Source organism: Budorcas taxicolor, chromosome 1 (assembly GCF_023091745.1).
Source record: "Budorcas taxicolor isolate Tak-1 chromosome 1, Takin1.1, whole genome shotgun sequence".
NCBI lineage: Eukaryota > Metazoa > Chordata > Mammalia > Artiodactyla > Bovidae > Budorcas > Budorcas taxicolor.
The window spans coordinates 124896090-126049522 of NC_068910.1; the positions used below are offsets into that span (position 1 = coordinate 124896090).

Here is a 1153433-nt window from a genome sequence, read left to right on the forward strand (position 1 = left end):
ATCTAAGCAGAAATCACTGGTTTAGGACTGCCAGAAAAACCTTTCAAAAGGACAAACTGCTGGCTTTTGCTTCCTTTTGCTTTTGTCATTTTGCTCATTTTCCTCCCTAGACCTTGGATGCATTTGCATAATCATAATTATCACCTTAAACCATGAAAATCGACGCCCTGAGCTATGGATGACAAAGCAGGAAGAGCGAATGAGCCTTGGTTCTGAAGAGTTCCTCTGAACGGCCGTGCGAGTCTTGCACTATCCACCTGCATACATTTGTTATGTGAGAAAAATGAACCACTTCTCTGTTTATGCCACTATTTTTTAGGTTTCTGTGACTTATACTAACAATAAATCATAACCAATCCAGATAGCATCCTTACCTTTTCTTAGGAATCCAGTTCAGTTCAGTTCAGTTCGGTCACTCAGTCGTGTCCAACACTTTGTAACCCCATGAACCGCAGCACGCCAGGCCTCCCTGTCCAACACCAACTCCTGGAGCCTACCCAAACTCAAGTCCATTGAGTCAGTGATGCCATCCAACCATCTCATCCTCTGTTGTCCCCTTCTCCTCCTGCCCTCAATCTTTCCCAGCATCAGGGTCTTTTCAGATGAGTCAGCTTTTCATATCAGGTGGCCAAAATATTGGCGTTTCAGCTTCAACATTAGTCCTTCCAATGAACACTCAGGACTGATCTCCTTTATGATGGACTGGTTGGATCTCCTTGCAGTCCAAGGGACTCTCAAGAGTCTTCTCCAACATCACAGTTCAAAAGCATCCATTCTTCGGCCCTCAGCTTTCTTTATAGTCCAATTCTCACATCTATACATAACTACTGGAAAAATCATAGCCTTGACTAGATGGACCTTTGTTGGCAAAGTAATGTCTCTACTTTTTAATATGCTGTCTAGGTTGGTCATAACTTTCCTTCCAAGGAGTAAGCGTCTTTTAATTTCATGGCTGCAAAAACCATCTGCAGTGATTTTGGAGCCCTCCCCCCCAAAAAAGGCTCTCACTGTTGCCACTGTTTCCCCATCTATTTCCCATGAAGTGATGAGACCTGATGCCATGATCTTAGTTTCTGAATGTTGAGCTTTAAGCCAACCTTTTCACTCTCCTCTTTCACTTTCATCAAGAGGCTCTTTAGTTCTTCTTCACTTTCTGGCATAAGGGTGGTGTCATCTGCATATCTGAGGTTATTGATACTTCTCCCGGCAATCTTAATTCCAGCTTGTGCTTCTTCCAGCCCAGCGTTTCTCATGATGTACTCTGCATAGAAGTTCAATAAGCAGGGTGACAATATACAGCCTTGACATACTCCTTTTCCTATTTGGAATCAGTCTGTTGTTCCATGTCCCGTTCTAACTGTTGCTTCCTGACCTGCATACAGATTTCTCAAGAGGCAGGTCAGGTGGTCTGGTATTCCCATCTCTTTCAGAATTTTCCACGGCTTATTGTGATCCACACGGTCAAAGGCTTTGGCATAGTCAATCAAGCAGAAATAGACGTTTTTCTTGAGCTCTCTTGCTTTCTTGATGATCCAGTGGATGTTGGCAATTTAATCTCTGGTTCCTCTACCTTTTCTAAAACCAGCTTGAACATCCAGAAGTTCACGGTTCATGTATTATTGAAGACTTGCTTGGAGAATTTTAACCATTACTTTACTAGTCTGTGAGATGAGTGCAATTGTGCAGTAGTTTGAGCATTCTCTGGCATCGCCTTTCTTTGGGATTGGAATGAAAACTGACCCTTTCCAGGCCTGTGGCCACTGCTGAGTTTTCCAAATTTGCTGACATATTGAGTGGAGCACTTTCACAGCATCCTCTTTTAGGCTTGGAAATAGCTCAACTGGAATTCCATCACCTCCACTAGCTTTGTTCATAGTGATGCTTCCTAAGGCCTACTTGACTTCACATTCCAGGATGTCTGGCTCTAGGTGAGTGATCACACCATCATAATTAACTGGGTCTTGATGATCTTTTTTGTACAGTTATTCTGCATATTCTTGCCACCACTTCTTAATATCTTCTGCTTCTGTTAGGTCCATACCATGTCTCTCCTTTATTGAGCCCATCTTTGCATGAAATGTGCCCTTGGTATCTCTAATTTTCTTGAAGAGATCTCTAGTCTTTCCCATTTTATTGTTTACCTCTATTTCTTTGCACTGATCACTAAGGAGGGCTTTGTTATCTTTCCTTGCTATTCTTTTGAACTCTGCATTCAAATGCTTATATCTTTCCTTTTCTCCTTTGCTTTCACTTCTCTTCTTTTCACAGCTATTTGTAAGGCCTCCTCAGACAGCCATTTTGCTTTTCTGCATTTCTTTTTCTTGAGGATGGTCTTGATCCCTGTCTCCTGTACAATGTCACGAACCTCCGTCCATAGTTCCTCAGGCACTCTATCAGATCTAGTCCCTTAAATCTATTTCTCACTTCCACTGTAGAATCATAAGGGATTTGATTTAGGTCATACCTTAATGGTCAGGTGGTTTTCCTTACTTTCTTCAATATAAGTCTGAATTTGGCAATAAGGAGTTCATGATCTGAGCCACAGTCAGCTCCCGGTCTTGTTTTTCCTGACTATATAGACCTTCTCCATTTTTGGCTGCAAAGAATATAATCAATCTGATTTTGGTGTTGACCATCTGGTGATGTCCATGTGTAGAGTCTTCTCTTGTGTTGTTGGAAGAGGGTGTTTGCTATGACCATTGCGTCCTCTTGGCAAAACTTTATTAGCCTTTGCCCTGCTTCATTCTCTACTCCAAGGCCAAATTTGCCTGTTACTCCAGGTGTTTTCTGACTTCCAACTTTAAAAAGCTGGCAATTGAAGGATGAAGAGTTGGGCTACATAAGAACTACTCTTTTTTTTTTTTTTGAGCTATAATTCAGTGATGATCAGGCTGTTTCTGCTCACTGTGTTCTACATGATAAAAATAAATGCATTTTTCTGATATTTAGGTTTGTTGGGAGTAAGAAATAGACATAAGACAGTTACTAGCAAAACTCTGTTAGATTACTTCAACTAATGTATATGAAGTGAAAGTGAAAGTTGCTCAGTCATGTCCAACTCTTTGGGACCCCATGGACTCTAGCCTGCCAGGCTCCTCGGTCCACAGAATTCCCCAGGCAAGATACTGGAATGTACTGCCATCCCCTCCTCTAGGGGATCTTCCCCACCCAGGAGTAGAACCAGGGTCTGCTGCATTGCAGGCAGATTCTTTACTGTCTGAGCCACCAGGGAAGCCCAATAAAACATTTCCTTAAATTTCACATTCCTTTTAATCCACTAAGAAAGAAAGTGAAAGTGAAGTCGCTCAGTCGTGTCCGACTCTTTGCGACCGCATAGACTATAGCCTACCAGGCTCCTCCGTCCATGGGATTTTCCAGGCAGGAGTACTGGAGTGGGTTGCCATTTCCTTCTCCAGAGGATCTTGCTGACCCGGGGATCAAACCCAGGTCTCCCACATCGTAGGCAGATGCTTTACCATCTAAGCCATGGTAGATGAAAGACTTTTCTAAGTTTGAGTATGGAAAGATGATCTATAGGGCTATTAAAATAAAAATGCTTTTCTGTTTTATTTATTTATTTTTTTTAATTTATGCGATGACCTTCAAACTTAACTTTTCCTCTGGGGTGGTTCTTCTGATACCAACAAATTCTGCAATTATTTGATACCAACTCAGTGGCCATTAATTCAATTCAATTTTGACTTTAACTACATGGAGTTAGTCCAGATTCTACAGTTTAAAAGCTCAGTCCCACACAACTGTTCTCACTTCAGACACCTGTTGCAAATTTTGGGCCAACAGGATTTCTGATGAAGGAGCTATAAGTTGAGGTTCCTACAATTCCATCCTTGAATTTGATAATTTGTTAAAATGGCTGACAGAACTCAGGAAAACTCTTCGTGTTTATCAGTTTATTATAAGAACAAAACTCACAACAGCCAAATGGAAGAGATGCATTGAGCAAGCTAGGGGAGAAGGGACACAGTTTCCATACCCTCTGGGCACTCCACCCTCCCAGATACTATGTGTGTTCAGCATCCCAGAAGCTCTCTAAGTCTCACTCTTTGAGAGTTTTTGTAACCCTCTTAGCCCAGAGTTGCTAGTAAAGTAGTGCTCAAAATTCTCCAAGCCAGGCTTCAACAGTATGTGAACTGTGAACTTTCAGATGTTCAAGCTGGCTTTAGAAAAGGCAGAGGAGCCAGAGATCAAATTGCCAACAACCGCTGGATCATCAAAAAAGCAAGAGAGTTCCAGAAAAACATCTATTTCTGCTTGATTTACTGTGCCAAAGCCTTTGACTTGGTGGATCACAATAAACTGTGAAAAATTCTGAAAGAGATGGGAATACCAGACCACCTGACCTGCCCCTTGAGAAACCTATATGCAGGTCAGGAAGCAACAGTTAGAAGGGGACATGGAACAACAGACTGGTTCCAAATAGGAAAAGGAGTATGTCAAGGCTGTATATTGTCACCCTGCTTATTGAACTTCTATGCAGAGTACATCATGAGAAACGCTGGGCTGGAAGAAGCGCAAGCTGGAATTAAGATTGCCGGGAGAAGTATCAATAACCTCAGATATGCAGATGACACCACCCTTATGCCAGAAAGTGAAGAAGAACTAGAGAGCCTCGTGATGAAAGTGAAAGAGGAGAGTGAAAAGGTTGGCTTAAAGCTCAACATTCAGAAACTAAGATCATGGCATGTCGTCCCATCACTTCATGGGAAATAGATGGGGAAACAGTGGAAACAGTGTCAGACTTTATTTTGGGGGGCTCCAAAATCACTGCAGATGGTGACTGCAGCCATGAACTTAAAAGATGCTTACTCCTTGGAAAAAAAGTTATGACCAACCTAGGCAGCATACCGAATGAAAAGCAGAGACATTACTTTGCCAACAAAGGCCCATCTAGTCAAGGCAATGGTTTTTCCAGTGGTCATGTATGGATGTGAGAGTTGGACTGTGAAGAAAGCTGAGCGCCGAAGAATTGATGGTTTTGAATTGTGGTGTTGGAGAAGATTGTTGAGAGTCCCTTGGACTGCAAGGAGATCCAACCAGTCCATTCTAAACGAGATCGGTCCTGGGTGTTCGTTGGAAGGACCGATGCTAAATCTGAAACTCCAACACTTTGGCCACCTCATGTGAAGAGTTGACTCATTGGAAAAGACTTTGATGCTGGGAGGGATTGGGGCAGGAGGAGAAGGGGACGACAGAGGATGAGATGGCTGGATTGCATCACTGACTTGATGGACATGAGTTTGAGTGAACCCTGGGAGTTGGTGATGGACAGGGAGGCCTGGTGTGCTGTGATTCATGGGGTTGCAAAGAGTCGGACACGACTGAGCGACTGAACTGACTGACTGAGTAGCCCAGAGTTGAGGGAGGGGAGGAGGAAGCTGAGTATCCCTATCCTCTAAGTACCTGTGTAGTCTTTCTGGGGATCAGCTTTCAACCTGAGGCTGCCTAAGGGCCCCACCGTAAACCACCTCGTTAACATCAACTTAGGTGCAATCTAATGGAGAAGGCAATGGCACCCCACTCCAGTACTCCTGCCTGGAAAATCCCATGGATGGAGGAGCCTGGAAGGCTGCAGTCCATGGGTTCCTGAGGTCAGACATGACTGAGAGACTTCACTTTCACTTTTCACTTTCATGCATTGGAGAAGGAAATGGTAACCCACTCCAGTGTTCTTGCCTGGAGAATCCCAGAGACGGCGGAGCCTGGTGGGCTGCAGTCTATGGGGTCACACAGAGTTGGACACAACTGAAGTGACTTAGCAGCAGCAGCAGCAGGTGCAATCCAAAAGGGCTTCTTTTGAATCATAAAAGAGACTCCTATCAATCAAGAAATTGCAAGGGTTTCAGGAGCTCCTGTCAGAAACCAGGAAAAGAATAAATGAATTTCCTATTATACCACATCCCCTATTCCTTCATCATCCTTTAACTAACCATAACAATGGCATACACACAAAATCCATAGAGTACTTTCCCAGGCAGCTAATGGGATGGGCATGAATGTCACAAAATCTTCAACATACAAATGTGAGAGGAAGCAACAGTAGCCAGATTTTAAAGTCAACAGATAATCCTTGAGTAGTAGTTGATAAAAGTTACAGACACCCCACCTGACATTGCCACCACAAATTATCCCATAAAGTCTAGGTTCTTTCCAGGCAGATGGAAAAAATTTTGTATGGAGGAAAGTGCAAAGGTCCTCAGTCTTGGTCAATATTCTCAGAGAGTTGGATTCTCTGAAAGATGGATTCATCTATTTATGAAGAATGAAAGCCTCCATAGCATTAACTTGTCAAATCATTCAGAATCTTTGACCTCTCTGAATAGACCAGATCAAGGCAGAAAAGAATACTGTTTCCATCTGACATCTCAGATCGACAACTCTTAAGTTTATGGAATGATTGTTCAAGTTCATATAGACTAGTGTTACCCAAAAAACTGATTTCACCTCTTGGTGGGTGTGGAGCCAAAACACACAACCAAGTCACGTATCAGGAGTAGAAAGGACTTGCTATTCAGTTCAGTTCAGTCACTATGTCATGTCCAACTCTGTGACCCCATGGACTGCAGCACAACAGGCTTCCCTGTCCATCATCAACTTCCGGAGCTTGCTCAAACTCATGTCTGTTGAGTCAGTGATGCCACCCAACCATCTTATCCCCAGTCATCCCCTTCTCCTCCTGCCTTCAATCTTCCCAGCATCAGGGCCTTTTCAAATGAGTCAATTCTTCTCATCACATGGCCAAAGTATTGGAGTTTCAGCTTCAACATCAGTCCTTCCAGTAAATATTCAGGACTTATTTCCTTTAGGATGGACTCCTTGCAGTCCAAAGGACTCTGAAGAGTATTCTCCAACACTGCAGTTCAAAAGCATCAGTTCTTCGGCACTCAGCTTTCTTTATGGTTCAGCTCTCACATCCATACATGACTACTGGAAAAACCATAGCTTTGACTAAATGGACCTTTGTCACCAAAGTAATATCTCTGCCTTTTAATATGCTATCTAGGTTGGTCATAGCTTTTCTTTCGAGGAGCAAGCGGCTTTCAATTTCATGGCTGAGCAGCAGCAGCAGCAGCAGCAGTCACCATCCACAGTGTGTTTGGAGCTCAAGAAAACAAAGTCTGTCACTGTTTCCACTGTTTCTCCATCTAATTGCCATGAAGTGATGGGACCAGATGCCATGATCTTAGTTTTCTGCATGTTGAGTCTTAAGCCAGCTATTTCACTCTCCTCTTTCACTTTCATCAAGAGGCTCTTCAGGTCCTCTTCACTTTCTGCCATAAGGGTGGGTATCTGCATATCTGAGGTTACTGATGTTTCTCCCAGCAATCTTGATTCCAGCTTGTGCTTCAGCTAGCCCAGCATTTTGCATGATGTACTCTGCATATAAATTAGATATGCAGGGTGATAATATACAGCCTTGACGTCTCCTTTCCCAATTTGGAGCCAGTCTGTTGTTTCATTGCCTGTTCTAACTGTTGCTTCTTGACCTGTATACAGATTTCTCAGGAGACAGGTAAGGGGTCTGTTATTCCCATCTCTTTAAGAATTTCCCAGTTTGTGGTGATCCACACAGTCAAAGGCTTTGGCATAGTCAATCAAGCAGAAGAGTGGATGTTTTTCTGGAACTCTCTTGCTTTTTTAATGATCCAGCGGATGTTGGCAATTTGATCTCTGGTTCTGCTGCTTTTTCTAAAACCAGCTTGAATATCTGGAAGTTCATAGTTCATGTACTATTGAAGCGTGGCTTGGAGAATTTTGAGCATTACTTCGCTTGCATGTGAGATGACTGCAATTATATGGTAGTCTGAACATTCTTTGGCATTGCCTTTCTTTGGGATTGGAATGAAAACTGATCTTCCAGTCCTGTGGCCACTGCTGAGTTTTCCAAATTTGCTAGCATATTGAGTGCAGCACTTTAACAACATCATCTTTTAGGACTTGAAATAGCTCAACTGGAATTCCATCACCTCTACTAACTTCATAATGACGATTCCTAAGGTCCACTTGACTTCGCATTCCAGGATATCTGGCTCTAGGTGAGTGATCACACCATCATGGTTATCTGGGTCATGAAGATCTTTTTTGTATAGTTCTTCTGTGTATTCTTGCCACCTCTTCTTAATATCTTCTGCTTCTGTTAGGTCCATATTGTTTCTGTCCTTTATTGAGCCCATCTTTGGATGAAATGTTCCCTTGGTATCTCTAATTTTTTTGAAGAGATCTCATTGAATGGTCTTTCCCATTCTATTGTTTTCCTCTATTTGTTTGCTTTGGATTTATTATTACTTGCAGCAAATAAGGAGAACACAGAGGATCTTTCCCAAAGTGATATCTTCCTGAACAACAAAACTGGGAAGTTTTAAGCTAAAGTGACACACATTTTCATCAGGGGCAAAAAAGGTCAATTTCATCATCCCTTAGTTTCCAGTTGATCTAGTGGTTGAGCATTTTAGGCTAATCTTTACCATTGAAACAGAACTGGAAGTCTTTACAATTGATATATTATCTTTGCTATTTTTACTTTTCTTGCCTGATAATAGTTTGTTCCTGTGTTACTTTGTTCCCATGAGATCATTAATCTTGAGACCTGCTCAAAGCCAAACATTGTGGCCAGGCTTAGGTCATAAAATGGCTTATACCAAAACTTGTTTTTCATGTTAAGAAAGTCATACCTGGTCCTCTTTCTCCAGGAACTCCCTGCCCTATTTGCTTATATAAGAATAGAAGGAAATCTATAAATAGAAAAAAGGTTTAAGTCAGCTATGCTAACTGAAGGACTTCCCATGTGGCCCAATGGTAAATAATCTGTCGGCCAATGTAGGAGATGCAAGAGACAGAGGTTTGATCCCTGGGTCAGGAAGATCCCCTGGAGTCAGAAATGGCAACCCACTCCATTGTACTTGTCTAGAAAATCCTATGGACAGAGGAACCTGGCATGCTATAATATATGAGATCACAAAGAGTTGGACATGGCTGCACTACTAAGCACGCACACAGATGCTAACTGACGTTCTATCTAGAAGAGGCAAATTTAGAAGTTTGAGACTTTGAGAATAAAAGGTTTCTCTGGGTTTCCCTGGTGGCTCAGATGGTAAAGGACCTGCCTACAGTACAGGAGACCTGGGTTCAATCCCTGGGTCAGGAAGATCCCCTGGAGTAAGAAGTGGCAACCCACTCCTGTATTCTTGCCTGGAGAATTCCATGGACAGAAGAGACTTGTGGGCTACAGTCCACAAGGTCACAAAGAGTCAGACACAACTGAGTCACTAACTCTATCTGGATCTTCAAGCTTGTTAAGTCTACTTGAGGAGAACTGTTCAGACCATGGCTAGTTTCTGTATGAACTGCTTTTATTACTCATATAACCAAAGCCCACCCATCCCCTGACTGCCTAGCCTGAAACCTTGTCTCTCTGACTTCAAGTCAACCCCAATAACAGCTGCCTACTCTGACCCCTCTCACACCCTTACCTAGCCACCATTAATCCTTATAATCTGTTCCCTGCTCTAATTGATAGGACCTGGCCTCAAATACCATCTGTTCCTGCAGCCGAGCCTGAGGCACATGCACACTGCACCTGCAATTCATTTATCAAGGTGAGTCTCACACCACTAGAGTTTAACAACGATGACGACCAAGAAAAAAAAATAACATGCACCCACACGCAGGCATACATACAACATACACATGCATACACACAAACAGCTCCATACACAAAGCCGAAGATCAGATTGTTGTAAAGCTAATTCCTGGAGAATAAGTAGTTCTGACCCTTTCCCTCTTTTCTCTAAAGCTTTAATATAAACTTTTCTCTTTAATCAAAAGTTTTTCCAGGAAATGAAGTTTTACAAAATTATTTTCTGTGCCTACATGTATCGAAGCAGTTAATCAATTCTAATAATTTCATTAATGCAAAGTAATACAAACAATTAATAGATTATTATCAAATAATAATAATATCAAATAAATCCTGTTTAATAAAGCACTATGTGGACCCAGCCTAGAAAAGCTAAGGGAGTACAATGCAATGATAAAACTTAGTAGAACCTGACCACTATAGAAAGAAAAGAAAATTAAAGCTGGATATACAGTAATGGAGATCAAACCAGTCAATCTTAAGGGAAATCAATCCTGAATACTCATTGGAAGGACTGATACTGAAGCTGAAACTTCAGTATTTTGGTCATCTAATTCAAACATCTGACTCACTGGAAAAGCCCCTGATGTTGGGGAAGATTGAAGGCAGAAGAAGAAGGCATCAAGGGGTGAGATGGTTGAATGGGATCACGGACACAATGGACATTAACTTGGGCAAACTTTGGGAGATGGTGAGGGACAGAGAGCCCTGGCATGCTGCAGTCCATGGGGTCACAAAGAGTCATCAAAACTGGGTGACTGAACAACAATAACAACACTAAAGTAGAATTCCAGTGAGAAAAAAGAAGTCAATTCATTTTCAAGATATGAACATCATATTTACAGATACTAGATATTGAGATAGATGGTCTAAATATTTGAATGTGGAGGTGGCTCAGATGGTAAAGGATCTGCCTGCAATGCAGGAAACCCAGGCTCAATCCCTGGGTTGGGAAGATTTCCTGAAGAAGAACATGGCAATCCACTTCAGTATTCTTGCCTGGAGAATCCCATAGACAGAGGAGCCTGGCAGTCTACAGTTTATCAAGTCGCATGGAGTCAGACACGGCTAAGCAACTAACACTACAGCCAATCTATATAGGCATGGGTAGAGATAAATATAAGCTAAATATCTCTAGACATAAATGTTGAAAATATATATGCAACTATTTTATTTTTGCTTGTATGTAAAATATAATTTATATCAGTGTTTTGTTTAATGCTTTCAAAGAGAAGTAAGGCCAATTGGAAGGCTCATATAAATGCAGCAGATAAAACTGAAACACAGAACAAAATAGGTTTTCTAATAAGGTATAATTAGGGATATAAAAATAATGATGGCTAAGAAAGGAAAGACCAATTGATTTAAAAATCTGTTACTAACAAGATAAATTGAAGACAATAAAGTGACATAAACTAATGGCAAAAAGCAAGCTGGAGATAAACACTTGGTGAGCTGAGTATTCCTAAGTAATTAGATTGAAAGAACTGCATCTGAACCACAAAAGCCATGAACACTAGGAGCCAGCATATGTTGGCAATCTTGTCTGCGTAGCTTTACTGAATTGACCAAAACACTGCCAATTTGTTTTGTTTTGTTTTGTGCCATCATAATGGATAGTTGCTGAGCAATTGATTGTGTCTTTGTGCAGTTGGTTGGATTTGGTCATTAAGATAGATGAAATGATTGGACCAAGTGTTTCATGGTCTGGTGGTCTTGGTCACCTTAACGACCCAGTTGTATTGACTGTACAGAAACCTGACCACCATGCATTCCCTCCATCTCCAATTGATATAATCCATATGCTGTCCTTAGAGCTGTTTTCAGCTGTCTGTATTTTTTAAAAGTCTCAGAGAACGAAGAAGCTGCTGAAGGAGACCTAAAATTAACACAAACCAACAACGTAACTATATTAAGACATACAAATCTGTAAACATATTGTAGATAATGAATTCATGAACACCACCTACTACTGAAATGTTTTTTAAAAAGCTTCAAGATAAACTTTTCCTATGGAATGTATTAAATTAAGGTTTGTAGATCCTGACATGCTTTCTTCCATCCCCCCAGGCAGGCTAAGTTGCTTCAGTCATGGCTGACTCCATGCAAGCCCAAGGACTGTAGCCTGCCAGGCTTCCTCTGTCCATGGGATTCTTCAGGCAAGAATACTGAAGTGGGTTACCATGCCCTTCTCCAGGAGATCTTCCCAACCCAGGGACCAAATCTGTGAATCTTATGTCTCCTGCATTGGCAGGTGGGTTTATAATTTTAGGTCAAACATTAAGTGTAAATTAGACTCTAACAACTGGCAGGTGTGGTGCCTGGATCTCCTGACTGCATTCATTAGTGCTGCAAACCTAAGGACTTGTTTCTGTCTTCCAGCTTGAGCCACTGCTGACTGAGCCTGCTGAGCCATTGAAATAAATTCCTCACCTCTAAACCTCTGAGGCCTAAACGTTCAACTGTGGCTCTTGGGTTTTCTTTATGCTTTTCAATTATTCTTTGCAGTCCCTCATCTCCAAGTGCTGGAATTCCAGGGTAAGCCCTGGATGTCCGTGTAATCTGTGTTATAGTACTACCCCTGATGTTGACGCTGGCCACTATATCTTTTTTCTGCTCAACCTTCTCCTCTTTGGTTTGCAACCAGTTATCTACTTCCTATGACCAGAGCCCCACTCTCAACAGCTGTACATCCATCTAGGGCCTGGACCCCACCTGGCACCTGTCAGCTCTCCACTCCAGGAACTGGAGCCTTGCCCAAGCAATAGCTTTCTGGTGGGGATTCTACAACATATGGGCACACCTCCCAGAATCATGACTGGCAGCTGCCTGGCTCCCAAGGGCTCCCCCACTGCTGTGCCCTGTCCTACCAGATTGGACTTGGTGCCCAAGATTGCTTAAATCATGCCTGAGCTTGCTCTACAATTTCCACCTGGGTTTTGTCCTTATCCTATGGGAGACCACCTCAACAGTCCATCTTCTTGGCACCTCTTCCACTGGCCCAATGCTCCTAATATTGAACACATTTCTCCTGCAAAGCCCACTCACTCATGTCTCACCCTAGCACCCTTGCAAAGGAAACATGAAACTGGGGGCCAGGAAACCAGTGTTTCTAACATTGTCATTTTGACAGTTGGTTCTTGGTTATCTGACCTCTATAATGAAGGGGGTTAGAGCACATGGTGCTAGAAGCTCCTTTTAAATCTGATCTTTCATTCTATGAAAAGACTTAACATTTGGCTTAGAGATATGAAGAAAATATAAACTGAGCATGTATACAGTTGGCGAGAAATGTTTCTATTAGGATGACTCAAAGGTCAATGTTATACATTCTCATTTGACTCTATTTAGTATTATACTTATGATCTGCTGCTGCTGCTGCTAAGTCACTTCAGTCGTGTCCAACTCTGTGTGGCCCCATAGACGGCAGCCTACCAGGCTCCCCCATCCCCGGGATTCTCCAGGCAAGAACACTGGAGTGGGTTGCCATTTCCTTCTCCAATGCATGAAAGTGAATAGTGAAAGGGAAGTCGCTCAGTTGTGTCCAACTCTTTGCGACCCCATGGACCGCAGCCTACCAGGCTCCTCTGTCCACGGGATTTTCCAGGCAAGAGTACTGGAGTAGGGTGCCATCGCCTTCTCCGATACTTATGATCTAGAAAAGGGAATAAGCAGAACACTAGTGAAAATTGTGAATAATATTAAAATTTAGTTGTTTATTAGCACTGATAAAGAGAAAATAATATAAATGGGCCTAAAGGATTTAAAAACATAAGTAAAAAGATTAGATTTTTGCCTTAAAAAGTGCTATCAAATATATCAAGAGGGAAACATTATTCAAAATAGATGTTGTGAATGTGTGAAAGGCAGTGTAAACATTGTTCAAACTATCCAGAGACACATTTTATACATTTTTTGAATTAAGAAAGCAGTGGAGTAACGTAAGATAAGAACCAATACAGATTGGGAAACATAGGGTAGTGATCAGACAGTTCCATATAATTTCACCCACTAATGTAGACAGGACTTAATTTCCAACCCATTTTTTATTACTTTTCTTCCACTGTAAAAGCTTAGAAGAAAAACAAGGTACTTACTTTTCTAATCTCCTTGATTTTTCAGACTGTTGTTTAGTTGCCAAGTCACGTCCAACTCTCTGCAGCCCCATGGACTACAGCCTGCCAAGGTCCTCTGTCCATGGGATTTCCCAGGCAAGAATATTGGAGTGGGTTGCCATTTCCTTCTCCAGAGGATTTCCCTGACCCAGGGATCAAACTCTAGTTCCCTACTTCACAGACAGATTCTTTATCACTGAGCCACCTGGGAAGCTCAATTTTTCAGGTATGATCACTCAACATAGTTCTGACCAATGAGTCATAGGGTAAAATTCACAGGAAAGATTCTGGGAAAGTTATTACTTTCTTATAAAAGGGACAGATATCAGTGTTGCCCCTTTCCTGCTTCCCCATACCTGCCTGGAAAGCATCTATAATATCTGGAGCTGCAGCAACCATTTTACCACCAGAGGTCACACACAGAGTTGTGTCCAGGGGGCAGGGTGGGGTGGGGAGATGCAGCTAAAAATGGTAGAGAAGAAGAAAGAGCTCACTTTCTTCTAGGATCCCTAGTGGTTTCAGCCATGTGATGAGTGAACACAAACAATTGCCTATCAGCACGTTTCTTGTTACAGAATATAGCTCAATTCTTATTTGTAGGTCATAATTAAATTTAGTTATTTGTGGTTAGTTATTTATGGCTCTAAAATCTCCTTAATACACCTGTTTTGTTCCTGGTTTTGTATTGACACACATACAGCCATTCCAAAAAAATTTACCCTACAATGATGACGTTTATGAAAGTGACCAAATGTGTCTACAGAACCATTTCTGGGACAGAAGAGTTGGATTTGGAAAAATCCTATTTCTGTTTTCAAAACTCACAATGAAAAAAATGTTTATCTCATAAAGTAACAAGTTTAATATTGGTGTATTTATCTAGAGTTGGATATTGAAAGTCTGGGTTGGGAATATAGATGTGGAAGTACTGATCTCCAAACGCCAGCATTGATTCCCCAAGAAAAAAAATTCATACTAGTGTCTACATTACTTCCTTTGGCTGAGGTATAAAATATTAAAGAAAGAAATTACTCATTTGTGAAAATTTACTGAGTTACCTAGGATATACTGGGACGTGTGCCAAAAATGGAGATACAAAGATAAATAAAATTCAGTTCCTTTCTTTAAGAAATTTTTTTTTAAATTTCTGTATAATGATGGAAATAGGGAGCCAAGTAAATATGGTCAATCAAGTGTGATGTGCTTGACAAGGGCCGGAATGAAATAGAAGAGTAGGAACGTATAAGAAATGGCAATGGAGAAAAGTTATGTTTCACAGAAGAGAATTTAGCTGCTACTTGGAAGAATAGAAATTACTTCACTAAACCACGGGAGAAAGTAGTCTATGAATTGTAGTCTCCATATGTGACAGCAAGGAGATAATTAAGGCATAGACGTCTTTGGAAAATGCAGTGAATTAAGTGTTTAGGGATATCACTGGGGAGGTAGATTGGTAGGCTGTGGGATACTGAGGCATTTGGACTGTTTTGTTTGTTTGTTTGTTTGTTTGTTTGTTTGTGTTTTTTGCAGTTAACTGGGCGTTACTGTGTGAGAGTAAGCAGAGGGGTTTCATGATGTGCAAAGGTCATTTTAGAAAGATGACCCTGGCAGTGGGTGAAGAACCCACCTTCCAGTGCAGGAGACATGAGCGATGCAGGTTCAGTCCCTGACTCGGGAAGATCTCCTGGATGAGGGCATAGCAACCCACTCCAGTATTCTTGCCCGGAGAATCTCACGGGAAGAGGAGCCTGGTGGGCCACAGTCCATTGGGTCGAAAAGAGTTGGACACCACTGAAGCAACTTAGCATGCATGCACGCACAGAGGATCAATTAAATAATTGACACTGCACACAGGGGAATTAAAAGTTGGAAATCTGTCACACACACAAAAAATCAGACAAGAAATGTAAACCTAAAGTATTGGTGTCTAGAAGATTTCATGACGTACTGAATGTGGGTGAAGAGGGAGAGAGAGGTTTCCAGCACATTTTTGGCCCAAGCAAGTGGGTGAGTGGCCAGTCCTATAAATCAGAATAGGGATTACAGGAGGAGGTGCATATTTTGGTGACAAGATGCGGGGAGGATGATAAGATGTTCATTTTTGGAGAGTGAATCATGCGTATGGAGATCTGCATCTGAAGCACAATTGCAACAAGTTCTCAGCTGAAAATACAGAACTGGGAGTCGTACAGAAAGACGTGGTGATAGTGGGAGCTGTGGGCCATGCTCAGGATCCCCAGGCAAGTGGTGACTGAGGCAGAGAAATCTGACAAGAAGAAAGATGGCGTTAGAGATGGAGAAGGGGAACTAGGCAAGTGAAATGTCACTGAACAAAGATGCAAAGAAATTAAAGAAAAAACAAAACAGAGTGGTTAGTCTTGAAGCTGCAGAGAAGCCTTAAAAGGTAAGAAATAAAATGGTGTGTGTGGGTGGGTGGGTGGGTGTATGTGTAAGAGAAAGAGAGAGAGAACTGGTGACCTAATTAAAAGCAATGGCTTGGTGAACACAAAAGGCAAATTGCCAAGAAGTGAGAATTAAATAGGAGGTGAAGAAGTGAAGATGGTAGGCAGAGACACAATGAGATGCAGAGCTGAGGTTAAGGAGAGTGTTTATCTATTAAGAGGTGGAAGAAGCTAGAGTATTTTAAAAGATGAAGCTGAAGATTCAGTTGAGAGGATGGCAATAACGATACAGAAGGAACAGGGGGACTAACTTCTCTGAGGAATTATGAGAAGATCTTTCAAATATGCAAGGGAAACCTTCATCTCCACTTTGCCAGGTTTGGGTGCATGAAAGTCTGAGGGTGGCAAAACAACAGATGAGTGGAATCCCTGCCTGAACGCCTCTACTTTCTAAGTGAAAGCAAAGGTATGGTATTGGTCATCCTGAGAATAAAGGGGAGAAAAGAAATAACAAAAATGAAAAAATATGAAATATGCAATTTTCCAAATGGGCAAAGAAGAGCATGAAGAAAGAGTCTCCAGCACTGCTTATATGCTATGTTGATATGCTAGTGGGATGGAGGAAGAAGAGGGATATTGAAAAGACAAAAGAGAGGAAGCAGAATTGATGAATCCTGGAGAAAGTGATCAGTTTTGCATAGGAGAAGTGTAATCTTTTTCTCTGACATAAGAATAAGGAAGATAAGGGTTTCTGGACTTTTAGTCTTGTGCCTCAGAAATAGTGTCTTGAGAGTCTTATAGACATGGTGGAGAAATTTGGACTGGATACAAAGGCAATTCAGTAAACAAATACCTTGTTGAATCAATGCTGATGAATGGTTTAGTGCTTGTGTGGAGAGAGCTTTGTATTTGCATGCCCAAGGATTTTGTCCTTGGCCCTGTCCTGTCAGGCTTTTTTTTTTTTTTTTTTTAATTCAATGCCCCAGCTAGAGATATATAAGGCTTGCTCATCAAATGTGTAGATGACACGAAGCCAGAAGGGATAAAGATGACAGAAATGTGGGATGACAGAATTAGGATCTAAAGAATTATTGACAGGGTGAGATGATGGGCCAACTCTAACAAGAAAAAGTAAACAAGAATATATACAATGTTGTACCCAGAGGAAAAAGCAAGGTAACAGCAGAATGAGACAACCTCAGGAAGGTGTGAAGGGTGTTCGGTTTTGCAGGGTCACACATAGACAAAGATTTCAAGATTTTAATTGGAATAAATAAGTAGTGTGCTAGATGTGGCTAGATAAGCTTTTGCAAGCTGTTATATTTTCAGGAATTTTGCAAGCCAGTAGTTAAACATAGCATTATTAAAAAGTCAACTATTTATAAACCGTAAGATTAAATAACTTATATTAAAAGCAAATAATAAAGGCTCAAAGCATATCACTTCCTAATTTAAATTTTTTTAACTGTTATCTATGCTCTTGAGATTATTTATGTCTATTGTATCTATCTGGTGGAAATTCTATAGCATGTTGCTTTGTTGTGCATCTCTCCCCAGCTTTGCATTCAGTGATGTCGCATTTGCAGTTTGAAAAAGGCCATGGTAGGAATATTTACACCAAAGAAATTGGCAAATAGTACAAATCATGTCTCTCCCACCCCAGCCTCTGGAGAGCCAGTCGTTAAACACATACCAGCACACCACTGAATAAGGTCACAATTCATTAATATAGTAGCGGGGCACACATATATGCACACATGCATGAACACACACATAGAGCTCTTATAGTTCCATGATATATTAATTGATACTTAACATCTAAAATTATGGAAGGGATTTATTCTTTTCTCATGCAAGCATATTTATTAGCTAGGATGCTATATTTTAAGGAATAAAAATCATTTGTAGTGTGTTAAGGTAGGAATGTTACCAGAATGAAAGGCCTCAAAATCTTATTAAGAAGAGCTCTAGAGGTGTTTAGTGTGCACAAGACTCAAGGAAGATGGATGAATTGTATTTAAACACTTGCTGGAATAATATGTGAAAGAGATATTATTTGTGGTGGCCCCAGGGAATGCAAACAGGATTACCAGGGGATGTTTGCTGCTGCTGCTGCTAAGTCGCTTCAGTTGTGTCCAACTCTGTGCGACCCCACCAGGCTCCTCTGTCCCTGGGATTCTCCAGGCAAGAACACTGGAGTGGGTTGCCATTTCCTTCTCCAATGCATGAAAGTGAAAAGTGAAAGGGGATGCTTCAGTTCAGTTCAGTTCATTTCAGTTCAGTCACTCAGTCATGTCTGACTCTTTGCGACCCCCATGAATTGCAGCACGCCAGGCCTCCCTGTCCATCACCATCTCCTGGAGTTCACTCAGACTCACATCCATCGAGTCCATGATGCCATCCAGCCATCTCTTCCTCTGTCATCCCCTTCTCCTCCTGCCCCCAATCCCTCCCAGCATCAGAGTCTTTTCCAATGAGTCAACTCTTCGCATAAGGTGGCCAAAGTACTGGAGTATCAGCTTTAGCATCATTCCTTCCAAAGAAATCCCAGGGCTGATCTCCTTCAAAATGGACAGGTTGGATCTCCTTGCAGTCCAAGGGACTCTCAAGAGTCTTCTCCAACACCACAGTTCAAAAGCATCAATTCTTCAGCGCTCAGCCTTCTTCACAGTCCAACTCTCACATCCATACATGACCACGGGAAAAACCATAGCCTTGACTAGACGGACCTTAGTCAGCAAAGTAATGTCTCTGCTTTTGAATATACTATCTAGTCATAGATAGTATCTGGTCATAACTTTTCTTCCCAGGAGTAAGTGTCTTTTAATTTCATGGCTGCAGTCACCATCTGCAGTGATTTCGGAGACAAAAAAAATAAAGTCTGACACTGTTTCTACTGTTTCCCCATCTGTTTCCCATGAAGTGATGGGACCAGATGCCACGATCTTAGTTTTCTGAATGTTGAGCTTTAAGGCAACTTTTTCACTCTCCTCTTTCACTTTCATCAAGAGGCTTTTTAGTTCCTCTTCACTTTCTGCCATAACGGTGGTGTCATCTGTATATCTGAGGTTATTGATATTTCTCCCGGCAATCTTGATTCCAGCTTGTGCTTCATACAGCCTGGCATTTCTCATGATGTACTCTGCATATAAGTTAAATAAGCAGGGTAACAATATACAGCCCTGATGCACTTCTTTTCCTATTTGGAACCAGTCTGTTGTTCCATGTCCAGTTCTAACTGTTGCTTCCTGACCTGCATACAGATCTCTCAAGAGGCAGGTTAGGTGGTCTGGTATTCCAATCAGAATTTTCCAGAGTTTATTGTGATCCACACAGTCAAAGGCTTTGGCATAGTCAATCAAGCAGAAATAGATGTTTTTCTGGAACACTCTTGCTTTTTCATGATCCAGTGGATGTTGGCAATTTGATCTCTGGTTCCTCTGCCTTTTCTAAAACCAGCTTGAACATTAGGAAGTTCATGGTTCACATATTGTTGAAGCCTTGCTTGGAGAATTTTGAGCATTACTTTACTAGCATGTGAGATGAGTGCAATTGTGCGGTAGTTTAAGCATTCTTTGGCATTGCCTTTCATTGGGATTGGAATGAAAACTGACCTTTTTCAGTCCTGTGGTAGAGGAAGACAAATACCAGTTTCTACAGGAGAGACCACCCCAACACTTGTCAAAAGTTAAAAATGAAAAGCTTTGGAAGTAACATGGTTTTCTTCAAGCACAGGTCAAATGGAGAGTTTGGGCCAGATGACATTATAGGTGTCATTCAACCTCATGGGATCTTTGAAGCTCAGGGACAGGCAATACAAATGACTGAAGACATGCAGGGCTCAACTTCTGTGAAGCTGATTATTTGAAGACTTACTAAGAGGGAGCACATATCCTCCTTGTCCATCAGATCATTAAACACATCTACTCTGATGGAGGCCCAGAAGATGACAATCTGCTAATGTGAAGGAAAGAGACCCCTAATACATCAAATATTAAGAATTAGAATGACAACACCTTAACGAGAGATTTCCTGAATTTAAAAAAAGGAAACTAAACTTTGGAGTCATTAGTTAGTGTCAGGAAGACAGACAAGATAACATTTTTGAGCTCCAATTTCTATAATTGTAATCTCTCAATGCTGTATAATCTAAAGACTGGATTAAAAAAACATAAATATAGTATCACCTTCTAGTCTTCAACATTTATATGTGGATTAGAGAGGCCACGGTCTATAGAATAGTGCACTTGCAGATAACCTGGGAGAATTATTACATGCTAATTTTGTCTGGGAAATTCAGTGAAGTGAAGTGAAGTTGCTCAGTCGTGTCTGACTCTTTGCGACCCCATAGACTGTAGCCTACTAGGCTCCTCTGTCCATGGGATTTTCCAGGCAATAGTACTGGAGTGGATTGCCATTTCCTTCTCCAGCAGATCTTCCCAACCCAGGGCTCGAACCCAGGTCTCCCGCATTGTAGACAGACGCTTTACTGTCTGAGCCACCAGGGGGTATTTCAATCAACAAAGAATCTTGAGAAGCCTAAATGATGAAATTTTTTGTTGAATTTTAGAAACATTTGCGATTTTAAAATGAAGGAAGAAATAAAGAACCTGGAAGTAGAAAATTAAATAATCAGCCAAGGAATTGGGGAGACTCTTACAGGTACTAGGATGGATTTAAAAGAAGATCAGATGAGGATTATTGGGAATATATACATTCCAGAACCTTAAGGACAGAGAATGTTCAAGAAAATTCCATGGACAGAATACATTAGACTCACAGGTATGTTTTGATGGCTTCACTGTGAATAAGTTCAGTGTAAACAAGAGTAGACTTGAATTTCAGACAAGAAAGGATCAAGTATGTGAAACAAAGAAACTCAGTTCTAGTTTTGATAAAATCATGGTGGAGTGAAGAAAGGGAAAGAGGGGGGACCCACAGTTTTGGATTATAGGATGGGCCACCCTCTTTGCATGAGAGTTGAAATCAATAATGTTTAAGTAAAACCTATAAATGTTTCAAGCCAAGATGAGTACATTAAGTAATATGAAGCTATATATCCAAAATTTCTTTTACTATCCAACTAAAAATTGTATAGACACTCAGAGGGCTCAGACAAACCTTGTGCACACCAGGACCCAGGGACCCCTCAGAGATTGAGACAGCACTGTGTTTGAGCATCTCCTCTGAAAGTATGGGTCAGCAGGGAACTGCCACAGGGACAGGGGCTCTGGGTGCAGCAGACTTGGGTATGACATAAGCCCTCTTGGAGAAGTCACCTTTAACCCCACCATAGAGCTGCCAGAACTTACACAGGACTGGGAAATAGACTCTTGGAGGGCACAAACAGAACCTTGTGCACCAGGACCCAGGAGAAAGGAGCAGGGACCTCACAAGAGACTGACCCAGACTTGCCCAGGAGTGTCCAGGAGTCTCCAGCAGAGGCGTGGGTCAGGGGTGGCCTGCTGTTGGGGGCATTGAGTGTAGCAGTACTGCATGGAATCTTTTGAAGGAGGTCACCATTGTCTCCATTACCTCCACCATAATTTGGCCCCTGGTAAATAAAAGGGAGGGAACACAGCTTCACCCATCAACAGAAAATTGGATTAAAGATTTGCTGAGCACGGCCCCACCCATCAGAAGAAGACCCAGTTTCTCCCTCAGTCAGTCTCTCCCATGAGGAAGCTTCCATAAGCCTCTTATCCTTCTGCATCAGAGGGAAGACAGACTGAAAACCACAATCACAGAAAATGACCAATCTGATCACATGGACCACAGCCCTGTCTAACTCAATGAAACTAAGAGCCATGCCTTGTAGGGCCACCCAAGATAGATGGATCATGGTGGAGGGTTCTGACAAAATGTGGTCCACTAGAGAAGGGAATGGCAAACCACTTCAGTATTCTTGCCTTGAGAACCCCATGAACAATATGAAAAGGCAATAAGAGAGGACACTGAAAGATAAACTCCCCAGGTTGGTAGGTGCCCAATATGCTGCTGGAGATCAGTGGAGAAATAACTCCAGAAAAAATAAAGAGACAAAGCCAAAGCAAAAACAGCACCCCATTGCGGATGTGACTGGTGATGGAAGTAAGTCCGATGCTATGAAGAGCAATATTGCATAGGAACCTGAAGGTTAGGTCTATGAATCAAGGAAAATTGGAAGGGGTCAAACAGGAGATGGCAAGAGTGAGCATCAACATTATAGGAATCAGTGAACTAAAATGGACTGGAATGAGTGAATTTAACTCAGATGACCATTATATCTACCACTGTGGGCAGGATTCCCTTAGAAGAAATGGAGTAGCCATCATGGTCAACAAAAGATTTCAAAATGCAGTCCTTGGATGCAGTCTCAAAAAGAACAGAATGATCTCTGTTCGTTTTCAAGGCAAACCATTCAATATCACAGTAATCCAAGCCTATGCCCCAACCAGTAATGCTGAAGAAGCTGAAGTTGAATGGCTCTATGAAGACCTACAAGACCTTCTAGAACTAACACCCCTAAAAGATGTCCTTTTCCATATAGGGGACTGGAATGGAAAAGTATGAAGTCAAGGAACACCTGGAGTAACAGGCAAATTTGGCCTTGGACTACAGAATGAAGCAGGGCAAAGGCTAATAGAGTTTTGCGAAGAGAACACACTGGTCATAAGAAACACCTTCTTCCAACAACACAAGAGAAGACTCTACACAAAGACATCACCAGATGGGGTCAATAGTGAAATCAGATTAATTATATTCTTTGCAGCCAAAGATGGAGAAGCTCTATACAATCAGCAAAAACAACACCAGGAGCTGACTATGGCTCAGATCATGAACTCTTTATTGCCAAATTCAGGCTTAAATTGAAGAAAGTAGGGAAAACCACTTGACCATTCAGGTAAGACCTAAATCAAATCCCTTATGATTCTACAGTGGAAGTGAGAAATAGATTTAAGGGACTAGATCTGATAGACAGAGTGCCTGAGGAACTATGGATGGAGGTTCGTGACATTGTACAGGATACAGGGATCAAGACCATCCCCATGGAAAAGAAATGAAAAGAAGCAAAATGGCTGTCTGGGGAGGCCTTACAAATAGCTGTGAAAAGAAGAGAAGCAAAAAGCAAAGGAGAAAAGGAAAGATATAAGCATCTGAATGCAGAGTTCCAAAGAATAATAAGGAGAGATAAGAAAGCCTTCCACAGGGGTCAATGCAAAGAAATAGAGGAAAACAATAGAATGGGAAAGACTAGAGATCTCTTCAAGAAAATTAGAGATACCAAGGAAACATTTCATGCAAAGATGGGCTCAATAAAGGACAGAAATTGTAGGGACCCAACAGAAGCAGAAGATGTTAAGAAGAGGTGGCAAGAATACACAGAAGAACTGTACAGATCTTCACGACCAAGATAACCACGATGGTGTGATCACTCACCTAGAGCCAGACATCCTGGAATGTGAAGTCAAGTGGGCCTTAGGAAGCATCACTATGAACAAAGCTAGTGGAGGTGATGGAATTCCAGTTGAGCTAGTTTCCATCCTAAAAGATGATGCTGTGAAAGTGCTACACTCAATTTGCCAGCAAATTTGGAAAACTCAGCAGTGGCCATAGGACTGGAAAAGGTCAGTTTTCGTTCCAATCCCAAAGAAAGGCAATGCCAAAGAATGTTCAGACTACCACACAATTGCATTCATCTCACACTCTAGTAAAGTAATACTCAAAATTATCCTAGCCAGACTTCAGCAATATGTGAACTGTGAACTTCCAGATGTTAAAGCTGGTTTTAGAAAAGGCAGAGGAACTAGAGATCAAATTGCCAACAACTGCTGGATCATCGAAAAAGCAAGAAAGTTTTAGAAAAATATCTATTTCTGCTTGATTGACTATACCAAAGCCTTTGACTGTGTGGATGACCAGAAACTGTGGAAAATTCTGATAGAGATGGGAATACCAGACCACCTGACCTACCTCTTGAGAAATCTGTATGCAGGTCAGGAAGCAACAGTTAGAACTGGACATGGAATAAGAGACTGGTTCCGAATAAGGAAAGAAATACGTCAAGGCTGCATATTGTCACCCTGTTTATTTATCTTATATGCAGAGTACATCATGAGAAGCACTGGGATGGATGAAGCACAAGGTGGAAACAAGATTGCCAGGAGAAATATTAATAACCTCAGATATGCAGATGACACCACCCTTATGGTAGAAAGCAAAGAACTAAATAGCCTCTTGATGAAGATGAAAGAGGAGACTGAAAAAGTTGGCTTAAAACTCAACATTCATAAAATGAAGATTATGGCATCTGGTCCCATCACTTCATGGCAAATAGATGGGGAAACAATGGAAACAGTGACAGACTTTATTTTTGGGGGGCTCCAAAATCACTGCAGATGGTGACTGCAGCCATGAAATTAAAAGATGCTTACTCCTTGGAAGAAAAGTTATGACCAACCTAGACAGCATATTAAAAAGCAGAGTCATTACTGTGTCAACCATGGTCCATCTAATCAAGGCTATGGTTTTTCCAGTAGTCATATATGGATGTGAGAGTTGGACTATAAGGAATGCTGAGTGCTGAAGAATCGATGCTTTTGATCCATGGTGTTGGAGAAGACTCTTGAAAGTCCCTTGGACTGCAAGGAGATCAAACCAGTCAATCCTAAAGGAAATCAGTCCTGAATATTCATTGGAAGGACTGATGTTGAAGCTGAAACTCCAATACTTTGGCCACCTGATGAGAAGAACTGACTCATTTGAAAGACCTTGATGCTGGGAAAGATTGAAAGTGGGAGAAGAGGAAGACAGAAGATGAGATGGTTGGAAGGCATCACCGACTCAATGGACATGAGTTTGAATAAGCTCCAGGAGTTGGTGATGGACAGGGAAGCCTGGTGTGCTGCAGCTCATGGAGTCTCAAAGAGTTAGACACAACTGGGCTACTGAACTAAACTGATGGTACATCCCAATTTTTGAAATATGTAACTTGTGATTTCTTATTCCAAATAAATATTCACTTTCAATTTTAACTTGTATTCATCCTCTTAAATAAGGATCCCCCAAATCATATAAGGTTTAAATCTTAAAATCTGTCTATGCCCCTGCAGGAAATACCAGAATGCTTTTTTTTTTAAATTAGGAAATGGCATTTGCAATGCAGATATGTGCATTCCAGTTAGGAGGTAAGCTGGTAAGTGAACTGCTACAATACTTGAATGGGATTGAAGAGAGATGTGTGTAAAGTTCTGTGATTCCTTCAATGATCAGTTTCATCAGTTAGACAAAATGCTCTAATTTCCGACTCTTATGATGCTTTGGTAGCAGAAGTTTGTGTAAGTTGATGGAACTTTTCACATCAGCTTATTAAAACAACTCAGTAAGCCAATGATTTCAATTTGCCCATGCAGACAATCTCGAACTTCCCTGGTCACTATGCAGCTACTGAGTCCTAGCTTACAGGCTACATGCTTTCCGTCTTCTCTTCCTCTGCTATCAGCACATGGTTCCCTCGCTGAGATACCCTTGTTCTGGGATATTGGCTACTCAGATTCTCAGATGGCCTCCAGAGCATGCTGGAAGGAGACAGTCTGAAAGGATTGGTGACAAGTCTGGAAAGATGGACGAAGATTGAGAGGGTCCTAAAAATGATCCAGGTCTTGGCTTCAAACTCTCATCTGCCTGCAGAAAGCAGGATGAATTCTGGCGATGAGGCTATACGGAAATGCTCTCAGCTTAATTAATATGATGACATTACATCACAGAGGCTTGCTTGCCTTTCCTTGGAACCAGATGGAGCATGTCTGCCTGGAAGACTTTGGCAGGCTCAGACAACTTCTGAGTCTTTGTCTTACAATCTGGTCTTGTGTTGCACTTGAACTTTTTTATTTATTTATTTTTGTACTTGGACTTTGCAGTGCTTCCATAAAATGAGAACTTTCAGAACTGACTCATCACTTCCCCTTTCAATACCACATCTTGTTCTGGACCTCCACACATCCGAGCTTTGTATTCTCATTCTCCAGGCTGCCCAGGTTCAATCTCCAAGCCTCTTGTGATTCTTCTATTTTTCTCTTCCCTCTTGATATACTTCTGTGAGGTAAATGAGACAGAATATGTAAAGCATAAAACATATGATATCTGAAACATACTAGGCACTCAACAAGTGACCGTTCGCTTTCTTTTCCACCTCCCCTTCCTGGTCTAGGCATTAGAATGCCCCTCTCACTGAGCCCCATTGTATCTGTCTCTTCATCCATACTAGACAACATCACTACAGAAATTCTCTACAGTGTTCCTTCTCACAAGCCTTATGTCTAATTCCCTCCAGTGGGTTGACATCCTCAGAAAGCTGTATCCAAGTCCCAGTCCCCAGTACCTATGAATGTGACCTTTCCTGGAAAAGGGGTCTTTGCGTATGTGATTAGGTGATTGAAGATGAAATCCTCCTGGATTTAGAGTGGATCGTGGAGTCAATGACAGATGTTCTTATAAGAGGAAAGGAAGACCATGTGAAGATGGAGGCAGGGACTGGATTCATGCACCTTCAAACCGAGGAATAGCAAGGACTGCCCACAGCCCCCAGAAACTAGAATAAAGGTATGAAATGGATTCTCCCTCAGAGCCTGCAGGAGGAACTATTGCAACTAATACTTCAAATTCAGAGTTTTAAAATGTGAGAGAATAAATATGCTATGGAAGCCCTAGGACGGCAATACACTCCTCTTGCCTGGCCCTCGGGTCCTTCTTGGTCTCAGTGTAGCCAGCTCTTCCAAGGTTTTCTCTCATTGCTCTCCTTTCTAGCTCCCCCTCTTCTGCATATTGGCAGTCCTGACAGTCCTGTGATCATGTGGTGAATATTTATGAATTTTGCCTTTTCTGACATAGTCCTTCTACCTTCTCTGAAACTGTCTTCTCTACTTGTTAACTCCTAATCATGAAATAAAAGACGTACCCTAGTCCACAGTGATTTCCGTCCTATTCTGAATTCTTATAGCACATATTTGACATTTAATGTTGTTTGGTTCAAACAGCACATTTTTTTTTCATTTCACATATGTATACCCTTAAGGGCAGGATGTTTTTGCAACATAGAAAATGTTAGATAAGTGAATGAAGTCAGAAAGTGCTGGTAGAGAATGCCACTGTTACTGGCTTGTCTTCTCAAAAGCCACACATGGAAGCCCTATACCTCAGTCCCTCAAAATGTGACTGTGTTTGGAATCAGGGCTATTAAAGAGGAAAGTAAGGTTCAGTTCAGTTCAGATCAGCCACTCAGTTGTGACCAACTCTTTGCAATACCATGAACTGCAGCACACCAGGCCTCCCTGTCAATCACCAACTCCCAGAGTTTACCCAAACTCATGTCCATTGAGTCGGTGATGCCATCCAACCATCTCACCCTCTGTTGTTCCCTTCTCCTCCTACCCTCAATCTTTCCCAACATCAGGGTCTTTTCAAATGAATCAGCTCTTCGCATTAGGTGGCCAAAGTATTGGAGTTTCAGCTTCAACATCAGTCCTTCCAATGAATATTCAGGACTGATTTTCTTTAGGATGGACTGGTTGGATCTCTTGGCAGTCCAAGGGACTCTCAAGAGTCTTCTCCAACATCACAGTTCAAAAGCATTAATTCTTCGGCAGTCAGCTTTCCTTATAGTCCAACTCTCACATCCATATATGACTACTGGGAAAATCATAGCCTTGGCTAGACGGACCTTTGTTGGCAAAGTAATGTCTCTGCTTTGTAATATGCTGTCTAGGTTGGTCATAACTTTCCTTCCAAGAAATAAGCTGCAGTCACTATCTGCAGTGATTTTGGAGCCCCAAAAAATAAAGTCTGACACTGTTTCCACTGTTATCCCATCTATTTGCCATGAAGTGATGGGACTGGATGCCATGATCTTCCTTTTCTGAATGTTGCGCTTTAAGCCAACTTTTTCACTCTCCTCTTTCACTTTTATCAATGGCTCTTCCGTTTCTCTTCGCTTTCTGCCATAAGGGTGGTGTCATCTGCATATCTGAGGTTATTGATATTTATCCTGGCAATCTTGATTCCAGCTTGTGCTTCTTCCAGCTCAGCGTTTCTCATGATGTACTCTGCATATAAGTCAAATAAGCAAGGTGACAGTATACAGCCTTGACATACTCCTTTTCCTATGTGGAACCAGTCTGTTGTTCCATGTCCAGTTCTAACTGTTGCTTCCTGACCTGCATACAGATTTCTCAAGAGGCAGGTCAGGTGGTCTGGTATTCCCATCTCTATCAGAATTTTCCACAGTTTATTGTGATCCACCAAGCCAAAGGCTTTGGCATAGTCAATCAAGCAGAAATAGATGTTTTTCTGGAACTCTCTTGCTTTTTAATGATCCAGCAGATGTTGGCAATTTGATCTCTGGTTCCTCTGCCTTTTCTAAAACCAGCTTGAACATCAGGAAGTTCACGGTTCACGTATTGCTGAAGCCTGACTTGGAGAATTTTGAGCATTACTTTACTAGCATGTGAGATGAGTGCAATTGTGCAGTAGTTTGAGCATTCTTTGGCATTGCCTTTCTTTGGGATTGGAACAAAAACTGACCTTTTCCAGTCCTGTGGCCATTGCTGAGTTTTCCAAATTTATTGGCATATTGAGTGCAGCACCTTCACAACATCATCTTTTAGGATTGGAACTAGCTCAACTGGAATTCCATCACCTCCACTAGCTTTGTTCATAGTGATGCTTCCTAAGGTCCACTTGACTTCACATTCCAGGATGTCTGGCTCTAGGTGAGTGATCACACCATCATGGTTATCTGATTCATGAAGATCTTTTTTGTATAGTTCTTCTGTGTATTCTTGCCACCTCTTCTTAATATCTCCTACTTCTGTTGGGTCCCTACAATTTCTGTCCTTTATTGAGCCCATCTTTGCATGAAATGTTCCCTTGGTATCTCTAATTTTCCTGAAGAGATCTCTAGTCTTTCCCATTCTATTGTTTTCCTCTATTTCTTTGCATGGATTGCTGAAGAAGGCTTTCTTATCTCTCCTTGCTATTCTTTGGAACTCTGCATTCAAATGGATATATCTTTCCTTTTCTCCTTTGCTTTTTGCTTCTCTTCTTTTCACAGCTATTTGTAAGCCCTCCTCAGACAGCCATTTTGCTTTTCTGCATTTCTTTTTCTTGAGGATGGTCTTGATCCCTTCCTCCTGTACAGTGTCACAAACTTCTGTCCATAGTTCCTCAGGCACTCTGTCTATCAGATCTAGTCCCTTAAATCTATTTCTCACTTCCACTGTAGAATCATAAGGGATTTGATTTAGGTCTTACCTGAATGGTCAAGTGGTTTTCCCTACTTTCTTCAATTTAAGCCAGAATTTGGCAATAAAGTGTTCATGATATGAGCCACAGTCAGCTCCTGGTGTTGTTTTTGCTGATTGTATAGAGCTTCTCCATCTTTGGCTGCAAAGAATATAATCAGCCTGATCTCAGTATTGACCCCATGTGGTGATGTTCATGTGTAGAGTCTTCTCTTATGTTGTTGGAAGAGGCTGTTTCCTATGACCAGTGCATTCTCTTGACAAAACTCTATTAGCCTTTGCCCTGCTTCATTCTGTAGTCCAAGGCTAAATTTGCCTGTTACTCCAGGTGTTCCTTGACTTCATGCTTTTCCATTCCAGTCCCCTATAAGGAAAAGGACATCTTTTGGGGGTGTTAGTTCTAGAAGGTCTTGTAAGTCTTCATAGAGCCGTTCAACTTCAGCTTCTTCAGCATCACTGGTCAAGGCATAGACTTGGATTACCATAATATTGAATGGTTTGCCCTGGAAATGAACAGAGATCATTCTGTCATTTTTGAGATTGCATCTAAGTACTGCATTTCAGACTCTTTTGTTGACTATGATGGCTACTCCATTTCTTCTAAGGGATTCTTGCCCACAGCAGTAAGTAGATACAATGGTCATCTGAGTTAAATTCACCCATTCCAGTCCATTTTAGTTTGCTGATTCCTAGAATGTCGATGTTCACTCTTGTCATCTCCTATTTGACCACTTCTAATTTGCCTTGATTCATGGACCTGACATTCCAGGTTCCTATGCAATATTGCTCTTTCTAGCATCAGACCTTGCTTCTATCACCAGTCACATCCACAAATGGGTATTGTTTTTGCTTTGACTCCATCCCTTCATTCTTTCTGGAGTTATTTCTCCACTGATCTCCAGCAGCATATTGGGCACCTACCGACCTGGGGAGTTCATCTTTCAGCATCCTCTCTGATTGCCTTTTCATACTGTTCATGGGGTTCTCAAGACAAGAATACTGAAGTGGTTTGCCATTCCCTTCTCCAGTGAACCACATTTTGTCAGACCTCTCCACCATGACCCGTCTGTCTTAGGTGGCCCCACACAGCATGGCTTAGTTTCATTGAGTTAGACAAGGCTGTGATCCATGTGGTCAGAATGGCTAGTTGTCTGTGATTGTGGTTTCAGTCTGTCTGCCCTGTGATGCACTCTCTCAGCGCCTACCGTCTTACTTGGGTTTCTCTTACCTTGTACGTGGGCTATCTCTTCACGGCTGCTGCAGCAAAGTGCAGCTGCTGCTCCCTACCTAGGACGTGGGGTAGTTCCTCACAGCCACTGCTCCTGACCTTGGACAGGAAAATAAGGTTAAACAAGTTTATATGAGTCAGCTCTAATCCAGTTGACTGATGTCCTTTAATAAGGGGAAATTTGGATACAGGGCGACATCAAGGGTGCAAGTATACAGAGGGACCTCTTCATGAAGCGGCAGTGAAAGGGCAGCCATCTGCAAGTCCAGGAGAGAGGCCTGGAATAGACCCTTCTCTCCTGGCCCTCAGGAGGAAGCAACCCTGCAAGCACCTTGGTCTTCTAGCCTCCAGAAATGTGAGCAAATAAAATTCTGTTGTTTAAGCCACCTAGTTTGTGGTATTTTGTTATAGTAATCATAGCATACTACTACAACAGGTAAAAGGCTGACTAAATGTTGAAAAAAAAAATCTTGCAAAGGGGAGAGAAAAGATGAAGATATTCTCTACCTGATTGGACAATGTTCTTTTCTCAAGTAGCAATCATAAAATGGTGAGCTATCTGACAGAGCCATTAGTAAAGCCTAGCAACAGCTGGGTTTATTATGAAAAGCAACATCAGTTTAGTATGAAATTCAAAGAGCTCTGAGAAAGGAACTGGGACCTGGCCTTCACCACTCTTCACCTTCTTCTAGAATGATGGTACTGCCTAACCTACAGTCAGGAAGTTACCTGACAGTCTCGTGAATTAGTCCCTAGTCTTAGATTATTTTCAGAGTTTACATTTAAGGGTTTTCTGGGATTATCTATAAATGTATACAGATTAGTGGATCCACTGTAGAGTTGGCTGGTGGGGATCAGGACAATAATAGTTATTTAACTTGTTTTTATATATACTTTTTTTTTTTTGCCAAGATCCTATCTGTGTGTGCTTTATTCCTTCCTCATCCTTCTGCCACCTCCATTCAGCTTTCCTAGTGGCTCAGATGGTAAGGAGTCCTCCTGCAATTCAGGAGACCCGAGTTCAATCCCTGGGTCATGAAGATCCCCTAGAGAAGGGAATGGCAACCCACTCCAGTATTCTTGCCTGGAGGATTCTATGGACAGAGGAGCCTGATGGGCTAGAGTCCACGGGGTCGCCAAGAGTCAGACATGACTGAGTGACTAACATTTGAATCTCCCTTGCTTAAAGGAAAAGTGATACATTAAAATTCATTCCATATTATTCAAATTAAATTTAGAATCTTGATCTCCCTTCTGGGATGTAATTTTTAGAAGCTCATTGACAGAATGTACTATGTCCAGAGGGAGGCACCCAAAATTGTGAGGACTCTAAATGCTGAAGCACCTGAGGATGGTTGAACGTATACTGAGGATATATATACACACACACACTGGGTGGATATATACTGAGGACTTGCTATTGGATGCAGGGATCAATGTGTTCTTCATGGCTCTTGAGGGTAAGAGCTGGGCTAAGAAGTGGACCTTTCAGGATGCTGATTTCATTTCAACACAAAAGCTTCCACTACGTGGTCTAAACTCCTAAGGATCAGAAGTCGTGAGCTGTAGAAGCCCACTGAGTGTTGCTGTATTTTAGTGGTTGACGGGGTCTGGAGTTGTGGCTTTGCCTTTTGTTACCTGTGTGTCCTCGTCTGGGTACTTAATTTATTAGTTTAAATAGTCCCATCAAAATGAAATGAATGATTGTATCTATCTCATTTTGAATATTAGGTGAAATAATGTATGTAAACTGCTGAGAAAACTGGGGGTAACAAAGGCGGTTTAACATACTAAGTCACATAGTTCATCCAGGCCTGTGCTTGATTTTGAACTCTAGACTCTGATTTAATCATGCCATGTTGTTTCCAAGTTTCCTCCCCACAAATAAAAGGGTAAAGAAGATATAAATGGGAGAGCTGAGGAGTCTATTGAAAGGGAAAGCAGTTGGCCCTTTTCCATAGCCAACTATGGTCCTTGTTAGGCCACAGTGTTGATGCAATGATCTTATCTATGAATCTGTTTAAATACCCAATTACGCTTTATTTTCTCTCTCTCTCTCTCTCTCTCTCTTGCTCTCAGTTCTCACCCCTCTGCTTCCTCCTTTATTACGCTCCAGCCCTCAGCGGGCTAAGCAGGCAGACACTAATCCCAACAGGAATGACTCTGACGAAGCTGTTTCTTACCCATTGTTTACCTCTTCTGTCACGTAAATATATAGATGGTTGTTTTTGAAAACTTGGCTTTGACTGGTCTCATTACAACATTAAAAAAAAAAATTAAACTCAGAACCGAATTCTTTTTTATCATTAAATAAGAAAACTAAGAAGCAAACTGAGAGGAGTAAAAGAATAAGTAAGGCTGGATCCGAAGCAGGTCATACTCAAGAAGTACTCTGGGAATAATTTATAACCATTACCCCACTGGGCGTCTCTCTGAGACAGTCCATTCTAAGGTGAGTGTACTTTGAATTTTGTCAAAATGTACTGAGCACCTATTAAGCCTAGTGATCTTGATAATAAGTATGATAATAAGTTGTCTGGTTGATGGACTCATGTCTGGGATGGACTAGAAAGAATATGAACTATTTAATTGGGTTTCCCTGGTAGCTCAGATGGTAAAGAAGCTGCCTACAGTACAGGAGACCTGGGTTGGATCCCTGGGTTGGGAAGATCCCGTGGAGAAGGGAGTGGCAACCCATCCAATATTCTTGCCTCAAAAATTCCACGGACGGGATCGCAGAGCTGGACACGACTGAGCGAATAATACTTTAATTACTTTAATTGGGAATGTTTATCATCACTAATGAACAACAAGAAAGAGTCCGAAAAGTTCTTCAAGATATTTACTTGAAAACATCACCAAAATTTCAGAAAAGTACAGTGTTTGAGGTAAAGCTACTATATACTGAGAATGACTTTATTGTGCTTTGCGTGAATTATATTATTTGGTCCTCACAACATGCTGACAAGGTTGACATTATTATCCCCATTTTACTGATTGGAAAACTAGGTGCAGGGACTTCCCTAGTGGCCCAATGGCTAAGACTCTGAGCTCCCAATGCAAGAGGCCAGGGTTCAATCCCTGGTCAGGGAACTAGATTCCCCAAGCTGCAGCTAAAGATCCCGCATGCCACAAGGAAGAGTGAAGATTCCACGTGCTGCAACTCTGAGCTGGCACAGCCAAACACACACGCGCGCACACACACACACACACACACACACACACACACATACATATATATATAAAGAAAACTAACTGCAGAGAGATTCAGTAACATTCCCAAGATCACACAGCACTATATATATCTAAAATCTATGTCATGTATGCTTTCTTTAAAGTCATATTTTCCTCCACCCAAATTATGAAAAACCATAAATGAAATTGAAGAAATAGCCTTCATGATAGATTTTCTCTTCTCATGACAGATGAATTTACTTTTATTCTTCTTGTCCAAACTGTAAACTATCATTCTGGGCTTGCCAAACAAAGAATGTCACTAACTAACTCTGTAAGGGTTACGTCATTAGCCCTGCTGTCACTGACCTTTAATATACCCTGAAAGTTCAGGGTGGAGATCAGGAATGAAGCACTCTGTGCTCTGAGAAAACTGGCAGAATTGGCCTTCTGATGGATATGTTTAGGAAAAATTTTTTAAGAACATGGATTTTTGTACCTTTCCATTCTTAGAAAAGCTCTAAAACCATTAACCAAGATAAAAGCACTAAAACCATTAATCAAGATATCTTTTCCTTGTGTCTAGCAGTAATCTTATACCAAGATGGACCAAGCATATGTCACCAAGATCTCCTGTGTGCCGACCTTCCCACTTACCTCAGCAGCTCCTCAGAACTCTCTGAGAGCCTGCCTCCCAGGCTATAGTCCTTAACAAATTCCCAGTTTTGTAAAATGGAAAAAGTAAAATGGAAACTCAGAGCTCTCACATTGTGTTTTTACTTCAGTCAATAGACACTATTCATATTACACAGATAGCTCAGTTTTTTCGGTAAAATTAGAAGAAACTCTAATTTTCAAACAGGTGTATGTACATTAAGAAAAAAAAACCACCATGTGATTTTTATATATGAATGCTAAACCCTAAACATTAGTTATTACTTCTGAACTTGAGTGCTTAGAATGTTTAAAATGCAGTACATTTATGTGGGGTTTTCAAGGCTTTTGGAGCATGTATGAGATATGTTTGTGCATGTCTAAATTTATGTAGAACATAAATTTAAAAACACATGTATTTAAGTTATATGAGTACTGAGCACAGTTTCTACAGGGTAGGATATTCACATGTTTCGTTTTGGGGGGAGAACTTAACCCTCACAATGATTAACTGTGCATAAAATCTAAATAGCATATATAACGTATTGTATAGGTCTGACTACTCTTTCAGAATACCAGTTCTTTGCTTTTACAGTATTGGGAAGAGAAAAGAATTAGTAAAGAAATATTAGCATTCCTCAAGCTCCTCTTCTCTAAAACATATTCCATAAAATCTCTTGAACAAGCTGGAATACCCTTCTATGCCCCCACCGCACCATCCTCTCAATGCAGTGGGAAAGTCGGTGGGTAATTGGGTCCAGATTGGAGACGTTTAAATATTCATGAGGCTGGCAGGGGACTGGGAGGGGGGTGACTGTCTAGAATGGGGGTGGGGGCTGGGGGAAGTGATTAGTCATTAAAAGCTAGTGAACAATTCTGAGAAAGAGATCCAGAGACAGGGAAGAAAAAGAGAGATAGGCAGAGGGTGGGTGGGGAGGTGAGAAAAGAGGAAGAGAGGCAAGAGGAGAGTGAGAGCCAGAGGGGGGCAGCGAGCATGTGCGGCGAGCAATAGCTGTGGACCTTACAGTTGCTGCTAACTGCCCTGGTGTGTGTGAGGGAGAGAGAGGGAGGGAGGGAGAGAGCGCGCGCTAGCGCGAGAGAGAGAGCGAGGGAGCAAGCGAGCAGAAAAGAGGTGGAGAGGGGGGGAGTAAGAAAGAGAGAGGAGGAGAGGAGAGAAGGCAGGAAGAAGGCAAGGGACGATACAACCATGCTGTGCTGTATGCGAAGAACCAAACAGGTAGACCTAAAGATTTTTACTTCTTCTTGTTGTGAAATGACCAGTGTGCAATATTTCCCTGTGAAGGTAGAAAAAATGTTTTAACCGCTTCTGCTCTGGCCATGGTGCTCCCGTTTCCTTAGCATATGGCAACTGATGCTTGCATCCCAGCTTTTATTCTGTTCTTTCATAGTCTGGTTTTGGAATGCTGCTACTAATTAGGAGGAGGTTAGAAAAAAAAATACGCCTGTTTGGCTAGAAAAAAGATTTTTTTTTTTTTTTAGGTGTCTGGTTTTGCCGGTGTGGATATGAAGAGAGGTGTGGGGGAGAAAATGTGGGCTCTACCTACAGGATGGGGAGGCAATCCTTTATATTATTCGCAAAAAAACCGGGAGGTTGAAAGAATCATATTCAGTAATGAGTACTGCTTGTGCTATCGTACAATTTTCTCACATGTGCTGCGGAAGAAGCCCTATTTCCCACATGCATGAGCTGCACATTGGCGCAGGTATTAATGGGAAAACATGTGAAGGTTGAATTAATTTATTTTTCAATGAATGAATGAAACTGTAATATGGGAGATTTTTAAAAGAGAATCTAGAGACTGCCGGGGCTGGGAAAGAAATTGGCCATATAGAAGGGGAAAATTCGGTCGATTGTGCACCAGCTGGTCCGAGGAGAGGGTGGACCACGCCCCTAGGAGCTTTGAGCACCGACGGGATGGGAAAGACGAGCGGAGAATTACCTGTTGGAAACCAGGTCTCTTCTCCCCTTCCTTTGCATCTTTCCTGGAATTGTAGTGACCAAAGACGGGCTAACATTCCGGATTATAAGCATGGTGACTCATTTTCATCAGGAAAAGGGACACATCGAAGATTAGCAAGAAGCAGAGTCCCCTCCCTCTCTCCCACACTGCTCCCGCTGCTCAGGTTTTCCTTCCATTTTCAAATTGCTCACTTGTTTCGTGAAAGACATTTTAGAAACTTGATTGGGGTAAGGGTGGGGAGGAATGACTAGGACGGTATTCCGCAGCAACCGACAGTGCCGCGGCATCCGCCAAAAGACGCTTTCCAACATTGATGGGAACACCTCTGAGGGATTTTGGCGAAGGTTAAGGAGGAAAATGGATGTGGGATTTGGGTGAGTGTGTGCTTGTACGTGTGTGTGCGTCTTCCTGGGAGGGGAGGATGTCTTGGGCAAAAAAGCCCTTTGCACATTGACTGCCTTGTGGGTGGGGTGCAAGATACAAGATTTGGGCATTATTTCTGTGCAGGTATTGGATGGGGGGGGGGGCAATTTGTAATATACCTGGCGAATCCGAAGAGAGTGGAGGGGTGGGGAAGAACCTGGCTGCCAGCTTTGCACTTTTAGCCAGCGCCCTGGAAGAGGGGCGCGGAGGGGGGGGGGGGGGGGGGGGGAGGGGCGAGGTAGTGAGGGTAAAGGAGAAGGAAGAGGAAGGGGGAGACTGAAGCAGAATCTCAGAGCAGTGGGTGGAGAGGGTGGAGAGACCGGGGACAAAACTAAATAAATAACTAACTAGGTAGATAGATATTAATAGATAGATGATAAAGTAGCAGGCACCTGTGGTTTTGCATGTGGTTTGTGTAAGGATGTTTGGGGAAGGCGAAGAGTCTTACATGTGGCACTTCGCTAAACTGCTCTAGGATTCCAGAGACTGATGCTTCCGTTCCCTCATTTTTCAAACCTGCACGTTTCCTCTCCTTATCTTCCTTCATTCTAATACATAAATGCAGTAGATACAGGTGGCTGGGCTAAGCACACTGTCAAGAAAATGTTCTGAAGTTGCCTTCCTAATGAGCTGCAGAAATAAAATTTAGGAAGGCAGAGCCTTAAGGAAACCAATGCTAGTCATTAAAAAAAAAAAAGCTTTAATTTGGGGAAAGAAAAAATATGCTGGTTTACAACTTTATGTCACCTTATGTATACACATACATGTGTATATACACATGCCCCCTCTGACAAAGGAAACCAAGCATGATATTTTAAAAGGGAATTGAGGCTAAAGAAATTCCCTTCCCCAAAGGGGACAGCTGCCTTCACCTGGGTGCTCTCACTGACAGCCCCAAGCATTCACTAGGATGTGTGCAAAGTGATGAAGCTGAAGTAGTGTGTTTTGGGAGTTGTAGAAATTCATATGTGAATGTGTACAGTATCTGCATACTTCACGTAGGACAGTCATACATGTACCCTGTATGGTTTCCATATGCTGGCATGTGTTTTAGCATAATTCATATTCAAGAGAGAAAATGGAAAGGTATAGAAATAGTCCTCTTTTGCCCATACGTTTTATACATGTGTACTTCTGTGTGAAATGGTCCTGGCCCCTACTGACCATTGCTATGTATCATTCACGTAAGTCAGTATTTAGGATGCCATTAAATCAGATGGAAGGAAATGGTGTATTCAGGGTGTGGGCTCACACTGCACTGACTGGCATTTCTATAGCTTGAGTACTTAGTCTCACACAGGTTTTGTGCTTGAGGGTGAAATGATCCTATATCATTTATGACAGACTCGGGTTGTATTTATCTTTCTTCTGCCATTTATTTACCATCCTAGTGCTTAACAGGGAATAAAACAAGGGCAAAATCCTGCAAAGGTCTAAACTCTGCCACACCCATGAAATCCAGCAGAAACATGGGAGGGGGCCGGGGGCTGCACTTCCTTCCTCTTCCACTTGAGCTGCATAAAGAAGCAGTCCTGGTTTTCCGAGTTGTAATACATTGCCTATGGCTGCGAAGAAAGCATAAATGATCTTTATTAGCCACTAATTACCACTATAGATTATTATAGCAGGAAGAAGAGAATGAGAGTGGGGTGGAGAGAAGTAGAGGATAAAGGAGTGGTTAAAAGAGAAATAAAACAGAAGGATCCCTGAGATTTTATTGGCTTATGATTTTCAAATGTCTTGGGGCTAACTTTAAATAGCTTAATTACCATGCGTTCTGCAGATGATGAAAAACTTGCAAGATGTGACCTGTGTCCACAAAGCAATAGAACTGCGAGGTGTTTCTTTTGTTGCAAAATGAAGACTTTAATTTGTAACTGAAGTATAAAGAACACCAAAGCAAGCAAGAAGCTCTCTAGCCCCCACCCCTCAACACCACCAACATCTGCATTTTTCTGCATATGACAGATAATTCTTAGTGTGATCTGCGGTTCAGAATTCCAACCTGGCTGTGTCTTTCCCTTGCAATGCTGGAAAGGTGTGGAAGGATGCTGCCTGGCTGCTTGGTGCAGACGATTCCTTCCAGTGATAAATTGAATTCCTCCTGAATTTCACTGAGCCACACCCAGTGTCACCAGGGACTAAGAGCATTAATTAAATAGAGGCATTCTATGTAATATAGTTGAAACTGTTCGGTTTTTTATTTTAAATGGTGATTTCTACCACACATTTCCAAATCTAAACAGAAGAAGAAATCATTTAAAGGGCATTTTTTTCTACCAAATTGTCTAGACTTGCAGAGAATCTTAGAGAATTAATGCTGAATCTAGAAATGCATTAATATCTGGTGAATCTATAATTCCTTCTAGCCCATGCCAGGGTGCAGATACAATGATCCCTGCTCTCTCATGCTGACAGTCTATAACCCTGGTACCCTCTTTCTCCACCCATGGTGAGGCAATTGGGTTAAGAAAATGTAGGGTTAATTTTCTCTCTTGCTGAGCTGGCATAACTACAGAAACCTTTCATGTTTTATGCTAAAGGGGAGCACTCCTTTTCACTGAGAAGGAGAGTGGCTCCAGGTCTCCTTTTCCTCCGTCTTAGTGAAATTGTCAGTGTTAAGCCTGGGGCTGATTAATCTACATATGTCGGTTTTACCTGGCACCAGAAGGAAAAGGGCGGGGGTGTCCTTGCATTAGTGGTAGGCAGATATATTCACCAAATATTCTCCTTGTTTATACTGATAAAGTAAGAAAAGTCTAGAACTTCCTCTAATATTAAAGGGACATTTCAAAGGGTGCACATACTTAGGTCATCTCAAGAGAAGATACAATATTTAAATAATTACTTCCCTATCAGCTGTCATAGACAACCCACTCCAGTGTTCTTGCCTGGAGAATCCCAGGGACGGAGGAGCCTGGTGGGCTGCCGTCTATGGGGTCGCACAGAGTCGGACAGGACTGAAGCGACTTAGCAGCAGCATTAGCTGTCATAGAGGCATTCAGGCAACCAAGTGTGTCTGTTGTCAAAGAAGTGATTGTGGGCAGGAATTCTCCATCTGAATTTCTGAAGTATGGTCTGGTTGCCCCTGTACCACTGTACTGATTTTCAGAACATTCTCTTTAGTGTTGGGAAGAGCACTGTGCTGAGAGTCCCCAGTTTATACAACTTACTGATTCTGTGGTCTTGAATGAATCATATAATCTTTGGCTTCAATTTCCTCCTGTAGGATGGAGACTAAAACTCAAAAAATGAAAACAAACCAAAAGTCCTTCCATGCTTACTTTGAAAGTTTCTGTGAGGATCAAGCAAAATTGATATGAAAACAAAGACTGATACGAATAAAAGAAACTTTTCTCTCTGAGGTTTGCAACATGAGGCTTGGCTTAGAAACTGCCCACCTTTCAGGACTGTCAAGCGCCTGGTACACTTCCGTTTCCTGTTGGAGAAGTCGTTCCCTCTGTTCATCCTTGATTCCTCCTCTTCATCACTCCCCATTCACTATCCCATCTTTAAATAGAGGGCTTCTGTTCCTGTAATTCCACTAAAACGTGTTCTGAAAGAGATATCCTATCCAGTGACTGTCTTTTAGTTTGCATCTCATTTGCTGTCTCTTTGGTATTTTATATTGTTGTCCATCCCTCTTCCTGAAACTATCTCCTCATTTGGCCCTATCATATCTTTCCTCTTTCTCCTCCCTCTCAGATAGGTTCTTTTCTGTTCTTTGCTGGCTTTGTTCATTCTCTCCCTCCCCAAATATCAATTATATGCTAATTATTTATCTTGATCTACACACTAAATTCTAGGTGGTCTCACTCACCTCCAGAGTTGAAAATACCTGTGTGATTTCCAAATCTGTAAACTACATCTCTCCCTTGAGCTCTGATCCATAGACATCTCTGTCGATATTTCAGAGATGCCCACGCTCATGATGAATAAAGCCAAACTCAGTGTTTCCCATTTTGTACCACTTAGTCTTCCTCCAAATTCCCACCCCTTCTTGCTATAACACCATCTATCCAGCTTCCAAACTCTAGAAAAATGGTATTGATTCTAAAACTATTCTTTCCTTTCAGCCCCCAAATCTAGTTATGAAATTCTTAGATCCTCATTAAAAAGATTTTGAATTCATCCTCTGCTTTTCCACCTGCACCACAAATAACCTAGTTCTGACTTTCATTACCTCCTATCTGGACAAAGACAGTAACTTCTTATCTGGACTCCCTACATCCTCCATCTTGCTCTCCTTCCATTCTTGCAAATAACACTGCTCTTATCTTTACCTAACACAAACCTGATCAGCTTATTTCCTTCCTGACAATCTTCTAATGGTTCTGTATTAATGGTAAGCTAAATACAAACTCTTCAGCGCTGATGGAATGATCTAATCTTGACTATCTTTCCAGTAGTGTCTTCAAATACCTCTTCCCTCAACTGATGATGCCACATCAATATTTCAGGCCTTGGTGTCTTTGCTCTATGCCTAGAAAATTTCCATTCCCTCTGCAAAAGTTAGCTTTTTTAAGCCATTCTTGACCTCCCTTGAATTGCTTTCTTCTACCTTCTTTGTGACCATGCTATAGTCTGTATAATCACCATTATACCCTTTGTTACACTATATAGCATTGGTTTTTCCCACATACTGGTGTCCACACTGTGAGTTGCTAAAGGGAAACGGTGAAACCTTAATCATTTGTCTATCTCCAGTGCCTACCACAATGCTTGGCACATAATGTAATGGATTTTAACTGTGGATAATCTGTTTGTTAAATGAATACAGAACTAGTTTTACAGTCTTTCCATGAGTTGTGGTGTATATAAAGGATGGAACCTCTACTAGATTTTTTAAAGATCTATTGGCACCAAATTTTGAAGTGGAACTAAACATTATTGATTCTTGTTAATAATCAACAGACATGAAAACCGTTGCTTTTTAATGAAAGCAGATACAGAACGCAAAATGAGCCCATGTAGACTATGTTTCTCCCAAATATCATAACTGGTACCATCAGCAAACTTCACTTTGATGTCTCCTCCCCACCACTCAGCACACTAGCTGTGGTTAGCAGAGTCCTAGGTTATGCACACACTTATCATTATCTTGGATCTTCTCGGGCCCTTCCTTTTGGGCCCCAGTTGCTTGCACATGTTGATTTGCTCCACAGCTATTCCACATAGACCGTGACTCAATCCCTCACTACCCTTCGTTATTTCATTGATCGCACAAACTTTAAAAAAAAAAAGTGTGTACTTTGGCCTGTGCTCAGAGGCCCACATCCAAGAATTAATTTTAGTTTCATTTGGGTTTGTTTTCTTCCCACTGAACTAGGCACAAAATAATATTCCACAAAGAGAAATCTTGCATGAAGTTAAAGGGAGATTGAATGGTAAGTAGTCCCTCAAATGTCTGTTGAATGAATGAGAATCAGATAAAGTTTATCTTTCTTAGCTTGGAATAGGGTAAAGGAATGTGGATTCTGAGGCAGGCCTATGGTGGCCAGGATGAGGCACATTGTGAATACAGCTTTACCTGAAAATACTCTTTGCCAGACCCTCAGTAGTGGATTTTTTCTGACTTAATCAGCATGGCCTTGAGAACAGTAAGACCAGATGATCTATCAGTGAAGTTGAATAGTGTTTCCCAGTCTCCACACCCTCTTGCTCATGGCTCTCGGTGTTTTTCTTTCAGCTTTCCTTTTTTTCTCTCCTCCCCTCATGTTCAAGTAGAGTTTTTCTAATTAAGTAATGCCAGCTCACATTTAGTGGACAAGGCCAAAATATGAGAGTTTTAAGAAAAAGTATGTCCCTTCCAACTTTTCAAATAGGTGTTTTAGACAACACAGGTACATTAAGCTATATCTGGTACATAGTAGCTTATTAATTAAAAAAATATTTATTGAGGGAATAAAAGTAGGGAGGGAGAGATCTTCATGATGGGCCATGAGGGGATATGTTAAGGTACAGAAGGCCATAGCCTATGTGCCTACTGAGAAATGGCTATGTGTATATGCACACTCAGTTCTACTGATCCTCCTCTAACGGTGTGTATGTATGTGTGCTTAGTCACCCAGTCATCTGATTCTTTGCAACCCTTTGGATGGTAGCCCATCACGTTACTCTGTCCATGGGATTTTTCAGGCAAGAATTCTGGAGTGGGTTGCCATTTTCCTCCTCCAGGGAGCTTCCTGATCCAGGGGTTGAACCTGCATTTCCTGTGTCTCCTGCACTGGTAGGCAGATTCTTTATCAGCTGAGACATCAGGGAAGCCCTGCCCTCAAGGTGTTGGTGGTCAAAGTTACAATTCTGTTTCCGTCCTGCTCAGAATAGAGTGACACCCTTGCAATGAGTTTAGATTGTACAATGGGAGCATGACCCTCTAGATTCCCTATTGTTAGTTATTCACAGATCTTATTTTCTTAGATGTTGTGTGTTTAATGTCCTGTTTCATGTCTTTGTAGTGGAATAAACCCTACCCTGGGTTCTAGACCCGGCTCTGCCAATTGCTTGTCCTGTGACCTTGGGTAAGTAACAGCATCTTTTGGAGCCTCAGTTTATCCATCTATATAAGTGGGCACATAAAAAGAATACTCCAAATCCAGACCTGCCTTTTCTACTAAGTTGGTGTGAGGCTCAAATAAAGTCATAAAAATAAAAGTGTTTTGTAAACAATGTGTTTTTCAAGTGCAAAGTATTATTAATTGAAGAATTCCACATATTGAAACCTAAAGTACTCATGGTTCTATGTAAAGGAGTACTCTTGCTCTCTATAGAATATGCATACATTCTCAGTTTTCACTCCTCCTCTCCTGTTCTCTAAAGAGTAAGCATATCATGCTAATGGGTGGGAGCAGTGCTTGCATGCTAAGTCACGTCAGTTGTGTCCAACTCTTTGGAACCCTATGGACTGTAGCCCGCCAGGCTCCTCTGTCCATGGGATTCTGCAGGCAAAAATACTGGAGTGGGTTACTATGGTCTTCTCCAGGGGAATCTTCCCAACCCAGGGATTGAACCCACGTGTCTATGTCTCCTGCATTGGAAGGTCGATTCTTTACCACTGGCGCCACCTGGAAAGCCCTTGGGTGGGTGGGAACATAGCATATTTCCATCATTTCCTTTGAAAACTTCGGTGAGAGAAGTTAAATAAGCAGATGTTCAAATTGTCATGCAACACCAAGGATCGGTTCAAAGACATTTTTCTTTTTATCTTTTTCTGATTTAGTCTGTTCTTCACATTTAGATTTCTCATCTCCATTTGCTAAACTGGCTGCTTCTCCCCATCCTCATCCCCACCCCCACATCACTTCCAAACTGTGTTCTCAGCACTAAGATTACCAGGCATGCTGTGCTCACATCAATCACTGGAGGGCCCAGTCAGGCAGAAGAGTGGAGAGGAAATGTGGGGCTGATTGGGAGACTCAAAACGAGGATGGAGCCTGGTTGGGGACAGCACTGTGGAAAGGTGATCACTTAAGCACAGTCTTCATAAAATCTCAGGGTGCCTCAGCATCAGGAATGAACCTCGATCAGAAGTGATGCACAGTCCTTGAACCTTTGCCAACTCATCTCTAACACCATAAATAATCCAAGTTCTCAGGACCTCTACAAAGAATCTTTCACTTCTCCTGTGTCCCCTGGTTAATTGGGATAAGTTACCTATTTAATAATACAAAATTTATCCAATTCTGATACAAGCAATAAACTTTTACAACCCAAAGGATCTGATTTCTTAATGTATGGCTAATATTTTAAAAATATTTTTAACAACTGGATCAAGTTTGTCCAAGAGATTTGTTTATCCTAGAAGCCAAAAGTTTAAGCCAAAAGTTTAGAAAAATTAATATCATGGATATTTTGAAAAATATTTTCATAAAGGGAGCTTATTTAGAGTTTAGAAAGATACAGTAATTAGAAATTTTGGGAAAAGCAGGGCTTCCCTTGTGGATCAGACAGTAAAGAATTGGCCTGCAATGCGGGAGACCTGGGTTTGATCCATGGGTCGGGAAGATGCCCTGGAGAAGGAAATGACAACCCACTCCAGTAATCTTGCTGGGAGAATCCCCATGGACAAAGAAGCCTGGCAAGCTACGGTACATGGAGTTGCAAAGAGCTGGACATGACTGAGTGGCTAAGCACAGAGGGAAGGAATTTTTTTTTTTTAATTTGGAGTATATTTATAGTTGGTTAATGATCACCTTTAATCTTTCACTCTACCTTCCTTTCTCTGTCCTCTCTCTGTCTCTGTATATGTGTCGGAGTGTGTATGCGTTTTTCTTTCTCTCCCTCCCTGTCTCTATCCACACACTCACACTTATGTACTTGTATTTATATGTCCTTTGATTGGGTATAAGTAACAGACCCCACCTTTAGTGGTCTAGAAAAGGAATCTATTGAAAGGAAACTAGATATCACAATTAAGAAAGTTGAAAAGCCAAGCTTGTGGGAACCAAAGTAGATCTGGAAACCTCAACGTAAGGAATTCATAGACTTTCTTTCTGGAGCCCTGCATTTAAAAGAATCGGTTACTAATAACCCAGCTTCTCTGCCTTTCAATTAAAAATTTTAGCTGAGAGATAGAAATATATCTCTTTACATATACATATACAAAGAGCAATAAAAAGGAGATAGAGAATATGAGAGAAAGAATGAGACTGAATAAACCTGATGGGTCCTTCTCAGTTATCAGTAGACCAAACTTTCATGCATTGGAGAAGGAAATGGCAACCCACTCCAGTGTTCTTGCCTGGAGAATCCCAGGGACGGCGGAGCCTGGTGGGCTGCCATCTATGGGGTTGCAGAGTCGGACACGACTGAAGCGATTTAGCAGCAGCAGCAGCAGCCTTCATCTCTGACTGGAGGAAGAGCTACATCATGTGGTTTAGACAAGTTCTGGAAACTCATACCTGTAGATCTAGGGAGAGACTAAATTCACGGAGAAAGAGTCTCCTGTATATGTACCTGTATGTCCATAATAGGAAAGCTCAGCCAATTAGGAGTGATTTACCTCAAAAGTGGTAGATCACTATTTTTCCTTTGGCTGTTTTAATTTTGCCTATATTATATTCTTATTATTGATAGGGTTGTCATCACTGATGACTATGAAAGGAAGCAATAACCACACAAATAACTGATCTCAAGAGCTCTCATACCTAACAGAGGAAGGTTAGGGCACATCTCCATACCTAGAGTTGACAAGCACTAGGCCTTCATTCTTTTCCAGGAGTTAAACTCTGGCAGGTACCCCCTGACTAAAAGGAATATCAGCTACCATATATTCTTGCTAATTTGGCGTGGCGGAACTTTGATCTGTGTTTTCCATTGGATTTATGGGATTCATTTCTGTGAAAGTATTGGGCAATAATGAGTATAAAATATTTCCCTTGAGTTTATATCAAAGAAATGCTACTCCTTGATATTAGTCACTTCATTTTGAATGTCCTTGAATTAATTCCAGCTGTAATCATCATATTTATCTATTTTTAGCAAATTGACACTTGCTAAAATATTGAGCTGTTGTCTCCATATGCACCAGTTTGCTCTAAATAGAGAATTTTGGTAATTAGCTTTCATCTATTTGTAATCTCAGTTCCAATAACTATTCAGAATGTTATTTTTAAATGAAAACTTGAAAGACCCTAATGTCTTCCCATTAATGACCATATGTAAGAGCTAGATGAGGCAGAGAAAAAAATAAACGAAATGATCTCCAAAGGTTAAGCAAACTCACGAATTGGCTGCTTTTCTAAATGGCTTCAGAACCTCTTAGTCAGCACAACCAGCCTAGGAACTAGCTTAAACTAGGAGCTGTTAACATGCAAATTCTCTTCCCTCTCCTACTTTGCTTTTTGTTCAGAAACCAGTTTACCAGTTTGGAGTATAAACTGAAAAGTAAAAGTTCTTCTTAATCACCAAACTAGATCCTCAACAGCTATTCCAAGAGAGGCATTCCACAATTCTACTCAAACTTCAGTACACAGGATCGTCTCTGATATGTACCTGCCCTCCCCTCCAAAAAAATTAAGGCAGGATCTCTTTAAAGAGAAATTATTAGTTTCTAACTAATTAACTTGCAATTAGATTTCTCGATACATATTATACTGATGACAACCCACTTTGGCCATCCAGATTCTTCAGAGTTCTAATGGGGGATGGGAAATAAATATTGAGTGTTTTTACCAGGGGCTTCCCTGGTAGCTCAGTGGTATAGAATCTGCTTGCAATACAGGAGATCTGAGTTCAGTCCCTGGGTCGGGTAGATCCCCAGGAGGAGGAAATGGCAATCCACTCCAATATTCTTGCCTGGGAAATCCCATGGACAGAGGACCCTGGCAGTCTATGTTCTGTGGTGTCGCAAAAGAGTGAGACAAGACATAGCGACGAAACAACAACGTTTAGGGTGAACATTGCATTTCAAAGCTGTTTTTCTTGATATCTTTATTTGTGAGATGTAAAGGAATAGTGAGACTTTATAACTGATCTGTTGTAAACATCCTGCATTTCAGCTTCAGCTAGGCATTTGGGTAATTCATCTTCCCCAGCTTTATTGGATTAATATTTCTAAAAACTTCTAAGATTTTCAAAAGGAAGGAGAGGATATTATCTCATTTAAAAAATACTGGCTATTTCTTTAGACAAATCCGATTGAGCAGGGGAGGGTTGAGGTATTCAGATGTTTTTTTCTTTAGAGTAAGCACCATTTGCAATCTTCCCTTAATGATTGCATCTCAAGGACTTATTTACTTCAATGAAAGAGAAAGTGATTCTGTTTTCTCTATCATCCTGGAAAGCTACTCTGGAGAAATCAGGTTGGTATTTAGGATTCATTTGAATAAATCATTCTTGCTAATTTAAACCCTGTGCTCCTCATGACTTTGATTGCCTTTGACTGAGAACACAGAGTGATACCTTTTGATCACTCAGTCAGATTTGTGCTTCGTACTGATGGACAGCTAACTGGAGAGCTGTACAGAAAACAGCAACAAGTTTGTCGCGTAGTTTCTTCCACCTTGAACTTCATACCTTACCCCTTTGGAGCAAAACCAGGGTAGAAGAGGAAATGAAGACGAGTCTTCTTGAAAAGGGAAGAGGAGTTACAAAATAGAATTACTGTTTGGAATTGGGCCATTGCCCTCTAGTGAAAACTGTCAAGGGAACATTAAAGGCCACAGATGGCTCAGACTTCACTTCTGGCCATCCTCTGGAAGATACAGGGAATCCAAGAATAAGAGTGTTTAGGAAAGAATCCAAGAAGTTTGGACACTAGTATGCTAAGTATATTTGAGCAACAAATTCAGTTTTTATCCTCACTTAAGTGAAAAGAAACTTAATTCTTAGCTTAAGAAAAAAGACTGTATCTTTCCTGTAGGCTTTATAGTTCTTCTATGTTCTCATTGTAGTGGCACTAGAAACTGATTGGACCATATATATATAAACTGAAGTTTATTTTTACCATACTTGGGTATATTGTAAAAATCCACTCATAAAGGACCAAAATTATGAGAAACACAGGAAAGTCAATAGAAAAATTAAATTTCCCATAATCTAAGATTTCCAGATACTAAAAACATTATTCTTTATCTTTTTGTTATTACCTCAGAAAGTGTCTTGTTAAGCTAATTATCTTTTCCCTAGACTAGACCCCTGACTCCCCTATACTTGCAATGTCTTTTTGGAGAGACATCAGACATATGAGTCAGTTATCAAACTCATAATATGGAAGTAACTGATTACTCTTCCTTCCCTCATAAAAGCCACACTATCAGTTACCAAATTCTTTTTGCAATGTTTTATACATCTGTTTTTTCCTTCTTCTGCCAGCCTTTCTCAACCAGCTTTCTAGAATAGAGCCAAGCCTTAACACCCCTTAATACCCTAGAGTCCCTAATTGTACATAATGAATTAATCTCCTTCCGATACATCTAGATCCATATTAGTTACACACCATCCTTGGCAGAGTGCAGAAAACACGCAAATCATTTTTTTATGTGTCTGTGGTTCAGATGAGAAACCCCAGGTAAGAAAAGCTGGATAATCACCAAAATTTCTTGCCTTTTTGGCATCACCTTTGCATACTCTCTGATGGTTAATCTTACTTTTTACTCCCCTTTTTCTCAAAATTTCAATGGTTGTTCTTTGTTTAGAGCATTCATTCTAATATATTTATTTATGATTGTTTTTCATGGCTTCTCAGAATCTGGTACCAATCTTCTCATCTTGCCTTACCTCCTATTGGCTCTGCCATGGACTTGGATTGGGAATTTAAACAAATTTAATGTCTCTGGGCTATCATTTTTCTCTACATAAAATAAGAATACTGAACAAAATTGTCTCTAAGGCTTTCCAACTCATGAAATAACAAGTTCTATAGCAAAGCTCCTCCTCCGCTTTGGCACTTTGTCTCAGCTGGCCAGACTGAGTATGAATGTAAATATTCATGTCCCTATACTTTTGTTCATTATAATTTCCTCAACTTAAAATATGCCCTTTGTGCCTAGGTCAATTTCACCCACCCTTTGAGGCCTAAGTAAAGAGTTATCTCATTTGTGAAGCCTTCTTTGATGGCCAGTGACTTCTTCCCCTCTTAGATCTTCAGTAGCATATACTATCTATCCTGTTTTTTCAGCATTCATTAAACAAAGTCCTACTTGGTTATCCATTAGTATGTACCTGATCTTCCCACACTTGTCTGCAAACTCTTTGAAAATAAGGTATGGAGTTCAGAACCTGGCTCAAGATACACATTTGAGTGTTTCTGGGGGAGTGTACAAGACAAAGTGATGGATCTGTAAGCTTTCAGAAAGATAAGTAGAGCTTTCTTGTATGACCTCTCTGGGACATTTAAAACCAGGAAACATACCTTATTATTTATTTTCTTGGCTTCCATACTACTTATTTCTGCTGTGTTTTCTCTTCTCTATCCTTAGTTTCACATTCTTTTGTTTTCTCCTTGGCTCCTCCTTCTCTATCAACCCTTGAAATGTTGTTGTTATGTAGGTTTTGTCCTTCTTGGGCTTCCCTGGTGGCTCAGCAGTAAAGACTCTGCCCGCAATGCAGGAAACCTGGGTTCGATCCCTGGGTCAGAAAGATCCCCTGGAGGAGGGCATGGAAGCCCACTCTAGTACTCTAGCCAAGAGAATCCCATGAGCAGAGGAGCCTGGGGGGCTGCAGTCCATAGAGTCGCACAGAATTGTACATGACTCAGGTGACTAAGCAGCGGCAGCGCAGTCCTTCTTGCATGTTCTCATTTGACAGAAGCTCCAAGAATAATCCATGCCTACAACTCCTACATGACCCAGATCAGTTCAGTTCAGTCGCTCAGTCCTGTCCAACTCTTTCAGTTCTGTTCAGTTCAGTTCAGTCGCTCAGTCATGTCCAACTCTTTGCGGCCCCATGAATCGCAGCACGCCAGGCCTCCCTGTCCATCACCAACTCCTGGAGTTCATTCAGACTCACGTCCATCGAGTCAGTGATGTCATCCAGCCGTCTCATCCTCTGTCATCCCCTTCTCCTCCTGCCCCCAATCCATCCCAGCATCAGAGTGTTTTCCAATAAGTCAACTCTTTGCAACCCCATCAATTGCAGCACCCCAGGCCTCCCTGTCCATCACCAACTCCCGGAGTTCATTCAGACTCACGTCCATCGAGTCAGTGATGTCATCCAGCCATCTCATCCTCTGTCATCCCTTTCTCCTCCTGCCCCCAATCCATCCCAGCATCAGAGTCTTTTCCAATGAGTCAACTCTTCACATGAGGTGGCCAAAGTACTGGAGTTTCAGCTTTAGCATCAGTCCTTCCAATGAACATCCAGGACTGATCTCCTTTAGAATGGACTGGTTGGATCTCCTTGCAGTCCAAGGGACTCTCGGGAGTCTTCTCCAACACCACAGTTCAAAAGCATCAATTCTTTGGCGCTCAGCCTTCTTCACAGTCCAACTCTCACATCCATACATGACCACTGGAAAAACCATAGCCTTGACTAGATGGACCTTTGTTGGCAAAGTAATGTCTCTGCTTTTCAATATGCTGTCTATGTTGGTCATAACTTTCCTTCCAAGGAGTAAGCATCTTTTAAGTTCATGACTGCAGTCACCATCTGCAGTGATTTTGGAGCCTGGAAAAATAAAGTCTGACACTGTTTCTCCTGTTTCCCCATCTATTTCCCATGAAGTGATGGGACCAGATGCCATGATCTTTGTTTTCTGAATGTTGAGCTTTAAGCCAACTTTTTCACTCTCCTCTTTCACTTTCATCAAGAGGCTTTTTAGTTCCTCTTCACTTTCTGCCATAAGGGTGGTGTCATCTGCATATCTGAGGCTATTGATATCTCTCCAGGCAATCTTGATTCCAGCTTGTGCTTCTTCCAGCCCAGTGTTTCTCATGATATACTCTGCATATAAGTTCAATAAGCAGGGTGACAATATACAGCCTTGACGTACTCCTTTTCCTATTTGGAACCAGTCTGTTGTTCCATGTCCCCTTCTAACTGTTGCTTCCTGACCTGCATATAGGTTTCTCAAGAGGCAGGTCAGGTGGTCTGGTATTCCCATCTCTTTCAGAATTTTCCACAGTTTATTGTGATCCACACGGTCAAAGGCTTTGGCATAGTCAATCAAGCAGAAATAGATGTTTTTCTGGAGCTCTCTTCCTTTTTCCATGACTGCTGCTGCTGCTAAGTCGCTTCAGTCATGTCCGACTCTGTGTGACCCCATAGACAGCAGCCCACCAGGCTCCGCTATCCCTGGGATTCTCCAGGCAAGAACACTGGAGTGGGTTGCCATTTCCTTCTCCAATGCATGAAAGTGAAAAGTGAAAGTGAAGTCACTTAGTTGTGTCCGACTCTTAGCTAATGGGGCTCAAATTCTCCAGGGTCCCCAGCCACATCTATTTCCTGGGCTTTAGAGCTTTGTATCTAACTGTCCACTAGAAATCTTATTCTGATGACCATCAGGAGCCCAGTCTCCACATGTCCTAAAAATAAGTCTTCATCTTTTGGTCCCAAATCTCTTCCGCATTCTCATTCAGTCATCAAAATGGAAATGAAATCCTGACTCATCCCCAAATCTCCCTTTTATGGTTAGATGCTACTACTTTTTCTAGTTTTCATAAGTGAAAAACAAACACAATAGCTGTTCATTCTTCCTTTGCCATTGCCCTCTACCTCAAAACATCTTATCTCTGACCCCTTTTTTTCATTTCTACTATCATCTCTAACCCAGTTGTCACTCATGAAAACTAACACAAAGGCCTCCCCTTCTAATCTGCTATCTTTCATCCTCAACCCCTTACAATCATTCTCTCCTCAGTAGAAACAGTGGTATTTTAAACAGTGTTTATCAGATTATGTGTTTCCATGATTTAAAAATCTTTAATGCTTCCTATTCCACATAGAACCCAAACCAAACTCATTACCAAGGCCTATGAAAGTCTAGACGATACAGGACCTCCTCCCCTGAATTCTTCTTATAAACATACCCTTCTTGCTTACCAAGTCTACTGGCCTCCTTTTAGTCTTTAAAATCCACCAAGCACATTCCCCCTTCAAAGCCTTTGCATGTATCACTCTCTCTACCCAGAAAGCTCTTTCTCTGACTCTTGAGAGACCTTTTGTGACAAATCCATCTGAATGGTGTCCAGGTCACTTTCTAATCCATTGCCCCACTTCTATTTTCTTTAAGGATTGTGCGCAACCTGTTTTTTAAAAAATGTACTGGCTAATTTTCTGGTCCCTGTCTATCTCTTCAAACTTCAAAATCTACTCCTCTTCATATCCCACTCCAGGTCTTCCCTGGGGGCCCAGTCAGTAGAGTCTGCCTGCAATGCTGGAGACCCAGGTTCAATCCCTGGGTCAGGAAAATTCCCTGGAGAAGGAAATAGCAACACACTCCAGTATTCTTCCCTGGAAAGTCCCATGGACAGAGGAGCCTGGTGGGCTACAGTCCATGGGGTCACACAGATACAGACACGACTGAGTGACTAACACTCATTTTCCACACTCCATGGCAATTGTTCAGTTTCATGGAACAACCCATGTTACTCCATTCTTTTTTTTTTTTTAATTTTTACTTTATTTGACTTTACAATACTGTAGTGGTTTTGCCATACATTGACATGAATCCACCACGGGTGTACATGCGTTCCCAAACGTGAACCCCCCTCCCACCTCCCTCCCCATAACATCTCTCTGGGTCATCCCCATGCACCAGCCCCAAGCATGCTGTATCCTGCGTCGGACATAGACTGGCGATTTGTTTCTTACATGATAGTATACGTGTTTCAGTGACATTCTCCCAAATCATCCCACCCTCTCCCTCTCCCTCAGAGTCCAAAAGTCTGCTCTACACATCCATGTCTCTTTATTCCTCTCTAAAAACTATTCTTTTTTGCTAGAATGTCTTGCTTTCATTTTTTTCTACATGCCATATTTCTCATGTATTTCCACAATGTGGCTAGAGTCACTACCTTCTTTGTGGAGACTCCTTGATCCTCCAGGTAGATATGTGTTTGCCATTGTTGTATCTAGTACCTGCCTATACCACACCATTCCACAGACTTTTATAAATATTCACTATGTGTCTGTCTCTTTTGCTTACTAGAAGCTCCACATTATAGGCTCCCATTAAATAGAAGTTGAGTCAATGAAGCCCACGCAAAGGACCAAATATCAGTGTCTAATGAGTCAAAATTTGGTTAGTTTAAGGCAAACATTGCCCACTTCTCACCAATTAATCATGGAACGTGCCCACTCTGGCACACTTTATAATTAGGCACCTGATAGAGATCTCACACAGAGCTAAGATCGCACAGAGTTGGATTTCACCCAAGTGGTGCCAGCTGGTTGCTTCAGCAAGTAACAGTCCTCATGTTGTGGAGAGATACTTCAACATGGAAAGATAGCCATGCTATCTTGATTCGAGCTAAGGATGAGTAGCTGTTTAAAATGATATAGTTTTTTAACCCATTAATATGCCTTCTTCCAAGCTTGGCCTTAAATATTCAACCTTTTCATAATATCTAAAACTGGAGACCTCTGAAACCCCTCCCAGAGGAATCCTGGTGAAATTTCACATCTTTCCTCTTTGTTAATGATATGACTCATAGTCTGCTTGCATTTACTCTTTTTCCTTTTACTCTCTTTAATTCCAAATTAGAAAAAAATGTGCACTGTGATGTTTAATTGTTGTTTTGTCTGGTGCCTGTCTATGTGCTATGGAAGCATCCATCTGTCCGATGTTGTATCTATCCACAAACTGATAAACAAAAGGAAAGATTTTCCTACAGGGGAATGAAAAAAATGGCCAGGTAATCACTGAGTTAGCAGCACCTAACATATGTGTCTTACACACAAAATTTATGATTCTGACTGGGGAATGGAGCTGAGGAAGAATGGGAATAATCTCCAATGTACTCTGTTTCCTTTTTAAGAAAATAGATGTTAATCAAGAAAGGAGAAGAATGATTCATGGTCATTAGGCAGCTAGGTCCCTTTGAACTAAATCTATATAACATGGAGATTAAAAATACTCTTTTTGTCTGGCTGGAAACTTAAAAGCTCTTTTAAATTTCTTTCTTCAGGAAATGATATTCTAAGTTTCAAGCTGCTAACTTGCAAAACAAACTTTAGAAACACATCTCATTTATAGGTTGGGGTAATGCTTATTCCAAAATCAAATTTGAGGAGGACCAAAAGAATATAATTTTCCTGTTTAGGGAGCGGATGAGCATAAGGAAGGCAAGCTGAAGCAGACTTCAGCTGAAAAAAAATGAGTCACTTTTCTCAGTTGTACATTTTTTATTTCGGTAATTATGTGGGAGGTGAAGAAGATACATGAGTAGTTTGGGTTGCTGAGAAAGTAGATGGGAGAAGCAAGTATTCAACGTTGGAGAAGTTGGATTGATGAGATATGATAGAACTCTGAAAGATGTACCTTACATGGATGGAACCCCTGGAGCCACTTCTAGAAGAAATTTCACTTTACATCCCGCTAATCTAGCCAAACATTCTTTTGCTACCACTTTCCAGACTTTTGGACTTCTTGTGGCTTAGCTGGTAAAGGATCTGCCTGCAGTGTGGGAGACCTGGGTTCAATCCCTGGGTTGGAAAGATCCCCTGGAGAAGGGAAAGGCTACCCACTCCAGTATTCTGCCCTGGAGAATTCCATGGACTGTATATATAGCCCATGGGGTCACAAAGAGTCGGACACAACTGAGAGACTTTCACTTCACTTCATTTCCAGGCTTTTCCATAGGCTGTTTTCTCAGTAGACCTTTTAAAGAGTGGAAAACTTTCACCGGAAGGTTCTACCTTTTCAATTGTTACATACCCAGAGACGCCACAGTGTCAGGCCAATGTAAATTTTAAGTTGCCAATAACCCTATCATTCTCCAGGAATAGTCAACAAATCTAGGTTGTTTTGATTAAACAAAATTTCAGCCAAATTCTCTGAAACTGAGAAGAAAATTTTCCTTGGATTTCAGTAGAGGTTCAACGGGTCAGGCCTAAGTTGGTTCAAAAAATTAGAGAATAGGCTAATTAACCTAGGGGATAACAAGATCTAGGAGGCATTATACATATAAGCTATGTGCTGTACTCAGTAGTTCAGTCGTGTCCGACTCTGCAACCCCATGGATTGCAGCCCACCAGGCTTTTCTGCCCATGGGATTCTCCAGGCAAGAATACTAGAGTGGGTAGCCTTTCCTTTCTCCAGGGGATCTTCCCAACCCAGGGATCGAACCCAGGTCTCCTGCATTGCAGGTAGATTCTTTACTGACTGAAACACCTGGGAAACCCAAGAATACTGAAGTGGGTAGCCTATCCCTTCTCTAGGGGATCTTCCTGACCCAGGAATCAAACTGGCACCTCCTGATTCTTTACCACCTAAGCTACCAGGGAAGCCCCATACACATAGATTACCTCCTAACATTAAGCAGTGCTGTCTTCTCCATCCGAAATGCATTCTTTCCCCCATCTGCCAAACTATATTCTGAATCCAAAAATTCTGTTGAAAAATCACCTTTTTTTATAAAATCATGCCAGACCTTTCCTCATTCTCCATCTGAATCCATGCTGTAATCACTGTAGTAACCTCCCTAGTAACTCTTCCTTCCCTGTATTGTCTACACTTAAGTGTATATGTTGCCCATATATATATGTATATGCACACACACACACCAGACACCCACACACAGAGAAAGAGAAAGAGAGAAAGCATTTATATGTTCTGTACTTGCTGTCCTTTCCTATTTCCCTGGACACTGCTTAAGTTTCATTCCTGGGTTCACCACTATTTTAGATTTAACAAAGCACTCTACACTGCTTGCTACTAACTACCCTTTTATTTACTCTCCCAAGGAAAAGTTGTCATCCTCTCACTGTATGCCTGATGGTAATAAATATCACTGATTAGTAGGGTTAAGGGATCTTTGTTGATGTTTAGTGGTTTAGTCATGTCTAACCTCTTCTGCGACTCCATGAACTATAGCCTGCCATGCTCCTCTGTCCTTAGGATTCTCCAGACAAGAATAATGGAGTGGGTTGCCATTTCCTTCTCCAGGGGATCTTCCCAACCCAGGGACTGAACCCAAGTCTCCTGCTTTGGCAGGTGGATTCTTTACCACTGACCCAGGGAAGCCCTGAAGAGATCTTACAGATTATCTAGTTTGTTTTTTAAATTTCTTTAGAGCCACAGAACTTTTTGTTCCAGATATTTCTCAGAAACCAATACATAAAATAGATAAAAGGTGCTGTTTGGCTAGAGCAGAGTTTGGTGGCCCAGACTTCTGTGTTGTCAGTCCCCTCCTGTCTGCCCTGATCCCCTCTGAGGAAGCCTGGGGAGCAGTTTGGGAAACACTGATCTACATCCAATCCTCATAGTGCAGAGGCTGGGAAATTAAGGTCATTGAGCTCAGAAAAGGCTGAGATGGAGTTTCTTCCTCTGTCAGTGCCACTTCTTTCAGAGGGCTAACAGAAGGTCATCCTTCAATTTCTGGATGTATGAGTCCCTAAACATTCTAAATTTGTGCAATCAGCATTTATGTTGTTTGTAACGTATAGGATTCTTTAACAAATGAAGACTAAAAGTTTTTCTTTTTCTAACTTTTGATTAATTTATCTTATTTTTCACTTAGTATTTTTCATCAGTATTCATTTTAGGAGACAATATTTTCCTCAAAGGTTATGGTGGTGGTGGTGGAGGTAGTCGCTAAGTTGTGTCCAACTCTTGTGACCCCGTGAACTGCAGCCCGCCAAGCTTATCTGTCCAAGGGGTTTCCCAGGCAAGAATACTGGAGTAGGTTGCCATTTCCTTCTCCAGGGGATCTTCCCAACCCAGGAACCAAACGCGTGTCTACTGCATTGCAGTCAGGTTCTTTACTGCTGGACCACAGGAAAGCCCTTCTAATGTCATATGGAAGACATATATTTATTCAAGAAACATTTTTTTAGCCATCTACTGAGTCAGAAATGGAGTAGCATCATGGTCAACAAAAGAGTCCGAAAAGCAGTACTTGGATGCAGTCTCAAAAATGACAGAATGATCTCTGTTCGTCTCCAAGGCAAACCATTCAATATCACAGTTATCCAAGTCTATGCCCCAACCAGCAATGCTGAAGAAGCTGAAGTTGAATGCTTTTATGAAGACCTACAAGACCTTTTAGAACCAACACCCAAAAAAGATGTCATTTTCATTATACGGGACTGGAATGCAAAGTAGGAAGTCCAGAAACACCTGGAGTAACAGGCAAATTTGGCCTTGGAGTAGAGAATGAAGCAGGGCAAAGACTAATAGAATTTTGCCAAGAAAATACACTGGTCATAGCAAACACCCTCTTCCAACAACACAAGAGAAGACTCTACACATGGACATCACCAGATGGTCAACACCAAAATCAGACTGATTATATTCTATGCAGCCAAAGATGGAAAAGCTCTATACAGTCAACAAAAACAAGACCAGGAGCTGACTGTGGCTCAGATCATGAACTCCTTATTACCAAATTCAGACTCAACTTGAAGAAAGTAGGGAAAACCGCTAGACCATTCAGGTATGACCTCAATCAAATCCCTTATGATTGTACACTGGAAGTGAGAAATAGATTTAAGGGCCTAGATCTGATAGAGTGGCTGATGAACTATGGAATGAGGTTTGTGACATTGTACAGGAGACAGGGATCAAGACCATCCCCATGGAAAAGAAATGCAAAAAAGCAAAATGGCTGTCTGGGGAGGCCTTACAAAGAGCTGTGAAAAGAAGAGAGGCGAAAAGCAAAGGAGAAAAGGAAAGATATAAGCATCTGAATGCAGAGATCCAAAGAATAGCGAGAAGAGATAAGAAAGCCTTCCTCAGTGATCAATGCAAAGAAATAGAGGAAAACAACAGAATGGGAAAGACTAGAGATCTCTTCAAGAAAATTAGAGATACCAAGGGAACATTTCATGCAAAGATGGGCTCGATGAAGGACAGAAATGGTATGGACCTAACAGAAGCAGAAGATATTAAGAAGAGGCGGCAAGAATGCACAGAAGAACTGTACAAAAAAGATCTTCATGACCCAGATAATCTTGAGCCAGACATCTTGGAAAGTGAAGTCAGGTGGGCCTTGGAAAGCATCACTATGAACAAAGCTAGTGGAGGTGATGGAATTCCAGTTGAGCTGTTTCAAATCCTGAAAGATGATGCTGTGAAAGTGCTGGACTCAATATGCCAGCACATTTGGAAAACTCAGCAGTGGCCACAGGACTGGAAAAGGTCAGTTTTCATTCCAATCCAAAAGAAAGGCAATGCCAAAGAATGCTCAAATTACCGCACAATTGCACTCATCTCACAGGCTAGTAAAGTAATGCTCAAAATTCTCCAAGCCAGGCTTCAGCAATACGTGAACTGTGAACTCCCTGATGTTCAAGCTGGTTTTATAGAAAAGGCAGAGGAACCAGAGATCAAATTGCCAACATCCTCTGGATCATGGAAAAAGCAAGAGAGTTCCAGGAAAACATCTATATATATATGTATTGGTTTGGAGTCTGGAACTCGGAATTATTATTATCTTACCTTACAGATGTGGCCAATAAAATAAGAATAGAAATTTTAGCTGGCTTCACACTTAGAAGGAGGAGAGGCTTATCACTTCCAGGCAACTGGAATGTGAGCATCTCAAGACCTAGACTCAGCCACTCTGAATCTTGAAGGAATGATACAAAGATGCAAAGGCAATGATAAATTATCCTCAGTGATAGTGGTATCTGGGGTCTGGTATCTATGGTGTCTGCAAACTGATATCCTAACCAGTCAGCAGTTTTGCCTTGACTGTGTTTCCTGGGTCCAGCTTGCTTTCCTTAGTTCCTGCGTATTTTTTGAGCCTTGTTCTCTGGCCTTCCCATCAATAATGTAGGCTTTGATGTTATCTAAATCCAGTCTAGCATGCAAGAATCTGACTGGCACAATTCTACTCTCAAGAAATCAGACCAAAGATACTAATATTTTTCCTCATATTATGGCAGCAGTCTCAGAGCGTTTGCACTCCTTCTTCCTTCGGCCTGAAATGCTTTGTTCATGCCTATTCTTGTGACTTGCTCCCTTACTTCCTCAGGACTCTGCTCATATCTCACCTGTGTAAATCTCAAGGAGGCTTTCTCACATCATCCTGTATAAAGAAGAACCCACCCGACACTCTCTTTCTCTCCCATTTTATTTTCTTTCATTTTTCTCTTTAACCCTTGCATCCACCCAAGATATTTATTCTGTATTATTTCCTGACACCATGGCATGTAAACTTCATGAGGGCTCCCTAACTCTTTTAGTTACTGCTATTTCCTGGCACCTAGCTCATTGAGATGATCAACAAGCATTTCTTGAATAAATAAATGAATTTAAACTCTGTTCAAATGTAATAATAACAATAAGCTAATAATGTGCTATGGGTTTTTCAGGCGGCACTAGTGGTAAAGAACTTGCTTGTCAAAGAAGGAGACATAAGAGACTCAGGTTCAATCCCTGGGCAGGAAGGTCCCCTGGAGGAGGGCATGGCAACCCACTCCAGTACTCGTGCCTGGAGAATCCCATGGACAGAGGAGCCTGGTGGGCTACGGTTTATAGGGTTGCAAACAGTCAGACACGACTGAAGCTACTTAGCACGCACACACACAGATGTGCTATAGCTAATACATTCACTCCACCTTCTACCATGTTCTTCTTGATTTCTGCCCCTTAATCCTGACCTTCAATAGCCCATATATTTCCATCTATCTGAGATAGATATATCACAATATATGTGATAGAGTGGATTTCCTGAGAGCAATGAAACCAGAATTTGGTCCTGTCTACCACTACAAAATGCTTATTTATCTCTCCTTTTACATTTTAATTGTTTAAATATTTGGGGAGGATTTTCCTGCTGTGGTAAATTTATACTCATTAAACTGTCAAACATGATGGTATTATTTATTTATTTGTTGCAGGCACTGTAGGGGGAAATGCTTGCTGTTGCCACTGGCACCATCTGGCTTTGACTGATTATTGTATTTCACCTGATAGTCTTTGGACAGGACTATCAGGGTGATGAATGGATGAGAGTGGGAGGAGTTCAAACACTGGTTGAGAAAGGATAACAAACCTGTAGCAATAAGTCAGACACCAGGAGGCATTCTAAACACTGAATAAGATCGAACATCCATCGCATGTCCTATTTGCATTTCAGGTTAGTCTTCAGTCAACATGGCAAAAATACTCCAAGATAAAGATTCTAGAAAAGATTTAAGTTGCTAGGCAAAAAGAAAAATCCTTTATAGTGGTTACTGAGTTTACCATGATTCCACATGGTTGTGACTGCAGCTAGAATTCTTCATACATCTTTTCTCAGCATCAGTAACTTATACTTTTACAGAGATTTAAATAAAAATAAACCTTTTCAAGACATTCCAACATTCTAAAAGATAATTTGATTTGTGGGAATTAAAGGATAGAATGGGTTTCCCCGGTGGCTCAGATGGTAAAGAATCTGCCTGCAGTGAGGGAGACCTGGGTTTGATCCCTGGATTGGGAAGATCCCCTAGAAGAGGAATGGAATGTACAATATTGAATGGCGGTATAATGGCCAGGCACTGGGTTCTGGGATGATAACTTGATCTTGGACCAAAACCCAACCTGCCTGGCATTCTCAAAGCCTGATCGTCATCAGAAGTTTTATTCCAGACAGAAATGAAGTGATAGCTTTGCCAATGTGGGGCATCCTCAGCATGCCTGTATCCATCTGACTGTCTTGTTGAGGCAGGGGGCCTAAAAAAGCTATTATTAAATCATTCATCTTTCCCTGGCAAGAGACATCTTTAAGGTACATGGATTATTTTGGTTTATCAGTAGATCACCTATCACTTTCATAGTATCTTCCAGTTAGAAGTAATTTTAGAAGTCATCTTGTCCATGAAATCATTCATGTATTAATCTTTGCTGTTGTCTAGTTGTGTCATGTCTGACTCTTTGCAACCCCATGAACTGCAGCACCCCAGGCTTCTCTGTCCTTCACTAACTCCCTGAGTTTGTTCAAGTTCATGTCTATTGAGTTGGTGATGTCATCCAACCATCTCATCTTCTGTCTTCCCCTTCTCCTCCTGCCTTAAATCTTTCCCAGCATCAAGGTCTTTTCCAATGAGTCAGTACTTTGCATCAGGTGGCCAAAGTATTGGAGTTTCAGCTTCAGCATCAGTCCTTCCAGTGAATTTCCTTTGTGGATTGACTGATGGGATCTCCTTGTTGTCCGAGGCACTCTCAAGAGTCCAGCACCACAATTCAAAAGTATCAATTCTTTGATGCTCAGCTTTCTTTATGGTCCAGCTCTCACATCTGTACATGACTACTGGCAAAATCATAGTTTTGACTATATGGACCTTTGTCAGCAAAAGGATGTCTCTGCTTTTTAACATGCTGTCATAGCTTTACTTCCAAGGAGTAAGCATCTTTTAATTTCATGGCTGCAGAAACACTGTCTGCAGTGATTTTGGAGCCCAAGAAAATAAAATCAGGCACTGTTTCCATTTTTTCCCCTTCTATTCGCCATGAAGTGATGGGACCGGATGCCGTGATCTTAGTTTTTTGAATGTTGAGTTTTAAACAAAATTTTTCAGTCCTCTTTTACTCTCATCAAGAGGCTCTTTAGTCCTTTTCAGTTTCTGCCATTAGAGTGGTATCATCTGCATATCTGAGGTTGCTGATATTTCTCCCAGCAATCTTGATTCCAACTTGCAATTTATCATTTATTCATTAGGAAATATTTATTGTCTACTATAAATTAAAGGATGCTGATTGAAAAAATGAATCACATATGGTTGCCCCCTCTATAGGATACATGAATTTCTCTCCATGACATCATTATCAGCTTGGAGTTCAGCCTTCGCTGGAGTATCTCCGACAAGTTGGGTGATGGTATTATTCATTTATAGCACTCCTCAAATGAGAGAAAGCAGGTTAACCTCACTTAAAAGGGTAGAAGGGCCTAACCAAAACTGCTTACCCTCATCATTCAAAAAGTCAGATGCAGAATCTTTGAAGTCAAAGTTACATACTTGAATCTCTGAACAGTTAATTTAGTGAACTGTTTCCCCCGTGTCTTCTTATCTTGACCTCTGTCAAACTTCACTATGCCTGGCCATTTTTCATGCTCACCCAGAGGTGGGAGCTAAATACCAAACTTGGATATTTGTAACCAATGAGTTTTAGACTCTTGTTGCCAGAAAAAGAATCCCCAAACCTTTTAATGTATTTCAGAACATTCTCTCTTCTTAATGAATGAAATTTCATCAGCTCAGTTTAGTTTTGTTTTCACAGAAAAATCAAGCTTTGGAATAAGTCTAGGGTGTTAAAATTCCTACAGTTGTCCAAAGCTTTGAAATATCTCAACAAAAAACACTTATTGAGATATTTTAGAATTTGGCCTTGGCAAGAATTTCAGTGTTAAGAGTTCCCCACAAAATGAAAAATAAAATGACATGCAAATATATACATACATACACAAAACCCAAACTGTGGATTAGGGTTTTAGAGATTTCTGAGATTTGTAGTTTGGGTCTAATGTAATGGTCAATTGTAATTTGTCATAACTTTGGTTTAATAATAATTTTAAAATATTTAACAGTGGACTTGTGCAGTTGCCAAGTCATGTCCAGCTCTTTGTGCTCCGATGTCCTCCACTGTCTCCCTGAGTTTGCGCAAATTCGTGTCCGCTGAGTCAGTGATGCGATCTAACCATCTCATCCTCTGCTACCCCTTCTTCTTTTGGACTAACTTTAAAAAAATTTTAATGTGCTACTGAAACTAAACATATTAGATTATGCCTTGTGATAACATTTTTCTTAAACCATGATTTCAGATTCTCCTAATATTCCCTCACTGTCAGGGTCCAGAAACTCAGGGCCAAGGGTAAGTCAGCCTTAGATAAACAGATTGTCTGGCCTAGGCCACCAATCTGTCCAGCATTTGTGACCTACAAAGATTTTTCCTGCAAGCATCTTTGCTTATGCCAACTGTTTATATGCACAGTGGAAACTTCCAAAGCTGTCACTCCCAGGTTAGCTTTGCTTACACAACTAACTGATACTGTGCTGGGGCATTCTTTTTTCTTGCTTCTTTTTTCTCTTTCTTTCAAAGCCAAGAAAGGCTCAATTAACTGATGAGTTTGGTCAAGAAAAGAAGCTGAAGGACAACACCTGAAAATCACAGCATTTAAACTTTGCACAGTGTCTTGATGATGGAGCAGGGGCTAAGAGGTGGCTACTATAGGTGGAGATACAGAAAGAGTCTAGCAAAAGAGCACAGTGGAGATTACACATACACTTTAAATCATTCTGAAGAAATTGAAGAAAACAGAAATAAGCTAAAGACAAAGGAGGCGAAGCTCCTCAGCTATTCTGAATTAAGCACAAACCCTCAGAAATAATTGCAGTGCCCTAATGAGTAGATTACTATTTCTTATGAAGAAGATATAATCAGAAAAGATCTCAACCATTGAGAATGACTTGCAATTTGGTGCTATATTGTATGTCAAAAACCCTTTTTCTCATCCTCTTTTATATGTTATGTATCTCTTTCCAGGAAATTAAACAACCATCTCATATTTCCTGAACTCTGACTGTGGACCTAACTCTGTTACTAATATGTACTATAGGATGCATTATAATGGGCAGGGCAATATAAACCCCACGATTAAGAAGGGGAAAGAAGGCTGATGTCTAAGAAATATGTACAAACTAAATAACACTCATGAAAATAACAAAACAAGGTAGTCTGTAATTAAGGATATGGGTGCTGTAAGAGATCAGTGAAGTGTCACTGGATGAGGCCGAGGGACAGGAAGCTTTAAGGATGGGAAAAGTAGGAGACTGTTTAAGATGAGAGAGAAGAGACAGTATTCCAGCTAAGTGGGATGACATAGTGCCTTGTGGAACCTTGAGGAGACCATTCTGAAGAACATGAAGAGTGTCTGATGGTAAGAGTTAGGAGGTGAAATATGAGTGTAGATTATCTTAGCCACACACACACACACACACACTAAAAAAAAAAAAAACCTGCTATGGTAAGAAATTGTGACATGATCGTCTTTTGACTAAGGGAGTGACATGATGAAAGAGGTATTTATGGTACCTAGGTATGCAAGATTGCATGGGGAGACTGGAGACAGGAAAGCTAGTTACAAGATTATTTAAAACAAAAATAAGAATGAGCAGATAAAGCCTTGAACTAAGGTGTTCATGACTGGAATTGAAATGTGAAACTAATTGTGGACCTTTTGAGAAAAAGGGACAATTTTAGATCCTGTGGGACATGAAGAAGTGTCTCTATCAATACATGTGGTCTGTGACCGTTCTAACATTTTCAGAGCAAGTCACATGTGGTACAGGCAGTATCACAAAGCCAGGAGTAGAAGCCGCCTTTGTTTTATACAATTACTATGGACTCTTCTGTAGATTTATCTGTGCTTCATTTTCATTTCCCTAGTTCTTGGATTGCTAGCTCTGTATATCACTTTATTTTCTGCTTCTGATCCCTTCAGGTAGACCCTATCAAATATTCTTACTTGGCCTCTGAGATTGGGGATCCCCTGGGCACTATACTCTCAGTCTTGCTCTCTTCTTTAGACTTGGACATCTTGTAAATGCAGATATTCCTCCAGAACAAGATCTTAGTCTTTCTCATCTTTTATCTCTAATTTTCATTAGAAATCTTGTCCACCTTTATAGCTTCAAGTATCACCTCTTCATAAATATCTCTCTCAGGTTTACATTTCCCCTCCTAAAATGCTTCTTATATCTCCAGTTGGATTCCACCTTCTAATTGTCTGAAGCTGAGTCCATTGCCTTTCTCCAAAATCCATCTTAAACTTTGAATTCTCCATTTTCTGTTAATACTTCCAGTCTCAGTGATGATTTTTCTCTTCTTAATTTCTAAAGCACATATTAGCTGTACCAGTCATTTAATTTTGGATTTATGCTACTTTATTTATGTAACTATTTAATTTTATTTCTTGTTACCATACATAATTATATATATTTGATGGCAGAACTGCTTTTTTACATCTCTGTATTTTCGATTCCTACCTCAGTTCAGTTCAGTCTCTCAGTCGTGGACTCTTTGCGACCCCATGAATCGCAGCACACCAGGCCTTCCTGTCCATCACCAACTCCCGGAGTTCACTCAGACTCACGTCCATTGAGTCAGTGATGCCATCCAGCCATCTCATCCTCTGTCATCCCCTTTTCCTCCTGTCCCCAATCCCTCCCAGCATCAGAGTCTTTTCCAATGAGTCAACTCTTCGCATGACGTGGCCAAAGTACTGGAGTTTCAGCTTTAGCATCATTCCTTCCAAAGAACACGCAGGGCTGATCTCCTTTAGAATGGACTGGTTGGATCTCCTTGCAGTCCAAGGGACTCTCAAGAGTCTTCTCCAACACCACAGTTCAAAAGCATCAATTCTTTGGTGCTCAGCCTTCTTCACAGTCCAACTCTCACATCCATATATGACTACTGGAAAAACCATAGCCTTCACTAGACGGACCTTAGTCGGCAAAGTAATGTCTCTGCTTTTGAATATACTATCTAGGTTGGTCATCACTTTTCTTCCAAGGAGTAAATGTCTTTTAATTTCATGGCTGCAGTCACCATCTGCAGTGATTTTGGAGCCCAAAAAAATAAAGTCTGACACTGTTTCTCCTGTTTCCCCATCTATTTCCCATGAAGTGATGGGACCTGATGCCATGATCTTTGTTTTCTGAATGTTGAGCTTTAAGCCAACTTTTTCACTCTCCTCTTTCATTTTAATCAAGAGGCTTTTTAGCTCCCCTTCACTTTCTGCCATAAGGGTGGTGTCATCTGCATATCTGAGGTTATTGATATTTCTCCCGGCAATCTTGATTCCAGCTTGTGCTTCTTCCAGTCCAGTGTTTCTCATGATGTACTCTGCACAGAAGCTAAATAAGCAGGGTGACAAGATACAGCCTTGACATACTCCTTTTCCTATTTGGAACCAGTCTGTTGTTCCATGTCCAGTTCTAACTGTTGCTTCCTGACCTGCATACAGGTTTCTCAAGAGGCAGGTTAGGTGCTCTGGTATTCCCATCTCTTTAAGAATTTTCCACAGTTGACTGTGATCCACACAGTCAAAGGCTTTGGCATAGTCAATCAAGCAGAAATAGATGTTTTTCTGGAACTCTCTTGCTTTTTCCATGATCCAGCAGATGTTGGCAATTTGATCTCTGGTTCCTCTGCTTTTTCTAAAACCAGGAAGTTCATGGTTCACATATTGCTGAAGCCTGGCTTGGAGAATTTTGAGCATTACTTTACTAGCATGTGAGATGAGTGCAATTGTGCAGTAGTTTGAGCATTCTTTGGCATTGCTTTTCTTTGGGATTGGAATGACAACTGACCTTTTCCAGTCCTGTGGCCACTGCTGAGTTTTCCAAATTTGCTGGCATATTGAATGCAGCACTTTCACAGCATCATCTTTCAAGACTGGAAATAGCTCAACTGGAATTCCATCACCTCCACTAGCTTTGTTCATCGTGATGCTTTCTAAGGCCCACTTGACTTCACATTCCAGGATGTCTGGCTCTAGGTGAGTGATCACAGCATTGTGATTATCTTGGTTGTGAAGATCTTTTTTGTACAGTTCTTCCGTGTATTTTTGCCACCTCTTCTTAATATCTTCTGCTTCTGTTAGGTCCATACCATTTCTGTCCTTTATCGAGCCCATCTTTGCATGAAATGTTCCCTTGGTAGCTCTACTATTCCTGAAGAGATCCCTAGTCTTTCCCATTCTGTTGTTTTCCTCTATTTCTTTGCATTGATCACTGAGGAAGGCTTTCTTATCTCTTCTTGCTATTCTTTGGAACTCTGCATTCAGATGCTTATATCTTTCCTTTCCTCCTTTGCTTTTCACTTCTCTTCTTTTCACAGCTATTTTTAAGGCCTTCCCAGACAGCCATTTTGCTTTTTTGCATTTCTTTTCCATGGGGATGGTCTTGATCCCTGTCTCCTGTACAATGTTGCGAACCTCATTCCATAGTTCATCAGGCACTCTATCTATCAGATCTAGTCCCTGAAATCTATTTCTCACTTCCACTGTATAATCATAAGGGATTTAATTGAGGTCATACCTGAATGGTCTAGTGGTTTTCCCTACTCTCTTCAATTTGAGTCTGAATTTGGCAATAAGGAGTTCATGATCTGTGAGAGTTGGACTGTGAAGAAAGCTGAGTGCCAAAGAATTGATGCTTTTGAACTGTGGTGTTGGAGAAGACTCTTGAGAGTCCCTTAGACTGCAAGGAGATCCAACCAATCCATTCTGAAGGAGATCAGCCCTGGGATTTCTTTGGAAGAAATGATGCTAAAGCTGGAACTCCAGTACTTTGGCCACCTCATGTGAAGAGTTGATTTATTGGAAAAGACTCTGATTCTGGGAGGGATAGGGGGCAGCAGGAGAAGGGGACGACAGAGGATGAGATGGCTGGATGGCATCACTGACTCGATGGACGTGAGTCTGAGTGAACTCCGGGAGTTGGTGATGGACAGGGAGGCCTGGCGTGCTACGATTCATGGGGTCGCAAAGAGTCGGACACGACTGAGCGACTGAACTGAACTGAACTGATCTGAGCCAGAGTCACCTCCCAGTCTTGTTTTTGCTGACTGTATAGAGCTTCTCCATCTTTGGCTGCAACGAATATGATCAATCTGTGTTGACCATCTAGTGATGTCCATGTAGAGTCTTCTCTTGTGTTGTTGGAAGATGGTGTTTGCTATGACCAGTGCATTCTCTTGGCAAAATTCTATTAACCTTTGCCCTGCTTCATTCCATATTCCAAGGCCAAATTTGCCTGTTACTCCAGGTTTTTCTTGACTTCCTACCTAGTATTGATTCCTACCTAATATTCTGTAAAGGATTTTTTATTCTTAACGTATCTCAACTAAGTTGCTAATATGTTGCATATTGCTTTCTCCTTTTGTCCATTTTTGAAAGCGTTCAGAGATTTTGATGAAATTAGTAGATATGAAGACTTAACTGTGGTTCAGACCAGCATTTTGAGACAAAATGGCAGCTAATAAATTTACTGATAAGAGATTTTTCTCTAACAGTGGGTTCTGTACAATTTTATAAATTTTTGCACTGAATAAGTCCTGCTATTCAGAACCTCTAATAGAGTGAGCTATCAGTCAAAACTTTTTGAGTTGAAGTATCTAGAGTTAGGTTAGGTTATGCAGATACCCTAATGAGAGGTAACGCTGAGCTAAATATCAAAAACTGGATGCCTACACCTTATTTGAGAAAATACTGACAGCAAGGACTACTCATTTCTCAATTTTTATTGACCAAATCACAAGACAGTTTTTTTTTCAGCATCAAAAGAGGTTAGAAAAAGATTTAAGGAATAGTTTCTGCTCTCACTTTGTGTTTTAAGCCATTAGTTTACCTAGGGTAACCTCTGCTTTTCAAACTTTTGTGTCTCCCAGAACTGGGTTTACAGATGCCTAGAATGAATGAGCTAGAAAGAACTTGACTATCTAGTTTATCTCTTGTTTAGAGATATACTACTTGCCTCCTCTATGCCTTGTCCCCGAAGCTCCGACTTTGTACTGACCCCAGAGTTTGGGTGGTGGTAGTGGTGGTGGTTTAGTCGCTAAGTCATGTCCAACTCCTGTGACCCCATGGACTGTAGCTCGCCAGACTCCTCTGTCCATGGGATTTTCCAGGCAAGAATACTGGAGTGGATTGCCATTACTTCTCCAGGGGATCTTCCTGACTCAGGAATCGAACCTGAGTCTCCTGCATTGCAGGCAGATTCTTCACTGACTGAGCTATGAGGGAAGCCGACAGAGTTTGGGTAATTCCATCCAAATGGAAATGTTGCTATTATAAAATACCATTTTTGCCTAGTTCATATTTAATAATTTTTTCCATCAAAAACTAGATTGACTTTTCACTTTTTAGACACTTTCCCATGAAAAAATAGACTGATCTCTCACTTTTTAGGTACTAAATATTTGAAATTTAAAAATTAGTCCTAAAGAAGAGTTTTCAAAATATGTAAACCACTAGTAGGAAGGAAACATCACTTTCCGTCTCTCTCCTGCCCATTCTTCCCTCTACCACAAATCCACTGTATATAAGATTTATGCATTGCTTCCACAATAAATCTACCATTCTTGAGTCTGGAAAATCAGTTCAGTTGACTCTCATTAACTTGAAGTTATTTGTTCTGATGTAGAATAGTCTGTATTTCATGTATTCGGTTTTAATTTATCAATTGGCCACTATGTGTACAAAACAGAGTTAGTGCTCACAGCAAAATACTGTACAGAGTCTCTTGAACATTGACTATTATACCCATTTTTGGTACGACCCTAAGCAAGATCCCTTGTCTGTGTGCTCAGTCACTTAGTCATGCCTGACTCTGTGCAACACCATGGATTGTAGCCCACGAGGCTCCTCTGTCCATGGGATTTTCCAGGCGAGAATACTAGAGTAGGTTGCCGTTTCCTCCTCCAGGGGATCTTACTGACCTAGGGATCGAACCCACATCTCCTGCACTGGCGGGCAGACTCTTGTCCACTTATTCCCCTACTGTGGATGAAATAGCAAATTACAAGAGTTTATCTGAAAAGTTCTTCTCTGGAGAAAGAGACTTAGGAAATATAAACTCTCCTTACTGAAGAGCCCAGCAACTCTTCCAAGGATGATCTGAGAAAAAGACAGGCAAATCCAATTGTACTTCAGCACACCTCTCCCACAGCCTTTTAAAAAAATCCCTACTTTATTTGAATACTAAGTTCCTGAGCCAAAAGAATGCTTCAGCCAAATCTTCCTTCCTGGGGGCAAAAGCAATCTCACAGTGTTATACTCTCAGAAAGGCAGATACTGCGGAATGTTAACTGGACAAAAGATGGCTTTCTTTTTCCTCCAGCAAAAATTGCTCCAATTACTTGAGAAAGAGACACAATGTGATGTTTATTCCTGTTTACAGATGTTTAACCAGTGCCCCTTCAGAGGGTCATGTGTCTACAAACAGCATCATGGTAATTATATCCATTGCTGTAAAGAACAGATGTGGAAATTGGTGGTTTCTTGGGGGAAATAATGCCAAGTCCACTTTCTAGAAACGTATCCAGTGCAGCACAGCTGTAACATTCTGTGTGGTGGTCTCTTTAGTGTCTGTAACTGCATGTGTTTACATTCAAAGAATATGGGAGTTCAGCAGGGCACCCAGCAGAAAAGCCCAGGGGCACCTCAAAAAAAGATGCAGATCTTTTGACATACTTGAAAATTCCTAGTGATACTGGATACATCTCCATCGACAAAGAAGGTAAATCTTTAATTCTAAAGTTTTCCAATCAGGAAATGTGTACTGAAAAGAGAGTAGAATGAAGAACTCTGCTGCTCCACACATCTCTGAGGTCTATGCATCCTAGCTGTAGCAAGACTTTTGTGAAGCTAGACTGCCTCAAAGTGATCATACTTTGAACTGTGAACACCACAGTATCCTTAAACTCATCACTGCAGGTTCATCACTGCAGGTTCTGGCAGGGATCAGGGGTCTCTGGTTGTCTCCTGAAAACTAGAATTCAATGGTTCCTTATTTTAAATGCCTATGTTACCTTAGACATAACAAGAAGAATCTATGTCATATATTGTGTGCAGAATGTTATACAGAGATCCAGTGTGTGCCTAAAGGATGAGATTTCTCCTGATTCAAGGCTATCCGTGCCTTCACACATACCAAAGAGATGTGCAGAAGACAATATGTATCCTATAAATTAGTAATCATGATGAAACATTGGAAGTTAATTTGCATTTACATTGCATACAATGATATGCAATGACATTATGCCTAATTTAGGAATTTTGCTGCTGCGGCAAAAAAGTGTAATCTTCTTCTTCCAGGCTATGCTTTTCTGCTTTTCATGATTCCACATAAACTACCCAACAGCACCAAACCAGGTCTTTATGATTGAAGTGTAACAGAGGAGCCATCTAGTCTGCTAATCTGGATCTTTCAGGCCCAGAATGCAAGGATAATAAAGAGACCTGCCAAGTGCCTTAGGCCAAAGCATGCCTTTTAACACTAATGATCCGATTCAGCTATCTACTTTGTCCCAGTTTCAGCCTTCTCATTCTCTGTGGCTCTAGGGACTCAAAGGGAAACGCAAGAGGTGAGGAGGCCTAGCCCCATCTCATTGGTTGCCTCACTCTCTCTCTAGGCCTAGGCCTATGGAAGGACATGGTTTAATGATCTCTCCTAGGTCTCGTGTTGGGTTGAGTATACCTACAGGTTAGAATTTAAGACAGGAATTCTTGATCCTAAGTATGGCGTGCTTGTTTGCTAAGTCACTTCCATAGCGTCCAACTCTTTGTGACCCCGTGGATTGTAGCCCACCAAGCTCCTCTGTCCATGGGATTCTCCAGGCAAGAATACTGGAGTGGGTTGCTGTGCCCTCCTCCAGGGGATCTTCCTGACCCAGGGATTGAACCTGTATCTCCTGCAGCTCCTATACTGCAGGAGGATTCTTTATCACTGAGCCACCCAGCAAGCCCTCTTATGTGTGGGATAGCCCCCTAATTGTCCCTAAAATCTGGAGGCAATATGGTAGGAGTAGAAAATTCTGACTGTTGCTTGATATAAGCATTTTCAGTAAAATCAAAGAAGCTATTTCCAAACGGAAATGTGGCTTCAGTTTATCATCCTCATTGTGATCTAAGCTCACTGGGATAGGGGTCCCCAGTCCCTGGGCCCAGAACCTGTACCGGTCCACAGGGAGTTAGGAACCTGGGCCACATAGCAGGAAGTAAGTGGTGGCAAGCGAGGAAGCTTCATCTGCTGCTCACCATTGCTCCTCGTGGCTCATATGACTGCCTAAACCACCCCCCAACACTGCTGCCCGCCATCTGTGAAAAAATTTGTCTTCCATGAAACTGGCCCTTGGTGTGAAAAAGGTTGGGGACCCCTGCCCCAGGGTACTTATTAAAATGCATTTCAGGCCTTCTGCAGAGCTACTCAGTCAGCCCTGGGGGAATCTGCTTTATGGTAGCACGCTAGTGGTAAGATACATACCCTAAGATTGGGAACCCTCCATCTGGGTGAATGAGCACTTCTTCTGCTCATCTGTAAGTTGGCTGAGAGAAAATCATTAGTCTACTCTAAACTTCAGTTTTGCAGTAATGAAAACCATATCTATCTTTCCCGTTTCCCAGAAAATGTTAATATCTTAGTAGGACAGGCTCTTAGGAAACAGCTTCTTAGAAGAGCAAGCAATTTTTAGTTACAAATGGCTTGTTTTTCAAAAATAAACTTGATAAAAATGCTTTTGCTACAGAAATAGTGTTAATGTTTCTGGGCCTGGCTATAAAACTCAGGTTGATCCAAAATGTAGCTGACTGCTATACATTTGCAATGAAAACACAGGAGAAAACAATAATGCTATTGGCTTTGGGAAAGTAATAGAACCAGTTCTGCATATCTAATTCTACACACTTACCCCTAAAACTTCCTTTTTCTGATCTAGAGGTATTATACTAGCCCCATTCAACAGTAGCCAGAATGGAAATTATAGTAAAACTCTTGTTTACTAGGTAACTTTGAATCATGATGGGATTCTAAAGAGGAATAATAAGAGGGGTGAATAAAAAGGAAATTTCTCATGTTGACTGAGCAACAGAAGAAATATTGCAGGGAGGTGAACTCAGGGTGGTGGGTAAACAGAGAAAAGGACATTAAAGAGGAAATGAGTGGTTTCGTGAAGACCTGATTGAAAGTGTAGAAGAGGTTATTTGCTTAGGTCTAAGGAGAACTTGTAGGATGAATGGCTGTTCCCCAACTCCCTGGCCCCGCCTATCAGTCTACACAGAAGAAAGGAATAGTGGGTAAGAGATTTTGTCAATTACCAATAGTTACCACCAGATGGCGAAATTGATCCCAGGCCTCTTGCTACTGGTCAGTTTATTGGAAAAAAGGGAGAAGAATCTATGTATTGCTTGGGAATTCGTTCATTTATTCTACAAATATTTAATGTGTCCACTATGTCTGATGAACTATGCCAGGAACTGACTGATATTGAAACAGGAGGGAAGGGAGCAGGGCACAACCTTTAAAAGAGTGACATACCATCAGCAGACGAATGGATAAGAAAGCTGTGGTACATATACACAATGGAGTATTACTCAGCCATTAAAAAGAATACATTTGAATCAGTTCTAATGAGGTGGATGAAACTGGAGCCAATTATACAGAGTGAAGTAAGCCAGAAAGAAAAACACCAATACAGTATACTAACACATATATATGGAATTTAGAAAGATGGTAATGATAACCCTGTATGTGAGATAGCAAAAGAGACACAGATGTATAGAACAGACTTTTGGACTCTGTGGGAGAGGGAGAGGGTGGGATGATTTGGGAGAATGGCATTGAAACATGTATACTATCATGTAAGAAATGAATCGCCAGTCTAGGTTTGATACAGGATATAGGATCCTTGGGACTGGTGCACTGGGATGACCCAGAGAGATGATATGGGGAGGGAGGTGGAAGGGGGGTTCAGGATTGGGAACTCATGTACACCCATGGCAGATTCATGTCAATGTATGGCAAAACCAACACAGTATTGTAAAGTAAAATAAAACAATTTTTAAAAGACAGAGAAAAAAACATAAAAGAGTGACATAGCCCAAGGACACAACATATCAGAACCAAATAGGTCCAAGATGGCAGACAAGTAGACTTCCACTAGACCTTGAGCTTCAGTATACACTCACTGTAACACATCAGCAAAATGACACACCCACAGGCACCTTGAAAGTTGCCAGGCTGACCATCAAAGACCAAAAAGGAGGCAGTGGCCCAATTCCTGGAAATCTCCACCCTTTCCCCAAAATAGTTAGAATAATCTTCCTACTCATTTGAAATTACCCAGCCCATAGAAGCTAACCACACCACATTTTGTCTCTGCACTTGCCCCTATGATAGCCTACATGCTTGTCTATGGAGTGAGTTTCCCTTTAAATAAATCCACTTATAATCTATCACTTTGTGAATTCTTTCTGCGATGAGACATCAAACCTCAACTTCATTAGGTCCTAAAACCAGGTGTGTGATCTCAGTTGAAAGACCGTGGGTTTTGGCCAGGTTCGAGTCCAAGCACATGGATTCAAATCCCACTCTGAGGTGCACAGCTTCAATATGTCCAACCTAACAAAGTCCCTGCCCTCAGTGAACTTATAGCTGGGTGGTGAGCTAAACTGGCACAAGAATTTCATTGTTGTTCAGTCACTCAGTCATGTCCAGCTCTTTGAGACCCGTTGGACTGCAGCACGCCAGACTTCCCTGTCCTTCACCATCTCCTGAAGCTTGCTCAAATTCATGTCCACTGAGTCAGTGATGCCATCCAACCATCTTGTCCTCTGTTGTTCCCTTTTCCTCCTGCCTTCAACCTTTCCCAGCATTAGGGTCTTTTCCAACGAGTCAGCTCTTTGCGTCAGGTGGCCAAAGTACTGGAGTTTTGACTTCAGCATCAGTTCTTCCAATGAATATTCAGGATTTATTTCCTTTAGGATTGACTGGTTTAATGTCCTTGCAGTCCAAGGGACTCTCAAGAGTCTTCTCCAACAACACAGTTCAAAAGCACCAATTCTTTGGTGGTCAGCATTCTTTATGGTCCAACTCTCACATCCATACATAACTACTGGAAAAATCATAACTGACTATATGGACCTTTGTTGGCAAAGTAACATCTCTGTTCTTTAATACGCTATCTAGGTTTGTCATAGCTTTTCTTCCAAAGAGCAAGCATCTTTTAATTTCATGGCACAAGAATGGCCCTAGAATATTAGTTAATATTCTTCTTGGGTAGTGAAATACAGGCTTTCTCCTCTGGTGATTTGCCCCAATGTCAGCTCAGACAAAACAAACGATAAACAAAGCTAGTACTTCTTTTCCTCCAGGAAGCTACCCATACCTGGAAGACTGCCCCCTAATTTCTCCTCCACCGCACTCATTGGTCTTCTATCAGCCAACCTTCAGTTTTCCCTCAAATAAAAATGTGCTAGCCTTTGGTCTCTTGCTTTCAAAATACAGGTCATTGTACAGTTCATTAAGTGAACTGTATTAATCCGATTAACCTAGAGAGGTGTTACAGAATTCCTCACCTTTGATATTATTTGCATTTTAGGTAAACTTACTGAGTTTTCAGTGTTTATTTGTTTGCTTGTTTTGCTTCTTTTCCACGGTGCTTCCAAAGCCTAGTAACATTTAACCTTTTGGGGGTATTGGATACCTCTGACATTTTTATAAAAGCTATAGGGAACCAACTGCAAAATAATCATATGAACAAAGTACAAGGCATGTTATTCACAATCAGGGACATCCTGAAGCCCATTCTTAGACCAAAAAAAAAAAAAAAATCATCTATCATCTCATTCAAAGAATTGACACAAACCATGCGAGCGTGTGGCACAACACTCTGAAAAGCAGAGGAAGGGGTTTAAGCAAACTTTCTTATTTTCCCTAAGCAGAGGAGCAGGGCCTGATTTGTGTCTCTCCCCGGTTTCTGTCCAGCACACACAGCTGACAGCTAGGTCTCTCTTCTACGAACCACTCAGCCTTTGTCTCCCAGCCCCTCCTCCCCCCCACCACGCCCCCTCCGCATTTCGACTCCGGTTTCCGTCCCATAGTCACTCTTCCCATCTCATTTTTTCCTCCCTTAGGCGTTTCCTCCGGCCTCTCTTTAGGGTGACCTCATCCCTTTGTTTCTCTTCATCAGCCCCTCCCGACATCCTCGTCCTTGGCAGCGGGAGTGGCTGGGCCGATGGTACCCTGGGGACCTCAGGGCGTGGCTCGGACCCCCTCCTCCAATACCCCAAACCTCGGGAGAGAATTCCAGCGCCCCCGGAAGAGTGGGGAGTTTTGTTTTATCTTAACGAGCATTCACAAACTCTCCTGGGGAAATGATTGCTTCTTTCAGCTGCTGGGACGACAAAAGCATCAGCCGGCGCCCCAGGCCGCTCGGTGGCTGTGCAGTGCGAGAGGGGGTGCGTGAGGCGCTATGCGCCGGCTCCTCCTCGTCAGTCCGCCGGCAGCAGCACAGCCGCCCAGTTTACCAGGGACCAAGCCCCCAGTCACGTCTAGGTTACACTGCAGGTGAGGAAGGCAGAAGAGAGAAAGCTGGGTCAATTGCAAGTCCCACTCCGGTCCCTCCCAGTTTTCCCTTGTTTGGGGGCTGCAAGGAGCACGTTTGCACGGCTCTGGCTGTTGGCACCTGTTTCTTTAGAGGGCTGGGAGCAGCGGACAGGGAGGTTTCTATGTATCAGCAGGAAAAGACCTTTGGAAACTGAACAGGAGTACCTTGTCCTTACGTTACAACATAGGCTAGAAAATCAACTAAGGTCAGGGCCAGAAACAATGAGCCTTCATTATTGAAAGAAAAAGTTAACCACATTTTCTCGCTTGAGCTTTCCATTTCCCAGGATGAAACACAAGCTCCAGAGACAACTGCAAATGAGTTACTTTCGGGTGGGGGTGGGGGTGGGGGTGGGGGTGGGGGTGGGGATGGGGGAAGGATGGTAAATGGAGCAGGTGGGAAGAACTGAGACACTTTCTCTAGATGTGGCCAAATTTATACTGTGAGATTTTCTCTTAGCCTGGAATCATGGCACCAGCATGCATGTTTCATTCATTAAATAACTTTAAAAAATGACTTTAAAAAATTAAGGTGATATAAACAGACTGGGAAATAGATGGGGAAACAGTGGAAACAGTATCAGACTTTATTTTGGGGGGCTCCAAAATCACTGCAGATGGTGACTGCAGCCATGAAATTAAAAGACACTTACTCCTTGGAAGAAAAGTGATGACCAACCTAGATAGTATATTCAAAAGCAGAGACATTACTTTACCGACTAAGGTCCGTCTAGTCAAGGCTATGGTTTTTCCAGTAGTCATGTATGGATGTGAGAGTTGGACTGTGAAGAAGGCTGAGCACTGAAGAATTGATGCTTTTGAACTGTGGTGTTGGAGAAGACTCTTGAGAGTCCCTTGGACTGCAAGGAGATCCAACCAGTCCATTCTGAAGGAGATCAGCCCTGGGATTTCTTTGGAAGGAATGATGCTAAAGCTGAAACTTTGCTAAATGATGCTAAAGCCAGTACTTTGGCCACGTCATGCGAAGAGTTGACTCATTGGAAGACTCTGATGCTGGGAGGGATTGGGGGCAGGAGGAGAAGGGGACCTCAGAGGATGAGATGGCTGGATGGCATCACTGACTCGATGGACATGAGTCTGAGTGAACTCCAGGAGATGGTGATGGACAGGAAGGCCTGGCGTGCTGCGATTCATGGGGTCGCAAAGAGTTGGACACAACTGAGCGACTGAACTGAACTGAACTGAACCAGACTTTATTCACTTCATGAGGCCAGTAGTCTCTGATCTCAAGGGTCTGGGCACCTGCAAAATAGGGCAGAAATCAGGATGCTTTTATATGGTAAAAAATAAGAAAGAAACAAGTATAGAGCCCATAGCTGACTCAGCATTTGGGAATTGGCTGGTTACACTGTGATTCTGGTCACATGGGTCATTTACAGGCACACAAAAATAAACTTAAATTTCAGTTTGCTGACCTAGCACCCTGGGCAGGAGTGGCTTCATCTTGACCTGGGAGGATGGATGAGCTGCAGGGGAAGGAAAATCAACTCCATTTACAAGTGATGAGGGTCTGAAGCTGAGGGGAGTTAGAGCTTTCTCTCCCTGTGTTCTGACCTCTTTTTCATGTTTAAATAGGTTGAAGCCAACTGCGGCACTGGATGAGTATTTTGCATATCTTGTTTATTTATTTTTAGCAGTCTCAGATTTCTTTTCCCCCAACTAGGACAGTAGATTTCATTCAGATTTTCCATACATCTTTTGGCTTTAAAAATTGTCAAGTAAGGTGTTCCTATACAAGGCTTTGCTTTCACACAAAGGCCTTTGGGGAAAGTGCAGCTTTTTCAGTATAATCGCTCACTCTTATCTGACTCTTTGCTACCTCATGGACTGCAGCAAGCCAGGCCTCCCTGTCTAGCACTGACTCCTGGAGTTCACTCAAACTCATGTCCATTGAGTCGGTGATGCCATCCAACCACCTCTTCCTCAGTCATCCCCTTCTCCTCCTGCCTTCAATCTTTCCCAGCATCAGAGTCTTTTCCAATGAGTCAGTTCTTCCCATCAGGTGGCCAAAGTATTGGAGTTTCAGCTTCAACATCAGTCCTTCCAGTGAATATTCAGGACTGATTTCCTTTAGGATGGATTGGTTGGATCTCTTTGCAGTCCAAGGGACTCTCAAGAGTCTTCTCCAACACCACAGTTCAAAAGCATCAATTCTTCAGCGCTCAAGCTTTTTGCTGACTGATAAAAGATGTGTTCTTGCATTCTGAGAGAGTTTGAATTAGGTGCTGAAAGGAAGATGGTATCTGTTTTCCAAATGAGGAAGGTCATTTGCTGGTTCACAGAGCATGCAAGTAAAGACATCTTGAAATGTGTTAGAATCAAGAGTCTTGGCACATGGGGTCCTGGCCAGTGGACAAATTCTGTGCTCACTTACTTTGGTGATTCTCTCTGGGGACTGGTACTTTTCAGAAATATCTTAGTCTCATGATATGTTCAATGTATTACATAACTCATTTTAAAAGTTAAGTAACAGTTGATGTTAACGTGTATGGGGGAGACCTTGTCCATTTCAGAGTAAGATTAGATCACAGGAAACTTCTCTGAGGCTTTCCTTCTTAGGAGAATAGAAAAATGGAACACATATACATTTGCACACAGTTGATGCCGAAAGCTCACTTCTGTATACACTGGTGCCAATCAAATCTTGGAGACAGAAAGATTGTGGGTAAGGTAGAAAACAATAGCTTTATCGCTTTGCCAGGCAAAGGGGGACACAGCAGGCCCATGCCCTTAAAACCATGTGTCCCCACTTGGGGAAGACAGTGACAACTTTTATAGTGATGGTTCAAAGATGGCTTTGTCAGCTTGTGGACATTCTTCTGTTGGGTTGGTGATGAGGCAAGTAGAAGTCAATATCATCAGCCTTCAGGTCGAGCTGGTTTGGGGTCTACATGCTAGTGGGCAACATATTATCTTTAATCATTAACTTCTTCCACCTGAAGGGGGCTTCAGTGTCTGCAAAATAGCTCAAAGGTCCTGTTGTGTTTATCCCTTGATTGGGGCTTCTCAGGTGGCTCAGTGGTAAAGAATCCCCCTGTCAAGCAGGAGACCTGGGTTCTATCCCTGGGTTAGGAAGATCCCCTGGAAAAGGAAATGGCAACCCACTCCACTATTCTTGCCTGGGAAATCCCATGGACAGAGGAGCCTGGTGGGCTACAGTCCATGGGGTTTCAAAGAATTGGACATGACTTAGCAACTGAACAACAACAATTCCCTGATGGGGCAATAGGACCTTGCCACAAGGCTGCCCTTGACTGTTTTCTCCTTGATCTTGCATCCCCTCCCTTCCCCAATTAACAACTACTTGAATCTGCCCAGTGGAACTCAGGGAAGATCATGGAAGCTGAAGGAAGGCTGTTTGCTATAATCTAAGAAATGGGGAACACAGAAAGGCCCTGTGCCCAGGTGCTCCACAAGGCCCTGAGTGGTATCACAACTAGGACTTTGATACTTTGGCTGTTTGAGTCTTGACTCTCCTAGTCAACCCCCTCAGGATACAGATACAGAAACTGAGGCCCAGAGAAACAGAAACTTCTGTGGGGTTACAGTAGAATGGGACATGTCAGATTTACAATCTACTCGTCTCCTGATTGCCAATTCATGGCTTTAGCTAATTTATCTGCTGCTTCTTATTTCTCTGAATTCCATAATAGAGACATCTCTGAAATTGTACTTTTCGTTTGGAGAAATATTCAAAAGGAACTGTGGATCTTCCAGGACAAGCGTGTTTAGTTTGAGCACCATAGGCCAGGACATTTCACACGGTGATGTGCAAAAATTCGTGGGAATGCAGATCCTGATGAATAGATGTGGGGGGCGGGGACGGCGGGAGCGGGGAGCCAGCTCTTGGAAGCGTGGACGCGGTCACTCCATGTACTGAGCGGCAGAACAGCAGCCAGCATCTTTCCTCCTTGCCTTTCCTTTCTCAGTGGCAGAACAGCCCTGGGGATTTCAGGAGCCCTTGTTTTTCCTGTTACCAGGTCGCTATGCTCCCTCAGCTGATCAGGATGCCTTTCACTGCTCTGTCCTCACCCAGACCTGAGACTGTTGGAGAGAGTCCCTAGAGACAGGGACTTGAGCTAGAGGGTGTGATCTTTTGTCTAGTGACTTAGCACCATTTAAGTTGCTTCCACAAAACCTCTTACACATAAGCAACGGGCTCAATTCTGATGGTTAAAAAAAGTCTTTTTTCTCTCGCACAAGTGGCCTCCCAGCTGCAGCTCATTTCTCTCCTTCTGGGAGTGCAGCTGGTGTGCTGCAAGCTCACAGGCCTGACCCTAACCCTGGGGCTCAGCAGGTCTCTTTGTGCATTTCCCCAGGGATTGCTTCTACCTTGCATTTCTCTAGCTGTCTACCCACATTCAGGTCTGAGTGCCTCTGTGCACCCTCTCAGCTGAGCAAACAGTTGAGCAATGACAGGGCAGGACTCTTCGAAGGTAGGCAAGCTTAGGACTTCCCTAGCGGTCCAGTGGTTAAGACCTCGTGCTTCCAATGCAAGCGGTACTGGGTTCGATCCCTGGTAGGGGGATTAAGATCCCACATGCCTTGCAGTGCGGCAAAAAAACACATAATAATAAAGCAGTTCAGCTTCAGTGGCACCCACGTCTCATGTCTCCCTTCTAGAAGCTTACCTGCCTCTGACGTCCTCTGCTGTGGCTCTTTGAGTTGCTCTGTCAGTTTTTTCAGTCTTCCTTATTATCAACTATTCTCAGGAAAGAAACAATTTAATCCAAACTATAACACACCTTCACCAGACTTTTATTAAGGCCTTACTATGTGAAACAGGGGTAGAGTGGTAGAGAGGGTGAGCTCTGGAGTCTAACTGCCTAAATAATCAAATCAGAGCACTACACTTATTAAATATGGAACCTCCCCAAGTATAGTTTTGTCATCTGTAAAAAATAATGTCACTTATCTCATACATTATAATTAGCATAATACCTACCTCATGCATTTGTTACGAGATTTTCCATGCAAAACCTTTAGCTCAGTGCCTTAGCAAAGTGATCAATAAATGTCAGCCTCTAGAATTAGGGTCCTGAACCCAATTCCAATGTGGCAGTGGAGGGGCTGTCCCACACCAACAGCCATTCCCCAGATGCCAGCTATGTATCCTACAATCAATTCAATTCCACCACCATCTACCCAGAGACAGCAGATTCCACTGGTAAATGCTCAGTCCTGGAAGACACCCTCCACTTCAGATACCAGTCTCAAGCCCTGGCTGTTCCCTGTGCTTCTGATTGATTGGCTACTTAACCAGAAGTTCCAACAACCCCCTTCTACTCAGGATCCAATTGCAAGTCCATGTTATTACCTGTACCTCTTACAGACTGGCTATAAATCAAGGTTCCCATGACCCCCTCCTTGGATTTGATTAATTTGCTAGAGCAGCTTCCCAGGTGGTTGCTCTGCTCTGCTTAATCATTCAGTCATGTGCGCCTTTTTGCAACCCCATGGGCTGTAGCCCACTAGGCTCCTATGTCCGTGGGAATTCTCCAGGCAAGAATACTGGAGTGGATTGCCATGCCCTCTGCCAGGGGATCTTCCCAACCCAGGGATCAAACCCAGGTCTCCCGCGTTATGGGCAGATTCTTTACCACCTGAGCCACCAGGAAAGCCCAAGAATACTGAAGTGGGTAGCCTATGCCTTCTCCAGGGGAATTTCCCTGTTCTAGGAGTGCAGCTGGCGTGCTGTGAGCTCACAGGCCTGCCCCTGCCTGGGTTGATTCTGACCCAGGAATTGAACCCAAGTGTCCTACATTGCAGGCAGATTCTTTACCAGCTGAGCTACCAGGGAAGCCCACGTGGGTGCAGTGGTAAAGAATCCTAGTCCACTGCCAATGCAGGAGACAGAGGAGACCCAGGTTTGATCCCTGAGTCAGGAAGAACCCCTAGAAAAGGGAAAGGCAACCCACTTCAGTATTCTTGCCTGGGAAATCCCATGGATAGAGGAGCCTTGTGGGCTACAGTCCATGGGGTTGCAACAAGTCAGACATAGCTGAGCACACACGCACACACATAGCTTCCAGGACTCAGGAAGCTCCTTTACTCACTAGTTCACCAGTTTATTAAAACAGATTATATAACTCAAGAACAGTCAGATGGAACAGGGGCCTAAGGCAAGGTGTGGGAAAGGACACTGAGCACACCATTCTCATAGATACGCAGGTTTGTGGTGAACCAAACCCTGTTTTGCGTTTTTTATGGAAGCTTCATGACACAGACATAATTGATGAAACCACTGGCCACTGATGACTGATTCAACCTCCAGACCTTCTAGCCTTTCAGCTGGTCAGAGGGTGGGACGAAAGCCCCAACCCTCTAATCATGTGGCTGGTTTTGCTGGCAACCAGTCTCCCCCAGACCCTCAAGCAGTCACTTCATTAATATAACAAAAGACACCTTTATTCCTCTCATCACAGGAAATTCCAAAGGTTTTCGGAGCTCTGTGTCCAAAGTGGGAATGAAGATCGATATTTATTTTTTACCATAAATCACAATATCTATTGAGTAGCCTCAATGAAGTAGCCTCTATCATTAAGAGAATATTTCTGTCCTCAGAGAGTTTACATAGTAATGGAGAGTTTGAGGAATATGTACATTGATTACCACAATGAAAAAATGACAGATGCATGGATATGCAGAGGCAGATATTGGTGAGGGCCAAATTGTGAGTGAAGTCACAGACCTCGGGGAGTGAGGAACGATTTTCAGTGGGAAGCCTATGGAGTTTAACCTAAAGGTAAATCCTGCCCCAGAGATTAGCAAACAAACCTTCAAGTTGGAGAATTTGCTTACCTAGTTTCAAAAACAAATGGAATTTTCTCTTTGATGGCTTCAAAGGGTGCAGTGTTTTCTTCTTGTAGAACCACAAAGCTGATTCTTTGTGCCATGATGAGCATTGTCACTAAACTCATCTCCCAAGAAGTGGTGTGGGATAAATAGTATGATTTTTTTTGAGAATATAATCAGAGCAAGTATGATGTCCATGGAATAGTTCTAGATACATTTCTCTATCTGCCTCAGTACAATTGTGAGTCAAGTAACAGGAATAGTTGGTTCAAGAAAAAGTCAATGTTTAATTCAGGAACTCTGGATTTAAATCCTCAGACTTTTGAATAAATCTTTCCCACCTGCTCAGCCCATTTCCTCTGATAAGTATAAGAGTGACTCCAGTTTATTCATCTGCTTTTCTCATGTAATTAAATAGACCTGATTCCTGACCTGAGGCCCTCCCCTCACACTTCCCCCAAGATTGCTTCCTCTGTTCCGGTGTTTTCTTTCTCTTGCTTTCAGGATTAATAGGAAACCTGGTCTCTGAGCTGTTCTCAGCATCGCAAGTGTGAACCTTCCCTGTCAAAATCTTCACAAGGAAAATGACTCACAGCATCACCAGGGTGATGAGGTCACGATACCATAGCCCCTGCTTTAAAAATGTATTTGTACTTTTCTGTTGTAAATCGATTTTACGAGAACTATGAAATTGGGGGTGACAGTTCTGAAGCCTGTTCTTTTCGACACTGGTAACTGGCTCAGCCTTGGCAGGCACTGTCCATGACCGAGTCATGCTCTGGGTTCTCCCACCATCCACTCTGCCTTTCACCTTGCCTGGGAGGCTGGAGACAGCGTGTGCCGTGAGTGCACCAGCCCTGTTTTCCTGGGGTCATTTTACCTCCCATGCAACTGTGCAAAGTTTCGAGTTCAAACTCTGTTACTTACTAGCTATGTGATTTTGAGCAAGTTATTTAATGTCCCTATGCCTAAGCCCCTTGACCTATAAAATAAAATTAAATTTAATAAATCTATTTTTATAACACATAATAAAGTGCCTAGAAGAGTAGTTGGCACATGGTACTATATAATTCTTCAATTTATTATTAGAATAAAATACCCTCAGAGGGTATTTTATAGTACCTTTAAAGAGGCTTTTTGAGAGAAGCATTTGTTATTTTTATGAAATATGCATAGCCCTAAAAAATTCCTCCATAATCTATCAGAGACAGAAAACTATAAAATATTTATCCAACAATGCATCTAATCCTTAGTCTCTAGAAAGTAGCAACTTTCACTTCACTTGTATTGTCTTCTTCCAGGCAATTATTTATTGAGTTTTTAAAAGCAGACGTTTTACAAATACTGTTTTCTTTCATCCTCAAGAAAGTCTGCACGGTAAATGTTAGTATCTATACGGTGGATGTAGAAGCTAAATTCTGAAGAAATTAAGTCATTTATTGCAGGTCATATATTTAAACCATGGCTGAACCAGGATTTGAACATGAATTGTTTGAGCCAAAAACCATGCCAGGGAATATGACCTAAAGAGAATTTGACGCCTAAAAACAGAGGGAGGGGCAAGAGAAGAAGAGTGACAAGATTAACAACATTAGCAAATTTAGATTCAGTTGTGATTTATCGATTTTTCTAGAGTCTTGTATGTTTGCCCTTATACTATCCAAAAGCTTGGGGACAGAATTTCAGTTAAGATGGAAATAAGTCTATTTGTCTTGAAACTGTATGCCATTGAACTGACATCCCCACCCCCCTCACCAAAAATATTCATTTGTTTTTTCCGCACATGAAAGAATACAACATATATTCTAGAATCAGAAAGAAAGCATGTTGTTCTTTTTTGTTTTTCTTGACTTCTCACGTGCTGTTCTAAATGGGCAATCACATACCTGGTGATTGATGTAGACCATTAAGTCATGTGCAAATTACTGTTGACAGATAGCAATGTGCCTGCAAAATCATCCCACTAGTCACCTCATAGAAATAAGCACACTATACAAAGCAGTATGCTTGCTGTGCAAGTGCAGTTTCAAGAAAAATCACCCACTTCCCCCTTTCAAACATGTTCCTGCTCCTAATCCCTCCTATACAGAGATTCTGGAGCCATCTGTTAGAAGACCTGGAATGTAGACCAATTCTGTTCATTACAAAGTACTTCAAGTAGTCTTAGTGCTGATATTAGCATTGCTACTATTCAGTGACTCTTCTTTTTTGGAGTGTTTTGTATTGAATTCTTAGATTGAATTCTGTTAGGTTCCTTAAAATTCAAGGAGATTGAAAACCTGGGCTTAAGATCTGCTCTAGTATTTGTTGGCCTTTCCACCAATCTGTGTTTCAGTTGCTTCGGTTTATGAAGGGGAAAGCATACTTGCTCAGCCTACTTCATTGTAATTCCTCAAGGAACAGTTTTATGAGGTGGAAAGTACTTCATAACCTGAAATATGTAAATTCAATTTACTGTCATCTTTTTTAAAGCAAATAGCATCTCAGGTTCGTTTCCATCTTTTGCCAGCTATGTTTCATACTGCCGTGCACCCTAATGACATGTTAGGTGTGTGCTAGGTACAATGATACTTGGAGGAGCTTCACTAACATCCAACAGGCACGCACTGGGTAGAGTTGGAAGCCCCACATCTTGATCTCCCTCTCCTTGGGACCACATGCTCCTAAGCTAACCTCCCACAAAGTTTTCTGGCAGCTGCATTCACAGCTTTCACCAAGGATGAGTAGACAGAGGAGCTCTCAGAACCTACAGGGCAATTGTTTTCCTGATGTGGAAGACCTATAGACAGATAGTGAGACAGAGATGTGAAATAGTAGCTATATCAGATTTTTTCTGTTGTTGTTGGATGGGGGTAGGGGTGTCAAGTAAAAGGTACATTTTGAGAATGAACACACTTCTTGTTTAAGTGAATTTCCATCACAAAGATGCTGGATTGTGTGGTGGTTTAGACACAGGTAAAGTTAAAGAGGATTGGTGTATGTTAGGAGAGAGGGATTGTGATTTACCCTTGACAGTATAAACAGATCTGCCCCCTTCCCAAGGACAGGAAAGAACTAGATTGAGTTTTATGGCACACTTTAGATGATTTTTTTTTCTCTCTCTGAGTATAGATAGTACTATAGAGATAAGGATCTGGACTCTGGGTTTGATCCCTGGGTTGGGAAGAAACCCTAGAGAAAGGAACAGCTCCCTACTCCAGTATTCTGGCCTGGAGAATTTCATGGACTGTACAGTCCATGAGGTCGCAAAGAGTCGGACTATGACTAAGTGACTTTCACTTTCACAGGTAAGGAAACTGAGGTTAACTTGCCCTAGATGAGGAGCTGGTAATTAAGTGTCAGAGACAAGATTTGAACCTATGTATATCTGACTGTAGAGCCTATGCTCTTACCACCAGGGAATATTGGCTTCCTACAGTCTATTTTAAAAAGCCTTAAGTAGGGCTTCCTTGGCAGCTCAGTGGTAAAGCATCCACCTGCCAATGCAGAAGACATAGATTTGATTCCTGGTCTGGGAAGATCCCATGTGTCATGGAGCAGCTAAGCCCGTGCACCGTAACTATTGAGCCTGGAGCAGGCAGGCTCCACAACCGGAGAAGCCACTGCAATGAGAAGCCCGTTCACCAAAGCTAGAGAGCAGTCCCTGCTGTCTGCAACTAGAGAAGAGCCCGTGCAGCAGCAAAGACCCAGCACAGCCAAAAATGAATAAATAAAACAATTTAAAAGACAGTTTTGTTTTTTTTTCATTACAGCACTGAACAAAGACAGGAACTGAGGGCAAGCCCAGTCTTTAGACACTGGATAACAGCTTTCTGTTTCCCAGTTTACCTTGGTTATAAAGCAGACACAGTGATGTATTGCTCACAGGATTTTGATGAGAACTGAATTTAAATACTAACTATATATGTGGTATGCTCACTATAAATTAAGAGGAGAGAGAGCTATGGCTGCTGGGGAGTAGTTCGACAAAACCCCAAGCATTAGTTTTCCAGAGAGAAGCAATGACACCCAGGCAGTTTTCTGGATGCTGCCCATTTACATGCTCGCTGATCACTAACACAGCACAGCATGGAGTCACTTAACAACAACCACAAATAAATATTTTGGGGGCATCAACCATGTGCCAGCCCTGTTTTACCTACCAAGGCTTTGAGGATTATACAAAACTGACAAAGCCCTGCTTCCCCTGTATAGTCCAGGGGACAATTTGGCTAATAATGAGATAAAAATGTATGTCAGGTTCATATAAGCACAAAGAAGGAAAAACCAGGGCCGTAGACCAACAGTGGCACTATTTGGGGAAGGACATACAGCAGAGTGAATGAGGAGTGTCTCTCTCACTCATCTGTTCACTGAAAAAAATTTATACAGTACTACTGACTTAGAGGAGAAGGCAATGGCAGCCTACTCCAGTACTCTCGCCTGGAAAATCCCATGGAAAGAGGAGCCTGGTAGGCTGCAGTCCATGGGGTCGCGAAGAGTTGGACACGACTGAGCAAATTCCCTTTCATTTTTCCCTTTCATGCATTGGAGAAGGAAATGGCAACCCACTCCAGTGTTCTTGCCTGGAGAATCCCATGAACAGGGGAGCCCGGTGGGCTGCCGTCTATGGGGTCGCACAGAGTCTGACACGACTGAAGTGACTTAGCAGAGAGCAGAGACTGACTTAGAATGTAGTAAATTACATTTCATAATGAAAGAAGTTTAATTAAGAAAAGAATAAACCAGTCATCGATAGTCAGTATAGTAGGAAGAATATGGCGATTTAATTAAATATTTATCACATTGTGTTTTAATTTCCTGAACCGGAGATATTTTGCAGAGTCTTACCTGATAGGAAAGCAGAGCTTTTGGTCAGGTTCACTGGGTTCTGGGGCTTCTCTTCCTCCTGGTTGGCTCTGGGAACCTTCTCCAGCAGCTTGGGGTGTGGTTTGCTCTTGGGAATGCCCAACTGGATGGAATTCACCGGCGATGGTGAAACCAGGGACTTTCTGCCTGTCAGGCTTGTCTGTCTTTTCCCAGATGTATTGGCTGCCCTCTGCTCTCCTCTTTCTTCACTTGTTGGCAGAGGAAGCCTCACAGTCCCACTCATCATCTGGTGTGAGTTCAGCTGCTCCAGCAGCCTGATAAGGAGTCCCTCGATTGTGTTCCCAGCTCAGTGGCCATTGTAGGCATAGAGACTTCTAGAACAGGCTTTGGTATCTCCTCACCTTGTCCACCTCTCCTTCCTTCCAACGTGCCACTTAAGAGGTAGTGATCACTTGTAGAGGTTGTTGTTGTTTAGTCGCTAAGTCATGTCTGACTCTTTTGTGACCCCATGAACTGTCATCTGCCAAGCTCCTTCTGTCCATGTGATTTCCCAGGAAAGAATACTGGAGTGCGTTGCTGTTGCCATTTCCTTCTTCAGGGGACTTTTCGGACCCAGGGATTGAACCCAAGTTTCTTGCATTGGCAGGCAAATTCTTTACCACCGAGCCACCTGGGAAGCCAAGGTCGGGAACTGCAATCAGCAGCTCTCATCAGCGTCTGCTTCTGCTGCTCAAGCGTGGGGCCCCTTCCTTTCAGAGTTGACTCTCAGCTGGCATTTGCTTGAGAACCACTGACTTTGACCCTTGATTCAGTTAGCTCACTTATACCTCTTTCACCATACCCAAGGAGTCCTCTTTTTCTGAAAGAGTTTAGTCAAATTATTCTGTCTAGCATGGGCCCTTAGAGATTTGTTACTCTGTTGCTAAGTCGTGTCCAACTCTTGGCAACCCCATGGACTGTAGAACACCAGGCTTCCCTGTCCTTCACTATCTCTTGGAGTTTGCTCAGACTCAAGTCCATTGAATTGGAGATGCCTTCCAACTATCTCATTCTCTGTTGTCCACTTCTCCTCCTGCCCTGAATCTTTCTCAGCATCAAGGCCTTTTCCAATGAGTTGGCTCTTCACATCAGGTGGCCAAAGTATTGGAGCTTCAGCATCAGTCCTTCCAATGAGTATTCAGAGTTGATTTCCTTTAGGATTGACAGGTTTGATCTCTTTGCTGTCCAAGGGACTTTCAAGAGTCTCCTCTAGGACTATAATTCAAAAACATTAATTTTATAGACCAGCAGAAGTATATACCTCTTCTTAACCCTGGCCTCTTCCCAGTGCCCATTTGAAGAAAGGGGCTTCCCTCCTTGAAGATCTAAGGGACCAGTCATCTCTAGCCTACAATCTTAGGCCATGGGGCTCATTTTACAGATTAAGTCTAAACAAGGAAGGGAGAGTCTCCAACAACTTTCCCTGAATATTTTCACCTGTTTAACTTATAAAGAGGTGAGATATATATTTGAAAAGTAATTTGATTGATATGATTCCAGATAACCCATGGGTAAGATGAATATGTTGGTTGTTTTTTTTTTTTTTTTCCCTAGATTTGTTTCCCTTCCTAAGTGCTTTTTTAATTATCAATGTCATTTCTATAGTTTTGTGACTTGTCTGATTCCTGCTCTTTCATTTCTATAATGGGATTCTTTGTTCAACTCACCCAAGAAGTCAGTTATTCAGTTAGGTGTTGGGCAAACATATACTTGTCTTAGCCAGATGCTCTTGAAGTCCATCACTGGGAAATGAAGCATGTTAAAAGTTGACCCAAAAATTAATCCCAGATTAATTTGCTTATCACAGTCTTTCTGAAATGGCAGTAACTGAGTTTCAAATTTTAAATTCAGCCAACAAATATTAATTGAGCATCTACTATATGCTAGACACCGTTCTAGAAACTGGAGATTCAGCTGTGAACAAAAAAAGCCTTTTGTACGCTGACTTTCGTCTGTTAGAAGGTGCCAATTATAGTATGCTCTTTGCTTCATCTCCATCTGTCTTTGTGGGACAAATAGAGTTATACATACACAAAATAAAAGATAACTCTTTTGAATGGAAACTGAGTTCTTCAGCAGCAGTGCTTTATACTGTGTTGAATGTGCCACTTCATATTCTTTAGGAAGTTGCTGGGCGGCACATGTTAAATAAATAATATAAGAAAGTGAGTGAAGACCCATATCTTCATCAGTGTCCATTATTTGAAAAGTTCACATCATTATTCCAGTTTCCTTTGTGGGATTATTGGGTTTTTTACATAGTCAGTCAATCAGTGAGCATTTCTTGCCCACTTATCACGACTCTGGAACTGCAGTGCTGTGCCACATGCTGCACCTGAAGAGGAAAAGAGAATCCCCTCACTACCACTGTGCCAGGATTTGCAAAGTAGCTCTTTTTTTTTTTTTAAGGGAGCAGATATACTCTTAGTGTATTTCTCTCTCTCTTTTATAAAATAATTTTATTCTGTTTATTTTTTAATTGTGTAATGTGCTGGGACTTCGTTACTGCTCTGGCTTTTCTCTAGTTATGGAAATGGAGGCTACTCTCTAGTTGCAGTGCACAAACTTCTCACTGCAGCAGCTTCTCTTATTTCCTAGCACAGGCTTTAGGCTATGCAGTCGTCATGGCATGTGGGCTCAGGATTTGCACCGCCTGGATTCTAGAGCTCAGGCTCAATAGTTGTGGTGCACAGGCTTAACTGATCTACGGCATGTGGCATCTTCCCAAATCAAACCCTCATCTCCTGCACTGGTAGGCAGATTCTTCACCACTGAGCTACCAGGGAAGCCTGCAAAGTCAATCTTGATGTCTCACATTCCCCCAGAGAATTGCCCAGTTGTCATATGTCTGGGCCCCCAACTGTCTAGGAACTAAAAGAATTCTTCATTGCACTGAAGATCAGAGTTCAAAAAAATGATGGCCATTGTTGGCTGGAGCACAACAGTTTCATTGCATCTATTTACATCCTGTTCCCCATCCCCTCACACCCTTAGTAAGACTCTCAAACCAGACTGAGTGTTAAGAGACCCCCATATCCGAGCTATGCCTATTCATCTTTTAAATGACACCTTCTTTCCTAGAACTGCCTGAAAACCTGAGGAATTTCCTCTGCAAAACTGAACAAGGTTGGACCATCCTCCTTTCGCTCCTCCATAAGGGGGGATTCTCTGGATTTCTGATCTTGACTAGATTCAGTGCAAGTACAGAAACTCCACTGAGGGTTTCTTTAATACTTGGACATGTCTCCTAAAGTATATGCTATCAACTATGCTCAAAGCCAACTAAATAGAAAAACAGAGTGAAACTTTCTTATGTGAATTTCCCCTCAAACATTATTAACAAAAATAGTGAGCCATAAGTAGATATTTATTAGATTTGTACAGATCCATCCATACTTGACTCTGGTTCTGATCTCTCTGGCCCTTCAATCTGGCTTCTTGGAAAAATCTTTTGCTCAATCAAATTGAAAATATTTTGGTTTACTAAAGATATTCTTAGAAATAAGAACTGATGCACATCAATGACTTTTTAAAAGTATTTAAAATTCAATCCTGTTTCAGAGAAAATGTAAAGTATTATCATTGTAGTATTAAGAGCTAGCAGGAGTAGATACAGGGCCACATTTTTCTGTATTTGGAAGGCTGAAGTATTCCTGTGATAACTGCAAAAAGCTAAATGAATTGAAGTGTCCCAGTTGAATGGCTGATGTTATATTAGTTCTGAAAATTAGGCGTTTATAGATTTTTGCCTAAAGCTCTTTTGTAACATAATAAATGCAAATGTTTGGCCATCTTAGATTGAATCCTAATTTGTCCATTCCTCTTCCCCCAGAGAAAAAGGAAATTATTAACCAGAGCTTAATATTGGGTATGAGATAGCTGTTTCTTTTATCTGGCTTTCTTATCTGTGATTCTTAAATGGTGATGAAAAGTATTGCCCTTTCACTGAATGGACCTTAAAATTTGACTAGATCCCAGAAAGTTAGTAGGCTTCCCTAGTGGCTCAGTGGTAAAGAATCCACTGGGTTTGATCCCTGGGTCAAGAAGATCCCCTGGAGAAGGAAATGGCGACCCTCTCCAGGTAAGAGCCTGGGAAACCCCTGGACAGAGGAGCCTGACAAGCTATAGTCCATGGGGTTGCAAAAGAGTCAGACACGACTTAGCAACTAAACCAACAATAACAAAAACAGCAAGTTAGTGAAACGGTTCCCTTCATCTCCTTCAAACCAATATTCATCCAAGATTTTAGCCTTAGTTGAGAAGTAAACATTTTCCATACCTTGGTTTCCTTTAAGATCTCACAAATTACAGTGCTCCCAAAGAAATTTTCAGTAAAAATTCTCAGCTGTAACAATGAAGATTTCTGAAAAAATTATGGTGACTCATCATGACCCTCTTCCTGCCTGTAAGGAACTGCATTGGCAGCTCCCCATTCATTAATTCATGGATAGCAACATCTCCATGTAAAAATGAGAGGATTTCATCAGAGCTCAGCACAAAGCTTATTTGTGGCCAAGCTGAGTTTAAGAAATAAATATTTTAATGAAACTATAAACTGACTTTTTAAAGCCATTAAATACCAGGCTCTCCTTTTTTCTGGACCTCCTCCATCTGTAACTGACATATTTAGACTATTGGCCTTACTATATGGGCTTCCCAGTGGTGGTGCTAGTGGTAAAGAACCCTCCTGCCAGTGCAGGAGAGGCAAGAGACATTTGATCCCTGGGTTGGGAAGATCTCCTGAAGGAGGGCATGGCAACTTGCTCCAGTATTCTTGCATGGAAAATTCAATGGACAGAGGAGCCTAGCGGGCTACAGTCCATGGAGCTGCAAAAAGTTGGACATGACCGAGCACACACCCTACCATCCTTACTTTATAGATGGGTGAAAGTTCAGATGTCTCCTTGAATTCTTGGGAAATTGCTGATTGCTAAATACTATAAGGTTATTTTTTACAAGTGTATTTACAAAAGAGTCCTGTGTGGATAGACACAGCTTCTGTCTGCTCACTAGTATGTCTGTGGTGCCCAGCATAGGCACTCAGTGTTGTTAAATGAATAGATGAACCAGGATGTTGACATGACACTTTACGGACGGTCTGCTACGAGAAAGACTAAGTTATTTGAGGTCACTGATGCAATAAAATTGGACTTGGAGTTGGGTAGGAAGGGAGAGGACCTGAGTTCAAATACAAACAAGACCACTGACTGATTTACTCGTGCTATCAACTGAAGAAAATTTTCAGGGCACAGCTTTCCCTATTAGAAGCTGAAAGGGTTGTGCTAAATGTGCTGAGTGATCTCTGGTTTCCTGGGCTCACATGTTCCTTGTTTGGGGCAAGCTCTTCTATTTCCAGCTGGGCAAAGTTCTATGTGGTCTGATGCTCTGTGGCTTCCCTCACAGCCAATCTTGGGAAACCTTTTCTCCTTGTCTCCTCTCTCAGCAACATACACTACCAATGCTATTACCTCTAGGACTGTGTAAGGAAATTTACCGGAAAATAACCTGGAGTTTGTCATATTTATGGAATTAATTACAAGCACCAAAAAATTACCTACACTTCGGCATTTTCTGGCTGAAGACCCAGTTTGTACTTAAAATATTTTTATTTCTGGATGCCTCTGTACAGTCATTTAAGCTGACCTCGTCTTAGTCTGGTTCTCCTTCCCCTCCTTCCTCCCCACTCCCATTCTCTTCTTCCTTCCCATGCCTTTCCTTTCCCTTCCGATTCCCTCATTGTCTCTGTCTCTTTCACTCTATCTGTATAGTTTGTATTAGTTGTCTCAGTTCAGTTCAGTTCAGTCACTCAGTCGTGTCCGACTCTTTGCGACCCCATGAATCGCAGCACGCCAGGCCTCCCTGTCCATCACCATCTCCCAGAGTTCACTCAGACTCACGTCCATCGAGTCAGTGATGCCATCCAGCCATCTCATCCTCTGTCATCCCCTTCTCCTCCTGCCCCCAATCCCTCCCAGCATCAGAGTCTTTTCCAATGAGTCAATTCTTCACATGAGGTGGCCAAAGTACTGGAATTTCAGCTTTAGCATCGTTTCTTCCAAAGAAATCCCAGGGCTGATCTTCAGAATGGATTGGTTGGATCTCCTTGCAGTCCAAGGGACTCTCAAGAGTCTTCTCCAACACCACAGTTCAAAAGCATCAACAGTCCAACTCTCACATCCATACATGACCACAGGAAAAACCATAGCCTTGACTAGATGGAACTTTGTTGGCAAAGTAATGTCTCTGCTTTTGAATATGCTATCTAGGTTGGTCATAACTTTTCTTCCAAGGAGTAAGCGTCTTTTAATTTCATGGCTGCAATCACCATCTGCAGTGATTTCTATTCCCACTTAATTCCTAAAATCCAATTCCCCTAAATCTCTAATGATATTTAGGGGCCCAGCAGTTCCTCCTGGAGAAGCTGCATGTCTGTGGGGGTAATTTGGGCACTTCTTTGGGTGTATTTACCTCCTGGGTTCCCAGCTCTTGTAGGGTTGTCTCACTTCTCTGCCAACCATGTTTGTTTGTTTTTTTTTTCACATTCTCTCCTTTCCTGCCCACCCCTCCTGTCTTGTGCCCCTTCCACTCCTGGATTGTGCAGGTGAGCCTGATCCCACAGTCTTCGCACCCACGTCTAGTCTGAAACTTTCTAAATAGTCATTTCAACACAGAGGCTGTGCACAGAATCCTAAGTCCTCATCATTTGGAAAGTTAAAGTGACAGATGATTTGATAAATTGAGACAGAGAGAGAAAAACAGATTGGGGATGAAGGTGAAAAGAACTTAGAGGGGCTCTTCCTTCATCCTTATAAAGTAACTTTCTTTATATCATCCAGACACTCAGCTTCCTTGAAAAGTATCTTCTTTTTATCATTCAGACTTAACTTCCTTCTCTTTATATTTTCCGAAGTTTTAAGAGTTTATCCCTTTTCTTTTGTGTTCTTAAAGAGTAAAGGGTGATGCAGTTTTCTTGAGTCACCAGAGGGTCTTTTATGCACTTGCCTACTCAAATATTTGGCTTGGTTACTTTCACAAGTACCAGTGCTTGTATTAAAGAACCATTTGGCATCAAGGCCCAAGTGCAGATGTCCTATCACATAAGATGGTGCCTCATTCAGAAAATTCAAGATAGAGGAAAATAAATTAACAACATCTTGGCTGCATGCTCCATTCACAACTGTTAATTTAACAGGGTTATGCTTCCATCTCTGAGCAGAGGGCTCCTGGCAGGGACAGCTGCTCCCGTGCCCCAGATTGTGCTGCGTGTGTCCCAGTAGGAGTCCTCAAGAGCAGCAGGAGAGCGGGAAGGGGGTAGTGCGTCAGAGCACTAAGCAGTGTGGCAGCATGGCACTGGGAGGAGGAAGCGGTGTGGGGGGGGGTGGGGGTGGCCCTTCACAGAGTTGTCGTGCACTCCTGCATTCTCTGTGTGAATACACATGCAGTTAATTGAAGAAAAAGGAACACTTGCCTTGAGTTTTACTGGAAATTTATCCATCCTGCTTTTACTCTCAGAGGCAGTTTATTTTCAAAACTACTTTTGTATTCCCATGAGCATGTTGATGGACCTAAGCAATACAGGCCCATATGCTTGTCTGAAGAATGTCAGGTCTACTTCATGATGAACAGGATCTGGGTCACTGGGACAGAGCTGGTATGACAGGTGGAAACCATGCCTTATGTTGGCCTGCTGTGATTTGCATCCTAAACTGGAGCAAAGGCCAAGGTCAGGCCAAGGTCGAGACTGGGGCCAAGCAGAGGACTGGGTACATGACAAGCATTCTCTAATTAATGGTCTTTTGCTGCGTTGTTCACTGCTGTATTTCCCTACTGCCTAAGAGAGTGTTCACAAAAGTTAACTAAACTTATCGTGGTGATTATTTTGCAATATATACAAATATTGAATCATTATGTTGTACCCCTGAAACTAATATAATGGTTATGTGGGAACTATAAGTAACCACATGGTAGGCAATGACGCTATAGTGAATTCTGAGTGCTCACTTGCCTAGGTGTTTCTTTTCACAGCTATACCTTTCATTCCTCTCCTCTGATTCAATTTCCATATGGAAAAAAGTTATTTGCAGCCTATGTTATGCTGTAACCTGATCAAGTGATAAAAAGTTCACATTCTAGACTCTTGCCTTCAGTACTAGGATGGCTCTATTTATGATAATATAAAACTAACGTTAAGCTTAAATTGCTTTGAGAGTAAGAAATTGTGATGTAGTGAATATATGCCACTGTTTCAAAAGTGGGAGCTGTGTTTTTTACTCTTTCTGTTTAAAAAGAACTCAAGATTAATGACCATTTTCTGAATTCAAACCTTGAAGGCCTGGTGTGTTCATTACTGATGCTGGACCACACACAGAGGGAAGTGGATGTTATTTTGTGACTAGCATTTTGAATTCTCAAATCCTGAACAAACCTCACAGAGCGCTGGAACTCATCTGCATTTTGCACAAGTCCTCATGGAATTTCCTGTTTAAACCCTTTGCCCCAAACCTACTGGTTTCCTGACCAAGCTTGAAATCTTGAGGAAACAAATAAACTTCCACAATACTTTTTTAAATCATAAAGTTTTTCACAGAGTCTCTCACAAAAACCTGAAAAACCAACATCTTTCAGAGCTCTTTGATGAAAACCTAGGGTGGGTGTGACTTGAATTTCCAAGGTACATCTACAAAAAGGCTGACGTAAGTTTGGCCAAGGAGAGACACTGAGTTGGGAAAAGAACAACAGACAAAATAATGCCAGTGATTCTGGAAGGCCAAAAAGACATTAATTTTTCTGTAAAATAATGTGTTCTCTCCTAAGTTCTTTCACCAGGGAAAGAAACAAGGCTTGGTTTGAATTTTCAGAGTACTGCTCTTTGCTTAACTCCAAGCATGGTGCCTAGCACAGAATAAGTCATTCAATAAATATGTGTTGAATGCTGTGATTTGAAGGAAAAGAACATTGCTCCATCTCTCCTTTTTTCCCCCCTTTTTCTCTATAAAGGTTGAAAAAAATGATGAGGACCAAAAGATTGAACAAGATGGCATCAAACCAGAAGATAAAGCTCATAAGGCCGCGACCAAAATTCAGGCTAGCTTCCGTGGACACATAACGAGGAAAAAGCTCAAAGGAGAGAAGAAGGGTGATGCCCCAGCCGCCGAGGCGGAGGCAAATGAGAAGGATGAAGCTGCCGTCGCCGAAGGCACGGAGAAGAAGGAGGGAGAAGGCTCCACTCCCGCGGAAGCCGGCCCCAAGCCCGAGGAGAAGACCGGCAAAGCCGGCGAAACTCCTTCCGAGGAGAAGAAGGGGGAGGGCGCCCCCGATGCTGCCACAGAGCAGGCAGCCCCCCAGGCTCCTGCCCCCTCAGAGGAGAAGGCCGGCTCTGCTGAGACAGAAAGTGCCACTAAAGCTTCCACTGACAACTCGCCGTCCTCCAAGGCCGAAGATGCGCCGGCCAAGGAGGAGCCTAAACAAGCCGACGTGCCTGCTGCTGTCACTGCTGCTGCCGCCACCACCCCTGCTGCAGAGGATGCTGCTGCCATGGCAACAGCCCAGCCTCCAACGGAGACTGCGGAGAGCAGCCAAGCCGAGGAGAAGATAGGTGAGCCACCTGCAGGGTCAGACGCCAAGAAGGGGGGCGGGGCGGGGGGCAGGACCGGGGGGTGGGGGGGAGAGGGCAGGCGGCCTATCCAGAAAGCCAGGCCACCTGTGCCATCAAGAGAGAGGGGAAAATTCTAGAAGGTGTTTTCAGGAAATCAAGAGAAGCTGCGCTGAATTCCCCAAGGTGACAGGAGCTAACTCTGCCCACTTACATTCCCAAGTATTTCCAAGCCTGAGCGAGAACTCAGGCAGGTCTGTGTGGCAGCCGGTACTAGACAGTTTGGCAATTGCCTTGTTAATTGAATTGGCATAAAAAGTAAAGCTAAGTAGTCCTGGTTGGGAGGGGGGAAAAAAACATTCTGTGTGTAGGATAGACTTCGTTTAATAAGTTATTACTGAGACTACACATATTTTATGGATGGGAATTAGCTAATGTGATTATCTGGCTCTAGGAAGTGCCTGGTATAAATACAACCAACTCCCTGTTGATTCAGATGATGTAGTTTGTGAATTGCCAGCAGCAAAAACATAATCTCAGACCACCTTTCCCTGTCCCACAATATGTTTCTGGGCATTCTCCCCACCATCAGTTGGTGAATAGTGTACATATGTGTATGTACGCTCAGAGAATCTTAATCATAACATTAATTGGGGTCAAACTAATTAGGAAAATAAGTCTGTTGATCTTGCCAAAAACAAAAGAAAACTCCCAAATATAGAACATGTTGTGAAGTCAAACATAAATTATCATTTTATTATTGAAGATATTACCTTCTACCATATGCATACATGGTTGAGGGTTGACTCTGCTTATTAAAAGGTACCAGGTTCTCTTTGGTTTGGAGCGCTAACTTGGAGTTTTTTCACTATAATTGCCCAAAGAGCCTGTGAAGTATTGGAATAGGGCTTTCCCAGTGCAAGATAAATTTAAGGGAACTTCACCCCTCAACATGACCTGGCCCTCACCCCAGCACATCCACAGCGGTGAAGGAGGTCAACAGTTTCCAAAGTCTTTCTCTGGCCTGGTATGACACATAAATATCTTTCAGCCCCGTATCTTAAAGATAAACTTCTGTGCCTGTTGAAAAAGTTGGGTTTACTCTTTTAAGATTTAGTGATTTAATGCATGTTGTGTCTCAGAACCCAGATTTGAACTGGACCATACTGTATCCTTGGGAAAGGACCTAGTCTACGAGGATGCTCTGGGAAATGTCTTGCCATCTGACCGTTAGATTGAGAAAGTAATTACTGGACATTTGCCATGAAATCCACTTCTCCACATTAGATACTACAGGATGGTGCAAGATTATTCTAGATATTTTCAGGTCTATGTCTTTCATCTTACTCCCTAAATTCTGTAAGAAGCCAGAGTGTATTAACCATTATTGTTATTAGCATTCTCTAACTTCAGATAAAGTGCACATCTCTTTCTACCAGTGACTCATTTTAAATCTTTATTCTAACTACATACCTGCCCCAGGGGCCACACCTTGAGGTCAAGAAGATGGGAATATTTCCCTGGAAAAGGTAAGACATGTGATAGTGATGGTTTTGGTTTTAATTTACTCAGCAAGACAAACCTTGTTAACTATTCCTCTTGAGGTGTAAGTTCTAGCCTTAGGCATGATGGCTGGAAGTCACATTGCTTATGATAGACTATCTATTAGGTAATTTTCGTACATCTTAGAAATTGATGATTTAAATATAGAAAATATTTGACACTGCTCAGATCATATTTTTAAACTGGGTTTTCTGAAGTTGTAAGTAAAGACAGAAGCATATAATGTGATGAGGTAAATGCTCATGATCTGGATTAATAGAAAGAATTGCTTGAATCAATGAAAAGTCTAAAAATAATATATTTTAAAGGAAGTTCAGTTTTATTATTTTTCAAGTTAGAATAATTCCAATAAATTAATAAAATATTTTAAGTAGTTACATGGTCAGTACATGTCACGTGATAAATGAAAACTGGACAGCATCAATTCATAACTGGACAATTCAATCCTTAATCCTTTGTTTACACATTCATATAGTCTTCCTACAGCCTTTCTTATGCCAGTCACTTATTTTGTTAAAAATGTATCTGGTCAGTGAAAGCAAGTAGAGATAATGCACTGTCCTAAATTTTACAATTTCTGCCTGAAATATGTCTCAGTCTGAGTTTCGTATGTACACTGAAAGGTAATTGATAAGTATAGGTGAAGTTCAATTTGAAGCTAGTCACAAACGGCACTTTAGTTTACATTGTTTCTGAGCTTAGGTAGGTATTGTCATCTTGGTTATATCTTCAAATGCTGCCCGTGGTTTCTTCCAGACTGATGTATCTATTAGCCTTGCCTGCTATAGGTGACAAGCACAGATTACCCTGATACAGCAAGTCTCATGGAGTTGTAGAAACTAGAAGTGACAAGGAGATCCATCACAGCACATCAAGCCCAGATTCCCATGGGCCCTGCACCACATTCTCCTCTGAATCTTATTAGATTTTATTCTAATCCAGGATAAAAGAACAATATTCCTAATTGATCTCTACTGTCTGGGAATAGATGGCTACCCTGGGGTGCTTTAGGATTCTGTGACTGCCTGAACGGGTGGAGAGAGCTATCTGAGAGGGTTGAGTGGGGTTGGGGGCAGAACAAGCCACAAGAGAGAGTCAAGATAAAAATTGCTGTCAGTGAAAGGGTCAAAATTTTGGATCAGTTTGATCACTGCTGTTGCTGCTGCTGCTAAGTTGCTTCAGTCGTGTCAGATTCCTTGCGACCCCGAAGACGGCAGCCCACGAGGCTTCCCCGTGGGATTCTCCAGGCAAGAACTCTGAAGTGGGTTGCCATTTCCTTCTCCAATGCAGGAAAGTGAAAAGTGAAATTGAAGTCGCTCAGTCGTGTCCGACTGTTAGCGACCCCATGGACTGCAGCCTACCAGGCTCCTCCGTCCATGGGATTTTCCAAGCAAGAGTACTGGAGTGGGGTGCCATTGCCTTCTCCGAGTTTGATCACTACTTTAATATAAACGGAAATTCTTTCTAAATTATAAATGTTTGGTTTATTTTACTACCTTTATATTAGTGAGTTTATAACAGATGGATCTCAATTGCAGTAGGACTTTTGGAGTTTTTTTAATCCTCCAACCATATCTTCCTATCTCTGCTTTGCCACTCTGCCTGCACATCCTCTGTGTATCTAAGGCAAAAAATTTTCTGTGCATTTCTGATGATGGTTCCTTTATAGCAGGAGGAGTGTTTATGTAATTTTTATGGCACTGTCCCCCTTCAAACATAAGGAGAAAACCTTCAAGCCTCCTTTAATGACAGTGTCTCTGGTGTTTCTTCGCTGGGTAGAATCACTGTGCTCAGTGATTCTCAGGGAAAGAATTGTCTGCTGTGTCTCGTCTTCTCCATGATAACCTGCTGACTTTCCCTGACAAAAGACGCCAACATTTCTTCTCTGACTATTCTAAGTGATGTCCTACTACTAAGGGAACACACCCAGGAAGCTAGAAATTGAGATGTTGACTGAGTAACCTCCACAGGGCACTTGACTGTGGGAAGTAGGATGTATTACTCTAGGTTAGGCTACATTTTCTGTATGTTGAATTTGGCTGCATTTTATTGTCATGGTCTCTTTACCTTTCTAATTGAGGTCATCAATAATGATCTAGGAAAGAGAGGAGTTCTATTTATCATCCCTCTGAATAGAAATTCAGTGTCTTCCTACCTCTCTTCTTCCTTTTTTCTGCCTCCTTCTTCCTTCCTTCCCTCCCTCTTTTCCTCTTTTTGTTCTTTCCTTTTTGCCTTTCATTTATATTAACTGTCTACCATGCCAAGCATTAGGGTCACAAAGATGAATTAGCTATGGTTGCTGATCTTAAGGAGTTCTCATTCAGTAATAGAATGGGATGAAATTCAAGCAGTAATGTTGAAAACAATCACAGTAATAATCTCAACTCATTTGAACTCTACAAAAATATGTGGAGTACCTTTTATGCCAGTGCACTGTGGGACAAAATATGGAGGAGATAGCACTTCATGCAGCTGGGCTACATGCTAAAAAGGTTTTTAGTAATATGTGTCTCTATAACCAAATTATTAGAAAAAGAACAGCTATGAATTTTATAGTTTCTGAAATGATAATTATGTGTAAAAAAAAAAAAATGAAATACCCAACCTGTTTCTAGAATTGGAGAAATTTTTTACATTCCCCAGAACAAAATGTTCTAAGGCCCAAGGTATCCATCCATAATAGTCTTAGCTCCCCAAAGGATAGACTCACTTCCACAGCACTGTGTTACATGTGAGATTTCCCAAGGATATTACACTTACTTGGCAGGGTGCCTCAGAAGCAGTTTTGATTTGATATGTGGTTTAAACCACTTCCTAAATTTACACACAACTCATAAAGAGTCAAAATTTGGGTTGTGAAAGTCCATAAATGCTGTCTATAAAACATGGACACCCTGTCAGCTACTCAGTGACACACTGCTTAAATACTGTTGATTATTAAGCTTTCATGGCACACTTTTATGTTGCTAGAGTAATCATTTTTATTGGCTTTTCTTGACAACAATCCAGTGGTATTTGATAATGTTTTTCTTTCTGCTTTTACATTCTGAAAATAGAAGCAGAGTAAATGGATATATTGCCCATAGACACAGTGACAAAATAAGGGTCAGATTGATGGACCTCTAATTCTAATCTTAGCCTTGCAGTTCTTTACCTCTCTTTTATGTATTATCTCAATTCCTGCTTTTTCTCATATCTTAGCAGCTGTGACAATTTCTGATTATCATCAAGAAGTCCCAACCAGGTCCTAGGACATTTCTGTGTCCTGCGCTCCCAGTAAGGTAATGCTGAGGAGAGAACGTTGGACTCAAATAAGAAGACCAGGGCTCTAGCCTCAATATCTTTACTAATCAGACGTGGGATACTAAGCAAGCCATTGCTTCTCGCTGGGCTTCAGTTGTTTCATCTTTTAGAGAAGGGCTAGGAGAGTTAGTTTCTTAAGGTTTTTTCAAGGTTTAAACAATTAAGTGTCAGACCCTGTGCTATGTGGGGATTATTCCATTTAATCATCAGAACCATTCTGTAGTATAAGTGTCGTCATTTCCCATTCCCCTTTTGCAGTTGTGAAAACTGAAGTTTAGACATACTGAGGCACCTGATCATCATCAACAGATTGCAAGGAGCTAAACCAAGAGCTGAACTCTGAGAGTCTGATTGCAGAGGTTATTTACTGAATCCTGACACCCAGGGAGAAGTGAAGATGAGAGCAATGTCTAAGAGCCTTAGCTTCGTGTCCTAATCTAAGACCACCCCATCATTTGTATAATTGGATGCTCAAACCTCTTGTCTGAGAATCATTACTGATCATATTTATAGATGGGTACCCAATAACTAACCACACTCCTTGGTCACAACTTCCTCACTGCTCCATCACCCCAGAGTTGTTAGGAATATTACACTGGTTTCGAATCGTGAGTTCTTAGTTTAAAAATTCCTCAAGTACTGTTTGATTAGGCCTCAGAGAGCTTTAAGATCAGTTAAAAATTGACTGTTCTTAACAGGAATACTGCTTACTCCATTAAATATACCAGGAGAGCTGAAATTTAGAAATTGAAGTTTTTGGAACTCAATCAGATTGAAAGTAGTTTCATCTATTCTGGACAATTCCTGCCCTGAATTTAGCTTATCGAAATTAGTATCTTTTAAAATTCTTGTTTATATCTTGTTCCTCCCTTTTGGCAAATGCATTTCCAAAGGACCCTGATACTTTATAACCAAAAAAGTGTAAAGAACTTAATAATTAGGACTGATTAGAGAACAATCACTATATCTTCAAACAAAGATTTAAGGTAAAAGATAAGAAGATATATAGTTTAGCATCAAGAAAATCATATTGTGATATCTTCTATTTATTGCCCATTCTTTCATAGTTCATATTTAATAACTTCTATCACCTTGTAAAAGAAGCCAATAAACAGAAAAGCATGTATGTAACTCATCCCAATCTTAAATTGGTGAAAACTATATTTGGAACTGAAAATCAAATATTTCTTAAAATGTAGACTATTTTTCAAATACTAATACATATTCATCAAATATTTTTTTTCTCTACATACACACATGCATGCACACATATAAACTCAATTCCAAAGGGATTACAAGGAAAAGGAGGAAGAACCAAAAACAAGAAGAGTTACCTAGTCAGTCCATTTGGCTAAACACAGAGAAAGAATAGAGTACCCATTTTAATGGACTAGGAAGCATTGAGTGGATCATTACTCTCATTTTATTCTCACAATCATAGCTTCATTAAATGAAGAATGAAAAGCTTTCTATAATCAGACATAAAAGCAAGGGAAGAAGGAAACTGACAATGCATCTTGAAGCTACAAGACTGGAGCCCTTGAAGGTCTCCCAAGACATATGGTTTACAGCATGCACAAAGAAGGAAAGGTTTGAAAGGATGTGGAAATGTTGCCAACCCTTACTTGTGTTTGAATTTTGTACCATAAGAAAATAACTTAATCAGGTGCTGAATTTCAGACCGATTCATATCATCAAGAACATTTGAATTATTGCCTTCTTCAAAAACATCTCCAGCCAGTTATTAATCTCATAGCAATAAAGCTTGGCTCTTTAAGTAACTAATTTATTTTGAGGCTTGTTTAAAAGAATTGCCCATAAATTTTTTTCACAAGGATGATGAATAGCATCAGGTTTTTTTTAATAGATCCAGTATCTTGTAGGAAGTATAGCATTTTTTTTTTCACAAGGATGATGAATAGCATCAGGTTTTTAATAGATCCAGTATCTTGTAGGAAGTATATAGTATTTTTTTTTTTTGCAAGGATGATGAATAGCATCAGGTTTTTAATAGATCCAGTATCTTGTAGGAAGTATATAGTACAAGTGCTCTGTATTTTTAGCACAAGAGACTAAACACAATCTAAAATTAAGAGAACTGGATTCTTGTTCAGATCCTATTGATTTCAGGCAGGTTGTCTGCCCTCTGAGCCTAGGTCTAACACCTGCAAAGTAAATGCTTTCAGCTAGGTCTTCTCCACCTTCTAACTTCAAAAAGCAAGTGTGCAGTGGTAGACTAAAGAGGCATCTGGAAGAGCAGCAAGTGGTTTCTAACTCAACCATTCTCACTTCCCTGTAGGGCCTTGTTTTCTAAACTATTAGATAGTGAGTTTAGGGGGGCAGGGCAGTTAATAGAGAAGTCTTGATAGATGGGCAAAGATTTCAAGAAGAGATAGCAGTAAGAAAATTTATGGTTACCCTGGAGGCCCAGGAGGCTGCAAGGAAGTCTCAGTGGAGTTTTCTAACCCACCTTACACTTAAGGTCGAAAATGAAGTTGGAGTTGACGGTGATGTTTTCAGATATGGCTAGACTCTTGCTTTTAACCTCCCTGAGATGGAAAACTACAGCTCAAGTGGCTCTAATTCATTTTCAATAGTTTCACTTTCATCTGAGATTTAATTTATTATTAATATTTTAATACCCATCTTATTTCGTTAAAGTAATTAAAACAGCTTCAAGAGTGTAGAAAGCTTTGTATTCTTATGGAGAACAATGGATACATTTGACAGACAATTGTGGTTGTTAAGCTTTTTAAAGATTTTTGTCAGTAGACTGTCATTAAAACTTAAGAATGATATGAATAAGGCTAATAAACTTTCCTCCAATCCTTCTATTCACACTTCAGTCACAATAATTGGATCTTTGACCATCAGTGAAATTGGCTAACAGGCCCAAGTGTTTGGAATTGGGCTATTGTTCATCCCAAGAAAAGATAGTGTAGATGATACACAAGTTGGATATGGTTGCTCAGCAGTTCTCGTGTGTTTTCAATTTTTGAATCACAAATTACAAGATTGTGGAAGATAAAATACTTTGATTCAGTCATCTCACACCATTCTACTTGGAATGGAAAATGCAATATCTTCAGGGATAAAGGAAGTAACCTAGGAGGGCTACATATCTTTCCTTATGAATCAGGTTCAATACTAATGTTCTTTTCTGTAGGCATATATGTCGTCAAGTACGTCCTGAGGCTAGTTCTTGGTTTTTATTTTTTCTAGTATAAGTTGGTAGAATCTTTTGGATTTCAGAACAGAAACCAGAAACCATTAACCTAAATGATCCGTTCTGTGTGTGTCTTGTAGAGTGAAGATGAACATTTTTATAGCCCTGCTAGAATATTCTCTTTGGGGTGTGAAAAAGTGAAGAATATAATTTAGATATACTTTAGCACTGTCTCCATGCCTGTAGCATATTCTTCTGCCGACTCATAAGCACATATGTACACATACAAAGACACACACACACATACACATAGATTCAGTATGCGGGAAAGGTCTCCCAAGAGTTCCGGCCATTGGAGAAAATCTAGAAGAACAATGAACTACATATTTTTTCACTCTTCAAGCCAGCGAGAAGTGGGGAATGATTCCAGGCACACCTCTCTATCTCTAGGAAGGGGTGTGTACAGAGTAAAGTTCTTTTCTAGGCTGGTTGTGTTACTGAGATGTGTTTGTGAGTCTATAATGAGATGGGGAGAGTTAGGCATTAGTACTAAGGCTCTCTATGATGAAATTATTGTGGGTGAAAGTTAAAGTCCTGCTTAAGCTCATTAGGCTTCCCTGGTGGCTCCAATAGTAAAGTGTCTGCCTACAATGTGGAAGACCCGGGTTTGATCCCTGGGTCAGGAAGATCCCCTGGAGAAGGAAATGGCAACCTGCTCCAGTACTCTTGCCTGGAAAATTCCATGGATGGAGGAGCCTGGTAGGCTACAGTCCATGGGGTAGCAAAGAGTCGGACATGACTGAGCGACTTCACTTTCTTTAAACTGATTAGGGAGAGGTAGTCCCAGAAGACTTCTTGGTGTAGAGTTTCCACTGCTGGATCTTAAAGGACAAGATGTATCTAATAAAAAGGGATACTTTTATTTTAAAAAACTTGAGAAACCACCTTTCATTCAAATTAACACAAAAATACAAATAATTGTGTTTAAGTCATAATTTAGCAGTCGCTTTTGAAGATTAACCCTTAATGGAAAAAGTAGCTCCATCATATGTATTGATTATTGTTGAATCTCTTGCACTTATGGAAAGTGTCAGTTGCTCATTCATGCCCGACTCTTTGCGACCACATGGACTGTAGCCCACCAGGCTCCTCTGTCTTTGGAGTTCTCCAGGCAAGAATACTGGAGTGGGTTGCCATTTCCTTCTCCAGGGGATCTTCCCTACCCAGGGATCAAACTCAGGTCTCTTGCATTGCAGACATATTCTTTACCATCTGAGCTACCAGGGAAGCCCATCTTGCACCTATAGCAATGGGAAATAGAAGGTAACCGATAAGTATTTGATGAATGAGTTAAGAATGAATGAACAGTGTTTATCACAGTAAAAGTCCTAAACTGACCTAAAAGACTGATTTCTAACCTCAACCCAATTATAACTTTAAGCACATGTATAAATTGCCTAAAACTGTTGGACAGAGTGCTTCCACATCATTACCATTTCTAAAATAGCTCGACCGTGCCTGTTACGATACATCACAACTTATTTGCAGATTCTAAGTGACAGAGGGAGGCAGACACTTGCTCAAACAGAAAGCTGTGATGCTGTCCACCTGTCTTTTATTTTGCAAGCTGAATACACAGGCTCCCTGGAAAGTTTTGTTGTTATTCAGGGGCATACGTCATCTTCAAGGTAGCCAGAATTCATACCACTTAGGGCTTTAGAGACCAATGTGAGCATTTTGCATTATGTTCAGGAACATATTGAAAACTAGAGGAGACCAAAGCTGCTCCCTCCTGAAAGCAGTTGATTAATTTCATTCCAGCCCCATGAATGACCTGTGTGTGACTCTTGCCAGTATGTGACAGGTACACCCAGGGAAGGAATGATTTGCCAGGTCCCTTGGCTTCTTTTCCTCATCTGACATGTTTAAGTCATCTTTGCAAGGTGTTAAGAGTCTACGAACCTGCTGTGCCCCAGCTATAGGCTGAATTGTTAATATGTTCCCAAACCAACAGTGTTGGGACAGAGACCAGAAAATCGGCTTTCCCATTCCTGTTACTGATTCTCCTTTTCCAGAGGAGTGTAAACATAATTTGCCTACAGCTCATGAGCTGTTCAGATTGCATACCACAGGGAGGTTGGACTGGGAGGCAGAATAGTTTTGCCCCTGCATGTAACTTGCAGCAACTCTTGTGTAATTGATAAAAAGACAGGAATGGCTTGTCTTTGTGAAACTGTCTCTTATTCATTTTAAAGGGCTAAGAAAGACTAGGGTTTAGCAGTGTGGTTACAGTATTCTCAGATCCTTTGAGAAAGAAAAGCAGGTGGATTCTTTACCACTGAGCCACCTGGAAAGCCCTGGAACAATATCAGTTCCCCCCAAAATGTATTGATATAGAAACACATAAATATCAACTAATAACTCTCACATACTTGTACACATATGTAAGTAAGGCCTTGAGAACTAAATTTAACATGTGCGGTGATTTCTGTTATGGACTGCACACTTATTATAAAGGTTAAGAAAAATGATAAAGTTTAGAATTATAATAATAACTGCTGAAGAGCTGGATGGATATATTGTCCTCAAAGTGTGATATGAATTGAAAGACCTTTTATCTTTTTAGAGATGAGTTCAGCATTTGGATTGAATTTTTACCTTGGTTAACTTTTCTAACTTCTAATGTAGAGGAATGGTTGCCCCTTTCCTTTCCTCAAGTTTTTAGTACAAATGATGATTTTAATTCTAGGCAGAGCATTGTGAAACAATTAATTCATAGACAGTAGGAGCAGAATAAGGAGTCATTTTTGAAGAGTGAAGCTTTTAAAATTTCTTAGCTGGGTATCATTTCTTCAGATATGTTTCATATATATATACATACATATATATGTATCAGTTCAGTTCAATTCAGTCACTCAGTCATGTTCGACTCTTTGCAACCCCATGGACTGCAGCACACCAGGCCTCCCTGTCCATCACCAACTCCCGGAGTCTACCCAAACCCATGTCCATCGAGTCAGTGATGCCATCCAACCATCTCATCCTCTGTTGTCCCCTTCTCCTCCTGTCCTCAATCTTTCCCAGCATCAGAGTCTTTTCAAATGAGTCAGCTCTTCACATCAGGTGGCCAAAGTATTGGAGTTTCAGCTTCAACATCAGTTCTTCCAATGAACACCCAGGACTGATCTCCTTTAGGATGGACTGGTTGGATCTCCTTGCAGTCCAAGGGATTCTCAAGAGTCTTCTCCAACATCACAGTTCAAAAGCATCAGTTCTTTGGCACTCAGCTTTCTTTAGAGTCCAACTCTCACATCCATACATGACCACTGGAAAAACCAGAGCCTTGACTAGACGGACTTTGGTGGCAAAGTAATGTCTCTGCTTTTTAATGCTGTCTAGGTTGGTCATACCTTTCCTTCCAAGGAGTAAGCGTCTTTTAATTTCATGGCTGCAGTCACCATCTGCAGTGATTTTGGAGCGCAGAAAAATAAAGTCTGACACTGTTTCCACTGTTTCCCCATCTATTTCCCATTAAGTAATGGGACCAGATGCCATGATCTTTGTTTTCTGAATGTTGAGCTTTAAGCCAACTTTTTCAATCTCCTCTTTTACTTTCATCAGCAGGCTCTTTGGTTCTTCTTCACTTTCTGCTGTAAGGGTGGTGTCATCTGCATATCTGAGGTTATTAATATCTCTCCCAGCAATCTTGACTCCAGCTTGTGCTTCCTCCAGCCCAGCGTTTCCCATGATGTACTTTGCATATAAGTTAAATAAGCAGGGTGACAATATACAGCCTTGACGTACTCCTTTTCCTATTTGGAACCAGTCTGTTGTCCCATGTTCATTTCTAACTGCTGGACATGGTTCCTGACCTGCATACACGTTTCTCCAGAGGCAGGTCCGGTGGTGTGGTATTCCCATCTCTTTCAAAATTTTCCACAATTTATTGTGATCCACACAGTCAAAGGATTTGGCATAGTCAATAAAGCAGAAATAGATGTTTTTTTCTGGAACTCTCTTGCTTTTTTGATGATCCAGCAGATGTTGGCAATTTGATTTCTGGTTCCTCTGCCTTTTCTAAAACCAGGTTGAACATCTAGAAGTATACTAACCACCGCACCCCTCACCCCATTAGGGCTAATCTGGTTGAGGATGGTAGGGGGAAACGGTGATGGCAGGAGAGATCCAGAGCCCCTCTTCTGCTTCTGTTCCTTCCCTCTAAATGGACCTTCTCTGGCCTCTGAAGTATAGTTTGAAAAATACAAATTTAAGGAATTGCTCTGGTATTAACTTTCTACACATGGACAGCAAAATGGTCAAGTGAGATCTGAACCTGTCAGTCTCACTGTCGTGGTCTTCGCAATGAGTATGAATAACTGCAGCTACACTGATTAGGTAGTAGATTATGTGTGTTATTTAGAAGATGAACAGGAACTACCCCAGTATTATAGTCCAGTTGTTTAGTCATAGATAGGATTGGTCTGTGTAACCTCCAGGCAGGATGTTAGGTACATTAAACTACATTCTACTTTGGTTCCAAATTTGTTTTAAAAATAAGAATCCCAAGTTTTATTTTCTAGAGCCTTGTTTTAAAACCACAAACCCGTGAATTTTGAGTTGTCTGCTTTGGAGCCCTGAAATTCCAGGGAGTAGGACCTCAGAGTGGTATCTGGGAATTAGGTTGTTTCGCAGTGGCCAGGTTGGTGGGCACTGGGTCCTCCACCTTCCCACAATTCTCTATTCCTCCCTTAGTTCTGGATCTTAGTAAAACTTCAGCATTTTAGTTAATAATAACTGAAAATTACTGTAGTAAACTTAAGGCTAATTTCAAAAGTCCTTGAGTTTTGGCATGATTAAAAATCAACTGCACATAATTCAGAACTCATTTTTCATTCAGGCATCCACTCTATACTCAGCTTCAATTGTTTGTTTTATAAACAGATGATCTTCCCAGATATAGGACTTGTTCAAATTCTAACTGTTTGCATTCAAATAGGAATTGTTCAAATTCTATAAAAATTTGTTTCTTATGCAAATTGTTAAAAAATGGAAGTTGGATGACTCACCCAAGGTCACTAACCAAGACTAAATAAAATTTCTACATCTGTAGCTTCTGAGTCTTTAACAAAAAGCAACACACTAATAATGCAATAATATTTTTTAGTTCTACTCCAATTTGCAACATAATTGTATAAACAAAGCATTTTCTCTGATGAGATACCACTGAAGGAATTCTATCCATGTAATTTTGAAATATTCACAAAAATAAGATTACTAGAAAGGCAAAGCCCAAAATCTGTCTCAAGAATTCTAAAAAACCTGTTACCTTTCTTTCTTCCATTGCTCAGTCCCAGTGAATAATAGCTGTCTGTGCCTCTGTCTAAAAAGATGCCAAAAAGGAAGTACCCGTGTGCAACAGGGTCACTTCTTATTTAACTCTAGAGATGAGCATCCTGAATGTCATTTGAATGCTTAAAGTCATCTAGTGAAATAGCCCAGCTGGCTAAAGAGGAATAGATCCAATCATGGCAAGATAGGCTTAGGGTTGAATGCGCTTTGACTTCTTATAATTTCTACCAGATGACTTGAAGATCACTCGTATAAAACTACAAACTTATATCTGTCCAAACAAATACCTTGCCTTATACCTTCCAGTGCTTACCTCTGGAATGGAATCTAAATTATAACCATGACCTGCAAGGCCCCATGTGATCTGACTTCTGCATCTGCCTCTGATCACATGTCCTAGTCTGCCCTTCTTCACTCTTCTCCAGCCATTCCACATTCCCTGGGGTCTCTTGAACACGCTCAGTTTGTTCCTATCTTAGGGCCACTGCATTTGCTTTCGCCCTCAATCTTCCCATCGCTTCCTCTTCACCTTGAAGTCTCCATTTGGATATCATTTGATCAAAGAAGACTTTCCTGACCATTTGACCAGAATAGCACCTCCTCTGCCAGCCCCATCAGTTCTACCCAATTTGTGTTCTTCTATCACTCTTGGTGCCTAGAATGAATGATTTATCTCTCTCTCACTACACTTTCCATTCCCTGAAGGCAGGGACGTGGCATTCTTCAGCAAAGCATCCCCAGTGCTCAGAATGGACCCCTGCATGTAGAGAGCCCTCGATGGATGTCACTGATCAACTATTTTTTAAATATTTATTGTTTATTTATTTGGCTGTGTCAAGTCAGTTGCAGCATTATGCATGTGAACTCTTGCACTGTTCACACTTCTCTTTACTTGTGGCACCTGGGTCGGTTGCCCTGCATCATGTGGGACCTTAATTCCCCAACCAGGAATCAAACCCATGTCCCCCACCTTGGAAGACAGATTCTTAACCACTGGAACACTAGGGAAATCTCTTGGTTGATTATTCATAGGAATTTTACCTATGGAAAGATTTATCCTTGTAAGCAGCTTTAGAGAGGGAAAAGCATCATTTTATTTTTCAAATTCGAAGACCCACCATAAACTAAGAATTTTTTAGACAAGGGTCCAACTTTCTTGCTTACAGAGAAACTCTCATAGACTTTCTAAATCAGCATCCTCTATTCCATGACCTGTCATCCAGGCACCAGCCAGTCTGCATCTGGAGGAGAGTGTTTAGCTCAGAAGGGAAATGGGTCTGAAGGTAAAAAGGAGTCGAGACCCCTAGGAAGAGAGCCAGGTGAGGTGTGGTGGGGACTGCACATTTGAAGAGAGCAAGGAGGAAGTAGCAGGGAGGATGAATGAGGCAGACAATGGGAGAGGAAAAAAGGAGAAGAAAACTACTGATAGAGGAGTCCCAGAAGTGGAAATATCAGAGGATTCAGGAAGAGTTAGAAAGGACGTAGAGAAAGAAGATAAGGTAGAGATGAAAAGAAGACAGCAGGAGGCATGGGAGAAGCGGGACGGGAGGGGCGGTGATGGGCCAGCAGAGGGGAGATGAGAGCTGCGGGTGCCCTCCAGCCTTGCTGCCAGTGCACCCTCTGCAGTGGATGGTCCCATTTACCTTACTCTCTGGTAAAAGAATATGGTTTTGAAGGTGCCTTCCCTCTCTAGCACTCTCTCTTCTCCACTTCACAAATCAGTCTGTTCATTTGCTCAGTCATGTCCGACTTTTTGAGACCCCATGAATCGAAGCACGCCAGCCCTCCCTGTCCATCACCAGCTCCTGGAGTCTACTCAAACTCATGTCCATTGAGTCGATGATGCCATCCAACCATCTCATCCTTTGTCGTCCCCGTCTCCTCCTGCCTTCAATCTTTCCCAGCATCAGGGTCTTATCCAATGAGTTGGTTTCACATCAGGTGTTTCGCATTGGAGTTTCAGCTTCAGCATCAGTCCTTCCAATGAATATTCAGGACTGATTTCCTTTAGGATTGACAGGCCCTAAAGGCCTGCTGCACAAATAGCAGGCCCTAAAAGGACCCCCTGGCAAATGGATTTTCTGTCTCCAAGCAGATCTAAGTGGCAGATGGGGCCCAGCTCCCCAAGGAGAGAGCCGTTCCCCTCCCCACCCCCAAGGCTCACTATTGTTCAGTCCTTCAACACAGTCAGTCCCCAGCCAGCAGAGCCTCAGCAAAGGGAGAGGGGCTGCCCCAGCCTGCTTCTAGGCAGGAAAAGGAAAGGGGAGGAAGGTGAGCTTTACTACCCCCACGAGTTTAAATGGAGATCTTTCATCCTAAGACATTTTGGATTCCAAGCATTTTTTCAAAAACAGTTTTTACTTAGAACGCCTCATACGGAAACAATTTTGGAATTGTATCACCCCGGGTTCTCACTCTATGGCTTTCATAATGTGTTTATGAAACATGTCCAGTTTCCTTATGTCCAGTTTATGTCCAGTCTCTTTATTTATAAGATGGAGATAACAACACCACCCTCAAACAGAGGATGTGAGGATTTAAAAATATAACCTTGTTAAAGAATCTGTTACAGAGTAAGTTTTCAAAGAACATTATTTTGCTTCATCTTTTTTTCTGATAATCTGAAATAAGTAGTTCTCATACTCCCCTCTCCTCATATGGAAATTCTCTGGGCAGATCTTCAACTTGGAGATGGCAAAAACAAGGATCTTCTATCATCTTTTCATTCATAAAATTGTTAGTGGAAGAGATTCTTTCATCAAGTAAATAAAGAACCACCACATTTTTTCCTGTATTTTGGTGACCCAAAGTAAAATATTTCAAGGAGTATCAGTTCAGTCGCTCAGTCGTGTCCGACTCTTTGCAACCCCATGAATCGCAGCATGCCAGGCCTCCCTATCCATCACCAGCTCCCGGAGTTCACTCAGACTCACGTCCATCAAGTCAATGATGCCATCCAGCCATCTCATCCTCTGTCGTCCCCTTCTCCTCCTGCCCCCAATCCCTCCCAGCATCAGTCTTTTCCAATGAGTCAACTCTTCACATGAGGTGGCCAAAGTACTGGAGTTTCAGCTTTAGCATCAATCCCAGGGCTGATCTCCTTCAGAATGGACTGGTTGGATCTCCTTGCAGTCCAAGGGACTCTCAAGAGTCTTCTCCAACACCACAGTTCAAAAGCATCAATTCTTCGGTGCTCAGCCTTCTTCATAGTCCAACTCTCACATCCATACATGACCACAGGAAAAACCGTAGCCTTGACTATAAAATACTACAAAACGAAAATGCGTTACCTGATGGATACTGTAACAGTAGACAGAATCGCAACAGCAATGGATGTTGCCACCTCTCTTCCTTAGAGGATTACCGTACAAGGGAAGGATCACAGGTGTTGGAATTGGACCTACTTACATTTGAATGAAGAAGTTTCCCTGGTGGGTAGTAAAGAATCTGCCTGCGATGCGGAAAACCCGAGTTTAATCCCTAGGTCAGGAAGATCTCCTTGAGAAGGGAATGGCTACCCACTCCAATATTCTTGCTTGGAGAATCTCATGGACAGAGGAGCCTGACAGGTTACATACAGTCCATGGAGTCACAATGAGTGGGACACCCCTGAGTGACTGACACTTTCACTTTTCAAATGTTTGAATTAAAGGCCTGATCTCTAACCAGCTTTATGTCACCAACTCAACATCAGTTTTGGTATCTATAAGATAATGCAATATCTTCATTGCTGAACTTGGTAGTTGCTAGTACTAAATCAATCACATGTAAGGATCTACTGTGGTGTTTTATTGAACACATAGTGACTAATAGAAAGTCATCATTGCTTCTGGTTAAGGGCCTACTATGGTATTTTACTGAACATATGGGCGTGCTAAGTTGCTTCAATCATGTCTGACTCTGTGTGACCCTTCAGTAGTGTCAGTCCCCAGCCAGCACAGCCTCAGCAAAGGGAGAGGGGCTGCCCCAGCCTGTCCTCTGTCCATGGGACTCTCCAGGCAAGAATACTGGAGTGGGTTGCCATGCCTTCCCAACCCAGGGCTTGAACCCACCACTCTTACATCTCCTCTGTTTGCAGATAGGTTCTATACCACTAGTGCCACCTGAGACGCTTTGGTGTCTATGAAATAATATATCTTGGTTGCTGGGCTTGGTAGTTGCTAGTACTACATAGATCACATGTAAAGGGCCTACTATGGTGTTTTACTGAATGCATAGTAAGTGTCTAATAGAAAGTCATCATTGTTTCTGGTTCTTTTCAAGTGAAGCTATTGAGAAACTTTATTTTTTTCCTTGGCTCTACTACTGACTTTATAAAGGAAATTAATGAGCAAATAGGATGTGTATTATGGCCAACAAGAGAGACACATAATGATTTGCAGTCTCTTCTGGGAGTCAGAGACTATTTCTATTTGGCCTACCTTGTAGCTCAGCAAGATTACCAAGTCCTTACATTATCAGTAATGATGGAGCTTCCACCAGGTAGTGATGTCAGGATTAATTTAGGCTCCATATAATTGGTCCCTGGGAAACTGCAATCTAGGGATTCAATAGAAGATGGTGGGGCCCCTAAAGGGAAATAATTAATACACTCTTTCTAGGTAGATACCAACTATAAACTGTCACATCTTGGATTTCAGTCTTACAAACTTAGACCTAAAGGGTAACTTAAAAATCTAGATATGGGAACTGGGTGAACTTCAGCAGATTCCTTCAGTCCCCTGAAATTATCTGCAACGTATTATACTGGATGTGAATATGCATGATATTCTGGTATCCTCCTCTTTCATCAGATATTCAGCTGGGACTATGACACAAAAAGATTAAGATCCACCATACTCGGGCACCGTCCAGGAGATGTTACACTGTTGTGTGTTTTAATGAAAGCTGAAACATGCTCCAGAATCCAGCTTGCATGGTCTGTCCATGGTCTCACATTAAGTTCAAATTAGAATAGAGGGGATAAACCCAGAAGTCCCAAAGACTTTATTTATTTATTAATATGCATAATTTCAACACCACACAAGGCACTATGTGATGCATAATTTCAACACCACACGAGGCACTATGTGATGCATAAAAGTGAATATCTGTTATCATGGAAGTTATAATCTGTCTGAGAAAGAAAAGTGATCTTAAAAGGGTAAAAATTCAGGGCCAGTCGAGAACATTGTAAGTGTGTGCCAGCTTGCGGGCTGCAGTCTGTAATTGCAAAGAAAGGAATTTCAAGGTTGGGATGATGGGTAGTGTCCGAAGGAAAGAAATAAACATCACTATGGCGTATCAGTGAAGATGCTGGCCCAACACCTCCTGTCAGTGTGCAGAAGGTAGGGTGTGCTGAACCTGCTTATTATTAGAAGCCTGAAAGTGGTTAGAGGATTTCACTCATAATATCACAGTTAATGGAAGGTGAATAGAGGGTGGTTGAAGTTTTTACTTTAATATATTATTTTTGCTCCAAGAATGACTCTGATGTTTCTATAAGGTTTACACACAAATACAGTCTATACTTACTAATAATTTTAGCTTATTTGTAAAAGTGGCTTCAATGAACAATCTTGAGACTGAGCTTTTAATCATTTTAGAAGGACTGAATAATAAAAGGTAATTTCAGGACAACTTAAAAATAGAGCCCAGTCACAATAGGCTGTTCCAACCATGAGGCATCGCTCTTTCACTTGCGTGCAGCCCTTTCTTCCTGGAGAGCGATTCCAGACTGACTTTCACCCAGGCTCCCAGGCTGGGAACGGAATTACGCTGGTGCCCTCTGCTGGGAGGAGACGGGAAGTTCAGCAGGAAACAATGGCGCCCTGGTCTTTGCACTGTAGGGCCTGAGTGGGTGATTCAGAGCCCACAGCAGCCTCTAGGCTGGATTCATTCAGTGCTGTTTACATGCCTCCCAGTCAGGTATGCTCTGGCATCATGCCCAAATTCATTTATAAGGATTAATTAGATTTTTATTGTAAGGAGATTGTCAGCTAATTAAAAAAAAAGTCCAAGGAAACTGTCCCCCTTTACCCTGACAATTTGAGAACTGGAGCCTCCTTTCACCGAACACAGTACCCTGACTTATGGTGGGAGGTGGCCATCTTGCTGCTCAACACTACCTCTTGAGAGGCCAGTGAGAGACTCTAAGGCCATTTTTTAATCGTGTTCAATTATTGTTTTCTTTTAGAGGCAGGGAAAGCACATTGATATTCATCGCTGATTTCTTGGCTCAGATCATCAGAATTAATGCCATGGTGTTAAATTAGATTTAGAGTATCTACTCTGGTGCTCCTTTGGTGCGCTGCTCAGCTGATTTTTGGCTAGAGGTGAAAAATACATTCACTTGTAATTAGGAACTGGATAGGGGAGTGCTGAGAAGGAACCCAAAAGTGAGAAGAGTTTTGAATTCTCCTGTGTGCAAATTGGAGGTGAACTTCTAAAATAAACTGATGGGTGTGGGGGAGGAGAGGATGGTTTGAAATGATTGTTTCCAACATTCCACTTTTATTTTTTTTTAGGATCAATAGCACGGACATGGAGGTCTGCCTGTGGTTTCCATAACAACATGGCTTATTGAAAGACGGCAGGCTCCACAAATCCCCAATTATCAGCCTTGCAGGGCTTATTAATGGAGCTGAGGATCCCAGTGAGGCAGGCAGCTCATTGCTGGCACGTGCCTGGTGGGCTGGCAGGAGGGTGGAGGAGATGGGAAAGGGAGGTGCATGGTGAGACAGCAGCCGTTTGTCCCCCTGTCACTTCGGGGGCTGCGGCCATACAGGAGGCTGTGTGAGCGTCCCTTGAAGCCTTGAGTGGTGGTGGCTGCTGTTGCAGAAATCAAAGTGGAGATTGTTCTTTCCAGTCCCGCCCCAGAAGCCATCCATCTGGAATAAATCCATATGAATATATCACATGCCCTGTATGTTTATTGAGCTCCTATAATTAATTGAGGCTTCCTCACAAAGACAGTGGTGACTCTATATTACTAATATTAACTCAAGCCTTAATTAACATGTGAAGCCAACCTAATGCATATTAGATAGCTTTGAATTATTCAGGCTTTGGTCTGGTGTTCGCTTATTAAGTCCTCACCATAGAGTAACTGCAATAGCAATAGTAATACTGATGATGATAACAATATAAATAACACTTACGTGTCAGGCTCTCTACTGAATGCTCTATGTGGAGTTTCTTGTTTAAGCCTCATAAGAACCCTACAATGAGCAGTATCATTGTCCCTTTTACGGAAGTCAGAGAACTTACAAGACATCTTAGGTCACATGGTTAGTGAGTGTGAATACATCAGGCTCTCATTTCTGTGGCACATAATTATTTTCACTCTCCCCTTTTATTTAACTTGGGTGTCCTCAAGAGAAAAAGGGGACAGCACGTTTATAGTAAGTTCTGTGTTCTCTAGTGTGATCGGGGAATGGAACATTCTGGCTAATCAAATATTTTGATTAATAATTGCCACCATGTCATTATTGGATTTTCAATTGGAAAAGGTTTGGGATATAATAAAACATGTACAACATTAAAAGTATAGTAATCATAGTCATAAAACACTTCAGGACCACTATTGCAAATGTCAATTTTCACTGCGATGCAGAAGTGTTTGCCGATAAAGATGTCTGTTTGACAGCATGCAAGATGAACTGCTCTTGTGACATGGAGATATCAATGTGTTAACACTGAATTTTATATATTTCAAGATACTTTATGTGAACTACCACTCAAGTTCTATGTGATCAGAAAAAAAATATTTTGGAGTCTTTCAGAATTAAAGAATATTAGTGTTTGGAATGGAGAAGGCAATGGCACCCCACTCCAGGACTCTTGCCTGGAAAATCCCATGGATGGAGGGGCCTGGTGGGCTGCAGCCCATGGGGTCGCTAAGAGTCGGACATGACTGAGCGACTTCACTTTCAATTTTCACTTTCATGCATTGGAGAAGGAAATGGCAACCCACTCCAGTGTTCTTGCCTGGAGAATCCCAGGGACGGGGGAGCCTAGTGGGCTGCTGTCTATGGGGTTGCACAGAGTCGGACACGACTGAAGTGACTTAGCAGCAGCAGCAGCAGCTCTTGGAAAACCTCAAACTCATCAAGTACTCTGGATCCCTAGACTGTTTTATTAAATCATAATCTTACACTATGTGGAAAATGAACTATGACACTCCATTGATGTGGTTCGATCCAAATCTGCCATAGAGCACCATGAGAATAGGTCAAGGTTGGCAGAGTTTTCATTATATTTGCTCAAACAATTTTGTTTGCTTTTAGTCTCCAGAACCAGTAATAGAACTTGCTCACAAAGACCATGTCTTATGAAGGATTAAAAGAAGAGATGATAAGAACTGTTCATGTTAATAACTTACTGAGCACATCAACTAAGCATTTCATATGTCTCACACTTTAAAACAACCCTGTGGGGTAGGTACTATGCCCCATTCTGTAGAAGAAGAAATCAAGGTACAGAGAGGTTATATAATGTGTTCAAAACATCGCATTTGGAAAGTGGTGGATTCTCAGTTCAAACTCAGACCGTCTAGCTCCTGAGTCTGTGTTCATCATCACACCTACCCTCCCACCCTTCACTGAAACAACTTTTGCCCAAGCCGCAAATGACTTCCTCATTGCTAAAATCCGGTGGTCACTTCCATGGCTCATAGTCTTTGACTTACCGATAGGATTTCATAGTTGATCACTTCTACTCTTTGAAATACTATACTTCCTATTCTAGCACGTCCCCTATTCCTGATTTTTTTTTCTCCTAACATATTCGCTCTTCCTTTTCAGTTCCCTTTGTCCTTGTTCCTTCATCTTGTTTCTAATCATTGGAACCTCTCACAGCTCAGTCTTGAACCTCCTCTTCTCTCATTACGTTTGCTTCTTTGGTGATCTCTCCCAGGTCATGGCTTCAAACGTCACAAACATACAACCTGACATATCCCAATTGTCCATCTGTAGCCCAAACCTTTCTCCCCACTCTGGACAACCAGTCACTCAACTGATGTATATAATAGATACCTTAAACCAAACATTTTGGAAAAAAAAAAATACTCCTGTCTTTTCTCCTGGAACCTGCTACTTCTCAAGTTTCCCCATCTCCAGAAATAGCAAGCCCATCTTTTCCTGAGGCTCAGGCCACATATCTTGGAATTACTCCTGACTCTTTTGTCTTTTCCTGTATTAAATCTATCAGCAGATCTTGTTGGCTCCACTTTCAAAATATATCTAGGATCTGAGCACAATTTTATTTTCTCTTTCTTCCATCTCATTTCAACAAAACCCAAGGTCTTAAAATGGTCTTGAAGCCCTGCATGATTCACATCCTGCAAAGGTCACCACTTGGAGTTGGTCTTCTCTCTTCTCTCTCTCCTACTCCCTTCTAGCAACTCTAATATCTGTGCTAAAACCCTAGTGACCACATGTTCTCACAACCACAGCATTGCACTACTGATCTCTCTGCCTCGAAACCTCTCCTCTTTAGATGCTCATTGAGTTACTCTCTATCTTCTTCAGCTTCTGTCCACATGTCACCTTCTCAAAGAGACTTTCTGTCTGATAATGTCATGCCGCCTTCATCTCTATTCTCCTTCCCAACGTTATGTTTTTCATAGCTTTTACCACCACTTGACGTGCTATAGATTTCACCTGCTTATATATAGAATAATATAAGCTCACAAATGGTGTTTTTTGTTCTTATTATTATTAATATTTTATACACTGCTGTATCCCCAGCAGCTAGAACAGGTACAGAATGTTCAATAGATGTGTGAGGAGGTAGGTACCTATTTAGTCAAACAGAGCAGTTGAATCAGTCCTGATGGTCAATGCATAGGTGGCAAAACTGACCCAAGGTCACTGTCATGTTCAGTTGGTTTACTCCTTATCACCACTGAAGGAACTTCTCCTCTGCCATCTGGACAGACATTCCCCCATCTTCTTGTGCCCTTTCAAGTTCCTTGGAGACTCCTCTAATTCCTACAGGTAATAACATCCCTCCTAGTGATGGAAAGACGTTGGCAGTGACTCTGATTGGGATGTCAGTGGCACCGGAAGGGCAGAGCTGTGTCCTAGTCTCACTGCGTTATAGTCACTCTCTACATGGAACGCAGTCATAGAGAAGAGAGTGCTTTCATCTCCCCATGCAAGGGTACATCTGTGAAAGAGAGCTATTTTATTAATAGCAATTCCAAACCGCTAGGAATTCTGCTCTGACCAAAAATAAATGACACAGACACATTTTTGCTTAGGGGAGATCTGCCTTTCTCTCAGGTTAAGTCATCGGATCAAACTCATGGAAGCTTTAAAGTCTAATAAAGAGTCTCTGGTGGATTAAAATATTCTACTTATCACAAACGATAGTTATAGCTAACTCAGTATTTACCTGTTAGTAGCCCTTTTTTTGTGGAGAAGGCAATGGCACCCCACTCCAGTACTCTTGCCTGGAAAATCCCATGGACGGAGGAGCCTGGTGGGCTTCAGTCCATGGGGTAGCTAATAGTCAGACACTACTGAGCCACTTCACTTTCACTTTTCACTTTCATGCACTGGAGAAGGAAATGGCAACTCACTCCAGTGTTCTTGCCTGGAGAATCCCAGGGATGGCGGAGCCTGGTGGGCTGCCGTCTATGGGGTCGCACAGAGTCAGACATGACTGAAGTGACTTAGCAGCAGCAGCAGCCCTTTTTGAGTGTGTTGAATTTGCCTCCATGTTGATTATAGGTCAAGATGACTGGAACATGTTTTCATACAGGAATATTTCTTCAGAGGAACCACTGCATAAAAATTTATAGATTCTCTCTCTCTCTTTCCCTCATCAGTCAGAGTCCAAGTGCTAATTCTCATATCTTCTATTAGGTTGCACAATTAGAAAACAGTTTTGTGAGCCAGATAACACCAATAAAATCAGAGGTCTTGTTAGACTCCAACGGTGATAGATAAGATTGCCCAAGTGAGGGCAAGACACTGCGAGACAGACAATAAGGGTAGGCTGTGTCAGCTCAGCTGTCACTCAGTCGTGTCCGACTTTTTGCAACCCTATGAACCACAGCACGCCAGGCCTCCCTGTCCATCACGAACTCCCGGAGTTTACCCAAACTCACGTCCATTGTGTGGATGATGCCATCTAACCATCCTCGCGTCCCCTTCTGCTCCCGCCCTCAATCTTTCCCAGCATCAGGGTCTTTTCCAGTGAGTCAGCTCTTCGCATCAGGTGGCCAAAATATTGGAGTTTCAGCTTCAACATCAGTCCTTCCAATGAACACCCAGGACTGATCACCTTTAGGATGGACTGGTTGGATCTCCTTGCAGTCCAAGGGACTCTCGGGAGTCTTCTCCAACACCACAGTTCAAAAGCATCAATTCTTCTGCGCTCAGCTTTCTTTATAGTCCAACTCTCACATCCATACATGACCACCGGAAAAGCCATAGCCTTGAGTGGATGGACCTTTGTTGACAAAGTAATGTCTCTGCTTTTTAATATGGTATCTAGATTGGTCATAACTTTCTTTCCAAGGAGTAAGCGTCTTTTAATTTCATGGCTGCAATCACCATCTGCAGTGATTTTGGAGTCCAAAAAAGTAAAGTCAGTCACTGTTTACACTGTTTTCCCATCTATTTGCCATGAAGTGATGAGACCAGATGCCATGATCTTAGTTTTCTGAATGTTGAGCTTTAAGCCAACTTTTCCACTCTCCTCTTTCACTTTCATCACAAGACTCTTTAGTTCCTCTTCACTTTCTGCCATAAGGGTGGTGTCATCTGCATATCTGAGGTTATTGATATTTCTCCCGACAATCTTGATTCCAGCTTGTGCTTCCTCCAGCCCAGCGTTTCTCATGATGTTCTCTGCGTATAAGTTAAATAAGCAGGGTGACAATATACAGCCTCGATGTACTCCTTTTCCTATTTGGAACCAGTCTGTTGTTCCATGTCCAGTTCTAACTGTTGCTTCCTGAGCTGCATACAGGTTTTTCAAGAGGGAGGTCAGGTGGTCTGGTATTCCCATCTCTTTCAGAATTTTGCACAGTTTATTGTGATCCACACAGTCAAAGGCTTTGGCATAGTCTGTGTAGCTGTAGACAAACTCTAGTGAGAAAGGGATCGTCTGCACCACCAAAGGGCCTGGAGGTCCCAGTGAGGGGAGTGGGGATGGGGACATGTTTGTATGTGGTGGTAGCTGGTGAAGGAAGTGGAATGGAGAGATGGGGTAGGGAGTGGGAATGGGCACAAAATTAGGTGATGAGAAGGGTGGGGGTGAGGGGTGCCAGTGTAACCTAAAAATCCCCATCCAACAGGAATGTGTGGTATAAAGGGACCAGGGTTACAGAAAGCAACTGAAAAACTCGAAAATCTGTGGATTGGAAACCTCTGATGTAGGCATCTCTCTATGAAGAAGAGAGCAAAATATGTTTATATGATGGACAATTTGACCCTAAACTGGCATCTCTTCATTTCTTATGCATTCCCTCAACAATCCCACCACCAACCTCCTTTATGTAACAGTAGCCCAGCCCTTTCCTAGGACAAAGGATAATGAGTGCAGCAGGAAGGGTGGACACTTCAGGTAGGAGCGGCAAGTAGCCTTCATCTCTGAGAGCTTGTGAAAGTGGCAGCCACTCTTGAAGACCGGAACTTCCCATGCCCAGTGCTTCTCAGGGAATTGTTGATCACATCTGTTTACTGTGGGAAGCCTTGGTTTACTGAGGCAGTACTTTGGCACTGGCAGGAGGTTGATGGGAATATAATCATTCCAGCTCAGCTCTTCATCTTTAGCAACCTGTGTCCTGACACCAGCCGGTATTGCAGATTTGTACCTTGTCACTGCATGTAGAGTGTGCCTGAGAAAGATGGGAACAAGGTCAATGCCCCCGTTTCACAGAGAGCTGTTTCCTCTTGTTCTCCCCCCGTTACTCTTAACACTCTCCGTGCCATTACTACCAACCTTCCTCTCTCCCCACCACCAAGCTCCCAACAGAATCTCCTGAGAGTCGTTACTCCTCAGCCCATCAGCCAAAGTTGTGGGTTTCCATGGTAACCAGGCAGCTGGTGTCTAGACACTCTGAGAGATGCCTTGCAATTGAGCTGTGGATCCAGCTTCTATCCCACAACCCCCTCCCCTCCCACCTCCTCTTTCCTCCCATTTCCTCTTATTTACAGCAGGCACTAATGCCAACACAGGATGGAATTTCCTTTTGACAGGCCATTAAAGGAAGGAGGGGAAGAGAGAGAGGAAGAAAAACCCAAACTTGTCTCATCATATCAGTGAAGTGAGAAAACAGCCGAAGTGACAGACGCAATGTGGTTCACTCTTTCTTCCTCAGGAAGGATTTTATTTAATTAAAATATGTTAAATTAGGAAGACGTGCCACTAGTCCATTGGGAGCCATCAGCATCGTAAGAGCCAACAAAAGCCTTTCAGGATAGAGTTTCAGCTGATGACACAGCGCTGAGGTAGAACCTTTTCACTGTTTCTTAACAATCAATGCAGTTTCTTTCTGTGCTCAAGGAACTCACACATCCATAAGGATTCCGAGCAGGAGAACTCTGGAGCGGGATACAGGCAGTTCCAAGGGAGGACCTTAACAGAGACACCTCAGATCTAGAAAAGTCAAGTTTAGCCTTGCCCCTATTTCTTCCAAGAAAGAGAAAAGCAGCACCTGACAGCCAGGAGCTGGCCTGGCTGCCACAGAAGAGCCCTAGTCTTCTGCTATTAACATACACAGTTTCATAGAACACAATGTCGGAGGACTTGTGTGATGGTCCCAGACAAAGCAAGACCCCGTAATCATGTCTGCACACAGACTAAGTATGGACGGTGTCTAAAGCATACAATGGCCAAATCTTTCCCTAGCCTGCTGTATGGATGATGATACTTGCCTCATTCTTCCTTCTAGATATGTATGGGGAGGCCCAACCATCAAATGACACTTGTGATAGCATCCAATAAAGAGCAAAGCTCTGCTTCCTTGAATCCATCTCCAAATCCCTTCCCACAAGCTCAGATCAGTCCTTCCTAACCCCTTCTTACTGCCATGCTTCCTGATTACCCTGCTATATATTCTCCCTAGCTGTGCTGTGTCAATAGACCAAGTTTTGTTCAACTGTGGGTGTGTTCCTGGTAATCTTTTGGTACACTTTACCACATAAAATTTCTTTCTGCATAAATGTGGTGGTTACCTGATTATGGGGTCAGGATTGAAGTTGTTAGAATGAGTTGTTTGATGCAGAGCTGGTGAAGAGAATGTAGAATTGAATCTTGGATTGTGTCTTGCTGCTGCTGCTGCTGCTGCTGCTGCTAAGTCACTTTAGTCGTGTCCGACTCTGTGTGACCCCATAGACGGCAGCCCACCAGGCTCCCCTGTCCCTGGGATTCTCCAGGCAAGAACACTGGAGTGGGGTGCCATTGCCTTCTCCATGTATCTTGTTAGGGGATAGGAAATAGCAAACGTAAATCAAGAATTTTGTCTTCGCTCAAGTTAAGAAAAAGGGGATATTTAAGAAGATGCCTGAAACAAAAATATACCAACAATGAAGGAGCTAGTTTTGTTCAGTTTTGTCCCTATTTGTTACAATAGGGACCCTCAACTCCCAACACAGTGTCTTGGTAAGATGGCTTTCCCTTAGCTTTTGTAGGAGGAGTAGGTAAGTTCTAGGTAGGTGACTTATAACTGGATTTATTTTGTAATCAGGGAAGTCTAGTCAGTTAGCAGAACAAGATTTATTTATTTCTATGTCTACCTTGTGTCAGAGGGACAAACAATTCTGATCTAAGCTAGTCATTCATGAAACAAAGAATAGAAAGTTCAGGAGTCTGGCTTTGTCAGTAGGTTCAGGCAAAGGAAGAATGACCTATCTTTGGCTTTGTAATGGGTAAACAAGGGCATCACCCATGAGTCTTCTGGAATCACGAGAGAGACAGTAGACAGCAAATCACTTGGGGAAGAAGATTTTATAGTGAGCCATTTTCTAGAGTGTAGAACAGTGAGGAGACTTCAGGAAAAAAAATTATGAGAATTTCTTAGCTTCCACTATTTTCTAGAACATAGAGCTCAAGTAAAGATCAACACTTTCAAAAGGAGTTGTCAGAAGAAGATCAAAAGTAGTAGTAAATGAGAAAAGCCCTTCTGCATTGGATATAATTGGAGGGGGTGAATTTGAGGAGAGCGTTGTTAGAAAAATTATAAAGTCAGCTCCAAAAGAACTAAGAGGTGAGACAAAGAAAAGGTGGCACAATTAAAATATATTTTTTTAATGAACTTTGTTGATTGAAGAGGGAAAAGAAACAGGTAGGTAAAATTCTTGAAGAAAGAGGCTGTTTTCATTTTTGGACCTTCTTCTACAAAAGAAAGCATATTGAGGATATATTTTGTTTGGTGTTATTGTAGAGGAAAGAACTGCATGAAAACTTAGGGGAAGCAGATGTTAGCTGATTCTCGGGAATAATGCACAGTTAGAGCTGGAGTGGTCTGTTGAGGAGGAGGCTGTCCATCCGCTAGGAGGGTTCTTCTATTAGGTGAGTTGTTGGTGGCGGGTCTCCAGCAAGCCTTTCTATTCTAAGGTTTCTGTGTGTTGCTTTCAAATAAATGGGATTATGAAGAAGGAAAGAGAGTAGGAGGTAGATTCTGGATATAAGGTGTGTCTTAGAAAATAGTTTTATTAGAGTAAAAGCTCTGAGTGGAGAAAGGAGAGAAAGCCTTCCTAGGATGACCTTCCCCAGAGCAATGCTGCGTGATGAGCAAGACGGGTATAAGTCCATGGTTCCATCTCACATAAGCTACAGACTGACCATGAGTCTCATTCTTGAAGAGATTTTTGTCCCAATGTCTCCAAATAGCCAGGCGTATTACTTTCTTTGCCACTAAATAGAAGAGCTTTGAGATCTTTACAGAAAAGAGAGAAATCAGCACAAATATGAATATCACTCTTTTGATACGGTTCTGGTTATGTTTCAGTGAGTGCTATTGATTCTTCAAGCAATTTTTCATTCAAACGCAATGCTATAATTTGACAGGCCCCAGGAAACCAGAACACAATGAGTGCAGAATGAGTTGTCCTGGTGAGAGGTGAGGATTGCATCTATTTACCCACATGCAAGCATACAATACAAACACCTTTTATAGGGCTTTCTTGTTACAATAATCTTTTTAAAAACTAATTTCAAAATTGAGTTAACTTTCTCAGTCAGCTTTTGAACAATCTGCTTTCATTGGGAAGCAGGGGGAGTGACAGATGGAGGAATGATATGCACTTTTCATCTTCTCCGGATCTAGTACTGATCTTGTACAGATTCCTGTATCTGTAGTAATTTCAGCTACTTCTGGACTTTCATTACCCAGTAACTCTTCAATCACTTTCACTGTCCAGTAACTCTTCAATCATTTCCTTGGTGGCTCAGAATCTGCCTGCAATTTGGAAGCCCGGGGTTCAATCCCTGGGTCGGGAAGATCCCCTAGAGAAGGGAATGGCAGCTTATTCCAGTATTCTTGCCTGGAGAATCCCATTGACAGGGGAGCCTAGTGGGCCACAGTCCATGGGGTCACAAAGAGTCGGACATGACTGAGCAACTAAAACTTTCTTTTCTTCAATCACTGAGTTTATGAAGCCTGCCATAATCAATGATAACTATTTAGCTTAAGCCACTAATTGCAGAGGTCCCCATTTTTGTCCCCTCTCTATTTAGAATATTCACGTCACCTCTCACCATCTGTGCATAATGTTTTGAAGTTTGATAAAAGAGTAGTCCTTAGCCCTGGTTGGGCAAGCCTCCAGAGTATCTAATATTATTTCTGGTAGCTTTTAAAGTAAAATTATATTGAGTTTACCCTTTATTTCATAAAGGAGAGAAGGAATGGACGGAGGGAGGAAGAGTGATGAGGGAAGGGAAAGGGAGGGTGGGGAGGGAAGGAGCAGGGAGGAAGAGACTTACACAGTGCATTTAGGCCTAATAAGGAGAGATTCGAGTTAAAATCAAACAGTGGAATACATCATCCCCAAAGAGACATTATGGTATTACAAGAGAACTGCTGAATTTTAATTAGCCGTGAGACTGGGCAAGTCACAGAAACACTCTACCTTCAGTTTTTCTGGGAGTGAGGGGCTGAGATCGGATAATCTCTAAGATCTTCAGCTTTCATTATTCTGTAATTTTACAATTTCACAATTAAGAGCTCCCTCCACGACAACATATACAGATTTTTCATTTTTGTCCTGAATTATGTGGTTTACCCACTTGCAGTGATAAAATTAGCGAGACAACTGCCAAGTCTTTAGTTTTCTTTGTGCTGTGTAGATACAGCCATAAGGGAAAATTAAACAACACAGATAAATCACTGTCTAGCTAATCTCAATCACTACCCAAACACATCATGGTGAGACATGGCAAAGCATGAGCTGAATACGACTCATAAATATAGTGCTTCTATTATAAAATTTAAATATTATCCAAGCAATAGATATTTATATGTAGGGAAAAAATTTTAGACAGCTGTAGTCACTATTGGAGTGACCCTTATAGAATGAGAATTATTTCTAGTTGGGGTTTATGCATTTTAGCTGTGGAGTCAGATAATCAAATCATGTAGTCAAATATCAGATCATGAGGTCTGGCACATCTAGGTCTGCTTTTGCTTTTAAAGACAGATGTTGAAAATATTTGTAATTTTTTAATAAATCATATTAACTCAAATATGTTAAAACATTACAAATCATTGGTTGAATTTTTAAATTAAAACCAGTATAATCTAGAAAATAGTTTATAACTTTCTCTAGGTCTGACAGACACAAATTACTACACTTCTGATCACAAGATAAGACTTAAGATAACCCAACGTTGAAAGCAATGAGTGTAATGGAAATACCTAAGGAAATACAGTAATTTGAAATAGCTGGTACAATACCTAAGCAGCCTGATTCAATCAGTGGAAAAAACTTCAAGAAAGAATAGCTAAGAGTAAAGTCAACGAAAAATGAGCAACAGACACAATTAACCTGTTTGACATTTCCTTATCTCCTAAATATGGACCTAAATAATTAACATCAACTACATGAGGTTTAAAGAGGAAGTATAGATAATCTTTTGGTGAGGAGGGGGAATGCTAACTTCAATCATGTTTGATCAAGAGTCCTAAAGAAGTATGGCATTTCTTTGCCTGGAATTCTTTGAAGAAAGTGGCCACTTTTCCATTTTCAGTCTCTTTATTCTTCACAATATGCTGGGATTCCCTGCTTGAGAAATCCAAGAACTGAGAGAGCATGGGCACAGGCAGAAGGAATAACCCTATCAGAACAGTCTTCCACGAGGCCCCAGGGATTTCTTCCCAAACATGCCTTGTCCACAGATGACTGAAAGCCTTCTGGGAAATGAAAAGTTATTTCTTATAATAAAGCTGAAAAATCTCAGTTTGATCATTTTCCTTGAGACTAAGAGACAAGATGTCCTGGCTTTATTTTTGAAGTCTTGGATTCAATAATTATTATTGAATCAGGGAATTTTTCTTAAAATTGGATGTACTATTTAAGCCTGGAGAATTGCCATCCCATCTGTAACTTGCCTACTGGACACAAGGTTTACTGTATATCTGAGGGCAGGAGGTTCCTTGGTTCTTGCTCATCCAATATAGTAAATGTATTTTTGCTACAACCTGGAGGGAATCAAATGGAGCTAAGGGCGGGGGTAAGGTGGTTAACTACAGACTGCCATGTAGGTATGAAATAGAGAAGATTGTCCTCTTCTTAAGTAAAAACAATCTCAGAGAAGTTCCTGCCTTTTGAGACATTACTATTTAGCATCTTGGTTCTTGCATCAGAGAATCATGCCTCTCAAGTTTGGCCAGCAGTCAGCTTTGCCCTGGTGATTAATCTTGGACTTTAGACCTTGACTTCAAAGCTGTTTTTTCAAAGAATTATTATTATTTTTACTCTACAAGCAAAAGCTTTATAAGGCACAGACTTCTCTCTCCCTTTCTTGGGATACTTGAAGAAAGTTTATCTTTGGCTGTGGGCTAAGAATAGATGAAAGTGGAAGTGAAAGTCTTGTCATGTCCAGCTCTTTGTGACCCCATGGACTATATAGTCCATGGAATTCTCCAGGCCAGAATACTGGAGTGGTAGCCTCTCCCTTCTCCAGAGGATCTCCCAAACCCAGGGATCCTGGGTCCCCCACATTACAGGTGGATTGCAGGAGACCTGGGTTTGATTCCTGGGTTGGGAAGATCCCCTGGAGAAGGGAAAGGCTACCCACTCCAGTATTCCAGCCTGGAGAATTCCATGGACTGTAAGGTCCTTGGGGTTGTAAAGACTGTGATACAATTCACCTGTCCTATGCAGATTTCCTGTTTGGACTTCCCCGATAGCTCAGTTGGTAAGAGTAGATAAGAATGAATTAGTGGAGAGAGAGAGAGAGAACTCTTATGTATAAAGCACTTAGGTGACCAAGGAAATGGCACCATATTAGGTTTTTTTTTTCCTCTCATTTAATGCTCATCACAAATCTATGAGATAGATACTATTACTTCTACTTTACTGACAAAGGAATAGCAAAGCAAGGGAAATATATCAATATATTGAATACCAATATGTGAAAGTACTTAGCACCTGGCTTGGCACATAGTAAACATTAAACCAGTATTAGTTCCCTTCCAATTACTTAATAATAATATTTACTGAGCAGTTTACTGAAACATGCCATTTGTTATTAAGTACTTCAAATAATTAACACATTTGAGTGTTTTAATAACCCCATGAAGTGGGTACCAATATTAACACCAGCTATAGATAAGGAGAGGGAGACAATAGAGGTTGAGTAAATTACTCCAAGTCATAGTAAGTATCAGAGATGAAATTTTAAAGGAACTTAAAATGTAAATATAGTAAAAATAAAAAGCAAAAAAAAGAGCAAAACATGACCACCCAAAGTCATGATCCCCAGGCTCCAGGCTGATAGCTGGTACCCAGCTCAAGAGGAAGACCATGTAAGTAACAAAGGGACACAAGTGAGTTTGCTACTGAAATTTTTTATTACTTGCCTTTGAGGAGATGATATTTAATATTCAAGAAAAGTGAAAATCAGAAGGAAAGGAAGCACATGCCCCAGCCCAGTGGTGATTGGTAGAGTAATTGTGGGCATGGCCCCAGGATGATAGCAGCTTCTATTTAATAAATGTTGACAAGGCTGGGGAGAGCTGGGCAGGTCCCAAGAGATAATGTTTTACTGGGAAATCCACTCAACCTAATTTCAGTAATGTAGGGCTGTGGAGGGGCCTGGACCAGTGCCAGTAAACAGGGCCATTAGAGTGCAGTGTAGGCGCTGGCAGCTGGGACCGCCGCCATCCCTCCTCAGCCCTGCAGCCGGTGCCTGGCTGAGCACACAAGCAGCCGCTGCTGCATATGCTCCCGTATTTTCTCACCAACAGAACTTGCAGGCATGCTATTCTCACCCTTTCCAGGAAATGAATGGAATGCACAAAGGCAAAAGCTGCTTCCGGAAACTATTTTCAGCAAGAATCAGAGAGCCGGTTAGACATACCTATTTCAAGGACCACTGTGAAAACATCCACGTGGGTCCCCTTACTCATTTAAGGCAACCACCACCATCCAGTTCCAGATGGATGTAGAAATGACTTTGATTTCTTTGCTGTCTTAATGAGGTCTTGATCTTTCTTAGGACTGGTAGTTGTGGGTCAAGAATATGAAAACTACTAGAGGTTAATGTATTTCAAAATTTATGATGTTAGAGATTTAGAGATATTCAACTTTGCAAGTCCAGGAGAAGTGGCCTTGGAGAAAATATGTCTTTTTAGGCTGCTCTTGTCTTGTCTAGATATTACTTTTTCCTTTACCAGCCCTTCTCCCACAAACAAAGCACATGACAATAATTACTAGCATATGAATTCCAAGAAGGCAGATATTTGCTTGGTATTTTAGTTGCTGTATCGCCACTGCAATGCATTGCATTTGAAACGCATGGCACAGTGTGTGGTGTGTAATAAAGGCCCAGGACCTTTTACTGAATAAATAAATGAATGAATGAACACATTTCTCTCTTCCCTTTTGAAGCACCTTTCAACTCTAGAACATGAAGAATACATGGCTTTACTGTCTATAATGTTAACTTTCTCTTTTTAAGGTAACACAGAAATCATAAAATTCATGAGATTGCTAGTGAACAGGGTGATTTCTGAGAGGTTCAGAGCTGGACATGGGACATTCACAGTTGACCGGAAGATACTGTCGTTACCCTTGAAGATCTTAAAGGTCCCTCTCGCTGCCAGCATCCTATAAATATGAATTTCATTGCCTATTAATGGTATTAATACTAAAGTCTTAAACAAGAGCAAGGATGTTTTGTGGTTTTCTCACTTTTCTTCTCAATACTAGGAGGGATGTCTAGCACATTGCAAGTGTTTAAAACCAGTTTATTGGATGACCAAATGAATAATTATATTTCAAATACTTTGAAGCATTTAAGAGAAAATGATATGTAGATATTGAGGCTCTTTTAATAGAGAACAGACAACAGTGACTTCCTGTCACAACAAACAGATGCATGTCCAGCTTAACCTTTTCTCCTGGACCCAAGCAAAGGATAACAAGAGAAAGTGAGGGAATTTGGAAAGATTTAACCTGATTTTACCTCCAAAAGTGGATTGAAAGTTTGGCTGCTTCTCAGAATTATCTGGATCTTTGTTCCTTTGATTTCCCCTTTTGAATTGTGTTCTCTTATTCCACAAATATACCTCTGTTCTCACCTATCCTGCTTACTTTCTCATCTTTTGAGTTTCTTAACCTCCTTCAAATCATATATAATAGCTCCCAAGTTTTTGAGTAAGAGAGGTTTGAAGTCTTCTCTTGCTCCTGCAGTCAATCTTTCATGTTCTCCTAGACAGTTCAAATCAATATTCTCTTTCTCTGCAGTTTGGAGACGGCATTAAATATGTTGTTTCTTGGAACTGGTAAGGATGGTAAGGCACTGTAGGCGTATCTTTAGTCTCCAAAGGTTTGGGCAGGGCTAGGGAACTAAATAAATCATCTGAAAGACTTCCAAATTGCTATAAAAAGATCTAACAAATGAATCTGGAAGCTTTCTTCTGGTAGAAAATTAAGTGATCCATTGGAGCATTGAATTCTGTGATCCATGAGGCACACTGCTGGTACATAGAGTATTATGAAGATCAGAATTGAGTAAGTTTTCACCCAAAACTTTTGGTTGGAAAATGTGATCAGTGTGCTGGTTCTTCAAGAGTTAATAATGGTCACCTTGGAGGGATATAGCCTTTAAAAATCTTTATGAGTAGTTGCAGATAGTCTTACTAGCATAACTACATTTTAACTTACAGTCAGTTGCAAACCCCACAAAATAGATCAGACTTTAAAACTTTGATCAAAATCAAGTCATAAGATAAAATGACCTATCATAGTTGCTGTTTACCAGACCTGGAATGTATTTATTCTTAAAACACACACACACACACAATTTATTTTCAAAAAGATAAGCATTTTCTCCTACTGAAGAGGTGTAAAAGAATATTATTAAGTAGGTGTTCTAAAGAAGAAATCCCAAAAACTATATTTAGCAGCAATGGTCTTGTTTGGATATAAATGTTTGGCTTTATCAGAATATAAATATGTAGCTGACTGATTTCAAAGAAACATTTTACGAGCTCTGCTAATAGTCTCCTAAAAGTTTCCCATTTCTCTAGTCTCAGCATCTCTCAATTCTTAGCAATATTTGTTTGAAAAATTGACTCCTTGGCTGGTATCTGGGAACTTGAATTTTGAGAGGGTTCTCACCACTTCCTAACTAAGAGTGTTCACCATGCCTAAACTCTTTGTGCCAACAATATGGTTTATGCTGGACATCTGTTTTCCTGTAGGAGTCTGGATTTGGTATATGCTAGGTAGAGGGTGCCTACATGACTAGCCTTCGACAAAAACCATGGGCTTGTAAGCTTAAGAGAGCTTCCCTAGGCTGTGACATTTCACATGTGTCATATTTCATTGCTGATGAGGAATTAAGCACATATTGCATGGCTCCATGGGGAGACGGCTCATGGAAGCTTGTGCCTGGGTTCCTCCAAACTTTGCCCCATACAACTTTTCCCTTTGCTTTTTAAAAAAAATTTATTGGGATGTAGTTGCTTTACAGTGTTTTAGTTTATGCTTATGTATACATATATTCCCTCTCTCTTGACTCTCCCCTACCGTCTAGGTCACCACGGAACACCGAGCTGAGCTCTCTGTGGTATACAACAGGTTCCCCTAGCTATTTCTTTTACACATGGTAATGTTATATGTCCATACAATCTCCCAGCTCATCCCACCCTCTTAACCCACCTTGCAGCGTCCACATGTACATTTTCTACGTCTGAGTATCTACTCTTGCCCTGCAAATAGGCTCACCTGTACCATTTTTCTGGCAATTTTGTTCCTTTTTTGGCTGAGTAATATTCCATTGTTTATATGTACCACTTCTTTATCTATTCATTTTCCAGAGGATATTTAGGTTGTTTCCATGACCTGGCTATTGTAAACAGTGCTGCAATGAATACTGGGGTACATGTGCTGCTTTTTTTCCTCTTCATATCCTTTCATTTAGTAAAAAGTAGCCATGAGTAAAACTATATGCTGAATCTGGTGAGTCCTTTAGCAAATCTCTGAACCTGAGGGGAGTCGTGGGGATCCCAACACATGGAGTTTAGTTTAATGACAGATGTGATGGCAGGGTGAATGGATTCTCTTTCCATTAGGTGGCATATTAGTAAGCTGTCTATAATACGAAATCTGTGAGTTCTGTCAGAAAACCACGCAGACAAGTTATTAGAAAATCAACTCTTCCCTAAGGAAAAAATGAGCCTTTATAAAAATACAAAACATTTCTTATTTAGCAAGACACACTTGCCTTATGGATAAATATAGTCAAATGGAATGTTTTTGATTGCAAAAAACTAAAAACTACTACAGTGGCTTAAAGAGGTTAGTTACTTGTCTCACATTAATAAGAAAAAGTCTAACGAAAAGTGTCCCAGAAGTACTATGGTCGATCATAAATAGGTTTTTTCCTGCTTTTCTGCTTCATCGTCGTTATGTGCAGAGTGTTTCCCAGGTGGTGCAGTGGTAAAGAATCCCTGCTGATTCAGGATATAGGGGCTCGATCCCTGAGTCAGGAAGATCCCCAGGAGAAGGAAATGGAAACCCACTCTAGTGTTCTTGCCTAGAAAACCCTATGGGCAGAGGAGTCTGGCAGGCTAGAGTCCACAGGGTCACAAAGAGTCAGACACGACTCAGCACACATACCCTTAGTGTGTAGTTTTTGTCTTCATGGTTGCAGGCTGACTGCTATACTACCGGGTATTGTTTGATGTCACAGTCATCAGGAACAGGAGAAAACAAAGGGCAAACACCTCTTCTAGAGTCCTCATGGGGAAACCTGTCTCTAAGTGACCATCACTGTGTGACATGAACATCCCTACCTCCAAGGGGATTGTACAAAGACAAGTATTGTACTTTCCAACCTTTATAATCTTAGAAATAAGGAGTGAGAAATTTGAAATGGATGTTGAATGATCCAAATGGTATCTGATAAGTCTGACACTGATGCAAAAAAATATAAAATCAAGGACTGCTCTGGTAGTCCAGTGGTTGAAACTCCATGCTTTCAATGCAGGAAGCACAGGTTCGATCCCTGACTGGGGAACTAAGATATCCCACATGCCATGCAGCAAAAAGGAAAACAGAAATATGAGATTGTTGTGGACCCTCTATGTGTGGACACCTTGTTTGTATAGCTGAGAGGTTACAGACCATGGTAATTTCTGTTTAGCGGACTCCTTGCCCACGATATCATGGTTTGATTCCTGAGCTGTTTGCTATGCATCACTGAGCAACTTCTTGGGGGTAACCTCTTCTGAACCTGGAAATTACATTACTGAGATAGCAATAGTCTCTTGATGTCTGAAAGCTTTTATGAAGCAGTATGAAAAGAAGAAATCCATCACACTGTCATCTAGGCATATGAGACAAAATACTAACACTCCTTCTCTCACCCTCCACCCCTCTGTTTTCTTCCTCAGAAGCTGTAGATGAAACCAAACCTAAGGAAAGTGCCCGGCAGGATGAGGGTAAAGGAGAAGAACGTGAGGCGGACCAAGAACATGCCTGAACTTTAAGAAATGGCTTTCCACGTCCCCACTCTCCCCTCTCCTGAACCCTGTCTCTCCTCACCCTCTTCTTAACTCCACTCTGAAGTTTCCCTTCCTGTCCTGCTCACGTCCGTGAGTCTGTCCTCTCCCACCCACTGGCCCTCTTTCTCTCTGTGTGGCAAACATTTAAAAAAAAAAAAAAAAGCAGGAACGATCCCAAGTCAAACAGTGTGGCTTAAACATTTTTGTTTCTTGGTGTTGTTATGGCAAGTTTTTGGTAATGATGATCCAGTCATTTGGGAAATTCTTGCACTGTATCCAAGTTTTTGATCTGGTGCGTGTGGCCCTGTGGGAGTCCACTTTCCTCTCTATTTCTCTCCGTTCCAAGTGTGTGTGCAATGTTCCGTTCATCTGAGGAGTCCAAAATATCGAGTGAATTCAAAACCACTTTTCTTTTCTTCCTTTTCAATGTGATGGAATGAACAAAAAGGAAAAAAAAAAAATTCAAAAAACCCAGTTTGTTTTGAAAATAAATAAATAAAGCAGATGTGCCAATTAGCGTAACTTGCGGCTCTACGGCTCCTTTTTCAATCTGAATATTAATAAACCATGAGAGTAATCAAATTCCAATGGCTCTGCGTTTCTGTACTGCCTTCTTGTGAGTTGGGTTGACACACTGAGGTTCTTACATTTTATCTTTTTTTTCTGACCTCCCAGTCTGATACCAACAACCCTGACAAAGAAAAGATGGATGAAGCCATAAGGCTTCAGTCAGAACAAATGGCGTAGGTCCTTAATGGGCCTCTTGGGCACCATATTATTTTGGTAGGACTGCTGTAACAAAGTACCACAGACTGGGTGGCTTAAACAAGGACCGACATTTATTTTCTAACAGTTCTGGAAGCTTGAAGTCCAAAATCAAGGTGTTGTTGGCACGAGTGAGTCCTTCTCAGGGCTGCGAGGAAAGAATCTGTCCCAGGTCTCTCTCCTCATTTTATAAATGACGGTCTCCTTCCTGCATAACTCTTAGAAACCCCCAGGCTTTTGCTTAGATAATTTATTTTTAATCCACGTATTGACCTGTCTATTTGATTATTTTTTCAGTTTATTAACTTCTGTTAGATTCATCCCTACGCAATGCAACTGACAGACTCCTGATTAGTCATAATCATTGTTCCTGCCGGTGGTGATAGTACAAAAAGAAGGTACATTTAGCACATCCACCTCTTTTCCAATATCCTTCCAGTTTCCGTTTTTTCATATCCTCTACTAGGAAGTTAACAGTTCCCTTCAGAAACAAAGCAATATCCCTAAATCTTGAAGCATCTGATGCTGTTCTTTTTCTCTCTAAACTCCCTAAGTCAATTCTGGTATGAGTTCTCAACATGTTGTACTTTGACCTGACCCTGACTCTTATAGACAAACAATGCCAGTGGACTCCCTTCAGCTTCCTACATTCATCTGCACATAGAATTTCCCAGAAAGGAAGAGAAAATTGTGTCAAAGCCTTAAAATTAATGAAGATCATGAAAAGAAGTGACCTTAGGAGATAGAACCTACAGCTCGGTAGTTCTCAGCTTTGTGTGGAGCTAGTGCCCAGTTAATGCTCTGAAGAAAGCCGATGTCATGTGAAGGATGAGTCCTTACTGGATCAAGGGCTCTTTCCTCATCACTGACAGTAAGTGGAAGAAGCACAAGGAAAAAGGTCTGTAAGAAAAAGCACAGCGACTTCCCTAATGGTCCAGGGGTTCAGCTCAACTTCCACTGCAGGGACATGGGTTCAGTCCTCAGCTGGGGAACTAAGATCAAAGATGCCAAGAGATTAAAAAAAAAAAAAAGCATAAAAAGATCAAAAGGGAAGCATCAATAACATATCAAAATAATTTAAGAGTTTTTAATTTATTCTGAGTTTGATTTCTACAGAGGACTTTGCAAGTATCTGGAATTAAATCTTGATCTGCTTATGGTCTCATCAGATGTGAGAAAAGATTTTTAAAAAGGTCTTCTGTGGGTTGGAGCCATAGTGGCAAGATATTACTTTAGGAATTCTTTTACCCCAAAGTTTTTTTGATAGGGTAAATGTTTTAATTTCTTTCCCAAATCTATTCTTCAAAGCATCATTCCTCTGACCTGGCACAATCCACCTTCTTCAAAGTATAATTCTAAACTTCATCCACCGAATCTATAGTTATACTGAAAACAAGAGCATATGACCTTTTAAGTCTCTATTAACATTCACTGTTCAGTGGCATTACTAGTTGTGTCAGAGTTGAACTTTTGTTTTTACTGATTTTTATTTGGTTTTTAAAGTCTTGTCCCCTTAATAGAAATTTTAGAATAGGGGAAGACACATCAGAGAGGCTTGTAATGATCCTGAAAGACATGCCAAGGATAACTGAAGCTGTAACACTGGTACACAACAATGTGACTCAAATATATACACAACACACACAAAATCAGCTGATACTGTTCAACACGCAAAGACAAATAGATTCTAAATTCTGTTCAGAATGTAATGATCCTAAAACATCTACATCTGGATTACTGCTTAAAAAATAAAAGCTAGGTTGAGGACAAGTTAAAAAGGCCTCAGCACTGACAAGTGAATCTTTCAGGTGGTAATAAGATCATATTCTGGGCACCAGGCCAGACTGATAGCAAAACCATGGCCATGTCTGCATGAAATAAATTCTTTTGACAGAGCTACATTATTTAAGTCTAAAATGTTCCAGCATGACGTAATACATCTGATCTCTTTGAAGATGAAAAGGTTTCTAAAATAGACCCTTTTATTCCCCTCACCCAGCTCACACTTTGTTCATCTTTCAGTCTTTCCCACCATCATCCACCCAGTGGTTTAGTTCAAAAATCTGAAAAGCAGCCTGATTCCTCTTTTTCTCACATAACATTTAAGTCATGAACAAGCCTTCTGATGTGGATTCCAGAAGAGAATGAGGATAAAACTTGCACCTGCAGTTCTGACCAAACCTATACATTTCATAGTTACCTTGAGGTGATCTAAGGGGTTTTTTGGTTTGTTTTGGTCGGTGGGGGGAGGAGGGGGTTGGTGGGCAGGAGGGGAGGTTGTTTTGTTTTCTTTTAATAGTAGTCTCTTCCCATATTCAGCTCATAAGAGAGATCAGGGGAGGATTACCAAACTCTATCTCAACTCCCTAGGGAAAGGCATACTGGAGCTCTCAAAAATACATTATTTCCAACATGAGCCAGCTCCAGGAAAACTGATTCTCCAATTGGCATGGAATCCTGAGCAATAGGAAAATCAGATTAATGAATGATTTCCATAGAGCATTGTTAAGATCACCACAAATTCCATTAACATTTTTTTTTGACCTTCCATACGTTGTCTGTTGTCATGGAAACACAGTTTCTGCTAAGCTGCCTATAAAAATAATTTAATGATAGGTGACCCTTCTAGCTAAATGCTAGTAATGAACATTAAAAATGTGGGCTTTTTTTTTATTTAAAAAAAAATTTACTTTTTTCCCCTAGGGGATTAAATCTCATCCTGCCTATCATGCAGGAAAAGCCTGCATCCACACTGACCACATTTTTCAGTCACATATTGACTTGTATGTAATTGCACTTTTGTCCTTTCTTCCTAGAAAGAAATTCCCTGGCATAGGGAAAGAGGGCAAGATTATAGCTATGAGAATGATGAGTCATTAAGAGTTCTTGGGGAATTTGATTAAATTGGCAAGGACATTTTGAATGTATATTTTCTAGCAGATTGGTTACCTGATTTTTTTTTAAACAGGTATGCGCCCTTGTTGGTAATTATAGCATATTTAGTGTCACAGACAGTATCTTACTAAATATATTTTTGATGAAGTGAGATACCTCCATACAAAGAAAATTATTGCCAGCTAACATGGCAATGAAAGCACATGGGACTGTCATAAGAACCTTAAAATAATTTTATTGCTTAATCTCTCAAATAATATGCTTTCAATGTAGAAAAGTAAAAATACAAATAAAAAAGAAGGCAAAAATAATCTACAGTTTACCACCAAGAATTGAGCATGTTAACATTTAGAGATATAGCTTCATATAGCCTCTCTGCCTTCTTATCTGCCTTCCTCCCTTCCCACACATTCTTCACTTATCTATTAACCTATATTCATATGTGTGCATAGACATATATTTAAGGCTAAAATAGGCTCATGCTATACATATTATTTTGTAAACTGTTTTCCGCACTGCAGATGCTTTCGTTCAGACTGCTAAATAATAGAGGACCTTAAAATCCACGGTTCCCATTGCTGTTTTCCTATGCATTAGTGAAGACTTAGCTAAAAATGTGCATTTCTGTATACGCTCATTAAAATATCAGTCTGTATTCTGTAGTTTGAACCAAATGGGAATGTTAATAAAAGCTCTATAATAAAACACAAAACTATACATATATATTATAGAAAGTTCCACTTTGCCCCAACAGTTGGCACACAATCAGCCCTCAAACCCACCTGCTAGTGGACAAGGGGCACAATGCCAGGCCAGCGAGCTGAGGGCTGATGAGGAAGGGCTGGCCCCAGGGTGCAGTAACGTAGGGTCATAAAACACACAAGCAACAAAAGCAAACAGAACTTTTTATTGAAATTTTAATATCTGTTTATCATAGACAGTTTAACATGAATTTTGATTTTTAAAATATTGCATTAAATGCATATATATGCTCAGTTGTGTCCAACTCTTTGCAACCCTGTGGACTGTATGTAGCCCACCAGGCTCCTCTGTCCATGGGATTCTTCACGCAAGAAGACTGGAGCGGGTTGCCATTTCTTCCTCCAGGGGATCTTCCCAACCCAGGGATCAAAAATGTGATTCCTGTGTCTCCTGCATTGCAGGAGGATTCTTTACCGCTGAGCCACTGAGGAAGCCCTTGCATTAAGTATTATTTATCTTTTTCACTGATTTTTGGATGCACCTCACCCTATCCCTGTCCCTGCTTCTCCCAAAGGGAATGCTAGAATTGTGTTTTCTAGATGAACACTTTCTAATGACAGTTGGGCAGCTGTGATTATATGAGGTCTTGATGACACCCAGGGACTGTAAGGCTTGAGAGTGGGCTGGCCCCTGAGGACCTGAGAATTAAATGTCTAATATTCCCAGAAGTTTCCTTGAGAGATATAGACACGATGGAATGGTTCCAAGCTGATCAGGGCTGGGATGAACTAAAGAATTCATAACCTACCTAAACATTCTGAAAATAAATCAAAAAGTAAACAAGAGTAACTCTGGGCTGCCAAACCAAACCACCAATATGTGATGCCTGTTGGGCTTTCACCGCTCTTTCCAGCTGTGTCTATCCCCGTGCCAGGGAGAGCACGATTCTAAAACAAGACTCAGTCACTTCAAAACTCATGTTCATGAAGGGTTCACTGATTGTACACAATGGGTACAAATTTATTTTTAAACTATAGATAAGAAGATGATAGATATTTCATTTCATGCATTGGAGTAAAAACAAGGTTACGTCTCCCAGAATTTTTATTTTAAAGCCTGGAGGGAAGAATTATGCTTTTTAAAATTTCCTCTTCCCACTATATTAGGGAAAGAAAGATGCAGAGTAGAAATAAAAGCAAGAGTTTTGTGCCTTTTTCTGTTTTTCTACCTTCATGGCCTTTCCTCCTCTTCCTTTATGTCAACTACAATTGGCACGTGCCAAGAGCATTTGCCAGCAACTGAACACCACCACCAAGGGCCTGTGCTGGTGCAGCTGCTGACCTTCGACACTCCCTGAAGGGAATTCAGTGGAGGGTGAAGCACTCTGTTCTCCCGGGATACTGATGGAATAGGTCTTTAGATAGCTAGACATTTTCAAGAACTGATTTCATGATCCCAATCCTTGCATCTCCTCATATCTAGAAAAGCACTAAATCCCTTCATGGTGACATCCGTTCCTCATGCCTAGCAGAAAACCTTTTGTAAAATAAGTGCTTGATTGCACTGAACTCCCCCTTCATCGAAGCCTTATATACCAACCTTCCCCCACTGCTGCTTTGGAACCATTCCTCGGAGCTATCTTGAGAAAGTGTCTCCCAGACTGCAGTCCTCATTTTGCCCCAAATAAAACTGAATTTCACAACTCTCACATTGTGCATCTCTTTAGCTAATGTTTATTAAGTAGAGTGAGGACAAAGCCTGGAAACCCAGAAGCGTTCATTAAGCAAGGAGGGGCTGAGGAGCAGCAGGTGAGGAAAGCAGCCCGTGGGTCCCAGTTTTTATAGCACCAAGAGTCGGGAAGCCTCCCAGCATCACTCCGCCCGGGAAGGAAGGCAACCTCGCCTCTGGACTGGGGTCACCGGCCCCGATGGTGACTCTGCAGTGCTGCCCTTTGCACACCTAGACCCAGGCATCCTGCCTTCCCCTCCCTGACACAGCCCAGCCTGTCTGCATAAACAACTTCTGCCGGACTGCAAACTGCTCAGTGATGGGATTTTTGTCCAGCTTAGTCCTGTCTTCTAGTTACACAAGTATCTGAAACTAGCAGGCAAACACTGCAAGCCATGCTTCAAGAATGCAAGAATGGATGAATGAATAAATGAATGAAAGGGCTTTGATTCTCACCTGTCACTCTCTACCTCCTTTCCCCTTCCTTCAGTCTTGGAAGCTTCTCATGGGAGCTCCAAGTTGCAACTCAGGCCCCTTGTCCAAGAAGAGGGAGGAGTATTTCCCTGAGAGCCTAGCACTCTCACATGCCAGATCCATCGATGAACTTGGGGTAGCTGTGGCCGCATAACTCTGAGAAGTCTTGATTCAGGTACTCAGTGGTGGCCGAGAAAATCCAGCCACAGGGACCTCCTCATTGTCCATGCTTACTCCATTCCTGATGTTGCCACTTCTGCCCTCTCTGTTCCCTCTGCTTGAAATGCTCTTCCTGAGATACTCACGTGGCTCTTTCAAGTCTTCCCTGAAATATTACCTTCTCATCAGAGCCTCCCATGAGCAGCTTGCTCAATGTTTTCTATCACTCTTTCTTGTGAAAACATTTTAAGCAGAGGTAAGTCTTCTCTGTTAAAATGCTATATCCTTTACTCAGTTGCTTTATTTACCTAGTTTCAGTCACTAGACTGTAAGCTTCCCAAAGTTAAGAACTTACTCTGTTTGGTTTCTGTCTCTAGCTCCCAAGACACTGCTGGTTGTTTAATAGAATCTCAGTAAATGGAAATGAATGCACATCTCTCAAAACTGTAATCCAGAGTAGCAATACTAGCGCCAAGCTGCTGCGTAGCACAGGGAGCTAGCATGGTGCTCTGTGGTGACCTAGAAGAGTGGGATGGAAGGGAGGGAGGATCAAGAGAGAGGGAATATGTATACATGTAGCTGATTCACCCCTTGTCCAAGGCAAGGAGCAACGGCTGTGCTTTGCTGGAGCAGCCGTGAAGAGATACCCCACGCCAAGGTAAGAGAAACCCAAGTAAGATGGTAAGTGTTGCAAGAGGGCATCAGAGGGCAGACACACTGAAACCATACTCACAGAAAACTAGTCAATCTTATCACACTAGGACCATAGCCTTGTCTAACTCAATGAAACCAAGCCATGCCTACGGGGCTACCCAAGACGGGCAGGTCATGGTGGAGAGGCCTGACAGAATGTGGTCCACTGGAGAAGGGAATGGCAAGCCACTTCAGTATTCTTGCCTTGAGAACCCCATGAACAGTATGAAAAGGCAAAATGATAGGATACCAAAAGAGGAACTCCCCAGGTCATTAGGTGCCCAATATGCTACTGGAGATCAGTGGAGAAATAACTCCAGAAAGAATGAAGGGATGCAGCCAAAGCAAAAACAATACCCAGTTGTGGATGTGACTGGTGACAGAAGCAAGGTCCGATGCTGTAAAGAGCAATATTGCATAGGAACCTGGAATGTCAGGTCCATGAATCAAGGCAAATTGGAAGTGGTCAAACAAGAGATGGCAAGGGTGAACATTGACATTCTAGGAATCAGTGAACTAAAATGGACTGGAATGGGTGAATTTAACTCAGATGATCATTACATCTACTACTGTGGGCAGGAATCCCTCAGAAGAAATGGAGTAGCCATCATGGTCAACAAAAGAGTCCAAAAAGCAGTACTTGGATGCAATCTCAAAAATGACAGAATGATCTCTGTTCGTTTCCAAGGCAAACCATTCAATATCACAGTTATCCAAGTCTATACCCCAACCAGTAACACTGGAAAAACTGAAGTTGAATGGTTCTATGAAGACCTACAAGATCTTTTAGAACTAACACCCAAAAAAGATGTTCTTTTCATTATAGGGGACTGGAATGCAAAAGTAGAAAGTCAAGAAACACCTGGAGTAACAGGCAAATTTGGCCTTGGAATACGGAATGAAGCAGGGCAAAGACTAATAGAGTTCTGCAAAGAAAATGCACTGGTCATAGCAAACACCCTCTTCCAACAACACAAGAGAAGACTCTACACATGGACATCACCAGATGGTCAACACCGAAATCAGATTGATTATATTCTTTGCAGCCAAAGATGGAGAAGCTCTATACAGTCAACCAAAACAAGACCAGGAGCTCACTGTGGCTCAGATCATGAACTCCTGATTGCCAAATTCAGACTCAAATTGAAGAGAGTAGGGAAAACCGCTAGACCATTCAGGTATGACCTCAAACAAATCCCTTATGATTGTACACTGGAAGTGAGATAGATTTAAGGGTCTAGATCTGATAGATAAGAGTGCCTGATGAACTATGGAATGAGGTTCATGGCATTGTACAGGAGACAGGGATCAAGACCATACCCATGGAAAAGAAATGCAAAAAAGCAAAATGGCTGTCTGGAGAGGCCTTACAAATAGCTGTGAAAGGAAGAGAAGCAAAAAGCAAAGGAGAAAAGGAAAGATATAAGCATCTGAATGCAGAGTTCCAAAGAATAGCAAGGAGAGATAAGAAAGCCTTCCTCAGCGATCAATGCAAAGAAATAGAGGAAAACAACAGAATGGGAAAGACTAGAGATCTCTTCAAGAAAATTAGAGATACCAAGGGAACATTTCATGCAAAGATGGGCTCGATAAAGGACAGAAATGGTCTGGACCTAACAGAAGCAGAAGATATTAAGAAGAGGTGGCAAGAATACACGGAAGAATTGTACAAAAAAGATCTTCACGAGCCAGATAATCATGATGATGTGATCACTCATCTAGAGCCAGACTTGCTGGAATGTGAAGTCAAGTGGGCCTTAGAAAGCATCACTATGAACAAAGCTAGTGGAGGTGATGGAATTCCAGTTGAGCTGTTTCAAATCCTGAAAGATGATGCTGTGAAAGTGCTGCACTCAGTATACCAGCAAATTTGGAAAACTAAGCAGTGGCCACAGGACTGGAAAAGGTCAGTTTTCATTCTGATCCCAAAGAAAGGCAATGCCAAAGAATGCTCAAACTACCACACAATTGCACTCATCTCACAGGCTAGTAAAGTAATGCTCAAAATTCTCCAAGCCAGGCTTCAGCAATACATGAACCATGAACTCTTTGATGTTCAAGCTGGTTTTAGAAAAGTCAGAGGAACCAGAGATCAAATTGCCAACATCCTCTGGATCATGGAAAAAGCAAGAGAGTTCCAGAAAAACATCTATTTCTGCTTGACTGACTATGCCAAAGCCTTTGACTGTGTGGATCACAATAAACTGTGGAAAATTCTGAAAGAGATGAAAATACCAGACCACCTAACCTGCCCCTTGAGAAATCTATATGCAGGTCAGGAAGCAACAGTTAGAACTGGACATGGAACAACAGACTAGTTCCAAATAGGAAAAGGAGTACGTCAATGCTGTATATTGTCACCCTGCTTATTTAACTTTTATGCAGAGTACATCATGAGAAACACTGGACTGGAAGAAACACCAGCTGGAATCAAGATTGCCAGGAGAAATATCAATAACCTCAGATATGCAGATGACACTACCCTTATGGCAGAAAGTGAAGAGGAGCTAAAAAGCCTCTTGAAAGTGAAAGAGGAGAGTGAAAAAGTTGGCTTAAAGCTCACCATTCAGAAAATGAAGATCATGGCATCTGGTCCCATCACTTCATGGGAAATAGATGGGGAAACAGTAGAAACAGTGTCAGACTTTATTTTGGGGGGCTCCAAAACCACTGCAGATGGTGACTGCAGCCATGAAATTAAAAAATGCTTACTCCTTGGAAGAAAAGTGATGACCAACCTAGATAGTATATTCAAAAGCAGAGACATTACTTTGCCGACTAAGGTCCGTCTAGTCAAGGCTATGGTTTTTCCAGTGGTCATGTATGGATGTTAGAGTTGGACTGTGAAGAAGGCTGAGCGCCGAAGAATTGATGCTTTTGAGCTGTGGTGTTGGAGAAGACTCTTGAGAGTCCCTTGGACTGCAAGGAGATCCAACCAGTCCGGTCTGAAGGAGATCAACCCTGGGATTTCTTTGGAAGGAATGATGCTAAAGCTGAAGCTCCAGTACTTTGGACACCTCATGAGAAGGGTTGACTCATTGGAAAAGACTCTGATGCTGGGAGGGATTGGGGGCAGGAGGAGAAGGGGACGACAGAGGATGAGATGGCTGGATGGCATCATGGACTCGATGGACGTGAGTCTGAGTGAACTCCGGGAGATGGTGATGGACAGGGAGGCCTGGCGTGCTGTGATTCATGGGGTCGCAAAGAGTCGGACATGACTGAGCGACTGAACTGAACTAATTCACGTTTTATGGGAAAACTAACACAATATTGTGAAGCAATTATATTCCAATTTTTAAAAGCATTTTAATTAGAAAAATGTACTTTAAGTGTTTTACCTAAATTTGACACATACTTTTTCACCTTCTCACTTAAAAAACAATAGAGTTATCCATGGACCACTGTCTCATAACTTTACTTAGCAGAGGACCTCTTTTGTTCTTGCTCACCAGCACCCTTTCCAGTCTCTGTCAGTAGACTGCCTCTTTCTTCTGTTGAATCTATGCTGTTTAGTTTTAATGGAGCTGACTCTGAACCTTGTCCTTTCCTTCTCAACACATAATAGATATAAGAACCAGGCCTGGCCAATCAGATCATACATCTCCTGGACACAGTGATTGGTTTAATCATAGGCATGTGACTTAAGCCAGTTCTCCCATGGAATTTTCTGCCAAAAACTCTTTTTCTAGGATTTCTAGACAAGTGAATGCATTTCACAAATGATGACTGTTTTCTCACCACTTGGAAAGAGCCTGCCCCCCAAATGGAAAGAGACAGAGTCCTGGTAACATTGTTTGGTTGCTAGTTCTAACAATGCCTGAAGCAAGTACTATTCTTGGACTTTTCAGTTATATGTGTTAATACCATTTTTTTTTTTTTTTTTTGGTTAAGCTAGTTTGAATGGTACTTCTGCCATCTACAATTTAAAAGCTTCCTGATATATCAGTCTCTCCATACTTGCCCGAGCCCCAGTAACTTCCCACCAGTTGTTCATGGTTTCTTGATCCCTGGACATTTTCACACTATCTGTGGCATAAGCATGGTGATTTGCTGTCCAGGGTATATAGTGCATCTTCATTCTTCCTCCCAACGTGTTCATTTGATGTTTTCAAGATTTAATGCATGTGTGCATGCTCAATCATGTCTAAATTTTTGCAACTCTATGGACTGTAGCCCGCCAGGCTCATCTGTCCATGGGATTTTCCTTGCATTGAAGGTGGATTATTTACCACTAACCCATGGGGAAAAGCCCCTGAAAATGCTAAGAGATGAGGTCATTGTGTCTACTGAGGAAGAAAGCATTATAATATATAGCTAAAGTTGAAAGTGAGTTTTAGGGATGCCAAAGACACTTTCCCCATCCCTAAGCTCTGAGCAAAAGACATAAAGTATATTGTGTGTTTAGAAGAATGGAATATTAGATGTGATCTAATTTTTAAACGGTAGAGGTATCACCTTCAAAAATCGAACCTTATTTTGCATCAGAAGAGCATATGGTATGAAAGTAATTATACATCTTAAAGAACACAAATCCTTTCCTGTTAGCAAACTATGTTGAACAAATATTTTTAAATATTTACTCTGGGTATGTTACTGTTATGCTACAATGAGTGGGTGTTTAATGATATAAAAATTAGTATAACATTTTTTGCCTAGAGTAGCAAATACTGTATACACACACACACACATATATATATATACTGTATATATGGGCTTCCCTGGTGACCGAGTGGTAAAGAATCTGCCTGCAATGCAGGAGACCTGAGTTCGAGCCCTGGGTCGGGAAGATCCCCTGGAAAAAGGAATGACAACCCACTCCAGTATTCTTGCCTGGAGAATTCCATGTACAGAGGAGCCTGATGGGTTCCAGTCCGTGGGGCCACAAAGAGTCAGACATGACTTAGCTACTAAACAACAATAGCACACTGTATATATACACATATATACACACATACCGTATATAGACACATAATTCATCACATATATGTATATATGAGTATATATGCATGTCTATATGTATATATACATGTTTAATATGAGCATGGTATGTGTGTGTGTGTATATATATATTTGTTGTTATTGTTCAGTGGCTAATTTGTGTCCAACTCTTTGTGACCCCATGGGCTGTAGCACACCAAGTTCCTCTGTCATCCACTCTCTCCTGGAGTTTGCTCAAATTCATATCATATATATATGTACATATATATACATATATATAATTTTAAAAGGTATAGAAAGTGAGATAAGGAATTTTTTAAATTGTAAATAAAAACACTGGAGCCTCACCTTAACAGCTGTAACAAAATCAATTGTCACTAGTAAACTATCTGGGATTTTTTTCCCAAAGGAATTAAGATGTAGTAAGAACTCATTTAACCGAGATATTACTTAAAATAGGGATGATTAGCCAGCCCCCCAGGCCTACGCTGGAAAGGGGCTTGTATTCTTGAACAGGCAAAGTCATGTTGTTTTTTTCTCTCCTGGTTGCTAGCCTTTTCTTCTACATCATGCTGTGTATTATTAAGTTCAAATCCTCGTCTGCTACTTTAAAACCATTACCAGGACCACTTCTCCAGTTTATACATACTCAATCTCTGTTTTCTGACCACTCCACTGGAGCCTAGAAGCTACTACAGTTTCAGGACATCAAATGATTCTACAGAAATTCATCAAGCCCTTGCACTTCCCTGACCACGGGAAATAGCACAAGAAATAAGACACAGTCCACCCAGTTAAATGACAGTGGCATGAAACAAGGGAAGGGAAGGGTGGCGAAGGCTGCTGTAGAGGAGTAAACAGTTTTGTGAAAGCCAGGTAGAGGCATACCTAAGCCATGCAGAGAATAATAAGGGCTCCCTGGAGGAGAAGACAGAGTCAGAAATACTTAATCTTAAGTGATAAAGAAGCCTGTTGGGTGAAGTAGAAGAAAGATACTTCAGTCAGAGAGACCACCCTTAGACTTAAAGACACAAAACCATTTGATAGAATTGGACATGGCATGAGGTCTGTACGTCTGGAGATTAGATTACAAGAGGATATGTGGTTTTGTGGATAGAAAAGGCTGGAAAAAAGTTCTGGAGATATTTGTAAATCACTTTAAAAATGAGCTAAGGAGTTTTGACTTTATTGCAAAAACAATTGGTATATAGGGACTCAACGACTAGAATCCATCTGGAATAGAATTCAAGGGGTTTGTGAACTTAGATGGGAAATAAAATACATCTTTATTTTTACTGACTGTTATGTGAAATATAGTATTTCCTTCTGTCTTTTCCGCCTTGGGCTGCTGAAACAAAATACATAGACTGAATGGCTTAAAATCTCACAGATTTGGAGACTGGGTAGTCCAAGATCAAAATGACAGCAGATTTGATTCTTTTTTCTTCCAGGGAAAAAGATATTTTATTGAGAATTAGGAAGGAAGAAACATTAAAGAGCTTGGACTACTTTTCAAAATTAACTTATTTTAAAAAATTTTAATGGAGGATAATTGCTTTACAATGATGTGTTGGTTTCTGCTGTACAACAGTGTGAATCAGCCATAAATATACATGTATTTCCCCCCTCTTGAGCCTCCCTCTCACACTCATCCCCCAGATTTGACTCTTGATGAACACCCTCTTCCTGGCTTACAGATTGCCACTTTCTTGCTTTATTCACACACAGCAGAGAAAGAACTCTAGAGTCTTTCTCATCTCATAATGGCACTAATTCCATCATGGGGGCTCCACCTCATCACCTTCAGAGAATCAATTCCTAGGCAGGTTGATAAGAAGTCCGGAGTCCCGAGGAGGAGAAAGGATTTTGGGCTTTCAAAGTGGAGATAGGGATCTCTAATTCTCAAGGAGGAGAAAAGGACACACATCTTTTTTTCTTCCACATTCCTTAGTCTTAGTCACAGAAAACGTTTCTTTCTTTAAGGCCAGAACTGATGATTACACGACAAATAAGTGTTTAAACTCTGTACTAAGGATTATACAACAACAATGAATCCTGGTCAAGGACAGTTTCTCTTTCCTGAAAACCTGCTGACTAATCTTGCTATTGTAAAAATGTAAGTTGTGGGAGCGAGTCTTGTAAAATTTTCACAAACTTGAAACATTCTTTTGATTTATTGTAAAACTGATTTTAGAAAGTATATAACTCCCTTGCTAACACTAGTGAGGGAAGCCCTCTCTGCCCCACTTCTGATGTCTATGTCAGAAGTTTTCTCTGTCCCTTTTCTTACTTTAATAAAATTCTGCTACACGAAAGCTCTTGAGTGATCAAGCCTGGTTCCTGGTCCCGAAGCTAAATCAGAGATCACGAAAACGACATTGTTCACGGTAAGCTATCAACCTCATCCAAATCCATCTGCCTCCTAAAGGCCTCACACTTGGATATCAAAATGTTGAGAGTCAGGGCTCCAGTCCATGCTTTTTGTGGGGAAGAGAAACATTGAGTCATAAAAATTTCAATTATGAATGTAGCTAACAAAATACAGTGGTACTATCAATACTGTTCATGGGGTTCTCAAGGCAAGAATACTGAAGTGGTTTGTCATTCCCTTCTTCAGTGGACCAAAATCTGTCAGACCTCTCCACCATGACCCACCCGTCTTGGGTTGCCCTGAGGGCATGGCTTAGTTTCAGGGAATGGCAAACCACTTCAGTATTCTTGCCTTGAAAACCCCATGAACAGTATGAAAAGGCAAAATGATAAGATACTGTAAGAGGTACTCCCCAGGTCAGTAGGTGCCCAATATGCTACTGGAGATCAGTGGAGAAATAACTCCAGAAAGAATGAAGGGATGCAGCCAAAGCAAAAACAATACCCAGTTGTGGATGGGACTGGTGATAGAAGCAAGGTCTGATGCTGTAAAGAGCAATATTGCATAGGAACCTGGAATGTCAGGTCCATGAATCAAGGCAAATTGGAAGTGGTCAAACAGGAGATGGCAAGAGTAAACGTCAACATTCTAGGAATCAGCGAACTAAAATGGACTGGAATGGGTGAATTTAACTCAGATGACCATTATATCTACGACTGTGGGCAGGAATCCCTCAGAAGAAATGGAGTAGCCATCATGGTCAACAGAAGAGTCCAAAATGCAGTACTTGGACGCAATCTCAAAAATGACAGAATGATCTCTTGTCTCCAAGGCAAACCATTCAATATCACAGTAATCCAAATCTATGCCCCAAGCAGTATCGCTGACGAAGCTGAAGTTGAACGGTTCTGTGAAGATCTACAAGACCTTTTAGAACTAACACCCGAAAAAGATGTCCTTTTCATTATAGGGGACTGGAATGCAAAAGTAGGAGGTTAAGAAATACCTGGAGTAACAGGCAAATTTGCCTTGGAATGCGGAATGAAGCAGGGCAAAGACTAATAGAGTTCTGCAAAGAAAATGCACTGATCATAGCAAACACCCTCTTCCAACAACACAAGAGAAGACTCTACACATGGACATCACCAGATGGTCAACACCAAAATCGGATTGATTATATTCTCTGTAGCAAAAGATGGAGAAGCTCTATACAGTCAACAAAAACAAGACCAGGAGCTGACTTTGGCTCAGATCGTGAACTCCTTATTGCCAAATTCAGACTTATATTGAAGAAAGTAGGGAAAACCACTAGACCATTCAGGTATGACCTCAATCAAATCCCTTATGATTGTACAGTGGAAGTGAGAAACAGATTTCAGGGCCTAGATCTGAATAGATAGAGTGCCTGAAGAACTATGGAATGAGGTTCATGGCATTGTACAGGAGACAGGGATCAAGACCATCCCCATGGAAAAGAAATGCAAAGAAGCAAAATGGCTGTCTGGAGAGGCCTTACAAATAGCTGTGAAAAGAAGAGAAGCAAAAAGCAAAGGAGAAAAGGAAAGATATAAGCATCTGAATGCAGAGTTCCAAAGAATAGCAAGAAGAGATAAGAAAGCCTTCCTCAGCGATCAATGCAAAGAAATAGAGGAAAACAACAGAATGGGAAAGACTAGAGATCTCTTCAAGAAAATTAGAGATACCAAGGGAACATTTCATGCAAAGATGGGCTCGATAAAGGACAGAAATGGTCTGGACCTAACAGAAGCAGAAGATATTAAGAAGAGGTGGCAAGAATACACGGAAGAACTGTACAAAAAAGATCTTCACGAGCCAGATAATCATGATGATGTGATCACTCATCTAGAGTCAGACATCCTGGAATGTGAAGTCAAGTGGGCCTTAGAAAGCATCACTATGAACAAAGCTAGTGGAGGTGATGGAATTCCAGTTGAGCTGTTTCAAATCCTGAAAGATGATGCTGTGAAAGTGCTTCACTCAATATGCCGGCAAATTTGGAAAACTAAGCAGTGGCCACAGGACTGGAAAAGGTCAGTTTTCATTCTGATCCCAAAGAAAGGCAATGCCAAAGAATGCTCAAACTACCGCACAATTGCACTCATCTCACACACTAGTAGAATAATGCTCAAAATTCTCCAAGTCAGGCTTCAGCAATATGTGAACTGTGAAATTCCAGATGCTCAAGCTGGTTTTAGAAAAGGCAGAGGAACCAGAGATCAAATTGCCAACATCTGCTGGATCATGGAAAAAGCAAGAGAGTTCCAGAAAAACATCTATTTCTGTTTTATTGACTATGCCAAAGACTTTGACTGTGTGGATCACAATAAACTGTGGAAAATTCTGAAAGAGATGAAAATACCAGACCACCTGACCTGCTTCTTGAGAAATCTGTATGCAGGTCAGGAAGCAACAGTTAGAACTGGACATGGAACAACAGACTGGTTCCAAATAAGAAAAGGAGTACGTCAACGCTGTATATTGTCACCCTGCTTATTTAACTTTTATGCAGAGTACATCATGAGAAAAGCTGGACTGGAAGAAACACAGGCTGGAATCAAGATTGTCGGGAGAAATATCAATAACCTCAGATATGCAGATGACACCACCCTTATGGCAGAAAATGAAGAGGAACTAAAAAGCGTCTTGATGAAAGTGAAAGAGGAGAGTGAAAAAGTTGGCTTAAAGCTCAACATTCAGAAAACGAAGATCATGGCATCTGGTCCCATCACTTCATGGGAAATAGATGGGGAAACAGTGGAAACAGTAACAGACTTTATTTTGGGGGGCTCCAAAATCACTGCAGATGGTGACTGCAGCCATGAAATTAAGACACTTACTCCTTGGAAGAAAAGTGATGACCAACCTAGATAGTATATTCAAAAGCAGAGACATTACTTTGCCGACCAAGGGCCGTCTAGTCAAGGCTATGGTTTTTCCAGTAGTCATGTATGGATGTGTGAGTTGGACTGTGAAGAAGGCTGAGAGCCAAAGAATTGATGCTTTTGAACTGTGGTGTTGGAGAAGACTCTTGAGAGTCCCTTGGACTGCAAGGAGATCCAACCAGTCCATTCTGAAGGAGATCAGCCCTGGTATTTCTTTGGAAGGACTGATGCTGAAGCTGAAACTCCAGTACTTTGGCCACTTCATGCAAACAGTTGACTCATTGGAAAAGACTCTGATGCTGGGAGGGATTGGGGGCAGGAGGAGAAGGGGACGACCGAGGATGAGATGGCTGGATGGCATCACTGACTCGATGGACGTGAGTCTGAGTGAACTCCGGGAGTTGGTGATGGACAGGGAGGCCTGGCGTGCTGCAATTCATGGTGTCGCAAAGAGTTGGACATGACTGAGCGACTGAACTGAACTGAACTGAGCAATACTAGTCACCCTATTCTCAAAAGAAATTGGGTATTTTTATTTCATATTTCAGTTGTTACAGACACCTTAAAATGTTTATGCTAATCACATCTTCAAAATTTTGGTAATGTGACCCACAGTTACATCTTGTTGTTAACAAAGAAGCACCTTGATAACTATCACAAATTTCTGAAAAAAATCAGTAACATATTTCAAAATAATTTGTGCTATAATTGTATGCACGTTGTTTGATTATTTTCAGACAGCATTCCGGAAAGAGAATAATAAGTGCTGATATTTGGTCAGCTGCCAAATGTTCTACAGAATAAAGAGGGTTAATAACTTTGTATTAGAGATATTTTAGAGCCTGATTTGTGGTTTTTAAAACTGCTAATACTGCAGAGTACAAAAACAGTGTGAAAATGAAGGCTCTCATGAGGAGGCTAAAGTTATTGTTTAGGCGAGAGAGACATGATGAGGAATGAACAGAAACACTGGCGATAAAGAGTGAGAAGAAGGAAGCTGTGGGAAGAAATGAGGAGGAGACGATGGGGCAGTGGAAACAGCACACGCAAAGCCCTACAGTGGGCAAGAGCTGGCTGTGTTCTAGGAGACAAAGCAGAGCAATCTGGCTAGAGGTGAAGATTAGAGGGGAGTGTGGGATGGTGTGAGACTGCCAGGGTAGAAGGGCCGGGTCATAAGATCATGGTGGCCTTGATAAGGAGATTGCACCTCACCCTAAGTAGAACAGGAAGCTGCTTAGGAGGTCAGAGCAGTCAAAGTGATTTTTATGTACCTTATAAAAAGTAAACTCTAACTGCTGTGATAAGTGAGGATTGCAGACAAAATTAAATGGAAGTGGGACACTAAGAGATGATGATGGCTGGGACAGGGCAAAATGGCGGCAGAGAAGGAGGGAAAGAGTAAATATGGTGTGACGGTTAATTTCATGTGTCAACTTGACTGGACTATGGTGCCCAGCTAATTGATCAAGCATCATCTTAAGTTTTGCATGAGGGTGTTTTAGGAGATGATTCAGTTCAGTTCAGTTCAGTTCCTCAGTCGTGTCCGACTTTTTGCAACCCCATGCACTGCAGCACACCAGGCCTCCCTGTACGTCACCGACTCCCAGAGTTTACTCAACTCATGTCCATTGAGTCAGTGATGCTATTCAACCATCTCATCCTCTGTCGTCCCCTTCTCCTTCTGCCTTCAATCTTTCCCAACATCAGGGTCTTTTCAAATAAGTCAGCTCTTCGCATCAGGTGGCCAGAGTATTGGAGTTTCAGCGTCAACATCAGTCCTTCCAATGAATATTAGTATGAGATTAGTATTTATTTATTTATTTTCACACAATGGAATATGGAATATAACTCAACCATTAAAAGGAACAGAATTGGTTCATTTGTTGAGATGTGGATGGACCTACAGAGTGTTATACAGAAAGAGAAAAAGCAAATATTGTATGTTAACTCATATATGTAGAATCTAAAATGATGGTATAGATGATCTTAGTGGCAAAGCAGAAATAGAAACACAGGCATAGAGAATAGATATAGGAATACCAAGCAGGAAGTGGGGGTGGGGGTGGGAGGAATTGGGAGATTGGGATTAACATACATATACTATTGATACTATGTATAAAATAGGTAACAATGGAGAACATACTGTCTAGCACGGAAACTGTACTTAATGCACTGTGATGACCTGAATGGGAAGGAAGTTCAAAAGGCAGTGGATTATATGTAAATAGGCGGCTGATTCATTTTGTTGTAGTGTTGAAAGTAACACATTATAAAGCAACTCTAAAATTAATTTTAAAAAAGAGATTAAAATTTAAATTGCAGGACTTTGAGTAAACCAGATCACCTTTAAGTATGTGGTTGGACCTCACCCAATCAGTTGAAGACCTGAATAAAATAAGCTAGACCCTTCCCCAAGTAAGAGAGCATTCTCCAGTAGATAGAATGAACTCAAACTGGAACCTTAGCCCTTCTGGTTCTCCAGTCTGCCAACCCATTCTGTAGATTTTGGACCTGTTAGCCTCCATAATTATGTGAGCCAATCCTTATAAAAATCTCTTTTTTCTCTGTGTACATATACTATTGGTAGAACACTAATACATATGGTATGGTTAATAAATGTATAAAGGAACATCATCACATTAGGTATATACATTTCTTAAAGAGGTATCTCATTTTAGAAATATTAACTAACATATGAAAAATCCACATTTTAGGAATCAGGAAAGTATGTCCATACTCTCCTTCAAATTGTCTACCTTCCAGGTTGTGACTATCCTAGCACTCCAGCACTGCCTGCCTCTCAGTTCAGAGCCATCTTCCAGGTTTACTTCAACTACTTTATATTCAGTTTAAAATGAAGTTGCTTAGAAAATTTGAGTAAATATAATGCCAGCTGCAAAATGGTATCTCTCTTCACAGCTTTGGCATCCTGTTAGCTAAACCTTCCTTACCATGGATAAGCCCTTACCTGAGAGCAATCTCAAGTCATATAAAGTAATAGCAAACTGAATCATGCATCACTGACAAAATTTCCAGATCATTTCTAATGGCTTGGTCTTTGAATTATAATTCATCACAAGTCAAAGAAAGAGTAGCTGGATTTTCTGCTGAGGGCAAAATTTATAATGCCAATGACTAGAAAAAAGAAAAGAATGTGTCCTGATTGGTATGACCAATTGAATAGGTAAGAGAGGGAGAAGAGCATAAATCCAGAGCCCTCAAAATCTGTGTGAATACTCTATGCTTATTCTTTTTTCATCTCTCTCATACTAAGTTGGCTCATTTAGCAAATGAAAATGGAACTTTTTTAAAAGACAGAAATCTTCCCTTATGTTTCTGTAAGGAGCTGAAAGAGGGAAAGATCTGCAAGGCAGTGCTGAGTCACCGCTATTATAAGCAGGGTCCCCTTCACCATTGTTCCAGCTTCGGCTTATGCCTTCAGAAACAAGCATTTCTCCCTGCACCAAACAGAGTTAAACTGGCAGTTGCTGAATTTGGGTGAGAAAAGTCGCTTTGCCCTACTCTTGCGATATTGACTACAGCTCGGCTAACAGTGGGGAGACAGGTCTATTTCAGTGACTCGAGCAGATTGGAAGTCCATGATGACACCAGGCAACATTCCGCTCCTCCAGGAAACCCTCCTCTTTGGGATTTGGTCAGGTAGTGGACTCCTGAGAAATAACACAGGGAAGAATTTATCACAAGTTGGGATGTAAAGGGTGAAAAAGAGAGAGAAATTGAAGATGACTGTTTGGTTGTGAGTCTGAGAATTTAGAAGGATGCTGGCGGTAAGGAAGACAGATGGAATTGTGTGATCTCAGGGACATCTGACATTAGATAAACAACTTGGCTGTTTGCCTCTTTAAGCCCCATTTATTACTACTTAGACTGAATTGATTTTTGCATGGCAAATATTGACTCATCTTTCAAAAGTCCCAGCTAAAATGTCACCTCTGTAGAAAAGCCTTTCAGCAATCCCTAGGCATTTAGTTGCCTCTCCAGAGCCCACAGAGTGCACAGCGTATGCACTGTTCATGCTGCTGTATTTCGCATGCTGTAAGTTGCTTCTTACACATTTTGTCTCTGTGACCAATGAGTCAGCATGACACGGTGAAAAGAGCACTGCTTTGGTATAGACAGACTTGGTTCCAGTCACAGCTCTGTCACCATAGCATAGAGAACTCAAAGGTAATTTGTTACATGTAACATGGGGACACTAGCAGTTCTGTGGGACTGTGGTAAAGATTAAACTAGAAACATACCCCAGAGCTTGGCACAAAGGTGGCACTTAATTCATGCTCTTCCTCCCTCTTTATCTTGTTACATCATGTGCCACAGTTAAGTGCAAGACTGATGGATCACCCAACATCAAAACCCAGAATGACCATGACAAGTGATTAGGATGAGCTGCACTCAAGATCTGGAGAAGGAAATGGCAGCCCACTCCAGTGTTCTTGCCTGGAGAATCCCAGGGACGGCAGAGCCTGGAGGGCTGCCATCTATGGGGTCGCACAGAGTCGGACACGACTGAAGAGACTTGGCAGCAGCAGCAGCAGCATTCCAGATCACCGTACACGCATAAAAGCAGTTAGGATATCTCCACAGAGTACATGTGGTGTCATCTGTCTTCATTTTATAACAGTCGCACTTGCCATTCCAGAATTATGAGACTGTCTTACAGAAAGGTGGAGTGGTACATGACCCTGGGGTAACAACACAATGCACTTCCAGGTCCTAGTGCTCCATGCACGTCCAGATCCTAGTGCTCCATGCACGTCCAGATCCTAGTGCTCCATGCACGTCCAGATCCTAGTGCTCCATGCACGTCCAGATCCTAGTGCTCCATGCACGTCCAGATCCTAGTGCTCCATGCACTTCCAGATCCTAGTGCTCAATGCACTTCCAGATCCTAGTGTCCCATGTCCTTCAAAGTAACTGCCCTTTGAACCATGCACAGTCACCAGACAGGGACTGTGAACACCTGATTCTCAACATGTAGGATGGGAGTCTTGTTTAATTTTTATTTGACTTAATTGCCAAGTGTCTAAAGCTTAATGAGCTGTGCTGTATAAACATTTTGTAGATTTAACACTGGTTAGCTGTCATTTTGATGCCAGCAAAGTTTTAGGGGATAAAATGGTACCTGACCAACATCAAATGACTTTTTGACTGCAAGAAATTCGGCACGTGGAAAAGTTCTGTATGTGAGGACGAAAAAGGAAAATAAAAGTGGATTTGAAAGATTTAAAACAAGGAAGGAAGTGGGTTCTTGAGATCCCTGGTTCCTAGTACAGTATAGATCCCCAATAAATGTTTTTTGAAAGAGTAAATTGGTCCACTGTGTCCCTACGCTCTATGAAGTCACCTTTTCTCATAGTCACTGTGCAGGTCTTTATCTGTCCATCTTTTTCACACTGGGAAATACTCAAAAACAGTAGACAATTAATACTTGGACCAACAGAATCTCCCTGCTACTCAGCAACCCTTCATGGCTCTCTGCCTTCTGGCCACTTGCTGGGATGGGCTTCTTGCTCTCCTTGTGGCTGTTTCTGAGTCATGTGACTAGTTCCAGTCACAGAGTTATAAGTAGTAGTAGTTTCCTAATATAAGCAAATACGTGCCCATGTGAGACCTCAAATTCTTTCTTTCATCATTGCAATTGGTAATACTCAACATGGTCAATGGCTTGTGTCCTTGAGAGAATACAGAGCAGAGCTCCCATCTCCCAGCTACAATCTAGGAGGGACAAGTTAAGTAGTTAAGAATATACCTTAGCTGATTTAAGCCACTAAGATATGGTCGATGTTCGTTATTGTAGCCTAATCTCACCTGTTCTGACAGATAGAGGCAGCAATGGATAGAAATGTCTAGCACTATATTCAATAAAAGGCAATTATCAGAAGGCATGTTAAATAAATCAAATTTACAGTATTTTTCTATTTTAGAAGAGTTACATAAGTATTCTGTCATTACCATTTCATAATCCCATGACATGGCCAAGAGAGGGATATGATTGCTGTCTTATAGGTGGGGCAACTAAAACTGGCAGTTGATGTCCCTGAGAAATTTAGCAAGTCATACAAAATTTTTCAGAGTAAGGAGAAGAATCCATGGGTTTTGCCTTTCAGATAGTTGACCTTTGACAAAAGCACACAGGAAATAGCAGAAATATATAATTCACATTGATAAAACTCCTACTCTTGAGAAGCTTACAATTTCACAGGGAGCAAAACAAATTGAAATAGTTGTTGTAAAGCAGCATTAAAAGCTTTGGCTTTGTTTAAGTTCTAAATTATAGGTATAAGGGAGTAAACTATAGAAGATCAATTTGAAACTATAGAAGATTAATTTGAAATATAAGAGTCAGGCAGAATTCTGCATAAAAAGATGAGATTTGAGATCAGATATATAGCATTTAATCTGAGAGAATTTGCTCTAATGAAACTACAAATTATATATTGTATTAGACAATTCGTTAATTCTTACTCATATTTCAAGACTCAGCTCAGATGCCAGCACTGGCTGAGAGGTCTCTCCTGACTGCCCCCATCTGCTTAGCGACTCCTCTTGCCAGGGCACTTAACTTCTTCTGCTAGCTCTCCATTGCGTTGTTGTTGCTCTTCATTTGCTCAGTTGTGTCCCACTCTTTGAGATGCCATGGACTGCAGCACGCCAGGCTCCTCTGTCCTTCACCATCTCCCAGAGTTTGCTCAAACTCACATTCATTGAGTTGGTGACGCCATCCAAACATCTCATCCTCTATGGTCCCCTTCTCCTCCCGCCTTCAATCTTTTCCAACATCAGGATCTTTTCTAATGAGCCAGCTCTTCTCATCAGGTGGCCAAAGTATTGGAGCTTCAGTTTCAGCATCAGTCCTTCCACTGCAATAAAATTACCCATTTAATTGTCTACCAGTGAGTTGCTGATTAGATCCTAAATTCAGTAATCTATTAGACCCTAGGATAGTAAGGGCAGGGACAAAGTGTTTGTTGCACACCCAGCATCTAATGCTGAGGTTGACAGTTCAGTTGTTACTTAGTTGCTAAGTACACCAAGCTCCTCTGTCCATAGGATTTCCCAGGCAGGAATATTAGAGTGGGTTGCCATTTCCTTCTCCAGCAGATCTTCCTGACCCAGGGATCAAACCCATGTCTCCTGCACTGGCAGATAGATTCTTTACCACTGAGCCACCAGATTTGGTAGTCACACAATAATATTTGCAAAATGGACTGATTGTGTCTCCCCAAAGTTTTTGTGTTGAAGCCTAATCCCCGATGTGATGGTATTAGGAGGTGGGAACTTTGAATGGTGCTTAGATCATGAGGGCGGAGCCCTCGTGAATGGGATTCATGTCTTTATGAAAAAGGGCCCCACAGAGTTCCCTCAGTCTTTGCGCAAAAGAAGGAGAAGTCAGCAGTCTGCCATCCAGATGAGGGTCTTCCCCAGAACCGAACCCAGCTGGCTTCTTGATCTTAAACTTTTAGCCTCCAGAACTGTGAGAGAGAATTTCCCACTGTTTATAAGAAGTTTATGATGTCCTCTTACAGCAGCCTAAACTGACTAGGACAGTTTGTGAGCAGAAATTGCAGTATTTTTCAATGGCCCAGAGACAATTCTGTTAACATTGAGAATACTTTGCAGATTAACTAATCCCAAAACATCGTGGTCATTGCTTATACCACCTCTGCCCTTGAGGAATGTACACAGAGCTTGTCAGTGGGAGAACAGAAGTACTCCAGTACTGCTGGAGTTCGAAAGAGACACCCATTTGGGCTCTGAGTTGATAATGACACACACATGTGGTCTGACAACTCAGAAGTGATTTTTATATTGGGTGGAAGTGGCTAAAGAGAGACAAGGGAAAGAGGCATATTTTCCCACTGGACCAGAAAGCAGAAGGGATCCCCTATTATACACCTACTGACTAAACTGGTCCTGACAGTGCAGGGGCCATTAATAAAGGTTTTCTAGCCTGTCATATGCTTGTGTGGGCTTAAAAGCCCTGTTCCCCTAGGGCCACTGGAAAAGGGGCTGGATCTGCTATAACATATGCATCTGTCAGGCAGACATTGGCTGCTTGCCACTGGAAATGCCAGGCCTGGCTTCTGACTTGACCGATGGGCAGAAGCTGTGCACAACTGTGGTTTGGAAAGAAGTTGGGAGAGGAAGATAGTTCCTACGAGCAAAGGGAAAAGTGTGAAACAGGACAACTTGATAATGATTTTTTTTTTTAAGACATTTAATAAGTGATTCATCTGTGCTCTGAGAGGCATGTGTTTGGCCATGTATAATGCTCATCACTTTATTTTATTTTATTTTATTTTTTTAATTTTAAAATCTTTAATTCTTACATGTGTTCCCAAACATGAACCCCCCTCCCACCGCCCTCCCCATAACATCTCTGTGGGTCATCCCCATGCACCAGCCCCAAGCATGCTGTATCCTGCGTCAGACATAGACTGGCGATTCAATTCTTACATGATAGTATACATGATATGGATGAAACTGGAGCCGATTATACAGAGTGAAGTAAGCCAGAAAGAAAAACACCAATACAGTATACTAACACATATATATGGAATTTAGAAAGATGGCAATGACGACCCTGTATGCAAGACAGGAAAAAAGACACAGCTGTGTATAACAGACTTTTGGACTCAGAGGGAGAGGGAGAGGGTGGGATGATTTGGGAGAATGGCATTTCATCACTTTATTTTAAAGTGAGTGCTGTATCTCTCTCCCTGATCCTCAATTTCTTCATCTTGATAAGGAATAAAATGCCTTTCGAGGTAATGCCATTCAATGTGAGAACTCAGGATTCTTGGATGAGAAAGGCTAATCTTTAACCACTTGCTCTTTGGCCTCCTGTGCCGTTTCATGGTGAGGGCACAAATCTGAAAGAACTGGCCAAGAGAAGCGAGAAGGAAGAAGGCTAGAGAGGGAGATGAGATTTTGTTGTTGTGAGAAGCATTTTATTTCATTTCTGCCTGTTTTGCTCTGAAATCGTCTTAGTACCTCCTAATATTTCATTATTCAGCTCTTTCTGCATTTACAGAAGAGTATACAAGATTTGATGGAGTCCCCTGACTTTTTCCTTTGAAATATTTATGGGTCTTTAGCAGCTTCTTTCGTGCTCACCTTCTCCTCCATCAGGGAAGAGACCTTGAAGGAGACAGCTGAGAGGAAGCAGTGCAGGAGATGTATGTGTGTGACGGGGGCTTTTCTCCCAGCGCCAGGAGCAGAAAGAAAGTCCTCACCCCACAAGGAGCTTGCCTGCCTCCACCAGATCTGAAAGAAAGGCAGTGAGGAACGGCACATTCTGGGAAGTGGATTTCGACTCTACCTATGTCTGCCCCTCTCGCCCACCCCTCCACTAGACACGAGTCAACAGGGATCAAATAATGAGAACCTGCCTCCATGAAAGTGCTTAGTGAAGAGTCAGCAAACACGATAAGACAGGAATGGGCCTCAAGCTGCTCAAAATGGCATCTTTGCATCACCACCTTGGGGCCCCTGCTCCACCCTCAGACCCTCTCACCCTGGTCCACTTTCTACTCGCATCCATCTATTGCCTCTCAGTCACAGGAGTAACATAGCATCACATAGTGACACAGCAGGGACCCTTGATGGTTTTAATCTTGGTTTACTGAAGTGAAAACAAACAAAAAAAAATATGTATATATTTATCATTGTTCAATCGGTAAATCCTGTCCAACTCTTTGCCGTCCCATGGATTGCAGCATGCCAGGCTTCCCTGCCCTTCAGTATCTCCCAGAGTTTGCTCAAATTCATGCCCATTGAATCTGTGATGTTATTTAACCATCTTATCCTCTGCGGCCCTCTTTTCCCTTTGCCTTCAGTCTTTCCCAGCATAAGGGTCTTTTCCAATGAATCAGCTCTTCTTTCACATCAGGTGGTCAAAATGTTTGTGCTTCAGCTTCAGCATCAGTCCATCCAGTGAATACTCAGGGTTAATTTCCTTTAGAAATGACTGGTTTCTTTGCAGCCCAAAGGACTCTCAACAGTCTTCTCCAACATCACAGTTCAAAAGCATCAATCCTTTCTTTGGCGCTCAACATTTTTTATAGTTCAGCTCTCACATCTGTACATGACTGCTCGAAAAACCATAGCTTTAACTGTATGGACCTTTGTCAGTAAAGTGATATCTTTACTTTTTAATACAGTGTCTCAGCTTGTCATGGCTTTCCTTCCAAAGAGCAAGTATCTTTTGATTGCATGGTTACAGTCACCATCTGTGTGATTTTGGAGCCCAAGAAAATAAAATCTGCCTCTGTTTCCACTTTTTCCTCTTCTATTTGCCATGAAGTGATGGGACTGGATGCTATGGTCTTCATTTTTTGAATGTTGAATTTTAAGCCAGCTTTTATACTCTCCTCTTTCACCCTTATCAAGAGGCTCTTCAGTTCCCCTTTATGCCATTAGAGTGGTATCATCTGCATATCTGAAGTTGCTGATGTTTCTCCCAGCAATCTTGATTTCATCTTGTGATTCATCTAGCCCAGCATTTCGCATGACATACTTTGCATATAAGTTAAATAAACAGGGTGACAGTATACAGTCCTGTTGTACTCCTTTTCCAATTTTAAAACAGTCAGTTGTTCCATGTAAGGTTCTAAGTGTTGCTTCTAGACCCATACACAAGTTTCTCAGGAGACAAGTGAGGTGGTCAGGTATTACCATCTCTTTAAGAATTTTCTACAGTTTGTTGTGATCCACACAGTCAAAGGTTTTAGCAGTCAATGAAGCAGAAGCAGCTGTTTTTCTGGAATTCCTTTGCTTTCTTTATGATCCAACGAATTTGACAATTTGATTTGTAGTTCCTCTGCCTTTTCTGGCTTGTACCATCTGGAGGTTCTCAGCTCATGTACTACTGAAGCCTAGCTTGAAGGATTTTGAGCATAACCTTACTAGCATGTGAAATGTAATACTACTGCCTGCCTGTCAGACATGAATCCTTTTCTAGAGCAAAGTCTCCCTCTTTTAATAGCTGTCCTTTTCAGAGTACTTATTATGTTTCAGGTACCATAACTATCTTCTCAAACAAATCCTCTTTGAGAGAGAAGGAATCTGAGGATGAGCGAAATCAAGTAACTTCAAGCTTCTTTTGGATGAGCCAATATTTGAAACTCACTCTAATTCCAAGGAGCAGTGGCTGCGCGGGCGCAGGAGGGCCTAGAGGAGCTATTCCACATTCAAGGTCAGGAGGGGCAGCAGTGAGGACATATGCCTCCTCCAACATAAGAAGCAGTGGTTGCGCCTTGCTGGAATGGCTGCTAAGAGATAACCCATGTCCAAGGTAGGAGAAACCCAAGTAAGATGGTAGGTGTTGCAAGAGGGCATCAGAGGGCAGACACACTGAAACCATAATCACAGAAAACTAGTCAATCTAATCACATTAGGACCACAGCCTTGTCTAACTCAATGATACTAAGCCATGCCCTGTGGGGCCACCCAAGGTGGACAGGTCATGGTGGAGAGGTCTGACAGAATGTGGTCCACTGGAGAAGGGAATGGCAAACCACTTCAGTATTCTTGCCTTGAGAACCCCATGTACAGTATGAAAAGGCAAAATGATAGGATACTGAAAGAGGAACTCCCCAGGTCAGCAGGTGCCCAACACGCTACTGGAGATCATTGGAGAAATAACTCCAGAAAGAATGAAGGGATGGAGCCAAAGCAAAAACAATACCCAGTTGTGGATGTGACTGCATAGGACCTGCAATGTCAGGTCCATGAATCAAGGCAAATTGGAAGTGGTCAGACAAGAGATGGCAAGAGTTAACATCGACATTCTAGGAATCAGCAAAATAAAATGGACTGGAATGGGTGAATTTAACTCAGATGACCATTATGTCTACTACTGTGGGCAGGAATCTCTCAGAAGAAATGGAGTAGCCATCATAGTCAACAAAAGAGTCTGAAATGCAGTACTTGGATGCAATCTCAAAAACGACAGAATAATCTCTGTTCATTTCCAAGGCAAACCATTCAATATCACACACAGTAATCCAAGTCTATGCCCCAACCAGTAATGCTGAATAAGCTGAAGTTGAATGGTTCTATGAGGACCTACAAGACCTTTTAGAATTAACACCCCCAAAAGATGTCCTTTTCATTATAGGGGAATGGAATGCAAAAGTAGGAAGTCAAGAAACACCTGGAGTAACAGGCAAATTTGGCCTTGGAATGCAGAATGAAGCAGGGCAAAGACTAATAGAAGAAAAGAAAATGCACTGGTCATAGCAAACACCCTCCTCCAACAACACAAGAGAAGACTCTACACATGGACATCACCAGATGGTCAACACCGAAATCAGATTGATTATATTCTCTGTAGCAAAAGATGGAGAAGCTCTATACAGTCAACCAAAACAAGACCAGGAGCTGACTGTGGCTCAGATCATGAACTCCTTATTACCAAATTCAGACTTATATTGAAGAAAGTAGGGAAAACCACTAGACCATTCAGGTATGACCTCAATCAAATCCCTTATGATTATACAGTGGAAGTGAGAAATGATTTCAGGGACTAGATCTGATAGATAGAGTGCCTGATGAACTATGGACTGAGGTTCACGACATTGTACAGGAGACAGGGATCAAGACCATCCCTGTGGAAAAGAAATGTAAAAAAGCAAAATGGCTATCTGGGGAGGCCTTACAAATAGCTGTGAAAAGAAGACAAGTGAAAAGCAAAGGAGAAAAGGAAAGATATAAGCATCTGAATGCAGAGTTCCAAAGAATAGCAAGGAGAGATAAGAAAGCCTTCCTCAGCGATCTATGCAAAGAAATAGAGGAAAACAACAGAATGGGAAAGACTAGAGATCTCTTCAATAAATTAGAGATACCAAGGGAATATTTCATGCAAAGGTGGGCTCAATAAAGAACAGAAATGAACAGACCTAACAGAAGCAGAAGATATTAAGAAGAGGTGGCAAGAATACACAGAAGAACTGTACAAAAAAGATCTTCACGAGCCAGATAATCATGATGATGTGATCACTCACCTAGAGCCAGACATCCTGGAATGTGAAGTCAAATGGGCCTTAGAAAGCATCACTATGAACAAAGCTAGTGGAGGTGATGGAATTCCAGTTGAGCTATTTCAAATCCTGAAAGATGATGCTGTGAAAGTGCTGCACTCAATATACCAGCAAATTTGGAAAACTCAGCAGTGACCACAGGACTGGAAAAGGTCAGTTTTCATTCTGATCCCAAAGAAAGGCAATGCCAAAGAATGCTCAAACTACCACACAACTGCGCTCATCTCACAGGCTAGTAAAATAATGCTCAAAATTCTCCAAGCCGGGCTTCAGCAATATGTGAACCATGAATTTCCAGATGTTCAAGCTGGTTTTAGAAAAGTCAGAGGAACCAGAGATCAAATTGCCAACATCTGCTGGATCATGGAAAAAGCAAGAGAGTTCTAGGAAAACATCTATTTCTGCTTTATTGACTATGCCAAAGCCTTTGACTGTGTGGATCACAATAAACTGTGGAAAATTCTGAAAGAGATGGGAATACCAGACCACCTGACCTGCCTCTTGAGAAACCTATAGGCAGGTCAGGAAGCGACAGTTAGAACTGGACATGGAACAACACACTGGTTTCAAATAGGAAAAGGAGTGTGTGTCAAGGCAGTATACTGTCACCCTGCTTATTGAACTTATATGCAGAGTACATCATGAGAAACGCTGGGCTGGAAGAAACACAAGCTGGAATCAAGATTGCTGGGAGAAATATCAATAACCTCAGATATGCAGATGACACCACCCTTATGGCAGAAAGTGAAGAGGAACTAAAAAGCCTCTTGATGAAAGTGAAAGAGGAGAGTGAAAAAGTTGGCTTAAAACTCAACATTCAGAAAACGAATTCATGGCATCTGGTCCCATCACTTCATGGCAAATAGATTGGGAAACAGTGGAAACAATGTCAGACTTTATTTATCTGGGCTCCAAAATCACTGCAGATGGTGACTGCAGCCATGAAATTAAAAGATGCTTACTCCTTGGAAGAAAAGTTATGACCAACCTAGACAGCATATTCAAAAGCAGAGACATTACTTTGCCGACTAAGGTCTGTCTAATCAAGGCTATGGTTTTTCCTGTGTTCATGTATGGATGTGAGAGTTGGACTGTGAAGAAAGCTGAGAGCCGAAGAATTGATGCTTTTGAAGTGTGGTGTTGGAGAAGACTCTTGAGAGTCCCTTGGACTGCAAGGAGATCCAACCAGTCCATTCTGAAGGAGATCAGCCCTGGGATTTCTTTGGAGGGAATGATGCTGAAGCTGAAACCCCAGTACTTTGGCCACCTCATGCGAAGAGTTGACTCATTGGAAAAGACTCTGATGCTGGGAGGGATTGAGGGCAGGAGGAGAAGGGTACGACAGAAGATGAGATGGCTGGATGGCATCACTGACTCGATGGACGTGAGTCTGAGTGAACTCCGGGAGATGGTGATGGACAGGGAGGCCTGGCGTGCTGTGATTCATGGGGTCCCAAAGGGTCGGACACAACTGAGTGACTGAACTGAACTGAACTAATTCCAAAACCCAAGCCTTCTTCATTTTTCTCCCTTTTTTTGCTAAAAGTGAGCTCAAACCCTTAGTGTTATATAAAACAAACAAATGTTTTTCAAGCAGAATATAGATACCCTAATTTTAAGCTTGGAGGATTCATGAATAACTCCAATTAAATAGGTTAAAAATAAAGATTATAAATGAAATAAAAACCATAATAATTGTTCATTGTAAGCTTATATAAATATCATATAATCAGATATAAATGGAAAAATCCCTATGGGAAGGAATTATTAAACTGTATTTATATGGGTAAAGGAAAAGCTTCATAAGACTTAGAGATGAAATAATATATATGCAAGATAAGAAAACAGTGTCTAGAAAAAATAAATAATTTTTATACTGTTTTTTATACCCTAAAATTGTCCTCCCTTTTCCTAGGAATTCTCTACTTAACATAATCTATAATCAGATTATATGATATTAATATAACATCTCTGTGTATTCACTGAATATGCATTTATTGAGCAATGATAACTAATATTTATTAAGTACTTATTATGGTTTCAGCACTGTTCTAAGTATTTTATATTTATTGCCTCATTTAATCCTCACATTGATATGAAGTCCACATTATTTTATTCCCATATACAGAAAAGCACAGAAAGGCACAGAGGTTATGAAACCTGCCCAAGGCCACTCAGCACATGGAAGAAACAGAAATCAAACACAGAAAGTCTGTTTCCATACTATAAAGGATACATCTCCTAACATTTCCCCACACATTCACAGATGTATCTTTTTGTAGGAAATGTATTTCCAGATCTCAACCTTTAATCCAGTATCCTTCACTACTTCTCAAGTGTCAGGCACTGAACTAGGCCATTAGATGACAATGGTACACACAACTCTCTCTTAAGGACCTCATAGTCTCAAAGGAAATAAAAACCTGGGATCAGACTTCTCACCCACGACCTCTGACCCAAGCCCCCCAAATATCCTGCATTCTGTTGAGATTTCAGTGAAGGCAGGTCCCAGAAACCCAGAAAAATATATATCTACTCCCTAAAAAGAAGCTAATGTTGAACTGCTACAGAATTGTGTAAGAGATGCAAAATCAGTATAAAAAAGCATTAGAGTATTTTACACTATTCCCCTATAACACACCTCCTGAGGTAGAAAAGTAAAAATTGACATGAAGTCTAAAACTGAGCTCTGATTTTATCTGAGAAACCATTTGGCCTGCTTGTCCCAATATGCTGAAAAGGCAGTTCTGCCTGGCCATGTAAAAATAAAGATTTCCCCCAACTCAGTTCTGTAGGGAGCGGGTAGGACTCCTGCCTTAACTACTGAGATAAGAGAAGCAGAAATGAGAAATGAAACAGCAGGTTAGATGAAATTGGTGCAGGGCCAGAGGCAAAGTCCCTGTCCCTCACTGCTATGGATTTTCTTCCCCTTTAAAAAAGTTAACGTTCTTTGCAGGGGCTTTAAAACATAAAATGATATTGCATAATCATCCCAGCTGGGATAGAGGTTTGATAGTATTCCTTGCCGCCTCAATTAAGTAGATCATCTGGCAATTTCTCTGCAAAGGTCAAATGAGTAGAACCCTCCAATTTCCCCATCTCTAAGGCCTGAGATGGAGCTGAACGTAAGCATCAGGCATCCTCTGCAAATGCCCCACTGTGTCAGAATCTGATAAAATACAACAGGATTAGGGTCCAAAAGAGGGACATGAGAGTGAAACAAAACTGAATGCAGAATGCCAGCCTCTTCCATAAAGTATCTCCGTCTCACAAAATCAGCACACTTATGCTTCAATACCGTCTCACTGACAAACTGGTGATGACCTCATTTTCTGCTCTCATTTAAGTTAAAATATTCATTGGCAAATCGTACCTGTAGCCTGTCCCTACATATCATTAGCAACCATTTTATATCTTCTGGATCTCTCTGGTCCTTTGTTTTCAGTGAAATATATCTAATACTACATACTTCCTTAGATTACTGTGACAATAACATGAAATAGTATATGTAAAAATGTTAACAACATAGTTGTCTGGATGTGGTTGGTCTATTGCAAAAACGGTTGCAGTTTTTGAGCCCCTTATGTGCCTGTGTCCTTTGTAATATGACTTTGGAGCTTCTTCCCTTAAGAGGTGGAGGCTATTTCCCAATCTGGGCATCTGGACTGGCCATGTACTTACTTTGGCTAATAGAATGTAACAGAAGAGATGGTGCATCTTATAGGCTTTTGTTCTCTTTATTGTCTCCTGGCTTTTGCTGTAAATAAGCCTCGGTAACCCTGTTGGAAGGATGTCACAGAAACATGAAGAACCAAAGCTGTCTTAAACCACGCAAGAGAGAGCCTACAGCCAGTCCCCAACCTTGAGGGAATCCATCCAACTTCAGCAGAGCCTTTACCCAGATTACTGGAGTTGCATCACTGAAGCCAACTGAGACCAGAGGAAGCACCCATAGGCTCCAGAACAATAGTAAATGCTTGCTGGACTTCCCTGATGGTCTAGTGGTTATTTCTTGCTTCCACTGCAGGAGGCTCAGGTTCAATTCTTGGTTGTAGAACTAAGATCCTGGATGCTGCTCAGCACAGCCAAAATAAATAAATTTTAAAAAATGGTTGCTGTTTTAAGCCATCAGGTTTGGGGATGATTTATTCTGAAGCAGGAGCTTAGCAATATCCTAAGCCTTAACTTGATCCTCAGGGTCAGAAGACATAGGAGTAAAGCCCAGGCTTATGCAATTTCATAATATCCCAGCTTCACACCTGGGATGTTAGTTTAAAAAATGTACTTTTCTAGGACCTATCTCAGTTTAAATCAGAAATTAGAAGTAAAGGGACATGAGATTTGCATGTTTAATAAGCGCCTCAGATGATTCTTAATCACCAATAAGAACAAATGCTCTAAGACAGCCCCTTTCCCTCTTGAAAGTACATGCCACACTTTGAATAAACTTTTCTCTGTTTATCTGGAGTCATAGAATTACAACTTCAAATTTAACATCTCTTTCAACTGAGTTATGGAGTAAAACCTTTAAAACTATGCAATAGCTTACAAACACACACCTTTACACACAAAATTTCATGAACCAGACTTTGGCAAGAGTGAGCGGCAAGGTTCAAAGGCCCTGTTGTAAAGCTTGGCTGCATATTGGAATCACCCCAGGGAGCCTTAAAAACTGAGCTGAGTCTCAGCCCCAGAAATTCTAATTTCATTGGTATATGGTATGGACTGGTCACTGGAATTTTTTAAACATCATCAGATAACTCCAATGTGTAGCCAAGTTTGAGAACCACAACTCTCAATTCTACCACGCAGCACCATTTCCAGGTAATAAGAAAAAAATTTTAATAAATCAAACAAAACAGGTGTGTGTCTCATGGCCATTAAGATTCCCTGTGATGGTCCAAATTACCTACTCTTCAGGAAGCCTTGTAGCTCAGCTGACATCATTTATCAGCAACCTGGAAGGAATGGTGGGACATGGTAATCTGGCCAGATACTTCTTAAATTGCTAGTACATTAAATTCTCCCATGAGATTGGATGATTTGGCCATTGATATTCTACACATTTTTTTTTTTAGAACTATGCACTTATTCTAGGAGTATTTTTCCCAGTACATTAAGTGTATTGTCAATTACTGTGACTGGAGCACATATTTGGTGAGGAATCTTAGTTTGAACAAAGAGCAATCCTTCCATAGCCTTGGATGGTTTTGATCTTGGTTGACAATGGCCAGCTCTACAAATATCATCATGAGTAGATGCCTTGTTAAATTAAAGTGTCAATACTATCATTAATGTAGGATGCTAATGTGATATGCAGACTCATACCACCCCCTTCCCTTATTACTTGAAATCCAGATTAATATAATTTCTTAAAATAAGCAAGGATGGGAGGAAAAAAAACATGGCACATGGGTTGATGCTTAACATTTTTGTTGATTTGTTGTCTGGTAACTAAGCGTTTTTAAAGCTATGATTTTAATTACTCAATCAAGCATAGCCTGAAACAGCTCTTCTTCTATTGGACTGGTTCTTTCCTGCTGAGTCTTGATTGTGAAATAGGAATTTAAAGAAATCAATGCTCATAATTGCCTTACCTGTGATGATTATGTCAATATAACCACCAACAAATATAAGTATTGAACACTTACTATATTTTAGAGATTGTACTAAGGTCTTTATAAGCATTGGCTTTTTTATTTAATTAAAGTTGCCTTGTAAGGTAAAGCTATTATTGTTATCATTACCTGAGTTAAGGGAACTTTATGGAGATTATTTAACTTCTTTGTTCTTTAGCTTCTTTGTATTTTATATAAGAAGAAGCTAAAGAATAAAAAAAGCTAAAAAATCTCTACAAAGGTCCCTCAATGAGTAAGTAAATAAATGCAGTGAAGTCAAGACTGGATCTTTGGCTGACAGACTCAACCACTAGACTATATTGTTACATGTGGCATGCAATACACTGTGGCGTGCAATGTATGGTAACAACACTTACCAGAATCATTATGTGCAGAGTGGGGTGTAAACTTAGAGAAATTTCCAAATCCTGTTTTGTTTCATGGTTGAAAAAATAAAATCTCAGAAAGATAAAGTGATTTGTTCCAGGTCATGGCACAAGTTTCTGGCAGCAATAAAATTAGAATCCATGATTCCTCAGAAAATGTTCTTATACCTCTACATTAAAAAAAAAAAAAAGAATTTTACAATTTGAATTATTATCCATAAAACACAGGTTCCAGGAATGTTTTCATATTCTAACCTATATGCGAAATGATTAGCTCAGTTCCTAGTACACAGTTGGTACTCAAAAATATTAATACTTCCTTTGGCATTTCCACTAAGCTGCTTTCTCTCTCTATTAATTAGTCAGAAGAATTTAAACAATACACTTGACCTATATGCTACACACTGTTAAAATTCACTCTTCTTATCTTCTCCTGATTACTCGCCACCTCTGAAAAGATCACTTTCAGTCTTCTTTCAGTCTTCTTTTACTTCACCTGATCTTTAATGACAATGTTTTCAGGTTTTGTCTCCATTCTCATCTCTTCCCTGGCTATTTGTCCTCCCTTTCCCAGGCTATATGTCCTCCCTGGCAATTTGTTCCTTGCCTATTGCTTCATCTACTTCCTGTGTGCCAATGATATTTTTAAAAAATGTACCTTAAGGTAAGACATCTTTCCTGAGCTACAGTCCTACAGTTTAAACTGCCTACTGTATACCTAGATGTCATCCTCTCTGAGGTTTAGGGATACATGATTCAATGTAGAACATTTGAGGGGATGGTGGTGATTGCAGACACTGAAGTTCCACCCTAGTTGTCTGAAAAGGATCACAGCCTTCCCTGCATTTAACAGCAAAGCAGACTTATTCAAGACTTCAGAGACACCCAGTGGCTTAGCCTGCCCCTCTTACAGGTAGAATCCAGAACTTATCACTTCAAAGGTTTATTTTAGAACCTCTATTTTAGGATATGAGAGTCTTTTCTTTGTTCATTTCTTCCCTAGGCAAATTATATATTTATCTGGATGCAGAAATGTGTATTTATACATACATATACATTTATATGCATAATAAACATTCAGATACACATACATATAGATAAATAAACATTATCCCCTTCTCATAGCATGGTTGAAAAGTAGTTGGGTGGGGTGGGAGTAGAGGCCACAACATCAACATATTTATTCATAGCATGAAAATATTCATCCAACCGCCTACGCACTTTCCAAGAATGAAATGTTTATCAAAATGTTCACAGAGTGTGCCATGCTGCTATGAAATCATCCTATCGTGCCCAGAATCATTGCAATTACCAGGTATTCACATACCTCCCACAGATCTTTCTACAGGAGTATGGCATTGAGTGAGGAGTCTCTGTCTGCCTGCCTTCCCAGACGCAGAGCCATCCGGAAGCCGCCTGTTTGGAGCAGCTGTCTAGAGATGGTGGAGAGCAGGCAGAAGGCTGTGCTTTCCTGGTGGAGATCAGAGTAAACAGCCACTGCTGCCACAATGCTTTAGTCCACGGGGATGGAAATGTTCACTTCCAGGTGGAGTTTATCGCATAGATTTACTTTTATATTTCATGAGGGTATTAATTCTGAGTCAGACTTTCATTTTTACTCTGTGAAGGTGCATATTCCTAAATTCAATTTCCTATAAGTGTAAAATATATTAACTTGATTTTACTCTGAATATGGAAAAACATATAAAGCAGAGGGACAATTTTCACTTCTACTTCCCATCTCAATTTATCAAGCCAACCTTCCCACCCTAAAATAGGATTGTCTTAATATTAGTATTATTTCAAATTCCCCTTGAACATGGATCATTGCCTATACAACTGAGGGCTTAATTAGTGCTATTATTTTATAAAATTCAGAAACATGCATGTATAAATTCTATAATTAAAGATCTCCATGAATTTGCATTTGTTATAAGTATATAATTAAAACTTATCTCTTCACCAGGTTTTCAATTTCTACATATAAAATTTTACATTAATTTTAAAAGCTTGAAATCAGTGTAGCATAGTACAAAGAGTAAGAGGCACACAATGCTTGGAATTTCACATTTCTTTTGCATTTAGTTACTGTGTGACCTTGGCCAAGTTACTTACCATCTTTTTTAGCTTTTGATTTCATATCTTTACACTGGGAATAACAATGCCTATGTCTCAGGATTAAACACCTTCTAGAGGTTAGTTCTGAAACTCCAATACTTTGGCCACCTCATGTGAAGAGTTGACTCATCGGAAAAGACCCTGATGTTCGGAGGGATTGGGGGCAAGAGGAGAAGGGGACGACAGAGGGAGAGATGGCTGGATGGCATCACTGACATGAGTTTGAGTGAACTCCGGGAGTTGGTGATGGACAGGGAGGCCTGGCATGCTGTGATTCATGGGGTTGCAAAGAGTCAGACATGACTGAGCAACTGAACTGAACTGAACTGAGAGGTTAGTTCTGAGTCCCTTACCTCCTCTAGGACATGGAAGGGAGGGTGACATGAATCTTCATCCTTTTTGGTGTAGCTAGACAATGAGGGAAAGAGATGGCTTTCATGCAGATGAAGCAGAAACTCTGTGAGTAAGAGTAATAGTCATTGGATTCAGCCTGGGTTCTTCAGGTCCTGGGCTTCCCCAGTAGCTCAGAGGTAAAGAATCTGCCTGCAATATAGGAGATACAGAAGACTCAGATTCAATCCCTGAGTCAGGAAGATTCCCCTGGAGGAGGAAACCCACTCCACTATTCTTGCCTGGAAAATCCCATGGACAGAGGAGCCTGGCAGGCTATAGTCCATGGGGTCACAAAGAGTTGGCCACAACTGAGCATGTACACATACATACATATTTCAGGTCCTGGCAGTGCTCAGAATCTCTCCTCTGCAGGTCTCCAAAGCTCTCTCATGCACTGACCCCTCTAGCACTGCAGCTGGACCCTCCTCTCTGATCCCAGTAGATTACTCATTTTCAAGGATGATTTTGGATGAAGGTGAAGTGGCAGCTTTTTACTTTTTCCAGGTAACCCCCACAGCAGGAGACAAAGATGATGCAGATAAAACCAATTTGTAAGAAACTCACCAAAATAATGGGGTTGTTTTGTTGCAAAGGAGTGTTGTTAATGTGGACACATTGAAAGCAAACCCTCTCTAGACTGTAGCCAGAAGAGAGGAAGAGCAGGCTCGTCCTCAGCTATTAATTTAGCTGTGAATTAATAATTGAAAAGCTGTGCTACAGAGAAGGAGGCATCCAATCCCAGCTTTGGGAGTCAACCTCTCTCAGGTTTTGTCCTTCTTAGACAGGGCTGGAAGATGATTTTCATGGTAGCAAGACTAAAGAAGTATAAGTATATGGCTATGGCCTAGCTAACCTTCCTCTTTGACCACAGGGCACAAAAATGACCAATTCTTCAATGATTTAGAAGGCCCAGAAAAGGAAAAATCTGCAAGGGAAATTCTTCTGAAATAATGTAAAAAGAAATATGTCTCTATGTACAAAACTGATTAACTGTGATTTAAAATGTCTCTGTAGCACAAGGCTTTTGTTTTGGATGAAGTGGGCTATAGAGGAGGTGACAGATGACTCACACACGTTGACAAACAGCTGATGACTCACTATCCTGAAGTAAACCAGAAAAGATCAAAAGATGAGGAAGGTAAAGCCACATTACTACACTGCAGGATGGAGGGGGCCAAGATCTCAGAGGATTCTTTTTCTCACGGTTGCCACTTGTATCCTCCCTGAGCCCCAAGACCAAGGAGCAGGCAGATTAGAAAAGCGCTTTCTCATCCCACTCTATACAGCATTAATGGCATAAAATCCCATTAGTGCACTCTGGGGGTTCATTTCAAAACAGACAATGGCCTCTGAATCAGTCTGCCATGCATAATCGTTTGGCAATAGGGAAATTACACAATCAAAAATTTAGAGAAGCTCCATGAAAGGCAGCTATATGAGGTCATACCTATTCCTTCTTTTGTGCGGATGAGAGGAATCACTTCAAGACCAGCCAAATAGTATTTACTTCCTAGCTGAATTTTATGATCAAGTCTGGAAAGAGATTCTATATTCCTTTAGAAGAGAAAGTAAGAGGAAGTAGTTTGACAATTATTTTACAAGCAGATAAAAATAATTCTACCTCCCACCACCTTAGATGCTCCTGTGACCAGCCCTTTTAAAGGCAACCCTCCCACACTCCCTTCTGTTACACTCCAGTACAGAAGAATCGTCTTTTGTCCCTGTCTTCCCTCTGCATTTGCTCCTCAGATGGCTAACGCTGTTTTCCAGTAGTTGGTCAGACTTTATTGCACAAATTTCCTTCAAATGCATGTCTGATAGTAAAATCTCATCATCATGTATCTCACCCTTTATTTTCAGATACATTTACTGTTCCATTTATACAGTTCCTTTCTGTTCTTAATGTGAATTCGTATAGTAGATTATCTCAATTCTTATAACTGGGCTGTGACAAATTCTATCAGGGTTCTCTCAAATCCTTCTTTCTCTTTCTATTCCCACTGCCATCACCCAGCTTAAAAATCTTATTATGCCCAGTGAAGGTTATTGCCATCTTTATTCTGGGTTTTGTATCTTCAGTTATTTTTTCCTTCAATTTCCCCTGCTGCTAGAGTAATCTTATAATAACAATTTCTGGTTTAACTCTCTTTTGCTTAAATAGCTTAAATGATTGGCTTAAATAAAAGAATTAAATTATTTGTCATATTAAAAAGCCCTTCAGCCTAGCATTTATAGCCCTCCATGTAAAAGGCCCAAATTACCGTTTCTTTAAAAAAAAAAAAATCTTTCTTTTATCCATCTTTTCCCACCTGCCTCTGGAAAATTCCTTCTGGAAAAGTTCTTTGAAGAGTTCACTAAGCCAGATTTTCCTGGGTAGCCATGTGGACCCACCCATCTGGCTACATATGATTGGACTAGGGGTAGACAACTTGACCCAACTGGACCAATCAGATTCTCTCTTCAAGGAATTTGGATTTAGGATGCAACAGCTCAGTGGGTTATGTAATATTACTGGGTTTAGATGGAAACGTGGATGCGGGAGTGCATGGCTGTCATTTTGCCACAGCTATTTGGAGCCTATGGAATGCTAAGAACTGTATGAGACCACTCTGCAGAAAGAAGCATGTAAATGGGGCCAAAACCCAGAAAACATCAAAATTAAGAGGCCCAGAGTTATTAAAAAGTAGATGCCTCAGTTCTTGAAGCTGTATCTGCTTTTAGTTCTACACAAATATGAGGTTTGGCTGGTCTTCCTGCCCTTGGGTTCCATGGAGTACTCTACTACTTAGAATAGAGCCTCATTAATTTAAGTTTGTTTGAGTGAATTTCTACTTCTTGTAACTAAACAGCCCCTGACTAATAAATATTCCCCAGGGACAATCAGATTAGCCTTCCTGCCAGGCCTGAAATACATCTTGCCATTTCTCACACCATCTGTCAGAAAGGCCCTCAATTTTCATTTTCTCACATTCTTTATCATTTATTTCAATGCCATTTCTTTTATCTTTCATGATGACCTTCGTCTCAAAGATAGAATAACTTGCAGCAGTTCTGCAATCTCAAAGTGTCAAGAGAATTTCAGAAAATGACTTGTGAACTGTTGGATCTTTGGGCAAATAGTTCAAGAGAGAGAAAAAGTAGGACAGTCCTCTGTTTTGTTTCAGAAGGAAAAAATCTATGTCTCACTTCTACTTAGGGACAAACCAGTTCAACGAATTAAAAGACGTTTGAGGCACTGAGTTAAATCTTCCATCTTTAGTGCCCATTTGGCCAGTACCTTGACCTTACCTCCTGCCTCTCTACCAAGAAACAATTTTTGGTCCTGACTTTGCCCTGACAACTTTGCAGTTAAAATGTGCACCAGTTTTGAAGAAGGTTGTTGTGATAATTTCTCCTTCATCAGAGGTCTCCATTGATGAAGTCTCATTTGATAGCAAATATTATTTGAATTCTAAGAGTCACTATATTTGGAACTTACTTTAAAAAAATCACTCATAAATTTGTTAATTCAAGTTTTAATTTTCTCAGTCTCTTCAAGGTAAGTCTTTAATTCTGTGGAAATCATATTAAAGATTTCTGATATGATTCCACCGCTTGTTCCATTGGGGCACTCTTTCCAGCATTCATAGACCCTGACACTTGCCAATCAGCTGATATGTCATCCCTAAACACTTCTCCTTGACTTCCTGGACTTGGGAACCTGCCTTTCTAGCCACACCTGCTAGCCTCTGTTCTTTATCAGAGCTCCCTTTTATGCTTCCTTCTAATCATCCTGTCCTTGAAATTTCCTATGCTCTGTTATAATCAAATTTTTTTCTTAAAAATAATTGTGTAATACATACATTACTCACACCTAAGCAGACCTTTCTTCTGTAGTATTCTGGTAGCCAGATTTCTATGACATGGCCTTGCTCCCTTCACTGTAGCTGGACATTCAATCCAAGCTCAACCATTCATGCCTTTTTCTTTTGGAGACTTGAACAGAAGTAGAAGCATCATGTTTCAATGCCTACAGGAACAATTTAGCGGAGAGCAGACATTTGATAAATTAGTACAGAGAAAAGGGAACTAGTTGGATCAATGTCTTTGAGTAGACAACAATCAATGGAATCTAGTCTGCAAATGGAGAAATTAGTTTTGGATAAGAGTACGGGAATCATCTATCATAACAGAAGGGAAGAGATATACATAGTTACAGACACTGGTAGATGACAGAGTAGTTGGCCATTTTCTACTGACTGTTTCAGCTTCAAGGAAAGTGGGAAATAAGTCATGAGGTGAGGCAAGGAGATGATGGAGGTAGGAAAAGAAAAAAAAATCTGAATAGCTGTGAATAGTTGTAGAGGAGGTTGGGAGAGGGAAGTGAATCACACAGATTGATTGCTTACTAGTGGTGAGAGCCCACTTGGGAGTCAAGATCATAAATTTGAAGTTAGTGTTGTTGTGTATTTTTCTCCAATTATGTTCAATGGCACAGGTGCAGTTTGAAGCAAAACCAGATTCCAGCATGAAATTTAACTAAGCATGTACAAGAAAGCAAAAAAAGAAAGAAAAAAAGAGTTAAGAAAGTGATTTCAATGACTGAAGAACTTAGATGGGTAAAGAAAAGAGCGCAGGTACCAATGGAGTAGGAAAAAATAACAGAACAGTAGGATCCAAAATTTGGAGATTCACCTAGAGTCAAAGTATTGTACAGATTGGGATACTAGAGGGAACTGAGCTAGAAATTGAGAAAATGATGGGCTGAGAATGGGAGGCAAGAAGATAAGATTCTATAGGATCTGCAGCTACTGGGGATGAAAAATAATGTGAGAGTAAGTTACTGAGGTTGGGAAAGAACAAGATACCCGCAGAGAAAGAACAAGATACCCGCAAAGAGTTTTAAAAAACTGAGAGGTGAGGGTACTGGAAGGATCATCTCAGTGCACATAAAAATCATGAAGAATAAAGGTAATCATATCATTAGATGAGCCAAAAGTGCAAAGTTAAGAAAGGAGGGGAGGGCGATTTCCCTAGTTAAGATTTCCAGTTAAGAATCCACCTTTCAATGCAGGGAACGAAGGTTCAGTCCCTGGTCAGGTAATTAAGACTCCACATGCCGTGGGGCAAATAAAGCCACACACTGCAACAGACATTCTGCGTACCAAAACTAAGGCCGGATGCAGCCAAATAAATAAATAAATATTTTTAAAAAGAAAGAAAGGAGGGAGGGAAATTGCTTAGGTCTTGGTAGATGTAAAGGGTCATAAAGGCTATAACCTAATGTCATGGGGTTCAAAGTTGAGGGAGTTTTAGGGAGAAGGAACAGAGAATGGTCTAAAAGTGGTGATGAGCAACAGCAGCTCAAAATGATTGGACAACCAGAGCTTACTGTGCTTACTAATTGCTGGAATATCTGCTCAGTTGCTCAATTGTGTCCAACTCTTTGTGACTCTCTGGACTGTTAGCCCCTCATGCTCTTCAGTCTGTGGGAGTTTCCAGGCAAGAATACTGAAGTGGGTTGCCATTTCCTCCTGCAGGGGATCTTCCTGGTCCAGAGATCAAATGTCCATCTCTGGCATCTCCTGCACTGGCAGGCAGATTCCTCACCGCTGAGTCACCTGGGAAGCCATGCAGTAATTGCTGGGCTCAGTATTAAAACATGAATATGTTTTAACTCATTTAATCCTTAACTATTCAATGAAGTAAATACTATTATTACCCTTGTTTTAAAGAACCTGATGCTGGGAAAGATTGAAGGCAAAAGGAGGAGAACGGGGCAACAGAAGATGAGATCGTTGGGTGGCATCACTGACTCAATGGACACGAGTCTGAACAAGCTCCAGGAGATGGTGAAGGACAGGGAAGCCTGGTGTGCTGCAGTCCCTGGGGTTCCAAAGAATCAGACACAACTTTGCAACTGAGCAACAACAATAAGGATGAGAAAATCAAGACCTAGAACTGTAACTTGCCCAAGGTCACACAGGTAGACTGGCTCCAGGGGATGTGCTCTTTTTTCTGAAAAATTTTTCTAAAACCTTTTCATTTATAAATAATTTTAGAATTACAGAGAGGAGGCAGAAATAGTACAGTGAGTTTCCATAGTCCCTTAACTCAGCTTACTCTAATGTTAACATCTTGCATAACCAGAACACTCAAGAACTAGGACATGAACGTCGATACAAAACTATTCACTAAACTACAGACTTTATTAGAATTTAAGCAATGTTTATGCCAATGTCCTCCTTATGGTCCAGGATGAATCCAGGATCACGTTATTGCCTTTAGTTTTGGTGTTTTTTAGTTTCCTCTAATCTGTGACAGATCCTCATTATTCCCTTTGCTTTCATAAACTTGATGCTTTTGAAGAGTCCTGGTCAGTCATTTCATAGAAAGTTTCTTAATTTTGGTCTGTCTAGTGTTTTCTCACAGTTAAATTCATGTTGTGGCTTTGGGCACGGATATCACAGAAGTGATGGTGTGTCCTTCTCAGTACATCATTTCAGGGGGTACAAAGGTATGCCTGTGATATGTTATGCCTGGTGATGTTACTCTTGAGCACTTGGCTAAAGTGGTGCTTGTTAGACTTCTCTACCGTAAAACTGTAGCTTTCTGACCTTCATACAGATTTCTCAAGAGGCAGGTCAGGTGGTCTGGCATCCCCATTTCTTTCAGAATTTTCCACAGTTTATTGTGATCCACACAGTCAAAGGCTTTGGCATAGTCAATCAAGCAGAAATAGATGTTTTTCTGGAACTCTCTTGCTTTTTCCATGATCCAGCAGAAGTTGGCAATTCGATCTCTGGTTCCTCTGCCTTTTCTAAAACCAGCTTCAACATCTGGAAGCTCACAGTGCATGTATTGTTGAAGCCTGACTTGGAGAATTTTGAGCATTACTTTACTAGCGTATGAGATGAGTGCAATTGCGCGGTAGTTTGAACATTTTTTGACATTGCCTTTCTTTGGGGTTGGAAAGAAAACTGACCTTTTCCAGTCCTGTGAACACTGCTGAGTTTTCCAAATTTGCTGGCATATTGAGTGCAGCACTTTCACAGCATCATCTTTCAGGATTTGCAATAGCTCAACTGGAATTCCATCAATTCCACTAGCTTTATTCATTGTGATGCTTCCTAAGGCCCACTTGACTTCACATTCCAGGATGTCTGGCTCTAGGTGAGTGATCATGCCATCATGATAATCTGGGTCATGAAAATCTTTTTTGTACAGTTCTTCTGTGTATTCTTGCCACCTCTTCTTAATATCTTCTGCTTCTGTTAGGTCCATACCATTTCTGTCCTTTATTGAGCCCATCTTTGCATGAAATATTCCCTTGGTGTCTCTAATTTTCTTGAAGAGATCTCTAGTCTTTCCCATTCTGTGGTTTTCCTCTATTTCTTTGCACTGATCGCTGAAGAAGGCTTTCTTATCTCTTCTTGCTATTCTTTGGAACTCTGCATTCAGATGCTTATATCTTTCCTTTTCTCCTTTGCTTTTCACTTCTCTTCTTTCACAGCTATTTGTAAGGCTTCCTCAGACAGACATTTTGCTTTTTAGCATTTCTTTTTCTTGGAGCTGGTCTTGATCCCTATCTCCTGTACAATGTCACGAACCTCCATCCATGGTTCATCAGGCACTCTATAAGATCTAGTACCTTAAACCTATTTCTCACTTTCACTGTATAATCATTAGGGATTTGATTTAGGTCATGCTTGAATGGTCTAGTGATTTTCCCTACTTTCTTCAATTTAAGTCTGAATTTGGCAATAAGAAGTTCATGACCTGCCTCTTGAGAAATCTGTATGCAGGTCAGGAAGCAGCAGTTATAATTGGACATAAAACACAGACTGGTTCCAAATAGGAAAAGGAGTGCGTCAAGTCTGTATATTGTCACCCTGCTTATCTAACTTATATGCAGAGTACATCATGAGAAACGCTGGACTGGAGGAAGCACAAGCTGGAATCAAGATTGCTGGGAGAAATATCAATAACCTCAGATATGCAGATGACACCACCTTTATGGCAGAAAGAGAAGAAGAACTAAAGAGCCTCTTGATGAAAGTGAAAGAGGAGAGTGAAAAAGTTGGCTTAAAGCTCAACATTCTGAAAACTAAGATCATGGCATCTGGTCCCATCACTGCATGGCAAATACATGGGGAAACAGTGGAAACAGTGGCTGACTTTATTTTTGGGGGCTCCAAAATCACTGCAGATGATGACTGCAGCCATGAAATTAAAAGACACTTACTCCTTGGAAGAAAAGCTATGATCAACCTAGACAGCATATTAAAAAGCAGAGACATTACTTTGTCAACAAAGGTCCATCTAGTCAAGGCTATGGGTTTTTCAGTAGTCATGTATGGATGTGAGAGTTGAACTATAAAGAAAGCTGAGCACCAAAGAATTGATGCTTTTGAACTGTGGTGTTGGAGAAGACTCTTGAGAGTCCCTCAGAGTACAAGGAGATCCAACCAGTGCATCCTAAAGAAAGTCAGTCCTGAATATTCATTGGAAGGACTGATGATTAAGCTGAAACTCCAATATTTTGGGCACCTGATGCAAAGAGCTGACTCACTTGAAAAGACCCTGATGCTGGGAAAGATCGAAGGCAGGAGGAGAAGGGGATGACAGAGGATGAGATGGTTGGATGTCATCACCAACTTAATGGACATGAGTCTGGGTGAACTCCAGGAGTTGGTGATGGACAGGAAGGCCTGGCGTGCTGCAGTGCATGGTGTCAGAAAGAGTCAGACACAACTGAGCAACTGAACTGAACTGAAGCATTAAACTACTGTGTTTTTATTTCTTTTGTAATTGATAGATACCTTGGGAAATATACTTAAAGGCTATGTAAATATGTTTTTTCCTCTCAACAAACAGTCTGCTCATAACTACCATTCTATATTTCTCCTAATCAAAGTAATTTCATTGGGGAATTATGAATGCATTAATAGAAAAGAGGGCATTTGATTTTAATCAGAAGCTAGATTTTCATAGCAGAAATAAGAGGGAAGAGTATTCCTGTCTGAAGGGGTAGAATCAGCAAATGTCTCAGAAGTCTGAACGTGCATGTTGCAGTCAGTGAGACTAGTGTGTAGGCTGTATGTGGTAGAGCTAGAAATGATACTTAGAAGATACCAGAGCACAGAACATCCATGCCTTGAATTCTCTGCTAAAGAATTTGGACCATTTTCCCAGTACTTCGTCTTCTTCAGTTTCCAACAAACTGCAATTTTGGTGGTTAGGAGGGTGAGGGGGAGAAGCCCTACTTTTTGGAGTCTGTATCTTTGTCTATAAAAGGACCTCAGACAATCTCTAAGGCACCTCTCACTCATGAAGTTTTATGATTCCATGAATTGGTACCATGTTGATTCTTTCTGTGGGCTTCCCTGGTGGCTCAGCCGTAAAGAATCCACCTGCAGTGTGAGAGACCTGGGTTTGATCCCTGGGTTGGGAAGATTCCCTGGAGGAGGACATGGCAACCCACTCCAGTCTTCTGGCCTGGAGAATCCCATGGCCAGAGGAGCCTGGCAGCTACAGTCCATGGGGTTGCAAAGAGTCAGACACTATTGAGTGACTTTCACTTTCACTTTCTGATTCTTCCCATGCCATTGTATACATAGCTTAGTGGCTTTCAAAAAAAATCTATCCCATGAGGCCACTTTCTCTTTTCCTCTCGTGAAATCTTACTCATAATCTGAGTTGTTTCAGTTGAAGAGGATGCAAGAACTTATTAGCCAGACTCTCCCTCCCTACCCCCCACCATTGCCTCCAATCAAAAAAAGGAAAAGAAAGGTAAGGGTTGATCAGGGAGAATGATGGATTCAAGTTTGGACATAGTTATATTGATGAGATAATAGGATTTTTAAAAATCAAATAGAAAATATAGGGGTAGCTGTGAGGATCCCCTTGCCTTCCTGTACAGTCTTCCATGGGTCGGCGGCAATACAATTAGAGACCAGAAACTGTTTCTTCTCCTGGAATCATGAATTTAAAACATTCTGAGATGGCAGTGGGGGCTTCCCTGGTGACTCAGAGGGAAAAGAGTCTGCCTACAATACAGGAGACTGGGATCGATTTCTGGGTCAGGAAGATTCCCTGGAGAGAGGAATGGCTTATCCCCTCCAGTACTCTTGCCTGGAGAATTCCATCAGGCTACAGTCCATGGGGTCACAAAGAGTCAGGTATGACTGGACGGACACACACACACACACACACACACACACATACACGCGATAGTGGTAGATGGAAAAGAGGAGAAAAACGACAAAGGATAACTGAAAAAGCAGGGCAGGATGTCAATAAATTGGCAGGAAATGTAAAAAGCACTGGTTCTGCCATGAATTTAGAGACCCACCAGAAAGACCACCTTGATTCTTCCCTTAGGCATTGGGGAAGAAAAAGAAAGGGGTACTCAGATCAGCAGTTAATATGGTTTCCTAAATCCACTCAATTCTATTAGCAAATGTGGCTTTGTAGCCAGGCTATATTGATAAAAATAATTTTACATTGCCTCCTTTTTATTACTGAATGCTGTTATGCTTTAGAAGAGAGCCCCAGACTGATCTTAAAATTCCAGATCAATGAGAGACAAACTGTGATGGATTGTCACTAGGTTCTTGATGTTCTCTGTGAGCTTTTTCTGTAATGAGTCTCTGTGTACTGGGTGGTGCCCTTGATGGCTCCCTGGTGTAGACATATACAGCAATTTTGAAACCTTGCCAATTTGCTGGACTTGTTACTTTAAATCACTTGTCTTTTTTAAAAACTAGCTAATAGTCTGTGTGAGTATAACCATTCTAATTTGTTCAAGTATATTATCACAAATAGCATCACAGTTTTTGCTTTCTGGGTTATCAGTATCAGGGATATTTTGTTTTACATCTGCATTACTCCAGGAAAGATTTAAGATGGCTTCAATGGTATATACCATATATCAAGATAACGTAAATTAGAAACAAATGAGAAAGAAAAAAGTTAAACATTGGGTCAGGACATAAATTAGAATCAGAAATGAAACTAATGCAAAACCAGATTTCCATTCTAAGTTTTCTAGCATCCATTTATATAAATTCTAAGATGATAACGGCTTAGGAAACAAGCTTCTTTCAGTGAAGGATAAACTTGTTTCTTAGACTCTAAAACCACTTCTCTTGAGGATTTTTATGAAAACATGCCACATTATCAGGAACAACATTCCTATGTTTGAGGCAATGCATATTGTAGGGCTGTTTCTTAAAAAAACAATCCCTCAAAAAAGAAAATGTTCATGGTATCATACTGGATACATTTTGAAAAAGCTATTCTAGAAGTCTTGGAAAGGGGTTGGTATTACAAAATCCATTAAGTAAGCAGTTCTGCTGGCTTAATTTAATCCAGAGGCAGAGTTTTACAATATCTGGAGAAATGGATGTACTGTAAACCATCAGGCTTTACCTGTTCTCTCAGCTAAGCTCATGAGGGCTATTGGGAAGCTATCAAGCTATCACGTCAGGGACACGGTTAGTTGTAGGGACCAGAGACCCACATCATTAGCACAAGAAAAGGATATAGGGATATAGAGAGGGCTCCCACAATTTAAAAATAAGAAGTAAAGGTCAGCTGGGTTTTATGGGAAATGTATCCAGAAACTGCAAAGAAACAAAGGCTGACTGACCTGTTTCTTTCTCTGAGCTTACCCTGTCATCTCCACCATGTTGTATCTGCTGTTTTTTTTCTCACTAGAGAGGCTTTGCCACCATAGTCCAAAGCAGCTGCTCTAGCCCTCAGAATTAATAATTCAGCATCCACGAATGATAAACGTTGTTCACTTGAATTGCCCAAACCCAAATTCCCAGGAAAGGAACCTGACTCAGCTCTCGTTTTTGACCACCATAGGCAGCTGTCAAGTGTTGGAGAAATGACCTTTGAGCAAGGGTTTCTTGGTCCAAAAAGTGTGTGTAGAGGTGTGGGACATTTGGTACAGATCTTAGGTGTGACACTTCCAGGATAAGAGTTGTGAGTGAGGATAGGGCCATCACTCAATGTGGCATGCCACCTGGCTAGCCACATTTCTTAAGAAAACAGCCTATTGCATGGTCGTGCAAGATGGGATATTTTCTAGACAAGGCAAGCTGGTCCAAATCAATTCAGAGAAATCTGTTGTGGGGAGGAAGATAGAATCATCTGCTGGATCCTTTCTGTATTGTTTCTCCTTAATCAAAATTGGCCCCATAAAGCAGTATCTACCGCACACTTTGCTTATGTCACTCAGGTGCTTCCATGCTCTGCAGCTTCAATTTAGTCCAAAAGCAATGGGAGGAACCACAGTCCTAACTGACACACATTTTTATCATAAGTCCATCCTTAGCCATTTATCCAAACTAGATGCCCTATTCATTGTCTAGTTATGTAAAGAGAAAGTGCCTAATAACCAAAGGGAATCTGTGTACTGTCTTCACCCATCTTACCCTTTTTGCTCTCCTTTTCCTCTGTATTACCTGGGTTTGACCCCTGGGTTGGGAAGATCCCCTGCAGAAGGGACAGGCTACCAATCCAGTATTCTGGCCTGCAGAATTCCATGGACTCTGTAGTCCATGGGGCCACAAAAAGTCAGACACGACTGAGCAACTTTCACTTCCCCTTTCCCTCTGTATTATCTGGGTGTGCAAAACAGAGGTGGGGGAGGGGACAAAGGGCACAGATTACTGCTCCTTTCTCATCCCTCTTCCTTGATCAAACTCAAATCCAAGACAAGTTACTTGTTTAACTGCACATTTTCTAGCATTTAGGATTAACCTTTCTGTCTATTAAAATATTTTAAGACAGATAGGTATATTCAGATAATCAGTGACCTCTGAAGAGTATATGTACAAGATGATTCAACAGAATGCAAAAAGAAAATACTAGATTTTCTATTTATTTTTATTTCACCCTTTAAAAAGATTTATTATTTCTGTGTGTTTTAAATCACATACAAAACATTAGTATGGAAATGCAGCTACATACTTTATTTAAAAAATACATATTTGAGGGTATATGCTCAAAATTATTTTTTCTGGATTGAGTACATGAACTAAAATTTGGAGCCCACTGGTGTCAAATTCTCACTGAATGGAGATTACAGTATGGTTTTTATATCTAGATAAAGATGAATAGTTCCTATTTTGGGGCCTGTGGCCAAATCTGACTCTACCATCCTCACAAGGACTTGTACTAATAGCACATTACATTATTCAGCGCATTAGGCTTTCAAACAGCTCACCATTTATTTAAATGTTTACTTGGTATGAAACACCGTTTATTTTGTATGAAACACAGATTGGGCTATGGTCATTTATTTATGTGTTTAATTTTGAATTAAAAACTTTGAAACAACTAGTCCATGATTAACACAGAGAAAGGACCAGCGTCTGAGTATCAGCTTTACTCAATTTACAGGGTTCCTTGGGATCCTTGTTAGAACAGTGAAGTTTTGAACAGGGAACCAGAAAGTTAGGCATCTGTTTTTGTGTGAGTGTGTGTGTGACCACTCCATTAGCTAATATGTGCCTTATGTCCTACAATCAAACATATAGTCCCTCTGCATGTATTACAATTCTTAATATATGCAGCTAGTCAATGATTTTTTAACCGGGTGGGGCTGAGATCAGAAGACTCAAGAGGACTCACTATTTCAGTGGTCAACAAGGGAACAGAGACAGAAGGCTATGGCTGTGGAAGAGTGGACGGGCCCTAATGCTTAGGTGAGCACTTTCCATTTTATTCTCACAAAAATCCTGTAAAATCAGTGTCATTGTCATTATCAAGTTGCTCCTTTCCTAAGAGCCTCAAGTTTCTCACTGAGATAATGTTACCTTGCAAGTAAGTGGTAGTGTTAGGATTTGAACCCCTGACTCTCTGCTGTGGCATCTTTCCCCTCAGTGATTCAGATCTGCTCCAGAAACCTCACGTTGACACCCAGGATCATACTAATAAATAGAGATATTACAAACTTAATACTTAGGAGACGTTTGGAAGCGGCACAGACTGTGAAGGATTAGAGCGAAGGACGGAATTAAAAGGACAAGTTTTAACATACTAAATATCACCCAGCATCACTGTTTGTGGCTGGCCTTTTCTGAATTTGCTACTTGTGCCAGATAGGTGAGAACAGGCAATTTTTCTTCATATCTTTTTTTTTTTTTTTTTCGTAATTTTTGCTATCCTGTTTATCTTGTCAGGCCGTAGTGAATCCTCCTTGTCTTCATTTCTATTGAAAGGTCTGGGCTGTGTAATTCTATCTGAATTGATGTGTCTTCTCCTCTGGAGTTCATACTCTAAAATCACCTACAGCACTTCCTCTTTGCTGATCTTTCTCCCACTGAATCTCTACAGCCGCCAAATCGGTGGTGCTAGTGGTAAAGAATCCAACTGCCAATGCAGGAGATATAAGAGACACGAGTTTGATCCCTGGGTTGGGAAGATCCCCTGGAGAAGGAAATGGCAACCTACTTCAGTATTCTTGCCTGGAAAATCCCATGGACAAAGGAGCCTAGTGGGCTATAGTCCATGAGGTCACTAAGAGTGGGAGACAGAGGAGTGACTAGGCACACACACCCACACACACAAGTTAGGAAAGCAGTCTGATGAGTACCCAGAAAGAATATTGCTGGGCCCATAAATCTGTGGTTTACTTTTGAATATTCAAAATACATTGCTTTCTCCCAAGTAGTAAATACAGTGACCTTTATGCTACAATCTTAAAGATGTCTACATATATCTGGTGGCTTTGTGCGATGTCTGTGTGGCTAAGATGGAACCGTACTGCCAAGAATTCTTTGTTTCCAGGTTAGGGTCGGCCACAAGAGACTCTGTATGAGATCTGGAAGGCAGGAGAAGCACAGCCAACCTTCTTCCTTGAAGGCAGGCGCAGGTCAGGTGTGGTCACAGCTCATGCAGGTTGCTGCTCATTCACTGGCTCATGAGTGTGGCTCTCATGCCTGCACAGCAGAGACCGTATGCCTTGCATGAACGATTTCTTAGTCCTTAATAAATAATAGAGGCCACCTTTACAGTAGTCTAGGGCTTTAAATAGTGTCCTATTGCCCATTTCAGTCAATAATTTTCCATTCAACAGCAATCACTGAATACTTCCAGATTATGAATTTGTATGAGGGATTCAAAAGAAAAATAAGAAATATAGCCTCAAGAAATTTATAATCTAATAGTTTTCTTTTTATGCTTAATATTAATTTTTTATTTTTCATCAATTGTAAGTTTCTAGAAAACTTGAGTTTAGTACAAAGCTATTTTTTTTCTTCTGAGCCAACAGAAAATATTAGCAATATAATGCTTCGTAATCCTTGAGTCCTTTATTGTGTGCATATATATATATATATGTCTTCTATGTAACTTCACTATAATCAAATCAAAAATTAACATTGATACTTTGCTCCTGTCCTATCTTCAGATCCCATTCAAGTTTCACCAACTATCCTAACAATGGTTTTTGTAACAAAAAGAGGACATGAGTTGCATTTAGTGGTTATGTCTCTTCAAGTTTTCCTCAGTCTGGAATAGTTCCTCAGTTTTTCCTGATTCATAATCTTGATAATTTTGAAGACTGCAGGCCAATTATTTTGTAGATCATCCCTCAGTTTGAGCTTGTCTATATTTCCTCATGATTATGCTCATCGCAGAAGTTATGCTCCTTCACTGCATCCTAGCAGGAGCCCATGATTACTGATGATGTCCTCATTAGATTCTCAACTTACACATTAATTTATTTATGTCAGTGTGATTCACCTATTTTATTCAATGATTTGTAATCTGTTGCTCTCATACTTGAATGTTCAAATTATCTCAGATTATTCCAGTGACAGTTCATTCAAGCTTCTATTTTTTCCTATGCTTCTCTTATTCTCAGAGCTTTTTTTTTTTTTGTCTATGCTAGGTATTGGTGGCTGCATGGGCTCTTCTCTAGTTGTAGAGATCAGGGGTCACTGGTGATGGGCTGCTCGTTGTGGTGGCTTCACGTGTTGCGGAGCGTGGGCACTAGGGTCTGCAGGCTTCTGTAGTTGCAGCTCCTGGGCTCTAGAGCACGGCTCAATAGTTGTGACACATAGGCTTAATTGCTCCAAGGCATGTGGGAGCTTCCTGGATTGGAGATCGAACCCATGTCTCTTGCACTGGAAGACAGGTTCTTTAACACTGAGTCACCAGAAAAGCCCTTGCATAGCATTTAAAAAAACAAAACTTTTTGACACAGTATAATGCTCCAGGTTTATTTTATACTTTCTCTGCTCCGACCCAGGATTCAGCCAAGAGCCTTGGTTCCTTTTATTGAAGATAGGTATTTAGAAAGCAGGTTCTAAGAACTGAGCTCATTACTTTGGGCTGTGACTGCTTTTATGGGGCAGTGCTAGGATTATGTCCGTGTGCACACAGGTACATGGTGTACACTTAAATCTACGGTTATCTCACCTATATGGTATCATCTATCATCTCTATTTATATCTGCCTCTATAAAAAAAAAATAAGTTCACACCAGTACCTCTGACTCCATCCTATCATGATAGATTTCATTCTATTTTCAGTACCACCCCCCACCCACCCACTTTCTTCTATGACAATGAGAAACATAGCTTCCATCATCCTCAATAACTTTATTTTTTTGGTCCATTTCCCTCAGTGTTACTATTTCCCACAGCCAAGGCCACACCATGACACTAAGCTTCAGGGCCTCTCACACCCATGCCAGGACACCTATGACAGCTGGGGTTCTAGCACCTTCCTGATGGGAAGGGAAAGTCAGGTCATAATCAGCACAATTTTGCATGTAAGCATTTTTGGTAAATTGCCTGAAAATATCTCAGAAGAAAACAACCTGATTGTGGACTGCCTCTATTATTTGTTGGAATATTCTTCTCATTCTGAGTAAACATTTACTTTTAGTAGCTAGTTTTTTAAGCAATATTTTTTTGTCCTGAGATAGGGTCCTCTAAATTGAATACTACTAGCCACCTCAAATTCTAAGTATTTACTTTCAGCAGCTTCTTTGGTAAAAATTTATTATTCTTTTTCTTAGCTAGCTTCTCTAAACTGAATGAAGTTTAGGCACCCCAAATTCTGGACTTGCCTGTCAATACTATGTATTTCTGGTGCATTTTCTTATTTAGAGCCGGGCTCATAGTTAACCTTTGAGGGAAACATTGGGACTGTCAAATAAAAACACTGAACCTCTGCCAACTTAGGTCATTTGCTCAAAATCACATAGCTTGGAATTTGAAGCCAGCTTTCTGACGTCAACCCACTGCTCTTTCTAATATATCATACTCCCTCATGGATTACAGCCTTGATGTAATGATGGCTTGGGGTTGAAGAGCTAGTCCTTCAGGGAGCACAGAGTTTTTCTCGCTTGTTGAAATGTGAGTAGGGAAAATGTCTTTGCTTTTTCTCCACGAGGCAGGAAGTGCCTGCAAAGTGTACAGATTAGTATAGACCCTAGGGAGGACTTGACAGACTATAGCCCATAAGCCAAATCCAGACTGCTAACTGCTTTTCTTCCCCTGCCTGTTTGTATACAGCCTGAGAGGTAAGCTAAGAATGGGTTTTACATCTTTTAGTTGTTGAAGAAACTTTAAGAATAATATTTTTTGGCAAGCAGAAATTCACATTCCAGTGCTAATAAATAAAGTTTTATTAGGACACAGATATGCTCATTCATTTATGTATTATTTCATGCAATAATAGAGTAGTTGCAACAGAGACTGTATGGCCACAAAGTCTATAAGATGTCTACTATCTGACCCATGCTGGGAAAATTTGCTGACTCCTGGACTAGAGTCACACATTCATCTGCATTTAAGACTTGGTGCCACCTTTTACTAGTTGTATGACTGTGTTCATTTTATCTAAGTTCCCATGTCTTATTTTCCTCAGACAGAAAGTGGGAATAACAATGTCCACTTCAAAGGGTTATTATAAGAATCAAATGTAGCATAAGAAGCCCTCTGTAAATGTTTTTTGTTGTTTGGTCCCTCAGCTGTGCCCAACTCTTTTGGGACCCTATGGACTATAGCCCACAAGGCTCCTCTGTCCATGGGGATTCTCCAGGCAAGAATACTGGAGTGGGTCGCTGTTTCCAGGGGATCTTCCCAACCCAGGGATCAAACCCACATCTCCTGCACTGGCAGGCAGATTCTTTACCACTGATCCACCAGGGAAGAGGCCTGTAAGTGTTAGTGTTACAAATATATGCAGAGATGAAAAAAAAATACATCTCTTTATTTGTCTAAGATAAATTAAATGATGGCCCAGCTCTCACAGATCAAGATTGACAGGTAAACTTACCTCTGTCATTTTTTAGAGGGGATCCTTTCCACCTCCATTGGGATCATACAAGAATCCCAGGGGCTCAAGAGTATCCCTAAAGAGGTCACTTGTAGGTAATCCCTGTTGTTTCTTTGATCCAGCCCACCTGGCCTGGCCCCAGGCAGGGAGCTCTGGTGGTGAATCCTCATCTATCACTAGTACAAGAGACCATGGAACCTTCCCCACAGCTCCCATACCTAGGGCCCCAGGAATGACAACACTCTTCCCTCCCAAGCTTTGGCCACCTCTGGGCGCTGTGCGGAAGCAGAGTTCTGATGCATTGTGACACCCTTTATGGGGCCATTTTTGCCAGGCTTCTGAATCCAACTCTGTCCTCAGATCACACATTCCCTTCTCTTTGTGGAGAAAGGAGCCTCTGCATGGAGCCTCCTTCTTGATAGCTCGGTTTTCCACTGCTGTAAGCCCCGAGTATACCAGGAATCTCCCGTTCAGATGCTTCACAAGGCCATGCAGGTGAAAAAGCTGAGTGGAAGACAGTAGGGGGAGGTAAATACTGTGGCAAACTTGCCTCTGCTCCTCGGTTCCCACCCATTATCACCACTCAGGGCCAGCATCTCCAGATGTTCTGTTTGTTCAAGGGAAGCTGTGAATCTGGGTAGTTACGTGAAAATTCCCAAAAACTCTCTGCAGGCTGAATCTTGCCTAAAGTTAACCAGATAACCCTAGCTTCTCTAAAAGTAAATAAATATAAGGCTGCTAACTCCTCTGGAAGTGGAAAGACCCCAGACCTAGCTGCCTTCTTGGCAAGGAAAAATACCTCTCCTGCTCTCAACCTGAAACCATGGAAATATTGATAAGCTAGAATTAAATTCTCAATTAATGTTATTTTGGCATATTGCTATTAGTTATTATTTTACTACCGTTTATGTAAAAACAGTTCATGCCTGGCACTTTTAGCTCTCAATAAATGTTTATTATTACTATTTCATTAATGGTATTACTCCCATTTTAGAATATTTTAGGAGTGGAATGCCAGTGGGGCACCAGGAATGTGTGTGTGTGTGTGTGTGTGTGTGTGTGTGTCTGGGGGCTGACCTATGAAAAACACATCCACAGAGCTCCAATTCCAGCCGGAGGAGCCAGCAGGTTGACAGGTGCCGTTACCGCCACCTGCCGTCCAGTTCGCAGAACTATCACGGTTCACAGCCGCGCCCGCAGGGCTGGGATGCTCGCTGGGCTGGCCCTTTGAGGCTGCAAATTCATCTTCCCCTGCAACACACACACACACACATACTGTAGGTTTCTCCGTCTCTGCCTGGCACACACGCACACACACACACACACCACACACACACTCTGTAGGTTGTCTCCATCTCCGCCTGGCCCCCAGATGGCCAAACACAACGCCGGCTTTTCGATTTCTCCTGATACACACAGACACACAAACACACAGACACACACAGACACACACACACAGACACACACACACACGGCAGGCAGGCTCCGTCCCTGCCTGGCTCCAATGTGGCCAAACATAGAACTCCTCTTTTTGGATTTCTCCTGACCTGGCGACACGGGTGACCGGTCCAGCTATCAGGAGAGGGGGAGTAGGAGAAGCGCCTGCGGGCGCCGGGACCCCAGGGACCCAGACTGAGAGGAGCGAACAGGAACGCCGGGGAGACGCACGGCTGCAGTGGGACCCAGCGGACTCGCCCAGCTCTGCCTCTTTTCCTTCCCTTATCAGAGGCAGGATGACTCACTCTTTTGTTTCTGGAAAAGAGGTATCTGTACTGGCCCGAGGCGGAATTCACCCCGCCCGCACTCATTAGGAATCGCTTGCTTATTCGCTGGGCCCAGCCTGCTCGCCCGAGACGCGGGCAGAATTCTTAACGCGGGTTGACAGCCGCAGTGATGGGTGACACCGAACCAGAGACCCTCCGAGCCCGCCTCCCAGGCAATCCCGGCCGTGCCTGGCGGTGGAATTCGCCGGTCGGCGCTCACCTCTGCCCCCTGGTGGCTGGTCTGAGCATCGCAGCAGGGCCCAGCCCACAACCCACCTGCAGCCCTCGGCAGCGTCACCTCTGGGTGTTTTTCAAAGAGAGCATTTCTACAGTTCTATTCAGCTGCTGGGGATAGGAGATGTGGTTCTCAGATTAATTACTAATGAATGAGAAGGTTGTGTGTGTGTGTGTGTGTGTGTGCAGGAGAGAAACTCTAAGAGCGTGTTTGTGACGGGATAATGGAGAGGAGAGAGAGGAGTAGGAAAAAGGAAGAAAATTAAGAAGCAAGAGAGGCAAAGGAACAGTGATGAGGGAATAGAATGACAGCAGAGGATGCGTAAAGAATGTAGGGAGCAACAGTTTGATGGGAAATGGGAGGGGACTTATGCATGAAAAAGGGGGGAGGGTTTGACATCTGCGAGAGGGAAAGTTTCATTTCGGAGAAGTGAACCTTGTGAACATTTCAATATACCTCTCTCCTATTTTACATTCCATTTTGTTTGGCAGCTGCTAGAAATGAGTTTCCATTTTTCGGTCTTGTTTTAATATTCTTATGTCTCCCACATCACTAGATCATTAGATGCAGAAACAATTATGCCGTACATTCCTGTCTGACGGAACCCGGAGTGCACGCAGGCTTATTAACGCCTGGCCTTGCCCAGCCGCTACCAGCCACATCTGCTTTTGTTGTCTGATCCAGATTTCATGCTCACTCTCTCTCCACTGACCTCTATGTGCTAGCTTGTCCTTTGGGAAATAGACCAGTAGCTGCTCAGAATCTAAATGTACATGACAATCAGGCTCACAAAGGCTTCTGCCACCTAGTCTTCCACCAACAAACCAAGCAAAGCCCACCAGCAACACAGAGCTTCAAAAATGAGTTCTTTTGAATCACATCTGTAGCTTCTGACCTAATCCTTTTTATCTTCTCTTAGAAGTACAACAGAAGGAGAGAGGTTTTGCAAGGTCCCTTCTAGCTACAGCTCATACAAGCTGTGAGAAGGTTGAAAGGGATTTTCCCTATCCCAGTCTCTGTTACTATTTTGTCAACATTACCCAGTCTGGTTCCAGATTTGAGGGAGGGGGGTCACATTTAGAAAGCCTGGATAGGATGATAAAAACTGTTTTGGCAGGAGATAAATCAATGCATATGGGCGTGGGCAGTGATGCCCAAACTCATTCACCACAACAAATGGTCTCATGAAAATGTTTTGGTCAATACAGCTAATTTTGCTATATGAGGAGCAGTTGCCTATCTGCATGAGTGAGTGGGGGTGGGATGGGCATCTCATGGTCACTTGGAGGGGGCTCTCAGCAGAGTGGTCATCTTGGTGTTTGACCCTTATTCTGGAACATTCTGGGGATATTCTAAGAAAGCAGTTTGGAGATAAAATATTTCTCATTGAGGTGAATGGATTGTGATGCAGATAAGAAATAGGAAGAGAAAAACGTGTTGAGCCTTCAAAATGCAAAGGCTTTTTATAATATGGTTTCTATTATCAAGTGTGGAGACACATTATTCTTGTCAGTGTGTGAGAGTCAAAAGATGCTCCCCAGGGTCAGGGCAAGACAACACTGTGGAGGAGAAGCATAGGTTTTTGCCAAAGGCTTTTCAGACACATTCAACTATCTAAAGTCCCATTGTTGAATAATTCTTTAATTATCTTCCTAATGTTTGAACATTTACATTTCACTTCCTCTTTTTTTGACAGCTCTTTCTGCTTGAATCTGCTTAGTGCATTTTTTTTTATTTTTTAAATTAAAAAATAAATTGATTTATTTTTTAATTTAAAAAATAAGGCTACTTACTTTATAATATTGTGGTGGTTTTTGCCGTACATTGATGTGAATCAGCCACAGGTATACATGTGTCCCCCTCCCCAAAACCCCTTCCCACCTTACACCAGCTTTGAGTGCCCTGTTTCATGCATTGAACTTGGACTGGTCATCTATTTCACATATGGTAATATACATGTTTCAGTGCTATTCTCTCAAATCATCTCACCTTCGCCTTCTCCCAGAGTCCAAAAGTCTGTTCTTTACATCTGTGTGTCTTTTGCTGGCTCGCATATAGGATCATCGTTACCAGCTTTCTAAATTCCATATATATGCATTAGTATACTGTATTGGTGTTTTTCTTTCTCACTTACTTCATTCTGTATAATATGCTCCAGTTTCATCCACCTCATTAGAACTGATTCAAACGCATTCTTTTTAATAGCTGAGAAATATTCCATTGTGTATATGTACCACAATTTTCTTATCCATTTGTCTGCCGATTGACATCTAGGTTGCTTCCATGTCCTGGCTATTATAAACAGTGCTGTGATGAACATTAGGGTACACGTGTCTCTTTCAAGTCTCGTTTCCCCAGTGTGTAAGCCCAGTAGTGGGATTGCTGGGTCGTATGGCAGTTCTATTTCCAGTTTTTAAAAGAATCTCTGCACTGTTCTCCATAGTGGCTCCATTAGTTTGCGTTCCCACCAACAGCGTAAGAGAGTTCCCTTTTCTCCACACCCTCTCCAGCATTTATTGTTTGTAGACTTTTTGATAGCAGCCATTCTGACCAGCGTGAGATGGTAACTCATTGTGATTTTGATTTGCATTTCTCTGATAATGAGTGATGTTGAGCATCTTTTCATGTGTTTGCTAGCCATCTGTATGTCTTCTTTGGAGAAATGCATGTTTAGTTCTTTGGCCCATTTTTTTATTGGGCATTTATTTTTCTGGTATTGAGCTGCATGAGCTGCTTATATATTTTTGAGATTAATTCTTTGTCAGTTGCTTTGTTTGCTGTTATTTTCTCCCATTCTGAAGGATATCTTTTTACCTTGCTTATAGTTTCCTTCATTGTGCAAAAGCTTTTAAGTTTAATTAGGCCCCATTTGTTTATTTTTGCTTTTATTTCCATTACTCTGGGAGGTGGGTCATAGAGGATCTTGCTGTGATTTATGTCAGAGAGTATTTTGCCCATGTTTTCCTCTAGGAGTTTTATAGTTTCTGGTCTTACATTTAGATCTTTAATTCATTTTGAGTTTATTTTTTTTGTGTATGGTGTTAGAAAGTGTTCTAGTTTCATTCTTTTACAGGTAGTTGACCAATTTCCCCAGCACCACTTGTTAAAGAGATCATTTTTTCTCCACTGTATATTTTTGCCTCCTTTGACAAAGATAAGGTGTCCATAGGTACATGGATTTATCTCTGGGCTTTCTGTTTTGTTCCATTGATTTATATTTCTATCTTTGTGCCAAACTGTCTTGATGACTGTAGCTTTGTAGTATAGTCTCAAGTCAGGCAGGTTGATTCCTCCAGTTCCATTCTTCTTTCTCAAGATTGCTTTGGCTATTTGAGGTTTTTTGTGTTTCCATACAACTTGTGAAATTATTTGTTCCAGCTCTGTGAAAAACACCATTGGTAGCTTGATAGGGATTGCATTGAATCTATAGATTGCTTTGGCTAGTATACTCATTTTCACTATATTGATTCTTCCAATCCATGAACATGGTATATTTCTCCATCTATTTGTGTCATCTTTGGTTTCTTTCATCATTGTTTTATAGTTTTCTATATATAGGTCTTTTGTTTCTTTAGGTAGATTTATTTCTAAGTATTTTATTCTTTTCATTGCAATGGTGAATGGGATTGTTTCCTTAATTTCTCTGTTTCCTCATTGTTAGTGTATAGGAATGCAAGGCATTTCTCTGAATTAATTTTATATCCTGAAACTTTACTATATTCATTGACTAACTCTCGTAATTTTCTGGTGGTGTCCTTAGGGTTTTCTGTGTAGAGGATCATGTCATCTGCAAACAGTGAGAGTTTTACTTCTTTTCCAATCTGGATTCCTTTTATTTCTTTTTCTTCTCTGATTGCTGTGGCTAAAACTTCTAAAACCATGTTGAATAGTAGTGGTGAGAGTGGGCACCCCTGTATTATTTCTGAGTTTAGGGGAAGTACATTTTCTTACCATCTTCCATCAGAGGTTCAGCCATGGAAGCCATAATTTAGCTGGGTTTCATTGAAGCTGTGACAGGCTGAATCTATTGACAATTTACTGAGTGGTTCGTGAGTGCTTCTCAGCTCCATGCTCAGTGCTGAGCCATGATGAGAGCTCTTCTCACAGAATTCAGATGAACCTGTGGATCTATGCTGTGGAGCTGGGGTGTTGGAGAAGACTCTTGAGAGTCCCTCGACTGCAAGGAGATCCAACCAGTCCATCCTAAAGCAGATCAGTCTTGGGTGTTCATTGGAAGGACTGATGTTGGACTCTCTTAACTATATTCTATTGAGAGTGGAAATGTGGGGTGTGTGTGTGTGTGTGTGTATGTATAGTCTCACAATATGTTTATTAACCACCCTTCCCCAGTGGCTCAGACAGTAAAGAATCTGCCTGCAATATGGGAGACCTGGGTTCGATCCCTGGGTTGGGAAGATCCTCTGGAGGAGGGCATGGCAACCCAGTGCAGTATTCTTGCCTGGAGAATCCCCATGGACAGAGCAGCCTGGCAGGCTACAGTCCATGGCATTGCAAAGAGTCATGATAGCGATGGAGCACACGGCAGCTCACACACACATGCATACTAATGTTTCTTGTTTTCTTAAAATTTTTATTGGAGTATAGTTGCTTTACAATATTCTATTACTTTGTGCTCTACAGAAAAATGAATCTTTTGTACTTATACAGATATCTTCTCTTTTTTGGATTTCCTTCCTATTTTGGTCACCACAGAGCACTGAGTAGCATTCTCTGTGCTACACAGTATGTTCTCAGTTATCTATTTTATAAACAGTATCAGTAGTATATATATGTCAACCCCAATCTCCTGATTCATCCTACCTCCCCATTCTCCCCTTGGTGTCCATACGTTTGTTCTCTACATCTGTGTCTCTGTTTCTTCTTTGCAAATAGGTTCATTTGTACAAATTTTCTAGATTTTTCATATATGGAAACTCCTGCCAATGCAGGAGACATAAGAGATGTGCATTCCATCCCTGGAAGATCCCCTGGAGGAGGGCATGGCAACCCACTACAGTATTCTTGCCTGGAGAATCTCATGGACAGAGAAGCTTGGCAGGCTACAGTTCATGGGGCTACAAAGAGTTGGACAGGATTAAAGTGACTTAGCACATATAGTAATTGTCACCCTAGGGTTGAAACATAAAAAACATTTAGCAAAAAATCTCACATGGACCAATAAGCCTGCTTTCTGTACTAGAGACTACTGAAACAAAATACCACAGACTGGGTGACTTAATCAACAGAAATTAATTTTCTTATAGTTCTGGAGGCTGGAAGTGCAAGATCAAAGTGCCAGCTGGGTTGGTTTCTCCTAAGGTCTTTCCTTGGCTCTCAAGTGGGCACATATTTGCTCTGTCCTCATATGGTCTTTTTCCTGTGTGTTTGCATCCCTGCTGTCTCTTGTTTTTGTAAGGAAACCATTCATATTGGATTCAGGCCCCACACTTATGACCCCAGCTAAATTTGATTGCCTCTTTAAAGGCCCTATCGCCAAACACAGTCATATTCCAAGGTCCTGGGGAGGGGGTAATATTTAGAGCTTCAGCTATGAATTTTGAGGGGACACTATTCAGCCCATAACTCCCTCCAAGCAGATTCCCATGGGCTAGTAAAGTGGGCCATTAAGTCTTCTCTTCCAGGTTGCACAGGGTGTTCAGTTCTGTTCAGTCACTTAGTTGTGTCCGACTCTTTGCGACCCCATGAACCGCAGCACACCGGCCTCCCTGTCCATCACCAACTCCCGGAGTTCACCCAAACCCAAGCCCATTAAGTCAGTGATGCCATCCAACCATCTTATCCTCTGTCATCCCCTTCTCCTCATGCCTTCAACCTTTCCCAGCATGAGGGCCTTTTCCAGTGAGTCAGTTCTTCACATCAGGTGGCCAAAGTACTGGAGTTTCAGCTTCAACATCAGTCCTTCCAATGAACACCCAAGACTGATCTGCTTTAGGATGGACTTGTTGGATCTTCTTGCAGTCAAGGGACTCTCAAGAGTCTCCTCCAACACCACAGTTCAAAAGCATCAATTCTTCAATGCTCAGCTTTCTTTACAAGGAGAGAGGTCTAATATTAGACCAAAAGGCATAGAGATCTGGACCTAGGGTACCACTATTCTGCCAGCTCTGTGATGTTGGCCAGGCAGTTAATTTTCTGAGGCTTGGTTTCCTTATCTGTGAAGTATGTACTAACTCTTATTATCACACCTTTAATTATTTTGCATTATTACTATTTGATGCCCTGAGATAATTATGTAAAGAAGTTCTGTGAAATGGTATGCGCTGCTTCAATGTATGGTATTTTATAGTGAATCTTCCAAATGGTAACTTTCCCTTGTGCTCGGAGATAATATTGTGGTTAAAGAGCAGTGCCTGTGGAGGTATACAATCTGAGTCTGGACTCCAGTCTATTCACTGCCTTTGGGCTATCATTTAGCTATGAAAGATTCAGTTTCTTTCTATATACCATGGAAGGAATAATGTAAATAGTCATATAGAATTCATATGATGATTCAAGAAAAAAATGTGTATAAAATGTGTGGGCTTGAAAATGGTTTATCACCAGTGTCAACAATGTATTTCCTCAAAATCTTTCCCTTTTCCACACTATGTTCACCTCCAAATGGAATTCAGTCTTACTCTTGATTTGGGATTCCTGAATAATCTTTGTGACACCCTTCTGTGCCAATGATAGCAATTTATTTTTCAGTAAGGTCTTTTTCCTTTTCCTCCTTTTCCCTAACCAGCTTTCATGGGATGAAGCTCTGTGCTTTTGTGAAGATGGAAAAAAAAACACTCATGAAATTTCCTTTCAGACACATCATCTCCAGTTCCTTAAAGCAATCCCATGTCACATCCCACATTTGCATCGTAAGCAGTTCTTCCGCTATGCAGTGCTGATTTACAGACACAATGGCATCTCACTTAACATCTTTCAAAACATCTCTCTCAACCTGAAGCTTGAGGAAGCAGCTGGAGTTAAGGATAAAAAAGCAAAACAAAACAAGTATTCCTCTTCACTCACAAGGTCCTCCCGGCACCTAGCAGAGCACCCAGCAAGTAGTGAGAGCCAACAAATACTTGGGTAATGAATGATTACACAACTGGTCTGTTGACAAGAGAGTAGCCAAAACACTAAACCTGTTTTTTCAGTGACAGATAATAAGTGGGGAAAATTCCAGAGGGGATAATGTTGGAGGACAGCATGAAACTTAAAGTTAAGGAAACATTGTGAGTGTGTATGAAAGAGAGAATGGGGCAGGAAGTATAGTTCAGAATCAAATAGGTTTTTTTTAATTGAATGAAAGATGTTTTTAAATTTACAGTGCTTTACAATGTTTCACACACATGGTTTCATATAATCCTATAATAACCCATTTCTTCTCCTACCCTTCCCTTCATCGCCTCTCCCCTTCCCTCTCCCTAAAAATCAAATAGTTTAAAAAGAAAAGGAGGAATCAGGACACAGCACATGAAAAAGAGTTCTGAAGAGCTGTGTTTTCTCTTCATAAACCATGTTCACAGTCCCATCTCTTAGGGACCCCAGTTTAACTTGAACCCAGCTCTAGGCATTCATAGTCTGGCCAGACAGCAGGACTCTGAAAGGGTCATTAAAATGGCATATCTGCATCATGAAAGAATTGACTTATAAACCATTGTCAAATATCTGTCTTTCCAGCCAGATTTGAACTCCAGTGAATCCAAGCTTGCCTTCAGGGGACAAGTGAATGACTGAGCATGGTGCCCGGTCCACTGCAGCCTCTTCATGAAGAACGAACACCACAGTGGTTGGTATCTTCCCATTTCTCCAGAGTGGTATTCATATTTCTCCAGAGTGTTTTTCCACCACTCTTACTGAACCACTTGTTAATTACTAAGCAGTAACCTTGCATCTGTAGCCACCACATTCTTCTGCACGCACCTCCCTTTCCAGGTTGAATTTTGCATCATGTCAACAAACGGCTGTTTTCTCTCTCCATCTCGACTGGCCACGGATGTCTTCATTAGCTTTCCTTCCTTCTCACCACTACATCACACGTGTTGATCTCCAGTTAGTTCTTTTGTTATTTATGTGATGATATTTTAGGGTGTATTCATTTCAAAATGGATAATGTACTTAGCAAATGTTATATATGCAGGAGGTTTTAAGTGGGACTAAATGCAGCAATTAATGCTAATGAGTCTGCTGTTAGCATGTAATATTCTTGGTTTTATAATCATGCATTACCGGATGTGGAGCCTCAGTTTGTTTAACAGATGCTGATCTTAATGGCTACATTCTCTTCCCATGGATAAGTTAGCTTTAGTTAAATGTACCATTAAAAATAACCATTTAAAATGCTAATGAAAACAGAGACTGTATCTATCAGGAATTTTGTTTTAACCTCTGGTTTTACTACTTCTTGTTTTCAAAAGGACTTTGGGAAGAAGAAGAGCTTTTTATCTACTTAAGGTGCCTTAAACAGAAAAAGAGAAGTTCAGTTCATTGCAGTTCACATGTAGTATCTGTAGGCAAAGTCAAGAAAAAGGGATTCACAGTGAAGGTCAATGTTTCTACAGCCTGGGGACTGCAGGCCTGCCTTGTTAATGCTGACTGTACTTGGAAACTGACTCTCCTGTGGTTGGCATCTCTTGTTTCTTTTCAGTGTTCATTTCAGATGTGAGTCAGAATTGAACAGTTCAAGTTAATGGTAATTCAACTGGTTAATATCCAAATACGGTCTTTGTGAAAGCACGATTATCCTATCACAGATTAGGATCAAAGAGGGAAAAATACCAGGATGTTGCTACTTAGGAATGAATACCTGATCCTTCCTGGACATCAAGAGGCCTAGTTTGGGCTTTCTCATGGGGAAATGGAGTTTGTCTAATGAAGGATTAATAGATGCCCAGGGAGAGCTCCATACCTTTCTTTATTGCATCTCTCAGTTCAGTTCAGTTCAGTTGCTCAGTCATGTCCGACTCTTTGCGACCCCATGAATTGCAGCACGCCAGGCCTGTCTATCACCAACTCCCGGAGTTCACTCAAACTCAAGTCCATCGAGTTGGTGAAGCCATCCAGCCATCTCATCCTCTGTCGTCCCTTTTTCCTCCTGCCTCCAACCCCTCTCAGCATCAGTCTTTTCCAATGAGTCAGCTCTTCACATGAGGTGGCCAAAGTACTGGAGTTTCAGCTTTAGCATCATTCCTTCCAAAGAACACCCAGGAGTGATCTCCTTTAGAATGGACTGGTTGGATCTCCTTGCAGTCCAAGGGACTCTCAAGAGTCTTCTCCAACACCACAGTTCAAAAGCATCAATTCTTCAGCACTCAGCTTTCTTCATAGTCCAACTGTCACATCCATACATGCCTACTGGAAAAACCACAGCCTTGACTAGACAAACCTTTGTTGGCAAAGTAATGTCTCTGCTTTTCAATATGGTACGGAGGTTGGTCATAACTTTCCTTCCAAGGAGTAGCGTCTTTTAATTTCATGGCTGCAATCACCATCTGCAGTGATTTTGGAGCCCCAAAAAATAAAGTCTGCCACTGTTTCCACTGTTTCCCCATCTATTTCCCATGAAGTGATGGGACTGGATGTCATGATCTTAGTTTTCTGAATGTTGAGCTTTAAGCCAACTTTTTCACTCTCCTCTTTCTCTAGTGATGCCCTAAAACAGATTCTCCAGGTCTCTGAATGTGGCTGCATGGTGACCAGGATAGGGTCAAGGGATGTCTATGTGTTGGGAGAGCCCATGTGTATTTAATGGTTACGACTCAGGCCTCCTAGACTTTCTAGTTTCTTGGCTGAGCCATATACCTCTCCAGGCTAAATCAGTTCAGAGCAGGGTAGCTTGTACATGCTGGGAAAGGCTACATGGGGAGGGATTAGTCAGATGCAGTAAGCATGTTTATAAGGAGCTTTTTCAAGTGTGAAATCTAACTCTCTTGTTTGTAGGAAGTGACTCCATCCAGTAGGAATTCTCATTCCTTCCCCTGGTGAGTCCTCTTGGTTCTGGGAGCTTTTGTTTTCTCTTTTTCTTTCAGAATTTACTCAAATAATAATGTATCTGGGGGAGAACCGATGCTACTTGGAGGCAATGTAATCTCAGGATTGTTGGTTCAGAGCTTGGGAGCTTATATATTAAGGTAAAAACTCAGTAGAGCAAGTTAGGCTAATTATCTGGTAGCCAGAAAATAATGAAAGGACAGAAAAGCCTCCTCATAGTCTGAGGATCTGGAGTCAAAGTGTTTACAGAATAGAGGTCTATGGATGGAACCTGTGCTTGCTGCCACATTTTTTTCATTGACAGTTGCCCAGGAGCTTTTGAAGGCTTTTAAGATGGAGCTGCTTGGAGCTAAAACTGCACCATTTCTCTTAACCAGACCAGCATCCTTTCTGATTTTGAGGTTTTTGATCATGTCCACCTCTGGATTTGCTCCCATTAGTAGGAACATCTTCTCCAGGCATGCAGAACCTGAGATACAGGTTCTTTGGGAAATAAGAACCTTTGCTACCTGATCAGTGGATGTCTAGTCTGATCTGGGAGATTCAATAGGGCAGGGTGAGCAGATAGAATGATACAAAGTAAAGATAACATGGCCAGTGAAAATTTCACACTATCTTATGGAGTGAAAACTTAATGTCTTGTTTTAAAATACGTGCCAAATCAGGTAGCGGAGATTGTTCAGCTAGATGGTGCATTGTTTCCATGCATGTTCTCACACACAGCTCCCCGGGTTCACTATACCTCCTCAATAGTTTGAGATTCTTTGGTCAGGAAATAGCTTTGACTGATGGACATCTACCCTAACTGTTCAGTTGCCAGTCTAGGGAGTAGAAGAGAACACCTTAGGTAGAAAGTGGAAAGAGGACCTTTTCCTCTGCACAACAAAGACCATTTCAACTTGAGTCTTGGGACTCTAGGCAGCCAAGTTACCATATTTGTGTAACAGTTTTTGTGTATGTATAAGGGAGGGATTTGGAAGGAATGATGCTAAAGCTGAAACTCCAGTACTTTGGCCATCTCATGAGAAGAGTTGACTCATTGGAAGAGACTCTGATGCTGGGAGGGATTGGGGGCAGGAGAAGAAGGGGATGACAGAGGATGAGATGGCTGGACGGCATCACTGACTAGATGGACGTGAGTCTGAGTGAACTCCGGGAGTTGGTGATGGACAGGGAGGCCTGGCGTGCTGTGATTCATGGAGTTGCAAAGAGTCGGACATGACTGAGCGAATGAACTGAACTGAACTGAACTGAACTGAAGGGAGGGATCTGCCTTTTGTTTCAGTTTTAAATTCAGGCATCTTCCATAGCTGTGGTGAAGTTATAGTGCTTGGTAAAAAAGAATTCCATATGGACTAAATTTGTTTGTTGCATTGAACATGCTTCAATTGTATTTTGACAAATGTTTGCTAACACTGGGGCATTTTACCATGCCAGGTCTGAAAGAATCACAAGAGTGGAAAAGACATGGTCCTTTCCTTAAGAGATCACAGACTCACCTTTTTCCCAATCTCACCTACTGCTTTGAATGTATTTTTAAATAGATGGGTATAAAGAGGGTAGAAAATGGGAGTGTATAAGAAGGAATTTCTTCTGGGTTACTAAGAAACTTCTGATTTGATAGCAAAGCCTAGAGCTGGTGTTAACTTTTTAACATTAAGCTTCTGTGACTTAAAGGAAATAGAATCTCAGATCAGCTGGGGGACAATGCTCATTGAGACACAAGTGGTTTTTCACAAGATCAGTAAAGGGAGGTGTATAATAAAGACTTTAGCTAACCTTTGTCCCTAGTTCCTGGGAGGTAACCTCTAAATCCTTGGAATTTTTCTAAGTCATTCATGTTTCTTTGTCATTTCCTGTTGGGCTCTTTTGGACCACACTTGATAGTTTTTGTTGATGAGAGGATTCATGGTGGGACCCTAGATGGTTTATGCTAACAAGATGACTCAAGGTGGGGTTGGCTGTGCCAGAAAGACTCACCCACTACGTGATTAGAGCACTGGGGCCAGAGAGGGGACCTGGAACACTGAGGTCAACTGTGTAGCCAGTGAATCAATCAATCATGCCTAAAAGCAATGAAAGTCCAGTAAAAACTCTGGGCACCCCAGCTTGGGAGATTCAGCTGGCAACACTGTACATTGTCACCCATCAACGTGCTGGGACAATGGACTCATGCTTGGGGCTCTCTCAGACTTCGCCCTACACATCTCTCCCTTTGGCTGATTCTTTTCTTTTTGTAAACATTTTTACTGTGACGAATGTTCAGACAATATATTCCTGCTGCTGCTGCTGCTGCTGCTGCTAAGTCGCTTCAGTCGTATCCGACTCTGTGCGACCCCATAGATGGCAGCCCACCAGGCTCCTCCGTCCCTGGGATTCTCCAGGGAAGAATACTGGAGTGGGTTGCTGTTTCCTTCTCCAATGCATGAAAGTAAAAAGTGAAAGTGAAGTCGGTCTGTCGTTTCCGACTATTTGCGACGTCATGGACTGCAGCCTACCAGGCTCCTCCGTCCATGGGATTCTTCAGGCAAGAGTACTGGAGTGGGGTGCCATTTCCATATATTCCTAGTAGTCATCAAATACTTTCTCTTGGCCACATAGCATTTAGGATCTTCGTTCCCCATCAGGGATTGAACCATACCCCTGCACTGGGAGCTCAGAGTCTTAACCACTGGACTGGCATAAGTGGCTGACTCTGATTTGTATCCTTCTGTATAATAAAACTGTGATCACAAGTATAACATTTTCCTGAGTTCTGTGTTATTCTAGAAATCATTAAGCCTGAGAGGCTAATGAGAACCCCTGAAATTGTAGTCAGCTGATCAGTCATCCTGGCCTGAGGATGCTGGATTTGTGTCTGACACTTGATGTGAGAGCGATCTTTCTTGAGAATTGTGTCTTAAGCTTGAGTTTGGCAAACTCATCAAAGAAGGGCATTATCAGGAGTTTTACATAAAATTCAGATTGAGGCGATGGACCCATAAACTGTCTTTGAACTGGAGGGGAACAGAGGTTTTGCTTCTGTGTGAGACCCTCTGCTGGTTGTTGAAAGCAATCGTTAGTGCTCAACTCCTTCATCCCAGCCACCCACCCCAATTTGGGATTAGTTCTTTTTTTTTTTTTTTTAACCAATTTGGCAGCTCAGGGTCAAACCTCAGACCCTCCAGATCACTTCTGATGCACAATTAATCAGCCTCATCTGTTTGGATTGCTCATTTCTCATTTTCTGCCGCCATCTCCTGTCTGTCCTGTGCAATGCTGCTGGGGTTCTATGGAGATTCTGAAGACATTTTGTGAAGGTAATAATAGCTCTCACCAAGAATAGAGAACAGCTTATTTCACAAGTTAAAAAAAAAAACAAGTGACTTTAGAAGATTTCCTCCTACTGCTATCGGGTTGGACCTTATTAAAACTAAACCTTAAAGGATGCCCTTTATTATGGAGATTTTAAAGGAGTATACCCCCTAATGATTTTTGGTATCATATCTGAAGGTCTCAGTCAAGTCTAAAACTCACAGAGTCGTAATGCTTTTTCTGTAGCTTCCCAATGGTAATTTCTGCTTATTTCTTATTATCCCTTTAAGGGAGGAAAAGAAAAACTTTCAGAAACTCTCTTTGCTGAGATGAAGACAATTATTGTAAATACTACATTCCCTTCTATGACAGAAAAGACACAGATAGAGGGCCTTCAAGTGATTCTTCAGTGTCTGGTCTACCCCTTCTTTACATATTTTTCATTATCATTGCCTTCATTTCCTATCTTATTCATGAAAAACTTCCAAGAAGCAGTGCAGTCAACCACAAGATCACTGACTCAGGTCAATGAAGACACATCTCCTTTTCACGTTTATTTCATATTGTTTTAAGATCACAGAAGAGCAGAGCATTCATACGTGTAAAGTAACAGAAGAGAGAAACTGAATTCAAATACATTTAAAAAGAAAAGGAAAAAAGCTTTTTTAATTTTAATTTTTTTAAAACACACACTTGCGCTTTTTATTTTCCTTCACAGAGCTAGTATCCAGGGAAAAAAAATCCCCCCAATAAACAAATATTAAAAAAAAAAACCTTGAACAACAAAAAACCCAAACAAAAAATGGCCATGAGTTTTTGTCATCAAGGAAAGTTTTGTTTATGTCTACAGGGATGAAAAAAGGAATATATTCATATATATATATTTATATGTATATAACACTGTTAATAAGGAGAATTCTAACCAAGAGCAGGATTTATACACCCTTCAGTAGAGCAGTGAGGAGGAAGGGGTGAACCAGGGCTGGGGAAGGAAGTTAGAGGTTTTCTCCCATGCTTCTCTCCTGTAATTTTCACTTCACCCTTCTCCCACTCCCAATAAATACTTAGGGAGCAGAACGTGGTCATAATTCACCAGGATGAAACTTTAACATTCTCTAGTGAAGAACAAAGACTAAGTAATGGAGTTTTTGTTTTTTGTAAAGTCTCCAAATAGCTTAGAATTACTGCCGTGTGCCAGAAAGCCAGTGGTCCCAAGGGTTTTCTTCATTTGCAAGAAACAGATTTTCACTCTGTGCCTGGCTTTACATAGAGAGGGCTTATGCAGAGAAGAACATAGCTGTAAGAGTTGGTCCAGGAGGATCACTCAATGATGCCTCTGAAATCACCCAAAGTGGGGAGTTGTCCATGGGCAGGTCACTTTCTCACTTAAAGCGAGTGTCAGACCTACTCTAAGCACATTGCAAATTGTCATCTATATAAAGTGATACTAATGCTGGGAAGTTATGAATAATACTTGCTTTTCAGTGCACAGGAGACTCATATTATTTCTGTCCTCTTAAGCAATGCATGAAAAGCTACCATAGGACAGATGCTAAATTGAGCATCCAGGATAGTATGGGGCGAATACTTTGATGGGTCAAGACAAGCACACCTGTGCTCAGGGCATCCAGAACAAGGTGCATGATGGTAATTCCTCATTAACCGCCTGAGAAACCATCCTATTCACCCTCTGCTTGGAGTATTTAACTTCCACATTTGATTTTGACCTTCACAACTCCTATTACATTCAGCTCTGTAACCTGCTAAAATGTGTTTATTTTTGTCTTGTTTTCAACTTGTTTCTTTAAAATCGTGTTGACTTGTATTTTGTGAAAATGAGGCATGTTTTCTCTCCATCCATTTACTTGACTACATAGCCTATAAGTCAAATTTAGAGAAACTTATGCCGTGAGATGTTTCTTCCAAAACAAATATATTATCTTGCTCATTTCTCCTAGAACAGACTTTTGAACCTACCTGGGATCACTTGCTTATGGCCACCTGCACAAGCAAAGAGGTTTCAAGGACAACCATTTACTATCACGAGGCACTTGGCCCAGGAGGAGAAGACTGATGTTTCCTTTCCCTTCACATGAACAACTTCCTTACTAGTTATGTGACCAATATCTAGTCTGGCTGTTTTCTCCCTATGAAAGATGATTAGAATATAGTCCAACAGTTAGATTTTATAACATTTCAATTAAAGAAACAACTCCACCTCTCTCAACACCATCGGTATAATTTGAATGTGTCCTTTCTCTATGTTACTAAGAAATTTTGATTAGGAGAGAATTATAAAACCAGTCCAGGGACCCTGTATTCTAGAAAGTTTTGGCTTTTGACATGGAGATGATGGAAGGATGGTTCCAAGAAGTGAAGATCAAACTAGATCAAAGAGATCAAACCAGAAATGACAAATAGCTGCTTAGAATGACAAGCTGGGCACAGTGCTACATGAAGATTCAATTCTTATTCAGAATCAGAGAGTTTGGAGATGGCAGAGGTTTTAGAGAAATTTGAATTTCTCACTTTCAGGATGAGAAAACCAAAACTCAGAAAGTTTAACTAATTTGCCTAAGGTCATATGACTTGCTTATAGGCCAGACCTGGGGCTAGAATTCATTTCTCCTGATTCCCAATCCACTTTTCACCTACTTCGCTTTATAAAGTTGTTGTTTGTCTTGGGTAGACGAGTATACTTTAAGCATAATATTAATTTGACCCAAATTTCTTTCGATAACAGTCTTTGCAAAAAATTCATGTGCTCCCTGAAGAGATCTCTTTGATGACTCCTTATGCACCGGCTATGCTGATCACAGAAGACATATATATGTCATTCTGTTAAACACATCAGACACTTCAAAAAGACTTCATGAGAACATGCTGAGAGAGATACTCCCAATGACAATGATTCTGTCCTCATTTGCAATAGTCAGTATAGAAATATAGGTAATAGATCCACCAGATTAAGCAAGAGTAATTCTTTCCTAGAGTGATTTAGCAAGATATTTCTCAAGGACATAACATTTTTCAATATCCCTTAATTTCTTAGGATTGAGATGACAAAGGAACTATCCCAATGTTTCTGTTGAATGGAAAATAAAGACTGAGTAATACTGTGCTCATCAAGATATAGCTGACTTACTTTCCTTGGAGCTATTGAAATGATACTTTAGGTTGTAAGTAAGAAGTAACAGCAACAACAACAAAAACACTTGACAGTTGATGTAACAGACACATGAGCCCTTCAAACTCTGTCCTCCCTGTCTCTTCATTTCCCTTGCTCTGGGGTCCAGGTGGGACAGCTGTGGTAAGTGTTGGATGGAAGTCCTGACATCCTAAGTCCTAAGTCAGCACTTAAGTCCTGAGGAACAAAGAGGTAAAGAGGTGACCTCTTGAGAACAGAGCAGGATGCGTGCCTATAACAGTTCTGTGGGTCTGCTTCCTTTTGCTGAGACAACCTTATGTTTGGGCCATTAGTCATCTTTCATCCCACTCTGACTTGTGACAGGCTTTGGTTTTTATTTATTTATTTTTTCCTTTCAGATTCATATGTTTAGCTGAACTTGGGCATTGCATGAAAAATGAAGTTTACATAGTTTATATTATGTACATAAACTACCGATTTACATTGATTTACACATGATTGGTGCCTAATTTATTAATCAGCACACAGAATGTAAATGCGCTGAAAGGAAATCAAGGTTTTAAAATAAGTTTTCCATAATATCCATAAACATTTACGCTGGAGTAAGTGTTAAACCAACACCTAACGTTAACACCAGCTTGCTTGTCAACGGCTTAGTTATGCACTGGTTTCTGGGTGAAGATAAATTCTTTCTTGCATTATCACTTGGCCACATTTAACAACATAGCTGCAAACGAGAACAGTTTACTTCTCTTCCACTGTATACACATAAATGTAAACTTCATTTTGCATTTAGTGAGACATTTACAGATATTATGCCAATTGCTATAGAAAATTTACTCCACTAGAGCAAATGCACTAGAGAAGAAATATTTTAAACATTTAAGAAAGAAGGAGACTTCCTAAATTGGATTTACATTTCTTAACTCAGGGTCTTTGCTGTTTCTGTGGTATATTTAATATTTGTCTTCAAAATATTGTTTTGTAGGTTGGATATAGCATTGCACTTATATATCTATAAAAATGATACTTATTAGAAATCAAGGCTAAATACAGGTTGAAAGGTTATGAAGTCGAAGAGCTAAAATAAGGTCATGGTTATTTCCATGGAACAAGATCCATAAGCAAATTCCTTTCAAACAAATCATTACAGTGTGGAAAAATGGGGCTCCACGTCTTTCTAAATGAAGTATAGCTCTTTTTTAAAACCAAATTCAATACTTTTCTTCCTTTTAAGTTTAAATCATTATTCTAGACTTGCTTTATAATACATACAATATTGCAAATATAGCATCTGTAAAGATAAGGTTTAAAAAAAATACATACACATATATATATATTTCCACAAATAATTTAAGACCTTCAAAAAACAAAATGGGAAATTCTGGGATGCAAGCCAATAGACACATTCAAACCACAACCAACCTGGGGATGGAACCTATGATTCTGGAACAGTTAAGAAGCTAATAACTCAGTAGGTAATAACTGAGAAACATTTTCATGCTGAGGAGTTTAGATTCTGTGCGCAAAGGAGGTAAGTCCATTTTTGGAGGAGAAACAGATTTTTGTTTCTGTCCTCCAATAACATGAAAATCACGAGTACTTTTACAAGGTCTCTCTGAATAGCCCAAATTGTCTGAAGATGTAGTAAAAAAAAAAAAAAAAAAAAGCCTAGGGCAAAGATGATGTCTGACTTGGAAGAGAAGGCAAAGGTCAGTGGGACAATTCTTCCCAACAGAAAAAGCAAGGACCTATCCCTAAGCCTTAGTTCTTTCAGGGAAGAGGGATGTTTTATGTCCAAACTAGTAAGACTGTTCCTCCAATAAGGCAAAACCTTCTGATGAACAACTGCACAGAGGAAAGAATTTTGCGGTTGTAAAACCTAAGATAGTTTTCATTCTTCAGGAAGAACCCTTCATCAAGGTCATTTCTGCCTTGGTTAACTGTAAGTCAGGTTTAAGGATTTTATTTTATGAAGAGTGGAGTTTCAGTTTGCATACAAAGGACATTGAATGTGTTAGCCATTCAGATTAATTGATGTATTTCACTCCTCTCAGTATATTGTTTCCAGCCAGTTGATTCTTTTCATTGCAAGGTTTCATGCTTTGATTACCAACAGACAAAAGTCTTGAAGAGAGTTATCGCGTTGTGATGAATTAAATTCCAAGAAGTCCCATGTTTAAACTTGTTATCTCGATGTCAGTGATCTGGCTTCTACCTTTTACCTGACCCTTTTCCAAACTATATTCTCTTCCATTTTTCACATTGCTCAAAAACATCCTCAAACCTATGAAATTTCTGGGGTCAATGATCGCTCTGAAATGGGAGACAGGACAAAATTCCCAGATCCTACCAGAGATATATGCAAACACCACAATATTCAAAACATGTTTAATTATGTTTAATATATGGACCATTTTAATAAAACTCAGGGAACAAATGGTGCTGACAAGGCAAAGACATTCCTTTCAATGAGAATCTCCTTCTATAAAGCCAAGACCTTGTCCTTAGGATAGGGTAGAGGGAATAAGAAATCTAGGTGTGTGATGAAAAATCTGTGACATGCCATGAGGATCTGTTCCTGAAATTGATACTAAACTGAGTTAACTCCTGTTACTTTTCTTTTCTTATGTACCTTTAAATTAGCATGCACTCCACTAAAGCTTCCACTTAAGGATGTGGTTGACTCTTCAATATATGGGAAATATTGATCATCAAGGATGATAAGCTTTTATTCCTGTACTAAGAAGACTAAATTGTTAGAGAAATCCCTGATTGTCAATAAATTGATGCTGCCTAGGAATAAGGCTAATCTTCTCTATGTTTAAGTAGCTACCATCTTGGATAAGAATTTTGGTCCTATGCCAGGATCTGCCACAAATACTTTTACCCACTCCCAAGTTCAATTTGTCCTTCTGTTTCATGTCTAAACTGCAAAATCATAAAAGAAGTCTGGTGATAGGCTTTTAAAACAATAGAATCCCCTAGAAGAGATTAAAAGTACCACTTATCAGGAGATCATTACCTTTAAAGATGAGACTCATTGCAAAGAGCCTTCAATTAATAAAGTCTATCAAGATAAATTTCAGATTTATTATTTTCCTTCCTTCCTCCTCACTCTCCTCCTATATGCCTTCCCTTTCTTCCTTTTTCTCTTCCTCACTCCCTTTCTTTCTAATTCTTCCTTCCTTTTCTGATTTGCAGTTATGAAGCTTCCTGTTTTACATCAGATAACAGCCATTTTCCAGGTTCTAAGACTTGGTGAGGTACCGTATTTGACTCTGCCGCAATACATTCCATTATGACCTCAATAACAATCCTATGTCTTCTCACTAATGAGCCATTTCCAATGCCTAGTAGTCTTAAGTAAAAGCAACGGTTGGTTTCCTGACAAGATATCTACACACGGGGAGCTCTGCAAGGCTTTTCCTAAGAAAATCCTTCTGGTGTGGTGCTGATGTCAAGTTTTGTGGTATGTATATAGCTTTTGCCTAAATGATTACAAGTTTCTCAGCTCTTCTGGTTGAGAACTAGCTCATATAACTCTCTTGTATATGTAAACTTAAACATCGCATCTCCCACCGTATGTTTTTCAGGAGATGAGAAGCCAAGGGTAAGTAGGAAAGATGGAATACAGTGCTGCCCCTAGTGGCCTGGTGCAGGATAAGGACGGAGTGCTGTCAGCAGTGCTGCGAGCACCATCCATGGGTGGGAGGGAGGTGACGCGGGAATCAAATTAAGCGTTAGCCTAGGACACCAGGACAGAGCTGCAGAGGGGCGCCAGGAGTAGACTTCCCCTTGGTTGTGGCCAATGCTTTGTATTGGGGCTGTCACAGTATTTCTACCACATGAGTAGGGACCTGGGTATCTGTACTTGCCTTGCTCACGGCTCACTGTATTTTATCTGAAATATGGAAAAATCTCTGCTCAGGGAAATCCATGGGAGCAAATGCAGTGTTAACTGAAGATTGGAGAGGGGGCAAAACAGGGCTGCTAAGGATCTCCGCGTGGCTCAGCATCCTTTCACTAGGACTTAACCCTTGGAGACCTTCCCACTTCTGGGGATTTGCTCCATACCTGTTACTCCTGCGGCAGAGCAGGACCAATTCTGCAAAAAGCTGGGAAGCACGTGAATCCTTCAGACTCACTCGTGAAAACAAGAGTGAAATCAGAAACTTCTGTCCTAGGTCACCTCATCCGCATCACTGATTCTTTCTACTGTTTGCTCACCCCATCAATAGTAGGCACTTTCATTGACAGTGATAATCTGAGTGACTCTGGACTGGGTTCTGATGACTGGACTGGGAGGAAGATGAGGATCTGCCCGTAGGTGGGGCACAGCTTGGTCTGAAATACACGCTGAGGTCCAGGGACAGCCATGGATGGGGGAGCGGCTCTGCTCCTTGCCTCCTTCCCCTCCCACGGCCCCCAGCACCTCGTCACAGCCGCATCTCAAGATTACAATGAGGGACAGTATCTACAGCACAATGAGTCTATGTACACGTGGACCATTCCCTCGGCATGCTTTAGAGAGAGGCGCACACGCCCACACACGTACACCCACGTTGAGAGAGAGAGAGAGAGAGAGAGAGAGAGAGAGACAGCACGCGCGCACAGTGGAGAGAATTAAAATGGCACTTTCTAGCATCTGCGGCATGACGAGTGCTGGGAGGTGCGGGTTAGGGGCTGGGAGTGAAGGGAAGCGGCCGGGGTGAGGATAAAGAGCAGATATCCGGCACGGATGCAGGGGAGATCGAACACGGAGATGGTCTTAAAAGTTGGAGGGAGGGGGGAGACAGGAAAACCAGATAAAGGGTCAGGGTAGGACTCCAGCATGGATTCCATTGATAGTCTGAATGGCTATGCATCAGCTCAAATTAAAAAACAGAATAAAATGATGTTGGAAGTATAAACACCAAGGCAAGATTGTATTTTTTTCTTTCCCCACAGATGAAAAAGGATGAAGGAAAGATAAAGTGTGTGTGTGTATGTGTGTGTGCGTGTGGTGGGGGGTTAATACCCATCTGGTACTTCTTCACTTGTCATTTTTTATAACATCAAATCTCCTTAATTGATGGAGTCTTTACACAGTCTACATTTGCTTAGATATACACATTTCTTGGTAGAACTCTTCCCACCTGGAATTATACTTCAATTTTTATTGATGGACTTTCAAATTGTTTTAAATGTTGTATTTTCTTCTTCACTTTCTTATTTCCCCCTTCATTTATAAACACACAAAGTTGTGAAAGAAACAGTCTCCCCCCATTTCACTCTCTCTCGCTCTGTATCCTGTATGACGCATTTTTGTGTGTTTTTTTTTTAATTATTTTTAAACTTTTATTCTATTAACATTTGCTGAGAAGGCAGAGCAGAGATGCTGCCAGCAGCCACAGTGGTACGGCCAGACTGATGGATCCATTTATTCCTCTCACCGACCCAGGTCCTGCAGTGCAAAAGAGAGAAAAGAAAGTAATTATTAATACATCCGGTCCACTCTATGTCACAACTGACAGCTCCTTATTTCAAAGGTAACACTGGGCCGTGTACCAGCATCTCAAAGTCTGGGCACTTATATACAGACTAAGAAGGACTCACCATCTTTTCTAAATCCTAGTTGAGCTATAAGTATCTTAGGGGTATCTTGTGTGATGCTGGATCAGTCTCCTTGCCGCCCAAATTTATCCTGCACAGCAGTGGGATGTCAGCGCTCACTAAGATTCCAAGCATTGCTGAGGGTCCTTCAGCAGCCGGACACCGGCTCCTCCACAGTATCACCACAGTATCTCCATTAATAAAATGTGGAACCAGGCTGTGATGCGCTCTTCTCAAGGGGGCGGGGGAGGGGTGGTGGTGGTGGTGGTAGCTATTTCTTTGTTAGTGGGGAGAGGAATTGTCTTAAAGTAACGTTTTAGGTTGGGTGGCACCTTAGCTGCAAGGCAGAAAATAAGTCAACTCATGGTGGGATTTTAAGCAGCAGCAGGGGGTCACCTGGTCCAAACCCTTCATTTGACACTTTAAAAACTAATGATGATGACAACAAAAACAAACAAACCTAGCCAGGCAGGTCCAAACTGGAGCAGAGCTGAGGCTTGCAGTTGCCCAGAATTCATCCTGGAGGCGTTATCTGTGGGTTTCCCACGGCCGACCTGAGTTTTCCCAGTGTAGAAGAGTTTGGGGGATGTGGGTGTGCAGTTGGAGAAGAGAGTGGGTGAGGGATTTGTGTATTTACACAGAAAGAATCGAGGCAGTGAGTGAAGGTTTAGAGCTTGCCTCCTCTGCTTTGCCTGTTGCATTTCCTCCTTTTGTATCGTTCTGTTCATTTAGATCCATTACAAGAGGAAAGCAGTTTTTTACAACAGAGACTTTTGGATTTAAGACTGTAAACTTAGACGTGACATTCAAAAGGAAAAAATGGTGTCACTGTAACTATGGGTCAGTTGAAAGTTTTTGAGGGCACTGAGTTGGTGATGGACAGGGAGGCCTGGCGTGCTGCGATTCATGGGGTCGCAAAGAGTCGGACACGACTGAGCGACTGAACTGAACTGAACTGAAGGAGATCAGTATGTGTAAATGAGTGTGTATGTGGGTGTGGGTGTTTGTACTTGTGCAAGTGCAATGGAAGCATCCTCTGGCATGTGAACATTTCCAGAATTGTCTACAAATATACCAGGTCAGATATAAAATAACTGGGAAAATGTTGAATATAAGAATATTCTCCCATCTATGTTTCACATATCAATAAAAATAATATTATAGGAACAACAGCAACCAAAGACAACCAAGAAACAACTACATAGCACTTACTACAAGTCCTGTTAAAAATGCTTCACAAATATAAGCACACAGCCATGTTACAAGGCAGGCCCTCCAGTGAACCCTGCTTTCCAGTGAGATAAGGGAGCCACAGAGAGGTGAAGTTCACCACATGAGTTCACAGAGTAAGCAGAGAGCTGGGCTTTCCCCCAGCGACTGACTCTGGAGTCTGTGCCTGTCACGGCTGCGCAGGGAGGTTATGTGGTGAAGGGGTGCCCTGAGTCTCCTGTCAAACATTCAGCAAATGAAATCTGGGCTTGTTTAAAATAGTAGCCCAGAACCAACAAAGCAACAGGAAGGTGTTCATTATCTTTGAAAAAAATGATTTTCAATAGATCTTTTGTTTTTAAACTGAAATGTCTTATTGAGAATATTAAAAATGCTTCCCTGGTGGCTCAGACGGTAAAGCGTCTGTCTACAACGTGGGAGACCCAGGTTCAATCCCTGGGTCGGGAAGATCCCCTGGAGAAGGAAATGGCAATCCACTCCAGTACTACTGCCTGGAAAATCCCATGGACAGAGGAGCCTGGTAGGCTACAGCCCATGGGGTCGCAAAGAGTCGGACACGACTGAGCAACTTTACCTTTACCTATTTAATATATAATATATATATAAATATATATAAATAAAGTTTGAATAGCACAGTTACAGTATGAAATGAGTGTTTGAGTGTTATTATGTGTTGAGCTATGGAAACACAGAATGAACGATTTAAATATCCAGTCAATTCTTTAAGTTTTCTGAATGACTGTAGGATTATATTAATGACACTTTAGCTTACCTTCAGGTTCATGCCTTACATGAGGAATTAAGGATCAAAAAGATTATGCATTCTGCATAAAGCGCCTGATAGTAATGGTGACCAGGCACCAGAATCGAGATGTTAAGTCAATGTTTTTCCTAATTCACACCGCCCTCCCCCCACATCATTCTTTTTGGCCTTTGGGGACCTTTAAGCTCCCTTAACAGCCCCTCCCCAGGGCCTCCAGCCTGATGGCAGTGCAATCCCGTATCATTTCATTTCTCTAGGCTTTAGATGTCATGAGTTCTGTGGCACATTTGTTTGGATTAGTGTGTTAGTGATGCTTCTCAAACAGAGAAAGACTACACACAAATTGAGGCCAGACAGGGTTAAGCGAGGATGATTTTTGTTTTGCCCCAGGGATCCTTTGAAAACAGGTTTTCAGACTCAATTCTGCCTATTTCCTTAAACTCATTTTTAGTGCTGAGACAGGCTGGATTATCTTTCAGACATCTTGGAGTTGAGTGGTACCTGGGGGAACCTAAAAAATCTAGACTTAAACCATTTTATTTGAAGGATAGTAAATATTTGAAAAAACAAAAATGCCATCACTGAAAAATATGATATATGCATATATGAACCTAGATACACATGTTCACATATAACATTCTTGCTAATGTATGTACACATATATATGCAGATACCAAGAGAAGTATATTTGTAATATGCATACTCATATACACATATGATATAAACATGTTAAAGTTATTTTAACACACAAAGTTGACAATTAGCTATTACTCTTACACACTATTCTATGCTATACATAGGGAATCTTAGTATGACTGTGAATAATCTTTCATTTTTATCTCTGATAGAATTGTTACTACATATTTGAAATATATTTTGTGGCTCTCTGAAAGATATTTTCATCTCTATCAATTATTATTTATTAAGTGCATTAAGTGCTCTCATATAGCTATTTGATGTGCTTATATGACTTGCTCTTTTCATAATTGGTTTTGAGAGTAAATAAATAGGCTTGAAAAAATACAAGGGTAAATGGGTGATAGTTGGGGAATCAACACAAGTGTGTATACAATTACAGATGCATGTATATATGACTGCATAGGAGACTACTTCAGTTAATGGCTATTTCAGGGAAGAATCATCAGCAAAATCATTAATTATGTTTTAGTTCATAGTTATGAAATTTCTGCTTATTTGTGGAAATGCAAATGATAAATCTTATTTCCCACACCAGATGGCCACACTCAGCAAGTGCTTTTATACATTGACAGATATAATGAAAGCAAGAGTCTGCAAACATAAATTAGCCTTAAGAATAGATGGGCAAATAGAACCACAATTCAAAAATTGCTACATGTTTTTCACATAACAGAAAAAATCATATTTTGGTATTTACCCACATCCTATGTATATATGTATATGTGTGTTTATCTAGTAAACATTTAATAAGAGGTAGCAACAGAGGATTAGACGGTTGTATGGCATCACCAACTCAATGGACATGAGCTTGAGCAAAGTTTGGGAGACAGTGAAGGACAGGGAAGCCTGGTTTGCTGCTGTCCAAAGAGTCAGACATGACTTAGAAACTGAACAACAATAACAACAAGATTGTCATTACTGTTATTAACTCTGGAAGTCTATGTTACAGGATGGCATGAAATACCTCTGGATCAAAGACACTGGTTTGTGAACTGGTTCAAGGGTTTTAATGTTTGACATGAAAAGTGCAAAATTTAGCTGCAGCGGGAGTGGGAATCTTGAGTCAACACACCAGGCCAAGGTTTTCAACTCCAAAGATAGATGAGACTCTGTATCAAGGTGAAGGCCGGACGGCGCTTTGCCAGGACAATGCTTATCCAAGGGAATTGGTGATTAAGGGCAAGATTGATAGAACATAGTTCAGGCATACAAGAAAAGAAGGGCCAGGTGAATTTAAGCTCAAACTCTTCTTAGAATTATTAAGGATTGACAAAATGACTAAAATAAAAACATAATATGCAAAACAGTTGTTAAACAGAGGAGAAAATAATCTACTAAATGTCTCTTAGATATTATCTAGATGCCCAGGCTGAGGCCCCCTCAGTGACCTGGAGCCACATTTAAAAGGGAAAAAGACTGACTTTGGTGCCACCTGCTGATCATTTTCTGCCAGTACAGCTTCCTCTGCGTGAAGGAATCCACTGGGGAGGAGAGCCTGTAATTCCCAGGCTGGAGCAAATTGCAAGAGGGGGTATACTGATGTTTTCTTTGAGCAGTGTGTCTTGGAAATAAATTTGGGTTCCATCTCCATAATGGTTTATACATTATCTCCCTTTTCTATAAAGATGGTCTTGGGTAAGTGAAGTATTCTCACAATGAAGTTGGAATTATCACACTTTTTCCATCAAAACAGCATCAAATATTTTGACTTGCAAAATCTTGAAACTTTAGGTCACTACTTTCCTTTGAGTGACACTAGGAATTCTCGTTGATCTTTGAAATTAAAAAAAAAAAATTGCATGCTCTATTTTCCCCTGCACTCCAAAGCTCTGTGGTATCATTGTGTTCTAACAACACCAGTTACTTAAGATTCAAATGTAATGGACAATTGTGGCATGCAGAGAGAAGAAGCTATGAAGAGGACAGCAGTTTATACTTCTTGTCCCAAATAATCCTGATGCTATATACATATTGCTGGTCACGTCTTCCCTGCTGCATTCTGTGAGGGCTTGCTAGCACTAGTCATAAATTAGGTGCTGGCCCTTTCCGGGGTGTAACCAACAGAGCTGGTCCACAGTCTCTGAGGCTCACTGCCTGGTTGGGTCTAAGGACCATAACAATAGGTTTTCACTGTTGACAGTGATCTTGATAGCCTCAGCCCCTTTGACACTCAGACAAGAAGATGTCTTCATAGGAGACACTTATCAATCCAAGTGGGTGGCCATGAAAATTTATGCAGGGTGGTGCCTGCCACACAGATTTTTCTATGACTCTGATATGGGAACAGACACTGTTAGGGATTTCTGTTGGTCTGGTAAAGATAACACATCAGAATTGGTAATTGTTTGACTCTTAGGGTCCATGTCATGAAGTGCTGACCTGACTATATTGTCTTTGCAGGGGAAAGTGTGTGAATCACATGCCACGTGGCTGACAGAGCTACATGGGACAGTTTGACAGCGCAAAAGGGCAGTTGCCAGATGTCCCTGCAGCCTGGGTATAGGCTGGCAGGGCGAGGGTATGGGAGAAGGTTCTGGCGGGAGGGAATAGGGAATGCTCAAGTGATTCATTTTTGGAGGCCCTACTCTATCTCCTTGAGCAATATATCTGCTTCAACAGTCAACAAGGGGTGATGAAGTGGACTCTCTGTCTCAGCTGAGAGCCCTGTCACTGGGAAGTGGACATTTCTAGAAGTGCAGCTCTGCAGCAATTAACCAAGGGAACTTAAGGACAATGGGAGAGGGAATAACTCGCTCAGTTCCAGAGATTCAAAAATGAAAAAGTCAAAAGCAATAGAGGGGTCATTGTTGGATCAGAGGCTTTTTGTAAATGAGAAAGTTCACAGTTTGGGAAAAATAGTGGCAAATGTGTTACGGAAATTATTATCACAAATTATCAATAGGGAATAATTGCATGTAGAAGGCTCCGATGTATTGCTGTGGACTCTTAATTTTAACATACAGAAGGGAATCAGAAATAAGAACCATACCTTTTTGCTTGAAGTGCACGGTGGTGCCAATTTCTAAAAAGGAAACATTTAGCAAAACAAAAACAGGTAAAAAATTCTGAATCAATTGCGAGTAAGCACAAAGGTAGTCTGGTAGTCTCCACTGAAAGGAGAATGAGAGGAAAGGTGAAAAGAACACACTCTTAGGAACATATACTGGCAGAGGCTGAAAGAAAGGTACATGGAAAGAGACTGCTTTGTTGGAACGAATGTGCAGTTGGAAGTGGCAAAAACAATTTGCAGCTTTGGATACTTGACGTAACATGTGATGAGTGCAGACAAGTAGGAGATCTCTGAGTATGGCAGATGAAAGGACTCTTGACTGCAATGTAGCCAATGAGAGGTTGTGTCTGCCTCTCCACCCCCATTCTACCATCTTGCATCTGCTTTGCTCTACTCACACCCATTACCTTTCTTCCTTTTCCTTTCTGCCTTTTTTCCTAATACACTAAATCCCTTCCAACATTACCTTTGCCCTCGCACCTGCTTGGAATGTCCCTCCCCAGACCTCTGCCTGGCCAGCTCAGTCACTTCATTCAGATTTCTGCTGAAATGTCAGGAAGGATTTCCCCCATCATCTTCTCAAAAAACGGTATCCTCTGCGACTTCCTGTTATTTTACCCTGGTTTGCTAATATTAATAATCCTGATCCCTACTTTTCACCATGTTACACATTTACTTACTTGCTTGTTCAGTTTCTCTCCTCCATGAAGCCAGCCACAGTGCATGTCTTGTCAACCATTGTACCCTGGTGCCTAGGTCAGAGCCCAGCATGTAGCAGGCATACAATAAATACCTGTTGAATGTATTAGTAACTCTCAGTGTTGGGAGAGCTTCTATAAGTAAAATGCTTGGATTCCCTTTTAAGTATCTTGATCAATTAAAACACAGTGCTCCTCGATATTTAGAAGTAAATATGGAAAATTTCCATAGGATACTTTGAATCTCAGGACCAACTGGATGACTGGTCAGATATAGGAGTCCAAACCATGGGAGCTGGACATAGCTTTTCTTCTCTGTGAGGATCAGGACGCAGCCCTGCATTCCTGAGTGGCATGTTTTCACTAAGGGCATAAAGTGACCTGAACTCTGAAGACAAAAAGAAGCTTCAGATTTGGAACCCAGTCACCTCACCATCCTGCTTGAAACTGGCTTATGCTTTCTCATGACTTCCAGAATAAAGACCAAAATACTTAGCATGCCATCCATGGCTCTGCCCTTTCACCTTTCCAGCCTCATCTCATGCGGAGATGTTTATTATCTCTGCATCCCAGCCCACAAGCCTTCCTGATGCTCCATGGTACCCCGTTTTCTTTGTCGTGGGGTCTATGGCCTGATGATATCTCTATTGGGAATCCCACACACCTGCCAAAATTTAGTTACAAGTTCCACAGAGAAGTCTTCCTTAGTCTCCTTGGTAAAATGAAGTCCCTCTTTTATAAGCTCTGTTCCCCTTCAAAACACTCATCTCAGTTTTAATTTCAAATGTATTTGTCTGGTGTTTTGATGAATGCTTATTCCACTAGTGGGCTATGAGTTCCATGGAAGCAGGAACTGTGTTTGTTACTGTTCCCTTGTTGGCACAGCAAATGAATGACGGCACTCTGAGTACACAATGGACCAAAACAGAACGGGCCAAATCACTGAAATACGACAAAAATGAAGACATGCCAGGCATCCTTCTAACAGAGGAGCTGAGACTCTGTTAAAACAACAGAGAATCTGAGTAGCTAAACTTGTTATCCTCTGATTTAGCACAAAGGGGTCTGAGCTTCAGAATCAGGTCTGCAAAATTTTGGAGGTTCAGTGCAATCTATGAATCCTCTCCCTCGCAGATTTTCCTTTTGCCTTTATGATTTAAGGAGATCACAAGGAGAAGTCTCAAACAGCCTGATGTTTTCTAGCATACTCATGATGGCTATAAGCAGGGCACCATTGTCCTAGCATCCAAAGTCTTAAAAATGTTTAGCTACTATTCAGCATTTGCTGGGCTGTTCATAGAGCAAACTGTGTCCACAAGTGAGGACAGATGTGGGGTGGGGCAGGTGGGGGGTGTGTGAATGTTCTTTTATACCATGATTGCTGGTGCACTTCTGAAGACACTCAAAGCCATCAGCATCTGCCCTTCTGTCCTTGAAGAGCTAGTCAATTATTTGCAGAAGGATGGAGGTCCATTCAGAAGACTGGAGCATGATTTCTGCTCCTCTTCTAGCAGAAGCCAGTTACTGAGGTCACTGTCACCTTAGAAGTGAAGTCAGATTCTGTTAAGACTTAAAATGCTGGTGTCCACCTGTTGACCGCAAATCACCTGGCCGGCAGTGTTTCATTTGTGTATTAGACATGCTGACACCTGTTTTCTTTCATAATACCTGTTCTCACAACTTTTCTTTAAAATCAGCATATTACTTTCAAATATTGCAAAGTCTCTATAGAGAACAGCTCATCAAAATATGAGGAAGCTGAGGCCCAGACAGGTTAAGCCGTTCCCCAAGGTCACACAGACAGCAAGAGGCAGAGCTGAGACTGAAATTCAGGGCTCCCACATCTCCAGGCAGAACTCTGTCCATTATTCACAATATCCCTCTGGAATTTTTATGATAGCAGGGCTGAGTAAGTGTAGCCTACATAACTCTAGGGTTATCACTGAGACATTTATATGATTCAGTATTGACTGGGGAAACTTTGGCTCTGCTCCGGTGCAAAGTACAACTTCTCCTCTTTCTTTGCTCAAATTCTTTGGTTTCTCATTCTTTAGAATTTATAAGGACCTCTCAAGGTTCCAGGTGGTGCAGTGGTAAAGAATCCACCTGTCAATGCAGGAGACGCAAGAGATGTAAGTTTGATCTCTTCTCCCCTGGAGAAGGAAATGACAACCCACTCCAGTACTCTTGGCTGGGAAATCACATGGACAGAGGAGCCTGGTGGGTTATGGCCCATGGGGTTGCAAGAGTCAGACCTGACTGAGCACAGCAGCAGCAGTAGCTCAGGGTCACAGAGTGATGCTCTTCACCCTAAGGGGTTTAGATTTCCTGATGGGATCATCTTCATGTAAAAAACCCCTGAGGTTTCCCACGGTCCATCCCAGGTCTCACAGAATAATTCCAAGCAGTTGTTTAAGAACCTGGGCATGCAGGGACACCAACAGTTCTGCTTAACTAGATATTATCACTTCATTTCTTTTTGCCTCAGTTTCATCAACTGTAAAGTAAGTTTAATGAAATGCTTCCTGTAAGTTTGTTCTGGGGCTTCCCTGGTGGCTCAATGATGAAGAATCTGCCTGTCAATGCAGGAGACCCAGGTTCAGTCCCTGGGTTGGCAAGATCCCCTGGAGAAGACAATGGCAACTCTCTCTAGTATTCCTGCCTGGGAAATCCCATGGACAGAGGAGCCTGTCAGGCTACAGTCCATGGGGTCGAAAACGAGACCAACAAGACTTAGTGACTAAACAACAACAGCTTTGTTCGACCACTTAGATAATTATCATCCTCTGCTTGGAATGGTGCCAGACACATGCTAATTGCCCAATAAATAAGAGTTGTTGTTGTCAGATTTATGGTAAAAATCACTTATAGAGGAGACTGCCAGGAAAAATTTTGTGGAAAAAGGGGAAAAACAGATCTTCAAAGTCAGCCATGGCAGTACTGTTTAAAAAAAATTTTTTTTTTTCTTTTTTAATCTATAGCACTACGGATGAACAAAACAAGATTCTAGCACACTGAAGGGCTAATGAAGCAGACTGATTAGGGAGCATTTTGGTCAGGAGAAAACTAGCAATAGGTTAACCAGTAAAGGGGACAGACTTGAGCAAAAGTCTGAATGTCCAAAATGGGAACAGACATTGCCTTACTAGTTGATTAAAAATATTTTAACAAAAGAATTTAAAAACATTGCTCAAACTTTACACTCTATGAAGAAAATATTTTTAAAAATCAGATAAAAGATATATTCTTGTTTAAGTTATCTTTAAAAAGCAAACTGCCAGTTAAAAGTCTAGGAAGTCTTCCCACTGGCAATGAATGACATAGATTGTGAAATAGTAACGATCTTAAGACTTGGAATTCCATTTGTATTTAGAAAAAAGAGAATGTAATTTTTATTTTGTATTATTATTCATCCACTTCTGTTGGAATAGACCGTTCTCTTTTGAGGAGCAAAATTCTATTCAGAATTTTGAGGAGGGCTCTTTGAAAAGTTGGTTGTATGCTGCCATCTCGTGGTAATACTAAACATGTTCCTTTGCGCCGTCTAAAGTAATTACCTTTGTCCACCAGGTGGCAGTAGTGAAAAAAATTATCTTTGTTATTTTCAAAAGGAGTCTTTCCTGTTACAGACCAAAAAAAAAAAAAAGTCTTGGTCCTTAACAACTGACAATAATACTTTCTTTTCCAACATGAAGGCGCTCTCAAGTTCTTGAGTAAAATTTCCTTGCCAGGGACACCAATTCTGTAGGGATTCCTGGATATACTCATTTGAATATACCTGACTCCTACCATTTTTATGCCTGTCTTGAAGATTTCTCTCCACACGCCAATTTTGCTTCAGCAAATAGACTTAACAAGTAAGCATGGCAGTGCCAGTCTAAACAATGAAATAAAAGGATAAATCTACAGCAGCAGTACAGTGGACAAAACTTTAGGGGGTTCAAGTACAAAGAAAGTTCTAAAATTCTGTGAATGCATTATTATCAATGCTTAGATCTCAGCTCCTGATGAGGGTGTAGGAGGCAGCAATGGGGGAAAGGATTTAATACTAGAAAAGGCAGTGAAGTGAAGTGAAGTCGCTCTGTCGTGTCCGACTCTTTGCGACCCCATGGACTGTAGCCTACCAGGCTCCTCAGTCCATGGAATTTTCCAGGCAAGAGTACTGGAGAGGGTTGCCATTTCCTTCTCCAGGGGATCTTCCCAACCCAGGGATCAAACCCGAGTCTCCCACATTGCAGGCAGACGCTTTACTGTCTGAGCCTGTCCCGGGGCGGTACTAGTCATAAAGAACTTGCCTACCAATTCAGGAGACAAGAGAGACACAGGTTCAGTTCCTGGGTGGGGAAGATCCCCTGGGGGAGGGCGTGGCAACCCATTCCAGTATTCTTGCCTGGAGAATCTCATGGACAGAGGATCCCGGCGGGCGACGGTCCATAGGGTCACACAGAGTCGGACACGACTGAAGCGACTTGGCACACAGCACACACAGCATCAAAGAGAGCTGAGTGGGCCTTGCTCATCGGCAGGACGTCTTCCTTGCTCACTACTGTAGCCTCTGCCTCACTATTTCTTCAGCACAGAGTCTGTATTCAATAGATTGGGTGAATACGTGTCTGAGTACATAAATGAATAATGAATGAGTAACTGAGTGAATTAATCCATCAATACCTTAAGAGCTGCGCTCTAAAATTCTAGGTAGGTGGAAATATTATTCCGTGAAACTACCATGCCTTAACACAAAGGCAAAATGACTGTTGGGAATTCATAGTCATTTAAAGAATAATAAGGGGCTAGGAGGTTCTTTGGAGAAGGCAATGGCACCCCACTCCAGTACAGCCTGGATAATCACATGGGCGGCAGAGCCTGGTAGGCTGCAGTCCATGGGGTCGCTAAGAGTTGGACACGGCTGAGCGACTTCACTTTCACTTTTCACTTTCATACATTGGAGAAGGAAATGGCAACCCACTCCAATACTCTTGCCTGGAGAATCCCAGGGACGGGGGAGCCTGGTGGGCTTCCATCTATGGGATCGCACAGAGTCGGACACGACTGAAGTGATTTAGCAGCAGGAACAGCAGGAGGTTCTTTCACTAGTCTCCAAATCCCTGGCAGGTAGAAAATATTCTGGAGGACCGAAAATTATTTATTTATGAATATCCTCATGAAATTTAAACCTTAGAAAACAAAAACCCAAGCTTTTTTTTTTTGGTTTGTTTCAAAGTCCAGAAGAATTCTTCTTACCTTTCATCTGTCACTATGTGGTATGACTAGGTCTCTTGCCATTAAAGTGAGTGCTGTAAGGCAAGAGATGCTTCATTGGAAGCTCTAGAGTTTACAGTTTGGAGGGATTGGGGGCAGGAGGAGAAGGGGATGACAGAGGATAAGATGGCTGGATGGCATCACTGACTCGATGGACATGAGTCTGAGTGAACTCCAGGAGTTGGTGATGGACAGGGAGGCCTGGTGTGCTGCGATTCATGGGGTCGCAAAGAGTCGGACACGACTGAGCGACTGAACTGAACTGAACTGAACTCCCTCACTGCTGCTGCTGCTAAGTCGCTTCAGTCATGTCCAACTCTGTGCGACCCCAGAGACGGCAGCCCACCAGGCTCCCCTGTCCCTGGGATTCTCCAGGCAAGAACACTGGAGTGGGTTGCAATTTCCTTCTCCAATGCATAAAAGTGAAAGTGAAGTCGCTCAGTCGTGTCTGACTGCCTCACTACCTGAGGAAATTTCTGTATCTATATTTATGAACAGTTACCGCATTTTGCCTTCTTTGAATTCTATCTGGGAGAGGAGGTCAGGGTACAACAAACCCATGAGGAGAAGAATTGATTTTTAGTACTCTGACAACTTACCTCGAATCCTCTGCTTATAAGCATTCATTCCAGTTCGTGGGTAGGATATATAGAGTTTGAGGGTTTATATTGTTTGCACAGTTGTTCTAATTCCAGGGTATTTACTTGAACATAAACGGCTCACTTTTCAACCTGCCACAGTCATTGGAACAAGGAAACGTTCTCTGTCGCATATGGCACAACTCTTTTTAAGCTTTCTGATGAGCCCTGGGTTTTGAAAATAACGTAGTAGCGGACTTAACTAACTGGGCTTCTTTTTTGTTTCTTGTATCTGAATGAATAAGAATGTATGTTCAGCAGAAAGGGAAGGTCTGAATTCAACAGGGGTTCTATCCTCCAACTGTCTGGGAAAAGTGAGAGAGGGATGGAGTTAAAATCATCAAGAAGTTTAATAAAATAAACATTTTATTAAAATGCCACTTCCTCCTTCGCTGTTGCTGAGGACCTGAAGCATAACATTTGTTTAAATGTCCTCCATGGGAATTTATGTGTTTTTGTGCTCTCTTTTCTTTTCTTTTTTTTTTTTTTTACCAATATTTAAAAAAATAAAACCTTTCCTATTATATTGGCTTAAAAAGAGGACATTTTTATTAATTCAATTTTCAAAGCCACACTCTGAAAGTTGTTAATTTCTTTTTCAACGATTTCTCCGCTGTATTTGGAGGCTTTAGGGATTAGCAGCTTCTACTTAACAAGAATTATTATTATTTTTCCTTTTGACATAGAAAAAAAAAATGCCTGTGATTTCTATTTGGATTGATAGAGTTTTAATTTTCTCTCTTGTACTATATCCATGTTGTATGAACTCTAATGCCTAATATTTATAGAGTAATGGTCTCTGAGAATCTCCATGATTATTCTGGGTCTGGTTCTAGAGGAAAAGCCAACATAGAGAAATAGGTCTAATCCTCAACCTTGAGGCTCTAGCTGTTTTCTTACCTAGTTCATAGGCCAGTCGCCATCCTGACTACTAGGGAAATATGCCAAACAGGCTGGGGAAACTAAAAAGTCTTAGCTCAGCATGTCATCAATATTCGAGAAGGCAAGTTGGCCTCCCCCTTAGCTAGATTTGGGTCAGAAAGGACTCTGCACTTTACTTTCAAATACTCCTAGGGGCTTCTGATCATTGACCAGGACCAGGAATGGACTTCAGATAGTTTGATGCTGTTTCAAAGTGAGTCAGAGACATGAATGATATATCAAGCTTTTTGCCACCCTGGATATTCTGGTGATAATTCAGTGTTGAATGAATGAGCATATGCAAATCAAAATGAATGTTGATATAATGTCTCATTATATAATAAAAGAATTGAGAAAAATGAATGTTGATATAATGTCTCATTATATAATAAAATAATTGAGAATCATTCCTTATTCTCATCAATTAGTGGACCAACCTTCCACTATGTTCTATTTGAAAGAGAATCGGAGAAAATATTTTTAAAATAAAATTTTCATCTCATTAAAAAGAAGACAACTCTGTTTTATACCCCAATTTAGAGAGAGAGAGTAGAAGGTTCAGTAAGGGGGACTCTTACTGGAAACCCTGGAGGTGACTCAATGGCAATGTCTTGTAGGGTGAGTCAGGTTTGACTCAGGACCTGGAAGACCGGAGGGTGTGCTGTTCCCTGTAAGGTGGGCAGTGGCCTGGGGGCACAGACTCCTGAACCTGACTGTTCTGTGACCTTGAGCAAGACAGGGCTAGGCCAGCCTCAGAGGGGCAGAACGCAGAGAACAGGTCAGGTGTTTTCACTCGAATAAGTTATAATACACCGACAGCTCAAAGATTCAGACAAAACATTTGTTTCTATCATATTAATGGTGTTATCTCTGAGGAGAGAGATTATATATAATCTTTATTTTCTTCTTTATAGTTTCATATATTTTCAAATTCTTCCATAATGAAAATACATAACATTTATTATCAGAATGGAAAGCTACTTATAAAAACAAATCTGGGGTAAAGAAAATAATCCCCTAAATCTGGGGAAAAGAAAATAATAATTTTCTGATTCTTTAGCTTTGAGTTGACATCATTACAAGGAGACTGAATTTTTCCCCCCACTTTTTAGTTGGCTGGTATTATGCAGTGAAACTAAAGAGAAGCTAAGATAGGTGAGGTCTAATTTCTATAAGGAACATTGTCTTTACAGCATGAAATGACAATGCAATAAAATATGTATTATATGGGTTTATGAGGTCCTTCTGACTGCACGCTTGAAGTAATTGCCTTGTGGAGTAAGTACAGGTACATGAATTGACTTTAACTGTTATAGGCTCTGCTCGATGGTGATACAGACTGTTCCAGAAAGTACAGGCTCACTAAGCACTCCCAGCATAAAGGGAGGGTTTCATTAAGTCTCTTACAGCAAGTCAGCCTGCTCAAACCCTTCAGGTTTCTTATTTAGCCTGAGAGGTTTAATTTTTAATAATCAGTGAATTAAAATATTAGAGAATGCCCAATGGGGTAAGTTTAATAAAGGAATTTCCCTGGGCCACTCCACCTAAAAAAACATAAGACAGAAAAACTCCAGAAGTAAATTTTTTTGAATCACTAAGTTATTAGGGCCAGACACGAACTCTTTGCCTTAAAGGAGAAACAAATGCTTATGCCCCCATGCCTATAACACAGCCATTGCACCTGTGGGTAAAATCGTGGCCTTTGGCCCTCACTGGAATGAAAGAACAGTCATCCGATTTCATGAAGAGCTACTTCCTAGCCCCGAATCTACTTATTGTTGGGGCAAAGTAGATTACAGTTGAAAAGACATAATTTTATGTACATTTGGAAGCCTTCTGCGCCTTCATGTATTTGACTTGCTAAAAAAGGATTTAAAAAGTACAGGTTTGCGTAGGTCTCTAGAGATTTGCCTCCTGTCTGGTTTTCTCCCTCTGTTTCCATGCTGTAAATTGTGAATTGCAGATCCGTTTCAGAATACATTTTAGATTTAAATTCTAAGGGATTCAAGACTGGCCTTAATCCGTGTAATATGTGTTTTCATTTCATATGTTCTGAAACCAAAAACATTCAAATACCACAAAACAAGGTAACTCGCTGTGGAATTTGAATGCGGAGATAAGTGAATTTGTGAGATTTCCTGGGATTTTAAGGCACTCACAAATAAGAAGATAAGGGATTAAAAAATAGCGGTACACTCAGAGTTACCCCAGAGCCTGCGTCTATAGCACTGACCGCCGCAGGGCAGAGAACTTGGTGAAGGCGGTTCTGCTTTGGAACCTTGGCAGTGACTGTACCACTGGGAGCGCCAGGACCCCTCACGCATTTATCTGTAATTCCTGCTGTGTCACTGACTTGAAACATAATATACCTCCAGGTTCTAGAGCAAGCAGCTCCTGGAAAACAGATGGCTCCAACTGACCTGACCATCCCTACAACTAACTTAAAAGCCTACTGTCAAACCTCCTTGTTGAGAAGCTGAAAGCTTTCTCTAGATGCTCTGATAGAGAATGGCTCTCAGCATCCTCCAGAAAACTCACCTCTGTAAAACCACCTACCACATAGTATACACTATCCACACATCTGTAGTCAAGTTGACAGCTGCTCTTTCTTATCTCAAATGTGTAACAGGTAGTAATGCCCATCTCTTCTAATTCCACTAGTTTATCACATTTCTTTTGTTTTTAAACAGGCTAGATGCAAATAAGGAAAAGTAAGAAACTATTAGAAAAAAATGTGGGTTTTTTCCCCCATATTTTAAAAATTATTTAGACACTATTGTTGAACTGTCTCTGGATTCTAATCCTCTGCAATCCTGGGATGTTCTGCTCCTTTCTCCCTTCTCTTCTTTCTGCCTTAATTTTAAATTTCACTTTCACTTGTCAGAGAACTGACCGGTCCAGGTTAGCTAAGATGTCCCTGTGCTGAGTTCTCCATAGACCACACAGGTCTCCTCAACTTAGCAAAGTTTCTCGTAACTGCTCATCGACAACTACTGCCCTGGAAGGTCTGTAAGGGCTATTATTGTGGAGGTCGTGTCTTTCTTCTTTTCACAGCCCTTCCCAAAAACCTAGCTCAGAGCTAGAGCTTGACACAGAAAGTACTAGGATGGTACTTTTTTTTTTTTTTTTGAAGGAATGAATAGTGTAACCAAAATACTGTGTATTGTCGAATAAACTTCGTCTGGGCCAGGAAATAGTTTTCACTGCCCGTCAAGAATGAAGTTTCTTTCTGGTGTTCCTAATGGTTGAAAATCAGATGAAAAGAAAACGTGAACAGAAAAAAAAGGAACTTTACAGAGCGAAGGCAAGTGGAGAGTACATTTAAATGCAGAATAGAAAGTGACGCATTCATTTAATGACAGATGGGAAGGCTGATCCTTAAAGACCAACCTCCAGTGGGTGAGAGGATGCCATCTATTTCAGCACTGTGACATGAAGTAAGCAACCTTCCACAATGAACTTACCTGTGTTCAGGAACTCCAGGGACGAGAACACATCTCCCAAATTACTCTCTAAGTTGTGATTCAACAAAGAGAAACGAAAGCTACTGCTTTTCTTGCTTCCCTTTTTTCCCTTAGTCATTTCTGCCCTCCAAACATTCACATGTACAATTGAGAAAGCACTTCAGAATGGCCAAGCAATTTTCCAACAAAGCACATGGATGGGGATGCTCAGTGTCCTGCGGGCTAAAGAGGATGGGATGGTGCACGGGATGGGTACTAAGTCAAGGCACAGTTATCTGTTTATTTTATTTTAAACCACAGGATGCTACTGTTGCCCCAAGCAAGATTCTCTTAAGTAGTTAGAAAAGTCATACTGGAACTACCAGGTTTGGAAGGTAAGTGGTTAAAACAGAATCTCCGTTGTGAGTATGGGGCAGATAAAGTGGAGTGGACTGATAGCTGTGATTTATAGCAAAGATACTCTGTTAGTGGTAACGTCCAGGTATTAAAACGTACATATGTGTTACAGAAATGTGGGAAGCGTTTTCTTTTACAACCAGCATTGTGATGAGTAAAATAGTGCAATAAACTATGGCAGTGCTCAGGTCCCCAGGGTCCAATTAGGAAGCATGATAAATGACTTGCAAGGTCTCTCCTCCTACTGATTTGCAGTGGATATAAGCTGAGGATTCTCGGTGGAGTTCTAGTGAGTGGTCTGCCTACTCCCATCATATATCTGGGTACAAATGAACACCTTAAATTGGAATTCCAAACTCATTATGCCATGCTGTGTCCTGACTTGGCAGGTGTGTTTCTTCACAGCAGTGTACAAGGGGAGATGTAAGGTGGGACCTCTTAAGCTGGGGGATTTTTCCCCTATGGCAGTGCTTGTTTAATTTAATGCCTACAAATGACTTGTGATGATTAAAGACCATTGTGGGGACAGAGTGACTGTAAAAGGGAGGTTGTTGTGAAGGTTCCATTTGTATCTAGCCTCTCCAGATAGATGGGATAATGGCTCTGTGGTGCTTCCCTGGGTGATATCCAGTGTTTAGAATTGAATGCTAACACCATCAAAACCTTTTCTTTGGTTTTGTTTGAAGGATGTCAAAGAGAGAGTGTATGCAAAATGCAAGGTGAGTATGGTAGAAAATGTAGAGAAAAAGAATATCAAGAAATACAGATAACAAAAATAAGAATTTCAGGTGAAAAAGAAAGAGAGGGAGCCAAGGGGCAGACTAAAATGAAAGATTATAGTTTTGCGGGGCTATGCTATGAAATTTGTCAGGAGCCAAGACTTTACTGATGATTGAATTCTTGGAAGAATATGTGTTCTTTCTTGACTTTTTTTTCCTTTGAAACTTTCTACTTTTTTTTTTTTCATTTTTATTGTAGCATAGTTGCTTTGCAATATTGTGTTAGTTTATATTATAAAGGGAACCAATTATACATATACATACATCTTTTTGACTCTTAAATAGTGCCACTTCCTTTAAGGACTCTTGATCTTTTTTCTGAACCTAGAGCAAAACTTCCAAAGAAAGGACCATCTTCTTGGCTACACTCAGCAACTCTCCTCAGAGTACATGGCCACTTAACATTCAGCTGAGGGGTTGAACCCAGGTCTCCTACATTGCAGGCAAATTCTTTACTGTCTGAGCTACCTTTTGGTACCTTTTGGTAGTGATGTACTGGAAGTTCCCAGTACATCGCTACCCCCCTGCTAAATGTCACACTTGATGCAAACACCAGGGTGAGCTCCCCTGAGGGTGCTCTCCAAAGACCAAAGGGACCTGTATAAGCATTTTCTGTCCATTCAAGATCCTGGTCTTGTCACCCTTTGGGGCAGCAAGCCAGTATTTTCTGCTGCAAATCTCTTTGAGCTCTTCTTAGGCAGTTTTATTCCTTTTAATTAAAAAGACAAGACTGTCAATTACTTAAACTTAATCCCCACATGTAATTGTTACTTTGAAAGATATTTTTTCTCATAAAGCTCATAGAAGAGAAATATTTCCATCAAATTAAAATTTAGTGGGAGCTTGCATTTTCAAAAATTATATATATTCATCTTTAAGTCCCTGCTGGCTATAGAAATCTAAATAGCACAGCAAAGTTTAAGTATGAGGATAACCATGAAAGGCTGCCTGATGCAGGCAGATCCAGACTGGGAAAACAGGAAAAGGCATTAGGAAAGAGTCCCAGGACTAAAAATTCTCCTACCTTTAAATTGATGCTATAGGATTTATAGCCATTTCACTTGAAGCTAAACGTAAATTCTAAGAGAGGTTAAGATTTCCAAGTTTCTTTTGAACACTTAAATAAGAGCATGAATAAATTTCAGAATTACTCTGGCTAGAAAACTTTAAGGAGGGGAGAATAAGAACTGCTTAGGAAACAGGGCAAAAGGAAGAATGAAATGGCAGAAGAGCAAAACAAGAAGTGGATTCAGCAGCGAGAAGTGCATGTTACAATGGGTCCAAATTGGTGGTGTGGCCCGCCTGTTACAGTTGAGTGTAAGTCACTGGATTGGTGGGTGAAGTATTGATTCTAGGTGAAGTATTGGCCCAACTACCCCCCTTGAGATAAACCAGGAGGAAGTTAGACTTTTGTTCCCATGAAAGGAGTCAGGGGATGGTTGTCAGATATTCATGCCAACTCTCAGTTATCTTCATGTGAATTAATCAGGGCTCGTGATTCTACTGTAAATTCGTGTTGACATGGCTACCTAAGTTCTGTCAATAAAGTCAAGGCCCTTCTTTCCATCGGCTAGTGGCAAAGGAGCAAAGCACTTAAACACTGAAGCCTTTCCTAGGACATGCTTTACACCTTTGACAAGAAAAAAAGGGCAGGTTTTTTAGATTGATCATTATGGACTAGTCTGACAGGTGCTGATGCCCAACTGGGCACCCACCACAAGTGTGTGCCTCACAGTAGAGAACTGTGTAACTGCAGCTCCTCTGAAGTGGAGCATTATGACAGTGTTGAAAAATAATGAAAAGTATACTTTGTTTGGCCTTAGGATACTTCTGTATTTAAATTGTTAACAGTGTGGGTATTTCAGACACCCCTAGAATCCAAAATACAGCCATCTATAGGGGTTTCCCTGGTGGCTCAGATGGTAAAGAATCCACCTGCAATGAAGTAGACCTGGGGTCAATCCCTGAGTCAGGAAGACCCCCTGGAGAAGAGAATGGCTGCCCACTCCAGTATTCTTGCCTGGAGTGTCCCATGAACAGAGGAGCCTGGAGGGCTACAGTCCATGGAGTCGCAAAGAGTTGGACACAATTGAGAGACTATGCACAGGCACATAATGGAGCCAAACCAAATTTTTATCAAATTAATATCTAGGCAATGTAATACTCGATACAAGCGCATCTTTAAAAATTATAAGATAAATGTGTATCTGAATAGGATGATTTTGAATTCAATAAGCATTCTTTTGAGGAACTTTTACATATTATTTAAAACACCACTTTGAGTTTGTAGGCATGAAAAACATAATTTCTTTCCCATTTCACAGTTGGAAAAACTGAATTAAAAAGAACAATGCTAGTAATTATCCATGATTAATAGAGGTGTGTATGTAAATCAGCCTGAATAAGTGTGTGAAATTAGATGTCCTGATGCCAGATAGCTCTGCTCATGTTTTTTAAAGACTAAGCTTTTAAATCTCTGTGTGTTGAGGTCTGGAATGAACTTTGCAAAGGTGTATGGATATTAAGGCAACTGTATTGTTTATTATAAGCATTATAATACATAAAATAAATTAGATGAGTTTAAAATTCATTAGACAGATATATCTAATACATATCTAATGAACATGAATGCATACATGATGTCTATTTACAATGTGCTAGAGTTTATATATGTGCCTGGGTGCAACAAGGAGTAGATTAAAATTTGGGTGGAATTTGATGGTTAAAAGTATGGGAGAAGGTGCATGTTAGTTTCTTAGGGGTGTGGGGATTAATTGGATTAGTACATGCAAAAGCTCTTAGAATTCTATTGTTACATGAGACATCCACTATCAATGTTAATGATTATTACTATTATTACTGTTATTACTAGACAAGGTGACACTGCTGTTATAATAAGGTGCTGAAAAGAAGCATTCTTTCTTCAATACCTGGGAAAATATCCTACAGAAAATAAATGAAGCTGTAGGGGTGGTCCAGGCTCCCTCATAGCCTGGGATCTTTGGAGGATTTTCCCCCAGTTTTCCTTCCATGCCAGTGGTCTGACTTGAGAACCCATTCCTGGGAGTGCCGGATGAGGGTAGGCCCGTCTCTTCCTCTTTCTGGAAATAGAATCTGGCTGTTCTGATGCCAGGCCTGCCCTTCACCAACAAGGGCAGGAAGGAAGCCAGCCAGGCGGACTGCAGATTTCTACAAGCCTGGTTTGTTTGTGGGCTGGATTTTAATTTTTTTAAACTTTAATTTGGGAGGGGGGGTTGTTTTGTTTTCAGAGTGAGCTTTAGACAGCTGTATTAATCATGCAAACCCAGCCATGTGCAATGTGTTTTATCAATGGAAAAACAGGAACGGAATGGCAAGCAGCTGTGAACAAACCCAATGCAGTGCCTGAACTTGGAAGATAATCTCAACATTTCCCAAACCCACTCGCCACATGGGGTTAGTGAATGGAAAGGCTGTTCACTTGGGATAAATAATCAGATGGGAGGCAAACAGAGGAGACAGATTCTAGGGTTATTAATTTTTTTTTTTTAAGTGGCAGCGATTGCGACCAGAGAGCCTTGAGCTCACGGGAATTCTTAACTTGAGGGTGATAAACACACAACAATGGCGGTTTGTCCTTGGCCTTTTCTCTTCTTTCCCTTTATTTTTAACTTACTGAGGCTGGTTTCCTCACCTCACTCTGCACCTGTGGTCCTTCTAAATGTGAGAGCCTGTCTGATGCATGTCCGTCATAAGGGGCTGTGCACAAGCGAGTTGATGGGGAGGAGATGGGAGCCCGGTTACCACGTCTCAGTGTTCAGAGCCCTCAGGAAATGATTTGAGACTAACAAAGTGAGAAAAGCTCCCTCAGATATTTAGAGTTGGCTCTTTCCTCATTTTACAATTCGGTGGATTTTCTGCAGTGATATAGTCAAGGATAGTTATGCAAATATATGCAATTCAGGACTCATTTCAGAATAAATAAACCTAAATTAAAATTAATGGGAAAAACACCTATCAGAAACAGATCAAAAATGGAACACTATTTGTTTTATTTATTTATATGTGTCCCCTAAATTAAGGAGCAGTGAAGCACCCTGATTTTGGGGGTTTTTTGTTGTTTGTTTCTGGTATAAGAGGAAAGGAAATTTGAAAATTTCTGATTGGTTGCAGACAATACAAATTATTCTTTGGTGTAATTCCAGTATTATTATTATCACTGCAGAAAATCAAGTAATATGATGAAGGGAACCCAAGGGAAATACATTTGATTTATTGAGCCTTGTTTTTGTTTAATCACAGCTTGAAGGGGTTTAGGATTGCATTCCTGCTGTGACTCTCCTGTTTATCCCCAGTCAGCCTGATGAGCCATATAGAGTGGGGGTAAGGAGGGGAGACCCTCCAATGAGAGATATTAACAATGAAACAGCTGAAATTAAACATATGTTTCTGTTACTGGAAAGTAGGAAGGAAAGTTCTCTTTTTTTATGATGGGAGGACAGAAAGAAGCTTTGGGACTTTCTCCTGCTTTCAAAACACCTTAAGGAAATTAATTGGCTCAAAATCCTTCAAGCCCTTTGCATCAACCATCTGCGTCAAGACATCTTCACACTTTAGGGTGGGAAGGTAGGATTCCACATAGATGATGACAACATAGGATATTTAATGAAATGAAGGTGTCTTGTCGTAGAGCTATGACCACAGTGAAGCAGTCATCTTTTCTTAGAGACTTCAGTACTCAAGGGGCACTATAAAAAAGATTAAGGATCCTGTGTGTTAGTATTTTTTTCCATAGGAAACTGCATTTCACATGGGCTGCCATCTTGATTGAAAAGAGGAGGGGGAAACAGATATTCTAGAAAGTAAAAGTCCTTGTAAGAAATAGGAAACTTAAGAGGGTACTTTCTATAAGCACCTCTCACACCAGCTACCCCAAGTCTCCATGAACAGCTTTTCAATTTCTACCAGCAGAAGCCCTAAGTATTAGTAGTAAGAAAAACTATATTCTCTAAAACTATCGGATCTAAAGAAGCTATATCTACGCTCTATCTACAACATAAAATCAAACTAGGGTCATTCTCCAATCAGCAATTCCATTTGTGGGAATATATCAAGTTCAACAGAATCCCACAAGCTCTATCCTGGTCCAGACTGGTTTTCAATATCAAACACGGTTCCTTTGTGAACAGTGTCTGGCTTCATTTTGTTCAATGTTGTATGTATCATAAAGAGTAATCAGATAAAATATTTGGCTTTGGGGCTGCAGAACTGCTCTCATAAAGGATACCTTGAGTCCTAGTGACACTGTACAGGCTCGTCTTGGATGGAGCATGACCTCTCTGAGAATGTTGTCCATTGGGACAAACATGGATGTGGATGTTTGCCACATCAAGATACCAGCAAGATGGCAACACGATAAAGTGGTGTCAATCTCTGCAGCAACGGTAGAAGATAAATGCCTTAAAATAATTGTGGCATGTCAGGAATTCAAAATGGGATACTTCCCATGAACACTAAGCCTCATGTCATGTCTAAAACAACAGACACATTTTAACAGTCTTATTTTTAGTGGCTGGGGAAGAAAACGGATTTCATCAATGTTTTAGGGAAGAATCTTATTCAACAGCATTCTTCTAAAAATATTTTGGACCTTACTTGAAAGTTAAGAATAATTCTTTTATTAAGTTGTCTAGTTGATCCCTGAAACCTTGTGATTCTCATTTCTAATATAATTAAAATAAGTTTGTCTATATGTGAATATATGCATATGTAACACATTGCATTATTGACACTCTGCATATCTACTCTCATTTCTGGCCTAATTTTTAGTTTAGACAAGTGTTAATGAAACATGATCCATCTTCAAACTTAGAAAACAGCAGCTTCCAACCTTTAATTCTGAGCACATTTCCTTTAGAGTGTATATGATAATCTTGTTTAATTGGATTTATTTTCTCCACACGAGGCCCCGCATGGCCTACTTTCCATTTTTTTTCCTCAGGTCTTTGAGTGTTATTTGCAAATCACTTTTCTGGAATTTAATTTCAATGGTAGGTTGGTTTCATTTCAGATTTTTGTATTGTTTTAATTTTATTTGCCAATTTGCCTTTAAATAGCCTTAAGCTAGAAGGCTGGGGCTATAACTTGCATCTAAATGTGACATAGGAAGCAAATTTAATTTGAGTGTGTAGAAAGTTCTGTGAAAAAGAATACCAAATGACTACCTTGTTTTCTCATTTGTGCTTTCTAAAATAGTTGTGTTTAAAAGGAAAAGTCCCCAAATTAGCCACAATTTTAAGAAAAAGAAATGTCCTCATAATATGGTTGAGTTCAACCTTTGGTGATAGATAAATTCATTTTTACAAGCGATACAAATGATTTCAGATTTGGATTGTATAAGGTGGTCAGTTAGAAGATTCATGTATTTATGAGCTACAGCATTTAACTAGCTATGTTCCAAATATGTAAGTTCATAGTTACCTGTAATATGTATTAATTGAACAAAAAATCACTTTCTTAGCTTAGTACTATCTCCACAGTTACTGACCAACTTGAAGTATAGACCAGTTTTCTGCCTTACAATTCATGTGAGGACAATTGACTGACTTTTCTTTGAAGGTTTAAATTAAAAAAAAAAAAAAAAAAGGTTCCTATTTGTATGTGTGTGTGTGGATTTTGTGAATATATTTATCCCTTTTTGTGTTTTGAACACTACAGATGATGGAGAATGACCCAGCAATAGAGCTATGATGATAAAAACAATACTGACCTTGAAGGGGGTGGGGGATTGTGGGTGAAACACGCTCTAAAGGGGAAAAAATAGTAAGCATCATGGAGAATTTATATGGATAGATAAATAGATATAGATATGTCTTACTCCTGTTTAGCTACTTGGACAATTATAAAACAGAAGAGTTTTCATACCCAGGGGATCATGTCTCATATAGAGCATTTGTCTGTCCTTCCTGCCAGTGCTAAATGATCAGAGAGCTGTTAGTAAAATTTTAAATCCAAAGCCTTTAAAAAAAATTAGCTAGAGTAGAGGATCACACCCTATTGCGGTAACCTTACAAACAGAATCCTACCCTCCTCTGGAGAACCCACCAAGATCACAGACTTTTTGGAGTGTTTAAACTAGTAGTGATCAGATTCAGAACATGTGTCTTGGTCCTGGTGCTGGGCTCTTTAACTTCTGATGGATGAACCTGTGGTAACTAAGGGCTCCTTTCCTCCCTCTAAGCTCTCCTGTTCATATCAGCTTTAGCCAAGCATCTGGAAAATTTATTTTGGTAAACACTAATTCAGATTTTCCTTCAAATTTTCCCTTCCACATTACTGATACCAGGACAAGAGTTATGCCAGGATATAAGCTTCTTGCCATGATACAATTTGATTTTTAGTCTTTTCCTTAATCCCACCCAGTTATGATAACACAATCTCATCTGAAGTTTGAAGTCAAATGTGCTTGATGACACCTACTGGTGAGTAGTAAGACATGCTTTTCTTTTAAACACAAGGGTCTCAGCTTACAAGTTTCTGAGTTCCATCCCAAAGCTACTAACCATAAACTGAACATGCTGAAAGAGCTCAGGCTTTAAGGTATCCTCTATCTGACTCATTAAAATCCAGGTTTAATACAACTCTTCTCTGAGGCTCTTTCAGAGAGAGAGAATGTTGCATTAAGGATAAGATGCTTTACTTGGTACCCCCAAACCCTATAATGTAAGTATAATCATAATGCTTTTCTACATTCCTCCTAGCAGCTTGGTTAGATAAAGACCAGGGATAAATGAAAATTAACAACAGTCTAAACCATAAAGAGGAAAGCATATTTACATATTCACATCTGATCTGCTTGCCATCATATATCAGAAATTCTGACTAGATTTTTGGTTGAAATTTGGGCACTCGGTACATATGGACATTAAGAAAAACAAGTCTCCTTGCAGAGTGAGCTTTCCTCTAACTTGGATGAAAGTTGTGGTTTAATGCCAAAGTTCTATAAGTGCATTAAGATGGAACAGGTCAATAACAGCACAGTGAACAATTGTGTCTTAGCTCCACAAGTATGGAGGAGAAAAATGCTTTAAATCTCCACCAGTTACTTGGCATTAAAGTTTCCAGCTTTGAAAATAAATAGCTAAACTGCTTTCAGCATTTATAGAGCAGTTGGAGACTACTGTTCCATGTTATATTCTATACATCCTATCTTATTTTTATTATTACAATTACTATTCAGCCTGTTTAAATGATTCAGCTTAATATTTTCTCATCACACTGTTCACAGCTGGATAAATGCACTCTGCTCTCATTTCAACAAGATCATTTATATTGCTAAACCATCTCATCCACCCTCCTCTTCACCTCTTCAAGTTTCCCAGCTTGTTATTATTGTCTTAGCTCCACCCTGTTATCATCATCTTAGCCCCATCATGGCCCATTAGTTATTCTCATTCTCTTAATTCCCTACTGACTTATCTTTCCTTAGATCCTTCCCCATCCCAGCTTTTTAAGCCTTATTCTTCCAACATCATTTCACTTTCATTTCATCCAAGAGTAGCTGGTTGAGAGGCTTTGCCAAGTCTTAACTAGCATCATCAAGTGGTGTATACTTAAACACTGGGCCCCAGAGATAGTAAAATGGCTTTGAAAGAAGCAGGGAGACTCTCATTTAAAGCGTCCCCTCCAGGGCTGGGTTGCTTAGGTGGTACTTGAAATTTCATCAAGCATAGGTTAACGATTTTTTTAATTAAAAAGAGAATTGTAAAACTTCCATACATTGATGTGGTACTGCCTCAGTGTAGATTTCTTTGTATTTTTATTCTTTTATATTCAGTCGTCTCAAAATATCTTACTAATCCATGTATTTCTCTAAAATAAAAGGTAACTGATCAGTAGAATTGTCTTTCTTTAATCTGTTGAATACTCCCTTCCTAAGGGTCAAAAGCTGAGTATAAGGCTGGACTCTCTGCTCAAAATCTCAAGGTACCAAAGACAAGCCAACAGTCTCACTAGTGTAGCAAACCCAGGCTGGTGAGAGTTAATGGAAACAGGAGTGGGAGGTGTTGGAAGCATTGCCCCTGGGTAAGGAGAAAAAAAACCAAACAAACCAGTGTCTAGTCAGTGAAAAGACATCATTAGTGAAAAAGGGAGGAAGAAGTTAGATGCCATTTTACCTCTGAACTACAAAAGATACATCTCCTCATACCTTCCCTACATCAGTTCAGTTCAGTTCAGTTCAGTCCCTCAGTCTTGTCTGACTCTTTGCCACCCCATGGACTGCAGCACGCTAGGCTTCTTTGTCCATCACCAGCTCCTGGAGCTTGCTCAAACTCCTGTCCATCGAGTCAGTGATGCCATCCAACCATCTCATCCTCTGTCGTCCCCTTCTCCTCCTGCCTTCACTCTTGTGCAGCATCAAGGTCTTTTCTAATGAGTCAGTTCTTTGCATCAGGTGGCCAAAGTATTGGAGTTTCAGCTTCAGCATCAGTCCTTCCAATGAATATTCAGGACTGCTTTCCTTTAGGATTGACTGGTTTGATTTCCTTGCAGTCCAAATGACTCTCAAGAGTCTTCTCCAACACCGCAGTTCAAAAGCATCAATTCTTCAGCACTCAGGTTTCTTTACAGTCCAACTCTCACATCCATACATGACTACTGGAAAAAAACCATAGCTTTGACTAGACAGACCTTTGTTGGCAAAGTAATGCCTCTTCTTTTTAATATGCTGTCTAGGTCGGTCACAGCTTTTCTTCCAAGGAGCAAGCATCTTTTAATTTCATGGCTGCAGTCACCATCTGCAGTGATTTTGGAGCCCCAAAACATAAAGTCTGCCACTGTTTCCATTGTTTCTCCTTCTATTTGCCATGAAGTGATGGTACCAGATGCCATGATCTTAGTTTTCTGAATGTTGAATTTTAAGCCAACTTTCAGCAAGAGGGTCTTCAGTTCCTCTTTGCTCTCTGCCATTAGGGTGGTGTAATCTGTGTATCTGAGGTTATTGATATTTCTCCCAGCAGTCTTGATTCCAGCTTGTGCTTCATCCAGCCCAGCATTTCTCATGATGTGCTCTGCATATAAATTAAATAAACAGGGTGACAGTATACAGCCTTGACATACTCCTTTTCCTATTTGGAACCAGTCTGTTGTTCCATGTCCAGTTCTAACTGTTGCTTCTTGACCTGGATACAGATTTCTCAGGAGGCAGGTCAGGTGGTCTGGTATTACCATCTCTTTCAGAATTTTCCATAGTTTGTTGTGATCCACACAGATAAAGGCTTTGGCATAGTCAATAAAGCAGAAGTAAATGCTTTTCTGGAATTCTCTTGCTTTCTAGATGATCCAATGGATGTTGGCAATTTAACCTCTGGTTCCTCTGCCTTTTCTAAATCCAACTTGAACATCTGAAAGTTCTTGGTTCATGTACTGTTGAAGCCTGGCTTGGAGAATTTTGAGCATTACTTTGCTGGTGTGTTAGATGAGTGCAATTGTGTGGTAGCTGGAACATTCTTTGGCATGGCCTTTCTTTGGGATTGGAATAAAAACTGACCTTTTCCAGTCTTGTTTGGGAAACTGCTGAGTTTTCCAAATTTGCTGGCATATTGAGTGCAGCACTTTTACAACATCATCTTTTAGGATTTAAAAGAGCGCAACTAGAATTCCATCACCTCCACTAGCTTTGTTCATAATGATGCTTCTTAAGGCTTACTTGACTTTGCATTCCAGGATGCCTGGTGAGTGATTCTAGGTGAGTGATACACACCATCGTGGTTATCTGGATCATGAAGATCTTTTTTGTTTAGTTCTTCTGTGTATTCTTGCCACCTCTTCTTCATATCTTTTGCTTCTGTTAGGTCCCTACCATTCTGTCCTTTATTGTGCCCATCTTTGCATGAAATATTTCCTTGGTATCTCTAATATTCTTAAAGAGATCCTGAGTCTTTCCCATTCTATTGTTTTTCTCTATTTCTTTGCACTGATGACTGAGGAAGGTTTTCTTATCTCTCTGTGCTATTCTTTGGAACTCTGCATTCAGATGCTTTTACCTTTCCTTTTCTCCTTTGCCTTTAGCTTCTATTCTTTTCTCAGCTATTTGTAAGGCCTCCTCAAATAACCATTTTGTCTTCCTTTCTCTTGGAAATGGTCTCGATCACTGTACAATGTCACAAACTTCTATCCATAGTTCTTCAGGCACTCTATCAGATTTAATCCCTTGAGTCTATTCGTCACTTACATTGTATAATTGTGAGGGATTTGATTTAGGTCATACCTGAATGGTCTAGAGGTGTTCCCTATTTTCTTCAATTTCAGTCTGAATTGGCAATAAGGAGTTCATGATCTGAGCCACAGTCAGCTCCTGTACTTGTTTTTTGCTGACTGTATAGAACTTCTCCATCTTTGGGTGCAAAGAATATAATCAGTCTGATTTTGGTGTCGACCATCTGGTGATGTTCATGTGTAGAGTCATCTCTTGTATTGTTGGAAGACGTTGTTTGCTATGACCAGTGCATTCTCTTCACAAAACTCTTTTAGTCTTTGCCCTGCTTCATTTTGTACTCCAAGGCCAAATTTGCCTGATACTCCAGGTATCTCTTGACTTCCTACTTTTGCATTCCAGTCCCATATAATGAAAAGGACATCTTTTTTTCTGTTAGTTCTAGAAGGCCTTGTAGGTTTTCATAGAACCGTTCAACTTCAGCTTCTTCAGCTTTACTCATTGGGGCATAGATTTGGATTACTTTGATACTGAATGGTTTGCCTTGAAAATGAACAGAGATCATTCTTTCATTTTTGAGACTGCACCCAAGTGCTGCATTTCAGACTCTTTTGTTGACTATGAGGGCTATTCCATTTCTTCTAAAGGATTCATGCCCACTGTAATAGATATAATGGTCATCTGATTTAAATTCGCCCATTCCAGTCTATTTTAGTTCACTGACTCTTGTTATCTTCTGTTTGATCACTTCCAATTTACCCTGATTCATGGACCTAACATTCCAGGTTCCTGTGCAATAGTGTTCTTTACAGCATTGGACTTTACTTCCATCACCAGTCACATCCCCAACTGGGCATTGCCTTCACTTTGGCTTTGTCTTTTTATTTTTTCTGGAGTTGTTTCTCCACTCTTCTCCAGTAGCATATTGGGCACCCACTGATCTGGGGAGTTCATCTGTCAGTGTCCTATCTTTTTGCCTTTTCATTCTGTTCATGGGGTTTCAAGGCAAGAATACTGAAATGGTTTGCCATTCCCTTCTCCAGTGGACCATATTTTGTCAGAGCTCTCCACCATGACCTGTCCGTCTTGGGTGGCCCTACACAGCATGGCTCATAGTTTCATTGAGTCAGACAAGGCTGTGGTCCATGTGATCAGCTTGATTAGTTTTCTGTGGTTGTGGTTTTCATTCTGTCTGCCTTCTGTGGGATAAGGATAAGAGGCTTATGGTAGCTTCCTGATGGGAGAGAGTGACTGTGGGGGAAACTGGGTCTTGTTGTGATGTGTAGGGCTATACTCAGTAAATCTTTAATTCAATTTTTTTGTTGATGAGCAGGGCTGTGTTCCCTCCCTGTTGTTGACCTAAGACCAAACTATGGTGGAGGTAATGAAGATAATGGAGACCTCCTTCAAAAGGTCCCATGCGTGCACTGCCCCACTCAGTGCCCCCGACCCTACAGCAGGCCATCACTGACCCACACCTCCACTGGAGACTCCTGGACACTCCCGGGCAAGTCTGGGTCAGTCTCTTGTGGGGTCACTGCTCCTTTCTCCTGGGTCCTGGAGTGCACAGGTTTTGTTTGTGCCCTCCAAGAGTCTGTCTCCCGATTCCTGTGAAAATTCTGGTGGCTCTATGGTGAGGTTAATGGCAATCTCCTCCAAGAGGGCTTATGCCACGCCCAGGTCTGCTGCACCCAGAGCCCCTGCCCCTGTGGCAGGCCACTGCTGACCGGTACCTCCTCAGGAGACATTCAAACACTCAAAGGCAGGTCTGGTTCAGTCTCTGCGAGGTCTCCTGGTATGCACAAGGTTTTGTTTGAGCCCTCTGAGCATCTACGTATACACATCTAGATAATGCATTAGTCTGGAGCCTGGACTCTGGAAGGAGGTTCAGTTCAGTTCGGCTCAGTCGCTCAGTCGTGTCCAACTCTTTGCGACCCCATGAATTGGAGCATGCCAGGCCTCCCTGTCCATCACCAGCTCCTGGAGTTCACTCAAACTCATGTCTATCGAGTTAGTGATGCCATCCAGCCATCTCATCCTCTGTCGTCCCCTTCCCCTCGTGCCCCCAATCCCTCCCAGTATCAGGGTCTTTTCTAATGAATCAACTCTTCGCATGAGGTGGGCAAAGTATTGGAGTTTCAGCTTCAGCATCAGTCCTTCCAATGAACACCCAGGACTGAGCTCCTTTAGGATGGACTGGTTGGATCTCCTCGCAGTCCAAGGTACTCTCAAGAGTCTTTTCCAACACCACAGTTCAAAAGCAAGGAGGTTACCTGGGTTTAAATCCCATAAGTCATATTTAGTTGCACTAATTATTTGACCTCTTTGTAGAATGGAGGAATGTGAGTGCCTGGTAAAGTAAATCATCTTTCCTGATGATTAAGCAAGATCACACATGTTAGGTGTTTGGCATGTGCACAGTATGTCCTATGTACTCACTTGATAAAAAGTCATTATATTATGGATAGAATCACCTTATTCTTCCTCCCTATTTATTTCTTTAAAAATAACTCCATGTAAGCACTGAAACAAGATAGTTTCCCTTTGTGGGTATCTTGCAGTTACAAGTTTGGATACATGGGATCTGTTATTTTACATATGTTGACAATAGAATATCTCTTGGCACCACTAGACCCAGTCTTCACCCATATGATGCATATTCCTACATCTGACAAAAGCTAAGGAGATGAATCCTTGTCCATCCATGTTGTACTGCTGGATTAATGTGTTCAGAAAAGTGATACAATGTAACACTTTGCCCAGGATGAAGACAAAGCTATCAAAGACATTACTTGGCTAAATAGACTAAGGTATTAAGGATCCTTAGCGACCCCATGGAACTGCAGGCTACCAGGCTCCCCCATCCATCGGATTTTCCAGGCAAGAGTACTGGTGTGGGGTGCCATTGCCTTCTCCAAATAAACAAGAAGACTAGAGTGAATGGAGGACAAGACAAATGAGAAAGGAATGATTCCATTGGCTTAGAAAAAATTACTATGAATACAATGTATTCTTGCCCTCTGGTTCAATTATTTGACCCTTTTGGAGGTCAGTATTTGAATAGAGTGTGAAGAAGTGTATGTCTGTGTGTGGTGGATATATCAGTGACCGCAAAGTGACACTGTGTACACAGTCAGCACACGTCACTGTGGTAGACATGGAAAATATGCTGATGTACCTGTGAAGGTGGATAATTGTGAACTCTTCAGGGGTTCTGGCTCGAGATTTACCTGCCTCTGCCTCTGGCTGGCCGCAGCTCACCAGCTGCCTCGAATGCTCTGGACTGGCTGGCTCAGCAGAGCACCCTGCTGTCCACATAATGCTGTCTGTCATGTGGGGCTGGCTGCGGCCACTCTCCCAAGGATCTCTCTCCTCCTGACCTTGTTCTGTGGGAAAGCACTGCTACCAGCAGCGTCTTCCTTCTTCCCAATAAACCTGTCTACTTTGAATCTAAGTAATAGGCAATATGTTCACACACGTACTTTCTTTTTTCCTTATCTTCTTTTTCTTGTGTGCCCTCTTCCTCCACCCCCACCTTTCTGTTGCCTGTGCAGAACTGGCTACAATAGAGTCATGTTCCTAAAATATCCAGCTATGAAGGCTTTAACAACATATCTCCCAAATCCAAACTGGGGTGGCAGGCTGGGCATGGTGGACTTGCTATTCCTCCTACAAGAAGCAGAGCTTTCCCCTTAAAATAGTCATGCTTGGGCCTTGGGTCGAAAAGACAGGACTGTAAATTCACTAATGTTTGGCAATTTTAATAGCTTCTTTTCACCTCAAAGCTCAGTGACCTTTTGCATCTGTTCTTCTGTAAGGATTACACCTCCTAACCTTCCCACCAAATGGGAAATCAATTCCAGGCCGAATGCTGAGACAGGTGCCTGTGTGCAGAGCAGGTGCCTGTGTGGGCGGCCCTGCAGAGGGTCCCCCGGAAATGGCACATTAATCACAGCCCTGTACACTTTTCAGATGTATAATGAGGGTGACTTCTGCAAAACCATCAAGGACAATATGACCATGATACACTTGCCCAATTTCTTGATTCTTAGTTAACAAGCAGAAATTCTGTAAGATTCTTGATATTTCTTTATCTTACTGGGTGGAGTCCTTTACGTGGACTTTTGTGAACAGAACCACAGTATTTTAGAGCTTGAGATGACCTTTCATTACCACCAGCGGTATCTCTATTATCTTTGACCTAGCCTATGCTCTTTTTCTCCTCTTCAAATGATTCTTTTCCCCTTCTTCCTCTTTTTCTTTCTTTCATCCCTCATCCCATGGAGCCTACACCATCTTTCTATCCTTCTTGCCCTTCCTCTTTCTCAGTCTATAGGTATCATTGTATTTATTATTTGAAGTATGTCATTAGCACAGTGCTTCTGAGTGGGAAAAGAAGATACTTTTATGCCAATTTATAGTTGCTCACTTTCTCTAACTAATCCAATTATACCATTTTCTTTTTTCCAATCCCCCTAAAAACCTCTTGTTAACTGTATGTTGTTCTACTTAATCAGCTCCCCTTAGATTTGTCAGAATCTCAAGTTTCAGAGTTGAGGCTGCTTTCCCCTCTATTTACGGAATCCCTAATGTCAGGAATGAAACAGGTAAGTACATTTCTAAATAAATGTCTTCTCAATTGTTTTGAGATAGCAGTGTCTCCAGCTTAAGTCAAAAACACTGATGTTAGGTCTTTGGAAACAAGTAGACAGGGATATGAATTTTAAACTTCATATTGACACAACATTTGTAGCACAGCTGTATCCCATCAAACGTACAGACTGAAGTCAATGGGAGTTATGGATAAGAAAATGAAGGTCAAATTCAGAAGAGTTTGTGGTGGTGTTTTGTTTGTTTGTTTTTTAGTAAGTGGAGTTGGATCTTGAGCAGTTTTAAAATGACTTTAACACTATGTTTCAAGGGAACTCTTAAATTGCTTCTTCTCTTAAAAATCTTTTCCTTGAAGGCTTATCTAAACTGAATAAAGCAAGATGAAGACATTTCTCCTGGCCCTAGTGTTTCTAAATTTTCCAATTTAGCCCATGAAGGAAACAATAACAACAACAAAGCTTCTAGTAGCTTGTTATTTCATAATATTAATAATAATAAATTTGTTGGACTTTCTCTGGCCAAATGAGCTCTCTGGTCCAGCATGTGCTAACTCTTTGGTTTGTTTTACTTAATCTGATAAACATTTTCCTATCCTAATTGTCCTCATTTTCACTGATCTCATGGATCATAGTTCTGTTTTTCAGGAGGCATCTGATTCTACGCTCATAGCTGCCAGGCCAACAAGTCAGGGGGCAGGTATCTAACTATAACATGCTCTTCAAGGGAAAGGCTAGAAGGTGGGCTTTCGTATGAAATTACTGTTTCCAGTAGCTTAAAACAACTTGTCCTTCCTTAGTCTGCCTTGAGGATCTTCTTTGGTCTTCAGAAGAAACTTTGCTTCTCTCTCTCATCATCCTATTTTTCTTCCAAAAAATCTATCAGACAAATAATGTTTCTTGCTGCCACACTGAAACCTTTCTGCAACCATTTCTCCTCCTTTAGATTTTATATTATGTTTTAATCATTCATTCCACTCTACCTCTTGTGTTGTTAAAAATACACTTTCTTTTTCCAGCCTCTCCCTTCTCCCAGCACCTTATCCATCCTCCCTGAATACTGCTTCTTTAATCACTCCCATGCCTGCCATTTTTAAAGAGCCATCCACTTTCCAGGATCTTACATCATCTAGGCTCCTTAAAGAGACCATCACCACAGAGATTTTTGTTCAATGAATATTCTTACAGTTTAACCAATCAGGAAAGAAAAACTAAAAAAATCAGACAAAGAAACAAGGCAGTTATCACAAGTGAACAGGGACTAGGGAGGGCAGGTATTCCATTTGTAAATTTTGTCTTATGATAGGGATTGAGAACTTGTGGTTTTGTATCAGAGGTGATACTCTGATTTTTGCATATGTTTATATTTAATAGTAAGGGAATGATTTTCAAATTTTCCACGGGAGAAACATTGACTTGGTTCTCCTAAGTGGGCTCCCTCTTCGGCATACTTACTGAAAAGGACGAGGCTGGCGTTGGTCATCCCCAGATTGTTGGCAGCCACGCATGTATAGTTGCCATAGTGCTCCTCAGTGACATTGGTCACTGTCAGGGAAGACTGGCCCTCCGTGCTCTTAATCTCAAGGCCATTGGCACTATTTATCCTAAGGGTTCAAAGACAGAAGAGTAAAGAGAAACAACTATGAAGATTTGGTGCAGTCATTTATTTTTCATCTTTTAAACTGAAGAAAAGGGAGTGAAAGGAAGTAGTTAGAGCTTGTTGCTCCTGCTCAATTCCTCATGTTAATGGCACAGTCACAAAGTATCAGAATCAAAGTCTACCAATGGAGACAGCTCCGGAACGGATGAGTTTCACTGGGCTTTGGTTTCTGTTCCAGGCAAGAAAGACATGCAGGTGGAAACTGCCCACTCTGTGCATGTAACCTGCATGCTTTGGGGCTGGAGTCTAAGAGCTACAGTCCCAAAGCACCAGGTAAAAAGCCTTGGAAAAGGAATAGTCTGATTGGAAAGGCCTAGTAATTACAGCTAGGGTGGGTGTTTCATCAAGGCTTCTGGTTTCCCTTGCTGAGCAGGTGAGACCCAGTGGGGCACAGCAGATTGGGAACAAACCTGGTGTCATCTCGGTACCACTCAAAGTCAGGCGCAGGCACTGCCGAGGCTTCGCATTTGAGGGAAGCTTTTCGGCCGGTGGTGGCTTCGTTGCTCTTGGATTCCGTGATAGTGGGAGGATCTATAGGAAGGACAGACAGACAGTTTAGTTTACATGAGCTTTGGATGGCGCGCCAGAATTTCCACACCAGGAGGAATTAGAAAGAATAGCGTGACTGCAGAGGAGCAGGACCAAAACCGCCTTAAAGCTCCATTTATGTGAATGATGTGATTGGCTGAATGGGACTGATCACTAGAAAACTAAATGAAAATAAGAGATCAGTGAAACTGTAGACTTGGTTTATTTAAATGTGACACTGAAAAGGGTTTTATGGAAATGAAGTCTAGGATTTCTTTTTCTCTTCCAATAAATCATCCGTTATTCCAATCACAGGTTATCACATTTACATAGTTTTTTCTTTTCTTTTTGTACATTAAGTGGTTGATACTAAAGGACTTGGGATTTGAAATGTGTAATCTGAGCTTTTTTCTTTTTCACCTTCATCAGCATCATCATTATTATTGTTACCTTCAGAGATGGTAGTAAGAAATCTGATGAAAATCATACAGCCCTAAAGTCCTTTTAGCTCAGGCTTAGCCTGATACCACTGCAAGAATTCAGGAAAACAAACTGATGTTAAATAATTGCTATACTGTTTTCCCTCCTCTGTGTTCTGTTATTTCCGTTCTCCAGGTCAGTTTTGCTTTTATGAGTGAGAGTGCAGTCTGAAGTCTATCATGGTACATGAATATCTATCTTCCTGGGGTTCCATCTTCTCTCTTTGGCTGTTGAACACTTGATTTTTTCTGCTTAGTACTGGGCCCACAAAACTGTGACAGCCTTGAAATGAGCTCAGAAATACATTCTAATTTTCCATGATTCTCTCAAGCAATCCCATGGAAAGTGGAACAAGGGTTTACAGGATCACAGGACTCAGCCACAAGGGTAAACTTAAGCTCTAGGCTTGAGGATGCTGTGTTTGTGCAATTTATGGACTTTTCAAGGAGAAAAAGACTTCTGTCCAAAGGTCATTTGCCAGAAAATGGCAACTTGGCTGTGTGTACATGGATAAAATAGACCCAAACCACCTGTTTATATTTTACAGATGAAAAACCTTATTTGGGTAAATTAGTGAAGTGAACTTTAGTATTAAAAAATCATTGAATTCACCTCTGCTCTTTAGCAGCTGGTTCAGCTCACTTTTTTTCAGGGTTTTATCTTCATAATCAAAAACTATTTCCCAAGTTTTCTGCCTCTAGAAGATCTGGATTCTTTTAGTTTAAAAAGATGAACAAAAGCATCAGGTTAGTCTGCAATTTTCTCCCCCATTTCATTTTCACATGAGCTTGGGTGTCTTTGAATTACTGTCAGAGAGAGGAGGCGTTAGAGTACACCTGGAGAGCATGGCCAGCCCATGCGTAAACACGTGCCAGAGAGGGAGGGGTTGTTGTTCTGTTTTAGATTGATCTCCTCATTCCTGTAGAGACACAGAAAGGCAACATGGAGAGTGGAAAGAAGCCTGGACTAGAACCTAGGCTTGCTGGAATTTAGTCTCTGTTTGGTTGTGTGGACTTCCCATCACACACTATCTTTCTGAGCCTTGGTTTTATTATAAAATGAAGGAACAACACATTAGAGATCTAAAGAGTATTTCTTCAACTTGGAAAAGAAAAAGGCCAATTCTAACCCAAACAGCCTATTCATCACAAATGGGTAGTATGAGGACCCAAGTGTATTTTCATACCTTTAATCCTTAAATTGCTAATTTCAAAATTGTAACTCATTTATCTAATATATGGGTTGGGGGGTCAGGATTAGCAACCAGAAATAGAAACTGGAGGTCTAATTTTGACTCTTAACCAGAGCTGTGGCCTGGTCAAATGTCTGTACCCCTTCGAGCTTTTTCTTTCTCATATTTTCAAATAAGAAATTAGTTTAAAATGATTACCAAGTTTCCTTTTAAAATTCTTTCATTCTGTAATTGGTTATGTCAATTGTTAGAGCACATGAGTTCGGAGGTTAATGTAATGATTAGAGGTAGTGGTATGAGGGAGGTATTTGTACAGAGACGGGGCATTGAGTAAAAATTAAGAGCTTGGAATTAAAGTTTGACAGACCTGAGCTCAAATTTATTCTCTGTCCTTTAGCATTAAGAGAGCTCATTACTTTGTCTAGAGTCCCACTGTTGCAATATTGTCATCTAAACATGGTGGAACCAGGTGCAGGGGGGATCATTTGGAGATTGCTGAAGGAACCCAGAGATAGCCTGCACTAGGTTTGTGATAAAGGGGATGGAAAGGAATGAACAGGACAGATTTGAGATGGAAGATATGGGCTGCAGAATGGACAAGATTAGATGTGAACAGTGAGGGAGGAGTATCAAAGATAACACCCAAGTTTCCAACCTGAGTATCCACGTGATGCCATCCACTGAATAATGTTAGTTCCCCATCTTCACCACTTTGCTGTATTAGGTTAGGCTCTTACATTGCTAATAACCCTACAATCTGTAGAATGTTGAGCAGAGGGCTGATCTTGTTTGTGAGTCTGTGGGTTTGTTTAACTTCTCAATTTGTAAAATGAGTTTTCACCAGTGTTTGTGAGTTTCTGGAGCTACCTGGTTAACAGTGTGATGACCAGCCCTAACCTGGGCCAGACTCCATGTTTTCCATCGCCTCCACCCTGGAGCTCATAGTTGGAGCACCTCAACATATTAATAGTCCATGGTGGAGGTCTTCCAGCCCTCATACAAGTCATACAAGTCCTAGCTGTACAGTTTTACGGAAACCTTCTTCCTCACTCTGGATGTTTCCTTCCGTGTGGTGGGTGGGAGCTTACTTAGCAAACCTCCTTGTTCTGGAACCCAGGGGGTGATTTTTCTACCAGAAAAATTAGGGAAGAACAAACTTGGTCTGTTTGCTTCATCTCTCTTCTTTCTTTCTTCTGGGACCAGACTTCTGGTGGGGATCAGAGGTTCTCTGCTTCTCCAGACTGATGTCTTACATAGGCTCTCTCTTGCCTGCTCTCCTGTGGGCAGGCCTGTCCTGGTCCAGAGCTGCCATATCTGGGGAGGTGGATGGGGCACGCCAAGTTATTACCTCTAACCACGTTGATTTCTCACAATAGGGGCAATTGGGCCTCCTGTATGTCTCTTTTACTAATTTCTCAGAACCTGAATAGCTAAGTAGTAAGCTATTTATTGGGTTTCCCAGGTGGGCTAGTGGTAAAGAACCTGCTTGCCAATGCTGGAGACATGAGGCACAGGTTCAATCCCTGGGTCGGGAAAATCCCCTGAAGAAGGGAATGACAACCCACTCCAGTATTCTCGCCTGGAGAATCCCAGGGACAGAGGACCCTGCCAAGCTACAGTCCATAGGATCACATAGAATAAGACACAACTGAAGTGACTTAGAGCATGCACACGCACACACACACACACACACACACACACACACACACACACACACACAAGCTATGTATTAGCTCCTTAGAGATGCCAGCATGGTGAGGGTGGTGTTGAACTAGGGTTGAATACTTTTAAATGCATTGATCTTGGGACAGGATTAACTGGTCAGTTATAAAGGCCAAACACTTGTTCTTCTCCTTGAACATCTAGGAAGTTTCTCATACCAAGGTGTAGTCACAGAGAATGATAAATGTATGAATAGTTCATTACTTCTAGTATTTCTCAAATGACACAATGGTCTATTCCATTCCATAGCTTATTGGAATGAACATTTCAAAATTCATTTCTAATGAACTTTGTATAGGTGAGGCTAAGAAAGTTATTACAAATCATATCGTGGCATGTCTAGTATGGTTAAAATAATAGATGTCCTCGCTCAAAATACAGTTATAATTAAAATGTGGCTTAATAAAAATGCTGCACAGAGGCCCATTGTTATTCTTTACATGACTTTGCAATAGCTTACAATTGTCAGAGGACTCTTCTGGTTATTACTTTAAAATTTTGGGTTCTGAAAATATTAATAAGGGCTTTTTCTCATATCACCATCAACAAGACTCTTTCAACTAGAATGAACATGATAACAATGATAGTGGCCTAGCAAACAGAATATCACTCATTTAATCTTCCCAGTGTTTGGAATAATAGTATAAAGGAGCAAAATTCTTAAGAAAAGATTCAATTTATAGACATTTACCATGTGTCAGCACTCCCCTAGGCTTTATTTATTCTTTTCATCTAAATAGTAGCCCTAGAAGTAAGGATTATTAACCCTATATTATGAATGAGAAGGCAGGTCTGCAGGTTAGTTAATTGTGCAAATTCACACAACCAGCATTTGATAGAGTATATATTTGAACTCATGTTCTGAAGCCCATGCTCTGAACTTCTCTGTATTTCCATTTGAATGAGTTCCTCTGGAGAGAAATTAACTCCTAATACGCAAGAACACCATTTCGGAGAGCATGCTGGTAGCTTAAAAGGTAGATGTTACATATTTCAGCTATCATAAGGCACCCAAAATGGCACAGCATGCACTGGGACAGTGGCTATAAACCCACATTAGAAATCAGGATTCGTGGGCTCAATCGCTGCTTCTGCACTTAGGTTGTCGCCTCTTGAGGGGGACAGGTTAACTTCTTAGAGTCTCTCACCTTTGAATGGAGATAATAAGACCTTCCTACCTGTCTCACAGGTTTGATGAAAAGACCAAATGAAGTCTCATATATCAGAGCATATTTATCACCTAAAGAGATTACATTTATTATTATTATTTTTACTATTTCTCACATGATATCTTGGAAGGAAAGAGGGCTTTGGAGTTAGACCTGGGCAGAGTCCTGTCTCTACCACTCACAGGCTATTTGGTCTTATGGCAGACAATGCTGACATTTTCTGAGCTCTGTTTTTGTCCTCTGCATGGGATGATTTGATTATCCCCCCGGGTTAATGTGTGATGGTGGGCCAACTGGGTGGGGAGCAGAGAACATCGGCAATAAGAGCGTCATTGTTTTCAGAGAATTTAAAAATAATAAAACTAAAAGTTGTCTTTTTTTTTTTTAAAGATCACCATGTACCAGCAATACTAAACCAAATATACCAAAAACTGTCAGTGATAAAGTAGGTCATTACTCCTTTTGTGGAGCAGGCCAGGTCCCATACACTCTTCCTTGGTTGGCCACTGTTGGTGAGGTGATTACAGTGAATCATACAAAATCTCCAATAGAGTCTTGGTACTCTGGAGGTTTGCAGGAAATGGTGGTTATTGCTCACATTGCAAAGTTACAGTAGAAAATTGCAGTACTCTCGATTCTCACTGAATAGTTCATCTGACAATCCCATAATAGATTCACGGACATTAGGATGTATCTTCCCTGGTGGCTCAGATGGTAAATCATCTGCCTACAATGCGGGAGACACGGGTTTGATCCCTGGGTTGGGAAGATGCCCTGGAGAAGGAAATGGCAACCCACTCCAGTATTCTTGCCTGGAAAATCCCATGGACCTGAGGATCCTGGTAGGCTACAGTCCATGGGGTCGCAAAGAGTCAGACACGACTGAGCGACTTCACTTTCACTTTCACTTTACTGACATCATCCCCAACACAGAGTAAACTGCAGGTTGTCATGGAGAATAGAGAGGTGTAGCCATGAAGTTTTAGAGAAGGTAGCCAGTCTGGTTTCATATTGAGCAGTTATTTTCCTCAACTTTTATCATTGGATGATGAATCAAAGTATCGAAGAGTTCAGTTAAAATACAGATACATTATCTGGAGACAACGGATGTGCCTGGTCACAGTTGTGGAAAATATGGTAGGTAACCTCGCTTCCTTTAATACATGGCTATTGAATGTACGGGTGAGCTTTAGAAACGCCAAGGTCCTGTGTCCCACAGCACCTGGTTGGGTTGGTTAGCTCTGACACCAGAGTGCAGGTAGAGCTGAGTTCAAAGGGAGAAAAGAAGAAAATAAAAGTAACAGAGTGACAGTGTGATCATAGTTGGAGGGGTAGCCGTGGAAAAGCTGCAGGCAGGAATATGAGCTGCTCGATGGGTTCCGCAGCAGCAGGCCTGACAGCTGGGGGCAGATCTTGAGAAAAAGTTCTCCAAAAATAGGTAAACCATCCAGTATAAGAAGACTCCAAATAAAATTCAGCCCTCTGGCAGCCCACTCCATTGTTCTTGCCTGGAGAATCCCAGGGACGGGGGAGCCTGGTGGGCTGCGGTCTATGGGGTCGCACAAAGTCAGACAAACTGAAGCGACTTAGCAGCACAGCAGCACTTGCTGAACACTTACTATGCAGTAGACATTATCCTTGGGATACTGGGTACTAGGATAAGACAAACCCATGAGTAGCTACTTTTAACTCTCCGTGAGAACTGAAATTGAGGAATTACATCTAGAACCGGTAAATGGAGGACAGCTGTCCTTAGGGTTGGTATCTGGATGAAACTGGTAGCTAAATTCTAAGATATGAGAAAATAGAAGTCGTGCCTACTGAATGAAATTTTACTAAGTTTATTTAGTTGAAGAGATTTCAGGTCAATAATTTAGCTTCTGTAAATTCTGGGACCTCCTACCACTTAGAAAATAGATTTTGCATGTCTAATGCAAATGGCTGTGCACAGTGCTGTATCAGCTGTGGAGAAGGATTATCCAGTGAAATCGCTCAGTTGTGTCCGACTCTGTGCGACCTTGTGGACTGTAGCCTACCAGGCTTCTCTGTCCATGGGATCTCCAGGCAAGGATACTGGAGTGGGTTACCATTTCCTTCTCCAGGGGATCTTCCCGACCCAGGGACTGAACCTGGGTCTCCCGCATTGGAGGCAGATGCTTTAACCTCTGAGCTAGCAGGGAAGCCCTGGATTATCCAAGAGGAATAAAAAGGAGAGACTGTAAGATCCAGCTTGTGAACTAAACAGAGGAAATGTTTTGTCTCTCTTGTTTACTGCTCTAGCTTTCAGTGCCCTGCAACAAATATCTGTTGGCAACTGAGTAAATGAATCAATGAGATGCAAGTAAGAAAAAATTACCAGCACTGGGATTTTTTTTTTAAGTGGTACTCTGAATCAGTTTCATTATGATGATCTATTCAGCCATTAATTCTCTTAGTCATTCTGCTCCCCTGACCTAATTGCAAACCGTGTGCCTTGAAACGGAAGCGGAATCAGCTTAAAGAAAAGGCCATCTTCACAGTACAACAACCACTCGTGCTCAGCCGTGGCCAGCTCTTTGCGACCCCGTGGACTGTGCCCACCAGGCTCCTCTGTCCTTGGGATTCTCTAGGCAAGAATGCTGAAGTGGGTTGCCATTTCCTCCTCCAGGAGATCTTCCTGACCCAAGGATCGAACCTGCATCTCCTGCATTGGTAGGCAGATTCTTTAGCCACCTGGGTAGGCAGGCTTATATGAGGTGATGAAGGTGATGCTGGAAATTTGTCAGTTTCGATGAATTTTGCTAACCAGACCTCAAACTGTAATTTCATCTTGGAGACTTCATCTTTTTAATACAAATGCATTTAAGTACGGTGAATTGTTTGAACGGGACAACAGGTGCAGTGCCTAGTTGTTTTAATATAATATAAACACAGCTTAATGAAGTGCTGGTAATAAGGTGTTCCCAAAGGACACTGACTTAGAATATGCTTCTTGATTTGTGACCAATAGCAATGTTCAAAGTCTGGAGAAATGTTAAGAGAGAGCAGAATTTACCTGTGAGCGTGTGGGTCACCTATTCATTCAGTAAATATTTACTGAGCAATTTTTATAAAGCATGTGTTAGGTGCTGCTGTTTAGGACAGACTGGCTGACTAAGCTCATTTTAGTTTTCTGTGTAATTTCTTATGACATGTCTTTTTAGCATCTTGGGGCTCTGTACATATTCTTCTGTGCTTCATTCATCACTTGGAAAAGCTCACATTTTTATAAAAGGCTTTTCTTGAAAATTATCAGTATTTTCTTCTGTTCTAAGTTACACTTCAGGGACAGTCAAGAAGGAGCAGTGTCAGACTAATTGTGCTAATAATAATAGGACCCAGGCGGCTGGCTTTGATCTAGGGAACCATCTGCAACGCCGACCGCTTTGATGTTTCACACAATGGAAGCATAAATATTTTCCATGTACTCCATGATTGGACTTCCAGAAATCTAATTAAGATGAAGGTCAATTAAGAGAAAATAAAATCTTAACTCCGAAAGTCAGAGAAGAGGTGGAAGAGGACGGCATGGCTGTATGTACATAAAAGAAGCTGGCTAACCTAATTATAAACTTATATCAACACCAGAGAAATTGCCTTTCATGTGAAAAAAAGGTCCTAAAGCATTTTATAACATTGAGATCATTAATGTGTCTTTGAAACACACCCAGGACTGGAAAAGAATAGTAATACTGGCATTTCAAATCTCTATTACTTAAAAAATAATCACAGACAGTGACAGGATAAAAACACTTCAGACCTTATCAAATGCAGCCCCTTGCTTCTTGGAAATGAGTGCCATAGATGATACAGTGGCGTTGTATCTGTAGATCCATCGAAGTCTGGTGTGAAGGGGATTTCGCTTTCTGTTTCAGAAGGCTGCCAGGCTGGAGAAAGGCCATGGGAAAGAGCGCAGCCCAGAATAGACCAGGTCACCTAAGGCAAGTTTCCTTGGTTCTCTATGCCTCTGTTTCCAAATTTTAAAAATCAGACTAAGGATGATTATCCTATGAGTTTGCTGTGAGGATTAAAGCTCAAATATAAATCCCTTAGTACATACTATGAGTTGAAAACACCTGTTCCTCTTTCTCCTAAGGAAAGGCATGGGCTTTAGAATCACAGAATGGAGTCTGAATCCCTTTTCTCACCCTTGCTTTCTGTGTCACTTTGGAAAGGCAATTATACCTCCTTGGGCTTTAGTGTTTCAAACCCTGAAACAGAGTCATTGGTATCTACCTGGCTAGGCACTTCATACAGAACCAGCAGCACCTAGGTCAATGGCATGGAAGGCTTAAGATGGTGCAAAGTACCTTATCACCGTCCAAAGCATATTTTCAAATATGGGTTAAGATGTCTATGCATGTGTGACTGTGTGCTTTTGGGCATGTGTGTATATATGTCATCTGTGCATCTGTGTCTGTGTGGAGTATGTACTTGTGTGTGTGTGTGCATGTTAAACACACAGGAGAGAAGAACTGACAGGACACACTTTTGTCCCTGTCACTAGCCACAATTATGTGATGTGGAACTTGAATGACATGGAAAGTCACTCCTCGCTGAACAGGGTAAACGAATTCTCTTTATTCCTTTGCTGGGTGACACACATCATGTGGATCTGCCCCTGCCTCCCCCTCTTCTCTTTTGAACTACATCTAAGGATCCTTTCATCTGAGAAGTTCAAAGTATGCCCACTTACCTATGCATCTTACTGAAATCTTCCTTTCTAATCTGCCCATACTTGGGGACAAATACATAACCAATATTAACCTATCAGGTATCCCCTGTCTCCATCAGGGACACATGGTATCTGACCACGGTGGCTTAAGTTTGTTTCCAAGGCCAATGAGCTCAATGGCCGAGGATAAAATATGATCTTGAATTATTCTCTTCTGACAAACAATCCATTAAGATGGAAATTCCAGCTAAAGCAGATATGAACTGTTGTTTTTGCCAAAGTGGTGTGACCTTGGTCTTCACAAAGACCAGAAGAGTGATTGCCTGAACTGCTCGCGCTGTCTGATCATGTTTCCTTACTTCTATAGTCCGAGTAAAAGACAGAGTGTATTGTTAAATGCATTATGGGTTATATTTAGAATTGGTACAGTAGATTTATCAAATTCAAAGGCCAAGTCCTGCCCTCGGATATGTCCAATGTACAAATGTGCACCCCTGACCAGAGGAGCATCTGCTTGGAATGCAATGTTCTCTTGCTAACAGGATCTGTAGAACTCGCGGGGGGTGGAGGCGGGCCCTGGGCACATGGCCTCTGCCGGCTCCTGCCATACTCACAGTTCACAGTGACCTTGACTTGTTTGACATCCGCCGAGGAGACCTCATTGGCTGCTTTGCACTCATATTTGCCTGACTGCTCCCTGGTGATGCCGAGGATCTCCAGATATTCTTCTTCTCCTTCAAATTCTCTTCCTGAAAAACAGAGGTTTGCATGATTTTTTTAAGTTTAAAATATGCAGCAGATCACTTTTTTTTTTAGAAGCAATAAATCCACATGGCTTTTCAATAATTTGATAGTGTTCTTTGTCTGAGGTCAGGCTCTATGGATGCAGACCTCAAGACAAAAAGTCATGTGAAAATGATCAAGGAGGCAGTGTTCTCAGGAAAAACTGGTAGGGGAGTGGGGAAATGGGATCTGGGAGAGAAAGGAGCCAAGCCAGGGAGCAATGCCAATGCCAAATCTTGTTTCATAGCGGGCAACCTGGCTCAGTCCCCCAGGGAGCTCTGGGCACAGCATGGAGCCCAGTTCCAACCTGTCCCCATCAAGAGTCAAGAAACTGGAATGTTTATACATCACACTCATGAGTCACTGGTTAAAGGCTTAGAGCAAAGTGGGAATTGTGGGGAGGGGCATGCCAGTTGTAAAGGGCTCAGAGGGGCAGCCCCAAAGGGCTGAATCATCCATTAGACCACATTGCAAATCACACTTTCCACTAAAGTTGTTATTAGGACAAGCTGCTTCCTTTCGAGAAGCTGTCAGTCTTCTCTCCCAGCTTATGTGGAATTCTGTTCACAAAGGTCATGTCCGAAACCCTGTGTTGTAGTTATGGCTTCCTTCTTCAGTACCAAACTACATCATCCATGAGACTTTCAGGGCATGGACCAGATCCATGAGAATGTGCTGCTGACGGCTCATTTTGTCACATGGTGGGGTGGGGTTGGCTAGGGAGCTAAATATCACTGGCCTAATTCACTGGAAGCAGGGGTCTGGAGGCCCATTTTGGAAAGCTGCACAAAGCTGGATGTGTCCATTTTTATAAAGAAATCTCAAGATAGTCAGGTTTGTTAATTAAATTACTTTCTTTCTGCAGGTGCAGGGGTGAGACATAGAGGGGGAGGAAGAGAAAAAGGCGAGAGAGAAGGTTAAGAGGAATGGGGATTGAGTAGGGAAGAGTTTGGCCAGAAAGTCCTACAGACTGCAGCTAAATTCAACTTCCGTCCCCCTCAAGTTACCAACGCCACTGCTGTTGCATTAGAACAGAGTAGCTGGGAGGGTCCTAGGGGACACAGTCCTGCCATTGTGAGGAGAACCTGCTCCTGGTCCTTCTACACTAAACGGTACTGAATAATAGCTCTGTTCAGATACTACAGGCTGCTTTCCTTTTCTGGAAATTCTCTGAAGGCCAAATCAACATAACAGCCAGCCAGCAGAGAGACAAATTCACTGTCTAAATATGTCAGCTAACTCTGTTAACTAGGTTCCAAATAGAAGCTAGTGCCTCTTTGATAACATCCTTTAACACAGCTGTCAGCTCTTAGGTTTCACGTCTTCTGTTAATTGTCACTATCACTAGTTTTGAGGAAACTTTGCAATCCCAGGAACAAAAAGGCAATAGTTATAATAATTTGGTTTGGAGTCCTGCACATTATCAAGTACATGCTTCTACTGAGAATTTTATAGAATTAGTCTGTAAGTGCCTAGCTGCATATGGGCTTCCCTGGTGGCTCAGTGGCAAAGTATCTGCCTGCCAATTCAGAAGACATGAGTTCCATCCTTGGGTGGGAAGATCCCCTGGAGAAGGATATGGCAACCCACGCCAATATTCTTGCCTGAGAAATCCCATGGACAGGGGAGCTTGGTGGGCTACAGTCCATGGGGTCAAAAACAGTCATACACAACTTGGTAGCTAAATGACAACATGTAGCTGCATATTACAGTATGCATAGGAACAAGTTCCATTCCAAGAGCATGTTCCTAAGGCCAATTTGTCCATAAGTTCAATAAAGTTAGCCTAGGTACCCAACTAACATAATCAGCTATATAGTAATGTAATGTAATGTGTTTATAATACTTTTCACACAAATAATACATAAAAACAGAAATAAAGAAAACATTTTTAATCTTACAGTACAGTATCTTGAAAAGTACAGTACTATAGGACAACAGCTGGCATACATCTGTGTACAGGCAAGAAGAGTTACTGACTGGAGGAGGAAGAGAAGATGAGAGATAGGAGTTGAAGAGTCATCAGCAATAGGAGATGAAGGGCAAGCTGCAATTTCACTCATGCCTTATGTGACTAGACATGCAAGGGCACATTCACATCTTTGAAAGTTTGCAACTTGAAGGTTTGTATATAGGAGACTTACTGCATTTATAAAATGCTATTTTTTTTCTTCCTTTTGTTTTCACCTTTTTTCTCTCCACACTCATGCAAGTAGTCAGATCTGACTTCTCATGCCACAGAAGTTGAATGTGGTAAGAAAGAAAACAGAAATCTTGGAAAGGGTGACAATCTACTTTACCGGATTAGCTGGGAAGAATTCGGGCTTGGAGGAGACAAAAAGATCTTTCCAGCATCCTTGCAACCATGAACTTAGAGTCATGCCAACTAAGTGATGCTAAGAATCTTTAAGCTAAATATAAATACTCTGAAGACAAATGGCAACAGTGACAACTGCAGACTGAAATAGGACAAAGCTCATTAAAAATCTGGAGTGCAAAAGCGGGATTTACAGTAAAGACAGCATTATTGATTTTGGGAATAATGGTGGATTATAATGAAAAAAGAATTAGAGATGAGTTCAGAATAGTTTGGGGTTTTTGCCCTGCTCTGCTTCCACATCCATCAACTTCATTCCTAGGTACAGAGTTGTTAGTAGAAGAAAGAGAAAAGGACTATAATTTTCTTATAAATGGCCAACAACACTGAATTCTTTTCCCATCCCATAAAGTAACTAGAAATGCTGGGCAATGAATCCCTATCTTGCATTTTCTTTCAAGTAGTCATGTATGGATGTGGGATTTGGACTATAAAGAAAGCTGAGTACTGAAGATTTGATGCTTTTGAACTGTGGTGTTGGAGAAGACTCTTGAGAGTCCCCTGGATTGCAAGGAGATTGAACTAGTCCATTCTAAAGGAGATCAGTTCTGAATGTTCATTGGAAGGACTGATGCTGAAGCTGAAACTCCAATACTTTGGCCACCTGATGCAAAGAACTGACTCATGTGAAAAGACCCTGATGCTAGGAAAGATCGAAGGTGGGAGGAGAAGGGGATGACAGAGGATGAGATGGTTGGATGGCATCACCAACTCAACGGACACGAGTTTGAGTAAACTCCGGGAGTTGGTGATGGACAGGGAGGCCTGGTGTGCTGCAGTCCATGGGGTCACAAAGAGTCGGACATGACTGAGCAACTGAACTGATCTTGCATTTTGAGTTTCTGAAAGGTATAAACCAGTTCCAGGCATCAGAAAGATGATTTTTAGCAAGAACCAAAGCCCTGTCCATTTGGGAAGATGGCACCTGTGAGAATAAACACTGCGGTGAATTAGGAAAAAATAAAGTAACATTTATTGGGTTTGGCATCTGGGATTCTCATATGAATACCAATGTAGGTATTCACCATCTCATTTTTTCCTGATGGTGTGTTAGTCACTGAGTTGTGTCTGACTCTTTGCAACTCCATGGACTGTAGCCTGCCAAGTTCCTCTGTTCATAGAATTCTCCAGGCAAGAATACTGGAGTGGGTTGCCATTTCCTTCTCCAGGGGATCTTCCAGACTCAGGGATTGCACCTATGTCTCCCGCATTACAGACAGATTCTTTACCATTTGAGCTACCTGAGAAGCCATGAAAAGCAGATAATAAATCAAATCTTCATGGGATGAATTTTCAATCTGATGTGTTTAGGAAGAATTCACCCAATACTACCTCAGTATAAAGGGGGAGTCTTCCTTTAAATGTCCTACCCATAAGGCAGAAGGGTCATTTTGTTTCTCCCATGCTAGCTCTCCTATGCTCTGAAGGCCGCCTGTCTCTCCGGCACACACTGTGCACAGCTGGTCCATCAGAGCAGGGGATTTTCAAGACGCTAACCAAATATAGTTAAGAGAAACTAGATGGTCTTCCCTCATTCAACAATCGTGACAAAAATTTAAAATATCAAATAATATCTCTGGGCCCTTCTTGTCATTCTTCCTTTATCTCTTGGATCCTTCAGTGGGACCTCTTATCCTGCCACTTTTTGCTAGTGTATTTCTCTTGTACCCACAGGACACTATGCCTACAACACACAATCTCTCACTTGATCGTTTCTCATTAATCCACTGTGATTTGAGAGGAAATGGGCTTTTTTTCAGTTGCTAGAAAGTCAAAAAACCAGACTATAAATTCCTTGGAGACTGTGTCTTGCAATATCCCCGTGCACAGCATGGAGTCTAACACAGACTGCTGCTGCTGCTGCTGCTAAGTCGCTTCAGTCATGTCCGACTCTGGGTGACCCCATAGAAGGCAGCTCACCAGGCTCCGCCGTCCCTGGGTTTCTCCAGGCAAGAACAATAGAGTAGGTTGCCATTTCTTTCTCCAATGCATGAAAGTGAAAAGTGAAAGTGAAGTTGCTCAGTTGTGTCCGACTCTTAGAGACCCCATGGACTACACCCTACCAGGCTCTTCTGTCCATGGGATTTGCCAGGCAAGGGTACTGGAGTGGGGTGCAATTGCCATCTCTGTAACACAGACTAGTTACTCAATAAACATTCATTGAGTTAGCTTAACTGAAAGAGGAAACAACAGCAGAAACTAGGGTCAGATTCAACACATCATCTCGCTTATGGGAGCCAACTATTGGGAGGTAATTTCCATACCTTCTGTTCTTTCTGTGACAGAAGCTGATGTGTGCATTCACTCCCTTTTAACGATGCTAACAAAGAACAATTTCACTGGGGAAGGATGGGTGTGCTGAGTATTGTGCTGTTGAAACACTGGATGGGGCATCTCTGGCAGTGTCCTGAGGATGTATCTGCTGTGGGTATTTATTATTTCAGGAGAAAGTGCAAGGCCCCAGGTAGAAATGGGCACAATGTCATTTTTTTTTCATCTGACCAACTGCAGTTTCTTGTTTCAAGGCATGGACTACAACACATTTATCTTAAGTTGCAGAATTTTAAAATGCACTCAGATCTTGTTCCCCTCCCTTGGCCCTCATGTGTCTGTACCCTTCAGGGCACCTATTTTCCCATTCTTTCAGTTTCGGCAGACTAGCTGCTCTCAACCCAGGGGTCCTGTCACCATCTCCCTCTACTCTCTCAAAAGAAGACTCTTAGACCAGAGTCTGCCACTCCACCTGTTGGTAAATTCTCTGATGGAATATGGGCCCTTCTCATATTAGCCATAGTGTGGCTAATATGGGCCCTTCTCATTCCTATCATTTCAGCCCTGGTATAAATGTTTACTTGAAATGCAAATTTCAGTATTTTGGTATTTTAAACATCTCAACCTATTTCCACAAGCTTGCTCACGTCACCGAGTGTTATATTTATTCTGGGATCTGGCGTTTAGTTTAAATCTCCCTTTGCTTGCTGTGCTTTTGTGTCTCCTGGCAATATTCAGCTACCAGGCTAAATAACTTCTCGTCCTCCTCAGTGAATGTACCTTTCAAACTCGTCACATAATTAGCATATTGCCCCTTAGCCACTGTTTACTCAAGTTGTACATATTAGTTCTTTTAATATTTCTTCGTACGTCAGAGAGAAGGGCCTCGAGCTAATGGCAGGAGGAAAATGTTCCCTTCTGTGTTCCCTGATGTAGAGGCAAATCAGTCAGGAATAATGCCAATTAAAGTATACCAGGTGCTACCCTCTGAGTACAGTACCTTCAGAGGATCGTGCTTTGGTGAAATCTGTAGAGTTCACATCCAAGATGTTGATTTATTTAGATTTCCAAGGTCAACCAGGCATTTGGAAGCAAGCAGCCATTTGAAATTAAACACATGGCCTTGGTGTTTCTCTCTCTCCACCTTCTTTCCTTCTTCTCCTCTCTCCTCTACCCCCCTCCCCTTCAATATGCATACATACAAAGGGCTATGCATACATACAAAGGGCTATGCATTTACATATAACCATTTAACTTTTAGGAAATAGCATGCAAATTCACTAACACCCAAATATCTGCTCACTAAACACAGCAAGCCTATTGAAAATTCTCCACGGTATGACATCCAATACCCTATTAAAAAAAAAAAGATTGCTACCTTAATAATCATTATATCTGTCTTTCTTTTACCTTTATTTGAGATACAGGAAACAAAATTTAGAAAGCTTGTTAAATTTGAGTGTTTTATGACTTTAAAGTAAAATTCCAAGGATTCTCACATTACGAAATGGATGAAGCATTTTGCCCACTATTCTGAGTTATATGTCTCACATCTCTGTAGATCATTCTTTTACAGAAGGGAAGATGGGTTTTAAATGGGGTTGCCATTCCCATTATTAACCTAAATTGGAATATTTTCTAAGCGACTGTAAACACATTGGCTGTAAATACAAACACATATACATAGATTAATGAAAGGCAAAGAAGTGGCATTTGTCTTTCAGGTATATATGTATGTATGTATTTATGTATGTGGGTGTTTGTGTGAGTCTGTGGTCAGAAAGGAGGCCAGTGAAGAGGGTGAGCAAAACCCAGCTATGAACTTCTACCTCTAAAAAGAAAAGAAAAAAAGGATCACAAATCAATGATGCCATTTGAAGTTTCCTGTGGCAACTTCAAATGCTTTAACAAGTTTCTGTTCTTACAGCACATTTCATGTTTTCATTTTTTTTTAATCTTAAGGACATACCTGTTCCTGTTTTTGCTTCTTCCTTTTTTTATGCACATTACTTTCTGTACAGACATGCTTAAAAAAAGAGAAGAAAAGAAGAGAGAAACACAAGAAATCTAGAAAAAAAAAATGCTTGTGATGGGGTTCTGTTTATATTTCCAGCCATGTCTCTAGATCCTTTGACGTTTTTGTTTCTCTGCTTCACATTCTACCTGAGAGACATTCAGTGTTTGACAACATTTCTGTCCAAAGGTGGAAACAGCTTCTCATTCCCACTTCTCATCACCCATCAAGGGAGGGGTGAAGAGTGGTAACCGATCCATGATTGAATGAAGGCAGGGTAGGCGGCAGACACAGCTGCCAGAGCAGCAATCTTAAGAGAATAAGGAGACACAGGGAAGAACAATGTGTTGAAGGGAATGGGGGCGGGGGGGCGGGGGGTGTGGATGGAGAGAACTGATACAATGAGGATGATTATAAGGAACAGTTAGAAGAATAGAAATGAAAGAATAGAGAATTCTCCAGAGACAGAGGCATCTGACTATTAAGATATTTGCACCTACATAGAAGGGAAGGGGTTGGTTACTCTGCTGTAGAAATGCTCCCTCTTTGAATAGTAAGACACAACAGGGTGTGGATTATGCAAATTGGCCCCATGCCTTCTGTGGCCCCAAAGGGTGTAGTTAGTACCCGGAAATCAGAGGCAAGCACAATGCCTGGAAAGATTCACAACCGGCTTTGACTCTATGAATGAGCGTAGGGCAAATGAAGAAGTACACCCTGGCGTTATATTTCCTGGCATCCAGAGAGATCCAATTCATTACGGTTTGGGTTTTTGCTTTCATATACAAAAAATCAGCTAGCTGACATAGTTTGAGCTCAGCATCCAACCAGAAGCTGCCTTCCACACATCTTTTCAGGGCCATGTTGTTTTGTTATTGTGCTCATACTTAACCATTACCTCCTACTTGGTGTCAGTTTACAGAAACCATTCAGCCCTTCTAAATGCTAGGCTTGGAATCAAGATCCTCTATGTTTAGTCCTCTGATGGGGAATTGTATTGGTGACAGCTAATCTTCCACTGTAGAGACCATGTCTGGCTTTGCTCATCATTGTCCCCCTAATGAACAGCACAATGCTGAATGCTGGAGTGCTCAAGAAATATTGCAGGGGGACTGTGGAAGGAGCTTCCACTTAATAAACACACGTTAGATACTTTGCTAAGTGACTCAGACATTGCTGCTACTGCTGCTGCTAAGTCGCTTGAGTCGTGTCCGACTCTGTACGACCCCATAGACGGCAGCCCACCAGGGTCCCCCGTCCCTGGGATTCTCCAAGCAAGAACACTGGAGTGGGTTGCCATTTCCTTCTCCAATGCATGAAAGTGAAAAGTGAAAGTGAAGTCGCTCAGTCGTGTCCGACTTCGCGACCCCATGGACTGCAGCCTACCAGGCTCCTCCATCCATGGGATTTTCCAGGCAAGAGTACTGGAGCGGGGTCCCGTTGCCTTCTCCGGACTCAGACATTATTCTATTTAATTCATAGTGGTGGCTCAGAGGATAAAGAAGCTGCCTGCAATGCAAGAAACCTAGGTTCCATCCCTGGGTTGGGAAGATACCCTGGAGAAGAGGATGGCAACACACTCCAGTATTGTTGTCTGGAGAATTCCATGGACAGAGGAGCCTGGTGGGGTACAGTCCATGGGGTTGCAAAGAGTCAGACAGGATTGAGCTACTTTCATACTCACACTATTAAGATGAGGAATCCAGGTTTAGAGTGTACCTTTAAGGAAATTTCCAGAGTTTGTAGTGATATTAAGGAAGAACACAGGTTTGAACCAGGTCTGTGGACATTTGGAGACTATTTTCCTATCTAGGCATGAATATTTTTATCAGTAGAGATTCTTGTTAGCTGAATTCTTAGCTCTGGGAATCTGCTCTAGTTCTGTCTTCTGAATATAAATATGAGGCTGAGAATGGGACACTTGGGGAATTTCCAAAACAGTGGAGCTCAGTTATAGGTAAAGAAAATAAAAAGACAGTCTTCAGTTTTTTCAAAGTTCCTCTACTTACCTTACTCATCAAGAGAATCAAATAAAGCAATCAATGAGAAAAAAGCTGGTATTTAAAAGTTTATACGTACTCATTTACAGAGGTCCTGCCAAAAGCAATATGAAGCCATTGTTGTACACAAATGCCAACAGACTGCAAAGGAGCTGCAGGAACAGTGTGAAAGTGCAAGTGAAGTCGCTCAGTCATGTCCAACTCTTTGTGACCCCATAGACTGTAGCCTACCAGGCTCCTCCATCCATGGGATTTTCCAGGCAAGAATACTGGAGTGGGTTGCCATTGCCTTCTGCAGAATGCACTTATATTAGGAAAGACTTACTGGGAGAAGTGAGTTTTCAGGAAGTTGAAAAACACAAGTGGAGAGAATCAGAGCCAGCGAATTGTAAAAGGGTGTGGCAATCTGGTTATCCTGCCTGAAATAGAGTTCTCCACACAGGAGAAATGAGCAGCGTGATATGACAGCAATACATAGGCTGGGGTGTGAAGGGTGGTGTGAAGACTCTGGACTTGCCATGTTCAGTATCTCTGCATCTCAATGAAGGCACAGTGGAGCCTTCTGGCTCCCATAAGGCATTGAGTAAAATGGCATTTAAAAAAATGATTTATTTTAAGCTTTCTTTTTTCCATTTTTCCTTCCTTTCTTTCTTGAGAAAACAGGGTATGTAAGTGGGGAACGTCATGGAAATTTTACTTGTCTGAAATCCTTTGTATAACAACAATGCTTACTCTCAGTGCCAATTTCTTGGTGTACTGAGTACCAAAATGTACAGTGATAAGCTGCCCTGTGAACTGCTGTGAAAGTGGAGATGCTTCTTCAAGGTTGTCAAATAGCCATCATCAACCCTGACAAACTGACAGTGGTTCAGTACTGCGGAGGATGCTGAGGCAGAGTCTAGACTCCGTGGGAAAGAGTGGAGATGTCTGTGAGGGCAGGAGAAGGGAATGTATCACCCACCCTTGGAGCCTCACCTGTCCTGGGGTCTCCTGTGGTCCACTTGAGTTTTCCACGGTGTGAAGAAATATATTCTAAATACAGCATGTTTTCATAGACTGAAAGCTAGTGACTTCTTGGACTTGAAGGCAGTTGGTACCATTCAGGAAAGCAGGAAAGAGTGCATATTTGGGGATGAAAATAATGAGCTCCATTCTTGACAAGGTTGGTATCAGGTTGGACTATCCTGGGGACTGCATTTCACAGGCATTCAGAAATATAGAGAACTGCTCAGAAACCAGGGCTAAGTGTGATTAAGCATGTAATGTATATACTGGTAGTAATTCAAGCCTTGGTACTAGGGACTATAGTACCTTTGTATGATGTAGCATTATGTCATAAAGCAAGGAATCACTGTCTTACTTCTTTTTTATTATTCTAGGATGAGGGGAAGAAGAGGTAAAGAGGTAAAACTGGAAAAAAAACCCCCCAAAAAAACCACTTAGAAGACTCCTTTGGAATAAAATAGACATAAAACTTTCTGCAGGTGTTGATTGCTTTCTAGACTATTTCCTAAGAAGGGGGCGAGGCAGAGATTAGAGCTGCTGGTCAGAGGCAGCAACAACCAAGATCCTCCCACCATTGTCATCAGAACTGTAGGGGTCTTCCATGACCTGTCATTAGTGACTCTGCCAAGGCTGAGGATTAAATATCAAGAGAGATGAGAGCAGTGGCTGCTGCTTTTAAGAGTCACATAAATCAACTGGCATTTTGTAAGTGAATGTGTTAAACTCAGCAGGCCAATTGCACTGTGGAAGGACTACTGGGCATAATTTTGTGGCTGCCGAGGTCTTTGAAAGGTAATTAAAACAAAGGAGGCCTTGGCCTCATCTGGTCCATGATCCTGTCATCCCAGGCCCTGATGTTACAGTGACATTACTGGGGCTCAACCCCAAAACCTCAGTCTCCCTTCTTAATCTAGGCTCATTGCTAAATGAGCCCTTCTCACCAATATAGGAAGGTATTCTTGCTTAGAGTCAATAAGCACGTAATGAAGAGGAAAGTGGGGGGTAGGGATGGGAGGAGACCAGAAAAGAAAATGGTTTAATAGACTCACAAACAATAGAGAACAGATTTGTGGTTGCCAAGGGGGAGGGCGAGTAGGGGGAGGATAGACTCTTTGGAGTAAGCAGATATACACTATTATATATGGAATGGATAAACAACAAGGTCCTACTGTATAGCACAGGGAACTATATCCAATATCCTGTGCTAAATCACAGTGGAAAAGAACGTAAAAAAGGATGGATGTCTGTATAACGTAATCACTTGGCTGAACAGCAGAAATTAACACAACATGGTAAATCAAGCATATTTCAATTTAAAAAATAAATAATTGAAAACCCAGTGAATAAGAAGAAAGTTTAAAAAAACATAAAAGAAAGAAAATAGTTTAAGCAGGTAAGAAGTCTGGCAATTTGCTTCTTGCCTTTAGACCAAAGTGAATGAGTGAGGAATTACCCCATCAACATTCAGTTTGTGTTGCCGCCCTCTGTGGACCAATACCCCTCAGTCTTGGGGTTTTTCAGCCTCTGTGAGGCAGAGGGATTGTAGTGGAAGTGAGGGTCTTGGCTGCAGAGTTGGGGCTACACTGGAGAGGTGGAGCGGGAGAGACAAGGAGACAGCTCATGCCTACTCTGGACAGCAGTCGCCCTCCCAGGGTGGGCCCAGGCGAGGCTATGGGGCCAGTGGGCCAGCACTTAATAAGAAAACAGCAGCGATTTGTCTGCACTGCTATTTATGCTTCAAGTGCATGACAGGCTGTCGGTGCAAGTGAGGGTCGCTAAATTTACTGCCTTTCAGATTACTGCCACAGTCTCTGACTTGACAAGTCACTTCGTTTAAAAAGCACTGTGTGAGGATGTTTCCTCCACTTCTTTTTAAATGAAAACAAAGGGAGAGGAGAAGGCCCCCACAGAGGTTTAAATGATTGAAATGAAGCGAGCCCCCAAGACTGCCTTCGCCTGATGGGAGGGCGCTGCTTTCACACACTCTACTCTAATTGAAGTGGCAAGTGAGGGGAAGGGGTGGCCCCGAAGTTCTTGGTTTGGCTGATTTGTGGACTGGATGATATTTTTATGCAGCTGGGGTGTGTGTGTGTACGTGTGTGTATTATAAAATGAATTTTCACACCTTAAACATTCAAGTGGAGACCCCTTTTAAACAGCTGGATATTGTTGCTTAAACAGCTGCTGTTGTTTAGTCGCTAAGTTGTGTCTGACTCTTGTGATCCCATGGACTATTAGCCTGCCAGGCTCCTCTGTCCACAGTATTCTTCTCCAGGCAAGAATACCGGAGTGGGTTGCCATACCCTTCTCCACGGGATCTTCCCAACCCAGGGATTAAACCTGTGTCTCATGCTTTGGCAGGCAGATTCTCTACCACTGAGCCACCAGGGAAGTCCAAATAATCAGATATAGGTGAAGAATAAAACTACTTATTTTTTAATGCTTCACTTGTATATCTGTTCATTTATTTTCTGAGCTCTTTATAAACAGAAGAAGATAACTACAGCCAAAAAAAAAAAAAAATGGAATTAATCATCAGTGGGGTAAAGAGGATAGAGTTAGGGTGACTCCCAATGCTGAATAAGAGTAACAATTCAAAATATAAAGTTTTGGTGTAATAAGACCTAAATACTTAAAAATACATATGCTAGTGGATTTTGATCTGAACAGTAGAGCATGGTTTCTGAGGACAAGTACAAACAGTCGTTTGCCAAATATCTATTGCTACCATGTGAGGCCAATATTTAAACCAGAATTACAAGAATTAGAGGAAGTAGAAGAAATATATTATTCCTAACTCTATGGAACTCACACACTTATCAAGGATAGCTACAATTAGATACCCCTGGAAGGCCCTGATTTTATTTCATATGAGTGGTGGTGGTTTAGTCACTAAGTCCTGTCCTACTCTTGAGACCACATGGACCCCTGCCAGGCTCCTCTGTCCATGGGATTCTCCAGGTAAGACTACTGGAGTGGGTTGCCATTTCTTTCTCCAGGGGATCTTCTTGACGCAGGAATTGAACCTTCATCAACAAAGTTAATACATAAATATTAAGACTAAAAATGTATTTAAAATACATATGACATAAAAGGGGCTTCCCCTGTAGCTCAGTCGGTAAAGAATCTGCCTGCAATGCAGGAGACCTGGGTTTGATTCCTGGGTCGGGAAGATCCCCTAGAGAAGGAAACGGCAACCCACTCCAGTATTCTTGCCTGGTGTAACCCCACGGACAGAGGAGCCTGGCAGGTTACGGTCCATGGGGTTGCAAGAGTCAGACATGACTGAAGGACTAGGCCCACGTGACATAAAATAGTGGCTTCCAGTTGGCGCTAGTGGTAAAGAATCTGCCTACCAATGCAGGAGACACCAGAGACGAGGATTCAATCCCTGAGTTGGGAAGATCCCCTGGAGGAGGGCATGGCAGCCCACTCCAGTATTCTTGCCTGAAAAACCCCATGGACTGGGGAGTCTGGCTAGTTATAGTCCCTGGGGATGCCAAGAGTCAGGCATGGCTGAGCAACCAAGCACACGTGCACACACATGACATAGAAGGGCCAAACTCCTTAAAAAGTTGAATTTTCAAAGTCAGCAGGCTAGACTGACTATTTGAGAGACAGTCTGACAATACCTACTAAAGCTGAGGACATGAAGGGATCCAACAATTCCATTACTATGTCCAGAGACGTTCACAGCAGCATTGGAAGCACCCACATTGTGAAGAGATTAAATAGATTGTGGCATATTCATATAACAGAATCCTAGACAGCAAAGAAATTGAAAAGATGACAGCTCTATATAGCATGTGGGCAATCTCCCAAACAATATTGTGTGAAATAAATAAAACAATCAATATAGTATAAATGCCCGCTTATGAAAATTATAGATAAGCAAAACCTATTCTTTTCATGAATGCTGTACAGTTGTAAAATTACAAAGCAAACCAATGAAAAGTTCATCACAAAGTATTTTTCACTGTTTTGTGTGTGTGTGTGTGTGTGTGTGTGTGTGTGTGTGTGTGTGTGGTGTGCTTAGTCATTTAGTCATGTCCATCTCTGTGACCCCATGAACTGTAGCTCACCAGCGCCTCTGTCCAAATTCTCCAGGCAAGAATACTGGAGTGTGTAGTCATTCCCTTCTCCAGGGGATCATCCCAACCTAGGGATCAAATCCAAGTCTCCACATTGCAGATTTATTCTTTAATGTCTGAGCCACCAGAAAGCCTGCACTGTTATATCTAGTATCTATTATGTGTTTTTCATATAAATGTATTCACTTAAGAAAGTTTCATTCACATGCTATAACTCTATCTAGTCATAAAAAGATTGTTGGTTATAAAATACTATGTATATCTGTTTTGTATTCATAAATATACATAAATGCATATATTCATATGTATACTTTTAAACACATTTGCTTGTATGTACACAATATCTACACAATATTACTTGCAGTCTGATTTATGGATTATGGAATCAGGAGAGGCAGAAGCATGTGGTCAGGAAATTTCTCTTCATTTTATGCTCCCTCTACCACTTGAATTTTTGACATAGATCATATATTACTTCTATATTAAAAGTTTCTTAAAAATGGAATTGGATTTAGTAATTTCAGTCTGGGGGAAAGGCTTACCCACCCTTGTGGCTGTTATCCTCAGGGCAGGTTTTTCATAATGAAAAAGAAAATCTCTGAGATTTTTCTATTTCTGGCATAAGGAAAGAAGAATTAATGGGAAAATGAGATGCCATTATCAAATGACAGGAGGAATGGTAGCAAGGAAGTTGATACCACATAAAAGCAGAGCAGTTCTCTAATTAGCATGCATTAAGGAATTTTAATACTACGTGGGCATTGTCTGCTTCAGTCTACCTCCTGTACTGTGGCTATTAAAAACTTGTGACCTGCAGGCTCACTCTGCCCTGAATCAGTGAGACTCAACCTTGGCCAATTGTTAGAAGCTCTTCACCCACTATTGAGACGGGTCTGGACTTCCGTGCTTACCCTGAATGTGGCAGGTACCTGCATGCACAGTCGGACACATTTTCTCTTCCTGTTCTCCACCCTGCTGACTAGTTTGCTTGGTTGTTCTTTGGTCCAGGTTGCTGGCACTTGTATTTCACTCCAGTGCCCAACTGGGGCTAAACTATGAACTTGACCCATCATCCAGTTGTCAATAACTCCACTCTTCTGAGGCTGGAGGCTTGTAAGTCCTCTCTTTCTATCACTGGTTAATAGCCTACTAGCCTCGGTGCAGCAGCACTACACAGGAATCTCTGTACCCTATTATCATCATAGCCACAGGACCTGCATATTCTGAGAACAATCTCAACTTGATTTTCTGTAATGATATGAACCAAGAGCCTTTCAGAAAAGGGGAGGAGGTCTGAGGTGTAGGTAGAAAGAATCCATCCTTTCTTTCTAGTGTTTTTCTTCTTTTATATTCCTTCAGCCCAAGCAAAACTCAACTTATCTTCCCCCTGCCCCCATCCTGGGGGACTTCTAAATTCACTAGTGGCTTAGGCCCCCTAGGGCCTAACAAGCAAGAATCATGAAATTACTTCCTTAAAAGTATACAATTTATAGGATCTATATAGAGACCTTTTATGGATGGAGAGAGCAGGTACTAAATAATACCTGTCATACAAAAATATTAGGCTCAGTTTTTTTTTCCCACAGCATATAGCACAAAACTTTGTATCTCAACCAAGCACATAAATGTACTCGATCATTTGTTTATATCAGACAACTTCCCAGGTCAGTGTTGAAGCCATTTTGTCTTACTCTAGGAAGCTGAACAATCTCCTTAGGAAGTTTCCTTCTCATTCTTACGTTACCTTACTTCTCATTCTTACATTATAAGGATCTCCCTGAAACCATAAAAATGACTGTATATATGGAGATTCAGTTGCTGATAGATTTCCATCTGTGCTGTGTGCTGTGCTTAGTTGCTCAGTCATGTCCGACTTTGTAACTCCATGGACTGCAGCCTGCCAGATGCCTCTGTCCATAGGGATTCTCCAGGCAGGAATACTAGAGTGGGTTGCCATGCCCCGCTTAGGGGATCTTCCTAACCCAGGGATTAAACCCAGGTCTCCCACATTGCAGGCAGATTCTTTACCGTCTGAGCCACCGGGAAAGATTTCCGTCTGGGACTTGTCAAATGCTTGTTGAAGACACTTGAGAATTGCAAAGTGTATTGTTATAGACTGAATATTTGTGTTCTCCCAAAGTTCATATGTTGAAATTCATCACCCTCAGCGTGATGGTACTAGGATGTAGGGCCTTTTGGAACTCCCTGAGGGTGGAGTTCTCATGAATGGGAGTAGTGTCCTTATAAAAGAGGCCCCAAAGACTTCTTCAGTCATGTGAGGACACAGGAAGGAGACTGCTGTAATATGAACCAAGAAGTGAGTTCTCACTGGATACTGAATCTGCTGGCACCTTGATCTTGGATGTCTTAGCCTCCAAAACTGTGTGATGTAAGTTGTTTAAACCATCCAATCTATGATGCTTTGGTATAGCAATCTGAACTGACTAAGATAACCTCTCTACTGAGTACACTGTGTGTATGTGTGTTAGTTGCTCAGTTGTATCCAACTCTTTGCAAAGCCATGGACTACAGCTCAAAAGTTCCTCTGTTCACGAGGATTCTCCAGGCAAGAATACTGGAGAGGGTTGCCACGCCCTCTTCCAGGGAATCTTCCCAACCCAGGGATCGAACCCAGGTCTCACGCATTGCAGATGGGTTCTTTACCATCTGAGCCACTGGGGAAGCCCATTATCCATTTATTTAAGAGTCTCTGAAGTATATCCGAGGACTGCATATTTAGAAAGCAGGCAACTTGGATTGTAATTATTTATGCATATCCTAGAAATGGCTTCACTGAAGTGAGACCATGGACTTTTCTATAAGGGCTATTAAAAATTACCATTTTGAGTACATTTTCTGTGCATTTGATAAACTTCAGTCAAATATGCTGTCGAATACATTGCTCTATAACCTTTACAAATGGCCTCCATGCATCAGATATTTGAGGATCACGTCACCTCAAATGAATTTTAAAACTTGCTGCTGTTTTTGAAATAAAAGGTAGCTGCATGAATCAATGTTTCTTCCCTTTTGTTTTCACTTTGGAAAATTATGCAAATATTGTGCCTAGGCATAGTGATCAGCTTATCTCAGGTTCCTGCCAGCATCTATTCCAGTGCCTCTGAAACTGTGATCCATAGATGAGATGTGTAAGAACCACACTGGGAGCTTATACAAGCAGATCACTGGGCTCTTCAACAGACTTATTAATCAGAACTGTCTGAGGTGAGACCCAGGCATCTGTATGTTTATACAGCTCACTATTACTTGGGCATACCTACATTTGGTACTCATGCAGCTGATCTCAGTAGACTGAGATTCAGAGGCATATCCCCTTTCTTCTCTCTAACGGCAGTTGGCAGGTTTAACTTTCACCTGGGATTGGGGATCAATCCAATTTTTAGGTTGGGGGAGATTGAAGGAGAAAAGTTAAATTATCAAGAGAAGAATCAATGTTCTGCATTGAACTTGACACTCAAGTCCCATCACTGAGCTAACAATTCTTCTGTTTGTTAGTACCACTTTGTAACATGCAGGCTTCTTACATATACTAGTTCATCTATCTGCACAGGCTTATTCTTTTCTCTTTATTTAAAAATGAAGCTACTTGAGTTTAGTAAAGTTAAGAAACTTGCCCAACATCACGCAGAAAATAAATAGCAGAGCCAAGATGTCTGTGTGACCCTATTCCTGGGACTAATCTCCATCTTGCCTACCAGCACTAGATACCACAGCAGCCAATGCTGACTACCTGCTGGCCTGCCTGCAACGCTAAACAAAGCTTGGGTCTCAGTTCCTAATTGTTTGCTGTCCTTTCCTTCCCTTTCTCTCTCTTGCTCCTGTAGTTCAGTGTTTTGCCTGACATGATCACTAGATTTTTATACTGTAAAAATCACCAAGAACAACTCATTTACATGCAAAGTTGGATAAGAAAACACAAACTGCCTTTCCTACCTCCATTATGCATGAATTTTGTGACAAATGCACCTTTGATCAGTGGATAAGCTATCTGTGAACTTGAAGAATGACACATGGATGGCTGCTGACCTTCTCAAGAATTAGAAGATTTTCTAAGAGTAAATTAATTTGTAAACAGATAGATTTAATTTCCTCGGATCATGTGACATAGGATTCTGAGCTATCCTAACCTCATACTCTTGCAGTGTGGCTGTAGAGTTTGCATGGAAATTACATATGGCCAACATGAGGTGTAAGTAGATACACCGATACAAAGCAGAGGCTGCCTGTGTGGTGAGATTTGACAGGTTGCCAGACAGGATGAGGGTGGTGGGTTTGGTTGCTAAGTCATGTCCTACTCTTGTGACCCCATGGACTGTAGGCCCCGAGGCTCCTCTGTCCTCTTGTGGGATTTCCCACAAGAATACTGGAGTGGGTTGCCATTTCCTTCACCAGGAGATCTTCCCAATCCAGGGATCAAACCCGAGTCCCCTGCATTGCAGGCAGTCTCCTGCACTGTAGGTGGATTCTTTACCACTGATCCACATAAACTGCCTCAAAGACGTCAAACTTCAAAGCTTAATTATTTTCCCATTAAAACTCCTTTAACAATGCAAATATTAATGCATGTGGTTACACCTTTTATCAGCTAATGTCTTAATTCTCAATGAATACCTAAGGGACTTGTCAGCCTGCAGGGAATCAGAACAGGGAGCTGTGGGAAGAGGTTCTGAGGAACACAAGCACTGGACTGCAAGAAAAAGGCACTGTTGGAAAAGAGTGGTCGCAGCTCAATACCACACTGAACACACATCTAAATGTGGAGCTAACAGTGGAACAGGAAATAATTCTCACTAATATCTAAGTTGTAGTGTGAAATTAATTACAGATGGGGATGAAAAGGTCATAGCTTATGATATTTATAAATACATAAGTCTTGGAATAGGTATAAAACACACTAAAAATCTTTGGGTTCATTTGAGGTCATGGTAGGGGTCTTTTAAACTTGTTGATCCATGTCTTGATAAGAGCAATAATGTCCAGATTTTCAGAAGATAATTGGGTAAACTCTGAGCAGGATGTCTTGGAATGTATTTAAAAAATCAATAGACTCTAAAATATCTTCAGCCTCCTCTTCTTTATATACTATTCTAAAATACTGCTGGTTTCCAGAATATGAAAGTTGATTACATCAATATCTCACCATAACATGTACTGATGACCTTTTAGATTCCTGGTCTAACAAACCTTGCTTGTGAAAAAAGTTAAGCACCTCAAATCACTACCTTTGGGAAGATGGCTTCACCTGAAGGCAAACTTAGCAGTGCCTCTTGGACAACAGCACTGCCTGACCTGCTGTGTTCAGGGGTGGAGGAGATCACAGGGAAGATGTGAAAGCAGGAAAGCACGGGGAGCGGACCATGCAGAAACCAAGAAGGCAGTGGAGTGGGGCACGTGGAGATCATAGGAAGAAGTCTAGCAAGTCAGATTGCGGGGAAGAAAAAGAGCCTAGAGTAGATTCAGAGATACATGCAAAATCAGCCTGTTGGCAGTCAGGGCAGCCAGCTTCATTTTGGTTGGTTGAAGCTAAGCCTAGTCACAAAAATAGTTCCTTTGTATGACATATAATCACCATGCTAAGAAGCGGCTATCTGTCCTACAATCTGAAAGTAAATGAATAGACGAGCATATGACAGCAAAAGTGGCTAGGTACAGAAAAGCTTAAGGGTCACCAAAGTTTGGAGTGGCCATTCCTGTCAACATAGCGATAACCTTTAGGCTTCTTTAAAAGGCTGGAGGCTCAAACAATTTTTTTTTTTTTTTTTAACCAACGTCCCTGGTTTTGATATAGTTCCAGGTGATCTAAGGGCAGGTTATCAAAGTACTCTCTGCTCATCAGGGATAAGGGTAAAGTTTTATCCATATGTTCAACACTTATTTAATGAAATCTACCTAAAGAACTATTGAGTGCTGTCATGCATGAGAGCTATCAGCCACTGGCACAAGAAATGGGGGTGCTGTAAATTTTCCAAATTATAATCCAGGACATAGGTTCTCAAAATTTTTCAGGTAGCCGAGCACTGGATAATCATGGTGAGAGGGTAACAAGCAGGAAGGCCAGGGGTCTCCAAACAGGAAATAGGATGTAACTGTCAGATAATTTTTATCTCTCCCTTAAGTGGCAGGAAGACTCAAACTCCAAGTATCAGATTTTTTTCCTTTTCTATACAAAATTAAAAGGTTTCTCTTAAAATTCTGTGTTGCCATGATGACACCTAGTTCCATCTGAACTTAACTTTTCTCAGACCATGAGCTAACCGATGCATCTTTCCTATGGAAATGTTTTTCTTAAGCTATGTTAGTGAAACTATGCATTTGCTTTGGAATTTGACTTTCTTCAAAATGGTTCCACCTAAGACTAATTTTTTCTTTTCTCAAAACTTGGGCTGATAATAGCTCAACAAACCAGTATTCATATCAACTGTTTTATGGCCAGGGGATGACACACCTCGTGCCATCCTGTCTCAAAAACGCATATTGTGGGAGACGGGCCTGGTGAAACGCCCTCAGCCTTGAGGTGTCTCTCTTATCTGATTAATAGCTTTCTAACAGACATAAAATAGCTTGCTAAAACTAACAGGTGAGGGGGGGCACTCTTTCTGCCCTCTTCTGATGTCTATGTCAGAAGCTTTGTCTCTTTTACACCTTAATAAAACTGTATTACACAAACTCTCTGAGTGATCAAGCCTTGCCACTGGCCCAGGATCGAATTCCTCTTTTCCAGAGGCCAAGAATCCTGGTGTCTTTCACAGCTCAGCAATAACCTTTCAATAGTACTGTTTGTCTAACGATACACTCAAATACAAGAAGCTAAATATTTGACTATGTGATTTTGTTCATCCTATACCTGCATTGGATTGTTTGATTTTAATTCAGAAAAAAAATGGTATAGACATTAAAAATTTTGAGAATGTTTTATGGGACAACCTTCAATCAATAAAATTGTATTTTATTCAGTAATGTTTTCCTTCTATGAATCAGTAAAAAAAATGCCAATATTCGATTTTAGCAGCAGAACCCTAAGTTCAGTTTCTGGAATGCCAGGGTTCCTTAGCATGTAGTTTGAAAGCCATTGAAGAGTTTTTATTTTTTTTATTATTTTTATTTTTCATTGAAGAGTTTTTAAAGAACAAATCGGTGTAATCAAACTCAAGAGATAAACTAAAATCAAGGGATATAAAGGGATGGTAGATCAACTGCCAAGCTCAAACTTTGATAGACATAAGTGGAAAGGTAAATGAAATCAGGTGATTGACATCCTTGGGTTCTTCACAAAGCTGAACTCTCTATCTCATGCTACTGAGAGAGAGAGAGAGAGAGTCTACAAACACAGGAAGGGTGGCTCTCTTTTGTAATGAGTACCAGCTCCTCAGAATAAAAAGTATAGTAGAGAATTTAATCTGACAACTATTATGCTGTGAAGATAAAGCATAAGAAGACAATACTAAAATGTAAAAGAATCTGTTACTACTTAGGAAATCATTATATTAATAACAACTAATTAATAATAAAATTGCTTTAACTGTCTATATTCATTACTTTTGAATATTCTGCATACATGCTAAGTTGCTAAAGTTGTGTCTGACTCTCGAGGCTCCTCTGTCCATGGGATACTCTAGGCAAGAGTATTGGAGTGGGATTGCCTTCCTGACCCAGGGATTGAACCTGCCTCTCTTATATCTCTTGCACTGATAGGCGGGTTCTTTACCACTAGCACCACCTGAGAAGCCCTTTGAATATTCTAGTTTCCTTCTTTTGAATCTAATGAACAGTGCATAACTTGCCTGATAACTGATGAACCACTTTTAAAATGTAAGATTAGAGATTTAACACAGATGTCTTTCCTGATTGAAATCTTTCAGTGATGGCATATATCTAGAAATCTATATCTATCCTATTATTTTATTGATAGTCAAAAATGTTCTTGAAAGAAATATTTCCTGAGATTGAGCTTTATTGTTTTTCCCCAAGTTTGTCTTAAGTTGGAACCAATACTGGTGCAGAGATTTTGTGACCTCTACATATTTTTTGTATAGCCCATAACTAGGAGTGGTTTTGCACTTTAGAGCAATTTTAAAATATTAAAACAAGAAAAATACCTTGTGGCACAAGAATCTGTATTTTAACACTATGGGGATGATCCAGGGGTACACCCTCACTGCAAAAGCTTCGCAAAATCCCCTTGGTTCACAGGTCCCCTTTGCCCTGGACTCAACAAACTGGCCATGATATGAAAAAAACATTCAAAACTCTGGCTGCAGGTCTGAACTGTAATATTTTAGCTTTCATCCTGGGACTTTCTACAGAAGAGAGTTCTGCACTGGCCACGGCGTTGCTCCCAGGTGAAATACAGTAAAAGTTAGACGAACAGCCTTACACTTGTTTCTTTCCAAAAAAGCCAAAAAGGCCCCAGGCATTGCTTTTGCCTGCTGGAGAGACAGTGATCACAAACCCACAAGGTGCACAGCATTTGGGTTCTCACAGCGAGAAAAGCCATTATATGAAATCACACACAAACGCCCAACAAAAAGATGGGAGAGAAATGCTCAAGAATCGGTCATGGAGCTTTCAAATTATGAAACGAGAAATTATATTTCCAAGAGTTGAAAAGTTTTCCCCACTGAGAATTGTGTTATCCCAAATTCACAATAAACCTCTTTCTCATTTTATGCTGCCTGGGAGTTCTTAAAATTGATGGACCATAGAAGGAATGGCATGACATTCTCATAAGGACTGGCAGCATGGAATGGCTAAATGGTTTAGACCCTGAAATGTAGAAATATTCATTCCCCCTTCCCCCTTTTAAATTGTCCTCTTTGTTCTGAGTCAGGGCTCAAGACTAAGTCTATACAGCACAGACAGAGAAAGAATGGCCGCAGGAAATCAGAAGACAATCGGCCTTAGAAAAGTGCAGCCCTGGGAAATCAACCTTACCATAGAAGATTCCAAAGTCCCTAGAAGATCTCGGAAAAGGCAGTGAGTTAAAAGGAAAAATGTTAGTAGTGCAGTGCTGAAATAAAGTATAAAGAAAGGACAACCCTGTTAAAATTATTCCAATGTACAAACAGCAACTGAAATTGCTTTGCACATTATTTTAATATACAAAGAAAACCAATCTGAAAGTAATATGTGTGTGTGTGTGTAGGAGACAAAGAGATAAAAAGAGAAAGTGTCTCCAATTTCCTACTCATTTACATTTTTCCCTCTTTGTCCCATCTGAAGGTGCCCTGATTTTCTTGGGATACTGTTGTTGCTTTGTAAGATTCTAGGAAGAAATAAACATTTAAGTGAATAAGCAAAGCAGGAAACAGCATCTGCTCTATACAGCTGGAAAAAGTATGATGTACGCTGTCAATCCTTTTGCATAAAGCAGTCACCAGCTGGACTCAGAAACATGTAGCAGAGGGCCTTGTGAGAAAGAAGAATTACAAGCTTCTCAGAATAAGTGTGCAGCTTAGCCGATACAGTTAAGAGGATGCTAGTTCTCAAAGTATTAAAATGTTCATGTCTAGTTGTTTATATCTCAGCATCTCCTTTTTTATGTCCTTTTTAATTTCCTCTCAGATTTCTATTGGTTTACATACTTTATTTCTGAAGTCATGAAAACAAGAGAAGAAAAATTATAAATGCAAAGATAAAAGGACTTACAAGAATGAGTAAGGAAGTGATCATGTGCATACTTCTTGGGTAGACTGGTGTGTGTGTGTGTGTGTGTGTGTGTGTGTGTGTGTGTGTACTTGCAAATATGGAAGGAGATGAATTGATGATCCTCATTGTTCAATAAATTTTGTTGTCTTCATTCTCCCAAATCAAAGGCATCTAAATCATTCATTCTTCAGTGCTTAGAACAGCTTGAAAAGTCCTCCAGGCAGGTGGGATTTCTCCCTCAGCCATCTTTAGACATCACCTGGTCTCTACTTCAGCTCTTGAAGAGTTGGCAAAGGTGAGTGGAAAGGCATTAGGGATTAAGACAGGGGATAACAGAAGAGTGTGAGATAGAAAATAGGAAATAGAAATCTGAAAAGAAGAGAGTCAACAGTGCCAGGAGAAGGACTACAATAGAAGGTAAAAAAATAAACAGAATTGAGATCCTTGAGAATTGATAAATGAAGAGTTTAAATGGTGTGCAGAATGAAAATGCTAAAAGGAAGAGGAAAAATCACAAGTATTTACTGAGTGAAAACTATGTGCTAAGGACATGAATTTTATTACTCAACCTTCTTGAAAACGTTAATACAAGTACTATTATCTCTATAAATGAGGAAACTGAAGCTCTGAGTTATTAAGTATCTGGCCTAAAATCATACAGATAGCGGGGAAGGAGAGGAGAACTAATATTAGTGCTCTAAACAAATATGTATTGAGAGCTTACTGCGACCCAGGCATGTACTAAGCAATTCCACTCATACTAACTTATTAATTCAGGAAGTATAACATCCATAGATAACATATATAGTATATATATATGTATATATAATTTATACATATTATATATAACATATATAAATATAAAATATATAACATATGCATATATTTAGAGATGTGGTAAGACACAGAGAGACATCAGAATTAGTTTTTCAAGATTATAAAAATAAGTGACAGAATCAGGATTTGAATTCAACTCTATCTAGCTCTGAAGTCCATGCTTTTTAAATAAAAAAAATTATTGGAGTATAGTTGCTTTATAATGCTGTCTTAGTTTCTGCCATACAGCAGCGTGAATCAGCCACATGTACATGTATATCCCCTCTCCCTTGGACTTCCTTCCCATTTAGGTCCCCACAGAGCACAGAGTTTCATGTGCTATGCAGTAGGTTCTCATTAGTTATCTATTTTATACCTAATAGTATATATATGTCAATACCAGTCTCCCAATCCATCCCATTCCTCCTTCTGCCGTTAATATTCATACATTTGTTCTCTACGTCTGAGTCTCTATTTTTATTAGGCAAATAAGTTCGTCTATACCACTTTTCCAGATTCCACATATATGCATTAATAGATGATATTTGTTTCTGTCTTTCTGGCTTACTTCATGCTGTATGACAGTCTCTATGTCCATCCACATGTCTGCAAATGGCACAGTTTCATTCTTTTTGAGGGCTAAGTAATGTTCCATTGTATATGTGTACCATATTATCTCTATCCTTTCTTCTGCTAATGGACATTTAGGCTGCTTCCATGTCTCGGCTAGTGTAAACAGTGCTGGAGTGGACACTGGTTGCATGTATCTTTTTGAATTATGGCTTTCTCAGGGTATATGTCCAGCAGTGGGATTTGAAGTCTGTGTTTTTAACTATGTCTAGAAATTCTATTTTGGAAATTGGAAAAAGGAACTAGACTGAAAAAAAGATCTATAGCTTGAGAGAGAAGAAATTCAGAAATACAGAAAAAAGAGAGACATGTATTCTAAGATAGGAGATATTTGGTGAATAGATCAAGTATAGTTAGATCAGATTTGAAAACTTTCTGTTATAGCAAGAGAGTCAGAAAATTTACTTTAACATTCGCATTGGATTTTTCTGGTCATTCTACCTTATTTTACTTTCTTTGTTTCATTTTGTTTTATAAAACAAGTAAGCCTGTGTAGTATAACCGAATCTTGGAACTGAATTTAAGGATCCCGAGTTTATAGCTTTGCCATTAACTTTGAGCAAGTCATTGACAGTCTCCAAAGTTCACTTTCCTCATCTGTAATATAGAGGTTATAATACCTTTCTTGATGACCTTCTAAGATGGCTATGAAGTTCAAAAAAGGTAATACATGCAAATTACCAAGTGCTATACATTTATAAGTAAATTCACACAGTTAAATTTCATAGCATTCCTGTCCTAAGCTATTGAGAATCTCTAGCTTGCTCTTCCTTTGTCCCCTGTGTGGATTATCCCAGGATTCGACCTGCCATGCAGGAATCAGTCCATAAAACTGCATGCCCAAAGGAGCTGGCCACTACTCATTTGCATGGGTCAGAGTCTGCGTGTTCTTAGAAATACTTTACACTCTGAGCTCTGCCATCTTATAGGTTTATTCTTCCCTCTTGGAGCTATTCCAGAAATTTTTTTGTATATTTAAATCTAATCAAGCCTTGACTATTGCCTTTGACTATTGCAAAACATCCATTTGTTTTGTTTGGCATAATGGAACTTCAGATTTCAGCGTACAGATTACTGCAAACAAAACATGCCATCCCTCTTCCTCCAGAAAGACATTCTTCTCCTCTCTCTCTGGGCTTTTTCTAAGTCAGCCTTCAATAATCAGTCCACATGACAGCTCCCTGATGAAGCCTTTCTCAGCATCTCCCTTCTGTCTCCTCCTCCTACTCAAAATTACCCCTATTCTCAGCCTAAACTCTTTTTGGTCTGCCTATAATTGCCAGTAATTTTGTTCATGCAATCATGGCGGCCTTGATCAGGTTGATCTGATATTGTTTGTATATATTTCTGTCTCCCTGAATAGATGATGAAATTCCTAAGGTGAGATCTCCTGCTCTATTTATCTTTATATCCCTGCCACCCCATTTGTTCATTGACTTATCCATTTATTTATATCATCAACTAAATATGTTATTGAGTGCCTGTTACATGTCAGACCCTGTGTTAGGTATTAAAGACAGGTAGGGGAGTAAAACCAACCCATTTTCATGTTCATGAAGCTTGCCTTTCAAATGTGTGTGTGTGTGTATATGCGTGTGATTATTTGATTAAGTCTAAGTTACAACCCTGTTCAGTGCTAAGAAGGCAATATCACCTAAGAAAAAGTCACTTAAATTGTTATCTCAAGAATAAGTGCTTTATTAAAAAGTAAGGTGTTCACAGAACATAGCAGATAATTAAACAAACAAACAAATGGGGGACTCCTCAAAAACACATACATTAATGGAAATAATTTTGTTATTTTTAAGTCTTTCTACATATATCTATATTATCTCAGGTAACTCTTGTAACAGTCATATCAGAGAATATTATTGCTTTTCTTTCTTTCTATAACAACTTCATAATGGATAGATTAGAAGTAACAGTGAAACAAATGTAACACAGACTGTCTACTTTTAGTCCAAATCACAAATTATTCTGGAGATTCTCTCCCAGATATTTTTCTCAGAAGAGATATTATCCTGTTCCTTTCTATCAGAGAAAACCAGCCAAGTAATCTTAATCTATCATTTGAATTTATTTTTCCAATTGTATTTTTTATCTTCACTTCCCAAATAAGATGACTTCATACCCTCACTAAACTGTACTGAAATATTTAATTGAGTGAGAGATGAAAGTAGGGGCTTTAGAAGTGGCTGCAGTATTCCATTTTAACAAATTCGATAAGCTGTAGCCATATCTCTATAAATAGACATGTATTACCAGAGGGTCCAGAATAATTTAATATTATCCCAAATATCACTATGTCACTTAGTAGATACTCAATAAATGATGACTTTCTGATGATGAATCAGATGATTTGTCTTTGACAAGCCATTGTGGTTATGACTGAATATTTATTTGAGAGTTCATTGTCAGGGTTAAAGACTGTGGTCAGAGGACAAAGTAAAGCTTGCTAGGTTATGGAAACTGGGCTTGTTGTTCTGACCTCATCAGCATCAGTCCCAGGGGTCTTGGACCTAGTACTAAAAATGAGTCATATGACTGCATTAAGGAAAATTATAGTTCCTCTCTATAGGATCACAACCAAGGCAAAGTGAAAATATGCATATATTTTGAAGTAAAATTACAAAATGTGACCCTGGCTGAGCTCTAGGCAACAATGTTGTTCTGAAGTTTAGGGACATTACTGCTAATGCTGATGGTATATTTCTATAAGGGTAAAATTCTTCCCCTAACTTCCACACACAGGTGGATTGATTTTTTCTTCTCCGTCTTTCATTAGAAAGAGCACTGAGGAATTCCTTTCTGTCCCAAACTATAATGAGGACTGTGTTTGGGAGATTTGTCTCTGTAGCTAATCTTTTATGCTAATCAGTCTTATGGTTATCTCCACCTTCACACCCCTACTGTTTCAGATCTTTTGCATGAACTATGTCTTAGCCTTGTAGAGGATTTTAAACTTAGTAATGTCTTGAGCTCCTTATTCACTTCTGCTCAAAGAAATAGTTCTGATAAAGAAAGCTAATTGTTTTTTGAAGCAACAAATGATATTCAGCGTTTCATAGCACTCATTCACTTTACCTTGAGGAAAGTTTAATTTCCATCAGTTTAATTTCCGTACTGACCAGTATAGTATTCAGACTCATACTGCTAAGAAATGAGCATGTGTTGGCAGTGTGTTACTACAAGGAGGTCCAAGTAGAAAATGCTTTCTGCCACAGAGTATGAAGCTGCTATTGATTTCTCCCTTATTCCTTTGCTCCACTGATCTGATTTCAGTTGCAATCCTGCCATAAGTCTATTGTCTGGACCAAGACCCCTTCATCCCAGGCCTGTGCAATGACTTCGCCTGTGTTCCTGTCATCATGATCTCACTCTCAGGGTCTCACCCAGGACTTCCCTGTTATCCTGTGCTGCTTATTTCAACCACCCTCGGAAGCTTTACTTATCCCTCTTCCATTCTCTTTTTCTCTTCCTTTATGCTTTTTTCCTCTGTTGTGATCATAAACGTGTGAGGAACAACAGGCTGGGATTTCATAAAATCCCTGAGTTATGAACTGAGAAGATATGGATGGTTCCCCATTATCAGGACAGCAGTTTTAATTAGCTTTTTCTTAGAGTTCTTCCTCATTTGGTCCATCCTCTCTCCCCTCCCTAACTCACCCCTTCCTTTCTGGAAGCTTTCCAGCAATAAAGCAGAAGGAGGCAGTCTGAGAAAGGTTAGGCAAACACAACAATATTACTGGAATAAGTAACATATTGCTCATTAAACATTTAAAATCAACAGTTGCTCGCTCGATCTGCCAATATTTTGAGAAATGCCAGTTTTACTGCTAGGTGCCACTTGGCTTGAGCTGCTTAATTCATGATTTGTGAACTGACATCCAGGATAACAAAACCATATTCCAGTTAGGATTTTTTTGCCGTCAAGAGGAAAGCTGAAATATCACAACACAAAGCTCCCTGACTGTTCCGCCTCTCCTTCCTGCCTCCCTCCTTCCCTCACTCCCTCCCTCCCACCCTCCTGCCTCTGCCTTCATTCCAGAAACAAATGGATGTGTTAAAACAGTGAAATGTGTTTGTGGAAGATAAATAGTTTATCTTAAATATACTGTTGTAGTGTCAAACCGAGTCTCAAATACATGTACATATTTTATTCACAGACATAACATTTCAAAATAAGTAGCATTTTTTTCTTTTTCAAACATTTATACATGAGTGGAGGCCTACAAAAAATAAGAAAGGAACGCCCGTGTACCTCAGATCCTATCAGTATTATGAGCCGATCTCATCAAGAACATGAGCCCAGAGTGCAGTATTTTGTTCCATAAAAGGCGTCCCTTCCCGAGTGGTGGCAGAGAGAAGTCTCTAGATTTTTAACACATTTGTTTTCTTCCATCCATTGTGAAGTTTTGCTGTGAGTGTGTCATTTCGTGGCTAAGCCTTTCAATCCTATGGTCACACTCTATGTATACTTCAGCAAGGAAATCCTTCAGTCAGTTGGATCATTAGTAACTACGGCCCAGACATTGTACTCTCCCAGGGAGAGGAATGGCAGCAATAAATAGACTGTGTGCTCTCCTACCCTTAGGCGGATCATATGTTACTGGAGAGAGAGCTAAGCAAATGGATGATGTTGACATGCTATACACATGCTAGAACTGAGGTGTTTTCATCTTTTACTACAACTCAGGCTTTGTGCCATCAGGCCAAAGAGCTCCACCTCCCTGAACCATGCCCACAGGTGCCATTTTCCATCACAAGTATGAAGTGTGTGGCTGCCCTGGCTGAAATGTATTAACCGTACTAAAATGCAGTTCTCCATATCTCCACATTCTCCATATGTCCACAATGTCATGGGCTTCTCTGGTGGCTCAGTGGTAAAGAATGTGCCTGCCAATTCAAGAGACAAGGGTTCGATCCTTGAGTTAGGAAGATCCCCTGTAGAAGGAAATGGCAATCCACTCCAGCATTGTTGTCTGTGAAATCCCACAGGCAGAGGAATCTAGTGGGCCAGTCCATGGTGTTGTAAAAGAGTCAGATGTGACTTAGCAAATAAACTACAACAACAGAGCCAGTGGGTGTGGGCATGAGTAGGAGGGAGAATGTCACAGGGACATGGGACCCTTCATAAATGTCCTCTCAGAACACTGGTGTGTCTCAGCTTGAGATAATCTAAAATGAACGGGGAGCAAGGAAAAGATGATGGAGGGCACTCTGCACAAGCCTGATGCCATAGGCCATGGGGCACAACTGTGCTGCTTAAAAAAGTGGGGGAGGGGGCTTCTCTGTTGGCTCAGATGGTAATGAATTTGCCTGCAGTGCAGGAGACCTGGGTTCAATCCCTTAGTTGGGAAGATTCCCCTGGAGAAAGGAATGGCTACTCACTCCAATATTCTTGCCTGGAGAATTCATCAATTTTGGTTAACAAGAGAGAAGCAAAAGAATGCATTCTCCTCATTCATTCAGTTCAGTTCAGTTCAGTCGCTCAGTTGTGTCTGACTCTTTGCGACCCCATGGACTGCAGCACGCCAGGCCTCCCTGTCCATCACCAACTCCTGGAGTTTACTCAAACTCATGTCCATTGAGTCGGTGATGCCATCCAACCATCTCATCCTCTGTTGTCCCTTCTCCTCCCGCCTTCAATCTTTCCCAGCAAGAGGGTCTTTTCAAATGAGTCAGCTCTTCGCATCAGGTGGCCAAAGTACTGGAGTTTCAGCTTCAACATCAGTCCTTCCAATGAACACCCAGGAGTGATCTCCATTATGATGGACTGGTTGGATCTCCTTGCAGTCCAAGGGACTCTCAAGAGTCTTCTCCAACACCACAGTTATTAATAACTGATAAAAAATTTACTCTATACTTTGAGAACATGTTTTTCTATAATAGAATTGTAATAATAATAATGATGGTGGGACAGGTCAACACCAGAAGTAAGAGAGAATTACTTGGGAGTGAATCTACAAGTATGGCAGCTAAAAAGGATTTGGGGACTCCAAAGAGTTTTGGTGAATTACAGGGTCAAATTGAGTAGTAGAGACTGATGTTCTGTATTTGCACTATCCACAGGATGAATACATTATTCCAAAACTGTAGTTCCCGTATCTCAAAATTTTGATGAAAGTTACATGACAGTGTATTTATGACAGGCCTTAAATAACCACTCTCATGCATTTGGGAGCAAGTTCAGTCAAGTTCACATCATTATTACCATTCCTTGGGTTTACAGAGGGCAAATTTTATGATCCAAGAAGTACAGTCCAGCCAAGCAGGTAAGTGGGTTCAGATTTATTGTGAAGATGCACTATTCTACCCTTTTCTGTAGCCTATGATACAAGTCCAGAAGGGTGTGCATTTAATAAAATTAATGGAAATTGTCAATTTCAAATTACCCAAGCCATTGGATGCTCAGAGTATCATAAATGAGTAAATGAAACCCAAAGATAAAAGTCAAACTTTATACTGCTAAAAAATTTCAACTTCTATCTCCATCACTGAAGCATTTATTAGTTACTACCAGGTGGAAAATCTGACCAATATGGGTTTTATATGCCTCTTTAGAACTTGTACACACTAATTTATATTGTTAATAATAAATAAAAGCTGGTGTTATAAAGTAAGAAGAGGAGTTGTAGTCACTCATTCACTGACTCATTCAACAAACACATCATTAGTGTTTAGCCCATTAAGCATAGGACTATACAGATGGAGGGCAGGGTTCCTGTCCTGCCAGGGCTCACATTTGAGTGACAGTTTTAAGGCTAGACAGGAAGCCCTGAGCAACTGAGAACTGGCTGATCGGCTAAGCTAACATGTAGATGTGAAATAATATCATCTTATTGAGAAAGAGGTCAACTTTTCAAAAAGGAAGCCCTGATAAAACTAACAGCCATTGTTCTGAGCACTGGGATACCCCAAATACAGTCTTTCTTTTCTGATCCTTCATTAAAGAAGTCTTATGGCAACCCCTATATCACAGATCAAAGGCTTAATTTGACTTTAAGATACGAGTATTCAACATAATCTTGGTAACTATGAATTTAAATTTATTTAATTTTACATGTTTTGAAACATCCTAACTAGGTATAAACATTTAGGTCTATTAAAGAAACACATAAATAAAAATAAATTTAAAAGCTTTTACAGATCTGAACACACTGATGACCACAGATAGCAAGGGACAAACTCTATTGCTTAAGCCACCATAGACTGGATGGCTGCCTGGATATCAGTGACTTTTCTGATGACCATTTCTGTGTCACCAGCCTTTGGATAGGCTGACTGATCACAGAGGGAGAAATGACTTAGGCTAGACTAATAAACTCTTCTAGAAATGCAAAACTTGTGGGGAGAGCCTTAGAATGAGAAGTTCCATTGATGGCATCATGCTACAGAGAAAGTCCCCAAACACCTTCTGCTTTAGGGTCATCTTATTTTTGCCATATCAAGGATACATTTTCATCCTTTCCTTCAAGTCTAGATTGGCTCCTGAAAATTCCTGATAAATTCTGTTTCGCCCTGTCAGGTCAGTTAGTTTCTCTTGCTGATCACTGAAGAACAGTAACAGAGATAAATACTCAAAAACCAACTTTTTCTCTTGAGATACTCAGAGTCTCTACAAATTACAGGGCCAAACTTAAAATTCTGTTTACTTACCAAACCTCAGTAGGATAATCTGAGCTCAGAATTACGAGTAAAATGTATGTTATCATCTAGCAGCAAACACAGAATTTTTTTTATGTTAGAAAATTACATTAAAAGATTATGGTCAGACTGAAGCCTAAACATTTGCTATCTGCTGTGTTATAATACGGAGAAGGCGATGGCACCCCACTCCAGTACTCTTGCCTGGAAAATCCCATGGACAGAGGAGCCTGGGAGGCTGCAGTCCATGGGGTCGCTAAGAGTCGGACACGACGGAGCGACTTCACTTTCACTTTTTTTCACTTTCCTGCATTGGAGAAGGAAATGGCAACCCCCTCCAGTGTTCTTGCCTGGAGAATCCCAGGCACGGGGAGCCTGGTGGGCTGCCGTCCCTGGTGTCGCATAGAGTTGGACACGACTGAAGTGACTTAGCAGCAGCAGCAGCAGTGTTAAAATAATGTACATGGTGCTTGATGTGCCATTGCCAGTGAGACTGTATCACCCTTACATCCAAAGTTATTAATGCCATACTTGAACCTGTAAGCTTTTAATAACAGTCTTACCCTTTTCACTCATGTATCCCCAGGTGGCTCTAGTGGTAAAGAACCCACCTGCCCATGCAGGAGACATAAGAGACACAAGTTTGATCCCTGGGTCAGGAAGATTCCCTGGAGAAGGAAATGGCAACATACTACAGTCTTCTTACCTGGAGAAGCCATGGACAGAGCAGCCTGGTGGACTACAGTCCATAGCATTGGAAAGAGTCAGACACGACTGAAGCAACTTAGCACCCATTTTCATTCACAGATGTTGTTGCTAAAGGTGGCTGTACACCTGTGTTCAGGTAAAGATTTAACACATAACCCTCGTCTTGGTCTCTGTCAGTTTCTGCATCCTTGAAAATTTCCCTGGGGGTCAATAAGTTGTCACCCTGTGCTTTCTACCATTTGAGGCCCGGCACTAGGTATACTTTAAAAGAGCAATCCATACACCCAAGTGATTTGGGTATCACTTGCATATCCTGCATTTCCAAGTGTTCTTTTTGCCCGGAATTATAGAGCCTTTCTGCACGGTTTAGGACCTTGCTTTACTGTGCTCTGCTAGGATGTCTTCCACTCACCTTCATGATCTCACCTATCCAGCTGCTTATTAGTCTTGTTCTCTTTACCTAGCCAACGAGAACTATTTTAAGAGCAAGCATTCTTCTCTTGCTGGTTCTTGACTTGTTGTGTTCTTATGTACATTCACTTGCTACTTAAATATGGGTTCTACAATGCCATTGATTAAGCCAGGTGGGATGTGTGTAATAGGATGAATGAGATTAATGGCCATAAAATATTAAATTCCCGTAAAATGTGAAGTCAGAGTCAGATTGGGCCATGCTCATCTCTTCACTCACCTAATAAATATTTATTGATTATTGCAGTCTGTGTTTTGAGGAGCTAGTCCAGATTCCCTTTGCTAAGGGCGTTCCTGTTTTCTAGCTGCTGTGAGGACTATGGTCAGCAGCTTATAGCTGTGGCCTTCTCTGAAGAATTTTTGGTGGATGGGAACGGATATGTCCAGAAATGCTGGGGTTGCAACTTACCTGCTCTCAAGTGATTACTGACATACTGATTCAGGATTAAGCCTAGCCCTTCTGTCTCAAGGTGGGACAACACTGCAGTACTATTTACAATCCAGAGCCTCGCCATGGACTGGGATAAGGTAAGAGCTTCCTTGAAGCGCTATTCTTTCTGGATATTTCACCTTCTGCACCCCATTTCTCTTTTGCTTACAGGTGTTTTTCTGAGGAATACTCCTCAGTAAATCACACAACCCTAAACCCCTGTTGCAGTCTCTATGCCTAAGGAATCTGACCTAGGGCAATCACCTACTTTGTGCTAGGTACTAGGGCTAAATATTTGAATAAGACATCGTCCCTTACCCCTAAGTGCTAAGGTTATTTCTATTCTGGATTCCTCTAGACACATTTTCTTCCAATAATTGCTGATCCAATAAATGATTTTCTTGATTATAATTTTCTGTTTTTTGGAACCCATAGCCTCTTGACATACTTCCTGGTGGCTCAGACGGTAAAGCGTCTGTCTACAATGCAGGAGACCTGGGTTCGATCCCTGGGTTGGGAAGATCCCCTGGAGAAGGAAATGGCAATCCACTCCAGGACTATTGCCTGGAAAATCCCATGGACAGAGGAACCTGGTAGGCTACAGCCCATGGGGTCGCAAAGAGTTGGACATGACTGAGTGACTTCACTTAGCCTCTTGATACATTTTAACTTAATCAAGACCCATGTTCCTAGAACATCAGGTAATAGACTTTCTGTAAATAGAGTCATATTTGAAGTGGCATGAGGAGTATCCAAATAAAAGTGTTACTGTCAATCCCTTTAGAAATTGAATAATCATGAAATTATTCTGCTTTGAAATTTCCTTACAGCACATTAATATAAAGAATGTACTGATTTCCTGGGTAATGTATTAATGCCAGAGGAATTCACTACTGGCTTCTCCTCTTCCACCCCTTCCCCACTCCCCATTCTTACATTTGGACTCCCATTCTTGCCTTAATGGCTTTGATGTTTTGGCCCCAGTCCTTCCTTCCTGCTAAGTTTACCTTATGCTGATCAAACCCAGTTATTTTCCCATATTTCTTTATGCTCGGCATGTGGGTGGAACGGCTGTAAGCAAGAATTCGTCATGGTATAGGGAGAATGAAGCAGAGAGACTGAAGGAGGAGTAGAACTGAAGTCAACGCCTATTCCAATAAATTCCTAAGGATTATTCACATTTTTTCAGTTTTTAAAACCCTCTTTCATCAATTGCTACTGGAAACAAGAAGACCACTGGCTAGGGCTTGGGAATACCTTGATTAAACAAAAGATTTTGTTACACTGCAGTCTATTAGAACAAATCAGGATAAAAGAATGGAAAAGTGACCCGAAAGGATGAGAAGTAAGAAGGTCAGGAGGCAAGAGGATAAGCAGAAAGATAGAGGAAAGAAAAAGTGGTGGGGAGAAGAGAGTCATGGTATGACTGTGTATTGATGGAAGCAGGGCTGGGAAATACTCATTACAAGATTATGTGGGTACTCCATGTGGAGCTGATTGGCATATGACTGGACCTATGGTGTAGAAGGCATAGGCAGTGCCTGTGGATAGCATATGCAGAGAACTCAGGTCCTCAGCATAGCTGATAGGATCTCCAAGCAAGCACTGAGTCCATCTTTTGGGATCTGTAGAAATTTTGGATCTGAATCAAATATGGGGCAGTAATCTTGGCTGTTCTCTATTTATTTACTATTAAAGCCACTGTTTACATAAAGAAATGCTAGGGTATTGTAAATTAGAAGAGAAAAAAAAGAACACCAGAAAAGGGGAATGAGTCAGGGTTGGCACAAATGGTTAAAGCTAAAATGAAGTATTTTTAAAACACCATACAACAATGGAGAAAGTAACAGTGAATGAAATCAAATAAAAATGAGAGACATGACATTTATGATAAGTCCAAATGGCTAAGACTCAATTAATTTCTTAAATATTGTTTTAATAAGAAAACAATTACTGTGTATGATTAGGACATAATTAAGTTTCTGCAAAAACAGGTCCTAAGAGCAGAGAATGGAGTAATTGGAAAATCCGGACCTTAACAAATCAGTGACACTAGGCATACGATACCTACAATTGACTTCATAGTTGAGTGTCACAGTGATTGAACTGGATTTTGCAAAGTTATGAAAAAAAGAGAGAGCTCTATGTATGTCCAAAAGATGTGGTAATAATGGATGAATGCAAATAATTTTCATAATGGGTAAAGAGAATGATTTTGGAAGCTGACTTCAGCAGCTTTTAAAAGGAACAGATGTTCATAGAGAACAATCTTAAACATCAAGATGACAGGTAAGCAATATTATCTTGAGAAGAATAAATGGTGGACATCATTTCTGATAGCTTTATGGTGGATGGAATCATAAGCAAGTAAAAAAAAGTCAACACAGGACAACTCACAGAGTTGAAATTCAATAAATGTGAAATAGAGAGTAAGATTTTAATTCAGCTAAAATTCAATTCTAATTTAATGCCATTAACTTGTCAACTAGAGATTCCAAGGGAACATTTCATGCAAAGATGGCCACAATAAAGGACATAAACTGTATGGACCTAACAGAAGAAGAAGCTATTAAGAAAAGGTGGCAAGAATACACAGAACTACACAAAATAGGTCTTAATGATCCAGATAATCATGGTGGTGTGATCACTCACCTAGAGCCAGACATCTTGGAGTGTGAAGTCAAGTGGGCCTTCGGAAGAATCACTATGAACAAAACTGGTGGAGGTGATAGAACTCCAGCTGAGTGATCTCAAACCCTAAAAGATGATGCTGTTAAAATGTTGTACTCAATATGCCAGCAAATATGGAAAACTCAGCAGTGATCACAAGACTAGAAAAGGTTTTCATTCCAATCCCAAAGAAGAGAAATGTCAAAGAATGTTCAGACTATTGCACAATTGCACTCATTTCACATGCTAGCAAAGTAATGCTCAAAATTATCCAAGCTAGGCTTCAACAGTACATGAACCAAGAACTTCCAGATGTTCAAGCTGGATTTAGAAAAGGCAGAGGAACCAGAGATCAAATTGCCAACATCTGCTGGATCATAGAAATAGCAAGAGAATTCCAGAAAAACATCTACTTCTGCTTCACTGACTATACTAAAACCTTTGACTGTGTGGATCACAACAAACTCTGGAAAATTTTTAAAGAGATAGGAGTACCAGACCACCTCACTTGCCTCCTGAGAAATCTGTGTGCAGGTCAAGAAGCAACAGTTAGAACCAGACATGAAACAACAGACTGGTTCTAAATTGGGAAAAGAGTATGTCAAGGCTGTATATTGCCACCCTGTTTATTTAACTTATATGCAGAATGTGAATGTACATAATGTGAAATGCTGAGCTGGATGAAGCACAAGCTGGAATCAAGATTGCCAGAAGAGATAAATATTGATAACTTCAGATAGGCAGATGATACCACCGTTATGGCAGAAAGTGAAGAGGAACTAAAAAGCCTCTTAATGAAAGTGAAAGTGGAGAGTGAAAAAGTTGGCTTAAAGTTCAACATTCAGAAAATGAAGATCATGGCATCCAGTCCCATCACTTCGTGGGAAATAGATGGGGAAAGTGGAAACAGTGGCAGACTTTATTTTGGGGGACTCCAAAATCACTGCAGATGGTGACTGCAGCCATGAAATTAAAAGACGCTTACTCCTTGGAAGAAAAGTTATGATCAACCTAGATAGCATATTCAAAAGCAGAGACATTACTTTGCCAACTAAGGTCCGTCTAGTCAAGGCTATGGTTTTTCCAGTGGTCATGTACAAATGTGAGAGTTGGACTGTGAAGAAAGCTGAGTGCCGAAGAATTGATGCTTTTGAACTGTGGTGTTGGAGAAGGCTCTTGAGAGTCCCTTGGAGTGCATGGAGATCCAACCAGCCCATTCTGAAGGAGATCAGCCCTGGGATTTCTTTGGAAGGAATGATGCTAAAGCTGAAACTCCAGTACTTTGGCCACTTCATGCAAAGAGTTGACTCATTGGAAAATACTTTGATGCTGGGAGGGATTGGGGGCAGGAGGAGAAGGGGACGACAGAGGGTGAGATGGCTGGATGGCATCACTGACTCGATGGCCGTGAGTCTGAGTGAATTCCAGGAGTTGGTGATGGACAGGGAGGCCTGGCGTGCTGCGATTCATGGCGTCGCAAAGAGCTGGACACGACTGAGCGACTGAACTGAACTGAACTGAAAGGTCAAAGAGAAGAGTGTAAAGCAGGCTTAAAACTCAACATTCAAAAACCTAAAATAATGGAAACCAGTCCCATCACTTCACGGCAAATAGATGGGGAAACAATGGAAACAGTCAGAGACTTTATTTTGGGGGGCTCCAAAATCACTGCAGATGGTGACTGCAGCCATGAAATTAAAAGACATTTGCTCCTTGGGAGAAAAGCTATGGTCAGTCTAGATGGCATATTAAAAAGCAGAGACATTACCTTGCCCACAAAGGTCTGTCTAGTCAAGGCTATGATTTTTCCAGTAGTCATGTATGGATGTGAGAGTTGGGCCATAATGAAGGCTGAACACCACAGAATTGATGCTTTTAAACTGTGGTGTTGGAGAAGACTCTTGAGAGTGCCTTGGACTGCAAGGAGATCCAATCAGTAAATCCTAAAGGAATATATCCTGAATATTCATTAGAAGGACTGATGCTGAAACTGAGCTCCAATACTTTTGTCATGTGATGGGAAGAACTGACTCATTAGAAAAGATGCTGATCCTGGAAAATATTGAAGGCAGGAGGAGAAGGGGATGACAGAGGATGCGATGGTTGGATGGCATCACTGATTCAAAGGACATGAGTTTGAGCAACCTCAGGGAGATGGTGAAGGACAGGGAAGCCTGGCATGCTGCAGTCCATGGGGTCACAAAGAGTTGGACATGACTGAGTGACTGGACCACAATAAGTTTGTCAATTAGTAAAGATTTATCATGAATGACCAGAGATCTAGTTCTGATGACCTCTTTAGAGGAGTATTATATGGTTCATTTGGGCTTCCCTGGTGATTCAGATGGTAAAGAATCTGCTTGCAATGCAGGAGACCCAGGTTCAATCCCTGGGTCAGGGAAGATCCCCTGGAGAAGGGAATGACTACTCACTCCAATATTCTTGCCTGGAGAATTCCATGGACGGAGGAGCCTGGTGGGCTACAGTCCATGGTGTTGCAAAGAGTCAGACACCACCAAAACACTACAGTTGTTTGTTGTTTATAAGGTTAATCATTGTACAGAAGAATTACTATGGAGACATTACAGATGACATAGATTTAAAGATATTGCAAATGGCAGAGAACATAAAATAATGCAAGGAATGCCAACTGACAAATATAAACAGAAAGCATCTAAAATAAGGTTGAGTTTGGAAAAAATAAATGTTGTAGCAGAGGGAAGAAACAATCTAACAGACACATATATTCATTTAGAAAATAAACCTGGAAACAGCAACACTGAACAAAGAACAAGTATGAATGATTATAAGAAACACAAGTATATTTTGAGTACAGCAAATATAAACAAAGAGTTGTTCTTTTAGATGCTCAGCATAAGGAAGCACTCTTCAAAGGTCAGAGAGGTGCTTGTAGATACAACACAGGGAAATTGAATTTAAAAAATTTTATTTAACACTTAGGATGTGAAAAATACTAAGTAAGGTTCAAATTAATGTATCTGAAACATGCAAAATAGAATTGGATATGTTTATGACACAAATATTTAAAAAATGAGAAAATTTACAGAAGAAAAGAGCAACACCTGAGATGGAGATGCTGAAGAATGCTGCAAGCTTAACTTGAACAAGAACACAAGTTTAACACCTGGAATGTGCAGTGCAATGTGCTTGGTGTTCTGAAACAAACAAATACAGCAGAATTTGTATTCATCTGTTCATGTTCTCCAGTCTTTTAATTTTATTTGGGAAAGAGATTTATATATAACATAACTTGCCATATTCAAGAACTTTAAGAGCTGTTAATACGGAATAATGGAAAGGACAGTAGAGTGAGCAGAGACCCAAGATCCATTATGATTATGAGATTAAGTGGTTGGATGAGATAATCTCAAATCCCTTCTCTATTTTACAATTCCATGGTTTTCAGTTCTAAAGAAAAGATTAGAAGACAAGAGGGGGAGTGAAGCTATATCAACCAAGGAAATAAAAAGAGTGAATTGAAAAAGATAGGTTTAATATCAGCTATAGGCATTAGCAGCTGGTCAAAAGCAAGTCTGTACTCATAGAGGATTTATGCTCTAACTAGCATAGGCCAAGTTTGAAAGGTAAAACCACAGTTGTGGGGAGGGTACTGTTTGCCATATAATACAAGATACTTCCTTATCTCAAAGGATATTGGAAGGATGTTCCAAAGGACATACCAAACAGGATATTGGAAGCAATTTAGAAAAGCAAAGTTGAAGTTAGAACCAAGAATCATGCAGGTTGATGCTGCCAGGATCTGAAGCAGTACCATGGAGAGCTCCCACTAAGCCTGAGGGTCTGAAGACAAGGTTGCTCTGTCATTCCATTAAAATTCCCCATCCACAAAGGGAGTGCTTGAGCTCATAAATTACCCAATGAAGAGTAACTTTGGAGTTTTCATCTGTAACAGGGCTTTGTCTGCCCAAATATGGCTTCCAAAGGAATACTGGTTTCTCTAAGTTTTTGGCAGAGATTTATTCTTTATGTCTTTTAGTCTCTAATAGAAAATTGCTTTTTCTTTTTTTTTTAAGAGCACAGATCCTAAGTCTTCTCCTTTGATTCACTCTCTCTTGGTAAAGGAATTATTTAAAAGAGCACAAAGGAATTACTGGTGAACATGAACATCAGGGTGAATATGCACTATCTCTCCATTCATTCCTTCCTTATTTTTATTGGATATTTCATAATATTACTATGTCCATATATTAAAATATTATTAAAATGAAAACTATAGGATAGCCTATTAATTTCTACCTTATAACATAAAATAAATGGTAAGGGAGAATCTTATTTTAACAAACATCAGGCAAAATATACATAATTCAGATATGTACTATTTATGATATATTTTGTGATGTCTTGCAGGCATCATTTTAAAAGATTAGTATGGATAAATGAATGAAGAAAAGTTAAGGTGAAATATTACAAAAACATATTCAAAAGTTAAAAGCATATTCAATAGAATCATAGAATGTTAATTATAGAAAGGACTTTGGGGATTTAAGTCCTTATTATACATTTGAGATAAATGAGACCAGAAAGATGAAGTTAGTAGTTGACAGTAGCTCCAATTAAAATTTAAATCTTCAGATATCTATTGCTTTGCAGTCTTTTTCTTAAATTACATGCTAATCATAACTATTATTCAAAATATAATTTATTAATTTCTTTTACTGGTTTACCAGGTAAGTATACTTATTCAAACATTTGCTCTCAATTTCTATATTTATCTCATAAATATATACATTTTCATATATGTATAATGCATATTCATAGGCAGTTAACATTTTACCAGCTGGCACTGGCTGGTGGATCATACATTGAGCAGCAGTGATATAAATGACAGCACGCACCCATTTGAAATTAGAACAGCCAAGATGATTACAGAGTGGAAAGATGCTATGTCCAAGTAAATGAAGGTCCAAAATTCAACTCTAAATTGTCCTTTTTTCCCCTCTCACTTGAAATACTAGTGGAATTGTGTTCCTGTATTTCCTCCAAACAAACTGTTAATGCTGCTTTTAGTTTTGACTTTCTGCGTGCCCAGTTAATCTATTCCTGGTTGTCAGAACCAAAGTGGGCAAGTGGCACTGGCTGCACGGGCTAAAACTTCAACTCCACAAACACGCTTCATTTATGACCCAGGATGAAATGGAGCAGTTGTCTCAAAGGGTGGGGCACAGGTTAACAATGTGTTATCCTTTTGTATGTACTTTGGAAATTGGAAATCACCTTTAAATAGTAAGTTAACTTTTTTTTGCTCGAATTGCTGAATGTTCCATTGCTGCCTATGTAAGCAGAGTTCAGCAATAATGTTCCCTTGGATAAATATGCTCAACTTTAATCATTTTTAAAAAACCATTCTTCCGTGTCAGAGGCCTAATACATATGCCAAAAAAGCATCACCAATAATTAACATACAAGGAATTTTATATGTTCTTGCTATTAGAACAATAGGTTTTCTTTGAACCATTTTGACCTTAAAACATGGGGCAAAGTAATAGTCTATGCAGACAGGAATGGTCTTCATAAGAACCCAAATCATTTTTTTATCAAATTTTTTATCAGCAAATTCAATTAGTTTTTGAAGTAGCTGTTAATACTTTCTAACACTGAATACATACTCTATGGTAGAACTGACTAGAGTTTAGTGTGGTGACTCTATGCAGCTGCCTTTCTCCTTTTCATTACATATATTATCAGTACAGTTTTATTATGTCTATACATGTATGCAAGTATCAGAAAGTCTAAGAACAGTGTATTGACTTTTGTCTTAGAGCATAAATCAAAGATAAGTTTTATTTTAATACATAGCATAAAGCAAGGTTCTGCATATATTAAGACCACTTCACTGCTCTTGATAAAATGAATGAGATGCTTTAATAAATATCAGCCATCTAACAATTTCATTTGGGGCTTCACCGGTGGTGGCTCAGTGGTAAAGAACCCACTTGCCAATGCAGGAGATGCAGGAGACGTGTGTTTGATTCCTGGACTGGGAAGATCCGTTGGAGGAGGAAATGGCAATCCACTCCAGTATTCTTTCCTGGAGAATCATAGGGGGTCACAAAGAGTTGGACATGACTGAGTGACTGAGCCTGCATGCACACAATAATTTTATTTAACTCAGATGTTGCTCTTCTGGTTTTTCATTAGGTAGAAAAATTATATTAAATAAATTCATGTAGGAAGATAAATATTTCAAATATTTTTATCCCATGTCTCCAAACCACAGCCAATTTTGAGGGGTAGGGATAGGATATATTGTATTTCAAAGCCAGGGATAAAAGCTGAGGCCATTGTCATTTAATGAATCATCAATTCATTAAGTGTTTGGTATATATATACAAACACAGTATTTTAAAGGATGAAAGAGACAATGGCTAGAAATATGTAGTAACTTAGAGTAGGTGACCTCAGAAAGATTGGTGGATTATGTATTCTGCTTTGTGAATTGCATGTGAACTAAGAACTGTTTCATCTGGCTACAGTTAGCTTAATCATGCTAAAAATAAAAACAGAAACAAAAACACAGAGTGAAGTACTGACTGATATTTATCAGGTAGTAAGCACCATAAACCCCATGGGCAGAGGAGCCTGGTACGCTGCAGTCCATGGGGTCGCTAAGAGTCAGACACGACTGAGTGACTTCACTTTCACTTTTCACTTTCATGCATTGGAGAAGGAAATGGCAACCCACTCCAGTGTTTTTGCCTGGAGAATCCCAGGGACGGGGGACCCTGGTGGGCTACCGTCTATGGGGTCGCACAGAGTTGGACACGACTGAAGCGACTTAGCAGCAGCAGCAGCAGCAGCAGCAGCAGCAGCAGCAAGCATCATAAGATACTCTTTTTCCACTGAATCTAAAATCTTGACCTATTTAATGGTCAGTAAGAGAAGTCACATCTCCCACATCTTAAGGGTCTTCACTCTAGATGGAAGAGATAGATACCTGAAGCCTTAAGGTCTCACAGGTCAGAATTTATCTGGCATCCTTTTCGCTAGCAGCTGCAGCCATTTGTGCTGAGGGGGACTATGGTGAGGTGAAAGATGCTGACTGCTCTTCACTGTCACATATTTTATCTGAGGCAAAGGGCCATGAATCCTCATGATCTATAAGGTGACTGCACCAAACCCAGAGAAAATCATGAGAGCAGGTTGGAAATTAGAATGTGACCATTAGGTAGTTCACTGAATCAAAAAAATTCTATACTATATTTAGGTTAAAATGTAGCAATATGAAGGACATACAGCCAATCTTATTAAGAATTTAATGGTAAGTACCAAATGTTTATTACTCATAAAGAGTACACAGGTGTACTTCAGAGATATTGTGGGTTCAGTTCTACACCACTGCAGTAAAGAAAATTAAACACAGTTACATGATTTTTTTGTGCATATGAAGTTACTTAAGTGCATATAAGTTATTTTTACAATATACCGTAGTCTGTTAAGTGTGCAATAGCATTCTGTAAAAAAAGCAATGGACATACTTTAATTTAAAAAAATACTTTATTGCTAAAATTTGCTAACCATCCTCTGAGGCTTCAGTGAGTTGTAATCTTTTGGAAACAGTAGCATCAAAGATCACTGATGACAGATCATCATAACAAATATAATAAAAATGAAAATGTTTTAAATATGGTGGGAATTACCAAAATGTGACACAGAGACACGAAGTAATAAGAAAATGTTGTTGGAACCATGGGGCTGATAGACTTGCTCAAAGCAGGGTTGCCACAAACTTTCAGTTTGTAAAAAAATGCAATAGAGCAAAGCACAATAAACCAGGTATGCTTGTCTTTATGCTTGTGAAAAGTCCTCTCAGCACCATTCTTCATGCAGTCTTCACATATTTCAGCTCAGTCTCCTGGGATTCTCCCACTTGCCCTGAGAATATGTCTTGTTCTTGAAGCCTGAGCTCCAGCAAGAACATATATAAAGTTGAAGTTGCATCGCTCAGTTATGTCGACTCTTTGCGACCCCACGGACTGTAGCCCACCAGGCTCCTCCATCCATGGGATTCTCCAGGCAAGAACACTGGAGTGGATTGCCATTTCCTTCTCCAGGGGATCTTCCCAACCCAGGAATCGAACCCAGGTCTCCCGCATTGCAGGCAGATGCTTTAACCTCTGAGCCCCCAGGGAAGCGCCTGAACCCAAACTGCAGCAGGAAGCCAAGCCCATCTGACTTGCAGCCTGATGCATATTCATATAGCTAAGCCTCATCTAGATCAATTGTGTGTGGGTGTGTTGGTCGCCTAGCTGTGTCTGACTCTTTGTGATCCCATGGACTGTAGCTGGCCAGGCTCCTCTGTCCATGAAATTCTCCAGGCAAGAATACTGGAATGGGTTGCCATTTCTTTGTCCAGAGGAAATCAGCTGAAACATAGACCAGTTGAGACATGGTTAACTTGAAAACCTATGAATAGAAGTGTGTGCGCTTAGTTACTCAGTCATGTCCAATTCTTTGCAGTCCCATGGACTATAGCCTGCCAGGCTCCTCTGCCCATGGGGATTCTCCAGGCAAGAATACTGGAGTGGGTTGCCATTTCCTCCTTCAGGGGATCTTCCCAAATCAGGGATCAAACCCAGGTCTTCCATAATGCAGGCGGATCGTTTACCATCTGAGCCACCAGGGAAGCATGAATAGGTGAGTGAAGGCCTATTTTTGAAAATTCAGAGTTTGAAGACTGTTTGTTACACAACATTATTGTGCCAAGAACTAACTGACATAAGTATCAAGCCTGAATTAAGGGAAGCGATCACTGGCTAAATGGTAGACACTGTCTTAGGAAGGTACAGTGACATTCATCTTATCATTTGATTGAATTTAGATCAGGCACAGATGAATAAGAGAGAGAAAAAAAAATCTATCCTTTCATGTGTGCATGCTAAGTTGCTTCAGTCATGTTCGACTCTGTGTGATCCTATAGCCTGCCAGGTTCCTCTGTCCATGGGATCCTCCAGACAAGAATACTGGAGTGAGATGTCATGCCCTCTTCCAAGGGATCTTCCCCACCCAGGGATGGAAACTGCATCGCTCGTGTTTCCTGCACTGGCAGGCAGGTTCTTTACCACTACTGCCACCTCAAAATGCATGTATATGTGGGGGTGTGTATATAGCTCTTTATATAAGCAATCCTGTTGCTTTAGAAAGCAGCAGCATAAGAATCCTTATTCCATTTTTTGTTCTCATACACCATGAAATACCACAGCAAGACTTAAAAGAAATAAAAGCTCTTAAGTGCCAATTAATTACCTTCTTATTGACTTAGCTGTGCTAAGAGCTACTTCTCTTAGTACATTTGTGTTTGTTTCCCTATTACCACCCCAGGCCTTTTCTGAAGCTTCTAGTCCCATCTGTTCTAAAACCTAGCTGTTATTTAGACTATAGCTGTTAATTAACATCTTTCTGCTACCTCACACAACATCTGACCCTATGCCAATATCTCAGTGTCTTTTGGTATAAATCCCTTTTGTCGTTCAGAGTTCCACATTTCCCCATTTTCTCTCTAAAATCAATACTCCCTAATACCTTTAAAGAGAAGTGGGTAATATACTCAAATTGATCTTCATGCACTGTTCAATCCCTGGTCCACTGTCTCACTGAAACCTTGCTCTCCTTGACCACCAGACTTCCATGCTTACTGCCTGGTCTCTTGAAGCTCACCATCTTTCTTTTTGATGTTTTAAAAAGTTCAAGCAAAAAATGCACAGGTTAAACAGATTTCTATTTTCTTCACAGTCCCTTCTTTACCACCCTTATCTCAGACTATTGGGAAGGATGATATGTTTAGAAAAGAGGAGAGTCAACTCTGTGGCACAACGGGATTGTTGAGGTTATTTGGAATGGAAGCCTTGTCTGTCCTCTTTGGCTGGAAGGAGTGAATGTGGAAAAACAAGAGACAGCCACTCCATACTAGTCTTCTAAGCACTACAGATGTCAGTTCGTCTCAGGGCTAGGCTCTGTCTTTCAGAACATAGAGCAGATAAACAGGTCCCCCTCTCCACTCTGCCTCCAGTAAGCGGAATTAAAAGCTTCTTCCTGAGGATGGGCAACATTCTCTGTGTTGAAAACTGGAACGCAGTTAGCTGTTATTCTACTTAGTGGAAATCATGCTTTTTTGAAATTAAATGTAACATATGAGGTTGAATAGCTGTAAAATCTAAATATCCTTAATGTTGTATTAGAGAATTTTCATACCTCTATGCACTGCTAGGCGTGTGTGTGTGTGTGTGTGTGTGTGTGTGTGTGTGTGTGTGTGTGGTGGTGGTGGTGGTGGTGGTGGTGGTGGTGGTTTCTAAGGAATAAAACTTGGATTCTGGTGCTCACACTGGGGTTATATTTGGATGAGGTCTAGGAACTTCAGAAGGAGTCCAACTATAAAGTCTGGGTATAGATCCAAGTGCTGGAAAAACTGAGATTTCTCATATGGACATGATTGAATTAAGTCTCAGAAAGCCTGATTTTCAGCTCTGGTTTGGCCCCCTATCAGGTGTAACTCACAAGTGGACAAGATGGCCTTCAAGTATCAACGGAATAATCCTGGAGAGCAAAATGAGAATGAAAACTGGCAATGGGCTTATAGATGAATATTCTATAACTCTACAGGATAATCCTATAAGAATAATTTATTATATCTGAACTCTATCAATGATATAATACCAGCAATTCTGTTTAGGCATCTCTACCAGGCTATTGCCTAAGATACAGTCTTAAAAAATGAACAGCATGAGAGAATCCCTGTCCATGTCTCCAATACTACTAAAAGAATGCGAAAGACGTATAAATCATATTAAGAGCATCTTATATTACATTCAAAATATAGTTACAGTGGAAAAGATAATTCTAGGCACACCTTCAGAACTGGCAAGAAGTTCCTCTTTCACATCTCTCTCATTTGTTATTGTTTGCAGACATAGTATGTACCTAACACTTACTTTATGTAAACAAATGAAAAAACTCAATAAACAGTATATCCCTTCATACTTTGTGACAGTAAACTTCTATTTTAATGAGATTTGGATTCAATAAAATGATTCTGATTTCTCTTCGAGTTGGTTAAGATAAGATTCTATCTGAATTCCTAAATCTTAAAAGCATCCATAGTCCTCAGACAGGCCCAGTGCAGAACATGTTAATGCATTCTCTTTCTGGGTCATTCTGCAAATAATCCCCTGAACTTGTAGACAGGATATGGAGTATCAACCCATAATGCTCCATAATTATTAATGACTTTACAGATTAATAGTCAAATAACTCTACTTGATAATCCAACAAGAATAATTTTCTTTCCTACTATATCTAAACTCTGTGAAACAATATGGCAGGAGCAGTTCAGGTTAGACCTCTCTTCTAGGGTACACTAGTAGTTTGACATGAGCATACTCTTCACTTTTCCAATAAAGGTTAAGATGTCCCAGGCAGAGGCAGTTGAATCCAAATTATGATGGCATTTGCTTTTTAAGTCCTCTCTCTTCTTCTTTACTGTTTCTTTTTTTTTAATTTCTTTTTTTATGTTTTGGCCACATCACATGGTTTGTGGCACCTTAATTCTCCAATCAGGGATTGAACCCAGAGCCTTGTCAGTAAAAGCATGGAGTCGTAACTATTGGATTGCCAGGGTTTCCCTCTGTTGTTTCTTTTCTGTATTTCCAGAGCAAATCTTCTGTTCTGGCCTGTGTAAAGCCTTTTGTAAGTTTATCTTTTCTTTTACCCACGCAACAAAATGAACGAAAGTGAAATTTCAGTAAAAGAGAGTGACTAAGCCTTTACAAATTCATGCATAAATGACTGATAAGCCTTATAGTATTACACCCCCCTGCAGAGATACTTCCATATGGAAAGAGTTTCACACACCACAGGGATAAGTATGTGGTGGGGAAAGCCTGAGCAGTCTTAGTCTTCTCATTAAGTCCTTCTCAAAAGTGTGCTGGATCATACAAATGTGACAGGAACTGGCTTCAGGTATGCAGAGATATTGTTCTCCTTAGTCCTTGGAGAACTCACCCAATTCCCCCCTCATCATGAGAGGCCCGGTTTAGTAGGTGGAAAGATGTCATCATTTTCCATTCATTTCTTGATGTGAAGCGTTTGTGGGAAGCTTGGTTAGGATAAAGGTAGACATTTTGGATGGGGAAGGGGTATTTCCATTGTGATACAAATTATACCATAGTGTGCCCTTTGATTAGGTTTCTCACCCTACCCTAGTTAAGTCGCTCAGTCATGTCTGACTCTTTGTGACCCCATGGACTGTAGCCCACCAGGCTCCTCCATCCATGGGATTCTCCAGGCAAGAATACTGGAGTGGGTTGCCATTTCCTTCTCCAGGGGATCTTCCCGACTCAGGGATCGAACCCAGGTCTCCCGTATTAGAGGCAGACGCTTTAACCTCTGAGCCACCAGGGAAGCCCCACCCTATGCTAACTTACTCCTAAAGACACTCCCAGTTGTATGCAGAGTGAAGGCCAGGGACCAGAGGTGGATTTACTAGATACCTATTTGTCATGGTATGACGATGGCAGGAATACACCCAATAGTCCCCCTTTTATTTATCCACACTTACTGCTATGTTGCTATGAAGTTTTGTAGGCCCCTTCTATTTCTAACTGTGGGCTCAGCCAGATGACTTGCTTTGACCACTGAAATTTAGCAAACATGATGCATACTGAGGTCTGTTCTGCTCATACCTTTTGCTACTGCCATGAGAAGAAACAAGCTTAGCTGACCTGATGAAATTTGAAGGGCATGAGAAGAGCTGAGTGATCCCAAGTGATGCCAGTCAAAGCTTTCTTAGAGCAGCTGATACCCTCAACATACAAGTAATCTCAGCCACGATGAGCAGAGCCACTTTGCCAATTACGCCACACACGTGAGCAAAATATGCTTATTGTTGAATGTCACTGAGTTGTAGCTGTTTGTTGTTGTTCACTCCTCATCAAGACAGTATGGTACTGGCACAAAAACAGAAATATAGACCAATGGAACAACATAGAAAGCTCAGAGATAAACCTATGTATCTATGGGCAACTTATCTATGACAAAGGAGGCAAGAACATACAATGGAGAAAAGACAGCCTCTTCAATAAGTAGTGCTGGGAAAACTGGACAGCTACATGCAAAAGGATGAAGCCATGATATTTCTGATTAAAGCTAAATAAGGACAAAAATCCCTCCTCCCTTTGGGAAGGTGGGAGCTGAAATGAGAATCAGGAAATACAACCCCCAACTCCTCCCTCTTTAACGAATATTCCACCCATTCATTTTCACACTGCATATGACCAACTTGTCAAAGAAACTCGGGGGAGCTACACAACTGAATCTGGCCCCTCCCCCCCGAGAGTGTACTATTGCTTACTAAATCCTTGATTTGCTCTCTTGACCTCTCTGCTTTATTTTTTTATGTAAACTGAAGCCATTTATTAGCAATCTTCTTTTTAGGAAAGTAGTCTTTCACACTACTAGAAATACTGGGTGTGGTGGCATGGGAAGTTGTAAAATTCCACTGTATCACTGAACCAAGCAATATTTAAATTTCTTGTCAATTTTACATAAAACATTAAAACCAGCAAAGATAACATAAAATCTTTAGTTTGCCACCAGAATGAAAACACTGGTCAATAGAGTCAACTCAAAGAATATTTGAATAGTTACTGTATGTATTCTGCATATAAGTTAAATAAGCAGGGTGACAATATACAGCCTTGACGTACTCCTTTCCTATTTGGAACCAGTCTGTTGTTCCATGTCCAGTTCTTGCTGGGCTCCAAAATCACTGCAGATGGGAACTGCAGCCATGACATTAAAAGATACTTGCTCCTTGAAAGGAAAGCTATAACGAACCTAGTGAAGTGAAAGTTGCTCAGTTGCGTCCAGCTCTTTGTGACCCCATGGACTATACAGTCCATGGAATTCTCTAGGCCAGAACACTGGAGTGGGTATCCTTTCCCTTCTCCAGGAGATCTTCCCAACCCCTGGGATTGAACCCAGGTCTCCCACATTGCAAGCAAATTCTTTACCAGCTGAGCCACAATGGAAGCCCCATGATAAAGCTAGACAGCATATTCAAAAGCAGATATACCACATTGCTGACAAAGGTCCATATAGTCAAAGGTTTTTCCAGTAGTCATATATGGATGTTAGAGTTGGACCAAAGAAGGCTGAGATCCAGAGAATCGATGCTTTTGAATTGCGATGCTGGAAAAGACTCTTGAGAGTCCCTTGGACCACAAGGAGATCAAACCAATCATCCTAAAGGCAATCAACCTTGAATACTCTTTAGAAGGACTGATGCTGAAGCTCCTATATTTTGGTCACCTGATGCAAAGAGCTGACTCACTGGATAAGAGCTGACTCATTTCCCTGATGCTGGGGAAGATGGAGGACAGGAGGAGACGAGGGCAACAGAGGATGAGATGGTTGGATGGTATCACTGACTCAACGGACATGAATCTGAGCAAACTCCAGGAGACGGTGAAAGACAGAGGAGCCTGGCGTTCTGCAGTCCCTGGGGTCACAAAGAGTTGGACACAACTTAGCAGATGAACAACAACCTCTAGTGTAATCAGAGAAAGGTCTGTGGTGCACCTGCTTGATGTAGGGCAATCATATCCGGATATCTGATTCATCTGGCTGAGCCCTAACATTTTCCTCAGCACCTACGATTCCTTGCTTCTGGCCACTCTCTATACCCTAATATTCCCTTCTGTACTTCCACTTTGTCCCTATTTACATGCTGCACCTAAAAATAAAAGGTGAGAAGCTGGGAAATAAAGTATGTGTTAACCATACATGAGTTTATCCAAGACCCTTTGGATGAAAGAATATCCTCACACTGAAATGCTGTATGATATAAAGTGGGGAGAATAAGCTCATTCTGAGCTTTCTATGTTTAGGCTATAATTTGGGGAGACAGAGAATACAATGCAGGAAAATGTGAGGGCTTCGTGGCAGACCATCTTATTGAAAATACCATCTTCTAAGTTAGGATCATTAACTCAGCTGCTGCTGCTGCTGCTGCTAAGTCGCTTCAGTCGTGTCCGACTCTTGTGACCCCATAGACGGCAGCCCACCAGGCTCCCCCGTCCCTGGGATTCTCTAGGCAAGAACACTGGAGTGGGTTGCTATTTCCTTCTCCAGTGCATGAAAGTGAAAAGTCAAAGTGAAGTCGCTCAGTCGTGTCCGACTCTTCGCGACCCCATGGACTGCAGCCCACCAGGCTCCTCCGCCCATGGGATTTTCCAGGCAAGAGTACTGGAGTGGGGTGCCATTGCCTAGATTTAATTCACTGTTCCTGAAAAATGAAAACCATTGATACATATTTTTTTCCCACAAGGAGTTCAGAAAAAAGTCTCAAGTCACTGAAAGAAGGATTAATTTGCCTGTAATGAAACTGACACACAGGAAAAATTTAAAATCAATCTCGTGCTTAAAAGTAGAACAACACTGATAGTACCTCCATATTTTCTCCCTCTTCCTACTGCTAGCTTGTTACCAGTGAACACATATTATGCATATTACCCACCAATCTTTCCTCTATTTAAATTAAAAAAAGAAACACCATGTTTTTAATCTATCTATTTGCACTTGGCTGTCAAAACTCACAAAAGCACTCTGATTTCCCTTCATTATTCTCAAGAGAACCAAATGCAGATGAATAAAAAAGAATGAAATGAGGGGAAATCAAGGGTTAATACATCTTGCTAAATGCAGGAAAATGTAAAAAAAAGAAAAAAGGAGAACTGAGTTTATTCATGGCCTTTAAAAATCTATGTTAGGCTTTTTCCAATGACAATTAGCAGAATTATCAGGTATAAATACAGGCTTTGATTCTTTAACTATCAGATTGTTGTTCTATGATCCTTTTTTCTATTTCGCAAGCAATGGCTCTTGACATCAAAGCAGTCCGATCTCTTGATTGGACTTACAGGGTCTTAGAGGCCAGGAAGGACCATCCCTAAGAACTCTGGGGATGTATCATTTTGATGTTGTTGGTCAAAGATCTTGGGCAGCCAAGAGACCAAATGCTCATCAAAGGATCAGAGAGATGAAGCTGGATGACTCCTAGTAAGTTCTGGGTCCTGGGGGCAAGATGTCTCTACCGGAACAGCACAATCTCCACTAGTTACACAAATCAACTGATCATTAGAACTTCATGAATGCAGTTTATAGACTTAGCAAATAAAAATAAAGGATGCCCAGCTAAATCTCAATTTCAGATTAATAACACATCAACTTTTTTTAATGGCAGTATTTCTTTATTTTTTGTCTTTTTTTTCTTGCAAGATATTTACTTTACAATGTTGTGCTGGTTTCTGCCATACATCAACATGAATCTCATCAATTTTTAATATAGAACCCTGGATCTTCCCTGGTGGTCCAGTGGTTGAGAATCCACCTGCCAATAGAGGGGACACTAGTTCGATCCCTGCTCTGGGAAAATCCCACATGCCGCAGAGCAACTAAACCCAGGGGCTACACAACTACTGAAGCCTGCGTGCCCTTGAGCCCGTGCTCCACAACAAGAGAAGGCACTGCAGCTTGAGAGTAGCCCTCATTCTCTGCAACTAGAGAAAGCCTGGGTGCAGCAATGATGACCCGGCACAACCAAAAATAAATAAATACACAAATCCTTAAAAAAAAAAAAAAAAAACCTTTTCTGGGAGTGGATCAAAGGGCTATATATGTTAATCAGTATGGATCTATGGACTGTGGGAGGAGCAGGTAGGCAGAAGTAGCATGAGAAGGGATGTGTGTGTTTAATACATAATAAGGACATATGACAAACTTGTAATTCCCTTTCAGTATATTTATTCCTGGCAGAATAAAATCTATCTGTAAGACCATATTTATCTAAGACTCTTTGGAAATGATTCTTTTTGGAGAGCCAAGTTTTTTGTTTGTTTGTTTCTTAATAGCTGGGGAGTTCCATCTTTAGGCAGTAAGACATTTTACATTTTAGCTTCTTCGGTTGGAAATCTTCCTTAAATGTGTCACACATATATGCCTGCCATTTTAAACAGAAAACACTGCTATTAAGTAAATTTCTGGGACTTCTCATCCTGCAATACAGGGGGTGTGGGTTCAATCTCTGGTCAGGGAGCCAAGATCCCACATGCCTTGTGGCCAAGAAATAGATACAGAAAACAGAAGCAATATTGTAACAAATTCAATAAAGACTTTAAAAGAATGGTCCACATCAGAAAAATCTTCAAAACATTCATCTTCTTTCCTTGAAGAGTCAGGGTTATAATCATGAGCATCTATTACTACAATAGATTTTGATATCTTTAGAATTCATTGAAGGATCTGTTGGACTACTGGCTCTTTCACTAAATATTATCTCTATTCTGCTCTGGGTTTTAAATATTCATATATGCTTTTGTGTTTCCTGTCTTCTCCTGGTCAGGCTATTAACTATTATTCTTCCTCTTTTCTAATTTTTCAAAATTCTTTCTCCCTTCAATTTGTTTCTCCTTATCTCCTAGGGTTTAAAAATAAGACAGCAAGGCACTAAATTGTGCCCTTAAAATTGTATGAAATTTAAAAGACCCCATGCTGCTGCTGCTGCTGCTGCTAAGTCGCTTCAGTCGTGTCTGACTCTGTGCAACCCCATAGATGGCAGCCCACCAGGCTCCTCTGTCCCTGGGATTCTCCAGGCAAGAACACTGGAGTGGGTTGCCATAAAAGACCCCATATTAAGATGGAGTCTCCTATGAAGAAAGCGCATTAACAGGTAAAAAGTGACCATAAGCTGTCTAAATAGCTGCTACATAGATATTCTACTCAAATTGATTGCTAGCTAATACCAGGTAGGTATTGTTATAAAGTGGGCACTATCTATCCCGGGTAGAAATGTAAGATGTCATGTGCTGCTTCTGGATATATACAGAGTGGTACCTGAGGTAAAAATAATCATGGAGAAAAGAGGGTATAAAAAGATGAGACCAGTAGCCTACAGGGTTGGTGATTTTTCGTCCAACAGACAGTAGACACCAGGGCCATCAGAAACAAGAGAGACCATCTGGTCTGCCATGCCCTAGCTTATGTGAAACTTTTGCATTCATTTAATCACCTGTACCGTGGTTTTCTCATTTGTAAAATGATGTTGATAGTTAATACCACTCTTGGGAAGTAAGGAATATTTCCTGCTGTAGTCATTTTTCTAAACTGCTCCTAAGGGATACAGTGTCTACTATTTTTCCATGTGATTAGCAAGGACTTTCTAATGGAACAGAACCCCAGTCTTTATGGTCATGATTTACAAGTGCAGAGTTTCTGTGTCTTGAAGGTGGCACTTCTGTGCTTATGCATAGGCTGATCTCTTCTATTCCTTAGAAAACAAATCTTGAGCAAGGCCTGCCATTTGATTTGGAACTCCACAGCTGCTTCTATTCCCACTCTTTGCCTCTGACACAGATGGGGTTAATGAAGACCTAGACTTTTAGATGTGTGTGGCACGGAGAGGGTAGGGTGGGAAGTGAATAAGAAGCCTTACTTATGACTCCAAGTTTAAGTTTCCTATTGGTGCCTCTTACCTGACAAATCTTGAACTGCTTAGGGTTGGGCTATGGTGTTTGTGGGCAGAAGAGGGGGTGGTGGAGGGGCATTCCTTAGGTGTTTGTCCAGCTATTTATAAAGCCAATAATTTATTCCCTTATTTGGTTGGTGTCATTGTTGCATACAATTTTCTCTATAGCAGACTTGGAGGGAAGAGGGCAGAGCAGCATGAATCTAACTCAGCCCCATCCAGAAATCTTGTTGCTCCTAGAGCTTATGGTGACTACATTATATGAAAGCTTGACACACAGTAGGCCCTGTGTAAGAGGGAGGAGAACAGAGTAGAGGAAAATAAAATGGAAAAGTGGTAAATAACTACCTGTTAGGTAATGTTCTACCTAACAGGGAGGCTGTGAGGAATATTGATGAATGATTGCAAAGCTTTTTGGAAAGATAAAAGCTATAGAAATGCAAAATAATAATATCAAGGAAGTAGAGATGTCAGTTGAATATAAAAGAGACAGCTTTTATTCCCATACAAATATCTTGGTCACTATCAGCAGCAGTGAAGAAGAAAACAGAAGAAGAGTATCTGACAGTTTAATAGCGTTTTGTTAAAAATAGAACATGTTTTAAGAGTGTCTGGACTTTCTTTAAAATGGAAAGATGAGACCTGACTCACTGCCTGATGGAATAGATTCAGAAGTGCCTCAGGCAAAAATCACTGGCTTTCCCACCTCTGATTTCTTACATTAATTAAATTGGAAGGGCAAATTTGGTTTATGAGACGAACGACGCCAGGAAGCCACACTGGTAGGCAAAGTATCACTTCACACGGGGGCAGTTTGTGAGTGCCCAACTCTGAACAGCTCAGTCTTCCACCCTAGATTTAAATCTCACTTGAGCTTCAAATCTCTGGCCCATCATATTCCTCCTGAGGATGTCCTAGGGGTTTGAATAAATTGAAAAAACCTCCACCAGCTTAAGGATTTACATTAAGGAACCTGGGGTGAGGGGGAGCTCTTAGCTCTTTCTATGAGTGTTCTGAGGCTGCACTGCTATGCAAAAAATAGTTCATCTGGCAGAATGAATTTGGGAAACACTGGATTAAAAACTACCAGCTTATTTTTAAATGTAAAAGTCCCTACAACATTTAAAATGTTATACGTATTGTGAATTTCCAAAAGATAAAGGCAGTGTATTCCTCAAATTTATCTGACCATGAAACTGCTTTCCAGAGTGTTTAATAGAATAAGGCATAAGGCACACTTCGGGGAATACTGTTCTGGGGCCACCTACAGATTTTTCTTTTCGGCTTAGGCTTCCTAAGTATTTTCTAGAGAGAGCTGGATTTTCAGAAGAGCCAAGGAAATGGAGTTGAGGATTCCATTTCAGTCTGAACAAACTATTTCGGTTGCATCTCAGACCACTTTAGTAGCAATAGATGATTCTCTAAATTTGTTCTAGAGCCTGAAGTTTGCTGCATACATTCAGGTACCCAAAAGAGAGTTCTTGGAGCTTAACAAGATATAATTAGATGGAGATCCATTTGGTGATCAGCCAGCAGCCCATCCTCCCTCAATGTGCCTGAATCAGGTAGACCTCATGTAGAAGAAAGCTCGAGATTTGGGCAGCATGAGGCTTTTTTATCTGAAGATTGTGAGAAATCTTCAGTTATGACCGCCTCACCGAATAGCCATAAAGGGAGCTCAAACAAGGCAAGGGATGAACTAGTGTATGTAAAGTTCTCTTTGGTCACTCTGAGTGCACTTTGAGTGTGGGTTACAGAGGCCAATGAGCTATCATTTGAAGCCATACATCAACATGTAGACAGCCATGGGCATCGCAGATGGCACCACGGTATAAATGTAGACAAATTAGTTCAGTGTCTGGAACCCAAAGGATACAATTGTGCTGATGTTATGGAAAAGGATAAAAGAAGCCTCATTTTAACGTTAAACACGCACGCATGTAACTAAGGCGGCCAATCTGAAGCCAAAGCAGATGAGTTCAGGGTACAAAGAATAACATTTTTAGCTAGCTCGGCTTCCTTTCAAACAGTCTTTCTCAACAGTGAAAGCTTTCTGAGAAATGCATTTATATAGGTACAAAGCATGTGTCTCCGTGACAGCAGGAGTCTTTATTTGCATCAGATTTACTTTAACACCTGTTTATTTCAGAGGGCAGAGCCTTCCTAGGAAATCCTCCAGAAATGGGATTACATAAGGGAAGGATGCCTCACTTTGGAAAGAAGAGATAGAGCAGAGCATTCACAGTTACTCTAAGTCATTGGGCCTAATTTCCCTGGTGAATAACAGAAAGGTACTTAAAAAAATTAATATCAGGAGAGCTGCGATTACCCTTGTGTGCATAACTGGCTGACGCCTAATTTTAAATCACATCCTAGGAACACATAAGTATTCATCAGAAGGTGGAGAGTGAATTATCTCAATAACTCAATCCTACACATCCACTAAATCTTATTTGTCAAATTGCCATGAAATCTAAATGTGATGCTGTTTTATTCTGTTGATTAGAATGATCTGGTATCTGTCTCTATACATAGTCCAAACATCAACTTTGCACAGTCAGCAACACACTAGATTCTTAAACATCCCGAGAAGGGGACATGGCATCTGGCTCCGCTTTAAACTGTGCTTGCTATTGACAACAAAATTCTCTAAAAATGGCACTGGAGTCTATATTTATTCACATCTAATTTATTGCAGAGGGACAGACCTAGTTTCCAAACTGAAATATGGTCTTCTGATGACCATTAGGAATGTCCTGCTTTCTTAAAATGTGAATGGCAGAAAGACAATGAAGGATCACTATAGATTATAATCGTTTACTTCCTCACAGTGGTTCTCTAAGTATGATAAATAATTTGATGTGGAATTACGCTTAACTAGTTACCCTTGGAATGTCTGTTTCATGACAAGCCTTCCCTAAGCTTGACAGACTAGAGAATTTCAGTGTGGACTGTGATCTTGCAGATGCTACTTTCTAAAAAAGTTGAAGTAGGACAAGAATAAGAGCTTCATCTTAACTCAAATTGCTCTTGAATATCAGAGCCAGCATTTCCTACAAACTTTGACCCTAAGTCTCAAAGACAGGCATTTGAGGATCATCTACACTTACCAGTTTTCTGCACAGTGATAAGTTGGAAGGTAAGTTGGAAGGTAAAAGAGCAGATGCGCAACCAAAGGGAGAGAAGTTGGCTGTCTCATTGATTTGACTCCTGGCTTCTTTCTTGTTTTTGTTTTTTGTCTTCAGTATCAAGGGGAAAACTTAAAATAAATATGGCGAACTAGAAAAAAAAATCATATTCTCTTGTTAGGTGCTTCATGGGCCCATGGCCCTAATACAGTGGATTCTGCATCAGATGAAAACAATTGCTGTTGGCTTATGGCTATAGATCCTGCAGTCAAAAATGTCTAATGTAGTATAAACTATTTTCCTATTTATTTGTTAACATTCTTCTTTACTGAAATTTTTACCTTTTTCTCTCCAGATTTTGACAAGGTCAAAAAAATTTCCATATCTCCAACCCACACATATTTTCCTTATCCCTCTGTGTTCAGCTTTGCTCTGGTCGTGAGTAGCAGGCTCCTCTTTAAAGCTCAGTGAGAAAACTAAAGCAGCAAGAGCACATTTATGGACTGCCGTCAGCTTCTCTGAACAAACCTTTGGAGTCTCTGCTACAAGAAACATTCTGGGTCTGAGAGTCTGGATTTAAACTGTCAGTGATGGCAACTAAGAGCAACTTACATAATCACTGCCTTTTGCCAATTTAGCAGCAAAATACTAGCTGGAAGGCATATGAAGAAGGCATATGTATAATAATACATTTTTATAGGTTTCAAAGTGTGTCCTTGGCTGCCTTCTCTTCTCGTTCTACTTACTTAACTTAGGCTGCAATTACCCCCTTGATGTGGATACCTCCCAAAATAGTGTTTTAAGGCCACGTCTCTCTGCTGAGCTACAGATACGTTATTTTCAACTATTTTCTACATATATTAACCAGCATTTCAAAAGTAACATGTCAAAAGTCAATTTTCCATCCTATCATCACAAACCAGCTTATCCCCCTGTACTTCCTCTCTCAATGTGCTCAGTTGCTCAGTTGTGCCTGACTCTCCGCAGCCCCATGGAGCATAGCCCACCAGGTTCCTCTGTCCATGGGATTCTCCAGGCAAGAATACTGGAGTGAGTTGCCGTGTCCTCCTCCAGGGGATCTTCTTGACTTAGGGATGGAACCTGCATCTCTTGCATCAGCAGGCGAGTTCTTTACCACTAGCGCCACCTGGGCAGGCCAATATATGACATCTAAAGGAAAGGAAAGTGAAGTCGCTCAGTCGCGTCCGACTCTTTGCGACCCCGTGGACTGTAGCCCACCTGGCTCCTCCATCCATGGGATTCTCCAGGCAAGAATACTGGAGTGGGTTGCCATTTCCTTCTCAAGGGGATCTTCCCGACCCAGGGATCAGACCCAGGTCTCCTGCATTGCAGGCAGACGCTTTAACCTCTTAGCCACCAGGGAAGCAAAATCCCGTTAGTAACCTAAGTCAGAGTACTGTAAATCTTCTTAAAATTTCAACTTCCATAATATCAACATCCAATTAATGAAGTTAGCTCCGATACGTCTTCTTTTCTCCATCACCATGGCCTTAGTTGGACACATTATCTTAACTCGTTAAGACAACTAATTTCTAGGCATATTCAGAGTATCATATCTAACAAGTAGAGAATACAAATTCTCCTACATACATATGGATCGTTTACATTAACTAGTCACATTCAGGAATAAAAAAGCAAGTCTCAATAAACAGGACTGGTATTTACAGATCACAATCTCTGGCCAAAATGCAATTAAAATTACAAGCTGGTGACAAAATTTAACTAGAAAACAAAATCCTGTCCATTTAGAAATTATAGATACCTCAGGAGCAATGGTATAAATCTTAATAGAATAAGAATGAACAATAAAAGAAATACTGCAAATCAACTCCTCTGGGTTTCAGTTCTCAGAGGGTGACCTATGACATTAAGTGTTAACATTATGAAGAAAAAGATGTTGAAGATTAATGAGCTCAGCATATACTTTTAGAAGTTACTATATGCAGAGTACATCATGAGAAATGCTGGGCTGGAGGAAGCACAAGCTGGAATCAAGATTGCCAGGAGAAATATCAATAACCTCAGATATGCAGATGACACCACCCTTATGGCAGAAAGTGAAGAGGAACTAAAAAGCCTCTTGATGAAAGTGAAAGTGGAGAATGAAAAATTTGGCCCAAAGCTCACCATTCAGAAAATGAAGATCATGGCATCCGGTCCCATCACTTCATGGGAAATAGATGGGGAAACAGTGGAAAAGTGTCAGACTTTATTTTGGGGGGCTCCAATCACTGCAGATGGTGACTGCAGCCATGAAATTAAAAGATGCTTACTCCTTGGAAGGAAAGTTATGACCAGCCTAAACAGCATATTAAAAAGCAGAGACATTACTTTGCCAACAAAGGTCCATCTAGTCAAGGCTATGGTTTTTCCAGTGGTCGTGTATGGATGTGAAAGTTGGACTGTGAAGAAAGCTGAGCATCGAACAATTGATGCTTTTGAACTGTGGTGTTGGAGAAGACTCTTGAGAGTCCCTTGGACTGCAAGGAGATCCAACCAGTCCTTTCTAAAGGAGATCAGTCCTGGGTGTTCATTGGAAGGACTGATGCTAAAGCTGAAACTCCAATACTTTGGCCACCTGATGTGAAGAGTTGACTCATCGGAAAAGACTCTGATGCTGGGAGGGATTGGGGGCAAGAAGAGAAGGGGATGACAGAGGATGAGATGGCTGGATGGCATTACCAACTCGATGGACAAGAGTTTGAGTGAGCTCCGGGAGTTGGTGATGGACAGGGAGGCCTGGCGTGCTGCGATTCATGGGGCGGCAATGTTGGATATGACTGAGCGACTGAACTGAACTGAACTGAAAACAACAACATAACAAACTCATAAAAACTAGAAGAAAATGACAACATAGATAAAACCCTAAATTATTGTAAAATGGAACAATATGACAAAAACATGGAAGAAAATGAACAAAATTATGTTTGTCCTATAAAAAATTAAAAATTATCAAGCCTCTGCCAAGAGTAGTCAAAAAAAAAAAAAAGGAGAAAAGATACAAGTAAATATTAGGAGTAAAAAAATTATCTAGAAGTATAGATGTTAGTCAAAAATTGAATATCACTATAGCTGAAAAAGATAAGAAACTATCACACATATTTTCAGAATTATTATTGTGAAATTAAAAATATTATGTCAAATGTTTTAAAAATTTTGATGAAACAATTATATATCCAAACAATATAACTTATCAAAACTGATTCAAGAAGAAATCTTAAAAGCTTACAGTTTTATACTCGTTTTAGTTTATCTTATAGATTCAAATTCGCCTGTTCCTCAAACACACAAAAAACAGGCTCAGATAAAACTGTAGGAAACAAATTAGAAAAACAATTCAAATTTACCTTATCACTCCTGCATTTATAAACATAGGAAAATGTTATTCCATTTTATTAGGCTAGCAAAACTGAAATTATTTCTAAATCTGTGTCCTAGTCTCCTCTCTCACTTCTCCCAGATCTACCTTTCATTCTCAGCGCGACTTTCCTAAAATGCAGATCTGATCATGCAAATCTTTTGGGGATACTCTTTTAATCGTTTCTCATTACTACCAGGATAAACCATCAAAGTTCCTTCCTCTGGTACCCTGTCTCCTCATTCATCTCCTCTCTTGCCTGCCTTTCCAACTTCATCATTCTTTGTTCCCCCACGCATCTCTATTGCACTTTCCCAAAGATACTGTGCTTTTGCACTTCTCTGCTTCTTTACTCACCCTCTGACTTTACATTCTTTTCTTTAAAAACTAGATTTAGTTGTTCCCGCCTTTGCAATGCGGGAGACCCGGGTTCGATCCTTGCGTTGGGAAGATCCCCTGGAGCAGGAAATGGCAACCCACTTCGGTACTCTTGCCTTGAAAATCCCATGGATGAAGCCTGTAGGCTACAGTCTATGGTAGGCTACAGTCTATGGGGTCACAAAGAGTCGGACACGACTAAGCAACTTCATTTTCTTTGGACTCCAGGGCATTTTTGCATGTCTTCCTCATAGCACCTATCTCACCATATTGAACCCTGCTTTCAAAAACAGTTTGTATTTTTCACAATAATGTAAATTTCTCAAGGGAATTTATTTGTGGGTCTTCATGTCTCAGCACATGACTGGCACTTGGCGGTTATATAGTATATTTCAGTGCATCTTGGATGAAATGATTTTCTGTATGCTTGTCTTGCCATTTAATCATCAAGTAGAATCTTATTTCTGCGGGAAATAAGTACAAAGGGTACAGAGAACAACCAAAAATGCACTTTTGAAATACACTCCATTTGTAGGTTGGGATTGTCTCTATTAGTTATGAAAAGTTTCTCAAAAGTTTGGAATATGGGGAGACAATATGAGCATCACCTTTCTCTCCTAAGTACTTCAAAGGGCAGGAAGCTCACAGGTGCTCTAATAGGAGACACTGATGAGATTGGGAAGCCTTCTTTAGTGCACAGACACACGGCATCCTGAAGAAAAATCAATGTTTTACCTTCCTCCCTGCTGGGTTTCATTTCACAATACAGAGCTATCATTACAAGCTTCCAAAATATACCTGTTCAGTTTTTCATCTGTGAACAACATTGCACTGATTTCAATTAAATTTCAAAATAGGTACTCTAGAGTCCTGTCTAGAATTTTTAATATTTGGCCTTTAATATAAATTGATCCTTTTCGAGTGAGTCAGCAACACAAAACCAGGAAAAGGCTTTGAGAGTTATTAAAGTCACAGGCTGTGCAGCTGTATGGGGCTTACTTGGGAACATGTACTAAAGAAAATTCAGCTCTGCATAGAGAAGTCACATGTTTACAATACATCAAAGATCTGGCATAAGAACCCAGCAGGAGACACCACGATGCTCATTTCCCTTAGCTGCACTGGCACTTGCGGTTCTCGGCAAAAGAGGAGGCTTCATGTCGATTGCCCCTCATGAGCATCTCTCATCCTAGAGTGTCAGCAAGTCAAGAGCCTATAGAATATTTGTGAGGGGATTCTGGGAGTGAGAAAATACTGGGCATTCCTGTTTTGCAAAATGGTGGGGAGGTGAGATAAGGTCAGCTAGAATTCCCAGGTCATGGGGCTCTGGCAGAACTGGAAATAGCAAAAATGACTTCTGGCATTCTGTCTGTTCATCTGACCACTGGACCATGGAAACAGGTGCTGAAACCTTATGGAGAGTAATTAGAGCTCCCATCCAGACTATAGGCTTTTGCCAATGTCAAAAGAAAAAAGAGCTGATGAGGTTACTAGCCCAGGGAATTTCACTCTGTGGCTCTCGTCTTCAGTATTTTGCCAGAAAGGGATTCAGTGATGGAGTTCTGCCATTTGTAACATGTGTCCCTTCGTCTTTGAGAGATCAGAGGTAACTAACGAAGTTACTTTTACTCACTCCATTTCCTCTATCTGAGATCAGTATTTATTAGGCATGGTACTGAGACTACACTTGATTTCCCTGAGTTGTTTTTCATATAAGTGTTGAGGGAAATAATACTGCTCTGGAGAGCAAATGACTTAGATGAATCAGATGTTGTCTGGGGGTAGGTACTGCCATGAGATCAACTTCGTTATCATACTTATTGCAACACGTAGCTATCTGCAGAGTAAACTTCAAACAGCAAGCAGTTCACAGCTCTGTAATCCAAAGAGGGAGACAGTATGGAAGAGCAAAAAGATCTTTAACTTGGGAATCCCATTTCTCTCTCCTCCTAGCTGCATATCCAGGAGCAAGTCACTTCAACCATCAAAGGCTTAATTTATTCATCTGTAAAGTAAAGCTAATAGCTTTGTTTGCTGAAGGCTTTAAATAAATTACTATGTATAAAGAGTTTGGCACAGTTTTTGGCACACAGCAGGTGCTCCTTGCATGTTAAGTCCTGTTCCTTATTTTAGACAGGCTTTTCCAAGAGAGCTCAGAGATGAGATGTGGTCCAATAATCAGGTATTACATATTAAACTGAATTAGAGTTGGCTAATTATATCTTTGCTAGTTGAGCAAAGAATGAGCAAAATAACTTTTGGGGAACTGATCTGAATTCTTAGTCGGGTTCTACATATAGAAACCCAAGTAAAGAGGTAAACAGTAACCCTAATAATTTGATGTTATCACCAAGTCAGAATAATTGGGATATGGAAAACAAACTCCCTTTCCTTCAACAACTGCACAAGTGGGTTAGTTCCCCATCTCAGTCCTGAACTGTCAAACAGCCAACACACCCAATGGAACTAGCTACAGTTGCCTTCAAGTCTTGTTTCCTGCTTCCAGCTTGCTCCCATTTGGGTCAATTTTCTGCTCAGCTTATGACCTTAGTTCCAACTCCTATTCCTGCTTCTCTAGCTTATCCATCTTCCGAGTTTCTGCTCTCCTTCAAGCTCACTGTAGGCTCTGTCCCCAGTCAGATTTGCCTGACTCCCCATGAAAGAAAATTCACAGGGAAGAGTAAGATAACAAAAGGCAGTTCCCAAATAATTGGGTACTTGTTTGTGAGCATAATATAAACTTAACAGTAAAAAAAAAATGTTTTCAATGAAATGGTTTAGCTTGTAATCAAAGCAAAATTACAGATTTATATCTGAAACATTTTGCAGAAGCAAAGGAAAGGCTGCTGCTGTTGGATAGGATGCCCAACTGCTGTTGGATAAGATGGGACACCTCGGGAGACAGTCAAAGTCTTCTTATCCTGAGGATCACCATGACACTTGCTGAGCAGTTTCCACTCAGACAACATAGTCTGTCTCATGTCCCTGCTGACTTCAACAGTCTGCAGATGGATCTTTCACGGTAAAAGAGTGCTAGTGACCTATACTTAACTCGTGGAGAGATTTGAAGCCAGTCGGTGAAGTCCTGCTGCTTAACCAAAAGGGGACAATAAGGAAACTTTCCCTATATTTTCTTAAGAAAAAGAACCAACACTGGAAACCTCTCTCTCAACATCTCATCTAATGATTTTAGGTTACTCCACACCTTAGAAAATTGCTGTACCAAACTTAATCAATTACAGACTTATCCCTTATCTTATTGTTAACATGGATTCTCTAGTATAATCTGTCCATCTGTAAGGATCAGAATGAGAACATTGCTGATGGGCAGATTTGCAGATCTCAAACATGGGAACTGATCTTGGTATTTAACTAAGTGAAGGATAAAGATGAACTCCTATTTAAATCTTCCACAAGTCCAACTTTGACGCTCATAGCTTGACCTTTTCTCATATATTCTTCATATATTTAGCCTGTGATATTTATATAGAACTTATTTCTGCTGTGACCAGAACACGAAAGAGAAATAGGAAAATAAAAGGATGAGACAGCATTACTATGTGATTGCTGTTAATATATCTCTTTTAGTGCAAAAAAATAATTATTTTTGAGTCCTTAATCTACATCAGAGACTTCACAGTTTCCTTCCTGAAGTCCTCTCCGCTTACAGCATGCCTGTCTTCACCAACAACCTACCCAGAAGATCGGTCTGGCCCCAGGCATTGAATCCCTCCTGCCTTCAGTCAAGAGGGACATAAGGTGCTCTAATTCACTTCTAGAGTTCCAAACCAGATCATCCGAGGTATTTGTTTTGTCTCCCATGACCTTATACTTGAATTTAAATAGTATAACTTTTATCTATTTCTGGAAGTCTCACTTTAGATGCTAATTCTGGTAAAACCTGGATTCCTGTGTTGTTTGATATATTAATATATACACTTTCCTGATCTTAATGGCTGTGTAGATTCAGTATCTATCTAGGACTGGGGAGTGACCTGATTTTAGACAGTCTTGTTGCCTCATCCCTCTTAGCCTTGATTTCCCTTTTGCTATCCCAATAACAACAGGTTTCTGATACCAACTGCATTCTGGAATTTCAAGAGTTTGGGGTCTAGATTTCTGACTCTCTGCTCACTTGCCAGATCTCATATTTCTGCTAGTTCCCCAGTTTGGCTTCTCTGAGTCTTCATAATCATGAAAATGGTCCTTTTGGCTTGTTTTTTGCACTCTTTTTTTACACTCATGACATATGAGTATAAAGCCAGTTGAAAGATCTCCAAATGAATGATTTAAGTGTCAAATTCCCAGGTGTTTATTTCTGTTCTCTTGGTATAGTCATTCACTTAGCTTACAATAGTACTTGTTTTTATTTCAAGAGCAATATAAGATTTCCGATACCCTCATTGCCTACAAATACACTTTGACTTGGAAACTCCTATTTCTAGGTGCTGACTCAATCTGTATGTTTATATTCCCTAACTTTTTCTTTAAAATTAAGAAATATATCACTTCTTAGGATGAGCAGTATCTGTTTGATAGGTTGAAGGCCTCTCTCTGTTTGATTTTGGGGCAAAGGTACCCAAGGATACAGCTTGAAATGTTCTAAACAGCTACAGAGATATCATCTGTACTCCATCAATTGTGGGTCAAAAGTAGTAAGAGACTAGTCAAGATTAATAGACTTTCATGAGAAATTTGTTATATTAGATAGGAGTTAATTTTGCATTCATTTAGCTCATTCTACATAAAATTTCTATTCTATAAAAAATTCCATATAAATTTACCCTTCTAAAAAGCCAACATGAATATATTTATCCTCCTCTTTACACTACTATGTTTAGCTTAGTTATTTTTGCTTGTAAAGACACATCTAAATTCTTGATTCTGTGTGCTCATATTAGTGTTTGTCTTAATAACAATACTTTTCACATTATATACGTGTTCTCTCATTTGATCTTATTATAACCCTGGGAAGAAAGTAAGGAAACATTTTTAGTATACTTAGTTTACAGATTTTCAGAGAAATTAGGTAAAATATTCAAGGCCCTAGGGCTAGTAAAAAGTAAAATCCAGGCATTTCTCTAAATCCTCCTTCTTTCCATCCAGCAGTTCTCAAGACTTTTCACTTAAGAAAACTGGGAAACAGAGTCAAGCAGATTCTTGTTTCTAGAGATCTACAATATAGTTTCAAAAGTCTATTGCAAATGTAAGATGCCTTTGATATTTCATGTTTTATAAAAATTCAGGTAAAATTTGCATTTTCTCTGTATTGTATCAGTGTGTATTTCAGGTAAGCAATGCCTACTCTAGCTTTTCCACCCCTCTTTTGATTTTTTTTTTGATGGATCTTTTTTATTTTGTCTCACTATTACCTAAATTAAAATTAATATTAAGCAAAACTATATTTCATTGTCCTTAATTCCATGTATATAGAACTTAAAAATAGAAACTTTTTAAACATCATTTTTGAAAGAAATTCTGAATGTAGGTTTAAGATATTTACCTTAAGCTGTTTTGATTTTTGTTTTTGTTTTTTTAACTGGAGTATAATTGATTTACAATGTTGTGTTAGTTTCTGCTGTACAACAGCATGAATCAGCTCTGCACGAATCCGCTCCCTCTTGAACCTCCCTTTCATCCCTCTAGGTCATCACAGAGTATGGGCTGAGCTCCCTGTGCTATACAGCAGCTTCCCAGTGATTTTTTAAACTTTAAAATTTTGAGTTAAAAAATAAATAAATAAATAAAATAAAATTTTGAGTTAACTGTAAATTCACATGTAGCTGTAAAAAATAATGCAGAAATCACTGTGAACTCCCTGCCTAGTTTCCCCATGGTAAAAATATGGCACAATACCACAATCAGGATGTTGGCATTGATTCGTTAAAGATACTAACATCCCATCAACACAAGGATCCCTCACATTCCTCTTTTATAGCCACAATACTGTCTACCTGTCCCTATCTCTTCCTTAGCCTGAAAACACTAGTATGTTCTTCATTTCTACAATTTTTTTCCTTTTCAGTGTTATACAAATGAAGTTGTAGAGTACATAACTTCTGGTGTTGGCTTTTTTCAGTCAGTGTAATTCACTGAAGAATCATATGGGTTTCTGGGAATATCCATAGTTTATTCCTTTTTATAGCTGACTTGTGGCCCATGGAATTTATATACCACAGTTTAACTTTCACTGGACATTTGGGTTGTTTCTCCTTTGGGGCTATTATAAGTAAAGTTGCTATAAACTTTTGTGTACAGGCTTTTGTGTGAACATAACTTTTCATTTCTCTAGGATATATGCCTAGGAGTATGGTCACTGGAGCATATGATAGTTGTATGTTTAATTTTTAAAGAAAATGCCAAACTTTTTCCAGAGTGGCTGTACCATTTTACATTCCCAATAGCAATATATGAGTAATTCAGTTTCTCCACATCCACACCATCATTTGGTGTTGCAATATTTTTTTTTTAAATTTTAGCCATTTTGAGAGATATGTGGTGGTACCTCATTGTGGCTTTAATTTGCACTTGGGAGGCCTGGCGTGCTGCAATTCATGGGGTTGCAAAGAGTCGGACATGACTGAGCGACTGAACTGAACTGAACTGAATAGTTAATAATGTTGAAAATCTTTTCATCCTTGTTTGCCATCTATATATCCTCTTCAGTAAAATGTGTGTTCATTTGTTTTGTTCATTTTCTGAGTTGTTTTTGTTTGTTTTCTACTACTGAGTGTTGAGAGTCTCATATATTCTAGATATCAGTCCTTTGTCAAATAAGTAGTTTCCTCCACTTTTTAATTTATTTCACTTTTTTCAGAGGTTTTTTCAGGGTATAAGTTTTTAATTTTGATGAAGTCAAATATCATTTTTTTCTTTTTATGGATTATGTATTTGGTGTCAAGTGTAAGAAAACTCTAACACCTAGGTTGATTTTTTCCCCTAAAATTTTATAGTTTTATATGTTATACTCAAGCCCCTTTGTTGGTCCTTTGGTTAGAGAGAACAAGCTTTTGTTGAGGATTTTTGGTCTACATTCATTGGCATTTCCAGGTTGCCAGTTTCTACAACTCTAAGTCTGGGGTTTATAAACAAAACAAAACCATAGGGAAGTTACAGCCATGTTGTTCCTTGCATCCCAAGGCCCTGACCTAGTTTGTCTCTTCTCTCCAACTTTTAGACTCATCTATGTTTGATTCCAGTGGTCACATATGGATGTGAGAGTTGGACTGTGAAGAAGGCTGAGCACCGAAGAATTGATGCTTTTGAACTGTGGTCTTGGAGAAGACTCTTGAGAGTCCCTTGGACTGCAAGGAGATCCAACCAGTCCATTCTTAAGGAGATCAGTCCTGGGTGTTCATTGGAAGGACTGATGCTGAAGCTGAAACTCCAATACTTTGGCCACCTAATGCGAAGAGTTGACTCATTGGAAAAAACCCTGACGCTGGGAGGGATTGGGGGCAGGAGGAAAAGGGGACAACAGAGGATGAGATGGCTGGATGACATCACTGACTTGATGGACGTGAGTCTGAGTGAACTCCAGTAGTTGTTGATGGACAGGGAGGCCTGGCGTGCTGTGATTCACGGGGTCAGACACGACTGAGTGACTGAACTGAACTGAACTGAACTGAACTGTTGTTTGTTTTAAATGAATCATGTAGGCTTTTGTAATTTTATTTTTCTGGAGAAACAAACTGTTGTTTGTTTTAAATGAATCATGTAGGCTTTTGTAATTTTATTTTTCTGGAGAAACTCTGTCTTTCCATAAGTGGATGTTCCCCAATTTAACTTCTAAGTAGAACCTGATGGTTTAGAAAATATATCATGTTTATTCTGGCAGGTGAACTATATGATTTTAATAAGTCCAAAGAGCTCCTGGAGAAGGAAATGGCAACCTACTCCAGTTTCCTTGCCTGGAAAACCCCATGGACGGAGGAACCTGGTTAGGCTACAGTCCGTGGGGTCACAAATAGTCGGACACGACTGAGCGACTTCGCTCACTCACTCAAAGTCCCTAGCACAAGACTATGGCCGGGGGGAGGAGGGGGTGTGCGCAGATATTTCAATAAGTTGCAGGATTTTCGTGTTGATTTAAAAATGAGAGAGAAAAACTGATCTTCATCAGTTAATCACCTCTAGGGGAGAGCATATAATTGATACTATTTTTTTCTCTCTGACTTTACTTTCCTCTAGACTTACAGCAACTCATTTTCCAGTGTTTTTACTCCATCCCACTCAACTGGTTGTATTGACATCTCCAGCTCACAGGCTGCATGGCAAATCTACATCCTTACTGACCTACAGGCTTCTGTCAGTCCCCAAATGTTTATTGAATGCCCCCTGGGGCAGAGACCTGTGCTGGGTGCCCAGCAAGCTAGAAGCAGCCAGTGTCCTTTGGCCTCCAGCCTCCCCAGAGCAAGGACTGTCAGACAGCTGAAGGGTGCACAGGTGTTTTAGGTTAAAAAAAACTGCCCTAGATATGCCTTTCTTCAACAAAGCTCTTTTGAAGCTCTCTGAGTATTATCTTCAAAAAAAAGGGCGGGGGGTGGGGGGGGGGAATATGTAAACTTCCACTGATGAGGGATCTCTCTTTGACATGGAAATTGAGGAGAAAAGTGAGTAATACATCATTAATATGGGGCTCTTCCATGAAACGTTAGTTTTTCCATAAGGACAGTGTCTTCTTCATGCATGTCTCCTAGCATGGTCCCTGGCACAAAGCAAAGGCTAAAATCTACATCACATGTAGATTTTATGTGTAAAGCTATGTAAAGCCACCTTGAGAAGGTAACGTCCAGGGAACTAAACTGCATAAATCACTATGGCAATTTTGCCAGAATCCTTCTACCATGATCACCCTCAATATTTGATTAAATTCCTTATCCCCCACTATGCCACCCTTTATATCTGATCATGCTGGCCTGCCTTTAGCAAGAATCCAGCTAGGTCAATTGCAAGGTTAAGAAATTCCTCTTAAACTTGGATATCTCTTCCCATAGTAATTTTGATCGGCTAGCCTCCACCCTCCCAACCCCAACCCCCTGCCCTAACTTAGTCCTTGGCCATAAATTCCTACCTGTTCTTGCTGTATTGGGAGTTAAGCTTGATCCCTGGGCCCTACTGGAGTAGTCTTCATATTTTTCACAAGTCCTGAACAATGCCTTCCTTACCATTTTGACCATGTCAGAATAAGTTTTGCTTTAACAATCTCTAAATCTAGGGGAGAACTTGAGAGGTAGCTTCTTTTCTCTTCCTTTCTCTTATCATATTTCTTTCTATTATCCCTAAGAGTTAGATAAACTGAAGAGATAAGCATCTCTCTTAAGCTATCCCTAGATCTATGCTTTTTAGCCGCATACCATATAAAATCTGACCTAGTGTCAGGAAGAATGGCGCCTTAAGTGCTCTAAGGCACAGAGACACAAAACTTATCCATTCTTCCTAACCTCTCAGGATTTTTCTGCATTGATGGCAAATTGGAACTAGGAAGTTTATTTTTATCCTTGAAAGGGCTGTATCCTGAGTTTGACTCGAAAGGGGGTGAGACAACAATCACCTTGAAAGGGGCAAGGGTGGGGAGAGGTGCAGAAGGTAGGGACTGTTTATTTCTTTTATTTACTGGGAAGCCAGAAAGCAGTGAGAGGTTGATGTCTTGCTGTGATACAGAGACTGTCTGAAAAGGGTTTTCCTCTCACCCTTTTCCTGCGCTTATGTAAGTGAAGCTGGAATTGGGACACCCAGGATTTGCTGTATCTTTCTACTCTCTAGTTCTTTTGAACTGTGACCAAGCACCCGAGTGAAAGTCTGACATTGCTAACATGGCTGAGACAACTCCCACGCTATTAAATACGGCTAAATCAGCTCCCTTCTATGGGGCAAAGTTTCATGACAACTCAAGTGATAAATTTAGAAGTGGAGAAATGAGATGGGGTTTTCTCAAGTGTCTGTTTGCCTACTTCTAAGTGGTTTGGCTGACTACAGAATTTTGCTGCTGGAAAAGACCTTTGCGATCAACTAGGTCAACTTCTCCCTCATTTTATGCATGAGGACATGAAGTTTAGAAAGGTGAAACAACATGACTTAGATCCTGCAGCTAATTAACGGCAGGGGTGGATCTTGAATCTAAGTTTTCTCACTCCCAGCTTTTTCTTCTCCATCACTGAATGAAAAACTTCTGAGGTCACCTTGCTGCAGCCTTTAAACGTTAGTCTCAGGAAGTGATCTGGTCATGGGATGACCTGGTGCTAGATACAATTCCTAGAATATTATGCGAACTCTGGCCCAGAAGGAAGGGTAATTAACATAAAGTCACCAGAAGTACCTTGGGAAGACAGCTGTGTTTCCAGTCATTCTCATTTGACAGAGAAAGAATGAGATATGGGTTTGAGGCCTCGTTTTTACTTTACAGACGAATGAAGCACATCCTAAATGTAGAATATTAAAGCTTAAGGTCCGCACCAATCATCCAAAGTGAAGTAGATGCAAGAAAATGCAAGAGCCGTAGACGATGCCTGACCCTGCTTATAGTTATGCCTCCCACCTGTTTTTTCTCTTCAAAACATACTGCTTAATCAACTGGGGCCTGAACTGTAAGGGATTCAGAATAGAGCTCTGATATGGGGAGCTCCAAGGGGCTCAACAGCCATGAGACAAAGTAAACAGATGTTTTCAATATGGAAGCCAAAACATCTTAAATACACAATAAGCACTATTAACTTTATATAACATGTTTGGCAAATATCACCACTTCCTCTCAAGTATAAATTCCTATCATCTAACAGAACTTAATTGTTCAGATCAAGAGCATAAAGGCCATTCAATCATTCATAACATTGATGTATGAGATGTATCAAGCTAGTATGTATCTCTATAGTGTTTAGTGGTAGTCTTTTTTACCTTCTCTTACAATAATTTCATGTTTAACATATGTTTTTTGCCCAGCTTTATTAAGATATAATTTACATACAATATTTTGTAATACATTGTGATAGTTTGATACATACATATATTGTGAAAAAGACAAAATAATCTTGGTTTGTTTCCAAGGCAAACCATTCAACATCACAGTCATCTAAGTCTACGCCCCAATGCTCAAGAAACTGAAGTTGAACAGTTCTATGAAGATCTATAAGATCTTCTAACATCAAAAAAAGATGTCCTTTTCATCATAGGGGATTGCAATGCAAAAGTAGGAAGTCAAGAGATACCGGGAATAACAAACAAGTTTGGTTGAGTACAAAATGAAGCAGAGCAAATGCGAACAAGTTTTGCCAAGAGAACACACTATTCATAGCAAACACCCTTTTCTAACAACACAAGAGACAACTCTACACATGGACATCACCAGATGGTCAATACTGAAATCAGATCGATTATATTCTTTGCAGCCAAAGATGGACAGCTCTATACAGTCAGCAAAAACAAAACCTGGAGCTGACTATGGCTCAGATCATCAACTCCTTATCGCAAAATTCAGGCTTAAATTGAAGAAAGTAGGGAAAACCACTAGGCCATTCAAGTATGACCTAAATCAAATCCCTTAGGATTGTATAGTGGAGGTGATCAATAGATTCACTGGATTAGATCCAGTAGATAGAGTGCCTGAAGAACTATGGACAGAGGTTCATAATATTGTACAGGAGGTGGTGACCAAAGCCATTCCAAAGAAAAAGAAATGCAAGAAGGCAAAGTGATTGTCTGAGGAGGGCTTATGAATAGCTGAGAAAAGAAGAGAAGTGAAAGGGAAAGGAGATTGAGAAAGATAGAGTTAACTGAATGCAGAGTTCCAGAGAATAGCAAGGAGAGATAAGAAAGCCTTCTTAAGGGAACAATGCAAAGAAATAGAGGAAAACAATAGAATGGGTTAGACTAGAGATCTCTTCAAGAAAATTAGAGATACCAAGGGGACATTTCATGCAAAGATGGGCACAATAAAGGACAGAAATGGCAAAGACCTAACAGAAGCAGAAGATATTAAGAAGAGGTGGCAAGAATACACAGAAGAACTGTACAAAAAAGATCTTAATAACCTGGATAATGATGTGGTCACTCACCTAAAGCCAGACATCCTGGAGTGTGAGGTCAAGTGGGCCTTAGGAAGTGTTATTATGAACAAAGCCAGTGAAGATGATGGAATTCCAGCTGAGCTATTTCAAATCCTAAGAGATGATGCTATTAAAGTGCTGTATTCAATATGTCAGCAAATATGGAAAACTCAGCAGTGGCCACAGGACTGGGAAAGTCAGTTTTCATTCCAGTCCCAAAGAAAGGCAGTGCCAAAGAATGTTCAAACTACCGCACAATTGCACTCATTTCACATGCTAGCAAGGTAATGCTCAAAGATTCTTCAAGCTGGGCTTCAACAGTACATAACCGAGAACTTCTAGGTGTACAAGTAAGTTTAAAAAATGCAGAGGAAACTGAGATCAATTTGGAGAAGACTCTTGAGAGTCCTTTGAACAAGGTCAAACCAGTCAATCCTAAAGGAAGTCAACCCTGAATATTCATTGGAAGGACTGATGCAGAAGTTCCAATATTTGGTCACTTGATCCTAAGAGGTGACTCATTGGAAAAGACCCTGATGCTGGGAAAGATGGAGAGCAGGAGGAGAAAGGGATGACAGAGGATGACTGAGATGGTTGGATGATATCACCAACTCAATGGACATAAGTTTGAACAAACTCTGGGAGATAGTAAAGGACAGAGAAGCCTGGTGTGCTGCAGCCCATGGGGTTGCAAAGAGGCAGACATGACTTAGCGACTAAACAGCAATATATCGTGAAATGATTGCCACAATAACGTTAGGTAACACATCATTCACCTCACTACTTACCAGTTTGTTGTTGTTATGGAGAAAACATTTAAGATTTATACTTTTAGTGATTTTCATTCTTTTACATTAATTTCATTCATTCATTTCTTTAAAATCCAATTTTCCAGGTATTTTAAGTAATTTAAAAATGCTTCTAGGATGAGGTAATGATTGAATATAATTTCATTTATTTCTCCTGACAATAATCGGATGAAATAGCTACTATTCTCATACTATAGGTGGGAAAATGAGAGCTCTGAGATTGTAATTTACTTGTCCAAGGACAGAAGCTACATGCAGGTCTGTCTGTCATAAAAGAATTATATACCTTGCATATATACCTTTATATTTCTAGAGACCTGAAGAGGATAAGTTTAGAAAGTAGAGAGATAGGAAAAATAGTGGTAATATTAGCCTTATAAATGGTAGCTTTACTTTGCTATGAATGAGATCCCCAATGTGTATATTATTAAAAACTCTAAGTAAGAGACTCATAGTTCTGCAAAATATAGAATAGAGGAACAAGGGGCTTTGTTAATGATTTCCTGAAACTTGCCTCGGGCTTGCAGCTGGGAATAAGGAAATGATTGCATCCCAAGGCACACAGTAACTTACTGTGGATGGTTTCAGATATTTCTTAGGTTGGGAAACATAAGGGAAAAATAAAATATTAAGGTAAGGGTTGAACTAGGACATTAAAAAATGGTCAGTAGCTGCGGGCAATCCCTGGATACTTGCTTCCATATTTCTAACTTGCAACGAAACCTTTGGTTCCACCTCTTTAGCTGATTGTTTATTACTTGCCTTTGCTCATATATTGTTGCTCCCTCCTGAAATAAAACACTTCAATCCTGGGATCACAGCAACAGGACAAGTCTCTCAGTGATTTCTTCTTCATCACTTTTCTGGAGGTAGCTCCCATGTTGTGTTATCACCAACCCCTGTTCCTTCCTGATACGTCTAAAACATATTTCCAGTTTATTTTTTCCATCTTCAGAAACTACATAACCCAGGTTTCTTTGTTGGGCACTATTAATAAAGGTCACTATATATTTTTTATATTCTCTTATCACTTTTTTCTCATCTTCCTCATTCTACTAAACACTGTTAAAAACACATTCTTCAAGTTCATCATAACTACTAAATATCTGAAAGCTTGCTTTGTTTAAGAATAGTATCCCCAGTAGGAAGAAGGGTTAATTGGGTATTTATTGGGTATTCAAATTGGAATGAAATTTTCTTCACTTTTCCCATTTTTACAATTTGCCTGAACATTTATAAAACTATTTATTTTATTAGGTACAGTACATTAACCTTACAAACATGCTAATGACTGAAAATCTGCTGCCTCGGCAACTTCTCTGAATAGAAAAATTATTTCTCTTTATCAGAGAGATTTTAATTATATATTATTATTTCCTAAGAGCACCTCCTGTTCCAAACTGATGCAGTCTTCAAAATGCAAGGACTGTTCAGTGAAAAATAAGAAAAAAAGTAGAACCTGTAGCTAACACCGTGGCTACAGACAGAGGTTATGTTCAACTGCACATTTCTATCTGCTTACCTCTCCAGCTCTCTGACCGTACAGGTCAGTGGTCATTGACTGTTAGCAGAGGACAAAGAAGCAGTTTTATTCTTTGAGTGCCATTAAGACCCCAGGTCTGTTGGTGGATTCTTATGTAGGGATATTACCAGCACAGATCTAGGATAAGATCACGCTATTCCAAGCAATGCAAAGGTTAGGATTATTCTTCCTTGCCATGGCGAAAAAAAAAAAAAAACAAACCTAGTGAAATCAAATGCTCAAAGATTTCTCTCAAAGCTGAGAAATGAATGATGTTATTAGGTATGACATTATCTGTTCCTTCAGTAAAACAAATCCCAATTCAGTCATGCAAGAGACACTTTCTGAGATCATGATAACCTCTTAGGATAGCCTGCTTAAATTTGAGGTGTGGGGGAGGGCTTTTTATGTTGTGTCTGGCCAAGACTTTCACCTACATTAGTCTCCTACCGGCATAGCTGTGATGAAGGGCATAGGAATAGCCCACAGTTGGAGCAATTATTCTGGCCCTGACTATGGCTTTGGCAGGGAGATGATGAACTGCCACTCTCAGTGGCTGCTTTGCTCAGAATAAATCCCCAGATGGCTTTATTTTTAGATTTGGGATGAGATTCCAAAAGATAGCATTTTGTCCCTATTTCCATGGTGCTTATGGCTCAAAGAGATGGGAGGGGGGTATTCTTAACTGCCTCAAAATTTGTTTTGAATGAGTTAAATTTGACCAGATTAGATAAGAGCTACCAATCATTTTAGTGCTTTCTACATGTCAATCATTGTGTTAAACTCTTTACATGTATTATCTAATTTAGTCTCACAAACTTAACGCAATCTACAGTGTCTCCCAAGCTAGGTGAAAAGAGGTGAATTATCTGCCCCAGAAGAGTTGATGTTTCCTTATTTCCTGTAGGACAGGCCACACAGTACTTAAAAATTTCTGATATTTTTTTCCCAACTGTCCTGGTCAATGCTGGGCTGTCAATAGGACATTCTATATTTAGTTTTCTGAATCTACAAATTAAATGCCAACACAATCCATTCAGAGTCATGTTTCTATACACCTGGGTTTATTTAGCCTTGAGGGAAAAAGTTGCAGGTGACCTTTCTTTATTGTGCTTACCAGACTCAAAATATATATAGTTAAAGTAGCTTGACCAGATCAGCTCAGAAAGACAGATATAACTGCCTCATAACAGGCCAGAGTTATGTTGGCCAACACTTTGCTTTCCACTACAATTCTAGAGGGCCGTTTTGGGTTAAGTATGCACAACACAAACTGGAATCAAGATTGCCGGGAGAAATATCAATAACCTCAGATATGCAGATGACACCACCCTTATGGCAGAAAGTGAAGAGGAACTAAACAGCCTCTTGATGAAAGTGAAAGTGGAGAGTGAAAAAGTTGACTTAAAGCTCAACATTCAGAAAATGAAGATCATGGCATCCGGTCCCATCACTTCATGGGAAATAGATGGGGAAACAGTGGAAACAGTGTCAGACTTTATTTGGGGGGGCTCTAAAATCACTGCAGATGGTGACTGCAGCCATGAAATTAAAAGACGCTTACTCCTTGGAAGAAAAGTTATGACCAACCTAGATAGCATATTCATAAGCAGAGGCATTACTTTGCCAACTAAGGTCAGTCTAGTCAAGGCTATGGTTTTTCCAGTAGTCATGTATGGATGTGAGAGTTGGACTGTGAAGAAGGCTGAGTGCCGAAGAATTGATGCTTTTGAACTGTGGTGTTGGAGAAGACTCTTGCGAGTCCCTTGGACTGCAAGGAGATCCAACCAATCTATTCTGAAGGAGATCAGCCCTGGGATTTCTTTGGAGGGAATGATGCTGAAGCTGAAACTCCAGTACTTTGGCCACCTCATGCGAAGAGTTGACTCATTGGAAAAGACTCTGATGCTGGGAGGGATTGGGGGCAGGAGAAGGGGACGACAGAGGATGAGATGGCTGGATGGCATCACTGACTCGATGGACGTGAATCTGAGTGAACTCCGGGAGTTGGTGATGAACAGGGAGGCCTGGCGTGCTGCGATTCATGGGGTCACGAAGAATCGGACACGACTGAGCGACTGAACTGAACTGAACTGATGCACATGAGAGGCGTGTGTGTGTGTGTGTGCACATGTGTGTGTACCTATTGATGTATGTGAAGTATGTCTGTGAATGAGTGTGAATGGGGGGTCTGGTATTGTTAACATTTCCTTTGTTGACTTCTTTCTTTTCTGCATCTGAAAATGCTACAAAACATGTTTTATTATTTCTTCCATTCATTCACTTTCCACAGAAATCTCAGTTTGCAAGAGGTACGTTCTGATATAGATTGAAGTTGGTGAATTCTCTGTAGTGGTCAAATATGAGATGAAAAAGTTGAATGTACTATAATAATTTATCTCTGAAAAATAAAAATGTCTCTTTCATATATATATTATGTATAATGTTCTCTCTCTGAATACACATGTATATATACATACACATATTACATATATATCAGTTAAGTTTGCTTCAACATGAAGAGTCAATAATTTTGGAAAAATGCAAATTCCTTAGTGAGGTATAGGAAAGGATTTATAATATAGGTTTTAAAAATCACTTAAAGGAAAGAGAAAAGAATAGCATGGCGGTCTAAAGCATCCTGGAGACTTAACTGGCTTTAGATCCCAACTTCATCACTTGCTAGCTATGAGACTCTGGAAAAATTTTGCCTAAGCCTCAGAATTCTCATCTGCAATAGCAGAGACAGTAACAGTTGTTTATAAGGTCATTGTAAGTCTTTTTGGAGTAGTGTTAACTATCAGTAAATAATCTGCCTGCAGTGCAGGAAACCTGGGTTCGAACCCTGGGTTGGGAAGATCCCCTGGAGAAGGAAATGGCAACCCACTCCAGTATCCTTGCCTGGAAAATCTCATGGACAGTGGAGCCTCGTGGGCTGCAGTCCATGGGGTTGCAAAGAGTCGGGCATGACTGAGCGACTAATACTTAATACTTAACTATAAGCACACTTTTGTACAGCAGCTCTCTAGAACATTTTCATCTTGCACAACTGAAACTGCACTCATTGAATACTAACACTCTCGTTCCTCCTTCCCCCAAACCACTGGCAAGCAGTGTTCTACAGTTGACCCTAGAACAACATGGGTTTGAATAGCGTGGGTCTACATATATAGGAACTTTCTTCAATAGTAAATACTACAGTATTACTTGGGCTTTCCCTGTGGTGCAGTGGTAAAGAATCTGCTTGCCAATACAGCAGATGCAGGAGACATCTGGGTTCAATCTCTGGGTCTGGAAGACCCCCTGGAGGAGGAAATGGCAACCCACTCCAGTATTCTCGCCTGTGGAACTCTATGGACAGAAGAGTCTGGTGGGCTACAGTCCATAGGGTCACAAAGAGGCGGACATGACTGAGCATGCACACACAGTAGTACTACATGATCCATATTTGGTTGAATCTGTGGCTGCAGAACTGTGGACACGTTAGAACCACATATAGAGAGAGCTGACTCTAAGTTATAAGTAAGTAAGTAAGTAAGTGAAGACGCTCAGTCGTGTCCGACTCTTTGTGACCCCGTGGACTGTAGCCTACCAGGCTTCTCCGTCCATGGGATTCTCCAGGCAAGAATACTGGAGTGGGTTACCATTTTCCTCTCCAGGGGATTTTCCCAACCCAGGGATCGAACGCGGGTCTCCCGCATTGGAGGCAGACGCTTTAACCTCTGAGCCACCAGGGAAGTTATAAGTAGGTTTTTTTTTTTTTGCTATATAGATGGTCACTGTGCCTAATCCTTGCATTGGTCAAGGGTCAACTGGATATTCTGTTTCTATGGATCTAAGTACTTCAGAAATGTAAGTGAAGCAATGCAGTACTCGTCCTTCTGTGACTGGTTTATTTCATGCTTCAAAATGACCTCAAGGTTCAACTATGTTGCAGCATATGACAAGATTTCCTTCTTTTGCATGGCTGAATGATGTCCCATTATATATATGTCACATTTTCTTTATACATTCAACTATTGCTAAACATTAGATTGTTCCCATCTCTTGTCTACTAACAATATTACTGCAATGAACATAGGAATGCAAATATCTCTTAGAGATCTTGATTGCAATTCTTTTGGATTCATATCCAGAAATGAGATTACTGGGTCATATGGTAGTCCTAGTTTTAATTTTCTGAGGAACTGCCACACTGTTTTATCATATTAGCTAAACCAATTACATTTCCACCAACAGTGCACAGGTTCCAATTTCTCCTCATCCACTTCAACACTTGTTTTTGTTTTGTTTCTAGTTGCCATCCTAATAAGCATCAGGTTATATTTCATCGTGATTTTGATAATAATGTTGATCATTTCATATACATATTGGCCATTTGTATGTCTTTTTTGGAGACATGCCCATTTTTAATTGTTTTGTGTGTGTGTGTGTGTTTGTGGTTTTTTTTTTTTTTTTCTTGTGCTATTTAGCCAGAAAAGCATGCTGTTTCCCACCTCCATCACCCCCACCCCCACAACCTGGGGAGTTTATAATCTCTTCCTCCCCCTGGCGTCTTCTGTGGCACTGCAAATTACCTTGTTTTATAGCACCTAATGTACTATTCTAGAGAAGGCAATGGCAAACTACTCCAGTACTCTTGCCTGGAAAATCCCATGGACAGAGGAGCCTGGTAGGCTGCAGTCCGTGAGGTCGCTACGAGTCGGACACGACTGAGTGACTTCACTTTCACTTTCACGCATCGGAGAAGGAAATGGCAACCCACTCCAGTGTTCTTCCCTGGAGAATCCCAGGGATGGGGGAGCCTGGCGGCCTGCCGTCTATGGGGTCACATAGAGTCGGACACGGCTGAAGCGACTTAACAGCAGCAGCAGCAGCAATGTACTATTCTTGTTGTCAGCATTCACAAAGCATCCAAATTCAGCTGGTTCCCATCAAGGCCCAGCATCAAGAGAACAGATGTCAGTCACTCCCAAAAGCTAGAATGATGGATACATGCTCCACTCTGCTTCCCTCCCAAAGAAGAAGTCCTGAGTTGCTGCCTTTTCCCAATCATGATGAGCTGTGCCAGCCATGGCAAGTCACTCCACGTCTTTGTTCTCAGTGTCCTTCAAGCATCCAAACCATGTCTGTTCTGTGGGCACTTTAGATGGACCGAAACAGAAACTAGTCCCTCAGGCAGCTTTCTAACAAGGTGGAGCATTGGATTGCTACTCTTTTCATTCTGCTGAGGAAGAAGTTCCAAGGTGGTACATTCTTTCCCTGTGCAGAGCTGGATCAGCTTGGGAGAAAGGGTGATGCAGATAAAATGGCTTTTCTTATCTGTTTCAATGCCATTGTTCTTGGCTTTATATTCACCTGGGGTGCTGAAATTTCTTACTTGGATTCTAGAATTCTCAGAAACATATTTTGGTTTCTATATCATTGTTAAATCAGTATTTCTCTGGGCAACAAGGACTGGGACTTCTTATTCTGTGATCTTGCCAATATCACTTCTCTCTCTTATTGAGATAATCTATGTAAAGTGCTATGCATAATTCTTATATGTAGTATATGTCCAATATGTTTACTTGGCTATTACTATTATCAGAATCATCTTTTACTTTACTGAACATTTGAACTATTTACTGAACATTTGTACTATTTACTGAACACATCATGCTTTTGTGTGGTATATCTTCTGCCTGGAATGGCTTTTCCTTCCCTTTCCACTCAGTGAACTTCTACTTAGCTTTCCAGAAGAAGTCTTAATGTCATTACTGTAAATAACACACACACAAAAAACCTTCTAAAATATTCATAGCACTTTTTTCATTTTTACTTAAAATCCATACCACATAGTATCATAATAGATTTAGATTTCAGCATTACCTGTTTTAGAACTTCTTCAGGAGAAGGGCACAACCTAAACTGATCTGTGTTTCTATTCCTGACACTTATCCTTTTTGTTTTCTGTCCATATCCAGCAAGGTGACTGGCATGAGGTGCTTGTTAAATGTCTACCAAATGAATTGTATAGGGTAGACATGCTGCTTTCCTGGAATTTCCATGAAACTTGATTTCAATTTTACATTAGCAAGAGATCATAAAGTTTTATTCTTTCTTAATTTGAATTTTTTGATCTTGACTAAAATTCTCAGCCAGAATGAAACGTCAGTGGATTTGTTCTGGATGGCTCTAAAACAGTGAATGTATAAGCATGGCAAAGACAATGTTGAAATTGAGAGGAAACTTACTGATTGCCCAGGGGCTTCATTGATGACTCAGCAGGTAAAGAATCAACCTGCAATGCAGGAGATGCAGGTTTGATCCTTGGGACGGGAAAATCCCTTGGAGGAGGAAATGACAACTCACGCCAGTATTCTTGCCTGAAAAATCTCAAGGACAGAGGAGCCTGGCAGTCTATAGTCCAAAGTGTCACAAAGAATCAGACATGACTGAGCAACTGAGTACACATTACAGATTGCCCAAGCATTGTTGTTTCTCATTTACTAGAGGAATAAACTGACTTCTCCAAAGTCACTTAGCATTTTAGAAAGAGTGAAGATATTGCCTCATTTTGGTTCAGGTGGAAGGCAATCTTGAAAGATTATTTCATTAAATATTACCTATGCTGATGAAGCAGGACGCATTTTCTCTTGTTATTTTTTTTCTAAAATTCATCATTGAATGTCTTAAGAAGGTATAATAGGAAGTCTCTTAGGAAGGTATAGTACCTTTTAAAGAACATTAGAAAAGATCCATGAATAAATGTTGGCTCAAATTGATGTTAACTAGAAACCCATTTTAATTTGTTCCTTGCAACTAAAATCCTTCTAAAACATAAAGTCCTACTCCTTCTCTGTTAGTTCTGTCCTGCACTTAGACTCAGGCTAGGGAATCCTCTGATGTGGGTCTTACACCTCAGCAGGCCCTGTTCTGGCCCTTCTCCTTCTCATGCGACAAAGAATCCATGAGACTAATGGGGCATGTTTTCCCACAGCCAGTATCTACTCCACAACCTTCTAGACCATGTTCTAGGTATATGGGACTCCCAAATCCCCTGCCACATAGCTCCTGATCTGCTTCCTGGCTGTGCCTGGGCTTCCTCCCAGTTCATTCTTTGGAGGGTATGCCATGTCTCAGGTTTGTGTATTTGTAAATTCAGGTGGTAGACAAGAGACGACTGTTTATGGGGAGTGCCTGTGGATCTTGGACACAAGGGCCAGGGTATCTGCACACGTGTTCAGAAGGCTGCCTGTGCTATTAGACAAAGCCACATGTAGAAAGAAGAGAGGAATGGGCTCTGAGCCAGGATCCAGGATTCAGCTCTTAACACCACCATATTCTGGCACAGAATTCTGAGGTATTCAAGAACTTTAATTCAGACTTGGCTTCATTGCCTTTAAAAGTAATTTTATAAGTTAGAGGATAGGCTTTTTTTTTTTTTTTAAAGAAAGCTTGATTTGTAGCTTTATATATATATTATGTTATGGGCATTTTCAATTTTGCCCCAGGACCCAGCATAAGGGGAGGGCTTGCCTTCCTTGGTAAGTATCAACTGTCATGGAAAAAACTAGATTTGTTTTGATAATTGCAACATGTACAATATAGGCTAGAGACATTGCCAACATTATATAGTGTAGCTAATGTGAACTGACCCTGAAACATACCCTGAAAGTTCTTAATTAAACTTTCAGTTATTTGCTCATTTATTTTAAATTTTGCTTTTTATTCTAAAAGTGGAAGGCTGCTGATTAAGTGTTCCAGTTAATTGGGTCAATCAACATTTTTCTGAATAATATTATTTATGAATTGATAGACGATGTTGATGGGCATAGTGCAGAAAAACAGGAAGAGATGCTGAATCGATGAGAGGGTCTTCATAAGGCAAACCAGATGCATTTAATCAGACTTTGGGGACAATGGTAGATCCGAAGGCCAAAATCATGAAAGAGAACTGGGCAACACACATTATAAATGCATAAGATACAAAGAAAATCACAGAGAGGTATCACAGTACATCCTAGAATTCGTTAAAAAGAGAAACTTGTGAGGGAATGTGTTGAACATTGTGTGAGATGTATGAAGCAATGAGGAAAACAGGTGCCTGGAGATGAGCGGGGCTGCCTCCACGGCCATGGGCAATGCTGTGCTAATTCTGGGCACTGCACTGAAGAAGCAACGTGAGCACTTGGAACATGTCTAAATGACAGTGACTGGGATGATAATGACTTCATCTTTTATACAGAGGGCTCAAGAAAAAGTGCTATCTTCTAATACCTGGAGGACTGCCACATTCAAGTGCTATTGAACTTCTTCATAGTCCCAGAGGACATAAGGGCAAAGGACAGGAAGTCACTGGGAAATGGGTTTTGAACAAGCATATACATATATATATAAGCGAATACCTAGCACTGGAAGTTCACCTAACACAGTTCTGTCAGGACAGAGAAAATGTGTGTTGTGTTTACAGCTGGATCACTAATGTAACGGTTCTTCAATATGGTTGAACATCTGGTGGAGCCTTTTGAAAAAATAGGCATATTTTAACTCCCATCACCAGAGATTTTGATTTAGGTTTTGCAGGGGTATGCTCCTCTGAAGTCCTGAATTGTTCCATAGGGGTGTGGATGTGCATTACAAACCAAGAGCCACTGCCTTGCTATGAAATACAAGCCCTGGTACATGCTAAAACTTAATTTATTGACTCCAGGCCTTTGCACTTACTGTTCTCTCTACCTAGAACATTATTCTCTAGACTTCTGAAAGTTTGGCTGCCTCACTTCACTCAGATCTAAGACAGGCCCATCTCCCATTCTCCCATCACTGTTTGTTTGTTTGTTTGTTTTTTCTTTTTTGTATTGCTCTTTAGGAAATTCTATTTGTATATCTCTCTATGGGTCACTTTGCCACTAGAATATAGGTTCCATGAGAACTGTGACTTTGTCTTATTCTCTGTTGTCTAGTCATGGCTTAGAATAAAGCCTGCGGCTGCTGCTAAGTCGCTTCAGGCGTGTCCGACTCTGCGACCCCATAGAAGGCAGCCCACCAGGCTCCCCGATCCCTGGGATTCTCTAGGCAAGAACACGGGAGTGGGTTGCCATTTCCTTCTCCAATGCATGAAAGTGAAAAGTGAAAGTGAAGTCTCTCAGTCATGTCTGACTCTTCGAGACCCCATGGACTGCAGCCCACCAGGCTCCTCCATCCATGGGATTTTCCAGGCAAGAGTACTGGAGTGGGGTGCCATTGCCTTCTCTGAATAAAGCCTAGGGAATCATAAATGTTCAACAAATACATGTTAAATTAATGAGGAGAAACTTCATGAATGAGGGCTTGATGATTGATGGTTTGATTGACAGACTGAATGACAACCCACCCTCCTCCCCACTGGAGAAGTTATTAAAGCAGATGCTAGAGCACGTATTTCGAGGATGCTTTGGGGTCAGTCACGTATCACATGTAAGGCTGATCTCAAAAGCTTCTTTCCAGCCACAAAGATGACATAGGGGATGGCGAAGACGAAGAGGAGAGAACAGGCATAAAGGACAGCAGAATTAAGGAGGGACTAGAGAGCACTGGGGTGAAGCAGCTGCTGAGAAGCTGGCAATGGCAGCTGACTTGTTGAAATATTCACCACACTCTGAAATAACAGATGTTATTTGAAGGATCTGTGTGAGCATTTGTAAACTGCTGCTTTCTATGCCTTTCTCCTTCTCCCTGCATCCCACACACAGCAGCTTGCTGCCTGTCCATCCATTCCCAGAAGGTACTTTTTCTTCTTTCACAAGAAGAGAACTAGTGCCCCTCTACTTAACCGTGGTCATATACTATCACATTCTTGAAGAGAAGCATCTGCATGCCTCCTGCCCTTAATTCTTTGTCTTTGCCTTGTTCCTCTCCTGCTACTCACCCTTGCTCACTCTTCTTGGGCCACACTGACCTTCCTGCTCTTCCTTAAACACACCAGGCATGTCCTGACTTCAGGGCTTTGCACTGATTGCACTCTTTGCCTAGAAGGTCTTCCTCCAGAGGCCACCTGACTCCTTCCCTCCCCTACTTCAAGCCTCTGCTCAAATCTCACCTTCTCAGTGAGCCTGACTTGGCAACCCTGTTTAAAACAGCAATCTCACCCTCTCCACATATTTCTGAAACCATTATCCTGCTCCATATTTTTCACTCTTTCAGGTACTCTTTGCCTGAAAATATGTTTTTAAATTTTATTTATTGTATCTAATTAACTATCTGTCTTCCCACAACAGCTCCTCCTACTAGAACATTTATGAGGAGCGCAAAGCATCTTTGTTTTGTTTGAAGCTGTATTCCCCATGAGCTCAGGACTGTCTAGCATATAGTATACAAAACAATACATAATAAACATGTGTTGCGTGGCAAAATGAATGAAGGGTGTGTAAAATAAAACCCAGGCAAGAGTTCACCTAGCAATTCTCATCCAATGAAGCAACTTGGGAAGCCCTGATCCTTCGGACTTCATAGCTTGTGTTCACATTTGTTTTCCTTCTTCAATGATTAATTTACTCAAAAAGCATGTACCACTGTGTATAGAAGGCCTCAATGAGTTCTTGAAGGAGGCAAAATCAAGAGAAGATAGTCCTAACTAGCTCGCAGTGCAACTATGAAAAGTCAGTGATAAGAATGTGTGCATGCTTGTGTGCTCAACTGTGTCCGACTCTGCGACCCCACGGACTGTAGCCTGCCAGACTCCTCTGTCTATGGGATTCTCCAGGCAAGAATGCTGGCGTGGGTTTCCATGCCCTCCTCCAGGGGATCTTCCTGACCCAGGGGTCAAACCCACATCTCCTGTGTCTCCTGCATTGGCAGGCAGATTCTATACCACTGCAGCACCTGGGAAGCCCCTTGTGATAAGAATCCTGTGAATAAAGACTGTGGGTGATCAAAAAGGTTTGTACCAGATTTCCTTTGCTAATATGTAAATGTGAGACATAAAATAAGTTTATTACATTATTATATTTGTTTAATGGACATCAGAGATTTGGGGGAAGATGGGAGCTTTTTGCACAATGTTTAGTGCATATTGTGAATCTCTGGATTTGTTTTACAGGATTTCTTAAATCCTGTAAAGTGATAAGTCATAGGACCTTTGGGAAAAACAGACATGTGGCAACAGAGGGATTGCGGGAGGTGGGGGTGGGAGGGTGAGGAGAGGTATAAAGGGGCTGCTGGGGAGAGGCGGTGTACAGGAGAAGGGTGAGAGAAAGAGGGAAGAATGAGTCCAGAATATTCATAAACTTGATCCCAGGACGTATCAGTTATACTCTGTAACCATGGATCTCAGTTCACAGGCCAGTGAAAGGAAATGGAGAGAAAATGAGGATCCTGAGCAAATGTAATGTATTTTCATCTGAGGTGTTAAGGGCAGAGAGAAGAATTCAAAGGCAAGGATTTGCAGTGTGAGAAGACTATTGTCATGAAGGTTGGGATGTTAATGTGCCTCTGTGCCCTATTTCACTTAGGATTTATTGGGCAGATTTTTGAGATTCTGCTTGTATATAACAGGAAGTTGAACATAGCCTCCTTTTACCCATAATAATATTCTACAAATATCTTGCCTGATTAATGTGGACTATGAATATAACCAGATGAAGGGGTGTCCCTAAGCCCCACCAGGAAACCCTCTTAGTAATCTAGTGCCCCTATTGGAGAGTAAAGGTAATTAACTAACTAAGGAAAGCATGGCAGAATAGTAAAACAAAACAGAACCCTGATGTCTGGAGGAGAACCATAGAACCTTCAAGAGGAAGGAAGGAGAGTCTATAAGCATCGGTGAGGGCTATAAACATGGACAAATTAATGAGGCTACATGGGACTGTACTTGTGACATTATCACAGACCTCAGGCCTCAATCCTCAAATAGGTGGTATTTCAACTAACGATATTCTGAACAGAAGAAGAGTGAGTGAAAATGCAAAGAAATCCTCTTCCTTAGTTTCACGGTGGTGGCTCTGAGGAGGAAACATCTAGATATACTGAGAAGGTAGGTGAAAATACACACATGGTATTTGTTATTGTTCAGTCGCTCAGTCGTGCCCGACTCCGCGACCCCATGGACTGCAGCATGCCAAGCTTCCCTGTCCTTCACCAACTACTGGCACTTGCTCAAACACATGTCTTTTGAGCCAGTGATGCCATCTGACCATCTCATCCTCTGTCATCCCCTTCTCCTACCTTCAATCTTTCCCAGCATCATGGTATTTTCCTAATAAGTTGGCTCTTTGCACCAAGTGGCCAAAGTATTGGAACCTCAGTTTTAGCATCAGTCCTTCCAATGAATATTCATGGTTGATTTCTTTTAGGATTGACTGGTTTGATTTCCATGCAGTCCAAGGGACTCTCAAGAGTCTTCTCCAACCTTGGTTGAGAGTTAAAGAATTTGGTGTTCTGCAGAAGCTCAGCCATTGACTAGTTATGTAATCATAGATAAGTAAGTTTTACCTTTAAAATAGGTAGGTTATAGATTCCTTTCCTACTAAAATGCTATGAGATTCTGACTTTGTTACATAAAGAAAAATAATATCATAAAAGCAGAAAAGAGCTCATTCTGAGATACACAGGGCTAGGTCTATGACTCAGCAGTAAGCGCACTAAACTTCAAGAGAAATTAAAAGGATTAAGCGGTCATCCTACCCCATCCCTACACCCCCTAGTTTCTTGAAATTCTACCCTGGGTGTTAGTCTTTTGTGATCAAGTATAATTTTACTCCTTGGTGGCACAATTGGTAAAGAAACAACCTGCAATGTAGGAGACCTGGGTTCAATCCCTGGGTTGGGAAGATCCCTTGGAGAAGGGAGTGGATAATATGTGATTAATTTGCTACCAGAGCAAGGAGAGACTTTCTTAGTTAGGACCGTCTCCTGGTCAGTAGATTCCTAGGGAGATCAGATGGGGAAGCCCAGTCTACAAGAAGTAAAAAGAGAAATATATGAAAGAAGAAAACCTACTCCAATTAAATGGATTAGCATTTCTTATCTCTATTTCTTAACTTTCTGTCACTGAGCAGCACACAGACCAATAAAATGTCATGAATCTTTTGGTTTGAAGGGCTTTAAATACATCAAAATATTTCACTGGTGGCTTAAATCTCAACTTTTGCATTTTCCACTATGAGAGATGAGAGGGGATTAACAGTACCTCTGTCTTTGGAATTTTCTCCCCCTAATCACCATGATACCATGGGGCTTTTCCTCGCTTGTTTTTCAGGAGGTCAACTGGTGCTCTAGGTCTAGATACATAGGTTGAGAATGTAAGCCCGAAAATCTTAAGTGCATATTCTGAATTATTTGCCTTACATTTTATAAAGACAAGAAGACAAAAAACTTATATCTTAAATTGAAGTGAGCCCCAGGTTCTTTAATGAACACTTCTTGCAGAACGTGCGATAAGGTCAACATTGACCGCAGATGATGACAGACCCAGTTGGGTGTTATTCTAAATATATCACTGCCAGTATCACCCTGGGCAGCACCCCACTTTCTCCTTCCACTCCAGATTTCCCATCAGATGTGGAGAGAGCTCATTACTAACCAGGATGGGAGAACTGATGCTAACACCCACTGCAGCAGTTCAGTCAACCCCTTCATTACTCTTCCTTGTGGCCAAACTCCCAGCAGCCTCTGGTGAAAACCTTGGCCATGGCACACTGCAAATCCCAGGGCTCCTCACTAACACTTCACTTTTCATGGAGGTCATGACTAAGCGAAGCAAGTCTTTCTTTGCCTGCCCCCAGCTGAGTGACCTGCTTTCACAGCAGCACGATTTCTCTAATGAGATTGTTTCACAAAGAGAAGAATGAAATCAAGTGTCAGGGGCTTGGATCAAAGTGATTCTTATGCTCTGAGGCACAGGGTCAGACTGCAGGTAGGAATGAGCTCTTGGACTAGACAGGATCCTGTTGAGAGCACCTCCCCACCACCCTCATGTCTCTCCTTTCTCCTTGTCACGACTGACCTTTAAAATTTTAGAAAGGATCTCCCATGCAAATACTTGAATTGGTTTCAAGAAAAATTCCTAGAATATCTAACATACAGCTATTCTTCTGAGCATGTAGCTCAACTGACACAAATTCCCATGCTGATTTCCATGAGGTAGGAAATACTATTACTTCAGGTTTATTAAAGGAGGAATTGAGGCTCAGAAATTTGAGTAACTTGCCACCAAACCAAGTGCTAGTAAGTAGGAAAGTGGAGATTTTAACCCGTTTTCATTTATCTCCAAAGTTTATGAGTTCAAACCCTAAGACACAGCAAGTAATATGTACCTAGCACTGAGGGGGGATATGTGGGGGATGTTGAGATGAAATAGATTAGGTGTGGCTTTGAACACCTATATACAATGCATAGTTGAGACTATATACAATGCATAGTATATAGAAATATACAATGTATAGTTGAGACAGACATGAGTTTAAATTATAGAAAGACAATATAAGGAAGAATGTGAAAATTGTGGGCCTGAGTCTTCTGACCACAGTGCCACATCTCAACTTCTATGTGATTCTAACTGATGGACAGGGAAAAACTTTATAAGGTAATTATAATTTTAGCTGGGCCTGAATTGGTACTATTTTTAAATGTAGATGTCTTTTTATGTTTACTTATTTTGGCCATGCTGCAACATGCAGGATCTTAGTTCCTCAACGAGGGATCAAACTCATGACCCCTGCAGTGGAAGCGAGGAGTCTTAAGCAGTGGACCACCAGGGAGGTCCCAAATTGATTTTTTTTGAATATGCTTGCAATGCAGGAGACCCAGTTTCGATCCCTGGGTTGGGAAGTTCCCCTGGAAGAGAAAATGGCAACTCACTCCAGTATTCTTGCCTGAAAAATTCTACGGACAGAGGAGCCTGGTGGGCTACAGTTCCACAGGAGTCACAAAGAGTTGGACACGACTGAGTGACTAATACATTCAAAGAGTGTGTAGGTCATTCTAGGCAGTGAGAAAAATATGTAAAAAATCTCAGATGTGGGATAAGATTGCAGAATGAATTTCAAAATCACTGAATAGCCAATTATGGATAGAAAGGAGAGATGGCTCATTGCTAAAGCTAAAGCCTAAGGAAGCATCTCCCAGATTCTGTTTTGTACAAACGGTACAATTTATATGTTATGAAGATCATAGGACAGTCAATTTGGAGGAAAAATCAAAACATGTAACAGCTCCGTAGATAATCTCTAGATATTCTATGTTTATTAATTCTTAGTCTTTTCTAACATGGAAGTTTCTCAAAAATTGTACCTATTTCATGACTTCCTTGACTAGAAGAATATTCATCTAATTAAAAATGTTTTCTGATTACTAACAATGTGCAAGTCACTAAACAAGAGAGCAGTGGCCAAGAAACACATATTAAATTGAAGAAAGAGAAGAGATAAATGAAGAGATAAAGAGAAAAATAAAGAGATAGATTTATCTCAAATGAAGAGAAAAAGCACTGGACAAGAAGTCTCCATGCTGAAGAGTGGGCACACAGTGGAGACAGGAGGTAACATCGTTGTTAAAGAAAGGAGGAGAAACTGAATTAGTCCTTGAGCAGTCCTTCAACAGATAATGATTTAGAGGAAGAAGGAGAAAATCAAGCAGGAGAATCAGGGTGAGTAGCCAAGGAGGGCTAGAGCACAGAAGGGCATGATCTAAGTGGAGACAAGAATGGGGAAACTCATGGCTATGCATGGCAAGCTGAGCTTGGACTCTACTAAGACAGCAGTGGGAAACCACTGAAAGTTGTACGTCATGTAGTGACAGTAGCAGAGCATTGGAAACTCTGATTCTGTGGTGGCAATCTTGAGCAGTTTGGAGTTGGAGAGACTGGAAGTGGGAAAGACAGGTGGAATACTATAGCTCTGGCTCAAGTAAAGTGGTCACAATGGTGACAATGGAAATGATGGGATGGGTTGAAAGTTGATACAGAGAAAAGATCAATAGGATTTGTGGGTGACTAAATTTATGGAACAAAGGAGAAAGAAGAATCAAGGTAGTATCAATACTAAATGAGTAGAGGTAGAATTATTAATATTAAGAGAATCCAGTTGTCATAAAAAGAGATCTATTGACCATGTTGAAATTGAAGTATCCATTAGACAGCCAGATAAAATGATTAGTAGGCAGGGAATTCATGTCTAGAGTTCAGAGCAGCCTATTTTTAAGCTCTGGACTATACAGGCTTAAAAGCAGCCCTGGAAGAAAGAGAAAACAGTAGCAGAAAATCTGCTAAGAGATTTTCTTAGCAGATTTCTTATTATAGAGATAAGAAATATCTCTATATTCAGGTGACAAGGAGATGAACAGCTATCTAAGGAGTTGGTAGAACTTTCTTTGGCAAAGTGCTACAGGACAAGAAGAGGAATGTCAAGAATGTCATAAATTGCAGGGTCATTAATGAGGATGTGCCACTGGGGGCTGGCAACTTTCTGGGTAGGAAATAGAGAGTTTGGGACAGAAGTCAGCAAGTAGAATGAATATGGGCCAAGGAAGCAGGGACAATAAACAATCCATTCTTTTCACAATGTGGGCACTGAGAGGAAAAAGGAGAGACGGCGCAGTAGGTTGAGTAACCAGCAGTATGCTCGTGGGAAGTTTTTACAATGGAAAGCATACTTCTTCCATATCTTTTGGATATGGCCTTGGAACTTAGAAGCTTAACTTTATTCCCCCAAATGGTTTCCTTAAATGTATAGTTTATACCATGTTTTAAAAGTATTGTTATTGAACTTAATGAATGCCCTATATAAGACACAAGTATACTACATTTTATTTGAACCTTTAGGCCATGAGAAATTTAGACAGTGTAGTAAGTAAACAGCAGGATTTAATGAACTAATAGTTTGAGAAGATAGAGTGTGTGGTCTGACATTAAGTCAAATAACTTCTTGTATTTTCTGCACAGATTACTTAAGCCTGGCTCTGTTCCCATGTGTATAGGAACAATATAGGTGATGGTCCTGGGTGTGTCAGTGACCAGCTGTGCAGCCTGGGACAAATTAATTGGCTTATATGGGCCTCTGCACCACTTTCTAAAAATAATGATTTTAGATACAACCTCTTAAAAAATTCCAGCTAGGAAATGTTATGCTTTCCCTGTCTTGTTACATGGAAGGGAGGGTATATTTTGGGGAAGGTATTGAAAACATTGTGTATACGTGAGAGACTGGATTAGAAAATTGGTCAGGCTTTAAGAGAAAAAGTTTCAAAAACTGAGCACCTAATGATTTATTTGGAAATAAGGGCAAGGCATGGATTGAGACCAAATACATAAATTTCACCAACTGGGGGGGGGGGGTGGGCATGGGGAGAGAATGACAGTTTCTGAAATGTTAAATATAATTTTGAAAAAGAAAACAGAAAGGTAATTCAATAAATAAAATATGGAAGCAAATTCTTTATGTCGTCAAACTATACTTCCAGACAAGTGTTTTCTGTTGGCTTAATGAATAAGAATCCTTGAAGTTGTCTTCCAACCCATAATAATGTGGCCAGACTCTTTGGATATATCCTATTTGGGTGGTGGGAAAGAACAGAATAGGAACGAGGGAGGAAAGAAACAGAGAAAGTAAAGTTCATTTAATACAGGCAATTTTGTCACCTTGGTCAGTTTCTGATGGAAGAAAGTCTTGATTCTGAGGATGATGAATGAACTGGAGGCATGAGAGGGCCCGAGAGATGATTTCTCTGCTTTCTGAGAAAGGGATGTGGGATAAAGAGCCTCTTGAGAGAGTCAAGTGGAAAGAACCACAGACAATGGCAAATTGCAATCTTACCTTCACGGTTTTCGAGAGGCAGTGGACGGAGCACGTGTCCTGTACTTCACATACTGTTGGTTCCCGCAGAATGGAAGTCTATTAGCCATAGGTGGCATTATGGTCTGAATGTTGTGCCCTGCCCCCATTTGGATGCTGAAATGCTAACTGACAAGTGATGGAATCTGGAGTTGGGGCCTCTGGGAGGTGATTAGGTGATGAATCAGCCTTCCTTAATATAATTAGTGCCCTTATAAAAGTTGTCCTAGAGAACTCCATCATCTTTTCTGCCATATGAGGCTGCAATAAAAAGATAGCTATCTAGGAAACAGGTTCTCATCAGACACCAAATCTTCCAGAACCTTGATTTTTGTACTTCTCAGCCTCCAGGACTGTGATAAATACGTTTCTGCTGTTTATAAGCCACTCAGATTATGGTATTTTGCTAGAGTGGCCCAAATGGACTCCGACAGGTGGCTCTGGTATTTTCTACCAAGTTCTCTCTTCATCTCTTTCTCCACTGCCTTGGGATGGGATGTCAAAAGGCCTCTCTCACAGGGAGTGGGTTGGATAGTTCCCACTTCATTCCTTTCTTATCCTGAGACATACCTCTGCACCTGCTGTATTCTATATGAGAAAAGACTACCATCTCAGAATGCCAGGATGGAGGATGTCTTTGGGGTAGTGGGAAAGGAGGATTTTTCACACTGTGATGATTTCAAGAAACAGCAAAAATGTTTTAGTATCTGTAAAAGCTAGCAAGGTGTCATGACACTTCTTGGCTGTAAATAGCACTCTTTCAGGACCCAAAACATAATTCGAGGTGTCCTGCCAGTCTCCTCTCTATTCTTCTCGCCACACATGCTATAATGCCTGTCCCAGGCAATTCCATCAGTTGTGACTTTGTGATCTGACCAAACCTTCACTATTTTGGTATTAAATTGGATTTGAACTTGGGTCTCAATTCAATTCAGTTCAATTAACATTTATTGAACACCCACCAGGCAAGGTCTTCAACCTTCTCTGTAAGTCACATCCAAACTCTCTAAACAAGCAAATTGAACTGGAAGTCAGTAAGAACCACACTTTTCTAAAACACTTCCAGTATCTTTAAGTATTTTGTTTCTTAAAATATATCAGGTTTGTTTTAGACAGCAGTATTACTTGGTAACTGGGAAGGCTAAAAGACTAATTTTATGTGAATCTTCACCTGCATCAGGAGAGTGGGTTCTGCCAAAGATTCTGTAGGTCATATTTAAATGGTAAGTCAAGAATAACAAGGCCACAGACTTGAATTTCTGACACTGGCATTTCAGAAATCAAATTTGAGTGTTTCATGACTCTGTTAATTGGGTGCTTTTTTCTTCACTATTTATTAAACCATTTTGAAAATAGTCAGGTGTCATGGAAAAAGAATCCTGGATTGGGCATATATTGCTTGTGGGACTCTAGAAAAACTACTCGATCCTCCCTGGGTTTACTTATTTCAGTAATATCTATTATCTGTCATACCATATCTAGCACATTAGATGAATAATCCTTCCTCTTATACATTGGTCATTAAATGATGTCCTTTATATATGGAAAGAGGAAATCATTAAATGCAACAACTGGTTTTGTTCTATTCAACTGTGCTTTAAATGTTTAGTTTGGTTGAGATAATGATAACATTATTATTGTAGCAATATTATTGCTAAAATAATATCTTCTTGCTTGAGGTTAGTCATCAGGAAAACAACAGCTGATGTGTTAGACAGATTCCTTATGATCTTGGTCTGGACAAACAATTGGAGTGATGATAGAAGGCCATTTTTGTTTTGATTTTTCAGGGAGTTGATGAAGACCTATTACTAGTCTCCCGGGTAAAAGAGGATAGGTGAGACCCTTAGGTGATAATGGAAAGCAGCAAGAGGGAGATAGGGGTGAGGGGGAGATTACTAAGCTTCAGTAAAAGTCTTGTTCAAAATTAATGTATTCAACTCATTTAAAATTATTAAAGCTCTACAATATTTCTGGGCACAGTTCTAGGTTCAGGTAATACACAGAGAGTTGCTACATTAAAATTAGCTACTATAGGGAAATTCTGATCACAGGAAGAAAATTTGAGGAAATATGCAAACTGGATCTCAGTAAATTCAGTATTTGACAAAACTGTAATTAATAGGTGTTGTCATTAGTTCAGTACATAAACTATAATTAGAAATTTTAGTTAAAGCTTCTCATGTTATATCTCTTTCAGATATTCATGTATTATCCTAAGGATGCCACTAAAATAATATTCATCAAGCTGTTTTAGATCACAGTTCAGTTCAGTTCAGTTCAGTCACTCAGTCATGTCCGACTCTTTGCGACCCCATGAATCACAGCACGCCAGGCCTCCCTGTCCATCACCAACTGCCAGAGTTTACCCAAACTCACGTTCATCGAGCTGGTGATGCCATCCAGCCATCTCATCCTCTGTCATCCCCTTCTCCTCCTGCCCCCAATCCCTCCCAGCATCAGAGTCTTTTCCAATGAGTCAACTCTTTGCATGAGGTGGCCAAAGTACTGGAGTTTCAGCTTTAGCATCATTCCTTCCAAAGACATCCCAGGGCTGATCTCCTTCAGAATGGATTGGTTGGATCCCTTTGCACAAGCATAATGTAAACTGAAAATGTGTGTCTTATCTATTTACTGACTTTTTATCTTTTTTGTATAAAATGTTTCTTTGAGGAGAACCTACCACTTTTTCTACCAGACTATTAGCAGCTGGATCATCAAAAAAGCAAGAGAGTTCCAGAAAAACATCTATTTCTGCTTGATTGACTATGCCAAAGCCTTTGACTGTGTAGATCACAATAAGCTGTGGAAAATCCTGAAAGAGATGGGAATACCAGACCACCTGACCTGCCTCTTGAGAAACGTGTATGCAGGTCAGGAAGCAACAGTTATAACTGGACATGGAACAACAGACTGGTTCCAAATAGGAAAAGGAGTACATCAAGGCTATATATTGTCACCCTGCTTATTTAACTTATATGCAGAGTACATCATGAGAAAAGCTGGGCTGGAGGAAGCAGAAGCTGGAATCAAGACTGCCGGGAGAAATATTAATAACCTCAGATATGCAGATGACACCACCCTTATGGCAGAAAGTGAAGAAGAACTAAAGAGCCTCTTGATGAAAGTGAATGAGGAGAGTGAAAAAGTTGGCTTAAAGCTCCACATTCAGAAAACGAAGATCATGGCATCCGGTCCCATCACTTCATGGCAAATAGATGGGGAAACAGTAGAAACAGTGTTAGACTTTATTTTGGGGGGCTCCAAAATCACTGCAGATGGTGACTGCAGCCACGAAATTAAAAGACGCTTACTCCTTGGCAGGAAAGTTATGACCAACCGACAGCATATTAAAAAGCAGAGACATTATTTTGTTAACAAAGGTCCATCTGGTCAAGGCTATGGTTTTTCCAGTAGTCATGTACGGATGAGAAATTTGGACTATAAAGAAAGCTGAGCACCGAAGAATTGACGCTTTTGAACTGTGCTATTGGAGAAGACTCTTGAGAGTCCCTTGGCCTGCAAGGAAATACAACCAGTCCATACTAAAGGAGATCAGTCCTGAGTGTTCATTGGAAGGACTGACATTCAAGCTGAAACTCCAATACTTTGGTCACCTGATGTGAAGAGCTGACTCATTTGAAAAGACCCTGATGATGGGAAAGATTGAGGGCAGGAGGAGGAGGGGACGACAGAGGATGAGATGGCTGGATGGCATCACTGACTCAATGGACATGAGTTTGAGTAAGCTCTGCGAGTTGGTGATGGACAGGGAAGCCTGGCGTGGTGTAGTCCATGGGGTGGCAAAGAGTCAGATAAGACTGAGCAACTGAACTGAAATGATTAACAGCAGCACCTGGGATTGATTTCTGGAATTTTAGGAACAGTGAATAAAGAATATAGTTTGGTGCAATATAATTTTATGTGCTAGGACCACAGCCTTGTCTAACTCAATGAAACTAAGCCATGCCAGCGAGGCAACCCAAGATGGGCGGGTCATGGTGGAGAGGTCTGACAGAATGTGGTCTACTGGAGAAGGGAATGGCAAACCACTTCAGTATTCTTGCCTTGAGAACCCCATGAACAGTATGAAAAGGCAAAATGATAGGATACTGAAAGAGGAACTCCACAGGTCAGTAGGTGCCCAACTAGTGATGGACAGGGAGGCCTGGCATGCTGCGATTCATGGGGTCGCAAAGAGTCAGACACGACTGAGTGACTGAACTGAACTGAACTGAATTTTATGTGAATTGCAATTTTAAAAGAAAATATGGTAGCATAAAAATATAATGTTTTACATTACATACAAATTTTAAAATGCGGTGGCTGACCTTTTAATCAGATTCCACTTACCACCTTCATCTTACTTAATGCTCTGTTCATCTGTTCAAAGGGATGACCACTGCATGCTGAATGGTATTGGCTAGTACTGTATGGCTACCTATTTCTTCCACAGTTAAGTCGTATGCTTATAATGATTTGGTTGTGTTTATCAAACCTATTTCTCACAGTTGTATTAGTAACTATAAATAAGTAATTTAACTTAATATTGTATAGACCACTAAAATACATATGTCAAAGATATGCAAAAGAAAGAAGCCAGTCTGAAAAGGCTACATGCTGTCCATGAGTGATATGATACCAACTCTATGACATTCTGGAAAATGGCAAAACCATGGAGATGAAAGAGCATCAGTGATTGCCTGAGGGGTTGGGGGAAGGATGGTATGGTGGAGCACAGAGGATTTTCCAGATAGTAAAACAATTATGCTGTAATGATATAAAGGTGACACTTTGTGTTTGTCAGATCTATAAAATATGGAACACGAAGAGCAAACTCTAATGTAAACTAAAAGGAATTTATTTTAAAAGAGAGAGAGAGATTGGAAACATTCACTAAAGGAAAGGTGCTTAAAAAGTATTGTTAAGTTGGATGTGGGCAAGATAACTGTAAAAGAAGAAAAGCAACTGTAAACATACTGCATTCAGGTTATTTTACAAAGGTCTCTAGGTTTTCACTGCACATAATATAAAACTGGAAACTGAGGAGGATCTATTATGGATGTGGTTTATGAGAGAAAAATGACACTGAACTCTAATCAGCAGACCAACACTCACAAAATACTATGATACCAAATCAAGAGATAAGTGGATACATTTATTTGTATACATTGAAATACTGAAATGTCTATGGGATGTATATTTTTATACAATTTTCATGTTTGAACTATCTTGTCCAATGACTAAACATTTAGATTTCCTATTGTATCAGATTCCTTCAATAATGAGTATCTCCCAAAATATTTTACAAAAAGCCAAGAACTATTATATCAGATGACATGTTGAATAAGCTATACATAGTATTTATGCTCTTAAATCATGAATGTACCACTTTAGCTAAGCAAAATGTCAATACATGCCATATTTGGTAAAATTAGTCCTGAATAATATGAGTTATCAACATATAAAAGGATTTCAAAAACAAAAAATGCAGGTAGAAGAAAGATGAATAATAAAAATTTAATTGTCTACATATATCTTATTAAAAGTAGACACATAAATAGAGAAAGATTAATAGTGATTTTCAGGATGTGAACAACTGCAGTTACATACGGCTACCAAAACAAACATCTGAAAAAACATCCATTCTGACTGAAATGCATTTTATTGTTTCTGTAAATGTATCATGTCTGAGATATTAAATCCATTCACTTCAGTACCATGCCTTTAAAAAAAAATTTCTAGCACAAGGACAGCAGGCACTGAACAAATATTAATTTATTATAAGAACATGTAAACTTGGTAGTTTTCATTCTGTTTCATTGATTTTCCAATTTGGGGTCAATTTTAAGGGAAATCAACCCTGAATACTCATTGGAAGGACTGATGTTGAAGCTGAAACTCCAGTGTTTTTGTCATCTGATGCAAACAGCTGACTCATTGGGAAAGCCCCTGATGCTGGGAAAGATTGAAGGCAGAAGGAGAAGAGGGTATCAGAGGATGAGATGACTGGATAGCATCTCCAATTCAATGGACATGAATTTGGGCAAACTTTGGGAGAGGGCCAAGGACAAAGAGGCCTTGTGTGCTGTAGTCCATGGGGTCACAAAGAATAGGACATGACTATGTGACATGGAACAACAGACTGGTTCCAAATAGGAAAAGGAGTACGTCAAGGCTGTATATTGTCACCCTGCTTATTTAACTTATACGCAGAGTACATCATGAGAAAAGCTGGGCTGGAGGAAGCACAAGCTGGAACCAATATTGCTGGGAGAAATATCAATAACCTCAGATATGCAGCTGACACCACCCTTATGGCAGAAAGTGAAGAAGAACTAAAGAGCCTCTTGATGAAAGTGAAAGTGGAGAGTGAAAAAGTTGGCTTAAAGCTCCACATTCAGAAAACGCAGATCATGGCATCTGGTCCCATCACTTCGTGGCAAATAGATGGGGAAACGGTTGAAACAGTATCAGACTTTATTTTTGGGGGCTCCAAAATCACTGCAGATAGTGATTGCAGCCATGAAATTAAAAGACGCTTACTCCTTGGCAGGAAAGTTATGACCAACCTAGATAGCATATTGAAAAGCAGAGACATTGCTTTGGCAACAAAGGTCCGTCTAGTTGGATGTGAGAGTTGGACTGTGAAGAAGGCTGAGTGCCGAAGAATTGATGCTTTTGAACTATGGTGTTGGAGAAGACTCTTGAGAGTCCCTTGGACTGCAAGGAGGTCCAACCAGTCCATCCTAAAAGGATCAGTCCTGGGTGTTCATTGGAAGGACTGATGCTAAAGCTGAAACTCCAGTACTTTGGCCACCTCATATGAAGAGCTGACTCATTGGAAAAGACCCTGATGCTGGGAGGGATTGGGGGCAGGAGGAGAAAGGGACAACAGAGGATGAGATGGCTGGTATCACTGACTCGATGGACATGTGTTTGAGTGAACTCTGGGAGTTGGTGATGGACAAGGAGGCCTGGTGTGCTGTGATTCATGGGTTTGCACAGAGTCAGATATGACTAAGCGACTGAACTGAACTTATCTGAACTGAACTGATGTGATTGAAACAACAACAAATGTTTCAGAGAAGCCGCAGTCTTAGTTTCCCCGTCTTGAAAAGATATAAAGTAAAATTGAAGAGGAAATAGAACAAAGCAAGCAGGCATTGATTGACCTTATTGTCAGGATTCAGCATCATGTTCCTTTTACCATATCAGATTGCTTACTGAAGGATAATGTTTATTTCTTTTATAAAATTATTTTACTATTTTTACATTACATTTTCCCTACTAGTTGTGCAGCAATTTGATACTCATTTAATAAATTCTGCTAAAATGAACATATTAGTACATTTTGAACTGCAAAAGAGAACCAGTAATTTGGCTAATTGATGAAAGAAGAAATAATAGATTTCATTATTCAAAGACAGAAATGGAAGGATAGGTTAAGGAAAGAAAAACAAAGTCAATAGCTTTGCAAACAAATTTAGTGTTGCATTTGAGTTCTATCATGTTATCCAGTTTAAGCATATGTTTTTGTTACTTTCTCCTTTATATGAAAGCTTGTGTGTGTGCTCACTCACTCATTAGTGTTCAGCCCTTTGCAACCCCATGAACTTTAGCCCACCAGACTCCTCTGTCCATGGGATTCTCCAGGCAAGAGTACTGGAGTGGGTTGCCATTTCCTTCTCCAAGGATCTTCCCAACCCAGGGATCAAAACTACATCTCCTGTGTCTCCTTCATTGGCAGGCAAATTCTTTACCACTTGAGCCATCTGGGAAGCCCCTTATATGAAAGCTTGGCTTCTTTAAAAAAATTTAACATTTCCCATGATCAAAGTTGTAATTTTATTGGTTAATCCAGATGAAGAATTTCTAATGAGAAGTCAGAGCTGTAAAAACGCAGACAAGGCCAGACTATGAAGACTGAGTCACTACTTCTCCTCTATAAGCTGATAATTATCTCACACTGTCACAGAAGTAATTACGTAGTGGAGAATATATATATGTATTATAAGAGGGTGCAACATTCCGAAAAGTATTCCACTGTTTTCAACACAACATTTGAACTGTAATGTTTCTAGTTGCACTCACATCTTTTGTCTTTGCTTCATCTTATCACCATAAACATGATTGATTTCATCATCTTAATACTGGAGTACTAGAAACTCTCAATGTGTTTGTTAAAATGCATTTTCCAGCCTCCCCCCTCCCTCCTATAAGATTCTGATTCAATAGGTCTTCAGTGAAGCCTCAGAATGACTATTTTTAAAATTGTCCAGTACATTTTCATATAAGTAATCTATAGACTACATTTTGGAAACTTTGGATAAATACCCATCTTGAACTTTTTGCTTTTATGTTAAAGATGAAAAGGGAATCATAGTAGCATCCACGGCTTTAATAGCCTCCTTTATATAGTTGTCAACACTAGCATTTTCACAGATTGATTTATAGTTCAGTGGAAGGAGATGAGCATAGATTCAAATGAGCGTAATGCAATGCAATAAAAAAGTACTCAGTGAATTGCAAGGATGAACAATGTAAGTTAAGAAGAGCTCAGACAAAGGAAAAATAATTTTCAGCTGTAAGGTTCAACAGAAGAACTCATTTGAAATGAGACTTGAAAAGTGAGCATTTATGCGAGGGGAGAAAAGCAGCTCCATAACAGGGCAGGTTATGAAGAGACACCTAGAAGAAGAAGGTTTCACCTGTGGTACAGCAGGTGCACCAGTGAGGCAGGAGCACAGGATGTAGGTCAGAGTATCAGATCAGTTCAGACCAGTCACTCAGTCGTGTCCAACTCTTTGTGACCCCATGGACTGCAGCACGCCAGGCTTCCCTGAACATCGCCAACTCTGACTTTACTCAAACTCATGTTCATTGAGTCAGTGATGCCATCCAACCATCTCATCCTTTGTCATCCCCTCCTCCTCCTACCTTTAATCTTTCCCAGCATCAGGGTCTTTTCAAATAAGTCAGTTCTTCACATCAGGTGGCCAAAGTATTGGAGTTTCAGCTTCAACGTCAGTACTTCCAATGAATATTCAGGATTGATTTCCTTTAGGATGGACTGGTTGGATCTCCTTGCTGTCCAAGGGACTCTCAAGAGTCTTCTCCAACACCACAATTCAGAAGCATCAATTCTTTGGCACTCAGCTTTCTTTAGAGCCCAACTCTCACATCCATACATGACTACTGGAAAAACCATAGCTTTGAGTAGATGGACCTTTGTTGGCAAAGTAATGTCTCTGCTTTTTAATATGCTGTCTAGGTTGGTCATAGCTTTTCTTTCAAGAAGTAAGCGTCTTTTAATTTCATGGCTGCAATCACCATCTGCAGTGATTTTGGAGCCCAGCAAAATAAAGTCTGACACTGTTTCCCCATCTATTTGCTATGAAGTGATGGGACCAGATGCCATGATCTTCATTTTCTGAATGTTGGGCTTTAAGCCAACTTTTTCACTCTCCTCTTTTACTTTCATCAAGAGGCTCTTTAGCTCTTCACTTTCTGCCATAAGGGTAGTGTCATCTGCATATCTGAGGTTATTGATATTTCTCCTGGAAGTCTTGATTCCAGTTTGTGCCTCATCCAGCTCAGTGTTTCTCATGATGTACTCTGCATAAAAGTTAAATAAGCACGGTGACAACGTACAGCCTTGACATACTCCTTTCCCTATTTGGAACCAGTTTGTTGTTCCATGTCCAGTTCTAACTGTTGCTTCCTGACCTGTATACAGGTTTCTCAAGAGGCAGGTCAGGTGGTCTGGTATTCCCATCTCTTTCAGAATTTTCCACAGTTTATTGTGATCCACACAGTCAAAGGCTTTGGCATAGTCAATCAAGCAGAAATAGATGTTTTTCTGGAACTCTCTTGCTTTTTCGATGATCCAACGGATTTAGCAATTTGATCTCTGGTTCCTCTGCCTTTTCTAAAACCAGCTTGAACATCTGGAAGTTCATGGTTCATGTATTGCTGAAGCCTGGCTTGGAGAATTTTGAGCATTACTTTACTAGCATGTGAAATGAGTGCAGGTGTGCTATAGTTTGAGCATTCTTTGACATTGCCTCTGTTTGGGTCAGAGTATAAGGAAGAGAATTTGGGAAGGTCGGCTAGGCTGAGAATTAGATTCCTGGTCTATTCTCGTTCTTCCGTGATTTGGCTCTGACTTCTCATTAGAAATTCTTCATCTGGGTTGGCTCCTCCTCTAAACCAGCAGCACATACTCTTCTTGGGAATGTGGGAGCTTAAAGCCCCTCCTCTTTCGCTGGACAGTTAAAATGAACCCCTTAACTGAGGTGACCGCCCACAGTGAGAGAATGAGTTGAATGCTGGTTTCTCACCACTCTACTATCGCTAGACTGCATGCGTGCTTGTTCAGTTACTCAGCTGTGTCCGACTCTGCAACCCATGGACTGCAGCCTGCCAGGCTCCACTGTCCATGCGATTCTCCAGGTGAGAATACTGGAGTGGGTTATTCTCTTCTCCTGGGCATCTTCCTGACCCAGGGATCGAACCCACGTATCCTGTATTTGCAGGCGGATTCTTCACCACGGTGCCACCTGGGAAGCCCATGAGACTATTATCCCCTAAAAACAGTGAGACTCTGAGCACCTGACAGGCTGTCTTCTCTTAACTCCCTATGATCTTACTTCCTGAAGTTCCCGCTGAGGGGATTTTCCTTAAGTAATAGGCAGCTGCAAATCCTGATTCGTAGCTGTTCTCACTTAAATGCCTGGAAGATGCTACTTCACCTTCTCAGGTCCCATCTGAAATCTGAACTATTAATAGGCTGCACATAAGGACCTTTAGAGTGTTCTGCTATTCCTGTGACCTCACTGCTGACTCTGGGGAGCCTTGGGCAGGACCTGGGGTTGTGGGTAGCTCTTAGAGGATCCTACTTTTTCAAGAATGCCTGAACTAGTCCTTAAACAAGCCTTTGGGGAAATTCCCAACTGCCTTCTAACTGCTTCTCACTCTCCCCCTGAGGGAGAATGCATCTCATTCTAACAGACTTATTTAGGAGCAAGTTCCCAGAAGCTCTCCTCGTGGCTTCAAGTCTAGAGATTCCTGAAGAGGAAAATGATGCATAACCAAAAGGACAGATTTCTAGTGCTGTATTAAAAACAGTCATTAACATCACTTTTCCTCAGTACTTAATGAGGGTGCCAGCTGGTGGTAAAGATGAATTTCTGACTGTACACTCTTAGGGCCTCTGGAGAAGGGAGATATGGCTGGCTGAGGCATTTAGAGTTTGTGCTCAACTCTTAGGAGGAATGTCCTTGCTGGTGCTGCTGAGGGGATGAAGGATTGAAGGTGAGTCATTAGTTCTCATTGAAAGTAAGAACATATCGACCATAGGCTATTAAAGACAATCTCTTTGGATGCATGCATTGTTATCAATAAAATGACAGTTTTGCCTATTTGAAATTCAGCCTCGTGCTTCACACTGAACCCTTGGGTGATTGTCAATTCAAACTTCAAAGAGGACTTGATCAACTAAGTTTCAGTCCCTGCAATTCCCCCCTGTTATATTTTAATTATTCCTGGTGGAAACAAACAAACAAAAAATGATGTGTTCAAGGGCTCTGAGACCCCAGTGTACCTCATTCTACCAATACTGAAGTAATCTTAGCTACCACTTATGGAGTGATTATGGGACCAATACTTAATAAATTTTCTTAGTTAATAATCATAATAGCTGTTCATGTTACTATCTTTATCCAAATCTTACAAAAATAAGGAAACTGAAACTCAGAGTTAAGGTATCGTTCAAGGACACATATACGACAAGCAACGGAGTCAGAATTTGAACCCAAGACTATCTGATTCCATAGCCAGCCCTTTTTAACCTCTGTAGTACAGTGTGTCCTTCTAGTGTCCTGGGCCCACCCGTGTTCCCTTCCATTGTGCATTTGCTCAGATTATTTGTGTCACCTGAAGAGTTAGGTCCCCTGTCTGAATTCCTTCCTTCCTCATATGTACCTATCTAAAGAATATATATTTATTCAACTCAATCTTCTCTATTAAGACTATCCTAATTTCCTTTTCCTCTTTTCTACACTTCTCTAACCAGATGGGCTCCATTTCTCAGTATCTTCAGCAAGATATATCTTCAGTTATAGCTTTCTTATAACTGGCTATTTAATGGAAAAATCTCAAATTCTGGCTCACATACAGACTTAATCAAATGTTTTTCATATGATGGATGTTCAATAAGTTATCTATAAAGTGCAATTTGCTAGAAGTATTTGTAGGATTAATATGGATCAGGGTTTAGACCAAGTATCTATCCTATACAGTATGGAGGCCTTGGATTATGGGTCTTTGTGTTCCATGGGAGAACTGAGGGTCATGATGAAGTTTCTGGCTCTACCAGGGTTGAGATAGAGTAAGGACACAGGGGATGAGAGTTAAGAGAATGCTTAACAAAGGTTACACAACTATGAAGCTCCACAGCCACTGAGCTATGACTCATCTCACCTTTATCCTAGCGTAGCTTTCTTTTTGTGACATCATGCTGACATAAACAGAATGACCAGAGATATTTCAAGTATCTTGCCATCAATATTTCTGGTCCTAGAGTGCAACAACTTTTCCCTCAAAATATGATTGGAAACTTTAGAAAACAGTTTAAATTAATTGATTCTTTACTGTTATAGAAACCCTTTGCTCAAATATACACCTCTCAATTATTCACTGATGGATCATCAAGGACAAATTTTGCTTTTGAGTTCTTATTGACACTATCACTACTCAATTCACCTAAATCCTTTGTTAAGGCAAGTTTAGTGTACTATTCTTTGAAGTTTTTGAATACAATAAGAGTTTGAAAATACTGTTTTAAAGTCAAACTCTTAATCAGAATGTTGTCTGAAAATTCTAGTTACATTATTTAATATATTTTGATTGAACAAAGCCAATTTTCCAAAACTAAACTGAGAAAATTTATCAGCAGGAGAGCAACACTAAACATTAAAAAATACAAAGAGGAGTTCTTCAGTAAGAAGGTAAACAATTCCACATAGAAGTACAGTAGAGCAAAAGAGCATCCTAAAGGATGAATATGTGGTCAGTCTAACTGAATACTCATAGTTTAAAACAAAAATAACATCTTGCAGTGTTCAAGATATATGTTGCATTAAAATACGCTGCAGCATATATTTCAAACACTGCAGGATGTTATTATTGTGGGTAAATGTAATTGAAGGGTTGTTTTGTTTAATAAAAGTATTAATTTAAAGTAAACTCTAATAAGTCAAAAATGTGCATTGCCATGTTTATGGTAACCATTAAAAGAATGTTTTTAAAAGTGTATAGTGAACAAGGGAGCACTCTTTATAATGTTGGTGGGAATATAAATTGATATACCCACTATGAAGAACAGTATGGAGATTACTTTAAAAAAAAAATAGAACTACCATATGAACCAGCAATCCCATACCTGGGCATACACCCAGAGAAAACTGTAACTGGAAAAGGATACATGCACCCCAATGTTCATTGCAGTACTACTGACACTAGCCAGGGCATGGAAGCAACCTAAATATCCATTAACAGAGGAATGGATAAAGAAGATGTGGTACATATATACAATGGAATAGTACTCAGCCATAGAAAGGAATGAAACTGTGTCATTTGCATAGAAGTTGAGGAATCTAGAGACTGTCATACAGGATTGAAGTAAGTCAGAAAGAAGAAAATAAAATATCACATATTAACACATATATATGAAATCTAGAAAAATGGTATAGATGATCTTATTTGCCAAGCAGAAGTAGAGAAGAAAGCTATGGATACCAAGTGGGGAAGAGGGGGGGGTGGGATGAATTGGGAGACTGAGATTGCAACATGCACACTAGTTATACTATAAATAAAATAGATAACTGATAAGCTGAAAGTCCCTCTTCTTTCATCAGAAAGTCAAAATGAGGCCTTAATTGAGGTGACCACCCTCAATGAAAGAACAAATTGGATGCTGTCTAGCTCATGAAATTCTACTCAGTGCTCTGTGGGAAAGTGAAAGTCACTCAGTCATGTCTGACTCTTTGCGACCCCATGGACTGTAGTCCATGGAATTCTCCAGGCCACACCACTGGAGTGCACAGCCTTTTCCTTCTCCAGAAGATCTTAACCCAGGGCTCAAACCCAGGTCTCCCACATTGCAAGCAGATTCTTTACCAACTGAGCCACAAGGGAAGTGGCTCTGTGGGAAAAAAATCCCCAAAGAGGGGATATATGTAGCTGATTCACTTTTCTGTACAGCAGAAACTAATACAACATTGTAAAGCAATTATAATCCAATAAAAACTAGGAAAAAATCATGAAAAGGTAACGAGAAAGCCCCAAGTATGCCAAATTAAGCAACACTTTTCTAAATAAGCCATGGGTCAAAAAATATTACAATGGAAGTTAGAAAATTTTTCAGCAGCATAACAGTGAAAACAAGATACAAGGGTGCAGCTAAATTAGTATTTGAAGTAAATTTATGTCTTTAAATATATGAGAAAATTTTAAAAGACTAGAAATAATAAGAATCCATTTAGAAGCAAATGAAAGGCCAAACTGAAATAGAAAATCATAAAGAATAGAAATTAATAAAGCAGAAGGCAGATATACTATAAAAAAAATAAAGCCAAATTTAGTTTTTAGGAAACACTAATATTAATAAAATTGATAAACTTCATGTGAAATTATTTGCAAAAAGAAATCCATAAAAATTTCTGAATATTAGGAATGAAAAGATATATAATAGTACAGAATTTATAAAAAATTAAAATATAAAAACTAAATGTAAATAACTTAGTGCCAAAGAATTTGAAAACTTGGATGAAAATAATGAATCTCTTGAAAAATAATTTAACAAAACTGGCAGAAGAAGTATCAGAAGGCCTAAATAGCCCAATATCTATTGAAGAAACTTAATGCATAATTAAAACCTTCCCACAGTGTAAACTATAGACCCTTCATTCATGATTCTTGCAAACATTTAAGCCAGGGGAAAAATTCTTCCAGAGAATAAATAGAAGGGGAAATATTTCCAAAAGCATTTTTTGAAGTCATTAAAACTTTGATAACAAAACCTGACAAGAAAATGCAAGAAAGTAAAATAAAAAGCCAAATTTTTAATAAATGTAGATATAAAAATAAAATTTTAGCACATTGGAATCATATATATTACCTTATACAAATATAATATTTCACACCAGCCTTTTTTTTCCTCAGAAACACACAATTGGTTTAACATTTGATTAAAAAAATCCATGTAATTCACCGTATTAACAGAGTTAAGAAGAAAAAATATCATTTTTTCTATATATGCAGAAAAAGAATTTTTTCAATTTTAATACACATTCATTATAAAAACTGTGATTAAGATAAGAAAAAAATGTTCTCACTCCAATATAGGGGGTCAAACAAACATCTATAGTAAACAATACAAATGATGGTGAAATATTGAAAGTTTTCCCTTAGAAATAAGAAATGAGACAAGGATTTCTGCTGCCCTTCTAATCATACTACATGAAGCCCACAGGTAGTGCAATAAAGCAAGAAAAGTGATGAAAGTTAGGAGAATTGTAAAGAAAGTACTAAAACTGTCATTATTTGCACATGACATTATAGTGTAACTAGCATGTACACATAGTACTGAGTGGAAGATCCCAAAATGAAAGAGTACATATGATGGCATCCCATTTTACTTAAAAAGAGAGAAAGAAAGTCTTCTTCTAAAAGTGAAAGAAGTAGTCATGCCAGTGGTTACTCTAGGGAGTGGTAATGCTGAGGAAAGGCAAGAGGGAGGTGTCGGGGTTTCTGGTTGTGTCTTTATTTCTTGATGTGGGATGTGGCAACACCAGTATGTTCACTTTGCAGAAAGTCATCAAAATGCATAAGACTATTAATCTGCACTGCATGCACATTATAATTTAATTAAAAGTTTATAAAAATAATTTTAAAACTAATTGCCTAATAACATATGCCTATAACAGGCTTAGATTAAAATGGACAAGTTGACAATTAAGTGTGATGCAAGTTTATGAATGAACTGGTGGAGAGTGGAATAAACTGAGGGAGGGGTGAACTTGGTATAAGACAACCTCAACAGGTTGTGCATTCTTGTCATGTAAGAGCTTACTCTTGTGTCTCTAAGCTGGGAGCTCCCTGATGGGAGGGCCACTGTCAGGGGTCTGTCCAAAGACTATGCATTTAGGAAAGTGTTCAGGAGAGAGCTCAGAGAGAAAGTATATTTATGTATAGGTAGGGCCTTTGATTAAGCTCTGCAGAAAGGCAATGCTCATCTTACTATGGAATTTGAGTGTGAAACAGAAAAATCTTGAGCCTAGATAGTCAAATCTAAAAGCATTTCAATCTCCTCTGGACCAGTCTTAACAATAAAGATGGCCTATTTGAAATGATATGAATTTTTAAATATACATCCTCATAAGTAAAAAAACGTATTACAAAGATAAGATTTTACTGAATGGAGATTTCATTCATTTGGTTTCCAGTTCATTTTCTGCTTCCCTTCTTTTATGCTTATTCAGAACAAGCTGGTGTTTTCTCAGGCTCAATAGGCTTACTTAAGGTCTGATCTCTTGTGCAACAGATTTAGGCTGAGGGAAAAGCAGGATATGCAAAAAGCAATAGACATAATAAATTTGAAATATAAAGAAAACTATCATAGTAAAAATAATTGCTGAATACTTACTGTAACTGTGTAAAATGCTAGATTATTTAATTTAATATTGACAAAATGTTACTGTGTTAGTCGCTCAGCCATGTCTGACTCTGTGACCCCAAGGACAGTAGCCGTCAGACTTCTCTCTCCATGGAATTCTCCAGGTAAGAATACTGGAGTGGGTAGCCATTCTTCTCCAGGGGCTCTTCCCAAACCAGGGATCAAACCAGGTCTCCTGCATTGAAGGTGGATTCTTTACCATCTGAGCCACCAGGGAAGCCCCAATCTTGACAAAAACACTGTACAAAAGACATTGTTAACCCTGCACTTATAAATGAGGAAAGTGAGGTTTAGAGATTGAAGTAATTTATCCAAAGTTAGAGAGATGGTAATTGGCAGGAAGGGGATTTGACTTTCTTTCAGTCAGACCCAGAGCCTCTTCTTAAGCACTGTATCTCACTTATGTGGCAACAGAGATAGCCACAGGGGATATTTCTTTTGTTCGGTTTTCAGAACCCTTCATTCAATTCCTGCCAATTTTTTCCCCATACATGCTTATTTTGTTTTATCTTTGAAAAAGGAGAGTAATCAACTTTGATTATTGGGTTGATTTTCCATGGCACATTTTAATCCTGAGTTATTTTCTACGCATCCCAGTCACATATGTATGTGTGTAGTGGAATCAGACCAATGTTAATTAGCAAAACTGATCAGTGATACAAATTTAATGAGATGAAACAATAATGTAGCCTATTTTTATATATACATATCTCCATGATAAGCCAAATAAACTCCCTTTCAAGCAGCACTGGGGGTTTCTGCAACACTGTCTCCAGTCAGGCTTACTCTTTCCCCAACTTTTCCTTTACTGGGTAACTTAGCTCAATGCTCTAGCTAGCAAAATTCTGGTGCCAGCAGAGCTACCATAAATGTGACCTAAAAAGGACTTAAAAATTAAAAGTGTAAGTTTGTAAGGAGTGCCAATAATATAGGAAGACCACAAAATGTGCAAAATTCCTTACTAGAGTCTTCAAGAGCTTGATCTGGCCTCTGCCTATCTCTCCAAAGTCTTCTTATGGCAGGGTGGCTCTCTCTCACTGTGCTTACCTGCATTGTCCAGTTTTCTCTTCCCCTAGTCCATGCCTGCTTCAGAGCCTTCCTTGGGTCTCCTGGTCCCCTTGCCTGGAATGCCCTTTGCCCAATTCTTCCCAGGATGGGTCTATTCTTCTCTTCTAGGTCTAAGGTCAAATGTCTTCTTCTGTGACAGGCAGTCCTTGAGCTCTTTTGCTAAAGTAATCATTCCTGAGCCCTTGAACTCCTCTTACATCACCCTAGCGATTTTACTCCTTTTGGATCACATATAATAATCTAAAAATATCTTATTCATTTGCTTCTTAACTGTTTATTTTCAGTCTTATCCCCCAATCCCCTTTCCTTATTCCCAGGTGGCATGCTATATCCATAAGATACATGATGAATATTGGTTGAAGATTTGTTTTTTCCTTCCTTCCTTCATTCATTTAATTTTCTGAGTCTCCCTGTTTGGAGGGCCTGCAACTTTTCCCCATTCATCTCTGGCATTTGGACTGCCATAAGCAGCCAAGCTAGGAACACAGCTTTACTGTAAGACAACCCACAGTGGGCTTTTGCTGAAGGACAGGGCCTTATCTCTACTACCCTACCCTTGGACATTCATGTACTTAGCTCTGTGAGATATAGTTATGGGATGAAATCGACCTGCCTGCTCCTCCAGATATACAAGTATAGGGATACAGCACTGGGGAATGAGAAAAACCAAGTTCAAACTATGCAGGGACTTTTTTAAAGAAGGGGCCAGATAAGTTGAAATGGGTATGACAAATGTAGAGAGAAAGAGGACTGGAAAAAATACAAAGGTCTGATACATTCTTTTAGACACTCAGCTGCAGCACTGAGATAGAACACTCAACTGCACTAAAGCCAAGCTCTTTCAGCACTGAGACTAAAAATGAACTAGAACAAAAGGGCAATGTGTTTTTAACAAATCACATGATTTTAGGATGGCTGGCAAGGAAAGGGTATGCTTTTGCCAGAGCCCAGCATGCATGAGATGCTACATTTAAGATAGTCTCTGACTAAAGAGGAAGACATTGACTCAGACTTTTACAGTAGTTCCATAAGTATTTCCTCCTCAATGTACCATATCCTGTTACCAAATCAGTTGAGCTGGTTCCTGACCTTGTGGATCAACCTAGCCCTTGCCATTTTAGGCTAGGCCTACATGGACAGAGGGGCCTGGTGGGCTGCAGTCCATGGGGTCGCTACTAGTCGGACACAACTGAGTGACTTCACGTTCACTTTTCACTTTCATGCATTGGAGAAGGAAATGGCAACCCACTCCAGTGTTCTTGCCTGGAGAATCCCAGGGACGGGGGAGCCTGGTGGGCTGCTGTCTACAGGGTTGCACAGAGTTGGACACGACTGAAGTGACTCAGCAGCAGCAGCAACTCTACTCGACTTTGGTATTATCTTTCTAGCTGACTGCTCTCTAATGTAGCTGATATTTTATCTATAACTTGGTGGTAAATCTTGAGCTAAGGCTCAATCTTTGAATCTTGAATAGGATTTCTCTGTTTTCTTGAAGCTTCTCTAGAATTATAATTGTTCTACCCATGTTCTGGTTTAATCCTAGCTTCTTTACTAAATCATGTTAACATCCCACAAAAATAGAGGTGATAGCATACTGCATTCAGTCCTTTAATCCATTCATTTACTTCAGTGCTTATTAGGCATCTACTGTATGTGAGACTGTGTACTACCAGTAAACAAAACCAGCATGGTATTTACCCTCAAGAAACTTATATTTGGGAATGGGAGACAGATATTTTAAGAAGTCACTGTAACACTGCCAGTGGGAAAAGAAGGGGTGCTAACCCAGCACACAGTTGTATGTGTGTATTATCACATTCAACTTTCTGGGAGAAATGCTGAGTTGAGGCCTAAGGCATACACTGGAATGAGCCAGGTACCTTGTAAGGACAACTGCAAAAGAAAGTCTCTCTCCTTGCTGCTCTTATGGCACCCACATCCTGCCTGCTTGGCTAGTCAGGGAGCTCATGTAACTCTGGAGTTGCCTTCAACACAAACCTCTCACACAAGTCCAGCTGATCCTGGAAAGGTGAGTGGTCTCTTTCACTTAACTATTTGGACAGGTCAAGAGAGTGAATGCCTATGCATAAATCCCCAATGCCCTCATTAGGTCAGCATAAGATCTTTCTTTACCCCAGGAGTTTTATTAAAAAATTTAAGATACTACCAAAGAGGAAAACTGAAACTGAGTCACACATCAAGGTCAACAGGGATGTAACTCCATTCAAATGTAGGTACTATGATACACCTTGCCCAGAACCTCACCTGGAAACGTAATACTTTCTATGATAAGTTTGAGGTGGCTATATTAAGGAGATGGCAAGAATACAGAGAAGAACTGTACAAAAAAGATATTTATGACCAGATAATCATAATGGTGTGATCACTCACCTAGAGCCAGACATCTTGGAATATGAAGTCAAGTGGGCCTTAGGAAGCATCACTACGAACAAAGCTAGTGGAGGTGATGGAATTCCAGTTGAGCTATTACAAATCCTAAAAGACAATGCTGTGAAAGTGATTTACTCAATATGCCAGAAAATTTGGAAAACTCAGCAGTGGCCATGGGACTGGAAAACATCAGTTTTCATTTCCAAAGAAAGGCAATGCCAAAGAATGCTCAAACTACAGCACAATCGCACTCATCTCACACGCTAGCAAAGTAATGCTCAAAATTCTCCAAGCCAGGCTTCAGCAATATGTGAACCATGAACTTCCAGATGTTCAAGCTGGTTTTAGAAAAAGCAGAGGAACCAGAGATCAAATTGCCAACATCCACTGGATCATTGAAAAAGCTAGAGAGTTCAGGAAAGAACATCTACTTCTGCTTGATTGACTATGCCAAAGCCTTTGACTGTGTGGATCACAATAAACTGTGGAAAATTCTGAAAGAAGTGGGAATACCAGACTACCTAACGTGACTCTTAAGAAATCTGTATGCAGGTCAGGGAGCAACAGTTAGAACTGGACACGGAACAACAGACTGTTTCTAAATAGGAAAAGGGGTACATCAAGGCTGTATATTGTCACCCTGCTTATTTAACTTATATGCAGAGTACATCATGAGAAATGCTGGACTGGATGAGGCACAAGCTGGAATCAAGACTGCCAGGAGAAATATCAATAACCACAGATATGCAGATGACACCACCCTTATGGCAGAAAGCGAAGAAGAACTAGTCTCTCAATGAAAGTGAAAGAGGGGAGTGAAAAAGTTGGCTTAAAGCTCAACATTCAGAAAACGAAGATCATGGCATCTGGTCCCATCACTTCATGGGAAATAGATGGGGAAACAGTGGAAACAGTGGGGAAAACAGTGGAAACAGATGGGGAAACAGTGTCAGACTTTATTTTTTGGGGCTGCAAAATCCCTGCAGATGGTGATTGCAGCCATGAAATTAAAAGACGCTTACTCCTTGGACGGAAAGTTATGATCAACCTGCTGCTGCTGCTGCTGCTGCTGCTAAGTCGCTTCAGTCGTGTCTGACTCTGTGTGACCCCATAGATGGCAGCCCACCAGGCTCCCCCGTCTCTGGGATTCTCCAGGCAAGAACACTGGAGTGGATTGCCATTTCCTTCTCCAATGCATGAAAGTGAAAAGTGAAAGTGAAGTAGCTCCGTCGTGCCCTACTCTTAGCGACCCCATGGGCTGCAGCCCACCAGGCTCCTCCATCCATGGCATTTTCCAGGCAAGAGTACTGGAGTGGGGTGCCATTGCCATCTCCGATGACCAACGTAGACAGCATGTTAAAAAGCGGAGACATTACTTTGCCAACAAAGGTCTGTCTAGTCAAGGCTATGGTTTTTCCAGTGGTCATGTGTAGATGTGAGAGTTGGATTGTAAAGAAAGCTGAGTGCTGAAGAATTGATGCTTTTGAACTGTGGTGTTGGAGAAGACTCTTGAGAGTCCCTTGGACTGAAAGGAGATCCAACCAGTCCATCCTAAAGGAGATCAGTCCTGGGTGTTCATTGGAAGGACTGATGCTGAAGCTGAAACTCCAATACTTTGGCCATCTGATGTGAAAAGCTGACTCTTTGGAAAAGACCCTGATGATTGGAAAGATTGAGGGCAGGAAGAGGAGGGGAGGACAGAGGATGAGATGGTTGGATGGCATCACTGACTCAATGGAGATGAGTTTGAGTAAACTCCGGGAGTTGGTGATGGACAGGAAGGCCTGGCATCGTGCAGTCCATGGGGTCGCAGAGTTGGACATGACAGAGCAACTGAATTTAACTGAGCTGATGATAAATTTTAGGCTTCTCAGGATGCACTAGTGGTAAGGAACCTACCTGCGAATGCAGGAGAGGTAGTAGACCAGGTTCCATTCTTGGGTCAGGACGATCCCCTGGAGAAGGGCATGGCAACTCACTCTAGCATTGTTGCTTGGAGAAACCCATGAACAGAGAAGCCTGGCAGACTACAGTCTATAAGGTCACACAGAGTTGGACACGCCTGAAGCAACTTAACATGCGTGCATGCATAAGTTTTAGAAAGAGCATGTCACCTCTTCCATAATTATTCTCCAAATAGCTACATTGGAAAATTTACCATCTGGTAGAAAATGAAGATTCAGCAAACCCCTAGGGTATGAGATCAAGGACTTGGAGCCTGAACCTGTGCATAGAGTTCTGCAAGAGAGATCTGAACTCGTAGGAGTGAAATCCAAAAATGAGTGATTCTGCCTCATTCTGAAAAACCAACCCGGAAACAGAGAAGCTTCTACTGCAGCCCAACTAGTCACTTCCAAATGACCCAAACGCACAGAGGACAAAATCTCTGGCTTGCCAGATTGGCACAATTAAATATCTACCCCATTAAATTCACCACTTCTGTACCATGGGCTTAAATTGACTCTTGACATCCTGCTAGTTGCCCACCTCTATTTTCAGATAGAAATTACTTCTTGGTAGAAGATAGTCATGTTCTAAAGATATGCTTTATGAGAGTTTCACTAAGATTTGGATTTAGGTTCATGTCAGCTTGTTTCCATGACAGAAGAAATCTAAGTGGCAAGAAGGGAAAGAAAATGTTGGGACTTACATGAAAACTTTTGCAATTCTTTAATTACTTTCCAATAAAATATATCAGTCTAGATTTAATTCTAGCACATAAGGATTTTCAAATGTTCCTTGGATTTAAGATATTTATCCCTTCAGCTCCAATCTCCCCTTATACACTTCAAAGAAGTCAGTCTGGGCTTCCCAGGTGGTGATAGTGGTAAAGAACCTGCCTGCCAATGTAGGAGACATAAGAGCTGCAGGATTGATACCTGGATAGGGAAGATTCCCTGGAGGAGGGCATGACAACCCTTTCCATATTCTTGCCTGGAGCACCCCATGGACAGAGGAACCTGGTGGGCTACAATCCGTAGGGTCTGTTGGACACGACTGAAGCAACTTAGCACACATGCAAAGAAGTCAGTCTACTATGCTTCAGATACCATAAGCCTCTAGAACTTGCAAGCACACCTTAATTCAGAGACTTTTGAGAGACCAACCCAGTCTAAATGTACCCCTAACAAATACTTATAGTCAAAATTAATACCCAAGCATTTATAATTTTCCAACTTTGTTTTGAGGGCCCTGATGCTGTCTCCATTGTGTGTGTGTGTGTTTTGTAGAAAGTTAACTCAATTTATGTGAATATGTTATGTAGCGTAAAGATACTCATGATAGGCATTAGAAGTTTCACATTTTTATTTGAAAAAGTCTAGTATCTAAAAAGGGTCAAAACTCCTATCAAAACATCAGAAAGCTCTACTAATGATAGATGCAGGAGTCCATTCTACATCACATTTGTTCCCAAGGGCTACGAACAACTCTGCAAATGGCTTATATTAGAAACAGAGCCTGTTTAGGAAGCTACCAACTTGAGCACTTTGTTGCCACTGACCCACTGAACATTCAGTGAGACTTTTGTCAATTCTATCCTGGACCCAAACTGCATCCAAAGTATTCAGGAGCCCCATCACCAATATATTTACTTTTTATTTTTAATCTCTTCTTTGGGAAGACCTAAGCTCAAATACACCTGTGACAACTAGATACAACCACCTGAACCGCAAAGAGGTACTGGGAACAATAGATAATTCACCAGTTTTTTTGTCATTACATGACTTTACACTGTGAGTTCTACATCAGGACAAAGGAGCTGAGGAACTTTTTTTCCATGTCAGTTTCAAAGCTTTTGTGGTATTATATCAATGACCATAATGGCTCAGTTGCTTCCGTCTCAAAGCCTTGGCACCATTCTTGTGGTTTTAGTCTTCAGAGCAAGAATATATCTTTTTTTTTCCTGGAAAACATGGTGACCCTCTTACAATGGAGAGCTCTCAAAAATATGCTCTCCCAAACCGTAAGATTTCCAGTTGTAACAATTATCACCTAATTATGGAATGTCCTTGTCTATTACCTCTGTGTTACTCGTATCTCTTGTCCAGTGTTTTCTCGTATGTGCTGCTCAGGTTTCCCAAGAGCGGAGAGAGGGAGGGAGCTCCTCTGGTCCCCCAAAATGAAAAAGTAAGAAAAATTCTACAATTGCCTGTGATACCATGATAACTGTTGCTGAGCTTGTTATTTTTATTGAGATGAAAATAATTACTTTTTTGTTTTTTCATTCATATGTATACACACATATATGTGGCTCACTTTATGAAGAATTTGAAGTGCTGCATAAATACAAGATTATCAGAATTGCACAATGCCTTCTTAATATCTTCTTCATAGAATTTTACATGTAAGAGGGGAAATGACTATAAGTATTGAGATGTTATCACAAATCTTCCAATTACACGTTCTATTTTCCAACTAGATTACAAATGACTAAAAGGTAGAGATCATTTTTTCAAGGATCTTCAATGGACTCAGAACTGTGTTTTCAAAAGGGGATCATTTGAATGCTCCAAAGATGTTTGTGAAATTCTCTGCTGACATTAGTATTTCTCCTCAGTTTGCTCAGACATTGTAAGTCATGTGTGGTAAGTGAGGAGGAAGTCGAGCATAAATAGGAGGTTGATACAACTTACCTGAAGGTCAGCCAGCAAGCTGGGGTTTGGGGGAGGACAGAATTAGAACTCATACCCCTCCATTTTCCAGACTGGTGCTTAGCCCACTGAACCCTACTGCCTCTGACTCAGTGCATGAATATAGACTGTGAAACACAGATTGTCTGAACATATGGCAGAGAGGATGAGAAGATGATATTCCATAGCAGGATTCATTTCTGCAGACGGGTGGCTGCAAAGGTTGTTTTTCTGCAGAGGATTCAGCAAGTGAAGCGTTAAGTGCTTTTCTTATTTCTGTCTCCAAATGAAACAACTTTTCCCCTTGAATGAGATCAATTTCTGGGCGTTCCTATTGTCAAGGGAAACTGGTAGAAGTGAGGCCAGGAGGGTTGCAGGCCCTCTCATAGGCTGTGGGGAATAAGCGATAAATCCCACGCTGAGCAGTCAGCACTAGACCTGGAGGGGGGCCTGATAATTGTTCCCTCTCCTTTCCCAGCAAACCGTATCCTGTATTTAGGACATAGGTTCTAGAAATGTCTCTTGATCAAAATGCTTCTAATTCTCCTTAGCAGTAATCTATAATATCTATGCTCTTAATAAAGCCTACCTATTTATTTATAACTAGATGCCACTAATAATCTAGTTTAAGGGCTTCATAAAATATATTGGACAAGTTATTATGGATTTTAGCCCCAGATTCTTTCTTCAGCAGGATACAGAAATATAGTTTATAGAGAGGGGAAGAAAGTCAGAGATCAGGCAGGGTTTAGGCTTTTAAGACAGAGAATCCAAAAGTGTAAGGATTTAAGGCACAAATTAGGGTTGTGGTTTTCAGATTCGTGGAACCTCCAGGAAGAGGCAGTGGGGAGACTGAATGGACAGGGTTCTATACCCCTCTTCTTGATTTAAACATTGTGTATCTGTGCTATCTAATAGAGCCAGTGTCAGAGTTTGGTTGGAAAAATAGAGGGTTTTGTAACTCAAAGACAGTTTTTAAAGCCTGATTTAGGAAATGGTTGGTTCTATACTATAAAACGTAGTAGTTAAAAGCATGGCGATTGGTTTAGGCAGAATATAGCTCTGCATCTAACTAACCCTTTGAACCTGGACCAGCTGCTTAGCCTCTCTGGACCTTCATTCTATCCCCTATAATAATTTTGTCTGCCTAACTGAGATAACACATAGAAGTACTTGACATTGAGACTAGCGCACAGTGAACACTCACTGACAGGTAGCTGCTGTTACAATTTTACCATTGCTATTACTATTATTTTTGCTATTATTATAGATCTGAGAGAGGGATAAAGAAAGCTGAGCACCAAAGAATTGATGCTTCTGAATCGTAGCACTGGAGAAGACTCTTGAGAGTCCCTTGGACAACAAAGAGATCAAACCAGTCAATCCTAAAGGAAATCACCCTGAATATTCATCAGAAGGACTGATGCTGAAACTGAAGCTCCAATACTTTGGCCACCTGATGCAAAGAGCTAATTCACTGAAAAAGACCCTCATGCTGGGCAAGACTGAGGGCAGGAGAAGGGGGCGGCAGAGGATGAGATGGCTGGATGGCATCACTGACTCAAAGGACATGAGTTTGAGTAAACTCTGAAAAACAGGGAGGCCTGGCATGCTTCAATCCATGGAGTTGCAGAGTTGGACACAACTTTGTGACTGATCAACAACCATAACAATCTCCAGAAAAGTGAAAAAATAAATCTCTGTTGTTTATACCACCTAGTCTGTGGCACTTTGTTGTGACAGCATAGCAAACCCTGGAGATTTCATATTTTAGTTCAGTTCCAAAAGGTGGCCTTTCTTTACCAATCCAAATGCAGGCAAAACAGTCTAAGGCCTAGGGTTCCCCTGGAATTTCAATTCTACTCCTCCTTTTTCCTAAACAGAGTGCTATTAGTATATGGTTGATATTTATGGATCCCCCAAATCAGCACTGAATTTTTTTTATCCAATATATTTCAGCCAACTTTTCATCTGGTACTCCCTCCCAACCCCATCTTTTCAGAGTCTTCATAATGACCCTGCCTTCCAGCTACACCCTGGGACCTTGCATATCCAGGCCCACCTAGAAGAGGAGCTTAAAAAATTAACAGTTAAGGTTTTAAAAAGATGATATAATGTCTGCCAAGATAATGCCTCTGGAATACCCTGGAATCAACTGCTAATAAAAGGCAAACAATTTTTTAAAAATTGTTTTTTTCCCATAAAGGAAAAAAATTATTTTTAATCCAGCTGCACCCAAAATGAATAGCTATCAAAGAGAGCTCCCCCATCAGCTGTCAGTTCACAGCAACTTCAATCAGCTAATGTGTCTGAGCCTGCGGTAACATCTCCCCAGCAGCCTCCCACATGCCAAGCTTGACTGCTCTGTTCGAGCCACATTAAACCTGTCTGCCATCAATCCCCAGGTTTCCTCTGCAGCAGCAACTTAACTAGGTGAGGGAGCTGGCATCACCAAGAGGCAAATGCTATTTTAGAGGAACTGAGAGATGCTGAAAGAAGAGCGGTGGTGGAGAAAAGGTAGATATAGGCCATTAAGCAACAGGGTTTTTCTCCTAAGATCTTCCTGTATTGTCATTTCTATGCAGATGTATTGTTTTAGAATTTTCTAACATTAGAACATACAGTGGAAGATGAGTTAGGAAGCACCAAATCACAGCAGGCTGGCTACACCTTCATGTTATTTTCTCTTATGGAGAAACTGAAGGACACTGTCAGTTTCTTTCTACTCATCTCTTAGAGAAGGAGACCCATCTTTTTCCAGGATGGGCTAGAGCTGCTTTCAGAATTCACAGCAAGAAACACTAATAAAAGCATGTTTTCTCTTCACCCTTCCAGACAAATCTGGCTTGAAGCTTACTCACAGTGTGTATCACCACTGGAGGAGCTGATCTAACTCACCATTCCCCATCCCTGCCAACAAAGCTGACAATGAAGGGGACCTCACCTCTCACAGTAGGGCCAGAAAGAGAAGGAACTTAGTTACAAAAGAGAGAAACAGTCCCCAAACCAATTGTCTGCACTAGCAACCAGAACACCATGCGGGCAGCTCCACCTTCTCCTTCACTCCCTTCCTGGAGGCCAGTTTCACAGACTGCTTGAAGACCACAGCAGGGCTGGATCTGGAGAGGCTTCTGGGAATAGAAGCTGAAATTCTATTTGAAATGCCTCTGTCCTGCTGTCCTTAAATAACACTGACAACAATAATGGGCATTTATACCGATAGGGTCCTTCAGAACCTTTATTAAATCCTTCCAAATATACTCTCTTACTTCTCTCCAGCAAAGATAATACGCTTTGTGGCAGGTGCCCAGAAGATGGATGCATAGCTCTTGGCTACTGGAGCCACCTGCTGTCTAAAATAACTCCCTTATTTGTGTCCAGGTTCTGAAAAATGCCCAGCAAAGGCATTGGCCTGCATTTTTTTTTTTTTTAACCCAGTAATGTGTGCCATGTTGTTTTAAAACCACAGAAACTCAGCCATGAGACTTTATGATCCACTTGCTGGATCACACATTCGAATATGTGACATTTGAAGGAGCATTGCAATCAAGTAGCCATTCAGTCTGGCCTTGAAATACTGGGATAGAGAATTTAAAAGTAATAATCTCCATCATTCTGACTCTCATTGAACATCACTTTCCTCTTGAAATGCTTAACCTTTCTTTTCACTAATTCCATTTAACTCACTCCTTTCCCCCAAAGCCATGAGTATAAAGGGAGTTCCTACAGTTGTAAGAGTAAAATTTTCTTCTTGTCTTGTATTATACAATTTGTGATAATTCTCTAAGGGCACAAACTGGCATAGTGAAGACAGTTAAGACCTTGAGTAAGAAGATACAGGTGTGAGTTCCAGCTTGCTCAATTACCACCTTGTGAATTGGGAGGTCTATCAGTCTATCTGTTTATAAGAAGAGAATGAAATGATATGTCCTCAAGAGGGTTGTGGAGAGAGCTCAATGGGGGTAATAGATGTGAAAAGAATTTTTAAATGGTAAATTGTACATATTCATAAGTTGTTTTTTCCTTTTTTAATTTTTCAACTTTTAGGTTATTCCTTGGAAATTTGTGCCAAAGCCGTAAGAAAGGGAGAAGGGCAAGAGTGTGGTGATTTAATTAGATCCACAGGACATTGCCTTCACAATGTAGTTGGAGGCCCCGGCCCTTTGGATTTCAGCTCGTTGATATGTGGTAACTTAACATGCAAATGAAAGGCCTCAGAGGGCACCCAGTCTCCACATGTGCCAATTAATCAAAGGAAACAGTATCATCCTCTAATTCCACTAATTAGAGGATCATTCATAAGCTACTAGGTTTTTGAGCTAGTGAGGTTTAATACATTTGCAATAAATTATAAGTAATACTTTAGCCAGAGACTAAACTGCTGCTGAGCAATATGATAAGAGGAGGGCTCAGGTTACCTGTACATTTAAAGATTTTTAAAAATTAATTTCCTTTTTATTATTTTCCATCCTGAAGTGTTCTGAACACATTGGTTGTATGGGGCAGTCCTCCCCATGGTTCAAAGTAACATGGGTCCAAAAATAATATATTAAGTACAACTATCAACTACTGTGATTTAATTTTAACCATTTAAGCAAATGTATAATTAATCCAAATAGTTGCTTGCTTTAAAATAAATTGTGAATTTATATACTGTTCTAATGATGCCACTATTGCTAAAAATCAAAGGATTCTTTGAGAATTGCCTTCACAGACTCCTTTATTCAATTAAATCTTCTCAAGAGTGGCAAATTTTCAGCTTCAATTTGAAGACCGATAAAAGATGTTTGGACCCACTCTGATTACTAAGGTAGGTAATCAAGCAGAATAACCCTATGGTCATCACTTGAAGGACATATCTCATCACCTATATGCCTATGTGAGGGGATTTTGCTAGAACAAAACTCTGGCTATTAGATTTGAACTCCATTACAAGATTGAGTTTGCTCAAGGGTAGATTGGATATATCTAGTTTAAATCTGTTTAAAAGGCTTCTGACTTAAAAAAAAATACTGTAGTTAAAAGCTTTCACACAGCAAAGGAAACCATAAACAAGTCAAAATCACAACCCTCAGAATGGGAGAAAATATTTGCAAATGAAGCAACTAACAAGGGATGAATCTCCCAAATATACAAACAACACATGCAACCCAATAGCCATAAAACAATTAACCCAATCAAGGTTAATAAGGGAATAAGAGCTAAATAGAAGGAAATGGCAACCCACTCCAGTACTCTTGCCTGGAAAATTCCATGGATGGAGGAGCCTGGTGGGCTGCAGTCCATGGGGTCGCAAAAAGTTGGACATGACTGAGCAATTTGGTTTCAGGCATTCCTCCAAATATATAGATGACTAAGAGCCATATGTAAAGGTGTTCAGTATCACTAATTATTAGAGAAATGCAAATCAAAACTACAGTGAAGTTCACCTCACAATGGTCAGAATGGCAAGCATAAAAAAATCTACAAACAATGAATGCTAGGGAGGGTGTTGAGAAAAGGAAAACTTCTACACTGTTAGTGGGAATGTAAAATTGGCACAGCCACTAAGGAGACCCATATGAAGGTTTCGTAAAAAAATAAAAATAGAACTATCACATGACCCAGCAATCCCACTCCTGGGCACACATTCTGAGAAAATGATAATTCAAGAAGATACATGTACCCCGGGGTTCATAGCAGCACTATTTACAGTAGTCAGGACATGGAAGCAACCTAAATGTCCATCAGCAGAGAAATGGATAAAGAAGATGTGGTACAGATATACATTGGGATATTCAGTTCAGTTCAGTCACTCAGTCACTCAGTAGTGTCCGACTCTTTCCTACCCCATGAATTGCAGCACGCCAGGCCTCCCTGTCCATCACCAACTCCCGGAGTTTACCCAAACTCATGCCCATTGAGTCGGTGATGCCATCCAGCCATCTCATCCTCTGTCATTCCCTTCTCCTCCTGCCCCCAATCCCTCCGAGCATCAGGGTCTTTTCCAATGGGTCAACTCTTCGCATGAGGTGGCCAAAGTATTGGAGTTTCAGCTTCAGCATCAGTCCTTCCAATGAATACCCAGGACTGATCTCCTTTAGGATGGACTGGTTGGATCTCCTTGCAGTCCAAGGGACTCTCAAGAGTCTTAAGTGAAAGTGAAGTCACTCAGTCGTGTCCGACTCTTTGCAACCGCGTGAACTGGGGCCTACCAGTCTCCTCCATCTATGGGATTTTCCAGGCAAGAGTATAGGAGTGGGTTGCCATTGCCTTCTCCAATTGCCTTCTGCCATTGCCTTCTCAAGAGTCTTACTCAGCCATAAAAAGAGGCTTTTGGCTTTTAACCTCACTCAGAGAATGAGTATAAGAATCGAGGCCTTTGCTCATGCTGTCCCTAAACCTAGGATGTTTTGTTACAATTCAAATCCTATCCATTCTTCACTATTAATATAAAGCTTATGCATGCATGCTAAGTCACTTCAGTCATGTCTGACTCTTTGTGACCATAAGCACTGTGGCCTGCCAGGCTCCTCTGTCCATGGGATTCTTCAGGGAAAAATACTGGAGTGGGTTGCCACGCCCTCCTCCTGGGGATCTTCCCAACACAGGGATTGAACCTGCATCTGTTACATCTCCTGCATTGGCAGGCAGGTTCTCTACCACTAGCGCCACCTGGGAAGTCCATAAAGCTCATACGCCATCTCAATTTAAAAGGTCTTTCTGATAGTCTCTAATTGGCAGATTTGCTCTGTTCTTCAGCTTTCATTTATCTACTTGAACTTCTTTTATGGCACTTACTACTTTCTGTGTTTTATTGTGTTTGGTTTAATATAGTTCTTATCACTTCTTACAGATAGTATACTTTTGAGAAGTACGATTTGTGTCTGATTCGTCTTTAAATCACACATAATCAGCTTAAGCTTTGAATATTATATTTACTTAATTAATATTAGTTAAATAATGAGTTACTGAGCAGTCTGGAGATTTTATTTAGAATATTGCAAGAATGCCTTCTATCACCACTTCTATTCAGCATTATGGGGAGGTCCTGACTGGTACCATAGGACAAGAAGAAAAAGTATAAGGACTAGAAAGAAAGAAACAAAAATGTCCACTATGCAAAGGATGATAAAATTGTTTATATAGATTCAATAAAAATCTGTACATTTGGGTTATTAAGAGAGTTTACAAAACTGGATGACTACAGAATGAAAAAGCAAAAATCAACTGCATTTCAATATACCAACAGATTAATTCTAAAAAGATAAATGAACAATAGCAGCATTACTGTAACACACTTAGGGATTAATCCAACATGTATGTGCTGGGCCTTTTTGCCTAAATGCCATTAAAGAGCTGACAAATGAAAACTATACCATATTCATGAATCAGACTACCTAATATTATAAAGATGTCATTTTTTCTCAAATTGACCATTAGATTTAATGAAAGTCTGCCAAGCGTGAATTGCATTTTTTAAAATTGTTGTTGAACTTCACAAACCGGTTCTAAAATTTATGTGCAAGAACAAAGAGCCTAGGATAACAAAGAAATACCTGAAGCCAAAAAATAAGATGAAGAGAGGACCCCAATTTAACAGAGAGCAAGTCTACTTATAAATGACTTCTGTGGTGGCTCAGATGGTAAAGAATCCACCTGCAATGTGGGAGAGCTGAGTTCAATCCCTGGGTTTGATCCCTGGGTTGAGAAGATCCTCTGGAGGAGAGCATGGCAACTCACTCCAGTCTTCTTGCCTGGAGAATCCGCATGGACAGAGGAACCTGGCTGGCTACAATCCATGGGGCCGCAAAGAGTCGGACAAGACTGAGCAACTGAACACAGCACAGCTACTTATAAATACAAGGCAAATATGTATATAGATATTTCAATACAGAGAGAAAATATAGGAATATAGAGCTAGTTCTCAGAATCAGACTTCTATTCGTAAGAAAACGTGTATACGACTGAGCTGGCATTTCAGATTAGTAGGAAAATGTTAGACTCTTATAATTGTGCTGAAACTATTTTAGTTATCCATAGGGAAATAAATCCATAGTGTAGCACCAGGACTTCCCTGGTGGTCTAGTGACTGGGACGCCAGGCTCCCAGTACAGATGGCATGGGTTTCATCCCTGGTCTGGGAATTAGATCCCACATGCTGCAGCTAAAGATCTTAGATACCAAGTGCCACAACTAAGACCTGAAGCATCCAAATAAATAAATACATTTTTTTTTAAAGTGTAGTCCTACCCTAAAATATATAAAAAATCAGTTCTAATCCACTGAAATGCATATATGCTAAGATAAAGCTTCCAAACTTCTAAGAGAAATTGTATCAACATAATCATAAAGTGAGGAAGGATTTCTCAAACAAGATATAAAATGTTTAAATCATAATGGAAAGGACTGATGAATTCAACTCCACTAAAGAACTTCTTTTCATCAAACATTTTGAAAAAATAAAAATCTAAGGCACCAACAAGATTTTTTTTCCACAATTTTTATAACTGATGAAGGGTTATTATTCAGAATGAATCCAAAAGCTCATAAAATCGATGAGAATAAGATAAACAACATAAAAACGGGAATACACGAACACGCAGCTCAAAGACAAGGAAATCCAAATGACTAATAAGCATATCAAAAGATGAAATTTTAGTATTAATTAGACACAAATTTTTAATGGTCTTATATTAATACCTATCATTTTGACAAAAATTGTGACAAATAGAGAAACAAAATCTCTCTTAATTTTCAGACGGGGGTATAAATTAGTACAATCAGTGGGGAAGAGCTGGCTAGTTACCACCCAATATTTGTCTTTCTTTTCTTTCTCAGTAATAAGAACTCTCTGTTTAGCTGAACTCCTGACCAGTTGGACTAAAGACTTCATTTCCAACTTTCTTTTATAGCCAGATATGACATGTAAATTCTGGCCAGGGAGATACAAGTAAAAGCGCTATGTGCATCTTTGGGGAAAGTGCTATAAACTTTTTGTTTCTTTCTCCTTGACAGCCAAAATGTGGATATTCTGGCTGGGGCTTCAGAAACCATTTGGACCTTAATATGACCTTGTGAATGAAAATGGTACCTGGGAGGTGATCTACACAATAGAAGGAGCCTGGGTCTTTGACAGTGTGCCTTCTCACCTTTGGACTGACCACTCTCCAGACTTCTGGAACCTAAGATAGAAATGCATAGCTCTAAACTACTGCGATTCTGGATTTTTTATTACTCACAGTAACCTAAACTAATCCTAACCAATATAATCTCATTAAGAAAATTTGGGGCAATATCTCATGAAGTTGAAGATGTACAAATCCTATAGCCCAGCAGTTTACTCTCCTAAGTATGTGCCTTGAAAAACTACATCCATATGTGCATCAGGAAGCATGTCCAAAAATATTCATAATAACACAGTTCTAAGACTAAATATTGGAAACAATCTGAAAGTCCATAGATGAAAGAACAGACTATTCATTGTAGTGTTTTCATTCAATAAACTACTATCATACAGCTAAGGGTAAACTAAATCTCTAAGGAAACCATCAGCATGATATAATTTATAAAACTCAAAAACGAGACTTAATATATTCTCTAGTATTACATACATCGATATAATTTGTAGGTAAAAGCAGTGGAATAATACATTCCAATTTAGACTAGCCATTACCTCTAGTATCCTGGAGAAGGGAATGGCTACCCAATCCAGTATTCTGGCCTGGAGAATTCCATTGACTGTATAGTTCATGGGGTTGCAAAGAATTGGACACGACCCAACAACTTTCACTTACCTTTAGTATGGGGGAGAGGGGCTGCAATCAGAGAGGGGCATAGAGGGAGCCTCAAAATACTGAGAAGCTTCTTTTTATAAATGTTAGGTACTAAGTACAAGGATATTATTTGTATTATTAGTTTAATACATGTTTTGACATTCTTTGAATTTTACTGTATAATTTTTTTTTCCTACAGTGCAAATGGAAAAAGAGTAAGGAGGACAAAGCAGTGCTTGGATTTTGAGGTGAGTGTGTGAAATCTACTTCTGAGACCACAAAGAGATTTAAGCCTGACCACGGTGGCTCAGTGGTAAAGAATCCACCTGCCAATGCAGGAGACGCAGGTTCAATCCCTGGGTTGGGAAGATCCCCTGGAGAAGGAAATGGCAACCCACCCCAGTATTCTTGCCTGGGAAATCCCACAGACAGAGAAGCCTGGTGGGCTACGGTCCATGGAGTTGCAAAAGAGCTGGGCACAACTCAGCAACTAAAAACAACAAGTATAACTCTTAGGCTTATGCAAAGTTGTGAGAACAGAGCACTTCCTTCTCTGCTTTTAACTATGCAAAAGTTTATCGAGGGTATGCCAAACGAAGTAGATGAAGGTGACTACCCCTCTGGCAAGGAGACTGAAAGCTCATGTCTAATCGCTACCACCATAATTGTCCCCTCCATGGCTACAGCCTTCATCATTTTTACACCGTCATTACTTCGTACTGTCTTTTTTTTTTATCTTGGCATTTTACTAGGCTGTATATCATTACTCAATAGTCTTCAATAGTCCAATGAGCCACATATTATCAACCTTTCATAAGATCTACTTGAGGTTAAGCTTAGAGTGATGAAAGAACAAGCCTTATCATAGCTAATAACTGGCAGTTGCTACTGCTGCTGCTAGGTTGCTTCAGTCGTGTCCGACTCTGTGCGATCCCATAGACGGCAGCCCATCAGGCTCCCCTGTCCCTGGGATTCTCCAGACAAGAACACTGGAGTGGGTTGCCATTTCCTTCTCCAATGCATGAAAGTGAAAAGTGCAAGTGAAGTCACTGAATCGTGCCCAACTCTCAGCGACCCCATGGACTGCAGCCTACCAGGCTCCGCCATCCATGGGATTTTCCAGGCAAGAGTACTGGAGTGGGGTGCCATTGCCTTCTCCGAGTAACTGGCAGTGCCTGGGTTCAAATGCAAACCTGTCTGTTTTTAAAACATGTCCTTTCATACTGCTCCTCTTACTTCAAATATGGCTATTTTTTACTGTCATCCCTTCAGTTACAATAATGAGTACCAACAGCTCCTCTGAAGCAATATTCATAGAGATATTTTAAAGGATTAAGAGAAAGGGAAGAATATAGTGAATATATGACTGAATAATGACAATATTTCTGAAAGGTAGAAAGATGAGACATTGAGAAAAAAGAAGCAAAGCATTCTGAAAGACTGAGGGTGAAAGAATATAAATAGAAGACAAATTAAAACCAGAGAAATAGGCAGAAAGAAGAAGAGATCAGGAGGATGAACAGAAAATAATAAGACCATCCTAAAAAATTTACTTTCTCCCTTGTCCCCAGAAGCCTCTCTCCTCACCTTGGAATAGGTGTTTCATCTTTTGAAATGAGTTGGATAAATAAGAAACAAAGGTTGAAAAGTAATTTCAAGTCCACAGAGCAAACCTTAGGATAAATTGTTTTTCCCTCATAAGCCTTTCACCCAGATAGCTTTAAGATCTCATGGATTTGGCAAAAATTATAGCAGTAATAATAATAATAATAATACTAATACTGTCTAGCTGGTGTTTTCCCCTTAGCAGCATGTCTGTACCAATAGGTTTGTCACAAATATATCTTTAAGTTTACACACTCATTTGCATGAGTCCATTTCTTAGTGTACAGAAGTAAGGGCTCTTTCATGCCCTTGAACCTCAGTGTATTTGGGATTTTCTATTTGGACATCTGTGTTAATGAGGTGCTTTCAGGTCAGAACAAAGAAGTTCTCGATTTAACTTACTATGTATATTTGAATATTTTAGCTGTGCATTTGAATGTATATATCAAAGATATATGTAGAACTTTCTTTGGGGTGTGAAGACTCAGATTATTAGGGTGAGAGTATGACACTTTGTACTCGTAAAAGTTCTTTAAAAATAGGATATCTACCTACTTATTAAAAAGGGTAATTTTGGTACTGCTGGCTAGCAGGGGGGATGTGTGAAAGATATGTTCCTCCTCTAAATTCTGTGACTGTTGTGTTGTCATGAGACCTGTGAGGTGAATGTATTGTGTGGTTTTAATAGCAATCATTGTACATTACAGTTCATTTAAACCTTCTTTTGATTTTAATGATGTTATAGGTGTTGAGGATATGAGAGAGGAAAGAGGCAGAAATAGTAATGGAAACAGTTCATTCAGATTCTTCAAGGCATACCAGGGCCAGAAAATTCAAGGGTATAATCAAATAGATTTGAGAACCAGTCCTATGATGGGATCCTATATATGTGCTGGAGGGGAAGCTGGGTCTGGAAGTAGTGCATCTGGAGTCAGGAAAACGGTGCAAAACAAGTTTTTCATTCTTCATTTTAAACGCTCAAAATTATGCCTATATGTAAAGAGAAATACTGATGAGGAGAAATATAATTATGATGAAATACACCTGTTTTTCCCCAAATTTCACAATAAACAGAGAGCTTAAAATCCACTTGACTTTCTAAACTAACATAATGATGTGTTTAAACTACAATGGCAAGAAAAAACTACTGTTAGAATCGAATGATAAAGCTCTTTAAAATGGCTTTATCTTATTTTCAAAAGCCCTAAAGCAGAATACTTTCTCATTTGCTTTCATGTTACTAAAAGGACTCTTGCTTTTATATGAAAACTAGTTCTCAATTTTAATATACTAATTGACTTAATACTACTGAAGCTTTAAACCCATTCTGGGCAGCAAGTCTTATTTTCCTAATTATTATTATTTCATTGCTATTGAACATCAGTAATATACTAGATATTATCTTAGCTCTTCCTAAACATTAATAAAATATAAAGGTTCTCTATACTTACGGTGATTCTAACACTTAATTATCTTAGCTATTAAATCTTGTCAAAGTCATCATCACTCTGAATTTCCTTTACATACTACACATATAGTCAACCACTTAGTTCAGTTCAATTCAGTCGCTCAGTCGTGTCCGATTCTTTGCGACCACATGAATCCCAGCACGCCAGGCCTTCCTGTCCAGCACCAACGCACAGAGTTCACTCAAACTCATGTCCATCAAGTCAGTGATGCCATCTAGCCATCTCATCCTCTGTCATCCCCTTCTCCTCCTGCCCCCAATCCCTCCCAGCATCAGAGTCTTTTCCAATGAGTCAACTCTTCACATGAGGTGGCCAAAGTACTGGAGTTTCAGCTTTACCATCATTCCTTCCAAAGAAATCCCAGGGCTGATCTCCTTCAGAATAGACTGGTTGGATCTCCTTGCAGTCCAAGGGACTCTCAAGAGTCTTCTCCAACACCACAGTTCCAAAGCATCAATTCTTTGGCGATCAGCCTTCTTCACAGTCCAAATCTCACATCCATACATGACCACTGGAAAAACCATAGCCTTGACTAGACGGACCTTAGTCGGCAAAGTAATGTCTCTGCTTTTGAATATGCTATCTAGGTTGGTCATAACTTTTCTTCCAAGGAGTAAGTGTCTTTTAATTTCATGGCTGCAATCACCATCTGCAGTGATTTTGGAGCCCCCCAAATAAAGTCTGACACTGTTTCCACTGTTTCTCCATCTATTTCCCATGAAGTGATGGGACCAGATGCCATAATCTTAGTTTTCTGAATGTTGAGCTTTAAGCCAACTTTTCCACTCTCCTCTTTCACTTTCATCAAGAGGCTTTTTAGTTCCTCTTCACTTTCTGCCATAAGGGTGGTGTCATCTGCATATCTGAGGTTATTGATATTTCTCCCGGCAATCTTGATTCCAGCTTGTGTTTCTTCCAGTCCAGCGTTTCTCATGATGTACTCTGCGTATAAGTTAAATAAGCAGGGTGACAATATACAGACTTGACGTACTCCTTTTCCTATTTGGAACCACTCTGTTGTTCCATGTCCAGTTCTAACTGCTGCTTCCAGACCTGCATACAGGTTTCTCAAGAGGCAGGTCAGGTGGTCTGGTATTCCCATCTCTTTCAGAATTTTCCACAGTTTATTGTGATCCACACAGTCAAAGGCTTTGGCATAGTCAGTCAAGCAGAAACAGATGTTTTTCTGGAACTCTCTTGCTTTTTCTATGATCCAGCAGATGTTGGCAATTTGATCTCTGGCTCCTCTGCCTCTTCTAAAACCGGCTTGAACGTCAGAAAGTTTACGGTTCACGTATTGCTGAAGCCTGGCTTGGAGAATTTTGACCATTACTTTACTAGCATGTGAGATGAGTGCAATTATGAGGTGGTTTGAGCATTCTCTGGCATTGCCTTTCTTTGGAATTGGAATGAAAAGTGACCTTTTCCAGTCCTGCGGCCACTGCTGAGTTTTCCAAATTTGCTGGCATATTGAGTGTAGCACTTTCACAGTATCACCTTTCAGGATTTGAAACAGCTCAACTGGAATTCCATTACCTCCACTAGCTTTGTTCATAGTGATGCTTTCCAAGGCCCACTTGACTTCACATTCCAGGATGTCTGGCTCTAGATTAGTGATCACACCATCATGATTATCTGGGTCATGAAGATTTTTGTACAGTTCTTCTGTGTATTCTTGCCACCTCTTCGTCATATCTTCTGCTTCTGTTAGGTCCAGACCATTTCTGTCCTTTATCAAGCCCATCTTTGCATGAAATGTTCCCTTGGTATCTCTAATTTTCTTGACGAGATCTCTAGTCTTTCCCATTCTGTTCTTTTCCTCTATTTCTTTGCATTGATTGCTGAAGAAGGCTTTCTTATCTCTTCTTGCTATTCTCTGGAACTCTGCATTCAGATGCTTATATCTTTCCTTTTCTCCTTCGCTTTTCGCTTCTCTTCTTTTCACAGCTATTTGTAAGGCCTCCCCAGAGAGCCATTTTGCTTTTTTGCATTTCTTTTCCATGGGGATGGTCTTGATCCCTGTCTCCTGTACAATGTCAGGAACCTCATTCCATAGTTCATCAGGCACTCTATCAGATCTAGGCCCTTAAATCCCACGTGCTTGTGCATCACAACTAGAAACCCTGCACGCTCTAATTTCAGATCCCGCAGGCTCTGGAACTAAAGGGCCCAGGAGTCTCAACAAAGATCCCACATGCTGCAACTAAGACCTGGAGCAGCCATAAATAAGTCAATAAATGGGTATAGAGAATTGCTAGAAATTATGTGGACAATATCCAGCATTTCCACAGAAATTCAGGGCTAAAGAAAAACCAAAAGTTGTTGGAACTAAATCAAATTATTGCAAAAATAAATCATCTGACTTTAAATGGAGAAACTTGGAAAAAATAAAGGTATAAAATGCCTAATTAATAGAACTGCACACTAAACCAGTTAAATTTTACTCTATGTAAATTATACATTGATAAAGTAGACTAAGGAAAAGACCTTTTAAAAGTATAATGTCATTAATAAAAAATTTCCTCCATTACTATGGCTTCAGTAAAGTCATGGAATTTATTATCAGATGAGGGTGACTGTAAAACTTCAAAATATTTCTGTCAAGATTAAGAGTACTGACTGTGAGGCCTAACAAATAAGGAAAGCTGAGTTATGATATTTTGGGCAAATTTAAAAACCACATATAAGCACTAGCTTATACATTGGTAAAACTTAGAAGAGTAGATATGTGAGAGGTTTATTATGAGAACTTAGCATGACAATGTATATAACACACCTAATATATAACTGCAAATGTTTTAAATTATTCTGCCAGGGCAATCAACAAATGCTTCCCAGAGAAGTGTGAGTAGAAAGGACATTACTGACAAAGAGAGAAGAATGAACAAAGGGACTGAGACAGACAAGAAAGTCACTGTAGTTTGAAAGCAGTATCGGGTATCTGTAAGGGAGACATGGAAGACACATCTAGAAATGTGGGATATCACCAGATGGTGGATGGTGTTAAATGTTATTTTAAGGAGTTTGGATTTTATTCAATGGGTAATAAAAAGCAACTAAACATTTTGGAGTAGTAGAATGACATGATTTCAACTGTACTTTACAAAGATTAATTTGGCAGCAATCTGTTAAGGAGAGAAAAGAGGTGAGAATCACTGGAAGTGGGAAGTTTATCTAGGAGATGGTAGTGGTTGTGTTTTAGTTGCTAAGCTGTTCCACTCTTGTGACCCTATGGACAGTATCCTGCCCAACTCCTCTGTCCATGGGATTTCCCAGCAAGAATACTGGCGTGTATCGTCATTTCCTTCTCCAGGGGATCTTCCTGACCCAGGAGTCAGATCTGCATCTCCTGAACTACAGACAGTCTCGTGCATTGCAACTGGATTCTTTACCGCCGAGCCACCAGGGAAGCTTCTTATTTAGGAGACAGTACCACACACAGTGACAGTAAGGTTTTGAATTAGAATGGCAGTGGTGGTGATAGTAATAATGCAAAAGGTATGGATTTGGGGGATGTTCTCTAGGTAGAATTGATAGGAAGAAATGGAGAGTAGTAAGGAGCAAGATAGATAAACAAGCCAAAGCTGTTTTTGAGGTTTGCAACCTGGACATCTTGGAGTGTTTCTGAGACATTAAAGATATTTTACTGGAAGCTTATGGGTGAGACATCTGAGTAGGCTTTTTGGCTTATCTATTGTAAATACAGATCTGGAACTAACGAAAGAGACTGATATAGTTTTGTCATTTTTCTCATTTATAAAGATGATTGAAGCAGAGGACTGAGGACAGAAACTTGGGGGGGATTCTTGATATTTAGAAGACAAAAGGAGGAAGCCAATGAGACAGAGAAGATAATATTTTCTGAAAAACCGACTTCAATAATCTTTAAAGGCAGGGGCTTGATTAATGAAAGTTCCAGAGCATGAGAGAGAGAGAGGAGGTGACAGTGTGTAGACATAGGATCAGGAAAACTCATTCAAGAATAAACACAATTTTCTTGGCTTCTGTACTTCTGTTTCAGGCAGTTATCCTCCTACTTTTCTGACCACAGAGATTTCTAACCACTAAACTATTGACTTATACTTGGTCATCATTGTAGATAACCTCTCATACTATGTTACTGACCCCTTGATAGTCCTTAACTAATAGCTTCTATGTAAAGCACATCTCTATTTCTAGTACCTGTCTCTTTCCTAAACCCTAGCCTACATTTCTAACCATTCACATAGTCATAGTCTCATATCTGTCTACCTGATACTCAAACTCAGCATGATCCAATAGTTCTCTCTTTCCAAAGCAACTTCTATTTTGGCTTTATTTCACCATTCTTTCATTTGCAATGGTTGATAGTATATGTCAACTTGACTGTGCCAGACTTCTGATCAAACATTATTCTGGATGTGTCTGTAAGGGTGTTTCTGGATGAAATTAACATTTGAGTTGGTAGACTGAATAAAGCAGAGGTCCTCACTAATGCGATGGGTATAATTAACTGAAGATGTAAAAACAGAACTGAAAGGTGGAGCAAGAGGGAACTTGCCTGAGCAGGGACGTCAGTCTTCTCCTTTCCTTGGACTGAAACTAAAATCATCAGCTCTGCTGGTTGTCAGACTCAGATTAGAACTACATCATTCGTGCGCCATGGTCTCCAGCTTGCTGACTGAAGATCTGGGGATTTCGCTCAGCCTCTAGTATCATGTGAGTCAATTCTTTCTAGAAATCTAATTCCTTGGTTCTGTTTTTCTAGAACCCTAACTAATAGACCAAATCACTACAGTTTGAAAGCTTTCAAGAAACTTTGATTTTCTCTTCTCTTTCACATTAATCATTAGTAAGATTTTCAGATTCCATCACCATGTTTAACACTCTTCTTCATTTCCTTTGATACCCCTCCAGGGGATGATTGAAGTCTTCTTCCAATTGCATTTCTGTTTCCCCTTGTTTCAATCTGTTCTATTTTTGGCTGCCAGATTAGTCTAGCCAAAGAAAATGTTGATCATGCCAAATAATTTCTGTGGCTTCTCACTTTCTACTTAATCAAATGCAAATATATTAGCCATTCAATAATACTGTCCATATTTGTCCAGTTTGACCGAGGGAATAAAAACTTCCTTATTTGGATTCAAAACTCTTAAGTACATAAGAAAATGATTAGGGGAGATAGCAAGGAGAAAGGGGTAAAAGGAAGAAAATGGTTTAGCAGCTATAAATAAGCCAAGCCAACTAATTTTATTGGAGGCATACTATAGATATGACAAAAAATGCAATCTCCTCAAAAGTGCTGAACAGAAACAATACTCAAGAAATATCACCACCACTGAAGGGACTGTGAAGAAAAAAATTTCAGAAGATACTAGAAAAAGATGATCTCTCAGGGATTGATAATACAGTATTAATTTATCCTATTTGATCAGGATTCATGGTGAATATTTCATTCAGTACTAGGTATTATTCTATAAGATGGATACGGGAAAAAAAAAAGAACATTCTTAGGAGAGTAAGCATAATGTTGAGTAAACAAAATGAATTTTATGTCATTAAAGTCCATGTTATATATCATGTTACATGAGATATTGCTTAAGGAACTGATGATATTTTACAAGAAAATGAGAAAATTTAGAGGGACCTGAGATGTCTTTTAAATATATAAAGAATAATCAGGAAGAAAGGTAATTTAACTTGTATGGTATGGCCCAGACAAGCACATTAGGACCAGTGAGTGAAAAGAAGATAGATTTGTGTTCAACGTAGAAAGAAGCTTCTTATAGTCAAAAGGTGTACTAAGGTACTTCATCAAAAAAGCAAGAGAGTTCCAGAAAAACATCTATTTCTGCTTGATTGACTATGCCAAAGACTTTGACTGTGTGGATCACCACAACTGTGGAAAAATTTAAAGAGACGAGAACACCAGACTACCTGACTTGCCTACTGAGAAATCTGTATGCAGATCAGGAAGCAACTGTTAGAACTGGACATAGAACAACAGACTGGTTCCAAATAGGAAAAGGAGTACATCAAGGCTGTATATTGTCACCCTGCTTGTTTAACTTATATACAGAGTACATCATGAGAAATGCTGGGCTGGATGAAGCACAAGCTGGAATCAAGATTGCCGGGAGAAATATCAATAACCTCAGATATGCAGATGGCACCACCCTTATGGAAGAAAGTGAAGAAGAACTAAAGAGCCTCTTGATGAAAGTAAAAGAGGAGAGTGAAAAAGTTGGCTTAAAGCTCAATATTCAGAAAACTAAGATCATGGCATTTGTTTCCATCACTTCATGGCAAATAGATGGGGAAACAATAGAAACAGTGGCAGACTTTGTTTTGGGGGGCTCCAAAATCACTGCAGATGGTGATTGCAGCCATGAAATTAAAAGACGCTTACTCCTTGGAAGAAAAGTTATGACCAACCTGCTGCTGCTGCTAAGTCGCTTCAGTCATGTCCAACTCTGTGCGACCCATAGATGGCAGCCCACGAGGCTCCCCCATCCTTGGGATTCTCCAGGCAAGAACACTGGAGTGGGTTGCCATTGCCTTCTCCAATGCATGAAAGTGAAAAGTGAAAGTAAAGTCACTCAGTCGTGTCTGACTCTTAGCGACCCCATAGACGCCAGCCTACCAGGCTCCTCTGCCCATGGGATTTTCCAGGCAAGAGTACTGGAGTGGGTTGCCATTGCCTTCTCTGATGACCAACCTAGATAGCATATTAAAACCTAGATAGCATATTAAAAAGCAGAGACATTACTTTGCCAACAAAGGTCCATCTAGTCAAAGCTATGGTTTTTCCAGTGTCATGTACGGATGTGAGAGTTGGACTATAAAGAAAACTGCGTGCCAAAGAATTAATGCTTTTGAACTGTGGTGTTGGAGAAGACTCTTGAGAGTTCCTTGGAGAAGACTCTTGAGAGTTCCTTGGACTGCAAGGAGATCCAACCAAGTCCATCCTAAAGGAGATCAGTCTTGACTATTCATTGGAAGGACTGATGCTGAAGCTGAAACTCCAATACTTTGGCTACCTGATGCGAAGAACTGACTCGTTTGAAAAGACCCTGATGCAGGGAAAGATTGAAGGCGTAAGGAGAAAGGGCCAACATAGGATGAGATGGTTGGATGGCATCACCAACTCAATGGACATAAGTTTGAGTAAACTCCAGGAGCTGGTGATGGACAGGCAGGTGTGGTGTCCTGCAGTCCATGGGGTCGCAAAGAGTCAGACTCAACTCAGGGACTGAACTGAACTGAATTGAGGGTACTTCAAGAAAGAGTGAGTTTTCTGTCATCAAAAGTTTTTAATTTATTCTGAGAAGAATATTACAGGGTTAATTGAAACATCACTAAAAGAGCCATATGACCTCTAGGGTTTCTTCCAAATGACCTTACCTAAAATCCAATTTTCTAATGCAGATTTAGCCCAATCCCTTTAAGTTTACCATAGGTTCTTGTCAGACATGGCTACTGAGAATCTCTTATGTTTATACCTTCCCAACATAATTCCTTTACTCAGGTTTTGTCCTTTTCCTGAAATGATTCTTGACTAACACACTCAGCAGCTTGAATGCTACCTGGATTATTCTGAATGTCTCCCAACTTAAGTACTTTCTCCTTATCATCCTATCTACTTATTGTTGTTTAATAGCTAGGTGGAGTCTGATTCTTTTGTGATCCCATGGACTGTAGTCCACCAAGCTCCTCTATCCATGGGATTTCCCAAGAAAGAATACTGGAGCTGGTTGCAATTTCATTCTCCAGGGGATCTTTCCAACCCAGGGATCCAACCTCATCTCCTGCCTCTTCTGAATTGCAGGCAGATTCTTTACCACTGAGCCACCAGGGCTTCCCAGCTATTAGGTATGATGAATGAACTGAAATTAACGTAACAGAACAATGAAAAATCTTTGTCTTGTTTTTTTTCCTCCTTCCTCCCTTCCTTCTCCTCCCATTCCTCCTCCCTCTCCTCCCCTTCACTCTCTCTTTTTCTCCCTTCCATTCAAGTTTAAATATAAATAGTTGATTGGGGCAAGTTCCAGTGGTTCCAGTTGTGAAAGAAGGAAAAAACTGAAACAGAAAGAAGATACCATTTTCATGGCCTTGAGGAGCTGAATGAATTAAATTCACTTTAGATTATTAACAACTTGGTAAATGGTATGACAGATGCAATAGCTATCGTTTTTGAGTAGTCAAAGATAAAATCCCCAAGGACATAGCTCTGGGATTTGGAAGGGATTTGAAAGGGCACAGCCTTCTGCCGTAAGTCTAGGAAGTTACAATCAATTCCTTCTTTGGCGATGGCAGCTATACCCCTATAAAAGAGAATGATAAAGGACAACTTTGGTATTATGTGGACCTTTTAAACATTGGTTCCCAGGAAGAATATGATAGATTGAAATGGTATTTTAACATCTACAAGATGCTTTTATGTACAATTTGTCATCTGATTATTTCAACAATGAGGTGAACAGACATTTTAATCCTTAGTTGCAGATAAGGAAACTCAAAATCTCTGAGACTAAATCCTCAGGATCTTTAATATTCTATTCTTGGTAGCTCAGTGGGTAAAGAATCTGCCTGTAATGCAGGAAACTCAGGTTCAATTCCTGGGTCAGGAAGACCCCCTGGAGAAGGAAATGGCAATCCACTCCAGTATTCTTGCCTGGAGAATCCCATGGACAGAGAAGCCTGGCAGGCCACAGTCCAAGGGGTCATAAGAGTCAGACATGAATTAGCGACTAAATGACGACAACCCTCATTTATAAAAAATGATCAATCAGCAATTTGCTATGAATTTTTGAAAAATTCTGGCGCCAAGCAAGAAATTTTCATCCTTTCATGACAGTGGTGAATTACAAGGAGAAAGTAAGCTCAGAAATGTGGTATTATTAATAGTGTTGCTACTAAGTAAACCAACTTTGCCCTTTGAAGATCTCATCCAAGGTAACAAACAAACAAATCTCATCACATTTCACAGATGGGAAAAAGAAGAAAAGGAGTCAGTAAATAAAAGAGATGAGTGGTTGAAAAAAAAGAAATAGGGCATAGCAGTGGATTGCTGATGGAGGCTTGGTTTTTAAGGAGGAAGGAACTACCATAAAACAAGCAGAATTAGTATGATGCCAAGATTTGATTTTGCAATTAGGAACACACTGGTGATTGCCAAATTTAAAGGAATGCAAAAGAGGCGACCAAGAAGATGAAGTTCACTATTTTGAGAGATCTGGTCCAAAAGACAGTATTTGTTTATTGGTAGAAAAGGCAACAATATAAGAGGGTTAAAGTAGAATATTTAGAAGATAGGAAAAACAGCACAAAGAGAATAGGCAGAAAGAAGAGACTAGGATAGCTGGTCTTACTGGAGTTCTTTATCTTAGAACACTGTTTATCTTGTAGTAGTTATTTATTTTAGGAAGGATAATCTGAAGCAGAGAAAAGGGAAGATGAAAATGCTGATGCCCAAGGAATCAAGCTTATAAGGCAGAGAGAGGCAAATGAGAAGCAGCCAATGATATTTTGGGATTTACAAGCTTGAAAATAATGGGAAATTCTTGTCATATCCATTATGGAATGAATGAGATATTTAGAATGAGTTAGATAAAAGTATTTGCCAGCAGCAGCAAGGATTCAGCTGATATAAGCAAGCATGGCCTTGATGGTTCTACGATTTTCTTTAGCAGTACCTTTGGACTCAGGAATATAAACAGAAATTAGATAGTGACTATTGCTCTGATCAGACGTTTAGAACACAGTTTTTTGATATAACCTTGGAATGAGCTTCCAGGGAAGACCAATGAATCTTCATTCTCTAAAATCTCTAACAACAGAATAAACAATGAATGATGTTCTTTTGAGTACTTCGATCCCATGAAAAATAATTTTGATCACTCAGATATTTCTCCTCTAAATAGATTAAAAAAATAGAGATCATTCCTTATAATCATAATGTATTTACCATTAGTACAAGTATTAATCTCTGCATGCAATAGGTGTTTAATAAATATTTACTAAATTAGTTCTACAGCTTTAGAGCAATTGGAGCACTTTTAATGAAGCTTATGATTTTTTCTGCTTAAAGATGCCCTTTCATCATTAGTAGATTGGTTCACTATTTTCCTTCTACATTCTACTAAGCTAAATTTGCATACTCTTTGGCTCTAAAATCAATGTATATTTCAATTTCAGTAAGATATGGTACCTGTAACTCACTGCATCTTATTCTAAGTTAAGCCTGTCATACACAATACATAAGAAACCTTGTTAGACGCCAACATTTTATCCTAAATTTGGGAGAGGTTTTAATTTAAAAAAATATTCTCTTAAAATTTCAGACTACAGATCCTTTGCCAATTCATTTCCCTCTTAAGAAGAGATCATTTCAAACAAACAAAACAAAACAAGAGAAAAATAAATGATCATTTTCTTTAAACTGTTTTTTATCAGTTTCATAATGATGCCAAAAAAAGGTAGATTGTAATTTCTTTCTCCTGCTGAATTAGTGTTAAAATCTTCTCTGATAATTTGGAAATTTTCCACATTTCTCAAAACTTCTAAACACATAATGTTTTATAATTTCTCATTACTTTTCCTCATTTTTCTTCCTGTATAAAAGAAAAATAAGCCCCATAGTGACCCCTATTTGCAATTTGCCTTTCTATTAGTGTAGAGGAAAAGTCTAAATTTTTACTTTGAGACACAGACAGTAGGAAATATTTCTATGTTAATTTTCACACATATTCCCTTCAATCCTGGCTTTATAAAAGCATAACGGAAAATAATAGAATACATCAAGTTGGCTGATACATTTTGAAACTCTTAGATGACTTGAATAATTATTGAGACCTTTAGGTTATTCTGTGTACCAAGTCTTTTAAGGTTCATCCACCTCTATTTTCCATCTAAAGGAGACCTTGGTCCTTGTGACTTCAGAAAGGACAAGCCCCAAGGTCCCAGCTGTGTTCCCCTTTCATCCCCTAATCTGAGTCATCTCACTCACCTCTAAGGCCATGTAGCTCTTGCTGTTCTCTGTTGCATGAAGTGGCCTTTATGCTTCAGAAAATTTAAAGGTCATTTTCCTTTCTTTGAAATCTCACTACATTTTATTACTTAAAGTGTCAGTTTCAGTAAAAGAAAACAGAGAGGTGAATTGTTATTTTACTGGTGACAACCAGAGCTTTGGGGAGTACCCCTGAGAGTTGTTTTCAACCCTGGGTCATAATGCCAATGTCCCAGACTGAGTTCCCTTCCCTTTTAAACACCTTAAACTATAACCCAACAATGGCACTGTATTCCTGGTGTGAAATGAAAGTTGTTCCACAAGAAATTGCTTCACCAAAGAAAACATTTAGAAATAAGAAAAGAAGCGAGCTCACTGAATAAACAACGAAAATTCAGAGAGGGCTAAATGATTTTGCCCTTCAAAGCTAGTTCTTTAATATTTTGTGAAATTAACATCCACTACAGCTTTATGGTAAACTTCTAGGATAAATCATTAGATATTTACCTAAGTGGAGCCTTTTGTGGTAAATAGGAAGCAACAGGTAATACCTTACAAAGTCCCCTTTGTTTGTTTGTTTTGGACCTATACTGTTGATAGTAAGCAACAAATTATTTTGTTGCTGCTCAGTCACTCAGTTGTGTCTGACTCTTTGTGACCCTATGGACTGCAGTAAGCCAGGTTTCCCTGTCTTTCACTATTTCCCGGAGATTGCTCAAACTCACCTCCGTTGAGTCAATGATGACATTCTACCATGTCATCCTTTGTTGTCCGCTTCCCCTCCTGTCCTCAATCTTTCCCACTTTCTAAAGATGCAAAATACATTTTCCAAACCTGTTAACATTGTAGCTTTGTAAAGCTGCAGTCCGATCCATTATTTTATAATCATTATATACCTGAAGGCTGCCTTTACTCCATTTTCTGACATTAACTGGTTACTATCACATGAAATGAATTCTGGTTAGATGGTCTATTTGTCATGAATTCTGATTGGCTAGTGGCTCAGATGCATGTAGGTCACTTACTGAATTGTTTTGTACTCTACTCAATATTTTCCTATGTTCTCTTGCAGTCCTGATTTCTGGCAACATTATTTAATAACAAAAAAAACAACAAGAAAGAAATCCACACATCGGAATTCCAACCAAGAGCCCTTGTTTCCTCCCAACGTGCGAAGCACAACTCCAGCTATGATAATTACGTCACTCCTTTTCTGGCACTTTCCTAGTGCCATAGTCAGTCACATAACAAAATCTTCACAGAGATATCTAAAAGTGCCCAACTTTCACGTGACTAGGTGTTGAATGGTAGAGGTGTCACTAATGACGCGAAGAGTTGACTCATTGGAAAAGACTCTGATGCTGGGAGGGACTGGGGGCAGGAGGAGAAGGGGATGACAGAGGATGAGATGGCTGGATGGCATCACTGACTCGATGGACGTGAGTCTGAGTGAACTCCGGGAGTTGGAGATGGACAGGGAGGCCTGGCGTGCTGCGATTCATAGGTTCGCAGAGTCGGACACGACTGAGCGACTGAACTGAACCGAACTGAATGATGGGAGAGTGTAATTTAAAGGTCCAAAGTGTACTGGTTTCATTCACATTTATGCTTTTGATGAATTTTTTTCTCTTTAGGAAAATAGGAACATTAATGCCTTCATGTGTTATTCCTCTTTGAAGGAGAGAGAAGCCATTGAGTATAACTTCATCATTATTACCAATGTATTCAAAGGGATACAGTTGAGACATTCCAAAGTTGAGACAAAGGGATAGAGCTGAGACATTCCAAAGCTTTCATCAACTGCTACTGGAGAACTAGAGGCAGTAACACCTTTATGCAACTGGTGGATGCACATGAAGGATGAACTCTGCATACAGAAGAAAACATTTACAGTAAGGAACACAGGGATGGGAGGGGACTGCAGGAAATGCAGATGCTATGACTCCTGTTCAGAGGATACATTTGCCAAATTCTCTAATTTCATATTTTAGGAACTGAGCTTCCAAATCATCTGGATGCCTTTTGTTAGCTCACATTGATTTCGAACATTTCTCATAAGAGAGAGACTCTTTATTTAAATATTTAATTATTTATTTTAAATGAAAGGGGGGAAAAATCCTCCAAATGACCCATGATTCTTCTGGTGCAGAAATTAATGAAACAACTCAGAAGTGAGACTGTCAGAGGTTCTTGGTGTCTTTCCATACTCTGGTTTCTCATTTTTCAGCTTCTTCCTGTGTTCAGTTTCCCCCTTTATTGTTCACTTCTTTCCTTGCCTCTCTGAGCCTCCATCCCCCATTCCTCCAGCCTCTCCAATTACCAGCAGTGCTGATTGTATTTCTCCTCTTTCTCTTTTTATCTCCTTCACTGTCTCAGCCAGGGCTTTTCAGGTACTTGAGATTTTTTATTTTTAAATGCTTCCTCCTTTTCTGTTTATCTGCCTGTCACTGTCTTTGCTTGCCTTAGCTTCCTGGGCGAATTTTTATCTCTTGTCTCTGTCTTAACCAATCATTGCCCATGGAGGCTTTTTTTTTTTCCCTTTTCTTCACTTTAAAAAAAAAATCCAGTCTAAGGCAAAGTATGAATAGTTTATCAGAGAGGTCATTTGAGATCCTATTTAAAAATGAAGATATGGAAAACAAAGCTTTTTAATATCCTATTCTCATTGCCCTCACCAAAACCAAAATACAACAAAAAACAAAACCTCAACTAAAAATATGGCTTTCTGAGACACAAAAACAAACACAGAGATGGATTATTTCAGTCATTATAGGAGGATCTAACATCTAAGGTGACATTTGGTAGTATAAATAAATTAATGGCTAAATTGCAAATATATTCTGTTTTTAGATTTTGTGCTTTTCAGTGTTAAGATTTCTGATGATCATCTATTGAGTCAACACATATTTACAGAGAGGGCTTGCCTATGAGTAGTGTTTTCCAAGATATGTAGTCAACCATATTATTTAGTTTCCACGATATTCAGCCAGAGAATTGTTTGGGGCCTGCAGGGAGAAGGAAGACAGGTAACAGAACTGTTCCCAAATTGGTAGTGGTAGAACCACAGAGTGTTCTCTGTGTCAGCACAAAGGTAACAGTATTAACATGAAGGCAATGGGAAACGGCGAATGGTGTTTAAACAGAAATGGCACATGGCTAATTTATGTTGGAAAACAATCATTTCATAGCTGTGCAGAGAACAAAGTGCAGAAATGTCAGAGAGGAGGCAGGAAAACCAGTTTGGAAATTCTTGCTGTAACCTACACAAGACATGATAAGAAATTTTTTTTAAAAGGTAGAGAAATAAGAATAATTCAAGACATGTATTAAGTCTTAAGCACAGTGACAAGTTGGGTATGAGGAGTAAGAAAATAAGAAAAGCCTGGGATGACACTTAACCTTCTGTCTTGAGTAAACTGTGGTGCCACAATTTCACTGCTAGATACTTTTGAAATCTCTTGGACCACCATGAGCAGAAGTTGAGCTTTAAAAGTTGTATAGTTTCCAAAGAGAGCGTATGTCCAAAGCCCTACTGCAGATGTCAATAAGAAAATGGTGGGTGAGTGATGGCCTCCCTGACCCCTCACAGAGGGCAGATCTAGGAGCCACTGAGAAGAAAGTAGGCAAGAACACAAGATCAAAGAGGCTCAACCACCACCAGGTTGGGGGCATGGGGCCCTTACAATATAACAGCCAGTGGACTTGTCCTGGATCCATGACCAGCATGCATCTCCCATTTACCCCTCTCCCAGTGAAAGTCCATTGTGATTATATCACCACCACTCCATCACTTTATATTAGGGGTCCACATGATGGGAAAGCGGATGGGACAGGCAACTTATCTTTTTCTGTCCTCATTTGTTGAACTGAGAAGACCAATATCTGGTTCTCATGGGTAAGGCTGTGGAATTTGAGGTGCACACGGTGACTGGGTTTTCTCCCTAAGGGAGGGGATCATGGTATTCTGTTTGAAAAAAGAAGTCTGTGACTATCTGGAGGCTAGAAGAGTTGACTGTGGCAGGGAAAATGTTTTGCGTTTACTGTGTCTTCTTTCATTTACTTCTTTCTGAGTACAAATAAAATCACATATTTAGTCTTCTCTGCAGTCAGTTCAGTTTAGTTCAGTTGCTCAGTTGTGTCTGACTCTTAGTCAGTGATGCCATCCAGCCATCTCATCCTCTGTCATCCCCTTCTCCTCCTGGCCCCAATCCGTCCCAGCATCAGAGTCTTTTCCAGTGAGTCAACTCTTTGCATGAGGTGGCCAAAGTACTGGAGTTTCAGCTTCATCATCATTCCCTCCAAAGAAATCCCAGGGCTGATCTCCTTCAGAATGGACTGGTTGGATCTCCTTGCACTCCAAGGGACTCTCAAGAGTCTTCTCCAACACCACAGTTCAAAAGCATCAATTCTTCGGCACTCAGCTTTCTTCACAGTCCAACTCTCACATCCATACATGACCACTGGAAAAACCATAGCCTTGACTAGAAGGACTTTTGATGGCAAAGTAATGTCTCTGCTTTTCAATATGCTATCTAGGTTGGTCATAACTTTTCTTCCAAGGAGTAAGCATCTTTTAATTTGATGGCTGCAGTCACCATCTGCAGTGATTTTGGAGCCCCCAAAATAGTCTGACACTGTTTCCACTGTTTCTCCATCTATTTCCCATGAAGTGATGGGACCAGATACCATGTCAGGTAGGGTCAAAAGTGTGAGTCGTGGCTGATGAATTATGAGTGGAAGTGAAGCATGCCTTTTCTGGGCCAAGGCAGTTATGAGCTAGTGACCTACCCTGTCCTCCCCCTCTCCCCCATCACAGTGATCTTGGAGGCCACATTTACAGCCATAGGGTGGCAGAGCTACATGGTGCAGAATGATACACATAGGACTGTAATATGAGGGTGTGGGGTACCTTTTTAGTGTGTTACTTCACTGAGATTTTGGGAATTGCAAAAGAATCAGGTACAACTTAGCAACAGACAAATAACATAGAATCAACATCCTCATAGTTTAGAGACATTCATCAGATAGAATATAGTTTTACAATGTTTCACTTAAAGCAAGGTTTCTTGGATGATTTGTGAATTCTTCTTCATGCTATCATATGATAAAACATCAGGACCTATTTTATCTATATATCAAGTTTTGCATCATACCTACAAAAGATACTTCTGATATGGGATCTTTAATACATATATATTTTGCAATAATGAAAAAAAATGCTGAATACAGAGCTTCTTTCTACTAAAAAATTGCATGGAATGGCTCCCCTATCATTGTATACATAAAAATCTTCAAATCCTTCAAATTCTTCCACCAAGTCAGAACTTTTACTTTCCTTCAAAGTTTCTCTGTATCTAAGGGTAATAAGAAATTGTAGGTCTGTGATGTTTCTAAAACTAAATACGTATTTCCTCTATAACCACACTCTACCTGGATGCCTTTCCAATCTGATGTCTACATTGCCCTTTCTTCTCTACAAATATGAGAAGATCCATCTTATCCAAAAGCTATCTAACTACAAGAACACCAGAAAAATGTAAACCACTGCAAGGGGTAACCTCTTTATTCTTTGATTTTAGTGATAACAAAGTCACATAAAAATTGTCACTTCAAATGCTCCCAAATAGATAACTTGTCATTCTTAGCTACTATATTTCACTTAAAATTATATCATTAATTATCTTATAGCATTTCATTTGCTTCCATGTACACATGGAAATAACAAGCATACTTCAAAGAGCAGTAGCAAGGAAACATATCATACAGATAATTTATCTCTTAAAGGGAAATTTTTACATTAAATGAGTTGTTTTGAGAGATGAGAGTACAGCTCAGGATATGTGGCAAATAGAACTGAAGAAAGTGAAAGAAATTCACAGGGAGAGAAAAGGAGGAAAAAAGGGAAAAGTGAATGCTTATGTTCTGTGTATAATATAAAAAAAAAAAAACAGAAAATAAATGCTGGCTACATCCTTGGTGGTTTTCTATTAAGGAAACAAAACCATCATAATTATCATTTTCATCATACTTCATCCAATATACCTAGAAAGGACTTCTTCCTAAGAAGATACTGGTAATTTGACAAACTTACTTATTGACTAGTCAATAAGCAGTCCTTTTAATTTGTACTAACGACAAAGCTTGAGACTTTTGAAGCTTGATACTGGACACTACGTTAGTATTATATCTGGCTGCTGCTGCTGCTAAGTTGCTTCAGTCGTGTCCGACTCTGTGCGACCCCATAGACGGCAGCCCACCAGGCTCCCCCGTCCCTGGAATTCTCTAGGCAAGAACACTAGAGTGGGTTGCCATTTCCTTCTCCAATGCATGAAAGTGAAAAGTAAAAGTGAAGTCACTCAGTCGTGTCCGACTCTTCGCGACCCCATGGATTGCAGCCTACCAGGCTCCTCCACCCATGGGATATCTGGCTACTGACATCTAAGTGATGACATGAAAGTGTTAGTTGCGATCGCATGGAGTATAGCCTGTCAGGCTCTGCTGTCCGTGGAACTCTCCAGGCAAGAATACTGGAGTGGGTTGCCATTCCCTTATTCAGGGGATCTTCCCAGCCCTGGGATCGAACCCAGGTCCCTTGCACTGTAGGAGGATTCTCTACCATCTAAGTGACAAGAACTGTCTGATATCTAAAAGGATACCAAAATCCTGTTAGAGTTCTTTTTCTCTTTGTCCATCTGTTAATAATTGAAAAGTATTCTATCAAGAAACGAGATCATATTAACATAATTGGTCTCATCTGTAGTAGTAAAGGAAAAAAAATCTTTGTGTGCTGGAATTCCTGGGTGGAGCCTGATACATTTTTATTGTCAGTGACCCAGGAATATTGTACAAGTTTGTAGGATCTCTATTTCCAGAAGGAAACCATTGGCATTTTGGCAATATAGTTTGACACTAGAATCATTTTCTTCAATTCTTAGATGTAAAATAGACTGGAGAGGACAGCTTGTTTTGTGGTCCCAATGTTTAGCAGTTAATATTAGTGATGATAAATAGACCAAATCTAGGCTGCGGACTTTGGAGAAGGCAATGGCATCCCACTCCAGTACTCTTGCCTGGAAAATCCCATGGACGGAGGAGCATGGTAGGCTGCAGTCCATGGGGTCGCGAAGAGTCGGACACGACTGAGCGACTTCACTTTGACTTTCATGCATTGGAGAAGGAAATGGCAACCCACTCCAGTGTTCTTGCTTGAAGAATCCCAGGGACAGGGGAGCCTGGAGGGCTGTCATCTATGGGGTCACACAGAGTCGGACATGACTGAGGTGACTTAGCAGCAGCAGCAGGCTGCGGAATTAGAGCAAGTTAGAGCAACTCAGAAACAATCTAGAATCCTGTAAGAGGCATCTGATACCTAGCAAAATGATAGAAAAGAGTATCTCAGGCATCATTCAGGGCTATAATATAAGCGAGAGCAGTCCTTGCATAGGATGAACATTTAGGATCAGCCTTAAGATCTAGAGAGGTTTCTGAACTAAGTGTGTTGAGATGACACATAAAGAGATTTGTATGACGATCAAGAGAATCCAGTTCCTAAGCAGCTGACTGTGGTTTTAAAAACATCCCTGTATTGATTCCTCCTTGAAATGTAATCCAGTCAGTGAGATAGAAATCTCCTTACACTTGAGTCTTATTTGTCATAATTATGCATCTTTAGGGTTTCATAATGACCAATTTAATCACTCTGCTGTTTAGAGGACTATAACAGCCAATCATGATAATAGGTTTGGTATTTGGTAGGAACCATTTAACGCCCAAGAGCCCTTATTCTGAGCCTCTTGATGCTACTTCAATTTGACAGGCAGCTTCTGATTAGCACGCTTTGCAAAACCTTTGGTAAAACGCTCGTTTCATTTAAATAAATTCTGTGACCTAGTAGTATGCTTGTTGCCTTGCAAACAAGGTCACCATGTGTGAGAAGTTTTCTCCAAAATGCTTATTTTCTTCCTGGTCATCCGTTATAAATCTGAACACACCAATTAGCCTCTACTTCCTTAAGAATTCCAAGCGTAGCTTGGTTCTAATTGGTGGCTGGTAACATACCAGGACTTCCAAACAAGCCTTGCCATTGTCATTGAGTGACACTGTGAAAGTCATGAGCTATGTCCATCTAAAACTTACCATTCTTCTATCATCAAAGGCACTTTCCAATAACTTGTCACACTAACATGTTGAAAAACAGCACAGGATGTTAGGATATTTGTTCTCCACCTTCAGTGGACATAAGGATAACCCAGAGAGTATGCTTTCAATGTTCTCTCAATTTACCCTCAGAGACCCTTATTTATTATGTCCAGGATGCCTTCCAAAACCCCATTTAGCAAGCACGCCAGTGATTTTCATATAACTAACACACGATCACATCTTGAGAATTACTGAATAAGGCGCGTTACTGGTAGGTTGGCTACCATAGATAAAGATATCTCAGCATTTTATCTAAATGCATTGATAAAATGATTTTCCTTTTTTTTATTTTCTGACTCTGCCCCCATCCCTTCTAAACTAAAGAATCTCTTTTCTAAATTATTTCGTAAATGAACATTTGAGTGCATTTATTTCCTTGGGGAAAAAAAGAACGTAAGAAAATACAGAGCTCTTGCAATTACATTTAAAAGTGATTTTGGAAATCTTTGCCAAGATCATAACTCACAGTATGGTATTTCATGGTAAGATGTGGGTTCAAGGACCATCTATGGTACTTACTAGATTTTAGTTATTTAACCCTCTAATCCTCAGTATCCTCATCTGTAAAATAGGAATAATGATATATTTCTTTTAGAACTCCACAAAAATTAAATACAATTGTACATATGTATATGTACATGTAAGATACATAAAAGATTTTACATAGACATAAAAGATTATGTATACATATAAGGTCAGGGCTTATATCAGGGCTTGCCTGATAGCTCAGTTGGTAAAGAATCTACTTGTAATACAGGAGACCCTGGTTTAATTCCTGGGATGGGAAGATCACTTGGAGAAGGGATAGGCTACCCACCCCGGTATTCTTGGGCTTCCCTTGTGGCTCAGCTGGTAAAGAATCCACCTGCAATGTGAGAGACCTGAGTTGGGAAGATCCCCTGGAAAAGGGAAAGGCTACCCACTTCAGTATTCTGGCTTGGAGAATTCCATGGACTGTATAGTCCTTGCGGTCAGAAAGAGTTGGACACAACTGAGCAACCTTCACTTTCTTTCAAGATCACACAAACATATATCTTAGTGAAGTGCATGACCCAGGGTAATCTTACGACTTCATTGTAGTTAGCAAAGGACTAGAAAGAAATGTGAACATTTTTAAATACCTTTATCTGGGAAAAGGAAAATGTGGCTTCTAGTCACTCTCTCTAACCTAGCCTCCTGGTCCTTCTTACAAGTATAAATAGCAAAAAAAACAGAAGGAAAAAGTCCCATTTGAAGACCGACAGGCTGAAGCTCTGGATGGAATGCCACAGAATGCACTGCAGGTGGCTAAATGTGCTGAGGTTGGCCCAGGCCCAGCAGGACTGCTGCAAGCTCAGATGGCAGGGATACAGCAATGCCCTGCTCTAGGGTAAAGTGGATCATCTGAACTGTCTCCTTTTCCCACCGATGTTTGCTCTTGCACATGTTACTAGATTTTTTTTTTTTTTTTGCTCACTAATAACCCAGTTTTATTCTGAAAGAGGACAAATGAAGGTGGATGACATTAGCTGGAGGAACTAAGTTATCTTCTTTGCTGTCAGTAATAGTTTGAGAAGAAAATGTGTAGCACACATGATTTTGTTAGCACATCCTTTACAGAGCATGTCAACTGAAGAGTAACACGTTGGGTTATTTCCCCCAGATCAGATGCCCTTGTCCCCCAGCTCTAGCTCCGCGCCAGCAGCAGCCTGGTATGACGCAGATGGGGACTCGATCAAAACGGCTGCCTAAGCCCTCATTTTTGATGACAGCTGTAGTTAATGAGGCCAGAAGGTGGGTGAGGGTGCTGTCCTGATGACTCACAGAATTGCAACCCCCCCCACCCCAACCCAGGGTTAAAACCCTTTGCTGCTGTGGCTGCTGGTCTTCTTGCTTTAGAGTCTTGGAGATAGATGTTTGGACTCCCACCAGTGAGAAAGATGGTCAAAAACATCCTCTTTCCTCTCCTATCAGGATTAAAGTCAGCATGCAAGCAGATGAAACTACTGAGTGGATTTAGTCATTTAAAGCCTTAGAGTCAAATCTTTTCATGTAATGCAAATAAATAACAGAAGATATCTTTTGCAAAATATTTTCTTCATTGAAAACTTTTCAGAAATGCATTTATTTTGTGTATGGACGGCCTTCTTTCCTTTGCGGTGGATTGATGACGTGATGTCGACATAGTTCATAAAGATGATGAAAGGGTAACAATGGGATAACTTCTAGTAAAAGTAAATTTACAATAAGTCAAAGATATCTAGAGGTGGATAATTAAGTCATGCCTTTACGTGACTACTCATAAATTTATCTGCTGCCTGAATTAAAATTGTGTCTCAGTTTAAGACTGACCTCTTTCTTCAGTCACAGGATTCTGAGAACTCGGTGGAGATCCTCTTCTCTGCCTCTCTTCCTGTCTTCATGGTTCATGCTGGTTGTATGGATGGTGGCAATTTCTCTAGCTTAATTTCAGATTGATACAACATGAAGATATCTGACCTCTAAGATATGCATGGTTTAGTGTTCTATTCTGTAAGCATGGAATAATTTAACATTTCCCCTGCACACAATATAGAGGTATTCTTATTATTTACAAGTCAATGTTTGTAGAGCATGACAATTGTTGAGACAAAATTATAATAAATGTTTACAAAATGAAACAAACAACATTTCTTCTAATTTTTTCCAGTGGCTGTTTGAATATCTGACACAAACCTGGGCTCTCAGCTCCAGTGAGATCCAACATGTCCTTTTAACAGCCTTGACAGCGTTAGGGAAAATCCCACTTTTGTTTTTTATTCCAACTGCTCTGTTACCTATGGTCATGAATTCCTCTGATCTGTGGGGCATCTAGGAGATATAAGGAATTTAGTATTCCATAAAAGAATTAATCTCTCAAAAATTCTGACTATATTACATAGGTTCAGATAATCCTATTAACACTTAATGATTATTTAAACTAAATTCACCTATTCCTCTTTTGAAATTTGCTAATAACTTGTCTCTTGAAAGTTTTCTAAAGTCATGACACTTCATGCTAATTTGATTTTTTATTTTCATGACTGTTTCCCCTGTGGTCTTAAAGGAACAGATTTTATTTTTCTTTGTAAAGATTAATATACATTTTTTTTTTACTTTTGCCCTGAAAATTGTGACACTTTTGAAATGGTGGTATTTTTTTAAAAATTAATATAAAAACTGAAGTATCTCTTAAAATGTAACATGATCATATTTCTCCCATCCCTTTCCCTTTTCTTATTGGTATGCAATATTTTTATTCCTGACAAATGTATGAATTAAAACCAGAATGTTGATTTATCTCAGCAAAGGCATGCTATACTTGAAAAGAATGGTGCTGGTGGGTCATGAGTGCAGACCCTTAGGGAAAAAAAATGCAGAGATTGTTTTTCTGGTTTGAGTCTTGTTTGAGAGTCTAACAAGTACAAGTTCAAGTCCCACCGTTTCCACATGGTGGAAGTTGGGACAAATAAATGTTTGTCATTCCCCCCCCACCCCCGCCATTTCTCTGATATGAACCTGGACTTTGAAAATGACAGCCTAGCATTGCAGCAGTGATAATAAAAATCAGGAGAGTGACTTCCTGGATGTCAGAGTGACTTCAGCTCCCAGATCTCCTGTTCATGATGGTGGCATATTCAGGGGGGAAAAAGTCAGCTTCAGGGAAAGAGAGAGGAACCAGGATGGAATTTCATGATTCTGGGGACTTGTAGGGGGATTCTCAGGAGGAGAGAAGGATAGTCTATAGGCAAGAAGGGAGCTCTAGTCATTATGATAGAAACAAACACCACGCCCATGATGCAGCTTTATTTGGTAACCCAACTTGGGAAGTGGGTCATATTACTTATCAGCTATAAAATTATTTAATTATAAAAGTGTATGTCTCTTTCATAAGGCATATTTTTCTTAGTATTATTTGAGTCTGTATCTGTAACTGATGTATTGTGCTATTGAATAATCAATAGAGGGGACACATTTAACTGCTGAAAGGCAGTTTCATTTCAGCACAGAGTTAGTGATCCCTACACACTGGTAGTGAAATGCTTTGCGATTTATATGGTAAGAGGGAAAATAAGTCAGTGGAGAGTCATTAAGATTGAATCCTCTTTTTGAGAGGCTTGTTTTATATACTAAACTTTAAAGTGAAGTTTGGCCAGAATGAGGGTACTCTTCAACTGCAATTTGTGACCCTGAAGGAACTGTAGTCCAGTTTAGCTGTTAAATCAGTGCATTCTACACTGATTCAGATTTGGTTAATGACAGGCATTTGTGTGGAGATGCCGGGGTGATAACATACTAGTGAATGTCTTTCTCCCCCATATCTCCCTGAAACAGATGTAGCAAGTGCGATACAGGTGTAAGTGAGAATAGCTACATGCCCAGTGTAGCTATCTGGGCATGGCATAGTGCCCATTTTTCCAGACAGGTGCAAATAAATTATGTAAAGCATTCCCAGAAGCCTTCCTGTGTGCCTACCATTATTGGTCTTGCTAGTTCAAGTTTGTCAGATTTCCCTACACAGAATTCATTAAAGGAATTTCCCTTTTTTTTTTTTAATAAGGGAAGGAGACTGCATTGCCTTAGGGCCATCCATTTTCTGTGTTATGCCACCATTATTCCTGTCAATAGCAAATAATTAAATGTATACATGATCAGTAACTTGCCTCTTCCAGCGCTCTATCTTCACCCCAAAGCCCAAAGGGCCTGTATATGTTTGGGATCAGTGCTGATCCCAGACAAGGGGGCCCTTATTCATGTTGTTTAATTTAGCATCTTCACTCTCCTCTGAATTCAGGATCCAGTTGGCTGCTAGACACGTGATACGGGCTGCTCAGGGAATATCTGTTGGTGATAGTGATAATTATTCCATACCACAGGTCATTAGCAGTTTCTCTGAAGAAGAGTCACCAAATTATTGGTTTTATGTTTTGGTTGTCAGTGAATTTAAGAAACTGTATGCATTCCAGAGGGTGTTCAGAAGATAGTTAGATAGTTTCAGGAACAGATTCAGACTTTTTTCCCCCAATCATCTATTTAATATTCAATGTTGTACTAGGTTTACAGAAGTAGGGCAAAAGTAGTAAAATAGGAAGGTATATGTTTTAGTTCACTGACTTTATACGTTAGTAACAGGGCAGAAGAGTCATTCAATGCAAAACTGAGAAAAGTAATAAATAGTACTATTGATCACCAATGACTTATCCCATGATTGGATTTTCCCGTAAAATTAATGAGCATTTATTAGGAGCTGTTGGGGAAACCAGTATATTTTATTTATCTGTGAAGTATCAATGATTTGTCTCTGGGGATATGTGAATAATTATCAGAGAAAGCTTAGCTTGAGACATAATATATTAACAATCAGAACTCTGAATTGAGTAAATGCCTGAGTTCCATTGATTATTATTGCCAAACAACTGATTTGGAGTGGTGTAGGAGAAGGCAATGGCACCCCACTCCAGTACTCTCGCCTGGAAAATCCCATGGACGGAGGAGCCTGGTGGGCTGCAGTCCATGGGGTTGCTAAGAGTCAGACATGACTGAGCGACTTCCCTTTCACTTTTCACTTTCATGCATTGGAGAAGGAAATGGCAACCCATTCCACTGTTCTTGCCTGGAGAATCCCAAGGACGGGGGAGCCTGGTGGGCCGCTGTCTATGGGATCACACAGAGTTGGACACGACTGAAGCGACTTAGCAGCAGCAGCAGCAGCAGCAGAATATATTAGAATTTGAGCAAAACATTTGAAATATGTGGACTAGATATGACAAAGTGAATTCATATCTAACTGAAAACTTTTCCCAGAAAATCAAAGGGCTGATGTCAATTTGAGGAACCTATAAAGAACATGAAAATCAAATTTACTGATTATAATCTGTTAAACAGATTAAAATAGCTAACCCACAGCATAACAGTAGTAATAATATTCATACTTTGAAATTTACTACATGTTAGGAATAGTTACATAGTAGAATAGTATCCAAAGGGTGACATATTCTGGAGTGACATATGCAGATAAACTCCCATCACTTTTTATTTAAGCAAAAATTTCAGGGTATTGATGTCTTATTTAGACTTTTGTAACAAGAATTTCGAGATCATTGCCTTATTATAATATTTCAACAATAAAATGGATCTACGGTGATTGCATGTAACAAGGATAAATGCAAAGATTTTCCCTGACATTAAAAAACAATGATGTAAATTCAAGATGGGAAATAGATGGCTCATTAGACTTGTGTGTGAAATCACTGAAAAGCTTTTTGTTTGACTGTGATCTCACAGCCACTGGTATGGCTTTGGGCTAAAAAGAAACTCCACTAAAGTCCTCATGAAACTCATGATCATTCATTTAGGTTAAATTCATATAGTTTTCCTTATCCTTTATTCATTCATCACTTTATTGCAGTTTTCCCAGGAAAGGTCATTTCATCTCCCCTTAGGGTTCCTTCACTTTTCAAGAAAAATAAACCAGGTCTATTCAACCTCAAGGTAAGGATGAATTGGATTCCAGGTCAGAGCCATACTCCAGACCTGCCTCCCCATTTCCTACCCACAGAGAAAACCAAAGACAGGACTCCTAGCCTTTTCCCCGCCTAATAGTAGAGAAGTGGGTCTGCTGGCGAGATACCCATGCAGGCTGGGGAGCAAGTGCCTCCCTGTGAGTCCTAAGAGTTAGTGACTTCTTATCTACCCTGGTGGAATGCACACTCCAGTGTGTATAGAAATCACAAAGAAAGCTTGTTAAAATCTAGGTTCCTGGACCCCATACTTAAGAGACTGTTTCAGTAACTTTGAAGTGAGGTTTTAGAATTCTCCATTTTAAAAAACACATAACCAAGCAGATTCAGCTGTGTGTTCATTCATTTGCTAATTAATTCAACACATATTTTGAGCAGTAAATATGCCCTGGGCACCCTTCTAGGTTACAGCAGGATTGCTGAGGATACAGCAGTGAACATGACGGACAAAGCACATGATCATCGTGGGACTCACATTCTGCTGTGGGCTACAGAGTTTAAAATCTCACAAACAAGCAAATAGCGAACTTTCAAACAGGGACAGTGATTAAGGAAAACAATAACACAGTGGAGAAACAGTAGCCGAGAATGAATGCTATTTGAGCTACGTTGATTAGAACAGCTTTTCTTACAATGCTGTATTTAAACTGAGACCTTAAGATATAAAGAAGCGTGTGTGTATATATATATTATATATATTGTATACAGTGGGTATATATATATATTGTACATTATATAAACACATTACATACATAGGCCTGTATTTACATGTGTGTGCATACACATGCATGCATGTACATTTACACACGCATGTGCACACACACGTGTATACACGTATGTATATGCACGCACATGTACATAATATGTGTATACATGTATGCATGTGTACACATATGTATATGCGCACATATAATGAGTCTGAGGGTCAAGATGTACAGCAAGTGCAAAGGCCCTGAAGTAGGAAGAAGCTTGATGATCCTGAGTAATAAAAAGCATGTCGGTGTGGCTAGAAGAGGGTTTCTCAACAGTAGAACTACTGATATTTGAGCTAAATAATTCTCTGCTATGTGGGCTTTCCTGTGTATTATAGGGTTTTAGTAGCATCTCTGACCTCTTCCCACTAGTACTGGCCATACCCATTCAGCTGTGACAACCTCCAGTGTCTCCAGCCACTGTCAACCTGAGTTGAGAACCACTTTACGGTTGAGCCATTGGGAGAAGAAGGATGGTAGGAAATGAGGTGATAAAGTAGAGAAAGGTTAGATCACATAGGGCTATAATGATCACTGAATTTAATTCCAAGAGATTCTGGAAATCACTGGAGGATTTTAACTGTGATTGTTCAGTTATATGGCCAACTTTTATTTTTAGAAGGACATTCTGATGCTAGGTGGCAAACACAGGAGGTAAAAAAAGTGGAAGGTAGGACTACTGAAGCAGTATAACAGAAAGATGGTGGGATTGAAATAGGCTTAGGAGAGAAGACTGTAAGAAGACAGTGGATTCAGAAAGTGTATTGGAAGGCATCCTAACGGGTCTTTGGGTGGCCAGTAGACCACACCTGGAGAAACGATGATCTTGATCTTTGCTGCTCAAAATGGGATCCACAGAGCAATAGCATGGTCTTCACGTGGGAACTCAGATGTACTGTCCCAGATCCTACCTACCCCAGACATGCTCAAACAAACTCTACACTTTGGTAAGCTCCCCCAGGCAGTAGCTATGTATCTCAAAGTCTGAGAAAGCAGCTCCAGGCTAGCTTTTCATTATATTTATAAGAAAAGAGATGCTCTGAGAGGAAGGGTGGTCTGCCCGAGTTCACAGAGAGAGTCATGGGCAGTCAGAGCTAACGCCCACTTCTTCCACCTCCTGGTCCAAGGTCCTCACTAGCAGCTTGCTCCATAAGATAATGTCTCCTCTTAGAGTCCTTCCTTAGCCCTGAAATTGCAATTTTTGTCCCTTAATTCTCATAGGACAAGAAAAATAAAAGAAAAAATAAAAGATTGAAATTCCTCCAGGGAGGGAGAACGAAAGACCCATGGTATCAATTTAGAGCAAAAAAGCGTTTAAAAACCAATTACCAAGCTGTGTTGCTGCTGCTCACAGGGCTGGCATCTTTTCCTTGCTCGGAGTGTTAACACTGCAAATACAAAACAAATCCCTTGAAAAATGATGCCAGGCTTGGAGTGTGGGCAACAATGATGAGGCTCTGAGATCAGACCCTGCTCAGAAAGCTGTTCAGTGACAGGAATCTTCTGTATCACGGGCAGCAGCAGGATTTGCAACTTGAACTATGCAAGGAGAGATTTTGGAAAGCTGAGTATCAGTCTGTGTTTCCCTTGCCTTTATCATCCCCTTTTCTGGCTGCCCAGACTGGCCACTTTCTCATCCCCCAGGGAAACAGACCATTTGTCAAATTCTCTTCTCCTCAAAACCTAAAGCACAAAATAGCTACTGTCCTTCTTGGCAGCTCCTGCAGAGCTAATATGCTGTGCTTATCCCAATATGTGGGCCCCATCATATCATAAATTAGAGAGACTGCTTTGCAGGATGAGCTTGAGGCAAAAGAAGGATAAGGAAACTAATTCAAAACCTCAAGTCTGATTTTCATTTGACAAGATACTGATCTCTGTCTCTCAGCCCAGTGAGTGCGAGGGCAGTCCTGCCTCCTTCGAAGCCTGGGAGTGAAGGGGGACCCACTTCAGGAAGGAGGTTTTAAAGAGAGGATAGCAGGTTTATAAAGAGCGGATAAACCAACTGCTGAATGAGCACAGTGGTCAGTGGGCAGGGAGATGACCACAGGTTCACAAGGGAAGGAAGACAAAGGAGTGCCTTTTTAGGGCTGAATGTGAAAGTGCTCCTCTCTGTAGGGGTCTGGCCCCTGAAGCACATACTTCTGTCATTGCACAGCTGTCAGCGGCCTTTATCAGGTTCCTGACAGAGACAGGCAGAGATCCCCAGTGCTTCTCCCCAGCAAGCGAAGCTAGGCAGTGAGGCACGGTGTGTGTGCATGTGTGTGTGTGCGTACGCATGCGTGCTGGGAACAGACAACAAAGAAAAAAGAAGAGGGATTAAATATTAGTGCAAGCGTGCTCAGTCGTGTCCAACTCGACTCTTTGCAACCCTATGGACTGCAGCTTCTCTGCCATGGCTTCTCTGCCACCGCCAGGCTTCTCTGTCCACGGGATTCTCTAGGCAAGAATACAGGAGTGGGTTGCCATTTCCTCCTCCTGGAGATCTTCCCAACCCAGGGATCAAACGTGGGTCTCCTGCATCTTGCTGCATTGGCAGGTGGATTCTCTCCCACTGAGCCACACAGGAAACCCTGTTAGTCCTGAACACTCAGATATTTACACAGTACAGAGAGAAAGAGACTAGGATTTGAGCCAGATTTTCCATTCTGTTATTAGGACTGTAGGTAAGTCATTTTATGCCTCTGGTTTTCTTTATCTTTCCTCACCCACCAAGATGAGCAGAAACCTATGATTTATGGACTTCTTAGCAAGTGCCAGGCCCCATATTAGAGCACATTGTAAGTGCCAGCTCAGTCTTCACAGTAACTCAGGTAGGAACTATCCTTCCCCCCTTTTTTTTTTTTTTCTTTGCAGCTGAGGACACTGAATGAAGCTTAAGGAGGTTAAATAAATTCTCTCCACAACACTCAGGCAGGGGATGATGGGCCCTGGATTTCACCCAGGCTGTGTGACTCTGGAGTCCTCACGCTTCAGGCTTCTCAGGCTATGCCTCTTCAAACAAGGATTATTAAGTGTCTGGGGGTCAGCTGAGGCTTGGGTGGGAAAGTACATTGTACTCTGAGAGCTGCATGCATGTTAGCCATAGTTAGTTAAAGAATTCAGCATTAACTTACTTACTCATTGAGTACTTGCTGAGAATCTGGTTCTATTCTACAAAGTATGGTCAGTTTTGCAAAATGGAGGAGAGTGAAAAAAAAGCTGTTGGCTCTTTTGTCAGGTCACTTACATTTTATCAAGTTTTCGAAGAAAAACAGTGCTATCTGTATAGCAGGTTTACAACACCAGAAATCAAGGATACCCACATGCTCACCAAGTGAAACTAAAACAAAACAATTGCTACTCTAATCTCTGTTCTAGAGGAGGTCACTTCCAGTGAGTTTTAATACCAAATGGCATTTTAAAAGTAACTCAGTAGTAAACGACTGATGCTGAAGCTGAAGCTCCAATATTTTGGCTACCTGATGTGAAGAACTGACTCATTAGAAAAGACTCTGATGCCGGGAAAGACTGAAGGCACGAAGAGAAGGGGATGACAGAGGATGAGATGGTTGGAAGCCAACACCGATTTGATGGACCTGAGTTTTAGCAAGCTCCAGGAGTTGGTGAAAGACAGGGAAGCCTGGCGTGCTTCAGTCCATAGGGTCACAAAGAGTTGGACGTCACAGAGCGATTGAACTGAACTGAACTGAATAGTAACCAGGAGTCCTCCTTCTGTGTCTCATTCTCTCTCTCTCTGAGATATTTCAAAGCAAATACTTGAAATCAGTATTTTAATTCTGACACAGTTATGCTGTATTCCCAAAGCTGTAGTTTAACAGACGTAGTCTAGGTGCTACATCATAAAGGATGGTTTATCTAGTGTTCATCACATGGAAATGTTACTATTAGCAGGTGCTTCTGTGTTTCAATGGTACAATGATAATTGATGTTCACAATGATTATCCCAAGGCAGTGCAATTTCCTAAAGTGTTTTGTAGATCACAAAAAGATCTACAAAGGAAGAAAAGAAAAAAGGCAAGAAAAAAAGAAGTTTTCATTAGTATATTTCTTGCATTATAGGTTATCATAATAAAATTCTTTGGATATTAGTAACCAGTTACAAAATGTGATGATGTGAATCAGAGCATCTCCATTCCCCATCATGCCAAAACAGGTAATTTAATATGAACACATGCTTAATATCTTTTTCTTTCCCCAAAGCATAAGCCAATTTTATATTACTGCATGCTGGCTATGAAAAATTTTTAAGTGTTCACTCCATGCATTATTGTAATATAACTGCTGTAAAAAAAATTGGAAATTTAGTGCTTATAACAATAAGCCAGTTCTTGAGGTGAGAAATCCCCAGTGGGTCTCACTAGGCTCAGAATCGAAGTGTCAGCAGAGCTACCTTCATTCTGGAGATTTTGGGCAGAATCTGTTCCCTTGCCTTTTCTAGCTTCAAGAAGCTGCAGCTTCAAGGAAACCCCTAGGCCTGTGGCCCCTTCCTCTTTCTTCATGCCAGCAGTGCAGCATCTCCAAATCTCTCTGACCACAACCCCTGTTTTTGTCACCACACCTTCCTCACTCTGACCTCCTGCTTCCCTCTCATAAGGACCTTTGTGATTACATTGGGTCCACACAGTTAACTCAGAATAATCTCCCATCTCATGCTGTAACTTAATCACACCTTCAAAGTCCGTTTTGCCAAGTAAAATAACATATTCACAAGTTCTGGAAATTAGAATATAGTTAGAAACAGGCCTTGGAATGTGGAATGAAGCAGGGATAATAGACTAATAGAGTTTTGCCAAGAAAATGCACTGGTCATAGCAAACACCCTCTTCCAACAACACAAGAGAAGACTCTACACATGGACATCACCAGATGGTCAACACCGAAATCAGACTGATTATATTCTTTGTAGCCAAAGATGGAGAAGCTCTATACAGTCAACCAAAACAAGACCAGGAGCTGACTGTGGCTCAGGTCGTGAACTCCTTATTACCAAATTCAAACTTAAATTGAAGAAAGTAGCGGAAAACCGCTAGACCATTCAGGTATGGCCTAAATCAAATCCCTTATGATTGTACAGTGGAAGTGAGAAGTAGATTTAAGGGCCTAGATCTGATAGATAGAGTGCCTGATGAACTATGGAATGAGGTTCACGACATTGTACAGGAGACAGGGATCAAGACCATCCCCATGGAAAAGAAATGCAAAAAAGCAAAATGGCTGTCTGGGGAGGCCTTACAAATAGCTGTGAAAAGAAGAGAGGTGAAAAGCAAAGGAGAAAAGGAAAGATACAGCATCTGAATGCAGAATTCCCAAGAATAGCAAGAAGAGGTAAGAAAGCCTTCTTCAGTGATCAATGCAAAGAAATAGAGGAAAACAACAGAATGGGAAAGACTAGAGATCTCTTCAAGAAAATCAGAGATATCAAGGGAACATTTCATGCAAAGATGGGCTTGATAAAGGACAGAAATGGTCTGGACCTAACAGAAGCAGAAGATATTAAGAAGAGGTGGCAAGAATACACAGAAGAACTGTTCAAAAAAGATCTTCATGACCCAGATAATCACGATGGTGTGATCACTAATCTAGAGCCAGACATCGTGCAATGTGAAGTCAAATGGGCCTTAGAAAGCATCACTATGAACAAAGCTAGTGGAAGTGATGGCATTCGAGTTGAGCTATTTCAAATCCTGAAAGATGATGCTGTGAAAGTGCTGCACTCAATATGCTAGGAAGTTTGGAAAACTCAGCAGTGGCCACAGCACTGGAAAAGATCAGTTTTCATTCCAATTCCAAAGAAAGGCAATGCCAAAGAATGCTCAAACTACTGCACAATTGCACTCATCTCACATGCTAGTAAAGTAATGCTCAACATTCTCCAAGCCAGGCTTCAGCAATACGTGAACCATGAACTTCCTAATGTTCAAGCTGGTTTTAGAAAAGGCAAAGGAACCAGAGATCAAATTGCCAACATCCGCTGGATCATAGAAAAAGCAAGAGAGTTCAAAAAAAACATCTATTTCTGCTTGATTGACTATGCCAAAGCCTTTGACTGTGTGGATCACAATAAACTGTGGAAAGTTCTGAAAGAGATGGGAATACCAGACGTCCTGACCTGCCTCTTGAGAAATTTGTATGCAGGTCAGGAAGCAACAGTTAGAACTGGACATGGAACAACAGATTGGTTCCAAATAGGAAACGGAGTACGTCAAGGCTGTATATTGTCACCCTGCTTATTTAACTTATATGCAGAGTACATCATGAGAAATGCTGGACTGGAAGAAACACAAGCTGGAATCAAGATTGCCGGGAGAAATTATCAATAACCTCAGATGCAGATGACACCACCCCTATGGCAAAAAGTGAAGAGGAACTAAAAAGCCTCTTGATGAAAGTGAAAGAGGAGAGTGGAAAAGTTGGCTTAAAGCTCAACATTCAGAAAACGAAGATCACGGCATCTGGTCCCATCACTTCATGGGAAATAGATGGGGAAACAGTGGAAACAGTGTCAGACTTTATTTAGGGGTGCTCCAAAATCACTGCAGATAGTGAATGCAGCCATGAAATTAAAAGACGCTTACTCCTTGGAAGGAAAGCTATGATCAACCTAGATAGCATATTCAAAAGCAGAGACATTACTTTGCCGACCAAGGTCCGTCTTTGCTATGGTTTTTCCTGTGGTCGTGTATGGATGTGAGAGTTGGACTGTGAAGAAGACTGAGCGCTGAAGAATTGATGCTTTTGAACTGTGGTGTTAGAGAAGACTCTTGAGAGTCCCTTGGACTGCAAGGAGATCTAACCAGTCCATTCTGAAGGAGATCAGCTCTGGGATTTCTTTGGAAGGAATGATGCTAAAGCTGAAACTCCAGTACTTTGGCCACCTCATGCGAAGAGTTGACTCATTGGAAAAGACTCTGATGCTGGGAGGGATTGGGGGCAGGAGGAGAAGGGGACGACCGAGGATGAGATGGCTGGATGGCATCACGGACTTGATGAACGTGAGTCTGAGTGAACTCCGGGAGTTGGTGATGGACAGGGAGGCCTGGCGTGCTGTGATTCACAGGCTCGCAAAGATTCGGACACGACTGAGTGACTGAACTGAACTGAACTGATGGGGTGCATTATTCCGTATACCACATTCAGTTTAACAATGACTCATTCATCGCAATGTTTTCTTTCCCTATCATTTCTCTTTGGCTTTGAATATTTCAAAGCAGTAGCCTCTTCCCATATACGATGGGTAGGGTGACCCTGATACGAAAATTAGCAAAGTTCATGAAGATTAAAAGAAGCGAGTTCATACAGAATCTCTTCTAATATTTTACCAATGGGATGAAAACCAGCAAGAAAGGGGCAATGTGGATAACTATCCACTGAACCATGTCTCAACTAATAGCCCTTGAAGTGAACTGAAGTGAAGTGAAGTTGCTCAGTCATGTCTGACTCTTTGCGACTCCCTGGACTTGTAGCCTACCAGGCTTCTCTGTCTGCGAGCTTCCCCAGGAAAGAATACTGGAGTGGGTTACCATTTCCTTCTCCAGGGGATCTTCCTGACCCAGGGATCGATCCCGTGTCTCCCGCATTGCAGGCAGACGCTTTAACCTCTGAGCCACCAGGGAAGCCCAAATGGGAGTTGCCTAGACTTCTATTTCTTAAACTTCTAACTTAAAGGTTAGAACAACTTGAATTTAGGCTATGAAAGGAAGAAAGAAAATGATGGAGAATATTCTCCTGGTGCCAGACAGTAGCGAACCCGAGGAAATGAGGAAGGAGAAACGAGAAGGCAGAGACCCATGCTGAAAGAAGCTTTGGATACCATCTGACAGGCCTTTTGAATGTGCAGGTTTGGCTGCCTGCCCAATGCACCATGTGCCCTACATCCCTCTGTGCATTGCTAGAGAAGCAGGAAGGCATATCCTTGGAGAGAACATCCCAGCGCACCCAGAGAATAAGGGAAGTCATAACTAAGGTGATGAGAGAGACACCAGCTAGGGGGTAGTAGAGGTTACAGCTGTTGTGCACAAAATGTTCAGACAGCAAGGAAGTTTACACAGGTAGAGCCAGATGGGGTTTCTGTTTCTCAGCTGTAGACAAACATCCTCTCTGCTAACCTTCTGCCCTAAACTCCCACTGGCTGCTTGCCTCTGAAGTATGTTGCATATTTCTTTTTTTTTTTTACCTCAAGTTTAGGTATTTCGTAAGTCTTACTATCTGCAAAACCATTATGGTTTAAACAGGACACGTGAAAGATCCATTATAAGCAATGCCTGAAGGAAAATGTCTATTGTTGCAAGCCCAGGTGAAGCACAGGAAAAAATCTTCTACTGCTGAAGCACTGGGGGCACAGGAAAGATGAAGATGCATCACTGTTTGCTGGACTGTTTCTCTCGGTTCTTCCTCCAGGCATGATCACTTGTGAATTGGTGCCTTTGCACACAAATCATGCCTTCTTCCATTAGAAATTCTAACAGAACAACAATAACAGCAACTATCTTTATTAAGAGTTAAACAGGTCAGGTGTTATGGGGAAGTACCCATATCATTTATTCCCACAATGATAATGAGAAAGTCAGATGATCCTTCCCCATTTCATAAACAGGTCATTACATGGCTTAAGGAAGTCATTTTGTCATGATCATACAGTCAGCAATTCATATCTAAAACTCAAACACAGGTGAGCCTATTTTCTAACTTTTTCCTCTTAGCAACAATGCATATTTCCTTTATGTTTTTCTGTAAAGGCCTTTGTCTTCATAGGGAAGCTCATAGAATTATGCAATCTTTAAAATCTCTTCTCCTCAGGTTACTTGATAAAAAAGCAAGGTCTAATTACATTTAATTTGAATATGGCAATACTTGGAGATTCCCATATTTTGCCTTTCATAATTCATTTAGGTAACACTTGAATTTCATCATTCTTTTCTTTTTTCTCTGCATAGCAGATTGCAGTGGGTTGAACAGCGGCTGCCAGAAAGACATGGCCAAGTCCTAACTCCCAGAACTACTGAGTATGACCTTATTTAGGAAAAGGAGCTTTGCAGAGGTACTTATTTAAGGATCCTGAACTGAGGTCATCCTGGATTAGGTTGGAATCTAAATCTAAGGACTGGTGCCCTACAAGGGAAAAGAAAAGGAGACTTTAGACACCCAGATACAGAGACACAGAGTAAAAGGCTAAATGAGGATGCAGGCGGAGATTGGAACGATGTGGCCACGGACCAAGGAAGATCTGGACCAACCAAAAGCTGGAAAAGGGCAGGAAGGATCCTCCCCCAGTCTCTCAGAGGGAAGGAGGCTCTGCTAACACCTCGAGACAATGAGAAAATAAAGCCACTATGCTTGTGGTAACTTTCAGTGGCAGCAAGTTACCTAGAAAACTGATACACAGATATATTTTGATGATGCAGGTATCAAGGTAGTTTGGCAAAAGTTATGAAGAGAAACTGTGTGATTTGTGACTACAACTGTGTCTTAGGAATGCAGCTTTGTACCTTAGTTTCTTACTGATGTAAACTGAGAAATCACAAGGTATGTGAAAGTGAAAATGTTAGTAGCTCAGTTCAGTTCAGTTCAGTTCAGTTGCTCAGTCGTGTCCGACTCTTTGCGACCCCATGAATCGCAGCATGCCAGGCCTCCCTGTCCATCACCAACTCCCAGAGTTCACTCAAACTCATGTCCATCGAGTCGGTGATGCCATCCAGCCATCTCATCCTCTGTCGTATCCTTCTCCTCCTGCCCCCAATCCCTCCCAGCATCAGAGTCTTTTCCAATGAGTCAACGCTTTGCATGAGGTGGCCAAAGTATTGGAGTTTCAGCTTTAGCATCAATCCTTCCAAAGAACACCCAGGACTGACCTCCTTTAGAATGGACTGGTTAGATCTCCTTGCAGTCCAAGGGACTCTCAAGAGTCTTCTCCAACACCACAGCTCAAAAGCATCAATTCTTCAGTGCTCAGCCTTCTTCAGAGTCCAACTCTCACATCCATACACGACCACTGGAAAAACCATAGCCTTGACTAGATGGAACTTTGTTGGCAAAGTAATGCCTCTGCTTTTGAATATGCTATCTAGGTTGGCCATAACTCTCCTTCCAAGGAATAAGCGTCTTTTAATTTCATGGCTGCAGTCACCATCTGCAGTGACTTTGGAGCACCCCTAAATAAAGTCTGCCACTGTTTCCACTGTTTCCCCATCTATTTCCCATGAAGTGATGGGACCAGATGCCATGATCTTCATTTTCTGAATGTTGAGCTTTAAGCCAACTTTTCCACTCTCCTCTTTCACTTTTATCAAGAGGCTTTTTAGTTCCTCTTCACTGTCTGCCATAAGGGTGGTGTCATCTGCATATCTGAGGTTATTGATATTTCTCCCAGCAATTTTGATTTCAGCTTGTGCTTCCTCCAGCCCAGCATTTCTCATGATGTACTCTGTGTATAAGTTAAATAAGCAGGGTGACAATATACAGCCTTGACGTACTCCTTTTCCTATTTGGAACCAGTCTGTTGTTCCATGTCCAGTTCTAACTGTTGCTTCCTAACCTGCATATAGTAGCTCAGTCATGTCCAACTCTTTGCAATCCCATAGACTGTAGCCAGCAAGACTCCTCTGTCCATGGGATTTTCCAGGCAAGAATACTGGAGTAGGTTGTCATGCCCTTCTCCAGGGGATCTTCCTAACTCAGGGATCGAACACGGGTCTCCTGCATTGAAGACAGATTCTTTATCATCTGAGCCACCAGGGAAAGTCCTATTTCTAAAACTTAAAAGATCCAATGTCAAATTCTATAAACAACAGAAACAAACCACATATATATATATATATATATATATATATATATATATACACATACACACATATATATACACACACACATGTATAAGCAAATGTATATGTATACACATGTATACACTTCTGTAAGCAAATATATATATACACATGTATATATAGTCATGTGTAAGCAAATGTATATAATATACTATAAATATATAAAAGAAATCTTTGTGTCATTTGTGGTATTGATTGGTTTCTTGTTGAAGATTAACCTGGAGAAAAATTCATATAGAGATGACTAATATCTGGTTTCCCAGGTGGCTCAGCGGTAAATCCTCCTGCTAACGTAGGAGACATGGGAGATGTGGGTTCAGTCCCTGGGTTGGGAAGATCCCCTGGAGGAAGAAATGGCAAACCACTGCAGTATTCTTGCTGGGAAAATCTCATGGACAGAGGAGCCTGGAGGGCTACAGTCCATGGGGTTGCAAAGGGTTGGATACAACTGAGCACACACACACATATTAATTTCTGGTAGATTTTTCTCTGTCCCTGATCAAAGCCAGGAATGCCCCTTGGCAATGGTCTCAGGTCTAATTCTTAATTCATAAGTTATCACCTATAGAACTCTGGGCTTGAGCCGGGAATTGGTTCTGAAACATTCATGGAATCATTCCTGAGTGACTGGCCAGTATCTCCTATAGTTAGCAATGACAAATGTTGAATTCCTTGGACATGACTGGCAAGAGGTAGACATCCCATCATTAATAGCAGTAATTGAAACTAGTTAGGGTATTATTAGTGTTGATGGTAGATGTAGTAATAATAGCAGTAATGGTATATGTGGTGAGAAAAGACCTAAATTATTTTTGTTTGTCCGAATCTCATGGAACTCTCTCATTTAAGATAGAAGGATCAAAGAAAGAGAACCAGCTCCAAATCTCAGTGTTTTAATGGATATTGAGAATCTGTTACATCCCAGAAAAGTACCACCTCAGGTAGCTGAGATTTTAAAAATAGACTGTCTGGATCTGATAAAACAACTCCAAGAATGTATCCATAAGAAGACACTATTTAGAACCAGGTCAGAAGCAAGATGAGGTGCTTACAGGCTGCCATGGTAGTAGCCCTTTATAAGTCTTCCAGTCACCAATCATCCACCCTTACACAGCATGACAGAATAAGCTTGTGAGTTACCATTGCTGCCAGACACTTCCTTGGCAGAACCACACCGTAGACAAGAAGCAGACCTAAGTGAGGATTCACACATATTCTTAAAGGCTTAGCAACACTACACACTAGCCTCAGCAGAGTCTCTGACAGCCAGCAGTCAAATCAGACTGCTACGGAGACCTTAGAGTGCTTAAAAGTTCCTGGGGAATTATCTCCTCTAGAGACAGTCAGCAACAGAACTGCCAAGGGCAGAAGTTAGAGCTACTCCCACATACATGAAACAAATTTTCCAAATTTTCCTTCCCACCTGGCTTTGTATATTATAGGAATAACTGAGTGGGACATGCTTTGAACTTCCCACAGGTTCTCTGACATTATGGGGTTACCTCTATTGATAGGACATTTGGACTCAGAGAGCAGAGCCAGCAAGAGTGCTATTGCCATTCCCAGTTGAACTCTGGATTATGGCTGTCTAGGATATGCAGCCCTAACCCCTATATGACAATATTTGGAGATGTGGCTTTTGGGATGTAATTATGTGCATGTTCAGTCATGCCCAGCTTTTTGCAACCCCATGGATTGTAGCCCACCAGACGCCTCTGTCCATGGGATTTCCCAGGCAAGAATACTGGAGTGGGTTCCATTTCCTCCTTCAGGGGATCTTCCCCATCCAGGGATCAAACTACATCTTCTGTGTCTCCTGCATTGGCAGGTGGATTTTTTACCAGTGCATTACCTTGAGTTAAGGTCAGGAGGGTGGGGCCTTCATGTTGGGATTAGTGCCCTTATAGGAAGATACACCAGATATTTTGCTTGCTCCCTTTCTCTCCATCATGTACCCACCAAAAAGAGGTGTGGTGTGTACACAGTGAGACACTAGTTGTCTAGAAACCAGGAAGAGAGTTCTCACCAGAGTGTGAGCATGCTGCACCTTGGTAGTGGACTTCTTGCCTCCAGAACTGTGAGAAAATAAATACCTGTTATTTAAGGCCCCCAGTCTATGGTATCCTTTTTTCATGGCAGCCCAAGCTGAATAATATACTATGTGCATGTGTTCTAAGTCACTTCAGTTGTGTCTGACTCTTCGCAACTCTATGGCCTGTGGCCTACCAGACTCCTCTGTCCATGGGATTCTCCAGGAAAGAATACTGGTATGGGTTGCTATGGATCAAACCTGCATCTCTTATGTCTCCTGCACTGGCAGGCAGGTTCTTTATCACTAGCACCACATGGACAGCCTGAATAATACACTACAGTGATTGTTAAAAAAAAAATAAGTGGACTTACTTAATTTTTTAAGTGCATGGGCTTATAGAAGTCATTACAGAGGCAGCAAGCATAGTTACCATAATTGATTAGTTTCTGTGGAAATAAAAGATGTCTTCCTCTTCAAGGAACAAGGGGAACCACCTATCTTCTCTCACATGGCTCCAAAATGAAGCGGCCCAAATTCAAGAATTACCCGAAGAATTGTCCACATCTCCGTCCATACCGACTGATACTAATCTATGGGCAACCAAGTCCTCAATACCATGTGTTGTATTTGGAATGTCACTTGTTCTAAGGTGAAATTTTGGAATTTATAATTTGTTGCAATTTGGAAAGCAATTTTCTTGTGGCGTCCTTACTTTCTTGGAGTGGTGAGGATTTTTAAACGTCTCTTAGATTGCCCCATGAAGGCTAACTTTCTGTAACTACTTTTCTGTTTGGCTTTCAAATCCCTCATTCCCTGATCTGGATCTGTCTTTCCACAGGTATACGTCTCAGTGACCAGGCCAAAACGAAGATATTTTTGAAAAAGACTGATGTCATTCAAAGACTGACATTTCCGTTTTTATTACTAGAATACCTTGAAGAATTAGATCTGATTTGCAATGATATTTGCCAACTGAATTATTAAAGTTCTTTTTTTTTCTTTTCCCTTTCCCTCATCAGATTTCAACACTTTGGTCAACAACAGACAAAGTCACAATTTAACAATCATATGACTTCACAGAGACTTCTGGGCTTTTGAATTGTTGACCAGTTTGAGAAAAAAAATACCAGATTTGATGCATAAAATGAAGGTGATTACATATAAAGGAAATGGCAAGAGGGCTTACTTAATTTTTTAAATGAGTAGGCTTATAGAAGTCATTACAGAGGCAAAGGTTTTTTGTTGTTTTTGTTTTTGTAAAGGAATCTGCTTCTCTCATCTATTTCTTAAGTGACCTGGGGTAATTTCATTGACATGTCTTTTGTGGGCAATGTGACACCATTTGAGTTACCTATTGAGGTTTTTCTCCTTTATTAGAATTAATTGTAGACTCAGTGTACTGGAACATTTGAAAATGAACATGTATGCCTAAAGAAGGATGAGGGTTTCAGAAATATGTACACATTTAAAGTGATATATTAGCCCCAAATATCATTAGACTGTTGATGGAAAAAAAAGTGGGAATTTCTGCGTAGTTTTTACTTTTAAACCTCTTCATCTAAAGTGACAGAACTACTAGTCATAGAAGTGTAATAGTGCACCTCTATGTCAAAGTTTTAAACATATCACACACACGCCCGCAAACCAGGTCATCAGGTTATTACATAGAATCTCAAATGTTTCCATACTCATGCTTGGTAAAAATAGCACATGATCCTACCTCAAAAAGATATATTTTCTTTACATCCTTTATAGTGCAGGAGTCCTATGAGTTTATGGCATATCAGAATCACCTGGCAGATTTGTTAAATTACAAATCCCTGGGGCCACCCCCTAGAGTTTCTGATTCTTGTAAGTCTGTCTGGGGCCTGATAATTTGCATTTCTAACAAGTCTTCGGGTGATGCTAATGCTGCTGGTTTGGTGACCAGACTCTGAGAAGCACTGAAATGGTCTTTATTACTTATTTTGGTTCAATGGTGTGCTTCACAGCCTTGCAGTCAATTCTTTCTTCTCTCTAATCAAAGTAACTACTGTAATTTGAGTCTATGTTTGGCTCTGTAGAATCTAAGATAATAGTAACAGTAAGCATCCCTTGAATAATGCTTTATCATTAATAAACCATTTTTGCATACACTATCTCATTTGACACAGCACAGGTATCCTGGTAGGTGATCAAGTATTATATTATTCATATTTTACAAATGAAAGTTGAGAGTTTAATGGACCCACTCAAAATCCCTAAAAAGTAAATGGTGAAGAACAGAGATTTGAACTCAAGCTTTCTGACTCAAATCCTGCATTCTTTCTACCAAGTCACTCTTTCTCTTAATCCCTTACAGTTTTTAGACAGCTTTACCCTATTCAAACTACCTTCATATTCATTATCTGATTTGATTTCTCAAAGCAACAGCACAAGGCAGACACAGCACATATTATTGTCTAGATTTTATAGGTAAAGACATTATAAACGATGATGAGAAAAGTGGCTACTGTCATTCAGACAGTATTTCTTCACACACAGGCTAAAATTTTCTTGTAATCTTTAGCAGCAGCATCTGATATAAAGCATCAGATGGTTCTCCTTTCCAAGTCATATTCAATGGTCCAGTATTATAACCCACCCCTAAACCTTCACCAGTTTTTGGTGTGTTTTGTTTTCTTGGTAGGAATATATTTGGACGGAATGCAGGTGGAGATGAAGTTTAGGGTTATTAGTAGAAAGGGAGGGAAAGTTCTTAAATTTTAGACTTTAAATACTAAAGAAAACAGTTTTCTCTGAACACAAAGACTTTTTTCACCTCTCATCTTGGGTTTTTCAAAGTTTAATGTGTATACAAACCACCTGAAGTTCTTGATGAAATGAAGATTCTGATTCAGTGCATCTGGAGTGGGGCCCAGCATTCTATAAAGCTCCAAGGTGATGCCAATTCTGTTGATCACAGTCCAACCTTGATAGGCAAGGGTCCATCCTATTTCTCAACGCCATAATTATTTTTACTATTCTCTAAACTATGAATCTCTAGGGTGAAACAGAGAAATTAAACATAAAACACTGTAACAATATTTTTTGAATACTCTGTACATGTGGGACTTCCTTAAATGCTGTTCTGTGCTAGGCTATTTATAACACCCTAGTATTTTCCGACATAGTCTCATCTCAAGATCCAGGATGATGCTGAAGATGTGGTCCATGGACTGGCAGAGCCAACATTACCTGGGTGCTTGTGAGAACCACAGAATTTCAGGTCTCATCACAGACCCCTGAATTAGAATTCACATTTTAACATGATTCTTCAGATGATTTTCCAGTACAGTGAATTTAGAGATTCACTCCTTTAGATCTCTTTGCCCATGTGTACTGACATAGTTATCATTATGCTCGTGTGGCTGGTCCTCCGGCTCGCTGGGAGGATCTAACCCTCCAGAATCCCAGAATTCACCAAAGGAATTCAGCAAAAGAGATGATTTAAATGTGGAGGGAGGCAGGAAATCTGCATTTTTTAAAACTCGCTTTGAGGTAATCCCAATGATTGGCCAGATGTAGATATCTAATAGTGGAGATGAAAGTTATGCCACATATGGCTACAGCCAGAACGGATGGTTTATAGGTAGGGAATCAGACGAGCTGCTATAAAACTTTCAGCTATACGGCTGAGGTTCCTTTTTCAGACTGACTCAACCTATGAACTGTTCTCTACTTCTAAGACCAAGGTGGGTCTGAACTTCTGCCTCTCAACTCCCACTACAGCACTAATGCACTGGAGTGACAGTGCTGAGAGCTTTGTTACCACATATTAACGTTTTCTCCCCAGATACAGAGGCCTGAAGTAGGCATTTTAGTGTGTCTTACAGAAAGACAATGTCCTATATACTCGACACAGTAAAGCAAAAATATAGTTTCTCAAGATTCTCTTCTTAAAGTCTAAACTTCAGGCAGATTCTAACAGAGTCTGACATTTAGCTAGCATAAGTAATTCATTTATTCATTCAATAAACTTTCACTGATCATTTATTTACTCTGTGCTAGGCACTAAAAACATGTAGGTGTTTGCGTTCATAAGGAAAATAGTAAAAACATAAACATTTAAGACAATTACTGAGTGTGATACCTGCTTAGGAGAAGAACAACACATTAGTGGTAAAGAGAATGTCAAAGGATTTGATACAAGAATGTAAAGATTTCAGAGCATTCTCTGTAGTCCAATGGATAATAATGAGAATCCCATAGAAGCAAACCGGCACATCAGGGCAATGAAGAAGAAATGGATCTGAACACGACCTAGAGATCTTTCCTGAAATTTCCAAAACCTTCTTAGTAAGAGATATCAAAGCTATTAGTTGGATAGCCTTAGTTATATAATTCTATTGTACCATTTGCTGTTTGCTTTCTAGTCATTCATCCTTTAATTACTTGTCAGTGTCTATTTAGTTTACACTTCACAATGTGAGTTATTTCCCAACAATACTATTTTTATAAAGCCCTTAATTGAATAACTCAATTGGTTGGTGGGTTGATTGAGCACTTATATGCCAAGCAATGAACTAAGAATATACATATAAGTAGGATACAGTTTCTGAACTTTTATGGATCTTATAGTCCAGAGATTGCACATAATTAAAATGAAATTTTATTACTTCTATTATGTGGCTTCCTGAAGGGAGTGTCATCTTGAACGCTTCAAAAGAAAAAGTTATACTGGCAAAATGATGATACAGGTGAGATGTGAAATCATGTCTGAAGAAGAAAACAAGGATGTGTGAAGGCCCCAAAGCAAGTGGACAAGACATATTCTTGAAATATAAGTAGTATTAATTTAATCTACCTACTACCTAAAGTGGAGTGATTAGGGATTTAGGGATAGGAAAATAAATTGAATGAAGGGTTTTGCCATGCTTAGTTTGAACTTTATCCCAAAGGCAATGGGAAGTCTAACAGGAAAATTAACTCAATAATTTTAAAATTTAGAAATAGCATTTTTGTAGTAGGGGTAAATACCTAGTAGCAAGAGGTCCAACTGGAAAATTGGGAGAAATTGTTGGTCATTTTTGGTGTTGTACTACCATTGCCTGAAATATCAATTTTATTAAGAAAATAATCACTGTAATTTATAACCTATAGGTTTTCTACAGCTACAGTTAATAATGTATTAGCTGTTACATAGCCAGACTCTGGGAAAATGGTCCCCTAGGAGAAGATGCATGGACACATGAATAAAGCAGAGCAGGAAATCTCTCCCTAACAAGTCGTTGTCATGCCCTCTTGAAAAACTAACACCTCAAATGAGTATATTGAGATATGAGGTGATATAAGATGTGAAATATTAAGACTCGCCTTGGTGAGGGACTTCCCTAGTGGCCCACTGGCTATGACTCTGTGCTCCCAGCGCAGGGGGTCTGGGTTCGATCCCTGGTTGGGAAACCGGATACCACACGGTGCTGCTAAGAGTTTGCATGCCACAACTAAAGATCCCGCATGCCACAATGAAGATCAGAGATCTCACATGCCGCAACTAAGACCTGGCACAACCAAATAAATAACTATAAATGTTAAAAAAAAAAAAAGACTAGCCTTGGTGAGAGCATTTAAAAAATCTGCCGCTGCTTGCTGGAATGGATAAAGATGGCATGGAAGTCGTCTACAATCAAATCATCAGCCTCCCCCAATCTTTCACTGTGGAAAGCTGACATATGGATTAATAATAATTAAAATATATTGAAAATAAGGATATCAATAATAGCTAATGCCGTACTAAAGACTCTGTTTACATGTTTTCTTTTAATTCTCATGATAACCTTTGGTAAAGATTTTATTTTTAGAGCTACTTTAAAATTAGAAAACACAGACTCTTAGGAATAATGGCAAAAATATTTGAAGTCATGAGACGCTGCGAGATGTGGACTCTATTTCTGTTCTACTAGGCCATGTGCAAAATCTGTGATTAAGCTATCCCTCCACCCCCTACATGCCACGCAAGCTCCTAAAATGTCCTGGAGCACTCATATCCAAGCTAGTGCCCCAAGGACAAATTTAAGACAGCTCATTTCTCTTCAGAAAGATTTCTGGGGATCTGATGACAGATCTGGGGAAGCCAAGAGTGAGGTGCTGGTGGTACAAGGGCATTTGTACAACACTCATCAGAATGGCCAGCACGTCTGCTTGTAGAAATCCTCCCATGGCTTAAAGACTGTCAGTGTCAGTTGTTGTGAGTCTCTTAAGGATTTTTAAGGTTTGGAGGCCAGTAATCATGTAGTTGGAGAAGGCAATGGCACCCGACTCCAGTACTCTTGCCTGGAAAATCCCATGGATGGAGGAGCCTGGTAGGCTGCAGTCCATGGGGTCCCCAAGAGTCGGGTACGACTGAGCGACTTCACTTTCACTTTTCACTTTCATGCATTGGAGAAGGAAATGGCAACCCACTCCAGTGTTCTTGCCTGGAGAATCCCAGGGACGGGGGAGCCTGGTGGGCTGCCGTCTCTGGGGTCGCACAGAGTCGAACACGACTGAAGCGACTTAGCAGCAGCAGCAGCAGCAATCATGTAGTTACATTTTGTACTCTTCATTTTCTAGATTACCCATTTGTTTTAATGACAAGGTTACTGAAAGAGTTTGTATTTACTTGATGAAGCTATTATGGAATTATATGCATGGGAAAAGAATATGTTTCTGGCCTAAATTAGAGATTTTTTTTGTTTAGTCGCTCAGTAGTGTCTAACTCTTTGTGACTCCATGGACTGCAGCCTGCCAGGCTCCTCTGTCCATGGGACTTCCCAGGCAAGAATACCAGAGTGGGTAACCATTTCCTTCTCCAGGGGATCTTCCCAGCCCAGGAATTGAACCTGCATCTCCTGCATTGACAGGCAGATTGTTTACCAATGAGCCATCAGGGAAGCTCAAATGTAAGATACTCACATACAAAAATAACTATCTATATTACCTGCTACACTGGTATATAATACATTGTATATTTAAAATCAATATCCAAGTAAGGTTCTGAAAAGAAAACATAGCAAGAGTCTTCTATATTTTCCTGCTCTTTGAAAAGGGAAACTAAGAATATTAAAAAGTAAAAGGAAATAATGTATGCTAAAGAAAGAGGTTAAATGATTAAATTTTTTAAAAGAAAATCACCATACCCTAACACTGACATCATGGTTTTACATAAAGATGCTGGCCTGCATTCGCCAATGCATTGTTTACATGTGTTCTTTTGGTACAGAGTCCAATCTTGCTCTGCTCACCACACGATGGGCCAATGAATCCAAGAGATGAGGGGTTGAGACAAGGAAGAGGCTTAAATCAGGAGCCAGCTGACCAAGAAGACGGCACGCTAGCGCCTCAAAATAATCATCTTATCTGAGTCTGGATGCCATGTTCTTTTATAGATCAGAAATGGGGCGAGGTGAGGAAGCAAAGTAAAAAAGCCATCAATCTTGCAGAAACCTCCTAGAATGGCAAGCCTCAGGCAGGGTATGTGTTAATTTCTTCCTTCCTGCCATCTACAGGTGGACAGGGTTCTGCACAAAGGCAATTTAGCTTAATAGGCAGAGGGGCAGGATTCTTTGAGGCAGCCCATTCTGTATGATTATAATAACAAAAGTAATGAAAAGCAAGTAAAAAAGAAACAGTTCCAATATGGAGTCAGAATTGGCTTCTTCTCTGCAACACCTTCTCTGCCAAGGATACTCTTCCCGCCTCTATTTTTTTGCCCTGATTCTATTTATCCTTGAGGTCTTAGCGTAAGCTTCCTGGAGCTTTGCTGGCTTTGCAGATTTTGCTATGTTGGCCCTGTTTTATGGTCTTATTGAATCCTACTATAATTTTCCTTTATACTATATAAATCTATTTAAGTGGTTATTCATGCAATTATTAGCTTAATCCTCTGCTTTCTTGTTGAACTATAAGTTCTACTTGTGCAGGGACCGTGTCTGTCTTGCTTCTCATTTTGGCCTTTTACAGAGTGAGCACTCTATAAATATTTCTTGTCAGAAAAACAAAGTGTAATCAAGATCAAGATTAATTTGAATACAATTCTATATTGATGGAAGATATGCTTTAAAACCAATATATATTTTTGGGCTCCAAAATCACGGCAGATGGTGACTGCAGTCATGAAATTTAAAGACACTTGCTCCTTGGAAGAATCAAGCTATGACCAACCTAGACAGCATATTAAAAAGCAGAGACATTACTTTACCAACAAAGGTCCATCTAGTCAAAGCTATGGTTTTTCCAGTAGTCATGTAAGGATGTGAGAGTTGGACTATAAAGAAAGCTGAGCAGAGAAGAATTGATGCTTTTGAACTGTAGTATTGGAGAAGACTCTTGAGAGTCCCTTGGAGTGCAAGGAGATCCAACCAGTCCATCCTGAAGGAAATCAGTCCTGAATATTCATTGGAAGGAGTGATGCTAAAGCTGAAACTCCAATACTTTGGCCACTGGATGCGAAGAACTGACTCATTGGAAAAGACCCTGATGTTGGGAAAGATTGAAGGCAGGAGGAGAAGGGGATGACAGAGGATGAGACGGTTGGATGGCATCACCAACTCGATGGACATGAGTTTGAGCAAGTTCTGGGAGTTGGTGATGGACAGGGAAGCCTGGCATGCTGCAGTCCGTGGGGTCACAGAGTCGGACACAACTGAGCAAATGAACTGACTGACAAGTAAGACAATGAAAAGAAAACATAGCAAGACTTTGCTTTATTTTTGTGCTCTTTGTAAACAGAAAATGAGAATATTAAAAATTAAAGACTGCAAAAATAAATAAAAGTAATCAATAGAATATGTTGAACCAATATTATTTAAATTATCACTAAATGGTCAAGACCCCTTACCTGCAAAGGTAACAGGCTTGACTCTTTCATATCCATATACTACCAAGACTGTCTTAACAGATACTTTTGATATTACTATGACTGTCTTAACAGAACCTTCTGGGAGGTCCATAAAAGAGAAAGACTTTCCTGAAACTTCAACTGTAGATTATATAATCTACATTCTCTCTGTAAAATGTGAAGTCATACTAATTCTAACACACTAACTGAAAAGAGCAGATGATAGCTACTTGCAATATATGGTTCTGGAATTCAACTTAAAGAAATGAATTTAGTTTAACATTATGTATTTCTTCCAAACCCATGAAGTCAGAGTCTAGGCTGGACATATTAATAATTGGGTAAGTTATAAAATCAGAAGTAAGACAGATGGAGCTATAACATCAATGGAGTTTAAGAGCACTATTAGGCAAGGATTCAACTTGTAAATGAACTGAAAGAGTCTGGCTAAGTGATAAAACCCAACCTCCAATGAACAAGGGGATTTCAGACTCTTCAGAGTCCTGTTAGTTCTCCTTGGAATGTTTTCCCCACCCCATCAACATAGAAAATGCTTCTTTTTTATGGAAGGATAGTTGATGTACAACTATATGTATATAAGTTATACAGGTACAATATAGTGATTCACAAGTTTTAAAGGTTATATGCTATTCATAATTATCATAAAATATTGGCTACATTCCCTGTGTTGTACAATATATCCTTGTAGCTTATTTATTTTACACATAATATTCTACCTCTTACTCCCCTACCTCTATATTGCCCCTCCCCACTTCTGCTTTCCCTCTGCCCACTAGTAGCCACTAATTAGTTCTCTTTATGAGTCTGTTTATTTATTTTTTTATATTCACTAGTTTGTTGTATTTTTTAGATAGTACATACAAATGATATCATATATTTATCTTTCTCTCTCTGACACTTCACTTAGTACGATAATCCCTAGTTCCATCCATGTTGCCACAAATGGCAAAATGTAGTTTTTTTTTTATGGCTGGGTAGCATTCCATTGTATAATTAAACCACATCTCGTTCATCCATTCATCTATTGGACACATAGGTTGCTTCTGTATTTTGGTAATTGCATATACTGTTGTTTGAACATTGGGATGCATGTATCTTTTCAAATTACTGTGTGGTTTTTTTTGTTCCTTTATAAATATAAAATATTCCTTACATGAGCTTTCTATATATGGTGCTGATGTTAATTCTGACTTAGGCAAGAGAATTATAAAATGCCTGCTAAATTGCTCTCAGCCTAAGGGGCTAAGTTCTCAGTGTTCCAGGTATAGAAAGCTACTCAGGATGTGAAAACTTTTGTAGAAATGAAATGTATAGAAAAACTATTGTTGTCGTTGTTGTTTAGTCACTAAAGAGTGTCCAACTTTTTGTGACTCCATGGACTGTGGCCCATTAGGTTCCTCTATCCATGAGATTCCCCAGGCAAGAATATTGGAGTGTATTGCAATTTCCTTCACCAGGGGATCTTCCGGACCCAGGGACTGAACCCGCATCTTCTGCATTGGCAGGTGAATTCTTTACCACTGAGCCACCAGGGAAGCCCAGAAACTCTAACCATGAACAAACCTGACAAGGCATGAGGCACAGTTGAGAAAGATGCTTCCTCTGGAATGTGAGAAGAAAGATTTAGAAACAAAGTTAAATGAAGATGGGAGCAGCTTAGCTCATAGAAGTGAGATCAAACACACCATAGAAAATACATGTTACAGTGCAATTGCCCTCTGGGAGTTACAGGATTATGAAAGTCTAACTTAATTAAGGGAGAAAATAGGTCACATTTAACAACCGCATACGTGACACATCATTTTGACTATAGAAGAACTGAAGAGGAGAGAAAAATTAAGATATCAAAAATACAGGGAAGGGAGCCACAGAATTCATCAATCTCTTCTCCTCCATCTATATCGAGCATGTTCTGATTTTATATATATAAAAAATTCACCATTGTTCTAATCTCTCTCATTACAAAACACTTGCAGTACTCTTGAAAAAGAAATTTCAGGTGTCAAAAGAAAGAGAAACAAAATGATCCAACAATTTTTTTTTAAAAAAGGACTGAATTAAGAGGTAATAAATATTCTTCTTCTCATAAAAATATACCTTGCACCTACTTTCCTTTCTCCCCCTGTGTCATCAAGTGACAGGTAATCAAGTACTTGTGAACCCTGCATGAAATCCCCCCGTTTTCAGGGCTCAATGTCCCTGTGGGGTCGAGCTAATTACAGGTACATTTCCTCTGCAAGGCAGTCACACTCTGTTCTATTGAAGGCACAATTAATTATTGAACAAAGCTAGCTGGAGATTTTTGCTCGTATGGCCATGGGTTGCAGGTAGCTTTGCTGTCACACAGGGAGCAGAGCCTCTTCTTTGAGTGTCTTTATGAAAGGCTTTGCATTATAGCCGAAAAGGATCAACCCCTGTTTCCAAATTTTGCAAAGGAAAACACACAAAACACCCCCCCCCCAATTTCCTGTATAGAATAGTAAAGACAAATTCTCTCTCATGTAATCAAGAATATGATTATGATCAGGTGGTTATCTAGGTCAGATGTGAAAAAGATGAAAAAGTATACTTGGGAATTAATACCCATTGTAGAGCAAATTGGAGTCTGTCCTTGAGTCTGTGGGCTTCCCTTGGGCTTCCCTAGTGGCTCAGAGGTAAAGAATCTGCCTGCAATGCAGGAAACCCAGGTTCGATCCCTGGGTTGGAAAGATTCCCTGGAGGAGGGCATGGCAACCCACTCCAGTACTCTTGCCTGGAGAATCCCATGGACAGAGGAACCTGGCAGGTTATACAGTCCATAGTGTCACACAGAGTTGGACATGACTGAAGTGACCAAGCAGCAGCAGCAGCTTGAGTCAGTGAATGGAGCAAGGAAGTAGTTTTGCAGGTGCCAGAATACAATTTGACCCAGAGAGAAGGCCTAGATAGATTATAGAAGAATAAAGTTCTTTCCCTTAAGATGTATTTAGGAACTTAATGGGAGATCTTCCCAAAGCCCCATGGAGTCATAGACGAGTGCAGAAAATCCTTGTCCCGTGCTTAAAGCCACAGTCTTGAGCAAGGGTCTGTAAACTATTCTGTAAAGGGCCAGATAAAAAATATTTTAGGCTTTAAGGGTTAAACCATATCTGTTGCAACAAAACTCTGCTGTCTTTTTTTGTTTTTTAAGCAGCCATAGACATCATATAAATGACTAAGCATGGCTGTATTTCATTAAAACTGTATTTAAGGGCACGGAAATTTTAGTGTCCATATATTTTTTAAAATTCTTTTGATTTTTTCTAATCATTTAAAAATTATTCTAAGCTTGCAAAAAAAAAAGAAGTAAGGTGGGTTGAATTTGGCCCAGGGACTATAGTTTCCTGACACCACCCTCCCCCAACTATTGGGAATCCCTGTGTGTACACCAATTTTTCTATTAATTTTGAAGTCCCTCAGGTTCTCTGTATGTAAATGCTCCCTTTATTCTGGAAGATCTAGCTTGTCCTTTGATCTTTAGATGACTTGAAATATCATGGATAACCAGATTATTCAGGGTTCAAACCATTTGTTTACTGTCATTAACAAGTTTACTAAAGCTAGCCATGAAAATCTACACTTATAGAACAAGCCTGGGGAGGTCTTGAAACTGGTTTGATTTCATTACTTTTCTGAACTGAGGGGATAAAAAAGAATTATCTTTAGTTTCAGATCATCAATAGTACTTTTCCCTGAAAAAAAATAACAAAACTATTTACTAGTCAATAATGCACCAAAGGGATAAGACATTTTAATTAATATTAATGCAGTTCATTTCTTGATTATAACTTGAATATAATCTATTTCCTCCCTTCTTCCTTTCTTTTATCTGCCATACATTCCATAAAAACAAGAGATCATAAACACTATACAAACATTTAAATTAATTACAAAAGTGAGATGATATGAAAATAATGATAGGAAAACAAGATGAAAGCAAGAGTGTGTCTATATATGGATTTGATGCCATAAATCCCACATAGTTTGTTCAAAATCCATTTCATTAAGGTGTAATTTATATATGATTTCCTCTATTCTTTTTCAGACCGGTTATAAATTTGGCTCTAAGTTTGGTAACAGTTAATACAATGAAGGACTCCTGATTATTTGTAAAAATTCATTGGGTTCATTTAAAAAAACAAACCATTGCTTAGAAATAGGACAGTAGAAATACTGAAAAAAAAGAGGAACTTCCTCAAAGGCTCCTTTCAGAGGAAACTATGTAATGCAATGACAATCTCTCAAAGCAACATTACAGAAAATGCAATGATTTCAGAGAATATCTTCTGTAAATCCTTAAATATGTGCCCCAAACTTTTATACCAAATTGTCACTTAGTAAAAGCAATTTTACAGGAGAAAGGTAGGTGTGTTGTGGGAGTGAGGGTTAATATATACAATTTCATTCAAGGAGAATGTGCTCTGGAGGTTAAATTTAATCCGGGGGAAAGGTATATGATAATCAGTGGCTCAAACTTCAGATAATCCTGCATTTGTATTTTTTTCCATGTGAAGTTTAAAACGAGAATGAGAGGATATGAGTTTGCGGTTCATCCCATAAATAAGTGCCTCATTTACTGCTTTTATAAATTCTCAACAAATAACAAGCTGTAAGCATTAATAATAGGAGTGAGTTTTGACTTAATATCATCTTAAGAAAACAGAAGCCTCTAATCAGAACTGGTGCCTAAATAAAAGACTATTCCATAGGTTAGTCCAAACTTCACCTGGTAAATTCATTTGAAGGCTAATATGAAATGAAGGCTCATATTTTCACACCACAAAATACAAAATTATTTAAAGATGCTATAATCAAACATTACCCTAGTCTGGTCTTTCAGAAGTATATCAATATAGATCCCACTGTCTATCTAGCTTTGCATAACAATATTTATGGTGTTTACTTCAAAATTAATATGTTGTATATTGAATCTGTAGATATTTATATGAGAAAATGTTAAGAGAATATCAGGTATAAATGAGTTAAATGTTTGGGGCTAGTTGCCAAAATAAATGATATTTTATAAGAAAAACTGATCCATAATTCCTCTTTCTGGAAGAATTAAATAGCAGGCCTCAATCAGTAAACACTGTGTCATTCACAAAGGCATAGTTTTGTATGCAGTTAATTCTAAATAATTTGGTCAAAATATTTAAATGGGATTTAAAAGGCAGTAGAACCTCAGAACCCAGTGACGGTTGTGGGAAGGAGGAGGGGAGAATGCAGACGACATTTCTGAGAAATGATTTTCCGACTTTTATTAAATTAGCATCAATAGCTGGAGATGCATAATGAGTTCATGAAGGTTAGTCCATGCCTGGTGCCCCTCCAGAGAACCAGATGCTAAGGACAGGCTATTACAAGTCACAACTTTGCATTATTCCTGAAAGATTTCTTCACAAGGTGCTACAGTATTAGGAAACTATATTTAAAAGCAAAGAAACACAAAAAGCATGCAAAGAACTATGGGAATTTAATCCATACAAAATATTGTCCCAAGACATTCAGATACCAATCTGCTTTAGACATAATTCTTAAGCCATTTAATGCTTCTCTATTGGTTGCCTTAGAGGAGTGTCCTACTAAAACGAAATATACCTTATATATAAACCACAAAACTATATATATAGTATATATATATAGTATAATATATATATGGTATGGTTATAGACTTTATAGAGATGGACATATTGGCCAAGACCAGAGATGACCCTAAACAAGTTAGCTCTATGCCACTATTCTTAGAGTGTTTTTTAAAATTTATTTACTTTTTAACTGAAGGATAATTGCTTTAGAGAATTCTGTTGGCTTCTGCCAAACATCAACATGAATCAGCTGTAGTTATACAAGGGAGGGAGGTTCTAATAATGTTTTAATAACAATACACAGGCTTGCCTTTTGGATCCAATGGAATCACAGAAGCATGAGGATATTTTAAATGGTGTGCTGGAGAGTTGCTTACCAGTTGGTGTAAGGTGTCTCCAGGTGATCACAGGTTCAGGACGGCCATTGGCCATGCAGACCAGGGTGACATTGCTGCCCTCATTCACAGTGACATCCGAAGAGATGTTGGAGATCTTTGGTGGAACTGTTAAGACAAAAACAAATGGAATAAATAACCACATCATTAAAAGCAGGTTTGCAGTACTGGTCCATGCGATTGGAAGTGGCAAATCTAAGCAAAGTACTTTTCTGACTTGAACCATTTGAATTTTTGTGTTAAGAAGATTACATACTTTAGGACTTCCTTACAGGTTCAGTGAGCAGATGTAAAGGATGGGTCTTACTATAAGGTGAGAATCTTTCCACTATGGTCAAGCACTATCGGAGAAGACAATGGCACCCAACTCCAGCACTCCTGCCTGGAAAATCCTATGGATGGAGGAGCCTGGTGGGTTGCTAAGAGTCAGACACGACTGAGCGACTTCACTTTCACTTTTCACTTTCATGCATTGGAGAAGGAAATGGCAACCCACTCCAGTGTTCTTGCCTGGAGAATCCCAGGGACAGGGAAGCCTCATGGGCTGCCATCTATGGGGTTGCACAGAGTTGGACATGACTGAAGCGACTTAGCAGCAGCAGCAAGCACTATAGGAAGTACACAGAGTAACACAATGAAAATATCTTAGCTCTTCTATGATTCGAAGGGACCTGGTTTGGTTATTAGAGAGTGTGCACAAGTATGAGCATTAAGAATAGATTTTTCTTATCACTAGATACTACTTACATTTATTTTCTTATGTAGATAAAATGAATGTATTTCTTTCAAATGTCAGGAAAAGAAAAGCAATGTTATTTAATATCAGATTGCAAGTTGTGTTATTAAGACGCAATAATCTGGTTGTTTACATAATGTAGCCACATAATGAAACCCTTAGTTAATCACTACAACAGAAAGCCTTAAATATCATCTTGGTGTCTGACAGGTCTGATGATGTTACCTAAGAGGTTAAACATGGAATTTATAAGGCCTATGTCACAGACAGGAGGGCGTACATGTGTGCTAAGTCTCTTTAGTCATGAACGATTCTTTCCAACCCTATGAACTGTAGCCTGCCAGGCTCCTCTGTCCATGGATTCTCCAGGCAAGAACACTGGAGTGGGTTGTCATGCCCTCCTCCAGGGGATCTTCCCGACCCAGGGGTCTAACCTGCGTGTCTTGCATCTCCTGCATTGGCAGGTAGGTTCTTTACAATTAGCACAACTGGGAAGCCCCAAGTTCAGTTCAGTCACTCAACTGTGTCTGACTCTTTGCAACCACATGGACTGCAGAACACCAGGCTTCCCTGTCCATCACCAACTCCTGGAGCCTACTCAAACTCATGTCCATCACGTCAGTGATGCCATCCAACCATCTCATCCTCTGTCATCCCCTTCTCTTCCTGCCTTCAACCTTTCCTAGCATCAGGGTCTTTTCAAATGAATCAGTTCTTTGCAATCAGGTGGCCAAAGTATTGGTGTTTCAGCTTCAGTATCACTCCTCCAATGAATATTCAGGACTGATATCCTTTAGGATGGACTGGTTGGATCTCCTAGAAGTCCAAGGGACTCTCAAGAGTCTTCTCCAACACCACAGTTCAAAAGCATTAATTCTTCGGTGCTCAGCTTTCTTTATAGTCCAACTCTCACATCCATACATGACTACTGGAAAAACCATAGCTTTGACTAGACAGACCTTTGTTGGCAAAGTAATGTCTCTGCTTTTTAACATGCTGTCTAGGTTGGTCATAGCTTTTCTTCCAAGGAGCAAACGTCTTTTAATTTCATGGCTGCAGTCACCATCTGCAGTGATTTTGGACCTCCCCAAAATAAAGTCTGTCACTGTTTCCATTGTTTCCCCATCTATTTGCCAAGAAGTGATGGGACTGGATGGGATGATAGGAAGACCCAAGACCTTATGTAAATTATAAGTATTATCTCAATAACTCTTTATAAAAAGTAAATAATATCCTATGAGGATTTTATTTATGGGTAGGAAAATAAGTTATAGAAGAGGCTAGGTGACAAGCAGAAAACAGATGTGAATCTAAAAAGACTCCAGGGCCCACACTCTTAAGCCCTACTTGAATGAAACTTCATCTTCACAATCCAGGCTACCAGATGGCCCAAAATAATGGGAATTACTTTTTGGTGATGTGAGAAATGATTCCCCAAGGGCTATCTGTACTGCCTTCTGACTTCCTTCATTAGAGTTCAGGGCAGCAACATTAGATTTCATACTGGTGGGCTTACGTGGAAAGTGAATTACTTACTCACAAATTTCATCACAGAGGTTATGCCCTGATTACAAATTGCAGAGTTTATGCTTTGACTGTGATTTTCCTTTTCCTATTTTTTTTTAACTCTTAGTTGCCTGTGCTGTCCCTGAGAAACTATGTGTCAGGGGGAGGGAAGAAGACAAGAAAGCATGAAGGAGTTCAATATAAAACAAAACAAAACAAAAACAAAACTTTTATTTTTTCCCACTCTTGCTGCCCATTAGAGACTCTGTGCAGTGACAAATAAAACGGGAATATTTTCTGCTTGTAGAAACAGCTGCCTGACAACCATAGGATTCTGCAGATCTCTGTTAGCAGTTATTGATGGTACCTGGCCAAATGACCAGGGCAGAGTGTCAAAGGAGGAAGTGGGAGGAGAATTCTCTTGACTAGCATTCTTCTCACAATGGCATCTTATATGGCCTCTGGGTAGGAACCAGTCATTCCAAACCAAACACAATGGCAGAAATAGAATGTAGTTGATTTCTGTTACTTATTAATTTCTATTGGTAGAGTTTCTGTTTCCCCTTTGGGTTAAGTATAGTTTTCTCATATTCATATATTGACTTATAGTTTCTTAGACTTTTACAAGGAGGACCTGAAAAGTTATACCCATTTAATAGGGAAGAATGTGAGGCTGAGAGTAGAATAATGGCTTATCAAAGGTGATCCCATCAAGAAATATGGCTAGGCTTAGAATTCAGAGCTCCTGTATGTCCAATTGTCGTATTGTTTAATAGCCACACTTTCTCTTTCCCAATTGAATAAGCTATGGTTCTGATTATGTCCCATAACATCTACAATACTACTCATGATGGTGTTCGAGAACAAGACTTAGACATCCTAGGAATCTTTCCTCAACAATCTAAAATCTTAAAAGGAAGCTGTACAGTAATTACAAGAGCTCACATCACTTAATTCATTGTTAATTCTGAATTCCAAGACAGGGCACAGAGTACCACATTAACAAAATGAAAAATAAAAGCCATATGATTATCTCAATAGATGCAGAGAAGGCCTTTGACAAAATTCAACATCCATTTATGATAAAAACTCTCCAGAAAGCAGGAATAGAAGGAACATATCTCAACATAATAAAAGCTATATATGACAAACCCACAGCACACATTATCCTCAATGGTGAAAAATTGAAAGCATTTTCCCTAAAGTCAGGAACAGGACAAGGGTGCCCACTTTCACCACTACTATTCAACATAGTTCTGGAAGCTTTGGCCACAGCAATCAGAGCAGAAAAAGAAATAAAAGGAATCCAAATTGGAAAAGAAGAAGTAAAACTCTCACTGTTTGCAGATGACATGATCCTCTACATAGAAAACCCTAAACACTCCACCAGAAAATTACTAGAGCTGATCAATGAATATTAATCAACACACAGAAATCCCTTGCATTCCTATACACTAATAATGAGAAAGTAGAAAAAGAAATTAAGGAAACAATTCCATTCACCATTGCAACGAAAAGAATAAAATACTTAGGAATATATCTACCTAAAGAAACTAACGACCTATATATAGAAAACTATAAAACACTGGTGAAAGAAATCAAAGAGGACACTAATAGATGGAGAAATATACCATGTTCATGGATCAGAAGAATCAATACAGTGAACATGAGTACACTACCCAAAGCAATATATAGATTCAATGCAATCCCTATCAAGCTACCAGCGGTATTTTTCACAGAGGTAGAACAAATAATTTCACAATTTTTATGGAAATACAAAATACCTCGAATAGCCAAAGCAATCTTGAGAAAGAAGAATGGAACTGGAGGAATCAACCTGCCTGACTTCAGGCTCTACTACAAAGTCACAGTCATCAAGACAGTATGGTACTGGCACAAAGACAGAAATATAGATCAATGGAACAAAATAGAAAGGCCAGAGATAAATCCACACACCTATGGACACCTTATCTTCCACAAAGGAGGCAAGAATATACAATGGATTAAAGACAATCTCTTTAACAAGTGGTGCTGGGAAAACTGGTCAACCACTTGTAAAAGAATGAAACTAGATCACTTTCTAACACCATACACAAAAATAAACTTAAAATGGATTAATGATCTAAATGTAAGACCAGAAACTATAAAACTCTTAGAGGAGAATGTAGGCAAAACACTCTCCGACATAAATCACAGCAGGATCCTCTATGACCCACCTCCCAAAATACTGGAAATAAAAGCAAAAATAAACAAATGGGACCTAATTAAAATTAAAAGCTTCTGCAGAACAAAGGAAAATATAAGCAAGGTGAAAAGACAGCCTTCTGAATGGGAGAATATAATAGCAAATGAAGCAACTGACAAACAACTAATCTCAGAAATATACAAGCAACTCCTGCAGCTCAATTCCAGAAAAATAAACGACCCAATCAAAAAATGGGCCAAAGAACTAAATAGACATATCTCCAAAGAAGACATACAGATGGCTAACAAACACATGAAAAGATGCTCAACATCACTCATTATCAGAGAAATGCAAATCAAAACCACAACGAGGTACCATTTCATGCCAGTCAGAATGGCTGCAATCCAAAAGTCTACAAGCAATAAATGCTGGAGAGGGTGTGGAGAAAAGGGAACCCTCTTATACTGTTGGTGGGAATGCAAACTAGTACAGCCACTATGGGGAACAGTGTGGAGTTTCCTTAAAAAACTGGAAATAGAACTGCCTTATGACCCAGCAGTCCCACTGCTGGGCATACACACCGAGGACACCAGAATTGAAAGAGACACGTGTACCCCAATGTTCATCACAGCACTGTTTATAATAGCCAGAACATGGAAGCAGCCTAGATGTCCATCAGCAGATGAATGGATAAGAAAGCTCTGGTACATATACACAATGGAGTATTACTCAGCCATTAAAAAAATACATTTGAATCAGTTCTAATGAGGTGGATGAAACTGGAACTGATTATACAGAATGAAGTAAGCCAGAAAGAAAAACACCAATACAGTGTTCAGTTCAGTTGCTCAGTCGTGTCCGACTCTCTGTGACCCTATGAATCACAGCACGCCAGGCCTCCTTGTCCATCACCAACTCCTGGAGTTCACTCACTCACGTCCATCGGGTCTGTGATGCCATCCAGCCATCTCATCCTCTGTCATCCCCTTCTCCTCCTGCCCCCAATCTCTCCCAGCATCGGAGTCTTTTCCAATGAGTCAACTCTTCGCATGAGGTGGCCAAAGTACTGGAGTTTCAGTTTTAGCATCATTCCCTCCAAAGAAATCCCAGGGCTGATCTCCTTCAGAATGGACTGGTTGGATCTCCTTGCAGTCCAAGGGACTCTCAAGAGTCTTCTCCAATACCACAGTTCAAAAGCATCAATTCTTTGGCGCTCAGCCTTCTTCACAGTCCAACTCTCACATCCATACATGACCACTGGAAAAACCATAGCCTTGACTAATGCATATATATGGAATTTAGAAAGATGGTAACGACTAAGGTCTGTCTAGTCAAGGCTATGGGATTTTCAATCAGGTGACCTTTTTTTTTTTTTTCTGCAGCCAATGAAAATTATCTAAGTTATACATTTCAGACTATTTCTCTCTAGAACTGACTTCCCCAATAGCTCAGCAGGTAAATATTCTGCCAACAATATAGGAGACACAGGAGATGTGGGTGCAATCCCTGAGTCAGGAAGACCCCCTGGAGAAGGAAATGGCAATCCACTCCAGTATTTCTTGCCTGACAACTGCCAAGGACAGAGGAGACTGGCAGGCTACAACCCAAGAGGCTACAAAGAGTCTGACACAACTAAGCACACACATTCCCTAGAACTTGGTTTTTATAAAAAATAGACAAAAAAGAAGTGGAAACTGATGGACTGTGTTAATGGCTCCAGTTTTCCACTCTACCCTGTTTCTACAACCTGTGCCATGCCCAGACCCTCCTATTGTGGGGGATACACATTTTTACGTTGCTGGAGCATGTGATTTGTTTTGGCCAAAGCTATCAGTACAGGTCATATAAGCAGAGTCTTGACAAGTGCTGACCCAGCTGGACTCCCCTGGTCTTCTGCCTCTGCCATCATCAGGAGAAGAACATGCTCAACTGAGTCTTTTGATCCCAGGAGAAGGAGGATGGGAAGCGGCAAATAGGATTGCCAGATAAAATATGACATACTCAGTCAAACAGGAGTTGCAGATAAACAACAAATTTTTAAAGTATGTTCCAAATATTTCATGGAATATATTTATACTAAAAAGTTATTCATTATCTAAAATTCTAATTTAACTGGAATCCTATATTTTCACTTGATGAATCTGACAACCCCAGGAACACAGTCACCTGTAGTGAAGCCCAGCATAGAAGTGTCCTGACTTGTACACTTGTGAGAAATAAAGAACAATTATTATTGCTTTATGCCCATGAATTCCAGACTGGTTTGTTCATCAGCAATAGTTAGCAAAAACATAGCTTGAAAGCAACCACCTGAAAGAACCATTATTCTTCACTAGTGTCTGGAACTTGCATCTAGAGATCCATGATTTTGTGGTTTCCAGGGCAAGATATTTCTGCTTTTCCTTTGGTTCTGTGAGCTATTCCATATTCTTCCAATGTATCATTCCCTTCTTACATAAAACCAAAAGTTCCTAATTGCTCCAAATTGAGAAGCAGTCATAATAAGGGGAAATTCTGAAGGGGGTTCTTTCCATAGAGGAAAGGAAAATTGTCATCTCTGCTTAAGCACTCGTTGTACTCCCACAAAACCAACTTAGTTGCATGTGTACCACTGGATCTTATCTGCCAGCACACATTGCTTTAAAAATACTCTTAGGTTTGCACAGCCATCTAGTTTTGGCTGTGAATGTTTTACTGCCTTTAATCCTCAGTCCCTAACTGACCAGCCTACAGAAGGAAAATAATAAGTTTCAGAGTAGGGGAGAAAAGTGGTCAGTTGGCTCATTTCCCTAACCTCAAATAATTAGTGTTATTACTTGTATTCAATTCAAAATGTCATTCCTAATGGTACAAATTAGAAACAAATTGGTCTCAGTTATTGTTCATTTGAAGTTGGGGCAAGGTGTATGTACCACTGTGTATGGCAGTGAGGGGGTGTTAAAAACACAACACTGTCAGTTTCCTAATTTCTACCTTTTCTTTCATAAGGTTAGACAAACTTAAACCCTATCTTTTGCATAGATAACAGACTATGGAACAGTATAGCAGGTATATATAAGAACTGGATTCAAAAATCTACAGGGTTTTTTTTGAGTAGCACTTGTTTTTAATACACACAATCAAAGAATTCAACAATAAGGATAAAAATACACAATATAACTCATAAATGCCAGCTTGTGAAACATCAATCATCCATCCAGCCTGGCATTTGCTTCTGAAAATGCCACTGAAGCATGTTTAGCTGCATGGTGTGGTAGTTTCTAGGATGGATGACAGGAATGGAAAATGGAGCGCAGTGAACTAGACTGAGAGCCAGGGGATTCTGACCCTGCCCTGCCACCAGCTCATAAGGCGATCACACATTCTCTGGTTCGTGATTCTGGTTTTGAATCCCTATCATTAGGCACACTGTAGGTACTTAATAAACTTTGAATGCCTAAAAATGAGCAAAGTAATGACTGATTATTTAAATCTGTTTCCTCATCTGTTAAAAGGAAGCAATGTGCAAAATTGATATGAGGCTATGTTATGGGATTACTATTAGGGCCGAACATGAATGAACGGAAAGAGGTTCTATCTATCGTGTAGCCATTATTTATTACATGCTAACAGTAGTTAAAAAAAAGCAGTTGTTGGCCTTATTCCTTCTAAGATAACATGATAAAACAATTATTACATTTCTATGGCCAATGGTATTCTAAATATAGTTTTACAGCCAGCATTATTGCCAAAAGGATAAAAGTAATTATTATAATTTATAATCGATTATTAATATCAGTATTAACAATAAATTACCCCAAGGACATGCACTCAGTTCTTATCTACTAATGGACAATTACCCCAAGGACATGCACTCAGTTCTTATCTATTAATGGACAGAGCTATGTCAATATGTCATATGTCAATATTGACATATATCAATATGTCAACCCATCAGTTAATGTCTGGCACTTTATAACTACAACAAAAAGTGACATAAAAATGTCATAGATATGATAGTGTAGGAACATAAGTTAAATAAGTTCTCCCCCAATTTTTAGAAGCTTAACTCTTGGGCTCCAGAAAAAAAGCAAAAGCACACCAGGTTGGAGAGGATCAAATAGAAGGCTGGGATTAACATATGCACACTGCTACATACATACATACATCAGTTCAGTTCAGTCGCTCAGCCGTGTCCAACTCTTTGCGATCCCATGAATCGCAGCACACCAGGCCTCCCTGTCCATCACCAATTCCCAGAGTTCACTCAGACTCAAGGCCATCGAGTCCGTGATGCCATCCAGCCATCTCATCCTTGGTCGTCCCCTTCTCCTGCCCCCAATCCCTCCCAGCATCAGAGTCTTTTCCAATGAGTCAACTCTTCGCATGAGGTGGCCAAAGTACTGGAGTTTCAGCTTTAGCATCATTCCTTCCAAAGAAATCCCAGGGCTGATCTCCTTCAGAATGGACTGGTTGGATCTCCTTGCAGTCCAAGGGACTCTCAAGAGTCTTCTCCAATACCACAGTTCAAAAGCAGCAATTCTTCGGCGCTCAGCCTTCTTCACAGTCCAACTCTCACATCCATACATGACCACAGGAAAAACCATAGCCTTGACTAGACGGACCTTAGTCGGCAAAGTAATGTCTCTGCTTTTGAATATGCTATCTAGGTTGGACACACACATATATATATATATGGGCTTCCCTAGTAGCTCAGATATTGGAGAAGGAAATGGCAACCCACTCCAGTGTTCTTGCCTGGAGAATCCCAGGGATGGGGGAGCCTCGTGGGCTGCCGTCTATGGGGTCGCACAGAGTCAGACACGACTGAAGCAACTTAGCAACAGCAGCAGCAGCAGCAGCAGTAGCAGCAGTAGCTCAGTTGGTAAAGAAGCTTCAAATCTGCCTGCAATGCAGGAGACCTTGGTTCGATTCCTGAGTTGGGAAGATCCCCTGGAGAAGGGAACAGCTACCCACTCCAATATTCTGGCTTGGAAAATTCCACGGACTGTAAAGTTCATGGGGTCGCAAGGAGTCAGACACAACTGAGTGACTTTCATTTTCACTTTCACACTGCTATATATAAAACAGATAAGCAACAAGTATATCATAAGGAACCCTACTCAGTATTTTGTAATAACCTACAAGGGAAATAATCTGAAAAAGGGATGTACACCTGAAACTAACACAACACTGTAACCAGCTATATTTTAAAAATAAATAATGAATCAAAGAAAAAAACACTCCAAATAAACTTTTGTCACCCTTATATAATTTGTACTGTCTTCCAGACAACAGATGTTGCCAGGTGTTTTGTGTCTGTAATTTGAGTCTCTGAAGCCTTAGACCTTGCAGTAGAATAAAATAACTAGCAATGGTAATTTCTTTCCACTAGTACTAGCTCCCACTCTTATTAGGATCCATTTATAAAGCAAAAAACATCAGCCTCCAAAGTAGGTATCTGAAAAGGAGCATTTTACAGGAACATGATTCCTTTTAGATAAAAACTTCATGGGTGAATGGGAAAATATGGGTTCCTTGAGTGTCAGATGAGGCTGAAGGTAGAGGAAGCTCATTATGAGCTTCAGTTACTCAAATTTCTCCGCCAGGAATGATTACAAATGCTGCACTTGTGCAGGCAGCAAACAATGAACAAAGTAACTTAAAGAAAGAGGAATAATATGCTAACAATTTTGAGAAAAAGATAAAATGTATGTATGAAACACAGCAATACCAAGTACCATATGACTGATAGTGTGCTAAAGTCAGGGAAATTGCAGTGAGGAAGTTTGTGAAAATGACATATCAAAACAATGGGCAGTCAAGAAGAAGCCATCCTCTTTTAATTCTTTTTTAATCTGGCAGGAGTAGTTTCTGAACTGTATATGCAACTAAAAGTGCCTGAAGCCTCACTCATTACAGTCTTCTGAGATGTAGCTGGCATTTGACTGTGTGGCCAAAGCTGGGTAAGACATACTCTTCTGGGCCTTTGAGTCCTACATTACATAGCATTCTCAAGTGGTCCCATGAGTTCCTGACACTGTTCTAGGCAGTCAGATTCATCCCAAAACAGTCCCTATAGATCTATCCAGACAGTAAGCACTACCAAAAGGGAGGGTTAATTTGGGTCAGCCTGCTCTAAATTACTCAGATCTAGTGGCCATGAGACAACGACTTGCAATGCTCTCACTTGCATACTGCTCAGCGGTTGATGTGTGTTACATGTATGGGTGTTACATGTATGGCATAGATATCAGCATCTAGTTGAGTTCCTTAGTCTACCTGAAAAGAAAGTACATTAAATTGGAATTTTTCTATATTTATTAAATGCTCACAATTTACCCTGGCATCTAAGTGTGTGGGCTGGTTTAAAAAGGGGACAAATTATTCAGAGAGCAACATTTGCATTCATGCCCAGTTAAGGATGCCCATTATTGCTGCTTCAGCAATAGGCTTATTCCGTGGGATGTCAAATGGCTGTTTCCATGTACGGGTCATTGCCTTGCTAAATAAGAGCAAATGGATCTATCCTGACTCTGCTCACTGAGGCTGCACTTCTCCTATTCCCAGATCTTTGTTCCAGCTGTTTGTATATTCGTTTTTGCTAATCGGGGAAAGCATCCAGGAGTTGAATTAATGGATAGGTGTAAGGAAGGAATCTGCCCTCTTCCCTTTACCTGGGCCAAATCGCTTTCTTGTTTCTGGAACTTACAGAATCATCTTCAGATGCTGTCCAACCAGAGCAGATGGTTTTGTCACTTGGCAGCAATAGGGGTAATGAGCAGAGGGAAGCTCAAAAATATCAGGCTACCTAGGGTAGGTGGCAAATAGCAACTGGGCTGTTTCCAAGGTCTGAGAAATGGTACCTGGAGACTTTACAAGAGAAGAGAAATGTATCTTTTCCCCCTTTGCACTAAAAAAAACATATTTTCTATGATAAAGGTTAGTGTTCAGTATAATAAAATAAGTGAAAATTCAGGCTATATTCCTGATATCTACTAAAAACCCACCCCTTCCTCCAGGAAATCCTATAAGATTTAGCCTTAAATCATGAAAGTGAAAGTGAAGTCGCTCAATTGTCTCAGACTCTTTGGACCCCATGGACTGAAGCCTACCAGGCTCCTCCATCCATGGGATTTTTCAAGCAACAGCACTGGAGTGAGTTGCCATGACATATCCTTAAAAGCTACAAAGTACTTTATGGGCCACCTGTTTCTTTTTCTGTTTTCCATTCAGTTCAGTTCAGTCACTCAGTAGTGTCCGACTCTTTGCGACCCCATGAACCACAGCACGCCAGGCCTCCTTGTCCTTCACCAACTCCCAGAGTTTACCCAAACTCATGTCCATCAAGTCGGTGATGCCATCCAGCCATCTCATCCTCTGTCGTCGCCTCCTCCTCCTGCTCTCAATCTTTCCCAGCATCAGGGTCTTTTCCAATGAGTCAGGTCTTCCCATCAGGTGGCCAAAGTATTGGAGTTTCAGCTTCAACATCAGTCCTTCCAATGAATACCAAGGACTGATCTCCTTTAGGATGGACTGGTTGGATCTCCTTGCAGTCCAACGGACTCTCAAGAGTCTTCTCCAACACCACAGTTCAAAAGGATCAATTCTTCGGTGCTCAACTTTCTTTATAGTCCAATTCTTATATCCATACATGACCACTGGAAAAACCATAGCCTTTATTAGATGGACCTTTGTTGGCAAAATAATGTCCCTGCTTTTTAATATGTTGTCTAGGTTGATCATAACTTTCCTTCCAAGGAGCAAGCATCTTTTAATTTCATGGCTGCAATCACCATCTGCAGTGATTTTTGAGCCCAGAAAAATAAAGTCAGCCACTGTTTCCCCATCTATTTGCCATGAACTGATGGGACCAGATGCCATGATCTTCGTTTTCTGAATGTGGAGCTTTAAGCCAACTTTTTCACTCTCTTCTTTCACTTTCATCAAGAGGCTCTTTAGTTCTTCTTCACTTTCTGCCATAAAGGTGGTGTCATCTGCATATCTGAGGTTATTGATATTTCTCCCAGCAGTCTTGATTCCAGCTTCTGCTTCCTCCAGCCCAGCATTTCTCATGATGTACTCTGCATAGAACTGAAATAACTAGGGTGACAATATACAGCCTTGATGTACTCCTTTTCCTATTTGGAACCAGTCTGTTGTTCCATGTCCAGTTCTAACTGTTGCTTCCTGACCTGCATACAGATTTCTCAAGAGGCAGGTCAAGTGGTCTGGTATACCCATTTTTTAAGAATTTTCCATAGTTTATTGTGATCCACACAGTCAGAGGCTTTGGCATACTCAATCAAGCAGAAATAGATGTTTTTCTGGAACATTCTTCCTTTTTCGATGATCCAGGGGATGTTGGCAATTTGATCTCTGGTTCCTCTGCCTTTTCTAAAACCAGCTTAAACATCTGGAAGTTCATGGTTCACATATTGCTGAAGCCTGGCTTGTAGAATTTTAAGCATCACTTTACTAGCATGTGAGATGAGTGCAATTGTGAGGTAGTTTGAGCATTCTTTGGCATTGCCTTTCTTTGGGATTGGAATGAACTTTTCCAGTCCTGTGGCCATTGTTGAGTTTTCCAAATTTGCTGGCATATTGAGTGTAGCACTTTCACAGCATCATCTTTCAGGATTTGAAATAGCTCAACTGGAGTTCCATCACCTCCACTAGGTTTGTTCGTAGTGATGTTTCCTAAGGCCTGCTTGACTTCGCATTCCAGGATGCCTGGTTCTAGGTGAGTGATCACACCATCGTGATTATCTGGGTCGTGAAGATCTTTTTTTTTTTACAGTTTTCTGTGTTCTTGCCACCTCTTCTTAATATCTTCTGCTTCTGCTAGGTCCCTACCATTTCTGTGCTTTATTGAGCCCATCTTTGCATAAAATGCTCCACTGGTATCTCTAATTTTCTTGAAGAGATCTAGTCTTTCCCATTCTATTGTTTTCCTCTATTTCTTTCCATTGATTGCTGAGGAAGACTTTCTTCTCCTTGCTATTCTTTGGAACTCTGCATTCAGATCGGTATATCTTTCCTTTTCCCCTTTGCATTTCGCTTCCCTTCTTTTCACAGCTATTTGTAAGGCCTTCTCAGACAGCCATTTTGCTTTTTTGCATTTCTTTTTCTTGGGGATGGTCGTGATTCCTGTCTCCTGTACAGTGTCATGAACCTCCATCCATAGTTCATCAGGCACTGTGCCTATCAGATCTAGTCCCTTCAATCTATTTCTCACTTCCACTGTATAGTCATAAGGCATTTGATTTAGGTCATGCCCGAATGGTCTAGTGGTTTCCTCCACTTTCTTCCATTTTAATCTGAATTTGGCAATAAGGAGTTCATGATCTGAGCCACAGTCAGCTCCCAGTCTTGTTTTTGCTGACTGTATAGAGCTTCTCCATCTTTGGCTGCAAAGAATATAATCAATATGATTTCAGTATTGATCCCATTTGGTGATGTCCATGTGTAGAATCTTCTCTTGTGTTGTTGGAAGAGGGTGTTTGCTATGACCAGTGTGTTCTCTTGGCAGAACTTTATTAGCCTTTGCCCTGGTTCATTCCGTATTCCAAGGCCAAATTTGCCTGTTACTCCAGGTGTTTCTTGACTTCCTACTTTGGCATTCCAGTCCCCTATAATGAAAATGACATCTTTTTGGGGTGTTAGTTCTAGAAGGTCTTGTAAGTCTTCATAGAACCGTTCAACTTCAGCTTCTTCAGTGTTACTGGTTGGGGCATAGACTTGGATTCCCGTGATATTGAATGGTTTGCCTTGGAAATGAACAGGGATCATTCTGTCATTTTTGAGACTGGATCCAAGTACTGTATTTTGGACTCTTTTGTTGACATGATGGCTACTCCATTTCTTCTAAGGGATTCCTGCCCACAGTAGTAGATATAATGGTCATCCGAGTTAAATTCTCCCATTCCATTATTTTTCCTAAAAAAATTAAACGTGAGACAAACACTGCCTGTATCCCATGGATGAAATCTTTAGCTGTTAAGAGAATATTATAAACAAGTCTATATACAAAATGCAGAGAGAATTTTAAATCAGAGAGAAAGGAGCTGTAAGTGATCAAGGATAAGAATCAGAAAGTATTAAGAGACCAATATACTGCCTATTCTGCTTAAGAATGATACAAATCAACATTTATTGAGAGCCTACATGTGTAAAGGGGTTATGTGGGACACGCAGAGGTGAGAGGTAAAACAATGACGATTATGACCTAGATCAGCCAATTTTTATTGTTTCCACAGAAGTGCCAGTATGAGCTTATCACACAAATACTAAGGCTATTTAACATTTTCAAAATGGCTTACTGTTCATCTCATTTCTTCATTTTATTTTGGGAATCAGAATGCAATACACAGAGGTAACTACAGTGCCAGTAAGAATTCCTTGAACTTGAAACTTCCACACCCATTTTACTAGCATAAATTCTATTTTTTTAGTTGCTTAGCCTTAAGCAACTAAGAAAAATAGCATATAGTGGTATGTAGGGAAGGAGGTAGATTCTAATAGAAACCAATTAGGGTGAACAAAAGCACGCCTAGGATACAATGAAAATAATAACAGTTGTTTCCTGCCACTGCTCAAGGGCCCAGAAGATAGACTATTTAGACAAAGAACAGGTTTGACAGGGGGTTTTAAGAATTTCTTTCTTTGCATTGCCCCTGTTCAAATCTTACCATGAACCATTACAAACAGAATGTGGAACATTCACATTACTTACTTCTAAACAAACAGAGTTACTATTGTGAATTAATACATTCATGCTCATTATAATTTTTCAAACACTATATACAATAGTGGAAAACACAGTAATTATTTCAAGTACTAAATGTAGCTAGGAGAAATAGAATACTTTCTTCAACTATAAGTAGTTTTGAAAATTCCAGAGAGGTAAATAGGTGTGCACCACTTATGGTGTGGAGAAAACATTAAAAACAAAACCTCAAGTTGATGAAGGTAGTTCTCCATTTTATCTTTGCTTGCCCTACAGTGGAGATGCAAATGAAACACCAAGCAATGAAAGAATATACAAGCAAGTAGAAAAGTAAGGAAAAAAATAATAAAATGATAAAAGATCATTAGTAATATCTTAGGCATATTTACCTCTCACCTCTGCCGACATCCCACAATGTGCCTCTCTGTGCTGGGCATGCATGTGTCCTCGCTTGTGTTCCAATGTTTGCGGCCCTGTGAACTGCAGCCAACGAGGCCCCTCTGTCCAGGGATTTCCCCAGCAAGAATGCTGGAGTGTGTTGCCATTTCCTTCTCCAGGGGATCTTTCCGACCCAGGGATCAAGCCCACATCTCCTGTGGACGTGGCAGATAGATTCTTTAACCTGAGCCACCTGGGAAGCCTTCTTGCTGCTGCTGGTGCTAAGTCGCTTCTGTCCATAACGGCTTCCCTGGCGGCTCAGCTGGTAAAGAATCTGCCCGGAATGCGGGAGACCTGGGTTTGATCCCAGGGTTGGGAATATCCCCTGGAGAAGGGAAAGGCTACCCACTCCAGTATTCTGGCCTGGAGAATTCCATGGACGATACAGTCCATGGGGTTGCAAAGTGTCAGACACGACTGAGCGACTTTCACTTCACTTCACTTCACTTCCCTGGTAGCCTAGTCAGTAAGGAATTTGCCTGCAATTCAGGAGACCTGGGTTCGATCCCTGGGCCAGGAAGATTCCCCTGGAGAAGGAAAAGGCAACCAACCCCAGTATTCTTGCCTGGAAAATCCCATGGAGAGAGGAGCCTGGGCTCCTCCTGGACAAGTGGGTTACAGTCCATGGGGATCGCAAGGATGAGACATGACTTAGCTACTAAACCACCAATATATAAAACAGTATGTCCCTTGCCTTATTTGATCCAAACCCTTTCCCTGTGTGACAGCTTAACCAACTTTATTACTACCACCTCCCACCTATGTATTGATTGGGTAATTACTGAGCTTGAAGCTCAATAAGGTCTCAAAGCTTTGGCCAAGGTCTCAAAGCTAGAAAAGGAAAACATTAAATTTATAACCAGCTCTCCTGACTGTGTTAAGATGATCCAGAAGACCTTGATATATCACAGACTAGATTATCTACTTCTCAAATGGGAGCTGCTGCCATGATGATTAAACAACAGTTTCCAGAGTAAACGGGAACAACTAGCGCCAGGATAACCTGAATAGGCGAGCAGTTGTCCTGAGTACGGTGACAGAACTGCTGTTAAATGTATAGAGACTCTGGAAATTTTGTTTACTGTCATTTGTTTTCTCTGCACTATTCACTTCAATTAATAAGATATAGTTAAGAATTGGGCTTTCTGACTTTTAAGGTATTTTTAAAATAATGCTGATAGTATTCATATCTGTAATTTGAAAGATTTCCAACAACTTCACAGTTGATAGTAGATCCATCCTCACATGCCCTATATACTGCCTATGTCACATTTCCTCTCTCTTTGTTTGGCCGAGGGCTTCCCAGGTGGTATTAGTGGTAAAGAACCTACCTGCCAGTGACGGAGACGTAAGAGACATGGATTCGATCCCTAGGTCAGGAAGATTCCCTGAAGGAGGGCTTGGCAACCCACTCTAGTATTCTTGCCTGGAGAACTCCATGGAAGGAGGAGTCTGGTGGGTTATGGTCCATAGGGCCGCAAAGAGTCGGACATGACTGAAGCGACTTAGCATGCATGCAGTTTGGCTGGTGCAAATGGGATTCCTCTCCTTAAAACTCAAGAGGCAGGCACAGTGGTGGTGGTGAGAAGAAAATGGTCTGTGTTTGCTTCTACAGATGAATCCTGAATGGCGTGATTCTCATTAATCTTGAGTTAAATGTGAAGTTAGACATGAAGGCACCTCAGGTCCCACCTGTTTGTTCAGAGCCTTAGGCATGTTATGGAGAAAATGTCAAAGATTTCTATTCCCTTGTTTCTGTACCCTGCAGTGATGTTTTATTCAAACCTTCATGTCCTAAGGACACAAATGCTGCCTATTAAAATCTCCCCCACCTGGCTCCCAATCTCACACATAAACATGCACAACACCCGTCTTTTGGAGACCTGCTGATCAATTCTTGCAAAAAGCAGCCTATTGGTAACATGCTGCGAGGCCAGAGCACTCGGGCAAATGCTTTCTGAGGCAGTGTGACCCTCCACGACTGTATTTGTCTCCATCTCACAATGCCTGTCCTTATACAACAGAAAGTGTCCATTGACCTTGTCTTCCAACAAGAGATAGTTTTAACTGTGAGGGGAACTCTGGGTTCATATTGAGATAGTTTTAACTGTTAGGGGGAACTCTGGGGTCATACTGAGAAAACCTGACTACTGGGAAAATAGGGCAGGGTCAGTGGAGAAGGCAACATGGATGTGACTGAGGACGAGTGAGAATGAGCAGTGCTTCCATGAGGGAAGGCAGCAGGGGGAATCTCTCTGGCTTGGCTCTGCATCAGCTCTGTATTTGGCATTGCCCTGGAGTCCAGCAAGGGTAGCAGGTTGTCCACAGGGCCTGGGCCCAACGCTATGGAAATGCATTAGAGTTTCTATAGAGACTGTATGGAAAGTAGGAGCATTAGAGGGGAAACGTGAGCAGGCCCATGGTCTCCGTCCATCCTAGGTCTGTGACAAGCACACGGGGCAGGTGGCGGAGCAGAAGTCAGGTAAAGGTGGCCATGGTGATCATGTAATGGGATGCACACTGGCCCAGCCGGTCCTCTTGTCTACTTACATTCATTTGACTTAAGGCAGCTGTTACGGTAGCTGCTTCATTCTCTATAAGCCACAAACCTCACAAGGCAGAAGCGGGCGGTAGCAGTAAGATTCCTATGTCCTTTGTCAGTTCAAAACAGTTCCAGATGGACTGAGAACCAGGTTTCTTGGCCACCAGAATGATTCTTGAGTCTCAGCCCACATCTTTTCCTGTTCAATCCACGGGGAAAGGGCAAGCGCTCCTCCTGCCTGTTGCTTTACCCATTCTTCCTCTGGCCTCAGCCAAGGCACTTAACCTCATCTAGAAAGTGACTTGGTCCTGAGAGTCTTTGGCCATTGATGATCTTTGATTTGCAAGGTTCACTCTCACTCACACCTGTCACACCAGCAGGCGAGCACAGTGCCTAGCCTGAAGGGGCTTCTCATTAACTTTATATTAGAGGAGTGAAACAAATAACATACTGCCTCCTCAATGCCATGTGTAAACCTATGGAAACAATTATACTCAAGACCACTTGTGATTACTTTGCTCTGTTAGCTTTTTGCTAATTCTCCCTTCCACTAATTATACAGCCATCACATCTCTCTTGATGGTAACACAGCCCAAGAGGCTCAAGTCCAAGCTGTACATTTTCAGCTATTTGCCCTTCCTCTAACGATGAGAAGCTATATGAGAGAAAATAATATTGCCTCTTTCCACATCCTGTAAATTGATTGTATGCTCAGAATAGCTAAGGTTTAGTGGAAGTGTTAAAGAAAATCTTCATCATATCTAACATACATATGTATATATAGTGTTACCAAAGACATACATAAGAATGTCAGACACCCCTGTTTTCATGAAGCTCCACAACACATTATGCTTTGCTTTATGCTGGTCCCTCTGATGGCTTTGGGAGTCAGATCAGGTTTTAGCTATAAGCCAGCTGGTGCCATTCATTTAAAGGAAAACAGTTCTGTAAGTGAGCAAGATTCTAATCACTAAATCTAATTACAAAAGAGAGTAAATTATTATAAATGTTTTTAGAAGTGTCTTAAAACACTGTGAAAGAGAAAAATTATCAACCAAACAGAAATCTGCTATGCCGGTTTTTGATAGCATCGTTAGGGATTAGGACATTCACACCTGTAAATGTTCTATGTTCTGCCTATTTCTGACGCCTGAATCTAGCATTCACACATTAAAAACTTTATAACCTTCCTCTCTTGTTCAATCAGATGCTAAACTGTTCGACTCAAAGTACACCTTAGTTTATAAATCCTAATGGGAGTCATAGGAACATTTCACTTACACAACACTGAAGGGAACCTCACATCATTCCGTTAAAATGGTAACAATTAGTCAAGGGAAGGAAGAGGCAGTGGGAGAATGAGAGACACGTAAGATAGATATGTGTATTTCCCAGTGTAGATCCATCCTCTTCTATCTAATGTCCTTCGTTAAATATTTCAAATGCCACACATTCTCCACATCACAATGCAAAACCAAAGACAAACACATTAACATTTAATCTCTGGCTTCAGAGCAAGCCGTCTGCCCAGGCATTTATTGCATCAGTCGTTTCTGTGCGTTATCAGGGTGTCATGGGCCTCATCCTTTAGCCCATCTGCTTCCTCACGGGATAAATGTGTGTGCTTGCCACGTGCAGAGCTCTTCAAAATGCTGTTTTCAATTCACTGTCCACTATGTCCTTGAGAGTTGTGGGAGAGGTTATTAGTGCTCACCAGGTATCTAGATGTTTCTGCATTTTCCAACCACCTGTGGTCAGTATGGAACCATATAACTGGGGTCCAGCCAGTAAAATGTTAAAGAAAGGAAGGTAAGCCACAGCTGGGCCCTGGCCCTTTAAAAGAGTCGGTGTCCTCCAGCTCTTTCTTGTCATGAAACTGGGGGCATATGTGATCCAGATGGCAGAGCTGCTATGCCAGGAGTCGCCCATCCTGGACTGGAGTTCATAAGCAAGAAAGAAGCCTCAAGAGTTCAGCAATATATGCTGTGGCAGCTAACATTAATTACTCTGATCAAGACATCATTGAGAAGAGCAAAGTATAAAACTACTATTTAGAAGTATATTGGCCTAAAGTTGGAAACGGGATATGATGTTCTCTTGAGGTCCCTCCTATTTCATGATGATGCCTGTTGAATTAAAATTCTCTTCTTCATTCAGTGAAGACTTTGAACATTTCTCATGACTACACAATTGATCTTCCAGTCTAAGCGTCCATTTATTTTGTTATTTTATGACCAATCATTGCCTCCTGTCTCACATTGGCTATCACCTATAAAAGGTATTGGAACCTCTCCTCTGCTCTGTGGTATGGAGGCCACTGTGCAGAGTCAGAAACGGTGGGCTTTCCCCAATTCTGCGCTTTACTTTTTCTTGCCACCTATCAGAGGTTTTCTACCTTTACACCTACCTCTGATGATAAGCCTCTGGTGTTAAGAATCTGAAGGTGCCTGCTTCCAGTCCCCTCATCTGCAAGCCACAGATTGTAGAAATCTGGTATTCTCAAGTCTGAATTTTATAATTTCATATAGGATGCAGAATATGAAAACAAGTACTTATTAAAAATCTAAGCAAAGATAGTATAAAGGAATATTATTTGAATTAACAAAATAGTACTTCCCATCACGAGTCACAACCTCTATTTCCAACTATAGAGATAATGAAACATTACCAGATATTTCTAGAAATTGCCTGAGGAAATATTGTACTCAAATGCTTTTTGTACTCTAGGTATTATAACCAAATCTCTCTTTATTTGCATATGCTTGCTAGTAAATAGCACAGCTGCCTAGAAATACATGAGTCCTGGGTTATATTTTTCGTTTTCCCTCTGTTCTGGTATCTTTTGAACCTATAGGGTCAATGCTCTTTTTTTTTCCCCTTCCTCCAGCTGAAGAAGGAGGACAATGCCTCAGGAATTATTTAAGGAAACTGTGTTACATAATCAGCACAAGGACTCTGGGACCTCTGTATTAGTTTCCCTTACTTAAATACAAAATCACACTTTATCAGAACAAAGAAGGTTCGAACATGAGAGGAGCATGTCCTCAGCTTTCCTGTAGTGAAATGGTTCTATATTTGGCATTCCACAGGCCTCCTTATTATACAATTACTTCTTCATAGGAAAAACATAAAGGAATTTCACTGAATATGTTTCTAGTACAGGAGTTATTTTTAAGGCCAGCCAGGGAGAATTTCAGGATAATAGTGAGGGGGACATGCTGAAAATGTGTGACTCTGAATAGAAAATAAGATCTGACCCACATAAGTAAACAGAGTTATCTAAGAGCAGCTTCATTCACTAAATAGAAGGCTGCCTGGAGACCTAGATTTTGAGCCCTGTGCATTCTCTCACTCCCAGCAGGGCTCCTTCAGGCCACAAAACTTCATACCTCAGTGTATTCATCTCCAGAAATAGCATATGCTAATTTTCTAGGTTCCGGGATGGATACATACTTTAATTTTTTTCCTGGAAATCATTAAGTGAGTGAGTGAGTGAAGTCACTCAGTCGTGTCCGACTCTTTGTGACCCTGTGAACTGAAGCCCACCAGGCTCCTCCGTCTTTGGGATTCTCCAGGCAAGAATACTGGAGTGGGTTGCCATTTCCTTCTCCAGGGGAACTTCCCGATCCAGGGATCGAACCCAGGTCTCCCGCATTGCAGGAAATCATTAAAGGAAGATAAAATTGAGTCAGGATTGTATGTTAATATGACCAATTTTCACATGAGACTGTAGAGAATGTCCCATGACTCTGTAGTCATACTTGGCCTCATACATGTTATAACATGACTTAGGGACTTAGGAATTGACATTTATAGTCTGTATATAAATCAATACTATCCTGCATAAAAAGATTTTACCCAGTCTCAGTGATGTAAGCTTACTGTATAGAAAAGACAATTTTAGGAGCCAGTAAGGAAAACTGCTGCTTGAGTTGGACCACCCAGCCCCATGGCTTAGGATTCCTTAGGATTCCATGAATGTAAGAAGTGAAGAGTCTAAGGTCAAGGTGTGGGTGTGATAAGTGTTCTGGCCAAAGGAAGAACTCAGAAATGCTTGAAGTTGTATAAGGGTAGGGACCTTCTCTTTCAATACATATTTATAAAGTATAATTTAGTGGCTAGACACTGAGCTCTGAAGCCAGGCAGTTTCCAATTCTGGTTCCTCAGCCATTAGATCTTGGGGAAATTGTTTAGGCTTTCCTGGGCTCAGTCTTCTCATCCACAAAATGAGAATGTTAACCTGTCTCAGAGGATTTTCAAGTATTCAATGAGATAATTAATGCCTGTGAAATATTTTAATCTGACATCTTGAATATGGTCAATGCTTAGAATACATGCTGCTGACCTTGGAACGTGTTGAAGCCACCTGATTAGGATGCTGTGGACAGTGGCTTAAAGTATATTTTTGGAACATGTGAAGGTATAAATGGATGAAGGAAAGAATCAGTGAAAGGCAGAAAACTTCTGTCTAGAAATGCACTTTTAGGCAATAATGGTGAACAGTACCTTCTATTTACTTTGATCTATAATCTCTCTGAAGACCAGACTAAAGCATATACCTAATATTTATTTTTCAACAATGTGATACACTGAATGATTTCCTTCTAATATTTCTAATGTTTTTGTTCTCATATGAATCGAAGGAAGCCCAGCTATGTCTACAGTTTCCTAGCACTGCTGCTTTTAATGGAAGGTAATTCATTTGGCAGGTCTAAAATAAAATAAAGAAGTGCACATCAAAAAGGCAAAGGAGGGCACCAGAATAGAAATAGCACCCAAATGCTTGTTCTTTTTCCATATTGTAAGCCTAGCAGGGCTTCCCTGGTGGCTCAGGTGGTAAAGAATCTGCCTGCAATGTGGGAGACCTGGGTCCCATCCCTCAAATGGGAAGATCCCCTGGAGGAGGACATGGCAACCCACTCCAGTATTCTTGCCTGGAGAATTCCCATGGACAGAGGAGCCTGGTGGACTACAGTCCACAGGCTCGCAGAGTTGGACACGACTAAGCAACTAAGCACACAAGGACTAAGATCATCTCTTACATTGGTTAAGACTTAAAGGTGATTGGGAAACCACAAAAGGATAATTTCTCTTTTGTGCAATTAAAACGCCAACCTTAAGGCAGCGTGAGAATATTTTGCATAATATTTGCTTCAGGTTTTCATGAGAGAGGAAAAAAATTTATTTAATGTAGTTCCAAGGTCTTCCATTCTTTCCTGCCAGCATTTGAAATAGCCTATATTTAAATGTATAGAGAGGTGTCTTCAGAGAATCACAGGCAGAGAATTAGAAGTCTGTAACTGGAAGAATCTTTTGGGGTTGAGAAATGTAAGCTATTGTGAAAGCTCAACAATACATGTTGAAATAATTAAATCTTTTGGAAATGATTGAACTAGAGGTTTTCAAATAAGCAAATCTACATTTGTCATGCACAATTCTTTTCATGGAAAGCCGGTGTGTCTCCCTCCTGTTTAGGTAATTAAAAATAGTCACCTGCTAATCATTTACTATCAAACATTTTTGCACATGGAAAAGAAATGTTCAGGGGCTGAGACCTTGCTTGCAAAATTTCATCCTTCAAAGGAAGTCTTTCTCCAGAAGCTATTATTCCCTATCAGAATGGGATTAAAAGCGTCACTTCATGCCTAAGTAACATGTTCACAGCACACAGCATCTCTCCCTTGGTGGCTGGGTTCCAGGGCCTGCATTTTATGTAGATGCCATGTGCCATCCTGAAGAGCTGGACAGTTTCCAGTGGCATTAGTGTTTGGAGGAAGAGCTGTTGCTCCTCAGAACTTTACTTCTCTTATGAATATTGTCTCAATTTATTCTAATGCAATGAGTGGGAAAGAAGGTAGGAATAAAATGCATACACAGAAGCCTCTATCTAACCATCCTGCTGATTTGTGCATCACAAGAAGAGGCACAGGAAAACCTTTGAGAGTTTGAAGCCTGCTGTGTGATAGAGATAAAAGTAGAAAGAGCAAATTGGCTGCAATATGAATGGCAGGTGCATTTGTTCACTGGAGGCAAGTTGGCAATTTTGTTTTCAATGACCAGCTTGTCTCTCGAAGATTCACCTTTCAAAGTCCTCCCTTTGCCCTCAACTTACATCGCCGGAGCTCTGCCTCATCTTGAATCCCTATGTGCCAGGTAACAGTGACTCTGTACTATTTCTTTTTGGAGAAGAATGTCCTCGTCCTGTTGGTCCTCTTTTCCGCTTATGAGGTATTGGAATTAAAAAAGAAAGAAATGGAAAACTTGCTGAAGCTAGCACAGTGGTGCAACATAGCCAGAGAGAAAGCAAATGTGTGTTGTGTGTGGATGGTTTTGTCTCATCTGGATAAACACAGACGTAGGGGAGGGCAACTCTTGCAAAACACTGGGCTTCTGACCTCCCTCCAACATTCCTACAGACAGCAGAGAATTCAAAGCCTTTTTCTTACTGCCAGGATGGGGCATAAGAAATGCAGGTCAGAGGAGAATTCAGGATGGAGAGGCTGATGAGAAAAATCTGTCTTCACTAAAAGGAGATGGAGGGAGGTGACAGTTGTCCAACTCCCTGCCACAGATAAGCAAGGAGAAATGACTGCTTTCTGGGTACAGCTCACCTGGACCAAAAAAAAAAAAAAAAAAAAATCCTCCATTTCCCCTTAACATAAAGGCACACATAACCTTGAAATGTATATGACATACATGCCAACCATTGCTTATTTTTGTGCCTAGCAGTCTCATATATTGTTTGGTCCTTAACCTCTGTGTTTCCATCATTGTTAACTATCTTAGCAATTCCTCGTTTGAATATTTTTGGTAGAGGTGGAAAAGATCATGGTAGGCTCATCCATGAGAACTTCATATTAGGGATTCTAAAGTACATGGCGTGAACAAGGCCACATGATTATAAGGCCTAGTCAACAAAATGGCAAATTGATCTTTGGCAACAACTGAAAGAAGGGTGTACAGCAAACAAGTGATTTCTGAAATGCACAGTTGTCTGGCAATGAACATCAATTTATCAAAGATGTTTGTCCCAGGGGTAGCTGAAAATTGATGAAACAACACTGTATCAAAATTGTTTCTCTCCTTTATGAAATCAAAGGCCTCTGCATTTAGGCAGGTGAATATGATTCCTATTCAAAATTCAGTTTGTTTGCAAATGAATGACTAAACTAAATGAGTGTCCCCCAGGATGGGGCCTCTTTTGCCTGCTCCTATAGTGGAAGGAGAGGGCACAAAACTCAGATGTTTCGGTTTTCAAGTGGCGTTGATCATGCCATAAAAATGTGCACAATAAAGAATGAAACAGTAGAAATTGCAGTAGAAACTAGTGCTCGATACCAACAACAACAACAACAACAAAAACTTGATATTTGCAGTAGATATAGCTCCTGGGATATCACTGCATTTTAATTTAGCAAGAAGGAAACAAAGTCATGCATATGTTTTGAGTGCCATTAAAATAAATTAAAATATACAAAAGTAAACCATGGCTTCCAAATGGAATACATCACTGGATATAGCAAACTGTTGTAAAACTTCTTGAAAGTAGGAACATTTTCTCTAAGAATATACTTGGAGCATCAGTGGTGATGGTTTATTACCTAAGTCATGGTCTGACTCTTGAGACCGCATAAGGGGTAGCCCACCAGGTTCCTCTGTCCATGGGAATTCCCAGGCAAGAATGCTGGAGTGGGTTGTCATTTCCTTCTCCAGGAGATCTTCCTGGCCCAGGGATCGAACCTGGGTGTCCTGCATTGCAGGCAGATTCTTTACCGACTGACCCACTGGGGAAGCCCCACTTGGAGCATTAACTTATGCTTTAAGTAAACTGTATTATCTGTTTTTTTCTTGCTATAGACTTCTGCATACTGATAACACAGAAACTATATACATACATGTGTATGTGTGTGTGTATACATACATACATATACACACGATTTAGTTAGATTTGTTGAAATCGACTCTATATTAAGTTTATGGACAATGTCAGGTGTTGAGCAGGACCTGAAAACCATGTCTACCATTCTGAAGCATGTATGAGTCTATCAAGTTCAGGATTACCTTTTCTTATGTTCCCGCTGTGAGAAGTTGTGAAGGGGTAGGATAAGATTACCTAAGATCCACTGAGCACTTACTAAGTGTTTCCATTTACGAATACATTGAATCCTCTTTATCCTACTAGGAGATAAGTACCATCAATATTTCCACTTTAAAGATGAGGAAACTGTTACATAGAGTTGTATAAACAGCTATGTTCCTGCTAGAAGCTCCCCGGGGGATAGATCCAGTATCTGGTTTTCTCAGTCTGTCTCTGATCTATTTGGAAAATCCATACTCTTCCACAAATCTTTCTAGTGCAGGGCCTCTCAGACTGGCACTACTGACATTATGGGGTGGATAACTTTTTTGTGTGAGTTGTTCTACTTATTTACAGAAGGTCAAGTAACACCTTGGCCACCAGTTACTAGGTGAGATGCTTGTAGCTCATCTAGCCCTACTCCTGCCCCCACCCCCGACAGGTGCACAAAAATGTCTTCAGACATTAATAAACATCCTAAGGGACTAAAACTTCTCCTGGTTAAAAATCACTGCTCCAGATGGTTGTATTGGGTAAACTAAGGAAGCACATTGATATACCAGCGTATAGGTAAGAGTAGATGGTGTGGCCTTTTTTTCCCAGAGACAACGGTAGCTCCTACAATAGAAGGCCTGATTCTAAAATCAAATGACTCTTGTTGTCTCTGGTCCAGGAGTAAACTTACCTATGGGGTCACATTATTAAACAGCTCTAAAGAGTATATTAATTTCATTCTTTACGATGCTGCTCATTTAATAAAAAGGAATAAAGGATAGTTTTACCTGTTATCATTACTTTTAAAACATGCATCTCTGGAAACTACATCCTTTTTAAATAACAAATTAATCAATTCTTTAAAAACCTCTTAATGCACATTCTTGCAAGTTTCTTTGACAAGCATTGTTACCTTCTCCTATATTGAATGTGAGAGATGAGGATTCTGGCAGGCTAATGCATAATTACTATCAGCTTAATGCTAATAGACCTGAAAGGTGGCTGGTGGTTCTTGACTCTGTTTAAGGGAGAACTGATGCCACTAGCTGCAGAACTCAGAGCAGACATCACCTCGGCCCAAGGCAACATAATGCCACTTCCTGGCCACTGACACAGCATCACAGTATGTAACACAATCACACAAAACTTACCAGGAATGGTGCCATGATATCTCGCTGCTTTGCAAAGCACACTTGCAATAGGACCTGGCCTGTGTGCAAAAGGCTCTTTTTGATTGGATGGCAAATGGAAAGAATCCATTGTTGATTTCTCTGATCCCTCTTTATTAACTTAAGACAGATTTTTTTGCAGGCAGATTCTTTACCATCTGAACTACCAGGGAACCCCACTTAAGACAGAAGTAGCGCTATTCCTCTTTTAGTTTGGGTAGTATCAAGGAAGAAAGCCTTTGATACATGGATGGACAGAAGGTACCCAAGAGAAATGCTCAGTGCTGATCCCCTGGTAGTGTGTGGTGTGCTGAGAGAAGTGATGCTCCGCTTTCAGTATGGAAAGCAACGGGAATAATAATATGTAAATTGATGCATCAAGATTTCTGAAAGCTCAGCATTATTTCCCCTTGCCCAAAGATTTCACCTCGCCTTATTAACTATTCTAACAACCCTGCCTTTTTTTCCCTGTTTGTTTGTTTGTGTAATTCTTGTTTCCTCCCATTTAGCACACAGAAAAAAGCATTAGTAACACTCTTGGTTTTAAATGAACCCTATTAATATTCGTCTCTGCAAGGGACTCTGGGATAATTTTGATAAATGGGGCCATGAAGCTGATCCGACAGAGCTGAGTGTGATGTTTGTGTGTTCATGGGGAACTGCCTCGTGCACAAAACGAGGACAGACTGAGATGGAGAATCTGGCAAGTCTCTCTTTCTGAACCACTGCTAGCAACCTAAAGAAGAAATGTAATTATACTTCTTAAAAAAGGCAAAACAAAATGAGCAATACTTACAGAGATGAAACAAGCCCTACTACTTCGTGATTAGTTCTGATAAAGAAGTTATTTACCCATCGGAATCCTCAGCTCTCATAGCCCTGACCAGCCAGACAGAAATCTGTAGGGGAGGGTAAGGAAAACAAACTTCGGGTATACAGGAGAAAGAGATGAGCACACAGGACACAGGCTGTGTTTCTCTCTTTCTCCTGACCAATGGAAGCTGACCCTTAGACTAGATGCCCTGCATGTGGTGTCACATTTCCAGTATGGAAGAGGAAAAAAAGCCAGGCTGCCATTTCTGAACAAGCTTTAGAGTGGATGTCAGAAGTTCTTAGATATAGGATCATTCTATATACATGGATTGCCTGAAGATAGCCTCACAAAGTTGTTAGCTTTAAAGCGGAATACATAAATAAACGGTATTGAGGGATCCTGAGCAGCATGCATCCTGCATGCTAAGTTGCTTCAGTCATGTCCGACTCTCTGTGACCTCATGGACTGTAGACCGCCAGGCTCCTCTATCTGTGGGATTCTCCAGGCAAGAATACTGAGTGGGTTGCCATGCCCTCCTCCAGGGAATCTTCCCGACATAGGGATCGAACCTATGTCTCTTACATCTCCTGCACTGGCAGGCAGGTTCTTTACCACTAGTGACACCTTATGAACAGCATAAAGACAGTTATTCATTATGCTAAAGGATCTTCTGACCTAAGTAAGATGAAATTCCACATATGGGCACATAGAATAAAAGAGAGAAAATTAAACTTCTTTCTACAGCTACGTCCAAATGTTGCCTTTTTTCTTTTAAATATTCGTTTATTAATTTTTATTATGAGATTTGATTCTGTTGGGGGAACCGGTGTCCATTTCTCAACACAAAAGTACATAGATAATCACAATGAGCACCGTTGAAGAGGACACTGGAAGGAAACAAGTAGGGGGTGAGATAATAGTGGTGGTTTGGTGATCATCTCTCAGCAAGAGACAGCAAACCGGGGAGAACATGATAATAGGGCAAAAAATGTGTAAAACCACAGACAGCTCTGAAAGCTTATTCTTGGGGAGGGAGTAAAAAAGTACAAAATATGGGAATTCTTCACGATTTTTATATTCCTTAAATGTTTCTGAGAAGCAGAATGGAAAGGTTGAGGATTACACAGCTATCATTTATTAAGTATATACAATAATAGCAAGTGGTGTTCTAGGAATGTCTTATTTAATTACCAGATTCTTCTTGATATGTAGATATTATCATTAAACCCACTTTACACATAATTAAACTCAGGCTCAGAGAGATTAACGAGGCTGCAAAGTAAAAGCATTACTTTCACAGGCTCAAGTTTAGGGCTTCAAAAGTCCCAAAGCCTACAAGCTCCATTCCTGCCTAACCTCAGAGCAGAAGCTCTTTTTCTCTACTTGCCCCTGACAGTTTGACCCTTGTATTGGGACATGGGAAACAGAAATACCTTTTGATAGGCTATAAGTAAGTGTGTTGCTATTCAAACCATTCTTCATCCATATAAGTATCAATCTTTCTCTAAAGCCTCAAATAAACAACTCTATTAACATAACAATTCTTAGACTTGAAAAGATGCAGTGGAGCTTGTGTGTGTGAGTGTGTGTGTGAAACTGACATGGCTCTTATCGTGGGCCACGTGGCCTTCGGGCTGTTCCTAGAGGCACCTCCATCTGGTGGTCCAATCAGAACCCACTAAGTATGAAGGTAGACTGCCTGGAAGTGGAAAACAAGGAGCAAGGAAGCTCAGCTCGGACCATGTAACTTCACCTTTGAAAAAAAGAGATGGGGAAAAAAATACAACCCACACAGCCTCTGGAGCAATTGCTCCCACACAGCAACTCTGGTCTGATTGATTTGGACACCACAGCTAATTTTCCCTCTGACATCTGTTAGCACACATTAGTGGGTGTCTTGAGGTAGGAAGACACAGAGTAGATGGGGAGCAGAGCTCAAAGGCCCCGGTCTGGGGAGACTGGAGCAGACCAGCAGATAGAGTTTGCCAGCACCCCGACAGTCAGACCCTTCTGCAGCAGCAACGCTGGAAGGAACATAATGGCTGGAAAGCCGTGGCAGCTGAGCATGATAAGCCTGATCTTCCATGTGTGTGTGTTTGCCCAAACAATACGCGCTTTCTGCACTTCCAAGGGCAAAAGAAAGGTGCTTCAGACATCAACAGAACCAAAACAAACATGAAATAAAGATAAGCATTGTCAACGCTCCCTTTCATCTTTCCCCAAGTCTCACTCATTCTTGTATTTCTGACACAGCACTGCAGTGATGATTCCAGGGTTCACTCACACACGAGTCAGGCAGGTGATAAAACGCTAGTCAGGTTAGAGTTGTCCAAATCATCTCCCATGGCAAAGGGCTGAAAAATCAGTCCTGTTTTATTTATTCTTTCTGTGTGGCTGTTCTCAGATACGTAACTGATGCCAGAGTACAGTTTCTGTCCTTTGGGACATGTTTTGCAGTGGAGCAAGTCAGAAAAATCATCTGATGCCCTCAAGGAAATCCTTCCCAAGCTGGTCTATACTGATGACTACTTTCTCAACGAATACATTTAAAAGATTATGATCCTCTTTCAGAAGCAGTACAGTGTTCTGAATTGCAAATAAGCTGAAGAAAGAGAAGACTGCCGCTCAGTCCAAAACAGAAAAATCCTACACATAGGCAAATGCTTCTATCAGTGATATAGACCTAATCTTTCCTTCACAGCTCCTGGCGTCCATTATAACATATGCTTCTAATCATTTTATTTCATTCCCCTCTGAAGCTTCACATCCCTGAATTCCTGTATTCCTCTTACTCCATTTAAAATGGATGACTTGCTATTTCCTGAGCATCCCAACCAACTCTTCATCTATGTGTTTCTTTCTTTTGACCACCTGGACAATCCTAGCTTTTATTCAAGGCCCTGCCCCACATCTCCTTCTCAGTGAAACCTTCCTCATATTCCAGGGAAAGGGTCACTCCCTCTCATATGTCAACTAGACTTTGCTCATGTTTCCATGGATTTTGTTATACACTGTAATTTTTTGTGTGCATTCCTATTCTTTCTTCTCCTCAACTTCTCACCCTGGCATCCACACAAACATTTAGCCCCTGATGGCAGGGCTATGATGCTAGTCATCTGTGAATTTCCAAAATCTAACACAGTGCTGGGCATATAGTTGGCTCTTAATAAATATCTGCTGAAAGGATGAATTTATGACTAATCTTTGCCGCTGACTGTTTTGGCAGCAGGTAGTGGAATAACTCATGCAGGAGAAGAGCATTAATGATAGGACTTCTGCATGACAAGGCATCTTTTACTTGGTAGAGCTGACAAATGTATCCATCTTGGAAAACTCTGTCATGTATCTGCATGCTTTATATAAGATGGCAGAGAGAGAATCTCCAAGCACAAGGTCCTGGATTGTCACCCAGTCTACGAGGGAAGGAGAATTTTGTGCAGTGCAGTTTGGAGGACTACATTATGGTGGATTCTATCTGAGACCCTGAAAAATGATTAAACAAAGTGGGGTGACAAACGATAATGCATAAGGTACCCACAAAAGCATATTTCTAATGTGTGACATAGCTATGGACAGTCCACCAGAAGAAATATAGTCATATGACTTACATCGTGACTAGATCAAACAAATATAAATGTAACAACAGCCTTTCTTGTAAGCTGCTTTGACTCCTGCACTATCTTAGAGATAGGAGAAGGTGGAACTAAATTAAAGTACTTATTAGTGCTCATTACGTATCAGGCACTCTGTTAAGTCTTTTCATGTTGCTTTAGACAGGTGTTCTTATCCTATTTAATAGGTTAGAAACTGAGGTTTAATAAACTGTTATGACTCACCTAAGTCATGGATCTGAAGCTGTAGTACCAAAATCGAACAAGTGCTCTGGTTTCAAGGTCATGACACTTCTCAGTATGTAATAACTTTCTACTTAGGTTCTGCATTATGACATGAGACAAAATATGATTCAGAGAAGACACGGGAATTAAAAATAAAGATGGCTGAGGAGCTACTGAAATAGAAGAGGTGAAAGGTAGTGCAAGAATGGAGGAGGTGAGGCTCACTGCTGTGATGATGGGGAGCTGACGCTATTCAAGTTCAATTGAACATAGAACCTCCTCTTGGTTCGCTCTCAGACAATGATTAAGAGGCGATAAATACAGTGCCTGTGTTATAGAGGACTGCAATGCCCTAGCGGAGCTCGAAGCCAGGGGTGTCCATCTGTCCTAGCTTTAATGGGATTGATCAGGCTTTGCTATCTTTGCTTTCTGCCAAATAGAATCAGAAGGCATCCATGTTAGTAATTTGGGAGCAGTTTTTGGCCACGTAAGTGGTTGTTAGTAGAATTTATGGACAGTAAAGCTTGATTCAGGGCCAGCCTCTAGCAAAACCAGGGAGTAGACAGTTCATCTTCTCTACCTTCCTAAGTGTGCCACTGTTCCCAGAGCCGATTAGTCAGGAAAGAAAGAATTTGAAACATTCCAATACTTTGTAGCAAGGTGTTGGTAGTATCTGCTATTTCTTTCCTCCACCTTCTCCCAACAAAAAGGTGTTTGCCTTTTAAATTGTCTTGTAATAGAGGTTACAATAGGGTGGTCACTTCCATAAGCATCTTAACTGATTACTCATTAAGTTGTTATTTTCTTTTCCTTTTGTTGATTAGATATGAGGGGCCTCTAGCTGCCTCAGCTATTTCTAAATTTTATTTTATTGGATCAATTAGCAATTTTTTTTCTGAAGCAAAAGATCTCTGGGTGTATAAAAATGGATTTTTAATATCCAATGATCAGCTTTCAGAAATTAGGTAAAAATATCAGTGTTTTCACTTTCTTTTTCTATTGCATGCATATTTTAACCAACATCAATTGCTGAACCCGAGAAGACTGCAAGCTCTTTTTTGAGGAAAAGCCAATGGTCCTGCTTATTTACCCTACTTATAGAATCTGTCAGAGAAGGCAATGGCACCCCACTCCAGTACTCTTGCCTGGAAAATCCCATGGACTGAGGAGCCTGGAAGGCTGCAGTCCATGGGGTCGCTGAGAGTCGGACACGACTGGGACACGACTGAGCGACTTCACTTTCACTTTTAACTTTCATGCATTGGAGAAGAAAAGGGCAACCCACTCCAGTGTTCTTGCCTGGAGAATCCCAGGGACGGGGGAGCCTGGTGGGCTGCCATCTATGGGGTCGCACAGAGTCGGACATGACTGAACTGACTTAGCAGCAGCAGCAGCATAGAATCTGTCTCTTTAAACAAAAGATAAAGTGTTTTGTGCAGTCAGGGATTACTCTTTGTGCTGGATAGCTTCCATTTGAACACGGCCTCCCAACCTAGATTCCCTCTGCTCTGTACCCTGGAAAGCTGAGCATATGAATTATGTCAATGGCATCCCTGCCTCTGGCTTCCAGTTGGTATTGGCTGATGAGGAACACTGCTGAGAGATTTGAAGGACTGCGGAGAGTGAGGTCTGGGCATTTATGGCCCTGGCTCCTAAACCAGTGTCTTTATGGGCTGCCTGCACTCTCCCTCTATAGTCTCAGCTCTTGTCAGAGGCTCCCAGCGCACAGCTCTCCTTTTTTTTGGCTTCTATTAGCTGCTCCCTCCCTTTTACCTTCTTTAGACCTAAAGGTGATTACAGCTTCCTGAGGTTCCTAGCTCTGGGGCACTGCACTATCCCCTGTCATTTCATTACCCCCTGCCTCTTGCCCAAATATTAAAAATATTCTCTATTAAACTTCTTTGAAATTATCCAATTTGACTGTGCCATCTGTTTCCTGCAGGGACCCTGACTGATAAAGCCCTATAACTGAGATTTACCTTTATTTTGAAGCCTGAGTACGGTCCTTGGGGAAAGTAGAAAAAAATGCATCCTCTAAGACACAGTGGGAAATAGGCAGTCTAGCCTAGAGAAGCACCAGGAAACCAGATGAATTTCCCATGCCAGAAACTGGCCGTTTTAATGTGGCTCACATTTACCCACTTAAGTATGCTTCCCAGCCAAGGTTTTAATAGCAAAATAAAAGGTTTGGAGTCAGCTTAGCTTTCCCCATGCCAAGGGCATAGTTCCCAGTTACTTCTAAATGACTTTTTTTTTTTTTTTAAAGATGCAAAATATGTGTCGCTATGAAATGCTGTCCTTTTTCCAACAGTCATAAAATTTATTTGTATCAGTGTGTGATCAATGACATCTTGTGAAAGATAAATTGCACCTCAGAAGGCCACAGAGAAGGGTACTCTGGAGTCCAGAATTCCAACCAGACTCTAGCAACAAATACAGAAATTCCAGGAAGGTGTCAAATAATTTTTCTTAAGTGCACAAAGTATTTTAAATGGTGACGTTAAAAAATGTAATTCCATGACTGACTCCAGCAGAAACCTGGTTGACAGCAGAAGGGACATATTTGGGAGCCTCATTTCCCCTCCAGAGGTATGGAATCTGTGATTGAAACAAACAAGAGCTTTGCACCTGGCACAGCTCAGAGTTTTGAATCATTAAGGCGAGCCCAGGGGCAGCAAGGTGAATGACAGTGACCCAACCCCACCCCCCCTCCTTGTCAGGTTTTAGCCTGGTATACATTTGGCACAAAAACCAGGGGCTTAAAATAGCTTTCCTGCAGGTTCCATGTGACTCGTCACTGGACCCAGACAGCACAAAAGGGCTGATTAGTGAGGCAAAAAAAAAAAAAAGGATCTTCTCCTGAGATGACTTCCAAAAGCTGCTTCTTGCAGCACAAATCTTCCTTTGAAAATGCAGAACTTGCTGGGAAAGGCAGCAGCATTCTCCCCTCTAAATGACTGAATTTTGCTGGGAATTGTTTTTTTATTTTTAATAAGGATCACCTTCCAGCTCCAAAAGTCTTTGGTTGAGAAGCAAATGAAAATTCAAAGGACAGTATTTCCCCAAAGCCACTACCCTAGCCTTCTTTCCGCACTGGCCTTGAGCAAAAATTTCAACCTCTTCTTCCCAGAGTTGGGCACAGTGGCTTCCTGGCCAGCTCGGGTCGCCAGCTGAATCACAGGGAGGTCACTCCTACTCTGGGTGCCCTTGCTGAAGTGGCAAAGGCCCCATGCATCGTGGGCCTGTCAGGTGAGAGGCACAGGAAGTGCTGAATCACCAAAATGGTGCAGGGGGTTGGGGGAGGGGAGGATTCCATTTTCCTTTCCTGATGAAGTAAAATCCTTCCCTGCGGAGATACAAGTGGAACAGCTGCAGTCCTATCACCAACTGCTTCAGAACGGCCTGCACCCATTGATTCTTTAAAGGTTGAGAAAAGCACAGGGAAACAAGAAGTGCTAAGATGATAAATGAGGTAGAGAAAACAGATGAAGACGGGATTTCAAAGAAGAGAAAGGAGTGGTGGGAGAGAAGCCATGAGCTGAAGAACTGGGGCTCCAGGCTGGTCAGCGATCCAAGTACTTCAGGATGGTGGCTAGAGGGTCAACAATGGATGCTTCACAAGGATACCCTGACTGATAGCTTATGGTTGGGGACAAAGTCTTCTCTTCTGTGCATAGAGCTGGCAATAAAGAGAAAGGAGAGAAAGAAGGTTCTCTTTTATAGGAGATTATAAGACAGGATGAAAGATAATCACAGCTTTCTTATCCATTCATCTGCTGATGGACATCTAGGTTGCTTCCATGTCCTGGCTATTATAAACAGTGCTGCGATGAACATTGGGGTACACGTGTCTCTCTCAATTCTGGTTTCCTCGGTGTGTATGCCCAGCAGTGGGATGGCTGGGTCATAAGGCAGTTCTATTTCCAGTTTTTTAAGGAATCTCCACACTGTTCTCCATAGTGGCTGTACCAGTTTGCATTCCCACCCATGATACTGGATGCTTGGGGCTGGTGCACTGAGACGACCCAGAGGGATGGTACGGGGAGGAAGGAGGGAAGGGGGTTCAGGATGGGGAACACATGTATACCCGTGGCAGATTCATGTTGATGTATGGCAAAACCAATACAATATTGTAAAGTAATTAACCTCCAATTAAAATAAGTAAATTTATATTTTAAAAATTTTAAAAAAAAGAGAAAGATAATCAAAGAAGGAGAAGACAAGAGGACGAGGAGACAGAGATGGAGCTAGAGATGGGAGGAGGGAGAAAGAGAGGGAAAAGACAGAACATACATCAAAATTAAAAACTTAGAGTGAGGGAGGTTCGAGAGGGAGGGGACATGGGTATACCTATGGCTGATTCATGTTGATGGCAATAACCAAAACAATACTGTAATTATCCTCCAATTAAAAATAAAAAAGAATGGAAAAGAAAAACCTGGAGGAAAACAGAGGAAACATTGCATGTGGGTTATTTTTACTTCCCTCTTACTCCATTGAACATTTTGGTTTAGAGATTTTACAAATAAGTAAATATTAAGTATTTATTTTAAATTCAGGAAACATTCATATAGAATGCATACTCTCTGTATAAATTTATTATAAGGACTGCTTCTTCTTAAAATCTTATACAAAAGAACTCTTGAATGGCTTTATGCCTCCAAATCCCTGGCAGGTGGACACTGTGCCAGTGAGACCAAGAAGTTCAATGTTGAAGGATGCTGGAGCAGCAAGACAAGGCATTCTGAAAGAGTTCTAGTGTTTAAACTCTCAGTAAGAGGAAATTACTCACCTGCTGGCTACCAGTTCCCAAGCCTTTGGGCTCCTTTACCCAAGACATTGCTTGCAGCGAGGGTTCACACTTGAGCATTCTGGTAGCAAACAAGTCAGTGTGATGTTGTTTGGGTGCTCATGGGCTTCCAGACCTATTTCACATTCCTTTGCTTAGCTGGATGGGATTTGATTGTACATGCTCTTTGGCCTCGCTAACCCGGTGGAGGGAGTCAACTGGTTCTGAAGCAAAACTGGTTTCCATTAAAAGCAGCAGAGTAGAATGCAGAGACTGGAAATGAGATTGGTGTAAGCATGTTTTCCTGGCTTTGACTCAGTGGACAGGGAAGGAAGGCAGTCACCCTGAAGCCCAGTGGCACTGTCCATCATCTGCTGCTGTCACCAAAAGTAAAAATTCTTAATTTACGACATCAAGAACCTATTTTCATATTATATTTGAGAACTATATATCCCAGTCTCAGATTTGCAGCCCTGACTGCAATAGTCAGGTGTTCTAGTCAATTAGATCATGGCTATTGAGCTTCTAGCTCAAGGCACTTTGGAGAGAAATAGGCAATGTACTCAGGACTTTTTCCTGCCCTCTGGTCTTACAGTACAGAGGAGAAAACAGGCATATAGACAGCAACAGAATAATGAAATGGGTGATACCATGGGATAAAAGCAACAAAAGAAGAGTTTTGAGGAAGGATATATCACTTATGGATGCTGGAAAAGTCTCTTGGAAGAGACAGCAATTAATATGAACAGGAATACTGAAGAACATCAAAAGGGTGAAGAGGAAATTCCAGGCAGAGGAACTCTTTGTGTAAAGGTTCCAGGGTGGCAAAGTTTATGAGTTTTACAGGGATAGTTTCCCAGACCAGGAGCTTGATAAGAGTGATACACAGGGAATGCAAGTAAAAGTAATAAGAGACAGGTTGGAGTATCAGGTTATAGGAAATGCAGGGAAAAGATGAATGTCAGGCTAAAATGTGGTCCTTTATTAACAGGTATTAGTACTGTGCAATCATTCAAATGTTTTTGCATAGGAGAGAAACAGCCACTAAGTCAAAGTGAAGTCTCTCAGTTGTGTCCAACTCTTTGCGACCCCATGGACTGTAGCCTACCAGGCTCCTCTGTCCATGGAATTTTCCAGGCAAGAGTACTGGGGTAGGTTGCCATTTCCTTCTCCAGCGGACCTTCCCGACCCAAGGATCGAACCCAGGTCTCCAGCACTGCAGGCAGATGCTTACCATCTGAGCCACCAGGGAAAGTCAACGGTCACTAGTGGGTTTTTAAGTTAATTTATTTTTGGCTGTGCTGGGAGTTTACTGCAATACACAGGTTTCCCGAGTTGTGGCAAGTGGGGGCTGCTCTCTAGTTCTGGTGCACAGGCTTCTCACTGTGATGGCTTCTCCTGTTGCTTCCCTAGGAGCTCAGCTGGTAAAGAACCCACCAGCAATGCGGGAGACCTCAGTTTGACTCCTGGGTTGGGAAGATCCTCTGGAGAAGGGATAGGCTACCCACTCCAGTATTCTTGGGCTTCCCTGGTGGCTCAGCTTGCAAAGAATCTGTCCACAGTGAGGGAGACCTGGATTCGATCCCTGGGTTGGGAAGAACCCCTGAAGAAGAGAATGGCTACCAACTCCAGTATTCTGGCCTGGAGAATTCCACAGACTGTATAGTCCATGGGGTCACAAAGAGTCAACGCGACTGAGTGACTTTCACTTCACTTCTCTTCTCTTGTTGCAGAGCACAGGCTCTAGGCATGCAGGCCCAGTAGCTGCAGCTCACAGACTTAGGCGCATCATGGAATGTGGGGTCTTTCCAGACCAGCAATCGAACCCATGTCCCCTGCATTGGCAGGTGGCTTCTTAACCATTGGACCACCAAGCTAGTCCCCACTAGTGTATTTTTAAAGGCAGCTTGAATAACAAGATGGATGGGAGGCTTTTAGAGACAGATATTAAATCTGCCTTTCTTTCAGTCCAATACGTTTAATGCTTAGCTTTTGAACAGTGTGTTGACTTCCTATTGCTGCTGCAACACAAATTACCATAGACTTGGCAGCTTCAAGCAGCACAAATCTATCTTTTTATAGTTTTAGAGGTCAGAAGTCCAAAATGGGTCTTGGTCTAAAATCCAGGTTTTGGCAAGGTTGTGATCCTCCTGGAGGCTCAAGGGGAGAATCCACTCCTTGTCTTTTCCAACTTCCTGCCCACACTCCTAGGATCCTGCTCCCTCCCTCCATTTTCAATATCAGCAGTGTAGCATCATCAAGTCTCTCTCTTCTCTGACTATCTTTTTCCATCATCACAACTCCTTCCCTGATTCGTTTATAGACCTCGGTGATTACATTGGGCTGACTTGGATAATCCAAGATAATCTCATCTCAAAGTCCTTAACTTAATCACATCTGAAAAGCCCTTTTTGCTATGTGAGATAACATATCACAGGTTCCCAGGATAAGGCCATAAACATTTTCAGAGTGGAGGCATTATTCTGCCTACCACAGACACACTTATCTTATAGTCGTTGCTGTTCAGTCACTCAGTCATGTCCGACTCTTTGTGATCACATGGACTGCAGCACACCAGGTTTCCCTGTCCTTCACTATCCCCCAGAGTTTGCTCTGATTCTTGTCCATGGACTCTGTGATGCCTTCTGACCATCTTATCCTCTGCCGCTCCCTTTTCCTTTTGCCTTCAATCTTTCCTAGGATCCGGGTCTTTTCCAATGAGTCAGTCAGTTCTGTGCATCAGGTGGTCAAACTATTGGAGTTTCAGCTTCAGCATCAGTCCTTTCAATGAATATTCAGGTTTGATTTCCTTTAGGACTGACTGGTTTGATCTTCTTACAGTCCAAGGGAGTCTTCTCTAGCACCACAATTCAAACGCATCAATTCTTGGGCATTTGGCCTTTGTACAGTCCAACTCTCATATCTGTACATGACTACTGGAAAAACTATAGTTTTGACTATATGGACATTTGTAGGCAAAGTGATGTCTCTGCTTTTTAATATGCTGTCTAGGTTTGTCATAGCTTTCCTTCCTAGGAGCAAGTGTCTTTTAATTTCATTGCTGCAGTCACTGTCCACAGTTATTTTGGAGCCCAAGAAAATAAAATCTGTCACTATTTGCACATTTTCCCCTTCTATGTGCCATACTCACAGTATAAAGTATAAAAAGGAGAGAGTGAAATGTGTGATGCTCCAAGCATAAACTCCTAAAGATCTGTCCTACATTTCAGCCAGTGAAACTGACTCTGTTCATAGTTTCTCATTGGCAGATCAAAGTAGTCTGGGAAGAAAGGGCTTCATTTGGAACTTTGCTGTACCACCTATATAATCAAACCACTTTGCAATAACACTTCTGATCAACACTGCACAAAGATTTAACAAGAATACAAAAAACTACAACCACACAATGACATGGAAAAAGTAGAAAAATAATTTTTGCAAAAAAAATAGATTAAGTATTTGGAAAACCAAGATCATTTCTCTGCCTTTGCCTGAAAAATTGGCAACAAAGAGCCTGATATTTATAGTCACATCTACTGCCATGTGGTAACGTCCAGTTCCAAGATCACAGAACAGTAGTGACCTCTGTTTAGGCTACTCTTTTCTAGAGCCTGAAGCTTTGACAGGTTTAGTTATTTTTCTCTTATTCTGTATTCTATTTTCAATGCTCCAGAATATGAAAACATATTCTGAAATATAAGTATGACAATATAAGGGTGTTGTACAAAGATTCGTGACCTGGGATGTAGAGAAATACCATGATTGCCCCTGATTTGCCGATGATTAGGACCAGTGAAGATTAGGACTAAAGAACATTACCATGCCTCAATTTTCCTTTGTGTCACCCAAGTATTAAAAAATATTAACTCTAGGCATGCTATGCAGATGTTGTGGGATAAAAGAGGTAGTGTGTGTGAAAGTCCTGTGAATAAAGTAAAAATTAATGGATGTTAATGTTCATTCATTGACCATATACAGTTTATCATGCACGGTGCTACACTGGGGATACAGTGATCATCACATGTGGCTTAAAGGCAAGAGTGGACGAGCATAACCTAAAGACAAATATAGTGAATTGTGAACAATGCTATAAGAGAACACACACAATTGTGTGTTTACGTACCTTATTTGCCAGCTGAATGGTTAGAGATGAATATGATAATTTGAGGAGTCTATTTAGAATGATGGGGACAAGTGTTCTCTAGAAGTCAAAGGGATTTCAACCTTGGGAATATAACAATATACCTTCCATTTTTTTAAAAAATGTAAATGGCTGCATTTGACAGTGTCTTCAGCTCCCAGGTAGACTAAAGGAGAGAAATGGGGCTCTTTGGAACTCACTGCAGACCACGTTTCTCATCCTGGCTCACTCTTGGACTTATTTCAGGATCAGTCATATTTATCATTCTTCAAACGTGTGTGGAAGGAGTAAGGCGTGATTGGATAAAAGTGACAGTACATTCCATATGCTTCCTTTTTAAAATCACTTATATAGCAAATCTGCTTAGTCTACATGTCAAAAGAGGATTTTTCAAGCTAAGGTTGCAAATTCCAGTAGGTTCTGAAATTCTGCCTGTTTTTACTTCATCACTATTTTCAAAGTGTTTGCTGTAAGAGTACATCTAACATTATAACTAAGCAAAAGATGGAAAAGGAATCCTGTTTTATGTTTCTTTTTTTCCTGAACAGCTTTTTTGATTTGATAGAATGAGTGAAGCAGCATTTATATTAAGCCTGGGGGCTTGGCATTTAGCAAATAATATTTCTTACTCTATGATTACCAAGAAAGGTATTAGCTCTCCATCCTCATTCTATTAATTTTATTTATTTATTTTCACCTGGGATGTATACTTGCCACAAGAAAGAATATAAACTAGAGGATAGAATTTTCATCTAATAACAGTATCATGTTTTATATATTAATACAAAGATGTTTGACTAAATGACAGTCATTAGACTGTGTCTTTCTCATATTGTGGATGGATAAAATTGGATCATCTACTTTCCTGTCCATTTTCTTCCATGATCAAATATACATGGTGAACTTGTTTGGGATAAAGTGAAATCTGGCACAGAGCTAAAAAGTTTATGGAGGAATATGACCCATAACTAAAAATATGATTCCAACAGAAGAAATGACCTGAGCTATATCATAACCATACTTATTATTATTAGAAAGCAGAGGGTACAACCTTCTCTCTGCTATAGAAACCTTCTTCAGAGAACACTAGTTCTGATTAACTCTGCATGTAAAAACTATTTTTTAATAACAAAGTCACCCGGAAGTTTAGAAAGTCAGCTCTATAAAACATAATTTCAGCTGCCATTCTCTCCACTCTCTGTATTTTCTATGCTCTGTCGATGTCTTCATCTGCCAGAAAACTCAAGTGGTTACAACAGACCTTACTTTTCTGCTATTGGAGGAAAGGTAACCAAGAAACAAATCCTCACCAAGGCATTAGGTATCTAGATTCTCCATCCTCTGAATAGTTTTACTCGTTGATTTGCAGATTCAGTAAACAGATCTTTAGTATCTATTACATATTGCTGCTGCTGCTGCTGCTGCTGCTAAGTCGCTTAATCGTGTGCGACTCTGTGCGACCCCATGGACGGAAGCCCTCCAGGCTCCCCCATCCCTGGGATTCTCCAGGCAACAACACTGGAGTGGGTTGCCAGTTCCTTCTCTAACGCACGAAAGTGAAAAGTGAAAGTGAAGTTGCTCAGTCGTATCTGACTGTTCATGATCCCATGGACTGCAGCCTACCAGGCTCCTCAGTCCATGGGAGTTTCCAGGCAAGAGTACTGGAGTGGGGTGCCATTGCCTTCTCCGATTACATACTGAGCAGTAGCCAAATATGGCATTTATTAAGTGAACAACAGAGAAACAACCTGATGTGCAGTATACAGGGATGCATAGTAAAACTGAGCTATGAAGATTTTTGGGTGGAGCTTCTATAAACTTAATATATATCACTAAAAACCAAAGCCTGACCTTGGCCATAGAACCTGATGAGAACTCTTCTGAATAGATTTCCAACTAAGGAAAGGTCAGGGTCCATTGACAGCCTCTTTTGTGAATGCTGCAGAACCACTGGTTCCTAGGAAACTTCATTTTGGACAGTCCTTCACTTACTGACTTTTACTACTTTTACTGATAAAGGTGAAACAGTTAAGAAACTCAAATGTGTCAGCAAGGTACTAGATTATAAGTAGGAGCACATCAGTACATAAGAGGTTATTTTGACATTTTTAGATATACACGCATGTGTGATTTATCTTCCTGTAGACTTAGTTTCTACTTTTTATCTACCTCCCATCTTTTCTTTAAAGAACGGTATCCACCTGCTAGGGCTATCATGCAACTGATGACAGTGCTGGTCATCTGACTCAAGTGAGCCAATCAGAGCACTGTTCCCTTGGAAAGAGTTCTTGGTTAATGCGCATATGACTGTAACAGGACATATCAGCATCTTCATTTTCGTGGGCTGAAATGGTTGAAGAAAGAGAAACAGAGGAGGGGAGAGGACAGAGAGATAAGAGAAAATTTAAGATTCTCCTTTTGGGTCACTTTTTCATTATATGTAAGGTTCCTGACTGAGAATAAGGTTAACATGGGAGAAATCATAGGCTAGAGGTACAGAAAGAAATGGAGTTCTTAAGACATCATTTGAACTTCTGGATCCAACAGTGCCTAAATTTATAAGCAGAGTTAATTATAAAAATGCCTAAAATTAAACCACCTCATGTCGTCCAACAATCCAAGAGAAGATTCTACACATGGATATCACCAGATAGTCAATACTGATATTAGACTGATTATATTCTTTGTAGTCAAATATGAAGAAGCTCTATACAGTCAGCAAAAACAAGACCGGGAGCTGACTGTGGCTCAGATCATGAACTCCTTATTGCCAAATTCAGGCTTAAATTGGAGAAAGTAGGGAAAAGCCACTAGACCACTCAGGTATGACCTTAATCAAATCCCTTATGATTATACAGTGGAAGTGACAAATAGATTCAAGGGATTAGATCTGATAGACAGCGTGCCTGATGAACAATGGATAGAGCTTCATGACACTGTACAGGAGACAGGGATCAAGACCATCCCAAAGAAAAAGAAATGCAAAAAAGCAAAATGGCTGTCTGAGGAGCTCTTACAAATAGCTGTGAAAAGAAAATAAGTGAAAAGCAAAGGAGAAAAGGAAAGATATACCTATGTGAATGCAGAGTTTCAAAGAACAGCAAGGAGAGATAAGAAAGCCTTCCTCAGTGGTCAGGGCAAAGGAGTAGAGGAAAACAACAGAATGGCAACAACTAGAGATCTCTTCAAGAAAGTTGGAGACACCAAGGGCACATTTCATGCAAGGATGGGCTCGATAAAGGGCAGAAACGGTATGGAACTAACAGAAGCAGAAGATATTAAGAAGAGGTGGCAAGAATACACAGAAGAACTGTACAAAAAAGATCTTCATGACCGTGATAATCATAATGGTATGATCACTCACCTAGAGCCAGACATCCTGGAATGTGAAGTCAAGTGGACCTTAGGAAGTAGCACTGTGAACAAAGTTGGTGGAGGTGATGGAATTCCAGTTGAGTTCTTTCAAATCCTGAAAGATGATGCTGTGAAAGTGCTGCACTCAATATGCCAGCAAATTGGGAAAACTCAGCAGTGGCCACAGGACTGGACAAGGTCAGTTTTCATGCCAATTTCTAAGAAAGGCAATGCCAAAGAATGCTCAAACTAACACACAATTGCACTCATCTCACATGCTAGTAAAGTAATGCTCAAAATTCTCCAAGCCAGGCTTCAGTAATACATGAACCGTGAACTTCCAGAAGTTCAGTCTGGTTTTAGAAAAGGCAAAGGAACCAGAGATCAAATTGCCACTATCTGCTGGATTATCGAAAAAGCAAGAGAGTTCCAGAAAAACATCTATTTCTGCTTGATTGACTATGCCAAAGCCTTTGACTGTGTGGATCACAATAAACTGTGGAAAGTTCTGAAAGAGATGGGAATACCAGACCACCTGACCTGCCTCTTGAGAAACCTATATGCAGGTCAGGAATCAACAGTTAGAACTGGACATGGAACAACAGACTGGTTCCAAATAGAAAAAGGAGTACATCAAGGCTGTATATTGTCACCCTGCTTATTTAACTTATATGCAGAGCACATCATGAGAAATGCTGGTCAGGAAGAAACACAAGCTGGAATCAAGATTGCCGGGAGAAATATCAATAAACTCAGATATGCAGGTGACACATATGCTTTCTTCCTTTTGGCAGAAAGCAAAGAAGAAATAAAGAGCCTCTTGATGAAAGTGAAATAGGAGAGTGAAAAAGTTGGCTTAAAGCTCAACATTCAGAAAACGAAGATCATGGCATCTGGTCCCATCACTTCGTGACAAGTAGATGGTGACTGCAGCCATGAAATTAAAAGATGCTTACCCCTTGGTGAAAAGTTATGGCCAACCTAGACAGCATATTCAAAAGCAGAGACATTACTTTGCCAACAAAAGTCCATCTAGTCGAGGCTATGGTTTTTCCAGTGGTCATGTATGGATGTGAGAGTTGGACTACAAAGAGAGCTGAGGACCAAAGAACTGATGCTTTTGAACTGTGGTGTTGGAGAAGACTCTTGAGAGTCCCTTGGACTACAAGGAGTCCTAAATGAGACTCCTAATGAGTCCATCCTAAATGAGATCAGTCCTGAATATTCACTGGAAGGACTGATGCTGAAGCTGAAACTCCAAAACTCTGGCCATCTGATGCGAAGAACTGACTCATTTGAACAGACCCTGATGCTGGGAAAGATTGAAAGCAGGAGGAGAAGGGGACAACAGAGGATGAGATGGTTGGATGGCATCACCAACTCAATGGACATGATTTTGAGTAAACTGTGGGAGTTGGTGATGGACTGGTTTGCTGCAGTCCATGGGTTTGCAAAGAGTCAGAGATGACTGAGCAACTGAACTGAACTGATGTCTTCCAGTTACATGAGCTTTACCTTCTTCTTTCTACTTAACCTATTTTGATATATATTTTTGCTATTGATATATTCACTTTAAAAATATTTAATAAATGACTATGACTATGGTTTGAACATGCATGTACACATAACATACACATAGAATATGCATATACATATATACAATGAATGAAATAAAATTGACTTGACTTAGCAAACTGAATTAGTTCTGAGGAAAAGGGCATATCGTGTTCATGTAATGTACCTACACTTTCCTGTGCCAGGTGTTTGAGAATGAAGAGCTTTTATTCCAGTGAAACTGTAATGGGATGACATGGTTACATTGGGAACAACAGTCTACTGGGAGTTAGAACAGTCAGAGTCTGCTGAATTACCTATAGTGTATATGTTTTACTTTTAAAATCAGAAAAGGAATGAAGACAGCTCCATTTTGGAAGTGAAATGAGGAAGGTCTAGGTTCTAGTTTCAATTCTTCCAAAGCTGGGTCTTTGATTATATATCCTGAGGTGGCTTGTGGAGCACCTTGAAGTGTGAAATGTGAGATGAGCCAACACAGTAGGGCTCCCAGACCTTTCTGCAGTGCTTTCTAGTACAGCTCTAAACATATCTCTTATCTACTAAGTTTGAATATCAGCGTCAACTGAAGGGCTAGTGTGATTTAAAATCTGGGTAGGAAATGTTTATAATTACTGAGCTTGATGATCCCTAAGTCCCTTTTGGTTTCAACACTCTTTGAAGTTAATTTTCAATTGAAATTTTCTACCAAAAATTTAGTAACCAATTCACAAAAAATAGCCATTTTCTGTAACCGCCTTTATTCCAAGCATATTGGTTACATTAGGATAGTTAGAATTTTACCTCTTAGAGTGTGGTATATAGAAGTTAAAACAGGAAATAGTGTGAGAGCTAAAATCAGTGTTTTAGATACTGTAGTCAGATTCAGAACACTTAAGCAATAGAAAAAGCATGAACCCAATTTGTATCACCGTGACATAAAAGATGAAGAAGCCTGATAAAGATGACTAAAGATCAATGACTTCTATGTTTCTGAGACACACAGAAGTCTTCAGCCCCTTAGCCACTCAGAAATGGACTAAACACAGATAAACAGTGTTCATAAATCAGCAAAAAGGGATTTGTTTTATTTCTAGAATTCCAAATAAACGCTGGCTCTATGTCTAGTCTGTCCCCGACACCTTGGCAAATGACATATAACATAAAAAGGGTATGACATGTTCCTCATCTAGTTAAGAATATGCACCCCACGTAATAACCTAAATGGGAAAAGAATTTGAGAAAGAATCGAAACATGTATATATATAGAACTGAATTACATTGCTGTACACCTGCAACTAATGCAACATTGTTAATCAATTATGTCCCAATATAAAATAAAAATTAAAAAATAAAAAACAGACATGAGCTTAAACATAAAGACAACTGCAATGGTGTCTGGAGATTAAATTTTCTACGTCCAAACGAGAGCATAGCTCATTTAGCACCCGGTTAGCTGAAGTTTCAGGGGTTTAGGTTTCACCCTAAAATATTATACATTTTTGGTAGACTAAAGGGCTGAATTATTCTTACTAGAGCATGTTTAGTACACTACAGAGGCAAGACATCAGAAGAAGTACTTGCCTTTTGCCTTACCAATTCTTTCCAACCGCTTATGTATTTCAAGGGACTAGAAGCATGAAAAATACAATTTGGAAAAGATACATTCCCTTACTTGTTTACCAAAGTAGAATTACTATAGGAGAAGGTATACAGCTCCTGAGCATTCTGAAAATGAAATAATTACTGCCTTTGTTTCACTTTTTGAGCTATCTCCCTTCTTTCTCCAGCATTTCCTACATCAAGCATCACAGTTCGTGTGGGAAAAGGCACACTATAGCTCCACCAGAGCAGTCAATGGGCTGAATCTTTTTCTTTTAATGGGCATGGCGAGTGTTTTCTAACATAGCAATTTTCATTCAGATCTCAGCTGTGATAGACTAGAGTTCTTGTACAGCCAAGTAACCAAACAGATGAAATGAGGTCGGGCTCACTTGGCTGCATCTCAGCTTCAGATGATGAAAAATCACCTGAACCTTCTCTGATGCAAGGCCCCTTACTCTGTCAGTGGGTGCTCATGTGAATCACCAGGAAAGGTAAAAGGGAGCCCTCGCTGATACACCTGAGCCTGCAACCCTCCTGCTGGAGGCATGGCTGCCTTGCCACACCCCTTGGGGTTCTTCCTGAGTTCTCCTGCCCCCAGCCTTGTTTCTAGCTGAGTAGAGCCATTCTGAGATTTATATTACAAAGCAATGCCCCAGGCAGAAAATGCTGCCAACAGCTGCTTGCTATGGGGGACTGGGAAGATGCAAAGGCTTTCTTCAGATTTTCTCTGCCTCTGTCCTCTCTTCCCTTTTCCTGTCTTGGCTTCCATCACTCCCCTCCTTTCCTTTTCCCTTTCTCTCTTGCCTAAATCTTATCAGTGATACATTTCTTTATTAGTAGAGTTGTGAAAATAGCAAAATACAAGTTACTTGTGAATTTTTCTCTTCTCCTTCCTCTTAAATCAAAGTACAAAGTTGGAAAAAATGCACAAATATATCAGATTTTTAAAAAGAGGCAATTCAGATACTCAGGAAGTTAAAATAGCTAAGAAAACGAGCACTAATGAAAGGTAGTGAGAGATGGGATCTCTAAAAAGTAAGAATATTAAAAAAAAAAAAACTCACTCATTCAGCTCATTAAATTTTAATACTTTTAATATCCAAGGCTCTAGGATATGAGAGATACCCAAATAAAAATCACATGATGAAAAATAAAAAAATAATAAATTCATAACATTTTAAAATTTACTTGCTAGTACAGAGGAATATAGAGGAGACAGAAGACTATTCAGTCTCGAGGTACAAGGAGAATGTAATCATCGAGAACAGTGTCAGGCTCTAGGAGAGAGCCTGCATGCTTCTTATAGTTATTGTAGTCATATTGCAACCCCATGGACTGTAGCCTTCCAGGCTCCTCCGTACATGGAATTCTCCAGACGAGACTACTGGAGTGGTCTGCCATTCCCTTCTCCAGGGAATCTTCCCGACAGAGGGATCAAACTCGGGTCTCCTACATTGCAGGCAGATTCTTTGCCACCTGAGCCACTAGAAAGCCCATAGAGAACATGTTAAACAAATATTTATTGAATATATTAATATTTACTAATTTTTAGGTAGTACATATAGTGGAAGAGCTGAAAGATATTATTCATATTGTCATTCAGTTCAGTTCAGTCGCTCAGTCGGGTCCGACTCTGCGACCCCATGAATCGCAGCACGCCAGGCCTCCCTGTCCATCACCAACTCCCAGAGTTCACCCAGACTCACGTCCATCGAGTCAGTGATGCCATCCAACCATCTCATCCTCTGTCGTCCCCTTCTCCTCCTGCCCCCAATCCCTCCCAGCATCAGAGTCTTTTCCAATGAGTCAACTCTTCGCATGAGGTGGCCAAAGTACTGGAGTTTCAGCTTTAGCATCATTCCTTCCAAAGAAATCCCAGGGCTGATCTCCTTCAGAATGGACTGGTTAGATCTCCTTGCAGTCCAAGGGACTCTCGAGTCTTCTCCAACACCACAGTTCAAAAGCAGCAATTCTTCGGTGCTCAGCCTTCTTCACAGTCCAACTCTCACAGCCATACATGACAACTGGGAAAACCATAGCCTTGTATAGATGGACTTTTGTTGGCAAAGTAATGTCTCTGCTTTTTAATATGCTGTCTAGGTTGGTCATCACTTTTCTTCCAAGGAGTAAGCGTCTTCATTTCATGGCTGAAATCACCATCTGCAGTGATTTTGGAGCCCCCCAAAATAAAATCTTAACACTGTTTACACTGTTTCCCCATCTATTTGCCATGAAGTGATGGGACCAGATGCCATGATCTTCGTTTTCTTAATGTTGAGCTTTAAGCCAACTTTTCCACTCTCCTCTTTCACTTTCATCAAGAGGCTTTTTAGTTCCTCTTCATTTTCTGCCATAAGGGTGGTGTCATCTGCATATCTGAGGTTATTGATATTTCTCCTGGCAATCTTGATTCCAGCTTGTGTTTCTTCCAGTCCAGCTTTCTCATGATGTACTCTGCATAGAAGTTAAATAGCTAGGGTGACAATATACAGCCTTGACGTACTCCTTTTCCTATTTGGAACCAGTCTGTTGTTCCATGTCCAGTTCTAACTGTTGCTTCCTGACCTGCATACAGATTTCTCAATAGGCAGGTCAGGTGGTCTGGTATTCCCATCTCTCTCAGAAGTTTCCACAGTTTATTGTGATCCACACAGTCAAAGGCTTTGGCATAGTCAATCAAGCAGAAATAGATGTTTTTCTGGAACTCTCTTGCTTTTTCCATGATCCAGCAGATGTTGGCAATTTGATCTCTGGTTCCTTTGCCTTTTCTAAAATCAGCTTGAACTTCAGGGAGTTCATGGTTCACATATTGCTGAAGCCTGGCTTGGAGAATTTTGAGCATTACTTTACTAGCATGTGAGATGAGTGCAATTGTGTGATAGTTTGAGCATTCTTTGGCATTGCCTTTCTTAGGGATTGGAATGAAAACTGACTTTTTCCAGTCCTGTGGCCACTGCTGAGTTTTCCAAATGTGCTGGCATATTGAGTGCAGCACTTTCACAGCATCATCTTTCAGGATTTGAAATAGCTCATCTGGAATTCCATCACCTCCACTAGCTTTGTTCATAGTGATGCTTTCTAAGGCCCACATGACTTCGCATTCCAGGATGTCTGGCTCTAGATGAGTGATCACACCATCGTGACTATCTGGGTCGTGAAGATCTTTTTTTGTACAGTTCTTCTGTGTATTCTTGCCACCTCTCCTTAATATCTTCTGCTTCTGTTAGGTCCATACCATTTCTGTCCTTTATCGAGCCCATCTTTGCATGAAATGTTCCCTTGGTATCTCTAATTTTCTTGAAGAGATCTCTAGTCTTTCCCATTCTGTTGTTTTCCTCTATCTCTTTGCATTGATAGCTGAAGAAGGCTTTCTTATCTCTTCTTGCTATTCTTTGGAATTCTGCATTCAGATGCTTATATCTTTCCTTTTCTCCTTTGCTTTTCACCTCTCTTCTTTTCACAGCTATTTGTAAGGCCTCACCAGACAGCCATTTTGCTTTTTTTGCATTTCTTTTCCATGGGGATGGTCTTGATCCCTGTCTCCTGTACAATGTCACAAACCTCATTCCACTGTCATAACCTATTTTATTTATTCTCTTAACAAACAATTAGACTATATGAAATAAAATACCTGTCCAAAACTGATGATAGTTATTTTTTCTGTGGAGAAAACTAGGCTTGGGAATTATGGTCAAGGGAGCTTCTAATTTATCTGTGTTGTTTGAAATCTTATAATACATATTCATGAACTATTTATAAAGTAGAAAAAAGATAAGTAAAGATAAGGCAATGAGATGGAGTCAGTTTCATTAGTTTACTATTATTACTGTTTTCCTTGATGGCATTAATATACGATTGGTACTCAATGAATTTAAAAAAATGAAAGATTTTTTATGGGACTTCCCTGTCAGTCCAGTGGTTAAGACTCTGCACTTCCACCGCACCAGGTACAGGTTCAGCTCTCTGGTTGGGGAACTAGGATTGTAATGTTATATGGTACATCCAAAAATAAATAAGCAAAATAGAAGTTTTTCTGTCAATAATAATGAAAGAGTAATATGAGAACCACAAGACTTCATTGGGATTAAAAATATAAAGGAAATATTGAGATAAAGCTTTGCTAGGATAAAACAAACTATTAGTATTTTTACATAGTCTCTCCCTAAAATCCAAATGACATAAATATAGTTTCATTTATTCTCCAAAGCCCAAGATACAGGAAAAACCATGTGCTACTATTTTTCCTTCTCAGAGGAAAATGAATTAATAATAACAGTAATAGTGATAATATTAATGGCTAATTCTTATTGAGTGCATATACTATACAAGGCATTGGATATTTGGATATACATATGTATATGCATGTGTGTGTATATATATAATATATATCATTATATATATACGGGAATGGAATGCAAAGGTAGGAAGTCAAGAAACACCTGGAGTAACAGGAAAATTTGGCCATGGAGTACAGAATGAAGCAGGGCAAAGGCTAATAGAGTTCTGCCAAGAGAATGCATTGGTCATAGCAAACACCTTCTTCCAAAAACACAAGAGAAGACTCTATACATGGACATCACCAGATGGCCAACACCAAAATCAGATTGATTGTATTCTTTGCAGCCAAAGATGGAGAAGATCTATACAGTCAGCAAAACAAGACCAGGAGCTGACTGTGGCTCAGATCATGAACTCCTTATTACCAAATTCAGACTTACACTGAAGAACTTTGGGAAAACCACTAGACCATTCAGATATGACATAAATCAAATCCCTTATGACTATACAGTGGAAGTGACAAATATATTTAAGGGACTAGATCTGATCCCTTAAATATATTTGCCACACAGTGCCTGATATAACTATGGACGGAGGTTCATGACATTGTACAGGAGACAGGGATCAAGACCATTCCCAAGAAAAAGAAATGCAAAAAAGCAAAATGGATGCTGAGGAGGCCTTACAAATAGCTGTGAAAAGAAGAGAAGCGAAAAGCAAAGGAGAAAGGCAAAGATATACCCATTTGAATGCAGAGTTCCAAAGAATAGCAAGGAGAGATAAGAAAGCCTTCCTCAGTGATCAGTGAAAAGAAATAGAGGAAAATAATAGAATTGGAAAGACTAGAGATCTCTTCAAGATGATTAGAGATATCAAGGGAACATTTCATGCAAAGATGGGCACAATAAAGGACAGAAATGGTATGGACCTAACAGAAGCAGAAGATATTAAGAAGAAGTGGCAAGAATACACGGAAGAACTGTACAAAAGAGATCTTCATGACCCAGATAATCACAATGGTGTGATCACTCACTTAGTGCCAGACATCATGGAATGTGAAGTCAAGTGGGCCTTAGGAAGCATCACTATGAACAAAGCTAGTGGAGGTGATGGAATTCCAGATGAGCTATTTCAAATCCTGAAAGATGATGCTGTGAAAGTGCTGCACTCAATATGCTAGCAAACTGGGAAAACTCAGCAGTGGCCACAGGACTGGAAAAGGTCAGTTTTCATTCCAATCCCAAAGAAAGGCAATGCCAAAGAATGCTCAAACTACCACACAATTGCACTCATCTCACACTCTAGCAAAGTAATGCTTAAAATTCTCCAAGCCAAGCTTCAGCAATACGTGAACCATGAACTTCCAGATGTTTGAGCTGGTTTTAGAAAAGGCAGAGGAACCAGAGATCAAATTGCCAACATCTGCTGGATCATGGAAAAAGCAAGAGAGTTCCAGAAAAACACTTACTTTTGCTTTATTGACTATGCCAAAGCCTTTGACTGTGTGGCTCACAATAAACTAGAAAATTCTGAGAGAGATGGGAATACCAGACCACCTGACCTCCCTCTTGAGAAATCTGTATGCAGGTCAGGAAGCAACAGTTAGATCTGGACATAGAACAACTGACTGGTTCCAAATCAGGAAAGGAGTACGTCAAGGCTGTATATTGTCACCCTAGTTATTTAACTTAAATGCAAAGTACATCATGAGAAACACTGGGCTGGAGGAAGCACAATATTGCTGGAATCAAGACTGCTGGGAGAAATATCAATAACCTCTGATATGCAGATGACACCACCCTTATGGCAGAAAGTGAAGAGGAACTAAAGAGCCTCTTGATGAAAGTGAAAGAGGAGAGTGAAAAAGATGGCTTAAAGCTCAATATTCAGAAAACTAAGATCATGGTATCCAGTCCCATCACTTCATGGCAAATAGATGGGGAAACAGTGGCTGACTTTATTTGAGGGGGGGCTCCAAAATCACTACAGATGGTGACGGCAGCCATGAAATTAAAAGATGCTTACTCTTTGGAATGAAAGTTATAACCAACCTAGACAGCATATTAAAAAGCAGAGACATTACTTTGCCAACAAAGGTCCATCTAGTCCAGGCTATGGTTTTTCCAGTAGTCATGATGTGAGAGTTGGACTATAAAGAAAGTTGAGCACCAAAGAATTGATGCTTCTGAACTGTGGTTTGGGATAAGACTCCTGAGAGTCCGTTGGACTGCAAGGAGATCCAACCAGTCCATCCTAAAGCAGATCAGTCCTGACTGTTCATTGGAAGGACTGATGTTGAACGTGAAACTCCAGTACTTTGGCCACCTGATGCAAAGAGCTGAGTCATTTGAAAAGACCTCGATGCTGGCAAACATCGAGGGCAGGAGGAGAAGTGGACGACAGAGGATGAGATTGTTCAACGGCATCACCGAGTCGATGGACATGAGTTTGGCTGAACTCCTGGAATTGGTGATGCACAGGGAGGCCTGGAATGCTGTGGTCCTTGGGGTTGCAAAGGGTCAGACATGACTGAGCAACTGAACTGAATTGAACTGATTTATGTATCATTTATTTATTTAATTTGATCCTAGGTTTCTTGGACTTGAGATTTGTGTGTTTCGCTAATTTAAAAAAATTCTTCACCGTTATCACTTCAAATATTTCTTCAGTCTTATTCTCTCTTTTCTGTCTGGAATTCTACCACTTCATGGTTACACAATGATTAGAATGTTTTGTTCTATATATTTTCAATTCTTTATTTTCTGTGTGATTTTATTTGGATAATTCCTAAGATCTGTCTTAATGTTTACTGATTCTATTCTCTCTTGTGTCCAGTCTGGTAAGACAATAAAATAAATTTTTTGGATGTATTTTCCACTTCTGATTTTCTCTTTTGGTCTTTTTATAGGTTTCATCTAAGATTTTCATTTCTTCATGTATGTTGCTGATCTTTCCCTTTAAATTCTTTAACATATATCATGGTATTGAAGTCTTTTTCTGATATTTCTAATATTTGAGTCATCTCTGGGTTTGTTTCTATTGACTATATTACCTCTTAATGGTGAATTCTATTTTCATGCTTCTATTGCCCTATAATATTTCATCACATGCCCAAAACTGTGCATAATAGAGAGTGAGATAAATGATGTGTTTACACTTAGACCAAGGCCAATCACTTTTACTTTTGGAGAGTTAATGGATAAATCTAGCCTATAGCTGGTCTGAATTTGGACTTTGTAATTTTAGTTATCTACACTACATAACTGAGGGTAAATTCTCCTAGTAACAGATTGACATGCCTTGATTTTAATGTAAGATCTGGAATGCAGTTCTTTTTTCATTCAGATCCTCTGTTTTGGCTCAGATAGGACTTGTATCTTTTGTCATTCGTATTGGGGGGATGGATCTCAGCTCTCCTGCTTTTGCCTTAATTGTAGATGGCCAATGATTTAAACTCAGTGAGAAGCACAAAATGCAGAAGAGTTTCGGTGGATTTTTTAAAATTTTATTTATTTATTTGGCTGTATTGGGTCCTAGGTGCAGAACCTGGACCCTCTCTAGCTGTGGCACATGGACTTCAGCAGTTGCAGCAGCTGGCCTCTCCAGTCGCGGCACACAGAGTTCTGAGTGCATGGGCTCAGTTGTTGAGGCACTTAGCTGCTCCGTGGCATGTGACGTCTTATTTTCCTGACCAGGAATCACACCTGCATTCCCTGGATTGCAAAGCAGATTTTAACCACTGGAACACCAGGGAAGTCCAGAAGGGTTTTGTTTGTTTGTTTCTTTGGCTTCTTCCTCAGAGATAGAATGGCTATGAATTTTTGCTGCTGCTCTTTCCTTAAGAATAGACTGTTGTAGGCATACCTGACTTAGTGCACTTCATTTTACTGTATTTTTTTAATAAATTAAAGATTTGTGGTAACCCTGCATTGAGCAGATCTATTGGTAACATTTTTCCAACATTGTTTTCTCACTTCATTTCTCTGTATCACATTTTGGTAATTCTTGCAATATTTCAAACTTTTTCACTGTTATATTAGTTATGATGGTCTGTGATCAGTTATCTTTCATGCGACTATTGCAAAAAGATTATGACTGTTGAAGGCTCAGATGATGGCTTAGCAATTTTTAACAAGAGTTTTTTTTTTTAAATTAAAGTATGCTCATTTTTTTAAAGACATAATGTTATTGCACACTTAATAGATTACAGGATAGCATCAACACAATTTCTATGCACTGGGAAAACAAAAATTTGTGTAATTTGATTTATTTTTATATTAACTTTATTGTGGTGCTCTGAACTGAACAAGCAATAGCTCCAAGTTATGTTTGTGTAGCTGTCTGGTGTGTGGTATAAAGCCTGAAATGACTTTCCCAAAACAACCCAAGGACCTTAGATTGCTTCAACTAACATCTCTTCATTCCTTTATCTTCCTTAGTAACATTGTATTAAATAGTTCTCTCTTATTTTTAATTCCCAATTTAGATATTGTTTTTAATTCAAAGTCTATTTATAATTACCAAGGTGTTTGCCAATAGCTTTGCTCATGGTTTTTTGTATTTTACTCCTTTCTTCTAGGGTTAACTTTTATCTTAATGAAAAACATTTCCCACTCAGGAGATGTATCAGTGAGGTGTATGAGTGTTACATCCTTGCAGTCTTTAATAGTGCGATAATTTTTTTTATTTTGCTGTCAATCTTGAATAATGTTTTGCCTGAGTTGGTTTCTAGGTAGCTGACAATTATCATCTCTCAAAACTTTAAAACAGTTATTCCATTATTTCCTGCAGTCTACATCCTAAAGGAGATCAGTCCTGGCTGTTCATTGGAAGGACTGATGTTGAAGCTGAAACTCCAATACTTTGGCCACTTGATGCAAAGAGCTGACTCATTTGAAAAGGCCTTGGTGCTGGGAAAGATGGAAGGCAGGAGGAGAAGGGGATGACAGAGAATGAGATGGTTGGATGGCATCACCGACTCGATGGACATGGGTTTGGGTTGACTCTGGGAGTGGCTGATGGACAGGGAGGCCTGGCGTGCTGCGGTTCATGGGGTCGCAAAGAGTCGGACATGACTGAGTGACTGGACTGAACTGAACTGCTACTGGAGGTCTTTAATCAGCCTGACCATTTTTTCTTTGCAGGCAATCTGCTTTTACTACAGTGTTTTGAGACTTCTTCCCTTTGTCTTCCATTGTTTCAGTTGCATCATAATGTGTCTGAATTTCTAAATGTTTTTATTCTTGGTATTTTTGATTGAATGAGATTATTTAAGATATGATTTATGTTTTAGGTTCTGGAAACAACTTCAGACTCAATTCAAGTAATATCTCACCTTAATTTTTCTGTTCTTTCATGAGACTGCTATTAAAGGTATTCTGCAATTTATTCAATGTCCCATATCTCATAACATACTATTTTTCAGATATTTCATATGTTACTAACCTGGGATTAATCCTTGGTGATTTATTTTGATCTATCTTCCAATTACTTAACACTCCTTCTACTGTGTCTAACCTTGAACTTAGCTCTTTCATGGCAAGAGTTCTGTTTTTGTTCTAATATACCCGTTCTTTTCTTAAGATATTGTGTTCTTACCTATTGAATAACTTGTTTGAAAATTTAAGCATACTAATTTAAAACTCCTTTGAGATTGTTCTACAATCAGTGCTTTCTCAAGTATAATCCACCTATATACTGGACTCCCACAATATATTTAATGACATCAAATGATAGCACGAATTTATACATTTTAAATTTTTGAACTAATCTTAAATAGAACCTATCACCTGAAAGAAGCTCTAGGTTGAAGATATCCCCTATGAGGTAGCCTCATGATTGTTTTTGTTAGAGATATATGATAATCATAAGTCTTGAATGTAGTTTCTTACATACATTTGAATGAATAATGTCAAAATGTGGTAATACTGAGCCCAATGTCTACTCATTTTTCAAGTATTTTTTTTAAATTTGAAAGTAAGAGATTGAGAATTTGTGCAGGTATTGGTATATTCCTAGTCTCAGGTGTTATTAGAGCCACTAGTTCTCTTCTGTATTCTTGTACAGGGAGAATTATTCCAGATCCAGCTCTCATAGTGACAAGTCTTTGCTGACTCCTAACTTAAAGTGTGGAACCCTGTTCTAGCAACTCCACTCTGAAGAAGGTAGCACTTCTTACTTAGTCCCAGCTCCCATCTTGACATTAACGTCTTGACACTTAACCAATTCTGCTACTACAGTGAACTTCTACTTTTAACTTCTTTTCACTTGTGTATTTTCCTTTAATTTTTGACATCTGAAAGTTATCGTTAGTTAGAACTTTCAAACGTCTTTTACTGATGAAGGGGTTAGAGTGACCTGAAAAACTCTAGCTTATATGCATGTGTTTAGCTTTGGGTCATTGGTGGAAAATTATCAGGTACTTATTCTAGATGTCCAATTCAAGATTATACAAAATAATAATGATAATAGTAATAGTAAAATGTTGAAAAATTTTACCCTAAGCTGCTTTTTTCTGATGGCCACTTATCTCATACATAAGGACAGAATTCAGCAGCAATACTTAGTCAGCCATTACTTAAAAGATGACATTTCAAAAAGAAATAAAAGAAATGTCTCTTGTAGACAGGTGGACAGCAATCTGCTTGGAGTTTGTGACTGAGCCAGCATAGGATTCTGTGAATAGCTGTTCACTGGGACTATATGCCCAATATGCTGACAGTGGGTCCATCCTAGGCCCATGCCAAGCCAAATAAGAAGAGAAATTATAGTAAGTACAAAGCAATTCAATTCATATAGCATTTATAATTTATTTTGTTATTATTATTGTCATAATCAAGTCATTTACGTACTCCATTGCTCAAATAGAGACTGTTGTCCCTAACACCACACTATACAGGTATGCAGAGAACAAGCCCAGCAGGTATACTGTCTAAGCAATATTTCCAGATGGTCATTTCCCTGCTAATTCAAATTAAATGTTCCCAAGAGAGACATTCACTGTTTTTTTTTTTATATGCTTCCTCTGTGTGCAAGGAAGCAACATGTTAGGAAAGCAAGCAAGCAAACAAACAAAAATGACCTCTAGAATCAGACAGACCTGAGCTTGAATCACAGAACTATCACATATTAGTTGTGTGAACTGGGTGACTTATTTATTCTTTTCTGTCTCCATTATCTCACTTGTAATAGGCCTGATAATAATCACCCTATAGGGTTTCTGTATAGGTAGTGAATGTGTGTCTGGTACATACAGTAGCTTCTTCAAAATGGGAGCCCACTGCATTATCATGAAACTCAGTGATAGTCTAGTGGAAACATGCTAGAAGAAACTTAGGTTCACTTTAAAGTTCTTTATTGTTTCCTGATAATATTTAAATATTTCTGGTAGATACACAGTCTTTATTAAAAACAGTTAGCTCTAGCTTTTTTATCCATAGAATTGTAGTTTAGATATCTTCTTTCTGATACAATGTTTTCCAGAAACTACCTTCCAAAGCACCCTATTTCAAATTACCTTTTCCATCACTGAAGATTCCACCCCTCTTTTTTACCAAATTAACATCTTTTGACCTTAAGAAACTTTCAATCTCATATGAGTAAAGACTAAGATTCTCATCAATTACCTTTAAAATTCTTTATATGACATCCTCAATCTAATACAGCTCCTCCTAATCACCTACCACTTTTTCTGCTTCTAAGATCATTTCCACTTATTTATGGTCTATTTTATGAAACTCCTGTTTCTTTAAATTTTTTCCTCCAAAGCTCTCCCTCCCATTTTATATCTGATCTTCCAAACAACTGTGGAAGTTCCACCTGTTCCAGAAAGCGTATCGTACTACTTTTTAAAAAGAGAAGTCTTAGCTGGGTTCATATTTCCATTAGTAGAGCAATTCTCCTCTTCTTAAGTCCTCCAAGAGTCGGACACGACTAAGCGACTTCACGTTCACTGTTAACTTAGGGGAAAGCATTAGTAACTCCCTTTAATGTACAAATCCCACAACTCTCTCTTTAGGCTTCAATTTGACTAAACATATTCCTTTAATATCTTCCTTTTTATCTGTATATGATATCTTAATATCTGAGCTTGTACCCTCCTAGAGAGTATATAATGTGTCGGCCTCAAATGGTAGCCCATGCAGAGAGATACTTCAAAAATATTACAAAAGTTGCTGAAGAGGGAGATGACCAAAAATGCAGCATTACTGGCTAACCTGCAAAACACAAAACTCTAAAATTCTAATTTTACCCAAACCAATTCTACCATCCTATGCCCAGAAGCACTCAAGCAGGAAGGCTGCACAGCTTACACTCACTGCTGTGAAATGCAGAACTCATACAGCAGCCGAGGTACATAAATATGCAAATCATAGATGTATGCAGACACAGCCTTCCAATGGAGAACACCAGCTGTTATAGGCAGCAGAATCACTTCAAGGACTTGGCATTGGTAAACCAGCAAATACCCCCTCGTGGTTGCTGCCCCATCAATCATGGGCCATTTGGCCAGGCTGCATTCTTGAACAGGTTTTCTCCCCCTTTTTAACTAAGTTTAACTCAAATAACTTTTTGTAATCAGATGAAATAAGCTGCTATAAAGTTTAATCTTAGTTGAATATAGGAAGTTTACTGTTCTCTGGACACATTCTTTCCTGTATTTTGCCATGAAAAAAAAAACCTATACCCCCTTATCTATCCCCCACCAAAGAAAACATCAAGTTAATGTTTTTGTTTCTCATTATTTAAGAACTATTAGGAAAGATTCTGTTGGGATTTGGGTAATGAGCAATGTGCAGGGTTTAGCAGTTTGTTCAATTTTTTTTTTTTTTCAGAGACTATTGAAGACTATCATGCCAGAAAACTCTAGACCTTGAAGTTATCACAGTGATTGTGAAATCAAAGTGGACTAGGGAGGAGGATGAAAATATATAATGACTATTGACAAACCTGTGGTACCCCCAAAGTCCCCGGAAATTCTAGTTTAATGTGGAAATGAATAAGGAATTTATTTCTCAACAAACAACAAGAATGGTTTACAACCATAGAAGCATTCTGAGAGAAGTAAATATGCCATCAATTTTAAATAGCAGTATTATCCAGCAGAGAGCAGATCAATGAAAGTTGCACAGGTTTTCAGATGCTTCAGGATATTAAAGAACAATCCCATTTCCCCCTTCATAAAGCACTCCATCCAGAAGCATAATTTTAAAAGTGCCATAAATCATTATCTGCTTGGCAACCAATCAGCGTTCAAGAAAGTTCTATCTACCCCTCTTCTTCTGCCTTGGAACTATCTGAAATGTTCTCATTTTTGTTCACTTGTAAACCTGGTACAGTTCTTCTGACTGGATACTTGATAGAAAATAATGTTTTCTTTCAGATTTAATATCTTTTCATCATAGCAAAAGAAGAAGAAGTTATATTTTTATAAATTACTGGAAGAGTTATATTTATATAAGTTACTAGAAGAGAAACTTATACTTTTCTTTGGAAAACTTAAAGTACTCAATAATTATTAGTTGGGTGATGTTCATTATATGCTTGTAAAGAAGTTTTATTCCCTTAAAGAGATTTATTGCATTTTCAAAGATAGAGGGAACAGGGTACAGATAATAACAAAGATTTGCTCCTTCCATACCAAGGTAAGATGATGAAGAATCACAATGAATAAAGACTAGGATTTTTATCAACTCTCAACGTCATTTACATGATTTCATCATCCAATGTGAAGGGGGATGTTACTCCCTTGTGAACCTGGATATTACTGTTAGAAAGTAAGACCATCATTAATCCCTGATCCCATACTTTTGAACCTTCTATTTTCTGAAGTTCTGTGTGGTTTCAAAGAGAAACAAAGCACAGTCTGTGCATGCTGGGAGTATATACCTACCTGTAAAGGAGGTAAAATGTGTATTCAAATAGCCATGTTATAAAGTGAAATGTGATATGTGTTCAAAGAGAAACAAAGTGCTTCTAGTGTTAGAAAAGAGAGAGCTTGCTGGTGGATGGTAAGATCAAATGAGCCATGATCTGTAGAAACCACCCTACATACAGTGTGCAGGGTGATTTTTAACACCTCATCAGGGACCTATTATTTCCTACCTTAAAACTGTCCATTGATTTCTATCACACTTGAAATATCCACATTTCTCCCTGCAAATGCAAAGCCCGACCACACCCACAAGGCTCCATGCAACTGTGATGCCTCTTACTTCCCATCCCTCTTTTCTCACCAAAGTCTAGCTCAATGGCCACATACTCTAATTCTGCATGGAATCCCCTTCTCACATTTCATGACAAACTAATTCTACTTGCAAAACGTCAGAGAAAAGTTTGATTATCCAGGGATAGAGTATGCACAGAGGGAGAAATTTTCTTTGAATCATATGTTAGGAAAAATCATTCATAGGTAGACTGTTCTGTGTTGATGTTAGAAGTTGAAAGTCTTGAGACAAAGAATGCCAATATCAGAGCTCTAGTTCACAAATATCTAGAAGGGATAGTTAGGACAATTTAGAATACAGAAAAGTGGGAACAAGAAATACAACTTTTCTTGAAAAAATATAGGAAAGAGGTAATGAGGGTCTAAATTGGAGAACGTAAGAAAGCATGACTCACACCGGGTGCAACTGATTGAATGAAAGAAACAGATGAGGATGGATAAGTAAGAAATAATCCTGCTTTCAGGGAGATCAATTATGCCATCATCAGATATGAGGAAATCAGAAGAAAGAGAAGGGATGCTTTGGAGGGAAACATTAATTTTTATTTGAGACAAATATGAAGATAGAAATGTTCATGAAGTATTTCTACAGCAGGATTTCCCGTCCCCTCCATCCCACTTAAAGGGCAAGGCTGGCAATGGAGACTTTGAATCAAATTATACAGATATTACATCAAAGATGAGGTCATCAATGGATAAAACCTAGAAAGGAAGAAGAAGCAAGGATAGGTCTCATGAAGAATACAGTAATATGAAGATCATACACCTAAAGGATTTCAAGCTGACATAGTCTGAGAGACAGATGGAACCCCAGAACAGGCATTATTTCAGGAAATAAGGAGAAAAGAAAGTGCAAGGAAAAGAAGTCCTTAGCTATGTGCCTGAATAGAAGCCAAAGAGAATGATAGAAGAGGATTGGCTCTTGAAAAAGGAGGAGCAGTGGGAGGTCATAAATACAAAATAAGAAGACTAACAAAAGTTGTTTTAAGCCATTGAGCTGAAAATCAGCAAGGGATGTATGGAGAGATTTCCAAAAAGCATGAGAAATCAGCTGAAGTTAGGATGACTTTGTAAGGTACTACTGATATCTTATGATGTCCCATTTTCTAGATACCTTTAGAAAAGGGTGAGACAAGGAATATGAAAGTTCCTGGAGAGGTCAAGAAGATCATAAGATCTTATGATAAGATAATAACAAGATCAAACAGATAAGATAAAATAGACTTGAATTCAGGATGCCAGTAAGGAAGTCACCAAAATGTCAGGCTGTGGGCTCCAGCCTGGGTAAACAGGCCTCAGTATCAGGCAGTTCAGTCACTCAGTCAACATGACTGACTCTGCAACACCGTGGACTGCAGCACACCTGGCCTCCATGTCCATTACCAACTCCCGAAGTTTACTCAAACTCACGTCCATTAAGTTGGTGCTGCCATCCAACCATCTCATCCTCTGTCATCCCCTTCTCCTACTGCCTTCAATCTTTCTCAGCATCAGGGTCTTTTCCAATGAGTCAGCTCCTCACATCTAGTGGCCAAAGTATTGGAGCTTCAGCTTCAGCATCAGTTATTCTGATGAACGTTCAGGACTGATTTCCTCAAGAATTGACTGGTTTGCTCTCCTTTGCATGCAAGGGACTCTAAAGAGTCTTCTCCAACACTGCAGTTAAAAAGCATCAATTCTGCGGCACTCAACTTTCTTTATAGTCTAACTCTCACATCCATACATGACCGCTGGAAATTGATGGCAAAGTAATGTCTCCGCTTTTTACATGCTGTCTATTTTGGTCGTAATTTGTTTTCCAAGGAGCAAGTGTCTTTTAATTTCATTGCTGCAGTCACCATCTGCAATGATTTTGGAGCGCCTCTCCCCCCCCCTCCCCCCCCACCAAAAATCTCTCACTGTTTCCATTATTTCCCCATCTATTCATGATGGTGTGATCACTCACCTAGAGGCAGACATCCTGGAATGTGAAGTCAAGTGGGCCTTAGGACGTATCACTACGAACAAAGCTATTGGAGGTGATGGAATTCCAATTGAGCTATTTCAAATCCTAAAAGATGATGCTGTGAAACTGCTGCACTCAATATGCTAGCAAATTTGGAAAACTCAGCAGTGGCCACAGGAAAAGGTCAGCTTTCATTCCAATCCCCAAGAAAGGCAATGCCAAAGAATGGTCAAACTACCACACAATTGCACTCATCTTGCATGCTAGCAAAGAAATGCTTAAAATTCTCCAAGCCAGGCTTCAGCAATATGTGAGTCATGAACTTGCAGATGTTCAAGCTGGTTTTAGAAAATGCAGAGGAACCAGAGATCAAATTGCCAATATCCGCTGGATCATCAAAAAAGCAAGAGATTTCCAAAAAGACATCTATTTTGCTTGATTGACTATGCCAAAGCCTTTGACTGTGTGGCTCACAATAAACTGTGAAAAATTCTGAAAGAGATGGGAATACCAGACCACCTGACCAGCCTCTTGAGAAACCTGTATGCAGGTCAGGAAGCAACAGTTAGAACTGGACATGGAACAACAGACTGGTTCCAAATAGGAAAAGGGGTATGTCGTGGCTATATATTCTCACCGTGCTTATTTATCTTATATGCAGAGTACATCATGAGAAATGCTGGGCTGGAGGAAGCACAAGCTGGAATCAAGATTGCTGGGAGAGATACCAATAACCTCAGATATGCAGATGACACCACCCTTATGGCAGAAAGTGAAGAAGGACTAAAGAGCCTCTTGCAAGTAAAAGAGGAGAGTGAAAAAGTTGGCTTAAAGCTCAACATTCAGAAAACAAAGATCATGCCATCTGGTCCCATCACTGCATGGGAAATAGATGGGGAAACAGGAGAAACAGTGTCAGACTTTATTTTTCCGGGCTCCAAAATCACTGCAGATGGTGATGGCAACCATGAAATTAAAAGACGCTTAGTCCTTGGAAGGAAAGTTATGACCAACCTAGACAGCATATTCAAAAGCAGAGACATTACTTTGCCAACAAATGTTTCTAGTCCAGGCTGTGGTTTTTCCAGTGGTCATTTATGGATGTGATAGTTGGACTGTAAAGAATGCTGTGTGCAGAAGAAATGATGCTTTTGAACTGAGGTGTTGGAGAAGACTCTTGAGAGCCCCTTGGACTGCAAGGAGATGCAACCAGTACATCCTAAAGGAAACCAGTCCTGGGTATTCAATGGAAGAACTGATGTTGAAGCTGAAACTCCAATATTTTGGCCACCTGATGGGAAGAGTTGACTCATTTGAAAGGACGCTTATGTTGGGAAAGATTGAAGGCATGAGGAGAAGGGGACGACAGAGGATGAAATGGTTAGATGGCATCACTGACTCAATGGACATGAGTTTGGGTAGACTCTGGGAGCTGGAGATGGACAAGGAGGCCTGGTGTGCTGCAGTTCATGGGGTCGCAGAGAGTTGAACATGACTGAGTGACTGAACTGAACTGAACTGATTTCCCATGAAGATGGGACTGGATGCCATGATCTTACTTTTCTGAATGTTGGGTTTTAAGCCAATTTTTTCACTCTCCTCTTTCACTTATATCAAAAGGCTCTTTAGTTCTTTGCTTGAAGCAAGCACACGGTTGAAGCAGCTTACAGGAAATCCAGATAGATGGTGTTTTGTTTGATTGTGGGGTTGTTTTTTCCATTTGTTTTGAAATTAGGATGGGATTTATAAATTTTAAAATCGAAATTGTTTATGCTACGATTTTACTTGATCCGAGGAGACTGACAAAGTCCTTCTCACATAAAATTTGTTTTGTTTCTCTTCTCCAAGAGTTTGTAGTAAAATTCAACATTCAAAAAACTAAGACTATGGCATCCAGTCCCATCACTTCATGGCAAATAGATGGGAAAACAATTGAAACAGTGATAGATTTGATTTGCTTGGGCTCCAAAATCTCTACAGATGGTGACTGCAGCCAAGAAAATAAAAGACTCTTGATCCTTGAAAGAAAAGCTATGACAAAACCTAGCCAGTGTATTAAAAAGCACAGACATCACTTTGCAAACAAATATCCATATAGTCAAAGCTATGTTTTTTCCAGGAGTCACGTATGGATGTAAGAATTGAACCATGAAGAAGGCTGGGCACTGAAGAACTGATGCTTTCAAATTGTGGTGCTGGAGAAGACTCTTGAGAGGCCCTTGGACAGCAAAGAGATCAAACCAGTCAATCCGAAAGGAAATCAACCCGAATAGTCACTGGAAGGACTGAAGCTGAAACTGAAGCGCCGATATTTTGGCCAACTGGTGCAAAGAGCCGACTCATTGGAAAAGACCTTGATGCTGGCAAAGATTGAGGGCAGGAGAAGGAGGCGACAGAGAAAGAGATGATTGGGTGACATCACCAACTCAGTGGCCATGAGTTTGAGCAAACTCGGGGAGATAGCGCAGGACGGGGAAGCCTGGCATGCTGCAGTCCATGGGATTGCAAAGAGTCAGACATGACTGAGTGACTGAACAACAACATAGCATTATCTTTATAATACCTTTTTTAAGAAGAATATATATCTTTGAAAGTGTAAGAAATTAAGGCCTTATCATTTTAGAATAAACAATTTTATGACTGCTTCCACCATACAGAAAAGACAGAACACTTAAGTGAGAGAATAAAGGATGACTGACGGAGAAATGATAAATAAAAGGGAAAATAAAATGGAGGTGGAAGTTGACAAAGAAATTCTGCTCTCTGAAAAATTTTATAAAAGCCTGTCCTTTCAATAATCATGACTTTATTATTTTGATGATTCATGAACAATTTTCTAGATATAATACATGTACATATAATAAAACTGGAAACTAAGCAATATAACTTTACCCATAAAATCAATATTTGAAAAATTAATATAAAACTATTTTGGTATATTTCATTGTATTTACTTTTCTAATGAATGTACAAATGCATATGGTGTAAGCTGTATATTTATTCTAGTTTATAAAATTAAGGTTATGGATTATACTGTTTTGTAATTTGCCACTTCAATTAACCATACATTGCAAATATGTTTATTACATAATAAGATGTCTTATAAATCATGTTTTATAAAGCATGATAGTTAATGGTTGCTTAGATGAATAAATCAGAGTTCTTAATTGGAATAAAGAGAAAACATCTCTAGTTCTCCTGTGCCTGCCATTGCAACCAGGAAGCATGTAAAACCAGAATTATGACCAAAAAGTTTTATGAGGCAAGAATGACTGCTGTTGAATCTGAACATGAGATGACATAGCTCTCACCACTGACAGCATGGTTCTAGATGCAGGTCTCAGCAGAACATCAGAGATACAGCCACTACCAGATAAACTCACTATGAATGTCACCAACTGTCTGAATAGATTCTCTTTGGTCCTGAGTTTCTTGTATCAGTAATTTGTACTAATAATTCTGGAAGGAAAGGAAGGAAAGTCGCTCAGTCATGTCCGACTCTTTGCGACCCCCATGGACTGTAGCCTACCAGGCTTCTCCGTCCATGGGATTTTCCAGGCAAGAGTACTGGAGGGGGTTGCCGTTGAGCCTGGGGCAAATGCAGTGGAGTTTCAAGGCTGAATATCATGTTTAAGCCCTAGTTTTGAGGGCATCTCAATTTCATTTCAGCTTTCACTCTGGGTAGTAATGTCTACATTCCAACAATAATGAAAGAGAAATTCCTAAACACAGGGAAGAGGTTTGAATGCTAGGCATTCTAATGTCCATTATAACAGCATTTCTTTCTATGAAATGACTCAAGTTTACTCCCTCATTCCATATTCTGATATATTTCAGGTGCTTTCCAGAATTCATTGAAAAATAATTCTGTGATGAACATTTTGTACAAAAATCTGTACTTCCATTTCAGAGGATTTTCTTTTTACACATTTTCAGAAGTGGAATTATTAGGTCAAATGACACAAATATAGTTGAAAACTGTGATGGATAGAGCCCTGCATTACTACATTACTCTAGGCCTACACTACTCTGGTGAAGTTTCTACTCATTTACACTCTCAGCAGGGAGCTATAAAAGTGTCAGTTTTCCTACTGACTTGCCTTTTCTGGCTAGCCACATTCTATCTCCATTAACCCTTTACCAGTATTATGGGTGCAAAACTAATAATTTATTGTTGTTTTACTTTATATATTCTTGATTATAATGGCAGTTTTACAGTTTTCCAGATGTTCTCTATTTTCAACGATCCTTTTGTAAATTGGCAATTTATGTCCTTAAACAAATTTTAGTCATATTTTCTGTACTGATTTTTTCCTATTTATTGACATTCTTATACTGATGACATTAAGATTTTATCTGTTACCTATTTTGTTATAAAATCACTTTATCCCTCATCTTAATTTCAGACATTTATATATGTATAGTCAAATTTATTCCTTTTTTCTTTATGCTTTTTTTCCACTTGTTTTTATGCTAAGAAGGCTTTCTTAACCCTGTTTGATGGCATCATCGACTAAATGGACATGAATTTGAGCAAATTCCAGGAGATAGTGAAGGCCAGGGAAGCCTGGCATGCTGTAGTCCATGAGGTCCCTAAGAGTAGGACACAGCTTAGTGATTTGAACAACAACACAGCAACTCTGTTTACATACATATTTATTGATGGTCCTTTTTGGTTTTCCTTTTATTTGAAAGACATCTCTATGTTTCTCTATGCAAAGTTTCCACTAATTTACACTCTCAACAGGGAGATATAAAAGTGTCAGTTTTCCTTTTCCCTTTATTTTCTACTTTTAAATCTTTAAGGGATCCGGTATTAATTTTCATGAGTGGTTGTTCAGTAAGTACACATATTTACTTTTTCTTTAATTATTCCAAATCATCTGTTGAATAATCATACTTTTTTCCATGATTTTAAATAAAAGCTAGATCTAGTGTATGGTATTGGAGAAGGCGATGGCAGCCCACTCCAGTACTCTTGCCTGGAAAATCCCATGGACGGAGGGGCCTGGTGGGCTGCAGTCCAGGGGGTCGCGAAGAGTCGGACAGGACTGAGCGACTTCACTTTCACTTTTCACTTTCATGCATTGGAGAAGGAAATGGCAACCCACTCCAGTGTCCTTGCCTGGAGAATCCCAGGGACGGGGGAGCCTGGTGGGCTGCCGTCTCTGGGGTCACACAGAGTCGGACATGACTGAAGCGACTTAGCAGCAGCAGCAGCAGTGTATGGTATATGTTGTAGTGTTTATGCATTTCATTTATATCCAGCGACTTAGTCATTTATGAACAGCTTTACAAAATATGTTAATACATAGAAGTAGAGCAGAATTCCTGTCCCAATAATACAATTTAAAAAAGTGTATTGACTATTTATGTCCATTTATTCTTTATAATTAATTTGACAAATTAAGTATAATTTCAATCAAAAACTCCCATAAGTAATTTTTTGGTGTACAAAATTTATATTTATCTTGGGGAAAATTGTCATTTCCCGTTATTTGTGTTGCCATTCAAGAATGAAGTATTTTTGTATGGCTCTCCCCTTCACTTTTCACCTGAAACTAACATGACATTGTTAATCAGCTATCCCCAATACAACAAAAAAAGTTTAAAAAAATGAAAGAAAAGAATAAGGTATTTTCTTTACAATTAAGTAGCAATACCAATGAAACAGACAAAGGCAAACAAAAGAACTTCTTTCTTGCCAAGTAAAATGATATCAATTTCTGCTTTCAGGTTCTCCACACTGTTTATTTAATTTATTCTTAAATGCTTTTTATATTATTAAGGCTTAGTGAGCAGGCATTTTATAGTAATTTTGTAAACACTTATTATAACCAAATAAAAAAATTATTAATTTTACATGTTTCTTCAGATAATTGAACAACTTATCAAACTGCTATTAGTAATATATTTTTAGTACTATTAGTACTATACAGTACTAATACTAGTACTAATATTTTTGGTCATTAGTTTATGAGGGTTTTCTAAAATTAGTAATCACTTTAGCTAGATTATAGTTGTTTCTTTCTTTTATTCCCCACAACTATACCTTTTAAATTTTTTGTCCAATTGCATTAACTAAAACTTCCAGAATAATTTTAAAAAATGATCATTGATAACCCCATCTTATTCCTGAATTAATTATTATTGAGGCTACCTATCTATCTCATGTTAAAAAAGACACCCTATTTAGTTCATATGTGTGAGTATTTAATAAAATCAATAATATAAATTATTTGAATTATATCATAGGTATTTGTGTTGGTTATTGGGATTATCTTATAAATTTTCTCCTCTGACTTATTGATGTAATATATCTTATTCATAACTTTTTATAATGGTATATGCTTAAAGTCTTTTCTGATTATTCAATATTCAACACAGTATAATTTTTATTACATTTTTATTTATTGAAATGTAATTTTAATTGTAATTTTGTAATTTTTAATTTATTCACTAATATTTAATCCTGATACCCACCTTAACAACTTAGCAAATGAACACAAGGACAATAGTAAATCCTGATACCCACCTTAACTATTATTGTGTCTGTTTTTAGTTTTCTTTCAAAATAATTTCAAATTTGGAGAAAAATTACAGGATCAATACAAAGAACTCCCATATACTCTTCACACAGCAACTCTATTCAAGTTTTGTCAATTGTCACAACAAAGTCATTTCTAGCAAAATGACCAACATAAGATAGTATATTATATCCAGTATCATATTATGCCAGGCTGGATGAATCACAAGCTGGAATCAAGACTGCCAGGAGAAATATCAACAACCTCAGATATGCAGATGATATCACTCCGATGGCAGAAAGTGAAGAGGAGCTAAAGAGCCTCTTGATGAGGGCAAAAGAAGAGAGTGAAAAAACTGGCTTAAAACTCAGCATTCAAAAAATGAAGACTGTGACATCCAATCCCATCACCTCATGGCAAATAGATGGGGAACCAGTGGAAACTGACATTTTCTTTTCTTGGGCTCCAAAATCACTGCAGACAGTGACTGCAGCAATGAAATTAAAAGACACTTGATTCTTAGAAGAAAAGCTATGACAAACCTAGACAACATATTAAAAAGCAGAGAAATCATTTGCCGACAAAGGTCCATATAGTTAAAGCTATGGTTTTTCCAGTGGTCATATACAGATGTGAGAGTTGGACCATAAAGAAAGCTGAGCACCAAAGAATTGATGCTTTCAAGTTGTGGTGCTGGTGAAGACTCTCTTGAGAGTCTCTTGCTTGAACTGCAAGGAGGTTAAATCAGTCAATCCTAAAGGAAACCCTGAATGTTCATTGGACGGACCGATGATGAAGCTGAAGTTCCTATACTTTGGCCACCTGATTCGAAAAGCCAGCTCACTGGAAAAGACCCTGATGCTGGAAAGACTGAGGGCAGGAGGAGAAGGGGGTGACAGAGGATGAGACTGTTGGGTGGCATCACAAACTCAACGGACATGAGTTTGAGCAATGTCTGATAGATGGTGAAGAACAGAGGAGCCTGGCATGCTGCAGTTCATGGGGTCACAAAGAGTCGGACACAACTGAGGGACTGAACATATTATGATAAACTGAGTATTTCTTCTGTCTCTTTAGACTTTCACGACCTTGACATATGAAGATCACAGGCCATCTTTCTATAGAATGTCCCCTACACCCTTAGAAACATTCCTTGGATAGACCCGGGCACAGGCTGGGGCTGCTTTCCCAGTATATTCAAACTTACCTAATAGTTTTTCTCACTAAAAAGAAGGAAAAAGGTCTTATCATTTTTTGTGTCCTTTATCACTGAGGCAGACCTAGGCTTTGACAAACTTTAAAGAAAACTCAGTCATCTCATTGTCCAAAAATATGTTGCCTATTTATAGCAAATTGAAATGATGAAAATACACATATATTGAAAAAGATATGTGTCATCTTTCTTGACGTTTAGGTATATGAATCTTTTTAAAAATGTCTTTAAAATGTTTAAGAGTACACAGGGTTTTTCGCTTTTGTGGGGAGAGGGTTCTTTTTGGTAGTGTACAGAAAACATAAACTCACAGATGATAATTTACTGTGGCATACAGTACTATTTGAAAATACTTGAAATAGTAGTTTTCCTTATCTTAATAGGTAAAATTCTGTGTAAAAACTAGCACATCTCTGAGTAACCACACAGATATTATGTAAATGCAAATAAAAATAACTATGGCATAGACTGGATATAGCTAAACTAGCAAATGCAGATCTAATGTAGAATAAATCCCCACTCCCAAATTCCTCCTAATCACCATCAAACCTTGACCCAAAGTTCTTAAAATTCTTATCGGTATAATGAATCAAGAATATATACTGCACCTTTGAATAGAGCTGAAAATTTATTGGTCTGTGTTGTCAAGTAGCTTTCTTCCCTTCATGGAGTCTGGGTTTTTACACTGAACCAAGGGAACGGCTACCCATTCCAGTATCCTGGCCTGGAGAATTCCATGGACTATATAGTCCATGGGGTAGCAAAGAGTCGGACATGACTGAGCAACTTTCACGCCACTTCACTTCAGCTCTAGGTACTAAATAACTTTTTCTCTCTTCTTTTACTTCTCTCAGCTTTAAGAAAGACAAAAGGTAGGTTAGAGCAGAAAGTATGTGGGTGTAAATAGTGGCTTTATTTTAATAACTAAAAGGCATGCATGCTAAGTCACTTCAGCTGTGTCCGACTCTTTGTGACTCTATGGACTGTAACCCATCAGGCTCCTCTGCCCATGGGATTCTCCAGGCAAGGATACTGGAGTGGGTTGTCATGCTCTCCTCCAGGAAATCTTCCCAACTCAGGGATCAAACCCACTTCTCATTTATCTCCTGCATTGGCAGGCAGGTTCCTTATCACTGGCGCCACCTGGGAAGCCCAATAATATCTAAAAGATGGACTGCAAATACATACACAGAACTTGGAGATCATAATTAATTACGAGTGGGTGGGCCTGATTTAGACAAGACTTGAAGTTCTTCCTGCAGGGGAACTATCAAATTAAAACTGCATGAGGTAATATTCCCAAATATTTTAGCCCCAAAATTTCACTTCTTCCCATTACACTGGCTCTCTGATTGCTGATGTGATTAGTGATGTCCTTAAAGTTTGATCCTGACCTATTAACAGCCAATCAAGAGGCTATTGTCTGAAAAATTAAGCTGAAGAGTAGGATAATTAGTAGACTTCAGCACGTAAAATCCAAATGAAATTCTAGTTAATCAGTAAGACTCAATAATCAACAGAATTATCCCTCAGATCAAATATAACTAAAGATGGTCTCAAATTCTTTATTTCATTAGAACATTTAAAAGATGTATCGAGCTCCAGGCTAAGTTGAATTTCAATGCAGTGGCAAACAGTTTGTGTAATATTTTGTAGGTGATGCTAAACTATTTAAAAAATAATCAGTGCAACATGATACTGATTAAGGAAGGGAAAGAGGGGCGAAATGGAAGGGAGAACAAAGGAACCAATGAAAGAAGGAAAGAAGAGAGCAATTAAAAGAGATCAAAGGATGGCTGCTTCGAGTTCTGGGTAACAGATATTAGTCAGAATTAGGAATGTTTGATAGAATTGTAAAATACATCTAAGAATTTAAATCTTAGGAGCAATAAGTTCTAGACTAGTATTCATGAAAACATTAAATGTTTCCCAACATTTGAATTTTCAATTATTAAGAGCATATCTACAGACATGCAATTGCAAGCCAAAATGATATGCTTGGATTAATGAGATACAGGAAATATGAAATTTTTAGTGTGAGGATAAAACACACAGGTTCTCACAAGAGTTAACTTTCATACTTTTTCCTTAGTTATATTGGTTTAATTCAGGTAATTATGCAAGGAGATCAAGCCAGTCAGTCCTACAGGAAATCAACCCTGAATACTGGATAGATGCTGAAGCTGAGATTCCAATATTTTGGTCACCTGATACAAAGAGCTGACCCACTGGAAAAGACCCTGATGCTGGGAAAGACTGAGGGCAGGAAGAGAAGAGGGCAAGAGGATGAGATGGCTGGACAGCATCACTGACTCAATAAGCATGAGTATCTTACTTTTACATTTAAAACATATTGTTGGGAGGAGAGTTTGGAGGAGAATAGATATATGCATATGTATGGTTGAGTCCCTTTGCTGTTAACCTGAAATTATGACAACATTGTTAATTGGCTTAATGAAATAAAATGAATATTTTTAAAAAATGTTAATGAGAATAGCATAAAAAGAAAGCAAAAGATGCAACATGGAAATGATTCCAGTATGGGTAACAGACTCAAGAATAATGTAATAAATACATTGAAAACATGACAAATGTTATAAGGTACAATGAATGAGACATTTAATAAGTAAGATCTACATTTAAAAAATAACATCATGACAGGGTGTCCTTTGTATTCACATACACATGGAGATTCCTAATGTTACAGCTAAAAAACTACCTTGTTTTTGGAGCCATCTTTCCCAGGGCTCAAGAAGATGAGATTAATCTCTGTATTCAATGAGTACACAGATTTATTTTTACTTTTAATTTTTCTATGACAAGGCCCTAGTACCTGCTTTGCAGAGTTTTAGATATAATTTGATGCCATGTCACACAGGAAAATGAACAGGCAGGCAGCAACAAACTCCTCTCATTGATTGCTTAGATTGCCACAACAGTGGTTCTTGGTTTTCCCACATGTATCTGAAGCACTTGCAGAGCATAACACACTTGTAAATTTTGGCCACATTCCCAAGCCTTCCAATTCAGTTGTTCTGGGAGTGGTTCTCAGGAATCTCTATTTTGAAAAGTATAATAAACCAAATTCTTGACTTTTTTGCAGCTTATGCAAGGATCAGATAAAGAGAAATATTGCCTTAACACAAGTGTCTCCATCTCTGGCATAAGCAGAAAAGAATAGGAAATCATAGGAAGGAAGGTAACATTCGGAGAGAAATGGAAATTATTAATTGGAAGGATGCCAGAGAAATTTATTTATATTATTTAAGTGAAAGGTATTGTTTTCTCAATCTTTGAGTTTAGAATCTGTAAAAGAGGTGGTGTAGAAACCAAACTATCTGGCTTTAGAAGTGGGTCCCATCTTTTATTATCTATCTCGAATGAATGCTTGTATTTGAATAGCCTGACTTCTACAGATGCAAAATTTAACTTCACTAATCGCAAGTGATCCCAAAGGTCATTATTGATTTGTGAATTTGCTGATGCAAAACTTTCACCTGTGTTCCTCATGAGGAAGATGTGTGGAGATGTCATTTGGCTAAAGATTGAGTTTAGCGAACCATGAAGCATATTTATTTCAACACAGGTTATTTTCTGTGTAATGACTCTCATGAACTGATTTTAAAAAAACTTACTTTCTCCCTGAAAAATAATCACCAGAATAGAAGAGAAAATGTTGGAGATGCTGAAAAATCATTCACATTGTGGAAATATATATTGATTAAAGGAATATATCTATTTCCAGGAGAAATGGAGGGATACAGAAGAAATGTGAGGGGAACAAACACTTAAACTAAAAGTTGAGATTTTTGAAGTCTAGAGAAGTTTGCATGTCTCAACCGGTTTGGTTTTGTTTTGTTTTGATACATGAAATGGACAGTTTAGGGAGAGATTTTGTTTCCATAGGACTAGGCTAGGTAAGAAGCCTTAGAGGACCTAAGATGTTATCATGAAAGTCAAGTTATTTTCCAAGCTACCATTCCTGTCTCATGTCCAAGAATAGTTTTAAATATTAGGGGATGTAACATTATTTGAAATTGAATGGAATTATGCAGGATTATTTCCCTAGATGTTCTTAATGTACATACTACTTTTGAAGTAGTGGCTCTTAAAGTGTGGCCCCAGTACCAGCAGCATCAGTAGAATGTGTGAGAAGTGCAACTAGCGTATGAGGCCATGTGAGAGTGCAAATTATCAGGCCTGATCTCCAGAATGACTTAATAAGAAACTGTGGAGTGGGGTGTACCACCAGTCAAAAATAGGACTTACCACACTCTCTGTGTGTTGATACACACTGCATGTTGTCCTCAGACATCCTTAATAAAAGTAGCTAAAAGGTGATGCTGGTCTAAGAAGCCCTTTAGAATCCCAAAGAAGTAAAGTTCAAGACTAGATGCTAAGGAAAAGGATAACTGAAGAAAATACATTGAAGGAACCCAAATAACAGCTGAAAGAGCCTACTCAAGGGTCTCATGCAACAAGTGGAGGGTGTTGTTGGACTTTGGGAAGCATCCAACACAAAGAGAGCCTCATGAGAGTTACTCCAGCAGCAGCAGCCTGCTTGTTGTCACAGCGGTTATCATCATTAGTATCACTATCTCACTATCACCACCACCACCATCATCATCATCACCTTATTTGGTGGGAACACATGATCTCCAGAAAACAAGCTAGGGGCTTACCTAGGTCATGAAATCTTTAAAGTAAACCAAGCTTTAGAGTGACTAAAGATGGTGACTGCAGCTATGGAATTAAAAGACGCTTGCTCCTTGGAAGAAAAGCTATGACAAACCTAGACAGCATATTCAAAAGCAGAGACATCACTTTGCCAACAAAGGTCCATGCAGTCAAAGCTATGGTTTTTCCAGTAGTCACGTGCGGATGTGATAATTGGACTATAAAGAAAACTGAGCACCAAAGAACTGATGCTTTTGAACTGTGGTGTTGGAGATGACTCTTGAGAGTCCCTTGGACAGCAAGGAGATCAAAATAATCAATCCTAAAGGAAATCAGTCCTGAATATTCATTGGAAGGACTGATGCTGAAGCTGAAGCTCCAATACTTTGGCTACCTGCTGTGAAGAGCCAACTCACTGTAAAAGACCCTGATGCTGGGAAAGATTGAACACAGGAGGAGAAGGGGCCAACAGAGGATGAGATGGTTGGATGGCATCACTGACTCGATGGACATGAGTTTGAACAAGCTCCAGGAGTTGGTGATGGACAGGGAAGCCTGGCGTGCTGCAGTGCATGGGGTCGCAAAGATATGGACACAATTAAGTGACTGAACTGAACTGAGGCCTTAGAGAAATCAAGTGAAAGCGAAAGTCACTCAGTCATGTCTGGCTCTTTGCAACCCCATGCTCTATACAGTCCATGGAATTCTCCAGGCCAGAATACTGGAGTGGGTAGGCTTTCCCTTCTTCAGGGGATCTTTCCAATCCAGGGATTGAACCTAGTTCTCCCACATTGCAGGTGGATTCTTTACCAGCTGAGCCACAAGGGAAGCCCAAGAATATTGGAATGGATGGCCTATCCCTTGTCCAGTGGATCTTCCTGACCCAGGAATCGAACCAGGATCTCCTCCATTGCAGGTGGATTCTTTACCAACTGAGCTATCAGGGAAGCCCCAAATAGGTTACCCCCAAATTGATTTAAAGCAAGAAAGAAAACTGAGATATGAAGCCCCACTTTCTTAACTACTATTCTTCAGTGATATCTCACAGCATCTTTAAGCTAAAGGTGACCTCCCCATTGGACAAAGAAAAAGAATACAGTATTTATTTAATAACGAGTTATGTGGGATTTGCAGAAAGCATGTACGGTGAGTAAGGAAGGACTTGAACAATTCAAAAGACCCTTATATTCTGAAGGAAGGTGCTGTGGGATTGGAGGAAAGAAGGATGGCAGACATGCCTATAGACAGAATCTTTGATGTGGTGAAAACATGTAAAATGGAGGCAAGGAGTAGGAGGCAGTGTGAATAAACAGTGGTAAAGGGGTGGACCCACTGGCATAATCACAAAGTTGAACGTTCTAAGGGGAATTGAATCAGCCATCTGGTGCTAGATATCAAATGCCAACATCCATATAACTGTCCAAAACATCTCCCTTCATAACTCAGGTTCAAGGAGGAAGCAACCTTTCATCATTGCCCTTACAAGAACAGGCTTTGTTGCTCATTTTTTCTTTTAAAGCAGTATGGTGAAAAAGAAAATACTATAATATCTTGAATCAAACAGATATGGGTTTGAAACCCAGTTCTAAGCCAAGAGGCAGCCTTGGGCAGCTCCTTATCTTTTCTGAACTTCAAACTTTTTTCATATTTATAATAAAGTTCTTAATATCTACTGCATAATAACATTATTAGAAGCAAACAGGATAATGAATAAACAGTACTTCGACTGTATAGTTCTTTTCCATCTCTTAGTATTAAGTTAAACTCAATAACTTAACAGGGAAGAATAAGCAGCATGATCTGACCTAGCTCTAATTCTCTCCAGATTGTTGTGTCAGTAGCTAAAATGTACATGGATGAATGAGCAAAAAGGAGGAAGGGCTTTCGGCACTTGGCACTAAGAACTCAAATAGGAATTTGGTAGTTCTTAAAAAGTCACAGCAAAAAAATTCCCATTCCAGTAGAATGTGATTCAATTTGATTCCTTGTCTGCTTGGTTCCAAACTACTCCCTGAACTCTCTGTGTGACCTTGAGCAAGTAACCTAAACCTAATTAACTTCTATTTCCTCATCTAGAAACCAAGGGATGTAATCCTCAGATTGCCCAATTTTGTTCCTTGTAGGACAATATAAATTCTCTAGCTGTGGTCTCTAGTGAGTTTCCAATAACATTAAAGACTGTGAAGGTATTAAAATTGTGTAGGAATTTCACAATATAATGTGTTGCTGGTCATTAGATAAAATCTGTTCTAAGGGACCTTAAGTAAACTAATTATCCCCCCTCTCTGCCATTAAATGAGGTAGAAATTTTCCTTTTGTTTTGAAGCGTGTTTCTGTGTGTGTGTGTGTGTGTGCCTGTGTGTAGGCTTGAGTTTTGAGGAAGTTGCTAAGTTAACCTTTTACCTATTTACACATTTGTAGTTATGTTTACACATTTAAATGGACCACCTGACATCCAAACCCTGGTGTCTCTTATTAAGGAATTCACGCGAAGTGTGATAGGCACTTTGCAAGTCAGTAGACATGCCTTTTACAAGCAATAAAATGAAGCTGTCAGCCGCTGCAAATGGACCAATATAGAGGTCACATGAGTAAACCACCCCTGCACAGGTACTCTCTGACGTATTTTACTCTGGTTTCAATCTATTAATCAGAGGAGTTGGGAGAGCAATAATTTAAATGCTGCAATAATCAATTACATAACACATTAATAGAAGCTACAGTCAAACTTTGCATACAACTGACTGCACTGGAATCTTGACAGGAGTCCTAGGGCCATACCTAATTTGCATTAAATTAACATAACACTGTAAATCAAGACTACGTGAACACAGCCCTAATATTTGTTAGTGCTTAGATCCTTCCTGGTAGATGGATTGAAACTGCTAGTGGTTTGACTCTGCTTGCAATAAAACTGTACAGCTGATCAGCTTTGTTCTCATTCTGCAATTATGGGGAAAGGGCCCCAAGAGAGCTATAGTTTTGGGGCTTGCATATGCCATTTAAGGTTTTGATCCTGTAAAACCATGACTCAGATGTGCCTTTGGAAACCCCAATCTGGAAGCAGATTATCCTCAATGATTTTGCAGATCTTCGTCACGGCACTTGCTCACAAATAACTTGCCGTGAAATAGAAATACAAACTACAAAGAAAGCCAGCCAGCTGAGAGGATGCCAAGGCTTCTGGAAATTTTTATTTTTCCAAATAACATTTACTATCAGAAAAACAGATAATTAGCGATATTCTTCAAACTGAGGACAGATAGAAATCACACCTTCAGCAAAAGCATCCAGTATCTAACAGTGTGAAAAAGTGGACCTCACATGGTTCCAAGCATTCTGTGTGTTTTTATGTCCCTGTGGACACAGCTGTGGTCTTTGCTGTGTGTTATCACATTCAGGGTTAAGAGAAAACATTCTCACCAAGGTTATTGACTCACGGTGGCAAGAATCTTTTTTTCTTTATCCTCCTCTGTTCTACTATTTAAAGTCTATCCCCATTTAAAGTTTTCCTATGTAAAAAGAAAATAGATACTAAAGTGCCATTAATGAATCTGGAATTTGCCACAACAAACCCTTTATTCCAGAAAGGATTACTCGAGTATTTTGTATGTCATGATTATTTTCTGCCACTTGCCTCTCCTTTACCATCTTCTCCTTACCTTGCACAATCAAGTAAACTTGGGAGGTCTTCGGCTCATGCTGTGTCTGCACCGAGCAAGTGTAGGAACCCTCATCATAGACATCCACCTTCTGGATTCGCAGGCTGTACTCCAGAGAATGGCGTTTCTCCAGCTCAACCCGAGGGTCCAGAGACCACTTGTCATGCCCAGCAAAAATGATGCCAGAACGGTTCAACCAGGCCACCTTTGAGTTCTTATCTTCTACAACGCACCTGGCAAAGTAGAACAATGACATTAGAGCCTTAGTTATACCTGGATCTGCATTCATTCTTCACACAATTTGTCTCAACAAGGCCAATCAAAGAAACTGACTGTGTGCAGGATGAATCATGGCCATGCCATTTCTTAGAGTCCCGAATAGTGTCATAATTTCTCCTTTAAGATCTAATCCCCATCCACTGGATGGATGTCAGTATATCACAGTCAATGGGGCAATAAACAATCAGGCAGAGTTAATACAGGCAAAGTTAAATGGATATCAACTTCCCATTGGATTATATACTTCTTGTCTAGGAAAAGGTCATTCACACAGAGCTCCATTTGTTTAAGTTACTCTGAGAATTAGGCAAATGATAATATGACACATTTACTCAGTTTTGAACTGCATGTATTCTTTCATTCAGTTCAATCACTCAGTCATGTCCGACTCTTTGCGACCCCATGGACTACAGCACACCAGGCCTCCCTGTCCATCACCCACTCCTGGAGCTTACTCAAACTCATGTCCATCAAGTTAGTTTTGCCATCCAACCATCTCTTCCTCAGCCCCTTCTCCTCCTGCCTTCAACCTTTCCCAGCATCAGGGTCTTTTCCAATGAATCAGTTCTTCGCATCAGGTGGCCAAAGTATTGGAATTTCAGTTTCAGTTCCAGTCCTTCCAATGAATATTCAGGCCTAATTTCCTTTAGGATGGACTGGTTGGATCTCCTTGCTGTCCAAGGGACTCTCAAGAGTCTTCTCCAACACCACAGTTAAAAGCACCAATTCTTTGGCACTCAGCTTTCTTTATAGTCCAACTCTCACATCCATACATGACTACTGGAATAACCATTGCTTTGACTAGATGGACCTTTGTTGGCTATACTAATTCTTTAGTATTTCTTAAAGGCTTATGTGAAGGTGGATTTAAATTATGCCCCACCATTGAATCAACAGGAGTTACACTGAATTTTAGAGTTTACTTCTGATCTTTCCAAGTTTGGAATGCCCACCCCCAGGAATGAGAAGTGTGTGAGCAGATCTAGGGGTAAGTAGATAGGTATTGTAAACAAAATCAAAGCTCGTATCAACTTGCCTAAGTCTGGTTCCACCTTTTGAAGGCAGCAGGTTGTAGGCTGGGAAGACAGCCTGCTACCAGCATTTCCAGCACAATAGAATGAATTCAATCTTTTCTAGTAGATGAAAATCTAAATATTCCAAGGAATACAAAGGGAAAAAATATCCATTTGAATAACTACTTCTTTTAGAAACCTAAAAGGGTTTAATGGAGAAAATCATACTCCTTCAATTGCAGCAAGAATCTGGAAATGGAAAAGTCAAGCCAAAAATCTTTTATATCTTTGGCAAGATTTATGTCTGCCCCACAGGGAGGTGGTCTCAGACCCTGTTCACAGCTGCAGAGCCAGCTGCTCAGTACTCTGGGGCATGAGGGATGGACAGAAGAAGCCAGGATCATGACGGCAGAACAATAAAATGCCATGTTCCCCTGTATTTTCCAAACCAAGTCCAACCCAGATTTTCTGTCAGGTCCAAACAGCCATGCGTGGACAGGAAGCTGATACACTATGCACAGGTGTAACTACAGAAAGACACAGAGTCCAATTCATCTCTTCTAAAAGAAGGAGAAATGCAGAATCTTTTAAAAAGAACTCACTTATGGTACACAAATCATTCTCATCCTATTATTTTTGGGTAAATTTCAAATGTTAGTAAAAATGAGGATTTCATTTAATTACTTGAGTGCATGATATACAGGTTTTTCTTTTTCTCTTCGCTCATTTATTTTCAGAAACATAGGTAGAGTAAGGGCTTCCCTGGTGGCCTAGTGGTAAAGAATCCACCTGCAACGCAGGAGCCACAGGAGATGGGGCTTCAATCCCTGGATCAGGAAGACTCCTTTGAGGAGAGCATGACAATCATTTCGGTATTCTTGCCTGGGAAAATCCCATGGACAGAGGAGCCTGACAGACTACAGTCCATAGGGTTGCAAAGAGTCAGAAATTAATGAAGCGACTGAGCACACAACACATGTGGATTAAAGTACCATTTACTAGCTCCAATGTATGTTTCTCTGCCATGCAGATATTATTGAGATCAATTATGCTTGATAATTTAAGACTCTTCTAAAAGGGAGGGCAAAGCTAACTTCATGAATGCTCCCTGCTTCTCTCCTGACTCAATTTTACTTTCCCTCTGCCATTCCTTGGTGGTACCATGTCTCTGTCCTTGGTGGTTTTTATAGCACTTCTCAACTTAGAATCAATTATGAATCAATTAATAGATTATTTGCTATCTTCCTCTAGATCATTAATAAAGTTGTTGATGTAGGTCTCCTGTGTTTTTCTTTTCTACTGAGAATCATGGAAATTTCTCTTTGCCAAAGCATTTTAATTTTCTATCACATTTATTATTGCATTGCTTTCATTATCTACACAGCCCAACACAGTAGCAATCAGTATGTTTTAGCATAGAGGTGTACCTTCAATGGTGTTTAGCCTGGAGGAAGACTAGAATATGTTTATCTTGAAAAAATACATTTTATATATATATATAAAACTATAAATAAAGAAATGGTATGGACCTAACAGAAGCAGAAGACATTAAGAAGAGGTGACAAGAATACACTGACCTATACAAAAAAGATCTTAATGACCTGGATAACCATGATGGTGTAATCACTCAACAAGAGCCAGATATCTTGGAGTGCAAAGTCAAGTGGGCCTTAGGAAACATCACTACAAACAAAGCTAGTGGAGGTTATGAGGTTCCAGCTGAGCTATTTCAAATTCTAAAAGACGATGCTGTGAAAGTGTTGCACTCACTATGCCAGCACATTTGGAAAACTCACCAATGGCCACAGGACTGGGAAAGGTCAGTTTTCATTCTAATCCCAAAGAAGGTTAATGCCAAAGAATGTTCAAACTACCACACAATTGCACTCGTTTCACATGCTAGCAAAGAAATGCTCAAAATCTTTCATGCTAGGCTTCAACAGTACATGAACTGAGCCAGATATACAAGCTGGATTTAGAAAAGTCAGAGGAGCCAGAGATCAAATGGCCAACATCCACTGGATCATAGAAAAAGCAAGAGAATTCCAGAAAAAACTTCTACTTCTGCTTCATTGACTATGCTAAATCCTTTGTGTGGATCACAATAAGCTGTGGAAAGTTCTTAAAGAGACGGGAATACTGGACCATCTTACCTGCCTCCTGAGAAACCTGTATGCAGGTCAAGAAGCCACAGTTAGAACCAGACATGGAACAACAAACTGGTTCCAAACTGGGAAAAGAGTACATCAAGGCTGTATATTGTTACCCTGCTTATTTAACTTATATGCAGAGTACAGCATGTAAAATGCTGGGCTGGATGAAGCAGAAGCTGGAATCAAGATTGCAGGGAGAAATACCAATAACCTCAGACATGTAGATGAAACCACCCTTATGGTAGAAAGCAAAGAGGAACTAAAGAGCTTCTCAATGAAAGTGAAAGAGGAGAGCAAAAAAACTGGCTTTTAAAACTCAACATTAAAAAAACGAAGATTATGGCATCTAGTCCCATACTTTATGGCAAATAGATGGGGAAAGAATGGAAACAGGGACAGACTTTATTTTCTTGGGCTCCAAAATCACTGCAGATGGTGACTCCAGCCATGAAATTAAAAGACACTTGCTTCTTGGAAGAAAAGCTATGATAAAACTAGACAGCATATTCAAAAGCAGAGACATCACTGCCAACAAAGGTCCCTTCAAGTCAAAGCTATAGTTTTTCTAGTAGTTATGTACGGTTGTGAGAGTTGGACCATAAACAAGACTGAGCATCAAAGAATTGATGCTTTGAACTGTGGTGTTGGAGAAGACTCTTGAGAGTCCCTTGGACTGCAAGGAGATCCAGCTAGTCAATCGTAAAGGAAATCAACCCTAAATATTTATTGGAAGAACTGATGCTGCAGCTGAAATCCAATACTTTGGCCATCTGATACAAAGAGCCGACTCACTGGAAAAGACCCTGAGCTGGGAAAGATTGAAGGCAGGAGGAGAAGGGGATGACAGAGGATGAGATGGTTGGATGGCATCACCAACTCAATGGACATGAGTTTGAGCAAACTCTGGGAGATGGTGAAGGTCAGAAAAGTCTTGCATGCTACAGTCCATAGGGTCACAAAGAGTCAGACAGGACTGAGGGACTGAAGAACAACAACAACAATACATACACATTTTGTCTTATTCATTAAGGTACCTCCAAGCACTAATATGGTATGAAACAGACCTTGGTACATGCCCATCATATGAACCAGCAGTGTCCCATATGCACAAAGAGGATATATGGTTACCTACATTCCACTCCTGCCATTCCAAGCCCTTACGGCAACCACTAATGAACAGGGCAAATTTCCTTATTAGTGAAAGGCAGAGTTTCTAAGTTGAATCTTTTGGGTCCTTTGGACACTTTAGCAATTTTTTTCTGTGGAAAAGTTAAAATTAGCACATAGATCATTACTCCAAATTATTCTCTGAGAGAGTTCAGATCTATCTTACCTAAAGAAGTAATTGACTATTTCAGCAAAATTGCCAGACCCATAAAAATGCATCTACTGAAACAGTACAAAGTTATGTGGAAATTCTGCTGTGACGATTTACATGGTATTTTATTTGTATATTGTGTTTCATTCAAATTTATTTTTCATAATTTCTCCTTTACTTCCAAATAAGAGCAAGGAACACTAGAATATATACACACACACATACACACACTTTTCACTAATCAGTATCATTAGCCAACTTCACGCACCAGAGCACAATGTAGCATTTTTAAAAAGGAAATCGAGATTCCTCCAGATATTTAAAAGTTCTTCTTTTATGCAGCTAATGGTTCAGAGTAAGTGTGTTGACTTTATAAACTAGAAAATAATCTTTCTACAACATGGCTAAAACATCCACGATGAAAAATGAGCAAAAAAATCACAATTTTAGAGTTAATTTAACATTAAGAATGTTTACATCTTGATTTAAAGTGGCAACTATTTTAAACCACAAGAAATGCATATAAGAGAAAAGATGATCAAAGTCAAAGTAATAGTCTCAACTACAGAAAAGTGTAGAAGTTTTGTGTGTTAAATGAAAATAACCGGTCACATAGGAGAGTCACAGATGCCTAGCTACTGGGAAATGAGGAAATGCCAATTAAAGAGAGCGCTGGGTCCCAGCAAGTGCTGACTGGCCAGTAAGCATCATGAGCTTGCATCTAGAAGTTAAGTGGCTTAAATGTCTATTAGGCATGCCTGTGGAGTGAGTGTTCTCATGCCATACCATTGTAATATGGCAATAAATGATCCCCTACCCAGAATGCTGCTTCAGTACCAGTCTAGTTCAAAAATAAATACCTAGGCACTTCATCTTCTAAATCGGCTCTGGCCAAAGCAGGGAAAGAACAAGGAGACACATTTTTCAAATCTGTGTTATGTGTTGTTTGGATTTAATAGAATGTTTCCTTTAAAAGCTTGGGATACACAAATCATTCCAGGATTTACAAAGGACTGCATGGTAAACAGAGTAAGTGTTGGTCCCAAGAGGAGAGGGCAAGGATTGACTCTCTACTCTGGGTGGGATTTCTGGCAGGTGGCTGAGGCCATGAGGATATAATACAAAAAGTGTCACCTTTCCAGGAAATCTTGATTAGCACCCCATCCTTTTACTTGCCTCCTTCTTATTACTCCACAATGTATTTGAGTTATCTGTACTTATCTTTCCTCATAAGCTTATTAATGAGAGTGACACTCAAGAAGTCACCTATGGAACCTTCATGGGGCCAACAGAATAACCCACTATGTACACAGTAGGCACTCGCAAAAATGTGGAATAAATAAACTGAATTCAACAAACTGCTATTATATCAATTATCAAATATTTGTACTTATTTAATAGGTACAGTATAGATGGTAACTATTTTAACTTTTCTTAACTTATAATTAAAATTTTCAGATACATAGGGAAAATTTAAAAAGAATTACTGAGTATGGAATTAACATGAAATCAAGAGAGAAAAAATTGTTATCAATGAAGAAAAATCATTCCTGGAAATTAAATAATCTGTATCACATGTTAAAAACAGTGAAATTTAGTGAGTTGCCCACATTAACCACGAACCCACAAATTTCACATTATTACTTACCTTAACTATGAACCTATGATTTTTTTTTCAAATCAGCTTTAAAAAAATAAAAAGAAAGGCAAGCAAACATATTTCCAACTTCCCTGTTCAGAATGTCTGAATCCATAAAACTGTCAAAAAAATCAGTTCACCCATAAAAATTCTCAAGCATTTGATCTCTGCAAGTACTTTACACCAAGTATATTATGCACAGTTACACAAATAGGTACATTGACAATTCTACTCATACTGCATCAAGTCTGGGGATTATACTTCCAAAACAAAGAATATAATTGGAGGCAGAAAGAAATGCTAAGTTTGGTTTGTACCAATAGATGGCTTAATAACATATTTACTGACAATACATCCTTGATGTAAGTGATACACATCTAACAGATATTAAGCCTGTTCAGCTGCTACTAGATGCAGCTCATTTTTAATAAGCATTACTGGCTGCTATAAATGGACTGAGTTAGTATTTATATTTATCCAGACTTTACTTTGGAAGAGTATAATTTGGTATTTATTCTACAATAACAAATAAATATATTTTACTTAGTTTCACACCAGTTACCTACCTTCATACTTTTTAATTATATAAACTGGGGAAACTGTAGCTGGATGGGTGAGAGAGATTTGTTTCTTAGATTAAGAAAGAACAGTGAGATGAGTGGTTTTTAAGTGGGGGCAGTTTGTGCTTCCAGATGATATTTGGTAATATCTGAAGACATTTTTTGGAATATCACAATCGGAAAGAGGAGGCTGTTTCTGGTATCTGGTGGGTAGAGGCCGGGAATGCAGCTGAATCTCCTGCAATGTAAAGGATACCCCAACAACAAAGACAAATCCCAAGTGAAATGTTGGTAGGGCTGAAGTTGAAACAGTTGAGTTAGACCTTGGCCCCTTGGTTTAAAGATCTGGAGGCATAAGTCAAACATCTACGGTGCAATGCTGTTTTTTTTTCATAAGCTGCTACTGCTGCAGCTAAGTCGCTTCAGTCGTGTCAGACTCTGTGAGACCCCATAGACGGCAGCCCACCAGGCTCCCCTGTCCCTGGGATTCTCCAGGCAAGAACACTGGAGTGGGTTGCCATTTCCTTCTCCAATGCATGAAAGTGAAAAGTGAAAGTGAAGTTGCTTAGTCGTGTCCGACTCTTAGTGACCCCATGGACTGCAACCCACCAGGCTCTTCCGCTCACGGGAGTGGGGTGCCATTGCCCTTCATACGCATATACTCCTAAATTTATAAGCACTTAATTGCCACCAGCAAAGCCCTTGAATTATAAGTCACATCTGTGACAGAGACACTACAATGAAGGCTAGTGATACTCTGGTTATAAGGTAATAGTTAAGGAATCATGCTGCTTTGTTGTTGTATTTTAGAGTCTTAATTATACAACAATGTAATCTTGTACATTGCTGATAGTACAAGAGAAACCTATAACTTAGTTCCTTCCTAAATTAATGCTGGAGAAATCATTTGACCTTAGTGTTTGATAGTTTGTTTTTTAAATGGATCAGTAATACTTAGGACAGGTAAGGGAGAACCAACTCAGTCAGGGCAAATTTGACTTTTTAAGGAAATAATTAGCCTTTATTCATAGAAGAACTATTTTTTTTAAATTAACTTCTACTATTTTTTTCACATCTGTAATGTTTTTCTCTTTTACAAGATGTGGGATGATTCAAGATATGGATGGGAAGTCTTTAGGAATGTGTTAGTCCTTTATTTTGATGCCTTTTGCTTTATAACTTTAATTCTATAAATGAGACCCTTAATGAAGCAACAAAATTATCTCATTTCCCACCAGAAGGAAAGACACTTGGTCTGGAAATTCACCTGGTTCATTCCCAGCATTACAGCGTGGCATTAGGAAATGCTCTAAGCAGAGGCAATAACATATCAGAAATATCCCAAATTCTCCTGTGTCAAAAGTCATTACTCTGGGACTTCTCTGGTGGTCCAGTGGCTAAGATTCTGTGCTACCAATGGAGGGGGCCTGGGTTTGATCCCTGGTCAGGGAATTATTAAAAATCCCACATGCAGCAACTAAGAGTTTGCATGGTGCAACTGAAAATTCCACATGCCCCAGCTAGAGATCCCAAATGCTGCAAATAAGACCTGGCACAGCCAATAAATAAAAATAAATATGCAAATAAAAAGTCATTAGTCTGATTTTATCCTATTAGTATAATGAAATCTAGCAACACATATGCAAACACATTTTTAAAAATACTAAATTAGCTAAAAGCCAAATTTAAAGAATTTTGAATTATTAAACATTTTGGATCATCTCTGCTTTATTACCATATTCTAAGATTAAACTCTCAGTGGGTAAAGAATCCCCCAGCAATGCAGGAGACATGGGTTTAATCCTTGGGTCAGGCAGATCCCCTGGAGGAGGAAATGGCAACCCACTCAAGTCTTCTTGCCTGAAAAATCCCATGGACAGAATAGCCTGGTGGGCTAGAGTCCACAGGGTCACAAGGAGTAGGACATGACTGAGCAACTGACCACACACACACATAAGATTAAACTCAGAAAGAAATAAGAGAATTGTGGTGATTCATTGCTGACCTTCAGTCACTCCTGCTTCCCTTGCCTGTGACAAGAAGTTTCAGTTTTTGAGCTGCCTTACTCCCATCTCTACTTCTGTCCAGTCTTGACTTTTGGCTTGACCACTGCCTACACATTCTATTTTTCCTGTGCATGTCTGCTCTATTAAACTTGATATTCTTTAGGTAGAAACTGATCTAGATTTATGACAGTTTATTTTCCTTGATTCATCCTGAATTTTAGTCCAATTAACAATGACACCATTGAACCATTGAATGACACCAACGAACAATGACAACATTTATATGATAGGATCATCTCCTCCCCCATAGGTCCTCTGTACACATTTATGCACAAGTCCCTGCATGCACATATGTATATGCACACACAGTAGTGATGGATGCTCAAAAGGGTGAGAATACAGAGGCAGTAAACCACAGGAATCCGATTCAGGTGAACCTATTGCTGGTCACAGTGATTCAGGAATCTGCATACTACCGATGGAATGTTAGGGTAAAAGACATGCACTGTTTTGTTCCTGAAGATAACTGATTTAAGTTCTGACCTTCAGTCTGTTTCCTATTGCAAAACAGGTGAGTCATTTAGACTTTCTGTATCTTAGTTTTTTCGTAAGTAAAATGAAGTTCATGATACTTTCCCTGACCTCTCAGAAGCAGTCTTACGGTAGCTCTATGAATAAAATGATGTGATGTACCTGGAAATATTTCATAAGATGTAAAACAATATCTATGCTTATACTGTCCCATGGTAACATATGGTAGATAAAAAGGAAATGGTCATATATAGGGATGACTATAAGGAAAATAACGATTTATACAAATCATTCAAAAACTTTCTCTCTTTATAGAATGGTATCTACTAAATACATAAAGTCAATTATGCCTTTCTTTAAATTCTCAATTTGCATTACTTATTTGTATGCACTAAGTGTCTTGCATGAAGAATCCCAGGAGTGGCGGAGCCTGGTGGGCTGCCGTCTATGGGGTCACACAGAGTTGGACACGACTGAAGCAACTCTGCAGCAGCAGCAGCATACTAACAAAGCATCCTTTCTGCAACTGAGTTATTATCTATTAGAATGATTATCATCTATGGAGCAAAAGAAAAAAAGAAAATCCACAGTGGCAAACAGTCAAGCCAGGCCAGTCTGCCATCCCCAGAACAGTAAAAAGTCCTCCCTAGACATGCTTTCTGTCTCTTACTATCACTAGGGAGCATCTTGTCCAGCCATAAATGCATTCTCACATATGCATATACGTATGTGTATTGCTCTATTTTTAGGTTCATATTCTTAAAAGAGCATAAATACATATTCCATGAAGGTGGTACAGGTGAGGAGAAGGGCAAGCAGAGAAGGAGCAGAACCACCAAGTTAAGAGTTGAGTACAGCTCCACAGTCAGTTCTAGAACCTGTGTTCTAGAACCACCTGTCTTCCTCTGGTTGCCACATCAACAGTGTCTCTCTACATTTACATAAAAAAGGAAAAAAAGGAAGACAAAAATTTTGAAAGGAAAATTTGAGATCGAGACCAGGAGAAAACTGATTTCTATCCCAGTCACAAGTGGAGTTTGGATCAGTCCCAGGAATATTTATATATAGTTAAAAATAGCTCCTCTTGGTTCGTTTGAAGAATCCTGGTCCCTTTAGAAACTAAATCATCACCTTAATCACACCATAATTCAAGATTCCCCATTTTCTTGTCACTGGTAGGGTGGAAAAGCCACAGGTTCTGTAGTATAGTAGCTTTAGGCAAGTTACCTAGTGAGAAAGAAAGCAGGTTTAGGCTGAGAAGCCAGTTTCCTGCTCTGCATTTTTGTTCCATCACATTCTCCACTCTGTGATCTTGGGACACTTGCTTACCTCCCTATGCCTGGTTTTTCTCATCTGCGAAATGAAAACTAAAGTAGTATCTATTTCAATGAGTAGTTGTAATGTTTAAGTAAGGTTAGTTTGAAACATATAGAGCAGTGCCTGGCCCTAAATGGGTCTGCTCTTACTGACAAGCTTCAGTGTTTTTCTTCAGTGAAACAGAAACAATTACTATGTCTCTATATTGTGATTATTAAACTGGCTAAAGTATTAAGAGTACCTAGACCCTAATGCTGGGAGGGGTTGGGGGCAGGAGGAGAAGGGGACAACAGAGGATGAGATGGCTGGATGGCATCATCGATTCGATGGACGTGAGTCTGAGTGAACTCCGGGAGTTGGTGATGGACAGGGAGGCCTGGCGGGCTGAGATTCATGGGGTCACAAAGAGTCAGACATGACTGAGCGACTGAACTGAACTGAACTGAGTGAACTCTGGAAGAGCCTAAAAAATCTTTGTGCCCATCACTTTTCATAATTTGAATCTAGAAGATTTTCCTGTAGAAATCTCATTTTGGAGCTAAATTCAGATAGCTCCAGGTATTGTTGTTTAATTCAATTTCTTGTTTAGTAATAGGCATATCTTGGGAAATCTCCTTTTAGGGGCCTAGGTTCTCCTATGTCTGGTCCCTATGAACAATAGTTGGTCCTCAAAAGTCCGTAAGTATGAAATTGAAAGCAGGCTAATGCAGCGTGGTTACAGTGCAGCCATGTAAATTGAGGCTCTAATGCCATCTCTGGAACTTTCTTAGAGGATTTGTGGCATACATGTGCCTAGGGAGCTCAGGCCTTGAATGCCTCACCACGTGTGATCAGATAGAATGATCTCTCTTCAGGCCAGCCTGCACAGAGGACAGCAAAAGGTCCATGTTGGACCTTCTGATCTGCTGCGATCTGCTGGTCAGACATCCGAGTTCCTCCTGGTGAGGCATACTCTATGGTATGTGGACCCTCGGTTGCAAGAACAAGGCTGGTTTCTTCTTCTCAGGGCCTGAGTGGCAATTACACTCGCACAGAAGTGGCAAGAAGCTAAACCCCTTTGTTCCCCTTTGAACTGTGGATTCTCTTCTTTCCTCCTGACTAGGCTGAGTGAGGATGAGAAGCAATTTTAAAGTCGCTTTTGTTTTGATTCTTGCTATGAGTCACTGTTTTCTGTGAAAAATCGCTCTCATTTAGAAGGAGAGAGAAAAAAACTGCCTTTAAGTTGTACCTTTGAAAAAATAAAATTAGTCTTGGAATCCTGGCTCCAATTTCTAGTTAAAATTTTCAGTCACTATGCAATTAAAAACAACTCCATAGCTATTTAAAGAAAATGTTGTTGCCTTCTGAGTCATTACAAAGTAAATATAAAAATATGCTAAGTTCTCGAAGGGAAAAAGAATGGGCTTTGTATCACAAAGGGTTTACTCTTTATCTCCTTCCAGCAGTAAGAAAAAATAAAAGTGCTTACAATAAATTATAATGCACTTAGGCTGAGCATCCTGGTGTATGAGGCATGGATGAGGCTACAAAGTCAGGAGACTACTTTCCATAAGTCTGACTTGAAAACCCAGGCCCTTCCTCCTTTATAGTCTTATCATCCCCAGCATTATGTAAATATTATCATTGGAACAGAATCAAGTTAGAATATGACTCATCATTACATGCATTTAGATATAATTTGGATCAAATTTATGTCCTCTATGATATGACAATTAATAGATATAGCATGTTTGATACAACAGTTAACATCCAGTAAGTATGTAAATAAATAGGTAATGAGACTGTCTGTCAGCACGACCATTGAAAAGGGCTTTGTTATCTACATTGCTTTTACTGGTAGAGGTAGACAAGAGAAATAAAGGCAGATAAATACAAAGAACAATAGAAGTCTTGATTTTTTAAATGCACTTTGTGGATTCAAATGTGAATTAGGGGACTCTAGCAGCTGCAACTTGTAGGCACACATGCTATCAAACAGATCCATCTCAGGCGAAGGAAATGTAGTGGTCCCCTTGCCCAGCTGACAAGAAGCTGATAGATCACTGATGAATGCTTATAAATCACAAGGACAGTTCTCACATGGAGAATTATAACCATAGGGATTTTTCTGACTTCCATGGTTGCTTTTTCCATCACCCACTTTCTCCCTCACCTCACCTCTATGTTTCCTGTCTCCATTATTTTTTCTCTCCAGAACTTTCTTCCAAAGGACAGTACTATTTGGAGGACTTCATCCTTGTATACCTATTTTTGTGGGTTTTCTTCCTTCTCTAGCCTCACTTTCCCCCCTCATTTAAACCCTTCCTTGGAGACCTGTTTCTCCTTGAACAGATCAACAATCAGGACATGAATGGCACTTGAAATTAGAGTGATTAAAAAAAAGAGCCTCAGAAGTTACTGAAAGAAGAAGTATGAAGGTAAGAGCTGATGAGTTTGAGATGAAAGCCCACCTGCGAGAGCGCTTGTAAGGTTCTCAGATTACTTAACCGGGAGAGTGGTACCTGCAACCTCAATTCCCAGCCTAATAAAGCACTAAGCCTGAGAGGCCAATAAAGATGAGGAGAAGTAACTGGTGTCTGGACTTGGGAAGGAGAAAAAGTCAAAGACCATCACTCCTGGGCTACTAAATTTACAGAAAAGCTTAACTCTGAAATTTCACAGCCAACCTGAGTTAAAAGGAGAGCCACAGATGCTACAAGCTGAAGGTCATGTTCTGAGTTCTAGAAAGACCCTTATGATTCAAAAGCACCATCCTTTTAGCCTTAGAGCATCTGTATTCCATTTCCGCCCTCCCCCCCACCCCAATCCCTGCGACACTTTGACTGTATTATAGAAAAGGCATCTTCTCTCACAGTGACTCGGAAAATATGGTTGTTAAATGAAAGGACAGGCAGAGAAAGGGAAAGAGCTTAATCTAATACAGCATTGTTTTTAAATGCTTCCTTTATTTCTTCTGGAATATTTATCACTATTTTGACACGGCACCAGGAAATCTGTTGAAATTGGTGTATGTGCTCAGGAACCTAACCTGAATAGCAGCCAGAATTATATTGACTAATTTGATATTAATTATAATGTTGATATTAATAGTCAATATTACTTTGATTAATAGCCACTCTCCTTCACGAACATGTCACCTTCATCTGGCTTTCTCAAGACCACTTTCAGAGTGATGCTGTTAATCCACTAATTGCCAAATCCAGCAGATTTATTTTAAGTATCTGTCCTATTTAATCGCATCATAGCTGTCAACACTATTCACCGCCTGTTTTCATTTTCTTGACTCTTTTCCTGAATCTGCTATTTCACACTTTGCACCATCAGCACCTCTTTCTCCACTTACTTTTCATATATTGTTATCCAGGATTGTATTTTTTCTTGTTTCTTGGCTTCATGGAGTAGTTTTCATATACTTATCAGTTTTTTGGCTTTAATTACACTTCATCAGATTGAAATTTAAAACAGCATATTCAGCTATTCCACATAGATTAACTGAAGGCACCTCAAATTCAGCATATTTTGAACTGAAATTCATTATCTCCTATCATTTTTGTCCTTCCAAATTCCCAATCTAAGTTCCACAGAATCATAATCCATCTATGATGATGTAGTTAGTAGCCACAGAGCTATCCTTGCTTCCTTCTTCTCCTGCAGGTCATTTTTGTAATCCAAAGTTCTTTTCCCAGTTTTCTCCACCTGAGATCAGCCTCTACTCTCCATCCTCACTGCCACCACTATTGCCTGGGACCTTTTCATCTGGGATCAACATCACTTCCTACTGGTGTTCTAGCCTCCAGTGTTGTACCTCTTACCCACCCCTACCCTATACCATCCATCACTCATACAGAACAGAACATTCATCAAGTTGATCATGTTTAAATGCACTTCATCTTTTTATTTTAAAAGTTCACATAGATTAGTGTAAGTCAGTTCAGCCTATCTTTGTAGCCTGGTCTCTTGACATTACATTCCCTCTGAGCTGCTACAAATCTTATTCTTTATCAGATGCCAGTCTAATTCCTCCTAGCTCTTGTTTGCCTTTCATCTAAAGTATGTTTTGCGCCTTATTCAATTGGCAAGTTCATACTGACTATACAGAAGCCACCTCAGATGTGCCCTCCCTGGTGAAGCATTCACCAGTTTCCCTAGTTGATTGCCTGCCTGTGCTAGTATTAGAATTCTTTGTTGTTCTGCTTCTTGTGACAAGTTTAAGAGTGAAACAAGACCAGGTCCTCTCAATCTTTGCATTTCTATTGCCATACAAAGTGCCTGACACATAAAAACTCTCAATAGTCATTTGATGGATGAATAAATATACCAAGAATCTCTCTGCTCTCATCTCTCATTCTTAGAGGTATCTTCTTTCTGTTACATCCCTGAACATGGAAGAATCTTACTGTTTCCAATGGTTTTAAAAGAGGAAAACGGAGGTAGGATGAGGCCCTTTTGTATCTTCTAAATAAACCATCTTATTTCCTTTCATTTGCTGCTACCACTACTATTTTCTCCGCCTCTCTTTGCCTGAAAAAGATAATATTTTTTCAATGATGGGACTGTGCTACACTACAATAAACATATAAATACAAAATTCTTAAAAAAAATAGTAAAATATAGTGGAAACTTTGCAACTCAATTTCTGAAAATAAGCTGCATACTGAAGACATAAGATGGTTTCAAATATATGCATCTCTCCTTTTGTCCCATGAATCTGAATCTTGATATTACCTTGCTGGTGTCTCCTGTCCTAATGTTAATATTTAAGCATTGCAAATGAACATATTTAATCCACACTCAGATGTTGCACTGAGAACTGCCTACCTTCAGTAATGTAACCTAATTTGTATGAGTTTATAGAGAGCCATAGGCAATTTTCTCATTGTTTATCTCTAGTGAAATAGGTTAATTTGACCTCACAGAACATGAACATTTTTTGTATCCCCACTATACTTTACTGTGAAATTAGCAATTTTTTGTTTGTTTCCTTCAAGATAATAATAGGGCCAAGAAGACAACCAGGAAGGGTAATAAAGAGATACATAGACTGGAATTTCTTCACTGATCCTGCCTGGGAGGTCACTGAATTTAGACATTCCACAGTCTTCTAGTCAATAGGGAGCATGGTAGCTATTCATCTAAAACTATGTCCATTGTTTAATAGTGGTAAATTTTGGCCCGTATTTCTTTTCTCTGATTATTCCAAGATATATTTTCATTCTGGATGTCAATGTCCCACGTCCAAATCAGCAGTCAAGCAAAACTTCCCAAAAAACAAAATGGGAGGGGTTAAGCATTAATAAAAATTTTAAAATGATTTAGAACTGAACTTATCTCAGCCAAATGGATAATAATATATCACTGCTTCTTATATCTTGCTCTTTCTTGTCCTCCAAGGAGAAATTTCCCAAAGTTCCTCAAACACTATTTTCCAAAAGAACTCTGTTGAAGAAAGGAACTCTATAGCTCATGAACATACGCTCTTCTATTCAAACTTAAGGAATAGCAGCGTGGATGGCTTTCCTCAGAAGTGAAATAGTCTCTACCATCTTAAGCATTATATTTATCCTGTCTTGAGACAAGACTATAGGAATCTCACAGGCATGGTACAAATCATTTATTTTTCTTCATATTTTCTGTGTCACTTCCTTTTTTTCCATCATTTTGCCACACTCTTTGCATTAAGAACATGAATCAGTTTAAGAAAACAGCTTATTTATATGTCCTTCCCTTTTGTTCTACTGTAATGTGAATCCCTTAATCTTTATGAACATTCTTCTACCTGCATAAAACCTAATGCCATGTCACATGATGCTTCACATTAAAATTATATCTCTGCTAGACTATAAAATTAAGGAAGTCAGAATCCCTAATTTCTCTGTTCTAAGTATATTAGTGCAAAAATGATTTGAATGCATAAAAAGCATGCAGGTATTTAATAAAAAGCTATCTAAAAATAAAGGTAATTTCAAATACATAATTTCCTATGCATCACTCTACCTCTGTATAAAACACCTGTATCACAGATACTGTGATTGAGAGTAAGAACACAGGAACTTCAGAAAATCCACCATTAGAGGCCAGAATCTGAGCATATGAGGGCAAAGAAGGTGTTGTTCATTAAGCCAAAACTTCCTCTAAGTAAGTCTAAGCTGATTTCTTCCTCTGTCCCTGAGTTCTTTACAAGGCTTCTTGGTCCCCACAGAACTCAGTGTGAGCACTGGTTGATGAGTCCAATCTCATCATTCCAAACCCTTTGGCAGTTTTCACTTACAGATTTCTTCTAATCATGATGCAACAAAATGGCAAGAGGAAAATAAAGCAAGATCAAAAGATACATATTCAATGTAAAATAGCTTAGCCTGTTAGCCCGAAGCAACAAATAAGTGAAGAACATTCTCCATTGTGTAGTAAAGTGTGTTTCTGGGAGGCTAATGTTTGATGCAAATCTGCCTGAGGCAACATTAAAACAAAAACCAAAACTCAACAAGCCAACAAGAGCAAATCAGACTTGCATTTTTTGTTCTTCCCTAGAGCTCATCTAATCTTACATCCATCATGTAGGAAATTTCATATTATTTTACAAAGAAGATTAGAAGAGATTAACAATCTTACATAAATTATTAACCTCTTCTATTATATTAGCCTGCCCTAAATCTTTCACTTTTAAATAGCAAAGAGTGTCTCATACCGGAGTTGCACAGGACAAAGATACTGTAGAAAAAAAGTTTGTTACAGTCCTTTGCAGACCATGCAAAAGTCTAGTACTGAAATCACTTCTAAAATGGGAAAACACAATTAATTCTGTTGTGTTACTCTACAGTACCAAGCTTCTTCATCCTACCTCTCCAGAAGGGAGGATGTGAGATCAGGCCAAAATCTCTCCAAAAGACCTCAAAGCTAGCTATCCCATTCCTTCTCACCAAGAGATGAAAAGCTATAAAGAATATACTACAGGCCAGAATGACGCTTGACATAACAAACACTCTTATACTTGCCATCCTCATAAAACATTACTTACGGCCATAGTGGGAGCTTAGCTATAGAAGAGCTGTTACCTGGGTGGCCCAGGTACTTTCAGAGTAGATTCCATGTTAGAAAAAGGGCAGGGAAAGTGCTTGAACATCAGCAGGCATAGATCTAGATGAGCCATTTCTTTTCTGGAGGACTTTTGAAAGGTGGACTAGGAACAGGATAGTTAGCACTTATGACAGCATTTATAATATCTCTTTGCTAACGAGGAGATATTCTTCAGTTTAACTGGGGAAAAATCTTTGGCCTCAGCTAGCGACTTCACTTTCACTTTTCACTTTCATGCACTGGAGAGGGAAATGGCAACCCACTCCAGTATTCCTGCCTGGGGAATCCCAGAGATGGGAGCCTGGTGGGCTGCCGTCTATGGGGTCGCACAGAGTTGGACAGGACTGCTGTGACTTAGCAGCAGCAGCAGCAGTGATACCAACATCCGTTTGATCATTAAAAAAGCAAGAGAGTTCCAGAAAAACATTTACTTCTGCTTTATTGACTATGCCAAAGCCTTTGATTGTGCAGATCACAACAAACTGTGGAAAATTCTTAAAGAGATGGGAATAACAGACCAACTTACTTGTCTCCTGCAAAATCTGTATGTAGGCCAAGAAGCAACAGAACTGGACATGGAACAACAGACTGGTTCCAAATAGGGAAAGGAGTAGGTCAAGGTTGTATACTGTCACCCTGCTTATTTAACTTATATGAAGAGTATATAATGCAAAATGCCAGGCTGGATGAAGCACACCTTGGAATCAAAATTGCGGGAGAAATATCAATAACCTTAGATATGTAGATGACACCACCCTTAAGGCAGAAAGTGAAGAAGAACTAAAAAGCCTCTTGATGAAAGTGAAAGAGAAGAGTAAAAGTGTTGACTTAAAACTCAACATTCAGAAAACTAAGATCATGGCATCCGGTCCCATCACTTCATGGCAGATAGATGGGGAAACAGTGGCTGACTTTATTTTTTGGACTCCAACATCACTGCAGATGGTGACTGCAGCCATGAAATTAAAAGATGCTTGCTTCTTGGAAGAAAAGTTATGACCAACCTAGACAGCATATTAAAAAGCAGAGATATTACTTTGCCAACAAAGGTCCGTCTAGTCAAAGCAATGGTTTTTCCAGTAGCCACGTATGTATGTAAGAGTTGGACTATAAAGAAAGCTGAATGCTGAAGAACTGATACTTCTAAACGTGGTGTTGGAGAATACTCTTGAGAGTCCCTTGGACTGTAAGGAGATCCAACTAGTCCATACTGAAGGAAATCAGTCCTGAATATTCATTGGAAGGACTGATGCTGAAGCTGAAACTTCAATGCTTTTGCCACCTGATGCACAGAACTAACTCATTGGGAAAGACCCTGATGCTGGGATAGATTGAAGGCAGGAGGAAAAGGGGCCAACAGAGGATGAGATGGTTGGATGGCATCACCAACTCAATGGACATGAATTTGAGTAAGCTTTGGGTGTTGGTGATGGACAGGGCAGCCTAGCGTGCTGTAGTCCATGGGATCACAAAAAGTTGGACACGACTGAGCTATTGAACTGAGTGATACACAGTCAGAGTAAAGAAGAAGTATCCCCAGCCGATCCTTTGAGACTCTGTCCCGGCCACAATAGAAGCATGATGTGAGAGGACTAATTGCCACAAAGACCTCCCAGCTTCTCACACAGTCTACTAACTGCCAGATACATTCCTCTCAATAGAAACAGTTCTGGAGCTGACTGTAGGACAGCTGGCTGTGAACTGCTGTACAGTCATCCTCATTGACAAATGGTAGCACAGGTAGTAACTGTCTCCCTTTGATCGATATTAAGTTTTATTCCCTCTGACTGGTACCAAACAGAAGACAATTCCTGATACTTGTGGGCTCATGAATCTGCACTAAGACAGGAGTTAATTCTTCATTTTCATCAAGGCTATTAAAGGGTCCACAATTTATTTAGAATCACTTCATAAAATGCTGATTTCAAAATGTCTCTACTTCGAAGCTGAGAACTATAATATCCTAGGTAAAACTAGATTTTCACAAAGTGATACGGCTTATGATCTTAGTAGCTGGTTCTTTTGTTTCCCTTCCTTCTCCCCACAATTTAACATCATTTTTTTTTTTTGCCAAAGGTTATGAAAATTTTGTATAGTGTGTTATTTGCAAGACTATTTCCTTTCTGTTTCATTAATCCTGCTAATTTTTCAATTAATTTAGGTAATGACATTCACTCTGCTTTTTTTTTTTTTTTAACTACACTCCTGATAAGAGGTTTCTAATGGAAAAGGTGTATCGGCTGGCTGTGTTTTCAGTGAAGTTGAGGTGGTCTCTGTAATGAATGTTGGTGCAAAATCAAGCAGACTCTAGCAACGGGTTGGCAGCTTGTAAAAGGTACTCTAGTTCTGCTAACTAGCACTGAATTTTCAGTGGCAAAGACAGGGAGAGGAATAGCAGGTTTAGATAATACAAGGCAGCTTCTCCACCAGTCTGTGAAAGATAATTACTCAGTGGGACTTATCTGGACAGAAGCCATGTGCCCATGATGAGAGCTGCTTCTTGCAGTAATAAGATTTCCCTAGCTGGATAACAAAATAGAAAGTTGGATTCTAACATAGATTGCTGAATAGCTAACACAGAGAAAGCAGAGGTCTACAAATGCTTTTAACAATGGAGTCAAGATTAGGATTGTGATAGCTTGTAGAAATGTAGATCCTGGAACCATGATGGAGCAAAACCAATCACTCTTTTAGTGATAGAGAATATGCAAATACAAGCATCTTAACAAAAGACTAAAATGTATGATTGAGGGCTGACTAGGAGAGGAGAACAGAGTTCAACCTGACTACTTGGCTTAATATGGCTAGCACATTGTTGGGCTTCCCTGTTGGTTCAGTGGTAAAGCATCTGCTTGCAATGCAGGAGTCTCAGGAGATGCAGTTTCCATCCCTGGGTAGGGAAGATCCCCTGGAGGAGGGCATGGCAACCCGATCCAGTATTCTTGCCTGGAAAATCCCATGGACAGAGGAGCCTGGAAGGCTACAGTCCATAGAGTGAAACATGACTGAAACGACTTTGTACACACATACCCACCACATTCTTAGAACTCAAAGGAGTGGCATGGCATGGGTAGTGAGTGTCCAAATGACTGTAATAAAAGTTAAGAGTTAGAATGGCTCACAGTCTGAGAAACAATAACTATTTTACAATTAAGTGTTATAATCCCTACTCAACTGTTTAGTATGTTAACGGATGGATCTTTTGATCCATAGTTCATACTAGCTTCAAGTTTCTGGAAACCCTCTTCATCTTCTGTCCTATACTACCCACTCCTCCCTCAGTAAAATAGCAAACTTGAGAGATCACTAAATGAGATTGGGGAGAAAACTCTAGAAATTTATAAACATTTTCACTGTATGCTTTATGATTATAAAATATGTTTGGCATTAAAAGTTAAAAAATACAATCAGCCTAGGAAGTCTGTAATTAGAAAGGCTGCATCTGGTGGAACCCAAAACGTGGTTTTGGGAACTCTTGGGATTGTTAGTACTTAGAGAAGGAAGGCAGGAGACAGTCTGGTTTGAGAAGGGAATCATCAGGGGAGTTAACTATGCTGTCTCTCTAGGGAATCTTCTTTCAGCTTCCTGGACCAATTGACTCCACAATATCTAGTCATCTACATCTGTATTTCTCCTCTTCTTCCTGCAGGCCATTTCAATAACAGAAACTTACAAACTACTGTATTTACAAGTAATTGATTCAAGTGAGATGTTCTTTTCACATTTGGATCAACCAATACCGAAATGGCTGTCATGACTTTAGGTTTTGATATTTTAAATAGGAGTTTCCGTGTTACATACACACCCAGATAATTTGAGGCTCTGAGAGAAGATGCTGAAATATTTTCCTAACAACTAATGAGCTTCTCTGGTGGCTCAAATGGTAGAGAATCTGCCTGCAATGTGGGAGACTGAAGTACCATCCCTGGGTCAGGAAGATCCCCTGGAGAGGGGGCTGGCTACCCACTCCAGGATTCTTGCCTGGAGAATTACATGGACAGAGGAGTCCGGCAGGCTACAGTCTACAGGGTCCCAAAGAGTTGGATACCACTGAGTAACTAACACTTTCACTTTCCATGAGGTCCAGCTTCTGGAATTCTAGTGGTCAGATACCTTTTTGGGTAAATTTTGATTAATTAATCAGTTTAGTGTACACAGGCAGATAAAAGACTATACCTACAACAAAACATAAGAAAAATATGAGAGTGTGCTTGAGACAGAAAGGTGCACACACAAACTGTGTGAGAAAGTGTGAGAAGCAGAGAAAAAGCGGAGAAAGACAGAAATGCTGCAGAGCAACCATTAGAGAATCAAAGTGCTGATGTAAAAATCAAAGGAAATTCTTCTATACAAATTCAGAATGACCTTTTTAAATATAAAAGATATATAGAAGAGAAATAAAAATATTGTATTCAGAAATGTTGAGTCATGCTCTCTCTCTTCATCTTCTGTCCTACACTACCCCCTCCCCCCTCAGTAAAATAGCAAACTTGAAAGATCAGTAAATGAGATTGGGGAGAAAACTCTAGAAATTTATAAATATTTTCACTGTATGCTTTATGATTATAAAGTAACATGTGTTTGGCATTAAAAGTTAAAAAATACAATAAAGTATAGACAAAAACAGTCAGCATACTGACAATGTTTATCTCTGGTGGTTTATAATTAAACTCATACTCCAAGCCACACATCTGTTTAATTGGAATTACATTGAGCTTACATTTTAGCTATTTATACACTTAAATAAATGCATATATCTTTAAACTTGCTTTACTGTATTAGACACATAGTGCATGTTAATCACTGAATAAAATAATTTCCCTCTTATCTACTTAGTAAGTAGCTCTTCAAGGTGTTCCCATAAAATAAAAATTCTGGGACAACTCACATCAATGCCTGTGCATTCCACCGTCTATCAGGGTAGACTCTCATAACTCACTGTGCTTGGTAAAATTAAATTTAGTTGAGAGAGTTGCTTGCCTAAACCAGCAGTGACTCTCCCTCACTCCACTCTCAGGATTTGTAAGTGACTCCTATGGCACCCCATTCCGGTACTCTTGCCTGGAAAATTCCATGGATGGAGGAGCCTGGTAGGCTGCAGTGGGTCACTAAGAGTCGGACATGACTGAGCGACTTCACTTTCACTTTTCACTTGCATGCACTGGAGAAGGAAATGGCAACCCATTCCAGTATTCTTGCCTAGAGAATCCCAAGGACGGGGGAGCCTGGTGGGCTGCTGTCTATGGGGTCGCACAAAGTCGGACACGACTGAAGCGACTCAGCAGCAGCAGCAGCAGCCTAGGCTGTTGCTAACTAATGTTGGACTGTGTCCCTATGGTGTGTTTATTGCTGCTTGATGTGAGGTTCCCAAGCCAGTCTAGTGTAATCGGCCCGCGTAGAAAGGAAGTTCAAATCTCAGCTCTACAAAACATTAGCTATAAAAATTCAGGCAAATTGTTTCAACTCTCTGAGTCTCAGTATCCCCGTTAGATTGTTTTGGAGGCTTACTAAATCATTCCATGTAAAGACCTTAGAGTAGGACCTGGTAAATGGGGAATGCCCAGTACTTGTTACACAGTATTATTGGTGTTGTCATGGTTGTTGTTATTATCATTTCTGTTGTTATCATTATGTTTACTAACCACAAAAATGCAATGAAGAAGGATGGTATATGAGACTGTATTTATTTTCTGAATCAAGTGGGTCAGTAATTGCAAGATACAGGGAACAATGAGAAGAGACCCAGGAACAACCACTCTGAGGAAAACACTGACTGAGGTGTAAATTACGGAGCTGACCTTTTAAATCAGAAGAAAGAAAGAAATTAAAGATCATATTAAAAATATTGAACTTTATTTAAGCCCTGTGCTCCCAAAAAGCAAGAATGACTGGGAAATCCCCAACCCCCAGGTTTGTGTTCCAGGCAATGGATAACCACAAGGGACCCTGGTGCCCTGAGATCTTATGGATCAAGAGTCATCTCCATCCTTCCTCATGACTTCCATAAGGCTCCGATTTGATGAGTCCCTGCCTCCATTAAACCCTGATTCCCTTCCCTCCCTCTGACTGCAATAACCTGAATACGGTTTTGTGTTCGGCGGCTCAGTTGTGTCCAACTCTTCGCAGCTCCGTGGCTGTAACCCACAAGGTTCTTCCATCTGCGGGATTTCCCAGGCAAGAATTCTAGGGCGGGTTGTCATTTCCTCCTCCAGGGGCTCTTTCCTACCCGAGGATCGAACCCGAGTCTCCTACATTCACAGTTGGCTTCTCTGACACTTGTGCTACCTGGGAAGCCCTATAACTCGAATACTATTTTCTATTTTCTTTTGCCTTTAACATGTGTCACAAAGTTCTCCACGCTGGGTCCCCTTTCGGAAGAATAGGCTGGAAGCAGGGCCCAGAGCAATCTTGGACGGTGCATGGGATGTCAGGAAGAAGGTAGAAAGCAAAGATTTTATTCCTGTTTGTGTGTGAGTCTGTTCATTATACTATCCCTCATTTCACAAAATATATGCATTCCAGAAATGCACTTTTTCTACTGCCTTAGGGACTGCTATTAGAAAATCAGAGATCTCTGGGAATCATAAAATCCTGAGATGTAATAAAAGCAGACACTTAAGAAAGCAGTAGTACCACTTTTTATACTCATATATTTAGGAGAAATAACTCTGCTTCTATAAAACCCTAACAGTAATACTCTCAACTTTGATACTCTTACAATACTCACCAAATAAGTCATACAATGCAAACACTGAAAGTGAACCCCTCAGGTAGATTTCAGGCTCCAATGGTCTGCCTTCATTTTGGATCTTTTCTCCAGGTGGGCCATAAAGTTAGGAATTTGGCACTCTTTGTCTATTTAGTTCAGTTATTATGTCAGTGGGGTGCAGAGTCCCTATATTTTTATTATGTTTTCCTTTTATTTTACCCCTCTGGGTTAACAGTTGAGAATCCCCACTTTTAGTATCTAGGATAACTAGCAAATATAGGTGCTTTTCAATAGTATTTTATGAAGTGGAAGGAATTGTTTGGTTTGTTATCCATCTCTTTATAATTGTTTGCAGGTTTTGAAGATTTTTGGAAACATTTTAAATGGAATTTTTAGTCTTGCTCCAATTTTATAAACTGATATAATAGAAATAGTGTAGCTTGCATTTGGAGAATTATTCTTTCTTAAAATAAGCCTATACATTTATGTTAGTTTTAATAGAACCTGAATGGGAAACACAGCCAGAAGCAGCCAATAAATTGCTTTTAAGCCAATACTGTTGAGCACTTATTCTGTGCCAGGCACTGCTCAAATATACGTATTACTAGCTTTAATTCTCACAGCCTTTGTAAGACAGATACTCCTGATTATCTCACTGTACAGAAAATGAAAATGGTCACAAATAGGTCAAGTACATTGTTCAAGGAATCTGAGTTAATAAACGGTGCTGGGAATGATATCTAGTCCATTCGAAACTGTTTACTTTCTACATTCACTGCAGGACTATAACCATGTTGATATTCTGTTTCTGTCCTGGGCTCCAGCTCTATTTTCTCTAGTCCATATTTTTCTCATTTTCTGCTTATTTAGTCATTTTCATGGAAAACATCCGCTAGTAACTTCTTGATTAAGATACATAACATGTATATTATTTTATACATCACAAATGTAATTAACAAGTGTGACCAAATGTGTTTTTTTTTTTTAAAAATCAGCTTTGTTGAGTAGAGAGCTCTAGATCAGAAATCATTTTCCTCCAGAATTTTGAAGACATTTCCCACTGAATCCTAAATCCCAGTTTTGCTATTGAGAAGTCCAAAATCACTTTGATTATCTTTTCCTTTGAACATGACTTGCTTTTCTGTTCCTTTTCCTACTTGGATGTTTTAGTTCTTCTCTGTCCCAATGTTCTGAAAGTTCAAAGTGAAGTGCCTTGAAACTCTTTCAGCATGGAAACTCATAGACTTCAGCTCAGGAAATTTTTATTAAAGTATGTCATTGATGATTTCCTCCCTTCCTTGTTATCTCTTTCCTTTCTATAGTTACTACTATTTGAATAGTAGGTCTCCTGGACTGGGCCTGCAATGTAATTAGTTTTTCCTTTCTATTTCCCATGTTTTTGTCTTTTGCCTATATTCCTGTATGATCGTCTCTGCTCTTAATGTCAGTGCATTTATTGAGTTTTTCACTTCTACAGTCTTGTTTCAAATTTCCCAGACCTCTTGTGTATGAATGTGATATCTCCTCTTGTTTAAGAATATCAATAATATTTAAAGGTTTCCACTGTTAAAATCCTCTTTCCCTCAAACTGCCTTATCTATTTGTTTCTTTTGGTTTCTCTCTTTGGTATTGGGGAAGATTCACTAGAGAAGGAAATGGCAACCCACTCCAGTATTCCTGCTTGGAGAATCCCATGGACAGAGAACTCTGGTGGGCTACAGTCAATGAAGTTGCAAAGAGTCAGACATGACTGAAGTGACTTAGCATGCACTTTGGTATTAGAAGCATTCTTCAGATGTTTGGTAATCTCTACACTCCATGGGACTGCTAAAGAGTCTGACGTGACTCAGCAACTAACAACAATAACAAATCTTCCTACGTTATTCATATTTCAAATAAAACAATACAGTGAGTTCTCAGAAGATTCTCTCTTGGATCCCAGTCAGAAGTCTGATTACCATGAGACCAACATGCTGGAGAGTCTCTGTACAGATACACTGGCCAAAAAATGTAGCTGAGCCTGCCTTTGCAGTCATCCTGTCAAGGTGCCAGATGAGTGAGTGGAGCTTACCTTGGCTCAGTTGTGGCCTAAATAGCATGGAGCAACCTTGGTCAACACCACATGAAACAGAAGACTCATCTAGTCAACATTCTGGCTAAATTCCTAGATTTTGAGATATGATAAAGTAGTTGCTATTTTTAGACATGAAGATTTCTGTAATTTTTACACAGTAAAGGATAATCAAATATTAGCTTCATACGGACTAATAAGGCAAGTGTTAGTCAATCAATCGTGTCTGACTCTTTGTGACCCCATGGACTGTACACCACCAGACTCCTCTGTCCATGGAATTCTCCAGGCAAGAATACTGGAGTTTGCAGCCATTCCCTTTTCCAGGAGGTCTTCCTGACCCAGGGATTGAACCTGGATCTCCCATACTGCAGGCAGATTCTTTACTGCCTGAGCCGCCAGGGAAGCCCTGGTAATAACTAAAATACTGGTGTGTTAAAATGAATGAAACTTCAATGATGAATTAAAAAATGATGATTGGGAATTCTGAGTGTGAGTGGGGCTCATGACTGAAGAGTTAGGGCAGGATGGTCTGGCTGTTCTATTCCTCCAAGAAACAGTCTATTTTCCCCAATAATTATTTATTTGGCCATTATTTAAAAAATAAGTTTATATTTTAGCAGTACATGTACCGAAAAATTACAAAGTCAGTATAGATTTGCCATAAATTCCATACCAGTATTTCTCATTATTAACATATTACATTAGTATGATATATCTGTCACAATTAATGGGACAATATTGACACATTATTATTATTAACCAAAGTCCATACATTATTCACATTTTCTTAGACTTGCCAACTATCCTTTTCATCTTCTAGATCACATGCAGGAGACCACATTAGTTGCCATGTCTCTTTAGGCTCCTCTTGGCTGTGAAATTTTCCCAGACTTTCTTTGGTTTTAATGTCTTTGCTAGTTTTGAGGAATATCAGGTATTTTATAGAATGTCTCTCTACTGGAATTTGTCAGATGTTTTTCTCCTGATTATCCTGGAGCTGTAAATTTTGAGGAGGAAACTATGGCGGTAGAAAGCCATTTTTGTAACTGCATATTAAGAAGGGTCCATACTGTCAACATGACTTGTCACTGTTGACACTGATCTTGATCACCTGGCCGAAGCAGTGTATGTCAGGTTTATCCACTGTACAATTACTTGTTTTCTTTTCACTTCCTATAGTTTCCTCTTTGGAAGGAAGTCATTATGAGCAGCCAGTAATTTCGGAGTGGGGTGTTATTCTCCACCTCTTGAAGGCACAGAATCTACATAGATCATTTTAGAGTACTTCTGCACAGGAGATTTGTCTCTTCTCACAATTATTTATTTATTCAATCACTTATTTATGTCAGTATGGACTCACAGATATTTATTTTATGATGCTCCCTCCTTTTCTTAGATCTTTCCTTGTACGTTAGTTATAGTCCCCAGGAAAGAGTTGCATGGTATTCTGACTAGAGGATAAAATCTTGCTGTAAATACACTGGAGTCTCAGTGGAACATGAGGTCTAAGTTTGGGGTCTTGCTGTTTAATATGCAAATATTATGTATCTAACCCTCAGATGTATTTGGTAACCCCTAGTACAAAGACCCTGTTTTAATTTCTCCAGAGAATGAAATCAAATTATTTTGCTTAGTTTAGTTCAAGGAGAGTCAGCCAGAGGCATGCAGAGAGGAAGGGATCTAGGGATTTAACTCACTTTTCACATCATTCAAACAGGTTTTCTTATTTCAGTTGCTCCTTCACTTCAACCTTAATCTTTCCCCTACTTTCAGTGGTATATGGTGCTGCCAATTCCTGAACAGTTTGTAAGAAGACTTGGCTTGTTTCTCAGGTTTCCTTGTCACTGGCTTAAGCTTCAGCATTTTCATGTCTGCTAAATCAGTTTCATCACAACAAACTATGGGAAATTCATATAGAGATGGGAATACCAGACCACCTGACCTGCCTCCTGAGAAAACTGTATGTAGACCAGGAAGCATGAGTTAGAACTGGACATGAAACAACAGACTGGTTCCAAATAGGGAAAGGAATAGGTCAAGGTTGTATACTGTCACCCTGCTTATTTAACTTATATGCAGAGTACATCATGAGAAACACTGGGCTGGAGGAAGCACAAGCTGGAATCAAGATTGCCGGGAGAAATATCAATAACCTCAGATATGCAGATGACACCACCCTTATGGCAGAAAGTGAAGAATTAAAAAGCCTCTTGATCAAAGTAAAAGAGGAGAGTGAAAAAGTTAGCTTAAAGCTCAACATTCAGAAAATGAAGATCATGGCATCCAGTCCCATCACTTCATGGCAAATAGATGGGGAAGCAATGGAAACAGTGACAGACTTTATTTTGGGGGGCTCCAAAATCACTGCAGATGGTGACTGCAGCCATGAAATTAAAAGACACTTACTCCTTGGGAAAAAAGTTATGACCAACCTCAGTCAGTTCAGTTCAGTTCAGTTGTTACTCAGTCCTGTCCGACTCTTTGCAACTCCATGGACTGCAGCACACCAGGCTTCCCTGTCCATCACCCCCTCCTGGAGCTTACTCAAACTCATGTCCATCGAGTTGGTGATGGCATCCAACTATCTTATTCTCTGTCATCCCCTTCTCCTCCCAGTCTAGGATGGCATAACTTTTCTTCCAAGGAGCAAGCGCCTTAGACAGCATGTTAAAAAGCAGAGACATTACTTTGCCAATAAAGGTCCATCTAGTCAAATCTGTGGTTTTTCCAGCAGTCATGTATGGATGTGAGAGTTGAACTATAAAGAAAGCTGAGCACCGAAGAATTGATGCTTTTAAACTACGGTGTTGGAAAAAACTCTCGAGTGCCTTTGGCAGCAAAGAGATCCAATCAGTCCATCCTAAAGGAAATCAGTCCTGAATATTCATTGGAAGGACTGATGCTGCAACTGAAACTCCAATACTTTGGCTACCTGATGCAAAGAACTGACTCATTTGAAAACACCCTGATGCTGGGCAAGATTGAAGGCAGGAGGAGAAGGGGCCAACAGAGGATGAGATAGTTAGATGGCACCACCGACTCAATGGACATGAGTTTGAGTAAACTCCAGAGTTGGTGATGGACAGGGAAGCCTGGCGTGCTGCAGTCCATGGGGTTGCAAAGAGTTGGACATGACTGAGCGAATGAACTGAAATGAAATCAGCTTCACTCATCCATCTCCTTTACAGCTTTCAAAATTGCATTTGCTGTCTTCTCCTATCTTATTCTCCCCATCTCCCTCGTATGTTGATCTTTAGAGACAATCAAAAATTCCTTTACAGCAGGTTTAGTAGAGTCTGGGGGAGAGTGAAATTGGAGGCTTGTTTAATCCACCATCTTTTTGCAGATACGCTCAGGATTACAGACTTAGCTCCATGAGACCAGAGGTTCCAACTCACTCATCCTTGTATCCTCATCACCCCCACATGTGCTTGACAAAAAAAAAAAAAGGAGGTAAATACTAATTGAGTCACTTAAGTGAAAACAGGAAACAGAATTGGAACTCAAATACACATCTAAGTCCACATCTGAACTTCTGCTCCATCCCAGTTATAAAGTTTGTATTTTCAGCATTTAAAATGGAATTTGTCATCCATAAGATCATGCAGATCAGTACTTTTCAAATTTTTTATGTGTGTACAAAATTTGGATTTTGTGGATTTTGTGTGTACAAAATGTGGATTTCTTAAAGTGCAGATTCAATTTTAGTAAGTCTGGATGGGCTGTCTCTCTGCTGGTCCAAGAACCACTAACTTGTACAGCAGGAATGTTTGGTAATGGATATACAGCACTGTGTATCCTGGCATTATAAAATGCCATTTCCCATTTCATTTCTTTGTAAAGTTAAATTTTGTCAAAATCTGGGCTTGGATTGCAAAAGTTGAGTTTTCTTGGGAAAGGAAGGACCAGGACCTCAAGTCAACCTACTAAAGTAGAAACTACTCAATAGATTCCATCAAATATGCATAAGATTGTGAACTGTGGAGAAATGGCTGGGAATAGGAATTATAACAGACTACATACATGTATGTATTCATATATATATATATTTATACCTTACCTTATACCTTCCTTATACCCAGCTGATTTAAAATGGCTTATCTATGCATGCTAGTAATATTTATTAAGAGAGACAAGGAAATCAAGGCAAAGGGGAATGGATGATAAGAAATATAAAAGTAAACTAATGTTGAGGTTAGTACACAAAATATATGCCATGGCTTCTGCAAACTAATGACAAGCGTATCTTAAATATTTCTATGGTCAGTCAGCACAAAAATGGATAGATACACAGTCATTTACATCAGTTGCTATGGCTAAGAATACATTTTTTTAGTTTACTTTCACAAAGAAGAGGCCATATAATGTTCATGTAATATCGTCAAGGACACCTTGAGAGTAATAATCTTATATGGCCACTCAGATAATATACACTTGTTCAGGCATGAATTTAGGTGCTGATGATGGAGAGATAAAAATAAATAACCTTTCTTAAAGAGTTCATGATTTTATGGGGATCCTAGGAAATTTTCAAGTAGCATGTGTCCAATAGAAGTACAAAATTTCCTGGAAGCCCAAATGAAGAAATTAATTCAGCCAGGGTAATGAAAGGGGTTTGGACTGTTTTATGGAGTAAGAAATAAAATCATGCCTGAATAAAGTATATTAAAGGTTGCCCAAATCACTAAAAATACAAAACCTTAATCTAAGTGGGTTCTTCAGTGTGGTCAGTAGAAGTAAAAACAAACAGAAAAATAAAAGAAACAAAAGAAAATATGTGCAATTAGGGAGTTCTGGCAACAAATGTGTAGATATCCAGCTCTGGGAGAGAGAAGTTCGAGGAAACCAATATCTCTTTATTTGCAGTATAAGTCAGGAACACACATTTCTGGGCACCCAATGTAAGGGCAATCCCAGAAGCAAGGTTCACAGGAGTTTGGCTGCAGCTTCTGGAGCAGTCCAACAAGCTAGATGAATGGTCATTACCAGTTTTGGTTCCTAGATATATTTGAAAATATGACTAATGCTATTTAACCTCTCCTGAGAAAAACCCCAGATGTACACACATGCAAAGTATTAATTTGGACTTAGGGATTATAAGAACATTACAGACCTTTTTAAGACTTCCTTAGATCTAAGTAAAAAACAAATTCAATGTAATGGATGTATCAGGCTATCATTATAACTTGAGATTGGGAACAACTTAGGTATTCTTGGAAACTTCTTTTATTTCAATTGTATGCTCATCAACTGACATTCTGATTGTAGAATATCAACAAGTTAAGGTGGATGACAAATTTCATGAAGCCCATTACGGGAACCTAAGCTTAAGAACACTCAGGCTAAGGCTAATGTGGTGGCCGAGAGTTGCAAAGGTCACAACATCTTCGATTTTTTAAAATCCCAATCACATTTCATTTGTGTGTACTTTTCTTATGACTTGCACTACCTGGCATTTCTGCAGACACAGTAATAGTGGCTTACTGGAAGACCTCAAGCTAAAAACTGGAATCTTGCACTCTTGCTTCACACTGAGACCTCAGTGAATAAAAGATAAACAGTAAGTACTTTATCAGTGTACAAATATTGGGCCCAGCAACAAGTGTGCAACTCTTTGTACCTTCCTAGGAAATGCAATTACAAACTTCATGGGTCATGAAAATCTATACATTCAGTCAGTTTGACACAATTTTGACCTCAGGTAAACTTACTTGCAGTTCTTTTTCTTCTTCTTGAATGGATCACAGACTTCTCTCACAATTAGAATAGTAGCTAATATAGTATATCTCATTCTCTACCCAGGTCCCCAGAATCTAAAAATGGTGGCTCACAGAGAGTGAGATGCTAAGTGGTGCCAAGCATTTCTCTGTACAATATTTGACTATTATCTCAACGAAACTGTCCGCATCGGACACTATGAGGAAGGTGCTATTAAGATGCTTATTTTACAGGAAATCACAGGTTATGCAACTTGCCCAAGTTCATATGGCTGGTAAATGGCAGAGCCAGGTCAAAACTCAGGCCGGCTGATACTGCAGGCTGTGCTGTTCATTATTTCACTATAGTCTCTCTCAGAGGCCCTCACTGGGCAAAGATAAAAATCAAAGTATTAAAAGAATGGATACATGATAAAAGTGGGAATAATGGGGGAAGCCAGTTACATAATATTACTTGAATTCAATGGGATTCTATGCTGTCATTAAAATGTAGATTATAGGAATATTTTTAGTGGGGTAAAATATTCACAATATATTGCTGAAAGAACAGAGCAAATATAACTGCACAGTAAAACCTATTTATACCTACAGACACACAGAAACAGGAACTCACAAGCATGAATAAAGGATATATATCAAAATGTTAATCATGATAATTGCCAAGTGGTGGGTAAATAGGTAGTTTTAATTTATTTTCTCAAGAACACTTTGCTCCTGATCTTTGCACAGCTGGTTCCTCTTGTTTTTCAGAGCTTAGTTCAAATGTCACCTTATCAGAGAAGTCTCTCCTGACTTGTTGGTGTAAAGCAGACAGCTATCGGTGCTCTCTTTATATTTCTATATATGAGATCATGCTATCACACTTCAATATTTATTATCTTTCATTGGTAATTTTTATATTTTTCACTTTTCTATCATTTCCACTATAATTAATCTCCATGTCCCTCTTACTCACTTCTCTATATTCCCAGGATTTAGAAAGTTGTGTGAGAGCTCTGTCAATATTTTTTTATTAATGAGTGAAAAAATGATAAATGAACAAACAATATATGTACAATCTAACAAACTCAAAACATGTCATTTTACTAAAGTAAACCTCAACCTCAAATTTAACGAAGGGAAGTTCACAGATTCCCACCCTCCATGTATCCCTACCTGGAGCACGATTAACTGGGTAGCACAGAGCTACGGTAGCCAGGCATCACATGGAGGAGATGCTCCCTGCTCTTAGAAGATTACATCTAGTGAGTCTGAAAGACTTTTAAACAAGTTGACCTTTGAACAACGTGGTCCACTTATTCACAGATATTTTTCAATAAATACATATTAAGTATTACAATGCTCAGGCAGGCTCCCCTGGTGGTTCAGATAGTAAAGAATCTGCCTGCAGTGCAGAAGACCCGGGTTTGATCCCTGAGTTATGAAGATCCCCTGGAGAAGTGAATGGCTATCGACTTCAGGATTCTTGCCTGGAGAATTCCATGGACAGAGGAGCCTGACAGGCTACACTCCATAGGGTGGCAAAGAGTCAGACACAACTGAGCAACTAACCCACACACACACTACTGAATCCAGGGGTGCAGAACCTCTCCTACATAACTTTAATGTTATATGTGGGTTTTAAACTGCGTGGAGGGAGGCTGTCCCTAACTTTCACATTGTTCAAGGGCCAACTGTAATTGTGTAAAGACAAAAGATACATAATATAAACTATAGGGACTCACAGGAAGAACTACTTTTTCCTGAGTTACTTTTCAAAGAAAATAACTCATTTGTTTTCAAATTATCACAAAATTACAAGAGCAAGTCTCATGGTAAAGGTAATGATAGGAAAACAGCAATAAATGATTAGGGTTGACCAGATCTTCTCTGTTCATTTATAAACAGGTTATGAGCAAAGGGTGAGTGAGCCGCCTTTGCATTTGGATACGAGTGATTTATCTTAACAGGAGTTTTGGGAAAGTAGACAATTCGTTTAATGGTGGGGCATAGCTGAATCACTTTTTCCTCAGAGAGACAGTTTTTTTCTCTCCATATACTCTATACTTAACTTGTACTTCTGACAATGCCTATGGAAAGAAATAGCAAGGAAAGTCTAGGTTTTTCAACTTTGATGGCATTCTAACAATAGGCAAAGCTATTCCACATGGGAAACATTATGATGTGGAGGAAAGTTGGAAGATTAATAATAATTACTAATTTAGCACTGAACTTGAAGAACAAAAGTATTCTGCTTTAATTGCTACACTCTTTCCTCTACCTCTTTCAATAAAACCATTATGAATCAAAAGTGTTCTCTTGGATTATGTTTTGATTTTAAACGAATACATGTACCCAAGATACTAGGTCTGATATGCTAAACTTAAAAGATTAAAAAAAAAAAAAAAACCACTCTCTGTATCAAGACTTTATTAGCATAGTAGAAACTAGTAAGGTTTGCCCAATTCACCTTTGGAATATGTTCTCAGTGCCTTCGCTTTAACACTGTGCAATAGTCCCAGAAATTTTGAAATGAATTAAATTATATTCCAGATAATATAAGGTATAATTGGGAGAAAAGGTCTATTCATTAAGAGACTACAGGATTACAACTGTGGAACAAGGGGTCATATGCCTTCCTTAGCACAAAGATATGATTTGGAGAAAAACACCACTGCAACTGCACACAGGAACTATAAGAATACAAGTTCGGGGCAAAGGCTGCCTTACAGCCTTACGTGGTCAGACCAGTAGGCATAAAAGCAACAAACATGGAATTCTTTTCATGCATTTTGTGGAAGACAAATTTCTCATCTAGAAGGAACAATAGAATCACTTAGCACAGTCCACTAACATACAAAAATGAGAAGTAACTGAGCAAGTTCAATCAAGAAAGCCCCACAAAGGTTGTAAGTCTTTATCCAATCAAACTTCTGAAGTTTGACTAGGAGACCTAACCACTCTCAAATCTCAGAGAACCAAAGATATCATTGCTTCTCACTCATGGAATTGACCTATGGGCTCGGAGGCCTTCCGAGTTGCTCCAGGGTCATACTAAAGTATTACACTCTTATCCTACACTAATCCTGTCTTCAGAGAATCATCCAGGATATACAGTCTTTGTCTCAAACCTTGAGCAGTTTATTTGATTAAATCATTTGGGAAAACCAAATCTAAATATATATCTTCATATGTAAGCATTTTAAACTAATTAAAATGTAAATAACTTAGAAAACATTTTAGAGATTGATTTACCACCAACCATATTTATAAAAGCAAATTACAGTTGTGAACAAGTTTCTGGCCAAGAGAAATCTGAAAACACCAAATGAAAATGTAAAAATATGAGGGGAAAAACAGAGTCAATATTCTCCATTTAACTGCAAGACTACAGAATGGGTGGGCAATGAAGTTGTTTATAACAGCTACAGATTGCTGTAGACATGAAGATGACCACAAACACACTCAAAGAGAAAAATTTACAACTGGGGTAACAGTTGAAAGTTTTACAGAAATATTCATTTTGCACATGCAAACAAAGGGTGATTATTTTCATTTGAAAACTTTCCTCCTCATCTTTATCGGCAAAGACCTGACTGACTTTTGCTAAATCTGAGGGGATAAATCAGATGACAGTCTTCAGAAGGATGCAGAGATTCTGGGTTTTGAAGGGAGAGTTAGAAAGAGGACTTCCTCCATGCAGCACGTCAGGGTCATTTACTTCCCACGGACCTCTGACTTCGCCTTCGGGGTTTCCATTGGGTATGGTGTCCCAGCCCACATTGTCTCTTTTCCACTTGAAAGCAGAGGATGGTTTCTCTTATTGGGAGCAAGATAGTGACAAACTCACTTTCATATATGAAGCCAGCTCTGGAATATCATCATATGATAAAGTTCTTATACAAACAAAATGAGACTTCATCTGTTTTGTGCTTATTTTTTCCCAGCAATAATCAAGAGGTGCCATCTTTTGAAATACTGCATTTGCTTCCCCATTCCCTGATTCTCTCTTTTACAGCTGTCAATTATTCGTTGAAGTTTTTGTCCCCTCCTACTCTTTCTCCTTTTTTCAGTGTGTTCCTTTATGTTTCCTTGAGGTTCATTTTTTGCAATTTGTCTTTCCCCATTAAGAGTTGTTTTTTCCCCGCGGCATCTCTCTTTCATTCCTCTCTGCTTTTTCAAAACCTTCCCCAGCTCTTTTCTTTAACTTCCTTCAACTTGACTTTCCTAAGTTCAATAGGAATTGGCTTCCCACAGATTGATTGTATTCATTTTCTGCTCTATTTCAGTTGAAAAACAATAAAATGGAGGATCATTTTGCACCTGATAGTTCCTAGTAGTTTTGCTAGAAACTCACCTTCAGTCCAGTACTCATAATGAGCTTTATGAACTACGGTAATTCAATAAGTAATAGAGAAAAACAACCAACAAAAATTTGGCAAAGTATATTTGATGGTATTTTTTCTGGTAACAATGAAACTGGGAATGATTTACAATTAGTAATCAAAGGCAAAAGGACAGTAAGGGTAGAGAATCAGCATTGATCAGGCTCATTGATTGTTTTTTCATAATAAATAATATTCCTTCACACAAGGAGGAATACAAGCTGTGGGGAAAATGTGGATGATAGAATCTGGAATTAACCTTCGTGATGGAGCATTTTACATCCATTCACAGACAGGATACTTCTGTAGATTCCACGAATGAAGAGAAAGTTTTTGTTAGTTTGTTTGTTTGGGACAGGAAGATTGAGAAATTGAGACAAACATGTCTCTGGACTTTCAATACAAGGATCCGAAGCTTCTAAGCTTTTACCTACATGAAAAGAAAAATCATGGCAAAACCAGGGAAGCTCATACATGCAGCTGACACATCTGTACATCAGTTCAGTTCAGTTCAGTTCAGTCACTCAGTCGTGTCCGACTCTTTGCGACCCCATGAGTCGCAGCACGCCAGGCCTCCCTGTCCATCACCATCTCCCGGAATTCACTCAGACTCACATCCATCGAGTCCGTGATGCCATCCAGCCATCTCATCCTCGGTCGTCCCCTTTTCCTCCCTCCCAGCATCAGTGTCTTTTCCAACGAGTCAACTCTTTCCATGAGGTGGCCAAAGTACTGGAGTTTCGGCTTTAGCATCGTCCTTCTAAAGAAATCCCAGGGTTGATCTCCTTCACAATGGACTGGTTAGATCTCCTTGCAGTCCTAGGGACTCTCAAGAGTCTTCTCCAACACCACAGTTCAAAAGCATCAATTCTTCAGCGCTCAGCCTTCTTCACAGTCCAGTTCTCACATCCATACATGACCACAGGAAAAACCATAGCCTTGAGTAGACGGACCTTAGTCGGCAAAGTAATGTCTCTGCTTTTGAATATACTATCTAGGTTGGTCATAACTTTTCTTCCAAGGAGTAAGCGTCTTTTAATTTCATGGCTGAAATCACCATCTGCAGTGATTTTGGAGCCCCCCAAAATACAGTCTGACACTGTTTCCACTGTTTCCCCATCTATTTCTCATGAAGTGATGGGACACATGCCATGATCTTCGTTTTCTGAATGTTGAGCTTTAAGCCAACTTTTTTGCTCTCCTCTTTCACTTTCATCAAGAGGCTTTTTAGTTCCTCTTCACTTTCTGCCATAAGGGTGGTGTCATCTGCATATCTGAGGTTATTGATATTTCTCCCAGCAATCTTGATTCCAGCTTGTGTTTCTTCCAGTCCAGTGTTTCTCATGATGTATTCTGCATATAAGTTAAATAAGCAGGGTGACAATATACAGCCTTGATGCACTCCTTTTCCTATTTGGAACCAGTCTGTTGTTCCATGTCCAGTTCTAACTGTTGCTTCCTGACCTGCATACAGATTTCTCAAGAGGCAGGTTAGGTGGTCTGGTATTCCCATCTCTCTCAGAAGTTTCCACAGTTTATTGTGATCCACACAGTCAAAGGCTTTGGCATAGTCAATAAAGCAGAAATAGATGTTTTTCTGGAACTCTCTTGCTTTTTCCATGATCCAGTGGATGTTGGCAATTTGATCTCTGGCTCCTCTGCCTTTTATAAAACCAGCTTGAACATCAGGGAGTTCACGGTTCACATATTGCTGAAGCCTGGCTTCGAGAATTTTGAGCATTACTTTACTAGCATGTGAGATGAGTGCAACTGTGCAGTAGTTTGAGCATTCTTTGGCATTACCTTTCTTTGGGATTGGAATGAAAACTGACCTTTTCCAGTCCTGTGGCCACTGCTGAGTTTCCCAAATTTGCTGGCATATTCAGTGCACTTTCACAGCATCATCTTTCAGGATTTGAAACAGCTCAACTGGAATGCCATCACCTCCACTAGCTTTGTTCATAGTGATGCTTTCCAAGGCCCACCTGACTTCACATTGCAAGATGTCTGGCTCTAGATCAGTGATCACATCATCATGATTATCTGGGTCGTGAAGATCTTTTTTTGTACAGTTCTTCCGTGTATTCTTGCCACCTCTTCTTAATATCTTCTGCTTCTGTTAGGTCCATACCATTTCTGTCCTTTATTGAGCCCATCTTTGCATGAAATGTTCCCTTGGTATCTCTAATTTTCTTGACGAGATCTCTAGTCTTTCCCATTCTGTTCTTTTCCTCTATTTCTTTGCATTGATCACTGAAGAAGGCTTTCTTATCTCTTCTTGCTCTTTTTTTGGAACTCTGCATTCAGATGCGTATATCTTTCCTTTTCTCCTTTGCTTTTCACCTCTGTTCTTTTCACAGCTATTTGTAAGGCCTCCCCAGACAGCCATTTTGCTTTTTTGCATCTCTCTTCCATGGGGATGGTCTTGATCCCTGTCTCCTGTACGATGTCACAAGCCTCATTCCATAGTTCATCAGGCACTCTATCTATCAGATCTAGGCCCTTAAGTCTATTTCTCACTTCCATTGTATAATCATAAGGGATTTGATTTAAGTCATACCTGAATGGTCTAGCGGTTTTCCCTAGAAAACCCCACGCCCAAGGTAAGAGAAACCCAAGTAAGATGGTAAGTGTTGCAAGAGGGCATCAGAGGGCAGACACACTGAAACTATACTCACAGAAAACTAGTCAATCTAATCACACTAGGACCACAGCCTTGTCTAACTCAATGAAACTAAGCCATGCCTGCGGGGCAACCCAAGATGGGTGGGTCATGGTGGAGAGGTCTGACAGAGCGTGGTCCACTGGAGAAGGGAATGGCAAGCCACTTCAGTATTCTTGCCTTGAGAACCCCATGAACAGTATGAAAAGGCAAAATGATAGGATACCAAAAGAGGAACTCCCCAAGTCGGTAGGTGCCCAATATGCTACTGGAGATCAGTGGAGAAATAACTCCAGAAAGAATGAAGGGATGCAGCCAAAGCAAAAACAATACCCAGTTGTGGCTGTGACTCATAATAGAAGCAAGATCCAATGCTGTAAAGAGCAATATTGCATAGGAACCTGGAATGTCAGGTCCATGAATCAAGGCAAATTGGAAGTGGTCAAACAAGAGATGGCAAGGGTGAACATCGACATTCTAGGAATCAGTGAACTAAAATGGACTGGAATGGGTGAATTCAACTCAGATGACCATTATATCTACTACTGCAGGCAGGAATCCCTCAGAAGAAATGGAGTAGCCATCATGGTCAACAAAAGAGACCGAAATGCAGTACTTGGATGCAATCTCAAAAATGACAGAATGATCTCTGTTCATCTCCAAGGCAAACCATTCAATATCACAGTTATCCAAGTCTATGCCCCAACCAGCAATGCTGAAGAAGCTGAAGTTGAATGGTTTTATGAAGACCTACAAGACCTTTTAGAACTAACACCCCAAAAAGATGTCCTTTCATTATAGGGGACTGGAATGCAAAAGCAGGAAGTCAAGAAACACCTGGAGTAACAGGCAAATTTGGCCTTGGAATGCAGAATGAAGCAGGGCAAAGACAAATAGAGTTTTGCCAAGAAAATGCACTGGTCACAGCAAACACCCTCTTCCAACAACACAAGAGAAGACTCTACACATGGACATCACCAGATGGTCAACACCGAAATCAGATTGATTATATTCTTTGCAGCCAAAGATGGAGAAGCTCTACACAGTCAACAAAAACAAGACCGGGAGCTGACTGTGGCTCAGATCATCTGTACATCAGAATGTATCTTCTGTTAGTGCTTAGTTGCTCAGTTGAGTCTGACTTTTTGTGATACATTCAACTGTAGCCCACCAGGCTCCTCTGTCCATGGAATTCTCCAGGCCAGAATACTGGAGTGGGTTGCCATGTCCTCCTCCAGGGGATCTTCCCAACCCAGGGATCAAACCCAAGTCTCCCACATTGCAGGCAGAGTCTTTACCATCTGAGCCATCAGGGAAGCCCAAATCTTCTGTTTAGCAATACGTAAACTCAACGTGAATCTCAGATGGATCAATATAAGTCATGACCCACTCCTGCTGCCTCAGTGTAACTGGTGAGATTTTGTGGGTATATGGAGGCAGAAAGCCAGAGCCCAAGTCCTTTCTCAAGACCACAGTCAATGAACATTATAAAGGATACTAATCTCTCTATCAGATTTTTCTTAGATGTTGGCTCAAGATCTAATGAATGATAGGAAACAGTAACATGAATTATGTTATGTTTGTCATTTACATCTGTTAAGCATCTAAGTCCAGATGTACTATATGTAGCATGCTTGCAGATATGAATAGGGTTTTGATCTATTCCTTAAGGGGTTAAAAATCCAGCTGGGAGATGTGGAAAACCTGTCAACAAATCTTATTATTTGTACATGACATGTGTCTGTATCCCAACTTTTGCTCTGGGAACTTTAAGGCATTCCGCGAAACAGAAATCTAGCTAGAATGAAAGGTGCTGGTTTAGACCTTAATTAATTATTTCTGTAAATTTTTCAGATGTTTAATTCACTTTTGTGATTTATTTACGGGGAATAACTCAAATGATATAGTAGGCAACTCCAGGATTTACTAAGAATTGTCTACTAATAAAATGAAAAATGCATATTTTTTAATTATTTAATTTCCTATATGAGTGTTCAGTTAATTTGGATATCAAACATATTTGGTTCACTTGTTGAATTACATAGTGGCTGATCTGATTGTTTGATCTGATTGTTTCTGTGGATAATGACAATCAGTGTATCTTTTCTGTGTCTTTTGTATCTATAGAATTCACCTTAGTCAAATGGTAAGAGTTCACTACTTTTTTTTAAGTGCAGTTAAGGCATTTTTAATGAAATGAAAGGATGCCCAACTGGTGGGGAAAGAACCAGAAAATACTGTTCAAATGAATACTATTGAAGTACATTTGGAAATCTTAAACCATTTTTAGGAGATGTGGAAATTCACAAGTACAAAAATACTCACATTTTAAAATAAAGTTGAGAAAGAAAGTTCTTTTTAATATACCTCTTCTCAAAGTAGGAATCAGTATCTCTAGAAAGGCAAAAAGTTGAGTAGGCAAATGTTTCCAGTGTTTGTGGATGTTACCTGTGCAGACACTTGCTCATGAGGTAATTAACAGTGAAATCTTCTGCTTTTCTTTTTTTAAATGATGGAGACATACAGAAACATAAGACATTTTTATGTTTCTCTGGTCTATTCTTTAGGAGATTTAATTTCATTTTAAGAAACATGTTGTTTAGTTGCTCTGTCATGTTCTACTTTTTTTGCAATCCCATAGACAATGGCCCTCCAGGCTCCTCTGTCTATGAGATTTTCCCCGACAAGAATATCAGAGTGCTGTTTCCTTTTCCAGGGGATCTTCCTGACCCAGTATTGAACCCCTGTCTTCTCCATTGCTACATTTCCTGTAAAACCACTATTTTTAAAGATCAGCTTCATAGATCACACTGCTTAGCATCTCTGCCAGAAGTTTCAAAGCTTTACTGTCAGCTGTTCAACAGGTTCCTCAAAACAGCTTTATTTTCATTATCACAACTGGGCCAAACAAGGTGTTCTAAGCTTGTGGACTATTGTTATTGGCTTGTTTCAGTTTTTAACTTGAATCTCTGATATGACTGCAACTGTCATATTTTAACATTCACTCATCATTCAATAAACATTTATGGAATGTTTCAGGGAGCGTGGTAAGTTTGAGGGGTCACAAGAGTGAAGACGGAATTGTCACCCTAACAAGATCATAGCGTAGTGGAAAAGGAGTCATGTTGATTGAACAACTATGATCAACCAGACTTCCTTTTATAGACATTTCTTCATCATTTCTCCCAAGAAAACAATGAAGATGCTCAGAGAACTTAGTCAATGTCACACAGCTGGGAAGAAGTTTTAGTGAAATTCAAACACCTGAGTTTCTGACTCCAGAAATCAGACTTTTCTCCAACTAAATGGTTTCCCTGTAAATTGGTGGAGCAGTTTCTTACTTTATGCTGCATGAATGTTCACATTCCCACCATGTTCATGGGTAAGAGGTTAACTGTATTTGTTTCTGTTACTTATGTTCAAAACAAATTCTCATAATTGCGTTCTGATCTGTATCAGGTGATATAATGAACAAAGTTAAGAAACACCTGCACTGCCATCTATTTAGAATGAACATTGGAACACCAAAGAACAAAATTCCACTTCAATATTCCAAAGAACAACATCATCTAAACCAGCAGTCCCCAACCTTTTTGGCACCAGGGATTGGTTTCATGGAAGACAATTTTTCCACATAGGTGGGGGCAGAGTATGGTTCAGCTGGTAGTGGGAGCAATGGGCACCATGGGGAGCGGCAGATGAAGCTTCACCTGCTTGTCTGCTGTTCATCTCCTGCCATGAGGCCAGGTTCCTAATAGGCTGTAGGGTATCGGTCCAAGACTGGGCATTGAGGAGTCCTGATCTAAATGACTACTGTCCCTCTATGTGAGGCCAACCCCATCATTACAATTGCATGAGGCATTTCTCCTACTGCTTGGCACAAAAACTTAGAGAAGAGATTCAGATAGTATATTTCTTCAGCTAAGATTAGGAAGTAGAATAAGAACGCAATATAGAAAAAGAGGAAACATTTTAATTCTCACTTTCCTATGATACCTGCAAGAAAAGAACATTAAACAACATGTCACTAATATTTTTGCTCAGTGCCATTCATATGTCACCCAAGTTAACTAAACACCTTTCAGCAATGTGACAACATTCCTGGGTATTTGTCAAAAACAAATGTTCAGGCTACTGAAAAATATAAAAATCACAGATTGAATTTGGTGAGTTCATAGATGTGCACGGAAAGGCAAGACTGTGTAAGATTATGTGACTATATACTACATCCATGATATCCCTTGAAAACCTTAATAAAATGTGAATTCATAGGACCTTGATATTTGGCAATGGGAAGTGCTGATAAAGATTTACTTAGCAATTCAGAGGAGTGTCAGATAATAGAGTAGGTACACAATATAATTAGAAATACTGAACTTTCTTTTACATACACAACAGCCTGTGGCAAAGCTCTGCGTAAATCACGAACATGAGAGTGGAACCGCACTGCATTTCATGAACGGCCTCCGGCCAAAAAAGACAAATAGGAAAGGTCCTGATTAAATATTTGCTCAGAAAATACCCTCTGATAATATACTGCCAATTTCCTACCTTGGGTAAATAGCATCCCCCTCTTCCAAAGTAAGTAGGTCTCTGCTATATTAGATTTTATTGACAAAAAGGAACTCTGGCCACAGAATACACAGCAGTTATGTGAAGGGTATGGCGCAGCTTGTCTCAAAACATTGTCAGTGTGACCTTTGGCGAGGACCCAGTGGAAAATCACTCTCTCTAAAGGAAACCAACACCCCTTTCTCTATAATCCTGCTAGCACGATATGGTGTTACTGAAGCAAGCTCTGCTTCCAGTGGCCGCAGCACAAATTGCCTCATTTGGCTTGGTCACTGGAAGGATGAATGCCAGGTGGAGATACGCACACATGAGCATATGCAAGGTTTCCATGGAAATGCTACTTGTTATGCCTGAACGGCCTTGAGGACACATCCAGCCATGCGGGGATATGCCATCTTTTTCTGGAGGTCAGCCCAGTGAAAAGTAAAACCTAAGAAACTCACCATACTCTGGATTCTATGTGTTCATCTGGAGGCTGATTAAAAGGACTGGATTATCAATCTCACTTTCAACATTTATTATATTCTGAACACCACTTCCTGATATTCTTGCATGGCAGAGTCCAAACATGAAGATGACAAGCTCTCCCAAGCATACTAGGGGAACACTCCCAGTAGTTTCAAACACCATATTTTACGGAGACAAATGTTCTAGGCAAGTGTGCCCAAAACCATGGTTTCTGGCCCATCACATGGCTGCTCTATCTAACTGACATTCTCTTCTCCTTCACTTCATATATCTGCCACTGCCTCCTTCTCGATACCTGTCTCTCAATACAAAACGTATTGGTCTATGATCCAGGGAATCACTTGGAAAATAATTTGGCTCATTAAGAGTCCTGCAAGCTGGCATTACTACACAAATGCCAAGGTTATCAGTATCTGGATAGAAAGCTTAGGTTGACTAAATCTCAACAGTATAGGTACAAATATAGGTTGCAAAAGTTCTTACAGGAACTGGTTTGTACTTTTAAGTAGCACTTAGTCACTTAATGACTGATTGGAAAGAATAACAATACTTATTCAATACTAAAACATGTACTACAAATGTTTCTCTTTGAAAAATAAAATTTCCCAGATGGGACAAGAGATACTTGTAATATATATCATTGAATGTGTTAGAAATACAATTTGAATAGGGGCATCTTTTTATGATAGGGCTTCCCAAGCAGTTCAGTGGTAAAGAATCTGTCTGCCAAGCAGGAACACGGGTTTGATCCCTGGATTGGGAAGATTCCCTGCAGAAAGAAATGGCAACTCACTCCAGTATTCGTGCTGGGAAATCTCATGGACAGAGAAGCCTGGTGGGCTACAGTCCATGTGGTCACAAAAGAGTCAGACATGACTTAGTGACTAAACAATAATAAATATTTTTAAGATAATGATGAAACTCAAAAATAATTTATTCTTATTCTTAAATTTTATTCTTATTGTCTCTCTTAAGTGTTTTGTTAATATACATTCTTTTAAAGTTAAAATGCATCAAGTATAATTTTTTAATATATAACATCTAGTCACAGGTTTCTTAACATAAATAATTAAAAACTACCTACTTAGAAATTCTACACATCTATCTAACTGCAGGTCATGTCTGTATGGACACTCTCTTCACCTCCCCTTTTCTCATCTCTATCATCCTTCTCTTTCCTGTTCTTTTTTTTTTTTTCAGTTTTATTGGAATATAGTTCCTTACAGTGTTATGTTAGTTTCAGGGTTATAGCATGATTCAATTACACATATACACATAGTCATTCTTTTTCAGATTCCTTTCCCATATAAGTTATTACCAAATATTGAGTAGCATTCCCTGAACTATGCAGTAGGTCCTTGTGGCTTTTTATCCACAGTAGTGTGTGCATGTCTCTTTCAAGTTCTTCCACTTCTTGCACAGTTTTTCTCTAATAGAAGTGTACTTGTTATTTAGGCACTCCAGCTTCACTCACTTAACTTAGTTGAACATGTAAAAACACACATTTTCAATCTCTTTGATTGTATATGTTGGTTGAGACCCACTTGCTGACTGAAGGGAGGTTGCCCAGGGCCAAACCAAGCAATGTATCAAAGATAGGGATGTGACCCAATCAAAGATAGTAAAATGGAATGAGGATGTTTGAGAATTTGTTTGACTTCCAGGAAAGGCTTGCTCTTCCCAGGGGATTTAAAGCCCAAAGAACATAAGGTTTAGGGCTGCTATAGCCGTGCCGTAACCATGAGAAGAGAGTTTATCTGGAAATAAAGTCAACAGGGAAGCAAATAAGGCAAGACATAGATAAAGGGGTCAACCGATGCAGTTAGCTCTTCTACTGTTTCTCATTTATGTGAACCAATAAATAAATTCCCCCAATACTTGAGCCAGTTTAGGCCAGGTTTTCTGCGACTCATAAACTTAATGATACACTCACCCTATAAAAAATGCCAAATAGATAAACAGAAACTAAGCTTTATCTGAGTAGCCCCCACATTTTCAAGTCCAAGGATCCCTTTGAACAACTGCTGCTTTAATCCTTTGTAGCTCAATGTCAAGGTAACAATACAGCTAGTTAAAGAAAAAACAGTCCAAACGCCTCATAACTAATGTCCTCTGGGGACTTGTAAAACAAGTATCTTTAATCTGGCAGCATATATCATTCCTCACAAGACACTTGGCAGCTGTGATAGGCATCAACCAGCACACATGGCAATAAGGATTGGGATAAAGAGAATGTAAAAGGTTAGGTTACCTTCAACTCACTGCTCCACACCTGATGGATTATTTGTAATAAGACACAGTTGTTCTTATTTCCTTTGTGAAATAGGGACTGTAAGGACTTGAACAGAAATGAAAAGTATAATTTTCCAGTACATTTAATGCATTATGTATCATGAACATCTTATGACTGGACAGTCTCCAAATTTTTAAGAGGAAAAAAAATTTTCAGGTAGCTTTCTCTCTCATATTGTTTCCCTACAAATGCCCCCTTTTCTTCACCTGTCCTTTATTTCCTTAGCTCTCTCCATTCTCTCCCTTATACCTCTTTCAATAGGTTAGCCCTTTTAATTTCTCCTTAACTAGAATGACAACAACAAAAAATTTCAATCAATTAGTAATTAATGATATGGAGTTATTCAACAAATCAGTTCACAGTTTATTTTAGCCTTCGGACATACATCTCCCCAAATACACTTTCTTGATGTATCCTGTAAGAGAACCTCCTACCCGTTCTTCAACCTATTTCCTATTCCTTCATGGCATCTCCTCCACCAGCTCCATGTTGCTATAAATATAGTACGGGGGAAGGTTTGGTAAAAGAGAATGAGATTGTGATCATAAATGGTTCCTCAGATCATTAAACCAAAGTTTTAGAGCCAAACTTCTTCTCTGGGTCTGAATGAGGCCCAGACATTTTTTAAATAATAAGAAACCTCAGAATGGAGACTTCAAAGATTAGCCTGTGCCTTTTTGTCCAGTCAGCTGCAGGGAGTGCAGAAGGATACTTAATGAATTCAAATTCTGACTCAGTCACGTAACTCATGAGAATCTGAGCAGTTGGTTTAAACTCAGTGAGTTTCAGTTTTCACATTTAAATTGAGGGTGGATGGTATCAATAATAACTACCTAATTAATTAATTCTACTTTTTTTTTTTAGCATGTAGCTAGGCTTTATTCTAGGGGTTCATGATACACTTTGATTAAAATAGTCAAAATCCTATTTTAATGGAGTTTATATTTTACTTAACAGTATTATTGAATGAACTAAATGATATAATTTAAACAAATCCAAAGCAGTGCCTAGGACACTGTAAAACACAACACATGGTATCCAAGAGACTTCATTCCCAATTAGGTTATTATCAACTCTTTTATCTGTTATACATTCCTCCGGTCTTTGAAAGGTTTTTGAAAAACTTCAGTAGGAGGGTTATGCTTTGGGATGAGCCAAAATAAAATTTGAATAAGCCAGAACATTTCCTTGAATAAAATACTGGGGGCTATGAGCCAATATTGCTTTTAAAACAAGACAAACATTTTCTAGAATAAACTATTTTTTAAGCCATCCTTGATTTCTTTTTGCAAATTTTTCTTTGCAGCAATCCTACTCCCCAAACATACTGCATATTATTTCCCTTCCTGCCTTTCTACTGCTACTTTCCTAGTATACATTTCCATAGTCCTAGTATAATTTACCACCATCTCTGTCTTCCCAGCAGCCAGAATTACTCTTAAAAGGGGAAATCAGATCATCCTCACCAGCTCTAAAAATCTTCTGATGCCTTTTTGGTGTTCTTATCATAAAATCCAAACTCTCCTCATTGATCTCCAAAGCCATTTTATCACTTTGCCTCCAGCTCTCAAACTTTCTCCTGTATCCATCCATGCTCACCAGGCTTCAGACACTCCTGCCTTACTTCTCAGGCACATTTGTGCCTCAGGGCCTTTACATTTACATTCTATAGTTGCATCATTTACTCTTTCCTAGTTCAAATCCTATCATTTCAGAGGGACCTGTGCTGACCCATAACTTCTTCCCATCCTCCAGTCACTCTCTTCTCCCATGCCTTTCAAGCACACTTTCCAGGAATGCCAGTCCCTCCTCCACATCTAGACTACAGGGTACTTAAGCAGAGATTTTACTGACTTGTTCTCTGTATCTCCACTGTCTAGCTGCTGGAGGCACTAAATAAATATTTAAGTAAATGTATAAAATTATGAAATTAACAATTATCAGGGCAGGAACATAGATATTTATTTCTAAAATTTTGTCAGGCTTTCAATCATTATATAAAATGTTATTGATGATAAGCTTATGGTGTGTAAGGATCTACAAGCATATAGAGAGCATTCAACATGCATCACTGATAAGCATTTTCCATGTGGTCTTTACAGCAGCTTTGAGGGTGTGGAGTTATTATATCCTAGCCATTTAAGGTTTAGGGGACTAAAAGTCAGAGAAAGCAAGTTCTACTCAAGTAAAACCTACTTAAGAATTCACAGGTCATAAGTTGCAGAGTACAGATTCAAATCTAACTGGCTGACACTATAACTGGTGTTCTTCATCTTACAAACATCATCATCCACTCTATCTTCTCATATCCAGAGTGATAACCTGTCAAAACTAATAATGTTAATAGAGAGCATTTACTGAGTGTTTATCATGCAGAGGGAATTATCTTCATTAATTCTCACAACAACTGTAAGATGTAGGTCCCTTGTTTTTCAGTTGAGAAAAATTCAGCTTAAGTCAGTCAGATGGAACTTGAATCCAGTCTGGTCCGATTCCTGAAACTGAGCTGTTAACTGCTATGGGGCGGCATTTCCTGACCCAGGGGAAGACAGTATCACTTGCCAAGTCACAGATGACAGAAACCACTAGTCTAGGCCTGAGCTGCAGGCTGGGTGCAGCCCTACTGCGTGACCAGCACATTCATCTTGGTCAAATGACAGATGCATTGTGTCTCTAACTGTGGAAACCAGGAATCATTCTGTTGGCCAACCACCAACTCTCTGTCAAGGAGGGGAAAAACAACCAGGAACCTGAACCTTCGCTATTACATTAGTGGTGCCGCCTTCATTTATTTTGTAAGCAATAAACTCGTCCATTGTTTCAATTAGGAAGTTTCAAATGAGATTGAAGATAACACATCCCATAATTTCTCATCCTTCCTTGTTTCACAGGCTCAGGCAGAACTGATTCCAGGGTGGAATTTGCACTCTCCTGATTGATGAGGCTAATAAAGCACCTTTATTGTGATATAAATAGCCTTAAAAATGTCCTACAGAGTCAATATTGGTGTTTGATGGCCTCACATAGGCAGGGTCCTTGTCTTAAGTAGCACTAAAGCTTGATGAGTTATGGTTTTGAAAAAGTTTGTCATTGAATTTGGATATTGATTTGTGGGGCTACAAGGTGGCAGTAGCCACATTAGTGACACAGATGGAGCAAACTATTTAAAAAATACTCATTTCTTTCACACACCTAATACATCAATAATTTTAACACCCTGCTGGATCATGCAGCTTTGACAAGGGAATGGAACATACATAAAACAAATCACAGAGGTATTCATTCAACCAGATCAGTGACTATTGCTCTATCCACACTTTAGTTGTGGAAGAGCACAGTACACGTCCTAGAAGGTAAGAATATGCTTTCAAATCCATCTCTCTATTACACATGCACTCACACACACACTCACTGAGATCGATGCAGGTATAATAAAAGAACAAAATGTTCTTCCACTAATTGACTTCAAAGCCCTTGGGTTAAACTCTGAGTGTTGAATTCCAGGGTAAAGGCTATTTATTAATTTCCTGGCATGCTGGGAATAGCATAAGCTAAAGGTTATGGCCCTTTATAAACAGTTATTTCATGTCTTTGTTTCTTTTAAACTTCTTAGAAACAGTTTTAAAAGTTACATAAAAAATATTTGCTTTTCTCTTTTCCTGCCCATCTCCTTAGGCTTGGCAGTACCATTGGTTCTTGTCCACTTGTCTAGTTTTTACAGTTTCCTCAGTCCATATCTGTGTGTGTATGTGTCTTGACTCTTGGGCATATGTATTTCTACACTTGCAGAAACAGGATCAGAAGATGGATACAGAAGTAAGGTAAGGGTGTTATGGAGTCAGGTAGGGAAGTTATAAGGTCAAAGCTACTCACTCAGTCAGTACATCACTAGACAATGGATTTTTTAGCTCATTATATCAGTTTCCTAGGGCTGTTGTGAGGTCTCCTTCTAGCACAAGCTGGAATCAGGATTGCTGGGAGAAATATCAATAACCTCAGATATGCAGGTGACACCACTCTATTGGCAGGAAGCAAAGAAGTAAAGGGCCTTTTGATGAAAGTGAAAGAAGAGAGTGAAAAAGTTGGCTTAAAAGTCAATATTCAGAAAATAAAGATCATGGCATCCAGTCGCATCACTTCATGGCAAATAGATGGGGAAACAATGGAAATAGTGAGAGACTTTATTTTTGGGGGCTCCAAAATCACTGCAGATAGTGATTGCAGCCATGAAATTAAAAGACACTTGCTTCTTGGAAGAAAAGCTATGACCAACCTAGACAGCATATTAAAAAGCAGAGACGTTACTTTGCCAACAAAGGTCCGTCGAGTCAAAGCTATGGTTTTTCCAGTAGTCATGTATGAATGTGAGAGTTGGACTATAAAGAAAGCTGTGCGCAGAAGAATTGATGCTTTCGAACTGTGGTGTTGGAGAAGACTCTTGAGAGTCCCTTGGACTGCAAGGAGATCCAACCAGTCCATCCTAAAGGAGATCAGTCCTGAATATTCATTGGATGGACTGATGCTGGAGCTGAAACGCCAATACTTTAGCCACCTGATGCACAGAATTGACTCACTGGAAAAGACCCTGATGCTGGGAAAGATTGAAGGCGGGAGGAGAAGGGGATGATAGAGGATGAGATGGTTGGATGGCATCACCGACTAGATGGTCATGAGTTTGCACAAGCTCCAGGAGTTGGTGATGGACAGGGAGGCCTGGTGTGCTGCAGTCCACTGGGTTGCAAAGAGGTGGACACTGAGTGACTGAACTGAGGGCTCTTGTAACAAATTACTACCAACTAGGTGACTTCTGAACTGAACTGAACTGAGGTGACTTAAAACAAAACAAATGAATTTTCTCACAGGTCTGAAAGTCAAAAGTCCAAAATTAAAGTGTTGGCAAGGCTTCAAAGGATGTAGGGGATCCACTTCCAACTTCTGGTGCCTCTTGGCAATTCTGGTTTTCTTCAGTTTCATAGACACTGCTCCCACCCCTGCTTTCTCCTTCACATGGTCTTCTTTCCCATGTTGCTCTGTGTCTTCTCCATCTCTGTCTTTCACAGAGGTACTCACCATTAGGTTTAGGGCTCACTCTAATCAAAAATGATATCATTTTGAGATCCTTATCTCAAATACTTCCGCAAAGCACTTTATTTCAAATAAGTTGCATTTTGAGGGCCCAGGTCTTTTGGAGGGGTCACATTCAATTCCCTATACCCATCTGTAGACTTTCAATTTGATTAAAATATACTGAGGTTGTTCCTTTTTTTAAACAAGTAATACACATTTTCTCTGGCAATGATGCATACTCTAACCACAAGTATAAAAAATTGGCTAATAATTCCCTGGTGGCAAGCATGGTGAGAATCCACCTGTAATGTAGGAGACCTGGGTTTGATCCCTGGCCAGGAAGATCCCTTGGAGAAGGGAATGGCTACCCACTCCAGTATCCTTGCCCAGAGAATTCCACGGACAGAGGAGCCTGGCAGGCTACAGTCTACAGGGTTTCAAAGAGTCAGACACGACTGAGCGATTTTCACTTTCACGGAATCAAGACGCTATCTACACTTTCTACTTTTCTCTTTATCCTTCCAATAAAGTTGTATGTAACATTTACATCTTTTGAGGAAAGGCCAAACACAATCTTCCATGCTGAAAAAATATATATATCAAGGTTTACATTGATTTTATAGCTATCCCAGCTAATCAATTATTTGGGGATTACTGATTGATCTTCAGAAGAGTTTGAAACAAGACAGAAAAATCTTAAGTACTTATAAAATTCTAAATTCTAGTGAGGAGACCATTGTGCTTTATGTTAAAGAAAATTGGTTTCATAGTAACCGAGATAATGATGTCCTTATAAATGGATAATGGAAACTCACAAAAGGGTGGGGGGTTTATTTGTGTCTACAGGCACTGAATATAAACAGATGATCTCTTTTTCAATTAAAAATCCCATAAGAATCAACATAAAACTCATAAATACATTCATAAGGCAAGAGTTTAAGAAAACAAAGCTTGACCATGTTAATAAAAGAATAGGACATACAAGAAGCAGTGTTTTCACATATGAAAAACTTAGAGATCTTATTAAAATGCAGATTCTAGTACAGTATGTCAGTGGTAGGTCCTGAGAGTCTTTATTCTAACAAGTTCTCAGGGTAATGACCAAGAACCATTCTTTGAATACGACCACAGTTGTAGAGAATCAAGCTATAACAACAAGGCTGGCAAATAATTATAATGTTACACAGGCTAAAGATTATAAGGCCTTTTGTCATTCAGCAGAAATTCACTGGGCTCCTGTTCTGTACCAATCACTGTGGTAAATACAAAAATAAATGGAATATAATGCATAATCTCAAGAGTTTCTCTGCTAATTGTGAATTTTTTTTCTGGCATAAAATCTTTCATCTACCTTCTGTTTCAAAAACTATTAGGGCAATAACAGAAATAAAATATTTTATAAATAGGCAAAAAAAATCCATATTTAGCAATTTTTTAAAATACTAGTGTAATTGGTCTCTATGCCAAAAGGTACAGCCTGTCTGCAGTGAGGGCAGCATCCATCCTAAGAAATGTTCTCTCAGAGATGACATGGCAACAAACTCTTGGTAGGATTCAGGGATCAAAAATCAGAAAGGTACTGTGATTTCTAGGTTGGAAGCAAACACAATGATGAGCAGGGATGACTCACATAGAGATGATAAAACATTCACAGAAGAAAGCATTTAATTTCTAGAAAAATCGATAGGCTCTTGGTTTTGAATTAATTTAATTCTACACATTGCTAAAGAGATGTGCTAGAGAATAATGGCCCTAGAAGCTGAAGTCTCAATCTGTGCAATTGCTTCTTTTTTCACTTTGGCTTGAATGAAGATGGTAGATTCATGAGTAGGCAGTAGCCAAGACAATTTGTTTATGATTGCTGTTGAGTCAGGTTCTTTTCCCCCCCTTTTAATTTATTTTTAGTTGAAAGATAATTGCTTTACAGTTTTGTGTTGGCTTCTACCAAACATCAACATGAATCAGCCATAGGTTTATTCATGCCATAGGTTTACTCCCACTTGAAACTCCCTCCTACCCCACTTCCCATCCCACCCCTCTAGGTTGTTACAGAACCCCGGTTTGAGTTCCCTGAGTCATTCTGCAAATTCCCATTCGCTATCTATTTTCTATATGGCGTTGTATATTTCCATGTTACTCTTTCCATACATCTCACCGTCTTCTTCCTCCCCCCGCAGCTGGATCCATAAGTCCGTTCTCAATGTCTGTGTCTCCATTGCTGCTGAGTCAGTTTTAAATGAGAATCCACCGGAGACTATTCTGATCATGACAGCTGTCTAAATGTCTGCACTGTCAAGTAAACATATACAGTGAGCATTATACATACACGTATATGCATTAAATACATTATCAGGAGGAGGGTTTTTAAGTGCTGGGAAGTGAAGTGAAGAAGTGAAGTGAAAGTTGCTCCGTTGTCTGATTCTTTGTGACCCCATGGACTGTACAAGTCCATGGAATTCTCCAGGCCAGAATATTGGAGTGGGTAGCTGTTCCCTTTTCCAGGGGACCTTCCCAACCCAGGGATTGAATGCAGGTCTGCATTGCAGCTTTACCAGTTGAGTCACCAGGGAAGCCCAAGAGCTGGGAAACTTGCACTGTAAGGAATCTGCTCATGTTCCCTCTACAGTGGAAGACAGCAGTGACTTCCTGATTTTCTTCAGGCTTGAAAACTAAAAGCAAATTGCAGTATCATGGCTTTTGACCCAGTAAATTCTCACAAAAGGGCAACTATTATACTGGCAGCATCATAAACACAGCTTGTTTTGTGAACATGGTGAAAGGATGACTTTGCATTTAAACTTATTTTGATCAGAAATATTGAAGACTACAGATTACTCAGTTTTTACATGAGACATGAATTTTTCACCAATTAGTGGATTGGGGGTTCTGACACCAACCTGCCATCAAGGCGTCAATGAGGATGACAAATGGCTATTAAAACTGCTATCACCAAATCTCATGACATAAAGACTAAGTCCTGTTTTCAGAAAAGTTTAACTGTTATCTCTTCATCCCCAAAGCAGATGCAGTGGATTAAATGTTTGTGTTTGCTATCTACTAATACATCAATCAAACAAGCTAGCTAGACATCAAATATATGCTCCATGATTTCATGTACAACTATACTGCTTATGATCAACCTATGGGGTTTTATTTTTCCTGGCCTATACTGACCAGTTTAAAATAGCACACATAGGGCCTATTTTTAGATCATAATACTTCCCATGATTCCTGCATTTGGGGGGATGGGAAAGATGCAACCAGAGACAACATGGTTATCTGTTCTCTCCTCGGCCATTCATTCTATGACCCACTTCAGTACAGAAAGGGGAGCATTGTTTCTGCACACTGAGTTTTCTATTGGGTTACAGTAACTTGCCTGTGGTTCTTATAGAAAATATGTCCTACTTTTTGCCAGAAAATATATCCAGCAAAAGGGCATAGTGGAAAAGAGATGGTTTTATAAGTCCCAAATGTTACCAGGATTCCTTCAGGTCTCTACAAGTTACAAACGCATATGATGGAAGACAGGAGGGGGCTGTAAAGGATCCCTTAACACTGGGTTGGACTCTCAGAAGGAGGAATGGTCTTGACTCTTAGAGTCTTCCAGTCTTACAGCGGCATGATGGGTTTGTGTAATGGGTGGGTTTGTGTAATGGATTCCTTGCATAATGAATGGGTTTGTGCAGTTCTCACTCTGAACTATATTTGGCAAAATAAGATGTGCTGTTTAGTTTCTTAGAAGTTGATTACCTTTTATAGATGTGGACTTTGAAAAAACTTGAGGAAAAGCCAAGTGCAATAACTCTAATGTACCACCAGGTGACAGTGTTTCTAAAATTAATCTATGATTCTAGAGTACCCAGGCCTGTTTTTGAAGGGACCACATTTTAACAGAAAGGTTTGTGAACAATCACATGATTGTTTTTAAACAGTAAATCAAATTAGTTACTGAATTTCTTTTCCTAATTCCAATTATTCAAATATGATGAGATCGCACACTCAGGTGACAGTGGTGGATGGTTAATCTTATGCTGAGTAGGCCAGAATGACTGGACCGTCTAGGAAAGCGGTTAAGCAGTTCAAAAAGCTGATTTTCAGCAATCTCCCTGAAAATTAGAATCTACTAAATTGAATTAGAGAATGCTGCTGCTGCTGCTGCTGCTAAGTCACTTCAGTCGTGTCCGACTCTGTGTGACCCCATAGACGCCAGCCCACCAGGGATTCTCCAGGCAAGAACACTGGAGTGGGTTGCCATTTCCTTCTCCAATTAGAGAATGCAGAAAGTGTAACTCATATGCATTATGTAACGGCAACAACATACAACAACATGAGATATTAAAGCAACCGGTAGCCTAGTAAAAAAAAAACCATGTAATTGCTCTCTCCATATCTAGGAGCATGCCCAACCGTCAGAGCTGGTAGCTCAAGTTCCACTCATTGCTATTAAAGTATCGCTAATACATTGGCTGCCAAGGTGATTGAGATCCTATTTACAGTTTACTTGAAAGTATATATACTTTATACTAAAACTTATCTACAGTAAGTGGCAGGGCTGTGATGTACATCTAGACACCTGATTATAAACAGAGTTCTCCCTATTACATGCCATACCACTGCTGTCTACTCTATCTATTTTTAGGCAAGTTGAAGAAACATGACTATAAGAGGATGGTAGAAAGGTGAGAAAAAGTGGAGGGAGAGATGCTTCAGAAAGGTGCATATTAGTAGAGAAGGGTGAAAATATAATTACAGGTGGAAAAAGAATTAACATGCTCTCAGCCTTATATTTCACCTCCCCCTCCTTCTCACCTCCATTTCCATTGCACTCACCTATTCTCATTATTACTTCTACATCTTCCTTTTCTCATTATTACTTCCATAAATCCCAAGTTAAATTACAGAACAAGGCAGGAAAAGAAATGACTCTGTAATACTGCTGAGTGACGATGGCAATACACATATCCCATGGGCCTTCACGTGGCCTGTGTAGTCTACAAACCATAAAAAGGGACACTAATAACCGAAGGAATCACCTTATGTTTTATGTCAGATTCTCCAGAAAACAGTCCCTGGAACTGAGATTTACCTGCAAAAGCTCTGGAGTTGGAAGGGCCTTTCAAAGTCGTACAACCTTTGAGCAAAAGAAACTTAATACTCCTTAGTTCAGTTCAGTTCAGTTCAGTTCAGTCACTCAGTCGTGTCCGACTCTTTGAGACCCCATGAATCGCAGCATGCCAGGCCTCCCTGTCCATCACCAACTCCTGGAGTTCACCCAAACTCATGTGTATCGAGTCAGTGATGTCATCCAGCCATCTCATCCTCTGTCTTCCCTTCTCCTCCTGCCCCCAATCCCTCCCAGCATCAGGGTCTTTTCCAATGAGTCAACTCTTCACATGAGGTGGCCAAGGTATTGGAGTTTCAGCTTTAGCATCAATCCTTCCAATGAACACCCAGGACTGGTCTCCTTTGGGATGGACTGGTTGGATCTCCTTGCAGTCCAGCGGACTCTCAAGAGTCTTCTCCAACGCCACAGTTCAAAAGCATCAATTCTTCAGCACTCAGCCTTCTTCACAGTTCAACCTTCACATCCATGTATGACTACTGGAAAAACCATAGCCTTGACTAGACGGACCTTTGTTGGCAAAGCAATGTCTCTGCTTTTTAATATGTTGTCTAGGTTGGTCATAACTTTCCTTCCAAGGAATAAGCACCTTTTAATTTCATGGCTGCAGTAACCATCTGCAGTGATTTTGGAGCCCAAATAAACAAAGTCTGACACTGTTTCCACTATTTCCCCATTTATTTCCCATGAAGTGATGGGACCAGATACCATGATCTTAGTTTTCTGAATGCTGAGCTTTAAGCCAAATTTTCACTCTCCTCTTTCACTTTCACCAAGAGGTTCTTTAGTTCTTCATCATCAGCATATCTGAGGTTATTGATATTTCTCCCGGCAATCTTGATTCCAGCTTGTGCTTCTCCCAGCCCAGCATTTCTCGTGATATACTCTGCATAGAAGTTAAATAAGCAGGGTGACAATAAACAGCCTTGATGTACTCCTTTTCCCATTTGGAACCAGTCTGTTGTTCTGTGTCCAGTTCTAACTATAGCTTCCTGACCTGCATATAGGTTTCTCAAGAGGCAGGTCAGGTGGTCTGGTATTCCCATCTCTTTCAGAATTTTCCAGGTACAATATATATATTTAATTCTTTTTTTAAATGCTACCCCTTCAGACATTTGAAGACAAATCATGACCCTTCTAACATGAATTAAAGTCCCCTCCTAGACACCATATTAAAAAGCAGAGACATTACCTTGCCAACAAAGATCCACACTATCTTATATTTGTATTTATTATATTTGCACTATCTTATATTTGTCAATGTTTTGGAGTAATTTGGTCAAATTTATCTGGATATAATATAAAACTTTGAGTACATACCAGCTCAGGTGTATTATATGTTGTTGATAAAAATCTATTTGTTACATATTATTTTTACTACATCATATTTTTTTATTTGAATTTGCCTGCTTTTCTCACTGTTTTGTTTTCAGCCTTTCTATGATCTAGATGTCCCATGGTTTAAAATAATTACATACATATATGCACTCACATACACACAAAGAAGCACACATATTCAATTTAAATAATCGGATATAACTATAGTAGATTTTTTCCAGGGGTCATGTATGGATGTGAGAGTTGGACTGTGAAGAAAGCTGAGTGCCGAAGAATTGATGCTTTTGAACTGTGGTGTTGGAGAAGACTCTTGAGAGTCCCTAGAACTGCAAGGAGATCCAACCAGTCCATCCTAAAGGAGATCAGTCCCGGTGTTCATTGGAAGGACTGATGCTGAAGCTGAAACTCCAATACTTTGGCCACCTCACGCGAAGATTTGACTCATTGGAAAAGACCCTGATGCTGGGAGGGATTGGAGTCAGGAGGAGAAGGGGACGACAGAGGATGAGATGGTTGGATGGCATCACCGACTCGATGGACGTGAGTCTGAGTGAACTCCGGGAGTTGGTGATGGACAGGGAGGCCTGTTGTGCTGTGATTCACAGGGTTGCAAAGAGTCAGACACGACTGAGCGACTGAACTAACCAACTATCTATAGTAGAGTTGGGAATAGAATTTTAAGAAAATGATTATTTTCTTTTGTCACTTTGAAAAGAATATTTCCATGATCCTCTGGTTTGTATTGTTGTTGTTAAGAAGTTTATATCAACTAAACTGATGTTTCTTTTTAGGCATTGTTTTATTTTGTTTGATTGCCTTCAAGATTACATGTGGTAATTCTTTAGATTCACTACAAGCTGGCTTGGTGCAAATTTACTTCTGTTTATTCTGCTTGAGACTTTAGTTTCTTTAAATTCTTTAGACTTTCTTATCCATTATCCCTTTGAATATTTTTCTCCCAATTTCACCTACTCTCTTTTTCTGAAAATCTTATTAGACCTTTGTTGGAATTCTCATTCTGTATTAGTCAAGGTTCTTCAGAGAACCAGAACCACCCTTCAGTTATTTGAAAGATAGCTTTCATATCTTCCTCAAGTCTTCTCCAAATAATTTCTGTTCTTAAAAACTAAATCTCATGTGCCAGTTGTTCTTTAAAAAATTTCAAATGCCACATATGTAATTGTGAATGAATTTTTCTCATTGAACTAATAAACAGAAAAAAGAGTTTCTGCTTTTACTTCTATATTCCAGTACTTTTCACTACATATCTCTATTCCAAAACATGTTCATATAATGTGATATCTGGTTTATATACTTTCATCTATAGCTAAATTGGTGCTCTTAAGAGCAGGAATTGAGTCTGGCATATAATTGGTCCCTAAAAATGGTTATCTAAATTTACATAATTTAATATTACCAGACCATGAAACATCTTTTTTTTCAGTGGACTTGGTACTGAACTATATCCATGGGTAAAACAGGTGAGACATAGCTTGCTGCTGCTGCTAAGTCGCTTCAGTCATGTCTGACTCTGTGCAACCCCATAGACGGCAGCCTACCAGGTTCCCCCGTCCCTGGGGTTCTCCAGGCAAGAATACTGGAGTGGGTTGCCATTTACCATCACCTTCTCCCGAGACACAGCTTAGCTGCTGACAAAAAGCCCAACATGACTCAATCATATGTTGTACCATTTTAGACAAAATGCCGTCTTGAGTGCAGAGAAGTCTCATGTTTCCTCCCATCATCAATTCTAACACATGAATTGGAATAGTAATTATGTGTTGTATGAATGAATGGCAATCCTAACAGAAGAGATGCTGGCGTGGTGGTGTATACTTAACAGGGAAACACAGTCTGGTAAGGGTGATGAAAGAGAGATGCTCAGATACCCAAACAGTTGTCAGAAAAGAAGGATTAGGACTTTTCTATGTGGTTCCAGTAAACAGGATTGTATCTACTCAGTAGAAGTTAAAGGCAAATCAATTTGGGAAGAAGACATTTATGACAGTCTTAACTATACAAAAATAGAATGGACTTTCTGGTGTTGAAGAGATTGAAACACAACTTATTAGAAGTGTTGAAGGAAATTCAGGAATTTAGAATAATGATACATATCATATGAATCATTAAAAAAAAGAAAAACTAAACTTTGCAGGGTTCTGTCAAACTATGGATCTCAGTGTTTCAAGGTGTAGAGGTAAAGCTGGATCATTATCCCCCACCCCCACCCGACTAATTCTATGGGAACCTCTTGGCTTTTATTTTTTTTTTTTTAACAAAAGTTCAATCAGAATACTGACTTGGATTGAAATTGCAGTCAATCCGACCACCAAAGATTTTTGCACATACAAAAAAAATGGAAAACTTGACATAAACTATATTTCTTTTCTGAGATATGTATCATTATTCTAAATTCAGAGGGAGTGGGAGAGGGTGGGATGATTTGGGAGAATGGCATTGAAACATGTATACTACCATGTAAGAATCGAATCAGCAGTCTATGTCCGATGCAGGATACAGCATGCTTGGGGCTGGCGCACGGGGATGACCCAGAGAGATGTTATGGGGAGGGAGGTGGGAGGGGGGGTTCGTGTTTGGGAACGCATGTACACCCGTGGTGGATTCATGTCAATGTATGGCAAAACCAATACAGTATTGTAAAGTAAAATAAAGTAAAAATAAAAATTTAAAAATAAATAAATAAATAAATAAATTCTTGAAAACTTTTAAAATTCTATATCTACTATTTAGTATGTTATATAAGCTCATCCAGATTTCTGCTATATACCTAGTCTCTGTTCTTTATATCCTTATATAATCCATTGACAGAAACACTGGTCCTTACAATAAATCTTAAGAAAGTCCTTCTAGGTGAACTGAGCTTTGTTAAAATTTGATTCCTTTTTCTCTGTTCTGTCACCAGTGGTATCATGGCATACATTCTCCAATGTTTTGCTAACATTTATCTATGCTACATACACTCCATTCTTCTAATTAAAAGTTTTTTGTAAGATACAGGAGCACATGAGTTCAGTTAGACATAATTCTTTTTCAGTGATCCTATCTTAGCTCATAGTTATTATCACTATGTGATTATTACTTTCTTTTCTCACAATTAAGTTAGTCATTTCAGGCCCTCTATCATACGGTTTGGGATATTCACTTTACTCATTTTCAAAAAATCCGGGCCCAGTTTTATTATCTCTAGTCTTCTAGTCCATTGTCTTTAATTTTTCAAAAATCCCCCAATGGGTTTTTTTAAAAAATTTATCAGCAGGAACTGGAGCATATTTTTTTTCTTGGGCTTTTCTTTATTTTCTTGGGCTCAAAAATCACTACAGATGGTGACTGCAACCATAAAATTAACAGACGCTTGCTCCTTGGAAGAAAAGTTATGACCAACCTAGATAGAATAGCAAAAAGCAGAGACATTACTTTGCCAACAAAGGTCCATCTAGTCAAAGCTATGGTTTTTCCAGTAGTCATGTATGGATGTGAGAGTTGGACTATAAAGAAAACTGAGTGCCAAAGAATTGATGCTTTTGAATTGTGGTATTGGAGAAGACTCTTGAGAGTCCCTTGGACTGTAAGGAGATCAAACCAGTCAATCCTAAACTAAATCAACCATGAATATTCATTGGAAGAACTGATACTGAAGCTCCAATACTATGGCCACCTGATGTGAAGAACTGATTCCTTAGAAGTGACCGTGATGCTGGGAAAGATTGAAGGCAGGAGGAGAAGGGGACAACAGAGGATGAGATGGCTGGATGGCATCACTGACTCGATGGACATGAGATTGAGCAAGCTCCAGGAGTTGGTGATGGACAGGGAAGCCTGGTGTGCTGCAGTCCATGAGGTTGCAAAGAGTCGTACTCCACTGAGCGACTGAACTGAACTGCACTGGAGCGTATTTCATCTGGCCAAGGGAAATTGAACTAACTGAAGGTAGTTAGATGCTCTCATTATTTCTGTGTGTTTTGAGCTTCATCTTTCCCAGTTGAGAAATCTTTTTGTTACCCAGTGGAAAATTCAAAATGGGAAAAAGTGGTTCTATTCTTCTCCTTTTGTTCTAGCCTCCCTCTCCTTTATTCTTACACTTAATTTGATAACACGAATATATACTTCTTTATCCTTATACATTTTCCCTACAGTTCACCTAATCCTGACTTCACACTATTCTTAAGAGATTTGTGGCAGTTTTTGATATTTTCCCCCATCATATATTGATACTTGATATTTTTTTGTGCAAAAACATATCCTCCTTCAGTTGTGTTCAAATGGTGTTCAATTTTGTACCAATTTTGTAAATGGTGTTCAAATTTGTACCCTCAGAGCTAATTGAGAAAACAAAAACAATGACAACCACAAGAGAAAACCAAGAAGAAGGAATTGTATTTGATTGTATTTTGATAGTTTATACAATTCAACCATTTATCCAATTTCCTTTTAAATGAAATGGGGACTCACCAGGCAGACCTGAAGTAATACTTAAATAATGTCACACAGGTGATTCCTGCTCTTCTTCCCTGGATTATGACTACTAGGAAGAGCTCAAGTTAGTCAAGAGAGGAACAATGAGAGAAATTTGCCTTCACTTTTCCTACATTCTGGTACAAAAACCTTCATAAAGGACGTTGGTTCCATTACATTTATAGTCACATCCAGTTCCAAATAAAAGAAGTTATTTTGGGAGGGGCTCAAACTAGTGTTTCAGAAGGAGACACTGAGCATCTGATTAGCCCACGGCAGGTTCTAACCATGTGCCAAATTTATATCCATAAGTTCCAGTGAGTTAATGACACCAGAACATAATGAGAAGCCATCTAACATCTTTGTTGCACGTAATCTCCTTGCCTTTTAAAACGCATCTGTCACAGCAATTGAACATGTGACTTGTAAATAGACAGGGGTCTATTCCAAACGCAGAATAATTGAGTAACTGATATGAGACAACAGTCTCCACTATGTTCCAAAAGAAACATGAAGAAGATTTTGGAGAACAGCACTTCCTCCCTGCTATCTGCAATCACAGAAGTCAACGGAGAAAACAGCACAGGACATGAAAAGACAAGTTATAATAGGAGGCCCACTGCTATGCCGTGACACAGCCCAGAGCAAATGACTGCATAAGATCATCAGTTCACCCCTAACGAGCTGTTGCTAGTGCTCTGTTCGACCTTTCACTAGTCACCAGTTATGCTTGCAGTTAGCAGTTTGAGTACTTATTTACTTCTCTGGAGAGTGGGTTAGGTGCAGAGTTGTGGTGACTGCATCACAACACGGCCCTCATGCACTCAAAATGCAGGCTCTAGGAGACCCTGCAGTAGAGTCAGATCTGTGCTGGGAGAAAGGGGAAGGAACGAGCAGGAGAAAACAGTTTGGTGAAAAGGGCTGCGAAGCAGGGTAGGATAGGAGTGGAGGTTGTGGACTGGCTTTGCAGTCCCTAACAGGAAATTACAACAAATCCGAAAGGCTTGGCCTGTGACTAAAGAAGCATTTGTTCCCGACCATTAAACCTGCCTTGCTCACCAGAAGGATTTTACAGTCCCTTTGACCATGTTGAAAATTTGAGGATGGAGATAATCCCTTTCACTCCTGTTTTTGTTGGGCTGCAAAACTGTTTGAGAGATTGCACCTTGGGCATTTGTCAGCGAGGTCAAATGCACATTTTGCTCTCTTTCAACGGGTATTCAGCAGACTTCACATCTCTAAAAATTCAACTTAGTCCCTGCCTATTTTCTCATCTATGGGGGCTGGGCAGCTCAGCGTTATCTGAGAGGTGGCAGCTGTTGCTCTTACAGGCAAGTACTCAATGGTTCATTTATCTGAATATGTACTGTTACTCGGCAAGATCTCAGGGAAGGAGACTTTGTTGTGATGGTGATGCACTCGTTTTTTGATGGGGCTCTTGAATAAATATCATTTTTTAAAAGAGAGGGATCTCTGAGTGACTGGAAGAATTTCTAATACACATACTGACTTCAGCAGCTGAAAGCTACATGAAAATACTTGTATATCCACAAGGTTCTATATATATATATATAGAACATCTTATATATATATATATATATATATATATAGTGTTGAAAAAGCAAATATCTTTCTAACTATAGCACTGAATATTACTCAGAATACATATGAAAACAAATAACTACATTAATTAGTCTGGTTGCAATTAACATGTTCAATTATTAGGTTATATAAAATGTTGAACTGAAGGTGCAAAACTGATTCAAAAGTATGTAACTTCACTAAAGCCATTCAGTGTGCTTTAATTAGTAAATTACACTCTTCTGACCTCATGAGTGTCTTAGTGTTAATTTCACACACTTGCTTTTCACATCAGGGGCCTGGGCTTAGTCATCACTTTCAATTAAGCTAACACAAGAAATCAAGGCCTAGAATTTATTCAAGTAAACACATTCTTTTTAAAATTTCCAATGTATAAATTGATCTTTAATTCATAAAATAGTTAATTATTTTCCCCTATAGTAGACTCTTATCTATTGTTTGATAATTGAGTGTAATGTCTGTACCTATTGACTTAAATATCCTTAGATATTTGGTTTAAAGAAATTTTAAAAGCCTCAAGTTAAATGAGAAGTATTTTTCAGCAATGCCATTATGACTTTTGAAACTGCAAATGAATGCTTTAAGTGAAATAATTCAAAGACCAACTATATGGTAGCAGAAAGAAAAGTAAAACCAGTATCTATTATCAATAAAAAAAAGATAGGTCCAAGAAAAGCTAGAGATGAATAACAGTTTGAAGAGGGTTGAGGGCCAAGAAAAGGAGTTTGAAGATAAGTGATGCAGTTATAGAAGTCAGAATGATTAAAGATGTGATGAAAAGAGGCATATAGCTATCTATCTCAAGGGCTGAATATGCCCGAAGAGAGGGAAAAAGCAGTTTTAATTTGACCCAAAAATGTTCAAAGCAAGTTTTAAAATATAAAGGAAAAATATGAGGATGTAATGCTATAATAAAAATTAATTTGGAGAGAAAAGAAACTTGCTGAATAAGTAAAAAATCTAAATTGCAAAATATAATAAGAAATGCAGTTTCACTACTTTAGCATATGTAAAGTAAACTGTCTTTGATTCATAAAGTATTTCCAGGTAGTGCCCCATTGGATCTGCTTTAGGGATTGAAAGGGTATTCTACAGAATCTCAGATGAGGGAGGGAATACGCCACAGCCTATTTTGCAGCCACAAGTAGTACTTAAAGAGTTTTTGCCTTCCCACAGCCCATTTTCAATCCTGTTATTTAAAAATCCTTTCTCACACTGAGCAAAGACAGGTGCTGAGGATACTGCTGAAAGTCAAAGTCATCTGCATCAAGAAACTTACAATTTAATGAGGAAGACAAAAGAGCAAGAGTGGAATTTCTGAGCATTGCAACAGAGGGTGACGATTATATGCATAGCGTGCCACTGAGTTTCAAAGAAAGATTTCTGTTTATCTGAGCCTGAGCTGAAGAGGACACAGAGAGAAGAGATTTCTTAGATATGGTACCATGTCAACTGAGTTTTTAAAATGTATAGGAGCGAACAGTGTAAGTCATGGGATGGGTATTCTAAGCAAAACCAACACATTTAAAGGCCGAGAGCCTGAAGGGGAGTTTGATGTGATCGTGGAGCCTCTAGATACATGGAAAAGATTGAATAGGTATATTTTCCTTTTTCAGTGAGAGATCCGGAAGTGACACAAGCCTCTAGCCATAATGAGACCAGCGATTAGTTGGTGAACAAAGGAAGAACACTTTCCTTATATTTCTGTTCCAAGTTTTCTTCTTTCCGTTCTAGTTTATCTGACCTCTGTGGACCTGAACTTGGACCTACTCAACAACCATCACCTCTAGTCTAAGATAACTCTTGGACTTCATTCTTCCTCCCCAAGCTTGGGAAATGGTCCAGTTGGAACTGGTTTATTTGGGAGCTAGTTCTTGTGGGGGTGGGTAGCAGAGTTGGAATTAGTTCATTTGTTCTATAGGGTACACACTCAAATGCACCTTAGATTTAATTTTTTTCTTTTTTCTTTTTTTGCTATACAAAATGGGAAAGAAGTTTCTAGTTTTGTGTATAATATTATTTATTCATTTTCAGCATATAGGATTCTTTTTTCCTTTGGCAGACACTGATTCCACCCCCCATCCCCCAGGTCACAAAGTTTTAGGGTATTTGCCCTATCAATCAGGGAATTGGTTCATCTGTATGCATTGATGCTGGAATCTGTTTGTGCTATTTTTGTTGGAATTGGTTTGCGTCTTTTACATTTTGGTGTTATAAAGCTTATAAAAATGGGAAATGTTTCATCTATCCTGAAAGAAAGATCTTTGGGGTGCATATTAGACATGTTAAGATCAGAAGAGCAATGCTGCTGAATGGCTCACAATTAAACAATCTGGCAGTCAGAAGCGCTTTACAAAGAAGAGGAACACTAATAATGAACATGCCTGGGGTGCTCCCTTGGAATTGAGGTGTCCAATTCTAATTTCCCCTACAGGAGACCTGGAGAAGGAAATGACAACCCACTCCAGTATTCTTTCCTGGAGAATTTCATGGACAGAGGAGCCCGGCGGGCTACAGTCATGGGGTTACCAAGAGTCAGACACGACTGAGCAACTAAACACACAAAAACCAAGCTTGTTTAGTTCCTGGCCCAGATCAGGTCTGACATAAACTCTTGGTATAAATTATTTGAATTTGATTATGTTTAAAACTTTTTGGGGGGACTTATTTTGGGGGCTTGAAAGAGGATAGTGAAAAAGTTGGCTTAAAGCTCAACATTCAGAAAACGAAGATCATGGCATCTGGTCCCATCACTTCATGGGAAATAGATGGGGAAACAGTGGAAACAGTGGCAGACTTTTTTGGGGGGCTCCAAAATCACTGCAGATGGTGACTGCAGCCATGAAATTAAAAGGTGCTTACTCCTTGGAAGAAAAGTTATGACCAACCTAGATAGCATATTGAAAAGTAGAGACATTACTTTGCCAACAAAGGTCCGTCTAGTCAGGGCTGTGGTTTTTCCAGTGGTCATGTATGGATGTGACAGTTGGACTGTGAAGAAGGCTGAGTGCCAAAGAATTGATGCTTTTGAACTGTGGTGTTGGAGAAGACTCTTGAGAGTCCCTTGGACTGCAAGGAGATCCAACCAGTCCATTCTGAAGGAGATCAGCCCTGGGATTTCTTTGGAGGGAATGATGCTAAAGCTGAAACTCCAATACTTTGGCCACCTCATGCGAAGAGTTGACTCATTGGAAAAGAGTCTGATGCTGGGAGGGATTGGGGGCAGGAGGAAAAGGGGATGACAGAGGATGAGATGGCTGGATGGCATCACCAACTCGATGGACGTGAGTCTGAGTGAACTCCAGGAGTTGGTGAAGGACAAGGAGGCCTGGCGTGCTGCGATTCATGGGGTCACAAAAAGTCGGACACGACTGAGTGACTGAACTGAAAACTTTTGGGGGAGACTTATTTTGAGGGCTTATTCTCATTCCCTAGACTTGTGATACACATTATAATACTCGCAAACATTTATTGAGAGTTTTACTCTGTGGCAGGCACACTTCTAAGCACTTCCCATGTATAAACTCACTTATTCCTAATAATTACTCTATTATTTGTCTGTATTGATTATCCATAGTCTGATATTTAAACTGTAACTTTTACACTAAGGAATGTACAGAAGGTCACAGCTGGTCAGTGGAGGAGCCGGTGCATTCACTCAGGCAATCTGCCTTCCAGGTCTGTCCTCTTAACCCTGACACTGCACTGCCTCAACTCTTTGGCTACATTGTGCCTTAGCTGTAGTAAATTAAGCTTGTATACCTTGGGCTATTGACTGCATCTCCACTTAAGTGCTTTACTGTAGCAATGGATTGATCAACAAATATTGAACGAGCAGCATCTATGTGCCAGGCTCACTGTTCTAAGCATCTAGATACACGGAAGTGGGGAGGGGAGGAGTCATGTGGTCGATATTCTTATGTAAATTAAATTCTAACGGTGGTTGAAATTACAGATCCTGTGAGGTGGAACCTGTAGGGGGATCCAGAAATCATGAAATCCAACTTACTGATTTAGCAAAACAGGAAAGTATGATCCCAAACTAAGATTCATTATAAATACACACACACACACACACACACACACACACACAATTAAAGCTATAAACACATAATTAGAAAAATGTGAACTAAAATCCAATCTCTGTATTCCATCCCCCTGGTTTTGTCTCACACTATGAAACTCCTAAACAGTATCTGTGTTAAAGAAGAGCCTCTGAGCATGGTCTCAGATCAATGCACCAAAAAATGCTTTAAAAAGATTAGGAGTACATTTGCCTTTAATACTATCAGTGTTTACTTTTCCATGATACTATAGATAATTTTTTCAACTGTCTTATAGCTTAAAAAGGACAGACACTGAAGATATATAAATAGGAAAATGTTTAAACTGGAGAAAGATCCTTTTCTTAAAAAAAAAAAAAAATTTCTGATCGTTTAGAATCACTTTAACCACTGTTACAAAATTCCTTGAGGTTTGAGTTCTTGCTCTGCCCACGTTCCTCTAAAGCAGAAGCTCCCCTGTTATCTTTCAGCCACTCTAGACCACCTGAGAACTCAAGGGATTTCTCAGACTGCACCTCCAATGACTTAGCTAATGACTCATCCCAACTATTGGAAAATGAGAGTGACTCCATATTTAGGAGCTCAGGTCTACAGGATTTCTTCTGAATAATGTCTCTAAATTATGCCATATGCTTTGGAAGGCTTGCTTTTTCCTAAGAAATGGTTTATCAAGCTGTGTTATCCCTATAGTAAATTGACTAGGCAAAAGAACTCAAAGGTAAAAATAGCATTGGAGCTGGAGAGGCTACACACATTTCCTGATAATGGTTCTAATGATTAAAGAGAAAGAATAAGATTAACCTAGAATTTTCAAATTGTCCCATTTAACTAAGTGGACTATAGTCGATTTTCCCAACTCCAATGCAGCAATGGGTGTGTGCATATATATATATATATAATATATTCATATAGGAAATACATTTATATATATACATATGTGCATATAATTTATATATCAATACATTTATATACATACAAACATATATATGTGTATAGAATAATGATGGTACATCAAATCAATAGTGGGTTTAACAGAGAACCATAGGACTTTTCTCAGATGGTCAATCCTAAAGGAGATCAGTCCTGAGTGTTCATTGGAAGGACTGATGAAGCTAAAACTCCAATAGTTAGGCCACCTGATGCGAAGAATTGACTCATTTGAAAAGACCCTGATGCTGGGAAAGATTGATGGTGGGAGGAGAAGGGGACGACACAGGGTGAGATGGCTGGACGGCATCACTGACTCAACTGACATGAGTTTGGGTAAACTCTGGGAGTTGGTGATGGACAGGGAGGCCTGGTGTGCTGCAGTCCATGGGGTCGCAAAGGGTCAGACACGACTGAGCGACTGAACTGAACTGAAACATATGAGATGGCAAAATCATAGAGAACTATGGGTGGGCTGCCATACTATTTAGAGAAGAACTGGTATTGGGAAAATTAGATTGCCCTTCTCTCAGGTCTTGCTTAAGGTTGAGAACCAGTTGCAGAGTCAAAGAAGCACTCCACTTAGAAACCTCTTAATTCAATCGTATGAGATTTCTTTAAGAGTAGTTTTGACACTGCATTGAAATAAAACCTAGTCCAAATTTTAATGTTTACAGTAGTCAGCAACTACTCATTCATCACCTTGACTAACGAGATCTGGTAGATTTGCTCTACAAATAAAAGAAAGAAAAACAAAGATAGATTTTACATAAGATTGTTGTCAAATCTTTGTTTTGCGAGCATCAAAACCAACAGATATACTGGAGTTTTAACAATCTAAGCATTCTAAATCTGTGTTCGCTTCTTCCAAAAAAATAGACAAATCTCCCAAAACAGCTCACATGCTAGAATAACCTATAATGATAACCGATAACATAAGCAGCTTAATAGTTTTCCTGAACTTATGTACCTCATAGTGTTGTGAGGATTACTACAGTTATTGCAAGTAAAGCACTTACTCGCTGTTCTATTATATATTTTCAGATAATAAAGCAATATGCCAAGAGAGATGTGACCCAGATCTTGATGATGATGATAAGCACTGTCCTGATAACTGTCAATCAGAAATATACTCTGGCCAACCTTAAGAAACTGCCAGGCCAAAGACTCCATTACATGGGTTATGCCACTTGGTACATTCTGTACCTTGACTAATTTAGAAAGGCATTTAAAAATATTCTTACTTTTACCAAGGTTTTAACATGAACAAAATTTACACATACAGAAAAGTCAGTCTGTATAGTGAACACCCATATATCCACCACTCAGATTCTACAATTTAACATTTTGTTATATTTGCTTCGAAAGCCATCTTAATGTCAAAGCTTGGAACACAAGGAGTATTCTCAATATGATGCATTCACTGACAAAATCAGTTGCTCGAGGTTTAACGTGCTCTGGTAAAATCCATTCTCCATAATTAGTTAAAATCTTTTCCAAACTCAAACAGAATCTTCTCACCTACTGATTAAACTTTTCACAGCTTCCCACTGGGCTCAGGTTAATGACCTAGCAACATGTTCAGCAATGCCCTGCCTGATCTGGAACCTAAGCTGTTCTTGAGTCTCACCTAATTGGACCTCTCCCTTTCATCTGTACAGGGCTCCTTTCAGCTCTTCGAATATGCCTTGTTCCCTCTACTTTCAAGGCCTTGACACATCTTCTTCCCCACCCCTACTTATTTTGCTTACTTAGCTTATCAATGGCCTCAAAGAGATCTCCAAAGTAGGAGGTATGCATCTTATAAGGAAAGAAAGCCAGTTGTTTGGAGACAAGAGAGAGAAAAGATGTTTTACTTCTACTTGTTTTTACCTAAATTAAAGGTAAATTATGCTGTGAAAATGTTGAAATATCCATAGGCAAGAACACATAGAGGGAAATCACACATAATAAATGCACATTTGGAGTATAAAAGTGTTTTCAAGTCACTGCCTCAGATCTCAGATCTCAATTGTTACCTCATCATAAATGCCTTCCCTTATTAATCAGCCTGACACAAAATTCCCCCTGTAGACTTGGGGCATGATACACGTCTGTGAAGCTTTGTGGTAGTAATAATTTTACATTTATCTTGCATGCTAATTGATTATGTCTGTTCTCATTCACTGGACATTTGCATGAGGGGCGGGCACTAAAGTTTAGTTTTGACACTTAAAAAAAATATTGCTTAATTAATAGCAAATTCTTGATAAACATTTGATTAATACAGAGGTGTGCGTGAATATGTGTGCACACATGTGTATATGAAATGTATATATATATTAGAAACATATATGTATACATATATATTTGAAACATATGTATGTGCATGTATATATAAATCAGCTCTTCAAAGGGAAGGCTGAAGGTTTTTTTCCTTCTCTACTTGTAACCAATAAACTCCCCATTTCTCCAGTTCCTTTTTCCGCTGATTTCAGTGGAGTATCTCTGTGTCATATGTTTGTTTGCTACAGACTTGTCAGGACAAAGCTCAAATATCAGCTGGGTCCATGATGCTCACAGTAATTGCAAAACTGTTTGCTGTAAAACAGATTAAGAGGCCCTACTCAGCAAGCACTGAGCCAAGTTCTTCCCTGGCCACTTCAGGAACATGTGGCAGGGCTCTGTAATGTGATGGATAACATATGAAGAGTGGAGGGCTGCCCATATGCTGCTGCGATTTTCCTGTACAGGATGTGCTCTTTGGACTTAATAACGGTGATTTAGGACACTGGTGAAAATTCCAGCTCTCTTTAGGTCTCATTCAGAGTTTCCAGGCAGGGGATAGCAAACCTATAATTCCTCACTGCAGGGAAGAAAATGAAAGGAGGGAAAGAGATCCCTAGGACTGACTTGTATCAGAGCTGATTAGATGTGTTCCTTTCTACCTGTCACAGAAAGGAACAGAAAATGCTACTAAAATCCTGAAAGTTGAGTAAAACAATGCAAGATGTCATATAAAACCCTTCTAATTTGGGTTGGGGTTCAAGGAAGAAATGCTGGAGATATGTGTAAGATATACATATACTTAATATGTATAATGTTAGTCACTCAGTTGTGTCCAACTCTTTGTGATCCCATGGATTATAGCCTTCCAGGCTCCTCTATCCATGAAATTCTCCAGGCAAGAACACTGGAGTGTTGCCATTCCCTTCTCCAGGAGATCTTCCTGACCCAGGGATTGAACCCAGGTCTCCTGCATTGTGGGGAGATTCTTTACCATCTGAGCCACCAGGATATAACCAATGGTAAAGGATTAGCAAAACACATGTTTGATGTTTGGGAGGGGTAACAAGATAAAAGAATACACATAAAAGGATGCTGAGGTCCTGGTGGGCAGGAAGTATGGTGCGATGAGAATATGGCTATTAAATGATTTAAGTTGAATCAACTTTACTTACAGAAAAAAAAAATTCAGAGTGCTACATTTTAAAAGGACACAGGAAACATGAAATCTTTTGGAAGAAAGAGCCCAATATGATGAGATGACACAAAATCACACCTAAAATAAAATGGTTCTAAAAAGCAAGTCATAGTCAGGATGTAACCAGGGGAAAGGAAAGCTCAAGAGGAATGTGATAGGTAGCATTAGGTGGAGAAAGGTGTTTTGTGAAAGGAGTATTTGCTGGAGAATTAGGCATAGCCTATATAACCTTAAAAAGTAGCATTAGAACCGGTGGCTTCTGCTTAGTCACTTCAGTCGTGTCCAGCTTTGTGCGACCCTGTGGACTATAGCCCGACAGGCTCCTCTGTTCATGGGATTCTCTAGGCAGGGGGGCTGGAGTGGGTTGCTATGCCCTCCTCCAGGAGATCTTTCCGACCCAGGGATCGAACCCGGATCTCCTGCATTGCCAGCAGACTCTTTACTGCTGAGGCACCAGGGAAGCCCAGAACATGTGGAAAGATATCTTAAAGACAAGAGTTCAGCTCCATTTTAGGAAAGGTATTCTCAGAATTCTGTGATGATCAGGTAGCCAGCCTCAAGGAGAGTGAGTGTGGACCATTGGAAGTGGTCAATCATAGCCCAGATAATAGATTTCCAAATCTACCAGATTATCAGGGTCATCTGGGGAACCTCCCAACCACACCCAGACCGAATACCAGTGATTCTTTTGTCTAGGCAAAGTGTAGGACCCCAAGCTATGTGAGCATTCTGTGATGGTACAGATATAATTCAAGCAGGATTAAGTAGATAATTTCTAGGAGTCCCTTCATCCCTCAGACTTTGATTCTACCTGTCTTTTGTACTTTCTAGTTATATAATAATCAAATAACAGATAAAAGGAGAAGGGCATCAGAGAATATTTGAAGAATTTTATGATTCATGATGTTTTCAGTGAGAATTTTTAGTTTCTCCAGCTGTTCTTATGCTTTGTCCTTTAGTTTCTGGTTATGTCTACAAATGCAGTCGTTGGCAAAAAGAACAGGTAATGATTCCTCTTGCAAATCACTTTAAAAAAATTTAGAAATTTTTCTCCTGATTGGGAATCACTTTATGACCCCTAAAATATGGAGGAGAGATATAGTTCAGTGAAGAGAAAGAGAAGAAAAATAACAAAATAGAAACAATCAAGGTAAAACTATTTAAAATAAAATGTATTTGGTGACATTTTGCTGACTGATATGTGGATGTGTAATAGATATCTGGACATACTCTATGAAGCATTTTCAAACTTCACTGCAGGTAGAAAACATTTGAGAAGTTTGTTAATGTGCAGATTTGAAGGCTGCACCCAAGAAATTCTGATTTAGCGGGTCTTGAATGGGTCAAAATTTTGTGTTTTTAATACACAGAAGGAACAATTGCACAGACCAAATTTAGAGAAAGAATATTTTATAGTGCTCTTTGACAGAACATTCTGCAATGATGGAAATACTCTACACATGTGCTTTTAATGAAGTAGTCCCCAGCCATATGTGACTTCTGAGTACTTTCAAAGCATCTAGTGCAGGTGAGGAACTGTTGGATTTTATTTCATCTTAATTACTTTAAATTTAAATACCCATATGTGGCTAGTGGCTATCATATGTGGTTTAGTCACTAAGTCATGTCCGACTCTTGTGACCCCACGGACTGTAGCTCACCAAGCTCTTCTGTCCATGGGATTTTCCAGGCAAGAATACTAGAGTGGGTTACCATTTCCTTCTCCAGGAGATCTTCCTGACCCAGGAATTGAACCTGGTTCTCCTGCATTGCAGGCCAACTCTTGCACTGCTGGCATATTCTTTACCAACTGAGCTACAAGGGAAGCCTGGCTATCATATTGGAGAATTCTATTTTAGAATATACGTACTTTGTTTTAGGACCAGGAACATGCAGTTGTCTTTTGTATTGTACCTACCACAGTAAGGAAGCAAGAGATACTATATTGAAATAAGAATGGCATGATAGAATATTTGCAGGATATTTCCATTCAATCCATGAATAAACATAGCAGTATGATTTTATATTGTCAGAGTAAACATGTTTATTTGTATCCCAGTCTGTAACAAGTGAGGAATGCCATTTTCATAAAGTGAACAAAATGAAACATCTGTGGTTAACTTCATTGATTTGTACTTAAAAATAACTGTACACTAGGAAGAAGGTATATTATTGGATTATATGGCAATCTCACCAATTAACTTAACAATTTCTCTGCTGATAGCTGATCGGTCAAGCACAGAAGCCTTGACTAGGTGTTAGGAATGGCTGTACCATAGCTTATGACAGTCTCCTAATCCATAGACCTCCCTTTGTAAGCAAACGCTAGGAATATCGACTGTCAAGAAAGTCACAACAGAAGAAACTGAGATTCCAAGTTATCTTATAGTGTTTAATGCAATATAAATATTCTAAATCAAAGAGCATCAGGGTATAGTATTCACACGCCAAAAAGAGATGACACAGCAGACCGTCCTTCCAAAATTAGTTGGATTCCTGTGTCAAGGTTAGCAGGGGTGTGAAATCTTATTTTCACTAGACCTGTGCTGAGAAATATTTAGCCAGAAAAGTTATAAAATGTATGCATACAAACACACACACACAAACACATACAGACACATAGACTAAATAGATGGAGTTTGGCAGGCAAGGGTAGGGAATGGCGGATTGGGATGTTGGAATGAAAGTGCATAATCATGTCAAAATAACTCACCCCCAAGCAGAAAAGAAAATAAAAGGGAAGTAGGGCAGAAAAGAAAGAACACTAATGGATCCGCCTCCTTTGGCCCCCAGAGACAAAAGGTTCTTTCTGCACATTCACATTAGCATTTTGGCATATGAAAATGAATTCTAGTGCTGGTCTATAACAAATTACTGCTCTCCTAGCTGAAATCTTAGATAATCTCATGTGGCTGGCAATAAGTGGTTTTAAAGAATTGCTCTTAGAGAGTGTGTGATTGGCAATACACGTGTCTTGTGTATGAGTTGGTATTGGCAATATTCCATCATCTGTGCAGCTTAGTGAAGGTGCCTGGTTCTTGACAGAACCTCCTCTGGAAAACTGGCTCTGGCCTGAAAACAAAGGTAGGGAGGGATTCTGAAGCCAGTGTCTCTAAATCTTTCCCCAGTGATGCCAGAATATCATGAGGGGTCACTTTTAATCAGAGTTGGGAAACTATTGCCTATTATAATGTTTTAAAAAGCTATCCTCTTCATGGCACATCTCAGCATCCCTTTGGGGCAATCCCTGTGGGTTCAACTTCTTTGATCAGCACTGCTTTATAGATACAAAAGAGGAAGCTTCTATCACTAAAGGTCATTTAATAAATCAGTGTGTTTGGTTTGGGATTAAAATCCTGATTTTCTGATGCTTAATCTCAGGAATATTTTACAATTCCACATTATTCCTCTATCTTAATACCACGCTTCTAAAAAAATTATTAGAAGAAGTTTACAGATTTCATTCACAAGACATAAAAAGATTCATACCCACTGGTTGTGGGTATTAAACTTTTGCACTTACAACTTCATCTTTCTGTCTATCTAGGTGTGTATATATGTATGTGTTTATATACTTTGCATTCCAAGGCTGTAATTTTGCTGGATGTCCTGCTCTTGATAAATCTCTGTGACCGACTGTCTGGCAGCAATTCTAGGCTTTGTTCTCCCTCTAATAGCATTTCCAGCACAGGCTCTGTTATGGCTGCATAGCATGTAGGTGAGCCTACCTGTCCCCCACGCCCCACCCCACCCTGCCTTCTTACTCTCTGGCCCGCCAAGGAACAAGGGATGATTGGAAGTTCCTGAGTCTGTGGGAAAAAAAGGAAAAGAGCTTCAAGGAGAGAGAAAACAACAAAATGAAAAGGGGGAAACAAATAAGCAAGAAGGCCACGCATGTGTATTTTACAGTTTTCAAATGCTTTCACATTTGGAAATAAGATTCACACATGCATTCCAGGGAGTCTCTGAGTTATCTAGACAGAGTCACTGCTAAGGTTAAAGCTTGATAGAAAAGGTTTCTAAGTATTACTGACTTTTGCTTTACATTTTGAGATTGTTCCCACTAAATTCTCAGTTTGAATTGGGTCCTTTGAATCACAAATATACCAAATATTGTGCACATGTTAAATAATAGTGATTTTTAATTCAACTACACATGGTACTTCTAAAATCCCTGCCCTGTTTACTTAGGCCACAAGCATCTGGTTTCCACAGTCAGGTCATTTACCACCCAACAATGCCTGATTTTGATGGACAGAGGAACAGACGGTCTTAAATCCTTTGAAATTCTCAGCACTTCTCCTTCCCTTTCATTCCTGACTCCATCACCTAAGAATTGTGTCAAATAATAAGGAAAATGAGTGAGGATCAGGAAGAGCTTTTGAGGTGACAATGTAGCTGTGGAGAAGATGTTTCACTGTAATTAATCTTGTTTCATTTGAAATCAACATGGGGTGGCTTATCCACCTCATATACATGGAGTGCCTTTATATTTCATCCTCTTCTCATTGTTTCAGATATAAGCATGCATATGATACTTCCTTTGACCTAAAGGAGCCTCTCTAGCTTAGTGAGAACAATACAAGCAAATGGTGTCAGGGGAACATACAGGAGCTGTTCCCACCTAGTAGTATCGAAAGTTAAAGTGTTAGCCACTTAGCCGTGTCCGACTCTTTGTGACCTCATGGACTGTAGCCTGCCAGGCTCCTCTGTCCATGGGATTTCCCAGGAAAAAATACTGGAGTGGGTAGCCAGTTCCTTCTCAAAGGGATCTTCCTGACCTAGGGATTGAACCCAGGTCTCCTGAATTGCAGGCAGATTCTTTACCATCTGAGTCACCAGGGAAGCCAATACTGAGATATCAGCAATGGCTTCCTGTAGGAAGAACAGCTAATTCTGACTATTACAAGTAGATGGCCTTTATCCACTATTGCCTCTGTCTGCTCACTTGTAGCTTTGATAAAGATCCCATGCAGTTCTAACATTACAGGGATAGCAGATGTGAACATTCGCTGAATCTACCCCTACATGCAGATCACAATGCTTTGTCCAAGCATGAAGTTAGTATTTGTGAGCAGAGGTTGAAAACAAGTTGAAATTCTGTACACTGAGCATATAAACCAAGTCTACCTACCTCCACCGTTTGGAGGGGCTCAGGCACTGGTTTCAGAAGCCTGGCCCTAGCTTATCTGCAGTCACCACTGACTTCTCTTCAGCCAGATCCTGGTTCCACACCACAGTGGTGCCCCATCATTGCAGCTTCCTCCTCTCGTGTTAAATCAATAGTTTATGACATGTACAAGGGAAAGCTGTAAATTTAATTTTGTTCCCTGCAGTGTGATTCCCATCTTGTTTGCTGGCAACATAATGAATATGTTTGCCCTCCAGACCCCCCACCCAGTGGAGCAATTGGAGGATACAGAAAGAGAAAACAGGAAAGCACAATTAGGTAGATGGATTAAAACTGGATTAATCAGAGGCTCAGCTAAAGATAGGCATATGCCTTGCTTGTGTGTATGTGTGTATATATACAGATATTTTTTCCCTAGAAATCCACTAAACAGGAGATGGTAATTAAGGAAAATGTGGGCTCTATCTGTGACTTGGAAATGTAAGGGTGGTTCAGCTAGGTTGTTTTTAATTATGATGGAAACTGAAGCAGAACAGGCTGGCTCTACTGACTCCACAGGCCTCATCGGCTGCACCCCCTCCCCGGCTGCTCCACTTCTATGCTACAAAAATGGAAGGCTCCTTATTACCAGGGACCCTGCAATGCTGATTCCCTGAATGTCTTCCCATGCTCTATGCCTGACTGGCTTCCTCCAACTAAGTTCTCAGCAGCCTTCCCAGCCCATCCAGGCTCTCCGGATTCCTTTGGCCCTGCTGCATAATCGCAAGAGCCTTTCTCATCTGAAAACATCCTGTACAGAGATAGACCTATCTATCTCTTCATCTGTCTATCTGTTAATATCTATCTATAGAATAAGCACACGTTTTCTTTTTTTTAATTTTTCTTATTATAATGTGAGTTTGAGGCTGGGAGGTGGGGCAGAGAACTTGTCTATTTTATTCCAAAGCAGTTCTAGTAACCACCATAATACCTATCACATGTCATTGTTCAGTGGCATGCTAAACCAGTGAATAAATGGTATACTGAGGTAGAAGTTACTCAGGGAGAAAAAAACTCATATTTTAAGCACCTTCTGCTATTATAACAACAAACCAATTGGTACCAACACAGATGCCCTTTAAACAGCACTCACCACACGTGAGGCACTGTTCTATGCTCTTTGCATACAAACATATTTAATCCCTACAAAAAACTTGGGAGGCAGGCACTATTATTATCCATATGTTTTAGATGAGGAAACTGAGGCATGGAGATCTTTAGTAATTTTCCCATATTCATAGAATTACCAAGTGGCAGCAATAGTATTTGGACTCAGGCATCTTGACTTCAGAATCCATGCTCTTAGGGACTACACTAAATTGTCTCTCAACTTATACCATTATCACAAGCAATTACAGGCACTCAGCACAAATAAAACAATAAAAACAGCAAAAAGCCATATGTTTGTGTATATCTACATATTTTTAATAATTGCATCAGACCACTGGCTTCAAAACACATAGTCATTGCTACCAGAAAAAAAAATAAAAATAAAAAACTTAGCATAGACATTCAGAGTCCTGGGACTTGAAGTCACATCACTGAACCTATTAAACTTTGAACTTAAGCAATTTATGCAGCTGTATTGTTTATGAGTAAAGACATTTTTCTTCACAGCATCATTTGGGCTGAGAAGTTGTTACAGAAATCTACTCTTCAGAGACTGTAGAGAAAAAACTGTGGTGGGGTGTGTGTGTGTATGTATACACAAAGATTATGGAATCTGAGAAGAGGAAAGAAGGGCCTCAGAATCTTATTAAGTATTAACAGCTTTTGTAGCTGGTCCGAATGTCTCTCCATTTATCCATCTATCCATCCAACCAATGGCTGCCTTGCGTGCATCACTGTGTAAGTGATGTAAGCAGGGCATGTAAGCAGCAACCAAGGCCAATACTGCCGCTACCCTCATGGAGATACCTCCTGGCAGGTCCTGTTCTCAGCACTTACCACCTCTCATCTCTACAGAGCTATTACGCAGGGCCAGTTTGTAAACAGCACAGAGAAAAATCTGAGTGTGAGTGTGAAGACCAAATGCAGATCAGGAAGAGAAGCGCAGGGCATTAGAAGCAGCAGCGCTGGGTAATGAGAGGAAGGACTCCTGTGAGAAAAATAGCAAGTAGGAAAACAGGAAATGAAAGTGAGAGGACCTGGGGAAGGGGCAGAATTGAAGAAGGAATGACAGCTTTGTACCAACAGACTCAGCACGTTGATCCCACGTATGTAGGACAAGTCTAACTATTCAAGTTAAAGTGTTGTAAGATGATGGAAATAGAAAGCTGTTTAAATTGTTTTTTTTTCTAAAGAACACAAAGGACTCCACCAGCCTATCACCACTGGGTTTGTTTTGGGAAGCTATCCTGAGAGCTCTTGTTTCTCTATAGATCCATAGGTCTGTTACAGTACAGGAGAGAAAATCCCTGGGGAGGAGCTCTCTGTGCCATGTGGGCGGCAGACCCATGGCTACATTTCCCAAGAATCAAAGGACATTCATTTACATTTGAAACGAGAGGGGAAAAAAAACCCACCATCATTTCATTGTCAGTTTTGTTCCAATCAACCCACCCCTCACCATCACTGCCAAGTAGACCTTTGACAGAAATTCATCCCAGAAATAGGATGGAAAATTTTAATGAGATTATTTTGATGTTCACAACCTCTAAGAATGTTCCCCAAAAGTTATGTGGTGGGAAGAATTTTCTTCTGCTTTTCCTGTGCATAACTCTGCTCCCTGAGGATGTAACTTGGCAAGTCCTGACAAGATCGATTGGAATATTCCTGGCTACACAATATGTGCCTGTCCCTGTGGTGTGAGCTGTCAGGGCAGAGAATGGCCTTGGTGACCTGAGCATCTCCCCCACTGAGGCCTCAAAGTTCACTCACTGTTAGTGATAATGCTTAAGGGAAATCAAGGAGTGATTACGGACAAGATACTTGTAGGTTCTGTTTCTTCACTTAATTACCAGAAATCACAGTACAATTCATTATATATTTCTAAAGTGAAAGTGAAAGTGTTAGTCACTCAGTCGTGTCTGACTCTGCAATCCCACAGATTATAACCCACTAGACACCTGTATCCATGGAATTCTCCAGGCAAGAATACTGGAGTGGGTAGTCATTCCCTTTTGCAGGGGATCTTCTCAACCCAGGGACTGAACCTCACTGCAGGCATATTTCTAAATATGAAGTCTAATTGGTATGCTGTCTTACTGGTATTTTTTTTCTAAAATGGAGATTTCCTCAAAAGGGACATCTGATTTGTAGATCAAATAGTTTTACTCCTTATGAGAAAAAGTAAAAAGGCAAGAAATACTCCAGCTTAAATTGCTCTGTTACCCTGAACTATCTGGTGAACCTTAAAGACCCTTTGCTATTTTGAGATTTACATGCAGACCAGAAACCAAACTTAGAGACAGACAGGCTTAGGCAAGGGCTGACAATAGGGTTTGAGGTGTCCACCAGAGGTTAAGCTTCTAGAGGTGGCTTCCCTTCCAGTCCACCCACTTATCTCTCTCTGCCTCTTATGATCAAAGTGTAGCAGTGAACAGCACAGTTCTTTGCCTGTTTTCAGGAAGTCTGGAGCCCAACAACGCCAACATGAACACTGTACTGTTTGCAAAGCATGCCATCACCATTTAGAAGGAAGGCCTTCCAGAAATTAAACTTACCTTTTATAGCTTTGGTTTACATTTTAAAAGTAACTCCCCACCCCCTAAGATAACTTGGTTTCTTTATACTCACTCCATTCTTTGTAGGAGCAGGAGAACCACTGATGATTTCTGCTAAATAGGTTTTAAAAATCTAATTTATTTCCCCCCCACTTCTGCTGTTGATTACTGGCAGTGGGTCTTGCAAAACTAGACTCATCTATTTTTAATGTCTGCACTTGGTACATTTTTAAAATAGATGGATGTGAGTTTGAGTAAACATTGTGCCTCTTGTTACGGGCTGTGAACATCCACAGTGGGCACTGGAAATTTTCTGTCAAAGCTCACTGTTATTAATAATTGCTGGCCTTAAACCTCATCTACGAGAAATCATACAGCCAGGTCTCTTGTTAGTCTATAATCCATTTCTTGTGTTTCTTGTGTTTGTTGCTTTACTATATAATGTTTAGATGTTCTAGACATCACATTTTTCAAGTTCCTCTTCAATAAGGCAATGCAATAAAAAAGTATACATTTAAGATTTTTTTATATATAAATGTAAATATAATATATATCTATATATAATATAAATATAAAATTTATACATAAATAAATATATTTAAGCAAAATTCAATTTGAACATTTTTTCAACCAACATTAAAAGCAAGAAAAAGTAAGAAAAGTATCAAAGTTTTAGCTATCAGTTGCCTTAACTTGCTGTATAAGCCAATCAGCAGAGACCAGTATTTATGATTCAATCTAATTATGCTGGTGGCTCAGACGGTAAAGAATCTGCCTGTAATGCCAGAGACCTGGGGTCTGAATCCTGGGTTGGGAAGATCCCCTGGAGAAGGGAATGGCAACCCAGTCCAGTATTTTTGCCTGGAGAATTCTGTGGACAGAGGAGTCTGGCAGGCCACAATCCGTGGGGTTCAAGAGTCAGACACGACCGAGTGACCAACACACACACATAAGTAAAAATGCACTTGCTCTTGTGGCTGTGCTTTGACTTAGAGGCTCTGTAAATATAGACATAGATAGATATACAGATATAAATACTTACATCGACATCTACAGGATTCATAGATATAGATACTTATCTATCTAGAGATAGAAAGACAGATGACTTGCCTATCTTAAAATGTAAAACTTGCTTTGTGTTAAAAGCATTGGATAAAAAGTTTATTATTATGGAATAATTTTATGATTGGGGAAAACAGATGTGCAGAATGTTTAAAAACAGGAGTTCTGGAGTCCAGGACACTGACCTCCATCTCTTGCTTGCTGTAGGAATGTGGCAAATTAGTTCATCTGTCTGACCCTTACTCTGGAGAGGGGTATAATAAAACCTGTTTGAGTTTCTAAGAACAACATAATATGCAATGTATTTACTATGTGACAAGAAGTGGGATCAGCATTCAATGTATTAGTAACTACTTGGATGCTTCTGACTATAAAAAAGAGAAAATCCTGACATAGGATTTAAACCAGGAGGACGTTTATTATCTCCCAGAACAAGAACAAGGTGAGGCAGGCTCCAGGACGGCGTGTTAAGATTGTTGGCTTTGTTTCTCTGGATTTCTACGTGGGTTCAGTTCTCAGGTGCAAGGAGACTCTCCAAGAAATTTTTAAATAAATTTTTTGTACATATCATTGGCCAGAATGGGGTCATGTGCAGGATAAAATATTAAGAGTATGCAAACTAAAATACGATGGCTTGAGCTTGAATTCCAGCATGACAACTCATAACTGTTATCTCAATGATTTTATTTTGCTGAACCTCAGAATCCTTATTAAAATGAGGATATCAATACTACTTTCCTCACTGGATTGTTGTGATGATTATTTGGGTTAATACAAAAAAAAAACACTTAGAAGAGTACCTGGCACATAATGAATGTTTGATAAGAATTAATTATATTGAATTATAAACCAATCACTGAGAAGAGGAATGAAATTGCTATTATTGGTTTAGATAAATTTGCTAGCTGGAGAATTGGTCACTTTTCACTGAATAATGTGGAAGAATAGAAATCTTAACTTTAATTGAGTTATATTAAGTAGGCAACCAAGTCTGATCACCACATTCAAAGTACCAATATTCTCAGTACTTATCCTGCTTTTTAATAACATCACCATATTATATTTCTTCCCAAATGAAAATCCATTGGCTGAACTACAGGTGAGTCCTACTTGATGATTTGATTATTATCTATTATCTTCAACATAAAACATGTATCTGTCAGCAAGTACATTTTAAAAATATATTTGTACAACTCCTTGTCACCCATGATATCACTGAATTAGGATTTCATTCTAGCTTTGAGTCATTTTAAGTCAGCTGAGCCCAAAGGACCCAGAAACCCTGAACCTACCTTTCCTCTAGGAAGGTAAGTAAAAGTGAAGTCGCTCAGTCTTGTCTAATTCTTTGCAACCCCATGGACAGTAGCCTACCAGGCTCCTCTGTCCATGGGGTTTTCCAGGCAAGATTACTGGAGTGGATTACCATTTCCTTCTCCAGGGGATCTTCCTGACCCAGGGAACGAACCCAGGTCTCCCACATTGTAGACAGACGCTTTACCATCTGAGCTACCAGGGAAGTCCAGGGGACAGGAAAGTAAGAGGACTTGAAAAGGGAACTTCTAGAGGTAGGAGTGTAAGGAGCAGATAGAGAAGCTACTAGATGAGAGGGGAAGGGATTATTTATCAGTATCTCTTTGGAATTCAACAAGGGGCCCAGTGCCTTGTGTTTCCTCAAAAACTTGGCTAATGGAATGAATGGGCATGCATGAATCCTTGATGAGGGGAGCATGTATTCATTCAAATACATTTTATTTACATAATAAAATTAATTTAGTTTGTATACAGTTCTATTAATTTTGGCAATGCATACAGTAATGCGGCCACCAACATAAGAAAGACATAGAACAGTTTCATCATGTGTGTTTAGTCATTCAGTCGTGTCCAACTCTTTGCGACCCCACGGACTGTAACCTGCCAGACTCCTCTGTCCATGGGATTCTCCAGGCAAGAATACTGGAATGGGTTGCCATTTCCTTCTCCAAGTTTTATCATACTTTCCTTCTAAATTTATTCAGTAAGTATCAATCATCAAGTACTGGCTAAGTATCTAGTTATGAGTTGGTGAGTAAAGAAGAGATGGCTTCTCACAATGTAGCATTGTAACTGTATGTTCACAATCCTACATACCTAGACGGCAAAAAAGTTTAAAATTTCATAATTCCAAATAGGTGAGAAGTAAAACTGGATGTTTATTAGCAATTTCAATATTTTAAGGTTTTTCTTTCAAATTTTATTGAAAAATATTAAGTTCTTTCAAGCTAATTATCAATGTCTCTGACTTCTGCTATAGGTAAGAACATCTATTGGAACCAGATACAAATACCTGGAATTTGTTACTGGGGCTTTCTAAACAACTGATATTTTTTCTACAAGAGTTTGTAATAGAGAAGAGAAAATGTAATGAGGAATAGAGGTAACTTTAAATCTAGGTTTTAAGAGTATCTGAAAATTCCCAAGGAAGATGGTAGCAATATCAAAGAGAGGATATGGGGTAGAAATGTAAGCACCTATCATAGCAACTCTCAACTATTCTCTCAAGAAGGTCCGCTTCTGGAATCATTAGTGTTATTGAAGCTATATATCATGATCCAAGCTTTGTTCAATAACCTAAAGGGTGATGATCAGTTTACTTTCATTGGCACTTCTTCCCTACCCCACATCATGGCAGAAAACAGAATAAAGTCTCCACGCCTACAGTGACTACTGGGAGATAGGTAGAAGTGACTGAAAGGAGATAAAAGAGCTCCACTTTCTCAAATAAGATACAGAATGAAATAAATTGCCAATAGTGCAATTCCAATAGTTATGCATGGATGTGAGAGTTGGACCATAAAGAAGGCTGAACACTGAAAAATTGATGCTTTCAAACTGTGGTGCTGGAGAAGACTCTTGGACAGCAAGGAGATCAAACTAGTCAATCCTAAGGGAAATCAACCCTGAATATTCACTGGAAGGACTGATACTGAAACTGAAGCTCCAATACTTTGGCCACCTGATGTGAAGAGCCAGCTCATTGAAAAAGACATTGATACTGTGAAAGACTGAGAGCAGGAGGAGAAGGGGATGACAGAAGATGAGATGGTTGGATGGCATCATGGACTCAATGGACATGAGTTTGAGCAAATTCCAGGAGATAGTGGAGGACAGGGAAGCCTGGTGTGCTGCAGTCAAGGGGGTTGCAAAGAGTCAGACATGACTTAGCAGTTGGACAACAACAAGCATAATCTACCACCTTCTCAAAAATGTTAATATCTACTTTTTTCAACATGCATAAATTTTATGTTAGTTATAAGAGCCAGGTCAGCTGTACTAGACACTAGTTAAGCAAAGGAAGCTTCTAATTGGGAAAATCCCCACCTGCATCTATTTTCATTGCCTCACCCAACTTTGGAACAACAGAGCAAGACATATATACTGCGTCCTCTTCAGTGTGTCAGTTAAACGGCTAAACACTCATCAACGTGTGGATAACAAAGATCCATTAGAAGAATATTAATGGTGACTCTAGAACTTTTAGTCCTGTGCATAACGTCTGCCAATATTTTAGGAGTTAAAAGATATATAAGCTATTTGCTGTTACCTTCTGTTACCATTTTCTTTACACCAGAAACAGGGCTTTTAATCTGAAAGACGGAAATCTCTCTTTCTGTCTCTGTACCTCTTGCTCTGTCTCCAATGTATATAGCTTTTGTTTTTGATCTATCATCAAATAGTTTGAAAATCTAGAAAATGGATTGTTGGATTATTAAATAAGTTTAAAGGCAAGTGTTTTAATTAAAGGTAAAGATAGAATTTATGTCACAGTTGATGTCAAGGGTGGCATAACAAATGAAACAGAGGAAGTGGGAGAAACAGATTCTTTTTTTGTAGCCATTGGAAAAGCAATCTCGGATTTCTCTTGCCTTCTTCCTCTTCCATCTTTCCTAGTTTCAAAGATGCATTTCACATAGTTGCATTGTTCTTGGACAATCTATTTCCTACCCCTTTTGAAAAAGTATCTAGCACTTTGATTAAACAGTTTTTGGTCCTCACATTCCCATACTTCCAACTTTGACAGTTTAATTTCCAGACTCAGAACTTTTCCAAATCAGAAAATGCTGGATTTGCACACTGTCACAGGTAAAAATCAAAATGGTCTCGGTTATTTCCAAAGGTTGTTTAGCTGCCGTTGGATATATTTAATATTATGACTCAAAAGATTGTTTCTTACAGATTATGGCTGCAGTATGAGCTACCATTGCAATTAGTTCTTATAAACTTCCCAAGACAACAATAACAACCAACACTGTCATGACTATTGGTAATGACATCTTGCATTTATATGGAACCTTTTATTTGATCTGATTCCTAAATATTCTACAAGCCATATTCTTGGGAATCACTTCATCCATCTTCAGTATGCAGCAACCTTAGGGTAAAAACTAATAGCTGTTAACATAGCACTGGCCCACAAAATAACACATTAAGATGATTATTCTCTCTTTGGATCTAAGGGGATTTTATAATAATAGCAATCATAATAGCTGTGTCTTTTTACGCTCATTTTCTTGCCCTACTCATAGACCAGAGGCATTATTCAGTAAAGAAAACACAAGGACTTCATTATAAAACACCTAAAGAATACCTTATGAAATTACTGGTCATCAAATCCAGTCATATCTCATATTTGTCCTTTCACTTCCACAGCAGGGTTAATGAACAACTTACTGCAGTATAGGGGGATTTTTGTATCCAATTTTCATATAACTTTCGCAGCTTTCTACTCCTCTTTTACACATAGCTAAGTCTATTTCAAATACAATATTCACTTAATCCAGTCCATGCAGAGTGGCTCCCTGCTGTCCATTTCATCATATGCAAGCTCTATCAACTTCCTTTCAAAATTGCCCATCCACCTTTCTCTTTTCCATTATTGTCTTTGAATTTGACTATGTGTATTATCCTTTGCTTTAACCCATTCCCTATCACCTGGCCTTATTTTTTGTATCTTTTCTTTCTGCATTGGCTAATGCCTCCCATCTTCTGCCCACAGATGGCTTTTCTATCAATATAAGGACAAGTCTAGATTCCAAGAATTCTTCCTTAATAAATAAATTCACCACTGGAAACATCCTTCAGCCGATGTGGTGATACTTTCTCATAGTATATCAATATTGTCCCAAGACATCCAATATCATCATTCTCTAATTAATTTTTAGGTTTCCCAATTAAGACTATGCTCTGCAAGGCCAAGGACATGCCCTTTTGTTCCTTTGACTCTACCAAAGTATCTCAACCCGTGCTGGGAAGCCAAGGAATACCGAATAAATACTGATTCAATAATTATATGATAGGTATACATCCAAGGAATATGAAGACAGAACAGACCTGTGGAGTACTCAAGCTAGCCCGAACAGAACCACAAGCATACACAACTTAGAATGAAACTCTTTTGGCGGTGTTGGAGGGGGGATACTGGGTCAAAGTTGGTATCATAGAAGAGCAAACAGACACCTTTGCAGATGGGTCATGAAGAAAGCCTTCCTGTGCTGAGAAGCAGAGCCAAGTTTCCTAGCATTTTCAGTATAATGCAAAGAACATTGCGCTAATGGTAATTGTATATCCAATGAAGACTCAAATTGAAAGATGTGAAAGCCTAACACCCAAAGGCAAACATTTTTCTGTTTATAAAACTGCACCCTTCTGCAGTAACACAGAATCATAAAAAATTAAGAGGTAGAAGAAGTTTGAGGTCACACAGTTTAACTCTTTACTTGATGCATAAATTTCTGATATAATATAAAGCTTGGCATAAGACTAAAGAAACTTGCACTATTTCAATCATCCTCCTCACCAATAGAGTCAGAAACACAGAAATATAATAACTGGTATATTCAGACATATTACTGAGTACCCTATATGTGCAAACAATTGCACTAGAGACAGTAGGAAATGAAATAGTTCACAAATGAATGAGAAATAATCTTTGCCCTCAAAAGAGGTAGGAAGGTATAAAACCTGCAGAAAAAAAATCCACAAGAGAAAAATGAAAGAAATATTAAGTATGGGACTGGTATAGAAGTTATCATTCTGTGTTTTAAATTAGAAAACAATGAATCATTGACAAAGACTGTCAAAGAACAGTTAGTATCATTTCATGATCAAGCCCCATCTTAACTCATCCACTGCCATGATCTTACCTGTCAAATTAATGAAGGATGCACCAACCAACCAAGCAAGTAAACAAATAACCAACCAGCCAAGGAAGCAAAACCTCTTCCTTAGTGACAGAAATGATGAATATCAAAATGTAATAGCCACTAGATACTAAGGTACACGAGGTTGGTAACTAAGTTTATTCAGCTTCAGGCTGTTACAACAAAACAAAATACCAGAGACTGGATGGCTGATAAATGACAGAAATTTATTTTCCACAGTTCTAGAGGCTGGAAGTTCAAAATCAGTATGTCAACATGAATCGGCTGTAGGCCCTCATCCAGAACATAGACTTCTCCTCAAATCCTCACGTTGAGGAAGGGACAAGGAATCTGTCTGAGGGTTTCTTTCATAAAAGAACAAATTCCATTAATCACCTCCCAAAGGCCCCCACTACTAATGCCATTCACTTTTGTGAATTAGGATTTCAACCTGAGGATTTGGGAGACACAAATAATCACTCTCTAGCAGGAACCATAGGTAGCTTTTATTTGTATGATTGAACTAGTTAGTTAGACCTAGCAACATACCTAATATCTGGTACATACAAGGAGTAAGTAAATACTCATAGAATCTTGAACCATATGATGAGAGGGAAGTGAGTACGAAAGAAAGTAATAACATTCTGCCTTCATAAATGACTTCAGACAGGATGCATATTTTAAAAAGTGAGAAATGGATATCAAAAAGCTTCTACTATTTGAAGGATTGTTTATAGTTGGACCATAAAGAAGGCTGAGCACTGAAGAACTGATGCTCTTGAAATGTGGTGCTAGAAAAGACTTGAGAGTCCCTTGGACAGCAAGGAGATCAAACCAGTCAATCCTAAAGGAAATTAACTCTGAACATTCATTGGAAGGACTGATGCTGAAGCTGAAGCTCCAATCCTTTGGCCACCTGATACAAAGAGCTGACTCACTGGAAAAGATTGAATCTTTCTTGATACTAGGAAAGACTGAAGGCAGAGAAGAAGCAGGGTGATATGGAGAGTGAGATGGTTAGATGGTATCATAGGATTCAACCGACGTGAGTTTGAGCAAACTCTGGGAGATAGTGAAGGACAAGGCAGTCTGGAGTGCTCTGCGGTACATGGGGTCGCAAAGAGTTGGACAAGACTTAGCAACCAAACAACAGCAAGGTCAGTATCAGGTCTACATATATTTCTATTTATCCCTAGTATAGTTGATTTCACTTATTTTTTTTTTAATCTTTAAAATTTTGTTGTTTTGTGAATGCTGTTTTCCAAAGTAAAATCTCACTGGAAACTCAAGTTATACAAAATAATAAAAGCAAAGTTGGCAAAAGCTGAAGCTTTTCTTATTAGGAAACATCTTTAGAAGTAGTTTACAAATGCTAGAAATCATTGAGATAAGGTTTAACAGCCACTGCCCTGAAAGATTCAAGAAATACATTGCAGTTCTAAGGTATAATGTCTGTGTACTTACTTGTGTTGTAGTTTTGTATGTAACACTGATTATAAGAAAGAATTGTAATTCCCAAGACTGACATTTCTGAATTGTGGTATGCCTCAGAGATTTGGGATTAGGAAATGTTTGGTTCTCGCATTTCCTAAGTGGCAAAGGAACCTTTCCAAAATCAAAGGAGAGATCTTACCTTCTGATTGACGTTAATAGGAATCCACATACTATAAAGAATATAAACACATAAGGCAGCCATGATATAGCCCTTATGAGGTTCAACAATTGTAAAATAGGTTTGGAAGTTTTCACAATGTGGCCAAAGAGGGTTTGTGTATATTTTATAATGTGAAAAGTGAAAATGAAAGTCTCTCAGCCCTGTCGGACTCTTTGCCACCCCATGGACTATATAGTCCATGGAATTATCCAGGTCAGAATTATAGACTATAACTAATATAGACTGTATAATTCTATACAGTCCATAGAATTATGCAGGTCAGAATACTGGAGTGGGTAGCCTTTCCCGTCTCCAGGGTATCTTCCCAACACAGGGATAGAACCCAGGTCTCCCGCATTGCAGGAGGATTCTTTACCAGCTGAGCCACAAGGGGAGCCCAAGAATACCTGAGTGGGTAACCTATCCCTTCTCCAGGGGATCCTCCTGTCCCAGTAATGGAACTGGGGTCTCCTGCACTGCAGGCGGATTCTTTACCAACTCAGCTATCAGAGCAAGATGCTATAATGTGAAATACCACATTATGAACAAGATCAGAAGCAAGTATTATATAAAAGAGGAGTGTTTTAAAAAGTAATTCCTTCAGAATTATCCAGGAATTAGAAGTATAACAGATCTCAAAGAAGGGTTTTGTAAAAATTCATCTCTCAGAGAGAAAAAAAGGGGAATGGTGGTGATAACTGTATCACTGTTTCTTATGGCCTAGAGGATCTCATATTCAAAATAACTATAAGCAGTTACCCATTTATTCAGCAGGTAGTTACTGAGCACCTACTATGTGAAACCTGTATCCTAGCTTTTTATATGAATGCAGAGCTTGATAAATGCTGACTTGTGGACTTTCACAATCCAGATAGAGAGACTAATGCTTCCATCACACAGCTGCTAGGATACAAGGCAAATCATGCTAAATTTTATCAGAGATATTGGAGCTAAGTCAATAGAGAATTCTGAAAGTAGGAATGAGGAGTTTAGACTTTGCATGAAAAAACAGTGGAAGCAGGGTAAGTATGTGGTGACCTCTTTCTCATAGTCCTATGCATATGTGTGTGTTTATGAGGACTTGCACATACTTGCACACAGACACACATACATGCAAAATGGCAGATGTTAAAGTAGGCAGATAAGTTAGGAGGCTGTTCTAAATGTGGGCTTTACTATCTAAACCAGGGAAATGGTAGAGAGGGTGGCAAGTACAAGATGAATTAGAGGCACAGACTACAGTAAAGAATCTGCCTGCAATGTAGGAGATCCAGGTTCGATCCCTGGGTCAGGACAATCCCCTAGAGGAGGGCATGGCAACCCACTCCAGTATTCTTGCCTGGAGAATTCCATGGACAGAGGAGCCTGGTGGGCTACACTCCATGGGGTCGCAAAGAGTCGGACAGGACTGAGCAAGTAACACTTTCACTTTCACTATGAGTGCTAGAAAGGATTAGGGTAAGTGCAGGTAACGGATATTCTCCTTACCTACAGAAGGCTACCACTGAAAGAGGAACATAGTCTTGTCACCTGGGAGCCCAAGATAAACCATATCTATCTTCTGACTGTCTATTTTAGCCTCTAAGACAGGTAATAATAAAAATTTTAAATAATGAATAAAAAGGCATGAAGCAGGTATTTTTGGATAACACTGCAAGCTCTTTCTTGGTAAAAACCTCTTACCCAAAGCTCCTTCAAATGCAATCTGGTCTTATGGTCTTTGCTTTTCATCCTCCTCCTCCTGAAACAATCTGAACACTTGGAGTTTTGTCAAACTGAGTTTTAACGACTTCATAGGGCCACGAGAAGATGCTGCATTTCAGTAAGGGTCTCAGATCATCAAGTTTTAAAACTTTCTTAAACAATTGCCTCTTGACAGCAGTGGCTTCTTCTCATTTTCTGAAGAATGAACTCTGTGCTTGTATCACAGTTTAAATTTCTCCAGGAGTAAAGAATCTGCCCACAATGTGGGAGACCTGGGTTCAATCCCTGGGTTGGGAAGATCCCCTGGAGGAGTGCCTGGCTACCCATTCCAGTATTCTTGCCTGGAGAATCCCATGGCCAGAGGAGCCTGGTGGGCTATAGCCCATGGGGTCGCAAAGAGTCAGACACAACTGAATGACTAAGCACACACATAGTCGGACAAGTTGAAAACAAAGACATAAACCAGGACTTCTTCCTGCCTGCTCCTGCTGCTTCAGGCGGCCACCTCAGTTCCCACAAACCACAAAAACCCTTGCAGGACATCTCTTGGAAATAGATCCATCTGCCAACACTTCCTCACACAACTCTTCAGCTCAGCAAACAAACACTCTAGTGAGAGCACTGGGGTGCAAACTTCTGTACTCAGCCACCTCCCAGGGGAAATCCCTGTCTACACTTGATACCTGAGCACTGGAAGATAAATTTCAGTAGATGGAGGTGCTTAGAGAGGGAACAATTGATCAGATGGACATGCTTGACAGTCCCCAAGGATACCAGTGTCAGAAAAATGTGATAAAATTGTACCTTACCAATTGCTACTAGAAAAGCACAATTCTGACCCTGCGGTGTCTTTTGACTTTTTTTTTTTTTTTAAACAACATGCTTGCACCTGACCAAAGAAATAGTATCTGTTCTAAGTATACCTAATATATTTATAACAGCACTATTACCGAAAGTTTGGGCTCAGATTTTAAGGTATGTATTCATTTTCAGTCAATCTTTTTATTTAATATGGCAAATATTTTTTTAAGATTATAGCCATATACTTAGTCTCCAAGACATTAGAGGGGCTATGTATAATAAACGTAAGTCAGGGACCATGTTTTTGCTAAGGACATATTCCTGGGTTAGATGGACGTAGTCCCCGCCCTTGAGGAATTCAGAGCTCACATGAAGCAGGGGACACACGTTAAACAAATAACTATTTGATTGAACACTTGATTACAAGGATGATAAGGAAAGACGGGCAACAAACAAAATGCTATGAGAATGCATTAGCAAAACTCGGAGACATGAAGATTTAGATACTGATATTTCTTGTCCCAGATACTGTGTATCATACTTTCTCTTAAGAGTTAGAGCATTAGACATGGTACTGAGTTCAGCATCTGTCATAGTTAAGAAAAGAGCTGCTCCACAGGGAAGACTTCTGGAAGGGTGAAGAACATGGGTGATGTAAGCTGGAAACACTTCTGGCTGTTATAGAAAAGAATGGTCACAAAACCCCTTAGGGTGTAATAAGTTAATCACCCTCAACAAGGGTTGAGGGAATGAAGGAGAAGAAGCAAATATAAGATATGACAAGATGTGATGACCAACAGTTTTATGGGCTAATCCCTTTGGTACTTAAAAAAGTTATACGTTTTTGTTACTAGATTATGCTCTGGTATATGCTGGCAAAGCAATCGGCACAATAAAATGCATAACTATCATGATTATTATTACTATAAATCCCTTTAAAGATCTGAACAGAGAATAATGTGCTGACGTGGTGCTTTGTGGTATGTTAAATGTCTACTAATTACTTGTTACTCCAATGTTGGCTGCACCCTAAAGATGGGTGCAGTGATTCTATCAATAATGATTTACAGAATATTAAAATATTAAGAGATTTTTTTCACACATAAGACAGCAAATGGGTGCTGCTGAAAAATAGAACAGTCTGGCTCAGTGGTAAAGAATCTACCTGCCAATGCAGGAGATGAAGGCTTGATATCTGGGTTGGGAAGATCACTTGCAGGAGGAAATGACAAGCCACTCCAGTATTCTTGCCTGGAAAATCCCAGAGATAGAGGAGCTTGGCAAGCTACAGTCCATGGGGTCAGCATGCAACCCCACCAAAAAAAGATAAACTTGATAGTGTTTTATACTTTAAGTAATTAAATACTTTGTCTGACATGTATGTAGGAGTTTCCAAGTTAGTCGACTTCATTCAGTTATAACTGTAAAAATAAGAACACTGTCCAGTAATTCAAGTACCCTTATTTGAATCATTATTTTTAAACTTCTTTGATAACTCCCGTCAGCAGAGCTGTGCCAAAGCAGTAACAAAGGACAGATTTCCAACCCAAAGTGAAAGGTGCTATTCAACATGTAGGTCACCTGTTGTCAGCCTCAAATACAAAAAACCTGATGCAAGGGACCCTGATAATGAGTTTTGAATGGACACAATTATTGTTAAAATACTTGATTTAATGTCTACATAGAAAGCTTATCTCTGTCATGATTTACAGCATCCCACATGCACCTCCTCAGTTCCCTGAGCATGCCCATCATTCAAAGAATCAAAACCTCTTGCAGATAGTATTTCATAATGATGATATAACTGATGCAAAGTAAAGGTATTACCATAGTTTCAAATACCTGGAATTTGTACTGCCCACTTACTTTCACAGAGCACCCTCAGACAAATTATTTTTACTACTCATTACAATGATCTGAGGCAGATAGCCACTGTCGTTCATACACCAGACTCCCAAACTCAGAGCTACTGTGAACCGACGCTGTAATTCCCTGTCTATGCATCTGCTTTCCTAAAGAGAAGGAATGAATACAAAATGGGGAAAAGACAACCTCTTCAATAAATGAGGTTGGGAAAGCTGGACATCTACATGCAAAAGAATCAAACTGAACTACTTTCTCACACCATACACAAAAGCAAACTCAAGATGGATTTCAGGTATGAATGAGAGACCTGAAACTATAACATTCCTGGGGGAAAAAAAAGTGTGCAGTACACACTTTGACATTGGTTTTAACAATATTTCTTTAGCTATGTCTCTTCAAGCAAGGGGAACAAAAGCAAAAATAAACATATGGCACTATAGAAAACTAGAAAGCACAGCAAAGGAAACTATTACCAAAATGAAAAGTCCTCCTAACAAATGGGAGAAGATATTTGGAAACAATATCTGATGAGGGGTTAATATCCCAAATATGAAAATAGTTCATATAGATCAATATCAGAAAACCAAACAACCCAATTGGAGAAGGGGCAGAGGGCCTGAACAGGCAGTTTTTCCAAAAAAGACACACAGATGGCCAACAGATACCTAAAGATATTCAACATCCCTCATCATCAGCGAAATACCAGCCAATACTATGAGATATCACTTTACACTTGTTAGAATGGCTATTATCAAAAAGACAACAAATACAAATGTGAGCGAGGATGTGGAGGAATGGACTCATCTCATGCACTGTTGGTGGGGAGGTAAATTGGTGCAATCACTACTGAAAACAGTATGGAAGTTCCTCAAAACATTAAAAATAGAACTCCTGTGTGTGTGTGCATATGTGTGTGTGTGTGTGTGTGTACTCAGTCGCTTCAGTAGTGACTCTTTGTGACCTTATGGACTGTAGCCCCCCCACCCCCTGCAAGGCTCCTCTGTCCATGGGATTCTCTAGGCAAGAATACTGGAGAGGGTTGCTACACCCTCCTGCAGGGGATCTTCCTGACGGAACTCTCTAGCAATCCCACTTATGGGTATTTAAAAAAAAAAAAAGAACAAAAAAAACCCATATATATGTCATTTGTGACAACAGAGTAATCTAGAGGGTATTATGCTAAGTGAAATAAATCAGACAAAGACTAATATTGCATCATTTCACTTGTATGTGGAATACAAGAAAAAACAAGTGAACAAACATAAAACAGAAATGGAGTCACAGATGCAGAGAACGAATCAGTTCAGTTCAGTCGCTCCGTCGTGTCTGACTCTGCGACCCCATGAATCGCAGCAGGTGGTTGTAAGAGGGGAGGAGGGCAGTGAGTGAAATAGGTAAGGAAATTAAGATGTACAAATTTTCAGTTATAAAATAAATGAGTCATGATGATGAAATGTAAAACACGGGGAATACAATCATTAATAATGCAATATTACATACTATAATAATTCAATTGAAGTATACTGACAGATGGTAACAGACTTATTATGGTGATCATCTTGTGATGAATAGAAATATCACATCATTATGTTGTACACCAGGAACTAACAGGGTGTTGTAGGTCAATTATACTTCAACTTATAAACAAACCCATAGGAAAAAAACAGATCAGATCTGTGGGATCAAAGGCAGGGAGTGGCATGAGGAGGAACTGGATGAAGGTGGTCAAAAGATACAAATGTAAAGTTATTTGATACATATATACTAGGAATGAAATGTACAACATGCCTGGTATAATTAACATTGCTATATGTCACCTATGAACTGTTGTTAAGAGAATAAATCCTAAGAGTCGTCATCACAGGAAAATATTTCTAAAATTTTTCTTTTATTTTGTATCTATATGAGATGATGGATGTTCACTACAAGTATTGAACTAATCATTTCATGATGTATATAAGTTAAATCATTATGCTGTACATCTTAAGGTCATACAGAGCTATATGTTAGTGGTATCTTAATGAAATGGGAAGAAAATATAACAGATTTGCAAATCCTACCAGACTTTCAGATGAAAATCTCCTTGTGTGGGACACAGGAATCTGTATTTGGGTAAAGTTTCCCAGGTGTGTATGCTTTAGTCTATCCAGTTCATTTCAGTTCAGTTCATTCGTGTCCGACTTTTTGCAACCCTGTGGACTGTGGCACGCCAAGCTTCCCTACCCATCACCAACTCCTGGAGCTTGCTCAAACTCATGTCCATGAAGTCGGTGATGCTATCAAACCATCTCATCCTCTGTCATCCCCTTTAGTCCATCCAGTGATTGCATTTAGGAACTATTGATGTAGAATAGTCATGGAGAAAAGTTGAATATAAGTTACACATTTTATAAAAATGAGTGGAACATGTGTTTCAGCTTCTGTGAGAATGGCCACCCTGCTTGGTATAGGCAGGTCCTGAATGTGTTTTGTTTGAAATTTCTTTTTATTTAAAGCAGCTGGAAATCATTTCCCCGTGGAAATAGCCTGGTAGATAGTAGTCAACTCCAAGAACATTCAATAAAACCTTTGTAGCCAATGATGCAGACAAACACCAATGCCATGAGTTACTACTTCAGTTATTCCTTGGGTTCTTTTCAAAAATGTATTTTCTGCAAGTAAACAGATATACCATCATCTAGAAATCAATTGCCTCATTTATTTGTTCATTCAATTCTATTTATAAATTATATATCAATATGTATGTAACTTCATATATGTTAGGCATTGTGCAGGGCAGTAGAGATAAGATGGAAACAGTCCCTGTCTTCATGACACCTGCAGTCTTATAGAACAGTCTGCCATTAAAATGAGCAATTAGAATAAGTTATCTTAAGTGCTACGACAAAATGCTACAGAAATGCCTGGGGATGGCACCTGATCCTTTCAGCAGAGTAGCTTCTGCATGTGTAAAGGAAGAGTAGGGGAAAAGTTAGAGAAGACAAGAAAACCGTGGGAAGCAGATCCTGCATAACATCATTTTTTAAACAGAATGAGGAAAACGGCAGTAAAGAATCACCTGGGGTTTTGTTGTTGTTATCTGTCTGTTAATACAGACGCCTGAGTCCCCACACACCCCACTCCAGGACTCTTGCCTGGAAAATCCCATGGACGGAGGAGCCTGGTAGGCTGCAGTCCATGGGGTTGCTAAGAGTCAGATACAACTGAGCGAATTCACTTTCGCTTTTCACTTTCATGCATTGGAGAAGGAAATGGCAACCCACTCCAGTGTTCTTGCCTGGAGAATCCCAGGGATGGGGAAGCCTGGTGGGCTGCCGTCCATGGGGTTGCACAGAGTCGGACAAGACTGAAGCGACGTAGCAGTAGAAATCTGAGTTTTGGGAGGGGAGAGTTGAATCTGGTGAGGTCTGTTTTTAAATATCAACAGACTGGTTCTAAATAGGAAAAGGAGTATGTCAAGGCTGTATATTGTCACCCTGCTTATTTAACTTATATGCAGAGTACATCATGAGAAACGCTGGGCTGGAAGAAACACAAGCTGGAATCAAGATTGCTGGGAGAAATATCAATAACCTTAGATACGCAGATGACACCACCCTTATGGCAGAAAGTGAAGAGGAACTAAAAAGCCTCTTGATGAAAGTGAAAGAGGGGAGTGAAAACGTTGGCTTAAAGCTCAACATTAAGAAAATGAAGATCATGGCATCTGGCCCCATTACTTCATGGGAAATAGATGGGGAAACAGTGGAAACAGTGGCAGACTTTATTTTTTGGGGCTCCAAAATCACTGCAGATGTGATTGCAACCATGAAACTAAAAGATGCTTACTCCTTGGAAGGAAAGTTATAACCAACCTAGATAGCATATTCAAAAGCAGAGACACTACTTTGCCAACAAAGGTCTATCTGGTCAAGGCTATGGTTTTTCCAGTGGTCATGTATGGATGTGACAGTTGGACTGTAAAGAAAGCCGAGCACCAAAGAATTGATGCTTTTGAACTGTGGTGTTGGAGAAGACTCTTGAGAGTCCCTTGGACTGCAAGGAGATCCAACCAGTCCATTCTAAAGGAGATCAGCTCTGGGATTTCTTTGGAAGGAATGATGCTAAAGCTGAAACTCCAGTACTTTGGCCACCTCATGCAAAGAGTTGACTCATTGGAAAAGACCCTGATGCTGGGAGGGATTGGGGGCAGGAGGAGAAGGGGATGACAGAGGATGAGATGGCTGGATGGCATCACTGACTCAATGGATGTGAGTCTGAGTGAACTCTGGGAGTTGGTGATGAACAGGGAGGCCTGGCGTGCTGCGATACATGGGGTTGCAAAGAGTCAGACACGACTGAGCGACTGAACTGAATTGAACTGAACTGAACCATAAAATAGAGAACATTTTTCTTGAGTTTTTCTTATATATAGGCTCTGTGCTCTACATTGGTAATACAAAGAGTAAAGGCTCAGATGTTATTATCACACTGACTGTTGTTGACTTACTGAGAGAGATCTATAAACAGACAAAGAACACTGGATAAGGTAGGGTCCATAGTCACTATTAATCATAAGCATAATTGTTGGTCTCTGAATGTTTACAAGTTCATACAATGCAGCATCTCTTTGGATCAGTTATTTCCCTTGGGTTTCTGAGTTTGCTTTCAGAATTGGACTTCAGACTGAGGTAAACGTGTGCTCTTAAGTTTGATTATTTTGAAATTGGTGGCTATCCACATGTGACATGTAGGTTAAGAATGCTTGAGTTCATAGAGGTAAAACTAAACTCCTAAGTGGATCTCATCTTTAAGAGACCCCTTAATTTAACACAGAAAAACACACAACACAGTTGCATCCTAGCCTTCCAGCTTGGCCGTGCCTATTTGACTGCACAGGGAAGGTCAATTCATTTCACCATGATCACATGCTTATTGGGCAAAAGACACAACATGAGACGTTACAAAATATGTACAGGTAAGACACTGGCCTTGGAGAGACTTTAATTTGGGGTAACAGAAGAGAGTATTAAATGGGAAATAAACATATGCACAGGTGTCAGGAGAGTGTAATGTGTTAGTGAGGGCATACATGGTTTCAGGATTCATGAAACTGAGTCTTCTCAAGTTTTTGTTTAGGTGATTTTGAGCAAATTACATTACATTCTAGAGCATAAGTTTCCTTTCCACTAAAATGGTGATAATGACAATACTGACTTTACTAGATAGAGTTCCTGACACCTTGTTAGCATTCAATTAATAAATGGTAGTTGCTGATTTTAGTATTAGACAGTGTGACTGTCTTTAGATTTTAGTGAATTAACATTTCTAACTGGGCCATATGGAGGGGATTATAAAAGACAAAGACTAGAGGGGAAAAGTATTCCTGATAATCACAATAAGAAGAAAAATAAAGAGATATCAAAATCAGGACACATTTGAGAAAGGACAAGTCAGACACTGGGGTGGGGACGGAAATGGACATATAAGCAGAAAGCAAGCATAGGATAGGATACTATATTGCTTGAGTTCTAATAGAAAAGCACCTTAAATTCCATGTTAATAGGAATAGGAGACATTCTGTAAGTCATAAGGCCTTGAGCAGGAGGGAAAACACTGGTCAGATATTCTTGTAGGATGCCAACTCTGAAAGAAGTATGAAGACTGAATTGAGAGAATAGATAGTGGAATCTGGGAGACCCATTAGAAGATTGTAAAAGATTAGAAGGCTCTGAAATCTACATCTTCATCATCAACATCACCGTAATTACAAGTGAATTAATCAAGCGCTGCATATGTCAACTAATTTAAATTTGAACACAATCCTATGGTATCGTTTACTATATTCCTAGTTTACAGGTGAGAAAACCAAATTACAATGAGATTCAGCAATGTGCCCAAGATCACAGATGTAGTTAGTGGAAAGACAAGAATATATAAGCAATGGACTCTAGAGCTTGCACTCCTGATCGCCACATTACACTGAATCTTAGAGGAAAGAGTAGGAGAGACGCAAAGGGTGATAGACTCAAGATGTCAGAACCAATATGGCCAGGTAATTGAATTGGGCACGGAAATTAGGAAAAGGGGGATGTCAAAAATAACCCAGGCATTTTGAGCTGGGGTAACTGGGATTAGGAGGTACCCTTAAAATATGACATTTGGCAGAACAGTTCCCTTTTTGTTGAGGAGGTTTGAAGAATGTGCTGTAGGTATCTGCAGGGGTGCCGGCGTAGATGTAAATGTGTAGCATTTGAAAGCATTTTGAAATAGAGATCTCTGTGTTAGAAGACAGGAAAGAAGTGAAGGATGTAGGTGGAGTACATCTGTGGGAAGGACAAACAGACGGAAAGAAGAAATGTGGACCTCAAAGAAACCAGTCCAAAAATAATCTTGCAGAGCTGAGCTGAATCAATAGACCTTTGGTTCCCCGATGTCTTTTTCTGTTAGCCTTCCACATTACCTGAAACACTGTCTTTTAACCATGTAAAATCTACCTATTCATCTACTGTGATCTATCAAATATATACTGCAGTATCACATTTATTATAGAAAAAGTTTATAGCATTTTTCCCCCTGTTTTAGTTGGCTTTCCTGTTACTAAAAAGCTAGGCAGATGACCAAAGTTATTATCTAATTAATAATTTACAGAGACTGGAAATTGAAGAAGGGGCTGTCATAGGACTGGAAGAAGTACATAAAATATTTTCACTTGTTAATGAGTACTATCACCTTCATAAAGTGTATATTTGAAGTTTTATAGTGTTAGTCATCTGACCTCTTGTTTTTGTTTTTTTTTTCTCCTTTGGGAATTCAAGCCCTATAAAAACAAAAGGGAAATCCTGTGCATGTAGAAAGTAATTTTCAGTTGACAGAGGGGCCAGAGACTCTGAGAGGGTATGGTTTCCAATCTTATAGTAAATTGTGAACATTCACATTCTTCCACTTCTTACTAAAATCCATTTGGAACCAGCATTCTTGAATACATCCTTTATTATGTTATTCATATATATATAGTATTTATCACTTTTAGACTAAAAAGTTCTACAAATTTAAAATCTACCAAAGTGGAGAATCTTTTCATTTGTCCTGAAAATTACCTTTTTCAAATTTCTAGGGGTGTCCCATAATGCTGTTATATCACACTCTATTAACAAGTGGTATCCTCACTAAGCACTTTCTGGTTTGATCTCAAAGTAGGCTTTTGAGTCTCATTCTTCCTAGGCTGGGCTCCCATGCCTTTGGTCCTTTAAATCACTTAATCTCCACTTTCTGTGGCTCTATTTTGCCATGTGCAGTTCAGCTGAACAATAGCAGTGTTATGTTGTGTTTAGTTTTGAATTCCCATCTGATGATACCATCTAATGGCAGATGATTTTACTAACATCAAGTTCAGATGGTGTCAGCAGAAAATAAGACATAATGACTTCCAATCCTCTGTTATACCCTTGTTGACCTCCTAGCTCCCCACACACATCCACACAGCATGCTCAGTCACGTCTGACACTGAGACTCCATGGACTCCAAGAGCCGACCCAGCTCTTCTGTCCATGGAATTTTCCAGGCAAGAATACTGAAATGGGTTGTCATTTCCTATTCCAGGGAATTTTCCCGACCAAGGGATAGGACCCGCTTGCATCTCTTTGCGTTTCCTGCATTGGCAGGCAAATTCTTACCACTAAGACACCCTCTATAATTGCCTGTGTTGGGTTTTACCTGTCCCTTCACTGAACTAATCACAGCTTCTCTTGAGAGGTTCTTTCAGTTTATTCCCTCTGAGGTGGTATCTCACAGCCCTGAAAATACTGGCACAATATAGAAGAATTTACTAATTATTTCCTTTTTGGGATTTTTCACAAGAAGTATAATGTGTATAAATTTGTATTAAGCCAATTTTGTATACTACCTTTATGTTTGATTTCTTATTTTTAAGTACACTTCATATCAAAGAAACACAAATTTTCCCGGTATAAATTTTAAAGGTTTTTTTTTTAATATTTTCAAATGTAGTAAGATCTTAGTAGTTTTGTTTTAAATTATTTCCACTTATAGAAGCTATGTTGCCTTTCTCTCAACAGGAAGGATTTGCAAGTAATAACGAATTCTTTTCATTATATATGGCACTAGTAAGACCAATGTGAAAGTGATTCTATCATCATGTTATCTAGCTGTTCTGAATGGAACACTAGTATTGCTCAGAGATTTACTGACCCATTTTATAAATAAATGGAACCAATATTTTGATCAGTTTCTCTGATTTTGCTTTCTTCCTCTAAGCCTGCTATTCATACACTGATCTTCAAGTGATGCTTCAAATTCCCTAAAAGATTCTGTCCCTAGGAGTATAGGTATGGTTGAGTTACACATGGACATCACTAGAATATCAAAATCAGATTGATTATATTCTTTGCACCCAAAGATGAAGAAGCTCTATACAGTCAGCAAAAACAAGACTGGGAACTGACTATGGCTCAGATCAGGAACTCCTTATTGCCAAATTCAAACTTAGTCTGAAGAAAGTAGGGAAAACCACTAGACCATTCAGGTATGATCTAAATCAAATTCCTTACAATTATGCAGTAGAAGTGACAAATAGATTCAAGGGATTAGATCTGATAGACAGAGTTCCTGAAGAACTATGGATGGAGGTTTGTGACATTGTACAGGAGGCAGTGTTCAAGACTATCCCCAAGAAAAAGAAATGCAAAAAGGCAAAATGGTTGTCTGAGGAGGCCTTACAAACAGCTGAGAAAAGAAGAGAAGCTAAATGCAAAGGAGAAAAGGAAAGACATACCCATTTGAATTCAGAGTTCCAAAGAATAGCAAGGAGAGATAAGAAAGCCTTCCTCAGTAATCACTGCAAAGAAATAGAGGAAAACAATAGCATGGGAAAGACTCAAGATCTCTTCAAGAAAATTAGAGATACCCAGGGAACATTTCATGCAAAGATGGGCTCAATAAAGGACAGAAATGGTATGGACCTAACAGAAGCAGAAGATATTAAGAAGAGGTGGCAAGAATACACAGAAGAACTATACAAAAAAGTGCTTCACAACCCAGATAATCATGATGGTGTGATCACTCACCTAGAGCCAGACATCCTGGAATGTGAAGTCAAGTGGGCCTTAGAAAGCATCACTACAAACAAAGGTAGTGGAGGTGATAGAATTCCGGTTGAGCTATTTCAAATCTTGGAAGATGATGCTGTGAAAGTGCTGCATCAATATGCCAGCAAATTTGGAAAACTCAGCAGTGGCCACAGGACTGGAAAAGATCGTTTTCATTCCAATCCCAAAGAAAGTGAAAGTGAAGTCACTCAGTTGTGTCTGACTCTTTGCGATCCCATGGACTGTAGCCCAGCAGGCTCCTCCCTCCATGGGATTCTCCAGGCAAGAGTACTGGAGTGGGTTGCCATTTCCTTCTCCAGGGGATCTTCCCGACCCAGGAATCGAACCCCAGTCTCCCGCATTCCAGGCAGATGCTTTAACCTCTGAGCAACCAGGGAAGTCATAAAGGCCATGTCAAAAATGCTCAAACTACCACAGAATTGCACTCATCTCACACACTAGCAAAGTAATGCTCAAAATTCTCCAAGCCAGGCTTCAACAGTACATGAACCGTGAACTTCCAGATGATCAAGTTGGATTTAGAAAAGGCAGAGGAACCAGAGATCAAATTGCCAACATCCATTGGATCATTGAAAAAGCAAGATAGTTTCAGGAAAACATTTACTTCTGCTTTATTGACTAAGCCAAATGCCTTTGACTGTGTGGATCACAACAAACTGTGGAAAATTCTTCAACACATGGGAATACCAGGCCACTTTACCTGCCTCCTGAGAAATCTGTATACAGGTCAAGAAGCAACAATTAGAGCTGGACGTGGAACAACAGACTGGCTCTAAATTGGCAAAGGAGTATATCAAGGTGGTATATTGTCACCCTGCTTATTTAACCTATATGCAGAGTACATCATGAGAACTGTCGGGTTGGATGAAGCACAAGTTGGAATCAAGTTTTCCAGGAGAAATATCAAAAACCTTAGATGTGCAGATGATACCACCCTTATGGCAGAAAGCAAAGAAGAACTAAAGAGCCTCTTGATGAAAGTGAAACAGGAGAGTGAAAAAGTTGGTTTAAAACTCAATATTCAGAAAACTAAGATGATGGCATCTGGTCCCATCACTTCATGGCAAATAGATGGGGAAACAAAGGAAATAGTGACAGATTCATTTCGGGGGGGCTCCAAAATCACTGCAGATGGTGACTTTAACCATGAAATTAAAAGACACTTGCTCCTTGGAAGAAAAGCTATGACCAACCTAGACAGCATATTAAAAAGCAGAGACATTACTTTGCCAACAAAGGTCCATCTAGTCAAAGCTATGGTTTTTCCAGTAGTCATGTATGGATGTAACGAGAGTTGGACTATAACAAAAGCTGAGCACTGAAGAATTGATGCTTTTGAACTGTGGTGTAGGAGAAGACTCTTGAGAGTCACTTGGACTGCAAGGAGATCCAACCAGTCCCTCCTAAAGGAAATCAGTCCTGAATATTCATTGGAAGGACTGATGCTGAAGTTAAAGTTCCAATGCTTTGGTCACCTGATGTGCATAACTGACCCTGATGCTGGGAAAGATTGAGGGCAGGAGGACAAAGGGATGACTGAGGATGAGATGGTTAGATGGCATCACCAACTCAATGAACGTGAGTTTGAGAAAGCTCCAGGAGTTGATGATGGACAGGGAAGCCTGGCATGCTGCAGTCCATGGGGTCGCAAAAAGTCAAACACATCTGAGCAACTGAACTGACTGACTGAGCTTTAGGTGGGCTCCTAACAGGGATCAGGGTACCTGTCTGAAATACACTTTTACTATTACATTTTGAGTACCTTTCAGGAAATCTTCCTATGATTATTTCTTGCATGTTTGGTGCTTGCTCTGGTTGGTTGATTATCCAATTTTTGTAGTTGCTTTTCTCTCTCCCAAAGATGCTTTTTTTGTTCCTTCCAACACAGACATTTTGCCTTAGCTGGTTATTCAGTTTTGTTTGGTCTGTTTGATCCTTAAAGGCGCTTATCATGAACAATGTTTTAAGGTTCTTGTGGTTTATTTAACTTTGTCAATCTTCCCCATAAACTTTTTAAAATTCCCAAATTTTGCCATGATTTCCGCTGCTGGAGTTTAACGACTGGGTGATAGAGTTTTCCATTGTTTTCCTCTTCCTCTAGAAGTGTGTGTGTGTGTGAATGTGTGCCACTTTTTTATTTGTTTTTACACATTACACAAATATCTCTAGCATTAGTTCTTATTCAAATCTAAGACTTTTTTCCCCAAATATTTCTTTTCCATTTGAATTCTAAACAGCTGTTGTAGAAATAGTCATCTATTCTATTTGGAAATCTTATCATTCCCTATTTTCCCCCAATGTGTGCATTTAGACTCTCCATATCTGGCAAACTCTTATCCTTTACTTATTACTACTTGTTCTTCTTCTACAGTTTCTCTCTATCCCTACGTATTTTAAAGTCAGGCTTGTTTTTTGGGGGGAAGACTATCTAGGGCATGTCCTTAGAGACACATTTGTTATTTGAGTATTTCCGCACACTGGAATTCTCTGGTATTGCTGTTGTCATTGTACTACAGGGTTTTCACTCTGCTTCTGTTGATACTCTCCTTCATATACAAAACTTCAGACCTTTCTGTGTAACCTTCTTATAGATTTCAAAGGCCAAAAAGCACCATACTATCTTGGTTATCTTTTCTCCTCAACACCACCAGATTTCAAAAATAGCTATCTCAACCAGTGTTTAACAGAATGTGAAATATAGTGCAATGCTTTAAAACATTCTAATTACCTTTTGTCATTGTTTAGCAGTCAATGAATGTTCAGGTTTTTATTCACTGCAGTGCCATAAGTACTTTCTAGGAGGCAATTTTTTCTCTAGCCCATTCCTGCTCTATAACCAGTATTATTTCTTACTGTTGAAAGCGGGAGAGTTGGGGTGAAGGATGGAAATGGGGGAAAGGCAGCAGAAAAATCTCTCTAGTGTCTTCTTTAAAGAAAAGTAATGACTTTCTCCCAGAAGAAAATCAAAGGCTGCATGAAATTCTGCCCCTTTAAAAAATGTAAGCTGATTTTTTTTAAAATGCCAGGCACTTTTATCCTTATAGCTTAAAGGCAAAGAATGAATGAAATGTAGAAAATGAAGAACATGTGACGGCATCAAAGAAGCAAAGTAAAGCTGGAGAGTGTGTGTCTGGCTATGTCAGGCCAGGGTGGGTCTTTCTAGGCAGACCATTAACGCATCTGGCTGCCAGATGAAGTGTTTATGAAAGGGCAGAAAAGATCTATAAAGACTTTTTGATGTTTTAAAGGAACCTCTCCTTTATACCTCCTCCTCCCTTTCCCTCCGCCTCATCTTGTCCCCACCAATGCCATCCCACTTGTGCGGCAAACCACAACCATCTGTAGAAGTGTTTTATGTTTTAAAGCATTTGGATCTTGGCTTGATCTCTATTGTGAGGGATACTGGAGCATTTTTCACTTCTGCTGGGAGAAAATGGTGAAATGCTGGGTAGATCTGGTAAATGCTTCTAGGAGATAGTGAGAGGTGGTGGTTAATCAGAGTGGAATTAATCAACTCCTATTTACCTAATCAAGATAAGGATTATTTCTTGAATAGACTTAATTACATCACGTTGGCACCATTAGGACATCATGACAAATCCACTCATTTTATAAAGAGGAAATCGAGCTCCAAGGGCTCACAATTAGTCCAGTAAAATTACAGGACCGCAGTCCATTTCTCCGCGTTCTTGCTTCTTATACCGTATAATCTCTCTTTACTCTCAGAAGACCTCAGTTGTAATCTCTGTTGCTGCCTTTGTCATCCTTTAGTCTGGGAAAACTACTTGGCCAGCTGAATTTGCACTGGCTGGATACACATCCGTTTGTATTCAAGCCTATAGCATTGAACAGAGGTGGGTTAGCATAACAGGAAGGTTCCATTTTCCATGAGAGTATTCCTTGGTGGCGAGAAGGGAGGACATGGAGAAGGCAACACTGGGTGATGGGATGTTTGTGAGGAACAATGACCATGTTCCCTGGGACAATAAAAGATACAACAGAGGGTGAGCAGCTGTACCCTGCTCTTAGCCTGACCACCCTGACATTCACAGTTCTTCCAAATGTCCTAACCCTCTTATCTTCTATATCTCCGTCAACCCCTTGGCCCATTCCACACTTTTTCCACATTGCACTTGTATATAGGTAGCATCTTGATAGTTTAGCGGGACATCATAGTGAAGTATAGTGAAAAGCGTACTTAGGGGAAACCCAAGACCTCCTGAATTCAGGCCCTAATTGTCAATATCCACCTCTGTAGCTTTGAGCACACTGCACTCTGATTTTTTGTGACCCCATGGACTGTAGCTCCCCTATCCATGGGATTCTACAGACAAGAATACTGGAGTGGGTTGCCATGCCCTTCTCCAGGGAAACCTCCTGACCCAGGAACTGAACCCACATTTCTCATGTCTCTTGCATTGCAGATGGTTCTTTACCACTAGCGTCACTGGAAAGCCTCCATTTCTTACTTCTCTGATCCAGAAATCAGAAGTAAAGTGAAGAGAACAGGTTCACTGCTAACTTTATCTAAATACCAGGGGGTAAGAAAGCAGCCTTTCCTTACTTCTTTGCCTGGTTCCTATCCCTTCTTAATTAATATAATGTTTCTATTGTCTAAAAATGTTCAGCAGTACATTTCACAAAGTATCAAGGACTCAGCAGAACATGAAAGCTTTGTATACTTCCCATTCCTTTCCCTCTCGAGAGGAAACCTCTTCTTCCATAATTAGTACATTGTAAGTTATTGCGTCAGGAACGTTTCCTCGAATGCATTCAGCATCCTTCTTTGCCCAGGACACAGCCTCTCCTCAGTACCTCCTCACATGCACAAAAGAAAGGCACATCATACATGGATTTTTTTCTTACATAGTTACAGAAGTCATACTCTGACCTCTGTACACATTTCTCTATGCAAATAATCCTAACACATAAAAACAACTGTATTTTTATGGATGTGTGGAGTTCCTTGCTAATGTCAAACATCATACTCACATGTCTGTAAATGCCCTCCCTGTTCTGGACACTTATAGTGGAATTCTTTGCCTCATTTAGTGATCCACCTATGTATGAGGAAAAGCAGATGTGAAATATCCATAGTCTCAGGCTCATGCCTTTTTCTGAAAGACTCCTCAGGAATAGTTAACTTTGAGATTATTATAGGAGGCTCAATTGAATAGAGGTCTAATATGACATCTTATAACATATTTATGGATGCCTAGCATCTCTATGTTTTCTGGGGCTCCCATGGGAGCCTTTAATCTGTTCATCATCATGGTTGCTTCTTCTTTGCTCTGAGACCCCAGGAATTTCAACTGTTTCTCATTGGCAACTGCCAAAATTCACTGCATCCTGTGACTCTCTGGTCTCCCTCCAGCCTGTTTCTGGAGTTCCCACTGGCCCTGACAGATGCATACAGACCCCTTTTACTCTAAACTACAATTTTTGCTGAGACAGAAAATAAGAAAAATAGAAAATATGGTGACTTCATGCTCTCAGTCTGCACATATTCATTGAGCTTCTCTTCTATTCCAGGCATAGGAAATTCAAAAGTAAGTGAGAGGGCTTCCCTGGTGGCTCAGAGGCAAAGAATCCCCCCGCCAATGTGGGAGACACAGATTCAATCCCTGATCCAGGAAGATCCCACGTGCTGTGGAGCAACTAAGCTCATGAACCACAACTATTAAGCCTGTGCTCTAAAGCCCAGGAGCCCCAACTACCGAGGCAGCACATGCGCTCCGCAAGAGAAGCCATCACAATGAGAGGCCCATAGACCATAACAAAGAGAAACCAGAGAAATCCCGCACAGCGGTGAAGACCCAGCACAGCCAGAAATAAATTAAAAACTCAAGTGAGAAATATTGCCCTCCTCTAAGAGGCTCCCGGTCTAATGGACCAAACACACATACTCAATACAGACTATGAGAGAAAGATGAAAGCAGAATGGGGAAAACATAGGAAGATGGACAGTTCCTGTTATATTTAAAGTTTTAAAAAATATTCCCAAATTGTACACATTTTTGCAGTCTCATCTCATGACTACTTATTAATCATATAATTTATTTATGAATTCAAGAATTATTTCTGAATATCTGCTACATGTCAGCTTTATTCTAGGTACTGGAGTTACAATAATGAAGGAAGCCAACTAACTTCCTAGTTTATATACCAGTGGAGGAAACTAATAAAAAACAGGTCAGTGTATAGTTTCACACCATGGTAAGCGCTATGAAGAAATAGTGTATAAAAAATAATGTCAATGAAGACCTCTTTGAGGAGGCACCAGTGCAGTGGAAGCCTGAAGGAAGAAGGTAGAGAGAACCAGGCCGGGGTATAAGGGAAGAATTTTCTTAGTATAAGGAGGAACAGTAGTAAAATTTCTGGGGTGAGAATGATGTTGACAGTTTGGAATCATGACAAGTCTCTCAGATTGCCATGATGGTAGTATTAAACCATGGAAACTGGCAAACACTACAAATTAGGGTTTCCCCAGTAGGGGCCACATTTAGGAAGTATTCGGTCTCGGCATTGCCACAGATACAGGAAAAAAAGAAAAAAAGACATTTCTCACAGAAGACCACCAGAACCAGCTCTGTTCCAGAGAAAATCTCCAACAGAGATGGAGGGTCATGGGGGCTCAGCCCTGTAACCCTAAGGCCTGGAAACTTTTAAAGCTATTTGTTTCCAGGACGAAAGCTCAGAGGTATTTTGATATAGATTTTTAAATGGCCTAAATTATTGTCGAAGAAGCCATGGCATACACACTCCTTTAAATCAATGTAGAACCCCAGTTTGCCTCTCTACTTATTGTCCTGTGAGGTTACATCGGACATATCAGACGTAAATGCTAACTACAAAGAGACACTGACCTATAGAAGAGAGGGGACCCAAAGAAGCTAAATAAAGAATGAAATAATTATTTCATCATTTTAAAATATTGAGAAGGGTTCCTACAGAGAATGAATATTAAGTAATATGAGATTAAAAACCAATCACCAGGTTGAGCCTCAGGTGCAACAGTAGAAGCATGCACACACACAAACACACACACACACACACACACACACACACACACACACAATGCATTAATAAAGCCCTACTTTATAAATCTTCGTAAGTCTGCTAGATCTCCCTACCCACAACCCAAATTCCTAGACTGTGTAACTGTTACACAAGAGATTAAGACAATTATATGTGATACTTAATTAAATATCTATACTTTCAGTGAGTGACAGATTTACCTTCTTTTCCCCCCTTTTTTTATTAAAGACAGCCCAGAGATAAAACCTTCAAGTTATGAGTAATTATACCCTGCTGAGAAAAGTGATAGAGTGCTACACTCAGAAGGACTTATCAAGCCCTGAAATTGTGAAGTCAACACTTAAGACTTTTCTTATTATTATTTTCCCTAACACCAACAGTTTCCCAGCTTGCTCCCAGAGGGAGATAAACAAACAGTATGTACCTGCATTTTAATGGGACTAAATAGAACTGGTTCATTCACTTCTTCTTTTTTTTTTAACTACACTGGTTTCATATTTCCAAACCATAGGGATATGGTGAAAAGTGCACTTTTCACGGACAGTGGAAAGCTATAAGATAGGAATATTTTCTGTTACTATGGATAGGATTTTGGCAAAAATGGGATCATAACATTTTGTAAACAGAACCTGTCGGCTTAGAATACTCTTTCAGATGGTGCTACGAAATTGGGACGCCACTAGATGCCTTCTGAGGCTCATGTTAAATGAGATGCTGTTCTATCTTGGGTAACTTCTATGGAGAAAAACACAAGAACTAGGAACCAAGGGTCGTCCCAGAGCAGTGTCCATCATAGCATCACTATCGGGCAACATTGTTTAAGGTTAGAGCAGGAATGACTGAGTTTGTGAGGCAGCCTCAAATTTATTTTTCTAAGATGTAGGATTTTATCTGGGCTCAGTGTATACCTTCAACATGGATTCTCAAACTTTGTGTAAAAATCAGCTGTAGGACTTGTTAAAATGAAATTCCTATCCTTCACACAGAGACTGTTTTGATGGCTTTGGGAGAAGAATCAGGAATTTGCATTTTAGTAAGCTAACACCCTAGGAGATTCTGGGGAAGTGGTCCAAGATGCACACACTGCGAAACAGTCTGCAAACAGGTTTTAGGAAGTCTGTGAATGCCTGATGTTGAGTGCAATAGTTATTGTGTGAATTTCTATGACAACACATTTTTTAGGGTTCCTAAATGAGTCTGCAGTCCACAGAGGGTTAAGAACCTTGGCCCTCCAGAGAATTTGAACACCAGGGATTCAATTCAATCTTTGGATACCCACCAGCCTCACTGAGTCCCAGAGGTTTAACTTGAGAAAGGAAACTCATTTCTCTGTGGTCTATTTTCTTGGTTTAGCTGCTCTGGTCTGAATTTGGCTTTCTGTGCTTTGTCCCAGCATTCCTGCATGATGTTTCTGCTGTTAGCCAATGATATGTTTCCGGGCTTATCAGGGGCATCTAAGGCCCTATTTTCTAAACTATGGAAGGTTTTAGAAAGAATGGTAAATGTTAAAAATGCCCAAGCAACAGCTCTGGATCCTATTAAACTGCATCCTGATTATTTGGTTTGGGAATCAGATTCATCTCTTTCAACACTGCATTGTAGATTACAAACTTGCTGAGTGATATCCAGGTACTTAATAGCCACAGGTCTTAGCTTTTTAATCTCTAAAACAGAGTCAAAAGTATCTGTTTTAATTTCTGAGTTACCATGAGGAAAAATGAGGTAAGAGACATAAACAATTTTCTTAATATTCTATTATGCAAGGTATTTTTTGGCAATGAAAACTTTAGCATGGCTTCTGTGACTCAAAGAATGTTAGATCCATGAAAATGCATGCTGCTAAGTTGCTTCAGTCGTGTCCGACTCTGTGCGACCCCACAGACGGCAGCCCACCAGGCTCCCCCATCCCTGGGATTCTCCAGGCAAGAACACTGGAGTGGGTTGCCATTTCCTTCTCCAATGCATGAAAGTGAAAAGTGAAATTAAAGTCGCTCAGCCATGTCTGACTCTTAGCGACCCCATGGACTGCAGCCTACCAGGCTCCTCTGTCCATGGGATTTTCCAGGCAAGAGTACTGGAGTGAGGTGCCATTGCCTTCTCCGGAAAATGCATGACATTATACTAAATATTAATATAACAATTCATCTGCTTTAACAGAAATTTCTGATCATTCTTATCTGTCAGAGGTGGCTTGAAAATCACCTTTTTGCTGAGATGGGAACATAGGAGTAGCCCTGAGTTGGAAGAAAATGCAACAAGAGAGGTATAGGAGGAAATATCAGACATCTGCTTTTTAAAAAATTTATATTATTGTAGTTGATCCTGTGTTAATTTCTTCTGTGATTCAGTTATGTTGTTGTTGTTCAGTCTCCCAGTCATGTCTGACTCTTTGTGACCCCATGGACTGCAGCACACCAGGCCTCCTTGTCCCTCACTATCTCCCAGAGTTTGCCCAAGTTCAGTTTCATTGCATTGGTGATGCCATCCAGCCATCTCATCCTCTGATGCCCTCTTCTCCTTCTGCCCTCAATCTTTCCCAGTATCAAGGACTTTTCCAGTGAGTCATCTGTTCACATCAGATGACCAAAATACGGGAGCTTCAGCCTCAGGATCAGTCCTTCCAGTGAATATTCAGGGTTGATGTGCCTTAAGATTGACTGGTTTGATCTCCTTGCTGTCAAAGGGACTTTCAGAAGTCTTCTCTAGCACCACTGTTCGACGGCATCAATGCTTTGGCACTCGGCCTTCTTTACAGTCCAGCTCTCACAACCATACATGACCACTGGTAGAACCCCAGTTTGCCTTCTCTACTTATTGTCTTATGAGGTTACATCAAATATATCAAATATAAATGCTAAATACAAGAGACACTGACCTACAGAAGAAGAGGGGACCCACTGATTCAGCAGGTAAGCATGACCACTGATTCACTTTTACATATATATATCTTTTTACCTTTTCATTTTCCTTTCTATTATGGTTTATCACAGGTTATTGAATACAGTCCCCTGTATTATAAGTAGGACCTTGTTGTTTATCCATTCTACATATACTAACCCCCAAACTCCCAACGCATCTCTCCCCTGTCCTCCTTCCCCCTTGGCAACCACAGATCTGTTTCCTATGATGAAACATCTGTTCTAAATCCTAGTATTCAAACTACTTCTTTTTAATCATCTTTCTTTCTGCCCAGCCATCCTCATCACCTTTTTGCATTCCATTGCTCCCTAAATGTTTCCAGTTTCTCCAGTAAAACTTTCCTTCCTTTACCTTCTCTCTGCCTGAGTCTTCTACTTTCCCAATTTTACTCTCTTTCTCTTTATTTGTCAATATGCTAGGAGGATAATGTTAAATAGAATGAGTTGGAACATATAAAGGCATGTGAAAATATTATCAGTAAGTGACACCTGGAAAGATGGAAAATTAAGTGAATGAGTTAGCAAATACAGGCAAATAGAGATTTTGTCTGCCACCCACGTTTCCTACAACTTTGGTAATGGTTAATGCTATGACATTCTCCCTTGGTTTACAGGGAGTTTTCTTATGAAGTAATTCAGATACTGGAATAGATGATCACTAAGAACCTTTTCAGCTCAGAAAGGCTGGCTGATGAACAAAGCTGTCTAAGCTACAGGCTAATTGCCAGTCTAATTTCTTTTACCTGTAAATGTAATAGGCTTATACGAGTACCAGAGGTATTTCCGCTACCATTTAATTAGATGACTGCTGTAGTGATACACCAACCACTGCACTGTGACAGAACAACCCCATGGTAGATAATTCATTTCTTGAGCAATCAGAAATGAGGTTTGAAGGTGATGTTAAAATATTTTACTTTTATAACGCTTTAGCATTTATAAAGCAGTTTCATACACATGAACTCACTGAGTCCTCATTAAAATCATGAGCTATATATATGAACTATTTTCACATTTTACAAAATAAAAGAGTTCTGAGGTTGTGGTAACTTGATTTGTTCTAGGTTGACCAGTAACTTTAAGGTATTCTTCTATCTGCCATGAAAGGTGAAGTGCAGTTTTTCCTCCATAGTTCAGGCAACTGTAGGTTTGAATTCAGAAAATCTCTTCCTCAGAGTTCCCATCTATAGAGTTATTTGTCACAAGAGGCATAAAGCTAGAAATCATTAATCGCCTTGGAAAAGCAGGGTATCATCTGTCTTTTAATGTGATGATCTTTTCAGATTTAAATGAAATGTTCCTCATCTGAAAGACTTGATGAACCTTGTAAAAAGATTTTTTATATTTATGGAAAGAAGGCTTACTACAAGGCAGACATTGTGCTAGGTAAAGGTTATCCCGTTTTGAAACAATATACTTCATCTGGGGATTGGAACTAGCTCAATCTCGTATTAAAAGCAGAACCTGGAGAAGACTTCAAAGCCTGGCCACCAGAATGTAGAAAAACATACCTAAATCTTTTCACTCTTCAGTCCCCATCATCCAACCATTATGGCGAAAGGAAGAATACAAAACGATGAAAGCAAAATGTTATAAAAATCTTGCTAAAACAACAGAATAACTGTAACACTCTTTAAGGACTGGATTACATGCCATACTATCACCAGCTACGTAATATTCTCCTTCCTGACCCCAGTTCAGAACTACATCCACTCCTTTAGTGGTGCACAGCAAATTTCAGACAGAAAGCTGAAAGACTTTTTTGTAGCTGCATTGAGGTTGCAATTGGAACTAGTCTTTCCTAAAGCTTACCAACTAAAGCAAACTCCCTCCCACTAGAAAGAAAGAAGTCAGCATAAAGAAACGCTCACACGAGGAAGAAGTCGAGGAAATGAGACAGATAGGGAATGAGAAGTGATGACAGCCTAACCTTTAGGAAATGGATACAAGATCTTAATGCTGAAGTCAGGGTATATCAAGCTGAAAATGGCCAGATTCACACGGCCACCACATGAGACTGAGAGAGAAATGCAGAGGGCAGTCCAGGAACAATTGCGAAGACATGTAGAGAAAAGCTGTTTTCTGTTTCAATTCTGTGGATATGAAGCACCACACTCTCAAGGAATCAAATTGTAGCACTGGTGTGGGGTAGCCTTAAGTGACCCCTTCTACCCATTCTTCCACCATTTGTTGCCTTATGCTCAACAAATCATTGCTAAAGGTTCAGATTCGGTACAATATAAAAAAGAGCTTATAAAGAATATTAGACACAATGTTCTTGGCATTCAAGTGGATTTGGGGGAATATATACCTCTCTGCAGTTTCTTGGCTCTGTTACTCTGTTAAATTAATTAAACAAGGAGGCCATTAGACTGAGGTGGCTCTAATGCCAAGCTGTTTGAGTTTGGTTTGGTGACAAATCAAAATCTAAGGCTATAAATACCTCAAGGTTAGGAGACTGAAACCTAAGGACAACTAAATGATCACAAGCAGCACCAGGTTTCAAGCTATAGCCAATCAATAATTTCCTTGTTTTGCTTCTGTCTTTTCTCTATATAAGGTTTTCCCCAGCTCAAATAAATTCTTACAATTTTAAAATGCCTCAGCTATGAGTCATTCCTCATTCTTCCTCTTCTCCTCTGAGTCGTTGTGGAGTGACTGGTTCAGGCTGTGTTTTCCCAGGCTCCCGTGTCAGCTAATTCATTCATTCAGTGAGAAGCACTGGCAGAAAACGAGAGACCAGGGGCATGGGAGAGGCCGGGTGTCTCTCCACTCTTGTCTCTGCGTCGGTCCTCATCTTTGGCTATGACTACATCTCCTATGGAGATCAATCCCTTGGTCCTGATAATGCCAATTCTCCCCACTGACTTCAGCTGGTGCTCGTCTCTGGGTGCCTCTGCTCAGCTTCTTACAGTTCTGTAACTTGTGTAACAAATTTGGGGGATTTAATTTCCTTTAAATGCTTTGAGGGATTTATGGTTCCTTGGTTGTGCCTTCACTGATTCAACCATCTTTCTTTTCAGATTTTCTAGTATTAAAATATGTGTTAATATTTCTGATTAAATCATTCTGTCACATTAGTATTAGTTAGTTGAACACAAATATAATTAAATAGCCAATATATACAATCTAACCATCACTGTAAACAGATTTTGCTACTAATAAGTGGTGGTGGTTTAGTTGCTAAGTCGTACCTGACTCTTGCGTCCCCATGGACTGTAGTCTGCCAGGCTCCTCTGTCCATGGGATTTCCCAGGAAAGAATATTGGAGTGGATTGCCATTTCCTTCTCCAGGGGATCTTCCTGACCCAGGGATTGAGCCCACATCCTCTGCACTATAGGGAGCCTCCTGCATTGCTGATGGATTCTTTACCACTGAGCCACCAGGACATCTAATAAGCACTCAAGGAGAAAAGATCCATCCATAGTGGCAGTGGTGTTAGGCTCCACCTTATCATAGTGACTAGAATAATTTCTGGCTCTAGGAAGTCCTCTGTAAATATCTGATTATGACCTTGGCTTATGCATCTCATCCACAGAACCTAATACAGTGTCCAGCTATCAAGAAGTATTTGTTACATGAACTGAATGGACAGTAATTCTACTAAACCTATTTATTTCATGCACATTTACTAATGGGCAGGTGGAAATATTTGAGTACTGTTTCAAGTGGCTCATAATTAGTAAGAACATCGGTTTTATTTTTTCCCCAATATACTACCTAAGCCATCATATTCATTTTTAGGGATTTTTATTTCAGCCATTGTTGCCAGGATAAAATTTCAATTTTCTGTAATTATATTGGGTCACAAAGAGAATTTGGGAACAAAAAATAGAAGATTTTCCTTTTCAGCACTGACTTATGAAGTCAAAATACAAAGCCTGTGCATGCCTCAGGTAAAATTAAAGGGGGTTAAAGTGTGTCTTTTTTCTCTCCCTTTTTTCATCCCTTCTTCCCAGTTGTCTTCTCCTTTAGATCTCTCTCTCCAGGCACTTCGCCTCAATCAAGATCTCACCTTCTTCTTGGGCTCATATACCCATCTGGCCACATCATCATCCTTCATTCTGTTACTCTCTTCACCTGGGGGCAAGCTGTCAGCACCTCCTAAAAGGCCCGTTCAATTAAAAAGGGACAAGGCCATCCAAAATCTGTTTCAAATAATTAGTGCTTTTAAGCAGTAGTTTCTGATAAAACTACTGCCCGCCCCCGCCCCACCCCCACACACAACTGGTTTCATCACCCACCCCTGAAGCTACTACCCTTGTCTCTGCCTTTCCCATCCTGAAAAGACCAGGGGAGATGCAAATGGAGTGCACGAATGCAGACTCTAGGCATAGAATTTATAACTTTGTCCTTGTCACTCCTCCTTCCAAATGTCTCACCTCCAGTATTCACATAGAGCCAGCTGCTTCAAGTTGCACATAGCATCATTTTTTTTTTAACTACAGTGCCAAGCAATCATGGTTTACAAACCAGTATGAAGTATACAAACTCACCTTACTCAGCTAGATCGGCTAAGTTACAACGCTCCAGACTCAGCGTATTAAGGTAAAGATTTCTTAAAGCTCTGTGCCAACTCTTCAAAGCCTTCCCTATTTCACTTTCTAGACAGGGCAGCAGATTTTTGTAACCAAATACCATCTACTTTATTTTTAATAATGAGAATCTCTGGTTCTTCAGAACACTAGGAAACTGAGAGCTAGGGGAAATATACTTTCATTCTACAGATGGGCATATGGCCATCTCTCGAGCACTAGTATAAGCTTGTGTGTGTGCTAAGTTGCTTCAATCATATCTAATTCTTTGCAACCCCATGGACTGTAAACTGCCAGGCTCCGCTCCAGGCAAGAATTCCGGAGTGGGTTGCTATTCCCTTCTCCAGGGGATCTTCCTGACCCAGGAATCAAACCAGCATCTCTTATATCTCTTGCATTGGCAGGTGGGTTCTTTATTACTAGAGGCACCTGGGTAGCCCAAGTACAAGACCCAGAACTGTTTCTCAAGTAGATGCAGTCTAGTGGGCACACATAGGCTTGGCCAGATTTATTATAAGATGATTCATGCTCCTATTTTAATATTTATATAGATGGATAAATAGAAGTATAGCTATATTTTTGTATCTATTTACCCCTGTCTAACTGCTTAGGAAGTAATTAATTCTTCCTAGAGAATTACAGGAAGATAGCATTGAAACAAGGACATGAGAAATAAATTTCACCATCAGAAAAAGGAGGAGGTTATTATACAAATAGGAACATTGTGAAAAATGGCATGGAGATACAGACAAAAATGACTTATGCAGATGAGCAGAAGCCATCTGGTATGGGTGAAATGCAAGACAGGAAAGAAAGAATGAGAAAAGATGATGCTGAAAAGGTAAGAGTGGGGAATAAAGTGTTTAAAAAACTGCACAGACTTCCTTTGTAAGCATTTCCATGAGACTAAACTCAGAGAGATAAGAAGGAAATTCATCACTATTCATAGTGAGATTTGATGACAATTGCGGCTGTGGGCTAAAAAGGGGAAAAAGAAAAAAAGATATTATATTCCTCTGGGAGATAAAGTCTCCAAATGTTAGGGACCAATGTGTTGTGCAGTTTAAAGCAGAAGAATGAGAACGTCAAAACGCCTCCACAGTTTCAAGTTCTAGTGGCTCACTGAAAGAGTATTATCAAATAGGACTGGGTACTCTGGCCAAAAGGAAGCTATATGGGTAGGGGTAATGTTCAAATGTGCTATTTAGAGAAGGAAATTTAGAAAGGTTTCCACCAAGATGTTAGAAATCCAGGTGGAAATTGCTATTAGAAGAAAATCAAGGCTTACTAGAAATTACTGTTGAGATGTATGCTAGTAAGTCATCCATGCTTTTCCAGGGTTCAAGCCATAGGAAGTCTGGAGCTGAGTGGGAAGAGTCTGAGCAGGGAATCTTGGGGAACATTTACTTTTAGAGATATATGGTTAACTCGTTCTTTAAAACTTCAAACTCAACTCAATTGCCACTTCTTTCAAGATGCCTTCCTTGATGCTCAATCCCACAGGTTGTATGTGCTTTCTCTCTGCCTCCAAGCACACCCCATTTGCACTACCATGACACTGAACTTGCTATATTATGTTAATTCATTTGCATTTACTGTATCCCCATAGACATAGAGCTTATAGAAGCAACAGTTAGAACTGGACATGGAACAACAGACTGGTTCCAAATAGGAAAAGGAGTACGTCAAGGCTGTACATTGTCACCTTGCTTATTTAATTTATATGCAGAGCACATCATGAGAAACGCTGGGCTGGATGAAGCACAAGCTGGAATCAAGATTGCCGGGGGAAATATTAACAACCTCAGATATGCAGATGACACCACCCTTATGGCAGAAAGCGAAGAGGAACTAAAAAGCCTCTTGATGAAAGTGAAAGTGGAGAGTGAAAAAGTTGGCTTAAAGCTCAACATTCAGAAAACGAAGATCATGGCATCTGGTCCCATCACTTCATGGGAAAGAGGTGGGTAAACAGTGTCAGACTTTATTTTTCTGGGCTCCAAAATCACTGCAGATGGTGATTGCAGCCATGAAATTAAAAGACGCTTACTCCTTGGAAGGAAAGTTATGACCAACCTAGATAGCATATTAAAAAGCAGAGACATTACTTTGCCAACAAAGGTTCGTCTAGTCAAGGCTATGGTTTTTCCAGTGGTCATGTATGGATGTGAGAGTTGGACTGTGAAGAAAGTTGAGTGCTGAAGAATTGATGCTTTCGAACTGTGGTGTTGGAGAAGACTCTTGAGAGTCCCTTGGACTGCAAGGAGATCCAACCAGTACATTCTAAAGGAGATCAGCTCTGGGATTTCTTTGGAAGGACTGATGCTAAAGCTGAAACTCCAGTACTTTGGCCACCTCGTGTGAAAGTTGACTCATTGGAAAAGACTCTGATGCTGGGAGGGATTGGGGGCAGGAGGAGAAGGGGGCAACAGAGGATGAGATGGCTGGATGGCATCACTGACTCAATGGACGTGAGTCTGAGTGAACTCTGGGAGTTGGTGATGGACAGGGAGGGCTGGCGTGCTGTGATTCATGGGGTCGCAAAGAGTCAGACACGACTGAGTGACTGAACTGAACAGAACTGAATTAAGACATAAAGCTGGGACTATGTCTTCACAATGTTGTAGTCTCAGAACATACTACAGTTCTCAGCATAGGGTAGAAATGTTATGCATGTCTACTAGAATAAATGAATAAAGAAATCACTGAATGAACATACAGAATGAAGAACAGTGAGAAAGAGAATTAACAGAAAGATGAGTTGCAGGCAAGTCAAAGTTTCAAGAAGGCTAATAGGGTGCCATGCTGTAGAACAATCAAGGAGAGTGAAGATCAGGAGAAGGATATACCTAGGCCAGTAACATTCTGGATATTTGGATTTTGGATATCCAATAATATATTAGATGTTTGTTTTCTTTTTTAAGACAATTATTTCAGGGAGCAGGGATCAGAATTCCATTTTTTGAGGGATGTATGGAAGGGAGGAAGTGGTTCCAGCAACCACTGACTCTTCTCAGAGAAACCTGGAGAACTAAGAGAAAGTGAGAGTACCTAGAGATGTTGATGGCGGGTGACAGGGATTATACTTTTAGAAGGAGGAATCGGGAAAAGATAAAGATTCCCATGCGAGGGAAACTGAAAAGTTATGTATAAGGAACCAGAAGTGAGGGATTATGGTAACAGAATAATCAAGAATGAGAAAGACATCTTTTATTTTTACTGTTGTTCACAGTCTCACTTTCTGTCTGTCTGTCTGTCTCTCTCTCTCTCTCACACACACACACAGAGCTAAAGGCATAGTAGGTATTTTCTAACCATTTATTGCTCAGTGAATGAGAGGCTTAACACTTATTAAATGCCAGGTATTTATTATGAGAGTGAGTATCCTTTTCTCCTGACATTTTGGGAAGCCTCAACCATGCTTCTGGGAGAAGGGAAACATTCACAGTTATATACAGGGACTTCAGTAAAGGATATTATAAAAACTATCCCTGGGAAGCTGTAAGAGGGGGGTTTTCAGCCATGTGCTCAAGCTAAGCACAGCATTGTCTGGGTATTGTTCCCCTAAGTACAGAAATGTGGAGTGTGCTATCCCCAATAAAGAGTCTGATGCATCATATCTAGTTTCCTAATGACAGTGGATTTTTCTGAGGAACATGACTGTGACACTCTCATCTTTGCACACTGTGGTTTATTGAAGACAACGTCCAGGTTTCTGACCTTGTTTCTCTGAGGCTGCAGGACAACCAGCTCATGACCCCAAACAGAGGACGGAACCCCATTGGCTTCAAATATTTGTCATGAAATCACTCAGTCCCCTTTAAAATCTGCCAGAACACTTTATTCCATCGCCTTCTGAAGCAAATTCAACAGGTTAACTCTATATCTTGTGAAAAGTGTTCATGTGTTCTAAATTTACCACCTGCTAATGCTGTGGAGTGACCCTTTGTTCTACTGTGAAGCAACTGAAGAAAAGAAAGTCAGTAGCAGAGCTCAGGTGAAGAATAATGCTGCTGCGTTTTCCCTTGTCTGGTTCCTCTTCTGTTTGTCGGTAAATAAGCATCCAAGCTCCTGTCTATAAAATTCAGCCCAAGCTCCCACCACCTTGTCAAACTCTTCAAGGGAAACATTATTGCCTTAATTGCTTAAACCCAATTTGCATAATATGGAGTTCTGACAGCCACAAAACAGGGATGCAAAAAGGAGATTAACAAGTGAGGTGCACGCTCAGCCAAGCCTGTGCAGTTTGGAATCGAGAGCAGAGAAGAATGCATCGGATGGGTGGGTTGCCTGTTTCATCTACTCCCTGGCCCTCCCCGCTGCACCTCCTTTTCTCCATCCCACCTTTGGGTTTGTTTGTTTTTCATTTGCATGCATTGGCTCCTAGCTTGTGCCTAGACTGTTAATAGACGTTCCCAGCAAAGCCTCCTCAAGCCCTGGTAAAGCTCAGGCAGCACCAACCAGTACAGTTTTAAAAGCAGGCTGGCCTCTTCACAGCGAGCTCATCCAATCAAAATATTAACACTTCCTGGGAAGGCAGGGACTGGGTCTTTTCTCTCTTTTTGTTTGTGTGTGTGTGTGTGTGTGTGTTAGTGTCTTTTCAGATGACTAAATTGCTTTCTCTTTTTTTTTATAGTTTTTTATTTTTTTAATTTTAAAATCTTTAATTCTTACATGTGTTCCCAAACATGAACCCCCCTCCCACCTCCCTCCCCATAACATCTCTGTGGGTCTCTTTGGAAGAGTCATGGATGGTCAACTCCTCTCTGCGGTTCCCATCAGGATGCTCCTCTGCATGGCCCCAGCCCCCACGGCAGAAGTCTGTCTGTGCCCATCTCTTCTTGGTGCACTTCGGGGGCTTCCTGTTGTCTACAGGCTAACACACCCTTAAAATGGCTTCCAATCTAGATCCAGTCACTCCGCATTACTTTTGAAAAAGGAAAATGTTCCATCGACTGAGGGACATGCCCGGGAGATACAGCAATCAAATGCTGCTTTATTGCAACTCATCTAACCAGCTGGAACTACTAACGCACCGTGAACACTGAGACTCCCCCAATCTCCAGAGCTTTATCAGACCAAACTGAAGACTCATTCCTGACCAATGAAAAGTAGGGCTTATTTTAATCAAATGTGTAGACACCAATGGACTCATTCCAGGGTCCTAGATTTTCATTCTCAATTAGCATCACCTTGTCTCATTGGAAAAGATTCTGATGCTGGGAGGGATTGGGGGCAGGAGGAGAAGGGGACAACAGAGGATGAGAGGGCTGGATGGCATCACCGACTCGATGGATGTGAGTCTGAGTGAACTCCGGGAGATGGTGATGGACAGGGAGGCCTGGCATGTTGCGATTCATGGGGTCGCAAAGAGTCGGACAGGACCGAGCGACTGAACTCAACTCAACTGTCTCTTTGTATGCTCAGTTGTTCATTTGTATCTGGCTCTTTGAGACCCCATGAACTGTAGCCCACCAGGCTCCTATATCCATGGGATTCTCTAGGCAAGAATACTGGAGTGGGTTGCCATTTCCTTCTCCAGGGCATCTCCCCAATGCAGGAATCAAACCCAGCTCTCTTGCACTGCAGGCAGATTCTTTACCTTCTGAGCCACCAAGGAAGCCCCTTCAATTAGCATAAACACCATGAATTCTCATCTTCCATTATTTATAAACACTTTATATTTCCTTTCAGTGAACTTCTCAGTGACTCTCTTCACTGGTGTTGGCTAGCAAGTCAGACTCACCAGAGGCCTTTGATTATTCCCTGTCTCAGAGGGTAAAGAATCTGCCTGCTATTCAGAAGCCCCAGGTTCTATCCCTGGGTCAGGAAGATCCCCTGAAGAAGGGAATGGCAACCCACTCCAGTCTTCTTGCCTTGATAATTCCATGGACAGAGGAGTCTGGCAGTCCATGGGGTTGTAAAGAGTCAGACACGACTGAGTGACTACCACTTTCAACACTAATAGGTGGAATTCTGTGTTGGCCCTGGCCTCCATCTCTATATTATTGTACATATCACTTCAGCCAAGACCACCCTGGTCCCGCCCATCCACCTCCTTTTCTTGACCCATTTCTACCCATACTGAATACTAGTTCCAGTGACTCCAGCTCCAGGATAGCCTTTCCTACACAAATAAGCTCCCTAATGTGCTGCTACTTTGGCCTCCTGCCCTGGAAGTCCTCATCTCTTTGCAAGTTAAGCATCCAAGCCCCAATCACTGCATGCAAACATCACTAAAGATACCTGAGGAGAAATACAGAAGTGTGTTTTTTGTGGTGAAGTATACAAAGACAACTGATTTTTGTATATTGATTTTTGTATTCAACCATTTTTCTATTTTATAGTTCTCGTAGTATATAAATCTTATTTTATGTAGACAATCATATTTTCTTCAAATAATAAAAGCTTTATTTCTCTTTCCAATCTTCACACCTTTTATCCTCTTTTTTGCCTTACTGTAAAAATTATGAAGCTTTTAATGTGAAATTGGGTTATGAGGAATCTTCGTCTCATTACTAGCTTTCAAGGCAATACTTCACCATTATATAGTTTCCTATATTTTTTAGTGATTTCCTTTATGAGTTTAAAAAGTTCCTTTTAATTCTAATTTACAAAATGTATTATGAATGTATATAAAATCTATCAATTTTTTCTCAATTATTTTTATATAAATGCCTCTTTAAATTCTACTCTTTATAGAAGCATGTATACTTTTATTTGTTTTTCCCCATACATACAGTTTCCTTTTTTTTTATCCATGTGGGATTATTTAAGGCAGTAAGCTTCACACTGAGCTGTCTTCTGCATCCACTGTGGCCTCAGTGTGTGTATATGTTCTGATGTGTTTCAGGGGAGGGACTTTAATTTTGGAGAACTAACAAGAGTTTAATTGGAGTCCAAAGGAAAGCACATGGGATCAATGAACTGGTATTTAGTTCTCAGTCTAGAGTCTCAAACTGAACAGACAGATCTGGGGATTTTACTTTTGACTACTCACTTAACAGGAAATTATTTAGAAATAAACACTATGTATCTAGTTTTAGTGTCCCATGTTTTATGTGATGATGTTGATGGTGATCATTATCATTTGTAAACATAAATACATAGTTTACATCAGTAGTACAGAAACCTTCAATAGTGAATGAATGAATGAAAAATCCAAGATGGATGATCAAAAAGCAATAATCAAGATTATATTAAGCTAGACTGCCTTTAAACTCTGCCAAACCCAAAACATGGGGAAGCCAAGGGCTCTTAGGGTACTTAAATACTGAGAATCCGAAAAGAGGATAATGCGGGCTGATTCATTATTCACAGATTAATTATGGTAGTGGGCAATGATGTGCTGATTTTATGTGTATGTGACTGAGTTCTTATTAGATGTTCCAGATTTGAGTCCTGGATTTACAAGAACTAGTCACTTTAGAAACAATGACAAGTAATTTGGGGTCCGAATTTATCTTGAAGGAAGAGGTCCATATCCCTCTTTGTTTAATGAGGATTCTCTCATCTATCAGCCCTTATTTTGAGATATAAACAAAATGTGCAGATAAGGGGAGAGAGACCACAGCAGGAGATCTTGGTGTTACATGTTCAAGTTTGTGTCAGTATTCTGATTGTGCTTCCTCACATGTAATAGAAGACAGAAGTCAAGTTGGATTCTGTGATAAAGACTATGAAAAGAATGCCAAAGAAGCAGACTTTTACCCAATCCAGTGACGCAGGGTTTTATTGCTTGACACAGTTTGTTGAGCAGCCATGAGGCAATTCACAGTCTAGTACTTCTGAGAAATAATGAACCGTGTGTGCTGTGATATCAAATAAATGGAAGTTGGAATTGAAAGAATGCTTATGATCAGTCAATCGGAAAGATGCACAAAGTTCAGTTTTCGGTGCAAAATGATTCAGGAGTGATGACAAAGTTACCTTTGAGCACATTTTAAAGATGTGAAAGATGAAAGTTTTCTTTCCATTTATGGTAATACCATAATATTTCCTGATAAACATCAGAACAGAAGGAAAAGCCAATTTTAAACAGCATAGAGAAGGAAGTAATTGAGAAACTAATCCATCTAGACTGACAGTTTTTTAAGCATATTCACTATGCAATTTCACTTTTACCATTTACCCTATTAAGGCAGAGATTCAATTTAGAGAATTTTGTTTAGAGACAAAACTTCAAAGAAACTACAGAAGTAAAATTAACTTCAAAGACACCCTTCTGAGTTGATTAAATACAACAAATGTTTACTTAAGCATTTAATAACCATCTAACTAATGTTTAAAGCTTATAAAAATCATGGAAGCAGTCTTTGGAGTTGCAAGTTTATGTAAGTGCTAGTTCCATGAAGCACTCTTCCCATTTCATCAGTTGGATGGGTGCAACCGCAGGCAGATACACTGGGGAGCAGCACTTTGCAGAGAACCTGACTAATTTGTTCCTTTAAGCACCAAATACTGTTGCTTTCCTGCACAAATAATGAACCTGTGTGAAAATGTAAAGATTTCAAGTCTCATAAGTAAGCCAGGAATACTATGAGAATTGTCAGTGTATCACTTGGCAATTTGTACATTTTAAACCATGAACCTTGGGGTACATGGTTTAAAACCATGCCACCTTGGGGCTTCCCAGGTGGCACAGTGGTAAAGAAGCCGCTGGCCAATATAGGAGATGTGGGTTCCAGTATTCTTGCTTGGAGAATCCCATGGACAGAGGAGCCGGGCGGGCTACAGTCCATGGGGTTGCAAAGAGTCAGACATGATGAGCACACACAAACACACAAACTATATTCACAGATTCTGAAGGTTCACTGTCTTTTGCCAATTCTCTTTTTAGAACTATGGGACATTAATTTTAAAGCACAGAACCTTCATGCTGAAAAAAGACAATGTTAAAATTACTGATAGATCTAAGACTGTAAATTAAATGCGAACTTGTTACTAAACTCTTAATAGAGTCAGTAGCAAATTATTATTCTGAACAACCAAATGTACTGTTATAAAAAGGGTAAAAAATAAAGCAACAAACCCTCAAGTAAATAACTCTGACAGGTTGTTGTTGTTGTTCAGTCACTCAGTCATGTCGGATTCTTTGTGACCCCATGAACAACTGCACACCAGGCTTCCCTGTCCTTCACTGTCTCCTGGGGTTTGCTCAAACTCATGTCCATTGAGTCAGTGATGCCATCCAGCCATCACATCCTCTGCTCCCTCCTTCTCCTCTTGCCCTCAATCTTTCCAAGCATCAGGGGCTTTTCCAGTTCTGAGGGGTGACCCTCATCCATTGTGGGATGTTCTCAAGGTCTATTCTCCCTGTCATTTGCAATGGAATATAAGCTGGGACCTGGCTCCTCAAGGAAGTCTCTGTTCCCTCGTCTTCCTTGCAGTCAGTGCAACCACGAGACTAAATTCTGGTTAAGGCGATGTGAGTGAAGGTGATACATGCCACTTCCAAGCCTGCACTTTAAATTATTGATCATGCACTGCTTTGCACCTTGCCAAGAGCCTACTGCTGCAAGAAGGTGAGAAGAGGAAATGTTTCCTGGGCCAGACACGGAAGCCATTTATTAAACATGCAAAACTGCCCTCATCAAGAGTGCCTGCTTCTGAGCTGTTATCCAAAAGAGAGGAATGACTTTCTTTTACATTTCTGCCACTGTCTTTTGTTCGTTTGCTTGTTGATCTTTTTTCCTAGTACATTTGCTACAGACTGTTAGCCTAAACCCTAATTAATTCAGCTACCAACCAACTAGAGAGGTGAGTTTAATTTGAGGACACTTTGAGCTGACTTTGAGGGAAATACAGGTGTAGATTGTCCAGGAGTTAGTATGGGTGTGCAATGATATATCAGTCACGAGAAACCATGGTAGATGGGGACAACCGAGTGGATTAAAGTAAAAATAATTCACTATGAAAGTGATAAATAGCAACTCAGATGTCCTTCAGTTGGTGAAAGGATATTTAACTGGAGTACATCAAGACAATGAAATATCATTTGACACTAATGGGAAACGAGCTATGAAGTCATGAAAAGACATGGAATAACCTTAAATGCACATTACTAAGTGAAAGAAACCAATGTGAAAAGGCTATATACTATATGAATCCAACTATATAATAATCTGAAAAAATAAGAAACCTCCAACATTACAAAGATGGGGAGAAGATCATGGATACAGGGCTGGCAGAGGAGAATGGTTAAGAAAATTATAGAGGAAAGTTAAGGTACTCTTATGGCAGAAAGCAAAGAAGAACTGAAGAGCCTCTTGATGAAAGTGAAAGAAAAGAGTGAAAAAATTGGCTTAAAACTCAACATTCAGAAAACTAAGATCATGGCATCTGGATCCATCACTTCATGGCAAATAGATGGGGAAACAGTGGAAATAGTAACACTTTATTTTCTTGGGATCCAAAATCACTGCAGATGGTGACTGCAGCCATGAAATTGAAAGACACTTGCTCCTTGGAAGAAAAGTTATGACCAACCTAGACAGCATATTAAAAAGTAGAGACATCACTTTGCCAACAAAGTTCCATCTAGTCAAAGCTATGGTTTTTCCAGTAGTCATGTATGGATGCGAGAGTTGGACTATAAAGAAAGCTGAGTGCCAAAGAATTGATGCTTTTGAACTGTGGTGTTGGAGAAGACTCTCGAGAGCCCCTTGGACTGCAAGGAGATCCAACCAGTCCATTCTAAAGGAGATCAGTCCTGAATATTCATTGGAAGGACTGATGCTAAAGCTGATACTCCAATACTTTGGCCACCTGATGCAAAAAAACTGACTCATTTGAAAAGACCCTGATGCTAGAAAAGATTGAAGGCAGGAGGAGAAGGGGATGACAGAGGATGAGATGGTTGGATAGCATCACTGACACAATGGACATGAGTTTGGGTAAATTCTGAGAGTTGGCGATAGACAGGGAAGCCTGGCATGCTGCAGTCCATGGGGTCACAAAGAGTCGGACATGACTCAGCAACTGAACTGAACTGAAGGCAGCGAAAATAGTTTGTATACTATAATGATGGATACATGTCATTACACGTTTGTCTAAAGTAATAGAAAGTATACCAAGAATGAACCTTAAGGTAAACTCTGGACTTTGGGTAATTCTGTATCAAGGTAAGCTCATCAACTATAACAGAAGTGCCACTCTAGCAGAGGATGGGGGAGCCATTCATGTGTGGGCACAAGAGGTACTCGGGAAATCTCTGTGCCTCTCAATTTTGCTGTCACCTAAAACCTGTTCTAGGAAAGTCTTGAAAAGCTCCAATGTTAATTTAGATATGGTGATTTTTATATGTAAAATCCACCTCAATAAATGTTTATAAAAACAAACAAAAAGTGGAAAAGAAAGAAAATGGTGAATGACAAGATTTCTATATGGAAGAATCACAATCATTTAGCATTGCAGATAATCCAAGAGGTCATGCAGTCTATTTGCCTTCTCTATAACTGAATACATCCTACAAAATGTGAAGTATGTTTTCAGGCACTCGCTTCTGCTACCGGAAAGTCACTATCTCACAAAGGTGCGCATCACGTTTTACAGAGATCAAACATGAGTGATTTCTTCCTTAGATGGATCTGAAATCCAGCTAACCCTAGTCCCCCGTCAGTGGTTTAAGCGTTATTCTTGCAAGAGACAAAAAAGAAAAAAAGAAAAAAAAAGAAGTCTACTCCCCCTACTATGTAACATTCCTTTAACTCTTAGTTCGTCCTGTTCTCCTTTAGTCTTTCTGTTTCAAATGAACTCCCTCAGGGTTTTTAACTTGTCTCCGACATCCAGGCCCGTTGCCATCTGGGTCACTCTGTAATGAATCTTCTTCAGTTTGTTGACGTTCCTTAAATGTGCCCAGAATCGAATGTGCTACTCTAGGTATGCCCTGATGAGGACAGGGAAGAAAAGCGACATTCCCTGCCCTTGCTTTGGGCACTGTACATCTTGTAATAGGGCACATGATCAAATTATCTTTTTCTTATTTTTTTTTTCTGATAGCCCTGCTTTATTATCTGAAACCAATTATTCTTCTGTCTCTTCTGAGATGGCATGAAGGTGGGAGAATCTAGAAGCCGGGAAACAGAAAAGATTTGTGTAATAATCTAATGATAAGTTGATATACAACAGACACAAGACATTGTTTAGAGAAAAAATAATAGGCATAGTAATGAATTAGATGTGAATAGTAACAATAAAAAAGAAGGAGGGAGGAGGCAACCACACTGAAATAACTACTAGTTTAAAGCAAGAGATTTAGGAAGGAGGAGTCTGGGAAGGAGCTATTAGAAAGAAGTGAAGAAAGGGCTTCATTGATGGCTCAGTGGTAAATCATTCATCTGTCACTGCAGGAAACGTGGGTTCAAGCCCTGACTTAGGAAGACCCCATGTCATAGTGGAACAACTAAGCCTGTGCACCACGGCTACTGAGCCTGTGCTGCTGCTGCTAAGTCGCTTCAGTCGTGTGGGACTCTGTCCGACCCCAGAGACGGCAGCCCACCAGGCTCCGCCCCTGGGATTCTCCAGGCAAGAACACTGGAGTGGGGTGCCATTGCCTTCTCCAATGCATGAAAGTGAAAAGTGAAAGTGACGTCGCTCAGTCGTGTCCGACTCTTCGCGACCCCATGGACTGCAGCCTTCCAGGCTCCTCCGTCCATGGGATTTTCCAGGCAAGAGTGCTGGAGTGGGGTGCCATCGCCTTCTCCGGAGTCTGTGCTCTAGAGCCCGGCAACCGCAACTACTGAAGCCTGTGTGCCTTAGAGCCCATTTGTAGTAGAAAAAGAAACCATTGCAATGAGAAGCCTGGGCACCACAACTAGAAAGTAGTCCCCACTTGCTGCAACTAGAGAAAAGCTCACACAACACTGAAGACCCAACCCAGAACAAAATAAATAAATAAAATTTAAAAATTAATTTAGAAAGGAAAGAGGTGAAGAAGATTCTTTCAGTTCTGTTGAAAAGTTCACAGCTCGCTTTGCTTTTCATGATGGAGAAAGGAGGAAAATAAGCTACTTTGGAAATAGATCTTGTTCGGATGCAAAATGGGACAGGCAGAGAACGCTTGCTCTTATGTACAACAGCACATGGAACCACGACGGGAGAAGAACAGATGGTTTGGTGGTTAAGATAAGCACTTAAAGTGAGGCTGTTCTTATCCTAAACTTATTCCAAACACCCAAGTTTCTTGAATCTGCAATATGACATTGGAAATATCACAATCAGGAAGCTTTCAGATGAGATTTCTGGCACTTCCTGAGGCAGTTGTATTCTCCAAGGACTGTTTTAATTAAGGCTCAGGAGATGAGTTCTCACTGCTGGTGGCTGTTGTGGTTTGAGCCCACACCTTCACCAAACAGATAAATTCATGCAGGTAATTGAGCCAAAACCCTTTACTATCAAGTCCCCAAGATTTATGGCTGTTTTTATCACCACGCCTGTAAAGCTCCAGGAATTGTGCTTGAAAAAGCAAGGGCTTATCCTCCATGAAGTAAAGAAACTAAAGAAAGCATTTATGTTACAGAAGACTGACTAGCAGTACACAGGAAAGAACATTTAGCCTCAATGCCAGCTCTTTTAATAATGGATGACTTTGGGCAAGTTATTTGATCTTCTGAACTCTAGTTTTATGATTTGTTCATAAATGCTTGCATTCCTGCACTCATTACTTCCAAATTAATTAAGTGCCTACTATGTTCTGCACAGATACTTACATAGTCTCTGCTCCAAGGAGTTTATATCTAGTGGGAAGAAGCCCAGCAGATTTCAGTTTTCTAGTCATTTGCTTTAAAATGATACCCTGTACAAAGTACTATGCTAAACAGTTTATACAGTATTTGCTTATTTTGCACAAAAATTTTATGAGGATATTTGTATCTCCAATTACAAATGGGGCAACTGAGAATTAAAAAGTCTAAATAATTCACCCAGTTAATGATTTAAATCAAGTATTTCTAATCCTGGTGCTTTTGTTCCCAACCTCCATACCACACTAGTCATATCTGCCCACATGCTGCTATGGGGGATGAGAGAGGACCATGGGCCACCACAGGCCATAACCCAAAGGATAGTAAAATATTTAGTACATAGGGTTTGGAAGAGGCGTTTATTTCCACAGAGGTTCAGGTGAAAGGACAGCACAATTTTAAAATGGACACAAAGCAGGTCAAGTCTTAAAATCAATCAGCATGTGAAGATGCTACCGAACAATCTGCCGATGCAAGAAAGAACAGTGGATGTGGAACCTTTGGTCCTGGTGCTCAGGAGTGGGAGGCAAGTGCGGGGAGTTGGGGAGGGGAGGGAGGAGAAGAATGGGAATCCATCCTTCCATATAGTCACCTTCCAAGAGCAAGAGGGCCATGAGATGGTGGAAAAAGCAGACTTATAGACTAGATTTAAAACTAATGTAGGCTAATGACGCAACCATCCAAGGAGGAAATAACCCGGACCACAGTCAACATATCACCTACGGAATGCAATGGGTCTTAAAAGGGCTTATCTGATGAGCTTTGTTTTAGAAAGTATAAAAAGAGTGGGTTTCTCCTAGATATTTGTCACTGGAACATACTCACAGTTTCACTAATTTAAAATGCTTCTTGCTACCACTGCATCTCCCTTATCCCACTGTATTCCCCACCTGCCAACAGTTTGACACAGATTTGATGAATTTGCTTCCCAATTTTACAGCACTGAGGTCTTCTCTGTACTCAGCAGTACTGCGTGGAGTTCACTGATAATCTCCCACGACCAGGTGCTTCTCTTTTAAATGGGCTGCCTCTCTTCCCGTTCTGCTTTCAATTTTAGTACCGTGTAATCAGTCTTCAGCTTTTTAACTTGACTCTGAGTGGGCTCAAATTTTTTATTGGTAGCAGCTTATGCTTCTGCCCTTGAGCCCTAGTAGCAAAAGAACTACATACATTTTAATAAAGTATCTTGCCATTCTGCCCTGTCATTGGCATACCTGTCTGTGTGCATGGGTATGCACATATATGTGCATACAAATACATAGTGTGTAATACACACACACACACACACACACACGATTTTTCCAAAAGGAACAAAGAACCAGAGGAGGAGGTGCAGTGACAAGAGATGAAAGAAATTGAGGTTGGAACAGAAGCTAAATATGGGAAAATGTATAATAGAGGATAATTTGTCAGTCACTAAAAAAGAGAGTACTGTAACTTAGGGACATTTTGTGCTACCAAGCATTAGAAGAGGTGGACAGTTCGAGATGCCGATTTCTTATTCCTATCATTTCTCAGAATTTGTTGTGATATGGAGCAGCAATTATGGGTTTGCAGGCATCATAACTTCAGCAGTTTTCAGGATTTCTATTTCTCAAACCGGAACTGAGGAATGAGATAAGGGATGTGGGGCCCACGTAGTTCCTACCAGAATCAAGCACCAGGGATTGGAAACAACTCTGACATGAGCAGGATGACCAGCCATTCTGTAGTCAAAAGAGTATTCAGCGGGATTCAGAAAGCATGGTTTCAGCCCTGACCCTGAGACGAAGAAATGGGAAAACAACAAAAACAATCGAAACACTTTTTTTCTAATACTGAAATTACCAGTATATATATATATATATATATATATATATATATATATATATATATATATACATACACACACATCTTCGTTTCATTTTAAAGTACTATCCTATAGAAAAAATGCAATTCAGTTCAGTTCAGTTGCTCAGTCGTGTCCAACTCTTCGTGACCCCATGAACCGCATCCCATTTCATAAACAAGAAAAAAGAGACTCAGCAAGTTAAATAACTGATCCAAGTTAACAAATCTGATAAACTAACAGAGGCAGGCTTCGTACCAAGAACCTCAGGATTTCTGATTGTAGCCCTCTTTGCTTTCCCCTCTCACCTCCTAGCTAACTAGGGAGGTCACACAGCCATGCCAGCTATCTTGAGCCTCCAGGGATTTGCTGGGAAAATTAGATAACTCGTCTAGATCAGTAGTTTCCAAATGTGCATACGTATGGGTACATACATGTGTGCCTATGTGCTTGAGAGAGGCAGAGCCTTTCTGAACGCAAAACCTTACACAGAGTTTGCTGGATGTTACAGACACTGGCAGAGCCGTGCTGATTAAAGACTGGTGTCTCACTATCTCCATCCTCACTGTGACCCTCAAGAGATGCCAAGGAATATACAAGTTTGCAGAGAGCAGCTTGAAAACCTCTGTGTAACATTCTTTGATCAAGTGTGTGTGTGTGTGTGTGGTCAGGGGGGCGGTGGTAAACCCAGTGACATGGTCTTTTTCTATTGTTCATCTTCAAAAGACTTTTTGGTCAGTTTCAGAGTGTGGGAATTCATTTGAAAGATACTTATTAAGCATCTATTAAGAGTAGAGTCTTAAAAGCTAGTTTCACCTCTGTACTTGGAATTGGCAGCTGCTTCTCTTCCCAGAAGACAGTCCCATAAAGATGAGGCTGTGCAAATCCACTGCTCTGGGTTCTAGCTCCAGCTCCAATGCTAAGCTCCATGATTTCTGGAATGTCACCACTCTCTGAATGCGGCTCCTCATTTACAAAATGAGGGTGATCTCTAGGACCTCTTGCAGCTTTAACATTCTATGATATTATGCCAATTTTATGACTTCAAAAAAACAATTAGATACTTTTTTTTATTTCCACAGCACTACATCCTATGGGCTGACAGTTGCCTGCCATGGATGAAATTACTTTTTAATAACTATGTATTTGGTGCTCATTTTAAATTTTTAAAGTATCCCCTTCAGGGCATAAACACGTTTCTATATCTAGCTATTTAACTGTGAGGGAGGAAAAGGCTTAAACTCGTAATTTTGCATTCTAATTTTGTGGGTTAGACTTTCAGTCTGGGTGTGAAGTCTGGGCAGTAAGAACCACATTTGCGAGCTGGGCTCCTTGAGCAGAGCACAAAGGGGCTTGGGGACAAGCAGAGGAAGAAAGGTGATGTGCCCCCACTTACAGAAACTAGGGGTGGGCTCTGAGAAGGAATTTAACATCTTCCTTACCTGGGCTGCTCTTTTTTCTCATGTTTCACCGTCTCACCCATTCTCTAAACAGATCTCTGTAATTTTTCCACAAAAAATCCTCTTTTAAAAATATAAGAATTACACAAAGGGTTAAGTATTCTTTAGTATAATAGACACAATGCATGCAAATTAAAGGAACTATTAACCTAGATTCATTTTAGTGTTTATCAGGGTAACAAATACTGGAGAGGCTGACAGTAAAAAGTACTCACATAATTTGGTCACATTGTAAAACGTACAAATCTTTGGATAAGGAACTGAGATTCCAAAATCAGAATGACATTCCTGACAATACTAGCCAAGAAAGTCTCATCACCAAATATTTATGAAGCACTTGCTTTATACCAAAACTATTTAAATTGGTCAAAAAAATAGAAATTTATCAATAGTAATCAAAAATTAGAACCAATATAAACATCCAAGTATAGGAGATTGATCTAGTATGGCTTATCAATGCATTCAAATATTATAAAGCCACTGAATCTTAAAATACATAAGCTGCTTAACATTAAAACATGGTGGTGGTTTAGTCACTAAGTCATGTCTGACTCTTGCAACCCCATGGACTGTAGCCCACCAGGCTGCTCTGTCTATAGGATTTCCCAGGCAAGAGTACTGGAGTGGGTTGCCACTTCCTTCTCCAGGGGATCTTCCCAATCCAGGGATCAAACCCACTTCTCCTGCATTGCAGGAGATTCTTTACCAACTGAGCCACCAGGAAAGCAATTTGTTTGGGCTATCATGTTAAACAGAAAAGCAAATCAGAAAATGGTTTGTACATTAATACCTAAGATATCATTCATATGGTCAGCAATTTGAAAGAAATATGGAAAAGTGAAATGAGTTTTTATTAAAGTGGTGATATTGTGTGTGATCCTTTTGAAGATGGTGTTAAATGATGATATTAGAGTACCTTTGTCCAGCAACAAAAAGGGGCTGCATTCCCTAATGGCACTTTGTGTGAATGTGATAGCATTTAGCTACAGGAGAGACTTCTTAAGGTTCATGGTGATTCCAGGTCCACAATGTGGCCGCCTGAGGTCTGACCATTTGTGCCGCCAACTACATAGAAGATTATATAACCTTTTGCAAACTTTCACAGCTCTAATTCTTTCTCTAGGGGAATACTGGAAAGTGGTTCCTTTGCAGATTTCATAAATTTTCATTTTCCAACTTCCCCTCAGTCTCTTCTGATGACTTTTCTGAAAAGAAAAAAAAAAATCCTTCTGGAAGTTTCATGCTGTAGTACTACCTGTGGGTATGATTCCCCATGTGAGGATGTCAAATTTAATTAGATTTTGCTCTCTGTTACTTAATGACTCAACTAGGCTCACAAGTCCAAGATCATAACCTCCCTACTAGGCTGCCAAGTTAGCTATTTCAAGGAACAATTATTTGTGGTACCCAACCATAATTATTTCAAACCATGCCCAGAAAATAATAAAACTAGTAATACTCGCTGAATTATATCCTCCTTCTGAGGATACTCAAGCATTTCACAAGATTTCTTCACTCAATCATATGTATAACACAGGCAAGAAACAGGTGAGCAATATTAAAACATACTTCTAAGGGCTTCTTTAATAAGAAAAGACATCCTCAATTACCTCCTTTTCCTATAAGAAATTTTCAGTACACTGAGCAGATTCCAATGATATCTGACAAAAGCATAAGGAATCCAGAACTAGATAAAAATAATTTATTTTTTAAGGCAAACAAAGAGGATATATTTTTCTGGGTCCAAAAACATTCTGTTCTTCTGAAAATCTTTGGAGCCTGTTCACTTTCTAGGTCTTCATTGATTACTTTGGTCTATAAAGTGCCAATAAACATGTAACCAGTAAACAACATATAACAAAAATGTCAAGATCCAAGGAAAAGCCTTATCAGCTCTACGGAAGTCAAAAGGCACATAGCCTTCCTGAGGGTCTCACACCAGCAGCCCATCTGGCTTGAAGCAACACTGATCAGATAATGATGCTCTGTGAGAGTGCTGCCAGCCCTAGAATGAACTTCTGAGTGATTCCCTGTCTTTTTTGTTCACCATTGTCTCTCAGCACTTGGGACAGCATATCTTGCCTACAGTAAGTGCTTAGTATCAATCCATACTTGTTAAATAAATGAATCTACACTGCTTTTGATTTACTGATCAGACACAAATTTTCCCTGCTGTAACTGAAACTGTGCAATAAATGGACTTTGACAGTAATTTGAACAAAGAAAGTGAAAGTCGCTCAGTCGTGTCCTACTCTTTGCAACCCCATGGACTATACAGTCCACAGAGTTCTCCAGGCCAGAACACTGGCGTGCGTAACCGTTCCTTTCTCCAGAGGATCTTCTTGACCCAGGGATAGAACCGGGGTCTCCTGCATTACAGGAAGATTCTTTACCAGCTGAGCTAGCAGGAAAGCCCAAAATGAGACCTTGTCACCTGAACAGGGACTTGAACCCTAGGCACTCAGATTAAAAATCTGATGCTCTACCAAATGAGCTATCCAGGCTCCCTAAGCCAGCTGTAAAGAGTATTTTGGGGAAATTCATGATACAAATGCACCTCTACAGCTTCTCTTGCGCTGCTCTTCACATAAGTAGAACTCTTTCAACTTTCTGGCCTCAATTTAACCACTCCTTGGAGTGGTCTTCCCAGATCACCGATTCTGAAGACCCATCCCTCCAGGCATAATTTCATTGCAGCATTAATCAGAATATGCATTTATACAGTGCTTTGGGGTAAACAGTTACTTCCCTCTCGTCTCTAAGTTGCATGTCCATTTTCTTCATCACCATAAATTAGCACAGTACCAGATTCATATCAGACGCTTAAATGAGTGCATATAACATATATTCAAAGTCCATTTTACCTTGTTTCAATTGTGTCTGAAAATACATTTTTAGACTCAGGTTTGTCTCTTAAACAGAATTTTCCCTTCTCTTCAACTTCTCCATTTTCCTTTCCCCTCTTCTCGTCATGTTAGTCACTCAGTCGTGTCCTACTCTTTGCGATTCTATGGACTGTAGCCCACCAGGCTCCTCTGCCCATGGGATTTTCTAGGCAAGAATACTAGAGCGTGTTGCCATTTCCTTCTCTGGGGATCTTTCTGACCCAGGGATAGAAACTGGGTCTCCTGCATTGCAGGCAGATGAGCCACGAGGGAAGGCTTTTCCTCTCCTCTCTCTCCTATTTCTATTATCATTTCACCACCCTCCTCCTTCTTCTAGTCTCTCTTCCCTGCCACCCTATTTATGAATTTTATGAATGACAGCTCACACATGGAAGATATGTTCCCACTTACTGTCTATTAGGTAATGAACAACAAAAATGAGAGTCGACTCATATTTTAAAGGGTCATAACTTTCAATCACGTAATTTTGCCAAGCATTCCAACAGCTGTGATTTTAAAAGTCATCAAAATTCAGTCATGCTCGTACTGCTTCAAAATAGACTGAAGATAAAGCATTCTACTAATTTATATTAACCATATACAGAGATGTATCTAACTAAACACATGCTATATATTTGTACATAGGGAGCACAAGCTGTTTTTGTTTTGTTTTGTTTGGAGAAACTAGTCTAAGCCAGACGTAGAATGCAAAATATAGATGTGCAAGGTAAGCAAACTGTGTTAGTCATTCAGTTGTGTCCAACTCTTTGAGAGTGTACGTACTGGGTGGGGCCTGCCAGGCTTTCTCCAGCCATGGAATTCTCCAGGCAAGAATACTGGAATGGATTGTCATTCCCTTCCCCAGTAGATCTTCCTGAACCAGGGATCAAAGTCAGGTCTCCTGCACAACAGGCAGATTCTTTACCATCTAAGTCACCAGAGAAGACCAAGGTAAGCCAAGTTCAGTCTCAGGTGTGTCCAATTTTTTGCAATCTAATGGACTGCAGCACGCCAGGCTTCTCTGTCCATCAACAACTTCCTGAGCTTGCTCAAACTCATGTCCTCGAATCGGTGATGCCATCCAACCATCTCATTCTCTGTCATCCCCTTCTCCTTCTGCCTTCAATCATGCCCAGCATTAGGGTCTCTTCCAATGAGTCAGTTCTTCGCATCAGTTGGCCAAAGTATTGGAGCTACAGCCTCAACATCAGTTCTTCCAATAAATATTCAGGATTGATTTCCTTTAGGATGGATCTCCTTGCAGTCCAAGAGACTCTCAAGAGTCTTCTCTAACCCTACAGTTCTAAAGCACCGAGTCTTTGGTGCTCAGCTTTCCATATAGTCCAAATCTCACATCCATACATGACTACTGGAAAAAAACATAGCTTTGACTAGACAGACCTTTGTGGGAAATGAAATGTCTCTGATTTTTAATATGCTGTCTAGGTTGGTCATAGCTCTTCTTCCAAGGAGCAGCGGTTTTTTAATTGCATGGTTTCAGTTATCATCTGCAGTGATTTTGGAGCCCAAGAAAATAAAGTGTGTTACTGTTCTCATATTTCCCCATCTATTTGTCATGATGTGATGAGACCGGATGCCATGATCTTAGTTTTCTGAATGTTAAGCTTTAAGCCAACTTGTTCACTTTCCCCTTTCACTTTCATCAAGAGGCTTTTTAGTTCCTCTTCACTTTCTGCCATAAGGGTGGTGTCATCTGCATATCTGAGATTATTGACATTTCTCCTGGCAATCTTGATTCCAGCTTGTGCTTCTTCCAGCCCAGCGTTTCTCATGATGTACTCTGCATATAAGTTAAATAAGCAGGGTGACAATATGCAGCTTTGATATACTCCTTTTCCTATTTGGAACCAGTCTGTTGTTCCATGTCCAGTTCTAACTGTTGCTTCCAGACCTGCATATAGGTTTCTCTGGTATCTCTAATTTTCTTGAAGAGATCTCTTGTCTTTCCCATTCTATTGTTTTTTTTTCTTTGCACTGATCACTGAGGAAGGCTTTCTTATCTCTCTTTGTTCTTCTTTGGAACTCTGCATTCAGATGGATATAGTTTTCCTTTTCTCCTTGGCCTTTAGCTTCTCTTCTTGTCTCAGCTATTTGTAAGGCCTCTTCTGACAACCATTCCTTTCTTTTTTTTTTTTTTGGTGTTGGTCTTGGTCACTACCTCCTGTACAATATCATGAACCTCCATCCATAGTTCTTCAGGAACTCTGTCTATCAGATCTAATCCCTTGAATCTATTTGTCACTTCCACTGCATAATTGTAAGGGATTTGATTTAGGTCATATCTGAGTGGCCTAGTGATTTTCCCTACTTTTTTCAATTTACGTCTGAATTTTGCAATAAGGAGTTTTTGATTGGAGCCACAGTCAGCTCTTGGTCCTGGTTTTGCTGATTTATAGAGCTTCTCCATCTTCGGCTGCAAAGAATATAATCAATCTGATTTCAGTATTGACCATCTGGTGATGTCCATTTGTAGAGTTGTATCTTGTGTTGTTGGAAGAGGGTGCTTGCTATTCCAGTGCATTCTTGCAACAAACCTCTGTTAGGCTTTGCCCTGCTTCACTTTCTACTCCAAGGCCAAACTTGCCTGTTACTCCAGGTATCTCTTGACTTCCTACTTTTGCAATCCAGTTCCCTATAATGAAAAGGACATCTTTTTTGGTGTTAGTTTTATTAGGTCTTGTAAGTCATCATAGAACTGCTCAACTTCAGCTTCTTCAGATTAGTGGTTGGGGCACAGACATGCCTTACTGTGATACTGAATTGTTTGCCTTGGAAACAAACTGAGATCATTCTGTCATTTTTGTGACTGCACCTAAGTATTGCATTTCGGAGTCTTTCATTGACTATGAGGGCTACCCTATTTTTTCTTCAAAGGGATTCTTGCCCACAGTAGTAGATATAATGGTCATCTGAATTAAATTTGCCCATCCAAGTCCCTTTTATTTCACTGTTTCCTAAAATGTTGATGTTCATTCTTGCCATCTCCTGTTTGACCACTTCCAATTTACCTCGATTCATGGACCTAACATTCCAAATTCCTATGCAATTTGTTCTTGACAACATCCAACACTACTTCCATCACCAGTCACATCCACAACTGGGTGTTATTTTCACTTTGGTTCCATCTCTTCATTCTTTCTGCAGTTATTTCTCCACTCTTCTCCAGTAGCACACTGGGTACCTACTGATCTGGGCAGTTCACCTTTCAATGTCATATATTTTTGCCTTTTCATACTGTTCAGAGAATTTTCATACTGTTCAGCTAGTTTTCATACTCTTCAGAGAGTTCTGACAAAATGTGCTCCACTGGAGAAGTGAAGTGAAGTTGCTCAGTCATGTCCGACTCTTTGTGACCCCATGGGCTATAGCCTACCAGGCTCCTCTGTCCATGGGATTTTCCAAGTAATAGTCCTGGAGTGGATTGCCATTTTCTTCTCCAGGGGATCTTCCCAACCCAGGAATCGAACCCAGGTCTCCCGCATTGTAGACAGACACTTTACTGTCTGAGCCACCAGGGAAGTCCACTTCTTGCCTTGAGAACCCCATGAATAAGGTAAGCAAAGCCTGACTTCAAAAGGAAGAAAACATTATTCCTGCTGGTTTCTCTAAACTTCATTTGTTTGCTTTTTTAGTCCTTTCTAAGTGAGCCAGTTTTTCCCACACTCATCAAAACTTTTCTTGAAGATGGTGCAAAGTATCAGCAAAGACATCCCTTCATAAAGCCTTCTGTGACAATTGTTCAGTTGCTAAACCATGTCCTACGCTGTAACCCCATAAACTACAGCATACCAGGCTTCCGTGTCCTTCCCTATCTCCCAGAGATTGCTCAAATTCATGTCCATTGAGTTGGTGATGCCATCCAACCATCTCATTCTCTGTTGCCCCCTTCTTCTTCTGCCCTCAGTCTTTCCCAGCATCAGGGTCTTTTTCAATAGGTCAGCTCTTCACATCAGGTGGCCAAAGTATTGGAGCTTCAGCATCAGCATCAGTCCTTCCAATGAATATTCTGCATTAATTTACTTTAGCATTGACTGATTTGATCTCCTGGCTCTCCAAGGGTCTCTCAAGTGTCTTCTCCAACACAATTTGAAAGCATCAAATCATTGGTGCTCAGTCTTCTTTATGGTCCAACTGTCACAGCTGGACATGAATACTGGAAAGACCATAGCTTTGATCATACAGACCTCTGTCAGCAAAGTGATATCTCTGCTCTTTAATACTCTGTCTAGGTTGGTCACAGCTTTTCTTCCAAGGAGTAAGCGTCTTTTAATTTCATGGCTGCAGTCAATGTCTGCAGTGATTTTGGAGCCCAAGAACATAAAATTTGCCACTTTTTTCACTTTTCCCCCATCTATTTGCCAAGAAGTGTTGCGACTGTATGACACGATCTTCATTTTTAGAATGCTGAGTTTTAAGCTAGCTTTTGCACTCTCCTCTTTCACCCTCATCAAAAGACTCTTTCATTCCTCTTTGCTTTCTGCCATTACAGCGGTGTTATCTGCATATCTGAGTTGGTTGATATTTTTCCTGACAGTCTTGATTCCAGCCTGTGATTCATCAGCCCATCATTTTGCATGAGGTACTCTGCATATAAGTTAAATAAGCGCGTGACAATATACAGCCTTGATGTACTCCCTTCCCAATTTTGAACCAATCTGTTTTTCCATGTTCGGTTCTAACTGTTCTTCTGGACCTACATACAGCTTTCTCAGGAGACAGCTAAGGTGGTCTGATATTCCCAGCTCTTTAAGAATTTCCCACATTTTGTTGTGTTCCACACAGTCAAAGGTTTTAGCATAGTTTATGAAGCAGAAGTAGATGTTTTTTCTGGAATTCCTTTGCTTTCTCTATGATCCTGTGACAGAATGTGATTACAAATCGATGTTGTCAAGGTTAAAAAATATATTAATCATTCTTAAAGGATACATAACTGTGAAAGAGGAAACATACCCAAATGCAGAAGCTCACCTTTAGCATCAGTAGAATAGTTACACCTCAATCTCTGCAATTAAGACAGATCGAGCTTTGACTTCAGGTTTCACCTTTATTGATCATGTCACTTTAGGCAAAGCACTGGACTCTCTTGACTCTCACTTTTCTTATACATAAAATAAAGGTATAACAATATCTACTAAATATGGTGATTAAATGGGCCTGAAAAGTAATGTGTAATACAGTAGTAGGTACATGGAGTAAGTACTCAATTGTTTTTGCTTAATTGCAAAGTCACGTATTACTCTTTCATAACCTCATGGACTGTAGCCCACCAGCGTCCTCTGTTTAGGGAATTCTCCAGGCAAGAATACTGAAGTGGGTTGCCATTCCCTCCTCGAGGGGATGTTCCGAACCCAGGAATCGAACCTGGGTCTTCTGCATTGGCAGGCAAGTTTTCTACCACTGAGTCACCAGGGAAGTCCAAGTACTCAAGTAAATGATAGTTATTACTACTACTGTGATTCTCATCAGTAATGCTATGTTCTTGCAGTAATGGTGGTGATTACTTCATTCTTGTCAAATGCTAAAAGAATGTGGCAAAATAAAGGAAGCCAATTTTAAGTGCCATCATGTGGAAAATATATCAAATAAAGCAAATGTAGGTCCTATAAGAAAACTAACCTGGACTCTCAAAAGGAGACTAACTTAATCCCCCATTTACTCATGAAGGAAGGTGAGGGCATTAGTGTCAGCAGATAGCCTATTCAGGCTTCACTTTTGGTTCACCTGATAAAGAATCTGCCTGCAATGTGGAAGACCTGAGCTCGATCCCTGACTCATTTTCTCATCCAGTATTTCCTACAGGCTTTCCAAATAACGACTTGAGGAAGCATTTAGGTAACATCAGCTCTATCATGTTACTCTAGGAATCAGTGAATATGTCTGAATTTAAAAAGTTATGAAAATGTTTGACAAATTTAAATCAAACACATATTTAAATTCAAATAAAAATTTGAATAAATCCCACAATTAATTTTCTCCAGTTTCATTTTCATTATTTGTAAGTTAGCTTTATCATGGAAATTTCACAAACAAAAATATCAAAATTTCTTCTGAAAGTGTTTTCTTTGGGGGATTATAGTTTTAGTCTACCAAATTAAGACATTCAGAGAAAAATGAACAGAAACATTTGCATTTTTCTCATATCCTCAAATAATAACACATGATCAATTACCTATGTAAAGAAAACAAAAGAAAGTCTAGAAGTTACAAAATATTCTCAGAGTAGTCATGAATAAAATCTAAATTCAAATGTTAATACCACAAATAAACTTTGCTGGAAATTCCTGTTTATTTTAGATTTTTATAGGCTAGACATAAATTTGCTATTAATATAGATAACACTGAGTTGTACTTCAGAATACCAATAACTACAGGCAATTGCCAATATACAAAGCATGCATTCCAAAATTTCATTTATAATTCAGTCATTTGGAACTTGCAACAGCTTTTCCCACATAAATACTTAGAATTTTTGTGGTTAAGTTCATAGTAAGGCCACATATGCTACTTTTACATGAAATCATTATAAAACATTTATATCTACAGAAGGAAACTAATATATACTTTCATTAATAAAACATAAACTAAAATAATACAATGTTAAACTGAGATAATGTTTATTATTATATATTTATTCAAAACTGTATGCATTGGTGAAAAGAATGGCAAAACTCAAAAGGGAAGAAGTGTGGTAAGTTTGGTAGAATTCCTGAAGAAAGCTTAAGAGTATCTTCAAGGACTTAGCTAATTTGGGCCAAATTCTCTTTTTTCCTAAATAATTTCAGATCTTACAGAAGGTACAGGTAGATTTTCAGAACCATATTTAAATATTATCAGTTACTGACTAAAAAAGGTAAATAAAAAGAAGAGAGGGTAAGTGAATAACAAGGAGCTGCAGGGGAGGTAAATTTGAAATAAGCAAGCAGAAATGTCTGGAAACAAAGGAGACTGCCTGGGAGGAAATCTGAGCTACACGCAGAGAATGCCAGAGGTGGAGGATTGTGTATAATCCTTTGGTAGCAGATTAAGAAAGTGCTGGGGCAGAAATCTGGCCAACTTGTCCTATGAGCTGACTACAAAATGACAGGGGTGCTTCTTCATGACATTTTGGTTGCCAGAGAACGTGCACAAGTTGTAAGAAGGTAAACGCTTAGCAGGCTCTGCTGTGATGCTCTTATAGCGCCTTTCATGCTTGTGGGTGGAACACTTTTTTTGTCTTTACCAGGTTAACATGCAAACCTTATGATCTTAGAAACACTCAACGTTGATTGGTGTTCTCTAGCCATGTGTTGGGTATTAGGTTTTAGCTTTTAAGCACATTGTGATACTGCTTCTTAATTAGTGGAACAAAAACTAAATGGGTGGTAGAAATAAGGACATTTGATATTACAGTCATACATACTGTAGTGTAGTGCTATGCTCTTGCAGCTATTTTCATATATTTCAAAATGTGTTTGATTTCTGACTTCCCATCTGACAATAGACCCAGCAAGAAGTCCAGACAGACTCTATGAATAACCTTTTGCCTGTAATGCAATCGTGCCATCCCTAGTCTGTGGGCTATGTCATCTCCAATTAAACAGTGGCTCAATCAGTGTGAAGACAGCCTTCATATTGTTACTGCAGAAAGGTTTCTCCTCTGTGACTAAGCCTTTTCCAGCTGTCAAGATGTTCACCAATTGCTGCCTCAGCTCCTTGGAACCTGCTTGGCTTGTGAGCGCCGATGCATTTACTGTACTAGTAATTAATGCCGTTAGCATTGTAATTAAAAAGAAAAAAAAACTTTTTGCCTTTATACTCAGGGTGATAATGCTGCAAGTAAAAATTAATTAAAATGAGATGAATTGCCTTCAGTTAAACGAAACGGAAAGAGAAAAGGAGGGGTGAGGGAGGAGGGACCTGACAAAGAGTTTGCAGCCTTATTAATGAAGCAAACTGAGGAGGCTGGGCTTCACATTTTCCCCTGATTCTTCTTCCTTTGTGTTACAGTCTGGGTTAATGGAGCCCAAAGCTATCAGTTGGTGAGGCAATACAAAGAAGTTCCATTTCTGCTCCATTTGGCTATGGGTCACTATGAAGACGGCAAACATGAGCGCCCATGTTTGTCAAGCCCCTCTTTAATTTCCCCTTATCGGTCTGTTTGAAGTAATGGGCTGTGAAATTGACTTCTATATTATTATTAATTAGATATGATGCCTGATTTTTCTTAACGATACTGTGAAAAGGTCTGGTTCTTTGTATAGGACAAAATCCTGACAAATTCAATCATCGATTAAAACAGAGCTTGAGTGGGAAAGTCTGACCTCTTCTCATCCTGAAAGCAAAGACCTGGTGATCATCTTCCAGTCTCCTGTTTTTCTGAAATTAGCCTCCCAGTTCTGACTGAAGGACACAGATCCTTTAAATCAAAGTAATACACCAGTATTCTAAATTTCATAAAGGAACAACAATCAATTAATCAATAAACACATTCTTAATGAAATCCTGGTGTGTACCTTAAGATTACGTCTGTGCTCCAGGGGATAAAGAAACAGTGAAAAAAAACAACCCTTGTCTTCAAAGAATTGATAAACTCACTAAAAAAAAAAAAGCTTAGTTGCATAAACCACTTATAAGTGGGTAATTGAAGCCTAAAGGCTTTGACACTCTGAGTGAAACAGGTTGGTATAAAAGAAGGGACACTGGTCTGGAAGTCAGTAATAACTGCATGGGAGAATAAGCCAAAGAAAAAAGAGAAGATAAAGGGACACAGTTAAAGAGGGAAGAATTTTCATTACAGCTCACAGAATATAATTTCTATATATCTCAAGTCATTGGTCAAGAAGGGAAAAACTACCTGCAGCAGGTAAATTTCTGCTGGGATTTCTGCTGGAATTTCCAGTAAATTTCTGGAATTTCTCTAGTGCTCCGAGAGGCTTCTTTCATACTCTAACAATTACTGACTGACTCCTCTGGTTCTGTTTGGTGTTCTATGGACTGTCACACATTGGACATTCTACCCTTTTAAGCCTTGATTCTCTGACATACCTTCGTTCCATTTTCAGGCAGAAACATATTCCCACAGCTTAGAGATGGGAATCACTACATGGTTCATCTTTCAGAGTTAGGGCCCAACTCGGTGCAGGAACTGAGCTCATTTAGAAGAACAATGCCTCGAATCAACAGCTCTTAGCATGGGTTTTAAAATTCGTACAAGAGATTCTGGGGAGCCTTCAGATAATCTCTTGAAAGTATTAAATATAGTTCTTCAAATTCCACATGTTTGGGGCCACTTCACTAGCATCACCAGGTAACAGCTTTCCAAGAAAACGGTAGTAAGTGTGACCATATGACTTACTTTTTCAACATCTGTTCATGGATGTTACAGATTGTAAAATTAGATTCTTCAGATTTAAGAGCAAAGTTGATATTCTCTTTGTGAAGCCATCTGTATTTGCACAAAGGGAATTTCTTCAAGTCCCTTCAACCAAAGACATTTCGAGAAAAATGTTCACTTGGTCCATTCACCATCTAGATGGAAAGCCTGATGACTGTTGTGCCCTAGAGAAGCTGCCCAGATGCTTTATAAAGGCTGTGGCTTGGCTGCAGAACATCTGCAATTTCCAAATAGGGGGAATCAATCCAAGCTCCAGCTAGTTCAGCCTGAGAAAGAGGCAGTTTGAGAAGCTTTTTTTTTTTTTTTTTTTTTTAAATTTTTTAGCAGCAGGGTAGATTTGCTGCCTGAGGCAAGGAAGGTCTTGAGTCTCAGATGTGCACAGGTCTTAAACACCAAGAAAGTAGAGCTATTAGGGTAAATGAACCTAGCTGGGCCTTGATGGATGTCAAATGGGCTCAGAGCAGCTGCTGAACTACCCAAACAAGGGAGAGGCCTATACCAATCAGAAGCATCCTTTTGCTACACTAGTCAGAAATTAGCAAGCAGGGGAAATGTATTTAACCCTGCCCCCTCTCTGTGACGGGCTGCGAGTGTACTATCAAGCTGTGTGGCATTGACAAAACTGAAATACACAATTAATTCTTTCTCTAGCTGCTTTTAATCATTTCTTAGAACCTTACAGAAAAAGTTAACTATAGTTTAGAATACCAGAGAGCCACAAGAAAAAAAGATGAAGCCCTGCTCTAATTAAGAAATGATGGACTTGATTATACTTGTGTGTGTTAGTTGCTCAGTTGTGTCTGACCCTTTGCGACCCATGGACTGTAGCCCACCAGGCTCCTATGTCCATGGGATTTTCCAGGCAAGAATACTGGAGTGGGTTGCCACGCCCTCCTCTAGGGGATCTTCCCAACCCAGGGATCGAACCCATGTCTCCTGTGTCTCCTGCATTGCAGGCAGATTCTTTACCCATTGAGCCATCAGGGAAGCCACATGATTATACTTATGACACAAGAAAAGACAGACCTTGAAGTAATGAAGCAGTGTGGGGGAAAATGGGCCATGGAGAGAAACAATGGTAAATTACTAGTTTATGGTGCATTGCTGATTCCCTGTGACCTCTATGAATTCCACATTGCAGTTCAGTAGGTAATAGTCACATGGTTTACTTGATTCTCCCTTCCTAATTCCAGGAGGCATAGCAACATGCTCTGTGAGCAGCAGAAAATTCTCCCGCTGACTGGTTTGCAGACTCTCCACTTCAAGTGCTGGACTTACAATCTGGTCGCAGCAAAGAACTGCTGACTGGCAGCTGGCACCTGTACAACTACTGGCTTGCATACTTTAAGGTCTGGCTCTCAAAAACAAATACAGTGAGCTCTGGGATCTTGGAGTTGGCTGCACAGGACACAGTCTATCTCTATACATACTCTCCCTGCGGTAGTACAATGTTCGGTTGTATATGTTGAATGGGGGCTTTTCTTAGGTTTTCATAGGTCTAATTACAGATCCCATGGATTGGAAAATACAGGCTCATTCATTTTTCATTTTAACTTCTCTTGGGATATGAGAGTGGATAAAGAAGAAGGAATGAAAGGGCATACACAGAGAATAATTCATGAAATGACCAAATGCTGTCTGATAAATAAGAAGGTGGAATTTGGCAAAAGACAGACAGTGAAGAACACTATAGCTGACTTTGAGACTTCATCTTTTCTCTCCCACCGCCACCATTCCTGTCTCTTTACCTACCTATCATTGTCTCTCTCCTCTCTTTCCTCTCTCTCTCATTATCTCTCCATCTCTCCACATTTCTATCTAAAAAAAGAATCTTATTCCACCAAAGGAAAATGATAACTTGTTTAAAACCTCAACCATAAAATTAGCATCAGAGCTGACTGCATTAGTCCTGACAGAGTAGGTTATTAGAAAAGACATACATTTTCTTCTAAATGTGTTAACTGAAAGATAACAAAGACAAGGCCTCTTCTGAAAAGCAAAATTTATCTTTTCTTCCACATTCCAATTTTTAATTCTCTGTTCTTGTATTGAGCACATGAGTACTTGGACTTCTTGATATTGAAAATGAAAACAGCTATTTTTATAGACCTTTGCTCTATTACTTTCAATTCTGAAGTGCAATGAACCTCACAATATGGTGTTCCATGTAACATGTGGGTTCTTTGGGAAATGTTTGAGATATTTTAGATAATAATACACTTTTTAGAAGTCTACACCCCATATAAACATACTAAAGGCTATGAGAAGTTCTGTAAAAAGAAAGTCTTTAAGTCAAAATTCACCAAATTTTTTGACCAAGAACGTTTATTTTTTACACAATTATTTCCACAGAACAAATATTCTAAAAGACATGATTTCGGACATGACATTACAGTGCAAAGGCTGACACACAAATAGGCCAACATTCAAATTTTTGCTTTCCTGTTAAAATATGTTCTTATTAACTTTGAAAATAACAGTACATATGCATAAATACAGAGAGGAAAGAATGCAAGGAGAAAGGAAGGGAGGCAGACAAGCACAGAGATGGATAAGGGAAAAAAAGAGAAAACAAAGAGAAATTAATTTTGCCCTAAATTTTAAATAATTGAATCTCCAAATCTTTGTTTTTGTATGTAATAGTAAGAGTAGTGTTATGTAATGGTACAGAAAATGGCAATGACAATTGAATATCTACCATGTGTCATTCACTTTTAAAAGATACATTATATATGTATGTTATTTCATGAAGCTATCAAAATTATTGCAAAGATCATCTTGTATGATGACATCAGGGTAAATCTAAGAAAATAATATACTTTCTCAATTTCTGTAACTACATTCTGTTCTTGGATTAAATAAAGGACTGAAAGATAAATCTTATCTGGGTAAAATAAGGATATTCTTTTAATCTGGGTGCTACATGGGATTTAGACTAAAGTGAAGTCGCTCAGTCGTGTCCAACTCTTTGCGACCCCATGGACTGTAGCCTACCAGGCTCCTCTGTCCATGGGATTTTCCAGGCAATAGTACTGGAGTGGATTGCCATTTCCTTCTCCAGGGGATCTTCCCAACCCAGGGCTCAAACCCGGGTCTCCTGCATTGTAGGCAGGCGTTTTATCATCTGAGCCTCCAGGGAGAGTCTTTCTTTCTAACTTTTAGATCTCACTTCCAAACATTACTCTTCCCCACATGTGTCAATAAACATTTTAGGATTATTTGAATTATTATTTTCCTGTGAAAAATGCTGTTGGTATTTTGTCAGGGATTGCATTGAATCAATAGACTGCCTTGAGTAGTATGGTCATTTTAACATTACTAACTCTTCCAACCCATAAGCATGGTATATATTTTTTCATTTTTGTGTCATTTTCGATTTCTTTCATCAGTGTCGAGAAGTCTTCCAAGCATGGATCTTTAACCTCCTTAGTTAGATTTATTCTTAGTTATTTTATTATTTTCAATGGCATTATAAATGGAATTGTTTTCCTAATTTCTCTTCCTGATGGTTCATTGGTCGTGTGTAGAAATACAATGGATTTCTGTATATTACTTTAGTATCTTGCAACTTTAATAATTAATTAATAAGTTCTTCGAATTTTTTGACGGCACCTTTATATAGTATCATGTAACTGCAAACAGTGATGGCTTTACCTTTTCCTTTTCAGTTTGGATGCCTTTCATTTCTTTTTCTTGTCTGATTGCTGTGGCAAGGACTTCCAACACTATGTTGAATAAAAGCTTTGAGATTGGCATCCTTGTCTTATTCTGATCTTGGAGGAAATGCTTTCAGCTTTTCACCACTAAGTATGATGTTACCTGTGGGCTTGTCACATGTTCTTTTTACTATAAGGAGGTATGTTCACTTTTACACAATTTGTTGAGAGATTTTATCACAAATGGATGTTGAATTTTGTTTAAAAGCTTTTAAACAAAAGAGCAAGTCCCAACAGTTTCCAATAGACACGCTAGAATTAGTAAATGGATTTCCCTCATGGATAGTCTAGATACCCTTCATACCACTGTTTGTGGAAGCTATTTAATCAGTCCTTAGTTCAAGAGGAATCACTCTAAATGTACACGCAGATTCAGTGTGCATATTCAAGGAGGTGTGTTCAGAGTCTTCCTATACTGCTATCTGGGGCAGCTTTCAATTTTTTTGTAGATTATTTATATGTAAAGCAAAAGAGCTATATTAAAGAACATTTCCATACTCCAAAACACTATCTCTACAATTTAAACAATATATAATAGCCCAGGGCTTCCCTGGTGGCTCAGAGGTTGAAGCATCTACCTGGAATGCTAGAGACCTAGGCTCGATCCCTGGGTCGGGAAGATCCCGTGGAGAAGGTAATGGCAACCCACTCTAGTACTCTTGCCTGGAGAATCCCATGGAGGGAGCAGCCTGGTAGGCTACAGTCCATGGGGTCGCAAAGAGTCGGACACGACTGAGCGACTTCATATCACATTATAATAGCCCTACCCATCAACACAAAATTGGATTAAAGATTTATGAGCATGGCCCTGCCCATCAGAACAAGACACAGTTTCCCCCAGTCAGTTTCCCCCACAGTCAATCTCTCCCATCAGGAAGATTCCATAAGCTGCTTACCCTTATCCCTCAGAGACAGAATGAAAAACACAATCACATCTCTGTGGGTTATGGGGAGGGAGGTGGGAGGGGGGTTCATGTTTGGGAACACATGTAAGAATTAAAGATTTTAAAATAAAAAAAAATAATAATAATAAATAAATAAATAAAAAAGAAACGAATCGCCAGTCTAGGTTCGATGCAGGATACTGGATGCACTGGGGCTGGTGCACTGGGACGACCCAGAGGGATGGTACAGGGAGGTAGGGGTACAGGGGTTCAGGATGGGGAACACCTGTATACCTGTAGCAGATACATGTTGATGTATGGCAAAACCAATACAATATTGTAAAGTAAAAATAATAAAATAAAATAAAATAAAATGTTAAAAAATAAGAAATCAATGATATGTAAAATGAATAGAATCTGCTTTACACCAACAGAATGAGGAAATGTTGCCAGTGTGAGTAACACTGACATAACTTTAAAAAAAAAAAAAGAAAGAAAGAAAAACACAATCACAGAAAACTAATCAAGCTATTCACATGAACCACAGCCTTGTCTAACTCAATGAAACTATGGGCCATGCCATGTAGGGCCACCCAAGATGGACAGGTCATGGTAGAGTTCTGACAAAATGTGGTTCACTGGAGAAGTGAATGACAAACCACTTCAGTATTCTTGCCTTGAGAACCACATGAACAGTATAAAAAGGCAAAAAGATAGGATGCTGAAAGATGAACTCCCCAGGTGGGTAGGTACCCAATATGCTACTGAGAAGAGTGAATAAATAACTCCAGAAAGAATGAAGAGATGGAGCCAAAGCAAAACAACACCCAGTTGTGGATGGGACTGGTGATGGAAGTAAAGTCCAATGCTGTAAACAGCAATATTGCATAGGAACCTGGAATGTTAGGTCCATGAGTCAAGGTAAATTAGAAGTGGTCAAACAGGAAATGGCAAGAATGAACATCAACAATTTAAGAATCAGTGAACCAAAATGGACCAGAATGGGTCAATTTAATTCAGATGACTGTTATATCTACTACTGTGGGCAGGAATCCCTTAGAAGAAATGGAGTAGCCATCATAGTCAACAAAACAGTCTGAAAAGCAGTACTGAGAAGTACTTGGATGCAATCTCAAAAATGACAGAATGATCTCTGTTCATTTCCAAAGCAAACCATTTGATATTACAGTAATTCAAGTCTATGCCCCAACCAGTAATGCTAAAGAAGCTGAAATTGAATGGTTCTATGAAGACCTACAAGAACTTGTAGAACTAACATACAAAAGAGATGTCCTTTACATGATACCTGGACTAACAGTCAAATTTGGCTTGGAGTACAAAATGAACCAAATCAAAGGCTAACAGAGTTTTGCCAAGAGAACACATTGGTCATAGCAAACACCCCCTTCCAACAAAAGGGAAGACTCTACAAAGGACATCACCAGATGGTTAATACCGAAAACAGACTGATTATTTTCTTTGCAGGCAAAGACAGAGAAGCTCTATACAGTCAGCAAAAACAAGACTGGAGGTGACTGTGGATCAGATCACAAAATCCTTATTGCCAAATTCAAACATAAATTGAAGAAAGTAGGGTAAACCACTAGATCATTCAGGTATGACCTAAATCAAATCCCTTACAATTATGCAGTGGAAGTGAAAAAAATATTTAAGGGATTAGATCTGATAGACAGAGTGCCTGAAGAACTATGGATGGAGGTTCGTGACATTGTATAGGAGGCAGTGTTCAAGAGCATCCCCAAGAAAAAGAAGGGCAAAAAGGCAAAATGATTGTATGAAGAGGCCTTATAAATAGTTGGGAAAAAAAAGAGAAGCTAAAGGCAAAGGAGAAAAGGAAAGTTATACTCATCTGAATGCAGAGTTCCAAAAAGCAAGGAGAGATAAGACAGCCTTCCTCAGTGATCAATGCAAAGAAATAGAGGAAAATGATAGAATGGGAAAGACTAGAGATCTCTTCAAGAAAATTAGAGATACCAAGGGGACATTTCCTGAAAAGATGGGTACAATAAAGGACAGAAATGGTATGGACCAAACAGAAGCAGAAGATATTAAGAAGAGGTGCCAAGAATACACAGAAGAACTGTACAAAAAAGATCTTCATGACCCAGATAACCAGGATGGTGTGATCAGTCACCTAGAGCCAGACATCCTGGAATGTGAAGTCAAGTGGGCCTTAAAGGGAAGCATCACTATGAACAAAGCTAGTGGAGGTGATGGAATTCCAGTTGAGTTATTTCAAATCCTGAAATATGATGCTGTGAAAGTGCTGCAATCAATATGCCAGCAAATTTGGAAAACTCAGCAGTGGGCATAGGACTGGAAAAAGTCAGTTTTCATTCCAATCCCAAAGAAAGGCAATGCCAAAGAATGCTCAAGCTACCACACAATTGCACTCATCTCACACACTAACAAAGTAATGCTTAAAATTCTCCAAGCCAGGCTTCAACAGTACATGAACCGTGAACTTCCAAGTGTTCAAGCTGGTTTTAGAAAAGGCAGAGGAAGCAGAGATTAAATTGCCAACATCTGCTGGATCATCAAAAAAGCAAGAGAGTTCCAGAAAAACATCTACTTCTGCTTTATTGATTATGCCAAAGCCTTTGACTGTATAGATCACAACAAACTGTGGAAAATTCTTCAGGAGATGGGAATTCCAGACCACCTGACCTGCCTCCTGAGAAATCTGTATGCAGGTCAAGAAGCAACAGCTAGAACTGGACATGGAACAACAGACTGGTTCCAAATTGGGAAATGGAGTATGTCAAGGCTGTATATTGTCACCCTGCTTATTTAACTTATATGCAGAGTACATCATATGAAATGCCAGGCTGGATAAAGCACAAGCTGGAGTCACAATTGCTGGGATAAATATCAATAACCTCAGGTATACAGATGACAACATTCTAATGGCAGAAAGTGAAGAGGAACTAAAGAACCTCTTGATGAAAGTGAAAGAGGAAAGTGAAAAAGCTGGCTTAAAACTCAACATTCAAAAAATGAAGATCATGGCATCCATGCCAATCACTTTATGGCAAATAGATGGGGAAACAATGAAAAGACTATAGACTATTTTCTTGGGCTCAATGCAGATGGTGACTGAAGCCATGAAATTAAAAGACTCTCACTCTTTGGAAGAAAAGCTATAACCAACCTAAACAGCATATTAAAAAGAAGAGATATTAATCTTGGCGACAAAGGTCTGTCTAGTCAAGGCTATGGTTTTTCCAGTGGTCATGAATGGATGTGAGAATTGGACTGTGAAGAAAGCTGAGTGCCAAAGAACTGATGCTTTTGAACTGTGGTATTGGAGAAGACTCTTGAGGGTTCCTTGGACTGCAAGGAGATCAAACCTATAGGAAATCAGTCCTGAATATTCATTGGAAGAACTGATGATGAAGCTGAAACTCCAATATTTTGGCCACCTGATGCAAATAACTGACTCATTGAGAAAGACCCTGATGCTGGAAAGATTGAAGGCAGGAGAATAAGAGGATGACAGAGGATGAGATGGTTGGATGGCATCACCGACTCAACAGACATGAGTTTGAACAAGCTCCAGGAGTTGGTGATAGACAAGGAAGCCTGGCATGCTTCAGTTCATTGAATCGCAAAGAATCAGACATGACTGAGCAACTGAACTGAACTTGTATTTTTTCTGACACAAATCTCCCATTTCAATAACCATTTCAAAATCTAAAACCTAAAACTGAAAACACTAGGACTCGTTTCTGATGATGATGTTGAAAACATGCCTGTATAAGTATGATTTAGTTACATTACAAGGTCTGTGTTGTGCTTAGTCACTCCATTGAGTCCCACTCTTTGCCATCCCAGGGACTATAGCCCGCCAGGCTCCTCTGTCCATGTGGAGCCTCCGGGCAAGAACACGGGTGGGTTGCCATGCCCTCCTCCAGGGAGATTACAAGGTCTAGTCCTATCTTCACATGCTACTAGAATCCACTCTTCATTCTTTACATTCTTCAAAGAGCCACACAAAGGTTAGCCTAACATCATTATTAGAAACAACACAGATTCTACAAGCAGTGTGTTCTTTTCATCTTAAAAAGTGCAACTCTTTGTTCAATATGCTAATAAGAAAGTGCAATATCCAAATCATTAGCAATTTGGTAACTTTTATCCATTGTTTTCTCTCTTCTTTTGCTTAGACTCTATGGTAGCAAAGCAGAGCAGGAAAAAAAGGAGAGCAAAAGGTTTTGCCATTATATATAAAGTAATGAGGGCTTCCCCAGTGGCTCAGTAGTATAGAATCTGCCTGCAATGCAAGAACCACAGGAGATGCAGGTTCAATCTCTAGGTCAGGAAGATTCCCTGGAAGAGGGGCATGGGAACCCACTGCAGTATTCTTGCCTGGAGAATCCCACAGACAGAGGAACCTAGCAGGCTACAGTGTATATGGTAGCAGACATGACTAAAGCAACTTAGCACGCACACATAAGGTAATAAAGTATAGAATGGAAACCTAGTACAGTTCTACGGAGAAGGCGATGACACCCCACTCCAGTACTCTTGCCTGGAAAATCCCATGGATGGAGGAGCCTGGTGGGCTGTAGTCCATGGGGTCGCGAAAAGTCGGACTTGAGTGAGCGACTTCACTTTCACTCTTCACTTTCATGCATTGGAGAAGGAAATGGCAACCCACTCCAGTGTTCTTGCCTGGAGAATCCCAGGGATGGGGGAGCCTGGTGGGCTGCCATTTATGGGGTCGCACAGAGTCAGACTTAGCAGAGTCGGACACGACTGAAGTGACTTAGCAGCAGCAGCAGCAGTACAGTTCTAGGTATATGAACTTCATAGATGCCTTTGACCCCAATCAACACAGAGGTATAACAGTTACAGGATATCTACTTCCATCTGCTTCATTTATTTTCACCATCATTTACTAAATATTCACACTAACATTCAGTCTTCACTAAAAAACCTAGAGATACTGTGAGCCTTATTTTATATATGAAAAGTTGAGGTTTAAAGAAAATTCTAAGGGGCCAGAAGTCATAAAACTCAGTGACTGGGACTCAAGCCCAGGCCATTTAACTCTGAAACCCATGTTTTATATCTGCACAGTTCAACAACACACTAAACCAAGTCCTCCTGTGTGTCTTAGAAAGATGTGTGACAGACAGAAAGTATATCAGTGGGCTGACATACAAAGGCCAATCCAAATAAATTTCTTGAGCAGGGTTTCTCAGCCTTAGTACTACTGACAATTTTGGAAGAATAATACTTTAATGTGAGGGACAGCCCTGTGCATTGTGGGATATTTAACAGGTTCTCTAGATTCTATTCACTAGATACTATTACATTCATACCTTCCTCCACCAAGATGGGACAACCAAAACTGTCTCTAGACATTGCCAACTGTTTCTCTGGGGGATTAAAAGCACCTCAGATTGAGAAGCTCTATTCTAGAGAAAAGATGTCTTTACTGTGGCCACCCACGTCATCAATCCCCACAAGGGTTTCAGTGTTTATTAGAGGCCTTCTGGGGCTTGGACCTTCCTGGTTCTCTCCTACCAAGGGACTGACTTCCTCAAAGGTTCACTAAATAATATGATCATTTTGGCCTTCACACACTAATTAAGATTTTTCGGGTCACTGCATCACTGTTTTGATCCTGCCTGACGTTTCTGAGAAATGTTTAAGATTCTAAATTAAAGCATAAATTAAGGGCAATTTTGAAAGCATTTTTTTGTGATCTTTTTACTATCCCTGCATAATTATCCCTGCATAATCCCTGTACTCTGCTTAAATACCTGCCCTGACTGCTAGAGATCATTACTCATGTTTGGGACCATAGCTAAGCAGACAGTTCTTTCTGAGTCCACGTCTAGAGTACTTCATGACCCATAACTCAGGTAGAAGATATCCAGGAAGGGAAGGTCCAGAGAAGAAGAAGGAAATTACTGTGTCTAATACCTTTATACAAAACCTATTTAATGGATAGTACTAATGCCCCTTTACCACGTTGTAATGTCAGTTTTCTAATCTCTCTTCCCTGTGCCCAATATAATCAGCCCATAAGATTCCAGTCCAGCTGCTCTCCTCTAAAGTTAGCTAAAAAATACTAACCTTGTATTAAGACATTCCATTTGTATTAGTATTTCCTGACTTGAGTAGAAAATGTGCTTGCTTAATATAACATCAAAATGATGGACTTTTTTTTTTTTGAAGTAGCAATGCTAACCCACTCTACCTGCAGCCTTAAAAACAGACTGAATGTTGTGCTTTTATTTTTCCTCTCACCTCATTCATCAACATTGCATTTTCTAACCACAACCCAACTGACAAGGTTTTGATGATTCGCAAGGTGAGAGTGAGTTTAGCTGAGTTCTCCCCAGGTGGCAAGGTACAGGTATGCTGCTGGAAACTATGACTTGCATTTGCGCCGTGTCACCTGTGATAGTCTAGAATAAAAGGAATCTATTCCAGTCGCTCTTCTGTGCGGGTTGCTGACCTCACCACAGGACTGTGAAATATATATATAGTCCTCTATGGGGAGAGTAAAGTAGATGACTTGGGGTTCCAATCATCATGTTCTGCTGAATAAACGGTCAAGTGGAAGCCCACATGTATGCACACAGCCATATGTCTCTGTCTTGATAAAGTTCACTTACTGAACTAGAGAAAAATGAAGCGACTTCCAGGCTTACTGGGCTTGATAACTACAACTTTGAGCTCCAAAAATTCTAGGTATGCAATCCAAAAGGTATTTTTTTTGTTTGTTTGCAAAGGAGAAAAAATATTGGTGAAATCAAGACCTACTGAAGGCCAGGAATCCTATTCTTAAATTTCTGATTAAATTTAACACATGGTACTATATTAAAGAATGTGTTATTTGATTCATTGAATAAATTAACATGTCATATAGATAAGAAATAATTAACTTTTTAAATGATTGAAGCAGAAAAGATAAATCTGCAGAATAATTAGGAGGGACCATTGTGTGTGTGTGTGTGTATGTGTGTGTGTGTGTGTTTTCCAATTAGCAGTGGAATACAGGGAATGTAATAGTTCTGTAAAAGAGTCAATACTTTAGATTTAGAATAATTTTCAAACTATAATTCTTATTTTACCCATATGTAGAAGACTCTCAACAAGTTTCCTAACTAATGGTCATCTATTCTCTGTTTGAACACTTCCAGGGCTAGAGAGCTCACTGTTTTAAAGATCTATATTCTTCTGTTGGATACATTTACTTGTTTAGTCATTTTAATATTAATCTGACATCTTTCTATCTCACCCCCTTCACATATCTCATTCTCACTAGCCCTAGTTCTGACTAGGAAGAATTAGTTCTACTAATTCAGAATTAATATAATCCTTCTTCCCATCCCAGTCCTTTATGAATTTGGAGAGAGTAATGTCTGTCTCTCTGCTCTAGGTTAGATTTATTCATGTAGGTTACATTCCTTGCATAAACAAGTTTATGATCTGCAAATTTTGACATTTGAGATCCCCTCAATTGAACATACTCTAGTTGCTACTGCACACTTCAGTTTTTTTCTCACTTTTGTGATCATGGTGTATATACAGTTAGTTACATATAAGCCACTAAGTGTCATATCACAACTATTTTTTCATGTTTTTTAAAGATTTTGTTTTTAGAGCAATTTCAGGTTTACAACAAAATCAAGCAGGCTTCCCACATACCCTCTGCCCTCACACATGTATAGCCTCCCCCATTACAGACATGAGTCACCACAATGGTACATATTTTTAACCTATGTTGACATATCATAATCATCCCAAGCCCAGAGTTTACCTTAGAGTTCTTTCTTGCCTTGAACATTCTATGGGTTTTGAAAAATATATAATAAAAAATATCATTATAATATCATGTAGATTATTTTCACTGCCCTAAAATTCCTCCATGCTCTGATTATTTATCCTATCACTCCCCTCTGGCAACCACTGATTTTCCTGTTGTCTCCAGCTTTGTCTTTTCCCAAATGTCATACAGTATGTAGCCTTTTCAGCTAGCTTCTTTCACTTAGCAATTGCATTTAAGATTCCTCTATGTCTTTTCATGGCTTGATAGCTCATTTCTTTTTAGCACCGAATAATATTCTATTGTCTGCATGTATCACATTTATTTATCCATGCAACTACCAAATGACATCTTAGTTGCTTCCAAGTTTTGGCAATTATGAATAAAGCTGCTATAAACATCCATGTGCAGGTTTTTATGTGAATATGAATTTTTAACTCTTTTGGGTAAATATCAGGGAGCACAACTGCTGGGTCATATGGTAAGAGTATGTTTAGTTTTATGAGAAACCGCCAAACTGTCTTCTAAAACTGTCGTACTATTTTGCATTCCTACAAGAAATGTCTGAGAATGACTGTTGTCCCACATCTTCACCAGCATTTGGTGTTGTTAGTGTTCAGGATCTGGGTCACTCTAACAGATGTGTAGTGATATCTCACTGTTGATTTCAGTTTGCATTTTCCTAATGACATATGATATGGAGCATCTTTCCATACTGTTAATTTTCCATCTGTGTATCTTCTTTGGTGAAACATCTGATAAGGTCTTTGGCACAGTTTTCAATTGGGTTGTTTTCCTATTGTTGAGTTTTAAGAGTTCTTTGTATATTTTAGATAGCATTGCTTTATCATATGTGTCTTTTACAAACAAATTTTCCCAGTCTGTGGCTTGTCTTCTAATTTTCTTGATGTTATCTTTGGCACAGTAGAAGATTTAAATTTTAATGGAGACTAGCTTATTGATTTTTTTTTCATGGATTGTATCTTTAGTGTTGTACCTAAAAACCCATCATTTACTCAAGGTCACCTAGGTTTTCTTCTTATATTATCTTCCAGAAGTTTTACCGTCTTCTATTTTATATTTATGCCTATGATCCATTTTGAGTTAATTTTTTGTGGAGGGTATAAGGTCTCTACAGTCATTCTTTTTGTATGTGGATATCCCAGTTGTTCCAGCACTTGTGCTAGTGCTAAGTCAATTCAGTCATGTCCTACTCTTTGTGACCCCATGGACTGTAGCCTGGCAGCCTCCTCTGTCCATGGGATTCTCCAAGCAAGATTCCTGGAGGGGGTTGCAATGCCCTTCTCCAGGGAAACTTCCCAACCCAGGGACTGAATCCATGTCTCCTATGTCTCCTGCATTGGTGGGTGGTTTCTTTATAACTAGTGCCACCTGAAAGCCCAGCTGTCCCAGTAGCATGTATTAAAGAGACTATCTTTGCTGAATTGTGTTGTTTTTGGTACTTAGGCAAATATCAGTTGAGTTTATTTCTGTGGGTCTATTTCTGGGTTCTCTGTTCTGTTCCACTGGTCTATTTATCCATTTTATTTCCAATACCATACTGTCTTGAAGTTGGTCAATGTCAGTCTTCCAAACCTGTTCTTCTCCATCAATATTTTATTGGCTATCCTGGGTTTCTTGCCTCTTCATACAGACTTTAGAATTAGTTCAGTTCAGTTCAGTCACTCAGTCGTGTCTGACTCTTTGTGACCCCATGAATGGTAGCACACCAGGCCCCCTGTCCATCACCAACTCCAGGAGTTCACTCAGACTCACGTCCATCAAGTCAGTGATGCCATCCAGCCATCTCATCGTCTGTCGTTCCCTTCCTCCTGCCCTCAATCCCTCCCAGCATCAGAGTTTTTTCCAATGTTAGTTTGTTGCCATCCATAAAATAACTTGTTGGGATTATTTTTTTCTTATTTTTACATTTATAATGAAAAAATATTCTCAAATTATATAATTAATAGTTGTTACAAAGAAGCGTGTTCTGAGAACAAGTCAAGAAGCTCTACCAAAACAAATATCCTTTAAACTTCTCTTTATGAAGGGGATGTTCATGAATGAGTGCTCAAATGAACAAAAATAATGTCTCTCATGAGTGATATTTATAAAACAAGAGGAGTGCAGGTCTCTTGAAGCTTCTAAAAGACCCATAAGTTTCCATAACGTCTTCCATTAGACCTTAATGAGAAAACCACATTACTCAACCTGGATTTGTTGCTTTGGGGATATCAAAACAAAACCTTGCCACTTAGCTCCAGGCAGGGGGCACTGAGGGGTGGGGAGAACCCACAGTAAGAAGATCAAAAAAAAAAAAAAAAAGAAAAAAACTTTGTAGGGAATTTCCTGGTAGTCCAGTGGTTAGAACCCCATGCTTTCACAACTGAGGGCCTGGGTGTGAGCCCTAGTCAGGAACTAAGATCCCATGTGCCTTGCAGTGTAGCTGAAAAATTGAAATTAATTAATTAATTAAATTTTAAATATATATATGTAGTAAGTAAGAATGTTATATGGGATTCCCAGGTAGCTCAGTGCTAAAGAAACCGCCTGCCAATGCAGGAGACACAGAAGAGGCTGGTTCAATCCCTGGGTCAGGAAGATCCCCTAGGGGAGGAAATGACAATGCACTCCAACATTCTTGCCAGGAAAATACCATGGACAGAGGGGCTTGGTGGGCTACAGTTTGTGGGATCACAAAGAGTCAGATACGACTGAGCAACTGAGTGCACACACACAAATGCTGAATTATTAATTTATGTTGAGAAATATATATCTGTCGAGTAAACCAAAAATTTACATTAGACCTGGCTGGCATAATCTATCCCCTAGAGAAAACACTGTAGAAGAAGGAAAATTGAAATTAGAAGCTCAGTTGATGAGCATGAGATCAGCGGCTGCTGCTGCTGCTGCTGCTAAGTCGCTTCAGTTGTGTCCAACTCTGTGTGACCCCAAAGATGGCAGCCCACCGGGCTCCTCTATCCCTGGGATTCTCCAGGCAAGAGTACTGGAGTGGGTTGCCATTTCCTTCTCCAATGCATGCATGCATGCTATGTCGTTTCAGTCATGTCTGACTCTGCGCGACGCTATGGACAGCAGCACACCAGGTGCCTCTGTCCACGGGATTCCCTGGGCAAGAATACTGGAATGGGTTGCCATTTCCTTCTCCCATGAGATCAGAGTAAAATCAAAATGAAAAATGATATATATAGCTTGCAGCACCAACTACAGAAGTTGCATTCTTCACACATGTCCATAGACTCTTTAGATTTTAAGGCATGTGTGAAACCCAAAATGTCGTAAGGAAAAAAAAGTGTCCTTAGAGGCAAATGTTTATTTTTCAGGAGTGAAAAAACAATAGTTTCATCAGATCCTCAAGAGAGTCCATAAAACAAACAATGTTAAGCATTAAATAATATGTCCTGCCAAGTGAACAGGAAATCTTGTCATCTGTACAGAAATTTATTTTCCTAACACAACTTACAGACACACACATTTTTCCCTTTCACTCACTTTGTTCCAGGTTTTTAGCAAGCCACCCTTTTTGCTAATATGTTCTTAATGTACACAATTTCTTGATGTATACTCTTCTTTATATTAAAAACTTCCCATAAAAATATATAAGATGATGACACATATCACAGCATTTGGAGTATACTTGCTTCCCGAGTTTCCTAGTCACATATATTAAGGACTGTTTCTAAGGGGTGGCTGTATCTGCCATCTATAACATGGCATCCCCTGAATATCTCCGTGTTCTAAGGGCATCACAGGTATGTGTTCCAGCAGCCCTTAGGGCAGCAATATTTGGAAAAGCGTATCTATTGATGTTGGGGATATAACCTATGCAAAGAACAGTGGATTTGTATTCACTGCTTTTTACCTTTACACATTGTATTTGGTAACTTGAGAGCCAGAAATCTGACACAACTCTACAACTACCATAAATGTAAGACTTTTAGACCCAACTTTTGGGGCTTCCCTGGTGGCTTAAATGGTAAAGAATCTGCCTGTAATGAGGGAGACCTAGAATTGATCCCTGGGACAGGAAGACCATGGCTACCCATTCCAGTATTCTTAGGACTTTCCCAGTGGCTCAGGTGATGAATTTGCCTGCAATGCAGGAGACCTGGGTTCACTCCCCGGGTCAGGAAGATCCCCTGGAGAAGGGAATGGCTACTCCAGTATTCTTGCAAGGAGAATTCCATGAATTGAGGAGCCTGGTGGGCTGCAGTCTTTGGGGTCGCAAAGAATAGAACACAATTGAGCAACTTACACTTTCAACACTAAGCACTCAGGTAGGTCTTCCCCTCCTCTCTCAAGCATTCAGACTGCACACTTCCTCCCATGTATTATTTTGCTCAGTGGCTTCTATCTCTGGAATATGGGAGCCGAAAACTACCAAAGACAGAGGAGTGAAATAAAACAAACTGCCAAGGAAAAAATATCCAAAAACTCATCACAGAGAAAAGGGAAAAATTGAGGTCTCCACAGATGAGTGCTTTTAATTAGGAAGAGGGCTGAACGGCAAAGAGCTTATGCTAATAAGCAGCCTCTTTTAATCAGCTTATTAAAAAGAAACATTTTTAACAGCCAAAATAGTTTCAAAAATGGTAATTATTAGAAAAACATTAGCAGGCTGATGGTGGGGGAAGGAAAGAACTGGTCACGAACTGAAATTAAAAAGCTTTTCAGATACGCTGGGCAGGACCGGTAGTCCTGAAGAAATGGGATAGTGCCAGTGTGGGCATGTTCCCTGTCAGCGTCATCATTTTTCTTTTATAAAACACTAACTCTTTTCTTTTCCAGGTCCCCTGTTTTCCCATTTTCCTTTCTTTTCATTTTTTTTTTTCTCTTCCTGCCCCTTTTTCATTTCTAACGTGTTTCTTCCCAATATTTTTCCTGCTTTTTTTGTTCAAGGCTTTGGTCCCACTTTCTTTCTCCTTATAAATGCTTTCCTTGTGCACGGTCTCTGCAGTCCAAACTTGTTCAACCTATCCAACTTGAATTTTAACATGAAAATCAATCTATTAAGATTTGGCTTGTAAGAAATATTTCCAGCACTTTCACTCTGTTCTGCATCTAGTTAGAAAAAAATTTGAAATAGTTACTGAATTATATTCCAATATGGATTAAAATATCAGGATATCTTCCCCTAATGTAAGTTCTTGTCCAGCTCTTTGTGACCTCGTGGACTGTAGCCCACCAGGCTCCTCTGTCCATGGGATTTTCCAGGTAAGAATCCTGGAGTGGATTGCTATTCCCTTCTCCAGGGGATCTTCCTGACCCAGGGTTGGAACATGCCTCTCTTGCATTGGCAAGCGGATTACCATCTGGGAAGCCCTTAAATCTATAGTACTAATTTTACTGTTAGTTAAGGTATAACCAGAAAACATAATTCTTTGAATCTTTAAAAGGAAAGGAAATTAATGTAGGGTCTTGATAAACAGATGATGGAAGAAAATCAGAAGCCAAACAGAGGACTCTAAGTGATTAGCACCAGTGATTATAAAGACAGTGGAGATGGTATTTCTTGACCCAGGGGGCAAAAGCCAGAACTATACAGGCCCGTCCTAGGGATGTGGAGTCACAGAGGATCTCAGCAACTGCCCAAGATACTAAGTGCAGCAAAGAAAAGAGAAAGGGAGCTACTTTCGCTGTTCCTTTCTCTTACTCTCCAATTTCTCACAATGCCTCCCACTAGCTGAGCCCAGCAAGAGGCCAGCTTAACAGAGGAAGCCTTGGAACCAAAGTCGTTGCAGGCCAGACTCCAGCTACAGAGAAGGGAGCAACGCAGTGTGAGGACTGGACCGGAGGAGCACCCGGCGTGGGGCCAGCACACTCCAGTTCTTTAGTACAGGAAGGAAATGGAATCTTCTCTTTTTTCATGTTTTATCATCCATATGTTAGCAAATTGTCACTGTCTGGGTCGAAATATAATTCAAATACCAAATACCTATAAGACCCCAAATATGAAATATTTGGAAATATCTTAAGTTCTCAAGATTTTAACTACTTAATGCATGTTTTAGCTTTGAAGTAGCCACCTTGAAACAGTGAGGGTTCAAGAACTAGCCTGCTTACAGACAGAAATTTCCCCTCTTTATCCGTATGTTCTGTGCTTAGTTGCTCAGTCATGTCTGACGCTTTGGAACCCCATGGACAGTGGCCCGCCAGGCTCCTCTATATATGGGGATTCTCCAGGCAAGAATACTGGAGTGGTTTATCCATATGGGATGGGAAAAACAACTTTTGCTGTCTAGGCAATTTGATGTTGTTCAGTTGTCAAGTCGTGTCCAACTCTTCATGACTCCATGGACTGCAGCATGCCAGCCTTCCCTGTCTCTCACCATCTCCTGGAGTCTACAAAATGCCCAGGCACTTTATAGTCTAATAAATCTGCTCACACAGAATCTGGACACTTAAATAAGGACTGGAGTTGAGGGTGCCCACTGTCACTTCACTTTTACCTGGGCACCTTTTAGAGTAACCATTAAGAGTTAAGCCCACAAAAAGTTAGTGACCTCTATCCCAGTCACCTTATATAGCCATATGTGCTTGCTATTCAACCTTCTGTTCACTGGTGACCTAGTTTGGAGGACTGCCCTTCCCCAGCCCACAGAGCCCCCTTGCTTCTGAGATCTGTAAGTAAGAAACCTTGTGGGTGTTGAAGGGTATTGAAGATGCACACCTTCAATCAAAACAATCCTGTGGTTCATGTCCCCAGAATGGGACTCAGATGCTGAGGGAGCTCCCTGCTGCCTCTGTGTGAGTGTCTCATTGCAACCTCCTCATTCAGCAGGTCATAATCTGCATATTCCTAAATCAACACAGAGATCCAGCTTCTCAGCACAGCTGGCACCAAGGAGCATGGGACTGTGGGTATAGCTTGTATCCCCTTACAACTCCTGAGAGCTGGGAAAAGGCCTCATAACTTCCTCTCAGTCTCTCTGGGAAGGAAGCAGGCCTTGCTGGTGCTGCTGGACATCACTGCCACCAGATGTTGCTGGGAACCCCCACCCCAAATTGTCGCTGTCATAAAAAGTCAGATCCCCTGTAGAGACCAACCCCCGGGCCTCAGTCTGAGATGGGTGTGTTTCCCATTAGTTTCTAGATGAGACCCATTCTGGCAGGGATGACTGAAATCATATACCCCTGCACTGAGCCCAGAGAAGCTCACCAGGATGCTAGGGCTCTCAGGTCCTGGGAGCCAAGAAGAGTTGCTCCACATTAATGTCAATCAGGAAGGGTGGTGGCTGGCTCCAGTGTGTCCCCAAGGTGTTGAGTTTGGGGAGCTGGTCCTAACCCATGACAGGGATAACTGCCTCATGGCACCCCAGGTAGGCAAACCCTGCTGAAACAGGTGCCTCCTATGTTGCTACATTCCTTGCTGCTGTTGCAAATTTCCCCCTGACCCCCAGGGACATAAGGAATCTCACCCCTGCATGGTAAGCAAGACAAATACTTGCTCAGAGCAGATACTTGCCCACAGCACCAGCTCCTCTCAAGCTCCCAGAGGAGGTCAAAAAACCATTGCTCAAATGGTTTGGGATTTACTGCACATTGTGGCACATCAACATGTCAAATCACAGGTGCTACTTTCTTGGGACTTTTAGTTTTCCCAAGTACATTGCCAAACCCCATACTGGTAGAGGTGGACCGCGGCCCCTCAGAGGTTGGTTTGGACACCCTAGATTGGGAGGCAGCAACATATGAGTTGGGGATGACCAAGAGTCTGCTTTGTATGGGCAGCTCCAGAGACCCTGGGCTCCTATTCACTCCATCTCAGGTCAGCCAGGGCTGAGCTATTAATAGAAGCCTTCGCTCAAGTGTCAGGCTCTTCAGGAAACTGCCAGCACAATGAGGGCAGATGCTGTCCCCTCTTGGAATGCCCCTGCCCTGGCAGCAGAATCCAGGATTTCATACTGTGATTTTAGACAGTGGTGGTTACCAAGGGCCCTGCCCTAGGGACCAGGGTATTCCCTGGAGGTCATCCCTCCTTCAGGAGACACTTCTCTTGGATGCATGCGTGTTAAGTTGCTTAGTCGTGTCCAACTCTGTGACCCTATGGACCGTAGTCCCCCAGGCTCCTCTGTCTATGGGATTCTCCAGGCAAGAATACTGGAGTGGGTTGCATGCCCTTCTCCAAGGGATCTTCCCAACCCAGGGATCGAACCCATGTTCCTTACATCTCCTGCATTGGCAGGCAGGTTCCTTACCACTAGCACCACACATATACTTCTCTAAACATCCCTCTGGACACACAAAATAAACAACATTCTACATTCTCATTGACACTAGAGCCCAAGTTAGAGTGCTTCCTGGGAACCTGTCCAAACAAGCCACGAGCACCCTCTAAATTACAAGGCATAACACGAAGAATCATAGAGGGCTTCCACTGGATGTCACTCTTGGAATAATCTGTATTAAAAAAACTTTTAGTGGCTGTGGTCCCTTTGCCCTATACTTTCCTGTGAGAGGTGTGAATGCCTTGATGTGCCACCATGCCATCTGGAGCAAACCTTGATTCCTGGAGGGAGCTGCACATTGGGAACTCATAAGACTGCTGCACCCGATTAAGACTTCAAATACACCCCAATGTCACTTGTGACAGGGCCCTGAAGGACTGTGGCCCATAATTCAAGATTTATTATAGGAAGAAGTCATTAAACACACCATTTCCCCTTTCAATTTCCCTATTTGGCTGGTATTAAAGCCCATTCCTAATGAGTGGTGCCTTATAGTTGACTGCCCAAATGTAAATGGTCAGGTGCCCCCATTAAGGCTCCCATTCCCAATGTTGTCTGGTTAATTGAGAACATCCAAAGGGCTCCAAGGGCTATTTTGCCATGATCAATCTCACTAAATATGTCCTGCTCAGTACTGACCATCAAGGAGTCTCAGCTACAATTGGCCTTCACTTTCAAAGGCACTCAATATACCTTTACCTGGCAGCCTCTGAGCTATCTTAAGAGCCTGGTTATTGCCCATGATCTTTGCCAGCAAGACCTGATGCCCTTACAGTGTCTGCCTTGCACCATCTGGCACTAGACTGATAACATTCTAATCAGGGGTCCTTGGAGGATGCAGCGTGTGAGACTGTAATACTGCTGGTGATGCACCTGAAATATGCAAGTTGGGCTTATTGTCTCATCTAAAACTCAAGGGCCAGCCACCACTGTTATATTTCTGGACATTAATTAGTCCTGTAATAGCTAAGAAGTTCCACTTGCAGTTAAATGTCAATTGCTAACTATTCAGTCTCACTATGGCAAGCCCAAGTCTTAGGTGTCTTCACATTATGGCAACACATACAGCATTTACCCATCCTTCTTAGACCATTTATGCAGTCACACGCAAATCCTCCACATCTACTGGGCTGGGGGAGGCTCAACAGAAAGGCTGATGGCTGGCACAGAGGTCCAGGCATCAAGTCTTCTCCCTGGTTCCCCTGCCTCCTCCTTCTGGCTGAGACACTGGCCACCATGGACTGTGGTTCAGGAGGCTATGGACTAAACACAGCTCCTCCTGGCTGCCTATGGGCTTCTGGAGCAGGTGTCTGCTCTTCACAGTCACCCATCACAGCCCCAACATCAGGTTCTGGCTGCTTACTGATCTTCGTTAGAAACAGAGACATTCCTGGGAGGAGGCATAACATTCCCATGAAGATGTGAATATGGGATGCCTCCCAAGAGCAGCTCAGCAGAGTTAGTCTAACTATTCTAACATCTCTTTGCTAAAATGGAAATGGTACCTTCAGGAGCAGGCTCACCTGACATGGTGGGTCTTTCCAAATTGCAGGAGGATGTGACTTCCCTGCTCGTCAGCCCCCTCCCATGGCCCTTGAGGAACTGGTGGTGGTACCCACTTTGTGTAAGCCTCTGGAGACCTGGGGTACCCCTGGGAAGAGCTGATGGAGCAAGATAGAAAGTCTGTGTACTTCTCAGATGGCAGTGCTACCATCATCAGTGGTGATGCCTCCTGAAGAGAAGCAGCTCAGCGGACCACCCGCCAGCGGCACCACATGCATCAAAGACAGCAAGTCAGAGCTGACTCAGCTCCTGAGCTTGTGACTGTACCAATGGTTGGGGAGACTGCTGCTGACCACGAAAAGCCCCTTGTCCATATCTTTACTGACTCATAGGTAGTTGCTAAAAGCTAATCCTTTGGTTGAGTCAACGGCAGCAACATGATTTTCACAATCAAGGCCCTTCCATTCAGGGTCCCCCACTTTGGAGGCACATCACCTAGGCACTAGTCACAGCTGAGATTACTCACATTTCATCACTCACAAACGCTACCATACCAGAGGCTGTCTTTAACCACAAGGTGGATGTCCTTGCCCAAATCCAGGTCACCAGCCTTTCACGGTTCTCAACCACCAGCCTTTCACGGTTCTCAACCACTGACTCTTCACCAACAATTCTGTGGGTTCCACCCATTACCACAAAACCACAGCCTTCACCATCAGTCAGTCCTCGGTTCTACTAGTCAGGCCTTCCTTAGTCACCACTTTCATATTCCTCATTCCCTGGCAGAATGGTCCCTATCTCATATGGTTATGGAGAGCTGCTGCCACCTGGGCCTCCTGTTGCAGGGATATCTGGCTTATGGGAGCCCTTATAAAACACATCGCAGGAATTGCAAATTATGCTCCCAAACCAAATAGTGGAAAGTGCCCCACCACACTTTGGTTCTGCTCAGGAACAACCCTTTTAGCCCTCTGATTTCACAGGGCTGCTTCCTCTCTTGGCAGGCACTACCCACTTTGCTATTACAGGTGTGGGTACTTTTAATGGCTTGCTGGTTGCTGCAGTCACCAGGAATGCTTTTGTGGACTAGATGATCTCTTTCCTTTCTAAGTATATCCTTTTCCCATCACTCCTGACATCACTCACTCAAATAAAGTATCTCATTTTACCCACATAACACAGCACTGGGCTCTCCAACAGAGCATCCAATGGAATTTCACCTCCCTTACCAGCCAGAGACCTCTGGCATTACAAATCCCCACGATAGTCATATAAAATCCTTGCTCCTTATGTTATAAGGTGGTAAATGGACTTCTTTGTGCCAGAGGCACTTACTACTTTAAACTCTAAGCCGTATGGCCACCACTCTCCTTATACCAACTAAGCTCTCCTGGTCACAGAGCCTACGATTGCTACCATGGGGGTATCTGATGCCTTCATCTTACATGACAATATTATTTACATTTTGCCCTTACAGATTTAAAATGTCAGTCATCTCACCTTCCAGTATGCAATGGTGATCCGATTAGGAACGAGTGGTTAGCGGTGAGCCCCTGGCCCATTAGAACACAGACCCACCATGCTGCTTCTGGAACACACTTACCTGCTTGATTCCAATGTACAGTGGCTTTAGTGGATGGCTCCTCAGCATACCTCCCCACAGGAAGTGGAAATAACTGTACCTGGACCCACTTAGCAACAGTATGGATCTCTAAAAGGGGATAAGAGGTACTCAGGTTGATTGTCATCAGTGACATTAGGAGATAGCACGGCAATATAAGGACAACAGTTGGATCTACTCCACTTTAGAGGAGACCACCACTGAGCTAGTGACCCACAGGGGCCCCATAACACGTGTTCAGTGGGCAAGCACAAACCTTCAGAATGCAAATGCTCACTGCTTCGGGCCTTACTCTGTGCTTTTGTATGACGTCATCTGGATCGTAGAGCTTCTCCTCCACCCTAGAAAGTCAACTCTAGACAGTTGCTAGAATCACACAGCGGTCACCTGCCATTGCAACCCAGGACGTGGGGCAGGGGCAGGGTGGGGCTGGGGGGCAGCAAATGCTGATAGTCAGCTCTGGAGGGGCTGTGCTCAAAATGCCACCAGTGTGGATCCTAGCCAGCTGAATCAAGCCTGTGTCTTAAATGGGACCAATAGTACAAATGCTTAAAGGTCACCAGCCCTGCCCATATGGTCAAAGACATCCTGACCTCTGGCTGTTACATTGCTCTAATTTCAACCGCAATTGGCCTTATGCAGTTAAGGCCCACCTCTGGTAATACAAGGCCAAACAGTAAATTATTGGGAGCATAAAACTGTCTTTTCATTAAACCAAGGCAACACATGTGCCTCCAATCTTTACTATTAATGGACAGAAACCTCCTATGCTTCAGAGGCAAACAGTGCTCAGTCATCTGTGACATGACATCTGCCCCAGAGAACTCCAAAATTTACTGACAATCTTTGACACCAGTGAATGCTTCTGACAGATCAAAAAAAACCAAAAAACTTTAATGTGGACATTCAAAATCTATGTGACCCTGTTAAACCTCTTGGCCTCTCACTCAGTTCCCCTCCTGGGTGGTTCCCTCCACCTGTGACAACCCTGAAGACGGCAACGCCCCAGACGAAGACGTCACAGGATACAGCCGCATCCTGAATGGCGCCTCCTCAACTTTCCACTGCAGCGGCCATGACACCAAGGAAAATGGCAGGGATGATGGTGAGCACTTCCCAGGACTTGCTTGTTTATCTAAATTCCCTGCTGGGGAGCCCCTTGGGAAGCATTTTGCTGAGTTAACATGTTTATTCAGAGTCCCCTTGCTTACAATTGATATAATGTTTGCTGCCCGAGTATGAGGTGATCCAGTGACTGCCAACCTGCTCTCTGCTGCACCTCTGAGGTGTGGAAGGCCCAGGTGTGTATCGAATTCATAACCTTACAGGGGCCCCTTGAAACACCCCACTTAGCTGCTTGCCCACACTATGTAGGCCACACTAAGTGTCCTACTGAGTTGGTGAAATTAATTACTGAACCACTCCTCAGCTGCAGATGCTACCACCACCACAGGACCCCCCCCACCCCCTCCCAGGACCAGAGCTGCAGGGTTGCCTCCCCCCACTACCCTGAGGGAACACTTCCCCACCACCACTATTCAGGGCTCCACAATCCTCTCATTCAAGCTCTCCAACAGTCTGCATATTTTTATATACCAGGTAGAAACAGGAGCTGATTTTGGTGGTGCCTGTAAATGGAGACATTTTACTGAGCTCAATGAAGAGTGGGCTGCTGCTAAGTCACATCAGTCGTGTCCGACTCTGTGCGACCCCATAGACAGCGGCCCACCAGGCTTCCGTCCCTGGGATTCTCCAGGCAAGAGTACTGGAGTGGGTTGCCATTTCCTTCTCCAGTGCATGAAAATGAAAGTGAAAGTGAAGTCGCTCAGTTGTGTCTGACTCTCTGCAACCCCCTGGACTGTAGCCTACCAGGCTCCTCCGTCCATGGGATTTCCCAGGCAACAGTACTGGAGTGGGGTGCCATTGCCTTCTCTGAAAGAGTGGGCTACCCAGCCACTTTACTTACTCGGTCCCCACGTGCCCAACAGAAAACACACCATGTATCTCCGTGGCTCACCTGGCCACCTTCTATGGTGCTCAACTACTCCCATGCAGGAAACTCTGCAATACAGTATGTGGCACCCAGTAGGAACCCTCATGTTCTTGGGCCATGGAGCCCAGACATCTAGAGAGAACTCTGACTTATTTCAGTTTCTCTGATCATGCAGCTGGTGTTCACGGTGGGCCCAGTGCCCAAGGGCATCACATGTACATGTTTCTCCATACGTGCACTTCTCCCCCCTCAGCCTCCAATGCACTTGCCTCCTTGTTGGTCCCTGGAGAGTGCAGTCTGTTCATACTAATGTACTTCAGTCTTCCAGGGACTACCCTTATAAATCACTGAACAGGACTGATATTGGGCTGTTACATCAAAGCCAAACCTTAATGAAACAACAACATGATTCTTCAGCACAGATGGTTTCCGATAACCATTTAGCTCTAGATTACTTATTGGGCTGGGAAGGAGGTGTATGGGCTGAAGGGACACCACGTGCTGCATGTATATTAATAATTCTGCACAAATTCAGACAAATTTACAAAAGATGACTCAACAGGTACAAGTATCCCATAAACTCACCCAAGTTTTTAATCAAATACATACCTTAACTCCTATCCAAGGTCTTTTAATTTTTAGCTGAACCTCAACAAATGGTGAGATGGTTATGGACATTTTTTCGAACTGTTGTTTGCCTATTGATAGTGCAGATTGCCATTTTTGCTTGGCTTAAATGTTTCATGTGTTAGGGGACCAAAACCCGCTGGGAGCTTTTAACATTTCCATTGTCCAGACAACGTCTATGATTTTCCCTTAAGATTAATGCCTAGGCATTATGGAGTCATATGTAATCGAGAAAAATAACTTTCGGGGAAAAAAAAAATCTATGCTTCTCTGAGTTGCTGCCTAGGTATGTTACAATATGGAATCTGGATATTTAGATAAGGACTTGAGCATATGATGACCGCCATAAGTTCCTGCTTTACCTTTTCCCATGCACTTTTCAAAACACTCACTTAGGGACTTCCCTGCTGGTCCAGTGGCTAAAAACTCCATTCCTACTGCAGGAAACCAGGTTTGATTCCTTGTCAGGGAGCTAGATCCGGCATGCCAAAACAAGATTGAAGATCCTACAGTAAATAATGCAGGTATGGCCAAATAAATAAATACTTTTAAAGAGTTTTTTAAAAATACCCCCTTAGAACTAAAGCCTAGAAAGTTAGTGACCTCTGCCCCAACCAATAGGTACTTGCTACCATTTCTCTATCTCCTGTTCTCTTGTGGCCTAAGATGGAGAGCTGCCTTCCATTACTCATTATGTACCCTCACTTCTAGGATCTGTAAGTCATAAATCTTGTGACTCTACTTCCTTGCTGTGGGTGTTCAGTATTGAAACTGTGTCTTCAATCAAAACCACCCTGTGTGCTTCACTTCCCCAAAGTGGGAGCTTGGATGCTGAGGGAGTTGCCTGTTGCCCCCACGCAGGTGGCTCATGCCTCCTCATGCAGCAGGTCGTAATCTGCATATTCTTAATTCAATGCACCAGCTCTAGCTTAGCACACCATACAATTTGGGGAAAGTCGGGGCTAGCAAAAGATAGGGTATCTGTGCAGCTGCAACCTCCATTTATTCCACAAATCATATGCTGCTAACAAACTAAATGTGTATAGGGGTGTGGTAAGAAGATGTGGAAGAGTAGACAGAAATAAAATTTATGACAAGCATTTTTGATTCAAATGCCAAACTTAGTTTATTATAAATTATCTGCAGATTCACAATTACGAAATTTATATTTCTATATTATCAACATGGTGAGTGGCGGAAAAAGCAGAATCAGGTAGTCTAACTTCAGTGGAATAGTCAATGTGCTTGGTAATTTTTTCATGTTTGAACTCCTTAGTTCAGTTCCAGTTCAGTCGCTCAGTTGTGTCTGACTCTTTGCGACCCCATGAACCATAGCATGCCAGGTCTCCCTGTCCATCACCAACTCCCGCAGTCTACCCAAACTTATGTCCATTGAGTCGGTGATGTCATCCAACCATCTCATCCTCTGTTGTCCCCTTCTCCTCCTGCCCTCAATCTTTCCCAGCATCAGGGTCTTTTCCAATGAGTCAGCTCTTCGCATCAGGTGGCCAAAGTGCTGGAGTTTCAACTTCAACATCAGTCCTTCCAAAGAACACCCAGGACTGATCTCCTTTAGGATGGACTGGTTGGATCTCCTTGCAGTCCAAGGGACTCTCAAGAGTCTTCTCCAACACCACAGTTAAAAAGCATCAATTCTTCAGTGCTCAGTTTTCTTTATAGTCCAATTCTCACATCCATATATGACTACTAGAAAATCCATAGCCTTGACTAGACAGACCTTTGTTGACAAAGTAATGTCTCTGCTTTTTTTTTTTTTTTTTTGAGCCATGAATCAAGAATTGTTTATTCCCATAAATGTAAACACAATCTTGCTAAGTGCTCAGTGCTGTCTAGGTTGGTCATAACTTTCCTTCCAAGGAGTAAGTGTCTTTTAATTTCATAAAGTTTCCTAAATTTTTGCCACTGTGCTTTAAAGTCCATATCCCAAAGACATTAAAAATAAATTCCTCTAGCTGAGACCTTTCTTAATTTCCCTTCCCATGGCTTTAGTACATAGGTTTATTCATCTTTACTTATTCCCTGTCATAAGGGAAGCACTCTGTCCATTCTCTCTGGAGTCCTATGCTACCCTGGGCCATAGGTCCTATTTCTTCAGCTCTCTGGCAATTGTTTATATACTTAGGTTCTTTCTTTGAAATTGTCTCCTTTATCTCTTTCTCAACCACAATCATCACTTGAATTTTCCTCTATAATTTAGTTATACTCAAATATATGCCCATTGATGTACTCTCTTATCATGCATCTCCAACTGCCTACTAGACAAATGCATGTCCTCATTCGATATGTCCTCTATGCAGTTATTACCTCTTCCAAAAATTCTCTGCTTCCTTTATGCTCATCTATTTAAATTCCAAAACAGAAGTCCATACCTGCCCCTGGAATATTTTTCCTCCCGATCTTTATGAGTCTGGATCTTTCCTATGATTCTCCTCTTTGCTTCCATGAGACTTTCCTATTCACATCACCTGAAAATAGCTGTCCTGTTGGTCTGACACAGCATCCCGCAGCACTGTATGGCGTGGTAATGATCTGCAGAACACCGCCATCACTGGATAATGTCGTTCATTTGTTCTTGTTTTGTCTATCTCCTCCCCATTAGAAAATATGCTCCCAGGAAACAAGGATTCAGTGTTATTTATGGCTCACACATTACAAATGTTCGATAAATATGTATTAAATTAATTAATAAACAGTAATGACCTGATTCCATTAGATACACAATCAAGAACCAAATTTTGTTGATTCTACCTCAGACATATCTTCCCATGACTCTTTTAATTGAGATTTTTAGCACATTTTCCCAGACTACTTCAAATGGTCTGAGATTCCAGCCTCTCTTCAGGTAAAACATCCTCTAAATTACAGTCAAAATCTTAACTATTATAAAACAAGTGATCTGATCATGATACTTGGTTTTGTACATAGAAAGCTCTGTTTCCTTATTTCTTAAGGAGTAAAATTCTCTTTTTTTTTTTTAAGATAGGCGTACAAACCCTTCAGAATCCAGTCCACATTTTCTCTTAACCTTGAATTCCTGTTTTTCATCTAAATCCTATATTTAGGCCATATAAAATTTCTCACTCTTCTCTAAACATATCTGACCTTTTCATGACCCACAGTTCTAATATATACTGTTCCTTCTGCATAACACATTTTTCTTTATTCATTGGAGAAATTATACCAGTTTCTCTAAAACACAACCCAATGCAGTCTCTTTTGTGACACGTTTCCCGTATCTTCTTAACAAAATTAGTTCTGTCCCCTGTGTTTTATTTTAGCACTTAACATCACACTTCAAATATAGGCAGAAGGTATGCCTCCCACTAGACGGCCAATTCCTATAGGGCAGGGAACCTCCTTATTATCTCTGTATCCTATAGCCTAGTACCCACCTGCAACAGAGTTTGTTGAATGAATTAATACATAAATTTGTTGATTCTAACACATGAGAAACGACAGCCATTTTCACGGAAGTTGCATGTTTTCTCAAACGAAATCAAAATTGAGGCACAGAAGTATTGATTCTAAGAGGAGAGATAAAGAAGAAAGGGAAGAAAAGTGGAATGTACTTCAGAAGTAAAATGCATCCTCAGTCCTGAGGTCATTTTCATTGTGTTCTCCCACTTTTCCCTTCATTGTTCACTCTTATAAATAAATAAATTTTAAAGCACACACACAGGCCAAAAGGTATAAAGGTGGCCTGAATCATTGTTTCATTAGTTTGCATAGAAATAACTAACAAATAAAATTAGAATTAGAAAAACACCTTAGCAATCACACAGTCCAAACTCTTTTACTTTACCAGTGAGAAAAACTGTAAGTCAAATAGGTTTGAATTGTTTAAAGTTACCCAGTTAATAATTTGAATTTTATAAAACAAAGATTAATGATCCCTTCATCACCTCATATATTTCTTTTGGACATTTGTTAGTTTCCAGAATTTAAAACACATTCTAATTCTGCCACCGTTATTATTTCTACTTGTTTCACACACAGTCTACATGCTTAAATGCAATTTTCTGACATCACTAACCAGGAAGATTTATGGGAATAAATAGGAAGATGAATACAAAAAAGCCCAGTCATATACAAAATTCTGCTTAATAAAGAATGTCAGAAGTTCAGCCATGTTATATGCACATAACAGGAGCCTACAGCACCTAAATGAATGTAATTTAAAATCTCAATGCCTTTTCCACAAAAGTACCTTGTTTTCATTGTTATGTTTTGATGTGGATGACTACAGCAGGCAAAGCCAGTATTCACAGTCCTAGTCCTAGTTTGTCTGAGAAAATTATGCCAAGCATGCAGTGCCATCTGCTCCTGTAGCGATGCCATCCTTCCATTTTCCAGCACGGTGATAAACAGCCCAACTGCAGTCATTCTCTGAGCTCCATAAGCACCTCAGGGCAGGAGAAGGGAGTGGATGCGGGCCCCTATGTCAGATGCAAAATGACGCATACGAAACAGAAACAGACTTGAAGATAGAGAGAACAAACTAGTGGTTACCAGGAGGGAGACGGATCAGGGGACAGACAAGACAGGGAATGGAATTAAGAGGTGCAGACTCCTATGTATAAAATAAGATTCAAGGAAATACTGTACAGCACAGGGAATAAAGACAATATTTTACAATAATTTTATTTTATTTATTTTTTTGTTTAGCTGTTTTTGGCTCTGCCACAAAGCACATGAGATCTTAGTTTCCCAACTAGGGGTCAAACCTGCAGTGGAAGTGTGAAGTCTTAACCACTGGATGGCGAGGGAAGTCCTATAATAACTTTAAATGGAGTATAATCTATGGAAATACTGCATCACTATCTTGAACACCTGAAACTAATATAAATCAGCTATATATTTTTTTAAAGTGATGCCAATGGCACTTTTTAAAAGTGATTTCCAATGGTGGAAAGGAAGAGGCAATAAGTGAACACTAAAAGTGATGAGAGAGGGCAGTCCTAGAAATACTAAAAGAACCCCAGCACAGAAAGATTCTCCGCTACTTTGCAAGTGTCCTGGAAGTGGTGGTGGTAGGGTAGAAGGGCGGCAGAGTCAGGAGAGGGGTGATGTTCATTTCAGAACATTTTGAAATCATAAGCCTCATAGCCACTTTTCCATTCATAATTCTTTTGTGACTCTGGTCATCTTCTAACTAATAAGCAAATTGTCAAGAAATGGATATGTAATTAGAAACTAAGCTGGTGAAATTGATTAGAATGGGGTAGTGTTAACAATTCATGCAGGGCTCATATATCATTTTCAGTGAGGCACTGAAGTGAGGTCATAGAACTCTGATCTCAACAAAATGATGTGAAAGATGAGAGAATGGCAAGTCTGAGAGTGGCCATTATCTAACATTTAAATTGCTTCGGCAGTGTCCCTACCTCTGTATTGAGCTGCTTTCTGTTGGTCCACAATCAGGGATAAGAAACTCATTACCTCATTCTATCAGACCAGGACCTTTGTTTATATTTCAGAATTTCCGGATCTTTTTTGATATGTATCAGACACACAGTCTCTTCGTTTGTGAATAAAGTAAATTTTTATATGGTATCAATGTCATCCTCTACTGCTGCTGCTAAGTCGCTTCAGTCGTGTCCGACTCTGTGCGACCCCGTGGATTGCAGCCTACTAGGCTCCTCCGTCCATGGGATTTTCCAGGCAAGAGTACTGGAGTAAGACACTAATAAATAAGTTGAAGAAATTTTTAAGGAAGGTAATACATCAAGAGATATTTTGCTATTTAAGAATGGAAATCCTATAAATATGACATAGAAGTATTTGGAGATTTCTTTGGAGAAATTGTGGGGGAAAAAAAGTATACTCTTTTGGAAAGAAAGAAATTTGAGGACTGGGATGAGATTTTGGTTGTACTCAAGAGAAAAATGTGTCTCTATAATTAGAAACCATGAGGAAATACGAAATGGAATTTTGTCCTTAAACCAACATGGGGGTCCAGAAAGAAGAGTCTTTAGCAATTAATGCATATGCCTGGGCTTCCCTGGTAGCTCAGAGGGTAAAGAATATGCCTGCAATGCAGGAGACCCAGCTTTGATTCCTGGCTTGGGAAAATATGTAGCCTTTGACTACTTAAAGTACAGATGAATTATGTAGTTAAACTTAAGGTGACAATACAAACCAACCAACAGGAATTTTTTATCAGGCCAACTTGACCCATCTGAGAGAATTTACTGTGATTTACTTATTTTTCCCTGAAATTATAATGAAATAGCACGTGTGCACCTTGAGACCTAAAGAACATGGTGGGTTGGAGTCCACACAGTATAGTAGAGAAACCACAGGAGAAAAACAAAAAGAATGGTGACCTCAAGAAGATATTCTTTAAACGTGGCACTATTGATCACCTGAATAGTGACAGTTACCAAACTGTGCCAGAAAACATGAAGATCCAAATATGACGCAGACATATGAAGGTAGACATACTACCTCTAGAAAGAAGTTCATAGATCAGAAGGAGAGCTTGGTGTAAACATAACGAATTCACTTGGGAGGAGGGAAGAGTGCCTGCCTTCTGGGGGAAGTCAGAAATGGCTTCAGAGAGGCAACAGGATTTGAACTTTCAGGATTTTGAAAGATGAGTGTGGTTTTAATAGTTAAAAATGGAGAAAAGGGCACCTAAGTAGCTGTGATATAGGGATAAGAACTATGAGGCACAATAAGCTGTTTGTTTGGTCCAAATCCTCCATTCTGCAAACATTAGCTTGACTTGGAAAAAGTCAGGCAAAGGAGACAGGGCTGTCTCCCATATCATGGCCTACCTATTCAATTTCCAGGCCAGTCACTTCAGACCTTTTTCATCTCAAGCTCTCCTGTACCCTAACCTGCTCACAGCTCATCAGGGATGCTTAAGTAAGAAGCCAAGCCAAAAGATGCCTGTGTATGTACAAAAGGTAGGCATTTACTTCTTAGGCTGATAAAATCCCCATCTGAAGAACTTTTAATGGACTAAAGTTTAATAAGACTTTTGATACTAACAGAATCAGGGAATGCGTTGACCTAAGGTATTTCCAAACTATTATATCTGAACTTTAGGATTAATGGGTTATCAAGTTCCTTTATCTGATATTATTTTTGCTTTGGTGCCTAGATGAAACAGCAAGCTTTCTGTCTACTTCTGGGAGACAATAGTGCTCAGATGCTTCTGGAAACTAATAGAAGATCCTCTAATGTCTAGCCTTCTGGGCACTGCACATCCAGGAGACTCTCAGCAAATACTGCTGTTAATGAGCCCTTTTAGCTTAAGTTTGTCCATAGCCAAAGGTATGTACATGTATACTACTATACTACTCTATGGCATAAATTTATTAGTGTTATTATAATTTTTTCAATGATAATATCATACTTTCAATACCTGCCATTAAAATGATCATTTATAATTTATAAAATATGACTAAATGCATTATCTCATTTAAGTTTCCCCTGAGCCCTAAGACTGAGAATTATTATGAACCCCTTTTACAAAAAGTAGGCTGACACCCACAGGAATAACTGACTTACCCTGAATCACTCAGGTATTTGGTAGACTTAGCTCCTTCACTCTGACTTCCATTCATTTTCAACTCATCTCTCTCAAGAAAATACCCAAAGAAGAACCAGATCTTGTAGAGATTAAATACAAATTAGTACCAACCCTGGAGCAGCCATTTCCTAGCTCCTCCTTTTGAAAGCTTTGATGGGACCAACTCAAAGTTGTGATGGAGAAAAGAAAAAAGGGAAAGCAAAAAAAGCAAGAAAAGAGACAGAAAAATAAAACATGCTGTCAATATGCCCACTTATAAATTAGACGTGGGACAAAATATTCAAGCAGAGAATGGATGACCAGCTCATTCTTCAGTTGGGATTTCTTCAAGGGACAGAGGTTAGCTGTCCAGGTGCTCACCTCTATTCTGTTGCCATATGTTCAGTCCCCTCCTTGCCAAGACACTTTACCCCCTTTCAGACACATGTGGCCCCAAGCAACAGTTTCCATTTTTATAAAACATGTCCCTGCCTCTTACATGGATCAACTGAAAAAGCAAACTATTAGAAAAAAATATTGTTAATTTAAGGTAGAAACATCTGGCTTCAGGGTCAATTTGACTTAACAAATTTCTCTGGAGAAATCCTCATTCAAATTTCATAAACTCTAAAATCCAAAATTACCATTTCAGTTATAAAGTTTAGTTTCCATTTTTGAGAAGCGTATAGTTCATACAAAAGGTAGAGATAAGAAGGAGGTAGTAAACACTGAATATAATGAAAACCTTTCTAACCACTGTGGACCATGGGAGGCAAAGCCAATAGCAGGTGCTTTACCCATAAGGGGAAACATACAGAATCCACGTGGATTCATCAGCAAAGGAAAGGTTGTAGATACAGATACAGGTGGGTGAGAATAGATAGTTTAAGTCTGGTGGGTCATTGCTTTCATCTCAAGACTGCAGAGGGCAGCTCTTTCAAAGAAATGGCTAGGTAGGGCAAAATGTTCAAGCAAGAAGAGATGGCTGGGCCATTCCTCAGGAGGAATTCCTGTAAGAGGCAGGAGCTCAGGCTGAAAGACATTTAAGAACACTTCCAGGACTAAGATACTGTGAAAGACTTGAATTTGAAAATACCTTAATTCCACCTTATGGGAGCCTAGCTGTTTTTATTGAAATTCAGAGCTTATCACTTAAATCATATTGTACCTTTAAATTTAAATGGATGGTAAACAGCATTATTTGTTAAGCCTAAATCCTCAAAGATGGAAAAACTCATTCTGCTTCTCACGCATTTGACCAATAGTGACAAATCACCAGCTGTAGGCAGCCCAAGCAGCCAATGTTTATTAAATGTCTAACTCAACCCCAAACCTCATGAATTGTTTAACATACAAGAGAGACAAAAAGCCAGTATTTTTCCTTGTGTCAGATCTTGTTAGGAGCGTCTCTGCTCTGCTCCTCTCCCTGTTGGCTAGCAACAACATTAACATTCATTGTTCTTAAACACACAGGGGCTTTGGGGGCCTCTGTATACACAGCCAATCCTGTGCCAAGCGTCTATAAATGCACACCCAATGTGCAAGCACAGAGAAGCAAATGTGAGGACCACACCGATGATATACATTTAGGAGGGCAGGGCGTGGGCAGAAAGTTCTGTCACCACCAAAGACAATTCAGACATGTGAGAGAAAGAACCCAGTGAACTCACACCAAGAAAAATCCCTTGTTAAATCAACAGAGATAAAATGAGACTCTTTTAAAGTTAGCAAAAGGGGACCTGGGTTAGGTAGCTGGTGACCCGCAAGACTGAGACTCTCATCCAGTCTCAGGGATAGCTAAAGAATCTCACCAATTTTGCTTTTTCCCCTTGCTGCTACCCTCCATAGTTGGTGGGAAAGAATGGTGGTGCTAAAGAACCCGCCTGCCAATGCCAGAGACACGGGTTTGATCCCTGGGTCAGGAAGATCCCTTGGAGAAGGAAATGGCAACCCACTCCAATATCATTGCCTGGGAAATCCCATGGACAGAGAAGTGGCAACAGTCCATGGGGTTGTAAAGAGTCAGACACAACTAAAATGACTTAGCACTGTTTGGGTGGTAGGTTATTTATTCAGAAAATCTCCAGGGAAACTTGTAATCATGAACCTCTGGGATTCAAAGTAGCTAGACATTTTTAATAAATAACTTGGATTTTTCTCTGAGAATACAATATTCTCGCATTATAGATGTGAAGAGTTGAAGGAAAACTTTATTTCAATAAACGTCTGCTTAAGAGTCATTCGATGCTACCATGTCTATAAATAGGTTTCAGCTGGCCCCACAAAAGTCACCATTAAGTTAATCTTAAAGGATTTTTTTTTTAAAGCTTTGTAACAGCCTCCAGGAAGGCCAATTATATGACACTCATCACTAAGAATCAGGGGACAACTCCACTGAGTTGGAAACATAAATTGTGATCAACAAAGACAGAGTTCTCTTTGGTCTACAATATTTGACCCTATTAAAATGGACCCTGAACACTGAATAAGTCTATCTCTTTCTGGAGTTCTTTGATCAATGAGATCTTGAGCTCAAGCACCAGCCCCAGAGCAGTTCTAGATGGGAGCACAGCGCATGGCCTTGCTTTAAAGCTCTCTCCTCTTCTTTCCTGAAGGGAGAGCTAGGGGTCTTCTTGTTATTACTTCTTATTACTATTGCAAAAGGGTCTAAGGGATGGATACATTTTCAAACTGAATAAATACAGAAATAAAACAATTTACCATCTGCACATACCAACCAACTGTATAACACAATTTGTAGTAATCAGAGGTCATCCACAGAAATACAGAAAGCTGGAGGTGGTATTTTCCATTCATTACATCCAATCCCCAAGCAAAGATTTTCTCTGGTGACTGTAAACAGCAGCTGAACTCCCTGGAGAAACAGATTTTTCTAGAACACTGCATATATGTGGTTCATACAGCATATTTTTATTACTATTATTTGTCTCTTATCTTCCACATATCTTTGCAGATGAAAAGTCACAAAGACCCAAAATAAGACTGCAAGGGCAAGGGGAAAAGAGAGTCCTAGATAATGGTAAATGTAATAAACTATAATAATTCTCTCGTGCTTGTTCACATAGCTGAAGCTAATCTTCAAATATAGAAATTTTTCAGTTTTTGTTCTACATTGGACATCAGCAGCTGTTGTGCTTCAGTGAACTCAAAAGTTTTAGAGTAGCAAGAAAAAAGTGAAAAAATAAAAAACAAAGCTAGAAATTTAAGAGTGGAGCACAATGCCAGGAAAACTGTAGAGTGACATGATTCAAGCTGCCGTATGGGTCAGGCTGATAGCTCTTCTTTCTCAAGATTGTTCTCATTCTCTAATCATTATACCATTTTATACAGTGCTCATTTATTTTCAGGCCATCAAGTCCTTCCCAATTTAAACACTATGTGCTTCACATTACTTTCTTTCTCTACAATTCCATGATGATCTTCTATCCTCTGAAGTCCTGTAGCACTGACTGCACTTCCTTCATGGGGAACATTTAACATGATAACCTGTAGTTTCTCTTTTAATACACTCTGATTAAATATGAAATATTCCCTAAAGACCAAGACCATGATATATCATCTCTTGGTATCTCCAATTCCTATCCCATCCATCCAACACAGAGACGGAGGGAAAAAATCAGCTATTGATGATAAAAGTCTCTGTATTTATTTTGTAACCAGCAGTCTGTACATTACTTAGAGCTGGATTCAATACTTCTTCTATTCACTCATGCAGCAGACGTATAGAACTCCATTCATCACTGCCTACTCGCTTATCAGAAAAGGACAACGACATAATGTGGCCAGAGCAAGGAGGATGTAATAGACTCTTAAAAACAGAGTAAAAGATTAAGAAAAGGCAACCTAACATGCCATGGTAAAAATGCCTGTTGCCTCCATCTCTTGTGGATAAACAAAACCAGTTCTTCTATTAATACCTTCGCCGCTCAGTAATGTCATAAGCATAACCCTTCTGGACTCAAATTTTAAGCAAGTGCTAGAACTTCATCAGGGAGAGAAAAAAGCCGGCATGTGGCTTTACACAAATCTTTGACTACAATTTGTTTAGTGATTTGACTTGTTAGTTTCAATCTTTTTTGGAAGAAACTATAACAGTTGGCACTATTTCCCAAGAAATTTCCCAGAATCCAAAAACTGCTCCATAATGTATTTTTTACAAACCTCTCTTGATAAAAACTCATAACTTTTCAAAAATATTCACTTTTGCACTGGGTGTTATCCAGGCTCTCAGACCTCACCTTTTTGTTTCTCTGGGGAGAATATCTGATAGGAAATTTACCCCCATGCTTCTTCCAGTTGGAAGGGACTCTATACCAACTGCAGAATAGGACATCAGAAAAGCACCTTTCTCCTTGGCTTTGTGGTCTTAATATGTCTTTCTTTATATAATACAGTGTGAAACTTAATTTTCTTTGTTTCCATCTAATTTTAGAGAATAGCTCTATTCTAGGTTTTTATACACATGACCCTCCTCTTGTTGATCCACCCACAATCACTGTGGTGATGTTTGTTTCAGTAACATACTTATGTCCTGACATGACAATTATGGAACTAAAGTGAAAAAAAAAAAAAAAAAAAACAGAATAATTGAGTGAACTAGATTTAAAAAGAAAATCTAAAAGCATAATTATATTTTAGCACATGAGTTAAGAAAAGGAAAACTGACCAGAGAGATGCATATGAATTCAAGAAAGAGAGAAAACTTAGGATGCTTTAAACATGCATTTATTGACAAGATTGCTACAGGGTAAAAGTCTTCAACTGGAGCAGACACAGTGTGAGAGTATACATGCTAGAACAGTTTGGTTATGTGCCAGAAGTCCTTTTCAACAGCCACTTTGAAACATGTATATTTATAGACAAAGAGAACTATAAAAATTGCATACGGTCTCCTGACCGCTTGAGCACTTAACTTCAAATAGCGAAGTGAAGTAGAAGCCAATTTAATCTTTGTTTCCCAATTTTTTAATACTTTGGTGGCACAGTATTACACCTACTGTTACAATTTGCTACTCATAGTTAAATCCCTGAAGGCCATGCTCTGAGATTCCTAAAACAAGAAGCTGAAGGATGTTATAAGGGGAAGACTTGAGCTTCCATGACAATTCAACAAGAAGCTCCTCTAGGAATCCAAATCAGCTTGGGCTTTAGGAGGGAAATACATGCTTTCAGGAAAAAAGAAGAGATTTGTATTACCCACATAGCTGAGTGGTGAAACCATACTTAAACAGGAGAAGTTGAGAGGGTAATGTGTTCATATTTATTTATTCAGTGACATATTGAATCTTAATGGAAACAGACACCAACGGGTTATTGATATGACCATTTTCCTCCTTTCCTGGTTTTCCTTTTTCTTGCTGGTGCTTCCCTGTTTATCCGATCTAATGCAATAAAATGCATAATTAATTTCTAAACGCTTCTGTTGAGCAGTGCAATTTGTCAAGTCAAGTTGTTAATAGAATTAAGCTTTTTATCAGTGATTAGCAAAAGAAGGTAAAAAAAATTAATTATGGAATTGTATGCCTCCCTGGTTCAAAGCCAGGTTTTGGATTAAATGTTCAATAAAGGTTTCTTGACATGTTATAAAACATTTAGCAAAAGTTGCTTTCCTCTAGTGTGTTTAGAACCTGTCTCTGTGCAAAAACAACCAGCAAGGAAAGAGCATTTGGGTAGACCTTTGTGCACACCAAAGTGAGGAGACAGAAAATCACCCACACAGCCTAGTGAATAGGAGAAGATATTTGCAAATCCCATATCCAATAAGGGGTTAATATCTAAAATACATAAAGAACTCATACAACTCAACAACAACAAAACAACCCACCCAATTTTGAAATGGACAGAGGATCTCAACAGACATTTTCCCAACAACAACAACAACAAACAGATGGCCAACAGGCACCTGAAATCAAGGGTGTTCAACATCACCTATTATTAGGGAAAGCAAATTGAAATCACAATGAGATACCATCTCACACCTGTTAGAACGGCTTTCATCAAAAAGACAAGAAACCAGTTTTGGAGAGGATGTGGAGAAAACAGTTCATATACTGTTGGCTGGAATAAAATTTTTGTGTAGCCACTATGGAAACAGTATGGAGATTCCTCAAGAAATTAAGAAGAGAACTACCATTCAATCCAACAATTTCACTTTCAGGTATTTATCCAAAGAATTTGAAAATAAAGATTTGAAAAGTCATGGGTACCCCTATATTCATTGCAATATTATTTAAAATAGCCAAGATATGAGAACAAACTAAGTATCCATTAATGGATAAAGAAAAAATGATATACATGTATATCAGTTCAGTTCAGTTGCTCAATAGTGTCTGACTCTTTGTGACCCCCTGGACAGCAGCACGCCAGGCTTCCCTATCCATCACCAGCTCCCAGAGCTTACTCAAACTCATGTCCATCGAGTCAGTGATGCCATCCAGCCATCTCATCCTCTGCCATCCCCTTCTCCTCCTGCCTTCAATTTTTCCCAGCATCAGGGTCTTTTCTAATGAGTCAGTTCTTTGCATCAAGTGGCCAAAGTATTGGAGTTTCAGCTTTAGCATCCGTCCTTCCAATGAACACCCAGGACTGATCTCCTTTAGAATGGACTGGTTGGATCTCCTTGCAGTCCAAGGGACCCTCAAGAGTCTTCTCCAACACCACAGTTCAAAAGCATCAATTCTGCCATGCTCAGCTTTCTTTATAGTTCAACTCTTACATCTATACATGACTACTAGAAAAACCATAGCTTTGACTAGATGGACCTTTGTTGGCAAAAAAGTCTCTGCTTTTTAATATGCTGTCTAGGTTGATCATAGGTTTTCTTTCAAGGAGCAAGCATCTTTTAATTTCATGGCTGCAGTCATCATCTGTGGTGATTTTTGAGCCCCCCAAAATAAAGTCTCTCACTGTTTCCCTTGTTTCCCTATCTATTTGCCATGAAGTGATTGGACTGGATGCCAGGATCTTAGTTTTCTGAACATTGAGCTTTAAGCCAACTTTTTCACTCTCTTCTTTCATTTTCATCAAGAAGCTCTTTAGTTCTTCTTTGCTTTCTGCCATAAGGGTGGTGTCACTGCATATCTGAGGTTATTGATATTTCTCCTAGAAATCTTGATTCCAACTTGTGCTTCATCCACATACAAACACACACACACACACACTCACACACTCACACACAATGGAATACTATTCAGCCATAAAAAAAGAATGAAATTGTGCTATTTGCAACCACCCTGATGGACCTCAAGGATATTATGTTAATTGAGTAAGTCTGTAGACAGAGATGGATAGACACCGTCTTATTTCATTACATATGTCATCCAAAAACAAACCAAATGAACAAACAGAACAAAACAAAAACAAACTCATAGATACAGAAAATAGACTGGTGGTTACGAAAGGGAAAAGGCTTGAGGGGTGAATAGACTGGGTGATGGACAGCAATTAGACCTTCAGTGGTAACCACTTTGCAGTGTATACAGATGCTGAATTATTATGTTATACACCTAAAAGTTACATAATATTATACATCAATTTTACCTCAATAAAATTAATCACCTTTACAAAACACTAAGGAAAACACTGGTTTCCCTCATAGTACTAAAGAGAACAGACAAGCTATGACCTCACAGGTGTAAAACCAAAATTCTTTAATATTTGATAGTGTGATTTGTAGCTGGAGCAAAGCTGAAGAATTGGTTGGACTGAGTAATAGAACAGTGTATTGATGACATGAGTAATATAACATGCCTTCACTTGTAGTTATATATCACACACCCATCAAGGTTATTACATAAAGGGCTAAAAGTGAAGAACTGAAAGGTAATCAGAATATATTGTTGTTGTTGTTCAGTTGCTCAGCCATGTCCGACTCTTTGTGACCCCATGGACTGCAGCATGCCAGAATTCCCTGTCCTTCACCACGCTTGCTCATATTCATGTCCATTGAGTCAGTGATGCCATCCAACCACCTCATGTTCTATCGTTTCCTTCTCCTGCTGCCTTCAATCTTTCCCAGCATCAAGGTCTTTTTATTCTAAAGAGACTTTTCCTCTTTGTATCAGGTGGCCAAAATATTGGAGCTTCAGCTTCAGCATCAGTCCTTCCAATGAATATTCAGGGTTGATTATTTTAGGATTGACCAGTTTGATCTCCTTACAGTCCAAGGGACTCTCAAGAGTCTTCCCTAGCATCACAGTTTGAAAGCATCGATTCTTCTCTAAATCTCTAGTTTATCCCCTTCTTCTATGCTTGTTACTCTATTCTCTCTCCTGTGAACTTGTCACCTCATTTTCCTGTAAAGTTGAATAATTCAATCTATTTCATTCTCCCACTTTCTCCAGTCCACTTGAGAAGGAAGGAGAAAGGATGAATCCGATGGGTTAGACCTGACTCCACTGAGACACTTGTACCACTTATATGAGTGGTACAAGTTACTATTCCCCAGTAGCAGGGAAGTGAAAGTGTTAAGTCGCTCAGTTGTGCCCGACTCTTTGCAACCCTATGGACTGTAGCTTACCAGGCTCCACTGTCCACGGGATTCTCCAGGCAAGAATACTGGAGTGGGTTGCCATTTCCTCCTGCAGGGGATCTTCCCAACCCAGGGATCGAACCTGGGCCTCCCGCATTGCAGGTAGATTTTTTGATCAGTACCAGGAAACAAGCCCCACTTTACCTTGATTTGGCTGCTTCCACTCAGGAGCAGCAAGCACTTCTGGCCTGCTCTTCCACATCTGGAGCTACCATGCTCAGGCTGTTAACTTCCAAACTGCATGCTGGGGGCACTGTGGGGCAAGGCCAGGGCATGGTTTCCAAAGGAAAGTTTGTGCTCTTCAAAGAAGGTGCACTCATTGTGGAAATCCCAAGTACCAAATTTAGAGTGGAAGGTCAGTGGTTGCCCTCTAGCCTCAAAGTGAAGTCATGTTCTCTAGTCCTTCTTATAGTAGCAGAGAGGCAGGGAAGTTACAGGGAACTTTTACAGACCAATAAAATGGGCACACATTTACACACAGAGTATATGCAATATATACATGATATATACGTGCATATATATATACATATATATATACCATCCCTCAGAAACCTGGGTGGAGGAGTGAGTGGCAGGCACCAAAGACACAGTACGTAAAGCACTCTGCTTCTCTTGTGGGCTCTCTTAGTTCAAGGTGCTATAACAAAAATACCAGACTGGATGGGTTAAGCAACAAACATCATTTCTCAACAATTCTGGAGTCTGAGAAGTCCAAGATCAAGGTACCAGCAGATTTAGTGTCTGGTGAGAATTCCTGGTTCACAGTTGCTCATCCTCTCGCTGTGTCCTCATGTAAGAGAAAGGGTAAGAGCCCTCTGAGGTTTCTCTATTACAAGGGCACTAATCTCATGTATGACAATCCCATCCCCATGAACCAATCACCTCCCAAAGACCCTGTCTCCTCATACATCACACTGGGGCTTAGGATCAAAATTTATGAATTAGGGAGGGGATAGTGAAGCACCAGTCTGTACCAATGTTTACTCATTTCCTCTGTTTTCTTAGTCCTCTTTCTTTCCTTTTATACTCTTCTATATTTTCTGCTTTCCAACATACTTTAGATAATTTCTTGACTACATATGCAGGACTTGATTTTAAGAAGCATTCAGAATAGCATAGTAAGACTATTTTATACAACAAATTTGAATTCTATGAAACAATGGTGTTATTTTATTTTTCTATATAAATTATAGTTTCTTTTCTAGATAATTACTGCTAATTATAAAACAAACAACAAAACAACACAGAATCAGCTTCACTATCTGGTTGAGAATTGTAATGAGCAAAGTGATTTTTCTAGTTGTTTGAGCTCCATGAACTAGGGAGATGTTTTTAGCCTTGCTTATTGATATTATCTGGAGAAGGCAATGGCAACCCACTCCAGTACTCTTGCCTGGAAAATCCCATGGACAGAGGAGCCTGGTAGGCTGCAGTCCATGGGGTCGCTATCACTGTGATCTCATTACACAGAGTTTCTGATTCAAAGCAGGTTCTTCATAAAGATCAGTTAAATCAATGAACAGTTAGTTAAGTGACTGTTTTTCTTTGTGTCTTTTTTTTTAATTTCAAATCTTCTACTGAAATGTTTTAATGCTTGCTTCCTCAGTAAACATGGAGACATACTTTGACTCTCCCTTAATGACTCAGAATTTTGCAGTGCCTCATTAAGTACAAGTAATATTAATTAGTACTATAAAATTAATAACCTGACAGCTCTCAGGTATAGTGGGAGAAATTAAAACAGATCCTCACTGACCCTAACTTGTCAGCCTGCTTGGTATTTTTGACTGATTCCCTGATTGCAACTTGTTTTCCTGTACTTTATCTCATTCCCATAAAAGAATGAAAAATGTTCAATTCTATGGCCTTTTGAACTGAATTTAACACAGTTGCCTTTCTACAAAATTAATGAGTAAATCTAAGGATGAATCTATCTTCTCCCAAATTGGTTTCCAACCTTAATTATCTTTCTTGCCATTTGTATGTCTCCTTTGAATTTTGTTAGCTTTAAAATATTTTTATTAGCTAAGCATTAACAGTAACTTAGTTAAATATGAAAGTTTTACCCATTCTTTTTTTTAATTGAGTAAGAATACTCTCTATTTTAAAAATTAGTATATTTGAGAAAATTAATCCTTACTAAACAATGTCAGGGACATTTTTCCAAGCTCTTCTTTCTAATTAAAATTTAGTAGAACTCTAGAAGAAAACAACATTGTAAAAAAAATCCTAAACTATAATGAAGTGACAAAAACCTCTTTTACAGAAGTGTATCATATTCTAAGTAACATGTAGGTCCATACTTTGAATGAAGAAAGCAACAATCACCAATAGGAAAATGAAAAAATATTACCTTAGCTCTGCTTTTAAAAATGAGCACAATTGCATAACAATAAAATAGTATTTTCAGCCAAGTACATGCTGCTACAATGGTTCCTTTGCGTTAAAATACAGTGACTGTATGTGTAACCAAACAAAGGGATCCCTCAACAGAGAAAAGAAAGAGAATCACATTTATGCATAAATTTGTACTTCATTAGCAAATGGTTTATGTATAACACCCTTTAAAACTATTGTAATGATTTTTCATTAATAAAAAAATTTTTTTTTACTTTTGGTGTTCTGTCTTTAACCTAATCTTTAGATGTTCAAATTTGGCTTGACCCTACACAGGATTGAATTTTCTTTTTATCAAAATGCTTCCTTCATGCTCTAATACTGTTCAGCATATTTAGTCATCAAGATAACAGAAATTCAAAATTCTGTAAAATTGTGCAGTTGCTAAGCATTTAGCTGATAAATTTTCACAATGTAAATTTAGCTATCCAACAACACGTCAATCTTAAAATGCCAACAGTATCTTCTCAGCAATGCACATGCCTCAGTCAGTTCAGTCAGTTAGTCGTGTCTGAATCTTTGCAAGCCCATGGACTGAGGCATGCCAGGCTTCCCTGTCCATCACCAACTCCTGGAGCTTGCTCAAACTCCTGTCCATCGAGTTGGTGATGCCATCCAACCATCTCATCCTCTGCCATCAATCTTTCCCAGCATCAGGGTCTTTTCCAATGAGTCAGTTCTTCACATCACATGGCCAAAGTATTAGAGTTTCAGCTTCAGCATCAGTCCTTCCAATGAATATTCAGGACTGATTTCCTTTAGGATGGACTGGTTGGATATCCTTGCAGTCCAAGGGACTCTCAAGAATCTTCAACACCTCGGTTCAAACGCATCAATTCTTCAGTGCTCAGCTTTCCTTAGAGTCCAACTCTCACATCCATACATGACTACTGGAAAAATCATAGCTTTGACTAGATGGACCTTTGTTGGCAAAGTAATGTCTCTGCTTTTTAATATGCTGTCGAGATTGATCATAGCTTTTCTTCCAAGGAGCAAGCGTCTTTTAATTTCATGGCTGCAGTCACCATCTGCAGTGATTTTGGAGCCCCCCAAAATAAAGTCTCTCACTGTTTCCATTATTTCCGTATCTATTTGCCATGAAATGATAGGACCGGATGCCAAGATCTTCCTTTTCTGAATGTTGTTTTAAGCCAACTTTTTCACTCTCCTCTTTCACTTTCATCAAGAGGCTCTTTAGTTCTTCTCCACACATGCCTCAATCAATTATATTTATTTTATAATATTTATTTCATTCCAGATACATTGGTCTAGAAAGAGCAGTTGAAAACATTCAAATAAAATACAGTCTATGTTCTAATACTGTTCTATGAGTAAAACACAGTACACAATAGTTACATTTGCTCCCAAATGGTAAAGAATTTAGATTGGCTCATTTTTGCTCCTGATAGTCTTCACTATAGACTAAAATTGGAAAAGGCTGTTCAAGTTTTTCCTTACCTTCATTATTCCTTAAAATTATATGTGTATTTTCCTATTTTAAGGCTCATACCATTTTGATAGGTTACTTTTCGATCTTTCACAACTAGCAGCCAATTTACCAGTGATATGTATGGAACTAACACTTTATTAAAAAGCACTGTGTTAGGTATAGTTGTGGTGCTGGTGGGGTTGGTAGTGATGTGCAATGATGTGGTCTTGTTACCTGCAGTAATTGCTTATCTTCCAGTGACTGAATGTATAAGTGACTGGGAAATTCTTCTGGTAACAAATGTCCTTAGGTAAAAAAGAGTTTGATTCTCCTACTTCACTCCTTGCCATGGTAACTACTAGCCTTATCCTCTAAAATAACCATGCTATATGCACCCTTTTTCTCATTTTGCTTCATCTCACAGTATCTTTTTTCTTCCCAGTTTTCTACCTGAAACTCCCCAGGTATGGATTGGTGCTTGAGAGGTTATATTTCCAAGTGTAAGTATTTGCCTCACAAATAGGTTCACATCTCTGATTTGCATTCAGGAAAGGAAGATGTTGTCAGGTGATTGATGGAATCACCAAGGAAAAGGATGCCAAACTTTCCTTCCTTCTGAGTCTTTCAGTAAAGATCCTTCTTTACATACGCAGCACATTTAACTTTCCCAAGGAATGGCACAAACACACTTCATTTCACATGATATTTACTGAGACCTCCTGGTTGTAAGCAGGGTTCTAACCTCTAAGCATCTCCCTCCTTTCCAGTAATGCACAGATTAAGAAATAATTACCATTAAACACATGACCTCAATGTATATATATGTATTATTTGTTTTAAAATAATATACCAAAGCTTCTTTCCTAATATATTATAAGCCATACTAATATAAGAGCTTTCCCAGGTGGCTCAGTAGTAAAGAACTTCCTGCCAGTGTAGGAGACATGGGTTCAATCCCTGGATCAGAAAGATCCCCTGGAGGAGGAAATGGCAATCCACTCCAGTATTCTTGTCTGGAAAATCCCATGGACAGAGGAGCCTTGAGGGCTAGAGTTGGGATCACAAACAGTCAGACATAACTTAGCAACTAAAGAACAATATATTATAAATGCAAAATATATTAAAATAGAAATAAAAATATAGAATTTCTAACCATTTCTTTAAGACCTCAGTGCATAGTCTTGGGACTATCTCAGAGCACTGCATGATCTGCCAAGCCAGTAGCAGCTGCATTTGGATATTTAGAGGGAGCACAGCTCACCAGGCGAGCCTCTTGGGAGGCATAATATTTGTAATGCCACAGCAGCATAACCCCTAGGTTCCTACCTCTGTTCCCATTTTCTTTGACCTGAGCCAGATGAACATTTGTGAGACTTACAATAGTGGAAGCTAACTGTGTGCATTTGTGCCTTGTGAGGGAGAACTTGGGCCCAAGGCCCTAAGTCCAACGCAGAATTTCCTGTGGAAGATTCAGCCTCCCTGCAAAGAGCATCTCCTTGAGTGTTTGTTTGTGGGGGCAGAGTAGCAGAGGCCTACCCTGGTGTCTCAGTGGTAAACTGCCTGCAGTGTGGGAGCAGCAGAAGACACGGGTTCAATCCCTGGGTTGGGAAGATCCTCTGGAGGAGGGCATGGCAACCTACTCCAGTATTCTTACCTGGAGAATCCCATGGACAGAGGAGCCTGGTGGGCTACAGTCCATAAGGTTGCAAAGAGTTGGACACGACTGAGCGACTTAGCACACACACATGTAGAGGTGCAGACAGAGACAGCACCATCACCTGGGGGAGGGCACAGCTGATTATCATTCTGGGCATGTGAAACAGTTTGTGTAAAATAACCTTTTCTGAAGCATATCCCAGAGCTTTCAAATTATGTTTTGTGTAGTGTAATTCTATCCTGTTACCCTTAGCTACACACAACTTGGTATCATGATATTGTAAATTACTCCTTTGCCTCCGTAGTGTTTACAACTCTCTGATAAAACACTTGTAGATAGTGATCATGCATATTCCATCCTAGTTATCACACCACAAGTAGAGCTATTTTATTCTTCTAATCCTTCTTCATGTGTCCTAAAGTTCTTAAATCATTTTTGTTGTTGACTTCATCTTTCATTTCTAGTTATCAGTATCTTGCTGATCCTGGGGCACTCAAACTTAGAAACAGGATGCCAGCTAGAGTCTCACCTTACTGTATAAATAGGAGCCCTGGGCTACAGCGTTCCTGTTCTGTGATAGAGTGTCTGTTTATTAAGCTGGTGCTCTTATACATTTATATTATCGTAGCATCAGGGTGAATCATCAGCATGTCACCTTGCTATTTAGAAAGCTGTCATCTGCTTCCCTCTTCTTCATGGCATCCTCTACTTTAGCTCAGTCTTTCTCATAGCTTTGAATTCCATTTCTTCCAGTTTTGTTTTGCTCAATATAGTGATCTATGCATGCATGCTAAGTCACTTCAGTCATGTCCAACTCTGCAACCCTATGAACTGTAGCCCATCAGGCTCCTCTGTCCAAGGGATTTTCCAGCCAAGAATACTGGAGTGGGTTGTGATGCCCTCCTCCAGGGGATCTTCCCAACACAGGGATCAAACCCACATCACATCTCCCTCAACCCCTGTGCTGCAGGCAAATGCTATACCTCTGGGCCACTGGGAAAGCCCCCATAGTGATCTATGGTTTGCCCCATATTCTGCTTAATAAACAACTGCCTACCTAGGAAATTAGCATACTGTCTTGCATCCTATGATTCTGAAGACTAGGTTCTTCAGAAAATTCTTGGCCAACTGTGAGCAGGTTTGCAGAAAGTACTGATCTTGGAAATCTCCTTTCCAAAATGTGCTATCTTTGATCTGTCTCTTTGCCCCTAGAATGTGTTGCTATTCTCCATTTGTGTATATTTACATTCACATATTTTTCTAAATTAAAGGAAGAGAGGATTTAACAAATATTTTAATACTGTATTTGGTCGATGTATACAACTGAAGAATAATCTGAGAATGTAATAAATACTGAATCACTTCCCTAATGAACCTCATGAATCCTCCTACCATTTTCTTATTATTTTTCTGACCTAAATAGAGGTTGAAATATGCATACTTTATTTGCTAGTTTAGGGTTTTCACCCAAGTCTAAGGACTTGTGCTAAATAATAATAATGATAAAGATATTCCAGTGTCTCCCACTGGTTATGGAAACAGAACCAACAATTACCACCTGTTATGCCTTTCACTTGGTGATATTGAATCTACAACTTGATTTTAAACATCAACAAGTGGCAACATAAACTACAGATCCTACACTGAGGCATGGGAAGACGTCAGTCTTCTTGGGCTTCTAGATTTTAGAGGATAAATGACATAATTGCTGACAAATTTCCCTCCTGACTCCATATAGAGGTCTTAAAAGTCCTCCCCAAAACACATCTTTTTGTTAATGTTTCGGACACTTTTGACTATCAAAATGTTCATGGTACTTTCTGAGATTCTAGGTTTTGGGGCTGAAGTCATATAACTCTCTACTCACTCTGATATTGTCTGTGGGCACCAGAGACGTGGTGGGCACTTTTTGGTACCTGCAAATTACAGCTGCTAACACTTGTCTACACTACCATATCAGGAAAGCTACAGTGGTAAAGAGATGAGCGCAGTAAACTTCTGATTGGAGATCACATAATACGTCTTGTTAAGGGAGCAGGAAAAGAGTTTAAAAAGATATCTTGTGATTAAGAGGGTAGTGAGGAGAAAGAAAAGGATCTTTACTGGGGAAGCATGAAATCATCAAAATCAAAGCAAGCCACATAATTTCTGATTTTCCACACTTGGCAACCTCTTCTAGGTCCCTCATGAGGCAGGGGTAGGGGTTCAGATGCATTCAGAGAAACTGGTATGGTGAGTGCCCAATGAGTAGAAAGCACACTGACCTTGTTTTGAGGCTTCTAGAGCAAAGGTTTGGTTAGGGAGATGTTCTAGGGTTGGGCTCCATCACTCCAGCCATCCTCATTGGGGAAACTTGTCGGCTCTCTAACCGCCAGAGAGAAAATAACACGAGGTAGAAGAGGGAGAAAAAGAACATTGGCATAAGGCAGCTTGTTTAAATTATGATTATGAAGACACAAAGAATGTGCTCAGGACAGAGAAAGGAAGGTTATCACGATAAACTATGTGTGCTCTCAATTGTAGGTACTGATGAATCTGCTATATAAAAGGATGGATTTTTTTTTAGTCATAGTTTTGGTAAGAAAGTATATATTGAGTTTAATATTTTCTGCTTCATATCTATGAAATGAAGCATACTTCTATGTAACATATATCAAAATCACAACAGTTTTTATATTGCTTCTCATTAGATCAGTGGTTATATGTTTTTAAGTACAGAGTTCCAGAAGTGTGAGCTTGTATTTATAAGACTCAATACAATTAATGACTTGATTCCTTAACATCACTAATATTTATCTACACGGAAAATATATTACTTTGCTGCATCTTTGACTTCTAAGGAATTATGGCAGCATAGTTTTGAGGCCAGGATTCTTCCTGAAAGTAGAAGGGAGTCATCTGTAGCTTCTTTAGTCAGATAGGAATGGAGCACACTCAGGGGCTTGGAAGAATAAGAAGCAAGAACAAAGTGTAGATCAGTTCCAAGAGGCTCCCTCTGAAAACGATAGTGTGTTTTCAATGGTAGTGTGACCGTTTGCAACAGTAGTGTGTTGCTACCAGGCAGGATGGCAGTGGAACATTCAGACTGCATTTGGCTAATACCACCTGCCTATCTTTAAGGGAAAGTGCCACCTTTTAGTATTAAGCCATCTGCTAGTTCTGCAGGACGCTAGTTAGGTATAATAGCTCAGCAAATTAAAGTCGAAAATGCTCAGTATACTCTGCTGCCTCCTTGGTCTCTTCCTCTGTATTTGGTAGAACCCTAAAAATTCACTCTTTTGTGATGAAGAGAAAAACATTTTTCCTCTGGTTCTTTTTTTTTTTTCAGATTTTATTCTTAATCTGGACCTCCAATCTGGATTTCATTTGGGGCCAAGATGGAGAGTTATCTGGACTTGACTGCCTGCCAAGCTAGGACAATTCTGAAATGTCTTTGTGATATTTCCCAAAGAGGGGAAGGGGGCGGCTTTGCAGACACTTAAACCATAGCTCTAGTGCAGCCCAGTTGCAGGCTGGCACGGTTCTGCTTCTGATGTCAGACTCTTTGGGAGGCTCACAGGAGCTAAGGGAGATTGTTCAGTGTTTCTGCTTTGCTGTGAATAACAAGGGATACAGAAGAGTTAGTGAAAACGGAGGTGGGGATAGGTAAGCATTAAACTCATCAGCCATATTCTATTTATGTTTAATCCACTGATTTCCCAAGTCTCTATTTTAGAGTCATCTGTTTCTTTGACAGCCTCTCTAGTGATGTGACAAGTGCTATCTAATGTCCACATATTACATGTGCACTACTATCTCTCTATTGATTTTCAGTTGAAAGAGGTTGGTTAGAGATTACACTGTCATTTTAAGCAGATTTATAATGCTGCACATACTTTACTGAAAACCATCTTTGGCCTGAAAAAGTATCTGCTCAGGAGCACCAAAGCTGATAAATTTTTTTTTTTCCTTCCTGAGGAAGGGTCACCTACAGAAAAACTAAAGTTTATGTTGGGGAAAAAAATTAAATTGGGAATTTGGCACTTGTCTGTAGTAGTTATGACTTCTAAGAGATTACATGACTGCATTACTATTAATGTTCAATGCAGAGTTGCATTTGGTACTTTATATCATAATAGGTTTACATCTGTCCTTTTGATGATATGGTAACTTCAAATCCACATATAGAGGGCTCAGAGCGCTGCCATCTGCTTCCCCATAGAAGAAACACAACAGTTTACACTTTGCCAGAATATGGCTCTAGTTTATATGTCCTGCTGCTCTGGCCATAGTGATTTAAATAACTGTTCCAGGGTGAGGGAGTCCTTATGAGGGGAAATTTCTCCCCCCAACGCTATGCTTCATATCAATGTCATAACAACTATCGAGAGAACAGACGCATTATCTTTCTGCAGGTGAGAGAGGAACATGTTACAGCCAACAGCATGACTAGCTTGGTCATTCTTTGGGGCTTACATATAGACCTGCTCAAATGTTTCTGTGATGAACAAATAAGGCCGCACTAAGCTTCCTTTGTCAGCTTGTGATTTGGGCACTTATTTTCCCCTTGTCCTCTTCCTCTGACCTGGGCTGGCTCTCTAAAATACATTGTACTCTCATATCAAAATCTCATATCTTTGGTTTAAATTTTTAAACGTTTTTCCTTCAAATATCAGCATGAACAGAGAGCGGGAGGCTTTTGTTCGTTGATTTTTTTTTAACGTAAGGGAAGAATGTTATTCTCTCCTCTTGAGAGTTTGCTAGCTGTTTTCTCCAGGGTCACAATTACCTAAAACTTTATACTTCGCATTTAGCACCACTTCCACCAATAGCCAACCTCTTCCCTCCCTTTTTCTACCCCACACAAGGGGAAACTGCAGAGAAATGCTACTTAATTATCACAACACGTAACTAATTAAAAGCAGGATGCTTGTGTATGGTATGCTAATGAGCTATTAGAGATCCAGCATATTTTAGTGACAAGACATGGGTTCCTATTCTGCCCTTCACCTGGCTGTGGATTTCCAGTTGACAGTTAATGATGATGAAATGGGAATTTATTATGCCGCTTGTAAGCCAAGGACTTTGGAAGAGGGCAGAAAGGTCAGAATCACTCAGAGGTGAGATGAAACCAAGAGACAAGAAAAACCCAAGGATTTCATTTATAGGGAACCATGGTATGTGCAGAGCACAAGATAGAGGGTGTACAATAAATAGGAAAGTTTCACTAATATTTTCATTGGCGATGGAAGATGAACACATTAGAGGTGAACTATTGATTAGTTGCTTGTAATGTGCACCTTCAGTCCCGCTTTGACTATATTAGTTTCAAAGCTCTCCAAAGATACCCTAAAAAGACTGGCATTTCATAAAGAGGTGAGTTCAGAGGCGTGCAGAGAAGCGTACAAGGAGGAGAGAAAGAGGATACAGGGAGAGAGGGGAAATGGGAAGAATAATTATTTACTTTTGTCTGATGTGTGAGAAAAAGATTACAAATGGAACAAGCAGGGATGTTAGCAGGGAGATAGCCACACGAATGCTAACAATGATGATAATCAACACTGGATGTTCCCTTCCTGGAGGCAGGTACCTGCTAAGCACTTTACAGCACTGTTTCACAGACACCTCCTCCTAGTCTTTGGTGACAGCAGTTTAGGGGTCTGAAGCAGTGTCTCTGACCACTACCTCCACACAGACAGTCAGGTCTAAGAATGTCTGCAGTACAGCGAGGAGAATGGACCCCCACTGTGTACACGCAGCCGGAGTGCAAGGCAGGTGCTGCACCTTTTAAAAGTCCATACTCTCTGCATCCAGAATAGAATAGATACTCTTAAGTGGAAAGAAACAGTAGAACTTGAACAATGTAAGTGAACTTTGAGCAGGTCCATCCCTTTTTGTTAACGAATCGTAATAAAAGTCAGAGAGGAAGAAATGGCTTTTATGAGTTGATGCTGGCACCACCACATATTTTGAATATACTCAGTTCAGTTCAGTTCAGTAGCTCAGTCGTGTCCGACTCTCTCCGACCCCATGAATCGCAGCACGCCAGGCCTCCCTGTCCATCACCAACTCCCAGAGTTCACTCAGAATCACGTCCATAGAGTCAGTGATGCCATCCAGCCATCTCATCCTCTGTTGTCCCCCTCTCCTCCTGCCCCCAATCCCTCCCAGCATCAGAGTCTTTTCCAATGAGTCAACTCTTCACATGAGGTGGCCAAAGTACTGGAGTTTCAGCTTTAGCATCATTCTACTTAACCTCTATTAAGAAAAATACATTTTGAAGCAACAGAATTAACATAGCAAGGAGCTATAGTTTGCTGTCTCCCCAATGTTTGCACAATGTTACTAAAATACTTCTGTCACTGTCTCCTTTAAGTCAGAAAGAACTATCCCCTTTCTATTTAAGTTTTATTATCAACTCAAGGTAAAGCAGCAGCTGGAATTTACAGGGAAGTCCCTCCTTGCAAAAGAGAGAAGACACTATGCCAGGCTCGTTTCCGCCCCCATCCCCCGGAACCCCAGAGTTAAGTGGCAGAGACACTGTCACTAGGGCAGCAACTCCCACAGGAAAGGGCTCATAAAGGTAAGGAATCTGTTTTCCTCTCATCACGTGCACTTTAATAATAAAAATGCAATGTGTTCTCTCCAATATTTATTCTTCCCATCCCCCTTCATAAGAAAATATCTGTATTACTTCCAACTAGTTCAGTTAAAAACCTCCATTCTACAGTCTCCTTTGCAATTAGAGTGGCCCCGGGAGACATAAGTGAAAGTCAGTGGACAGAGGCTTCAGGACGTTCGCTGAAGGAGAGATGAAACATAACAGTGGGCCCTCCGAAAATGCCCTTGAACCTTGAGGATGCAAACTGTACTTTAATGATGGCAGAGCCAAATGACAGGCCCAGAGCAGTTCTGATATAATTTCAGCCCTGGATATCTCTTCTGGACTATTTCACATTAAAGAAAACCAAAAGTCCTCATTTATTTAAGCTACTTTATTTGAGTTTGCTATAATATGCAACTAAATCTAACCCTGCTGCTGCTAAGTCACTTCAGTCCTGTCTGACCCTGCGTGACCCCATAGACGGCAGCCCACCAGACTCCCCCGTCCCTGGGATTCTCCAGGCAAGAACACTGTTTCCTTCTCCAATGCATGAAAGTGAAAAGTGAAAGTGAAGTTGCTCAGTCGTGTCCAACTCTTAGGGACCCCATGGACTGCAGCCTACCAGGCTCCTCTGTCCATGGGATTTTCCAGGCAAGAGTACTAACTCATCCTTTTTCTATTTCTTACTATTCCTAGACTAATAAGAATAGCCATTTCCAATTTTTCTTTGTGGTAGTAAGACACCCACTACTTTAGTTTAGAAAAAGGATTCCTCTTGGTACACAGGATAGCCATGTTGGCTTTGAATGTGTCTCTTGCGTGGTTAATCAAAACTCCTTTTAATTGCTATAATTCAAAGGATAGGCATAAATCCACAACATTTATGTAAGGCATAACATTTTTTTCTTCTTTCTTTCTTAACTATATTTGAGGAACTTGTGGGGGTTGGTGGAGGTGTGGAATGAAAAGACAACCAGCTTATTTATATGCTGGCATTGCCAGATGGGATTCTTGGAAGTTCATGGCATCTCTTTAACATCCATTGGACCCTGTAATTTGTGAAAGAAAGAAAGTGAAGTCGCTCAGTCGTGTCCAACTTTTTGCGACCCCATGGACTGTAGCCTACCAGGCTCCTCCATCCCTGGGATTTTCCAAGCAAGAGTACTGGAGTGGGGTGCCATTTTGTGGGAGTACCACAAAGAAGCATTGTTTTTTGGAACCTTTTCAAGTGTAAAATCCCTTTGTTTTTGGTTTGATTTTAATATTGTGTGTGTGTTTCAAGATTTTTAAAGATCTTTCTTTTCAGTTTTTTTTTAAAATTCTTTCCATTTTGTTTCTTCTAGATTTTAAAACTTTTAGAAACTGTTGCACATTTAAAGAAATATTCTTCCTCTTTTGAAGGATAAAGAACAGAGTGAAGGGGGTAAGGATTCCATGAAGTAAAAGAGGAATTAACTTTTGGGGGTACTGCACAGTAAATAAAATGCATCCGACCAGATGGAAGCATCTATGGAACAGCATATGTTTCTGTGGGCTGGACAGCCATGCTATCTCTGTCAGTGAATCCACACGGGTCTCAATTTCCTTATCTAGGTAGGACCTAGACATGCTCTTCCATTGGGTGCTCAGGAAGCTGCTGTATTGAGGAGGGCTCTACCCATTCCTTTTTCATCATCACCTCTATCTGTTTTTACCCATAAACTAAGCACAAGATTCTTTCATGAATCTCTCAATTAAGCCTAAAAGGTAAAATAATAGAGGGATAAGTACAACATTTTAATAATGAATGGCTATAAATTCCAACTTTACCATACATGAGTTGGGTAGTAATAAGCAAGATCTAAAATCTCTGAAAACCCTTTTCCTCATTTATACAGTATGAATTGCAACCTCTCTTATGAAATATTAAATGAAATATACAATGTATATTTTATATATTTTGCTCATTTAAAAATCACATTTGAACCTCTGGCATCCTATATGCTGCTGCTGCTGCTAAGTTCCTTCAGTCGTGTCTGACTCTATATGACCCCATAGACGGGAGCCCACCAGGCTCCCCCATCCCTGGGATCCTCCAGGCAAGAACATTGGAGTAGGTTGCCATTTCCTTCTCCAATGCATGAAAGTGAAAAGTGAAAGTGAAGTCGCTCAGTCATATCTGACCCCTAGAGACCCCATGGACTGCAGCCCACTAGGCTCCTCTGTCCATGGGATTTTCCAGGCAAGAGTATTGGAGTGGGCTGCCATTGCCTTCTCCGATCCTATATGCAATGTTCAATAAATTGTTCAAAAATATTTATTTTCACACAATGCCCAGGAAATACTTGCTTAAGTTTGAATAATATATAATGAACTAATGAATGTATGTCCTAATGACATTGCTTTGAGTCCTGGCTGAAATTTACATGTGTAATGCCACTCTAAGATAACAATGATCTTATTCCATTGTACAGCAACTCTAACATTAAGGTGACCATGTAATCCAAACCAAGACATGTTTGAGGATGAAGGGAGACACTGTTAACAATTACTTCAAAATAACTGATATAAACTGGGACTGTCTTGGGAAAATAGGGACATATATATGATCACCTTCTTAAATCACTTATAACTCTGTTTTATCCCTTGGTCAGAATCACAAGCGAATGTGTAATTGTGAAAGTATGCACAAGTTTGATTTCCTCAAAGTTTAAAGCTAAGAGAAGTCCCCAGACATTGTACAAGTATGTCTTACTTTGCACAGTGGACTGCTTCCTGAACAAGCCTATTAGATTTTTAATAAATGAAAGCACATATATACTTTCCCATGAACAGTCTATAAAGAATCTCAGTATTGAACCATTCTAAAAGTGATAAAATTCTAAAATATGAATAATCAATCCTTACTGATTATAAATAACTTAAAATTATGGTTTGTTTTGTTTAGTTTTATATTGAGTTTTCCAAAGTATGGCATACCTTTAGATGACTCTTGTATGAAACATCATAACAATGTGTGATCCATCAATTAGTCACCCAGCACACTCAGTTGTAGTGTGACAATTACTGTGATGAAAGCTGCCCACTTAATGGGTGATAGAAATGGTAGAGAATTGTCATTGAGCGATGTGAAAAGACAATTCCCTCCAAGATAGCACCCCATGTCCCTGGATAGCCACAGAACTAACATATTTTGTGTCCCATGGAATTCAAGCAGGGTTGAATGCAATTGAGGTTGCGGAATTAGATGGATTACAAAGCTTCTTTATCACATTTGAGATCCAGATTGTGATTATCTTAGCAGCTGAGTTTGTCCGAACGATTTCAGTAATACCAGAGATGGCTCTGGTGCCACCACCAGCAGCCTTGGCCCTTCGGTGGCCAACAAGGACTAATGAAGAAGTGAAACATTGGTTAACTTGCTCTCACTTAGGTCCAAGATAATGTATTCCTGGAAGCACCTGGGCACTGTAATCGCTAGACCTTGAATAACTTTGACTTGCTAAGGGAGCTTTAATGTTTAACATATATTGGAGGTTTACTGAAAACCTTTCAGCTGTGACTTTTATGAGGGCTCTCAGTTTATCCTGTTTTAGCTGCAAACACAGAATACCACTTTATGAAGATGTTAATAACACTTTAACATGCTAAACCCATGCTTTTCATACCCATCCAACACCCACTTGAATAGTTCTATACAATAAGCAGTAATAAAACCGTAAGTTAAAGTCAAGAAAATTTCAAGTGCAATCCAGATTGTGTTAGTCATTAGCTCTAAGATCTAGACATAGCCTGTTTACTTATTCAAACTAATTACTTCATGTGTAAAATTAGAGAATTTGATCCATGTATATTAAGATTCCTTTTATAACTAATTATTTAGGAGTAATTCGTTGAAGTCTCAGATAGAAACCTAGGATGTAACAGAATGATATAATGATTTTCCATGGCTCCATGGCCAAGAAAGAAATTAACTCAAGACCTAAGCCAATAAAAAACAGAATTCAGCCTTTCTGATATGATATAGGTCATTTCCAGCATGTAAAGATAAGATATCCTGCTATTACTACCATAATATGTTTTTTAGTTTAAAAATTACTCTCTAATACATAACACTACTCCTTATCTTACAGAAGAAAAAGACTTAAAGATACTTAAAGGAGTTAATTATCTTCCCCAACTATGCTAGAACTTGATATAGTCCAGATTTGCTTATTCCCAGTTAGTTTGCTTCATATTTTAGATTTCTTCAGGTGGAAAACAACAACAAAACTGGACTATGTTAATAAACAGCTGGCACAAAGTACTCTAGGATTTTGAACAAGAATATTCTACTTTACCAACAGTAGGAAACAAATGGAAATATTTTTCTTTAAATCTCCCATCTTATACCATTAAAGTACTTTGTAAACAGAGAATAAAATGCAACTTGCTGAGGAGTAACAAGCCTGCTCACAGTTAGTCTAAAAGAGAAGCTGAATTTTTATTCCTGTTTTGTGGGAGAAGTAATCCAATGATACCCAAACCTGGGCTCCTTTCTACTACAGAGAAGAGAAACTATGAGAGAATAAAAATGTACAATGGAGTATTTTCCTATATATGCTATCCGACTTGAGTTCAGCGGTGTAGGGATGGACTGAGATTCTGTGCTGAAATGAAAAAAAAAAAGCAGTGGTGAAATGGAGACTGCATTTTAGAAAAGCAAGTAGAGTGAAAGAGGAGATAAATATAAAGATGAGAGAATTTCCTGAAGCTCTTTATCTCTCTTTGTCTTTGCATTGACCACTTAAACATATGCTTCGTGATTTATAGAATCACAAACAAACATGCACATAAAAAAAAACAAACAGAGAAACCATACATGTGTTAATAACATTTCTGTCTAGTGATACATTTGTGCATGGACAGAGGCTTATCATGAATCTCATTACAACATGGGAACACAAGCCATTAATTACTTGGAAAAAGGCAAAAACAACACTAGAAAACAAAAACTAAAACCTACAACATCAAGATTTTCAATTGATTCTTTCAGTGGGCAAGGTAAATCCCATTGCTTGATACAAAAACTATCTGGTTTCGTCTTCTTGAATTCACTGAATGATTATTCCCAAGCTAACTGTACGATAATGGCCATAGGTAGTTCAGTATAAATCCTCAAATATGTTTTATGATGGCCTACTGGCTAATGAGAAGATGGATTTTCATGAAGAAGTAACCTAACTTTAGTCGGCTTTCTATTTTGAATCAAAGCCTCTGAACCATATTGATGTTTTGTTTCCTTGGTCACACTTTCTTGTTTTTTGCTTTGCTTTCATTCAAAGACAATAGGAATAACTGGTTATCTCTGGTAAAGCCATTATTTTCTGCATGATTTTGGCCCCTACAGATGCAAGGCATAATCATATAATGTCATCCTCTCTTTATAGGGATCTGTTCTAAGTAGGTGATAGAAAAATTGATTAATATGAAAAAAAAGTTAAAATTTTTGGCTTGCTATTTAAATGTTTTAGCTGTAATGAACTTTTTTTGATTTTCTATTCTTTCATGGAAGAAGTACTTTGAGTATAAATAATGTCTCAAAATCAGGGCTTTGTTTCTAGGGCTTTATGACATGCTAATGTGTTCCGTTGGATTTCCTGAGTCCCTCTCAGGTGTTATTAAATGCTGTCATTCATTGTTTGAACATGACTTCGAATTGCACACTGTTCCCCTAAAGGTCATCAAAGCACTTAATAATTTTAGAAAGAGATAAGCAGGACAGAAGACCTTAATTATATGTCAAATGTGAGGTCATGTGTGACCCGCTGCACCAGCCACTCTGCTGTCCCTGTCAATCCTGTCTCCCGCTCATCCTACCCCTGACTAACACAGCGCTGAATGAGGACTCCACAGATCCTCACGCCGGCATCCAAACTGACGTGCTTCATAACCTCTGAGTGGTCGCAGATGGAAAAGTATCCTCATGTTAATATAAAAAGGAGGCGGAGAGGAGTAGAATATTTCATGGAAAATATATTCAGGAGAGAGGGAGGACCAGAACTCTGGTCTATAAAAATTATTAAATCCAAAAACTTAGGGGGGGGGGTTTGTAATTTGTTTCAGGTAGAAATTAATTACCACTGTCTGGAGAAATATTTAGAATGTGGAATTAGGACATTTTCTAATGAATTGCATATATGTTTTTAATGCATTCTCTCTTTTCATCTCTTTGTCCACATCTCTTTCTGATTCTGTGTCTGTGTGTCTATGTGTCTGTCTCTCTGACTCTCCAATAAAGCCTGGATGGCCGCTTATTTGACCATGGACTAGAATAGCCCCAGATAACGAAGATTCTTCTCATTTTAAGATTCTCCTCTGGGCTTCCCAGGGGGCGCTGTGGTAAAGAATCCACCAACAATGCAGAGATGAAAGAGATCCAGATTTGATCCCTGAGTCAGGAAGATTCTCCCAGAGAAAGAAATGGCAACCAGCTCCAGGATTCTTGCCTATAAAATTCCATGGACAGAGGAGACTGGTTGGCTACAGTCCATGAAGTCACAAAGAGTCAGACACAACTGAGGATGCGCGCACACACACATCCGGCTCTTCTCTGTCATATTCTATCTACTTCCTTTCTATTTTCTCATTAAATTTCACCTCTTCATTGTGAATCATCTCGGAAGACTTTTCCTGTCTGGCCTGCCTCACATTTAGTATATTAGTTTCAAAATTTACATGTTCTCTTCAGATTGCCTTTGAACTTTGCTCTGAGTTTCCATTCTTAGTCCATGTATTAGAATTTGAAAGACATAGAGGTTGTACTGGAATATGATCAAAAATAAGTTGTTATTATATTGGGTAGCGTGTACTTCTGCTTCGTTTTCTCATTATTATCTTACTGATCCTTTAATCAGGATTTCAGTAATGGAAGAACAGATACTTGTCAGGAGCTTTTAAGAACTGGGAATATAAAGGAAAATGTTAATACAACTGATGATTTTAAATGTAGTTAGTGTTCTATGACTGAAGTCTGTACCACTGTTCTGTTTACTTTTAAGAAAAATTTTTATGCTTAAAAATATTGGTCTACATGAAATAAACTTTCTTGATACATGTACTATAATTTCAGTAATTAATTCAAAATATATGTATTGACCACTTACTAGATGCTGAAAACCCACTCCAGTGTTCTTGCCTGGAGAATCCCAGGGATGGGGGAGCCTGGTGGGCTGCCATCTATGGGGTCGCACAGAGTCGGACATGACTTAAGTGACTTAGCAGTAGCAGATGCTAAAAAAAGTTTTTTCTCATATCTCAAGCACTTAAAACCATACCTACTGCTGCTGTTGCTGCTGCTAAGTCACTTCAGTCTTGTCCAATTCTGCGCAACCCCAGAGACGGTAGCCAACCAGGCTCCCCCGTCCCTGGGATTCTCCAGGCAAGAACATTGGAGTGGGTGCCATTTCCTCCTCCAATGCATGAAAGTGAAAAGTGAAAGTGAAGTCGCTCAGTCGTGTGCGACTCAGTGACCCCATGGACTGCAGCCTACTGGGCTCCTCCATTCATGGGAGTTTCCAGGCAAGAGTACTGGAGTGGGGTGCCATTGCCTTCTCCAAACCTACATAAGGTTAAAAATGATGAAGCAGTGAAACAAAAGATATTTGTCAGTAGAGTTGCCAGGAAGTTGTTTGCTTGTTAACTTTTTGTTTGTTCTTACCATTTTATAATTAAAAGATTTTTACAGGATAAGATGACATTTATTGGCATGCTATAGTTTTTTTTCTCAGCATTAACAAATTAAATACACAAAACTCAGTTAATTCATCATGTACAGGCATTATATCCACATCTATGTCTATCAGTTCAGTTCAGTCACTCAGTCATGTCTGACTCTTCGCCACCCGATGGACTGCAGCACGCCAGGCTTCCCTGTCCATTACCAACATGCGGAGTTAGCTCAAATTCATATCCATTGAACTGGTGATGCCATCCAACCATCTCATTTTCAGTCATCCCCTTCTCCTGCCTTCAATGTTTCTGAGCATTAGGGTCTTTTTTAGTGAATCAGCTCTACATATCAGGTGGCCCAAGTACTGGAGCTTCACCTTCAGCATCAGTCCTTCCAATGAATATTCAGGACTGATTTCCTTTAGGATTGACTGGTGTGATCTCCTTGCAATCCAAGAGACTCTCAAGAGTCTTCTCCAACACCACAGTTCAAAAGCATCAATTATTTGCTGCTCAGCTTTCTTTATAGGCCAACTCTCATATCCATACATGACTACTGGAAAAACCAGAGCTTTGAATAGATGGACCTTTGTCAGCAAAGTAATATCTCTGCTTTTTAATATGTTGCCTAGATTGGTCATATCTTTTCTTCCAAGGAGCAACCATCTTTCAATTTCATGGCTGCAGTCACCATCTGCAGTGATTTGGAGCCCAAGAAAATAAAGTCTCACTGTTTCCATTGTTTCCTCATCTATTTACCATGAAGTGATGGGACTGGTTGCCATGATCTTAGCTTTTTGAATGCTGAGTTTTAAGCCAGCTTCTTCACTCTCCTCTTTCACTTTTATCAAGAGGCTGTTTAGTTCCTCTTTGCTTTCTGTCATATGGTGGTGTCATCTGCACATCTAAGGTTATTGATATATCTCCTGGCAATCTTGATTCCAGTTTGTGCTTCATCCAGCCTGGCATTTCACATGATGTACTCTTCATATAAGTTAAATAAGCAGGGTGACAACATACAGTCTTTATGTACTTCTTTCCCAATTTAGAACCAGCCCTTTTTTCCATGTCCAGTTCTAACTGTTGCTTCTTGACCTGCATACAGATTTCTCAGGAGACAGGTCAGGTGGTCTGGTATTTCCATCTCTTGAAGAATCTTCCACAGTTTGTTGTGATCCACACAGTCAACGGCTTTGGTGTAGTCAATAAAGCAGGAGTAGATGTTTTTCTGGAACTCTCTTGCTTTTTCTATGATCCAAAGAAACATTGTATGATCCAAAGAACATTTCTATGATGTTGGCGATTTGATCTCTGGTTCCTCTGCCTTTTCTAAATCCAGCTTGAACATCTGGATATTCTTGGTTCACATAATGTTGAAGGTTTGCTTGGAGAATTTTGAGCATTTCTTTGCTAGTGTGTGAGATGAGTGTAAGTGTGCAGTAGTTTGAACACTCTTTGGCATTGCCTTTCTTTGGGATTGGAATGAAAACTGACCTTTCCCAGTCCTGTGGCCAATACTGAGTTTTCCAAATTTGTTGGCATATTGAGTGTAGCACTTTAACAGCATTATACCTGAGTATACTTCCATGATAAATAGGAATAGTATCAAGGATTAAAAGTATCATCCAAGAAACTGTTGCTCACAACAGACTTTTCTTTTTCAATTGCTTAAAACACTTGTTGTTTTATATACATGATCACATAGGAATTTTTGTTTCCTGTCTTCTTCTTCATAAAATAACATCTGAAAAACATTTATGTTTAACCAACCCAGTCACTTTTGTGGAAAAATCCAATGCATGTCTGTAGGTGGGGGTGAGGGAAAACATTTACAAATTAAAGAAATGTTATTTATCTAGATAAGTATTGAACAGGACAGCAACAGAAAAAAAATCACATAGGATGTCACTGCATTTTCTATTCTTTTAGCCTAATTTTTTAGGCTTTTAGACTAATGCAGAAAAATCTTTAAGACAAAGTAATACTCTCCCTAGACTTTTGAAAGAGGAATTGTGGGTAAAAGTTCAAAATTAGCTTATTAAGAGGATGAAAACATCACTAGCAATAATAACAAGTAAATCTTCCCCATCTCCTTCTCTCTATGTACATCTCTTATCTCCATGATTCCAATCTGGAACCTATATATCAATTAATTTTATTCCCATAACAGACAAAGAGGAGGAAGTCAGGACAAGTCATAGGATCATTCTTCACTTAACTGAACACACCCAAATTGGGCAAAGGCACAAAGGTGAACTTGTATGAATTTTAAGTTCTTGAACTATTTATGAGCACATGTGGAAAGAGATTAAAAAAAGAAAACCTGAAGGCTATAGGTGTTAAGGGCAACAGAACTTAGAAGTGGTTATTTTTTAATATTAGAGCTAATTGATTTGATGGATCCAAAAAACTATTCCTTGGAAGCATAAATAACAGATATCTCAGGGAAATATTTCTTTATACAGTCAGACCTCTAAAATTGCAGGTTCCACATCTGCAAATTCAACCATGAATAAAAAATATTTGGGGGGAAAAATCCAGACAGTTCCAACTGCAAAAGTTGAATTTGCCACATGTAGCAACTATTTATATGGTATTTACATAGTTTTAGGTATTGTAAGTGATATAGTAGTCATGTAGTCATGTAGTCACGTAGTCAGATTCTGCTGAGTGCAGAAGAATTGATGCTTTTGAACTGTGGTGTTGCAGAAGACTCTTGAGAGTCCCTTGGACTGCAAGGAGATCCAACCAGTCTATCCTAAAGGAGATTAGTCCTGGGTGTTCACTGGAGGGACTGATGTTGAAGCTAAAACTCCAATACTTTGGCCACCTGATGCAGAGAGCTGACTCATTTGAAAAGACCCTGATGCTGGGAAAGATTGATGGCAGGAGGAGAAGGGGAAGACAGAGGATGAGATGGTTGGATGGCATCACCGACTCGATGGACATGGTATTGGGTGGACTCTGGGAGTTGGTGATGGACAGGGAGGGCTGGTGTGCTGCGGTTCATGGGGTCACAAAGAGTCGGACATGACTGAGTGACTGAATTGAGCTGAAGTGATCTAGAGATGATTTAAAGTATACTGGAGGAACTGCATAGGTTATATGCAAGCACTACTCTATTATATAAATGGGAATTTTACATCTCTGACTTTGGTATTGCAGGGAAATCTTGGAACCAAATTCCCATGGATGCTGAGGAACAACTCTATAGTATATAAAAATTTAGTATAACTGCCCTACAGCTTAGGATATTTTTTAATCTTGTGAGAAGGTGGTATAAGAAAATTACCTATATCTAGGAATATTTGGATTGCAAAGTAAATGCATCTACCTTCTTTCTTTTGTGAGGGTTGGATATACCTCTTAAAGTCTTCAAAAAGATACACTGGAAATGTAAAGAAATATGTTATCTTAGTCATGATTACTCAACCTAAGAATTTAAGTATTAACTTCAAAAGTTAGTTTAGGCTGGAAATAAAGATACCTCAAAAAAGAATTAAGTTTCATAGGTAATAGATATATATGATATTATTAAGAGAAGAGGGTCTTTGTGGTAGATACTAAGATTCAAAGATTTACGTCTCTGATGAAATCCCAAGAGGAACAGAATCTGAGTCCAAAAACATGGAGTTGGCCTGGAGGAGCAGTTCTTATTGAGAACATCCTAGAAAACCTGCTGAGAAAGGCAGCCAGGCAGAGTGTGCATTATTGAATGGGCTGACCACCAATGGCTGGTCACCAAGGAGGAAATCTGGAATGAAAACGATACCAACGAACAGGATCTCAACGCATTCACGTTCCCTACATTTGTTCATGGTTACAGTCATGGCAGATGCTGTCAGCCCACAAATTAACACACAGGGAGCAGAAGACATAGGGCTTGGTAAATGAAAAGAGAAGCCAGTAGTGGCAGTAGGGCTTGCAGTTTTGGATACTAGGTCTATGCAGCTGTGAACACTTGAATGATCGTCAAGCAACATGCAATAGCACATGATCCCTGATAAGGAAGGTCAAACAATATTACATCTATAAACATAAATAAGGCATTATATTCCAGAGGGAAATTTCATATGGTTAATATGTGGCTAGTATTATCAGCCAGCACCTGTCCATTCAGGTAGTCCACCAAACTTTCTAAGGAGACAGCAACATTCTAGATGAAAGAGTTTCCAGGGCGATTTTGCTTGGATTATTTGTTCAACATCTGTTCTAAATGCAGTAATTTATTTGTTCTTCTTGTGCCATTTTGTATACATCTGCAAAAGAATGTAACCACAACCTGCCTACCCATGCAGACATAAGTCAGAGTTGTATCAGTCAACCGGCATATGGGCTGCAAATGTCCCAGGACAGATATACCATTTGTTTAGACAGACATGATGGACTCAGCCTATTCTTATTTTCATCACATAAAAGAAAGTCATGTTTACTGCTTCATATAGGAAGTTGTCCTATCTTTTGGACGCCTAAATGATATTGGTACTGTGATGTACGAGATTTCACTGCAATGTTTAATAATCATTGTAACCCCATTTAATGTTATTTATCTGTATGAGATATTGTGGTGACAAAACTACACATTTAAGAGAGGGGCTGAAAGCAATACTCCTATAATAAAAGTGAAGTGTATTAAAGATGGAAAGCACTATTACCACAGGTAAAATCCTCTGAGGGCGCTGAACGTTCCTCTTATTTATAATGTAGTCCCAGCAGGGTAACTCTTCTGTGTGCTGATTATCAGAGCAATTCTAGCTTTGGGGTGCAAAAAAAGTCACACGCAAACCCAGAAGCTGAAATAAGCTTTTCCCGTCGTGTGATTTAAGAGCTATTGTCACTCTGTGGAACTCTGCAAATTATTCCATTCGAAAATAATTCAGCTCCTAGATTATATATTGTCTATGTTTCCTTTTCCTGCTCTTTACTACTGAGGACACTTAAATGAAACTGTTAGCTGATTTTTTTTTTTTTTTTTTTTTTTTGCTGCTTATTCTCCACCTGAAGTTGTTATCCTCACTTCATGATATCATATTCAACTGCGAAACAAGCAAACAAGAACATGAATTCAGTGGGGGGAAATAAAATGAATGGAGGGATCTATAAGGCAGAGGCAGGAAGAGGGGGGTCCCTGAGGAGACATAGGGACATATATGTCTCTTCACCTCTAAGTTGCTGTTTCAACTGTACCTGGGTTTGAAGTTACCAATAATTGTTTTTTATTGTGATGTAATAGTGGTCATGGGTAAAGTAAGAAACCCATTTTCTGTTGAATAAATAATCTACCTTAATTAGCTCCAGAATGGCAATGTTGTTCATGTTTAATATGAATCAAGTTACAACTCAACATCCAACAGCTAGCCCAGAAAATGGCTGTTTCTCAATAGATTTTCGTTGACTAGATACTGAATAAACACATCTTTATTGAATTAGAATGTACATCTGCCAAACTGAATGCTTTGTTAATCTTTCTGTTTTAACTCATCTGGTTTAAACAAGATGGGTGGCTCTTCTGACCTAGGGTTACCTTCCAGGGACAGCTGAGGAAAGCTCTATTCTGCCACTGCCCTGGGAGGCTGTATGTGATGCTTCATTCTACAAAACTGTCAGCAAGTCTTTGCACCTGTTTTTGGCTTTTTACTGTAGGAGGGTTTCCATTAAGATTCATTTTGCTGGTACTCACCACTTGAATAAAATTCAGATGTGAGTCACAGGAATGTATTCACCTTTTTTGTCCTGTTTAAAATTATCTTAAATGTTATGTGTCCTCAGGAAAAGAGAGGTATAGAGGAAATCCTGAGAGAGGGGAAGAGCCTTCTGCCTTGCCCTCAAACAGATACATGTCACTCCTTAATAAATTACTGGTCACAAGAAGTCTGCCTTCAGGAGAAAGTAGAATCACACAAGAGTACCACCTAAAGAATGGTCTTCACACACAAAGCTTGATTTCAAGTTGAGTTTTCCTAAAATGATGGCATCCCTGATACTAGCTTTCTTGGTTGCCCAGAAATTATACTTCCATCTCTAGACCGATATATCTTCTTTAGTTTAACTCTTGTCTCTGACTAAAATCAGGGATAGAAGGGGACTTCCCTGGTGGTCCCATGGCTAAGAATCCACCTTGCCATCAGGGGACACAGGTTTGAACCCTGTTTGGGAGCTAGGATCCCACATGCTTTGGAGTACCTAAGCCGGGGCACCACAACTACTGAGGGAGCGAGCCACAACCAGTCTGTGAACCGCAGTGAAAGATACCACATGCAGCAACCGAGACCTGACACAGCCAGATGAGTTAGCAAATAAATAAATATTTTTAAAATATTTATTTTAAAGGGGTAGAGAGCAGGAAGCTTATGAGTGAGTGTCTGTGTCACGTGAAAGAGTCTCTGTGCTGACTTTTGCTTGTGCTAGTCTCAAATCGTGGAAAGTAATGTAAACATTTCACATTTTTTAAAGAATTATATGCTTGCCTAAATAAAATACACTCTTGGTTATTCTATTTTATTGCTTATAATTATTGAAGAAATAAAATTATGTTCAATAATACTGCTACTTTTATATGGCTGACTGTTATATATTATCTGTACTGAATTTTGGAAATCTGTTATAGAGTATATGAAGATTTCATCTAAAATAGTAAGCATTTCTGGAGACACATTTTCCCCAAATTCTACAAGTTAATGATTATTGAACTCTGTTGTAAATGAGTTTTGCATATACTATGATGGATTGGCTGCATTTACCCTTTTTACAATATCATCTGTTCTGATAAATGTCAGGAAAACATTCCAAGCACTTACTATTATTTATAACCAGTCCTAGTAAGGAAAACAGTAAACTGAAAATCTGAGTTTGCACCAAATATGGAGCCTGTGATACAGGCATTTACAGGGACATCTTTATATTTAAAGAAGACATGATTATGTATATGTTTAGAGAAGACATCTTTATATTTAAAAACACTGGTGGCTTCAATTACTGAATGAACCTTGTAAACTTTCTGTTTTGGTGTAACTTAAGACATGACAAAATCTGACAAGAAACATCTATACCACAAAAGAAAAAACAAAGAGTGATAATGATATTAAACCAATACATAACATTTCTTTTTTAAACTTCATGTCAGTTCCCCCCCATGACAACTGACTGAGGAAGGCGCAGCCAATCAATTCACTGCAGAGGTGACAATGTACAGGCTTTGAGAAGTGAAGCATCTCCAGGTCACGTGACCAGTGAGTGGACCTGAAGGGGCCTGGACCCAGCTTCCTGAGACCCAGTCTTCTGCTTTATTCCCTATACTAAACTGGAAAGAGGGGCATTTTCAGGGACTGGGTGACTGGAACTTTCCATCTATATGTGCCAAATTGTTCTCCTTTCCTAAAGTAGCTTGGCTGTGGGTCAGAATTCAACAGACTAAAGAAAGAGTTCCAGTATTGGCATCTGTTTTCACAGTGCTGGCCAGAAATATTTTAAAATTCTGTGCTGCCGGATGATGCTTAGAGGCTGGGGCTTCTAAACAAACTTGTATAGACTGGGAAATAAACATCTTTTGAGAGCGTGGTTCACTTGCAGGAGGAGGCAACCGACGGCATTTGCTAGGTGACTGGCTTTTGTCCTGCAGCTCCTATTTCTTCCAAACGTCTCATCTCTATCCTTTCTGATTCTCTAGCCAGGGTAAATGATCACTCAGCACAAACAGAAAGAATGGAATAAGAATGACATGCTGCTTGGGAAGTGTATTTTTTCTTCCTGATGAAATATCTATCTAATAAATAAAAGAAATCACTTTATCCTCAAGAAACTGAAAGACATCAAACACACAAATGAAAGGAAAGGGAAGAAAGGAAATGGAAGGGAGGAAAATACAGGTGGTGGAATAAATAAGCAGGAAAAATCAGTAGTCACACCTGAAACAGAGTCCTGAGACGTCTGAGATTCCTGAAACGGGAGAAGACAAGAAATGCAGGAGGTTAGGCTTTGTGGAAGAGAATTTTAAAGAGGTTTGAGGAGGGAAAAAAGAAGGATATTAAAGATGCATAGCAGTGAAGTAGAGCTTCCCTGGTGGCTCAGTGGTAAAGAATCTGTCTGTAATGTAGGAGACCCGGATCCAACCCCTGGGTCGGGAAGTTCCCTGTAGAAGGAAATGGCAACCCACTCTGGTACTCTTGCCTGGAGAATTCCATGGACAGAGAGGAGCCTGAGAGACTACATACAGTCCATGGGGTGGCAAGAATCGGACACAACTTAGCAACTAAACCATCACCACCAGCAGCAGTGGAGTAGAGGAGAGGCAGGGGAAGACAACTTGTAACTCCTTTGAAACTCTTACAATCTATCTTTTAAGCTTTATATCAGTTGACATCTTGCTGTTTTCAAAAAGGAGTGCATGTTAGGAAGGTTGGTGAGACAGTGCATTTCCTCTGGTTCCTGACAAGTATCCATTTTTTAATTAGATGAGAAAGAGTTACAGCTCTCATAACTCATAAATGTATACAGAAGAGTTGCACTTTATCTCTACAATGGCCAGATTCACACATGACTGAGTGTGCATTAAACACCATCTGAAACACAGGTACAAACATGGTATCTTACAGGACATTTTTTTTTTTCTTACAGAACCCTTGTGAGGACTAAATTTGAATATGAAACTATTTTATAAAATATAAGATGCTACACAAATAATAAAATGCTATTACTACTATTAATATGAGTGCAATTCCAAGGACCTATTTCTTCAAGTTGGGTAGATGCTTTGTTATGTCTAAAGACACTACCAACATCTTTTGAGAGGAAGATGATTTCGTTTAGACTATGACTGCAATCTGAAACAGATTTAACTGAATTTTCTATGGCTATTGGGTATTTACCTATACCAACATCATATTTTTTTAAATGTTAGCTATATACTTACACCTGAGAGGTGTCTATCTGAAATGAAAACATCCTTCTTCACATTAACAGTCTTATTAATTAACCTCTGATACTGCCAATAAGAAGGTTCACTGCTGTTATGGAAAGAAAGGATATTTAAGTGATTATGCATGTGCTGCCACTTTGTTTATTTTCAGTAAGACTATCCAGATGCTCTTTAAAAACATCTTTAGTGTCTACTAAAAGGGAGCCTAAGTTTGATAAATTTCCATGCTTAGAACACAGACCAGGCTCATGCTGAGCAGAACTTAATTGAAATAGGGACAATTTGGTTTGATGTAATGGAAGAGATGTAGAGAGAAGGGGTCAAAAGTCAGGATCAGAGCCAGCTGCAGCTGGTTTCTTCCATCCCCAGTTTTACAACAATGAAAACTCCAGGTAATACCCAAATATACATCTTGGGGAGTCAGCCTAAAAATAGAAAATCCAAAACAAAGCCCCACAACTCTTGTTTCAGTCAATGGTAGAGATAAGCTCTTCTTAAAAGTTATTTAATTGGCATCAGTCTGTCATTGTGAGATTCTTTTTTTCTTCTCCTAATACATTCTTTTCTTTGTTGTTGTTCAGATGCTCAGTCGTGTCTGATTCTTTGCGACCCCATGGACTGCAGCATGCCAGGCTTCCCTGTCCCTGAGCTTGCTCAAAGTCATATCCATTGAGTCAGTGATGCCATCTAACCACCTCATCCTCTTGTCATCCTCTTCTTCTCCTGCCTTCCATCTTTCCCACCATCAGGGTCTTTTCCAATGAGTCAGTTCTTCGCATCAGGTGGCCAAAGTATTACAGCTTCAGCTTCAGTCCCTCCAATGAATATTCAGTTCTTTCCTTATTCCTTATGAAATGTCATGATATAGCAGGAATGAGGGTTACATCTTACATATGTCATACATAGCTGTTCTATAAACCCTGCTCCCATGCTCCTTAATCGGTACATCTGTGCGTTTTCAGGCTCTGAAACTTATACATTCTGGCATGTGGGCATGTAGATCTGGACTCTGTGCTAGCAGTCAATCTAGGGCAACCGGGACAACAACAACCAACGTGCTCTGGAATGTAAGTAAACCAAGGATGTTGTGATTTATTGTCCTGACAAACAGAAGATTTCTCATTAAGTCAGGAATTAAAATTATTTCTAGGAAGGAAATATGAGAAGCAAACATCTACGGCCCACTTTACAGTTGACAGTGAGATCTAAAGTGAAGCCAGTGTCTATCACAGACAAAACAAACCTCAGCAAACTCATGGAAGTGTTTGGCTTAGATGCTTCACCAGTTTTGGTTTCCATGCCTCTTACTCTCTCTTCCCTTTCCTCTCTTCCAACAAGCTGCTCATTGCCCTCATCCTGCTTTTGGCTATCCGTGGTCCCAAAGACATTCTATAACACTTTGCCCTTCCATGACAGCTAGCCACTGCTGGGTGCACCTCTCTGCTCTCCTCTCACAAGTGGACTGTGATGGTCCTGATAGGGCAATAACAGCAGCAGTGGCAGCAGTAGTCAGAACGGTTTACATTTGATGAATACTTTAAGCTTGCACTGTCCTTAAACAATCATCGTCTTATTTAATCAATATGACAAGCCTGTAAGAGAGATATTTATGACCACATTCTGCAAATGAGTAAATTAAAATTCAGAGAAGTTATATCTTGCACTACTAGCAATAAAATCCCATAGGTGTTGAGTGAAGAAATGGAAATGGTTCAAGCTTAGGTTTTCTAACTCTAATTCAAAACAAATGCTCTCATGCTGGACTTTCAAAAACCATGTAAGTTATTATTAGAGGTAGAGAAGACAGTTATTAAAAAGCATAAAGGTCTTCTGGGTTATTAAATTATGCCACAGAGACAAACTGCCTATAAATATCAGTAAAACTGTGCATACTCAGGCTATCTATTCAGGTACATTAGGTGAACTAAAATAAATATTTTCCAAGTACACACTTGGATAAAATTTAAAGTCTATATTAGAATCTATACAAGGCTTCTTAATAAATGATGCAATAAGGAGAACAACTTCCTAGGTGGATATTAATGAAGACATAGCCTGCTACATGTAATAAGAGCTGCTGAGAATATTATAGTATAAGGTTTGATGGAGAGAGATATCCAATACCAATGGGATTTCATTTAGGGAAAAAAAAATACCAAAGGGATTTCATTTTACATTAGAAGATTTTAAACCTCTCACCAATGTAAAAAATAAATAAATAAAAGGTTTGAAAGCTACAAGGTATGAAAAGAGAAATTCTTAGCCATAAGCTGTGCTATGAGCCAGTTGCCAATTGATTGATGGCTCCCCAGTCATTTCAAGAGTGGCTTCAAGAGGACTCTCGGAGAGCTTTTAGGCAGTTAGGGGTTACAAGGAACTTGCATCTGACTTTTATCTGAACATTCAGAAAGGCAACAGTTAGACTGAAAGTGGATCTAAGATAAAGTGATTATTTGGTCTTCACTTCCTAGTATTTCCAAGAATCTTGGAGTGTTTCCTATACACTAGACATATTCTTTATGTGGCAGAGAACCAGGATGAGGCCCCATTAGGTCCTTTTCAATATGGTAACCTGTAGAGGAAAGCCAAATGAAGCAAAATTCAACTGAATTAATGAAACTTGTTTACAAAGGCTTTGAAAGGATTCAGTCACCATTGGAAAATAAGATGAATTCAGAGTGGTCCAAACAACTGCAGGTGAGTACTTTCCAGAGATGCATGGGGTCTCCTAAAAATCCTAAAAGGTATCCATTAAAGTTAACAAACCTTTCTAGGATTAGCAAAAGCAAAACTGTGTTATGATAGTACCGGCCAGGTAAAGCTGCTTCTTGTTCTCCTTATCCTTTCTCCCTTCCTAAAGCACCAATCCCAAATAAAAAGGAAAGTAAAAAACACTTACTGACTTACTGAGTGGGATGGAAAGGGCAAATAAGCTAGTACCCCCTTTCCCTGTTTAAAGTAGTTTTTAGATGAGACAGAAAGCTTCTAAATTGTTCACTTTATAATTGTTGACTATCAATAGGGCTTGATAGTTTATTTTTTAATTAAATCTATGTTTTTCACTTAAAATGCTTTGTATTATCTGAGTGACCACCAGGATCTTGGTCAGATCGTTTTTCCCCTAAAAAAATACCCCAGTGAATAAATTTTGAAAAGATTCTAAAATAAAAAAAAAAAACAAAGATGATTTATAATGCAACATATAAGTTTTGCTTTTTCACAGTCCAGATAAAGGGTGTGATTGGATGAGGAGTCTACCCAATAGAAGATGACATTCCCACCTCTACCTTCTCCAGTTTTAATTTTTCTTCTCATTATAATTGTCCCAGCTTACTCAAAGTATTTTATTTAAATATAGGCTTGTGATTTTACACGTGGTCAGAAAAGAAGGTTAGAAAAATGGGACAAGTAGATGAAAAACATTGTTAGTATTCTGTCTTCCAAAAAATAAAGATGGAAAAAGTGATTGGAAGTCTGACTAGAGCTTCAGCACTGTGAAGGTCATTTTGTGTCAAGTCTTAAATTCCTTTTCTATTGTCATGTTCTCTCTTGTAGAATAATTCACTACTGGGACTTCCCCAGTAAAAGTCCAGTTGCTGGCAATCTGCCTTCCAATGCGTGGATGGGTTTGATTCCACATACCATGGGACAACTAAACCCTTACGCCACAACTAGAGAACACTCTGTGTGCTGCAAGTAGAGAAAGACCACGCGCAGCCATGAGTAGCCTGCACGCTGCTATGAAGACCCAGCACAGACCAAGAAAAAAAGCACTACTTGGGTCCTTTAATTCAGAGTTCTATACCCACCCTCAAAATGGTCATTTTTGTATGTATTGATTTTACAAAGCTATCAGTATAGTTTTGAAGATTCTTCTATTTTCTTGAATAATTTTTCCCTAGGAGAAAACTTATACATTCTTTATGACTCAAAGGACCCAGAAGGCATGCAATTTGCCAATAATGCATTTGCATGCTTCTGGTTCAACAATTTAAAAACTGAATTTTATCTTCTCCAAAGCCAATGGCTAACATATCACATATCACAAACAATATCTGAGAAATTCAGTCTACCTTCTTTCTTACCACCAGGTAAGATATTTATAGCATTCCATTCCCCTCACTCCCTTTTTTGAAGAAAGCCAGACTGCTGCAGGCAGCACTTCATTTGGATGTGTCTGTAGTCTCAGAAGCTTAATCACCCTATGCTGTCCTACAAATAGACCTTGAGAGCTTGTTTGACAAGTTCTAGCAAGAAAGCACATGTAGGTTTCCATTCCGACTGCAGCACAGGGCACTGCACTTTTGGTACTGAAGCAAGGATAACTACTGAGTTTATTTCCCTCATGGTTGCTACCCTGCTCTATAAAAGACCCACCAGGCTCCTCCCGTCCATGGGATTCTCCAGGCAAGAATACTGGAGTGGGTTGCCATTTCCTTCTCCAGGGGATCGAACCCAGGTCTCCTGCTCTGAGCCACCAGGGAAGCACACGTAAAAGACAGCCCAACAGCAGCCTTCCTTGCTTTTCATTAGCTCCCAAACCAAAGAATTCAGTGGACAGTTTCGAAACTTCAGAATCCCTCTAAAATGATCAACTTCATCTGAAATTTAAATACTTGCTTTCTGAAATGACCAAGTCCACCCATAATTCCAAATCATCTGCTCATCAGTGCGATTTGAAGAAATATGAGGTATGCTACAATTGTTACTTTCAAAGATAGAAACTTGAAGGAACAAAGAGAGTAAAGGTCTTGATCTCAACGTTGAGACCAAAATCTTTGATCCCTGAGGCAGGCGGACATGAAGCTGGAGTTACAGAGCTGGCTTAGTCTCAAACGAGCTAAGTGCTTTGGGGAACTCTCTTCAATTTCCCAACCCTTGGTTGTACCGAGATACCTTTTAGAATGTGAGTTATCTCATGTCACTCTTCTGTACTGATCGGTGGGTTTACTTGCCACCAGCCCGTGCTCTGCTCTTCCTCCTCTAGATATACTGGCAACCCTGCCATTCTCAGGCAGCCGAGTCTTTTGGGTACCATTGCCATTGCATTTCTTTTCCCTTGAATGCTCTGCCTCCAGACTTTTGCACGGCTCATTCCCTCTTTTTCTAGGACTGTGCTCTAGTGTAACTGCTCCTTGCTGCTGCTGCTGCTAAGTGGCTTCAGTCGTGTCTGACTCTGTGCGACCCCATAGACGGCAGCCCACCAGGCTCCCCTGTCCCTGGGATTCTCCAGGTAAGAACACTGGAGTGGGTTGCCATTTCCTTCTCCAATGCATGAAAGTGAAAAGGGAAAGTGAAGTCGCTCCTTAGAAATGTGTGATTAAGAGTATATTATTTTAAATATCTACTATCCCTCTAAAAATCCACTATGCTGCTTCAGTTTTCTTCCTAGAATTTATATAAAAATCAGGGGAGGGGAGTTGGTATTGTGAGCTATTTATTGTCTTATCTCACTTCCCTGGTGACTCAGACGGTAAAGAAACTCCCTGCAATGTGGGAGATGGTTCAGTCCTTAGGTTGGGAAGATCCCCTGAAGACACAGATTGGCTACCCTGTCCAGTATTATTGCCTGGAGAATTCCACGGACAGAAGAGCCTGGCTCCACAGTCCATGGTGTCCCAAAGAGTCAGACACAACTGAGCAACTAACACACATTGTCTTATTTCACTAAAATATAAGTGTTATGAAGTAGTGACTGCTTCCACACCAGGGTATTCCTTGCATCTAGAATGGACCAGGTGACCAAGGGTATAGTAGGTACACTCTTTGTGACCCCATAGAGTGCAGCCTGCCAGGCTCCTCTATCCATGGAATTCTCCAGGCAAGAATATTGGAGTGGATTCCCATTCCCTTCTCCAGGGGATCTTCTAGACCCAGGGATCAAACCTGGGTCTTCTGCATTGCAGGCAAATTCTTCACCATCTGATTCACCAGGAAAGCCCCCAATGGATATCAGTCCCAGGTAAAAATAAACATCCTCTTTCTTTCTGCCATTCTTTTCCCCACACTAGCATCAGCTATAAAACACTTAAAAGGGACACTGCATTTGTGTGAGTCTATTGATGGGAGAATAGGAGAGAGGGAGGTTATGAGCTACTCTGGAGTAGTTCTCTCAGAGAAAAGAGCTGAAAGGGGTAGAGCTCTTTTAAAGAGGACAGGAAAGCAGTCTTCATCTCCTGGGTTTACAAAAAGGAGGGCAAAGACTGTTAGGGAGCCAGCCTAGGTTCAAGACATGCCCCAGAAGGCTGAACCAGAGAAAGTGTCCTGTGGTTCACAGCAGTCCTAGCCCATGCTTTGAAATTCCAAGAGGAGGAAAGGGCATTTGAGGCAATGTCCTCTTCATGTCCTAGGAAACAAGGGATTTTTACAATGCATATGGAATCTACTCTGCAGCCCTGGCAGACATCCTGCCTTGGGAATGACTTTCTTACTTCAGCCAAAGACCTTGAAATGGAGACCTCATGTGTAAATATGTGCAAATGTTGAACTAAATTTATCCCATAAAATTTTTAGGAAACAACCTTGCCATGGATACAAGCTGTTGAATACATTATCTGCTGGGGTTAACAGGGTTTCCTTCTGCAGAAATAAATAAATTAAAAGGAAGCATTGAAAGGTTCACTACTCCAGATTTGTCTTTAATAACATTCCATTAAAAATGACGGAGAGGCACAGCTCTCACAGTAATTCAGGCTCAGAGCGTCACTGTTCTCTTTCAGGCTCATGTCCTCAGATGAAGCTTCTGTGGTTTTAATCACTGCTCTTCCTCGAACTCACCCCCCTTCAACTTTTTTTTTCTTTCATTTTTTTGGTCTGTCTTTCCATCTATCTGACCATGGCTCATTTACCTTGATTAGCAGAGGGACTGCTATCACATTTTTCAATAAGGACTGGTAATTTTTAAACTATTTAGACCAAAAGTTACATAAATCATCTCTACCATGCAAAAACAAGAATCTATGATTAAAATATGTATTTAGCATCAAGCTAGTTTTTATCGGTACAAGAACCTAATGTTGAATATTAATGCCAGAGGCTCTTCCTCGTTCTGCATTTCCTACTTTTGTACAATGTCTGTCATCTCCAAAGTTAAAAAACAGAAAGTAAGTAGGGCCTAAAAGTTCTGTAAAAAGACACTATCACCACCAGCTCTGACTATTTTATTCCTTTACATCCATGCCCATCTTGATATAAGATGAAATATTGCACTCTAGTCTCTTCTTGCTTGCCTCCTAATAGCCACTTATGGTATAACCAGGATTGGTTTAAATCTGTAATGTTTTCTTAAATGTTTATATGGAACTTGTTCTTTTTTTAACTTTTAAAACCTTTTTATATTAGAGTAGAGCTGATTAACAATGTTGTAAGTTTCAAGTGCACAGGGAAAGGACTCAGCCATATATATACATGTATACATTCTCACCCAAATGGCCCTTCCATCCAGGCTGCCACATTACACTGAGCCGAGTTCCCTGTGCTATACAGTAGGACCTTGTTGGTTACCCATTTTTAATGTAGCAGTGTATACATATTGATTGTAAATTCCCTAAGTTAACTGTTTATGGGTTGGCAATGTGTGCATGTGTGTGTGTGCATGTATGCAGGTATGCATGCAGAGTGGAGTGGTATCACACACAGAAAACCAAAACTGATCTTTGCACACAGACATTGGTGTGGTCCTGTTTGCATCCTGGAGATGAGGTCAGAACTGCTGAGCACTCACCTACAGCCCTCACCACGTGACCCTGTGACAGGAACAGAGGCACTTCCAAGCACGAAAGCTTAATTTACAATCCACACGAATCCCTGAGTCAAAGTGGGTTAAGGGCATACTCATCAGACTTTCATCCAGGGCTGTGTGCTTGTGCACACTGGTGAAGAGAGGCTGCCTGGGAAATGTTTATTCCTTCCTGTGTGTGTTACTTCTAGCTCCATTGCTTAGTGCAGCTTGACAGAGTTAACAGTTTCCAAAGACAAAGAGGTGAAGATTTAAAATATTAAGGACTTTGAAAGCAAAACCCATTTTCAGTAGAAAAATCAACCCAAAAACATGAATACAGGAAAGGGAAGAAATTTTTAAAACATTGCTTCCTTATCAGATGAAAAAGAAGCAGAAAACAATGCCATTTATCTAACTTTACTGTTCTCATCATGGGCAAGTCCCAAAGTCGGACCACCAATCTGATTATTTCAGGCTCCAAACACTAACCTGTGATTCAGATTTTTCCGCTTGCTCTTATAGAGCTTTTAGTTTGCCCTCGACCACGAGTATTAACAGGCAGCTTCCCTAAGAACTCTGCGCAAGACTTAGACTTTATGCAATTCCAAACCAACTGGCTTAGACTCAGGAAGCATGATATTTCCTCTTCATTTCTAATAACTTTGACCTTGGAAGAGAACAAACAGTGCTGCCTCCTCCAAAAAAAGGCAGGAGAAAGTTATATAGATTCCTATGACCATATAAAAAAGGACAGGATATGTTTCTTTATTTTAAAGGAAGGAGGTGGGAGCTTACGATCCTGGTGGTTCTGGGGTTGCTGTTTATCTGAGGTGGAGGGAATGGGGGAAAGAGCAAGACAAAAATGCTTAATGAATACATGTGGGCCAGGTGACACACAGTGCCCTCTTAGGGGCGGATGGAAACTACTATTGAGCTCACCCCTATTGTCTTGCCCTTTTTCACCATCTGCTTTTTCTGTTTTCCTCTCTGTATGGATTCCTCAAAGAAAAGACAGAAGAAAAGAGGCATGTTTAAATGTGGGCAACATGATATACTTGTTGGCAAAATGACAACTATCATTAGCCCGAGCCATCCTCCCACCATGACCCTTACAAGCAGTGAATTAAAATAGGGGTTCACTGGTGTACATGGCATTATTCTCTTATTGTTGATTGCCCACTGGGGACCTATAGAGTAAGAGTTCTTGAAATTTCTAACTCGTTAAACTTTAAAAAGACAGGTGAAAACTGCTCTCCATTTTATTTTTCTCTCTCACAAAAAAAGGGGTTTTTTTTGTTTGTTTGTTTGTTTGATGAACCTCTACAAATATTGAGAGTTTCAATTTGCCAACTTCCCCATAATATCAACCAGTTGACTTCTTTTTTTTTTCAATTCACCCCCATCTCTTGGGTCTTCAGCACAGCACTATTCATTTTCTTGGTGTAAAGCAGTGAGAAATTTATTTTGCTCTCAAATTATCTGGTAGAATATTTTTCATAAAGTGACCTGAATAACAACTGGATTCTGGTATTAACCACCCTAGTATTTAAGGCATGCCAAGACCAAGAAAAGACAAAAAAACAAACTGAAGTCCAATTCATTTGAGAATAAATGAAGTGAAGATCAAGTTTCTATAAATGTTTAAGCCATTTCACACATAGTAAAAAAAAAAATCTGTGCTTTTCCAGTCTTGAATCCCATGGGTTTATTAGACTGGCTAGAAATGATTTACCTTAAAATACAGTGCATGCTTAGAGTTAAAAACTAAACGCATGAAACTCTGAGTTGTTTTTTGCTATTTTTTTATCTGTTTTGTAAAATTCCATGAAAGAAATGATCAGTAGTACCTACACCAAATAACAGAAGGTCTAACACAAAAGAGAACACACCAATTTACGAGAGACAGGATCTAATCAAGACTGATATTCCCCTGAGACATAAACATTTTCTCCAAATATAAGGGCAGGGGTTTGCATTGTCAACTACAATGAAAATCACTGCACATTGTACCATTATTTAAAGATATTCACAATGGACCATAACATAAAAAAAGGTTGAAAAGTCCTACTTTTCCAAAACCTCATTAATTTGGTTAAACTGTTAAATAGCAATTCCTCTCTGTGTTTAACTTAGAACATACTTTTTTCCCCAGGAAAATGGAATACTCACAATCATATATAGGATGGCCTGGGCTGTGTGTCCATCCCCATGGAAAAGAAATGCAAAAAAGCAAAATGGCTGTCTGGGGAGGCCTTACAAATAGCTGTGAAAAGAAGAGAAGCAAAAAGCAAAGGAGAAAAGGAAAGATATAAGCATCTGAATGCAGAGTTGCAAAGAATAGCAAGGAGAGAAAAGAAAGCCTTCCTCAGCGATCAATGAAAAGAAATAGAGGAAAACAACAGAATGGGAAAGACTAGAGACCTCTTCAAGGAAATTAGAGATACCAAGGGAACATTTCAGGCAAAGATGGGCTCAATAAAGGACAGAAATGGGATGGACCTAACAGAAGCAGAAGATATTAAGAAGGGGTGGCAAGAATACACAGAAGTGTACAAAAAAGATCTTCACAACCAAGATAATCACAATGGTATGATCACTCACCTAGAGCCACACATCCTGGAATGTGAAGTCAAGGGCCTTAGGAAGAATCACTACGAACAAAGCTAGTGGAGGTGATGGAATTCCAGTTGAGCTATTTCAAATCCTGAAAGGTGATGCTGTGAAAGTGCTGCACTCAATATGCCAGCAAATTTGGAAAATTCAGTAGTGGCCACAGGACTGGAAAAGATCAGTTTTCATTTCAATCCCAAAGAAAGGCAATGCCAAAAAATGCTCAAACTACTACACAATTGCACTCATCTCACAAGCTAGTAAAGTAATGCTCAAAATTCTCCAAGCCAGGCTTCAGCAATACGTGAACCGTGAACTTCCAGATGTTCAAGCTGGTTTTAAAAAAGGCAGAGGAACCAGACATCAAATTGCCAACATCCGCTGGATCATGGAAAAAGCAAGAGAGTTCCAGAAAAACATCTATTTCTGCTTGATTGACTATGCCAAAGCCTTCGACTGTGTGGATCACAATAAACTGTGGAAAATTCTGAGAGAGATGGGGATACCTGACCACCTGACCTGCCTCTTGAGAAACCTGTATGCAGGTCAGGAAGCAACAGTTAGAACTGGACATGGAACAACAGACTGGTTCCAAATAGGAAAAGGAGTACATCAAGGCTGTATATTGTCACCGTGCTTATTTAACTTCTATGCAGAGTATATCACGAGAAATGCTGGGCTGGAAGAAGCACAAGCTGGAATCAAGATTGCTGGGAGAAATATCAGTAACCTCAGATATGCAGATGATACCACCCTTATGGGAGAAAGTGAAGAGGAACTAAAAAGCCTCTTGATGAAAGTGAAAGTGGAGAGTGAAAAAGTTGGCTTAAAGCTCAACATTCAGAAAACGAAGATCATGGCATCTGGTCCCATCACTTCATGGGAAATAGATGGGGAAACAGTAGAAACAGTGTCAGACTTTATTTTGGGGGGCTCCAAAATCACTGCAGGTGGTGACTGCAGCCATGAAATTAAAAGACGCTTACTCCTTGGAAGGAAAGTTATGACCAACCTAGATAGCATATTCAAAGCAGAGACATTACTTTGCCAACAAAGGTCCGTCTAGTCAAGGCTGTGGTTTTTCTAGTGGTCATGTATGGATGTGAGAGTTGGACTGTGAAGAAAGCTGAGGGCCGAAGAATTGATGCTTTTGAACTGTGGTGTTGGAGAAGACTCTTGAGAGTCCCTTGGACTGCAAGGAGATCCAACCAGTACATTCTAAAGGAGATCAGCCCTGGGTGTTCTTTGGAAGGAATGATGCTAAAGCTGAAACTCCAATACTTTGGCCACCTCATGCGAAGAGTTGACTCACTGGGAAAGACTCTGATGCTGGGAGGGATTGGGGGCAGGAGGAGAAGGGGACGACAGAAGATGGATGGCTGGATGGCATCACTGACTCGATGGACGTGAGTCTGAGTGAATTCTGGGAGTTGGTGATGGACAGGGAGGCCTGGCGTGCTGCGATTCATGGGGTCGCAAAGAGTCGGACATGACTGAGTGACTGAACTGAATGACTGACTGACTGGGCTGTGTGTGTGCTAAATTGCTTCAGTTGTTTCCAACTCTGCGGCCTTATGGAATTGTAGCTGGCCAGGCTCCTCTGTATATGGGATTCTCCAGACAAGAATACTGGAGTGGGTTGCCATGCCCTCCTTCAGAGTATCTACATCTCCTGCATTGGTAGGCAGGCTCTTTACCACTAGTGCCACCTGGGCTGCCCTAGTTTGTTACAACTCAGGGAAATGATCGGTTAGGTCAACAGCTCAATCAGTTCAGCTATTGGAAATCTTAGTCCACTATTTCCTACACAAACCTCTGTAAGTTTTTAATTGTCAACTTAATGACATAAAAATTAGCTCTGTATACTTATCAGTTTGCTACAACTGGACACTCAGGCTACTTTAAGAAAAGAGTATCTACTGTAAATATGTGTAGCCTGAAGTGAGACCCGAACAAAAATCGTGTCACACTACAAGGAGGCTGTATGAACTAGTTACTTGTCCCATTTCTCCCTCTTTGGATTTCTCCTGACTTCTCTTTTTATTATCTACTGATTCATCCTCTCATTTTTCCTAAGACAAATACCTGAGGCAGCTACTTGGATTGATTAGCAAGTCATGAGTTACCATATCATGCAGAATTCTTTATATCAACGGATCTCATGCATTTAAAGATGGCACCTTTGCGTTGGGTGTAAACTCCCTCCTTTGTCAAAAAGGCCTCTGTTCAGGCAGCCTAAAATGACTTTCATAAGAAGAAACTGAGTTAGTGATATTTTAGTTCATAAGAGACAGTATATGTGGCCATTTCCTTAAATGTCATGTCTGTGTACACTGGCCCCTGCTACAATGATGTCAGGAAAATAGTAAATTTCACTGCCTAAGCTATACCACATTCAAAAACAAGTGGACATCAAAAATTGGAATCTGTATATTGAAGAGTTTCCCCCCAGATATGTATAAAATAACCTAGACATAAAAATACTTTCCTACTTGGTCTTTATACCTGTAAGTTTTCCCTGATATAGTCAACTCTATTTTCTGCTCTTACATTACTCTAAATTAATAATGGGCTTCTCTGGGGGCTCAGTGGTAAACAATCTGTCTGCAGTAAGGGAGACAGGGGACATGGGTTCCATCCCTGGGTTAGGAAGATCCCCTGGAGAAGGAAATAGCAATCCACTCCAGCATCCTTGCCTGGAGAATCCCTAGGACAGCAAGCCTGGTGGGCTACAGTCCATAGGGTCACAAAGAGTCGGACACAACTGAAGTGACTTAGCATGCAATCAACGGTTAGTCAAGCCACTGTTCTCTTCAAAAATTTCCAGTTTCTCTCCTTATATTTAGGATTCCACTTAAATTGTGAAATTTCCCTGAAGATTCTCTCTATATTCTAACCCTGAACTATGTCTCTAAATTTATGTGTCCCTTTAGTCTAAAAGGAAGCTGTTAGTCTTCACACTGGTTGCTAAGGACACCAGCCAGATTCCACATGTAAGTCTTTTCTCAGGTCCTTCTCCCCGCTGGGCATGTTCCTCTCTGCCTCTTTACCCTAATTCAGCCTGCTTACTCCTTTGCACATACGTGGTCTAAATTATAAGCTTGTGCCTTACAAATGAGGTTGACACATACAGGTAGGTGAATTAGAAACTGAATTTAAAAGGAAACAATGACCAGCTTCGATTTTCTGGAGGCAGAACTAGATCTTTGAGGACTCTGCCATATGGCTTGGCCATATGGACAGACTATATTGAATCTGATCAAAAGCACTGGCCTAGTAGTCATGAGATTTGGGCTCTAATCCCAGATATGGTACTAACAAGCTATTTATCCTTGGGCAAGACACTTAGCCTCCTTGGGTTTCATTATCTTCATCTGCAAAAGAAGTGTTTTGGCCTAGATGATACTGGAGTGTTTTCAATTCCTCATAGTCTATGACAATGCCCTGATAGATGTTTTTATTCTAATATGAGTTAGCTTCATTGGTTTGTCATAACTAACATTAGATTAGGAAATTACCTAGGGTAAACTGGGAGATGGGGATTCATCCCAAAGCCTCATTTCAGGTATACAATCAAGCTTGAGTGGCTTCTTTCTTTCTTCCTTTAAAACCCAGGTATTTCTCACGCCCTGCAGCAACTTCCTGCACCCATCATAGCTTTAGAAAGACTTAGGTACTGGAAACTTTGGCAGACTCCCCAGTTGTGAAACAGACACAAACCACTTGCAAACCAGACTTCAGGAGTTGTATTCATCTACAGTTCTTTTGAGCAAAAAAAATAGCCCTTGATTCACACATGAAAGCACCTGGCAGAGCTCCCATTGTTATGGAGCAATCAGCCAGACAAGCGTTGTTTGGAGTTTGTTTTCTTCTTCTTCTTCTTCTTCTTCTTTTCTTCTTCTTACTCTTTTGCACAGCCTACAAATTTTCCCAGCTCTAAGGGCACTACTCAGCACTCCTTTTCAAAGTAAGCTGTGTAAAAGCAACTCTAGTTTTAAAAAAAAAGTTCCTGGAAAGACTCAAATGAGTCACTTTTTTAAACAAACTCTTTATGAGAACACCATCCATATAAAATGATGCCCCTCACACACACACACACACACACACACACACACACACCAAAAAAAAAAAAAAACACAGGAGAAAGTATTTTCTCTTCTGGCCTACAGAGTGGTAAGTTAATTTAAAATTTATCTTTGATAATCTCCCTTACTTCTTTTATTTCATTTCTGCAGTCTAGATGGAATGTATATTTTATAATTAAATGCAAGGAGGAAATAATATCACACTGACAAAGCTCCTAATCTCCCCAAGATATTAATAGTCAGTACATCAGGTCAATCCATCTTTAATCCTGGGTCTCAATATGAAAAAGCAGCATAGGAGAATGAAAAGATGAGATCAACCATAACTTCTAAAACCGTGATGACAGAGGAGTGTGTGTATATGATTGAAATGAATTGTGGATATGGAAAAATACATCATGTGCCTTATGTGTTGTCTACCTCAAAGGTTAAGTGAGAAAAAATTTTCTACTATGAAAGAAGAAATCAGGTTTCTAATCTCAGCCCAGCCACTGTTTAACTGCAAGATCCTGGGCAAATGCACCCAGTGCATTCTCAGGGTTTCCTGAGAAATCAATAAGACAAGGCCAACATTTGAGTTTATAATTTGTGGTGTGATTTACAAATGTGAGATGCTGTTCATAGATCTTTTACTTAACCTCAGTGTATCTTGATATAGCCTCCTGACTTCTGATTCATAGTATAAAATTTATAGCAAAAAATGACTGCACAAATGACCATGTTCCCCACCTTTATTTTCCAGAGAAGATAACTGAAGTTTACAAAGTTAAATGGTTTGCTCATACAGTTTTTTTCTGTTGTTCTAAGAGTGTTTGTTTACAAGATAGTGAACCTAAGGGCAAGTGAGGGCAAAGCTCAGAATAATATAAATGCGTAATAACCTAAAGGCGATCACATTAACCTTTCTTAACTCTAGATCCTATGGGAGGGTTACCTCTTGAACCTTATCCTGTGAAACGTAACAAAAAAGACCAAACACAATGTATTTCCCCATTTATTTTCTTTGTCATCAATACCAACCCAGAGGTCTTCATTAGTAACATTCTCACTTTCTTATACCCACCACCATTTTCTTCAAAGAGTGTTCATCTTGAATCTTTTTTGCTTTTTTCCTGTGAGGTCAAAACACCTCCTCTGAATGTCCCTTGTTAATGGTGCTGCCACCAAGGTGACATCTCTTTGAAATGACTCGATATTCAGTACCATCTCCAGATTGTAATCACATCAAAAAACCTTAGGAAGGATGTGGTTCATAACTATATCTAGATACCCTCTCATTTCAAGTTCTACTAAAGGCTATCAGTAGTCCTAAAGATCACCTCCTAAATCTGAACATTTTGCAAACTATGAGGGTTATACAAATGTTGCTGCTGCTACTAAGTCACTTCAGTCATGCCCGACTCTGTGTGACCCCATAGACGGTAGCCCACCAGGTTCCCCCGTCCCTGGGATTCTCCAGGTAAGAACACTGAAGTGGGTTGCCATTTCCTTCTCCAATGCATGAAAGGGAAAAGTGAAAGTGAAGTCACTCGGTCATGTCCAACCCTTAGCATGGACTGCAGCCTACCAGGCTCCTCCATCCACGGGATTTTCCAAGCAAGAGTACGGAGTGGGGTGCCATTGCCTTCTCCGTATACAAATGTTAGGTTGGGGCAAAAATAATTACCGTTTTGCATTGTTGAACTTTGCCATTTATATTTGAATACATTCTTAAATAAATGTAGCAGTGTTATACATCATTATAATGCACATTTCTTGCTTTATGTTTTTTGCTAATGAATTATTACTTGCTATTTATTTTACATGCATTTTAGACTGTGGAAATGATGTTAAACAAAAAGCAAACTTGAGCAATTTTCTTATTCAAGTTCAAAAATGGGTCATAAAGCAGCAGATACAACTTGCAACATCAGCAATGCATTTGGCCCAGGAACTGCTCATGAATGTATGTACAATGATGGTTCAGAAGTTTTGCAAAGGAGGTGAGAAACTTGAAGATGAGGAGTGCAGTGGCTGGCCATCAGAAGTTGACAATGACTGATGATTCAGCAATCACTGAAGCTGATCCTTTTACAACTACACTAGAAGTTATCCAAAAACTCAACATTGACCACTCTACAGTCATTTAGCATTCAAACCAAATTGGAAAGGTGAAAAAGTTTAATAAGTGGGTGCCTCATGAACTGACTATAAACCAAAAAAACTCGTCATTTTTAAGTGTTGTCTTCTCTTATTCTACTCAGCAGCCAACCATTTCTCAATAGGATTGTGACATGTGATAAAGAGTGGGTTTTAGATGGCAACCAGTGATGACCAGCTCAGTGGACAGACTGAGGAAAAGCTCCAAAGCACTTTCCAAAGCCAAACTTGCAACAAAAAAGGGTCATGATCACTGTTTCGTGGTCTGCTGCCTGTCTGATCCACTACAACTTCCTGAATCCTGGCAACACTATTACACCTGAGAAGCATGCTCAGCAAATTGATGAGATGCACTGAAAACTACAAGGCCTGCAGCTGGCATTGGTCAACAGAATGGGCCCAATTCTTCTTCACAACAACGCCTGACCACACATCATACAACCAATGCTTCAAAATTTGAATGAACTGGGCTACGAATTTTTGTCTCAATTGACATATTCACCTGACCTCTTGCCAACCGACTACCACATCCTCAAGCATCTTGACAACTTTTTTTAGGGAAAATGCTTCCATAACCAGCAGGATGCATAAAATGCTTTCCTTGAGTGCACTGAATCCCAAAGCACAGATTTTTATGCTACAGGAATAGATAAACTTATTTCTCATTGGCAAAAATGTGTTGATTGTGTTAGGTAGTTAGAATAGGAAAAAGGAGTCCCAAATGGCAGTGGCTAAAAGATAAAAAAAGGAAAAAGCCTGTGAAAATGGAACAAAAGAAAATCCAAGGACCAGAGTGAGAACCTCAGGTGAAACAAACAGCCCTCCTGGCTAGCGCAATTTGCATAGGGCAGGCCCAGCAGGGAGGACAGAAATGAATAAAAGGAGGAAGCCAAGATGGATTGAGGCCCCTCCTTTGAGGTCTCATGCCTTGAGAATGTACTATCCTTTGCTTGCTGAATAAAACTCTGAGCTGTAACCAAACTGTAACATGGGTCCGCCATTTCAAATCTTTGCTGTGGCAAGACAGAACCGAGTAATGGTTCCTATTTTGACTAATGAAGATATGTTTGATCCTAGTATAACAATTTAAAATTCAAGGTCCAAAACCACAGTTACTTTTGCAACAACCTCATACAAAGTGAAAGTGAAACTGTTAGTCACTCAGGTGGGTCTGACTCTATGAGATCCCATGGGCTGTAGCCCACCAGGCTCTGCTGTCCATGGGATTTTCCAGGCAACAATACTAGAGTGGGTAGCCATTCCCTTCTCCAGTGGGTCTTCCTGACCTAGGGATTGAATCCACGTCTCCTGAACTGCAGCCAGATACTTTACCTTCTGAGCCACCAAGGAAGTCCCTATTACAAGGTAATAATGCTTCATTTTCTGTTTCCATTAAAAGACATTTTTGAGATGGGAAAGAAATTCAAACGTTCTTAATTTACAAAATAGACATTAAGAAGTATTATCTATGCTTCATGGAACAGAAAAATGGAGTTTTTAATCTGACTATAAACAGTTCATACAGAAGTGACCAGTAAGAGAAATGAGGGTAGTTTTATAATCAAACAGAGCTGAGGAAATTAGGGGATGGTTTGAAAAAATAAAATTGTTATATATTATAACATGAAATCAATAAATAATATCTAAAATTGATAAATCATTAACATGATTATAACACTATAGTGAGGTATATGGAGTTAATCAACATAATTAAAACAAATTATTTTTTAATTTGTTTTAAAAAGTAGGATTGGGGAATGGATAAAGCAGGAGACTATTCTATACTGTTTTTAGCTACGTGCATGTATTACTTTGAAAACATATACACATATGAAAAAACACAATTTTTTTTCTCTGCAGATGCTTTACAACATAAAATATATACACAATGAACTCAAAACTTCATTGGTTGTTCAGATGTCTAGTTTGGCATTGAATAAATAAAAAATTGAATTAACTGAATACATAATAGAAGGCATCATCATTATCATCATCTTGAACCTATACCTTCTACATACATACCTACTAACTCCACAGTATAAGAATCTAGGTAGGTACCTGAGGAACAGCCACTTGATGTTGAACAATGGTTACAATCAGTTCATCCAATGTATTCTTCATATAAAGATTACCAACTATTAATGTTTGTACTTCAAGAAAGAGGCTTGAAGGACAATGCTTGGGGAACAAAATTTCTAGGCAATTTTGAGTTCTGGTTTTACTATAGTTATTTCAAATGTTGATTGCTATGTCTTACCACAGTCTACTAAAGCATTTGAATATTCTAGGATTCAGAAATAAGGAGCAAAACAAATAATCACTTCTATTTCAGAAAAGTAATTTTTTATAAAATGAATAAAAGCATGTAGAAATCAATCTGAAATATAAAGAAAACCTTTAACAGACTCATTATAACAAAGAAAGGATTTTCTTTTTTTTTTTTTGGTTACCATAGTGGCAATGATTTTTAAACACTATTCAGACAGATTCAGCATTATAGTAATCAGTGGTTCCTATTGTGGTTCAAGGTATTAAAAGTAACATACAATGTTAGAAGCTTAGACTGCTGTTACCTTTAAATATTAAGAAATATTATGAATCAAAGGTTAATTTATATGTTGTCTGGATAATACCTCATGTGGGATATTATAGGCCCAGTCATTTCACCATTAACATCAAATAACATAAGCAACCTGCACTTAACTTTCAAGCCTACAGTGATTAGATATGGGGGGCATGTAGTGAGGCAGGATGACAAAGCATATAAAAATTGTACTTTTTGCTAATAGTACTCATAGAATTTATACCGACTTCAGGCCTAATCAGATATAGCCATTGCACAGGTCTTCCTGCAGTCTTTACCCAAAGTTCAATTTAAATTTATTCACAAAGGAACACAAAATCAGAAACTGATAGGAATGATTTATCTCCTGGCCTTAGGGGAAGGGGCGGGGGGTAATAAGCATTCCCCTGTATGAATCACAAAAGATTGATAAAATGAAGGTGATAAAACAGGACATGAAAATTGTATCTTATAGTTGAGCCGCATAGAAAAAGTGGCCAGAATTGATATCGCACAACTGTCCTCCTCTTAGGGAGTCATACATCTGGCCAACACTAACTGGATTTTTAATTCTGAATAAAAGTAATGCTGAGGAGAGTCTCCTTTCCTTGGTTTCTACCATCCAGACAGAGGGACTGCCAGTACAGGAATACCCTGGTCTCTGACTCTCTAAGACAGAGTTATCTGAATATCAGGTAACATCCATGGATCCATAGTTCTTGACTAGATGGAGCCAGTCTCCATTTAAAAGTAGGCTATAGAAATTTATTTATTCTTTCTTCATCTTGAAAAGCATTCAGCTATAATTCTAGATGAGTGTGACTGTTCTATAGGGGTAAACTTTCTATTATGTGGTCTGTTCCAAGGTCTAGACACGAAGGAAGTCGGAGGGAAATAGAGGGGACAGAAAGTATTGTCACATCCTTTTAGAACAATTTCTAGAGCTTTAGTCTCCAGTTGGCTTTATCAGTAATAAATAAATCATTATTTCATTATATCAGAGGATGTATTAACTGGATCTTTGGTATTAACTGGATCAGAACTCAGAAGGGCAACAAAAGGAATACTATAATATTAGTGAATAGTGAAGTTGCTCAGTCGTGTCCGACTCTTTGCGACCCTGTGGACTGTAGCCCAACAGGCTCCTCAGTCCATGGGATTCTCCAGGCAAGAATACTGGAGTGGGTTGAAATTTCCTTCTCCAGGGGATCTTCCTGACCCAGGGATCGAACCCGGGTCTCCTGCATTGTAGACAGATGCTTTAACCTCTGAGCCACCAGGGAAGCCTGCACTATAATATTGACACCCCCCAAAGCTCCAAAAAGGTAGATCCCATAACTATTTTGCTATTAAAATAAATGCATTGATGAGACATATCTGAGGAAATACACACACTTCTAAACTTTCAGGCCTTAGATTAAAAGAGAGCCTAGAGTGGTTTTGTGCCTTCATAGTAGCATACTAAGAAACCCACATACTTGATTACATACATTTGGATAGGATATTAAAACCTAGCTTAGAATCAGGTACCACTGAGCTTCCAAGGTATGTGTCTGTGCATGCTAGATGCACTGTGCCACTCTGGCCACATAATGCGGTGAGTATGAGGATGTAAAAGTATGGTCATTGCAGACAAAGCACATGGGAACAACTAAATCAGTTGATAAAGAACCTGAAATGGACACATATTGTAGCTGTCATCTACACCCTTAGTTAATCACCTATTGAACTCTGAATACATAGAAGACTTTCTTCTTAGGTTTTGAACAAAACAAAGTTGCTAAACTCTACGGATTGTTTAAATCCTAAAAGTTTCACTTTATTGTAAAAAATATCCTGCAAAAAACTCATACTGAAAGGGAATTGATAAGAATAGCCCAGAACTACATTGTTTTGTCCAGGTTTTGCTTTGTCCAAAGGAGGTAGTTTCACGTCCAGAGAGTTCTTTAGATGTTAGTCTTATACCGGAATAAGGATTGTTTTTTTAAGAAATCCATAAATATCTACCAAAAATCCACTCCCACAGGTGATACATTAGACCAAGTTTTGTGAGGAGTTCAAAGAAACTGTAAAACGTAGTCCTCATGCCATGAGGGCCCCTAAAATCTATAACTGAAAGAACTTTGCAAAATAGTCCACGTTCCTGATTTTACTCAAACTCAAATGACAAGAATCCAGAGGACTGAAATGAAAAGCCCCACAGCCAGCAGGGATAGATCTGAACTGAAAGCCCCATGTCCTAAATGGTCTCATCTAATTTATAACTTTTGTCTCTGTAGATGTGAGAAGTAGAGCAAGAAAGATGTCAGGACTCTGAATACTATGATTTATGTGCTTTCCAGATTTTCTGCAAAACCTACAAATAAAACAAAATGTTATGACTGGATCTCTTGTGGGTCTTAGTGAAGACACAGAATTCCGTATCTGAACTGAAAATGGGTGAAAGAGAGATGAGAACACACAGAAAACATGCAAAGAAAAATATAAGACTAAGCCCACAGGAGTTTTTAATACTCTTCTAATCAGAGTGCTAAAATCTCGAGGAGACCACTGAACTTCTTCAGGATTCAACATCATTGGCATGGTCTAAGAAATCTGTCCCAGGTAACAAAGGGTAATGAGTCCCTCTAGCTGACATCAGAAATATGAAACACTATTCCATCTGTAAGAGAAAATACTGCTTGATTTTTTTTTTTAAAATAAAGTCTATTTGATATATTATTGTTGTTTGGTTGCTAAGTTGTGTCCAATTTGTTTCAACTCCATGGACTGTAGCATGCCAGGCCTCCCAGTCCTTCACTGTCTCCCAGAGTTTGCTCAAACTCAGGTCCACTGAGTTCCTCCTGCCCTCAATCTTTCCCAGTATCGGGGTCTTTTCCTATAAATAAGCTCTTCTCTTCATGTGGCCAAAGTATTGGAGCTTTAGCTTCAGAGTCAGTCCTTCTAATGAATATTCAGGGTTGATTTTTCCTAGGATTGACTGGTTTGATCTCCTTGCTGTCCAAGGGACTCTAGCCTTTGTGTTATTCACTGGGAGCCAAAACCAATATTTTTTCTTATACAGGTGATGATGATGTCTATGTTTTGTTTTTTTTTCTTTAATTTACTAAAATCCTGGAAGATGATGCTGTGAAAGTGCTGTACTCAATATGCCAGCATATTTGGAAAACTCAGCAGTGGCCACAGGACTGGAAAAGGTCAGTTTTCATTCCAATACCAAAGAAAGGCAATGCCAAAGAATGCTCAAACTACCGTGCAATTGCATCATCTCACACGCTAGTAAAGTAATGCTCAACATTCTCCAAGCCAGGCTTCAGCAATACGTGAACCATGAACTTCCAGATGTTCAAGCTGGTTTTAGAAAAGGCAGAGGAACCAGAGATCAAATTGCCAACATCCGCTGGACCATGGAAAAAGCAAGAGAGTTCCAGAAAAATATCTATTTCTGCTTTATTGACTATGCCAAAGCCTTTGACTGTATGGACCACAATAAACTGTGGAAAATTCTGCAAGAGATGGTAATACCAGACCACCTGACATGCCTCTTGAGAAACCTATATGCAGGTCAGGAAACAACAGTTAGAACTGGACATGGAACAACAGACTGGTTCCAAACAGGAAAAGGAGCATGTCAAGGCTGTACATTGTCACCCTGCTTATTTAACTTATATGCAGAGTACATCATGAGAAACTCTGGGCTAGAAGAAGCACAAGCTGGAATCAAGATTGCCGGGAGAAATATCAATAACCTCAAATATGCTGATGACACCACCCTTATGGCAGAACGTGAAGAGGAGCTAAAAAGCCTCTTGATGAAAGTGACAGAGGAGAGTGAAAAAGTTGGCTTAAAGCTCCACATTCAGAAAACGAAGATCATGGCATCTGGTCCCATCACTTCATGGGAAATAGATGGGGAAACAGTGGAAACCATGCCAGACTTTATTTTTTTTTGGGGGGGGGGGGTGCCAAAATCACTGCAGATGGTGACTGCAGTCATGAAATTAAAAGATGCTTACTCCTTGGAAGGAAAGTTATGACCAACCTAGATAGCATATTTAAAAGCAGAGACATTACTTTGCCGACTAAGGTCTGTCTAGTCAAGGCTATGGTTTTTCCAGTGGTCATGTATGGATGTGAGAGTTGGACTGTGAAGAAAGCTGAGCACTGAAGAATTGATGCTTTGGAGAAGACTCTTGAGAGTCCCTTGGACTGCAAGGAGATCCAACCAGTCCATTCTAAAGGAGACCAGTCCTGGGTGTTCTTTGGAAGGACTGATGCTAAAGCTGAAACTCCAGTACTTTGGCCACCTCATGTGAAGAGTTGACCCATTGGAAAAGACTCTGATGCTGGGAGGGATTAGGGGCAGGAGGAGAAGGGGACGACAGAGGATGAGATGGCTGGGTGGTATCACCGACTCGATGGATAGGAGTTTGAGTGAACTCCAGGATTTGGTGGTGGACAGGGAGGCCTGGCGTGCTGCAATTCATGGGATCTCAAAGAGTCAGACACGACTGAATGACTGAACTGAACTGAACTGAACTGAAACTCTAAATGCTAAGTTTGGGTCTGATCATTCAGAATGCTACATTTCAATCCTTTTAGATTATTCTTTTCAGCCTTGTCCTGGGAAATGTCATTCTGGAAATGTCTTGTCCTGGGAAATAATCATGAGATTACTGTTGGACACACTAAGCAAACTGATAAAGTCAACTAAACTCATCATACAGTGATTTCTTCATATATAATATGAGAGCCAGAAATTATCTTTTGGGAAAAGTATGTATCCTTTGAGCTCATACCAGGGCAAAAAAGCACAGTATTTCAGTTTAGCTCATGTTGTCTAATGTTATCTTCATTATCCTTTGGTGATACCCCTACTTCCACCTTTTCTTTTTCTTCCAGAATCTACCACCCTGTACTCATAATAGATTTCCAGCTTATTGGCTCTCTCTCTCCTTTATCTTCTTTATGTGTGGCATCTCTGGCAGCCAAAGAATCTTCCGAAGGCATTCTGTGACACAGTTCCTCAATGTACATTCCATTTCTCTTTATCACCCATCTAGGTATCTATCTATAAATCCATCTAGCCATCCATTGTGCTTTTGTTGTAGCCGCAGCTACCTAAAATATAATGCAACAATTGACTTACTCTCTTGGAAGCTAAAGAAACCTTCTGTCTGATTCTTCTCTTCTGGCTCCAACAGAAATCCCTGCAGAGCCGTGGACAGAAGGGAGAGACCCTCCTTCTGTTCTCCTCTCTAATTTTCTGCCCAACATCATGCCTAGTTTTAGCAAATAAATCATGGGCTTACAATCAGCAGCTTTATATCTGCTGGCTCCAACATGTCTGATATGTTTGACAGATATGTGTGTGCTCAGAAGTTAAAAAAAAAACAAAAAACAAAAGAGATACGAGGCTTTTCTCTGATTTCTGAAGTTTGTGAAAAAGAGAAAGCATTGGAGAAGGGTGCAGAGGCACAAAGAAATCTAGGCAGTATTGTTCACTGGAAAAATGTATTTCAGTGTTTTCTTCTCAATCTCAAAAGATGCAATCATAAATCTACAGCATTTGGTGGGGGGGAGGAGGAATCTAACTCATAAAATTATTTCCTCACCTATCAATTAAAGTATGTTATATATGTTTTGAGAACTAATTTCAAGGGGGCAGTTTCACTCTATTTCCTGTTCTTCATGTTGTGGGCAGAAATGATTTTCCAGTCAGGCTTAATTAAGCACTTGGAATTTCTAAATCTGCAAGAGCCTGCTTAGTGACACTGGTTTATTTCCTGTTATATTTAGAGTTCCCTCTCCTTTGCCACATTCTTGGTACAAGGAACAGAAATAGATACAACCTATCTTTGTAGAGCTTTTCAAAGCTAAGCAGCAACTACCCTTAATCTGGTATGTATCTGCCAATCACTTAGGGACTTTGGGAAAAAATGTGTGGGGAGTAGAGGGAAAATGGAACCAAAACATGAAGGACAGGATAATGGACCCTTATTCAAATGACAGGGAGCTACCTAACAGACCATAGACTGTCTTGTGTTTTGACCATCTAAGCATTCTGCCCTTTTGCGTGTCTAGGGAATGACCACTCATAAGCCTTTAACTGGTGGAGTGGGTGAAGTAGAGACACAATGACTAACCTCTTCCAAAACAGGAGCTGTGGAGGGGAAAGGATTACTATCAGTATGCTAAAAGGTCACTGATGTATCAGCTGTGACAGGTAGAACCTCCAGGAGACAGCATGCCATGTAATGAGAACAGTATAGATGAAGAGCAAATTCTTAGCAAATATTACAAAAACGTGAGAAGACTGTGAAGAACCACTCAGGACTTGGGCCATTCCTTCAATATCCATTTGATTGAGAAAGTGCACAGTGATGAGAAGTTGCTATAAATTCAGAACTAATTTAAATGAACTCAAATTTTACTCACTATAATATGCAGTAGTTGCATTGGGAAACAAAAGCAATACATATATGAGTTGAGTCTGTTCTTCATTCTACTTACAGATGTTTCTTAGCATGTGTATGTTTTGAGGCTCTGCAAAATTTCTCTGGCTCTCCAGGTATCTGCAACCACTAGACCAATGGAACAGCTCAGAACTGGGCCCAGCTTTAGGGGCAGAGATTCAGAGATCTCCACAGGCTAGTTGTATATGACTCAGGAAGTGCTATGAAGCAGCCTACAGCTCAAGAAAGAAAAAAATGGTCTGTGGAAAGGTCCAGTCCTGTTGGGAAGGCCTAGAGAGCCTGGGCCGTTAGACTATCTCAGGAAACCAAAAGCCAGTGGGGAAGCCGATAGCTTGCTGCAACTACAGCCACAAGTCAAGTAAGCACAGAGCCCGACAGCTCAGGAAAATGACCCACTTCTTGCCGACTCAGACAAAAAGCTTCACTTAGGCCCAGGGAAAGTGTCTTTAATAAGGCCATCCGTTAACCGCGTCGCCTGAGTCCCTTGCAGCAATTCTTCATTTCCTCCCTTCTCACCTCCCACCTGAAGCCAGCCATTAATGCAGCAGGCACTGAGGAAAATGAAGCTGTTGGGCTCAGTAAATATTACTGAGCTCCACAAGGAAACGCAGCTCCATTATTTAGGCGCCCGTGTCTAAGGCACACGTTGATCACATCCATTTAGCAGAGAGGTGAAGGAAGAAAGCAGGCTGGCTGTGCAGCCCTCAGTCATCCATCCCCTTGGTCAGCAAAGCCACAAGGCAGCAGAAGAATACACTCAGCCACAGATCCCAAGGGTTTGAACCCAGAGCGCATATGACACGAGGAGCCACAGCATCACATGGAAGGGGTTCTGGGAAAGTGTTCAGGGGTCTTATAATTTGTTCTCTTGTTCTCCCACTGATTTGATTTGTATCATGCATAGAGTTGCTTAAATGTGTAGCAATAATCTATCTTTCACATCTATGATGGAGATATTACTCTTTACCTCATGACATAAGACTGCATGATATTCATAAAATAAAATACCAATCTAATATTTAGAGGGCATCCCAGGTGGCACTAGCGGTAAAGAACCTGCCTGCCAATGCAGGAGACCTAAGAGACATGGGTTTGATCCCTGGGTTGGGAAGATGCCCTGGAGGATGGCTGGCAACCCACTCTACTATTCTTGCCTGGAGAATGCTATGGACAGAGAAGGCTGGCAGGCTACAGTCCATAGGGTCTCAAAGAGTCAGATATGACTGAAGCAGTTTAGCACACACACACACTAACATTTAGAAATAGGATACTCATTTTGGGGAAATGATTTAACTCTTTCAGGTCATCTGTGCTGTCTTAATAAAAACAAAAATAAATAAATAATTTTTAGTACCTGGTTTCTAACCTAATGTCTCTGAATATTATTTCACTTGAAAATAAGAAAAGTTAATATATTAGACATACTTTAAATATGTCTTTAATATTTGAAAATGAAAGGGAAAAAATTTGATATCACTGTAACTAAAATTATTTTAGTTTAAATATGTCTGCTGAAATGAAAATCTAGGACTAGAAATAGGCAATTAAAATGTCACACCCATATGCTTGAGACAATAGTATTTAACAAAGGCTGAAGGATAAGATCATCAAATTACAGTTAGGCTGCAATTGAAAAATGTCCCTTTAATAAACAAATGTTGTTAATGACAACTGACACTGAACAAAAGAGAAAAGTTAATTCAATGTCAACAAACAAATAAAATGAAACCAATGATAAAGTCTTCAACAAACAGAAGCAGACAAGGGAAGATGACAGAAGATTATGTCTATAATATTTTTTAATATTCTTTTATCTTGGAAAGAGGTACATTGTCTGCTGATATCCAAGATATACCTATTCTCCGAAATGATTTCTTGAGAGAGCTGTCCACCATGAAGGTTGGGGAGCTATTTTCAATAATGGCCTGAGATTTCTGCATTTCATCAGTTGAGTCACTGGAGATATGACTGGGCCTCATTCTTCATACATATATTCATAGTAAAAAGTATTCCTGCCAAACTATGAAATGGAGGCTTTATAAAGTAAGGGGGATAGTTAGAATAAAAGTATAAAATTATAATTTTAGAAATTATAAAGATAGCAAGTAAAATATTTCCTTGACCCAAAGCCATCATGATACAACTTGCAATTTGATTCTAACTGGTATGTCTCTCTTTCTCAGTGAGGGATCCCCTGGTGGCTCAGTCAGTAAAGAGTCTACCTGCAATGCAGGAGACCTGGGTTCAATCCTTGGATTGGGACAGTCCCCTAGAGGAAGAAATGGCAACCCACTTTAATTTTCTCACCTTGAAAATTCCGTGGATAGAGGAGCCTGGTGAGCTGCAGTCCACGGGGCCACAAAGTCAGACATGACTGAAAGAGTAACACTTTCACTTTCACTTTCCTCCTAAGTGAAGTTTCCTAAAGAAAAATGGCTGATTGCAGCTATGTGGGCAAGGTGAGAATGGACCCACTTATCCATCACCAAGAGCAGCTCTGCTGGACAAAGACAGGCAGATTCTCCAGCTCAGATCTCTTCTTTGTAACAGACACTGCCCAAGGGCTACAAATATTAATTCTACACTCATTTACTGTAGAGACCATGGTGATCAGTCAAGAAGGAAGAATGTGATTTGAAATTAAGGCACTGATAATTGTGACCCAATAATGGAACAGAAAAGGTCCACTTGTTATGGTAATTGCCAGTGGCATTCCAAATAATGTGTTCAGTTTGTTTATCATGGCACATTTTCAGAAAATGTTCCTTTCCAAATAAACATGCCTAGGCTAGCTCTAGGCAAAATTATATGTAAGTAACTTTTTCCCCCTGTAATTCACAACCTCTCTATAAGTATGCTCATTTTACCTGCTCCTTCTTCCATTACCTAGTTCTCAGCCTTCATCTTTCTAAGCTCCTTAAATAATTTTTCCCAACAGTTATTTATAACAGCAATCACTTCTATAAACTCCTCCTTACACAATCCATTTTATATAAAGACCATCTGCATTCTGCTAACTTTCTACAACAGAAAGGACAGCACATCAATGCTAAATGCAGCACCTGACACATAAGAGGTACTCCATAACTTTTGTGGATTGCTGAATAAAGACCTCTCACTAAAAATATGAACTGTACTTGATTTATAAGTCTGAATGGTTATCAGGTTTTACCATGTGTTTACTTTGATAAAACATAATAGCATTCAAACTTAACAGTTCTGCTTTTTATTTCTTTAAGTGCTTTTTCTAAAATGCTTTTTATGCATGGAACACAGTAGGAAGTAAATAACTAGTTGTGGGATCAGAAGAATATATAAATGGATCACTGGTTAGATGGACAGCAGATAACACTATAGGGAGAAAGCTGACCTTCCAGTAGCAGCTAGATTCCATTGTTTCATTATATATTTCATTAGGATATACAAGATGGAAAGCGCTGGTCTACAAGGTAGTCACACATGTATTTGTCAGTCTATCGAGTATATACACAAATTTTCTAAATCAGAGAATCCCGAATTTTAAACTATTTTGACATTTGGCTCTCCATGGTCCTGAGTTCTAAACTACACATATCCTGAGTTTGGGTTTGGGTTTTAACTCCATTTTTTCATGAACTCTGGAAGTCCGTGGCTTCCCTGGTGGCTCAGCTGGCAAAGAATCCACCTGCAGCAAAGGAAACCTGGGTTCGAAGTTCAATACCTGGGTTGGGAAGATCCCCTGGAGAAGGCAACAGCACCCACTCCAGTATTCTGGCCTGGAGAATTCCATGGACTGTCTAACCCGTGGGGTCACAAAGGGTCAGACATGACTGAGCAACTCTCACTTCAGATGAACACTGAAAAATGAAACAACTAGATAGCCCTTTTCAATCTCATGCAAGTGTCTGGCTTCATTCTGAAGGAGCGTAAATAGCAACTGAAGTGTCAAGTTGTCTCTGACTTGAATCAAGCAAACTGCAGAAGCCATGCCTCTTGTAGACGACATTTGGGAGAAATACAGATTCTGAAAAAAAGTGCCATATGTCATTAAAGTTTAGAAAAACATAAGAAAGGTCTGCATCATTTTGCTTCTTTCAAATCAAAAACACTGAAGAAGTAGATTTTAAAATGAGTGGCTAACCTGGAATCAAAGAACTGGATGCCCATCTAGAAATAGATATATTTTGGCATGCAGGCACAGCATAAGTAATCTCTACTAGATCTTTCTTTCTCTCTGATTTGTAATTCAATATCTATTATGTCTGAGACAGAAACAAATAAAACCAGAAAAATGTGCTGTTTTGATTCTCCTTGAGTTTGAGGAGCACTGCATTATTCCACACTGGTAAACACTATACCAATAGATATCCAGCAGCATCTCGGTGATTCAGGACATCTTCACGATCTGAACAGGACCCAGAGTAAGTGCTTGTGAAGTGTATAGAGAGGTTAATCAAAAATGTTACAGTCACTAACCCTGCAAGCGAATAATCTGTATGTGCAGACTGGCACAAGCATTACCCAGAGCACAACAGATTTAACAACTGGATGCACAGAACAATCTTTTACACGGTGTGTGATAGTTGGACTGCTATCTCTTATATCATTGTGAAAAGTAAGTGTGAACTGATGGAAGTGTTAAAACAGTCAAAGGAATTTAAGGGATGGCATCACTTGAAGGTGGGTAAAAGGATCTTAAATGACAGGGCTGGAGTTATACCTCTGAAGGAATGAGATTAGGGGGCAAAGCAGGTTATGAAGCCTGAATAATCATGCTGCTGCTGCTGCTAAGTCTGACTCTGTGTGACCCCATAGATGGCAGCCCACCAGGCTCCCCTGTCCCTGGGATTCTCCAGGCAAGAACACTGGAGTGGGTTGCCATTTCCTTCTCCAATGCATGAAAGCGAAAAATGAAAGTGAAGTCGCTCAGTCATGTCCGACTCTTAGCGATCCCATGGACTGCAGCCTACCAGGCTCTTCCATCCATGGGATTTTCCAGGCAAGAGTACTGGAGTGGGTTGCCATTGCCTAATTTGATATAACAAGCTTGTCTTTTAAAGAAAGATCAGAAACAAGGCAGCCTTCTTTTGCTTAAACACATTGTTCCAATGTCCTGCCTATTTCTATGGTAGTGCCAAAATGTTATAGACATGGATGACTGTATCATAGCTCCCTCATAATATATCCTGATTATAGCTTATAGTGTTTATTGTAATAGCAGAAAGATTTTACTATAGGACTAGCTCTTTTACACCAACAGTTTAATAAAAGTAAATAGGATTACTGGGTTAAAAAAAGAGATGAGAGCAAGAGGACAGCCATAACTTTTCTATGGTTCTATAATCTAGGACCACAGCATTGTAGCATCTACCCTATCCCAACTCATTTTATCTTGAATAAAGAAGTCCTAGAAACCCCCAAAGACTGAATCAAGATGCCCTTAAATCAAGAAGGATCTGACTCAAGCACAGTCTATCATCTCTTGTCTCATTTCCTTTTTATTCTTCATCTCCTTCGGGTTAAAATAATGTATGGGACAGCTCACAAGAAAAAAATTAAAAAAGAAGGGGTGGAAAAAAATACAATACTGTTCAGAAAGTATAAATATCAAAGCCCAATGAAAACAAATGCGTCTTAATTTCACAAAAATAAGTATACTATGTATATCCATCACAGTTCTGCAATTATTCTCAAAGTCCCTCATAATACTCATTCTGTAATAGGACACTAAAAAATGAAATGTCCAACCTATTTGAAGTATAACCATATTAAAAAAATAAAAACTTCTCTCGTCTCTCAGCTTGAAGGAATCTGAACTTCTGAAGAATATTTTTCCTGTCTCTCACATGAGCTTATTACTTCAGCATTTTTAAATCATACGTCTATTTTTTCTTGAGTTAATATTTTGAGTTTTTATTCTGTGCCCAACACATGCCTAAGCCTCTATATTAGACTATTAGCTCCCTGGTTGCTCAGAGGGTAAAGAGTCTGCCTGCAATGCAGGAGACCTGAGTTTGATCCCTGGGCTGGGAAGATCCCCTGGGAAAGAAAATGGCAACCCACTCTAGTAGTCTCGCCTGGAGAGTCTCATGGATGGAGGAGCCTGGTGGACTAGAGTCCATAGGGTCGCAAAGAGTTGGACATGACTGAGCGACTTCACTTTCACTTTCCTTCAGAGTAGTATTTATTTAATTAACAAATATTTATTGTTAGTCTTGACAGACTACCAACTACCAGAGTTTGTGCTAGACCCTCAAAAAAGTATGGTTTGTAAATGAGGCTACACTCTTTAACCTCAAAGGGGAAGGGGGTGAGGAGAAGTGAAGGGATTATTTTCTTACACCAAAGAGGGCATCCCATACCCCCTTCTCCAGGCTCCATTATAATAGGAAATGGAAGGTTGAAGGATTAGTGGAGGTGTAGTCAAATTAGAATGTTTACAGTCAAGAAGGGGAGAGTGTTCTCATATGAAAAAATCTACAAGGCAAGATCATTTGTTGAGGGAGCAGGAGAGGGCAGGGTCAGAATCTTTTATTCACATGTATATTTCTGGCAACACTACCACGACTCTTAGCACATAAGCAGTACTCCTGAAATGGAGAAGGCAATGGCACCCCACTCCAGTACTCTTGCCTGGAAAATCCCATGGACGGAAGAGCCTGGTAGGCTGCAGTCCATGGGGTTGCTCAGAGTTGGACACGACTGAGCGGCTTCACTTTCACTTTCCACTATCATGCATTGGAGAAGGAAATGGCAACCCCCTCCAGTGTTCTTGCCTGGAGAATCCCAGGGATGGGGGAGCCCGGTGGGCAGCCATCTCTGGGATCGCACAGAGTTGGACACAACTGAAGCGACTTAGCAGCAGCAGCAGCAGCAGCACTCCTGAAATGGTGATTACACAGAGGTTTTTAAATGGAAATGAAAGAATGAAGAATTGAATGATTTTACTGCATTTGTACTTAAAGTGCCTGACTGGTCAAAAATTAATAAATCTCAGGGCTGCCAAAGTGTCTATCAAAGCAGATATTACTAGGTCTGTAACCTGGGAGTAGGGCTTCCCACGTGCCTCAGTGGTAAAGAATCCTCCTGCTAATGCAGGAGACGCAAGAGACTCAGTTCAATTTCTGGGTCGGGAAGATTCCCTGGAGTAAGAAATGGCAACTCACGCCAGAGTTCTTGCTTGGAAAATTCCATGGACAGAGGAGCCTGGAGGGCTACGGTCCATAGGGTCACAGAGTTGGACACAACTGAGCACAGTCAGCGAGAAAGAGAGAGAACCTGGGGGTCATCCCTGGGCTTAGTGGAAGAAACGTCCAAGAGATTTTACTGTCCGGATTTCATAGCTTCTGGGAAAAGAGATGAGTTGGAGAAGAGAACTATAAAACAAAACTTACAATAAACGATAATAGGATCATTGTTTTCTGCATGTCTCTTGTTCTGTTTTCTGAAAGCAGGCACATTTTGAGTGAAAACAGGTTTTATATCCCAGCAATAAAGAGGTATAACTATAAAAATATATGTCATATCAGCAAGCATGTCTCTAAGTAGAATGTTTTACCAAGTTTCCGAAGAGGCATCTGAGGCCCTTTAAATTATAGGGTATATAAGCTTCCCTACAGGGCAGCCTTTGAACTACAACTCATTGTCAGTCTAAAGCAGAGGTGGGAAATGAACCTTTTGGAAATGACCAGTGTGTTCTTCGCTCAGCATTTCTAGGTTTCTATCTTAAACTGGATGCCATCACCAAGCAAGAAAAGAGATGTAAAATCAGTATGGGTCAAGTAAAGCTTAGTAATTTTAATTGCATTCATTTAGGGGGAAAAAAAAATCTCACATTTTAACCTAAACCTTCACATTTCTCTCTGTCAAATTTGACTTAGGGCAAAGGAATAAAAAACTGCCAGCGTTCACTTAAATGGACAGAGCTATGTAATAAGTAATTCAGAAGAGCAGATCATTCAAAGATCACCTCTATTTGGGTTTATAATAACAATTTTCAGCTGATTTACCTTCTTAATTATATTTCTCTTAGGTTATTAAATTTGCAACCCTTCAGAATATACTAACTGGGCTGCAGAGGCCTGGAAAAAATCAGCTCTTCTGAAGGAGCCAACTCAGGGCACATAATACACTGGGGAGAATTCCCAAAGTGAATAACCCAAAATAGAGTGCATCGAGTGTGTGCTCCAGCCTTCTAGAGCTGCTTTCCCTCTTGGTGACAGCCTAAGGAAATCTCACGGGGCTTTCTCCTTTAGGTTGGGCCTGTGAAGAAAACCCTGATTCACAAAATTGTCATGCAGTGTTATTCAAAATAGTGAAAATTGGACACAACTTAATATCCGACAGTAAAGGACTAGTTAAACAAATTATAATACATCAATAAGATGGGTTCTTGTACTATTAAAATTGCATTTATGGAGAATTTTAATGACTTGAGAAACAGCTTATGATATACCATAAAAGGGAAGAAAAATCAGGTTATAAAATTGCACAGTATCATCAACACTATGTGGTTAAGAGCACAACTGCAGGAATCTGGCTGTGAATATCTGAGTCCTGATTGTAGCAGTTATTAAATATTTGACCTAGAGTAAATTACTTCACCTTTCTGAGCCTCAGTTTCTTTACAAACACAGAAAATAACAGTATGTACCTCACAGTACTGTTATGAGGATGGAGAGACACTAAATGTATTTATAAAATGCCTGAAACACAGAAAGCACAATTAAGAATACTATTTTTATTTGCTTTAAAACAACATAACTCTGCTCATGCTGTTCATTCTGCTTAGAAATACTTCCCCTTAAAAAATTTAACCTATAGCTCTCCCTTTCCATCTTAAGGTCCAGCCACGTGTCACTACACAGAGTATGGAGCTTTCTCTTACGATCAACCCCCTAGTCAGAACTAATCACCCCTTTTTTTTCAACTCCAGAGCATTTTGTAATAAACTCTACCACTCATCTATGCTATAGGATGGTAATCAATGTGTCTCTCTTTCTCTATCAGAATATGGGCTCTGCCAAGATTAGGGGCATGTCTCATTCTTCCCTGTGGAAGACAGAGGAGCAATACTAGTCTCCAGAGCCTCACCAAGTGCCTGGCATAGGGGAAGTCCTAAGTTCATCCTGGATTAATGAATGAATGCAATCTAAGTTCCACATGTGAGGCAAGAAGGAAGGAAAGGTGAAACAACGGTTTCTTTCCCTGTGACTTCCAAAGGCTCAGGTGTACTCTTTTGAAAAAAGAGGAATATTTTCAGTCTTTATTTTATGATTCTAAAGCCTCGACATTTCTCTTTCTATTGTTGTCTTTCCTAAATTATAATGAGGAGGGCATGGCAATCCACTCCAGTATTCTTGCCTGGAGAATCCCATGGACAGAGGAGCAATACTACTCCTGATATCTGGAAATGGGGTGGTAAACAGAATCAAAAGTCAACTTAAGAGTCAAAAGCCTGGGTTCTATTGCTGACATTCAAATCTTCTGACCTTGAATAAGTAACTCAACCTTTTTGAATGTAAAATAGGAATGATAACATATACACCTTGCCCCTAGCTCCTTCACAGTGTAATTTCAAATATTAATTAGAGAATGCATGTGAGAATATCTGGAAAAAGGTGATATACAAATATATGATATCATTATTCTTTTGCTTTGGTCTTTTAGTTAATATCGAACATTTTACATATTTACAGTAGTCTATAATTCTGTAAAGCTTTGGTCATTTAGTTAATATCGAACATTTTACATATTTACAGTAGTCTATAATTCTCTGACAAGATGAACGATAACCTTTCAGTATTTCTGTTTGCCTCATTTTACACAGAAGTTGTTGGAAATATGATAAGGTTTAAAACTGTTAGAGTTCTATGGAATATACCTAAAATGAGGAAGGTGATTCACATTAGTATTTAAATGTACACTATTCTTTGTTCTATTTATAAGGCATCAATTAGCAATTACATTAAAGTGCCCACATAATTTCTACTTTGTTGACAGCATCCTTTCCCATTACACAGACAAACTGAAACACAGCTGGGTCTAGGAGTGTTATTATAGATTACCAAGTATGATCTGGCACAAGAATCGAGAATTCCTTTCTAACTCAAGAGCTGCCAATAGAATTGCCTGTGATCAAAGAAATGCTTGATAGCCTGCACTATTCAGTATAGTAGCCACTAGCCATATGTGGCTTTTTAGCCCTTGAAATGTGGTTTATATGATGGAGGAGCTGAATTTTTAATTTAATTTTGATTAATTTAAAGTTAAATAGCTGTATTTGGCTAGTGGTACTTACTAAATTAAATGGCACAGTTTTAACCAGTCACTGTATTTAGCATGAGGATTTGCTCATTAGCCAAATGAACACTTAAAAAAGAATGATGATATGTTATTTTATAATGTGAAAAAAAACTCCCTCACAGACTGTCAGCATGGCCAGAGTCTTTTCCTCATTGGAAGAACATTATGATGAGAGGTTAGTTTAGGGGGCATAGAATCAGAATATGAAGGTTTATTCTGATGATTAGATGATTCAGAATAGTTATAAAAACCAGGCCGACAGAACAAACTGGCTTTATTGCTAGAATACTTGGTCCGCCAGCCAAGACTTTCCTTGGTTATTGCTTTGGCAGGTATTGCTATCCTTGCTCTGGTGACTCTCCTTGTCAACCCCCTTTCTGGTTGACAAGTCCTTTCTGCTCTTTTTCTCCAAACTCACACTTCACGTGTACTGGCAGAGAGAAAAGTCTGTCTCATCTTTTTGGCTTTGCTCCCCCATAACTCTCAGTCTAAGACACAGATCTCCCCTTTCATCAGGGAGAGAAATGCTGGGAAGGCACAGAAAGGAAAGAATATTTTAAGCCTTCTGATAAGAAAAGAACTCAACCTGTCTGGGAAGACATTCCTTCTTTTCCTTCAGACATACCGTCAAGAACATCTTAAGGTCAGACTGTAAATCATGTAAAATATCTTTATCTTTTCAAGGCAGTTTTTCACCTATATTATAATCAAGGACAAGAGAGGTCACAGAATTTTGGCAATACAAGTCCTTGCAGTGGCAGGTGGGAGGGAAACTTTTAGTACTGAAACTGCTCTCACATAACGAATGCAGGTTCTGGGAGGTGCTCCTTCTCAGTCAAGATGAGGTCCTTGGCTTCCCAATTTGGTGTGTAAGAGATTCTGATATTCATTAAAATGACAGGCTGACAGAGTGAGGCATAGGCAACCTTTACCCACTTGTCAGCTGTCCAGTCCTGAAAACTCTGGACTATTTCGATCCTCTAGGCTCTGTGTATATATAGCATTTCAGACACAAGCCTCAAATCTGCCCAGCAAGATTCCTAGTTATCCCAGAGCTGACCTTTGAAGTAGTGATTCTATATTTACTGAATTATAAAGAAGTTTCCCAATTTGAAAGAAAATTGTCTCAAGATAATTGAGTACTGATGAATGACAAGCCAAGATCTCAATTTCAAGGATTTTCATAACTTTGAGTTTACTTAGTTTACTTACCAATGTCCCCTTTAACATAGATGGGGAATTTGGGTCCAGAGAGGTGAAAGGGAAGATACAAATAGTGTCTAAGCAAAAATGTTACCAGTTATAGCTGAAAATAATGATGGTGATGATAATATTTTTTTACTTCCATAAACATGGTAACTACATTAGGAGAATAAGTAAACTGAAAGGTGAGAAGATCAAATTAAGGTACTGAAGTACATCAGTTTAAGTGTACTTTAAAACATAAGATCGATTCAAGCCAGTGAGGGCTAAAGCCAGTCATTCTAGAATTAGTAGGCACTAGTATAAAGCTAAGTTTAAGAAGGCAATGGCACCCCACTCCAGTACTCTTGCCTGGAAAATCCCATGGATAGAGGAGCCTGGTAGTACATGGGGTCTCTAAGAGTCGGATACGACTGAGCAACTTCACTTTCCCTTTTCACTTTCCTGCATTGGAGAAGGAAATGGCAACCCAGTCCAGTGTTCTTGCCTGGAGACTCCCAGGGATGGGGGAGCCTGGTGGGCTGCTGTCTGTGGAGTCGCACAGAGTCGGACACGACTGAAGCGACTTAGCAGTAGCAGTGTAAAGCTACTGACAACTAATTTTCACAAATCATGTGATTTCTAATACTTAAATATCCTCAGAAGTTATAATCAACTAAACAACCTCAAGTAGGTTTCCCTAATCTCCACTTCTTTTGGTTGGATCTATGTAAACTCCTTATAATAAGGGGTAACGTATTGCTTTGGCTATCAGCAGTTCTCAACGTTGTCTGGACTCTGGAATCAATGGCGATTTTTTTACATTTTGCTTTTTTTTTTCTTTTTTACATTATAGATTCCTCGGACCCAACCCAGAGTTCCTTGATTGCAGTCTCCAATATGTATTTTTAATAAATTACCCCAAACAACTCTGATGCATCATTTGAGAATCACTGTTCATTCAATTCAATATTCAATACTATTTACACTGAATTAAGAGTTATTTCTGAATCGCTTTTCACCCACTAAATTTTAAAATAGTGGACAAGAATTAATTTTATTCCATTTATTTATTGGTCTGGTCGCCAACCTTATTCCTTGCCTAGTGATCTATACAATGGGTTAGAACCAAACACATCTCAGTTTGAATTCCAGCCCTACCACTACTAATTACATGACCTTAAGTAAATTATAAAATGTCCATGAGCTCCTGTTGCTTGTATATCTATGTACATATCAAAGTAAAATATAAATAAGATGATGTGCCAAGCAAGTAAATGATAACAATATGACTTTCTGATAAATGATAACTAGAGGTTATGGGTTCCTCGCAGCTCAGTGGTAAAGAATCCACCTGCCAATGCAGGAGATGATCCCCAGATCAGGGGTTCGATCCCTGGGTCAGGAAGATCCCCTGGAGAAGGAAATGCCTCTCCAGTATACTTGCCTGGGAAATCCCACAGACAGAGGAGCCTGGCGGGCTACAGTTCATGGGGTCTCAAAGAATTGGACACTACTTAATGACTAATGACAACAACAACTAGTGGTTATTGTAGTGAAGGACAGTGGTATTAGAAGTAACAGCAGTTACTAAAGGTAATATCAGTAGTACTTGCTCAATAATTATCTTTCGATTTAACTAAGGAAAAAATAAAACAATCTATATATCAATAATCTAGAAGAAATAAGACCCACTGACAACTAAGACCTATATAAGAAGTAAACCCAGAGCCAAGCCATTTAATTTTCATCTCAGACAGAGTGGTAAGCCACTTAGCAAGGAGAAAACAACAAATGCAACCTGTCAATCAATAATGGTTTTGATTCACTTCCATTTGGCTTTCTTGTAAGTAAGATGGTAAAAGGTGGTAAAGATCTGTGCAGCTAAAATTCTTTTATTACATCACTCTAAACCTCCCTCTACATTCTCACTTTTCTCCCTGCACCTCTCTCCAAGAAAAGCAAAAATTTTAAAGAAAAAAAAAGTCATTGTGTCAGATAGTGAAAGATACATTTATATGGGGGTTGGGCACAAATGACAAAAAAGGAAGTCCTCCTTAGAAATATTGGCTGAGCATCCTTGATGGTCTCTGAACTTCTCTTTGTCCTCTCTAAAGGATATGACAGACCACCTAAGTGTTACTCTCCAGTCTAGGAACCTGACACAGTCAGTCCCCATGTAGCACCAAAACTGACAGGTGGTGGCACATACCCCTCCTCTTTCCCTCTTTTCTACTCTGAGCTCTTATCTGCTCTCTCCTTCACTTCCTTGCATCTTTTCATAAGCCATTCCACTTCCCCTTCTCCATATTTTCTCCCACTTTCTCTGCCTTTTAACCTATACACAATTCTCACATGCATTTCTCAAGTATACCAGAGCACACAGGGCCTAGCAGCTGTCCTTATTCCTCACAAGAAGCAGTATGGGTCTCCAGATACACACACACACACACACACACACACACACACACATCCAGAGTATTCCTCTCAGGAATCTGAGGCCATAGCAAGGATAAAGGAAGTCACAATAATACCACAATAGGAGAATAATAAGGTTATTAAACAAAAGATATTTTTTTAAAAACACCAACATGTGTCTTTGCAAGCATGTGTATGTCTTTTGATCTGTTGACACATAACTGACTCAGAAAACATGCATTTCACTCACGCCATTGCTCCGCAACACAATTTTCTCTAAAATGTGACTTCCTTCTTGATTTTGCAGTGATTGCCTTAGTCAACTGTTAAGGACTTAGTAAGATAGCTCCTTGAGTTCCTTGAAAGAAAAGTGTATTCTAGTGAGGTGTGTGTGTGTGCTCAGTTGCGCAGTGGTGTCTGACTCTTTGTGACCCCCATGGACTATGGCCCACCAGGCTCCTCTGTCCATGGGATTTTCTAAGCAAGGATACTGAAGTGGGTTGCCATTTCCTTCTCCAGGGGTTCTTCCCAATCCAGGGATCAAACCTGCATGTCCTACATTGGTGGGAGGATTCTTTACCATGGAGCCATCTGAGGACCCCATAGCTAAAAACAGCTCCCTGGGTATTTTTTTTCCTAACAGTCTTCAGCTATACTCCTTAACATCCTGCTTTGCTTAACCCATGGAGGCCTGGCCATGGGGACAGCCTATCACCCCATGGCTTTCTAACTTGTCCTTCAACTCATCACTGCAGCTTTATAACACTTCGCAGTGCTCTGCTGGAGTCACATGAAACAAAGTGTGCCCTTCTGCCGACAAAACTTTGCTGTCAGTGGCGACATTTCAGCCTGCTGCCTGGATAATTACACGTGTAGCTCACATTAGTGATACAGAGGGATTTGAGGCGAGTGCGTGCAGCCTGGCCACACAAGGCCCTGCACAGATGAGATGGCCCCTTGCCATCAGGGGTCGCTGAAGTGGCAGCTGTGATAACCTCACCCAGCTCTGCCCTCTCAATCATCATCTGGCACTGTCTGTTTCCCCTCCTTCAAGTGAGGGCAAGCACCTTCTGGCCGATGGAGGTTGGGCATTGATTGAGACAGGATGTCATGTGCCTTAGCAAAGTCAAGATTGGTTCACAGCCTTCTCAGGGCAAAGAAGGGCGAGAAAGCAAGGAGAATCAGCATTTATAAAAACTGCAAAGGGAGCAGGCCTTGTCCTAAGCACTTAGACACACATCATATAACTTAATTCTCACAACAGTCCAGTAAAGAAATGAGGCTCAAAGAAGTGAAGATAATTGCCCAAGGTCACTGAGCTAGTCTGAAGCAGACCTGTGACCAGAGATCAGGTTTCCTAGTGCCCTATCTGATGTTCTTTCTACCAAAATGTACATAATAGCGTTTGCTCCGTTTATTCACACATTCAATCAGCAAATACTCATTTTTGTATGTTTGATATGTAAGACACAGGTTCTAGAGTTAGATGGAGTTCAAATCCTAGCTCTAACATCTACTCATTACACAACTGGATGATTTCCTTACCCTCCACATACACCAGTTCCTTATTTGTAAAGGAGGATTAATAATAATATCTACCTCATAGAATTGTTATGGAGGCTAATAAACATCCATGTAAAACTCTTAGCATACTACCTGAGAAATGGCAAAGATTTCACGAAACACTGATAGAGCTCACAGGCTCATGGGGAAGACAGGTGTGTAAACAAATAAATTACCTTACAACATGTCAAATACTGAAATAAAGTTTAAAAGAAACTGCTGTAGGATTTTAGAGGAGAATCCCTGCCTAGCACTTCCCATCCTATAAAATCTGAAATGAGCCTACTCTAATAAAAGGAAAACACAACCCACAATGGGTGTCTATGGAAACTGGCTGTGCCAGAAAATAGAGGTTTAACCAGTTAAGGTCAGATAAAGTGCAACCAGTCCATTCTGAAGGAGATCAGCCCTGGGATTTCTTTGGAAGGAATGATGCTAAAGCTGAAACTCCAGTACTTTGGCCACCTCATGCAAACAGTTGACTCATTGGAAAAGACTCTGATGCTGGGAGGGATTGGGGGCAAGGAGAAGGGGACAACGGAGGATGAGATGGCTGGATGGCATCACTGACTCGATGGGCGTGAGTCTGAGTGAACTCCGGAAGTTGGTGATGGACAGGGAGGCCTGGTGTGCTGCGATTCACGGGGTCGCAAAGAGTCAGACTAAGAGACTGAACTGAACTGAACTGAACTGGACTGAAGGTAGTTCCAGGGGCCATTTTTTACTCAGAACTCTCTGGCCTGTTTCTGGCAGCCCTCTGGGGTTGCTGTATCAAATAGTTAGCTTGACCTTTAGTACTGCGGTTTTTAGAGCTGTCAATGTTTATAAAAAGCTGAACTCATCTTATTCAAACACGCCATATATAAGACTTAAGAACGAATCATTTCCCTTAAAAAAGAATCTCACAATTTTCCCAAAATGGAAAGCAATATGAATTGCTAGGTTTTGTTTGTTTGTTTCAGCAACTAAATGATGATATTTAAGCAACATAAATCAGATAAAAATATCACTGACCCTTAAACAGAATGATCCACAAGTATTTCACTCTAATTTTCCAATTTTATATCAAATATTCTGCTACACCAGCTAAACTGAACGACTTGTAATTTCCCTGAACAGGTCTTCATGTTTCCTGGCCTACAGACTTTGCTCATTCCATCCCTCCATCTGGATAGATCTTGACCACATCCTAATCTCTAGCTCTCAAACTCTATTTACCAAGCCCCCAAGGTTCACCCAGTTGCCTACTCCTTCCTAAAGTGGCTTTAAAATGTCAAACATTTCTCCAGATGTAACAGGGACCCAATCTCATCTACATTATCTCTTTCTAAAGCCACCTGATTCTATACTAGTTTTAGACAGCCTCTTAAACCGAGACCCACAGCACATGGCATATATTTTTAAAAAGTAGAGGAAGATGATCTATTGTCTATGTTAGGTCAGGGACAGAGTCAAATGAAAAAAAAATACATATATATATTGATTGATTGATTGATTAAATACCTTAATCAATCTAGTTTCCATTATAGGTCAAGGACCACAGAGAGTTCTTCCACTGGCTACAAAAGAAATAAAAGATAGCATTTCTGCTTTTAAAGAATTTATGCTTAAAGAAAGGAGATGTATACCAAGAGAATAGTTAATTTCAAATGTAAATGTGAAATAATAATAGCCTCTAACATTTGGCTGGCTGTTTACTGTGAATCAAGAACTGTTTCTTCTAAGTGATGAAGTGACATCTCACTCCATCTACCTATCTGTCTTTCTAGCTATCATTTATCTACTTGCCTATCTATCTCCTCATTTTATCCTCTCCAATAACTCTAGGAGGGTGGTGTAATTACTATCTCTATTTTACTGAGGAGAAAATATAAACATGTAGCCATCACTCAATTGGTAAATGATAAAAACACTGACTCCAAAATTCATGTCTTTGATGTACTGTCTTTGGTATATGACAAACAGTTACATTTTGGAATTCTGAACACAGGTCAGAAACTGATGGCATTCTGAGGGGGAATAAGTCAATATATTCAAGTAAGAATCCACGTGTTCAAAGAGAAGGGCATTAAAACAGAAAATACTCCTTGAACAGTTGGAGAAGATGAAGTGAAACATTAGGGACAGAGGAAGAAATGTCCACAAAGTCACAGAGATGAGAGCTACTTTGGTTTGTGTGCAGAGAATGAGTGACACATAAGGACCAATAGGTGGAAAGCAAAACAAAACAAAACATGATGCAGGGCCCTCAGTCAGTCAGTTCAGTCGCTGAGTCATGTCCAACTCTGCGACCCCATGAATCGCAGCATGACAGGCCTCTCAGTCAATCACCAACGCCCGGAGTTCACTCAGACTCACGCCCATCGAGTCAGTGATGCCATCCAGCCATCTCATCCTCGGTCATCCCCTTCTCCTCCTGCCCCCAATCCCTCCCAGCATCAGTCTTTTCCAATGAGTCAACTGTTCGCATGAGGTGGTCAAAGTACTGGAGTTTCAGCTTTAGTATCATTCCTTCCAAAGAAATCCCAGGGCTTATCTCCTTCAGAATGGACTGGTTGGATCCCCTTGCAGTCCAAGGGACTCTCAAGAGTCTTCTCCAACACCACAGTTCAAAAGCATCAATTCTTTGGTGCTCAGCCTTCTTCACAGTCCAACTCTCACATCCATACATGACCACTGGAAAAACCATAGCCTTGACTAGACGGACCTTAGTCGGCAAAGTAATGTCTCTGCTTTTGAATATCGTATATAGGTTGGTCATAACCTTTCTTCCAAGGAGTAAGCGTCTTTTAATTTCATGACTGCAATCACCATCTGCAGTGATTTTGGAGCCCAAAAAAATAAAGTCTGACACTGTTTCCACTGTTTCCTCATCTATTTCCCATGAAGTGATGGGACCAGATGCCATGATCTTCGTTTTCTGAATGTTGAGCTTTAAGCCAACTTTTTCACTCTCCTCTTTCACTTTCACCAAGAGGCTTTTTAGATCCTCTTCACTTTCTGCCAAAAGGGTGGTGTCATCTGCATATCTGAGGTTCTTGATATTTCTCTCGGCAATCTTGATTCCACCTTGTGTTTCTTCCAGTCCAGCATTTCTCATGATGTACTCTGCATATAAGTTAAATAACCAGGGTGACAATATACAGCCTGGATGCACTCCTTTTCCACAAGTTAAAGAGCTGAGATATGACAACTCAAGTAACATGGAGCCATCACAGGTCCTATTGAAGCAGCATGATGCTAGATTGAACCTACTACTCATTTAGAATTATATTTGTAAAGTAGGATTTCACACTGTATTACACAATTCTATATTTTTTCCAAGATTCTCTCCTTATAATGCTTCTTAGGTTGTTTTAAGAATCATTTATTATTCATCAGTGTACCCTCCATGCCTAGCAAAATCCCAGGCTAGTGGCAGGTGATTATAAATGGTTGTTGAATGAATGTATGAAAAGAAAGTTGGGAGAAAATAGGATAGGACAGTATGGGAAGGTAAGAAAAATAAGCACATGCTTCAAACATGCTGCTGCTGCTGCTGCTAAGTTGCTTCAGTCGTGTCCAACTCTGTGCGACCCCATAGACGGCAGCCCGCCAGGCTCCCCCATCCCTGGGATTCTCCAGGCAAGAATACTGGAATGGGTTGCCATTTCCTTCTCCAATGCATGAGAGTGAAAAGTGAAAGTGAAGTCGCTCAGTCATGTCCAAGAGGAGGTAAGTCTAAGAGTTAAAGCCAAAATGAAATGAAGGAGGATGAGAGCTAAGAAGAGGTCATTTAATTTGGCCGGAAGGGTATTTGGATAGTATTCAAGAACACTGTAATGACAGAAAGAGCACAATCAAATCTGCATGTTAAAGGAGCAAATGAAAGCAACAGGTCAGTCCATAATTTTTGTTGTCAATGAGTAACTTAAAAAGAGATTTGTTGTAAGTGAGCAATTGGATCAAGCAGCCATTTCTTATAAGAAGCCAGATATCTCTTCATTTAACCTGTTAATGCAAATGCCCTCTGTGAACTCAGTGATTAAACATTCCCTCTCACCTCTGATGCTACAAAGATGCATCAAACCCTTGAGGTCCCTTGGACAACCTACATGATGCTGATAGAAAGTTGTAGCTTTGACAATAGGTTGTATGAACCAGACACTGAGAAATTAAATCACTCATCTAAAGAATTCCTAGCAAGTCACAGACAGATGTAGAACCTCATCTTTATTTAGTCTCCATATGAGAAGAAAGGGATTGGGCATGACCATCTCTGAAGCTCTGCCAGTCTGACATTCTCTGTCTACGCAGATTCTGTCTCCTCACTGCCATCCATTACCCAGGAATCCTCCTGCTTCTCCCCAAGCCAATGGCCAAACTGACCTTTGCAAATGATTTTTACTTGTCTAATTAGCTCCAAGTGAGATTTCTATCATCCCATGGTTATAATTTTAACTAACTTGAAATTACAAGTAAAGTTAAATAATAAAAGTAATTAAACATATTGCAGTTAACATTCAATGTACACATCTAATTATTGCCAATACCCACATGAAGACAAAATTCATGAAAACAAAACTCAATGCAATATATTTTATTTGGATACTCTAGCAAAGGGCTTCTTTAAATATTTTCTCTAGAAGTGGAACATTAGGGGATGATTAAAGATAATTAAATGCTGTAAGAGTAGTGATCCATTTGACAGAGGGAATTAAAGCTATGAATCATTTCTAATAGAAATGTGATCTTCCAACCTGTATTCTACCAGGCTGGCACCCTTTCTATGAGAGGCAGAAGGAGTGGAGAAAAGGGAAAGCCAAAGGAGTTGAAGGCCAAGTTTAAGGCTCAACATTTATGTCCTAAGATAGTTATAAACTAGTTCCTTTGCAAGACAAAATAGTGTTGTATAGGACTGGTGGGAGGGGGGGATTGGGGAATAATGCAAACAGTACTTTGTAAACTGAACTCATGGATTTTGCCAATGTATTTTACAGAAAAGTCACATGCAAATTAGCCTAAATTTACTACACTTTTCCATTATAAAAGAGTGAACAGATTAAAAATTGAGGTTTCCCTATAATTTGATTTGAAAGTGTTAGTCGCTCAGTAGTGTCTCACTTGTAGCAACCCCATGGACTATAGCCCACCAGGCTCCTCAGCCATGGAGTACTCCAGGAAAGAATACTGGAGTGGGTAGCCATTCCTTTCTCCTGGAGATCTTCCTGATTCAGGGATTGAACCTGGGACTCCTGTATTGCAGGCAGATTCCCAATAATTTGGGTATCCATATTCCCAGTTGCGCAGAGTATGTTGTTGGCCATGCTGGTTGTCAGACATCACCCCAGACTCCCCATTCAGGAGGCCCACTATGGAGATAGATATGTGATTTCTCTTTCTATTCTGTATTTTAAATTGGCACCATCACCATTCATATTACATATGGCAGTGCAGCCATACAAGCTAGCAAAACACTGGAAAAGACTTGCATGCCTCTAGCTGATTCATGAAACACAAACATTAAGGAACAAAGTTTGTTTTTAATAAAATTTTTTCCATTAAAATAAATATAAAAAGGAGATTAGGTAGAGAGTGTGTACATGAGAAAGAAAAGGGATATGTGTTCAATTCCTCACCTCCCTGTGGACTGGCACCCCTCTAAAGGTCAACTCACTAGCCTCAGGTTTAATTCCCTTTCTTGCTGCTACTGTTCAGAGGTAAATGCTTGCTTTTTATTAAAAATCAAAAGCACAGGAGCTTGTAATCCTCTAGACAACGTTTCTCTCTCTCTCTCTTTTTTTTTTTTAATAAAAATGGAAAGTTTAGCTCAAAGCAATAGCAGCTAAAATTAGAGTGAAATCAGCAGCTGCTCCCCAGGGAAAATGAAAAACCAAACAAAGGTTTGTTTTTCTGACTATATTGTATTTTTTTCCTCCTTTAAATTTGGAAGATTTTCCAAGAATTTGCATGTGTCAGCCAAACAATATTTTATGTTTGTAACCCCTCAACTGAACACCTCCCAAGTAATGTCAGTCACAAGCCTTTCAGGTAAAATGTATTAAAAAACCCACTATTGTGTTTTCAATGTCATGGCCCTTAGAAACAATGGCAGCAATTAATAACATTACCAAGGCATTAATCTGCACCTTCAGCTAAACTTTCCTGCGTTTCTCCCTCAGTACAATTATGTCAATACACATGACAGTTGGCACAAACCAGAAGGACCAGGTTCTCTGAGGATGCTGTGGCATCCAGCTGGTTGCGTTGCTCAAAATTGTGGTCAGAATGGGACGTGAAACAAAAACAGATACTGAGCTTAAATGCCATTTATCCTCATTCTCACCTGCTTCTCTCCACCCTGTTCTCTGCTTCATTCTTTCCACTGTTCTCTTGACACTGGATGTTAACAAAAGTTACTGTGGCAATCATTTTCGAATAAATACATATATCAAATCATTATGTTGTACACCTAAAACTAACACAGTGTTGCTGTTGTTTAGTTGCTAAGTTGTGTCTGACTCTTTTAAGACCCCATGGACTGTAGCCCACCAGGCTTCTCTGTCCATGTGATTTCCCAGACAAGAAAACTAGAGTGGGTTGCCATTTCCTTCTCCAGGGGATCTTGTCGACTCAGAGACTGAAGCTGTGTTTCCTGCATTCGTAGGCAGACTCTTTACACTGAGCTACCAGGGAAGCCCAAAACAAATATATAAGTCAATTTATCTCAATTAAAAAATAATATTTTTTTCTCCCTCTCACCATTCACCACTCCCAACCCAACACTTATTATAGTAGCAGCCCTAGTACATGCCTGGCATATCATAAGTAAACAGTGAATAGGAACCTGTGCTTGGGTAAACTTGCTCTCAACATTTTTTTCCTTCATCTGCCTTCAGAGTTGCCTTCAGGATCATGGTCAGTGCATCTAGGATACACATTTTTATTAAAATCTTCTTTATACAAGAGTTTCCTGGCCCAAACCTGCTCCTTCCCCCTCTTAATCACTTGTCTGTAGGTATGTTTTTCATTCAGTTCAGTTCAGTTCAGTCGCTCAGTCGTGTCTGACTCTTGGTGACCTCGTGAATTGCAACATGCCAGGCCTCCCTTTCCATCACCAACTCCTGGAGTTCATTCAAACTCATGTCCATCAAGTCGGTGATGCCATCCAGCCATCTCATCCTCTGTCATCCCCTTCTCCTCCTGCCCCCAATCCATCCCAGCATCAGAGTCTTTTCCAATGAGTCAGCTCTTCATATGAGGTGGCCAAAGTATTGGAGTTTCAGCTTTAGCATCAGTCCTTCCAATGAACACCCAGGACTGATCTTCTTTAGAATGTACTGGTTGGATGTCCTTGCAGTCCAAGGGACTCTCAAGAGTCTTCTCCAACACCACAGTTCAAAAGCATCAATTCTTCGGCACTCAGCTTTCTTCACAATCCAAATCTCACATCCATACATGACCACTTGAAAAACCATAGCCTTGACTAGATGGACCTTTGTTGGCAAAGTAGTATCTGCTTCTGAATATGCTATCTAGGTTGGTCATAACTTTCCTTTCAATGAGTGTCTTTAAATTTCATGACTGCAATCACCATCTGCAGTGATTTTGGAGCCCCTCCCAAAAAAATAAAGTCTGACACTATTTCCACTGTTTCCTCATCTATTTCCCATGAAGTGATGGGACCAGATGCCATGATCTTCATTTTCTGAATGTTGAGCTTTAAGCCAACTTTTTCACTCTCCACTTTCACTTTCATCAAGGGGCTCTTTCATTCCTCTTCACTTTCTGCCATAAGGGTGGTGTCATCTGCATATCTGAGGTTCTTGATATTTCTCCCGGCAATCTTGATTCCAGCTTGTGCTTCTTCCAGCCCAGCATTTCTCATGATGTACTCTGCATAGAAGTTAAATAAGCAGGATGACAATATACAGCCTTGACGTACTCCTTTTCCTATCTGGAACCAGTCTGTGGTTCCATGTCCAGTTCTAACTGTTGCTTCCTGACCTGCATATAGGTTTCTCAAGAGGCAGGTCAGGTGGTCTGGTATTCCCATCTCTTCCAGAATTTTCCACAGTTTATTGTGATCCACACAAAGGCTTTGGCATAGTCAATAAAGCAGAAATAGAAGTTTTTCTGGAACTCTCTAGCTTTTTCCATGATCCAGCAGATGCTGGCAATTTGATCTCTGGTTCTTCTGTCTTTTTTTTTTCTAAAACCAGCTTGAACATCTGGAAGTTGATGGTTCATGTATTGCTGAAGCCTGGCTTGGAGAATTTTGAGCATTCCTTTGCTAGCGTCTGCTGCTGCTGCTAAGTCACTTCAGTCGTGTCCGACTCTGTGTGACACCATAGATAGCAGCCCACCAGGCTCCCCCGTCCCTGGGATTCTCCAGGCAAGAACACTGGAGTGGGCTGCCATTTCCTTTTCCAATGCATGAAAGTGAAAAGTGAAAGGGAAGTCGCTCAGTCATGTCTGACTCTTGCTAGCGTGTGAGGTGAGTGCAATTGCGTGGCAGTTTGAGCATTCTTTGGCATTGCCTTTCTTTGGGATTGGAATGAAAACTGACCTTTTCCAGTCCTGTGGCCAGTAGACATTTAAAAAGGAAATCTCTCTACTTATAGGAGCAGGCTTAATCACTGCAACTACAGAAAGAGCCATGGTCGTCCTTACTATTTTACCTTCATTTGTTGTTGTTTTTCAGTCACCAAGTCCTGTCTGACTCTTTATGACCCCATGGACCATAGCACACCAGGCTTCCGTGTCCTTCATTATCTCCTGGAGTTTGCTCATACTCATGTCATTGAGTTGGTGATGCAATCCAACTATCTCATCCTCTGTCACCCCTTCTCCTTCTGCCGTCCATCTTTTCCACCATCAGGGCCTTGTCTAATGAGTCAGCTCTTCGCATCAGGTGGCCAAAGTATTGGAGATTCAGCATCAATCCTTCCAATGAATATTCAGCACTGATCTCCTTTAGAATGGACTGGCTGGATCTCCTTGTAGTCCGAGGGACTCTCAAGAGTCTTCTCCAACATCACAGTTGCATCACAGAAAGCATCAGTTTACACACATACACACACGCACATATACATTCTTAAGGCCTGGAGAAGAAAGAGTAAATTACTTCTCTAAAACCAAATGATTGGGTCAAGTCTGGGGCTGGTGGTGAGAGAGGGTTTGGACTGTGAATTTGTCCCCAGTTACTTTTAACATGTTTCCCTGATTTGAAGTCTCAGTCATTTTTAAAAGTTGTTTTCTAAAATCCATTCAGTCTATAGGATTGGTGATGTTCAATTAATATGTGAAATGATGACACTAGAAAATAAACTGGGGAAGACACATGATGAATGCAATACCATTTTAAGGGAAGACATAGTATTTATAGGACAATAAAAGAGATCTGCGGTTACATTATCCACTGAAGCAAAGTTATGCTGTAAGGGTCATCAACCCATATGTTTTATAACATAAACTGATCAACCAAAAGGGTTAGGAGAATATTTCCCTTGGGCAATACAGTTTGGGATAATTAGACACATTTGAGGGATTTTAACACCTTTCTCAGTTGCATCCTACACTAGCCATTTTGAAAACTGATAAACTGTCAGCCACTTCTGGTATAGTAATTTTATGATCCAATATAAAAATAAATTTTATTGTGTTATTGAAGTGGCCATAACCATTCTATTGAGTTGTTATATGGAAATATGCCTGCCTCCTTTATACATATTCAACCAGGGATATCCACATATTTTTCTTTAATATATTTTTGGGCTCTGCAAGTAGGCTTATGCTTTTTTAAAAAAGAAAATAGTCACATGCAAACATCACCCCTGTATTAACCATTTGGCTATGTTTATTTTGTGTTATACTTGGAGGCATATTGTTTACTTAGAAAATTTAAGCCTTATATATTTGAGCATGCAAAATTTTTGAAATTGACTCTCTTATTTCTTTTGACAGATGGTAACTTTAAAACACTTATTATAAGTCCACAAACCTTCTTACCTCCAAACTCACTTAGGGGTATTTGCTAACTACTTATTGGACCATTCAGATCTTTCCATCTTTATTTCTGTGAGTCTTCTTTCCCCCCTCCTTTTCTCTCTCTGTCCTAACCTTCCTCCTTCTCTGCTTCCCCTACCATCCTTTGTCTGTTCTTCTCTTGCCCCATTCTTTGAAAACTGAATCAGGTCAGCTAAGAGTACACCACTCATATTTTCAAATCATGAACAGAACCAACTTCACTAGCTGTATGTGAACAATGGGTATTCATCTAGAGTTGAATAATGAATCAAATATTCATCAAACGTCAAGACTGTGCCAAGGAAAACTGGTTGTTTGTTCATCATATGGGTTTTAATCTGTATACTTTGTTCATATAGTAGGTTTACCACAAAGAAAAGGGTTTTACTGTAAAGATATGCTGTCTAGTGAGCCAGGAGAGTTGGAAACTCTAAAACTCAGCAAAAGCAGTAATTATAATAAAACAAGTTTGTAGCAGGTGCACAAATTGGTTAGTAGGGATCTACCACAAATTTGACTTAGCTACTGCCGGGAGCCAGCACAGGAGATCCCACCCATGACAAGGTCATGCGGAAGAGACCTGACGGGCAAGGCGGATCAGGACTCGAGGGAACCCCTAGACCTGCTCAAACATCTACCCAAAACCAGAGTCTGTCTGTCTTACTATTTTATGCCTTCCACCAACTCCTCTGATACCAATGGGGGGCTATCGCCGACCACCTTCCTCTGAAGAAAATCAACTTAGGGCTCTAGTTAATAAGCCTCCTGGACATAATAGGAGTGTTTCAATTCAAACCCCTCTGATGGCTCTCTAACTTGCCTGACAGGTTTATCCGGATTTTACAATTACGCTTGTGATTGTTTACAGCCTCACAACCGCGAGAGGCACGGGAAGCTTAAATAAAGCCTTTCGATGAGTTAAAATTATTAAAATGGTACTGGTGAAGGGTCTCATTGTTGAGCCAATGTTTGCTGCCAAGTTTTCATATTGTGTACATTAATTAACATAGTTGATATATAAAAATATAAGTAGTGGCCTTGCTCACCAAAGCTTGGTCTCCCCATGTCAGTCTTTTTTCTCTTTCTCTTTCCTTTTCAGGTTGACTCCCTGGAACACAAGAGCCCTGAGTTCACTTTCCTGCCCGGGCTTCTAAGACCCTCTCAAAAAGGGGCCCAAAGTGGGGCGCCTTCGCTACACGGAGACGGCATCTGTGGCCTACGTAAACAGAACAAGTCCCGTACAGGGGCTTGATTGGCTTTCTATGTAAACCAAAAAATATCAACCTCTTCTTCTCTTCTATTTTCTTAACTACAATATTCTTTCTTTCTTTCTTTCCCCCCGCCCTCACTGACACCCTCTCCCCTGAAGATATCCCTAGATCCAACCGGGGCTGGTCCCCGGTAAGCTACTCTTCATAATTCTCCATCTCTGAATGCCCACCTCTCTTCCCAGGGCCAACTGGACTGTGAGTTCTCTCCTCTTACCTTGATGCACCTTTTTCTCAACTTCACAGCTGGCTGATCACAGGTTGTGTTTTCTCACAACTTGAGCTACTTAGGATAATAAACCTATGGATTCTATTCATGATTCAGTTCAGTTTAGTCACTTAGTTGTGCTCGACTCTTTACAACCCCATGGACTGCAGCATGCCAGGTTTCCTGGTCCATCACCAACTCCCAGAGCTTGCTCAAACTCATGTGCATCCAACCATCTCATCCTCGGTTGTCCCCTTCTTCTCCTGCCTTCAATCTTTCCCAGCATCAGGTCTTTTCCAATGAGTCAGTTCTTCACATCAGGTGGCCAAACTATTGGAGTTTCAGATTCAGCATCAGTCCTTCCAATGAATATTCAGGACTGATTTCCTTTAGGATAGACTGTTTAGATCTCCTTACAGGCCAAGGGACTCTCAAGAGTCTTCTCCAACATCAAGGTTCAAAAACATCAGTTCTTCGGTGCTCAGCTTTCTTTATAGTCCAACTCTCACATCCATACATGACTATTGGAAAAACCATAGCATTGACTAGACAGACCTTTGTTAGCAAAGTAATGATTAAGTTTCAATTTTCTTTGCTAACTAAGCCATTCTATAGTAACACTCCCAATAAGAAGTCCAGAACAAGTCTCTTTAGCCCAGTTTATTATTTTGCATGGGCTATACCTTAGGCCAACTTATATATTCAGATCCCAGTTGGCAGATACCCACTGCAGTCAGTGAATTGTGGCACAGTTGAAATGAGAACAGTTTGGACTAGAGGGCAAAACCTGATAACTTGGTTTCTCAGCAGAGGCAGTAGGTAAAGGGTGGGGCAGTTCTCTTCAGATGGGGTTGTGTTCACTGCAGGCAGCATGATGAAAATGTTTAACTGGAATATCATAAACCAACTATGGAGAGAAAGCAATGCTTCCTACCACCTTTTCTTCAGATAATCTGATCTGGATGTTTCTGCATCTATATGAGTTTTCTTCCTTCTTGATAACTTTCCTTATTTCTATTGTCATTAAGGGACAGAGCTGTTTATCTCAGGTTCTTAGGTTCCTGGAAAAGCAGAATCTTTTTTCCGTCTAAGGTCTATTCCACTATCTCTTTAGGTTGAGATGAACTCTTCCAACAAGTATGTAGACTCACTTATAGACTTTGATCGTAGCTCTCAGAAAGTCTTAGAACATACTCTCCTGCTTTCTGCGTAGAGACCACTTAACTGTCTCCATTAGAACATTCTTACAGCTTTGACTTCACCACTTCTTGCTTGCTGCTGCTGCTGTTTAGTCACATAGTCATGTCAGACCCTGTGCAACCCCATGGATTGTAGCCCGCCAGGCTCCCTGCCTGTTTGATTTCCCAGGCAAGAACACTGGAGTGGGTTGCCATGTCCTTCTCCAGGGATTTTTCCAACCCAGGGATCAAATTCGTGTCTCCTGCATCTCCTGCTTGGCAAGCAGAATCTTTACCACTTACTACTTCAGTTGAATTCAGTTCAGTTCAGTTCAGTCGCTCAGTCGTGTCTGACTCTTTGTGATCTCATGAATTGCAGCATGCCAGGCCTCCCTTTCCATCACCAACTCCTGGAGTTTACTCAAACTCATGTCCATCGAGTCGGTGATGCCATCCAGCCATCTCATCCTCTGTCGCCCCCTTCTCCTCCTGCCCCCATTCCCTCCCAGCATCAGAATCTTTTCCAATGAGTCAACTCTTCATATGAGGTGGCCAAAGCATTGGAGTTTCAGCTTTAGCATCAGTCCTTCCAATGAACACCCAGGACTAATCTCCTTCAGAATGGACTGGTTGGATCTCCTTGCAGTCCAAGGAACTCTCAAGAGTCTTCTCCAACACCACAGTTCAAAAGCATCAATTCTTCGACACTCAGCTTTCTTCACAGTCCAACTCTCACATCCATACATGATCACTGGAAAAACCATAGCCTTGACTAGACAGACTTTTGTTGGCAAAGTAATGTCTCTGCTTTTTAATATGTTATCTAGGTTGGTCATAACTTTCCTTCCAAGGAGTAAGCGTCTTTTAATTTCATGGCTGCAGTCACCATCTGCAGTGATTTTGGAGCCCAAGATGTAAAAACTGAAGATCCAAAACAATCTTCAATCTTTCTTCACAGGGTCAGATTGCAATTGTTCAAAGAACCATTGCATGGCCTTTAGGCTGAGACATTGTTCTTGTCACAGAACACTAACACAGTTCAACTAATAATGACTTATCTGCACTGAGGTCACCTTATTCTTGTAAAGGCCAGGAGAAATGAACTCCTGCAATTAACATAAAATGAGGTATTTCAGTATTGTTTATTTGATTAATTTTTGGTATGTTTATCTTATGGGAAATTGCTATTGGAAAGTAGACACAATTGATGATAGTTCTTTCTGAAGTCTTTTTTATAAATAAAAGTGACAGTTTTCTTTCTAGGGTGAAAGTGAAAGTTGCTCAATCATGTCTGACTCTTTGCAACCCCAGGGACTATACAGAACATGGAATTCTCCAGGCCAGAATACTGGAGTGGGTAGCCTTTCCCTTCTTCAGGGGATCTTCCCAACCCAGGGATTGAACCAGGGTCTCCTGCATTGCAGGCAGATTCTGTACCAACTGAGCTATCAGGGAAGCCCTCTTTCTAGAATAGAGGAAGAGTATTCTTCCTAGAGGCAATAACAAATTTGAAGGTTTCACGACATCTAACGTGCTCCTGAAATTCTTCAATTTCCTAGTTCAGGAGCTACGAAAGAGAAAGATACAATTCCCATTTCTGACCTCACAGAACTTAATAGCACAGTCTGACAATATTTTTTCTTGTTTTTAAATATATCAATAGCCACTCTATAGTTATTTTGCCTAAAATATCACTAATCTCCAAATCCACCTTATAAGATAACAAAATCTTCATTGTATAGGTGAAAAAAGTGAGGTTCAGCTAACACGCCAATTAACTTAAAGCCCATAGGACTGGAAAGTTGCAGAGTCAGCATCCAAACTAGTTTGATTTTAAAGACCACACTTTTTCAATTCACTGCACAGACTTCAAGATTAGTGAGGATTTATCATTTGCATATGTGCTAAGAAATAGGGTTCTAAAGAGGTATAAATAATTGCCTCCAATCTTAACATATTTTATAATCTAATTGGAAAGCATATTCTTTCTTACACTGATATTTACCTAAGGGTCATTTGAGTGACTGAAACAAAAGTGTTGCTTTAAGTAAAATCTTATCTTCGAACCAACACTATGAATCACTACTCTGGATTAATATTCTTATATCTGAATTAGGCAAGTGAATGAAGTTACTTGTGGAATAATAAAGTATTTTGGCATCTTTGAAAAAAACTACTGGTCTATAAGCATATTAAACTCAATTTCATTTTTAACAAACAAGTATATACATTCAGCAACTGCCATCATTAAACAAAATTCCATTCCTTACAGTAGCTATTCTTAAGTAACCACCATGCACATAGCACTGCAATAACTTAAAGACAATTCTCTGAACTCTGTTGGGACTGAAGCCAGTCTTTAAAGGGCTACAAAATCCAGAGATGTTTTTGTTATGCTTAAGAAACACTGCAACTCTAGAAAATAGAAATACGTGACCTTCAGGGACTCGTAAGGAAAAACTGACAATTTCTGTTTTCGAGAGAGAAAGAGAAAGAGAACAAGAGAGAGAGATTCTCTCTTAAAAAATTTCAGGACTTGGCCATGTTAGCAAATTATTTTTTTAATCTCTGATCTGCGTATTCTGAAATAAGCTAGGTATTCCTCATCTTCTGCTATATGTACATATGTTGCTGACATAATATAGCTTCTTCTCATCATAGGTTTCAAGTGACACCACAAAGAGGCCTTTCCAGACCACCGCATATAAGCTGTCTACCCTCTTTATCTTATCTAAGCAATGAAATCTCCATAAAGCCATCTTATTTTCTTTCCACATAGGAATTTCGCCATCTGAAATAATCTTGTTTAGCATTTGTTTTTGTTTTTAATGCGTCTTTCTCTACTGGTCTATAAGCTCCATGAGTGCAAGAATGGGGTCTGTGTGGTAACAACCATGTACTTAGTACTCAGAACACTTGCTGGTCATTAACTAGACATTTAAGTGTTATTTATAAAATGAATGAACATACAAACAAATGAATGAATGGACAAATTAAGTCGATGATAAACAAGGTAGCACCATAGCTCATATTCCAGGGCTTTTCTTATTTTTTTAATAATTGTTCTAAATGTATCAAAGCATAGGCTTCAACTGACAAATTCAATTTATCTTCTAAACTTGTGACAAGGGGCTTCTCACCACACTCTCAGCTCTGAGCTGTAGCAGGCTTCTTGTCTTACTTCTGTCTAGGTGATATTCAGCCTACCCAAGACCTTTCTAAATCTTAAATTTTGCCTTTGGAATTAAGCAGACATAGTCCACAAAATATCAATCTCAGTTTTTAACTGAAATCAGATGCCAGAAATTTGATCATTTTATATTACATTACCAGATCAATATAGACATCCATATACTATGTAACTAATAAACCCTTCCATGAATAAACTAATGTCATAGTCTACTCATTCTGAGCTCTTAGATACCTGACTACAAGACCTTGTTTTCCTCTAGATGTCCTCCTTTTGATTTCCTTGAATTCATCTTCTTGCTACACATCACTTTAGAAGCCCATAGCCCCTGTGTGAATAGCATTTTCCGTTTCATTGAACTTATTTTCCTCTTCTGCAGCCTGTCTTCTCTAAGCTGGCCCATACCAACCAAGTTACCTCAGCATTACCTACAGCATTTGAGGTTTTACAAGCAATTACAGTCTGTCTTAACCAGTTCTTTTTCAAAGATATAAACTGTCAATTTATTTTTGACCCTTCCAAGCTTAGATTGGGCCCCTCAGCCTCTCACCCCTTCTATTGCCCTTCTTCATAGCATTTCCTGATAGTAAGGTATTGATCAACACCTATGTTTGCTGATATAGTCCAAGACACTGACTCTTTTCTAAAATGTTTCTTGAATATTTGTAGAAGACCTGACCTCAGATGACTATGTTAGCACATAAACTAGTTAGTTTATTTTTTTTCAACAAGGAGTCATTACTTGTCTCTTCCAGTTGCCCTCTGCTCTAATCCAATCTCACCTTAGTCACACATACTTATTCCCTGTCTTAGTGGTGTTCCCAAGCTTATGAAGTGAATGACAAAGAAAGAAGGGAAAGTCATCTTTCCCTTAAAGGTTAACATTTTTTATTTCAGTGAAGGCATAGATGTCCCTCAAATCTTGAAATAAATCAAAGAGGTTTCTTTTTTTTTTTTTTCCAATAGGAGCTAGAATTTCCAAAGCTGGGGGAAAAAAAAAATTAATATATAATAAAAAGAAACCATCATATTTCTATTTTCTTAACTTTACCTCTCAAATATTATCCTTTCCCTCTGTGGTTTCTGCTCTCTGAATTTATAACAGTTGTATTCTCTTCACATGCATATTACATGCAGGATTTTAGGGTTCAAGCAACACTATTTGCTTCTGAGCTGAAGGTACCAAAGAACTGAATACAGAGCTAATTTGAGCCTTCGATGATCAAAGTATTATTTGGGGACCCCCGCAGCAGAGCACTTCTATTTTGATAATATGAAAGCATATATATATGCTTTCTCTCTACCAGCCAAAGAGAGGTTTAGACTCAAAACTCTCAAAGGAAACAGAGTGAACAGAGCACAAGCAAATAAAAAAATACTCATGATTTTCCCCTGGATCTCTTATCCTTGCTTTCAATTGACGAACACAGGCTGAACAATTGAGGATTGGGAAATCTTACTCTATCTACGTTTGAATATTCAGATACATCTCTGTAGAATCTTTATTTCCAGTTTAACTATATGAGTAATGGCTGATCTCAGTTTAATCAATCAAATCATCTTTGAAGACATTTCAATTCAATCATTAAGATGAATTCTAAATCTTAGACTGGCCATAATTCAATGGAGTGGTTTTATTCTAAAGACATGATCTTTTGTACTCTTGAACAGTGAAAAAGGAAAGGAAGGCAACTTTCATCAGAATTTGATTCTTGTTCTTAATCAGAATTAATCTAAAATTAATCAAAATTTTTTCCTGCCTCTGTTCTGCCTCCCTTGGTAACTGCTTAGAGAGTAAAAAGAATGACATTGCTTTAACATTTAACTAAATCCCAACTCCTCTGAACAAGTGAAAACAACCATGCCCTAACAGACCTCTGCCTTGAGTGTCCCCCAACTCCCATTATTCTTGGATCCTCCATTGCAAAACAATGCAAGAATACAATGCAGCACCAAGGACCAATCAGGCCAGGGCTCCATGAGCTCACAGGCTAGGAGAGCAGCTTAGAGAAGAGGAAGACTCATTAAACTTCACATTAGAAAACCTGGATTTAAAAAGCAGAGACATTACTTTGCCGACTAAGGTCCGTCTAGTCAAGGCTATGGTTTTTCCTGTGGTCATGTATGGATGTGAGAGTTGGACTGTGAAGAAGGCTGAGCGCCAAAGAATTGATGCGTTTGAACAGTAGTGTTGGAAAAGACTCTTGAGAGTCCCTTGGACTGCAAGGAGATCCAATCAGTCCATTGTGAAGGAGATCAACCCTGGGATTTCTTTGGAAGGAATGATGCTAAAGCTGAAGCTCCAGTCTTTGGCCACCTCATGCAAAGAATTGACTCATTGGAAAAGACTCTGATGCTGGGAGGGATTGGGGGCAGGAGGAGAAGGGGACGACCGAGGATGAGATGGCTGGATGGTATCACGGACTCAATGGACGTGAGTCTGAGTGAACTCCGGGAGATGGTGATGGACAGGGAGGCCTGGCGTGCTGCGATTCATGGGGTCGCAAAGAGTCGGACACGACTGAGCGACTGAACTGAACTGAACTGAACTTGCTTCTTCCTCAGCCATGTGACTTCAACAACTGACATCACTGTCTCAATTATTTCATCTGCAAAATGAGGAAACTGATCATGATCTCACAGGGTTGATGTGAGGAAAATGTATGTGAAATATTGACAACCATGATGCAGTGAAAGAATATCAGCTGTTAACATTAGCCTTCAAGATTTTCCATGGTGTATTTGCCAACTTCCTTTTACCCTCATATACTCAAGGTTTTCCTTGCCCAGATTTTCACTGGTAAGGGTGGAGGATGGGGTAGGTCTCGCTGAAATCAAGCAACAGAAAGCAAGAGTTCAAGGGCTAAAGTTACTCTAACACGTTCATTCTTGGTGATGAAGGAAAAGAAAAAGGTAGAGACTGGCTGAGGAAAACTTCTAGTCCCTAGCTTCCAGTTATGTTTCCCTTAGATCTGTCCACATCTGCTACACCAGTGCTTTTCATGCTTTCCTGTGTAAACAGATTACCTGGGGATCTTGTTAAAATTCCGATTTTGATGTAGTAGGTCTGGCTAGAGTATTTTCAACAAGGTCCAGCCAAAGTCAATACTGAGGGTGACGGATAATAACATTTGGAATAACAAGGTCCTACGTGACCCTCCATGATGTGTCGTCTGCCTCTGCCACCACATGTCCTACCCATGTTCTTGCCCTTTACCCCACGGTAAGACCAAACCGTTGTTGCCAGGAACACTCTAGTGGTTCCTTACTCTATACTTGGAAAGTGAAAGCGTTAGTTACTCAGTCATATCCCACTCTCTGCAACCCCGTGGGCTGCAGCCACCAGGCTCCTCTGTCCATGGAATGCTCCAGGCAACAACATTGGAGGGGGCTGCCATTTCCTTCTCCAGGGGATCTTCCCAACCCAGGGATTGAACCCAGGTCTTCTGCATTACAGGCAGATTCTTTACTGTCGGACCCACCAGGGAAGCCCACTCTATACTTTAGCTCAGCCTAATTTCTCTGTTTAGAATATATTTTTAATGTCACTTTTAGACTCTGCCAAAAGATTATCCTCTCCAGGATTTTATCCTGTAAACCACCAATCTCAATTGCTGCCTTGTTCTCTATTCTACAGTACCTTCATATCAAGGTTTAAGGTCATATGGCTATTTCTCCCCAAGTTATTAAAAACAAGCCACTCCATATGAGTTTCTAATTCCTAGGCTTGTAGTACTCTTTGTTGTACACTAGAAAACTGTAAATACTTGCTCACTAAGTAGTGTATAAAGAGTACACTGAATTTTAAACCTGTAACTGACTAATCAGATAGTTGATGACCATGCAGAATGTTAGCCCTTAATAACAGCCTATTATGCTACTTACTAGGAAATAATTTCCAGTCAGCAATGAGTGTGATTGTGACAGAAGTCAAAAACAAGAAAAAAACAGAAAGTCCATGTTTAAAAAATTTAAGTGGCAGAGTGGATTAGGTGAGCATTTGTGTGATATGTCTTGAGGACATCAGTGATGTCACACCCATCTTAGTTGTGCTTAGACTTTACAAAGGTCAGGATGCTCCAAGTACAGTTGTGCCACCAACCCAATCAGTTACTGAGTTCTGTTCCTTATTTACAGGGCACTGATTCCCTTATCTCCATTCCTTTTGTATTTTTCTCTCCAGTGCTTTCTCTGTGGTCCTCTTGATGCTCATTAGCCAAGAATCGAAGAGTCTAGGCCTGCTTCTCTGCTCTCCTCTTTCTTTCTCCAAGCTGGATAGAAGGAAGGGTGGTAAATCATCATATAATGGAAGTGACCTCCCACAGTCACTGGGGCACAAAGGAGATGCCAGGCCAAGAATATTTCCCTGCATCATATTCTCTCTTTACATTATGAATTCCAGCTACTCTTCTCTGGGCTTAAGAGATCTTTCCTGCAAGCCAGACACTGCTAACAGAAAATCAGATTTAGAATTCTTCACTGACACAGATTAACAGACATAAGACTGAGAGGTGTAGAGGTGTATCTGTGTTCCTACTGTGACCTCTAAATAGCACATTCTATTCCCAACATACAAAAGAAACTCAAATTAGAGATGAACACTTTAGGTAATATATTTTGGCATTATGTGCCTAATATGCCTCTATAAACATTAATTATTAGGATTGTCATATAAAATGAGAATCATTTGTTAACATTTAATATACTGAACATGTGGGGAATCAGAAGTAATAAATGAAGGTGGTTAGGAGGTAATGAGAAGAGCTAAAGAGTGATAGGGGCATCATCATTAGTACCTTGTCAACAAAGAAGGCCCATCTGTACACAAACATAGCAAAGCAAAATGGGGAAGGGATGGTGCTTTTATACACGGTTGATGAAAATAAGCTAATTATCTTTTTTCAAAGAAGGCCCATTTTTAATCTATTTTCTTTTCAAAACTAATGTATATTTTTCTGTATGCTTTTAGTGAAAATCATTGTTGTTGTTGTTTTCTAGTCGCTACATCTTGTCCGACTCTTTTGTGACCCCATGGACTGCAGCCCACCAAGCTCTCTGTCCCTGGAATTTCCCCGGTGAGAATACTGGAATGGGTTGCCATTTCCTTATCCAGGGGATCTTCCCAACCCAGGGATCAAACCCGAGTCTCCTGTATTGGAAGGAGGATTCTTCAGCACTTCAGCCCCATAGTGAAAACTAAGAGTATATTATTCTTACTATTTACCATTGAAATAAATCTCCACAATAAAAATAAATAAATCTCTACAATATAGTACAACAGCTTGACATACATAGAAATAGAAGCAAATGAGTTTGAATTTCCAGATCTTTATAATGCAGAATTTCATTGTCAGCAAGATAGCTTCATAATTATGATTATGTAAAACATTACCCAACTCAGAGTAACTTGGGGTAGAGACCTGTCAGCCTACTAAAATGTATGAGTTATAGGGTAGTTTTTAATCAGACTGGACTACTGCATGTAAGTAGAATTTAATATATGTTATAAATTTGTCTGTTTAATTAATAATTGGAAGCATGAATCTAACTTTAATAAGCTCCATGCTAAGTACTGAATGTATATTTTCTAATTTAGTTTTCACAACAGTCCAAAAAACTTGATCCTTTGTTCATTTCTATTTTAGGGTTAAAGAACTAAGGCACAGTCACCCAAGTCATATCAGCTATAAGTGAAGAAATCCATACATAATGTCTTTTAACATTCAGTCAATTTTTTATGAAAACTGTTAAACCAAAGTAATTTTAGTCATTTCTGGCTTTATGAAATACGTTGAAATTAAAGTAATTTCCTTATTAAGCATAAGAATAAAAATTGTTATCAGGAAAAACACATTTAATAAAATGACTTGGATTTTGGCTTCTTTATCTAAAAGGTGTCTTAATCACATCTAAAACTCTGTGGTACTATATATGCAAATACTTACCTATCAAAAGGAGTCACAAATGTAGTGGTATCTAAATTTTCAAGATTCAGTAGTAATTCTGCCAACACCAGTTGTTCAGACATTTTCCGAATATTACAGGTTATAATTTCATGATATAATGGTGAAGACTGGACTAGAACAAACGACCATTCAACTTCACTTCAAATGTTCAATGGCCTTAGATCTAAATCCTTTCCCAATCACTTCCATTTTACTTTCAGTGATCTCTTTCGGGGGAGGATAATTAGTGTCATGCATAATAAATAAGCAATAAGAATCTACTTAACTTATTTATACTGATTTATATATACATAAATATCCAAACATATATATATATATATATATATATATATATATAAAGCCTACTTGCATTGGATTAAAGAAAATTTGTAATGTCAATAACCTAACACAGTGCTTGGCACATATCAGGTCCTGAATAATTATTACCTTCCATTATTTTTTTTCTATATCACTCTTCGAAGTTCAATTCAGTTCAGTCACTCAGTCGTATCCGACTATTTGTGACCCCATGGACTGCAGCACTCCAGGCCTCCCTGTCCATCACCAAGTCCCAAAGTTTACTCAAACTCATGTCCATTGAGTCAGTGATGCCATCCAGCCATCTCATCCTCTGTCATCCCCTTCTCGCCATGCCTTCAATCTTTCCCAACATCAGGGTCTTTTCAAATGAGTCAGTTCTTCACCCCAGGTGGCCAAAGAATCAGAGTTTCAGCTTCAGGATCAGTCTTTCCAATGAATATTGAGGACTGATTTCCTTTAGGATGGACTGGTTGGACCTCCTTATAGTCTAAGGGACTCTCAAGAGTCTTCTATACCATAGCTCAAAAGCATCAATTCTTTGTACTCAGCCTTCTTTATACTCCAACTCTCACATCCATACATGACTACTGGAAAAACCATTGCTTTGACTAGACAGAACTTTGTCAGCCAAGTAATATCTCTCCTTTTGAATATGCTATCTAGGTTGGTCATAACTTTTCTTCCAAGGAGCAAGCATCTTTTAATTCCTTGGCTGTGGTCGTCATCTGCACTGATTATGGAGCCCCAAAAAATAAAGTCTGACACTGTTTCCACTGTTTTCCCAACTATTTGCCATGAAGTGATGGGACCGGATGCCATGATCCTAGTTTTCTGAATGTTGAGTTTTAAGCCAATGTTTTCACTCTCTTCTTTCACTTTCATCAAGAGCCTCTTTAGTTCTTCTTCGCTTTCTGCCATAACAGTGGTGTCATTTGCCTATATGAAGTTATTGATATTTCTCCTGGCAAGCTTGATTCAAGCTTGTGCTTCATCCAGTCCAGCATTTCTCATGATGTACTCTGCACAGAAGTTAAATAACAGGGTGACGATATATACCTTGTCATATTCCTTTCCCAATCTGGAAGCAGTCTGTTGTTCCATGTCCAATTCTAACTGTGGCTTCTTAACCTGTATACAGATTTCTCAGGAGGCAGGTCAGGTGGTCTGGTGTTCCAATCTCTAGAATAATTTTCCACAGTTTGTTGTGATCCACACAGTCAAAGGTTTTGGCATCATAGTCAATAAAACAAAAGTAGATGTTTTTCTGGAACGCTCTTTTTTTTGATGATCTAAAGGATGTAATGGCACCCCACTCCAGTACTCTTGCCTGGAAAATCCCATGGATGGAGGAGCCTGGTGGGCTGCAGTCCATGGGGTCACTGAGGGTCGGGCACGACTGAGCGACTTCACTTTCACTTTTCACTTTCATGCATTGGAGAAGGAAATGGCAACCCACTCCAGTGTTCTTGCCTGGAGAATCCCAGGGATGGGGGAGCCTGGTGGGCTGCCCTCTGGGGTCACACACAGTCGGATACGACTGAAATGACTTAGCAAAGGATGCTGGCAATTTGATCTCTGGTTCCTCTGCCTTTTCTAAATCCAGCTTGAACATCTGGAAGTTCACAGTTCACATACTGTCTTACCCATGCTCCTGCCCTTTATCCCATGGTAAGACCAAACTGTTGTTGCCAGGAACACTCTAGTGATTTCTTACTCTATACTTTGAAAGTGAAAGTGTTAGTTACTCAGTCATATCCCACTCTTTGCAACCCCATGGACTGCAGCCACCAGGCTCCTCTGTCCATGGAATGCTCCAGGCAACAACATTGGAGGGGGTTGCCATTTCCTTCTCCAAGGGATCTTTCCAACCCAGGGATTTGAAGATACAGATGGCTGGACCCAGTCTGAAATCACTAAAGAGAGAGGAAGAAAAAAAAAACCAACCTATTTGCTTTTTGCCTTCCACTACTTTACCCAACTCTTGAAAAGACTATGACATGGTTTTCATTGGTTTTTGCTTGTTTTATCTACTTCTAAACACTCTTACCTCTATGAAGGATTTGGAGAACATGATTCTAATTGATCACACCTCTTTAGCCTCTGTCAGGTATAGTTATGAAATAGTGGCTGAGATTTATAGATTAGTGGTCCAGAAGGCTTAGCAAGCTGAGTTTCACTTTTCTGCCCCACGGATGAATGCAGCAGGGTTCTCTTCATAGCCTCTCTAATTGAATTGCAGGCCAATCTCCTTAATAACCTGTCCCTTGCTCAAGATAACTACCAGGTGCCTTTCAGACTCAAAGCTACAAAAGCTCTTACTGGAAGCACTCTTTCCTCAAATCCCTTCATCCTCCCCAGCGAGTCTCTTTAGTCTCTTCTCTCCCACTCCATGCATGGATATCAGATGTGTGAAACTACTGACAATCTGAAGACTGGAAACCAGGCAGATAAAACAGAAGCATCCTTTCTCTTTTATTCTTAATTTGAGCAGTGCTCAAAGTCCCACTGAGGGGACTGGTTGCTGATACAGCTGTGAGATATGATGTTTAAGGGGAGAAAAAGTTCACAGATTTCATCAGCCGTTCCTCCAGAGGTGTGGACTGCCACCCACTCTCTGGTTCTAAACCCCACAAAGAAAAGCTGAAGAATGCTGACAAGGCTCTTTGAAGATGTTTTCATTGGAATGGAGCTGCTGCAGTGGCACCCCGAAGTAGCACTTCTGTGCACACATCAAGTTATAAATATGCAAATCAAATCACTGGGTGCTAGCAGCCCAACCATTCATAGTAGAGTGATTATCAACTGACAGCTTTAAACTGGTACACCTCTTGCCATGATAGCTTCAGCAGAGATTTTGCTTAAAGTCCTGTCCTCCGTCCCTGATGCGATGGGATCAGGACTGCTTTTGTGAATCTAGAGGAGGTATTCTGTGAAGCATCAGTGGCCTTTCCAAGGCAAGGAGAAGAGATGAGAATGGCAAACAAGCAGCCGTAATAGCAGAGGCTGAGGAGTTTACTAGGTTGGGACAGCCCAATCAAGAGTGGGCCTGGCTGTAGGCTTTTGAAAACATCTTCACGTATACAGGCAGTGTAAGTAAAATTTAGTCCTTAGATTAGGCCAACTTTCTAAGAATCATGAGAAGCTTAGTAAAACTACAGACTCCCAAGCTCCCCTCCCCTTCAGAATCTTTGGAGTAGAGTTCAGAATTTGATAGGTTTATCAACCAATGTTGATGAATTGCAACCATTGTTAAGAATATACTATAACAACCAAAGCCATAAGAAAAAGATTTCTTCAAGAACTCACATCAAAACTTGAATTATAAAAGTTTTAAATATGTCTGAAAATGAATACTTTCCCAAGGGGAAGGGAGGTCTACATCCCCTCCTCTTGAACCTGGGTTATCTTAGGAAACAGTTGACCAAAGGAGCACAGAGAAAGTGACACTAAATGATTACCAAGTGCAGGTCATAAAAGATGATACAGTTTCTGCCTGATTCTCCTAAGACTTGATTTCAGAACCTTGATCCACCTACCAGGTGAGAAGTCTCAGGCTGCTGCACTTCACAGAAGTCATCACTGTAGGCATTTTGCTGACTGCCCCAGCTGAGGAGCAAGTCAACAGCAAGCGTCACTGGTTATATATCTAAGTACAGATGCCTCCAGATAGTGAGTCACTCCAAGCCACTGAGTCACCCCCAGCTTTGGATCTTCCCAACTGAAGACCCAGATATCATGAAGCACAAAAACACTGTCCATATTAAGCCCTACTCAAATTTCTGACTCACGGAGTCTTGAATAGGACATGCATCAGGGCCAGAAATCATGCAAGGCATTGTGGGTGGAGCAAGGATTACACAGTCTGATAGTCCTGGCTCTGTCATTCAATTAAAACTTGTGTGGCTTTGGGTAATTTGCCCATGCTCTCAGAAGGTCAAATTTATAATATGTAAATTGGAAAGAAAAGTATATCTCAGCATTATGGTAAAGATTAAAGAGGCAATGTGTAGGAATGTGCCTACAACACAGTGAGAATTTAGTATATTATTGCTATGATCTTTGTTACTGTTATAACTAAATATCGAAGATACCTAGATAACTCAGGGGAGATCAAAGCCATTACCCTTAATTATTGAGGGAAATCAATAGAATGTATCCAAGTCACAGCAAATAAATCTGATGGTAGAAAAGAGGATTCTAGAATCTGTCATTCCCTACATACTGCTTTCACAGTTGAGATACTGTGTTGAAATGTTTTTTTCCAGATCAGTGAAACCAATGCTTTCCAACACGAGGACCTTTTTTTAAATGTTAAAAAAAAAACCTCACTGGACACTCATGACAGTAGTATTTGTCCTAGGGGAAAAAAATTCATATTTTGTTACTAACCATAACTTCTATGCTTCTTGGGGGCTTCCCTTGTGGCTCAGCTGGTAAAGAAACCACATGCAATGTGGGAGACCTAGGTTCAGTCCCTGGATTGGGAAGATTCCCTGGAGGAGGGAAAGACTACCCACTCCAGTATTCTGGCCCAGAGAATGCCACGGACTGTATAGCCCACGCAGTTGCAAAGAGCTGGACATGACTGAGTGACTTTTACTTTCACTTTCTTTCATAACTTTTATATACATATTTAAAGTAGCAGTGTATATTTGTCACACAACCTACAGATTATACCCTGGAAATATTGATTGAAGCCTCTATCAGAATAATTGTCTTTACCGATCAGTAAACATCAGAATCTAGGGACCCTTATGACAATTCAATGTCCTTTTCTATTCCCCCATGTCTAGACTCTCCAAAAGTGATACTACACAAGTGCACCCAATTAGGAGCATGCTTTAAAATTGTCTTTGGCTCTTTCAACTAAATAGAAGGGAAATATTTCTGATAAACTCTGTATACATCATTAGTCCTCCTCTAAGAGGAGAAGCTGATGTGATTACTTGTGTGGCATATGGAGGAAAGGGAAGCTAAAGGATCCTTTTAGGAATCCAAATGGCCTCCAAGTAACAGAGATAGCGACATTTAAATGCTTTCAACAGTGATTTTTATTTTAACAACTCCAAATCATGCATAGGTAGAATGTAGTCTCCACAAAAACTATGTATGAGCACACTCTCAAGAATCTCCATTAAGAAAATAATCCCAATTAATTCACGTATTTCAAAAACGGAAAGGAGTAGAAAGAATATTCTTGTTATGTATGAAAATAGTACCAAACAGTATTTTTCTTGTAGGGGTATTCTTAGCTCAGGTCCTAATAAATCTCTTTTAAAATGACCTGAAAGAAGAGTTATTTTCATTATGTTAATGATCTCCTGTGTAAGGAAAGAGTAGAAATAGCTCATTACTGGAACTTGCAGGTGATAAGTTAAGATGTGTGGCAGGCACTACTGAAGTTCCTAAGATGTTATATAAATGGATCCAGAGAGGGTCGGGTTATGACTCAAAAATAACAAAATGAGATTCAGCTGAGAAAAATGAAAACCAATACATCTTGAGCAAAATAATTCAATGGACAGGAGAAACCTGGAGAGAAGTAACACTGATGGAGACCTGGATCTAATAACAGACGACAAATTAGATATCAGCTTGCAATGTGATATGGCTGCCAAAGGGGTTGATGGTATTCTGAACTGAATACAATGATCCATTATGTGGGGGAAAAAGAAAATACAGAGAAATGACTCCTACCTTCCTTGATTCTGGTTAGGCTAAACTACAGTCTCAGACCTCTTGACACCTGAAATATGGTGAGAAATTGGACTGCGTACAGAGGATAGCAAAAGATGGTTAAAGAAATGGAATGATATACTTATGGGAAAAGATTAAAGGAACTAAATATGTATTGTCTGGATAAGTAATAACAAACAGAGCTAGAGTAGCATTAAGGCAACATTTGAAAGGTATAATTCTCCTCAGGTGAGAGGGCTATATAAATGTGAAATAACAGCAATGGTATTAAAACACTATGAAAAAAGTGTCTAAGGGGGATGGCATAATCTTAGCACATGGTTAGTGTTTGAGATTATTTTCTTAATGGAGATTTGCTCATATATATTTTTTGTGGAGACAACATTTTACTTACACATGATTTGGAGCTGTTAAAAATCACTATTGAAAGTGTTTCATTATCGTATCCAGGAGATGGTGAGGGACAGGGAAGCCTGTGTGCCACAGTCCGTGGGGTCGCAAAGAATTGGACTTGGCAACAGAACAACAATAGTGGCTGAGATACCTCATTGGTATCAGCACCACTGCAACAACTGTTTCAGCTGCCAAGTCGCTACTGGTGATCACCGGACAGATCTCTTCTCAATCTCACGGTAGAGAAACGTGAGCAGTTGGGAATCGTTAACCGGGAATAATTAAATTTTGTGTACTGTGGTTTTAGTGCCTTTCTTAACACTGGTCTCCAATACCACACTCTTCAGTCAAAATTTAATTTCCTCATCCTTGCCTCCAGAACCCACATCAAGCCTTGCTTTTAATGACCCATCTCTAGGAACTTTCTCCTTCTAAGTGAAACAACAGAGGAAAGAAAATAGAGGATCTGACCAATTTATACCAAGATACTAATCTGTGAGGTAACAATTTTAATGTATTTCTCAAATATATGCATAGGGGACAATATCTCCTTCCTCACAAAGAGGTCTGTGCCCAGTGGATGTGGACTTTGTTTTGGTGTGGACTATCTCTGTGTCCTTCAAATCACATTCTCTAAGCTTTCACGTGGCAAATGCTCACATTTGGAAGTACCCTCAGCACCATTTCAAGCTGCTAGAATAGCTGCAGCATAGTCTTAGAGATTGAATGGGCTCGATTTAATAGATGTTTTGGGTTTTGCATTAAAACCCTAAACATCAAGAGCATGTGACATGCTTTATGACATATGAAGCTGCGTGGGGGAAATTTTCATGCAGCTACAACAAGCCAAGACATGCTCTATTGGAAGTACGGATGCAAGAGAAATATAACTTTGCTCCCTTCCAGCTCTAACATTCTATGACTCTATAATTCAGTGACTGGAAGATCATTTTCATGATTCAGGAGTCAATATTGATGAATTTCTTCCAAAGTGAAAATGTGAGAAAGAGTGAAGGAGAAATGAAAAGTTGTTCCATTATGTGTTAAGTATTCACAATACCAGGGAGATACAATTTGGGAACAGAGTGAGTGATGAAATATGTAGGATTAGCAAACAAAAGGTGGGGGGTGTGTATCTGAAGGGGAAAAAAAAAAAGAAACTGCAGTGACCATCCATCACCGATCTCTGGAGTGGAAGGAAAGAAAATGTGAAATTCCTGCACCTACTTGTGATGTATTTGCAAAGACAGAATATCTTGCTCAGGGGAAACTTTAAAGAGTCAGACATCTGCTATAGAGCAAACACAGTGAAACATGGGTCACTAAAGAGCCCCTAAGTTACAGAGGACAGGTTTGTGACCCTGAAAGTAGCCAGTGCAGGCAGGGCAAAAGGCTACCCTAGATTTGCCACTGACCAACCTGAAAGGATCGATGGGGAATGTGAAAGCAATAAAATAATCAGCAGGGTCCCCCTGCTATTTATATTCTAATAGTAAAGAAAATGGTTTCTTAGGTTTCAGGTAATTTCCTAATACAAGTGCTTTAATGGAAACAAGAGAGTCACCTGAGGCAGCCAGTTTAGCTCAACATGGTCAGTAGAATGCATCATACCATGTAGAAAGTGACCTGTACTGCTGGCCACAGGCAGTCTTTATGATAGATTCAGGTCACTTGGGGTTTACTGCAGGCATGACGCTCTGTGTTGATTATTAGTGGCCGAGCATAGGAACTATTTTTGCCATGTCTCATAAATTTCTTCAGCTTCCAAGAGGCACAGCCCACATCAATACAACAGAAGCTGAAGGCAGAATGCAGGTCACTCTGAACTGCATAGACAGGCAGGACGAGCCAGCCTGCTGAGTCTGTTTTTGCTTCAACCTCATCCAGGTAGGGATTATTCAGCTACCTGATATCTTCAAATGAACCTGGATAGTCATCAATTATACTCTATAGACATTGTGAGAGTGTAAGTCTATTCTTTATGAGTAAGAGGGAAGTTATATAATATGTGATGATCTCCTTGCCATGATTTTAAGGCAACAGTTGTGCAAAAAGTAGTATTTCAAGACTTACAAAGATATGGTCTATAGCCTGGTGAGCTCATCATGGAGCTTATCGCCAGAAAAAAAAAAAAAGAAAAGAAAAAATTAGCAGGAAACTGTGACCACATTTGAGTAGTGGTATCACTCAATGCCAGAGGAGTTTTGCCATATGGATTAGCTACAAGTGTTACGTCACAGGGCACCGTGCTCTTGCTTTTAGTCCAACTCAGCTGTGATTTCACGGATACAGACAAGTTCAGTTTAGTTTCGTTCAGTTGCTCAGTCGTGTCCGACTCTTTGCAACCCCATGAACTGCAGCACGCCAGGCCTCTCTGTTCATCACCAGCTGTCAGACAAGAGACATACATAAAGACTTGAGTGGAGAAAAAACTGTGAAATTCTAAAAGGAAAAGCAAAAAACCCAAAATTCCCCTAGTAATTCGTGGCTGTGGGACAAGGAAAGTCCAAACGTAGAGTGGACTGATACCAGTCAGTCATTTGGCTATCAAGCCAAAGTGGAGTTGAGGGGGGACATTATATTTCAACTCAATGAAAGTTTGCAAAGATATTTGAGAAGTCCTTCACCAGAGATTTTATTTATGCATACCATATTTACTAAAGAAATCTCTACCTCCAGCCTCTTCCATTTCACCTCTCTTAATCATCATATCTGAAATGCACTTAATGCCAGCATCTAGAAACCCCCTACAAATGATTCCAATTCCAATTTTCATGCAGGCTCTATAATAATATGATTGAATAATGACTATCTAGACACAAAATGTGTCAGGGGCCTCAAAAATATATTTAATCCATACAACAATCCTATGAGATAAGTGTTATTACTCTGATGTTAAAGAAAACTAGGAAAATATATATTTAAACAATCAGTTTAATACTCAAGGTTCAAAGTTAGGCCTGGCTAACTCTAAAGTTTCCAGCAGAGAAACAATGGAAAAGAAATGAATAGGTTTCCTTAAATTCATTTAGATTCCACTCTCTGATTTCTATATCTGCAGGCATTTCTTAAAACTTGCTTTAATTTCTTTTAGGCTAAAAGTAAATCACTTGTGGCTCCCATGAATGTGTGTCTGTGCGCACACACATGCCTGTACCTATCTTATTTGTTCAACAAATATCTACTGAACACACAGTTCTGTGCTAGGCATAGTGCCAAGTACAAAAATGGATAAAACAATTGGCATGGTCTCTGCTCTCACAATCTCACAAATATTACCATCTATCTGACTGTTCTACTTGATGAGGTAAAGCTATTTAAAACCAAATAGTAGCTGACTGCATCAAAATATGGAGGAAGTTGATTCCTAGTGACTTATAAAAGAAATATGAAGCTATGTATGGGATCAACCATATGTGAAAGACTGACCATCTCATACTATTGTTGTCATCACCATCATCATTACTCTGCTGTTGCTGCTGCTGCGTCGCTTCAGTCGTGTCCGACTCCGTGCGACCCCATAGACAGCAGCCCACCAGGCTCCCCCGTCCCTGGGATTCTCCAGGCAAGAACACTGGAGTGGGTTGCCATTTCCTTCTCCAATGCATGAAAGTGAAAAGTGAAAGGGAAGTCGCTCAGTCGTGTCTGACTCTTAGTGACCCCATGGACTGCAGCCTACCAGGCTCCTCAGCCCATGGGATTTTCCAGGCAAGAATACTGGAGTGGAGTGCCATTGCCTTCTCCACATCATTACTATAGTTATAAACTGATTTTTACTATTGTAAAACTGGAGAAATTAGAGTTCTGCAGGGCTGCAAACCCTCAGAGCAAGAGTCACCTGGAGAAATAAGAGCAACTAGACACCTACCCCAAAGTTCAGGACTCAGAGTATGTCAATCTTCTCTTTTCTGCAAATGAACAGAAAATTGACTAACTTATATGAATAACAATCATTGAATTAAGATGTCTCCAGAGACTTCTGCTGCTGCTGCTGCTAAGTCGCTTCAGTTGTGTCCGACTCTGTACGACCCCATAGACGGCAGCCCACCAGGCTTCCCCGTCCCTGGGATTCTCCAGGCAAGAACACTGGAGTGGGTTGCCATTTCCTTCTCCAATGCATGAAAGTGAAGTCGCTCAGTCGTGTCTGACTCTTAGCGACCCCATGGACTGCAGCCTACCAGGCTCCTCTCTTCTAGAAACAGGCAAATGGGGATGGTTGCTTAATTACATTCAGTAATAAAACTGTGCTCTAAATTTCATTGATTTCCATAATTTCAGTTTAAAAATTTTTAATTTCCCCTGATTTCCTTACTTATTAGGCCTTCTTTTTTTTCTTTTCTTTGATTGATCTGAGGAAGAAAATAATGTTTTGTTAATACCTAAACATTAGCTCATGTGAAGAGTTCACTCATTGGAAAAGACTCTAATGCTGGGAGGGATTGGGGGCAGGAGGAGAAGGGGAGGACAGAGGATGAGATGGCTGGATGGCATCACGGACTCGATGGACGTGAGTCTGAGTTAACTCCGGGAGCTGGTGATAGACAAGGAGGCCTGGAGTGCTGCGATTCATAGGGTCGCAAAGAGTCGGACATGACTGAGCGACTGAACTGAACTGAAACAAACCCCAGGAAGACCAGCGAGTGTTCCCTAAAATTCAGCATCAGTTACTAGTCCAGCTACTAAGCCTAGATGAGCTGGTATAACTAGTTGATGAAAAAGCAAAACCAAACAGAGAAGCAGAAAACAGAATTAGGGATATTAATAACTAATGATTGCTTCCCACTAGAGTGTTCCTTTACTATGAATGCCATACTTGGTGAATAAAAACTATGGTATGCCATATACATAATCTAAAGGAAGAATGCATTTTGAAATAAGATGAAGGAAGAAACCACGAAATAGTCTACAAATTAAAAAATCCAAGTGTAAATTATTAAAATTAACACATACCCTAAAAGAGTTAGACTCTGGAACCTCAGGCAAAACTTATGAAAAAGAAAATTACCTTTTAATTGCAAATAATCATCTTGCCCAGATAAGCATTTCTTGGAGATGAGTGCTACTATGCATTGTCAGATGTTCCTGTTAATGAGATATTTAAATTTTAGGTGCCCCATGTATGTCCAGTGAGTACCCCCCACCCACAACCAGAACAAATTATTTGTTTTCCAAAGGGTTAGTTGTGTCTTATCAGATAAAGTTCTAATACCTCTCTGTCGTTTGCCTGAGTATCTGTGACCCTTTGGAGCTAATTCCTATTTTTATTTTCATTGTTATTAATTATTATGATGAATCACAGAATCTTAAGAGATGAACCAACCCATTTGGATGATTGTCTGACATCGTGGTTCAAATGGTAAAGAATCCACCTGCAATGCAGGAGACCTGGGTTTGATCCCTGGGTTGGGAAGATCCCCTGGAGAAGGGAATGAGTACACACTCCAATATTCTTGCCTTGAGAATCCCATGGACAGAGGAACCTGGTGGGCTACAGTCCATGGGGTTGCAAAGAGTCAGACACGAATGGGCAACTAACACTTTGAATTTTGAATTTTTGAACTTTGAATTTGAATTTTTAACTTTTATTTTACAGAGGAGAATAGTGAAAACCATGTATTGCCACATGTCACACAAGTATTTCAGGCAGGCTTGGAAATTCATTCATTCAACAAAGGTTCATTAAGTATCGGCCATGTGTTGGTTTCAGTTCCACACCATTCTCCTACAACAGTGCCTCCTGACATAACCATTATCATATTGTCTCCTCTTTCCCAACATCCTTAAATCTGTATGCTCATTTAGTTACCAAAGTAAGAATAATTTGGACTTAGTAAATAAACTAATAAATACGATTTATTTGTGCAGTTTTGGAAAATATCCAAGTGATGCTTTTAATTTATGTTAAAAACAATAACACAAGAAATCAACTTTCCAAAAAACAGAAAAAATCCAAAATATTGCTAGAAGAATATAATCTTGCTTAGAACTATGCACTTAGCACTAAATTGCTGATCATTTTATCCATATAAGATAGAACAAAGTGACAATAATAACAATCCACCTTCCTCATAACTCATTCGTCATGAAATGAGTTTTGATAAAGGTCAATCTTTTACTATTGTACACAGAATTTGCCTCTTCTTCCCTAACCCGATCCTTAACTTGAAGAAGTATTTTCATAGTTGGTAGGTCAGCCAAATAATTGCTTCAAAAACACATAATGGCTCTCGTTACACTTGTAGGCAAATTCATTAAGGTCTCGGTTAACATGGTCAGGCAGTAACAATGTATGTGCAGAGAACTGACACTAACTGACATCGTTGAAGGATTTGATCATTTATGTCAGGGTAGCCTTCTCACCCTTCCCTCCTTTTACTCTCTAGCTCAGTCTCTGCCTTTTTCTCTCTCAGTCTCTCTTTTTCTCTTTTCATATTCGACTACATTTGTTTTAGAAAAGGCAGAGGAACCAGAGATCAAATTGCCAACATCTGCTGGATCATGGAAAAAGCAAGAGAGTTCCAGAAAAACATCTATTTCTGCTTTATTGAATATGCCAAAGCCTTTGACTACATGGATCACAGTACACTGTGGAAAATTTTGAAAGAGATGGGAATACCAGACCACCAAACCTGCCTCTTGAGAAACCTATATGCAGGTCAGGAAGAAACAGTTAGAACTGGACATGGAACAACAGACTGGTTCTAAATAGGAAAAGGAGTGCGTCAAGGCTGTATATTGTCACTCTGCTTATTTAACTTATATGCAGAGTACATCATGAGAAACGCTGGGCTGGAAGAAGCACAAGCTGAAATCAAGATTGCTGGCAGAAATATCAATAACCTCAGATATGGAGATGACACCACCCTTATGGCAGAAAGTGAAGAGGAACTAAAAAGTCTCTTGATGAAAGTGAAAGAGGGAAGTGAAAAAGTTGGCTTAAAGCTCAACATTCAGAAAAAGAAGATCATGGCATCGGGTCCCATCACTTCATGGGAAACAGATGGAGAAACAGTGGAAACAGTGGCAGACTTTATTTGGGGGGGCTCCAAAATCACTGCAGATGGTGACTGCAGCCATGAAATTAAAAGACGCTTACTCCTTGGAAGGAAAGTTATAACCAACCTAGATAGCATATTGAAAAGTAGAGACATTACTGTGCCAACAAAGGTTCGTCTAGTAAAGGCTACGGTTTTTCCAGTGGTCATGTATGGATGCGAGAGTTGGACTGTGAAGAAAGCTGAGCGCTGAAGAATTGATACTTTTGAACTGTGGTGTTGGAGAAGACTCTTGAGAGTCCCTTGGACTGCAAGGACATCCAACCAGTCCATTGTGAAGGAGATCAACCCTGGGATTTCTTTGGAGGGAATGATGCTGAAGCTGAAACTCCAGTACTTTGGCCACCTCATGTGAAGAGTTGACTCACTGGAAAAGACTCTGATGCTGGGAGGGATTGGGGGCAGGAGGAGAAGGGGACGACCGAGGATGAGATGGCTGGATGGCATCACTTACTCAATGGACGTGAGTCTGAGTGAACTCCGGGAGTTGGCGATGGACAGGGAGGCCTGGCGTGCTGCGATTCATGGGGTCGCAAAGAGTCGGACACGACTGAGCGACTGAACTGAACTGAACTGACATTTGTTTTTATGGACTGCTAGAGTTTCCATTTTAAAGATAACCTATACAATGGATTTTAAAAACAGGGATTGTAGGTAATGAGACAGTAGTACCAAAAGGGCAACTACAGTCAAAATTGACAAGACCATTGCTCCATGGCCCATTGGAACTAGAACCCAAGAGATTCACAGTGAATTTCAGGTGATCTTTTATCCTATTCATAATCTTAACGGTTAGAAATGCATACACCATATTCTGAAGATAAAGGAATATAACAATGTGAAAAAACAGAAAACAAATGAGGGTCAGAAAGAGGGATAGATATAAAAAAGTAACAAGATGGAAAACATTACTGTCCATCACTTATTCAATCCTTTTTTTACAAATGAACTCTAAAGTATGTACATGGGAGAAGTAGAAAATGAAAGTCGAGGATATGCCGAGTGATCGTATACCACAGCCAGCTGGTACACCTGTTACCACAGCACCATTATAGGTAGCACTCCTTCCACTCTCAAAGTTTCACAGGTCAAACAATAAATTATACAGTCACCCTAAGGATAGAAACTACTCTCAATAGTTTGGATTTTTCTACAAGTGAATAAAATGTATCTCATTTCCCATTGATAGCCCATTGTTTATTATACAAAGAATCATATTCTCTTCATGCCTGAATACAATGAATTTGATCCCAGTCAGAATAAACTCAGTCACAGCTGTGTTCTTGGAAACTTCTGGATGGTGGACTAGGTAAATCTCTAGCCTAGCACCAACACCCCAACAGCCCAGTGTACTTGGCATTATGACCTCTCTGTCATTTGTTCAACTTCCTTCCTTTTTAACAAGGCACCTGACATTCAAGGTCTGGTTCATGGAAAGGAAAGGGTTGTGGTAATTAGAAATAGCATTATTAGGAACAGGCCTTCTCTAATCCCTGTGTCCTTGGTGGTAAATTAAAGGTACGTGACTGTGAAACCAACATCAATTACCCTTCACTCCCACGGCATTGAAAGCATTAGTTATAGACATTTTCTACTAGTGAAGTAATATAACCACCAGGATTCAGTCCCAATCACACGATTGATCCTCATTAGAAGCTATTTTTGAAAACAGCTTTTCTTTTAATCCATTATGTCTGTAAAAATTTAAAAATCAACAAAATGACAAACAAAAACATCAAAAACTTCCTGATGATGGGAGAAACAGACTCTTATTCACTGCTAGAGATGATAACTCTAAAACCTGTTTGGAAATTAATTGGCAACAACTTTTACATTTAAACCTGTACTGCTTTTGACAAGCTGATCCCAATTTAGTAATTAGCATAATGGTTAAGAGAGCAGGCTCTGGATGCAGACTGCTGGGGTGTGAACCTGGACTTCGCCTCATAGCACAAGTGTGACTTTGAGCAAATTTCTTAAAGCCCTTGGGCCTCACTTCTCTCCGCTATCCCATGTATGGAGAAAAAAACTAACCTACAATATACAACTGCAGGGGATGAATGTAACACCTTAGAAAAGTTCTGACCTAAGAGCAATCAATAACAGCTATTATTTTTATTATGATTTAGAAATGGTGGAAAGCGAAGAACTGAAGAGCCTCTTGATGAAGGTGAAAAAGAAGAGTGAAAAAGTTGGCTTCAAACTCAGCATTCAGAAAACCAAGATCATGGCATCCCGTCCTATCACTTCATGACAAATAGATGGAGAAACAATGGAAACAGCGACAGACTTTATTTTCTTCGGCTCCAAAATGACTGCAGATGGCGACTGCCATCATGAAATTAAAAGACTCTTGCTCCTTGGAAGAAAAGCTATGGAAAATCTAGAAAGCATATTAAAAAGCGGAGATATCACTTTGCCAATAAAGTTGGTCAAAGGTATGGTTTTTCTAGTAGTCATGTATGAGTGTGAGAGCTGGACCATAAAGAAGACTCAGTGCCAAAGAATCGATGCTTTCAGACTGTGGTGTTGGATAAAACTCTTGAGACTCCCTTGGACTACAAGTAGATCAAACCAGTCAATCCTAAAGGAAATCAACCCCGAATATTCATTGAAAGAACTGGTGCTAAAGCTGAAGCTCCAATACTTTGGCCACCTAAAGCAAAGAGCTCATTAGAAAAGACTCTGATGCTGGGACAGATTGAAGGCAGGAGGAGAAGAGGATGATGGAGGATGAGATGGTTGGATGGCACCACCAATTCAATGGACATGAGTTTGAGCAAGCTCCGGAAAATGGTGAAGGACAGGGAAGCCTGGCGTGCTGCAGTCCATGGGGTCCCAAACAGTTGGACACAACTGAGAGACTGAACAACAACAAAGAAATAAAGTACCAACACAAAAGGATAATATTGAAAGTATATTATATTGTTTCCAATGCGGGGAAAAAATGGAAACAACTGGATAACCATCAAGATGAGAATGGTTAAATATATAAGTTATAATGTAGAATATTATATACTTTATTTTTTAAATGAAAATATATAACAGAAATATATCTGTTGTTTTTGCTTGGGTTGTTTAATATGATAAGCAAACTGCAGACTTTTTTGCTCAGTATCTTCTCACTTTTTAAAAAACAAAATAACCATTTCCAAAGAAATTCTCTTTGTATAATATTCATTATACCAATAATTTTTGAGAACTATCAGAGTCTGTTGTAGGACTGAGTTATAGCAGTAATAAAAACAGACACAAAATTTCACCCTAAGAAGCTTATATTCTAGTGGGCAAGGGCCAACTACACCAAAAAAAGAAATATATATATATATATATATATAGTATCTCCTATGGTAATAAATGCTTTAGGGAGAAAATCAAGCAGTGTCGCTGCACATAGGAGACCCTTAGAAGGCAGTGGTGGTTGGGAAAATCTTAATTTTAAACAGGGTGTTAGGACATGTCTCAGGAGGGGAAAAAAAGATACTTCAGCAAAATTACCAAAAAGAGGTGAAAAGGTAAAATATACTTCTATGTTTCCTGATTAAGTGCATATGTTTACATATTTTATATGAATATGAAGAAACATGAAAGAGTATACCAAGGTATTAAATTTAACAACTTCAGGAAAGATACCATAGGGGAGGGGTCAAGACTGAGGAAGGTTCAAAGTTTTATTCTTTCTATATTTTTTTAATTGCTATAACAATTACTAATAATTAAGTAAGTTAGAGTAATTAAGGAAAGATGTAAATGGAGGAATGAAAAACCTAAAAACTCAGATTAATAAATTTCCAGTCACAGCACATACGAGGTGCTCAGAAAACACAGGTGGAACTGAAATATAAATGAGTCCTCACTCAAGGATTCTCTAGGGCTTGGCAGATAAGGCAACTGAGGCCAACAGAGGCTGAACGTTGGTTAAAGACATAAGTTTTAATTGTCTTTATGCTACACCAATCTATCTTCAAGGAGTTTACCTAGAGAAAATCCTCAGTACTTTTTGTAAAGAACTTTCCAAAGGCTGCCTTAGAGGCTGTTAAACAGGTCCCCCAAGAAGAAAGGAGGGACGTGGGAGTCGGGTTGGTGGAGGAGGAGATAAGAAAACTGCTCTGCTGGCAGCGAAGACAATGTAGCACACCTGTCGGGTCCCACACACAATATAACTGATTTGTTTGAATTTTGCCTTTGTTTCCTCTCCATATCCTACCTTCCAGTGGAGGTGTCCTGAAACAGGAAAAACGATCAAAAGCTAAACATCTGAAGGGAGAAGAAACAGAATGAGGATACTTCAGCAGCATCAGTCCCTGAATACTGGCTTGAGCAATTGACAGGGGGCCTGCAGAGAGGGCTGGCCTTTGCTATGTCAGGAAAGAATCCTGAAGAACTTTCCAGAGTCAGCAGCATATTTTCATATGCACCCATCCACCCTTGCTCTCACATTACATGTAATTATGTCCCTTCTCAACTGAATAAGGTCAGAGTTCCTCAGGCTGGACTAAACATGCTCTTTCTATTGATTGGAAGAATACTCCACTGAAAACTAAGAATGAATAGCAGTGATGATCTATTAATCACTAATAAATAAAAGCATAGCCCCATAAGCTGTTGTCTGTTTATCTGAATTGCTGCTGAAAACCTGAAAGAAGTTACTGCTCTCTGATACCATTCCCTTCAAACTTTCTGCTCTGGCTCACTCAGGATTTGGGTAAACACATTTCTTGAAATGTTCAAGGACAATACTAACAAGAAGACAAAGGCATTATCTCATTTCTGATAATGCCAACTATCTCCTTATTTAAACATATCAATATCTGCAATATGTGAATATTATCGTCTTTCAGTTAACAGAGTGAAAATACAGGTGGTGACCTCAGTGATAACCTGAAAGATGATGCTGTGAAAGTGCTGCACTCAATATGCCAGCACATTTGGAAAACTCAGCAGTGGCCACAGGACTGGAAAAGGTCAGTTTTCATTCCAATCCCAAAGAAAGGCATGCCAAAGAATGCTCAAACTACCTCACAATTGCACTCATCTCACACACTAGTAAAGTAATGCTCAACATTCTCCAAGCCAGGCTTCAGCAGTATGTGAACCGTGAACTTCCAAATGTTCAAGCTGGTTTTAGAAAAGGCAGAGGAACCAGACATCAAATTGCCAACATCCGCTGGATCATGGAAAAAGCAAGAGAGTTCCAGAAAAACATCTATTTCTGCTTTATTGACTATGCCAAAGCCTTTGACTGTCTGGATCACAATAAACTGTGGAAAATTCTGAGAGAGACCTGACCTGCCTCTTGAGAAACCTATATGCAGGTTAGGAAGCAACAGTTAGAACTGGACATGGAACAACAGACTGGTTCCAAATAGGAAAAGGAGTGCGTCAAGGCTGTATATTGTCACCCTGCTTATTTAACTTCTATGCAGAGTACATTATGAGAAACGCTGGGCTGGAAGAAGCACAAGCTGAAATCAAGATTGCTGGCAGAAATATCAATAACCTCAGATATGGAGATGACACCACCCTTATGGCAGAAAGTGAAGAGGAACTAAAAAGTCTCTTGATGAAAGTGAAAGAGGGAAGTGAAAAAGTTGGCTTAAAGCTCAACATTCAGAAAAAGAAGATCATGGCATCGGGTCCCATCACTTCATGGGAAATAGATGGGGAAACAGTGGAAACAGTGGCAGACTTTATTTGGGGGGGCTCCAAAATCACTGCAGATGGTGATTGCAGCCATGAAATTAAAAGACGCTTACTCCTTGGAAGGAAAGTTATGACCAACCTAGATAACATATTGAAAAGCAGAGACATTACTTTGCCAACAAAGGTCCATCTAGTAAAGGCTATGGTTTTTCCAGTGGTCATGTATGGATGTGAGACTTGGACTGAGCAGAAAGCTGAGCGCTGAAGAATTGATGCTTTTGAACTGTGGTGTTGGAGAAGACTCTTGAGAGTCCCTTGGACTGCAAGGAGATCCAACCAGTCCATTCTGAAGGAGATCAGCCCTGAGATTTCTTTGGAAGGAATGATTGTAAAGCTGAAACTCCGGTACTTTGGCCACTTCATGTGAAGAGTTGACTCACTGGGAAAGACTCTGATGCTGGGAGGGATTGGGGGCAGGAGGAGAAGGGAACAACAGAGGATGAGATGGCTGGATGGCATCACTGACTCAATGGACGTTGAGTCTGAGTGAACTCCGGGAGCTGGTGATGGACAGGGAGGCCTGGTGTGCTGCGATTCATGGGGTCGCAAAGAGTTGGACACGACAGAGCGACTGAGCTGAACTGAACTGAACTGAATCCTTCAGACATTGTGACATGATTTTTCCATCAGCTCCTGTAATTCGGTTAAAGGGTTAATCAGGCTTCACTATATGCACAGTTAGAGAACAAATATACCTACCCTAGATATTTAAGCAGAAAGCTCCAGTTGTCTTAAAAATTCTCCCTGACTTCTCTGACATTTCCACCATTAAGTTTAATTGTCAACAGAGGGGATCCTTTAAAACCACTGAACAGTGTGAGGTTGGTTATCAAAGTCTCTGGAAGAGAACAAGGTTCTGATAGATATTCAAGGAGAGAATTAAGATGGGAAAGGAGAAGATGAGACCATTTCAGAGGGTGAGACTTGCCAGTCAAGGCCAGGTATGGAAGGAGCATTTTCATGGGGAGCCAGGGACCTCAGAGGGAGACTAGTGCAAACAGAAAGTGAGGAGCAGCAAGAGAAGGCAGAGGTGAAGACAGGAGTAGGAAAAGGCAAACCAGCCTTGTTTACAGCGTAGGCTGGAGACGCTCCAAAGGAGGGTCATTAAATAAATCTCCTTTGAAGTTTTAAGCTCTAATATGGAAATATTCTGTTAGATAAAACTATGGTTGTAGTCCTTTATCTCGCCTCTCTAGAGATGTAGCGTGCCTCAAAGTAACATATTCAAATAACTGAAACATTCAAAAAATATTCCAATGACTATTTCTTTAATCTCTAAAACATGCTTTCATTTTGTTTTTCTTGTTATAAAATATATCGATTCATTTTCTTTAATCCACATATATTCCATTCCTGCTAGCATCAACTGTTTTACTGCCTTACATTTCACAGTTAAATTGCGCTTCCCAAGTGGCGCTAGTGGTAAAGAATCCCTCTGCCAATGCAGGAGCCTCAGGTTCAGTTCCTGGGTCAGGAATATCCTCTGGAAGAACAAACAGCAACCCACTCCAGTATTCTTGCCTGGAAAATTCCATGGACAGAGAAGCCTGGTGGGGGAAGTTCATGGGGCCACAAAGAGTCAAATAGAACTGAGCACACGGACATATGAGGCAGTGAAAGAACTTTCTTGGAGTCTCTTAGGATGTGTACATACGTTATTTGCCCCAATGTGGAATGCTTCAGACACTGGCAATGGCACCCCACTCCAGTACTCTTGCCTGGAAAATCCTATGGATGGAGGAGCCTGGTAGGCTGCAGTCCATGGGGTCGCTGAGGGTCAGACACGACTGAGCGACTTCACTTTCGCTTTTCACTTTCATGCACTGGACAAGGAAATGGCAACCCACTCCAGCGTTCTTGCCTGGAGAATCCCAGGGACGGGGGAGCCTGGTGGGCTGCCGTCTATGGGGTCGCACAGAGTCGGACACGACCGAAGTGACTTAGCAGTAGTAAGTTTCTTTAGCTTCTTTCCTTTGTCATTAGTTGCCTATACACAGAAATACTTGCACCTTTTTATAGGATTTGGAATAATTTTCACAAACCTTAAAATGGTAAGTATAGTCCACCTTCTTCTAAAACTCATTCAGCTGGGCTCTGTTCCCTCAAAATCTTCACTGCTTGTTCTTGTGTTCAATATACCTTTTTGGAAGATAGTAATTAGTTCTAGTCTGACCTCTGGTTAATCTGCATATGAGACTTACGTAAAAATGTAAGAATCATGAGTAAGAGATGTAGCTGCAGGCAAACCAAGAGGCTGCTTCTGCTGCTGCTAAATCGCTTCAGTCGTGTCTGACTCTGTGCGACCCCATAGACGGCAGCCCGCCAGGCTCCCCCATCCCTGTGATTCTCCAGGCAAGAATATTGGAGGAAATGGGGGTTAATAATGCCACATGCCTAGGAATGTGACTAAGTTAGAAAAAGGGTTGGGTGACCTAACTGGGAAAATTCAGACAAAGAAAAATTATATTCCTCTACTCTTCCTGAATTATTCAAAATGATCAATTAACTCAGGCTAGTTTCTGCTCATAAGAGTTAGAGTTTGAACCATATAATTATGGTACTTGATGATATTTAATTCAGCACTTTATAATAAACTGTCTTGGTATTGTTATTTAATTGCTTTATGTTCACACGTTTTATGTCCTTACCAAGACTACATACACCTTGAAGGCAGGGGTCAAGTCTTACTACCATGTGGGGTTTTTCCATAGCTATTTAGATAATCCAGTGCATGTAGAGAACATGCTACAACTCTGCACTGAATTGAATTGTTATATATGAATCTTTAAAATTAAAGTGAAATTAGGATAACATAAACCTCTTTCTGCTAGTATCCAGCCCAGTAACAATATCAAAATGGGACAAAGTGTCTAGGTGTGGGTATCTGGATATTATGTCATAAAAGTAATAAAATTCATTTTCTATATCATATTTTAATATAATAGAATGGCTAAATTATGTAAATTCCATTGAAAGTTTACAGATATGTGCATATTCATATAAGCAGTGGATTGTACATAATGAGACCCACTTTAGGAAATAATAATTTGAGTCTAATAACTGAATGATTCAATTAAGAGGAAGTTCATAAAAATTATTGTAGAAGGGCTTAGTTCTAAGATACCTCAAATATATATCCACTCAATGGTTTATTTTTTGTTGATACCTAGAGTATCACTGATAAGAGTGTGGCTGAAAAGAATATTATCAGGATCTGCTAGCACCCTTCCCACCCTTTCCTTTTAACCTTTGAAGCTAGAGCCACTAACACCCATGTATGCGCTTAGTCAACCAGTCGTGTCCAACACTTTGCAACACCGTGGGCTCCTCTTCATGGGATTTTCCCAGCAAGAATACTGGAGTGGGTTGCCATTTCCTCCTCCAGGGGATCATCCTAACTCAGGGATCAAAACCACATCTCCTGCTTCTCCTTCATTGCAGGCAGATTCTTTACCACTGAGCTAACCAGGGGAGCCCAATTTTTACACTTAACGCTGGTCAGGGAACATTTCGAGGCATCTAAGCTATTAATAACAGAATAGTTAGTCTTGCTTTGCCTTCACACCCAAATTCTGAAATTAACTGATAATCCTATCCCTTCCAGCCATATATGCCTGATCCTTTTCAGACCATCCTTGGATTAAAACCCAAAGCAGGCATTTTTACAGTCAACCACTTGGATGCAAACCGCAGACTTTGCTGATGCTGTCTGCCTCTCTACCCGTATCCTATTTACAATCATCATTTTAGAAACACCTTGACCACCAGGCCTAGGCATTCCAGGTTTGACTGTCTCCACTACAGTCTGAGCCATGGTTCTGCTAATTACCAAATACCTTGCCTTTGTTAAATTAACCTTTGTTGAGTTGAGAAGAGAATCACAGATCCCCTGGCTTTTCCTTGATGGTGAAGGAGCTTAAGTATTTCCTTGTACCTGTTTAGAATCACCAAATGATAAAAACTTTCAGAGCTCAGAGGACTGAAGAGATGCTACAAGTTTAAACCTGAATTGGGCAGTTCATGTAAATGCAAAATTTTATGGCAGGTTTCCTTAGGGTCTGCCAGAGGAAAGATAAAACACCTATCTGGCACCCATGCATTCTCCTAGGAAACAGAATGAGGTAGACACTGGGGGCACCATCAATGATTTTGTAATTCTGTAAGAAACTGGGGGAAAGCCACAGAGTCTAAGGCTGCATAAAAAGTGCTGTGTTTGTGATGTGTGTCTCTGTCGTGTGTGTATGTGTGTGTACAATATTTTCTTCAGGAATAGAGGATTCATAAGACTAAGTAAATGTACACAACACTTACATCTAAATAGCATGACTAATTCCCCAGCACTTCCCGCTGGATGTCGTTTATTTCTTATATAATAATACACAATTGGCTTTTATATATTAATTCAAGTAAGAAGCTGACTCTGTTAGCTACTGATTCTGTAAAATGAAACCCACTGTGTAAAGATAACTTGGATTCGGCACATATTTGATTTCCATATATATATGTGTATGCATAAATTCTGAATTTTAAGATTTGAGTAATATCTGTAATAAGATATTATAGTAGTATCTGTAATAAGGAAAACAAGCAAACTCATACAGTCTGCTTTGCATTTTAAGATTTTTTTAATAAGCTTTCCTGCTGATTAGGAATTACTGTATGAAAATATCTTTAAAAATTTTTTTTTCCATAGAAAGTCAATTTTTTTTATAATTATAGACCTAATCAAGAGTTAGGTCCTTAATTTAACCTTACAGCAAGATCATCAAATTACCAAACAGGATCACTAGGTCTGACTACCTCAAGATTACTTTTTTGAGCTAATGTTGAAAACTATAATTTTATAATAAGATAAAAGCAGATTTCACTCATTTAATTAATCTCTATGTAATTAAATGGGAAAATTGGTTATATTTTATTAAAAAGTAATTATTTTCAACATTTTCCCTGAAAAGTAAAGTAGCAGAATTCTCCTTGACAAATATGAATCTTTTGTGAAATAAGTGGAGACTTTACGGAATCAAAGTCTTTTCAAGTTCAAAAAAGACAATGACTATCCTGTTAAGATTATCCCGAATACTACCCACGGATGACACCTATAGGTTTAATAAGTAGATAATCCAAAACTATGCACAATGTTAACTAAATCGTTCATGAAAGCCTGGTCTAGGAGACTTAAAACCATAATTTACCCTGTACATTATGAGACAATAAAACAAAATGTTCATATAGAGAGTATAAACCTCAAAGAGATGGCCAAGTATGCAAACTGACTGGTATTTTTAAAGACCAATTTTATGTATATCCTGCATGGATTTTTAGATAAGGTTTACAACCACTGGGCCCAATTATCTTGTTCCAAAGCTAAAACAAATAAATAATAAATAAACCCTGAAAACATACTCACAAAAAAAAATGTTTTATCAGTTTGTGCTTTATTGAAAGCAACAGAAAATGTCCACTAACATAAAGTGGGGAAATGGAGCTGATTGGCTTCACAAGGTAAGAAAGAATTTAAAAAAAAAAAAAAAAAAACAGTTGGACACTCAGGTTTTAAGAAAATAAAATACCAGGGAAGCTTCAGAGACTGTGGAGGTAGGAACCCACAGAGCGTCTCCTTGGTTTCATTTCCAGTTGCATGAGTTCCAGTCACTTCCCATCCTGCTCCATGTTGCAGCACCTTCAAACGCTGAGAAGACTTGCTCAGTCCAATTCCTCTAATCCACATGGAGAAGGCTTCACGGTTGATAGCCTAAACAGCAGGTAGAATGCAGGAGTAACAGTTTCCCAAAGGAAAAGCTAGCTGCTTTTATAAGAATAGAGAAAAATGGATCCTAGCAGGCCAAACTCCTTCATTCTATGTGGGCCTTATTCAGGGTAGGCATTTGCTGCCATTTGCTGGAGCTAATGTCTGAGGACATATGAATATAGGAGAGTTGTTGGATGACAACAATCTAGATGCCTTAGGAATAAGGCATTAATTTCAACTGCAAGAAAACACCAGAGGGAATGCCACGGAAGCCTAAAGCCCTCCCCATATTTGGAAGGAAAGTAAGCTTTGCTATGCCAAGCTACATCTGACATGAGAATAAAAAAATGAAGCCCATTAGTGCTAAAATATGAAGCTCAGTGCTAAAATACAATAATAGTAAATTTACTAGCTGTAATGCTTTTTTTAAACTTTGATATGAGTAATCTATTAAATGAAAGACATTTTGTCTTTATGTAGACCTGTTTCTATACAAAAATGCTGACTGAATAAAAACCCTACTACAAAAATGTGAGATGTTCATGTTATATTTTAATAATACGTACTGCTGGTTTCAGTATAATTTTTAAAAGAGTAGTACATACAAATAAAAAGCTAAGAATTGTTAATAAAACAAACATGGATTTGAAACATGTATTTGGTAATTATTCTTCCCTGTCAAAGAGCACTTCTGGAGTTATTAGAATGTAAAGAAATGAACAGTCTTGTTATAAACTTTGGACTATTTTTAAATATCTGCCCATCTTCTATGATATCTTTATCATGTATGAAATCTTGTTTGCAATACTAAAGAAAACCTAGATTCCATGAAAGAAATTTTGATTTATGTGAGCCTTTCAATGGTAGTTATTATAAAATATATTCAAATTATATTTTAAACTTATTGAGAATGGAGACTATGAGTTTAGTTCTTTTTTAAGCTAAGGTACATTTATACTATGTATATAATAATATTTTAATTAGTTATTCCATCAATGTGTAATGATTATTTCCCCTTGAATTAATCAGTCCTTAAAAAATAACATTTTTAGTGTGATATAAACACATAGGCTCAAGATGCTGAACCCTTTCAAATGGCAAAAATTATAAAGATATAGACTTGTCCCATCTTCAATATGACATTATGAAATCACTCTGTATCAGACCAATGATGTCATCTTGGTAATCTAGAATGGGATCAGAGGTCAACACAGCTTTAGGTATTTACATTGTGCAAACACAGCATAGCCTTTAGCAGCTTTTGGGTGGCACTTGAACATTAGGAAATTAAACACGAGGGAACAGAACTTTAAAGCAGGAACTCGATCAGAGTTGAGTTCACTATCCGTAGGACGATGTGTTCCCAGACAATATTCTGGAGAACAAACTCCCGTTTGCCTTAAGGAAACTTTTTGTTGCTGTTGTTCTAGTGAAGTGGGCCAAGAGAGACTTAGAGTTCCTTGAAGTCAGTATCTTACTTCTGTCAAAAGCAACTCTTCTTATGACTCATCAACTTTTCGTAAAGCTGAAGACCAGGATGGATAAGCAGTAAGAATCAGTGCATCTTTCCAGCAATAGCTTTTGGTATTGACCACTCAGATTAATTTATCACTATATCTTTAAATGGCCCTTCATATTTGTCTTCACATAGAACTGCCACTTGGGATATTCCCACATATACGTTAACATATTGGATAAAAAGTTTCAAGGAAACATGGAGAAAAGTTCCAAAGGATCAAAGAAGTCCAGGCACATGATCTCCAAGGAGTTCTGGAGGAAGTGCCTGAGAAGCCATGCATCTGTTCATTTATTACTTTAGAAAATCATGTATTGAGTAGCAGCTTGGCGCTTAGGGCTGGAAATGTAGAAATACTAGATCAATTCTGTGCTCTTAAGATTTACCATTTCTGCTTTGCTGTATTAATGGTGGCTGGGATTAGGGAATAATTCTAGGTACCAAAGTCAAAGACCTACTTATTTTGCCCTATTTTTCAAAAAAGGTTTTTTGAATTTTTATCAATTACACCCCACGTCATCTTGAGTCACTTTCTAGCCATTTGTATTGCCTCAGTTCAGTTCAGTTCAGTTGCTCAGTCATGTCTGACTCTTTGCGACCCCATGAATCACAGCACGCCAGGCCTCCCTGTCCATCACCAACTCCCGGAGTTCACTCAGACTCATGTCCATCGAGTCAGTGATGCCATCTAGCCATCTCATCCTCTGTCGTCCCCTTCTCCTCCTGCCCCCAATCCCTCCCAGCATCAGAGTCTTTTCCAATGAGTCAACTCTTCGCATGAGGTGGCCAAAGTACTGGAGTTTCAGCTTTAGCATTATTCCTTCAAAGAAATCCCAGGGCTACCCCATCCCAAAATAGATTGGTAGGAGAGGGGATGAATTGATTTGCCAGACTTTGGGGGAGGGCAGTTGGCATATCTTGTATCTAGAACAATTACTCCTATGCCTTATCTAAACATTTCCAACTGGCACATTAGACACTAACAACCTGTTCAGTAGCAATTGATTAGGTTAGTGGTAAGATAATTGGATCCTTTCATTAGAAGAATCCAAGGTATGAACATAGCCCAATAAGATCCTATATTTCTTGAATATGTGTATCTAAGGATTTAAACTAGGGAAATCACAAACTCTGGCATCTTCAATATGTTGATCTATTTCCTAAGTTGGGCATGGATTATGTATGTGCTGAATACACCATAAAACACAAAAAGAGAAATCAGACAGCCTTCCATTACAAAGACATGAGGACTTAAATATATCTTATGTTTGTATATCCCTTCTATGGCCTCACTTTCTACCAAGTGTACTTCTTTCTGACTTAAGTCTCTTGATGTCTGAACAGGGTATTTCTTCCCATTTTTTACATGTATTCATTTTCTTACTGTTCCTTTTATGTCAAATGAAACCCATTGCTTACGAGCAACACTAATTATTTTCACTTGTCCTCTTATCTTTGTTTCCCCACACATTCCTTTTAGGTCTAATGCCTGTGACTATATGCCATCTAAGAATGTACTGGTCTGTAAGCACAAATGAACATTCTTTTAACCTCAGGATGTGAGTGGCAGGTGAGTAAGTGGGAGCACAATTGCTTCTGGTAAATGCAGGTGGGTGGAAAATGTTAGCTGCCTGATATGTTCTTTTAAATACTGTAATAATATTTCTGATTTAATTAATAGTGTGAGAAGAGCACTGGTAAAGGCTCAGAGGGATGCCTACAGCATTCAGCCATGCACAAAGGAGGAGGAAAACCTCTCCTGACAGGTTAAAACCACGCTAACACACAGAAAACAGGGCTAAAGGCAATCTGATACTCATAACTCCAAAAGAAGAGATTGCTAAGCATGGGCAGAAATCATACGAATTCTTCTGTAAGCCCTCCAAAAATACTTTCATTACTATACATGTAGCCGACCTGTATCTCAGAAGACATATTTTTAAACACAGAAAAAGATCTAGTAGGAAGTTGCAACTAATCTTTGTAACTGACAGTGATTATTTAGATTCTACATAAAGCAATGAGACCAATCTGAGGCTAATTTAAACTTGTTCAATAAAACATGCTCAAAGTTAGGTGAAAGTAGTTAGCCTGGTTCTTAATGTACTTTATTAGCTCCCTGTAAAAGAGGACTCATTTGGAAAAGCTGGCTCTAGTCAAATGGCTTCTTAGCACTCAAATCCAAAGGAAAAACAATGCCTACAATTTAATGGAATTTCCTATCTGTGAGTATAACATGTTGAAGGAACCATTAGTAACTGAGTGCTTCATCAAGACAAGCTATAATAGAGGTCAGTACTTCTATTAATTGTGGGGCTATTTTTCAAAGAAGTAACAAAAGCTTCAGCCATCACACACAGAAATCAGAACATAAATGTAATTATTCCTAAACAAAAAATTTGTATTGATATTTCTAAGACCTAGGTAATATGTATGCATAATTGTATGTATATATACACACACACAAGCGTGTATGCATATTATATGTATATACATTTATGTGTACATATGTATGATTTAACTGAAAAAAATCATCTGAGGTTGGCTATAAATTTGCCCTATATGAAATTTCAAAAACAAGCACCATTTTAAAAGATGAAACATAAATTCATGGCCAACTAGAATTTTATCTCCTCAGGAAAAAAAAAGCTTATATTTAATAAATCTAAGTAGCTATGAGATTTAACAAGAACAAAAATCTAGAACTAATATAAGGTAATCTGTGCTAATGGAAGTATATAGGTAGTGTTCAAGGGCAAATTCAAGAATGATATTTAAGATCCAATGTGTAAAATTCAGCCTAAAATTTTAAACAAGAAGTAATTTTATTAAATATGTAACACAAAGAAATTCACAGCTTTTCCAAAGGCATAAGAAGAACGTTAGAAAAAAGAAGGCAGATCCTATCATATGAAGGCTTTCACATGGAGGTTGTGAGGAATACAATAATAAAGACAGAACCTTTGCCTACAGAGACCTTACAACCTACAGGCTGAGGCAGATGGATGCAGCAAATAGTTTCAATAAATGTCCGGATGTGATACACAGAGAGCAGTCAGAAGAAAAATATTATTTACAACTCTAGCTGCAATCTGAGCCAAAGGATAGAAGCATTTATTTCCATGAGAGATTTACTCTTATCTTCTGGAAAACCTCTTTCTGGAATTCATTGATTGTACTCCCTCTCCCCACCCTGGTAGGTCTATCAAAAAAAAGGGAGATTAAGAAGTAATGAAGAACTGGAATGTGGGCCTGCCCTCTAGCAGCTCTAGAATGCACAATTGTTTTAGGAAGTGGTCCAGGAATCTAGAGAAGACTGAGAGAAAAATGGTCACATGAGGAACAAAAAGGCATTCTGGAATCTTAGGGGAAATACATTGTTATGGGTTGAATTGTTGTAATTGTCTAGTCACTAAGTCGTGTCCAACTCTTCTGCTATGACCCCATGGACTGTAGCCCTCCAGGCTCCTCTGTCCACAGGATTCTCCAGGCAAGAATACTGGAGTGGGTTGCCATTTCCTAGTGCCACCCAAAATTCATAGGGTGAAGTCCCAACCCCTTGTATCTCAGACTGGTTTTTGGAAATGCATGCATGTGTGCTAAGTTGCTTCAGTCACATCCAACTCGTTGCAACCCTGTGGACCATAGCCTGCCAGGCTCCTCTGTCCATGGGATTCTCTAGGCAAGAATACTGGAGTGGACTGACATGACCTACTTCTTTCATAATTAAAAAATTATTTTACACACATTTTTAAAGAAAATGAATGCACTAATTTTAGCAGATTCATAAAACACTAAAAATGAAAATAGTAAATATAAAGACCCTTAGTTCCACCATTTAATGCAGAACACTACTAAATTTACTATTTTTTCTTGTGAGGATTTTTGCGTGTGTGTGTGTATGCACACAAGTTTGCTTTTGTGTTATACTGTGAATATCAGAATATACATAAAATGTTGCATCTTTCCTTTTTTCTCTTCTTTTTTTTCAATAAAAATCACTTTTTGTTATTTATGATAAAACCACTGCTTAAGGGTAGATTTCATGTGAGATACCCGTAAGTCATTCTATTAACTTTTAGAGTTGAAGAATATAACATCATCCTGAAATTAAGAATTGAGAAGAAACTGAGTAAAATCAACAATTTATTTTGAGAACATTCTAAATTATTACTTTAGTAACTGAATCCTCTAGTGTTTTGAGGATTAAAATCACAACACACTTTTCTATATAGTCTTTTTTTGTATAAAAACACTTCAAAATATATACATTCATGTGAACTTTTATCATTTGTGACTACTTTCTTTGTAGGATAACTATTGTACATATTTTTTATTATGTATAAATTTTACATTTTTATAATTTTATCTGACTGCAACAATATATTAAGTTCATTAATGTTCAGAGAGTTTTGCCATCAATATAGCAGGATTTACTCTTCAAAACTTTCGAATAATTAGAACAAACTTTGCCAACAAACTTTTAAAACATAATCTGTAAGTAGCAGAGGTGTGGTCATTAAATGTTCTGTGTGTTATCAATTCCTTACAAAGAGTACTCCAAATTCTACCATCATAACAAGGCAAAATACCCATTGTGTGGATTAATTTTAAATATTGATGATAAACTACTCTTGAATTTCATTACCTATTTCTCTAATGTAAAAAACCTTGTGTATCTCATTTTAGATAAAATGTGTGATGAAGAAGAATTCTTTATTACAATGACAAAATATTTTCTTTTTACACACCACACCAGAGCTTGACCTCATGTTTCAAAAACAAAAGACAAAACAAACAGCAACAACAGCACTTCTAACATTAGGAGTCTGTAATGGGATTGGAGTTTTATCCTTGAAACTACATAAACACTTTATGAAAACCATAGTTTAATTTCTGTTGTTAATGGTACTTTGGGTTCATGCAAATAAAGAACATTTCTTTACTATCAGTCAATCCATCTTTAAGCATTTATTCTTAACACAGTTCTTAATTTAACAAGAGCAATGTTTTGATTTATACATTCAGATATCTCCAGATTAGGTATTTTTACTGATGCCAAAACAAAACTTAAAGGAAATTAAAGATGGAGAAAATATTACAAAGATGTCCCTGTGAGGTCAATTAGCACCTATTAATATTTATGTAACCCATCACTTAATGCCAAATCAATCTTCCTAAAATACTTTTTGTCAATCAGTTCCATAACCTCTCAACAGATATTTTCACATAAAACCCAACTTTTTAGCTCTATATTTTAAGACAGTCATCAACATAATTCATCTTCTCTACTAGAACTATTTCTAAGAAAACAATTTCAAGCATTTCACCTTGTATCCATCCTTTCTTCACCCTACCGGTTCAAATACTATTTCCTCTATCACATACAGACTCACTGTCAAATTTATTGGCCACTGTGCTACTTTTTGTTCAAAGTCATAGCTCATTCACCTCTTTTATTTTCATGCTTTTCATGACTGCTAATAAAATTTAACTTCTGAAGAACCCTTTATTCTTTATAAAGAATACATGTACCTGTACCACTTGAACACACATATACATACAATATTTATATATTAGAAAAATATCATTAGCTTCCTTTAACCAATACACTAACAGAGAATGCAGCTGGCTTGAAAATAACTCGCTAATTGGGGGGCCAGAATTAGAGCCAGCAACTCAATTTAGCACATCTCTCTGAGTGTATTATGCTCCAGGTACCAACACTACTTGTTCTTCTACTCCAGACCCTAGAAGGTAGAACCATGACCAGGTTCCTATTCTGAGAGGTGGGGATGGGGGTTAAACTTTGGAGTGCCTTTCTGAGAATGTTTGTTTCTGTCTAGGGCCTAAAACCAACCAGAGCTATCCCTCCCCTTCACAGGGCCCAACCAAATGTCCTAAAGGGCACCAAGTCTCATCACTATAGAGTCAACCTGAGGTTCTATGACCAGGCTCAGCTCCAGGTGAGTGGTCTGGCTAGTGAATTGCTCCTGCTGGCTGATATGGTATTTCCTTCAGGAGATATATATGATTAAACTACCAGAATGGTGCTGAATCACTAATTTGGGGAACTTTTCATAGTCACATAGATAGATAGAAGCCTCTATAAAAATATTTCCTTGTTATCCACTTACCCTTAGGGTGGGTTTCTTTCCATGGGTTTAAAGAAGAATGAGAAGAGGTTATAATAGTGCAGAGAATAATTTAATTCTGTACATTTGCAGTGGATTTTAAAATTCATAATATTTGATACTCAGAACTTAAGTAATTAACTCAATAAATATTTATCGAGGGTCCTCTGTTTAGGCACTTAATTTGATGCCAAGGATTCTTAGACATACAAGATAGCTGTTATCTTTGATGTCTTGAGACTTGCAGTCTAGCAGTATAGACAAAAATTTAATTATATAAATAAATAATCATTGTATAAAACTACAATAATGTTGACTTGAGAATTCCTCGAAACCTCTCAATTAGAAAACCACTTCACCTAGTCTGTATGGTAGCTATGGCCATAAGATAATTAAATGATTTACATTAACAGCTGATTGAATTGAATTTGACAAAGTTAAATTAAACTTGGTCGAGGTCATATAATATGTAGATGGCAGAATTAAAACATATAACACAACTTATGTTTGGCCTGTTCTTTTTCTATTAGTAATTGCATAGAGCAAGAAAAAGTGAGTCCTACCAGATTTAAATGAGTTCATTCTTATTGAAAAGAGCATTTGTGTGTTTGCAGGAATTTCAAATGTTGTTATTATACAAGGTAGATTTTAAAGACATAAAAGTCACCATCACTGAACAATTCAATTGTATTACTGACTATAAGTTTAATTTCTATAGTAATTATAAATAAAGGCTATCACTTTTAATTGCTCAAGGACATATCCTTATATGTTCTCATACACAGAAATAAAACAGTCTGCTGGAGCAGAAAGTGACTGGGTGGCCAAAGCTACCTCTCTGAGAAGGTGAGAAAGACGAGGAGGACCCAGACACAGAGATCCAGGGATGGCCATTTCAATAAGTCAGTACAGCTAGTCTGAGTCATGTAAAATAAAGTATACATTATTGGAAATGACAAAAAGGCCAGATCATGTGTGGCCTTTGTAGGCTGAGGCAGGAATTTAGATTTTATCTTAAAAGCTATGGGAAGACTGTGATGAGTCCTAAGAAGAGAAATGGCATGGTATAACAAACTTTCAGAAGATTGTTCAGATCAAGTGGGTATGTGGAATAGAAATAAAAGTTCATACAACTGGAAATGATACTTACGAATCCTCTAAAGAAAGTCATAAGATATTGAAGGAAACAAAAAAAAAACTGACCATGAGTAGACGCCATAAGAATCAGCACAATCAAAATGATTTGTGATAAACAGAAGAACCACGGTGAGAAGAAATATTTTTGACAAGCAAAGAAAAGGGTGATGCATAGATAACCTGATGCAATGTCATAATCTGGATTAATGTATAGGCAAATATAGAATTAAAAGAGAAAAACCTAATCATCCTCATAAACTCACAAGCCTTCTGTGTTTACAATTTCTGATTCAGCAATTATACAGTCACTGACTTTCCTATGTGTAAGACTCTATATACTTGGAGGCTTTTTAGGGCACTACCATTAACTTTTTATAAAAGCAAGACTTAGCTGAGAACAAGGACTTTAGATGAGCAACTGATTCAACCTCATGGATCTTCTCTTATTCATAAAATGAGGTCATCAATAGCATCAAACTCCTAGGTTGCTCCTAGGGTTGCTATGGGTCGAAAAAAGATAAGCAATATAAAGTGCTAAGCATACTACAAGAACCACGTGAAATAACAGTTAGCCACTATTATTATCTATATGTCAGATTAAAGTTATAGAATCTATGATTATTAAAATCAATGTTTCTTATACTTTGGTTGGTATATAATTGATGTATACCTCATTAACTGGTATTATCTAAGATTAATTATAGATTCATGTAATTATACCTTATATTTCCTTTACCTTCGAGCTTTTGCCTATCTTAATTGTCTTTGCTAAGTTGATGAATAAAGAAAAATATCACAGTCTCTACCCTACTGGACCCTCCTGAAGCAACCAATTTAAACAGCCATGATGTATGCTATATTCTTCCATGCTCCTGTTAACCTGTATATCCATTAAGGGGGTCATGTTTACAAAGTGGGGATCACTCTATATAAATGACTCTGTGACTTAGCAACACATTGTGGACATTCTTCTGCATTAATAGATTCAGATCCAACTCATTCCTATCGCAGATTGCAAAATATTTCATAATATGAATATACATATCAACTTCAAGCATTCTTCTATTGATGGATTTCTAGATTGGTTATAGCTTTATTTTTTGTTTTTATCTCTTACAACTATTATTAGAGTTGGACTTATATTCTTACAATGGATAGGTTCAATGCATCAAAATCAGAATGCTAAATCAAAGGTTGCTTCCTACTTATATTCTTCATTGTACAAAGATGTAATATAGGCACAATTGATCTGAATTCTGACAAAATGGACTTAGGTTTTTAGTCTTCATTAGCACTCTTATGAAAAGGTATGCTTGCTTTATTTTAAAGGAAATATTTATTCCCATTTTGTTTCCATCACCTTTGTGGTGTCATCAGATTTAAATGCGTAAAGGATATTAAAATGTTGCTGGGTTCTTTCATATAAAGCATTTCCTTTGGTCTCTCCCTACTAAGGATTCTCTTTGGCAAATGTACAAGTTCTCTGGGTCACTGGGAAGACCTGATGAAACAGGTATTAACTACTTGACATATTTAGCACTGTGTGTTTGTACATGTACACATATGCATGCATGCATTATACATGCATGAAGAACTGTGTATTTTGGTTACCTCTTGACTAACTTTTCACAGGCAGTATTGTATTGGAGAACAAAGTGAATACAATTGATCATTACTGAAAATGAAGAAAATATTAGTATTATAAAGGTCATATTCTTCATCATGTCTTACAATAACATATTTTTCCCCCAAAGAAGCCATTGTTGAAGATGATATGGAAAACAAAAAAAGGAGAGAAAAAAAAAAAAAGATTCACTCGGCAATATTCAGTTTTAACACTACTTTTCAGAAACACATCACTTGTATAAACTGGAGATGCCATGGACAGTGAGCCATACTTGGAGGCCAAGAAGCTTTTGACAGAATTTGAAGATCTGCTATTTAAGAGTTCACATTGCTTATTGGAAAATATATTCTTTGTAAGAAATGGGTCTTGTTTTTGGTGGCTGTCAAGTTGACTACCACAGAGATCACCTCTTAGATGCCAATTTAATGAATCTTGATGTCCCCGCTATGAGCACCTGAATGTGAGCATCAGCATTCCTCTTGGCCTAAGTGTCTCAGGACTACACAATATGGGCAGGACTCGAAGGCGGGGGGTGCTAAACTATGACCCTAAGGGCCAAATCTGGCCCATGGTCTGTTTTTTTAAACTCTTCAGGAAAAAAATTGTTTTTCATTTGTAAAAGGTTGCAATTAAAGAAAAGAAAGAATATGTGACATGTGGCCTACAGAATCTAAAATACTTTATCTTTTTATAGAACAAGTTTGCCGACATTTGCTCTAAGGTAATGTTTAAGTATTTTTAATTTTTAAAAAATATTTTTTAATTAAAAAAAAATATCTCCAAATTTGCTGTTTGTTACAGCTTTTGCCTCTTTGGAGAGTAAAAAGTACACTCTTTCTCAATTTAACTTGAGGGTGAAAAAGGATATAGTGCCTTACTATGCTGAGTTACATTTGCTGAGAAAGTAAACACACACACACACACACAAGGGCAGTCTTGAAGGAAAGATTGCTTTAAAAGGTAAACATGCATTATGCAAGTTCACTTTGACTATAAATGTTATTAATCTCCTTTTGCCTGCTTCCCATCAACAAAGAAGGGATACTTATTAGCCGCTCCAACTATCTCACAGGGATGATAAAACTGAGATGAGAAGAGATCTGAGCTCATCACTAGATGCTATACTAATCCATGGCACTGCTATGATGATACACTATTTAAGAGATTATTAGTGAAAAATTATTCCACAAGAATAACTATCCTAGGAGAAAGTTTGGAGGTGGCAATGTCACCTTGCCTATGTACTTGGGAGCATGTTTTCACTGAAATACTCCTAAGTATCTGAAAGCTCTATTTTCTCCTTCCTCCACTAAGTCTCTATAGCAGGTAAACTCCATTTCCTATTTCATTGATTACTAGTAGATATCTGGCTTACTTACATATCTTATGGTTCAAAAATGAGTCATCACGGTGAAAAAGTGAAAAAAAAAAAAATGATGCCATGGACACACAGAGCAGACATACAAGAGAAAGCCAGAATGCTATTATTTTAAAGCTAAAAGGACATTGTCATCATTTACCTAGTTCCTTTATTGTGGCTTATCCAGTTCCTTAGTTCCTATAAACAGACATAGAGAAATGAAATGGCTTGCCCTTATGATAGAAACAGGATTAGATCTTGAGGCTCTTGAGTTCCCATCCAGTATTTTTTGCAACAAAAGGAAAAGGAAATAGGAAGAAAAGATGAAACATGGAGCTTGGGAAAAAAGATGGTAGAAAAATATAAATACATATTTTAAAGTATATAAAAAATGTCATGTAGGATCTTTATATGAGGACAAATATTAACAGAAAGACTCAAAGTAGGTGATAAACTGGCAATGTATGTTCTTGTTCACCAATGCCAGGATCATCCCCGTGAATTTGGGCCAAAATGCCATGACAATAATTAACTCCAGTACTTTGACAGATCATTATGAAAACATTAGCAGGGCATTAGTGAGAACCACCCATTTTTCACACATTGATTACATGCCACAGTTGGCTCATTAGTATATTGGTGCCTAATAGCTGCACTCTAACTAGCCCTTTCCTCCTTCATCTGAGATCTACGTATGTTAAGCTCAAACCAAGTCATGTAAAGGGACTTTGTTCAATAAGTACAAATCCATTTCACTTCTGGTTAATCAAATCAGAGAATTATTTGGCTCATCTCTGCTTAGCAATGCACTGTAATCTACCACCTTCCTCTTTAAAGTGATGCTTCATGTGTTTTGAGGCCAAAACCCAGTAGCACCATCCTCCATACTCTATCTGCTTACTTCCTAGGCTGCTGCTGCTATCCCAGGTCTCAATTCAGGACGAGATTGCCTTTCACTTTATTGTCATCATTCCAAGGTATAGTCCTATATTTCATCCATCTCAGTCATCAATTGCCTTGACTCATGGAACCACTAAATCAGTTGTCCTCAGCAGCCTGTACGTTAGAATCACCTGGAAAGATTTCAAAGAAATACTGACGTATGATCCACATCTCAACCCAAATGACTCAGAATTTCTGGAAGTAGGACCTTGGCATCTGTGTTTGCTTATTTGTGTTAGGCTCACAAGATGAGTCTGACGCACACTGGGGGTTGGGAGTGACTGCATTTTCAAATATATATTTAGATTCATTAACCTGGAGGACCAGGTGACATGGGATATACAGAGGGATAAAGTTAACAAATCAGCTGGATGATTCCCAATATTGATGACAGATGGTGCATTGTTCTCAGTACATGTGAACAATCTAAAATTCCTAAGCAGAGAAAAGGTAACTTTGAGGGGGCGTTTTGTGATATTTTTTTTTCCCCTTTTCTTGCATAGCACCACCTGTCCACCCACACAGAAAACACATTTATTTCTGAGTCATATATTTTAGAAGGTGCAATCCTCTCACACAATTTTAAAGTGATTATCTTTGGCTAATTTGAAGAAGTCCAGCATGCCTACCCAGGGCAAAGCTCCCTCTCCTCTCCCTTTCCTTCCCTTCACTTTCAAAAGCTGTATGTCAAAACAAAACTGACTAGAATATGTGAAATGAGTTATTGAGATTCTTGGAGCTAAGCAGTCTCCAAGGCTGGCTGGAGTATAGGACAAGCAGGCGTGTGTATAAGTCCCTGAGCTGCACTCAGTCACAAGGTCACAACTTGGATCCTTTTATTTCCATGCAAAACTCAAGAAGGAGGAATACTACAAGATAAAATCAAAGAGAAAGAAGGTGAGGAGGAAATACTCTGCTTATGTCTCTCTCTCTCTCTCTCGCTAAGAGTCTAAAAGGGAAGAGTGAAATTAGGTAGAATTGAAATGAGCTGCACAACTTTGGCCAAGATATTTCCTATCTTATGGATTCAGTTTCCATGTCTACTGCATGAGAAAATTGATTAAAATTCTTCTGATCCTCAGCAAGCAGTAAAGTGTTATGATTCTATGAGAAAACTTCTTAGAGTCCCAAATAGTAGGGGACACATAGCTGCCGTCAGCAATGTAAGGTAGATCTTTGGCATTACAGGATTTTTTTTTTTTTTTTTTTTAGTCCCAACTACATGAGAGGACTCTTAAAGGTACAAGAAATAAAATAAAATGTGACCTGTTGAGGGTCAAGTTGAATCTCAAATCCAAAGAGGCTGCGCTGTAGGCAAGCTGTAAGCCGATCCAGCCTGGACATCAAAGTGTGTTTGTACGTGAGTTTGCTGTGTGCTCAGCTGTGTCTGACTCTCTGTGACTCCGTGGACTGTAGCCCATGAGGCTCCGCTGTCCATAAAATTCTCCAGGCAAGAATAGTAGAGTGGGTTGCCATGCCCTCCTCCAGGGGATCTTCCCGATCCAGGGATCAGCCCCTCATAGGGCCAAACTACACATCTCTGCAAACCTACAGATTCAGCAGGATCTCAGGCTCTGTCTCTCACCATTATTAAGGGACTCTTGTAAGTCTCTTTACAGAAATGCCTTTACTTAATATATTTGCCTATTTTAAGATATCTATCCTGTCCATTTATCATGTGAGGCAGAATGGAGTAAGTAAAAGATAATGAATGCCTTGGGAACTGTTTGGGGTATGTATTGGTTTTCTAGTGCTGCTGTAGCAGACTTTTTAACTTAAACAACACAAGTTTCCTTTCTCACAGTTCTGGAGGCTAAAACTCTGCTATCCAGGTGCTGGCAGGGCTGGCTTCTCTGAGGGCTGGGAGGATCTGTTCCAGGCCTCCCTCCTTGGCTTGACCATGGCCATCTTCTCCCTCTGCTTTCATATCCCCATCCCTATGTATCCAGGCTTCCTCTTCTAAGGATAATACTCATATGGATTAGAACCTATCCTAATTATGACCGACCTAGACAGCATATTCAAAAGCAGGGACATTACTTTGCCGACTAAGGTCCGTCTAGTCGAGGCTATGGTTTTTCCTGTGGTCATGTATGGACGTGAGAGTTGGACTGTGAAGAAAGCTGAGCGCTGAAGAATTGATGCTTTCGAACTGTGGTGTTGGAGAAGACTCTTGAGAGTCCCTTGGACTGCAAGGAGATCCAACCAGTACATCCTAAAGGAGATCAGCCCTGGGTGTTCTTTGGAAGGAATGATGCTAAAGCTGAAACTCCAATACTTTGGCCACCTCATGCGAAGAGTTGACTCATTGGAAAAGACTCTGATGCTGGGAGGGATTGGGGGCAGGAGGAGAAGGGGACAACAGAGGATGAGATGGCTGGATGGCATCACGGACTCGATGGATGTGAGTCTGAGTGAACTCCGGGAGTTGGTGATGGACAGGGAGGCCTGGCGTGCTGCGATTCATGGGGTCGCAAAGAGTCGGACACGACTGAGCGACTGAACTGAACTGAAGTGAATGACCACATTTTAACTTGATTATCTCGATAACCTATCTCCAAATAAGGTCACATTCTGAAGAACTATTTTGTTTTGTTTGGGGCCGGGGGGGGGGGGGGGGGGTGGGGGGGGGTGGGGGGGGGGGGTGGAACACAATTTAGACCATAGCAACAAGTGTTTTATATAGGCAAAGAAAGTCTTAGCAGTGGGTGATTTTAGTCAGTGTGTATACATTGATCTTATTGAAATGTGAAGTAAAGAAATCAAGTAAGGAATATTTATTATTATTGATATTAACACTAATAAATAGATACCAATTACTGAGTACTTACCATAGGATTACCTTACATATATCATTTTATTTAACCCTTAAAAGAATTTTGTGAAATTTTTAATAGGATATTTCTCATTTTACAGATAAGGAAACGAACTCTGGGAGAGCCCCAGGATCACATGGTCAAAAAAGCAGCAGACGTGGGTGTATAATTCAGATTTGCCTGAGTACCCTAAAGCTCCAGCACACAGGAAGAGCCAATGACACAGTGGTTGGTTAGTGTGGCACAGTGGTAAGATAGTAAAAGGATTATCAGAGAGACTTTTTTCTAGTAAGTCTTTTATTAGCCACAGAATTAATTTCCCTGAAGTTCTAATTTAAAAAAATTATCATGATTTTATATCTCTTACCTCCTAAGTTCTACAGCCTTGAGCAGACACTCAAGGTAATCCACCATCTGGTCTACAACCCACATTGCCACTCTTCATGCCCACTCACCTGCCACAGGTGTTCCAGTACAGTCATATGGCATGTATTCTTTTTCACTTACTCTAAAATGCCATCTTCCAGCCTGGAGCCTCCAACTAATGGGATCAGAGAAATATTAACGGGAGAAGTAATATTTACACTGAATCTTGAAAGCTGACTAGAATATTAACAGGTGGAAGCTGAACCTGGAGGAAGGGGGTGGACACCCAAGAAGAATAGGTATGAAAAAGGTGTCAGAGCACAACAAATGTTGCAGAAGCATCAAGAAAACTGGTCAGGTCACTTGACTAAGAAATTAGGACATCATTAGAAATATGCATACACTGACTCTGTTTTTCAGAGTTTCAAGTAATCTTCTGGTCAATTCACCTGAAGGTAGAGATGGGACAATGTTGACTATTTCTTCGTTTAGCTATTGATTGTCAATTACTTTTGCCATTTTATGGCTCTGGACAAGTTACACGAACAACCATCTCTATCACCCAAAAGGCACATTATTTTGCAATTGGCTAGATCTAACAAAAGGACTTTTCTACTTTTATAAATCTTTTTAAAGATGAAAATAAGGGCTCTTTTACTAGATGCCAAGGGAGAGCTTAGAGAAGAGAAAGCAGATAGAATACACACACACACACACACACACACACACACACACACACACACACACACGTGTGTGTGTGGTGGCCCAGCAATCTGGGAAAGGTTCTAATTTTCAGCTTCACTGTCTTCTTTCTCTGTTCCCAATCTCCAATAATCAAAATAAAGAGACATATGAATACAAAATTTTCTTTTGAAGATGATGCCAAAATGATTTGGCAAAAGATAACTGTAGGTCTTTCACCAGCTCTAATGTTCACCAGAACCACAGTTCTGAAAGTTCTGAGCACAAGCACATTTGAAGGTAAATCAAGGCTGTCAGCAGTCATCTTTTCAAAAAGATAAGCCTAATAGAAAACACAAAGAATAAATAGGAAGCCAGGCCACAGAAAGAAGAGGTGCTCTTGTGAATTTCCAGGAAGTGTTGCTAGGCAATAGCCAGAGGAACCAGTCAAGGGACCCAAGTTCTTATTGCAGATGTTACATTCCAGTCTTGCAGAGATGGGGAAGAGAGTTTCAACTGTCAAACAGGATGCTGAGACTTCTCTCCTGACCTCGGGCCAAGACAATCTGCTTTTTAACTGGAGGCAACTGTAATCCATTCTGTGAACAGATGGCATAGGGGAAAAAATGAAAACACAAGCTCTCTCGTATCTATTCCAAAACCAGCCAACTTCCAGCTGTGGTAAGATAGGCAAGGGATGATAACGGTCCTACTGGGTGGGGAAGAGTTGTGTAAAGAGCGTGAAAGATACTTCCTAACGTAAAAGAAGGATGACAGGCAGAGAGGCCGGCTTTGGTTACAGTAATGCTGGATAAATTCACATTGTAGTCACTTTTATATCAATTATACTTCTTAACTGTTCTACATCATCCATAATTTCTATCTTTAAAACAGGCCTGTGTCTTGTCCAGAGTCTACATTCTTTGTCCTTCTGAATATAACAAAACATTGCTCATTATTATTTATTTTTCATTTTCTCTTCACATCAAACTATTGAAAGCCACAAACTATATTGCTGAAGTTTGGCCATATGATTTACAAATGTATGACAGGGTCACAGAAAAGACTCAGCAAGAGGATGCCCTTCCCTTGACATAATCGGGAAAAACACACAAGCAAGAGTGAATGTTCATGCTCTTGGAATGTGCAGTGATGGGATAAGGTCAACTGTGCATGTGATCTGCGTATAGATTTCGTGTTGATAGTCTCCTGACTTCTCAACCTAGAAAGTGTTGATCATCAAAAGCACTACTAAATCCATGAAAATTTAGCTTAAAGTTCTAAAAACAGAATTTCAGGCACAATATAAACTCTAATTACTTAGGGAAGAGTGTGGAGGTTTTGACCCCAAGCAGCAAGCATTACCACAGCAGATTATTACTGCTGAACCCTGCCTAAACATAAAAGGTGATAGTTTTAGTTAAAACATTATTCAATATAAAACAGAACAAATATCCAGTTGTGTTAATTCAACAGAGATTTTTACACTAGGTAGGAACTTGGACAGAGAAAGCAATGGCACCCCACTTCAGTACACTTGCTTGGAAAATCCCATGGACAGAGGAGCCTGGTGGGCTGCCGTCTATGGGGTCACACAGAGTCGGACACGACTGAAGCGACTTAGCAGCAGCAGCAGCAGCAGCAGCAACAGCAGGAACTTGGACATGATTACTTCAAAAGAATCCTCCAAGTCAAAAATTCCATGTGTCTCCTAATATTCAATTGTTTTAATATACATTGAGTTCCAATGAGCAATATTTACTGATACTGTGTGTTAGTCACTCAGTTGTGTCCAACTCTTTGCAACCCCATGGTCTGTCCATGGAATTCTCTAGGCAAGAATACTGGAGTGGGTTGTCATTCCCTTCTCCAGCGGATCTTCCTGATCCAGGGATCTAACTAGGGTCTTCTGTATTACAGGCAGATTTTTTTTTACCATCTGAGCTACCAGGGAAGCCACTGATACTACCACATACCAATCGTGGATCAGGTTCCTAAGTTTTCAAAGATAAATAAAAATGTGGGTAACATAACCTAAGTAAGCAGTTCTACAAATCAAAAGTTACAATATAGGATATGTCCTGTGCTAGAGACTAAAGGTGCCACAGTTTTATGATGAAATAAGTATCTATTCCTTTAGATTCCGTTAAAGAAGACATCACAAAGAAGGTAAAAAACTTTAGTAGGGTTTTCAAGGATGGGGCAAGAATTTGTCAGCCAGTCAAAGAGAGGAGGTGAGTTAAGGGCACTCCAGAGAAGGAAAATCATGTACAAAGACAAGGAAACATGAAACAGCATGGTGCTTTTCAGATAATGAGGCAGTTCTCTAAAGTTGGAAAGGAATAGGGGAGGGAAATGGAAAACAAAAAAAAGCAAGGAATGTACTAAAAAGTAAGGGCAACAACCATATTTTGTAGGCAACAGTGCTATCCTGTCTGAAGTACATTCTATCAGTGCTCTGCCCATGTTGCTTCACATCCCCTGCCATTTTCATGAATATTGTCTCCAAATGAGGTGCACTTAGAACAGCCAGTACCTGAGGACTCTTGTCAGTGAGCTGTCCTCAGGCTGCTAGAGGTTTTGTTTTGGTTTTGCCTAAATATATAGAATTCTTGAAATGCCCAGGAATTTCTGTCCCCACTCCAATAAAGCCATTAAACAATGATTCCAGGGTGCTGGAATATAAATATTCAGGCCCTCTTGCTACAGTCAGGACAGACTGGAGGTATGCCTTACCCACCGTGGGATTTGGCATTGTACTGCATTCTCACTTGCGATTCTTCCCCTCCAAAACCCAGTCTCCTTTTCCACTACTGGTTTATCTGTGAACATTTCCTGGTAAGTCACTTTGACACAATTTCTCATTTCAGGGTCTATTTTAGGGGAGCCTAGTCTATGGGGTCGCACAGAGTTGGACACGACTGAAGCGACTTAGCAGCAGCAGCAGCAGCCTAAGGTAAACCCACTTCAGTACCCTTGCCTGGAAAATCTCATGGGCGGAGGCTGCAGTCCATGGGATCCCTAAGAGTTGGACACGACTGAACGACTTCACTTTCACTTTTCACTTTCATGCCTTGGAGAAGGAAATGGCAACCCACTCCAATGTTCTCGCCTGGAGAATCCCAGAGACGGCAGAGCCTGGTGGGCTGCCATCTATGGGGTGGCACAGAGTCGGACACGACTGAAGTGATTCAGTAGCAGCAGCAGCAGCAGCAGCGTAAGATATCCTTTTAATTTATAACTGTGAGCTATTAAAGTGAATCTGTAGAGAAGCTGTCTCATTGATAAACCATAAAGCCATGGTGGAATGGGAAATCTGTTTCTAATTAGCTTAAGGTATATTGCCAGGTTGGTGGCATTGAGAATAGATGAGACTATACACTTATATATTCACCTAGAACAGCAAGGAGGTGAGGCTTTAGTTGTTTCATTTGCACAGGAGTGCTGCTTCATGAATGTGTCCTGGGTTGAAAATGATGCTATTATGGCTAGCGGACTGGTGAATCCAGTCCTCTGACTCCAGGTACTGAGGGCTCTATGTATCTTTACGCAAATGTTTCTGTTTCCTTTCTACATTCCTCTCTTTATTCCGAACAGGTCATTTTAATCCCACATATATGAGGTTAGAGGACAGTCATATAAGAGGGAAGCTTATTACAGGGGCAAACATCCAGGGTCTGTGTTTGTCAACAACATCTCCCTAGTCCCAGCCCACTCTTTCCCTTATGGTTATTTCACTGTAAGTCAAAAAAAGTCTCGAATTCCTCAAGAATGAGAGGCAACTAAATGATAATTTGTATACAATACTGATATATGTACACAACACTGTCTATGATTATAATAGTAACATGGAGAATAACAATCATAGAGTCCATTAATGCAACCAAATCCTGTGTTTCCTCTGCTACTCCTGGCCTAACCCAACACCAATTTTGTCAGTATACCTAGAGCTTTAGTAATGGTCTCCCCTGAAATCTGACACCTTGCCTTCTGTCCCACTACCACCGTTGTAATTCTGCTTTATGACTCAGACCAGCCCCTTCATTATGATCACTTTCTAATTGCCAGGACTGGTCCATTTTAGACAGAACACACACACACATAGTGAGATCTCTGATGCTTGATATTGAGTGACTTTTTATTCTGGTCATGACTCTGGCCTTCTTGTTGCTCCTCACCCCATTCCAACATCCTCAGTTTTCTGAACTAGTTTGTGTTTTTCCTCCCAAATCCATAGCAAGGAGACATAATCCCTCAGCAAGATTTAATATGTAAACTCTTTCCCCCTCATTCATCTTTTCCTTCATCATTAGCTGTTCTAAGCCTAGTGGCTGCCAACATACAGTTGCATCTCTATCGACTGACAATGACTTAGCAAAGAGATCTTAAATCCACTTATTTCCAAATGCTACTGAGTGCTAGGAACCAGCTTCCTACCAGGCAGGCCCTCTGTCCTGTGTTCTCATTTCTATAGCTCCTTTCCTCTGTATAATCACTATTTCCCTCTATTTTCTATCCTTCTGTCATTCTGTTTTCTTTTTTTTTTTTCTTTTTACCTTCACTTCTACCCTGCTTCACATATAGTGACTTGTAGATTCATTTTCTTTCCTGAAAATAAAATAAGAACTTCAAAGAGGTATGACTGATCTTTCCTGTTTTAATAATTAAAGATGAATCCGCCACAAAGCTCGCTCTGCTGTTCCCAGTGTTCGCATTAGATCAGAAATGGCATTTTTTAGCCCCAAAAGAAATATATCAGAGTAGTTCCCTCCCTGAAATACATGGCATGAAGCCCAGCTTTTCCCTGGAATCAGCATGTTACCAACGGGTCTGTTTCAAGCAAATAGAGTCAGAATATGGGAAGAAGGACTTGATAGTGTTTGATAATTCACAATTTAACAGCTAAGGAAAGGCAACTTATTATTAAATGCAAATAAAATGAAATGAAGTCCAGCTGTCTGGGTGCAGATAGAAATTACACAAAGCCCATAAGCCACTGTGGAGATCTTAACAACTAGACAGAACAGAGCTCTGGGAGCTGCCAGCAAGTACAAATCCCTTCTTTGAAGGGGCCTGCACCCTGTATTACCTCCAGAGAAAGACTCAGATTATATAGTCTGCATGGAAAACTAAGGTGTGACTAGAAACTGCTAAGTACAGCCACTTCATGGAAGGCAAATATATTCTGGGTTTCAAAGTATTTTTTACCTTCTTAGTTCCTGTTGTTACCTTTCCTTCTACAAGATGGTTTTTGCTGGCCAATGGAAAATGGCCTTATTTCTTACAGGGTGGAAAGACAGCCTGCCTAGACCAAAAAGATGCATATTGCACCAGACTATTCAAAATCATAACACTAATATGACTGCTTCCCCATGGTCCTAAGTAATAGTCTTGAGAACATGACAATTTCACATAAACTGCACTTACATACCTTTGCTAGGTCTATTTATATTTTAAAACAATGGAAATATTTCGAAGGTATAGAATTAGATATATCTTTTTATTATTATTATTTTTTATCAGTTAGGCTTTAGGGCTCTGATGGATTTTGGAGGAAGTACTAAAGCTGGATTTGCAAAGCTAAATAAATTCAATGTGGCTACCTGATTCATTTACTGAAAACAACCCATTGCATATATTACTCACTAACTCAGAAAATCTCCAGAGATATTTTTCACCAGGTGAACTCCACATCACTTCTTCAGCAATTCTATATTTTGTGACCTAGTTTGGGATTTCTACACATACAACTTAGACACATGGGAAGATCTCACAATGTTTCAAAAGTTTCCTGTTCCTACTTCCTAACTTCTGGGCCTGGAATACCTCTGCCCTCTGTAACCACTAAAAATCAACAAATGTTGCAAAGCTATTTCAAATCCTGTCTTCCCTCTGGACATTTCCCTCTACGGATATCTCCCTTCTCTCTAAGGAATTATTGTACCTACTTTCACCATGACTCATTTTGCTATCACACTCTGTATAAATAAGCTACATCTATTGGTTTGCATTTCTTGTTAATTACTTTTATCTATCAAGTTCCAACCAGTAGAGTATACATTTCTAGAGAGCAAAGATGGCATTTTAGAGCTACTTTCTATTTCCTGTATTATCTATCATCACATCCATTCTGGACATCAGCCACTGGACTTCAGACTTCTTTATACATCCATCTACTCAATATCTCCACTTTGAAGTCTAACAGGAAATCAAACTTACAAGAAACAGAGTGCTCCAGCTTTTCCCTTTCAAATCTACCCCACACAATTGTTTTATCTCAATTTTTAGATGCTCCATCCTCTCAGTTTTCATGCAAAAATATCTTGGATATATCCTTCTTTCATACTCCACATCTCATCCATTATGAAATTATATCACTTCTATTATCAGAACAAATCCTAAATATAATCACTTCTTCTACTTCCACCACTATCACTTTTGCCAAGTCATCAACTTCTCTCTCTTATCATAATACTACTATAATATGTGAATTGGTCTCCTTGCTTACCTCCTGCATGCTGCCATCCAGTATCAACACAGAAGCCAGGAGGTCCTTTGGAAACACAAGTCAGATCACATCATTCATCTCCCCAAATCTCTCTAAGGGCCTCACATTTCAGAGTTTGCATCAAAGTCTTAACAGAGTAAGTGCAAAAGTCTTAACAGTGACTCATAAAGCCCTGTAGAGTTAGCTAGCACTCCATTATCTCTTTGATCTTATCTCCTTCTCTTTATACCACTCCCTCCACTCCAGCATACTGGCCTCCTTGCTATTTCTGGAATACTCCAGGCAAGCTGATGCCTCAGGGCCTTTTCATTTGCTGTTCCTTCAGCCTGGGGTGTTTTCTCTCTTTAAACTGCACCCACATACAAACACCTTTAGCAATAAGTATATCTTTGGATACTTCTTTCAACTTAACTATGGTTCTCCCAGTACTTACGACTATCTAACACAGGAAAATGTTTACTTATTTATTTCTATTATTATCTGTCTCCCTTCACTATGTGTCTTGTTCACTGCTCTAATGCCCAGTGCTAGAATAATTCCAGGCAAGAAGTGGATGCTCAAAAATTATTTTGATGAAGACATGAATGAATGAATAAACAGGTAGGAAATAGAGTCTTGCTAATTGAGCAAGTTCTTAATAAATGAGCACAGTATAAAATAAATTTGCTTTGAAAATAAAAATAAAAAATAAAATGGTTCTGAAAAAAATCTCAGAGAAAGGCATTACTCAAAGAAAGTCCATTTCATTGGTCAGGGAAGGCTTCTCCAGGGGAGTAAAAGCTGGGATACAGACTGAAGAGTTGGAGTTAGAGTAAGGGTTGGAAAAAGAACTGCAAAAGAGAAAATGGCATATTGGAAGATATAGAAGAAAGTCAGTGTAGTTGAATTTCAAATGTATTAGAAAGCAAGAGGAAGGCAAAAGGGAAAGAAGGAAGGCCAAAGATAATTTAAAATGAGACTGGGGAAGTGGATAAGTAGGAACAAGATTACAAAGAATTTGTTTGCCTTTCTAATTGTATTCTAAGAATAATAGAGAACAATTGAAGTGTTATAAGAAAAACAATGATATAATTAAAGTAGAATCTACATTTAGAAAGCTCTGCCTACAGTATGTAGAATAGATTAGCAAGACAATACCGAGCACTGAAGCCAGCTGAAGGCTCTTTCAATGATACAAGCCAAAAATAACATAGATCTGGGTTTGGGTACAGAAGACAGTGGGGGAAAACAGGGGTAGCAGATTTGAGAGATTTTTAAAAAGTGAATTTGGTGCAACAGTGCAGAAAACATCATATGAAAGAGGAAAAGTAACGAGGCAAAGTGTTTAGGATCAGATGGAGAGGAGGAGAACTAGAAATGGGCAATCTGGCAAAATCTCAGATGAGGACTGGTAACAGAACAGAGGCTTTGTGAGGATGGAGGGGAAAAAAAAAAAAAAAAAACCCAGCCAGCTAGTTGTAAGAAATATGGTGCCTGGGTCTTCCTTTCTGACTCAGAGTTGAAGTCACATATGCTGTGGAGTCATGGAGAGAAAGAATTCCTTCTGATTCACAAGTTTGTACCTCATTGAATAAAATCTACTGATCAGTAGCCCCAAGTCAATGTGAATTACCAACTCTGACATATCATTACAGTTCATGCCCAAACTCCATCTTGGACTCATTTATGTAGAAAGAATAGGCAAGACATGGCAAGAGACGGTGTATTTAGAGTGCTGGGTATATGTGTTCCTTGCTGGCCAGAAGAGAGGGAACGAAACAGGAAAGCAAAGAAGAGATGCAAAATTAAACTATTAGAGCAGAATCTGGTGCAAATCATTTTTTCTATGTTTCATTCCTTCGGAATTATTCAGGAAAATCTGCAGACTAAAGACTAATGCTGGGCTAATACTTTCCACAAATTTCAAAAGAGCTCTTCAATTTCTCTGCTTTCCTCATATAGTCCAGAAGAAACTAGCTGGTTAATTAATTTTGTTCTTACTTTGCATTGTTGGCATATAATCTGCTGATGAGAAGACTTTCCTTTCTTCCAATAGCCTTAGGTCACCACTGGGGATGTATCAACCTTTGGCATTATCTTTAAGTATCTCAAAAGTTGGATGCTCTATCATACCTGGTTTGTCAGCATCAATACCACTTTTAGCAACTTGTGACCTTGTTGCTTTTAGATACCACTTTTTTCTCGGTGCACTTTTTTCATGTTACATTTTGGACTCCTTCTTTAGTAATTTATTTGCTTTCCTTTAGATCTCTGCAATGGTTGATCTTATTACCATAGTCACCTGTGTATCATGGGATGAACCCACAAGTAAATAATGTCCCATCTCCTCACTCTCACCTTTAGGAAAGAATTCTATAAGTATAGGTCCTCCAAGGGAGAAGGCAACGGCACCCCACTCCAGTACTCTTGACTGGAAAATCCCATGGATGGAGGAGCTGGTGGGCTGCAGTTCATGGGGTCGCTGAGGGTCGGACATGACTGAGTGAGTTCCCTTTCACTTTTCACTTTCATGCATTGGAGAAGGAAATGGCAACCCACTCCACTGTTCTTGCCTGGAGAATCCCAGGGACGGGGGAGCCTGGTGGGCTGCCGTCTATGGGGTCACACAGAGTCAGACACGACTGAAGCGACTTAGTAGTAGTAGTAGTAGGTCCTCCAAGAGAAGGGTCACCAATGACAGCGCCATAGTTCTGCTCTAACTTTATATTTTTCTTGGCCAACCCTGACCCCCAGGACATTTCAGACATGAGCAAGGTAAGGACTTAAAGTATTGGTCACCTAATATTCCTCTGTACTTTGTGTGTGCATGCTAAGTTGCTTCAGTCTTGTCCAGCTCTTTGCAACCCCATGGACTATAGCCTACCAGGGTCCTCTGTCCATGGGATTCTCCAGGCAAGAATGCTGGAGTGATTGCCATGCCCTCCTCCAGGGGATCTTCCCAACCTAGAGATCGAACACACATTTCTTATGTCTCCTGCATAGGCAGGTGCGTTCATTACCACCAGCACCACCTGAGAAGCCCTCCTCTGTACTTTACCACATGCTAAATATCTTAAGAGCTTCTATATAAAATTCAAGAAACACTTGTTAGGTGTACTGGTTGCATTGTACTCTACATTTATATATCACCCTAACCCCTCCCTTGCTGACTTGATCACCCTTCTAATCCTTCAAGACTCACATCTAATCTTCTCTTGCAAATCATACCTAACCAGATTCTCCTGATTCTTCTTTTGTACAGAATTAGGTTTTTCTTCCTCTGAATAGTTCAGAATAAAGCAGCTCATACTTCATTAAGTGAATACTTAATTCACAACTCAAGGACAAGAGACCACATAAAGGTTATATATGTTACCCCATATATCATGTGGGCTTTCCTGGTGGCTCAGATGGTAAAGAATCTGCCTGCAATGCAGGAGACCTGGGTTCAGTCCCTAGGTCAGGAAGATCCCCTGGAGAAGGGAATGGCAACCCACGCCAGTACTCTTGCCTGGAAAATCCCATGGACTGAGGATCCTGGTAGGCTACAGTCCACAGGGTCACAAAGAGTCAGACACGACTGAGCGACTTCACTTCACTTCACTTCATATCATATATGTATACACATATATGGGATTCCCTGGTGGCTCAGACGGTAAAGAATCTGCCTGCAATGTGGGAGACCTGGGTTCGATCCCTGGGTAGAGAAGATCCCCTGGAGAAGGGAATGGCAACCCACTTCAGTATTCTTGTCTGGAGAATCCTCATGGACAGAGGAGCTTGGCAGGCTACAGTCAATGGGGTCGCAAAATGTCAGACACGACTGAGCAACTAAGCACCGCACATACATACATATATATATACAGACACACACAAATCTGTTCATTCTGTAGACTGTGATCCTGAGATCACAGGTTTGATATTATTTCTGTGTCCTCACTGCCTAGAACCACACTTGACATGTAGCAGGTAGTTAATATTTTTATGAAAAGAATTAAACTACTTGCCACTCCATGAAGAATCTTATTTCATGCTTCCATTGCCCACTATCGAAAACCAGAATAGCAAATTCAACCACTGTCATTTTTCAATAATACACTTCACTCTGTCATTGCGGAAAACGTTTGGTGACTCATAACCTAAATATATTATAAAAACAGCTGATATTATGCTATTTTAAAGTAAGAATTATATATTTTGTTTGTGGTTGTGCATGTTAGAGCTAAAAAAATCAAATTTAGGCTAATATTTCTAAATAGTGGATAGACATTAGCACTCATTAAGGTACTGTCTGCATTTCTATCATGATGAATACTCATTTTCATTTAAGAAAGGTCTTGACTCCTTCTTAAAACTGTTATCCCATGGAACAGCTGACAGAGGACTGGCTTGGCTAGGAAATGCAAAATGTGTATATGTTACTTATACCACTCTAAATTAAGAGTAATTTATCTTAAAACTTCAATGACTAAAAGGAGAAAAAATGTAAATACAAACAAAAAGTGCCTAAGATACTTGTTTAGGCAAAAAAGTCATTTTAATTGCTTACATTAATAGAAATATAAATATAACCATGATCCTAAATAAGCTTTTAAATAATTAGATTATTATTTATGACATCAAATCAAATTAAGGATATATGTGTGTATAAGTATATATATAACAGATGGAGTTGATTTATTTATAGTATGTACTATGATTATCTTCAGTTTTAAAAGATGAATTGATTATATGATATCCTAGACGCTACAAAACCTTGTGTAACTGTGCTTACTGTGCCTCTATTCAGCGTTTCTTGTGTAGACCTTGTGCTCCGTCCTGACTTAGCAGACATATTGTGTGTGTCACTTGTGCATTAAGTACACCTTTATGCTTTTCATCTGCTGTTTGCCTTTAGGGATTCTTTCTTTCTCATCCACCTGTGCGGAAGATGCCAAGCACATTACTCCCAGTCTCTGGCCTCAGTTGTTAGCATAGGATTCAGATATGGCTAATCCCTGTATCTCATTCTTCTAATCACAGTGATTTCTCCAGAGAGGGCATAAACCTAAAGTTCATCAGTCTGCTCCAAGATAGGGTGATTAAACAAGTTATTGCCCAAACTGGGCTTATGAGAGTGAACGACAGTGTTATTAATAGCTATGGGACAAGAGGCTTGCGGACAGTTTCTTGGGCCACAAACAGAGACTAACAGTACCTTTCTTCCCAGAGATTTCCAGGATAGTGTTGGCATGGAAAGTTGTGTCTCGTTTATGGTCATAACTTTGTAAGTATGGGTGTAAGCCCAGCACTGCCAGCAATTCAATTCTATGGTCCTCTGATATAGAGAAAATGTCAATGAGCAACCCAGAAGAAAAAAGCCAAAAATGAAAAAAGGTGAAGATAGAAGGCAGAGAGAAAGGAAATAAGAGACACTGCACACAAGTTAGAAAATTAGATCCCACTGCATCCTGAAGCCATTCTCATTCATCTCCCTGGAGACAATTATTCTTCCTTAAGCTGGAAGAGGTTGGGTTTTGTTACCTGCCAAACTCTAAATAAAAGAGGTATTGTAGGCCATAGAGCTCAAGCCCTTTATTTTATAGATAAGGAGACTAATAAGGCCCACATAGGTTAATTATATAAGGGTCTCCAAATGTGCACAAGTAGGCATATAACTCAGGTCTTTGTCTTTTTGTCTATTTCTTTATATATGTAACATTTCTTCTAGATCAGAGTTATGATTTTATTATTTTATGTTGTGCATATAGTCATTATTCCAAGAGAAGACTGTGGTTCCTTTTTTAATCTTTCTTTTTCTGAATTAATTTTTATTGGAGCATAGCTGATTTATAATGTTGTGTTAGTTTCTGCTGCACAGAAAAGTGAGTCAACTATACTTGTCCATGTATCTACTCTTTTTCAGTCTTTTCCCATATAGGTTACTACAAAGTGTAACTGCTTTAAAGAAAACTCCTTGACACACTTCCTACATCCCTAATACAGTGAAAATTTAATAAATACTTCTAGAATTCATGTGATAAATGAATAAAATTCAGCACTTCATGGTCTGCCTCTGAGTTTCCTTTATAATGACAAAAATGGACCAAAATAATAATTTTATACCATACACCAATGAGTAAATTTTTCATTTCAAAGTTTGAATGCCTCCAGAAACATACCTCTCTATAAATATTAAGTATGTGCATATGTGAATGATTATGAAATTATAACAGCAAGAACAACCAGTCTCCAAGAGATATTGGTGCTCAATCGTGAGATGAAAGATATTTCACCTAAGGGATAGCAATGTAGAATTTAAAGAATAAAACATGTAACAGAATGAAATCTCCTTGAGTATAGATATCATTTTCATCTCAATCACTGTTGTCAGTGATTGAGAACTACATTTGCTTGAATGGTAAAAAGAGGAGCAGCCAGGTGACTTAACAGGGAAAGTTGAAAGTGAAAAAAAAAGGAAGTCTAAACTTGAAAAGAGTCAGGGCAGCCATAGGACAGTTCGACAATGGGTGGGGGATTGATAAAGACTTGCAAACAATGAACAGTGGATTTTCACTTCCATAAAAACCACTATAAATGCATTTAGACACCTAGATATGTACCCTAGAGTTTGTTTTTACAATTCATGTTTACTGAACAGCAGTGCTATCAACCACTGATGCTAAATTAATCTGAAAAAGTCTGTGTATTTTCAAAAACTATTTAAAAAATCCCTTGGTCCAAATATAATCAATCCACAACTTGGAAAGCATGCGTCAAGCAAGTTCACATTAATAAAATTTAGCAAAACCTCTGATTGAAATGATTCTATGTGCTCTCAAAGACATCTGTCTTGAATACACATGGGTTTACTATTTTACATATTTTTTCAAGATTGATGCTGTGAATGTCTTTCATGCATGACTGATTAAACACATGAAAAATTTCAAAATTTACGTTTGGCTTAGAAACATTTACCTGTTAAAAACAAGAGATTTAATATGAATTTTTCTTCAAAAGTTTTAATTCACAGTGGAAAAAATAAAAAAATAGATGGTAAAAGCTTACCACTTGAAATGTTCTTGTGGATTTTTAATAGCAAGAATGGATATGGATTGTCTATCCACAGTTATATTGATAGCAAGTTTTAGATTCAGAGCACACAAAATCAAATTTAAGTGTCTAGTTCTTACAATCTAATGGTGAAAGCTGAAATTCCGTCAATTTCTTTTATGTCAGACAATATTAACTTCTGCCTGTGCTGTTGCAATTTCTAATAATGTAAAAATAAGTGAATTATTAATGGACCCAACTGGCTTGAATAGACAGTCAATGTAAACTTCTTCACAGCAGCTCCCGACTCCTTACACTGTGCCTCATACAAGTGTATGCACAGAAAACCCGTGAGAAAGTAATGGATGGAGGGATAATAGGTTGATGAATACAAACTGTACAAAGGAAAATATTCTGTCATTATTACTACAACAATAATGGTGATGAGTAGGAGGAGGAGGAAGAGGACCACTCACTATCCCTATAGGTCACAGAAGAAGTACTGTAATTTAGTTGACTAAAGTACACGTTTGTCTTCTTATCAGCTGACCTCAGATCACATGATTCAAAGGAAGGAGACAAACGTGTTTGTTGGATTAACTAGCAAAAGCCATGCTCAGAATCTACAGGAGAAATATAGATCATACTTTCTGTAGACATTTTCTTCTTGTAGGTCATATTTAAACATATGGCAATTCCAGTTTTCTCTCTCTTACTCTCTCATTCTCTAGTATCTAGAGGTTGACGTAATAATGCATCTCAGCACTTTAGATACATTAACATTGTACAAAACAGAAATTTGTTGAAAAGAGATGAATCAGTGGAAGATATTAATAAAAATAGCCCCAAACCATTGAACTAAGGGGCCAAGAGTTCTTATTCAAATTAGACTATCCATGAAATATGAATTTTAAAAAGCAACATATTTACTACTTAGAGGTAGGCAGCTCAAAAGACTCAAAGAGCAAGCAATGCTAAGTCGTGCTGACCATGATTCTTCTGTGAGTCGGAGACCAGATCACTTTACCACTTTTAACAACAGGGCTGTCTGGGTTGCAGTGTGGGGGTGTCTTATTTCCTATTGCATTACACTATCAAAATTGCAGGAATGGCAGATGCTATGTCATTACCTTCTAGGCAGACAAGCTACTAAATTATTTGTGTGGGGAAGATGAGCCATTTACTTATCTTCCTGATATGGGCAGAAAGATAGGTGGGGACTGTCTGGGAGACAGACAGTGGTAGGGACTCCTGTGTCTGGGTTTTGAAAATGCCACTCCTTGAGATGTTCTATCTGACACTGATGGTAACAAACACATCAGCAATCTGAAATGTTTCCAATATGATAAATTGTTAGAAGCGACACTGCTTCTTCTTGACTGTAAAAGAACAAGAACATAGAAAACTCCATTCAAAGGAGCACTTCTTGTGATCACGGAGAGTGCTGAGTATAAAATAAGAGGAGAACATTTTTAATGAGTCTCAAATATTTAGATCTATAAGGCTCATTAGAGGTGGTATAGAAGAATCCCTTTTCCCCCTCAAGTGAAGAGACTAAATCCACAGAAGCGGAACCTGCAGGAGCTCACGCAGTTCATTAAAAACTGAGACGGAGTAGAATCCACCTTCTGATCTGTCAGAAAATACACAAGTGTGAATGAATCATGGTAGAGAGGACAGAAAGAACTATACAAGTTGGACAAACTAAAAACAAGTGAAATTTGAGTTTCTTATTGTTATAAGAGCCTAAAACATTATCTGGACTCCTGGGCACCAGGTAATTTATGAGATTTCTGGGTCTTCCCTATGTTCACTTGGCTTCAAGTTCAAATGATGTAATTTTCTCATGCCAGTTACATTTCTATCTTTTTATTTTCTTTTTTTAGTTCTGGTTAAAATCTGAAAGTGTATATCTGCAAAAGAAATGAAAGGTCAACAAACAATATGGTACCCAAAATCCTTTCCTACTTGGAACATTTATTTGAGGTTGGGGGACCCGCTGGATGTACTTCATGAACTAGGACAGGCCACAGATATCAATGGTGAATAAATTAACATACAGAGAGATGTATGCAAATACCCTACCCTTTCCATACCTTGGAAATCACGTTATAGATATATAAGTTAAAGTTTACAATATAGAGTCTGGTACCAGTAAGTGACATCGAAATAGTTATTAGCTTTAAATTCTTGAAGGCACGACTTGCTTTCAGGAGAAATAATATACATATTATCGTGAATCCTTCTTTGGCTCTTCCTTCTAGATTAAGCCTTACTGAACACCATCTATTACTCTGCTGGCATACATTGGTTTCCTGCCTTTTCTATGTATTGAAAGTGAAAGTGAAAGTCACTCAGTCGTACTGGAGTAGGTAGCCTTTCCCTTCTCCAGGGGATCTTCCCAACTAATTTAAATCAAATAACTCCACTTGAACTTCCCATTTCTCTGCATCTTCTTCTCATTCTTTGATTAGGAGTTAGGTAGAAAATGCTTTATTGCCAGAGAGAGGAAAAATGGGAAATTTAGAAAGCACTCATGTTTCTTCTCTAAAGGCCTACCTCCCCCTGTTTTCCATTCTGCAGTTCTATGCTGCTACTGCTAAGTCGCTTCAGTTGTGTCCAACTCTGTGTGACCCCATAGACAGCCTCCTACCAAGCTCCCCCGTCCCTGGGATTCTCCAGGCAAGAACACTGGAGTCGGTTGCCATTTCCTTCTCCAATGCATGAAAGTGAAAAGTGAAAGGGAAGTCGCTCAGTCGTGTCCGACTCTTAGTGACCCCATGGACTGCAACCTACCAGGCTCCTCCATCCATGGGGTTTTCCAGGCAAAAGTACTGGAGTGGGGTGCCATTGCCTTCTCCAGCAGTTCCATGATAAAAAGCAAAAACTAAAATAAATGTTCAGTCATTTTTGATAGACAGTAGGAGGCAAAAAACTGAGGGAAATGGGGAGACTGCAAATAAAGATTAGCAAATAGGGGAGTAGAATACACAAATGTAAAGAAAAGCAAGATACAGGGTAGAAAGAAGTAAATAAAAGGGGGAGCACAGTTAAGAGAAATTATGAAAAGTAAAGAATATAAGGAAAGAAAAAGACAAGTGATAGCTCTTTTTAGTAATTCTTAAGCCACCTGCCTTTGATTCTCAAAGCATCTGCTGTGAGAACATGAAGAAAATTTAACTTTCTGCCTTCACTAATTGAATATTTTAAATTAAAATTTCAAGTTCTTCGAGAAGACTGATTAACACAATAGCCTAGCAGATCTGTCGGTGAAGGGAACACACAGTACATTCCCATCAGTTCATCATCCGTTTATGCATCCCTCTCTCTATTCATCCTCCATCTGCTTGTCTACCAGTATATTATTTCTGTATGTGTCTTTTCAGCCATGCATCCATCAAACACCTATGTGAAGCAGATACAGAGGTGAGGCTATTCTGAACAAGACAGAAAGAGCTGTGTTATTAGACTCAGAAATGTGAAGGTAATTAAAATTAAAGTCAAATTCAAAAGACCTTAGTCAATAGAAACTGATGAACCTTTGTTGAGTTTCAAGACTGATTATTTGATATCTTAAATAATAATTCACAATGGTAGCAAGGCTTTGAATCATCCCTATGCCACTTAGTTTTGTTTAGTTTTGCTTTTGTTTTTTTCCAGTAAGGAGAAACCAAGTTACATTCCCTATCTTCAGTATAGCCTGAGGATTTGCACAAAAGCAAATGGTACTGCATGGAGGCAAGCCTGGGCTTGTTCGGTCTTAGGATATTGCTGTTTATTGTTCATGTATCATTCTTCCTGACTGAGGTGCAGATTTACATGCCTGATCTGCCCTGTCATGTAAAATGATGAATTTACAGGCTAGGCCTTGTAAATTGAGCATGACAGGGGCAATCCAGAGGCGGGTGCCTACTTAAGCCCAACTTCCCAGGTGGCCAACAAAGGTATTTACTCTTAATTCCAGGTCCAAATATCATTCAGCAAGAGACCCATTCTAGTGACACTTTGCCAAGCATAAGCTTCTAGGAACTCAGACTCTAAGTTTTATTATATTTACATGATACCAAAATATAATATACTAGTACCTGCACTATGGTGGATAAGAAGTTAACATTAGAGCCTGATGTGAATTTATTGGGGAATAACCATTGAGGTAACCATCACATAAACTTCTTATCACAGTATTTATTAAGGACAAAACATGGACTCTTTAAGAAGTATGTTCATGGAAACTATCTTGAAAGAGAAATACCAAATACTATTAATGTTTTCCTTCTTTATACAAATCTCTGGCATTTAGATTTGATATAATGAGTATATATTGTTTATACTTAGAAATGTGATTTCTATAAAAAGTTACAATGGAAAATAGTAAATGTTACTGTAAATAAGTAAATGGATGGATAGACCATGTGTTTGTTCTACAAGTGCAGGAAAAAAAGTCTGTTTCTTCCTTATGAGAAATTCACTAGAGAATTTGTTTGAAATGGGCAAACTCACAGTGTGTAACTTCAGAAAATGAAATCTGAATAAGGAATGATATTTAGCATCCTTCCACATTAGGCATCTTATACTGACAGGCCATGAAATTAAAAGATGCTTATTCCTTGGAAGGAAAGTTATGACCAACCTAGACAGCATATTAAAAAGCAGAGACATTACTTTGTCAACAAAGGTCCATCTAGTCAAGTCTATGGTTTTTCCAGTGGCCATGTATGGATGTGAGAGTTGGACTGTGAAGAAAGCGGAGTGCCGAAGAACTGATGCTTTTAAACTGTGGTGTTGGAGAAGACTCTTGAAAATCCCTTGGACTGCAAGGAGATCCAACCAGTCCATCCTAAAGGAGATCAGTCCTAGATGTTCATTGGAAGGACTGATGTTGAAGCTGAAACTCCAATACTTTGGCCACCTGATGCAAAGAGCTGACTCATTTGAAAAGACCCTGATGCTGGGAAAGATTGAGGGCAGGAGGAGAAGGGGACGACAGAGGATGAGATGGTTGGATGGCATCACTGACTCAATGGACATGGGTTTGGATGGACTCCTGGAGTTGGTGATGGACAGGGAGGCCTGGCGTGCTGTGGTCGATGGGGTTGCAAAGAGTCGGACACAACTGAGCGACTGAACTGAACTGATACTGGTAAGAAGCAGTGGGCATTGAGTTTTCCTGCCTAGGAATTTAATCACACCTGGATGACCAGTACAAACTTTACATTTATAGTCAACATATTGAGAAACATCCCATCCTGACTATGGCCATAGTAAAATAGGCACATAATCCCTGCAGCCACCATGCATGATAGATAGTATCTTCCCCATTTTACTGGCTCAGACAGGTTTGAGAGATTGCACAACATCTCACAGCTAGTTAAAAGTACCTAAGTCTATCTGACTCCAAAGTCAATGGTCTTTCTATTATAGCAGAAACATAATAACAACAACAACAAAAAAGCGCATTACAATTGGCAGGATGAAAATGAGTTAGCTTACTGACACTGAGATACACAACAATTACGAAACCACAAATACTTCTTCGCTTTAGTTGTAAAGAAAATTCCTCAGTAAGTATATGGTCCTATGCAGACAGACTATAGTAAGGAGATGTATGTTCCATTCCCAGGGCCACTGCTGAGTTATAATGCAGAAATGAAATAAGTATTTTTGCCTATCTTCTACATCAGTTTCCCCATCTGTACACCAGAAATTGTAGTGTTCCCTAGTTCCTTCAGAGGACTGTTGGGAGCTCTAATGAGATCATACCTAGAACTTTCTAAGTTTCTTAGATGAGAGATGCTTTTAAGCACAAAGCTTTAGTTTATCATTGACATTATTACCAGACACAGTAAAAGCTTAACTACCAGCTGTTTGTTCAGTATTTTCCCTCTGGACCCCTCAAGCACACTGTAAGACAAGTATGGACAATGAATAATTTTCCAGGCCAAATTTGGCACAAAGGCACTTCACAGTGCCCTCAGTCATCTTCCTCTTACTGATGAGGGACATCTCAATGAGATGAAACATCTCTTTATGCAGTTTTTTTTTTTTTTTTTTGATTAGCACTAGGAAGTTGCTTTGCATGATGGGGTCTATAGTTTTTACTTCCCTTTTAAAGATGAAAGGCTCTAAGTTATACATATGGGAAACCTGCTCTAAGTTATATATATAGGAAACCATCCTGGTCATGTGGAGCAGTAAAGGCCACAGGTGAAATCAACTCTCTCCATTCTACCCTTTAGCTGCTGCTGCTGTTTTAGTGGTTTCAGTCATGTCCCACTCTGTGTGACCCTATGAACTGTAGCCTGCCAGGCTCCTCTGTCCATGGAATTCTCCAGGTAAGAGTACTGGAGTGGGTTGCTAGGCCCTCCTCCAGGGGATCTTCCCAACCCAAAGATCCAAAGGTCTCCTGCATTGCAGGCAGATTCTTGACCACTGAGCCACCAGGGAAGCCCACCCTTTAGAAATAGCACTAATTAAGGCTGGAAGGGTGAGCAATAAATCCACTGTTGTGCTGATACAATTGGTTAGCTCAGAGGCACTTTTCCTGCCATTGTTTAATTACCACATATTAATGTATAAATGCAGGCAGACAACCAAAGATGAGGTAGGTAGAGAAGGAGCTATGCTTATTTAGTTAATTATTAATTACTAGGTATTTTCAACAGTGGGACATTAAGCACTTGCTCTTTTAAATGGTAATAAATAGCAGACATATGTCTAATTAAAGAGCTGTAAATGCTCTGGAGGAGCTGAATGGAAGGAGAAGGACACTTATTTACAGACCTATACTGAATAATTTCCTTCTCTACTACTGAATAAAAAAGAGAATTATTGTTGTGTTTAAAGGCAGCTCTCACATACTAGCTGCTCAGATTCCTAACTCTCTCTGCCTTCTCTGCCAGGACATTTCTCACTGAGGCTGGAGTCAAGGTAAAGAAGACTCAGGGTTCTTTAATGGTGTCTTTCAAGAACAATCTCTCAGTGAGCCTCACATCTCAATCCTTCCTTAAGTTTTCATTAGTAAAGGATATGATTTTCATCACATGAAGTCAGTTTCTTCTGCATATATCATAATTCTAAGAAATAGGATTCTTAGCTCACTTCATAGATTGTTATACAAAACATGGAAGGGCAGATTTTTTTTTTTTTTAATCAGACCCTTGATTCTTAGCCCGCATCCACGGAGACTGAGTTAAACACTGAAGTGCCTGGATGAGATCATAAAAGGGAATTTCACACAAAGACTTCCTGTGTCAGGTTAGTCCAATGGACTCTGGCAAAGCTGAAGGACACAGCAGAGCTGAAAGATTCGTGTCAGAGGAAACTCTCTGAACCTTCCTTAGTCACTTGCTAGAATTCACCTCTGAAAGTAACTGCTGATTTGTAAAAATCTATGTAGGATTACCAAATTAGTCAGTTTTTTCTTACTTTGGCACAAATTTCCTTTGCTTTCTTCTATTCCTAGATTCTGTTTTGAAATACCCTCCCTAACTGCTTTTTATATGAAAACTTTTCAAAGCAAATTTCAGGTCACAGCAAAATGACACGTGGTCAGACAAGTGCACAATGGTTGCCCTTTGGTCTACCCAGGGACTTCTGAGCCAACAGCCCTGTCCACATCAGCTCTCTACTCTTCACTCCCCACTCCCCAAGCTTGGGAACCCTTCCAGAAGAGACGGGGTTTTGGCCAGGCTTTCTTTCTCTGGTCTGACTGGTATTTCCAAGGCATGAGCAGCAAATGCTATATAATGACTTATAGTAAATGCTATAAATGACTCAATTTATCACAGGGCCTTCCTCCACGCAGTGACCCCCCCCCCCCCCCATATAGCTGCTATATCCCTTCAAGCCATAGGTGGTTGGCCATCTGCAAGGGTATATTACTGAGACTATTATCGCCACTGATCTGTTCCCCTAGAGCTCTTCCTGTGCAGGAACACAGCTGGAAGTCCTAATTGTTCATATATGATCATACTACCCCAAGCCAGAATGGAGAAGAAAACACAAAATGAACGGGGAGCCTAGGTGATAGAGTATATTAGGTTTAAGTTATACACTCTCTAGGAAAAGTCACAGAGGATTTTCTTGGCTCTGCTTGCCTGGAACTCCCTTAGGACATACAGTACTAATATTGCAGGCTCCCACATCAAGGGCATTGCAAATACTCGCTTTATGGATGGCTACATCTCTGGCAACTCAGTTGAACTCTCTTCCTCCTTTATAGGAAATGTTCTGAGAAACCAAGGACCTGCCTCGAACAAGTTTTTAATGGGAACATAACCTACTGTCAGGCAAGAAATAAGCACTGACCACAAGTTCCTAGTTTAGTAGCATCTTTAGTAGAAATCACTAGTTATAATTCAGCTTGGATCAAAAGAAGCAGTCACACCACTGAGACCCTAAGGGGTAAATAATACCCACACGTTAAAAAAAAAAAACCCAAACAGGAAATTTTATTGTTTGACATTATTTTTTGCCCAATTTTACTGAAATAATTGACATACAGCTAACTTCATTGTTTAACATCATTATGAGTTGGTAACTTTCTAAACATTACAGAAAATGAGATAAACCTAAATATCAGGGGAAAATGAAAGTCTTTTATTATTCGCAACATGAAGGAACAAATCTGAATATAAATCTGCAGTGCAGACACTTAATAAACTGTTGGTAAGGAAGCAGAAATTCACTCTTTGAAGTTAATACTAAAATCGTTTCCAAGTACCAGGTAGGAAAAATTAAAGTGACTGAGTATCAAGGAGTGTTGACCATCAGCAGTGACTAGAAGTGATTCTCAAAATGTGGTTCCCTGGATTGCCCCTTCAGCTTCACCTGGGAACTTGTGAGAAAGGCAAATTACTGGGCTCCACCCAGAGTTCCTTAATAAGAAACACAGGTGGTGTGGCTCAGCAATCTGAGTTTTAACACATCCTGCAGGTGATTCTGATGCAAGCTAAAATTTCAAAATCACTATAGTAGTTTCAGTGACCTTAGGACTATTGTCAGATTGTCTTAGGACTATTGTCAATAAGTACTGATTACTAACAAAAGAACAAATGATCTCAAATTAATAAGCCTTTGGCAGCAAATGCATAATTTTGATATATATATAATAACACATTATAAATATACAGAGATGCATAAAATCACATTTCTTTATTTCATTTACAATAAATTAGCTTCTTCTAAAGAATAAACAATTTACTTGGAAAACCTAAAAACTATTTTAATGCTGTAAAAAATTTCATTTATAAACAAACACTTCCTTGTTTATTGAGCACCTGCTTTATACTCGGCACTATCCTAGTCTTTACAGATATTCTATACAATCCTTAAAATATTTATACAAGATATTCAAGTGCTCTCTTCACTTGCTTATATGCCCTCTTACTTGCTTGCCATGAAGGATGGAGAGATTAAACTCTGATTGTTCATAGATTAGACATTCACTGAACCAAATAATTCTGTCACCAATAGCAAGGTCACTATACTTTAAACTGGATCAGCACAGCTGCCCTGCACTTTCTCCTCCCCTGCTTCCTGTTTCCACACTGCAGGCAGGAAGAGATTACTCTGCACCAGAGTGTTGGTACACACAATCCACAGAAAGTCTCAGCCATTAATCATGGTTCCGGATATCACAGGTAAGTAAACACAGGAAAAATCAAGAGAAAAAAAATGTCCAATGAAAGAGGCAAAGACTTCTCTAGCAAACTGGGAGCTCTGGTCAGGCTATAGAAAGGACAGAAAAGCTTTTTGGAAATAGTCACTTACTAACCTCACAGAAAAGGAAAAAAATATGAAAATGATTTTGGAAATTACTCCTTTTTATTTCTTTATACTACATTCGTGTCTCTAATATTTCATCAAATATAAGGAGGTGAAAAAGGCAAGAGGTAGGGAAGTGGAATGGAGTAAAAAAAATGTCCAATAAAAAGAATATACATTATTCTTTTTAAAGAGAACTTTCTTCATTTTAAACTGACTGTTGTACACTGTCAGATCATCATACCAATTTCCATTTTGGGGAATTTATATTTTTGGAAGGTGAATTTTATAGCTCATCTGGAGACTGTTATTACTATTTGATATGACACAGTGAAAGCAGAAGTGGCAGAAGTATTCACAATAGAAAAAAAGTCAGTGGAATCTTTATCTTTCCCTAAAATATCTCCTACTCCCTTGGTAGCAGGTTCCTCAAAACGTTCCACCTCGCGGTACAGTGGATTTCAGCGCCGCATCCATCCGTCTTCTGTGGTTTACTACACAATCCCTTCAGCATTTCATAATGCTGCCTGGCCTGCGCCTTCCAAGTTAAGCGGCTCACTCATTTCTTACTCATTCATTCACTCATTGATTCTTCATTCATTCATCAGACATGTGTTAAAAATATAGGCCTTACCTCAAAAACCTTACATCTCAACTATTTGGAACAAACAGAGCAATCATCTGACTCTGAGGCCTTCTCAACTCATTGGGAATTATATTTCAGCAAAACCTAATCTAGTTCACAAGAAAGCCTGACTAGACTCTACAGTATGCTGTGAGGTGCTATTAGGAATCAGAGTCAGTGAGGACTAGATCCTGTATCTACTGACTTGTGGAGCTTCAGTGAGGTCTGTGAGTTCTACTCTGTGAAAGTGTTAGTCACTCAGTCATGTCCGACTCTCTGTGACACCATGTGGACTGTATCCCACCAGGCTCTCCTGTCCACAGAATTCTCCAGACAAGCATACTGGAGGGGGTTGCCATTTCATACTCCAGGGAATCTTCCCAACCCACGCATCAAACCCAGGTCTCCCGCACTGCGGGCAGATTCTTTACCATCTAAGCCACCAGGAAGCCCAACTCTGTGGGCTTGGCTGCAAAACTCTCCTCTATGGTTGGCTGCAATCACCCTGCTTGCAAGGCCATTCAATTCCCCTGACGGTCCTCAGCAGAGGTGAGCAAGTGTCCACAACTGCCCATTTCTTGTCCTTCAATTTTGTCTGTTTCCGACCCATTTCTAGTCAAGTTTCTCTTCTTCCCACAGGTCTGAGATCTGCTTACCCCCAAACCTGAGCAGCACTAAAAAAACAGACCTTGCCCCCTCATCCGTTTTTCCTGGGAACTGGCTTGCCACAGAGGGGTACTTTCCTACCAGACCACAGTGGTTATTTCCCCTGGCTTGTCCAGCATCCCCTCAAAGATTTGGCTTCTCTCTGTTTGCCCTCTTTTACCCTATAAAAGAAAACCTTTTTCTGTTTGACTTTTGAGACACCTGCAGATCTTCAAGACCAGTGTTCTCCCTACTGTGACAGTCTTGTTTTTTAACTAAAGTCTCTCCCTATCTAAATCCAGATACATTTTTATTTGGCTACTGTAGTTACTATCATGACCACTTTACAGATGAAGAACCTGAAGCTCTCAAAGGTCATAAAATGGTCATCTGAGGTCATAAATAATAAAGAAATATAGAGAGATGTGTCCAAAAGATAGTTGTTGAACAAGGTAATGACAAATATTTCCTGCTTCATGATATTACTGAGTGAGAACTATAGCTATATCAGCCCAATCTGACAAAGGTTAGAGGACAAAGTTAAATTTTCTATAATATATATGGTTAGGTCAATGGGCTTGAGACCAACAAATAGGTTCCTTGGTACTCTTCAGTATGCATAACTAAATGACTGAGAAGTGGGTTTATTCTCTTTGGAACCATGGCAGGAAGAGTTACCCAGATTGTCTTAGTTTTCTTGAACTTCTATCTTGGGGAGAGAGCCGACGTGCCCTCAAATACTGTGTAGAGATGATTACTGCAGACTGGCACAATGCAGGCATTTGAAACTTCCCACAGGTAAAGTATAAACTCAAAGCATCATAATAAATAATAATAGTGCTTTACCCTTCATGCTGCACTGTAATGCTGCTGATGTCAAATTAACATAGGCCCTTGCAGAGAATGCAAATGAAAGACTTTGAAATATGTCAACAGGGCTTTGGGCAAAGGATGAAGTGAAAAGCAGCCAGAGGAGGAAGACAGGTGGTCTAGTGGGGGATGGGGGTGAAAGGAACAGGGCTGGGGGAAATGCAGTCACTATATTTTGTCAATTTTAAAACAAGATGTTTATTCCAATTCAAACACTTTCCATATACCTATGACATTCACAAAGGCTTCACTGTATATTCTAGGAATTCTAAGCATAGAAGTCATACATAAATTCAAAGAGGCAGAGTTATAATTCACAAGGGCTTTATTTCCATAGATTATAAGTTTACTCTATTCTGTAAAACTGAGGTAGTGTGGGAAATGGTTCTCAGCCATTTGCCTTCAGTCAGCATTATTGAAATAAATGATTCAACAAGCACAAATTGAGTGCTTCGACATGCCAGAAATTGTGCCGACGCTGGACAAGACGAGGTCTCAAGCAACTCACATTTGTAGTTTAATCTATTTGTCTTTCCTGTTCCTATGCATGGCAACTCCCTCCAGTATTCTTGCCTGGAGAATCCCAAGGACCGAGGAGCCTGGCGGGCTACGGTCCATAGGTTCACAGAGTTAGACATGACTGAAGCGACTAAGCACGCATGCACGTCTTTCCTGCTCCTAGCCCTCTCTACAAACCCCAGCATATTGCTCACTTCATTTCCTTCTTAAGATCCATCCTTGACCAGCCTTCCAGGCATCCTAGACATTTCCAGAGTCATGTTCCTCTATTCTTTCAGGGCCCAACCCCTCTAACTACTTGCTTTCCAAACTGCTCACAGTTCCTCCCTGGTGGATACCTACACGTGCTTCATCCCACGACTGGAAAAGGAGTGAGGCATTTTTACTTACAGTTGTGGTGACCTGTAACTGCTAAACAGAGGGTGCTGGGGGAGCACCAGGACTAGAGTGGAGTAAATACAACACTGGATCACTAGTGAGATACTACATTTGGAAAGATGTATAGAAGAAAAATATCAATAACCTCAGATATGCAGATGACACCACCCTTTTGGCAGAAAGTGAAGAAGAGCCTCCTGATGAAAGTGAAAGAGGAGAGTGAAAAAATTGGCTTAAAGGTCAACATTCAGAAAACGAAGATCTTGGCATCTGGTCCCATCACTTCATGGAAAATAGATGGGGAAACAGTGGCTGACTTTATTTTTGGGGGCTCCAAAATCACTGCAGATGGTGATTGCAGCCATGAGATTAAAAGACGCTTACTCCTTGGAAAGAAGATTATGACCAACCTAGATAGCATATTGAAAAGCAGAGATGATATTACTTTGTCAACAAAGGTCCATCTAGTCAAGGCTATGGTTTTTCCAGTGGTCATGTATGGATGTGAGAGTTGGAAAATACAGAGGGCTGAGAACAGAAGAATTGATGCTTTTGAACTATGGTGTTGGAAAAGACTCTTGAGGGTCCCTTGGACTGCAAGGAGACCCAATCAGTCCATCCTAAAGGAGATCAGTCCTGGGTGTTCATTGGAAGGACTGATGTTAAAGCTGAAATTCCAGTATTTTGGCCACCTGATGCAAAGAGCTGACTCATTTGAAAAAACCCTGATGTTGGGAAAGATTGAAGGCGGGAGGAGAAGGGGACAACAGAGGATGAGATGGTTAGATGGCAAGACCGACTCAATGGACATCAGTTTGGGTAAACTCCAGGAGTTGGTGATAGACAAGAAGGCCTGGCGTGCTGCAGTTCATGGGGTTGCAAAGAGTCGGACACGACTGAGTGACTGAACTGAACTGATAGAAGAAAAATGGCAATCAAAAAACAGTGGTGTTAAGTGATCGAACGTTAGCAAGGCAGGTGGTGGCTGCTGCTGCTGCTGCTAAGTCGCTTCAGTCATGTCCGACTCTGTGTGACCCCATAGACGGCAGCCCACCAGGCTCTGCTGTCTCTGGGATTTTCCAGGCAAGAGTACTGGAGTGGGGTGCCACTGCCTTCTCCAATGCATGAAAGTGAAAAGTGAAAGGGAAGTTGCTCAGTCGTGTCCGACTCTTCGCGACCCCATGGACTACAGCCTACCAGGCTCCTCCGTCCATGGGATTTTCCAGGCAAGAGTACCAGAGTGGGGTGCCATTGCCTTCTCCCAGGTGGTGGCTACTCTGCTGCAATTGTGAAGGTGGAATACATGCTGACTTTGACCTGGTTATCTAGTGGGGCTGGAATTTAGCTAACACACTACCTCAAGTACACCATGCTCCTTCTGCACATGCTGACTTCTCTTGAGAATGCTCCTTTCCCTGCCCTGGTGAACAGCTTCCAGGCCTAGGACAACCTGCTTTCATACACGAAGCCCCCCATCACACCAGTTTCCTTTTGTCCTCATGGCAAACATTACTTTGTTCTAGACTTCTCACATTGCTGTTGTGTGATTTATCTACCTCCTGAGTCCCTAAGTTAATGGTATGCCCATGATGCAGACTTTTCTTGGTCTCCTTGGCATTTAGAGAGTATTTTAATAACAGATAATAAGTACTGTTAAACAGAATCAAGAAGAAGATTAGAAGGAATGAAGAAGAAGCAGGCAGGAAAGAAATATGAGAGTAGGGAAGGAAAAGGCAAAGGAAGAAAGGGAGAGAAGCTAAGAAGAAAAAGGAGGGAAGGAAGGAATCTCTTTTCACCTCCTTCATATTTGGGAGCAGTCTTATAATTATATGCTTTTCTATTTTCGCTTTTTAAAATCCTATCTTCTCTATTGTGTATATTTTTTTTCTATTACAAAAACGTGCATCCCTCAATTCTTGAAATTCAAGAGAGAAAGGTCCCGCTCTTTTCTCTTTTTTCAGTTCAACTAAAAACTCATAAGAGAGACGTCTCTATGCCTTTAGTCTGAGTGCCATAAACTACGCCTAGAATCTGGCCTTCCATTACAATAGCTTTCAAATCAGAGGGAGGCAAGCTGGGGTTTAATTTCTTTCTTCTCAGAAGGAAGAGATTCTATTGCGCTTTTAACAGCATTGTTCCTCTGTGCCAGCCCCAGTCACATGGAAACCTATTTGGGATGCAGCCAAGGGACTACGCTGTCCATGATGGAGGATGGCTACACCAGAGAGCAAGCAAAGATTAATCAATCCAAGACAACATCTGTCAGGATATTGAGTCTGGCTCTTGTTATCAGCTACCTGCACTTCAGGCGCTGTGTAATATTCAATTTGATTGTCTCTCACCTGCAAAGAGAAGGATTCTCTCTTTGCTTAAAAATCCCTGGCACAAGATGAAGAGGAATCGATCCACAGGAGAAAATGATGACAAGAAAATCAAATCAGAAACAGGACAAAGAGATGAGACAAGAAGGGAAAGAGAGTTTGGCCTACATCCTGGCCTGTTTTTTTTGTTTGTCTTATTCTGATTTTAATCAACTGGTTTGTTTCCTGTTGCTTTAAGGGGATAAGTCTCTTTGTTTCGCTTGTCAGGCCTGATTATGATAAATAAATGATGCCAAGAGGGTAACACAACTCTTTTGTATTTCTTTTGAGGTTCCATTAGTAAAATAGTTTTGCCCTTTGTCTCTGAGTACCAGGACCCTTTAGGTCCTGTGGATTTCCTGCTACAGGGATCACAGCAAGAACCCAAGGCACTTTTGTACAGTGGGGAAGAATATATTAGATCCTAGAGATGTGAGAATCTAATATATTCTTCCCCACTGTACAAAAGTGCCTTGAGATGTGAGAATCTAATATATTCTTCCCCACTGTACAAAAGTGCCTTGGGTTCTTGCTGTGATCCCTGTAGCAGGAGATCCACAGGACCTAAAGGGTCCCGGTACTCAGAGACAAAGTGGGGCTTCCCTGGTGGCTCAGAGGTTAAAGCGTCTGCCTCCAATGCGGGAGACCCGGGTTTGATCCCTGGGTTGGGAAGATCCCCTGGAGAAGGAAATGGTAACCCACTCCAGTATTCTTGCCTGGAGAATCCCATGGACGGAGAAGGCTGGTAGGCTACAGTCCATGGGGTCGCAAAGAGTCAGACACAACTGAGCGACTTCACCTCACCTCACCTCAGAGATGTGAGTGACCTATTTGAGACTAATCACAGTGGTTCTAATAACTCAACCCCCTTGAGATAATACTGATGCAATCTTGAAAAGCTGTACCATCTCTAGAGTATCTGTTTCATAAATATGTGTTTATTCTCTCTCTCTCCCTCTCACTGGTACCTGGATTTTCACTTGGTCATTTTCCTGTACAACCACAGAGGAGTCAATGCTTTTTTTTATGCCATTTATGTTTATTTTAAAGTACTACTCCTTCTTCCACTGCATGTAAAAATTTCCAATCTAATATTCATCACTGGTCTCACTCATGAGAGTTAGTCATTTATCTTAGTTCACCAGTTGAAAAGCTTCACAGATATTTTAATGTCATCTCAAACTCAGCAGGTCTGAAAATCAAATTTATCAACTTTCTCGCACCAAAAATACTCCCTTTTCTTAATATTCTATTATTAGCAAGCTTGAAATTTCAGTGACATCTTTGACTCCTCATTAATGTCTGCCATGATAAATCAATAAGCCACGATGCTTTTGATCATTTCTTCAAGATATCTCTGATGTCTTATTATTTATGCCAGTGTCACACTCACTAATTTATCCCTTCATCATTAAGCCTCTACCACACTTCCAGATGATGCCCCTGTTGCCAGGCTTTCCCCACCTTCAAGCTATCCCATGAGCCACAACTATAGCAGTGTGGATCACCAGATCACTTCCCCTTGCCTCAAAAAATTAAAATTAAATTCAGACTCCTAAATCTAGTATTCACAGTGGTTCACAATGGATGTATTCTACATTTCCAAATATAAACCTTCCTTCTCTTTGCAATCTTCCTATTTGCCCAGAGTCACCGTTTCCTAAAAGCACTTGTACCCCACTGCTCATGTTAACACTCATACTATGCTTCTATGGGGTTGCACAGAGTCAGACATGACTAAAGTGACTTAGCAGCAGCAGTAGCATGCTTCATCCATACCAATGCACTTTCAATTCCCTGAATTTTTTCATATATCTTTAAGTGTCTCCACTTGTGCACATGTTATGTCCTCATCCTGAGACATCTGTCCTTCTTCCTTCTAACCACAATGGGTTAACTTTTACTTAAATATTCTATAATGATGTCATCTTTCCAGCAGTGTTTCCCCTTGTCTCCCATTCTGTGTAGATGACTCATAAGGATTCTCCAAAAGCACTGTTTTCGTTTTCTCTAGCATTTTGCCTGGTAATAAATGAATGGATGAATGATAAATAAATGAAACTATATTATCTGGAATTGTGTACTTTTCTATTCTTCCCATATCTGTACAAAGTGTTGATCTTACCATCCTCTGAGTATCTTCATTTGCCACATATCTTTGAAGCCTTTCTTGACCATCCCAGATACAAGTGACTCCTCTCTTTTTAAATCCCCTAAACACTTATTCAACAAACCATCTACTGCTTTTGTTTTGAAGTTATACTAACTAAATTATTTCCTATGTTTCTGAGAGGTTAGAGAGTAGAGATTTTGAGTTAACATAATAATTATTTGAAATTTTTTTGCTAGAAAATCAGTACTCTAGGAGTCAGGTCTAGACAATGGTACTAGTAAAATAGGAGAGGAATAAACTGAGGCAGATTGGGTCAAGATTCAGAGTACAAAGGCAAGTAGGATCTCAAAGACACTTAACTGGGATAAAATAGTACTCTTTAAACAATCCAAAACAGGCAACAACAGGCAAAAGGTAGACTACAGGAAACCCAGATTTGTAAATTAACAGGGCACAAACAAACAACATCAAGGTAAAATGAACCATTCTGGGCCACAAACAGTAGGGTAAGTTGCTTATTGTCCAATATGTAGATGGACAGAACTCTCAGTATTCATCTACTTGTAATGGCCATTTAAAAATTAGAGGAAAATATTTTCGATACACAATTGACCAACCACTAACATATTTATCAAAGTGATTTTTATTAAAACAACTCCCATATATCAGCTTCTTTTGACTTACGATTCTAACTTTTCATTTTTCTCTTTGTAACATCTGAAAGTAATACTGTACCTACTTTTGTTGATCTGTAGGTAAATTCATATGCATAACTACCACATTAAAAACTTTTGAGAACAAAAAAAGGCCTCATATCTCTTTATACATAATACAGTACCTAATCAATGAACGAATTCCATCTTGTACAACTCTTAGAAAACGAAGCAGTAACAGGCATGGAATACCAGATGTCAGGCATGCTATGGCAATGGCTGAGCTAGGTACAAGCTAACAGGTGTCAGCTTCATATGCCTCTATTGCCTCCTGACATAGAGCAATTGAAAAATAGATTGGCAAAGGTACAAAATCAATTGTATAGGGGTAGGAAAGCCTTTTCAATTCTATAGGGATAGGATAATCTTTTCTGAACCAACCAGATATATTCATATTGGAAAAAAATGAACTTAGAACCTACTTCATACCATATATATAAATGAATGAAAAGTGTATCACAGACCTGAATACAGGAGTTAAAACTATACACATTTTAGAAAAACAACTTAGAATAAATCCTTGTAACTTTGGCTAGGTGAAAAGTTTTTAGATCTGATACAAAAAGCACAATCCAAAAGAGGAAAAAAGAGTTGATAAACTAGACTTATCAAAATTTTTTTACAAATTTGTACTTCAACATAAAAAAGATGAGCCCTACACTATGAGAAAATATTTTTAAGTTCATATACCTGAAAGAAGGACTTGTATCCAGAATATATTAAAATTTCTTACAATTCAATTATAAGATGGACATACCAATTAAAAAGGGGACGAAATATATGATTAACATATTACCAAAAATATATATGCAAATGTATATTAAGCACTTGAAAAGATCAACATTAGATTTCAGGTTAATACAAACTAAAATCACAATAAGGTACAACTATATACCCAAACGAATGACTATATCAAAAATACAAACATCAATAAATGTTGGCAAACTGTTTTGAAACTGGAACTGTGTACACTGCTGGTATAAATGTAAAAAATTACAGCTATATTGAAAAATTGTGTGATAATTTCCTAAAAGTTAAATATAAATTTTCCATACAATTGAGCAATTCCAATTTTGGTATGTATGGAAGACAGTGAAAATATATGTTAGCACTCAGAATGGTTAATAAATGTTCACAGCAACATTGTTCTTAATAGCTGCAAAGCATCCATGAACGAGGGAATGATTAAATAAAATATGGTATATCCATATAATGGATCATCATTCTGTCATAAAAAAAGAGGAAACCAGTGAAGCATGCTACAATATGAATGATCCTCAAAAACATGCTAAATGAGAAAAGGCAGGTGTAAAAAATTTCATATTGTATATTTCCATTTATATGAAATGTACAGGCTGCGGCTGCTGCTGCTGTTAAGTCGCTTCAGTATTGTCCAACTCTGTGCGACCCCATAGACAGCAGCCCACCAGGTTCCCCCATCCCTGGGGATCTCCAGGCAAGAACACTGGAGTGGGTCGCCATTTCCTTCTCCAATGCATGAAAGTGAAAAGTGAAAGTCGCTCAGTCGTGTCCAACTCTTAGTGACCCCAGGGACTACAGCCTACCAGGCTCCGCCATCTATGGGATTTTCCAGGCAAGAGTACTGGAGTGGGGTGTCATTGTCTTCTCCGGAAATTTACAGAGAAAGCAATTAAATAGAGACAAAAAGTAGACTAGTGATTGTCCAGAGTCTGGAGTGGGAAGGGGGATTGACTAAAATGGGAACGAGGGATCGTCTGGGGATGAGGGAAATGTTCTAAAACTACATTGTGGTGATGGTTGCAAAACTCTGTACATTTACTAATAGTCACTGAATTTCATAATATATGTTATAACTCATTAAAACTGCTAAATATAAATAGTGCTGATAAGCTTGTAGAAGCAGCTTCTATGTCTCAGTCTCAATATTATTCCTTCAGAGGGGCCTTATCTAGAAACATTATCCAAAGCATCCCCCTTTATGATTTCTGTTATTATATCCTGTTGATTTTCAATCATAGCACTAACACAAACTATAACTCTTATTTATATATTGAAACATTTATTTATTATCTTTTCCTTGATTAAAATGTAAGCTCCATGAGGGCAGGTACTTTATTTATCTCATTTACCATTTTACTCTCACAACTTAGGACAGTATCTGGCACAAAGGCAAGCTTAACAGCCATTTGGCAAATACAGGAATAAATAAACAGATGGACAAATAGATAAATGGCTAAGTAAATGGATGATCAACATTTTCTAAGCAAATTAGTTTCATGTAATTTTAGAAGACACAATTAATAACCTCCCATTTCCAGAGGGAAAAAAATATGCAACAGAAAGGAAGTAATATTTCCTGATGATCAGGAAAGTAGAATCCCTTCCACAGATCAGGCATCTGAGACTTTTATTCCCAAGGAGTTTAAGTTGCCAGAACTCCAGAACTGAGCACAGCCAACTTCCACCTCTCTTTTTTCTTTAATCATCCCATTAACAAAGTGATTTTCTCCAGAGTCTAGATCCAATTAAGAGCAAGGGCAGCAGAGAGGAGAACACTGAGTGAAGCAATGTTAAAGACTTTTCCGCACATTCCTCTGGGGCATACAGGAAGCTTTATTGGTATTCCTCCTCCTCCTGCTTCGTTTCACCCTCCATCCCCCACCTCTTAAAACTTCTTTGCAGAAGGCATCCGGACAAAGAAGCACCCAGCATTCAGCTCAGGAACAGAAAATAAATACACTGGGAATACTCCATGGTCCCTGGCTGAATACAGAGCAGTGATTCAGCAAAGAAGCTGTAGCCTCAGTGAGAACAGAGAGCCTGCACTGAACACAGCACCAGGAATAGAGAAAGAAGACAGAGAGGCAGGGAGGGACAGAGAGAGGGAGGGGAAGAAGGGAAGAGACACAGAACAGCAGAGACAACATCTAATGGCTTTACCATCTTTCCTTCTTGCAATATCCCCCTCAACAGCACATTTAAATGCAATCGTAAGTTAAAGAAGAAAGTGAATAGGAAATGGAGTGTAAACAACATTGCACAAATGAAGGAAGAATATACTGAATTTTTTTTTTAATCAGCTTTCTCTAAAATGTAAGATGAGAATGAACTAGGATCTAAAACAGGTGGCAAAAAATAGATGATTTAAAAAGGGAAAATAGAGAAAAATAAGTCATATCACTTATTGGTTAGATCAGAATGAACCAGGAAGTTGTGTTCCATTCATGTTATATGACCACTGACTTCAGTTATCTGGGTTAAAGAGTCTGAGCTTTATTTGCAATGTGTGTGGTGGGGATAATGTGTGTGTCCCCTCTTCCTTCTTCACCAGGGTCTGGTGAGTACTGATGAGAGGAAGGACATGACACGTCTTTAGAACTTCAGAGTGCTAGGTAAACAGAATGCTCTTCTAAAGTGGCTATACATTGTTGGTGCTGAATAAACATTAAATCACACTCCAGTTTTGAGGCTGAGCAAGAGAGAGCAGTTTATAGTTCATTGGGGAAAGATTTAAATTTCATTCCAGCATTTCTAAGCTAGTGACAAAACACTACTAATTTTCCACCGCCCTACTTCTCCAAGGGGCAATTATCTGTTGCGGGGGTTGGGGTGGGGGGCAGGAATCAAGGAAAGCTCTTACTCATGAAAGCAGAGTGTTTTATAATCCAGTGCGGGTCACAGGAAGATGCAGAGGACAGCAGTATACGGGTAAAAAGTGGAACTCAGATGAGTACAGGGCAGAAATTATAAGGCCTATATCTAGACTTTATAGAGACTCAGTCTTACACAGGGAAACAGAGGAGATATTGTGGATTAAATATTATGTTATTTACCCAATAAAATCTACAGAAGCTAGTTAAGTCCAATGCCCTAATAAGAGTCTTAGAAATCTAGGCTTTCCATTCTTCTGATTGATGGAGCTCTGCATGCAGCAAATAAGGCTGGGTGCCAGGTTAATACTCTACATATTAAGAAAACTTTGGGGAGTGTGCCATTTTATTATAATTTCATTTCTCCTGTATGCAGACTTCTATTTTTCCTGCCTTTCAACTAGATTAAATACTGTAAATCACAACTTTATTGATAGGAAAGGAGGTATTTGCATTACTCTTGAAAATGCCTTGCCTAAGAGGCCAACTTCACTAATGAAAAGAAAGAGAGTGAAGTTTGCCCAGCCAAATAAATTACCTCCTGTGAGAGCGCTGGGCACTGAGATCCGGTGGTATCTAAGTCAAAAAGTTTTTCCCAGGTCATCAACTCTAGAAATGCAATTATCACCCATAATCAGCATGAAAGTAATTTCAAAACCATTGCTAACCTTTGGTATTTTCACTGGCCCTACAGGTCAGCTGGAGAAGGGAATGGCAAACCACTTCAGCATTCTTGCCTTGAGAACCCCATAAACAGTATAAAAAAGCCAAAAGATATTACACTGAAAGAACAAACCCCCAGGTCAGAAGGTATCAAATATGCTACCGAAGAGCAGAGAAATAGCTCCAGAAGGAAAAAAGCGGAAACAACGCAGAGTCATGGATGTGTCTGGTGGTGAAACTAGAGACTGATGTTGTAAAGGACAATACTGCATAGGAACGTGGAACGTCAGGTCCAGGGATGAAGGTAAATTTGAACTGATCAAACAGAAGATGGCAAGAGTGAATTTTGATGTTGTAGGAATCTGTGAACTAAAATGGACGGCAATGGGCGAATTTAATTCAGATGACCATTATATCTATTACCTCGGGTAAGAATCCCTTAGAAGAAATGGAATAGCCCTCAGAGTCAACAAAAGATTCCAAAATCTTGAATGACAAAATCCCTTTGTCATTACTTGGGTGCAATCTCAAAAACAACAGAATGATCTCAATTCGTTTCCAAGGCAACCCATTCAATATCACAGTAATCCAAGTCTATGCACCAACCACTAACAGCAAAGAAGCTGAAGTTGAGTGGTTCTATGAAGACCTACAAGACCTAGTAGAACTAACATCAAAAATTAAGCTGTGCTTTTCATTATAGGGGACTGGAATGCAAAAGTAGGAAGTCAAGAGATACATAGAGTAACAAGCAAGTTTGGCCTTGAAGTACAAAATGAAGCAGGGCAAAGGCCAACACAGTTTTGCCAAGAGAACACACTAGTCATAGCAAACACCCTCTTCCAACAACACAAGAGACGACTCTACAAATGGACATTACCAGATGGCCAATACCAAAATCAGACTGATTATACTCTTTGTAGCCAAAAATGGAGAAATTCTATACAGTCAGCAAAAACAAAACTGGGAGCAGACTGTCGCTCAGATCATGAACTCCTTATGAAAGAATTCAGACTTAAATTGAAGAAAGTAGGGAAAACCACTAGGCCATACAGGTATGACCTAAATCAAATTCCTTATGATTATACAGTGGAAATGACAAAGAGATTCAAGGGATTAGATCTGATAGATAGAGTACCTGAAGAACTATGGACAGAGGATCATAACATTGTACAGGAGGTGGTGATCGAAACCATCCCAAAGAAAAAGAAGTGCAAAAAGGCAAAACGGTTGGCTGGGGAGGCCTTACAAATAGCTGAGAAAAGAAGAGATGCAAAAGGCAAAGGAGAAAAGAAAAAATACATCCATCTGAAAGCAGAGTTCCAAAGAATAGAAAGGAGCAATAAGAAAGCCATCCTAAGTGAACAATGCAAAGAGAGAGGAAAACAATAGAATGGGAAAGACCTGAGATCTCTTCAGGAAAATTAGGGTTACTGAGAGAGCTTTTCATGCCAAGATGGGCACGATAAAGGACAGAAACGATATGGACCTAATAGAAGCAGAAGATATTAAAAAGAAATGACAGGAATATATAGAAGAACTATAAGAAAAGAGATAGTAATGACCCAGATAACCACGATGGTGTGGTCACTCACCTAGAGCCAGACATCCCGGAATGTAAAGTCAAGTGGGCCTTAGGAAGCATCATTACGAATAAAGTGAGCAGAGCTGATGGAATTTCAGCTGAGCTGTTTCAAATCCTAAAAGATGATGCTGTGAAAGTGCTGCACTCAGTATGCCAGCAAATTTGGAAAACTCAGCAGTGGTCACAGGACTGGAAAAGGTCAGTTTTCATTCTAATCTCAAAGAAGGGCAATGCCAAAGAATGTTCTAACTACCACACAATTGCACTTATTTCACATGCTAGCAAGGTAATGCTCAAAATGCTTCAAGCTAGGCTTCAACAGTATGTGAACCCAGAACTTCCACATGTAAAAGCTGGATTTAGAAAAGGCAGAGGAACCAGAGATCAAATTGCCAATATCCACTGGATCATAGAAAAAGTAAGGGAATTCCAGGGGAAAAAAATCTACTTCTGTTTCATTGACTACATTAAAGTTTTTGACTGTGTGGATCACAACAAACTGTGGAAAATTCTGAAAGAGATGGGACTACCAGACCACCTTACCTGTTTCTGTAGAAACCTGTATGCAGGTCAAGAAGCAACAGCTACGGCTGGACATGGGACAACAGACTGGTTCAAACTGAAGGCTGATTGAAAGATTGAAGGTAGGAGAAGGGGATGACAGAGAAGACAGTTGGATGGTATCACCGACTCGATGGAAATGAGTTTGAGCAAACTCCGGGAGATGGTGACAGGCAGGGAAGCCTGGCATGCTGCAGTCCATGGCGTCACAAAGAGTGAGACACAGCTCAGCAACTGAATAACAATGACAACAACAGGTTTTACCACCTCATGCTTACTTACGACAGGGAAAAATGTCCCAGAGATGTCCTGTGGTCACTCCATAGCTTTGGCCATATAAGATCCCACAGAATGCAGCATAGAGACAAACAATTCCACTCTGTACCTACCGTTAAAATTAATTAATGAGCACTTTCTACTCGTTCAGCTCTGTTCCAGGCAATATATAGGGCAAAGAAAACAAGGCTTTATGGAAATAGCAGCGATCTAAACTGGGATCTGTTAATAACTAGCTGTTTGACCATAGGAGACTCCTTTATTCTCCCCAGAGTTTTATATCATCTTCTTTATTTTTTTTTAAATTTATTTATTTATATATATATTTTTAATTTTAAAATCTTTAATTCTTACATGTGTTCCCAAACATGAACTCCCCTCCCACCTCCCTCCCCATAACATCTCTCTGGGTCATGCAGACAACGTGATACACTTGAGTAAGCACATCAATACGAGTACTGATGGAGAGATTACCCAGACCAAGGTACTCGTATGGTCTCTAACCTTCCCTGATTCTATGATTTAGGGAGTTTGCATTCTAGTTGAGGATACAAGCTAAAATGCAGAAAACTATTAGCAAATCCTTAAGCATGGAACTGTTGGATTTACTGAGAGGCTCCAAAATATACAGACAAATAAATAAACAAGGAAAAATAACAAATTAAGGATGGGATAATTAATAATTGCTTAAAGAAAGACGGGCTTAGGGTGAGTAGAGTTTATGTAGGTGGAGGGGATAAGCTAAACCATATACCCTGAAGGAAAATCAAATTTAATATAAAAAAGGAAGGGCACAGGTATCAGGAAACATGACAAAAAGAGGATGAGTATTACAGACAGATACACTAAGGCCTGATGGTTAGATACCCTGAGGGCTTTAAAATTGAGGCCAAAGGGACACACACTAGAAGCTGATCACAGTTTATTGAGAAAAGTAAGGAACTGATGAAAACCTGTGTTTGCAGAAGAATCCAAACAGAGGTGAAAATCTAGAATGTTAGACCACAAGCTCTACATTATTTATTTTTCATTGCTAGTACTCAATCCAGGGCCTAGCATGAAGTAAGAACTCGATATATGAAAAAACAAAGTCAGTTGTGCACTGACAAAGCTGTGGAATCGAGTGACAGCAGTAACAATAAAGAAGTCCCTTTACTAAGAGACAGCTTATTAAATTTACCAAATATAAAGAAAAATAAAAGAAAGCATAATAATAATAATAATAACTGTAACAGCACTGCAGCCCAATTGGGAGACCAAATCTGAAACATAAAACATATCTTCTGTGACCACCCTGGGTCTTCTTTATTCACCCTGAACCCCAGAGTCATCATCACCATCTTTCCTAAATTTGAACCAACGAAACAGCTGTCAACATCTATAGTAAAGCTGTATCTTGCAGTGAAGAATGATGAGCCAAAGCAGTCTACAGTATGGTGGGCCATGATTATAATTACTCATCTTCCTAGAAGTAAAGACCCCCTGGGGTTTTCCTTCTAGCACACAACCTGAGATTGGTTTACCCTATTTAGCTTGCCCTCACTCCTCTACTGAAGTGCCTGCCTTTCTATTTCTCTCTCTGCCCCCATTTCAGTTTCACCACAACACTTAAGACTCGGTTCTTTCATTAAAAATGTCCATAGTAACACATCAGCCCACAGCAATTTTTGAAAAGCCATCTGAGCCACCATTAGGAATATATTCCTTTCATTGTTACTTAACTTCTCCTATGTACAAGTTTCTTGATGGATTAAAATAATATGGATACATTTTTGTGGAGCTTAAAATTTATACAGTATGAAGTCTTTCTTTAAAAAAATAAAATTAAAAATTAAACACAAAGCTTCTGAGTAACTGGCCACTGTAAGAGAAGAATCCTAAAGCTTAATATTCACTGTAAATTTACTTTTTTTTTGACATTTATTTAATCCCCATAGAATATATAACACAGGGTTATGCATACTATAGTAACTACCCATGTTACACTCTTTCCCTTATCAATTTCATCTACAGTTGAAACTATTCCTAACAGGAAAATAGTTGGTAATCCTCAGTAACTCAGATCTTTTTCGAACATTACATTCTCATATTTACCTGCCAATGGGCAACTCTGCCTGAATAACAGTGGACCTATCCTTACCTAGTGTAGAATGGTTTGCAACCTTTCTAAATAAGAGGATCCTTTTGTTATCAAATACATTTTCTTACCTCTTTTTAATTTAGGAAATGTCCAGCAAAAAAAAATTCAAAACTCTCATATATTCAGAAAATCTTTAATGCATTTTTCATTATAATAGTCTACAACTGATCTGAAAGAATCTGTTTATTTACGTGTGAGATATAGGATGTCTATACATAATGCTTAAGGTATATATGGAAGTTTGGACACTTTGCAATGATTATGTAGCTTCCTAAGAGACGAGGGCTTGGGAATTGATTGCATAAATCATTATTCTTAGGACTAAGACTGAATTTAACTGAGACTTTATCCACAAGGAATTAACTCTGACATATTTAGGACTTTTGTTAGATAATTCTTAGGACCTTTTGTCATTATCTTTTAACGAGCTCCATTTTTATTTTAGCATCCACAGACTTTCCATCGGGAAACTGTGACATTCTTGGAAATACTTTCAGCTTTACACACAGATAACCCACTTTGAAATGGGGCTATCTGTGTTCTACTGAAATCCTGACACCTGATCCTTCCCTAATCTGCTTGGCCCTGACCTGTCCCTGTTTTTTTCCTTCCTCCCTTGAAATCTCCACTTTTGTTTGCTTGGACTTTCAGAACTGTTTCCAAACTATTACCCAAAATGCCACACTCTGTATTTAAAAGTCATCTGGTTCCACAGACAGAGCCGAGCATCAATGTTTCTTTCACCATCAATGTTTCATCACCAAGGTGATGACAAGGCAATTGGCTAAGAACCTGTCAGCTCAAAAGGAAAGAGACTGGTTTCATACCTTGATAATTGCCATTTCTAAATTTTAACAGCTGAGCTTTTGGGTAAATTAAAGTCATTTTACCAAAAAAAAAAAAGAAGGATAAAATAAGGAAACATGCCTATGAAAAATAAGAAATAAAAATGCTGAAGTTGGAGAGAGATTGGGTTCAGCAGGAGGTGGAAGCATGGTTTATCTGGATACACTGAAGGACACAATTTGTTGGGTGACCTCATATTTAGTGAGAGTAGAGGTTATCTGAATAGTAAGAATAGAAAATAAGACCTTCAAGTTTTGTTACTTCATTTTTTATGGAGAAGGCACTTGATATGAAAAATAAGGGAAAGGAATACAACAAGGCTGTACATTGTCACCCTGCTTATTTAACTTATGCAGAGTACATCATGTAAAATGTCAAGATGGATGAAGCACAAGCTGGAATCAATATTGCTGGGAGAAATATAAATAACCTCAGATATGCAGATGACACCACACTTATAGCAGAAAGCAAAGAGGAATTGAAGAGCCTCTTGATGAAAGTGAAAGAGGAGAGTGAAAAAGTTGGGTTAAAATCAACATTCAAAAAATGAAGATCGTGGCATCCAGTCCCATCACTTCATGGCAAATAGATGGGGAAACAATGGAAACCATGGCATACTTTATTTTCTTGGGCTCCAAAATCACCGCAGATGGTGACTGCAATCATGAAATTAAAAGACACTTGCTTCTGGGAAGAAAAGCTATGACAAACCTGGACAGTGCATTAAAAAGCAGAGACATTACTTTGCCTACAAAGTTCCATATAGTCAAAGCTATGGTTTTTCCAGTAGTCATGTACGGATGTGGGACCTGGACCATACAGAATTGACCAAAGAATTGATGCTTTTGAACTGGGGTGTTGGAGAAGACTCTTGAGAGTCCCTTGGACTACAAGAGGATCAAATCAGTCAATCCTAAAGGAAATCAACCCTGAACATTCACTGGAAGGACTATGCTGAAGCTGAAGCTCCAATACTTTGGCCACCTCATGTGAAGAGCCAACTTATTGGAAAAGACCCTGATGCTGGGAAAGACTGAAGGCAGGAGGAGAAGGGAATGACAGAGGATGGGATGGTTGGATGATATCACCAACTCAATGGACATGAGTTTGAGCAAACTCCAGGAGCGGGTGAAGGACAGAGAAACCTGCGTACCATAGTCCATGGGGTTGCAAAGAGTCAGACACAACCGAATGACAGAACAGCAATAATAAACAAACCACTCCTCAGTGTAAGAATAACAGCCTTACCCACTGACTAATGGAAATAAAGTCCATGGCCACTGCTGCCCACTTCCATTCTACTGGAGAACATCCCTGATAATACTTCAGGGTCAGCAGAGGGAAGGTTCTTACATCAAACAGTAGGGAGGTGACTGAGTCATTTCAGGTCTCAGGCAAATCTGAGAAGTTCAAGGCTTAGGGCATCTAAGGCCTCTGTACAGGAAGAGAGTCAACAGGAAGCATAGACTTGGAGGTAGCATCATGTGTTACTCTTTGTAAACTAGGGCACAATTTCAGCCATGTTGAACAAGAGTTTAAGATAGGGTAGAGATTTGAAAGTTAACATAAAAAATTTTGCTTTCAAAATTTATTTTTTTATACTAAGTCCTTGTTGGTTATCTACTTCAAATATAGCAGAGTTCACATGTTAATTCCAAACTCCCAAATCTGTCCCTCCTCCCATCATCCTTCCTCCATGATAACCATAAATTCATTCTCTAAGTCTGTTAGTCTGTTTCTGTTTTGTAAATAAGTTCCTTTTTCATATTTTTAAAATTCAGATGGCAGCAAGATGGCCATAGATTGGGTTTCAGGCAAAATTACATTAACATGAGTGCTGAAGAAATAGAGGGAGTCAGAAGATGTAAGTGATGAGCTCACCATTTGACCTGATCAAACTCTACGAAGCTGCATAAATATAAAAGTATCTTTCTGAGATCAAATTTTATTTTTATATTCTTCTACATAGCAAGATACAACACCTAAATAGATCTTCTGTTTTGATTCTACACAGCCCTTCTCTTGACATGGTTGCAAATTCTCCAGTGGGAAGAAAGTATTAATGGTAAATGCATGAATTTTAAAACTTACTAAAAAAATAATTAGAAGATCTAATTCTGAATGGAATTCTTTATAAGCAATCAAAGTTATAAAGGGATATGAGCAAGAACATACATAAAATAAACTAGAGTAGAAATTCAGAGTATCACAGAAGAGTAGTAGTAGAGACATTGAGAAATCAACCTTCTACTACACAAAGGCTTTTTTTTTTTTTTCTAAATAACATTTCTCAGTAGTGGTTACCTGGGCTCTACTTAAAAATGAAATGACTAACAGCTTACTTCTTCACAAGCAGATCTATTACACTTAGCAGAATAGCAAATGACATTTATAAAATAAATACACACATACATACTGAAAATAAATATAAACAGTTGACCCTTGAAAAACATGGAGAAAGCAGTGGCACCCCACTCCAGTACTCTTGCCTGGAAAATCCCATGGACGGAGGAGCCTAGTAGGCTGCAGTCCCTGGGGTCGCTGAGAGTCGGACACTACTGAGCGGCTTCGCTTTCACTTTTCACTTCCATATATTGGAGAAGGAAATGGCAACCCACTCCAGTGTTCTTGTCTGGAGAATCCCAGGGATGGAGGAGCCTGGTGGGCTGCCGTCCATGGGGTCGCACAGAGTCGGACACAACTGAAGCGATTTAGCAGCAGCAGCAGCTTGAAAAACATGCATTTGAACTGTACAGGTCCTATTATACTTGGATGTTTTCAATAGTTAATACAGTACCACATGATCCTCGGCTGTGTGAATCTGAGTTGTAGTTACAGAGGTATCTAGGATACAGAGAAACCAAGCATACAAGAGGCAGATTTTCAAACTGCACTGAGGTTCAGGGCCCCTGACCCCTACATTGTTCAAGAGTCAAGCTGTACATAGTCGTCCCTAGGTATCCACAGAGGATTACTTCTAGGACTTCCATCCCATGGATACCAAAATCCACAGATGCTCAAAACCCTTATATTATAAAATGGTGTCGTACTTGCATATAACCTACACACATATTCCCATAGACCTTAAATCATCTTTAGATTACTTAGAATACCACATACTATACAAATACTTTGTCAATAGCTGTAAACACAATGTAAATGCTATGTACACAGTTGCCATCACTCTAGCAAATTCAAGTTTTGCATTTTAGAACTTTGGGGGATTTTTTTTATTTTTTTTTGGGGGGGGGATTTTTTTAAAAACTATTTTCAACCCACAGTTGGTTGAATCCATGGATGCAGAACCCACAGATATGGAGAGACAACTGGAATTGTATATCCTTCTTGTTTTCTTCTTATAATAACCTACTAGAATAAGAAGGTAAATAATATTATTGCCATTTTCATTTTATAAATAAAGGCCTTGAGGCCCGTAGGGATAAGTGATTTGTCCATGCTTGCATAGCTGGTAATTGACAGACATGATACTTGGAGCTAGGCCTCCTGGTCAGAAGCTGTGCTATTTCCACCAGGTCATTAAAAAATGTTCATCTTTTAAAAATTACTCAAATTACTTTGCTTATTTAAATGATGCATTGTTTAAATTACAAACTACCCTAAATTCTTTGCCTCTCTTTTCTCTTTTTTTGAAATGAGGTATGATATAAACACACATAAACATACAAATAATGTTCTTTTTTATGTATGTTAGTTGCTCAGTTGTGTCCAGCCCCGTGGACTGTAGCCTACCAGGCCCCGCTGTCCATGGAATTCTCTAGGCAAGAATACTGGAGTGGCTGCTATTCCCTTCTCCAGTTCTCTTTATATAAGGCTACATTTGCCTCCCTACAGCTAGCACCAATTTTCATCTCATAAACTTGTCAGCAAAGAGATTCCTTTAATTTTTGTGTCATACACATGGTAGAAGTTTTGCCCCCTGCTTTCTTTTTATCCAAATATTGAACATGGCCAAGGACAGACAGAGAATCCTCAACCACTATCAGTCAGTTTCTTTGGCTTGATTGTTCAATCAAGTGAAACAAAAATCTAGCTCATTACAGATCCATAATCTGTTCATAAGTCTATCAGGAGAAACCTGTCAAAATACAGATACGAGAGTGAATGGCATTTCCCTAATGTACTGGAATTTTGTTTGTTTTAAAGACATTTATTTCCCTTATTATAGTTTGTTTCTAGGGAACCCATGTTGGCATCTAGTGATTGTTGCTTCCTTTTCAAAATATTCTAGCATTTATATTTTTGCTGTTGTTGCTGATTCAATATTATTTTCCCCTTTTATTTATAATAGGACAATATTGTGTGCCACCAATAGAATGAAAAATTTCTATTTTCTACAGGTTTTTAAATGTTAGCAATAATATTTCTACAATCATCTATTAAGTTATTTTAGTGACCTAGGTGTAATACATATGAGATTTATAGCTGAACTTATTTATATTACTCAAATCATTTCTTCACATGCCTTGAGTGTTTAAGATTGAAAAGGGTATAAAAGCATAAATATGATTATTTGACTTGATAAATTGAAGTTTAACTTAAATTCTTATTATTCTCTTTTAGTGGCCAAAGACACCAGAGAAGGCAATGGCACCCCACTCCAGTACTCTTGCCTGGGAAATCCCATGGACAGAGGAGCCTGGTAGGCTGCAGTCCATGGGGTCACAAACAGTCAGATACGACTGAGTGACTTCACTTTCACTTTTCACTTTCATATATTGGAGAAGGAGATGGCAACCCATTCCAGTGTTCTTGCCTGGAGAATCCCAGGGACGGAAGCCTGGTGGGCTCCCGTCTATGGGGTCACACAGAGTCGGACACGACTGACGTGATTTAGCAGTAGCAGTTCTCATCTTCAGGAAAAATGCTTGTTAAGAGATAACTAGACATTTTGGTGACTGAGATGAAAGAAAATAGAACTTTAGCCTAGCATTGGGATCATATATTAAAAAATTGACTATTTTTTAAACTATTTTTCATTTAGCTAAGATAGTATTAATTTCTACTCCATAATATACATAGGAAAAATATTATAATATTTCACTTTACTTTCTCGGAACTCTATGATAACCAACATGTAATAGAAATAAGAAATATTATGTATGACTTCTCTTTCAAAATAATTCTAGAACTTGCATAATTATTAATTACAAATAAAACATATTAACCAAAACAAAATAAGAAAGCCAGCATGTGATGCTTCTTATATACTGTATATATTCACATCCTTGATAACCTGGAAAACTTGGTTGTTCGCCATAAACTTCCCCAATCGTTAGTGCACCAAATTAACTAAGTTCCTATTAGAATGTGCTATGATCCAAGTTCACAATAATATTCACATTTACACTTTGTGTATGCAAATTTTGTGTACATATAAAGGGTACATGTATGCTTTTTCTTTTTATATATAATTATAAATATATGTTGAAGAAATTGAAAATAAAAATGTGTTCAAACACATCTATATAGTACAGATTAAGTATATCTGTGACACAAATTGCTTAAGCATAACAGATTCTGTATAAACACATATTATTTTCTGAATATCTATATTTTGAGCTGTTTCATTTTTATATAAGAATTACGGCAGTAAGATGGGAAAATAGTTTTATTTCCTACACCATGACATTTATGGCTTTCCTAGTGTCTCAGTTAGTAAAGAATCCTCCTGCAATGCGGGAGACGTGGGTTCAATCCCAAGGTTGGGAAGATCCCCTGGAGAAGGAAATGGCAACCCACTCCTTGTCTTCTTATGTATATGCCAACACTCCTTGTTGGCAACCCAACTCCAGTATTCTTGCCAGGAGAATCCCATGGGCAGAGGAGCCAGGCAGGCTACATGGGATCGCAAAGAGTCAGACACAACTGTGAGCCTAACTTTCCGTTTCATGACATTTATAATATAGGAGTTTATTATTCTTTTTAATTTGAGCATATCATCATCCGATTTATAACATCATGCATTTCATCTGATGTACTCAACCATATTCAAAAATATAATGTCACTTTACCAGACCAACATCTTTGTTTAATAGCCAAGTAGGAATTATACCCGTTTTGGAGGTGAAACTATGGAAACTAATTTCCAACTTTCTACAGACAATAGTTTTTTGTCAGACTAAAGTCTAAATCTCTTGATTTTCAATCTAGAATTTCTCTAATCTAGTAATATCCTATAAACTTTAGGCAGTTCCCTTGTCATGGTGATAATATTAGATATTAGTTCATCAGATTAGACACCAAAGATACACAGAAGAATAGAGGTCAAAAGAGAGTCAAATAAAAACCCATTCATATGCTAAGCTCATGATTCAGCAATAGAAAATGCTGATCTTAAGATATGCTCATACAATTGCATCGTGAACATACACAAGATGACAACAATCTTTGGTTATCTCAAGATGAAGATCAGCCACAAACTGGCAGCCATATGTGCTTCAAACTCCACAAAATAAACAGCCCTGATGCAGTACGTTAGAATGAGATGAAGAAGCACAAAAAACAGGAATAAGAAAACCAGTTATTTTTCACAATCAGTATTTTCACATGTATTTTGGTAGCTTATGACTTAGTACTGAACTGTATCCCTTTCATTGTTATCTTTTGTTTCTAGAAGGATAGTGTGGAAAACAGTAACATGTCTAAAGCACAGCTTCAGAAAGGATGTTATTAACTTTTGAAAACTTCAAGATACAGACATTCCATATAGAAACACATCATCGAAGATTACAACGGGATAAATATTAATGCATTATTGTATGAGAATCTGGGCTGCATTTTCCCTCTGACCTAATACAAACAGTGCCCTTGTGCATTATGGCAGGATGTACAAAAGGGAATTTGGGATTATTACAAAGCCCACTGTACATTCAAGCTGGAATTTCTCCAGGAGTGAGTACTGAACCTGACATTGCAAAACTCACGTAGGCATCATTGTTCAGTGTGAACAATTACTTTGAGTCAAATGAGTGTGAGTGTTCTGCCCCTTGCCTCATTTCACATCAAAGGAGAACAGATGAGGTGCACAACAATCCTGCTCCCAAATCCCCAACTTGGTCCCTGAAAGTTCATGGCCACCAGTAGAGGGAGAAAGTCTCAGCGGTTTCCAGAAAGTATATCCTTCTCTACCAGGCAGCTGCTGCGAGGCTGAGCTCTTCAGACTGTGGATACGCCTCACTTCAGGAGCACTGAAGGTCTCTTGGCTCTGGCACAAGCTGCTCATCTATCAGAGGAAACTGCGTAATTGTCTGGGCCGTGTGACTTAAGTTTTGCAATTCTCCTAAAATACCCTATTTGACCTTCTCTAGAAAGCTGTCCTTGAAAATAGCTGCAATGAGAAATGTTCAAAGTATTGATATTTCTAGCAAAACCCCCTAATCCAGCTCACTAATGATCAGAAAACAATCAATTTCTTATTTTACTACATCTTCTTCACCACGCATCCATGATCACTCTAGGGCTGGATGATTCCACCACTACATAACTTGCTTCACCCATGCCTCCTTCTAATTTATTTCTTCTTTCATAAACCAATATCTGCTCAGCTTGATTTATAGTATGACTATCCCTCTCTGCTCAATTCAGTGAGCAAATATTTATCTGAGCACCTATGGGGTATAGACTAAAAATACTGGGATGAAAAGGTAACGTAGATGAGACATGTGACTCTGAAGAGCTAATAGGACATTTGAAGCAAGATACAAGTGAGTATAACTTTTAAGTGTAGTAAATACTACACTGAGATACGCATATACTGAAGTGATTCCACTTCTGGGTATATATCTGAAGGCAACAGAATTACTATCTCAAGGAGATCTCCACACTCCTGTATTCTTTGCAGTATTATTCAAAATAGCTAAGACATGGAAACAAACTAAGCATTCATGGATGTAAGAATGGATAAAGAAAGCAGGAGAGCTTTATCTATATACACACAGTGGAATATTATTCAGCTATCAAAAAAAATAAGAAAAATTGGCCCTCTGCGACAATGTAAATAAATCTGGAGGACGTTATGCTAAATGACATAAGCTAGACAGATAAAGATAAATTCTGCATTGTCTTACCTACATGCAGAATCTAAGAAAGTCAAAGTCATAGAGGCAGAAAGCAGCATGGTGATTGTGAGGGGGTTGAGGGGTGGCAGAAATGGGGAGATATTAGGCAAAGGGTACAGATTTTCAGTCATAAGATGAGTAAGTTCTGGGAATCTAAAGCACAGCATGGTGACTATGGTTTTTATATTGTATATATGAAGTTTTCTAGGTAAGTCAATCTTCGGTGTTCTCTCTCTCTCACACACACACAAAGATAACCATAGGAGGTGATGAATGTGTCAGTTAACCTGATGTTAGTCATCTTTTCACAACTGATACATATATCACATCATCCCGGTATATACCTTAATGATATGCAATTTTGTCAACTACATCTCAGTTAAGCTGGAGGGCAGTGCACAGAGTGGCTGTTGGTGATAATAAATAAGGTACTGAGGAAAATTAGGGAAGATTACCTGAAACAGACAAAACCAGAACTAACCTGGAGCCTACAAAGAGCAGCATAGAGGCAACCGAACAAAGAAGTATGAAGGGAGGGATGGTGAGGGGAAAGAAGAGGTTCCAGGCAGGGAGAGCATCATGAAGGAAGGAAAGAACCACACACTAGTGTGCTCAAGGGCACTGACTGTAAGTGGTCCTGAATTAGTGGGCACAGTGAAGTAGCAGGTCATGGAGCATTATCCAGGCCAAGGAGCTCTGACGTTACATTGTGAATGATGAGAAGGATCTGGGGACATTTCTAGAGTAATACTGAAAGACAATAGGCTTGGGCTAGTCAGGTGAGCTCAGATCCATGGTTCTGCCAACGGTCTGGAGTCTGGAAAGTCTAAGTAGACTAAAGATGTAATCCAGTAAGGTTACCTACAGCAAGGAGAAGCAAGTAGTGTCATTCCTACTTCATTGCAGACCTTTGTCTTCATCTTCACCCCACAAAGCTGGACCGGGTTTATGATCCTGAACTTATGTAGCAAAAGTATAAAAAGATGGGTTTCAGCATTCTGAGATGAATCTCCATGTCACCCCTTGTTACAACAGCTTTGACACAGAGCTTCAGTTCTAGAGATTACATCCTTCTCTTTTACTTCTTGAGCAAGTTACGTATCTTGGCAATATGCCTGGAGAATATCCCTTATTACTGAAGACTCTGTCCTGTTCAAGCCAGTGTTTAAGCCAAGGACTCTTGTTGCTTTTCTGAGCCTCAGTCTAGAGACTTAATCTCTACTAGGAGCTGAGAGACCTCCCTGTAACACTGCCTGCCACCTGGGGGCGGGGGGGTCTCACTGAAAGCTGCTGACCTGCTATTTTCTCCTTACTGTGTGCTCTGCCCTTTTCTTGGTGTCCCATGTTGTACCTCCCTTGGCTCTGCCACTTACCAGGTAAGAAAGTTTCACGAGACCCTGTCCTCATGCCACACCAGAAACTCCCGAGGCACCTGCAGCAGGGCATAAGTGCCTGCGGTGCCTCCAACATCCCCAGAGACAGGTCTAGAGCTATTTCCAGTTCCTCCCAGTTTACCACCATCAGTCCTAACTATTAGGACAAAGTAACTTTTGTACAAATTAGAAAATAAAAAATAAAAAATCTACCTTCACTGAAAGAATCTGATACAAGTACCAGTGTCTTCAAAGACTGAGTACCCTTTGAGACTGTGCAAAGGAGAGCCTGCTGACTGAGGCCACAACCTTACTGCAGCCATCCTAGTCGAGTCTCCAAGAAGGACAAATCATAGGAGACTTAAACCAAGCAGAAGGTCATAAGTGGCCATTAGAAGGTAGTAGAGCTTAGGAACCCAAGAGAAGTACTGGGCCAAAGAACTTTCGGATAGGAATGAAATCAGGTAAGAATTCAAATAAGAATTCTGAGTAACAGGTAGGAGTATCAGAAGCAGGAAGGAAAGGATTAAAAACAAAAGGAAAGAAAAGTTGTTGAGGGTAGGAGATCTCTGCAGAGTTTCCACCAAATATAGCTTTGAGAGTATGATACAATGGAGGCTACACAAAAAGAAAATCCATCCGGCTCAGACGGACAGCAAACATGGGAAAGATGCATATCCTGAAAAGTCCCTCCTTGATCAGCACTACCTGGATGATCCTCTACAGCTAAGTTCAGTTTTGATACACAGGGCTGAGAAAGTGAAGAGAGGAGAGTGAGGAGGAGAGAAGAGAAAGGGTGGTGAGAAGAGAGAAGGGTGGGGCAACAATAAAGAAGAAAGGAGGCAAGGGGAGGGGAAGGGAAGGACAGGGAGAGGAGGAAAGAGAGGGCAGAATCGGGGAAGGAAGGGAAAGAGGAAGAGATGTTTTAACAATTTTTAGAGAGGCAACAATGGCATATCATGGTATAACAAGAAAACAATTTCAGGGGTACTGTGGAATAAAGAACTCTGAAATGAGAAATAGGAGACATCTAGTCTAGTTCTCAAATAGTCACTCAAATCTTTGGACAGCCAACTAAAATTTTTTCTTCTCAGTTATATCACGTTAAAAGGAAATGGTAGACTGCCTAATCTCCAAGGCCTTTCCTAGTCTAAATTTCTACAAATTTACCCATAGTAATTAACAAACTCTGAAGCAACATGTTTTCTTCTGAAAGGTTAATCACTCATTAACTTGAGATTATGTTTTGATTACAGGTGACTACAAAAATGTGTTCACTCATCCTGCATTCCTGATAGCAAGCTCATCTATACTCTAAGACACACATTACTTTAAAGAGCTTGAAAAGAATTGATACAAACATCTTAGAGCAAATGGCCAACTTTCTATTTTTATAGGAATACAAATAAAAAGCTTAGTTTGCAGTTTTCTAATTTTATAAAAGTTATTTCCTACTGTGAATATAATGATAAAAATTTTACCAAGAGATTACATTTTACGGCATTTTACGGTTTATAAAACAGTTGGATACATAGTGTCTCATTTGATCATAGGAATAGCTTGCGTAGTAGGTCAAGTAAGTGTCACTTACACACATTTAATAGATCTGACTCTTTCAAGATGTTTAGATCTTGGTCTTCTGACTACAGTTGGCCCTCTGTATCCACAGATTCTGCATCCATGGATTCAACCAACTGAAGATTGAAAATATTTGGAAGAAAAATTCCAGAAAGTTCCAAAAAAGCAAAGCTTGAATTTGCCAGGGCACTGGCAACTATTTACATAGCATTTACATTTTATTTACAACTATTTACATAGCATTTACATTATATTAGGTATTACAAGTAATCCAGAGATGACTTAAAGTATATTGAGGCATGCGCGTATGTTACATGCAAATACCATTCTGTTATATATAAGAGACTTGAGCACCTGCAGATTTAGGTATAGAAGGGGTTCTTGGAATGAATCCTCACAGATATCATGGGACAATTCTACCTTCTGAACATTCTAAACTTATACCCTTGATAAAAATTCTTTATCTTTGACATAAACACTTGCCTATTAGTTTCAGGTTGACTGATCACCAAGTAAAGTTAAGATGAATTCTGCAAACATCTAGCTATTATTTTGTAAATCATATTTGTGGCAAACATGATAACAGAAGTACACAGAAGTAAGCCTATTTGAATAAGACCAAAGACATTTTCCTTAACTAAATAAAGTCTCTTTTCTGCCATTAAAAAAAAAAAAAAAAATCTAAAATCGTTTTGTATCTTTTGTGTCTTGGGTAACATAAATGAAAGAGAGGACACAGACAACAGGACGTGAAAAATCCAGCTTTAATGCTATTTCAGGAGGTATTATATACATTGGATCCATATTAAAATAAAATCACTCTATTTTCCATGACACTCTAGGGATGAGACTGTGTGGTGAAAAAATGGATCTATGATGATCTCTTTCCTCTCTCTCAGTTGAATTTGTACATCTATGCTGTTGAAATATTTCCCAAAATGCACACATGACTATACTTTTTCCTACATATCTAGAAAAGTGCTGCCCTGAACATGGTTTGTAAAAGATTTTTCAACCAGTAAAGCAGTAGTTCTCAACTCTGTACATATCAGAATCATTCTTTTTTTAATACCTACACCCAAGCCCCATCTCAAACTAATTCAATCAGGATTTCAGAGAGTAGGGAATATGTGGCGTCATTCTTTTTAAAAAGGCTTCCAGTAGAATATAATGTTCAGCCACGGTTATGAACTCTCTGCAGCACCATTTCTCCAACTCTAATGTGCTTATGAATCACTTGGGATCTTGTTAAATACAGATTCTGATTTAGCAGGCCTGGGACAGGCTCTGAGATTTTGGAATTTAGCAAGTGACTATCAGATACTGAAGATGCTCATCTACAGAAGACACATGTAGCAGCCAGAATGGGTGGTTCTCAAAGTGTGGCCCAGCCCTGCAGCAGCAGCACCATCTGAGTATTTGCTAGGAATGCAGACTTCAGCCCCCACCAGAGGCCTACTGAAATCAGAAACTCTGAAGACGGGGGCCAGGTAGTCTGTGTTTTTAATGAGCACTCCAGGTAATTTGGGCTTCCCTGAAGGCTCAGCTGGTAAAGAATCTGCCTGCAATGCAGGAGACCTGGGTTCAATCCCTAGGCTGGGAAAATCCCCTGGAGAAGGGAACAGCAGCCCACTCCAGTATTCTGGCCTGGAGAATTCCATGGACCGTATAGTCCATGGGGTCACAAAGAATCAGACACAACTGAGGGACTTTCACCTTTTCACTTTCCAATTTGGATACACCTTCAAGTTTGAGAAACATTGGTCTAAAAAAGAGCTCCCTACAGTCTAAACAATTGGCTACGTGTAGTTAGAGAACTGACACTTTTTGCTTTATGTAGCAGTTTACGATTTACCAAAATGAACTACTTTATCTCTTGTGGGGTCTTTAAAACAACCCTATAGAATAACTAAAGCAGGTAATTTTGTCATTTTATAAATGAAACCACCAACTCAAAATATTTAAAAGATGTTCTCAAAGTCATGTAGCATACAAGGACAGATCCAAAATTATAGCCCAACACTCCTGAGTCATACAAAGTAACAGGCAGGATATCCACAGAAGAGCAAGACCAATGGTCATAAGGGTACCTGAAAGGGTAGGCTCTTTTGGGCTCTGGTGATAACAGCAAGCAGTGCCAGGACACGTTCAGGAAACCTCCTATCAGCTGAGTCATAGTCATTGGTACTTGGAGCTCTCAGAGACCACACTAACGCACTAAATTTTTTTTTTTTGGGGGGGGGGGGGCCTGAGTTTGCTATTATGCCCACATAATGCCCACCGGCTTCAAGAAACTCAAATGTTTAACCCTCACCAACTGATTTAGTAGATGAGTCAGTCATCTTTGGTTGTTCACACCACCACAGTTCTAAAAATAATTCATTCAAAGTGCACAGGACAATTAGCTTAACACGTGTTGTATGTATGTGTTTCATACTTACAGAAACACAAATTACCACAGTTTGCGTTTGTCACATGAGATTTGCTGCTGTGTTCCTCAGGACATAAATGAACAGTAACTGATATAAATGCATAAACATCTTTAGTAATGTATATGATATGCTATATTCTTAGACAACAAATATTCATTCCATTATTTACTAAATATATTTGATAGAGGACTTAATGGGCAAAATGATCAGTCCTTAAAGTGTCAGTAATAACCCATACATTTTGATTACCTTTAGTGAGTTAGCTACAGAAAAAGAAAACTTTCTCAAACTCTCCCTGTAGAAACATAAAGTTTGTTTTCAAATAATGAATAATTATAAGTGGTAGAAAAATCGCATATTGTGTCAGGAGTTTGATTGTTGACAGTTTCTTTGTGAATGTAGGCGTGCCAGATGCTTTATAGAAGAGAAGCCATTTTTCCCTTGAAATCTGCACAAAACTTTTACATTTTGCTGTCAAATAATCACATCTTTCCAATGTTTCTTCTTTTTCTTTTCGTGTAGAAACAAACAAGGAAATAAAGACCAAGAATTTTGAAAAACTAAACATTTAACTCTTTTAAACATAGATACTTAGTTTCTTATACCTAACACTTACTAGGTACATTTACATTTAAATGGGAAAAATCTTATCACCATAGAAAGTATTATAATATCCTGAAAGCATCAAATAGGGTCAGACTAGTGAAATAAATACAATTTCAATACCCCCAGTTTTAAACATTTACAGTCACAACACTAATGTGTGCCCTCTGCGTCTCACCACACATGTACTTAGGGAATATGTCCAGATATGCATATATGTCATTTCTACAAAGTTACCTTATGAGCAGATATATTGGAATTAACTATTTTATAATTATCTTTCCAGACATATGCTGCTATGATTGAAAATACTGTTTGTGGGACTGTTAAACATGAAATTTTAAAGGCCAGATTGGAACATTATTTCCACTCTTCCTTTAATTTATCAAAACGTCTGCATGGTTTCAACCTGCCAAGATTCATCAGGAAGTGAATCCCCATGGGAGCCTGAGTACAAGGAGGAGGGTTGGAAGGACCAGGGCTAGAAACTCATCCAGTAATGGATGAACTCTTCCACTTGTGGGTAGTGGTAGTGAGGTGGCTTCAGAAAAGCAACCGAGACTTCCCCTCAAATGGACATGAGTCTGAGCAAACTCTGGGGGATGGTGAAGGACAGGGAAGCCTGGGGCGCTGCCGTCCATGGGGTCGCAAAAAGTCGGACACGACGGAGCGACTTGACAACAACAAGGTCAGGTGGGTAAATGTGCCTCATACTTTACTGCGCAAACCAATGTCAATGCAGATTCTGGTCCGGCAGGATTTAGGAAGGCAACCCAGGTGCTGCTGCTTCTGCCACTGGTCTGTGACCCACACTCCGACCCTTTGCCTTTGAGACGGAAGTTGGTGCTGTGGTTTCCTTTCATTCTCACAGGCTCTTATAGAGGCGCTCAGAAAGATCTAGAATTCCTTCTGGGGAACAACAGGGTTAGGCAGGTATACATGAGACTCTTTCTCTTCCCAACTAGTTTTGTCACCTTCACTCTGTTCTTTCTTTACGAAAGATAGAAATTAGAGAACAAGACACCAAGACTCGTATATGCTCTCCTATCAAGACACACATTTATATCAAAGACCATACTTATACAAAAATAGGCATCAATTCCCCCCAGAAAAACACCTGATCATGGAAGTAAGGCAGTGGAGGTAGACGTCTTGGGGACAGTCAGCCAAGCTCCCGTCATTGGACCACCAGAATCACAAGCCTCCCTTGTCTCCTGCTGCCATTTCAGATCATTCAGGGCCACAGACTCACTGAGAGAGGACGTTTTTTCCCTTTGCCATTTCACTTTCTCTATGCCAAACATCTACTGTGGCTTCCAATGAATCAAGTTCTCCTTCCTCTCCTCCCCTGGAAGCTCATGCTCCCAGTAAAATGTCACAAATAAAGTGGAAGCAAGCCTTTCCCAGGCTAGACTTGTAAACAGAAAGCAAGAGTGCCATTCTTCAGCAGGAAACCGACCCACAAAGCTTACTGGACCCAGTTAAAGAGACTGAGAAGAAGGTCAGCTAAGAAAACAAAGGGAACTCTCTCCATAGTTACTTCTGATAGAGCTCCATGAACCCAAAAATAAAGCCTTGTCTAAGGCAAAGGAAATAAAAAAGAGGGCAAGTTAGGTGAGGTCTGGGAAAGCAATGGGCTCCCTCAGGTGACTTCTTTATATGCACTGTTTGTCTACCTTCTCCTTCCCAGGGAATAACTGCTTCCACATTTATTCTCTATTCTCACGATCTACCATTACCACATTTCAACGTCTACTAAAGTGTACTGCTTAAAGAAAACTCTATTTCTTTTGAGACACAGAAGTATGTACATATCATATACAGATATTTCTGTAGTGAGACTGCCTCTCATAGACATACATTTGTATGCATACAGTGCACAAAAATATAAGAATTCCTTTTTTCCTTCTAAATTAGCATTGACACGCTTATCTAACTCTTTGAAAACTGTAGCTTAAGACATAGGTGATGCTGAATTACAAAGACGTTACAAAGTTCATGGACACATAAATAAAAACTTATACACCCAGAGTATTCACTTTTCCCATATTCATTTTTATAATCAGTGAAAACAAATCTTTCTAAGAATAGCATAAATTTACAGAGATTGCTTCACTTGTAAAGGGTTAATGATGTTAGGGAATATGAATGCTAGCAGTTAAGGTGGCATGCTTATGTGTTTGCAAAAACATTTTCTGCATTATGTCCATATCCCTTTGCAAACAGATAAATTACTCTATAAATCTTATTACTCCGTGTGGATAAATCACACTTGCAGGTTTTACAGGGCTGGAGAGCTGGAAGGGAAAATATGCTTTGGATAGTAGGATCTTTGGGATTCATAATCTAGTGCTCAGGAAATGAAGAAAGGGATACTTACACATTAGGATTTTCTTAGTTTTTATATTCCACAGCAACACACACACACACAACACAACATGCACAATGTACACATTCCCCTCTAACAAGGCGAGCGATCCCAAAGCAGGACACCGTGACAGCCAACCAAATTTATTTCTGAGGAAAGGAAGGAAAACTTTGCTGCTGTAGGCAGCTCTGCTACAGAACTGCTCCCTGATGCCCCAGGGTTTATGCACTATCAGCTCCTTGCACACAGATTAGAGGCTTCTTTTCTATAGGATACTGCTTTTTATTGCCACAACAAGCAATAATAGCCAGCCAGACAGACTGACACTAGGTCATTTCATTTGGATGAAATAAGATTTTAAAGGATCTCCAAGGAGAACATTTTCTTTCATTCCTTTTTTTTTTTTTTTTAATGTTTTTAGTATCTGATAGAAATTCCAGGAAAGCTATAAAAAGAGACAAGGGATATATGCAGTGGATAGAAAAGGGAACGAGAGAAAAGAAATGCAGGAAAACAGGCTAGGAGCTTTTTAGAAACAGAATTATGGCTAGGTTCCATCTGAGTTTCTCCAGCTCACTGTCCCTTATAGGGGTCAAACTCCAAGGACTTGGGACTCTTCCTTTACAAATTTCAATCCCAAATTATATTTCAGAGTTTGGCAGAACTGCATAGAGATGAGATGTTGAGGTCAATAATCAATTTGAAATATCCATTTTATGCCAGGTTAATTATTTCCTAACCTCTGTGCTTAAGACTTCTATTCTTAAATAACAGCAATTTGGCAAGTTCCTTTTATTTTTCTCCTCTTCATTCTTGTGTTGATGTCGATTCACATACCAGAAAAGGCTCAGTAACTAACCAAAGTTCTAAAGATTGATTTACTGCCCTCCATTTCAATGAGAAGATCCTTAGGAAAAGTCTCCTAACCAAACTACTGCTGGGGCAGAGTGAGAGCCTTTATGTACATACCCACACGCACATACACACAGACATCACGGAGAATGCAAGCCTGCGTACGCTCTCTAAAAGCCACAACCAACAACTCTTCTTTCTCAGTTAAGGAACCCTAACAAAACTCTTGGGCAAAGCATCTCCAGTCACAAAAGCAATACCACCCTAATGTTACTAATACCATAGACGAAGTTATGCTTTCTCAGTAAGAGAAACAAGATCCGAAGAACCAAACATTTAATCAACCCTGCTGGTCCTGGACAGGGACCAGGATCCCCTTGAGATTTGTTGGCAGATATTTCGACCCGACCATAAAAGGCGCACGAAAGCAAGAGCGAGCGAGCAAGCGCGCGCGCGCGCGCGCACACACACACACACACACACACACACACACACTCACACACACACACCCCTCCCTCCACAAGCCTGCAGTATCAGGAGCTGGAGTTCAAGGAGAACACACACCCACACACACTTAAGCGCCGCAGAAAAGTTGCCCGAAAGCCCTACCTGAGGATGGCCGTGTCCCCCTGCCTCACGGTGATGTTGTCGGTGCCTCGGTTAAAATCCACGCTGCGGACGGGCAGTCCTGTGGGAAGAAGGCAGAGCAATCTCAGTAGGACCAGAGGCAACTGTTTCCGATCAGGCTGAACTCTGGCGACCATGGTGGCCACGCCGAGGTGCGGGGTCGGGGCTACTCTGGAGGGCGTGTGTGTGCGCGCTGCTCGCCGAGCGGGCTTTACCAACGGAGGGCGTTCATCCACAGCAGAGGCGGACCGCGCTCCGCAATCTACGCTCCTTTCCACTTTGCCTCTCTCTTTCCCTCGCGCAGTCTCTTCTCCCTCTAAGACTTCACAAAGCCCTCATCAAACCCGAGCTGAGGTGGGAAAAAGTCAAAGGAACACAATTTTAAAGGTGAGAGTACAAACATAAAACCCTCCAGGAAAGATGGCAAAAAGGAAGGTGGTCTCTGCTCTCTCTAGCTGGATGCTCCTTGGCCAGCTTCGGAGAGGAGCTTCTTCCCTCCGTAACCCACTTTCCCGGGCGGGTAGGCGAGGGAGCAGGCACCCAGCCTGCCAGCGAGTGTAAAGAAACCCACACAGCAGCGGCAGTAGCCGGGAGTCTCCCTCCTCCCCCTCCTCCCCTTCCTGTTTCTCCTTCCAGTCCCTCCCTCCCTGCCTCGCTCGGCACCTCCCCCGCCCCCCGCGGATTTCAACAGCCCCTCCACCCTCCCCTCCGCGTGGCCCCTCGCTTTGCACAACTGCCCGCTTCAGCCGCAGCCAGCCTCAATGAAAGCCTGATGCGCCTTTAGGTTGTCAGGACAACAGCTCCATCTGAGGCCTGGCTGATTTCCTTAAGAAGAGGGGATGGAGCTTGGAGGTACTGTGCAAGAAGGGAGAAGGAGAGGGACTCGAGCTATGCAAGACTAGGAGAAAGAGTCCAGGGAAGGAGAGGCGAAGAGTGCGGAAAGAAGGGAGAGGGACCGGGGAAGGAGAGAGCACCAGAAAAAGGCAAACCTTGACAGATGGAGGGAGGGAAGCAGAGAAGGGCAGGAAAGACTGAGGGGTGGAGGGGGACCGCTGCTAAAAGATGGGATGAGGAATGCAAAGCAGAAGAAACTTGACAGCGGAGTCTGAAGATTAACAGCCAAAGTGGATTTCAAAACTAAATATTCCTGGCAACTGGCTTTCCATGCTCACATCTGTTCATTCTTTCCTCTCTCCTGCGCTGGCTTTCACAGGATTAATAAGGTTTATTTTCTCTCCTTCCTTTATCCCCTCCCCCTCTTGGAGCCCCCTTATGAAAGATGGATTGGACACAATGCTGGTATTGAGTTTCCTGGAGTGTGAATGCTTGGTTTGTCTTTTCCAAGTGCCAGCCTCAGCAGCTGATCCCTGATCCCTCACTCTCCAGGAAACCCTTACTCAGTCCCACACGTGAGCAATGGTACTAAGGACTATTGTTTCAGTGGCACGTTTCTGTGGCTTCCCAAGTTTCACTGGTGCTTGCTTCTCAAAACGTCCTTAGGCAAGAAAGGAGATTTGTGTTTCAGAAAGCTTGTCACTTACAGGGTGACACTAGGGCCGCATCCAGCACCGCAGTGAATGGAAGATAGCTTACCATCATTTGTCATTCTTCTCCACGAGGCAATCCAAGTGAGAAGGGCCAGAAGGAGCCTACAGTGTTAGTCACTCCTGAGAGCCCCAAACCATTAGCATCTTCCTAGGCACCGATGCTGAGCATAAAAGATGAATGGATATGTACCTAGCAAAACTTGTTTCCTTTTAGTTTTATTTATTCAAATAGTTAAGGCATTCACATGGTGCCAAAATCAAGTGGTACAGAATGCTGTAGAGTGAGATGCAGTTATCTTTCCTATCCCTGTCTTTAGACAATCCATTTCTCCTATTTGGAGGCAACAAAAATTTCCAGGTCCTTATATAACTTTCCCTAAATATTCCATGTACATACAAGTAAATGCACAAATATACACATACACACTCATGTATTATACTTACTCCTCTTATTTACACAAATGATTAGCCAAGGATATTTGAAACAGAAGACATATGTTTAGGAATTCTTATCAAACTCCACTAAAATACAAGTCTGTGGAGGTGATTACTGTGCCGACACCTGCCTTGTCTCACCAGACTATTCAAAGAATTTATCTGCTATATTTTATCAACTGCAAAGTAGATTCATTCTTATGGATTATGTGAGGAAAGGAAGGAAGACCTTTTGCTTTTGTAAGAAAAGAACTTGGGAAGGACTGAAATCTAAAGGGTCACAAATTCAAGATTGATGGACTTCAGTTAATTTTGTTTCTACTATACATTAAATTTACATATATCAAGTTTTCCTATATTAAGGATAATAAAGAGTCCCAGATAATAAACCAATGATGCTTTACCACTAATTTGGAACTGAGCTATTTAAAACTTGAAACCTATTTTGCCAAGGCAAAAAAAAAAAAAAAACACCTGGTTAAGCCAAGTGCAGGTTGAACAACAAAACCCATAATCCTGTGGTTCCCAATATCAATGGGAAATGAGCTTCAAGTGCCAAATGCAGATGGAAGGATTACATAACTCTATGCCAAGAGTGCAAGGAAAGGAGTACCAATCCCCATCCACTGCTGCCAACAAGCTGCATGATCCCTGGCAGGATGCTTCTGAGTTTTCAGAGACGAAGTGTTGGCTGACACAAGTGTTTAGATATAACATTTCTTTGAGTGGGTGGTGTTTGTCCCATGTTAGGAAGAAGAAAGACACAGAGGACTGGAGCTTCTAGAACATCTCTTTCCATTAATGGTGATAGGTGAACGATGTGACCCTGCAAGGAGAAGTATCAATAGATACTGAGGGGAAGGATAGATATATCAAGGGTATGAAAATTCTCTTTCATCAGTGGACTGCACTTTGAATAAAGAAAGAAGGAGTTTTTTCCAGAGTAGGCAAAAGTATGGTGGGGTGGTAGCATATCCCTTGCAGAAGCCTAGACATGAGTGTTGACTTGTCTATACCAGTAATCTCAAGTTACTTATAAGACTTGTCGAGACCTAGGACAACGAATAAAGATGAACATATTGGGATACAAAATAATTCACACCAAAGTTATTGGAATGTGGACTCTGTAGCAGATCAGTCACATCTGGAGTTCATCTCTCTAATCACTTTGAGAAAAGGATGGATATGTTGATCAGGATTACAATCAGAATTGCAATAGACCTATGCCTAAGCACCCAAGAAAATAAAATCCTAAGTACGTATTTATATGAAGAAAAATCATATAATACAATTATTAAATACTTTCAATATATTGTCAATATTTTAATAGTTTCAATAGATAAAGTTCATTTCTTGGCAACTTTTATTGAATTAAATTGACTTACCGTGTGCACTGGAAGTAAAATACAAAAAGAGGACAATATATTTTTTTAATAGATTTTTTTGATATGGACCACTTTTAAAGTCGTCATTGAATTTGTTACAGTACTGCTTCTGTTTCGTATTTCAGTCTTTTGGCCATGAGGCATGTGGGATCTTGGAGCCCTGACCGAGGATTGAACCCACACGGCTTGCATTGGAAGGTGAAGTCTTAGCCACGAGGCCCCCAGGGAAGTCACAACATTTTAAAAATTCTCTTATTTAGGTAATTTGATAATTTAGATATTTGATAATTCAGATGGACTTTCTGAATAATTTCAAAATCATAAAGTTTATTATATAAGTTTTTTTTAATATTTATCATTTATGTCCAGATGGCATTTCAAATACAGTTTTCTAACCCAACCCTTGGCCTTAGCAGGAATATTCTATAATTAATGAATATAAGAGAAAAGAATGATTGAGTGTCCAAGCCCACTCAGGTGGTTAATCTCATCATTTACACAATAATAAATCTATTTGTGGGTATACTATAAACTTCTGTTTCAACCTATGTTCTCTCAGAGTCCTTCCCCTTTGCAGTCCCTCATGAGCGCCTTCTGGTTTTCTGTCCTCTGTGATCTATCTCTCACTGAGATCTAATAGATTCTAACAAATCTGATGGTCTGTATATAGTGATCTCATCCTAATGGTCACTCCTCCACATCTACTCCAATAGTAATTCCTCTGCTTGCTTTCCTTAGAAACGCCTAGTAGGAAACCCATAGATGAGTTACTGAAATTTATGCAAGCTACTTTTCTTCAAACTACTATAGACATTCTTCCAAGAGGGCTGGCAAAAATGAACATTCTTTCAGGTTGTGAGGCAAGTATGGTGTTAGCCATGTGAAACAGCCATCATCACCCAAGGAAGATGATCTTAACTACTACTTTAAAATAACATAGTGCCTTTCTTTAGAAAAAAAAAAAAAAGGCTTTAGAAGATTCTGGCACTCTCTAGGGACAAATGCTGCCACAAAAACCAAAACTGGCTAATGTCTGAGAACCCTAAGAAGCATGAAAGGTTTATCCTTCTGTTCAGCTTTGTAAGGTAATAGGTTCACAAGAAAGAAATCCAGATGCAGCCTGGAATGTACAGCTTAACTTAGTTACATTGGTTGCATTTTATGCTAAACATGTCTATAATATTATTAATACACCACTCTACATTTCTACAGTTGTAAAGTCTTAATCATAATAATGGCATGCCTGTGCTTTACTTACATAAGTGGAATTAGCATTTCCATATGAACTGGAAATGCAGAATTGTTAATACTTCTCCTTAGGAGTCCTGCTCTGACATCCTCAATGATTTCATCATAATTTAGCCATATTCAAGTATCTTGGTTTATGCTCATAAGCATGGCACTATCTTGTGTGAATTTCCTTCAGAACGTGGCTCCTTTGAAGACAATAGCTTCATCTCCATGTGTCTCTGTGCCTAACAAAACCAATCAGCTTCGGGTCAGTTAAATATTTTTCAAATCTGTACTACAGAACCTTCGGTAGTTCGAACATTCAAGCCATATTCTGCACAATTAAAAATCATTCTTTCATGGTTCGCTTTTAGCTCATGCCTTTGTGATTCATTTGTCTTCTGTTTCTTTTTGCACTCTTTCTCTTTTCGTAGGTATTAGTGCTTAGATTTGTCCAAGTTTGGTCTTTGAGATTCTTGAGAAGCTGTTTGGGTCCTTCCCCACCAACAAACTAACTTTCATAGGTAAGCAATTACTTCATAGACACATACTCACTAGCCCTTGGACCTCCCTCTTTTTGAGACTACCCACTCTGCCACCATGCACAAGGAGGTGGCAGTTGCCAAGTAAAGCTGCATCTACTCTTTTTGATCTACCCCTCACATGGGAAGAGCACTGCAACATCTGGAAAGATAGTGGTAGCAGCACCTTCAATACAGCAAGATGTTAGTAGGAGCAGGTAACCAGGCAATCATATCCTCTATTTGTGGTTGTGGCAATGACTAGATTCCTACAACCAGAGAATAGGTCAGGGAGAAATGAGGAAGAGTGGAGGCAGGTGTGTAATCGCATATACTGACATGTCCAGTAAGTTTATGATCCATTCATTCACTCAATACACTTTTATGAATCAAGAGAGACCAAGACTCTGTTTTCATAGAACTTTCACAGAACTTACATCCTTGATGCAGAGACAGACACTAAACAAGTAAATACATATTAATGTTATTTTGGAGAGTAAATGCCACGGACAAAAATACTTGTGATAGAGAGAAAATGGCATGAAGGTGTGGTGAGGGGAACATACATCCTGAAATGTAAGGAGGCAGCCATGCACAATCAGCAAAAAAGACCTTTCTCGATAAAAGAGATGGCATGTGCAAAGGCCCTGAGGCAAGAATGGGGACCTCCTGCACCAGGAACCAAAACAAGAATAATAAACTGGCCTGCACCTTATGTGTATGTTATGGGAGGTAGCTGGAAAAGCAGATGAGGTTACAAATTGAGGACAGAGCATCCTGAAGAGATTCCGAGGTGAGAAATTTAGGTTTTTGTTCCAGTGACTTGATGGATCACTAAAAAGATTTTAAGCAAGGGATCGTCATGATCGGATTTACATTTTAGAAAGATTGCTCTGAATACCATATGGACAAAGGACTGTAGAAGGACAATAATGGAAGCAAGGAGACAGAAGGAAATCTTAGTCATCCAGTGTCAGTTGGCTTGGGTGAAGACAGAAATAAGAATGGAGAGAAGGCTGAGTTAACCAGGATTGCTCATGTTGGTAAGACTCCCCCCAGTAGGCCATGTTCTATCACAAGTGATCAACAGTTTCCACGTACCAGCCTTCTCTGTTGCTGCACTAGAGCAGTTCTGCTGTTCCCTTGCAGGAAGCTGCCACTCATCCAATAAGAACTGACAGAATACCAAGCAGATTGTCATTTATACCAAATAGAGAAAAAAATAAAATAAACAAAAACCGTGTCCCAGTTGGTGCTTTACTTCAGATATAAACTTTACTTCCCCTTTATATGGTTATTAGATGCTAATTGTCAGTGTAAGAAAATATTGTGTTACAGATTAAGAAGTGCCTAAGATAAGCAGATGCTATTAAATTGCTAAACTTTGCTAAATATTCTCTTCCATACCTAATATCTCTATTTATTTAGCAGGCAATAGCTATCCTGCTAAATCTAAATGGAATGCCTAGTTAAATATGTCGAGGCTGTAAATCATGTAAATAACACTAATATGTTTTCTCGAGAGTTTACTGACAATATTGAGCTGCAGGGCAAGTCTAGTGTTAGGGCATTACATTATTCAAAGGGTCCCAAAAGTTTGCCTACTTAAGGGTATCTTCCTGTACTGTCTGTAAATCACCTTCTCAGCCCTCTTTGCTTTTAGTAGTGAAGGTAGGAGCACTGCTTCTATGAGAAGAGGATTCACGAGATGTGTCACATGAGTCATGTTATCATATACAAAACAATTCATTGAAATAATCGATATTTTTGATGTCTACCACATGACAGGCCCTGTGCTAAGCTTCAGGGAAATAATAATGTCCAAAACTGACTCGCTGCCCTAATGCAATCTGACAAAGGGTATGCCACTGCAGGGCCTCCCTGGTGGCTCAGTGGTAAAGAACCCACTTGCCAATGCAGGTTTGATTCCTGGGTCAGGAAGATTTTCTGGAAAATGAAATGGCAACCCACCCTAGTATGCTTGCCTAGAAAAATCCCATAGACAGAGGAGCCTGGTGAGCTGCAGTCTATGGGGTCGCAAAGAGTCGGACATGACTTAGCGACTAAACAACAACGATGCCACTGAAAGCCCCTCCTAAAGCAGGGCCAAACATGGTCACTGTACAATGATAAAGCAGGCCTTTCAAATCTGTTCTCCACTATAAAGAAGGACCAAAATTAGTCACCACCCATGCCCAGTCCTCTCTGGTGTTGAGAAATAATGCAAAATTGTAAAATTCAGGGTTCTTATCTTCACAAACCCAGGAACTCACACCCATGATGGAGAAGGAAAGTGAGTACACATTGAACAGGGAATAATATGGATCAGTGAGTAATTGAGAACTGCGTTATAAGAGAGCAGAATCTCAACACAATGGTGGTTCAGAACAGGTGATCAAGAAGGAGGCTTCCTGGAGAAAAACTGGTATTGGAAGTAATCTTTGGCACACATGTAAGAGGAGGGTGGAGGAAGGCCACATCTATGCATGGCCATGAGAACACACATAAAAGAAAGAATGGAAGTGGAGGAAGACTTCCCTGACTAGCAAGGACGAGGAGAGAGAGAAGGCTGGAGAGAGACACCGAATCAGGAAGAGTTCCGAATGCCTGAGAGAAGATTCAAACCTCACCTTGTCGTCTACTACTTAGAAGCCTACTTTAGACTGTAGAGGAGTGAGATGAGATCCTGATATCTTTGGGAGGTTATTTTGGCAGTGGGAAATTAGAGGTCAGAAGGAAGATGCAGTCGAGAAACTAGACAGGAGACTAATAAAGTTCTTAGTGTCATGATGAGAAAGGGATTATTGATTATATAGACTATTGCTCTCTAATAATGATGAGGGATGAGCTCCTTTCCTTACAGACTTTACATTAGTGGGAAAGGTAAGTTGTAGGAAAGTATGTGGGGGTAAAGCTAGAATAAAGTTAGAACGAAAAATGACTGCTTTTTTGGTAAGTTGGGGTCAGTAAGGGTCTTGACAGACATGATAATGAGTGTGGCTTTATTCTATATGCAAAGAAGAGCCATTAAAAGCTTTGAGTAAGCGAGTGACATAATCAGACCTGGGCTTTAAAAAGATGACTAAGTGGCAATGGAGTCAAACAAGGACTGGGACAAGTCAAAGGCAGGAAGACCAGTTATAAAGTTTCTGAAATAAGACAGGCAAGAGATGATAAAAGCTGGCCACAGGGCAGCAGCGGTAGAGAGAGGGAAAAGGGTGAGATTTTCAGAGGAAGTTCACAGGGGACTGATGGGATTTGCCAACTGTTTGGTTATGGAGGTTGAAAAAGGGCAGGCAAAATATTCTTCTACTTTTTTTGTTGTTGTTGGAGATCCACACTGATAACATGGGAAAGTTGAGTTAAGAAGCTAGTTTGGGAGAAAATTTAGAAATTCTACTTTTAGACTTCTGGATTGGTTCCTAAACTGGTACTCAAATAGCCTATACCTCCAGATGGACATGCTTAGGAAATTGTCACATGAATGACATTCTTCACAAGGAGAGCTCTCTCTGAGTTCTGTAATAAACTAAGCCCCCAAATAAAGATCCTCCCCGCATATTTTTCCGTGTGTTTTCTTTCTTTTTCTCCTAACTTAAATACACAAAAGTAGCACTGAGTAAGTAACATTTTCTAATAATATGAATCTCATTTTGATTTTTGAAAACATGTACACATAGTAGCTAACTGATTCTGTTTCAGGAAGAAATATAATCTGAACTTGTCTCCCTCTGCTGGCAGCACATTGAGGTATCATGGGTCTTTTTAAAGCAGAGTAATGCTAGAAAGAAAAAAATGTCTAATAATAATTTGAAATGCACAAATCTGGGACTTCGCGGTCCACAATGCATAGTGACACACATAATTTTACACTTTATTTTCACTGCAACCCTGTGAGATATAAGCACAGGTATTATTACACCACTTGTCAGAAAACGCTTTGAGACTGCAAGCCATTAAGCTCTCATATGAAATTAGAGATATTAAAGGCAAATCAGGAAGTATATGTAATTAAAATAATTGCATAATGTTATAGCTGCAAAAGACCCAGAAGATCTTCTTGCACAGTCCCCCCATTTTGCAGCTGAAACCCAGAAACTTATTAGAGTTTACATGGTTATTTAGGATCACTGAGATTAGTATTCAGAGAGCACAGCTCTCAAAAAGTGCTCTATCTATTGTACCATGCTGCCTGACTAATAATGTCAGGATGTTAATCCTTTACATCATAGCTGAAACATGTACACAAATAGATGAGATTAGAAATGCCTATTTCTCTAAGGCCAGCTGCACATTGTATCCGATCAATCCACAGCTATGTTAAACTTATAAGCAAGTAAGAAACAAAAACAAAATTAATGTCCATCAGGTGGATAAACAGATAATAAGGCAAAGACCAATCCTCAATTAGCTATTTCAATAGATTTCTTCTCAGTCCAGTCTGGGGCTCTAGAACCATGGGCAAGGCTTGAGATGAAGTTTTAGGGATGCCAGAATATTATAGATGGTTAGCAGAAGAATTGGCGTGGAGTTCCTTACCCAATAACTTCCTGGGCATTCTTTTCTTCTTTGTATGTCCTCAGTAAACAGTCTACCACAGTTCTCTGGCTATTCACCCGACAGCATACTTTCCAAAATCATCTCCATCCTTAATGAATATTCCCATTCTCTCTTGGCAGAAAAGACAAAAGCTAATGAAGATAATTTATACCTGTGTGTAAGTGACTGGTAAATTCCAAACTCTGAAGGAATATTGTACAAGAGTAGCTTCCCAAACCCAATTAATCTCTAATAGGTGAAATATGTAGAAAAGATATTTTTGAATGGGAGAGTACTTTCATAACTCTTGTTTCTTATTGGCAAGAGATAATGACCTTTGGGCCAAAACTGTGAAAGTACCGTAAGAGATCTAAAATTAAAATTAAAAACATAATCCACATGATCTTTACCCATTAAATCATAATATCTCTCCATACAGGGGAAAGAAAAGCTTAGACCATTGTGCCTATTATGTATCTGGTCCCATCACTTCATGGCAAATAGATGGGGAAACAGTGGAAACAGTGACAGACTTTACTTTTAGGACTTCCCTGGTGGTGCAGAGGTTAAAGCGTCTGCCTGCAATGCGGGAGACCTGGGTTTGATCCCTGAGTCAGGAAGATCCCCTGGAGGAGGAAATGGCAACCCACTCCAGTGTTCTTGCCTGGAGAATCCCATGGATGGAGGAGCCTGGCGGGCTACAGTCCACGGGGTCACAAAGACTTTACTTTGGGGGGCTCCAAAATCACTGCAGTTGGTGACTGCAAGCCATGAAATTAAAAGATGCTTGCTCCTTGGAAGAAAGTTTATGACCAACCTAGATAGCATATTCAAAAGCAGAGACATTACTTTACCAACAAAGGTCTAGTCAAAGCTGTTGGAGAAGGCAATGGCATCCCACTCTAGTACTCTTGCCTGGAAAATCCCATAGACGAAGGAGCCTGGTGGGCTGCAGTCCATTGGGTCATGAAGAGTCGGACACGACTGAGCGACTTCACTTTCACTTTTCACTTTCATGCGTTGGAAAAGGCAATGGCATCCCCCTCCAGTACTCTTGCCAGGAAAATCCCATAGATGGAGGAGCCTGGTAGGCTGCAGTCCACTGGGTCACGAAGTTGGACATGACTGAGCGACTTCACTTTCACTTTTCACTTTCATGCATTGGAGAAGGAAATGGCAACCCACTCCAGTGTTCTTGCCTGGAGAATCCCAGGGACCGGGGAGCCTGGTGGGCTATTGTCTATGGGGTCTCACAGAGTCAGACACGACTGAAGCTACAGCAGCAGCAGCAGCAGTCAAAGCTGTGGTTTTTCCAGTAGTCATGTATGGATGTGAGAGCTGGGCTATAAAGAAAGCTGAGCAGTGAAGAATTGATGCTTTTGTATTGTGGTGTTGGAGAAGACTCTTGAGTCCCTTGGACTTCAAGGAGATCCAACCAGTTCATCCTAAAAGAAATCAGTCCTAACTATTCATTGGAAGGACTGATGCTGAGACTCCAATACTGTAGCCACCTGATGGGAAGAACTGACTCATTGGAAAGGACCCTGATGCTGAGAAAGACTGAAGGCAAGAGGAGAAGAGGACAACAGAAGATGAGATGGTTGGATGGCATCACTGACTTGATGGACATGTATTTGAGCAAGCTCCAGGAGTTGGTGATGGACAGGGAAGCCTGGCATGCTGCAGTCCACAGGTCACAAAGAGTCAGACACAACTGAGTGACTGAACTGAACTGAACTGATTATGCCTATTAAAAAATTTTTTGCAAGTAATAGATATTGGTTGAAAACAGAAAAATGATAATACAGCAAAATTTTATATAATATACATACAGAAACATAAACAATATGGAGAATTCCAAATATACAGAATTTCCAATACACTTGGTAAATATTCCCATTACCCATATCCAACAACTTATCAGATAGAATTTTCATATAACATTTTTCTTCAGTAACAAAATCAAAAAGAGAGTCTTTCTGTCTTCAGTGGTGTTCTCCTTTTCTACTGCGAGAAAGCATAACAGAATATTGATCTTAGGATAGAGTCAGGTTGGTTAAGTGGCTAAAGGAGCATTTTGTGATGTTTGGAAGCACTGAAAATGAGCTGATACCAGTAATATTGGCTGTTTCAGAAAAAACAGATTATAGTTAGAGCTGTGATAGAGGAAATATCTAGCTTGGATGTAAGGGCCAGGTGGTTTTGGTAGGAAGGATGATAGAGAAAATGATAAGCAAGTGTGAAGACTTGGATTGTGACAGCCCTAAGTGAAAAAGAGGGAGTGTGAGCCAACATTGACAATGAGAGAAGAAAATGTATAAGGAAGTAAAGGGAATCTTGCAAGGTGACCTATTATCTCTTAAATAGGATTTTTATTCATCAGCGGATATGATACAGTTTACTGTATATAGCAATTGAGTAAAATTATGTTTCTTGGGGGAAAAAAATGATCACCTTTAAGGAGTAATGCTGCTGCTAAGTCATGTCAGTCATGTCCGACTCTGTGCGACCCCATAGATGGCAGCCCACCAGGCTCCTGTCCCTGGGATTCTCTAGGCAAGAACACTGGAGTGGGTTGCCATTTCCTTCTCCAATGCATGAAAGTGAAACGTGAAAGTGAAGTCGCTCAGTCGTGTCCGACTCTTCATGACCGCATGGACTGTAGCCCACCAGGCTCCTCCATCCATGGGATTTTCCAAGCAAGATTACTGGAGTGGGTTGCCATTGCCTTCTCTGTAAGGAGTAATACTACATGATAATTCACCTCTTTGCACCCCTAACAACCTGGGTTACATTAGTTTTGGTTTTCAATATTATTAGCAATGACTTTTTATTATTTAATTAAATACAAATTTATTGATCACCTACTATGTAATTGGGCATTCTGAAAGATCTAAGAGAACCATTCAGTATGGTCTGTATAATAAGATGCTTTGTAATAAGAAATTTCAGCCTTGTTGGGAAAAGATCAGCAAATGGACTGGTGAATGATTCAAAAATTGTACGTAATTAAGCCTGCAATTTTGAGTAAAGTGTCCTAAATACAAAGACATTCAAACATAAGAAGATCACTTTAACCTTCTATGCATCAATCAGGATGTTATGCTGTGAGGTCATAAAGAAGCCCAGGGAAAGATTCTGCTCTCAAAGAGTGAACAGCTGGGAAAGAAATACAAATAGTTAAGCAATGACAATTATTATAAACTACATAAGCACCTCCATTTTACTGTGTCCACACAAAAGATACCATCTAATCCAGACTGGCAAGATGGTTTTCTGAAAGAGATGGCACCTGAGTTTGTCCTAAAAGAGAAGATAAGACTTGGGGAGGGGTTCTTAGGGATATTTTGGATGTATACAGGTAGAAATGAGTGTAGGGTAGAATTCAGGAGGGCTAACAAAAGGATAAATGACAAATTAGGAGCCAACATCTGGGAGCAAAGCGCTTGGGCAGGGAAGAATGGGTCCCCAAGCAGAGAGGAACCATGCTGGGAGCAGTAGGAAACTCAGTGATTCAAAGGTTTTAAAAGAAAAATTGAGTGGGTCCCCGGGAGAAATTGAGTGGGTGAGGGGACTAATTCCTCCTAATCACCTGGTCTGCCATTTGGTTAGCTGTCCCCGGTGGCTCAGGTGACAAAGAATCTGCCTGCAATGAGGGAGACCTGCGTGCAGTCTCCGGGTTGGGAAGATTCCCTGGAGAAGGAAATGGCAACCCACTCCACTCTTCTTGCCTGGAAAATCCCATGGACAGAGGAGCCTCGCAGGCTAAGTCCATAGGCTCACAAAGAGTTGGACACGACTGAGCAACTAAGCACAGCACAGCCCTGGAGGGAGTGCGCTCCTTCGTGGATTCGGCTGCATCAGCGCAATCGGTATGAGTTTCCCAGATGCGCATAGTTCAGAAGGAAAAATTCCGGAAGGAAACCATATGATCCTTTTCATATGAATGTTTATATTTAAAATTACTCATAAAAACACCATTAATTGCTCTCTAATGTCCACTCTAAAAGTGTGATTTGCACTTTGGAACATATCTAAAATACACATAACACCTGGGCTAAAGTGGACCTTCCTAAGGTTTGTCCTAAATTTCTGTTTAATATAACTCTTGTTTTTAAACTAGTTCTCACTAGATCTCATCTTCAAAGTCTTAGAGAATTCAAAATATTCCAGCCTATTCTATACTCACTGAATTTGATTGTTCATCATGACCCTTTGCCCTTGATTTTCTTATACCTTTATTCTAATCTATTTCTAGCTCAGATCAGACCATTAAAAAAAATCTGTACTTTCAAAATGCATTCTGAATATCAAATAAAGTGATAGAATAGTTTTTCTAATGATAAATAAATAATGAGCTTTATGTTGGGAATGCTAGATTTGTTTAAATATTAAAGAAGAAATTTACAAAGATAGTTATAAATATGGAGCAGGGCTTTAATAAAGGATCCAGTAGTGAAACACAGATTGGGGGCATAATCAGGATATAGTTGAGAGTTGAAATGCATGTGCCTGTGTGTGGGGGAAATAAAAAGAAGAGAAGGGTCTAAGAGCTGCACTTTGGGTAAGGTTTGCCATGTTGGAGCAAGCAAACAAGGAAGAAGCAAGGAAAGTTGTTCCTGGAAAAGAGCAGGTCCGGAATGCATCTCCTTTCATCTGTAGAGCACAAAGTGCTTTCACATTCATTTGTCTTCACTTGACACCCTATTGTACTCCAGAGAGCTCTTTGAGAGAAAGTTATTATAAATGGCAGGTATTAAGATAATAAACATAAAAATAATAACAGATATTTAAGACCTTTAAATAGAAGGAGAGTGCTGCCTGTATTCATCACTAAGTGGTTTGGATCAATATCAAAGGATAATGAGAACTCAGGGTAGAGCAAGCTTAGGACATCTCTATGTATGCAATGAGGTGATAAATTCCCTGAAGGAGAGGAGTGGTCTTCTCTCCAAATGTTGCCCCTGCCTTATCCAGAGCTCCATTAGGCCTGACACTAATTCAACAGATGATTAGAGAGATTCATCAGCAGATGAATAGAGAGATGATTGCTACATGTATAATGGGACTTCCATGTTCCCAAGAGAAATTCTAACATCACAGGCCCTATCTTCATCATTAGCAGATGATGGACCTTTATGAAAGGAATGGTTTAAATACATGTTTGATGTTTTATGGTAAACAACTGAAATGAAATCTATTCCCTAAAATGTCATTTTATAATAGTTACTCCAGTGTGCAAATATAGTTTGAGATTCTGCTGTTACTCAAGCATTTGACAAGTGACAAAAATTACCTTTGGTAACTAGCACTAAATCACCATTTTCCCCAAGAAACATTTAAAATATAATTTGAAAAGCTATGGAACATTAGACACCCCACACACACACATACAGGCACACATGCAAAAATATTTCCACCACAAAAGTGTAAAAAACTGGACAGTTGGTGACTTATTAACCAGATACCTTTCAGTCCAGTAACTCAGTACTAATGCAACTATGTAATTGGCAGAATTTAAATTTCAGGTTTGCTTCTCAGTCACGCTCAGGTGCCTCCAGATGAGGCAAATGAGGTACCAGAGAACTGAAGATTGAAACCTTGAACTCCAAGTCTTGGAGAGATGTTTACAGAAGGAAGGCTAACATGTCTGGTGCTATCTCTGGAATTACACATGGTTTCAGAGCTCAAGTTTTCATATTTGACAAATGCAAATCCTACAGATGATCAGATATGAGCATGAGATTTAGTACATCCTTACTGTATTTTTAGCCATTTCATTCTGTCACCTGGAACTCAGGGCTCTGTGCAGCACTGATCCTTTATCATCTCCTCTTGCCTAGGCAAAGCCAGACAGAGTGATATAATGTACTATATGTCAATGTCCCAATTCATAGCCATGCCTTTCCTTGCCTGAATTTTAAGGGGAAAAAAGTGTCCTTAATTTCTAGAGAAAAAATTCAAATTTACAATTCAAGATTTCTATGTTACCAAGTAGTAAACCAATTCAAAACAAAGAGATGTTTAACTTGCTATTATTTTTCCTATTGATGAGACTCTAAAATGTTTCCTTTATATGAAACAAAAGACAGGCTAGCTTAGATGGCTTCAATAAGCTATTCTTATATAACCTGAGTCATGATTTTAGATCACACAGGTTTAGCTGTAGCTCCCATTTTCATTAGATGGGGCCATGGCCAGTCCTTTGAATCCAGTCCTTTCATCTTACAAATGGAATAACTGGGGCCCAGATATTTTAAAAGTCTTGTGCAAGGTCACACAATCAGTTCAGTTCAGTCACTCAGTCATGTCCAACTCTTTGCGACCCCATGAATCGCAGCACGCCAGGCCTCCCTGTCCATCACCAACTCCCAGAGTTCACTCAAGCTCACGTCCATTGATTCTATGATGCCATCCAGTCATCTCATCCTCTGTTGTCCCCTTCTCCTCCTGCCCCCAATCCCTCTTAGCATCAGAGTCTTTTCCAATGAGTCAACTCTTTGCATGAGGTGGCCAGAGTACTGGAGTTTCAGCTTTAGCATCATTCCTTCCAAAGAACACCCAGAGCTGATCTCCTTTAGAATGGACTGGTTGGATCTCCTTGCAGTCCAAGGGACTCTCAAGAGTCTTCTCCAACACCACAGTTCAAATGCATCAATTCTTCGGTGCTCAGCCTTCTTCACAGTCCAACTCTCACATCCATACATGACCACTGGAAAAACCATAGCCTTGACTAGACGGACCTTTGTTGGCAAAGTAATGTCTCTGCTTTTCAATATGCTGTCTACGTTGGTCATAACTTTCCTTCCAAGAAGTAAGCATCTTACAATAGATCCTAGGAAGTCCAGGATGAGAACACATTTCTTATTCTCACTTCAAAACTCTGATTGACATATGCTGAGAGTATAACAGGGAACATATATGAGTGCATAAGTGTATGTTCATACGTGTGCATGCCTTTGTTTAGGCTGTTTCCTTGGGTAGAATATCCCTGCCCCCTGCCCTCACTCCCTGCCTCTGAGTTTCTGCAAAGCCTTACTCCTTAATCAAAACCCAGTTCAAACACCATCTCTTTCCACCTTCCTGATTCATCTCAGGAGGTGCCCACTGCTTTACCTTTCCAGAAAGCAGTTGAGTCATTTGGGTAGCACAACTGTCAAACACACCATAGTTTGCTACAAATACATCAGCCTATTCACTGGAGTTGATTATGAATTATTATCATTACATCATGAATTACTTAAGGATAGGAATCATAGCCTCCTTGCCTTGGAATGCATGGTGCCTAGATCTAGTACTTTATGATGGTAAGTGCTTCATAGGTGGTTGTATTGATAGAAATGGCTTGATTTAATTTAGATCAATGGACCAAAAACCTTAGTCTCCAGAGTAAATTCTCTAACTAAGAATTGTACTGTTACTGTAGACATCATACTACACTTTACTCAAATAAAGGACCTAACTTTAATAAGTACTTTGTGGGATATTAGGGGTAGACCAGGTACTGTGTTTTCAGAAGCTACACTGATCTATGCCCACAACTTTGATAACCTAGATGAAATGGACCACATCCTTTAAAAACAGAAACAACACTGGCATGTCCATTTCCCACTATGTCTTATTTCTGAAGAAACAGTAACTTCTTATAAGCTATTGAAACCTTCTTGTGTGAAGGTATTTCTCAGCCATTTATAGCTATTCTGTTAAAGTCATCAGAGATAAACTGAAATTTCAGGCCTCATCTTAAGTGGGTGATGCTTCAGTAATGATATGTTCACTAGCCTAAAGAAATGCTTCTAGGGAATATCTAAATGATCATATCTATTACTGCTGCTGCTGCTGCTAAGTCGCTTCAGTCATGTCCACCTCTGTGCGACCCCACAGACAGCAGCCCACCAGGCTCCCCCGTCCCTGGGATTCTCCAGGCAAGAACGATGGAGTGGGTTGCCATTTCCTTCTCCAATGTATGAAAACAAAAAGTGAAAGTGAATTTGCTCAGTCGTGTCCAACTTCTTGCGACCCCGTGGACTGCAGCCTACCAAGCTCCTCCGTCCATGGGATTTTCCAGGCAAGAGTACTGGAGTGGGTTGTCATCGCCTTCTCTGATATCTATTTCTATGAGACCATAAATAGATTATTTAGAGAAAGCTACAATTTTGGAATATGTAAACAAGATCTCTGGGGACAAGACAAAAAAGAGCTAGCTATCTAGTTCAGCTATGTCTCCAGAGACTGACTGTGGCAATTTATTCATGCTGAGCTCTATGTCCAGACCTCCTTGGACTGAAATATGACAGATATTGACCAGAGGAAATTAGAGGATCACTCACAGTTTGCCCTGTTTTAACAAGTAACCTCATGTCTGTCTTGTCCTTTGTCTGTTTCCACCTTTTCTCTCACCTTCCCTACACTTTCAATTCATATTCAGTGTATTTCTTAAAATGTCCCTTCTTTGCATACCTTTATCTTTTTAAAAACAATACCATTTTTTCCCCTTACCTTTACCTCATATTCTCCAATGGACCATAAAAAATGGAACTTGAAAATTAAAAAGCATCCAGTATATGTACTAAAATCCTTTTCTGTTTTGCTGTTGTTGTTGTTGTTCTTAATTTCCCATTTCAAAGGTTCCCAAGCACTCTAATTGGGATTGTTCAAATATGAAAAGAATAAACTAATCCTAAATATTTACTTTTGAAAAAAGGAACAAAAAAGGAGCCAGGTACTATGCTAAGTGCTGGGGCAATTTTTGAAAAAGACAAAGCCCCTGTCCTCAAGAATACCATATTGTAGTCAGTAAGACAGACATACACACAAATTACTTTTTTGCTTACATGTGGTCTTAGACTGAATTTCAGATTTTGTTCCGTAAGTCACTGGCTCATGGAAATTCAAAGATGCCCACTCTGCATTTTGAAATATTAAATGAGACAAAGAATGGAATATTAAATAGGAGTACTAAATTGGGAACATAAGGTAATCCTTCTAGACCTTTATTAAAATTGGCATAGATTCTGAAGACTTGAGACAGTAGTGAGAAGGAGGAGATTTGGAGAGGTTCTAAAACAGAGCCCTCAAAATGATTAAAGCAGTTAGAAAAACTAGCAGATGTCCATGAGTTTGGAGCCAAGCAGATATTGTTGGATCAAATCAGGATCTGCCCAAAGGCCTTAGGAAAACAATTCTGTAATGTTTTTAAACCATGAATACTACCACAACTTCATTTTATTGACACTGCCTTAATCAGCCCCAGGTTAGCTCAATTCTCTTCTGAGCCCCCTTCTGTAAGGTTGGGCTTGCCTCATTCCTAAGACCATCTCAACAGAGAAGGGATGTGATCTTTGGTTTCTTAACTGCCATTCCTTCACCCTCTAGACTCAGTGGCCCACCCATGAGTTCTGTCCTTCCATTAGATCTCTCTTCTCCCTGCTTTATACTTTCAAGAGAAACTTCACAGTCCTGACATCCAGCATATCACATGCAGAACCCAATTAATCTGCCAGTAACTAGATGCTCTGAGCCTTCTGCAAGATGGAAATTTCTCATAATATTGTGTGTTTATGTATATATATTCTAATAGTACTATAATATTTTAAATAGCACTATGTGTATATACATACATATATTTTATTTATATATGAAACCAGGTGCCAGATGCTAGAGATACAAGAGAGAAGTAGATATAACTTTAATCTCATAGTTTAGTAGAACAGGATGTATTACTCAAACTAACACATTAGCACACTAGAAATTCGGGTGCAGCAATAGTCATCTGCAGGAGAAGACACAAAGGTGGGACTGATTAAGTGTTCTCAAGGTTGCTGAACAGGGCAAATAATTTCAAGAAAAACCTTCTGGCTAAAGGGATTAAAGTGAAAGTGTTAGCCACACAGTCATGTCTGGCTCTGTGTGACACCATGGACTGTAGCTTGCCAAGCTCCTTTGTCCATGGAATTCTCCAGGCAAGAATACTGCAGTGGGCACCCATTCCTTTCTCCAGGGGTTCTTCCTGAACCAGGGATCGAACCTGGGTCTCCCCCACTGCAGGCAGATTCTTTACTGTCTGAGTCACCAGGGAAGCCCAAAAGGGATGCTGGAACTAAATATTTTTTTAAATTAAGAAGAGGAAGGAGAAGAAATATATACATTGTTCTACTCAGTTGGTACCACAGGCTGTTTACTATGCCCAGAAGGAAGTCTATCTATAGAAAATCTAGAGAAATACACAGGAGTCAAACACAAAGGGTTTGTACTGACTCTTCTCAGCAACCAAACATGAACAGAGTGATGATATTAGGAAACTACATACACAATCTTATAGGCTGCACTTCTGCACAGACTCATCATACACCCTCCACATATACTATACACTTCATTTTCTTTCTAGATTGTTGTTATTCAGTTTCTAAGTTGTGTCTGACTCTTTGTGACCCCTTGGATGGTAGCCTGCCAAGCTCCTCTGTCCATGGGATTTCCCAGCCAAGAATTCTGGAGTGGGTTGCCATTTTTTCTCTGGAGGATCTTCCCGATTCAGGGACCAAAGTCAGGTCTCCTGCATTGCAGGTGGATTCTTTACCACTGAGCCACCGGGTAAGCCCCTTTCTAGACTACAGAGGTGTGATGTCATTTATTTGTCCCAATTAAATACTCATTTTAGGGTCTGGCTCAGTTCTGGCCAAAGAACCTGAAATAACAAAAAGTAGAATTGAAATGCTTCCTTCTATATTCTTCCCAAATCTCTAAACTTAGTATGTATTCTTTTCTTCTCTTGCACCTCTTCATACCACACACAGACACACACACACACATACACACACACACACACACTAAGAAAAGTCAAAGGCAGACTAGAAAAGACAGAAGGACAGACAAAAAAAAAAATGGGAAGAGACAAGCCATGAGACCTTCAGTGCTTAGATAAGAAAGAGCTGAAAAGAATTAGGATTCCAGTTCCTCTTACTCATCATTTGTCCCATCAGATATTAGCCATAAAATAAGCAGACTCTCCAAGATTATCAAACACACTAAGTGAGATTTCAGCTAAATGTCTAATTTACAGCCCTGAGCCAGGGTATCTGATCTGAAAACCAGCAGAAGTGGGTGCTATAGAAACTTTTCAAGATTAAAAAATTATTTGAACAATAAGTCGCATGGGCTTGTTACTATATCAACAATATGACAGCTGTCAGAAGACTACCATATAAATGTGTCTTCCCACCCAAAGAAGCATTTCTCCATTTGTTGTCTCAACTCTGTAGCCCATCTAGCAGTGTATTTGCAGACCTCTGGGATAATTCAAACTTGGACATTGAAATTTCAGCCTTAAACAAAAAGTGAAGTGTTTAGGATTTTCCCAAACCTTTTAAGTGTCCAACAGTAGCAATCCTACTGTGCAACTCAAGAAAGAGTTGCGTGAACATTTTTGGAAAAGTACTGTTTTCGTTTTTAATTTTTACTGGAATATGACTGATTGACAATGTTGTGTTAGTGTTAGGTATACAGCAAGGTGCATCAGTTATGCGCACACATGTATCTACTCTTTTCTAGATTCTTGACCCATATAGGTCATCCCAGAGTTATAGAGTATTGAGTAGAGTTCCTTCTGTTATGCAGTAGTTACGTATCAGACTGGGATTGATGATAAATTCATAGGAAAGGCAGGAGACTCCCTCAGTACCTAGCCCTCAAACCTACCCTTTACCTGCTATTGCAAAAGGTTGAATGAACCTGGTCGGATGTCTGTCAAGGTATCTCTTGTTAGGAGTGGGTCACTGAATTCCATGTTTCCCACTACAAACCTCACTGAATCACTGAGGAAAGGGAGATAGAATGGAACAAAGTTAGAGTGAAAAAACCAGCAGAAATTAAATCTCTCACAACATGTTGCTGGGGTATATTGGGGTTCCCTGGTGGCTCAGAGGTTAAAGCATCTGCCTGGAATGCTGGAGACCCGGGTTCGATCCCTGGGTCGGAAAGATCCCCTGGAGAAGGAAATGGCAACCCACTCCAGTACTCTTGCCTGGAGAATCCCATGGAGGGAGGAGCCTGGTAGACTACAGTCCATGGGGTCGCAAAGAGTCGGACACGACTGAGCGACTTCACACTGACTTCACACTGATTGCCCCTCTAGGTTGTAAACTTGCTCAGACTGCGTTGGCTATCAAGGAATATATATAGTTCTGTCTTCTGATCCAAGTTATTTTCATGCAGTATTGTCACAGTTCCTCTTCCTACTCTATGTATATGACTGTTTTTTAGAATAGTATTGATTTTGGGGACATTAATTCCCCATGAACTAATCTTTCTTTTACAGTGAATATTGTTTCTAGATGTTTGTTTTCAAACCAGTCAGTCAACAATAAGTTTAGTTGACAATCACCTACCTTTTCCATCAGAGTAAATCTTTAACATACAATTTAGTTCTCTTCTCAAGGGAATTCAAACTTCTCTAGGAGTGTCTGAATCTCAAACACAAAAATGATACCATTAGAAAGACCATAAGATGCCATCTACTTCCCTAGTTTTCAAACTAGGATTCTCCAAATTCTTGGATTTTTAAACGGGTGACCCAGGGCCACAGTGTGGAGTGGGAGTAAAGAGAATGTCAAGAAAGGTTTCAACAAAAGAAACAAGACTCTAAGCTGCTTTCATACACTGAGTTCCACTTTCAATTTTATCTGGTAAAAATCTTTCTGTTAGTGGATGAGAAGTTCCAGTCTAAGAGAGATTCAGTAGCTTGTTGCAGATCACTCAGCTGGTGACAGAGCCGGGATCTGAACCACGTCTCCAGAGGAGCCCTATCTATTCATCTGTCAATCTACACCCAACTCTTTTAATTCCTCCATCCCGTTGACATCTACTTATTCTCTTTTAAAAATTATCCCATTCTCCTATCTTCATTCAAGGACTTTATAGTTGTGTTTAGAGCAGTCAATTTCTCTTTATATTTTATTCAATATAGTTTTCTCCTCAATTCTGAGAGTCATAGTCTACCACCAGAAGACAAAAGGGGCCATTACTATCCCTAGTAATACTAAATCTTCCGCACTAATACTATTTTATTTAGAGACTTTCAACTTTAATAGATTCACACACTAACAATATTGGTATAAACTCAAATATCTTTATGAAGCACACGAAGAGGGTATAAAAACTTGGACCCAGAAACAAGCAACATCATGTCAAAAGGTTCACAGCTACAAAGAACCACAAGCAGAGCTGGAGTCCTGTTTCCCAGTTTCCTCTCTTTCCACTTGACCATGCTTGGCTCAGCGGTTAAAGCGTCTGCCTGGAACGCCAGAAACCCGGGTTCGATCCTTGGGTTGGGAAGATCCCCTGGAGAAGGAAATGGCAACACCTCCAGTACTCTTGCGTGGAGAATCCCATGGAAGGAGGAGTCTGGCTGGCTACAGTCCATGGGGTCGTGAAGAGTCGGACACAACTGAGCAACTTCACTTTCACTTTCATGCCAAATAAAGAGGATTGGGTGAGGGGTATAAATTCCCACCTGCATGGGAGATTAGTCTGCTTTTCCTTGACATTTCAAATGACTTGGTCACTTATTAAGTCAGTCATGCATAAACTCACAAATTACTCCCTCACCTTGCAAACCTCACCACCAACCCACTGAAGCAAAGCCAAAGGCCCTTAAGTTCCTTCATAAACTTTTCTCCACAGTTCACATGGGATGACTGCCCTTTCATCTGGGCATTTCTGCAGTGTTTAAATTTTGACAATGTTTTCAATACAGTTGATCTTTTGGAGCCCTCTCATCAGTCCTACATATTCTTTTCCATTGAATTATTACTCACATAGTCATTCTGCTCTTGTCAGACCAGAATATTTGATTTTGGGGATGTAAGTAAAAGTGAAAGTCGCTCAGTCAAGTCTGACTCTCTGGAACCCTATGACTATATAGTCCATGGAATTCTCCAGGCCATAATAATGGAGTGGGTAGCCTTTCCCTTCTCCAGGGGATCTTCCCAACACAGGGATGGATCCCAGGCTTCCCACATACAGACAGATTCTTTACCAGCTGAGCTACTAGGGAAACTCGAGAACACTGGGGTGAGTAGCCTATCACTTCCCCAGGGTATCTTCCTGACCCAGGAGCCAAACTGAGGTTTCCTGCTTTGCAGGTGGATTCTTTACCAGCTGAGCTACCAGGGAAGCCCATTTTGGGGATAACCCTGTGTAATACGCCACCAAAGCCTTTGACATTACTTTTGCCCCTTTATAAAGATTCTAATTCTGATCTGAATATTCAAACAGCAAGCATAGGAGACTGGAATAAGGACTAGTAGAGGCCAAATAATGGAGACGGAAATGGCAACCCACTTCAGTACTCTTGTCTGGAGAATCCCATAGACAGAGGAGCCTGGTGGGCTACAGTCCCTGGGGTTTCAAAGAGTCGGACACAGCTGAGCAACTAACAGAGGCCAAATAGAGTACATAATCTGCATAGTAAGTAACCAAAAGAAAAAGCAAAAAATAAACAAATGGGGTTATATCAGACTAAAAATGCTTATATACAGCAAAGAAAATCATCAACAAAATAAAAAGGCAATCTACTGAATCATAGAAAATATACATAAATCATGTATCTGATAAGGGGTTGTATCCAAAATACATAAAGAACATATAAAACTCAAAAGCAAAAAAACAACAACAAATAATGCCATTTAAAATGGACAGAAGATCTGATTTTTTCAAAGAAGACATACAGATGGCCAACAGGTACATGAAAAGATGCTGTACACTAGTAATCATCAAGGAAATTAAAACTAAATCCACAATAAGATATCATTTCATACCTGTAATGGCTGTTACCAAGGAGACTAGAAATAATATGTGCTGGTAAGAATGTGGAGAAAAAGGAACCCTTATGTACTATTGGTGGGATATTTTAATTGGTGAAGTCACCATGGAAAACAATATGGAGGTTCCTCCAAAACTTAAAAACAGAACTACCATACAACTCAGCAATTCTACTTCTGGGTATTTATCGGAGAAAATAAGAACACAAATTCAGAAAGATATATGCACTCCCATGTTCACTGCAGCATTATGTACAATGGCCAAGATATGGAAACAACTTGTGTCCATTGGCAGATTAAAAAATAAATAAATTGTGGTACTTAAATACAATAGAATATTATTCAGCCAGAAAAATTAAATCTTACCATTTGCAACAGCATAGATGAAGCTCAAGGGCAATATGTTAAGTGAAATAAGTCAGGCAGAGAAAGACAGATACCACATGAGCTCTCTTTCATGTTGGATATCATCTCCAAGGTCAGAGATGCAGAGAACAGACTTGTGGTTGACAGTGGTTGGGGAGACTGAGAGGTGAAAGAAATGGGTGAATTTTTTTTTTTTCAGTTTAAATTAATTGAATTTTTAGGTGCTACAAAATTAAAGATGATGAACCACAAATGGTATACAATGCCTTTTTAAAAATAAAGGTTTTTGATGCTATACTTCTTAGAAAAAAGAAAAGAAAAGTAACAATGGCAGGAAAAGGTAGTTCCCCAGCACTGGCATATGCATAACTCCAAGGTAAAATGTGCATATAAGCAATTAGAGATATGAAAGTGAAAATGGCTCAGTCGTGTCCAACTCCTTGCGACCCCGTGGATGATCCAGGCCAGAATACTGGAGTGGGTAACCTTTCCCTTCTCCGGAGCATCTTCCCAGTCCAGGGATTGAAGCCAGGTCTTCCGCATTGCAGGCAGATTCTTTACCAGCTGAGCCATAGGGAAGCCCAAGAATACTGGAGTGGGTAGCCTATCCCTTCTCCAGGGTATCTTCCCGACCCAGAAATCAAACTGGGGTCTCCTGCATTGCAGGCGGATTCTTTACCAACTGAGCTATCAGGGAAGCCCAAAGATATGAAAGGAATAGATATATTACATAAATCTCATGCAGCCTCTGAACCCTTACCTCTCTATACTATAATGGATGTAGAGACCAGCAAAATAGCCCAAGCTAGAGGGAGTAACATATTCCCACCACTACCATGATTTTCATCATAATCTAAAGAGTTACCAAGAGCTTCCTCCATTTCCTCCATCCTCCAGACGAGGAAAGGTACTTAAATGGTAGCAATACCAGTAAATCTTGATCTAAAGCTCATATTCTTTGCCCTACACCAGGCAGTTGAGAGGTTAAAGGTATCAATTCAAACACCTGCTGAAGGGTGAGAAACTTCTTTATGGTATCAGTAATTCAGCTCTGTATTGAAAACTAGCATCTCGTAGAAGTTATAGAAAAAGGCATTTCTGGGTCAGTCACAGCAAATGATTACAATCATATTTCTCTATTGCTTGATTGGGCCACTGTTCACTAATGCCCTGTAACGATCAGCTTCTTTGAGCTGTCATCTCATACCTGATACAAACTATGATGAACTTCCCCAGACCCAGTTTGGAAAGCCAGTTAAAAACAGAAGGTGGTTTTCTTTTTCTACTCTAGAGTTTTGAGTCATGGGTGGTTGCCTTCCCACTGTGCTTTTAAAAGAAAGAAAATGCCTTCAGTTTGCTGGGAGCCATTTCTTGCATCTAACTAAATATTACTAAGCATCCCACATGTAATTTATAATCTACTTGCAACAGCACACTGAATGTATTAAGAAAACCTGTTCAGAGTGGTAGAGCTGAGCAGCCCAGGAAGCTTTGGGGAATAAAATATCTGACAGCAGGTGGCCAGGGTAGACCAGCTGTACGGCTGGACATAGGCACTGTCACTTAACAAGTTAGGGCAGCTTGTTTCTGTAGCTTGTAAGAAGTTGGACATAATTCTATGCCCTTTAGACACTCTGAGCCACCACGGGAAAAGCAGGCATTTCATCATGTCCTGTGCCTCCTTGTTCACGTGATTTTAGTTTGTACTTGAACAGAACAGCTTCATGTGCAGGAGTGTAAACATCAGTCCCAGGAGATACTGGACTATTGACCCAGAGTCCATATGTCAGAAGCCTCCTTCCCTTTTGGGAGTGGCTAGTTACCATGGTAACTGGCAGCTAAGGCTTATTAGCCCTTGTTAGTATTTAAAAGATGATTTATAAGCATATAAATAATTGGCAGCTCATTACCAGGTGGGGCTCCTGAACTCAGCTGCCTTTGGCAATTATCTATGGGATTGGAGAGTTGTACTCCTTCCTATCCTCATGGCTGCCTGCTATCTGCCTCAGAGAGTATCAACCTTGAAAATAAGGCAATGAGGACACAATCCATCGGTGGCACGGATGGACCCGACTGTGTGACCAATGGTGTTGCTCACCTAGTGGAGGGCACACGAACAGATGGGAGGAGGACAGGCTGCCCGCTTTCAATTTTTCCTTTAGAAAATATACAAACTGTATCCTGCAGAAAGCCTTTGTTTCTTGGCAAATTCATTAGGAGTGCAGCCAGGCTTACACATAAGTTGTTGTTTATTTTGGAAGAGCCCCTAGCCCTGCTTGGAGAAGGCAATGGCACCCCACTCCAGTACTCTTGCCTGGAAAATCCCATGGACAGAGGAGCCTGGTAGGCTGCAGTCCATGGGGTCGCTACAAGTCGGACACGACTGAGCGACTTCACTTTCACTTTTCACTTTTCACTTTCATGAATTGGAGAAGGAAATGGCAACCCACTCCAGTGTTCTTGCCTGGAGAATCTCAGGGACGGGGGAGCCTGGTGGGCTGCCGTCTATGGGGCCGCAGAGAGTCGGACACGACTGAAGCGACTTAGCAGCAGCAGCAGCTAGCCCTGCTAGCCCTCCCTGAACTAGCAGTCGCAAACCTGACGGTGCATAGAATAGGTATATTGCATTACTCTCAGCTGTGTGTGATGCAGTGGAGTTGAGGGGCCGCTAGAGAGAGAGAGAAGGAGGACAGGTGAGGAAGGGGCAGAGGGAGGCAGGAAGAGAGGGGGAAAGAGAGAGGGATGGAAATTGGAGTGTTTTGGAGAGGTCTTAGAGGAGAATGAGGCTGTGAGATAAACGGAGTAGTTCAATACTTGCAATAGGAATAAACACAATAACTTTGCGGCTGATCACATTTTGAATAATTGGAGAGATCCAGGACAGCCTGAGAGGATCTAAGAAAACGTAGCCCTGAATGTCAGGAATTGCAAGTGTTTGTTGATCAGAGCCACAGTTTTTTTTCAAATTACAATTCTGACAGGTTAGACCTGACTTAGATAATTCTAAGGTTTGGGAGTTTTGTTTTTAATTTTTAGGGACTTCTTTCAATATGTAATATGTTCAATGGTTTTAGAGTCCTGAATAATTAAGAAAATATACTCATGAATAACATAATGCAGTCATCTCTCTAAGAAACAATATATTATTATTGTTGTTGTTTTGGCTTGAAATATAAGAAAGGAGGAAATGGGAAGATAACTGGAAAATACTACAATGGTAATAAGAAACAGAAATTTTGAAAGAAGGAAAGACTTTAGAGAAAGAGACTAAGAAGAGGAAAAAACTGGATGCTAAAAAGATGTTCCATCTGAAGCTTTCTTTCTTTCATTTACAAGGGATCTCAGGAACCTAGATCTAAGCATAGCCAGGCATTGCTTGAGGGATGACACAAGAAAAGGTGAGTATCAGCTGTGCATTGCTCTACAGGGCATTCCACCAACTCCAGGAGGAACATAGACCAGCAATGATGATATGTTTCTCAAAGCCAGAGGGATTGATTAACCCTTCAATTATTTTAATTTCTATAATAGCATATTTTCTCCCCCACTCAACTAAGTACCTAATTCCACTGATGAAGTACCTAACTCACCAGCAACTAGAAAGTGTTATTCAGGTTGATTAAATACTATTTATGGAAATACCCTTTGTTTTAATAATTGGTAGTGGTACCGTCTACAAAGTGGGGGTTAATTTTCTTGATCCCCTCTCCATCTTGCTGAGATTTTTTAACACATCATAATGCTTTCTGAACAAAAGCAAGAAGTAAATGAGAAACAGACCTTTGCTCTATTCCAGATAAAAATAGAAATAACAAGCACTTATATAATTTTAACTATATTTTAGATATCATCATAACTCATTTAATCCTCTCAAAACATTTATAAATTAGGCATTCTTTATCTTCCTCTTTTTACATTTGAGAAAACAAAGATGTTAAAAAAATTATTTAAGAATTCAACAAGGAGTAGTAAATCAGAAACAGATCTGGAACTTGAAAACTTAACATGAGATACTGTCCTCCTGTGTCCCTCCAATCCATCAACAATTGTATCAAGAAATGTTTCCATGCCCAATTATGAAGCAGAATGCTATAAGAAAGCATAACTCTCCCCAAAATAAACAAACCAAACCAACTAAGGTATACAATCTGTTTTCCTGAATCCCTCAGAAAAGTGACATTTCAAAGAATCTCTGCTGCTGCTGCTGCTAAGTCACTTCAGTCTTGTCCGACTCTGTGTGACCCCATAGATGGCAGCCCACCAGGCTCCCCCGTCCCTGGGATTCTCCAGGCAAGAACACTGGAGTGGGTTGCCATGTCCTTCTCCAATGCATGAAAGTGAAGAGAAAGTGAATTCGCTCAGTCGTGTCCGACTCCTAGCGACCCCATGGACTGTAGCCTACCAGGCTCCTCTGTCCATGGGATTTTCCAGGCAAGAGTACTGGAGTGGGGTGCCATTGCCTTCTCCGTCAAAGAATCTCCAAATAAATTCAATTCCAGGGATGAACACTTCATAGGACAGAAAACATACAAAGTTGTTCCCTCCCTGGTTGACTAGGAGGAAAAGAAAAATTTCCTCATAGACAGGAAATCAGCAGAATTTTAAACAAAGTGTTAAGGCCTGCTGGGATAGATTTGAATTCTGAGCTCCCAGTGGCAGAGTAAATTTGCATTTGCTCATCAACACTATTGCTTAGGTGCTTACTGAGTGTTCAGGGGCAGTTTACCAAAGGCTTGAAAGCAGGAGAGGAGAACCAAGAGGGATCAATTTCAACTCAGGATTTCAGCTTCTAGGAGTTGGAGACAGACAAGAGTTCTGAGAAAGAGAGTGCTTTGAAGCATTCTGGGCAAAAAGATGGCCCTAAGTATAGTGGGACCAAAGGAGAATGCAGAAAATTTCCCCAAAACACAAAGAGCTGGGAACCAGGCTGCAAGAGCTGAGAGATCTTCATGTTTAAGAAAGCTAGTAGTAGGACAGAGAGGCATGGGGATCTGTGAATCTCACTAGTGCTCAGATCCTAAGCCTACCATAGGTAAATTCTAATTCCAGTTTCAAGACACTTAAAGCCTGTGGTCAAACTAAAATTGCAACAAAATTCAAACATCTCAAAGAGAGATCAGATTTATTTAGTTCTTCACTCTAGATTTTTGCTAAAAATAAATAATATTTATATCATTTCGACTGTGTTTACATGTCTAGTACCATAAAATTTACAACACACAAAGAAGAAAATGTAAATCACAGTTAAGAAGGAATATACGAAGAGGGAAGACCCAGACATGACCCAGAGAGTGGGGTTATCGGTCAGAGACTTTAAATAAAGATAAAATAAAAAATTAAAAGGCTAAAGGCTCTAGTAGAAGAAGTAGGCAACATGAGGAAGAGATGGGGATTCTGACAGAGATATGAATACTATATTAAACAAAAGGCTACTGATGCTTTCAAAAAAAGTCTATATCATAAGCACACAGTTCATTAAGTGAATTTAACAGCAGACTGGAGTCAGAAAAGTATCCTTGAAGAAAGATAAATAGGACACCTCATTAGATAAGGACCTGGTACTTGTTTCACGAAATAGCAACTGAGAAGGATTCAGCACTCCCCAGGGCCTGAAGAAAAGCCCAAGGAAGGAGTTAAGATTGAGAACAATGATATGGTAACTTGAAGCTGGCTGGACTGGATGGTTCTTTGGTGCACTTCAAGATTAAGGGGCATACAGCACTTAGCAAACTAACGAAGCCTTTTGTGAATGACATGGTTTGTCAGTGAGGCAGACTAGATTCCAGACTGTAGGTAACAATCAATGAAACAGATGTACCTGCTCATATACCAGCTGGAAATGAAACAGATGTACCAGCTGGAAATGAAAGATGAAGGTGCAATTGATGTGTTCTGGCAGCAGACAGGAGATGTCTACTGAAAGAGGAATGTTCTACTTTACTCCAGACATTGTTCACAATCAGAACACCCAAGTTGGTCCTACCACATCCTAACTACTGCAGAATATTTTTTTCTATGCTTTCATTTTCCTCTTCCCCAGTCTTTTATTGTACTTAGTTACTGGTGTATATACTCAAGCATACTGCATTAAAAAAAATAGACAAATGGCCAGTGTTATGCTTTGATCAACACCAATGGAGCTGGGATGGGGGAAATACTAGTTCTGTGAAAATACCCACCTTTCTCCATTAGTGGCATGTTCATTCAGCTCTTACCTTTATATTCCAGTAAGTTATTTCATACTCACTGTTCAACCAAAAAGGAATAACATAAAAATCTTTATACATTTGGCTCAGTTGGGGAATTTTAATGCTCTTCCCTTATCATTGTAAAATCAAGAAAAATATTATGCATTTTTTGTATATAGAGCAATCTGCCTTGAAATAGAAGTAAATTAGCCTGAAATAAAAGAATCATAGTTTTCCCTTCATGTCAAGCATCTTGTGTTCCCCAACTAGGAACTGAATCCAGGCCCTCAGCGATGAGAACGCAAAGTCCTAACCACTGGACCACCAGGGTATACCCAAGCATCTTGCTGTTTAAATACACTTCTTGCTTAAGATGGAAAAAAAAAAAAAGTCAATAGAAAGTATTCAAACTGAGGCAAAAATAGTGAAAAAATAGAGAAGTGCTTGAGATCTGTGGGACAACATCAAGCCTACCACGAGTGTAGAAAGAGAAGACAGAGAGTCGGGTAGGAAAAAAAATATTTAAAGAAACATGGCAGAGAATGATTGAAAATGACTGAAAGACATTAACTTACACATCTAAGACCCTCAGTGGACTCCAGACAGAGTACTATAAAGCAAAATACACATAAGTTCTTCATAGTCAAATTACTGAAAATAAAAATAAATTAAAAGCACCCAGTAACAATAGATAAATTACTTGCAACGAAACAAAAATATGCATGATGGCTGATTTCCAATTAAAAATAATTGTATAATACATCACTGGACAAAGCAATACTATAAATTCTTAAAAAGTCAACCCAAGAGTTTTATGTATAGATCTATCTCTCCTTTACAAACAAAAGGAGGGGACAAATAGAGTCATTCAAAAACAAAACTTGGGGAATCTGCCTCCAGCAACCAATGGCAGCCCACTCCAGTGTTCTTGCCTGGAGAATCCCAGGGATGGGGGAGCCTGGTGGGCTGCCGTCTATGGGGTCGCACAGAGTCGGACACGACTGAAGCGACTTAGCAGCAGCAGCAGCAGCAGCAACCCTGTACTATAGGAAATGGTAAAAGTAGTTGTTCAAGCTGAAGAGAAATGATACCAGTGGAACCCCAGATCTGTAGGAATGAATAAAGGGTCTGAAAGAGAGTAAACATCTGGGAAAATACAAAACAATTCTCAATCTGTATCTATATTATATCTATCTATGTGTATCTTTAAAGAATACAGAGCATTTCAGAGAAAAATAATAACATTTAGATGCATCGAGGGGTTTTAGCATATGTGGAACTAAAGTACAAGAAACAGAGTGGTTAAAGGGCAGGAAGAAGGCAAAAAGAAAAACAAAACTATACGGTTCAGAGGCATAGCATATTATTTGAAGGTAGGCCACAATGAATCAAGATTCATATTGTAATCTCTAAATATATATGTTCAATAGTCAGCAGCTACATGTCCATATTTAAATTTAGGTAGAAAATAATAAAAATAGATAAAATTTAAAACTTACATTCTAAGTTGCACTAGCCACATTTCAATTATTAAATAGCTACATATGTCTAGAGTCTACCATATTGGGTTGAACAAGTAGAAATTATTTCCATCATTGAAGAAACATATTTTAGATAGTACTGCTCTAGATAAGCCACTAACATACAACACACAGATATTTGAATATTAAAAATAGGAGTAAAAAATGTGAAGAAATCAGGAGATTTAAACTTAACTATATAACTAATTATATTAAATGTCAATAAATTAAAAAGTCCATATAAAAGCCAAAGATAAGATTCTAAAAAGAAAGAAAAACATAATTCTATAGATTTTGCATAAAGACAGAGAAGTTGAAAGTAAATGTGTAAAATTTTATAGCATTCAAACACTAAGATAAAGAAATATTTTTAAGGTTAAAATTTGTGTTAAATACACCACTAAACACTAAGATTAAGAAAATGGTGACACAGAGAATGGGCTTGTGGACACAGCAGGGGAAGGAGAGGGTGAGGGGGACTGAGAGAGCACTGACGTATATAGACTGCTGCTGCTGCTAAGTCGCTTCAGTCGTGTCCGACTCTGTGCGACCCCATAGACAGAAGCCCACCAGGCTCCCCCATCCTTGGGATTCTCCAGGCAAGAACACTGGAGTGGGTTGCCATTTCCTTCTCCAATGCATGAAAGTGAAAAGTGAAAGGGAAGTTGTCGCTCAGTTGTGTCCAACTCTTAGTGACCCCATGGACTACAGCCCACCAGGCTCCTCTATCCATGGGATTACCATGTGTAAAATAGCTAGTGGGCAGTTGCTCTATAGTGCAGAAAATTCACCCTGCACTCTATAATGACCTAGAAGGAAGCCTGGTGTGCTGCAGTCCATGGGGTCACAAACAGTCGGACATAACTGAGCAACTGAACAACCCCAGAGGGGTGGGTAGGAGGGAGGCTCAAGAGGGAGGCGGTATATGTATACCTATGGCTGTCTCATGTTGTTGTATGGCAGAAACCAACATAACATTGTAAAACAATGATCCTCCAATTAAAAATAAATTAAAAAAAAAGAAAACGGTATCTTAATATGAGACTAAGTTGACTCCAAGGAAAAGAAAATTATTAGAGAAATAAAAGAACATTTCATAATTTTAAGGCATTGATTTGTCAGGAAATTGTAACAATTCTAAATGTGTATGCAAACAATAACAGAATTTCAAAATAAATGAAACAAAACCTGACATTAAATGGAGACATAGACCAATCCACATTTGTAGACAGACATTTCATATAACCATTATTTCATAACTCTATGTATACAATTCTACCCCTAAAACTATACAGTCTTACATGTGCACATGAATCATTCACCAAAAAGAGACTATGTAGAAAATCCTAAAATGTTTGGGATTTAATGACTGATTTGTAAGTAAGCCATGGATCAAAGAAGAAATCACAAAGGAAATTATAAAATATTACAAAATGAATTATATTAGAAACGTATTTACAGATCTGTTTGATTCAGCTAAAGCTGCACTAGAGGACATTTATAGTAGAAAAAAATGAATGATTTAAATGATCTAAAACTCTACTTTGGAAGCTAGACAAAAAAATTAAGCTCAAAGTAAACAGAAGAAATAATGAAGACAAAAGCAGAAATCAATCAAATATAAAACAACAGATGATCAAAATATCAAAAATAAAATCATTAAAAAGATTAATAAATGACAAATTTCTAGCAATATTTATGAAGAAAAAAAGATGGAAAATTAAAATTACCAACACTAAAAAGGAGGATTTCATTAGCGAGTCTACAGAAAATAAAAGGGTAAACAATATTATATCATTGAATTGTAAAAGTTAGATGAAATTTTATCAAGTATTTAAGTAAGGAATAATGCCAATTCTACGTAAATTATCTCATGAAATGAAGGAGGAAGTTATATTATTTAATCAATATAATTTGATACTAAAACTGGCAAAGATAATATAAAAAATATAAACCAATATCAATTATCACAGATACAAAATTCTTAAAGAAAATAGAAACAAATTGAGTATACATACAGACACAGTGATACAGAGTGATGCATCATGAACAGATGTATTTTATCTCAAGTCTGCAAAGGTTGTTCAATATTTTCAAAAACCAATTAATATATAATTCACTGTACTAACACAGTAAAGAACAAAAAATATATATGTAATCATTTAAACTGATGCAGAAAACTATAACTACAAAATTGAATACACATTCTGAATAAAAACATAGAAAATTAAGAATAGATGGAAAACTTCCTCAACTTAATAATCTACATCTAAAATAATCCTACAGCTAACATGATCCCTAATTGCAAAATTTTATATGCTTTCCCCATATTCTCCCAAAGAAGATAAGAACATATTCTCATTATTTCTATTTAATATTTCCTGGACTTTCCCTCCTTTGCAATAAAATAGGAAAAATAAAAGCTTGATGATCTAAGAAAAAGAATTAAAACTGTTATGTGCATAAAAATAATTACATATGTGGCAATACTCTAGACTATGAAAAGGGAGTGCTCCTGCTGCTGCTAAGTCGCTTCAGTCGTGTCCGACTCTGTGACCCCATAGACGGCAGCCCACCAGGCTCCCCCATCCCTGGGATTCTCCAGGCAGGAACACCGGAGTGGGTTGCCCTTTCCTCCTCCAATGCACGAAAGCGAAAAGTGAAAGTCAAGTCGCTCAGTTGTGTCCGATGCTCAGCGACCCCATGGACTGCAGCCTTCCAGGCTCAGAGTAGAGCTACTAATTTCGTGAAATTGCAGGATTCAAAGTCAATAACACAGATCAAAAGTGTTTGTATCTATAGCAATGAAAAATTAGAAAAAATAATTTGTAATATCATTGAAAATATGAAATATATAGGGGGAAATCTATTGAAAAATATATAAGATCTTGACAAGGAAACTATAAAACATTGGTGAAATTTTTAAAAGTCCCAGATCAATGGGGAGTCATTCCTATGCTCATTGACAGAACTTGGTATCTTAAGGATTCTGTTTCTACCTTAATTGATCTATAGATTTATTATAATATGTGTCGAGTTCCCAACAGACCATTTTGAAAATAATGGCAAGCTGATTCTAAAAGTTGAGCAAAGAAGAAGGATCTAGTGTAGCCAAAACAATCTTTTAAAGAAAGTGAGAGAACCTAACACTTTACTTCAAGATTTAATATAAAGCTAGAGTTAACAACACAGAGCACACATGGACTTAAATATCTAATATATAGATAGATCAATGGAAAAGAACAGAGGCCAGAAATAGACCCATAGATATAAAGTCAGCTGATCTTCAGATAAAGCATTGAGTGCATTCAACAGGGGAAAAATTAACAAATGATGCTGAAACAACTCAACATTTGTACTCCATTAACAAAATATTAATTAGAGATAAATCTTAGACTTAAGCTCATAAAGCACAGAAGAAAAATAAAGAGTAGTATCTTAGTAACCTTGGGAGTAAGCAAAGATGTTTTCAAAAGGGCAACAAATCAGTAACTCTAAAAGAAAAATGTATAAATAGAAATTCATCGAGGTTAAAATTTACATCTCATTAAAAGAAACATTATTAAGAGACTTAATAAGGAAAAAACAGATTGGGAAAACATTTCCATAACATACATATTTGACAAAGATACATACATTCTGTATGTATCCAGAATACATAGAAAACTCCTATAAAACAATAATAAAAAGGCAACTAACAGTTACAAAATGGGTAATGATTTGAACAGATACTTCATAATGAAGAAATACAAACAACCAATAAGTATATGAAAATGTGTTCAAAATGCTCCTCCACCAAACTGTAAAAGACTGTTCATAGGGACGTTTGTACTCATAATTATACAAACATCCTTCTATAGGAGAATGAATAAACAAAAGGTTATTACCATGAAATATAATTGTTCTACATAATATAAAAGGGGAAACTACTGATAAACACAATATCATGAATAAACTTCAAGTACATTGTGAGAAGTAAAAGAAACCAGACACAGAAATATATTGACTTATTTAATTAGTATAATTTCTAAGAAAATATAAGTCTAATCTATGGAAACAGACATTAGAAAGTAGTCACTTGTGTGGGTGTGTAGAATGAATGGGAGATTGGCCATCAAATAGCATGAGGACATTTTCTAGGATAGTGTAAATGACATGAGAAAGAAAAAGAATAAGTGAGACACAGACTAGGAAAAACTTTTCAAAATATGCATTACTGACAAAGGACTCATATGTAAAATAGTGTCCATCTGGTCCATCCAGAATAGATGCTCACAGTGTAGTCTGTTCACGGTTATATTGGAGAAGGAAATGGCAACCCACTCCAGTATTCTTGCCTGGAGAATCCCAGGGATGGGGGAGCCTGGTGGGCTGCTGTCTATGGGGTCAGACATAGTTGGACATGACTGATGTGACTTAGCAGCAGCAGCACAGTTATGCACATATAAAATTGCTAAGATTCATCAAACTGAATGCTTAAGTTCATATTACTGTATGTAAATTACATCTCAATATATATATATTAATATATATATATTTAATATGCCAGATTCTAGCAACTCACTGGAGACATAGTAATGAACAAGATTCTGCTCTTATAAAACTAGAATATCCAATAACTAGTCTTTTTTAGGTTATTCAGGGACTTAGAACTCAACTACATTCTTCTCTTTATTGTCAACATAAGCAACTATTTTTTTTCTCAATACATAATATACTGAAAATGTGCTACATAAAGAAATCAGGAGTTCGGAGTTTTACTTACATTTCTGTCACTGACTAGTTTTATGACTTTGGGCTGCCTTTTTATCACTAATATCCTGATCTGCAAAGCAAGCGTTATGAGTCCAATATCCTTTTAAGTCCTACATCTTGACTTTTATTTTTGTTCAGTTCTGTTCAGTTGCTCAGTCATGTCTAACTCTTTGCGACCCCATGAATTGCAGCATGCCAGGCCTCCCTGTCCATCACAAACTCCCGGAGTTCACTCAGACTCACGTCTATCGAGTCGGTGATGCCATCCAGCCATCTCATCCTCTGTCATCCCCTTTTCCTCCTGCCCCCAATCCCTCCCAGTATCAGAGTCTTTTCCAATGAGTCAACTCTTTGCATGAGGTGGCCAAAGTATTGGAGTTTCAGTTTCAGCATCAGTCCTTCCAAAGAACACCCAGGACTGATCTCCCTTAGGATGGACTGGTTGGATCTCCTTGCAGTCCAAGGGACTCTCAAGAGTCTTCTCCAACACCACAGTTCAAAAGCATCAATTCTTCGGTGCTCAGCTTTCTTTATGGTCCAACTCTCGCATCCATACATGACCACAGGAGAAACCATAGCCTTAACTAGACGGACCTTTGTTGACAAAGTAATGTCTCTGCTTTTTAATATGCTGTCTAGGTTGGTCATAACTTTCATTCCAAGGAGTAATGATGATATCATCTATCTACCACTAAGCTACAAATCTGAAGGGGAAACTTCATCCTTGAGGGAGACGGTCCCAATTTCTTGACCACAATATGGTAACTCTTATCACTTGCTATTCTATGGCACTCCCAGTGAGCCAGTTCCTGTGAGTTAAATCAAGGAGTCTGGAAATACTGAGATCTTGGAGAAACTGAGTTCTGAGTAGTCCTGACTTTATTCAACTGTAATTCCCTTTTTTAAAAACCAGATTTTTCAATTATATTAATTTTGAGAAAGAGGGACTAACCCAGAACTCAAATCTTGAAACAAAAGACCCCAGTTGTAGAAAACCTTTTCAGTTTGCCAGAGCTTGAAAGTTGTTTTGTTTTGTTTTCCTAAGTGAATTAGTTAAGACTCAGAGATGGGAGGGAATCTAAAATCCATATGTTCATAAAACATTCTCTCTTGTACACATTTAGAGAACATTCAAGAATAAATTGCTCTTTTATGAGGTCTGCAGAGAAACATAATACATAACTTGCTTTTGTTATGATTTTTTGAATTTCACCTTTCTCTAAAATTGCTTAAACACTTTTTGATTAGCGAAAATAAACCTCAATATTGCCAAAACTTTACCCAAAGACCACTTTCCACACCCAGTGCTGCTCACTTCCTCCTGAAATCTGTAACCTCTTCTTCCATGTCCACCCAATTTCTTTTCTTTCTTCCTATGTACAGTCTCAGCTTACTCCTATCAATCCTTTTCTCCATCATCCGACACTAATAACCCCTTAACCTTCTACATCATTCTTAACACTTCTTTCCAATAGTCTTAAGTCATACATTTAACTTATTCCAGAAAAATTGACTGAAGAACAAATAATGTATGCAAGGTGCCGCCTGGGTCCAAGGATACATGGGTGAAGAAAGTCCCATCATCCTGGAGCTTATAATCTAAGAGATACTAAGAAAGAATTGTAAGTATGATTGTTCTTCTTTATTAAGTCCTCTTACAACCATTTAATTTGGTCTGTGAGTGTGTGCTTAGATTTACTTCTCAGTGGCCCCTGAGGCAAGGTGTCAAAGTACAACAAGTTTCTGTCTAAACTGCCAACTGTCACTACAAACTTCCAACTGACATATTTCTTGCTTAAGAAATAATTTCTCAACATTCTAAACATATATCTCCCCAAGATCTCTCTAAGTAGCAAAAAGAAAAACACTGGTGACAAAGGAAAGACAAGTATTTTATTCCTTCTGAGGCTCTCTGCTTCTAACATTTTGCATTTTGCCTTTCACTCTGCCACTTATACATTCACTTACTGATTCATTGATTTAGTTAAAAATATGTATTTAGTGCTTACTATGAGCCAGGGACTGTGGTAGATAAGTAATACTTAATCTATGTTAGGGAGGAGCTCAGAATCAAAATTACTATCTTGGTACAACAAACGATAACTGCCTTTGCCAATCAAAGAAGTGGATTTTTCACATTTTGTTCAAACATGTGTTCTTAAAATAAAGAATGTTTAAAGGTGAAAGTGCTGCACTCAATATGCCAGCAAATTTGAAAACTCAGCAGTGGTCACAGGACTGGAAAAGGTCCATTTTCATTCCAATCCCAAAGAAAGGTAATGCCAAAGAATGCTCATACTACTGCACAATTGCACTCATCTGACACGCTAGTAAAGTAATGCTCAAAATCCTCCAAGCCAGGCTTCAGCAATACGTGACCCATGAACTTCCAGATGTTCAAGCTGGCTTCAGAAAAGGCAGAGGAACCAGAGATCAAATTGCCAACATCCCCTGGATCATTGAAAAAGCAAGAGAGTTCCAGAAAAACATCTCTTTCTGCTTTATTGACTATGCCAAAACCTTTGACTGTTTGGACCACAATACACTGTGGAAAATTCTGAAAGAGATGGGAACACCAGACCACCTGACCTGCCTCTTGAGAAACCTATATGCAGGTCAGGAAGCAACAGTTAGAACTGGACAAGGAACAACAGACTGGTTCCAAATAGGAAAAGGAGTATGTCAAGGCTGTATATTGTCACCCTGCTTATTTACTATGCAGAGTACATCATGAGAAATGCTGGGCTGGAAGAAGCACAAGCTGGAATCAAGATTGCTGGGAGAAATATCAATAACCTCAGATATGCAGGTGACACCACCCTTATGGCAGAAAGTGAAGAGGAACTCAAAAGCCTCTTGATGAAAGTGAAAGAGGAGAGTGAAAAAGTTGGCTTAAAGCTCAACATTTAGAAAACGAAGATCATGGTATCTTGTCCCATCACTTCGTGGAAAATAGATGGGGAAACAGTGGAAACAGTGTCAGACTTTATTTTTGGGGGCTCCAAAATCACTGCAGATGGTTATTGCAGCCATGAAATTAAAAGACACTTACTCCTTGGAAGGAAAGTTATGATCAACCTGGACAGCATATTAAAAACAGAGATATTACTTTGCCAACGAAGGTCCATCTACTCAAGGCTATGGTTTTTCCAGTGGTCATGCATGGATGTGAGAATTGGACTGTGAAGAAAGCTGAGTACCGAAGAATTGATGCTTTTGAACTGTGGTGTTGGAGAAGACTCTTGAGAGTCCCTTGGACTGCAAGGAGATCCAACCAGTCAATCCTAAAGAGGATCAGTCCTGGGTGTTCATTGGAAGGACTGATGCTGAGACTGAAACTCCAATACTTTGGCCACCTGATGTGAAGAGTTGACTCATTGGAAAAGTCCCTAATGCTGGGCGGGATTGGGGGCAAGAAGAGAAGGGGACGATAGAGGATGAGACGGCTGGATGGCATCACTGACTCTACGCACATTAGTTTGGGTGAACTCCAGGAGTTGGTGACAGACAGGGAGGCCTGGCATGCTGCAATTCATGGGGTGGCAAAGAGTCGGACACGACTGAGTGACTGAACTGAACTAAACTTAACTGAAAGGTAAAAAAGACACTTTCAGTGGTTATATATTCTATGAAGTATTATTTGTTGTCTGATGTCTATGTATGTGTGTGTATATATATATATATACATATAAAAATATATTTACCTTACATTTTTCTTAGTATCATATTCCTACAGAAGTCTTTCAAATTACCATTGATGCAAACGTATTTTAAAACAGGCTTTAAAATACACACACAAAGAAATGATGTTAGAAGATAATTTTTAGATGATATACTGCATGAAAATTGTAATGCATAGATTTAAAATATCTTTAGTACATCTTCCAAAAAGCCAAAATATAAATGAAGACAACATACATACACACAAACTTTCATTCAATTTAGAAGAGAGTGGCAGTAATTTTGATTTCCCTAATTCATATAACACATAATTACTATTATAAATAGTAAGGGCCATTCCTATTTCTCAGCAAGTATTTATTATGTTTGAAGTTCTTTTAGGGTAACAATTCATTCATTCAACACTAGTCTAAGAGCCTCTCTACTTTATAAGTAGGAAATCTAAAGAAAATAGTGGTGAAAACCTTGGTTAAATACTGAGTACAAAATACCATACAAGACAATAAAATCTGTTAAAAAGACAAAAAAATCTGCCCAAAAGGATCTTTAATAATAGATAACAATTATTTTAAAATAACGAATTATAGTACAAACTTATGGAATGCTGGTTTAAGGACACTACTTTTTCTCCGGATTGAAACTTGCCTTTGGGAAAATTTTATCTCCTTGCCTTCATCTTCTTTTTGGCATTTCATCAAGTCTGAGTTTCTTTTTGCTCTCTTCCTTTTCTTCTGCAACTGAAAAGTTTTAAATGACTGCTGAAGAGCCCAAATGCATTCTGTATACCAGAAGTGTTCAAATATAGCATTTTAAGCTTTAAAAAACCTCTGTGTCTCTGGGAGAAATATAGCATGCTGGAACCATTTGGAAGCATAAAAGGGACTCCTTTTTTTTAAAACTTTTCTGTAATTATAAACAGTTCTCAAATGTTTTCATTATTAACTGAATGTATAAAAAGTTTTAATATCATAGCAAGCTCAGCTATTTTCCCATAAAGCCCCACAAGTGTCTTATTTTGCCTTCCCTGAGATTTCTGTCTTGTGTTGTCTGTGAAGATTCCTTCCGCCTTTTGCCATTTTTCCATGGTGTCCTTATCTAGTCACGCTACACATTCCTTTTTCCTAATCCTCCTTTTATACCCATTATTTTTCAGTATTATTAGCCTGGATCCTTTTGACATAAAGGCTTAAAAGCCACTGCCTATTTCTGTCTGTGTTGCCAACTTTTCATGTCCCTGTCATAGTGACACCTTAAATCTCTGACAGCAAATGTCAGAATCTCCCAAACTGCACTGTAGACCAGCTTCAGCTAAATTTCATAAACTTTTGGGTAATTCTGATTAAAACAATTGGTACCTCTGGGAATAAATTACATTGGAGTCCAATTCCAAGATACTGGCTATCTCAAAACATAGCCAGATTTTTGCAAACTATGTTCAAAATCATTTAGTTAATCCTTAGTATTCTGATCCACAATTTCAGGGGCTATCTCCAGGTGAATTGGGGACAAGCTTGAGTAAACTCTCCTAAAAGTTTTAAGTATTTTCCATAGCTTTATAGTAAATAATAGAGCTGTGATACAAAGATTAGAAAAGGTTAGGATTTATAAAGTAGATAAAAGCCTTAGTCCTCATGCTCCACCAGTTACCTACAAACTTTTGACTTTTAATTTCTAATCTTGATATACATACCTTGGAGGAAATGCTCTCATCACTCTTGTTTTCTATCCTCGTGGCATTTAAAAATATTCTTTTTAACGCTTTAAATGCTCATGCATTTATTTTCGGCTGTGCTGGGTCTCTGCTGCTCCACTGGTTTTTCTCTAGATGTGGTGAGCGGGGGCTACGCTCTGGTTGCAGTGCCTGAGCGTCTCATTGCGGTAGCTTCTTCTGTTGTGGAGTACAGGCTCTAAGGGCACCCACGCCTCAGTAGCTGTAGCACGTGGGCCCAGCAGCTGTGGCCCCCAGGCTCTAGAGCACACGCTCAGTAGCTGTGGCACACGAGCTTGGTAGCCCTGTGGCATGTGGGATGTTCCCAGACCAAGGATAGAACCTGTGTCTCCTCCACTGGCAGGTAGATTCTTTACCACTGAGCCCACAAGGGAAGCCCTCTCTCTGTTTTTAATTACTAGTAAATATTTAATGAATTTTCGTATGGACTAGGGATCACAGCAGATTTGTACAATTTAGCCACGAAAGCTCAAAACAATCTTCTGAAATGTTTTCTGAACCTTGGTTCAAATATAGATTTTTCCCTCCCTAACCTTTAAAAATGGTTTGAAATGTAAAAGGACAAAGCGATTCTTAAACACAATCACAATGACATTCGGCAAAAGCTAAAAATACCTCATTGGTTTCACAGGACAAATTTGTAGCCACTATCAAGTCCTAATGTTATTGTAAATGCCCTGTGATTGGCTACATGGGCAGAGTAATGTGTTTGTAGAATTATATGGCAACTCAAAGAGACACTGATAAGCTGTATTTTACACTTTTGTTCCAGAGGCAGGAAGGAAACATTTAATCCATCTGATTTGATCTAGAAAACTCTCCTAATGACATTTGCAGGGAATTAATGACATTTTCCCTGGTTCCAGCTCTCCTATTCAGCCTTACTCCATCTTATTTGATTAGGATTTGTCTTTGCAGACAATCACGGGCTCTCCTGATAGCTCAGTTGGTAAAGAATCTGCCTACAATACAGGAGACACCAGTTCAATTCCCAGGTTGGGAAGATCTGCTGGAGAAGGGACTCCAGTATTCTTGAGCTTCCCTTGTGGCTCAGCTGGTAAAGAATCCACCTGCAATGCAGGAGACCTGGGTTCAATCCCTGGGTTGGGAAGATCCCCTGGAAATCAGAAGGGCTACCCACTCCAGTATTCTGGCCTGGAGAATTCCATGGTCTGTATAGTCTATGGGGTTTCAAAAAGTCAGACACAACTGAGTGACTTTCACTTTCACTTGCAGACAGTCATAGTGCCTAATCCACCAAGTTCATGATTAGAATACACAGAAAAGTTCAGTTTTGCAAAACACTCCTTTCTAAATAATCATGACTAGAAATTCTCTTTCTGTTCCCTGCAGGGCCCTGGTCTGTGACCAGTTGCTTAGACGGGGGCCATCTCAGATGTGACCAGCCTGGGATTTGTGCTAACTGCTCTCATCTTCCAGATCTCTACTATGATTCAGAGTTTTCAAGATGTTGCATAAAGTAACAGAGGTATAAGAATGCAGGACTCAGTGGTTGCAAAGTAAGTAATAGGAGGCCATACCTAGGGCACTGGATTAAAAACAGGCAGTGCTATGTGTAGGAACGCATCCCCTCAAAATTCGTGTGTTGAACTCCTACCTCTCAGGACCTCAGATGTGACCATATTTATGAATACAGTCATTTCAGATGTGGGCTAGCTGAGGTCATTGCTGGGGAAGAGCCCTAATCCAACAGGACAGGTATCCTTATAAGAAGAGAGGATTTGAAATAGACATATGCACAGGGAGAACATCATGTGACGATGAAGGCACTGATCGAGGCAAAGCTTCTGAAAGTCAAGGAATGACAAAGATTTCCCGAAAAGCATCAGAAGCTCGGGGCAATGCACAGAGTCTCCCTCACAGCCATAGGAACTGATCCTGCTGATCACAGACCTTGACCTTCCAGAACTGTAAAACAATATATTTCTGTTGTTTAAGCCACTCAGTTTGTGGTACCTTGTTATAACACCTCTAGCAAACTCAAACTTGGGAAGATTGCTTGTAGACAACTGGTGTAGGTACAGAGAAGGAAGGATAGCCTGGTATAAAAGCAGAGACCAGCCATGCTGACTGGCCTTTCTGACCTGTGGCAGGGAAAAGACTGAATCCCAATTACCTAGAAATCAAGGATCTCACAAGATGAGTGCAAAGGCTCAGACACTGGCAAGTTGATGTCATGTGGAGAGACAGCAAGAGAAGAAGGCAAAAGCAGCTGGTTCCTGTGACAGAGTGGAGGCCAGTGAGACAGCAGAGCAGAACTTTGACTCCAAGGTCTCAAATCCATCACATAGTTATACAGCCTGTTGCGGGGGTTGGGGGCAGGGGTGGGGGTAGTCATTGGAAAGTCAGTAAGGAGTTAAATACTGATCAAAGCACTATGTAAGAAGGTTTCTCTGGCAACTGAGTGTAAAACCTGTATTTTGAAAAGATGAGATGCAGAAATGATTTGAGCTTGAGCTTATTACTTAGCTCTAGCTATCTTGTCTGAAAAACAAAGCCAAGCATACACTTACTGGATTTTGGCAAGAATTAAGTGAGATACTCCCAACACAATGCCTGCCACAGTAGCCAGTCAATAAACATCAGAAGCTGAGTATGTACACAGGTATAATTCACATATTTCTTCAAATTAAATGTGGACATTAACATTTCTCCTTGTTCCTTCCTGTCACTTTCTTGAAAACACTACCTGTAACTCATGCTTGATTCTATCTCAGGCAACACTCACCCAGTTATTACACGAAATGAAGAAATAGACATTTAAGGTATGGGCGGATTATAAACGATGGAGAGGGGAGAGGATGTCTGCTGAGTTCCTGCCACCACTCCCCAACCTCTACCATCTTCTCAACATAAATCTGAGTTCCAGGCTGATTCCATCACAAGAGAGTCAAAACTGCTTGTAAATTCAGACCTCATTTGCTCTAATGAGATTTCACTCTTCCTCAATTTGGGGGGAATATAGAGCACTAAATGGCACAATTTGGAAAGAAAACACCTTTTTAATATCTCTCCACATGCTGACCTATTTCAATACTGTATACTTCTCAGAGATGAGCAGTTATGCAAAGTCTAGAAGAAAAAGACGCGGGATGCATTCCCACCTCCTCCTGGGAATGTTTCAGCTTTTCAAGATTCTAGGTCATCCCTCTCCCTGATATTTGGAGTTCATTCCCACTGGGAGAGCAATCTGTTCATATAGCTTTTTTTTTCTTTAAAAAAAATTATTTTTTATCCACAATCCAATAGAAACCACTTTTAAAAAAAAGCCTTATAGTTTTTCCTTTTAAATTTCATCAGGTAAAACGAGTAAGATGCATTAAGGCAATTTGATTAACTGTGAGTTAAATTAATTGAGCCACCTGAGGAAAGAGGCATTTAACTGTTTATAAATAGCCAAACAGAGAAACTGATGGGATTGATGACATATGTTAGGGATGGGTACATTTATTTAGGGACTGAATGGTGTACTGTGGTGATAGGGTGACTGACTAGGAAGCATTCCTAGCCTCTGTTGGGCTAGTACCTTCCTGCTGTAGAGAAAGATGCTCCTTGAAATGATTAGATGTGAATTTCATCATGACCTGCCTTCAAGTGTCGGGGAACCTCCTCTTTGTAAGTGCACCAGGCAAAAATATAGGAAAATATGAATTTGAGACTTGTTAGGATCAGATGCATGTTCGTTTTGATGTGTAGTCTTTTATGTGAGATAAGTGATCAAGCACGGGTAGGATTTCTGGAGACAGGAAACTCCATTTCTAGATTAGCTTGTTTTACAGGCATTTCAGTTATAATCCTAAACAGTCTTTATGGTTCTCAATCTTGCCACACTTCTGCAGCAAATATGCAAGTTTCCTAGAATGAGAGATTATGTTCTCTAGGCAGTGGCCTCAATAAAACTACTTTTCAAAGTTTTTCAAAGTTACCCAATTTTCAAAGTTTGGAAGAGTGAAGCAGCTTCAGCATGTGGCCTCCAGACTGCCCATGAAGTCCTCTTCTCCCACTTAGTTTTCTTTCCCAATTTCTTTTCTAATTGGAGTGTTACGTGTGGTGTGTCTTCATAGGCAAGTATCTTTATATGTAGGTGTGTAAGCGTTGGGATTGTTTACTTGGTGTGTATGTGTATATACACACACCTGTGTTCATGAACAGTATCACTGGCTCTTTCCAGACAGTATTTCCTAGGAGGGTACTACTTTTTTCTAAACCACCATATGACAAGATGGTTCCTGACGGCTATCTGCACTTGCCATTTAACTTTCTTAATTTTAATAACTACCTCCTCACCCCTTGATGCTCCATTTCATACCATATCAAATGGGATTAATTTAGAAATTGAGATTAGTTATGACACCGCTTGCCTCATTTTAACTTCCAACAGTTAGCATTCTCACCATTTGGTTTTCTGGAGGGTCTATAATTCTTTTAAAATAAGGGAGAGCTGACCTCAGTGCAGTTTGCAAAACATGTATCAGTCAGCATATACAAATGCAAACAAAACTGCGAAAGCTAGTTTTTGCAACTGGATAGCAAGTGGTGACTGCAGCCATGAAATTAAAAGATGCTTGCTCCTTGAAGTTATGACCAACCTAGATAGCATATTGAAAAGCAGAGGCATTACGTTGCCAACAAAGGTTCGTCTAGTCAAGGCTATTGTTTTTCCAGTGGTCATGTATGGATGTGAGAGTTGGACTGTTAAGAAAGCTGAGCGCCGAAGAATTGATGCTTTTGAACTGTGGTGTTGGGAGATCCAACCAGTCCATTCTGAAGGAGATCAGCCCTGGGACTTCTTTGGAGGGAATGGTGCTGAAGCTGAAACTCCAGTACTTTGGCCACCTCATGTGAAGAGTTGACTCATTGGAGAAGACCCTGATGCTGGGAGGGATTGGGGGCAGGAGGAAAAGGGGACGACAGAGGATGAGATGGCTGGATGGCATCACTGACGTGATGGACATGAATCTGCGTGAACTCCAGGAGTTGGTGATGGACAGGGAGGCCTGGTGTGCTGCGATTCATGGGGTCGCAAAGAGTCAGACACGACTGAGCGACTGAACTGAATTGAACCGAGCAAGTGCTGTGATGGTCCATGTATTCCCACTGCTGTGCACGGTGCTGCACAAATAGTAGGGGTACAGTTACTGTTCATCTGAAGACAGAGCTTCGCAGAAAGACTGGCAGAATTTTCCATTAGGACACAGAGGCTAACTTCCTCCAAGATCAAACAGTTCATGAAAGATGAGATATGGCGGGTTGATTAAATTGGAAAACCTGCAGCTTCCCAAGATCCTACATTTCTTACAGAAATGTAAGAAATCCTTCATTTCTTATAGAGAAAGAAACCGCTTCAGGGTGGATGAATGTTAAAACACCCCCAGTGTAGCAGGGTTCTCAAGAGGTAAAAGGGGTCTGGTAAAACAAATTTATGTATATAAGTGATAATAACGGGCCTGGGATATGAAACAGCCTGCAAAAAAAGACTGATGAAGAATATTTTAAAGTAGGAAAAAAATGACCACAGAACCTCAGTTACTGTTTCCTCAGAAGGCATGTGCAGTCCAATGGCATCTTCTACACGAAGGAGCCAAGCCCTGCTACCTGTGCACCGTGAAGGACTTGACAGTCCAGCTGCCCGCAGAGGACGGGATGATCCTGGAGTTCTCCAGCTTCCCACCTTCACTGGGAAACTGTTCAAGCGGCTGAACCTATGCCTAAGTATGGACTTAGGGCACGGAACTGGGCCACTTCATGAGTCTTTTTTTCTGGGACCTCTCTGTCTCCTTGGGAGCGTGCATCCAACTTTATGTGCGGCAGCTTTGATTCCTGGATGCATTTCATGTAAGGCTAAAATACTTTTATAAGAGCATAGCTTATAATAAGCGATTAATGAAAGAAAAAACAAATGTTTCCTAGCGGTAAAAAAAGTATGGAAGATTTATCTAGGGCATAAGTTTTAAGTCCCTGGGTCTCATGTTGAAGTCTTTCTTGGTCTGTGGCCTACTTAAAGGAGAACAAAAGCTTATTTAAAAACCAGAGGCCACATCTTGCTAAATCTAAGGTTTTTCACAATCATCCGGGCTTTTAAAAATGTCTGTCTATTCTTGGTGACTTCAAAAATCATTTTAAGAAGATAGAGGAAGAGAAGGAAAACAAGTTTGAATATTGTTTTTTCAAAAACCTTGCAGCTTGGGAAGGTAGAAGTTCTGCTTATTTTGAAGTATTTGCATTGTGTTTGTTTAAATTGTGTTTGCCATATTACATGTCTCAAATGATGTAGGTTATTGTAGATTACAGTATTTCAGGGTCATAGTTCACTTTTAGCCTTTTTATTTATGCTTTTTTGGTTTATGTGTGTGTGCTTAGTCGCTCAGTCGTGTCCGACTCTTTGTGACCCCGTGGACTGTAGTCCTCCACGCTCCTCTGTCCATGGAATTCTGCAGGCAAGAATACTGGAGTGAGTTGCTATGCCCTTCTCCAGGGGATCTTCCTGACTCAGGGATCAAACCTGAGTCTCTTATGTGTCCTGCAGTGGCAGGTGGGTTCTCTACCACTCGTGCCAGCTGGGAAGCCTGCAGGCATTCATAGCTCCTCTCAGAAGCAGCCCAAGGTCACTTCCCTTCCCCTATTGAGGTCATCCCAGGTCTAGTGCAAGGCTGTGATGTGGAGTGGTGGGGCCAGGTAGTTCACTAGGTTGGTGTTGGGGGGCAGGGTGTTATAACTATAGAAACGAAGCAGATACCCTGCCATCAGAGATCTGGGTTATGTCTGGAATCCTGATATAACTAACAACACTATCACTGTTCTACCTGGAGATACCTACAGGTATCTCCTGTAGGTAGCTATCCTCGGGTATCTCTACAGAGACACCCCAGGCTATCTCTGTAACTAGATGGTCTATTCCCTTGGCTTTGTTGGCCCAGATCTGGGGTGGTGCGGTGGGGTGGGTTTGGGGGGTGGTGGTGACAGTGGGGCCAGGTATTTGCCACACTTGGGTTCAGGAGATCAGCAAGGGTATAGCCACCAGTGCAGAACTCTCTCCACCCTGTTTGTTAGCAAGCCAGCACCCTCTCAGTTTTGGGAATGGAGCCTAGGCCTCTCCAGCCCTTTTGTCTGTTCCAGTGGTTCTTCCAGAATCTAAGGGGGCCTGTCTCCTTCATATAAGACTCCAGGACTAGGATGGTCAGTTTGTGGCTTGACCTGCTTGCTCCCCAGCTTTAGAGTCTTCCCCTGTGAACCTTTTCTTCATTTCAGATTGCTCCTTGGAGTAGAAGTTTTGACCCTTTGCCTTTTATCCATTGTACTTGGTTACATGTAAGTCTTTCTTTTTGTCAGTTTCCAATTTTCCATGAGAATTTTGAGAATTTTTCTACAGATAGATGTATTTTGGATGTGTTTGTGGAGGAAGGTAAGTTCCACATCCTCTTATTTTGCCATCTTGATCCAACCCCTCCAGAATTCTTTATTATGTCTCTGCTTTCCCCACTGTTAGCTGTGTGATTCTGAGCAAGTCCTAACCTCAATTTATTTAGTCATAAAGTTGTACATGTGTGTTTGTGTGTATATATCTCTTTCTCAAAAAGATGGGAGAGGGTCAGGAAGATAACAAAACTTTTAATTGGTACATCCAGTCAAGCAGTTCACCAACAGAACATTAATTTTTATTTTAATAATGTGATTTGATTGAATACTTTGCTAGTGCTGCACTAAATTGGGTCTGTTATTTAAAATTAAGAAAGATCATCCCCCCTCTACAACTAACACCACCCCACCCACACTCCCAAATAACATGTTATCCATTTGGGAACAGGCAGAATTTAAATCACTATTCCTTAAGGGTTTTTTTTTTTTTTTTTTTTTTAAAGCAAATGTGGAGTAGGTGTCAATAGACTAAAAAGTTATTGTTTTAAAGTAAACAAAAATGCAATTGAAGTACAGATTTTTTTTAAAACACTGTGGCAATGATCTGTCACTGTCCATTGAATTCTATTATTTTCTCCTCCAGTAATACAGATATAACTAGGAACCTCCCCTTATAGCTAGGTGTATCTGTATGACTATGTCTTGCGAACAGATATGAGAAAATGTTATGTGGGTCAGACCAAGACTATTATAAAACGTGATGTCTCCTTCATGATTGCTTTTTTTATTTCTCTGCCTTGATATTTATTATGACATGGCTCTATGAGATAGTGAAACAACAAGATAGACGGAATCTAGTCCCTTAATGAATACTTGGAGTAGTTTTTCTGCTTACCTGAATACTTGTCCAGGCATGTCTATTGTGCTACTATTAAAATTTAGGTGTGTGCTATTTACAATCTAACATGCCCTATCTATTACATGTCTCTCTTTAGTTTGGTTATATTTCTTAATAAGTGTAAGAAGCAGGAAATATTCATTGGTGGGTTATCTGTTTCTTCTGACATTTTCAAGGAGAGACGGCTTTTAATAGGGAGCTTGTATTAGCAGCCTAACATTCTGTTAGTGATCATTATGTCCAAGATTTTGAATATCAGAATTTTTTCATGCTCATAACCATTTTTTAAAGACTATGTATTTTGATCGAAGGAAAAATAAGGTGAAGACAAAGGAATGTAATATGGGTTTGTAAACTGCAAATTAATTTCAAAAATGAGTGAGCAAGTAGTATGAGAGATGAAAGAGGGAAGTCCAGCATGTAGGTGAGGACGCAAGAGGACCAGCTCCTTTCTCAACTTGGAAGTGCACATGTTGCCATAATGGTGCATCCTCCCAAGAGGGAGCACAAAGAGTATAGAATTTATAACCACACAGATGAAAAATGGCGTTTGTTGAACAAGCACAATATGTCATGCACTGCTCTACGTATTTTCACATGCAGTCTGGACTTTCATAGAAACCCTGCAAGGGAAAAACTATGCTATACACGTTTCACAGGGAGACACAACTGAGGCTCAGTTTTACCATCCCTGAATTATACTGCAGGAATGTGGATGAGCCAGAATTAGAGCTAAGTATTTCTAATTTTAGGGCTTGTGTTATTCATATTTTACTATGTATGGGGACTTGGTAGGCAATTAACATTGACATAATAGTGTATACATACAGGTATTATTAAAATTCAAAGTGATTATTGTTATCGGTACATTGAGTGAATTTTATTGTATCTTAGAAACATCAAGTCTTCTGTGTTTCATGAGAGTATCTTAGATTAAGCAATAATATATTGATTTTAAGAGAAGTAGAGGAAACAGAAAATAGGAAAGGAAGTAAGTCCGTACTCCAACACCTTCTCCTTGCTGATTTTCCAGAACCCAGTAACTACACTGCCCGCAAGTTCTATTCTCTTCCATCTTCCATTTCTGTTTTTGACTTTCTATATCCTTCAACCTCATCTTTTTTCTCTGCTTTTTGTCATTACTTTGTGGCCATGTGCAAAAGTGAAGTAAAATCAGCTATTCTAATGAATTAAACCACATTAGTTGAGTGATACTGTGTTACTATTCAGTGGTTTTCTTTTTCAGATGTGGTGTGTTAAGTCTAAGAGTTATATATAGAAAATATTTGAAGTACTAAGGAAGGCTCTGAGAAACTTGTTTAGGGACTAGGATGTGGGGTATAAATAATAAGTACTCTTATGGTGGCTGCTGCTACTATGAAGTTGCTTCAGTTGTGTCTGACTCTGTGCGACACCATAGATGGCAGCCCACCAGGCTCCTCTGGCCCTGGGATTCTCCAGGCAAGAATCCTGGAGTGGGTTGCCATTTCCTTCTCCAATGCATGCATGCATGCTAAGTTGCTTCAGTCGTGTCCAACTCTGTGGGAACACATGGAGCACCTCTTTAAGAATTTTCCACAGTTTGTTGTGATCCACACAGTCAAAGGCTTTGGCATAGTCAGTAGAACGAAACAGATGTTTTTCTGGAACTCTCTTGCTTTTTCAATGATCCAACAGATGTTGGCAATTTGATCTCTGGTTCCTCTGCCTTTTCTAAATCCAGCTTGAACATCTGAAAGTTCTCAGTTCATGTACTGTTGAAGCCTGGCTTGGAGAATTTTGAGCATTGCTAGCATGTGAGATGAGTGCAATTGTGCGGCAGTTTGAACATTCTTTGGCATTGCCCTTCTTTGGGATTGGAATGAAAACTGATCTTTTCCAGTCCTGTGGCCACTGCTGAGTTTTCCAAATTTGCTGGCATATTGAGTGCAACACTTTCACAGCATCATCTTTTAGGATTTAAAATACCTCCACTGGAATTCCATTGCCTCCACTAGCTTTGTTCGTAGTGATGCTTCCTAAGGCCCATGTGACTTCATATTCCAGGATGTCTGGCTCTAGGTGAGTGATCACACCACTATGGTTCTCTGGGTCATGAAGATCTTTTTTGTATAGTTCTGTGTATTGTTGCCACCTCTTCTTAATATCTTCTGCTCTGTTAGGTCCATACCATTTCTTCCCTTTATTGTGCCCGTCTTTCATGAAATGTTCCATTGGTATCTCTAATTTTCTTGAGGAGATATCTAGTCTTTCCACCTTACCTGCTTCCTGACAAATGTGTATCCAGATTAAGAAGCAACAGTTAGAATTGGACATGGAACAACAGACTGTTTCCAAATTGGGAAAGGAGTATGTCAAGGCTGTATATTGTCACCCTGCTTATTTAACTTATATGCAGAATATATTGTGTGATATGCTGGGCTGGATGAAGCACAAGCTGGAATCAAGATTGATGGGAGAAATATCAATAACCTCAGATATGCAGATGACACCACCCTTATGGCAGAAAGTGAAGAGGAACTAAAGAGCCTCTTGATGAAAGTGAAAGAGGTGAATGAAAAAGTTGGCTTAAAACTCAGCATTCAGAAAACTAAGATCATGGCATCCAGTCCCATCACTTCATGGAAAATAGATGGGGAAACAGTGGAAACAGTGAAAGACTTTATTTTGGGGGGCTCCAAAATCACTGCAGGCGGTGACTGCAGCCATGAAATTAAAAGGTGCTTGCCCCTTGGAAGAAAAGCTATGACCAAACTAGACAGCATATTAAAAAGCAGACATTATTTGCCAACAAAAGTCTGTCTAGTCAAAGCTATGGTTTTTCCAGTAGTCATGTATGGATGTGAGAGTTGGACTATAAAGAAAGCTGAGCGCCGAAGTATTGATGCTTTTGAACTGTGGTGTTGGAGAAGACTCTTGAGAGTCCCTTGGACTGCAAGGAGGTCCAACCAGTGAATCCTAAGGGAAATCAGTCGTGAATATTCATTGAAAGGACTGATGTTGAAGCTGAAACTCCAATACTTCGGCCACCTGCTGCAAAGAACTGACTCACTGGAAAGGACCCTGATGCTGGGAAAGATTGAAGGTGGGAAGAGAAGGGGATGAGATGGGTTGGATGGCATCACCAACTCGATGGGCATGAGTTTGGATAAGCTCTGGGAGCTGGTGATAGACTGGGAAGCCTGGCTTGCTGCAGTCCATGGGGTCACAAAGAGTTGGATACAACTGAGTGACTCAACTGAACTGATGGAGAACCTAACATGTATCAGTCTCTATACTATTTTACAAGTATTATCTCATTTAATGTAAATAATAAACATGGGAAACAGTACTATTGAGGAAGGAATTGGAGAAGTCAAGTATCTTGCTCAAAGTTAACATATTTTGTAGAGAATAGTCGTGAATTATGTGGGTAAACTAGTCAAGGATTATTTTCTATGTGGTGGGATTAAAAATAGGCCTCTCAAATACTTTGAGCATAAAGAAACAGTAGTTTGGTGGGAAGGGGGTAGGAGATTTGGCTACTGAATCTTAAATGCAGCAAATGAACCCTAAATAGCAGTAAAGTATTGGCATCACTGACTCGATGCACTTGAGTCTGAGTGAACTCCAGGAGTTGGTGATGGACAGGGAGGCCTGGCGTGCTGCAATTCATGGGGTCGCAAAGAGTCGGACACTACTGAGTGACTGAACTGAACTGATCTGCATACTAAGAACTTCTGTGACATTCAATAAGGTATCCAAAGGGACAGTAATAAAAAAATGGTTGATTTGTTAATGAGACTTAAATGAAACCAAATGAAACTTAATGAAACCAAATCTTCAAATGTAAGAGCAGTACTATATTCTGAGGGAACTTGTGCTTACTTATAATTAAAGATAAACACTGTCTCTGCCTTCTAAAGGAACAGAGATGACCACTGAATTTGTGTGCCAAGATCGAAGAACTGTACTTTTTAAACATCTACATGTGGAATATTTGCAGCAGGTAGTACTTGTGTCAACTTCTGAAAGTAAAACCAAACCCAACATCCTGTACATTTTTTTGCTTTTTTTGAAAATTGAAATATAGTTGATATGCAATATTATGTTTTAGGTGTGCAGCAAAATGATTCTCAATTTTTAAAGTTCATTTTCTAATTTTAGTCATAAAATATTAGACATGTTCCCTATGCTATACAATATATCCTTGTGCCTTATTTATTTTACACATAATAGTTTGTACCTCTTATTCCTCTACCCCTATCTTGCCCTTTCCCCTTTCTCTCTACCCACTGGTAACCACTACTTTGTTCTCCATATCTGTGAGTCTGTTTCTTTCTTGTTACATTCCCTAGTTATTCATTGGAGAAGGAAATGGCAACCCACTCCAGTATTCTTGCCTGGAAAATCCCATGGATGGTGGAACCTGGTAGGCTTCAGTCCATGGGGTCACAAAGAGCTGGACATGACTGAGCGACTTCACTTCTAGTTATTCATAGTCTATTTTTGATTCCACATATAAACAATATCACACAGTCTTTGTCTTTCTCTCTCTGACTTATTTTACTTAGCTTAATACCTTTCAGGTCCATCCACGTTGTTGCAGAAGGGAAAATTTCTTTCTTTTTTATGGCTGAGTAGTATTGTATTATGTATATATACCACATTTCTTTATCCATTCATCTGTCAGTGGACAGTTAGTTTGCTTACATATCTTCACAATGGTGAATGATGGTGCTGTGAGCTTTGGGGTACACATGTCTTTTCAGTGTTTTCTTTTCTTTTTTTTCAGACAAATACCCAGAATTGGAATAGCTGGGTCATAGGGTAGGTCTATTTTTAGCTTCTTCAATAAACTTGCATACTGTGTTCCACAGTGGCCACACTAATTTTCATTTCCACCAGTAGTGAACGAGGGTTCCCTTTTCTGCACATCCTACCCAGTATTTATCATGTGTGGTCTTTTTGATGATACCCATTCTGACAGGGGTGAGGTGATATCTCATTATGGCATTAATTACTATTTCTCTGATGATTAAGTGTGTTCAGCATCTTTCCATGTGCCTGTTGGCCATCTTTATGTCTTTTTTGGAAAAATTTCTGTTCAGTTCTTCCACCCATTTTTAATCAGGTTGTTTTTGATGTTGTATGTACTATTTATATATTTGGAATATTAACCCCTTATCAGTCATTTCATTTGCAAACATTTTCTCCCACTCAACATGCTGTCTTTTTGTTTTGTTAATGGTTTCATGTGTTCTGCAAAAGTTTTTAATTTTAATTAGGTTTCATTTGCTTACTTTTCTTTTGCCTTAGGAAACAGATCCCCCCAAAATGTGCTACAGTTAATGTTAAAGAGTGGTCCACATATTTTGTTTTTCTGGGTGTATTTATGGTTTCCAGTCTTATGTTTAGATCTTTAAGCCAGTCTGAGTTATTTTTGTGCATGGCGTTAGACCATGTTATAGTTTCTTTACATGCAGCTATCCAGTTTTCCCTGCACTATTCATTGAAGAAATCCTCTTTCCTTCATTCTATATCTTGACCTCTTGGTTGTAGATTGATTGCTCATAAAGGAAAAGGTTTATTTCTAGGCTGCTTATTCCATTAATCTGTGTGTCTCTTTCTGTGCTAGTACTATGCTGTTTTGATTACTGTAGCTTTGTACTGTAGCCTGAAGTCAGGGAGCATGATTCCTCTGGTGCTGTTCTTTCTCAGGATTGTTTTTGCTGTTTGGGGCCTTTTGTTTTCCATGTAAATTTTAAAATTATTTGTTCTTGTTACTTGAAAAATACTCTTGGCATTTTGATAGAGATTGCATTGAATCTGAGATTGCTTTGGGTAATATGGTCCTTTTAACAATATTCTTCCAATGCATAACACAGTTTATCTTTTGACCTGTTGTGTCATCTTCAATTTTTTTTCAACATTGTTGTACAGTTTTTCAAGTACAGGCCTTTTACCTTACTAGGTAGGTTTATTCCTGGGTATTCTTTTTGATGTGATGATAAACGGGAGTGTTTCCAAAGTTTCACTTTTTGATAGTTCATTATTAGTTTACAGAAAGGCAATAGGTTTCTGTGCTAATTTTGTATCCAATACCAAATTCACTAATGAGTCCCAGCAGTATTTTTGGTGGCACCATTAGTATTTTCTCTCACATCATCTGCGAATAGTGACAATTTAATTCTTCCTTTCCAATTTGGATTTTTTTTTTTTTTTAATGATTACTGTGGCTAGGACTTCCAGTACTATGTTGAATAAAAGTGGTAAAGATAGATATCCTTGTTCTGATCCTAATCATAGATAAAATGCTTCCAGCTGTTCACCATTTACTGTGATGTTAGCTGTGACCTTGCCATATACTGCCTTTATTATGTTGAAGCATGTTCTATGCCCATATTGTCCCTATGTCCACTTTCTGGAGAGTTTATCATAAATGGGTGTTAAATATTGTCAAAAGTTTTCTTTTTTTTTGCATCTATTGAGATGATCGTGTGTGTGTGTGTTTTTTTTTTATCATTTAGTTTCCTAACGTAGTATATCATACTGACCAATTTTCAGATTTGGAAAAATTTTTACATTTGTGGGATAAATCTTGCTTGATTAGGGTGTATGATCCTTTAGATGTATCATTGGGTTGGTTTTGCTGGTATTTTATTGAAGATTTTTGAATCTGGGTTCATCAGTGATGTTGGCCTGTGTTTTTCTTCTAATATCCTTTATTTGTTTTGGTGCAGAACAAGTTTGGGAGCATTCCTTTGTCTGCAATTTCTTGGAAGAGTTTGAGAAAGATAGGTGAACTCTCCTCTAAATGTTTGGTAGAATTCATCTCTGAAGTCATGTTCTCCTGGACTTTTGTTTGTTGGCAGTTGTTAAATTACTGATTCTGTTTCACTACTGGTAATTAGTCTATTCATAATTTCTATTTCTTCCTGGCTCAGTCTTTTGAGATTGTACCTTTCTAAAAATTTGTCCATTTCTTTTAGATTGTCCATGTTTTTGGCAAATAGTTCTTTGTAGTTGTCTTTTATGAGCCTTTGTATTTCTGTGGTGTCAGTTTTAACTTCTTTTCCATTTTTAAATTTTATTTATTTGGGTCTTTGCCTTTTTTTCCTTAATGAGTCTGGCTAAAGGTTTGTCAGTTTTGTTGATCTTTTTAAAGAACCAGATGTTAATTTCATTGAACTTTTCTAGCTGTTTTTAGTCTCTGTTTCATTTATTTCTCTTCTGATATTTATAATTTTTTTTCTTCTACTGACTTTGGATTTTGCTTTTTCTTTTTTCTCTAGTTCCTTCAGGTGTAAGGTTAGGTTGTTTATTTGATATGTTTCCTACTTCCTGAGGTAAATTTGTTTGACCATAAACTTCGCTCTTAAAACAACTTTCGCTGCATTCCATAGGTTTTGGATTGTCATGTTTCTAGTTTTCATTTCCCTCTAGGTATTTCTTAATGTCCTCTTGATTTCTTCAGGGATCCACTGATTGATTGGTAAAATATTGTTAAGTTCCCATGTCTTTGTGGTTTTTGTAATTTCTTTTTTTCTTTTTTTTTTTGGTTTCTTTTTTTAAATTTTATTTTTAATTTTAATTTTAATTTTATTTTACTTTACAATACTGTATTGGTTTTGCCATACATTGACGTGAATCCACCACGGGTGTACATGCGTTCCCAAACATGAACCCCCCTCCCACCTCTCTCCCCATAACATCTCTCTGGGTCATCCCCATGCACCAGCCCCAAGCATCCTGTATCCTGCATTGGACATAGACTGGCAATTCGTTTCTTACATGATAGTATACATGTTTCAATTCCATTCTCCCAAATCATCCCACCCTCTCCCTCTCCCTCTGATTCCAAAAGTCCGCTATACACATCCGTGTCTCTTTTGCTGTCTTGCATACAGGGTCATCATTGCCATCTTTCTAAATTCCATATATATGTGTTAGTATACTGTATTGGTGTTTTTCTTTCTGGCTTACTTTATTCTGTATAATCGTAATTTCTTCTTATAATTGATTTCTAGTTTCATAGCACTGTGGTTATAAATGATGCTTGATGTGATTTCAGTTTTATTAAATTTACCAAGGCTTATTTTGAAAGAATGTGTATTCTGCTTTTGGATGAACATCCTATAAATACCTCCCAAGTATATCTGGTCTAATATGTCATTTAAAACCAGTGGTTTTTTGCTCTGTCTTTAAATTTTATTGAAATATAGTTTACTTGAAATGTGTTCATGTCTGCTGTACCTCAGAGTCATTCAGTTATGTGTGTGTGTGTGTGTGTGTGCACGTGTGTGTGTATGTGTGCGTATGTGTATGTGTAGTTCTATTTTTTCTCTTATGAATTATCACAGGATATTGAATATACTTCCTTGGTCCATATAGTTTTTGTTCAGTCACTTAGTTGTGTCCGACTCTTTGTGACCCCATGGACAACAGCATGCCAGGCTTCCCTGTCCTTCACTATATCCCAGAGTTTGCTCAAACTCAGGTCCATTGACTCAGTGATGCCATCTAACCATCTCATCCTGTGTCATCCCCTTCTGCTTCTGCCTTCAATCTTTTCCAGAATAAGGGTCTTTTCCAGTGAGTCAGTTCTTCACTTCAGTTGGCCAAAGTACTGGGGCTTCAGCTTCAGCATCAGGGTTGATTTCCTTTAGGATGGATTGGTTGGATCTTCTTGCTGTCCAAGGGACTCTCAAGAGTCTTCTCCAGCACCACAGTTTGAAAGCATCAATTCTTCAGTGCTCAGCCTTCTTTATAATCCAACTCTCACATCCATACATGACTACTGGAAAAACCATAGCTTTGACTAGATGGACCTTTAAGGGAAAAGTGATGTCTTTCTTTTTAAGATGCATCTTACTTTGTCATAGCTTTTCTTCCAAAGAGCAAGCATCTTTTAATTTCATGGCTGCAATCACCATCCACAGTGATTTTGGACCCCAAGAAAGTAAAACCTGTCACTGTTTCCATTTTTTCCCCACCTATTTGTCATGAAATGATCAGACCAGATGCCATGATCTTCGTTTTGTGAATGTTGAGTTTTAAGCCAGCTTTTTCACTCTCCTCTTTCACTTTCATCAGGAGGCTCTTTAGTTCCTCTTTACTTTCTGCCATAAGGGTGGTGTCATCCGCATATCTGAGATTATTGATATTTCTCCTAGCAATCTTGATTCCAGCTTGAGTTTCATCCAACCAGGCATTTCATATGATGTACTCTGCATATGAATTAAATAAGCAAGGTGACAATATACAGCCTTGACATACTCCTTTCCCAATTTGGAACTAGCCCATTGTTCCATGTCCAGTTCTTGACCTGCATACACTTTTTTTTCAGGAGGCAGGTAAGCTGGTCTGGTAGTCCAGTCTCTTTCAGAATCTTCCAGTTTGTTGTGATTCACACAAAGGCTTTAGTGTAGTCAATGAAGCAGATGTTTTTCTGGAATTCCCTTGCTTTTGCTATGATCCAAAGGATGTTGGCAATTTGATCTCTGTTTCCTCTGCATTTTCTAAATCCAGCTTGTACATCTGGAAGTTCTTGGTTCATGTACTGTTGATGCCTGGCTTGAAGGATTTTGAGTGTTACCTTGCTAGCAGGTGAAGGGAGGGCAATTGTGCAGTAGTTTGAGCATTCTTTGGCGTTGCCCTTTGGGATTGGAATGAAAACTGACCTTTTTCAGTCCTTTGGCTGCTACTGAGTTTTCTGGACTCGCTGACATATTGAGTGCAGCACTTTAACAGCATTATATTTCAGGATTTGAGAGCACGGGGCTGAGATTCCATCACTTCCATGAGCTTTGTTCATAGTAATACTTCCTAAGCCCCCCTTGACTTTACACTCCAGGATGTCTGGCTCTTGGTGAGTCATTACACCATCATGGTTATCCAGATCATTAAGAACTTTTTTTGTGAAGTTCTTCTGTGTATTCTTGCTACCTTTTCTTAACACCTTCTGCTTCTTTTAGGTCTAGAATGTTTCTGTCCTTTATTATGCCCATCTTTGCATGAAATGTTCCCTTGGTGTGTCTGATTTTCTTGAAGAGATCTCTAGTGTTTTCCATTCTAGTGTTTTCTTCTATTTCTTTGCACTGTTCACTTAAGCCTTTCTCATCTCTCCTTGATATTCTTTGGAACTCTGCATTCAGATGGGTGCATCTTTTCTTTTCTGCTTTGCTTTTTGCTTCTCTTCTTTTCTCAGGGATTGTAAGGCTTCCTCACACAACCATTCGCAATTTTGCATTTGTTTTTCTTGGGGATGGTTTTGATCACTGCCTCCTATACAATGTTACCAAATGTTACTTAGCCTTTGAGGACTCCTGAAAGTAAGCCCTGCTGGCCTTCAAAGAAAAATGCTCTGAGGGCTTGTCTTCTTGGTGCAGAGTCCCCAGGCTAGGGAGCCTGATACTGGGCTCAGATCTCTCACTCCTTTAAGAGAGCCTCTGCAGTTGCAGTCATTTTCCTGTTTGTGAATCACCCTCCTTGGGGTATGGAATTTGACTGTTAGGCAATTCCAGCCCTCCTAGTACTTGCTTCCTTATATCTTTAGTTGTAAGAGATCATTTCTCACGGTTTTCTGACTTTTACATCAATGGTTTCTCTGTAAATAGATGTGATTTTGGTGTGCCTATGAGAGAGGGTGAGCTCAGGGTCTTTCTACTCTGCTATTTTGTACAGTAATCCAGGGATAAATATTTTTGATAGTGTGCTGTGTGTCTTTAAAAAGACTTCACATTTGCCTGTGGAAGTAGACATTGGAAGGGTCAGAGCTCCACGTCCTTTTGGAGTCTACCCTGTACATTTTTGTTTGATTTGTATAAAAGGTATTGGTGTATTACAGGGACTCAGAATATGTACTGAATGAAAATAGAGTATTTAGAATAAAAGAGAAGATAAATGCAATCCTGGAAGTGGTAGGACAAAGGTTAGAAATGACAAATCAAAAACAAAACTTTCATTTTTCTTAAGACTGCTTACATGGGTGATAAAGAAAGGGAACAGTATTTAAAAACTATTAGGTTTTCTCTGGGTATATGCACAATAATGGGGTTGCTGGGTCATGTGGTACTTTTTTAAGAAACCTCTAGGCTTCCCTCATAACTCAGTCAGTAAAGAGTTTGCCTGCAATGCAGAAGACTGAGGCTTGATTCCTGGGTCAGGAAGATCCCATGGAGAAGGAAATGACAACCCACTCCAATATTCTTGCCTGGAGAATCCCAGGGACAGAAGAGCCTGGCAGATTACAGTACATGGGGTCGCAAGAGTTGGACACGACTTAGCTATTAAACCACCACCATACTGTTATCTATAGTGGCTGTATCTGTTTACATTCCAACCAGTAGTATGTGAGGGTTACTTTTGCTTCACACCCTTTCCAGCATTTATTGTTAAAATTTAAAAATCTACAATTTTTAATTGAAGGCTAATTGCTTTACAGTTTTGTGCTGGTTTGTACCAAACATCAATATGAATCAGCCATAGTTAACCTATGGCCCCTTCCACTTGAACATCCCTCCCACCTCCCTTATCATCCCACCCCTCTAGGTTGTTACCAAGCCCAGTATGAGTTCCATGAGTCATATAGCAAATTCCCATTGACTATCTGTTTTACATATGGTAATGTGTATTTCCTTGTTACTCTCTCCATACATCCCAGCCCCTCCTCCCACCCCCCAGCTGTGTCCATAAGTCTTTTCTCAACATCTGTATCTCCATTGCTGCTCTGCAAGTAGGTTCACTGGTACTATATTTCTAGATTCCACAAACATGCATTAGTATATGTTATTTCTCTTTCTGACTCACTTCATTCTGTATAATAGGCTCTAGGTTCATCCACCTCATTAGGACAGACTAAAATGCATTCCTTTTTATGGCTGAGTAATGTGTGTGTTGTGCTTAGCTCAGTGTATCCAACTCTTTGTGACTCCATGGACTGTAGCCCGCCAGGCTCCTCTATTCCTGATGATTCTCCAGGCAAGAATACCAGAGTGGGTTGCCATGCCCTCCTCCAGGGGATCTTTCCAACCCAGGGGTCAAACCCAGGTCTCCTGCATTGCAGGGGGATTCTTTGCCATCTGAGCCACTAGGGAAGCCCCTCTATCGTTTATATGTACCAGAGCTTCTTTATCCATTCTTGTTTCAGTGGACATCTAGGTTGCTTTAATGTCCTAGCTATTGTGAATAGAGCTGCAATGAACACTGGCACTGAAAGATGAACTCCCCAGGTCAGTAGGTGCCCAGTATGCTACTGGAAATTAGTGGAGAAGTAACTCTAGAAACAATGAAGGGATGGAGCCAAAGCAAAACCAACACCCAGTTGTGGATGTCACTGGTGATAGAAGCAAGGTCTGATGCTGTAAACAGCAGTATTGCATAGGAACCTGGAATGTTAGGTCCATGAATCAAGGCAAACTGGAAGTGGAGTTGGCAAGAGTGAACATTGACACTCTAGGAATCAGTGAACTAAAATGAACTGGAATGGGTGAATTTAACTCAGATGACCGTTACATCTACTACTGTGGGCAGGAATCCCTTAGAAGAAATGGAGTAGCCATAATAGTCAACAAAAGAGTCCGAAATGCAGTACTTGGATGCAATCTCAAAAACGACAGAATGATCTCTGTTTGTTTCCAAGGAAAACCATTCAATATCATGGTAATCCAAGTCTATGTCCCAACCAGTAACGCCAAAGAAGCTGAAGTTGAATGGTTCTGGGAAGACCTACGAGACCTTCTAGAACTAACACCCCCAAAATATGTCCTTTTCATTATAGGGGACTGGAATGCAAAAGAAGGAAGTCCAGAAACACAACAAGTAAAAGGCAAATTTGGCCTTGGAGTACAGAATGAAGCAGGGCAAAGGCTAATAGAGATTTGCCAAGAGAATGCACTGGTCATAGCAAACACCCTCTTCCAACAACACAAGAGAAGACTCTACACGTGGACATCACCAGATGGTCAACACCGAAATCAGATTGATTATAATCTTTGCAGCCAAAGATGGAGACGCTCTATACAGTCAGCAAAAACAAGACTGGGAGCTGACTGTGGCTCAGATCATGAACTCCTTATTACCAGATTCAGACTTAAATTGAAGAAAGTGGGGGAAACCACGAGACCATTCCTATATGACCTAAATCAAATCCCTTATGATTATACCGTGGAAGTGAGAAACAGATTTAAGGGACTAGATCTGATAGATAGAATGCCTGAGGAACTATGGATGGAGGTTTGTGACATTGCAGAGGAGACAGGGAACAAGACCATCCCCAAGAAAAAGAAATGCTGAAAAGCAAAATGGCTGTCTGAGGAGGCCTCACAAATAGCTGTTAAAAGAAGAGAAGTCAAAAGCAAAGAAGAAAAGGAAAGATATACCCATTTGAATGCAGAGATCCAAGAATAGCAAGGAGAGATGAAGAACACCTTCCTCAGAGATCAGTGAAAAGAAATAGAGAAAAACAATAGAATGGGAAAGATGAGAGATCTCTTCAAGAAAATTAGAAATACCAAGGGAATATTTCATGCAAAGATGGGCTCAATAAAGGACAGAAATGGTATGGACCTAACAGAAGCAGAAGATATTAAGAAGAGGTGGCAAGAATACACAGAAGAACTGTACAACAGAGATCTTCATGACCCAGATAATCATGATGGTGTGATCACTCACCTAGAGCCAGACATCCTGGAATGTGAAGTCAAGTGGGCCTTAGGAAGCATCACTATGAACAAGCTAGAGGAGGCAATGGAATTCAGTGGAGCTATTTCAAACGCTAAAAGATGATGCTGTGAAAATAGTGCACTCAATATGCCAGCAAATTGGGAAAATTCAGCAGTGGCCACAGGACTGGAAAAGGTCCGTTTTCATTCCAATCCCAAAGAAAGGCAATGCCAAAGAATGCTCAACCTGCTGCACAATTGCACTCATCTCACATGCTAGTAAAGTAATGCTTAAAATTCTCCAATGAGGCTTCAGCAGTACATGAACCGTGAACTTCCTGATGTTCAAGCTGGTTTTAGAAAAGGCAGAGGAACCAGAGATCAAATTGCCAACATCCGCTGTGTCATTGAAAAAGCAAGAGAGTTCCAGAAAAACATCTCTTTCTGCTTTATTGACTATGCCAAAGCCTTTGACTGTCTGGATCACAATAAACTGTGGAAAATTCTGAGAGAGATGGGAATACCAGACCACCTGACCTGCCTCTTGAGAAACCTGTATGCAGGTCAGGAAGCAACAGTTAGAACTGGACATGGAACAACAGACTGGTTCCAAACAGGAAAAGGAGTACATCAAGGCTGTATATTGTCACCCTGCTTATTTAATTTATATGCAGAGTACATCATGAGAAATGCTGGGCTGGAAGGAGCACAAGCTGGAATCAAGATTGCCAGGAGAAATATCAATAACCTCAGATATGCAGGTGACACCACCCTTATGGCAGAAAATAAAGAGGAACTAAAGAGCCTCTTGATGAAAGTGAAAGGGAAGCGTGAAGAAGTTGGCTTCAAGCTCAACACTCAGAAAACTAAGTTCATGGCATCTGGTCCCATCTCTTTATGGCAAATAGATGGGGAAACAGTGGGAACAGTGGTTGACATTATTTTTCTGGGCTTCAAAATCACTGCAGATGGTGGTGACTGCAGCCATGAAATTAAAAGACACTTACTCCTTGGAAGGAAAGTTATGACCCACCTAGACAGCATATTAAAAAGCAGAGACATTACTTTGCCAACAAAGGTCCATCTAGTCAAGGCTATGATTTTTCCAGTAGTCATGTATGTACGTAAGAGTTGGATTGTGAAGAAAGCTGAGCGCCAAAGAATTGATGCTTTTGAACTGTGGTGTTGGAGAAGACGTTTGAGAGTCCTTTGGACTGCAAGGACATCCAGCCAGTCCATCCTAAAGGAGATCAGTCCTAGGTGTTCATTGGAAGGACTGATGTTGAAGCTGAAACTCCAATATTTTGGCCACCTCCATGCGAAGAGCTGACTCATTTGAAAAGACCCTGATGCTGGGAAATATTGAGGGCAGGAGGAGAAGGGGACGACAGAGGATGAGATGGTTGGATGGTATCACTGACTCCATGGACATGAGTTTGGATAGACTCTGGGGGTTGGTGATGGAGAGGGAGGCCTGGCATGCTGCAGTCCATGGGGTCAGAAAGAGTCAGACACGACTGCATGACTAAACTGAACTGAACATTGGAAGGTACATGTGTCTTTTTCAATTTTGGTTTTCTTAGGGAATATGCCTAGTAGTGGGATTTCTGGATCATATGATGTTTTTTATTCCTAGTTTTTTAAGGCATCTCCATACTGTTCTCCACAGTGACTGTATCAATTTATATTCCCACCAACTGTGCAAGAAGGTTCCCTTTTCTCTACACCCTCTCCTGCATTTATTCTTTGTAGATTTTTTGTTAATGGCCATTCTGATTGGTGTGAGGTGATATATCTCAATGTAGTTTTGATTTGCATTTCTCTAATAATGAGCGACGTTGAGCATCTTTTCATGTGTTTATGAGTCATCTCTATGCCTTCTTTGGAGAAATGATGTCTAATTAGGCTTCTGCCCACTTTTTATTTGTTTGTTTGTTTGTTTTTAATATTGAACTGCATGAGCTATTTGTATGTTTTGGTTATTAATCCCTTGACTGTTGGTTCATTTGTAAATATTTTCTCCCATTCTGAGGTTTTCTTTTCATCTTGTTTTTCATTTCCTTTATATTACATATTTACAATGGAATACTACTCAGCCGTAGAAAGGAGCAGATTGAGTCATTTGTAAAGATGTGGATGGACTTCGTGCTATTCAGAGAGAAGTCAGAAAGAGAAAAACAAATATTGTATATTAACACATATATGATGGTACCCCACTCCAGTACTCTCGCCTGGAAAATCCCATGGACGGAGGAGCCTGGTAGGCTGCAGTCCTTGAGGTCGCTAAGAGTCAGACACGACTGAGCGACTTCACTTTGACTTTTCACTTTCATGCATTGGAGAAGGAAATGGCAACCTACTCCAGTGTTCTTGCCTGGAGAATCCCAGGGACGGGGGAGCCTGGTGGGCTGCCATCTATGGGATTTCACAGAGTCAGACAGTACTGAAGCGACTTAGCAGCAGCAGCAACACATATATGTGGAATCTATGAAAATGACATAGATGATCTTATTTTCAAAGCACAAGTAGACACAGACTCTATTCACACAGATTGGGACTGACATGTGTACACTATTGATACTATGTATAAAACAGATAACCAGTGATAACTTGGGCTTCCCTGGTGACTCAGAGGGTAAAGTGTCTGGCTGCAATGCGGGAGACCTGGATTCTACCCTCGGGTTGGGAAGTTCCCCTGGAGAAGGGAATGGCAACTCACTCTAGTACTCTTGCCTGGAAAATTCCATGGACAGAGGAGCCTGGTAGGCTACAGTCCATGGGATGGCAAAGGATTGCACATAACTGAGCAGCTTCACTTCATGAATGATAACCTACTATGTAGCACAGGGAACTCAACCCAGTGATCTCTGGTGACCTAAAAGGAAAGGAAATACAGAGAAAAGGAATGTGTGTCTAGCTTCTTCACTTTGCTGTACAGTGGAAACTAATGCAACATTGTAAAGCAACTATACTCCAATAAAAATTAATTAAAAAGAAAGATTTAGCTTAAAAAAAAACTATCAGGAGTAGCAATGTCTTTTTATTATTGGTTCAATGTCATATTGTGACATTGTTCTTCCCCTCTGCAAAGATGGCTAATATTTACTTTGAAATATAAGCATATTAATGTTAGGATGGTAACTACATGATTTTCCATTATATGACTTTTGTCTTCTTTCCACGAAAACATTTGACTCTGATTATTCCTGTAGGACCTAGAGTCTAACTGTAAAATAATTTTATTACTGTGCCTTTATATAGTTATGGAATGCTGGACAGTCATCCCACTAGAGATAATTAAGGGCAGTTCAGCACAGAGAACCAGGGTAATATTAGGAGCTTGTAATCTGAGCCAAGAAAGACCTAATGATTAAGTGGAAAATATCAATCATCTCTGCTTTGCAAATAAACGGGGATATAGGAACTATTCAGATAGGATACTAAAACATGATAGAAATACAACAAACGGATGATTGTAAATATACAGTGATTTTTTTCCCACCAAATTTTAGCGCTCTGAGGGCAGGCACACCATGTTAGTTGTGTTTGTGGCCTTAATACCCGGTTCTTAGAAGTCAAATTCTTGCATTAGATAGGAACTCGGTAATGGGAGTGAGAGGTGGATAGGAATATAGGATGATGATGTGAGACCAGCTTACCCCCAAGAAAGTAAGTTGATCTGTCATTAAAAAAAACAGGACTCCTACAGATGACTATACCACAGAGTAGGACTAGTCCTACCAGCAGGTTAGGTAAATCAGATAGGAAAAAGGACAATGAGCAAGGGCTTCCAAGTATAGAGGACCACAGGAGAACAGATAGTTTGATGTTAGGGAAATAATGACCAGTGAGGTCAAAGCCTGGCAAAAACCATGAACTTCCACCTAACCTAGAATGAAAAATATAACCCTGGGGTCTCTACCTGAAGATGAAAATGTAATCTAGGTTATGAGAGAGGCTGAAGACGGGAATCCTTATTGTTAAACCAAATGAACCTTGAGGTGGTTGTTCAAGTGTCTCAGTCAGCTGGGTATTCCTCTACATTAAAGTCGCATATATTTGACATGAAGAAAAATAACAATTCTCAAGCAAAGTCTTTTTTTGTTAATCATTCATATGAAGTCTTGGTTCTCATTGTTCTTTTTGTTGTTTTCATTTAAACTCACTTTTCTAATCAACTAAAACATGGTTGTATTTTAGTTAAGTGCTAGGGAAACTTTATTTTCCACACACTATTTAGGATATGTAGAGGAATTGATTGGACTTTGAAAGTGAGATATAGGATATGGCAAGGAAGGGACAGTTAATCTGGGCAGAGAGTACCCAGAGAATGAAAAGAGGTGTTTGAAAACGTCTAAAACTTCTGGGAAACAACTAGAATGCACCTAAAAGAAGAGTGAGAATCTGGGAAGGAAGACATTGCTGAGAGCAAACTCCCAGGAAACAGAAGCAATCCATGTTTTTCTGCAGTTGTTATCTGGACATTGTAGACTGACACTTTATATTATGCATTAAAATGTGCTGCAGATGAATTCATTGTGTTTAAGATGATGAGGCAAAGAGGGGTGGTAATACACAGAGGGAGAGTTAAGACTGTGAAATTCATGATTAGTAGAAAAACTTCAGCTAGGATTCTGCCATTTTTATCGAAAAACTAATATATGGTCAAAAAACAAGGCTGATTCACAGACTGAGCAAAGTCTAAGACTTCTTTAACAGACACAGATTTGTACACTTTCCATCATCACTTGTTTAAATTGATGATCAAATCACCAACATCATAATATGCAATAGATCATAGATATTAACTAAACACAGTTGGTTATAGAAAACAATTACTTTAGCATTTTTCTTGACACTATTATGAACTGAATGTTTATGTCCCCTATAACCAAATTTTTATGTTGAAATCCTAATCTCCAATGTGATGTTATTAGGAAGTGGGGCCTTATGAGGTCATTAGGTCATGAGCCCTCATGAATGGAATTAGTGCCTTTACACAAGGTGCCCCACAGAGCTCACCTTCTTTCTGCCATGTGAGGATACAATGAGAAGTCAGCAGTCTGCACCCCCAGAAAACAGTTCCCACCAGAACCTAACCGTGTTGGTACCCTAATCTAGCATTTCCAACCTCCTGAAGTGTGAGAAATAAATTTCTATTGTTTATAAACCACTGATTTGGTTTGGCTGGTGGTTTTAGTTGCTAGGTCATGTCCGATTCTCACGACCCCATGGACTGCAACCTGCCAGGCTCCTCTGTCCATGGGATTCTCTTGGCAAGAATACTGGAGTGGGTTGTGCTATCTTGTTCTAGCAGCCTGCACTAAGATACTAACTTAATGGAAAATATTTAGTAATATAGGCAAACTCAATAGAGTCCTAAGTTATACATATGTATATACATGTATATATGTAATGTATATACATTTATATGTATATACAATATGCATATATGTATATACATGTATATGGCAGTATTAAATTCAATAAACATTAAAAAAATTTTAATTTAGAAAAATGAATGTCTTTTGGCAAAATATTTTTTAGCCATATGAAAAATACCCTATATATCATCTTTGGATAAATTCTTTCCTACGTCACGGGGTCTCTTGCCGCATTTTCTCTACCTCTCCTCACATTGCCAGCTCGTTTAAATGAAGATAAAATGGATAAAATGTAGGTTGTCATAGTCACTTATTTGAACTGACTCCTTTTTACAGTATCTTTTCTCTTCTCTTACAGTCTTGCCACTGTGCTGGCCTGATTTGATTACCTCCATATCACTTATCTTTCCCCTTACTCTCCTACCAAACGCTACCAAATTAATCTATGAAATTAAATCCTTTGCTTAAAAATCTTCCATTAGCTTTCATTGACTCTGAGAGAGCAAATACCTAAACCTTCCATTCAAGGTCCTCCCTAACCTACCTTGCACTCTTTTTATTTTAATTCTTACCTCACCTGTACCCTTTCCCTGAATATAAAGTGATTCATTAATACGCTTTCACCTTTGCCAGTTGGTTCCATTAATGCACATTCTTGTTCCGCCAAGTTCATGTCCTCGGTTATGCTATTCCTTTCGCATGGAATGCTAATTTCTGTTCCATACATCTGTGTCTGTTAAATTGATACACTTAAAAACACAGTTCAGTGCTATCCCCACCAGGACTGCTTCTCGTCCCTGCAGCTAGAGGTGATTTCTTTCTCTTTCAGGTGTTTTTAAATGTATTGATTAGAGCAGCAATAGTACTACATGTATAATGTTTACCACATGTTGCTTTGTACCACAATTCTTAGTGCCTTTATTTTATTTCTTCAGCTGGTTTACAACCTACTTAAGAGTAGCCATTTTCATTTCTCATGTTTGACCCCAGCATATTATACATGAGAAATACTTAGTAGAGACTTATTGAGTGAATGAGGAGAACTTGTGATCTATAATTGTGTCTAAGACTTGGTATGTGACACCTGGTAGTTAAGAATTTAATTGAAAAGTGGAAGTGAATTGAGTGGAGACCTTCCAGAAAACAAAAATAAGTTTGTTATAAAATTAAGAACTATGGAAGGGGCTTCCCTGGTGGCTCAGTGGTAAAGAATCCACCTGTAATGCAGGAGACACGGGTTCGATCCCTGCATTGGGAAGATTCCCTGGAGAAGGAACTGGCAACCTACTCCAGTATTCTTGCCTGGAAAATCCCAGGGACAGAGGAGCCTGGCGGTCTACAGTCCATGGGGTCTCAAAACTGTCAGACGTGACTTAGGTGTGACTAAACAAAAAATAACAATAGGAACAGGTGTCTTAAAACTGTTGCATATAAACATGTTACTAATTTTTATCATTTTGTTTTAGTGGTCTAACATTGGTATTTCAACTCGTTGGTTAAGTTTATTCTTAAGTATTTTATTTTGTTGGGCCTACATTTGAACAGAATTTAATTTTTTCTTTCTCATAATTTGTTGTTAGTCTAAAGAAACACTGCAGATTTCTATATATTAATATTGTCTCCTGCTACCTTGCTAAATTCATTTATTAGTCCTTACAATTTTTGTATGGAGTCTTCAGGATTCTCTACATAGGGTTTCATGTCATCTGCAGATAGCTTTATGTCTTCTCTTCCATTTGGATACATTTTATTTCTTTTTTCCTGTCTGATTTCTTTGGCTTGAATTTCCAATACTATGTGACTAGAAGGCAATGGCAACCCACTCCAGTACTCTTTCCTGGAAAATCCCACGGATGCAGGAGCCTGGTGGGCTGCAGTCCATGGAGTCGCGAAGAGTCAGACATGACTGAGTGACCTCACTTTCACTTTTCACTTTCATGCATTGGAGAAAGAAATGGCAACCCACTCCAGTGTTCTTGCCTGGAGAATCCCAGGGACGGGGGACCCTGGTGGGCTGCCGTCTATGGGATCGCAGAGTCGGACACGACTGAAGTGACAGCAGCAGCAGCAGAAATGGTGGTAGTAGGCATCCTTGTGTTGTTTCTGAATTTAGTGGGAATAGTTTCATGTTTTTGTGGTTGAGTATTATGTTAGCTGTGCATTTATTGTAAACGGCCTTTATTATACGTTCCCTCTATACCCACTTTGATGGGAGGTTTTTCTTTTGTAAATGGAAGTTGAATTTTGTCAAATGCTTTTTCTGTGTCTATTGAAATAGTCATATGGGTCTTGTCTTTTGTTAACATGGTGTATGAAATTGATTCATGCGTGTTGAACCATCCTGGTGACCATGGGATGAATCCAACTGGATCATGGTGCATGATCCTTCTAATGTATTGTTGGATTTGTCTTGGTAGTATTTTGTTAAGGATTTTTGCATCTACATTTATCTAAAAATACTGACCAGACACTTTCTTTACTTATGGAGTCTCTGTTTGGTTTTGATATCAGGGTAATGGTGGCCTCATAAAACGAATCTGGGAGTGTTCCTTCTTTGTAATTTTTTGGAATCGTTTGAGAAGGATAGGTATAAGTTCTTCTTTATATGTTTGATAGTAGTCCCCAGTGAAGCTGTCCAGTCCTGGACTTTTGTTTGCAGGGACTTTTTGTTTGTTTACTTTTAATTACAGATACTGTTTCACTACCAGTGATCAGTCTTTTCAGATTGTTTCTTTTTGACTATGCCACGGCTAACTGTGTTTCTAGAAACTTGTGCATTTCTTCTCTATTGTTGACATATGTTCTTCAGTGATTTTTTTGTATCTATGTTATTGGTTGTTATTTCTCTTTTTTCATTTCTTTATTTAAATCTCTTCTTCTTGGTGAGCCTACACTGAGGTTTGACATTTTAGTTTATCTTTTCAAAAAGCCAGTGCTTGGGTTCACTCGTGTTTTAAACTCTATTTCCTCTTTGAGCTTTATTCTTTCCTTTTTTTTTTTCACTTTGGACGTTGGTTGTTCTTTTTCTAATTCTTTCAAGTGGTAGGTTAGGTTGTTTGAGGTTTTTCTTGTTTCTTGAAGAAGACGTGTATCATTATGAACTCCCGTTTTGGAACTGCTTTTGCCGCAGCACATAGATTTTGTAAAGTTGTATTTTCATTTGTCTTGAGATATTTTCTGATTCATTATTCAATTTCCTCATTCACCCATTGGGTTTTTCAGTAATATGTTGTTTATTGACCATGTGTTTCAACTTTTCTCATTTTTCTAGATTCATATTGTTGTATTCAGAAAACATGTTTGAAATCATCGCTATCCTCTCAATTTTGTTGAGGCTGTTTTTGTGATATGTGGTCTTAGAGGACATTCCATGCATTCTTAAAGAGACTTTGTATTCTAATTTGAGGGAATGTAGTGTCTTATAGATATCAATTAAGTTCAACTGGTCTATTGTGTCATTTAAGACCTATTGCCTTATTGATTTTCTGTCTGTATGATCTGCCCATTGATGTCAGTGGGATGTTAAGTCTCTTACAGTTATTATATTATTGTCAGTTTCTCTGTTTATATCTCTTAGTATATGCTTTATATATTTTGGTGTTCTATACTGGGTGCGGAGAAGGCAATGGCACCCCACTCCAGCACTCTTGCCTGGAAAATCCCATGGATGGAGGAGCCTGGTAGGTTGCAGTCCACGGGGTCGCGAAGAGTCAGACACGACTGAGCGACTTCACTTTCACGCATTGGAGAAGGAGATGACAACCCACTCCAGTGTTCTTGCCTAGAGAATCCCAGGGATGGGGGAGCCTGGTGTGCTGCCTTCTATGGGGTTGCACAGAGTCGGACACAACTGAAGTGACTTAGCAGCAGCATACTGGGTGCATAAATGTTAATAAGTATATATGCTCTTCTTGTATTGAGAGCATTTTATAATGCCTTCATTTTTTCCTTATGACCTTGTTTTAAAATCTGTTTTATGTGATATGAGCATTGCTACTCCCACTTTTGTTGTTTCTGTTTGCATGAAACAGCGCTTTTCATGTTTTTATTTCAGTGTGTGTATTTCTTTCATCCTGAATTGAGTCTCTTATAGGTATCATATTGCAGGTTCTTGTTGTTGTTTTTTTTAAATCCTATCTACCATTCCTGTATCTTTTGATCAAAGCTTTTACTCCATTGGGATTTAATTATTGATAGGTATGTACTTGGTGCCATTTAATCCTTATTTTCTATTTTTTCTTCTTTCTTCGTATCTTTTATATCTCTTATATTTTTTATAATTTTCTTTTGTAATCTGCTTGGGTTCCTTTCATTTTATTTTTTGGTGAATCTATTGTATATTATTGTGGTTTCCATGGAGTTCAAGTATGTTGACCCATAACTATATCTATGTGTTTAAACTGATAGCTATCTAAATTCAGTCACATTCTAAAAAATTTGCCTTTTTATACTCCCTTCCTCTATATTTTATGATTTTGATGTCCTATTTTAAAATCTTAATCCTATCCTTTTATTATTTATTGTAGTCCTGTAGTTATAAACACTGTCACAATTTCTTTTGATTTTTTTAAATCTACATATTGGTTTTTTAAATGATCTTCAATCCTCAGTGTATATGTGCCTTTCTTATTGTGATTTTCCCTCTCCTATAGATTCTTACTTCTATTTAGAGAAAAAAAACTTACAATGTTTATTTTAGTGTAGGTTCAGTTTTCTTTTAATCTTTCCTTGTTTGAGAAATTATATCTTCTATTCAAAGTGATAATCTTGCTGGGTAAAGTATCCTAGGGTACAGATTTTTCTACTTTAACTCTTTGAGTATACGATTGTAGTCCTCTGTTCTGCAGAGAAATCAGCTGGTACTCTAGTGGCTATTCCCTTGTACGTGATTTTCTCTCTTGCAGTCTTTAGAATCCTCTCTTTGTCTTTAAATTTTGCCATCTTAATTATTGTATGTTTTGGTGTGGATCTGCTTGGATTCATCTTGCTTGGAATTCACTGTACTTCCTATATTTGGGTATCTGTTTCCTTGTTTAGATCTGAAAATATTTCAGCTATAATTTCATCAAATATATTTTCAATTGCCTTCTCTCTCTCTTTTTTTTTTCTGGAACTCCTATTATGCATAAGTTGGGAAATTTTATATTATCCCATAGATCTCCTATTTTTCTTTTAGTTTTTAAATTTGTCTTTCTATCTGCTGTTCTTATTCATTGATTTCCAGTATTCTATCTTCAAGATCACTCATTTGTTGTTCTGTTTCATTATTTGGCTATGCATTGTTTCTAGGTAGCTTTTCATTTTGGCAATTGAACTGTCTTTTTTGTATGGTATGTTATATTTTCTACTTCCTTCTTACATTGATAATTCACTTTTGTTGATCAGTTCAGTTCAGTCACTCTGTCACATCCGACTCTTTGCAACACCATGGACTGCAGCACACCAGGTCTCCCTGTCCATCACCAACTCCCAGAGCTTGCTCAAACACATGTCCATCGAGTCAGTGATGCCATCCAACTATCTCATCCCCTGTCATCCCCTTCTCCTCCTACCTTCAATCTTTCCCAGCATCAGGGTCTTTTCCAATGAGTCAGTTCTTTGCATCAGGTGGCCAAAGTATTGGAGTTTCAGCTCCAGCATCAGTTCTTCCAGTGACTATTCAGGACTGATTTCCCTTAGGATTGACTGGTTGGATCTCCTTGCTGTCCATGGGACTCTCAAGAATCTTCTCCAACACCACAGTTCAGAGGCATCAATTCTTCGGCACTCAGCTTTTAGAGTCCAACTCTCACACCCATACATGACTACTGGAAAAACTATAGCTTTGACTAGACGAACTTTTGTTGGCAAAGTAATATCTCTGCTTTTTAATATGCTATTTAGGTTGATTATAGCTTTTCTTCCAAGGAGCAATCATCCTTTTATTTCATGGCTGCAGTCACCATCTGCAGTGATTTTGGAGACCCCCAAAATAAAGTCTCTCACTGTTTCTGTTGTTTCTCCATCTATTTGCCATGAAGTGATGGGGCCAGATACCATGATCTTAGTTTTCTGAATGTTGAGTTTTAAGCCAAATTTTTCACTCTCCTGCTTCACTTTCATCAGAGGCTCTTTAGTTCTTCTTTGCTTTCTGCCATAAGGGTGGTGTCATCTGCATATCTGAGGTTATTAATATTTCTTCTGGCAATCTTGATTCCGGCTTATGCTTTATCCATCCCAGCATTTGGCATAATGTACTCTGCATATAAGTTAAATAACTGGGTGACAATATACAGCCCTGACGTACTCCTTTCCCAGTTTGGAACAAGTCTGTTATTCCATGTCCAATTCTAACTGTTGCTTCTTGATCTGCATACAGATTTCTCAAGAGGCAGGTCAGGTGGTCTGGTATTCCATCTCTTTCAGAATTTTTCACAGTTTGCGGTGATCCACACAGTCAAAGGCTTTGGCATAGTCAATAAAGCAGAAGTAGATGTTTTTCTGGAACTCTCTTGCTTCTTTGATGATCCAGGGGATGTTGGCAATTTGATCTCTGGTTTCTCTGTCTTTCCCTGTCTTTTCTAAATCTAGCTTGAACATCTGAAAGCTCACAGTTCACATACTGTCGAAGCCTGGATTAGAGAATTTTGAGCATTACTTTACTAGTGTGTGAGATGAGTGCAACTGTGTGGTAGTTTGAGCATTCTTTGGCATTGTCTTTCTTTGGGGTTGGAATGAAAACAGACCTTTCCAGCTCTGTGGCCACTGCTGAGTTTTCCAGATTTGCTGGCATATTGAGTGCAGCACTTTCACAGCATCATCTTTCAGGATTTGAAATAGCTCAACTGGAATTCCATCACCTCCACTAGCTTTGTTCGTAGTGATGCTTCCTAAGGTCCACTTGACTTCACATTCCAGGATGTCTGGCTCTAGGTGGGTGATCACACCATTGTGGTTATCTGGGCCATGAAGAACTTTTTTGTATAATTCTTCTGTGTATTGTTGCCACCTCTTCTTAATATGGTTTTCCTTTATAGCTCAGTTGGTAAAGAATCCGCCTGCAATGCAGGAGACCCTGGTTCAATTCCTGGGTCAGGATGATCTGCTGGAGAAGGGATAGGCTACTGATTCTAGTATTCTTGGGCTTCCCTTGTGGCTCAGCTGGTAAAGAATCTGCCTGCAATGTGAGAGGCCTGGGTTCAATCCTTGGGTTGGGAAGCTCCTCTGGAGGAAGGGAAAGGCCACCTGCTCCAGTATTCTGGCCTGGAGAATTCCATGGACACAGTCCATGGGGTCACAAAGAGTCAGATACAACTGAGTAACTTTCACTCCTTAATATCTTCTGTTTCTGTACCATTTCTGTCCTTTATTATACACATCTTTGCATGAAAAGTTCCCTTGGTATCTCTAATTTTCTTGAAGAGATTTCTAATCTTTCCCATTCTATTGTTTTCCTCTATTTCTTTGCATTGATCACTGAGGAAGGCTTTCTTATCTCTCCTTGCTATTCTTTGGAACTCTGAATTCAGATGGGTATATCTTTCCTTTTCTCCTTTGCCTTTGTCTTCTCTTCTTTTCACAGCTATTTGTAAGGTCTCCTCAGACCACTATTTTGCCTTTTGCATTTGTTTTCCATGGGGATGGTCTTGATCCCTTTCTCCTGTACAATGTCACGAACCTCCATCCACAGTTCTTCAGGCATTCTATCTATCAGATCTAATCCCTTGAATTTATTTGTCACTTCTACTGTATAATCATAAGGGATTTGATTTATGTCATACCTGAATGGTCTAGGGTTTTTCCTACTTTCTCCAATTTGAGTCTGAATTTGGCAATAAGGAGTTCATGATCTGAGCCACCGTCAGCTTCCGGTCTTGTTTTTCTAACTATATAGAGTTCTCCATCTTTGGCTGTAAAGAATATAATCAATCTGTTTTCAGTATTGGCCATCTGGTGATGTCCATGTGTAGAGTCTTCTCTTGTGCTGTTGGAAGAGGGTTTTGCTATGGCCAGTGCATTCTCTTGGCAAAAGTCTTCCTTTGCCCTGGTTCATTCTGTACTCCAAGGCCAAATTTGCCTGTTACTCCAGGTGTTTCTTGACTTCCTAGTTTTGCATTCCTGTCCCCTATATCGAAAAAAGACATCCATTTTGGGTGTTAGTTCTAGAAGATCTTGTAGGTCTTCATAGTACTATTCAACTTCACCTTCTTCAGCATTACTGGCAGGAGCATAGACTTGGATTACTGTGACAATGAATGGTTTGCCTTGGAAACGAACAGAGATCATTCTGTCATTTTTGAGATTACACCCAAGAACTAAATTTTGGACTCTTTGTTGACTATGAGGGCTACTCCATTTCTTCCAAGGGATTCTTGCCCACAGTAGTAGATATAATGGTCATCTGAGTTAAATTCTCCCATTCCAGTCCATTTTAGTTCACTGATTTCTAAAATGTTGATGTTCACTCTTGCCATCTCCTGTTTGACCACTTCCAGTTTACCTTGATTCATGGACCTGACATTCCAGGTTCCTCTGCAGTATTGCTCTATAGCATCGGACTTTACTTCCATCACCAGTCACATGCACACCTGGGTGTTGTTTTTGCTTTGGGTCCATCTCTTCATTCTTTCTGGAGTTATTTCTCCACTTTTCTCCAGTAGCATATTGGGCACCTACTGACCTGGGGCGTGCATCTTTTAGTGTCAGTTACCAATTTTTATTGATAATTTTTCTTAATTCTATTAATGTTTGCATAACCCCTTCTTTGAGTGCTGGTGTGCTCTGTTTCATTATTTGTTCTTTCTCACAGTTTTTCTTGCTCTTTTAAGTGGGAGTGGTTTCTCTGCTTTTTCTTTTTGCTTAACTTTATCTCTACTAATTTAGGGGAAAATAATCTCCTGTGGTTTTGAAGGGGTGTTTTAATGTGACGATATCCCTGTGAATCTAGAATTTCTGTGTCCGCAGTCTTTGGTAAGAAGGTTGATTTTGATACACCAGCCATATCTTTCCTCAGGTGTCCTGGCCATTATCCTCTTGAGTATGGTTGATGTTGGGGCTTTCCAGAATGTGAGGCGGGTCTTCCTCTCTGCTCTGCAGTGTCACCTCTTTCTCAAGGATGAGGTTTGCTCCCCAGTTGGAGTAGAAGCTCCTACTGTCAGGCTCAGTCAGGCTCCACTGCCCTTTAGTGCATGTCCTGCCACAAAGGAGGTGGCTGCTCACAGAGGATCTATGCTTTCCCTGTGTAGACACCCAGAGCTCTACTCAGAAGCAGCCCAGGGTCACATCCCTTCCCCTGGTGTGTTTGTCCCAGATCTGGTACAGTGCTTTGGTTTAGAGTAGACTGAAGCTAGGTGTTGGAATGTTGTGACTGCAGGAATTGAGGTGGCTGTGCTGGCACCAGAGTTCTACAGTGTCTCTGTGGTAGATTTCTCCCAGGACCCGTCTGTTTCAGATCTAGAACAAGCTGTGGTATCGAGTGGGCTGAGCCAAAGTGCTCTTGCTGGGAGACAAACCTCTGCATGCTCCTGGGAGTGATGACAGTGTTCACCACCACCCTAGCAAGATTACACCTCAGGCCGTCTAGTACATTGTGTGTAACTCTTGTTCAGTCGCTCAGTTGTGTTGAACTCTTTGCAACCCCATGGACTGCAGCATGCCAGGCACCCCTGCCCCTCACCATCTCCCAGAGTTTGCTCAAGTTCATATCCATTGCATCGGTGACGCCATCCTGTCATCTCATTCTCTGATGTCCTCTTCTCCTCCAGCCCTCAATCTTTCCCAGCATCACAGACTTTCCTAATAAGTTGGCTGTTTACACCAAGTGATCAAAATACTGGAGCTTCAGTTTCAGCATCAGTCCTTCCCCTGAGTATTCAGGGTTCATTTCCTTTAAGATTGACTGGTTTGATCTCCTTGCTGTCGAAGGGGCTCTCAGGAGTCTTCTCCAGCACCGCAGTTCAAGGGCATCAGTTCTTTCTTGTTCTGCCTTCTTTACGGTCCAGCTCTCCAAACCCTGTGTGATCACTGGGAAGGCCATAGCTTGACTATATGGACCTTTGGCAAAGATCAAGTGTAGTATTTGTGTGTGTGTAACTAGACCTTGTCTTTTTCCGGGGCTGGTTGGCCCAGATCCTGCATCAGTCTGTGTTGTGGAATGAGTGAGTTTAGGGAGTTCACCTCTTTCAGCTAGGGGAGTGCAGGTGGGTGGCAATTTCCAATACAAGGTGCCCTCTCTCTGCCCTAGTCGTTGGCAAGGCAGCATGTGTGTACTCCTAAGGAGTTAAGTCTGGGCTTCTCCAGCCCTCTCTCTGTCCCAACAGTCTTCCCAGGGGCTCTTTTCCTCTACATAGGACCCTAGGACTTGAGTGACCAAATTGTGATTCCATCTGCTTGCTCCCCAGGACAAGTATCTGTCCATGTGTATTCTTTGCAGTTCCCTCCCAGGGATGCACCAATTCTTCAGTGCTCAGCTCAACTCTCACATCCATACATGACTACTGGAAAAACCAAAGCTTTGAATAGACAAACCTTTGTTGGCAAAGTAATGTCTCTGCTTTTTAATATGCTGTGTAGGTTGATGTATAGAAATGCAACAGATTTCTGTGTTTTTATTTTGTCTCCTGAAACTTTATCAGATTCATTGATGAGCACTAGTAGTTTTCTGGTAGCATCTTTAGGATTTTCTGTGTACGGTATCATGTCATCTGCAAACAGTGACAGTTTTACTTTCTTTCCAATTTAGATTCCCTTTATTTCTTTTTCTTCTCTAATTGCCATGCCTAGGACTTTCAAAGTTGTGTTGAATAAAAGTGGTGAGAGTAGACATCTTAGTCTTATTCTAGACCTTAGTGGAAATGCTTTCAGCCTTTCACTGTGAAGTATGTTAGCTGTAGGCCTGTCATATATGGCCTTGATTATGTTGAGGTAGGTTCCCTCTATGCCCGTTTTCTGGAGAGTATTTTTTATCATAAATGAGTGCTGAATTTTGTCAAAAGACTTTTCTGTATCTAGTGAGACGATCATATGGTTTTTATTCTTTAATTTGTTGATGTGGTGTTTCACACAGATTTATTTGCATATTCTGAAAAATCCTTGCATCCCTGGGATAAATCCCATTTGTTCATGGTGCAGGATCCTTTTAATGTAGTTTTGGATTCAATTTGCTAGTATTTTGTTGAGGATTTGTGTGTGTGTGTGTGTGGTCATCAGTGACACTTGTTATTTTCTATTTTGTGTTATCTTTGTCTGACTTTGGTAGCAGGGTTATGGTGGCCTCATAAAATGGGTTAGGTAGTGTTCCTTCTGCAACTTTTTGAAATAGTTTTAGAAGGATAGGTGTTCACTCTTCTCTAAATGTTTGGTAGAATTTGCCTCTGAAGCCATCTGGTACTGGACTTTTGTTTGTTTTAAATCACATTTTCAGTTTCACTGCTTGTGATTGGTGTGTTCATATTTTCTGTTTCTTCCTGGTTCAGTTTCTAGAGATTGTACTTTCTAAAAATTTGTCCTTTTCTTTTAGGTTGTCTATTTCATTGGCATATATAGTTGCTTGTAGTAGTGTCTGGTGATCCTTTGTATTTTTGTGACATATTTTTAATTTCTAATTTTATTGATTTGAGCCCTCTCCCTTTTCCTCTTGGCTAAAGATATATCAGTTTTGTTTATCTTCTCAAAGAATATCAGTGAAATTAAAAGCTGGGTTTTCTATCATTTTTTTCATCACTGTTAATTTCTGGTCTGATCTTTATGATTTCTTCTGCTAACTTTGTGTTTTGCTTTTTTCTTCCTCTAGTTCTTTAGGTGGAAGATTAGGTTGTCTATTTTTGATTGTTGTTGTTTGCTGTGGTATGATTGTATTGCTGTGAACTTCCCTCTTAGAACTATCTTTGCCATGTCCCATAGGTTTTGGATTGGTGTTCTTTCATCTTTATTTGTCTCTAGGTATTTTTTGATTTCCTCTTTGATTTCTCCAGTGATCCATTGGCTCTTTAGTAGCATATGGTTTAGCCTCCATGTCTTTGTGTTTTTTCACTTTTTTCTTATAGTTGATTTCTAATCTCACAGCATTGTGGTCAGAGAAGATGCTTGATATGATTTCAGTTTTCTTACAGCTTCCCTTGTGGCTCAGTTGGTAAAGAATATGCCTGCAATGTGGGAGACCAGGGTTCGATCCCTGGGTCAGGAAGATCCCCTGGAGAAAGGAAATGGCAACTTACTCCAGTATTCTTGCCTGGACAATTCCATGGACAGAGGAGCCTGGCGGGCTACAATCCATGAGGTCTCAAACAGCTAGAAACTACTGAGCGACTTAACACTTTCTTAAATTTACCAAGGCTTACTAGTGACCCAGCCTGGGATCTACCCTGGAGAATGTTCCTTATCACTTGAGAATAATGTATTCTGGTGCTTTCTGATGGGTTGCTCTATACATGTCAATTAAGTTCTGGTGTAGTATGTCATTTAAGGCCTGTGTTTCCTTATTGATTTTTCTGTTTGGATGATCTGTCCATAGATGAAAGTGGAGTGTTAAAATCCCCCACTGTTGCTGTTTCACTGTCAATTTCTTCCTTTATGGGTGTTTGATTGGCCATATATATTGAGGCGCTCCTAATTTGGGTGCATATATATTTATAGTTGTTCTCTTTTTTCCTTGGATTGATCACTTGATCATCCTATAGTTTTCTTTTTTGTCTCTTATAACAGTTTTTATTTTAAAGTCTGTTTTGTCTGATATGAATATTGCTACTCCAACTGTCTTTTGATTTCCATCTGCAAGGAATACCTTTCCCATCTGCTTTCAGTCCATCTGTGTCCCTAGATCTTGCAGACAGTATATATATGGATCTTGTTTTTGTGTTCATTCAACTAGTCTGTGTCTTTTGGTTGGGGCATTTAATACATTTACACTTAAGAAAATTATTGATATATGTTTTCTTATTGCCACTTTGTTTAGTATTGGGGATTTATTTCTGTAAGATTTTTTTTTCTTCCCTTTTATGTTCTCTTGTGATTTGATGACTAACTTTACTATTGGGTTTGGATTCCTTTTTATGTTCTCGGTGTGTATTCTGGCTTTTTGGTGTGTGGTTATCATGAGGTTTTGATATAGCTGCCTGTTTGCACACAAGATTGCTTTTTAAGTTGTTGGTCTTCTCATTTCAAATGCATTTCCAGTATCCTACATTTGTATTCTCCTCTTCCCACACTTGCTGATTCTGCTACTGTATTTGTGTGTGATTTCCTATCTATATTGTATGTTTGCCTTTACTGGAGAGCTTTTCCATTTGTAATTTTCCTGTTCCTAGTTGAGGGCTTTTTTTTTTTTTTTCCACCTAGAAGTTCCTTAAGCGTTAGTTGCAAAGCTGGTCTGGTGGTGCTGAATTCTCTTAGCTTTTGCTTCTCTGTAAAGGTTTTGACATCTCTGTCAAATCTGAATCTAAGTCTTACTGGTAGAGTATTCTTGGTTGTAGGTTCTTCCCTTTCATTGCTTGAAATATATTGTGCCACTCTCTTCTGGCCTGCATAGTTTCTGCTAAGAAATCAGCTGATAACCATAAGGGAGTTCCCTTGTATGTTGTTTGTTGCTATTCCCTCATTGCTTTTAATAGTTTTTCTTTGTCTTTTGGAGAAGGCAATGGCACCCCAAGTCTTTAATTTTTGTCAATTTGATTGCTGTATGTCTCACTGTGTTCCTTCTTGGATTTTTCTTGCCTGGCATTCTCTGTACTTCCTGGACTTGGATGCCTCTTTCTTTTCCCATATTAGGAAAGTTTGTAGCTATTATCTCAGGTTCTTTCTTCCTCTCTTGCAGCCTATAATGTAAATATGGATGCATTTAATTTTGTCCCAGAGATCTCTTAGACTGCCTTCATTTCATTCTTTTTTCTTTGTTCTTTCCCACAGTAGTGATTTCCACCATTATGTCTTCCAGATCACTTATCCCTCTTTGTGCCTCAGTTATTCTATTGACTCTTTTTAGTGTATTTCTTATTTCAGTTATTGTTCACCTCTGCTTTTCTTTAATCCTTCTAGGTCACTGTTAAACATGTCTTTTATCCTCTTGATCTATACCACTGTCTTTTGCTGAGATCTTTGGTCATCTTTACTACCATTACACTGAGGGCTTCCTTGGTGGCTTAGTGGTAAAGAATCTACCTGCAATGCAGGAGACACGGGTTCAGTCCCTGGGCTGGGAAGATCCACTGGAAGACGGCATGGCAACCCACTCCATTATTCTTGCCTGGAGATCTCATGGACAGAGGAGCCTGGTTGGCTACAGTCCATAGGGTGTCAAAGAGTTGGACATGACTGAAGCGATGAAGCACGCACACCATCACTCTGAGTTGTTTTACAGGTAGATTGCCGGTCATCGAATTGTTCTTCTGGGGTTTTATGTTTTTCCTTCATCTGGGACACATTCCTCTGCTCTGCTATTTTGTCTTCACTTTCTGTGACTGCAGTTTCCATCCTTCAGGCTGCAGGGTTGTAGTTCTTGCTTCTGCTGTCTGCCCCAGTGAATGAGGCCGTCTAAGACTTGTGTTGGCTTTCTAGTGGAGTCGGGGGGACTGGTGCCTGCCCCTTGGTGGGTAGACCTGGGTCTTGTCCTCTGGTGGTCAGGGCCACATCAGGGCATGTTTTTAACTGGCAGCTGTATGCTTAGGAAGACTTCAAACAGCCTGTCTGATAATGGGTGGGGCTGTGTGTCCCTTCCCTCTTGGTGTTTGGCCAGAGGTGTCCCAGCACTGGAGCTTAATGGGCGGGCCCAAGTATTTGTGGGGAAATTGTGGCCTCCAGGGGGGCTCATGCCAATGAGTATTCCCCAGAGCTATCAATGTCTTTGTCCCTGCAGTGAGTCACAACCACCTCCTGGCTGCCAACCCTCCAGTACCAGCAAGTAAATCTGGCTTAGGCTCTTCTGAAGTCATCACTTCTTTCCCTGAGTCCTGGTGTACACACGACCTTGTGTTTGCCCTCTAGGAGTGTAGTTTCCATTTATTCCAGTCTTATGGAATTCCTGTGAACCAGCCCAACTGGCATTCAAAGCCAAATTCTCTGGGGGTTTCTCCTCTTAATCCTGGATTCCCGGGCTGGGGAGTCTGACATGGGTCACTGAACTTTCACTTCTGTGAGAAGTTCTGTGATATAATTATTTTTCAGACCCGGTGGATATGGGATTTGACTTTATCATGATTGCACCCCCTCCTACCATCTAGTTGTGGTTTCTCGTCTTTGGATGTAGGATACTTCTTTTGTAGGTTTCACCATTTTTTGGTCAATGGTTGTATAGCAGTTATTTGTGATTTTGGTGTTTTTGTAAAGAGAGGTTAGCTTGTGTGCTTCTATCCTACCATCTTCAAGACAGTAAATATTTTTTATTTTGTCAGCCATAGCACCTTTGACCCAGCTATTCAGTTCTGTTGTGGCAGCATAATCAGCCATAGACAAATATGTAAATAAAACTATAGTTGTGTCTAATAAAAGTATTTACAAAAACAGGTGGTGGGCTGAATTTGGCCCATGGGCTGTATTTTGCTTTCTCCTGTCTAAAGCAGATGATAGTGGATCAGATTTTAACAGCAATCTCATTGTTTCATTTTCTGCCAGTAAAAAAAACCAGAAAAATGAATCCTTTACATTTTAGCAAAGTGAATAAATAACTAATTTAGTTCAGATATTCATTTTACATAAAGAAATGTGGTATTTGGTTTCACAGCTTATCTGTATGATAGCACTTAAAGTGATCCATGATTATGAGATTGTCAGCTAACTTCCAAAAGCATAGCAAGAAAAGGAACAATGAACACTATATACTTCCTAAAAATATTCGAACTTTTTGCTGAGTTTCTTAAGTCTTAAAGTAATTAAGGATAAAATTATAAGATTCAATAAAACTGTAAACTAAAATGTGTGTATTTCTGACATAATTGGCTTTCCTATTCATCAGATATCGTACCAGGTCAGATACTGTGAGATCACAAATAATGACAGATTGTTTTGTTAGGTAGTTGTTAAAAATTTAAATTTAAAACTTTACATCTGGCAGAGGGGAAAGCTCCTATCTTCAGTGGTTTTGCAGAATGAATATATCATTGTACTCCAAAGTTGGAAGTGCCCTTAAAGTAATGGAGACTAAAGACAACCTTGTCTAGAGATCTTTTTGTACAACTGCTTTCACTGAGGTTTTTCTTTTATAGAGTGGGAATGGAAGCATTAAGGCAGTATGTCTGCTTGATACTTTGTGGAAGAATTTGTTCCACTGGTCCATAAAGAACCACAGACATGCTTAATTGCTATGCTAATCCAGTTTGTTAACTCAGAAGGAAACTTCTCATTATTTTATAAAAAGAAAAATAGTCATTCTAAAGTCATGACTCTAAAATCAGCTAAATGTCAGGTACTCTGTTAGGCACTGTAGAAAGCATTTCAGCCTTGGCTGCTGCTGCTGCTGCTAAGCCACTTCAGTCGTGTCCGACTCTGTGTGACCCCATAGACGGCAGCCCACCAGGCTCCCCTGTCCCTGGGATTCTCCAGGCAAGGACACTGGAGTGGGTTGCCATTTAAGGTGAAAAAAGCAAGTGAAAAACTGAGGACAATTTTTTATCTATGATCAGGAAACTTTCTGTTTGGTACAAGTTAATATAAGCACTATTCAATAAAACTAAGGAAAAGTCATCACATCTTCTTACCGTTAGTCTAAGGTCTCACCCATTGATGTTAGTCACAAAATTATAGACATTACTACATCAACTTCAGCTTAAGTAAATTTTTTAAAAAATATTTTTCAAAGGGCTTTCACTTATTTTCAAAATACTGCGATAAGCAGTGCATCCTGTAATTGCTGATAAATAAGTTCAACTTATTAATCACAGCAAACTTGCTTTTTTATTTTGTTTTTTTATGAGTTAAAAATATTAAATATGGAAAAAATAAGCAAAACTTAATAACTTTTAAGGTGTACTTACACTTGCCCTTCATCTTTCCTTCCTTTTAATATTTCTATATTTTATAGTCATTTGTATTTGATTTATATTTCTCTTAATAGAGGAAGAACTTTTAGATTTTAGCTAGAGTAGAGGGAAAGGATTGGGATTGATTGAAGATCAGGAAGTGTGAGTATAAGATGTAAGCTCTGCTATTAACTGGTAGTGTCACCTCCGGTGTCTGGGCCCTGGGTTTTTTATCTGTAAAATGAAACTTCTTAATGACTTATAAGGAGCCTTACACTTCAGAGTGATATGAAATGCTTTTGATATTGATATCCCTGAGGTCTCGCATGGAGTAAAGATGCTGAAAAAAAGGTAAAGTAGTCTCTCTGTGTATCTCTCCATTTCTGTCCCTCTGACACACTATGCCCTATAGTAGAATCTGCAGGAATTCATCCTACCTCTAATAGAGCTTGTGCCACAGTTAATGCCAAACTTTGGGGGTCCTAGGTTTACATGCATGTTACAGAATACTCACAATTGTAGATGATAGCTGGGGTCTACACATAGTTGATGGATAAATACATAGACATTGATAGAAGGGGAGAGGGAAGAAATAGAAAATAGGGAAGGTCAAAGAGACTGTTAAACTTTTGGTTTGTTAAACTACACCTCTTTTACCCATAATACTACATAAATAGCAACCTCTCCAAGATGACTCTTCAGTGGTTCCAAACACTCCTGCTTTAAGTTTAGGACTTAATGTAGGACTATATAGTTGAAGCCAGAAAGCTAATCTGTTATTAATACTACTAAGACTGTGTGTCTAGAATTCTTTCTGGCTGTGCTGTTGGAACAGGCTTCCCTGGTGGCTCAGATGGTAAAGCATCTGACTGCAATTCAGGAGTCTCAGGTTCAATCCCTGGGTCAGGAAGATTCCCTGGAGAAGGAAATGGCAACCCACTCCAGTATTCTTGCTTGGGAGATCCCATGCACGGAGGAGCCTGGTGGGCTACAGTCCATGGGGTTTCAAGAGTCAGATACAACTTAACGACTAAACCACCACCACCATGCTATTGGTACATAGAGAAGAGAAAGGTCATTGTGCTATGTGAACTAATGTCAATGTTTAATTGTAGAATAAGCATAGAATCTCTTGGTACATTTTGCATTTCTTAGTTGTTGGCCTTGATGATCAATTAGAATGATGCACTAAGACAACTGAATGAAAACTAAAATTGGAATGAGGTGTAGCAAACATAGTAAATATTTGTAATTTGTTCTCTGTAAGTTCTTAGGGGAACATGGATGTGATAAAGTGAAAGTCGCTCAGTCATATCCAGTTCTTTGCGACCCCATGAACTCTATAGTCCGTGGAATTCTCCAGGCCAGAATACTGGAGTTACAGGTAGCCTTTCCCTCCTCCAGGGGATCTTCCCAACCCAGAGATCAAACCCAGGTCTCTTGCATTTCAGGTGGATTCTTTACCAGCCGAGCCACCTCAGAGCAAAAACACAACAACAAAAAAACTTCTTAGAGACTCTGGTAAAAAGAATTTTCTGTAAAAGGAAAAACAACACCACGGAGTTAGAATAGCTCTTTTTAACTAGTGAAACCATGAATAGTAGGGGTAAGAAACAGTGGGAACCTGCCTGATTGAATCTACCTCACATTTGTGATATCTAGTTGCAAAAGAAACAAAGTATCTGAAACTCTTGAAGACAATCCTCATTTAGACATTTCCATTTGTCTCAAGTAAGGAAATGCTTTTCCTATAATATAGATCTTTCTTTGGCTATGCTATACTTTTATTATCATAATCTAATAGAGCAGCACTGTTATCTCATCCGTGATGCACTGTGAGATATTCTACTGCATTCTGAGTATACTTCCAAAGTTTCAGTCTGTAACATTTGCATAGTTTGGGTCCTAAAGTGTGTGTGTGTGTGTATATATATATATACACACACTGTGGCAAACACACAGGCATAATTAATTGTGTATAGATTAGAAGACCAGGGTAGGGGGCAGTTAATTTTCCACAGAGATCCCAAACCTCTCCTTAGTATGATAAAAGGTATTTATAGTTGTTTGATCTATTTGTTTAACTTGGTTCATTTTCTTGTGTTCTTTTTTTTTCCTTCCTTATTATTGGTCTTTATACCATGCAGTTTTCTAATGGTTGCACAGTCATCTGGAAAATATGATGAAAGGGGGAAAAAGCTTCTGTCACATCAAAGGTAAATGAGGTTATACTACCCCAAGAAAACAAAATAATAAAATCATGTACTAGGTAAGACCTTGAAAAATACTAATTTTCGAAGGCCATTGCCCTTTGATCCAAATTACACCTAAATCATTTCTAGGCTAGTAATATGATTTTGAAAGTCTTAGTAGGAAAAAAAAACAGAGGCGTACAACCACTTCAAGTGTGTAACATTTTTAGAAAATGATAATATATTTCAGCATGGTAACAAGCCATGGTGTCAAGACAGTCTTCCTTATGTTCAGCTCAATTCTGACAGTGTGTTTTCATGTTCTTTCTTAGTAAAGCCAGGGTATATTTAGAATTAATACTTTGGCTATATGTGGTTTTTTCAGTGTCTCCTATCATATAGGAGCAGAGAAGTCAGCGAAGACTTGTTTCACCCTTTTAGATACATAGCGGAAGGCATTCAATGCCTTAAGAAGAAAAAGTACCTTGGGTTTCTTGACTCTTTACCTTCTCAATGGGAGTCTGAAAAATCAAGGGCTCTGTTCCTCAGACATAACCGTGGTTCATAGGCTTTATGAAGGGTTACCTCCTGTCAGATTTTTGGATCCTGGGCTCTCAGTATCTCATGAAGAACTGATATTTTAGTTCATAATAATTATTGGGAGTCAAACAAAGGGGAAAAAATTAGACCCTTTATATTAGGAACTTTCAGAAAACTTTGTTATAGACCAGTTGGCTTATTGAAAGGTTGTAGTTAATTCCAATGCCATCCTTTGAGAAAAAGTTCTATTACTGGATTGATTATATTTTGAGAACCAAGATACAGAGTTTATATCTTATTTCTCTAGTGTCAACTGTTTTCGTAATAGTTCTAGTAGTTTCATGTTAGTTTCATCATTATATATGCTAACAGTGATCCCACAACCTTCTGCATGTGCCGCTTCTCTCTTCATTCTATTCTTAATCAGGTAATGCCATCAGCTTTGGGCTTTTGTTGTTGTTGTCTAGCTGCCTCAGTCATGTCTGACTCTCTGCGACCCTGTGGACTGTAGCCTGCCAGGCTCCTCTGTCCATGGGATTTTCCAGACAAGAATACTGGAGTGGATTGCCATTTCCTACTCCTTTAAGGCTTTAAATGCTACCTAATGAATCCCAAATGTATATGTCAGCACAACACTCCTTCCTTTATCTGGAATTTTCTAGCTGGCTACTGCCATCTCTATATGAAACAAGTGTTTCAAAATCAGTGTGTCTCAGAGAGAACTCATTTCAACCCTTAACACCATTCAACCTGATCCTTCCAATCTCAGTAAATAGCATTTCTATTATTCTCGTTGCTTGTGCTAAAAACCATGGGAAAATTCTTGAGTCCTGTTTCTTTTTACACCTTATGTTCAACCAATGCCCAAAATGTTGTACTTTTGCTCAAAGTATATCCCCCAAACTGGCCACTTCTTACAATTACCATAGCTACAAACCTTGTTGTCCTAGACATTCTCTCATTTGTCTGGATTATTGTGAACTCCCTACCCCAGAGTCTGTTTTCTATTCAACAACCAGAGTAATCCTTTAAAAAGATGTCTAGTCTCAGCACTCTGTTTAAAAATACCCACTAGTTTCCCATTTCATACAAAAATCCCGTGTTATTCACCTCCTACTTACCTTTCTCTGACTTCATTTCCCATTGATTTTCTTCTACTTAATCTCTTTCAATACACACCGGCCTCTTTGCTAGTCATTGCCTTCTGCCTCAAGGCAGTTTTACCCACTATTTTCTGTCTCAGGAAAACTCTTCCCAGATTATCTTGAAGGGCTTGTGTCTTTACTTTCTTTCAAGCTCAACTCCTGTAGCTGGTCGAAAATCCTTCCCTGACCATCTTATTTTGACCATCTTATTTTAGATATGCTGTCCCTTCACTAGCTCCCTGATCACACTTCTATTTTTATTCAAAACACTTTTACACTACATGTGATTTTATCTAGCGCTCATAAACTCTTTTAAGACATCTTTTCTAATTTGCTTACTACTGTGTCCACAGCACCTACAGCAACACTTGAATGAGTGAAATGTTTTATGTGAGATTTTCTCAGGTGCATTATCTCTAAAACAGAAATGGCTATTTTCTGGGCTGTAGTTACTACAAAACATTCTGTAAAATTATTAGCTAATTTATCAGGACCAAGCAGTTCAAGCAACAAATGGATAACGTTGTCTAAGCTAATAATTTTACAGAATTCTAAACTTGTAATTTTGGAAGCGGTACTTAAAAGTTGGCAAGGATCCTTTATTGCATGCACTGGTGAAGTAATTTGACTTGTCCATTCATTCACTATTTGACAAATGTTTCCAAGTCTCATTCATACAAAATGATCTGTTCTGGAATAATGTGAAGTTGATTCAAAGATCAATCAGGATGGCAGAGTATGAAGACATGGAACTCACTTCCCCTGAGGGATACATCAAAAATGCACCTATGTGTGCAACAATTCCCAGTGAAAAGTAACTGGAAACTGGCAGAAAGACTCCTCTACAACCAAGACTGTAAGGAAGACCCACGCGTAATTGGGTAACAGTGGAGAAAAACAATCTGGTCAGAAAGGAAGAATACACAGGTGGGGAGTGAGTGGGGAGAGCCACAGATCGGGTGCTCTGGTCCTGGGGTCTTGTACAGGGGATCTGAGCCCCCTTGGCTGGTTAAAGGACATTTGGGAGTAACCGGAGAGCTGTGGGAAGCCTGGACTTCTCTCATAAGGAGTCTGCATACGTTGGCTTGCCCTCAAGGCAACGCACAGAGGCAGGACTGAAGACTGCTCCACTGTTTGCCAGATTCCCTGCATGTGCCTCAGAGTGCATGCCAGCCCAAGCTGAGTGAAAACCCTAGCCCCACTTATTTCACAGCAGAACGTAGCACTGGATTGAGAGCCGCCGTGATCAAGGAAAAGACTTCACCTGGGGACACAGAGGTTACCCTGTCCTGAGGTGGCGCCTGGGCTACCTGGGGACACAGAGGTTACCCTGTCCTGAGGTGGCACCTGGGCGGGGTAGTAGCAGCTTTGGTTGGCACTCACTCAAGCAGCACATTGGAAGCAGCCCGGATCTCTGACGGAAGCTGCTCCCCATGGCTCACACATGGTACATACTACGAGTCCACACATCCCACACCCCTCACCCTGAGTGTGACTCCACAACAGGGCATGGGTAGTGGTGGCTGGAGGCAGTGATTGACAGAGGAACAAAGACTTGGACCCAAGGCTGCATCTGAGTGGAATGAGGGAAGCAATTGCTGGCACCTGCACAAGCAGCACCCTGGAGACAGCTCAGACCTGTCTGAAGCCAACACAAGCTGTGAGCACCTGTACCAACCTCCTACCCCTTGCTTCTTTACTCCCCCACTCTGAGGCAAGGGTCCTGGTCCTGGGAGAGGAGAAAACACACACTTAAAGGGAACAGTGCCAGCTCAGAACTTCTACTCTAGCAACGTGGGACCAAACCCTGCCTCTGATAGGCTGGTGACAGCCACTGAGAAGAGGGTATCCCGCCTTAACCCAACTCTAGCCCCACCTTTTCCCAAAGTGATAGCTGCCAGCTCACCCTGAGGAAAGTGGTGGCTTGTGTCCATGTCACATCTCTCTCTCCCATCAAAGGCATTGGGCACACACAGTCTACACAGGGCTGCCCCCACATAAAAACATCTTTCAAGATCACAATAGGCAATTATTTTGCCTAAACATACAGAGGCAGAAAAAGTTAAGCAAATGAAAAGGCAGAGGAACTGGTCTCAATCAAAAGAGCAAGAGGAAAGTCATGAAAAATAATGAAACAGGAGTAAACAACTTACCAGATAAAGAATCCAATGAATTGGTATATATGAATGTTAACTGAATTAGGGAAAAGAATAGATGAATGCAGTGAGAATTTTAAGGAGGAACTAAGAAAGACTCAATCAAAAATGAAGAATTCAATAGCTGAAAGAAAAAAAAAGAAACCCACACTGGAAGAAATGAATAGCAGCCTAAGTGATTCAGAAGAACTCATATGTGATCTGAATGATAGAATAATGGAAATCACCTAATTGGCAAGAAGAAAAAAAGCCCGTTTAAATGATAATAGTTACAGAGATTTCTGAGATAACATTAAGCATACCAATGTTTGCATTATAAGAGTCCCAGAAGAAGAGAGAAGGGGATCAAAAGTATACTGGAGGAAATTATGGATGAATACTTCTTAACATGAAGAAGGAAACAGATATCCAGATGTAGAAGCACAGAGGGTCCCAAACAGACCCACACCAAGACACATCATACTTAAAACGGCAAAAGTTAAAAACAAGGAATCATATACAGTCTAATCCCCATAAAGATATCAGCTTGGAAACTGAAGCTGAAAGTCTTTCTCCTAGGTTTAGAAACAAGAATGTTCACTCTTGCCACTTCTACTTAACATAATATTGGGAATCCTAGCGACAAAAGTATTTGCAGACACAGTGCTATATACAGAAAACTCTCAAGTATCCACCAAAAACAACAACAACAACAACTATATATATATTAGAATGAATAAATTGATTCAGTAAAGTTGTAGGATACAAGATTAATCTAAAGAAATACATTGTTTTTCTATGAAGTAATGTACTATCAAAAAAATATTTTTTATAACTCCAATTTAAATCACACACCTAAAAAGAATAAAATACCTAGGAATAAACTTAACCAAGGAAAAGAAAGACCTATACTCTGAAAGCTATAAAACATTTAGGAAGGAGACTGAACATGATACAAAGAGATAGAAAGATGTCCTGTGCTCTTGGATTAGAAAAATTAATATTATTAAAGTGGTCATAAAAAACACAAAGCAGTCTGCAGATTTACTGCAATACTATCAAAATGCCCATGACATTTTTCATGGAACTAGAAAGAATAAACCTTAAATTTATATGGAACCACAAAAAGACCCAATATTGACAGAGAAATCTTGACAAAAAAGAGCAGAGCTGAAGTTATTACCCTTTCTGACTTTAGAGTATACTACAAAGCTATAGTTGTCAAAACAGCATGACACACAAAACCAAACATAGTTCAATGAAGCAGAATACAGAGCCACAAAATAAAGCCACACTTCTGTGGTCAATTAATCTACAACAAAGGAGTCAAGAGTATACAGTGGAGAAGACTGTCTCTTAAATAAGTGGTGCTAGAAAACTGGACAGCTGCATATTAAACTATTATATTAAAACATTTCCTCACATCATATACAAAAATAAACTCAAAGTGGATTAAAGACCTAAATGTGATACCTGAAACCATGATACTCCTAGAAGAGAACATAGGCAGAAAATTCTTTGATGTAAATTGTACCAATATTTTCTTTGGATCAATCTCCTCAAGCAAAAGAAATAAAAGCAAAAATAAACAAATGGGACCTAATTAAACCTTAATGCTTTTGCACAGCAGAGAAAACCATCAACAAAATGAAGAGATAACTTGTGAAATGGGAGAATATTTTTGCAATATGACCAACAAAGAGTTAACATCCAAAATATATGAACAGCTCATACAAATCAATATAAAAACAACAACCTTAATCCAAAAATGGTCAGAAGATCCAAATAGAAGTGTTCCCCCCAAAAAACAGAGAGCTAATAGGCATATGAAAAGATGTTCAACATCACTAATCATTAGAAAACTGCAAATCAAAAAGAGAGATCACCTCACACCTGTGAAAATGGCTATCATCAAAAAGTTTACAGACAAATGTTGGGGAGTATATGGAGGGAAGGGAATCCTCATACTCTGTTGGTGGGAATGTAAAAGTGGTGCACACACTATGGAAAACAGCATAGAGGTTTTCTTTAAAAAACTAGAAATAGAACTACCATATGATCCAACAGTTCCAATCCTGGGTATTTATCTGGAAGAAAAAAATGAAAACAAAATTTGAAAAGATACACCTACCCCAGTGTTCCTAGCAGCACTCTCATACAGTAGCCAAGATGTAGAAACAACTCAAGTGTCCATCAACCAATGAATGGGTAAGGAAGATGTGGCGCATATATAGAATGGAATATTACTCAGAGAAAGACAAATGCTGTGTGGTATCACTAATATATGGAACCTAAAAAATAAATACATAGAGAAAAATAGAAACAGATTCATAGGTACAGAAAACAAATTAGTGATAACCAGTGGGAAGAGGGAAGAAGGGCATGATAGTGTATGGAGTTAAGAAATACAAACTACTAAGTAAAAGGTAGATAAGCAATAAGGATATATGGTATAACATGGGAAATTATAGTCATTATTTTATAATAACTTTTAGTTGATTATAATCTGTAAAAATACTGAATCACTATTCTGTACACCTGAAACTATATTTTCAATATATGACATAATTTATAGTTTCAGATGTACAGAATAGCGATTCAGTATTTTTACAGATTATAATAGGAAAAAAATAATTGATTCAGAATTTGCCTTCAGCTTATTCATCTAAAACAAAGGTTGTGATTTACAATAACCTGCTTTCAAGTCACAGTGGCTACTTATGTTCTAGACATTCCCAATGCAAATTGGTACTCTAGAAATAATGAAAACCCAATTTATTTCATTAGAAAATAATAGCAAGAATAAAATTATTAAGCAATTGGAATTCAGAACTGCCTGAAAACCCAAACTTTATTATGCTCTTTGCCTAGACTTCTAGAATGACATTCCTTGAAATTGCTTAGTATTTCCATTTATCATTTTACTCATCAAAATCTGAGAGTTGTATCAAATACATAACATAGAATATTACTGTTGGTTCCCTTTTTACAAATGGTCATGTTATATGATTTTATTTTAATTGGAAGTTGACTACCATACCTTTAGAAACTTCCAAACCCAGGGATGATGAACTATCTGTTCAATTTGCTATTGTACTATAGGACATCAATACAAAAATTACTTAGCAATAATTCAACTATGAAGATGTAGGAATTTATATTTCAAAATTAGAAATCAAACTGTAATTAAGATTGCAGAAGTGGGCCAAGTAATCTTGAATTGTCAACATAAAGACATATAGATTACTTTAGAAATGGAACTCATATCTAATAAATATTGAAGTGAACCATTTAGAGAGATGAAACCACTGAAACATACTACATGGCAATTAAAGTAAGATAAACATTTATTAAATGCACCAATTTATTAGGCTGTGTTGGACTAAACAAATATAATTTGATATCTTATTTTTCAGGCTTATTTAATGACAGCTGTATCATATCTCATTTTGATACAGGCTTCATTAAATCTGAAGTCTTGGATTTGAACAGGGATATCATATGTTCCCTTCAGTTTTCAATCTCCTTGAAATATCAGTTTGATTCTTGGGAAGGCTCTGAAAGTCAAAGACTGAAGTCTCCTGCCTATCAATGAGGCTGTTCTGCCAGTAGTGGTCAGAGAACACAACCTGTCATGAGGAATATCAACCTCTATAAGGGAGGAGATCTTTGTCATCACCAAGCACCTAGAATACTGCATGGCACATGATGAGGACTCAATATTTATGTCTGTATATGAGTTACCCCTTAATTTATTCACTTGCAAAATTAAATGATTTAATTATATAAAAATTTCCTTAAATGGGATCCTAAGAGGCAACAGATATTAAAAGGTATTATCTATATCTCAGATATGTTTGGGAATCAGGGGGTTAAACAAAATTAGTAGGATTTCTTTACTGAAGGACTTTTATATGAAAATATGCAAGAGAAGAAAAGCATGTGTAACAGTTCTCAATCTTTCTTTTTCCTATAAAGCATCTATACAAATCATAATACATAAATTACCATATTTCCTCCCATCCACTGGCTTATGAAAGTGGTCTCTGCTCATTGTTCAATATTGCTCCATTTCAGAAGTACTAATAATATTCTTTCTTACTTCCTCTACAGCTACCTGGATTACACAGCAAAAGAAAGCCACTCCGTTTTTGCTGTTGCTCTGTTTCTACTAACACAGACAAATTAAAGCTGAGATTTGAAACATTTCTTAAAGTAAACTTCATTCAAAACTTCATGAAAAGCAATGGGCTTAATGCTCCATGTCATGTAAGCATTGTCTGGGTGGCTAGCCCTGCTCCTTAGTTTTCTTATGCTCTAAGAAGTGTGTCCACAACTCAGAAACAATCTAATGTTGGGAAAAATAGAAAACCTAGTCTCAGTGTAGGTTGTTCTTAAGTTTCTAATGATATCTGGGAAATCTATTCATAAGACGCTAAACAAGTATCTGCAGGTATCATCTCTTAGTTGATGTAGGTTTTTTTTTTTTTTGAGTAACCAACTTTGATGCCTGGATGCAAGTCATTTCTGTTCCAGTATTTATCTTCTTTGGGTTCCTGGGAAATCTCTTCTGTGATAATGTAGGAAATTCTGGAAGTGTTGGAACCCACCATCACTCTCTCCTCAGACTTTGATTTCTGAAAAGTTGTAGATTTTTCTTTCTCTTCTCTCATTTTGTAGTGAGCTGTCCATCAATACACTCACCTGACTCCCTAAACATGGGGGCTGTATTGAGACTGTTGGTTCTATAGTGAGTCTGAGTTAAAAATTACAACTCTACCATTTATTCCTTGACAACTAATTTCTCGACCTCAATTCTTTCTTTTGGAGGGGACAATGACATTTTTTTTTAACCTCGAAATTACTGTGAGGATTAAGCAATGAGTGGCATTAGGGGGCTTAGTGGTGAGTTTAACCCTAAAATAAGGTTTTCGGTGAATGTATGTTATTAATACAATCCTGTTTAACAGTCCTCTTACTTCCCAACATTGTGCTGCCCTCCATCCCCAGGCACCTTGCACTCTTTTAACCTGCTTCTTTCTAAGATTCTAAATGATACTGACTTGCCTAAATTAGATAAGCAACTGTTGTTTCTACAATAACATTTAGCTATAGTGTTTACCATATATAAGCAAACTGACAACTTTGGTACCTACCAAACAGAGCACATTTGAGATGTGTGAAAAGGAGGATTTCTGGGGTAGGGAGAGCAGAGAGGATAGTAAGTGTTGAGAAATACTGAATTTTCCTCACTGGTGGTTTGTTCTGATTAGTCACCACTTAATTATTCAGCAGTATATTTCTAGTCTATAAACTCTTGTTTTTCTATGTCTGTATGACACGTCTAATCTGCAGTAGCATAGCTGATTCTTCCTCCCCCACCACACACACACTTTTTCCCCGGCGATATTAGCAAGTGATAGCCAAACAATTAATCACAGCTAGACTATGGTGCTCTGAACAAGCTGTCAAAGAAGCTAAAATAACTAGACCAACTAAGACACAATCTGCTTATTTTCAGTTTTCCTGAGCATGGCCTGAATCTCTCACTTCATTCAGTTCTGGGTTAACTCTTACTCTCCTGGAATTTAGTTTTCCTGTTTTTACTGAATAATGAGGGGACAGTGACAGAAACAGGGATATAAAAAGTTGAGCACAGTCATTTGCCACAGTTGTATGGGAGATGCGTGTAAGAAATGACAGCTGGTTGCGTCCAAGGGCAGCAAACAAAGAGTGGACTAGCACTGTCCCTCAGACTCCTGATCAAAACTTGCTAGGTACATTAATGAAACGTCTGGCTTAAGTATTCAGTATGTCAGCACATCATCCTTTCCTTTATTATATTTTTTTCTTTTCCCAGGAGAAAACAAAAGAGAGCTTGCTCATCTCCACAGGGATCATGCATGACAAATTTTATTCAAAAAGGTAAATTTACAAGGAAAATGTGTGACACCAAATGTGTGGAGAGACTTGGAAAGTAAGCAGCCAAAACTGTAACAAGAAGCTAACAAGCAGCAACTTTCTAATGAGTACAGCCAACCACAGTGACAAAAGTAGATGAGGACTGGGCTGAAAATGGAATGGTAGTCAGGTTAGCAAGGAGAGAAGAATCCTGGGCTTCCTTGGAGGTTCCGTGGCAAAGAACACATCAGTGCAGGAGACATGGGTTCAATCCCTGTTTGGGAAGATCCCACATGCCACAGAGCAACTAAGCCTATGTGCCAAGAAAAACAGACGGCACTAATGGCACCTGGTCCCATCACTTCATGGGAAATAGATGGGGAAACAGTGGAAACAGTGTCAGACTTTATTATGGGGGGCTCCAAAATCGCTGCAGATGGTGATTGCAGCCATGAAATTAAAAGACGCTTACTCCTTGGAAGGAAAGTTATGACCAACCTAGACAGCATATTCAAAGCAGAGACATTACTTTGCCAACAAAGGTCCGTCTAGTCAAGGCTATGGTTTTTCCAGTGGACACGTATGGATGTGAGAGTTGGACTGTGAAGAAGGCTGAGTGCCGAAGAATTGATGCTTTTGAACCGTGGTGTTGGAGGACTCTTGAGAGTCCCTTGGACTGCAAGGAGATCCAACCAGTCCATCCTAAAGGAAATCAGTCCTGGGTGTTCATTGGAAGGACTGAGGCTGAGGCTGAAACTCCAATACCTTGGCCACCTCATGCGAAGAGCTGACTCATTGGAAAAGACCCTGATGCTGGGAGGGATGGGGGGCAGGAGGAGAAGGGGACGACAGAGGATGAGATGGCTGGATGGCATCACCGACAGGATGCACATGACTTTGGGTGAACTCCTGGAGTTGGTGATGGATAGGGAGGCCTGGCATGCTTTGATTCATGGGGTTGCAGGGAGTCAGACAACTGAGCGACTGAACTGAACTGAACTGAATGGTAAAGAACCTGTCTGCCAGTGCAGGAGACATAAGAGACGCAGGTTTGGTCCCAGGGTCAGCAAGATCCCCTGGAGGAGGGAATGGCAACCTACCCCAGTATTCTTGCCTAGAGAATCCCATGGACAGAGGAGCCTGGCAGGCTATAGTCCATAGGGTGGCACAGAGTCAGACACGACTGAAGAGACTTAGCATACATGCATACACACACATACACACACACACACAAAACAACAATAATCCTAATCCTAATTTACAGCTAATCCCAATTCAAAAGTAGGAATCTTTTCTGTTAATAAGTGGACTAAATAACGTTCCTTTCTCAGAGTCTTCTCATAGTGAGAAGCCACCATGGCCGTAGGAGTCAGCGACATTGCCTTGTCAGTGTCATCAAAGATATTGTTTCATACATTATCCTCTGCCCACTTTAGGAGTATCCATGAAAAAGCTTTTTTCAGAATAATGTTCTTCCTGCCATAATGCTTTATTTTATCCTTGTCATGTTTGGAATCTCGTTTTGATGTGTGTGGATCACGATAAACTGTGGAAAATTCTGAGAGAGATGGGAATACCAGACCACCTGACCTGCCTCTTGAGAAATCTGTATGCAGGTCAGGAAGCAACAGTTAGAACAGGACATGGAACGACAGACTGATTCCAAATAGGAAAAGGAGTATGTCAAGGCTGTATATTGTCACCCTGCTTATTTAATTTAAATGCGGAGTATATCATGAGAAACGCTGAGCTGGAGGAAGCACAAGCTGGAATCAAGATTGCTGGGAAAAATATCGGTAACCTCAGAGACCCAGATGACACCACCCTTATGGCAGAAAGTGAAGAAGAACTAAAGAGCCTCTTGATGAAAGTGAAAGAGGACAGTGAAAAAGTTGGCTTAAACCTCAACATTCAAGAAATTAAGATCACGGCATCCGGTGCCATCACCTCATGGCAAATAGATGGGGAAACACTGTCAAACTTTATTTTTCTGGGCTCCAAGATCACTGCAGATGGTGATTGTAGCCATGAAATTAAAAGACACTTACTCCTTGGAAGGAAAGATATGACCAACCTAGACAGCATATTAAAAAGCAGAGACATTACTTTGCCAACAAAGGTCCATCTAGTCAAGACTATGGTTTTTCCAGTGGTCATGTATGTCTGTGAGAGTTGGACTATAAAGAAAGCTGAGCACTGAAGAATTGATGCTTTTGAACTGTGGTGTTGGAGAAGACTCTTGAGAGTCCCTTGGACTGCAAGGAGATCCAACCAGTCCATTCTAAAGGAGATCAGTCCTGGGTGTCCATTGGAAGGACTGATGTTGAAGCTGAAACTCCAGTACTTTGGCCACCTGATGGGAAGAGCTGACTCATTTGAAAAGACCCTGATGCTAGTGGGGATTGGGAGCAGGAGGAGATGGGGACGACAGAGGATGAGATGGCTGGATGGCATCACCGACTCAATGGACATGGGTTTGGGTGGACTTCAGGAGTTGGAGATGGACAGGGAGGCCTGGTGTGCTGTGGATCATGGGGTCACAAAGAGTTGGACACGACTGAGCAAGTGAACTGAACTGACATATATATATGTTTATTTTATTTTGGCTTTCCCAGGAAACTCCCTCAGAGACAAGGATTCAAGTAAAAGTAGTATATTTGGGAAGGACAAGCAACACTAGCAAAGAAGTGGTGCGGTAATACACAAAATGGAAGGACATGAAAATCTATCAGAGTGAGCTGCTAAAATTTAATCTCACAGAGAAACTCTAGGAAAGGATAAAGACACATGCCTTTGAACAGTCACTCCCAAGTGGTGGGGGAGTAGAGATATTTATATACCAGCTATGGCCAGTCTTTGGTTGAGGCTGCTCTGGGATGTTACTTTCTCCACACTTCTGCTTCTGATGTTTTGGGGAAGAGTCCTAGGCACAGATGTAGGTAAAGTCACCTGAATGCTGGCTGCAACATACAAAAAGGGCTGACAATAGGGGCCAAGCGCTAATAGCACCTATTACAGTGTTACTGGTTTGGTTTTGTGTTTCATTTCAGTATCGACATCTATAGAGTCCAAATGAAAAGCAGACCCATATCTAACAACTGTATAAGACAGTATTTCAGGTATTTTTGTACAGTTCTCTTACCCCTTATTCCACTTGTTCTTTGTACCCATTTTCTCCTTGTCCTATTTTTTATACCTTTACTTTTACTGTTATCTATTTATGTTTCCTTAGATCACTTTTAGAAAGAGATTCAGGGTAATCCAACCAAAAAAACTCTGTGATTAATTCAACAAAGTGGTTGCCAAAATATGTATGGTATCTATGTTTACTGAAGGCATAGTCTATAGTCTATTTAGATACTCTCTGATGAACCAGAGGAGATAACATAATTCATTTAAATAAAATCTATAAAAGATCTGTATTGTGTTCTCAATATCTTCTAAGAAGGAGATACTAAAAGTTGCAATACTTTTATTTCCTTCTTGGTAATTCTAACCAGTTAGTATTATAAAGTTACATAGAGATTTTAAGTATGAAAAATATATCAGATATCCACTTCTATCCAGACTCATTAGGGAGTCTTTGATACTGCTTTTATGTAATTCAAACAGTATGAGAACCTACTTTATGCCAGGCATTAAGATAGACTCTGGGGGTACAAAGATTAACAGTATGTGATTTCTACCTGCAAGGAGCTTACATGCTGTCTGGGAGAATGACAAATGAAGAGACAAGGGTGTGCAGTGAAACATCACATGACCTACATTGTTCTGTCTATAGCATCAGATACTATTTCTGTCAGCCCAAATTTGGGGAGGCAGTATTTAAAAGCAGAAATATTTACTACCTTAACTGTAGTTGAATTGAACTAGATATGATATGACTGTGTTCAAAATGACATGGTCCTGTCAGAATAGTAATTGATAACCCCCTTTAAACATCTATCTGTCTGATACAGATATAACAACTTGTCCCCAAAACTGAATTCAAAACTACCGTAATCCTGCAGCCTTACCACAGATCATTCCACCTAACAAGCCTTTGGTATGGTGTTTAAATGTAGAAAGATTGGGTAAAACTATCTGCTACACATTCACCCAAAACTATGATCTTCATTTACAGAGTCTAAGCTAGGGTCCAAGACTGATAATGTCAGTAACACAGCTATGGAACATCATTTAATTAGAAAGAACTCTGCTCCACCAGTTTCACTTCTGGGAATCTAGAAAAGAACCATGCCCTTCCCACAAAAGTAGGCTTTAATCTGTTTTGGAAAATTCAAAATAGATATGGGATCAGTTTTTAGACCTGCTTTCAGAAGTTAGCTGATTATTGGCAATATAACTTAGGCAGAACACTTACCCAAAATTTGTCACATATGTTTAAATTCTGAGGTCCCTGGATAAAATCTAACAAAGAACTCTTAGCATTTGTATAGATGTGATGTGGAAATGTTTGCCTCCCTTTCAGATCTGAAAATGAGTATATAAATACTGGTTTTCATAACAGGCACAAGAGTTGGAAGAATAAAGAGAAACTAAGCTCAGAGTGAAGTCAGCATCATGGCACCATGAATAGCTTCCTTTTTCTCTCCCTTTTACAACTAATTGGACATTCATAGCTAGAAAAAGAAGAAAAAACCACCTCTGCACATCATACCAGGATGATCAAGAGATACATCCATCTGTGTACCTGAAAGGGGATAGACTAGACCGGGGAGGAGGCAACAGAGTGACGTAAGCAGCAGTGTGGCTGCCATCAGAAGAGATACCAGAACAGAGAAAGCGGCAGCTAGTCCAGCAGTAAGCCAGCACAGCCTCTCTGGCAATGGAAAACAGTGGCCACGCAGGGGATGGGGCAGAGGTTAGAGATGGCATTTAAGGATACAAACCTGTACCAAGTAAATAAGCCATAGAGACCTAGTGCACAGTACAATAACTATAGACAGTAATGATAATGCTATGGTTTGTAATGTGATAAATATCACTCTTAAGCAGCCAATCATATTACAGTCTGTAAGTATATCAAAGCAACATGTTGTACACTACCTTTACACAATGTTGCACATCAGATATACTCAATTTTAAAAAAAAGTCAAAAAAGAAACTGAGCTCTAGATCTACATAACAATTTGGGACTTTGGCCAAGTCAAAAAAGAAAAAAAACCCTGTGAAGACTGAAAATGGTTGCTAAGATTTCTTCTGGCTCTAATAATTTATTTCTTGATGATTTTTCAATACAAAGACAAATCTCAAGATGACATGCGTTCGTGTAGAAGAGAGCAGTTTTCCTCAAGAATAGTATTAATAGAACCCATATAGATCTAGGGTTTCCCAAGTGCTGCTAGAGGTAAAGAACCCATCTGCCAATGCAGGAGACATAAGAGGCATGGGTTTGATGTGTGGGTCTGGAAAATCCCCTGGAGGAGGGTATAGCAACCCACCACAGTATTCTTGTCTGGAGAATCGCATGGACAGAAAAGTCTGGCAGGCTACAGTCCATAGTGTTGCAAAGAATCAGACACGACTGAAGTGGCTTAGCACACAGCACACATACATACCAGACCTGACTTAGGTGAAGGCCAGTTAGGAAGGACCCAAGCACTACGGCTGTCTGAAGGAGCCAATGAGGGATCTCTGTGTAACTGCAGGAAACAGCCTTTCTTAGGCCTCATAATCAAAGGGTGAAATAAGAAAATGACGTACCAACCTCTGCGAGGTATTTTATACGGAGTATCTCATTTCCTCCTCAAAATGATGGATTTGTTATCTCTGTTTTACAAGTAATAAAATCAAGACTCAGAAAAGGCAGGTAATTTAATCAGTATCACAAACTAATGAATTCTGAAACTAAGATTAGCAGTGGGATTCACAATCCCACTCAATACAACTAAAAACTTTTGCCTAAACAAAACAAAAAAGCCCAGCTATCTTAAGAGTTGAAAACCAGATAAAAGCAGGAAGAATGTGAAGGAGCAGAAACCTTGGAGAGGAAACCTGCATGGAGATAACTTCTTGTTCTTGTTTTCCCTTCCCTCAGAAAGCTGCCTCATTTGGAGGATACTACAGGCCACTGATACTTTGAAAAAGACCCAGCTATCCTTCTAGTCAGAGAAAGCACAGAATGGGACCTGAGCACCTGGAGAGTAAGGAGGAAATCCAGGAAGGATTAGAACAACAAAAGGGGGCCCTCAGTTTCTATATAGAAACACATCTGAATCTTACTCTAGACCATGAACCATGCATGCTAGATATCATGAAATAAGATAGGCTGAGAGAATTCAGTTGTGACATGACAACATCCTGTGAAAGGAAAGACAAATTTATAGTCAGTCTAACCTGATTGCTGGAAAAATAAAAACTAGAACATTCTCCAAAGATTACAAGAGCAACACCATCACATTCAAACTTACTGACCATATAAGTAACCAGAAAAATTCCATCCATTAAAAACATGACAGTCAAACAAGGTAAGAATGAACCACTCTGAAAATAAATGATCTAATGGTGAAAAACAGAAAGAAAAAAATGTTTGTTTATTTTTTTAAATGAACCGATATTTAAGTTGATCAGTTCAGTTCAGTCACTTAGTTGTGTCCAACTCTTTGCAACCCCATGAATCGCAGCACGCCAGGCCTCCCTGTCCATCACCAACTCCCAGAGTTCACTCAGACTCATGTCCATCGAGTCAGTGATGCCATCCAGCCATCTCATCCTCTGTCATCCCCTTCTCTGCCTGCCCCCAATCCCTCCCAGCATCAGAGTTTTTCCAATGAGTCGACTCTTCACATGAGGTGGCCAAAGTACTGGAATTTCAGCTTTAGCATCAGTCCTTCCAAAAAACACCCAGGGCTGATCTCCTTTAGAGAGTCCAAGGGACTCTCAAGAGTCTTCTTCAACACCACGGTTCAAAAGCATCAATTCTTAGGCGCTCAGCTTTCTTGACAGTCCAACTCTCCCATCCATACATGGCCACTGGAAAAACCATAGCCTTGACTAAAGATAGACCTTTGTTGGCAAAGTAATGTCTCTGCTTTTCAATATGCTGTCTAGGTTGGTCATAACTTTCCTTCCAAGGAGTAAGCGTCTTTTAATTTCATGGCTGCAGTCACCACCTGCAGTGATTTTGGAGCCCCCCAAAATAAAGTCTGACACTGTTTCCACTGTTTCCCCATCTATTTCCCATGAAGTGATGGGACCAGATGCTATGATCTTCATTTTCTGAATGTTGAGCTTTAAGCCAACTTTTTCACTCTCCTCTTTCACTTTCATCAAGAGGCTCTTTAGTTCTTCTTCACTTTCTGCCATAAGGTGGTGTCATCTGCATATATGAGGTTATTGATATTTTCCCCAGCAATCTTGATTCCAGCTTGCGCTTCATCCAGTCCAGCGTTTCTCACGGTGTACTCTGCATAGAAGTTAAATAAGCAGGGTGACAATATACAGCCCTGACGTACTCCTTTTCCTATTTGGAACCAGTCTGTTGTTCCATGTTCAGTTCTGTTACTTCCTGACCTGCATATAGGCTTCTCAAGAGGCAGGTCAGGTGGTCTGGTATTCCCATCTCTTTCAGAATTTTCTACAGTTTATTGTGATCCACACAGTCAAAGGCTTTGGCATAATCAATCAAGCAGAAATAGATGTTTTTCTGGAACTCTATCTTGCTTTTTTGATGATCCAGTGAATGTTGGCAATTTGATCTCTGGTTCCTCTGCCTTTTCTAAAACCAGATTGAACATCTGGAATTTCATGGTTCATGTATTGCTGAAGCCTGGCTTGGAGAATTTTGAGCATTTCTTTACTAGTGTGTGAGATGAGTGCAATTGTGCGGTAGTTTGAGCATTCTTTGGCATTGCCTTTCTTGGGATTGGAATGAAAACCTACCTTTCCAAGTCCTGTGGCCACTGCTGAGTTTTCCAAATTTGCTGGCATTATTGAGTGCAGCACTTTCACAGCATCATCTTTCAGGATTTGAAATAGCTCAACTGGAATTCCGTCACCTCCAATAGCTTTGTTCATAGTGATGATTCCTAAGGCCCACTTGACTTCACATTCCAGGATGTCTGGCTCTAGGTGAGTGATCACACCATCATGATGATCTGGGTCGTGAAGATCTTTTTTGTACAGTTCTTCTGTGTATTCTTGCCACTTCTTCTTAATATCTTCTGCTTCTGTTAGGTCCATACCATTTCTGTCCTTTATCGAGCCCATCTTTGCATGAAATGTTCCCTTGGTATCTCTAATTTTCTTGAAGAGATTTCTAGTCTTTCCCATTCTGTTGTTTGCCTCTATTTCTTTGCATTGATCACTGAGGAAGGCTTTCTTATCTCTTCTTGCCATTCTTTGGAACTCTGCATTCAGATGCTTATATTTTTCCTTTTCTCCTTTGCTTTTCACTTCTATTCTTTTCACAGCTATTTGTAAGGCCTCCTCAGATAGCCATTTTGCTTTTTTTGCATTTCTTTTCCATGGGGATGGTCTTGATCCCTGTCTCCTGTACAACATCATGAACCTCCATCCATAATTCATCAGGCACTTCTGCCAAGAAAATGCACTGGTCATAGCAAACACCCTGTTCCAACAACACAAGAGAAGACTCTACACGTGGACATCACCAGATGGTCAACACTGAAATCAGATTATTACATTCTTTGCAGCCAAAGATGGAGAAGCTCTATACAGTCAACAAAAACAAGACCAGGAGCTGACTGTGGCTCAGATCATGAACTCCTTATTGCCAAATTCAGACTTAAATTGAAGAAAGTAGGGAAACCCACTAGACCATTCAGGTATGACCTAAATCAAATCCCTTATGATTATACAGTGGAAGTGAGAAATAGATTTAAGTTGACAGATAACTATAAAAAAGCTTTTAAAAATATAACTGGCCTTCCAGTGCAGAGTACAGGAAGATCAAGCCTTCCCAGTTTGTGAATGCCATACATTTGTACACTCAGTTAGCTCCTTAACCCTAGATAGGTTAAATCTAAGAAAACTATGTCTAGGAAAATCATAATCAAACTGATGATAATCAAACATAAATAATATCTTAAAAGTAGAGAAAACTGTCATGCTGTACACAGGGGAACAGTATTTCCAAAACCCACAGATTTAATAGTTACATTTTTAGAAATAATGGGGGCCAGAAAACAATAGAACATCTTTAAGTATTTTTTAAACCTGCCAACTCAAACTACTTTAAACTTTGTACAATGAATGCATCTGTTTATAATGAAGGTAAAATAAACACGTTTCATCTAGAGAAATACTAAGATAATTTGATTCAAGCAGAACCTACTCTACAATAAATTCTAAAGAGAGTTTTTCAAACTAAAGGAAAATGATGTGAGGGCAACTTCAGGAACAAATGAAGATTATCACACTAAGTGAAGTAAGTCAGAGAAAGACATATGATGTCACTTATATGTGGAATCTAAAAAGCGATACAGATGAACTTACTACCAAACAAATAGTCACACATAGAAAACAAACTTATGGTTACCAAAAGAGAAACGGGTCAGGGGAGGGATAAATTAGGAGTTTGGGATTAATAGACACACACTACTATATATAAAATAGATTACCAACAAGGATTCACTGCATAGCACAGGAAACTATATTCAATATCTTGTGATAACCTAAAATGGGGAAGAATCTGAAAAAGAATAAATGTATAACTGAATCACTTCACGCCTGAAACTAATGCAACATTGTAAATCAACTATACTTGAATTCCAAAAAGAAATGTTAAGTATATAAAGATATAAAATATATAATTTTTACTTTGTTCTTTAAAATACAAATGACTGCTTAAAGCAAAAACTATAATGTCTGGTGGTGTTTTCAACTTATACATATATAATACATACTACCTCGATAGACAGCAGAGGAGTAGGGCAGGACATTTGTCTTTATGGTTACAAAATCTCTACATTTTACATCAATGAGTGTAATATTAACTCTAAGTAGACTGATATTATATTTTTGAAAGAACTGTGTGCCCTACCAGTTTTGCAGCAATGATATATACAGTTGGTCCTTGAATAATGGGGTTAACCTGTGTATAACTTACAATCAGCCCTGTGTATCTGCAGCTCCTTTGTACCCACAGATTCAGCTAACTATAAACCATGTAGTACTATAGTATTTACTGTTGAAACATCTCCACATGTAAGTAGACCTGTGCAGTTCAAACTGCAGGGTTCAAAGGTCAACTCTGTGTGTGTGTGTGTGTATGTGTGTGTATACACACACAACCTTTCTTTGCATGATTTAAATATTTTTATAATTACATGATAATTACTAGATTTTGGTTGTTTGTATATATACATATGTAAATTATATATTTTATAAGAATGAAACACCAAAAATATTCTCTAACCACATTTGGAATTAAATTAGAAATCAGTAATAACTAACTAAAAAGCCTCTTGATGAAAGTGAAAGAGAGTGAAAAAGTTGGCTTAAAGCTCAACATTCAGAAAAGGAAGATCATGGCATCTGGTCCCATCACTTCATGGGAAATAGATGGGGAAACCGTGGAAACAGTGTCAGACTATTTTTGGGGGCTTCAAAATCACTGCAGATGGTGACTGCAGCCATGAAATTAAAAGACACTCCTTGGAAGGAAAGTTATGACCAACCTAGATAGCATATTGAAAAGCAGAGACATTACTTTGCCAACAAAGGTCCCTCTAGTCAAGGCTATGGTTTTTCCAGTGGCCATGTATGGATGGGAGATTTGGACTGTCAAGAAAGCTGAGTGCCAAAGAATTGATGCTTTTGAACTGTGGTGTTGGAGAAGACTCTTGAGAGTCCCTTGGACTGCAAGGAGATCCAACCAGTCCATTCTAAAGCAGATCAGCCCTGGGTGTTCTTTGGAAGGAAGGATGCTAAAGCTAAAACTCCAGTCTTCATGTGAAGAGTTGACTCATTGGAAAAGATTCTGATGTTGGGAGGGATTGGGCATAGGAGGAAAAGGGGATGACAGATGGCTGGATGGCATCATTGACTCAATGGACGTGAGTTTGAGTGAACTCTGGGAGTTGCTGATGGACAGGGAGTCCTGGCCTGCTGCAATTCATGGGGTTGCAGAGTCGGACAAAACTGAGCGACTGAACTGAACTGAACTGAACTGAATAAGATATCTAGGTAATCCCAGCTATCTGCAAATTAATAATCCCATGGGTTAAATAAGAAATCACAAGATGAAATATTTTGAACTAAATGGTTTTAAAAATGCAACACATCAATTTGTACAAGGCAGCTGAAGCAGTACTTAGGGGGACATTTACAAGCTTCAATATGTATTTTAGTGGAAAAAAGAAATGACCTAAGATAAATTCCTTATAAACCAAATAAGTCAGAAGAGTAAATTAGCCCAAGGTAAGTAGAATTAATAAAATAATATAATGAAAAATGAATACAGAAAGCTTTCCAAAGCCAAAAGTTGATCTTTTCAAAGAACCATCAAAATCAACATAGCCCCAGTTGGAATAAACAAGAAAAAGGAAAGAACACAAGTCACCAATAACGCTAAAAACAGAAGTTATCACCACATAGAGAACAGACTTAGGGACACAGCAGGGGAAGCAGACGTGGGACACATCGAACGAGCAGTGTTGAAATACATATATTACCATATGTAAAGTAGACAGCTAATGGGAATTTGCTGCATAGCACAGAGAGCTCATCCTGGTGCTTTGTGATAACCTAGATGGGTTGGATGGGGTGGGAGGGAGGTTCAAGGAGTGGGGGACATTGTGTATACCTATGGCTGATTCACATCGATGTATGGCCGAAACCAACACAACACTGTAAAGTGATTATCCTCCAATTAAAAACAAATTTAAAGACAAAAGTTATCCCCAAAGTCCTGTACACAAAAATGATACTAACAACATAGTAATAATAACATGCAACAAATTAAATGAAATGGACCAATGTGTTAAAAGCAGAATTTATCAAAATTAAGAGGATAAGAAATAGAAAATGTGACTAGCCTTATAGCTATTAAAGAAATTCACATTATTATCAAAACCCTTTCTTAAAACTCCGGACTCAGGTATTGTTCCACTAGTGAATTCTGTTACTCCGGGAAGAAAAATTTTCCTTTACCTCTATTTTTCTAAAAAATAGAGATGGAATACCACTTGTTTTATGAGGCCAGTATAAACCTAATGTAAACCTTGACAAAGACATAATGAAAACACAACCAAAAACAGCCCTACAGGATTTTTTTATCACTCATAAATATATCACTCATATAAATACATTTATCACTCATATAAAATTCTTAAAGAGTATGAGCAAATTAAATCCTATATAACATACACGCATCTATATATACATGTGTATAGGTATTTTGTTGTTGCTGAGTCTTGTCCAACTCTTTTGTGACCCCATGGACTGTAGCCCGCCAGGTTCCTCTGTCCATGGGGTTCTCCAGGAAAGAATACTGGGGTAGGTTTCCATTTCTTTCTCCAGGGGATCTTCCCATCCTGGGGATCGAGCCTGCACCTCCCATACTGCAGGCAGATTCTTTACCCTTGAGGCACCAGGGAAGCCTATGTATGCATGCATGTGTATGGGTATGTCTGTCAACATAAGTCAGGTTTATTACGGAAATGGCAAGTTATGGAAGCAAGTCAATCAAAGCAGTCTCTTGTACTAACAGTATAAAGAAGAAAGATTGGATAGAAGCAAGTAACACTACTATTTGCAGTTGGTATGATTATCTACTATTTGCAATTGGTATGATTATATTCATAGAAAATTCCAAGAAATTTAAAAAATAATTTCCATAATAGGTAATGAATTTAGCAGTATCATAGGGGTTCAAAGTTAATATATAAATCAGTTCCTATAAATTAAGGACAATGAGAAAGCAATTTGCTTTTAAAATTCCATTTACAGTAGCACCCAAAAATAGACACTTAGAAAGGTTTTCAATCTTTCTCTACACAGAAAGCTATGAAAGATGTATTAGAAAATTTAAAGATCCAGATAACAGATAAACCTACAATGTTAATTGGTTAAAAACTCATTTATTTTTAAGACAGCAGATTTTCTCCAAATTTACTTTTAGAGTTGACAGGATCTCTATAAAAATACCATAGTTTTTTTTTTTAATTGACAAGTCAACTCTTAAAATTTAGATAGAAATGCATTGGACCTAGAACAGTTTTTAAAAAGAACTATATTGAAGGATGTGGCATACCTCATTTCAAAACTAATTTAAGGCTAATAGCAATCCACATAGTTTGATATTTGTTAAAAGATGGACATATATACTAATGACAGAAAGTCCAGACATGAACCTACACATTAATAATAAATGATTTTCCACAAAGATGCCAAAGCAAGTTGACAAAGAAAGAGAATGTCTTTTCAGCAAATGGTGATGGGACAGCTGTGTATATGTGGGGGGTGGGGGATTAACTCTTACTTCACACCATCTACAAAAATTAACTGGAAATGGATCATAACCCTAAGTGTAAAATCTAAAGCCATATTAAAGTGATAGGCTTTGTAACCTTGGAGTAGTTAAAAAAGTATATTTAAGAACACAAAAAGCATAAAACATGAACTAAAATTTGTTAAATTGAACACTGAAATTGCAAACTTATTCTTCACAAAATTTCATTAAGAGAAAGAAAGTGGAAACCCCAACTGGGAGAAAATATTTGCAGCACATGTATCAGGCAAAGAACTTGTATGTGGAATAGATAAATCTTAACAACTCACTAATAATAAGTTGAACACACTAAAAATAGTTAAAAGATTTGAACATAGCCATTAAGCACATAAAACTTCACTCAACATCACAAGTTGAGAACTAGTGATGAGAACATCAGAGAACTACAAATTAAACCTACAGTGAGATACCACTACACTCTTACTGATTGGCCAGGATGTGGAGCAACTGGAAGTTTTCATACACTGGTGGTGGAAAACACAAAATGCTAAAATCATTTTGAAAAATGCTTTGGTAGTTTCTTGGAAAATTAAACATATACTTCCCATTTGATCTTCTCATTCTACACATAGATATTTTACCCAAGAGAAATGAAAACATAGGGCCACATAAAGCCTCATACATCAATGTTCATAGCATTGTAGTAGCTTAAAACTGAAAAATAAAAAATTCCATCAACAAGTGATTATTTAAACAGATTATAGTATATCTACATGTAATGCTATTCAGCAATAAAAACTTACTGATACAAAAACACAGCTAAATATCAACATCATTTTGTCCAGTAGAAAAATCCAGACAGAAAGTATACATTCTGGATAAGACCATACAAATAAAATTCTAAAAAAATACAAATTATAGATGGCAGCTCAGCGGTTGCTAAGGATGGGTTTGGGTGATGAATGGGCTACAAACGGGCAGGAGGAAACTTGAGGGTAATAGAAAGATTGATCATCTTGATCCTAGTGATGGTTAGTATACATGTGTCAAACCCCACCAAATTGTGAACTTTAAATATGTACAATGTATTAAAAATCATGTACACGCGATAGTTATCCCTGTGAATTCAGAAACAATATCATGTCTACTTGTTTTTTTTTGCTGAAGTTAAATATGCATCATTTTCTGAAGTTTCATGCTCTCAAGAAATAATTTTTATAGAAATTCACTCAAATATTGTGGCATTATTTCTATTTTTAGAAATCAAGTATATATTTATACAATTTTTAAAATGTAATCCAGATTTTTTCCAAGCAGATAATTCTTTGTAATTAGTCTCTTAAAGAGATGGAAATACCAGAACACATTATCTGCCTCCAGAGAAATCTGTATACAGTTCAAGAAGCAACAGTTAGAACTGGACATGGAATAACAGACTGGTTCCAAATCGGAAAAGGAGTACATCAAGGCTGTGTATTATCACCTTGCTTATTTAATTTATTTGCAGAGTACATCATGAGAAGTGCTGGACTGGAGGAAGCACAAGCTGGGATCAAGATTGCCAGGAGGAATATCAATAACCTCAAATATGCAGATGACACCACCCTTATGGCAGAAAGTGAAGAAGAACTAAAGAGCCTCTTGATGAAAGTGAAAGACGAGTTTGCTTAAAGCTCAACATTCAGAAAACTAAGATCATGGCATCCAGTCCCATCACTTCATGGGAAATAGATGGGGAAACAGTGGAAATAGTGACAGACTTTATTTTGGGGGGGCTCCAAAATCACTACAGATGGTGACTGCCGCCATGAAATTAAAAGATGCTTACTCCTTGGAAGGAAAGTTATGACCAACCTAGAGAGCAGATTAAAAAGCAGAGACATTGCTTTGCCAATAAAGGTCCATTTAGTCAAAGCTATGGTTTTTCCAGTAGTCTTGTATGGACATGAGAGTTGGACCATAAAGAAAGTTGAGCACCAAAGAACTGATGCTTTTGAACTGTGGTGCTGGAGAAGACTCTTGAGAGTTCCTTGGACAGCAAGGAAATCCAACCAGTCTATTCTAAAGGAAATCAGTCCTGAACGTTCATTGGAAGGATTGATGCTAGAGCTGAAACTCCAATACTTTGGCCACCTGATGAGAAGAGCTGACTCATTTGAAAAGACCCTGATGCTGGGAAAGATTGAAGGTGGGAGGAGAAGGGGACGACAGAGGATGAGATGGTTGGATGGCATCACTGACTCAATGGACATGAGTCTGAGTGAACTCTGGGAGTTGGTGATAGACAGGGAGGTCTGGTGTGCTGCAGTCCATGGGGTTGCAAAGATTCAGACGTGACTGAGCTAATGAACTGAACTGAAGTCTCTTAAAAGATTCATAATACAAATCTGCATTTCTTCTTCCTAATTCTGAAAAATTTATTTTAATGAACTTGGCCATCTGTCAACTCATAAATAGATATTTATGAGAATACTCCTTCTCAAAATTTATCTAAAATTAAATTACTGTAGTGACTGCAACCCCTGCCTTTCTCAGCTTCTGAATTACAAGCATCAGAACTTCAAGTGGCTTCTAACTGTTGAGTTTTACTTTCTTCTTAAAGGGAATTATTCTGCTTATCCTTTGATCCATTAAGAGCCAGGTAAGAAATCTAGAAACAGGATAGAGAAATATGAAGACACTCAGAAAATTATTTAGAGAGAAATGAGAAATGTCAGATAATTAAATACTAGGTATTTTTGACCTGTGCTTTTTAGGTTTTACGGTGTTTCCCTTAGTACACGCTGGAGACCCTAAAAGCGTGACTTATGTACTTCCACTGAAACTAGTAGCTTTAAAAGCTTCCCTAGGCCAGGGTTTCTGCTCTTTTCCCTTTAATTTACTCTGTAGTTTTCCTTAAATATATATGTTTTTCTGATTATATAAAAATTACATATAGTTTAAATGAACATGCTATGTATTATGAATAAAGAAGGTGATATAGAAATGCATAACATGGAAAACATACCAATGTTTATTTCACATGCCAATATATAGAAGAACTGTCAAATTCTATATTTCACATAAAAGTACATAGGTCCATCCAATTACCCTGAACTTTCATCCTCACACCTTTTGACATACAAAAAAACAAAGGATTCAAGGAGTGTTATTTCATCAGCCTCTCTGCTGGGCAAAGATGTGTTTGCTGATGGAGCGGAAATGCTTTGCCAGCCCATATTCCATTGTCTTCAGAAGCTATTCTGAATGGGAACCACTGCCATTACGTGAATAAGTCATGCATGACCCCTGGGTATATTATCAGTCCCTTGTGGAACATTTTTACCAATGATGAAATGTTATTGTTGTCAGTGTCAGACATTCAGTCTTTATCAGTCTCCTTCATGACAGCCCTCGTTATTCAGACAGACTTGGGACGACTTCAAGGTGAGAACTTTCAATACAAGGTCAAGTGGACCAAATTTCTTTCCTATCCACTGCTCAACCATTTCCCTTTCCTTTCATCATGACTCACAGATCAACCTCTCTGTCTTAAGGTCTGCAGTAGGAGGAGTGCAATGGCAACCTCATTCTGGTAAGAACCTAGAACCATTTAAATAACAGAAATTTACATTTCCTCACTGTGTCACTCCTAAAAAATTTAATTATGTCCTTAAATGTTGACACACATCCTTATCTACAAAATTCCTTTGGAATCAATGCTATACGTTAAAAACACTCAAGGGCTTCAGAACCAGAAATAATTTTTTCAGATTTGAACTACATGAACTTTGGCCAGCTGCTTCATATCTCTGGGCCAGAACTTTCCTCTCCAAATGGATCAAATGTAACCTTTCATGCAGAACTACTGTGAGATTTAAAGGTGATATAGAAGCATTATAAGAATAGAGTAGAAGCAAGAAGCAAACATCATCCTGGATGATTATAGGAGTCCAACAAATATTTGCTTCTTGCTTCTACTCTATTCTTATAATGTTTTATTGAAAATAATGTAACAACATCTTTACACTTATCTTGACCCCAAATTAAAATATTTGGGAATGGGAAAATAATGTAATCTTAATACCCGGGTATTTCTTGTAGTTACCTAAAACGTGAAGCCTACATATCAGAGCTTTGTCTCCAATGTAATTGTTCCTTTGTCCCTTACCCTTATTGCCTTTGCCCACTAATTCTGACGCACAGCTGTTTATGGATTACTAACAGCTGTGCTGGGGGGTGCCCACAGGGCTTCGAGGACCATCTGGATTACACAGGTGAACATGCCAGAATGTCAGCGCTCCACTGGCCATCAGCTAAGACTGGCAGAACTGGGCATGCATCATGTGTAATTAGGCAAGTATTAGAATGATGACGACAGCCCTTCAGTCTCAGAGGAGCAAGGCGGAAGTGATGGGGTTCACAAAGACAGTGCGGGACTGAGTGGAAGCAGATCTTCCATGGCCAAAGACCCTTCATGGGCAAACACAGGGCCGGGGGAATCATATCCTTTCCTACCGTGTACGTATGTATGTATCTACCATTTTGAACTCTTCATCATCAAAAATAAACACATCATAAACCTAATGGTACTTGGAACTGTAGTCTCTCCAAGAAGCTTCTAATCAGTGACCTGATGCATATGCCAACAAAATTCTGTATCGCAGAAAATACTTAAAGCTGCTGCTGCTGCTGCTAAGTCGCTTCAGTCATGTCCAACTCTGTGCGACCCCATAGACGGCAGCCCACCAGGCTCCCTCATCCCTGGGATTCTCCAGGCAAGAACACTGGAGTGGGTTGCCATTTCCTTTTCCAATGTATGAAAGTGAAAAGTGAAACTGAAGTCACTCAGTCATGTCCGACCCTTAGCGACCCCACGGATTGCAGCCTACCAGGCTCCTCCATCCATGGGATTTTCCAGGCAAGAGTACTGGAGTGGCTTGCCATTGCCTTCTCCAATATTTAAAGCTAATACTAGTCAAATTTAGTGAATAGAAATACATTTTAAGAGCATATGGACTGTGAGGGAAAGGATTAAGAGAGCATATCTAAAGGCAGTTATTGTTACTACTATTGAAGAGTGGCTTACAGGGTAAGCCTACTATGTGTAAGTAGTGCAATGAGCACTTTATATGTATTATTTCATTTAATTCTCACAGAAACTCTTTGACGTAGCTACTATGATCATTCATGAATGGATGATGAGAAAACTGAGTTTGGTGGAAATTGATTGTCCACTATTACCCAGTTGGCAGCCATGAGTTTGGAATCTACATTTATCTGATTACAAACTTTTTAAAATTTTGCTCAATTTACACATATGATGAAATTTATGCTGCAGCAACAGCTGTGTTACCTCAGAAGACAAAGGAGATAGGTTTCTAAAACAGAAATCACTGAAATAATGAAAAAAATACGGTTACTTACAAAATTCATTCATTCCTGAGAAAACTCTTGAGTACCTAGTATACAAAAGACCCTAACAGACATCTCAAAATTAGAGTCAGAAAAAAAATCCAAGACTAACAATTACAAAGTCTTAGGAGGCATAATTAAAATATTCTTAATGTTTAGATATTTAGGTTTTACCATGTGTCATTCACTGAGCTAAAAAAAAAAAATCTGTTAAGGCAAATATCAATGTAACTGTTACATGATAACTCCTTTATAAGTGAAGCCCTCAGATTGATCACATAGAAACAAGTCTCTGGAACTCAATAGTCTAGCAACAAAGAAACAGCCAGCATTAAGTGACTCATTTCTCCCGTGGTAGAAAAAAAAAATGAACTTTTCTGTTTCATTCAAAGATATCTGTATAAAGAATATATTCTCAGTTCCACCATATAAAAATGAGCTGGGAATCAGGATCACTGAATGGTTAAAAGCCCAGGCTCTAAAACCAGATGCTCTGGGTTTGAATCCTGACACTACCATTAACTAGCTGTGAGACTCTCTTCAATCTTTCTGGGCTTCACTGAAGTCTGGGGAGAGGATCAAATGATTTAATACATTTAAAGTGCTTAGAAAACATGTTAAATAATGGGGACACACATGAAAAACACACAGATGCTAGCTAGATGTTGTTACTACTGTGTTACTATTAAATAATTTTTTTGCTATGGTTTATATTATTGCTCATTATAAAATACCTCTTCTAATTTTAAAAAAAGAGAGCAAACTAAAGATGTATCCCAAATGCAATATCTGTTGGAGAGTAGGATCACTAAGAAGGTAAATAACCATATGATGAAAGAAAAATCAGTAACATTTATTTATATATATTTTCTTAAAGCCTCTTATAATAATTGTAGTTAACTGTAAGTTTTTAACCAACAACAATGTCCAAAACAGTGGAATGATGATGAAAGGCAGGTATCAGTAACATAAAGATAGAAAACAAGCCAGTCATACATTTGAGTGAAAACAATGGAGTAGACCTGCCCATTGTAAGTCCTGTTTTAACTACTGATATTTTAAGTTTTGGAATATGGGTAAACAATGAAATTTCAGGTTACAGGTTACTCTGAGTTCTTCATTGTATATTAAGATCACACATATACGGTATTTGATAAATAACTTGTACTTGACCATGTTCAAATACCTTTAGGGGGAAAATATACAGAAGGGGACTATGGGCCCTTCACTAAGCGTAAGCCTAATAGGATAGCACAACCTAGAAAGCAATATGGGAACCTGTTCTGACATGCTGCTATGGGACACGCTCAATTGTGTCCAACTCTTTGCAACCTCATGGACTGTAGCCTGCCAGGCTCCTCTGTCCATGGAATTCACCATACCAGAACACTGGAGTGGGTAGTCCTTCCCTTCTGCAAGGGATTTTCTGAACCCCAGGATTGAACCCAGGTCTCTCGCATTGCAGGCAGATTATTTACCCTCTGAGCCACCAGGGAAGCCCCTGTTCTGATTAATCCTTGAAAAATCTGAACTAGTGTTTCTGTAGGATAAAAATATAAGCAACAGGAGAATGATCTTCATTAGGAAGAAAATTGCAAATAACATCCAAATCATATAATCTTATACATAACAAAATCACATTTTTTTGTCATTTAAACTGGCATACTAATTTTTTGTCATCTTTTCTTTTCAAGAAATAAAACACACTTATGTAGTTAAAATTATCAAGGGAATGGCATCAAGCAATTATGCACTCTATGATCCAAACTCTAAAAATTCTTCATGCTGCTAAGATGAGGTCACTGAGGGATATGAGCTCCAAACCAATGAAAGTTATGGATGGGATGAAAGTGAGCTTACACGCAAAATTCCTTTGTAATCAAACAGAGCATCCCCTTTGAGTCTTGAAACAGTTTGTCCTTTCTTACAAAGATAATAGTAAACATTCCAACTTATATCAATATGAGATACAGGTTAGAAAAGTTTAGATAAATAATGAATGACACACTCATGAAGTATTTTTAAGAGTGGAGTTAAAGGCTTAAACTAAAGAAAGTGGGGAAAACCACTAGGCAAGTCAGGTATAACTTATCAAATCCCTTATGAATATACTGTGGAGGTGATGAATAGATTAAAGGGTTTTGATCTAGTAAACAGTGTGCCCGAAGAACTATGGAGCAAGGTTTGTAATACCGTACATGAGGCAGCAAACAAAACCATCCCAAAGGAAAAGAAATGCAAGAAGGCAAAGTGGTCGTCTGAGGAGGCTTTACAAATAGCTGAGGAAAGAAGAGAAGCAAAAAAGCAAGGGAGAGAGGGAAAGGTACACAAAGCTGAACACAGAGTTCCAGAGAAAAGCAGAGAGACAAGAAGGCTGCCTTCTATGAACAATACAGGGAAACAGAGGAAAACAACAGAAGGGGAAAGACTAGAGATCTCTTAAAGAAAACTGGAAATAACAAAGGAACATTTCTTCCAAAGATGAGCACAATGAAGGACAGAAATGGTAAAGGCCTAATAGAAGCAGAAGAGATCAAGAAGAGGTGGCAAGAATACACAGAACTGTATGAAAAAGATCTTAATGACCTGGATAACCACAATGGTGTGGTTGCTCACGCAGAGCCAGACATTCTGGAGTATGAAATCAAGTAAGTGGTCCTCAGGAAGCATTACTACAATCAAAGCTAGTTGGGGTGATGGAATTCCAGCTGAGCTATTTAAAATCCTAAAAGATGATGCTATTAAATTGCTGCATTCAAGGTGTCAGAAAATTTGGGAAACCCAGCAGTGGCCGCAGGACTGGAAAAGGTCAATCCTCACCCCGATTCCCAAGAACGGTAGTACCAAAGAATGTTCAAACTACTGCACAACTGCACTCATCTCCCATGCTAGCAAGTTTATGCTCAAATTCCTCCAAGGTAGGCTTCACCATTATGTGAATGGAAAACTTCCAGATGTTGAAGCTGGGTTTAGAGAAGGCAGAGGAACTGCTGATCAAACTGTCAACATTCACGGGATCAGAGAGAAAGCAAGGGAATTTCAGAAAACAAAAACAAAAACAAAAAACAACCCACCTCTGTTTCATTGACTACACTAAAGCCTTTAACTCTGTGGGTCATAACAAACTGTGGAAAACTTAAAGAGATGGGAATAACAGACCATATTACCTGTCTCCTGAGAAACCAGTTTGCGGGTCAAGAAGCAACAGTTAGAACTTATATAGAACAAATGACTGGTTCAAAATCGAGAAAAAAGTTCGACAAGGCTGTTTATTGTCACCCTGTATATTTAACTTCTATGCATAGCACATCATGTGAAATGCCGGGCTGGATGAGTTACAAGCTGAAATCAAGATTGCCAGGAGAAATATCAACAACCTCAGATATGCAGACGATACAGCTTTAATGGCAGAAAATGAAGAGGAACTAAAGAGCTTCTTGATGAGGGTGAAAGAGGAGAGTGAAAAAGCTGGCTTAAAGCTCAACATTAAAAAGCTAAGATCATGGCATCTAGTCCCATCGTTTCATGGCACTTCCACTTCATGGAAGCAGTGACAGATTCCTTCTTCTTGCTAAAGTCATTGTGGATGGTGACGGCAGCCACGAAACTAGAAGACAGTTGCTTCTTGGCAGGAAAGCCATGGCAAACCTAGACAGTGTATTTAAAAGGAGAGTCATCGCTTTGCTGACAAACGTCCGTATAGTCAAGGCTGCAGTCTTTCCAGTAGTCATGTGTGGAACTGAGAGATGGACCATAAAGAAGGCTGAGTGGCAAAGAATTGATGCTTTTGGACTGTGGTGCTGGAGAAGATTCTGGAGAGTCCCTTAGAGAGCAAGGAGATCAAACCAGTCAATCTTAAAGGAAATCAACTCAATATTTACTGGAAGGACTGATGCTGAAGCTGAAGCATCAATACATGGCCAGCTGATGAAAACAGCCTATTCATTGGAAAAGACCCCGATCCTAGAAAGCATTGAGGGCAGGAGGAAAAGGGGGCAACAGAGGATGAAATGTTTGGATGGCATCACTGATTCAATGGACATGAACTTGGGTAAATTCTGAGAGATTGTGAGGGACAGGAATGCCTGGCATGCTACAGTCCATGGGGTCACAAAGAGTTGGACATGACTTGGTGACTGAAGAACAACAATGACAACAAGTATTTAGAATACATCTGTCATGCTTTGAAACAAACATAGGTAAAAACAATTATTATATTCTTCTACTTAAATGCATCCCTCATAATTTTGTTTTTTAAACCACCATTAAAAATAAGCACTGAGATAACAATATTTTTATCCACCGTGGCGTTTGTTATATTGCATTCCTTGTTTTTTCATTCATAAATCAACCCATTTTAAATATTGACTTGTCCAAAAAGTTCACTCAGGAACTTCTTATGGAAAAACCAAAAAAACTTTTTGGCCAATCCAACACTTGCTATATGTAAGCATGCTAGCCACAAAGATGACAACATGAAATGGACAAATATCTGTTCTCTAGAACTGCATATGTTAGTGGGAAAGAGGTAAAAATAAGTTGCAAAATGATAAGAATTAACACAGAAGTATGGTAAATATGGCATAGACATATAAAACATTATATTGTACTTTTTTTTTCTGAGATGGGAAGTAGAGTAGATGTTCATCAAGCATGCTATATAATCGCATGAGGGTTAAGGAGTCTGAAACATGGAAAGAAACCTCTAAGAGTGCCTAGCAAGAGGGATGGATGACTGGTAGGCCAAGACTTGGCCAGTATTATTATTCACTATGAGAATAGGAGGTGAACAACTCGGAGTTATTTTGTAAGATTTTAGTGGAGAAACTATTTTAAGGCTGTAATAGAATTCAGGTGTAAATTACTAGACTATATTTTAATTACAGGGTAAATGGCATCCATATTCATGACCAATAAGTAGAAAGCAAGTGAATGATATAGTACAACATTTGCATACCATAAGTCCAGGCTATGACAATATCTCCCTATTTAAACCACAAATATAAACCAAGGGAACTATAAAAAGCCCAGTGCTTACAGTATCTTTTCTTCTGAGTTTTCTCCTCTTTTGGTTATTATGGTGTATTCTGCAATGTCGATTTGTTTAAACGTTCCTCCAAGTAGATATTAGCTTCTGATTAGACTTCATGTCTTGAAAAACAGTGTGCTTGATAAAGTTGAAAATAGAGAACAAACTTTTTTTCCAAAATATTTCCTTGACATACTTTTCATACCAGAATTTAGAAGACCACAACATTGAAGGGGAAGGAAAAGACTAAGGAAATTAGGGAAGGCCTAAATTTTGCTGTGGCCGCTTATCACTTTAAAAAAGATGGCTTTTTATAAAAGATTTACCAAATAGTGTTAAATATTAATAAAAGCATAGGAGCTTAAATATATATGTGAATAGGGTTTCTACTCAATAGGCACACCAATATAGCCCTCAGTTCAGTTCAGTCGCTCAATCATGTCCGACTCTTTGTGACCCCATGAACCGCAGCACACCTCCCTGTCCATCACCAACTCCCAGAGTCCACCCAAACCCAAGTCCATTGTGTCGGTGATGCCATTTAACCATCTCGTCCTCTGTTGTCCCCTTCTTCTCCTGCCTTCAATCTTTCCCAGTATCAGGGTCTTTTTAAATGAGTCAGCTCTTCACATCAGGTGGCCAAAGTACTGGAGTTTCAGCTTCAACATCAGTCCTTCCAAAGAACACCCAGGACTGATCTTTAGGGTGGACTGGTTGGATCTCCTTGCAGTCCAAGGGACTCTCAAGAGTCTTCTCCAACACCACAGTTCAAAAGCATTAACTATTTGGCACTCAGCTTTCTTTATGGTCCAACTTTCACATCCATACATGACCACTGGAAAAACCATAGCCTTGACTAGACGGACCTATGTTGACAAAATAATCTCTCTGCTTTTTAATATGCTGTCGAGGTTGGTCATAACTTTCCTTCCAAGGAGTAAGCATCTTTTAATTTCATGGCTGCAGTCACCATCTGCAGTGATTTTGGAGCCCCCCAAAATAAAGTCTGACACTGTTTCCACTGTTTCCATATCTATTTCCCATGAAGTGATGGGACTGGATGCCATGATCTAAGTTTTCTGAATGTTGAGCTTTAAGCCAACTTTTTCACTCTCCTCTTTCACTTTCATCAAGAGGCTCTTTAGTTCTTACTTTCTGCCATAAGCGTGGTGTCATCTGCACATCTGAGGTTATTGATATTTTTCCCGGCAATCTTGATTCCAGCTTGGGCTTCCTCCAGCCCAGCATTTCTCATGATGTACTCTGCATAGAAGTTAAATAAGCAGGGTGACAATATACGGACTTGACTTATTCCTTTTCCTATTTGGAACCAGTCTGTTGTTCCATGTCCACTTCTAACTGGAAAAATTAGAGATACCAAGGGAACATTTTATGTAAAGATGGGCTCAATAAAGAAATAAAAGCAAAAATAAGCAAATGGGATCTAATTAAAATTAAAAGCTTCTGCGAAACAAAGGAAAATATAAGCAAGGTGAAAAGACAGCCTTCTGAATGGGAGAAAATAATAGCAAATGAAACAACTGACAAACAACTAATCTCAAAAATATACAAGCAACTTATGCAGCTCAATTCCAGAAAAATAAACGACCCAATCAAAAAATGGGCCAAAGAGCTAGATAGACATTTCTCCAAAGAAGACATATGGATGGCTAACAAACACATGAAAAGATGCTCAACATCACTCATTATTAGAGAAATGCAAATCAAAACCACAATGAGGTACCACTTCACACCAGTCAGAATGTCTGCGATCCAAAAGTCTGCAAGCAATAAATTCTGGGGAGCGTGTGGAGAAAAGGGAACCCTCCTACACTGTTGGTGGGAATGCAAACTAGTACAGCCACTTTGGAGAACAGTGTGGAGATTCCTTAAAAAATTGCAAATAGAACTCCCTTATGACCCAGCAATCCCACTTCTGGGCATACACACCGCGGAAGCCAGAATTGAAAGAGACACATGTACCCCAATGTTCATCGCAGCACTGTTTATAATAGCCAGGACATGGAAACAACCTAGATGTCCATCAGCAGAGGAATGGATAAGAAAGCTGTGGTACATATACACAATGGAGTATTACTCAGCTGTTAAAAAGAATACACTTGAATCAGTTCTGATGAGATGGATGAAACTGGAGCCGATTATACAGAGTGAAGTAAGCCAGAAAGAAAAACACCAATACAGTATACTAACACATATATATGGAATTGAGAAAGATGGCAATGACGACCCTGTATGCAAGACAGCAATAACGGACTTTTGGACTCAGAGGGAGAGGGAGAGGGAGAGGGTGGGATGATTTGGGAGAATGGCATTGTAACATGTATACTATCATGTAAGAATCGAATCGCCAGTCTATGTCCGACGCAGGATACACCTGCTTGGGGCTGGTGCACGGTGATGACCCAGAGAGATGTTATGGGAAGGGAGATGGGAGGGGGGTTCATGTTTGGGAACGCATGTACACCCGTGGTGGATTCATGTCAATGTATGTCAAAACCAATACAGTATTGTAAAGTAAAATAAAGTAAAAATTAAAAAAAAAAAAAAAAAGGACAGCTATGGTAGGGACCTAACAGAAGCAGAAGATATTAAGAAGAGGTGGCAAGAATAAACAGAATTGTACAAAAGGATCTTCACGACTCAGATAATCACGATGGTGTGATCACTCACCTAGAGCCAGACACCCTGGAATGTGAAGTCAAGTGGGCCTTAGGAATCATCACTATGAACAAAGCTATTGGAGGTGATGGAATTCCAGTTGAGCTATTTCAAATCCTAAAAGATGATGCTGTGAAAGTGCTGCACTCAATATGCCAGCAAATTGTGAAAACTCAGCAGTGGTCACAGGACTGGAAAAGGTCCGTTTTCATTCCAATCCCAAAGAAAGGCAATGCCAAAGAATGCTCAAACTACCACACAATTGTACTCATCTCACACGCTAATAAACATACTCCTCAAAGATCACTAGAGCTCAGTCCAGGAGCTTCCGGTGTGCATTTCTAGGGAAACACTATTGCTTGTTAATCTTATCAGCTAGCGGCTGATGGGAGCAACAGATCTTCTGGAGGTACCTAGTATCCTATCTGCTGCTCATTTTCCCATCTCTGAATTATACTCTGGAAAAGCCAAGAAAGAAAGGGAGAGCAGGTAAAAAGGAATAATGTGAGTTTCTACAGGCACTGACTTGTTGTTTCAGACACTAATGTATTTAGCCAACACTCCAACAATAGAAGTTGAAAGAGGAAGAGGGGACTGATGTTAAATTAAGCTTATCTCCAACAGTTCACAGGTCATACAATAGGTTTTCTTGTGTTTTCTGTAAGCAGGTTCTGTAACCTACTGTATTTATCATCTTTCCTAACCCAGAATTGACCTCAGAGGTCTTAGTCACTCCTAGAATTCCAACAGAAACATAGAACAATTAAGGTAACTTTTTCAGAACATTTCTAACTGTCCTGCTTCCTCCTTTTCTCTCCCAATCCTTACTTTTCCCAAATCACCCATCCATACATACACACCAATCAAATAAACAAGGGGAAAAAGGAAAAGGCATGTCTGTTTTAAGGGTGTGTCTCACCTACATGAGTAGAACAATCTACAATGTGATACACCCTGGAAGGACAAAATTGCCCTTCTCCAGAAGAGGCTCTTCTCAGAAGATTGCCACTTAAGGGGTCACCTTGGATTCAGTTTTTATATCTGACTGGTAGCATGTTCTCATTCTCTTCAATTAGAATCATAACATATTCAAATAGCCTGACTTGTCAGTCCTATTTTCCCTAGAAAACTGTGAACTCACGTAAGGAGACAGCAGTGGAAAGGCAAGGTTATACCTTATTTCTCCTTCCCAGCCTAATAGAGCAGGGGTCCTCCCCTGAATTTGTCTAAAGGCCCCTGTTTATTCCCAGTTTACCCAGGACACAACAAGAGTGCAGGTAATTAAAAGATAACACTTACATAGCACTCACGATATGCCAGGCACTGCTTTAAGTTGTTGTTTAGTCTCTAAGTCATATCCAACTCTTTCATGACCCCATGGACTGTAGCCCCCAGGATCCTCTGTTCATGGGATTTCCCAGGCGAGAATATTGGAGTGGGTTGCCACTTCCTTCTCCAGGGGATCTTCCTGACTCAGGGATTGAACCCACGTCTCCCAGGCAGGGTCTTTACTGCTGAGCCACCTGGGAAGCCCTGCTGCTTTAAGTCCTTCCTAATTATTCACTCATTAAATCCACACACAAACTCATTATATGGCTTCCTCACACAAGCTCATTATATGGCTACAGCAAATACACACACCTGAATAACTTGCACAGGTCCATATTCTTTTTTTTTTTTTTTGCTTTATTTTATTTTATTTTTTTAATTTTTTAATTTTTTTATTTATATATATATATATTTTTTTTTAATTTTAAAATCTTTAATTCTTACATGTGTTCCCAAACATGAACCCCCCTCCCACCTCCCTCCCCACAACATCTCTGTGGGTCATCCCCATGCACCAGCCCCAAGCATGCTGTATCCTGCATCAGACATAGACTGGCGATTCAATTCTTACATGATAGTATACATGATAGAATGCCATTCTCCCATATCATCCCACCTCTCCCTCTCCCTCTGAGTCCAAAAGTCCATTATACACAGCTGTGTCTTTTTTCCTGTCTTGCATACAGGGTTGTCATTGCCATCTTTCTAAATTCCATTTATATGTGTTAGTATACTGTATTGGTGTTTTTCTTTCTGGCTTACTTCACTCTGTATAATCGGCTCCAGTTTCATCCATCTCATCAGAACTGATTCAAATGAATTCTTTTTAACGGCTGAGTAATACTCCATGGTGTATATGTACCACAGCTTTCTTATCCATTCATCTGCTGATGGACATCTAGGTTGTTTCCATGTCCTGGCTATTATAAACAGTGCTGCGATGAACATTGGGGTACATGTGCCTCTTTCAATTCTGGCTTCCTCGGTGTATATGCCCAGCAGTGGGATTGCTGGGTCATAAGGTAGTTCTATTTGCAATTTTTTAAGGAATCTCCACACTGTTCTCCAAAGTGGCTGTACTAGTTTGCATTCCCACCAACAGTGTAAGAGGGTTCCCTTTTCTCCACACCCTCTCCAGCATTTATTGCTTGCAGATTTTTGGATCACAGCCATTCTGACTGGTGTGAAGTGGTACCTCATTGTGGTTTTGATTTGCATTTCTCTGATTATGAGTGATGTTGAGCATCTTTTCATGTGTTTGTTAGCCATCCGTATGTCTTCTTTGGAGAAATGTCTATTTAGTTCTTTGGCTCAGGGCCATATTCTAATCAATGCCATAACTGGGGTTCAACTGCAAGTGGTCTAGTCACAGTCCTTAACCATTATGCTATAGTGAAATGGGCCGAAGAAGAGGTCTAGGTTAGATGGAAGAAATTAGATCCAGTCTGAACCCTTTTCATTGCTGGGTTGAGCCCAGAAGTTCCCAGCTGTAAGAATCATAAAGCATGCCTTAACTCTCATGTCTTTGCTGGTTTCAGTGAGCCAAAACCTCATCTTATCTCAGCATTGGGAAATTCCTTAGGAATTCAGCAATCAAATTTCTCCCCTTTTAAGCATCTGTAAATAGAGGGATATTAATAAAATCTTCTTCAGTGTGATATAAGAATTCACTAAGATCTTGTGGGGGGGTTGGAATAATGCATCTATAGCATGGTGGCTGACATACAGATGGTGTCTGTATATGGTTATTTATCATCACAAAAACAAATGAGTATGGATGACGGCACAAACCTAAGCATTTAGGAACCATAGAATGTGATATATTGTTCCTGCCCTTAAGAAATTCATAGTTTCACAAATCTAAAGAAAATCAGAGAACAAATCTTTTGAAAGCTAGAGAAATAATTGTTAAATAGAATCAGAACTATACGGCAACTATCTTGGAATCAGACTTCTAACCACACCTCTATATTATCTCTCTCTTCTGTGTTGGTTATAGTCAATGATTACATCGATTCACTGTAGGTTACCGTAGTGTCAAGTGCTATTTTCACACTCCTCTCATTGGTGGGTGTTCCAAATCCTTCTAAGAAATTACACCTCTCGTTGCTAGTTCAGAGCCATTTTCAGATGGATTTCTTATCCATAGCAAGCTGTTTATTGTTTAATGATAATTCTTAATTTAAATTTATATAGAGCCTCTCAAAAAATTCTATATACAAAAAGATGATTACTATTAGTAGCAATTATAAGCATTATACTCTGACAATTTCAAATGGCTTATAAGTTAATTTATATTAAATATAGCAGTTATATTAAGTGTATACTTTATTTTCTTCATATTTTATGCTATAATTTTTTATTATATACTTTTCTTAGATTTCTAATTTGATTTTCTTTCAAGTATATTGTACATGTATGAAGCACTAGGATATGGAGTGAAAAAAAGAACAATTATTGCTGATAAATAATTTCTGGTTACTAGCACACTCAAGTCTGGTGGAGCGGGGCATGGGGGATGGCTATATTGTTTGGGTCTTTAACACCTAAGGAATTCACTAGAGAATTATGTAGGTGCTCATCTCATTACTTCCAATGAAAATCTACTTTCTTCCTCCAGGGGTTTTCGGTGGATTTTGTAGAATAGGGGTTTCCTAGTCTTTCCTATTTGTGAAAGATACTGTACTGATAGATTTCCATGATGAATTCTCTCACTTCTGAGTTTTGAGTGATTTTTAACACTTGATATGGAAACGAAAGCAAGTGAGGAAGAATTTTGAAAAAAAGCTTATGGAAATAGCTGGGAGTCTTCCTGCTGAGCCATCCCAGAACTAGAGTTTTGAATAATGTATGTTCCATAAATCTAAGTGTCCCACTATGCCACATTTTAGAAAAGGGAGAAAAAATAATAGCTACTGTCCACACTTATCACCAATAATAAATTGCAGGGCTCCTGTGTGTGTGGCGATTAATGCAAAATGCAACCCCAAACACATAACTAAATAAATAGATAGTTTGACTTTCATGGGGGTTATCTTTCTTCCTTCTCCTTTCTCTCTCTCCCCTCTAAATAGAAAATACATTTTTAAAAAAACTCTGGAACACCTATCCTATTCTCTTTGAGACAGACAAATGGGTTCTTTTTCCCCCCAGGTAAAAGTAGGTGTGCGTGTGTGTGTGTGTGCGCGCGCACGCGCGCATGTGTGTGTGTGTGTGTGTAAGAGATAGAGGCAGAGTTTCTATGAGAAAGAGAAAGAGAGAGACACAGAGACTGAGAACTCAGTGGCCGGGAGTCTCAGTCTGCAGAATTCATGTATATTAGTGAGATGCAAAAGGAGAGTGTGCAGAGCAGCTACCTAGCAGTGGGAATCAAACATAGTCATGCGATAAGCAAACTTTGAGAGGATGATTTTACAAAGGAACACTGACTCTAATTGATTTCAGTTACATTCTGAAAATATTTTACATAGAAAACTCCCCTACATCCTTCAGAATTTAAGATTATATCAACATTTACATGAAAATCAGATAACTGATCATGCATCTAGACAAGAAAACCCTTTCAGAAGAGTTTTCAAACTCTATCATAAATCATTGTTATCAGTTTTTATGGGACCCCCTAAATACTTCCCTGATAGCTCAGTTGGTAAAGAATCCACCTGCAATGCAGGAGAACCCTGTTTGATTCCTGGGTCAGGAAGATCACCTCAAGAAGAGATAGGCTACCCACTCAAGTATTCTTAGGCTTTGCTTGTGGCTCAGCTAGTAAAGAAACCACCTGTGCAGGAGACCTGGGTTTGATCCCTGGGTTGCGAAGATCCCCTGGAGAAGGCAACTGCTAGCCACTCCAGTATTGTGGCCTGGAGAATCCCATGGACTGTATAGTCTTTGGGGTCATAAAGAGTCGGACACAACTGAGTGACTTTCACTTTCTTTTCTGAATACCACTGTACCCTAGATGGAGCCATCATTTATTGAGGCCCTTCAGTTAATAGGCATTTTACACACGTGAAAGTGTCTTGGTTACTCAGTCATGTTCAACTCTTTGCAACCCTATGGACTGTAGCTCTCCAGGCTCATCCATGGAAATCTCCAGGCAAGAATACTGGAATGGGTTGCCGTTCCCTTCTCCAGGGAATCTTCCTGATTCAGGGATTGAACGCAGGTCTCCTGTATTGCAGACAGATTCTTTACCATCTGAGCCACATAGTTCATATCAGTTTATTTAATCTTCTCATCCACAATTCAAATTTGGATATTTCCTATTTTTATTGCTATACCTGGCAACCTTTGTCATATGTCTTCTATGGATACATCTGTATCTGTCTTTGAGAGGGAGCAAAGCAATGAAGGAGAAAGCTGTTCTTCTTGGAAGAGAGGAATGGAGTACTGAGGCACCTACCCCACTAAGTGTTAACATCACTTCACTTCAGTTCAGTCACTCAGTTGTGTCCAGCTCTTTGCGACCCCATGGACTGCAGCATGCCAGGCCTCCCTGTCCATCACCAACTTTCAGAATTGATTCAAACTCATGTCCATTGAGTCAGTGATGCCATCCAACCATCTCACCCTCTGTTGTCTCCTTCTCACCCGACCTTCAATCTTTCCCAGGATCAGGGTCTTTTCTGTCGGTTCTTTGCATCAGGTGGCCAATGTATTGGAGTTTCAGCTTCAACATCAGTCCTTCCAATGAACACTCAGGACTGATTTCCTTTAGGATGGACTGGTTGGATCTCCTTTGAGTCCAAGGGACCCTCATGAGTCTTCTCCAATAGCACAGTTCAAAAGCATCAATTCTTTGGTGCTCAGTTTTCTTCACAGTCCAACTCTCACATCCATACATGACCACTGGAAAAACCATAGCCTTGACTAGACAGACCTTTGTTGATAAAGTAATGTCTCTGCTTTTAAATATGCTGTCTAGGTTGGTCATAACTTTTCTTCCAAGGAGTAAGTGTCTTTTAATTTCATGGCTGCAATCACCATCTTCAGTGATTTTGGAGCCCCCAAAATAAAGTCTGACACTGTATCCACTGTTTCCCCATCTATTTGCCATGAAGTGATGGGACTGGATGCCATAATCCTTGTTTTCTGAATGTTGAGCTTTAAGCCAACTTTTTCACTCTCTTTTTTCACTTGCATCAAGAAACTTTTTAGTTCATCTTCACTTTCTGCCATACAGGTGGTATCATCTGCATATCTGAGGTTATTGATATTTCTCCTGGCAATCTTGATTCCCACTTGTGCTTCATCCAGTCCAGTGTTTCTCACAGTGTACTCTGCATATAAGTTAAATAAGCCTGGTGAGAATATATAGCCTTGATGTACTCCTTTTCCTGTTTGGAACCAGTCTGTTGTTCCATGTCCAGTTCTAACTGTTGCTTCCTGACCTGCATACAGGTTTCTTAAGAGGCAGGTCAGGTGGTCTGGTATTCCCACCTCTTTCAGAATTTTCCACAGTTTGTTGTGATCCACACAGTCAAAGGATTTGGCATAGTCAATAAAGCAGAAATAGACACTTTACTGGAATTCTCTTGCTTATTCAATGATCCAGTGGACGTTGGCAATTTGCTCTCTGGTTCCTCTGCCTTTTCTAAAACCAGTTTGAACATCTGGAAGTTCACGGTTCATGTATTGTTGAAGCCTGGCTGGAGAGAATTTTGATCATTACTTTGCTGGCATGTGAAATGAATACAATTGTGTGGTAGTTGAAGCATTCTTTGGCATTGCTTTTCTTTGGGATTGGAAGGAAAAAGGATCTTTTCCAGTCCTGTGGCCACTGCTGAGTTTTCCCAATTTGCTGCCATATTAAGTGCAGCACTTTCACAGCATCATCTTTTAGGATTTGAAATAGCTCAACTGGAATTCCATCACTTCCACTAGCTTTGTTCATAGTGATGATTCCTAAATGCCCACTTGACTTCACATTCCAAGATGTCTGGCTCTAGGTGAGTGATCACACCATTGTCATCATCTGGGTTGTGAAGATCTTTTTATACAGTTCTTCTGTGTATTCTTGCCATCTCTTCTTAATATCTTGTGCTTCCGTTAGGTCCATACCATTTCTGTTCTTTATTGTGCTCATCTTTGTATGAAATGTTCCCTTGGTATCTCTAATTTTCTTGAAGAGATCTCTAAGTCTTTCCCATTCTATTGTTTTCCTCTATTTCTTTGCACTGATCACTGAGGAAGGCTTCTTATCTCTCCTTGCTATTCTCTGGAACTCTGCATTTAAATGGATATATCTTTCCTTTTCTCCTTTGCTTTTTGCTTCTCTTCTTTTCACAGCTATTTCTAAGGCCTTCTCAGACAGCCATTTTGCTTTTTTTGCATTTCTTTTTCTTGGGGATGGTCTTGATGCCTGTGTCTTGTACAATATGATGAAACTCCATCCATAGTTCATCAGGCATTCTGTCTATCAGATCTAGTCCCTTAAAATGTTCCTGCTTCTGTGTAAATGGACTTTAAAATGGGACTGGAGGATGTGAAATGGGGAATCTCATACTCACACCCTCAGAAGAATAGAACGTAAGAGCTTAGATACTTATTTCCATTAATTCATGATTTAAAAGAGACCAATAAACATCTGCCAACAATCTCTCCCCATCCTCATATCAGTGAATGTACTGCTAGGACTCTGGCTGGACTTTTGCCTCTTTGCATTCTTTGCCTGCAAATAAAGCCCACTCCTAAACCTTCAAGAATTAGCCCACAGCTTGCTACACCATACATTTGCCCAATTGCAATTTCTTTGCTATTCTTGAATAAAAGCAGTTTCTGGGTAATTTGAGTTTGCCTCAGTTTACCTTCTTTAAATTGGCAGCACCAAGGTACCTGGTGCTCTTGGGAAGATTATCAGAGTTTGTGGGGTCATATCTGGCATCAAGGGCAGCAAAAATCTGGCAGTTACACCATGAACTGACAAGAGTATCTCTGCCAGTCCCTGGAGGGAACTGGGTGGTCTTTAAGTTTGAAATTTGTGTTCTCTTCTCTACTATACACATAACCAGTCAAGAAAGAAATCTGTACCCAAAGATTTCTGATTCCATTCCATTTTGCCCCTTCAGTTTCCAATTAACGGAAATTCATTATTTCCATTTTGAATTCAGTTTCCAGCATACCATTCACAGGAAAGAAAAATGGTGGAACTGTGGAGGGGGGAAAACCCTAGAACTGTTTCCTAGTAAATATATTTGAGTGCAACATTTGGCTATGTAGCTGAGATGTCAATATTATCCTTGCCCATACCCCCTGCTCCAGGCACCACTGCCTTACTTGGCCTGCTATAGCCCCTAAGGTGTGGACCATTCTACCCAGTTTTTTTCCTCCAACAAGTCTTCCTGTTATAACCTCTTTGTCCTTTGCCTCACTGGCCTAGGATTCAGTCTTTTTGCTCTCTGCTAGGGATCTGATAAATGTAATATAAGCCAATCTGTTAATGACCATCAAAGGGCTTATCCCTTCCAGATAACATCTGTTGCCTTAAATGCTGTTCACACCAAGGCATAAGTAGGCTGCTAGTGGAAATATTTCAGATCAACGAGATGTTTTCATATCACTTTATATCACATCAAATCAATGATGCCCCAATCCTCCACCCTCACTTCATGCAATTGATTGTATCTGTTTCCCTCACTCCATCACACTTTTCCATTTATTTAAACATGGTATATTAGGAAAACCAATATTTCCCCTGATTATTCATTGAGATGTAGTTGATTGAATGGAAGTAACTACATCTGTTGTACAAAAGCCTTGTTAGTAAAACAAACAAAAAAAAATACATTAACAAAAATGACTATACCAGGTAAGTAAATTGCTGGTTCTTTTTCCTCACATCCCTACCCTCATTCATACATATTATTTTGAAAGAATTGACTCAGATTCTCTCTCTCTTTAGGATACTTTTTCTTGTCCCCCAAACTTCCCTCATTTATGTACCCATCATATCTCCTACGTCTTTCCATTCTAGCACTGTGGTTCAACTTAGAACTCAGGAGCTTAGCTGCCAGGTGTAAATCCTGACTCCACCATTTAAAAGCTGTGTAACCTGGGACAAGTTGGCTTAATCTATGTCTAAAGTTCCTAGCTGAACTGGGATAATATGTTTCCCTCCTCATAGGGTTGCTCTGAATGAATGCATATGTATGGGAAGCAGGAGAGATATATAGGGCATAGAACGGGTCTGGCACAGAGCAAGCCTATCATGTGTACACACTGTCAATTATTCTATATGTAGGTTTATACATCTGCCTTCCAAAACTATAAGGTTTTGAAAGGCAAGAAATTTGTCAACACTCAATAAATGCTTGTGTAACACAAAAACACAAATATATGGTTTCAATGAACAAAGTGAAAATAGGCTTGGACTCTTGATTTCAGGGTTAGAATGCCAAGCAACTGGCAACAGAACTCAAAAACTTAACTTTTTTTTTTTCTGTCTCAAGGGCGGGCTTTCCTGGTGGTCCAAATCGATGCAGGAGACTCAGGTTTGAGCCCTGCTCCAGGAAGATCTCACTTTCCCTGGAGCAACTAAGCCCCTGCACCGCAACTACTGAGCCCACATGCTGCAGCTGCTGGAGCTCCGCCTCCTAGGGCCACATTCCACAACAAGAGAAGCCACTGCAACGGGAAGCCTGTGCACCACAACTTAACAGTGGCCTCTGCTCGCTCCAACTAGAGAAAGCCCACACAGCAACGGAGACCCAGCACAGCCCAAATAAAGAAAAGTCTCAAGGGCGATTGAAACCTCCAGCCTTCAAGAATGAAAAATAGTTATTCGGCTGATTGATTTGCTTATTTATCTATGCTTATGCAGTCTATGGGGTTGCAAAGAGATGGGCACAACTGAGCGACTGAATAACAACAATGTAGTGTCTGGCCCGAAATGACTGATTTTGATTGTGAGTCTTTCCTTCCATATAGAAAACCCTTCTCTAATCAAGCATTCTCATGTTGTCATTTCATTATTCAGTTAAGTTCTCATTTATTCAAAATATTTTGAGCTGGTCAGTGCCTATTCATGTGTGTATATATATTTTATATTACATATATATGTTACACGTATGCATGTGTGTATATATATTTGATTGGCTTCCCTGGTGGCTTAGTGGAAAAGAATCCGCCTGCCACTGCAGGAGACACAGGGTGATCCCTGGATCAGGAAGATCCCTTAGAGGAAGAAATGGCAACCCACTCCAGTATTCCTGTCTGGAGAATCCCATGGACAGAGAAGCCTGGCGTGCTACAAGTCCATGGGGTTGCAAAGTGCTGGAGACGACTTAGCGACTAAACAACATATATCTACATATATCTATATAAAACCATCTTTTTCTGACTCATGTTTTCTCCCCAATGTTTGCTGTAAAAAAACTTCATAATATAGATTCAAGTTTCTATATTCTCCAAAATTGAGTCCCCAGGATGCTTGCCTGCGGTATAATTAAAAACTAGGTCACATCTGTTTTTCCTGCTCCTTTAGTAGCCAGGCTTTGCACCAGTGGGCACCCATGGCCTTCATGCTTTCTTTCTCTTTCCCCAGTCCCTGTGCCTACCAGCTGCCTCAGCTACCACTGCAGTAGGCCAAGATCATTATCTTTTTTGCTTTACTCCTTGGGGGTTTCTTTTCTTTTTTCACAGACCTAATCCACTCTTGTGAGCTAATGTGTTTTCAGCTGACACTGAATTAGTCTTCCCAGATAAGGGACACATTAAAGTTTACATAACATCCAATCACATTTCCATTACAAAATGACAACAGAATTTCACCCTGAGGTGGGAGGGAATGGAGGAGTAAGAAAGGAGATGAAAGACTTCTTAAATTCCCTTACATTTCAGCAAATCAGTTTAGATTCAACAAAAAGTTTGTGAACTACACCATGAGAAGAAGAGATGGCTCCCTGTTCTCCAGGGGTTGGGTGCCTACTGGGAATCCATGGCTGACCTGGTCTACTGAGGAAGCCGCTGAGCTCCAACCCAGAGTGAATGCCAGCATGTGAATGCTTGCAACCGAGGAATTCAAACTCACATCTGAGCATCCCACTATATGTATTATTCTTATTAGGGGAGAATGACAGAGGGCAAAGAACGATGTATTGGACAAGCTATCTACAATAGAAAATATGGGGTATTTCTTTTATGAATATCAAGTGTGATCTATATTAATATATCCTAGGTTTAACTCAATTCTCCAAGGTCAGAAAATTGAATAAAACACTACAAGTACTCATATAAGGCCCCCAGAAAAGTACCCTATGAATTTATGATAAACCTAATCTGTTTGCCCAACCGGATGGGGTCATTCACACCCCATCTGGGTCTTTCCTGACCTCAGGACACTCCATGTAGAACATAGTGATTGCACAGTGCCCTATTGGTCACCACCACAGAGAGATTTTGTTGTGTTGTAAAAACTCAGCTGTGAATGTTATAACTGTCTTTTCTTTTCCAGTGAATAGGAATGAAGAATTAATTCACTGTTTGTAAGTTTTAAGGGGTGGGGGCCTTTGGTGAGATAAAATGAATAATGAACTTCTCTCATTACAAAGGACTAGTAACAGTTTACTCCTGAAAAACATCATCAGTGAGTGAGCAAATGTATACATTTCCAAAACCTAACAAAGAGAAAAGGATAAAATGAGAAAAGATTCAATATAAAAGGAAAACCAAGTAACTCTCAGCCTGTTGTCATATTTCGCAGGGAGCTGACTACAGATAATTATGCTGGGTCCTGAACACATTTTATACTCCTGATTTAACCTCCATCTGGGCAAACTTCAACAGTTTTACTTATCACATATATACTTATATCATAGAAACCTGATATTCCCTAACGCCTAGCTCAGCACCAGAAAAAAAATTCCAACATTTCTTTTAATACTGAAATACTTTGAGTCATTTTCAGGTAAGTGAGCAAACAACCCAAGAGTTATCAATGAGATTTTCTTCTCTTCAGCAACAGCCCATTCTTTTTTTTTTCTGGTTCATGTACTGTAATCAAAGATACCACTCAATAGTGCACGGTGTGTGGAGAAGGAATAGAAGATGGAAGGAGCAGGAATGCGAGCACTTTTTTTTTTTTAATTTTGCCCAAGAGAAATATAAAGTCATTTGTGGGACCAGTGATTTTGCACTGTCATATACTATGACTCTCAAGAAACACACACACACATACACATTACACCATTTCAAGGTCTTATGAGTCAAGTGAAAGAAGTCCGAATTTTTCTCTTTCTTTTAAGATTTTTAGTTCTTCAAGTGCTAGGTCCCAACTTCCTCTAAAGGCCACCCCATAGGAATGAAAGTTAAGCTTGAGACACTACTTTAAGAATAGTGACAGTTTTTAAGGGCTGTGACTGAGTAGGGATATTGGGGGAAACTATTTCTTTAAAAGAAGGATAAACATTTGTTCTTATATTTCAGGTCATAGTAGTTTCTTAAGTGGGGATGGGTGGAGACTTGTTGCCACGTGCACCTTGAGGTTTATAATGAGAATGTTTCTTAAAAGCTTTTTATTGTTGTTACGATTTTCTCTCTCTTCTCCCAGCTTTTATATTTTGAATATTCTTGCTACTAACATTATTTGCACTTTGTTTGTAAGCAATTTTTTAAAAGTTTCTAGTTTTATTAAAAACAAACTTTCATTCATATTAGTACAGCAGCATTGCTTAAAGTACATTAAGGTTGAAGAAAATCATGGACACTGAGAGGCAAGATTGAGTGTAAGAGAGAGACTGAAAGAAACAAAGAGAGATACAAAGATTTGAAAATTTATAGTATGCAAGTTTATTTTATTTATCTTTTTAAAGTTTTTAAAATTGTACTACAAACTGCCCTTGTGAGCAGGGCAGTGTTTGGCACCAACTACCATATGTCTACATCAGTTCAGTTCAGTTCAGTGGCTCAGTCGTGCCCGACTCCTTGCGACCCCATGAATCGCAGCACACCAGGCCTCCCTGTCCATCACCAACTCCCGGAGTTCACTCAGACTCGCATCCATCAAGTCAGTGATGCCATCCAGCCATCTCATCCTCGGTTGTCCCCTTCTCCTCCTGCCCCCAATCCCTCCCAGCATCAGAGTCTTTTCCAATGAGTCAACTCTTCACATGAGGTGCCCAAACAACTGGAGTTTCAGCTTTAGCATCATTCCTTCCAAAGAAATCCCAGGGCTGATCTCCTTTAGAATGGACTGGTTGGATCTCCTTGCAGTCCAAGGGACTCTAAAGAGTCTTCTCCAACACCACAGTTCAAAAGCATCAATTCTTCGGTGCTCAGCCTTCTTCACAATCCCACTCTCACATCCATACATGACTACTGGAAAAACCATAGCCTTGACTAAACGGACCTTAGTCGGCAAAGTAATGTCCATCAAGTCAGTGATGCCATCCAGCCATCTCATCCTTTGTTGTCCCCATCTCCTCCTGCCCCCAATCCCTCCCAGCATCAGAGTCTTTTCCAATGAGTCAACTCTTCACATGGCCAAAGTATTGGAGTTTCAGCTTCAACATCAATCCTTCCAGTGAAAACCCAGGACTGATCTCCTTTAGGATGGACTGGTTGGATCTCCTTGCAGTCCAAGGGACTCTCAAGAGTCTTCTCCAACACCACAGTTCAAAAGCATCAATTCTTCAGTGCTCAGCTTTCTTCATAGTCCAACTCTCACATCCATACTTGACCACTGGAAAAACCATAGCCTTGTCTAGACCGACCTTTGTTGGCAAAGTAACGTCTCTGCTTTTTAATATGCTGTCCAGGTTGGTCATAACTTTCCATCCCAAGAGTAAGCATCTTTTAATTTCATGGCTGCAATCACCATCTGCAGTGATTTTGGAGCCCCCCAAAATAAAGTCTGACACTGTTTCCACTGTTTCCATATCTATTTCCCATGAAGTGATGGGACCAGATGCCATGATCTTCATTTTCTGAATGTTGAGCTTTAAGCCAACTTTTTCACTTCCCTCTTTCACTTTCATCAAGAGGCTTTTTAGTTCCTCTTCACTTTCTGCCATAAGGGTGGTGTCATCTGCATATCTGAGGTTATTTGATATTTGTGCCGGCAATCTTGATTCCAGCTTGTGCTTCTTCCAGCCCAGCATTTCTCATGATGTACTCTGCATTTAAATTAAATAAGCAGGGTGACAATATACAGCCTTGACATACTCCTTTTCCTATTTGGAACCAGCCTGTTGTTCCATGTCCAGTTCTAACTGTTGCTTCCTGACCTGCATATAGGTTTCTCAAGAGGCAGGTCAGGTGGTCTGGTATTCCCATCTCTTTCAGAATTTTCCACAGTGTATTGTGATCCACACAGTTAAAGGCTTTGGCATAGTCAATAAAACAGAAACAGATGTTTTTCTGGAACTCTCTTGCTTTTTCAATGATCCAGGGGATGTTGGCAATTTGATCTCTGGTTCCTCTGCCTTTTCTAAAACCAGCTTGAACATCTGGAAGTTCATCGTTCACGTATTGCTGAAGCCTGGCTTGGAGAATTTTGATCATTACTTTACTAGCAGGTGAGATGAGTGCAATTGTGCGGTAGTTTGAGCATTCTTTGGCATTGCCTTTCTTTGGGATTGCAATGAAAACTGACCTTTTCCAGTTCTGTGGCCATATTTACCCCTATTTTTCATTTAGAAGATGGAAATCTATATGGATGCTATCAGTGTCACTAGTAACATAACATTAGTGTATAGCTCATATATTTTTGTTGCACCATTAAAAGCATTGATAGTTTTTTAACAATAGAAAGTGTAGGAGGCATTTCTAATATTTACTGGGGAAGTCACCTCTGGTGTGCTGATATTTTCACTCTAATTTGGGTAGGCAAAAGGAGGAAGACAGTCACATCACATGCAGACTACTATAGTCATCAGAAAACTTCACTAGCCTTTATGTTAACAGCCCGTTTTAGGAAACAATAGTGGGAAATCAACAGAGTAAATTAGAATCTAGAGCTCTTTAACATTACCCTTCACTAATTCCTTTAAATCAAAATGTGTAATGTGGAGTGTTCATCTTTTTAGAGAAAGTCTCTTGTGGTGGGAGGGAATGATTTGCAACTGATGACAGATGGTGTTTACATTTATAATTTCCTTATTTTTCATGTTTGGGAATGGAATCAAAGGGAAGAAGGATCAGGCAACAGTTGCAGCCCCAGATATCATTTATGACATCTTTCCTGGACATGTGGAATACATTTTCAGAACAATCATCCTGTTCACTGGTGAAATGAGGTCACTGGGGGGCAGAAACCAGAATGGTGGGGGCGAAAGTGCAGTGTTCTGCTTAGTAGTCCTGGAACTGGCCTTCTCGGGGTTTTATTGCCTTAAGTAAATACCATGTGTAATGTAACTCTCATTGATTACTAGATGATTCCATGGAATTAAGGCTGTAAATTCTAGATTGAAAGCTGGCTAGTGGAATTGCCTATGCAGGAATACATAATTTTGGGGGGGATGAAATAATTGAATTTAGGAACCAAAGCTATGTGTTTTAAAAAGATTAGCTAGTTTTTATCTTAGAGCACTATAATCTTCAGAGTCTTGAGCATCCAATGTATCTACACATCTGGTCAGCCTCCAAGTGACTAGGTTGTTTGACACTCAAATGCTGTCCTCTGGCAAGAAAAGATTATACCATGCTGACGCTATGAAAAATGGGAGATCTGATGGTTTCTCTCCAATGCAAACTGAGGTAAATAGATGCCCTCTTGGACCATGCTACTGCTATTCTAGGCTTCCCAGGGGGCGCTAGTGTTAAAGAACCTGCTTGCCAATGGAGGAGACAGAAGAGATGTGAGTTCAGTCCCTGGCTTGGGAAGATACCCTGGAGAAGGGAATGGCAACCCACTCTAGTATTTCTGCCTGGAGAATCCCATGGACAGAGGACCCTGGCGGTTTACAGTCCATGGGGCTGCAGAGTCAGACACGACTGAAGCGACTTAGCATGCACGCACCGGTATTCTAACAGACTGGGACCCCAAACACTTCGTTTCTTTCCTCTGACTTGTGGTCAAGGGGTAACTCTGAGAACTCTTGGATTCCTTAACATTATTGCACACTGTCCTAGACTAGAAAGAGGCTATAATCCTTAGTGTCAGTTAAAGCAAAGATTTCTCCATGTCCTTTCTAAAGGAACTAGGATGTCAAGAGGCAACACTGAACCATGTTTTGCTTTTTCTCACTCCTCCATTACCGGGGAGTAAATGTCTCAGTATAAGCATAACAGAAAATGACTTGTTACGTATTGTATTATACTTGGTATATTAAATAACTTATTATATAAACAGAAAATAAGTTGTCTTACACTCCATTTTAAGTTATTTATATAGCATACAATACATACCATACAATTTACCCACTTAAAATTATAATTCAACAGGTTTTCGTATATGCAAAGATGTGTGCAACTGTTACCACAGTCAATTTTAGAACAGTTTCATCACCACAGAGAAACCCTGTACACTTCAGCCATCACTGCCTGTATGTAATTCCTCACTCTAGCATTAAGCAATTACTAATCAAATTTCTAGTATAGTATTTATTGACTATTGCATATTCTGGATACTCCATTTAAATGGAATGACATATGAGTTACTTTGGGACTGGCTTTTTACACTGAGTATAATGTTGGAAGGCTTTATCTATGATACAGCAGATAGGTAAACAGATAGATAGAGAGATATCAGTACTTCACTCCTTTTTATGGCCCAGTAATTCATTGTATGGTGGAATAACATCTTGTTTATCCATTCATTCATTGATGAATAAATGGGTTGTTTTCAGCTTTTGGATACTGAACATAGAGCTGCTCTTAACATTCACATACAATGTTTTTGAATACTTATTTTCAGTTCTTTTGGGTATATACCTAGGAGTGGAATTATTGAGTCATACAAAGTTCCATATTTAACTTTTTGAGGAACTACCAAACTGTTTTCCACAGTGGTGGACCACTGTACATTCCCACCACAAGCTCCATTTTGAAACTAGAAAATTAGTCTTTATTCTTATTATTGGAGGTAAGTGTAAAATACTGGCTCTTCCCTTTTCTAGTCTAGGCCTTAGAATATGTACATTACATATTCCATTACATATACTCCAAGAGAGAAAATAGTTAACTGACAGAATTAATGATAAAGCTTGAGTTGCAGAATTTCTCTGGGAAGTTCTGGTAGTGCAGGCTTCATGGGAGAAGAAAAAAGCTTATGTTCAATGTTTTTAAGGAAAGGGAAGAGGTAGGAAACCCAGACCTTGAATACACCGTGAACAAAATCCAGAAGGCAGTGGGTGAGGCTGGAATGTCCAGGAGACAGTCCATACAACATTCTACATAAAGAAGAATTCATGTAGAAAATTAATACAATGAAAGATTAGGAAAACAAGCCATGGTTAGACAAATTTGGGCCTTAAATGTCACATTAAAGCTTTCCACCAAAAGAAGGCATATCCTAAAAAGTTTTCAGTGAAGTGAGTTATCATCAAAATATGACTTTAAAATGCCATTTAACTGTGGGGAGCAGGATAGATTGAAGACCTCATGAAAAAGAGAAAGAGATGGGCGATCTGGGGACAATTGTAATAATTCAAGACTGGTAGTGAGGGCCTACTTTATGGAGAGAGAAATGAAAACGATGGAAGAGCAGAGAAATGGCAGCAGTTGGTGGTTAGATTAGACATAGTGGGTAGAAAAAAAAAGCCAAAATAACTCCAATTACAATAATGTTTAATAAGAAAAGTGTGGTGGTTATTTTGAAATTGTAGAAGAAAACTGATCACGTCATCAAAGATACAACATCACTGCAAAAGTATTTCATGAACCAGTGGCATGAAAAAAATAGTTTTTAAAAGCATCCCTCTGCTATTTGTGTCTGAAATGCATAAGAAAAAAATCCCAAAGGAGAAAAGATAGGGTGTCAACCCTATTTTGATGCAAATATGTATACATATATATTCCTTTAAATACTAAATAAATAAAACATGTACCTTTTCTCAAGACATAAAGTAAATAATGACTTCAGTGTGCTGGTATCCTCAAACAAATAATATAATATTTCACTATAGATCTATTTAAAATAATGTCAGTGTCCCCCAGCAGTTCTTTGCTGGTGGGTATTATGTTAAGTTTCCTTTTCAAATCTATTGGTAATTCTTCAGAAAATACTGTGATATTCCTGGAAGGTTGGAATTTTTCCAGGATAGTCAGTCAGAGAGTATCCAGGATCATTCTTCTTTACACATTGGCAGTGGGCTTTAGTAATGTAAAGAAGCTTTATGTTCAAAACCACTCCAACTATGAAGATAATGGAAGGGTTGTGGTTAAGAAGGAGGGATAGCACCAAATTTTTGAGGGGAAAAAAAGAAAAGTTTGGTCTTTGAAGATATTCACCTTTTCCACATCCTTCAATAGATGTTTCCTGCGTATTCACCCACATTCATGTTTTGACAAACCAGAAGGACAGTGGGTAGTATTTAGAGAAAGAGAAAGAGCAGAATTTTAAGACATTAGAAAACCTCAGGGTGGGGAGAGCAATTTTAGCCAGTGTCCTGGTGCAGTTAAGGATTAAGCAGGTACAATTTCAGCTTCACTGGAATATCTGACAGAGGGTAGGATACACTTGCTCCCTTTAATAGCATTCTAGGACATTATTTTCATGAAGGACAGACAAATTTAAACTGATACACAAAACATTCCTGCAGCAGAATCAGTGAGTCCCTACCCCTGACACAGTAGCTGTGATCACTTGACTACCTTGAACTAAGTATTGTAATCCAGTGTTACTTAACATTATGAGTGTAGTCATAAAATAGCTAACTTTTTTCTTTTTTTCTTTTGGTTCTGAATTCAAACTGATAAAATCTGCACATCTCAGTGAGTAAAATTATCTGATTTTCTAATTGTACTTTGAATATTTATGGATTTAGGGAATATTTGCATTACTTTCTATCTTTTTCATTTTAAAAATACTGTAGCAACTAACACTGAATAGTGTATCCAACTGAGCATCTGCTCCAAGGCATGCATGTCAAATTAACCTTCCAGATTAACTTGTATCCTGTCTCTGTCTACCTTTCTTTCCCATTCTTCTAGGCACCTCTAAACCAACTCAAAAAAATTCACACTCTGTTACTAAATACGCAATTCTAAACTTTTTTTTTTCTTTGTTAAAGGGTATTTGGCTCTAAATCTAAAGTTGTGTTGTTTTGCTTCTGGACCAAAGAGAGAGATACAAAACTGCCATTCCTAGTAGCGGATGGTGAGACTGCCAGAAGTACTTCCAGGCTGGTGAGAATTTGGCATAGTGCCAAATATGAAGGACACAGTGCTCCAAATCTTTCCCTATCCCTGACATCTTTGCTACCTCAGAAGACTACATGAAAACAACCTTAAAATGCACCAGTCTATTATAAGAATTCTGGTAACTATTTTAGTTCATTAAGGATATAGAAACACAAAGTACAAACTTCAGGGTAGTTATTAAGATAAATATTCACTTCTTCCTGGATGTGAGAGGAATCCAGTGGTCCACCAAGTCCCACAGTGAAAGAACCTCTCCACCCACCACTCCATCTATCATGAAGGCAGTCTATCTTTACGGTCTTTTGTTTAGCAGATTAAATCCAGTTTGAACGACATCCAGGGCCTTTAGCTATTTGGTGCTGTCGAGATCCCCTTTCTAGATATTGGAGAAAGTTGGAACTTTTGCAGAAGTCCTTCATAAGCACTTGTGGGAGGATTTAATGTTTATTCCCAAGAAAGGGAAATTGTCTCTGGTGAGCTTTAATGAGAGGTAGCATCAATCTTAAGAAAACTAGAATAGGAAACATAGGAGCTGGTTTTATTTCAGAATCCTGACTTAGATATAGTGAAAGTTTATCGCCCCTGGTGGCTCAGACAGTAGAGAGTCTGCCTGCAATGTGGGAGAGCCAAGTTTGATCTCTAGGTCAGGAAGATTCCCCTGGAGTAGGAAATGGCAACCCACTCCAGAATTCTTGCCCTGAAAATCCCGTGCATGGAGGAGCCTGGAGTCCATGGAGTCACAAAGAGTCAGACATGACTTAGCAACTAACACATACATACATACATACATACATACATACATACAGAAAAGGATGTTTGAGAAACAGTGATTGTTTATTTTTCAAATCATTAAACTACCATGGATTCTTTCAACATGGGCACTGTACTAGATAGAGAGTATTGCTACAATATATTTTTTATGCCACTGGGAAATTTTAGTTAGTTGGAAATCTGAATTGATTCTGCTCCTAAGTGGGGGAGGGAGGAATAAATGCAAATGAAGTATTACTCTACTAAAACATTTGTTTTTACATTTCTTTTTTTTATGTACTTTTTTTTTTTTTCTTCTGCCAATTGAAAGGCCTTCTCTGTCAGTGCCTGGAGGAGGCTGGTAATGATTAATTGATTTAGCTGTCAAATCAAGGCAGTATGTATATAAGCAGGAGAATGGTGTGAAGGGCACAGGCTATGTTTTTATGGATAAACTATGTTTGGGGCCCCTTTGTAAAAAAGAAATAATGGGAGTTGGTGATGAAGAAGGAAAGATAAATGACTATACAAATGACTGTGTGTCCACAAAGAAGTGCATTATTAAGGGAGATTTTAAGCTTCTGCTACTGCTACTGCTAAGTCGCTTCAGTCGTGTCTGACTCTGTGCGACCCCATAGACGGCAGCCCACTAGGCTCCTCTGTCTCTGGGATTCTCCAGGCAAGAATATTGGAGTGGGGAGCCATTGCTTTCTCCAATGCATGAAAGTGAAAAGCTTCTAAATATCTCCTAATCCTTCTAAATGTGAGCACAAATGTCCTTTACCTTTTAGATACTCCCTGTTAGCTTACAAAGTATCAGTTTACATTCTTTTTCTTTTAGATTTAAGGTTCATTTATTTATTTATTTAGCTGTGCTGGGTCTTCGTTGCTGGGTGGGCCTTTTCTCTAGTTACAGCGGGCGAGGGCGCTCTCTAGCTGCAGCAGGCGGGTTTCTCATCGCAATTCTCTCATTGTGTAGCAAAGGCTCCTCCAGAGTGCAGCCTCAGGAGTTGTGGCTCATAGGCTTTGTTGCTCCAGGGTAAGTAGGATCTTCCTGCACCAGGGATCGAACCCATGTCTCCTGAACTGGAAGGCAGATTCTTTACCACTGAGCCACCAGGGAAGCCCTATCCGTTTACATTCCAACACTGCCCATTTGAATCTTTCCCTGCTTTGGCTGTCCTTGGAGTTTCAGGAAGTTACTAAGTTTACCATATTCTTATTTTTTCTGAAAATGAAAGTAAAACCCATCACAGAGGAGTGCTCTGAAGAAACATACAATCAATAATCTGACAAAAAAATATGTAGTCATACTAAAAGGGGGACTGTGTAAGATTTTGTTCTCACACTGTGGGAGGGAGATCTTTGTAATATAATACTATTTCAGTCAGTCAGCTCTCCACAATACATCAGGCTTGGAGTTGTTTAACCTTCTTGATCAAGTGAACACTTAAAATGATTGAAGACAAATGTTGCCATTTTTGTTAGTTCAGTCCCTTGAACTTATTGATAAGATTGCTGATGAAACTGTCAAAACATCGAATTTTCTTCCCCTAAAAATCACCTTATTATTAAAAGTTGAAATGCAAATTCTGTATTTATTGATATTCTGAAACTCTTGGACTTTTCAAAAGCATTATTTTTATTTACTTTCTCGGATCCAGGTGGGGGAAGGGAAGAATGCAAATAAATCATAAGTCCAATGTTTTCTAAAGTCGTCATCATAATTCAAGAGTCTTACCAACATTAAGAAGGACAGTCAAATCTTGACAGTGTTCAGACCTTCAATCAGAACTTAAGTTGCATGTGTTTGTATTCACAAAGAAGTTAGTTCACTATGCATATCCAGTGGTAATAGAAAGAGTGGTATTTGCTTGGTTTTAACCTTTTCTTTTAAAATATCAGTGAGCTATGTATCTAGAACCTTATCAATTAAATAATGATTAAAATAGAAAACATCTACTTCTTACATTTAATTTCATTAAAAAATAGTTCATTATTTTATTATGCCATTAAGTCACTGTATCTAACTTATTGTTTTCTGCACTAAAGATACTACTGTCTTAAAAGTACAAATTATATGCAAATATAAATAGGTATACAGTGAGAAAAAAATGAGGTGTATATAAATATCAAGTATGTAAGCACATAAATTGCAGTAGCACTTCTAAACGACAGTTTTCAAACAAAGTTCTGTGGATTTAGTCCTCAAGAATTTTGCTGATTTAAATTGTTAAAATAATAATCATATAATTACATTGTTTCCACTAACAAACCTAGAACTTATCTATGCTAAAGATGATAATAGCTAACCTTTATTTAGTAGTTACGACAAACATTTAAGCTCAGGTTACTTCAGCCTCATAGTAGCATTCAGAGGTAGGTTTCATTTTCCATATAAGGAAACCAAGGCTAGGAAAGGATACATAAATTTCCTACAGCCAATGACAAGTTGCTAAACTGCAATCAGAAACCAAGGTCAGTTCAGTTCAGTTCATTTCAGTCGCTCAGTGGTGTCCGACTCTTTGCGACCCCATGAATTGCAGCACGCTAGGCCTCCCAGTCCATCACATCCACCAGAGTTCACTCAAACTCACGTCCGTTGAGTCGGTGATGCCATCCAGCCATCTCATCCTCTGTCGTCTCCTTTTCCTCCTGCCCCCAATACCTCCCAGCATCAGAGTTTTTTCCAATAAGTCAAGTCTTCGCATGAGGTGGCCAAAGTACTGGAGTTTCAGCTTTAGCATCTTTCCTTCCAAAGAACACCCAGGGTTGATCTCCTTCAGAATGGACTGGTTGGATCTTCTTGCAGTCCAAGGGACTCTCAAGAGTCTTCTCCAACACCACAGTTCAGAAGCATCAATTCTTCGGCGCTCAGCCTTCTTCACAGTCCCACTCTCACATCCATACATGACCACTGGAGACTAGATGGACCTTTGTTGGCAAAGTAATGTCTCTGCTTTTCAATATACTATCTAGGTTGGTCATAACTTTTCTTCCAAGGGGTAAGCGTCTTTTAATTTCATGTCTGCAGTCACCATCTGCAGTGATTCTGGAGTCCCAAAAAGATAAAGTCTGACACTGTTTCCACTGTTTCCCCATCTATTTCCCATGAAGTGATGGGACTGGATGCCATGATCTTCATTTTCTGAATGTTGAGCTTTAAGCCAACTTTTTCACTCTCCTCTTGCACTTTCATCAAGAGGCTTTTTAGTTCCTCAGCTTTCTCCCATAAGAGTGGTATCATCTGCATATCTGAGGTTATTCATATTTCTCCTGGCAATCTTGATTCCAGCTTGTGCTTCTTCCAGCCCAGCGTTTCTTATGATGTACTCTGCATAGAAGTTAAATAAGCAGGGTGACAATATACAGCCTTGATGTACTCCTTTTCTTATTTGGAACCAGTCTGTTGTTCCATGTCCAGTTCTAACTGTTGCTTCCTGACCTGCATACAGATTTCTCAAGAGGCAGGTCAGGTGGTCTGGTATTCCCATTTTTTCAGAATTTTCCGCAGTTTATCGTGATCCACACAGTTAAAGGCTTTGACATAGTCAATAAAGCAACCAAGTTCATCTGATCCAAAGTTCATCCTCCATCATCCCTTGCCTCAGATACTCTTGTAACTGCTCTCTGACTTCTGCTTTTAAGTCTAGTTTTCTATGAGCAAACACATCTAAAGGTTTTCCTGCTTTGTGTCATTCAACTCTTTGCATAGATAATAGAATTACTAAAGAGTTCTACACATCTCTTCCAGGAAATAGGCTTCATTCACTGTTCTTTGCTTCATATGTTTTCATTTTCTTTCCTAATATACTGTTAGAGTTTTTCTTATCAATTTTGGATTTATGATCTTGGTACTCTATGTTTGATTCCCTGTTCAACAACTCTACAGCATTTTTATAAATGACTTTATTTTATTTTATTTTTTTAATAAATGACTTTAAAATTTGACAAAATCTAAACACACAAAAACAAAATGAGAACTTTGGGCAGTTCAAGTACATTAGAATCTAGGCTGGGAAGTTGAGGATAAGAGACTTATTAAAGTGCAGTCTACAAAGTAACCAAGACAAAAGGAGACAGGCATGTAAAAAAATGAATTAGAACACGGGTAGTAAACACAATGGTAGGTAAGTTGTGGCTGATGTTTCGAGAACTGATTAATTTTATGGAGGTGGAGGTAGAGGTGGAAGAACAAAAATTTAGTAAATGACACCTGAACTGAGTTTTGAAATATGAATAGTTTTCCTCATGGGGAAGTGAAGGCTTGGGATGGTTATGGGACGAGGAAGGGATTCTGGGCTAAGGGTAGATATATCATGAGTGATCCAATTACCCAGAGCATGAGTTAGAATTACAATTTCCCAAGGATAACTTTTAAAAAGTGCCTCTTTCCAAAGCCATCATCCTGAAAATGCCAGCACCCAACACATCCTTCAGGTCGAGAGCTCAGAATACTGTAGTGGCAGTTTAAATACAAGTTACAGTTCCACTCTGTAGGTGTATGTTCTCCAAAGAGCTTATTTGACCGTAATTATTCATGTTTCTGTTATTTTATAGACTAATGTTCCTGGATCTGCTTATATTAACAGGATTAATCATTAATACCCGTCTACAGAAAAAGGAACATGAGACACTATTGGTATTATTCATTTCTTTAAAATTTAAGAAATTATTACTTCTTTATTAATAAGAAAAGGTCTAGAGAAGAGTGTGATTATCCTAACCATCAAAAATGAAAGCTAAAAACTATCTAACTGGACTACACTGCTTGAGGGCAAGACATATGGACAAATATATTTTAGCAATTCTTGCATACCAGGCTTTTTTCTAATAAGTGGCTTATAGCACTAACTCAATTTAATCTTCACGTTATCCCTATGAGGTGGGCCTTATGGCAATTTCCACATTATAAATGTGTAAACTGAGGCACAGATAAGTTTAGTATACTTAGCCAAGTCACATAGCTCATAGGCATAGAGTTCAGACTCAAGCAGTTTGGCTCCAAAACCCATGTTCCTAACCACTGACTGTATAAGGCTGCTTACTGAATACAATAGAAAAATTTTGTTTCTTTTAAGGTCATTCATCAAATTATTACTCAGCTCAACTTTTTCAGTATTGTACACAATCGAGACAAAAGAAGTCAAAATCTCTGCTGTAAAGCAGCATACAACTTTTCTTTAAAGATAATATTAATATACAAAGCAATCAGACAGTATAGCAAGATGAATTATAGAAGCAGTAAGCAAAAAAGCAAAATAATGATAATAGAAAAATAAGAATAGAATTGACTTCATTATTTAATTTTGTGATGACACCTTTGGTTATCTATTAAGTATAGAGCTTTACAAAAGTGTTAATCTGCAATTTCAGGGGCTTCATAATCTAGGGAGCTTTTTTTAATACCAATGTGAAAACAAACAGTGAGACAAGGAACAGACCATTAGGAAAGTGAGAGAATTAGTTAAGAGATTGTTGTCTAGCCTATATGGGGAAAAAATTTGGAAAAGAATACATATATGTATATGTAGAACTGAATCACTTTTTTGTATACCTGCAATTATCAGAATATTGTAATTCAACTATACTCCAATATAAAATAAAAAGTAAACAAGAAATAGTCACCTAGTGTCTTTTATGCATAAAGTCCTATACCAGGCATAGAAAAATGCAATATCACTTTGTAAAGAAGATCAGCAATAAGCATTTATTTATAATTTAAGAGGAAAAAAAGAAAACAGGTATACAGAATTCCTCAAGAAGCACTGCTAAGGTAACAGAGGAAAAAAAGAAAGCTGGCAGTTATGTTGACAAATGAAGTAAAATAATGCAAAGTAGAATATATATGAAGGTATATGACAATCTTCAGACTGTTGCAGGAAGGTGAGAGGTTGAGCCACTCCTAAGGAAATGAAGCCCATGCAATGGCGGGGTGCTGAGAGGACAATCTGTCCAAGGACTCCAAAACACCATGAAGGAAATGAGTCATAGTCTGAGGGGGTAAGAGGCAATAGGATTGGCTATAGCAGAGGCAGGTCAAAAGGTAGGATAACAAGTAATGCCCCTGGGGAAGAACGGTGTGGGCAATTGACAGAGGGTCTTCAATTCTAGGCTTGGAGAAGAAAATGTGACTTATCAGACATTCAGGAGCCATGTTGGTGGGTGGGGGTAGAGAGGGAAAGAAAAGCTTGTGTGGAAGCTGTGTGAAAGGTAAATTGTATGGAGAGGCTACGGTTAGCAACTCAAAGTGAATAGACTGCTATGCTAAGGGAGAAGCTGTACGATTGGAGACAGAGCTGAATGTGAGAGAAATGGAGATGGAATTGAAGCAAGGGACTGATTACAGGTTATTAAGATAGTCCCAAATTTGCTATTTGAAATAAAACCATTAAAGGATGAAGAAAAAAGGTAGCTATCAGATAAGGAAGCCAAAGTAAGTTAGAAGGAGGAGAAAGGGGATAAGAAAGGTGGGATAGAAAAGGAAAACTGCATGGGTGTGTGCGTGTGCATATACGTGTGTATGTTGTGATTCATCTAAAAGAAACATCATACTCATAAGTAGTGTCAGTAAATCAATTCTACAACATTTTCTTTTATCTTTCAATTACTACAGTAGTAGGGGCTTAATCTTCATTGTACATCCACGTGTCTTCAGTGGCGGTAGGCAGATCTCTCTTCTGCTGTCACAGGATGTATGTTGTACATGTAGAACCAGCAGGGACTAAACAATAATTGGGCTTTATGGAACAAGATAACATTTTTACTGCACATATTTGCTTCCATAATACCAAGAACATGCAGATTTTTACCACAGGTATTGCAGAGAATTTTTTTTTAAAATATGTTAGGTCTGCACTTAGCATTTCTCATGAATATTTCTAATACTCATTCACAATGCATGCCAGTGTTAACTACAGCTTAATAAATGCACAGGTGGTTAGAAGAACACTGTTTGTAAATCATCACCTTTGTAGAATGCCTGTATTTTTCAAGGCCCTGCAGCATTGAGAATGAGGTAGGGACACTCTGCTCCATCCCTCTCTTGACAATGCATCCAAGTAAAATAGAAAATGATGGCCTCCCAAATCTGCACATTAGTGAACACAAACTCAGCCACACAGTGACATCTTTCTCCTTAAAAATAATGATGCAGGCTGTCTCCATGACTTAAGGAAGCCAGAGCTCACACTGAAAGGTGTCAAAAAAACACTGTATTATCCCACTTTGCCTGGAGCTGCCTTGACAGCACCTTTCCTGCCATAAAAGTGGATTACAGGCAGGGTAGTAATCAGCCAAGAAGTTAGTAAAAAAAAAATAGGTTCTTTTAAGAGCAGGGTGTGAACCTGCGAACATCATAAAAAGAGTTTACCACCACACTGACTAAGGGAACAATTAGCTCCCTGCAGCCTTAAACTAACCAGGAACAGCATGGCCCCTTGCTACAGGTTGGTGAAGGGCAGCAGGGAGTTAATTGGTCCTTTGATGAAAACAATGATGAATGCTCTGCAAAGCCTACTAAGTAACAACTATGCTGAGCTCTAAGGATCTTTGGTAAAAGCTGCCATAGGAATGTGTAGAGAAAATCCAATATAAGGATAAAGTGAGAGACAGATGGGAAATGAAAGAGAGAGAGGCAGGAGAGGAGCTAGATGATATTCAGACAGGCAACAGAAGGAGAATGCAAGAGTCAAAGGCAGAACAGGAGAGACAGCAAATTGAATGCAGAGTTTAGCTCAACAAATTTAACCCAGTCCGATTCAGCAGGACTTCTCTGAGATGTCCAACAACTGTACACAATTGCAACAAAGCATGATTCCAGGAGAGCACTAAAGAGGACCCCTAAGGACCCCACAATAGCAGGGATTCTATTACTTCTCTAGGTTTTCCACCCACTGCCCTAATTAACTCAGTGAACTCTCACCAGCTAACAGTGAGATTCTAATGAGACACAAACTCAAGACAGACCCTAGACTAAGGGGAGTCAGTGTTCCACATGAGTCATAGAAAGTGCTGTGAGGGGAAAAAAAACCCAGACAGGAATAAGGAAAAAAAACACGCAATTGAAACTCTTCCTCATCTCTTCTCTTCAAGAGATGCCTTGAGTTGGCTTTGTCTGTCTATAGGAGACCAGCAGTTGGTTGCTTCTCCAACTGAGAGGATAACTGTTGCTGCCATGTTGGTCTCCAGGACATGACATTTTTCTTTGCATCTTTGTGCCTTTATATTACAAATAATGATGATAGCTATTTAATGAAGATTTACTACATGCCACTCAGTGCTAGATGGCAAAACTGTGATCTTTAATTCTTACAGTGATCCTATAAGGAAGGTATTTTTATTAGCTTCATTATTCAGAGGTTGGTGCTGGGAGTTCAGAGAAGTTAAGTACATTTCCCAAGTCCAGGTTACCTAAAGGCTGCAGCTGACATTCAAACCCAGATGTGTGAATACCAAAGTTAAATTTGTTTCACTCATCTGGTATGATCCCTTACTTTTCAATAATTAAAAGCTGGGATTTTGCTAAGCAACATAGCCTTTGGAGCAATTATAAAAATCAATTAAATTTTTTGAGTTGCCAAGCAGATAGTTCATAAAACAGAGTAGACTGGGATCACCAATGTGACTGGATTAAGATCCTGGTCAAATCTCAAAACTTTTCCTCAAATCAGTTTCAACTGGTTCCATTTTCTGCAGTATATTCCCTATTTAGGCACACAGACTGTTCTCACTCTCCAGGGAAACTCTGCTTCTTAATCCATAGTTTTTAGCTAGTATCTATGCCCAGATGGAGAATTCTTCTGAGTCTCTTTACCAGAGGTCCTACAGTTGACATCTTGTTTCTAAATTCTGCCTCTTCCTAGGATTTTCCATTAATTTTATCTTTCCTGTCTAAGAAATGCCCTTAGATACCAGCTCAATTGTATAACACACATGACTGGCATCTCTAGAGAATAGTACATTCTTTTAAAAAATTGGGTTATATAGCTTCTTGCTCTTAAGGACTGTAACACTGGAATGCATAAGGATCTGACCACATCTCGTGAACTTTAGGACAACATACACATCAGTCAAAGCCACCACTGACTCTTGTATGGGTGATTCCCACAGCCTCCTACCACGTTGTTCTGCTCTCACTACTTTCCCCCGGTTGTTTATTCTCCCTGGAGTGGAGAACAGCTGGAATTACTTTTTGACATCCTAAACTAAGATTGTGTCCCTCCTCTCCTCAAAACCTCCTCTGGCTTTCCTTCTCACTCAGAGTGAAATCTAAATTCCTTATGATGGCCTCAGTCTCTCCGGGGTCTGTGCCTTGCCTGCCCCCTCCCATCCACACCAGCCTGCTTGCTGCTCCTCACACATGAGCATTTAAAGCATGTCCCTACCTCAGGAACTTTGCACCTGCTAGCCCCTCTGTTTAAGTGTTCTTCCTCCAATAGTCATACATCTCTTACCCTCAAGTCTCTTGAGTCTCTGCTTCAATATCACTTGATTAGTAAAACTTTTCCTGACAACCCACTGCACACACTATTTCTTTCATTTAAGATGACCTTTTCTTTTTTTAACTTTAACGTCTCTGAGAATTAGACATGTGTTGCAATTAATGGCATCTTATCATTATAATTGGAAGCTTTCCTCTTATCGGTAGATAAATATAGGGGTATATTTGCAATTACTCATGTCTTCGGTTTGATGAAATACAGTATTAGAGCCTCACCTACTCACTTCCACATCACCGCTTTTTATGCCCCATTTTATTTTCTATCATCCTATGGTACACTATGTATTAGTCTAACTGCTTTTTTTCCCCCCTTCTTAACTAGAATGTAAGCCCCATGAGAAGAAGAACTTTGCTGCTTTGAGTGATATTGTACTCTGGATTGTAAACTCAGAACTTTGCTTAGCATGTATAAGAAACTCCATAAAGCACCTGTTGATTAAAAATTTCTCTCTGATATTTCATTCAAATATAAGCCTGCCACCCTACTCACAACCACCATATCCTACATATTAAGAAATAGTTAATAGACAATAGATTCTCATAGATAGTAAGAGGAGAATATAGTCTTTCCCAAAACCATATGCATAAAAAAACTGGAAGCAAACCATTAACCATCCAGTGAAAAGTCATAGGCATTTTTCATAATGATAAAATCTTAAAATATTTCCACAGTCCAAAGGGGAAAAAGTAAACATCCATCAAACATCCTAATAGAACTCTTAGCTGATAACCCTGGCCTAGACAAGGGACTCTGTCAGATCATGGAAACAGTTTTTTTCCAGAATGATCGCTAGTCATTCATTCAGAAATCTGAAGAACTCCATTTTATTAAGTGGTTTAATGACTGCTTGCAACGTTTTCCTAAAGGTTTCTGGACTTCATTCAGAACACCAGCCACGCCAGAGTGCAGTCCCTCCCGTGTCTGTGTATCGACCGGGGGAAAGGGGGAGCTGCTAAAATGCTGAAGCTGCCCGAGCACATCCATTAGCAGAAGACCTAGTCTCTGCACGGATTTCCAAAAGGTGTGAAATATTTTATTCCATGTATATTTGATGGGTTTTTAATGGTTTTTTGTCATAAGCCCCTGTAAATAAATGATTTACCAGTGTAGCCAATGAACCACAAGATCGTTCCCTTTGTTTTTGTAACTCAGTGAAAACTTTAAAATTCTATGACTGGGGTCTCCAGGGAGCAGCTCCCAATTTGTTCAAACACAGAAATTTGCTGAAAATTCCATGAACTCATCTCTGCACAGTCACCAAAATGTGAGGTTTCTTATGTTCTTCTACGGACATGAGTGTTTCGGTGCTTTGTGGACCACAGACTTGCCTGTGGAGGAAATGCAGCTGCTTTGAGTGGCAGATATCCCTGTGAATGTATCTCCCTCACTAAGGTTAGATTTGCTGTCTTCTAACTTAATAGCCAGACCAATTTTAAGGAAAATTGGGTTGAGAGAAATATTTTGAGACTGAAGCTTTCTGTGTCAAATACTGCACCCAGGGGCCAATTTATACAGCAGGGAGAGAGCGGGCATGGAATATGATGACTGACAGGCCCTTGGGAGGGAGCGTGCCTTTAGGTATCACAATCAACTTCATATATTTTGCCTTGGCCTCAGAGACCCTTAAATAGAAACTACCCCAACTCCAAATGACGTATGCGTGGTGATTCCAGAAGGCACTGGTCTTCTTTGACAATAAAACAAAAAGCCATGCTCCTCTCTTTCAACTCTGGGTTCTACCTTTCTGGCATTTGCACTTGAAAGTCTTCCAACACGTTTGACATGAGAGACTTGAAATTTTTCTGGTTGCTTGGAGTGCATAGTTTGGTAGATCTCAGTGTTCCTAGGACAGCTGAGATTTTCCTGTCCTTCCCAACCACAGGAAAAGCTCCTGTGTTACAACTCAGCACCGTGTCAGAGAGATAGTGTTTTGTACCTTTCCTACTGCTCACTGGCTGTTCAAAATCTGGTCAGACCAAGAGAATGGCTTCTATTGTCTCTTCTGTCTCAAAGGGTGCCCAGGAGGGATCTGGAAAAGTCTACTTTTTAAAATAAACATCTCTGTATGTGTATTAAATTTCTTTCAGGGAAAAGGAAAATTACTAGAAATCAAGTTGCAAATCAATCAGCTAGCCATCCAAAAGCATGCAGCTACCTGGAGCAGCTGGGCCAGTTTGCATTCCTCATCAATTGTGGAAAAGGTATTATGTAGACCAGGACAAGAAAATGTTATTTGACCCTATTCTAGGAAAAGAGCCCTTTTAATGAATAGATGACTCCCTGCAGGTCACAACTCCTCTACTCTCTTATGCAAGATGCACACAAACTTTTTCAAGTTGCTGCTATGCTCATCCTTGAGCAAACTGGCCCTAACATCCCTCCTGGGAAGTACCTATTAGTGTTTAAAACTAGTAGTAACATTTTACAGACTGGGGTCAATAATTAACTCTAGCAGTGGACATCAAACTATAGTGGGCTTAAGATTCTACTAAGGAATCTTGTTAGAGCAACTGAATCAGAATCGTTTAGTGGGGTCTAGGAGTCTGAATTCTGGTCATACGTGTTGAATGATTCGGACACAAGTAATTTCTTGGTCAGACCATTAGTAGTCCTGGCTCACAGAGGTGGCTTCTCCATGGGAAGTTTATGGAAGAGACTACTAACTTAAATGTGTCTTCCCCCTTAAGTTTACCATGTTATCTAATAGAAAGCCACTTTTTTTTTGAGGTATTGGGGGAGCACTATCTATTAAAATATGAGTATATTAACTTGAAAAATAAGCATATTTAATGCATCAAGGACTATTAATATACTGAGCATAGAGAAGTTTACTAGACTTCAACCAGAAGAATTCTGAGAGACTGAAACAGGGAAGTAATGAGTCGCTGCAACAGGGCTCAAGCACACCAGGGAACAGAAGGAGGTCAACCAAGACTAGCAAGAGCAAGATTTCCACGTTTGAGGAAAAATAACACATCAGCCATGTCTGTGCATGACCTTGGGGTTCACAAAATGTTTTCATATGCACATTTAAAAACCCTTGTAAAGAAGTTAATAGTATCAGAAGTACTTTGGCAAAATATGTCCAAAATTAAATTTTTTAGGTTTAAGTCTGCTTCACTACTTTCTACCTTTGTGAGTTCAGACAGAAAATTAATCTCTCTGTGTCTCAACACCCTCTTTTGTGTAGAGGCTGCATCAAAGCTCAATAAGATGAACACAGATTTAGTCATCACAGTGTCTGACACATAGCAAGAGATCAAATGTTAACTCTTCTTATTTTTCATTTGAAATGGAAACTAAGACTCAGAAAATGAAGTGGGTCAAAATAGCTTGCCAAGCAGTCTCCCAAGTCCTTACTGCTATGCACATAGATAATATATGCATATATATATATTATAATTAAAAGAAGAAAAAGCTGTGGCAATGTTATCTGTTGATGCCAAATCAGAATGTATAGATTCTAAAGCAATTTGTGACCAAAAATGCCACTGATCTACAGAAACTCTCTGGCTCTGTAACAACTACCCTTCCATTCTCCGCGCCGCTCCCCCACCCCCCCCACCGTCCCCCAAACCCCCGCCGACTCTTACACCAATTCTGACACTTCCTAATGCACTGGCTACCTTTCTCAAGGGGCATAAGCTTTAACAGAAATAAATCACCTCCAGCCACTCCTGCAAGAGCAGAATGCACCAAAGTAATGATTTCCTTAAAGCATTTGATCTAAGTGTTAAACAGCAATGGTTAATAAAGCATAACGTGAGATTTTTCCTTCTCTCACTCTCCTAAGTACTGAACTCCAAATTACCCAGTTAGCCCTTAGAGCATGTACCCTACATTATGTATGGAGGAGAAATATTGACAGTGAGTGCACTTAACAAAGCCCACTCGGTGCTCTGAGGTTCAAGCCAGAGAGTATCCATGATCAGTGCACTCGTGGAGCTGTGAAAAAGCCAATGTGTACAAGACTCTGGTCTTCGGATGAGCCCCACAGCATGCTTATTAAGTAACAAAACCACTGGACTAATGTGTTTCAAGTAGCTAGGTGCAAAGGGAACCTGATCTGGAAAGGATTTTAACCTCTGGTCACAGCTTCCCTTTCCTTTGTGTCCTGTGGCTTTTTAGTTAAAAGCTTTGACAGAGAAGTAAAAGTGCTGTGAGTCATGTTTTTTTTCAATGAAGTCGAGAGTTTTATTTTTCCTTCAGCTTTGTTTCATATTCACAATTTAGGATTCCCATTAATCTCATGCTATTTGTACCTAAATCATTATACCCAGGACTACTGATGGTTAAATGGTTGGGGCAGAGAAGCAATGGTACAAGATTAATCTTTAGGCCTTTGAGCAAAATTCTGCCAAATACTTATTCACCTCAAACTAGAGTCCTCAGGATAAACAGGAAATATCCTACCTTAAACCAGGGGACATAGCAAAATTTCATTGTGGCACATATACTGTGACCATTAATCTCATGCTGGTTGAATTTTTCTTTTTCCTATAGCTGTAACCTCAGTTCTTCGTATTTCCAGCAAAAGTAATTGCAGTCTCTAGCTACAGACATAGTCCTGCTCATTCCCGTATTTCCCGGGTTAATGTTACCACTCTCCTGGCCTCTGAGTTCAAATCGCCATGAGAAGTGTTCCCCTGCCAGTCATCTAACCACATGGTGGTGATGAGGTCAAAGATGGCTGCAGGCCTGGTTTGAAATCCTAGTGATGCCATAACTTTGAGAGCCAGGCAGGCAGGACAGGATTTGCGGCCCCAGACACCAATTCCCACTGACAGTACACCCAGGCTACTGTTAGATCAGCTTCTGGTTTGGCATGCTGTTATGATGACATGTTGGCTGTATTCTGAAAACCTTTCAAATGACAAGCTAGTTTCTGGAACTCATTGTCATTTCAAGTTTGTGTATCTGACAGTATATTCACAATTTCAACTGAGGCAATCCCAACTCAGACTAGCTTAAGAAAAAAAAAAATTTCTTCACAATGAAAGTCCAAATATGAATCTAAAGTCAACTACAACTAGGTCCAGCTCCTCGGAAGACTGATAATTAATCTTTCTTTTTCTCCATCTCTCCATCTCTTTCCTTTTCTCCTTCTCTTCTTCCCACCTTCCATTCTTCAGCTTTGTTTTTTTCTCTACTAGTTTTATTCTCAGGCACATTTTCTTTCCCCACAGAGGGCAAGTTTGTTAGGTACAGCTCTCAGAAGCATCTCCCTCACAGCTTTCATAAATGGCTCAGTGAGGACTCCGAGTCATCAGGCTGGGTCCTGTCACCACTCCTGAACCAATTGCTGTGGTCAGGGTGGGGGTATAGTGTTCTTCTCATTAGCTGGTTGTGAGTCACATACCTTCTCCTGGGCCTCTGGGTGAAGGCAGAGTTATAAGTGAATAGGACATGATGTTTTTCAAAGAAAGGAACAGGCAGAAAAATTAGATTTCACTTTATTGGTCATGGACGGACAGTTTATAACTGTCCAGCAATCTGCCTTTGTAGCTCAAAGAGGAACTATGCTTTGTACCTCTTTTCTCTTAAGCACGCTAGTGTACAACCTCTATTTTCTTCAGTTATGCATTGAACGGTCTGCTTGTTTGCATGTTATAGTGCATGGAAACTACTAAAGACTTCTGTTTACAGAATCCCCTGGCAAAATGTCTCAACAAATGTCTAATGTTCTTCATGACTGTACTGAGCTCAAAGGCTTTCCAGCTGCACAGGGAAGTCATTCCTGTGCTGTCCTCCAAGCTTCTTGTGGCTTGCAATACTATGTGTAAGGACTAGCATACTAATGGGTCTACCGTGCCAGTGTTCCACCTGAACAATTATGGGGATAAGGCAGGCTGGGCATCAGTGGTGCTGAACGAAAACCCATCAAGTAGGCTGGGTGAGTTTCTTAGTTTCTAGAAAACTAAGCTTGTAGTTTTCTAGAGCTTCTAAAGCTCTCAGAACTTTTTAAAGTGAATTAGCAGAGTGGATTAATCCTTCCAATTTTACTACAACTGAATTTAGAAGAAAAAAAAAAAAGGAATCACATAGTATAGTAAATAGTAGCCAAAATTATTCTGTCATTCCATGAGTTTCTTTTTTTAAAAAAACTTTTTATTTCATATTGGAGGATAGCTGATTAACAATGTTGTGATAGTTTCAGGTAGACAGCAAAGGGACTCAGCCATAGACATACATGTATCCATTTTCCTCCAAATTCCCCTCCCATCCAGGCTGCCACATAACACTGAGCAGAGTTCCCTGTGCTATGTAGTAGGACTTTGTTGGTTATCCACTTTAAATATAGCAGTGTGCACATGTCGACCTCAAACTCCCTAACTAATCCTTTCCCTCCATGAGTTTCTGATTGATGATGTCCTATAGAAGATTATAAGAATGCTAACTGAGATTTCCCATAACATCCAGCATAGGACATGATTTCAATCAAATTAACGCACTAGGTCAAGCCACGTTGTGGATGCTGCTTTGGTGTTGATTAAAATGAAAAGGTAAATATATTTTAATATTACATGCCTTCAGCTCAGGGAAATTTTTGACATATTTTCCTGTTTATGAATCTAATTGCTAAGAGATATTCACCTTTAATAGAGATGAATACCCAAATACTTTGAGACAAGTAGGGCCATGCATATCCATGCTCCGTATCAAGAACTCTCAAAATGTAATGTAATAGTCTAACTTCTTTGCAATTCCAAAGCTCAAGCTTTATTCAGTGTTATTCTTTCCATTCTACACCAATGTAGATGACTGATGAAGAAGGGAACTAGAGAAATACAGTCTAGAACTATGGGTGATATAGTTGATTTTTCCTGTTCCAACATCTCTCGACACATTCTTTTTCCCCTTTGAATTCTTACTCTCCTTTGAATACTAGTTCCTCCTCAAAATCATCCTTTAAAGTTTGCAATAGAGCAGAATCCAGATCATGCAAGAATTGTGCACTGACCACATGGATGCTACTGCATTTACCTCTGTGGATACAGATAGAAACCATCAAATTCATGGATAAATGCAGTGAAATATGAAGGGCATGACTCTATTACCTTCATCAAATGTGCAAAAAAAAAAAAATGCATACAAGTTAGCATGTATCTTTCTCTTCAGACTAGTAAGAAACACAAAAGTCATTTTTGCCATATTTATGGATCCAACTAAAATCAGCTGCTTGAATGGGAGCCACAGTTGCTAATTTGCCATGTTTTCAGCATTTATAATTCATCTAGATACAACTACTAATTAGCTACTGTTGGTAAACTTAGATTTCTGCACAAGTCAATGCCTTGATAATCTGGTTCCTCCTATTTTCTGATGTATTGGGGGGAAAAATGGTTTCTGTTCCAAGAAGCTGAATGTTCCTCAATTAAATAAGTATTTGGAAAAGCCAGTTTAACACCAAATGCAGCCATCCTGTTTGAGAACTGGCATATTTGGGTAAATGGAAATATTTTACACATGCTAGGTGTTGTTGACTGAAATCTCAATGGAAAGAAAACACTGGTGCTAGACTGGAGAAAATAATTCACTTATAAAGTATTTCATTGAGGTTTTACTTTGTGGCAGTTGATTTATCTATTACTCAACTGTCTAATTCTTTTTCTCTTCCTTCCTTAAAAAGTCCTAATTAGATTCAGAGCATCACAGTACTTAGTTAAAAAACAAACAAACAAACAAAACTCTTTTCAGCATTAAGAGACAGTCATAGCACCTCTTTCCATCTCAGTGAGGTCCTGGGAAAGTTTTTTGGTTTCTTTTTTTTTTTTTAACTGATGAAAGTGAATATTTGTGACTGGCTCTTCATCCCCCATACCTCCTTCCCCAACCTGCTTTTCTTTCTGCCTTGAAGAGAACTCAACTCAGTATCTGAGGTTGAGGTCAACATCCTATATCATAAAGGAAAGCCCCAAATATTATATATATGTTAACACTGGCAACAATTAAATATTGAACTAAGAGCTACAGCCTCATACCTCTAGCCTTCTAGAAAAGAAAAGAAAAAAGAACTCTTTGTTTTAAAAATCACCAAAAAATGGGATTTTTGTTACCTGCAATTGAATCCATGAAATTGACATGTGAACTTCACTTTCTCGTTAACTGTTCAAGAGCACCACTCAAGTCTAATCACTCAGTGGAAAGGTTCAGCATTATCTAAGACACTCACAAACACATCCTCCAAATTCCATTTAATTTAAACCCATTACAATTACAGGAATACGTGAATTATAGTTTTCATGGAGTTTTCTGATATGCATTATACACTTGTAAGTTGTTTCCTTAATATCTATAAGCTGTAATTAAACTCTCTTTCCAAATAAAGGACACGTTGGGTCTAAGAGGACAAGTACTGTTTTAAAGGACACAAGACCTAATAAATGCCTAAGTCATGACTTAAGCTCAAGGTTTCTGATTCCAGGTCTGGTGTTTGTCTGTAATACACTGAACCTAGGTCAGAGAGGAAGGACAGAGAGAATGCAGTCCTGATTTCAATACCTGCTGCTGCTGCTGCTAAGTCGTGTCAGTAGTGTCCAACTCTGTGTGACCCCACAGACGGCAGCCCACCAGGCTCCTCTGTCCCTGGGATTCTCCAGGCAAGAATACTGGAGTGGGTTGCCATTTCCTTCTCCAGATGTCAATACCAGCAGTGGGAAATTCTATCTATTCCAAACCTGGAGGTAATGCAAGTTGCACGTAGGATAGACTGAAAAAAGAGGCGCTGGAATCTAGGTCGGGGTGCAAGTGTATGGGTGCAGGTGATGGTGAACACGCGTCTTATGTCAGGAGCCCTGTGGCATCACTGTGAGTCCTGCTGGTTTCATGCTGCTTCCAGGACTGTGATCTCTTCCATGTGTGAATCCCGCTCACTGGGGCAGTATAGAAATCACTGATGATTTTCCATCTTGTTTATAATATGAGCTGAAAAAATATGCTCCATATTTCTCAGTTTCTTTTCTTTTGGGTCATTATTTGTTATTTGGAAGTTAACTATCTTCTTGAGCTATGGGAAGCAATTGAGAGAGCTACTTTCTACAAATGTATAAATAAACTGAGATACAGCAAGTTATGTTAGAATGTTTAGCACTGGTGACCAAAATCATCAACAGATACTGGAAAGCATTTATTGTAAGCAGCAGTCAGGTGCCATAAGCTTGGTCCTCCTGTCATGTCCAGACGTTTTAAGATCATGATTCTTGATTTATAATACTTGAGCTTTATGCCAGGGACAAGTGAGGTTCTAAGGATATTTTTAGTGTTGTGTCAACTCAGTGGCTCTTTCAAAGACAGATCATTAGAGGTCATGTTATCAAAACAGGAGGGAAGAGGAGAGGACATGACTTTTAAAAAACTGACAGAGACAAAAGACATGACAAAACCTGTTTAGAACCAACTACACCCAAGATGGAGGAATACACAACTTCCAGTGGACCTTGGGCCTCATCAGTTAAGTTCAGCTCAGTTTCTCAGTCATGCCTGACTCTTTGTGACCCCATGGACTGCAGCACACCAGGCTTCCCTGTTCAAAACCAGATCCCGGAGCTTGCTCAGACTCATGTCCATCAAGTCCGTGAGTTTTGCCAAGAGAACACACCGGTCATAGCAAACACCCACTTCCAACAACACGAGAGAAGACTCTGCACATGGACATCACCAGATGATCCGTACCAAAAGCAGATTGACTATATTCTTTGCAGCCAGTGATGAAGAAGCTCTATACAGTCAGCAGAAACAAGACAGGGAACTGACTGTGGCTCAGATCATGAACTCCTTATTGCCAAATTCAGACTTCAATTGAAGAAAGTAGGGAAAACCACAAGTATCACCTAAATCAAATCCCTTCTATAGTAGAAGTGATAAATAGATTCAAGGGATCAGATAAGATAGACAAAGTGCCTGAAGAACTATGGATGGAGGTTCATGACATTGTACAAGAGACAGTGATCAAGACCATCCAAAAGAAAAGAAATGCAAAAAGGCAAAATGGCTCTCTGAGGAGGCCTTAAAAGCAGCTGAGAAAAGAAGAGAAGTGAAAGGAAAGGAGTAAAGGGGAGATATACCCATCTGAATGCAGAGTTACAAAGAATAGCAAGGAGAGATAAGAAAGTCTTCCTTAGTGATCGATGGAAAGAAATAAAGAAAAATAATAGAATGGGAAAGACTAGAGACCACTTCAAGAATATTAAAGATATCTTGGGAACATTTCATACAAAGATTGGCACACTAAAGGACAGGAATGGGTATGGACCTAACAGAAGCAGAAGATATTAAGAAGAGGTGGCAAGAATACACAGAAGTACTATACAAAGAACATCTTCATGACCCAGATAACTACGATGGTGTGATCACTCACCAAGCCCAGACTTCCTTGATTGTGAAGTCAAGTGGGTCTAAGAAGCATCACTAGAAGCAAAGCTAGTGGAGGTGATGGAATTCCAGTTGAGCTCTTTCAAATCCTAAAAGATGATGCTGTGAAAGTGCTGCACTCAATATGCCAGCAGATTTGGAAAACTCAGCAGTGGCCACAGTACTGGAATAAGTCAGTTTTCATTCCAATCCCAAAGAAAGGCAATCCCAAGAATGCTCAAACTACTGCACAATTGCATTCATCTCACATGCTCGCAAAGTAATGCTCAAAATTATCCAAGCCCAGGCTTCAACAGTACGTGAACCAAGAACTTCCAGATAGTCAACCGGATTTAGAAAAGGTCGAGGAACTAGAGATCAAATTGCCAACATACGTCGGATCATTGAAAAAGCGAGAGAGTTCCAGAAAAACACCTACTTCTCCTTTATTGATTATGCCAAATCCTTTTACTGTGTGGATCACAAGAAACTAGGGAAAATACTTGAGCCTCATAAGCTCATTGTAATTTACTAGCATATATTAAATGACCCACCAGTCCATGACTGTTCTCAGACCAACCATAAAAGGCCAAAAAGTGGGCACTAACCCAGTACCTGGAAATCCCTGCCATTTGCCTTCTCCCCTAAATAGTTGGAATAACCCTCCTGTTCACTGACCTGTGAAATTACCCAGCCCATAAAAACTAACCACTCCAACTTTCAGGGCTCTCCAACCTTTTGAAATGGCCCACACACTGTCTGTAGAGTGTTTCTGTCTAAATAAATAATTCACTTCCTACCTATAACTTTGTCACTACATTCTTTCAGTGACATCAAGAACCTCAGATCCACCAGGAATACTATTAAGGCCATCTGTCTCTCTCTCTCTTTTTAAAATTGTGGTCTAATCATTCACAGGCCAGCTTTGTGGTTCTCAACTGCATATAATTTGGCAAATACTCTTCCACTGTAAACTGGTACTATCATGCCAGACACACAGTACCATTAGCTATTTGAATCACAAATGCTTCTCTGGAGAAGACAACATCTATACTCTTCTCATCTTCCATCACCTTCCTCACAGTGTCTTGCACAGAGTAGGCCCCAAGAAAAGGAGAAAGCCTAAACAAGAGGAAAGGGATATAAAAAGGTGGAAACCAAAGATCAACTTCAGATTTCAGTTGTTTTACAGTTTTGCCTTAAGTTAACTTGGCCTGGGAGAAAACACACAGGCAGCTCACTGAGCCATTCCAGTCCTGCGTTTTGCCTGAGGCACAGCAAGATAATGGTTCTTTCCTTTGTAAGTCAGTGACCTTTGTGTGTCTGGCACTGACCTGAAGGCATAACAAGGATGTCAGGGTTGGTGTTTCTCTTGTAGAATCACGTCCTTCGAATAAAAGAAAGAATGCCTTAAGGTATTAGAGTGCTGAGAATGAAGACAACATAGATGAAACACACAGGAAAACATCCCTGCTGCAAACATTTCCCTATCAGTCTATTTATCACCACTTCTGGTCCACTTGGCCCTATTCCTATACTAAGAGAGAAAGCAGTTGGTTGGAGGAGGAGTGTTCGAGAGCATTAGCCAAATCCCAGTTTGAATGCTTAACAACTGACAGTGTTTACTAAAAGTACTTCATTCACTACACAAAAGCACATTAACTAGACATCTCTGTTGGTGATGTCACCCCTAATCCCCATGACATTTGAAGTGGGCATCAGATCCTTCTTCCATTTCATGTGAAGCAGTTATGTAGCTGTATATCTGTTAAAGAGGGGCCATGATGTTTCCGAGAACTGGCTGCGTGTCAGCAATGTCTAAAATCGTACATAGCAGATCATATTTATCACTTAATGAACAGTGTGTGAATCTAGCTGGGAACACAATTTGGCTCGGAATCTTTAACATGATTTCTCCAACATAATGAATGATATGGCATTAATAACATTGTAACTAATACACAAAAATGGATTCTATTTATTCCCCTCATTACCCATCCATGAAACATTAACTTTTGGATTATCTTTTAAAAAGTTAACCCTTAATTGGCTATACTCCAATATAGAATGAAAAGTTAAAGGAAAAAAAAAATGTTAACCCTAGACTGAATCCTCTTACCACTCTGTTGGCCTTTAGGTCATAATTTCTGCCTTCCCTTGTCTCTTCTGAAAAAATACCAGTTCTTTAGCTTTGACTACTGAAAGCTGAATGAATGTGAGCAAGATTCATTGTAAACATCCAATGGCATCATGCATGTGAAGATGTCTTACAAGATATAAGCATTATGCAAATGTGAGTGATTATTACTATTACTGATAATGTCTGTAATTACACAGAGTGGTCCTCAGGTAACAGGCATTGTCCTGTTGTTGTTCAGTTGCTAAGTTGTGTCTGAATCTTTGTGACCCCACGGACCGCAGCATGCCAGCCTTCGCTGTCCTTCACTAACTCCCAGAGTTCATTCAAATTCATGTCTGTTGAGTCAGTGACAATGGACTCATTGTCCTGAGAGCTTTGCATATATTATCTCACTTAATTCTCACAATAATCCTGTCAGGTGAATACTATCATTCCTGTAGTTATACAGAAGAGGGAAACAGAACCTAGGGAGGCTAAGTAACTTGGCTAGCGTGATACAACTACCAAATGTTGACGAGGTAATGAAACCAAGCCCCCTAAAATTGAGTTCCCATGATGAGCTCAGGATGAAACTTTCTGTCCAAAACTTTATTCTCTTTCTTGTATACTCCCAAACCCTATTCCCCTAAGGGTTGAGGAATATCAAAGAAAGGGGGGATGGAAACCAAGCAGGACCATGTGGTACCCTCGCAGGTCCAAAAGTCATTCTGTGTCATTTCTTTTTTATAGGAAAAAGCTACAGCTTCCTAGGGCTTCTGTTGAGATTGAAGCAGTTGCTAGTTAGGGAAGTGAGGGAATGCAGAATCAAAGGAAAAGCAGTCCAGAAACATTAGTTCAGTGATAAAACAGAGTCCTCGTTCTCCCTCAAGGGATACACAGGGCAATCTGACACAAGTCTGAATTGTTCTGCAGGAACTGAGACCCCCTTCCAGGTAGAGGGTGGTGACTACACGCACAAGCACGGAGACTCTAGACTGATTGAAACCGGAAGGCTGATGATTGAGATTCCCGGAGCACCACCTTGCCACCTCACCACCAACCAATCAGAAGAACGTCATGACCCCCGCAACCCTCAAATGTAGCCTTTAAAAACCTTATGCCTTGGCTAGTCAGTAAGACAACCTTGCTTGGTGCTAAACTCTAATGTTTAGATTTGCTTGGTTTCAGACTGCATTGGCCATGCAAGCTCGGGATCAGCAACAGTAAAACCTGATGTGAAACCAAAGTAATACTGTTAAAAAACAAATGCAAATAAAAATTGTGAGTAGTTACTGTTTGGGATTATCACTATCACTGTTTCCCTCTAAAAGTACAGTGAATGGAATTTTCTTAAATTCCTTTTACTCCGAGAAATCTTCAGGAAAAATTCATTCTGGGACTTCCCTGGTGGTCCAGTGGCTAAGACACTGTGTTCCCAATGCAGGGGGCTGAGTTTCAGTTCCTGGTCAGAGAACTCGATCCCACAGGCTGCAACTAAAAGGTCCTCTCAGTTCAGTTCAGTTCAGTTCCACAACAAAGATCAGAGATCCTACGTGCCACAGCTAAGACCCACTGCAGCCAATTAAATGTTTTAAAAAAGAAGAAGAAGAAAAAAAGATTGTTTGAATAAAACAAAGGTAAGTTCATTCTGTGCTGATTAAGAAATGGAGAGTATATCTGTTTCCTGGTCTCTTAGTAAAACTGGAGTCTACCAGCTATTAGCACACACTTCTTGGGGTAAGGGCATGGTAGGTTGTTGGACCCTGACCTACTCCAAGGCCATCTGGAGCTGGAAATAGTGATACAACATCTTCAACCACAGCCCACCCCTCCCCTAAATGATCTCACAATTCCCCATTTATTTGCTCTAGACCTTTTAGCTAAAGGGCTTGAGCAAAAGTTCAGTTTGCGCTAAGGCTAAATGACACAACTATTCTCTAGGATCAGTAACTCAGCTTGCTTCATCCCTGCATACAATTACTTCCCCTCTTTCAATGTATCTTCCTGTCACAGATGCAAAATAAGCATGAAATTGCCAATGTTGGAAGTCCTCATCTCAGCCTATCATTCCAACACACACTGGCTCTGCAAATTTTCTGACATAGCTCATACCTCTCTCTCACTGCTGCCTTTGTACCCTGGTCTTCCTTCTGCTCTTCACACGAACCAGTCTCTTCAGGACTTTTGTGTCTATACTCTGCAGTGGTAGTGCAGGCATTTCTGTATCTGCGACTCATGAATTGTTATAATCCAAAGGAGCCCCCAGACCAGCACACACATTTGTGTATACAAATGCCTTGGCTTGGGCATCTTCCTGTTATTACCCAAAACTCAATTCAAACAATATTTTATCTGAGAGGCCTTCCTTGAATGCATGATCTAACTATTCCCCACTGTCTCACATGAACCACTTCTCAGGAGCTTCACTCACTGTCTCACACTTCCCCTTGGTTTTGCTGTTATCCTCAAAACATTTATTACTACCTGAAGCTACACTGTTCATTGTCTGTTCACCACTGTATTATTTGTCTTTTCCTTTGGGATTTACACTTCTTGAGAGTAGTGTTTCATTGACCACTGTATCCCCTACGTCTAAAGCAATGCTTCGTAATCTAAGCGCTCAATATATATTTGTCAAATGAAGTAACAAACCGGTTGACACAACTACTTCAGCTTCTAGCACCGAAAGATCAATAACTTGCCTGAATTACTGCAGCATGAGGTTGACCATATGCAATGTTACGTTATGTGGAAGAGAGTAAGTGGGAAATTGTATTAGCTGTTTTTGCCACTCTAGCTGTTTTTGCCAACATCCAGAGCCCGAGCTTTAGTATTCAGTTATAGCGATGTGCTGCATTAAAAGGAGATTGCCTTTGAGCACCAACAATGTCTCATAATTGCTCCTTTAATAAACCTCAATGTAAAAATTGGGGTCCACAAAACAAAAAGTGAATTCACAACATAATGTACAGGGAAAAAATATTTAAGGATGATAGTGTTAAAGCCCCGTTAAAATAACTACTCAACAACTTTGGAAATAAAAGTCTTGAAGTTCTTCCAATATTACAGCATTCTTGTTGTATTTAGTAACTGCTAATTAAGGAAGAAACACCAGATCTTAGAGCATGTGTGTGCTCAGTCATGCCTGACTCTTTGTGACCCCAAGGACTGTAGCCCAACAGGCTCCTTTGTCCATGGAATTTTCCAGGCAAGAATACTGGAGTGGGTTGCCATTTGCTTCTCCGATTCAAAGATTCATCCTTTAGTCTGAAGGAGGCAAGGCAGATACAGAGGAAAGGATATAGAGGCTCAAACAACACTTCAAGGGTTTGAGAAAAAAAAAGTGCGTGGCAGCTGAATCAAGCTGAAGAAAAGGAGAAAGAAAGTGATGTCAAAGAGGGCACAGAAAAAAATCAACACTATTAATGAAGTGAAGAATAAGAAGTGAAGTTGCTCAGTCGTGTCCGACTCTTTGCGACCCCATGGACTGTAGCCTACCAGGCTCCTCACTCCATGGGATTCTCCAGGCAAGTGTATTGGAGTGGGTTGCCATTTCCTTCTCCAGGGGATCTTCCCGACCCAGGGATCGAACCTGGGTCTCCCGCATTCCAGGCTTTAACCTCTGAGCCACCAGGGAAGCCCCAACACTATTAAGTTAAGGAAAATGAAGAATCAAAAATTTTGACTTAATAATGCTTGAGACCTCTAGGGAATATTAAAAAAAAAAAGTGAAGTTTGTTAATACTGTTTATTAATTGATATTGGTGATGACTCCCTTTCTATAGTGTGTTCCCACTGTTTCTTTGGTATCTAGAATAATAAGGAAGAATATAATCTTCATGAAAAAAGCATGCTACTAGAAGGAAATGGATTCTGTGTGGGAATTTCTCAAGTTCTTCTGAGCTCTATGATGATATAGCATTTGGAAACATCTAACCTTTGAAAAATCCAAAACCAAAAATGATATGCTCCATAATTTCATCATATTTCTCAAAGAGTAATCACATTAAAATCATGAACAGGGGAGTTAAAACATAAAAACGTGCTTCTGCACACATGCACACACTCATATGGCATAGAAGTCATAAGTACATATGAAATCTCTAATAGATGCTATAGGGTATTCCATCAGTGGTAACATGAGATGGATGCATAATAATAAAAATACTTCTGTTTTCTTTCAATTACTATTTTATTTTATGACTTTAAAAGGATTTTTTCAAAACAAAACTGCTGTCAAACAGGTGAACTATTTCTTTTCTGAAGAGAAGTTTCTTGGGCCTATGAGTAATGTTAGAGTCAGGCATTGGTTCTTTCTGTAGAAGGATGCCCTTCATCTACCTCCCAAAGTCCTCAGAGAATACATTAAATGATGTCCTTAAAGTTCTCTTAGCTGGCGGTATTACAAATGTGAGGCAATGTGTAACTGGGCCAGTGGAGACTGCTAACCTGCAACAGCTACAGAAGCACAGTTCCTCTTACAGGGCCGCCCCTTGGAGACAGAGAGAACCATCTGGCTGCTTACCTCGAGTGAAACATTGGATTCGGAACTGAAAGAGAAAAGGGTCCCTGGAGGAAGGAGTGACCTGGGACCCCACCCAAGCCTGTGAGGCGTTTGTACACTCACCCACATGTGCTGTTCTAGGGGACCCTTTGGATTATAGCGATGCAAGGAAAGCAGATGTGTAAGTGCGCACACTACCACCAGGACATGGCACTACAACCTAAGAGGGACTCAAAACACAGTGGCCGCAAAAGGCGGCGGATCGGATGTGAAAAGAGCAATTGTAAAGGGATTTACTTAAAAAGAGATCTTTAAGGTAATGAAAAACCAAAACCTATACCAAAATCCCCCTGCCTACCTTGGCATAGCCAAGAATTTAGGGGCTCCTTCTTTAGAAATTTAGCCCTGCTATTCTTCTTAAAACAATTTTTAAAAATTCATTTCAAACTTAAAAACGTTTATAAAATATAGAGAACTTCGGTATACCCTTTCCTAGTTTTAATGATTTGTATTTCTTTGCCACCATTTTCTCTCTCATTACATTAACTAACTTAATGTTGGCATATATACTATATATGCACACTGTGGATACAGATGTATCTCAAACTCACAAAATTTAACAATGCAATGCTTATCTAATCGATAGCCTATATATTCCAGTTTTATTAAATCACCCAGTTATGGCCTTTTAGCTTTTTAAAAATTTCTTTTTAGTATAAGATCCAACAGTTCATGGTTATTTATTGCATTTAGTTGGCACGTCTGCTCTTTCCTTTTATTTCCATTTAAGTGATATATACCCAGTTGGCATACTCCATAAGTGATGTGTCCTTCTTAGGGTGTCATATCTGCCACTCATTAGTGATGTTAATTTTGATCACCAAGTCAAAGTTTTGTCCATTTTTTCCACTGTACAGTAACTATTTTCCCCCTTGAGACTAATAAGCATTCTGTGAGGAAACAGTTGGAGATTATGCAAATATTCTGTTTTTCAAACTTTTCCTCTAGATTTAGTATCCATTGGTAATTATTGTCTAAAAGAATTTGTTCTCTTATGGTTGAAAATAATGTTTTCCCAAATTCACTATTTTCTCCACAGTGACCAGTTTGGCATCAATTAGGAAGAACCATCCTTTCTTCTCCATTTATTTAATTGTTTGTTTACCTATTATTTATAATTATGCATTCATGGATTCCCATGTTATTCACTGTGTTATATTATATTATGCTTAATTTTGGATGCTGAAATTATTCCAGATGCATACAATGGGATCCCCTTCAAGCTGGCTCTATTTTCTTTAAAAATGCTTCTTTTCTCTCTCTCTTTTTTTAAAAGAGCACTTCTTCAACAATGTTTCAGGCTTATCTTATACTATCCCTGCCCTAGACCTGCACTTATCCATGTATTCAATTAGCCCTAGTATTTTTAGTAGGGAATGACATTCAGAAACCAACATCTAGATTTTAAGCATGCTCATTATTCCCACAGAGAAGGCAATGGCAACCCACTCCAGTACTCTTTCCTGGAAAATTCCATGGACAGAGGAGCCTGGTGGGCTGCAGTCCATGGGGCCTCAAAGAGTCAGACATGACTGAGCGACTTCACTTTCACTTTTCACTTTCATGCATTGGAGAAGGAAATGGCAACCCACTCCAGTGTTCTTGCCTGGAGAATCCCAGGGACGTGGGAGCCTGGTGGGCTGCCGTCTACGGGGTCACACAGAGTCGGACATGACTGAAGCAACTTAGCAGCAGCAGCAGCAGCATTATTCCCAAAGTGTCATTGCTTCTTGTGCTTTCAATGGAAACTATAGTTTCTATTGATATTTCCAATTTCAGTCTAACCCAGAAATTTTCTTCTTCCCTCCCCTCATTCCATATTCCCTTTTATCACCAATATCACATTTACTGATTTGTTCAGTCCTACAGTACTCTTGCCCGGAAAATCCCATGGACGGAGGAGCCTGGTAGGCTGCAGTCCATGGGGTCGCTAAGAGTCGGACACGACTGAGCGACTTCCCTTTCACTTTTCACTTTCATGCATTGGAGAAGGAAATGGCAACCCACTCCAGTGTTCTTGCCTGGAGAATCCCAGGGATGGGGTAGCCTGGTGGGCTTCCGTCTATGGGGTCGCAAAGAGTCGGACACGACTGAAGCGACTTAGCAGCAGCAGCAGCAGTAGCAGCAATGCACACAAATTACTTTTGGAGTTGTTAAACCTAAGAATTTAAGAAATCATTTGCAGTTTTCCCCTCCAGATTGAGGAAAATCATGATGCTCTTCAAAAGATAGGTGTAGATACTTAAAACGTAAATTTAAAGTAAATTATATCTTGGTAAGTGTATGCTGCTGCTGCTAAGTCATGTCAGTCGTGTCCGACTCTGTGTAACCCCATGTGACCCCATAGATGGCAGCCCACCAGGCTCCCGTCCCTGGGATTCTCCAGGCAAGAACACTGGAGTGGGTTGCCATTTCCTTCTCCAGGGCATGAAAGTGAAAAATGAAAGTGAAGTCGCTCAGTCGTGTCCGACTCTTAGTGACCTCATGGACTGCAGCCTACCAGACTCCTCCGTCCATGGGATTTTCCAGGCAAGAGTACTGGAGTGGGGTGCCATTGCCTTCTCCAACGATAAGTGTATAATTATTTAAAATATTTGCATTAGTTCTTTGTTTTTTTCCTTTAAGTGTGACTATGCTCTTCTTGAGATTATTTGTTTCTGGTTGTAGCTAGTTATCGGTTTTCTTCTTCCTTTCCTTCCTGATTTTTTACTTTTGAATACTTAGAACATTAACAAACTTCCAAAAGCCCAAACTGTACAAAAAATTGGACTCAGAGAAGTGTTACCTACTGTACCATTCTAACTTGCTGTCCTGCCTTTGTTGCAGAAACTAGTAATTGAGAAACCAAGCACCACACTCGGAGAGTTGGAGAACTCAGGTTTATCATGCCAGCAGGCCCAGAGGAGTAACACTCTAAGCTCTGCGTCCCAAACAAAGGGGTTACGGGGTTTTTATAGGCAGACTATAGTGGGCAACACTAGTTGTGAATAGGCTGGTTTAAATTAAGGGGTTTCGCAAGTACGGGAACAGCAGTCAAGATGGGAAGGGGGATGCCTGGCCTTTAGATGGACAGGCATGATTAAGCAGGTTTGCAGGGGCTGGGCGGTTGCAAAGAGCAGGATAAGGGTGAGTGAGATAAGCTCCAGTTCCTAGTATTGGAAGTCCCCACTTTCTGAGACTACATGACGTATGTGATCAAGACTTTGCAAGGAGTAAGCTGAGTGACAGAGGCAGAAGGAGCAGGAAGATATATAATATTTTAACTTTTCCTCTTCACCATTGCCTTGTAGATGTAAGTTATTTGGGTTAAGTCTACTGTATTTCTTTTGTAAAAGTAAGTGGATACACATATATTTTCTTTTTATACTTTTCTCCTTAAACAAAATTTAGTATGTGATATATATACTTGTATAGTAACCTACTTGTAAATAAGACAAAAGAAAGAAGATAAAAGATATCCTACTATTATGTAATTATTTTTACAAATACCCATTAGATGCATAAAAACACAAGAGGAAGAGAGTTTTTCTTGACCTCCTCTTTAATTCTGGAGTCTTTTATCCAGTTGTTCAACTCTAGTATATTTGTAGATTATTTTATTAATAATTAGATAAGTAGACTCTATGTTACTTTTTAGTAATTCTGCAACTATGGTTCAAAACCTTCCCAGTGTCATTAATGCAATGGTCTTCTCTAATTTCCCCCACCATCTTTTTTTTTTCCAACCTTCAGCAACAACAACAACAAAAAAATGCAATTCTGGGTTGTTCTTTTTGAGTTAAGTTCTATATAGAATTTTTCTCTCTACTCTTTAGTCCTTCCTTTTTAATAACCGATTTCTCCTGATTTATTAGGCTCCTGCCCTCACTTGGAAGAGGTCATGGTATGCCTTCAGGTCTAAAAATCAATAGTTACCACTATTTCTCTATACATTTTAGATTTTTCAAGATACTTTACTGTAACAGCAGTTATAAAGTACATTGCCTATTAGGTGAACATTTTGCATAGTGAGATAAAAACATTCTGGACAAGAAGCCAGGACATATTACCTTAATATCCAGTTCTTTCCTTAAACTTCCTTAAACCAAATCAGCAATCTGGGCTATGCATGTGTATGAGTAGCATTTGTGCTTAGCTAAAGAGAGATCTAGCCTTTGCCATAGCTCCTAGGAGGCAAGCTCTAAAGCCATGGAATTTTGCAAGTGGTAGATGTGTCTTTATTATTGATAGTGACCTTTTGACCACATCTGATAGTTTATACTAACGAGGGGACAAGTAGAGGGTCCCGAGAGAGTTTATGCTAAGAAGGTGACTCATGATGAGGGCTAGCCACTCCAGAATGTGACTGAAGAGTTGGTGCTCAGGGAGTATAGGTGGGAGGCTGGAGACTGAGTTTAACTACATAAGCAATAATTCAATTAATCATGCCTATGTAATGAAACCCTAATAAAAACACCAGAGCTCGAGTGAGCTTTCCTCATTGCAGTACTCCATGTATTGCTATGCACTAATGTTGGGAGTGTAACAGGTCCCTGAGGACAATGGAAACTTCACACCTGGAAACCTCCTAGATTTTTCCCTACACATTTCTTCCTTTGGATGGTTCTAAATTATATTGGTTTACTCTAATAAAATTGCAATCATAAGTATAACTCTTTCCAGAGTTATGTGAGTCATTCTGCCAGTGATCAGACTTGAGGTTGGCCATGAGAATCGTTGAACTTATAGGCAGCTGCACTGAAATGAGAGGGGCCTTTGAACTATGACTGGTTGTCTTCAGGGATGGCAGTATCATCACTGACGGATGATAACTATTTGCAATGTATTTTTAAAAAGGAGTTAAAATATGACTTTAAACTCCTTTACACCCCTAAAATTCCAATTCTGTGGTACTTTCCATTAAATTCCCATTTTTCCAATTTCATGGTTCATTTTAAACCTGAGGGAAACAACCCATTGAAATACATACATACATTGGCAAATGAGGAAAATAAACAAAATACCCATATAACACAAGCTTGCTAATGGAGGTAGGGACAAAGAATTACAGAAAAGAGGCTTTCCTTCCAAATTATGTTTACAGTTTATGAATGATCTAAAATGGTAAAACACATGCCTTTTAAGCATGCAATTCCCCGTGTCTGTCTATTAAGTGACATCACTGCTGTTCCTCCAAAATTATGAATCTTTAATTATTCCTATCCTAAAAACAAGGGTCCCTTTCTCTCTAGTTATGACCTGCCTGTGTTAAACATTGCCCAGGAACATACTCTGTTCTGCATAATTACCTCACAGTGAAGAGTTAGCAGATAAAACAGAGAGCTGCTTTTCTCCAAGCAATTCAAAACCTGAAAATTAGATGTCAACATTCACTCAGATCCAGCTCTGTTTGGTGCAGTGCAGTAATTACTAAATGAAAAAAAAATTAATTCATTGCATTTTTTATTTACTGCCTTGTGCCAAAAGCCATCACCCAGGCAAAGAAATAAAGGAAACAATGGGAATATATTCTAGATAGTGGGTAGTAGCTATGCAAGAAGACCTGCCTTGCTAATTCCAACCCCTGTCCCAGAGAAAGCCTTGCTAAGATGCCTCCAGGTGGGCTCCATCAGGTGGGTCATGTGTCCAGTATGACAACCACCTCCAGGAAAAGAGGCTGAGTAAAGGAAGCAGCAGGATGTGGGAAAACATTACTGAATAATGTAGGAAAGTCTACATAAAATGATTTTTCCTTAATAAGGCTATACCTAAAGCAAGGTTTGTGCAAATTAATGCTAATTTCTAATCTTTTTCAGGTTAATGTCAGTTCTAGGAATGAAGAAGGAAATGACCAGCCAGCGCAGAATCAGTACATTTCTGAAGCCCATTCATTCATTTTTCCTTTCACTTATATGCAATATTTATTGAACATTTACTAAGTTCTAGGCATGGTTTAAGTATTGTGGATACATGGTGTTTTGTTAGATAGATATGTTAATATCTGCAGTTTACGTAACTAACTTAGGGAGTGTTGAATGCATAAGCACCAGTGAACAGAACCAGGGAAAAGGAAATAAATAGTTGACCCTTGAAATTCACACTGGTATATTAAGGGTAGAGAATTTTAGTTTTATATGGAACCTCAGAGAATGGACAAGAAACTTATCATTTCGGTACCTGAGAGGGTCTCTATCACAATAGTTTACTTTCATGAGATGTCCTAACAATGCACAGGCATAGTAAAAAAAAAAAAAAAAAAAAAAAATGAGGACTATTTCTCTACAAGCAAAGTATCTTTAAGGTATCTTAGTAGAAATAATACAGAAGGAAAACATAGATAACAATCTTGCTGAACAGTTCTGAAAATAGACATGAAGGCAGAGACAAATTCTGTCTTATTCACTCTTTCATGCCCAGTGCCAAAGAAAATGGTCAGAATGCATTAGAAGCTCAACAATCTCTCGTGGAATGAATAAACAAATGGGAGATTTAGAAGACGGATATGACACAGAAAATAGGGAGAAAAAAATAATGTATTTCCTAAAATAAAGTCATCCTGTCTTTTCCCACAGCAGCTGAAGAAGTAACTACATCCCATGAGCCACATTTTATTCAGGAGGAATTACAGGCACTAATAAATTCAAGACACCTTTTCACAGACCTTAGAAGACAGACGTGAGCATAGTCACTTACAGAAGTATCTTTATGTAGGTTGACAGGGCTGATTGAAGACTTTATTATTTTCTCAGAGCACTTCTCCAAGGGTGATGCTGTGCCTCCCAAGACTCATCAAACCCACCATTTGCCACCCACTTTGTTGATTCAAGTGAGAACAAATGGTTGAGCCAGAGGAACCCTGGAATGTATCTGTAGCGACTTTTACCTTGGACAAGTCATTTCCTATTTCCAGGCTTTGTTTTTGTTATTGTCAAAAGAAGAGAGTTGACGTCAATGGTATTTAGGTTCCCTTCATGAACCTCAATTCTATGACTTTCAAGATTGACTATAAATTATGGAAGCAAGTGGAATTTTCATCTAAATTTAAAGATTATGGCTTTGGAAGAGATTTTTGCATGTAGATATTCAAAGTGAAGATAACGCTGCAGTGTCTCAAATGAAAACATGCCAAATGATGGCTTTTAATGCCAAAAAATATGGATTTCTAGAAAGTACACAGTACATATCACAGAATGGGAAAGAATGCTGGGCAGAAGATATGAAATCTTAAGAGGATGCAAAAGAATGCTCATACAACATTAGATATAATAGAGAACTACAGAGCTGATGGAGAAAGGAGAAAAAAAAAAATGTGTGTGCATGTGTGTGTGTGTATAGGGGTACTTTTCACTGTGATTCTCCAAAAATAAAAAGTGACGAATCTATGACTTCAGGTACTATAAATCAATGCACAACATTTGGGGAAGTACAAGTGGCCTTGGCTTTTTAATAGATTTAAATATGACCTTGGTTTTTAGGAAATAAGAAATGTGGTGATTGTATAGAAACGCAAAATAAATGTTCTGATCTCACAACATAGTGGAAAGTATTTTGGTGAAAACAATTAAGATGATTCATTGAAGAAATATTCCACACATATCTCTATTATGGTCTCTGTTACATTGCATTGTAGTAACTGTTCAAATATGTTTCTTCCACAAGATTGTAAGCTTCATGAGGGCTGAAACTTTCTCCTCAGGACTTACTGTAACTGCAAGAACAGAGTAACTCAATTTATTGGAATTAATTCTAAGCCAGTGTTAACTACATATCAACTATTTGAATAAAAACACAAAGATAGGCAAAATACTGTATGATTCCACTTATCTGAGGTACTTAAAGTAGTCAAACACATAGGACAGAAAATAGAATGGAGGTGGCTAGGGGCTGGAGGCAGCAGGAAATGAAGAGTTGTTCAGTGTTACAGTGTTTCACTTTTGCAAGATGAAAAAGTTCTGTAGATCTGTTGCACAACAATGTGAATATATTTAACACTACTATTGAATTGTACACTTAAAATGGTTAAAGCTATAAATTCTATGTCATGTATTTTTTTTTAACATAGCTAAAATAAATAAACGAATAAAAGCACAGACCATAATCTATAACAAAGATACTTTACCAAGATAGCAAAGTATATTAAAGATACAGATAGACAGCTGGTCTTAGAAGCCAGGGAAGAAATGACTTTTCAGAAAGTCTATACAGTTTTTACTGTAAACACTAGGGGAGCAAATGTTTAAAGAATGAGTAGTAATTGGCTACCTAGACTCTCAAGTTCATCCTGGAAGCACAGCTCCAGTGTCTTGCTGCTCAAGGACTCCTCCATCTGACCCCATCTAAGGAGGCATGGACAATCTCCATGAATAATGCTCCTCTCACCCTCCACTGCACTGGTCTCCATAGCCATGAAGGGCAGTGTGTCCGTTTATAATTCCCTTGTGACAACTGGACTCCCTTGTGTGAAAGAAGCTGAAACTCAGTTAAAGAGGATGTGGCACCTGCAATCTTTCATTAAGTGGTTTAGCAGGAAACACAGCTATAGACATTCCTTTCCCCCTCCCCACGAAGCTCTTCCTGGGTTTTAATTCTGAATAAGGAGGGATGTAGGGGATTCTCCAGAATTCAGTCCTGAAAAACAACTTCTCAGATGGAAATTTAGAGAATGTCAGTAAGCAACCTCATGCTCTAGCAGGAAGATGAGGAAGAAAGGATCTGATTGCATTTCCTATCAATACTGTTAAGGAGAAGGAGGGGCAGGAGAAAGGTGGTAAGTTTGACAGTAATAGTTTTCAGCAGCTCTGACAAGCCAAGAAACTTCATCCGTTCATCACACTTTCCCCTCTCTGCTGATTTTAAATGCAAGCCCCTTACTTCAAGCCTGACTGACTTCTCTCTTGATTCAGAGTAATTGGGATCCTCAGAGTCTTCCCAAAAGGAAACATGTGCTGGTTGTATCATCTCTGGGTATTAACACTAGATAGTGGTTTGGCTTATGTTCAACATCTTTGGATATCACATTGGGGACTGAGAGTGTTGGGCTGCTGAAACCCAAAAAGCCCCCAAATGGCGGGAAAAGTTTCTGTAGCAGCTTCTCCTTTCTTACCTGGATCATCACCCATTTCAATTATATCGTGTAATAGAAACCATGATACAGCCTGAAATCTTAAGCGATAAAACAATCCTGAAATATTTTCAATCTCTCTGAACCATTCTACACGTATGCCTGTGTGGAAACACGAAAGCATTAAGCACATACTGCAATCACATTGATTACCACTTGTCATCATTACAGATGGGCCTGATGGAGTCTAAGATTTTAATGAGCCCGTATGGATTTGGTGTTCTACCTTTGGGCTGGGAGACCGCAGTAGCTCCTTTCCGTGGAGACTGATTCCAAGTCTGAAATTTTCAAGGTCAGTTGTTTCCCTTTGGTTTGGACTCTTATTTTATTAAAGGGGCAAAACACAAGAATCAGATCTTTAGGAGAAAGTAGAAGGAAGAAGAGAGTGATTTTCTAGGGAATATGATTTATTAGAGAGTTAGCATGGATAATTCAGAACTTTTTCATCAACAACTTTCAATATCTAGCTGCTTCAGCTCTTCCTGCACTTTGCCTAATAAAATATTAGAAAAAGCATTACTTATAATATCCTTCAGTCTCTAGAGCACATTTTCTTTGAACTTAGCAGAGAGTTTATCTTTTTTCTTCACTTATCTGATCACGTATTTTAACAGTAATATTCATAAGGACATCGTTATGTACACTTGATGGGAGAACATTTTGTAGATGTAAAAAATCATTATTTTTGTGACTGTCCAGTAACTCTTCAGCCAAGATTCCAACCACTGCCAGCTTGGTGTGAATGTACTCTCTCATGACTCCTTCCCCCTGGTTATTTTTTTGGTAAGTAGTTTTGTTGTTATTGTTTAGACCCTCAGTCATTTCTGACTCTTTTGTGACCCCATGGACTATGGCCTGTCACGCGCCTCTATCCATGGGATTTCTAAGGCGAGAATACTGGAGTTGGTTGCCATTTCCTTTTCCAGCGGATCTTCCCAGTCCAGAGATCAAACTCAGGTCTCATGCATTTCAGGCAGATTTTTTTTTTTTAACCTACCAATTACCCACTGGGGAAGCAACTATTTAGTAGAATTGACTAATACTTCCTCATCTCTACAGTGCTACTGTAAGCCTGATTCTTGGAAATGCTTGAGTTGAGGAGGGATACTTGATAAGCTAAACTCTTTAGCTATAGGTCATATGAGTACCCAGAACTGTCTCTCTCTTCTCAAAAAATGAGTCCACAGATGAGATGATGCTAAATTTCCATTTTTTTTAGGAGGCTGAGTGAATAGAACTTTGTGAGCCAGTAATCTCCAACCATTTGCATCTCCCTGGTCCTGGCAGATTAGAATTTGGAAAAGAAGAGCTTTGTATTAAGGGTGCAATTGTCACAGCAATCAATCCATCAAGAGGCTCTTCTTTTTCCCAAGGGGAATATAAAAGGATATGAAACTTCTGAGTGAATGTAGGGGCAGCTGAGACTTGAAAACAGAAAACCTGTTATCAGTCAGTTGTCCTGTAATTTTTGGTCAAAGCTTGCATACCTTTGGATTCTATTTCCTTCTGACTTTCCTGACCACCATGTGTTCTGATTTTTGCCTCTCCTGTCAAGTCAATTTGTCCCTTTTTAAATGTATTCTCTCACTAAAACAAACTCTTCTTGCCTTATCTTTTCTCCTCCCATTTTCCAAGCACCATTTTAATTAAGGTGGAAATGTATAGAAATATCACATCTCTTACAGAAACTATGGAGAGAGCAGATGCAAAACAAAAGCCCTCAAGACACAAGTGTACTTATCAATAAGCTTCAGAGACTGTCAGAAAAAAAAAAAGCCTTAGAAAAACAGTCATAATAGTTTACTTTCTATTTCACCTTTGATTCAAAATAGGAGACAAAGGGTTCCATTTGACAGTAAAATAATATTTTCCTTTCTAACTGATGATCTAACTTTTGAAATAGAGCTTTTAATAAAAGCTCAGCAGAAGAGTTTGGGATGAGAGGTAGTGAAAAGATAAGGTTAGCAACAATATTGATTTTATCATTTTTAACCATGAAAGGCAAGAGAGTATGTGTGTGTGTGTGTGTGGCATATGTGTATCTGATTCTGAGGCATAATGAGGGAGATAGATGGAACTGACAGCTGTAAAAAATCTCCCAGTAAGTGTGGATTTCCTACCATCAGTATGTTTGTGATCTCTGTTTCTAAACTGATTTCAGAATTCCAGTAGGCATATTTCTCCTTGCCTTACTCTGAGATCTCTATAGGCATTTTCTTCTTCCCACCATTGCTCACAGACCTCCCCCACTCCAGCTTCTAATTCAGACCCAATCTTTCCCGTCATGCTACACACTCCAGAATTCTGAACCTTTCCATGAACATTTGCTTATCCATTGTCTCATGCATGTTTTCTAAGGCAGGTTTGTCCAATAAAATGAGCTAGATTATAAAGTACAAGATATTGCAAGGAAAAAAGATAGATCTAGATGAAATTGCTTAAATAAACAGTGCAGTTTTCACCGTTTGCTTAGATCATCACCAGAATTTCAGCTGAAAGACTTTGGGCATCTGTACTCAATAACAGCAACCCTGATGGTGAATTGTATTAAGTACAGTGAATGCACAAATAGGCCAGGAATGTGTCATGGCTTGCTCGGAAGTGCAATATTACTAATTTGCATATTTTGCAAGTTATCACTGAGATTTGATGATTTGTCCAAGTAAAAGCACTTAAAAATATAAAACTTTAATGGGTTCATAGTCCATTGCACTTTCTGACATTGCCTGTTGACATATCCTAGCATATTTTAATGCTTTTTCACACTTGACATGGTACTACTGTACAGTAATTAAGTTCCCATAAATATGTTCAGTAATGATTGTTATTTAAACTGATTAGCCATTGATTTGTTCACATCAATTCAACGACAACTCTGTTTCTCAAATTAAACAAGTCAACAAGATTATGACAGTCTTAACTTACATCATTTAATTTGAAGTAGAAGACTAAGAATAGTCTTTAAATTCATTTTTAATAACTGTTGAGTTTTATACAGCATTTGTACTTATGTTTTCTTACAAGGATGAAAAATAGGGATTCATGTGAAAAGTATTCAATTTACAAAATGTCTCTAGGAATTCAGAAATAAATTATAAAATAAATATGAAGGGCTTATCACACATTTGCTTCATCTCAGAATATTTACCTTGGCTAAACTGATCAGATGAGTTTATGTTGTTTTACATGTATGTAGCTCTTTTAAAATTAAAAAAAAAAAAGTGAGTATTCTGCCTGAAAGCACCCCCTAACTGCTTACTTTCACTTTGAATTCTTCTGAAAATGCTCTTCCACCTCAGATTTCTTCATAGCTCAGGGACAATATCCAAACTATATAATCTAGCATTTCAAGACCCAGATTTGATTTTTCCAACTTCTCTCCAACATGAACTCTCTTTCAGAGGATTTAGTCTACTCTCTTTCAAAACGGACTTTTGGACTCTGAGGGAGAGGGAGAGGGTGGGATGATTTGGGAGAATGGCACTGAAACATGTATACTATCATGTAAGAAACGAATCGCCAGTCTATGTTTGACACAGGATACAGGATGCTTGGGGCTGGTGCACGGGGATGATCCAGAGAGATGACATGGGGTGGGAGGTGGGAGGGGGGTTCAGGATTGGGAACTCATGTACACCTGTGGCGGATTCATGTCAATGTATGGCAAAACCAATACAGTATTGTAAAGTAAAATAAAGTAAAAATAAAAATTTTAAAAATTAAAATTAAAACAAAACAAAACAAAACAAAACCTCCCCAGAATCTCCTGTACAACTCTCCTCCAGTCACTGATTCCCTTGCCTTGATCTCCCTGTGAAATACATATTTTATTTTAAACAGCACAAAAGGAGAAGAACAAAATGAATGAAGAAAATATTGACTCTATCCATGTATCTGCCCAGGTCAGAGAATCTTCTTCTCTTCATGATCAGTTGCCTTGTTTCTTTACTTGTTTTTCTGAGTGTACATTGGGAAAAGCAATTTATAGAACAGTTTGGCAAAGCTGAAGATTCTCATACATAGAAAGTCTACTCCTGGGTACACACCGTGGGGCAACACTGGTACGTGTACATAAGACTGGTACAACATCATCACCATTGTTGTGTTTCAAGTGGGGCAAATGGTGAGCTTGGCTGATAGGCAGAAACAAGAGCTTGGTATTTAGATCCTCCTCTTGATCTAGGGGAGCTATCTTGAAACTGGGAATTTGACCTCAGTTATCTTTCCAGGTTGTGACTTTACACTGACAACAACCTCATGCCAACCTCTTTTGTTGGTTATTTATATGATACAACAAAATTTGATCTCTATTTTCTAATATTCCTGATTAAAAAAAAATTTTTTTTTGAAACATTTTCCTATTTTGGCTTCTCAGACATTCTATGGCATAGTCCACCTCCACTCCCCAGTCCCGTGATCACTCTTTCCTCTGCTTTTTATTCATTTTTTAAGAATCCTTTTCTGACTTCTATTCTCTTCTTGTTCCTCCAGTGTTCATGCTTTAAGGTTCAAATCTCTACCCTCTGTTTTTCACTCTACACTTTGTCTCAGATACCGCATTTAATTATCACATTTCCTGATCATCACTTTGTAAAAGAAGAAGAAGAATATCAGTTTATTCATATATTCCTGACCTTTTCTCAAGCTTTGTGCCCATATTTTCAATGCCCTATTGAACCTGATCAATGGGGCATGCTGCCATCCAACAAAATTTAACGTGTCTAAATAAACCTTGGGCTGCCCAGTGGCTCAGTGGTAAAGAATCCGCCTGCCAATGCAGGAAAGGCAAGAAACGTGGGTTTGATCCCTGGGCTGGGAAGATCTCCTGGAGAAGAAAATGACAACCCACTCCAATGTTCTTGCCTGGGCAACTCCATGGATACAGGAGCCTGGCGGGCTACAGCCCATGGGGGGGTCACAAAGAGTCGTCCACAACTTAGCGACTAAACAATAACAACAAATGAACCTTATTCTGGTGAATCCTTCCTTCTCTGAAACTGTTAATGTACTATCAGTCTTCCTCCCCTCAAGGATTAAAACCTTGAAGCTATGTTTTTAATTTCCTTCTACTTATCTCCCCTAAACCTGTAATCATCAGTAATCAAGGGGTGCTAATAATTCATTCTAAATTACTTCCCACATCTGGCACTTTTATCACATTCATATCATTATCACAGTACATGTTCTTATTACTTTACATCTGGATTCAGATTATGATGCAGGAATTATTTAGTGAGCACCTGCTAGGTGCCAGATTCTGCTAGCTGCTTTCATTAAACACTTAATGTTTCTCTAGATTGGCTTTCTTTCAAACTATCCTCAACTTAGTTTTTAGATTAATATTCATAAAATACGAATTTAGTAATTTCTCTTTTCTGCTGGCAAAATACTTCTCGTGGCAACTCTATTTCTTCACTCCTTTTCACTACTCCACTGAAGCTATATCTTTGTTCATTTCTTTACAAACTGTGACGTATTGGGAAGAAAAAAAAAATGTCTGTTAGACTTCCCATCCTCACATGAATACCACTTTGTAATGTGAATCTGTTTTTCCTCCAATCAAAATACGGCATCTATTTCTCTACTTTGTCTTGTGACTAGCTTTGGCCAATGGTTCAGGAGGAAATACGACTCAAGCAGTGACTTGAGACGTGGACTTGCATGGTTCACTTGCCCCTTCTTCTTGCACTTGGAAGCTTGGGAACACCATGTTGATAACCCTAAGCCAGCATGACAGAGAAGCATGCTAGTTTAGAGTGGAAAATCACCAGAGGTGGATATGAGGCCTTCCTTCCTTAGCTAGAGCCACCCACACTGCATAAGAGAACCTGCAGAAATCAGTAAAACCTGCCTGGACTAGAACAACTATTCAGCCATCTACAAAATCATGAACTAAATAAATTGGTTCTTTTAAACCACCAAGTTTTGGTGGGGATTGTTCGGCAGCAAAAGCTGATTGATGACCAGGCTTAGCTGGCTTCCTTTTGACGTCTTCTTTGATCTTACACTGATTCTGTGCTCCTCTTTTGTTCTGACTTTCATGGCATGCTGACTATACCAAGAGGTCCCTGAGACCCTGTTACTTTTCTCATGCAAGCTTGCCAGTGCGTCTTTCCTGGGAAAAACTGCTCTGTACTGCCACTGATCAGGCACTTGACAACGTCCTGTCTGATTGTTAACATTACATGAGACTAAGTTTGTTTTCTCCTATCTCCTTAGAATTTTGGTATCATTTCAGAATTAACCAGCATCCCATGACCAAAGTAAGCATTCAATAAAGAATTCTTGATTAAACAAAAGGCCCTTCCACAATTAAAAAAAAATGAAACATTAAACCATTTTAGTGCAAAAGCAGGTTGACAGTTTACATGACTAAAAATACCATATTCAACAAGGTTGTACATTTGAGCACAGTTATCTGTCCTCTTCCTGCACTCATCTCAGAAATCCAACTTAAGCACTCCCTGCCCAGAGAGATACACAAGAGCAAAACACAGGAAAGGGTGAGACCCTGACTTGCCCTTCATAGGTTTTTCTAGCCCTTCATCATAAGTAGTACAATGAAAGTGGTTTATCTCATATATCTTTCAGCTTTATGTCAAATGTTCTTGTAATATGCACAGGATACACAATGAAGCTGAGAGTTTTCTTTCGCAGGATCATTAAGTTAGAAATTTCTGGCTTTTATTTTCTGGACTGCCTACAGCATTTTTACTTCAGTGCTGCATTAAAGTAATTTTTACATTTAGGATGGAATAAAGGTGAAGCTGTCTCACAGTGCCCTAACCACAGGTATGTGGGCGAACAGTTGTCTACAGATTATAGCTTGGAAACGGATTCAAAGGAAAGCTAAGAAAGGCAAAACAACTCAATTTGGAATGTGAATTGGCCTTGGAATTGGCATGCTTCAGTGAGAATGGTGTGTTTTCTTTCCTGCTTCAGAGATGGTTCCCCAATACAAATTCTGCTTCCAAGATATAAAGGGTGTAGTATTCCAATTTGGAGAGGTTCTGAGGCTCCTTAAGCACAGAATTTCTTTAAAAAGGAATAACAAATGCAAATAAATGCTGACATATAGTCATCATCTCTAGGTATTTTATCTCCTGAGTACCTGTAACTCTCATACCTTAAAGTCCTGGTTCATGAGAGTCCAGAAATGGGAAAATTTATAGCATCTGAATAAAAAATACAGTAGTTATAAATTTTTGCAATTATTTCTGATGGCTGTATGTTTGATTTTTCTCTTTTATGTCAAAAGGGCCTTATTCATAATATTCTTTCAGGAAAAGAGTATAATGATACAGTCTTCTTTGGTTTTGGATTTTGGATTAATTCTATGCTATGTATAATAAATTCACAGAGTTTTCTTTTTGCTTCAAAAGCTACACTCCTCAGTGATAAGCAGTTGGAATTACATTTCCGGTTAAGTAGGCAGGGTGTTGGCAAGGAAGAAAGAGGCAGCAGAGAAGTTGCGGTTGAAAGAAATGAAAGGCCTTAGATTCTTTCCCTGTTCTAAATCTTCAAGGCTGAAAATATTGTTTTGTTCATTCACATATTCCATTATTTCACTGATTAAAAAGAAAAAAGACAAAACAAAACAAAAACAACTGTGCCAGAATTGGAAACAACAAGATCTTTCTTCATAAGTGAATAAAGAAACTGTGATATGGACATATCATGAAATATTATTCAGAAATAAAAAGAAATGAGTGATTGAGTATTAAAGACACATGGATGGATCTTAAATGTATATTGCTATGTAAAATAAGCTTGTCTGAAAGGCTACAAATTGTATGATTCCAATTATCCTGGAAAATACAGAACTATAGAGACACTAAAAAGATCAGTAGTTTCCAGGGATTCCAAGTCTGGGTGGGGGGCAGTGAATAGGTGAAGCATGGGTTTTCTTCTATATGATATAGTAATAATGGACATATGACACCATTAATCTGTTAAAACTCATAGAACTTTTAAGCACAAAACATGAACTAACTTAATACATACAAGCTTAAAAAAATCTATGAGGTCAAGGATCTCAGATGGAATAAAGAATGTGAAATACAAAACAAATTAATTATATCATAAATGTATGAAGCCATTTATGAGGGTGGGGGAAAGGTGATGACCCAAGTAACTTTGGAAGTTGATGAAACTGCTTCCCATGGAGGGACAGATTAACAATTCTCAAACCACTTTACATATATAGTGAAACTGAAGTGGGAAACTTAATGCAAGGTCAATGAGAACTTTCTATACCATCTTAAAAATTGTTTCATAAATCTAAAGCTGTTCTAAAACTAAGTTTTTTACAAATATTGTGCATATACTTTGTCATATGCTATTCAAGACTAAAAAGAAGAAACTGGGAGTTTATAATCTAGTGAAAGGATATGGTAGAGCAGTGAGGTTTATTGAACCTCTAATATATTTTTATAGATGCTGTATGATTTAATCCACAATGTTATCTTCATTTTACAGATGGTAAAAATGATTCTTAATTAAATTATAGACTTTTCCAAAGGATAAATAGCCAAGACTAACACTGCAAGTCTACATGCCTCAAAGCTCATGCCTCTTGAACCATTAAGAAGCATGGTGGTTCCTCCCACCTGAATAGATAGGATGGACACATGCTTAGACCATGGGATTCAAAACAGCTGTTATCAAGTTCCATGAGTGCAACCAAAAAGATAGTGCTGGTTCAAGGAGGGTGAGATCCACTGGGATTCATTGTAGAAAGAGCTTTTGAGCTGGGCATTAGAGGCAAGTAATATAGGTGAGGAGGGCTTCCCTGGTGGCTCAGATGGCAAAGAATCTGCCTGAAATGCAGGAGACCTGGGTTTGATCCCTGGGTTGGGAAGATCCCTTAGAGAAGGGAATGTCAACCCACTCTGGTATTCCTGCCTGGGGAATTCTATGGACAGAGAAGCCTGGTGGGCTATATAGTCCATGGGGTCGCAAAGAGTCGGACACGACTGAGTGACTAATACTTTCACTTTCAAGATAGGTGAGGAGACGGGAAAGTAATTTCACAAGGAGGAAATGGATGGAGTTGAAACCCCATAAGACAATATCTGGAAATAAGAGCTGGTCTAGTTTAGATAGAAAGTAGTGTTCATCTATGCCAATACTGGGACAAAACTGATGAAAGAAGGTTTTTTCCCTTTCATTGTCTTTCTTTCCCAAAGTCCAGACTGAGCCTCATCAAAATATCATTACATGGAGATCCCTTAATCCCTCAGTGAACATAGCCAGGTCCTTTAGGAAAGACCTAATAGAACTGTCATGTATAGACACACACACACACACAAAGCTTATACACATTAAGTTTCAACTCATTAATAATAACGTGAAAGTGGCTGTTTATTAGACCTCATTATTGTCAGCCTTATACTAGGTCCTTTTAAATTCACGTAGCAGATAACTACTGTGAACTAGACAGTATTCTAGACAATGACGGCACACCAACATAGTCCTTTCTCTTTCTCAAGGTAGTACGACTATTCATTTTTATGTCTACCTTTCCTGCTAGATTATGAATTCCTAATGTGCAAAAGATCGCGGAGGAAGGCAGCTTCCTTCTCTGACTTTAAAATACCATTTCCTTCTACTGTTTACACTGAAGTAATCAGGCTGAAAGCAATTATTTATAGAGAAGTAAAACTTTATTTTTTCTGCCTGAAAACAAAATCTTTTAGTCTTGGTCTAATTATCCCTACAGACAAATTATTCCTGGGGCTGTTTTCTTGGCCTAAGAATGTAGAAAAAAGTTGGGTTTCAAAAAAAATTTTGGAAGAGAAAAGAGAGTAAGGGTTAACCTTGCTTTTACCGTCTTGAAAACTATAGATTATATGTAAAATTTTTCATTTACTGAAAAAATATTTATGGCCCATCAATCACGTGTCAGACACTGTGCTTCATGCTGTTGTCTCACTGATAGAAACATACTTGGTCTGCCCTCAATGAGAGTGCAGTCCGGTGGAGAACAGACACAAATAATATTCACAATAAATATATCAGTATCGTTAACTTTTAATTGAACATCTTCTATGTACCAAGCATTAGCCTCGGCAGTGAAAATCTGTTGCTAAACAAAATAAACCCAGTATTTCCTTATGAATGGTATAGTTTAGAGGAGAAGACAGAAAACAGATCATTATATCTTACCAAATATAATTATAGACTCTACACCAGGGTTTCACAACTTCAACACTATTAACATTCTAAGAGGAAAAGTTCTTTGTGTATTACAGGATGTTTAGCAGCATCTGTGGTCTCTACTCCCACTAGATGCCAGTTGTACTCCTCTCTTCCAATGGTTCCCAAATGCCAAATGGCCCTGGGAGGGATATTGCCCTAGGTTGAGAACATGTATTATATTGGTGGTGGTTTATTTGCTAAGTCATGTCCAACTCTTGTGACCCTATGGACTGTAGCCCGCTGGGCTCTTCTGTCTATGGGATTTTCCAGGCAAGAATACTGGCATGAGTAGCCATTTCCTTCTCTAAGGAATCTTCACAATCCAGGATCTAATATCAATCTCCTGCACTGCAGGCAAATTCTTGACTGACCAAGCTACCAGGGAAGAAACTGTATTTGCGTTAGCACTGTAATACAAAATGCTGAGAAATCATGGAACTAAGGGATTTAACCTAGGCCCAGGGGCCAGGGCCAGCTTTCCTAAGGAGGGGATATTTAGGTTGAGCGTTGTATGTGAGAGATCTCATTAACCGAAGAGTAGTGAGAGGGATTAACAGGGATAGACACCATTGTAACTTGGCTGTCAGCAAGAGCCTTCATACGCTTGGAGCTCTAAATTAAGTGAGCCCGAAACCCTCCCCCAGTACCCCCTACCTCTCTATCTGAACTTCTCTTTCTGTATTATATCGTCTCTGATTTACACGGAATTGTCTCTGGTGTGAAAGTCAGTCCTTCCTTGATTGTTCCCAAACTCCCGCCCACCCTCACATACATATGTGTATACAAGACAGCAAAGTAGCAACTTCTTGAAGATGTTAAGGAGGAGGCAAAAAAAGAGGTTCAAGAAATGCAAACAACTTCACATTGAACATTTAGCACACCTGTTATCAAATGCCCTTCAGCCTCCCCTATAAAAGTACTAGTCTACTGATTCATCACCCTCAAAGTCCCTAAGCACACACTGGCTCCTTTTCTTCAGAACCCAATTTCAAATAAAAGTCAATTTCTCAGCAGAGAATTTTAATGCTCTTTGTTGCTTGGGATCCTATTGACATGTAGATACTCATTATTGCTCCTTCTACGGAGGACAGCTGCCTAATGTTCCCCCCCGCCAACCCCCAAATAAGGGCCATGTGGAAAAAGAACAACCACTGGTGCCAGCTCTTAAGATAAGGACTTATCTTGTTATGCTGTGGCAGTCATATGAAGGCTGCAAAGAAGGGACACATGAAGGAAAGTATGCCCAAGTAGGTTTGTTATATTATCCAAAGAGAGAAAAACTTACAGAATTTTGCAGAAGAGACAGTAGTTTCTTAGGATAAGGAGAATGGAGAGGCATTTGTAAGTACCTGAATGGGGCAGTGTGACTTGAGTGTGGGAGGAAGTAATAGGAAATGAGACTGGAAGAAGATGAAGGAAGGACTGGCAAGAGAGGAAAACAGTAACATAACGTGACAAATAACACACTCTGTGATTTGGAACTTATACAAGCAATGCTGGAGTCACTGTAGGACTTTTATCTAGTAGAATCAATTGAACAGTTTCTCGTTTCGGGGGGAAAAAACAATCCCTGACAGAGTCCGTCACCTGGTTCAGGGAGGCCAGTTAGGAGGACAGTGTAATGAGTATTCCAATTGGGTGATGGTGACGCAAATCTAAGGGGAGGTGGTGGTGTTTCATGGTTAAAAATATTGAAAGTAAGTGCTAAAGAGATAAAATCCACGGAATGCCCTATGCCAAGAGCTAAGCTCTTTATACTTATAAACTAATCTACACAATGATCCTATGAGGTCATTATCAATGTTCTCTTCATTTTACAGAAACAGTTTCTAATTTGGTTGGTCATACAGCTTGCAAGAGGTAGAATACTGATTCAAATAGAGGTCTGAGTCTAATTTAGGCCACCCAATGCCAACTCTTTTGCGATCCCATGGACTGTAGCCCGCCAGACTCCTTTGTCCATGGAATTCTCCAGGCAAGAATACTGGAATGGGTAGCCATTTCCTTCTCTAGGGGTTCTTCCCAACCAGCAATTGAACCTGGGACTCCTGCATTGCAGGCAGTTTCTCTACCTTCTGAGCCACCAGAGAAGCCCATTACTATTCTTCAAGGGAACCAGATTTTCTTAATGAATAAAAACAAATTTAAAGGATTTTTTATGAATGTGGTTTCAAAAATTCTTAGGCTAGAGTGAGAAAAAAAGATATAACTTAAAGGTTATTTTTAGTGCATATTTTAAATATAAATGTTGCTAGGGATTGGTGCATGATGACTTAGATATAATAGTAAGAGAGAGGGAAGCATCTGGAATGACTTCAGCTTTTGATTGACTTGAACACCATCCAACCATGAAAAAAATTGTGGGGAACAAGGATGGAATGAGGTATTAAGTCTCATTTTAAACATAGCAGTCTTGGGATACTTAAGTACATTCCAGGTAAAAATGTCTAGCAGGCTGTTGAGCATAGGAATCTAGATTTTCTTGAAGATTTCTGAGAAAATATTTTTAAAACATTATTTAACAGCCAAATCACAAATAGCTTCCAAAAAAACCCCAAAACAAAAATAAACAAACAAACAAACAAAATATAGATTACTATCTTGTTTTGACTCCTGTTCACAGCTTTAAGTGTCCCCACTTGGAGACCAAATACACATATATGTTATCTCCAGATACTGCCAGTCGAAGTTATCTGAACAGTCTTCCTCATTTTAGTAAATAGCAACTCTGTCTCTCCATCTTTCTATAAGTTTGTCAAGCCAGAAAACTTACAGACTTCCTTGATGTCTCTTCTTTTCTTATAAACCACATCCAATCTGTTAACAAATCTTGGTTTACCTTCAGAACAAGCCTAAAATTAGACCTGCTGCCACTGTGGTTCAAGCCTCTTACTTGAATTATTTCAATAGTTTTTTGACAGTTAACTTTCTTTCTTTCTTGCATTTCCCATGGTATATTGTCAATACAGGAAGCAGTGATCTTTTTAAAGCAGAAAGCTTGTTTGGTAAACTGATGTTCAACCAAGCCAATGAATAAGGAAAGTATTTTTAACACCTGGATTTCTATATGAGAAAGAAAGAAACAAAAAACAGAACTCTTCAATTCTATTTTATTTCATATACAAAAATTTAATTTGAGATACAAAATAAAGCTCAATGTAAAAGGCAAAATTATAAAACTTCTGGAAGAAACAGAAAATAGCTCAGTGAACCTGTGAATATGTACTAAACAGGACAGATCCCAGGGATCGAACCCAGGTCTCCAACATTGCAGGCAGATGCTTTAACCTCTGAGCCACCAAGGAAACCCCCATATAAAGTACAGATATGAAAATTTTTTTTTAAATGATTAAGTGGATTTCTCCAAATATAAAAAATTCTGGTCATCAATACTTTCCATTAAGAAAGTGACACAGGAAAAAATTAGACACAGGGAAAAATATTTGCAGTACTAACATATGAAAATAGCACCTTTTAGGATTCATATGTTAAGAAATGCTGCTGCTGCTGTTGCTTCAGCCGTGTCCGACTCTGTGTGACCCCATAGATGGCAGCCCATCAGGCTCCCCGTCCCTGGGATTCTCCAGGCCAAGAATACTGGAGTGGGTTGCCATTTCCTTCTCCAATGCATGAAAGTGAAAAGTCAAAGTGAAGTTGCTCAGTCGTTCCCAACTCTTAGTGACCCCAAGGACTGCAGCCCACCAGGCTCCTCCGTCCATGGGATTTTCCAGGCAAGAGTACTGGAGTGGGGTGCCATTGCCTTCTCCGAAAGAACTGCTACAAATCAATAATATAAAGACAAGTGGCTTATTACAGAAAGGCAAAACATGTGAAATTGCCAATCACAACGGTGTAGGAATGGCCAATAAGCACAGGAAATGTGCTCATCATCTTTAGCCACAGACAGATGTGAATTAAAAAACAAAGGCAGACCACGTCATATTTACTTGTATAAGTAAAATTTTTTAAAAATACTAGCAATCCCGGTGGAGAGCAACCACAACCCTTATACAATGCTGGTAGGAGCATAAAATGAGACAACTGCTTTGGAGAAATCTTAGGCAGGTTTTCTCTAAAACTGACCATAGCTCCACAGCTATGTATATACTCATAAGAAATATAAACATACTCTCACAATCTTCAGATAAATACACAGTACTAAATTTTTGGTGATGAGCACACTGTAGTATAAACAGAAATATAATGAAACATAATGTTGTATACATAAAACTTATGTTATAAACCAATGCTACCTCTATAAATAAAAAATAAATAAATACAAAACAAACAAAAATACACATATTCAAAAGACATCATAGCAGTCTTATTCATAACAACTTAAACTGGGAATAGCCCAAATTTCCATCAACAGGAAAATGGATATATAACCAACATCAACAAACATTAGAATACTACAGAGCAATAAAAAAGGACTATTAACTTATGTAACAATAAGAATAAACTCTATAGACATTATGTTCAGTAAGAGATACCAGACACAAAGAATTCAAACTATATGATTCCATTTATATAAAGCTCAAGAATAGAAAAAGGAGAAAATTGACTGGAAAAATGTATGAGGGGATTTCTAATGTGATATGTCTTGTTCTGGATGGTAATTATTCAAATACATACCAATACCCAATTATCAAGGCTCCTGTTAAAAGTTGAAAATTTATAACCAGTGCATTTTATTTATTGTAAATTATACTTCAGAATTAAAAGAAAGAAAAAAAGAAAAAACACGCAAGGCAGATCATGTCATCCTGTAAGGAAGCTAACATACCTTAGCAGGCCAGACAGGATCTTCCTGCCTTCGGCCTCACTCGGTTGCATTCAGACCTCATCTCCTCTACAGCCCTTCCCTTCCTTCTGTCCTAACCACTCTGGCTTCCTTGCTGCTCCTTGAACATATCAAGCAAAGTCACCCCTCATACCCTTTATATCTGCAGTTTTCTTCTGAAAAGCCCTTCTCCTAAGCTTCATAATTTGCTCCATTGGTTCCTTTAGTATCTACCCAAATGTCATCTTATCATGAGACTTTTTCTGCCAACTCTTTAAAAAATCACTTCACACACATGCATACATGCACTTGAGCATGCCTGTGCATACATGCATCTCCACAATATCACCTCCATCAGAACCCGCTTTCCTCATAACTGCTTTCTCTCTCACTGTAGCACTTTAAAACACCCTGCTTACTATAAAATTTACTTATTATTATTATTATTTTTACCAAATATTTCTCCCAAGTAAAATGAGTGCTTATTAGGGCAGGGACTTTGTAGTTATACTTCTTCATTTCCAGTATCTAGAATAGTGCTTTATATAACAGGCTCTTGAAAAATATTTGCTGAGCAAATATTACTTCAACATAAATGATTCTTTTAAACCTTAAATAGGCTATGAAATCTGAAAAAAAAAAAAAAAAGACTGCATGGCCAAGGAACAGAATGGATAAATGAAAAGAGAAGTAATTACATGAAGTGAAAGTGAAGTGTGAAAGGGTTAGTCACTCAGTCGTGTCCAACTCTTTGCAACTCCATGGATTGTAGCCCGCCAGGCTCCTCTGTCCATGGAATTCTCCAGGCAGGAATACTGGATGGAATTAATAATAGGGCAGCTAGAGTTTTATAAAAGTTTGTGTGTCAGGTAGTACTCCATGTAGAAGTTTAAATAAGCTAAATTCATGCACATTTACAGCCATTCTAGCTAGAGAAACACATTACTTCATCATAGCCTTGCAAGTGACTGTATTCAGTGTTATTAAGAGATCTGTTAATTGTATCCTAATGAATTAAGAGGTAGTAAAGCATGTGGAGATACTGAGGGAAAGTGTTTTTTTTTTTTAATCCATCCAACCTTTATTCATGTTTGTAACATGATAAAATAATAATGCTTGTTTTAGTGAAATAAAATATTTTGGATCTCAGTAGAAAGTACATTTGTCTATTTAGATCTTTATTTTTAAAGTAATTAATCCTGAATATTCATTGGAAGGACTGATGCTGAAGCTGAAGCTCCAAATACTTTGGCCACCTGATGCAAAGAGGTGACTCACTGGAAAAAACCCTGATGCTGGGAAAGATTGAGGGCAGGAGAAGAAGGGGGAGACAGAGGATGAGCTGGTTGGATGGCATCACTGACTCAATGGACATGAGTTTGAGCAGACTCCTGGAGACAGAGAAGGACAGGGGAGCCTGGTGTGCTGCTGTGCACAGGATTGCTAAACACTGGACAGAACTTAGCATCTGAACAACAACAATGTATTATTTTAATTCTCTATATTAAATTATGACTGTTAGAGTGTAGCTAATCCATCCTTCTTAAAGAGTTTAGCAAGAAGTGGGTCCCTTTCACCTCAGCTCTACTTTACAGTGTGCAAAATAATTGACCACAATAAAGATATGAATTAAATTTAAAAAAGGCTCTTAGGAAGAAGATACATAAAGACAAGAAACTGGAACTTGAAAAAGAAGGTAAAGAATATTATGAAAACACTTTATAGAAATGCTGTGAAAACACTGAGACAAAAGTAGTTCTTTCACATGCTTCTAGTTTATTCAAAAACCAAAAATAAAAGAAGTTTAGCCCAGAAGTTGTAAGGATTGAATTAGAAACTCTACATACAGGAGGAGGCAAGAAGTAGTCACTGAAAAACACAGTTTCAAACAGTTTAAAATTAGAAGGAATCTTACCCAAATGAAGGCAGCCTGGGTGACCTACCAAATTTTACACACCATAAGTTATATCCAAGACTGTCCCTGATTCTAAAGTCAAAAGCATATAGGGGAAAGGTCACCAGCTTCTAAGGATTGTTACTGGAAATAATGAAGCATTATAGGACCTGAATGCATGAGATATTGCTCCCCATTATATATTTAATCATGCAATCTAGGTCACAATGTACTGATCCTCACCTCAAAGTCTGAAATTCATAATGTCATATCATATGACACATGCAGATCATTAAATATCCTAAGATTTCAAAACAAAATAATTATAATACCTTAAGTACAAATACTTAAGTAGATTTTAAGTATCTTAATCACACACACGCATACACACACACACACACACATACAAAGAGAGAGAGGGGGAGAGGGAGGGAGGGAGGGAGAAAGGAAGCTTAGGGTATAGAGAAGTCACAAATATAAAAATGAGAAGGGAAACTAATATTTACTGAGAGTTTTCTATGTGCTGTTCTCACATGTACTTGCATTATCTCATCTGATAAATATAATGATAAATCTTAAGTCTATCCCTAGGATTCTGATCATGAAACTTCCTTGCAGAAGACTGTGTTTCCTTAAGGGATTGAAGTATTTTTAAAAACAATGAATATACTTTAGCTACAGTCATGTATGTGGTCATTAATACCAAATTATTTTTATTGCAAATTATGAATTAAAGGTCTAGTACATATAAAGCGAAAGTGAAAGTTGCTCAGTCGTGTCCGACTCTTTGCAACCCTATGGACTATAGCGTCCATGGAATTCTCTAGGCCAGAATACTGGAGTGGGTAGCCTTTCCCTTCTCCAGGTGATCTTCCCAATCCAGGGATCGAACCCAGGTCTCCCACATTGCAGGTGGATTCTTTATCAGCTGAGCCACCTGGGAAGCCCTATGCTGCTGCTGCTGCTAAGTTGCTTCAGTCGTGTCCGACTCTGTGCGACCCCATAGACGGAAGCCCACCAGGCTCCCCTGTCCCTGGGATTCTCCAGGCAAGAACACTGGAGTCGGTTGCCATTTCCTTCTCCAATGCATGAAAATGAAAAGTGAAAAGGAAGTCACTCAGTCGTGTCTGACTCTTAGCGACCCCATGGACTACAGCCCACCAGGCTCTTCCGTCCATGGGATTTTCCAGGCAAGAGTACTGGAGTGGGGTGCCATTGCCTTCTCTGGGGAAGCCCTATAAGTACCTCAAAAATGCACTGATGACAGCTTTTGGTTATATATATATATATATATATATATATATATATATATCTGGCTCAGGATGTGTCTTTTTTCACAAAGTGAAAAAGAAGAACAAATAAGTTATCTGGTGAGTAGCTTTTCTTTTTCTTTAGTTTCAAGCCAGAATCAATGTAACACTTGGCTTAGGATTTGGGAAATGGTAAGTTTAGGAAGTGAGGAATTCTTGTAAAATCCATGCTTGAGAAGAAGTTTAATTTAGAAAAAAAAAAAGAAAGAAAAAAAAAAAGTATAGCCCAATCTGAAGAAAAAGGGATGGAGGCACATTTGAAAGAGGTACTTTTTAACCTTATTAACTTCTTGGCTTTGGGTATAGATGTCATTGGTCAAATGACTGAGCCCTGGGGATATCAGCCAGGAAAATGCTAAAAGAGTACAAGGAGAAAAACATGTGTTTGGGCATGGGGGTGCCCTGTACCATCTGAGTACAGGCAAGAGGGCAGTTAAGGAGAGAGGCGAAAGTGAAAGTCTCTCAGTCGTGTCCGACTCTTGAAGTCCATGGAATTCTCCAGGCCAGAATATGGGAGTGGGTAGCCTTTCCCTTCTCCAGGGGATCTTCCCAACCAGGGATTGAACCCAGGTCCCCTGCATTGCAGGCAGGTTCTTTACCAGCTGAGCCACCAGGGAAGCTCAAGGAAAGAGGAGGCATGAAAAGTCAGGACCCTAATAGTGTTATTGTGCTGAAAGCAGTACGTACCTCAAGGCACTTAAAAAGATAAGGAAAACCTTAAGGCAAAAGTGGAATAGGACTGCAGCACCAAACAGCGTAAGCGACCCACATATGTGAACTGTGACACCATCACATAGGTCCCTCATTTGTGCTTTAAAGGGGAATTACAGTTTAGAGCTGTTCTCTTCCACAGTTATCCTATAATTAAGTAGTCACAATAAATAGATTGGTCTCCGGTCTTCAGTTTTGGCCTACTTAATGCTGCTAGTTCACAAAATCTTGTGGCTTAGCCAATGCCAAGGTATATATTAGATGATCAATAAATATCTGTCATTTGACATCTAGGTTATGGCAAAGGTTTCATAATAGAGTAAAAATTTCATTTCTAACATAGTGTTAAAGGGTTCTTTATTTCAGGTGGGCAGAAAATATTAAGGAAAATCACCTGAGTTAAAAAAAGTGCACAATTTATTCCAATTAGGGAACCATTAAATATGAGGCGAAAACTCAAAGATCTCAGAAGTCAGTCCTGCTCTATTTCACTGCATCTTTATAAAGAGTGCTGTGTATATTCTCAGATACAGAAAGGAAAGATTATCTGTCATGTAGGATACAAATCATGCTTACTCAGGAATGCTGTCTTAGTAGTAAATCAGTAGAAATTACTGCCTAGAAGGAGATATTATTCATTTTCAACAAGCTATCATTTGCAGGTGAGAACATATTTATCTTATTAATATGTACAGCACAAGTGTAATTCACCTTACCAAAGTGTTTATGTTCAGCCCTAGACAAAACGGGCTTCTTCATAGCTCCCTCTTTCTGTTCAAACACAATTTTCATGTCTTCTTCTCTCTTTAGGTCACCAAACCCACCATCTTCTGTTTGAAACAACTCTGAGTTTGCATTTCCACATCCAGGCCTGCCTTCAAGTCTACTATGCTGTCCATCTGCAGCTAAATACATTGCTCCTAATCTATCTCTCCACATGTCAATCCGCTACAGTTTATGTCTGCAGTCTCCTTTGGTAGAAAGGAGACCCCAGGATATGATGACTAGATCTAGGTTAGGCATGTGAAGACTTGGTGATGGAAGCTAGTGCCTCTCTAAATGTTTTGATGAGGGAATAATTCCTTGTCTGAAAGGTGGAACTATAGCTATCTGTGGCAACCAGCAAGGCAAACTTTCTGCTGCAGAACTTTAGGAAAGAATGTGACCTTTCTCCAAGAGGGTACCTAGAGGAACCAGAGATCAAATCGCCAACATCTGCTGGATCATCAAAAAACCAAGAGAGTTCCAGAAAAACATCTATTTCTGCTTTATTGACTATGCCAAAGGCTTGGACTGTGTGGGTCACCATAAACTGTGGAAAATTCTGAAAGAGATGGGACTACCAGACCACCTGCCCTGCTTCTTGAGAAACCTATATGCAGGTCAAGAAGCAACAGTTAGAACTGGACATGAAACAACAGACTGGTTCCAAATAGGAAAAGGAGTACGTCAAGGCTGTATATTGTCACCCTGCTTATTTAACTTATATGCAGGGTACGTCATGAGAAACGCTGGGCTGGAAGAAGCACAAGCTGGACTCAAGACTGCTGGGAGAAATATCAATCACCTCAGATATGCAGATGACACCATATTTATGGAAGAAAGTGAAGAGGAGCTAAAAAGCCTCTTGATGAAAATGAAAGAGGAGAGTGAAAAAGTTGGCCTAAAGCTCAACATTCAGAAATCTAAGATCATGGCATCCGGTCTCATCACTTCATGGGAAATAGATAGGGAAACAGTGGAAACAGTGGCTGAATATTTCTTGGGCTCAAAAATCACTGCAGATGGTGATTGCAGCCCTGAAGTTAAAAGACACTTGCTCCTTGGAAGGAAAGTTATGACCAACCTAGACAGCATATTGAAAAGCAGAGCCATTACTTTGCCAACAAAGGTCCATCTAGTCAAGGCTGTGGTTTTTCCAGTGGTCATGTATGGATGTGAGAGTTGGACTGTGAAGAAAGCTGAGCACTGAAGCTCTTGGAGAAGACTCCTGAGAGTCCCTTGGACTGCAAGGAGATTCAACTGTCCATCCTAAAGGAGATCAGTCCTGGGTGTTCATTGGAAGGAATGATGCTGAAGCTAAAACTCTAATACTTTGGCCATCTCATGTGAAGAGTTGACTCATTGGATTAGACCCTGATGCTGGGAGGGACTAGGGGCAGGAGGAAAAGGGGACGACCGAGCATGAGATGGCTCAATGGCATCACCAACTTGATGGACATGAGTTTGGGTAAACTCCGGGGAGGCCTGGCGTGCTGCGATTCATGGGGTCGCAAAGAGTCGGACATGACTGAGAGACTGAACTGAACTGAACTGAAAGAGCTGGTGGTGCATCTCCAATGGATACATTTTTAAAAAGAGTAGTGAAGGCAGTGGTAATTGTGTTTCAAATGTAAGGCTGTATTCTATAATCATCTGAAAGTAAACTCAGTAGTCATTAGCAGTTTAACCATTTAACCAGAAATTGTGGGTTTCTTCCTATGTTTGTATTGGCAAATATACTAATGCATTAGTCAAGTTACTTTCTATAGTTTCTTCACAAATACACACTCCTAAAAAAAAAAAGTGTGTATGTGTATATACACACACATATATATTGTTTAGCTGCTAAATCGTGTCCAACTCTGGTGACTCCAGGGACTGTAGCCCGTTAGGCTCCTCTGTCTATGGGATTTCCCAGGTAAGAATACTGGAGTGGGTTGCCATTTCCTTCAGATATATATGAAGACCTTTAAGGATATAAGATAATATATTATATTGTTTTTTTATATATAAATTTATTTATTTTAATTGGAGGCTAATTACAATATTGTATTGGTTTTGCCATACATCAACATGAATCCACCATACACATGTTCCCCATTCTGAATCCCCCTCCCACCTCCCTCCCTGTAGCATCCCTCTGGGTCATCCCAGTGCACCAGCCCCAAGCATCCTATATCCTGCATCGAACCTGGACTGGCGATCCATTTTGTATATGATATTATACATGTTTCAATGCCATTCTCCCAAATCATCCCACCCTCTCCCACTCCCACAGAGTCCAAAAGACTGTTCTATACATCTGTGTCTCTTTTGCTATCTCATATATAGGGTTCTCGTTACCATCTTTCTAAATTCCATATATATGTGTTAGTATACTGTATTGGTGTTCTTCTTTCTGGCTTACTTCACTCTGTATAATCAGCTCCAGTTTCATCCATCTCATCAGAACTGATTCAAATGTATTCTTTTTAGTGGCTGAGTAATACTCCATTGTGTATATGTACCACAGCTTTCTTATCCATTCATCTGCTGATGGACATCTAGGTTGCTTCCATGTCCTGGCTATTATAAACAGGGCTGCGATGAACAGTGGGGTACATGTGTCTCTTTCAATTCTGGTTTCCTCGGTGTGTATACCCAGGAGTGGGATTGCTGGGTCATAAGGCAGTTCTATTTCCAGTTTTTTAAGGAATCTCCACACTGTTCTCCATAGTGGCTGTACCAGTTTGCATTCCCACCAACAGTGTAAGAGGGTTCCCTTTTCTCCACACCCTCCCCAGCATTTATTGCTTGTAGACTTTTGGATTGCAGCCATTCTGACTTGTGTGAATTGGTACCTCATTGTGGTTTTGATTTGCATTTCTCTGATAATGAGTGATGTTGAGCATCTTTTCATGTGTTTTTTAGCCATCTGTATGTCTTCTTTGGAGAGATGTCTGTTTAGGTCTTTGGCCCATTTTTTGATTGGGTCATTTATTTTTCTGGAATTGAGCTGCAGGAGTTGCTTGTATATTTCTGAGATTAGTTCTTTGTCAGTTGCTTCATTTGCTATTATTTTCTCCAGGATATAATAAGATACTCTATTAGAATTCCACTTTGTCATAGGTCTCAACATTCCTGCCTTTTAATTTTCATTTATTCATTCATTCATTCAATTGACACCGAGATCTCATTATATGTCCAACAATCATCTTTGTGCTGATTATGGAAAGTTTTTTCATAGAGCTATTTTAAAAGTCAAAGTTCTGGTGATTAAGGAATGGGTATATAGATGAAGGTGAGAGATAGTTGTATAGTCACATGGGAGCTGCTGCTGCTACAGCTGCTGCTAAGTCGCTTCAGTTGTGTGTGACCCCATAGACAGCAGCCCACCAGGCTCCCCTGTCCCTGGGATTCTCCAGGCAAGAACACTGGAGTGGGTTGCCATTTCCTTCTCCAATGCATGAAAGTGAAAAGTGAAAGTGAACTAGCTCAGTCAAATGTAAGTGCTATATAAATAGTTTTGGTTTTTGAAACTTTCTGGAATTTTTTCCCAATATTTTCTACCCACAATGGTTTCTGACTCATTGGAAAGGACTCTGATGCTGGGAGGGATTGGAGGCAGGAGGAGAAGGGGACGACAGAGGATGAGATGGCTAGATGGCACCACGGACTCGATGGACGTGAGTCTGAGTGAACTCCGGGAGATGGTGATGGACAGGGAGGCCTGGCGAGCTGCGATTCATGGGGTCGCAAAGAGTCGGACACGACTGAGCGACTGAACTGAACTGAACTGAACTGAACAATGGTTTCAATCAGGAGTGCAGAATCCATGGATATGGAGGCCTGACTGTATAGCAAAATATATATATATATATATATATATATATATTTTTTTTTTTTTCAAAAAGATATACATAGGATGGAACAAGAAAATATAGAGCAAGGCAAAGGACAACATCTGTTTCCCAAGATAATATCTAGGTTAGAGTTTTATTTCAAAATCCAAGTACACATTTTGGGGAGAATGGATTTTCACATGATTTCTAAATACTATACCAACACATTTTAAAGAGTGATCTAATGGCATTACTCATTCTGGTCTTTCCCAAGTACCTTGCTTATGCTTTGCAACAACTGAAGCATTCAGTTCAATACAATAACAGTTCAGTTCAGTTCAGTCACTCAGTTGTGTCCAGCTTTTTGTGACCTCATGAATCGCAGCACGCCAGGCCTCCCTGTCCATCACCAACTCCCAGAGTCCACCCAAACCCATGTCCATCGAGTCAGTGATGCCATCCAACCATCTCATCCTCTGTCGTCCCCTTTTCCTCCTGCCCCCAGTCCCTCCCAGCATCAGAGTCTTTTCCAATGAGTCAACTCTTCACATGAGGTGGCCAAAGTACTGGAGTTTCAGCTTCAACATCAGTCCTTCCAATGAACATCCAGGACTGATCTGCTTTAGGATGGACTGATTGAACCTCCTTGCAGTCCAAGGGACTTCTCAAGAGTATTCTCCAACACCACAGTTCAAAAGCATCAATTCTTCGGTTCTCAGCTTTCTTCACAGTCCAACTTTCACATCCATACGTGACCACAGGAGAAACCATAGCCTTGGCTAGATGGACTTTTGTTGGCAAAGTAATGTCTCTGTTTTTTAATATGCTGCCTGGGTTGGTCATAACTTTCCTTCCAAGGAGTAAGTGTCTTTTAATTTCATGGCTGCAGTCACCATCTGCAGTGATTTTGGAGCCCAGAAAAATAAACTCAGCCACTGTTTCCCCATGTATTTGCCATGAAGTGATGGGACTGGATGCCATGAGCTTAGATTTCTGAATGTTGAGCTTTAAGCCAATGTTTTCACTCTCCTCTGAGGCTATTTAGTTCTTCTTCAATACGATAACATATATGCTCTAAATGTTTTATTACAAATTATATATATATATATTTTATATACAAATATACTACATACATGCTTTATATACAAGTGTGTGTATATATATATATACATATATATATTTGGCTTTAGGGAAGAAATTGCAAAAGAGCCTGAAGTTGGGTAATAGGATAGTCAGTGTCAAATGGAAGCCACTGAGATGAATAAAGTGAGTTCTAGAAGAGGAAAAGATAAAGAGTGATTTTTCAAGTATAAGTTAAGTCCAAGCTGAAACAGAGGCAAGAAAACCAAAAGGATTTATATGTAACGACAAGTGACAAGCAATCACCATAATGATTTTTCTGGAATGGAGTTCTGCTAATCTCTCCTCTAAGTCTCACACCAACTGCTCTGGCTCTTGTAATGCTCTTTGAAATGGTATGTGTGTGAGTACAAGCAGCTGAATCGTCAAGAAGGATTTTTTTCTTATGTTTTTAAAAACCCAAAATGACTTTCAGTTAGTCATGATTAATATTCAGAAAGAAAAATATTTATGTTTTCATTGTTATGTATGATTCAACAAATGTATAAGATGTGGATAGATTTATTTGTTTGTATGCTGGGGGGTGGGGTGGGGTGGGGTGGGGACAGGTGCTTCCAAAGTAAGACTGCAAAGCCCCTTATCTCTGACTCAGAAAAATGTGCTTCTGGAGAGAAAAAATCTATTTCATTACAGATTTTATAAATGGCTTGAAACAACAACAAAAATAAGAAGTTAACTGCCAGTCTTCGGCTTGCTCCCTTTGAGGTCTCTCTCAGGATCAAGAAACAGTAAATGAATTTTTAACCCAATTATTCTGAACAAATGTGTCTCTTATATCCACAGTCTCAGCTATAGTTGCCATTTTGCTGACCTCACTCTTCCTTCCTGACAGGTGATGGCAGGTCAGATATATTCGACTATGATCACATTTCCTGTCTCTCTCTACTTCCTTGATTCTTTATCATTAAGCAATCAGTTTGAGTCATTCAAGAGTCAGCTCAAATCTTTCCTGCTGTGTGAAGCCCTCTGTGACACCCCCTCCCTAGGCAGAATCAATTTTTCCCTACTCAGAATCCCCATAATCATTTGCTTATATGTTTCCTCCTCCCCTGACGCCACACTCAGCAGCTGGAGGATAGAAATGATCCATTACTCTATTTTTCTATCTCAAGGAGCCTAGAAAAGGGGAGAGGATGAAGAAGGAACTGGGGGAAGACGAAAAGACTAAGAAGCAAATCTTAATAACAGCTGATATATTGAGTGCTCATCCATGCCAAAATATATAGTGTTCATATTCTATGTATTCATTTCATTTAATCAAACAGTGGGCCTTCAGTCCTCACAGAACCCTACAAACTAGTAGCTATTCATATCATCATTTTATGGCCAATGAAAGGAAGATTCAGAGAGGTTAAATAACCTGCCCAAGGTCAAACAACTAGCAAATTAGAGAAGGGATGTAAAGCCATGTCAAACCAATTCTCAAGTCTGAGATCTAAACAACCTTGAAATGCTATAAATTTGCGGAGATTGAAGCAATCTGGCAAATGTAGTTTCATTGTTAAAGATATACACTCTTAGGAAAGATGGTAATGGTAGCAGGTAGGGTAAAATGCCTAGCCCAGAGACTGAGGAGATAAACTGCAGTGATGAGAAGAATTATAGAAGATGCTGCATAGGCAGTGACAAGATGGAGAGGTTATTGCCATGTGTGATAATAGATAATAACTCTGGGCTTATGGATTATGACTCACAGTTCATTCTGGTACAAAGCTTCGTTCCAAACCAGATGTAATTTCACTTTCTCTATACCCTAATCAGAATGGTGGTTAACTTGAGATATGGTCCTGCTTTCATGTGGGCCTGCAGGTTTGTGACAATATCAGAATCTCCAGGGCCAGCTTGGGCCTTATCAAGTCAAAGGAAAAGCCTCAGGTGAGCATCACTGGGATGTCTCCTAGTAGCCTACTCTCTGAATCCTGCTAATACTTGGCCAGACTGAAAACCCATCCTCCACTGATAGTGCTTGTTCAAAGATCAGTAGAGGGTTATATATATTGGTTCACATTCTGAATGGCCTGCAGCTGCTTCCCCGGAGACAGCATCAGAAATAGAGCTGTCAATCACAGAGGAACCTTCTAGAGTAGAAGATGCCAGCCCCTGAAGCACTGCTGTCTGGGGAAGAGTTAGTGAGGGTGTCTGCTGGTGTGTCATACTCCAAACTAAGAGCTGCTAATTACACATGTTCCCTTCAAACTATGGTCCATACTTCCCTAGGAGGGTTATTGTGTTCTGCAACAACTGTAACAAAATGACGAATTGTAAGAACAATAACAGCAAAAGCAGCAACAACAGTTATTAAACAGTTTCAGTGGGCTAGGAACTCTCATGTGCTTTACATCTGTTAGCCCATAAAATAAAGATAAATATAGAAAGATGTGAATATATAAATTCAGACATCAGCCATAAATAGCTCAAACTCAATTAATCCTCACACCTCTGTCCAAATCACCCAATTATCAGTCAGAATCCAGGAAACTTGAACCTGGATCTCAGGTTAGGGGATATTTATGTCAGTAAACAGTGACAAAACCTAGTGTAGAATGGTAGCAAAGCTTTAACAAAGTTTCTGACATTGGATTGGGCAGGAATCTCTTTAATTTAGAGAAGGGCATCCACGAGTAGAATTTGAGACCATAAAATCCAAGATCATCTTTAACCCAAAAGCAAATTTTGAGGGAAAATTGTTGCTAGAGCAGTTACAGTCATCATTTTATGCTGGAAGGATACTTAGGAAGACTTAAAAATTAGTAAAACAAATTCGAATAATGGATGTTTGTGAACAGGAAACAATTGCCCAGTTATTTGACAAGCAAGAAGAGTATCCTGGCAGCTAAACGAAATGGTTTATTGGCCTCTCATCCATGCACCAACCAATATCTTTTTTTTGTATTTAATGTCACTCACTTCCAAAGAAGTCATCTAAAAATACTATTTGATTCACATCCAGGTAGAAAAACATGTCCTTTGGATTCAGACGCCAAGGATCTAATGCTCTAGGATATGGCTTGAGAGGAAAGGAGACAACACTTGACTGCCATATCAGCAAAAGTTTCTTTGCAACCCCAGTAAAAATTAAACTGTGCCAAAGGCAGTCTTCTAATTTCTCTATCAACAGAATATGCTTTGTATTCTAATTCTCACTTCCCAGATCTCTACTCTGATATCCCGTAAGGTCAAATTTATTTGCAGCTTACTTTTAAAAAATCCTAATAAGAAACTTGCCACTTATTACCTATTTTAAGGTCAACCTCATTTTTTAGATACAGTTTCTGATCTACATGCACCTACTTACAATGTGGCCTCTGAAATACCTCTTGCTCCACAGTTTTTGAGAGGAAAATATAATAAGGTGAGGTTAAAATGAAGCTAGACTATTAGCTCATGTGTACGGATGTTACATCTTCCTGCTTCACCAAAACTGTAAATCCAGACAAGTCTTTAGAAACAAGATGGCAGTGCTAGAAATATTAATGTTTACCCGTATCTATATAAGACATATGAGATTTTTCATCTCTTTATTCATCACAGTTAGATTTTAAAATGGGAATAATTTTTGTCTTATTTTGTGTATTTTTATTTTCTATCAGTTCAGTTCAGTTCAGTTCAGTCACACAGTCGTGTCTGACTCTTTGTGACCCCATGAATCACAGCACGCCAGGCCTCCCTGTCCATCACCATCTCCTGGAATTCACTTAGACTCACGTCCATCGAGTCTGTGATGCCATCCAGCCATCTCATCCTGGGTCATCCCCTTCTCCTCCTGCCCCCAATCTCTCCCAGCATCAGAGTCTTTTCCAATGAGTCAACTCTTCGCATGAGGTGTCCAAAGTACTGGAGCTTCAGCTTTAGCATCATATATATATATATATATATATATATATATATATATACACACACACACATATATAGGACATATACATGTGCATTCAGTTCAGTTCACTCGCTCAGTCATGTCCGACTCTTTGCGACCCCATGAACCGCAGCACGCCAGGCCTTCCTGTCCATCACCAACTCCCGGAGTTCACCCAAACCCATGTCCATTGAGACGGTGATGCCACCCAGCCATGTCATCATCTGTCGTCCCCTTCTCCTCCTGCCCTCAATCTTTCCCAGCATCAGGGTCTTTTAAAATGTCAGTTCTTTCCATCAGGTGACCAAAGTATTGGAGTTTCAGCATCAGTCCTTCCAATGAATATTCAGGAGTGATTTCCTTTGGGATGGACTGATTGGATCTCCTTGCAGTCCAAGGGACTCTCAAGACTCTTCTCCAGCACCGCAGTTCAAAAGCATCAGTTCTTTGGCGCTCAGCTTGCTTTATAGTCCAACTCTCATATCCATACATGACTACTGGAAAAACCATAGCCTTGACTAGACAGACCTTTGTTGGCAAAGTAATGTCTCTGCTTTTTAGTATGCTGTCTAGGTTGGTCATAACTTTCCTTTCAAGGAGTAAGCATCTTTTAATTTCATGGCTGCAGTCACCATCTGCAGTGATTTTGGAGCCCAGAAAAATAGCCAGCCACTGTTTGCACTGCTTCCCTATCTATTTACTGTGAAGTGATGGGACCAGATGCCATGATTTTACTTTTCTGAATGTTGAGCTTTAAGCCAACTTATTCACTCTCCTCTTTCACTTTCATCAAGAGGCTTTTTAGTTCTTCTTCACTTTCTGCCATAAGGGCGGTATCATCTGCATTTCCGAAGTTATTGACATTTCTCCTGGCAATCTTGATTCCAGCTTGTGCTTCTTCCAGCCCAGTGTTTCTCATGATGTACTCTGCAGAGAAGTCAAATAAGCAGGGTGATAATATACAACCTTGATGTACTACTTTTCCTATTTGGAACCAGTCTGTTGTTCCATGTCCAGTTCTAACTGTTGCTTCCTGACCTGCATACAGGTTTCTCAAGAGGCAGGTCAGGTGGTCTGGTGTTTCCATGTCTTTCAGAATTTTCCACAGTTTCTTGTGATCCACACAGTCAAAGGCTTTGGCATAGTCAATAAATCAGAAATAGTTGTTCTTCTGGAACTCTCTTGCTTTTTCGATGATCCAACGGATGTTGGCAATTTGATCTCTGGTTCCTCTACCTTTTCTAAAACCAGCTTGAGCATCAGGAAGTTCATGGTTCACGTATTGCTGAAGCCTGGCTTGGAGAATTTAATCATCACTTTACTAGTGTGTGAGGTGAGTGCAATTGTGCAGTAGTTTGAGCATTCTTTGGCACTGCCTTTCTTTGGGATTGGAATGAAAACTGACCTTTTCCAGTCCTGTGGCCACTGCTGAGTTTTCCAAATTCGCTGGCATATTCAGTGCAGCAATTTCACAGCACCATCACTCAGGATTTGAAATAGCTCAACTGGAATTCCATCACCTCCACTAGCTTTGTTTATAGTGATGCTTCCTAAGGCCCACTTGACTTCACATTCCAGGATATCTGGCTCTAGGTGAGTATCCATGCCTATATATGCACACGTTTATATTTATTGTGTATCTCTATTTAAAAAAAAACTTACAAAACTGAATCAAATTGGTAGATATCTAGTAATTGGTAAAAAAGCAAAGAATAACCTCAGTATTCAGAGAAGGCAATGGCAACCCACTCCAGTACTCTTGCTTGGAAAATCCCTTGGACCGAGGAGCCTGGTAGGCTACAGTCCACGGGATCATGAAGAGTCGGACATGATTGAGTGACTTCACTTTCACTTTTCACTTTCATGCATTGGAGAAGGAAATGGCAACCCACTCCAGTGTTCTTGCCTGGAGAATCCCAGGGATAGTGAAGCCTGGTGGGCTGCTGTCTATGGGGTCACACAGAGTCAGACACGACTGAAGAGACTTAGCAGCAGCAGCAGCAGCAGCAACCTCAATATTTACAATCCCTGGTCTTAAAAAAAAATGGTTTCCATAAGAAAGAAATATAAAGTTTGACCTGGAAAGATGCCACCACTCTACCAGGATATTTTGAGGTATTATATATTATTTGGAGGAAAAGAGATCTTCAGTGTCTGAATTCACAATGGCAACCTGTGTTCCAACACATATAATAATTCAAGAAGTGTAAGTTATCAAATGTATTCAAGGACTAAGGGATTGGGTTGACAGCTGTCATTTCTAGTTGTTTCAACCAAAACCCAATTTAAATTCCCAAATGCAGCTTAGCTTTTCCACATTCTAGTTTTTTAATTTGTAAATTGGGATTTAAAGTCTTTAACCTCTTTGGAGCATATTTAACAATTTCCAATGACATTAGAGCACAGTAATTTGTATTTGTAAAGAGATATGGGACTTTGGATGAAAACAATTATACAAGTACAAAATACTAGTATTCCTGTATATCGTGAGACAACCTTAAACAAAAAAATAAACAAAAAATAGGACAGTGCCATAATCTATCAAGAAATCACAGATACATTAAGCTTTCACCTTAACAACAACAGTATTTTTTTCCTGTGGTTTTCAAGCAGGGTTTACTTTAGAAAATATATAAAAAAAATATATCGACTATATTAAGTCAACATTTTGGTACATAGATACATGTGGGCTTTTTCTTTTTCTTCCCTGAAAGATGGGATTAGGCTGAGCAGCGGTAGCTGTCGGAAGCTCAAATTCCCTGCCTCCCAGAATGGGTACTTGTAATTAAAAGCTTAGCTCACCTTATCCTTCCAGTTTCCCAGGCGAAAAGTCAAAGCCTGCATTTAATTGCATATATATGTGTGCATGTTTCTAACACAAAGCTCCAAAGAGAAGCAGTGCTTAGGAGGCAAGGCTATACACAGACAGATATTTAACACAGAGTCAAAAATAAAAGAAAACAGAGGAAAAGGGATGATGTGACAGAATGTGGTACTCTGTTCCCTTGTGGTTTGTTACCAGCCAGAATAGGCAGTGTTTGTGGTTTGGAATTTCTATTTAGATAAGCAGCAAAAACAAACCAGTCCAAGTATGCTGAATTTGCCTGATGATTTGCCTTAAGCATCTGGTTGGCATATTTAATCGGAGTTCGGTCAGAGCTCTGACTGATTAGAATGTAGCAGAATCATTCTGTTGAGAGAAAGCCAGCACTGAGTGCACCCAGTGGAGCGTCTCTGTAGCAGAGAAGTCAGGCCGGGTGGTTTATCATGAGGATGGCCATTCAGGGATGAAGATGCTGACCAACCTACCGGGATGGCAGGATGCAAAGCTCAAGAACTCTGGGCCAGAGACCAAAGTGCTTTCTAGTTTTTGTTTTTGTTTTTTAAGTTTGCAATAGCAGCTAATAAACAGGATCTAGGTGGTCAGGGCACAGTAGTAACGGTCATGGGAGGACTGGAAATTAAATAGCACAAATTCAGTTTTTGAGAGGGTTGGACAGCACTCATTTTAAAATATGGAACTTTTTGACTGGCTTCACAGACCATATCATGATCATCAGCAGCAAATTGAACTCTGTGATGAGCCTTGTCCTGGACTGAAAAACAAAGCCTGAGGATTATAGAGCAGAAAGGGAGGTCAGGATTATCTAGAATCACAGTGCCCAGTGAAGACAGGTCCTTAGGAAGCTACTGCTTAATAAAAATGAATGAATTCTTCCAGTACAAATGGAGAAACTCAGTCCCGGAAGGGAGAAGTGAGCGGTCGATGTTGAAGTGTTAGACAGTGCATCATCACAGCTAAAATCCAGCTTCTTTCCAAGGATACAGCACTTAACACTGTTCTCTGCTACCTAACCCTGCGGAGCAATATGGAGATTTCCTGGGGCAGACAGTCAAGTACATGCGGGTGCTGAGGTCAATGGGAGTCAGCAGGCCCAAGCAGGCTTTTAGAAGACTGTCACTGACAGTGCAAGAACAAAGCAGTCACCCTTTGTATCAAGACAACTGTGAAAAATGCTCTGGTCATTACTATTTGTGTGGCGATTACGACTGAGGTTTTCTATGGTGTAGTTTCAGAAAAGACGCTATTCAAGAGGCTAAACCACTGAGAAATAGAGTTAAAAACATTGGTAACTAGGGGTCACTGGGGTGGAATGTGCCTTTGGAGACCACAGTAACAGAGCACTCACTGTGAACAGCACAAACTGGCCTCCCAGGTTGCATATCTTAATTCCATTTTTGGCCTCTCAGACATTACAATATCCTTAGAGGTCTGGCCTGATTGACCTCTGGCCAAATTGCTGAAGTAAGTAACCTATTTCCCCTCTCAGAGTCTTAACCCTCATCTAAACATTCATCTTACTGAGGCTCCTGCACGCAACTAATTCCTCGAAGGCATTTGCTGATAAGACTGAAGTATTACCATTTACTGGGGTCCATATTCCCTCCTTACCTCCCTCTCTTCCTTCCTTCCAAATGGCATGCATTTAACATGTCAGTTTTTTAACAGGCAAGGACGTGAATCTATGATTAAGGAAATTCAGGGAAAGATAGAATGAGTGAGAGCAAAAAGATGAAGAGCAGTATAGTCCTTTTACTGCTCTTAAATCATACAATGGAGCTAAAAACCTCCTTAAGTCTAGCCCTAGACTATGGCACTAAAAAGGGAAGCCATACACCAAGGCCCAGCAAACAACTGGTTTATTTCTTCAGGGGTGGAAATGAAAAAATTTTCATTGGACTTAAAGCAGAGGAACAGAGGAAACTGGCTCCAGTAAATTCCCAAATGAGACGGGGTCCTTTTTTCCTTCACAGCACCATGGTTTAGACAGAAAAGCATCCTGTTAAGATGCTCTAAACCCAAAACTTCACTCATCTCCTCTTGTGAAACTTTTATATGGCTTTATAGAAAACAATTTCTTTTTTTTTAATACTAACTCTCACTTTAAGTTCTGTCTGAAACCCTAGTTTTCTATCTCATCTCAGAAGCTCCTGCTTCAGAAAATCATCTTTGTTATTCTGTTTTCTCTCATTGTGTTAAGGACTAGGAGATCTTGTCTCTGAGTATTCTGTCCAGCTCTCTATAGTATATTCTCTGCTGCACAAGGACACACTATTCCTCTATTTCCAGGGAACATAAGACCACAGGTTTATTGATTTATAGTTGTTTAGCTAGTGTCTCCTAGCAACTGTTTAAGATACAAGAGAAAGAGGTTTTCAACTCATAGAATCCCTTAGTACACAAAATAATATAGAACTTTAAGTCCTTTCTTTGAGCAAATAAAAAGGAAATAACATCAAACATTAGAAAGAGGTTGAGGGAAATAAAGAACAAGAGTAGGGCTGGAAGGTCTTCCTCACCTAAGCTCTGTATGGGTTTCTTTCCTTTTGTTGTATGTGTGTCCTGATGGCTGTGTTATATAGAAACATGGCTATTCTTCTGTTGTCTGTGTAGAATCAGGGCATTGATTGATTAAGGTCAGGGAAGAAGCTATCAAGTGCTGCGGAGGGGGCCTGAATTTGTTAATAATACTGTTGACCTCTCCTGATCTATACTTTAGAGAGTCTAGGTAAATAGAAACGTAGTGTTGAGTGCTGGCTATTAAGATGAAGAAAAGACCCAAGAAAGAACAAGTTTTTTGGAAGAAATAAGCAGTAACTCAAGAAAGTAAGATATGTTTTTTTAATCACATTATCTCCACCAGACATGAGTGTTTATGTGTAATCAGTAAGAGAATCCATGATTTATATTAGATTCTCAAATGTGTATAATACCACAACAATGAGACATGAACTCTCTGTTGAGTTTCCTTTAACAGTATGTTGCTTGATTATTCCAGACTTGCCTCAGTTGTGGTATAGGCGTGAAACAAAGGGTTATTTATCCAGGCTATGACCAGGGTATTAAAAGAGAAATCAAGTCTCATGGGCATATTTGCAATGGCAGCATTAACAGTAAGAAAATCTGTGGGGAAGGTGGTCCTTAGAGGCAAAGTGGCATTGAATAGTTCAGTTCCTCTTTGTAGTAAAGTATCTCAACAGTGCTAGCCATAGAGGTGTGAGTGTTACCTTTACCCCAAATGGTGTTTTTTTGATAATAAGGAGTAAAAACTTTTGTATACAATGATATCCACTGAACTGCATGTAAATTATATGCAAATGAAAGGCCAATTGGCACTAGCAGGCTTCTTGTAACAGATGTCACAGGTTTTTAAATAATAGATCCAAACTATAAATACACTTATCCTGCCTTATCCTTACCTCTTATCCTACCTCCCCAAAGAGATGGTAATGAAAGGCAAACTGAAGAGGCACATGTTGGACCATCAAGGAAGCACATGTCTTGGAGTTCCTTGGTTTACTCAATGTATTAATGCATTATAGCTGTCCTGCTTATCTCGCAGGATAGTTATAAGAGCCAAATGTTCAGTGACTATGAAAGCATTTTACAAACACCAAAGGGTGTTTCATTATCACTGTGTATATACATATCAGTGCCTGATCCATTAAGCATTCCCCTAGTGAAAAGGAAAAAATGGCCCAAACATCAGGCAGTCTGAAAAATTGAATTGTAACTCTAAATATGTGTTCTCTTAGATCCAATGATTCAATGAAAAATATAATACAAAACTATATATCAGAATATAACCAGATTTATATGAGTTATAGTTTTAATAAGGTGTTGTTTATAAGAACATAAAACTTAAATAGTTCCCTACATAAAAACCTTTAAGTTGCAGACTTTCAAAGATGCAAATTTGTGTGCCAGCTGTTGTACCAGACTACTGTGGCTTTTAAAGGACTGATGTTATTTAGTCACTAAGTTGTATCTGACACTTCTGTGACCCCATGGGCTGTGGCCTGCCAAGCTCCTCTGTCCACAGGATTTCCAAGGCAAGAACACTGGAGTGGGTTTCCATTTCCTTTTCCAGGGGCTCTTCCCAGCCCAGGGATCAAACTCATGTCTCCTGCATTGCAGGCAAATTCTTTACTGCTGAGCCACTAGGGAAGCCCTCGAGATACTGCACTATAAGATTGAATTTTTTGTTTTCTGTGTTTGTTTGATTTTTATGTGTTATTTGTGTGAAAAGTATTAAAAACCTGTTATAGTACAATACTGTAGCTGATCCTGTCAGCTGAGTACCTAGGCAACTTTGCTGGACTTAGAAATGAACTCTTGTATGGTACAAACCAAACTCGTTTGTATATAGGGCATTTGCTGTAACCAAAATGCTCCTTAATAACAAAAATATTTAAACAAATAATGATATTAACATACAAAAGAAATCTATGCAGCCATTAAAAAGGACGATGTAGTTATATGTTGATACAGAAATCTCTGGATGAGAAAGTACCCTCATTAAGGTTTTTAGCTTCTCAAAGGCCCAAACAACTAGGCCCAAAATACTTCCTACCTACCACTGTCAAAATTCAACCATGAAAAAAAAAAAAATAGTAACTATGTATGGTGATGAATGTTAACTGGATTACTGTGGTGAGCATTTTATAAGATACACAAATGTCAAATTATTACATTGTACACTTGAAACTAGCAAAGTTATGTCAATTCTACATCAGTTTAAAAAAAAAAAAAGATTGGACATGAAAAGGCAAAGCAGTACAAGGATACACATCACCCACTTCACATTTGCCTGGCAGCCACAGTACTTATCATCAGCATTAAAGCAAGCATCTCCCATAGACCATCAAATTTCCAATGGCTCAGTGGGTAAATAATCTGCCTGCAATACAGGAGATGCAGGACGTGTGAGTTGGATCCCTGGGTCAGGAAGATCTCCTAAAGAAGGTAAATGGCAACCACTCCAGTATTCTTACTTCAGTTAAGCACGATGAAGTCAACATTTTTCCTTCTTTCTTTCCCCTCCCCTTTCTGCCTACTTACTTTTCCTGATGCCAGGCACATTCTCTTTATGCCTTTACATCACAGAAAAGAAAAGCTGTTTGCTGGAAAGATCGGAGAGTCATATATTAACAAGTTTCTCTTACTCAAGACTTATATTCCATCTCCTACCATATCGATGTAGAGGCTATGGAGGGAATAAAGAAGTTATATGTTTTGAGACAGCTCTTAAGGTAAGTTCCTTTTTATGTAAATTTCAAAATTACCTTTTTCTCCCTTATTAAAAATTACCCTCTTTTTCTCCCTCATTTTTTTTTCAGATGCTAAAACCAAAGCACAATAAAGTTGAAGAATTTCTTAAAGTCACAAAATAAGACATGGCATGGCATTTTTTGATCTTAGATCTATATGCCTCCAAAGCCAAAGTACTTCAGCAATGTCTATTACTTATTGAATGACATGCCAATCACTATATTAGGTGCAGGTAACATATAGCCATGGCCTTTGCCTTCAAGAACTTCACACCCTAGAAAGATAATCTGTGAGGAAAAACTGTGACGCAATGATTTGACCAGATTCCTTACACAATCTTCTAAAATAATTTGGGAGTAGCAGTGCTTGTCTTGTTATGAGATTTTTATTTTACAAACACACAAACTCAGAAAAAAAGCAAAGAAATTCTCTGAGATCACAAATCTGGCCTTTGGGTCGGGAGGCCCTAAGTTAAGCAGTGCATGTGAACTCAGATTATTTGAACAACTTTACACTGCATGCAAATTGTTGTGCTAATTTGTTTTTTAAGGCAAACCTAATATTCACTACCTAAAATTCAAAATATGATCTAAGGAAGTAGGTTTCAAGTGCTGCCTCTTCTTTTATATTTTTTTTTAAAGAAGCAAAGCTTTAATCAGAGGAAATTTGCAGAGTCAGGCAATGTGTTTTAATTGAGGCAGTAAACATAATAACCAACAATTAGATATATAAACACAATTTTCAAGTGGGATCATGGCGGCATGGACCATGCTCACTACATTGCTATAGATTAGTTATAATAAGTCCTCATTGCAAATAGGTGGCTTGGATTTCATAGTCATTCACAACATTACAGAAAAATGCTACTTATTTATGTGTGTCTTCCTTAAATAATGGAGTAAAATATAAGGAATGGATAATTGTGTCACATTTAGCTATATTTTACACGATGTCAATTTCTTTTATTTTTGTGGTGATATTTTTGCATTTTTGTCTGCTATCCAAGTAACCTTAATGAGAAGATATGATATTTCCAAATATGGGAAAGACATTCATTCTCATCTATGTATAAGTGAACAACTAGACATGGAAAAAGAATAAGGAAATAAAAGCCTAGAGGTACTCATCATTTTCTCTTTTTCAAGGCTTATTGTACAGAGATGAAATACAAATGAAGAGGGGGACCTGGGTAGCACCCTCCCCTCCTGGATTTGTAGCTGCCCTCCACATCTGCCTGTCATGTCATCCAGGGGTCCCCACTGTGAAAGCGCTGGACTGAATATTAATGGTACTCAAAGCGCAAGTCCATCGCCTTTTCTTTTGCTTCTAAGTTGTGAATACATTAGCATCTCTGGCTGGCTGACTTAGTACCCATCAGCAACCTCAAAATATATCCGAGGCTTAAATTAAAACACAAAAGTGGTGCTTTCAAATGCCATGTCGACAATGTTGCCCATATGAATGGAATATTAGAACTGGCACTTGGAAATATTATTCAATATTTAATGTCCCCCTTAAATGTATGGTGTCTGTCAGAATGAAAGCTGCTGACTTTTGCTTAGATTTCTTACCATTCACTAAGGGCAGCATGGATCCTGACACAGGAATCAACATAGACCAAGAAAGCACCAGAAAGGGCAGAAGAGCTTCGCAGCTGCTTAAAGATAAACTCTTTACTTACTTCATGCACTTCCTAAATCTAGACTGCTAGCATGATGTCTCTAACTGCTTGATGTCAGTGCATTGTCAAAACGAAGGGTACCGCTTGGTATCTTTTTAATTTGCAGCTTTCTAGTGCTATTTGAGAGTTGGGATGCTTTTAATAGTATGCAGTCATTTTCTCATAACAAACTAGTTTTCATTTCATGCCAGGAGTATACAGAGTGTAAACAGGGGAAATGTGCCTTGGGTGCTCATGGACTGGGGACTGACATCTGGCAGGATATGGTTTAATCACAAGTCTCCAAGTCAGCAGTCCATCAGACTAGTGACTTTCCAACTTCCAACCATTAGTCTGCCCAGCTTTTACAAAGGCAGAGAGGAAAGAGGGGCGCATGAAGCAGGATGATTTATTGGAGTTGTAATGCTGGAACAGCACAAAAACCCCATAAATATTCTTCTTAATGTTTTACTTTATATGACAGCCTGCAAGTGATGTATTGTCTGACAATTTTCAAGATGGCTATATAAACACATTTTTTGCTGCCTCCTAATATATGATGAAGTCTCCACAGGCTAATATATGGAACCAGGGTATGTTCTGGTGTACACAGTCCTGATAATAGAGATTTCTAAATCTAGAAAATCTATCTTGACTTTGCACTATGGGTTTCTTCTCAGCATCTCAAAAGCAAAAAAAAAAAGAAGGTGAAAGCAAGAATAAAACAGTCAACAGAGCGACATGACATGTGTTTCCATTCTTACGAGAATCTGATTTTCTACATAAACACAACTCACAGCATTAGAATTTCTTTTCTCATCTCTATGAGGCCCTATATAGCTAATGTTTTGATAGTGCCTTTTAAACAAGATATTTCAAATTAGATAAATGATTAATGTTTCTTAGTAAAACAGTCAAAGTCACTAAAAATATAACAACCTCGCAGAAAGGCTCCTGGTACCCATTGAAATGAGACACTGTAACATAAGCCAGTATTTATTATTCTGTTTCTGAAAACTGGCCAGAGTCTGACACTCTATATAACTTTTGCCTGAACCAAGCTATGCCTCGCAGCAAAGGAGTGGGGAGGAGAAGCTATCTGGAAATAAGGACATTTAGGCTTGGAGGAATAATCCTAAGGTAGATGTGATAATTGCAAGGGAAGAGAGTTTGAAGTCCAAATTGCTAGATTCAGAATAACACTAGGAATCCATTAGGTTTAGGTGAGGTTTTCAAAAGGTCTGATTTAATAGAAAAGAAACAAAGGAGGACAAAAGAGGGACTGACTTGATCCCTAGCAATAGGTAAAGCAACTGAATTAACTGGCAGGGGCTTTCCCTGGGGTTTAAGCGGGGCAATAGCCAGTGACTAAGGCTGCTGCGAATAGGAGCTAGACTTGGAAGAAGAGATCTGCAGGAGCTAGAAGCAGACAACTGGGCTTGGGCTCAGAGGTCATTGCTAGGGGCCCGGAAGGGCGAGCAGCTCAGGGGCACAGAATGGAAATGCAGGAGGAAGAGAGGGAAGTGTAAACAGATAAAGCAAGCAGAGCTTGGTGCTGATGCAGTCTTTGGGAGAAAAGGGACACCTGGTGTAGGGCTACAGACTAATGTTCTTATTTCTGCTGGTAGAGATTTAGTTTCTAATATACCACCAGGCCTGAATCTTAATGATTCAGGAATTAGACGAAGCCGAGCAATCTTTCGGGAGCTCTTCAGGAACCACAGCTGGGAGTACAGTAGCAGGAACTAACAAAGAAGTCCATACATAGCTGGGATCTTTTTTTTTTTTAGGATATTTTAAATAAATGGGAGAATCCATTTAAAGAGACACATTCGTTGCTTCAAGAATACATAAAAGTTAACTATTTAGAGGAAGAGAATTTGTACAGATGTATATTTTGGTCACTTGCAAATAAACATAGGAAGCCCCAGTGGCTCAGTGGTAAAGAATCTGTTTTCAATGAAGGAGATGTGGGTTTGATCCCTGGGTCTGCAAGATCCCCTGGAGAAGGAAATGGCAACCCACTCCAGTATTCTTGTCTGGAAAATCCCATGGACAGAGGGGCCTGGTGGGCTACAGTCCATAGGGTTGCAAAAGAATCGGACATGATTTACTGACTAAACAACAACAACAAAATAAATATATAAGCCACATGCCCAAGAATTATTCTACAGGGGTATAGTATGCATTCAGGCTGGTCTGACCACACTTTGAAGGGAAATGTGCTTCTAAAGCAAGGTCTCGATTCTTGCTATCAGTATGGAAAGAAATGTAGTATTATGACTACTTCCTTACTAACAAACTAAAACCTTGGGAGAGGAGGGCGTGGAAGCATGAATAACACGATAGTTAAGGTCCCTTCCAACCTTAACAGCCTATGATTCTATGACTCCTTCTTTCATGTAGCACACTGACGCTATTGAGGGCTGTATCTCTAAGAAACAGTAGAATTCCATCTGCACAAGGACTATTTTGGAGAGGAGAGAAATTCTCGATGCTTGTGTGCTTCCTGAATGTGATTATCCAGTAGTGAGGAGCCTGCAATTCCCCAGTCCCTCTACCAATCCAGACCATTCACCTGTCGGGGAGATGGTAAAGTTTATTGAAAAGAAGACAAACTGCTCTAATACCAAATCAGATGAATTCTGTATTCATCTATACTCATTGAATCTGGAAAGGCAGAAGTTGGAAAGCCTGGAGTGTAGCAACTGAGCCTGATTTGGCCACAATGCTTCCTAATCCCATCAAATTAACATGGCATCATTTCTCTTCATGAAAATGAGCTCACTTTCTCAAAGGCCTTTGAAGAGAAAAAAGATGACTTTTCCAGCAGCGAAACTGACAAACACTACATAGGCACTGCTGATTTTTATTTACTGGGTCAATTAAATATTCTTTAAGAAATTCTTGAATATTCTATGACTAGTTTGATAGATGTTCTCATTTTATATATAGTTTCAGCTCAATAACCATTGATTGAGCCAAAGAGATGAAACTAGAAGCAAGTAACAGTATCTAATCTCATGGCACTTACCATCCATCCCTCTACTGTTCAGTACAGTAGTCAGTACCCAAATGTGACTACTAATCACTTAAAATGTGACTAGTCTGTGTTTAGATTTAATGTAATGTTAAATACTCATCAGGTTTCAAAGATTTGGTGTGAAAAAATAGAAAATGAGACTTGTCATTAATTTTTAAATTTTTTATGTAGATTACACGTTGAATGATAGTATTTTGGATACATTGGAATAAAAACACATTAAAATATACTTCCTCCTTTTAAACATTTCTTAATGTGGCTAAAAGAAGATTTTAACTTACACATGTGGCTCACAGCAGTGGTTTACATAATATTTTTATTGGATGGAACTCATCTATAACCTGACAGAGATAGAACCAATAAACTTAAAATGAGACAAATGTGTGTGTGTGTTAGTTGCTTAGTTGTGTCTGACTGTTTGTGACCCCATGGACTGTAGCCTACCAGGCTCCTCCATCCATGGAATTTTCCAGGCAAGAGTACTGGAGTGGGTGAGACAAATGTGGCAAGTGCTAAAAAGAGGCCACAAGTGAAATATTTTGGAAACCTGGAAAGACTATAAGCCATAAGCGATTTTGCCCAGCTCCCTGCTCTTCAAATCTATACATTACTGGGAATCCACACCTAACCTTCTGTCTTTCCTGCTGCTCAGTTCAGTTCAGTTCAATCCAGTCGCTCAGTCGTGTCTGACTCTTTGCGACCCCATGAATCACAGAAAGCCAGGCCTCCCTGTCCATCACCAACTCCCGGAGTTCACCCAAACTCATGTGCATCAAGTTGGTGATGCCATCCAGCCATCTCATCCTCTATCATCCCCTTCTCCTCCTGCCCCCAATCCCTCCCAGCATCAGAGTCTTTTCCAATGAGTCAACTCTTTGCATGAGGTGGCCAGAGTATTGGAGTTTCAGCTTTAGCGTCAGTCCTTTGAATGAACACCCAGGACTGATCTCCTATAGACTGGACTGGCTGGATCTCCTTGCAGTCCAAGGGACTCTCAAGAGTCTTCTCCAACACCACAGTTCAAAAGCATCAGTTCTTCGGCGTTCAGCTTTCTTCACAGTCCAACTCTCACATCCATACATGATACTGGAAAAACCATAGCCTTGACTAGACGGACCTTTGTTGGCAAAGTAATATCTCTGCTTTTGAATATGCTATCTAGGTTGGTCATAACTTTCCTTCCAAGGAGTAAGCATCTTTTAATTTCATGGCTGCAAGCAACATCTGCAACCAATAATTAATTAGCCTCCTGTCTAAGGCCAGCACATTGTTGTGCTTTCCTTCCTTTTTGGAGAACTACTGAACAAGAGTATTTTTAATTTTGACCTTTTCTACTGGACCTTTCTCTGCATGTCTTTCATAACTAGAAACACTTTTTTCCCCCAACCTATGTTTACCTTTAGCTACCTTTGTCCTTCTTTCTGCTCTTTCAGAGCCAGTTTCCTTATAATAGTTCTTACTTGCTGTGTCATTTTGCCTCCCACTTACATCTCAGTTCAAGGCAGTCTTGCTCTGCCACCCATGGGTCTTCTGAAGATTCTTTTGCCAGCATTCCCCATGATCTTCTTTTGGCTAAATCCAAAAGGCACGTCTCGTTCTTCATCTAACACAGTTTCTTAGGAGCATTAAATTTCTGTTGATCACACCTTGTCTTATTTCTTGCCGATGTGCTATCACACTTCTGGTTTTTTTCCTCCCACTTCTCTGGCCATTTCTGCTTAGACTTCTTGATCATTCCTTAAATACTGGTATTTTTCAGGGTTATGGGCCTTCCTAGTGGTGCATACTGTAAAGAATCTGCCTGCAATGCAGGAGACCCAGGTTTGACCCCTGGATCAGGAAGTCCTCTGGAGAAAGGAATGGCTACCCACTTCACTATCCTTTCCTGGAGAATTCCATGGACAGAGGGCCCTGGCAGGCTACAGTCCATGAGGTCACAAAGAGTCAGACGCAACTGAGTGACTAACACTAACACTTTCAGGGTTTTATTTTAGGTTCTCACTTTTGCATATTCATCTTGGTGATATTGTGCTCTGTTACTGAGTTAGTGACCATCAGTTTATTGAAGATGACCAAATCTAAACTTTCAAATTATCTCTCTCCTCTTTCTTGTTCTGTAAGTCCAATGTCCTATGGGATAAACTTTCCTATCATAATAGGATAGCTCAATCATAACTATTGTAAGTCCTTACAAGTCAGTATCGGCTTTCATCACTTCTTTGATTTGTTCTATGCTCAGATCATTGGGAAATTTTGTGTATTGTTTAAATATTCTCTGCCTTTTCTCACCCTTAGGCCTTCACATATCTTTTCCATCTGTATCGAGCCTTCTCCCCTTTCCCTTATTCATCATCCTGACGTGTGGTGAATTTTTATTCCAGCCTTAGCATAGATGTCAGTTTTGCTCAGAATTCTCCCTTCATTGCTCGAGCCTTGGCTAAGTTCAGTTTCTATAGGTCACCATAGAAACCTGTGGTTCCTCCATATACCTTTGCACACTGTTGTGCTTGTCTTTCACCTCTCCCTTGGCTTAGAAATCCTAAAGGCAGGAAACTCCTATTGATAAATTATCCATCATGTATTTCTAGCAACTAATGCTGTCCCTAACTAACATATGGTGACTCATCAATAAAAGTGTATTGTCTATGCAAAGAAGTATACAACTTCAGATGGACAGAATGAATGGTTTTCTGGCAGAAATAGCATTAGAGCTGGATCTTGATAGATGATGAAGTTTTATCAGCTGAGATGTTATTTTACATAGGAGAAATAACAAAGTAACCAGCCAAATAGTGATAGAAATGTAGGAAACATATTATAGGCCAGTTGGGAAGCAGATCAAATATATGTGGGAGGGATAGTATAAGGGGAGATTAGAGAGAACTTTTGTTATGAAAGACCTTGAATGCCAGGCCAAACTTTTACTTCATTTTTGAGTGAGTGAAGGTTAACAGGAGATCATAAAATATTTTTGAGAAGGAATGAAATGATTGGTGATGTTTACCAAAAAAAGTAGCAGTATTTTGTAAGATGAGTAAGAGTAAATGTTTTGATATTTTAATAATACTAAAAGTTAAAATTTCTTACTATAAAATATATGGAGTGAAGTAAAGTAGAAAGAAAAGAAAAAATGAGTGGGTGATAAGAGAAACAAGGAAAAGGCTTACCATCTGAATGAGGGCAGGCAAGTAGAAACAATTGAAATCAAGCCAAAATAGGCCTTGACTATAAGCCTTAATTATCTTCAAGCATAAATGATCACTAGGAACCTCATAATCCTGCCAATGTATAAATATGGCCACATGTGCTTGTGAAAGCAAACACCAAGGCTGGTACATAAGTAACTCCTACAGTTGAATCAGCAGAGATAGGAGGAATTTTTATTTTATTTTTTATCATTTTGCGGCATACAGATCAGTCCAGAAGGGTAAATTAAGTACCATTTTTTTTGTTCTTGGGCTTATTCTATTTCTGCCCCACAGGTTTTGAGATCAGGGGGAGCTAACACTTTTATAACTGCATAATATTTAAGATCCATTTAGATTTGACATTTTTTGGTGGGAGAGGAAGGTTTGGTCTTTGTCATGGGTTCTGGGCACAAAGCTTCTAAAATCCTTGGAATTTCCCAAATGATACAAGTGTCCTTTTTATTCAGGAGCCCCCAGGGCCATACCTGGGATTAAACATGATACTCATGGTGGCCGCCACACACAGCTTCAGGGTGGGACCAGGCACCAGAAGAAGACCAATCGCATGATTGGAGAGTTGGGATTTTGATCCAGCCTGACCTCTGGGGGAAAGGAGGCTGGATATTGAGTTCAATCATAAAATCAATTATTTAATCAAGTGTGTTTAGTCAATAAAACCCCAGTATCCAAGGAGGATGATCACCCTGATTTCATGAAGAAAGGGCCACTGAAGCTCTGCATTTTGGGCTCTCCCAAACGTTTCCTGGTATGTCTCTTCATTCGACTGGCCCCAATTTGCATCCTTTATAATAAAACTCTAATATAACCACAATACTTTCCTGAGTTCTGTGCGATATTACAGTGGATTACTGAAACTGAGGGGGTCCTAAGAACCCCTGAATTTTTTGCCCATCAGTCAGAAGTGTGAGGCTGGAAAGCCCTTATGTGCAGCTGGCATCTGAAGTCAGGATAGCCCTGCTGGAGACGACAGCCTTAAATCTGTGAAGTCTGACACTAACTCTGAGTGTTTAGTGCCGGAACTGAATTGCAGTACATCAGCTGGTGTCAGAATAAACAATATTTCCTTGTGCAAGGTCAGAGATAATTAATGCCAAAAAGAGGATGGAACCACTCTTTAACTCAACTTTTAGAACATATGCTTGAAGAGAAGTATGATTGGCATAAGACTGCTAAATTCTAACAAGTTTGGGTGAAAGGCATGAATCTGGTGGTTTTTCTGCCCTTAGTGAATTATAAAGAAAAGGAGTATCATGGCAGCCTTATAACCTTGTTGCCCTTTTAGTCCTCAAAAAGGTTACTTGTTGTTAGTACATGCATTAGAAATATGGTAAGTAGACTGTGGGTTAAGCTTGTCCCATATAGCATCTCATTTGTGTCTCACAGAGAATTTGAGACTGGTAACCGGAAGCTACACTTGACATCTGGTAAATACTTCCATTTTTCTCTCTCATATAAAACCTGCTGAATCATATTTCAAATTTGCAAGGTTACATTCTCATTCTGCCCGGAGCCTTTGGGTGGAGGTAGGGAGAGAGAGAGGGGAACAGGGATGAACATGGTATTAGGTTCCTACTCTCATGCTACCTACCTCTCAAAAGGCTCCTACATCAAACAGCAGTGAGTGAAGAGAGACAAAAAAGCACCATCAGGTCTCTCTCTACTAAAGAAGTTTAGACTTTCAACATGATGAATTCTCTTTGATAAGAGAATAAAGAGAAATGTTGTCTCTAGAGGAAGCTGCTGGGGTTCCCACGGTCTTCACAATAGGCAAAGCACCAGCCATCCGCCTCTCCTGTCTCCTCCTTGTTTTGTCTCTTCCGCATGGCTAAAATGAAAGACACAGATGTCCGATTCTACTCAAATATTTTCTTTTAAACTACAGAGATAGACTGCTACCTCCCTCCATTTGAAGGATTGAGCTTCTGGGAGAAAAGAAACCACAAAAGGACATTTTCGTTAGAGGCTGCTGAATAATGAGGCCATGAAGTATGGACGGGACATGTGGTCCTTTTAAAGCATCGTCAGAAGGATCAGTGCAGTAGTCATTCAGCCATTTGCCCAAAGGAGCAAACACCAGGTCCTCTGGTGACACCGTGCTCTTTCTTCTTTCCCTGTTTCTCTAACGTTTTGATTAAATATTTAATCTTTAAAAGTTATGTCAGGAGCTTGAGAAAAATTAATCTTGGGCCAGTCAGTATTAGATTTTTGAGTGAGAAAATGAGTTCCCCTGCCTGCTTCTGGATCCAGCAGGATCATGAGTGATTTCAGTGCTTTACAGGAAAATTGCTTATATCCTGAGAGCTGAACTGTCCTTGGAATCCCAGTTAGTGTCACTTTAAGATTAATGGAATCCTAAAAAATGGAAATTTAGAATTTAAATCATCTGGCTGCCTTTTTGCTCGGCAAGTAGAGCTATTGTTTGAAAAATTTGACCCATTCCAGTTTTCCTGTTCTTCCTTCAGCCTCTTTCTGTGCAGAGAAACACAATTCCAGATACATGCAGATAAATTCACACCTCCTAGCCAGCCAAGGTCTGCTGGAAACTACATTCACACTCTCATCCTTTACCCATTAAGTTTCAAAACATTTATAGTGTTTGTGAAGTCACAGTTCCTAGATTCTTGTTTATACTGGAAAACCCCAATTCCTGTCTTGTATCCATATTAAAACTGAGGATTACATCATTGGGTGACAAAATTAATTGTGACTATACATCTAGCAGAATTTCCAATGATGGACATTTAAGGCTCAGACTAAAATTCCACAGAGTGGCCAGAGTCTCTATGCATGTCAGGCTGATGTTATCTGAGCACTCTTTCCAGTCTGCACAATATTTACGTATTGGACTCTGGAGAGTATCCATGCTGATGATTGGGAGCCATTAAAAGAGATATGACAACGGATTTTAGCCTTTAACTGTGCTCAGACGCATGCTCTCACACAGAGATACTGGCCATTCCTGAGTCTCTACCCTAGTTATGGTTCTCTCTTCTCCTGTGTGGTGAAGACAGCCCATCAAATTTAAGCATCAAACAGACTTAGTCCTTCATTGCGCACTCCCTAGTCAGTGATTTTTGGATATATCTTATCACCATGCTTTAGTTTCTTCATGTGTGAAAATTAGGATAATGATGCCTACTTCAAAATATTATTGGATGGATTAAACAAAAAGTTATACTTAAAAGCTCAGCATAAAGTGTGACCCATAACAAGGCCTAAAAACATGCTAGATTCCTACTCATGAAGAAAGGTCACAAAGCCTAAAGCATCATCTGAAAAAAGAAGGAACCATTTAGAACATTTGAGCCAAGGTCAGGAATGTTTTCTTTCCAAGGCAGAGAACTGGTATTCCATTGTGTATGAACTTGTCCTAAATCTTCAACTCCTCATCCAAAAAGCTATAAAACTGTTCGCTGGATAGCCATTCAAAAGGGAGAGAGTGGGGAAGAAAGGAAATAAGTGTTCTCCCTCTTCTAGGACACTGTCATTTTGGTTTAAATATCATCATTTGCATATTTTTTATCTAAACTGAGAAAGGCCACTCTCTTATACCTAATCACCAGGAAGCAGAAGGCAGCAGTCTTGAAAGCTTTTATCAATATGCCAACTTTTATTTTCGTTTATAATTTAAAAAGTGAGAGTAAAGTGACATAGATGTATCATTTCAAAGATGATTTTAAACATATTAAAAAGTTCCTTCTCTCTGTGTGTCTCTTGTGAGACTCAGTAGGAGGAGGAAAAACATGGAAATTCAGTAGAAAACTAAAATGAGAAATAACCAGGATCCAGAGAAGGAAAAAGTAGCAATATCAGCCACCCCGACTTCCTGCATTTATCAAAATTATCAGCATGGCAAAAGAACATAAAGGTAGATGAAACAAGAAAAAAAATAACAAGGAGGCAGCATAGACTAGAAAAGATAACATCAATACCCCCATTGCTTTAGTTAAAATTATCATTGTGTCAAATATTTGCTAAACTTTAGTGTATATAAAGATAAACTGGGCATTAGAAAATTGCATAGAACTGACTTCAATCTGCTTTTTTTGGGAGCAAATACTTCCAACGTGAATAATAATATTAATATTAATATATTTAATTTAAAATATAACAGAAAATATTTATCTGAAAGTTGAATTTTAAGTACGTTCTTGGAACTTTAATGGGGTAAGGTGGGAGTGTGATGCTCTTTCACCTAAGAAAACATATGTTAGAATGAACACGTCTAACCACAATGTCTGTTTTTTCTACAGTCTGTACATATGTGTTCAGAGTGACAAGGCAGAATTTCCTCTTCGCTTTACTTCCTTTTGCCCTCCCTTCATCACTCCTTGAGTAAGAGATGCCTTTGGTAAGACAGAGTAGGAGTCAGACATATTTAAGCATAATAACACATTAAAGTCATGCTATGTGAGTTGGCCAGTATTATCAAGAGCAAGAGGCCTTTGTCCATAGATGTACTGCTCTGAGGAAAAGATCTTTCAGAAATATTACCAAAGTTGCACAATAAAAAATTGACACTCCCTTCCAGGACAATCTTATAGACACAAAGACCTTGAGATGTGCTTAGAGCCAGTGCAGGTTGGCAGAACTGGGGAATCAAAACAAATGACCAAGGCAAACATGAAGGGGTATATAAAAAGAAAGGATGGTCCAAGAAGACACTGTGGATGCCCTTTGTCTCAATGGAAAAATTAGAAGGAAAGAAAAGGAAGATCTCCCCACATCTTCAGGTCTCTCTACCAACCCAAATCTAACTCTATTCTTATCTGGCTCCATGTCTTAGTTTAAACTGCTGCAGCTTCACGGCTTCAGTGGCATGCCCCTTTCTGGCTGCTCTTTTTAAATCATGTTATTTAAAACTGGTAAATTTCCTGTACTTATCCTTTAAATGTTGGTGTTTCTCAAAGTTTTGTCTGGTTTCTTCTGTTTTTCTTACTCTTAGAAACTTCACAGGACAGTTCTTTCTAATCCCATGGTATCAATTGCCAACTATATGCAGATGACTCACACACACACACACACACACACACACACACACACAGGCACACAACACCAGATGTCTCCTGTACTCTAGGCATGAATATCCAACTGGCTAATTAAGCACTTATACACATGCACTTCTGACAATCAGTGTGTGAAAGCTAAAATTCTTTCCCCCAACAAATTTACTTCCACTTATCATGATTTCAGCAATTGCTCAAGTATGATATTTAGTGGTTACCCTTGACTCTACTCACTTTGCAAGCCCCTCAATCCAGTCAATAACTCAATCTCATAGAATCTAGCTCATCAATCTCTTAAATCTTTCTACTTGCTTCCACTGCTACTGCCACCACTGTCATTCAAGGCAACATAGTTCACCATAAACACTACAATACCCTCCTAATTGATCGCCTTAGGACTGTGTTAGTCTCTCCAAATCCATTTTCTACTTTGTAGTTAGAGCAGTATTTTAAAAACAATTTCACATGGCACTTCCCTTTGTTTGCCTTCTAATGTAGTTCAATCTCCACCACACCCTCCTCCTGACACACACACTACTGCCCTGCTCACTTTTCCAGCTCTGTCTCTAGCTTCCCCTTCACTAGCAATCCATTCAAGCCATAATAAATGCATTCCACATCTTCAAAAACCCATGTGGTCTTTTTGTTTGTTTAATACTACTAACGTAGTATTCAAAAATGATAAAGTTTATCCAGAAGAGACACACAGATGATCAAGAGGTACATGAAAAGATGCTCAATATTACTAATAACAAGGGGAATACAGATCAATAACACAAGCTATCACCTCGCACTTGTCAGAATGGCTATTATCAAAAAAGGCAAGAGATAACGTATGCTGGTGAGGCTATGGAGAAAAGAGAACCCATGTGTACCTTTTCTGGGAATGCAAATTGGTGCAGTCACAATGGAAAACAGTATGGAGGTTCCTCAAACAGTTAAAACTAGAACTACCATTTGATCCAGTAACCTCACTTCTGGGTAAACGGCCAAAGGAACCGAACATAGGATGATCTTGAAAAAAATGTCTCTAGTCCTTTGTTCACTGCAGAATTATTCACAATTGATAGGACATGGAAACTTACACGTCTATCATATGAACCGATAAAGATTATGTGGGATATGTGTGTGTGTGTCCCCCCTGGGCTTTGTTTCAGCCATGAGAAAGGACATCCTGCCATTTGCAACATGAATAGACCTTGAGAGTATAAGTGAACTTAGCCAGATGGAGGAAGGTAAACACAGTATGATATCATTTATATGTGAAATCTCAAAAAGCGAAACTCATAGAAGCAGAGAGGAGAATGCTGGTTACCAGGAGTGTGGGAGTAGGGGAACTGGGGAGATGCTGGTCAAAGAGCACAAACCTCCAGTCTGTAAGATGAGTAAATTTGGGGGATCTAACATAGAACATAGTGATTGTAGTTAATCAGACTATTTGTATTATATATTTTAAAGTTGTTGAAAGTAAACCCTAAATGTTGTCACCACAGAAAAGAAACAGTAGTTATATCATGTGATACAAGTATTCGCGGGCTTCTCCAATGGCTCAGTGGTAAAGAATCCACCTGCAATGCAGGAGACATAGGAGATGCAGATTTGACCCCTGGGTCAGGAATATCCCCTGGAGGAGGAAATGGCAACCCACTCCAGTATTCTTGCCTGGGAAATCCAATCCATGGGGTCTCAAAGAGTCAGACATGAATGATGGATTGACAGGTATTAGCTAAAGCTATGGTGTTCATCTTGTGACATATAAATGTGTCAGATCAACACTTATTACACCTTAAGCTAATATAATTTTATATACCAACCATATCTCAATAAAGCTTGGAAAAAATGATGTTTAGAGATGAGCCTTGGTTCTGGCCCTTGCTAAATATGCGATTCTCTACAAATGTACTGATCCTTTCTGAACCTCAGTTTCCTCTTGAGTTGTTCAAAATGATTAGTAGCTATCTTAGCAGCATCTATCTCATGGCATAACATGAATAGAGTAAGTATTTAGTATTATAATTTACAGTTAATATCACTGAACTTCCATTTTTGTAACTGTCCGTGAAGGACAATGCTATGGAGTGGTTTAATCGACGTGAAGATTAAAATACATAATGTATATTAAAAATGCTCTATAGACTTCACATATTATAATTCTTGCTATTCAATATACATAACAATATTACCTATTACTAATTTCTCTGTATTATATTAAACAAATAATATTTACTCAATAAATAGTCCTAAACAGATTTATGAATTAAAGAGAAATATGTTACTTGTCAATATCCTACGGTCAAAAACTACCAGAAACATGTGCACTAGAAAAAATCTGGATTTATCGATTCACTCTAACAAAAGAATAAAGCCGTGAGGAACTATGGGGTGTTTTAGTGAGCATGTCAGTAAGCACTTGTAAGAGCCAGGCTTGTATTGGGTGATTTGCGGAAGATTTAAACAAATAGAGCTCACTTTGAACTAGATGCTATGGCCCAGATGGTAAAGAATCTCCCTGTAATGCCAAAGATCCGGGTTCAATCCCTGGGTCATGTAGATCCGCTCGAGAAGGAAATGGCAACCAACTCCAGTATTCTTGCCTGGAGAATTCCAAGGACAGAGGGCCCTGGTGGGCTATAGCCCATGGGTTGCAAAGAATTGGATACTACTGAGTGACTAACACTTTCACTTTTCAGAACTAGATGCTGTCAGGAAGCATTTGATTTGTCTAATTAAATGTCTTTTTATCACCTCATTAAAAGTATTCACAAAAACACATACATTGTATACTGTTTTCATCTTGCCTTACACAAAGAGATGCAGTGGGGCACGGAGAAGTCTTCATCAAATAATAATTTAAGAGCTAGAAACACAAAATACCTTTTAAAATGATTCAGTTAAAATAATTATGTTGTATTTTCTGTTAAAAACAAGATTGATATTTATACACTGCTCTGTCAGTTTTATCACAATAAAATTGGAAAAAACAATACTAATAAAAATTACTTGCACAACTAACACAGTATAAAAGTCAGGTTGAAGATGGCAGAATAGGGACCATTATCTGTTCTACATAGAGCCACCTGAAAGCTGTAACACAAATGAAAAGTAGAGAAGGAAACTCCACCTTCTCTGAAATTGGCAGATGGCAACACTTTTAGACAAGATAGGATGCGTTCAGGGTGGTATGGCCGTAGATGAGAGCAACAATTTCCAGCAAAACTTATGAAAAATAGTTCATAGATGCAGATTTGGGACCAAACCAAGGGAGGTTTACTGTAGCCGATCTAGCGTTCTATAAATTCCAAAACCAATACAATATTGTAAAGTAATTAGCCTCCAATTAAAATAAATAAATTTAAATTAAAAAAAAAATTCCAAGTCTATAGACTCTAAAAATGCTACAGCATTTTTCAGAAGCAGTTGGCATGACCCTGAAGATCAAACAACAATCTCTCATTGGAATATCTCACATGTGGGTGCCAAGATCATCTTGGGTCCCTCTTAGGCCTGAGGGAGGCAAAAAGCAGCTAGACAACACTCCAGTGGTTGGTATACTCCATCTCTTCAAGAGGCAGAAAAGATGGATTTCAGGTTGGAATGTGTACAAACAAAAGATGGGTAAGAGGCAGCTAAAAACAGCTGGGCCTGTGCATCTATCAAGCTTGACTGGGAGCATGTGCATCTCCTGCTGATGAAGGAGGCAGAACCTAAAAGAATGAAGACATGCCACACTGGCAGAGAACTTGGTAGATTCAATGAGAAAAAAATGGTCCGAGACAACCTGCCTGCACTGAAGATCTTATGTTCCTAAATTATTCTGCCCACCACACTATTTTTAAACAAACACTTGCTTTATAAAATAATAATTACGAAAACATTATGTATTCTATGCAAGGGATATGAAGAAATTTGTGCTTGAAAGAATATTTGCATAATTAAAATCTTACACCTTTAAAAAGAAAGAATGAAAATATATGGATTAATTATTCAACTCAAGAAATTGGAGCAACAAAATACAATTAACAGAAACAAAAGGGATGTATTAATAAAGATAAAAGTCAAATAAAATTAATAAATGAAAAACTACAACAATAATAAATCCAAGGGCCACATTTCTGAGGAAAAATATATCATGGATATGATGCTAGTTAACCTAGACAATAAGAGAAAAAAATCATAGAAATTCAAAATTACAAGGATGGAGAACCACCCAGATATATCAGACACTGAGGATTATATAAAAAGCATAATAAGAGGCTTTTTATTAAATGTATATGGATACTTGCAACACTTGGATGCAAGATAAAACTGATGCAGAATAAAAGCAGTAACAAAAAGAAAAGAAATGATACACATAACGTCAAAAGAGGATAAAGTGGCAACTTATAGAGTGAGAAAAGATATTTGCAATACAGTTATAACAAAGGGTTCAGAAATTGTGATGATAATATATAAGTAACTCCTAAAATAAGTAAGCAAAAGACAGGCAATTCGGCCAAATGATTTAACAAAACTTCACAGAAAAGGACCTCCAAATGGCAAAAAAAAAAAAAATGTATGAAAATGTGTTCAATTTCATTAGCCACTCCTAACATGCAAAGTAAAACCTCAGTATATAACAAGACCCACAGTGCAGAATGACTAAAATGAGAAAGATAGAAGTGACAATCGGTTGGTAATTCCTTAAACTGGTATCCATTAATCAGTCACTCTTAATTCCCACCCCTCACTACCAGCCTCTGGTAACCGCTAATTGCCACCTGTCTCTATAGATCTGCTCATTCCATGCACTCTATATAAAAGAAATCTCACAATACGTGATCCTTGGTATCTGACTCTTTGCTTAGCATGTTTTCAAGGTTCATCCGTGCTCTAATATGTATCAGTTGTTGTTCACTCGCTCAGTTGTGTCTGTCTCTTTGCGACCCCATGGATTGCAGCATGTTAGGCTTCCCTGTTCTTCACCATCTCCCAGAACTTGCTCAAACTCATGACCATTGACACCATCCAACCATCTCATCCTCTGTTGTCCCCTTCATTACTTTTCAGGCCGAATAATATTCCATTGTATGGACAAATCATATTTTATTCATTCATGTACCAGCTGGTGGACATTTGTGTTGCTTCCACCTTTTGGCTATTATGATTATTGTCCCTCTAAACATCATGTACAAGTTTTGGTGTAAACATCTGTATTAGTCTGCTAAGACTGCCATGTCAAAAACACCACAGAAGGGGTGCTGTTAACGCAGTAATTCATTTTCTCACAGTTCTGGAGGCTGAAAGTCAAAGAGGTGATGGCAGGGTTGGTTATTTCAGAGGCCTCTCTCCTTGGTTTGCAGCTACTGTCTCACTGTGTTCTCACATGGCCTTTTCTTTGTGCATGTAAGCCCCTATTATCTCTCTCTTTTTGAAAGAACACCCATCATGTTAGAGTAAAATCATATTGTTATAACCTAATTTAATCTTGATTACCTTCTTAATGTCCCTATGCCCAAATGTAATCCCCACTGGGGCTTAGGGCTTTAACATGTGAATTTGGTGTGAGAGGGACACAATTCAGTTGATAATAACATCTTTAGGTTGAGGTATATACCTAGGAGTAGAACTGCTGAGACATATATTAATACCATGTTTATTTTGCTGCTGCTAATTCGCTTCAGTCGTGTCCTACTCTGTGCGACCCCAGAGAAGGCAGCCCACCAGGCTCCCCCGTGCCTGGGATTCTCCAGGCAAGAACATTGGAGTGGGTTGCCATTTCCTTCTCCAATGCATGAAAGTGAAAATTGAAAGTGAAGTCGCGCAGTCATGTCCGACTGTTTGCGACCCCATGGACTGCAGCCCACCAGGGTCTTCCATCCATGGGATTCTCCAGGCAAGAACATGGGAGTAGGGTGCCACTGCCTTCTCCAATCCATGAAAGTGAAAAGGGAAAGTGAGGAGCCACCAAACAGTTCTCCACAGTGCTGCACCATGTTCAGTTCCCACCAGCAATATATGAAGGTTTCAATTTCTCCATATTCTCACCAACTGATACCTTATCAGCACATATATAATAACCACACATATACATTCATAGAGATTTCTCTCTCTCAGACGGAAAGTATCATGATTAGGCATGGGACATTTCAATGTATTCCCATTAATTTATGACCCAGAATAGAATGTCCAGTGTCACAAATATTTAACATCATTCTGTAATTAACACTACAAATAGACAAGGTAAAGAAATAAGGTATGCACCAACAGAAAAGTAGTAACACTGTGATTATCTAGAGATAGTATGCCCAAAACTTCCCTGGTGGCTCAGACAGTAAAGCGTCTACCTATAATGTGGGACACCCGGGCTCAATCCCTGGGCCAGGAAGATCTCCTGGAGAAGGAAATATTAACCCACTCCAGTATTCTTGCCTGGAAAATCCCATGGATGGAGGAGCCTGGTAGGCTACAGTCCATGGGGTCGCAGAGTCAGACACAACTGAGTGACTTCACTTTCACTTTTTTTCGTGTCTAAAACCAGAGGTGGGGGGAGAAAAGCATTAGATCAGTAAAGAAATTTGATAGTCTGAGTGAAAAGTTAACATATAAAAATCAATAGCTTTTCTATCACAATAGCCAAGACAAGGAAACAACCTGAATATCCACCAATAGACAAATGGATAAAGAAGATATGGTACATATACACAATGGAATATTACTCAGGCATAAAAAAGAATGAAATGCCATTTGCAGCAACATATAGACACAGAGATGATCATACTAAGTGAAATAAGTCGGAAAGAGAAAGACAGATACCATATGTCATTTATAGGTGTAATCTAAAATATGACACAAATGAATTTATCTATAGATAGGTTCACAGGCATACAGAACAGACGGTGGATGCCAAGGAAGGGAATGTGGGGGAGGGACGGATTAGGAGCTTAGAATTAGCAGATGCAAACTATTATATACAGAATGCATAAACAACAAGACCCTACTGTATAGCACAATATCCTGTGATAAACTGTAATGGAAAATAATATGAAAAACAATGCAAATGTATATAATTTATATAATTATATATATATATATAACTGAATCAGTTTGCTCTACAGCAGAAATTAACACAACATTATAAATCAACTATACTTGAATAACACAAATTAAAACAAAAACAATAGCTTTTCTACACACAAGCAAACGGCAGTGTAAATACAGAGGAAGAAAATACCCCACTTACATCTGTATCATGATGCAGTAGAACCAGACTTCTAAAGCCATTAACCAGCCTTAAGGTTCAATTTCCTCATCTATAAAATGGGTATAATAATCCCTGCCTATTCTATCCTACCTCACAGTTGCAATGAGGATGAAATGAGCAGGACCTGGCTTGGCAAGAGACAGAGGACTACCCCAGTAGTGCTGCCACTAGCACATGGCAGAGCTGGACGGGCTGTGTCCACTAATACTAATTTCAGTGGGCAGACACACATGCTTTTGCCCTTTTATAAAATCTTCAGGAGCTCCCGACTCAAGAGATAGTTTGAATTCTAATTCACCTCATCAATTAACGTGTTGTTTTCTTCCCAGGTGGCTGTGCAGCCATTCAAAAGAACTAAAAATAGGATTAACTGCTATGATAAGATTTAAAATAGTTGGGAATTATTGTAGTTCTTACAAAAGAAAGGCAATGCAATATAGAAACAACCTAAGTACTGATTATTATATATATGAAAAGAAAGTAAGAATGTCTTGGAGGAAATAGAGTGCATGGTTATTAATTTTAGGTTAAGTTTAATTACATAGAGTTTGTGTGTTTGCATAATCTTCTCCCAAGGCATTGTCTTATCTTCTCTAAGGTTAATACTGTAACACTGAAGGTTGTTAGGGATACTGATCATTGAGTCACTTGAGATAGGGATTTTATGAGGGTACTCAATTCTGACTATGGACTAGAGTCACCCAAGAAGTATCCATGTTCAGGTTCCCCCTCCGGAGATTCTCATTTAAATAGTCTAGACTGTGACTGGGGTATTTTTTTTTTTTTTAAGCATCACAGGTGATTGTAATCTGCAGCTAAGGGATGAGAGCCATGCAGTCATTGGACCCAAATGAAAAACCCATTCCACCCTTTCTCCATTTAACTTCCCTCCTACATCAAGGATTTTTTTTTTCTTAAAGCAAACTATGAAATGCTGGACTTTTATACCATCTTTCCATTAAGTGATTCAAACACCTTTTTTTTTTAAGTGTGAACTACCTTAGTATACATATAAGTAACTGAATAATGGTAAGGGTACGTTAAGTCACTCTTGATAGGCTTTAGCAATGTTAATAGCAGTAACAGGACCACCCCCCCCCCCCCCCCCCCCCAGCACTGGGAAATATTGCTCTATCCAAATTAAATTGTTTTCAGGAATTTAGAAACATAGACAATAGTTAACTTGCATTTGTATTTGGCTAAGGTGCTGTGAGGTATGAGCGTCTCAGGGGTGCTAGTGGTAAAGAACTCACCTTCCAATGCAGGAGATATAAGAGACAAAAGTTCGATTCCTGGGTCAAGACCTGAAAATCACATGCCTAAAGTAGATCGTTAATACTGGAAAGCCACCTGGATCCTGACTTTATGTATGATCAAAAAATCAGTGTACCCTTAGAAGACCAACTATCCCTGTGAATGAAAGGAGTACTCATTTCTTCACATACATTACAGCCTTAAGTGTACTGTTTATGCTAGGTCTTCACTGATGATTCAGACAATAAAGAATCTGCCAGCAATGCAGGAGACTCAGGTTTGATCCTTGGCTCTGGAAGATCCCCTGAAGAAGGAAATGGGAACCCACTCCAGTATTCTTGCCTGGAGAATTCCACGGACAGAGGAGCCTGGCAGACCCCAGTCCATGGAGTTCCAAAGAGTCAAACATGACTGAGTGACTAAGAGACACTTATGCTAGTTACACAATTATAAAGTGATCCACTCAGAGAACAGTTCTGTACCGGCACAGATTGCTGGGAAATCGGATATCTCCAGTCATCTCTCAACCAAACCTGGAAGAATTTTAATTTACTGTAATTACAAACCAGGACCAAAGCTGTTATACACACAGATACACCCACACACCCGCTCTTCACAGATACCCTTTGTTTTTTTTCAAAACCAATCTAAAATTTAAGGTTTATCCTAAGAATATAATATTCTTATTAAATGTTTTAAAGAATTCCTCATGGGGCAGATTGTGATAGAGAGATATGGTAACTTCCTAGGAGAATCTTTACCTCTTTCTTCTCTATTTTACTCAGTGGCTGGGGCTTGATGCCCTTTGAGTGCCGAGACTTAAAGGCTTTGGTCACAAATCTGTATCCACAGTTGCAGATTTAAATTAAAATTGGGCACCCTCATTCAGATGAACCTAGAGAGTGTCATACTATGTCAAACAGAAGGATAAATGTCATATGACAGCCCTTATGTGTGGAATCTAAAAACAAACAATACAAATGAACTTGCAAAACAGAAAGAAACTCACAGACTTCTAAAACAAACTTATGATTGCCGAGGGAAAGGGATAGGGAATTTGGGATGGTCATGTACACACTGCTATATTTAAAATGGATAATCAACAAGAACCTGTTGAATAGCACATGGAACTCTGCTCAGTGTTATGTGGTGGCCTGGAGGGGAGGGGGTTTGAGGAAGAAGGGAGATATATATATATATATGGCTGAATCCCTTTGCTGTTCACCTGGAGCTATCACAACATTGTTAATTGGGTCTACAAAAGAAAAAATTCAACAGAAAAAAATTAGGCACACCTTACCCCTGCCAATGCAGCCTCTCCTGACACTCAGGAGTTAGAATATGAACCTCCCTTTTCCTTATCAACAGAGGCAGCCCTGTTGAGGACCAAAGTGGCTTTCAGTTAGCAATCCATCTCAGTACTTTCTATCATTCTGGGGTCCCTGAGCATGGGCATCCTGTGGTGCTAGGAAGTTTGGGGAATTCTGATCATCTAGAGCTGTCCCTCAGAATCTACTCCAGGTCGGAGTTACCTCTGGCCCTGGGGTTCTCTCTAGTGAGTATGCTGGCTTTATGGTGAACCTAGGAATGCTGGTTCTCAAGAGGAGGATAGGATA

The 1153433-nt window shown here is 39.8% G+C and overlaps 2 protein-coding genes and 1 non-coding gene across 3 annotated transcripts; 1 reads left to right on the top strand and 2 right to left on the bottom strand.

The window, feature by feature from the left end:
- Positions 1 to 76371: 76371 nt before the first annotated feature.
- Positions 76372 to 136389, top strand: GAP43 (growth associated protein 43). The gene is made up of 4 exons (XM_052645075.1): positions 76372 to 76564; positions 95894 to 96030; positions 97265 to 97862; positions 136301 to 136389. Exons 1-4 carry the CDS (start codon positions 76372 to 76374, stop codon positions 136387 to 136389), a joined length of 1017 nt encoding a protein of 338 aa, XP_052501035.1.
- An 81295-nt stretch (positions 136390 to 217684) lies between these two features.
- On the bottom strand, positions 217685 to 912572 carry LSAMP (limbic system associated membrane protein). Its single transcript, XM_052642698.1, has 9 exons — positions 912418 to 912572; positions 530007 to 530239; positions 450017 to 450142; positions 263648 to 263782; positions 253660 to 253780; positions 253045 to 253193; positions 242537 to 242572; positions 223613 to 223645; positions 217685 to 217782 (listed from the first exon to the last, which is right to left on the bottom strand). The coding sequence occupies exons 1-9, from the start codon at positions 912570 to 912572 to the stop codon at positions 217685 to 217687; spliced, it is 1086 nt and encodes a 361-aa protein (XP_052498658.1).
- On the bottom strand, positions 667973 to 668045 carry TRNAK-UUU (transfer RNA lysine (anticodon UUU)). The gene has a single exon. It is a non-coding gene; the product is annotated as a tRNA-Lys (tRNA).
- Positions 912573 to 1153433: the final 240861 nt, after the last annotated feature.

Bases quoted from the DNA above. Each gene is read 5' to 3' on its own strand.
- GAP43 (XM_052645075.1), top strand. From the start codon at position 76,372: ATGATTGCTTCTTTCAGCTGCTGGGACGACAAAAGCATCAGCCGGCGC. The intron at 96,031-97,264 runs GTACATGACAAG...TTCTCTATAAAG, and splicing joins GGGGCCAAGCAGAGGACTGG to GTTGAAAAAAATGATGAGGA. The intron at 97,863-136,300 runs GTGAGCCACCTG...TTTCTTCCTCAG, and splicing joins CCAAGCCGAGGAGAAGATAG to AAGCTGTAGATGAAACCAAA.
- LSAMP (XM_052642698.1), bottom strand. From the start codon at position 912,572: ATGGTCGCCAGAGTTCAGCCTGATCGGAAACAGTTGCCTCTGGTCCTA. The intron at 450,143-530,006 runs GTAAGGAGAAGA...TTGTCTTAACAG, and splicing joins AGTTTACTTGATTGTGCAAG to TTCCACCAAAGATCTCCAAC. The intron at 242,573-253,044 runs GTAAGTATGCCG...TTTCCCCTTTAG, and splicing joins CGCCAGCCTCGTCCTTTTCA to AGCGTGTTTCACCCACAATC.